We start from the raw sequence: 1153433 nt of genomic DNA on the forward strand, positions 1-1153433 counted from the left end.
ACACAGCAGTTGCTCAAGTATGCTAATGAAAGACAGAATGAATGATTTCAGTAATACGAACTTGGCTATGAGAGCTGGCGTGAATCCAGCTCTTCCAAAGTTCCAAAGTCAAAGACATCTTCTGAAACTCAGTTTCCCCTTCTGTCAAATGAGGATGGCTGTGCCTGTCTTTCTGTCAAAGTCTTTTGGAGAACTAGAGATTTGAACCCCTAGCTCAAGAGCAGGCACGTGAATAATAAAATGATCCTGCCTCACTGAGACACAGACAGAAGTCAACCCATCCTTGGGAGACCCACGCCTTACCCATGACTTTATCCCTCCTATGCTGAATTGGCGTCAAAACAAACCAAGGTGGGGTTTGAATGAGGTCATCAGCCCAGATCTTGGCTCTGGCAGCTGTGAGAAACATGCCTTGATTAAAGCCTGAACATCTTCTAATACAACAGGGTCTCCTTTTCCTACACTCAGCATGACATTTCCATCCAAGTTCCTTCTTATCAGATGTCTGAAAAATATATATTACACCTTCCAAAAATTATTTTTTAATCAGCTTATTAGAGAGTTCCACATACAATAAAGCCGTAATATGGCAGCATATACCAGCTGCTGCGAAGGGTTCCTTGCAACATGACAGATTTAGGTCAGTGTCATTAACAAACATCCAGATTGATGTTGCCAGTTTGATGATCACAGAAGATGGCAAATTCCCTTCACAAGGGGACAGAGGCAAAGAGGATTTGTCATACTAGATCATTTTGCCCATCCATTGGCCTGGCCAAGGCAGAGTCCTGAACCGGCTGCTTCTGGAGAAAAAATGTTAAATATCTACATGGTCTTTGAGCAGAGAACATCCAATGTTTTCACTCTTGTCCTGTATTATGGACCAATTGTTTATACTCCCCCCCCCACCAACCCTCCAATCTCAATTCTGTCTTAAAACCTCATAACTCAGTGTGATGGTATTGAGAGCTGAGGCTTTGGGAAGGTGATCAAGTTTAGAGGAGCTCATGAGATGAAACCTCATGGGACTGTGTGTTGGTTGCTCAGTCATGTCTGACTCTTTGCCACCCCACTGACTGCAGCCCACCAGGCTTCTCTGTCTATGGGATTTTCCAGGCTAGAATACTGGAGTGGGTTGCCATTTTCTTCTCCAGGGGATCTTTTGGACCCAGGGATTGAACCCATGTCTCCCGTGTCTCCTGCATCACAGGCAGAGCCCCACTGAGCCACTGGGGAAGCTGACAGTATCCTTTACAAGGATACTAGTCACAGGACTAGTATCCCTGTAAAGAGAGGAGTCCGGAGCTTTTGCTTTCCTTTATGTGAAAAGACCCAACAAGAAGACAGCCACCAGTCAACCAAGAACAAGATTCCCACCAGGCACTGAGTCTCTGGCACCTCAGTCTTGAACTTCTCAGCCTCCAGAACTGTTAGAAGTAAGTGGGTGCTGTTCAACCTGCTCACTTGATGCTATGTTGTCACAGAAGCCCAAACCGACTAAGACACTTCTGTCTGCTAATGACGCGCTGTGTGACCCTGGCTATGCCTTTTTTACCTCTCTGGGCTTCTGTCTGTACCTGTCTGAAATAAAGGAGACAGCACATGGGTAATCTGTTTTTTTCATTCAACAAATACTGAGCACAAACCTGGTACCAGGTGTTATCCTGTCACTTGGGATGTAACAGAGACCAAGATAAATGTACCCCTTATGCTAGTACAGTATCTTCTTAGCTGTTCTGCCTACTTATATATAATAGATATTGGGCTTCTCTGGTGGCTTAGTGATAAAAAACCTGCCTGCCAATGCAGGAGACACAGGAGATTCAAGTTCAATCCCTGGGTTGGGAAGATCGCCTGGAGGAGGTAATGGCAACTCGCTCCAGTATTTCTGTCTGGGAAGTCCCATGGACAGAGGAGCCTGGCGGGCTACAGTCCATGGGGTTGCAAAGAGTCAGACATGAGTTAGTGACTAACTGATATTAGTTTATTTCATTACATAGAGCTGTGAGATGTGTTACCTAGTTTTTCTTTTTTCATTATATATTTCTGAGTTACTATCTACCTGATTAGCAGAATGACCGTTGCTCTCATTAATGGAATTCTCTCCAGTCTCTTGGATGCTGCTTTAATCCTGCACACATATGGCCCAGGAAAATGAGGCAGAAGCCTGGTGCTTGGACTCTACTGACCACCACCCAGTGTCTTTTATCTGGAGATGTTCAGAGGAATCCTGCATGCTTGGACAGAGTCACATGGAGGTCACTCATGTACATCTCATGCCTCAGGGTCTTCACAAGGCAGACTGGATACCCCTACATCCCAGCTGTGCGTTCTCCAAGTAATCTGTCAGCAGTTATATCAAAGGTCCTACTCCCCATGGGGAAGCAAAGTGCAGGCTCATTCTCAGACAATCTGAGTCACCATGTCATCCCCCAGAGCACCTGTTCTCTCTTCTCATCAGGAACCTGACTCATTCTTTGATGGACCCTATGTCAGCCTGCTTGGGCTGCCACAACTCAGTATACAGACTAGGTGGTTTAGACCACGGACGTTTATTTTCTCACAGTTCAGAAGGCCGGGAGTCCGAGATCAAGGAATCGGCAGGTTCAGTTTCTTCTGTGGCCTCTGTCCTGGGCCTGCAGAAGGCCACTTCTCCCCGTGCTCTCACATGGTCTTTCTTCTGTGTTCATACATCACTGGCATTTGTTTATGTGTCTACATGTTTCCTTCTTATAGAGACACCAGTCAGATTGGGTAAGCCCACCCTAACAGCCTCATTTTAACTTTATCACCTCTCTGTTTCCAAATACATTCTCATCCTGAGGTGCAGAGGGCCAGAACTTCACCATATGAGTTTGGGGAGACATGATTTGGCGCTGAACAGCCAGCATCACTACCAACTACTCCCCAAGACACAATCATTAGACTATGAGGAGAAAGCTCCCCATGCAGCTCTGCAGAGTATCCAGTCTACTGACCTCCCCCGATAGCGTCTTCTGCGGGATAGTCTCTGAAACCGGGGGAGCTGCTGGTCTTTCCCAAGGGGTCAGAACTGTCTTGAAGGTCAAATGTTGCATTCTGTCAGTAGTCTCTGTGAATTTCCAAAAGGATAGTCATGGTGGGTGGTGACTTCTGTTCATTTGTGACGAGCCCGTATTCAAGAAAACAAGAGAGATTTAATCTCTTAATCAGAATATTCTGCTTCATTAATGATAAGAATTAATAATAATAGCTAATATTTATCTTGAGTTTACTATATACCTGGTGCTTTATATGCATAATCTCCGTTAATCCTCCAATTTTAGGAATTCATTGTAAGGATCAGAAATGGAAATGTAAGCAGATAATGCACTTTCAGAGGAAGAATAGGGAAGGATAAATATTTATTTTGTTCCGACTATGTGCAACAAGAGAAGACTCTACACATGGAAATCACCAGATAGCCAACACCGAAATCAGATGGATTATATTCTTTGCAGCCAAAGATGAAGAAGCTCTATACAGTCAGCAAAAACAAGACCGGGAGCTGACTGTGGCTCATGAACTCCTTACTGCCAAATTCAGACTTGAATTGAAGAAAAGGGGGAAAACCATTAGACCATTCAGGTATGACCTAAATCAAATCCCTTATGACCATACAGTAGAAGTGAGAAATAGATTTAAGGGACTAGATCTGATAGACAGAGTGCCTGATGAACTATGGACGGAGGTTCGTAACACTATACAGGAGACAGGGATCAAGACCATCCCCAAGAAAAAGAAACGCAAAAAAGCAAAATGGCTGTCTGAGGAGGCCTTACACATAGCTGTGAAAAGAAGAGAAGCGAAAGGCAAAGGAGAAAAGGAAAGATATACCCATTTGAATGCAGAGTTCCAAAGAAGAGCAAGGAGAGATAAGAAAGCCTTCGTCAGTGATCAGTGCAAAGAAATAGAGGAAAACAACAGAATTGGAAAGACTAGAGATCTCTTGAAGAAAATTAGAGATACCAAGGGAACATCTCAAGCAAAGATGGGCTCAATAAAGGACAGAAATGGTAGGGACCTAACAGAAGCAGAAGATATTAAGAAGAGGTGGCAAGAATACACAGAAGAACTGTACAAAAAAGATCTTCACGACTCAGATAATCGCGATGGTGTGATCACTCACTTAGAGCCAGACATCCTGGAATGTGAAATGGGCCTTAGAAAGCATCACTACAAACAAAGCTAGTGGAGGTGATGGAATTCCAGTTGAGCTAATTTAAATCCTAAAAGACGATGCTGTGAAATTGCTGCACTCTATATGCCAGCAAATTTGGAAAACTCAGCAGTGGCCACAGGACTGGAGAAGGTCAGTTTTCATTCCAATCCCAAAGAAAGGCAATGCCAAAAAATGCTCAAACTACCGCACAATTGTACTCATCTCACGTTAGTAAAGTAATGCTCAAAATTCCCCAAGTCAGGCTTCAGCAATACATGAACTGTGAACTTCCAGATACGTTCAAGCTGGATGTAGAAAAGGCAGAGGAACCAGAGATCAAATTTCCAACATACGCTGGATCATTGAAAAAGCAAGAGAGTTCCAGAAAAACATCTATTTCTGCTTTATTGACTATGCCAAAGCCTTTGACTGTGTGGATCACAATAAACTGGAAAATTTTGAAAGTGATGGGAATACCAGACCATCTGACCTGCCTCTTGAGAAACTTGTATGCAGGTCAGGAAGCAACAGTTAGAACTGGACATGGAACAGCAGACTGGTTCCAAATAGGAAAAGGAGTACATCAAGGCTATGTATTGTCACCCTGCTTATTTAACTTATATGCAGAGTACATCAAGAGAAATGCTGGGCTGGATGAAGCACAAACTGGAATCAAGATTGCCGGGAGAAATATCAATAACCTCAGATATGCAGATGACACCACCCTTACGACAGAAAGTGAAGAAGAACTAAAGAGCCTCTTGATGAAAGTGAAAGAGGAGAGTGAAAAAGTTGGCTTAAAGCTGAAACATTCACAAAACTAAGATCATGGCATCCAGTCTCATCACTTCATGGCAAATAGATTGGGAAACAGTGGAAACAGTGACAGACTTTATTTTTGGGGGCTCCAAAATCACTGCTGATGGTGACTGAAGCCATGAAATTAAAAGATGCTTACTCCTTGGAAGGAAAGTTATGACCAACCTAGACAGCATATTAAAAAGCAGAGACATTGCCAACAAAGTTCCATCTAGTCAAGGCTATGGTTTTTCCAGTGGTCATGTATGGATATGAGAGTTGGACTGTGAAGAAAGCTGAGTGCCGCAGAATTGATGCTTTTGAACTGTGGTGTTGGAGAAGACTCTTGAGAGTCCCTTGGACTGCAAGGAGATCCAACCAGTCCATCCTAAAGGAGATCAGTCCTGGGTGTTCATTGGAAGGACTGATGTTGAAGCTGAAACTCCAATACTTTGGCCACCTGATGCGAAGAGCTGACTCATTTGAAAAGACCCTAATGCTGGGAAAGATTGAAGGCAGGAGGAGAAGGGGATGGCAGAGGATGTGATGGTTGGATGTCATCACCGGCTCAATGGACATGAGTTTGGGTAGACTCCGGGAGTTGGTGATGGACAGGGAGGCCTGGCGTGCTGTGGTCCATGGGGCGATAAAGAGTCCGAAACAACTGAGCGACTGAACTGAACTGATTCTGGGTATTTTATCTCTATGTGTGTGTGTGCTAAGTCACTTAAGTCATGCCCAACTCTGTGATCCTATGGACTGTAGCCCTTCAGGCTCCTGTGTCCATGGGATTCTCCAGGCAAGAATACTAGAGTGGGTTGCCATTTCCTACTCCAGTGGGTCTTCCGGACCCTAGGATCGAACCTCCATGTCGTACATCTCCTGCATTGGCAGGTGGGTTCTTTACCAGTAGTGCCACTTGAGAAGCCCATTTTATCTCCATAATCTTTTTAAATCCTCATAACAGCCCTATTGGTGGGTGTTGATACCTTCCTATAAGGATGATGAAACCAGCTTCAGAGTGATGAACTAACTTTCCATGCAGCTAATGCTTGGTGTGGGCCAGGGTTCACCCTCAAAGGAAGGTAACTGCAGAGTTTGGGCCCTTATCCACTATTATGAAGAGGCAGGCAGGTCAGATGGATTTCTTTCATCATCACTAGGCTGACCAGAACTTTTTATGAGACAGGTTCTTTGGAGTGGGTCAGTTCCTGGGCAAGCACTTGGTTCAGACACAGCTGCTGTGGGCTATGGTGTGATGGCCATTTAGTTGAACTTCACCTGGTATTGCTAGGATGAAGAAAGCAAAAGTGAATGAGAGAGAGAGAGTCCAGTCAAAGAGCATCAGGTCAGCCTTAATGACAGATGAGGAGGGCAGGCCCTGTGGCTGAGAGTCTTAGAACAGGCGAAGTCAAAAGGGGAGGCTGGAAACAGATGATACATGAATTCAGGTAGAAGAGCAAGGCTCCATGCATTTAGGGAAGGGGTGGTGACGTGCCGCCTGCCTGTTCAGCACTCTCAGCGAATGTAGGCTCTCCTATCTTCAGGGACAGGGAAACGAGGCAGAAGAAAGAGGCAGGAGCTCAAGACACTAGACCAGGGGCCCACGTACAGGGTTCCAAGCATAAAATGGGAAAGCAGAAGGGCTGACCGGATCCAGTGCATTTGATCCTATGTTGTCATACTTGAAATCCTGCAGTGGCTGCCACTTGCTCTTAGGGTAAAGTCCAGAATCCTCTTGTGAGTCGCAGGACCCTACCCATACTCTTACCTCCTGCCACTCCTCCTCCCCATCCCCAATTCATTCCTCTTTCTCTCTCTCTCCCTCTCCCCTTTTCTTTCTCTCATCTCCAGCTGACCTGAACTATCTGCATGAACTGTTACTCCTCATGGAACAAATTTCCTTTCCTCATTGTTCAACTCTTACTTATCATTCAAGGCTCCCATTAAACATCAGATCTTCCAGTGCTTTCCATGACTTTCTCCTTTCCCTGTCCAGTCTAGGTTTAGGGGTTCATGCTGTTTACTGCCATTGCATCTGATACTTCCCACTCCTTAACACGTATCACACTTCAAAATTAATACCTATTTTTCTCTCTGAAGTGTAGACCCAAACTTTGAGATTTATCCGTTCGCTGAGTGAATATAGAGTTGAACTCTGACACCTTCCGTCTCTACTTAGAACAATATTCTGACTTTGAGACTGGACTTGTAGGGGATTGTCAAGTGGCTACAGCTGCAGGGAGAGGTGGCCCATGTGAGCTGGGAACCAGACAGGTCCTGCTGGCCTCAATTGCCATATCCACATTCAATGGAGTGGACTCACTGAGTCCTTGGCTTGGCAAATCTTTCTTAGCACCTCATTTCTACAGCATTTGAAAGAAATTAAAAAAAAAAAAATCTACCCGGTACTTTTCCACTAATTTAGACTATTTCCCCCTCTGCCAGCCTTGTGTTCAACCGAACCTAGCAGAAAACTCCCCTCCCAGGCGCTTCCAATTTGCAGGTGTCCCTTGTGCTGTGGGCGGGATTTTAAGCAAAAGTTTGGTCCTTTTCAGGAGGCAGTAGCAGCCCTTAATGTACCAGCACGGAGCTCGCTCTGCTGTTCCTGGCTGGGTTGCTAAGCAACATTCCTGCTTGCCTGGAAATGGGGTGAGGCTGGACCAGGCTTTGTCAGAGAGGACTCTGGGAACAGCCACCGCTTCTCTTCATTACTTCTCTTACAAACTCAGTCTTTCATTGTCTTTTTTCCTTGATTCTATTTTTGCTATTGAGAAATGATGTCTTCTTCGATTCTACCCTCCCCCTGTGTGTTTTGCCAGTGAACTTTTGGAAGCTAGAGATTTGTCTAACTCCTCCACCGAGCTCCTGTTCTAAAGGTGACAGCCGAGGAGCCCCGTACTTAACATGGGGAAGCCAAGGGGCCTAATGGGGCCATGATTCTAAGCTGCAGTCTTGAGCCACGCCATGCCCAAGGGAATCACGAGAGCCAACTTTTACTGAGTGCTTAGCATGTACCGAGAGAGTTCTAGACAGGCCCTTACCTGCACTAATTCACATAAAGGGTGGAAATCTGGCAAAAGAAACGTCCTCATGGCAACTGGATGAGTTATTATTCTCCCCAAGGGACAGCTGAAGAAACACCAGAGGCCGAGTAACTTTCTGAGGTCCCAGAGTTCGTAGAAGGAACCGAGAACTGAATCTCTTTAGTCCCCAGATCCCACGCTGTAACCATTCCATTTTACTGCTTAATTTTGTGCTGCTCCTGCTAAGTCGCTTCAGTCGTGTGCGACCCCATATACGGCAGCCCACCAGGCTCCTCTGTCCCTGGGATTCTCCAGGCAAGAATACTGGAGTGGGTTGCCATTTCCTTCTCCAATGCATGCATGCATGCTAAGTCGCTTCAGTCGTGTCCGACTCTGTGCGGCCCCATGGACAGCAGCCCACCAGGCTCCTCTGTCCTCGGGATTCTCCAGGCAAGAATACTAAAATCGGTTGCCATTTCCTTCTCCAATTTTGTGCTGAGAGTAAATTATGAATCTAAACTTTAGTTACTTACTTTTTGGTGCCCTGATTTCCTCACCTGTATAATGCAAATAAAAACAGCTCTCCCTCAGGGATTCGTGAGGATTGAATTAGATACGTGTGAAGTACTAGGATATCACAGAAGAGCAGTAAACATCCATGCCTCCTTTCCTGTAAATGTGTGCTGAATTGCATTTCCTAAGACCTTACAAGATTGACCTTACAAGGTTAGAAGGTGAAAAAGGCATTTATGTATATTCCTCTTTCCATACACATTGCTTGAAAAATCATGTGTAGATGTGACTTTTGGCTAAACATTTAAAATTCTTTAATCACAACACAGTTTATTTATTCTGCTTTTCTGTCTTTGGATCACTGTAAGAGACAGAAAATTGGTTTGCATGTTACGGCCAAGAATGACAATTCTGGGACTTCTAGGATGGGGGGTACAAATAGTTTGAGAAAGTGGAGTGACAGCAGGAAGCTGAACGAGGAACAAGGAAGATGTCTTTACAGAATCGCACCATCTATAGAAGTCATTCTCCATCGTCCCCAATAATCCCAAAGACCCCCTCCAGCCCTGTGGGGGGATGGGCCATGGGTAGATTTCAGGGGTCTTGGATCAGACTGACGCAGACCATGTTGAAATGCAGGAACTGACCCAGCTGGAGATCAAAGGCCTCCTCTTTGTATGCTAGGTTTGGACTATGGTTTTCATCTCCTGCTCCCTTGCCTGCATATTTCACTCCCTCAGCCCTGCTCTTTCCCAGAGAAAAGCAATGCACAAATCCATAGCACTTTGCCCAAAAAGATCGTGGGCCTACCTGGAGCCAAAAGGCTTCCCTGAGGAGTTTGGGCAGGAGGATGAGTTGCATCTGGGCTCTGTGATAGATCCTGCTCTTTGGGATGGAAAATCCAGACACACACTCCTCCTGGGTCCCTGCTGAGGCTCTGTGATTCCGGGAGTCAGTACATTTAAAGCTATCTGGGTGCCCTTGACTCTGGCTCACAGAGGAATTGAATGGTTCTGTAATCAAATAGTGGTGCCAGATGCCTTTTAAGGTCTGGATTATTCTTACAAATAACTTTGTAAGGCCATTTTTTTTCACTTATTGGGGAAACTGTAGCATAGTTAAGAGACCTGTTTTTTGGAGACTGACACATCATCATTCCAACCCTAGCTTGCCATAGGCAAGTTTTTTCATCTTTCTAAGACTCCGTTTCATCATGTGTAACCTGAAGTGATAATTAGACCCACCTCACTGGGTTGCAGTGAAGTTAAGTGAGTAACTTGCATCAAATTCTAACCTGTAAAATGAGCCCCATTGATGTTAGCTACTATCATTAAGAATATTACTTTGCATACATATCTATCTATCTAAAGTGTATTTTTATTTATGTCACTTATTTAATGAACTTATAGGCTTCCTATATGCCAGTCACTGTTCTAGGCTCTCAAACATACATAATGCTTATAACAACCATGTAAGAGAGAACCTATTAAGAACCGCATTTTTACAGAAGAAGAAACGGAAGCACACAGAGGTTAAATGTCTCAGTGAGGCAGCGTAGCTAGTTAAGTGGATGAGCTCTAATTATTTCTGTCTCCAGGCTGTACTCTTAGCTACAGCCCTATGTTGCCAGTGATCTCATGTCAGGAATAATGTTGACTGTAACAGTTAAATCACTCACCTGGAAATTGGGGGATCCGAGTTCTAATCCAAGGTGTCTAATAATTCAGGAAAACCCTGCTCCTGGATCTAGGTTTTAAGCATGGCATCCTTTTCCACACCAACAAAATGCTAGGTGATGTTATTATTAATTTATAATTACATATCCTGCAATTAATACCATATAATTAACGATCCCTTGGCAGGGTTTATAATCACCCTCTAATTTGTAAGAATATTATAATTTCCTCACTGGTGCAAGCCTGTGGCAGAATCAGACCAATCGTCCATCCCTGGTTAAGGTTGACACAGATTGTTTGCCATCCTTGGTGACATTAATAGGAAAATGCAGACGTGCAGCTTGTGGACCCCTGCTTTCCTTTATCAAGCAGCTCTGAAGCTTTTCTTTAAAAATTGTATCAAAGCCATTTTCTTCCTGGCACAAGGGGCTCCATGTAGAAGTTTCACTGTGACTATGACATCTTGAATGAGGACAGGCTCCTTGGTCATTCCTGGGGTGGAGCTGGTGCAGTTTTGGGGAACATCTACCAAACAAGTTTGGGAGCGGAGGTCAGATACTCAAATGAGAGAAAGTAAATTTGTGACTTGTGAAGCTTATGTGTCTATTCTAAGCTATTTGATGAAGAGGATTTTTTTATTTTTGTAGCTGATTTAATACTTTAAATGTTTGTGTTCTCCCAAAATGAACATGTTGAAATCCCCAGGGTGATGGTATTAGGAGGTAGGGCAGGGGGGTTAGGTGATGAGGATGGAACCCTCATTAATGGGACTTGTGCCCTCATAAGAGACCCTCATAAGAAACCCCTCATAAGCTCTCTTGCCTTTACTGCCTTGTGAAGACAAGAGGGGAGCCAGTGCTTTATGAACCAGGAAGTGGATCCTCACCAGACACTTGAATCTGCAGGGGCGTTGATCTTGGAAAACCCAGCCTCCAGAGATGTAAGAAAGAAATGTTTGTTGTTTGAGCCACCCCATCTATGGTATTGCTGGAACAGACTGAATCGAGTAGGACAAACACTCTCCTTTCAATTTCATGTGCAATTGTACCAGGTTCAGGGAACTGGACTCTCTCTCCACTGATGATGTAATACTTACCAATGCATGCCTGCTCATCCCCTAGCCAAGCTCAGGACTTTCTGGTTTAGAGACGTCTTTCTTTTAGTTAGTGCTTACACACAATGCATCTATTTAATAAATTCAGTATTTAGTATGGGCTTCCCTGTGGCTCCACTGGTAAAGAATCTGCCTGCAATACGGGAGACCTGAGTTTGATCCCTGGATTGGGAAGATCCTCTGGAGAAGGGAAACGCTACCCACTCCAGCATTCTGGCCTGGGGAATTCCATGGTCTATATAGTCCATGGTATATATGTTGGGTTTTATTAACGTGACCATAACTGTCATTTCCATTAAGATGTTTACCTGTATGTTACAAACTGCCTTCCCTGAGGGCAGGATTCAGCTGTATGAACTACATTAACTTGATATGGGATCCTAGGCCAAAATATGCTTGAGAGAGGGAAAAGGGAACTAAACTCATGGTCAGTGTTCAAGACTTTGAGGATGACTTTGGGTACAACTCCTCATCGCTAAAAGGTGAAGTTTTAAATTTCATAAAATACAGGGTTTAGACTAGATTAGAGGCACTTACTGAAGGTTTGTGGTGTTTTAGAATGTTCAAGGAGGATTATTAAGGGATCTGTGAAATATTCAAAAGAGTATGTGAAGGTACACTTTTATTTGGAAAGAGTCTGGAACTTTCGCATTTCTCAAAACGATCTGTAATTCCCCTCAGAGTGACCATGACTTTTGAGGTGATTTTCTCCCCATGGGATCAAAGTGGTCCCATTGCATTCCCCAAATCCATCTTGACCTGTATGTTGTTGAGAGGAAAGAGGGTTCCAGACCCAAGTAGTCAGAGAATGTACTGCCTGCCTCGTGCAGAGTGCTCACCATTAGATGCAACACTGAAGTGAGGAGCGACCTTACACTTGTCACTTCAGGCTCTGATCCTGATTTAAAGAGATAGGGATATTGAGACCGGAGAGATCACTCAGGTAGCACCTTCAGCCTAGGTTCTTGGCTTGGAGCCTCTGGTATTACCCTGTTCTCAGGCAAAGAGTGCTCTCTGCTCAGTCTGCACTCATTATAACCAACCAAAGCTTTGCATTGATCTTCAACTGGAAAAATGCCCCTTAGAGATGATTTTGGTGACATAGAAGAGAGAGAATATTTGCATGTGAAGTTCATTTCCCTATTATTACAGTTGATTCTTTTCAATATCATGGGGGCTGCTTCTTGTCTTGGCTAGGAGGTTGGACTGGATGATCTTTTACCTTGAGATAGTGAAAAGGGAACTATGTTCATGATCAGTGTGCAGATTTTGTAGAATAACTTTGAGTGTAACTTCACCTCTGAAGGTTGAAATTTTACTGATCTTTAATGACCACTTTAGCCCAAAGAGTCCATAGTTCCATGTGTCCACACTTCTCTCCACTTTCCCTGCTGTGTTGACCATCTTTAATCCTATTGGGTTTGCCTTAAAGTAATGCTATTAATGGTACTACATCAGCTTCCTCTTAGTTAATATTTATCTAGGGTACATTTATGCATCTTTTTATTTTAAAACTTTTCTACCATTACTTTTAAACTTTGTAACTTGTAGTCTGACCGCCTCTTTTTACTGCTCAGTTTTGTCCAAGTACATTTATTGTGATTATTTGTGTAGTATGTTTTGTTATTATGTCTATGTATCTAGCTATTAATATTTTAATGAATCTTTTCTTTCTCCTGTCTGCCTTCTTTTTAATTTTAAAAAAATCTCTCCCTATTAACTTGAAAGTTCTACAATCTTCATCTACTATTTTAGGGGTTCATCGCTTCTCACGCTATGACTCTATGACAGCTTCCCTCAATCATTTATCACCATCTAGTGGATCCACATTATTCTTCTCACTTTCTTTCCAGAAAGAATGGGTAATAGGAGAAAGTGTTTGTCATTGCGATGATTTTATCAACATAGACAACCCAACAAAGTACGCTACATTTAAACATATATTCGTGGAGACGGATAATCCCAGAGCCTCTTTCCTTCTACCCTGTCAGCTTGTTTTACTTCCTAATCTTTTTTCCACTTTGTGACATGTAGTCTCTGTGCAATTATGATTTCAATCAATGAAGGGAGCCTTGCTGTTAGTGTGACCCCTTGTTGCCCTCCTCTTTGAAAGGGGCAGATATGCCAGGGTCCAGAATTTTCCAATAATCTTATCTGATAGCTAATTAATGGCCTTCTGTGGTTTCCATGGCAATGCCACGCTTTGCTGCCAGGCTTATCCAACGGGGCATTCTGTTCACTCTTTTGCCTTAGCATCAGCATATTAATCAGACACCATAGGTCCTTGGTTGTTGCATCAAACTGGTAAGATGCTAATTGAATTAAAATCTCACTTGAAGGCTTCAGGCTTCTCTTCCCCAATAGCTGGAGGGAACTTTGTTAGCTCAAAGAGTTGGACCCAAGCAGGAGGTGCCTGGAAATCCCCAGAACTTTGTGTCCTTTTATAAAAGTATTTTCCTTTCACCTTTGAACAAATATTTTGATGTCTGAATCTCTCTGTCCTTGAAAATTTATCTGATCTCCCTGCCCTTTCCAATCATTAGACATTGTTTATTCTCTTTGTAATATGATATGATGTAATTATTCAGTGATACTGTCAAGGTAAAGAGAAGTAAACTTTCCTACACACACACACACACACACACACACACACACACACACACACACACACGGCTGGTGAAGTCTAGGGAAGAGCCTTTTTGTTATTTGCCCAAGTCCTTTTCATTTTCAACACTCAGAATGAACGTGTCCATCTCAAGGCTGTACCAACTGCATGAACAGAGGTCATACATAACTTCTTCAGGGCTCCTCTCTGCGTGTCTGACCCCACAACAGCACTCATCATGGCGTACTGTAATGATTTCTTTTTTATTGTCTTTCTCATTAATGTATGAGGGCACAAAAAGCATAAACCATCTCCTTACAGATCTCACTTTTCTGGCACCCCATTCATCTACCAGGTGTTGAAGAGGGGCTTCCCTGTGGTCCAGTGGTTAAGGCTCCATGTGCAGAGGGTGTGGGTTGCTGAGATGTCTGATGATTTACTGAACTGCTATAGAATCTTTTGCTTGATGAACAGCTGCTATGTGACTATTGCATGAATAATTTCCAACCTAAATGAATACTGAATCTGCTCAAAATCTGAGGTCCAAACAACTATAATGGTGTGAGGCACACATTGTTAAATTGGTATCAAAATACAGGCTAATTCACACCAAAACCTGGGACAGTAAATTCGGAATTTCACTATGGGGAAAAAAAAAGGATATAACTTCCCCCCTCCACACACATACTTAAACTAGATAGTTCTTATGTGTTGTATGAACTGAAGCCTCGTCCTTTCATCTTAAACTATACAGGCGGGGGTGGGGGTAGTGTTTTCTTTGAGTCAAAGTGTTCCAGACTCTGGTGAGCCCTGAGATAGTTTCTGTATTTTTATCTACGAAAGCACTGACATGAGAAATGTACATTCTAGAACTGGAACTAGTGAGTGGAAGGTACACAGATGCGGGTAAATGTGTAGAAGAACCATCTAATAATTAGATCTGTTTAATAGCATAAGCTGGTGTGAGCACTACTGATCCCCTTCAGTAAAAGAGGAATCCCGGGAATGTGGACAGAACTACATGGGTTTCCTGTTCCAGGGAAGGGCCACTTAGCAAACAGGGGTGATGTCCCAAAGATAAGATTTGCACTGGGCAGACACCGAGACCAGAGGAGTCCTATTTTTTTTTTGATCCTGTTTCTCTGCCAATTTGGAAATGAAGACTCAGGTGCTCGAAGCATCTCTAGCAAGTACCCCCGTAACAAGAGGATAAATGCAGAGTTCCTGAGGCTAAGACACGCGTTCTGCCCCATCCTCTACAGATGTGCTCTGAAATGAGTTCCCTTCCTTACATCTCTCATTTCAATTTAAACCCCAAGTCCCAGACAAGGCTTCTCAGTTTTCAGAGATGCCCAAGAAGTGGCAGTGTTAGTGTATTTGTGTGTGTGTGTGTGTGTGTGTGTGTGTGTGTGTGTGTGTGTGTGTGTGTGTGTGTGTGTGTGTGTGTGTGTGTGTGTATTCTGAGTTAAACGATCATGTTTCACATACCTACTTGGGGAAGTCGGCCTGGCAGACCAATGCAATTTTAAAACCCACCCTATTTTATTACGGGTATTGACTTTATTTTTATTTTTTTAATTTATTTATCTATTTTTTTTACTTTACAATATTGTATTGGTTTTGACTTTAAATCAAACTAAAATATGCAGAGCACTTCCAGGGTATCTGACACCATTGCTTTTTGGAGACAGTAGTTGAAATGGGTTTCTTCGTTAAAAGAGAAAAAGGGCTCTCAAAACCATCTGAGACTGAAAGCTACTTCATCCCTTGGCAGCTCAGTTGGAGGAGTAACCACCACCGTGGCCAGCATGATGTTAGAAGGAGCGCAGCCAACGGGGTCAGAAGGCAGGTTCACCTCGCTATTCGGCCAGTGACCACGTGTAGCCATGGGCTCGCCATTTCTCTCTGAGGCTAGTTCCCAAACGCAATCAAGGAGGTCAACAGGCTGATATCAGAGGTTTCTGAATGGTTTTCACACCCTGTGGTTATGTGAACGCCTCTCCCCCCAGGGTCCCACCTATTGTCCAGCTTCAGTGAGTTTCAGTTTATTCAGTGTGAGAGAAGCTATCTGGGTGAGACGGCGCTGTCACTGAATCTCCACCCTTACGTGCGAACGAGTCGAAAGAACCACAAGGAATTAAGCATAAAGAGGGAAGAAATCATAACGGAAGAAATATCTTCTTTATCTATGTCCATCTCCTCCCACAAGGAAACATGGCAGTGTCGGTTGTACATTACGTATAGCTTTCTGTCCCGTGTTTAATCGTAGCACCCGCACAGCGGCGACCTTTACAATTCATCGCATACGCTCTCTCCCACCCCCCTCAACACAGCACCTGAGGCCAAGCAGCACCTCCCTCCGAGCTCCTCCCAAGACTGAGACCCTTCTCCACGACAGAGTATAGAAATCACAAACATGCCCCACGGTTGTATACAGTTGCTAGAACGTTTTTCGTTTCCAACAAATGAAGACTTTTCCTCCTTTCCTCTGAATAGTAATTACACTTTACAAATGTGTGTTTGTTTTGCTTTGCTTGGTTCTGTTCTGTTTGTACAACAAAAGGGAACGCCCGCGGCTAGCAGTCCGGGTTAACAGAGCTTGGCTGTCATCTGATCCGACTGTTTGAGGATCTCGGTGTTGTAGAGGTCCAGGGCGTGGTTCACCCTGATGATCTCGCTGTTGGTCAGTTTCAGGCGGTGTTTCAGCATACAGGAGAACAAGTCCAGCTGGGGTTTCCCCGGGGCCACAGGGGGGGCCAGGCGATTGATTCGGTCCCGAATATCCAACAGGAGGAGCATAACAGACGAAGAGGAGTAGAACTGGCCGCCCTGCGTGTAGGACTGATTGACCTGCTGCACGGCACTGCGCAGGAGGTCGGCGTTGAACCTCAGACTGTACCCGAACACCTGCACATCCGAGATCTTGATGTAGAACTGCCTCTTGGAGGGGTCGGACAGGTCCACGGGGCCCTGGCCAGTCTCATTGCGCAGGAGGGTTGGGAGCCGAGTCCGACTGCGTAGGTAGATGTGGACCGTCTCGAAAAACGTTTTCCACCGGTTGCCCAGCAGCAGAGTCCAGTTGTAGCACTGGCTGTTCTGGAGGCGGATCTTCTCCCAGCGCGGGTAGCCGAACTCCCCGAAGGGCATGTTCCAGCCCTCTGAGTGGCTCCCGCTGAAGGGGTTGACGTAGACGAAGAACATGGGGTCCAGGCTGCTGTTGCGCATCTGGCAGATGCGCATGGACATGCCGATCACCATGTGGATGAAGTCCATGCGGTTCTTGTTGCTCTTGAGAGTGAGGGACAGGCGCTTGCGCCACCGGGGGTCGAAGAAGGTGTCGAGGCGGATCTCGTTGCTGATGAAGGTGGTGTGGACGTAGAGGCGCGAGTCCATCTTCTGCAGCAGGTACTTGAGCTCTAGGTCCTGGAAGTCCAGGTCGGTCTCAAAGCTGATGAACTGCTCGCTGCGCTCCGAGTCCACGTTCTGCGGCTCGCAGCGGCCTCGGTACAGCTTGTAGCCCTTGTTGCAGGAGCCGCAGAGCGAGATGTTGGCCAGGCTGCACATGGCACAGCTGTTGTTCCCCCCGATGATGCAGGGGATGGGGCGCTGGCACAGCGTGGTGCTGCCGTGGCACACGCAGCTCCTCTGGCTCTCCAGGAAGGTTCCCCAGAACCCGTTCTCGTTGCAGTAGAGAAGCGACTGGACCCTTGCAAGCCACTGCTGAATTGTCCTGGGGGACAGAGGGGAGATGGAGAATGTTAACCATCATGGGTGGGCTTATGGTTCTCCAGCTGCTCATGCAAAGTGGGGCTGCCCGGAGAATGAAAGGACAGGGTAGGGCAGTTATCACAGGAAGGACACTGAATCTCACTTCTAGGAATGACAGTGTAGCTCTGAGTAATGTGGCGGACCAGCTATATGACCTTGTACTTCACCCTTCTAATGTTCAGTGTCCTCATGTGTAAAAAGGAAGGGGATGGAGTTAAAATGTTCTTTGAGGTCCTCCCAGCTTAATAAATCTATTATTTATTCATCTCAAAGAAGTTTGATTCAGAAAATTAAAGTGTATAAACTCAAAAAAACCCTGCTGAATGGCAACAGCTTGTAGAAAGTCGGCAGTAAAGAAGAATTGAGGGGTTATTTCTTTTAACCTACACCTGATGTTTCAACCCTCTTCACAGATTCCACCCATAACATCCAAAAACTTCAGCAAAAATGAATTCTCTCTAATATTACCCCGGAGATCATGGCAGTGCTTCCATACTGATGATCTCATGTGATCCTAACACTGCAGTTTCAAAACATATAAGAAAGATGCTATTCTCCCCATTTTTCTCCAAAATTTCAGTTCAGTGAAATTTCCATCACAGTACGGATGTCTAAGTCCCTCTCTCCACAGCCCCTCAACGCTTTTATAAATGACCTCGAGCCTGTCCCCAGATTCCAGCCTCTGGAACATTCCAATGAAGACAGATACTCAATCAGATAAGAAGCAACAGAAGAATAAGTTTAAAAAAAAAGATGTAAGTCAGCTTAGCGGCCTCTCATCTTTCCTCATTTCTGTGCAAGTCCCCTCTTGGCCGTCTTCCACACTAAGAATAATTCCTTACATGTGTCTAGCACTTTTTACCCTCCCATTTCTCACTTGAGCTTCACAACAACACCCCCAAAATAGCTTGCGACTTGAGGTCAGTCTGAGATTGCTTTGAGTCCTGGCTCCTCCACTCCTGAGCAGAGGGAGTGCTGGCAGTTTCCCTCGCCTCCCGAATCACTCCTCCCACACTGGGCTGTGGTAAGGACGGCATGAATTTTTATGTGAAGTCTTAGCCCCTAACTTGGTAGGTATTAGGGGCTCCATATAAGTTCGGTTCTTGTTATTCCTGCCAAGGGACTCTCAGCTTCATTTGCTAGACATGGCAGGAGAAGCTTGGAGGCGAATAATACAGGGAGTGGGTAGAGGAACCTCCTGGCTCGTAGCCAAGGCTTTTTTTTTCAAACAAGAGTCAAGGAAGCGTTTCTTAAGGCTGTTGAGAACCGCAGTATTGTTGATGGTGAGGATGACAATGGTGGCAGTGGTTCCTGATCCCCAATTTTTTATTTTAGGCCATGCTGTGCGGCATGCGGGATCTTAGTTCCCAACCAGGGATCGAACCCATGCCCCCTGCACTGGGAGCCTGGAATCTTATCCGCTGGACTGCCAGGGATCCCCATTTTAGAAAACTGGAGACAGAAGCCCTTCTGCATTGTACTGCATCTCTGGTAGGACGTGGTAGCAATCCCCCTGTTCTCTCATTTCCTCTGCCCAGCCACAATCGCCAAGCCCAAGAACCAGGGGGCAAGCAGCGCAGCCTAATCCTAAACGGCGCGTGCGCTGGCCCAAGCAGAACTTAGTTCAAGGCTCCGCTCCGTAGCCAGGAACAAGTCACTTCATGTCCCTGAGACTCAGTGTCCACATGCAAAAGGAGAATAATACAGCCTATGTTAGGCGGCGAGGGAGAGGACTGAATGAGATGATGTCTTTAAAGCATTTAATACAGAGCCGGGCATAGAGCAATTATTAAAAAGGTAATAATAAGTATTCTTATCCCAGAGAATAAGCTCTTCCTTTGAAGCTACGGAGACGCTTTCAGGATTTCCTTATCTCTCTGGGGTGGAGGGAAACCATTTGGTTACTGGGACATTTGGAAATGGATACTGTTGAAAGGGCTTCCCAGAATGCTGCCGTGCTTATCAGCTGAGAGAAAATGGAGGCATCATTAGAGCGCTCCTCGGAAGGGCTCTGCCTTTAAGTCCAGGGAATGATCCTGGCTTTGGCAATGACACCTCCCTCACCACGTTCAGAACGCTGGCCTGCAGCCCCTGGTTTTCGGTCAGTTTCCCCTCCAGGCTCTAAGGCTTGAGAGAGGGGAGCCCTCCTTCTCTGAGCATGGAGCCCAGACATGTTTGCTGAACGAATGAGCGGACGAACACTGAATGAATGAACAGACCAACATTAATATTTTTTCTTATTATTCATTAAAACAACAGCAAACTCCGCTTCTGTCTCCCAAGCTGCAGTATTAGTTTTCAAGCCCCTCCACCCACAGAGCTCCAGGCCTCCGCGGTCTCTGCTTCGCGTGGACCAATCCTATTACAGCCTGGAGAACAGCAGAGGGCCCAGCCTTCAGGAAACGGAGCTGGAATGATAATGAGCCGCGCGGCTGCCACCTCCGGAGCCAGAGCGTCGCTGAATATGGGCTCGGAGTCGTCTCAGGGTGCTGTGAGCCGCAGGGGCCCGCCACACGTCTCCGATTGCGTGGTTCCATCTGACTAGAGCGTCATTTCAAAACGCCCCTTTCAAAGGGCCCACACTTGGCCCCGTCACTCCCTCTCAAGGCGACAGGACAGTACCCCATTGAGAGCTCCTCCGCTCCCATCTGCAAGGCATTCCATAAGCGCGGAGAGCGCCCCCTTTCCCGTGTCTCATCATTGGGGCCCTTTGTCAGGACCGCCCCCCCCCAGCCCCTGGAATCAATGCCTCCTTGTGGCCGGGCTCTCAGCGCCCTGGGGGCGGGCGGGCGGGGGCAGATGGAGGCCCCCGCGGAGGCCGCCGCCGGCGGAGGGGCGAGGGGCGCATTAGGATTCCAGGCCTGCGCAGCGGGAGGCACCGGGGACAGAGGCCCTCTGAGGCGCAGCCGAGAGCTGCCTGGCACCTGCATCTCCTGACCTCGGCATAATCGTGAGGTTGTGGGCCGGATCAAAGACGCCATTAAGGATCCAGAGGAGGACGCGAAGGAGGCGGGCGCCCGGGAGGGGCGGGGAGGGCCGGGGCCGGAGGGAGAGAGAGCGGAGGAGAGAGGTGGGGCCCGGGGAGGCCTCGGTGCTGGAGGAGGCGGACGGGCCGACCCACCCGGAGTTAAGGAGGAGGGCGCGGGAGAGGGGGCAGAGGCGGCGAGTGAAGGCAGAGTCACAGTGTCAGTGGCTCAGTCGTGTCCAGTTCTTTGCGACCCCATGGGCTGTAGCCCGCCAGGCTCCTCTGTCCGTGGAATTCTCCAGGCAAGAATACTGGAGTGGGTTGCCATTCCCTTCTCCAGAGGGTCTTCCCCACCCAGGGATCGAACCTGGTCTCCCTCATTGCACGCAGATTCTTTACCCTCTGAGCCACCAGGGAAGCCCGGTAATAAGAGTGGGTGGGATGCAAATGAAGCAGCTCAGCCAAGCCTTGCAGTGCTGTAACTCCCAGAATCAGGGAATGTAGACGCCTGATGGGTCACCTGCGGGCAAACAATCCTTTTCTGTGAAGGGGGGCAGAGAGAGTGGTCAGGCAGGGTAGAAATGTTATTGTTAACGCCCCAATTCCCAGTGTCAGTGAACCTTCCTTAGACTTCAGGCCTTCATTTTGAAGAGATGAGCAAAACCAGAAAAAACCAGCTCATCCCAGTTTTTTGCACACCTGCCCTTTTAGCACAAGCAACTTCTCATAATGAGGAATCCACCGCCATCAGAGCCATCTCCTGCACCCTCTCCACCTCTAGCTTTTGCTCTGGGTAGGGATGACCGATACTCAGAAACCCTGCTGTGCGGGAAGACAGGCAACCAGCCCAGCAAGTGAGCCAGCGGCTCACAGCCACCAAGCACTCACTGCGCACCAGGCACTGTGCCTGGTTCCCCCAGAGCGGCGTGGGTAACCGCGGACAGCACCGAGAAGCAGGCTGACATGTCTGCCATCACAAAGTTATTCCACATGCCAGACCAAGCTCTCTGACTCCAGCATGGGCGCACTTTCCGACGAACCACAGTATAAAACTATAGCCAGCCAGAAGAAGGAAGCAGGCCACAAGAAGAGACGTAAATGGAAATAATGGAAAAATACTGGAACTTTGAACGTGTGGAGGGCCTATTATCCTATTCCTTGCTTCCCCTAGACCTGCCAGTCATCCCTCTCCTCCGTTCACAGAGAATTGGAGCTCACCGATACAAGCGCTCAGGGAGAGGCTGGGGACCAGGGGGCAGGAGGGACTGCGATCTATAAATACTATTTCCCAGGCTGGCTGGTGACAGCCCGCCTCAACCGTTGCAATGGAGGAGCAGTTTAATAGGCCAGCTCCGGAGGGCGGGTCTCACAGAGGGCTGACACAGTCCCCACCACAAGGTAGTCCATGTGCAACAGTGAGGACCAAATTTTGAGGTGCTTTTCTCTGTCCCTGGAGATCCAAAGCATCTTCCCTTTTCAGCCAAAGCTGAACTTCAATACGTCCAATTCAGCATCTTTCTGCTGGATGGGACTCCAGCTCGTTCTGATGGGGGGGGGGGGGCGGGTGTTGATGAGAGGAAGGGAGGGAGGGCAGGAACCTGCATTTCATTCCTAAAGCTGGAACCCCCTGGGGTCTGGTAGGCAGGCTCCCACAGAGGCAGAGAACCTTTGAGAGGCAGCAGCCCTGGAAATATCCAGCCCATCTCTCTCATGTTTAGACCTGAGCCTTGAGGTCTGGTGAGGTGGAGGGTCAATGTTTGCTGAGTGCTTTCTCTACCATGGCAGCCAGCCTTTATCCTCACATTAGCCCCAGGAGATAGGACTCTCTCGTGATTTCCATCCCACTGAGAGGGCTCGGAAGACCAGAGCGGACTGCGACGTTCCCATGGCCACACAGTATGGACATGGGGGACCAGAGCTCAGGATGTCTCCATCCTAACCCCTGTGTTCCCTCCACTCCCCACTGCTACCCTCTCAAACCCAGACTGGAGGAGGAGCTAGACTGTGGTCCACTGAGACGCCCCCGCCCCCACTGCTCTCCCGCAGGCTCCGTCTTGGCCTCAGCCAGGATTTGCGGAGGAACTGACAGGCCTCCCCCGACACAGCTGGAGTTGCTAGGCATTTGGAGGGCAGAGGCTCTGCCACCCGGGGCTTCCCATCAGTGCTTTCAAATGCGCACGCCTCCCTCTTGGAACCACCTGGGTAGGGAGCCCAGGCTGGGATTCCTAATTCTAGCAAACTTCCTGCTGATTTTAATTGGAGGTTTTGCCCGAGACAGGAATGCAGTGCCAGGCCAGTGGCATTTTAGGGAAGATCATACAAATCGAGTGCCAAGGAGAGAGGGGAGAACAGCTCTAGGCTAAAAGAGAAAACCAGAATCCAGCAGACTCCTTTGCCTACCGGAAGTGTTTGTTTAAAAGGGAGAGGAGTTTTTTAAAAATAATGAAATTGGAATTCTGAATCATTATTTATGCCCTGTGCTTCTTCCTTGGTATTTCTGTGACACTGTAATGGATGTCTGAGTAATTCTGTGACACTCTACAAATTGTGTACTTTATAGACCAGAGACTGGGAAGACAAACAGTTGTTTTTAGGTTTCGGATGATGCACTGTTTCTGGGGGTGTGCTGTGTATGACTCTGTGTGTGTGTTACAGGAACAGTGCTGATAAAAGATGAATATACCCACCGTGGAGCTCCACTGAGAGAAGCCTCGGTTTATGGACACGCAGTGAGAACTGTGACTGGCCATCAGACCCACTCCGTGTTCACTGTCCCCACGTTCGTATTTAGTTTTCATCATCCCCCTCTCTGAGCCCCTATCACTGACTTAATAGTTCCTTCTTCCTTCTCTCAGTTTTTCCCGTGAGGTCAGAGCCTCACGGAACAGTTCACAGCCATGGGAAAAAAGACCCGAAGAAGAATTCTGGGGCCTCTCCCCACGATGCAGATGTTTTCTGCTTTGGTGTTGTGCCCTGAAGGCAATAGGTCTTTCTGGGGGAGGCCAGAGGCCGAGGGCAGAAGGCAGGAGAGGAAGAGCAGCAATGCAAAACTCTGACGGAGTCTTTAAAATCAGGCTGTCAGAAGTTTAACAGGGAGGATGATGAAACAGTTTTGGCAGTTACAGTTTTGTGTCTGGAAAGAGGTGACAGGCAACATCGGCTGCATTTTCAAATTTGGCATTCTGCTTTGGGGCGTGGCTGTGCTGGAGGCAAGGGAAGGAAGGATCCAGAAGCCTCCTTGGGGCTGACAGAGAGGCTAAAGTAGCAGGAAGCTCCCAGGTGGAGAGCTGCAAGAGCGACTTACTCTTCCTGGGCAGCGGGCAGGCAGAATGGCAGACACGGATGGAAGGCGCAGACGCTAGAAGTGGCTGCTCAGGGCTAATGGGCTGCGTCCCGAGGCACAGCGGTGGCCCTGGGGGTCAGTGGTCCAGGCAGGGAGGGTCTCAGCCAAGGAAATGCTGGGCCTGCTCCACCACTGTTCTGCTGTGGATATGTGACCCTGGATAAATCACTTCACCTTTGATCCTCAGTTTCTTTATCTGTCAAACGGGAAAGGTCACACCTACCTTACACTTTATCTTCAGAAGGAGAATCAGACACACAAAACTCCTGGGAGGTTTGCAGTGAAAGGGCGCTATGATTGACCATTAACCATTATTATTACTGAGGGCAAAGAATAACTGTGGTTTATGAATGTTCCAGGTAAAAATAACTCCTCTCGGTTACTAGAACAGCCCAGTTGATTATAGCTTAATGTCCTAATCTCACTGGTCACTCACCCGCCACAGTTCTAATGAATGCTGTCACCATAATGCTTGAAGAAAGAGCTAGATGTGGCTCCGGAGTCAGCAAAGATGGGGTGTGGAATCACACCTCTGCTGCTCAGCACTTAACCTTCAGCTAATCGCTTGTCCTTCCTAAGCTTCAGTTTTCTCAACTACAGAATGGAATCATAATACATTACTTGCAGGATTGTCTTAAAGATCAGATAAGATAATGGATGCAAAGCTCCTGACATAGAGTAGGTGCACACTGTCTCTCATGAAAACAAACTACTGTGTTCCTCTTGAGCTCACAAAGAAAAGGGTCCTTTTGAAATCAGTACAGATTTAAAAATCCAGGGAAAGAATTCAATAATTGTTGCTGGATCCATTGAATATTGATATTAAAACAGCAACCACAAAATCTCTTATTGACACAATCACTTCTATACCCCAGTTTCATTAACAGAGGGATTACAGGTCTAAATGTGAAAAGTAATACAATAATAACACCACTAAAGCACCTTCTAGAAGGAAACACAGAGGAGCAGCATTCTGAGACTGGAGCAGGTGAAGATTTCTTAACACAGCTCACCATAAAGGGGAAAAAAACCACTGATTAATAGGGTATATTAAGATTAAAATTTATCCATCAAAAGATACCGTTCAAAGAGCAGAAAGACAACCCTGAGTTAGAAAATATATTTGCATTACCTCTACCCAATCAAAGACTGTATTTATAGTCCATAAATAACTCCTACGCTGGCTGGATGCTAGGCTAGTCAAAGGCAGTTCATACTGCCTGAGTCTGCCACCCCTTTCTGAGTCTCTTTAAACCAGAGGAGATGCAATTATCACGATTTATATTTTTCTTCACAAAGTTCTCACTAAACTATTTAATAAATGTGATATGTACCCCGCATCCTAAAAAAATGACCAAAAGGGGAAGCAGGCAACTGATACGATGATATGAACGGGCAGATCATAAAAGAGGATATTCAAAAGGCCAATAAGCACATGAAACTCCATGTCATGAGTCATCAGGACCACGTCAACTAAAATTGCAATGGGATACTACTGTAGCAGAATGCTACAATCAAAATAAAAAGGACGAGAAACACTAAGTATATGTTTATATCCACAAGGATATGGAACAATGGAAAACTCTTCTATGCTACCTGCAAGAGAGAGCATTGGCTCAGCAATGTTGGGAAAATGGGGAAGTACCTACTGAAGCATCTGTAAAGCTGAGTAACCCTGACCCTAGTAGACACCCAACACAAATGCACAGGGAAGTTCACCCCAGGGCACGTGGAAGACAGCAGCACTGTCCTTCACAGCCCCGTCCTGGAGACTGTGCAAGAGGAGAACGGACGTCTAGAGACACCATGGAACACCCTCGAGAAGGAATGTGCTGAAACCACACAAAACAGTGTGGAGGAATCTCACGGAAGAACAAGAGGTAAAAGAAAGCCAGATCCTGAAGGTCTACGGTGTACAAAAGAGGAAACTCGGCGCTAGCGTGGGAGCAGCCGTGAGAGGCGCGCTTCCCTTGGAGAGAAGGCCGGTGGTGCCTGAAGGAGGCGAGGAGGACACGGGGGCTCTGCCCTGGTGAGAACGCCCTGCTCTTGGATCTGGGTGCTGGTTACATGTAGGAATTCATTTTGTGAAAATTCACCTTGCTGCACACTTAATGGGATTTTCACTTGCTATATAACTCTAACGCTTCCATAAACATTTACCCAAAAAATCATCCTTTAGAACAACCAGAAAAACACTATTAAGGCAGCAATACGTTACATTTTTCTATCAGTTTTAAACTTTCTAAAGCTCTTCCAATGGGTTCTCTGATCTTGATCTGCACACCTTTTCTGTGTCATAGGTTGGGTTGAAAAGGGTATCAGGGATTTTTAAGAATATGAAAAACTGGGCTCAGAGAGGTGACGTAACGTCCTCAAGGTCACCAGTGAGTTGTTGCATTGCTAAGATTACAACTCACCCAGGTGTGAGTTTGTTGGGCTGTGTGGAGGGTGGAGGTGGGGAGGAGCATAGGGAAATGATGCTGAAGAGGAGAAGGAGCTACAGAAACGGTTAGAACTCAGTTCTATTTCTGACTCAATCCTTTGAGCCTCTGGATTCTATTCTGAACAGGAAGCCACTTCTGAGCCTCGGGGAAGAAAAGAAAAAAGAAAAACTAAAACAACAAAAAGGCTCTGAAGATGCTTATTTTCTTGCCTTACGTCAACAGAGTGAGTCAATTGTCCTACCTGCTATGAATGCACAGGGACACCCAGGGGCGGGCATCCCTGGCAGCACTGGGCTAAACAAGCCTTGTGCATCTCTCACGCGGATTCAGCTACCAGCACCGATCTCTGCCCCTCATCCCGACCGTGCACCCTTGGGGTGCTGTGGGGTTCGGCCTCGCTGTCTTCTTTACCCCCATAAATAGAAAAGAAATGCAACACATATTCTTAGTTAAAAGCTTCATTGCCTCCATGGTTGGGAGGGTACTTCTAGGCTTCTGTGACTGACAACAGGCTGCCCTGAGCCAGCCAAGGGTTATCTGTGGGCTTGTGCCTCTTCCTCAATGGGACAACTGAATACACACTCAAAATGGGTCTTTGTCACGAATTTGCTACCCCTTCCTAGGGTGCCTGCACCGGTGTGGTACACACACACATCGGCAGGTCAGGGACCATGAAAGAAAGTGAAAGTGAAAAGTGACCGGGATCTCCTGCATTGCAGGCGGATTCTTTACCAACTGAGCTATGAGGGAAGCCCCAGGGACCATGAAAGTAGCAATTAACTCTGGTGGGTGGAGTGGTCTGTGTGTTTAGCGTGGCGGATTTTCAGAATTCCAGAATGGAATGATGCCTAGACAAGCCTTGGTCCATGGGAACCTGAGAATAACCTACTTGAGGTCACAAGTAGCATCTGGACACCCAGAAGCAGAGTATTTCCGTGGAGAAAGGAGGCACTCTGCACACAGCCACAGATGGAGACAGCTCACCCTCTCCAAAGGGGACCACAGCCTTTTCCCTAGGTGACTGCACTGGGGGAGAGGAAATATTCATACTTTCCAAGGCTTACTGGACACTGGCCTTTAATGATAATATTTCTAGGAGACACAAAACATCACTGTGGTCTACTAATCGGCATAGGTGTTTATGGGGGGGCATCAGGTATCACTGGAGCTTTCGTTCGGGTTCTCTCAATGGGTCTGGTGGTTATTTCCTGTGGTTATTCCCCCAGTCTTCTGGAATACTCTGCAGCTGGCAGAATCCCCTTCCTTCCCACTTCTGGGATCCTCCAGATAATAAAAATTATACTATGGGACATCCTCTGCCTTTAACCAGCTTCCGAGAAAACAAAACAAGAACAACAACCTTTACCCAGGCTGAAGCACAGTGTAAGGGGCATAAACCATAAGATAAAGCCACTAAAACAACCACTGTCTTGATTGACAAAGATTCTCCAGGGCAAGTTTGTATTAGAAAATATTTCTTCACAAGGTCCGTGAACAGTGCACTCCCCTCTGTACTAAAATGTATCGCGGTGGAAAAAAACAAGTGGAAAACCCACAATGTACAGCAGTAGCCTTGCACCCTCTGACACTCCTGCATGGACAGGAGATCCCTGGTCCCTCCCCTTGAATCTGACGGACTCTGCCACGCCTTTGATCGCTGAAACAGGGCAGAAGAGATTCACGTAGTTTATGGACTCAGCTCTCAGGAGACCAGTAGCTTCTACTTCTTGTCTCTTGGAAATTTCCCCTTGGAGCTCTGAGGCCACTTATAAGCAGTCTGACCACACTGCTGGAGAGAACACACGAACAGACTCTGAAGAGGGGGAGCCGCCCAGCCGAGCCTGGCTTTCTGACCCTCCCTGCTAAGGCTCCAGATATGCAAGCAAAGCTTTCTTAGAACCTCCAGCTCAGCCCAGCTGCCAGTGGAACACCAGTGAGTGGCTGCAAGTAACTTCCTGTGCAATAGAAATTGCCCAGCCAATTCTGGTGCAAATTTCCAACTCATAGATCAAGAGCATAATATAATGATTGGTGCTAAATTTGGGTTGCTGTGTTAAACAGCAGTAAGTATTCAAACTATGACATACCCTGAGCCCCCAGAGAGAACCCAGGATCTCTCTTCCCTGTTCCATTACTACCAAAGTTATGTAACTGAATGAGGCAGAACTTTAAAAATGTCTCCTCCCTCCCCAAGATTCCAGGCTCTAACCCCAGGACCTGTGGATATGGTAAGATATCATTCCCAAGACTGTGTCCTGTTATTTGGCACAGTTGATTATTTGGTAGAGAGATTATCTAGGTGACCTAATCTAATTAGAGGTGTCCCTTTAAGAGCAGAGTTTTCTCTCCTGTTGGCAGAAAGAGAATTTGGAGAGATCTGAAGCGTGAGACAGACGCGCTGCACCTTTGTTCCTGTGAAGGTGCAGTGGTCCACGCACCAGGACTGGAGAATAGCCTCAAGGAGCTAAGAGTGACCTCTGGACCAATGCCCAGCAAGGAAAAAGTAACCTCAGTCCGACAACCACAAAGAAGGGAGTTCTGCTAACAACCAGACTGAGCTTCGAAGAGGGTTCTGCTCACAACTTCAGCATCTTGACTTCTGCCTGTGAGACATCAGCAAAAGATCCAGCCACACCAGGCCTAGCCTTCTGACCCATGGAAGCTGCGAGATAATAAATGCAAGTTGCTTTCAGCCTCTAAATGTGAGGTGGTGTGTTACAGAGCAATACACAAACAATATATTGTGTATATTTGCAAGGAGATCAAACCAGTCAATCCCTAAGGGAAATCAGTCCTAACTATTCATTAGAAGAACTGATGCTGAAGCTGAAGCTTCAATACTCTGGCCACCTGATGAGAAGAGCTGACACATTAGAAAAGACCCTGATGCTGGGAGAGATTGAGGGCAGGAGGAGAAGGGGAAGACAGAGGATGAGATGGCTGGATGGCATCACCGACTCAACGGACATGAGTTTGAACAACCTCTGTGAAACGGTGAAGGACAGGGAAGCCTGGTGTGCTGCAAGTTCATGGGGTTGCAAAGAGTCGGACACGACTGAACAACAGCTCTGTTTCATTTTACTCTTTAATAAAATGACAGGAATAGATTAGATGACCTTTTAGGCTCCCTGACAGCCATGACATGTGTGCTTTTGTAATTTGAGGCCCTTGAGCCTTCCTGAGCTTCAGATTCCCAAGGTAAAGCACAGGTGCAGGCCCAGTCCTGCGCCGGTTTTACTTTACCTGCTAGATCTCAAGATCTCTGTAAACAGAGGTGTCTTATTCACCACTCTACCAAGACCCCTTGCACAATGCCTGGCACTTAGTAGGTAATCACTAAGTATCTGCTGGATGAAGGAACACATGGATAAATGAGTGAAGATTCAGTGTAATTATTAATGCACATATTCTCCAGCAAGAACAAAGGGCTATGCCTATACAGGAGGGCAACAGAAGAAGGGGTATCATTTCATAATGCTGGGCTGGCTGTTAATCCCTGTGAGCCTCAGTTTTCTCACTGTCCCTGGGGAGTCTACTCCTCGTGCTAGCTCTACTCTCTCAAGTCAATGTAAGGACCAGAGAAGACCACTGCTGTGACAGGCTTCTGCAAAACAAAATAATCTACATGGAAGCGATCTGTCTTATACGTAAGGTATTTGTCTTAGTAATAGTTTACCTTTTAGAGTTAGGAATGCCTCTAAGCCAAACGGGGTAAATTTATTCCCTAATTATACCAGAGACTGAGTATCTGCCTGCTGTTATTTTGGCCGCTGCTGGTTAGCAGTCCTGCCACCTCTCAGCAGGAGTTGTACCTGCTGGGAGACTGAGCCATTAGCATCTGCTTAGGCAGAAGGTGTTAGAAACTCAACTCAAAGGAATCTGGCTGAAGGCTGAGGATCCCTCTTGTGGGGCGTGCACAACCTGTGGCCGCACACCAAGTAATCTGGGTCACTGCCTCTCCACCCGGCTGCGGGCAGAGGAACCCAGCTCCTTTAAAACATTCAGAAAGAACGGTTCTGGGAGCAGACAAGCTTTAGAAAACATGCACATGATCCCTTCTCTACTGAATTTTTTTAAAATAATTTAACATCTCCTAGACTTATTCAGCCAACACATTCCTCCCCTTCCCCCACTCCTTCACCCTTTTCCAATATCCTATCGATGCCCTTAAGGGAACTAATTTTTTCGTGGTTTCCACCAAGTGCACACATCATGAGATGAGACCATATTTATGGCAGTGAAGAAGAGGCTTCTAATCCAAGGTGAGTTTGGTCCCCAGACCAGCAATATCAGTATCATCTTGGACCTGAGACCCATCCCCCACCTATGGAAATCAGAGACCCCAGGGGAAAGGTCCAGCCAGCTGTGTTCAAAAAGCCCTCCTGGTGATGGTGAGGACCACTGCCTAGCCCACAGATCAGTGGTAAAGCTCATGTCAGCACAGGGAAGAAACACCGAATCTTCTGGGAGAGAGATTCCATTGATTCTGTAGAGAACATTTTCTAAGTGCATTCCTGGTATTTTTCCCCAAAGGTTACTCATCATCTAAAAGGTAATATACAAATTCCACAGCTAGGTATTCAATCCCTCCACAATTTCACTTCAAAATACTGGTCTAATCTTATTTAATAACAATTAGGGCAACTCCACTAAGAGCTAGTATTTGTTTACCGTTTACTATATGCTAAGAACACTACAGATCCTAGAGATCGCTTTAAGAAAATTAGAGATACCAAGGGAATATTTCATGCAAAGATGGGCTCAATAAAAGACAGAAATGGTATGGACCTAACAGAAGCAGAAGATATTAAGAAGAGGTGGCAAGAATACACAGACGAACTGTATAAAAAAGATCTTCATGACCCAGATAATCACAATGGTGTGATCACTCACCTAGAGCTAGACATCCTGGAATGTGAAGTCAAGTGGGTCTTAGGAAGCATCACTAAGAACAAAGCTAGTGGAGGTAATGGAATTTCGGGTGAGCTATTTCAAATCCTAAAAGATGATGCTGTGAAAGTGCTGGACTCTATATGGCAGCAAATTTGGAAAACTCAGCAGTGGCCACAGGACTGGAAAAGGTCAGTTTTCATTCCAATCTCAAAGAAAGGCAGTGCCAAAGGATGCTCAAACTACCATACAATTGCACTCATCTCACACACTAGTAAAGTAATGCTCAAAATTCTCCAAGCCAGGCTTTAAGCCAGTATGTGAACTGTGAACTTACAGATGTTCAAGTTTGTTTTAGAAAAGGCAGAGGAACCACAGATCAAATTGCCAAAATCTGTTGGATTATCAAAAAAGCAAGAGAGTTCCAGAGAAACATCTATTGCTGCTTTATTGACTAAGCCAAAGCCTTTGAATGTGTGGATTACCACAAACTGTAGAAAACTCTTAAAGAGATGGGAATACCAGACCACCTGACCTGCCTCTTGAGAAATCTGTATGCAGGTCAGGAAGCAACAATTAGAACTGGACATGGAACAACAGACTGGTTCCAAATTGGGAAAGGAGTACGTCAAGGCTATATATTGTCACCCTGATCATTTAACTTATATGCAGAGTACATCATGAGAAACGCTGGGCTGGAAGAAGCACAAGCTGGAATCAAGATTGTCAGGAGAAATATCAATAACCTCAGATATGCAGATGACACCACCCTTATGGCAGAAAGCGAGGAAGAACTAAACAGCCTCTTGATGAAAGTGAAAGAGGAGAGTGAAAAAGTTGGCTTAAAACTCAACATTCTGAAAGCTAAGATCATGGCATCTGGTCCCATCACTTCATGGCAAATAGATGGGGAAACAGTGGAAACAGTGACAGATTTTATTTCTTTGGGCTCCAAAATCACTGCAGATGGTGACTGCACCCATGAAATTAAAAGACGTTTGCTCCTTGGAAGAAAAGTTATGACCAACCTAGACAGCATATTTAAAAGTAGAGACATTACTTTGCCAACAAAAGTCCGTCTAGTCAAGGCTATGGTTTTTCCAGTAGTCACGTATAGATGTGAGAGTTGGACTATAAAGAAAGTTGAGTGATAAAGAATTGATGCTTTTGTCTCATACATCGAACATGGAATGGTGTTCTGTTTCACATATGATAATATACATGTTTCAATGCTATTCTCCCAGAACGTCCCACCCTCACCTTCTCCCTCAGAGTCCATAAGACTGTTCTATGCATCTGTGTCTCTTATTCTGTCTCGCATATAGGGTTATTGTTACCATCTTTCAAATTCCATATATATGCATTAGTATACTGTATTGGTATTTTTCTTTCTGGCTTACTTCACTCTGTATAATGGGCTCCAGTTTCATCCATCTCAATAGAACCGATTCAAATGTATTTTTTTTAATGGCTGAGTAATATTCCATTGTGTATATGTACCACAGCTTCCTTATCCATTCGTCTGCTGATGGACATCTAGGTTGCTTCCATGTCCTGGCTATTGTAAACAGTGCTGCGATGAACATTGGGGTACACGCATCTCTTTCAATTCTGGTTTCCTCAGTGTATATGCCCAGCAGTGGGATTGCTGGGTCATATGGCAGTTCTATTCCCAGTTTTTTAAGGAATCTCCACACTGTTCTCCATAGTGGCTGTACTAGTTTGCATTCCCACCAACAGTGTAAGAGGGTTCCCTTTTCTCCACACCCTCTCCAGCATTTATTGCTTGTAGACTTTTGGATAGCAGCCATTCTGACTGGTGTGAAATGATACCTCATTGTGGTTTTGATTTGCATTTCTCTAATAATGAGTGATGTTGAGCATCTTTTCATGTGTTTGTTAGCCATCTGTATGTCTTCTTTGGAGAAATGACCCAGAGGGACGGGATGGGGAGGGAGGTGGGTGGGGGGTCCAGGAAGGGGAACACATGTAAACCCATGGCTGATTCATGTCAATGTATGGCAAAAACTATTACAATATTGTAAAGTAATTAGCCCCCAACTAAAATAAATAAATTTATTAAAATAAAAATAAAAATGCATGTTGAAATCACATATTCCATCACCATGGGGAGTTTCTTATTTCCTCTAACAAAGGACTTTTATTTCTTTTTATGAGTATGTAAGTAATATGAAAAACTATTTGAAACACTAGAAATGTAGTTCAATAAAAAGAAGAGAGAAATTCTATCACCCATTAAAAAAAAAAAAAAAGAATTGATGCTTTTGAACTGTGGTGTTGGAGAAGACTCTTGAGAGTCCCTTGGACTGCAAGGAGAGCCAACCAGTCCATCCTAAAGGAAATTAGTCCTGAATATTCATTGGAAGGACTGATGCTGAAGCTGAAACTCCAATACTTTGGCCACCTGATGTGAGAGCTGCCTCACTGGAAAAGACCCTGATGCTGAGAAAGATTGAGGGCAGGAGGAAAAGGGGCCAACAGAGGATGAGATGGTTGGATGGCATCATCAACTCAATGGATGTGAGTTTGGGTAAACTCCGGGAGTTGGTGATGGACAGGGAGGCCTGGCGTGCTGCGGTTCATGGGGTCGCAAAGAGTCAGACGTGACTGAGTGACTGAACTGAACTGAAGAACACTGCATGTCAATCTTGGGTGATCCTCACGATAACTCTGGGGAGAAAGTACTGTTATTGTCCTCATTTTACTGATGAGGACACCTAGGGCCAGAAGCCCTGAGCTCACAACTCACTGTGATTTTACACCAGACTGGCTGCGTCCAGATCCCATGTACTCAATCTTGATTTATGTGCTTTATCTGATTTCTTATTTCCCGTGTCTGGGTGAAATTAGTGTCACATTCAATTCTTCATAAGTATATGCTGTTTTCTTAAACAACCATTCTTTCCACCCCAAGTTCAAAGCATCATCATCCTTCAACTTCCTTCTCAAATGATCCCTCACGTCACTTCAGCAAATACAGTGTCATTACGTGCCACCTTACCTGTCACTGGGGGGACACACTGGTGAACAAGAAGAGTAGAATCCCCACCCTCCTTCCCTGGCAGCTCAGGGGATAAGAGTCTGCCTGCCAATGCAGGAGACACGGGTTCGATCCCTCGTCTGGGGAGATCCTACGTGCCTTGGGGCAACTAAGCCCGTGCACGTCAATGACTGAGGCCTGTGCTCCAGAGCCTGGGGGCCGCAAGTACTGCAGCCCGTGAGCCCTAGAGCCTCTGCTGCACAGCAGGAGAAGCCTGGGCGCCGCAAAGAAGAGCAGCGCCCGCTCCCCGCAACTAGAGAAAAGCCCATGCAACGGTGGAGACCCAGGCCAGCCAGAGATAAAGAAATAAATTAAATTAAAAAAAAAAAGAATCTCCGCCCTCGCAGGGGTTGTGCTCAAGTAGGGGAAGTCTGGGGTTAAACATACACCTGCAGGTGTGCCAAGTGGTGGAAACGCACCCCACGCAGCGTGCAGCAAAGGCACACTGCTGACAGCGCAGCTCGGTCCCGCGTGTCAGGACAAGCACCGCTTAGAAGTGGGGGTCTGATCTGAAGTTTAAAGGATGGACAGAATCATCTGGGCAAGGGGAAAAGGCGATTCTTAGAGTCTTCCTGACAGGAATACGTCTCTCTCCCTTTTTTCCTTTACTGCTACTCAAATTCTATGTTTACACAAGGGGAAGCATAACAGAATCTATTTTATAGGATTGTTGTGTGGATTCATGAGTAAATTATGTAAGGCATTTAAAGCTGTGCCTGGTACATAATAAACAGTGATTCTATGTTCACGATTATTATCGTTATTTATTGTTACTGTGACGAGTTAGGAGGAGTAAGAGCTCCCCTCTCGGGACAAGCTCCTGTAATTGACCTGCTCTTCCATCCGGCCAGTGTGGGGTTGGTGCTCCAGGCACACGGAGTGGGAGTGCTCGTGGCCGGGCAGTTATGCTCCTGGAAAGCCCACGTGCTTCCGGTTCCTCAAAGGAACAAGCACTCTCACCGAGAGTTGCTTTTGTTTATTCCCAAGCCTGCTTTTATGCCAGTTGTATTTGCTACTGTGAGATCATGGAATTAAAAGTGAAATAAATCAATGAAATGTGAGCTGTCTTTTTCTGTGGGAACGCATTTGGATTCTGTGGGAAAATTCTATAAAGACCAGTTGATGAAAAAACTGCCATCAATTTAAATAAAGGAGAAGTACCTGAAAAAGATTGGGAGGGCTCATAAAAATCTACAAACATTTAGATTGCTTCTTAAGAGTCTTTAAACTACTGCTCCACTTTGAATAAACCAAGTTGGAAATACGATACAAATGCTGGTGTGGTTTATGCAGGAAAGCCAGGAAAATGTCAGATGGAGTATACAAACTCCCTCAGAAAAGATTCTGGCACCACCTCAAAAGACAAGCCAAGAAATATATATATTTTAAGTTAAAATAATTTGTATTTACATATGTGCAGCATTATAGGATTCCTTATTTTAACCTAACTTTCTATTAACTGAGAAATTATTAGTTTCTACATTTGTCTGCTAAGGAGGCTTGTGCTTGACTTCTTACTATGTGCTAAAAGTGGCATATATGTTCTTTTATTGGTTTTCTGCCTGCAGGTGTTATTTTTATCTCTACCATATCAATTGGAAAAATGAAGCTCGGACGCCTTAACACTGTACCACGGTTCCACTGGCAGTAGGAGGCAGTCCGCCGTGGCCTGTCAGACTCCACTGGCTCAGTCTCAAGTATCTGAAATTCCACTGCCTCTCTGCTACATTATTACATCTTGTTGGGCTCATGGCTTATTTTCTCTAATGGAAAGATCTGTTTCTTAGAAGCAGAAGTAGTGTCTTCATCAAAAATCTAGCATCTACTATGACTGTGCTCTTGATTATATTAACATTGTATCTGTGTATTTCTTTATGAAGAGTGTTCACATATATCATATAAATTGACCGAGACATCAACTCCACAGGGTAGCTTTTCTTATCATCTTGATCATACAGATGAGGAAACACAAGGCTCAGGTAGGTTGAGAGATTGTTTTGAAGTCATATAACCTAATAACTGGGGGAGCAGGGACTGTCAGTCTAATAAACTGCCACTGACTTCAGCTCAATAAAAGACAGGAAGTCACATCCCTCTGCCCCACGGCAGGAGTCTATGAGATTAAATCCAGAGGCAAGTAGGTATAGGTTCAGAGAGAAGAAGCAAAATCAGCGTGGATACTGAGGGTCCTCATAACTGAGAGAACGATTATCTCGGTAGCTGGAATCTTTCCATAGACACCAATTAAACAATGTGTGGAGGAGGAAGTTTGTTAAAAGCTGACATGGGCTCAGAAGCTATGGCCCCGGGATTGAAGCCTGAGGTGGATGCCCCCAAGAGATTTTCACCTCAACAATGTGTAATTACATTGTGCTTGGCTAGAGCCTGGACTGATGGGTCAAGGCCACGTGAATATGAGAAGTAAAAATAAACCAAGGACCAGGAGTCATTGTAAAATGCCAATAATTATACCGCCTGCCCTCAAGTTCAAGTTCCGTGAATTTCCTCTGTCTTCCTGTACTGTAACCTCTACAAAAATCAGGACACCCTGTCCTGATCACACTGCCCTAGTCAGTGCTAGGAATTTCTCTCCATCTTCCTGAAGTTAACAAACTCTGGGAAGCATTTATTTTTGTCCCCCCCCCTTTTTTTTTCTCACTAGGGTGCATTTCCCAAAGTAAGGGACTTAACAACAGATACTTGCAGAATTTGGATACAGGTCAATTAAAGACAATCTTTATTTGCAGTTTCCATTTTACTGCCTGGACTGTCACGGTCTGAGGGCCTGAATTTTCATCATGCTCTGTTCACACATTCCTGGAATGATCTTGGACAAGTCACTTCACTCCCTTTGGCCTTAGTTTCTTTCTTATGAATGAGGAAGACAATCTAACCACACACATTGTAATGTGTGAAAAATCTGTAGATTTATTTATATGGCGTGCTTGTGTGCTAAGTTGCTTCAGTCATGTCCAACTCTTTGTGGCCCTATGGACTATAGCCCGCCAGGCTCCTCTGTCCATGGGATTCTCCAGGCAAGAGTACTGGAGTGGGTTGCCATGCCCTCCTCCAGGGGAATCTTCCCCACCCAGGGATCGAACCTGTGTCTCTTGCATTGGCAGGCGGATTCTTTATCACTAGTGCCACCTGGGAAGCCCATTTATATGGCAGTGGAATACAACTGCAAAATGCTGTGTCGACAAGTTTTTGGGACCCTGTTCCAAGTAAAAAATAATTTGTCTATTCATTGTCTATTTTTTTGAATAGCTCCTGTGTGTCAATTACTGTGCTAGGAAGGTATGGTGCTAAAGTGATTAAAAACCTGGGTCCAGATGTATACGTGGAGCTGCCGGCCTCACAGGAGAGGCTGCTGCTGCTAAGTCGCTTCAGTCGTGTCCAACTCTGTGCAACCCCATAGACGGCAGCTCATCAGGCTCCGCCATCCCTGGGATTCTCCAGGCAAGAATACTGGAGTGGGTTGCCATTTCCTTCTCCAGTGCATGAAAGGGAAAAGTGAAAGTGAAGTTGCTCAGTCGTGTCCGACTCTTAGCCACCCCATGAACTGCAGCCTACCAGGCTCCTCTGTCCATGGGATTTTCCAGGCAAGAGTACTGGAGTGGGGCAGGTGTTAATAAATGTATAAAAATAGGTATAGTGGTAAACTGAGTTTGGGGCTTCATTTGGGAAATCAGACTGCTAGGGAAGCATCTAAAGTAAGCCCCAACACAGCCTTTCAATGCAAAGAACACAGGCTTTTGAGCTGAGATCTGCAGGGTGCATAGCTCCTACTGCAGGTCAGGAAGAAAGAAGGCACCTTCCAGGCAGCAGGAACAGCCTGTGTGAAGCCTCTGAGGTGGGAGAGGGTGCACAGCTGGGGCTGGAGCTGAGTGAGCCAAGAAGGGGTGTGAAACACGGAGCAAGAGGCTGGCAGGGCCAGACCACGGCAGACTTGCAGGTCATCTTCAGAGTCTGCTCCTAAGAGCAGGGATTGGTCACCAAAGGTTCTAGCAGGGATGTGGCAAGATCAAACTTGCTTCTTAAGTAACAGTTCTGACTACTTCCTGGAATAAAGACTGGAAAGTGATCTGAGTAGATCTGGGGAGACTCCACTAAAAGGCTATTGTCATTTGAGGCAAAAGAAGGTCTTGGTTTGAACTGTAGGCTTCTCGTGAGACTTGACCAATTAGCATCATCAGAAAGCAGTATGGCTCACAGATTCAATTACTGTTCTTCTATCAATATTTTGGAGTTGAACAGTTACTCTCTTATTCTGTGGAAGTGATATTTCTCCTAGGAGTTGGGAAGGGCCTCAGAGAGCCCCAGCTGTTTTCAAATTGTTTCAGTAAAAATAAAAAATCACCTTATTTTCCCAAATGAGTTTTAATGAGAATTCCCATAAAGAAAATGGATAAGGAGCTCTTCTGGGTAAAGGTGAGGTGTACACTGCTCTTTATCCGGGCTGTCCGCATCCCTGCAAGGCTGGTTTCTTTGCACTCGATGTTCTCAGTCTAGAATATATGGTGGACTTATAGGCTCACATAGGGCCCGGGCCAGGATATGAACTCAGGTCTTCTGGTTCAAACAAGTGTCCTTTTCAAAAGCACATCCTGAGGCCAGATAATGATGCTGTGAAGACAAAGATCCCTTCGCAGTGACCTTTAAGTGCCTCCCAGTGTCTGGCATCAGGCGGGAGATCGGGGAGTCGGTAAATGCTGATGAAATGGCACAGAAACCAGCAGAATTCTCTGCTCAAGTTGAGTTTATGCTTCTCATTTTTCCTCTCCCTTCCTCTCTCTTTTCCTTTCTCCCCCTCTCTTTTCCGTTCTCCCTCCCTCCCTGCTTCCTTCCCTCCTCTGGAATGAGAGGTGCTTTCCACCACACTGCAGTTAGCAGTGCAGGCAGGTGATCATCTTGTCTCAGGAGTAGATAGAATAGCACAGATGTTATAGGAAAGGACTCTGCCTGGGTTTGAATCCTGCCTCTTACTTGTTATGTAAACTTCATAGAGATTATGAAGCAAGTCAATTAACATCCTATGTCTTAACATTCTCCATTCATAAAATGGGGTGACTTGACACTGCTGGGTGAGTTGTCATGATGATTAAATGAGGTGAAGGTGTGCAGGACAGTGGAGATGCCTGAAAGTGGTGAAAGTGAAAGTCTCTCAGGCGTGTCTGACTCTTTTCGACCCCATGGACTGTAGTCCATGGAATTCTCCAGGGCAGAAAACTGGAGTGGGTAGCCTTTCTCTTCTCCAGGGGATCTTCCCAAGCCAGGGATCGAACCCAGGTCTCCCACACTGCAGGTGGATTATTTACCAGCTGAACCGCAAGGGAAGTACAGGAATACTGGAGTGGGTAGCCTATCCATTCTCCAGCAGATCTTCCCGACCCAGGGATTGAATTGGGGTTCTTTACCAACTGAGCCATCAGGGAAGCCCCCTGAAAGTGTTGCCTTGAAGCTAAATTCAGTCCCATTCTCTTCCCGATGAATTTAATTTCAAGTTCACCCTGTTTGCAGAGCACCCTCTCATAGAGCACTCAGATTTTACAAAGTGCTGCCAGACACAACATCTCAGGTGAGCCAGATAAAGCCCTCAGAAGCAGGAGGAGGAAATGATTATGTCTGTTTTACAGAGGAGAAAACCAAGGTTCAAAAAGTCTAGCTGTAGTAGTGACCAAAGTCAAAGCCCACTTTCCAGTCTGTCCCCCCTTTTAACTGCACAACATAAGGGTCTCCTGGTAGTGAGACAACCCACAGGGACCTCCACACGGGTCCTGCCTTTCTTAGACATGCCCAGCTGCAGTGCTGTGGGCTGACTGCAGGCGAGGTCCTGCACAGGCTGAAAGAAGTTCACACACTATCCCTGGGATCTACCAAGTTGTCTAATACACGATGGGGACCCTGCAGGCATTTGGTGAGGTGCTGAATTCCCTGCTGGCAGGTGTGGCCCTCGACTGGACTAGCACTGACCCTGAGGGAGGGGTGTCTCCTGTTTATCTTGAGCTTCCAGAGCCCCACCCAGGCTGAGTTCTCTGGAAACACTGGCTGCATTGACCTGCCCTGAACCTGACCTCGTCTCTCTACTTAGAGGGGATGCTTGCCCTGTCTGCTTGGGCTCCAGAGCTGGTTCAGGGTTCCAGGACTGGGGCCATTTCCTGAATCTCAGTGCTCTACATTAGGGCCGAGAGAACTCTGTTCCTGGTCTACCACCCCCCCCCATGACCTTGAGGAGCCAACCCTGCCTTTAACATCATCATACACTCACACCAAGGTGCCCCAAGCAGGCAGAGCCATCTCTCCTGCTGCTGCTCACTGCCTGGAGCCTGCACCAGACTCCTGACCGCCAGCCCCACCCATGGAGTCAGCAAGGCCATTCCAATCCTGCCACTTATCTGCCCTGTGACCTCGGACAAGTCAATTCCATCTCTGCCTCATCAGTTTCCTCATCTATGAAACAAATTCAATTGCATTAGCTTCATAGAGATTGTGTGAGGATTAGATGAAAAAAATATACATCATCATTATCATCAACACTCAGACTCACTGGCTGCTACTGTGGGCTAAGCAATTTATATGCAAAAATCAGTGCCTGGTAAAAACAGGCCACCTGATGTGAACAGCCAACTCACTGGAAAAGACCCTGATGCTGGGAAAGATTGAGGGCAGGAGGAGGAGAAGTCACAGAGGAGGAGATGGTTGGATGACATCACTGACTCAAAAGACATGAATTTGAGCAAACTCCAGGACATAGTGAAGGACGAGGAAGCCTAGTGTGCTACAGTCCATGGGGTTGCAAAGAGTCAGACACAACTTAGTGCCTGAACAACAAGTATGAAGTTTTTTCCATGTGTTAGGCCCTGTTCTAAACATTTTATGTGGGTTCAAGCATCTAATCCTCAAAACAGCCTTATGTATTGGCACTGTTGTTCGCTTCATTTTAGAGATGAGAAAACTGAGGCTCAAAGGTAGTGGTAACTTCCCCAGGGTTATAAACTGAGGAGGTGATAAAGCTGGGATTCAAACCCAGGCTATCTGACTCCAGAATCTTTAGGGAACTGTACTGCTTGTTATAATAGATGTTCAATGGGTTTCTGTTATTGTTTTGTGATTTTTATTATTATTATCATTCATCTTATTTGCCCTATATACAGAATAGCCACCTCTAGCTCCAACTGTACTCAATTTATCCTGTGGCACTTAAATCTCCAAAAAGGATTCCCTCTTCACCCCCACCCCACATCTCCCAATATCCACAACCTTGAATCTCCGCTGGGCTTTTTGGCCGAGAGAATGTGGTAGAACGGATATTCTCTGACTTCAAAAGCTAAGCTGTAAGAAGACTTAAGATTTCCTTTTAGTCTGAGGACACTGCCACGCTTCAAGAAGCCCAGGCCATGTGAAGCCGGCACGGGTGGGTCAGCATCACCGGCCACCTCTGGGAGTGAGCCATCGTGGACGTCCAGTCCAGTCAAGCCCCCTGGTGACCCTGGCCCCAGCTAACCTGAGGCAGCCTCAGCTGCACCCAGTCAGTCTAAGGAATCCCGAGAGTTTATAGTAAGTGTTGCTTTGAGCCAAGAAGTCTTGAGTGAATTGTTTGGCAGCAGTTGATAACCAGAATACTCCTGGCAACAATTGATAACCAAAATCCTTTCAGTCCAGTATTAAGGTTCCAACATGCCTTGAAACCAAGCTTCAGTTATCTAGATTTGACTTCTCACCAAATTTTCGAGGCAAACACCTCTTTGAAGTAACAATAAAATAACACTTATTGCCCTTGGGTATGTTATTAAACTGTGGGGCCTCAGTTCCCTTATCTGTTGAATAGAAATAGTAAGTGTCCCTAGCTCACAACACTGTAGTGAGGGGAACATGAGTTAATTCACAGGAGATGCTTAGGACAGCGCCTGACCTTCAGAATCCATATACAGGTATCCCCTGCTTTTCCAAAGTTTGCTTTATGCTACTTCACTTTTCGTTAGTAATAAAGACCTACAAAAGACCTAGCCAAAAGAAACCCCAAGGTTTTAGCTTTCTTGAAGAAAGGTAATTGCTTCTCTGCTTTATGCCATTTGAGCTTATGAAAGGTTTCATGGAAACACTCTCCTTTCAGATAGCGGGGGTGGGGGGACCTGTACTGAGTGACACCTCTCTATTAACCGAGACAGGCTTTTTGAATTTTAAAATCTGAATCCTCTTACTTAACCTGAAGGCTAGTGGAATTACCCCTTGTTCCAGACGAGCTGCAGGGAGTCACGTAAAGCCTCGTGGCTAGTAAAGGGGGTCAGGGTTTGGACCCCGTCTGTGCTCTTTCCCTCTCCCCACTCCGCCCCCGCCTCAACAACGCCACCCACCCCTCCTGACACAAGGGAGAGCATTAGCTTGTGGACTCAGCGCCCGTGGAGCCCAGGACTCAGACAAATCACAGCGGAGCAAGCGGCGCATCAGCCAATTCCAGCTGGATCGGCTCAGGCGGCCCAGGGTCCCCCGTGTCAGCACCCCTGTCTGACACAGCGGCATGACGGGCAGGGAGGTGCCCTGCCTGCTGCGGCGAGAAACGCTCATTAAAGCCTCCGGTTCGCACGGCAGGACGCGGCCCACCGCCAGCAAGGAGGTCCAGCCCTCCCGGGAGGCCGCTGGACGAGTCAGCGCAGAGCACAGGTCTGTGTCCCTGCTCTCCAGTACCCAGAGTCCAAAACGCGCTAGATGGACAGAATCGAGTGACTTGCCAACATGGAGTGCAGAGGTCCTCTCCAGATGCATGGAGCAGGGAGGTTCTGGCGGCAACACTGTGAGTTCTTTCTCTGCAGGTCCCACCAGTGCGAGGGCACTTCTAGCTGTCTACGCCTGTCGTCTTGCAGAGAAGAGCACGTTATACACATGGACATCCACACTCAGAGCAGAGAAGCGGCCTGCTCAAGGCCACAGAGCTTGCTGAGGGCAGGGTGTGATCTCATCCAGGCCCCCGATTCTGTCCCGCATTCTTCCTATCCCCTGCTTCTGTCCCTCTTCCCTCCCTTCTGAGGCCTGCCCAGTCCGCTCCCCGCTGACCCGAGCCTTCCCTGGACCCCGTGTGCCTGCTGTGCTCTACACTCTGTGCCCTGGACACACTGCTCACCTTTAATCCACGTGTCTTCCCCGCATCTGTGGGCTTCTGGACTTACCACTTCATCCTCTAGATTGACGACCAGCAAAACTGACGTCTACATTTGTTTCAAGTCCGGTAACCGTTAAATGTTATTCTTTTGCCCAGATGTGCAGCCAGTGTGGTCCGCCTGGGGATGCACCATTCCCTCACTTAGGGATCTGGTCAAAAGCCACCTCTTTTGGGGTCTAGGCTCAATTATATCACCCCAAATCCGTACGTTCAAGTCCTCACCCCAGTATCTCTGAATGCGATTTTGGAGATGAGATCGTTAAAGAGGTAATTAAGTTAAAATGAAGTCACTGAGATGAGCCCTAAGCCAACAGGTCTGGTGTCCTTATAAGAAAGGTTAGGACACAGACACGCAGAGAGAAAACCCCGTGAAGACACAGGGAGGAGACGTCCAGCGACAAGCCAAGGAGAGAAGCCTCGGGAGAAACCACCAACTCCAGTCTCAGACTTCTAGCCACCAGAAGTGAGAGAACATGCATTTCTGTTGTTTAAACCACTCAGTCTGTGGTACTTTGCTATGGTGTTCCTAGCAAGTTAATGCCTGTGGGGAGCACGCCCTGATTGCCAACACAGCCCCCTCCGCACTCCTCCACTAAGAGATCTCTTCCATGACACTGTTACTGTGCTCATTTCTGAATCTCCCCCAGTGCCTGCTGCAGGTCACAGATGCCCGGTGGGTCTAAACAGAATCCACTCCAGACCTTCATCATGGTGGCAGTTTGGGCATCTGTCGTAGATGACAAGGGACCCCTTTCCTAGCCCCCTCCTTCTGCAGGATTTCAGCAAGTAAGCCACTTCTGGCTGAAATTCCATTTGTTTCACAAAATAAGGATCACAATCTAGATGCAAAGCAAAGGGATCTAAGTTGGGGGGAGTGGGGAGGACAGAGATGAGCCCAGATGAGTGTACAAAGAAACTGGGATCCAAAGAGTCGGACACAACTGAGCATGCACGCACGCACACTGGCGTAGAATCTGTTCAGTGAAGGTGACTGAGCCTCAGTCTTTTAAAGAGTGGATCCATTTTCACTGACCAAAGCTGAACGTGGAGCCCCCAAACATGAAACAGATGAAAGCATCATTGCTCTGGCAGGAGCAGGGTGGACAAACCCCCAAGCCTGCCTTCTTGCTCCCCCACGATGCCTGCATGAAAACCCTGGAGATGCCAATACACAAAAACCGCTGATGTAGCTCATACATGCCCTGGGAGAGTGGAGTCTAAGAGACTTGGATTTGAATTCTGAATTTGAATCCTCCCGAGAGAGTAGATATACCCTGGGTGCTAGGAGGGCACGAGCCCTGTGAGTCTTGTTCACCCCCATCTTCTCCATCATTCACCAGAATACCTGGTACATGGAGAGCAGGGCTGGCGCAGTGCTGAGGCCAGCATGGCAGGTGGGCATGTGAGGAGGCACTCCGTCTCAGTGAGGACCCTGCCCCTGCATGACTGGCGAGGGAGTGCTCCCCGAAAGTTCCCAGGGTAGGTGCCTCCTTTGCTTCACTCTACTCCAGGCCCTGATCAAAGGCCCTCAATCAGTAAGCTGTTCGATTCATTCACTAACCTAGTTTCTTCACTACTAAGATGAGGATGCTAAAAACGGCTTTGCCAAGTAAATTTAAAGTTAGATAATACATTTAAGCAACCAGAATAATGCCACATAGCGGTCAGGGCTATTGTTAATTTCCTTCCTCAGTGAGATGGATCAGACAACACATATGCTGAAAGTTCAGGGTATTTTCCGGAAACAGTAAGAAACCCAGAGCTGCCAGAGCCAGCGGGGGAGAAGCCTGAGAAACCGTGGCTCTGGACCACGCAAGGCCGTGTGTCCCAAGCGCATCCTCTACACTGCGCCCGCCTCTTCCAGGTCTGAGCCTGCGGCGGCGGTGGGTGGGCCAGCACTCACCTCTCTCTAGGCAGCTGGTGGTTGGGATTATGGCGGCAGCGGACACTGAGGCCGAAGAGCTTGCGGGCGGTGCGCTGGATCTTCTGCCTCTGGGCCTCCGTGGCGCTCTGCAGGAGCTTGTAGCGGTTCTGAAGGTCCCAATCGTTGCCCCAGTGCTGGTGGATGCTCCCGATGGTCAGGAAGTGGTTGCTAGGGAGACGCTTCATGAACGATTTAAACTCATCTAGCAAGAGACAAAGGCCAAGGAGACGGGCTGAGCATGACATTCCCCATCTGAGGCTGCCTCAAGCCACCAGTAAACAGGCCCACACTAAAGCCAACTCCTTGGCAGCCTATAAACATGGCACCAGCCTTCTCTGCTCCTGGCAGGTAGTGAAGAGGCCACTGTGCTTTCAACGGTGGGTCTTTTATCAATACTTCGCTGCATCCCGCATCCTTACTTCAGACAGGGCTGCCCAAACTTCTGTCATTTGAACGCCAGCTTTATAATGGTATTCACATATCACTTGTACTTATATCTTACTTAATATTTTCTTTGAAGTAATTAAACCAACTTTTTACCCGATCGACACAGAAAATCTCTATAACATGCATTTGGTAGGATGGGAGCTGTAGAAATAATGGTGGGAAAATAAACATGATGAAAACGATATTAATAAATTCCAGCCAAATACTGTGGCCTGCTAGATGACGGAAACCCATGCCTGGTCTCAATCTGAAATTTAGGGAAGTAGCAAGTGAATGTGAAAGGATATTAGCAGCAACTGAAACTTTCTCTGATGTAATCTGCAGATGGACGGGGAACTGACACGCCTCCCCTCCCCTCTGTGAGTCCCACTCTCACTGGAAGCTGTAAGTGTAGGCTGGCTTTCCTCAAGTCACAGTTTGGGAAACTCCAGCTTAAGACATGGGGACACGCTCTTGGGTCTCCAGGGCTTCTGCCTCAGTTTGGGATGTTTTAGTGTGTCAGCATATGCCACAAGGTGCCACAGCCTCAGGAATTATCTAGGTCAGGTTTCTTGTTCTACATTTGGAAAAAACTGAAGTCTTGAGGTGGAAAAAAGATGTTCTAAAGGTAGAATAGTCCATGGGTAACAAGAGGAAGGACTAAAACCTAAGCTGTTGCTTTCCGATCTAACACTTACCCTCACCCACTCCCCAGTATTGGGAAAATTAATGAATTAAGGGGTTAACCATTTTGCAGGAAAAAAAAGCCTAACTAGTCAGAATATCTATCAATCATATCTATCTATATGTGAACCTTAATACTTTCACTTTATGTTATAAACCCTACACAAAGAACTTTCCTGGCAGTCTGGTGGTTAGGACTCCACGCTTCAACACAGGAGACACGAGTTTGCTCCCTGGTAGGGGAACTAGGATCCCACCTGCTGCACAGTCAAAAACAGAAACAAACCCATCCTGCAAGGAAATTTCAGGTATATTAGGCATTCATTTTAAAAAATGCCTTCAAAGCTCAACACTTAGCATATATAACTGATTTTTATAGCAAATGTATGAGATAGGTGCTTTTAGTGCCCTCCTTCTATAGAAACTAGGACACAGAGGAGTTAATTAACTTGCCAAGGTCACACAGCCAGTAAATGGTAGAATTAGAACTCTGGATGGCTCCAAATCATCTACTCTTACTTAGCGTATTTACTTACTCTCAACACATAAACAGGACCAGCAAATTGGGAGCAAAAACTAGGTATTTTTAATACATTTTATATTAAGGTGCTAAAAGCAGGAGTCTCTGACTCCTAGAAGACCTCGGCACCTCATTACCGACAGTCAGACACGCAGGAGTTCAAGCTGATTCTTAAACTGTGGACGGCTGTGTAACCATGATTGTTATACAATGTTATTCAACGCCTCAGTTTTCCCATCTGTCAATAATAGCATCTAATCCAAATCTTCAGAGAGTGACATAGGATGGCATCTGCCTAGTTTTCAGAATCCAGAAAGTGCTGAGTGGATGGTTGTGTAAGATGAGAAGGATGATTGCACCGACAGATTTACTCAGTGAGCCGGCTGGAGGCAGGAGACTGGTCTTGATGACTGTGATGCTTTGACCAGTCCAACTCTCCCGTCAAAGCAGCTTATCTTGTAAAGGGCTCTGTTGATCTTGGAGATAACAGTCCTTTCAAGGAGCCAGAATTTCAGTCAGATAGGAACATCTAAACAAGCTTATGGTTACCAGGGGAGAAGAGGGGTGGTAATAAACTGGGAGACTGGGACTGACATATACACACAACTAATAAGACCCTGCTAAATATAAATAGCACAGGGAACCCTACTCAACACTCTGTAATGGCCTATATGGGAAAAAAATCTAAAAAAGAGTGGATATATGTATATGTATAACTGATTCACTTTGTACACCCGAAATTAATGCAACATTGTAAATCAACTGTACTTCAATAAAAACATTTTTTAAAAAATGAAAATGATTTAATTTCTTGACTAAAACTCCCAGTAAAAGAGGCGTTGCTGTTTAGTCGTTAGGTCATGTCTGACGTTTTTGCAACGCCATGGACTAGATCCCTCTAGGCTTCTCTGTCCATGGGATTTTCCAGGCAAGTATGCTGGAATGGGTAGCCATTTCCTCTTTCAGGCAATTTTCCTGACCCAGGGATCGAACCCAAGTCTTCTGCATTGGCAGGAGGATTCTTTACTTCTGAGCCACCAGAGAAGCCCCAAGGAGGCACAGCCCCCCATTTACATGTATAAACTTGGTCCTATTTGACCACTAACACTCCAGCCATGAAGGAACCAATGGCTTTGATCTTTGACAAGGCATTAATCCCTCCAAATGACCTGGTCCTGAGTCATTAACGTTATGGGTTGCGAAGGAAAGGAGGAAAATACACATGTACAAGCCATATATACGTGCAGGTGATGGGTTTGTCTTCATAGGCACAAACATTTCAAAATGGGTAAGTGCAGGATATCTGGGGGGAAATGTGCTTTTGTGGAGACAAACTGTCACACAGCAATCATTCCTGTGGCCTTTTCCGCTTACTCTGCGGCGTCTCGGCTTTCTGCACTTCCTCCCCCCGCCTACCCACCCACCTACCCTCAGTGGTTTCTCTTCCTTGGGAAAAAGGATTCTATGCTAGGCATCCCTACTACATGTACACACAGTCGACACCCACCTCTGCTTTTTAGCAATCAGTAGAATCTCTTTGCAAAAGCATTTTATCAAATGCTGCTTCTCTTTTTTTGAGGCCAAATACTCATCATAACACATTTCCATCATGAAGCTCTCCTCTTTCATAGATTCCCAGGATTTTAAATGGACTAAAGGGTGCAGGTTCCTAAGGTATCACAGCTCCACTGGGTGACCCCGTAAGAACAGAATTGTGGATGCTTTCTGTGCTCCCAGAGCTGGAGCGGGGCTTGGAGATCATGGAAACCAGTGGTTTTCAAACACAGCGCTCTATGGCTCAGCTTTTATCTGTGGTACACAGTGGCTCCAAGGTACGATTTTGTTTGATTAAAGGGTTTCTTGGAGAAAGATTTAAATAAATTCAAATATTAAAAACAAAAACATGTCCTCTCCTTTATCAGATGAGTGAGCTGAGGCCTGGTAGGGGGGGTTGGGTGGGTAAAGTAGAATTATTAAGTTACAAAAGCTGCTGTGAGCACTGGATTTGGAATCAGGGGTGCCATCACCAATGCTGTCACTTACTGGCTCTGTAGCCCTGGGGAGACACTGGCGCTTGGCACCCTCCCTCCTCTAGAACGCAGTAATGTCACTGCATACTTCAGTGCAGTTGTAACAGACTTAAGGAATATAAAGTTGTGTCAAAAATAGAAACGCTCTAAACATATGTCCACTTATTTAACACATCTCTGAGAACATATTAAATGCCAGATATCCACTTGGCATCTCTATTTGAAGTCTCAAGGGTTCCCAAGTTGTTCACATCCAAAACTCAGTACTCAGTCTTCTTTCTAAACCTTCCGGGGTGCCCTAGCTCTGTGAATGGTACCGACATCCATCAGACTGTTTAATGACAAACCTAAAAGTCCTTGGAGCTCACTTGAAGACCCTTCCTCCAACTCTCAGAGCCGGTCGACCATCAAGTCCTGCTCATTTTTCCTCCTAAACATCTTGGCACTGGCGTCTCTGCACATTCCATTTACTGTCTGTACCATCCTCCTACCCCACATCGCAGCCGTGTCTCTCCTGTGTGCCTCCTGCTGGCCGACCTGCCCTCACCCTCTGAGCTCTGCACACACTCAGATGCTGACACTGTCCGTGGAGGGGCCTCTCCTGACTCCCTGGCCACAGCACCCTCCAACAGCACGTGACCTGCTCACAGGAGCTCCTCAGTCCACACACACACAGATGATTAACATGTCACCATTACCTGCACAGTTAGATGATCAATGCCTGGATGGCCCATTAACTAGAAGCTCCGTGAGACAGAGATCCAACTTTGCACCTCACCTGCTTTATGGCCGCACTGACTGTCCTCCCCTGAAATGCATTTCTCTCAACCACAAGAAGCAGGAAATGGCCAAATTACCTGAAAAGTGACTTCCAGCTATGACAGGCTGAATTCTTTGGCTATCTACATCAATATCTACACATATATGTACATATATACATACCCATATTTACACATGTGTGTGTTCATTAATTTTGAGACACACACACACACACATACACACACACACACTCAGGAATCAATACAACTAGCTCTGACTCCTCTCTCCAGAGGCTTCCTCTGTGCTCCGAGGCATTATTCTGTCTGTCGTCTGGGTACCACAGAAGCAATATATCACAGGACCACAAACTTGATTATGTTATTCATTATTCCACCTGGTGGAGATTTATTGAGTGGCTCCTCTTTGACAGCTACTCGAATGGCTCTGGACCCTCCTCAGTGAAAGGCTGGCAGGGAGGGCGGTCTCTGAGTGCTCCCCTTGGCCATCCTGATGCCCGTCAGATCCCGGGCTCACGGCCCTCCGGGCAGCCGTAGCGCAAGGCCCCCTACCTGAGTTCTCCAGGTCCTTGTAGGCTTCGGCCCACGACTTGGCCATGCTGGCCAGCGTGTACTCCATGATCTGGATGTCGGTGATGGGGCAGTTGCACTGCGGGAACTCCTCAGCACACTGGCATCGGCACTGGCTGTTCTGACACACGTACTCCCCCTCGCCGTTGCACATGATGTAGCTCAAGGCCGACTGGACGAACTTCTCCTGCAGATACTGAGGGAAGATGATCTGAAGACCTGGAGGAGAACAGCGAGAAGAAGGAAATGGAAGGTCAGAGGAGGCATTCCATTAAGAGTTTCAAGAGGTGACATGCAGGAATCTGAAGCTGCTAGCTTTTCCCCTGTTTGCTGTGACCAGACTAGCTCTGGGCCTGCCCAGATCCACGCAGGGCATTGCTGGCGAGGCCTCCGGTTCCCTCGCTTCTGCTTAAACTTCTCAGAGTGTGATCAGGGCCACCTCTGCTCTCTTCATACGCTATTCTGTGATATTAGCACTGAAGCCAGAGCCAGATCTGTTAATACACCTTTTCCATTGTGGGAGAAAGCCCTTATTGAAAGCACAAGCTCACTGTTTATTTTCCCTTATTTCCTTCATTTCTTTCCTGTTCCTTTCTTCTAATATTTATGAACCTTATTTATGAAGCACAAGTCCTGAGCTAGGTGCTAGGTCTATAAGAGATTAAAAAAAAAAAAAGAAAGACACGATCTTTGCCCTTGGGGAGTTTACAATATAATCAGCAGGCGCAGACAACACACATCACAACACAGCTTTAAGGACCCAGGGTAGATCTGGCCGTACGAGGCAACTGGACAGCTGAGGCAGCATTAGCATTGCTGGAATAGCAGGGAAACCTTTGTAGAGGAGATGATACGCAGGCTGGTTGAAAGGTGAATCATTATGTAAAAAAGAACATGAAGCATATTCTAAGGAGAGGGGTAGCAAGAACTAACATTTCACATGTCTGGGAGTTGCTGTTGAGGGACATGAACTTGGATGGGTGGGCAGGCAGTGCTGGAGGAGGGCAGATGCCAGAGGTCAAAGGTCTTTATTATGTGCTAAGGAATTCGGACTTGATCCTGTGAATAATGGGATACCTTGGTAGCTTCCCCAGGTAAGAATGACATAAACAGAGTTACATAATTTAACAGGACCACCGTATCATTCACACATACACACAATGGGATCAGGTGAGACTGGCGTCCGATTCATTTTCTCTCCTTTGCTTAAAAATGAAGAAGGCAAAGCTCACTAAGAGGAAATGGGCTGTTCATGGCTCTAAGAGGAGGACTCCTGACCACACCGCATGGTCTCTTCTCTGTGAGGTACCTGACTGATCAGAGTCCTGACCCTGAGGGCCAGTGAAGGAGAAGGGTTTACCTGGGCACAAGCACTACTCTCATACCCTGAAAATGTCAGCCCAGCGGGCCATCCCCGATGGTGCCCCCAGAAGGACAACTCTGGGCTAAACTCAACCATTCCGGCACGTTCACCGGGGACCTTTCTCTCCCCTCGTTTGGAGCTGCTGACAGTTTTGCCACCAGTGTGTATTGGGGTGATGGTTTCACTATCCACTGTGCAAAACAGGACTGTGCTCTTCGGATTGAAACGTTTTCCTCATTCATGCTTCAGGGACACCCCTAATCCTACTCGTCAGGGATCTGCTGAATAAACCTGGCATTTCCCTCACTCTCGAGTTCACAGTTGTGTCTCTAGATTTTTATCTTTCTCTTGCTTATAAATTATTAAAAAGAAAAAGTGAAACCTGTCATTTCAACCATCGTCACATGGCAGCTAAAAAAGGACTATTTTCAGAGGGGCTTTATGAAAAAGAAGATGGTGTCTCCAGCATGCCTTCTGGTGGGAAATGGTAACACAGTAAAGAGTTGGGCATTGCGAGAGTCAAGCTTCTCCACTGACTGCCTAAGTCCTCCCAAGTTAGCCAACCTGTCAAAGGCTCCACTTTCTCTTCGCTAAAATGGAGACACTTTCAGTACCTCCATCAGAGGCTGACTGAGACAGCTAAGTGAAATAATTCTTGAGAATTGTCTAGAACAGTCTCTGACAATAAATGTGCTTTATTCTTATTCTTGATGATGATGATGATGATGTCATTCCTCTGATAAAATTTTTTTAAAGTTACAACAGAAACCTCAGGATAGATGAAAGAACAATATAGCTGTGAGTACTTCATCAGAAGGGAAAATACCCAGAACGCAGTGTGGAGATATCTGGAGAGCTTCCACAAGAAGTGGGGTTTAGAATTCTGCGCTGTTGAACCAGCACTGCTGGGAGGGCTATTTGGAACGGTAGATCCTTTGTCAATATGCACAGAAGGTGTTCTTACAGGCAGGGCTGGGAAGCCGGGGTGATGGTCCACCACAAGGCTAGCGGAGCTCCACCCCACGAGTGAAGGGTCCCAACGAGTTTGAGTCACTGCTCACTCACAAGGTCTCCTGTACGGAGGCGTAAGATGCAAATACAGAAAGGCAGAGCAAACTGAATCCAGCAGTAAAGTGCTAAACCAAGTCTCCAGTTCTTTCAGAGTATGCACTATTGAGTCATTTTATCTGTATCACCATTTTTTGCTTCCAAAGAAAAATTTATTTTTAGCTGATCCCAATCCCCTATGGGCATGTGAGTCTATGGACTCGGGTTAAGTTTCTGTTGCTTAAAGAAACTCTATAGACTATACACTCAGTCCTATTTTTCTAGCTTGCTCATCATTTTCTTTCTCTCTTTTTCAGGGGATAAAATATTCTATTCTTGGTGCTGGCCCAAAAGGAATTGGGGGAGAGCGTTTTTCGAAAATTGCGTCAAATCATTTTTCTGTCTGGCAAGGATACAAAAGGCGGTCTTACCCACCCCATTTAATGCAACTGAAAACAGATGAAGTTTGGGGTTGGGGGCTTTCTGGGAGCAGCTGAAACACAAAACTGGCTGCTATTTAAAAATGGAAACCCAGAACCTGCCAAGCTGACTCCGAGGCGGAATCTCCTGGGCAAATTTGAAAAGAGAATAATGAAGACATAGCAATTAAAAAGCACTTTTCTGTGAAATGTCATTACTATTTAAAGTTACATAACCATTTCTCCGGCAGCGGAGGTTCACATAGCAGTCACCACCGGAGCCGTCTCCCTATGACCTGTGTCCAACAAAGAGGCCCATTGCTGGGCGCCTCCTGCATGGGCGCCGGAGTCCTGCCCGCTTCAATGGGAGCTGTAAATAACGTGGAGGGGGATTTGGCCTGGGGATCCGCCGTGTGAAAGATATACAGCTGCCGGCTGGGGTGGCATCTCCTGTCCCCTTAGTTCCCAAAGACACACACACACACACACAAACAGGAAAACTGAGAAAATGAGAGAGAAAAAAAGGCCACCCTTAATGCCAAGCATATAAATCTGGCCTCACAAAACCCAGGAAGGCAAGAGTTGAAAGTTCCATTTGCACACCAACTCACCCACGCTAAACATATGGAGTCTGTTCCCCCCCAATCTCATTATACTTACCAAAAAAAAAAAAAAAAAAATCTTGTTATACTTAAAAATGGAACGTTTGGCTGTTCCGGGGAGCGGGCAGTGGTGACGTGGGAACCCTCGCGGCATCCGCCTGCCCCTTCCCTGATTCCTGCCCCGCCGTCCTCGGTCCCTCCTCCCACCTCACCTTCCACACTCACACCTCACGGCATCTTCTGTCTCGTGCGGGCAGTTCTGTGTGCTGAGGTACGCTGTCTTCCCTCCGTCACACGAGAAGACGTCTCTCGGTCCTCGGCCCCCTCCCCTCCCTCCTCTGCTCTGTGTTCCAGGACACGCCAGGCTCCCTGCCCTTTTGCAGGCCCTCCTTTGTGCCAAGCTTGTTCTTCCGACCGTCTCTGCACTTGCCCTTCTCTGTGCCTAGAATATCCCTCTCCCACATCGCTCCCTGGCTCCCGTGTTCTGCCATCCGGCTGTGCCCAGGCCACCCACGCGAAGATGCCTCTTCTATTTCCTTCACAGAATTAGCTTCTGAATGAAATTATTTTGTTCTTTTGTCTTTATTTTCTTTCCTTCCCCCCCATTAGACAGTGGGCTTCAAGGGGACAGAGGCCTGTCTGTCCATGACAGTCCCTCCAAGCTTAAGGCCAAGCCCCGGGGAGGTTTCAGATATTCATTGGCTGAAGAACTGTCCTCCTTCTCATTCATATTGGAAAGAAAGTTGCCCCTGAGAACTCGGAGGCTCTTAGAGTTGAGGACGTGTCCAGGGCTCCACAGCCATGTGGAAGGCTCAGGACGCGACTCTGGGAATTCCGACTGAATTCTGAGACACTCACGGGTCCTTCAGTGACTCCACAGGGACAGATGCCTGCCTTGGGGTCCCTGGGGGGCCTCAGGCGCACAGTAGCCTCTGGGAATGTTTCAGCCTCCATGAAACTCAGTTTTCTTGCCTGTGAAGGTAAATTCCCAATAAACACCTTCCAGGGCTACTGTGAAGAGTAAGTAAATGAGGGGAAACAAGGCATAAAAGCACTTCAGCCAACAGCTGACTGTAATGGACTGAATATGTCTTCTGACCCCAAATTTCACATGTTGAAACCCTAACACACGAGGTTAGGTTTAGATAAGGTCAGGAAGGTGGGGCTTCCAAGATGGGGTTTGTTGTTTTTATTCAGTTGCTAAATCATGTCCAACTCTTTGCGAGCCCATGGACTGCGGGATGCCAGGCTTCCCTGTCCTTCACTATCTCCCTGAGCTTGGTCAAATTCATGTCTATTGAGCTGGTGATGCCATCCAACCATCTCATCCTCTGTCGTCCCCTTCTCCTCCCGCCCTCAATCTTTCCCAGCATCAGGGTCTTTTCCACTGAATCAGCTCTTCATACCAGGTGGCCACAGTATTGGAGCTTTAGCTTCAGCATCAGACCTTCCAGTAACTATTCAGAGTTGATTTCCTTTAGGATCGACTGGTTTGATCTCCATGTGGTACAAGGGACTTTCAAGAGTCTTTGCTCTTATAGGAAGAGGAAGAGACAGGAAGTCTCTCTGTCTCTTTCTCTCTCTCTCCCTGCTCTTCCCCTCCTTCCCTCTGTGAGCACACTCTAAGACAAGGCCATGTGAGCACACAGTGAGAAAGCAGCTAAGAGCCAGGAATGTGTCTTCACCAGACACTGAATCTGCTGGCACCGTGACCTTAGACTTTCCAGCCTCTAGAATGGCAGGAAATAATGTCTCTGGTTCAGACCACCCAATCTATGGTATTTTGTTAGAGCAGCCTGGGCAGACTAAGACACTGATTGATAGAATTAAGTGCTCAATAAATGTTAGATTCTTCCATTTGCACCCTACTGGAACATAATCCATTACCTGGACCAAACTTGAGCCCTTCTTGGAAAAATTCTTCTTAAATAACCCCATCTGGGCTGGTAGGAAATATGCCAAGTGGGCATTTTGTCTTAATAGCACGACAGTATTTATTGTAGGTCTTTATTATTATCATTCCATTGTTTGTACTTCAGTGACCCTTCCTTCCTTCTTCCCTTCCTTCCTCCCCTCTCCCTGCCACCTGTCCTTCTCTCCATTTCTCCTCTCTTCTTTCCGCACATATTGCTTAAGCCCTACTGTGTGGTAGGCACTGTGCTGTGGCTATCAGGGCAAATAAGGCAGGCCTTCCTTGCCCTCACTGACCTCACAGTTTAGGAGGGAGACAGACCTGTAAACAAGCTGCTTGGATGCAGTGAGCCCAGGGCTCTACCAGAAGCACAAGGGTGCTTGGAGAACACACAGGAAGAATACCTAGCCCAGCATGGAGCAGGAGTAGCCAAAGGCACTCTCCCAGAGCAGTGGCATTTAGGCTGAGACCCAGTGGATTAACAGGGGTCAAGGGATGGGAGATACAGAGGAAGAGTGGTCTAGAAAGTGGAAACACCATGTGCAAGGGCCTTAGGCAATATTACTCCTTCCAATAAGAACCGGTTTAGCCATCGCCTTTCTATCTGATTAAGGTTCCTCTTTTTTTCAGTTGTTCGATTTTTCCAAATTCTTTAGAGAAGAAAACAATGACTCTGATGGCTCAGAAGAGACCAGAACTCTGAAGGGAAGAATGACACGGGGCAGAGATCTGTCAGCTCATTAGAGGAACAGCACTTCTTACAACAACAGAGGTCAGGGTCCTTGTCATTACAGGGTGGGACTAAACCTGAGATTCAGAAAATGAAGAAGGCCCTGTGTGTTGCTGCATTTCAACCACTGCTGGGGTGTTGGAGTAACAGAACCTTCAGGGAAACCTTCCACTGGATCCCTGGAGATCTTCAGTTGTCAACACTGCTGTGTAAAGCAGGCACCTAAATCAGGGGCAGTGCTTGGCAAGCTGAGGAACATTTCATGTCTGGAATAGAGGACCCTATCAACACAAAGCAAGGTGCTCCTGGGATCTGGAGATTTCAGGCCCGCCTTCATCTCCGACTCTCGTTTGTAGACAGGAACTCGGAGCCTCCTTCTCCTTCCTTCAACGAGAAGTGCCTGAAGAACTGCTGGAGGAGACTTTCCTACTTTCTAAAGACACAGAGGGGCTACCTGGATATTCAGAACTAAAGCTCAGAATCCAACAGACAAATGCTTGAACTGATGACTCAAACAGAGAGAGCAGCATGATGTCTGGTAAGTAGTGTTTAATAAATATATTTCAAATATTAAATAAGCCAGGCATCTATTACAGAGATGAAGGAAAATAAGCCTGGACACAGTAATTACGGGTGATTTTGTGATGTGGGTAGAGTCCTGAAACACAAGCCTGGTCTTAACAGATACAGGAAGGACAGCCCCAGTGCTCCATGGAGAGGGGACACCTTGATGGGTCAGTGTGGGCATACCTTGGGTCCATCTAAGTCTTGTTCAAGGCAAGGGCTCTATATCTTCCTGTTTTTCCTCAGCTTTGTTGTATTTTATTCTATATCCAAATTGCCTAATATAGTAATATTTTTTATGAATTTGCTCTTTTCTGACCTATTTCATTAAATATTAAATGCACGCTCCCTTACAGTGCTGAGAGGAAGAGGGAAAAATACAGGTTCTATTTTGGCTGAGATTAAATATTTTTCTATCATGTTCTTGCATCAGAATGTGGCCCCCTGTAAACATCTCGGAGCCCTATAGGAGTCCCAGCTGTTGTCTTGTGCCTGCTAAGTTCTGCTTGTCAAATTCTGTCCATTTCTGAAAAGCACGAGGTGAACAGAACAACAACAAGGACTCTACCTTTTGCAAAAAGTCAGCTTGACCCCCTTCCTGTGAAAGCCCAGGGATTTCAGACTGGCAGATAAAGGACTTTATGGCTTCGGCAGCCATTCTGAACCCCAGTGTAATGAAGGCATGCAGGTCAATTACCCATCTGTTTGTGTTTCTATTGCCGTGAATTACAGTATCCATCGCTGACAGCTCATTGGAGTGGAATGGAAATAAGACGATAATTCACCGGGTGAAACTGTGCAGAAAGGGCGAAAAGGCTATGATCTCATTCAGAAGTTCAGCCTTGTCTCCATGACCGGTCATCTGCGCTCTGGGAAATGAAGAAAGGCAGCTACCTGGGGGGAAAGTGGGCGGGTCTGGCTCCCCCTTCCGGATAGAGTGCCCTTTTGTTTTCTCAGGTACCATTATCTATCCTACAGGATCTTAAGGAGTAGACTTGGAACCATTGGAGGAAAGATACAGATAAACAAAATTTCACACAATAAAATGAAAACCTTTTTAACTATCAGAAGTTTTGACGGATGAAACAGCTTGCCTTAGTAGGTAGAAGGCTTCTCATCACTGGAAGTACAGAAGCAGAATCTGAAAGCTGACATTGTAGGGATGCTTCAAAAACCCATTCATGCATATTCAGTGCCCGTCCCTGAAGTGTCCTCCTTTGGAAAAAATTATACACCCCCACATCTCAGTGGTTCAGACAGTAAGGAGTCTGCCCACAAAGCAGGAGACCTGGGGTTTGATCCTGGGGTCGGGAAGATCCCCTGGAGAAGAGAATGGCAACCCACTACAGTATTCTTGCCTGGAGAATTCCACGGACAGAGAAGCCTGGCAGGCTACAGTTCATGGGGTCCCAAAGAGTTGGACACAATTGAGTCATTTTCACATTCACCCTCTGAACTCAGGTTCCCATGGCATGTTTTGGCTAATGAAATGTATAAGTGATATGTGCGACTTCCAAAATGAAGCTATGAGAACCAGTATGTGGGTCCCTCAGTTTCTCTCTGCCCATCACCACAACAACAGCCATGTTCCATCTAGAGGCCACCACTGCTCTCCATACAGAGGCCTTTCTTCATTCTGTGAAGCGGAATCTCACCTGACTTGTGACTACGATGCAGAATCAGTAAGAAATGAATACTCACATTTGCCAACCACTGGGATTCAGGGATTGTTTGTTAGCACAACATAACCCAGCATATACTGACAGATACAGGAATGGGCAAACTGGGGCCATGAGCCTATTTTCACAAATCAACTTGATTGGAATGCAACCACACAGATTGGAATGCAACCACACAGATTGGAATGCAACCACACAGATTGGAATGCAACCACACAGATTAAGTATCATTTACAGCTGCTTTCACATCACAATGGAAGAGTAGAATAAGTTGCATTAGAGACTGAGTGTGACCCACAAAGCTTAAAATACTTACCATCTGGCTCTTTACAGAAACTGTCTGCCAGCCCCTGTACTAGTTGATCATTATGATTTCTTGAACCTTGATTTTCTATGAGTCTATTCTGTGCTGGTCTTATTTCAATTATTAAGCAAAGATCGATTAGTCATATATTATGTGCCAGGCACTCTTTTAGGTGCTGGAGAAAAAGGTTAGAAGCAAAATCCGTGCTCTCTCAGAACTTACCTTTCACTGGGAGAAGTAATCAGAGGAGAATTTAAACTGACAAAAGGGACTGGGGGCAGGGAGACTTGTAAATGACAATTTTAACTTGGAAAAAGAGAATATGGTCTAAACTATGAAATCATAAATGAAAAGGCGGCCAACATACCTTTTTTTCTCCAACATACTTTTAAAATTCATTTTCATAAAATTGCAACATGAAGATACCCTTGAAACTGAAGAAGAGGTTGAGTCAATTTAAATCTAAGCTTCTTCACAGAATTCATGATGAAACCCAAACTACACCTCGAAGACTCTGTCACCTGATCCCTGGATCAGCTGATGTCTGCAGATTCTTTCATCACCTGCCTCTCTCTCTCTTTTTTGTGACATCCTGCACCACCACCACCTCTGCCCCCAAATTTTGGCTCCAGCTCTTATTAACAGTGTGGTCTTGGGAAGATAAGATGAAGAGGCGTAACTTCTCTGATTTTCAGTTTCCTCCTTAAAGTTCATGTGTAGGGTTGGTGTAAAAGTTAAATGAATAATTTTATACCTTGATTGTGGCAGTATCTTGATTACATGATTGGATATGTTTGTCATATTCATAGAACTGTTCACCTCAAAATGGTGAATTTTTCTGGATGTTAATTCTATCTCAATGAATTAGAAAACAAAATCAATTGTGTAACCCATGTGAAGTTCATAGCATTAATGTGAGTGAGTGCGTGAAAGTCACTCCATCGTGTCTGATGCTTTGTGACCCCATGAACTGTACAGTCCATGGAATCCTCCAGGCCAGAATACTGGAGTGGGTAGCCTTTCCCTTCTCCAGGGGATCTTCCCAACCCAGGGATCGAGCCTAGGTCTCCCACATTGCGGGTGGATTCTTAACCAGCTGAGCCACCAGGGAAGCCCCATAGCATTAATACATGACAGTTATTTCAAGTGATGTTATTTTCTGTCCTCACCCTGTTTCTTATTGCTTTCCCTGGAAGCCTTTGGCAATCTGAGGTGCTCCTCTGTAGACAACCAAAAGCGCCTTGCATGTATCTCAGATGCTGATAGAACAAGTATTGCAGCGTGTTTTGCATCATGTTCACCTTCCTCCTGGTCTGTGAGCTCCTCCTTGGATGCAAGGGGCAGTGCGTCGTTCACCCCCCGCCCCTTGTCATCTGGCCCGTGAGGGGCACCCAGTGAGTAATTCTGAACAAAGGTGAATGTAGAGAAAATGTGCTCAAGAGAGGACTGTGGGTCTCTGTTCTGGGCTTAGTACGTCTCACCTCTCTAGAGCTCTTCCTCATGAGCAGGACCTGTGCCATCTTTCCCGACATCATAGCTTGAAACCTGAAGCTACTTTAACTTCAGCTCAATACTGTTAAGAAACATCTGAGTGAAGAAATGCACAAATCAAAAAAAAAAAAAGCCTTCTAAGATAACAATGATGCTAAAAGACTTGGCCACTAAACTCAGCACATATTTTGTTTGGGATCCATTGCTACAAATTATGATTCTTGACAACTATGACTGGCTTCTACGTCTTTGCATTCTTTCCACGATATCAAACACGAAACTAGATCACGGTACATGCGCAAAAATAAAGCTGCTCAATTCTGCCATGCTTGGAAAAGTCCTTTCACTTACCACTTTATTGAGGCAGACAATGTACTAGATGCTAGAGATACAGAAAATTAATAAGACGGTTTCGACCTCAAGGGGCCCCAGTTGGGTAGGAGAACAAAATTCTTAAATGTAGAATTAAAATAAAATATGCACACATTTCAGCAGAAGGAATAAAGAAAAGCCTCTACATTTGTAAGAGCAGAGGAAAAGTTATTTTGGACAGGATTTAGCCCAAAAGATATTATATTAATAGTCCATCATTTGCCAAGTTGTATGACCCAGAATCATAGATCTGCACATGTAACCAAGATCAAATACATTCAGGAAACTCTGTGTATTTAATCCAGCTCTTGAGACCCATAATACACATCAGTCCAGTTAAGGCACTGAGAAGTCATGCAGTGAGGAAGTGTGGTTTATGTTGCTTAAGCCAGTGTTTCAGTATTAAGAGCTTTTGTTAAGTTTCTGTTTCATAACAAATAGCCCCCAAATCCCAGTGGTTTACAACCGCAAAAGGTTTATTTCTTGCTCGTGTTTCACGTTGGCTGGGCTTTGGCTCTGTGTCAGACGTCTTCTTCTCGGGTCGAAGCTGAAGGAGTTGCCTCGCTCAGGTATATACACCATTCTCATAACAGAGGGAAAAGGGTAAAAGCCAAACCAGGCAGCGTCTCCTAAAATGAAGCGTGCATTGTATTCCACTGGCCAGAGCAAGTCATATGGCCAAGTCCAATGTCAACTAAGTGAGGTGTATACAGCTCCTACAGGACAACACTGCCTGTTGCGTGGCAATGCATTAGTGTGTGTAATCCTCTCAGGGGAAGAGAATAATGGAGTCAGGCAATCCACCACAAAATAAACTTATTTTTGTACCAAGGCTTATTTTTTAAAAATGTAATTGCTGTATGATCCAGCAATTCCACTGTTAAGGTATATATTCAAAAGAACTGCGCACAGGTATTCAAATAAAAAGTTGAACATGTTGTTCACAGCAGCAATATTGATAAAAAGGCAGAGACACCCTAAGTATCCATCAACCCATGAATGGATAAACAAAATGTGGATATGGATATCCACACAGTAGAATAGTAACTCAGTCATAAAAGAATGAAGTACTGTTACATGCTACAACATGGATGAGTCTTGAAAACATTTTGCTACATGAATGATGCCAAACACACACACACACACACACACACACACATTATATGATTCCAATCATATGAAATATTCAGAGCAGGCAAATTCGTAGAGGCAGAAATGCGATTAGTAGTTACCAGGAACTGGAGGGAGTGAAGAACAGAGAGTACTGTTTAATGGATACAGAATTTCCACATGGGATGGTGAGAAAGTTCTGGAACTAGTAAGGGATGGTAGTTGCACAACATTGTGAATAGGCTGAATGCCGCTGAACTGTGCACTTTAAAATGCCTACAGCATTAAACGTTGTTATGTATATTTTATCACAATTTAAAAAACTAAGGTTCAAAGCAAACTGATTTGATAGTTCACATAAATTTAAATCAGTAAATATATATTGGGCATACACTACATAAGTAAGAGCACACACTAAGTAAGTGAAAACTGAATAATGAGCAAATTTAAAAGGATATGGATTCTACTTTCAGGGATCTTAACTGCAATTTAGTAGCTACTGCTGCTGCTGCTACATTGCTTCAGTCGTGTCCGACTCTGTGCGACCCCATAGACGGCAGCCCACCAGGCTCCCCCGTCCCTGGGATTCTCCAGGCAAGAACACTGGAGTGGGTTGCCATTTCCTTCTCCAGTGCATGACAGTGAAAAGTGAAAGTGAAGTCGCTCAGTTGTGTCCGACTCTTCTCGACCCCATGGACAGCAGTCCACCAGGCTCCTCCGTCCGTGGGATTTTCCAGGCAAGAGTACTGGAGTGGGGTGCCACTGCCCTCTCTGCAATTTAGTAGCAAATATGAACAATTGTGCACATAACAAAAGGTAGAATGTACCTAGAATACAGTGAAATGCATCGAAAGTACTATATTTGCAGTGCCAAAGGAGAGCTTAATTCTGCCTAAGATAAATTCTGACAGGTAAGAACAAAAGACAAAAATAAAAAAATAAAATAAAATAAAAATAAAAAATAAACAGGTACCTTGTTTAAAGAGAGTCAATATATTAATTTCCATGGGTGATTTAGGTTTTGGAACATCCTGATGCCTGATTTCTGTGCAATCAATGAGATCAACAAGGAATCAAGTGGGATGTGGTGGTTAAAGTAGATCAAATAGTCTCATTGATCACTGATCAGTCAGGATTTCTGCGCTGTACACTTGGCCACAAGTCCATAGGGTCGTAAAGAGCCAGACACGACTGAGCGACTAACACACACGCAATACAGCTAATACTCCATCAGCACATCCAGCTCTTTCTATACAGATCTGTGTATTGAGTCACCACTTTATTGCAGGTTTCCCCTGGTCAGAGGCAGCCCTTTTTATCATCATCTACACCTGGAATGTCGCAAGGCTTTCATAATCGTCTGTTCTAAAGGTATTTTGATCTTTTATGGTTCTGGATTCTTTTGAGAGTATGAGAATAGCTATGGAAATGGCACGCCTACGCACATCCACAAGTTGGCAAGTAATTTTAGGAAAATCACAGACTTTCAAAAGTCAACAGCAGAACCTATCAGCACATAGAAAGGGCTACAGAACCACTGGCTCCAATAGAAACCATGATTATGATATATGTTTCAGGTTGAGACACAATGTAGTACACACTGAAAGAGCACTGGCATTGAGTGGACATGGGCTCAGATTCCTGCTTGCTGACTACAAGATAGTTACTTAACTTCTGTGAGCCTCAATTTGTAAAACTGGAAAATGGATTGTGTTGAGGTTTCCACGATAGATTGATATAAAGGAATGAACTCTATACCTGGCATGTGAGAACTATCCAGGAAATCGTCTATTACATTATATCAACCCCTTTCGTTTTAGGTCAGATGCTTTCCATATGTATGTTAAGTGTTAAGTCACTCAGTCATGTCCGACTCTTTGTGACCCCATGGACTGCAGCTTGCCAGGCTCCTCTGTCCATGGAATTCTCCAGACAATATTACTGGAGTGGGTTGCCCTTTCCTTCTCCAGGGGATCTTCTCAACCAAGGGATCAAACTTGGGTCTCCCATATTGCAGGCAGATTTTTTACCATCTGAATTTTCTATATACTTTCCAAATAAATGTAGGATCGTGGCTCTGAGACAGGGGCATTTTCATTCCCATTTTGTGCAGATTCAGAACAGTTCTGTCGTGCCCAACTCTTTGCGACCCCATGGACTGTAGCACACCAGGCTTCCCTGTCCATCACCAACTCCCGGAGCTTGCTGAAACTCCTGTCCATTGAGTCGGTGATGTCATCCAACCATCTCATCCTCTGTCATCCCCTTCTCCTCCTGCCTTCAGTCTTTCCCAGCATCAGGATCTTTTCCAATGAGTCAGTTCTTCACATCAGGTGGCCAGAGTATTGGAGCTTCAGCATCAGTCTGACTAATTTTGCAGATTAGAAGACCAGAAGAAGCTCAGAGACTTAATTATCTAGTTCAGGGACTTATCACTATCACATTTGCTCTCGGATCCTCCCATTCTGGGCTTCTCTGGTGGCTCAGTGGTAAAGGATCCACCTGCCACTGCAGGAGACACAGGATAGATCCCTGGGTTGGGAAGATCCCCTAGAGGAGGAAATGGCAACCCACTCCGGTATTCTTACCGGGAAAATCCCATGAACCGAGGAGCCTGATGGGCTCCAGTTCATGGGGTCACAAAGAGTTGGACATGACTGAGCAACTGAGCGCGCATGCCTCCCTATTCTACTTGTGTTCTGATTCCGTCTTTAATTGGTATCTTCAATCTACTTCCTAAGAGGAACTCCACTTTTTTCTCACAAGGCAGAGAACACAGTGCTCCTTGGCTCATAAAGGAAAACCAATATTTGGACTCAAGCAGTTGGGTGGAAGTCAGCAATCCCATTTGTCATGAAGGCGCTGCTCTTTTGTTCAACAGGCTTTTACAGACAGAGCCGCGGGAAGGCGGAAATTTGGATCCCCATCAGTGCCTCCTAGACCCCGGCTAATCAACAAGAAGGCCCTTAGTCACGAGCCATTGCCTGCGACCCCGGGCTAATTCTTAATGAGGATTCAGCCCAAAGCTGCTGACTAGAGCCAGCGCTGGCAGAAATCGCTCAGCGTCCCCGCTGGGGTCACAAGGCCGCCGGGGGCGATGGGGCTTCATGAAAGAAAGACGGAATCACCTTCCTTCTCCTCTTCCTCTACCACTGCAGCTGCGCAGGGATTTAGTCCCCTTCTCCCCACACGGAGAATGTGCTGTGCTGACTCAAAGCTCCCTGAGAAAAGCTATCTTGGCACCCAGGCAGCCAGGAGCCAGAAGCTGGGGGCGGGGGGGGCTTGGGAAAGTGACTTTACCTCGGGAGGCCTCAGTTTCTTCATCTGTGTAATGGGGAGCATAAGCCCTGGCTCTCAGTTGGTGGGAGAGATAAACCGGCTCATGGATATAAGCACGATGGCTGAGAAGGTGTAACAGCTCAAAATAATGTTGATTTTAAACAGCCCCACACGCTCTGCTCCCCTTTTTCTCCTACTTGATGCAAGATGCTTTGAAAATCGTCTCTGCTCCGTTTATGATGCCAACGACCGAGGAGAGGGATCCTCCGTGCTCCTTCTACTCCTCGGGGCCCCCTCTCGCCCTCCCTCTCCTCCTGGCCTCAGCCTCTTCTTCACTTCCCCTGCTCCTCTTCTCCTCTCTTCTCTCCCCCTGCCCGTCCCCCTCCGCTATCCTTCCCCTGCTCTCGCCTCCCTTTCCTCCCACTCCGGTCTCCCTTCCTCTTTCTCTCCTTTCCCCCAGCCTCCTGGTCCTCCACCTTCTCCTCTGGTCACTGTTACACCAATCCTACACCAACTTTCAACTCAGCAAATAGATATTATATGAGTCCCAATGGCCACAGCACTATATTTAATATAATGAAACACAAAGTTGGCAAAATCCCTTCCTTAAAGAAACCTGTGATTAAATTTAATAAGAAAGGTAAAACCTAAACAAAATGAACATGCTGCAAGATGAAGTTTTAAAAAAAAAAAAATGCCATACAAGGGGTCTTAAAAGAGGCTTCTCGGAAGAGGTGGCATTTGGGAGAATAAAGGGGCGTGACTCTCGCCTGAAAGGTAGAACATGCAATGCGGCAGAAAAGGCACATGCCCTCTGAAGAATGCTCTCTGTGCAGGAAGGGAGGCTCCTGGCACAGAGGAGGCCTCAGGACATCGTCCTTTTAAGTTGAACTGGATCTGGCATGATATGGAACGAGAATCGAAAGAATTCAGAGAAAATGGAGCTCACTATGGGCTGGGTGATTCATTCACTGAATTATTCATCTATTATTTATAAATTCATTTAACACGTATCTTCCGTTTATGTACACTGTTTCTGTGCCAGATTCCATATATCATGCTAGAGACAGAGATGGCCCTTAGCAATGAGGAATTTATACTCCAGCTAGGGAGTCAGACTGATAACATTACGTGACAGATCCTAGGGAAGAAGGTGCCCAGGGTGTCCAACAACCTGAGCAGGTGCGGTAAGAGGAGCTTTCCGGGGAGAAGTGGAAGTCCGGGAACTGGAGAAATGATGTACAAAGGTGCAAAGTGATAAAAGCAACACCAAAAAAGATGCCTATAGTAAAATGTAAGACATTCCACAGGCCTGGAGTAAGGATACGGGTAGGTACTGGATGGTGGAATATGACAAAGCCAAGAAAACAGGCCAAAGTTTGATTCTCACCAGCCTGTCGCCCAGGTCTATGCCTTATACCCAGCTCAGAGACTGTGAAGGGTTTCAAGCAGAGAAGTGACAGTGTTTGATTTGGTGTTAGGACGAGCGCACGGGCTGCCTAGATGGCGATGGATCAGCAGACGTGATCAGAATCAAGACAGCTGGCTTGACCATCACTGCAATGACCCAGGGAAGAGAGAAACGGTGACGGGAGGAGGTGAGCCAAAACGAGGTAAAGAAGGAAGGATTCCTGAGGAGAGGATGGACATCGTGTTGGGCGTGGAAAGATGGACTGAACTCAGTGAACAAGGGAAGGGCCGTCAGTTAGGGCATGAACAGATTCTGAGGGCATCAGTGATAGGCGACAGAGACTGCTCTGGAAGGAGCTGAGCTTTCAAGAAGAGACAGAGAGAAAAAGAAGGGGAAAGGAGGAGGAGGAAGAAGGAGGGAAGGAAAAAGGAGAAGGCGGAAAGAAACAGTTTAAGGTCAGTAAGTGAAATGAGCCACTGGAACATAAATACCAGAAGGAGGCTCTCAAAACGCAGAAAGTCTGGGGGGGGGCCTCTCCGGAGGGCAGGGCGTAGGTGCCTGGACTCATCACCTTTCACCCCTCGGCCCCTCATTGCCTCGCCTCCCGCCTTCTCAAGATCTTGACTATACTCCTGTCCATTTTTGTCTTTCAGAGACAGAGTGGGCTAGCGACCTCTCTTTTTTTTTCCACTGAGAAAAATACTATGTTATTGAATCTAAGATGCCGAATACTGTAAAATATACCACTGTTTTGCATCCACTAAGAAAAAAATACTCTGCTAATTAAACTATGACACACCATCAGTTATAAGACACATTCTAATTTCAGAGATATTAAAATCTGAACTGTGGTGTTGGAGAAGACTCTTGAGAGTCCCTTGGACTGCAAGGATATCCAACCTGTCAATCCTAAAGGAGATCAGTCCTGAATATTCATTGGAAGGACTGATGCTGAAGCTGAAGCTCCAATACTTTGGCCACCTTGATGCAAAGAACTGATTCATTGGAAAAGACCTTGATGCTGGGCAAGATTGAAGGCAGGAGGAGAAGAGGATGACAGAGGATGAGATGGTTGGATGGCATCACCGACTTGATGGACATGAGTTTCAGCAAGCTCCAGGCGTTGGTGATGGACAAGGAAGCCTGGCGTGCTGCAGTCCATGGGGTCACAAAGAATCGGACATGACTGAGCGACTGAACTGAACTGAAAATCTGAAAAATCTTTTAACAGGTCAATGAAAAGTGATCAGGAGTAAAGTTTAAGAAACTGGCCCTGTTACCACAACTGTGAACTGGACCCACATTTGGGTCCATATACTCTCTTTCCCTTTACCCTGTATGAACTTGCAGGAGGTCTTATCTAAGGTAAACAATTCCAGTCATATAGAAGATCCTATTCACTCTTCCCTGCTCAACCATGACCCACCCCAGTGGAGCAAAACCCCTCTTGCTCACAGAATCAAGGTTTCCCTCTCTGGAGATAACTCCCCAACAACATATCAGAGTTTTGTTGCTTCTATATTAAAAAGAAGAAAAACTCACGGACTCCACGTCACCTTCTGCTACTGTACCATTTACTGTGAGATTCCTCTGGAGTGCTGGCTAAACCGCTGCCCTCACTTCCTCTCTTCTTATTTTCCCTTGGAGTCACTCTACTCAGGCTCCCACTTCCATGATTCCAGTGAAGCACTGTTGTCAGGGTCACCCATGACCTCCACGTTGCTAAACCCACTACTCTCTTCTCATCTTCATCTTCCCCATCCCATCAGCAGCAATTGACACGACTGACAATGACCTCTCTACCTGATTTCCAGGATACCACATTCTCTTGGCTCTCTTCCCATCATGGCCTCCACTCTGCTCCTCAGCCAGTTCTTAGCTTCCTTTCCTTGTTCCTCATTATGATGCCATTATCCCAACTCATAAATATTAAATTCCCCATGGCTCAATCACTGGGCTCCTTCTTTTCTCTGTCTATACTCTCTCTCAAGGTGATCTTATCCAATCTCACATCATTAGATATCATCCTATGCTAATTTACATCGCTGTCCTCGCCCCTGACTTTCCAAATGTCCACTCAACATAGACATAACAGACTTCTCAAACCTAGGTTCAAACCCAATTCCTCATGGCCCATCAAGACAGATCCCTTCCACGGTATTCACCAGAGCAGTAAGGGAATCCGATCACTGCAGCTGCTCAGGCAAAACTCTGGGAACATCCTCTGCTTCTCTTTCTCTCATAAGTGTTTCCTCAGTCCACTGCCAAAGAATGTCAGCACGCCTTGAATTAAAAGTATATCCATAATTCAGTCACTTCTTCCAACCCTCACAGTCACCATCAGTGGCCCAGGCTGTCATTCTTCCCTCACCTTAATAAACATGATGGCCTTCTAGCCGGGTTCCTTGGACGTGATCTTGCCCTCTACAAGTCTTTTCTACAGAACAGTCATAGTAATTCATGTAAAATGGAAGTCAGGTCCAGTTATTCCATTGTCCATATTTGCAATGGCTTCTCATTTCATTCAGAGTAAAATCTAAAGCCTGTTCCATGGTCTACAAATTTCTAGATGACCTATTCCCTCACTGTCTCTCTGACTGTAAAGAAAATATATTTCTCTGTTTACTTGTTTAGTGTCTGGTCCCCCAACACCCACACACTCATTGTAAACTCCAAAATGACTGAGATTTAGCTTATTCAGGGCTCTATATCCTGTTCTTAAAACAATGTCTGATGTATAGCTGACAGTCAATAACTATTACTAAATGAGTAAGTGAATGTGTGAACAAATACATTTCTGAATTATCCCTGGATTTCAGCAAAATATTTTTTCCGCATCCCTTTCCACGTCAGTGAGCTATGGAGGCAGAGGTCTGCTCTCTGTACATCCATCTCACCAGATGGATACGCGATTCAATTACACGACAATGTCGGTAAAACACTCAATGGGCTTCTTGGAGAGAGAATGATAAAAATGAGAAGTTATCGTTATGCCATTAGCATTATTACAAGTAGCTTGGTGGTTGCTGCTTTGACTACTAATAGCCTCTGTTCATTTCCATACTTTTTTTCTCATTTCGAGTCTCCGTCTCCAAACTTCCTTTTTTTTAATTTTCCTATTTCTCTCCACCTTTGCCCTGTTTTGTGAGCCTTTTATGAAACATCACAAAGTGAATGTCACTCGAGTGCCATTCGTATCATCCTTCATCTACCCTAATAAACCTGCAGGATCTGCCCCCAACCCTCATGCAGAGGCATCAGGAGGGGACCAGAGGAATACCCAGGCACCCATTTTAAGAAGGAGAAACTCTAAAGTCAGGCTGTTGGGGTAAAATTCCAGCTCAGTCGCTTATTAAGAAACCTCTCTTCAGTCCCAGCTTCCTCACCTACAAACTGGGCATGTTATTTATCTATGCCTCCCTTATAAATGCCATGAGCATTAAAAATGTAATAAATCCCATTATATAAAACAAGTACAAGTTAAATAAAAAGAGACACATAAATGTAAGTATAGTAAAAATAAACTAACATATCTCCTGCCACACAAGGACGTGCTTAATAAGCAGCATCTGTTATTTCTGGTTCTTCCACCCTCAAGCCCGTGCCGCTTCCCTTCAGGCTGGGCTGGACCACCTCTATGTCTCCATTTTATTCCTGTTTTCCTTTTGCAGAGGATGTCAAATACAGCACATTATTAAATAAAAGCTTATTAACTTCATATTTTATACACAGAAATGTTTACATATAAGTCATGTGTGTACAGCTGTATTGATTTTCACGAAGTAAACACATCCACATGTGGCCGTCGTGATCAAAACCCTGCCAAGACCTCCAGAAACCTCTCATCTCTTGCCAGCCACTCCCCTGTGCGTCCTCTGCAAAGGACTCCTAAAACAGTGCGTGTGTCTGACTGCTTCTGGCCGGTGGAAAGAGCAGTATCCTAACAGCATTTCCTCTTTCCTGTCCGGCTTCTTTAATTCACTGTTTCTTTTCTTAAATGTTTGTTTATTCGGGTCTTACTTGTGGCACATGGGATCTTTCGCTGTGGATTGTGGGCTTCTCTCTGGTTGTGGAACTAGGGCTTAGCTGGTCTGTGACACGTGGAATTTTAGTTCCCCGACCAGGGATGGAATCTGCGTCACCTGCAGATTCTTAACCACTGGACCACCAGGGAAGTCTGTGTCTCAGTCAATGTTACATTCATGAGAGTCTTCCATACTGCTGCATAGAATGGTAGTTACTTTAGGGACCCCTCTGGTGGTGCAGCGCTTAAGAATCTGTCTTCCAACGCATGGGACATGGGTTCAATCCCTGGTGGGGGAATTAAGGTCTCCGATGTCGTGGGGCAACTAAGCCCACGCGCTACAATTACTGAGCCCGCATTCCACAACTAGAGAAAGCCCAAACACCGCAATGGAGACCCAGAGCAGCTAAAAATAAAATACAAATGGCGGTTTATTCTTTCTCATTTCTGTACTGTAGCCCATCGTGTGACTGTATGACAAATTATCCATTTTCTTGTTGATGGGGATTTGGAGGCTATTTCCATTTAGGAGACTCTTTAGAACAAAACTCGTGAACATTCATGATTTTTGGTGAGCATATGTAATAATTCTCTTGGGCATAGTCCTAGGAGTTGTAACTATTGGGTCATGGGGTCAAGACATATTGAGTTCTTAGTGGAAGCTGCCAAGAAGAGCTTTCCAAAGTAATTTGGAAAATTTATTCTTCTGGAAGCAATGTGTGTACATACCCACTGTTCCACGTCATCACTCCTAGATATTGTCAGTTTTTCCCAACTGAGCCAGCTGATCGCTGTGTTATGACACTGAATTGTTTTAATTTACATTTTCTGAGGACAAGTAAAGTTATTCACTTTTTCAAATATCTGTTTGCCGTTTTGATATTCTTGTTTGTGAAGTGCCTGTTCATGCCTTTTCATCCCTCTTCTTGTTTTCCTGGATTGTCTGCCTTTTACTTACTGGTTTCAGAGTTGTTTATACACTTTGCTTCCTTGGTAGCTCAGTTGGTAAAATAATCTGCTTATAAGGCAGGAGGCCCAGGTTCGATCCTGGCATGTACACATTTTACACATCAGTTCTTGGTCAGATACATTTATCATCGATATTGCCTTCCACTCTGTAACTTGAATTTTCATTCTATGAATGGTATCTTATGACGAACAGAAATTAATTTTAAATATAGTCCAATTTATCAACCTTTTTCTTTCACTTGCTGCTTTCTGTATGCTACTGAATAAATAGCAGCCTACCTCTAAGTCAAGAGACACTCTTCTCTCTTACAGTGAGAAGCTTCTCTGTTTTACCCTCCACCAGGAGAGTATTTTTCTCCTTTCTATGACTCCTCTACCTAGACAGATAGAACGAATTACCTTTTTGTTTTCCCGAATCTCCATAACAATGTGCATTACTTTCACTGTCTCTATTATATTACACACTACCTTGAATCATATGTATTTTCCTGTCCATCAGCTCTATCTTATCCTCTCACTCCAGTCACTCAAATATCTAAATCCTTCATGTTCTTTTCACTAAATCCTGGTCACGATGCCTCCTAAGTAGCTCCAAAATTGGTCTATTTCACTCCATCCCAACTGCTACCTCCTAAATTTGTGGCATTTCGTCTTGAAGACTGTAGTAGTGCTTAACTAACTGGTCACCAACCTCTAATCTGCTCTTTTTAATTAACTGACCACACAATAGCCAGATCGATCTTCCAAAACATTAATCTCTTCCTGCTATTTTGTTTTTTAAAACTCTTTGATGGTTCTGCTACTCTCAAATTAACGGTCACTTCATTTAAGTGCTTAGTGACTGAACAATAAATAATGTAACCAATGGCAGATATGGGTTTTGGAGGACTGAGGCTTATACTACAGGTGCCTACTGAGGAAAAGAATTCCAAATTACATGTGAATGTGAATATTTAGAATGAGAAAAGTTGGGGACTTAGAAAGCCAGAGAGCCCTGGATCTTAAACTTCCTTAGCTTCAAGTTTCTAAATGTCCCTAAGATCTTAATAACTTCCTAGCAACATCTTGCTCATTCCGTCTAAATTTGCTCCAGATATAACTCACAGGTCCCTCTACCTCCTTCATGCACAGCAGGGTGGTCAGACACAGATCGGAGCCACACTTCCTGGATTCAAAGCCTGCTCCTCACGCCGCAAGCTCACAGTAGGCATCTTGGGAACTAACGTTGGAAATCTTGGCACACCCAAGGTTGGTCGGTCTTTCTTATTCATTTCTTATCAGGCGTGACCAAACCCACCTGTCTCCTCTTTTCTCTAATAAAGCTGCTGCCGCTGCTGCTAAGTCACATCAGTCGTGTCCGACTCTGTGCGATCCCATAGACGGCAGCCCACCAGGCTCCCCCGTCCCTGGGATTCTCCAGGCAAGAACACTGGAGTGGGTTGCCATTTCCTCCTCCAGTGCATGAAAGTGAAAAGTGAAAGTGAAGTCGCTCAGTCATGTCCAACTCTTCGCGACCCCATGGGCTGCAGCCTACCAGGCTCCTCCGTCCATGGGGTTTCCCAGGCAAGAGTACTGGAGTGGGGTGCCATTGCCTTCTCCGTCTCTAATAAAGCGGGATAGGATTATTCTTCATGTATTTGAGGTTTTGTTTTCTTGGCTTTTGTTTTAACACTAGACCATTCTCTTGACCTGAATTTCCCTGATGGATTTTCATTCACTGCTCCCAAGTGACACTATCAAGCTCATCCTGTACCGCTTTCCAACCATATTCTATAACAGGAGCATGAATCAAAGAGTTGCCAAGGAACCAGAATATAAAAGTCATATTAGGCTCTGCTTAGCTCAATCTGCCAATCTCAACTCAACTTTCCTCCCACTGACATTCAGAATCACCTTTATCATATACCGTTCTAGAAGGTCACATTCTTAGCTTGCTCAAAGTCAAAGTATATGCCATTTTTTTTCTGACTATAAAGTTAATACATGATCATTGTAGAAAAGTTAGAAAGGGAATTGGAAGCCTAAAATAAATCACCTCTAACCTAATCATCCAGAAGTAACCTCTTAACTGCTGCTGCTAAGTCACTTCAGTCGTGTCCGACTCTGTGCGACCCCACAGACGGCAGCCCACCAGGCTCCCCCATCCCTGGGATTCTCCAGGCAAGAACACTGGAGTGGGTTGCCATTTCCTTCTCCAATGCATGAAAGTGAAAAGTGAAAGTGAAGTCGCTCAGTCGTGTCCAACCCTTAGCGACCCCATGGACTGCAGCCCACCAGGCTCCTCTGTCCATAGGATTTTCCAGGCAAGAGTACTGTCGGCATAATTCCTTGTGATGTTATTTTTCCTTATCCTTTTACATTAAGTTCATACCATTTCTTCAATCAAAATCATCCATTTTTAATGAACATCATACCAAATCACTTTCACATATCTTGAAAATTCTTTACAAACAACATTTTAGCACCTGCCTAATATTATGTGGTATGGATGCTACATAATTCATTTAGTCTCCTCAGGTAGAAAATTGAGATCTTTACATTGTTTTTTTCTTTGCTATCATAAATTATGCTTTTTAAAACAGCACTATCTGTGCTTAAAAGTCTTATCATTTCCCCCCCTACAATCTCCCCTTCTCTTCATGATGAATTGACCAGGATAAAATGACTGTTTTAAAACATGTTTCCTTCAAGGTCTTGAGTATATATGGACCTTACATACAATAGATAATAAACAAATACAAATATATACTTCAACAAACTAATCCTTAGAATTATTGCAATTTCACTAGCAATGCCTGAGAGTGTTTGTCTTGCTGTATTCTAGCCAGCACTGAATGTTCTCATTTGCAAACTCTGCTAAAAGCACACACACCTACACAAACACATATATATGTATGAATGTACTAAAGACCACAAATGATTAACAAATAAGGAGAAAGAAGATTACACAGAACCCCAAATTCTATAAAATGCTCTATAGTTCTTTGAATTCAAATAACATCTGCCAAAATACATTGAGAATCAAACACAATAATGTGGGAAATTCAGACGCTATGATATGAAACTTTAATATATATTAGATCTGGAACATCTATAAATAACACTGTTTAGACATTTTCATCAAAATAATCAGATAAAGCTCACATTTCCATACTTTATCTCTGAAAACTAATTAATAACCATGAATTTAATGTCCCATATATGTTAAAATTTTTAAAAAGACATCATATCATAACTGTCTTAACTTCCGCATTTTTAGCATTCATTGGTTTCTCTCTGACTTTCATCTTCTTCCTTCTTCCTCCACATCTGGCCTCCTGATGCTCCCCGCCCTCCTCCCGCAGGCTGCCCCCCCCCCCCCGGGCTCCGCTCCATCACGCCCGCTGACATCCTACCTTGAAGGTGCAGTTTGCTCTCGGTGCTCTGCAGAAGGACGGAACTCACAGAGTCCAGATTGTCGTAGCTGTTACAGCCCAGGGGCCCAGTGCGCGTCTCTGTGACCTGGAGGGGACGGCGAGGGCGGCAGGTGTGAGACAGATGCCCTTGGCTGGGGCAGATCCCGCAGAGTCAGCCCCTAGCAGGGACGCAGCAGCAGGGAGAGTCTGACCGAGCCCGTGGCCACTCCCCGAGCCGCTGCCTGTGCCGAGGACCAGGGCTGACTGGCGCCACGCGGACAGGCTAGCAGGGCAATCGAGCGCAGACAGGAGGCAGAACGCCCAGGTTCTAGCCTTGGTTCTCAGGTCACCAAACCACTGTATTATGTGAACTAATAACAGGTGGAAACACTACAGTGTATTTCAAAAGCGTGGGCTCTGGAAATAGGAGGGTCAGTGTTAAATCCTGGCTGGGCCATTTATTTGCTGTGTGACCACAAGCAGGCACTTCTCTAAGCTCCTGAAACCTGAAGCTAATAAATCCTGCCCACGAAGGTTGTGAGACTAAACCTGATGGGCAGAAGTGCCTGACACATGGCATATGTTCGATAATAGACATCCCATTACCAAGAGCCTTTATAAATTGCAATGTGCATTATCGATGAGTAGTATGCATTGTCATTAGGCAAGAACAATAAAATTATTCCCATTTTCACAAAAAAAATTAGCAAAGAGCACAATCAGCTCCACTGCAGAATGAACGTCCCTGTCCTCCGGCGGGGTGTTTCTAAAATACTGTCTGAGAATAACTGAGGTGGTGGACAATAGGGCAAACAGCTATTCTAAAAGATAACCTTGAAATATGAATGGTTGAGTATGTAAAGTGGCTTCTTCATCTCTTCAGTCTTGACTTTTCATTATTTCACACACTCGTTGGTGGGCTTGTTTAGGGGTTGCATCCTGCTGCTGAGACTGACTGCTATAGAGAAGGAGGATTCTAGCAATGCCAGCTCTGCCTCTGTCCAGCAGTACAGCTTTGGGTCAGTAACTCCCCTTTATAAGCCTCAATTTCCCTATCTCTACAATATCCACCCTAACAGTAAAGGGATCATGTTTTTGAAGTGTTCAGCACTTAGGAAACAGTACATAAATGGAAGGTTATTAGGCTTTGCTTTTAAAAAGTAATATATTCTTTTTTGTGTATAGAATAATAGCATGGTTATTGTTGAAAGACATTCAAAACTACCAATTCATCTTGCTATAAAGATACTCAGGAAGAGGAAAACAACTGGCAAAACTTCCCCACCTGGTTCGGCGGCTCGTCTTAGCCAAAGCTGGCAGGGAGACCCATTCTAACCAGCTGGGTCTTGAAGTAGCCTCAAGAAATGGCTAGAAAAACCTGAGTCCCAGACTCAATGTCGAGGGTGGAGCTGTTGCAAGAATGGTTTCTTGAGTGGCCTCTGTCTAATTTCTCCGAGAAATTCCTCCGAAAGAGGCAGACTGCACTTCCAGGACGCACCAGAGAGGATTATCTCCCGACAGGGCTTCAATATCTCAATTCCGAATCCCATCCCGGGGGGAGGGAACCGTTTGGTGATAATGAAACGCAGGCCTTTGCTTCACTACTCCGACCCGATGGCTTCATAAAGCTCCAGATCTCTGTGCTGAGTTCCCTAACAACATAATCCCCCGATACAGGCGATTCTTCTCGGATAAGCTGGTTCTTTGTTTGTCGACCTGATTTATTTCCCTCCCTCCTCAGCAAGGCTCTCCCACCCACGTTTCTCCTCTTCCCTTGGTCAATTTCTGACTCATCTGCCTGACTCCTACCGACACTCCCCTGCCACCCCCAACCCTTCACACGCACACTATCCTGAGGGATACGTTTTAATGTCTTGACATCAGACTAACAACAACAACAACCTAAGATTAAGTCTGCATTTTAGTCAGAAGCAATCAGACTGAAGAATGAGAGGTAACGTGCAGGTATAACCTGGTTTAAGAGAACCTGAGATGCAGAAGAATCTTCACTGAAACCTTCCAAAGAACTAATCCTTTTTATCAAAAATGCCCTCCTTCATTCTCTTTATAAAGGTAGTCCTTGAATTTCTTATATTGAAAGTGGAGTATTTAAGTACCTATGCTCTAAGGCAGTGAGCTGAAACTTTACAACTGCTCTTTCCAATAAGGCTATTTAAATTTAAATAAATTAAAAAAAAAAACCTTTACAAATAAAGTTTGTAAGTAGCCACATGTCATGAGCTCCATAACCCCATATGTCTAGTGGCTCCTGTCTTGGCCAGCACACATTCAGCTTTTCCATCATCTTGGAAGGGTCTACTGGACAGCACTGGGTAGGTGAGCATGGGTCAGCACATGACAGGCTGGTTGTTTTTACAAATAAACTTTTACTGGAACATGGTTATGATCTTTTTTTTTTTTATACACTGTCTATGGCTGATTTTGTTCTACAGCAGCATAGGTGAGCTGTAGCAATAGGGGTCATATGACCTGCAAATCTTGAAATATTTATTATTGGCTCTTGACAAAAAATAGTCCTGACCCTGGTCTAGAGAGTAGAGTTCTAATCCCTGTTACTGAACTGGCTAGGTGTATAACCCTGAGCAAAAGTCTTTAACTTTTGGACCTCAGTGTTCACATCTGTAAAATGGGGAGAGGGAGATGAAAAACACAGGTGTTAACCAATTACTGCCCTAGGCATAATCTGACTTCTGTGAACTCTATGACCTTGTGAAAATGAATTACCCATTTTCTGTAGCCTCAGTTTCTTCACCTACAAAGGAAGCCTGGAAATCATTTACCTAGAACTTGAAGAGTGAAAGAGAGTACTATGGATAATTATGCCCCATAACCACAGCCAGGACTGCCCAAGAAAATCAGTACATGTGGTCTTAATGACAATGCTCAGGGTATTATAGGGCATTGGACAACGTCGGTCAGAGTGGCTGGCCAGGGGCACTGTCAGCTCCATAGGAAGCAAGGAAGCGAGGAATTCCATCTGCCCCTCGACTCTCAGCCACTTCAGCGCAGTGCTGCTGCCTTACGAACCTGCCACCCCCAAGCTGTACCTTGATTGCTCCAGTTGATATCTGGATCTCATGGAGCCTCCTCATGGTGCCATCACGGTCAACAAAGTAGGATGATGCGAGCTGGTGCAGAGCTTCAACACTCTGAGTGGCATTCCCTGACTTTCTGTCCAGGCGACTTTTGTCCATGTACATGGTCAAGGCCTCCTCCCCTGCGTGGAAAAGGAAAGAAGCTCAGGCAGGCTGTTGAACTCTGTGAGGGGTAGAAAGGCTTCAGGGCTTCGCAGCAGAAAATAGCTTTGGGCCTCTAATTTTGCCCAGATTTCCTTCTGCCTCTGAAAATCAAGAGCACAGTGAAAGCAAGACAGTCCAGAGGCGGCTGTAAGTACAGAGCTTCAACAGGAGGAGAATCATGAAAACAAACTGAGATGACCCCTTCCGGTCCCTTTCTCCCCCTGTTTCCTCCTTCTCACCCAGCTCCTCTTGGTCCTCCTCTCATTTCTCCCCTCTCCTCTTCCCTCCTTGCTTCCTCCTCTCCTTCCTCTCTTTCTCCTTCTGCTACCCCTTCCCAGACAGATGGATGGACAGAGGGAGAGAGAGAGAGAGAGAAGACATAGTTTAGACACAGATACAGATAAACAAATAGGAATAACTGTGTCTGTGGAGAGAGGAAAAGCTAAACTGTCAGTCCTGTGAGATCAGATACTGTCTATATTATTGTTGTTGTTGTTTAATTGCTAAGTCGTGCCTGCCTCTTTTGCAACCTCATAGACTGCAGCCTTCCAGGCTCCTCTGTCCACAAGATTCTCCAGGAAAGAATACTCAAGTGGGTTGCCATTTCCTTCGCCAGGGGATCTTCCCGACTCAGGGATCGAACCTCGGTCTCCTACATTGCGGATGGACTTTTCACCCCTAAGCCACTGGGGAAGCCCACTGTCTATATTAGTCACTGCTTTAGGAGACTGGGGTCGATCCTTGGGTTGGAAAGATCCCCCAAAGGAGGAAATGGCTACCCACTCCAGTATTCTTGCCTGGAGAATTCCATAGACAGAGGGTTTGCAAAGAGATGGACACAACTGAGGGACTGAGCATGTGTGTAACACAATCCTTTGTACAAAGTCTGGTGCTTGGCATATATTAATAGTCAACAGTTAATCCATCCACTTTTTTCATTTATTCAATAAATATTTCTTAGGCTGCATTTTGGATGACAAGAAAGTTAGGCACAGGGTAGAAGAGATAGAGATAGAAAACCTTACGTAATTTACTTCATGAAATTTTCCTTAGAAATAAATGCATTAGAACTTCAGAAGGGAAGCTCCACCTAAACAGATCTGATGCTTGCACCTCTGGTTTCACTTTCAACTAACTGTGAACTTGGGGACATTTCTTAACCTCTCTGTTTCTCAGTTTATTCATGAATAAGAGTAGAAGAAGAATAGCATCTATTCCATGGAGTAATTAAGAAGAATAAATTAATTAATACACACAAAGTCCTTACATTAGTATCTGTTTGTTGTAGCAACCAAAAATCATTTGGAATAGTAGCAGAACATCTGATTCTAGAACTAGACTGCCTGGCCTTGAACTAGCTACAGGGGTAAGTTACCTGCTCCCTTTACATTGCAGGTTTTCATGTGTAATATTGGGAATACTAACTGTATTTACCTCCTAGGTTGTCATAGGGTTAAATCTGTTAATGACATAAAGTACCTGAGCTCTGCCTGGCACAGAATCAGTTCCACCATTGTTCAATACTGCAAATTATCAATCATATAAGACTTATCCTCACTTTTAGCCAACCCAATACAATAGGGTCGTCAGAGAGAAACGTTACCAATAACTTTCTGAGGACAAAAGCCTGATATCTAAGATAACTGAAATTTCTTTAGAATGCTGATGATTTTTTGAGTTAAAGGGAAGGTAAAAAAAAAAACCACAGAAAACAATTACTTTTGGAAGAACAGTGGTTATCCTAGGACGCAGACGCGGTCCTGACACAAGGTTAATCCCTCTGCCTTGGCCCCACCACGACTGCTTTTAGAATGTGCTTTCCTTGTGGTTCTAAGCTCTCCCTGTGGAGCCTCCAGTCGGTCTTTCAGCCAAACCATCCCTTCTGCCTCCATGCTTTATTCTTGCCAATTTTCCTCCCGGGCTTTCCTCAGACTCCATTTGTATTTATTTTTTTCTGCTTGGAATGCCATTCTTTCCTTCCTCTACATGTCTGGCTACTGAAATCCTGTCCAGCTTTTTGAGCCCAATTCCAGTGCTGCCTCCTCTTACTGCCCTGCGTTCTTGGCCTGGCGTCTCCTGTACACGCTTCAGAACCTGCTCGGTTATCACCTTCCTGGTGGGGTTTTCCCGGCCACACCCTCCGCCCCAAGACAGCTGTCATCAGCTCGCTTTCTCGCTCTCCAGGGTGTCCGTTCTGTTTAGCTCGCGTGAATGCACTGGTATTCTGTGTGTTCTGAGCACTCCGGCAGGCGATGGGTGACAAGTGAATAAGATAGTGCCCCCATCCTTAGAGTCACCCAGTGAATACATGCGTGGCTGTCCAGTATAGGAGCCACTGGCCAACTGTGGCTGGTGAGCATCTGAGATCCGGTTGTTCCAAACTGAGATGCACTGTGCCTATAAACCACACAGTGGAATTCCAAGAACTGGACAATGTAAAAAAAAAAAAAAGCAAACTAAAATATCTCATTAATAACAAATGCTGGAAAGGGTGTGGAGAAAATGGAACCTTCCTACACTGTTGGTGGGAATGTAATTGGTGCAGCCATTATGGAAAATGGTATGGAAGACCCTTAAAAAACTAAAAATATGATCCAGCAATCCCACTCCTGGGCACATATCCAGAGGAATCTCTAATTTGGAAAGATCCATGTACCCTGTGTTCATAGCAGCACTATTCACAATAGCCAAGGCATGGAAACAACTCAATACTTATCAATAGATGCTTGATTTATGAAGATTTGTGACATATATGCAATGGAATATTACTCAGCCATAAAAAAGAATGAAACACTGCCACTTACAGCAACATGGATGGACCTAGAGATGATTATACTAAGTGAAATAAGACAGAGAAAGACAAATGTCACATGATATCACTTATATGCAGGTTCTAAAAATTGATACAAATGAACTTATTTACAAAACAGATTCACAGACACAGAAAACAAACTTAGAGTTACCAAAGGGAAGAGGGTAGAATGGATAAATTAGGAGTATGAGATTAACAGATGCAACTTACTATACATAAAAGATAAGCAACAAGGATTTACTATATAATGCAGGGAACAATATTCAGTATCATGTAATAACTTATAATGGAAAAGAATCTGAAAAAAATATATACAAAACTGAATCACTCTGCTGTACATCTAAAAGTAACACAATATTGTAAGTAGACTACTTCAATTACAAAATAAAAACAGAATAACAGGATAAAAGAAATAAAAATACCAATAATAGTTTTTCATTACATGTTGAAATAATATTCTCGATATATTATGTGAGATAAAATATATGGTTAAATTGATTCTCCCCTTTTTCTTTTCACTTTAAAAGATGTGGTTGGAAGGTTGTAAATGGCATGTGTGACTCACACTAGCAGCTCAGGTCATATTTCGATTGGACAACACTGGTCTAGGGGGACCAACCCACACAGGAATCACTCCACATCTGCCAGATGAGGAGTGAAGGCAGCGATGCGCGGGGCGGAATGCAGCCTGGAAGGGGGGTGCCTGCGTCCCTGTGGGTGTTGTGGGACCCAAGCCACTGATGATCTGATCTCTCCCAGCTGCATCTGTTGTCACTCTAGCTATGCTCGGTCCTACACAAATGTGTCCTTTTTCTCTCATGGTTGGGGCTCTGCTTTCCTCCTGGCTGACTTCTACCCATTGCTCAGGTGGCACCAAACACACCACCTCTGGGAAGCCTTCCGTGAGTCACCAACTGTTTACTTAGGCTGAAGCAAGAATGCTAACCACATGCTTCCATGCATGGTCTCCTTTTATTTCTGCAGGGTGTTACCGGCTACATTTCCTGGTGACTGCTTGTTGAACAGCCTGTCTGTTTTTACCAGAGAAGAAGCTCTGTGAAGTCAGTGAGGATGGAAGAGCCTTTCATCACTTCACTGTTGCCTCCCACAATCTGGGCATATATTCTGTGCTTAACAAATGGTCAGCATACGTGGGGATGAAGGGATAAATACGGAAGCGGTCCAGCCCCACAGAGTTTGTTGAGTGACCCATCTGCCTTAACTACTAGACTGACATCTTCCAGTGAGACGATTCATCATCATTAAAATTAATCTCTGGGTTCCACATGCCTAGATTTAAGCTGAGTTCAGGATAAGAAACTCATATCTGCACCTTCCCATGAAGCCTTTGACAGTTATACAAGAGAACATGATCGTCCATCCTTTGGATCTGCAGCAACATGAACAGACTTGGCTTAAAGATGACTTTATATTCAACAATTAGATGTTGAGTTCCAGAGGGTGAGTAGTGGCCTGAGGCAAGAAGGACTCCATCTGATTCTTCTTTGTAATGTTCCCAATGCTTCTCCCAGGTCAAAGGAAGAGCCAAAGTTCAGTTACCATTTGATGGGTAAATGGATGGGTCGATGGGGAGACAGATGCTTAAATGGATAGATGAGCAGATAGATGAGTGGAGAGGTAAATGATTAAATAAGTGAATACAAGCTAGAAGTTAGAGCCAGGAGGCAGAGGAAATAAATATTACAAGTGTCAGCTCAGGCTCTCTAAGGGGCCTGTGAAAGAGAAGGAGAAATAGCCCAGGTCCCTCAGGACTGAGAACTGGAAGAAGCAAACCTTAGATCAAGAGGGGTTAATGGGCTTCTTGCTGCATTATTAAGACTTAATTTCTTGTTTATTAAGAGAACATTCTGTTTAGAGTTGCTTTCCCATTTGGGCATTCCTGCAAATTGCCTCTTCACCCCTCATAGACCTTTCCGCAGTCTTTCTGTCCTCTGGGGGCTTTGTCTTACTCTCTGCAGCACTTCTTTCGGGGGGAACAAAGTGGGACACGCAGAGGATGGGCGATGAGGGGGGAAATCCATCATCTTACCTTCTGGGTCACTAGGGGACACTGTTCCCAGAAAAGGGAAGGGCATGCCTGGACTTCAGGTCTCTGGGGTATCCCTCAGCCTCTCCTTCTGGAAAGCCTTTCCTCAGCTTCTCCCCAGAGACTTAGTTCACAGCCTTCCTCTTAGCCAAGGGGAGCTCTCCCAAAATACAGGGTGGGTAATGAGTATACACACACACAAATTTACACAAGCACAAAATCATAAGCTCTCACACATTCAACAGACATTCCTGCAATATGCATACATTCACATATATGTGAAAGCTCACATATACACATATACGTGTATACTGCAACCATATTCATGGGTTCAAGTCATATGCATGTGTGCAATGCATGTATATGTATGTCCATATATAGATTAACTTTCACGAAAGTATTAGCAGGCATCTGTGCAAGTGGGCATGCACGCCCGCGCACGTGTACAAGCTTAGTTGTATACATCCCACAGCCACCCAGCCTGCAAGGTGTTTCCTCTGGTCTAAAATATAATCTTCAGAGGAACCAAGGGGAATGACCATCCCTATATTAATTGTGTCATTCCAGACCCCAATTTTTTCACTTCATCACTGTCCATAAAAGGCACTCACATCAAGTATCTTATGAGTTTAACAGATGTCACCCCAAAAGTGAGGATCCCAGGGAAATGGCTTAGGTGTCAGCCCTCCCGCCGACTTGCACCTCCTCCTTCTCACTCCCTCTCCTTCCTCATCTCTAAATGCATCTACTTGTCCTGTAAGTGACAGTTTAAGGAACATCTTTTGTTGTTTGAGTATGCCCTCAGGAACTCACCTGACACCTCAAACAGCTCATCAAAGCATTTCTTCTAAATGAATATGGTGTTCTCCTTAGGAAAAATTATAGTGAATACAATTCTCTGCACTTCCTTACGTTTATATGGAAAAACGGAGACCCAGACAAAAAAGTGAATTTCTCCACGTCTGCCATTCATCTAGTGAGTGGGAGGAAGGGGCTGTAGTCCCAAGTCCCCAGTGTTTGAGTCTCACTAAACAATAACAATCTGTGCTGCGCTTGGCTACTCAGTCCTGTCTGACTCTTTGTGACCCCATGGGCCGCAGCCCACCAGGCTCCTCTGTCTGTGTAATCCTCCCAGCAAGAATACTGGAGTGGGTGGCCATGCCCTCCTGGTTGGATCTTTCCAACCCAGGGATGGAACCCACATCTCCTGCATCCCCTGCGTCGGTAGGTGGGTTCCTTACTGCTGAGCCATCAGGAAAGTCCCCAGACGATAACAATAATGATTGCAAGAACAACGGCAATGATTTGTTAGGTGCCAAACACCGAAATAAGCACTGTCAATGCATCATTTTCTATAATCTTCAAAGTATGCATGAATACTAGTATTATTTCTATTTACACAAGAGGAAACCAAGGCTGAGAGTATCGAGTAAACTGTCAAGGTGACACAAAACTCATGAGAAACAGGCAATCAAACGCCAGAATCCACCCTTCTAGACCCTACGACCTACGGCTCCCTTCTCTGCCGTCACATGAGGAGGCTCTTAAGAAAGACTTTTCCATGAATGAATGAATGAATGAAGTGATGATGTGAGAAGGACCTCACACGGCTGCTGGTGCTGTGTCCATCAACAGTAAATCCTCCTGCCTCCCCACTCCCCGCTCCTCCAGCTGAGAATGGAGGAAACATTTAGGGCTTGCTGTCCAATACTGGAACTCAATCCAGTGCTCTGCATATTTTAAAATGTGCTGTAAAAACAGGAGAGGAACAAGGCTCTGTGAATAATTCACCACCTCGCCTTGGAGAAATTAAAAATATATTTCACTGCAAAAGAAAAGTCGTTGTTATTTGGGACTTCCGGGGACTTCGACAGAACACAGTTCCTAACGGAAGAACTGCATTGATCCTAGTAACTGTTTTTTTTTTTCAAGTGAAATGGGAGGTGAGGGAAGTTTAAGGAAAAGGGTACATGTTAATGCCACACTCAATGCAGAAGTGATTTCATTTTCATTTTATGATAGAGCTGAATTTATATGACATGATTTAACATTCATCTGTTAACCAATACGTGCTGGCTGATTGATTGTTGGATTGGGTGGATTGGCAGGTCAGTGAGCTGGTTAAAGAGATGACAGATGTTGGGTCAAAAAATTATGTAAGCTTTGTGGACAGAAAACCCTAAGCTAAAATTTCAATTTTGTCACCTCTTAGCTATACCTCTTGAAAGTCTCAGCTTCCTTATATATAAAATGGAGATGATATAATCTAACTTGTCATTTTTGCAGACTAAAGAGGGCATACAATGCCTACTATGAGCAAATATTCAATAAGGTGTGGCAAAGATGAGTAACTGGGGCTTCCCTGGTGGCTCAGTGGTAAAGAACCCATCTGCAGTGCAGGAGATGCGGCTTTGATCCCCCGGGGAAGATCCCGTGGGGCAGGAGATGGTAACCCACCCCAGTATTCTTGCCTGGAGAATCCCATGGACAGAGAAGCTTGGCAGGCTACAGTCCCATGGGGTAGCAAGGAATCGGACACGGCTGAAGCAACTAAGTAACAACAACGCTAGTAGCTAAGTAGTGGATTCAAAAGAATAAATTGGCCCAACCAACCTCTCCAACCACATCTTCCACATCATTACATTTCCAATCTGATCTGCCTTGAAATGCACATTGTGTGCTCAGCCTAGAAAGTTTCACCACCCTTCTACACAGACAACTCCTACTGAGCTAAACTGTCACTCCCTCTAGGGAAGTTTACACTAACCACTCCAGCTTGGGCTCACCCTCCTCTGAAAAACAAGACCAACTGTTATAACCATGACTCGGTCCACCTACTTGCCTTTGTCAACACACCAATCCTGATTGTTTCACTGACATGAGCCAAATCTAAACGCAACTTTGCAGCTCTCTGAGCAGGTGGCATGGTGGTCCACCACCTAAGAGGCTTTCTCAAAATTCACTGGACCCAGTCACTGTGGCAGAAAACTGACGTCCAAAGGATAGCAGCTCATAACACAAGATGACGCATGTGGGCAAGACCCGTAAGCGGCAAAGTGCAGGAATCTCTGCCATGTCCCGTGTCCTTTCTCTCATTTAGTTCTCTCATTTCCTTCATCTCATTCATCCTCCCTTCCTATCCTCACCCCCTTCAACATGAACTGGACACAAAGGGGAGAAATGGGTAAAGCTGAGTAGGCAGGAGCAGTTAGTCTGCTTTCTTACTGGTCTAGTCCAAACCCATAGAAGATACAATGATACCCGCTTTGTAAAATGATAACCTCAAGTTATCAGCCCCTAAAGCAGATTTAGATAAACAAAAGGACTTCTTGAAACAAAATCTCAAGTTTAATTTTTCCCTTAGATTAGACTGTACTCCAAAGGAATCAATACAATAAGAAGATTAAACATTCCCAACAGATTGAGCTAATTCCAAGGTGACGCTATTATTCCCACAAAAGTTAGAAAACTCTCAAGTTAGATTTTCCCAGAGAACAGAATCAGCCAAGACAATCTGGCTTCTCTGACAACATAACCTTCTGAGTGATGGCTGAGATGTTAAGATGGCTTTGATCCCAGGCCACCCCACGGTCCCCTCCCTCCCAGACCCAAAGTCACAACAAGGCTATCTGGCCCAGGGACTGTCGACCTACCTCCCAAGGTAGCAGAGATGAGGAGGTGGGTGCCGTACTTTTTGATGATGGTGTCGATGAACTGCTGAGTGGTGGGTCTCCTGCCGAGCAGGCGGATGCTCCTTTGAAACTCCGGCATGAGGGGCACTGGGTGACGGACCAGGTCTCTCCTCTCGATGGCTGTGTTCCTCACCTTCCAACGGGCAAACTCCCTGGGCAGGAGAGATGGGGGAGACTCTCAGCTGACCAGCTCTACCCCCAAGCCAAGCCCACCCAACCAGCCCATCCAGGCATCTACCCTGAGGTGAGAGAGTGCTTGCAACTATTTTCAATATTTGTTAACTGATACTTAGCTCTGGAACCCTCACTCTTTCCAGTACCACGAATATTTATTGGGTACCATTCTCATCACTAGGGGCTTCCCTGGTAGTTCACACAGTAAAAAGTCCGCTACAATTCAGGAGACCTGGGTTCAACTCCTCGAACGGGAAGATCCCCTGGAAGAGGGCATGGCAACCCACTCCAGTATTCTTGCCTGGAGAATCCCACGGACAGAGGAGCCTGGCGGGCTAGAGTCCACAGGGTCGCAAAGAGTCAGACATGACTGAGCGACTAACATGTTCTCATCACTGGGGTACCGCAGTGAGCCAGAGAGATGCAGTCATGCTTTCACGATGCTTACAGAGCATCAGACACAAAATCACTGTCATCTAGTTGCTTATTCATCTCCCTCACTAGACCGTGAGTGAAACCGTAAAGATGGGATCTTCTCAGGTACATGGTACATGTTACGTGGTGGAGTCAAAAGCATGCTAGCTCGATGAACAAATAAGCAAAAGAATAAAGGAAGGCGGGAAGGCTCTGTACCAATGGACAAGGCATAAGGCACAATGCAACTTGAAAGTTGATCGAAGACAATTCCACGATCCAATAACGAGCCCAGGACTCAGCTTCAATCGAAAATTTCCCATGCATTCATTGAACAATTACTGTTTAAAAGAAACTAAGCTATGTTCTGAACACCATGTGAGGGAATTTTCACTCTTCCCTTCACTAGAGATTGACAAAGTCAAGATAGAGGGACACTGGACTTAGGAGTCTAAACTGAGGGTCTCACTGTGCTTCTTGTAAATTATGGGGTGTGATCTTGGCCAGAGGATGTCAATTCTCCAGATCTACATTTCCTTATGTGTAAAATCCAATCAATATTATTTACTTCCTATTGCTGGTGGCCAGAGTACATGAAGCATAGGGTGTGAAAATACCATTGGGAAATGCCAGGCACTAATCCAATGTAAAAGTTTTATAACTTTTATTTCTTCACACATTCACGGATATATAAATCATTAAAGGTTCACAGATGATGGAGGAGGAGCATGCAAACCAAATACAAGTAGACATTTAAAGGGCCTCGGTTCAGGTTGTTTTTGCTTTCATAATGACCTCTGTTCCTACAAAAGATGGAGCTCCCCCTGGAACAACCAGCTCTCTGACCTGTCTGAGTTATAAGCTCCAGGTCCCTTGAATAAAACAGACTAGTCAAGAGGACAGCAAGGTCAGCCCAGACAAATGATGGGAATGGGAGTCTAATGAAAAGGTCCCTCTCTCCTGCCACAAGCTGGGAGAGATGAATAAAGGAAGGGGCACAGAGCAAGAAGAAGCAGAACAGGGTGGGAAACAGGATGGGATAAGTCTAGGTAATTCAGTGGTGGAGTCTGACCCCTGATGCAGAGAAAGCTGTGTCTGAAGAAAAAGTTTCTTCAATGGAATGCATTTCCAAGCCTCAGAGCTTATGGTCTGTGTCTACTTAAGAAACCTCTGTCCATAATTCGTAATGCAGTTTGAATTCTAAATAAAGTCAACTCGGTGCTCTGCACGAGGCAGGTACGTATTAAATCTACCAACCGCACTCAGTGACCCTTGCAGGGCACCTACTCAGTGCCAAACATCATGTCCACAGGAGGGTGGAGGACACATCCCAGTCCCATGCCCTTAAGATGCTCAGTCTGGCAGGACAATCATGCCCTCCTTAGTGTAAACCAAAGACTACAAGACGCAAAAGAAGGAACACAGACTTCTGAGATTGGTAGGGGAAGCTTCAGTGAGTAGGTCACGTCTTAACCATAGTTTTGTGATTTAAACAAACAGAAATGTTGTTTTTGAAAAATCCAAATACCCACGTAGGGCAGGAGCAGAGTGAGTAAGAGGAGGACACATAACACATTATGGGAAGAGCTGCCCAGGAGGTGAAGTGTATAAAGAAGAGGGTGTGAAATGCGACAAAATGGAGCACGTGGGGTGACCAGACATTAGAGGGTGGGGGATGTGAGAGCCAGCTGAGGGGGGGCCTCACAGGGGTGGTCGGCAGCTGGTGGCATGAGTCCCTGAGATTGCTGCTTCCTGCCCTGTGTAATCTCCTCCCCCAGAGTGCAGGCTGAACAGGACCCAGGGATTTGCTTCTAATGAACAAAAGGTGAAGGAGACAACACGTTAGTTTTGTGATCAGGTTACAAAATATGGCAATTTCTTAGCCATAAAAAAGAATGAAATGATGCCATTTGCAGCAACATGGATGGACTTAGATATTACCATACTAAGCAAAGTAAGTCAGACAAAGACAAATATCATGTAATATTACCTATATGTGGAATCTAAAATATGACTCAAATGAAAACATCTACGAAACAGAAACAGACTCACAGATGTATAGAACAGACTGGTGGCTGCCAAAGTGGGTGGGAAAGGGAAGGATTGGGAGCTTGGGATTAGCAGATGCAAACTAGTATATATAGGATGCATAAACAACAAGGTCCTACTGTATAGCACAGGGAGCTATATTCAACATCCTGTGATAAGTCATAATGGAAAAGAATATGAAAATAAATATACATATAAATGGCTTCCCAGGTGGCACAGTGGTAAAGAATCTGACTGCCAATGCAGGAGATGCAAGAGACACAGGTTTGATCCCCGGGTCGGGAAGATCCCTTGGAGGAGGAAATGACAACCCACTCTGATATTTTTTCCTGGAAAATTCCATAGACAGAGGAGCTTGGCGGGTTACAGTCCATAGGGCTAAAAAGAATCATATATATATATATATATAACTGGATCACTTTGCTGTATAGCATGAATCAACTTATAATTTACAAGTATAGTTGTAAACCAACTACACTTCAGTAAAATTATTAAGAAACCGCCCAAAATATGGCAGCTTCCGTCTTGCCCCTCTCCTCCGTCTCTCTCAGTCACCCTCTCTCTCTCGGTCCTCGTCTTGCCCTCACACTGCCTTGATGTAAGATGCTCTATCGAGAGATCCGTACTGAAAGGAAGGGAAGTCTCTGGTCAACAGCTTCTGAGGAACAGAGACCACACAGGGGCTGAGTGCTAACGGCAACCACGTGTGTGAGCTGGGAGGCAGGCTCTTCCCTCAAAGCCTTGAAATGATGACACTGTAGCAAGAGCAAGGGTACCTAGCTGAGCCACAGCCAGATCCCCAACCACAGAAACTGTGAGATAATACACAGAGGTGTGTTAAAGCTACTAACCTGTGTAATTTGTTACTCAGCATCAGATGACCAGGAAAAGGTGATGAGAATCATCAGATATTTCTGAGGAAAGAGTATTTCCTCATCAGCTTATCACTGACATGTATAAAACTATACATATATATATATATAATTATGGAATTAAATATATATGTATAGGCATAGATACATATACTTCTTTCAGTATTAGAGAAATAATAGTTTCAAGATATTATGTTATATAAGTATGCTATATACAGGGATAATATATATACATAACTTTTATTTATAATTTACAACCTTGGGTTACTATTTTTATCATGTGAATACATCTACATTCCTCAAAACGAACATGAATTTACACACAGAGAGGTTAAGTAACATGTCAAAAGTCACACAGCTCATTAGTGGTAGAGCTGGGAGTAGAACACTTGTATCCTGATTCTTAAATCATTCTTTTAATGTAGATATTGAGAAGGAGAATACAAAAACCATGATAAAACCAGTACTGATACAAAGGAATGATGCCACGCCACCATCAAATTACAATCCTATGATTTAACGTCTTTTTCTTTTCTTTCTTTTTTTTTCCTTCCTGATGTTCACCAGCTACACATCCAGGGCATGCCGCCTGTGTTGCTTCCCTGAAAATACTAGGGAGGAAGACAACGCTGTGTTCCTGGCTCCTCCCTCACCAGGTGGACGCTAGAGGATGCTCTGTGATCTGCAGAGCACAGTGTGTGCACTTGGGAAAAGTTCAGTAATTGGGGGACGTTATGAAGTTCTGACTGCCAGGCACTGCCTGTTCAGCACCACAGACAGCTCCAGATCCTAAGGAACTGCTACATCTTACTGAAAAGAGTGGATGTTTAAGAAAGTTATTAACAATTATGTGCTATTTGCAACAGTCATTTTTCTCATAGAGGCATCAGAAAGAAGGATCTCTAACCCAGTCTGCAGGAGGGGCTGGGGTGGAAATGGCGATGTCAAAACATCCTGTAAAGCTGAATTTTGAAAGGAACATTGCATGTGGCTAGATGAAGACAGGGGAAGGATATTTCAGGACGAATGAGCTCCACGTGTAAAAATTCCAGAAAATAAGAGAATAGGACAGTAGTTGGAGAGAGAGGGATACATATGTGTGCAGCATTCATGTGTGTGTATATGAAATGTAAGAGGTAAAAGGCTGTCGGGACCACACAATGAAGGGTCTTCTGTGTTGAACTATGAAATTAGATTTTTATCTATGAACTACATATCTATATAAACAGATTTTATATCTATAAACTCTGTTCTTAAAGGGGAATAATCAAGACTAAAAATGTTCTAAGAATGAGTCTATACGACTCTGTGACAATCACGGGAATGCTGGACCTAATAAGACTGTAACAGTCACAGGATTCCATGATTTTATCCTCTTTAAGAAAATATACTTAAACAAAAGGTCTTCATTGCACCTGGATCTATTCAGAAGTAGATTTAAACAACATTAGAACTGAAACAGTTGTTTTTCGCTTTCAAAATTTAAACACTTGTTATTTTTCCAGATCTGAGTTTACAGCAGTAAACAAATTAGATAAAAGTCTTGCTATCAAGGAGCTTACATTCTCACGAGAGTGGACCGCTAATAAAGAGACAAATGTGTAGCATGTCAGAGGGAGAAAAATGTATGAAGACAAATACACAGCAAAGGAAGGAAGTAGGAATGCCCAGGGGAAGGGGAAGATGTAGTTCTATATGTATATGGTTCCTAATTTGATGACATTTAAGGAGACTTGAAGGAAACAAGGAATGGTGGCATAGCAATCTAGGAGGAAGGAACGGCAGGTGAAAAGGTCCTGAGGTAGGAATATGTTTTCCAGGTTTGGGGAACAAGGAGGCAGGCTGAGGTGAGTAGATAAGTAGAAGAGATGTTATGACAGGAAGGGTAATAAGAAAAAAATATATAACATCAAAACATGGGATGGGGCTGGCACCAATCTCAAAAGGCCATTCTAGATTCAGAAAAGGCTTTTTATTTTTAAATTCTAAGTAATATGGAAAGTCAAAAGAAGATTTTGAGTAAAGACACCATCTGATTTGTGTTCTAAAAGAGGAGTAGGCAATCTTTTTCTGTGAAGAGCCAGAAAATATTATAGGTTCTGCAGCCATAAGGTACCGTACCTTATTGTTGCAACCACTCAACTTTGTCCTTTTAGTATAAGGAACCACAGCAATAATGGTTGAGCATGGCTGTGTTCCAATAAAACTTTATTTACAAAAGCAGGTTTCAGGCCTGATGTGTCCCACAGTGAGTATGACCCCTGTTCTAAAAGCATCACTGTGATTCCTTTCAAATAAGTCATCAGATCTAACCCACTCAGTTCATGGATGGCAAAACTGAATTTCTAAGACCGTAACTTATTTGCCCAAGATCACACAGCAAATGATTGGCAGGGTGGAACTCAGGGCCTAGGACTCCTGATTCCAAATGCAGCGGCCTTTCCACTGGAATATGCCACCTTAAAAAAAGTAAAAGAAAATAAGAGCGAGAAAAAGTCTTGCTGGGGCCATGTTGTCTAACTGCTCTGCTGGCCCAGGAACAATTTCATGTAAGTTCTCAGTGAATTGAGCACAACATAAAGTATATCTATCTTTCTGAGCCCACAGAGCAAGCAAGTTCCCCTTGGAGGAGAAGGCAGAGCTCACTATGGCATAGGATACGTTTATGCCCAATTAAGCATCCCAGCAGGGCGGGTGAACCAATTAGACTGAGATTAAAAAAGGATCCCGGATGGAAGGCATGGGGTGGCTGCAGCAAGGCCCATCCCACTAGGGGAGCAGAAGGTGGAGGGTGGATGATGACAGAGGCCGAGATGGATGGAGACTGGATCCAGGGTCGTAGGATTTCGGATGAGGGTAGAAAGCAAACTGCAAGCCCAAGACTCTCATTTTAGAGCACTGCTTTCATAGTAATCCTCCCTTGTCTTCTTTGTCAGCCCTCTGCTTTCGTGTACACACACACACACTCACACACACACACTGAGAATAAGTTGCACTGAAGGAGAAAGGAGTGCGAGCAGGCAGAAGAACTGGCTCTGTGCCCTTGGGGAGGTGTGTGTTTACTCTCCTGGGAAATAAGCTGATTGTATTAGATGCTCTTCAGTTCTGTAGCTCTCAGCCCGGGCCTCGGAGATGGCAATCTTGACTCTGCCATCAATTAGCTGTGAAATCACGAGTCTGCATATGTACTGCAAAAAATTGCAGATGCCATCTAGGGGAAGCATATCTACCTTAAAGGGGTGGGTTTAGAATTATATTAAATCATGCAGCACAGCATCTAGAACATAATAACCCTCAACAAGAAGGCAGTGCTAAAGTTAGCATCAATATTGTCACTGTTGCCGCGCCGTGAAGGAGCACCACTGGGCAGCTGGAGGGCAGAGGATGATGGCCAGTGGGTGGGAGATCAGAGGACGCGATCCTGCTCTCGTTACAGCTCTCAGTAGGTGGAACCTTTCTGGTGGGATTTGATTCCTGTGATCTGTGTTACAAGCGGTAAGTCTGCTTTTAAGAAATGGACTCAGATTACAAACTCCCTTCCACTCTCAGGTATGTGATGAAGACTAAAAAAAAATGCATATTCCAGGTTGTTCTGAGAGACAAATGAAATAATGGTTAGAAAACTCTTTGTAAACTGCAACAAGTTATGGACAATTGTAAGCTGCCATTGATATTATTATTATTACTTGCAAAGGCCCAGTAACAATGATATTGCATGCCTGTGTGCTAAGTTGCTTCAGTCGTGTCCGGCTCTTTGCAACCCCATGGACTGTAGCCCGCCAGGCTCCTCTGTCCATGGGATTCCCCAGGCAAGAATACTGGAGTGGGCCGCTGTGCCCTCCTCCACGGGATCTTCCCAACCCAGGGACTGGACCCAGGTGCCCCGCATTGCAGGTGGATTCTTCACCGTCTGAGCCATGTTACTACTCCTTAAAATGTCCTCTTTGTTTCCTCATGTGTAAAATGGGGGAGAACAATTTCTTTCTCAGGGTTGTGAGGTGAACATCTCTACCAATGCTGAGTCCTTAGTGAGCACTGGATAAATGTGAGTTTCCGCCACTGTTTTCTAGATAATCAAAGTTACTAATGACATCTAACAAAGTGGAGGGTTGTTTTACTCTTCTTTACTAAGCATGTTTTGCAGTTTTTTTCTTCCAACATAGCAAAACCAAGTGAAGGGGTATTCAAAAACGCACCTACTATATAGACTTTAAAATACAGAACACTGGGGAAAAATGAGGAGAATAAAATGAATTTTAGATTAAAATTACCATGCAAAATTAATCCTATAAAACCCTGAACACTTGATAGAAAGGGACAACAAATGTCTCTGAGTTTCCTTGCAGCCAAAAGAAAGAGTGAATGCAGACCACAGAGCCACACAGTCAAGAAGAAAACAGATCAGTTGTTCAAAGTTGCTGGAGATACACAGAATCCTGGATGCTATGATAAGATATACAAATGTCTCCCATGATTTTTCATAAAGAGATGGATGTAGTTGAAGCTGGTGGGAAATATCCTCACTGATTCACCAATATTTGATTGGTTCAATGTAGCCTAATGCATATGAAACAGGCACTAACAATTACAGTCTAAACAGGAAGTTATCCAGTGATCTGACTTAATCCAAGGATACATTTTAGAATATGTAATCACTGCAGATGGTGACTGCAGCCATGAAATTAAAAGACGCTTACTCCTTGGAAGGAAAGTTATGACCAACCTAGACAGCATATTAAAAAGCAGAGACATCATTTTGCCAACAAAGGTCTGTCTAGTCAAGGCTATGGTTTTTCCAGTGGTCATGTATGGATATGAGAGCTGGACTATAAAGAAAGCTGAGCACAGAAGAATTGATGCTTTTGAACTGTGGTGTTGGAGAAGACTCTTGAGAGTCCCTTGGACTGCAAGGAGATCCAACCAGTCAACCCTAAAGGAAATCAGTCCTGAATATTCATTGGAAGGACTGATGTTGAAGCTGAAACTTCAATACTTTGGCCACCTGATGAGAAGAGCTGACTCATTTGAAAGCACCCCAATGCTAGGAAAGATTAAGGGTGGGAGGAGAAGGGGACGACAGAGGATGAGATGGCTGGATGGTATCACTGACTCAATGGACATGAGTTTGAGTAAACTCCGGGAGTTGATTATGGACAGGGAGGCCAGGCGTGCTACAGTCCATGGAGTCGTAGAGTCGGACACGACTGAGGGACTGAACTGAACTAAATAGACATGGTAGATCCCAGTTCGATTCCTGGGTCGGGAAGATCCCATGGAGACGGGATAGGCTACACATTCCAGTATCCTTGGGTTTCCCTGGTGGCTCAGATGGTAAAGAATCTGCCTACAATGAGGGAGACCTGGGTTTGATCCCTGGGTTGGGAAGATCCCCTGGAGGAGGGCATGGCAACCCACTCCAGTATTCTTGCCTGGAGAATACCCATGGACAGAGGACCTGGTGGGTTACAGTCCATGGAGTTGCAAAGAGTCAGACTCGACTGAGTGACTAACCACAGCACAGCAACATAGACGTGATATCTCCAATAAATGTTCGCTGAAAACATAACTGATTAAAGTTACAGGATGTTTGCATTTGTTTATTCCTGGGTGGCTTATTCCACTGACTGCATTTATTTGGGAGTGAAATAAAAATAAGCCTCTGAGTGTCTGGGGCTGGGGGGAGGGGAATCTGGGACCACTTCCATTACTATTAGCAGAAAATTAGCCCCAGAGATGAACAGGGGAATCACAGAGGAGGGGATTGAGGAGATGAAATCATTGAGCTGAGAGAGAGAGAGAATGCATTTCCCTTGCCTGCTGTTCCCAGCCTCTCCCCACATGTTTCCCAGTCAGCTCAGGGAAGGGTGAACCCAAGGGCACATGTGAAGTGGAAATGATCCATCTTAACATCATAGTGTCCTCGACAAATCCCCTGCCTGCCTCCATGCCCCAGAACATAAGCAGGAAGACAGCTGAGGAGTCCCAGCAGGCCAAGGGGATATCCAGGGTAACTCAGCTCTAGAAGGGTGAGGAGACGAAATGCAGAAAACAACCAACCAAGAAAAAGAGCTGTCCCTGAAAACGTGATTATGAGCACTGCTATTTTAACTACAAGTAAAGACACTGCCTTAACTGTAGAGCAAATAATCCCTGCTCACAATTTGTAGGTAAGTAAGTCTTTCTATTTTCCAAAGAGTGTTCACTTAAGTACTGGCATTTTTATTTTTCTGCCAACCCTAGTAGGAGTTCTGAAGGCTCTTATGGGAGTAAAGTTCAGAGAAATGGGGGCAACTAGTCCAGGGGAAGCATCCTGGAGTTGGGCTGCATGCTTCTTACTGAGCGGAAACCTGGAAGGGATAAAAAGAAACCCAACAAGCACCCTTGGAATGGCCCAGGTTTGAGAGAAATGGACCATCTCCAGAAAAGCAAGTGGGATTCTTCACGGAGCAGTGTTATAAGGACAGGGACCACCATGGGGGGTTACGGGAATTCATCATGGGGAAAGTGACTTAGAAGGTTTTTGCTTTATTTTACTCAGAGCTGATAGAGCTTCCTGAGACACCCTTAGTCACCTGAGGTAACTTGCAGTCATGCAGAATCCAAAATATCAGAATGAGGATGAAAAGAGTTTTGGAACCAGCATCCAAGGACTTTGCTGCCATTTCACCAATGAGGAAACTGAGACTTAGAATGAGAAACGGACTTGGCCAAGGCCAGCACCTTTGATGCAAGAGGAACGAAGCTCTGGGTTCAGGGTCTACCCTGACCCGCCATCCCATTCCATCATGTCAGTTTTGTGGGGTCTATAGTGGTCCTTTACAAAGCTCCGTCATCTATACATTTTCCTACTGATAACCTAGAAGCAGGGACATGTCCATCCCCGTCACAAGTGGGGGACACTGAGGTCGAGGCACTGAGGGCCGCCTGGCAAACCGATGTGAGCGCCGGGACAGGAACTCAGATTCCAGGCTCTCTGCAAGGGTTCTTCCCTGCTTCTTCCTGTCCCCTCTTCCTTGGCCCCCTCTGGCGTCACAAGCCCAGTGGAGGACAGGCGTTCACTGTCCCAAAGCCCTGTCAGAAGCACCTGTGATGTTCTGCAGAGGAACGAAATGCGGGACATCCAGAAAAAGCCAATGATCATCCTCAGAGCACCTGAACAAAGGGCACAAAAAAGGTCCTTTCTTGACATGTGGGAGGAGCTCAGAGTTTACAGCCAGAAAGGCCCAGCTTTGAACCCTAGCATAAAGCTACTCATCAGCTGAGCGGTCTTTTGCAGATTGCTCAGCCTCTTCGAGGTTCTTTATCAGTGCGATTGCAATCCTAGTACTCACCTTGTAGGGTTGCTGGAAGGATTAAGCATAATGAATGCAATTAATCTGGCAGTAGTAGCTACTCAATAAATGTGAGCTATTTATCCGTTGGCAAGGCATTCTAAAAGGGGAGTTTGTCACATAACACATAACTTTTAATGGATATTTTAAATGATCTTAATATGCCCGTGGGCTCCAGGGATTACACAAACTGCATATAAATAAAATATTTAAAGTTCTGTTTACTCGATTTGTCTCTCTGCTTATTTCCAAAGCATCTATTGTGAAAGCATGACTCATAACTAAATATAGATTAATAAAAGTTTGGAGCAGCAATTATTTTCCAATTATCATAAATCCCATTAAACATTGCAATTAGATGAATTTTCTTTTTCAGATCACAAAATTTGAGAGCTCCAAGGAACCACAGAGAACGTCTCAGTACTGTCTTCGATCTTTAGATGGAAATTCTGAGAGGGAAGATCATTTTCTCAGGGACACACAACTGGGAAAGCGCGAGTTGCTCAGTCGTGTCCACTTCTTTGTGACCCATGGGCTGTAGCCCGCCACGCTCCTCTGTCCGTGGGATTCTCCATGCAATACTGGAGTGGGTTGCCATTTCCTTCTCCAGAGGATCTTCCCCACCCAGGGATTGAACCTGGGTCTCCCCTACTGCAGGTAGATCCTCCACAGTCTGAGCCACCAGGGAAGTCCAGTAGCTGGTTTCAAAATCCAAGTCTTGCACATCTAGACCTCTGCTCATGTCCCTCTGCCACAGCACATTTTTCTAGGAGAAAAAAGGAGCAAACTTCTTCCCCAGCAAGTATTACTGCATTTAATTGCCAATCTTTTTCTTGTTAAAACATTTTAGGATTGTCAAACATGCTGCCATCTGAGAGCCTCCTCCGAATCTGCTTCCCCAGTGAGGCCCTTCTTTTGTTTCCTTATATAGAAAGCTTTCCAGGCCCTGCTTTAAACTCGTTAAGAAAGATCTTTTTCTTCAATCCGGTCAACACACATTCACTGAATTTCTGATCTTATACCAGGAATTGGCAATTTAAGGCCATCCTTTACTTAACTCAAATGTTTCAAAGTTCTTAAGAATGACTGAACTCAGGGGTCAACAACCTATGGCCCACAGACCAGGTTTGTCCCTCTGACTGTTGCGGAAGTAAATTTTTATTGGAACACAGTCATACTCATTTGTTTCTGTATTATCTGTGGCTACTTTCGCACTATAATCTCAGAGTTTAATAGCTACAACAGAGACCATAGGGTCCATGGAGTATAAAATACATACGATCTGGTGCTATAGTGAAAATGTTGGCTGATGTTGGTTTAACCCATTGAGCTGGCCGGTCAAATAATGCATTTTAAGGAAATAATAAAAATGCCAGATTCAAGATTTATAGATTGAGCTACTCAAAGAGATAGATCATTAAATTTTGTGTTTTTTTTTTTAAAGATTCTTTTGCCCTTAAAATATTTTTAAAATACTGGGCCAAAGAAAATCATAAAAGGAGGGTGTTTCCCAGACAGCCTGCCTCAAGCTCCTTTAAGACTAAATAACAAAGTCATTATTTAAATACACATTAGAAGTCACAGGGTAAAGAAAAAAAAAAGCCCAGATCACACCTGAGTTAAGAAAATAAATATGTTTCAAGTGAAATTTACAATTTGATGATTAAACAACGTAACTGATTAAACATACGCAATGATGAAGAAAATAGCATCCAGGCATCAACGGCATGCTCAGAGGTATCTGATTGCCCAAGAGCTGCATGAAGAAGGATGATACCACCGATTTCCCTTCTTGGTGGATGAGCTGTAGTGCCATGAAACCCTGGCTCCAAGGCTGGAACTGTAATGACCATCAAGAACTGATAGCAAGGTCAAGTGCCACTCAGCAGAGCAAGCCTTTTCTGACTGTCAGAATGAATCAGGGTACAACAGGCTGCCCTGGGAAGCAGGGAGCCCTTGTCCAAAGATATAGAAGCAGAGTTTGAGTCACTGATTGACAGAGATGCTTATGGAAGGGACTCAGAACCCACGCAATCCCTGGGAAGCGCTGCTGTTGTTGTCTTTACTGACTGGGAGACCCCGTGCATCTCAGAAAAGAACATGAGGAGCTGTCTTCTGAGTGCCCAGGTGAACTGGAGATATTTCTTTGTAACCATTGACAGGTTTCCTGGTCTCTCAGACACCAGGATTAACAATAGTTATGGGAGAGATGACCTATTTATTTTTTTTAGTCCCGAGTTAACTGAATGATACTCTGAAACACACTGAGAGATGTCAGCCACTTGCTCTATGCCATGGCTGCCCCCAGACTCTGAATTTTAATTTTATTTTCTCTTCTAAAGCACCTAAATACAGTTATTCTCTGTCACATGATCCCCCAGTCTCTCTCTCTTTCTTTTTCTTTTTTTGGCATCCTCATAAAAGATGAGCAAGTCTTATTTTTCTCGGGCATAAAGGTATTTTGATGGCCACATCCATCCTACCAAAGTCACTGTCAATCAGCCATTCTCCTACAAGTTCACTTGGTACTTTCCAGAAGAATCCAGCCCCCCCCCCCACGCAGATGCTTATCCACATAAATTCAGAAACTTAGCCACAAGTAAAACCTCTTTCCCATCACTGGACATGGTTGGCTTTTCAGATTGATATGCCTAAAGCATAAATATATAATATTGGGCACCAAATATGGGCCAGGTGTTTTGCGTTAAGCACAAGCACCCTGGGAAGTGGTTATAATCATCTCCATTTTATAGATGAGGAAACTTAGATTCAAAAACCCACCCAGGTTTTAACTCTATCACACTATGGGCACACTAGACGTGACTTACAATGACATGCAATCTAAGATTCTATTTGGCAAGCTAATTGCCTGTTATGAATTTACATGAACTATTCTTAAGCTAGCTTGCATTTCTTGCGTTTTCAGCAAGGAACTACCAACATTTTGGCCTCCTTAAGGGCTAACATTGGGTCTGAAAGAATGAGCGCTGGCCTTTGAGCAAAGGCATCATAAATCTACCATCTACTGTACCATAATAAGCTGGGATACCTTGGAAAAGCCATGATTCCTCTTTGGACTTCACTTTTCCTATCTGTAAAGTGGACGGCTGGGTTGGATGACTTTTGTTTAGACATGAAACAAGCTGGATTTAGAAAAGGCAGAGGAACCAGAGATCAAACTGCCAACATCCCTTGGATCATCAAAAAAGCAAGAGAGTTCCAGAAAAACATCTACTTCTGCTTTATTGACTATGCCAGAACCTTTGACGGTGTGGATCACCACAAACTGTGGAAAATTCTTCAAGAGATGGGAATATCAGACCACCTGACCTGCCCCCTGATAAATCTGTAGGCAGGTCAAGAAGCAATAGTTAAAACTGGACATGGAACAACAGACTGGTTCCAAATTGGGAAAGGAATACATCAAGGCTGTATATTGTCATCCTGCTTATTTAACTTACATGCAGAGTTTTGTTTTGTTTTGTTTTTTACAAAGATGCTCAGTCACGTCCGACTCTTTGCGACCCCATGGACTATACAATCCACAGAATTCTCCAGGCCAGAATACTGGAGCAGGTAACCTTTCCCTTCTCCAGGGGATTTTCCCAACCCAGGAATCAAACTGGGGTCTCCTGCATTGCAGGTGGATTCTTTACTAACTGAGCTTGCAGAGTACATAATGTGAAATGTCGGGCTGGATGAAGCACAAGCTGGAATCAAGATTGCTGGGAGAAATATCAATAACCTCAGATATGCAGATGAAACCACCCTTAAGGCAGAAAGTGAAGAACTAAAGAGCCTCTTGATGAAAGCGAAAGAGGAGAATTAAAAAGGTGGCTTAAAAGTCAACATTCAAAAAACTAAAATCATGGCATCCAGTCCCATCACTTCATAGCAAATAGATAGGGAAACAGTGGAAACAGTGAGAGACTTTATTTTCTTGGGCTCCAAAATTACTGCAGATGGTGACTGCAGCCATGAAATTAAAAGATGCTTGCTCCTTGGAAGAAAAGCTATGACAAACCTAGACAGCATATTAAAAAGCAGAAACATTACTTTGCCAACAAAAGTCCGTCTAGACAAAGCCATGGTTTTCCCAGTAGTCATGTAAAGAATGCTCAAACTACCACACAATCGCACTCATTGCACATGCTAGTAAAGTAATGCTTAAAATTCTCTAAGCCAGGCTTCAGCAGAACGTGAACCATGAACTTCCAGATGTTCAAGCTGGTTTTAGAAAAGGCAGAGGAACCAGAGATCAAATTGCCAGCATCCGATGGATAATCGAAAAAGCAAGAGAGTTCCAGAAAAACATCTATTTCTGCTTTATTGACTTGCCAAAGCGTTTGACTGTGTGGATCACAATAAACTGTAGAAAATTCTGAAAGACATGGGAATATCAGACCGCCTGACCTGCCTCTTGAGAAACCTGTATGCAGATCTGGAAGGAACAGTTAGAACTGGACATGGAATAACAGACTGGTTCCAAATAGGAAAAGGAGTACGTCAAGGCTGTATGTTTTCACCCTGCTTATTTAACTTATATGCAGAGTACATCATGAAAATCGCTGGGCTAGAGGAAGCACAAGCTGGAATCAAGATTGCTGGGAGAAATATCAATAACCTCAGATATGGAGATGACACCAGCCTTATGGCAGAAAGTGAAGAAGAACTAAAGAGCCTCTTGATGAAACTGAAAGTGGAGAGTGAAAAAGTTGGCTTAAAGCTCAACATTCAGAAGACTAACATCATGGCATCCAGTCCCATCACTTCATGGGAAATAGATGGGGAAACAGTGGAAACAGTGGCTGACTTTATTTTTGTGGGCTCCAAAATCACTGCAGATGGTGACTACAGCCATGAAATTAAAAGATGCTTACTCCTTGGAAGTAAAGTTATGACCAACCTAGACAGCATATTAAAAAGCAGAGACATTACTTTGCCAACAAAGGTCCATGTAGTCAAGGCTATGGTTTTTCCAGTGGTCATGTATGGATGTGAGAGTTGGACTATGAAGAAAGCTGAGCACAGAAGAATTGATGCTTTTGAACTGTGGTGTTGGAGAAGACTCTTGAGAGTCCCTTGGACTGCAAGGAGATCCAACCAGTCCATCCTAAAGGAGATCAGTCCTGGGTGTTCATGGGAAGGGCTGATGTTGAAGCTGAAACTCCAATACTTTGGCCACCTGATGCGAACAGCTGACTCACTGGAAAAGACCCTGATGCTGGGAAAGATTGAAGGTGGAACGAGAAGGGAACAACAGAGGATGAGATGGCTGGATGGCAACTGACTTGATGGACATGGGTTTGTGTGGACTCAGGGAGTTGGTGATGGACAGGGAGGCCTGGCTTGCTGCGGTTCATGGGGTCACAAAGAGTCGGACATGACTGAGAGACTGAACTGAACTGAAACATTTGATTGATTAAGTCATTCTTTCAAGGAAGTTTTTGTTTGTTTTAGAGCACCTACCATGATTCTGTCTCTACTTTAGTTGCTAGGGCTCCAGAACAAACAATACAGTATTGGAATTTTTCTGGGGAAAACACACAGGATGATTTTCCAATAAATATTCTGTAAAATAAGTAAGTTTGATATAAAGAGCTTCTCCGGGAATGGGGATGGCAGCAGGACTCTGTCTCTCCCTTCGCCCCTTCGGGCTAAGGAGCCCAGGAGCCCAGTTTGTAAACTCAGTCCCAGGCTCCATCTGTGCCTTGTCAAATGGGATCCACACGCCACCTGCACCAGCACTGGCTGGGAATCCATGTTAAAATACGGAAATGAGAGCTCACGGAAACTCAGCAAGAGTCTCAGCCTCTGCCTTTCTAACAAGCTCCCAGGGGCCCCTCTGCGGAGCAACACCGAGAACCTGAGGACTGAAGGGCTCTGGCGGTCCTCCTCCTTTGGACACTCTTCCCGTCATTTCCTCCTAGCAAACTCTTTCCCAACCTCCTGGACCTCAGCTGAACATCACTTCTATAGGAAACTTCCCGTCTTCTCCAGCCAGCTCTGGTCCCCAGATCGCCGAACGCGAGTGGCAATCATGGACACACGTAATGGTTTATTGTCATCCCCTCCATTAGACAGTAACCTCCACGGGGCGGAGACTCTACTTATTTTGCTTTATTACAATCCTGGAACTCAAAAGTGCCCAATAAATAATCCTTAAATAAATCAAGGCAGTACACGTCTATGAATATTTTTTTCTCTGCTTTCCAGCAGTAGGAAACTCATTTTTTAGGCACCCTCTGCAATCAGATTATCTCACCTCCAGTGCTCAGCCCCTGGAGTCTGGCAAGTCACCTTAGGACTCTGCTTCCAAATTGCCCAAGTCTTCTGTGACTTCCTGTTTCTATTTATTACTGCACCCTGTTCCAGGCGTAGGTGGAGGTGGCAATTGAAACCTCAGAAGTGAGGAATTTTGGAATTAATCCTCAACACCTTAGTGCTTTCATTTTTCCCTTTTCCAATCAGTAGCACATCTAATAAGTCCAGAGAGCGGCAGGAAAGGATTCTTATGGGATTAAAGAAAATGAGGCTCTTAGCCAAGACACATGAAGGTGCAAATGTCGCCCACCTGACTCCCCTGCTTCAACCCTGACAAGTCTACAATTCCTGCTCAGTATCACAGCCAGAATTATCTTCTCAAAGTGTGGGCTGGCTTTTGCTGCCACCTCCACCTTGTTGGGAAGCCAACAGTGAGCCCTCCCTGTCTACAAAACAAATAGGCAACTATCTGCATTCTGAGACTTCTCGTGACCAGAGTTAAACCTGAAATTCTTAGCTCCTTCCTCTATTACCCTATCCTTACTCCAGTCAAACTGAACTGCCCCTTGGTACATTCATAACTCATATCATTTCCTTACATGTTTCTTTTCTTTTAAATTATTTTTTTATTGGAGTACAGTTGATTTACAATGATTCAGGTGCACAGCAAAGAGATTCAGTTATACATATATACACACACATACACACTCTTTTTCAGATTCTCTTCCATTATAGGTTATTAATAAATACTGAGTAAAGTTCCCTGTGCTATCTAGTAGACCCTTGTTTATTTTATATACAGTAGCATATATCTGTTAATCCCACATTCCTAATTTATCCCTCCCCCTTCCTTGCAATTTTGTGAAAATTCCAGAGACCAGCCACCACCTAAAACACACTCCAGATCACCTAACTCTTGAGTGGAATGCCTTCTGTGCCTACTTACTTCACCTGCTTCTTCTTGATCTCTAATCTCCGGCCCTGGCTGGTACACAGCTTAATTTTTTATTAATATCCCTCAAGTGTACAAGCCCAGGGACTTCCCTGGTGGTCCAGGAGTTAAGAACCCACTTTCTAATCCTGGGGGTGTGGACTGGATCCCTGGTTGGGAAACTGAGATCCCACAGGCTCCGGGCAGCTGAGCCTGCGCCACAACTAGAGAAAAGTGCAACACGCCACAGTGAGGCCCCTGCATGCCACCACCAAGACCCCACACAGCCCCAAACAGGGAAATACACTTCTAAAAAGTGCACAAACTCACTCTTACCCCACGGCTTCCCTACCTTCATGTACTATTTTCTGCTGGGGGAAAAAAAAGATTCTTCTACTTTACTTGGTTTATTCTTACTCACCAAGAGAGAGCATTTGGCACTTCTCAAAGTATTAATATGTATTACCCTGTACTAAAGTGTCTTTCTGTCAAGCAGTAGTCAAGACAGCAGTAATACTAGAGATGTATTTTGTAAGTAAAGTCTATGGGATTTACTGATATGGGGGTATGAAAAGAAGAGAAGAACCATGCATGCTTTGGCTTTGAAGTAACTGGGTTGATAGTAATGTCATTAGACCAAAATGGAAACATTGGTTGAGGAGTACAGTTGAAAAGAGAAACCAAGAATTCTGACTTTGATGTGACACATTTAAGAAGGCTATTAAATGGTTGGGTATATGAGTCTGAGTTCAGGGAGAGGTCTAGGCTGGGAAATAAACGTGTATCATCAGGATAGATTCTATGACACCACAAGAACAGGTAAGAAAGATGAGATCATCAAAACATGGGCATCAGAAGAGAAGCTCCAGGACTGAGACTCGAGTGTTCCAATATGTAGCGACTGGAAAGAGGATCCAGCAAAGACACTGAGAAGGCGATTCAAGTGAGTAAGGAGGATCAACAGGAGAGAAGGTGAGTAAACACAGTAATTTCATTAACATGCAACTGAATTTCTTTACCATCGTTCTCAGGAACTGGCCTCTGCTCGCCCCTCCAAGTTGATCTTCTCCCATTAACTGCACTGCTGGCCTCTGGGGCCTTTTTCTGTCCTCAGATGGGCCCGGATGCTTTGGCTCTCGGTGCCTCTGCAGCCGGTGGGGGCCGCACTCCTCTCAGATCTGCAGGGTGATGCCCTAGCCATCAGCTCGGAGAGGCAATCTCTGACCGCCAAAGCCAAACTAGCCCCCATCTCGTTACCCGATTTCCATGTACTTAGGACAGTTGCGTCACTGTCTGCGATTACTTTATCCACTTGTTTATACTTTATTATCTTCCTCTATATACTCGTCAGGCCCTGGCCCCTTCCCCACTACAACATCGACTCCAGGAGGACAAGGATATTGTCTTACCCAATGGATGGTTCACCGCATGAGCCTACTGGCCCTGCCCAGAGCTTATTAGGTGCTCAATAAATATGTGTTAAACACAAAGAATTCACCTGTCCAAATCCCATCCATCAAGACCAAAATAAAATCTTCCTTCACTTCTGGAAACTTCCCTAACACCTCTGCTTCAAGGCAAAATGTGAGACACAGTAACATGTTGCAGAAAGAGAATCTGAGGTCTGAGAATCAAGTCAGAACAGGGCTCAAGTCCCACATCTGCTTCTAATCAGCTGGGTGGCTTTGCACTCCTCATGTGGATTCTCTGGGCTTGTCTCTTGCACTACAGAGATGATACAGGCCCTTCTTGCCCAAGTTTCTTGTTAGAGATAATGGATGTAAAGGGCTGGCCATATAGAGAGTTCATAAATGCTGAGGAGTATCTTATACCTGCTGTCCTGTCCTCCCCTGCATTACCCGAACCTCTCATGACCCTGGACTACCATTCTTTTGTGTGGCTATCAATGCCAGTCCCTCTCTGTCTGGGTGCAGGGACTTGCCATTTTCTGGGTTCCTTGTCAACACTTGTGGAGTGATGCGCCCCCCCATTCCTCAGGGGCAGGCAGGATGTTAGCCTGAGTTTCTCGCACTTCATATTTACTAGTGTCTTATCCTGTCCAGTCCTTGCCTTGGGATTATGGGAGTTTACCCATATAATCCCCTGCTGGACACTCTTACTTAATGGTTTCCTTCCATTTTTTATCCTTCCTCCCTCCCCCTCCCTTTAAGCTAACATTTATACAGTGCCTTCTAGTTTGCAAAGCGCCTTTCAAATATCTGAGTTTAATCCTCAAGGCCATTCTATGTGTTGAGATTTTTATTTGCTCCGTTTTTTAAATGCTGAACCTCTGGCTCCATAGGTATGTGATTTTGAACACTCTGCTCTCTCCACTTTGCCACACTATCCACTCATCCATTCCATTTTTCACTCATTCATGCGTGCAATACACTCACTCAGCAAATATCAAGCCCGAGACACTGTTCTAAGCATCTGAGATCTATCAAAGGACAAAACACTCACAGATCTTTCCTTTTTAAATTTCTTATACAGTAGTAGGAGGAAGACAAAAAAATTTTAAATGGTTTAAGCAAGTAAAATAAAACATGATAAATGCTATGGAGAAGAAGAGAAGGTGGAACACGGTAAGGGAGATGGGGAGTGCTTGCAGAAGGGAGCACAGTTTCAAATAGAATGGTCAGGGTCAATGCTCCTGAGAAAAGACCTCCAGGAGATGGGGAGTGAGCTATGTAGGTTTCCAAGCAGAGGAGGCCCCAGGAGAGCTGGTGACCATGGAGGAGTGAGCGGCAGGCAGGGAGCAGTAGCAGGTGTGGTCAGAGAGAGGGGCCTGACCATCTAAGGTCTTGGTGACACTGCGGTACGATGATGCTGGTTCTTATGCTGAAATAAGGAGGGAGCTATTGCAGGTCACTGAGCTAAACGATCGGCATGACCTAACTTACATCCCACTCAGTGTTGATGAGAACGTGGTGGAGCAAGAGGAGAAGAAGGAGGCTTCGGCCATCATCCAGGAGAGAGAGGACAGGAGCTTGAACCAGGGAAGAACAGGAAAGGGCGTCAGCAACGGTCAGGTTCTGGGTTTGTATTTTCAAGGAAGTAAACACAGGGTTTCCTAACAGACGACATGAGAGATACGAGCGAACAAGGGGAATCAGGGAAGAGTAAACAGCTTTTGGCTTGGGCAACTGGAAATATGGCTCTTTCATGAACTAAGATGGGGAAAGCTATGGGTAACAAAGGTTTGGCTGGTAATGGGGAGAGGCCGTCAGAGGTACAGGTTTGAACCTGACATATTGAGATGTCTACCTAATATCCGGGTGAGATGTTCAGTGTACAGCTGGGAATACAAATACGGATTTGAGAGTGATGTTTGGGCAGAAATATTATTGATATGCCTCACTCACTTTCAGAAATCATCTGAGTGAAGACTTTTTCAACCAACCAATAAGTGTGTACTATTTAACTAGTAAATGTGCTAGATTGGTGTTCATATGTCTAAGAGAAAATGGACAAAGTTCCTGCCTTGCAGTATTTGGGAGAGTCAGCATAATAAATAAATAATTATGATAATTACTTATAATATGATAAGGTCTTTGGCAGGGAAAGTACAGTGGATAATGAGATTACCTAGTGGCAGCATTGACCTAATCCAGGGATTTTCCTGAGAGTTTCCTGGAGGAAGGGATATATAAGATGATACCTGCAGAAACATTTAGCCAGAAGCACAGGAAAATGAGGAGTATTTCAGGCACAGGGAATAGTGCAGAGGTGAGTGAGGATGTGACATATATGAAAGAATAAAAAAAGTTTAGAGGGAATCAGGTAGGTGTAGGGTGGAGGGCTTGGTGGACATGATGAAATAAGATGCTAGAAAAATGGATGCTGGCAGATCATAAAAGGATTCATCTAGAGGATAATGAAGAAGAGAATCCCATAATACAAGGGCAAATTTAGACAGTTTAGAAAGCGCTTTCTCTGGCTATAGACTCCTCATCAAAGGAAAGGTCTGTGAGATGCTATCAAAAGGATTTTGTTTGTCACAGTTGGTGGCAGAACCTCTCCTACAGCTACTCAAGACTCCATTTACCTTGCGGAAGAGAGGGAGGGAGGGAGGGAGGGAAGGACAAAGAACAAGAGATCCCTCAGGATGGCCAGGGTGTGGAGTTACTGTGGGAATCTCAGGCCCAGTCTTTCTGTGCGTTAACTGAGTCCAGACCCTAGCCTGACCTCCTCTTGGGTTTTGGCAGAATGTGAGCAGGCAAAGCAGGGGCAGTGGGACCTGAGAGTATCAACATCATGAGAAGCCACACGCCTGGCAAGAGGAGAGGGATGTTGGGACCACCTTGGTATGGACCATGTCACTGAGCACCGGCCAGGGAGAGAGGAGGGCTGCTCATCACTGAGCGAGATCCCAGGAGAAATCACTAGGTGAGATTCACGGATTTTTCATCCATTCATTCAACCTGTGGACAAGAGCTGCTGAAGGTGACAGGAAGCAGGTAATATTCAAAAAGACACATGGCTCTACAAATCCTGCCTTAGATCAGGACTCCTCCCGGAGACACAGTCTTTGTCGTCAGTAGTGCTTCCGCTCTACTGAATTGATTGAAATACAATTGATTTCAGCAGCTCTCCTGTGTTAAAGGTTGTTGTTTGAGCCAGATCAACATGAACAGCCTTGAACCAAAGCTGATCTGAGGGCCACCTTTCCCCAAGTCTACTCCACAGCTGAACCCAATCTTGAGCTTCCCACTCCATTATAAGGACAGGATGTATGGGTCAGGGTAAAGCAGAAGGGAGCACAGCAGTCCATTTCCCATAACAGGCTGATCAATACCTTCCTTCCGAGGCCTCACCCTGGAACACACCATCTAATCAAAGTCCATGACTCTGACCCATCCTGGGAAGGGAATGGGACAGGTGGGAACTTCTCAGGCTGGTCCAGCTGGTGCCCAACATGACTTGGCCAGCAAGTTCTTTGCTGGGTGCTAGGGACCTAACAGTTAGACACACCCCTCCTCTCAATGAATTTGATCCTGCAGAGAAAACTAAACTCAAAGCTCTGTTACATCGGGGACCACCTGGAGTTCTCGATTTATTGCATCATCCCAAGAGCTTAGCCTGTCAGGCCCTCAGTATAAACGTTCATGGAAAATGGCACACTCTACAATGGGGAGAAAGGTGAATGGGAATTCATATGATGGTGCAGACATGTCCTGCTGGAGGCGCTGGAATGGAGATGGTGCTTTCAGTAGACATGAATGTGGCACATTGGCGGTGAGCAAAGGGATGGATGGGTGGTTGGGGTCACAGAGATGTCCAAAATTTTCAATCTGGGAACCCAAGTGCCTGTGCTCTGGGATAGAAATCATTCAGTTCACTCTGAGAGCTGCCAGAGGGACACCCAAATGCCTGAAGCATTTGTGTCCAGTCGTCCACAGTAGGAGAGCTGATGTCATGAGATGAAATGGAAGAGCTCGGACCACGAGCTCTGACACTCAAAGCATCACCTGTGATGTGTTCTGGCCAAAAAGACATATCCTGTACCTGAGCAAGAGTCCAGGCCTAACCTTCAGTTTACAGGAATTACAGGGGACAGAGGGGCAGGATAATCAACACCACAAAGGAAGACCCTACAAATAGTGCTCTGGATTCTTCAACCATGAATATTCATGGGAAAGACTGATGCTGAAGCTCCAACACTTTGGCCACCTGATGTGAAGAGCAAACTCACTGAAAAGACCCTGATGCTGGGAAAGATTGAGGGCAGGAGGAGAAGGGGACGACAGAGGATGAGATGGTTGGATGGCATCACCGACTCACTGGACACGAGTTTGAGCAAACTCCTGGAAATAGAGAAGAACAGGGAAGCCTGGTGTGCTGCAGGTCATGGGTTTGCAGAGTCAGACATGGCTTACCGACTGAACAACTTCACAAAATCAGGGTTATTAAAAAATAATAAATAAAGGCTGGGGTGGACAGTTTTATATCACAAGAGATTGGAGAGACTAAAAATAGAGGCAATGAAGCAATGTATGAATTTTGATTGGATCCTGGAAATGAAGAACAGCAATGAAAAGAATCTTGAAGAATATTGAGGCTATTGGAATAAATATATACTATTTATTAGGTTGTATTATGGGACTATTGTTAATTTGCTAAGGGGTTTTAGTAGTATAATTATTTATTTACTATGAAATTTATGTATTTATTATTTATAGGAAGATGTATTAATTATATTAATAAATTTATTTATTATTTATGCACACCCTTATTCCTAGAAGAAGCATGAAGAAATATTCCAGGAGGGGTAGGGTTGTGATGTCTGCATTCCTGTTATTCCTGAGGAGACAGAGACAGAGAGATAGAGAGAGAAAGCAGATGTAGCAAAACGTGAACGATTTTCAAATCTAGGTAAAGAGTATATACAAACAGGAACAGATTCACACACACAGAAAACAAACTTATGGTTAGCAGAGGAGAAGAGGAGAGGAATAAATTAGGAGTAAGGGCTTAACAGATACACACCACTATACGTAGAAAATAGACAAACACCAAGGTCTTACTGTATAGCACAGGGCGCTCTAGCAAACATTCTGTAATAACCCGGAGTCTGAAAAAGAATACGTATATGTACATATACATGTATATATGTATGTATACATATATATTCATAAACTGAATCACTCTGGCGTACACCTGACTCACTATTGTAAATCAATTATAGTCCAATAAAATATTTAAAAATAAAGAATTTGGAGGGGGGCTTGGGGGAGAATAGTTACATGTATATGTATGGCTGAGTCTCTTCACTGTTCCCCTGAAATTACCACAACTCATGCTGGTGAGTAAAGCAGTGAGCAGTCTGGGCTCAGCCTCCTAGTGTGGGTTCCGTCCCTGGAGGCGGTTGTCAGGTCAGGGAAGGCGGAGGCTGGAGAGAAATGCGTACAAAATCCCGGGTCCCCTCGAACACGCAGCGGCTGGAACTGTACAGGAAGCAGGGGCCGCAGGGCGAGGCGGCTTCCTGTGAGCCCCCACTGCCTGGGGAGTGGACAGGAGCGGCCCCTCTACACGCTGATAGCCTGCACAGGAGATCAAACTCAGAGAACTCTGCAGAACAGGAAGATGGATGCAGGACCCTACTTCTGGCTCTACCATCCAAGAGCTCTGCGAACTTAGGTAGTGAGTGATTTCTCCTCTCTGGGCCTCAGTTTCCCCATCTACAGATAGAAGGTTTGAATATTATTTCCCTGAGGTCCCTGTCAATACGTCCTGTGATTCTTTGTAACAATTAAAGGGCAAATGAGTGTAAACTCTGGCTAATTTTCTTTTTTTAACTGATGTGTTTTAAGTGATTTACAATGTTGTATTAGGTTTTGCTGTACAGCAAAATGACTGAATTATTTATACACACATATTCTTTTTCAGATCCTTTACTATTATAGTTTATTACAGATACTGAATAGATACTGCGCTTTACAGTAGGACCTTGTTGGTTATCTATTTTATTATATATACTACTGTGTATCTGTTAATCCCAAACTCCTAATTTATCTCTCCTTCCCTTTCCCCCTTGGTAACTCTGTTTTCTATGTCTACTTCTTTTTTTTGCTTTGTTTTGTTTTTATAAATAAGTTAATTTGCATCTTTTTTTATATTCCACATATAAGTGATATCCTATGATATCTGTCTTTGTCTGATTTACTTCATTTAGCATGATAATCTCTAGGTCCATCCAAATTGCTGCAAATGGCATTATTTCATCTTTTTTTTAATGGCTAAGTGCATTCCACTGTGTATATATACCATATCGTCTTCTTCCATTCATCTGTCGATGGACATTTAGGTTGCTTCCATTTCTTGGTTATTGTAAATAGTACTGCTGTGACCACTGAGATACATGTATTTTTTTAAATTAGAGTTTTCTCCAGATATATGCCCAGGAGTGGGATTGCTGGATCATATGGCAAGTCTACTTCTGTTTTTTTAAGGAACCTCCATACTGTTTTCCATAGAACCCTTGCTGATTCTTAATCTGAATCCAAAATGAGGCCAAAGATGTTGGGCAAATGGAAGGACAGGGCTTTGCTGGGTTTGAGGGGTAGTGAGGATTCAAGTGAGGAAATAAAAGGGATAAAAGAATTGCAGGGCTGGGAGCCCTGTGAGCACGGGAGGAAGACTAGATTGAGAAGAGGTTGGGAGGTGGGGGACTGCACGCAAGCATTGGCTCACTGAGTCCAGCTCACCCTGCAAGGTCCAGTACAGCCAACACTACTTCCTCCAGGAAACTTCCAGGTCTCCAATATTTACCCTGCCTCGTCTTCAGCCTGAATTGGTTGGTTCTTTAAAATGATCTCCTGAGTACTCCTTAGTACCAATTATTGCCCACCTACTCTGAACTATGTGTTTCAGATACTATCTCACTCAATTGTTTCAGCCAAAGGCCAAGATGAAGATGCAAAAAATCAGGCTCAGAGAGGTCATGTTACTTGCCCCAAAAGCACCCAGCTAGACCAAATCTCTTCACCCTATTTCAATTTGTTCATTGCTTGTATTCCTTCTGGATGAAGAGCTTCCAAGGACAAATCACCTCTCCCACTGTACTCTCAGGTCCTGACACTGAACTGAAGCTGACTATCAAAAGGCAAACTCAAATGCCTGGGCCTAGATACAGACTGTAGCAGGCCAGGAGGCTAAAAGCAGAGAGTGAATGCCACTGGCAACCTCACCCTACTGAGTCAATCACATTGTATTTATCCTGAGTCATCCCCCGGATTGCCCAGCCAAGGAAACCTCTGCCCTCCTCTCGCCTCCCACCCACTGGCTGTGCTCTCTAAACGGCAGGTGTTTCCCGGCTCAGAGGAACAGAGAGCACACTGCAGGAAATGAGGAGGAAGGGAGAAGCCAGCTCCCGCTTCTGGCCTGAACAATCTAGGCTTCCAAAGCAGGACACAAGGGTGTGAGGGAACAGGAGGGAGCTGCAAGCTCCAGGAGGAAAAATGCAATGAAGGGTAAATAGAGTTAAGTGGCTCAGCCGTGGCGACAAAGAGATGGATTTGGTGGAGATTACAGAGAACGTGTGAGAGCACTGTGCTTCTGCCAGTGGATGGGGCTGGATGGATGGAGCTGGATGGGACTGGGCTCGTTTCACTGGCCTGGACCTTACTCGCTTTGATTTGAAAGCAACTAAGCACGGACCTGAAGGAACACACATTCTTTTTCGGGGCAACCCTGAGAAAGTCCTTCCAACTTGCTATGAACCAGGGTCTTTTTCTGCAAAATGGGAGGGGTAGTTTCAGCTCTGCCAACCTCATAAGTCAGCCCCAGAGCCCAAATGAGAAAGTATGCACAGAATCAACTGTGTACCCATTCTACAAGTTAGGAAATGGGACCTCAGAGAGGTAAGTTTGTTGGAATTGTAAGGCATCAAAGGGTGACTCCAAGTCACAAAGAATAAATTCAGCACTTATCTTGGAAGATCTTCAATTAATAATTAAATTCTCTATGTATATATCACACATATATGTATATATAGTATATATGCAGCATGTATACAAACATGTACATGTATATATAGAATATATATGTAGTTGTATATGTATACACACATACACTATGCTATGTATGTTACATAATTACATTATTTAATGTTCATAATAACCCTGTGAGTTAAATTGTATCTCCATTTGTACACAAGAAAATGGAGGCTTAAATAGGAACATTAGTTGCCCAAGGTCACCCATAAGTAAACCCAGAGCTGGATTTGAACTTAGGGTTTTGTTTACCTGTGTGTCTCAACTATTTCATTACTTAATTCCTGATAATGCGTGACTGGAGTTCATAACGCGTAACCTAAATTTTATTTTAATAAATACTTTAGGTTTATAAAAGTCTCACTTCCAATCAGTGGGACACCTTCCAATCTGTGAGGAAGTATTACAGTTTAACATCAAACCATTTCTTTATTCCATACTATTTTGCCCTACCTTTGTGTACATATCCATGACTCCCACCAGACCGTGAGCTTGCCCCTTTAGGATTAACTGCATTCTGTTCATCTCTGCCCCCCTTTCTCTGTTCAGCATAGTGCCTAGAACGTAGTAGTGGCTCATGAAATACGTGCTGAGTCCAGTAGGACCCACAGGTACACTGTTCTGATGGATGAACATAAAGGGCTGTAAGGTGCTAAGAAGAGGCGGGGAGGTTTCACGTAGAGTCTTAATCTGACGGACCCTCCAAGACTAACCCCCAAATGAACTCCACTGTTGGCAGGCCCAACGTGGCATATAGCAGATGCTTGCGACCAGGTGCGCTCCATACCGTGAGATCTTCTACACCCTCGTACGGAGCAAGTACCAGTCATACCTGCAGTGCTATTTTCACTAATTTTTGCTGGATATTAATTCCAGGGCAAGAGTTGTGAATCTCTGGGCACCCGTTCCCTTGCTGGGGCATACCCTACCAGTGGCCCGCATTCTACAGGGTGTAGGCCTCTCACAGACTTCTGCCCTCTCCCCTCTGCCTTGTCACCAGCCCCGCCCAAGTTCCTGTCGCTTTGCACTTTTCCTTTATAAAGATCTCCTTTATCTCCTTATCAGTTATCTTTTCTTCCCCGCCATCTTCTTCTTCCTTCTCGCCTTCGTCTCCCCCCTTGTGGCAGCCAGACAAAACATCTTTACTTGAGGACTCGTTTTCCTGAAATATCTGGAGCAGTAATCTTCATTGAGTACTTTCCTAAACACATCCAAAACAAGGTCCATAAGTTTCCATCATAATATTTCCTAATGACAGTTCATTTATGTTCAATTATCCAAGCAATACGTGAACACAGTGTCTTTTGTTTTTTTCAAAAAAGGTTGTAATTAAAAATAATCACCAATATCAGGGCCAAACTTTCCTGATTTTTCTTTTTCATTTATATGTGTATAAATACACTCTTAGAAAATATAAGTATTGCTGTGTGTGTGCGTGTTTAATATATGTGCGGAACACTATCCTGTGGAATTTTCTGGAATTTGCATTTTTGTCCCAGAAGAATCCCCTATAGAACATTTTAATGTCAATTAAAGTGGTTGAGCTTTATTCTTTTTAATTGCTTCAGAGCTTTCTATACTATAAAGTGCAATGTATTTATGTATTAACCTCCTAGTGGATATCCAGGCTACCTCTAATATTTTCACTATTAGTTTACAAATCACTTGGCAATAAACACCTTGGTCCATATCTCCCAGTATAGGGAGGATGTTTTTTCTAGGGAAAATGCTAACAGGCATTCCTGGATCATAGGATTTGCACATTTTATTTTATTTTATTTTTTTTTTGGATTTGCACATTTTAAATGATACAGATTCTGCCCAACTGCTTTCCAAAGCAGCTACACACATGTATTTTTCCTTCTTAATTTCATTTACAATTATCTGTGGATGCCTCACATTTTGTTTATCCATTCATCTGTTGTAGGGCATATGTTCTCCATCTTTACATTTTTCTTCTTTTCATATAATTTCCTCTTTTCCTTCCTTCTTCCTTTTCCCAATACATTAACTTCTGCAACAAACTAGAGGCACTGAAACCTCTGTAAAGGAAACTGAGAATGCAATTCCAGGAAGTGATTTGCAAAAGTCAGCTCCTACTGGCTCATGGAAGCTGATTCTCTGGCCCTCCTACTAACACCATGCTTAGTGGCTTCAAGCTGGTAGCTTAATGGGGAGAATACTTCCACCATGGAAACTGACAAATACTAATCATCAGAGCTTCGTAGTGAGGGAAGGGTACACATTGTTAATGGTTGTTCAACTCCAGGAACAGTCGTTAAACATCTACCAGAAACCACTGATCCCAAGAGAAGAGCCCACATGACAGAACTAGAGAAAACGCCCAGAGCTACTTACAAGACCCAAAACGAGTGGTGCAGATGAATACTGGTGAATGCTGGGTGCCCGGTGGTCAGAATGAGGTGACTTTCATCGTGAGTTAGGACAAAAAGGCTATAACTTTACAGAAAAAGAGAAATGTTCCGAGAAATGTAAGCCTCCTGGAAATACCTTGGGGCAGGAAGCATGGCATCTATGACAACAGCCTTGAAGGTCATTGTGAGGACAACCCACCTCACCTCCTATTTTCCCTTACTCTCCAACCCCCTTGTTGAATATATTTGCAGAAGGGGTCACCAGTCTCTGCTTAAAGACCTTTCATAGAAGCGGAGAGCAGAATGGTGGTTCCCTGGGACTGGTTGGATCTCCTTGCAGTCCTAGGGACTCTCAAGAGTCTTCTCCAGTACCACCATTCAAAAGCATCAATTTTTCAGTGCTCAGCTCTCTTTTACAGTCCAACTCTCATATACAATGACGTGCTAGGGCTCAAAGCGAATCAACAGCAGAGCCAAGCTTAGCATTGATCTTCCTAGGTACTCACCAACATTCTTTGTAGGGAAGAGAAATAAAGCAACAAATTCAGCCTATTTGGGAAAAGTTCAGTCTGACTTAATGAAAAGGCTGAACAATTTAATACTCGAAAACAACCCAATACCATTCAGTGCATATAGTAACTAAAATGCCTGTCCTTATTTAAAGACTTGGGTTGGTAAACGCCCACTCCTTTAAAACCCAACTCAGCTCTGTGATTAAGGGACTGAACTCCGCCCTGGCCTGGGGCTGGGCCAGTGCCCTACTGTGGGGCTGTCACAGGCTCCTGTCCACACAGCCACTGTCTGACTGACCCACCGTGCCATATGAGACCTGAAGGCCTAGAGAGAAGGGGCTTGGGTCTCACACATTGTCTTCAACACCCAAAATGGTATCTAGTAACCAGTAGGTGATTAACACCCATGGGTCAGATGAAATCCAGTGGGTGACTCTTCATAGGTAGCCAATACCGCATTCACATGGACTGTGCAGAAGAGGGTGGAAATTAGCTAAACAAGTGTTGATCATTGAAACCTGCACTAATGAACTGATGAAAATAAATTATAATTAACATATCAATTCTGTATACAAGAGAACGAAGCCTCTAAAAATGCTTAAAATGTTTGCATGAAAGACTGTCAACAGCACTCTGGAAATGGTGTTTGTGCCAATTTATTATTTAGCAATTTTCCTTTCAAAGAGTGAATAAAGGAAAGCTCACTACCTGCCCAAATCAGCACAAATTCTGAATTACTGGGGTCAAAATTAATGAGGCTTATAAGAATGTTCATATGCTTTGACCTAATAATCCTTCTCCTGGGAATCTATCCTAAGGAAATAATTCAAAAGAAAAGTGGTATGTGCACAAAGAGGATCCTAACAGCCTTGGATATAATTTTGAAAAGATGGCAATAAAATAAAATAAGGAAAATGGTAGATGATCTCAAGAGAGAATTCCTGGGATGTAGGCAAGTGTTCAGAAAATTAATCTTAGAGTTGTGGATTTATAGGAAAACGGAAAGAAAGAGGAGGATTCAGGGTTTTAGATCATTAGAACAAGAGTAAAATATCTTGTCTTTGCAATACAGCTGAATTAAGCCCAATTGAGGTTTAACAGTAATTATTTAGGAAGCCTAACTAAATCAGGAATCTCACTACTCAATTTATTGCCTAATCATCTTCCAGCCCCAGTCATCCTTTGTTTCATTCATTGAATATCTACTATGTGTGAGGAGGAACTTAGGAGACCAAGAATGAGACAGGATTCCTGTCCTCAAGGACGATCTGGTGTGAAGTACTGGCCCCAACTAGTGTAGTACAATATAACATCCAATAACTCTTCTAATAACAGAGCAAGAGATGACTGGTTAATTCTGAAAGAGCAGAGGTATATGAAAGAAGACTTTTTAGAGGGGAAAGAATTCAGCCGGGTCTTGAAGACTGCTTGGGAGTTTAACTGATAGCAGAAACGTAAGAAAAACCATAAAATGTGTTTTGAGGAAATGAGGGCTTCCCTGGTGGCTCATTGATAAAAAACCTGCCTGCCAGTGCTGGAGATGTGGGTTTGATCCCTGAGTTGGGAAGGTCCCTTGGAGAAGGAACTGGCAACCCACTCCTGTATTCTTGCCTGGGAAATCCCATGGACAGAAGAGCCTGATGGGCTAGAGTCCATGGGGTCGCAAAGAGTTGGACATGACTGAGCAACAACAGCAGCTAGGGAATGGGGACACACTCAGAACCACCAGCACAAAGATACAGGAGAAGGGGGTGATGGGGAGAGTTGTGGTTTGGGGATGGATGATGGCGGGACCTTGAATCCCAAGCCAAGGAGCCCAGCCAACTCCGCTTCCACTGATTCCCTGAGTGTAGAAATGAGACAGGCTACCAATAGGTCAGGAATTACACACAGTTCTCATTGCTCACTGCCTTTCATGCCTGGCCTGGCAGAGATACTTCTCCTCATATGGGATGTTTTATTCTGTTTTTAAGAGCTCTTCATTTGTCATTTGGGACAGGAAGTTGGAGCTGGTTGCAATTGGCAATCAATCAGCCTGCCTTTGCGGAAGAACTACCAGGAAAGGAGTCTTCCTCCGCAGCAGGTCTTTTAGTGTTGATGCAAGCATTCAAAATTCACTTATGCAGCACGTATGAAGAGAAAAGGAGGAGAGGAGGAGGCAGGGAGAGAGAGAGAAAGAGATTAAGGATGAAAGGGATTTCCTATGGACCCGTGGGAATAAATCACCATTAACAGGGAATATGAAGACTAGGGGAGGGGTGTTCCTTTTCAAAAAACATTAAAACCACTCATTGTTCTACTAGGTTATATCTTTGTATGTTTATTTCTTTTACTTATGCGTATATAAATCTAGCATCTGCCTACAGACACATAGAACTTCTTTCTTTAACCAAAAATTGGGTCAAGTGAGTATGTGCAACTTGCTTTATTTTTCACATGACAATATATCATTTTTTTTTCCCCAGATCAGTACACAAAGATTGCCTCCATTCTTTTTAGCGGCTTTGTGGTATTCCAGGGATGTCCTCTAATTTATTTGACCAATCCTTATTGATAGACATTAAGGTGGTTTCCATTTCTCTGTTCTTTTTTGGCTAGTACAAACAGTGCTGCAGAAAATGCCGTTGTCAGAGCACCTGTGTACACACTGGATTTCTTGAAATGGATCGCTAGAGCAGAATTACAGAGCCACTGGGCACAGACATACTGAAATCTCAGAAACTGCCATCAGTCAGGTCTGGAAGCGCTGGCTTCTCCACATCCTCTGCGGGTCTGAACAGTCTGGTCAAAGCCTTTCCCTCCCTGGCCTCACCTCGACCCCTTTCCCTTTGAGAATTATCACCTGCAGAGGAGATATGGCTGCTGAGGAGGGCGCTAAATTGGAGGATGGGGCTGAAATGGAAAGTGGCTGAAGGTCACTTCAGGGAGGAGGCAACATGACACGTGGGTCCCGCTTGGCCGTGCAGTTAGCGGTGCCCACGTGCCGGCCGCGGCCCCTCCTGTGAGACCCAGTAATGCAGGGCGAAGGCACTCTGGACCTTGGCTTTCAACCTGGGAGACAAGCAAATTGGCCATGATGACTGAGGGTCTCTTTTGATATCAGTGATTCCAGGAAAGGAGAAATGGAGGGAAGGCAGGATAGAGGGAGGGAGAGGAGAACAGAGAAGTGATGAAGAGGATGAAGAAAAGTGGGAAGAGAAGAAAAAGAGAGAAACCAGAGAAAGGATGCAGTGAAGACGCTCATCTCCACTCCCTGTTACAGAAAAGCCTTTTAAAAAGTCAATAGGTAGCAACGCCAGGAAGAAAGAGGAAGGGATTACAAAAGGAAAGTGAGGAACAAGCATGTTGTTCTTTTATTTTCAAAACCTCTAAATTTAGTTTTGCCCAGAATTTTTTTTTTTTTTTTTCACGTGTGGAGTGAAACCAAGTGGAGAATAATAGCTGGTCACGGGGGAGAAAGCGAGGGACAGATTACCTCTTGGGTCGTGTGTTTCCGTGTGCACGGCAGACACAAAAGGAACCCCTCTGCCCCTGGGAAGAGGGCGGGACCCCTCTGCCCCTGGGAAGAGGGCGGGGTCTTTTCTCTTTGTTGTTGTTGTTGTTTAGGCGCCGCTAAGTCACGCCCTACGCTTTTGTGACCCTATGGACTGCAGCCCGCCAGGCCCCTCTGTCCCTGTTGTGTTCATCACACCATCCTCACTCACCACCACTGCTTAGATTCCTCCTAAACCTTTTCCAGGACAGAAACTGGTGCTGGGACCTGACCCATGATGCAGAGCTGCAGAGAAGGAGAAAAGGAACTGCTCTGGGAGCTAGCCGAGACTAGGGTCTACATCTGCCCTCGCTGCTTCTGTAACTGTAAGTGAAATCCCTCGGTGTCTCTGGGCCTCCTGTGACACTCTCTAAAATGAAGGGGTTCAAACAAAACAATGGTCTTCAAAGTCCCCAGATGGACCAGCAGCAGTATCACCTGGAAATCTGTTGAAAATGCAAACTTCCTGACTCTACCTCAGACCTACTGATTCAGAAACTCTGTGAGTGGGTCCAGTGACCTTAGTAAACCCACCAGGTGATCATGATCCAGGGCAACCACTGAATCAAAAACCCCCACAAAGGTACCTTCTACTTTCACAGGACACAGCTTAGCCCGAAGGATTTAAAAAAAAAAAAAAAAAAGGAGGGAGTGGGGTGAAATTAAAAACGCTTTTTTCGTCTCAGATCCTCCAGGGGACGGGCTAGACTGACCCGTGATGCTATCATCCCTCCTACTTCCCCCTCAGGCTGTTCCCTACCACTGTGCTGGCTACAATTGTAGTCCTTGGACCAGCAGCATCAATGTCATCTGGGAACTTGCTAGAAATTCACAACCTGATGTTCCCCTCCAGATCTACTGAATCCAGATCCGTGTTTTAAATCGGATGCTGATCTGATCTGGACGCACTTTACATTTTCAAAGTCTACCACCAGATCTCTTCTTTTTCTCTCCTTCTCGCCTCTTTCTAGATACTTCCACTCGCTTGTTTTGCATAAATCCTTTTCTTTTAATTACCCTTGGAGATGCCTGGGCTTTCCAGAGGCATGGCTTAGATCTGGGTTGACCATCAGGTTTAACAAACTGCCTGCTACCTAGACAGACACTTGAAGGGTCAAATTCCATCCTCAGAGCCAACGGCTAATGAAGCTGCACTTTTCTCCTCTCCCTGTGGGAGGCAGTGTGGGACAGGCAAGCGTCTTGAACTCAGCCATCAGCAGGCCAGAGTTCCAGTCCCACTTCTGTTCCACCACCTCTGTGCTTGATAAAAAGACGTTTAACCTTTGAAGCCTCATTTCTAAAGTGGAGATACTCATATCTTTTTCTTGGGTTGTGTGTGAGGATCAAATGAGATCATGGAAATGAATGTAAAAGACCCAATTCAAACACAAGGGACTGTAATGACAATTACCAAAGCCCCATTTTCCCTCCTGCTCTCCCCAGGCCTTTCCCAAGAGCAGATCTCAAACTCTCGCCCCCTCACCAGATGCTGCTGAAAAACAGGCACCAATTTCCACATCCCTTGTCCCTGGGTTTTTATTAGAGCAAATACTGGATTGCTCCTCCCCCTCCTTCTCAATAAAAGTGTTTATCGCCCTGTAAATTTCAACATATCAGTAGCTTGTTACAGAGAGAAAAGGTCGCCGCCAAGAAAGATGTGTCATTCCACAGGAAATTTGGGTTTAATATGTACAAGGGAGCCGGCACATGGAAATCTCTTTGGAAATGATAAAGTCCTATAATGAAAAATACCACTACAATACTGGGCTCATTTCAGCAGATAAATATTTAATATAGATCAGCCAAGATTAATTGCCTACTGAAACGTACTCGTCCTCTGGCTGGTGAGGAAAAAGAGCATCTTTATGTTAATTTATGACAGAGTTTTTGAAACAAGCAAAGCTTAGCTTGTTCCGGGTTCATTTTGTCTGCTGTTGAGAAATACACTGCATAGTTCCCAAGGCCTCTGCTCTGCGCTGGGCTTCTGCTGCAGTGTGGAGTGGACCGGCCACTCCTTCGCATACTAATCAAGTTCTTGCAGGCATGGAGGAAAAAAAAAGTTCTAGAGAATCACTGAAATCAGGACATGGAACAAAAACCAGTGAGAAAGGTCATCTTGGCACTCTGGGAACTGGTGCTGAATGGATCTGCATGTTCAGAACAGATCAGGGACCACAAAGGGAATCCAGCAAATGAGGAGAGTGCATGTGTGTGTCAGGAACTGAGGAATCTGCCTTCAAGCACTTACACGCATTTTAACCCTCACCAGTAGGAAAAGGTAAATCAGAATGTCCCCGTTTTATAGACAGGGGAGCACTGAGGCTCAGAGGAGTTTACTGATTTATCCAAGGTCCACATAGCTAAGTGGCAGAGGCACAATTCCAATTTAGAGCTCGCTGACTTCAGAGGCCATCCTTATAAACCTTAATCTAATTACTCATCTGACTGACAAAGTTTTGCACATGGGCATTGATACCACCCGGGAACTTCAAGTTCAGGCTTTTGGCTCCAAGGCTCTTTATACCTTGCCGCTCTTAGCTTCTTTCTATTTATCCATCCTCTCTTTACTTATCCTCCTCCCCTGACTATCCATTGTCTTTCGGCAAAGAGCTGAACAAGCTGGAAACAGAGTAATACTTCTCCTCCTACTCCAATTAGCAGCGCCTTCAAAACCATCATCCCTATATTGCTGTCATGGTTAAAACATCAGCATTGGAACCAACTGTCATTGGTTGGAATCAATTTGTCACTACCAAATTGTCATCATCCATCTTTGTCATTGCCAAAATCACTATTATCAACAGCATTTTTTTTTTTACTATAAATAATATACCTTCTGCAGAGTTGAAGGCACCAAGAGTGTCCTCCCTATCATCATTTTTAACAAAGAGCAACAAGTTTAATGCATGTCTACTAGGTACTGGAAATACGAAGGATAAAGTGTACAGCCTTTTCATATACAAACTTTTGATGTAGCTGAGTAGACAAGATAACTGACAATACAAAGATCTAATATTAAATGCCAAAAGAATTCCATTTGGTAATCTGAAGGATCAGAGACAGTCAGACATGCTACAAGAGGCCACACACAAGGGGACAAGGGAAACCCACTGGGCAGGGAATTCTAGCCTTCTGTCCATCATATTAATACATGCATAATTTTGACCAAGTCAGCTATTCATTATGTCAGTTTATACAATAGAAAATGAGAAGTGAGTGCTACGTAGACTTTTTAAAACAATTTTCTAGGCCTATATAGTCTCTGAACATTTGAATTGCATATCATGTGGTTGCCTGTATTTTCTTTCCAAATAGCCAAATAGTCTGGTTGATTTCACCTTTGGCAAATCAAAGGCAGTGAGAAAATTGAGATGGGGGGAAGGCCTACCTTGCGAATCTCATCTGATTTATCTCTCCTCTCTGAGGACCCAATCTTGGATTATTCTAAATGCTCGTTTACAGGGTATGGAGCACTTTAGCTTTAAATAATTCACATGGTGCTTTAAGCTCTCCCTTTCGAGAGTATTCCATCATAAGAGAAATCTGGTTCCAAGGAACGGTTTTTGAATAGCATCCTTAATACATCATCGCAGGATGAAGTTTCCTCATTATCCGAACTCAGAGATGGTTCACATTTTTTACTTTTATTTCACATACTCTTCTGGGAGTAGACAGCTCTAGATTTGAATCCGAGCTCTTCTCATCACTGTCTGTGTTACCTGGGGCAAGTTCACTAACTTCTCTGAACCACATACATCTCATAGTAGAAATGTGAGAGTCACGTCTCTACGGTCGAGTAGTTATGATCATCTGACTGATGACATATATCAGAACACTGAGCCCCCTACACTGAAGTTTTTCCCTAAAGATCAGAGTAACAGACTTACCAATAAAGCGATATAAACGACAAAAAGAATCAGATCTTAAAGGCGTCCAGGGTCCTGGAATAATGTCTTAGTGGTGATGTGTGAACAGCATCCACAGCTGACAGTTATGTGTCCCAGTTGTAGCCACTGTTGATCTACACGTGCACATGTGTCAGTCAGACGAGACTGAGCAACTAAATAACAACTAGGGAATAGGGACACACTCAGAGCCACCAGCACAAAGGTACAGGAGACAGAGGTGATGGGGAGAGTTGTAATTTGTGGACGGATGATGGAGAGACCTTGAGTGCCAAGCCAAGTAACCCAGCCACTGGTTCCCTCAGTGCGGAAACGAGACAGGCTACCAACAGGTCAGGAATCACATACATCGTATCCAACTCTTTTGTGACCCCATGGACTGTAGCCCACCAGACTCCTCTGTCCATGGGATTTCCCAGGCAAGAATACTGGAGTGGGTTGCCACTCCCTTCTCCAAGGGATCTTACTGACCTAGGGATTGAACCCAGGTATCCTGCATAGAAGGCGGATTCTTTACTGTCTGAGTCACCAGGGAAGCCTGATCTACCCAAATGATCATAAAATTTACCAGACTTATCCATTTCTCAAGAACAAATAGATATTTTTGTTTTTCTCAGGCATCTACTTTATTTGTTTGCTTATTGACTTTTCAAGACAGAGGCCTACCCTTCCTTTTAAAACTCACTACAAACCAATTTAAAACATGCTTCATCTTTGTTTTTCTTAAACTTTTTATTCTATATTGGAGCACAGCCTATTAACAATGCTGTGATAGTTTCAGGAGGATAGCAAAGGGACTCAACCTTACATATACGTGCCTTGTCTTTGGACCAAGATTTATATATCACATATCTGGACCAGAACAGGTGGCAGGGAGTGGTTGCTAAATGTCTGGTCTATTTACATGCAAGGACTTCTTCCTACCATCATTTTCCTTATCATCTCACTTGAAGAGATTCATTTCAGGAGGACAAGTAACTTCCACCTCATAGTCACTTTCTGTAAAGAATTCACTGTGAATGACGCTGTCAGTATTTGGCTCTTGATGGCCAGTCACCACTCAGGACTTCCCTCCCTTTTTTGAGATAACTCTGCCATACCTCAGGCATAAACTGGTAACCCAATGGATGCAAATATAATGCGGAATGCTCTGGAGAAAAGAGTGAATGACGAGAACATGGGTCTTGACTTCATCAACCAAGAGACTCCTTGTGATGAGAAGTGGGAAAGAGCGGCAAAAATATAATATGGAAAGCAAATGGAGGTCTTTCAGCAGTCATTTAATTAAGCAAGATCCAATGAGAGTGTCAAAGATAAAACAAGACCTGGGAGTAATAGGTTTTGGAAGAGGAAATTTCTAAATCTTAACTAGGATCATACCATTTGCTTGCGATATCGTTAGTTAAGAGATGGGAAAAGGTTTCTTACTTGATCTCATAGCCTTAGGATACAGGGCAGGGTCTGGCATCTAGTAAATGCTCAATAAAAATATTTGAATCAATGAAAAGAGGTGAATGCCCCACAGAGGAAGTGTCATTTAGCCCAATTCTTGAAGTGTGAATATAGTTTCAAAAGGCAGAGGATGGAAAGGAAAGAAAAAGAGCAAAAAGCACAGGATGGGAAAAGGCACAGAGGCAGGGCAGTGTGAATGAAATTCAGGGAGTGATCAAATGATTGGGCATGTGAAGAAATACACAGTATTTGCCCTTGTAAAGACATACATAGTAAGGAAAAAAAACTGGAAAAAGAAGATAGAGTATCCGGATTTTAAATCTCCAGTTACCAGAAGCATTGAAGATGACGGAGAAGAAAAAGGTGTGATCTATATTTGGGAAATCAGTTAAGTCTGGCTATTCTCTGCAAGGGGGACATCTAATTAGAAGATAACTGCAATTACGGGATTGAGAGATGCTGACGGTATGTATTAGGGAATGAAAACGGGAGTGCAGAAGGGTAAATCAGGAACAGCAGCATCTGATGATCCATTCGGTATGTGGAAAGAGAAAAGAGACACGTCTAAGATCCTCGTTGAGGATTTCACCTCATGTGTGTTAATGATTCAGTTGTGTCCAACTCTTTGCGAAACCCAATGGACTGTAGCCCATCAGCCTCCTCTGTCCATGGAATTCTCCAGGCACAAATATGGAGTGGGTAGCCATTCCTTTCCCCAAGGGATCTTCCCAATCCAGGGATTGAACCTGGGTCTCCTGCATTGCAGGCAGATTCTTTACCATCTCAGCCACAAGAGAAGCTCCCTTTACGGAACCCCAACCACCATAGATAAAGTCTAAATAGAGCTGCGGAGCCCAACATTCTAAGTTCTCATCAGTTTAGACATCTAGAAGAACCCATGCACGGGCCAACAACTCACTGACCTAAGTCAGAAGACTCTGCTTTTTTCTGTCTTTGACTGACCATGTGGCTTGGCACAATCTGTTCATCTTTAACCTCCTGAACTGGATGGTTTCTCACAAACTCCATAACGAGCCATTACTGTCTCTCTCTTTTTTTTTTTTTTAACAAATTTATTTATTTTAGTTGGGGGCTAATTACTTTACAATATTGTAGTAGTTTTTGCCATACATTGACATGAATCAGCCATGGGTTTACATGTGTTCCCCATCCTGAACCCCCCTCCCACCTCCCTCCTCATCCCATCCCTCTGGGTCATCCCATTGCCCCAGCCCTGAGCATTTGTCTCATGCATCGAACATGGAATGGTACTGTCTCTTGCCTAGGGAATTCTGACAGCCTCTTTATCGGTCCAAGCTTTGCATTCTAGTGTCCCCTACTGGTCAATCCTACGGTGATCCTTTAACAAGGGAAACAGGAATTTCTGGAAGAGGTGTCAGGTCAAACAAAACCTCCTATAGGTACAATTATAAAATCCAGGTAAGTCTTAAAAGAAAAACAACAACAACTATTTAAAAAGAATGGAAAGCACCCCCAAGCAGACAAAACTGGAGGAGAGTTTATCCATGAAAAATTATAACTGAGAAACATAAGAACTGCAAGTCTGTGGCTTTCTGGCCTGAGTGTGCTTCCCCACATGCTCCAAGGCACTAAACAGTGGTGGAAATCTGCAGCCTCACAGGTCTGGACGTCAGGAATGGAAGGACAGAAGAAAATTATAAAGGAGAGTCTTAGCAGCAGCAGAACTGAAAAAAGAGTGAAAACTAAATTCTGAATTAAAAATTCTGCCCAAATTACTTGCTGGTGGCTAAACTACATATGGGTGGGAGAAACTACTGGGTACCTGGTGAAAAGCAAAGGTAGAGGACGAAGAGAATCTGCCCATCAGCTACAGGACCGCACAGGAAGAGGGTCTGTGTGTTTGCTACTTAAAAAAACTGAGTACAAGGAATTCCTTGGTGATGCAGTGGTTAGGATTCTGTGCTTTTACTGACAAGGGTCCAGGTGCAACCCCTGGTCAGGGAACTAAGATCCAGCAAGCTGTATGGCCAAAACCAAAGCAAAACAAAATGAAACAGAAGCCACCACCACCAAAAAGCCTGAGTGGCTATCCTAAACGTGCAGACTTTGGGTGGCAAAGACTGAATCCTTATGGGCTTGAAGTTTTAGAAGACAAAACTCAACTCAGGAAGGTTGGGGTGGGAGGAACCCTTAGAAATAAGAAAACCAAAGAGAGAGGTGCTCCAATTTGGGTTATACTCTCTCCCCAAATGTTTGGCTGACCACAACATTGCATAGGCACAGAGAAGACCTGCATGAGCCCAGCTGAAAAAAATAGCAGCTGGAAGACATGGAAACAAAGAAATGATAGTGCCTGTATCCCACGGCTGAGACCAATTTAGCAGCAGTAAGTCCAGGCAAGTTAAGTGCATTTTAGGACAACAGCAACAACAAATACTCAAAGATATACAGTGTACTCCAAAGATACTGTGTTGTATCAGTTACAATGTCCAGTTTTCAAACCAAAATTAATATGAAGTGAAGTGAAAGTCACTCAGTCGTGTCCAACTATACAGTCCATGGAATTCTCCAGGCCTGGATACTGGAATGGGTAGCCTTTCCCTTCTCCAGCGGATCTTCCCGGCCCAGGAATCGAACTGGGCTCTCCTGCATTGCAGGCAGATTCTTTACGAACTGAGCTATGAGGAAGCCCAATGCAAAGAAAAAAGGAAATCCATAAAAGGAAAAAAAAGAAGGCGGACAACAGAAACTGACTTCGAATAAACTCTGATGCTGGATTTACCAGGTGAAACTTCAAAACAGCTACAGTATTATAAATATGTTCAAATATTAAGTAAATATACACACATATCTGCTTAAATGAAATAAGAGAACAATGAATAAGCAGGGAACACAACAGATGAGTGGAAACTATATATAAAAGCTTGAAATTCTGGAGGTGGAAACATAGCATCTAACATTTTAAAGTTCAACAGCATAATTGAGATGATGAAAAACCCCGGGAATTTGAAGAAATTATACAATCAAATGAATAGGAAAAGAGATTAAAGGAAATGAATTGTACTTTAGACACATGTCTAACAAGGAGTCCAACACATACGTAACAAAAGTCCCAAAAGAAAATAAAAGGGTAGGGAAGAAAAATATCTAATAGAGTAATAGCTGAAAACTCCCCACACATGCACGCTCAGTCCCTCAGTCGTGTCCGACTCTTTGTGACCCCATGGACTGTAGCCCGCCAGGCTCCTCTGTCCATGGGATTCTCCAGGCAAGGATACTGGAGTGCGGTGCCATGCCCTCCTCCAGGGCATCTTCCCGACCCATGGATCAAACACGGGTCTCTTAGGTCTCCTGCATTGGCAGGTGGGTTCTTATCACTAGCGCCACCTGGGAAGCCTGAAAACTCCCCAAGTTTGGTGAAAAACATTAACTTACATGAATCAAATAAAGCTCAAGCAGGATAAAAACAAAGGCCTCAACAACAACAACAGCAGAACCCCACAGTTCACCTCATATAATAAATATTTTCCCTTCTCTGAATTAGTAACAAGGCAAGGATTTACAGCTTCAATACTTCTACTCAACATTTTACCAGAGGATCTTGCCACTGCAATAAGGCAAGACAAAGAAATAAATGGCACACAGATTAGAAAAGGAAACTTAAAACTTTTCACAGATGGCATGATAGCGTATGTGGGAAAACCTGAGGAGTCCACCAAGTAGCTACCATAAGTAATCAGTGAAGGCAGCAAATAGAATACAATATACAAAGTTCAATTATATTTCTAACATAGCACAAACATAAAATAAAAATTAGATTTTAAGTTGTAATATCTTTCAAAAACACAAAATACTAAGAGACACATTTAATGAAGTATGCAAAATACTTAGACACTGGTAACTGCAATTTATTACTGAATAAAATTAGGTATCTGAATAAATGGAGCAATAAACCACATTCATAAATCAGAAGACCTGATGATGTTAAGATGCCAGTTCTTTCCAAATTTATATATAGATTCAATAAAATCCCAATCAAAATTTCAACCAGTAATCAGAAGAGGATAACATTAGTGTTCCTGGTGGCTCAGCTGCTAAAGAATCTGCCTGCAATACAGGAGACCCGGGTTTGATCCCTGGCTTGGGAGGACCCCCTGCAGAAGGGAATGGCAACACACTCCAGTATTCTTGCCTGGAGAATCCCATGGGCAGAGGAGCCTGGTGGGCTACAGTCCATTGGTGGCAAAGAGTCAGGCATGACTGAGTGATTAACACTTTTTCACTTTTTTTCCCCACACATAAATGATCAATCAGTTTTAAAGGAAGATGTCAGTGAAATTTAATGGGAAAAGAAATGCATTTTCAACAAACAGAAATGGAAAAATAAAACGGATATTTATATTGAGTAAAAATAAACACTGACCCCATACTTCACACCATACACAAAATTTAATTTGAAATATACATTCCATGTATCACAGGTCTATAAGTAAGTATCTGATATTGGAAAAGACAGATTCCAGAGGCTCTTCTTACCTGACCAGGAGGGCTATGCAGTGATGCCTTGGCATCTTTCTGTTTTCTGCTCATTGAAGCCTGTTGCAACATATCTATCATGGTCAAGTGGGATTTGCGAATTATTTATCTAGTATTATCTAAGCCAACCCTCCTAAAATGACCAATTTGCTTTGAAAGATTCATGCAAAGAAATTACCAGTTGAAGATAAGACCAATAACACAAACAAAAGAAAATGGCAGAATTGATATTTCTCCTGTTCTTGGAGAAAGGACACCAGCAGTCATAGGACAAAGTAAAAAATCATCACGAAGCAACCATATCTGCCAATTTTCTTCCCCAAATTTAAAATAATTAAAAAGAATATTGGACATTAGAGCTTTCATCTTTCCACAACTGCTACTTATATACTGATAAGTAATAAACCAAAGTAATTTTTTAAAAATTAACCGTTCTTATTTATTCCTTCATATCTTTTTTATAATTTTTTAAACTGAACTTTTTATTTCATGTTGGAGTATAGCTGATTAACAACGCTGTGACAGTTTCAGGTGGACAGATCTTTGAAAATGTCTGTGTTTGTGCTTGTGTAATCGAAAACACTGCATATTAGTTCTTTGTTGATAATATGTAGAAAACAGAGGTATACGATGTGTTTATAATATGTAAATGAACACAGGAAATAAGACAGAAAAAAGGAAGCTAAAATAGGGAAAAGTACATGAACTGGAAGACATACGCAGGTTGAGAGTGAGGGAGAACGGTGAGCAATTAGATACGAAAGCAGGATATCAAGGAGATTAACAACACAGATTTTGGAGTCCTGAAATCCGAGCCCCTTCACTTAGCAACTATCTTGGGCAAGCTACTAATATCCTCCCCTCGTGATATGAGGCAAAAGTCATAGGGTAACAGAAGGATTATGTGGTATTATCCATGTAATGTGGAGTCTGAAACATGGTAAGTGTTCAAATAATAGCAGTTACCATGAAATTAATACTGTTGCCTCACTTTTACTTTCTCTAGTTTTCTTTGAGAGACAGCCTTCCAAATTAGTACTGAAAGTTGGGCACCCAGTGAGTGACAAGCAGATGTGGAAGTTGAGACGTCTGAAGATGTCTTTCACCTGGCCTTGTCTCCCAGAAGTAGGTGGGTGGTACTTAGCAAAAGAATAAGATCCAAAAAAAGGAAGTGAATTATAGAGTAGACTGAAATAGAACAGCATAATAGGTACAGCTATGTGTCTCCTCTCTACCATCCTCCATCAGCAAGAGACAAAAGAATCTCTACACTCAAGTGTGGTGCTTTGGTTGTTTTTAATGATAACCGCATCAATCTGCTAATTTTAAGAAAACAATCTTTAAAAATGTACTTTGTTCCTAGATGACACTCAATGAAAGTTAATTTTCTGAAATCGTTGAGAAGCCAAGGGACCCATGGAACCACACCGTGTAAGAACTGCCTATACTCCATTCCTCCTTTCAAATATCACCTCTGGAATCCTTATGCACATACAAGCGGGAGCACTGCATGTTTGCAAAAGTCTCCATTCTCTCTTAAAAAGCTGTTGCCATCAGCAGGGATGATGTTCCTAAATTGAGTCCCAGTGATAAGAGGCTCATCAAACAAAAAGGCAGCTGTGGGGCAGTTAAAATGAGAACAGAAAGATGTGTCGGGGACTTCCCAGGTGGTCTGGTGGTTAAGAATCTGCCTTCCAATGCAGGGGCTCAATCCCTGGTCAGGAAACTAAGATCCCACATGCCCCAGCACAACTACAGAGCCTGCGCGCTTAGAGCCCATGTGCTGCAATGAAGACTCGGTGCAGTAAAAGAAAAAAAAAAAGATGTATCTGTTGGAAGGCTCGGATGCAAGTCAGTGTCCGATCACTTATTAGACAAACTGTTTAGCTTCTCAAAGTATTGGCTACCTCATCTTCAAAATGGGACAATACTACCTACTTGATATGGGAAAGTATCTTATGAATCTTGAAGCATTACACAGGGAAGGTATATTTCAACAGGAAGAAGAACAGCAGGAAAAAGATGAATGGAAAAGGCAAAGAAAAACAACATGAAGAAGGAAGGGAAATGAAATGGTGGAGCGTTAGAAAAGGAAAATTTGGGGGCAGTCACAAGGTGATTCAATGTCAACAGCAGAGGAGGACAAAGGCCCCTTGAGTCCCAAGGCTGCTGGCCCTTCACCAGCCCCCTCCCAGCCACCCAACCCCCACCACCAGCACTCTGTAGAACCAGTGGATACAAGCACAGAGTCTAACCAGGTTGCCTGTGTTTGAATCACTGTTATGTGACTTCCTAACTGTATGACCTTGGGCAAAAATATTTATTTGAGCCTCCATTTTCTCATCTGTAAAATCGGATTAAAGGTAGTAATCGTCACATAGGGTTGTTGTGAGGATCTGTTAGATTATTCAGCTATTAATACACTCAGGATCAGGTCACACTAGTTTATTAGTTCCATTCTGTGTGTGCTTTGCTTTTCAATGTTATTCTAGGTTCTGGAATGAACTCCAACTGGAGAATTCTGTTTTGGAATTCCTATTATCTTATTCACTTTGCCTCAACTTGAAACATCAAGGGTGAAAGGATTATGTGGTAAGAAGGTGCCCCTTTAAAACATTCTGTCTCTGGAAGCCCCTGCTCCCTAGTAGTCTCCTTCCCTTGCCCTTACTCCTACTACTACTGCTACCTATTGCTGCTGCTGCTACTGCAACTACTACATTGAAAAGCAGGCTGAAGGACTTCCCTGGCAGTCCAGTGGTTAAGATTCTGCACTTCCACTGCAGGGGGCACAGGTTTGATCCCTGGTTGGGGAACTAAGATCCTGCGAGCCACGCGTTGTGGTCAAAATTAAAAAAATAAAAACAAATAAAAGCAGGTTGAGCTGAAGCTGTTAGTGAGAACAGGGAACAGCAAAAGGGAAATGCAATACAGTCTACATTTCCCTTTTGCTGACAAGCATCCCAGGCCTGAATGCCCCAGTGCTTTTTTTTTGTAAATCAAAAGAATATTGAACTCATTATGTTGAAGCGCAAGTTATCCTTTCATCGGTCAATTTGTCTGGGTCAACTGTTCTCGCGCATTTATTCTGGACATCTAAAAGATAGGACATCTAACAGTCCGTTCACTTTGTTATCCTAAAATGATATTTTGAAATCAGGCTATTCAAATGCAGTGATTAGGTACCAAAGCACTATCTTCCTTCCGAGCAGTGGAAGGAATCCAAAGCCAGTCCCTGGGTGCCAGTAACAGGAACAATAGGGCCCATATTTACACAAAGGTGCAGGCTTTGGGCTTCCCTGGTGGCTCAGCAGTAAAAGAATCTGCCTGCGATGAAGGAGCTGCAAGAGGCAAGGGTTCAATCCCTGGGTCAGGAAGATCCCTTGGAGGAGGGCATGGCAACCCACTCCAGTCTTTCTGCCCGGAGAATCCCACTGACAGAGGACTGTCCATAGTGTCGCAGAGAGTCAGACATGACTAAAGTGACTTAGCATGCATGCAGCGTGCACGCAGGGTTTATCAAGCACATTTACTTCCTCTTCCTCTTGTGAGCATCATATTCGCCATCTCTGTCGGGGAGGTAAGGATTATAAGTTCCTCTTTAAGGAGGAGGATATTGAGGCTCTGACAGCCGAGATCACTAGTCAAAGATCTACTGGAGAAGGGATAAAGACTTGAATGCAAACCTTCTGTTACAGGTTTTCTCCTCCACCCCATCCTCTTCATTCATTTCTTTGTTGTGTTCAATAACCAAATTCTAAGGTATTCTCTCATGTTAACTGAACATGTCAGCATCTAATTTTCAGACAATGCCTTCACCCCAAGCCCTGTCTTTATCCTTAACATCTAATACTCTCAGCCCCTCAGCCTGATGACCTACTTCATCTCAATGATCTTCACCCCTTCCCTCTTCCAGCCTCCTATTTCCTCCCATGGTGACTCCTATATTACATCATCTCCCAAAGTCCCTCTAACTGACACATGAGACTAAAGCCTTCCCGTCCAAGCTTGTCTATCCCGACACCTGCTCCCTGCCTCTTCAAGACTGCGTGGCCCATGACCATCTTCTTTCCCTGTACCCACTATCAACTCCCTTTACTTCCTTTTGGATTGACTGAGACCCAGTTATGCAACTCTTTGTTTACTTTTGACCCACACCTATAACTCCTTTACCTGGCTGTCCTTCCATTTCGTCCACTTGGCAAACCCCACATCCGCTATCCATGATCTCACCCGACATTCTCAGTTCTTTTGGAGAATAACATCCTAGTTGCACAGATGACAATGGTTATAACGTGCGATCCCAAACACGGTCAGAGCCCTAGCTGCTTCCTAGTGATCGTTTTGTGTTTCCTTAATTAAAACTTCCATTCTAAAAATTAACTGCTTCACAGCATTACATTTTGTTTGTCCTTCCTAGTAACCCTTTTCTTAGCAGCTGGTTTCACATCCTACTTCATGGAGAGAACAGAAGCCATCAGAAGTCCCTTCAAATCAACATGAGTAAGATCAACTGATCTACACCCACACCTCTCTTTCCCCTCATCCTTCCTATGTCAATTTAAAGGGATCCTTCCTTTTACCTCCATCTAAGCTCTTGCCCTTTCCCTCCCTGCCTCCTCAGGGAGGGAACAATAACCCCATCAAAAATAACCCCACTCTGCCCCTCAGCATCCGTCTCTCCCTCTCTTAAAAGTCACTTTCCTCTTGGAAACCAAAGAAAAACAACCCAAACCCTCTTTATTTCACATCCCTCCTGCCTTTTGTAACTGTGTGTCTTGAAAAATCTATGTCTACTCTCTGGCTTCTCCCTTATTTTTAACCCACTGCAATCTGGCTTCTGTCTCCCAAATTCTATTTAAATAGTTCTAGTCAAGGTCAAGATTTTATGTATAAAAGACTACTTTCAGTTCTTACCTCATGTAATGTGCCAGAAACCATGGCCCCTGATTATCTTACTTCTTAAACATTTATTTCTTTTAGCTTCCATGGTACCAACAGTCCCCAGCTTTCCTCTTTTCACTGGCCATTCCTCCAATTCTCAATGCTCTTCCCTGTGTGTGAAATGGGCTTTTCCGTAAGTGAAGACTCCCAAGGGATGTCCTAAGTGATCAGTGGTAACCTGAGGACTCTGAATACTGCATATATATATTTTTATTGAAGCGCTCTCTTTTGAGGGTCAGAACCATTTATAAAACAACTATCTATGGAGTCTGTATTTGGATATTCCAGGTAGTTTAAATTCAATGTTTCCAAAGCTGCCACATCATCTTCAGGCATAAACCACCCCTAAAACTCTCCTGGCCTTCCACAGCTCCTCATCTTGATAAAACGTACCACCACCCACTAGCTGACCAAGATAAAAATGCTCCCCTACTCTTTTTTTTATTTAGCCTAGATCCAGTGATTGGTTACTTAAAGTATGATCTTGCCAAGTCCTCTAGATCTTGAGACTTCCCTCTCTTTCAACCTTCACATTCAACTACTGAAATTTCTGCCTCCTTGAAGCATCTCAAGTTATGATTTCATTCTATGACATTCTTGAAGTGATACAACCACAGAGATGGGAAACAAAAGAGTGGCTGCTAGGGTTTAGGGAGGATGGGGAAAAAGAGACCTGTGGCTCTAAGGAGAGCACAGGGAAATCTGAGGGCGAGGCAAGTGTTCTGTGCCTTGACTATGGCGGTGGTTACATGACTCTACACATATGATAACATGGCACAGACCATACACACACCGTGTACCAATGTCAATGTCTTGGTTTTGATGTTGTACTTTAGTTACATAAGATGTAATTACTGGAGGCAACTGGGGGAAGGGTACATGGGATCTCTCTAAACTGTCTCTGAAACTTCTTGCCAATCGATATTTTAAACTTTAAAAACATGTAAAAAGCGTATCTGAAACCCCCATCAATGCTACTTTGAGATGCTCCCCTCCCTCACGTGGGTCACTGCATGGCATCCTGTTTTCCTGCCATATGCTTTCCTACACCCTTTCCCCACTTTCCCCCATCGACGCTGTCTCGTCATTTCAGCACGAGTGGTCTGTCTAAGATGACCACCCGAACATGCTTGAGCCTCTGGGCAAAATCCTCTAAAGAGCTCCCTACTGTCCTTAGAACTTGGTTCCGAAATTGTGCGCTGAAATGCTGTGGTGTGCCATGGCGAGGCACAGGAGCATAGCAGGGTCTTTTTTATGGTCAAGGGAAATGAGGGTGACTTGATATTTGTTGGGCACCACAAAAACTACTACCCTGAGGGAGTTCACAGTTTCAACGTGAAAACAAACTTACATCCCTTTCAATAATGGCACATCTTTGTTAAGGTGCAATTCTAAAACTGCAGAAAAGTTAAGAATGACCAGGAAAGGGAGATGGCTTTATCGAACTACATGGCTGAACAGTAGTAACCATGGTTATTTAAGGATAAAATAAAGATCCTTAATTGTTCTTTCCTTAGGTTCACATGTATTATTTTTCAAATGGCCACTAGACTTCTGGGGACATAAATACTTCATTAGGCTGTTTGGAACTAATTACTCAATAAACAGAATTATTAGTATTTCTCTGGTAGGGGTATAAAATCACTGAGACTTTAAGAGCATCTTGAAATTAGAAAGCGTGGGAGCCATCACCTTAGGGTAAATATTTTATATAACATCCACAGGGCTTCTGACCTGACCCCCTTCTGATTTCTTTGGCTTTTATGCTCACATTTTATTGAGAGAAAATGCCCTCTCACATGCTAACATTATCACTCACACTGAATTACCTGTAGGTTCCAGGACAAGTCTACTTCTTTCTGGATACTCCCTCAAAACACAGACACGGACACAGACACACAGACACACACATACACACACACCCATCACTGTATTTTTTTGCCTAAATTCCACCATTCAGATCTCACCTTTAAAAAAACTTCCTCTTTAAAGCCTTTTTTAATCTTGCAAGACCAATTTCAGCACCCTTTCTTTACACTAATACTTGATTTTATACTTCTTTCCCTTCATACTTCCTATGAGGTAGCAATGTGGTTCCTCATTGTCTGTCTCTCCCAGCTATGCTCTGCGCTCCCGAGGGCATGGATCAGTAATGCTTTGGTGCCAGCAGAAGCTAACGCAGTCCCTGCACAGGGCACAGACTTAATGAATCCTTGCTGGATTCATGCACGGGTGAGCATTTCCTTTCCAAGTCAGACAATCCCAGACCACTGAGCACTGCACAGACTTCCATATCGTTTATAGTCATCTCCTTTTTTTTTTATCACACAAACCACACTCCTCTGTAAACATGGTATAAACCAGGTGTCATACTAGAGTCACAGAGAGGCTGTCACAACTGCTAAGAGATGGAGGCTGCTGGCCTTCTGTCAATAACAAGGCTGCAACTTGAGAATAAGCAAAGTTACCTTCACCACTGTGCACATCCCACCCTGAAACGCTGCTGACTGCTCCGAAGGTGCATGGGTGGGAGCCATCCCTGGGGCCCAGTGTCTCCTGAGTAATACACACCAAAGACACCCTGGGAGGCACTGAGGAGATGGGTTGTTCCAGGCTTCTCCCATCACCTGCGTTGATCAATAAATCAGTTGCTTGCAAGTCGTGATACGTGTATTTTTCTACAGGAACCAATGCATGCTGATCGCTTAAGGATGCTCTGCCAGTTTTCAGGCCTCTGGATTCCTGCCACATGTGCCACGAGGCAGCACAATCTTCCTCTCTCTGGTCCTTTTTCTGTGGTTTCCTCCTAACAGTTCAGTTCAGTTGCTCAGTTGTGTCCGACTCTTTGTGACCCCATGAATTGCAGCACGCCAGGCCTCTCTGTCCATCACCAACTCCCGGAGTCTACCCAAACCCATGTCCATCAAGTCAGTGATGCCATCCAACCATCTCATCCTCTGTCGTCCCCTTCTCCTCCCGCCCCCAATCCTACCCAGCATTAGGGTCTTTTCCAATGAATCAACTCTTCGCATGAGGTGCCCAAAGTATTGGAGTTTCAGCTTCAATATCAGACCTTCCAATGAATAACCAGGATTGATCTCTTTTAGGATGGATTGATTGGATCTCCTTGCAATCCAAGGGACTATCAAGAGTCTTCTCCAACACCACAGTTCAAAAGCATCAATTCTTCGGCGCTCAGCTTTCTTCACCGTCCAACTCTCACATCCATACATGACCACTGGAAAAACCATAGCCTTGACTAGATGTACTTTTGTTGGCAAAGTAATGTCTCTGCTTTTAAATATGCTATCTAGGTTGGCCATAACCTTCCTTCCAAGGAGTAGGCGTCTTTTCATTTCATGGCTGCAATCACCATCAGCAGTGATTCTGGAGCCCAAAAAAATAAAGTCTGACACTGTTTCCACTGTTTCCCCATCTATTTCCCATGAAGTGATGAGACCAGATGCCATGATCTTAGTTTTATGAACGTTGAGCTTTAAGCCAACTTTTTCACTCTCCTCTTTCACTTTCATCAAGTGGCTCTTTCTTTAGTTCTTCTTCACTTTCTGCCATAAAGGTGGTGTCATCTGCATATCTGAGGTTATTGATATTTCTCCCGGCAATCTTGATTCCAGCTTGTGTTTCTTCCAGCCCAGCATTTCTCATGATGTACTCTGCATATAAGTTAAATAAGCAGGGTGACAATATACAGCCTTGACGTACTCCTTTTCCTATTTGGAACCAGTCTGTTGTTCCATGTCCAGTTCTAACTGTTGCTTCCTGACCTGCATACAGGTTTCTCAAGAGACAGGTCAGATGGTCTGGTATTAACTATGGACAGAGGTTCATGACATTGTACAGGAGACAGGGATCAAGAAAATCCCCATGGAAAAGAAATGCAAAAAAGCAAAATGGCTGTCTGAGGAGGCCTTACAGATAGCTTGGAAGAGAAGAGAAGCAAAAAGCAAAGGAGAAAAGGAAAGATATTCCCATATGAATGCAGAGTTCCAGAGAATAGCAAAGAGAGATAAGAAAGCCTTCCTCAGTGATCAGTGCAAAGAAATAGAGGAAAACAACAGATTGGGAAAGACTAGAGATCTCTTCAAGAAAATTAGAGACACCAAAGGAACATTTCATGCAAAGATGGGCTCGATAAAGGACAGAAATGGCATGGACCTAACAGAAGCAGAAGATATTAAGAAGAGGTGGCAAGAATACACAGAAGAACTGTACAAAAAAGATCTTCACGACCCAGATAATCACGATGGTGTGATCACTCACCTAGAGCCAGACATCCTGGAATGTGAAGTCAAGTGGGCCTTAGAAAGCATCACTACGAACAAAGCTAGTGGAGGTGATGGAATTCCAGTTGAGCTATTTCAAATCCTCAAAGATGATGCTGTGAAAGTGCTGCACTCGATATGCCAGCAAATTTGGAAAACTCAGCAGTGGCCACAGGACTGGAAGAGGTCAGTCTTCGTTCCAATCCCAAAGAAAGCCAATGCCAAAGAATGCTCAAACTACCGCATAATTGCACTCATCTCACATGCTAGTAAAGTAATGCTCAAAATTCTCCAAGCCAGGCTTCAGCAATACGTGAACCGTGAAATTCCAGATGTTCAAGCTGGTTTTAGAAAAGGCAGAGGAACCAGAGATCAAATTTCCAACATACGCTGGATCATCGAAAAAGCAAGAGAGTTCCAGAAAAACATCTATTTCTGCTTTATTGACTATGCCAAAGCCTTTGACTGTGTGGATCACAATAAACTGTGGAAAATTCCTCCTAACAAGTGTCCTCTTAATATGAGGGTGGAGTATGCTGCCTTCCCAGGGCACCTGGGCTGGAGTGCATGCAGGTCAAGCATCCCTCTTACAGTTGGAGATCTCCTGCAAGCCTTCTCAGAGTCCTTAAGGATGCTCAGAGTCCAGGTGTGGGTGTACCTGGGGTTACCCAAGTTCAAATGGGTAACTTGCCAGACCACTTTACCCGTCTCCTGAGAAACCTGTATGCAGGTCAAGAAGCAACAGTTAGAACAAGACATGGAACAAAAGAACGGTTCAAAACTAGGAAAGAAGTACATCAAGGCTGTATATTGTCACCCTGCTTATAGGCAGAATACATCATGAGAAATGCCAGGCTGGATGAATCACAAGCTGGAAACAAGATTGCCCAGAGAAATATCAATAACCTCAGATATGCAGATGACACTACCCTAATGGCAGAAAGTGAAGAGGAACTAAAGAGCCTCTTGATGAAGGTGAATAAAGAGAGTGAAAAAGCTGGCTTAAAACTCAACATTCAGAAAACTAAGATCATGGCATCTGGTCCCATTACTACATGGCAAATAGAGGGGGAAACAATGGAAACAGTGATAGACTTTATCTTCTTGGGCTCCAAAACACTGTGGATGGTGACTGCAGCCATGAAATTAAAAGATGCTTGCTTCTTAGAAGAAAAGTTATGGCAATCTAGACAGCATATTAAAAAGCTGAGACATCACTTTGCCTACAGCGGTCTGTACAGTTAAAGCTATGTTTTTTTCCAGTTGTCATGTACAGATGTGAGAATTGGATCATAAAGAGGGCTGAGCATTTAAGAATTGATGCTTTTGAATTATGGTGCTGGAGAAGACTCTTGAGAGTCTCTTGAAATGTAAGGAGATCAAACCAGTCAATCCTAAAGGAAATCAGTCCTGAATATTCATTGGAAGGAGTGATGCTGAAGCTGAAGCTGCAATACTTTGGCCACCTAATGCGAAGAGCCAACTCACTGGAAAAGACCCTGATGCTGGGAAAGATTGAAGGCAAGTTGGAGACAGAGGACGAGATGGTTGGATGGCATCACCGACTTTATGGACATGAGTTTGAGCAAGCTCTGGGAGATAGTGAAGGACAGGGAAGTATTGTGTGCTGAAGCCTGTGAGGTTACAAAGCATTGGACACGACCTGGAGACTGAACAACAGCAACAGCTTGTCTTAGTTACTGATATTCAACAACTTGCTCTCTGGTAAACTGGGTCACACATTATTTTCTTAACAACAGTATTGGAATGCACCCCTGCCCCTTTCACAAGTGGAGAAAATGAGGCTCGTAGAGTTTAAGTAACATGTCAGGATCTCACCGGTGGGAAGTGGTGAGCTAGGATTTGAACCGAGGTCTGCTTGAGCCTAAGTAGACTTGCTCTTCATCACTAGGCTTTAGTGACTATGCTAGGGTTCACATCAGCTTAGACACTGACTTGCAGCTACAAGTTTCCATCAACGTTTGCATAGGTAAGTCAGGTGCATATAAAGGGTGGGATGCAAAGCCTTCCTCCAAGCCAGCTTGGGAAACCACTGCTAATGAGACCCAGGAATTCTCATGCCCAGAAGGAAGGCCTTGAGAGATAAAGAAATAGCCTTGAGGCAGAAGCCTGGGCATTCTGGCTCCTTTCATAAGAAACCCACAGAAGTATCCAGCCACTGTAGAATTCCACAGAAGAAAATGCTCCCTGCCACAGGGGGCTGAGGATGGAGCCAGAGCAGGGAAGCCTGCATGCAGCCAGGGAGGGCGCTGCCTGACAGGAAGGTCCCAAGCAGCTTTGCAGATGGCTCTGAGTGGTGCTTGAGAGTTCATGAATTTCATCTTGTTCGCCTTTGTCTTGGCCCCACTGCTCTCTTCCTCTCCCTTGTATTTACTGCCGCAGCCCTCTAACCCTTCTCTCTTACTCCCCGCCCCGCATTCCTCACACCGCAGCCTGAGCAATGTTTCTAAATGTTGACCACAGTACGCCAGTCTCACGTCCCAAACCCTTCACTGCTGTCCTGTCATCCCTACCAGACAAGGCCCAGAATCTGACCTGAAGACACAGCAAAGTCTGCTTCTCAAACATTAGGTACAATTTTCCTCTGAACCAAAATGTAACCAAGACATAGACTCAAAGTCAGTGCTGTTCAAACTATAAGGAGGCTGAAGTCAGTGTAGCTGGTGGACACAAGTATTTTTAAAAATAAATGAAGCAGAAAGGACTGAGTTATACTAGAACAGAATAGAAAATATTACATCAAGATGTATTACATGGAGTAAGGTTAAGTACTTTTTTCATGAGTTTTCATTTCAATTATGTATCTTTTTATCTCTACGTCTGTTGAGTGTCAATGTAAAATGTATTTTTTGGCAGGAGTAAGGTCAAGGAGTGTAAAAATGAAACAAACAAAAATACTGCTCTAAAGAGATGTACTAGTACTCTGACAACTAGAGTTTGATGGTTGTCTGAAATCAATTTGCCATCCTAAATTCCTTGCATTGCTGGCGCCACGCTGCTATCCGAGCATTATTTCTTATCATCACTACAGTAGTACCCACCTTATCCATGGAGGAAATGTTCCAAGACCTCCAGTGGATGTCTGAAACCATGCTTGGTACTGAACACTATATTTACTATATATGTTTTTCCTATACATACATACCTTTGATAAAATTGGATACATAAATCAGGCACAGTAAGGAATTAACAAGAGTACCTAATAATAGAACAATTATAACAATATACTGTGATAAAGTTATGCAAATGTGATCCTTCCCCCTCACCTTTCTTTCTCTACAAACACCTTATGATACAAATGTAACGCCTTTTCCACCTTAATTAAGCTCCTATCATGTAATTTTGGCCATAACTTTTGCAGTCTGAGGTGTGACAGCAAAGCTAGCATGAATTTCTTTTTCCCTCTTCACAATTTCATGGAAAGAAAAGATTCATTCTTGCCAGAGATCTTAGCAACCTCAGCATACAATTTTTTTTCTTTCCTTATTAAGTGGAGAACTTTCACCTTTTCACGTAAAGGAAGCACTTTTCCGTTTCTCTCTGGCATATCTGAATTGCCAGCATCACTACTCTGGCGCTTTGGGGACATTATTAAATAAAGTAAGGACTACGTGCACTCATTGCACAATTGCACTCATCTCACATGCTAGTAAAGTAATGCTCAAAATTCTCCAAGCCAGGCTTCAGCAATACGTGAACCGTGAACTTCCAGATGTTCAAGCTGGTTTTAGAAAAGGCAGAGGAACCAGAGATCAAATTGCCAACATCCGACGGATCATCGAAAAAGCAAGAGAGTTCCAGAAAAACATCTATTTCTGCTTCATTGACTATGACAAAGCCTTTGACTGTGTGGATCACAGTAAACTGTGGAAAATCCTGAAAGAGATGGGAATACCAGACCACCTGACCTGCCTCCTGAGAAATCTGTACGCAGGTCAGGAAGCAACAGTTCGAACTGGACATGGAACAACAGACTGGCTCCAAATAGGAAAAGGAGTATGTCAAGGCTGTATATTGTCACCCTGGTTATTTAACTTATATGCAGAGTACATCATGAGAAACGCTGGGCTGGATGAAGCACAAGCTGGAATCAAGATTGTCAGGAGAAATATCAATAACCTCAGATATGCAGATGACACCACCCTTACGGCAGAAAGTGAAGAGGAACTAAAACGCCTCTTGATGAAAGTGAAAGAGGAGAGTGAAAAAGTTGGCTTAAAGCTCAACATTCAGAAAACGAAGATCATGACATCCGATCCCATCACTTCATGGCAGATAGATGGGGAAACAGTGGAAACAGTGGCTGACTTTATTTTTCTGGGCTCCAAAATCACTGCAGGTGGTGACTGCAGCCACAAAATTAAAAGACGTTTACTCCTTGGAAGGAAAGTGATAACCAACCTAGACAGCATATTAAAAAGCAGAGACATTACTTTGCCAACAAAGGTCTGTCTAGTCAAGGCTATGGTTTTTCCAGTGGTCATGTATGGATGTGAGAGTTGGACTGTAAAGAAAGCTGAGTGCCTAAGAATTGATGCTTTTGAACTGTGGTGTTGGAGAAGACTCTTGAGTGTCCCTTGGACTGCAAGGAGATCCAACCAGTCCATCCTAAAGGAGATCAGTCCTGGGTGTTCATTGGAAGGACTGATGTTGAACCTGAAACTCCCAATACTTTGGCCACCTGATGCGAAGAGCTGACTCATTTGAAAAGACCCTGACGCTGGGAACGATTGAGGGCAGGAGGAGAAGAGGACAACAGAGGATGAGATGGCTGGATGGCATCACTGACTTGATGGACATGGGTTTGGGTGGACTCAGGGAGTTGGTGATGGACAGGGAGGTCTGGCATGCTGCAGTTCATGGGGTCACAAAGAGTCGGACATGACTGAGCGACTGAACTAACTGAACTGAAGGGCTACTTGAATGCCATCACTGAGATCCCAGGACAGTTGATCTGGAAATCAATGTGGCTCCTGACTAATGGCAGGAGGAGATACATTGGACAAAGGGATGATTCAGGCCCTGGGAGGGACAGAGATGGACAGTGTGAGATTTCATCATGCTACTCAGAATGGGGGGCAGTGTAAAACTTTTGAATTGTTTATTCCTGGAATTGTCCATTTACTACTTTTGGACAGCAGTTGAGTGTAACTAAAACCACAGAAACTGAAGCCTTGGCTAAGAGCAGACTACAATACTACTCAAAATACACACACACACACACACACACACACACACACACACACACACACACACACTTCCAGGCTTTCTTCTGGCTCCTTGCCTTTGCAGGCACTACTCCATCTACCTGGGCTGCTTTCTGCCCACCACCTTCTCATAAAGCCCTAATCCTCCTTGAAGCCTGAGTCCAATAGGATGACTCCCTAGATTTGTCTCCCCCTGCCCCATCCTTTCCCACATTCATGATCTCTATGCCAAGTGAAGTTCCCCTCCCACCACACACACAGTTCCAAGCATACTGATCAATCACAGAACTCAGCATTTGGCATTGTGGTTATCTGCCCAACAGTCAGTTCTCCCCGAGAGAGTTTTGAGTTCCTGAGGTCAGGGATTCAGTCTTTCCCTATCTCCAGGCAACTGTTGTAGAGACTGGTCAGCAGGAATTTGGAGATCGGTAAACATTTTTCAAATGAATGAATGAGAGGCATGTGCTACAGGTTACAGACCCAGTCCCCCTCTGCCTGGCCAAGATTTGGGGCATACAGTCTGTAGATTTGGGGTATACAGTCTGCAGCCCCAAGGGCTTGCCTTCATACTAGTCATCACAGTCGCCGTATCTACGCCAGTTAGAGACTCCATGTCAGTCTGCCCTCTGCAAAGACGTGTGCAAAAGCCAATCCATTTTCAGAAATGGCTCCTGACTGAAGCTGGACAATTGCTCTGCAGAGATTGCAACAAACGAAGCCTAGCAGCTCACAGAAGTTAGTTCCATAATGGAATGGGAGCAAGCAGGTAAAGTACTGCAAAGGTACCAATTTGGTAGCAATAAAGCTATTGGGCTTGGAAGTGGAAGATCAATTTTAAATAATCAACACAGAAGATTATCTCTGAATTGACACCAAGTGGCCCAGGAGATGTTTGCTGATTATCCCCCACCTCATCCCTCTCCATTCAGGGAGAGCTTGAACTGAAACTTGGGATTAAATGAGGGGTAAGGTGGGGGAAGGGCACAGGGTATTGATTCTCACCAGTGATGCCAACCTCTAAGTAGCTGAAATTGACAACGACAAATGTGGGGCACCATCCCAGTCTCATCGTCTCTTGAGCCCACTTGGCATGCTCTTAAAAGAAAAAGAAAAAAAGGATCTCTGAATGCACTTTTCCAAGCTGTTTCTTTTATGACTCAGGCCAGGTGTATTTGAGGCTGACAATGGTGCCTGAACACCCTACCTCCTAAGGAACACCATCGTCAGAGGAGAGACTCACTGAATCCTCCAGAACTCCTAGAGGAATGGAGGCTGGCTATTTCTGAAGTAGAAGTTTCCCTTAAATGATGCCTCTCTGCAGCAGGAAGCAAAAATCAATTCACCTTCTTTAATGCATCAATTGCCACCCTGATCTGAGGTCATGTCTAAAAACATGGAAAAATCCCTCACCCACTGGTGCCTATATTTCGACCATTCCAACCTAAACTTATGATGACTGAAATCTAAAAACATTCATTCTAAAACCCTTCCTGCCATTGCTTTTGCTTTTTTTTTTTCCCCTAAAAATATGTGTTCAAGAGCAAAGGTTATCAATGTCTCTGTTACTGGCATTGTGAGCCAGACAACTCTTCGCTGCAGAGGGCTGTCTCTACATTGGAGGGTGTACAGCGGCATCCCTGATCTCTGGCCTCTATCCGCCAGATGCCAGCAGCAACTCCACACAACCAACGGTGACAACCAAGAATGCCTGCTGACATTTCTAAATGTCCCGCTAGGAAGCCAAATCACCCCTAGGTTGGTGGTTCTCACGTCTATCTGAGACCAATTATAAACCCAAGTATCTTAAGAAGGACCCGGGCATGGGAATTTTTTACAAGCTTTGCCGGTGACTCTGATGTGCAGCCACTTCTTTGCATACTAAACCGAGGCTTCACCTTCCTGTATAACTGCGGCTCTGGCCTCTGCTGAAGTTTTCATATCCCTTCCACAGGGTGGAATGCCAAATTTAGGAATAAGAAATAGCAGTGCAGAAATTTGAAAAATGAGAAAGAGGAGAGGGAAATAAGATTTACTTGTGATAGGAAAACTGAAGCTGTTAATCCTTTTTTTTAAATTATAAACCAGGAAGTAGTTGTAGACCAAAGTGTTCAAAGAAAAAGCCCAACAGGTAGGGTGGCTTTCTCAGCCAGATGCCAGCTCCGTGAACTGAAGGGTTGTCATTTAAGATGGCTGTGACACAGGCTGTTATCCAGAGAAACAACGCTCAAGCTGCCGAAGCCAGCCAGAGTCAGTGACTCTTTAAGCCTGCTCACTCAGATTTCAATCTCTCTGAGAAAAAGAGGCTAGAGCGTCAAAGAGGTTTGGTTAAACACTGTTAAACAGTCTAGGAAAGATCTTGAAAAGCCCTGTGGTCAGGAAGCCTATATAACTTTGTTTGGTTTTCCAAACAAACATATTTACATCATCTGGGAGGCCGCATAGCACGGTTAGACACACAGGATCTGGAATCTGCTTGCTTCTGATACACTCTACTCCACCATGAAGCAACTCTTTTCTTGGACAAGTTATGTAAATGTAAATGCCTAAGCACAGGACTGCTATGAGGACCAATCTGCTGCAGTGATTGGTACACTGTGTGTCCATGCTAGACATGGACACACATGCTTTCAGTGTGCGTGTCTGCTCATCTGTGTCCCACTCTCTGCGACCCTGTGGACTGAAGCCCGACAGGCTCCTCTGTCCAAGGAATTTTCCAGGCAAGAACACTGGAGCCCATTGCCGTTTCCTACTCCAGGGGACCTTTAAGACCCAAAGATCGAACTCACATTTCTGTGTCTCTTGGATTGGCAGGAGACTCTTTACCCCTGCGTCACGGGCGAAGCCCAAAGTTAACAACGGACTTACTCTTATCTTTGTTTTTATTATTATTTATTTGACTATGGATTATTTTTTCCCCAGAAGATGCCTTTTAAAATTACACTGAACTCCAGTTCCCTGTGAGATACTTTAAGAAATGCTGATTTAGACTAATCTGAAGCCACTCTAATAGGAGTACAACCCTTGGACCATGTGATATCAAGACTGTATCCAGAATCCAGAGGTTGGGGGTCTCCTTTCAACCACAAGCATCCTAAGTGATGCCGTGGTGGACTCCGCCCTCACCATCCCATGTCTGTAAGCTCCTCGAAATCAGAGACCTGTCTACCTCACATATCATCAGCTCCCCAGAGTGTGGCATTTGGCAAACCTCGGTGCCCAATACATACTCATGAATGATTTCTGGACAAAGACCACAGCTCATTCATCTCAGCAGAACCATCCACCCAGCCCCAACTCCATTCACCGAGTGAAGCAGCTTTTCCAGAAAACCTACTAGAGACATTTTCATGAAACACATGAAGCAACCATTAAGATGGTGGATTAGAATGACAATTCATCCAACTCTGATAGATGAGCAAGACGGCTGGGCAATCAGACCTGGTTTACGATGACTTGATTTACATTCAACTTCCAGGTACTTATTTAAGGCTCAAAGGAAGGTGCACCATAAGCCACAAACCACTTGCTCTGAAACCTGTAGGGAAAGCCACTCATTATGAAACCACGTCTTGTGGCAAAGTGACCGCCATTATCAGCGTCCCCTCCCCTGCCTTGACTCTCCCAAAGCAAAGCTTACAAAGGGTACCACAATTTTCCTTTTAAATCCACCTGTGAAATAACTGCCAAATTTACAGCAACTACTCACGATCTCAAAATCAGGAAAAGATCAACAGAAAAATACAATACAAAGAGGCAGTGGAAAGATAGGAAACACCCTTTAGACAAAACTGACTTTTAAATTACCAAGAGGGAAGGTGGCAGGTAGGTTCAAGAGGGAGGGGACATACATGTACCTATGGCTGATTCATGTTGACCGGTGGCAGAAACCAACACAATACTGTAAAGCAATCATACTCCAATTAAAAATTAATTAATTAAAAAATAATTACCACAAGAAGAAAAGAAATCATTTCTAGCAATACCATCAGCTGTCTGATGTAGCTCCTGCAACATTCCAGGTCTTCATGACTGATCCCTAAATTATTTCCAGCCACAACTACGTAAAGCACTTAATATTATCTCCATTTTACAGATGAGAAAACTGAGTCTCCAAGAGCTTGCTACTTGTCCGGGGTTAAAGGAAGTCTCTGTTAATATTATCTCCATTTTACAGATGAGAAAACTGAGTCTCCAAGAGCTTGCTACTTGTCCGGGGTTAAAGGAAGTCTCTGTTAATATTATCTCCATTTTACAGATGAGAAAACTGAGTCTCCAAGAGCTTGCTACTTGTCCGGGGTTAAAGGAAGTCTCTGTTAATATTATCTCCATTTTACAGATGAGAAAACTGAGTCTCCAAGAGCTTGCTACTTGTCCGGGGTTAAAGGAAGTCTCTGGGTATCCGGTCATATGCTAGGTAACTGAGAGCTAAGAGAGGGTTATGACTCCCAACCTGTGGAGTCTCAGAAGCCTACCTTGGATTCCTAGCTCTGCACTTCCCCGGTGAGTGACGTGGACAGTCTCCTCAGCCTCCTGATGACTTGGTTTTCTCATTTGTAATCTGCTGCTCTTTCCCTCACAGAATGGAGGTGAGTATTTAACAGCTAATATAAGTATGGGCTTCCCAGAAAGTGATACTGAATGATTGTCTTAGAATGATGATTTCAAACATTAATGAAAAAATTTTCCACATACAAGAAAATTTAAATTTTACAAAGCATCTCACACCAGGTTCATCTCATTTGACTTCGTAGGTAGGACAGACATCATCATCGCTTTCTACAGAGGAGAATAGTGAGTATCCGGGTGGTTACTTGTTCATACCTCTCCGTGGAATGATAACTGCTCACTCACTCACTCTTTCTTCCTGTCAATCTTCCACCCCAAACTCTGAGCTTGGTGAAGGAGTGAATGTACACTGCAGGTTGTGGGATGTGAGTGTGTGTGTGTGAGCTTTGCTGTTGTGGGGTGTGTGTGTGTGTGTGTGTGTCTGTATGTGTGTGAGCTTTGCTATTGTGTGTGTGTGTGTATGTGTGTGAGCTTTGCTGGTGTGTGTGTGTGTGTGTATGTGTGTGAGTTTTGCTGGTGTGTGTGTGTGTATGTGTGTGAGCTTTGCTGTTGTGGGGTGTGTGTGTGTGTGTTTGTATGTGTGTGAGCTTTGCTATTTGTGTGTGTGTGAGCTTTGCTATTGTGTGTGTGTGTGTGTGTGTGTGAGCTTTGCTGTTGTGGGGTGTGTGTGTGTGTATGTGTGTGAGCTTTGCTGTTGTGGGGTGTGTGTGTGTGTGTGAGCTTTGCTATTGTGTGTGTGTGTGTATGTGTGTGAGCTTTGCTGTTGTGGGGGATGTGTGTGTGTGTGTTTGTATGTGTGTGAGCTTTGTTATTGTGTGTGTGTGTGTGTGAGCTTTGCTATTGTGTGTGTGTGTGTGTGTGTGTGTGTGAGCTTTGCTGTTGTGGGGTGTGTGTGTGTGTGTGTGTGTGAGCTTTGCTATTGTGTGTGTGTGTGTATGTGTGTGAGCTTTGCTGTTGTGGGGTGTGTATGTGTGTGTGTGTGTGTATGTGTGTGAGCTTTGCTGTTGTGGGGGATGTGTGTGTGTGTGTTTGTATGTGTGTGAGCTTTGTTATTGTGTGTGTGTGTGTGTGAGCTTTGCTATTGTGTGTGTGTGTGTGTGTGTGTGAGCTTTGCTGTTGTGGGGGGTGTGTGTGTGTATGTGTGTGAGCTTTGCTGTTGTGGGGTGTGTGTGTGTGTGTGTGTGTGTGTAAGCTTTGCTATTGTGTGTGTGTGTGAGCTTTGCTATTGTGTGTGTGTGTGTATGTGTGTGAGCTTTGCTGTTGTGGGGTGTGTATGTGTGTGTGTGTGTATGTGTGTGAGCTTTGCTGTTGTGGGGTGTGTATGTGTGTGTGTGTGTGTGTGTGTGTGAGCTTTGCTATTGTGTGTGTGTGTGTGTGTTTGTGTGTGTGTATGTGTGTGAGCTTTGCTGTCTTCTGTTGGTCATTTCTGTATTACCAAACCATAGCATGGTTTACAGAATACAACTGATGTTAAAGTCTAGAGGACTAGATGGAAGCATGAGTGAATGAGGCATGAATATATATGCCCAGGATGAAGACAGTGGGTCCAAAGTAAACAAAACTTGAGTCTGCAGGCTCCACGTTCAGAGTCCGCTCCAATCCTCCGTGGTACTTCCAAAGGACAACATTTCCTGGAATCACGGAATTACAGAGAAGGGAAGGACCTTGGAGATCATCTTAGTGAACACTCCCATTTTACAGATGAAGAAACAGAAACTCAGAGAAGTTCCATTTCTTGGCCAAAATCATACCTGGGAAGGTGGGTGGGCTGAGCTAGCACCCAGGTCCTCTGCCTCCAGGATCAAGGATGCTGCCGCTGCGCACCGGCAGATTCAAGAGCAGAAAACTTGCCAGCCTCCACATGTCGGCTCAGACTTAGGAGTGACAGAGCGGGAACCTCGTGCACCCAAACAACTGTGTGTGCACGGATTATAGCTCAGCTTGTGAAGCAACAGCAGAGAGGACTTCTGCTGGGATTTAATTTGAAAGGCTCTCATCATTGCCAGTGGCACTGACTCCCCACCAGGACGCCATGAGCTGAAGTCACCCTCTGTCTGCATATGCATGAGGATGCAGATGGCCTGAACCCATCTAAGTGAGGAGAGCAGGCTCCTGCTGAAGCCCTCAGGTCACCCTGGGTTCTAGCCTGGATTCTAGGGTCGGGTGGACTGGACAAAGCTTGAGGTCTAGGACATTTCAGAGAGTCTGGCTCTGTAGCCTCAGACAAGATGGCACAAGCTGGAAGTAAAGTCTTTCTTTCATTATGCAAACATCAAGTTTCTACTGTGCTGTGTCCATGTTGGCACGTAGGGAGGCACTCACCTGCGGGCGTACTTTAGCGTCTCAACAAAGCAGTGAAGAGAAAACGTCGATTGGTAACAGCCCCAGTGAGCACACTGGTCCAAAACTGGTCTAGAAGAACACACGGACCTCGGGGTATCTGTCTGCATGTGTGTCCAGGTTAAGGTTACAACAGGAGCCTCACCCAATCTTCGCACATTACAGTTTCCCAAATCATTGTTTATCATCCCCCAAATACGCCTATCTTACCCTTTTCCTTTTGCAGCACTTATAATGTGTGTGTGTGTGTGTGTGTCCGTGTGTCTAATTAATGTGCTCTTTTGAGCACAAGGACCATGTTTGCTTTACTCACCACTGTGTCATCTGCCTTAAACACAGTTGCTGGGCCTCTAGCTGGTGCTTATTAATTATATGAGGATTAAATAAAGGAAGAGAGAAATAACTAGATGACCAGGGGCCTGACTTCTGGATTAAACTCCATCATTTAATTAACCACGTGACCTTGGTTCAATCTTATATACTTAATTTTAGGACTTTTGGAAAGCGTCTCAGAAACCGGCTCATTGGATGACTGCAGACTTTTGTTTGAGCAGTGGAATCCAAACAAAAGCACAGGTGAAATCTGAACGCAGAAGCAGATGTAAACTTTCTCTCATACTTTCAAACGCAGATTTGAATATTCAGCAGAGCCACAGCCATCTGCAGCTGGTAGCAGATTCATGAATCACCCATTCCCAGTCCACCATGACACACGATGTGCAAAGGAGACATGCCCACTTTCATGTCAAATACACAGTGAACACAAGGCCTGAATCCATGGCTTCCCAGCCGCAGGCTAGTATCTTGCCTCCACCACGCACACGTCTTCACCCTCCTGTCTGAAGTGGTCCAGAAGTGTTAGACCTTGCCTTTCTTCCCTGATCTTACAGACTCCAGTTCTAAAGAGTTTTCTGCACTCTTCAATTTATTTTAGCCCACAATATTTTTTGTGTGCTTACGATACAAAGCAGAACAAAAATCACTCTGAGGATCCAGAAATGAATTATATGTTAAGTCCTGGCCTCATGGAGTTTCCAGTTAGGTGAGAAAGAAATACGAGAATGCACTCCAACTCCGAATGGTTGACAACTAAAGAGGCATAAGTGTAGAGAGCTGTGGAAATATCAAAGAGAAACTGATCAAGTGGGATGCGGAGAGTCTGTAAGATGGCTTCAAAGCAGAAGAACTTTGGGCTAAGTCCTTTGGGAATGAGTAGGATTCCAACAGGCCAAAGACCAGTTCAGACTTGCTCAAGAAAGAGTTGTTCACTGAGTGTCCCTCTTTGTTTCCAAATGTATGAATATGTTTGGGTAAGATATCTGGTATATTACTAGTATCTGTAAAACACCACAGCCTACAACTGATATAACTGACTAAAAACACTCCCTCTGACTATGGATACACATAAACAAGGGTTTGAATCCTAGTCCTACCGCTCACTGTGTGACTTTGGAAAAGTTATTTTATCTCGTGAAAGCCCAGTTACCCCTTCTATATAAAGTGGAGGAAATAAATAGATGCTATCTCTGATGTTACTGTAAGGTGTAAATGAGAGGATGTATACAAAGTACTAAGCACTAGGTCCAGCACACATTAAGTATCCAAAAATATATTACTCTCATTCGTCACTGATAATCCTTTGCACATCGTAATAAAATAGACAAATGAATAAATAGAAAAATAAATAAATAAATCAATAAATAATGTGCAAGTATATAACACTCTTGGCCCAGACACTCCTCCACACCACAAGGCCCATGCCAAAGCGTGACCCCCCAAAGCACTCAATAAATGAAAGGCAAGGGTGAGCTTAGCCCAGCTCTTACCTGTATATTTTATATCTGGTTGTAAATCCTTGACGGTGTCTTTCCACAAAGGATAGGTAGCTCCTGGAGTGGTGGAAAGGCCCCCTGTCTGAAATAAGCCAATCAAATTCCTTGGAGACATGTTGGTCTGTCGCAGCTGGTTCCTGGTGGGCGGGCTGCACTGAGATACGGCCCCATACAAACAGGAAGTAGAGGAGCTCAACAAACCTCCAGTTCATGCTTTTCTGCCGGCCTTTTTCCTCTCATTCTTGCTCCATTCTGTGGAGTCCTGTGAAGAAAGGAATAGAAAAGAGACAGAAAGAAAGAGGAAGAGAGAGAGAGAGGAAAGGTAGGGAGGGGAAGCAAAAATATACAGAAAAGAGAGAGAGAGACAAGGAAAAGATTTTTTAATGCTTTTAACATAGCTTCATCATAATATTTCACATCAGAAGACTGGGTCAGGGTTTACAAAGATCAGTGCAGTTTCTGCTTAAGAGTGCAGCATCTGTAGACATCTGGGCTCGCATTCCTGAGCTGCTGTTCACATGTGGTGTGAACATGTATGAACATGTACAAACTGCTTAGCCTCTTAGATATGCAGTTTCCTCATCTGTAAAACGGAGCACGGGCTTAAGCATCTGTAACTTGGCACCTGGGACATTGAAGGTACTCAAGGCATATGTGTTGACAGCAAGAGTGAAATGAATGAATGCCCAAACAGTTTCCTCCAGCCAGGAAGGGACTTGGGGATAGAACTTCAGTATCTGCCCTGCCTGCTATCTTCACCAACAGCCTGAATCTCGTAGCAGGGCCTCAGCAAGCGAGAATCCATCTCTCTCCTCTTCTCCCAAAGACATGCACCCAGTGAACACATGATTTACTTTTGCATCATCAGCTGACTGACTGCATCATGATCACGACTATCCGGGACGGATACCTTTCAGATGCAGAGTTTATGGAGCTCATTAGAATCACTGCTACAGGGCTTAGTGGAATGTCTCCTTCACCCCAAAGAAGCACAGCCAGAGAATCCACCTGTCAGTGTCTCTGAGCCTCAAGGTTATCTTGTGTTCATAAGGGAAACAAAAGGCCAAGGAACTAGTGGGGTCTTGCCCCCTCTTTCTTGGGTGGTAGCACAGCACAGGGGCACCATGTTGGAGAAATGCTTAAGGGAGGACTTAGGTAGGGGCTCCTTGTGGGGAGAAAGGAAGAGGAACCACTAGGCCACGCCTGGACTTTGGCAAATTTACAAGTTTTCTTTTTATCGTCACATCATCATTCTACTTGCCAGCTTGACATTATGCTGTCTGTGTCCTTCACCCCACTTATCCTAGAAGAGCTCATCTTACTCCACACTGAAAGGCAGCTTGGAATGCAGGGTCTACCAGTTATCAACTGTGTACATTCAGGCAAGTGACTTCACTTCTCTGGGCCTCACTTCTCAGTTTATAAAATGCAGTTAGCAATAGCACTTGTATCCAGAACTAGCGTGAAAATGAAGTGACACCATTTACGTCAAGTGCCCCATGCAGCACCTGACTGTTTTTAGAAAGTGCTCAACAAATGGCATCAGTGATGACGAAGACACGGATGATGACAAACACTGATGCTGATGACCAGCTCTCCCCTGCTGGAGCGTCTTTGCTCCTGTTGTCTCCACTGCCAGGCCAGGTCCTGTTTATCCTTTACGAGCTAGCTGAGGCCAGGTCTTCAAAGGTCACTCCTTCTTCTATTCCTCTCAAAAGCTGTCAGGAGTTCCTGTCTTTCAGCCCCTGCTGCTCACTCACATAACTGCATGTTAGTATTTACTGTCTTTTATTGGACTTACTTGTTTCTGTGTCTGTCTTGCTCATGGGCTTGCGAGTCTTTAACCAGCAAGAATCTTTAAAAGGCTGTTTCTACATAAGGCTGGCTGTGTGACTCTGGACAGTCATAGCCTCTATCTAAATCTCAGATTTTTATGTTTACCATTTAAAAACCTGGCAAGGACAAACCATTTTGTTGAGTGGAAAACCACATAAAAACATGAAGAAATATGATCCCTTATTGGTCTCTCTTCAGCTGAAAATGGGAAGAAAGTCAAGCTAAGAAAGAGAGAAAAGCAAAAGGAGAAAGATGTGAATTTCCGACCCAATTGGCTATTTCCCTCTGTGGTCTGATTGCGCCATTCTATTACGAGTAGCTACAGAAGTCTACTTGGCACCACAGGCTCCAGCTGTCAGGGGCAAAGGAGAGAGGCCTGTGAGCAGACGAGTGGGCTGGCAGAAGCTGTGGCCGCAAGTTCTGTTCAGATCCTAAAACAAAGCCATCCATGTGGAGTGCAGAACTGTAACAGCTCCAGCTGCCAAAAGTGTCTGCTGGAGCCCACCTGAGTGGCAAGCAGGGGGTGGAGGTGATTGTTCAGAGATCCTGGCAGGGAGCTACGACACACTGAAATCACAGCGTGTCACCCATCCAGCCCTTCTGCATGGCTTCTGTTGTGAGTGGGTGCGGGGTGGGCACCTGGGGGAGAATGCCTGGCTGTTAGACTCTTTGCAAAGAAACAGGATTCAGAACACTGCAGCTTTTAAAAGTGAAACAAGGCTAGACAAGGAAATAGCAGCGTGTGTGTGTGTGTGTGTGTGTGTGTGTGTGTGTGTAAGGCCTCAGCCCCAAGTCCTAAAATTTACATAAATTGGGATGATCTAATCCAATGCTTCCCTTCTGGCAGCCTTTCTGTCCCATAGGGGATATCTTCAATTGTCACAACGGAGGGGACACTACTGGTATCTGGCAGGTAAAAGCCAGGGGCTGCTAAACATCCTACAGTGCACAAGACAGCCCCTCCTCCCACAACAAGATGAGGGCACCGAAAATATGAGCGGTGCAAATGCTGATACATCCTGCTCTAGTCCAGCTCCTTACAAGATCACCATCTGGGTGGCTGACTGGGCCAGACTCCTGTCTTCCAGCTCCTGGTTTTCACGCTGCCATGCTGTCTCGGCAGGATGGTGGGCAGAGACAATTCAGTAGCTGTGTCTGAACCTTCCTTGTGGTTGGGGACTATGGTATAATCTACATCTCTGCAAGCACAGGTGAGTGCTTCGTGCAAGAAGCCTGAGTATCCTTCTGTTGACTCAGAAAATCAAGATAATTCACAGAACTCTAAAAACAAAAACGAAAGTTTCTACACGGTGCATTTGAATAGAAATGGATGTTTTATTGGCTAAGGACAAGGATTAGTATGTGTGCTACTTAAATCTTATCATGACAGACACAGTGATCCTTATTCTGTAAATAAGCCCGAATTAGCATCAGCTATATTAGAGACTTGGGTTAATATAAGGGTCCCAAGTTTGATATTTACGGAGCATCTATTGTGTACTTGGATCTAAAAATGTCTGTTATCTTGGCAGTAGCTAAAGCATTCAGTACAGACTAGAGGTTTCCTCCTTGAGATGGATGTTGTTGTCGTTCAGTCAGTAAGCTGTGTCCAACTCGGCGACCTCATGGACTGTAGCATGCCAAGCTCCTCTGTCCCTCTCTATCTCCAGAAGTTTGCCCAAGTTTATGTCCACTGAGTCGGAGATGCTATCTAGCCATCTCATCCTCTGCTACCCCCTTCTCCTTTTGCCTTCAATCTTTCCCAGAATCAGGGTCTTTTCCAGTGAGTCAGCTCTTCACATCAGGTTGCCAAAGTATTGGAAATTCAGTTTTACCAACAGCCCTCCCAATGAATGTTCAGGGTTGATTTCCTTTAGGACTGACTGGTTTGATCTCCTTGCAGTCCAAGTGATTCTCAAGAGATGCGTAGAGCTCTCCCATTAACAAATGAGCTCCTTGGGACTTGGAGACATTAAATAGCTTTAATAAACTCACAAGTCCCAAGTATTCAGGAATCTAACTCATGTATTAATATATCTGATTACAAAGTATGTACAATTTCCAATATATCCCTCCCCTCCCCCCACACAGGTAAAATCATATCCTGCCCTCTAGAGATTCAAAATAGTATGCAAAGTCACAAACAGACCTGAGGAATTCTAATATGAAATATGCTATTATCAATACTATAAGCAAAGAAAATGTCCAGTGGAAGAATAGAGGCCAGAGATGTTTTCAATCAAGAGATCTGGAAAGAACCCTGAAGAGGAAGTGGTATTTGAGTTGGTTTGTGGCTCAGTTAATCAAGAATCCGCCTTCAATGCAGGAGACCTGGGTTCGATCCCTGGGTTGGGAAGATCACCTGGAGAAGGGAAAGGCTACCCACTCCAGTATACTGGCCTGGAGAATTCCATGGACTGTATAGTCCATGGAGTCGTAAAGAGTTGGACACGACTGAGAGACTTTCACTCACTCACTCATGTGAGGTTTTGGTAAGAAGAGATGAGGAAAAGAAAATTCTAGCAGAGCAGGTAACATAAAACAAATCTCAGAGATTGGAGAGGGCAGAGTGATGGAGTGTGTGCCCAGGGTAGCATGCAGGGTGGTAGAGGCTTCACTGAGATTTTAGGGGTGATGGAGGGCCTGAAATCACCTGTATCTCCCTCTGAATCCCTCACCAATCAAGGACTGTATTTCATTTTTATGCTACACACTAAGGGCAAAGACACTCCTTGGAAGGAAGGTATGACCAACCTAGACAGCATATTAAAAAGCAGAGACTTTACTTTGCCAACAAAGGTCCGTCTAGTCAAGGCTATGGTTTTTCCAGTAGTCATGTATGGATGTGAGAGTTGGACTATAAAGAAAGCTGAGCACCAAAGAATTGATGCTTTTGAACTGTGGTGTTGGAGAACACTCTTGAGAGTCCCTTGGACTGCAAGGAGATCCAACCAGTCCATCCTAAAGGAAATCAGTCTTGAATATTCATTGGAAGGACTGATGCTGACGCTGAAACTCCAATACTTTGGCCACCTGATGTGAAGAGCTGACTCATTGGAAAAGACCCTGATGCTGGGAAAGATTGAGGGCAGGAGGAGAAGGGGATGACAGAGGATGAGATGGTTGGATGGCATCACCGACTCAATGGACATAAGTTTGGGTGAACTCTGGGAGTTGGTGATGGACAGGGAGGCCTGGTGTGCTATGGTTCATGGGGTCGCAAAGAGTGGGACATGACTGAGTGATTGAACTGAACTGAACTGAACTGAAGGGCAAAGCATTGTGGATGTTCAATATATTCACTCATTCATTCATCCATTAACATATTTAGCTGGAAATTAAATAGTAAGCAGAGGTTCTTTAATATTCAGTTGGGAGAAGCAAACAAATAGGCAGTGACTGTACATGTGGTGGTGTGGAGTGCTCTAAAGAAAACGAGGCAGGTGAGATGGGATTGACCGTGAGGCTACTGCTTTACAGACACGGTGCTGAAGAAAAGCTTCTCTGATGAAGTCAGTCTGACAGTGACCTGAAGAAAGTGAAGGAGTGAGTGAGGCAGAACCTCAGGGAAAAGAAAATGTCGGTGGAAGGAAAGGAAAGAGGGGAGGTCAGCAACGGTTTGCGGAGACCAAGTTGTATTTCAGTCTCCTGTAGGGAGCTTAGGATTTAATTGGGATGCAGGTCAGTTTGAGGAGGCAATCACCTGTTTATTGACTGAGCGTTTACCATGTGCCAGAAACACTCACTAGTTGCTTCACCCATGTGACCTCATTGCAACATGGTGAGAGGCTGCGATTCCCATTTTTAACGTGGGGAGAGGGAACACTGAGGTCCAAGAAGGATAACAAAGCTGGCCGGTGGACAAGGCAGAATCGGAGGCTGTGCTGTCCAGGTTGGAAGCCACTGACTGTGTGCAGCTATCAAGCAGGTAAAATGTGGCTCTTCCAAATCGGGATGTGCTGTAAGTATAAATACATACCCACCAGGTCTCAAAGACTTAGAGGAACAGGATGTACAATACCTCACCCATATTTTATATTGGTTATATGTTGAAAGTGAAAGTGAAAGTCACTCAGCCGTGTCCGACTCTCTGTGACCCCATGGACTATACAGTCCATGGAATTCTCCAGGCCAGAATACTGGAGTGGGTAGCCTTTCCCTTCTCCAGGGGATCTTCCCAACTTAGGGATCGAACCCAGGTCTCCTACATTGCAGGTGGATTCTTTACCAGCTGAGCCAACAGGGAAGCCCAGTTATATGTTGAAATAGTACTATTTTGGATGTATTATAGTAAATACAATATATTATAAAAGTTTATTTCACCTCTTTCTTTTTAATTATTTTAATAGGGTTGCAAAAACCTTAAAATTACACATATGGATGGTGTTTTATTTTTAATGGACAGGACAGGGCTCAAACAAGCCTTTTCTGCTCTGTGACAGCACCTAAGAAGGTCACTCTCACCCATCTCCTTGTTTTTTATCATTTTTTTTATTTGAAGTATACTTGATTTACAATGTTGTGTTAGTTTCACGTGTACAGCAAACTGATTCAGTTAAACATATATCTATATCTATATCTATATCTATATCTATAGATCAAATCAATCAGTCCTTTAAAACTGATTTCCTTTAAATCAGTCTTGAATATTCATTGGAAGGACTGATGCTGAAGCTGAAACTCCAATACTTTGGCCACCTGATTTTAAGAACTGACTCACTGGAAAAGACCCTGATGCTGGGAAAGATTGAGGGCAGGAGGAGAAGGGGACGACAGAGGATGAGATCGTTTGATGGCATCACTGACTCAATGGACATGAGTTTGAGCAGGCTCTGGGAGTTGGTGGTAGACTGGGAAGCCTGGCGTGCTGCAGTCCATGGGGTCACAAAGAGTCAGACGCGACTGAGCGACTGAACCAAAATGAACTGATATACATATTTTTTAGGTTGTTTTCCCTTGTGGGTTACTAGAAAATATTGATGATAGTTCCCTGTGCTTTAAGTGGGTCCTTGTTTGTTATCTGTTTTATACATAGTAGAGATATATGCTAATCCCAAACTCCTAATTTATGCCCTCCCCTTCTCCTTGGGCACCATAAATTTGTTTTCTGTCTGTGGGTCTATTTCTGTTTGTATATAAGTTCACTTGCATCATTTTTTAAAGACTCCTTCTCCTTGTTTAATTAACATTTGGAGAACTCAGCTCACTACCCCCATCACTGGTTGAGCACTTGCCCCCTCCCTTCAAAATAAACAAACAGACATTTCGTTTCATTTAAAATAAAAACTCCTCTCTGCTCAGAGCCACATCTCTCCATCCTCATGTCCCAGAGACAGCCCTTGGTATCCAGTCACCATGCAGTTCAGAGCTGTTGTTTTTCCAGCCTTCATAAAAGGAACATCCTGCCACTGGGTTTCAGAGCCGGTGAAAGAGAGGCTGGTTCTATTTTCGAGCTCTGTCCTTGGCCCGACCATGACCTTCTGTGAGTCACAGTGCGGCTGCTGCGAGGCGCCCCGGTCGGTGCGGAGCTGCTGATGGGGCCGAAGCACGCGGGGCCCTCGCCTGAGCCCTGCCGTACATAAGCCTGCAGTGTCACGGAGGGAACAGCTCACCCCACACGGAGCCCGTGCTCTAATCGTGGCCGTGGTAAATTATTTGCATCTGAGGGGCACACACGCAGGAGGCAGAGGTGGGGGCAGAGCCTTCCAGCCGCACCGTCACCAGCTCCTCCTCTGGGGCTTTCTACAGAGACTTCTGGGCAGGGGCCCACACGTGGGGCCAGAAGATGGGAGGGAAGGCCAGCTCCATCCCCCATCCTGGGGGCCCCGAGGCTGACGACCGAGTCGGAGATCACCCACACTGCCTGCCTCCTGAGCCTGGGTCAACCTGAGGCGCTTTCAGATGAGACATCTCCAGGAGGTACAAACCTTCAAAGCTTGGTGACCTTGAGCACATGAATAAACCCCGTCACCTCTGGTTTCCTCATCTGTGAAGTTCAGGCAGTAATAGGAGGATGAGTGCCTTGCAGGGTTGAGATAAGAATTAAAGAGGACTTCAAATACAATTATTGCATGACCGCTATACAGGACTTATGAAAAAGGTAGCCAAATGCACTTGTGGAGATTCTTTACTTCTCACCCACAGGCCCCAGAGTGAGGTGCTGGGCTCACCAGTGGAGTTTCAGGGAGAATAGCCCATCTTCTGTGAATCCCCCTGCTCACCCCTACACAGCTCCAGGGGAGAATCGGGAGAAGCCCTGGACCTCAAGCTTCAGCAAGACCCCACAAAGAACATGACAAATGTCCCAGGAGCTTGGAGGAATGTGGCAGATGGGCGTCTGCCTCACACTGCAGAAATCTAAAGACAGAATTCTACAGGGGGAAATTCAAGAGAGGGCTGAAACCTGGTGGCAGAGGAGAGCCTGCACATTGGGAAGTAGGCGCTGAGCTCCTGTGTAAAAAGAATGTGTCCCCCATCAATTGGGAGTGGGCCACATGCAACAGGAGGCCAGGAGAGGCTGCCCCAGATCCCAGAGTGGAAGGAAAGGGCACGCCAGTGTGAACGGAAAATGCCGCCTGCCATTATCAGCCAGCAAAGGATGCTCAACCATCCAGCCACTACAGCCCCCCACCCTCCAACCGACAGTGAGAGCTGAGGAAACAAACGGGGAGCCTGACCAAGTTCTCAACCACTGCAGCTCCCCCTCCCCCGGCCACCGACTGTGTGCCCAGAGGGACTCGGCATGGGAGAGGAACAGAATACTGGCCCTAGGTAGCTAAGGTGCAGGTCAAAGGAATGATTTCAATAAGCCCAGACTCTTGCATCTTCCCATGCACAGAGAAGTGTCAAACTCATTAACTTGAGATGTCTGTTTTTTTTTTTTTTTTTAATTAACAGGAATCTTTTGAAGTTCCAACCACCTGACCTTTGTTACAAAAACTCCTATATATCCTGGCTCCTCTCTTATCTCTTTGCAGTGGTCTCTCAGAGCTGAGAGGCTGCAAGGCAGGCTTAAGTCATCATTTTGTACATCAAATAAAATAAAACTCTTGTTTCAAGCTTGTGCATTTTTTTTCCAGGTGACACCAGCAAGAGGAAACTGGAATTGCCCTGACATTTATCAAGGGCCCAAGGAATGAGTGGTCAGCAAGCAGCCAAAGAGATGTGCATTTTCCTTCATCAAAGGAATCACCAGTGAGAGATCTCAGGGAAGAAAGAAAGCTCCAGATATTCTCCCACAAATGCTGAAAGTTCAAAAAGTTAGCACCGAACACCTGCTAAGCCCTCAGAGAACTGATGCTAAGCTGTCAAAAAAGTACTAGGCAGGGAAGACTCTTGCAACCTCCTTATCTCTCTATCTTTGACCAAAGCCCACATTCTGAAGAAACTAAGATCAAGGCTGACAAGATGGAGGGCACCAGACAGGATCACAAGTTGGAAGAAGATAGGAGAAACTGGAAGGAAAGCAAAGTTTCCCTTTTAAACAAAATTCGAGTTATTTGTTGTAATACACTGAAATGGAAACTGTAGTTACTGAACTGAGACTGTATGTGAGAAGTAGAACTGAGCAGAAAAAACACTGAATATAACTTGGAAAAATCATGGACCTGCCTTAACTCTCATCCAAATATCAGAGGAAACCTGATAAAAGTAAGTTTAAATCGATGAGACAAGAATTAAGATTTTTTTGCTTGTTCGTTTGTTTCTCCTGATTTTACTCTATGAATCCTGTTTGGCCAAAGTAAAGATTAACTCAATGCTCAGCTCAATGTAAAACTCCAATGACCTCCAATTAGAAAAAAATACCAGAACTTCTAGTGATGTGTTTGTTACCTACTTTCAACATCAGTCCAAATATCAGACAGTCACCAGTCATCAGTGATACTGGAATGAAGAAGGAAGCCCTACTGCGTGAAGAAGCTGGACTCCGTCTTTCTTCCACTTTCCGCGCATTGGGATGCCCGAGTGATGTGATGCCCATTTATCTGTGCCTCGTGATATGGAGTTTAGAATTATGTTGTCTGGGGCTTAACTGGTGGCTCAGCGGGAGAGAATCAGCTTGCTAATGCAAGAGACGTGAGTTTGATCTGTGGTCTGAGAAGATTCCACAAGCTGTGGAGCAACTAAGCCCATGAGCCACAACTGTTGAGCCTGTGCTCTAGAGCCCGGGAGCCACAGCTACTGAAGCCCGCGTGCTCCGCAGCAAGGAGGCCACTGCGATGAGAAGCCCGAGCCCCGCCATGAAGGGCAGCCCCGCTCGCTGCAACCAGACCACCCAGCAGCAAGGACCCAGGGCAGCCGCAAACACACACACATCTGTTTAAAGCCAGAAACCCTGAAATAAGTGTCATAACTTGCATATTTTATATTATTATTTTCAACCACATAATCTATATCTCTAGGAAATCCCATAGACTTTTCAAAATCAAAGTATCCAAATAAATACATCATCGCTCTCTCCCATCTCCTCCTCTCATGGTCCACATTGAAGTGAAGCACAGGCTCCCAAATTAAGTCTGTGAGAAGCCTGAGACTTTTCCTAAATTCCTCCTCACCTGATTCAACCACCTCCGCCACCGAGACCACGATCGCTGCCATCTCCACGTCCGGTCACTTTCCTTTGTTTTTACACTCATCCGCTCCTTTCAACAATCCTATCCTTCTGTCTTCTCTGCAGGCCTCAGTGTGATCCTGTACTTCTCTCTCTTCTTGCATACTTTACTTCAGAAATCCCTCCTCTCTCGCTATCTGTCATTTGACCATGGCTCTCTCACTTGGATGATCCTAACCATCTTCCTACTGGACTTCCTGTTTGATGTTATCTCTTGCACCTCCATCCTAAGCACCAGTCTAGTTACCACAGTGATCTTCCCATATACACATATGACCGTGACATGCCCCTAGTTTGACAGACTCAACAGTTCCCTACTGATTGCCTGGCCCCTTAGTCTTGCATTTAATGTCTCCAAGCTGCATCCTCTGTACACTCAGGTTTTCTACTTAACTTTTCCACTTCCCACCCTCAAAACGCCCTGTTCTCTGGATTCTCCCCCTGACTGCACTGACTGAATACACTATAACTCATCATGCTTCACTGCCTTTGCTTGTTCTGCTCCTGATTCTTACAATGTCATTCCCAGTCCCCACCTTGACAGTGGGTGTTCATACGTGACCTTACATTTAAACGCCTGAGTAAGGGCGAGTGACTGACTGCCATGCACCTACTACGTGCTGCTAATAGATATCACACCAGATTGTTTCATATTCTCCACAGCATTAAATCCACAAAATTATCCTATGAGATAGATAACATTATCGTGCAGATAATAAAATGCTGACTTTTCCTAAAAAAAAAAAAAATGGTTATTTTTGCAATGTCAAATTATTTAAAAATGGCAGAATTTAACTTCAACCTATGGAGTACATCACAGTTGTATATTGTCATCCTGCTTATTTAACTTACATGCAGAGTACATCATACTGAGCTGTATACTCAGAATCCGGTACACATGCTGAGCTGGATGAATCACAGGCTAGAATTAAGATTGCCAAGACAAATATCAAGAATCTCAGATATGCATATGATACCACTCAAATGGCAGAAAGTAAAGACTCTCTTGATAAGGGAGGAAGAGAGTGAAAAGGTTGGCTTAAAACTCAACATTCAAGAAATAAAGATCATGGCATCTGGTCCCATCACTCCATGGCAAACAGACAGTGAAAAAGTGGAAACAGTGACAGATTCTATTTTTTTTTGGTCTCCAAAATCACTGCAGACAATGATTGCAGCCATGATATTAAAAGATGCTTGCTCCTTGGAAGGAAAGCTATGACAAACCTAGACAGCATATGAAAACACAGAGATATCACTTGGCTGACTAAATTATGGTTTTTCCAGTAGTCATGTACGGATGTAAGAGTTGGACCATAAAGAAGGCTGAGCGCCGAAGAATTGATGCTTTTGAATTGTGGTGCTGGAGAGGACGCTCACGAGTCCCTTGGACTGCAAGGAGATCAAACCAGTCAATCCTAAAGGAAATCAGCCCTGAATATTCATTGGAAGGACTGATGCTGAAGCTCCAATATTCTGGCCACTTGATGCAAAGAGCTGACTCATTGGAAAAGACCTTGAGGCTGGGAAAGATTGAGGGCAGGAGGAGAAGGGGATGACAGAAGATGAGATGGTTGGATGGCATCACCGACTCAATGGCCATGAGTCTGAGCAAGTCCAGGAGATGGTGAAAGGCAAGGAAACCTGGTACATACACTGCGGTCACGGGGCTGCAAAGAGTCGGATGTGACTTAGTGACTGAACAACAAGAGCTTCAACCTAAGCCAGGTCTAAGTTCTTTGACTCAGTGCTTTAATATACTAAGCTAACGACCCACATCATCCTTGATTATAGTATTCCTGTTTTGACAATCATAAACAATCACAACACTAATTACAAATATGTTAATGAACAGAATGGCCAATAAGTCAATGGAGGTGTAAATTTCTGGAAATACTGGATCTAGGAAAGGGCCATGACAGGCTGGAAGAAAACAGAAATATGTGGAATTCCTGTTGTTTGGGGGGATCATAAATATCATTTTTTAAATTAACAATGTAAGTTATGTACAGCATTTTTTAATAAATATTTCATTTGGAGTCACATTTGGAAATGTGAAGATCTAAATTCAAGGAAGCTGCCTTTTAAGTGTTCCTTCAAAATTGTCAGCAGTCTCTGCAGGAGATATTTCAAAAAGGAAAGTGAAATTAACATCTTGGAATGTCTTTTCTAAGTCAGTTTGGTAAAATCCAACAAATATTAGCTGAATCCTTACTATTTTAATTAGCTCTCACAGTCCAGAAAAGGAAGTGGACACAAAAAAATGGATAATTTAAAATAATGTAACAGGGAAAAAACAGTGTTCTGTGGAGTATAGAGCCCCAAGCTGGGATCTCCAAGAATGCTTCCTGGAAAGGTCATCCAGGAGAAGATTAAGAAAATAGAGGGGCATTTGTGAGGTGACTAAATAGGGGGCTTACATCTCAGGCTAGGAGAGAAGCATGTAAAAGGAATGAAGGATTTTGTTGTGAGTATAAAACCTACAAACATTTTCAAATCACTGTAGTGGCAATTTCTAAGCAAAAACTGGCAGGAGATGAAGCAGAAGAACTAAAATTAAGATCCTTTTTTTAAAAAAATAATCATATCTTTATGCACAACCAGTTTCTTGAAGACATAGATTCTTCTCCCCTTGCCTAGGAACTGGAACCAATCATATGGTAGGGACAAATGAACTGAACAGATCAAGAGTTATGGTTAGCCCTGTGGGATCACAGTGAGCCAATGAAGTCTTTTAAACAGAAGAATTCTATGTTAAGAGTTTCATTTTCGATGGGGTAGCGGACAGATTTAAGAAGAGACAAGGATAAAACTAAGGAGGCTATTTTAATAGTCTGTGCTTCCCAGGTGGCACCAGTGATAAAGAACCTGCCTACCATGCAGGAGACATAAGAGACATCAGGTTCAATCCCTGGGTTGGGAAGATCCCTTGAAGTGGGGGCATGAGAACCGACTCCAGTATTCTTTCCTGGAGAATCTCATGGACAGAGGAGCCTGGTGGGCTATGGTCCACAAAGAGTCAGACACAACTTAGCATGAAGGGACTTAGCATGCATGCATTATGGTAGTCCAAGTGAGACATGGTCCAAACAAAATGTACTCAAGATAAAGAAAGGTAAAAATATTGAAAGGCAAAATTAGTAAGACTTGGGCTTCTCTGGTGGCTCAGCTGTTAAAGAATCTACCTGCAATGCAGGAGACCCCAGTTCAATTCCTGGGTAGGGAAGATCCTCTGGAGAAGGGATAGGATACCACTCCAATATTCTTGCCTGGAGAATCCCCATGGACAGAGGAGGCTGGCAGGGTAAAATCCCTGGGGTCACAAATGGTTGGACACGACTGAGCAACTAAGCACACAGCACAGTGACTCTCTGGGAGAGCGGGGTGAAGAAAGAACAGCATCTCTGAGGACTCCTAAGACTGGGTTGATGATTAGCTTGATGACTGTGTCATTCGTGATAATAAGCGGTAGTGAAAAATCAATGGATTTAGAGTGAAGAATGACAAGTTTCCTCTTGGACTTGTTGAGTTTGAGGTATCTGTTGAACATTCAACAGGCTGTAGAATCATTCAGTACAAATCAGAGGAGAGGCCAGGACGAGGGGTGGAAATTTGTTAATCAACATGAACTAGGGGAAGCACACTGACTGAAACCACCCTCCCTGGCCAGGCACCACAGTAACCACTTGCCTCGGTTATTTTATGACAGGAGGTCCGGTAAGGAACATGAAACTAAGAAGCCACCACCAACCAGAGGAGTTCGGGAAAGAGCGAACATGGCCTCCCACTTCCCAGAGTCCTTCTCGCTGGCATTTATCTCGGCTGAGCAATGCGTGCACAACCAGGAAGCACCTTGAGTTAGAATAATTGGCTCAAAAACCCAGAAACCAATCCTATTACCATAAGACCTGAGACTGCAGTCCTCTTGGGTTCTCTAACCCTACGGCCCTCTGCACAGGCACCCTTTCCCAATCAGGTCTCTTAGTTTTGTCAGCATGTGTGTCTCCTCGCAGAATTATTTTCCAAGTGTTAGACAAGTGTTAGACAAGAGTTCACTCTCGGGCCCTGGAAGGGGTCTTCCTTCCTGCAACAGTTAGGGCTCTAGAACTGGATGAGAATACCCATGAACATGTGTGAGTCGACAGTCATGGAAACAAATGTGGAGTGATGCTCACAGTTATGCAGACTGAAGAGGAAAGGATCCTATGACACCGAGTAAGAAGGGATGGTAAGAGGGGAAGGGGAGAATCAAGAGATGATAACACCAACAAGGAGAGGAGCAGAAATACTTAAGAATAAGACTCTCAAGTTTGGAAAAGCTACAGAGTAGTCTAACATAACGACCTAAAATGTCTATTGGACTTGAGAATACAGAGGAGGCTGAAAGTTTTCATTGCCTTGATGGGAACTGAAGATTCACTGAAAGAGATAAAGCATGCATGGGACATGAATAATGGAGGCATGGAGTGTAGAGTACTTGGCAAAGAAGGTCAAAAAAGCAGTAGTCAATGCTTCTCCTTTCATTCTACCAGGGAGAGAGGCAGTCAATGGAAGAATGAGGATTTTATAAAATTTATTTTATTGAAGCTATAGTTGACTTGCAATGTTGTTGTTAACTTTTACTGTACAGCAAAGTGATTCAGTCACACACACACACACACACACACACACACACATATACACACACATTCTTTTTTAATATTCTTTTCCACTATGGTTTATCACAGGATATTAAGCATAGTTCCCTGAGCTGTACAGTAGGACTTTGTTGTTTATCCATTTTGTATTTCTAAACTCAGAGAATGGATACAGAATTTTAAAAAGAAAAAAAAATATATAGAAGTGAAAGGAAATTAGTACTGATTGAAAGAGCAGCATGAGGTGTGGGATTGGGGTGGAATCCCAAACTCTGCACTGGCCACTGTCAATCAAAAAAAAAACCACATCCATGGCTTTAGAGAGCCATATGCTGGTAGGGAGATAAATTCATATACCCCAAACTGCAAAACAACGGATTGTGTTTTATCAGACAACTGAATAAAATGTGATTGGGACAAAGAGAGGGAAAAAAATAACTCAAACAGAGCCAGTTCAAGAAGACTTCTCAGGGGTTCTGAGATTTTTCTTGGGCTCTAAAGGTTTAAGATTTTCCAGCTGAAGGGAGAAAAAAAAAAGGACTTACTAGAAGAAGGTATTTCAGGTAATGGGACTAGTGTGAGCAAACAGCACAGATCATTTAAACTGACCTATTGGATGCAAATCACTAAACTAAATGCCACATAGAATAGAGAGATGAGTAATAAAACATTGCTTTCCCCCACAGAAGCACACTGAATATCCTGGAGTCAGAAAGGGATGCCAAAGATGGGAACCAGCGCTATACAGGTGCTCAAAATATAATTGTTCAATAAATAAATAGTGTTCTGCTGAGTTAATGGCCCTGAATTCTTCCCTGTGGCTAATCTATTCTTATTACTCAGTGGAGCAAATAAATAAAACACTTAAGTTTCCATCTGAACCTAAATTTCAGCATTTACTCATCAAAAGCTCTGACCCTCGGCTTAATGTTTTCAACAGGTCACTAATGAAAGCAGATGAAAGGTTCCTGGTGGATCCATTTGGATAGAAGCTCTGGGGCTCTGCTGGTTCTTGCTCAATGGCTTTATTCCTTCACATGATGCTTTTAAAAGGATGAATTAAAAGGACTGTGACAACTGCTGCTTGTCTCTGACAATCATGGAACCCAAAGAAGGTGGCAAGGGACAGACATCTGAGGGCTTAAGTAGGTGCTGAGTTAAGCAATTATGGATTTTAAAAAGCATGGTCACTTTGGAGACTATAAGTACCGTCTCTCTTGAGGCTCTCCTCATTCCATCCTTGCATTCCAGCAAGATTTCATGATGCTTCATCAAGCCCCTGTTTGATCTCAGAGCCACTGTTAACATATGTAGGGCACAGATTTATACCTCCCATTCCAGAAATGAGAAATTAACATTCATCAAGGCAGAAGGAAATGGCAACCCACTCCAGTATTCTTGCCTGGAGAATCCATCTCATGGACAGAGGAGCCTAGTTGGCTATAGTCCATAGGGTCACAAAGAGTTGGACACGACTGAGCGACTAAACAAAAATAACAACAAAGGGAACACCAGTAAGTCATTTTAATATAACATACATGATTCACTTGGCCCTCAAAACAAGCCTCTGAAGAAGGTTTGGTTATTCCCACTGAATGGGAGAGGAAACAGAGGCCAGAAAGATTCAGAAAGTTCCCATCGTCTCAAAACTAGTGTGTTATTTTGGTTTCCTTTTTTTTTATTTTTCTAACTTTAGTCCAGCGTGAGTTTGGTCTTCTACTGCTAGCAACACACAAAACCCTGCCAGATAACAGCTATTTCTCAAAACAAACTGCATTTTTAATAAATGTTCCAGGTGAATAGGATGCACACTGAAGACCTACCGTGCTGGTGGAGGGTGAGGGGGATGAGCAGGATCCTCTGAGGCCACTTTACCTCTAGGAAATGCCTCACTATTGTTGGGATGTCACGTGTTACCATGAGCTAGAATCAGGATCCTTCCCATCGTCCTCCAAATCCCAAAGAAAAAACAATGCACTGTCTGATTTTTAAGGGCTCAACTAGCCCCATGGTGTGATTTTGAGAAAGCTTCATTACCTTTCTGAGCATCTGTTTTCCTATCTCTCTTGCTACATTTAGGAAATCTGGATTTAATCATTCTAGCCACCATTTTTGAGTCCTTCCTATACTGATGATCATGATGAAGATAATTTATAAGCTTTCAGTGTACAACAGGAGCTGTGTCAAGAACTTTATAAATTTTATTTCAGTTGACACCCACAAATATCAATGGGATAGGCGTCATGCCTATCCCATTGATATTTGTGGATGTCATGGGGTCACGAAGAGTCGGACACGACTGAGCGACTGAACTGAACTGAACTGATTAATGTCCCCAAATCACCGCTCTCTGTAGTCAGGTACTTCCTCATGGAGTTTTCCATCTCTTCCACTAAAGGGGATAGAGTCTATTCCCCATTCCTTGAATTTAGGCTCATCTTCATAAATCCCTTTGGCTGTTAGAACGAGGCAGGATTGATGTGTGCTAATTCTTCGCCTGTATCTCAAGAGACCCTGTGGGTTTCTGCTTAACTTGTGCTTCTGTAACTGCCACAAAACAAACGTGATGGGTATTTCAGTAGGAGGATGAAGTCCAGCTAACATGCCTCAGCTAAGCCAAGCTTAGAGCAGAGCCCCAGCTGAATGAACTTCAGGAGCAAGAAAAGGCCAGCTTAGATCAGTGAGACTAGGCTAGGTCAGTGGGCCCCTAGCTGACCCACAGATGCATGAACGTTTCCATTATGGTTTATTACAGAATATTGACTATAGTTCTCTATAGATGCATGAGATTAATAATAAATGCCAGTTGTTTAAAGGCACTGAATTGGTGATGAGTGGGGGGAGGGGGGTAAAGGCAAGAGTAGCTTACAGACTCACTAGGTATTCCCATTTTGTAGATAAGGAAACTGAAGGTTAGTGAAATTCAGTATCTTGTTCAAAGTCACATCATGGACAACAGGAGTCAGAGTTGAGATGTGATTTGAGGTTCTTAACTCCACACTGTGCTGTCAGCTACTGGGCTGGGGAATCTGACCCCCAAGGCTGGCATCTTTAAGCTAATGTGGACTGTGAGTCTGAGCAGTGTTTTTAAATGCACTCTCTCTTCTAGTCTTCATCATAAATTCTGAAGATGAAATCCCAGAAGCTATAGTCTTAAAAAAAAAAAAAAACAGATGATTTTAATGTATTTATATGGATGATTGGCCCATATTGGGAGTAAAAGAGGAGGGCTAGTCTTGAAGGAGGGGGCACTAAGTATTCACTGAGGTTCTGTCCTTCTCAGAGGCTGTGAATGTGTAGTGTAACTTAATCCATCTATGCATAAGAAAGGAGGCTTGTAGGTTTTAAGCCAGAAAGGAACACGGTGTTTCACTGGGAGCTTGAGGAAAGAAGAAAAAAATTGCATCTTTTGGATGAAAGGGCCCTTAATCTTCAAAACACAAACCATTTTTTCCATACCAAAGCCCCTTCAAACCTAGGAAGTCTGCTGAGGCCTCAAGTCAGGCAAACAGGTTGTGTTTTGCAGATTAAGGAGCCTTTGACCCAAAGGATCTATTTTTGTGAAACTCTAAAGGAAATGCCTGGTCTATTTCTAGCTGGCACACTCCCTGACAGAGGCAGCTTTAAATGCAGTCCCAGAAGGCGGCTGCTGCCCTGCTGGGCCTAGGGCCTAGCACACAGTAGGCAGAGAGATGAATGGGTGAGCTCCTAAAAGAGATTCTTTGCCCCAAAATACCATACCTGCTTCCTTGCCAGGATGTCCCAGATGCTTACTATAGAATAAACACAGCTTTGAACCATCGAAAGTCCCCATTCAAGGAAGAAAGCTAATAATAGCAAGCAGCAGGAATGGGTGTATGTATGTATGTATTATGTGTATATATATATATATATATATATATATATATATACATAAAACACTCTGGGACTGAGGGAGCACATTACCTCATTTGAGCCCCACAACAACCCTGTATCTTCTGCAGGATGTGGAATTCAGTCCTTACTTCAGAGGCAAGGAAAGTGAGTTTCAGAGAGCTGAAGCAGTGACCCTAAGATAACCCAAATATGGGGTTCCTCTCCCTCCTAGATCCAACCTCAGTCCCAGAACCATCAGCGCAGATAAAGCCCAAGGCAGCATAAATTAGAGGATGCTATCAAGTTTAACTGACCCTGGACTAGGCTGAGTCAGGATGCTTGAATTCTAGCCCTATTCCTAATACCACTGCAGAGGTTATTATCAAGACAGGGTAACTGGTATCCCCACGGCTCTGGAATCTGGTCTCTGCACCTCTAGAATCAGGAAGTTTGGCTTAGCTGTTTTAGATTTTTTTCCAAATTTAATACTGTCTTGAGCTATGATTCTTCACTCCTGAAATGAAGAAGAAACTTAGAGAAAGAGGAAGAAAAAGAAGGAGAAGGAAGAGGAGGAGGGAAGAGGAAAGGGAGGAGAGAGAGAGAGAGAACCATGGTCAATTCTGCTTGCCTGGGATGAGGGGAAATTATGGCAGACAAGAGAGATAGAGTCTGAGGAAGTGAATGGATTTGATTTGTCTAAGCCTTAGGAAAGCAAATATTACCGAAATGTTGGCTGACCGCCACTGACTTCCAAACAGAAAATGGCTTCGAGATATACTGTGGGTGCTCAGAGGGGTCTGTTAGAGTGAGTGATGGGGTGGCCGTGCGCTGCTGGAACGCGGGGAGAAAACTGTAATGGTCTCTTGACAGAGACCAACAGAAGGAGCCAGCCCAGGAGGAGGAGAGAAAGCTCCAGCTGCGCTTCTCCCAGAAGGTCAGATAATTTACACAAAACCCAGAGGAGCCTCTGGGAATGGTTAGCGTGAGGCTGCAGGAGCCAAGTCGCTATGCTGGACGCCACGAGAGGTGGTTGGTGCAAAAGCCCCGGTCAGGACGCCCGGGCGCCAGGCCCAGCTGGGCTTGACTCCGTGTGTGATCTGGGTCCAGTCCCATCCTGACCGTGGACCTCAGTTTGTCCGCGTAGGAAACAAGGGGAGGTTTTAAGGTGATCCCTAAGGGCCTTTCTGACTCAGGCATCCTATGGCATACTATGATCAAACATCAGCGACTTTCACTCATTGAACAGTTCCTTACTGGATACTTTTCGTGTGTTAGGTGACAGGCTAAAGGATGAGGTAACTGACATCCATAAACCAAAAATTGGCTTTCTGTGAAATTATCAATACTCTCCTAAGGTGGGGAGGGGCCCAAGTGTGACATCTGATCTAGTCTTCTACCTCCAGGGAGCACAGAATCCTAACATTGTGTGGTGTGGTGTTGAACTTATCCCTGATGGTCCACAAGCAAGGGAAAGAGCTCTGCTGAAGAATCACTAAGATTTCATGTAGCCAGGAAGTTCTTCCAGTGAGTCTCACCTGAGCCTCACCTGCCCTCCAGGAGGACAGTTCTCTCTAAGGCTGAAACATAGAGGTGAAAGGATTCTGGTTGGCACATCAATATGTCCTGAATGAGTTGAAAAGAACAGCCATCAGAAATGTCCTCTTAATCCTCTGAACTATTTCAGGTTGAATGGCCCTTAAAGAGAATCGAGTCCAGGTGCTTCATTTCATGAAAAAAAGGAAAACAAGCTTGCCCAAGGTCCCATAGCCAGTTAATAGCAGAAACCAAGAATAAAGACCAAGTCTTCTTGCCTCCTCCTGCATACACTTTTCACTACTCCAAGCATCCTCTCCTATCCTACAGGCATTGATTTTTTTTGTTAAGGTTTTGCTTTGTTTCAGCATAAGGACCATTCCCAGTGATGCCAACTTCCCAAATTCAGCTCCTCCTTACTCTGAGAGCAATCATCCTGGAATGTGAGTGAGGGATGGAGAGATGTTTGAGACGTTGGGGAACACACTGGGGACGTGATGGAGAGGCTGGGCTCTGAGGGTGGGAGCGAAATGCAGGAGAGAGCGTGAGTGCCGTGCCGTGCTGGGGAGTGGAGGGAACAAGCCTGCCGCAGTCAAATGCAGAGGTGGAAACAAAGCAGTTGTATTGATTTGAAAAGGCAGTTCTTGAAGTTGACGCTGCCAGCCTGGCTCTTCCTGGTCTGCCCTCCTCCAGGCAGGTCTGTGAAGGCACACGCCCACCCTCGGAGATTCAGAACCATCTACTCTGTACGCAGGGGGTGAATTGCAGGGAGTCGGGACCAGATGGGATGTGTTCATCTGACAAGATGAGAAAGAGAGAGAGAGAGACTATGAAAAGGAAAGAGGAAGGATCTTTTTTCTCGGATGAATGTAATATAAAAGAAGCCAGGTGAAAAAGCCTAAGAGGACAGGTACCTGATTCTATGGAAATGGAATGAGGCAGGCTTCTCTTTAAAGGAGGACTCTGAAGATTGAGGGAGAAGGGTCCCACCTCTTTCACGATGGATGGCTCTATTCCTAAGCACTTTTAATCTTCTCTCATCTGAACCACTGGACCAGCCTCCTAATTCATCTCCTGAACTCAATTCTTCCTTTCTAGAGCCCTGCAGGAAATATCAATAGATGCTCAATAAATGTTTGATGAGCAAATAAACACCCTCTAAACATTGATCTCATCATATCAATGATGACGAATTTTTTGTGCATCACCACCTCTTCGGAGAATGTAAATTCAAAAGCCAACAGAGTCCAGACCATAAATGTGAGGGAATGAAGTGGTCTGGTTCAGAGTTTAAGAAGGAAGCATAGTGAAAAATGGTAGGCATATTACCCAGTCTCGGACAGCAGACCGCTCCTGGGTAGGAATGATATTTCTAGGGTTCCAGGTCACCTGATTTCTCAGAAGTCAGAAGGAAATCTAGATTTTTTGTGTGTAAAATCTCTCCATTTTTAAGTACTGACAAATGATCTCTCTCTTACCCTTTACCTGTGAGGGTCAAATATACAATGCATCCCTGTGCTAACAGGTGCATCTGAGTTTACAGGATCGAGTCCAAATATCTTAATTAATCTCTCCCTTAACAGGATCTAACCTTATTCCCACTCTGTTTTCCTTTTCTAAACAACAGTACAGATCCTATAACCACAATGAGTCCATTTTCCAAACACTCTGGGGAATGCGCTCCTGTATTTATCCATGTAGAACATTTTCTCTGCCCATTTTGTCCCACTGAAGCCTTGCCTCTTCCAGAAAGTCTTTCCTGGCTGCAGTAGCCCCCTTTCAAATCCTAAAGCTTGGAAGAACTATAATTGTCCTTTATTCCTTAAAACGTATGCCACTATTCCACAGACACTTAACGGAATCCTACAGTGGAAAGACAGTCTGGGAGCCTAGGATACCTGAGCTCTAATCCCGGCTATCTCCCCATCCTGTGTGTGCATGCTTAGTCACTCAGATGTGCTTGACTCTTTGCGACCCCATGGACTGTAGCTTGCCAGGCTCCTCTGTCCATGGGATTTTTCAGGCAATAATACAGGAGAGGGTTGCCATTTCCTTCCTCAAGGGATTTTCCTGACCCAGGGATTGAACCTGCGTTCCTTGGGTTTCCTGCATTGGCAGGCAGATTCTTTACCACTGAACCACTGGGAAGCCCCATTCAGATTGGGAGCATGTGATTTTTGCCTCTGCAATTAGACTGGGCTTTTATTGAAATAAGCTAATCCTCACTGAACATTTATTATGTGCCAAACACTGTGCACAAATAAATTGCAGGGAGAAATATCAATAACCTCAGATATGCAGATGACACCACCCTTACAGCAGAAAGCAAAGAGCAACTAAAGAGCCTCCTGGTGAAGGTGAAAGAGAAAAGTGAAAAAGTTGGCTTAAAACTCAACATTCAGAAAACTAAGATCATGGCATCCAGTCCCATCACTTCATGGCAAATAGAGGGGGAAACAATGGAAAGAGTGACAGACTTTATTTTCTTGGGATCCCAAATCACTGCAGATGGTGACTGCAGCCATGAAATTAAAAGACGCTTGCTCCTTGGAAGAAAAGCTATGACCAACCTAGATAGCAAATTAAAAAGCAGAGACATTACTTTGCTAACAAAGGTATGTCTAGTCAAAGCTATGATTTTTCCAATAGTCATGTATGGATGTGAGAGCTGGACCATAAAGAAAGTTGAGCACTAAAGAATTGATGCTTTTGAACTGTCCAAGAGTCCCTTGGACTGCAAGGAGATCCAACCAGCCCATCCTAAAGGAAATCAGTCCTGAATATTCATTGGAAGGACTGATGCTGAAGCTGAAGCTCTAATACTTTTGCCACTTGATGCAAAGAACTGACTCATTGGAAAAGATCCTGGTGCTGGGAAAGATTGAAGGCAGGAGGAGGAAGGGACGACAGAGGATGAGATGGTTGGATGGGATCACCGATGTGATGGACATGAGTTTGATCAGGCTCCGGGTGTTGGTGAAGGACAGGGAAGCCTGGCGTGCTACCAGGCTTCCATGGAGTCAAAAAGTGTTGGACACAGTTGAGTGACTGAACTTACTTAGGCACTGTGATAAATGCTTTTCCTACATTTTTATATCTCTCATCTCTCCTTCGCCTTCCAATCAGGTTCTGTTGCAGAGTGAAACATGCTAGGACAACACTATCCGCTGGGAGGTGGCTGTCTCTCCACGGCCTCTCTCTGGCAGTCGATTTCAGTCTCTGGAGCTCAGTGTCCTCTTCATACACAGGAAAGAACTGACTAGAGGGACTCTTTCATCTCAAAATAGGAGGAGAGGGAAGGGAAAAGGTGGACAGGCAGTCAGGAAGGAAGGAAGTGAGGGAGAGAAGGAAATGGGAAGGGAGAATAAATAAGGAGGAAAGAAAACATGAGATATTAAATGAAGCGAGGAGATAAAACTTTAGCTTCTCTTTTTACCTGGACAGTGTCACCTACTCATCTTGTTTTCCTCTGGATCATCAGGAATATAAAACATTTTCTTTAAAGGGTCAGGTAGTAAATATTTTAAGTTTAGGGGCCATATTGTCCATGTTTCAATTACTCAACTCTGTCATTATTGCATGAAAGCAGTCATAGACAATAAAATTTTTAAATGAACATCACTGGGTGCCAGTAAAACTTTATTTGCAAAAAACACATCATGGGCCAGATTTGGCCCCTCCCCTAGTGCCCTTGTGCTCCAGAAGAGGTTTACCTCTCCAAGTCATATTCACAGGGACAACCTCCTCTTCTCCATCCAGAAGAGGACCCAAGAGCCATTCTCCCTCTACCGAGGTGATACTAAAGAGATTTTACTGATTTATCTAGAATTCATTCCCCACCTACCATCAGACCCATGTAAAGTCATATTACAAAGTTAAATAAGATATAAGTCAGGACAATTAAAAATAAAAATGGAACAAAGAATAGTTCAAATGAATGAAGGAAGAGATGCTACCAGCCACCTGGGAAGAGTTAATTGATCTGGATTTAGTTCTGAGGTTCCTGGCAGCTGAACTAAAATGAAGTTAATTGGCCCCCAAGGGGCTCACATCCATGGGTAAGGGTCTCATTAGCATCATCGGTTTATCAGTGAACAAAGAAAGGCTGAGCAGACATGTGACAGTGTGCCCACCCCCAGGGTGTAGGGATGGTCCAGGAACTGCCCCCAATCCAAGCACCCAGTCTTCCCCAACCCAGGCAAACCTGCCACACCTCACCACCACAGAAAGACTCTACAGGCCTCAGAAGCTGAGGGACTTAATTGAGTTACCAATACTCCATATCTCATCTTCTGATATGTCAAATGAGACACTAACTCTCACTCATTTCACTGAGTTGCTGGAGAAACTGAAATCACACATGCCAAATGCTCAATCAATTATGGGAACAGACTGAATTCATGGTTCTTGTTAATTGTCCCTGCAGAACTGCTAAAGGCAAGGGAGGGATAAACTAAGAATTGAGGATTAGGAGACACACACACCACTATATAGAAAACAGACAACCAACAAAGACCTGTATAGTGCAGGGAACTATACTCAATATTTTATAATAACCTATAAGGGAAAAGAATCTGAAATATATATGTATGTATAAACTGAATCACTCTGATGTACACCTGAAACTAACACAACATATAAATCAACTATACTTCAATTTTAAAAGGAGATTTAAAAAGGCAAATCCTCATTAGACATAGGTCTTTCTACATGGAAATCAGTCCTTTCCATTCTCTGGCAAACGAGGGAGGGACAAGTAGATGAGACTCATGGGAAGGGCTGTAAAGTAGGGAGCTGATGGGGATCAAGGTGAAATGATAAAAGAATGAAAAGGTTAGAATGCGGGGACATGGCTCCAGAAACAAATTTCCAGCAATGAGCTTTTTATTGGCTCTAATCCTTGTCTCCCTTCTAGATGTTCCCGGACAGCTATAGCATAAGAACAACTCTCTTTACTTCCTTCTTCCATAGCTCACTCTAGAGTCATACCCCCTCCCCCACCACTTAACCATCCAAGCAAGTCTCTCAAACTGGATCTCTACTGGAGGAGCTTTTGCAAATTCTTAGAATTAAAGAATGCAGGAGCTGGAAAGATGCTACAGATTCCCAGGTCTAGCATTTCATACTGGCCAGAAGAGACAGAGCTTTAAAGTAGAGATCCAATTTTTCAAAAAGTACCTTTAAGTCATATAGTGAAAAAAATTCTATTTTCAACTCTCAATCCTGGTTAATTCAAGGAGAGAGGATCATTTTGCAGCTACTATGTCTTTCTTTAGAGCCTCTCTCTAACATTTTTAGATTTTTTTTTTTTTTCCCACAAAGAAGGCAGGGCTAGAGATTAGAGACTTGGGCGGGCAAGATCATAGCTGAAAGGATAAGTTAGACTATAAAGTAGAATATCTTTACACCGGTTTTGTTTTCATTGTATTATTTGTACAGTTACCATCTATTTAGTGAACATAACGCTTTTTAAAAACAAAATAGTGACAGAGAGCTTCCTTTGTAAATGTATGCATTTATCTAAGAAGTGGATTAATTTAAAGAAGGATAAGTAGCAGAAATGGAACAAACACAGCAGAAATTGTTAAGGTGGTACCTAAAAGACCAACAATTCAGAAACATTGATCTAATCCCTTTGTTTTAGGACAAATAAGCAGAAGCAAAGAGAAGGGAAACGGCCTGCACAGCATCTCCCATAAGAACAAGGACTTTGGTACCAGATCAGCCTCAATTTGAGCCCCAAATCTGCCAACTACCACAAATCGATTGGGAATATTACCTCACTGTCTAAGCCTCCATTCTGTATCCACAAAGTGGGAAGGAATCTTACTTGCATTTTCATCACGGCCTGGCACTAGACCCAGAGTTAATATGTTCAGCACGGGGAGAGCTCCAGACCAGGGACCAATTAGCATCCCCATGAGTGACAGCTGAGTTGTGAGCAAAACTAGCTCCATGGTATTAGCAATGGCCTGATACTACTTTCATTCCTATTTCTAAGACATAACTATTATTATAAGAACTGCCCCTACGTTTGTGCTAGAAAATCTATACACAGCAGCAAGCATACAATATACTAGAGAGACTAAGCACGTGGTTCTGGAACTGACGCATCGACAGCTTGCATCTTTGGTTTTCCACTAATGACTTACAAAACTTTGGCAAGTTGCTTTATTGCTTTTTGTCTCAGTTTACATATCTATGAGATAGATTGATATAGTGGACTGTCACCTGGATTAAACCAATGAATGCATGTAAAGCAGTTAGCCTTGTGTGTGGAACATAGGACGTGTGCTCCAAGGGCTTCCTACTGTTCTTAGGGCTGTGCTCCCTTCATTCCGCGCAATGGTACTTTGGCTGCTGGGCTGTGTCCAAGATGTGTCCCACCAGGTGTGATGGGAGAAGGCCCCACAGCTGCATAAAGTGCAGATGCAAACAGACTGCTCCACGTTGCCTCTGGGGAATGAGACATGGAGTCAGCGAAGGGTGAATTTTAGAAGAACATCCGATTAAAAACACATCAGCAAGAGAAAGCTGGCTATATGGGTCGCGTTCTTCCGGTCATAAACCCTGAACTTAACAACCGCTCTACTCCCCGCCTGGCACTAGGCAGCATTTTCCCGACTCATTCACTGGCACTTACCACACTTGCCGCATTTGCATTGAACTTGATGGATCTGCTTCTTCAAAACGTTTACTCCGCCTACAACACCCTGCTTGAAAGCTGTCTATTCCCCTCAAAGGAGCTCCTGAACCGGGAAGCCCATCTTCTACGTTTAATACCTGCCTCCTCCTCCTTTATCTCTGCAGGGTCTCTTTATCTCCTAATCAGGTCAGTGAATTCTTCCTCTCTCATTCAGTCTCTGAGAAGCAAGTGATCCTTGGCAGATAAAGTTGTCCCTTGATATTCTCAGGGATTGGTTCTAGGACACCCCATGGATACCAAAATCCAAGGATGATCAAGTCCCTTATATAAAACAGCACAGGACAGTGGACCATCTGAACCCGCGGGCTCCACATCCATGGATACAAAGGGCTGACTGTACCACAATCTGAGATATGGTTTCCTGCCCACGGCTGTGCTGTGTGGAAGGATGGGGCTATCCCTCTCCTGCCCTGACTCCTTGGCTCCCCCAACCCACCTACTTAGAGCTAATTATTCTTTCTCAATTCTTCCCTGGTGGCTCAGACGGTAAAGCGTCTGTCTACAATGCCGGAGACTCACGTTCAAACCCAGGCTTGGGAAGATCTCCTGGAGAAGGAAATGGCAACCCACTCCAGTATTCTTGCCTGTAAAATCCCATGGACGGAGGAGCCTGGTGGGCTATGGTCCATGGGGTCGCAAAGAGTCGGACACGACTGAGCAACTTCACTTTCACTTTATTCTTTCTCAACAGTCTATGATGGTTCAGACCACTCTTTCCTCACACCCTGGGCTGCTCTTCCTTTATGTGTCCTCCTAATAAACTCTAACTAGACCCACAGCTTAAGCATTTTTCCTGCCCCCACCCCATCCCTCTGACGCAAGCGTGTTAGTTGCTCTTCCCTCCAGAGCCCTTATCTTGTGTCAGGGAAGATGGAACAGAGGGAAAGAAGCTAAGAGGGAAGGCACTGAGGTCTAAAGATATCAGCTTGTTTCCCACTCTGCTGCTATTCTTATGTTTCCTTGGGCAACTTATTTAACATCCCTGAACCTGTTTTCCTATTGGTAAAATTTGGATAGTAACTGTACTCTACCTATTCCAGGCGGCCACAGGGAAAATCATTTGAGAAGTACATATAACCAAGTGCTTTAGTACTATGCCTTATACATAAATAAATGTTCAATAAATATGGTGGTGGTTTAATCACTAAGTCGTGTCGGACTCTTGTGACCCCATGGACTGCAGTCCTCCGGGCTCCTCTGTCCATGGGATTCCCAGGCAAGAATACTGGAGTGGGTTGCCATTTCCTTCTCCAGGGGATCTTCCTGATCTAGGGATCTAACCTGGGTCTCCTGCATTGCAGGCAGTCTCCTGCACCGCAGACAGATTTTTTACTAACTGAGCTTCCAGGGGAGCCCTACTTTCAATAAATATGTATTGTTATTATTATTATTTGGCATATATATATATATATATATACATTCTAGCACACTCATATCATACTCTATTTGCTTAATAGTAATCTTTCTCATAAATTTTAAACTCTTTAAAAGTAAATCCCGTACTGTCTTGTTCACTTTTACATCGTATTTGGCACGCAGTAGGTTTTTCATCAATTGATTAAACTCCTTAAGAGCAGAGACATCTCTACTTTATCATTTTAACCACACCCTCTAGTACAAAGATGAACCTTCTTGCACACACTCATTTCACGAACAGATGAACATGTGAGTAGACAGATGGGTTGCCAAGATACTCCAGTTAACATGCTTACCCAGTGCTGAGGTTAGACCCCTCCCTGCAGTCTCCCAGTTTCTGGCCATGCAGTCAACCTCAAACACCACAGCTCCCATCCAGTTGTACAGACACCTTGGTTTTACCAAGAGAGTCACTCAAATAGATAATCCATTCTGCATCCTCTGCTCAAGCCTGTTTTTTTTGACTCAGCTCCGGCAGTGGTTTACCAAGGTCCCCCCAAGCACTGAAAAACTGAGCCTCGACTTCCTGGCCCCACCCTACATGACCAATCTCTTCTCCTAACCTTAATGTTCTAGCATTTATTTTTTTTCTCTGCATGAAAATAAACAAAAGGCATTGTTGACAAACTTCTGAAAATCAGCAAGAATCTATGCAACATCTTGGATGCAGGTATTATCCAGATGGCTGCCTAATCTCTGGCAACAAGCAAAATCCAGGGAGCCAGAAGCACTGACAACCTCTGCCTCTTGAATATTCACAAACACATCTGATTCCATTCACGTCACACATAAAACCTTACCGGATTGATCCCATCTTAAGTATACTTCGTAACAATTCCAGTCCCTGAACAACATTCTAACAACCGGAGTGCCCTTAATTTCATTTGCAACTTTAAGTTTCATCATCATGTCATCAACTCCTTTATAATAAGCAGGGTCTTTGTCAAGGTAGTGAATTTGGGGGGAAAACAAAGTTATGTTTCTAGGTGTCTCCATGAAAAAGAATGTCTCAGTTGCAATCATTTCAATGTCTCCACCCTAAGGAAAAAGAATAAACTTATGGATGCTTCAAAGAACTTTCCAGAAGGAGGATACGAGGTGGCTCCAGATCTGTTCTATAGGCTACTTCACCTTTTCAGCCACTCATCACACTGCCTTCTTCATAGCAATAGATTGTTCATCCTTTAAAGTCCCTCTTCACGGAGTCTCTGTCAACTTCTCATCCTACACGTGTTAGCTTACTAAAGTCTTACTGACTATTCTGAATTTGGATTTATACAAAAAGGTTAAGCAACTCTTTCCAAGTTTACTCAACTAATAAGCCAGGAGCAGGACCATGTACACTGGGAATCAAGGTCAACATGGGCCCCCTGTTCTATTGTATCTGATGATGTAAGTCTCAATGATGAGAGTCAACATCTATTGAGGATTTCCTATGTATCAGGTACTGCTCTAAAAATTTACCTGGATAAACTCTTCATAGCAACTTTAAGAGGCTTTTATCATAACCCACTTTACAGACAGGTATGTACATTGTTAAAGATACTGCCTGAGGTTATACAGCTAGTGACTGGGCTCACACCCAGGCAGTCTGGTTCCAGAACCTGATCCTTAAGCACTAATCTTACCCAACTCCAAAGCCTTAACTGTAAGCTCACGGTTAAAATTTGTATCAGGCTGAAATTTATTTATACTACTGTGTATGCTTCAACACTAAGCAGTCCTGAATGTAGAACGGATACTCAATACATTTTTGATTACCTGGAGATTCACTTACTTACCATACAGTTAATGATGACCTAGGAGGTGGAAGGCATTACCAAGGTATTACAGGAGATGAAAAACTGTACAAAGATATGATAACAACCTTCTTCAGTCAAATGTGGAAAGAAAAACATACTTATTCTGTGTGACCTATAGCATCAACATTATTCTTTCTGACTCCACGGCCAAGTCAAATTCATAAAACCAATTTTGGGAACCAGTATGAAGTTATCAACATGTTCCTGTTCTAGGAAAGAACATTTAGCTAAACAGAAATCAAAAATACTACTACCAGCATTTTATAAAAGAAAGTGCATTTTAACCAGCGACAGAAAACAGAATAAAAGACAGTCCTTCACATTTAGACAACAAATTTTAGATCTGCGTTTGAAAGCCATCAACCTGTACCTTTCGACCGCAGACGAATGGCACTGAATGAAAGACAGGCCCAACAGGCAGAGACTTCAGCGATAGACGGAAGTAGGGTTGAGAGCTGTGGGTGCTGGCATTCACAGATGGAGAAAGAGGCTGAAAATCTCAGAGACATTTCAGACCACAGAGTTTGTGATTCTATGGCTCTTCCTTCAAGGAATTTTAAAATGCCATAAAAATGTAATTATAGAAGGAGAAAAAAAAATAAAGTTTATGGGTTGTTTTATGGCCTTCTCACTTTGGGGTTCTGGGTCTGGTGGATTGCCAAGGAAGGCAGCTTCCATGACATTATCCAGAAATGTTAGGTGTTTCCTAAGAGCCTGCTAGAGCTGATGCGAAGGATGTTAATTAACAAAAGCCAGAGGGCCCCGCTTCCTTTCCTACTCCTGTCTCACCCCCGCAGTGAGAAGCTGCCACATAGACTTTCCTCCTTTCTCCAAAGTGCCTCCCTGAAAAAGCAGGGAATGATGCCAGGAATCCCACTACCAGAGTGACTTCTTTTTAGAATTCTACAGGGATTTTTTTTTTTCTTTACCCTCAGGAATAACCACAATTTGTCACTTGTTCAGCCTCTTCCTCTTTACCCGCTCCTTCCCAAGTGAACTGGGAATTCCTAAAATGCCAATGTGGATAGCCAGTCGGTAAAGAGCAGAGACCACAGGCAGACAGATCTGGCTTTGACTCAAGCTGTGGGGCCCATCTCTAAGTGGGCAAATCATGTCAACTCTTGTCACCTCACTTTCCGTTTCAGTTGAATTGCACCTCTTCTATAGCATCTTGGTTTTCTGAGCATTCAATAAAATAATACAGTCCAGTAAAAAGCCATCTACTGTTACTGTTGGGTCTTTTGGTCTTCTGAGCACAATGACAATGTGACCAGGGTTGGGGGAGTGGTGGTTCCCACAACAACAAGAAGCAATCCTCAGACACCAGGTGGGTGTCCCAAAACTCAACTCAATGTTGACACTATCTACCCAGAGACTGTGCGCCTTGGACTTAAGATGCTGTTCGAAAACCCAGGTTGCTATCTGTGCTTCTGACCAACTGGCTACAGACTGAAAGTCCCAACGACCCCCTGTCTAAGAGTGTCAATCACAAGCCTAGGTTATAAATACCTCTACTTCTGATCAATTGGATATAGAGCAGAGGTCCCCACAACCCCCTCCTGGGGGTTTAGTTTGCTAAAGCCACTCAAAGAACTCAGGCAATCCATTTACTCACTAGATCGTCAATTTATTTTAAGAAAATACAACCACAACTACAGAAACAGCCAGATGGAAGAGATGCAAAGGGCAAGGAAGGGCATCACTTTCTCCGTATCTTTACATCTTTACCAACCCCAAGGCTCGCCAACAACTCTTTTGGGAGGCTTTATAGAAGTTTCATTACATAAGCCTTCTTGACAAAATCAGTGGCCATTGGTGACTGATGAAACCTCTATTCCCCTCTCCCTTTCCCAGAGGTTGGGGGATACAGCTGAAAGGTCCAACCCTCTAATCACCTGGTTGGCCCTACTGGCATCCAGCCCCCATTGTTAGGTGCTTTTCAAAAGGCATCTCATTAACATAAAAAAAGACATGTTTATAGCGCTCATCACTAAGGAAATTCTAAGAGTTTTCAGAGGTCTGTGCTAGAAAGGGGATGAAGACCACACTTATATTTCTTATTACAAATCATATTACACTGGGTTACTTCCTTCATTACATCTGTCAGTGGCTCCCTTCCACCTCTGGATGTCAATTATTAGCTACTGTCACTGTTCCTCATTATTCCCCATGCCTTACTCTCCCTACCTCTGCCCAGAATCTCTGCCTTTACTTTCTAGGTTCTCTGCAAATAATTTCAGCATGTCCTGATCTGTTTTGCCCCTCTGTTCCTTTTTCTGAAACCAATCCCTCTGCCAAGAATGCTCTCTTCACCCTATCCCCAACTTGAACCTAACAAACCCCTTATTCTTTAACGTTCAGTTCAAGGTCATCCCCTCTTTGAAGAATCCCCTGACTTCCCAGGAAAAGAGGCCACAAATGTGCGAACACTTATGTTGCCATACATGTGGGCTTTGGAGCATGTAGCTTTTGTCCTATTCAGGTCAGTATCCCCCACACCAAAGCACAACATTCATTCAGCAAATGTCTCATAAATAAATAAGCAAATGAAAGAATGAACCAACAAAATAAGCTGACAAAGCATACTGGGTGTGTATAGCATGAGTGCGGCATTTCACAATCTGCAGAACATCTGGGCTTTAATTAAACCACTTGATCCTTAAGACATCCCAGGGCTTTCCCAGGAAATCCAGGCTCAGAGAGTTTGAGTGCTTCGCTGGGTTAAAACATGGCAAAGAAAGGACTTGAACTCAGTCTACCAACGTGTGAGTCCTAAACCCCTTCTACACCAAGCACAGTCCTTATTATTAAGAACGAATGATAGCTTATTAGAAAAACCCCAATTTTTAGGATCTAGCTTGAAATACGGGACAGACAAAATGAGAACAGAATGGAAGGTTCCATTGTAAACGTGAGTGCACAAACCTAACGGTGAGGTGCCCAGTCACCCCCAGACGCACACTGAGAAATGTGATGGCACTGGCTGTACGTGCAGGAGAACGCTGAGTTTGGGGAAATGATTGTCCAAAAGATACTTGAAATAGATTTTGCCAATTTCCTGATTTCACCGATGGCCAACTCCATTTCCGGCACCGCAATCCTCGCTACAACTGAAGTTTCAGCCCTTGGAGAGAAGCCGAGCGATTTCTGCAAATGTTTTCTCTCCAACAGATGGAGCAGAAACCGAGGAGCATTACAAGGAAGATGGATCGGTGCGTCACATTTGCAACAATAAAAATACAGCAACGGTTAAAAGCAGTCGCAGTTAAATAGAACTGGGAACCCAGGGTTGGCCTAAATCTTTTTTTAATTAAAAGTGAAGAAGAATTTCAAAGTTCTATTTCAGCCCCTCAGAGCATCAGAACAATGAATTTGGGATGTTTATGTGGCTTGGCTGGGTGTCAGACTGCTTGAGATTTATGTGGGTTCACGTCAGGGTCTGAGAAAAACCTCAGCATAGGAAGTAGAGAAAGAATGTTTGGGAGAGGAGGCAGCATGTGGCAGGAAAACCTGGGTTCGAATCCCAGCTTTGTTCTTGTGCAGTTTCAAAAAAAATCACTTAAATCTGAACCTCGGTCACATCATCTGTAAAACAGAGAAACAGGGCCTGTCTCAGAGAGTTCCTGCTGAAATAACATTAGTGGAACACAGAGAAAAGAATCCCTGTGGATTTTCACTCCTCCTGCACCTTCCAGAGGGAACATACAAGAGCATCCTGATACCTTTCTGCATCCTTCCTCCCAATTCTTTCCCTCTTTCCCTCCTTCAGTGTCCGTATCACGGATGCCCTCGGATAGCTGCTGTCTTTGCTTCCCTCTATTTCTATCTTTAAAGCCTCCCTTAATATTTCACTCACTGTGGTCTTGGGGTTGCCTGAAATGGACACGTCTGAGGATTTTCAAAAGCATCTTGGGTCCAGACCATGAACTTCTGAGGGAGGCTCCAGGACTGTGGAGACTGGGATCCTGCCTGTCAGTCAATATCCGCAAAGATGCGGACACGCACTAGTCTTTGGGAGCCTCTGTCAGAGGAAGGCTGCCAGAGAGCAGAGGTTGTTAGTTAAGGATGTTCTTAAGAACTGCTGAGGGGACTTTACAGTACATTCAAATCAGAGCACTACCAAGGAAGATTGGGTTCAGTGGGTCTGGATTGGTCCTGAATATACTTATTTTGGAAAAAAAAAAAAAAGCTCTCTGGGGTTAATAACTTGTAGTGAACAATCCTTGCAAAGTACATGGTCATGTCAGCACTGTGGATGAATTATACTAAGCTTCCACCCTCTGCCTCATGGATGTGCTTCCCCACATTCTCTTGACCCCCAAATCCAAAGACACAGATTTGCTCTGTTGGATGATTACTGTTTCAGCCAGTGTATACATATTTACTACGTACATATTCATATACATACACACACACACACACAGAGAGGCATCCACAGGTATTAAGAAATGCACACTAAAAAGAGAAATACAAATGTACCTATATAGCCATGAACAAACTTGTGGATGCACACACACACACTCCCCTACTCACATATCAACACACTCAAACACAAAAACAGATAAACACGTCTTTCATATAGAGACTGCATTCCAAATGCCAGCCCTGATCACTTCAATCCTAAGAGCCTTAGTTGACATATCTTCAAAATAGAAGCTCTAATACTTATTTCATAGTTGTAAATACAATAGATTTGCATCTATGAAGGCACTTTCTTCAATATCAGATTTAGAGTGGATGCTCACCAAATAGATGTCAAGAGCCAGGTAATCATTTACACATCTCACCTACTCAGAAGCACATTCATGTCACACAAGTTTATCCATGTAGGAATGCACACGGGAATCCAGGAGCACATTTAGATACAATTGCATATGCCCGTGCAAGCAATCAAACTCACATTTTATGTGAGCAGCACATGTCCACACATGGTGCATACACACACAGAGCTTCCATCGTATAAAGCAAAGAGCTTATACCCTCTTAATCCTGGTTCTTTCTGTGCCTGTGAGAGGATGTGGAGGAAACAACCACCCCTCACAAGATGGACGACAGGGTTGTTTTGGTTTTGTTTGGTTTTTAAAGAAAAGTCTTGGCCATACAAGCCAGCACTTCAGAGGAAACGTGAGCAAGGACAGAGACCAACACTAGTTGACCTTCGGTAAACAAGAGGAAGCCGTGGAGAGAAAGGACAATAAGACAGGCGGCCTCGAGGGCCCATCTGTGTGGAGCACTTTCCTGGAAGCTGTGGAGAAGTCACACAGAACCATGCAGCACTCCCACCCTCCCAGAGCTTACAGTCCTAGGAAAGAAGACCCACGCTCAGCGGACTATTTTCTAAAATGACAACACGAATAATCACAGCAGCGATGGTCAGTGAGCAAAGGCCCTGATTTCTGTTTTGCTTCAAGCTTTCTATTGCTTAAATGTTTGTCGCCGGTATAGTAAAGTCAACGATGGCCCTCCCTACTCCCCCATCAAGGACTTTCATGATGTTCAGAAATTCCACCTGGCTCCACCAGCAGTGGCCCTTGGCCAATGTATCACCATCAGTGGTATTAAGCATTGTATTTCTTTCATGGATACCTTTAACCTGTACAAAGATTCTCAAGAATGTTTGTAGTTTTAATGCTATATTAGTATTTTCCAGGAACTAGGAAGGCAGGTGGACCAGATAACCACAAAATGCTATTCTCTTCCCTGAGACTCTAATTTCATGAGTCTACGATTTTTAAGATTTGGTGGTACTAAGAGTTGATTTTTATATTCCATAAATATTACTTTCTACGAGTCCATGAGATTGTGACTCTCAGTTTTATTATCCTAAGATTCTACAACTATGATTCTAACATGCTGGTATCTTTAGAATGAGACACTTAAAGATCCCAAGCTGCCGCCACCTTAACGTGAAAGTGACTGTCAGACTGTGTTCCCCACATGACGTGTGGAACCTACGTCAGAGCCACAGTATCTGAACTTGGTCGGGGAAGGCAGAGTGGCTGTGAAGAGCAAGAGGACGGTCCAGGTGAGATACAGGCTTCTAAAACGCAACTCGGGGCTTTCCGAACACCTCCCTCCACCCAGCCTTCCTCTCTGACTCCATGCTGTGGCCTCAAGGCTGAGAACGCTGATGGGCAGAGGTGCCACACAGGCAAGGCTCAGCTTTCTTGCCACGCAGCCCCCAGCAGTGGGGCGGGGTAGGCTCCCGATAAATCCCGCGTGACTGAGTGACTCCACTGCACTCACTGCAGGATTCTTCCTCCGCCTCCTCTTAAACTTCTGCACCTTTTCTTCCTTTTCCTCTTTCATCTCTCCCTCCTTCTCCATCATTGCTTAACAGTATGTTAGAACGTTCAAGTATATTAATTATATAATCCTCAGAGGAATCCAATAATGTAGGGATTAGTATCCTCGTTTCACAGATGAGGAGCCTGAGGCTAAGAAATGAAAGGACTCACCCAAGTCCACATAACTAACATGACAGAGGAAGGATCAAACCCTAACTGTCTGACCCCATGTTTTGCTGTTGCTGTTGTTTAGTCACTTAGTTGTGTCCGACTCTTTGCGACCCCATGGACTGTAGCCCACCAGGTTCCTCTGTCCATGGGATTTCCCAGGCAAGGGTACAGGAGTGGGTCGCCCTTTCCTTCCCCAGGGGATTTTCCTGATACAGGGATCGAACCTGCGCCTCTTGCCTTGCAGGCAGATTCTTTACTGGTGAGCCACCAAGGAAGCCCCAATTCCCGTATTTTGTACTCCTTTATTCCACAACTGCCTTATCATGTTCATTTTTTTTAAGTGAAGTATAATTGATTTACAATATTGTGTTAATTTCAGGTATATGGCATAGTGATTCAGTATTTTTACAGATTCTATTCCATTATAATGTTCTTCATAATAATAAAAACAACTGCTTGAGAGATTTAAGAAAACCGATGCCTACAGAGAAGGCCTACAAGTCCCATTCCTGAATTTAACTCCAATTAATGTCCTCAACCAATACCAATTCTCATTCAGAATTTCTAACAATTAAGGGCCTACCACAACCAACGGCTCATTTCATTTTCTAGCTTTTCCTCTTCCTCCAAAGAGTGCTGTACATGGCATGTGTTTATTTTTCAATTAAAGCAAATTAAACTTAATTTTGTTTTGAGAACTACTTTTTTTAGAATTTCACAGCCCACGGTGAGATAATTGAGACCCTGCTGTTTCTGGAAGCACTATTTAGAGAGAGCAGGCCTAGGTCTGGCACAACCTTGGAGGAAGTCATCCTCAACCCCTCCCTTTCCCGTGTCCCACCGTCCCTGTTTCCCCAATCCACTTCCCTAGCCTAGAAGGAGATCTTCCGTTGGTCATTTGGACAATTTTGATAACCTACTACACGGCCACCAGACTCCCCTCTCCCTTCCCCCCACTCCCCTCTCTGCCTTTCTCAACCGCAGATCTGATCAAGCCCATTATCTTAAGAGTTACCAACAATGTTCTAAACACAGATTACTTGAGAGAAGTTCTAAGGTTGTATATGTTCCATCCCTAGATTCTGTCTCTAGCTTCACCTCTGAGCCCATTCTCCAGGCAGGATGCACTGCTCCATCTCCCACTCTCTACTTGGAAGGCCCTTCCTCCATCCAGCCATCTTCATGGCTCACACAGACAGATCTCTCTTCTCCCTACCATGCTGTGATGCTCCAATTTCAGTACCAGCTTCTCTGTATGACCTCACGATGCACATCTGTCTCATTATCAGACCAGCGGAGCTTCAGATCAGAAAAACGTCCTATCCATTGGAGACTGTCCAGACTGTGGAACACAGTAACTGTACAAAGAAAAGTAAGGGGAAGCCGGAATAAACTGAAAGAGGAATAGACGAGGGGAATAAGGAGGCAAAGAAAAACAGCAGGAAAGCAGAATGGCAAAGCAGAAGGAAGGGGGAGAGGGGAACGAAGGTGAAATTTATATCAAATCTGGGAAACTTCCCTTCTTACTCATCTTTGATTATTTTCTTAATATGATAATCATGTCTGAAATAATATGGACCATCAGAATTGCTTATATAAAAATTTTCCATACTCACAATATTCTTATTTTTTATGGGAGATAGATTTGCCTAGTATAGAGTTTCCCAAAGTAAGTAATTTTCCCATAGAAAATTAACTGTTAAGTGTTAGTCACTCAGTCATGTCCAACTCTTTGCAGTCCCATGGATTATAGCCTAACAGGCTCCTCTGTCCATGGGATTCTCCAGACAAGAATACTGGGAGTGGGCTGCCATTGCCTTCCCTAGGGGAACTTTCCGACCCAGGGATGGAACTTGGATCTCCTGCCTTTTTAGGCAGGTTCTTTACCATTTGATCCACCAGGGAAGCCCCATATAGAATATTAAGAACTAAAAAATAAATAAATAAAAATCTCTATGACAGGACTTTGTCAGAGCCTTGAATGTGCTTATACATAACTTGATTTCCAAGAAGAGGGTAAATCACTGGAGCAATTCCCAAGTTTACTTGACCACACAAAGACATTTTCTCAGAGTTATAGAATAGCATGTGCACCATGGAAAATGAAAATGTTCTACTGGTAGAATAATTGTGGTCTGGGAGTCAAGAGTTGGGGGTTTTAGTTTTAACAACCTTACTAATAAAGATCGAGGTCTTTGCCATGACATTCCCCCTGTCAGAGCCTTAACTGTTTTATCTCAAAGAAAGAAGGAGGGTCAGCTGTGATGGATCCTAAGGTCCCTTCTAGCTCAGTTCTAACATTCTATGGTTTTGTGATGACAAACAGACATAAGCTTGGGGCTGTGTTTTTGTGCCAACCGTTTCCTCTATGCGGGATGTCCCCTTTCCATTTTCATGAAGTCAGATCCTCCCTTCCAATGCCACTGCCTGTCCCAACCCTGAGGGCAGGAGGAGAAGTGGGCAACAGGTTGGATGGCATCACTGACTCAATGGACGTGAGTTTGAGCAAGCTCCAGGAGCTGGTGAAGGAGAGGGAAGCCTGGCATGCTGCAGTCCTTGGGGTTACACAAGTAGGACATGACTAAGTGACTAAAGAACAACAACCGTTTTCTGGGCTACCTGGACCAGCACGCTTTCATTCCTCAGGCTTCCTATGAAGTATTGCATGGCCAGAAGAGGCTGCCTTGAGTATAGCTCATACATACCTTTGTGAATTCATTCAATCTTCGAGGGCAATTATACTGGGGTTACAAAGGTGGCAAAGACACAGTCTTATATATGCCTTCTCTTCCCACTTAGCCTTTGGGCTAAGCAGAGCCATACGTATCCTCCAAAAGAGCTCAAGACAATGACTTAATTGAGGACAAAATCTATCATTTGTACATCCCCTTTAGAGACTGTTTAATGTTTAAACCAACGATTTCAAGTTATTCTTTTAAAGCCTTGGAACCCTTTACTCAACTCTTAAACAAGAGTAATAAAGCCAAGCAGATACAGTAGGTCTGTCTAGGTGGACGGCAAGGTGAGGACAGACTCGGAACCGGGGTCACCTGCTCAATCTTCCTACTCCCCTGGCACACCTCTGAGGGCTTCTGAAGACTCCACTGCATCTCAAGAAGTCATTTTACAAGAGAGGAAACTGAGATCCAGAGGAGAGATGTGATTTACCCCAAATTAAAAGTGGCTCTCTCTTAAGTGTCAAAGCTGACTCCCATCCATGCTTTCCAAGTACACAAAGTACTACCAGTGTGTGAAATGATTCTGGATTATTCAAAGGTGGCACAGTTTGTTTTCAAGGGCATGATAGCTACTTTAGTGTATACCAAATATTCGGTTTTTATAAGTATAATTGCTCAGGCCAAGGTCAAGGAAAAAAAAAAGACTGAGTCCATTTAAATTTGATTTAGGACAAATGACTTAGAAATTTAGCAAACTCTGCATTAAAGCACATATATCTGTCTTGGGTCTTTTTTCTAGCAGGAACTGTTCACTGGTCCACCACATCCTACTATTAAAACACTCATTACCCAAGTAACATACATTCATTAAAGAATTATTAGGCGCTACAGGTAAGTATAAAGGAGAGACTGAAATTCACTCATAGCCTATCACCCAAGATAATCACTCGGATATTAGGGATCTTTTTTAAAATAGCATGCTATACACAATATTCTGTACCTTATGCATTTTTTTAACTTAGGTTACTAAAAAATATATCCATATCAGTAGAAGTCATCACGAGTGCCATTGATCCAGCACTTACGGCACGTGAAGCACGTTGCTCAGTGCTTTATGCACGTGATATTCATTCTCATAGCCAGACTATCAGGGAGGTACCATTGCTGGCCCCGTTTTACAGGTTCCCTCTTTTCACCCCACCTTCTAACTTATCAATGTGCTTCTCTGCTAGCATTCTGAATGACTCTAGATGTTTCATGATATGCTTTGTTTTGCTGTTTCTTTCTTTTCCCTGAACACTAATAGAGTTCCTATTTTTCACACAAATAATTAATTACCTCTTAGAATGGGAAATTTCTTAAAATGGAAGGATTTACATCTTCTTTAAAAAAAACCAGGGACAGAGACAATGATGGTGATAGAGATGGAAAGAGGGATCTGCCCCTGCCCCCTCTACTCCCCTCCTTCCTCTTGGCCACCACACTGCAGCCCCACACTGGTCTCCTCACTGTTCCCCGAACACAGTCTGACCTCAGGGACTTGATTCTTGCTGGAATGCCCTTCCCAGATGTCTGCAGGGCTCTCCCCTGACTTTCTACAGACCTCTGCCCCATCCCAACATCTCTCTGAGGACCGCCACTGCCCATCTACCAAACCAACCCGCCCTCTCCCAGCACACTACCCTCCACTGTGACACTCCTCTCCACTTGACACATTATATGTTTGCTTGTTTATTTATTTCTCTTTTCCCTCACGAGACTGTCAGCTCCAAGCAGGTAGGGGCTTAGTCGATTTTGCTCACTGCTGCATTTACAGCTCCTAGAACAATGTCTTACACAGAACAAGTGCTCGATAAACAATGCCTGTTTGTTTCTTAAATGAAAGAATGAAAGTCGCATTTCATAAAAGGTTGTATTCAATAAAGATTTCTGCCAATGCCCCAGGAGACTATCTTTTCCCCTTCCTTCTTGCCAAGACTGGATGCTGGCATTAAAAAAAAAACACATTTTGAGGATGTTGTGTGGCATCACATTGCTATGTTCATTTATTTGATTACTAGGGAACCCGAATATTTTATTTTTGTGTAGGTTTATGGACCAGCCTCATCTCATTTTTACCACTGCTTTTTTTTCTTTTTAATTAATTTTTATTGGAGTATAGTTGCTTTGCAATGCTGTACTAGTTTCTACTGTACAGCAAAATGAACCAGCTCTCTGTATACACACATCCCCTCCTTTTTGGATTCCCTTCCAATTTTGGTTACCGCAGAGAACTAAGCCTAGGGCCCCCTGAGCTCCACAGTAGGTTCTCGTCAGTTCTCTATTTTATACACATATCAACAGTGTATAAATGTCAATCCCAATCTCCCAATTTGTTCCACCCCCTCTTTCTCCCCAACCCAATCTCCCCATCCCAGTTTCAGCTGGAAGACCTTCTCCCTGATCACATTCTGACAACAGATGATCTTATGACCATATCTGGGCTCACGTTTCATTAATAGAGAGAACTCTGCCTTGGACATTTCCCTCTATATTTATCACTTTTCTCCTTTCTACCTGTTCTCAACTACATTCAATACTCCTTTATACACTCACGTGTATGCATGTGTGTGTGTAAAGACAGAGATTATATTTAGATATCTGTGTATACAGAGAGAATACACATACATACATATTCTCTCTCTCTCTCTCTCTCTATATATATATATATATTACATAATATATATTCTATCTAACTATTGCTTTTCTTTTGCAACATCTGCCTATCACAATTCATGCCAACCTCCACCTTTCTATTTCCTGAGCTACTTTTAAACCTGCTACTGTTACCAGAAGTGGCTTTGGCAAATCTATTCTCAAGAAAAGTAAGATTGTGGTTCTTGGCTGGAGCTCAGAGTGAGAAAGGAGCTTATTCTATGACCACTGGTCCTAGTCTCAACAACACAGGAACTTCTACAAGTTAAGGGTCCAAATAAACATGCTAAGCTGAAGTTTCCTGCTGAGGCATTGTGAAGTTAAATTACTATTTTAAGCGGCTATGAAGTTGGCAGCCAGAAAGCACTGGAAGAGTGGAAGACATTCATGATGCTGACAGATAAAGAAGGAGAGAAAGCAAAATGCAGGTTATTAAGGAGATTTAAGAGGCATCCCTCCAGTGGCACCGTTTATAACATCTCCTGGAACACGCAAGATAGATGCCTTTCTCATTTAGGCACGTACAAGACCGGCATTAAGGGCAGAGCTGAGGTGACTGAAGGCTTAAACATTTGCAACAATGTACCTGTATTAAAACAATAGAGACCAAACAGCAGGAATCCACCTTGATTTGGGAAGCCATCAAGCTGCTAAGGACTGGACCATGCCTTAGCGGGTGTGTGGAGGAGGGCAGTTCAGTGGAAGGACGTTATGTTTGGTGCCTGATATGGACTTGAGATGTCATGCTATCACTAACTGTATATCTTGGGGCAAATCTTTTCACCTCTGAGCCATGAGGTCCTCATCTGGAAAATGGGGAGAATAATTCCAACCTCAGAAAGTGACTGTGAAGCCTGAATAAGATGAAACATGGTAAGATATACAAGCAGTTGGCAGGATACATGATGAAGACAAGGCAGAGGAGAGTCTTGAGAAGGAGAAGGATAAACAAGGCTCACAGGAGGGCATGCAGCCTGCTGTCAATCAGCTGCTTGCCCACAGAAATCTGCTGAATACTCAGACCTTACTGAAAGTGAAAGATTAGAGCATCAAACCAAGAGGTACAATGACACAGGCTGCACGGACCAGGGTTCCACAACCAACTCAGATACAGTTTGATCCTAAAGAGGAAAAAAGGTATATGGAAAAAAAATGAGAAAGCTGACCCAGACCATACTGAAGATGACTTTTCAGCCCTGAGGCCGAAAAGCCCTGATGACGTTTTGACGGTTGTACAGCTATTAACATAACTGGTTTCGGACACATGGTGACAGAAAGAGTTTAAAAATCTGCCTCAATCGCTTTGCATCTTTGGCCTTTTCCCACGCTCTCAATCTCTCCCCTAACTGCCGGTAGCACGTTGCCACATTAGGGGACAGGATTGGTAAAGACGACGGAGAAAGCTCCTTTGCAAGGTTGTGCCTTGAACCTAGTGATGATTTCTTTCCTACAGACAATTTCCAGTTGGAGAACAAACCTGGGGAATGGGCAATATCTTGTCTAGTGCAACAGGGTATAGTAATAACAATAAAAAATACAGTCATAACAGTTAACGTTCATGTAATGGTGACAGTCTATCAGGCATTGTTCAAAGCACCTACCATATAAACTCATTAAAATCCCGCAATGGCTCTGTGAAGAGTGACTATTGCTATCCTCACTTGACAGATGAGGAGACTGGCACGGAAAATTAGGCAACCTGGCTAAGGTCACAGGGACAGCCAGTTGCAGGGGAGGCGCACGAAGTCCAGCGACCAAGCTTTCGACCACTGCACCTTCAGGTAGGACCGAGACAGGACAAATCCTCAGCACGACCGGCTCCGTGTGTGGCCCTGACTGAGCGGCCTCACTGCCCTGAACGCTCGCTTACACACGAGCTTGCTGAGACCGTGCAAGAGGATGTCTACATCCAGTGCCCATTCTGGTGCAAAGAACTGGTGACTTGCCTGGCACACACACACTTCCACTTCAAAACTGGCTTTCTAATTGTGATATTTCAGCCATCTCTAAACAGTGTGGGTGAAGACCCTTCCAGATCTCAAGTTCCATCCTATGCTGTGCCCAAATGTGTAATTCCCACTGTCAGAAATGAGAGGAGATGGCAGGTAAAATTGTGGCTGATCTAGAAATATTTTGGGGGCTCATTTGTAAGGCTTCACTGGACTCTGAATGATGCTGTCCTGCTGATATGCATTCAGAATAAAATTCTTGATGACCCCTCTCAGCCACACCACCCTCCCCACCTAGCCTCATCTATCCCTGGCAATGGCATATGATGAGGTCCACTGTCATCTCAAAGAGTCATGCTTCCAAAATTTGTCCCAACAGAAAAACCATACTACCAGCCCCTGCCAGGTAACGTACATTTCCATCTTTCTCTGAATTCCCAAACACACCAAAGTGCTGATTTTCTTTCTTTCTTTTTTTTAATGGTTCCTATGTTTTGTGTAGATGTTTATACAGTGTCAGCTAAGGCTTCGTGTGGGTCCTTCCCCTACAACGTGCCTGTAAATTCAGAACCCATGAAATTCTGTGAGAAGTTCAGCTTATCAGCCACTGTGTAGACCCGACATAATTACTTAAGGTAGAGTCTCTGTCACAGTGCTCGGACGCTCTTCCAGACCGATCCTGGGGGTTCCAGAATCTCTAGGGATCCCACAGCCCACGAGAAATTCACATGTGTAAGAACTGACCACTTGGAAGCTGGGGCTCTCTAAAGAGCAATCGTATCTCAAATGTCTGCCCTCCCTCCATCGGAATCAGCCTGTGGTCTGTGACTTGGCGGCTCCACAGTACCCCCTGGATCTATTATTTCTCAGAGAGGTTCCCACTGGTTCATTCGCAGGACCTCTGAAAGGCTAGATAAGTTATATCTCAGAAACCCGTCTGGGCCAGTATTGAGTTAACCCTTATAAAGGGTTCTAGCTGTTCAGATGGGCCATTTACTGGGAGACCCGCTGCTTCGACCTTTGCAATTTGCACAAAAACGATTGCATCTTGCTTTTGTTAATTGCCTTATGCATCTACCTCCTCACCCTTGGGGAGCATACAGTCTCTTAGCTGTTCCCAAGATGGCCCTGACATTGTTGTATATAGCTCTGCACCCCGTGAGAAAATCTCCACAAACTGAGAACAAGATTTGTTCAGAATGATATATTTTGTGTCCACCACAGGCCTTCTTTCCTATGGTGTCCACCTATGGACAGCAGACAGGCCTGGTAATTTACCACCTTAACTTTCTCACGCCCTGTCTTTTTCAATGTGTTCTCCTTAAGGCCACCTGCAATCTCCAAAAGATAGTTCCTTTGAGAAATAAAGATCCCCTTCACCCTCACGTGCAAAAAAGAAATTAATTTCACTTTTCCTCAGCCTCATTATCTTCTTAATTGTCTTCTCTGCCCCCTCAGTAGCAAGGACTGCCTATGGACATCTGGGCAGCCTGTCTAGGCTACTGTGTTCCAGGAGGAGAGTGGGTTTCATGCTACCGCTTAATCACTCTGGTATCAAGTGTTACGAGAAAGGCAAATCTGTCTCACTCAGCAACCCTATGTCGAGTCACAATCTGTGCCCTGAGTCATGACTTCTTTTTGATTTGCTTTTGAGAAGACATCTGTACCTTATGATGAAGCGTGACTATCATGTGTGGGTCTCTCTCTCTGCTTTTACAAGAATTTCGTCATGCCCCATTTCCATAAAGCTGAGCAAATCCCTTCTGTAAAGCAGGCCACTGTATGGTCCTTCTCAGTTTGCAGAAGGCAAGGTCAGAGAAGGGCAGATACGTTCTTAAGGTAGTCCAGATACATGGTGGTAGGAGCTAGGACTAGAATAAGGTACCCTGAGTCCCTGTGGTCTTAGTACATGAGACTTAGAGTTAATGAAGACATAAAACGAAAGGATATCGCCTCTGATCTCCAACAGCTTATAGTCACAGCCTTTTCCTCCCACCATCACCACCTCTTTGTCTTCCTTGAATCTTCCCTTTCCGCAAAGTCTCCCAGAACTTCTGAAATGACAATGATCAGTCCCCCATGAAAGACAATTATCTATGGATTTGCAGATCTCCTCTAATCCTGGCAGGGTTCATCACCATACCCCCTAAGCCATTTTGTTCAAGGCCTTTCCCAGACAAGAGATGCCATAAATATTTGCTGATCTTAACTGGTTCCAGCTTTCATCCTTTTTCATCAGACTTCATTTCAATTGTCTTCTCCCCAGGTACCATCTCCCCTCCTCCTTTTCTAGCCATTTCCCCCTCTTCAGGTCCTCCCCCGCTCCCTTGAGATCTGGGTATTTCCAGAGCGCATAGCACTCCGAGCAGGACTAGAAATGAAGATTGGAGGAATTCACTGAATTGACTGATTAAAAATGGACATGATGAAAACCCAGAGAGAATACGTAATGATGAGCGTCTGTCAATCTCCAAACTCTCCTCAGCGCAGTCCTCAGACTACTTACTTCCTAGGCAGGGAGATTTCAAAGGGGAGATGTCTACATTTCCCGCCCCTCACCCTCTACAAGGCCCTTTGTGATCTGGCCTCTCCCCACTTTATTCTCATCTTATGATGCTCTCTTTCTCAGGCAAAAGCTTCAGTCCCATCATCCCTTAGATTTCCCGAGGCTGACGCTGCCTAGTGACCTCATCACTGTTCTCTGCTTTCAATAGAATTTCCCCACATAATCACATGGTGGCTTCCTTTCCATTTGAATCTCGGTTCTAATATCACCCTCTCCGGAGGTTCTTTTCCTGATGACCCCATCTAAAGTTCTGTGACCTACATTTCTTTCTAGCCTATTAGCCCCAATTTTTATTTGCATGATATTTACTGTTATATGGAATTATTATTTTGCTTGCCTTTGTATTTACTCATTTATTAGCAATCTCTCCCCACTAGATTATCAGCTCCATGAGAACAGGACCATGTTCATGCTACATTTCTCATGTCTAGATCTGTGCTATTCAATACAGTAGCCACTATCCACATGCAACTATTTAGGTTTTAAAAATGAATGAAACTCAAATAAGATTAAAAACCCATTCATCGGTTATACTACCCATGTTTCAAGTGCTCAGCAGCCCCACGTGGTTACGGGCTACCACACTGGACAGCACGGAGAGTCTACCCAGCATCACAGAAAGTTCTGTTTGACAGCACTGGTCTACAGCAATGCTTGAAAAATAGGAGGCAGCCAATAAATACTAGTTGAATCAGTAAGTGAATGAACGTTCCTTTTAATCCTCACTCAATTTCACCTCTCTTTTTTGCGGCTTACCCTGTAAGTAAGATAAACTAGACAATGTCCACAGGACAACATCCAGCTTGGTGAGAGGCCTGAATGGATATTATAGGAGACAGGGCTGTGAAAATAAGCCCATCCAGTCTGAAAGAGAATACTTGTGACTATAAGACTGGAAGAGAATTACACTTGTGTTGCCCAGTTTTAGAGACCCATGGACAGATCTAGTGTCAAGGTGAGAAAACATTTCAACAAAGCTCTCCCTAGACAACATAGGCTGGTTTGTGTGACAAAGAATTCACTATTGCTAAAAGTATTAAAAATGAGGCTGAGTGGCCATGTGCAATGGTTATTACAAAATGGATTCTTGATTCTTGAATAATGAGAAAGATTTGGTTATAGTGAAATCTTAAAACACTGAGATTCCTTGATGAATACATCATGAATCATCAGTTTCAAAGAGTTAATGATATGCCCCCAACTCTTCCTACAGCGTCTACTGAACAACCCAATCCTGTTAGCCATCCATGATGGCTACCATTACCTCAGCGGTACACTGGGAAAGGCAGAGATGCTGAAGCAAGGAGGTCTTAGATTCAAAGTCTAGCTCTGTTGCTTATGTGAAGGGACCTCTCCATCCTTTCACTTCCCTCTTCTGTAAAAAAGGGGCTGTATCTGTCTCACTGGGTGAGAAGGAAGATTAAATAAGAACAAAACTAAAGACCCTGGAACACAGCAGGGAAATTTTCATTTCCAAGAAGAAGAGAAGTTTACCGGTTTGTGTATCATTATTGGTGTCCCTACATTGTTGGCAAAGGTGGTGTGTAATGTTGAAGCCATTATTGCATTGCTTTGAGTGAATATGAAACAATTATCGGAAAGAGAAAGAGAGAGAGAAATTACAGCTGCTGATGAGTCTGGGCTTCAAATGGAACAGCAAACATTTCTAGAGCAACTACCCTGTGTCAGTTCCTGGGGATAAAAGAAGCTCCTGAGATCTCTGACCGTATTGCAGGGGGCAAGCAAGATGCAGGCCCAAAGAGCTATGAAACAGGGCAAGGAGAGACACAAGCAAAAACAGAGTGTCAGACAAAATTATATGCAAGAACAGGGTAGAAAGAGATTAACTGCAAAATAAGATGTGGGGAAGACTTCCTGGAAGAGTCATTTGAGCTGCATGTTGAAATACAGGTAGGATTTTTTAAAAAATGTGAGGCTGACGCTGTGAGATGGAGGAAAGACTGAGGTATTCCTTGCAGAAGGGGTTCGAATGGAAAACAATGAGGGGAATTATTTGGAGAATGGTATTTGAAGACCTGTCCTCTTCACATGACCCCCATCTTGTCTACAGTATGATTACCTGGAGTTTAGTGGACAATTTGTTAATCTTCAGATTTTAGCAGGGGGGAGGCGAGGAGGGAAGAAGGGCAGGATGTGACTAACCCTGGTGGCCTGTTCAGGTGATAGGTACTGGTGATCTCGTCCGGGGACTGGGAGGGGATAAGCTAGAGGATGCAAATTGGAAACTGCCTCTTCCCATAACAGAAGGCCCCTTGGGCATAGATCTTTCCAGAGAAATAGAGGACTTTCCAGTCAAAAGCATAAACTCTTGTAAGCATCAAGAAGGACATGTCTTATTTGGACTGACCAGGGGAGAGTGTTTCTAGGGTCCCTGCCTGTACCATTTCAAATATATTCGCAGCAGCCTGAGCTGGGCTGTCTAAACTCAACAGGGGCCCAACAGCTGATTTGGAATCTCTGAGCTGTCTCTTCTTGGTTGAAATGGAGTCACAGCTCCCCCTTCTGGGAGCTAAAGTGCCATCCAGCCCCAGAAAAGCCTGCATGGAAAGGCTCTACTGCAGATGGGCCTGAAACCCCTGTTTTCTCCCTCCATGCTCACCCGCACCCCGAAACTGAGCACCGAGGAGTCCAGGGCTCACTTTTGCGTGGGCCTGATTCTGACTTCTTAAGAGCACATCTTTCATAGGACTTTACACTTCCCCTTCCCTGGGACTACAAGTCCCAGTTCTCGTGTGGGTGATGCTTTTACATAGGGGAATGCAATTTGGTGCGGAGGTTGCAATTCTCTTCTGGGAAATATAGCAAGTAGAAAGGATTCCTGAATCTGCACGCGTCCAGGTGACTGCATGTTTGCGTGTGTGCTTGTGTATGCCCCTATGACGGCAATACACATGACTCTATAGAGGTAAGTCTCAACGTAAAGAAATGGATTTGCCTGAAGTATTTGCATCGCTAGATGGGTGGACACTTGGCTCTCTAGAAGGCAAAGCATTTCTTAATGAAGAGCTCAGGTACAGTCCAGATACTCTGCTGGCTTCTGTCTACTAGGCACGGTCAGTATGGGTCCCTGGCTGTCCGTAATTCTCTGAAGGCACTGGAGAAAGGCTGTATGTTCTCTGCATGTGCGTGTGTGTGTGCGTCTGTCTGTCTGCTGTCTGTCTAATGGGGACTGTGATTAAAGTATTGGACCTTTTCTCTCCAGGTCATGTTTCCAGATGGAGCAGCTCTGAAATGCATCTCTGAAAGGAGAAGTTTGATGAAGGAAGACAAGTGATTATCTTGGATGGGAGCATGGTGGCACGGTAGGGGTGGAGAGCGATATGAGTGGGAAGGACATGGATCTGGGTGTCAGGCACCACAGGTTCTAGACCTGGGCATCCCACCAACTCACTAGAGAAGGCTGGGGAGTCCTCACGTCCTCTCTGGCCACGGACTCCTGCTGTCTGCTCTTTAATATTCCTTCCAGCTTTGACTGTCTACATATTTAAAAAAATAAGATGAGAGCAATTCCTAATATGGGGTCTCCTCCTGTGCCTTCACACACCCCAGGCAAAGTGAGCCGGGGACCTCTGCTCTGACCTAAGTTTCCCAAAGCAGCTTCCTTGTGGCCGTGTGAAGGCTTCCACCTGAGATGTCAGCCTCAGACCAGAGAACGGTGCGTCTGCAGGCGCCTGCAAGGTAGCACCGCCCCCACCCACCAGGGCAGGTTCCTGCAAACACGTTTGCTTTTATCTCTCCCCGGAAGAGAAACAAATACGTGGAAGTATTTAAGACAAGTATATTTCTACGTTTCCCTCTAGAAGGCCGATTCGGGGGCCCCTTCTTGCTGAGGTAGACAAGAGGCCCAGTACCTCAGCCCCTGTCCTCCAGAGCCTCATTGCCTAACAGCAGAACCGCTGCCTCTTACCTTGGGAAAGTAACAGCTGCCGGAGTCTGGAAGCCATGCTAACAGCAGTAAAACTCAGCATTTTTGCTGAGTAGGGCAAGCCTTTAAGAGGCATCCGGGAATCAAATCAATGGCTGGCCCTGGAGTCCAAGCCTAGCAGGACCTGGCCAGGGAGGCCAAGGGACTTAGCAGGGCCGCCTCCTAGAAGGTGGAGGAAAGAGGAAAGAGGGACTGGACCCGAACTGTCCTCCTTACTGAGATTCTTCCCACCACCCCGTGTGCCCTTGGCAGTTTGTTGGAGCCGAGCAAGAGATGCGAGGTGCAAATCAGCAGCAGTTTTAAGTCAATTACCGCCACATTTCACCATGAGTTCCCCACCCACAACCAGCTCCCAAATTGTAGGTCTCCCTCAGTACTGAAACACAGACACACACAGATGCGCGCATGTTAACACACACACACACACACACACACACACACACACACACACACACACACACACACACACACACTGCCTCTCTGCCTTCTCCCAGTACCCTCTTAAGCCCAGGGGAATGATGAGGAGGCACGGTATAGAAGATTCTCTTGGGACTGCCCACGCCTGGAATGGGGAAGGGAATGAGGGATCTGTCTTAGGAAAGTGCCCCATCCATCTCCTACCATGTTTCCCAGAGCTGCCCCCAAATGATATTTCCTCTGCGATTCTGTGTAGCTATGATAGATGAGCAAGTCCCTGAGGGCCCTTTCTCCTCTCCCTTGAGGTGGATCCATGCAAACTTGCCCAGATCCTGCCCAGAGCACCAGAAGCAGGAGGGGTTGTAATGCTGTTATGATTACAAACAGAGAGAGGCAGGGTAGACTCTACCCGGACTTGCCAAGCCCCAGATGAGTCCACAGATGACTTCTCTCTTTTTGTCACCCACTACCCAGTGACTCCAAATTCCCACCAGAATCCTGGAATCTGCCCAGTGTGGGATTTAAAGTGACAGTGTCTCATTGCCTCAGGGTTTGGCCATTTCTCTTTCATATTAAACGGTGAGTCCAAGTGCAGCAGATCTCCATCCTTTGGAGAAATGTTCCTTCAAGGGTACCAATAACGGGCTGAATAAGGTACCATCCCTGTCCCCAGAATCCTCGCCAAATTCCAAGCCCAGAGCCCCAGAGGGAGTCCACAGCGGGTTTCCCGATGGCTACGTGATCCTATAACAAGGATCCAATTCCCTGTGCGCTGGAGAGACCTAATTAAAAAGAGACAAGCGCGCACATACAAACACACACGTACAAACATGCACACACACATCGTGCCTTAAGTAGGTTATTGGACCTCTCTTCACCCCTCCCCTACACACACACACACACAAACACATACACACACCACAAACACACGCATCGAACGCAAACGACGCCGCACACGCCAACACACACTAGCACCATATCAAGTTCTCACCATGGTACACACGTCGGGAGCGCGCTGGGAACACACACGCCACTTACTGAGACCCGCATTTAACCCTCTGCGCCCCAGAATACGGAGACACCCCTCCCTCCTGGGAACCTGCGAGGACTTGCAGGCGGGCGGCCGAGGGAGGCGCGGAAGGGTGCAGGGAAGGGGAGGGCCCGGGCGGGCGGGGGCGCCCCGCATGCGGTCCCGGGCGGTCTCCAAGGGCAGCGGGGCTGCCGGCGCGGCGCCCGGCGCTGCCTTACCTGGAGTCAATGTCCGTCTTTGGCGGAGAGCTGCGGGCGGACGCTTTTTATTCGGCTCGGAGGGAACTTGGGAGAGCCCTGCGTCCAGCTCGCATACCGGGAACGGCGCGGGCACTGCAGGCGTGGGGGTACCTGGCTCCTAGCAGCCTGGCTCATACTCAGCCGTCAAGTCCCCTCCGCTGGTCCCGAGGACAGGCATGAATCCCGGCTCCGGAAGGCGGTCTCTACCGCCTCTGCCTCCCGGCTCCCCGGCGGTGGCTCGCTCGCTCTCTCCCTCTCTCGCCCGTTCGCTCGCCTGCGCTTGCCTGCTCCCTCCCTCCCCGCGCCGGATCAGTTCGCAGCCGTGGGGCCCGGGAGCGAGGCGGCCAGCGAATGGAGAGGGAAGTCCAAGTGCGCCGCGGTCTCCGGGCGGGGAGCAGCGGAGGCCGGGCTACGCTGGGGGAGGGACTTACCCGGCGACGGGCGAAAATGAATGGGGGAGCGGCTGCCGGGGGGCGGGCGGGGAGGAGCCAGGAGAGGGGTTTATTCCGAGGAGTGTTTTGTGCATCTTTAGGCGGCGGAGGAGGAGGAGCGGAGAGAGGACGGAGGAAGGGAGGCCTCCTCCTTGGAGGGAGGGGCGGCCTGGGGGGGCTGAGGCTAGAGCCCCCGGGGAGTCTCGTGGGTCCGGGACTAGGGTGGCGCGTCTCCGAGTCTGAGCACCCGGAGGGACTGTGTGTGGCGTGTATGCGCAGACCCCCGCATCGTGATGCTCTTCAGCGTGTCTGGAGCTGTGCGCGTCGCGAGTATCCGAGTGTTTCTGGGTATGCGGGTGCTTGTGTGTCGGTGCGTAACTATCTGAGTGTGGTTTTGTCTGGGGAGGTGCCCGTGTGGGTCCGTTTGTATCTAGTGCCTCTCTATGAGTACTTAAGACTGTTTGTTTTTCTGTATGTGTAGGCACGAGCCCGTGTAACCTCCCAGAATTAAGCGAGTGCTTCTCTACGTGGGCAGGACGTAGGAGTGAGACGCTGAGGAGACGCGAAGTTCTCTCCATACCACCAGAGGCAGGAAAGGGGCGAGGATACGGGGGCTAAGGCATTGATATACAGAACCAAAGACTCCGCATTTAGTCTGAGATGCCGGCTGGGGCTGCTGACAAGGGGCCTCTTCCTAAAGTAGAAACGAAGGCCAGGACACAATCTGAATTCTCACACAGTGCATATTCTGTACGCCTGCTTACTTTGCTTCCTTTTTAAAAATTTAAACCAAATCAGCAGTGAGGGCTCCTGAAGTCCCTGGAAGCCAAGGCAAGGGTCGACATCGATGAAGGTACCAGATGAAGGGGCAGGGGGAAATAACGAAAAACTGATGAGAAATTAAAAGATTCGGTAAAAGCGCTGGCTCTAGACAAGTCAGAATCCTACAGCTATGTGATCTTGGCCAAATCACTTACCTCTTAAGTCTTAATTCCTCATCTGTATAACAGGAAAATATAATTACCTACTAACATGGTTGGTGTAATATTTAAATGAGTTAATATATCTAAGAAAATTTGGAATACTCCCTGGCACATACTGAGTGCTCAAAGCATGCTACCTTTAGATACAGTTGCTATTGTTACTAATGTTATTATTATCCAAAGGGTGATAAGAGAGAGATGTGATGATTAGACCTAAAAGATCTAGAGGCTAGTGAATTAATTAGAGGAAGAGGAGTCTTGAAACAAAATGGAAAAGACATTCTTGAGTGAGGAATTGAGAACTTGAGAAGAAAATATTTAATTGGCGAGGTGGAAAGGGAAAAGAGATGAAAAGAGAGTGAGCCTGTGTCTGAGAAGTGCAGGACTGAGGAGAGAAGGAGGAGAGAGAGTGACCAGTAGACAGTTCAAAGTTCCGCCTTCCTTCTCTCTGCTCCGAAGAATGGGCAGTCAGCACCACGGACAGCTCTCCAGCCACTGACCAAGGGAGGGATTTTCTGGTTCTGTCTGGTAGAAACTTCTCCCATTTTTTGCTTGGACAATTCTCTCCTTCCCTCGGCTTTTGGCTCGGGTTCAGATCCTGGGCCATGGTTCCTGAAACAGTCCTGTCTTTGATTCTGACCACAAAGAAATACACTCACTACACACACTGCTTCTCCCATCCATGTCAGTATGCAGCCCCAGGTCACTATCTCCTATTTCTCTTATTGCTTGCTTCTTCTTCCTTTCTCTTCTGCCTTTCCTCTCCACCCCACCCCCCACCCTCATTGTCTTACTACCCCCTCTTCCTTTATTTTTTTCTTCTCTTTCTTTCTGCTTCTCCATGATCTCCCAGCTCAAATATCCCACCTTAAGTCATATTAGGCTACAGCAGCCCTGCTGGGAATGCAGTTCTAAAATCAGTCTGAAACACCTAGTTAGGGAGCTTCGGAGAAGAACCAAGGTACCGACTAATTCCTTTTAATTTTTCTGTCTTAATCAAACTCCCAAGATGGGCTGTGGTCCAGATGAATTAGGAAAAGGGGACTTCACACTATGGAACATTTTCCTATCATCCTCTCCTGCACCAAGCACAGTCAATATTTCCCTCAGGAAATATAGAACCCTTCCAAATTCCATTTACTGTTATAGAGAAAGAGAAAAAGGAAAAAGAGAAGTTTTGAACTTTTCCTGTGCATCAGGCATTTCATTTGGGACATTCCTATATTATCTTTCACAATTTAAAAAAGGTTTTGAGGTATGAGATAGGTAACAGCATACCAAGGTACAGGTAGTAGATGATGGAGTCAGGAATTCCACACCCAGATTGACTCTAAAATCTTTACTGTGTCCTCTGGGAATAATGGGGAAGCTTCAGGGTGATTGAAAGAGCTTAGAATTTAATGGGGTCACCACATCCAACTCTAAATATCAACTTAAATTGTCTGAGACCATGGCATCCTCTGGGCCAATGGAGTATTTATCAGCTCTTGTACCTGGAAGAGGAGATGAAGGCTTTGCATGGACATATTTAAGACTCACTCAAGCCTCATGGTTTCTGAGTTTTGAATAAAGCTTCAACCTTTCCAGATCTTAGTTCATTTGCATTTGGCTCTATTTAGTGGCTTTGTTTCTAGGAAGAAAGGCTAAAGGGGGCATTTTAAAAAGTCTCCAAAGACTCTTTGGTCATCAGAAAAGTTCTCAGTGCAAAGCATTCCTAATGACTTACAGAGGAAGCAGTCGGAACCATATGGATAACATTTCTGCAGAAATACACATGGGTGGGAAAAGGTTTAGAGGCCAAAAATATATTTCTTTTTTTTTCTTCTTTGCCAAAGAAAGAACATTTAAGGCAGCTTGAGATATGTGAGAAATGTCTTGTTCTTTCTTTGGGGTGGGTGTTGGTGAGCAGCTGTTTGCTATTTCCACTGAATTTACCAAGGGCTGGGCTTGTATGATGAGGGAGGTGCCAAAGGATTAGGATAGACTTAAGAAAGAACTTCCTGTCTGTATATCCTGGTTGATACTAGAACGGGACCTTTCCCCAAGGACATTTAATGAGACGATGGGATGGTACCTTTTTAGTCTTCAAAACATGATAGTTTGATAAGCATTGGATTATATTTTTAGAGTCATGGACCCCTTTGGGAACCTTACAATTTCTATGGATCCTCTCTCTTGTGAAAAATATATATTTTATAAGTGCCTACAAAATTTTGCATGGAATTTTATAGAATCCCTCTCTGCCAGTCTCATTCATGGATGTCTACACCTGGACTCTGGCTTCAGGACATATAAAGTAGATGACTTTTAAGGTCTCCAGCCTGATCTTATTATATTTTATAGATTGCTTCATTTATATTTGAACTTAAAATACTGGAAAACAGAAGTCAACAAGAAAAACAAAAAATTGGTCAAACTGACTCCCCCCGACCCCTACAAATAGACAAGAAATACAGATAAATGTTCAGGGCTGAACCGAAAGTTTTACTTTCTCCTCCTTAAATAAAGATAAGAGTTGGCCCTATATGTGAAGAAGTTAAAAGATGCTTTCTCCTTGGAAGAAAAACCTAGACAACAAACCTAGACAACATGTTAAAAAGCAGAGATATCACTTTACCAATGAAAGTCCATATAGTCAAAGCTATGGTTTTTCCAGTAGTCATGTACAGATGTGAGAGTTGGACCATAAAGAAGGCTGAACACCAAAGAATTGATGCTTTCAAATTATGGTGCTGGAGAGTCCCTTGAATATCTAGGAGATCAAACCAGTCAATCTTGAAGGAAATCAACTTGAATATTCATTGGAAGGACTGATGCTGAAGCTCCAACAATTTGGTCACCTAATGCAAAGAGCTGACTTAATTGGAAAAGTCCCCGATGCTGGGAAAGATTGAGGGCAAGAAGAGAAGAATGGGATGACAGAGGATTAGATGGCTGGATGGCATCACCGACTCAATGGACACGAGTTTGAGCAAACTCCGGGAGGTGGTGAAGGACAGGGAAGCCTGGTGTGCTGCAGTCTTTGGGGTTGCAAAGAGTCAGACACAACTTAGCGACTGAGAAGTGCAGGAATCTGAGCTACCTGCTGCTGCATTGAAAGTTTGAGTTTACTAGTCCTATCAAATCTCAAAGGAGTTAAAATTCCTTAATCTGGAATGTTTGGGGTTTAGAATAGAGTGAACAAAGGCAGAAAAATGTCCACATTAGTTAAGTGCCTACGGAATGTGAGGTGATGTGAAAGAGTCAGAAGTAAATAGCTTCCCTGGTCTCTGTCTTATAGGAGGCTGAAGTCCACAGACAAGCCAAACTTTTCCCTGAATGATCACAACGGAGCAGAGAATGTAGCTTTGGCATGTTCAAGGGTTATAGGAGATGCTACAAGAGATAAAGGAGGAAAAATTTGCTTCTATGAGATATAACATTTGGCACTTACTGAGTTCTTTTTTATGGGCTTCCCTCATAGCTCAGTCAGTAAAGAATCTGCCTGCAATGCAGGAGACCTGGGTTCGATTCCTGGGTCAGGAAGATCCTCTAGAAAAGGACATGGCAGCTCACTCCAGTATTCTTGCCTGGAAAATCCCATGGACAGAGGAGCCTGGTAGGCTACAGTCCATGGGGTTGCAAGAATCGGACACGATATATTCCTAAGTATTTTATTCTTTTTGATGCAATGGTGAATGGTATTGTTTCCTTAATTTCTCTTTCTGTTTTCTCATTATTGGAGTATAGGAATGCAAGGGATTTCTGTGTGTTAATTTTATATCCTGCAACTTTACTATATTCATTGATCAACTCTAGTAATTTTCTAGTAGAGTCTTTAGGGTTTTCTATGTAGAGGATCATGTCATCTGCAAACAGTGAGAGTTTTACTTCTTCTTTTCCTATCTGTATTCCTTTTATTTCTTTTTCAGCTCTGATTGCTGTGGCCAAAACTTCCAAAACTATGTTGAATAGTAGTGGAGAAAGTGGGCATCCTTGCCTTGTTCCTGACTTTAGGGGAAATGCTTTCAATTTTTCACCATTGAGGATAATGTTTGCTGTGGGTTTGTCATATATAGCTTTTATTATGTTGAGATATGTTCCTTCTATTCCTGCTTTCTGGAGGGTTTTAATCATAAATGGATGCTGAATTTTGTCAAAGGCTTTTTCTGCATCTATTGAGATAACCATATGGTTTTTTTCTTTCAATTTGTTAATGTGGTGTATTACATTGATTGATTTGCGGATGTTAAAAAAACCTTGCATTCCTGGGATAAAGCCCACTTGGTCATGATGTATGATCTTTTTAATATGATGTTGGATTCTGTTTGCTAGAATTTTATTAAGGATTTTTGCATCTATGTTCATCAGTGATATTGGCCTGTAGTTTTCCTTTTTTGTGACATCTTTGTCTAGTTTTGGAATTAGGGTGATGGTGGCCTCATAGAATGAGTTTGGAAGTTTACCATCTTCTGCAATTTTCTGGAAGAGTTTGAGCAGGATAGGTGTTAGCTCTTCTCTAAATTTTTGGTAGAATTCCGCTGTGAAGCCGTCTGGTCCTGGGCTTTTGTTTGCTGGAAGATTTCTGATTACACTTTCGATTTCCGTGCTTGTGATGGGTCTGTTAAGATCTTCTATTTCTTCCTGGTTCAGTTTTGGAAAGTTATACTTTTCTAAGAATTTGTCCATTTCTTCCAAGTTGTCCATTTTATTGGCATATAGTTGTTGGTAGTAGTCTCTTATGATCCTTTGTATTTCTGTGGAATCTGTTGTGATCTCTCCATTTTCATTTCTAATTTTGTTGATCCTAATTAAAATTAAAAGCTTTTGCACAACAAAGGAAACGATAAACAAGGTGAAAAGACAGCCTTCAGAATGGGAGAAAATAATAGCAAATGAAGCAACAGACAAACAATTAATCTCAAAAATATACAAGCAACTTCTGCAGCTGAATTCCCGAAAAATAAATGACCCAATCAAAAAATGGGCCAAAGAACTAAACAGACATTTCTCCAAAGAAGACATACAGATGGCTAACAAACACATGAAAAGATGCTCAACATCACTCATTATTAGAGAAATGCAAATCAAAACCACAATGAGGTATCATTTCACACCAGTCAGAATGGCTGCTATCCAAAAGTCTACAAGCAATAAATGCTGGAGAGGGTGTGGAGAAAAGGGAACCCTCTTACACTGTTGGTGGGAATGCAAACTAGTACAGCCACTATGGAGAACAGTGTGGAGATTCCTTAAAAAACTGGGAATAGAACTGCCATATGACCCAGCAATCCCACTGCTGGGCATATACACCGAGGAAACCAGAATTGAAAGAGACGCGTGTACCCCAATGTTCATCGCAGCACTGTTTACAATAGCCAGGACATGGAAGCAACCTAGATGTCCATCAGCAGATGAATGGATAAGGAAGCTGTGGTACATATACACAATGGAATATTACTCAGCCATTAAAAAAAATACATTTGAACCGGTTCTACTGAGATGGATGAAACTGGAGCCCATTATACAGAGTGAAGTAAGCCAGAAAGAAAAACAACAATACAGTATACTAATGCATATATATGGAATCTGAAAGATGGTAACGATAACCCTATATGCGGGACAGAATGAGAGACACAGATGCATGGAACAATTTTATGGACTCTGAGGGAGAAGGTGAGGGTGGGACGTTCTGGGAGAATGGCATTGAGACATGTGTATTGTTATATGTGAAACAGAGCACCATTCCATGTTCGATGCATGTGACAAGGGCTCGGGGCCGGGGCAGTGGGATGATCCAGAGGGATGGGAGGGGGAGGGAGGTGGGTGGGGGGTTCGGGAAGGGGAACACATGTAAACCCATGGCTGATTCTTGTCAATGTATGGCAAAAACTATTACAATATTGTAAAGTAATTAGCCCCCAAGTAAAATAAATAAATTTATAAAAAAAAAAAAGAATCGGACACGACTTAGTGACTAAACCACTGAATTCTTTTTATTTTGTTTTAAAAGAAATTGAATGAATAAAAACTAATATTCACTGAGAGATTAGTATGTGTAAGCAACATTCAAGTCTTCTATGTCTTTCGTCAAGGTTTTTATGAATATCTCCCTAACTGGATAAAAATTAAAATTCATTTTCTCTCTTTCTTTCCCCTTCCATTTCCATCCTTACTCTGCCCCAAACCTGCTGGAACAGTATGCTTAAAACACAACTTTTAGCCAGCATTCTACTTATCCAGAGCCTGGAGGATGTGTAATTACATACCAAAATATAAAAATATCAAAATCAGAACTTTTCTGCCCAGGATTCAGAGCCTTCTAGCACCTGGCCTCTGCCTTCTTTACTACCTTATTCATATCTAATTATCACCTCTGTACCTTCTCAGTTGGGCTTTCCTGGTGGCTCAGCAGTAAAGAATTCACCAGCCAATGCAGGAAACTCGGCTTTGATCCCTGGGTTGGGAAAATCTCCTGAAGAAGGAAATGGCAACTCACTTCAGTATTCTTGCGTAGGAAATCCTATAGACAGGGGGGCCTGGCAGGCTACAGTCCATGGGGTTGCAATGAGCCCGAAAGACAGAGTGACTAAATAACAACAACCTTCTCTGTTAGCAAAAATTAATGCTCACTGGCTCCTGCTTCCCAGTGTCCCTCTTTCTGTGCCCCAATTAAGGGATCACAGACTGGTCCCTCCACTGCCATGTCTGTTTCTTCCAGACACCATTCACTTCTGTAAAATCAAATCTGTGCTGGCCTTGGTCACTCAGTCCTGTCCAACTCTTTGCGACCCCATGGACTGCCGCCCGCCAGGCTCCTCTGTGCATGGGGATTCTCCAGGCGAGAATACTGAGTGGGTTGCCATGCCCTCCTCAGGGGATCTTCCCAATCCAGAGATCGAACCCAGGTCTCCCGCATTGCAGGTGGATTCTTCACCATCTGATCCAACAGGGAAGCCCAAGAATACTGGAGTGGGTAGTCCATCCGTTCTCCAGGGAATCTTCCAGACCTAGGAATCACACCGGGCTTTCCTGCATTGCAGGCAGATTCTTTACCAGCTGAGCTACCAGGGAAGCCAACCAAATCTGACCCCTCCTTAAATATTTAGTTCATGTGCCACATCTCTAGGGCTTCCCAGGTGGCGCTAGTGGTAAAAAAAAAAACAAAAAAACCCACCTGCCAATGCAGGAGACTTAAGAGACGTGGGTTTGATCCCTGGGTTGGGAAGTTCCCCTGAAGGAGGGCATGGCAACCCACTCCAATAATCTTGCCTGGAGAATCCCGTGGACAGAGGAGCCTGGAGTGGTACCGTCCATAGGGTCACAGAGGCGGACACGACTGAAGCAACTTAGCACGCATGCCACACCCTCCACAACGTCAATCTGGATATAACACTTTAACATGAACAAGGACGAACATGATCTTTCTCCCTGATATCATGTCTCCCCCTCCACTCCAAACATGCTGGCTCCCTTCCAATAACTAGAGTTACAAAGTTCCTTTATTCCCCAAGTTCTTTGGGCTGGCTGTTGCCTCTTGTCAGAAGCCATTTTCCATTACTAGCTAAGTCCTGCTCACTCTGTAGGTGCCAGGATAAATGTCACTTCTCTGACCTTCAGACCAAGGTAGGTCTCCTGATACCAATTCTCTCACAACTCTTAACTTCTCTTTCATAAGAGGTATCATCATGGTAGTTAAACAATTATTTGTGATATTATTGTTTAATATATATTTCTTGAGCCAGAACTAAAACTCAGAGACACAAAAGATACCTTTGTGATGAGACCTTGGTACATACAAGTACACTGAATGTGTATTAACCATGCCCTATGTCCTGGGAATTACTCTGCATGCTTGACAAATAACCTTTCATTTAAATCTTCAAACAGTCCTATGACATCAGTACTATCAGTATGATTAGGAACCCTATTGTACTATGAGGAAAACTAAGGAGGTTAAACAGATTTCCCTGTATCACCTACCAGAACCAGGATTCAAACCCAGTCACCCCACTACAGAAGCCAAGTTCACAGTCACCATTCTGCCTACCACTTTGCATGGGAGGAATCCAGTATACATTTATTGAATGTTCTTCCTAAGCCCTACAGAAGCCAAGTTCACAGTCACCATTCTGCCTACCACTTTGCCTGGGAGGAGTCCAGTATACATTTATTGAATGTTCTTCCTAAGCCCTTATATCATTCAGTCCACTGATATTCTTCTGCCTTTTATGAAGCTTATTTGCATATGTGAATCATAATCTTTGTATCTCAGCTATGGCTGCATTCTTTCAGCAAACACACTGAAACTCTGGAGCCATGTCATCACCTACAAATACTTCAGCCAGGATTTGTTCCCTTCCTGGTTTACCAACTGGCTCCCCCAGCCACAAGAGTGGATGTCTTTGGACATAAGCACATAAAGATTGGTTTTGATACACATGCCCAGCTTTATCTCTCTTCTCTGATTCCTTCGGGCTGCCAAAGTTTCAGTTGCCTGAGATCTGAGCTTGCCCAGGCTGTTACCCCAGTGGGAATGTGACTTCTAAAAGGGGCTTTAGAAAAGGTATTTAAAAGCATACTATGATGTTGGCTCAGGCTCAAGGGATAACCTTATTGCAGATTTCAGTGTTCTACTTGAATTAATAATTCAGCATATGTAAGTCTTTTTGAAATCTCAGATAGTTTCTCCCTTGTTTCACTTTGTTTTCTGAAACCTTATTTTTTGCAGTGACTGAAAGATGAGGTAGGCACAGCAGGTAGCCCTACTTTACAGAAAAGGAAACAGGCTCAAGGACTTAGTGTGACTCACATAAAGATAACACCTTGTAACGATGGACCCACAACTTGAACCCAGGTATTCAGACTCATCAAGACAGCTCCTGCTTTCTCTGTTTTGGTGATTTATTGAACAATCAATATAGTCTATTCTTTTTGTCCTCACATCGCTCTAATAGGCCTCAGTCAGACAGTTCAGTCGCTCAGTTGCTCAGTCATGTCCAACTCTTTCTGACCTGATGGATCGCAGCTCGCCAGGCTTCCCTGTCCATCACCAACCCCCAGAGCTTGCTCAAACTCCTGTCCATTGAATCGGTGATGCCATCCAACCATCTCATCCTCTGTCATCCCCTTCTCCTCCTGCCTTCAACCTTTTCCAGCATCAGGGTCTTTTCTAGTGACTCAGTTCTTCACATCAGGTGGCCAAAGTATTGGAGTTTCAGCTTCCGCATCAGTCATTCCAATGAACACCCAGGACTGATTTCCTTTAGGATGGACTGGTTGGATCTCCTTGCAGTCCAAGGGACTTTCAAGAGTCTTCTCCAACAGCACAATTCAAAAGCACCTTTCTTTATGGTCCAACTCTCTCATCCATACATGACTATTGGAAAAACCATAGCTTTGACTGGACATACCTTTGTCAGCAAAGTAATGTCTGCTTTTTAATATGCTGTCTAGGTTGGTCACAGTTTTTTTTCCACAGAGCAAGCGTCTTTTAATTTCATGGCTGCAGTCACCATCTGCAGTGACTTTGGAGCCCAAGAAAATAAAGTCTCTCACTGTTTCCATTGTTTCCTCATCTATTTGCCATGAAGTGATGGGACCAGATGCCATGATCTTAGTTTTCTCAATGTTGAGTTTTAAGCCAACTTTTTCACTCTCCTCTTTGACTTTCATCAAGAGGCTATTTAGTTCCTCCTCACTTTCTGCCATAAGGGTGGTGTCATCTGAATATCCGAGGTTATCAGTATTTCTCCCGGCAATCTTGATTCCAGCTTGTGCTTCATCCAGTCTGACATTTCGCTAACAGGCCTGCTCTACCCTCACTCCCGCCTGCCAATGCAGGAGACATAAGAGACGTGGGGTCGATCCCTGGGTTGGGAAGATCCCCTGGAGGAGGGCGTGGCATCCCACTTCAGGATTCTTGCCTGGAAAACCCCGTGGACAGAAGAGGCTGGGGGGCTACAGTCGGTAGGGCCGCACAGAGCCCGGCGTGACCGAAGGGACCTAGCATGCACCCTAGCTGTCACTCTCCGCCACACTCCACTAGGGGGAGCCCTACATAGGCTATTGGTAGTATTCGACCTTTATTTTCCTCTGGGAAACCAGCCTTCTCAGTTCCTGTGGTCCTACAGGTTCCGATTCTAATACACTTCTAGGATGTATACCCAAGGCTGGGCGGTCAAGGTGTTCTATCCCGGTGGCCACTGTGATTGGTTTAGAGACAGCTGTTGGCACAAACTGGTACAATCAGAGTCAGCTCCAGAGTACTTACTGGAACCATTATTTAAAAGTACTCCTAAAGCCAAAATAATAATAATGGACATACTGAGCTGGCAAAATCCAAGCTGAGAGTTCTGGCAACTACTTTTTCCACCAGAGTGAGGAGGCCTTCCTGAGCCTGAAGGCAACAGGGAGGGACACGAACCCACAACACGGATCTGGAAGTTCCTTAAGTCGCAGACAGACACTTCACCCTTTGAACCAATAACTTTTCTTTCTATTTAAGTCAGCTTCATCTGGGTTTTTTTCACTTGCTACCAAATGTGTTCTGAATAATACAGCATTATAAATCAGGATGATTGACTCTTAGGTACACAACTTTGAAGCATTTGATTTACAGAGAGCAAAAGTAGAGAGATGAAGTTGGAGCCAGGTGAATGGCCATTAATCCAGTTCTGGCACCAGTAAAGCCCTGTTCTCCAGACAAATCACGTCTATTTGTCCTCTGGGCCATGCATTCTCAATGTGTCTGGTAGACAGATTTCTACAGCTGACCCCCAGTGACCCTTGCCCTTGTATAAGCCCCTCTCCTTTGAGAGAGAGTATAACCTCTGAAAATGATGAACTAGCACTCTTGGGATTAAGTTATATTATACAACAAAGAACAAGGTGGCCTCTAGGAGCTGAAAGTAGTCCCTGATTAACAGCTGGCAGGAAAACAGGAAACTCAGTCCTACAGTCACAGGAAACAGGTTCTGCCTCTGCCCTCTGAGCTTAGAGGAGGACACTCAGCTCTGCAAGACAACCACAGCCTCAGGTGATCCCGTGATTTCAACCTGATGAGACTCTAGAGTGAAGAAGCAAGTCACCCCATGCCTGGAATTCTGACCTATAGAAACCGTAAGACAATAAATATGTGTTTTTTTAAGATACTAAATTTGTGGGAATTTGGTTCACAGTAATGGAAAGTTGATATAATCTATCAATTAGGTGGCTGGACGAAACCATCACTTCAGTTTTCTCTTTCAGCTCTAACCTTGCATGATCAGGTGTTAATACCTGCTTGTGCTAAATATCTGGGGATTTCTGTACATCTTATTCCCTGACAGCCAGCTCACGTCCATTCAGAAATACCTCCAAGGCTAGAAAGTGAGAAATCCCTCTTAGCTTGCAAAGCTATTCCATCCAGTGATTTACGTTCTGTACAAAGTCCTGCCCTGTTGATATATATAATTTTGAAGTTAATTCTATCTACATGAGCATGATTTGGGGGGGTAAGGGGTGTGAACATGAGTTCACATTTGCCCCAGTAAGATAGTAAGATAGCTTGCTCCCGGTAAGATAACCTTTCATTTGGGTGACATCGTGTTTTCCTGAGGTGAAGAAACACTAATTATTCTCAATTCAAGTGAGCATAGTAGACATGAGGAACAGATTTTGGAGTCAGACAGATTTGGGGCCAGACCTGGCATCACTACAGTAAGTCTTACCAGGAATATTATAAACCTAACATTAACCCCTTCAGTTAATGTTCATTTCATGTGGCAAATGAGGATCCAATAATTTATCCAGATATTATTTAATGAGCACCTTTTCTGAGTCAGCTATTGAGTCTATAGCAGTGAATATACACAACTGCCCTTGGGAACATATAGTTTCCTTAGGAAGTAACATTTATCCCAATAAGGTTACTGTGATGATTAAAGGAGATAAGCAATTAACATAAAGCCTGACATACAGTAAGCCTTAGTCAATTGGAAACATGCTTAGAAGTGATATACCTCTGAATAGGAATTATATAATTATTATATTACACTTATTGAACACCTACTTTGGGCCAAGCATGTCTCCAACTACTTCCCTTGTATTAACTTATGTAATCTTCTCAAAAATCCCAATAAGTAGATGCTGTGATTGTCATCATCAATGAGAAAAGAATTAGTAAGTACCAAACTGAAATTAAAATCATACAGCTGAGCTCACAAGTCAATGCACTTAACCATGATTTCCTACCACCTTTAATCAGATGTCATTAAAGCAAAACAGATGACACAAAGCAGAGTTTGTAGGTTTAGTTTCTGAAAATGAAACCTTCCCTGCATCCCAACTCTATATGCTACTTCCACAGACTGAGGATCCCACGTGTAACAAATTCCGACCACATCATCATCACTCGTGGGGTTAGACAAAATGATATCACTAGCACTGCTGCTATTTTTTGCATTTGTTTCATGCTTATAATGTGACAGAAAGTTTGCTAAGAGCTTTACAAATATTATTAAACTTAAAAATTTTATAATCTTCCTTGAAAGGCTGTGAGTCACAGGTGATCTCCACCATCACGGATGAAGAAATTGAGGATCTGAGAGGTGGGATGATTTGCATAAGAACACACAGTTAGACAAAGCTGAAACCCAGCCCAGGGCTTGAAACCCAGCCCTGTAATTATGTTCTTAAGCTCAGCCAGGTCAGGTCACACTTTTGCAAACTGTGACACAATACTGTGAGCCTTGTCTACTTGAGTACACACAATAATGTTAAACTGGCATATAAACACATTTCCTTTCTGAGTTCAGGGTTACTGTTTTTGAGAAGGTATGGTTAATTGTTATTTTATGACAAAAATATCCTTTCATCACTATTTATAATTGACTTCTGCTGCAATTAGCTTGAGTTGAGCTGGCTAATCTGTATTTTGTTTCAAACTGCCAGATAGTCTAGGTTTTCAATAGGTCTCGATGTCTCCTTGGTATTATCTCTTGTCCACCCCTCGCATGGGGTGGGCACTGCCAACTCATCATGGAATCCTGTCCCAGTAATCCAAAACCTGTCTCTGCACAGCCCTCTAGGAAACAACTAACAATCAGTTAGATTTGTCACTGGAGATGAAACCTAAGTGTCAGCTTGTTGTCTCCCTGAGATTGGTGAGGTTCTTCTGCAGGTGTGTGAGATAAAGGCAAGCTTGTCTGATGGCAAGATCAAATAGACAGGATTATCTAATGGTGAATTAAGGACATCTTTACCTTTCTACTCTGAAGGTCAAACACTGTATAACTTTTCTCATCTTCTGTTTTATTACAAATGTCCACATAGAACACTACGGATGGAGCCTGGGTCCCTGCTGCTGCTGGTGTGAAAGACAATATTAAACCCAGACGGATCTGTAGATACCCAACTCTCTGTCATTCATAGGTGGGCACTGCAGGCTTTTCTGGGTACAGGTATCCCAAGAAACACATCAATGTCTGCTTGATTAAACAATGAGACTGTAAACAAAGCCACGGTTAATGAATTTAGTCATTGCTCTTCTCTGCTAGGACATGTGCCTGTATTAGATCTTGCTGATAATAACACTGTTAAATAATCAGACCATGATGCAACCAAGCCATACACTTTTCCATGCTAATCATCTTGCAGGATCGCTACACACTCCAGGGGGTTGCAACAACTTCAGACAGGCTTTGAACAGGAGTAGTTAATCAAAGTTGCTGTATCAATTAACACTCTCTTGCTTATAAATGACAAGAGACTCACATGAAACCAGCTGAAACACACACAAAAAAGAAATTTGCTGGATAACGTAACTGATGAAAACAGACATATAACTCGCTTCGGGTTTGGCTCCGACCTGATGAGTCCTGATAGGACTCATCCTGCCGCTCCCAGTTCTTCTCTGGGTTGGCTCAGTGCACACACAGACTTTCTCCAGTTGACTCTCCCTGAAGAAGAGATAAGTGCTCCAGCAAATGTCCACATCACCAACCCATTTCACCCTAATCACATCTGCCCATCAGTCTCTCCTGGGAGAACACACATAAGTCACTTTAAATAATAAAAAAAAAAAACACCTTTTATCTGAAAAGCACTAGGTAACACTCAGGATATTCACTCTCACCGCTAATTGTGTTACTCAACAACTTCTTAGAACCTATATCTTCATCTTCAACATAGAGTTAATTATTTTTCCTACATCTTTCTCAGGTTTGCTTCAGAATCCCAGAACAGAGAGATATTGCTGAACCTGACATATTTTATAGTTTAATGGTCACAGTTAATTTTAAAATATTTTCATGATGTTATTCAATGTCACCAAAGAGTAAAATTTGATTTCTCTTTTTAAGCTTTCATTTTCCTTTTAAACTTTATTCTTTTAGCCTTTTTAACTCAAGCATCCCAAAGAACAGGAAAAAGTACATGTGACTAGGAGATGGAAGCTAGAAATATTTTAATGGCCCCTTTTTCCTGGCTCAAGTAGACTACAGGGCATAATTTAGGTATCTATGTGTTGAAAATATCAATCAAACAATCAGAAATAACCTGAATATGGTATTTTCCCACTCTTGGATCTCTATTATTAGCTTATAGTATATTGATTTCTTTAAAGTACATGCATGGATATGTCTAATCAATATATTGAGAGATTTATAAAATTAGCATATAAAAGGAAAGAATCCAAAAAGTAAATCCAGAGGTCCAAGTTCTCCTTGTGGCTTTCCCACCCTTTCAGTGGGGTGACCCTGTGATGGTTAGAGAATCTGATGTGTCATCTTGACTGGGCCACAGGGTGCCCAGAAATTTGGTGCAATGCTATTTGGGTTATTACTGGGAAGGTGTGTTATATTAGTGGCCTTAGTAAAGCAGACTGCCCTCCCTAATGTGTGTGGGTCTCACCCAGTTAGCTGAAGATCTGAACAGAACAAAATGACCGATCCCCATACCCTCTCAGTCAGAGAAAATTCTTCTTCCTTGACTGCTTTCCAACTGGGACATTAGCTTTCTTCTGCTGATATAATATACATATTATATGTTATTGCATATATTATAACTTTTGTAATATATTATAAACATTATTATATAATTTCTAATATAATAACATACTATAACATTATATGTTTGTATTCTAATAGATAGACAGAGATCATAAATTCTGTTACTCTGGAGAACACTACTAAAACAGACCCTAACAAAACTATTTAACTCCTGAGGGCCTCAGTTTCGGGAAGACTGAATGACAATATTTCAAAAGTACCTTCCATCTCTGCCTGCCTGTGAGTCCATGAGCTCTGATGTGTCCTGGGAACCTAATTGCCACGTGGCGACCTGCTATATTACATCCAGGAGTCACAGATTCAGGACCAGGTGCAGCACAAACTCTGATGACCTAAGGGTGACAATGATCCACCTTCTATCCTATCAGGTCATCTCCAACCAAAAAAAAATATCCATCTCCAAAAGTTGGTTGGTAAAATCTCCTCATCTTCCATAGAGATATTTACAGTTTGTATGTGAAATTAGCTCTACCATAATAAAACATTAAGGGAGAAGAGTTCTGTGTGGTTATAAACACTTTACACAGTGGTTAAGAATATAATCTTTGGAGAGAGACAGACGGGTTTAAATCCCACCTCTGTCGTGATTTTGGGGGCATCATTTCTCCTCTCTGAGTCTCAATTTACTCCTATGCAAAAGTGGCCCAATACTTTTTAGCTTAGAAAATTCAGTAATAAAAATATTACATAATCCTCAATCTAGTGTATGATGAAATCAGATTGTGTGTTATCTCACTGTTAAGGGAATGAAGGTTCAGAAAGTGGCCTAGGCCTTATGATAGTTCAGGGTTAAAACCCAGAACCTAGGGTATCATCTAACACAGAACATGCTTTCAGCAAATGGCTACTGAGTGAATGAATGATCAATACACTTAGTTTTACCAATACCTAACCCAGTCTTCCTTTTTCTCTCTTTTTACCATTTTCTGCAATAATGAAAAGTTCACTCTGATGAGCAACCATAATGTTTTCTGTTTGGTGCATTTACCTGCATGATGAGTCAAACAATGGAAAATATTCCCCTAGTATGTACAATGTTACCATTTTTGCCCTGTACAATGCAGAAGGTAAAGCACATTAAGTGAGAGGAGGCCCCTCCTCACCACCCCAGTTTTTACATTTACTCTGTTAAAAAAAGAAAAATTACCTATAAATGGAAATGAACCTGGGATCTGGAAAAAGGTGCAGCAAGGGCTCCAGCTCTGGTTGGTGCCCCAAATCCCGGACAGGTCACCCCGGAACGGGCCAAGATAGGTCCTGCCCGCTCTGCAAGTCTCCTCTGAAGGCAGGCAATCAAGGGGTCCCCTGAGAAAAGAAGGGACCTTTCATTTCGCCTTGATGTTTCACAGAGGAGACTGGCTGCAAACTCCCTTGACTGATGAGCTAGAATCAGACCCAGCTCCTTGTTCCTCCTCCTGCTTTCAAAAAATGCAGCTTGTCAGATGGGAAGAAGCAGGGTGCCATTTTCAAGCACTTGCAGCACGCATTATTTTCAAGTCAGAATAGTTAGACCTGTTCGTCGCGAGCTCGTTTGAGGTGACACGTGCTCCAGGAGAGCTGCGTTGATATTTTGCTGCTCTCCAGGGCTGTAGTGGAATGAGAACTGCATTTCCCCCCTGCAAATAAACACCTCTCTAAGTGCTGATCCTATTTCACTGTGCCCAGAATTCATTGCGCAAACATCTGTCTCCCGGGAAGTTGCCATCTACTTTAGAGAGGATCGGTGTGCATCCACTGCCTACTAAATTATCAGAAGTCTGGACTCTTCCCAGGGGGTTATGCAGAAACAGTGTAGAATCCAGACCCTTCTTCAGGCATCCGTGCTTTTACAAACCCATGGGCACTTTCCCCACATGTTAATAGCCACGAAATTTCAAGATTAACAGGTTCAGTTAAGACTGTCTGACTCTAAGAGATCTTTGGTCTAGTCTAGAGCCTTGAGATAAAATATTACATTGGCGGATGGGGAATATCTGTTTTACTTCTGTTTTGATTTTTGTTGTTGTTGATATTTTTTTAACAACCATCACCATTCTCATCCAATTTAAGCTGCATAATCCTCCATGCCTTAGTGAGCCTGCCAAATTTAGGCTATGGTAGACTGAGCAAGGGCCTTATACACTTGGGCACTTCTGCATTCATGCAGCACAAACAGAACCTTTGGAATCCAATAACATTGCAGCTCTTGAACATTGCTGGATAGTTAAAGGAGAGCAATCGGCTTCTAATCTCTCTTCCCAGCTTTGTTTATCTGAACAATGGAGGATGCCTTTAAAAGTATCCATGGGGCACTGAGTCAGGGCTAACATGACCCTCAAAGGTCAAGTCCCATTTTCAATCTGATGTTTGAATCTCAGCTATTAGGAACGATATTTAAAATAATTAAAACTTGAAAACTAAGGTGGTTTTATGGAGAGTTGCCCCAGGTCACTGGGTGGTGGTTGCCACTCAAGAATGGCCTTAGAAAAGCATGCAGTCCATAGAAAGTAGGAAAGTTGTCCTCCCTTGGACTAGTTCTTGGGAGTGGCAGTGGCTAGTCACAAGTGGCTGCTGAGAAACTGAAATATGACTAGTCTGAACTGACATATGCTGTAAGTGTAAAGTGTATACCGTATATTGATGGAGTATGGAAAAGGAATGTAAAATATCTGCTATTTTTTATATTAGTTGCATGCTGTAATCTGGTACTTTTGATTTGTGGAATTTAATGAAATGTCACAATAAATTTCATCCATTTCATTTTACCCTTTGTAATGTGGCTACCAGTTGTTTTGGAGGATCTCGGAAGGGGAAACAGTCACTTTAGATGAAGGTAATGGAATGATCAGGTCTTGGGAGGGAACAGTGACTTCATCATGACCCTGGAGAACGCATAGATGGTAAATATTAAACGCTACCTAAGCTGTCTCATCTTTATTCTCACATTAATATCCAGTACAATTCTATGGTGACTTCAGTAATTGCATTCTCTTTTGAAATGTCAAGTAACTGAGGCCAGAAAGGTTGAGGTGGTGTGCTAAAAATCTAGCCATGGGAAATGGTAGAACTGGGAGCATAAACACAGGTCTCTTCAGTGTCAAGCCCATGCTCTTTCTCCTATACCAAACTAAACCTCTATAAAATGTATTTACTTGACTATAGCCAGTGGGCTAAAGATTTCCAGTTCTGATTCTTCATCTTCTCTTCTTATCTCCTTTTACCCATCACCCACAGAACTGCGAACAGGATTTAATATTGTTATTTTATTTACTACAACCATTTCTGGTCCCTGCACTCTGCTTGATGCTGTACAAAAATAGTTTGCCCTTTGGGAAAGAAGTGCTGGGTCTGTGCACCTCCATGCCCATATCTGTGTTTATGAACCAGGCAGGGTAGAGGAGATAGCAAGTTGGCTAAGAATGGCTCCAGGGGGAGTGGATTTCTGGCCGAGTTGATAATGGAAAGTACAGAATTTCATCTCCAGGTCAGTGACTGAATCTGGTCCAGTCTTTCACTGTCTGCTCTGTGTGATTACTTGGTGGACGGAAGTGGGGATTTGGGACTTCCTCCAAAGAGGCCTCGATTCGCCAAATATTCTCCCTTCCTCTCTCCCTCCTTCTAGTCTGATTCCATGTCATTCTTCCAGGCCTACTTTTCTCCACAAACTTTCCCTTATTAATTGGAAATGAAAAGTTAATTCATACTGACCTCACTTTTGAATCTTAAATGAAAGAATTAAGGGCAAATGATACAGAAACACAGAACTAAATGTCATCTATACATTCTAACATGGTTACTAAACAGTGCTAATTTAACAAAATACCTTGTGTGATTTGTTTTGAAATCTACAGTTTTAATATCATATTATGAAAGATTTTTGGGTTAATGACAGTTACTCAGCTGCTTGATGATGCTGTCTATATACATGAGGTACAATGTACCATTTTTCAAAAGGTGGAATACAGTGGTGCAAAGAAGACTTAATTAGATTCATAATGAAGAAACTCGCATTTTGATTTGACTCCTCTCTGCCTAATATGCAATCTTAGCTGGTTCTCTAACTTATACAAGCCTCAGTTTCCTTATATATATAAAATACCATGTGAATGATAAGTTTATGCCTTTTTGAGTTGCCATATGTCATGTCAATAAGTCCATTATCTTGCCTGTCCATTCCATATTTTATCCTGTTTTATATTTGAGAGTGTTTAGTTGCTCAGTCATGCCTGACTCTTTGTGACCTCATGGACTGCAGCCCTCCAGGCTCCCCTGTCCAAAGAATTCTCCAGGCAAGAATACTGGAGTGGGTAGCTATTTGCTTCTCCAGGGGATCTTCCTGACCCAGGGATCAAACCCGGGTCGCCTACATTGCAGGATTCTTTATTGTCTGAGCCACCAGGGAATCCCATATTTGAGAGTAGCAATCTCTAACATGGGTAAACATACATCTTAGAGATGCAAAGATAATCCTTAATGAGTTTTGAAAAGAAGATACTAGAATTCTATTTATAATTTTTATTTTTTGGAGTTTATTTTTCTTATGTACATACTTGATGACAAATGCACTCAGTCTATAAGTGTGACAATGTATGTGCTTAGTCGCTGTTATGTCTGACTCTTTGCGACCCCAGGCTGTGGCCTGCCAGGCTCCTCCGTCCATGGGATTTCCCAGGCAAGAATACTGGATGGGTAGCCATTTTCTTCTCCAGGGGATCTTCCCAACCCAGGCATTGAACCTGCATCTCCTATATTGTAGGTGGTCTCCTGCACTGCAGGCAGATTCTTTTAGCACTGAGCCACCAGGGAAGACCCATGGCAATGTATAACATTTATGAATAAACATATCACATACAGAGATATATGTTTCTGATATTTTTACTCCTAGAGATGCATTATCAAAAGTACTATCAAGACCCCTGCTTTATAAGGGTCCTTTAACATTTTTCTAAGTCATGAAGTTGAAGATGAGGAAGGTGAAGATAAATGAACTAAATTAATTATAATGTAAGGTCGTGCCTTAGGATACACATTTAAAATTAATAATTCACATAGTTTTTGTATATGTCCCTTTTTCTCATAATTTTAAATACTGTTAAAGGTAATTGCCTGTTTAAAACATGTTAGCAGTGTTTTGTGGAATTGGTAACATACATAGGAGTAAAAATTTATGAAAACAACAGCATGAAGGCCAGAATAAGGGAAATAGAAGTATGCTGTTGAAAAGCTTTTATATAATATGTAACTTGATGTAGTATTACAGTAAATTCAAGATGTATATCATAAGCCATAGAGCAACTAATTGCTAAAAAAATGAAAATGAAGTGGTAAAGAAATAGTAGAGATGAAATAAAACCATAGAAAATGCTCAGTTAAAGAAAGAAAAGTAAACAAGAGAAAGTGAACAAAGAACAGATGATGCAAATAGAAAGCAAATAGCATAACATTCGCTATAAAGCTATCCGTATCAATAATTAAATAATCAAACTCTAGAAAAAGACATAACAGACTGTATAGCAAACTGCAAGACTGAGCTGTGTGATGCCTACAACCACTTAACTATAAAGCCAAAGTTAAGGTTAAAGTAAAAGAATGGTAAAAAAGTATATCATGGTAACACTAAACAGAAGAAATTTGAAGTATCTATATTAAAAATTAAATAAAGTAAACTTTAAAAGAATGTTAGCAAAAAAATAAATAAATAAATAAATAAATAAAAGAATGTTAGCACAGGAGAGCAACAGAATCCACAATCTTTCAAGTAAAAATGTAGTGCCAGATAACACTTCTTGTGGCTCAGCTGGTAAAGAATCCACTTGCAATCCAGGAGACCTGGGTTCGATCCCTGGGTTTGGAAGATCCCCTGGAGAAGAGAAAGGCTACCCACTCAAGTATTCTGGCCTGGAGAATTCCATGGACTGTATAGTCCACGGGGTCGCAAAGATTCGGACAAGACTGAGTGACTTTAAACGTTTCAAGGATAACAATCTAGGCACCCCAAAAAACTAAATAAATGTCTTCCAAAAAATCCTCAAATATTTGAAATTAAAAAACACATATCTGAATAATCCATGAGTCCAAGAAGAAATCACAGAGGAGGTTAAAAAACACTCTGACTTGAGTGAAAATAAACACACACACACACACACACACACCATGACAAAATTGTGTGATGCAGATAAACCAGTGCTTAGATAGAAATTTGTAGCATCACACACTTAGTTTAGAAAGGTCTCAAGTCAATGCATAATACATAAAAGCTAAAAAATACATAGAAAACAATACATGAAAATTAGAAAAAGAAGATCAAAGAAAATCTAATGTAGGTAGGGAAAAAAGGAAACACTCAGGTTAAGAATGAAGATCAAAGAAATAGAAAGCAAGCAAATAATTGAGGAAATTAATAAAACAAAAATCTGATTTTTTGAAAAGAGAAAAATTTGACAGAACTCTAGCAGATTTAATAGAAATAAAGAAGGATAGAAATTAGCATCAGGAATGATAAAAGGGGCATCATTATAGACCTCATAGACATTAAATGAATAATAAGAGAATATCACATATCAAATAACTATATGACAAAAATTTTGACACCTAAGATTAAATGTATTAAGTAATGGAGTGACGCTAACCATAGACTCACTGAAGAAGAAACAGATCACTAGAACACTGTATCTATTAAAGTTCTGGAACCTATACTTAGAAACTTTGCCACAAAGAAAGGTCCAGACCCGTGTAACTTTAATGGTGAACTCAACCCAATATTTAAGGAAGACATAATACCAACCTTATACAAACACTTCAGATAAACATAGAAAGAGATAACACTTCCAAGTGTGTTTTATGAATACAGCCTTATCCTGACATCAAAACCATTAAGACATTAAGGGGAAAGAAAAATATAGAACAATATCTCTCATGAGTGTAGATGAAAGTTCCTTAATAAAATATTAACACAATGAATTCAGTGATACTTTAAAAGGATAAATCTTTAAGACTAGGTGGAATTATTTCTTCAGGAATAAAATATTGGTTCAACATTTGCAATAATACGATGCAGTTCTGACACTGACTATCCTGAGTTCGCACAGACTTCACAGGTTAAGAACACAGTCCGTAACAAGACTGCCATGACTTCAGACACTTGCCATAAACTGCAAAGTCCCCAGGCCACTCGTACTTCTGACCAACTGGCTGCAAATTCAAGGGTTTTCACTATCCTCTTGGGTTCAATAGTTCATTAGAATGACTCATAGAACTCAGGAAAGTGCTTTTCTAATAATTGCAGTTTTATTATGAAGGGTACAAATCAGGACGAGCTAAAAGGAAAGACTTATAGGATGAGGTCTGCTGAACATGAAGATTTCATGTTCTCTCTCCATTGAATCAGGGCAAGTCACTGTCCTGGCACAGTGATGGGTTAATTAACCGGAAGTTAAATGAACTTCAGTGTCCAGAATTTTCACTGGGATTTCATTAAATAGGTAGATGGATAGAATCACTGGGCATGTGACTGAACTCAATCTCCAGCCTCTGTGCTCTCCCTAGAAGTCAGGCTGATACCAGCTAGATCAAAACCCCAAGCCTCTTAACAGCACAGTTGGTCTTTCCATCAAGGCCAGCTTTCACTCTGAAACTATTTAGGAATTCCTCATGAATCGCCTTGCTAGCAAAAGTTCAGATACACTCCTAGGGACCCACCATGAATAACAGGACACTTCTATCAATCAGGAAATTACAAATGTTCAGAAGTTCCATTCCAGGAACCAGGGACAACAAAGATCAGACAAATTCCTTATTCCAAAATCTATCAATGTTACCTATCATATTACTATACTAATAAGAAAATCCATGTTATCTTGACCAATATAGAACAAGCATTTGAAAAAAATCCATTAATTATTTGTGATTAAAAAGAAACCTTCAGCAAACTAGGAAACAAATATAAATTTCTTAATCTGAATAATACCAGATAAATGCCCAAAATGTTTTATTTTTCTATATACCAGCAATGAATAATTAGAAAGTGAAATTTTTAAAAATACATATGTACACATATACATGTACAAGTATAATTTATAATAGCATCAAAAACCATGAACACTTAGAGGTAAATTTAACACAGCATGAAAATTTCTGTATACTGAATATTAGAAGATATCATTGAAAGAAAACTTTTAAAAGATGTGAAAAAAGGGATCTCCCTTTTTTCATGAGCATATGTATCATGCTCCTGAATCAGAAGGCAATATTTTTAAGATGCCAATTCTCACCACACTAATAAACAGACTCACATAAATCCCAATAAGCATTTTTTTTGTGGAAATCAAAATAATACAAACAACCTAAGAAAAGCAAAACAATTTTGAAAAAATAGAAAGTTGAGAGGCAAAGTACTTGTTTGTAAGACTTATAAAGCTGCAGACTTAAGACAGGGCTGTTTTGGCATAAAAATAACACTTACATCGATGGAACAGAAAAGAATACCAGAAATGGATTCAGACATAATTGGTTAATTGATTTTTGACAAAGGAGTCAAGGTAATTCAATGGGGAAAGGTATTAGCCTTTCAAACAAATGGTTCTGGCACAATTGAACATATACATATTAAAAAATGAACTTCAACCCTTACTTCATACCAGTCACAAAAATTAACTTAAAATGTATCATAAAACTAAATGTAAGAGCTAAAAAATAATTCTAGAAGATACAGAAAGAAATCCATGTGACCTTGAGCTAGGGAAAAATTTCAACCGTAGCATATCAAAAAGAGAAACCACAGAGAATTTTCAAATAGGGCCTCACCCACATCATAATTCTTTGCTCTTAAAAAGACACTGTAATGAAAATGAAAAGGCAAACTCCACACTGGGAAAAATATGTAATAAGCATATCTGATAAAGAACTTGCAACCAGTATACATAAATAACCCATCCAACTCCATTACAAAAAGATAAACAACTAGATTTAAAAAAAGAAAGAAAAAGTAATCTGAACAGACACTGCACTAAGAGATAACATACAGATGGCAAAATAAGCGCAGGAAAAGATATTCAACATCCCTAGTCATAAGCTAAATACAAATTAAAACCTCAATGAGATACTTCCATACGTTCATTTAGAATTACTAAAATTAGGAAAGACAACAGCAAATTTTGCTCTCTCACAAGTTTTTCTGGTGAGAATACAGAATAATACAACCCCTTTGGAAGACGGTAATTTCACATAAAATTAAAATTTAACTCTGCATTTACATTCCCAGGTATTTACCCAACAGAAAGCCAAACATATGTCCATATAAAGACTTGCGCAGGAATGTTAAGTGCTTCATAATAGTCAAAACTGGAAAAGCTCAATGTCCATTAACTGGTGAACAGATGAACAAATTGTTGTATAACCAATGAAAGTATCAGGAACAGACTAATGACACGCAGCAGTACGGATGAATCTCAAAGGCCTTACGCCACGTGAAAGAAACCAAACATAAAATACTACATACTGTGTTATTCCAGATTAGTTTGAAATCAGCTCAGCAGCAGCGAGAGGTCAAGAAAAGGGAAGGAAGACTGACGACAAAACTATCACGAGATTTACTGGGGATGAAGACGTGATCGGGACTGTAGCAGTGCTTGCACGGCTGTATACCTTTGTCAAAACTCACTGAGCTGCAGTCTAAACTCGATGCCTATTGTTGTATGTAAATTATATTCAATAAAGCTGATTTTTAAAAAATGAGTACGCACATGTCAGTGAAAAGTCTAGATGGAAGTACACTCCCTGTTAACAGTGGTTATCTCTGTAGTTCAGGATAAGGTGTGTCTATTTTTTCCTTCTAGCTGGCATTCATTTACTTATTCATAAATTCAGCATCTATCTATTAATTAGTCCCAGACATTCTACAAATCACTGGAGATACAACAGTTGGCAAGATAGACATACTTTCTGCTATCAGGGACTACACGTGCAAACTGACTGCTTCTTCTTTCTTCTCTATTAATCTTTCCATGATGAACATGTTTTATTTTTGTCATAGGAAGGACAAAAATTCCTCAGAACTTCAAGAATCATAGTGTCTTTTGATCCTTTTTTCACATAGTTTGCATCTATGATTCTCTGCGATGCTACCTGCATGTTCCCCAGCACATAGTCACTATCGAGAATGAGCTGAGTAGGTCCGCTGCTGTCACCATGAAAAAATAAGAAGAAATGAGAATCGGAGTGCTTCCAAGATACGTGTTAGAGAAAACACATGGCACCTTCAAATTTTACACAAAATGAGTCAATATTGGCATTTTAAATAACCAATATACCCAACACTGTTGTTTATACCAGTAAATATCCTATTTAAGAAACCTATATGGGTGAAAAAGAGGAGAAAAATGTGCTTGTCTATTAGGATGGAATATGCCATTATTTAAGAATGCATGTTCTAAAAATGTAGTTATTATAAATTTCCTATAAAATAAAAGACTCTCAGCTGGATAAAACCATATCAATTATCTACAATATTCAGATTTTACAGACTCATAATGACCTTTGTGAAGGAAATGACCTTTTGAAGACTACACCACTCATTACTGGAGGAGTCAGAAATAGGATCCTGGTGTCTCGGTGACTCAAAAGCCAGATTACACAGATGTCTAGTACTTTGGAACTTGGAATTTTCCAAGGTTTTAAATTATATGTTGTGTGTTCTGCCTTTTTACCACCACCATGGCCACATCCATGACAGACACGATCAATCATCACACAATCTGGATAAACCTGGACACAGTCCCAGAATCCTCCCTAACAGTTCAGTTCTGTCCACAGTTACCACAAACAGATCAGGTAAACACTTGAGTTGAAACCCATGTGAAATACACATACACACACACACACACACACACACAAACACACACACACACATCCTTTTATGGTAAAAATAGCACCCCAAGAGTCTTCCCAATTAAGTCTTTACTTTCCTGTTTGCATCCTACACTATTCACCTCCCGTTTAAGCTTGATCTGAACATTAAATGAGATAACATATGCAAAAGGACTTTGGAAGTTCTGACATTAGACAATGGTAAATTTTCTATTTTCTGACCTCTATTTCCCTCTCTCTCACAAAGTTTACATGGCTGCAGTGTAATACAAGCTCATTTCTTCTCCTGGAAATCAACTTACATGTTAATTTAGGACTAAGGTACAGTGAAAGGGTGGAGAAGGCAATGGCACCCCACTCCAGTACTCTTGCCTGGAAAATCCCATGGACGGAGGAGCCTGGTAGGCTGCAGTCCATGGGGTCGCTAAGAGTCGGACACGACTGAGCGACTTCACTTTCACTTTTCACTTTCATGCATTGGAGAAGGAAATGGCAACCCACTCCGGTGTTCTTGCCTGGAGAATCCCAGGGACGGCGGAGCCTGGTGGGCTGCCGTCTATGGGGTCGCACAGAGTCGGACACGACTGACGCGACTCAGCAGCAGCAGCAGCAGCAACAGTGAAAGGGACTTATGCTGATTCTTTCTAATTTTAGGGTTCCCTTTCCATTATGCACAATTTAAAGAAAGTAACTACAAATAGAAGAGCTAAGTAAGAAGTTCTCAGAGAGGATACCAATGGCAAAGAATAATGTCAAGTAGTTGGGTGGAAAAGTCAGTGATTTAAATCCTCTTGCCATATCCCCTGACCAATCTGATCAATGGAGTAACAGTTTTCTCCAGCCATGATCTGGAGGAGACAGGCAACCAGTTGCTATTCTCTACATTCCAGCATGGATGATAGATTTAGAAATTACTCTTGGACCCTAAACACAGACATTTGCAGTAAAAACCACTGTGAATGTCTCCAAACTCTCTCTTTTGCAAGTGTGATGCATCTGAAGAGAACGGTCTCCTGGAGGTTCTACTATGCATTCAATGCTATGGCTACACTCCAACTGAGAGCGCTAGACACTAAACAATTACACAAATGAACAACAGAAAATGCACAGTAGAGTTGCAAGGGAAACAGTAATACAGAAAAACATGACAAAAATTGACAGGTTAACAGAGCAGGTCCAGTAGAGAAGATACTGTGTGAGCCAAGACCTTCTGAGAAATCAGAAGCCAGCAGAACTGCTGACAGGAGAACATTATAAGAAGAATGTTCATGGAGGCAAGAAGGAACTTGGTCCTGATGAAAATCCCAATGTGGCTGAAGGCAGAGAGCCCAGGTGGCTGAGGGAGCAGGCTGGGCAATGTGGGTGAGAGACATGCATGATTTGAGATGAGACAGGCTATTGCTGAAGCCAGACTTCACACAAGATGGTAGGCATTTGGGTTGTATTCTTCTAAATTAGTATCAGCAGCCTTTGCGGTTTATAAAAGAAACATGGACTCTTTCGCTCTGGAGAGAAGGAATAGGAGAAGTGAGCTGTAAAAATAAATAAATAAATAAAGATGCAAACGTTTGGTTTGTCTGCAAAACTGCAGCGAGAATACAAGCTCCTCTTCCAACGTCGCTGGTATGAACCCAACAGATCTGCGTGGGCTCCCAATAATCACATGGAAATGTAGACGCATAAATAAACATTATTCCCTTTCTCTTAACGAGGTCTGTGCTACCTTGAGCAAAAGGCTTGGCTTAGCTCAGAGACGATTAATTGTAGCTGCTCAGAGGACAGAGCGTGTTGTGAGTGAATTAATGTGCTTCAAGGGCCCTGCGTGTCTGACTTTTCATGTTGTCTAAATTTGTAACCTGTAAGACTGCATTTCCATAAGTTTTGAAATGCGATGTGCTCTGTGGCACTCGGAACTCGATCGGGATGAAAAGAGCTTTAGAAAGTGAGATGTTATTGTTGTATTTGCCTTCACAAAAGAAAATAGTCAAAGGAAGACAAACAGAGGAGAAGGAAAAGATTCTATATAGATTAGCTCTCCCACACACCCTGAAACCCCGGGGGGGAGAAAAAGAAAAGGGAAAGAAAACCAGAAAACCTGACGTAAGAATAAATCTTATCAAAGACTGAACATTACAATCAGGTCTCTGTGTGGGGAAAGTTTTACCTCTTTGAACCCCAGAGAAGAAAATTATACTCTCTAGAGCAAGAAAAAGAGTTATTAACAAATCAGTTATCTGATGCTTAAATAATACACCTGCTAAAATGAGCCTTCTAAGTAAACCTACAGTGGAGCTAATTAGTTCAGCATTTGGCAATAACCTCATCTCCCTTCCCTTTAGCTTAAAAAGAAAAAAACAATGATGGGCTCAAGCTATGAACACATAACACCAGCTATATAGTAAAACAGGTATTTTAAAGGAATAAGCTTGGTAGATTGGTCTTCAAATCAGACTGCTTTACGAAGAGTAGGTGAACTTGGAATCTTCATTAAGGATTCTGACCAAAGCCCTGTTTGAGAAATTGGCAAGCCTGAATTCCAGACTTGGCTTTGCTATTTACTACTTGTGTGGCACTTAACTAGTCATTTAACCTTCCTGAGTGTTAGTTCTGCCATCTTTACAATGGGGATGCCAATATCTATCCAGCCTGTCTCATCAGTGGCCGTGATGTGAGCAAATAAACCATCACAGGTACAAGTATTTTGAAGATGTTCAAGTTCAGCATGCTTAAAAATATAAAATACAAGAGTGGATTTTTAAACTATAATATAAAAAAGGGAAACTATTTCATTAAAAATTTTAAATTGAATACATATCAAAATGAGAATATCTTGGAGATAAAGGGTTAAATAAACTATATTGTTAATTTTAAAATTAAGTTTACCTATTTCTTCTTATTCTTTTTTTAAAAATGTGGCTACTAAAAAATTTAAAAGGATCTAGGTGGCTTGCTTTATGTTTCTACTGAACAGTGCTGGGCTAGTGTGTGAAGCAGAGTTTTTTGTGAGCCAGGTTACAAATGCAGATGTCTCTATGACTCCAAGATGGGCATCATCCCTGTTTCTTGAAAGGTGTAGATTGGGGAAGATGACACTCTTAGCATGAATGCATGCAGCCCCAAATATGCAGCTGGGATTCGAACCTATGCCTTAAAAGCCTCTGTTTTCTTACCGCATCAGATGGAGGCACTGAGTTCACCCCTGGCTGCTGCCACAGCAGAAGAAACAGCTGATAGAGTTTTGGTCTCAGAAGCAGTGAGCCCAAGTGCCAAGCCAGCTCTGCCACCCAACCTCTGCAAGACCTGACTGGTGGCAGACGGAGCCTGCCTCTCCCTGAGCCTCAGTCTTCTCTGTCTGATGAGGCTGCTGCCCCAGAAAACAGTGTTTTAAGAGCGAGATGTGTATCACTGGTGGAGGCACAGTTGGTTTTAGAAGATGCAGAGAGACTGTGTGGCTCCATGTAAATATTAAATACATTTTGATTATCGTCAAATAGCTATATATTTAATTTTCATATGGAGTATATTTGTAATATGCATGCATATACTTTCAAAGTTATTATTATTTTCCTTCAAAAATAAATTTATTTAACTTTAGAAAGCAGAAAGCTTTAGAGGAAACAAATCACTGTGAATGGGAGGGTAGGAATAACAAAGATCACGAGGAGATATGCAAATACGGGATGTTTGGGAATCAGCTTTAGAAGACAAGCAAGATGCCTTTGAACCCAGACATGTGATAGTTATGAGTTATGTGATTCTGAGACATGACTTCTCCCTTGGAATGCAGTCTTGCTGGAAACCAGTGAGAGCAGCTGGAGAGACAGGAACTCGGCTGTGTCTCAGCCAGAGGAGAACGAGGGGCTCCTCCCTGCATAGGACAGGTCTGGGGAAGGGTCACTGGGGTTGCTGGGGGGTGGGAACGGAGATCCACAATGACGGAGCGGCCGGGGCTGGCTGCGGCATGCTCTGCCAGCTCTGTCATCCTGCGGCTTGAAGTCAGGGAGCCCCAGGCACATCCCAAAGCATATGTTTGTTTGAAAGGAACTGGGGAGCGGGCTCCTGTCTTCTATGTAAACGATACCCAGCATCCCAACTGCCGGCCAATCCAGGGCCCAGCACAATGAGTTCCAACTGCACCCACTGAACACCTATTCACAGAGAAATTTAAACAGTAATCGGTGTCTCGGCATCCGCATCCCCCAGCATATCCTTGATGCAATTGTTATACACTCTTCCAGGTCCTGAGCATAAATCAATTTTCATGACAGCAGGGTACAATGAAAAGAGCCCTGGGCGGGAGGCAGGAGCCTCTGCTTTTCTCTGCTCTCTTACCAATTAGCGAGGTGACCTTTCCCTCAGCACACATTTACCAGACACCTGTTATATGTCAGGGTTGTGCTGAGCACCCGGGTAGCCATGGTCAAGGGTAGGCATGGCCTGCTCCCTGGCCGGCCGCCACACTTGCTTTGTAGCCCAGGAGGAAGGCAATTACGTGAACCACGACAGAGTGAGTCACTGTCTCCTCTTGCCTTGTCTCCCCCTCTCTGACACTACTGAACTATACCAGGGGATTGGTGAGGCGCACCTTTCTAGTCCACTCATTTATTCCTAAACAGTTTTGAGTTCCTACTATGTGCCCAGCACTTTTCTAAGCTCTATAGCTGGAATCGCCCAATAGGGTAGCCACTGACCACATGTGGTTCTGGTGCAGTAAAATGGAGCCACCTTGAAAAGAATTGTGCTATAATCATAAAATACACACTGAACTAGACAGTATTAAAACTAATTTTACCTGTTTCTTTTAACTCTCTGCACAGTTTTTTTTTTTAATTCAAAATTTAGTATGAAAAAAAGAATGTAAAATATCTCATTAGGATTGTTTTCTAATTGATGGCATATTGAAATGATAACATTTTGGATATATTCACTCAAATAATATGTATTATTAAAATTATATCTACCAATTTCTTTTTACATTTTTAATATGACTACCAGAAAATTTAAAATTACAAACATGGCTAGCATCTCTGGCTCACATTGTCTTTCTATTGGACAGAGGTATTATAGTGAAAGTCGCTCAGTCATGTTCGACCCTTTGCAACCCCATGGTTGCAGTCTCTATACAGTCTCTATGCAATCCACGGAGTTCTCCAGGCCAGAATGCTGGAGTGGGTAGCCTTTCCCTTCTCCAGGGGATCTTCCCAACCCAGGGAATGAACCCAGGTCTCCCACATTGCAGGCGGATTCTTTATCAGATGAGCCACAGGGGAAGCCCAAGAATACGGAAGTGGGTAGCCTATCCCTTCTCCAGCAGATCTTCCCAACCCAGGAATCAAACCGGGGTTTCCTGCATTACAGGCAGATTCTTTACCAACTGAGCTAAAAGGGAAGACCCCAGAGGTATTATCAGTTCAGTTCAGTTCAGTCGCTCAGTCGTGTCCGACTCTTTGCGATCCCATGAATTGCAGCACGCCAGGCCTCTCTGTCCATCACCAACTCCCAGAGTTTACCCAAACCCATGTCCATCGAGTTGGTGATGCCATCCAACCATCTCATCCTCTGTCGTCCCCTTCTCCTCCCGCCCCCAATCCTACCCAGCATCAGGGTCTTTTCCAATGAGTCAACCCTTTGCATGAGGTGCCCAAAGTATTGGAGTTTCAGCTTCAACATCAGTCCTTCCAATGAACACCCAGGATTGATCTCTTTTAGGATGGATTGATTGGATCTCCTTGCAGTCCAAGGGACTCTCAAGAGTCTTCTCCAACACCACAGTTCAAAAGCATCAATTCTTCGGCACTCAGCTTTCTTCACCGTCCAACTCTCACATCCATACATGACCACTGGAAAAACCATAGCCTTGACTAGACATACTTTTGTTGGCAAAGTAATGTCTCTGCTTTTAAATATGCTATCTAGGTTGGCCATAACCTTCCTTCCAAGGAGTAAGCGTCTTTTAATTTCATGGCTGCAATCACCATCAGCAGTGATTCTGGAGCCCAAAAAAATAAAGTCTGACACTGTTTCCACTGTTTCCCCATCTATTTCCCATGAAGTGATGGGACCAGATGCCATGATCTTAGTTTTCTGAACGTTGAGCTTTAAGCCAACTTTTTCACTCTCCACTTTCACCTTCATCAAGAGGCTCTTTAGTTCTTCTTCACTTTCTGCCATAAGGGTGTTGTCATCCACATATCTGAGGTTATTGATATTTCTCCCGGCTATCTTGATTCCAGCTTGTGTTTCTTCCAGCCCAGCATTTCTCATGATGTACTCTGCATATAAGTTAAATAAGCAGGGTGACAATATACAGCCTTGATGTACTCCTTTTCCTATTTGGAATCAGTCTGTTGTTCCATGTCCAGTTCTAACTGTTGCTTCCTGACCTGGATACAGGTTTCTCAAGAGACAGGTCAGATGGTCTGGTATTCCCATCTCTTTCAGAATTTTCCACAGTTTATCGTGATCCACACAGTCAAAGGCTTTGGCATAGTCAATAAAGCAGAAATAGATGTTTTTCTGGAACTCTCTTGCTTTTTCGATGATCCAGCGGATATTGGCAATTTGATCTCTTGTTCCTCTGGCTTTTCTAAAACCAGCTTGAACATCTGGAAGTTCATGGTTCACGTATTGCTGAAGCCTGGCTTGGAGAATTTTGAGCATTACTTTACTAGCGTGTGAGATGAGTGCAATTGTGCGGCAGTTTGAGCATTCTTTGGCATTGCCTTTCTTTGGGATTGGAATACAGAAATAAAAGGCAAATCTCCCCCAAGGATGAAAGTGCATATCACCAGATGAGGAAGAAAAACCCTGAGAATCAGAGCCCCACTTACACTGCACTCATGACCGCAATGTCCCCACAGAACTGTACTTATAAACTCACACTGAATTTAAGTAAGGACAAGAGCAGTGGCTTGCTCGTTCTGGTTTTGCCAGTCAGTGAGCAACACTGAAGTTGTCCTTCGCTGGGCCTTATGTCAACACCATTGCACTGGTGGCCATGACAAGAGTTGGAAGTCTAGATATTGAGCTTTTTCCTTCTCTGCCACCAACTGCCTGTACAGTCTCGACTAAGGCACTCCCACCTCTATGCCAATATCTGTAAAACTGAACACAGTGACTTCTAAAGCCCTTCCTGGGTCTGAAATTGTATGAAACCAGAGTGACGCCGTCCAGGTGCAGGCGGTCCCATCAAAAGTCAGCCTTGAACTCCCTTCTGATTTAGTAAGACTCATTAGGCAATGTTTCTAGAAACCCTTTCCCCTGCCCAGAGGGGTGTTTAGGGGAAATTAGAATGAATGAAGAATCTTCTAAATATATTGTGTCAAACTTTAAAATATGACCCCACAGAGAAGGAGGGAGGAACATCATTTAAGAGAAGGCCCGAGTTGCTGTGCTGCCAACCAGAGCTGTCTGGAGATTGAAATTCCTTAGGAAACTATAATTAGGGTAATTCCTCAGAGATCAGAGAAGCAAGCAGAGGAGAATCTTTGCTCACTTCACTTTTGTATGAATATGTGAATCATCTGTATCAATATAGGAACTCTAACCAAAACAGGGCTTTGGAAAACCAGGCCCGGAGCAGTACAGCCCAGTAGAAATAGAACGTGAGCCACGAGGGTGATCTAAAGTCTCCTAGGACCCATGTTTAGAGAAGGAAAAGAAACAGGTAGAATCAAATTTAGGAATTATTTTATTTAAATTAACCTATCTATCCCAAAGAGGTTAACATGTAATCAACATCTGTAACTTACATTTTTCTAGCCACATTCAGAAGGTAAAAGCAAGCAAAATTCATCTTAATGGCACTTTATTTAACCCATTATGTCAAAATTTTATCATTTCAACAGGCAAATAATAAAAACATTACTAAGAGGTCATTTTAACATTTTTTTTTTTTATTTTTACTGTCAAAGCTTTCAGAGTCGGTGCCGGCTTTACGCTCTGGTTACATCTGTTTGAACAGACCGTGTTTCAGTTGCTCTTCAGCCACATGTGCTCAGGGGACACCGAGTCAGACAGCACCATCCAGGCTTTCTTCCTCAAGTGCGGTCTGGGGACCACACCTTGAGGATCGCCTGGGAGCTTGTGAGAAGGGCCGAGTTTCAGGCTCCATCCCAGATTTCCTTAATCAGAATCTGCATGCCTCAGGGATTTATTTGTATATTAAACCTTGAGAAAGTTCCCTCCTTTCCCGTAGCCACCAGCAACTTTCACAACAGCCTCTCAACTCAGTTCCCCAGCTCCCTTGAGGTCTATCCTTTGTCTATTTTCTGGCCAGTTTACTACCAGCTTTCCCTCCCCGTCACAATGAACTGCTCTCAGAGACTGAAGTCAGCGTGTCCCCTTACACTTCTGAGCATGTGCTCATGATACTTCTTCTAGGGAACTTTCCATCTCCTGCCCTCCTCATAGCTGAGCCCCACATGAATTTCAGCTTTGAGGTCATTTTCTTAGGAAGCCTTCCCTAAGCCATCCTCCTCACATCCCCTCAGTTCTTCTGGCTCCTTATATTTCTCTGTTTCTTATTTTCAGAAATGCCCCCGTCCCTCCTGTTAGATGGATGGGAAGCTTCATGATGACAGGGACCACCCCAGTCCCTCTCTGGGATGCTCCATCCCGAGCATCCAGCCAGGAGCAGCGCATCGTAGCAGCAGGGGTTCAGTACAGTGGTGCTGGGAGGGAGGGAAGAGGGAAGGCAGGAAGGCAGGTTCCCCCATGTGAAACGGAAACCATACTCTCTGTTGAGAAAATTCTCAATATAACACGAAAGTCTGAGCCAGAGGGTGGAAAAGAAAAAGAGAACTGACGTGGACGAAAAGCTACTGTGGCAGAGACTTCCTGGGTGGTACTGTGAATAAGAAGCTGCCTGCCAATGCAAGGGGACACAGGTTCAGTCCTGGGCTGGGAAGATTTCACATGCCTTGGAGCAACTCACGCCCGTGCACCACAGCCACTGAAGCCTGTGGGCCCTCGCGCCTTTGCTCCGCAATGAGAGAAGCCACCCCCGAGAGAAGGCCGGCACCACAATGAAGAGTGGTCCCTGCCTGCTGCAACTAGAGAAAGCCCACGCACAGCAACAAAGACCCAGCACCGCCAAAATAATTAATTAAAACTGAATAAATAAAAGCTACTGGGGCTCCTCCTTTGCCGACCAAAACTGCCTGGAGTTGGGCCATGTGGGGTCTGGACAAGTCACTTGACCTCCCCAAGTTTCAGCTCCCTCGCTAGGAAGTAGGGCTCAGCACGCCCACACCAGGGGGCAGTGGTGAACATGCAGCGAAAAGATGCCTGTGCGAGGCTCTGCAAACCATAAAGTGCTGCAGAACAAGAGGCCACGGTGGCTCAGTGCTCAGACACTGAAGCCCCTTCCCCGCTCCTCTCCAGGCACCAAGTTTCATTTTCCACTGGAGTTTAGAAGTCAAATATTTAGCTGTGTTAATGGGGTGTTGGATCTTTTCATTACGGCCCCGCCACTCGGTGCGTGCAGCTTTGCCGAGATAATAAAAGATGTGAGATCTGGTCTCGCGGCTGCTTAATGCAGAAATGCTATGGGAACACACCTGGGGTGCGACTTCGAACGGAATCAGCGGTGAAGTCAGCCATGTCCCCAGCAGAGATAAAAGCATTAATATCCTATTTCACCCTCAGCCCACACTGGCACGACGCTGATTAAAATTATTTTCTGCAGTTTGACTTTTTTTTAAAAAAGAAAATTTGTAAAGGGGTGTGTGTGTGTGTGTGTGTTAGACAGAGATGCTGAGACAGAGAGACAGAGGATGTAATAGGGGTTGGATTTGCTACCTCTGCTTGAAGTCCGGTTTCAGATGGAGTTTTAATGGCATACATTTCACAGTCCCATAGCTCAGATGGGGCCACAGGGAGGTTTTGTTAAGTGCTCTGGGCCTCCCTCTGCGCCATGCCCTCCCCAATCCAGTCTTCTGGTCTGCAGTATTAGCGCGCGTTCCTGTGTGTGTCTGTGCGGGCCTGTTGGTTGGCACCTGTTTTATGTGATAAAGAAGAGAAAGCCTCTGCTGCAGAGCTGACGCGTCTTGGGAGATACAGTGCAGGTGAAGGGAAATGTGCCAGGTCTCTGGGCAGGGTACACACACGGGTACACCTACATGCACACACAGTTACACCCACATGGGTGTGGGTGTGGGATCAGTATGGGGCTAGGTGGAAGTTGGCAAGACAACTTCACTGTTGAGGAAGTGGTGAATTACATGTTAGGTGGAATGAGGCATGTACATATAAGGTGTAGCTTTACTTGGAATCACAACCAAGTGATTGTGCGGGTGCGGGGTCCTGTATATGGAAGAACAGAAGTGGCCACTGGGAGGGAGGCACGCATGAGAATGAGTTTGCTCACAAGACTGATGTGTGTGTGTGTGTGTGTGTGTGTGTGTAACAGTCCACAGAAACTGATGAAGCATCCACTGGTGAGGGACATGGAGGCCTGGCATGCTGCAGTCCACGGGGTCGCGAAGAGTTGGACACGACTGGGCAACTGGACAACAACAAGCCAGTCCACGTGCTTGCGGCCCAGAGCAGGACATAAGGTTATGAATATGGTCTCTCCACATCAAGCCCAGAGTCTCTGGCACTTCTGACATTTTGAGCCAGATTCTTAGCTGGGAGTGGGCTGTCCTGTGCATTCCGGAGCATGGAGTAGTATCCCTGAGATAGCTCCTAGCAGTTGTGAACCCAGAATATCTCCAGATGTTGCCAAATGTCCCTTGGGAACAAAACCGCCATATGTTGACAGCCACTGGTCTACGAGGAAAGACAGATATTAAACAAACAAAGTTACAAAATTGATTCCATAAGCAACTCCACGTTGTGAGGGCGAAGGGTGGGGAGACAGGAGGGCTTACCCCAGGGTACGCTAGGCAGACGACTGGCATTAGGGAAGGGTGAGGGAAGCCACTGGGAGGATGGGATGAATGTGGGGGGCATGAAACAGGCATGTGACTCAGCTGGGTGAAGTGAGCAGGGACAGATGTTCCAGAGAGTGACAGAACAGTAAGGGAAGCAAGGTCCCTACGGAAGGACAGACTGTATCACTCAGATCAAACCAAACAAGAAAACAAGGGCAGCCTTGTGGATGTGGAGTGAGTTGGAGAGGGGAGAGATCAACAGATGAGACCAGGAGGATGTACACTCCTGGCTCCAGAACATGCCAGCAGGAAGGGTGGGGACGCGGGCATCGGCCAGCTGCACCCTAAGTGTTGTCCAGGTCAGAGAGGCTTTGTGTCTCTGAAAGAATCTTCTAATTACAGGGATGAAGGTGCAGATGAAAGCTCCATACCCTGCTTCCACCTGAGGCTTCTGCTCCAGGACCGAACTTGGGGCGGTGTGAGTCAGCCCTGCACAACTGTGGGATGTTCTCCAGGGAGCAGGGAGTCTCAGTCTTATGGAGAGTGAGGGTTTTCGGGGGGGCACCTTTCCTCTTAGTTTTGAGGTGCACTATGGTCTCAGCTATTTCTCAGGCTCTCCACAAAACTGCAAAAATGCTTCTCCATCTACACAGCACACAAGGACACACACCCAACACTCCCTCATACAACTTCAACGACTTATAATTAACCAATAAATTGTGGACAGACAGCATATGAGTAGCCTTTTAAAGTACATCAAGACCTTTCACAATTGATGCTCCCAAGGCCTGTTCTTCAGCTTTCAAATCAAAAAACCGAAGCCCTGAGAAGTGACAGGGTTCACCCACAGCTACACATTTATGTCACGAGAGAGTGGGGATTTCACCCGGGCCTGGAGGCCCTGAGACTCCTGCTCACACACCTGTGACTCCCTGGGCAGCGGGGCACACACACCATCTTCAGTCAGGTCACTCTCCTCCTCATACACTTCCAGCAGCTCTGCCGAGTTCCGCTGGGCTCCTGCTATCAGACCTCTGCTCCGACCCAGGAGACAGACAGTCACCAAACTCGCCGCCACTTCCATGCTTAAAACTGGTCACTGGCCTCTCCCCAACAGTGCTTGGGAAAAGTCAGCCTCCTCGAGGGACCATCAGAGTTCCTCTGCAGACACTCGTCTGCCCATCTCTGCAGACCCCTCTCTGCTCTCCTGCGACGAGCCATTTCTCCTGCACCTTGAAGCCTTCACATGTGCTCCTCCCATGTTTAGGATTTCCCCTGGATCTTTTTCTTCCCACCCTTGGCGATGAGAACCCCCTACTCATGTTTAAAGACTGAGCTCATTTGTCACCTCTTCCAGAGCCTCCCGTGATGGGCCCCACAACATGTGCTCACACCTACCTTCTCTCCTCAGGACAAGTTAAGTGATTCACTGCCTGCCCGATACCCAGTGTTTACCCCGCCAAGCCCAGGGCTCCCTAAAGTATAAATGTCCATTTACAATGCTGCTTCTCTCACAAGTCCGGCGAGTCCTGCAGGGCAGTGGTTTTTATCTTTGTATCCTTGGCCCACAGTAGATGCTCAAGAGACACTATTAATCTACTCCTATATGACTCTCCTGAAGTGACTTTGCTACTTTGGAAGAGGGAATACCCAATAAAACCCTCTTGGTTAGCCATTCTCATCAGAGTCATTCATTCCCTCTCAACAGAAAGAGGGGCTTCCCGGGTGGTGCTAGTGGTAAAGAACCCGGCTGCCAGTGCAGGAGACATGAGAGACACAGGTTCCATCCCTGGGTCAGGAAGATACCCTGGAAGAGGGCATGGCAATCTACTCCAGTATCATTGCCTGGAGAACCCCATGGACAGAGGAGTCTGGCGGGCTGCGGTCCATGGGACTGCCGAGAGTCGGACAGGACTGAGTGACTAACACTAACGCACGCTAGAACAGGAAGGGGTATGATCCAACCCACCAATTCTGTCTTCCAGGGAGAGTGAACCATGGGAGCTCATTCAAGTCAAGTCAGGGACCCACTCCAGGGGTCCAGGCAGCGATGACTATCCCAGCTCCAAGATGGCAGAACGTGCCTTCAGCCAACTCAACTTCCTAAATCCTTACTAAGTGCTCCACTACCAATTGAACTGGCCTGTTTCTCTGCCCGTTTACAACTAACCTAATCCTCCTGTTCCAGTCTGACTTTTCTAAGAAGAAATCTGATGTATTCAGCTCATCCTCTAGGACAAGCTATTTCATGCTTCACTCTCAGCTAACACATAGGTCTTCTCCAGTCAGGTGCCTATTCCTGACCTGATTCATATCTGTCCCCAAACAGCAGGGCTCTGTAAGTGGGGCGTTTTTGTCTAGTAGGAGTGGTTGGGTCTGGCAGACACAATAACCCATACGTTATCAGCAGTTGATTAACCACATCAAGATAAGGCAGGTTCAGTGGGCTGGAGCCTGGAACCGGCCCAACAACTGCAGTAGAGCAGATACTGAGGACAAGATCCACACCTGAAAGGGCATTCTTCTAAAGGACAGAAGAAAGTAGCCAGAGGCCAGGAGAATATGCAACGGGCTCAACACGGTGGACTTCGGACTTATACTGAGAGGAAGCTGGTGCTGAACAAGCATGTGATGACTGCTGTGTTAATCATAAAACTTACCACTGTCTGATACTATCTGAGCATCCTGAGAGCCTGGATCATGTCCTCCTCATTCCTATTAAGCCCCAGACTGCACACAGTACCCAACACAGAACCAATGGTAAAGGAGTTTGTGAGACTGAGCTGAGTTCCTTACTATCTATTCAGATCCACCTGGTCCCTCACCAAGCTTGGAAGCTTCCTGAATGCAGGACTGCACCGTCCATTCACCCCGGGACCACTCTGTGAACCTAGCAGAAGACCTGACCCCCAGTGCATGCTCACTGAACGCCTGCTGAATGTGTTTTGCAGAAACCACCCTGCAGGAGCTCGCCTCTCAGCTACTCCCAATACCCACGGCCCTTTTTATATACGCAGAGAACATGAGTTCTGAAGTCACCTGCCCAGGTACAAATCCAAGCTCACCATTTACTATCCATGAGACCTTGGACAAATTACTCACTTACCATGAGTCTCCCTTTCACAATGAGAACAGCAATAACTACTTTATATGGTCGTGTGTTTTAAATGAGTTGATACGTGTATAGGGTTGAGAGCAGGAACTGACACATAATAAACACACACTAAATAAGATTGTGATTATTTTCCTTCACATACAAACATACTCTACAAATAGTTTCAAATGTATGTGCACTAGTCCAATAATTATTTTGACCTCCAGCTTTGTTTATCTGTAATGGTTTCAAAGCTTTTCTTTGTTCAAAAACCCACAATTGATAGCTTCCTAAACAGAATCAAAATGGCCCGTGATGCTGTTCTCACAGCTGACACAAACCTTCTTGCCTACAAGTATCCATCTTGCTAAAGGACTTTGTGTTTTCCTACGTTTTCACAGCTTCTCCTGGATACTGACTTTCTGTGGCTACTATGGACAGTCTTTCAGAGCTTCCTGCCACCGTATGCCTTTGTGTGTGTGGTCTAGGCACTAAACCCAGCCCCGTGGCTACCTCTGCATCTAGCAAACCCTTCCCCCGTCCTGACACTGATGAAATCCCAAATGTTGGCTACCCTGGAAACAATGATAATGAAGAGGAGAAGGAGAAGGATGATGAAAAGGAGCATATACTGAGTTCTTACTATGTTCCAGGTCCTGTGCTAATAATAATAATAATGGCTTGACAGGGGTGAATAAGACCTGGAGCCTCCTATGTGGCAGTCACAACATGATGGTAGCAGGATTTGGGCAAAGAGATATGTCATAGAAGGGGATCTTTCATTCTGTTGATAAAGACGGAGAAGAATTCCTGGGAGAGCTGGCACTTGATCCAGCCCGCGCAGGGTAATCCATGCATGTAATTATGTATTCATTCTCTCTTTCATTAGTTTGGCCAACATGAATCAAGTATCTACTTTGTATTGGGCATTTGCCTAAGCCCTGGGCATATAAAGATGGGCAAATCTGATCCATGCACCTAAACACACAGTGTAATGGGGGTGGGGGGACACAAAAGTGACTATTAAGTACAATATTCAACATAATGTTTGCAGTAATTGATGCACATTCAAGATGCAATTGGATCATTTACGGAGCAATGGAACCAGCACTTTGATTCTGCATGTGGAAATGAAAGAAGCTTTCATAGAGGCAGTAATATTCGAGCTATATTCATAATAAAAACAAGCCACTTAGCAACTACTTTCCATGTGCCAGGCTTTGTGCTCTACTATATACATTAACCAACTGAATCTCCATAACAACCAGGGACCATAGGATGACGTGATGGAAGCCAGTAAAATTAACATGCTTGAAAAAAGGGAAAGTGTTAGTCACTCAGTTGTGTCCAACTCTTTGCGACCCCAAGGACTATAGCCTTCCAGGCTCCTCTGTCCATGGAATTCTCCAGGCAAAAATACTGGAGTGGGTAGCCATTCCCTTCTCCAGGCGATTGTCCTGACCCAAGGATCAAATTCGGGTCTCCTGCATTGCAGGCAGATTCTTTACCAAGCCACTAGGGAAACCCAATATCAGGTCTACCTTACGTCAAAGTCTTGGCCCTTAGTTGCTGTCTGTACAGACAGACTGAGTTTTCCTGAAACCTAGGAAAGAGCCAAAGTAGAAGAAATCCCAGGGAGAAGGAACCTACACATATAAAGGTGTAGAGATAGGGATCAGAGAGAGTCAGCAGGTTTGGGAATCCATCAATCAGTGCTGCTGGTGGAGTCAGCTCTGGCGGGGGATGAGGGCAGGGGGGGACGTTATGCAGGACTTAAGTGGGGGGGCCAGCTGTGCTACCATTTGGAGTCTGAGTCTTAGGCTATGGTCTACAAGGCAGCGAGAAAGAGCGAACTATGATCCGACCTTCCCACGGAAAGATGGATGAGGACCAAGGTGAGGCACTTGGAATGCCATCCTGAAGAGCGTTTGCAGTTACGTGAAAATGTATCGGCAAGAGTTAAAAGAAACCCCCTTTTCGCCTTTCTCTCTCTGCCTGTCGGTCTCACCCATTGAGATGGAAGCTTGTAAGTTTATTTGATTTCAGGAAATGATATGTTCTTGATGCTTTTTTTTTTTCCCCTCTCACTATCTCTATTTTCCCCCTGGACTGCATATCATTGCATGCAGTGGCCTGCAGGTTCTCAGTTTTCTCCGAGAAATATACTTTTGGGGTTGCTGGGCCTGTAAAACATGAAATTAACCAGTGTCATATCTTTCACGCCCTCCTCCCAGCTCACCCAGGAGCCCAAATTAAATTTCACACTGAACAATCCAAGCAGCTAACACACTCCACAGATACCCAGCACACGGCTCTGATGGCCACAAGGCGAATGTCTTTGTCACCAGGCTCCACGTCAACTCCGCCACCTTCGTTTGGATGGCAAAATTTAGCTGATTTGGGACTTGGTCTCAAGTGCCGTAAATTCCCTCAGGACCAACAGGATCTCTCCCTGAGTACATGAGTGTTTGCACAGAGGTTTACGGCTTACAAAGCAGCATCCACACAAGTTCGCAGAGCAGGGAAGATTATCCATATCATGCAGGTTGGGAAACCAAGGCTCTGAGAGGTAACCAAGGCCAGGCAGTGAGCCCAGCACATTCTCCACCATGATAGCAGGCTTTTGGCCACATAGCAACTCCCCACTACATTTGCCGATAAGAGGTTTTTGCAGGTAGCAAGGATAAAACCTAATAAGAACCTGTCCCTTGGTAATTTATTGAAACTGGAAACTGTCACTTTTTCTTTCAACTTCCTCCTTTATTTTTAGACCCCATCTTCTCTTTCAGTTCCATAAGAATCATGTCACTACTCCTGCAGCTCTTGCAATACCTTTCACTTAAACTGTCTCCCGATTCAGTACATTCCTTCTACCCTATTGACCTGTACAGATCATCCATCACACGTTTCTCCAGAACACCTGTCTGTCCAAGTCTTTTTTTGTTCCATCTTGGCTAAGATTGCCCATCCACTAAAAAGTAGTTGCTTGTCCTCACCATAATTCATCTGCCCCTCTGCTGTGGTCCCACTCAATTGGAGTTTTCACAATATATCTGTTATAAGCTACCATGTCTATATTTTATCCCTGTTGAACTGATGAGGAAACTGAGTCTCAGAGAAGTCACAGACTAGTAAGTGAGAAATCCAACTTTAGGAGTTAGGCAGCCCAACCCAAAAGCATGCTCTTATCATTCCACTCCACTACCTCTCAGCCATAAAGAAGCTGCTTCCAGGACCTCACCCCCACCCCTCCATCCCCAGCTAATTCTGCACTCAGTGGTATCCTGGGGCAGTTTTAAAAGCATTCCAAGTCTTAACCACTGCAAGGAATTCTTAGTTAACATTTCCAGGGTGAGCTGTGGCAGCAAATTCTTTCCCAGGTTAGTAGAAAGCCTCAGGCTTCAGAAGAGCAGGTGCTTGGCTAACCCAAGAGTCACCATTGCCCGAGGCCCGAGGCCCGAGACCACACCTATTTTTCACTGGATCTTTATGCAAAGCAACCTTTTGGATACAACAGTCATCCCCATATTCTTTACTAACTCCAGTTTCATCTGCCAAATCAGAAAATATTCTTGTGCTTTATCTCTTAGTACCTTGCTGGGTGAGAGTATCTAAACTGGTTTAAGAGATAACCCTGGTGATACACTGTTAATCTCATGAATAAACTAGAGAATATATCTGATGGGTGATAATGAGTAATATTTCTTCCAGGATTTGTTTACATTTTATGTTGCCTGGCACAGTCCATTGACAAGCTTTGGAAGCAGGGGAGGGTCCAGGAAGAGAGAAGGAAAGAAGGCAAGTCTTACTAGCAGTGAAGAATGATCACACTAAAAGGCAGTTTTGAGTATTCGAGCACGTGAAGTCGCTTCAGTCATGTCTGACTCTTTGCGACCCCATGGACTGCAGCCCACCAGGCTCCTCTGTCCATGGGATTCTCCAGGCAAGAATACTGGAGTGGATTGCCATGCCCTCCTTCAGGGGATCCTCCCAACCCAGGGACTGAGCCCACATCTCTTATAAAGTCTCCTGCATTGGAAGGCAGGTTCTTTTCCAATAGTACCGCCTGCGGAGTCTTTCTGGACTACGTGTGCATGCCAAATCCCCTTAGTCACGTCTGACTCTGCGTGACTCTGTGGACTGTAGCCCTCCAGGCTCCTCTGTCCGAGGCATTTTCCAGGCAAGAATCCTGGAGTGGGTCGCCATGCCCTCCTCCAGGGGATCTAGCACCAAATGTAATGCTTACTATACTGTTCTTCCCAAAACGAATGTGCCTTCAATCATTGTTTGAACTCCTCTGTAGGCAGGGAAGTTATTATCTTACAAGGCTCTGTCTTTTAGGGTAGAACTTCACTGTGAGACAAACTTCCTTCAAGCTGAAATCTGCATTTCTCCTTCCAGGTAATGGCCCTGGCTCTGCCCTCTGGAACTCCATAGAACAAAGCTAGGTGTTTCATGACAGACACTTTGAAATATCTAAAAACAACTTTCATGCCTTCCTCATTTTTTTAATTGAAGTATAATTGATTTATAATATTGTATTAGTTTCAGGTGTATAGCAAAGTGATTCAGTTATAAAATATATTTTTAGATTATTTTCCATTACTAGGTTATTATAAGATACTGAATCTAATTCCCTGTGCTATACGGTAAACTCTTTTCACTTATCTGTTTTATGTATAGTGGTTTGACAAATGTTACATCATGTATACGTGGAATCTATAAAAAAAACAGTACAAATGAATCTATACACAAAAGAGAGACAGACTCACAGACACTGAAAGCAAAGTTAAGGCTACCACAGGGGAAAGGGTGGGGAGGGGTGACTTAGGAGTCTGAGATTAACAAATACAAACTACCATGACTTCCTCCTTTGGTATTTTCTTCACAACATCCATTTTGCAGAAGTGAGCCCTGAGTTTCAGAGAAGAAAAAGGACCTTCCCAAGATAACAGAAAGTTACAGCAATAACCACTATCCTTGTCAATTTTCCGTTGTCACATGAAGAGCACAATGGTTAATTTCGTTTGCCAACTTGGCTGGACCAAGTTATGCATAAAACTGGGCAACTGGCTGCTGCTGCTACTAAGTCTCATCAGTCGTGTCTGACTCTGTGCGACCCCACAGACGGCAGCCCACCAGGCTTCCCCGTCCCTGGGATTCTCCAGGCAAGAACACTGGAGTGGGTTGCCATTTCCTCCTCCAGTGCATGAAAGTGAAAAGTGAAAGTGAAGTCACGCAGTTGTGTCCAACCCTTAACAACCCCATGGACTGCAGCCTACCAGGCTTCTCCATCCATGGGATTTTCCAGGCAAGAGTACTGGAGTGGGGTGCCATCGCCTTCTCCGGGGCAACTGGCTAGTACCTAGTTAAGCAATGAAACACTATGTGTTTCTAGGGAGGTATTTTGTAGATGTGGTTAGTATCAATAATTCATTGATTTCAAGGGAGAGTGCCCTCTATCATTTGGATGCACCTCATCCGACCCAACAGTTGAGAGATTGAGAGAGCAAGACAGGTTTTCCTGAGACAGAAAAAGCCCCACGAATGAACCGCAGCTCCTGCCCTAGAATTTCCAGCCCTCTGGGCTGCTCTGCAGATTGTTGCTGTTGCTCAGTCACCAAGTCGTGTTCGACTCTCCGCGACCCCTGGACTGTGTGTAGCACGTCAGACCTTCCTGTCCCTCGCCATCTCCCAGAGTTTGCCCAAGTTCATGTCTACTGAATCAGTGATGGCATCCAACCATCTCATCCTCTGTCGTCCCCTTCTCCTTCTGCCCTCAATCATTCCCACCATTAGGGTCTTTTCCAGTGAGTCAGCTCTTCGCAACAGGTGGCCAAAGTATTGGAGCTTCAGCTTCAAAATCAGTCTTTCCAGTGATTACATTCCTACGTGTGTGTATATTACATATGTGTGCATGGATGTATGTGTGTGTGCATGTCCTAGTGGCACTGTTTCTGTTAAGCTTCTGCTTTTCCTTTTCTGCTTAAACCCTGACTGATACAAGGAGTTTTACCCCAACTGTAGGGGAGGATTTTGGACCTCAAGACAAGATTGGAAGCAGAAGCGTTTATGGAAAGGAAGCCTCTGAACTCCCTCTGAAACAGATGCCATGGAAGCTGAGGGCGGGCCCCGGCCACACTTCTGGGCCTATGATCATAGCAGAGCCTCATCCATGCACGAAGGGGTGTGGCAGGGGGGCCCTGCAACTCCTGTGCTTTCGGAAGACGAGCTGACTCCAGCTCCTTCACAAGCAGGCCTTTGGCTCTACCTTTTGCTGCACCAGGGCTGCATCTGGGAGAAGGAGCAGACCAGACTGTTTCTCCCTGAGGCTAATGAGATACATCAGACATAGGTGACACTTGGGTTAGCCAAGCACCTGCTCTTCTGAAGCCTGAGGCTTTCTACTAACCTGGGAAAGAATTTGTGCCGCAGCTCAGCCTGGAAAGGTTAGCTAAGAATTCCTTGCAGTGGTTAAGACTTGGAATGCTTTTTAAACTGTCCCAGGATACCACTGAGTGCAGAATTAGCTGGGGATGGTGGTGGAGAAGGCAGGAGATGTTTCAAATCCTGGAAGCAGCTTCTTTATGGCTGAGAGGCAGTTGAGTGGAATGATAAGAGCATGCTTTTGGGTTAAGCTGCCTAACTCCTAAAGTTGGATTGCTCACTTACTAGTCTGTGACTTCTCTGAGACTCAGTTTCTTCATCAGTTCAACAGGGATAAAAAGTCCTTCCTGATAGGGTTTCTAGAATATGATAACACATACAAACTCCTAGGCATAAAAGTGTTCAATAAATGTTTACTACTGCTACTTCTATGCTTTTCTTCCTTAAAATACTTGACTGACGTTTCATTTGTTTTCAATCATGATTAGAAGCTATTGCTCTTAGCAAACTGGATGGCGATGAAGCCCATGAGCCCATTATCATGCAAATCAGGGTCTCTCCCTCTTTCTCTGTGTCTCAGAGCAAGTGATTTAACCGCTGTCTTAGTTAACACTTAGCGTGAATAAATATGGGCATAATAATACTAGAATATTGATATAATATCATGGGTATGTGTCAGAGTCAGAGTGCCAAGGTTTGAATCCCCCTGAAAGAGATGGGAATACCAGACCATCTGACCTGTCTCTTGAGAAACCTCTATGCAGGTCAGGAAGCAACAGTTAGAACTGGACATGGAACAACAGACTGGTTCCAAATAGGAAAAGGAGTACGACAAGGCTGTATATTGTCACCCTGCTTATTTAACTTATATGCAGAGTACATCATGAGAAACGCTGGGCTGGAAGAAACACAAGCTGGAATCAAGACTGCCAGGAAAAATATCAATAACCTCAGATATGCAGATGACACCACCCTAATGGCAGAAAGTGAAGAAGAACTAAAGAGCCTCTTGATGAAAGTGAAAGAGGAGAGTGAAAAAGTTGGCTTAAAGCTCAACGTTCAGAAAACTAAGATCATGGCATCTGGTTCCATCACTTCATGGGAAATAGATGGGGAAACAGTGGAAATAGTGTCAGACTTTATTTTTTGGGCTCCAAAATGACTGCAGATGGTGATTGCAGCCATGAAATTAAAAGACGCTTACTCCTTGGAAGGAAGGTTATGGCCAACCTAGATAGCATATTTAAAAGCAGAGACATTACTTTGCCAACAAAAGTCCGTCTCGTCAAGGCTATGGTTATTCCAGTGGTCGTGTATAGATGTGAGAGTTGTACGGTGAAGAAAGCTGAGCACTGAAGAATTGATGCTTTTGAACTGTGGTGCTGGAGAAGACTCTTGAGAGTCCCTTGGACTGCAAGATCCAATCAATCCATCCTAAAGGAGATCAGTCCTGGGTGTTCATTGGAAGGACTGATGTTGAAGCTGAAACTCCAATACTTTGGCCACCTTATGCAAAGAGTTGACTCATTGGAAAAGACCCTAATGCTGGGTAGGATTGGGGGCAGGAGGATAAGGGGATGACAGAGGATGAGATGGTTGGATGGCATCACCGACTCGATGGACATGGGTTTGGGTAGACTCTGGGAGTTGGTGATGGACAGAGAGGCCTGGTGTGCTGCAATTCATGGGGTCGCAAAGAGTCGGACACGACTGAGCAACTGAACTGAACTGAACTGAACTGTTACTTTACAGCAGTGTGGCCTTAGACAAGTTATTTAATCTCTCTTTGCTACAGTTTACTCATTTATAAAGTGAAGACAACAATAGTACCTATCTCCCAGGGCTCTTATGGGGATTAAATGCATGAATATGTATAAAGGCTTGGAACAGTGCCTAGCACTTAGTAAGAACCTGATAAATGACTACCATCCTCACCGTTTTCTGAGTAAGAATTAAATGAGATGCTTTTAAAGTATTTGGTACCTAGCAGATGCACAGTAAAACAATAGTGATTGTGGTCATTGTTCCCCACTTTTTGGGTCATCGTTATTGCTTACAGTATTAATAATAACAACAAGAATAACATTATCATTGTCTGATTTCTGGAGACCTGATATGCTTTCTATTAGGTAACATTTGCCTTCAGGCTCCCACTGTCCATGGAATTCTCCAGGTGAGAATACTGGAGTGTGTTGCCATTCCCTTCTCCAGGAGATCTTCCTAACCCAGGGACTGAACCAGGGTCTCTTGCATTGCAGACAGACTCTTTACCCTCGGAACCACAAGGGAAGCCCTTCTATGCTTTAATCCCTTTTAATTTTCTACAAGATTAATCTGGCAGAACCCTAGATTCATGCGACTTCTCTGTCAAAGTACTAGCTTCAGTAACTTTCACTTGCAGAATAAAATCCAACCTCTGGAGTTCTTTAACCTCTATGCTCTCTTCTTTAATGAGTTTTCCAGCTTGGTGCTCAGTTCAGTTCAGTTCAGTCGCTCAGTCATGTCTGACTCTTTGCGACCCCATGGACCGCAGCACGCCAGGCCTCCCTGTCTATCACCAACTCCCGGAGTTTATCCAGACTCATGTCCATTGAGTCGGTGATGCCATAAAACCATCTCATCCTCTGTCGTCCTGTTCTCCTTCCACCTTCAATCTTTCCCAGCATTAGGGTCTTTTCAAATGAGTCAGTTCTTCGCATGAGGTGGTCAAAGTATTGGAGTTTCAGCTTCAGCATCAGTCCTTCCAGTGAATGTTCAGGACTGATTTCCTTTAGGATGGACTAGTTGGGTCTCCTTGCAGTCCAAGGGAATCTCAAGAGTCTCTCCAACACCACAGTTCAAAAGCATCAATTCTTTGGCTCTCAGCTTTCTTTATAGTCCAACTCTCACACCAATTCATGACTACTGGAAAAATCATAGCTTTGACTAGACAGACCTTTGTTGGCCAAGTAATGTCTCTGCTTTTCAATAAGCTGTCTAGGTTGGTCATAACTTTTTTTCCAGGAGCAAGTGTCTTTTAATTTCATGGCTGCAATCACCATCTGCAGTCATTTTGGAGCCCAGAAAAATAAAGTCTGTCACTATTTCCACTGTTTCCCCATCTATTTGCCATGAAGTGGTGGGACCAGATGCCATGATCTTAGTTTCCTGAATGTTGAGTTTTAAGCCAACTTTTTCACTCTCCTCTTTCACTTTCATCAAGAGGCTCTTTAGTTCTTCTTCACTTTCTGCCATGAGGGTGGTGTCATCCGCATATCTGAGGTTATTGATATTTCTCTCAGCAATCTAGATTCCAGCTTGCTCTTCATCCATCCCAGCGTTTCTCATGATGTACTCTGCATATAAGTTAAATAAGCAGGGTGACAATATACAGCCTTGATGTACTCCTTTTCCTATTTGGAGCCAGTTTGTTGTTTCATGTCCAGTTCTAACTGTTGCTTCCTGACCTGCATAGAGGTTTCTCAAGAGGCAGGTCAGATGGTCTGGTATTTCCATCTCTTGAAGAATTTTCCACAGTTTATTGTGATCCACACAGTCAATGGCTTTGACATAGTCAATAAAGCAGCAATAGATGTTTTTCTGGAACTCTCTTGCTTTTTCAATGATCCAGTGGATATTGGCAATTTGATCTCTGCTTCCTCTGCCTTTTCTAAATCCAGCTTGAACATCTGGAAGTCCATGGTTCACGTACTATTGAAGCCTGAGTTGGAGAATTTTGAACATTACTTTGATAGCGTGTGAGATGAGTACAATTGTATGGTAGTTTGAGCATTCTTTGGCACTGCCGTTCTTTGGGACTGGAATGAAAACTGACCTTTTTCAGTCCTGTGGACACTGCTGAGTTTTCCAGATTTCCTCGCATATTGAGTGCAGGACTTTCACAGCATTATCTTTTAGGATTTGAAAGAGCTCAACTGGAATTCCATCACCTCCACTAGCTTTGTTCGTAGTGATGCTTTCTAAGGCCCACTTGACTTCACATTCCAGGATGTCTGGCTCTAGGTAAGTGATTACACCATCATGATTATCTGTGTCGTGAAGATCTTTTTTGTATAGTTCTTCTGTGTATTCTTGCCACCTCTTCTTAATATCTTCTGCTTCTGTTAGGTCCAAACCATTTCTGTCCTTAATTGTGGACATCTTTGCACGAAAAGTTCCTTTGGTATCTCTAATTTTCTTGAAGAGATCTCTAGTCTTTCCCATTCTATTGTTATCCTCTATTTCTTTGCATTGATCACTGAGGAAGGCTTTCTTATCTCTCCTTGCTATTCTTTGGAACTCTGCATTCAAATGGGTATATCTTTCCTTTTCTCCTTTGCCTTTTGCTTCTCCTCTTTTCATAGGTGTTTGTAAGGCCTCCTCAGACAATCATTTTGCCTTTTTGCATTTCTTTTTCTTGGGGATGGTCTTGATCACTGTCTCCTGTACAGTGTCGCGAACCTCTGTCCAGAGTTCTTCAGGCACTCCGTCTATCAGATCTAATCCCTTGATTCTATTTGTCACTTCCACTGTAGAGTCGTAGGGGATTTGATTTGTACCAGCTTTGTACTAGCACCCCCTTATTCACGGGGATAGGTTTTGAGATCCCCAGTGAGTACCTGAAGTCACAGTAGTACAGGACTCTGTATATACTATGTTTATTCTTAAACTCACAGGCAAGTAGTGTATACAGCTTGGAAATATCAAATCCTGGAACAGTTTACGTCCTGGGATGAACAGGACTGTGCAAGATTTCATCACATGACTCAGAGTGGCATATAATTTAAAATATGTGGATTTTTAATTTTTTTTTAATTTTCCATTTAATATTTTGGGATCGAGGGTAACTGAGCCTGAGGGGAAGTGAAACCACAGATGCTACTCTGTCTCCTTGTCTCATACAATTTCCTGTCTCTTTCCTGTGTTTAGCGCACAGCCTGGGTCCCCCTCAGCGCACAGTGAGTGTATGTCTCCTGCTGGAGCCCAGAAGACGGTCAACATTGACATTACCATTCAGCGTGAAATGCTATCAGCCTGGACGATGTAAGGACCACACAACCATAAAAGCGACCAGACACCAGTGTCTGCTGTGTGCCAGGCACTGTGCTAAGCACTTTGCATGTTGTCTTCCCTTTCAACTGAATACTCCCAATGGCCTTGTGAGGCAGGAATCATTAACCCTCTTTTAGAAACGGGACATCTGAGGCTCAGCCAGGTAACATGACTTGCCGAGGTGCTGCAGTTAGTTCTTGCCTGAGGTGCTCGTGAGCTTCACTGTCTTACGTCCATGGTTCCTTGTTCATTTTTTAAAACTTTCTTTGTTGGTATGACATGCATCGGAAAAGTAGAAGTATCATAAAATTCATGGCTTGATGATTTTTTTATGAATGGAATACCTCAATGAACTAAAGTCAAGAAAAAAGATGTAAACAGCATCCCCCCAGCCCCTCTGAGGCTCCCTCCTAGCACCACTTGTCTGAGAGTAACCACTATTGTGATTCAACGTGTTCAAAGATATACGAGTCAGGCATTCAATGATGTGAGTGATTCTGCCATTTCTGTACTTCACAAAAATGGGATCACTTGTGCCCACATTCTTTAGCTCAAGAGTAGCATGCATCCACACCGTTGACTACACTTGTAGATCGTTCATTCTCATTGCTGTATTTCAGATCGAATTACTTGCTAATTTAGTGTTGGGTGGGCTGGCCACATGCAAAGCTTCAACAGAAAGAAGTCTATGAATCTGGATAAACATCACAGCACTTAACTAGAAAGACAAGATCAGTCCTATGCAAGTAAGCAGGCTGTATGTGTATAGTAAAGTAAAATGAGGCAGGATAAGCTATCTTTTCAAGTTCATTACCAGAAATTTATGTATTATGTTAAAGACTGTGTATAATTCAGAGCACACAGACTTACACATACGATTAAGAATTTGGAAACATTTTAGAGTTTCTTTAGAAGGAGTGAAACCCCAGATGGAGTGAACTGTTTCTGCTCCAGGGTCAAACATCCCCAACGCTGTTCTCTCAACTCTGACCTCCACGTCTGGACACTGCCTGCTTCCCTCCAGCAGAGCTGACCCCCCTGGACAGGGCACCATGGCTTCCCTAAATTTGTAGCCTCTGCCAAGGGCAACCCGATAAGGGACTCTACACCTGGCTTATCCCTTCAACTGTTCTGGGTACTCATGTCGTTTCCAGTTTTCCAGATAGTGCTGCCGTGCATGTACTAGTTCCCCTGGCTGTGTTTCTGGCCTGATACAGCTCTTCACCTCTGTATTAAATTAGACCTGTAGGCTGGAGCTCTTCGGTAGCCAAACTGCACACACGTTTCCTTTCTAACAGGCAAAAAAATGGGCACCCATATCCATGCGGATATTGTTGCTTTATTATCTCTGACAAGGAACAGTCTTTGGAAGAGGTTGAATCTGTGACTAGTTACTGTCACAAGGATCGTCTCAGTGTCAATTACACTAAGCAGAAAGAGCTCTTGGCAGGCATTCTAAAGATCGTACAAGGAGTCATGAATCCTCCCCATTCAACAGGTTAACTTAGATGGCTATTTTAGGTGATCTTTTAGGCCAGCTCACTGTGCAGGGCTACCAGGACGTAGTCACATTCAGTAACAGTGACATCTCACATCTACACAGAATTTTATAACTTAGCAAGCACTTTTTCATGTGTTTCTAAATGTCATGTGCCCATCCAATATATCTTTATTAACACCCCACCTGCTGTATTTTATAGATAAGAGAACAGGCCCAGGGCGTGCAAATATTACTTAAGGTTGCAGGGGTGAACCAGGACTCCCATGGGCTCAGTTGATCTTAAATGCCCTTTTAAAGACATCCTCCCTTTTGCCTAAGACATTTGGGTGCCTATAGAATTCTTCTATAGATAAGGAGATTATTTGGTGATTCAAACCTCAAGGGAAAAAAAATGGGGCTCATATAGTCTCTCTCATGCTACCCAGAAATGTGGGCCCTCCATCAGCTACTCAGTTCTCAGCAGCTGTTTGTACAACAGGTTGGTCCTAGGAAGCTGTTTAACAGTGAGTTGAAGGCCAACTCCAAACCTACAAATCGATGGGAAAACAGTGGAAACAGTGGCTGACTTTATTTTTCTGGGCTCCAAAATCACTGCAGATGGTGATTGCAGCCATGAACTTAAAAGACGCTTACTCCTTGGGAGGAAAGTTATGACCAATCTAGACAGCATATTGAAACACAGAGACATTACTTTGTCAACAAAGGTCCGTCTAGTTAAGGCTATGGTTTTTCCAGTGGTCACGTATGGATGTGAGAGTTGGACCATAAAGAAAGCTGAGCACCGAAGAATTGATGCTTTTGAACTGTGGTGTTGGAGAAGACTCTAGAGAGTCCCTTGGACTACAAGGAGATCCAACCAGTCCATCCTAAAGGAGATCAGTCCTGGGTGTTCACTGGAAGGACTGATGTTGAAGCTGAAACTCCAATACTTTGGCCACCTCATGCGAAGAGCTGATTCATTGGAAAAGACCCTGATGCTAGGAAGGATTGGGGGCAGGAGGAGAAGGGGACGACAGAGGATGAGATGGTTGGATGGCATCACCGACTCAATGGACATGGGTTTGGGTAAACTCTGGGAGTTGGTGACAGACAGGGAGGCCTGGTGTGCTGCAGTCCATGGGGTCGCAAAGAGTCGGACACAACTGAGCACCTGAACTGAATTGAACCAAACCTACAAACTGCAGTCTATCAGAGTTAGGCTGGACTGCCTGACCCTCCATCCCTGACTCCGCAAGCTTATTACTTCTGCTTTTTAGTTCCAGAAACCACACTGCTCAGCTTAAGCTATTATCCTCTTTTGAATCTCAGTATTTGATCCATCTTCACTCTTGGTTGCATTCATGTCTCCTTTGGGTTTTGCCAATTGCCTGGCAGGCATTTGGGTCTGAGTCTTGCTATGATTTACCCTCTGCATGTCCAAAGGCTGGGGAGGATTTGAGGTCCTTTTACATGACAATGTACTGGTTCTGCTTAAAGACATCCCTCCTGGCCGCACCTTTGGTGAAGAGAGTTGCCCTTCCATTTGGATGAGTAAAAATCCTAAAGGAAATCAGTCCTGAATATTCCTTGGAAGGACTGACGCTGAAGCTAAAACTCCAATACTCTGGACACCTGATGTGAAGAACTGACTCATTTGAAAAGATCTTGATGTTGGGAAAGATTGAAGGTGGAAGGAGAAGGGGACAACAGAGGACGAGATGGTTGGATGGCATCACCAACTAGATGGACCTGAGTTTGAGTAAGTTCTGGGAGTGGTGATGGGCAGGGAAGTCTGGCACGCTGCAGTCTATGGAGTCGCAAAGAGTCGGACACAACTGAGCAACTGAACTGAACTGAACTGAAAAGTCTGATGCTTAAAGTTCTAATGATCTCCTTCCCATATGATATCCAAAACACAGGATATTCTCTTTGACCAACAGATGGTTTATTTATATCAAGGATCAGCAATTTTTTTTTTTTTTTTTGTAGAGGGATAGCTAGATAGTGAATATTTTCAGCTTTGAGGGCAGTGGTGTTTTTGGAAGTCATTCAAACCAATCCTTTCAGTTCAGTTCAGTTCATTTCAGTCACTCTGTTGTGTCTGATTCTTTGCGACCCCATGAACCGCAGCATGACAGGCCTCCCTGTCCATCACCAACTCCCGGAGTTTACCCAAACTCATGTGAATTGAGTCAGTGATGCCATCCAACCATCTCATCCTCCATAGTCCCCTTCTCCTCCTTCCCTCAATCTTTCCCAGCATCAGGGTCTTTTCCAATGAGTCAGCTCTTCACATCAGGTGGTCAAAGTATTGGAGTTTCAGCTTTAACATCATTCCTTCCAGTGAACACCCAGGACTGATCTCCTTTAGGATGGACTGGTTGGATCTCCTTGTAGTCCAAGGGACTTTCAAGAGTCTTCGCCAACAGGACAGTTTAAAAGCATCAATTCTTCAGTGCTCAACTTTCTTTATGGTCCAACTCTCACATCCATACGTGACTACTGAAGAAAACATAGCCTTGACTAGACGGATCTTAGCTGACAAAGTAATGTCTCTGCTTGTTAATATCCTGTCTAGGCTGGTCATAACTTTCCTTCCAAGGAGTAAGCATTGTTTAATTTCATGGCTGCAATCACCATTTGCACTGATTTTGGAGCCACAAAAAAATAAAGTCAGCCACGGTTTCCCCATCTTTTTGCCATGAAGTGATGACCCAGATGCCATGATCTTAGTTTTCTGAATGTTGAGCTTTAAGCCAACTTTTTCACTCTCCTCCTTCATCAAAAGGCTCTTTAGTTCTTCTTCACTTTCTGCCATAAGGGTGGTATCATCTGCATATCCGAGGTTATTGATATTTCTCCCGGCTATCTTGATTCCAGCTTGTGTTTCTTCCAGCCCAGCGTTTCTCATGATATACTCTGCATATAAGTTAAATAAGCAGGGTGACAATATACAGCCTTGACATACTCTTTTTCCTATTTGGAACCAGTCTGTTGTTCCATGTCCAGTTCTAACTGTTGCTTCCTGACCTGCAAACAGGTTTCTCAAGAAACAGGTCAGATGGTCTGGTATTCCCATCTCTTTCAGAATTTTCCACAGTTTATTGTGGTCCACACAGTCAATGGCTTTGGCATAGTCAATAAAGCAGAAATTGATGTTTTTCTGGAACTCTCTTGCTTTTTCGATGATCCAGCAGATGTTGGCAATTTGATCTCTGCTTCCTCTGCCTTTTCTAAAACCAGCTTGAACATCTGGAAGATCACGGTTCACATATTGCTGAAGCCTGGCTTGGAGAATTTGGGAATTACTTTACTAGCGTGTGAGATGAGTGCAATTGTGCAGTAGTTTGAGCATTCTTTGGCATTGCCTTTCTTTGGAACTGGAATGAAAACTGACCTTTTCCAGTCCTGTGGCCACTGCTGAGTTTTCCAGATTCGCTGGCATATCGAGTGCAGCACCTTCACAGCATCATCTTTGAGGATTTGAAAGAGCTCAACTGGAATTCCATCACCTCCACTCGCTTTGTTCGTAGTGATGCTTTCTAAGGCCCACTTGACTTCACATTCCAGTATGTCTGGCTCTAGGTGAGGGAGCACATCATCGCGATTATCTGGGTCATGAAGATTTTTTTGTATAGTTCTTCTGTGTATTCTTGCCACCTCTTCTTAATATCTTCTGCTTCTGTTAGGTCCAAACCATTTCTGTCCTTTATTGTGGACATCTTTGCATGAAATGTTCCCTTGGTATCTCTAATTTTCTTGAAGAGATCTCTAGTCTTTCCCATTCTATTGTTTTCCTCTATTTCTTTGCATTGATGGCTGAGGAAGGCTTTCTTATCTCTCCTTGCTATTCGTTGAAACTCTGCATTAAAATGGTTATATCTTTCCTTTTCTTCTTTGCTTTTCACTTCTCTTCTTTTCACAGCTATTTATAAGGCCTCCTCAGACAGCCAGTTTGCTTTTTTCCATTTCTTTTTCTTGGGGATGGTCAAACCAGTCACTGTAGCATAAAAGCAACTGTATACCATACGTAAAGAAATGAGTGTGGCTGTATTCCAATGGAGCTTAATTTACAAAATAGGCAGTGAGCCTGACTTGACCTGTGGGCCACAGCTTGCTTACCCCTGATCTACAGAAACAATTCTGGCTGCAATCTCCAACCTGCCAAATATTAGTTATGACATCAGATATGTGACAACTCAGTTAAATGGCCATGTTAACTTCTCTTCATCTAACTCCTCCACTGGACAGGTAGCATGCTGGTTTGATAAAGTCTCACAGCAACTATTCTGCATAGATTTTTCAGGGAAGAAATGCTACAGGTCAAGACTGTAAGGAGAAAGTCAAGATGTTTGTGGCTGCAAATAAGAATCTAATGATGACTTAACAATGGACTAACAGTAGCTTTACCCACAGTCAAGCTTCATACAGTGAGATTCATACACTGATTCACACAGTGAGACCAGAGTGAGTCTAAGCTTGTCTTCAAGGACGTATTTTCCTACCCTGTCATCCTCACCATGCTGGCTTCTCATTCTTGTGCTGGTCATCTCACAGGGGCAAGATAAAGAGGCTATTTTTAAACATCATGTCCTGACAGGTCTGTGGCCAAAGCAGCAAGAAGAGTGAGGAAAGGACCTTCTCCTTATGTTTATTTCTTTGTAAGAAATGAACATGGTTCCCAGGAGCACCCCGCCCCCGCCCCGCCCCGCCCCTACCTTTGCCTCACGTTAGCAGAATCAGCTCACATTCTCATCCACAGCCAGTCACTAGCAAAGAGGAATGGGGCTGACCATCAGTGAATCATGATTCATTCTCTAGGCCCAGGTACATTCCCCTCAACGAAACTCAGTATTACGTGCAAGAAAGCAGGTGTTTGGGGGAAGGAAGGGTGTAGGGATGTTTGGTGGGGAGATTCAGATCACAAATACTGGAGGAAGACACTAAACCCTCTGTGAAGGCAGCATCATACAGGGACTGCTGGGCTAAAGTGAGGGTGATGTACTGTCTTGAATTCAAGCTCGGGTTGAACCACAATGTTCAGTTACAAGTAGTTCTCAAACATTATAGTGTTCCTGAGAATCAGCAGGGGCCCTTGTTAAAATGCAGTGTCCTAGGTCCCTGCACGAGGGGTTGTAATTAAATAGTGCTGAAAGGGGATGGGGAATATATTTTTGAACAAGTCCCTGGAGAGATTTTGATGTAGGTAGTCTGCTGCACACATCATGACAATCAATCACAACATGATTTAAAACCCTTGATGAGAAAGATGTACATACAAGGTAGAAACCACTGATATTTGACACTTCTGGTTGGTCATAAAAGCAAAGATGCAGATATGTAAATACTGGAGGCACAGAGCTTTCCTTTGTTCCGAGAAAGAAAGAAAACTGAGACTTTTAAATTAAATGAGTATCAAGCCAAGATGCCTGTATCCAACGTCTCCCGTACAACGCTCATTGAGAGCTGGAAGGCTGAACATAAAATCAGGGGAATTTGCGTAAACAAGTTCCCCAGTATTGTATATAGACAACACGGAACAAGACCTCTGCGTATAGAGAAACCTAGGTTAGATCTCTGGTATTATAAACATGAACAAGCCTAAACTTTTTAGCCTCACCGTCCGCTTATACGAAATGAAGAAAAGATTTTCCCTATATCAAATGATAAGGTGATTAAAAAACAGAATTAAGAAAGAAATCATCTGTGTGAAGCACTTATCACGGTGCTCAGACCCTCTGACTGTTCGGTAAACTCGGCACTTCCCTCTCCCTTTGTCTTCACCATATCTGTAGGAGTGGTGGTGGTTTATCTACATTTACCTATGTTTACAATGGTCTTACTCATTTTCTTTTAGGTATGAAGATGAGTTCAGCTATGTTAAACAGCTTGCCAAGTTCACCAAATTAGTTGGCTGAGCTGGGTCTTGAACTCAACTTGATTCTTGATTCTCTAATCAAATTCTCCAGTAATTCATATCCTAATTCAAAATGAACACATGTGACCTAGTTTCCTGGCACAAGTGAAGAAAGTACCCCCCACTTTGTTTTGTTTCAACTCCCTCTTCTCCGTCTCTGCCTTTCTCCCTCCCTCTCTCTCTCTCTGTCCAGATTTTGCCCTGGCTGACATGCAGAAGGCTTACTGGAGTAATTAAAAAGGGGAGCCAATGTACTCATTGGGACCAGGAGACAAGTCAATGTGCCTCAATCTGCTGGGAATTGACTGCCATCAATTTCTCCGAAGGCCTGTCCAAGGCTGCAGCTGTAAAGCGCTCAGCGAGCTGATCAATGGTGGCCTTGAGTGCAGCCCAGGGAGAAACAAAGTGGAGGCGGCAGCCTCGGGGCAGTCTGCAGCCAGCAGGCCAGCCCGCGTCCAAGGTCAGCCTCTGGATCGTCTCCCCCTCTCCCCGCTCCACATAGCTCCCTGGCAGAAGTGTCAAAACAAGACGGAACAGCTGGAAACACATGAGAAACATTCCTGGAAGCTCCAAGGAAAGAAAGAAAACTCATTTGCTAAAGATAATAAAAATAATAATAATCTCATATTCATCATCATAGCCATAATGACACCGGTGGTGGTAATGACAGGGCACCTGATTTTATCTTCTGCTCTCTGAATGTGAAAATACATCTCTATATCCAAATGAAAGTCATTTATGGGCCGCTGTTTTGTGGCAAATGGAATTCATCACATTTAATAAAATGTTAATTGTTGTGGAGGAAGGAAGTCTGGTCTTTCTGGTTTCATACATTTATTCCTTCATTAAAGAAACTGTCAAGCGCTATGACAGCGTAGCACCTGGCACGCGTTGCATCTTGCTCCTTGCTCAGTAGGTGCTGACTTCGTGTTTTTTTTAATGTGCTGTATGTTGTGAATAAAAATATAATGAATAAAATACACCTCCTGCTTTGAAGGAGTGCACATTCTGAAAGTAGCATGTAAACAGGGTGTGTTAGTTCATTTGTGCTGCTGTATCAATAATCCGGAGACGGTAGCTTACAAACAATAGGAGTGTATGTATTTCTCACAGTTCTAGAGACTGGAAGTCTGAGATCAGAGTGCCAGCAAGGTCAGGTGAGGCCCACCTTTCAGATCTCAGGCTTCTTGTGTTCTCACCTGGTGGAAGGTGCTCAGAAGCTCTGTGGGGCCTCTTTTGTATGAGCACTAATCCCACTCATGGGAAACTGTATCGTAATAAATAGAAAAGAAGAGACAAGTGAAAGAATTATGCAGAACAGATGAAAAGACAGAGGCTCAAAGAGATGAAGTAAATTGCTCAGGTTAGCAGGCGGTAATAGATCTCACACCCAAGTGTTTTAACAGAAATTCCAGTATACTTTCCAGTACTTCATCCTAGGATGGCAGGTAAGTGCACTGATTTTGGAATTACATATAGCCGCTCATTTGTGCCTGACTCTACAGACCCCCACGGACTGGAGCCCGCCAGGCTCCTCTGTCCATGGAATTCTTTAGGCAAGAATACTGGCGTGGGTAGTCATTCCCTTCTCCAGGGAATCAAAACCATGTCTCCTGCATTGCAGGCAGATTCTTTAACTGTCCCAGCCACGAGGGAAGCCCTTGGTATTACACAGATGGGATTCAAATCCTGACTCTGCTACTCTGGGGCTAAGTGAACTTGAAGTGTGAAGTGAAAGTCACCCAGTCATGTCCTACTCTTCGGGGCCCCTTGAACTATACAGTCCATGGAATCCTCCAGGCCAGAACACTGGAGTGGGTAACAGCTCCATTCTCAAACCCAGGTCTCCCTCATCAGAGGCAGATTCTTCACCAGCTGAGCCGCCAGGGAAGCAACTTGAGAGCAGGTCAGTTTACCTCCCTGAGACTTGACCCCTCCACCTACAGGCCGGGGGTAAGATGCCTGTGTACTGGGGTGACAATGAGAATTGAATGCAATAATATGTACAAGGATTTCAACAGAGTCTTAGCATATTGTAAGATTTGATAAATGTTAGATGTCATTGTTATTAATATTAACTTCAAATACCCTCCCCATGTTTCCTTTCTGAACCTTTCCTACACTTCTTTTGACATCTCTTTGAATACTTTAGTACCCTGGATTAACTTTTAGGCATGATGATGGACTATCTGAAGAGCTATTTTGGTTTGGAGGGACTTTCCCTTACCTTTTTGAATACACCACCCAGCTGAATATCATATATCATATGAAGAATGGTTAAGGGAGATGAGAAAATTTGGAAGGACATGCAAACCACCTTCGTGTATTTCAAAAGTTGATGGTTTTAAAATGGAGAATACTAATTATTGTTTGGCTTCAAAGGCAAAAGTTTTACCAGTAAAAAGAACTTTGTTTTGTCTTGATGAAGAGAATTCTAATGACTGGGGCTGTTTGCCAATCAAATGTCCTAAATTGCACAGTGGCGAGTTCCTCATCACTGAAAGGATTTGACTTGAGATGGATGGCTGCAAAAGGCATTTTAACTGGAGACTCAGTTAAATGATCTCTGAAGCTCTTTCATGAAACCAGGAAGTCATCCACTCAATATACACAAAGAAAGCTATTTATAAATGAATTGGAGTTTCTAAATGAGATAGTTAATATAGTAGGGTATGGATACTAAGAGTCAGGATCCAAATCCATCCTGTAGACGTGTGTGTGTTTTTCAGCAAAATGGCAGATCATATTCATTCTAGTTCACTGCAGTCTACACGATTCACTACTGCCTTCCCTGTAACTTTTACCCATATACTTTAACTGCTGGATGCTGTATGGAAAGAGCCCTAGATAGACCAAAAGTCAGGAGATTCAGTTCTGCTCTTGGATTTGGACTGTGATTTGCTCTTTTCCTTTTGGCTGACCACTTCCCCTGTCTCAGCCTCAGCATTTTATCTGTGAGATAAGGGCTAGACTCAATATCTAAGGCCTTTTTCCACACTCGCATTCTGAGGTCTATTATTATGAACAGAGAAACTCACTTGAAAGACCTTTGAAAAAGCAACATCATTCTCTGAACCCCCTGGAGAGGGGTGAATCTGTGTGTTGTTGTCTCTTCTAAGAAATGTAATTTGTTATCATTAATAAAAATGATGAATCTGCCATCAGCCTCCTTGCCTTTTCCTGGACTTCCAAGTTACTATGAATAATTAAAATGAGACACAAATATTCAAATACTTCCAATGTGCTCTATGTTGAGATAAACACTTAATAGGGCTTGTCCTTAGAAAAACTAACCACCCCCCTCCTTTTTTAAGGACTGAACTGATGAACCGACAGAATCTTTTTCCGTTGGCTGTTGTTGCTGTCATTCCCTGACAGAGCCTGACAGTTAAACATATGAAGGAAATGGCAAGGAAAGAGGAGAACCTCACAGACGAACAAAATGAAAGAAACAATGCCTGGAAATGTGTAGAGCGGTCATTCTGAAGTCTGCATGAGGTCCTCTCACACAACTCAACTGTGTGACTAGAGTCCACTTACTAATTGTCTGACACTGGGTGCCCTGCCTGCTCCCATTACAGCAGAGGCACTCTTATCTGTTGAGATCAGGATTGTAATTGTAGGTTAATGGAAAGTCAGTGAAAGCAAAAGTGTGCTGGGCTATCAAAGAGCCGTCTACTAGCTAGGAGGGTCTAACCTGCGGTGGGCATTAGGCATATTCTCAAAGGAAACGGAAAGAATTAGTTAATCCAGAGAACAGATTTGTTCAGAAGTCAAGGATTCTCAAACAATTAGAAAATATAGCAAAGCAAAAAGAAAGATAGTTGTCCAAATCCACTCAGAGACAGTTGCCATTTTGATATAAGAATGTCTAGGTCTTTCTCTTTACAAATATTTTCAATATGTAATTTACATATATTTAAATAATAAACATTTATATGTAAAGAGATCACATGATTCCATTGATGTTTAACCCATATTTCACTTAGAATGTCATAAGCATCCATTAAGAGCAGTAAATATGAATCTATATCATAATTTTATTAGCAATTTTATTTCCTTATTTCAAACACCCAGTTGCTTCCAAATGCCACCTAGGACACATTTGTATGTTTTTCAGATTTTCTCAATGAGCACGCATTAATTGTATACTTAAAAATGTGAAAAACAGAAAAAAAACAAACCAAAAATACAATCATGCTGGCTAAAAAACATTATAATTAAAGGTCAAGAGTGTGAATTTTGGAGTCAAACATACCTGGCTTTCAAATTTCAGATGTGTCCCTGTGAAGTGTGTGACTTTGGACAAGTTACTTAACCTGTCTGACCTTCAATTACTCCATCTAAAAATAAAGAAGAAAAAACAAATCATAGAGAGTGGCTGCAAGAATAAAGAAACCAATGTCTGTGCAGGGCTTTGCACAGATTTGACACATGATAAATAGCTAGCAAATGGTAACTATCATCATTTATCATCGTCATCAATGCTTTATCTGATTTAAAAAGAAATACGTCAACATGGAAAAAAATGACAAAAATTCCACTTTGTATTCAGAAGTTCCTGGTATCAGTATCCAAGAATGTTCCTTCATTTTGGATATCATCTGTGGGGACATCACATTTCCTTTTTTTCTTTTTAAATTGAAGTATATTTGAAATACAGTACTATACTGGTTCCGTGTGTGCAATACATGTAATAATTCGACATCTGTAAATAGGCATAACTAGTTTTATTGCACTTCTCAGATAAGTATTACCATTTTGTTCATTTTTTAAAAACAAATTGAAGGCTTGGGATAACCCTGTATCAAGCAAGTCTATTGGCACCCTTTTTCCAACAGCTTTTGCTCACTTCAGGTCTCTGTGTCATGGTTTAATAATCCTTGCAGTACTTCAAACTTTCCATCATTACTATTATAATATTTTCCATATTAGTTGTCACTGTGGTCTTTGATGCTACCATTGTAATTGTTTGGGGGCTCCACAAATCACACCCGTACAAGATGGCAAACTTGATAAACGTGTGCATTCCGACTGCTCTACCGCCAGGACATTCCCCCATCTCTCTCCTCCTCCTCAGGCCTCCCTATTCCCTGAGACACAGCAGGATTGAAATTAAGCCAGTTAATAACCCTAAAATGGCTCTAAATGTTCAAGTAAAAGGAAGAGTCCCACGTCTCTCACGTAAATCAAAAACTAAAAATGATTAAGGTTAGTGAGGAAGGCATGTTAAAAGCCAAGATGGGTCAAAAGCAAGGCCTCTTGCACCAGCTAGCCAAGTTGTGAATGTAAAGGAAAAGTTCTTGAAGGAAATTAAAAACGCTACTCCAGTGAACACACAAATGAAAAGAAAGTGAAACAGCCTTATTGCTGATATGGAGAATGTTTTAGTGCTTTGGAAAGAAGAGCAAACCAGCCGCAACTTTTCAATTAAGCCAAAGCCTAATCCAGGGCAAAGTAATAACTCTCTTCAATTTTATGAAAGCTAAGAGAGGTGACAAAGCTGCAGCAGGAAAGTCTGAAGCCAGCAGAGGCTGGTTCTTGAGGCTTTAGGAAAGAAGCCATCACTACAACAAAAAAGTACACAATGAAACAGCAAGTGCTGATGTAGAAGCTTCAGCGAGTTTTCTAAAGATTTAGCTAAGATAATTAATGATGGTGATTATGCTAAAGAACAGATTTTCAGTGTTGACAAAATAATCTTATATTGGAAGAAGGTATCATTCAGGAATTTCATAGCTAGAGAGGAGAAGTCAATGCCTGGCTTCAAAGCTTCAAAGGACAGGCTGACTTTCTTGTTAGGAGATAACACAGCCGGCAACTTGAAGTTGGAGCCAGTGCTCATTTACTATTCCAAAAATCCTAGGGCTCTTAAGAATTATGCTAAATTTACTCTGCCTGTGCTTGAGAAATGAAACAACAAAGCCGGAATGACAGTACATCTGTTTATGATATGGTTTCCTGAGTATTTTAAGCCTACTATTAAGACCTACTGCTCAGAAAGAAAAGATTCCTTTCAAAATATTACTGAAATGTACCTGGTTATCCAAGAGCTCTGATGGAGATGTACAACAAGATTAATGTTTTCAAGCCTGCTAACACAACATCCATCCTGCAGCCCGTGGATCAAAGAGTAATTCTGACTTTTAAATCTTATTATTTAAGAAATGTATTTTGTAAGGCTGTAGCTGCCATAGATAATAATTCCTCCGGTAGATCTGGGCAAAGTTAACTGAAAACCTTCTGAAAAGGATTGACCATTCTAGATGCCATTAAGAACATTTATAATTCATGGGAGGATATCAAAATATTAACACGTACAGGAGTTTGGAGGAAATTGATTCCAGCCCTCATGGATGACTTCAGGGGGTTCCAGTGGATGAAGTAACTGTAGATGTGGTGGTAACAGTAAGAGAACTTGAAATGGAGCCTGAAGGTGTGACTGGATTGCTATGATCTCATGATAAAACTTTAACAGATGAGTAGTTGCTCCTTACGGATTAGCAGAGAAAATGATTCTTGAGATGGAATCTACTCCTGGTGAAGATGCTGTGAAGACTTGAAATGACACCTCTAAATTTAGAATATCACATAAGCTTGGTTGATAACGCAGTGGCATGGTTTGAGAGAATGACTTCAATTTTGAAAGGACTTCTCTGGGTAAAAGGCTATTAAACAGCATCGCATGCTACAGAGAATTGGTTTATGAAAGGAAGAGTCAATCAATGCAGCAAACTCCACTATTGTTTTATTTAAGAAATTGCCACAGCAACCCCAACCTTCAGCAACCACCACCCTGATCCATCGACAGCCAGCAACATGGAAGTAAGACACACTCAAACAGCAAAATGATCATGATTTACTGAAGACTCAGATGATTTTTTAGCAATAAAGTATTTTTTATTAAGGTATGTACATCATTTTTATAGACATAATGCTATTGCATAATTAATAATAGACTATAGCACATATAGTGCAAATATCACTTATATATTCACTAGAAAACCAAAAAAATCATGTGACTTGATTTATTGTGATATTCGCTTTATTGTGGTGGTCTGGGAGCAAGTCTGCAGTATCTCTGAGGTATGTCTATAAATTGCAAAATGACCACCATGGTAAGTTTACTTAACCATCTGTCACCATACAAAGTTAATACAATATTATTGACTATATTCCCCAGGCTGTACATTACGCCTCTATGACTTATTTATTTTAGAATTGAAAGTTTGTGCTCTAGGTCCCCTTCAGCCTTTTGCTCTCCCAAATCCCTTTCCCTCTGGCAAGCACCAATCTTTTCTCTGTATCTATGAGTCTTGGTTTTTTCTTTTTTCAGATTCTACATATCAGTGAATTCATGTGATATTTGTCTTTCTTTGGTTTACATTGCTTACTGCAATACATTCAAGGTTCATCCATGTTGTCACAAACGGCAAGTTTTCTTTTTTATGGGTGAGTAGTATTCCGCTGTGTGTGTATATACACACACACATATATTCCATTGTGTGTGTGTGTATAGTGTGTATGTATGTATACACAAACAGACATACTCCACTCCCAAAAGAAACTCCATACCCACTCCGTTTTTCTTCAACCTTTTGAGGAACTGCTAGACTGCTTTCTAGGTTGTTTATACCATTTTACATTTCCAACAGCAGTGTGCAAAACTATTCAAATTTATCCACACAATATTCTTATCAACACTTGTTATTATCTGTCTTTTTGATTATATAGAGTATATAAAGTGTTATCTCATTTTGGTTTTGATTTGCACTTATTTAAAGGCTAATAATGTAGAATATCTTATATTTATTGGCCATCAGTGTGTCTTCTTTGGAGAAATGTCAATTCAGATCCTTTACTCACTTTTAATTGGAGTATATTTTTATTACTGAGCTGTAAGAGTTCTCATATACATATTTGGATACAAATCTCTTAGCAAATATATTTCTTGCAAATATTTTCTGCATTCTGTGGGTTGTCTTTTCACATTCTCAGTGGTGTCATTTGAAGCATAAGAAGCTTAATTTTTTTATGAAGTCCAATTTATCTGTTTTCCTGTCACTTGTGATGTCATAGCTAAGAAACCAACGCTTAACCAAAAGACACAAAGATTTACTCCTATGATTTTTTTTCCTAAGAGTTTGATAGTTTCAGCTCTCACAAGTGAAAGTGAAAAGTCTCTCAGAAATGGCCGACTGTTTGCCACGCTGTGGACTATACAGTCCATGGGATTCTCCAGGCCAGAATACTGAAGTGGGTAGCCATTCCCTTCTCCAGGGGATCTTTCCAACCTAGGGACTGAACCCAGGTCTCCTGTATTACAGGCGGATTCTTTACTAGCTGAGTCACCAGGGAAGCCCTCAACTCTCTTATTTAGGTCTAATCCATTTTAGTTAAGTTTTATGTACGATGTAAGAAGGGGCCAAACTTTATTCCTTTAAGTGTCGATAACCAGTTGTCTTAGCACTGTGTGTTGGAAAAAAACCTACTTTCCTTTTAGTGAATTGATTGCCGTAACATCTCTGTTGAAGATATATTGATCATAAATGGAAGATTTCTGGCTTTCAATTCTATTCTATGTATCTATATTTTTAATCTTTATGCCAGTACCATACTATCCTAATTACTGCTGTTTTATGGTGAGTTTTGAAATCAGGAACATGAGATCCCAAGATGCGTTCTTTTTTTCCCCCAGGATAGCTCTAACTATGCTGCGTCCCTTATATTTTCATATGTATTTTAGGATCAGTTTGTCAATTTCTAAAATAAAAGAGTCAGATAGCATTTTGATAGAGATCGTCTTGAACCCACAGATGAACTTTAACAATATTAAGTCTTCTGATCCATGAGTATGATATGTCTTTTCATTTATGTGCATTTCATTTAATTATTTTCATGGATACTTAGCATTTTTTCAGAATACAAGCTTAAAATTTCCTGGTTATATTTATTCATAATTTTATTTTCAATGCCTTTATAAATGGCACTGTTCTCTCAATGTCATTATCAGATTGTACATTGCCAGTATATAGAAATACAATTGATTCTGTGTATCTTGTTGAGGTTCCTTAACGGCTCTAATAATCTTTTGTGCATTCTTTCAGTCATAGCCGCTGTATCACTTCTTATGAGAATTTCTCTGACCACTCCTCTTAAAAGAGGCCAGTCTCATTGTTCTATTTCTCAGAGTTCCGTTTGCTTCTTCCGTTCATGTAGTAAGTTTGTTCATGGGCTTCCATTTATGTGTTCATTTATGAGCTGTCTTTCTAGCTTTGCTTTTGTTCTTTTTTCCCTATTAAAATGCAAGCTCTGCAAAGTCACAGGACATGCCTGGCTTGCTCATTCTTTCTCAGCTTTCACTACAGATGTCTTGTTCATAAAACATGTTCAATAAATATTGGTTAACTGAATGAATTGGTAGGACAAGAGGTACCTAAAGCTCAGATAGAAAATTGTGGAGGTTTTAGTAGTTAAAAACTCACTCAAAGGAATTCAAGAAAAAGGAAGTGAGAAATTCTCATAGAACTCAACTTCCAAGCCTCACAGCAACTAGAACATCATCAGATGTCTTCTCTCTCTCTCTCTGTCTGAGGCTATATCTTTGCTTTTCCTACCCAAGTGCTCTTGTCTCCTGTCTGAGGACCAGCTTCTTCAGATTAGCCATAGTTCGTCATGGCTGTCAAAACAGTTATTTTAATCCTGGAGATAACTGGTTCCTACAGCTCCAGTGCCTGGAGTTAACTTAGTCCGCTCTACAGCTAGGGGTTTCAAACTAGAGAGAGATGAAGTCTTATTGGCTCAGGGGTTCAGTGGTGCTTCTCTGGGTCAATCAGTTGTAACCAACAGGCTGGGGTTATATAGTGGATGGAGAATTTTCCCTTTTCTCTGCTTTGGGGCTATAAATGGCTAGGGTTGAGTAGACAATTGGCGTGTCTGTTGCAAATTTAAATTTTGAGCTTAAAATTTAAATTTTGTATTTAAACATTCATGTGAATGGCCATGTCCACTGGATAATAAGTGAAACACAAAACCAGATCTTCTTGCTTCCAATACACAGTTATTTTGTGCTAGGAATGCATTCAGGGTAGGCTGTCCTGGGTCCACAGAGTAGAATTTCCTTTTCTAAAGTCCTTTGTTTCACAGATTGGGAACTGAACTACCATCCATTTATGGGACGTTCATCCCAGAGAAGGTATCTTGCCTCCTGCTGCTGAAGAAATTGCATTATTGGATTTTTAAATAAACCATTGGCCAGCATATCTAAGAGCCTTTCTTTTAGACCTTGACAGGTTTATTTTTTTCTAAATTGAAAATCCTGGCCTGGGGCAAAAGGAAAATGTCTCCAGATCTGCAACCAGTGCCTGTGTTTCACAGTAGAAACGGGAGTTTGCTGTGACCTGATCTTAGGACTCCATTCAGCAGAATGCTGATGTCTGAATTTAGGGCCTTCCTGATGGGAACTGCCCCTGATCATTACCAGGGGGCAAGACAGACACTCAATTACTCCAGCCTGTGAAGGTCATTCTTCTCCTTCTTTTTCACAGTCTGATAGCGATCCATCAAAATACCCTATGTGATTAAGAAAACAAAGGGCACAGGAAAGATCCATAAGTGTGTATCAGACCTTTCTGCCTCTAACTGACTCAAATCAGAAGAGATTATGAGTGTGCACACAGTCCTATCAACGTGAGCAAGAGGACTAAGAGATGTCCACACCGAGGCAGCATCCTCAGAAAAACGCCGGAATCAGGGGTCCGGTTTATTTCAAATACGATAAATTGTCAGCAAAAAGTTTTTGGCCCCCATTAAAATAGGAGGCATATACAATGAGAGTATGTTGGAATTTTTCACAAAAATGTTTAGATTTCCCACACGTACCTCACAAGCTGTCAAGAAGGCAACGCCTCAGGGCTTGAGCTAACAAATGATTACCTTCCACTGTAAGAGGGTAAATAAAACTAAATTCATGTATACTTTATTTACTTGTTTATTAATACCTCCCTGGTTCCACCAGGATTAACACAAAATGCTGACAGCATTTTATTTTTTAATTTCCTGGGCAGAAACTTAGGTTTTTACATCTAAGCTTAAGTGAGAATGTTAAAGAACAGTAGAGATTTTTGGAGGCTCTTTTCGGCACACACACACACACTCTCATCCCAAACCTCACAACCATACCTGCTGGAGAAGTGAGACTCCAAGTAAAGCAAACGACCTGCATCGTCCCAATTAGTAAAAAACAGTGAACCTAAAACTCTAGTCCTCGGACTCCATATCCAGCCCTCTTTTTCTTATCTTTCTATTATCTGGTTGGAATCACTCCAACTCAACACCTATCAAGGGTCTGCTCAGGGTGAGCCCCTGGGCTAGAACTGGGCTCAAACAGATAAATGAAACAAGATTCTGCCTGTCCAGGAGGTCATGGTCTAGTGAAGAAACAAACGGAGAAATACGTATGACTTCACTGGAGCAACAGCTATAGGAGAAATGGAAAGCGTTATCAGAGAATTACTTTTCTGAAAGATGCTTGTCCCAGACAATTTTTTTTCCATGTAATATCTTTCAAGCTTTCAAGAAACAGATAATTCTTGTACTTTATAAACTTCCTCAAGAGCAGAAAAGAAGTTGAACAACTATTTCGTTGATGGTGTGAAGACAGCAAAACTTGCCAAAACCAGGATTCACGGATCTGAAGAGAAACAGATTTCTGAGGCTGTGTTTCTACCATATAACCCAGCCCCATCCTAGGCATTGCTGCATGGACCAGGTGTGAACCTCTGAACTGACATCAGCTAATCCATTAACTGGCCAGTAGCTAATCAGAGTGTCTCTGGGGGCCTGTTGGACATAAAGTCAGAGAGAAGATCGTGGGTCCATGCTGGATGTTGGTTCTATGAGAACAAGTGTACATTTAGCTGCATGTGCCGCAGAGAAAGTTTTCTAAGAAAGAGAGGGCAGAGACCAGGAGATATTACAGCCTCAAAAAGTGGAGGAAAGCAAAATATCATGTCACTCCAAAGTGACAGAGAGAGTGACTGTGGGCTTCTAGTAAGCTCCAGCTCCCCTGAGACAGGGCTGTACCGGGCTCCTGTTTCCACGGCACTGGCTGGTCATGCCCACCAGTAGCAGCCCGTTCACAACCCCCACCGGACACGTTTACTTCTCTTAACCTATATTTGATAAGTTTCTATTCTTTGCAATAAAGGCAGCTTTGCTAGAATAATAATTGCTTAAAACATAGGAAGAAATTATCATTATTTGCAAAAGATACATGTTGATATAAAGAACATTCAAGAGAAGCAACTAAAAAGCTATTAAAATTAATAAGAAAGCTTAGCAGAGACTGGTTACAGAGTAAATACACCAAAATAATAGTGCTGTTCTTTCATGGCAATAAATAGTTGGGAAATATAATTTTAAAATATCTTATTCACAATAACTAGAAAAAATAAAAAGCCTATGAATAGTTTCAACAAGCTATATATAAGAAAAATCACAAAACTTTACAGTGAGATGCAAAAAACTGACTAAATAGGAAGATAGTTTTCCTTGGCCAAAGACTCAATAATGTAAAGGCATCATCTTTTCCTAAATTAACTTATAAGTTTATCATATTTTTTCCAATCAAAATCTTGACAAGATTTTTGGAAACTTGAAAAGATGATTATGAAATTCATCTACAATAATGATAACAGAAGTGATTTAGTAATTTTTGAAAAAGAAGAATTATTGAAAAGATTTACCTTTCTATATTATACAGCAAAAAATCATAAAGCATTATGTTTCTGGTGTAATAATAGACATGTCAATGAAAAAAATAGGTACTGGAAAATAGGATTGGGTTTTACACCCACACATACATAGAAATTTAAAGAGCATTGAAATGGTATCACACGTTTGTAAGGAAAGTACTATTTTTAACACATGGTCATGAGCCCCTTTTACAAGGGGTTGTAGGTCACACAGAATTATGAAACAATTAAATTGAATGCTTAAACATTTTTAAACAAAAAATAAGTAATAGGGATCAAACTGAGGGACAAGGCTATTTTCATTTAAAAAAGGAAGAAATTACAAAAAGAAAAATTTGATGTTAGTATATAAAAATATAGAATAATCTATATTTACACATCACATGCAAAACTGAAACACTAGGAAGAAAAACTGCAAAACTTATGTAAACACAATAAGAACTATCCTAATATGCGATACAAAATATTCAGATTCCAACTGATAACAGGCCATAAAGTGTCAGGAAGAGGCGATTCATAAATGGGAAATGAATATGCTAAATAAAATAAACATATGTTTTAAAAAGGCAACCTCACTAGCAATTAAATAAATGCAAATTAAAACAATGAGCTATTATCCTCACTTCTCAAATTAGCAAAACTGGGAAACAAAATTCTCTTCCAAATAGGGCCTTGTGAGATAAGCACTTTTCTCTGCTGCTGGGAATATAAATTTGTATCTCTTTTGAGAAAGCAATTTACCTATTGTATCTAGAGCCAAATATATTCAAATATTTTAAAGCAGTATTCCCATTTATAAGATCCAAAGAAACTAATTTGTAATGCAGAAAAAAAAATACACAAAATATGAATAGCAGAGATTTGTGTGTCCGTGTGTGTGCACATAGTTTAACAGTAGCATAATTAGAAGCAAAAATATACTCAAAAAGAAAGGATTGATTCATGAGTCAGTTCAGTTCAGTTCAGTCGCTCAGTCGTGTCCAACTCTTTGCGACCCCATGAAATCACAGCACGCCAAGCCTCCCTGTCCATCACCAACTCCCGGAGTCTACCCAAACACATGTCCATTGAGTCGGTGATGCCATCCAACCATCTCATCCTCTGTCGTCCCCTTCTCCTCCTGCCCCCAATCCTTCCCAGCATCAGGGTCTTTTCAAATCAGTCAGCTCTTCCCATCAGGTGGCCAAAGTATTGGAGTTTCAGCTCCAACCTTAGTGCTTCCAATGAACACCCAGGACTGATCTCTTTTAGGATGGACTGGTTGGATCTCCTTGCAGTTCAAGGGACTCTCAAGAGTCTTCTCCAGCACCACAGTTCAAAAGCATCAATTCTGCGGCGCTCAGCTTTCTTCACTGTCCAACTCTCACATCCATACATGACCACTGGAAAAACCATAGCCTTGACTAGACGGACCTTTGTTGGCAGAGTAATGTCTCTGCTTTTAAATATGCTATCTAGGTTGGTCACAACCTTCCTTCCAAGGAGTAAGCATCGTTTAATTTCATGGCTGCAATCACCATCAGCAGTGATTTTGGAGCCCAAAAAAATAAAGTCTGACACTGTTTCCACTGTTTCCCCATCTATTTCTCATGAAGTGATGGGACCAGATGCCATGATCTTAGTTTTCTGAATGTTGAGCTTTAAGCCAACTTTTTCACTCTCCTCTTTCACTTTCATCAAGAGGCTCTTTAGTTCTTCTTCACTTTCTGCCATAAGGGTGGTGTCATCTGCATATCTGAGGTTATTGATATTTCTCCCGGCTATCTTGATTCCAGCTTGTGTTTCTTCCAGCCCAGCGCTTCTCATGATGTACTCTGCATATAAGTTAAATAAGCAGGGTGACAATATACAGCCTTGACATACTGCTTTTCCTGTTGGGAACCAGTCTGTTGTTCCATGTCCAGTTCTAACTGTTGCTTCCTGACCTGCATACAGGTTTCTCAAGAGACAGGTCAGATGGTCCAGTATTCCCATCTCTTTCAGAATTTTCCACAGTTTATTGTGATCCACACAGTCAAAGGCTTTGGCATAGTCAATAAAGCAGAAATAGATGTTTTTCTGGAACTCTTGCTTTTTCGATGATCTAGCGGATGTTGGCAATTTGATCTCTGGTTCCTCTGCCTTTTCTAAAACCAGCTTGAACATCTGGAAGTTCACGGTTCACATATTGCTGAAGCCTGGCTTGGAGAATTTTGAGCATTACTTTACTAGCGTGTGAGATGAGTGCAATTGTGTGGTAGTTTGAGCATTCTTTGGCATTGCCTTTCTTTGGAACTGGAATGAAAACTGACCTTTTCCAGTCATGTGGCCAATGCTGAGTTTTTCAGATTTGCTGGCATATCGAGTGCAGCACTTTCACAGCATTATCTTTGAAAGTTGTAGTAAACCCATATGATGAAAACTGAAGCATCATTTTAAATTAAAAATCCTCCCTACGCCTCATTTACAACGTAACACAATCCTCCCCACACCTCTAATGATGTAAGTTACCATCTCAAATAAGTTAACATACATACACCAAAACCCAACTTTGTGAACACTAGACAATTGTCAGTAATTTTGTCTGTGACAAAGATTTACAAAAAGATTTTTAGGGTTTTAAAAACGTCTTTCTATATTTAAAACAAATATGTGTGTGTGTGTGTGTGTGTGTGTGTGTGTGTAAAGGAACACACATTACTCTTATAATCAGGAGTGAGAAAGGGAGAGGAAAATCATCTCACTGTACTAAAATAAGTGCTTTGATAAAGGTCATTGCTTTGCAGGCCCCTAAATCTGTCTTGGGGTGTCAGGGGGGAAACATATCAATTGGGGTTTATAGAAGTAGACTCTGGCAGAAAAGTATGGAAAAGCATTCTGGGGAGCACCAACACCCTTAAGAGGAATAGTTAAACTCTACCGTGAAGAGTCTCAAAGGTGGAATTATCTCTTTGGGGAGAAAAGCATTAAAAGAAGCTGTAAGGGAGAAATGAGCAATTCAGCAGTAAACCACGAGATCTGGGATACGGAAAAACCAAGCAACAAAAAACAGAACACAGTGTAAATGACACTGAGCTCCCAGTTAAGAACTCTCCTCCAGTCTTCTAACCTGTCTATTCCTGTAATCTTTTCCACTCATTAAAATCCATTCACCTCTCTGACCCTTCATTCAATTCTGCTGTATTTCACATTCTCCATGAGCCATTCCAGCAGAATAGAAAGAGAAGCGTGACCTATTCACCTCTGGTAAACTCTGGGGCCATTGGTTTTCTAAGCAGGGTATCCAACTACTTAAGTTTAGGGTGAAAAATCTGCTATGATTTCAAAATGTTTGGCTTGTTCCTGTTTCGAAAGCTTCCTACTGAGAAACGCAGACAATTTTACATAGAGTACACAGCAGTCAGGTATTGATGGACTGAGCCTCTGTGCTATGGAAGACACTGCACTGGACTGATGTAAGATATGGAAATGGACGGATAACAAAGGATCTCCACTTCAATAAATTTATAATTTAAACTACTGGATCCTTAACTTGGCTGCCCACTGTAATTGCCTGGGGAGATTTAAAAAACACTGGTGCTCAGATCACATCCCCAGAGATTCTAATCTAATTGGTCCTGGGTGTGGTCTGGGCATTCAGAGTTTTAAAAGCTCCGGGAGTGCTTCTGATGGGCAGCCAAGTTTGGAAGCTACTATCTACAGAGAGTAGAAGGCAAAATGCCTAATCATTAAACAGTCCTGATCACATCACTTTCTAGATCAAATCCTTAATGGCTCCCCTCTCACACAAGGAAACAAGCTCAAACTCCTAGTTGGCATTCAAGGCCCTATGCAATCTTACCTATTGAACATTAATCCCCTGGGTGCCCCCAATAAGAGGTCAATTGTTTGAACATTCCTTTAGTTTGCTGACTCTCTCCAGAAACAGGAAACAAGCAAATCTCTGCCAACTCCAATTGATTGCTATTGGCTACCTACAGAAATGTGTTTAGAAAGACTTCTAAGACCATTACCAGCTCTCAGCAGGAAAACCTAGCATGATCTATTAGTAATGTCTGCCATGAGCAGAGCATGGAAAAGGGCAGTTCCAGGGCTAGACGTTTGCCATGCTGGGATCATTCCTCTGCTCCCGCTGTATCCTTGGTTCAGAATGTTCTCTAGACCCTTCTTCAAAGCACAATATGAGGATCTCTCCTCTCTAAAGCCCTCCTGCTGTCCCCCAAATTCTCCCTAACTGCCTCATGAAGTTTATCAAGGTTTCCTCTTGACTCCCCATTTAGCACTATGTTGTCAATTTTACTATAGAAATCAATATCAGCTTTGTGTACATGTCTCAAATACTATATAACTCTGATTCTCAAACTTTAGCTTGCATTAGAACCACATGGGAGCTCTGTTGAAATGCAAAATCCAGAATTTTTGATTTAGTAGGTCTGGGATATGGTTTGAGAGTTTATGTATCTATCGAGTTCCCAGGTAATGCTGATGGTTGCTGGTCTGGGTACCACATTTGAGAATCACTGCTTTATTACATTATAATCTCCTAAAAGGCTTCATCTTTACCTGCACATTCCTTTCAGCAATAGCCTGAACACAGTAGCTGCACATATTTCTTTGAATTAAACCACAGTGAAACAAGGTAGATATGATAAGGGAGAAATAACTGATACAGACACACACTGTAACAAGTCATATTGGTTGGGAAGGATACAAAATTCTTAGATGATAGAGTATGTTTCAGGCAGAAGGAAGAGAAATCGGGATGATTCCTGGCTCAGAATCTGAGGCTGGGTTACGGAGACGAGGGCGTACTTTAGAAAGATGCCAGGCTGGAAACCTAGAGACACACTTACCGTCCCCACCAGCCTCAAGCAAGTGAGCCCTGAACCGGCTGTGGATTTCACGAGGAGGAAGAGAGCCTGCAAACGTGATCAAGGGTGAGATGAAGCAAGTGTGGAGGCCGGAGAAAGAGAAGGAACGGAGGGAAAACTCCAGGAGGATGTTCATCTTGCATCTTTGAAAATATGTCTCCATTTGCTTTATTAAAAGCCACCCCAGGGCTGGTGGGGGAGGTGAGGAGGGCGGAGAGAAGATGAATGAGATGGCTCACTGGAAAATTTCTCCAGCTCTCGCCGTCTGGGTTTTAAAAGCCATTTTAGCAATTGTTCAGAGCTGTCAAAAGTCTCTGTCAGATCAATAGGTTACTGTGGAATTTGCCCAGACTGTTGGCCAATCAAAATGTAAATTCCAGATAAATTTAATACATAAACCAACTTGTCTTCCTCAAGCCATTTTGAAAGTCATGAAAAGTAATTTGACTTTTCCTTCTGACTGTCATACAGGAGACACATTTCTGCTGGTGTCAAGCATTTATTTGGCCTCGAAGGATCCAGTGATGGCAAAGGGAAGTGTAGGGTATATGTGCATTTAAGGTTTTTACATCCATATGCTTCAGAGGGAGTTGGCAGGTTCAATTATTTGGGTGCCTCTTTATGGGAGAAATTAATGTGAATGTGTGTGGTGCCTGCATGTACAAGAGGTGTTAGACTGGTTTGTGGGATGTGTGATTAAAAAATCATGAGCTCCTCTATTTATGTCTCTCATGGGCAGCCTCATTTTCTAGAACACTCAATGTGTGTCTGGATACAAGATTATGTGAATGCTTGTTGCAACCTATCTTTTCCAAAAAGAGCCATAAATTTTTACATTGAAAGAAAAAATTTATAACCCAGCCAGGACAGCTCCAGGCCCCATGGGGAAGTATGCTTTGGAGACATGCCCTAGTTTTTCACATTGAAAAAAAAGTCGTAATGGGAAAATCATGTAAGCAAGAGGTACAAAGCTTTCAACCTGGGAATGTTTCAAGTGGAGATTTTGCACTGAATCGTTTTTCCTGTGGCCATTATATTTCAGATGCCTAACTTGCAAGTGATCTTAGTTTATAAGACACTTTCACATCTGTTACGCCATTGGACTTTCACAACTACCCAGCGCAGTAGGTATGTTGGCCTGTGTTTCACAGGTGAAGAAACGAAGGCCCAGGCAAAGGAAGTGGCTCGACCAGAGCCATAGAGTAAGGAAAGAAACAAGACACGCACCCGGGTGTGCAGAATGTTCTCTACTGTACCCTCAGATACACTTTCTACCCTCTTTAACTTTGCTCTGTTCTTTTACGCTATGCCTTATCCAGGCCCTTGTATTAGTTTTCTGTGGCTGCTGTAACCAATTATCGCAAACTTGGTAGCTATAGTCAGCAAGAATGTATTCTCTTACAGTTCTGGAGGACAGGGTTCTGAAATGGATCTCACTTAACACCAAGGTGTCATCAGGGCTCTGTGTCTCCTGGAGGCTCTGGGGAGAATTCATTTCCTTGATTCTTCCAGTTTCTATCAACATTTCTCAGCCCCTTTCAACTTCAATTAAAATTCAATTAAATTTAAGAGGAGTCCTTCTCATGCCACAGTTTTCTTCCTCTGCTTCCTCTTCCATTTTTATGGAATCTTCTGATTACACTGGACTCACACAGATAATAGGCGAGAGAGAATCTCCCTGCCTTAAGGTTAGCTGATTAGCAACTTGATTTCAAGCACAACCTTTGCTATGCATAGGTTGAACCTAACATATTCACACATTTGAGGATTGGGATATAGACATTTTTAAGGAACAATATTCTGCCTGCCACAATTCTCTGGTTTTTTAGCTTCTAATGGGTTCTCCCAGCAGAAGAACTTGTCAGGAGATCAGAAATGGAAGACAGAGAACGTCAGGTATTTATTCTCCTTGTTCTCTCCTTGCTGTGCTCCACTTCTGCTGAGGGCACATCATCCTGTTAAAGCCTGGGCTCCACTCAGTGGACCTGTCCTATAGCTAAGACTCTGCCTGGGCCCCGCACTGCTTCCTGCTCTTGTTTCATCAGGGCTGGGGTGAAAAAGCTCCCCTTGGTTGTCAGCCCCCACCTGCCTTACCACCTTGGTGGTACCCTTAACCATCCCCACAACTCGGTCAACAATCCTCCAATTAAATCATCTTCAGTCCCTCCTTTAGCTATGGCGTCGGCTGCTTGCCAAGCCCTTGGTTGATGGTTGGAGGAAACATCTTCCATGGCCAGGTCTTTCCCTACATCACACGTGGCTAACTCAACGGAATAGCAACTGTGGTTACAGAATAGTGAAAGCTGTGGTTCTATTTCAACAATAACTCCTTGTTTTCTTCCCTGTCTAGTGTAATAAGTCAGGAAGTCAGGGCTAAACTGACAGCGATGGTTACAAATATTTGCACTTTAATTAAGGGAAAAGGCCTATTCTGGAAGGCGGAAGACAGAATTCTGCAGGGCCTCTGATTCCGAGTGGTCCAATGAGTAATGAGGACAATGTATTCATTCCTCAGGTCTAGTGAATATTAACACTCAGAAATAGTCATGCATGCTGTTCATTTCAGTCCAAACTTGCATTCAGCTCTGCAACTAGCTGACTCTGCTGTGGAATCAACACCAAGTCCCTACTGTGTGCCGCAGACCCTGCCTTGTGGGGCCCTGAGCTATTCCCCTCCCATCTATCATCACACCTTCCCCCACCTCTGCCTGTTTGACCTCAGCCACACTGACCTCCTTTTTATTCTTCTATATGGAAAGACTGCTCTCACGTGAGACCTTTGCCCTTGTGGTCTCTCTTCCTGGAAACTTCTGTACACAGATCTTAAAATCAGTTCGATTCAGTTCAGTCACTCAGTCATGTCCCACTCTTTGGGACCCCAAGGACTGCAGCACGCAAGGCTTCCCTGTCCATCACCAGCTCCCAGAGCTTACTCAAACTCATGTCCATTGAGCCGGTGATGCCATCCAACCATCTCATCCTCTGTCATCCCCTTCTCCTCCTGCCCTCAATCTTTCCCAGCATCAGGGTCTTTTCCAATGAGTCAGTTCTTCGCATCAGGTGGCCACAGTATTGGAGTTTCAGCTTCAGCATCAGTCATTCCAATGAACACCCAGGACTAATCTCCTTTAGGACGGACTGGTTGGATCTCCTTGCAGTCCAAGGGACTCTCAAGAGTCTTCTCCAACACCACAGTTCAAAAGTATCAATTCTTTGGTGCTCAGCTTTCTTTATAAGTCCAACTCTCACATCCATACATGACTACTGGAAAAACCATAGCTTTGACTAGACGGACCTTTGTTGGCAAAGAAATGTCTCTGTTTTTTAATATGCTATCTAAGTTGGTCATAGCTTTCCTTCCAAGGAGCAAGCATCTTAATTTCATAGATGCAGTCACCATGTGCAGTGATTTTGGAGCCCAAGAAAATAAAGTCTTTCACTGTTTCTACTGTATCCCCATCTATTTGACATGAAGTGATGGGACTGGCTGCCATGATCTTAGGTTTTTTGAATGTTGAGTTTTAAGCCTGCTTTTTCATCTTCAAATAGTCCTTCTCAATACTGGGGTAGAGTTCAAAATTCATGTCTTCAGGGAGACCCTCTCTGATGTACCTAAACAACTACCCCATGACAGAACCTTCTTTTTCTTCATAGTACTTAACATCACCTGAAATTACCTTTAAATATTTTCTATCTTTCCTTAATAGTGTGTATAAACCAAAGATCAGTGATCTTCTATGTCCGATTCTTTGTACTACCCCAGCCCCTAGAATGTGGCTGGCACAAAGCAAAACTTTTAATAAGTTCTTAAATTGAACAGCGCTAACTAACATTCATTCAAAACATACTATGTGCCAGACCTTGTTCTAACTGCTCTGGTGCATTTACTCATTTTTATTCTGTACAGCAAAGCTATGAGATTAACAGTACTGCTATTCTAATTTTCTAGGTCAGAAAATTGAGGACGCCAAGTACCATGAGTCTCATCACCCCCAGTCACAGATTCCACGGTTGATAAATAACAGAGGAGGATTTTGAACCCAAGACAATTAGCTGCAAGGCCTGGGTGTTAGTGACTATACTCCACTCTCTCTCTCCCACACAGGAGGTGCTTTGAGACGACATTCCATGTATGTTTCTTGACACTCTCCTTCTTCACCTTCTGAGGCCCAATAAAATATGAACTCCTACATAAATTTCAATATCCATCCCACAGAATCCTTCATTGTTATTTTCTATTTCATGTTATGTGTATTTCAGTTACATTTATCATACCATGTCAGAAACATGGTCTAATTCTCTATGTTCTAGGAGGTAGAAACCCTCACGCATGTCTCTAGTGTCCAGAAAAGTGCTATTAAGCACTCAATACAGGATGTGTATTACACAAGCTGTACTGCAGACCCTCAGTAATTGTTGAATAAATAAGGACTATGACTTCTAAGCCACAGAGGTTGGTTCAAAGTTTCAGCCACTTAGTTCCAAAGTTCCACAAAATACTTGAATCAGTTAGCTTGCTGAGGAAAAGATAAGACAGGATGTGACTGGAACTCTATCATGGAGCCTGATTCTGATACCAACTACCGCCAGAAAGCCAGGGGGATGAACACACAGCCAGGGAAAGGAGTTGCATTGGGACCACGTGTCAGAGAGGGAGGCAATGACAGGGAAGCAGTGAAAGGCACTGAGATGTTGCCATGTGCTATGCAGCTCAGCAAAGCTAAGCGGGCATCCCAGCCTGAGGCAACATACACCCACAAGGCGGACTGGCCTTTGTTCTCCAGGCTCTTGTTCATGTGCTATTTCCCACCTCCCAGCAATAAGGATGAAGAATCAGAACATTGAAAAGGGGGAGACTGTTGGTGATTGGACTATTCACATGTCTCTCTTATTAGAGAGTTTGTTTTGTTCATCAAAATAGTGCATGGTAAAAGTGATAAGAATGGGTTAAGAAGCCTATAGGAGTCATGCAGCTTGAGGCGGTCCTGGATGAAATCAAACACAGAATTTGCTCAGAGATATTTTAGGTCTTATAACCATCATCTAATTTAATAATGGTAAATATAATCCTAATAATAATAAGCAGCTCATATGACAGAAATTCTTGCAAGAACTGTTACTCTAAGCATGAAACAACCTCGCCCCAGGAATGAGGTTTCCCTTCTAGTGTTAAGTTAGTGTCTGATAAGGGGAGGCTTCTCAATTATCTTACTTTTGCAAATCAGTCTGAGGTTCTCCTTCTGCATGGTTCAGCCTAAACCCTTCCTCCATCCAGGCTGCTCTCTCTCTCTACCACTGCTGTCTCTCCAGCATCAACCATCTAACTTAATATTTGGATTGTTCCCTAAATATTTATCGTGCATTTTTTTTTTCTCTCCTACCAAGAACTTGCAGAATATGAACTTGCAGAAAAAAAAAGAAAAAAAACAAAACTTCTCCTACGTGCCTTTAAAGCCCAGTAAAGAGAGGATGGGCACAGACCTGACCTTCAATGAATGTAGGTTGAGTTGAATTAGAATGAACTTTGCCAAAAGGCTTTGTGGAATGTTGACAGATGTTGTGCAGGTGTGTGAGGCAGGAGGGAAGGGGGTGGGAGATCTCTCAGGTCAAATTCATTTGGGAAACACTGGGTTAAACAAAGTTTAACAGGTTTCCTCCCTACCGGGTTCCTCCATTCCTTTGATATGCAAATACACATTACGAATCTCCAGGAGGGGACTTTCCTGGGCTGAATTTGCAAAACATGTTTGTCTTAGAAGCCTTTATTTTTACACAGGAACTTAAAAATTAGTACTCCACTGAACACACTTGGAAAACATTGAATTTAATTAAATAAATTATAGATTACAAAAAAATAGAAGCCCCAAGCCTTCAAGTTGCCTCATACAACCTTTCCGATCCTCTCCATTGCCTCATATGCACAATGGGGAAGATAATGCCTCTTACCTCAAAAATCTGTCATGAAGATTAAATAAATGAATATACCTAAAGGACTTAAAATATCAATAGATGTCTACTAATACTGTTTTATGTGTGAAAATATATAGTCCCACCACATATGGCTTAGGGAGTTCAGAACCAAGGCTTCGGAATCAGACCAAGGAGAAGTGGGTTTAGAAGACCTTGGTCAGGGATGCGATCTCTCAGCTAATCCTCTACTTTCTCATCTGTAAAATGAGGCTGGGGAGAGCCAACTTTATGGTATGAGGAGTAAAGAGGACAAATGATTCAAAGGCTTAGCCGAGATATTGTACAGCACAAAGGGCCTGCCCATGTGGTAGCTCTTAGTTATAAGCTAATACTCATTGAGTTTCCTGATGCAAATGCTATTCTAAAGGCTGCTATGTATTGATATTTGATCTAAAACCTAAGGGGTAGGTGCATCTTCAGTACCATATTACAGAAAGCAAACTGAAGACTGAAGAGATGAAACGACTTGCCTAAGAAAACAAACCCCTTCAGGCTGATTCTGGAGTGAGTGCTCTCAACTGCTATACCTCCCTGCATCTCAGCATCATCCCACCCTGGGCCCCATCCAGAGAAAGGTGATGGCTGAGTCTAGGATTTAACTCCTAGCTTGTTACTGCTGGCATGCTCAAGACAAGATGCATTCTGCCACATGCCACCTTAGTACCTCCGGGGTCTTAATTAAGGCTTCCCCCATGTCTACGCAGTGTGATCCCTGCCTCAGGTCAAGAAAGTTAGAGACAGATGGTGTGGTGACAGAGGACATGTCAGTATAACTGTGTCCAAAGTCAGAAGTCCCACAGGCCCTCTTCCAAACGGCCTAAGGGTGCTATGGAGGTCAGAGATCTGGTGGACCAAGGCCTCCAGGGCCTGTCCAGTAAGACTCAAGGACCTGGGCATTCAAGGATCAACCCAACTTGGACAAATCTCTGATAAAACCACATGAGTAAGAAAAGAACACACCACCTTCTTTTCCAGAGGAAACTCTGAGTCTGATCCTGATGGAAGCCCTGGAAACAGGCAATCACTCTCCATTCATAGAGAACTGAGGCCTAGAAAAAGAAGCTGATTTGACTCAAGTCACTGAGTCAGCAAGTTGCAAAGTGGGGACTTGAACTTGAATACCTTCCCTCCCAACTCTGTTCATTCTATCCTTCTCCAAATATGCCCAGGAAATTAAATGGGAGTCAGAAGGAACTGCAAATGAACTAAAAGAGAGATCTATCCACAGAGTTTTATCTTGATTACAAGTTTTATCTTGTGGACATGATGCAACGGGCCTTGAGTTTAACTAACACCCGCGAGTTCAGAGATGCCCAGGACATGAAGCTGTGCCTGTGTCCGGTTTTCTCTAGAGTTATAAGTTGAGATCAAGACATCCATCTTTTTTCCTCCCAAAGTGTCACCTGATGGTAACTGAGGTTATGTCAGCATTTCCAGGATGCGTATTTATGTAGCGCTTTTATCAAGCAAAGCCGTGGCCATGATCCCACAGCAGGACCGGGTCAGGCAATTGAAGCATTACATCATCTCAGTTGAGCTGTTCTGGAAAGATGAGCCAGAAGGAAAGGAGACAGGGGCCAGGACGGTGAGGATAAAAAAACTCACGTGTTGAACAGCTAAAAGTACATGCTTACTCTGACTCAGGTGCCTCTCAGACATTATCTTATGAATCGTCACAAGAGTGCTACAAACTAGGCATTAAAAACCAGTTGTCCAGATGAAGAAACAAGTCAGAAGCGTTAAAGAAAGAGGTCCTACGGTTGGCAAGTGTGATGTAGACCCGGATGGCTCTGATTCTGAAGTCCGCCCAGTCTGTGCTACTTCTCTGTCTGCGCCTTCAGAGACTAGTTCTGACTCTCCCGTGGAACTCACTTCAGGCAAGTGCCTTCACCTCTCTGAGTCTCAGATTCCTTACCGTGAAACAATGATAGCTCCTCTACTCCAGAAGCTGAGTACATGAGGATTAATGATTTGGAAACTTTTTGATCAATTAAATAAGCATGTAGTATTTTTATGAATGGAAGAAAGAGCTATTAAAAAGAGGGAAAGTACCAAAGATGTATATATTTTCTGAATGTGTATATGTTTTCCTCATTTTAGTAGCATTTTTCACCCATACACACACACACACACACACACACACACACACACATATGTATACGGTATAGTTATAGACACATACCCAGAAACACATATTCCATATATCATTATTGCAGACAGTCCTCCATGAAGTCATTTATAAACCATCTGGTAGCATTTGCTTCCTTTTCTGACATGTTGATCTCTTTGCGTTTTCTTTTTGGGGGGATAATAATATCACTTAAAATCACGTAATAGTTCACTTTGAAAAGGTTCATTTAATGTCTGTTTTATTTTCATATTTTTGAAAAATGGAGTGCTTCATGTGCTTTGTGAGCTTTTCCTTCCTAAAGCAAAGTGATGGTCCTCAAACATCTATTTCTCCAGAGCAGTGGTCGGGAGACGCTCACCAGAGCGAGCCTGGCTTCAACCCCAGCCCCGCCACTGCTCTGTTATGTGACCTGGGGACCTTTACAGTCTCTTCTACGTGCAAAATGGGCCAGTATTAATGTTTGTTTCTTAGGCAATAAAACTGTGCAAGTAAAATTATTAGAACAGGGCCTGGAACATAATAAATGTTCAGCAAACATTAACAAGATTATTTTTTTCCAACTCTAGGCACACAAAAGAGATGATGGTAGATGATCTATGACCACTGTTTGTCTGAACTCATGTTCAGGTTTGACTAACAGGGTCAGTTCACAAATGCATTTGACCTGGTAAATTATTACTTCAGCGAACGGTTTGTACAAACACACAAATCAACATATGATTACACTGTTCAACAGTACTTTGCAAGGTACTCTGATAGAGTAAAACAGATAAGCATATTGTATATAGAAGTTTCCAAAAAGACCTCCTTAAGAAAGACACACTTCAGGAATAGCCTGAAGGACAGGAGAAGCTGGCTAAGCTAAGGATAAGAACAGATTTCCAGGCAGAGGGGACAATGTTACAAGTGCCCCTCACCCATGAAAGACCTTGGGATACATGAGGAGGAAACCAGCATGGCTGGATTGTGGTGAAGAAGGGACAAGGATCAAAGAGATGAGGAGAAAAAGAGATGGGCGAAGATCAGACAAAGCTCTTTAGACCACTATCAGATGTTAGTCTCAGAATCCGGAAGCTATAAAAGGGTTTTACATCACAAATTTTGCGATCAGACTGGTGACCTTGTGCCAAGAGCAGATGTAGAACCAATTAAGAGGTTACTGCTATAACCAGGGCTGGAGGTGATGATGCTGACTTAGCATAGAGTGGTGGTGAGGAAAAGAAGAGATCAATAGTTGGTTTTAAGATGCATTTTGTGGGTGGAATCAGTACAACTCTGATGGCTTAGATTTGGGGGTCACTAGTGTCTGACCTGTCTCTTGAGAAACCTGTATGCAGGTCAGGAAGCAACAATTAGAACTGGACATGGAACAACAGACTGGTTCCAAATAGGAAAAGGAGTACATCAAGGCTGTATATTGTCACCCTGCTTATTTAACTTATATGCAGAGTACATCATGAGAAACGCTGGGCTGGAAGAAACACAAGCTGGAATCAAGACTGCCAGGAGAAATATCAATAACCTCAGATATGCAGACAACACCACCCTTATGGCAGAAAGTGAAGAAGAGCTAAAGAGCCTCTTGATGAAAGTGAAAGAGAAGAGTGCAAAAGTTGGCTTAAAGCTCAACGTTCAGAAAACTAAGATCATGGCATCTGGTCCCATCGCTTCATGGGAAATAGATGGGGAAACAGTGGAAACAGTGTCAGACTTTATTTTTTTGGGCTCCAAAATCACTGCTGATGGTGATTGCAGCCATGAAATTAAAAGACGCTTACTTCTTGGAAGGAAGGTTATGGCCAACCTAGATAGCATATTTAAAAGCAGAGACATTACTTTGCCAACAAAAGTCTGTCTAGTCAAGGCTATGGTTTTTCTAGTGGTCATGTATGGATGTGCGAGTTGGACGGTGAAGAAAGCTGAGCGCCGAAGAATTGATGCTTTTGAACTGTGGTGTTGGAGAAGACTCTTGAGAGTCCCTTGAACTGCAAGGAGATCCAACCAGTCCATCCTAAAGGAGATCAGTCCTGGGTGTTCATTGGAAGGACTGATGTTGAAGCTGAAAATCCAATACTTTGGCCACCTCATGTGAAGAGTTGACTCATTGGAAAAGACCCTAATTCTGGGAAGGATTGGGGGCAGGAGGAGAAGGGGATGACAGAGGATGAGATGGTTGGATGGCATCACTGACTCGATGGACATGGATTTGGGTAGACTCCGGTAGTTGGTGATGGACAGAGAGGCCTGGCGTGCTGCAATTCATGGGGTTGCAAAGAGTCGGACACGACTGAGCGACTGAACTGTACTGAACTGAGTGTCCCAGGGGTCATGCTTTGAGATTCAGGGCATCGACATACAATAATCTGCACAGTGACAAAGACTGAATCTAATCATTGCGTGGGAGTCAGTGGGAGGCCCATCTAGATCAAACATGAAAAAGACACTCCCAGTAATTAAAGTCATTCCAAAGTGAAGTGATCTAAGGAGGTAATTGATTATTTGATTTTGGAAACTTTTAAAAAGAAAATTTTGGAAATTTTTAAAAAGGGTGTGTATCACTATCTGCATGAGCTTTTATGGAAATGGCCTGGGAATTCCCCTGAAGGACATGTCTCAACATTTTGTGAAGGAGTATGTATCAGTGTATTCATAGTTGACTCACTTATCAACATAACAGCTAACACTTATGGAGCGCTCATTATGTGTCAGTTTGAAATGCTGCCTTTTTTTTTCACTTTTCTGTTTTTGTTTTTTTAACCATTTATTCACTAATCCTTATTTTATATAAATTTTATTTTCTAAAAAAATAGCGTGCTTGTGCAAAATAAATAATGTTTGAGACTTCTTTTCTATTTGTCTAACTATCATGATATACCAATGTACACAAACATTAATCTTTTTACTATAAATACTTTTAACATGTATTTGACCATTTAATCCTCAAGACTACTCTGTGAGGAAATAGTAATATTATCCCCATTTTACAGATGAGAAAGCTGAGATAGAGAAATTTTAGGTAATTCATTGTTGTTCACTGGGTAGAAGCAAGATTCATACTCAGGCAATCTGGATCAACTAGATGCAATTTAAATGTCTCAACATTGGGAAATAGTTCAGTATTTTTCAGCATAGCTGTTCTATAGAATAGTATTATGTTACTAAACACAGTGGTCATGAAAACTACATAATAAGAATGAAAAAGGAAGATTAAAAATAACTTACATGTATACCACAATTATCACTGTGTACAAAGCACACACAGATGTACAGAAAGTGAAAAAGAAGGAGTTGTTTGGATAAAGGGAATATAGCTGACATTGTTTTCCCATTTTCTTTTCCAAATTTTCCCTGGTGTGGTAATACTACTACATTTATTCAGAAAATAAAGCTGCAATTCAAAACAGATGATACCACTTGCACCAAAAAGAACTGGAAGGAGATTGGATTTCTAAGAACTTTCCCAACATGGAAATTCTATGATTCTATTAGAGTGGGCTTTTTTAATGGGCAAACTGGGTCTCCAATATGAGTGTCTGGATGAAGACAAATCCGTCACAAATGAAACACAAAATCTCAAGTGAAAATTTTATTTTGATTTAACAGTCAATAATCCATACTAAACATCAGTCGATTAAGACAAATATGTTTTCGAGGCCTCACAACTCTATGTTATTAGTCACACATCTCTGACAAAGTTGCTAAACTTCCATAAATATGTTTTTAATGATCAGATGATATTTAATCTAGTGCACACTCTCTCTCACATTAAGTTGAAATTAAATGCACCGTTTACTGTGTCATATGCCTTCATGGCTTCCACAATCCTCTCTTTTCCTCTTTTTTTGAGCTCTGATAACAATTTGCAATGCATCTGTGTAACATCTGGTAGGCAAGAAACACTGCTGGAGGTTTTCAGTTTCAGAGCTTGATGGGTCCTGATACATAAGAGTAAGCTGATGCCAAAATGCATCCAGAGAAAATGTGTTTGCAACATATCCATGTGCCTGCCATTTTCCCACTTCTGAGCTGAAGAATAACCCAAGACAAGTCAGTGGACCTCGCTGTGAAGGACAGTAAGAGAGCACATCACGGTGTCTCCTGCTCTATTTCACCTCTTAGCAGATTCCTGAACCCACAACAGTTGATCCCAGGTGAAGCAGCACTCTTTCTTAGGAGGGTCTGTTTAGTTACAATGAGATAGATAACACTGCTTTCCCTCGATTTGAAGACATTTCCAATTATAAGACACTACTAACATAACAAGATCTCCTTGGGAAAAGGAGAGGAGCATTATAGCTACGTATATGTCAATTGTAAGACATATGCTAATGCTTCAGTTAAAAATGAAAAAAATAGAATATATTTCAAAATTGAGAAAATACGATATCTGCTCTATCTAAGGGCTTCCCTGATAGCTCAGTTGATAAAGAATCTGCCTGCAATACAGGAGACCCCAGTTTGATTCCTGGGTTGGAAGATCCCCTGGAGAAGGAATAGGCTACCCACTCCAGTATTCTTGGGCTTTCCTTGTGGCTTAGCTGGTAAAGAATCCCCCTGCAATGCAGAAGACCTGGGTTCCATCCCTGGGTTGGGAAGATCCCCTGGAGAAGGGAAAGGCTACCCACTCCAGTATAAATTGCTGTTTCTAAACTGGCAAAATGTGGCTGGGTTAATTTTTCCTCTTCCTTTCACTTCCGAAATGACACTGTGCATTAGATCTTTTGATCTCATTTTCACAGTCACCTGTTAAGTGATTTGATGGCAGAAGCTGAACTCTAAGCAGCTCTTTCCAAGCATGTCTTCACATTAAAGACAAATTCTCCTTTCCAGGCACTAGAACCCATAGGGAAGTGTCTAGACACTGAATTTGCAGGCACAACAAGCCAAATTTCTTCCCAATATTTGTCCTCTTCCCTGGCAGAGTCTGTGCTAGAAGCTAGTTTGCATGACCCCACAGTTATCTACAGTGGCTGATATTTAAATTATTTCCTGTATTAAATGTTCGTGAATTACTGATTTAAAAAAAATCCATTGATATATCATTGAAAATTTGCCAGCCGTTTATTTCTTTGTCATTGTTCTGGGAAAACAGAGTAATAACAATCACCAAGTATTTACCTCTTACATGCTATGTTCTTAACACTTTCAACAGATTGTAACAGTTTATATTCATAGCAGGTGTAACTAAATTACTTTACACATGAGGCAACTGAGGCACAGACAGTAACTAGCTCAAGACCCAGAATTCAAATCCATGTTTTTCTGATTCGACAGCAAATTTTTAAGGGACTAAATTAGCAAACTTTCAGAACACAGGAATAAAATACCAGGGAAAAATCTCTTCCCTTTAGGAATTTTAAATCTGGTAAGGGATATAAGATTAAAACACACAAAATGATAAGAGGAAAAGGCCACCTGGTAGATACTATTATGACCCCATTTTGCAGATGAGTAAATAGAGCCTAAGGCTCTATAAAAATCAATAAGGCAGAATTCAATCCCAGGGTTTTTAAGCCTTGTTCCCCTTCTCTTTCTGACTCTAAATTGTATCTGCCATGTGATTTCATTTTTGAGAAGGAAGCCAGGTCAAAATGATATTCAATAACTGTCCCAATATGAAAGGTCTATCAAACTTTGATGATCTGACTGCATCCAGTGATTTATGCCTAAAATTACGAGGATGGGCTATGACAACTGAAAGGCTGTCTTTTAGATACTCATATTTCCTTCATCCCCATCACTTCCTGCCTGGCACTCACTCACCCCTGATCATAAATATTACTTGCCACTTTTATGCTTATTGGTGGTTAGATATGATGAATTCTGATACTAGTCAACTGTGGAGGAGATATTAAATACATTAGCTAATTTTCCCTTAATGCCTCATCCAATATGAATCAATATTGGTTTAATAATTAACATGTTTAAACATTTTTATGTATATTTCATGATGAGACGATCTATGTTTATTTTATGAAGATGAAATATTTAGCTCCCCGCCACCAACAGCTAAGCCATTCCAACTTGGAGCTATCTCTGTAGGCTGCTCTGGGGACATCACCTCACCTGGGAGAACTGGCTGGTTCTCACTGACTGAAACCTGGTCTAGGATGCTGAATTCAAAATGAAAAATTGGAAGCATTAGGAAAGAGGAAAGACTAAATGCTGAAGACTGAGTTCCGAGAGAAGCCTGCTGGAAAGGTGGTCCTGGCTCCCACCCTGGCCCCAGCTGAGCCTCTATTCTACTTTCCTCTTCAGGCTAAAAGCAAATACTGGGTGCTGGCTCACTCAGGGAAGGACAGTACTGTGAGAAGAGGTGAGAGGCATGGTTAGAGCACTGGTTCTCAACCACAAGTCGTTTTTCACCAGCTCCTTCCCACCTTGGGGGACACTTGGCAACATCTGGAGCAACTGGATGGGATATTCCTGGCATCTATTGGGTAAAGGTTGGGGATGCTGCTGAACACCCTACAATGCACAGGACAGCTCTCCACAGTGAAAAATCATGTATTCCAAAATGCCAGTAGTGCCAAGACTGAGAAACTGTGGTTTGGAGTCAGACAGCACTACACCCAACCCCATTTCTGCCATGTGTAGTTTTATGAACAGTCAAGTTTCTGGTCCTTGCCTTCCACGTCTCTAAGATGGAACTAATCATCATAAAGGTGCCTAATTCGTGAAGTTTGGCAAAAAATTAACGAGAGGAAAAAAATTAAAAACCCAGTGTTTGGCACATAGAGGCAGCCACAGGACATCCAATTGGCTTGGGAATTGTGGGAAGGAGCGGGAGACTCTCAACAAGAGGTAAATAAGCACGATTACAAAAAATGCACACAAGTCTTACAGCCACTGTATCTCATCTTTATAATGTGACTTTGAAGTTCTTTAGTGTATTACTTTGAGCCTGTGACCACTAAGTGATCAAGCTGTCCTTCTGGAGAATGGGACTCCACGTGGGCAGGGGTGACTATCCCAGCTGAGGTCATCTCAACCTGGCCCAAGAGCAGACCCCAGACATAGGACTGATCCCAGCCAAGACCGGAAGAACCATCTAGCTAAACCCACCCCAACCTGACAACTGGCAGAATAACAAACCAAAAAAAATGATTGTTGTTTTAAACTGCTAAATTTAGAGTTGATCTGTTATACAGCAAAGACTGACTGATATAAAAACCTAGAGCTGAGTTCTCAGAGAGCCAGGAGGAGTTAACCCAGAGAAGAGAACAAAATGTACAGAAAGATCCAAAGAGAAGAGAAAGAGCAGAATTCCTGACAGATCCTAAATGAAAAGCTAATTTCCTTGAAGACTTACAGATTTTCTCCTTGGAGGATGAATAACTTCTTTGTTTTCAAAATTTTACTTTTTTTCCCTTCTTTTCATGCGCTTTATCGTCAACACTGCCTGAAGACCTGGTCAGGAAGAGTCCCTTCCTGCACCCCATGCTTTAGAGCTGTACTGTTTTAACACAGTGTGTGTGCTAAGTTGCTTCAGTTGTGTCTGACTGTTGGCGACCCTATGGACTGTAGCCCACCAGGCTCCTCTGTCCATGCAATTCTCCAGGCAAGAATACTGGGTTGCCATGCCCTTCTCCAGGGGATCTCCTGGATGCAGGGATCGAATCTGTGGCTCTTACGTCTCCTGCACTGGCAGGTGAGTTCTTTAACACTAGTGCCACCTGGGTAGCCACTAGCCATAAAGGGCTATTTGAATTTGAATTAATTAATTAAAAGTAAATAAAACTTAAGATTCAATTCTGCAGGTACACTGGCCATATTTCAAGGGCTCACTAGCACATGTCAGTTCAGAGTGAGAACACTTCTGACATCACAGCAAAATCTACTTCGAGTGATGTTTAGAGGGCCTTTGGCCCTCCTTTGCAGAAAGGAGGTGAGGACTACTCAGGCCCAAAAGGACGTGCTTAACTGGACCTGACAGTCCAACTTTCAGGCCGTGTGTCAGAAACCTAGTGCCCCAGAAGGGTCTGCTTGGGCTACTCTACGCCCACCTGCAAGGCCTCACCCAAGGGTCGGTCTTTTTGGGAACAGACTCAGCTGCTGGTATCACTCCTCTGTGTCTAAAAGCCGCCTGAGGGGTACCTTTTACATAGAAGGGCTGGACTTGCGGGCTGGGGTTTACACATAGGGACATCAGGAGCCTCTTGATGCAGGAAAGAGCTGGGATGGAAAGAAAAGGAAAGGTGGGCTATAGGTTAAGAATGTAATTTTCTAGTCTTGCCTTGAGCCCCACAGATGTTAGAGGCAAACCTATTCACCATCTCTATTTTATTTTTTCCTTATACTACATGTATGTGTAGTGTAACTTATTTATTTTTTTAATTGGAGTATAATTGCTTTACAATGTTTTATTAGTTTCTGCTGTACAGCAAAGTGAATCAGCTCTAAGTATACGTATATTTCCTCCTTCTTGAGCCCCCCTCCTGCCCACCCGCCATCCCACCCCTCTGGGTCATCACAGAGCACCGAGTGGAGCTCCCTGTGCTGTAAGCAGCTGACCATCAGCCATCTGTTTCACACGTGGTAGCATATATAAGCCAGTGCTCCTCTCTCAATGTTTATCACCTCTATTTTATAGCTGAATAGTATAGTAACTGTACTCATTTCCTATTTTATTTTAGCAAATGAACACAAACTTAGTGGTTTCAACAATACGGATTTATCATTTGACGGTTCTAGAGGTCAGAAGTCTGAATCGGTTCTCACTGGGCTTAAATCGGGGAGTCAACAGGGTTGCATTCTTCTCTAGAGCTTCTTGGGGAGAACCCATTTCCTTGCTCTTTCTGGTTTCTTCAGAAACTAGATCTTTGGGATTCTGGGCTCAATTCCAACATGTGTGGTGGGCGGGAGTTTCTAGAGCACCAAGCAATTCTCTGGACACCAGCTGGGTGTCCTACAGTTCAACTCAATTCTATTTACCTGGAGATAGCATTAGATTTCACAGTTTAAGGGCTCCTCCTACAAGACTGCCCCCCACCCCACTCCACTTTAGGTGCCAGTCACAAGCCCAAGTTGTCATCTGTTCTTCTGGGCAACTGATTACAGACTGCACGTTCCAAGGACCCATTCCAACCAGGGATGCCAACTGCAAATCTGTGTTATCACCCATGCTTCTGACCAACTGGCTGTATCAGAGGCTCCCATAAGCCCTTCTCTGGGTTCCAGTAACTTGCTAGACAGGCTCAAAGAACTCAGGAAGCCCCTTTACTTATTAGATCACCAGTTTCTCATAAAAGGAGATAACCCAGAAATGACCAGAGGGAAGAGATGTGTAGGGAAGTCCATGGGTAAAGAATACACGTGGAGCTCCCACACCCCCACCAGGGCGCCGCACCCCCAGCGCCTCCCACGTACCCACCAACCCACACGTGGAGCTCCCACACCCCCTCCAGGGCGCCACACCCCCAGCACCTCCCACATATCCACCAACCCAGAAACTCTCTGAACCCTGTCCTTTGGGTTGCTATGGAGACCTCATTACAAGTACATGACTGATTACACCATTGACCGTTAGCGATGGAACTCTGTCCAGCCCCTCTCCTCTCCCTGAAGAATGGGGTGAGGGGACTGAAATTTCTAACCTTCTATTCAAGGTTGGTACCCCTTGCAACCAGTCTTCTCCCCCTACTTAGGGGCTTCCCAAAGTCACCTCATGAACACAAACCCAACTGGGATAGAAAGGGACTTGCATGAATAACAAGATACCCAGTTCACCTCTGAAGCAATTTCAGGAACTGAGGACGAGAAGCCAAACATTATAGCCAAAGATGCTCCTGCTGCTTGTCTAGTCAGAAATTCCAAGAGGTTTGGGAGACATGAGCCAGGAACTGTGGAAGAAGACCAAATATATATGATAAATACATTTTGGTCGACTAAATATATATTTCTCATAAATCACAATATGAGATTATGGGCCACCCATGTTTCTTGGCTGGTGGCCCTTTCCACCATGTTCAGAGCCAACCATATCAGATGAGTTCTTCTTAATTCGCCATCTCCCGCATCTATTCTTCTGTTTTCCTCTTTCGCTTTTAAGGGCCCACCTCCATGATCCAGGATAACCTGCACATTTAGGTCAGCTGATTTGCAACCTTACTCCCATCTGTGACTGTATTTCCCCTCTGCCATGCAAAATAGCTTATTAATCATATAAGTAATGCTAGGATACAACTATTTCCATTTTAGAGATGAAAAATCTGAAACTAAGATGAGGTTAAATAATCTGTCTGAAGTCTAGCTCCTTATAAGAACTGAATGAAAATTTGAACCAAAACCTCAGCTGCTATCATCCAACTTCCTGCCAACAGTAAATCGCTTTAAATCATCAGCAAATGTGTTCTGAGTACTGAGAACTACAACTTCCTGAGCTCCAGCTCCATGTCAGAATGCATGTCAGGAACTTTGCATACACTATCCAGTTAATCTGCACAATGTTTATAACAATACCTGCTGCTTACTGTACTCCTGCCCTGTGCCACACATTCCACATACGTTATCTTGTTCCTTTTAGCAATCTTACAAAGTAGGAAATATTATCTCCATTCCTGAAGTTGAAAAAAACCAAGATAGAGGAACTTCAACTAAATTACCTGAAGCCACTTTGTTATCTATTCACTTGATAATTTTCAAGCTTCCACTATAGATCAGGCCCTGTTCCAGGGGCTGAGAATGCAACAGAGCAGCATCCTTTCATTCTCATAAAGATCATAATCGAATCAATAACTAAAGGAATCGATTATGTAAAAGGTAGTAAGTACCATGGAAAAATATATAAAGGAATTTAAAGAGAGAGTGTGCAGGGCATGTGTGCAGAATGTAGTATTTTTTATAGGATGGCTAATGCTGACTTCTCTGAAGATCATCACTGACTAAGTGAGAGACCAACATATGAACCATCTGAAATGAGAGCATTCTAGACAGAGGGAGATTCACAAGCAAGAGTCCTGAGGAGAGAATGAACTTGGTGGGGTTAAAGAGCAACAGAAAGACAAAACTGATTGGAGCAGGTGAACGCAGGGGCGATTATCCTACCCTATCAGATCCAACGGGGTCCAGATTGACAGGGCAGTGCAAGTCACTGTAAGAACTTGCTACTCTGAATAAGACAAGCTATTAATCAAAAGAAGGTTTTGACCGGGGAAAAGACAAATATGGTTCATATTCTGAAAAAAATTACTGGGTACTGGAAGGAAAATGAGGTAGAAAAGGTCAAAACAGGGAGCCGAGGAGGGGCTGTGGCTGTACGGCAGCACAAGTTGTGAGTCGCATTCCCCCGTCGGATGCATTATGAAAGTGAGGCAACAGGGTTTGCTGATAGACTGGATGTAGAGTGTGAGAAAGAAGCGAGCCAAGGATGAGCCCAGAGCTCTAGTCTGAAGAACTGGAAGCATAAAACTGTCATTCACTATCAATGGGGACATGTACGTGGGCCTGAGGTCTAGGGAACTTTTCTGAATCATGGGAGACATTGCTCTATGTTATCATGTTAATTGGTAAGATTATCCAGAGGGAAAAACATACATGATTCAGAGAAGCCAGGATGATTTCTAGGTTGTTAGAGCAGTGACCTTGAGCAGGGGTTGTTGGTCTGGAAGTTGGGGGAGAAGTAGGGATGGCGTCTAGAGGCAGAAGTAGACAGATAAACAGATAAAAATATGAACAATAAATCTCTAGTATTATATGAAAAGTAGGAACAATTAATCTATGATACAGTGGATCATAGAAAAATCAAGAGAATTCCAGAAAAAAAAAAATCTATTACTGCTTCATTGACTATGCTAAAGCTTTTGACTGTGTGAATCACAATAAACTGTGGAAAATTCTGAAAGAGATGGGAATACCAGATCACCTTATCTGCCTCCTGCGAAACCTCTATGTAGGTCAAGAAGCAACAGTTAAAACAAGACATGGAACAACAGACTGGCTCCAAATTGAGAAAGGAGTATGTCAAGGCTGTATATTGGCCTGCTTATTTAACTTACATGCAGAACACATCATGCGAAATACCAGGCTGGTTGAAGCACAAGCTGGAATCAAGATTGCCAGGAGAAATATCAATAACCTCATATGCAGATGACACCACGCTTATGGCAGAAAGCAGAGGAACTAAAGCGCTTTCTGATGAACGTGAAAGAGGAAAGTGTCAAAGCTGGCTTAAAACTCAACACTCAATAAAGAAGAGCATGGCCTCTGGTCCCATCACTTCGTGGCAAACAGATGGAGAAACAATGGAAACAGTGACAGACTTTATTTTCTTGGGTGTCAAAATCACTGTGGATGATGACTGCAGCCATGAAATTAAAAGACACCTGCTTCTTGGAAGAAAAGTTATGACAACCTAGATGTGTGTGTGACTGTTAGTTGCTCAGTCATGTCTGACTCTTTGTGACCCCATAGACTGTAGCCCGCCAGGCTTCTCTGTCCATGGGATTCTCCAGGCAAGAATCCTGGACTGGATTGCCGCTCCCTTCGCCAGAGGATCTTCCTGACCCAGGATCAAACCCTGATCTCCTGCATTGCAGGAAGATTCTTTACCATTTGAGCTACATCGAAGTCCGTAAAACCTAGATAGCATAGTAAAAAGCAGAGACATTACTTTGATGACAAAGGTCCATATAATCAAAGCTATGGTTTTTCCAGTAGTCATGTATGAGTGTGAGAGTTGGACCATAAAGAAGACTGTGTGCCAAAGAACTGATGCTTTTGACTGTGGTGTTGGAGGAGACTCTTGAGAGTCCCTTGGACTGCAAGGAGATCCAACCAGTCCATCCTAAAGGAGATCAATCCAGAATATTTAGTGGAAGCACTGATGCTGAAGCTCCACTACTTTGGCCACCTGATGCAAAGAGCCAACTCATTGGGAAAGACCCTGATGCTGGGAAAGATTGAAGGCAGGAGGAGACAGGGACGACAGAGAATGGTATGGTTGGATGGCATCACCGATTTGACAGACATGAGTTTGAGCAAGCTCTGGGAGATAGGGAAGGACAGGGAAGCCTGGCATGCTGCAGTCCATGGGGTTACAAAGACTCGGATATGACTGAGCAACTGAACAACAACAAAAGTCTGTAGTAACAAATGCTGGGCTATGCGTAGTTGCTCAGTCATGTCTGACTCTTGGACTCCATGGACTACAGCCCGCCAGGCTCCTTTGTCCATGAGGATTCTCCAGGCAAGAATAGTGGAGTGGGTTGCCATGCTCTCCTCCAAGAGATCTTCCCAACCCAAGGATCGAACCAGGTCTCCTGCATTGCAGGCGGATTCTTTACCAGCTGAGCTACCAAGAAGGGAAGCAAATCATATAGGCACAAACCCCAGCAGGCTGGCAGTGGCAATGAGGTATGTGGGAATTCTCATTGATCATCTCTTGAAATAGGTAGCAAAGTCTTAGCAAAGAGTGCAAAGTCAGAGAGAGGAGATGGAGATGTGAGGAAAGGAAAACAGAGAAGAAACAAAACCGTCACGATGAATGGATTAGTGAAATGCCACAGAATTCGAACCCACACCCATTAGGTGCCAAACTTCTCACATACCATATGGTTTTTAGATTATCCTGCAAGGTAAATATATCTTATTCCCATTTGAATAATGAACAAAATGGAAATTTAAAGAGTTTATGTAGCTCAGAGCCATTCAGTCTGTCATGACTTCAACTGCAGGGACAGGATGTACCGTGAAAGACCACCCTGTGAAGGGGCTGTGAAATCCGGAGTGCCCACCTCAAGTCCCCTAGAATGTAAAAATTATCTGCAGGGTTCCTTGGGTTTTTTTCAGCTTCATTTTGTCCTAATATCACTCCTTGATGCCTTGTGTAGTCACCCCTTGTGCCTTCAGCTTTCCTTATCTCTCAGGTCAAGCTGCAGGAACAGCTGTAAGACTCGCTTTGATCTGCCCCTGTGAGTCAGTGACACGTGGCAGGATATCTTTGTCTCCAGGGTTTTTGAAAAAGGGCTGAACTTTCCTGGAAAAGATGTGATCAGGATACCACATCTGCTTCTCCTTTTGTTTTTTTTTTTTTCTCGTTCAGGGTTCTATACCTTCATTTTCTCTCCTTTCTCCATTTCATGAAATATGATTCATAGCTAAATGCACCACTTAATGGAAAATCCGGGCACCAAGTAATTTGTGTGATTTTTACGTCTTAGAATCTTTCTCTGGGTTGAAAGAAACCATGGAGACTGTCATGTCCAGTCTCACTTTACTCAAATGAGGAGACTGAGACCCAGCAGAAGGAAGCAACAGCAAACACAGGACCCAGAAACCGTGGCTCTTTCAGTCCCATCAGGGGCTGACGGAAGGTTCCAGAAGTTGACATATTCTCTTTTTCCACTTTAGAGTGAGCCACAGAAAGTGAAACCGGGTTCAGTTTTCCAACCAGATTCCTCGGCTCTAAAATGACATTTGCAAATAGCATTAGGGAAAACATTTTTTTTTCCTTTGTTTTTGATGTCTAATGTTTAAACTTTCTTTAAAGGTTGTATTCTAAAAAGGTTGAGTTCCCGGTGAGTCAGAGACTGAGACAGGCTGCAGGGCCATTTTAAACCAGCTTTATGACTTCAGGCTGAAACAAAGGGAACTTTGGGGAAAAGAGAGGAAGGAATGGCCTCCAGCCACTCCAACAGCAGGAAGATCACAGTTAAAGCCTCTCAGGGCAGGGGGCCCCTGTCCTACCTCAACGCTTACGTGCGTTTATGCTTTCTCCCTTCCCTCTCTCCCACTTCAAGATCTTTTATTACCTAAGGTTTTCCCTTCTGCTTCACCTCTAAGACTTTATTCCAGGAGTTGGGCCCTCCACTTCCGAGTTTCCTAACTCTCCTCTTTTAAATAACCCTCTCTCTTCCATAGCGGTTCCTTCCGGATGACAAGCTTTCCTTCTTTCACCCCGCTCTTCTCAGTCCTTCAAAGACAAGCCCTCTGAAGAGGTCCTCTACCTCGTCTCTTCCTACATCTCTCGTTTTCCATGAATTCCCAGCCCAGTGAGATTAGACCTCCTCCCCCAAAAGTTCACTCACAGTTCACCTGCCAAGGGCACCAACATATTCCAAAGAACTATTTTTAACTTCTTTTCTTATGTAAGGTCTATCTCTACCTCTTTTTGTCTCTTTTTAATTTTTATTTTTACTTGAGTATAGTTGATTTAAAAAGTTGTGTCAGTTTCAGATGTACAGCAAAGTGAATCAGTTATACATATGCATATACCCACCCTTTAGACTATTTTCCCATTTAGGTCATTTCAGAGTATTGAGAAGACTTCCCTGCGCTATTCAGTAGGTTCTTATTAGTTATCTATTTGATATGTAGTCGTGTGTATCTTTTCTTATGTAAAGTTTCTTCCTTGAAATAATTGCTTCCTAGGATGCCGATATTACTCAGAATCCTCTTTGGCTCTCTCTTTCCCTTCCATTTACTTTCCACCTTTTCCCTTCTCCTCCCTCCTCTTTTTTTTTTTCTTTTATATTTCTTCCTTCTACTTCTCTCCCCATTCTATAGTCTCTTCTGTGGCAATATCCCACAAACTCAGGGCTGAAACTATCATTCCTAATTTTAACAATTCTTAGCTTGACATCTCCTCCTTAGCCTTTTTCTGAGCACCAGGCACATTTTTATGACTGCCCGTTAGCCATCTCCACCTGCTCACCAAGATTTTTAATCAACACAAATCTTTTCTCCTAGCCGCTTAATGCCACTGTTACCTCCAACCCCAACACACATGACATGTTTACCAAGTATAGCTTCTTCTACACCCTAGTTGTAGTACAGCCTAGTGGAATGATTAGGGAGGGACCCAGTAGATGACTGGTAGGTAGGGCATCTGGACTGCAAGGGGGATAGCAGAGCTGAAGATACAGGCTGGGAATGAGCCAAAAGAAGAGCTGACATCACCTCAGAAAGAGCTCAAAACAGGAACTCAGAACCTAAGAGTCTACGTAACATAAGCCCCAAATTACTTCCAAATTTATGTGTTAGGTATATATACACATTTTTAAAAGAGGACTCAAAGTCTTTATCAAATTTTCAGATCTATGGGCCACAGAATTCTAAAGAACCCCTTGGTTAGGGCAAACAGAAATTTTACAAAATTATTACAAAACATACAAGGAAGAAATGACTAGCATACCAATACAGAGGTTTGGAAACTACCCTTAGCTTTGCCACTATCAGACTGTGTGGCATCAGGAATGATCGCCTGACCCTCCAAGCTCCTATGCAACCTTCCCATGCTGCCCTGAACTCTCCCTGTGGCATATTGAACATCTGGGGTTACTCTGCTTTCATGGCTTGATGCCTGTCTTCCCCACTCGGTGGTGACCTCTGAGGGGTGAGGTCCACGTTGCTCCCGGGAGAATATGTGTAATGAAAGACTGTGCCTAGTAAGTATTCTCCCCTGATTTCCCTCAGCTCCTCAGTGCTCTTCTCTGAGCTTCTGTATTTCCACCTATCATACCAGGGGTTCATTTTTCACAACTCAGTTTTTCAGGCACCGAGACTCCAGCCTGGCATTGGTATTTGCCATTGTTACATCTCCAGAACCTACTGGGACTAAGTGCTGGTTCTTCCAGTGGAGCAGAGCAGGCAAGCAAAGGGGGTGTAATCGTAACACACTGTGATGTGTGTCACAATAGCGAGAGCAGAAGGTGCCAGGGGAGCAGGGTGGGGATGCAGGCATAAACCATCTCCAGGCAAGCTCTTGGTCAAGGTCACCTTTGGCTCCTCAAAGCAGAATGGACATTGCCTCTTCCAGGTAACAGTGGGTATTAATCATGCTGGCCACATGCAGGAAAGCCCGTATTACTCCTTCCTAATCACTTCAAATACCTTGTTTTTTCCCTTCTCAATTTCAACTCAAGACTCACAATTTATATAAAAAATAATAATAATAAAAAATTACCTGCCACCTTAGTGTGTAATTTTCAAAACTACCTATTCACCACAGCAAAGCAATACTGCCTGGCTCCCAAAGGAAACATCATTTTCTTCCTCCCCTTCCTTCCAGCCTCTCTGTGTACCCGGCCACACCGAGTCCAGGAAGGAACAAACACACCAGAATGCAGCCTGTGTCAAGGCTTCGCCTCCTGGTCTGTACAGCTGTCTTTTGAATGTCTTTTTTTACAAAGACATTCATTTTTCACCCTCATGGTTTCTTAGCTTTATTTGCTTGGACTGATACTCTCTCATCTTTGTTATTTTTTAAAATTAAAACCAGGTATTGAAATATCTTACATTTCCTGCTTCAGTTCAGTTCAGTTCAGTCGCTCAGTCATGTCCTACTCTTTGCGACCCCACAAATCACAGCATGCCAGGCCTCTCTGTCCATCACCAACTCCCGGAGTCTACCCAAACCCATGTCCATCGAGTCCGTGATGCCATCCAACCATCTCATCCTCTGTCGTCCCCTTCTCCTCCTGCCCCTAATCCTTCCCAGAATTAGGGTCTTTTCCAATGAGTCAACTCTTCACATGAGGTGGCCAAAGTATTGGAGTTTCAGCTTCAACATCAGTCCTTCCAATGAACAACCAGGACTGATCTCCTTTAGGATGGACTGGTTGGATCTCCTTGCAGTCCAAGGGACTCTCGAGAGTCTTCTCCAACACCATAGTCCAAAAGCATCAATTCTTTGGCGCTCAGCTTTCTTCACCGTCCAACTCTCACATCCATACATGACCACTAGAAAAACCATAGCCTTGACTAGACGGACCTTTGTTGGCAAAGTAATGTCTCTGCTTTTCAATATGCTATCTAGGTTGGTCATAACCTTCCTTTCAAGGAGTAAGCGTCTTTTAATTTCATGGCTGCAATCACCATCAGCAGTGATTTTGGAGCCCAAAAAAATAAAGTCTGACACTGTTTCCACTGTTTCCCCATCTATTTGCCATGAAGTGATGGGACCAGATGCCATGATCTTAGTTTTCTGAACGTTGAGCTTTAAGCCAACTTTTTCACTCTCCTCTTTCACCTTCATCAAGAGGCTCTTTAGTTCTTCTTCACTTTCTGCCATAAGGGTGGTGTCATCTGCATATCTGAGGTTATTGATATTTCTCCCGGCAGTCTTGATTCCAGCTTGTGTTTCTTCCAGCCACACTCTGGTTTGTCACCATTGAGCCAGACTTGAGACTGAACTCAACGATTGCAGATATGGTTGGGCCAAGATTAAATACAGCAAAGTATCACTTTCCTTTACTGAGCGTGAAACTAGTCTTAGTTCAGTCTTCAACAGCATTAGATTTTATGTTTCAATCAAAGCTCACTTGATTCATGCCACCCTCAATTAGAAAGAGAACTTCAAACTTTTAGCCTATCTTTCTACTAAACTGTATCTTCATTTTGTCTTTATAGAGTTGGGGTTTTGAACTCAAGTGAACACTTGGTATTCATCCATATTCAAATTGTGTTTTTTTAAGAGCTGACCTAGTGTTCTCACTTGCCAAGAACCCTGATTATCATTCAGTGTATTGACTTTTCCTCCCAATTTCATGTAGTGTAAAGTTTTCATCAATAAATCTTTCATGCACTACTGCTGTTAGTTAACATGTTGCAAATTGAGAGTAAGAATGAATATAACCTGGGTTGTTTTCATTACCTTTTTTAACCTTTGAAGAGCACTGTGGGGTGTAGAGATAAGGCACAGTAAAGCATGTAAGGGATACCACAGCTAGCACATAATAGGTGCTCAACAATTACCTATCACCTACCAGGTAAACAAAACCAAGCGATAGGTCTACCAAAACTGATTTTGAAAAAAAAAAATTAAAGAAAATACACAGAAAAAAATAAGAGGGTCCTCCACACTAAGGCTGATAAGAAGAAACACAAAGTTGTAAAGATAAATTAAGTTCTCAGTGAACGTCAAAAGCCCGGAAGTATTCAAAAGTTGTGTAGGATTCAAAATGAGACTAACCAGCAAAAAATGAGGAGGTATATAAGGTATTTTTTCCCTGAATCAGCTCCAAGCAGATAGCTTCTGAGGATGTTTGAAGAACGTGAGGGAGTAACAGACAAAAATAAAGCCTCCTCTCCAGATCCATACATAATAATATTAGTTAACTTCCACTGAACACCCACTGTGGCCAAGGCATTACACTGTGTCTCAGAAAGTCTCCCAACAACCTGTTGAAGTTGATACTATGATCATGACCACTACACAAAGCAGAAAACTGGACCTTATTTTGTGACATAAATTGCTCTAAGCTGTGCACACAGTCAAAAGCCGACACAGGGCATGGCCAATGTGTGCGTGAAAAGATGCTTGGTGTCACTAGTTATTAGAGAAATGAAAGTGAAAACCACAATGAGGTATCACCTCACACCACTCAGAATTACCATCATTAAAAAATCTACAAATAAATGCTAGAGAGCGTGAGGAAAAGAAGGAACCTTACTACACCGTTGGTAGGACTGTAAATTGGTATAGCCTCTATGGAGAACAGTATGGAGTTTCCTTAAAAAATCAAATATAGAGCTAACATATGATCCTGCGCTCCCACTCCTAGGCAGGTGTCTAGAGGAAACTCTAATTCTAAAAGACACAGGCACCCCAGTGTTCACTGCAGCACTACTTATAACAGCCAAGACATGAAAGCAACCTAGACGCCCATCAGCAGATGAGTGGATAAAGAAGATCTGCTACATATGCACAAGGGAATATCACTCAGTCCTAAGAAAGAATGAAATGATGCCATTTGCAGCAACGTGGATGGATCCAGAGGTTATCATAATAAGTGAAATAAGTCAGACAGAAAAAGACAAATATCATACGATATCATTTATATGTGGAATCTAACAAATGATACAAATGAACTGATTTACAAAATGAAAATATACTCACAGACATAGAATACAAACTTATGGTTACCAAAGGGCATAGTGAGGGGGGGAGATAAGTTAGGAGTTTGGCATTAATACATGCACTCTACTATACAGGACCTGCTATACAGCACAGGGAACTATATTCTGTATCTTGTAATAACCTATGGTGGAAAATAATTGGAAAAGGAATAAAACTGAACACTTTGCTGTACATTTGAAACTAACACAACATTGTAAATTCTGTGTGTGTCCTCTGTCATGTCTGACACTTTGCAACCCCACTGACTGTAGCCCACCAGGCTCCTCTGTCCATGCAATCTTCCAGGCAAGAATACTGGAGTGGGTTACCATTTCCTACTCTAGGAGATCTCCCCAGCCCAGGGATTGAACCTGCATCTTTAGCATCCTGCACTGGCAGGTGGATTTCTTAGCACTGTGCCACCTGCAAATCCCAAATAAACTATAGCTCAATTTAAAAAAGAAAAAACAAAGATTTGCAGAGTTTTAAGAGTATTTCCAAGGTTGAATTACTAAAATGGAAACAGCTAGTTTGAAGGTATTTACATCTTCTAAAAAATAATACTAAACACAATCTATTTAATTAAAAACAGTAGACCTGGGACTTGAACTTGTGTGTCACTGCTACCAGTGTACACAAATATCTGTTTGTGAACTTAAAGAGGTTTCCTCTTACACTCTGACACATTCTGAAACATTGATGCAGTTAATGTATAGTTACATACAAGGATAAAGTATTAGCAAATCAAGACCCAAATTATAGATTGGACCAAAAGAGTCAACTCCCAGAAACTAAGCTCAGCACCTTGCTGAAAGATATGTGATAGGTTTCCAGGGAGATGTTCCTGAAAGTTTCCTAGAAAACCTATTTCTTCATCAAGTATTTATGGAGGGTCTACTATGTATCTTGGAGAATGAAACGGCAACCCACTCCAGCGTTCTTGCCTGGAGAATCTCATGGACAGACGAGCCTGGTGGGCTACTATTCATGGGTTCACAAAGAGTCGGACACGCCTGAGTGACTAAGCACTATGTGTCTGGCACTTGACTAGTTCCCGAGGCTATAGCTATGTGCCAGACTGAGGCAGCAGCTTATTGTCTACTGTGGAACAAAGAATGCAGTGGAAGCCTAGGCACCAAGTCTTAACCACTGACTTCATCAAAACCCACCTTACGGAGACACCTGACCTCCTGGTATCTCCATTTCCTCACAAGCAAAATGTTCAGATAAAAAGATGCTGGACAATGCAGAGACTAAGGGCCCTTTCAACTGTCATGATTTTGAATCTATTTCCTTGAAACCTCTACTATCCCACCTCCTTTGTTGGTGGTGAGTCTCAGGTTTGCCATTTGAGGGGAGAGATGGGAGCTTTTTCCCATTTTCATAATAGAGTTATGTACTCCCCTCTGCAGGTCTTTAATCTTCCAGCATTTAGCCCATCAGTCCTGTCTCCAGCGAGCCTTTATCCCAAGATGTTTGTCTATTAAATTAAGAGTTTTGCAGAAGGGGAGAGCCATTTAAGGGCTGTAAATCACCCGCCAGCTTCTGAGCCGCTCTCTGCTCTGAGCCCCTCCGCATCCTTGAGCACTCGGCCTGCCGCCGCCTCGCCTCGGGCCCGGCTCTCAGAGGCAGACAGCTCTGGAGGGTGGAACCCGCACAGACCTGCCTGCTTCCAAACCTGCTCCAGTCTCTGAAGCCAGCCTGACCAGGGGTGAGGCAAGGGGAATTTACCAGAGTCCTTAATTAACCTTCAGGAGCCCCAGAGGCAACTCAGCTCCCCTCCTGCTTTTTCCTTCACCTCTGCCTTGGTGCTTTTTATGCACCCAAGCCGTTGCTTGACACATTAACTTTGATAACTATGTCTTTTGATTATATTTAGATCCCTGACTTGAGATTCTAACCAGTAAGGCAGGAAAATAACCCACTCCTGGAATCTTACTCATTATGAACCAGACACTCAACGTATGCTTTGCCATCTATATTTTCACCACTTCCCTATGAGTTGAATCCTATGTATTGCTACATTAGAAAAAAAAAGAGATGAGGCCAAGACAGATCACACAAATTACCCAAGATTTATAACCTATTAGTGAGGGAGCTGGAATTTTGATGTTTTGAAACATCTGGAGATGTTTTGTCCCAAAGTCTATGGGACAAATTCATTCATTCATAGGAGTTTCTTTAAGGACGACAGAGGATGAGATGGTTGGATAGCATCATCAACTCAATGGACATGAGTTTGAGCAAGCTGGTGAAGGACCAGGAAACCTGGCGTGCTGCAGGCCATGGGGTTGCAAAGAGTTGGACACGACTGAATGACTGAACTGAACTGACCTGAACCATATGCCATGCGGTGTATCATGCTATTGCTAGAGGCGTGAAAAACAGTTAAGACCTCCACATCCTCCTAAAGCATCCAGTCTACCCTGCAGTGGTATTCAGTCCTCTCCAGGACATCCAACACATCGATGCAAGCTCCTTCTCCCTTCCTCTTAACTTGGGGATGGGAACTGTCTGCCTGAACCTTTGTTCTGTGACCCGAGTGCTGCCACCTGCCCCTCGCACTGTCCATCTCTCTAGCTCTCAGGAAACCGCCGAGGACCCTCCAGCCATGCTTGCAGGGAGCCCGTGTTAAGGCTTGTGGTGCAGGCCTGATGCCGGCTGTCCCCCAGCTGGCTCTACTGCACTTCTTTCCTCGCTTTGATCACCTTCTCCCGCATCTCCTCTCCTACGCTTCCTCGCTCCTGAGGAGGTCGCGAGTTCTATCCCGCCCTCTGCCTGCTTGTTCCACCCTGCTGCATTTCACCTTTCATCCCCACCCGCCTCAAGGTGTATGGGACTTCAAAGCAACCACACGCAATGATGAAACACACAGCAAAACCAAGAGACGTGTTCTCCACCTATCTGTCTCACTCTCCAAGGGCCCACTGACCAAGGGCTGCCCCCCGAGGCCTGCTTCCCTGCATTTGACCCAGGGAAAGCCAAGTCATAAAGCTTGTCTGGAAAATGGGGGCAACAGTGCTTAGCTCTGGAATAAGATCCATTGGAGTCAATCTTTTCATGATTCTAGGATTTAGGGAGAAAACATGGAATCCATAGAGTCATCAAATCTTGAAAATAAAGATGGAATTGCTTCTGTTCTTTTATTCAGTTATTTAACAGTTATGTCATTTTAAAATGCATTTTATGACACAATTTTAAAATCATAAGTAAAAATGAAACACTGCTTTCAAAACCTGCACACCCAATTCCGTATTCAATTCCCCTCACAATGGAAATCATTGTTGAAATTGTGCCTATCTTTCCAGATCTTTTCATGACTTTTATATATACATGTACCACTCACACATATGATCATACTCTTTTACATTGTATCTTGCTCTTTTACTTTGCCATATCTTGATCTTTTCGTTTTGGTCTATGTAGATCTATTCCATCCTTTAAAAAATCTGTCATTTTCCCAAGTGTGAGTCTACCAGAATATATTTAACATTTGCTCCTTTAATGATCACTGCAACTCTTCCAGATATGCCTTCCCAAGTCAAATGCTGAGGGGAACATCTTTGTACCTGCCTTTGTGCACTGTGAGAATAGTATCGGTAGAACAGACACCTAAGTAATAGCTGGGTTGAAGAATAATTCACATTTTTGAAATGCTGAGAGATGGATGTCATACTGTTCTTCAAATAAAGCCAGACCCAGTTTACAAACTCACCAACATTATATAGAAATAGAATTTCTCCAAATATTTACCAACACAGAATATCATCAATTTTTAACTTTTCTTTCTTTTTTTTTCTGCTGACTGAGTGGGTTGCACGGTTGTCACAAGGACTATTAGGATGAGCAGACATCAACAGGCACAGGAAAAGAATATGAATTTACCTGAGTCCTTAATTAACAACATTAAATCCCTTTCACATTAGTAAAGAACACAAACTTAGTTCCGTGAGGACGGCTAGGCACAGCAGCAAGGAGACAGACAGTGTTCTCCTCACTAAAAAGGCAAGTTTAGTGATCCTTAAAGCCTGCACAAAGAAACAATTTTGCATGAGATACCATCCAAATGGAGTAAAAGTCCTACTAAACCAGCAAGAGACTTCCTTGTGGTGGGCATAATGATGGTGCCCTAAAGATGTCCATATCTCCGTTCTTGGAATCTGTGAATATGTTACCTTATGTGACACAAGGGAGACTGCAGATGTGATTACAGTTAAGGACTTGAGAAGCGGAGATTATCCTGCAGTATCTGATGGGTGGGCTGAATCTAATCATGAGTCCTTAAAAGTAGAGAACCTTCTCCAGGTGTGATCAGATGGAGCTATGTACACAGAATAATGATCAAAGAAATTCAGTGCTGCTGGTTTTGAAGATGGGAAAGGGGCCATGTGACAAGGAATCGGCAAGGACATGGATTCTCCCCTGGAGCCTCTGAGGAGTACAGCCCGGTCAAGGTCTTGATTTTAGCAGGTGAGATCTGTGTCAGACTTCTAACCAAGAACTGTAAGACAACAAATCTGTGTTGTCTAAGCCACCAGGTCTGGGATAATTTGTCACAGGTGGCTCACATGGTAAAGAATCTGCCTGTCACTGCAGGAGATGCAGGGGACACAGGTTCGATCCCTGGGTCAGGAAGATCCCCTGGAGAAGGGAATGGCAACCCACTCCAGTATTCTTGCCTGGAGAATCCCACGGACAGAGGAGCCTGGCGGGCTACAGTCAACGGGGTCATAAAGAGTTGGACATGACTGAGCGACTAACATCCCCCCACACAGCAATAGAAAACTAAAGCAGCCATCCTCATTGTGTATTGGAGCAAAATACAGTGATTATCTCTTCTGGGTTTCTTCTAGATGAGATAAAGGCTACCTTCCTGCCTACCCTCCAAGTATAAGAAACTGACAACAACCACAGATTATACGTCAATAATTGCTGTAAGGATTAAAAGAAGATCAGTTAATACTATTTTTGCCAGTATCATCTGCCTAGCAGATATTGATGTAATATAAAGGCCTGCTCAACTTAATGAAAAACAATAACTCAACTGTGCTTCAAATTTCAGTTCCTTAATTATGAACAGAATGAGAACTGCAAACAGAAATATGGATAGCCCACTACCAAGATTAAATATTTTATCTCAGAACTTATCATAAAAAATCTTTGGCTCAGAAGTGTTTCTTTAGTGAATTACACCAAATATTTAAGAAAGAAATAGTATCAATATTATGCCAAGCTTTTCAAATCATAGAGCAGCAGTGACTACATCCCAATATACTGTATGAGATTAGCATAATCCTTGCATCAAAAATCAAAGACGTTACCAAAAAAAATTAAAGACAAATTTCCTACATGATGATAGATACAAAAATCCTTAATAAAATATTAGTAAATCAAATACGATATCTAAAAAGGATAATTTATCATGAGCATGAAGGGCTTATACCAGGAATGCAAGGTTGGTTTTATATTTAGTGAATTGTCCACTTTAAAAATGGCTAATTTTTTAGCATATGAAGTTTCTCAATTTTTAAAAGAATCACCATATTAATAGAAAAGGAGGGAAAAACCATAAATTCATGTCAATAGACACAGAAAAGTCATGTTTACTGAATCCAGCAGCAATTTATGATAAAGTTTCACAAAGAATGAGGAAATTTCTTCAATTTAATAAAAGATAACTATAAAACTTACAGATAATGTCATCCTTAATTGTGTCATATTGAACCCTAAGATCAGAAACTGGTCAAGGAGTCCCACTCTTACCACCTCTCTTCAACATTAATGAAAATTCTGACCATTTGCAATAATAAGAAAAGATATAAAAATCATAAAAATCAAAAAGGAAGAAACAAAACTATTTGAAATGACATGCTTATTTACAAAGAAAAGGATAAAGAATATAAAAAGCTACACAAGAGGGATGAGGTAAATTTAGCAAGGCTGTAGAATACAAGGCTTCATTTTAAAAATCGACTGTATTTTTATATATGTAAGCTTGTAATTAGAAATAAAAGTTAAAAACAATTCCCCTCATGATAGCATCAGAATATAAAATATTAAGAAAACATAACCAACACATGTGCAAGACCTCTATCATGAAACATAAAAAAATACTGCTGAGAAAAAATACAATAAACCTAAATTATCAAACTTGGTGGTACTTGTATTGGAACTAACAAATAGGTCAAAAATAAATAGAAAGTCCAGAAATAGACCCACACTTACATATGGTCATGGTTTTGTTTTGTTTTTTTTTTTTTTTTAACAAAAGCATCAGAGGAATCAAATGTTAAAAGGGAAATCTTGTCCACAAATTGTGCTGAAGTAATTGGATATTCACATTAAAAAAAAAAAAAAAACCTCCGAATCTCAATCCTTACATAAAACTTGAGATCGATCATTGACCTAAACATAAAAACTGAAAGCATAAACTTTTGGAAGTAGATATAAGAGATGATCTTCATGATCAGGGATAAGCAAACTTTTCTTAAGCAGGTTATAGAAAGCATAACCATAAAAGAAAAAAATGTAATAAATAATACTTCTCAAAATTTAAAAATCCTTCTCTTCAAAAGACACCATTCAGAAAATAAATAGGTAAGCCATAGACTATGAGACCTGCTCCAGTGTTCCTGCCTGGAGAACCCCAGGGACGGGGGAGCCTGGTGGGCTGCTGTCTATGGGGTCGCACAGAGTCGGACACGACTGAAGCGGCTTAGCAGCAGACTATGAGCAAATATTCACAAATACACAATAAAGGACTGTTGTCCAGGGTATGCAAATAAATCCTGTAATTTGGATAATGAAAAGGAAAACAATTCAATAAAAAATAGCTGAAATATTTGTATACGTGCATGTTAAGTCACTTCAGTCATGTCCAACTCTGCAACCCAACGGACTGTAGCCCGCCAGGCTCCTCTGTCCATGGGATTCTCTAGGCAAGAGTACTGGAGTGGGTTGCCAGGCCCTCTTCCAGGGGATCTTCCTGACCCAGAGATCAAAACCACATCTCTTATGTCTCCTGCACTGGTAGGCAGGTTCTTTACCACTAGTGCCACTCAGGAAGCCTGAAATATCTGTATACACTTCACAAAAAAATATACAAATGACCGATGAACTAATGATGAAGTGCTCAAATTAGTCATCATGAAAATGCAAACCAAAACTACAAAGAACTATAACTGCACACTACCACGGTGGAGATAATACACTGGTAACCTCGGACGCAGACAGTGATGCGGAGCAACCAGGCTCTCTTACATTCTTGGTGGGAAGACAGAACGGAACAACTGCTGTGGGAAAAGCTCTGACAGATTCTGGTGAAGGTAAGCACATCCCTAACCTATGATACAGCAAATCCGAAAGTAAGAGAAACCAGAGACTATGTCCACATAAAGATCTGTTCGTGAATGTTCATAGTGGCATTAATTTTAATAGCTAAAAACTAGAACTGAACAAAAAGTATACCAAGTGGTCACTGGATAAACAAAACAAGGTATCTCCAGATAGTGGGAAATTATGCCGTTAAAGTAATAAACTACAGTCATCCCTCAGCATCCAGTATCCGTAGGGGGTTGGTTCCAGGAATCCCCAGGATATCAATACCTGCAGATGCCCAGCCTCTTATATAAAATGGTGTAGTATTTGCACATAACCTACGCACATTATGTTGTACCATTTAAACAATTTCTAGATTACTTGCAATATTTAATACAATGTAAATGCTTTGTAAATAGTTGCCAATGTTCAGAAAATTCAAGTTTTGCTTTTTGGAGCTTTCTGGAACTTTTTTTTTTCCTGATTGTATTGATAACTGACAACAGTAGACTTAGTGAAAGAAATCTTACTTTTAAAGTATACAGATTGTATGGGTTATTTTATATGAAATTCTAGAACAGGCAAACCTAACCTACAGTGGAAAAGAATTGGAACCATGATTGCATTTGGGAAGAGGGTGAATTCAGTGATTGACTAGGAACGGGTATGAGAAAACTTCTTTGGAAAATGGGAACGTTCTATGACTGGGTATGAGAAAACTTCTTCAGAAAATGGAAACATTCTATATCTTGAGAGGGGTTTGAGTTACACAGGTAAATAAATGCATTTGTCAAATCTCAGAGCATATGTCAAGATTTGTGCATTTTACTGTATGTAAATTTTACAGAGGGATGAAAAAATATATCCCCTTGTAAAATTCACATACAATGAAACATACAACTCCTGTTAATATGAATGCTGCAGCTTTTAGAGTCACTGCACAAAAGTTTGAAGATTACTTTGAGATGCAAAAAAAAAAAACAAAAATGAGAAAGAAAAGACTAATGGATGAATAGATATGTTACAAAACAAGTATAGTAAAATGTTAATGGTACTTTAGAAATATTCTTGTAGTTCTTCAAAGGTTAAACACAGAGTTACTATATGACCCAGCAATTAAGATACGTACCCAAGAGAAATGAAAACATGCCTACACAAAAACTCGTATACAAATGTTCATAGCAGCATTATTCATAATAGCCAAAAGGTGGAAACAACCCACATGGCCATCAACTGATGAACAGATAAATGACATGTGTCAACGCATAGAATGGAATATTTGGGAGTAATAAAAAGCAACAAAGTATCAACACATGTTGCAACATGGATGAACCTTAAAGACATTAGGCTAAGAGAAAGAAATTAGTCACAGAAGGTCACGCATTGTATGACTTTATTTATATAAAATGTGCATAATAGGCAGATCTACGGAGACAGAAAATAGATCATTGGCTTCCCAGGGCTACAGGATGGTGGAAAGGACATGGGAGATGGGAGTGAGAAGGGGACTGACTGATGACAGACATATTTTCTGGAAGGAGTGATAGAAATATTCTAAAATCATTCATGGTGACGGCTGCACAATTCTGTGAATGTATTAAAAAGTTTTAAATTACATACTTTCCACAGGTGAACTGTATGGCATGTGAATTATATCTTAATGAAGCTATCGTTAAATCTGCCAATGATAAAATCTAGGTGTTGGATATACAGGTATTTACTGTAAAGATATTTCAAGTTTGCTGTCTACTTGAAAACTTTTAAAATGAAATGATCTTAGTAAGATCTCGATTTGAATTGGCTAAAATTTAGAGATTGATATGGACAAAACTGGTATCTCTACAATAGTCTTTCCATTTAGTAATAGATCACCTGCTGTGTAAGTGTTTTTCAGCGTCCTTTACATCTGTCATCTCAGGCCACCTCTGATGAGTGTGTGACAAGATTCACTCTTCCATCATTGCAGGGCTGTGGATGTCAGAGAGATCTTCCTTATGTGCCCCTAAAACAAAAATCCCTGTCGCTTCTTCACTAGAACTTATTCTTAGCTTCTTGCAACTTCTTTCACATTTTATTCCATCTTGTGTGATAAGCATCATAAGTCGATGAGTCCCCAGTTTTTTCAGGCTTTACATGCTTGATTCTTTTGGCTTTTTTTTTCACCATTTGCATGATTGCAGAGACCCCCTCACTTTCTGGAGTAACTTTCTCTGAAATCCTCAATTTCTCCTAACCTCCCAGTTATAACAAGAATGGAACAGTATGGCTCAAATAAGTCTGGTTACCACAGAGTAGAGAGGAATTATCCTTCCTCATCTAAAACATTTTGCTTCTATTAATACAACTTAGAATTACAATACCTTTTCCAGGCAATCATAGCTCATGGGTTTTAAAACCCATTAGTCTATTCCTAGGTACTACCAAGTACACTATGTTTTTTCCATCTATTCCTGAATGACCCTTTTTTTAAAAAAATTCAAGGACTTTCCTCCGCAAGTATTTTCAGAGTGCTAAGTGTTTGGATGCCTGGTTTAGTGGCCACCTACCTTCGAAAGAACTGCTTTTCTGGATTTGCGTCATTTTCATGATGAATAAAGCATGGAGAATCACTCTCAGCTGGTAGGGATATTCATAGACTTCCCAGATTGGAAGAGACCTTAAAAGACCGTCTCATCCCTCCTCCTGTCACCCAGCCCGATGATCTCTACAGCACTCCTCTTCAGAGAGAGGGCAGCAGCTGTCAGCAATCTACCCAGCTCTCTAGGCTGTCCCTCTGTGACCCAGTCTCAGGTTGGCATATTCCTGTTGATTAAGAGTTTTGAGAGCCTTGGATGAATGCAGTACTGAAATGCTAATTTCAGGAAGTAGTGGAAATAATTTGCCTGCACTCAGCGTCTTGTGCCGACAGCATCTGCCAACGAGGGGAATTGCGGGCAGGCGGAGACGGTGCACACACACCAAGGGTGAGGAGGGGGCCTGGAGCTCCGTGCTCCATGGGCCGGTAATTACCTACTCCCAGTCGTTCACTGAAGAGGGGGCTATGAATAGAAATCCACCTCACCACATGAGCCCCACAGCCTACGAAAGGAAAGATTTTCCAAGGAAAGTAAGTCAGTGCAATTCCTGGGTAGAGGGTCACTTTACCTATCGCCTGTGTCACTCTCAAGACCCAGGGTCTCTTACTGGTAAGATACCAGCAGACCTAGTGCAGGGAAGATTTACCTCTTTTACAATGTTGCTGCCAGACTCATAGTATCACAGAACTGGAGGCAAATGTGGGTCATGAGATTCCAAAATCGGCCCTTGAAATATGAGAATCAGAAAGCACTGGCTACTCCAAAATGCTTATTAATTACTGTGGTGGTTTTAACAGATGTCCACAAATGTTTTGAGACTCCTCCCTCCAGGAGATGGAGCTTCATTCCCCTCATAAGCGTGGGTGGACTTAATGATCTGCTTCTAACAAACAGAGTGTGGCAAGGGAAAAATGTTAACCTGGCAATGGAGAAATCCGGCAGATGCCCCCTTAACCAACCGAATGAGGTTAAGCACAGCAGTGATGTTAATGTTGATATCACATAGCTGGGGCTGGCTTCATAGATGCGCAGTCTGCATAGACATGCATCTTCACAGATGCACAGGGCTCCGCACTCAGGTGGGTCCCATGCTTGATTTAATGCTCTGCTTTTGATGTATTGAAATTCTTACTGATTTTGTCTTTGAACTTGCATTTTAAGTTATGTCTGATGGGGAATGGATTATGCGTGTGTGCAGCAGATACACATATGCAATCTGCATGCCCACCGTTCCTTGCCACCCTGTTTACAGAGAGTATCCAGATGCCCCAGCAGCTCAGGGTTCTGTGCACCCATGACTCATGAACTTCAGCTAGACTCAAAGCAAGTGCAAAGTACATGTACGACATCTATGACTCAGTAAGCAGGGAGACCAACAGCTCTTAGAAGCTACATGGCCCCTAGAATCAGAACTTGCTTTGAACAGAGAAGAAACGCAATGGTGTTTTATGAAACAAATCACCAAGGAACCTTATCATATTCCTTCTTACTCATGATCCTTCCCCACTTCAGCCAAGTACTTAGGCTAGAAATGATAACAGAAAGAAAGTGAAATATAGGGCCACTCGTGGTTCTTTTCCGGAGAAGGAAATGGCAACCCACTCTAGTCCTCTTGCCTGGAAACTCCCATGGACGGAGGAGCCTGGTAGGCTACAGTCCATGGGGTCGCTAAGAGTCGGACACGGCTGCGAGACTTCACTTCACTCACTTCTTACTTTATCATTGGAGAGAGAAATGCAACCCGCTCCAGAGAATCCCATGGACAGAGGAGCCTGGCAGGCCATGGTCCATGGGGTCGCAGAAGGTCAGACATGACTGAAGTGACTAAGCAGCAGCAGCAGCATGGCCCTTTTCCTTTCAGCCTTTTCTTATTCATCAGTGAGCAGAAGGTAGAAAGTGTTGGAAGAATGTATGCGCATCAAGAAGTGAAATAAAAACCACTGAGTTAGTTTTGCAGCATCTCTGCTGTGTTGGGGAGAACAAAAAGGCATGCATGTGCAAGCTTCAAAATACAAATTGTGTAATTTTGATGATTCTGCATACAAGTGAAATGCTCTTTCTTATATTTGTACTTAAAACTGTCACTGCACAATAGCAAGATAAGTGATAAAATGCATGCCAATAATCTAAAAGGTTATTTTTTTGTTTATGTGGAATGACATTAAATAAAGAGCAAATTAAAAAATACCACAAAAGGATGAAACAGAAAACCTTTATATTTAGCACCTTGAACATTTCTAAACAAGGAGCTTCACCTTTCATTTTACACTGGGCCCCCAAAATGATGTAGCCAGCCCTGCATATATCCCTGATTTTATGTGATCATCTCTGCATTCTTCCCTTGAATACTTAACTTCAGTCTAATCATAATTAAGAGTCAGATAAACTCATGCTCCAGACAGTATAAAAATACCTGAATACTCTTTAAAGGTGTCCAGGTGTGTTCATGAAAGGCAAGGAAAGATCAAGAAGCTGGTGAAGAACAGAGGAGACTAAGGCCACATGATGACCTAATGCAACGTGGTATCTGAATCAAATCAGGGAAGAGAAAAAGGTCGTTAGGGAAAAAAACTGGTGAAACACGAAGTCTGTTGTTTAGTTAACAGTACCCATATTCACTGGAAGGGCTGATGCTGAAGCCGAAGCTCTGAAACTTTGGCCCATGATGCAAAGAAAGACCCTCATGCTGTGAGACTGAAGGCAAAAGAAGAGGGTGACAGAGGATGAGATGGTTGGATAGCATCACCAACTCAGTGGACATAAACTTGGGTAAACTTCGGGCAAACTACAGAAGAGAGTGAGGGACAGGGAGGCCTGGTGTGCTGCAGTCCATGGGGTCGCAAAGAGTCGAACACGACTTAGCAACTGAACACCACCACCACCACCATATTAGTGACACATGTTAATTTCTTGTTTTGATAAATAAAGCATCAGCATATAAACCATTAAAATAAGATGAAGAAATGAGGGGGGGGGAAGGTAACGCTTCCACAAATCTAAACTATTTCCCTGATGGCTCAGATGGTAAAGCATCTGCCCGCAAGGAGGGAGACCGGGGTTCGATCCCTGGGTCGGGAAGATCCCCTGGAGAAGGAAATGGCGACCCACTCCAGTACTCTCGCTTGGAAAATTCCATGGACTGAGGAGCCTGGTAGGCTACAGTGCATGGGGTCGCAAAGAGTCGGACACGACTGAGCGACTTCCCTTTCACTTTCTTTTCAAACTATTTCAAGATTTTTTTTCAAAAAAGAATTAACTCAAGGTTTATACAGAGCAATGCTAAAGGTATAATTGTGTAAATATCCTTCTTTAATCCTCATGGCAGCACTATGGTGTGTGTGTACATAGATATTCCCCATTTTACAACAAGGAAACTGAACTTCAGAAAGTCAAAATGGGAACCTAAGATGAATATCTTCAGTGCTGGGGCTAAGAGTGCAATCGAGTCCAGCGATCACATTCTTCTCTGAACGTTTTTATTCCTCACTGTCTCCCAGGTAAAGTCCAAAATTCCGTGCCTTATTAACCAAGGTCTCCCTTATTTTGCTTTAGTTCCAGTCTCATTTTCCACTACATGGCTTTTACACATGTAACTTCCCACAAAATTTAGTTTCTTCCTATTCACTAGGCACCAACTGTATTTTTCCAACTTTATGTCCAGATGCATGCTGCTTCCCTTGCCCTACCTGGCCCTTCCCACCCCACCTGAAATATCTACAAGCCCAAATCTTTCTTGATCATTAAGACTCAGCTCTAGTGATCCTTTCACCTTGAAACTTTTCTCTATTTTTCATCTAGAAATGGTCTCTCTTCTTCAATACCCAGAGCAATTTTATATAATTAAATTTTTTTAAAAATTATAACATACTATTATCAAACACTGTGGCTCAGATCATGAACTGCTTATTGCCAAATTCAGACTTAAACTGAAGAAAGTAGGGAAAACCACTAGTCCATTCAGGTATGACCTAGATCAAATCCCTTATGAGTATACAGTGGAAGTGACAAATAGATTTAAGGGACTAGACCTGATAGACAGAGTGCCTGATGAACTATGGACAGAGGTTCGTGACATTGTACAGGAGACAGGGATCAAGAAAATCCCCATGGAAAAGAAATGCATAAAGCAAAATGGCTGTCTGAGGAGGCCTTACAGATAGCTGGGAAGAGAAGAGAAGCGAAAAGCAAAGGAGAAAAGGAAAGATATTCTCATCTGAATGCAGAGTTCCAAAGAATAGCAAAGAGAGATAAGAAAGCCTTCCTCAGCGATCAGTGCAAAGAAATAGAGGAAAACAACAGATTGGGAAAGACTAGAGATCTCTTCAAGAAAATTAGAGATACCAAAGGAACATTTCATGCAAAGATAGGCTCAATAAAGGACAGAAATGGTATGGACCTAACAGAAGCAGAAGATATTAAGAAGAGGTGGCAAGAATACACAGAAGAACTGTACAAAAAAGATCTTCACGACCCAGATAATCACGATGGTGTGATCACTCACCTAGAGCCAGACATCCTGGAATGTGAAGTCAAGTGGGCCTTAGCAAGCATCACTACGAACAAAGCTAGTGGAGGTGATGGAATTCCAGTTGAGCTATTTCAAATCCTCAAAGGTGATGCTGTGAAAGTGCTGCACTCGATATGCCAGCAAATTTGGAAAACTCAGCAGTGGCCACAAGACTGGAAAAGGTCAGTTTTCGTTCCAATCCCAAAGAAAGGCAATGCCAAAGAATGCTCAAACTATCGCACAATTGCACTCATCTCACATGCTAGTAAAGTAATGCTCAAAATTCTCCAAGCCAGGCTTCAGCAATACGTGAACCGTGAACTTCCAGATGTTCAAGCTGGTTTTAGAAAAGCCAGAGGAATCAGAGATCAAATTGCCAATATCCGCTGGATCATCGAAAAAGCAAGAGAGTTCCAGAAAAACATCTATTTCTGCTTTATTGACTATGCCAAAGCCTTTGACTGTGTGGATCACAATAAACTGTGGAAAATTCTGAAAGAGATGGGAATACCAGACCATCTGACCTGTCTCTTGAGAAACCTGTATCCAGGTCAGGAAGCAACAGTTAGAACTGGACATGGAACAACAGACTGGTTCCAAATAGGAAAAGGAGTACGTCAAGGCTGTATATTGTCACTCTGCTTATTTAATTTATATGCAGAGTACATCATGAGAAACGCTGGGCTGCAAGAAACACAAGCTGGAATCAAGATTGGCGGGAGAAATATCAATAACCTCAGATATGTGGATGACACCACCCTTATGGCAGAAAGTGAAGAAGAACTAAAGAGCCTCTTGATGAAGGTGAAAGAGGAGAGTGAAAAAGTTCGCTTAAAGCTCAACGTTCAGAAAACTAAGATCATGGCATCTGGTCCCATCACTTCATGGGAAATAGATGGGGAAACAGTGGAAACAGTGTCAGACTTTATTTTTTTGGGCTCCAGAATCACTGCTGATGGTGACTGCAGCCATGAAATTAAAAGACGCTTACTCCTTGGAAGGAAGGTTATGGCCAACCTAGATAGCATATTTAAAAGCAGAGACCTTACTTTGCCAACAAAAGTCGGTTTGGGTAGACTCCGGGAGTTGGTGATGGACAGAGAGGCCTGGCGTGCTGCAGTTCACGGGGTCGCAAAAAGTTGGACACGACTGAGCGACTGAACTGAACTGATTATCAAACATTAACTGCTGCCAGGCACTGTCCTAAGTTTTGTTCATTTATCATCTCATTGGATTCTCACACACAATAATCCTCTGAGGTATTTACAATTGTTTTATCTATTTTACCCTGGAGGAGGAAATGGCGACCCACTCCAGTATTTTTGCCTAGAGAATCCCATGGACAGAGGAGCCTGGAGGGCTACAGTCCGTGGGGTCACAAAAAGTCGGACACAACTGAGCGACTGATACTAATACTATCTATTTTACAGACGAAAACTGAGACTTGCATGGATAAAGATGTGGCGTGTATATATTTATATGTATGCATTTACTCAGCCATAAAAAAGAATAAAATAATGCCATTTGCAGCAACATGGATAGACCGAGATTATCATTCCAAGTGAAATTAAGTTAGAAAGAAAAGGGAAAATACCATATGATATCACTTACATGTGGAATCTAAAATATGATACAGTTCAGTTCAGCTCAGATCAGTTGCTCAGTCATGTCCGACTCTTTGCGACCCCATGAATTGCAGCACGCCAGGCCTCCCTGTCCAATATCAACTCCTGGAGCCCACCCAAACTCATGTCCATCGAGTCGGTGATGCCATATAACCATCTCATCCTCTGTCATCTGCTTCTCCTCCTGCCCCCAATCTTTCCCAGCATCAGGGTCTTTTCCAATGAGTCAGCTCTTCACATGAGGTGACCAAACTATTGGAGTTTCAGCTTCAGCATCAGTCCTTCCAATGAACACCCAGGACTGATCTCCTTTAGGATGGACTGGTTGGATCTCCTTGCAGTCCAAGGGACTCTCAAGAGTCTTCTCCAACACCACAGTTCAAAAGCATCAATTCTTCAGTGCTCAGCTTTCTTCACCGTCCAACTCTCACATCCATACATGACCACTGGAACAAATATAGCCTTGACTAGATGGACCTTTGTTGACAAAGTAATGTCTCTGCTTTTCAATATGCTGTCTAGGTTGGTCGTAAGTTTCCAAGGAGCAAGCATCTTTCAACTTCATGGCTGCAATCACCATCTGCAGTGATTTTGGGGCCCAGATAATTAAAGTCAGCCACTGTTTCCACTGTTTCTCCATCTATTTGCCATGAAGTGATGGGACCAGATGCCATGATCTTAGTTGTCTGAATGTTGAGCTTTAAGCCAACTTTTTCATTCTCCTCTTTTACTTTCATCAAGAGGCTCCTTAGTTCTTCTTCACTTTCTGCCATGAAGGTGGTATCATCTGCATGTCTGAGGTTATTGATATTTTTCCCAGCAATCTTGATTCCAGCATGTGCTTCCTCCAGCCCAGTGTTTCTCATGATGTACTCTGCATATAAGTTAAATAAGCAGGGTGACAATATACAGCCTTGACGTACTCCTTTTCCTATTTGGAACCAGTCTGTTGTTCCATGTCCAGTTCTAACTGTTGCTTCCTGACCTGCATACAGGTTTCTCAAGAGGCAGGTCAGGTGGTCTGGTATTCCCATCTCCTTCAGAATTTTCCACATACAAATGAACTTATTGATATTTACAAAACAGAAAAAGACTTATAGACATACATAGAAAACAAAACTTATTATCAAAAGTGAAAGGGGGGATGGGAGAAGGATAATAAAAAAGAGAAAAATATTGAGACTTGCAGAGTTTAAGAAATTATCCAACATCATAGTTACACAGAGTATGATAATAAAATTAAATAATTATTTAATGAATAATTTCTTTTTAAATTTTTATGTATTTATTTTTAAATAAAGGATTTTTTAATCAACTAGTTATCCAGTGCTTAGACTTCTTTTCTAGAATGAAATGGCAACCCACTCTAGTATTCTTGCCTGGGAAATCCCATGAAGCCTGGTGGGCTATAGTCCATGGGGTCACAGAATGGGACACAACTTAGTGACTAAACCACCACCAGCAGGTTTCTTGAGCATATGAGGAACCTAGACCCAGAAAGATAAAAATGGCTTGTTGCAAAACAGGTCGACAGCACAAATGGACTAGCAATGCTAACACAAGGCTAGTCTTACCATGCCAAACTGCAGCTTCATACATTTTTGCCTGATGAATATCCTCAGCCCATCAGGAGCCCTGGCAGAAGATCAAGGCAACTCAAGGATGAAGGAGCCTTTCCATAGTTCTCAGGAGAATTCATGAAATGTCTCTGCTTTGGAGGATTTATGACCTATGGAAATTGTCCTCAATCTGTAGTTCCCAGACAAGCAACATCAACATCACCTGAAATCTTGTTTGAAATGAAAATTGGGTTCCACCCAAGACCAACTAAATTAGGAACTGTGTGGTTATGGTCCAGGACTCTGATTAATGATCCTTCCAAGTAATTATGCTGCTTGCTAAAGTTTGAGAACTACTATATGCAGACAAAAACTAAGGCACAGATAGAGATGTATGCAACCAACTGCAGCAATTCTGTGAGTCTTCTGGCCACTCTGCTTGGTTGTTTCATGAGGCACCTGGTTTTCCTTTTTCTTAATAGACTCACTTGTCCATTAGCATCTGAATACGGAAGAACAGGTGAGAGGAACATTTCCAGCTGGAGCAAGGTCAGCATCTTGGCTTTATCTGTCTCAAATCTATTCTCTTTCTCTCTCTCTGGTGAGAATTGTCATACACGATCTCAGTATAAAAAGGTTAGGTTCCTTTTATGGATGAGGGGCTTAGAGTTGTTTTTTTTTTTTTTTTAACAAGCTTTTGTTAATGTGGCTGCACCTTGATTTTCCTACCCTAACATGGTAGACTGAAATATGTTTTCAAATTCTTTACTCCCCTGTAAAAGGAAAGCACCCATATGCCTTGTCTCTGCAGTGTCTCCCTCTGTGGATGGAATCTGCTCCCCTGAGGTCCCATTAATGTTGACCTTGGCATAGCGACCTGGCTTGACCAATGGAACGTAAGTAAATTAAATTTGTTAATATATCATGGTTCTGTTGATCATCTTAGACCCACCATAAGAAGAGCATACCTCAATTGGCCAAACAGAATGTTAGCGTCTGTGGATCATACTTGAATACAATCCTTTGCTTAAAGCCAAGCTCAGATGACCCAGTCTAACCATAGCCAACACAAAGGTTCATGAGTAAGAAAATAAATATTTCTTGTAAAGCCACTCAGAGTATGAGGTGTCTTACCAGCAATAACTAATATGCTGAGATCATGAGAACCTACTAAAAATATCAACTGCAGCCAGACCTCACAAGACAATAAATATCCCAGTCCTTCCATGAAGAGGTCTTAGAGCTAAACCATAATGGTAGCCATAGAGAATTCTACTTCTGATTCGGAGGTGGGCGGTCAAGACAGATTATTGCTTCAACAACTAAAACTATCAAAAAATATCATACACCTTTAAAAAAAAATTAGAGGACCATAGTCTCAAAGAATTCTAAGAAAATTAAATCCAGAGGGAGTTGAACCTTTTCTATATAAGCAGAAAACAGTGACTGCTTTCCTCTCTGACAGCATCTGCCACGTTTAGGAAAGAGAAAGTAAAATGTTATACCTGCCATAGGCAAAGGGTCTTGTACGGCGTAATGACAGGCAAGCAAAACTTTTCACTGTCATATGATCTAATATGATGAATTTAAATCTACAGGACCCACCGTCAAAATGCAACACTTCTCCCAGCCCACTGATTCTTCTACATAGGATGTTTGCTGAGTGCATGGTGGACTTGCAGGTGGCTAATGGCTGGGATGTCCATGTGTAGAATTGTTTCTTGTGTTGTTGGAAGAGGGTGTTTACTATGACCAGTGCATTCTCTTGGCAAAATTATGTTAGCCTTTGCCCTGCTTCATTTTGTACTCCAAGGCAAAATTTGCCTGTTACTCCAGGTCTCTCTTGACTTTCTACCTTTGTACTCCAGTCCCCTATAATGTAAGGACATCTCTTTTGGGTGTTAGTTCCAGAAGGTCTTGTAGGTCTTCATAGAACAGTTCAACTTCAGCTTCTTCAGCATTACTGGTTGGGCATAGACTTGGATCACTATGATACTGAATGGTTTGCCTTGGAAATGAACAGAGATCATTCTGTTCTTTTTGAGATTGCACCCAAGTACTGCATTTCAGACTCTTATTGCCTATGAGGGCTACTCCATTTCGTCTAAGGGATTCTTGCCCACAGTAGTAGATAAAATGGTCATCTGAGTTAAATTCATCCATTCCAGTCCATTTTAGTTCACTGATGCCTAAAATGTCAATGTTCACTCTTGCCATCTCCTGTTTGACCACTTACAATTTACCTTGATTCATGGACCTAATATTCCAGGTTCATATGCAATATTGTTCTTTATAGCATCAGACTTTCCTTCCATCACCAGTCACATCCACAGCTGGGAGTTGTTTTTGCTTTGGCTCTGTCTCTTCATTCTTTCTGGAGTGATTTTTCCACTCTTGTCTAGTAGCATAGTGGGCACCTACCAACCCGGGGAGTTCAACTTTCAGTGTCATATAGTTTTGCCTTTTCATACTGTTCATGGGGTTCTCAAGGCAAGAATATTGAAGTAGTTTGCCATTCCCTTCTCCAGTGGACCACGTTTTGTCAGAACTCTCCACCATGACCCGTCCATCTTGGGTGGCCCCACACGGCATGGCTTAGTTTCACTGAGTTACACAAGGCTGTGGTCTGTGTGATTAGTTTGATTAGTTTCCTGTGCTTGTGGTTTTCATTCTGTATGCCCTCTGAGGGATACAAATAAGAGGCTTATGGAAGCTTCCTGATGGGACAGACTGACTGTGGGGGAAACTAGGTCTTGTTCTGCTGGCATCCAGTCCCATCACTTCATGGCAAATAGATGGGGAAAAAATGGAAACAGTGAGAGGCTTTATTTTGGGGGCTTCAAAATCTCTGCAGATAGTCACTGCAGCCATGAAATTAAAACACGCTTGCTCCTTGGAAGAAAAGTTATGACCAACCTAGACAGCATATTAAAAAGGAGAGGTGTTACTTTACCGACAAAAGTCCATCTAGTCAAAGCTATGGTTTTTCCAGTAGTCATGTATGGATGTGAGAGTTGGAAAGCTGAGCGCCAAAGAACTGATGCTTTTGAACTGCGGTGTTGGAGAAGACTCTTGAGAGTCTCTTGGACACCAAGGAGATCAAACCAATCATCCTAAAGGAAATCAGTCCTGAATATTCATTGGAAGGACTGATGCTGAAGCTGAAACACCAATACTTTGGCCACCTGATGCAAAGAACTGACTCATTTGAAAAGACCCTGATGCTGGAAAAGACTGAAGGTGGGAGGAGAAGGGGACCACAGAGGATGAGATGGTTGGATGGCATCACTGATTCGATGGACATGTGTTTGAGCAAGCTCCGGAAGTTGATGATGGACAGGGAAGCCTGGCATGCTGCAGTCCATGGTGTTGCAAAGAGTTGGACATGACTGAGTGACTGAACTCAACTGAACTGATGGCTGGGATGGAAAAAGAAAAATCTACCTTCACTTGATGGTCCTTGGAGCTCAAAATTCAGATAGAGAGAAGGACCAACAATATACACAGGATACATCTTGACCTTAGACGTCTGAAATCGGAGGTGAACTGAAACTAAATAAAGCTGAAACTCAGACGTGATCTAACTTAACTCATGACTGAATTTAATTGAAATCATCAGTCCCTTATTCTAACTTCCTCACTAAGCAAAATGTTTGTCTCCCTGGAGTAAAATAGTATTTATTCCAATGTCTATGGTTGACTAAAACACAAATACAATATCTGGCATACAATAAAATTTCAACTCTGCAAAAGAAATTTAAAAAGGCAATTGCTACCTATAAGCAAGAGGATAAAATAGTCAGCAAGAGTGGATCCACAGGTGACCCAAATACTGTAATTAATAGATGATGACTTCTAAAAATTATAATTATACAGTAAAATAATATAAAAGGATGAAATGACAGATTAAAAATGAGAAATTTAATAAACAGTTACAAATAAAAATTATAAAATTGAAAAGTATAATATCTGAAAGAATTAATGTCTAAACTTAACAGCAGACTTGACACAGCTGAATAAAGGAACCATGAATTGAAAAACAAATTAACTGAAATCAACTAAACCACACAGAGAAAAAACAAATGATATAACTGGGGTACCAGAAGAAGTGAATAGAAGAAATCTTAGAAGAGATGATGGCCAAAGATTTTCCAAAATTGATGAAACAGACCCAATCATAGATTCAAGAACATCTCTGAAACTCAACATGGCTGATGATAATCCTAACCAATCTCAAGGTACCAGATACAGGCACTGGCTAAACTAATTTCCCTTGTACCAGGATCTGTTTTCTCTCTTCTGACTCCCATGGACTGACCTCCTGAATTTACTGCCTAATCTAGTGGCTCTTGGACTTTTTCATGGTGCCCTCACTAAACTGAAGAAGTCCAGCATGGAAACTCGCAATACTTCCATATCTGTCTCGCTCAGATGAATCTGCTCACATCAAGCTACCAAGAGAAGTGGTAACTAACCATTCTTTGCATAAAAATGTTCCTTGTAGAATCAGCAACACCTGATCCAAAGGCAGTCCTTTCATAAATGACCAATGACACCTGTTTTATCATAAAGTCTCTTTCCAGTAGGAATACTCTTAATTAGCTAAACAAACCACCAGGAAAGAAAATTGAAGAGATTGGTTAATCCAAAATAGGAGATGAGTGAAGCATTAGTTTTATAGAGGAAAATCCAACATGATAAAGACATGTGAGGCTTGGAGAGCAGGTCCCTGGAGCCATCTTGGATTATTCATTCATTTAATCTGCGCCAGATGTAGATCTTTCCAATTTCATTTGCAGGCCTACAACAAATGCTTCTAGAATGTCTCTTGTCTTCACCACCATAAAAAAGCTGTAGTCCTGCCAGAGCAGTCCTGTCTGTCTATGATGATCTAAAGATCTCTGCCTGAACCTGAGTCTGTCATGCATAGCCAATGCAATGATCCTAAACGCTGAGGTTGCTATACCATCAGAAAATTGTGTTCTCGGTGACTCTCTTCCCATAACCCATACTCTAGACTCTAATGATGGAGGCCCTTCTCTGCCCCAGCTCATTCCACCCTTATCCCACCTACCAATCTCCTAAGCCTCACCCCCTTTTGTTTTTAGATATGCCTGTCAGGAGTTGGTTTAAGTCAACAAATATTGACTGAACAAAAGAACTATGCAAGCCACTATGCTACTTGTCATAAACAGATACACTGAACAGATTTCTTTTGCATGAAAACTCTGGTTAATAAAGACAGGTTAAGATGTTGTGCATGATCCTGAGGCCTTTTCCAAGCTCTACGGTAAGGAATGCTATGATGGGTTATTAATGTCTGCCTGGAACAGAGAATGAGGGAGGAGTAGAGTGCTGCATATCTGCCATCAAGGCTCTAAGGGATATAAATATGTATCAAGGGAGCCTCTGTCCCAAAGAGCCTCTCAATCTATTAGAGAGACAGACAAATATATAAATAGCTAAAACACAAGACACAAACAAGCCAACAGTGAAATATTAACAAATTCTATGACAACATTTGGCAAATGATTTATCTTGACAATGAAGATTGAGAAAGGTCTTACGGAGTGGCAAAGTTTGAGTTGGGCTTTAAATGGAATTAAATCATTTTGGAATCCAAGTCAAAGTTAAAACTCTGCCAGCAGCTCTTGGCCATTTAATTTTGTGTCACTTTTTTTCTTTTTCAAATCCAGCATTTTATTTTGAACTCTGTGAGTTTCATGCCTGGTGTTACTGGAGTCGAGAAAGGCACTGTCAAGCTTGATCTCCAGGTTCCTTCCCTAATTCCTCTAAGGCAACGTTCACGGTCCTCTGGTTCATGCTCTGCATGACCTCACACCCAGCCCATCCCTGAGCTCTTCAGGGGGTTGTGGTCCCAGGACAGGCTCAGTGGATGGGGAGGATTTCCAACGTCTCACAATGTACCCACTGCCACATCATCGAGTGTTAGTTTTCTTCCTTGAAACATGACATTTTCCTTTAACAATGACTTGGAAATAAAGTGATATTAATAAATGTAATTTGTCATTATTTGCATCAAAGATTGTTATGATTCAGGTTGAGGGGGGTCAAAATAAGGTGATTCCCCATTCAGTGCACTGGAACATGGCATCCTTGAAAGTGAGCTAGGCAGAAAAAAAAAAAAAGGAAGGAGATCTGCACTGAGATCCTTTCCCTGAGACCCTCAGAAAAATCACATTCCCTCTGAGGCATCATTTTATCCTGTGTCCAGTGAGATGGGTGGAGAAGAAGATTCCTATGTGCTACTGGGACCTTAGTTTCTGTGATGTCTATGAAAAGGATAACTCAACGGATAGTGAGTGGCGAGGCCCGAGGTTGGAATCAAGACACCGGAAAGCTGCCTCAAGTCACTTGCTGAGTACCAGGCAAGAATTCCAATTGCTCACTCAGTTGCCAGCAGGGGGGAAAAGGAATATAAACAGAGATGTGGCTGGGTCGACTCAGGAGCCAACCTCAGAATCAGCTGTGTGTGGTGGGAAACAGGCGACTGACCGCAGTACAAAGGAAGGCCAAGGGGAGAGCCAGACAGCAGCACAGAACTTTTGACAGAGCGACCTTGCCGACTAGCAAAGTGCTGCAGCACATTCTCCAGGAGGACTAAGAAAGGAACGAGAGGGCGGACAGAGGCAAAGGAAGAAGAGGTAGCTCCCTATTCACCAGCTAGTTCTAAAATATTTCCCCAAACTCACGAGATCCAGCCAGGAACTTCCTGAGGACTTGGCATATCAGGGCTAAACTACCTTCTGAAAGCACAGAAAAACAACCCCCACCCAAGCACTACATGAAGCGTTTGAGAATAACTAAATGGTAATCTTCTTTTGACTAATTATAAATGTATTTGGAGTTCAGAGAAGAAAGGTCAGTATGAACCAGAGAGATAAGCAAAGGCCTCCTGGATGAGGCTGGCTTTCAAACTGACCTTGAAAAATGGGAAGGAATATTAAAAAGTTAGTAATAGGCTCTATGAAAGTAGGGGGTAATATGTGACTACACATACACATTTCAACAACAGGCAAATAATGAGAGAATCCATTTCAGGAAAGGTAAGAACATTATGCAGAGGCTCAGAACTGGTCTCAGCATGACTTGTTTGGGGATGAAAAAGGTAATTTTGATTTGACTTGGTGAGCAGGGAAGATTGGGAGATATTTGAATGGGTCAAGGGGAGCCATATCTTGGAGGACCTTCAAACCTGTGAAGCTTGGACTTCAGTCAGAGTCAACAGTAAGGTACACTGATAAGCAACAGAGAACGGGGTGGGAGCAACACAAATGCAGAATTTTAAGAAGATAATTCTTATGGCTTAAGAAAGAAGAACTGGCATAGGGGGCTGGCTTGGAGACTGCTGCAGAAATCCAGCCAGGGGTAGGAAGACCTAAACATATGGATACACGTTCAAAAATAACCTTAAACTGAATGGATGAAGCCTAGAATTGAGGAGATGGCTGAAGGAATGGAGATAAAATATCAACTCAGAGAAACTATTCAAATGAATAGACGTCAGCTCTCAATCGCAAATTGGATCCACGGGCGAAAATTTTCAAGAGCGATCTTTCTAGTTGTGCATGGGTTCCTTTAATGACTCCCTATGTAAGTTTCTCAGGGAGTATAATTTCACTTTGGAATTATATCTCACTTCAGGGCTAATTTAAGAAATGAGGATTAGAAGACTGAGTTCTTTCTAATGCAAGCTTTTGCTCCAGCCAATGGCAGGAACTCCAACAAAACCCAAGAGGAAGTTGTTTAGGACAGTGGTTCTCATCCAATCTAGCAACCCCCTCCTTCGCAAAATTCCTCAAGAAACTCACCAAATCCGATTGAGTGAGAAAAGGGCTGACTTTTCCTGAGGGTCTCTCCAAGTGTTTCACATGTATTGTCACCTTCTAATCTCATATCAACTCTGTGTATATGGGCACCAGTCTTCCCACTTTATGACAAAGAAACAGCCAGAGGAAGAAGGTGAGACTGAAAAAGGAAGGATGGAAGGAAGGAAGAAGGCCAGACCTGATTAGGCAGGGCCCCCAGCTAGATGGGGGAGGCACTGGGTTTGTTTTTTTTTTTTACAATAAATTTATTTATTTTGGTTGAGGGTTAATCACTTTACAATATTGTAGTGGTTTTTGCCATACATTGACATGAATCAGCCCTGGGGTTTTAACCTGCCTATCTCTAAACACACTTTTCCTTCTACCCTGTGCCGGGCCTATGCTCCCAGACCCAAGGCATTTCTATTCTTTGACTCAAAGTGACATGCTGTAAATAACTCTCTATTTTCATGTGCCCAGGCTCCAAACAGCCTTTATAAGTTTAAAAAAACAACAAAGTGAAAAAAAAAAATATCATATGATCAGGAAGTTTCCTGCAGGGACAGAATTCCTCTCTGCAGTGTGACCTGATCCACGATAAAGTCTGAAAAAGAGCTTTTGTTCCAAGCGCTGTTGTAAAGAATGTTAAGCACATTCTTCAGACTTCATAGGCCCAGCTGCTCAGTCATCTCTATGCGTTTCTCCTCTCAGTGCATGCAGGTCCAGACCCTTGCCTTGCTGGACCCCAGGGGATTTTATGCGAAGACTCAGCTCATAACTGGCTTCAGGGAATTTTGCTTTCCTCCTTTCTTAAGGCAGCATCTCTGTTGACTTGCAGCACCTGAAAAGCCACAGGCTTGGTGACCTATTGAGATGCAGTAAGGTCATCTTTGGTGACCCACGTCACCCGCCCACGTCAGCCGCCTAGTTCCACTTCAGACTCCTGGGATGTAATTGCTATGAGCTGGAGAGAGGATGCAGGGAAAATGAGCTCGGAGCGGTAGGTTGGAGGAGATGACGAGCACGCTGGCAGGAGATTGGACCTGAAGAAGAAAGCATGTCAAAAAGTTTCCCAGGACTTATGAACGCTGAGCGTCCATCAGAATATATGTGTCTGTTTCAGCTTGCCAGCAAGCATACCAGATTGAGCGGCAAGAATATAGCAGGAAATCCCTAAATACCGAGTGGAAAGCATGATAGACACACCTTTGTTAGTGAGCGTGTGCAGCCGGAGAGGAGCAAGGCAGCAGGATTTGGGGAAGATCAGGGCTTTCATTCTTCAGTAAATACTCATTGACTCCTTTTCATATGTCAGATAATGTGCTAGTTGGCAGGGATGTGGCAAAGCAGACAGAATCCATGTCAGAGACGGGCATTAATCATACGATCACACAAACGTATATACTGTAAACTGTGTTTAATGAAGAAAACAAACCCAAAGAGTTATGAGCATTTATAAAAAGGTGTCCTAAGCTAGCGTAGCCTAAGGGTGAGAGCCACTGCAGGCAGGAGAGACAAGACATGTGAAGGACCAGAAAGTATTAAACAGTCCCGTGGATTCTAAGCCTATGGGTAAAATAACCCCAGTGTGGCAGGGGGACAGAGTTGCCTAATCCAGGGCTGGTTAAGCAGATGAGAATCAACTTCAACAGAACACCACAGGCTACACTGAGAATTTTGATGATTGATGGATAAACAACCTATTTTACTTGCTGATTTGGGGGCATCATTGATTAGATTTTAGTAGAAAAATGAAATGACTAGGTTTGCAGTTTTTAAAGATTATCTTGGCCATGAGGAAAGAACTACGATGCTGAAAGCTCACAAATGTGTAATTGATAACTGGTAAGATCTGCTGAAGTTAACGTGTCACCCTGAGGGCAAGTGTGGATGAATCCAGGAAAGGAGCCAGGTTTTGCTTAGTATCTTTTATATACCAGGGATTGTGATAAGGATTTAGTGATTTTCATTTTATTTAATCTCCATAAAATCTTTATAAAGTAGGCGGTATTTCTGCCATTTGACAGATGAGGGAATATCTAGTTAAGAGATACCCACCCATCTATCCGTTCACTCTATTAGTTTATTCATTCATTCACCAAATATTTTATGGAGTACCTACAATGAAGTTACCTCGCTAGCCACTGGGATTACATTAGTGAACAAGATACAAGCCCACCTCTCAAACAATGTATAGGCTAGTGAAGAGACAGAGGAGTAAATGGATGATTAAGCTCAGTGGAGAAAGTTTTCTGATATGGGGCAGCCCATGGTGCTCAGAAGAGCAAAGGCAAAACACTCATCCTTGTTACAGCAGGTCTGAATCTCACCCGAGATCTCACAGCCAGCGTGTGTCCAAGCCAAAGCGCAAATCTATGTAGGTGTGACGCTGACATGCTTTTCCTCTTGCCATTTTAGGTAAGCAGTTACTTTGGATCTTTGGTAAACTCTCTGGAAACACGTGACACGTCTTGACTAAATCCCACCGGAGGTCGACCTGTGAGGCTCTGTGTGAATAAGCAAGAGGGAGGCTGGCAGATGCTGCCCACACTGGGTGGGAGCCAGGCCATTCTGGAAGCTCTGAGCACTCGGGCCTCTGTGAGCACCTGTCCAGGACAGGCCGTGCATGTAATGAGCTCTGCCACGGCAGAGGGGCACTTGGCACCTCAGCCGATGGAAACGGCCCCTCAGGCCAAACAAAAAAATGAGGTGCATAGGCTGCCAGCATTCTTCTGGAGCATGAGAGAAAGAAATCTGGGTTGAGTGGGGAAGAGCTATTAATTATAATCTCAGCTCGAGCCTGAGAGTCGTGAGAAGGGCTTCTGCTGAAAATCACTTGTGTCAGAGAATAGGAAATCACAGTCACTCATCCTGCCCCATCCCATGGGCTTGCTGCAGCTTTGCAGGAGTGTGTGAACACACAGCTACACTCACACACACGCGCACACACACACGTTTCACCGAGTACTGACCATGTGCCAAGCATAGAACTTCATGGTTTTTCCTATGGTACCTTCTTTCATTTCATCCCTCCACTAGCCCCTTATGATGATTTCTTAAGGATTATCTGTATATTCCCTAATAGGCCAAAAGTATAGAGCCCTCCATCATCAGGCTGTATTTTATTCTTCCAGAATCTTTTCTGACTCAAATAAATTTACAGAAAAGAAAAAATTACTTAGAAAATATGTTATTTTACATGGATATCTTTTTCCCCACAATAACCCAGGAAGGGCACTGATATTTATGACCTTGACCTTTGAGAAGGATTATGTTACAACATTTTAGAAGACCACGAGAAGAGGGGGAATGATCCACTTCTTGGAGGGAGGAGGCGGAGAGAGCTTCACAGGCGTGAAAGAGACTAAGCTTCTTCCACCTGGACAGGAGATGTGCTCAGTGGCACCCCCCAGCCTGGAGGACGCCCTGAGTAGGGAAAGCAGAGAGCTGCCGCTCTGTAATCGTCCGGGAGACCAGCATTCTAGGCCCCCGGGAGCCCCGTGGAATAGCCGCACCTTGGAAAGGGGAGCCAGGATCACACCTAGAGCCAAAGGACCTACGCTATAGGGAACCTGGCATTACAACTAAGCAACAAGCTGAACACTGTTCCCTGCCCTGATTCCTAAAACTTACTCCACCCTCAGGGCACAGAGAGGCCACACTGTAAGGAGAGAAGTTTGCGTATTCTGTAAGCACCTTCAGAGACGCTGCTCATAAACCTACAAAAATAGGTCCACAGTGCAAAATCGTATGAACTCAGAATTATACACAGTGCTTCTACCATTTACTCTTTCTGGCATTAGCTGATTTTTCTCAGTGCCTCGATGTTCATGTGTGTGTGTGTGTGTACCTGTGTATATGCATTTATGTAGAGGCAGGGACCCCGAAGAGGCCATCTGAAGGGTTCTCTCAGACATGAACATGAAAGTAATGGGCTTTCTTGGAGCTTGGGATCAACATATACACGCTGCTATATTTAAAACTGATAACCAACAAGGACCTCCTCCAGGGGATCTTCCCGACCCAGGGATCCCCTGGAGGAGGTCCTTGTTGGTCATCCACTTTTGCCCCCACGCACACATGTAACTAACAAGGACTTCTGTATGGCGCAGGGAACTCTGCTCAATGTTCTGCGGAAGCCTGGATGGGAGGGGAGTTTGGGAGGGGGAGGGGACTGACACAGGTGTGTACGGCTGAGTCCTTCTGCCGTCCGCCTGGAACTGTCACAACACTGTCACTTGGCTGTGTGTGTGTGTGTGTGTGCTTGGTCACTCAGTCGTGTCCGGCTCTCTGCGACCTCATGGACTGTAGCCCGCCAGGCTCCTCTGTCCACGGGATGTCCCCGGCAAGAACACTGGAGGGGGTTGCATTTTCCTTCTCCAGGGGATCTTCCTGACCCGGGGATCGAACCTGCATCTCCTGCGTTGCAGGCGAATTCTTTACTGTCTCGAGCCACCAGGGAAGCCCTACTTGGATATAATCCAATATAAAATAAAAAGTTATTTTAAAAGAAGAAAGTAATGGACTTTCTTAAAGATTCAGATTAACATTACTGAGTGACAGAGAAAAAAAAAGAGAGAGAACAGCCAGGAAGCAAAGCCTCCGTGAGTAGGGGCCAAGAGGCCTTCCACCACATGCAACCTCAAGGCCAGGCTCAGAGCACAGACAGACTGGGCAGCTGCCTGCCTAGAGTGGATGAGATCTTGTCTCCACCACGAAGTCTCCTTTAGCACCTGATCTTCTCTCACATGTCACTCCTTGGGTTTATGATAAAGATCTCATGTTTGGGCAGCGGGAGGGGAGATATTTATTTATTAACTCCTTATCAGCAAGGACAGTGAGTTACTTACCGCCTTGGCCAAAGAGGAGGCTGAATTCTACTGATCACTAACCGAGTGATCTTAGCAATGTCTTGTTCTTTTTCTTTCCTTCCATCTTCTCATGTATAAAATGTTTTTCTTGGCTTTGGGTTTTTTTGTTTTATTGAAGTATAGTTGATTCACAATGTGATACAATTATATATATAATTATATAATTATATATATATATAGTTGTTGTTCAGTTGGTCTTTGCGACCCCATGGACTGCAGCACGCCAGGCTTCCCTGTCCTTCACCATCTCCCAGAGTTTGCTCAGACTCATGCCCGTTGAGCTGATGATGCCATCCAACCAACTCATCCCTTGTCACTAGGTCCATCCATGTTGCTACCAAAGGCATTATTTCATTCTTTTTATGGCTGAGTAGTATTCCAGCCATATGGAATCCATATCTTTTTTATCCACTTATCTGCTGATGGACATTGAGTTTGCTTCCATGTCTCAGCTATTGCAAGTAGTGCTATGTGGACACTGGGGTGCACGTACTATTGCTTTTAACTGTAGTATGGTGGGGAGGATTAAATGAGGAGATGCAAGGGAACTGGATGACTCAGTCAACGCTATCATCATCACCACCATCACTACCACCGACAGCAGTCATTCATATTCTATGTAAGATATGGTCGCAAATGGACCAGCTTTGGGACCAAATCTCATGGAAGATGAGCAATGGGCAGATGCATTTTGATGTAGGCTAGGGAGTGGGGAACTTCCAGGGGTAAGGGGGATTTTGTCAAGAAAAGCAGAGCTGAGTTTGGTCCCTGAGCTGATGGTGACACGGCGGCGTACCCTCACATGTGTGTGCATGTGTGTGGATGTGGGGACGGACAGCCTCTGACAGCAGCAGTTCCGTTAGATTCTTCAATCTGACAGGATGAGAGCCACTGCAGACATCAGTCAAACATCCTCGGTCGCCAGGTCTGCCCCTTTCTAGGTCCCTGCCAGAGTCCTGCACTCTTGCAGTGAGAGAGCTCAAACAGGCTTCAGACACCATGCCCTAAAGTGCTGTAGAGAAGAGCAGTGTGGCTCAGAGGAAGGACACTTGCCCAAGGTCAAGGTCTGGAGTTGGGAGTGGAATATGGGCTACAGACTCCCGTTTCAGAGCTCATCCCAATGCCTACAGTGTCTCGACTCAAATCCCAGCACCAGCCCATGCTGGAGGCATTTATCACAGAGCTCCCTCGCAGCTTTCCTGGGTCCTGACTCTGCCTCTAGCAAAATTCGTCCTCTGGGGCGCCCTTCCTTCCCCTGAGCTTGTGATTTGGGTGACTGATCTGGACAGTTTCTAAGGGTCCTTTAGCTTTGGGGATCTGTGCTTCCCCAGCTCACGAGTCACGGAGGCTGTCAGCCGTCCGTGTAGGAGGAGGACATACATGACAGGTGGTGTCCCTGCCTCCGGAGGGGACTTGGCAGAGCTGCCTCCTCTGCTGTGGATGGAGGGAGGGAGCTGGCAGGAGGACCCACCCACTTTGGGCAAGAAGCTCTGATTCACCCAGAGGAGGGAGGGAAGGCGGGAGGCCCATCAGCCAGCAGCGTGGAACTCCACTGGAGACATGTCTGTGACCTGCTGAGCCCGGGACCCCCAGGCACAAAAGGCCTGGGGCTGACTCAGGCAAACCCCAGAGCTTGAATTTACAACTCTGGCACTGAGATTTATTTTTGAGACAAAGCTACTTCAGGATTATTCAGCAAGTTTGAGTGACTCAGTTTTCCATGGTACAGCCAGAGGAGTCTCGCTCAAACAAAAATCAGGTCATGGCATTTTCTTGCTTAAAAGAAAAAATTTTAGGGAATCCAACAGCCCTTGCTGTGGCCTCTAGAGTCTGGTTAAACGTGGCCTTTTCTGGCCCCTCGGCCGCCTCCCAGGCCTCTCCCTCTGTACTGGCCCATCTCCTTTTCCAAAGGACCTTTGCTCACACCCTCTCTCAACTGTTTTGCAACTGCTATTCCCGCCTCTGGGAATGTTGTTCTCTGCACTCCCATACCATCTATCATTAAGCTTTCTTCAGGCCTCTGGTTAAATATTACTTTAACAGAAAGGCTCTTCTTACTCCTCCCCGGTCTAAATTATGATCTCTTCTGATATTCTTGATCATCACAACATTATCTTTGTACTCTCAGCACTTAACTCAATCAGTAACTGCAGGCTTGTTTGGGATTATTTGTTGTTCTCCATGCTACGTTCAGTCGCTCAGTCTTTGGGACCCTTTGGACTACAGCCCACCAGAATCCTCTGTCCATGGGATTTTTCAGACAAGAATACTGGAGAGGGTCACCATTCTCATTTTCCAGGGGATCTTCCCGACACAGGGATTGAACCTACATCTCCTGTGTCTCCTGCGCTGCAGGCGGATTCTTTACCCACCAAGCCATTGGGGAAGCCCTTGTTGTTCTTGCCCCCTGTTATACCCAAACTCCATAAGACACAGAATCATATTAATCCTTTCCCTCCCTGAAATGCCAGCTCCCAGCACAGTGACTGGCAAATAATGAACACACAGAAAAAGACCTTTGTCTTTGTATTTTCAAAGAGGAAGGTAAGGTCATGGAGATCTGCATCAAGAATAACTGTCATAAACAGTAAAATATCCAATGATCCTTCCAAAGGCCTTCAGGGGGATTTGTGCATTCACGTAAAATCAGTGCTTTGCAATCTACCTCCCAGGGGAGGGCAGTTTTAGAACCATAAAACGCTAAGACTGGATGGACCTCTAGGAAAAAAATTCTTAGTCAGCAGTTCCTACTCTTTTAGGAGGAGAACCTGTACCCCAGTCAAAGTTTTGCTCAAACCCCATACACCTCATGAACGCAGAGTTCTTTGGCTAAAGATGGGGGGTTGGGGCCGAGGGGAAGTGAGTCTAGAATCTTTCCTGTCCCCAGGGTGGAGTAGTGGGGGTGATCCACTCCGGGTAGAGGCAAAAAAGGGAGACAGTGTCTCTAGAGAATTTGAAACAATAACACAATTTACAAACAATGAACACAAAACAGTAGGACCAGTCAGAATAGGACCAGAGTTTTACTAAACAAACCCACCAACATCAGGGACAACATGCTCTCTTTTGCCAGGGAGGCCGGCTCCGATTCCTTGTATGCCGCAAACCCCATGCCCTTGCTCCACTGAATTTCCATCCAAAGCCCTCATCAAGGAAGGAGCTAACTGGGTCAAAAGGTGGGCTCTTCAGTGCCAAGCAAGCTCAGGACAGGCTCATCCAAATGGAATGAAGTCAACCTCAGCTGAGCACCAGCTCCAGGGGCTTTAGTGTTGCCCTGTACTACTCCCGGACAGAGGTTTGTCCTGGGTAGGATTGGGTAAGCTGAGAAGCTGACGCTCAGTGAGTCAAGTAACATGTCCAAGGTCACACATCTTAGAAAGATCAGAGCAAGCATTAGAACCCTGGCTTGTGAGAAGCCTTCACTGTTTCTTCTACACTACTCCATTGGCTTTTTCTTATTTTATTTCTCACATATTCATTATTAAAACAGCCTTGGGAGGCAGCGGACACTATATCCATTTTAGAGGGAGAAACAAAACATTTTAGAGGGACAACAATGTTATCCACTGTCACGTAAAATTTTGAGGACACAGCTATGAGTATAAAAGGCACAGAGTCTGATGATGGTCAAGGTCATTCCAATGTGTATGCTGCTGCTGCTGCTGCTAAGTCGCTTCAGTCGTGTCCGACTCTGTGCGACCCCATAGACGGCAGCCCACAGGCTTCCCCGTCCCTGGGATTCTCCAGGCAAGAACACTGGAGTGGGGTGCCATTTCCTTCTCCAATGCATGGAAGTGAACAGTGAAAGTGAAGTCGTTCAGTCATGTCTGACCCTTAGCAACCCCATGGCCGCAGCCTACCAGGCTCTTCCGTCCGTGGGATTTTCCAGGGAAGAGTACTGTAGTGGGGTGCCAGTGTGTATGGGAGGATCTCAAATCCTTTGTAACTCCCTAGCACCTTTTCTGAGAGACACAGGGAAAGGAGCAGGGGGGTAAGTAATTTCTCTCATGCCCTACAGTAAAACATTTCTCAGCCCTGCCTCTGTACGACTTTGGAGAATGTCCCCTGGTGAGCTCTGTTTCAAGATCCAAAGCCTTTTCCTGGATCCCTGTAGCATCATCTCTCGGGTGGAGTGGAGTTTTCCATCTACTGAGTGAAACTGACCTCTGAGTGACAACACCCTCCAGCCTACACCCTGGATGGGGTCCAGGCTTCAGGTTCCAGGCACTGCCGTGAAACTCATGAGCCTGTGTTTCCTGGGGCTGGGCCTGTTTATGCCTGGGATGGGCAGGTGTCGCTGAGGGCTGAAGGGTGCATTCCACTCTGGCAGGAGAGCACAGAGAGACCCGCTTCATCTGTCAGGCCCTTGCTAAGCAGAAATGCTCCGTCTCGAGAACACAGTAGTCATGGTGACGACTACTGCTGACTCGAAGCAGTGCAAGAGGTGATGCACGACAGCAGGGGGAGGAGCCCCTGGGCCTTGTGCAGAACAGCCTCAACAGTGATGGAGAAACTGAGGCCCCGTGGGGAGCAGCAACACACGCAGGGCCACCCAGTGAGTCATGATAAAGAGGAGCTGTAGCGTTCACTCATCAGAGAAGGCAATGGCAGCCCACTCCAGTACTCTTGCCTGGAAAATCCCATGGACGGAGGAGCCTGGTAGGCTGCAGTCCATGGGGTCACAAAGAGTCGGACATGACTGAGAGACTTCACTTTCACTTTTCCCTTCCATGCATTGGAGAAGGAAATGGCACCCCACTCCAGTATTCTTGCCTGGAGAATCCCAGGGACGGGGAAGCCTGTGGGCTGCCGTCTATGGGGTCGCACAGAGTCGGACACGACTGAAGCGACTTAGCAGCAGCAGCAGCAGCAGCAGCATTCACTCATGCTGATCAAGGCCTCAAGAACCCTGAAGGGTGGAGGTGGCCAAAAGCCACTGAGGAGGTATGGACGTGTTTTGGACATCCGTTCCATTAGCGTCCTAGACAAACGCTGGCAGATTCTGGGCTGTGGGGACATGATCCAATCATGAGTTCCCATGAGTTTCCTTTCTCATCCATCAGACTCTGAATCTAAGACAATTAAACATGGGAGACATCCCACGAGAATCTCCAGTGCACATGCAGGATTGCAATCGATGCTGCTGAAGGTCATCAAGGTGAAGGACTGCACGTGTGGTCCTGGAGCTGAGCGGAGCTCCGTGGACTTGCACACGGGTAGCTGTATTAGGAGAGAGTCAGCTCAGCTCTTACTTGTCACGTGCACTTGTTGCCTGGCCTTTGTGACTGCATTCATTCATTCACTGAACAAACATACAGTGTATCCACACATGCCGAGTACTGGCTCGGGTGCAGGGACACAGCAGCAAATGAAACAATGTCCCTGCTTGCATGAAACCTGGCCTTTGCAAACTCTTAAACGTCATCTCCTCAGTGAAGCCTTTTCAGGTCACCCCATTAAGAACAGGTCCAACTTCTTACAATTTTTACAGCATGCAAGGCCAAGAACTCAATAATGCTTGACAAATGTTTCTTGAATTATTTGCTTAACTCAGTGGGTCAATCATCCATAAACACTTAGCATTTTTATGTATAAGGTCCTACATTGGTATTTGTCATAAACTGATGAATATCATGGTTTCCTGGATATATATCTTTGGATATAAGTCTTGTCTTCTTAGCTATAATAAAAGCTTCTTGATGATGACAGATTACAGGTCATCTGTGCACGTACAGTAGACTAGTGAATGTGAGGTTTTCTGGGAGTAAAGGGCTACTTAACATACATTATTAGAAGGATGGAAGGACTATGACTACCAATGACAACCCTCTGAAACTTCATAATTAGAGACATATATTGCCACCATTTCAAAGAGGAGGAAGCTGTAAGTTTCCTAGGTAGGTCCTTCTCAGAACCAGGACTAAAGTCAAGGACTTCTGAACACAGTCCTGAGCTCTGTAAATATCGGCTGAGTCAATGACAGGATGAGTAGTCTACCTTTATCCCTGTATCACAGCACTTTCTTTCTCATCAAGATTTTGGGGGGGGGGGGAGGGTAGGACAAAAAAATGGAAATAGTTCCTATTTTTGAGCATCTTCTGAAATCTCCTGCAAAATATTTGCACCAGTGTGGGCTCTGAGAGAACCAGGAAGAGGTTCAATGTGGAGGAGATAATCACTTGGGGCCTGGGACCAGAGCTTCTCGGGACCAGAGGGAGGACCAGGGATAAGACTTTGCGGACAGAGACTTCGTCAAGCTCCTGAGGACCCAGCATACAGCTCTCGTGTACTAGGCGCACCATAAACATTGGATGAATTACTGAATGGATGGCACATTTTGCTGAATTCTTTCCAACATTTTCATGCTATTTTTAGTGGGAAGATGGAAAACAGGGTAAAGGACTGGCCCAGAGGCCAGAGCAAAGCTCGAAGCTAAGCAAGCACACAAGCTTTTATTTATGAAACCCTGTAGAAGCTATTTTCCTCTCACAGTGAGTAGTGCTCATATTATGTGGGGTTACAAATGCTAGAACAACGCTACCTTGTATTTATGGAGAGGCTGCCTCTGAGGAGTTCAGACCATTTTACAGACATGATCTCATTCATGCTGTCTCAGGTCTTCGATTCAATTACAGGGTGGTTCATTGTTCCATGTGAGGCAAACTATTTCTTTTAGATGCACACTTAGAATTATCCATTCTCCTGTTACAGGTTTGAAGATTTACAAATCACCACCAAATGGCTCCTGAATTGCTGCAGTAGGAAAGGGGGTGGGTGGAAATGGAAATTTGCTGAATTTATAATTTATAAACTCTACAAATATTAGGAAGTCAATTTTTGTATACTTATCTTAAAAACGGGAAAGCACAGGCTATGACTTAGTACAGCCACATAATGTAATAATAAAGATAGGAAAAAAATAATTTTAATCCCTCATAATGTTAGCTAGAGTTATAAAAACAGGAGCTAACCTATGAGGCTAAGAGGTTATAATTATAATAACCATGAAAACAGATTGCGAGATGGACTTATTCCCAAGCTAAATCTCATATGAAGTCGATTGTTCTATTGCTCTGCTATGAATTACTTGGTGGCCTTAAATAAACTCCTAAATCCTTGGACCTTTGTTGCCTTATCTGACATCAGAGTGATTGAATTAGGCACTCCCCAATTCCCTTCCATCATCAAGATGTCACAAGACTTTGTGACATTTCTAGTACCACTAAAGTCACCGCCATCACTGTTGATGCTTAATGTTTAATTACAATATAATAGATATGCACCGAATGTTTAGTACATGAATGTATCTACTTTTCAGCAGTTCTCATACTACATTTGATTTAATAGACAAACTTGGTGGCTCAGGCAGTAAAGAATCTGCCTGCAACATGGGAGACCTGGGTTTGAGCCCTGGGTCAAGAAGATGTCCTGGAGAAGGGAATGACTGCTCACTCCAGTATTCTTGCCTGGGAAATCCCATGGACAGAGAAGCCTGGAGGGTTACAGTTCATGGGGTTGCAAACAGTAGGATACGACTGAGTGACTCACACACACACACAGACACACACACACACATTTGGTGTGTATCTGCTGTGTTCCAGGCACAAAGAGAGTGCTAGAGTACTTGTGAAAAAGCTAATCATCAACATGTATGTAAACTCTAAAGGGAGTCAAAATGGTTAAATTTGAATGAATAGAGGATAATTAATGCAAGTTCATCAGATGGACTAGGAAGGGAAATGGTTGAAAGAGAAAGATATTATAGTTGGAGGGAAGAGCATGCACAAATGTAAGAGGCGTGAAAGAGCTTGGGGAAATGTTGAAGATTGGTCAAGAGGAAGCCAGGTTGGAGAAGTAGGTGTAAGTCTCACGACTGAGAACCTTGAGACCTGGCTATGGATCTCAGGCTTTGTCCTGGAGGAAACTGTGCCGTTGAAGGGTTCCTAGCACGAGATTATCATGTCTGATTTTCAGAAGGAACATCAGAAATGACTTCGCCATATACTCCACTCCAAGGAAATCATGGACCAAATGCTATTCTCATCTCATAAATGGAGAAGTTGAGATTCAAAGGATAAGGCACCTCACTAGAACCAAACAGTTTAAAAATAGAAGAAACAGGATTCGTTTCCTTTAATAAAAAGTCTATCAAAATCTACCCTCTTTTACCTGTGTGACTTAACCTATTCCCCATCTCCTGCACAGACCCCTTGTTCCAGCAGCTAAATCACTCACTCATCCTCTGAGCGTGTGTTAGTCTCTCAGTCGTGGCCTACTCTCTGCGGCCCCCAGGGACTATAGCCTGCCAGGCTCTTCTGTCCATGGGATTCTCCAGGCAAGAATACTGGAGTGGGTAGCCGTTTCCTTCTCCAGGGGATCTTCCCGACCCAGGGATCAAACCAGAGTCTCCTGCACTGCAGGCGGAGTCTTTATGTCTGAGCCACCAGGGGAGCCCTCTCCTACTCTTGCCACGATGCTGTTCAATCTGTGATGTGCTCACCCTGTCCTCCCCACTCCAAATTCCACAGATACGTAAGATTCAACTCAAGCTCCATCTATTTTGGGAAACTTTCCCTGGCCGCTCTGGTTTCACAGTGCTTTCAGAAGTACTTTTATTTACAGTGTATTCCACCTATCCTAACAGCTTTCATTTACCCATTCCATTCAACAGTCCCAGACAGCACACAGCTTCTATGTGCCTCAAACTATGTGAGACAATAGTGATACAACAGTGAGCAAAAGACAGCTTTGTCCTCACGTGGCCTAGATCAAGTTTAAGGACACAGACGGAAACGAAGAGCCACACATTTAGAAAAAAAACAAAACCTGGATAGTGTCTCACAGACAGAGTGCAGGGGGGCTGAGAGTGGATAAGAGAAGTACGCCAGGAACTCAGGGAAGGCTGCTGTGAAGAAAGGTGCTCCAGCTAGGGTCTGAAGGATTAGAGGGTGAGGAGCGGTCACCTAGGTAAAGAGAATGGGCGGTAAGGGGAGAAATGTGGCCTGGGATGAAGGAGGAGCCTGCGCAAAGCCCAAGGTGGGAGCGAGCACAGCGTACCGGGGAATGGAAAGGAGGCGATGCCCCTTGGCCAGGACAGAGGGGCAAGCAACCGAAACTGACTCCAGCGAAATTTAAGCCCAACAGGTAATTATTGGAAGGATACTGCGCAATTCACAGCGTTGCTGGGAAGGCCTAGAAAACCAAAGGAGTCCACACCTCAAAAACCCTTAGCCAGCATCAGCAGTCTGATAGGGATGACAGCTCCATTGTTTTAATGGGAGGCTTCAGAACTAGCATCATCCACACCCTCAGCAGAGGGCTTCTGGCGCCACCTCTGGCATCTCTGTCACCAGTGCCCTGGGGACAGGCAGAGGTCACTTCTGTCACCATGATGAACTCTTACCTCAGTCTTTTCTCCCCTCCTGTGCCACCACCTCCAGGCAGGCACCTCTGATTGGCCAACCATGCTCTCCTTTTCTGGGTTAATAAGAAAGTCTATGTCTAGTGTTTTCTACTTCTAAAGCAGGACACAGACTGTTTCTCATCAAGATTTCTCAGACGGAAAACTCCTCAAACACAGAAAGAAGGTCCAGGTGCTGGGCACACAGTAACACCACAGAAGGGTAAGAGTGCCCGCAGAATTTTCTAATTGTTTCAGCTGTGTTCATCTCACCTGACAGACTGAACTGGAATCTCCTTGGGGGAAGTGTCTGTGCTTTTTCCGTCCCTCATAAGCTCAGCCATGACTGACAACACCGGCCACATACCCCCTGCTCAATAAATTCTTGTTGACTTCAATCTGGTTCATTCTGCAAAGGTCATTTCATTTGACCTCAACTGGGAGATGATTTTCAAATGCAAAATCCAAATAACTCAGCCCTGGAGTCAGTAACATCTGCAGATACTCATGCCATGGGGCTGTGCAGAACCCTGGGCATGCGGAAACGTTCTGGGGTAGGAGAAGGTAACAGAATGGGGCTGCTACCTGATGCACCTGTCACTTTTCAGGGCCTTATGCCCTCTAGGGCAGGAGAGAACCTTATGTCTTAAAGATGCATTGGGCAATCCACTATTAGGTAGTGGTTACTTAGGTGAAAAAAGTGTCTTAAAAAATGCACAGTCTACACAGTCAGGTGCAATGAATGCCTCATGGCAAGGAATTTCTTCTCTCCTTTTCTTTTACAGTGCTTTGGTGAAAGGAGTGCTAGATTAGGGAATGGAATATCTAAGTCTGGCTCTGGGCTCCTTAGTCATGAGGCCTCACTCTAGTCCCCCGATTTCCTGGACTCTCAGATTCCTCTTCTAAAAAATGGGCACGGTAATTTACCGGGGTGCAAACTGCTAAAGGCACCAGTCGTTTCTGCTTGCTCCTTCTTGCTTTTTTCTGGAAATTGTTTATACCCTTTCTTCTAGAATGATGGTTCTTAAACTTGATCATATATCAGAATCACATGGAAAGCTTATTAAAACACAGTTCCTGAACCTACCTTTAGAGTTTCTGATCTTAAAAAGCTGGGAGAGTGTTTGAGAATTTATATTTCCACGTATCTTCTAGGGAATGTTGATGTTATTGGTCCAGTGACCACACTTTAAGAACCACAGCGCTAGAAACCAACCCCCTGTTATGCTCAAGTCCATGGGGTTTAAGAGGTTCAGTTCAGCCTCTGGCTCCAAGATGGGGACAGAAACCAGGCCTGACTAATTAGTTTATTCACATCACCTAGCCACAGAGGCTGACTTGGGGTGGGCAGGAGACCCCTGTCATGCCAATGGGCATCTTCCTTCAAAGGTCGCTCAAGTGGTAGAATGTGAGTCTGAATTTGCTGGGGGCTATCTGACCCCTGATGATTAGCAACAGGGGAGTCAGAGAACAGACACGCAACACTCAAGATTCCTCAAGCTCAGCTTGAGCTTCTCCAGGCACCCTTGAAGTGTGCTATATAAGATCATACATTCTCTTTTTTGCTTCGGCCACTTGGAATTTCTGTCACTTACACTCAAATAATCCTGAGTAGAATATACACTTAACTTCCTAAGAACAGAGTGTGGGTTTAGTCCCTTAAGATACAAATTAAAAAGTTCCAAGAAGTCATAACTGTGAGACAATGACTAGATAGGAAAATTATGAGATGGTGATACAGTTCCTTAAGGAGTAACTTTCCAGACAATCTGAGAACAGCACAGCAAAAACCACTATGATAATTAGAAGAATAGTAAGGAACCTTTGCTGAGCAGTCAATGAATATCAGGCTCTCTGTTTAATGACTTCATGCATTATCTAACCTAACCCACACAATGAGCCTTGAAGGCAAATGCTGTCATAATAGCCCCTCAAAGATAAGGATACCGAACCTCAGAGATTTTAGGAAACTTACCAAATTTACCAATCAGTAAAAGACAGTAAGAAAAGAAAAAAAAGGGGGAAGAAAGTCAGTTCAATTGGCCTGACTCCAGAAGCCATATTCTGTTATCCTTGTGAGATAAGAAGTCTTGACCTTCCATTTTAATTCAGAGACCACACCATCTTCAGGATATAAGGAAGGTGCTTGGTTCAAATAAAGAAATAAATATGGGCCCCTTGGAAAAACAAGAAAGCTCACAACACAGTTTGGCCTGGGTTTAAGAGGACTGAGAAGCTTCCAGTTGACTTCAAACTGGCAGGGTGGTGCAAACCTTCTGGAGTTGCCTGAGGGTCTGGAAATAACTGCTTCTGTCTCTGTGGCCAATGGATCATCTTTGTCTGCCGTGAACTCTGTGCAATACCCACTTCAGGGACTGTGACAAAGGCACCTGAATGTAGCATCCCCAGATCCTTTCCTGTCCTGACATCAACAAACTCTTAAAGGGCCCACTGTGTCAACTCATTTGGTTATTATGACAGCTGCACACATCTGTGGCCTGCCTAATTTCTCTAATCAGCATCCCCACCAGCCTGCCTCTAAGTGCCTGTACCCAAGACGGAATTTCTCAGGCATTCCAAAGACCCTCAATAAATATTTTATTGGTGACCAATTTCCACTGCCTCAAAAATACATACTCAGATGGTTTGCTTACATAAACAGATCAGTTTTTCAAATAACTTTCAGTCCTTTTCAGTACGCCCTGCAACTCCATTGCACAACTTTTCTACTCTTCGATCTGTATTTGTTCCAAGGTACAATGGCAGCCTGAGTCCTCTTGTGTATACAGTGGAGGTGGTACAATTGTATGCGGCGTTGACTCCTCAGTCCTTCTTTATTGCCTGCGTGATTCTCTCACCAACTTGCTACCCTGCATTCCTACCCCCATTCTCACTCCCCACACCTAAATGATGCCTCTCTGGGCTGCGGGGCTCTCTTTCTGAAACACCAAGGTTCTCTGACTCATAAGCCAAAAGTCTGCTATCAGTTCAACCTGGTGCCTGCCCCACGTTAGCTCCTTCACCTGCTCCTCCTGAAGTTCAATCTCAGCATTGCTTCCTTGCAGCCATACCCCAAATATGTATTTAGCGTCAACTGTCCCATCCCTGGTCAGCCTGGCCCGACCACCGCTTCCTCAATTCAGACTCTGAACCCTCTGCTAAGGATTGTTTCTTGGTGTTGAAGACACCATCCTCCTGCACCATCTTTGCCCATCCAAACACTACTTGTCCTTCAAGTTCCAGCTGAACATCTTCTTCCTCCGTGACACCGTCTCAGATCCCCTGAACTGGAGCTGATATCTGCCTCCTCTGGACTTCCACAGCCCCTTTACTGCTCCTCTCTCACAGTTCCTAGCCTGTCTCTATTACAGTTATTTACAGATAGAAACCTTATCTCCCCCACTGCTCCATAAAATCTTGGAATACACAGCCCTTGTGTCACTCATCAACATATTCTATACTAGACCTGGCTTCGTACCCTGCACATTTGGGAAACTCATATATGGAACAAATAAATAAACTGATGGGGTTCTGGGATGTGACCCTATCCCCCAGTAACCCTCTTACAAACCGTCACATTGATGGAAATTCCACAGTATAAGATTAGTTGCCCTGGGCTGCCACTGAATACCTATTGTAGGGGTATCTCACTAGCCTATACTTAACAACAAATGTCTCCAGTGATGTGGTCAGTGGCCCAGTACCCCTGGAGAATTTGGGGATCCAGTCTGAAGCAGCCCCCCCATCAGCATGATTTTTCAAAGTATAATGCTTTATCTGTTAAAATTCATGTGTGTTTTAAATTCTATTCTGTAAGATACCAACTTTCATTTAATAAAATATTCCCTCTTAATAGAAATGGTCCAAAGGCCTCAGGCATGTATGTCAGGTATGCCCTGTGGATCTGAGTACTTTCTGGCTCCTCATCGCAGATGATGTTACTCCTGATGGCAAGGCACAGGATTAAAGGATCTGAGTCATTCATACATTTCTGTGAATTAAGGATTCAGCTCTTTTCTAGCTGAAGGCAAAGGGAAGACAATAGGAGATACAAGATACTTACCAGGGACCAATGAGCATTGTGTTTCTGCAAAACCAATCTGGGGAGAGAGGCAGAGAAGACGTCCGCAGCATGAGAGACAGTCAAGGTGCCCCGAGACCTTAGGTGAGGAGAGAGTCTGATCTGGCCAACCACTGTCCAAATGGTGCTTCTGCTATGGCCTCTCCTCTCCCCATGGCAGCTGGAGGCCTGTGATGGAGAGGTCATCAATTCATTTTCTTACTGGAAGCTGAGCTAGCTCATCCAGAGCCTGGGGGCTGTCAGCACAAGATTGTTAATGAACATGTTTCCTGTAGATAATTATAGGAAAGGGAATATTGAAAGCACTTAAAACATTTCATTCTTTTTAATTCATTAATTATATTGCAATTATCCCATGTTCAGGATCTGTTCAGGAGACTGGATTCCAGCTATTTCTGTGAGGCTCCATGGGCAGAAATGAGGGTTGAGGGCTTGGAGAGAGAGAGAGAGAATCTGCAGAGAAAAGCTCAGCAAAGGTTAACTGTGCAGATTCAAGAAGCTAATTGGAAACCTCTTAAACAAAATCCAGGTTAATAAGAGTTGAAAAGAACAACATGATTATTACAATGGTTATCACTGTCTTTCCACCTACATCAAAATTGCTTGCATTTGGGGACATCCATCAGAAGTTGACATGCCGTGAAAACATGAAGCCTTGAAGTTGAATCAAAAGATTCTGAGACTTTTAGAGATGGGACAAATCTTATGGATGGTTGTGAGGTGATGGGGAAACAGGTCTAAATATTGCATCTTGCTCTGTGAGAACTGTCACTTTAGTTCTGTCTTCAAATTCTTAAATTATCCATGAAAGAGAGTATTAAGTAGATTGGATCAACAACTATGTACTGGACTCTTACCATATGCCAGGTATATAAGAATGATAGTGATACAGAGGAGGTCTCTGTCCTCACAGAACTTATATTCTATGGAAAATATGGCCAACTAAATAGGCAATCATGTTACAGATGAGGGTGTGTGCAAAGGAAGAGTCTTCTATTCTGGTCACAAGGAGGGGTGGTGAGAACGCTCCCAGTGTGTTCACCCTCTTGGGTGCACATGCATCACACTAACAGTATTACCCTACATCTCAATCCTTCACCCTCCTAGCTTTCAGGAATTCCAGGCTGCATAATCCTGATAGTGGTAGTGGAAAACTGAGAACTCTGCCCTCATATATAATTGGAGCTACAGCCTAAAAATCTGCAATTGGTCAGCTTAATGTTCACTGATCTTCCATCCTTTACCCGTGTTCCTCTGCTATTCATAGCTTCCTTTTTTGTCCCAATGATCACGCCACTGCCAATCCCTCTGGAGTACTCACCTCCATGCCACCCACAGGTGATGCTATCTGTGACAGCAAGGTATGCTCGATACAAATCATGTGGACCGCAGATAAGTCAACACAACTGTCCTAGTCAAGGTCCCAAATAGGTCATAAAGCCCAGCCAATATCAACAAAAACAATGTGTAGATGACTCACAACTGACCAAAGACACATGAGGGAACCTAGCTGAGCCCAAAGGATCCAGCTGATCCTAGTCCAGATTGCTAACAGAGTCATGAGCTAAGTAAACTGCTACTGTCTTAATCCATTATTTTGGGGGGTTGTTTGTTATGCAGTAATAGCTGACTTTATTTTGGGGGCTCCAAAATCACCACAGATGGTGATTGCAGCCATGAAATTAAAAGGCACTTACTCTTTGGAAGGAAAGTTATGACCAACCTAGACAGCAAATTAAAAAGCAGAGACATTACTTTGTCAACAAAGGTCCATCTAGTCAAGGCTATGGTTTTTCCAGTGGTCATGTATGGATGTGAGAGTTAGACTGGAAAGAAAGCTGAGCGCAGAAGAATTGATGCTTTTGAATTGTAGTGTTGGAGAAGACTCTTGAGAGTCCCTTGGACTGCAAGGAGATCCAACCAGTCCATCCTAAAGGAGATCAGTCCTGGGTGTTCATTGGAAGGACTGATGTTGAAGCTGAAACTCCAATACTTTGGCCACCTGATGCGAAGAGCTGACTCATTTGAAAAGACCCTGATGCTGGGAAAGATTGAGGGCGGGAGGAGAAGGGGACGACAGAGGATGAGATGGTTGGATGGCATCACCAACTCAATGGACATGGGTTTGGGTAAACTCCGGGAGTTGGTGACGGACAGGAGGCCTGGTGTGCTGCGGTTCATTGGGTCGCAAAGAGTCGGACATGACTGAGCGACTGAACTGAACTGAACTGACAGCAGTTAACTGTACTATAGATCAGTTCAATGCAACCAAAGGACTACTGTGTTCCTAGTCAACAGGGCCATAATAATGAATAAGACAAGGTCCCTGTCCATAGAAATTTATAATCCAACACCTCTTAAGTTTTACTAAGCAACTAAAAACTCTGCGATTTTGAGCTCTTGTCTGTAGATCACTAGGCATCTATGTTAAGGCTTCAGGGTACTTTGTGGACTCCTTCAAAATGTATTAAAATTTTGCATCTATCTCTCCATGTGCATTTTTTTTAAGCGAAGGCCTTGGATTTTACATCATGTTCTCAAAGAGATAAGTGACCAAGAAGATATTGAGAATCATTGGCTGTTCATCAAATCTAACCCTGTTCACAATGCCCGACACTCACATGGTCAGCAGTCCAGCCTATTTTCACTGCTGACTCATCCGATCAGAAAGTTGTCCTCAAAATGATACACTGCCAGAGGCCACTGAGGTTTACGTGTTGGACAATCAGAGTGCTATGGCTGTCTCTAAAAAAGCTTCCAATAGATAACGTTATCACTTTCTTGTCATATGGAGCAGAACCTCCGTATGATCCAAAGCACATTTTCTTTAAAAAACGATGGGCTTATCAGTGCCCTGATTTTGCTCACACCCACTATAGGTTTGGCAAATCTTTCTCCCAGGGCAAGAATACAAATCTATCATTTCCTATAGCTTCACTCTTCTGGCAACAAAGACCTTTCACTCGAGCCAACAATGCAGAATATCTACCTTGCAGGTTCCTGTTTGAGGATTTCACTGAGGTCTGTCTGAGATTAAGAATCATAAAACACCGATTACAACACCTGATGCTTGGGAAGGCAGTCAGATGGTCAGACTAATTATTCCTTTTTTTAAATTAGTGGGTCTTTCTTCATTTTTAAGTCAGATAACCAAGACCAAAAAAAGTAGAAGCAGGGTAAAGGACAGAAAATGTCCTGAATAACTGGGAGAGGAGAACCATTTTGTCCCCAGTTCTTCTACCATCTTGCTTAGCATCTTTGATCAAAATAAGCTACCATCTCTGAGTCTAGGTATTGTTATTCATAAAACTGGAATTATAAGCCACTCCCTGCCTTCATTCCAAAGGTGTTACTGTGATGCTCAAGCAACCAATACGTGCAAAGTGCTACCAAACCAGCGACTAAGGTTGGTCTCCCGTATCAAATGTTTTTGTGATTCACTTCGGATCTTTTGCCTGGTCCCATGTAATTCTGTCCAATTTTCACCTCTGGAGTTAAGGTATCATGTATCATTAACAATATTAGATGAACAACACCACTTCACAAATCAGGCACTCTAGGCAGCCTTCCTGGCCTCCCCCTCGACGGCTGGAATGGTAGAGCGTTGAACTCCTACAGTCCCTGTGCTTCCTTGGATTAGTGGGTTAAAATCACTGGTCTTACATCTTCATCAAAAGCTGGTATAACACGGTGGTTAAAAGTGTGAACTTGGGAATAACACTACCTGGGGTAGAATTCCAGAGCAACCACTCACTAGCTGTGTAAACTTGTGGAAATCATTTAACCTTCCTGTGCCTCATTTTTTTTTTTTTTTCTCATAGGCAAAATTGAAAAGATATTAGTATCCGTATCTCACCTGTTTGGGGAAGGATTAAAGTTCTCTGAACAATTCCCGCCCTCAGTGGAGTCTGAAGAGGACTCAGAAATGTTACTTAATATCATTAGCTCTTTCCTGCGCCAGCTGGGGAGCACCTGTGGCCTGTGCATCCCTCAGTAGCTGTTGCTTCATTTGCTGTTCGGTTGCTCAGTCAGGTCCAACTCTGCAACCCCAAGGAATGCAGACTGTAAGGCTTCCCTGTCCTTCACTATGTCCTTCACTGCTGCCTGATAGGTCTCAACAAATATTAAAATATATGTGCACAGCATGAATGAATGAATGATGTAGCACATTTGAATCCTGGTCCTAGTCAATCTCTAACTCCATGCAACACCTCTGAAACACGTTATTTGTTGTTCTAACCCTCAATTTCCTCATCTATTAGATGCAAGCAGTGGACCAAATAATCACTAATGGCCACTTCATCTCCAGAGGTCTATAAAATGAGATTATGAGGTGAGAAAGAGATGAGTTATTTTACCCAGAGCCTCCTGGTGGGCCAGAAAATTTACATAAGTGCCCTGTGAAATCTTCCCAGCATGCTGTCAAGTAAACAAGATTATCTCCATTGTATAAATACAAAAACTGATGAGACTCAGATAGGTTAAGTAAACTTTCCTCAGGCCACACAGCTAGTAAGTTGTGAAGCAAGATCTTCACCTAGTTCTAGCTAAAGTCAAAGATCTGTTTTTTCCACTATCCTGCTGAGCTCCAAGGCAGACAAGATTGTGTGCTGTAACTCCTGCAACACCTTCTCCCTTCAAAGGGAAGCAGGGGCAGGCCAGGTATACTTAGAACAGGTGTGGAGAGATCTGTCATTTGACACACATTTAGACACATCAGCATCTATGTTGGGATCCAGATGGGCAAAGATTAAGCAGGGGAGACAGTAGCAGCTCTAACAGTAGCCTTGAGTTAATTGCTATTTTGGTGTCCTCATGGAAGGAAACATCCACTGTACGTATTCACACAGCAAATGGAATTCATAACAATTTCTTTGAGTTGGGAATCACTTGTCCCCTCCTCCCTGGAGCTAATCCAATGTCTATATTTAACCCAGCAGGCTGGGTGGCATTACATTTGGGTGATTATTTATAGATACCCTCAAGCACGGTCTGCTAAAAAGCCACAGGGATTCTGCCAAGGCGGGGTGGGGGGAGAAGAGGGGAGAGTAGCTCCAGATGTGTGACTGCTTGTGAGGCCACGTCTGAACCTTTCTTGGATAAGAGGCCTGGGAACTCAAATATGCGTGAGATCTCAGTGTCTCTGCTTCTTACTTTTATTCCTAACTCCCAACATGAGGGGATTTATCTGAACATGGGGGTAGTGAGATCACCAATCTTACAGTTGGAAGGTCACTGAGAGCCAGTAGCCTGATCTCCAATCTGATATTTGAATCCTCTCTGCAGTATTTTCATTCAACAGATACTTATCAATTAGAACCCTAACCTTACCATCCACTGAGTCGATGGATAGTAACTGAGAAACTATGCTGGGATCTTGTGCCAGGACTGCACAGATGAGGGGGTCCCGGTCTCTGCCCTCAGGGGGTTACATCAAGTTGGGAGGACAACAGGTTGGAAAGTTACACGGTACACAGTCAACAAGACAACTGTGGTCACGGAGCACAGAGCATGGCATAACTCACGGGAACAAGGTGTCTGGCATGAAGAAAGGTCAGTAAATGGCGACCTTCATTATCAGTCCCATCTAGCTGACGTGGCTGGGAAAACTTCACAGCTGACTTTTGGATATTAAGTTGTATTTCTCCAGGCATAAAAGGAGGTGGGTAGGATGGCGAGAGAACAAACAACAAAGAACAAAAGAATGGAAGAACAGAATAATAGAGCCTTTTCAGGGATCAGTGAGAAGATAAGAGGGTCTGAAACATAGACTTCATGCTTGAAAAGGGTAGATTGGGCTTTATGTGAAGGGCCTTGAATATCACCCTAAACAGCAACTGCTCACAATGATTTGATAAGCAAAGGAGTAATGAGCCTTTTTGTCTTAAAAATATGCAAAAATTATCCATATCTGTTGATATTATTCAAATTTCAGGATTTCTTGGGGATGACTGTTAGAATCTGATCACTACTCTTTGTAAGCCTCCATTTTCATATCTATAATGTGATTAAGATGCATTTTCCCCTTAAGGAATTTATAGTCCAGAGAGGGTAAGTATTCATATGGTTAGAGAGTAACGCAGTTCATAATTAGTGTTCTCAGATGCTGTAAGGGTCTTGCTTTCCTGGCATACTGGTTAAACACTACAGCTGAGGATACTACTGCTATTATCACTCTTCGCTGATCACTTTACCATACGAAAGCTACTTGTCTAAAATACTTTACTCTGCTTTCACCTTTAAGTTAATGTTAACAACAATCCTGTGAGGTAGATATCAAATCCATTTTACAAACTAGATAAAGCTCACAAAGACTACTTACTTTGCCCAAAGTTGCACAGCTGGCAGAGAGGACCCCCGGTAGTTCTGATTAAAAGTTGAAAATCTCCTTAGAACCTACGGCAATCCTATTGTACATCTTTGAAAATGATGGTATTTCTTGGCGTGGGCTGGGTGAGTTAGGAAAGGTCGTGTGTATTGGTCACTGTCTTCAAGTGGCCTTCACTATTCTCAGAGCCTGCACTTCAGACCATCTTGTGGACTGTAGTCTACCAAGATTCCTCTGTCCATGGGATTTCCCAGGCAAGAATACTGGAGTGGGTTGCCGTTTCCTCCTCCAGGAGATCTTCCCTATCCAGGGATCGAACCCACGTCTCTTGCATCTCTTGCACTGGCTGGCAGATTCTTTACCACTGTGCCACCTGGGAAGCCCAGAGTTTTCATACGTTTTAGCTACCTTAAAGTCACAAATGTGCGACACTTCCCCCTCTGGTACCAATTCAATAGTAACATTGGGAGGCCCTATGTATTTTCTTAGAACCTCATCCTAACTAGCTGTGCAGCCTTACAGAGATCACTAATTTCATCAAAAAGCAGGAGGTTAGACCATTAATATATTTCAGTTATTCTACCTGCAAGCCTTTGGGGTAGGTGTCACAGAGCATGGAATTGGGAAGAGAATAGTTTTACTCCTCAAGAAATGTATTGCAGTAGATACAAAAACTATATGGATTAAAATTTCAAGAAAACAGTGTCACATGGCAGCAAAAGTTAACGTCCAAAAAAAGTGACTTGAGCAGTCAGTCCTGGCAGTGTGGACAAAAGATGAGCATTTGGCTGGGGTAACTGGTCCAGAAAGAAATCAGAGAAAAAGAGGAGAATTATACGGATGAGAAACGTGACCAACTTTGTGATTCTCTAAAATTGACCCTGGAGATAAATATGCAAGCACAATGGTTGCTATATTTTCATATATATTTCTAGTCTCTGTATTTATATCTTACATGCCAACATATGTAGAAATGCATCAACACACTGAAAAAGAAATCAGGAGAACTGGATTCTGGTCTCCCAGCACAGCCACTAGCCGGGGAACTGTGAGTGAGTTGCTAGACTGCTCCGGGCTAAAATTCTTCACCTATAGTGTGAATGACACTTAGCAGAAGATCCTCAAATTTCTTCCCAGTCTATTCTTTGTAATTATATGAGTCTGTGTTTTAAAAAACAAAGACGGGAAATGCACAAGGGAGAGATTCAATAGCTCTGCCGGTTGTACCTTCCCAGTGTAATACGCTTCTGCTGTAGCACAAACACACTTTCCTCTCTGTGGCAAAAAGGAAAAAAGAATGTACAACAATTCTTGAAATACGTCCTAAATGTTCATTAGGTTCCAGTGACAACATTTTAAATGAACATCAAGTGACAGTCTCGTCATCTATTAATAGAGTATAATTTTCGACAGGTGGAATTCTGGGACTTATGCAAATGAAAGATGGGGTCCTCTGTTATACTTCTTGGTAAACTTCCAACATGCTGACTTAATAGCTACAGTGTACTGAAAAAAAAGAAGCCACTCACATATATTATAAGGGAGATAATGAATTATTATTCAAAAAGTAGGCTTGTTGTACTCATTTGCATATAATGTTTAATTTTTACCAAATGTTTCATTTTAATACATGCAAAAATGATCAAGAACTATCAAAATATGCTAATGAAATTTCTATTGCAAATATATTGTTGCCCTTGATTCTGAGGGTTTATTATAAAAACATTTGAAATTCTCAATGGTAAAGCGATTCTTTTAATAAAAATAATATTGAAAATATTCACACACTTTGGAGTTGAAAAGGACCTTAGAGATTGTCTAGTTAAATCCCTTGATCTTATACATGGGGCTACTGGCGCTCAGAGAGCTGGAACAACTTGTTCATGGTCACACAGCAAACCAGTGGGGTATCTGTTGTTGCTATTGTTCAGTCGCTCAGTCGTGTCCGACTCTTCACGACCCCATGGACTGCAGCAGGTCAGGCTTCCCTGTCCTTCACTATCTCCCTGAGTTTGCCCAAACTCATGCCCATCAAGTCAATAATGCCATCCAACCATCTCATCCTCTGTCGTCCCCTTCTCCTCCTGCCCTCAATCTTTCCCAGCATCAGGGTCTTTTCCAGTGAATCGGCTCTTCACATCAGATGGCCAAAGTATTGGAGCTTCAGCTCCAGCATCAGTCCTTCCAATGAATATTCAGGATTGATCTCCTTTAGAATGGACTGATTTGATCTTCTTGCTGTCTAAGGGACTCTCAGGAGTCTTCTCCAGCACCACAGTTCGAAAGCATTGATTCGGAGAGCTGGGACAATGTGTTCATGGTCACACAGCAGGGTTCCTGCTCTCCAGGTGAGTGGGTTTTTACCAAGCCACATTTTCGCAAACAGGCTTAGTGTTTCAAACAGGCATTTCAAATGTTCAGAACTGTATCCGGTTTTGTAATCAGTTAATTCTTGTCAGTTATTTGGACGTGCATGGGGAGTAACATACCAGGAAGAGTAGGGGGACAGGGGTAAGGCTGCCAGACATACAGACAAAGGTGAAATACAAAACTCTCTCATGAAACAGTATTTCCTAAACTATGTCATTCAACCACCATCATCATGATTTTTATTATTTATAGTCCATTTATACTATTTACTTATTTAAGACTTAAGTCTTATATCAACTTTTGAAATAAAATAAATGGTTTTGTTTAAAGCATTTAAATAAATGCTTATAGAAGGGCTTTAAATTACCATAGTAAATGGAAAGCCAGAGAACATGTTTGAAATAGAAGATAGTGGTTTTCCATTGTTGTTCCAACAACAATAATAATGAAAACATACAGCTGTTAATGTAATTCTAACAGGATACTATTACTTATCAGACTTCCCTGGTGGCTCAGCGGTAAAGAATCCGCCTACAAAGAAGGAGACTTGGGTTCAAAGCCTGGGTTGGGAAGATCCCCTAGAGAAGAGCTTGGCAACCCACTCCAGTATTCTTGCCTGGAGAATCCCATGAAGAGAGAAGCTTGGTGGGCCACAGTCCACGGGGTCACAAGAGCGGGACACGACTTGGTGACTGACCCACCAGCACTGTTCCCTAACAGAGGCCCTGGGCCTGGAGCGCGCTCTTACTCTGTCACATGTATATAAATAAAAGGACGGCAATTGGGAGATCAGCAAGTGTCAGAAGTGTGAAAGATGTTAGCACCCAACTAAGATGATTTTGCCTTGACATTTAAAGATAATTGAAAAGGAAATGACTTTCTCCCAGTATGGTTCAGTGTCTTCAGTGTCCTGTTCCATCTAAACCTCCTCCTGGACCATCGATAGTGCTCGTCTCACACTTTGGATGCTGGGCTAGAATGAGACATCTCTTGTTATTTAGGCCTCTGACACTGACATTTCTGACCAAGGAACCAGAGAGCAGGAAAAAAATGAACGAAATCTCACTGAGCATTCAAGCAACTTAATACAGGGGCGAAGGTACAGATTCAGGATCCAGCAGCCAGGCAGGCACCCTCATCTTGCCATTTAATAACTGAACAAAATGTAAATTAACTACTCTAAGGCTCAGTCTCCTTTGTGATAAAGTGACTATTTACTGGAAATAGGCAACAATGGTGAAGTTACTTCATTACAACAGAAGTTTAGGGAATAGATAACAAGGGAGATGACTCTCAAATCCCATGGCCCAGAAGACTGCCATGTCTGCCTTGTCTGTGCAATAGTAGTCTCTCTGCCTAACTAGAGTATGAGTCTCACGAGGCCAGAGACTTTGTCTGCTTTCCCTTCGCTGGATCCTCGGCATCTAGAAGAATGCCGGGCTCGTGGCAGGGCTCAGGAAAGGTTTGGGGCCCAACTGCACAGACAGCATGTGAGGGTTTTTCCATCCTTTGTCTCTCCCAATCCTGACACGCACTTCTGAGACTCCCATAGTTCAACAACAGCAGATCTTTGCTGTCTTCAGCCCTACGTTTGTCTTCCTCTTCCCTCAGCCCTCTTCTGGATTACTTGGGGTTCTTGATGGCAGATGAAAGAAACCACCTTAAACTTCAGTAGATAAGATATGCAGTGGGGAGCTATGGGGACTCCTGGCACTGATGGTAAGGCTGTAGGTGCCGACCAAGGGCAAACGAGAGTGCGCACAGCTAAGCTCTTAGAACTGGAATGATCCATTGCAGACATCCTGCTTCCCCCCTACATGCCCTCTTACTCATGTGCCCCTGTTAGACCCCTAACCACACTGAAAAAAGTGAAAGTGAAGTCGCTCAGTTGTGCCCGACTTTGCAACCCCATGGACTATCAGGCTCGTCCGTCCGTCCATGGGATCTTCCAGGCAAGAGTACTGGAGTGGGTTGCCATTTCCTTCTTCAGGGGATCTAAGCCTCACATAATTTCGACCAGCCCTGAATCTTGAGCTACTCCTTTAAGATTCAAAAATCCTCCTTTGTAAAGGAAAAAATGCCATCTGCTTAAAAGAAAGTAAAAGCTTGTATCTTGGCAAAATCTACATGATAGATTATTAAGTGAAAGACACCAAAGTACAGAATGGTACGTGTATCCTTTATGCAAAGCAAAAAAAAACAAAAAACAAAAAAGTGTGCCTATGCTGTACGAATCTATATGGATTTCCCTGGAAGCTGCAAACTATCATGGTCATACGGTTTCTACAAAGGTACTGTGACTAGGAAATGGGGGGAAGGACTCATCCCTTTTACTGCCTGTGACTATTCAGATCCTTTGAATTTTGCACCATGTGTGCATATTACCTAATAAAGAGATGAATTTAAAGTGATTTTTAAAAAATAAAAGTAATTTAAAAAAGAATACTACCCTGGGATAGACTATATGACAAGTCTACTTTTTTTTTTTTTTATTATGGTTTAGCTTCTAGAAACAGGGGTAGAAAATATTTTTCTTCCTACTGGTTAGAGACGGTGGAAGGGGGATTCCCCTTCAACCTTTGATGGTAGGTTCTCCTCTGCATATATGAAGAATATCTGAATGCACTGTATCTGTGGTAGGTTTCATTAACGGCTCCATTTTTTACCCCTTTCTGTATTCCTAACTTTTGTCAAGTGATTTTCACTTTCTTCTGTGAAAGGCAGAGTCCATTTTGCCACCCCTTAAATTTGGGCTGAACCACATGAATTGGAATTGCTCTTGGATTATGGAACAGGGGTGGCAGTCACAGGGTGTCACTTCTGAGTCTAGGCTTCAAAAGTCATCTTCTGTTCCTATTTGCTTTCATGCATCTCTATCATCTCCATGGGAAAAATCCCTGACTCATCTGTTGGTCCAAGGAGGACAAGAAGCATATCAAGCAGACCTTGTCCAGTTGCAGTTCAGAGCTTCCTATTGGGCCCAGCTAAGATGAGCAGAACTATCTGATAAATAAATACTCATCACATGGTCTCTACAATGTGCAATTGCTTGATATGTAGCACTTGGTGACTGACACAGCAACAACAATGAAAAATATCTGATGCAGACACTACCTTCCCGACTGCATGGACTGCGTGACCTCTTGCCCTCTCAAAGGAAGAAACATCACTGACACCAGGTAAATTCCTGTAAGGTGACCTGCATTTCATCTTTCAATTATCACACAATCCTATCACAGAGGCACCCTTTTATAAAACAGGAAATAGAGGTTCAAACAAGTAAACAATCTTCTCAAGTTTATAAAGATGGTCAATGGCAGAGCTCGGATTTTAAACAATTTAAATGGAATGTCCTCTTTTCTCACACACCAAAAAATAAAAAGCTATTTCTTTAACAGACACAGTCTAATACAAACCTATTACAGGCAGGTCCTGCCCCTTTCTAATCAACCCACTTGGGTAGACATTAAGATGAGCTTGGAACACAGCCAAAAATGGAGCTGCCACAAGAGTGTCACAAGACAAACAGAGTTTTCATATTCATCTCTAGAGAGTCATTCCCCAGGGAAGGCAAGATTCCTTTCTGGAGAGAGGGGCCTTGGGCAGGAGTAAACTTCAGAGTTCAGAGCAGCCTCAGCTAATAAATCATTTCTGAGACAATAGCCTGCAGTATCAAGTTACTCCAGGCCCAATTTTGCCATCTCTGGATGAAAAAAAACCTGTGCTCTGCACTTCAGGCTGAGAGCTGGGAACAATTCGTTGCTTTAAAGTGCTCAGGCTTCCTGTCTCACCCTTTGTTTCCAAAGTTCTAGGGCAGGCTTTTGCCTAGAAGGATAATGGGCCCACTCCCACTCTTCAGGAGATGTGCATATGCCTGCTGGCTCAAAACGCTTAGGAAACAGCAGCACTTCCCCGCGGAGCATTTGGGAATTCGTGACCACCAATTCTTGCAACCATGATCTCATTTTTCTCTTCCCTTCAGCTCAGGGAGGTCAGTTTTATCACCCTTGCGTTTCCAAGGAGAAAACTGAAGCTCTGAGAGCAAAGGATAGTGGCTTCTGGCTCTACCACTGACAACCAGAAGATCTGAATTTAAAATCCTGGCTGCTGAAACCAAGCCAGGGAGTTGTCCATAGTGATGGGTCACATGGCATGACAGCTCCTGCATGGCCCTGTCTCGTGACCATCCTCTGGAGATAAGCTTTGCCCTTTGCTAGTGAATCTTGGTGAAAATACAAATTGTCTGCCAGAACACTTGATTGAGCCATCTCTATACCTTGTCCTACATGACTTGATCATGCAATAACACAGGAGGAATGGACCTTAGAGGTGTAACTGGCCCAACTGCTTCATTTTATACTTGGAGTAACTGAGACCCAAGGCCACGCAGGGAAGTCCGTAATAGAAACCCAAACTTGGATTTTCATTTCATGACAGTAGCCCACCACCCTCCTTATAGCACCACTCTGAAGCAAAAAGTACTAAAAATGTTTGATTTACAGAGTATCACAGACCCTCTTTGAGCGTCTCATTTGTCTCCCCCTGGAAAACAGACTAGAAGGGCTTTTGTTTCTCCATTTCCCAGACAAGGTAATGGGCAATCAGAAAGGTAAAGAACCTAGGACTGAAACACTCTAGATCAGAGCCAGTTGCTAGAGATCCTGAAGAAGCCAACTCCTTCATTTTCAAAGGAATCTTAGTGAGATTCATTTACATTTATCTATTTATTGCATTTACTTATCTATTTATTTACTTACAGCATTTATTGCATGGGACTATGTGCCAATTTCCAGATTGGTGCTAGAATAATAAAACACACATGACTTGGTGCCTGCCCTCATGGGTGTTACATTCTAACCAAGGAAGCAGACATGAAGTCTATAATTATATAAATAAAGTCTATGATTATATAAATAAATATACAGTGAAAAATATAGGCAGTCATAACAGCACGCTGTTGACAAGGAGGACTGACTTCTTACAACAGGTGAGGAAATGTTTCTCTTGGGAGCTCTGGAAAGAAGTGAGCATCCCTAAAGGGAAGATGGTACCCAGCAGATGTGGGTGTCCTAACACAGGAAAGAGCAGGTTTCATTAGAGTAACAGACAGAATGCCAGAGTGAGTGGGGTGCCAGGTAGAGTCAGACCATGCAGTTCTTTGTTGGGTCAGAGAATTGCGACTCTTATTCCAGGAGTCAAAGAAGCCACTGAAGATTTTAAGCGGTTGAGCAGAATTATCAGACCTGTGATTTAAAAGTTAAACACATTCTTCCTCTAATGTCAAGAAAAGATCAGAAGGGCATCAAGAGAACAGGTGGCTGTCTTTGACTAGTGAAGAGGCAGTGAGAGAGGTGAAAAGTGAGCAGATTTGCACTACACTTTGGATGGAGATGCACTGGGATTTAGTGATTGATGACTTGGGAGAGCAGAGGGAAGAGAAAATAAAAGATGTTAAAAAGGACTCCCAACTTTCTGGCATGGGAAATTAAGTGATGAAGAGTTGAGAAACACCAGAGACAAAGAAGCAAAAGGACAAGTGTCTGAGGCTGGACAGAAAGTGAAGGATTCAACTTGGGATGTGTGGCAAGGTTAGCTCAATGGCCAGTCATGAATTTAGATCTCAGAAGGGAGAGATCTGGGGGAGGGGCTGGGGAGATAAATTTGGGAACCACGGGCTACAGATGGCTCTTAAAGTCAAGGGATGGTCTGGATTTCCTACACAGAAGTGAACAGTGGGAAGGGCAGAGCAAAGCAAAGCTGAGAATCCAGGAAAAGAGGAGACATGGGATCAAACTCGGGGGACTTCAACATTTTAGGCAGAAAAGGAGGGGCTGGTAGTCGGAACTGAGAATGAGGAAGCAGGTGAGGGGGAGGAGAATCAAAAGAAGACTCCATGAGGAATGATTAATATTTTTCAAGTGGTAGAGAGGTCAGGTGAAATGAAGACTTAGACTTGGCTTCATGAGAATGGCTAGTGAATTTAGGATGGAGTGATAAGGCAGAAATCCACCTGGAGCCAGCTGAAGACAGAACAATGCGGGGAGGAAAAGAAATTGCATGCTTGACAATGTTTTTGAGAGGTTTAGATGTGAAAGAGGATAGAGAAACTGATCAGTATCTGGAGGGAACTTTGACATTAGCTTATTGGGATTGTTACATTTGCTGTGTGACCTTGGGCAAGGTAACTAACTCTGTGTTTTTACACACGTGCAAAATGAAAATAATAGAAGATATTCGTAAACTGCTGAGATGAACAACAGGTGATACAGATGATGGAGAAGGGAGGTTGGATGAGAAATGGATATGGTGGGCAGGCAGGAAGGCGGAGTGGTCCTTGGCCGAGGGAGGGACTGTTCTTGCTTTGGAGGAAAGATGTCAAGGATGGGAACAGGATGTCAAGGGACAGTTCCTATGTGAGTTTGTGGAAACCTGGCCTAGCAGCCACTTGTGATCCTAAATCTAGTGTGTATGAAGGGGACTGTGGGAGACCCGAGGACAAACGTGGCTGCCTTAGAAGTTACTCCTCCAGTCCAGGCGCTTGGTCCATGTTCCGTGGATGGGAGCCCTGGAGGCTTGAGCCATGCAAGTGAGAGTACAGACAGACAAGCGAGATCAGAGACAAGAAAGCATCAGATCAGGGTCAGCCGGGTGGGAACGCACAGTGGGGCTACAGAAGCAAGGCGCGTCAGTGTTCAAGTGATTAATCTCTTGTCTCCATCACTCTAAATGAGCTAAACAAATCCCTGGCTGGGCCTGTCACACTGATGCTCCGCATGCAAATCGTTCCTAATGAGCAGGGTGCAGGGCTGGTCCCTTGGTTTGTAAATCCATTCATTTCACAAAACACTGTCCTGGTCACAGATTTCTGTGACAATCAGTTGGCAGATGAGCTGTTAAATGAAAACACTGACCATTCAGAACTGCTTTTGGAATGTGCTGTCTCACAATGAGACCCACCGCGTGCAGCGGACTCAGGGCTGACTGAATGACTTGGGTTCATGTCCTGACTCTGACCATTTTCCTTTTTCTGAGCCTCTATTTTTTTTCCTGCATGAAATGAGTGGCTTAAGCTAGGCTGGCATTTCCTGATTATTCACAGTTATTCACAGTTTGCAGAACAATTTTTTTAAAGATTCTATGATAAAATATTATGGATAAATTGGGGGTTGAGAAGTTCAGTAAGTTTTTTTTTTTCTTTCTGGTTTTCATTCCCAGCCCCCCATGAGACATCTCAGAATCAGTAATACATTAACTTGCATTATGAGTATTGATCAAACAGGCATTTAAAAAAAACGGAGGATTTTGTTGATCAAATCTTCTGCAACTGCTAAGCCAGATGATGGTGGAGATTCTTCCAAATCCTTACCTGCCTGTAACTATAAAGAATCAGTGGGAATTAGAGAAAGAAAGCTGCAAAAGGTTGAAAAGGGTCATATTAATTGATTTCAAGGACACTTATTGGGAACCTTATGCCAGGCATTATTCTTTTCTATTAATAATTTCTCTTTCACATCTGCTGGACTCAAAGAAGGTAAAATTGGAAGAGAAAGGAGAGTCAAGCTACCTAATTGATTTTATTATATTAGATTTTATTACATATTGTATTTATTGTATTAAATTGTATTTGTTCTCAGTATTCTCGGCAGAGCTTATTGAAACTCACGTGATCCCTGAGCCCATTACCCACATCCCTGTTATCTAGTATCCAGGCTCTGCTGGAATATTTCCAGGAGTGTGAACTCTTTATCTTCCAAAACAACCCACTCCTACTTTGGGTAACAGTTTTTTAGAAAAGTACAAGTTCCTCCCCATCTTTCTAAAGGGACCAAGTGTGATCAGCGAAGTTCCTTCACCTTGTCAGGCCTCCATGTCGTCATACGGAAACCTAGGGAGCTCTAGAACTCACCTCTAAGTCACTTTATGGCCTCAGCACTCCTGGGTTCCAAATGTGGACAGGTGGTAAGGTGTAAAATTGGGGACACTGTTGCACACTAACTATGAAGTCCCAGTGTAGGAAATATTAAGAAATATACCACATGTATCCATTAAGGTTGATCCAAGAATATCTTACCCAAGAGGAACTGGAATTTCTTATGATAATAAGTACATGACAAGGACAAGAGTCCTGAGTTCTAGGCCCTCCTCTCACCAATTAGCTGTGTGGTTTGTAGCAGATAGTTATGGACTGGATGTATGTGTCCCCTCAAAATTCGTACGTTGAACTCCTAACCCCTAATGTGATTGTCTTAGGAGGTGGGACCATTGGGAGATAATTACGTCTTGAGGGTGGAACCCTCATCAGTGAGATTAGTGCCCTTAGGAAAGAGACCCCTGAGAGCTCTCTTGCCCTCTTTCCATCATGAGGGATACAAGAAGTCATCATTCTGCCACCAGGGGGTGGGCCCTTGCCAGACAGCAAATCTGCTGGCAACTGTATCTTGTTCATCTCCCACTCTGTAACTACGAGAAACAAATTTCTGTTGTGGACAACCCACCCAATCTGTTAAAACAGCCCAAACTGACAAAGATACAAGTTAACCGCAGCCTGAGCTCGTTCACACCCTTTTAAACAGAGAGTCATGTCATGTGACGGCCAATGTTCCTTCTAGCTATAATATTCTATCTGCCTCTGATGAGTCCAAAATTTGTCTTTGAAGGAATCTGGTGAATATGATGAGTCCAAAATTTGTCTTTGAAGGAATCTGGTGAATAAGGAAGAAAAGAAATGTTCTTCTAACCAGAAGAGACACAAGAATTGTCACATGATCAAATCCTTATAACAGACAGTAGAAAAATCTGTCCTAAGATATAAGAAAGGAATAATAGCTAGTAACATTAATAATTTATTCAGTGGTTACCTAGGTCATTTACACTTTATTATTCAACGTATATGTTTTAAGCACTTACTCCACAGCAGGCTCTGTGCTAAGTTCTGTGGTTAAAGCAATGAATAAGACAGAAACTATTCCTGTTTTTGTAGAACCTACATTTGTGCAGGGTGGGGGGTAGTGAGGGAGAGTGGAGCAGTGGGAATAGATAGTAATCAATTGAATAAATGAGCAAGATGACTTGAAATAGGATAGTGGTAAGCAAATAGATTTGATTGCTATGATAGCAACCCCAAATCACATTAGTTTATACAAGATAAAAAGTTTATCTTTAATCATATAACAGCTCAGACATGAGGAATCCGGGTGTGATGGTTCCACAGTGTCAGGAACACTGGTTTCTTCCTTCCTGTTGCTCTGTCATCTTTGGGGCATTTCACGCGTCTGCTTAGTTAAGGATGGAATAATCACTTCAATATTCCAGCTAGTTTGAAAGAATGGGCATATCTTTCTCCTTAAGAGTAAGGCTCAGAGTGGCAAAAACTGCTTCTGTTCACTTCTCATTGGCCAAATGTTATCACATGGTGATATCACCTGTCAGGATGCTTGGGAAATGTAGGTACAGCCATTCCTTAGTAAAAAACTTAAAGTTCTATTACCACAGAAGAAAGAAACAGTAGACACTGAGGAATAACTAGCAATACTTTTCATAGGTAAAATAAGTAATACAAAGGGTGTATCTGTCAGATTAGGCTAAATTATGCAAGAGTAACAAACAACCCCCAAATCTTAGCAGCTTAAGATTTATTGTTGCTTACATGGTGCAATGGTAAAGAATTCACCTACAAAGGCAGAAGATGCAAGAGACTCGGGTTCAATCACTGGGTCAGGAAGATCCCCTGGAGTAGGAAATGGCAACCCATTCCAGTACTCTTGCCTGGAAAATGTCATGGACAAAGGAGCCTGGTAGGCTATAGTCCATGGGGTCACAAAGAGTCAGACACGACTGAGCGCACATATACACATGCTGCATTGCAGATTCAGAGGACAAGTGGGTCTCTTCTCATCACCATCATGAAGAAACTCATCTTGCGTATGCCAGTTACCAGGCCAGAGAGAAACAGATCTCTGGAAGGTCTTTCATTGGCAATTAACTGCTCAGAGTAACTAAGACCATTTTTTGCCCACACTTCCTTGGCCAGAACTAGGGGCCAAGAGTAACAATAACAAACCAAGAGTATCATCCTATCCAGTCCACAGAAGGAGAAAGAACTAAAATATGTGGTAAATAGCTCTGCTCACTACCTGGAAGGGTAATGGGACACAGTGACTTGAATAGGGGGTTTACCGTAAATGGCCCCGAAACCCTTTCTGAGCAGTTACTGGAGCAGAGGCTTGAATGTTAACAGGTCATAAACATTTGAAAAGTCTGTAAAAAGAGTATATATATTTTTTAAACTCACCATGGTTGCTACGTAGAGGGGGGAAAAAGAAGTAAGATCAGTTGACAGTGTTTATTACCTTAAATGGGCCTCCCAAGCAGCACTAGTGGTGAAGAATTCACCTGCCGATGCAGGAGACGTAAGAGACTCAGTTTTGATCCCTGAGCTAGGAAGATCCCCTGAAGAAGGGAACGGCCACCAGATCAGAATTCTTGCCTGGAGAATCCTATGGACAAAGGAGCCTGGTGGGTTACAGTCCATAGTGTCAAGAGTCGGACACGACTGAAGCGACTTAGCACGCAGTCCTGCACCACCTCAAAGCAAACTTAATAGGTAAAAATTATTACCTTCCCAGTTTAAGAGATGAATAGGGGCATAGAGGATTTAAATAATTTACCCCAAAGCACACAGCTAGTAAGCACCAGAACTTAACCTCACACAGTGTGACTCAGAAGTGAAGCTTGTAACTGATAAGTTATACTGACTGTCCCAGTCCTTGAGGTTGACCTCCTCTATTGGAGGACAGTAGGTTTGGGATTAGCTAACTAGAGTATGACCTAAACTGGGGACGTGGGTACATGGGCAGGTGACAAAGGAACCCATGAGGACTGCATAGCAACGTGGGGTTGTCAAGAGATGTCTCAAAAAAGTAGGTTGACTGTGAGCGCATGTCTGTCAAGTGGAGGGGGAGTAGGGGATACACTTTCTTAGTGCAGCGAACAGCATGCGCAAATGATCACAGCCTTGAAACGCAGCTGGAGAGAAAGGGATATAGACAGGGTTTGGCAAGGATTGGATCTGGGATCCGTTTTATTCACCAACAATAATGAAGAATCTCATCAGTTATTCAAACTTCTTTCTGATTACAATCTCTATTACAAAGTGCTCCTTTTACTATAGCAAAAATTTTTACTGCAGCAAAGCCAGCTTCCAGAGTATTTCTGGAGACTTGCGGTGTAAACAGTAACCCAGAGCCACTGGGGCAGCGAGAAGGAAGCAGGGCTGGAAGAGAACTCAACTCCGTCTCGAGTGGAAAGAAAACAACCCAGAAGCGACATACAGGAGCCCAGGAGCCCACTATGTGTCCTTCAGCCTATTACCTAGCTTCTGGCTCGCACAGGGAGACTGCGAAAGGAATGCATAGTTGTAGTCACCCGGCCTGGGGAATCCCTGGACAAGAGCAAAGGGGGAGCCATCTTGGACCATAAGCAGATGCCACCAGCATCAGAGCAATCTGGCAGAATACAGGGGCCCTAACAAGCTTACCCCGGCCTCCAAGACCCTGTAGGAAATTGCATCCAGCTCATTATCTGACACTATGTCCCACCACACTCCCCAACCTTTACTGCACTGCACCCTTGCTGGCCTTCTTATGACACCTCAACATTTCCCACGCATCCCCTTCTCAGTGCCTTTTTCCTTGACTTCCTCTTCCACCTAAATTAGCACCTCTGATGTTGTTCCTTAGTTTACTATCTTCATATTACTTACCACCGCTTGATATTACCGTGTATATTTATTTTCCTGTTTGCCTCCCAATGGAATATAATCCTGATGAAGACACGTGCTGTGCTTGGTTGCTCAGCTGTGTCTGACTCTTTGCGACCCATGGACTGTAGCCCACCAGGCTCCTTTGTCCATGGGGATTCTCCAGGCAAGAATACTGAATTGGTTTGCCATGCCCTCCTCTAGGGGATCTTCCCAACCCAGGAATTGAATCCAGGTCTCCCACACTGCAGGCAAATTTGTTACCCACTGAGCCACCAGGGAAGCCCAAGAATACTGGAGTGGGTAGCCTATCCCTTCCCCAGAGGAACTTTCTGACCCAGGAATTGAACCAGGGTCTCCTGCGTTGCAGGCAGATTCTTTACCAGCTGAGGTACCAGGGAAGCCACTGCCTAGCTTTTTAACTATTATATCACAAAGATTTAGAACAGGATCTATCACATAAACAGTGTTCATTACATATTTGCAGAATGAATGATGGTTAGAATCAAGTGGCAGAAACAGATAAGTGCAGGGGCTTGATCATAAGGGAACATAAAACAACCCAGGTACTGACATGGGGGTAAAAATAGAGACTGAGATAAAGTCAAAGTAGTGGAATGTCACTTAGTGTCTGGCTGAGGTGCCTTCTGTGGATTTTACATGGAGCTCAGGGTCGGGCCAAGCCCTGAGAGGGGCCCGAGAGTCCCCTGGATTGGAGACGTGTGGGTCTAAGGTAGACGACTGTGATTTTCCCTTTGTAGATCTTCCTGAACTCAATTCACTTTCATCTGAAACCATTAGGGGCTGGTGCCAAAATCTACCTCCAATGGGTAAAAATAGAGACTGAGATAAAGTCAAAGTAGTGGAATGTCACTTAGTGTCTGGCTGAGGTGCCTTCTGTGGATTTTACATGGAGCTCAGGGTCGGGCCAAGCCCTGAGAGGGGCCCGAGAGTCCCCTGGATTGGAGACGTGTGGGTCTAAGGTAGACGACTGTGATTTTCCCTTTGTAGATCTTCCTGAACTCAATTCACTTTCATCTGAAACCATTAGGGGCTGGTGCCAAAATCTACCTCCAATGTCCAAATCATCTCCTATAGAGCTCTTCCTTCTAGTTTTAGAGCTTGGTGATGTGAGATGATTGCGATCGTAAACGTTAGAGAAACAGAAGCCAGGGTAGCTGGCAGCATCCCTCAGAGGGTCATTCTGCCCACAGCCTGCGGTCTGCTAAGAGCCTGTCGGCCAGTTGGCTGTTCCCGTGGCAGGCCCAATTATCTCCATATCACAGCAACAAGCGTCCGGACCACATACCTTGACAAGCGCCACGGCTCATTAGGATGGTTCCACACTCCAGAGGTTGCCCTGTGCCGGCTCAAGTCTGTGAAATAGAGTAGATCCACCCTTGGCTTTCTGAGGTCTCCACTCCAGGACTTCCACCACCCTGACCCCACACAGCAGAGGGACAACTATAGGAAAATGGATTTTGGTTGTAAAATCACCAACAAGCACTGTGTCTGAAAGAGCTCTGGATTTGGGGGGCTAAGATTTGAGATCTGGCCCTTCCTCTGCCTGTGATGGACTGTGCGACCTAAGGTGAGTTATTGAAGATCTCTGGGCTTGCTTTCTGCTCCAGTAAGTAAGGCCAAGGGTGCCTGCCTTACCCCCCAAGTTGTTATGAAGACTATTCGTGAAACTTTGTTTATTCTGTTGATTATCATTTGCGGTTATTTGCAGGAGGATAGGGGCAAGAGAGGTCAATGGGCTGCTATTTGCCTTTCCTAAGGAATTCAAACTTATTACATAACACTTTCCTCTTAAGAATAATGCCTCCTCATTACAGAGTCTTTCAGATTTAAATTCAAAGCAATTTATACCAGTTGTTAATAAAAGCATTGACCACTGATCCAGCTTCCTTCTTTCAAACTGAATTTCTTTCTATCCTTTATACAAGTCTTCGTTCTTGTGTTAGATAGCTGATAGGATAAGGTTATTACACTAATACATGGATATTAAATATGCTGTCTTCACTTAGCACATGTGTATTTTCATAGAATTTTTTAACATTACCCAAGGAATGGTATTAAACTTACACTTTCAAGCACAATGGTCTATGATTGGGAATCTGCAAGTATAATATCTTTATTTCTCAAAGTAAACACAATTTCATTGACAACAACCCTCCAAAAATCTTTCCTGCCATACTTTCTGCCACTAGGCTCAGCGTCTCAGGTTTCTCTTTCTTTATTACCCACCATAGTTCAGATAGGAAGATCTGAAAAGTCAACCTCACAGGGGAGCGGACAAGCTTGGTTATTCACCAGGTCAAGAAGGCTATTAAAATTAGGATGCCTAATTATTCCCCAAAGACATCTTCACTTCCTGACTGCAAATTATTCCTTGTCTGCTTTCCAGAAACCTAGTCTTGGACCTTACCAATCCTGGAAACATGTCCTAGTGGGGTAGATGCTGGTCTGGGGGTCACATAACCTAGTTTTGAAGCCTGGTTCTGCCACTTTCTTGACCTTGTCAAAGTCATTGACCCACCATCACACTCTGCTTCCCCTTTCCTGAGCTTCAATTCCCTCACTACACAATGAGCAGGGTCAAGGAGGTGATGTCCAGACCTCCTCCAGTACCGTGATTCAATACATTTTCCATTGATTTCATTTCAATTAATCTCAATTCAATCCAATTTGTTATATTTCAATTCAATTATTTCCATTTAGTTTAGTAATTCTATTTCATTCAGTTACAGTCAATTCAAATAAACTAAATTCCACTGACTCCACCTGGATCCACGATTTCCTGGTGTCCTTAGCAATTTCTAAGGCTGGAAACCTAGGACTGCGATGAGGGGTGTGGAAGGGTAGGCAGAAATTTGTCCATGGCCCCCATCCAAGTCTGAGTCAAGTTGCCACTGAAATGAATGCCTTTGGCCCTTAGAGAAGAAAGCATGAAGCACCGGAAAGAATGTACCATTAGGAATGCAATGTGGCCTTGTGTGGCCTCTGAGGTCCAGAACCCATAACGAGAAATGGATGAGTGAATGAGTGTCCGTGGAACGGACGTACAAGCCCTTCTTTTCTCCAGATCTGGCTTTCTGCGTGACCCTGGCCAAGTCGCATCACCTCCTAACCTCATGAGAGAGTTGAAGGTGCCACACGAGGCAGCCCAGATCTGAAGCCCAGGTCTGGAACGCTGAGTCCTCCCACTCTCTCCTGGCTACGCTCAGAGTGCTCCTTCAAGGAGCAGGGCTGGGAGAACAATGCGGTGTAATTGGCTCTGGCTGCTTCCCCAAGGGCAGAGCAGCAGGTGAGCAGGTGGGGCCCTGATTGCAAGGCCTGCGATGAGCTGAGAAGGGCTGATTACCTCCAGCTTCTTAAATCAAGTGGCTCCAAAATTCCCCGGGTGTGCACCTCCCTCCCCTCAGCTCCTGTCCCCAGAACTGCAGGTTCTGCTTCATGTAGCAGCCACCTTCCTTAATCTGAGGTTCTCCTTTGTTTTCCCTTAAATGTCTTGGAATTTTAGAAGTTAGAAAAGAAAGAAGACAAATATCTTGGGCCTGCTCCTGATGGAGTCCTCTGATCTTCATTACGTCTTCATGACTGCCCCCAAGAGATGGTGTTATTACCACTCCCAGTTTATGGATGACACAATCAAGGCTAAGAGCGGGAAGCCACTAACCCAGTATCACATAGCGAGTAACTGCCAAACCTGAAAGTCAGAGGAGATGTAATTATGAACAACTGGGCAGCAGGTATGCCATGGATGCCAGATCTCTTCCCCACCATCCTCAGTCCCTTGTGTGCCCTGAGAGACCTCAAACTTCCATCTACTCCCAGGGCCTTTGGATTCCGGTCAGCCTGCCATCTGGGTTCTCTCCCAGGACTGGAAGCTGATCTGTCATTCTGAGCTAGAGCCAGCTCATCCCAGGAAGCAGGGTCCAGTTTTGAGCCCTGGTCCATCTTGCTGGGGTTGAGGCCATGCACCATTTGGTCAGCAGTTAGGCTAACTCCCAAGTCTACTGTGGTGAGAGTCGAACGAGCAAGGCCCTGAGTCAAATTGAACAGAAGGTGGGGTCAGTAGGCAGACTGTTTTCTCCAGAACTCACAGAATCTCTACATCCCAGGCACCCATTTGCAAGGGGCAGTGCCTAAGGGATTCCTACCTTTCTCCCACCACAATACACCAAGTCAGAGCCTCTCTCCTTAAAGGTTTTGTATCTTTGCAACAGAGGATGAGGGGCCTCCTGGGTTAATCAGATAACCCCATCCATCCCAGAGCTACTCCCTTTGTTATCTCTTCTTGGTAATTTGATTCTTTAAGCAAGTTAAACAAATTTAAGTCACTTAGAGAGGAAAGAAGGGGAAAAACAACCCATGTTGATTACACTGGTACACAGAACAACCTTCTGTGGTGGTTCTTAAACCTCAGTGTGTATAAGAAGCCCTTGGGGTGACTTCGGAAAAGGCTAACCTGAAGACTCTTCCAGAGATTCCCATTTATTCCTGTGTTCTTTCATTCCCACTCATCGAGCACTGTTCTAGCAGCTGGAGGTATAACAGCAAAAAGCCCCTACCCTTATGGAGTTTAGCAGAAAGGAAATGGAGAAAACAGACAATAAGAAAATTTGTAAGTATACTATACATCAGGTGGTAAAAGTTTTAGGGAAATATGGAGCAAAACAAGAGGTAAAGAGACCCTAATAGGAGGAGATCTAGGGTCTGTACTTTTAAACAGGTACTTCGGGGAGTTCTAATCTGGGAATCTAGTGGACACTGAAAAACATAGGCTTACTCTATGCCAAAATATTTAGAAGGGGATTTCATTTAATACTCACACCAATTAAGATGGTTATTGTTATTATTGTCCACACTTAATAGATGGGAAGACTGAGGTTCAAAGAAAAGAGAAATTTGCTGACGTCATCACCGCTGATAAGAAGTAGAGCCTGACTTCAGAGCCAGCTCTGTTCCAACATAGCACATTAAAAAATAGTGAAAACTGCAAACAGATGCCTGCTACAGAAGGGCATCATCTTTATCATTCCCAGTGTTGTCAAACCTTCCATGCTGGCAAAGCACAGTCTCATCCTCTGTATCTTCTGAGGGTCACAACTCCGAGAAGGACAGTGTGGCACCTCCTTCTTCCTCCGTACCCCAGCCATGCAGACGTACAGTCTCAGGGACTTCCAACTCCTTACCCAAGTCCCTCAGATGTACATCTGCCCTAGCATTGGGAAACAGTCTCACTGACAAACTCGGGCAGACCCTTGAGTACCCAAATGGACCTTTGGGCTTTCTTTACTCCCCTGGGTTACCCAACCTGTACACCTGGCTGTTAGTATTGGTTCCCTGAAGCCCACACTGCTTCATCTACCTCCCTATTGGCTCAACCCTTCCCCTGAACAAACAGCAGACAGACGATGTCTGCTAACAGCAACAATAAAAATAAAAATAATAAACAGGACAGCGGGTGCTACACAGTAAGCACTCAGAAAGGGCTTCCCAGGTGGTGCTAGTGGTAAAGAACCTGCCTGCGAATGCAGGAGACACAAGGATTCAACTCCTGGGTTGGTAAGATCCCCTGGAGGAGAGCATGGCAGCCCATTCCAGTATTCTTGCCTGGAGAATCCCATGGACAGAGGGGCCTGGCAGGCTACATAGGGTCACACCAGATGAACATGACTAAAGCAACTTAGTACGCATGCATGTACAAGACTCAATAAACATTTGTTTCATCAGGGGTTGAATGAATGAATAATTATAACTAATGTTTGATAAGTGCTTACTATGTTCCTGGTGTTATGTTAGGCACTTTTTAAATTTAATTCTCACAACAGTCCTATGAGAGAGGTACTATTTTTTATTATGCTATTTCACATAAGAGTGAACTGAAACTTGGAAAGGTAAAGTTATTCGCTCAGGTTCACAAAGCTAGGAAATAGTCAAGTTTGCATTTGAACTCATGTCTGTCTCATTCCAAAACTCATGTTCTTGACCATGAACTATTATCAGGAAACAAGATTATATGATCATAATCTGCTCCCTGATCAGTTTCGCCCATCACCACTGCCTGGAAAACTCTGCAGCACTACAGGATACACTAGATTAGTTGCCTTGAATAACAGAGCTGACTCAGAGCAAGACTGGGCTTTCTCTACCACATTGGCCTTTCTTTACACTTCAGACTCTCAGAAAGTTCACTTTTAGGCCAACCATATAACTAATAAGTGCCCCTTGGCCCTCATCCCATCAGCTTCTTCAGTCTCCTCACCAACCTAGTCTGATGCCCCAGCACAGCTCACAGCTGACCTGATTGATGGTGGTTTTGTAACAAAAATCTTTAAAACTCCAACCCCTGAGAGGCAGATCTATGTTCTGACCCTGTGAATCTGAGGAGGCTTATGACTCCTTAGACAAAGACAGTAGGAAGTAGTGCTGCCATGTGATTTCTGAGGTCAGGTCATAAAAAGGCACACAGCTTCATTCATTCTTGGAGCCCCGAGCCAACACATAAGGAGTTCAAATACCTAGAGGCCGTCATGCTGTGCCCAAGCTACACAGAGAGTTCGATGTAGGCGCTCAGGCCAACAGCTTCAGAAGGAGCCCAGCCTTCAAGTCATCCCAGCCCAGGTGCTAAACAAAGATCCTCAGGCTTTCTGAATCTTCTCAGATGAGATACTGGACACTGTGAAGCAAAGAAAAGGCATCTTCACTGTGCCCTGCCAACTTCCTTATCCAAAGAATCCACAAACATAATACGATGGCTGTTGTTTTATGTTACTGAGTTTTGGGGTGGCATGTCACACAGCAGTGGATAACTGGAACACTATCTCAGGGTCAAGCCCAGGAGGGTAGCAGAATAGTTAAGTGTACTGGCTCTGAAACCACATAGAACCGGGTGTGAATTCTAGGTTATGCCGTTTTCTAGACTAGGTAAGTTATTGCACTCCCTTGAGCTTTCCTTCTCTTACCTGAAAAATAGTAATAATGATAATGTTTCAATCCAATGACTATTCTGAGGGTTAAATGAGATGGTGTATGAAATATCTCACTGCCCAGTAGGTAGCAAGAACTCTGTGAATATTGGCTCTGATTGTTTTTACTGTGTGTCTTATTAACTGCAGTTAATGATGTTAATACTTTATCACTGAAACTGAGGAAATCAAAACTGAGAAGTGAAACGACTTCCCAAAGGTCACAAAACTGATCCGACTTTCTAATTCCATGTCCAGAGCTTTAAAGCCTTGCCACCACAGACACAGCCAGCTTCAGGTGGAGCCAAATGATTTCTGAGGGGCTTGGGAGGTGAGGAAAACACCACTGATCTTTGCACCATCAGGAGGCACCAGAAGAGACACGGAAGAACTTTCTCTCTGGGTCCCCAACTTCACGAAGCCCCAAGCATGAAATTAGAGGGACGTCTTCCAAACATATTCTCAAATCAGCTTCCCGCTAAAGCAAAGCTAAAAAAAGATGTGGCACTCTAACGCCATCCCTTCACATGCTGGTAAGAAGCTTATTTAGCCCAGTGTGTGGTCACCTTCAGAGCTGACTGGAGAGGGCCTGCCGCTGGGAGTTATCTCTGGGAGCTCTGGGGGTGACTGAGTCACTGGGATGATGGGGAGAGGAGGCAGGGGAGGGGCAGGGAACCAGCTCAGGTGGCTGTGCATGAACAGGAACCCCTGACCCCTGCAGGGGGGAGGTGTGGGGTGAGGCGGGGAGATGCAAGGGCTGGGTGTGCATTTCAGAAACTAGAGGTTTTGAATTTGAGAGTTGGAAGAAGGCAAAGCATTTTGTCCAACTTCCAACAGTTTACAGATGAGAAAACTTGTAGAAACAGGGACAGGGGAAGTTTATAGCACTGAAAGTCCACCTACATGAACTGGTTTTAAAAAAGATTTCTTAGTAGCCCAACCACATATTCCCTGGGGGCTTCCCAGGGGCGCTGGTGGTAAAGAACCTGCCTGCCAATACAGGAGACATAAGTGACCTGCGTTCCATCCCACGTCAGGAAGATCCCCCGGAGGAGGGCACGGCACCCCACTCCAGTACTCTTGCCTGGAAAATCCCATGGACGGAGGAGACTGGTAGGCTTCAGTCCATGGGGTCGCTAAGAGTCAGACACGACTGAGCAACTTCCCTTTCACTTTTCCCTTTCATGCATTGGAGAAGGTAATGGCAACCCACTCCAGAATTCTTGACTGGAGAATCCCAGGGATGGTGGAGCCTGGTAGGCTGCCGTCTATGGGGTCGCACAGAGTCGGACACGACTGACATGACTTGGCAGCAGCAGCAGAGCGACTTTAGCATGCACGCACACATATACTCCCTGGGTCTAGGGGATACAGGTGGAATCTCTTTTTTACAGATGAGAAAACAAGTTCTGGAGAAAAAGAGTCACACTGACGTTCACACAAGTTAGCTTGGAAGCTAAACTTAGAGCCTAGTCTTTCGATCATGGATTTCATCTACTTTAACCCCATACGCCTTCCCTCCCCCATAAAACTGGAGTGAGATATTAATGAGCCCACTACTTTACTGCCCAGAAATTCACAGGGCGAGAGTGTCTTTCTTCTGTAATTACAGGGGATGTGTCAGTTATCAGAGAATTAGAGACACAGATGTCTGTTGAGAATGGGGGGAAACACACACACACACAAAAGGTGTGAAACTAAGTAGAAAAGATGAAGTTGTAAATTGGAAAGGATCGCCTTTTGTAGAAGAAGAAACCCCAGCACAGAGGAGTAAAGCGGCGCCCAGCTGGTGGGAGGCATAAAGCTGTGCAAAGGAAAGGGCAAGGCCTGAGGGTGCCCCAAGGTCCAGATTCCCCTCCCGGGCTGGACCTGTGCCAGCCGAGCATCCTCAGGTAGAGACGGAAGCTGCAGCATCTCTATTTCCTCATGTGTATGATGGCAGTAAAAATAACCTCTTCATATGGCTGCTCTGAGGACTGAACATAAAACAGCCTAACAAGCAGGAGGTCTTGCACAACTTTTCTTCCTGAAGGAAGGACTCAAGGCTCCAAACAGTATTCCTTAGTCCCAGGTTTTGTTAAAAAAAAAAGAGAGAGAGAGAGAGATTTCTGGGTGGAGAGTATGTGATAGTCTTGCTAGACCTCTATTCTCATCTTCAGTAGTGGCGACCCACTGAAGTAGCGCCTGAGCTCACAATCTGCTCCTCCCCAACTCTGGGAATGTCCTTAACACACAGACGGGCCCCCGGCGACCATTCCTTGTTGTTTGGTCCTGGCCCCACGTCAGAGCCAACTGGCCCAGAGGTAAGCCCTGCAGATGAGTCAGGTCAGTCAGGGGTCTCTCCGGGACTGCCACACCCGTCTCTCATCTCTAGTGGGGGTCTTGGAACACGAGTGATGAGAACCACAGGAAGCCGCCGTGTTCCAAGCCTCAGAGGGGCAGCCACAGGGGACGGAAGTGACCGACAGAAGGAGAGGCATGTGGAGAGAGGCCACGTGGCTGTGTGCAGCCACCCTCCAGGTGCGCTTGTGACCCAAATACACTCCTCAGCCGAGGCTTCAAGATGCCCCGTGTCCTTCCAGGTGAATCAGCCTCTCGCCCAAGCACCTCTGCCCCCTGGATTGAACTGGGTGATGACTAAGGCTTCCTCAATCCTGAGCCAGTTGTGATTCTTGAATACGGACTGAATACCTACAACTCCAAGAATTAAGGACAAAGGAGCCTTTCAAGATCCCCAGATATTCAACTATGCCTGTGCGTGCATGCCCCGTCACTCAGTCGGGTCCAATTCTTTGTGACCCTGTGAACTGTAGCTCACTAGGCTCATCTGTCCATGGGATTCTCCAGCAAAAATACTGGAGGGGGTTGCCATTTCCTCTTCCAGGGGGTCTTCCTGACCCAGGGATCAAACCAGCATCTCCTACGTCTCTCACATTGGGAGGCAGATTTTTTACCAATGAGCCACCTGGGAAACTACTCCAATAAAAAATAATAATAATAATAATAAAAACAGAGATAATAACCCTGAGATGAGGAATTTCTAATTGAACTTTCATAGCCACCTCCCTTTGATTGAGCTTCCAGTCTTAAATTTAAGAGCATAAATAATACACCTCTTTACCATAGAGGAGACTTATCAGACCCCTACTTGGAGGCATTATGCTTTCTGCCATTTTTATAGACATTTTAAGATGTGCTGGTCCTTCCTGGCTTAAACCTCCATCTTCTTCAGGGAGACTAACCCTGGAAGAATCTGTCCTATCCCCACCCCTAGGTCAATCTCAAGCCTTCAAGTAAGAGTTTCAAGGTCTGAGGTGCTGACGCATCCCTTGACTCTTAGGTCAACAAGCCCTCTTCCTGAAGCAGGAGGTCAGTTGGACCCACACTGTCAATGCACTCCTAAGACAGCCCACTGGGCTTGCCTGTAGGAAATCCTGCCATCTGATTCACTTGAACAGTGTTTTCAGCACCAGTGGTGAGTCAGTCTGGAGACATCATGGGGGATGAGATCAGAAATGTAAAATACATGAGCCATGGCACCTAGCCTTCCCCACATGGGCAAAAGGAAGCCTCAGAAACAAGCAGTGGCAACCTTCCAGGGAATATACTATAATCTAGGTAGGCACAAAGTTATCTGAGGAAAGGGAACAACAAATTGCCTCCAGGAGTTCTGAGAGGGCTTGCTTCCCAGAGGACTCGGGAGCTGAGTCTTCAATCAGCTTGACCCCTTCACAGGTCTGGAACCCGGGCAAGTGACCTCTGGCATGTCAGTTTCCTCTTCTGTAAAATGGGACAATAATATCTCCCCCACAGGTTTGTTGTGTGGCTTAAGTGAATTAACCCATGTAAAGTGCTTGTAGTGGTTCTTGACACAAAGTAGCCAAGCCCATTAGCTGTTACCAGCAGCATGAACATTGAAGGGTTAATGTGACTGTGTAGGAGAGACAAGCAGGGGAGGATGTTGCCGACAGAGGGGAGGACACATGTTATGCTTGGAGTCTGGCAAGTTATCCCTGGTGGCTGCAAAGTCAGTGTGTGGAGCTATCAGGAGCTGACCTAACTTTTCAATGAGGGGTCAGATGCTAAGTATTTCAAGCTTTGTAGCACAAGAAACAGTGTCCTCAACTCTTCAAGCAACTTCACAAGGAAAAAGGCTAACAGTGCCACTTTTTACTTCTGAAAAGGTAAAAGCCATTCTTTGTTCATGTAGACACAGGCTGCGGGCTGCATTTGGCCTACAGGCCGTGGTTTGCCAACCTCTGCTCCAGGAGAAGGCCAGAGACCAGGCTTGCAAGGCTCTCATGGGCCTGGCTAAGGAGCCTGGGTTTCTCCAGGCAGGGGGGAGAGGCAAAGGGTTTAAACAAGGGACTTCGAGATCAGATTTGCATGTGGCAACGCAGTGAGGAGAATGGATTAGAGCCAAGAAGGAAGTTTAAGTTGACAGTCCAATTATAAAATTACTGTGATTGCAATGGAAGTGGTATTTATGCAAGGGCCGTGGTGATAAAGATGCTGAGATATTTAGAGGCAACATGAACATAACTGGTTGTCTAGTTTCAGGTGTAAGAGGAAAAGAGAGGCAGAACACTCAGTGTATCTGTACATCCAATGAGAGATCAACCTCTACTTAGAGAGAAAGCGAGTACCCCATCCCCAGAAGCTTCAAACAGGGAGAGATTCCTGCCTGACAGCTGTTCTGTAAACAGCAATGGATGGAGACAGCAACAGATAAAGTCCCTCCTCGCCCTGATAGTCCATGACTCTATGCTTCTGAGAGCGTCTTTATCAATCTAACAGGAGAGAACGATTTGTTTAGTCAATGAAGGATATAGACAAACTTCACTCTTCAATATAAATCACCTTAATTTTGCAGAAAGCTGCCTATTTTCTATAGCGCTCACATCCATTATCTCTCTGAGGGGCCTGGGAAAGGACTATGAAAACTGAAAAATGCTAGACAAACATGAGATTGTATTATTATCATTATTATTTTACAAACACACTTCAACTGAATAAAAGAATTCTCTACTTTATTTCAGATTTAGTGCAGTTACTCTGCCTTTGGTCCAGTGAGTTATTCATTTCTACACCCGTCTCATCTCTCGGACAACACTTGGGACATAGTAATAATAAAAAAATGTTTGTCAAATCTTAACAATGTGTCAAGAGCCAATTCGAAAAGCATTCGATCGGCACAGCCTTCTCCTATCACTGCAGAGAAGACAAAACAGTCCCACTGCTAGCTGCAATTGCAACAGCAGTATCATTAATAATAATACTCACCATTTATCAGTATTGCCTGTGGTAGACACTGGTCAGGACTTTGCAGACATTCTCAATTAAGGCTCTCAAGAACATAATGATAAATCCTATGGTGGTGCCCACTTTACAGATGAGACGAGAAAATCAAGGCTCAGAAAAAGGCAGCTTCTTGTGCGAATTCATCAAGGTTAGAACTGTGCTTTCAAAAACAGGCTGATTTTAATGACCAAGCCTTCCTCATGGACACGGAAACATTTTGTACATATTTATTTTAGGAGGGAGAGATTTGGGCTGCTCTGTGTGCCAAGACTGGTCATAAGGTTTTTTGTTGTAACTGCCTCTCCATCTCTGGGTCTCTCTGGGGAACACACCTCTTGGCTGCAGGCTCTCAGGCGGAAACCGCAGCGTCTGGTTCCCTGGGTCCAGCCGCCAATGCGGCTGCCGGCCAGCAGAGGGCAGCTGCGGGAAGCCACCCAAGGACAGCCTCCGCCCGCATTAGAGCTAATTAAGCCGCGAGAGGCATGAGGCAAGTGCATTTCTGCCTGATGAAAGCAAACAGATCTACTCCTGGGCTGAGCAGAGCAGGGATATCAGCGGGGAAGGATGTTTATCGGCTTCCAATAAGCCGGCTAGATGGTGCCATGGTGGCTGCCTGCAACGGAACACTGGCTCTTGGGAACCAGACTTGGGGGCTTCCCTCAAGCCCCTCCTCTCTCGGACAGGACAGAAGAATCTGGCCCAAGGCTAGAGATGTTGTGAAGCCAACTGGGTGGCTGGAGCCAAAGAAGCAGCCAGTTTGCGGCAGAAAAGCCAACCCAGACGTGCCAAGAGATACACAGGGATGCATCAAGAAGTGCGTGTTTACAAAACAGGGTGAAACACACATTTAGGGAGACCAACAGTTGTTCCCGACTTTAAGATATAAAACTGGAACAATTCAGGTAAGTGATGTTATTTGTGCACTGAATATACATACAAGGTGTGTACACTCAAAATGTGTATGCATAAGGCACACACACACGCCGAGTAAATAAAAATGCGTATCCACTAACGCAGATATAGAGTGAGGCAGGCGGCTGCACTGGTTTGAAGTCAGATGGCCTGAATTCCAGCACCAGCCCTACCACCAATCCGCGCAACCGTGAGCGAGGGTTAAACCATTCTGAACCCTGTTGCCTCCTTTGTGAAACGGACCCTAGCCGGGTTATGAAAACCAAACAGTTTGGAAGCTCACTCAGAAGTTGGGGGACTAGATCAAGTTCCCCAAGGAAGACAGGGACTGCCCCCCATGTCTTTTACCAAGTCTCCAACCTTAAAGGATGCAAACGAGGTGACCTAGTCCACATCCCTGTCCCCAGACCAACACCCCAGGGAAGTTCTCATCTATCTAGAAGTGTGGGAAACTTTCAAGTCAACTGTCTATGATTTTCTCCCTATGAGTACAATCATGCTACATAAGTAATTCCTTGTTCCGGCCTCCTTTGCCACTTAACTTTAGCACAGAGAATAAGCATCTTATAAACATCTCTTTAAAGGGCCACAGAATGTTTCCTTATATGGTTATCTGTCCCCTTCTAGTTGCTATTTGGTCCTCCCCCCGCCCCCTGCCCCTCCTTTGGCTACTATAAATAATGCTCGGGGGGGGGTGGGGGGAATCTTTGTGCATAGAACTTTTCTCTATTTTGGGGATCTTCCTTTAGAAAAAAAATGCCAAAATTAAATTACTAAAATTAAATCATATTTTGAGACTCATCATGTACGTTGCCAAACTGTTTTCCAAAATGGTTGCCCTAGTTTACACAGCTATCAGCAATGCATGAGCGGATCTCGATCAGCCCACTCTCCAAAGCACTGGCCATCCTCCTCTTTCTTTGTTGGAACGTTGGTAATTCAGTAGGCAAAAATATGCTATCTCTTGGTTTTAATAAGCGTATCTTTGACTATTAGAGAGAATGAACATGTTTGGCTTGTGTTTGCTCACCAGTTGTTAGGTATTTCCTCTTCTGAGAACCGTCTCTTTGTGCCCTCTGCTTCCTTCCCTGCTGGGGTCTTAGTGAATTTAATTGCTTTGCGCGCACTTTGACTCAATAAAGATAGTAACCCTTTGTCACATTTGCTGTGGGTGTTTTTTCCCAGTTTGCTTTATGTCTTTTACTTCATCGTTTCCTCGATCACTTCTAAGCTTAGACAGCCACCCTGTCCTCCAGAGACCTGATAAATGTTCATTTCTAATTCCTGGTTTTCTTTTCTCCTAGTATGATTTCATTCTATAAGCCTGACGTGCCACGTGCCCGTAAATCTGTGATTCCGCGCTTCCGCGATGACCACGTACAGCCCTGGGTTATCTTTCAAGGCACAGGCTCCACAGTGCGTTCGTGCTTCGCCTTTACCCGCCCTCACCCTTCAGATTATAAGCTCCGTGAGGGCAGGGCTATGTCTGCCTCACTGCCCCTGAATCCTGGGAGCCCAGCACGGTGCCAGGCGCATAGTGGGTGAGCACTTCAGTGCTCAGTCATCTCCCCGAGAACGCTCAGATTCTGGCCCCACAGCCAAGCATGCAGAATGGGTGATCACAGGTGAGACCACCGAGGACAGGAGGGAGAGCATTCCCAGAAGAAAGGACAGCAGCAACCGGATTAAAAGAGAGAGAGAGCACGGCATGGAGGAGACAGCAACCAGCTGAGTTTACCAACAGCACAGGCATGTGAATCCTTAACAGAACCTGTGGCTGGAAGTGTGAGTTGGACCCAACGGTTAAAGGGCTTTGAAAGCCAATTCTGGAGTTTCACCCATGGAAGTTCCATTTTCCACTGTGCAGCCAGAGTGACCTTCACAAAAGGCACATCTGATCATATCACTCCTCTGCCTCACCCTCTGCAAAGGCTTCCCTTGGCCTTTAGAGGACAGTTGAGAATCTTGTAATAGTTTGCAGGGTCCTGCCTTTCCCACTCAGGGTACCATCCGCCATCCTTCCCTTGCTCACCATACCAACCCCCACCCCATTCTTCAGCGCTGCCAAGCCCATCTCATCGCCAGGCGTCCGTGACTGCTCTCTCTGGTCCTGTTGACCCTCTCCCCACAGCATTCCACGGAGCTGCTTCCTTTGGTTACTGGCGTTGGAGTGCAGATATCCAATGTCACTCACGCTCGCATCCCTCATCTTATCTCATCTCATCCCCTGGTTTTACTGTCTTCACGTAACTTTATCACTATCTAAATGATCTTCTTTGCTATCTTCCTGTTCATTTTCTGTCTCCCCTTCTTGAACATAAGACTCAGGAGGGCAAAACAATCTTTCCTGTCTCCTTTCCTGCTATCATTGCCCCCAGTAACAGTGCCTGGAATGCACAGCAGGTGTTGGGTAAATTTTGTCTGACTGTAGTATTAAGTCAACTCAGGGGCAGCTGGAGCTACTGGGAGGGTGTGTGTGTGTGGCTGGAGCTACTGGGAGGGTGTGTGTGTGTGTAGGATCAGGCGTGTGTTTCAGAAAGATAGCTCTCCTGGCATGGTGGAGAATGGTTTGGACTGGAGAAACTAGGGCAAGGAGACCCAGTGATGTCACATTAAAGTGACCTACATTAGAAACTTTTCTGAAAGGAAGACTTGATCCAGGGAGAGCTAGCCATGGAAGTCTGCTGTGCAGTTGATATTGGGAAGGGAAAAAAAATCTGCACTCTGCAGTCACTGAAACAAATAAAAATAGCCCTCATTATAACTAACATTTAATAGTGTGTTAACTTTCAAAGACATTCATCTCATGATAGTGTCATCATCATTCAAAGCAGCCAAGGACCAGACTGCTATTTCCATTTGACAGATGAAAACACTGAAGCTCAGGCAAGTTAACTTGGAGACCCTGAGTAGCTCATGAGCCGCGGACGGACGTGTACAGGAACCCAGGTCCTGAGGCTTAGCCCTGGGCTCTGCCTGACCCCACCTTGTGCTGGGGTGTCACGCTTTTCCCACAGTGCACCCTCTCCACAGAACGGTGTGGCGGCTAAAACCATGCTTCAGAGTTAATGAGACAGATGAACAATCTCCCCTGGCCTTGGGGCCTGGAGAGGAGACCAGTGCCACTTCCTTCCTTAAGAGAGTTAAAACATCACAAGTCAGGGAGGAGGCCATTTGCCGCCACATTAACAGTAAATGTCATTTACTCCAGTGATATCTCCATATCAGACTTTTTTTTCCTCCCCCGTGGCTGAAATTACAACAAAATAGAGCAGAGAACAAGGCAAGACGAGATAAACAAGGGCCAGAAAGAGACAGGGAGTGATGGCGCCGTTCTAGGAGGCAGACAGGCTGAGAGACCCAGATCTCCTTATCCCCTCCAAGCTGGAGCCAGCCACGTCTTTCCGAGGTAGCAATCACCAGTGGATCATCAGGGAACAGGGGACAGGCTCAGTGGAGAAATCTCTGGATGCGGGAGCAGTAGTAGCTGGGAGAAGGGTCTGGAATGTCTTATGATTCTCCTGAATGGACTAGCTCCCCCACCCCAATTTGGCACATTCAAAACTTACAAACTGTTCCAATGCTAGCTGCTTCCTGGAGCTGGGATAGGTCACACTAATCATTTTAATCTTGAGCTTGTACCTATCTGTCATGTTTCTTTGGATGAGGAGAAAGAAGTAGAAGGCAGTAAGTCTCCCGGACCTGCGCCTGCCCTTGAGTGTGGAGAACCAGGCAGGGGGTGGGGGCACCGAACAGAGGATGGGACCCACCTTAGCGGCTCCGAAAGGGGTTGGATCAGCACCTTCCACTTTTCGGGTCTTTCCAGACATTTGCATCTAAATGCAATCGGCGGCCACTGGATAAGCCTTATTACTATATGCTGGCAGGGTCCCAAGAATAACACAATTATTTAAAGACAGTGTAGATAGGGAAATAAGGTTTGAGGAAATGAGGGCCCATAGCCCAGCCTCCCAGAATACACCAACCAAGGAATCAGTCTGGACAAGAGCTATCGGTCACCTGATTCTTTTCTCCTCCTTCCTTCCTCCCTTCTATTTTTTCACTCACTCATCGCTTTCTCTTATTTTTCTCTGCTTCTTTCTCTTGCCTTTCCCTGAATCTGAATCCACATGTTCAGATCTTTTTCCTGCATTAACAAAACTAAACTCTGCCTTTACCACTCAGTTCAAGACATACTGCCTACAACTATGCTAAAAGAAATGGAATGGCTTCCGTTGGGCTGTTGAGTGTATGTTTGCCCACAGGTAAACAGAGGCATCACTTTAAGGTAGAAGTGTGTGTGTGTGTCTGTGTGTGTGTGTAAGGTAGAAGTGTGTGTGTGTGTGTGTCTGGCGGCTTCTCAGAGAAAAGAGAGGGGGAAAAGGCAGAGAGAGCACAAGTCGATTCATCCCTTCCTTCAGGAAATGTGTGATGTCAGCTCGCGGTAAGCCAGGCGCTGGGCTAGTACCGCCCTCATGGGCTGCCCGGCCTGGTACAGGAGTGCTCACCTGCCAGGATGCTGTGAGTGGGGTCACAAGAGAAGAGAAGAGGAAGGACACACAGCAAAAGCAGTGGTCTTGGTATTATTTCTTAGAATGGCTGAAGCAGTTCAGGCCAAAGAGGGCATGTGGAAAGCTCTGTGCAAGGAGAACAGAGGAGGGTGAAATTGAAGAAGGCTTCCTGGCCACAGACATAGGAGGGACATGAAAGGCCAGGGCTGGGTGGTGGGTGGTGTAGTCGCTAAGTCGTGTCCGGCTCTTGCGACCCCGTGGACTGTAGCCCTCCAGGCTCCTCTGCCCATGGAATTTTCCAGGCAAGAATCCTGGAGTGGGTTGTCATTTCCTTCTCCAGGGGATCTTACTGACCCAGGAATTGAAGCCAGGTCTCCCGCATTGCAGGCAGATTCTTAACCGACCGAGCTATGAGGGAAGCCAGTAAGGGCAGGGCTAGGACATATCCAGGCACGGCCATGAATGTGTTTGTTGGGAAAAAGTGTTAGCTATTCAGAAACCACGTGTAGATGCCCATCCTCAGACTTTCCCAGAAGGAAGGCTCTTGGGAAGCAGAGCTGGATTCACTGAGAGCAACAACTGTTGAAAGTGCAGATCGGAGAAAGAGAGAAAGAGGGCCAAAATCCGAGAAAAGATGCTTCAAAACACAAGTTTACTCCAACATGGTGACACTGACAGAGCAAGGGCTGACGGCCGCTGCAAAGACGGTCAGTGATGACACACAGAGTCCAAGAGGAAGGGGCGCACCACGGCGGTTGCAAGGGAAGCGCCAGATTCAGTCAAGGGGCAGACGGACTTGAAACAAACAGGGACAAGGGCCTTTCCTGTGGTTTCCATGGGAGGAGTGGGTGAGGCAGGAAACCACGTTTAGGACTGCCTAGTTTACATATTCCAGGGGGCTCTAAGGCACCGGGGCTGTCCTTTGTTACCTAGTACCTGTCCTTTGGGTGATTAGGGCAGGAAAATAGTGGCCCAGAATGCAAGGGTCAAATAAAGGCAGTGGCTGGGGGCGAGGCGGGGGCGGGGCTCCACGGTGGACTGTGGCATATGAAAGATGCACCTACAGGCAGGTACTTTACTATCTCTGAGAATTAAAGGCAGCCCTTCCAGAGTCAGCAAGGCCTCAAAATGTCAAAGCATCAAAAATACTAAAAAGGTGTGATCAATACAGACATCAAGTTCCTAAGGGTGAGAGTCTAGGTGGGGTGGGGGTGGGGAAGAAGCAAAGATGCAGACACAGGTAAGCCGAGAAGACACAGACCGGAGGAGATGGATGTGCCTGTGAGTGGGAGTATTTGTTTTTCAAGGAAAGCTGCTGCTGCTGGAAGTAGCTTCAGTCATGTCCGATTCTGTGTGACCCCATAGACAGCAGCCCACCAGGCTCCTCCGTCCCTGGGATTCTCCAGGCAAGAACACTGGAGTGGGTTGCCATGTTCTTCCCCATTCAAGGAAAGAGAGTGAGATAAAGAGAGACAGAGGCATAGTAGCACAGGAGTGGAGCATCTGAGAAAGAACAGATTAGAAATACTTAGGAAGATTTACTGCCTGACACGTAAATCCTTCCTTTATTTGACAAGCATTGGTCATGTATGCTTTCAGAGTCGATGTGAGGAGAGGCTGGTATTATAACATATGAGACTGGCCTAAGATATCCCATTAACATTTAGATGTGATGTCTATATTCTCGTCCAGTGCACAGTTTTCAAATGTTTATGAGCCATGGAATCTTTTCTCTAATAGAGAGCTTTTACAGAAGTCCAGTACATAAAAAGATGCGAAAGGACCCTGGCTGAAGATGAGGGTCAGGGCCCTACCATCCCAGCCCCTCTCAGGCCCCACAGTAGACCCCCAGTCCCTTTACCTAAAGTGCAGAGCTTTCCTGAGCGTAGTTTGAAAACCTCTGCTCTGGGGCAGTAGTACTCATACTGACTGGAGCCAAATGTGGGAACAGGTTTGAGATGAACTGCAGAGCTAAGATGCATTCTCTTTTTGGATGGGGGTAGGGTATGGGGGGTACCTCTAAAGAGGCCTCACTCTGGACAGAACCCACAGAGCTGTACTTGGAGTACAGGGAAGAGGTTGAGAGAATGAGCTATCTCAGTCTTATGAACGAGGGTTTGAAACACACTTCTGATCCCTGGACTAATCATAAGAACCTTCTTGGCCTCAGTTTCTTAATCCACAGAGTAGGATCCATAACATGTATCCTAAAGCATCAGGATTAAACCAGAAAATGTACTTACTAGAGTGTTTAATTGGTAGTAACTTTTCAGTAATGTAGACTGTTATGATCATCCTCATTAGTATTATTCCCCAAAGGAACTAAGTAATTCATACCGGGTTGACCTCAATAAGACGTTTCTAGCTCCCAAGGCTGTACAAAAATAGAATGGGATATCTGATGGTGGCGAGTTGCCCAATTTGGGAGATGTTTAAGGAGGGGTTCAAGGCTACTTCCCAGGGATGTTGCCAAGTGGACTAATTGATTCCATGAGGCGTACGGCTTCATAGGGGCTTCCCAGGTGGCGCTAGTGGTAAAGAACCTGCCTGCCAGTGCAGGAGACGTAAGAGACACGGATTCGATCCCTGGGTCGAGAAGATCCCCTGGAGGAGGGCACGGCAACCCACTCCAGTATTCTTGCCTGGAGAATCTCATGGACAGAGAAGCCCGGTGGGCTACAGTCCACAGGGTCACACAAAGTCAGACACAACTGAAGCAACTTAGCATGTACACACGCACGGGGGTACACAGGTCCATTCTAGTTGAGAATCCAAATATTGTGGTTCCATAAATCTAATCCCACTTAATTTTAGGATCTTTTGAAATCAAGATTTCATCAGTGTCCAGTTTTGCTGACCCGGAGGGAGGCTGAAGGTGGGAAAACGGGGAAGGCTGGTGGAGAAGGGGTCAGTCCAGAATTCTGTCAGTCCCATCTTCTACAGGGCTCCCCAAGGCTCTCCAAGCACTCAAGTGGATGCAACCTCCTGAAATATTAACAGGTTCCAGGCAACTGCTGCTTTCCAATGCAATTAGAACCTAATTTGGGGAAGTATGTTTTTCTGAAGAGGTTCATTAGCCAAACACAACCCCCAACTCTGCAGTTCAGGAAAGACGGATGGGTCCAATATGTAGGCACTTGGCTGATTCCCCGGGAGCAAAGACACACGCATTAAACTAGATGGAAACACAGATCACTTTCCGTCTTTGGAGCAGCAAGTCATTGACAACCTCACCCATCTCTAGGTACCACCCCCAGGACACGAGAGCCCTCAAGAAGGCACTGGGGAGGCTGCGCCCCTCCCACCACGTACTCCAAACACTCACGAGAGCCCTAGAGGTCTTCAGTTAAGCAAACTCTAACCTTAAGAAAGGGCCCCTTCCCAAAGACTCTGACCATGCGGCCTGAGCACACGACAGGGGCGGGAGAGCCCACCTCCACTCCTGCCCCAGGGAACTCATGCTCTTCTGACCATAGAAAGTATCTCCCGAGACATCCTACCCAGACCTGTATGGTCATCCCCAAGCGAAGCTCTGTTATGAGTCAAAAACCAGAACAGCTTTCTAGGATTTTCCCTTTAGCTAATCTGACGTTGTCCACCGGCTTCTCAAGAGAAAACAGTCTCAACGCGTTCCAATTTATGTGACTGTACCTAATAGCCACCTATCCTTCTGGTCCTATGTGCCACCACCTGCTTTGAACACACTCCTTTTAGAAGTCTCCTAAAGTATGGTTCCCCTGACTGGGAACTCAGATGTCACCTGGCAATTACAGAAAACAGCTAGCCTAGTTCTTCCTCCATTCTGGACATTACACGATTATTCCTCATATACCATTTCCCGAGTGTCACTGTGTGCTAGACAGTATATGCGACATGTTTTAGTTCTTAATACTACTCTGGTTCGGTTCAGTTCAGCCGGTCAGTCGTGTTCGACTCTTTGCGACCCCATGGACCGCAGCACGCCAGGCTTCCCTGTTCATCACCAGCTTCCGGAGTTTACTCAAACTCATGTCCATTGAGTCGTTGATGCCATCCAACCATCTCATCCTCTGCCATCCCCTTCTCCTCCCACCTTCAATCTTTCCCAGCATCAGGGGCTTTTCCAGTGAGTCAGTTCTTCGCATCAGGTGGCCAAAGTATTGGAGTTTCAGCTTCAGCATCAGTCCTTCCAATGAATATTCAGGACTGATTTCCTTTAGGATGGACTAGTTGGATCTCCTTGCAGTCCAAGGGACTCTCAAGAGTCGTCTCCAACACCACAGTTCAAAAGCATCAATTCTTTGGCGCTCAGCTTTCTTTTTAGTCCAACTCTCACATCCGTACTACTCTGGTTAGGAGTATAATTATCCTCATATTATAGGTGAGGAAGCCAACATATGGAATAATTAAATGATTTTTCTGAGACCAAACCACTGTCTTTAAAGTAGGATTTGAATCTAGGACTCCTTTACAGCTACCAATCCATTCTGCCCTTGCCTGAGGTCAACTGCTGTCATTTTATGATATTTATAATGTTTTACACTTTATACAAGTATTTTTTCTTAATTTTTTGTGGAAGGAACACTTAATATGAAATGTACACTTTTGATAAATTTTTAAGTGAATGATACAATATTGTTGCTCCCACATACAATGTTGTACAGTAGATCTCTTGAATTTGTTTAACTTCCTCAACTGAAATTTTATGCCCATTGGTTAACAACTCTCATATCCCCTTTCTTCCGGTTGCTGGTGACCAGCATCCCACTCTTTGGTTTTATGAATGATACTATATTGCTGGTGAGCAGCATCCCACTCTTTGGTTTTATGAATGTTACTATATTAGATACCTCATATAAGTGGAATCACATAGTATCTGCCTATGACTGACTTATTTCCCTTAACACAGTGCCCTCAAAGTACAATCATATTAATGCACACTACAGAATTTCCTTCTTTTTAAAGGTTGACTAGTATTCCTTCATATGTATAAATCATGATTTATTGAATCATCTGTTTGTCAATGGACATTTAGATTGTTTCCGCACGTTGGCTATGGTGAACAGTTCTGTAATAAAGACAGAGTGCTAACACCTCTTCAAGATCCTGATTTCAATCATTTTGGATAAATACTCAGAAATGGATCTGTTGGATCACGTGGTAAGTAATAATCAAGGAAATGCAAATCAAAACACAAATGAGGTATTACCTCACACCTGTCAGAATTATATTAACAGAAAAGTAAAAGACAAGTGTTTGTGAGGATGTGGAGAAAAGGGAACTCGTACACAGTTGTGGGGAATGCAAAATGGAACAGCTGTCATGGAAAACAGCACAGAGGTTCCTCAAATAATTAAACAGAACTACCATATATAAAATGTTTTCATATGAAAATGATTTTATTCTCAAAAGGATGTTATACCTCTAGGCCTCTAAAACCTCAATGTCTATCCTACATGAGATGCTCACAAGTCAGGTACACCTCATTTGATACTACATTTTTAACTTAAAAATTTGTAAATAGAAGATAGAAATTTATGCACCCTTTAAATCTCACTTTGTTAAAAGTTGATCCATAAAGAAGGCTGAGTGCCAAAGAACTGATGCTTTCAAACTGTGGTGCTGGAGAAGATTCTTGAGAGTCCCTTGGACTGCAAAGAGATCAAACCAGTCAATCCTAAAAGAAAATCAATCCTGAATATTCACTGGAAGGACTGACGTTGAAGCTGAAACTCCAATACTTTGGCCACCTGATGCGAAGAGCTGACTCATTTGAAAAGACCCTGATGCTGGGAAAGATTGAGGGCAGGAGGAGAAGGGGACGACAGAGGATGAGATGGTTAGATGGCATCACCGACTCAATCGACATGAGTTTGAGCAAACTCCAGGAGACAGTAAAGGACAAGGAAGCCTGGCGTGCTGCAGGCCATGGGGTTACAAAGAGTTGGACACTACTTAGCGACTGAACAACAACTGATTATCCCACTGGTTGAAATAATTTTAAGTCGTTATTTTGTCATCAAGTGTGTCTGCAGTATTTATGCATCTAATCAGCATCCCTTCTGTGTCGTCAACCAAATCATGTATATATGAATTGACAAGCACCAGGTCAAGGATGCAAATGTGTGATTTACCCTGGTAGGTTACACTGGCATTTCAGCCACTAACTAATACACATAGTTATAGTCTAGTCTAGCAGTTTCCAAACCATGATGACCTTGAGAATCAACTGGAGATCACTGTGATCACCAGATTTCACCTAAAACCTCACAGAGTATCTCAGGACAGGACTCAGTATTTTGTGTTAATACATTGATGTAACTCCTCTGGAGATTCCAGTCATCTCTTCGGATTATTTATCACTGATCTTATCCACATTTTTCTAACTTATCTAGAAGGTGTAAGGAGAAACTTGACCAAATTCTTTGCAGAAATCAAGACATGCCATATTTGGAGTTCTATAATCTGAGACTCCATAATAAGAGAAAATTAGGTTACTTTAATATATAACTTAATTTTGGTAAAAATTCAAATTATTTTACAATACTTGATGGAGTTCAGGCTTAATTTTTTTTAGATTAACCAACAGGAATTATAATATGTTCAATTGAAATCAGTGATTAATTCATGGTTATCTAGCACTGCACATAATTTTACTCAGGAAAAATAAGAAACCTAAGAGAAGCTAAGTGACTTTCTCAAGGTCACAAAGTGAGTCAGTGCAGAGTCTAAACTCTATCCAAATCACCTGATTTGAGCTCATTTCTCTTTCCTTTACATCATGCTGTGTCTTAAATTTATACTCGGCTTTGAAATTCATTGTAGTTTTGTTTGATTTACTACATATCAGATGGCCTTCCTTATTCAATTTCGCTTTTGCTGATGTAGAAGTGAATTTGCATTCACTGAGAACATGCCAACTAATGGCAGAATGAAAAGGAGGGTGAAGCAGGGGAGTCTCCTAACAACACTCCAAAGGGTGTAAAGCCAGATTCAAACTTAAATATTCTGGAACAGAGACCACAAAGATAACATGAAATTCAGAATATGGGAAGATAGTGGAAATTGTTCTGGATCACAGATCTTGCTTGGTGACTTTGAATACATAAATAAACTTTTTATAAGAACCCAGCTTGTGGGAGTCTTACGAACCTCACTTTACTATAGAAAAGTACATTTCTAATAAGATAAAAGATGATTTTATTCATTTTTATAAATAAAAATTAATTATTCTATGGCATATTTTTTTAAAGAAAAGTGAAAGAGAAGTAACAAGAAAACGCCACAACGTTAAGGAAAGAAGGAGGCCCACTTACACTGTTGGACAAAACATTTCAATATAAAATCAGAACAGAGTTGAAAAAATCAAGCAAACATTGAATGTATTCATAACTACTGTAACAGTGATGGAAATCCCCATAACTAGTCATTGAGTCTTTGCTCTGTATCTGACCCTAGGCAAAGCTCTTTTTATATATTATTAGTCTTTACACCACACCTTGGAAGCAGGTTTGGGTTCCATCTTACAGATGGAGAAAAATAATACTTAAACTGTAAATGTTATACAGCACTCTGGGGTGAGATCACATTTATTTTGATTTGAGATTCAACTTAAAAATATATAAAGGAATAACTAAGCTGAATATCCAAATAAAAAGACAATATGTGCCTGTTTTTAATGAACTAATTTAGAATGGTCTGGCTTTAAGTATACATATGCCTCGTTTTTCTCTGAGATTATCAAGAGATCACTGATGGAAAATTTAATTTTTAAGTACTTAAAAAACATTACTAAGGCTCAACTATGGCAGCATTTCCCTATATGGCACTACAAATAGCTTGAATGACACCACTTCACCAAAACCCACCCTCATACTGAATTTTGGCATTTTGTATACACAGCTGTGAAATTATTCTGAAATTATTCACTGTGTCAGCAAATCTTGGCATGTAATTGTGCTTTAATTTTTTTCCAGATTGAAAAAACTGACATGCCACCCTTTGGGGCACATTCTTTCTTACCACCTGTCTCCATTAACCATTGCAGGGAGGAGACGGCTAACATTTACTGAATACCTGCTCAGTGCTAAACACCGGGCAGGCACAGACAACTTTGGTCCTGATCACAACCCTACAAGTCAGGGAACCAGTCTCTCTTTGACAAGAGGAGAAGGCAAGTGTTCAGAAAGGACAAAACATTTGGCCAAAGGCACACAGCTGGCGTGTAGTAGCGTCAGGACTGAAATCCCATAGCTCAGGCTCATTTATCTATTGCAAGCTGCTTCCCAAAGGTGAAGTTAAAAGCACAGAAAAATCATGCAGGGTACTTAGGACCACATAGCAAGTACATGGTGGAGTTGGGGTCTCTACAATATTGATATTTCTTTTTACTCAGGAGGGCTAGATGAGTTTTAATTAAAATAGTGAGACCCTGAGTACACTGCTTTTTGGAGTACAAATACCAGGGGGAGAGAGTATCAATAACATGGTCCCTTTCCAGATGATTTCAGAAAGTGAATTTGTTGGTGCACCTCTGGGAACCTATAGGCAGGGAACAATGAGTATGACATTCAATGTATGGATCTCTGGGGAACTAATTTATGTAGGGGCTGGGGAAATGCCCAGAAGATCTGCAGATAAATCAGGCAGCATCCATGTAGTCAGAGTTATGGTCACTGAGGCTAATGAACCAGGCCTCTGTGTTCCCTCCCTTCCTTATGTACTCCAACAAGACATGCTAAGCTGACCGCAGGACAGACAGCAGAGAAGAAAAGCCAGGAAACAGAGGTAAGAGAGCGGGTGTTCCTTCCAGGCACATCTAGTTAGTCCCTCTTCACTACGCTGGCTGCTGCCTCCCTGGTCCTCATGACACCCTCCAACTCCTGACCTCACACGCTGCCCCCTGCACTGCCCTCCTCCCTGGTACCCTGCTTTAGTCACCATCCCTCCAACCAGCTCTCTTGACCAGATCAGCAGCCAGAATAAAGCTGATCATCACGGAAGTGCATATCAAAACTACAAAGAGATCTCACCTCGTACCCGTCAGAATGGCTATCTTCAAACAGAATACAAATAACCAATGTTGGCGAGGGTATGGAGTAAAAAGTAGTAACCTGGTGCAGATACTGTGAAAAACAGTATGGAGTCTTCTTAAAAAAAAGGAAAAATAGAATTACCACGTATTCAGTCTTTGCGTGTCAGTGCATGTCCAACTCTTTGTGACCCCATGGACTGTATGTAGCCTGCTAGGCTCCTTTGCCCATGAGATTCTCCAGGCAAGAATCCTGGAGTGGGTTGCCATGCCTTTCTCCATGGGATCTTCCCAAAGCAGGGATTGAACTGGTTTCTCCTGTATCTCTTGCACTGCAGGCAGATTCTTTACCCAATGAGCCATCTTGGAAGCCTACAACTACTATACAACCCAGCTATTCTATTTCTTGGTATATGTTCATGAACAAAAAACAAAAGAAGTACCTCAAAAAGATATATGCACCCCAATGTCCATAGCAGCATTACCTGCAGTTGCCAAAATATTGAAGCAACCTAAGTGTTTATCAATACATGAATGCATAAAGATGTGGTATACACACACACAATGGAATACTACTCACCCATAAAAAGAACAAAATTTTGCCATTTGCAGCAACACGAATGGACTTGGAAGGCATTTTGCTAAGTGAAATAAGTTAGAAGGATAAAGACAAACACCATTTGATATCATTTACATATGAGTTTTAAAAATACAATGAACGATTAAATGTGACAAAAAAGAAGCAGACTCACAGATATGAAGAACAAATGAGTGGTTACCAATGGGAAGAAGGAAGGGGTGAGGGTAGTATAGGGGTAGGGGCTTAAGAGGTACAAACTATTAGGTATAAATAAACTACAAGGATATACTGTACAATGTGGAATATAGCCAATATTTTATAACTACAGATGTAACATAAGCTTTAAAAACTGTGACTCACTACACTGTACCCCTGCACTCTCTGTGTGTGCTAAGTTGCTACAGTCGTGTCCAACTCTTTGTGACCCTATGGACTACAGCTCACCAGGCTCCTCTGTCCACGGGATTCTCCAGGCAAGAATGCTGGAGTGGGTTCTCATGCCCTCCTCCAGGGGATCTTCCCAACTCAGGGATCAAACTCACGTCTCTTATGTCTCCTGCATTGGCAGGTGGGTTCTTTACCACCAGCACCACCTGGGAAGCCCACAGCTTATATATTATACAGCAACTACACTTCAGTTAAAAAAGAGTCTCCAAAACGCATGTCAGAATCTGTCCCTCTCTTGTCCTGAACCTTTCTAATCGCCATGGCCCACAGGATAAATTCAGCACGGCACTTTAGATCCTGCTCTGTCTGCTCCTGACTAGCTCTTCCTGTATGTTCTTTCCCAAAGGTTGTCTCCACTCATCAGGGCTGGGATTAGAAAGAGGCACAAAACCGAAGGGGACTTCAAAATGTTCAATAATCGTGACAACAAGTACTTTAATTCAAAGTTTTAAAAAAATCACAGTTAAATAAATCCACAATGAGCAAATAGCAAAAGTTTAAATAAAAAATGCTGTGCAAAGCCATACTGTAGCCTGAGGCAAAAGGAAAAATCACTAATACCGATTCAGTTTTTATTTAAATTTTGATGTTTTCTTCATTATGGATTTTTTCCATTGATTTTTATTTTTCTTAACTATTAATATTAAATATAAGTTCTAGCCCTCTCTGTTAGACCTAAAATGTGACAGTGTCAAATTACAAAAGGCCTAGAAGAGCATGCAAAAAAGGTGTATTTAAGATTCTTTTTGGCCATAAGAGAGTCAGAATTTGGAGGAGGAGGATGGAATAATTTAGTCTGTCAGATAATTCTAGAAATAAAGAACTGGTCTGAGAGGACTGCAGTAAGGAGAGATCATTATTTGGCTTTTGCCATAATTTTTCACTATTTCATGCCAATACTCTAGTCTTAGTTACACATCATTGCCCTTCACTGTGTATGTGAGGAAGAACCAAGTGACTGGTGAACAGAACCTGGAAACAACGGCTGAAGTAGAACCAGAGTTTTCTGAATCTTCATTTAATCATTAACTTACTCATTCAATAAATCAAATATTAAGTGCTTTGAAGTATGGTTGCCAGCTAAAATACTGAGTGTCCAGTTAAATTTGAATTTCAGGTAAAACTTAATTTTTAGTTTAAGTATGTCCCAAATATTGCACGGGGCAAACTTAAACTAAAAAAAGATGGGAAATGTGTCTGAAATTCAAAATTAACTGAAGATCTTACATTTTCATTCATTAAATCTGATAACCTCACTAAAAGGCTACTGTGTTCCAGGAACTATACATACCAGGAGCAGAAGACATAACGGAAAATGAAATACACTCAAATGTCATCCTTGCAGAACTTACAATGACTGAGGCAAGTATTAATCAAACTACTGCACAGATGACCCAAGATAGTGTATTGTGACAATTTTTTATAAAGGAAAATTATAGTGTTTGACCATGAGACCTAACCTAGACTGGGGCACTAGTCAAAGTTTTTCTAAGAAAGATATATGTGAGCTGAGATCTCAGGGTTAGGTAGCATTTAACTAGATAAACAGAACTGAAGAAGAACTTTTGGGGGAAAAGAATCAGTATGTGTGAAAGGATCTTGAAGAAGGAGGTTTGCTAAAAGAATGGAGAGAAAGCAGTGTTGCTGGACCTCAGAGGCAGAGGGTGGTAGTGACTAGAGGCTGAGTTGGTGGGGAGGGGCCAGGATGAACAGGACCCGGTGGTTCAAGCTCAGAATGCCAAGCTTTCTGTGGATAAATGCAATCACTGGGGAATTTTAAGCTAAAGACTGAGATGATTAGAATTGAGTTTTCCTGAGCATATATCATGATGTTGAAGCTGAAACGCCAATACTATGGCCACCTGATGCGAAGAACTGACTCACTGAAAAGACTCTGATGCTGGGAAAGATTGAAGGCAGGAGGAGAGGGGGACGACAGAGGATGAGATGGTTGGATGGCATCACCGATTCAATGGACATGAGTTTGAGCAAGGTCCAGGAGTTGGTGATGGACAGGGAAGCCTGGAGTGCTGAAGTCCATAGGGTCTCAAAGAGTCAGACATGACTGAGTGACTGAAATGAACTGAACAGAACATATATCCGGAGAGAACCATAATTCAAAAACATACATGGACCCCAATGTTCACAGCAGTACTGTTTAGCAAGATGTGGAAGCAACCTGACTGTTCACTGACAGACGAATGGATAAAGGAGTTGTATTATATATATATATATATATACACACACACACACACACACACACACACACAGTGGAATACTACTCAGCCATAAAAAGAATGAAATAATGCCTATTTGCAGCGGCTTAGATGGACCTAGAGATTATCATAAGAACAGATGCACAATCTGGATTTAGAAAAGGCAGAGGAACCAGAGATCAGATTGCCAACATATGCTAGATCATAGAAAAACCAAGGGAATCACACAAAAAAATCTACTTCTGCTTCATGGACTATGCTAAAGCCTTTGACTGTGTGGATCACAACAAACTGTGGAAAATTCTTAAAGAGACAGGAACACCAGACCACCTTACCTGCCTCCTAAGAAAACTGTATAGAGGTCAAGAAGCAACAGTTAGAACCAGACATGCAACAGTAGACTGGTTCAAAACTGGGAAAGGAGTATGTCAAGGTTGTATATTGTCATCCTGCTTTTTCACATGTAGAGTGCATCATGTGAAATACTGGGCTAGATGAATCACAAGCTGGAATCAAGATTGACAGGAGAAATATCAACAACCTCAGATATGCAGATGACACCACCCTTATGGCAGAAAGTGAAGAGGAACTAAAGAGTCTCTTGATGAAGGTGAAAGAGAAGAGTGGAAAAGTTGGCTTAAAACTCAACATTCAAAAAACGAAGATCATGGCATCTGGTCCTATCACTTCATGGCAAATAGATGGAGAAAATGTGGAAAACAGTGTCAGATTTCATTTTCTCAGGCTCCAAAATCACTGCAGATGGTGACTGCGGCCATGAAATTAAAAGACACTTGCTCCTTGGAAGAATAGCCATGTTAAGCCCAGACAGTGTTTTAAAAAGCAGAGACATCACTTTTCCTACAAAGGTCTGTACAGTAAAAGGTATGGTTTTTCCAGTAGTAATGTATGGATATGAGAGTTGGACCATAAAGAAGGCTGAATGCCACAGAATTGATGCTTTCGAACTGTGGTGCTGGAGAAGACTCTTGAGAGTCCCTTAGACAACAAGGAGATCAAACCAGTCAGTCCTAAAGGAAATCAACCCTGAGTATTCATTGGAGAGACTGATGATGATTATGAAGCTCCAATACTTTGGCCACCTGATACGAAAAGCTGACTCATTGGAAAAGGCCCTGTTGCCGGGAAAAATTGAGGGTAAGAGGAGAAGGGGGAGACAGAGGATGAGATGGTTGGATGGTATCATTGATTCAATGAACATGAGTTTGAGGAAACTCAGGGAGACAGTGATGGACAGTGAAGCCTGGTGTGCTGCTGTCCATGGGGTCGCAGAGTCAGACACCACTTAGCGAGTGAACAAGAACAGAGATTATCATACTAAGTAAGTCAGATAGAGAAAGACAGCTATCACATGATATCACTTACATGTGAAACCTAAAAAAAAACATGAAACAAGTGCACTTATTGACAAAGCAGAAACAGACTCACAGATACAGAAACCAAATGTGTGATTACCAGAGGAAAAAGGGAGTGAGGGATCAGTAAGTTTAGGATTAACATATACATGATACTATATATAAAATAGATAACCAAAAAGGACCTACTGTATAGCACAGAGAACTATACTCAGTATCTTGTAATAACCTCAAATGGAAAAGAAACTGAAATATATATATATATGTATATGTGTGTATGTGTATATATATATATATAAAGCTGAATCACTGCTATACATTTGAAACTAATACAGTTTTTAAGTAACTTTATTTATTATTTTTGACCGTGCTGGGTCTTCCTTGCTGCGCAGGCTCTTCTCTAGTTCTGGTGAGCAGGGGCTACTCTCTGGTTGTGGTGTGAGGGATTCTCACTGCAGTGGCTTCTCGTGGCGGAGCACGGGCTGGAGGGCGCATGGGCTCAGGAGTTGTGGCTCCAGAGCACAAACTCAACAGTTGCGGCACAAAAGCTTAGTGTTGCGCAGCGTGTGGGATCTTCGCGGATCAGGGTTCGACACGGCGTCTCCTGCGCTGGCAGACAAGAGACTGTTAGGGACCTCTATGGCAATGCAGGCTCCCCAGGCGGCGCAGTGGGAAAGAATCTGCCCACCAAGGCAAGAGACGCAGGAGGCACAGGTTTGATCCCCGGCCTAGAAAGATGCCCTGGAGGAGGAAATGGGAAGCCATTCCAGTATTCTTGCCTGGAAACTTCCATGGACAGAGGAACCTGGTGGGCTACAGTCCATGGGGTGGTAAAGAGTCAGACACCACTGAGCAACTGAGCACGCACACACAGCCGTGCAGGGAAGAAACGGTGGTGCTCTGGGCCGAGGTGCTGACCAAGGGCTAGAGAGAGAGATTTGAACGCAGTGTCCTTTCAATTACCTTAGACTGTCAGATGAGAGAGGATGACATTAGCAATCATGAAAATGGAAAGGAAAGGAGAGATGCAAAAGATATTATAAAGGCAAAATTGACAGGACTTGTTCAATAAGTGCTTCTTGATTGATTGAATAGAAATTAGTGTCTGATGTCTTCTATGGGGAGGAAAAAAAGCACCCACATTATGCAACTGTTTAAAAATCGCTCCTTTATGTTCTCTCAGCTCTTTTAATGTCATCAAATGTCACCTCTTCTGATTGTGTGCATGTAACACTACATGTTATTAATCCTGCAGGTAGCAGGATGTGTAATTAAGCATATATGCATGGTGACTAATAACTAAGCACACATTTATTGTGGTGTGTGCACTGGCAGATGCTTCCTGGTGTGCGTAATTATGCACGTGTCAGGTGACATGAAGTCACAACTCATTTTGAACAAGCTAAGGTCTCCACTCCTACCTCAGCCTGTTAATTGGTATTAATCTACTTCTTTTAGAAAAAACATCTTTGGTCATTGAGCTTGCTCGACTCTGAGGCCTGAGTTACAGAAACATCCATGAATATCAAAACGAAAGCTCTATTTTCTTTTGACATATATGCAATTGACATACATCAGTCATCCAAAAGAGAATACTGGGGTAAATTCCAAACAACATTCTATGTATAATAACATGTGTTTAGAATCAACAGAATGATACAGGTTCCCCATAGTCCATCCTATCAACAAAAGGCAGCCTGATACGGGGAAAGAACATGCTCTGTAGTTCTGAATGATCTTCAGACAGATCTTACGCCACTGTCTACCAACGGAGCTCAACTTGTCTGCCCAGAAGTAGTGTTTGAGGTCAGACAGATTGAGCTCAAGTCCCACACTGCCACTGATTAACTTCACCGGACAAGTCTTCTTTAGCTTCTTTAAGCCTAGGTTTTCTCAACTGCAAAAAGAAAATAATAATAATATAATGACATCTTGGTCAAGGTTATTAGGATCAAACGGGATTGAATCAGAAGGCTTTGTACAGAGTAAGACAACACTTATTAATTATGTAGATTTCACATACATTTTCTTACTTAACCCTCATCACAATTCCAGACATAATATTAATAAGTATTATTATTACAGATGAGAACGCTGAGGTCCAGAGAGGTCAACAGTATCACACAGCTATAGAGAAGTTCAAGCCTAGTTATGTCTGATGTAAAAATCCTATGAATGCTATATGGCACACTTTCTTCTTTTGGTTACAATAAAATTTTTGCCTTATTGATAGCCATTACACACACACATTTAACTTCTGAGCCTGCTAAAAGCACTCACTGAAGAAAATAGAACATAAAAGTTAACAGTATAAGCTTAGGAACCAGAGACCTAAATCAGAGTTCTAAATCCATTACTTGTTACTGATATAACCTTAGCAAGTTATTTACCCTGAGTTCTTAGTTTCTTCATCTGGAGTATGGGGCTATTAATATCTTAATCATAGTGTTACTGAGATGTTTAAATGTAAATTTATATATAACAGTAACCACAAAACCTGGCACTTAGCATGTTCTCAATGGGAGCTGTCCTTATAATTTTTCTTCTTCTTTTTCATCTTTGTAGCCCCTCAGCGTCGAACACCTTTGCATGGCACAAAGCAGGATCCCAGTAACTGTGTTAGTCGAGTTGGTTTGTACTAAAACCATCAGATCTGGAGGTGGAGTTTTGTAGCTCGAGACTCTATGAACAGTGGACCGGGCTTCTAGACCGAGAAGGCTTGTTGCTATCTCATCAACCTGCTAGGCAGGAGATGGACAGAAGAGGAAAAGACCCAGCTTCCTGGATCTCCCAGGCCCACCCTGCCCCCCTCATCCCAGTCTGGTGATTCCACTACAAAGCTGCCAGCATTACACAAACACTGTCTCACACACTCAGCTCTCATGTCAGCAGAGACATGGGGCATGAGAGTGACAGGAGGCTGTCATGAGGCTGAAATGTTTTCTGTCTGTTCAGGAGAAAGATTTCGCTAGAAGTAGGGAGGAGAGGAACACAGTTGATCTCACTCCTTTGTTTGAAATGATCTTCATTCTTTTTTTTTTTTTTTTTTTTTTATAAATTTATTTATTTTACTTGGGGGCTAATTACTTTACAATATTGTAATAGTTTTTGCCATACATTGACAAGAATCAGCCATGGGTTTACATGTGTTCCCCTTCCCGAACCCCCCACCCACCTCCCTCCCCCTCCCATCCCTCTGGATCATCCCACTGCCCCGGCCCCGAGCCCTTGTCACATGCATCGAACATGGAATGGTGCTCTGTTTCACATATGACAATACACATGTCTCAATGCCATTCTCCCAGAACGTCCCACCCTCACCTTCTCCCTCAGAGTCCATAAAATTGTTCCATGCATCTGTGTCTCTCATTCTGTCCCGCATATAGGGTTATCGTTACCATCTTTCAGATTCCATATATATGCATTAGTATACTGTATTGTTGTTTTTCTTTCTGGCTTACTTCACTCTGTATAATGGGCTCCAGTTTCATCCATCTCAGTAGAACCGGTTCAAATGTATTTTTTTTAATGGCTGAGTAATATTCCATTGTGTATATGTACCACAGCTTCCTTATCCATTCATCTGCTGATGGACATCTAGGTTGCTTCCATGTCCTGGCTATTGTAAACAGTGCTGCGATGAACATTGGGGTACACGCGTCTCTTTCAATTCTGGTTTCCTCGGTGTATATGCCCAGCAGTGGGATTGCTGGGTCATATGGCAGTTCTATTCCCAGTTTTTTAAGGAATCTCCACACTGTTCTCCATAGTGGCTGTACTAGTTTGCATTCCCACCAACAGTGTAAGAGGGTTCCCTTTTCTCCACACCCTCTCCAGCATTTATTGCTTGTAGACTTTTGGATAGCAGCCATTCTGACTGGTGTGAAATGATACCTCATTGTGGTTTTGATTTGCATTTCTCTAATAATGAGTGATGTTGAGCATCTTTTCATGTGTTTGTTAGCCATCTCATAGAAAACCCTAAAGACTCTACTAGAAAATTACTAGAGTTGATCAATGAATATAGTAAAGTTGCAGGATATAAAATTAACACACAGAAATCCCTTGCATTCCTATACTCCAATAATGAGAAAACAGAAAGAGAAATTAAGGAAACAATACCATTCACCATTGCATCAAAAAGAATAAAATACTTAGGAATATATCTACCTAAAGAAACAAAAGACTTATATATAGAAAACTATAAAACACTGATGAAAGAAATCAAAGAGGACACAAACAGATGGAGAAATATACCGTGTTCATGGATTGGAAGAATTAATATAGTGAAAATGAGTATTCTACCCAAAGCAATCTACAGATTCAATGCAATCCCTATCAAGCTACCAATGGTATTTTTCACAGAACTAGAACAAATCATCTCACAATTTGTATGGAAATATAAGAAACCTCGAATAGCCAAAGCAATCTTGAGGAAGAAGAATGGAACTGGAGGAATCAACCTGCCTGACTTCAGACTCTACTACAAAGCCACAGTCATCAAGACAGTATGGTACTGGCACAAAGATAGAAATATAGATCAATGGAACAAAATAGAAAGCCCAGAGATAAACCCACGCACATATGGACACCTTATCTTCGACAAAGGAGGCAAGAATATACAATGGAGAAAAGACAACCTCTTTAACAAGTGGTGCTGGGAAAACTGGTCAACCACTTGTAAAAGAATGAAACTAGAACACTTCCTAACACCGTACACAAAAATAAACTCAAAATGGATTAAAGATCTAAACGTAAGACCAGAAACAATAAAACTCCTAGAGGAAAACATAGGCAAAACACTCTCCGACATAAATCACAGCAGGATCCTCCATGACCCACCTCCCAGAATATTGGAAATAAAAGCAAAAATAAACAAATGGGACCTAATTAAAATTAAAAGCTTTTGCACAACAAAGGAAACTATAAACAAGGTGAAAAGACAGCCTTCAGAATGGGAGAAAATAATAGCAAATGAAGCAACAGACAAACAATTAATCTCAAAAATATACAAGCAACTTCTGCAGCTGAATTCCCGAAAAATAAATGACCCAATCAAAAAATGGGCCAAAGAACTAAACAGACATTTCTCCAAAGAAGACATACAGATGGCTAACAAACACATGAAAAGATGATCTTCATTCTTATGCTAAAGATAGAAGAACTCAGGGAGCTGGCGAAGGGAAAGAAGCTTGGCGAACTCACCCAGTGGCACCACCAGACCCACTGAGATGGATGAGAAGATTAGCTCCAGCCATGATCCCCCCTGACCACTCACTCAGAAGATAATGACTTTCCTAGTACACTCTGGTGAGCCCTATGCTTGCTGATGACCCTGACCTGCTGGACAGAAGGATGACAAAGCAAGTTCTCTGACTGCAGTAAACACCTAGAACCTTCCTCTTTTCACCATCACCTGCCACCATTTAATTCCAAGTCTAAGTGTCTTCTGACTCTGTCACTTGATGTCTTAGTTTGGTCTTCCTTTCAGTGACAATGGACACTGCCCATCTATGAACTTTGTCTCAGACCCACTCTCCGGCACCCTCTACTCCTACACATTTTATGTTGGATACTTTATGCAGAAGAACTACTTTTCTGCCCACATCTAGTACCTTAGCTTAGAAGGGATACACCCCACAAACACTCTGCAGAAAAGATGCTAATCTGGATGGTAGAATCTGACATTCTTTGGGCCTCATTTCTCTGGCGGGTGGGGTCACGGTTTTAAAAGATGAGGTACATCTGAATTTATGCTCATTCTGTACTATGGATCCCCATCTTTCTGAGTGAATTAGTGGGCAGCCCTCTTCATCCAAGAGCCCATTTGCTTACCCAAGCAGACTCAAAGTGTGTCCTGTAGACTCTACCATCTATGTTCATAAGTGTAGGAAATACTTGAGTTTATGACACTAACCTTGCATACCAGTCCACTTATTGAAGATGCTTGGCATTTGGAGAGAGCCATATGGGCCCAGATGTTTAGGCATAAAGTCTGGATTTTGTTTCTCCATTTCTCTTGTAAGCACAGTTCCCTCTTCAAAGAGTCCCAGAAAGATTAGCATGAGACTTCAGTCCCTACCCTAAATACTCTGCAGATGTACCAACCTAGCTTTGGAGCCCTAGGACTCATTTGGCTGGTCCTTAAGCAACTCAGACAGACACACAGGACGTGGACCTTTACCTTGCAATTACTTCATTCGATCTGTCATCCTGGTTAGTTATGCCTGCAGATAACCATACTATCAAAGACAGAGATTGACATACCCAGTTTATATGGAAGTCGGGGTTGAAAGAGGTGACAACACTGGGAAAGTCTCTTCAGATTCCAGGAATGTCAAAAAATTTATTCAATAAATAGGGACTAATTTTCCATTAGGGACCAAGAACTATATTAGGTACCAGGACTCAGCATGAACAAGGCATAGACAGCCCCTGCTCCAACAAGCCTCCAGTCTAATGCAAAATAGGTGAGTAAACAGAATCTGATCTGCTACAAGTGCCACTTAGGTACACACACAGCCATGGCATATCTGACGCCTCAAGGGCAAGTGTAAGAAATGTTAGGGAGGCAGACAGGAATTTCAGCGAGAAGCGGGTAGCATATGCAAAGGCAAAGAGCTGACAGTGAATATGGGTAGACAGGAGGACTACGTGGAGGTCAATCTTGTTGGCGCAATGGGATAGAACAGACTATGAGTACGGAGTGGAGCGCAGAGGTGCGTGCAGTCTCCAGAATGAGACCACCAGGCGGTAAAGCCCGGCTCTGTTCCTTCCTACCTGGGGCTGTGCTGCAGGTTCCTATCTTCTCTGAGCTTCAGCTTCCTCATGTGGACAACGGGGATCGGAGCAGTCCCTGTCTCATGAGGATGATGTGAGGATTGAATGAGCTATTGCAGATACTGTGGTTAGAACCCTCTCTGACATAGAGAAGGTGTTAACAAAATGGTGGCTAGAGTCGATGGACAGAGAAGAAGACAGGAGTGCTCAGAAGCCTTCTGAGAGATGAGGGTGGCAGAGCTCAGACCCCCAGGGGCTTTGTTAGTCATGCTAAGGAATAATGCCTGCACTCTGACCACAAAGAGCTGGTCATCCGGAAGGGAAAAGACCATTATAACAGAGTGAGATAAATGCTGTAATGTGGAGACAGGGTGGGTGGCGACAGGAAAGCTCAAAGAAAGGTCTCTAACCTCGTCTGAGGGGCCCCAGGAAGGGTTCTCAGAGTGGATGGCAGTGGGGTGAGGTCCAGGAGGAGCAGGATTTTTGATGGGGGCATAAACTGTGATGGGAGGGAGGCTGAGCTCAGGAATATCCCGCAGGCAGATCCTATCTCTGGAAACAAATGCATATTCTAGCCCAGAAACTCTCCATATCCAGGAACTGGAAAGAGAGAAGGCCCCAAGCCCCTCAGCCTCCTGTGTTTGCCATGCAGGTTTGTCACGGAGCACATTCACAGGCTCCCTCACTTGCTCTTCACCCCTTCCTGAAAAGTGACTCCTGAAACCTCCCTTTGACAGAGAGGGCTCTGCCAAGTCAACGGATTTGCCCAAGATCATAAAGGTGAGTGGTGGAGCTGAGCCGTGAAACCAGCTGTCCCTCTGACTTTGACGCCTGGACACTTCACCATTAAATTCAAATATTTAAACCAGGTTAGACGCTTCCCTGAGAAATTTTTTCCCCAGAAGACAAAGGAGTAAATGCTCCAGAAGAGAACCCAGGGGAGTCCATGAAACCCAGAGTCCTTTTAAAGCTCAAGTCTAGTCATGCACGGCCAGGCGACGAAATCTTTCTTAGTGCACTAGTGTGTGTGCGTATGACCGTGTGCATGTGTAGGTACGTGTACACATGCTTCATTACCAAAACTGTGTGCTCTTTGCTGGCGACTGATCTTATTTAATAGATTAAGAAAGCTCGGTAGACAGGCAGACAGACTTACATATATGCAGATGAACAAACCTGGGGGAGGAGGGATAAAGCCATCCCAATGACCCTGGTGGTTGACGCTAATAAAACAGGTCTGTTGGAATAATGCAGTGCCTGAGAGATGCGGTATAATATGGCTAAATGCTTTTACAGTTCCCCATTAAAGCAAGTGGATGGAAATTCATAAAATATTGATAGCATTTGAAATGTGTTCATTCGTAGCTCTGCCCAGAATCTCAAGTGGTGGCAGGGTGGCTAGCCCAGGCAAAGACAGTGTGCCCCAAACAGCACAGCTCCTCGACGCTCAAGGATATGGGATGTTATTTGGCCAACGGAGCCTACAATGGGAGCACTGTGGGGGGCAGAAGGAAGGGGTAGGGGAGGTAGCACTCCACATTTTCCAATTTCTGTGCCAAGCAAAAAAGTATAGACAACTCTGTCCTTATGGCATGAGAAAAGCCCTTAGGCAAAATTATGCAGCAACTCAGCAAAATCAACAGGTGTGCAGAGACTCATCATTGTTGTAATGCTGCTTCCCCAACTCCAACCACGTAGTAGGAACGAGGGTTTGAACCCACTACCCAGATCCTGGCTACAGCTGATGGTTTCAGGAGTGACCTGGCCAAATAAAGCCAATCAGAAATTTTTCTTGAAAAAGCTTAAATGGTGCTCCAGGGAGCCAGTCTGTCTTTGTTGATAAAGCTGAGATGCTTGGTCACAGACCACTTCCAACCCTGCTTTGCTGATAAGGATAAAGCCTTCCAAGAGAGCAAAACCTGCACAAAAAGAAAAGCTGAAGCAAAGATAAAAACACCTTATGAGGTTCAAACCCTTGGTTTTATCATCCCATGGGAGCAACAAAAACATGACTTCAGTTACAAAAAACAAGAAAAAAAAAGAAAAAACTCCCAAATTTTACCTAAGCAAATCTGACTTCCAGAAAATATCACCTTCCAAGCCATTTTACCTTTCATCCCTCATCAATCATGGAATGATTAATAATTATATGTCATGACACTTACTCCTTGGAAGGAAAGTTATGACCAACCTAGACAGCATATTAAAAAGCAGAGACATTACTTTGTCAACAAAGGTCCATTTAGTCAAGGCTATGGTTTTTCCAGTGGTCATGTATGGATGTGAGAGTTGGACTAAAAAGAAAGCTGAGCGCCGAAGAATTGATGCTTTTCAACTGTGGTGTTGGAGAAGACCCTTGAGAACCCCTTGGACTGCAAGGAGATCCAACCAGTCCATCCTAAAGGAGATCAGTCCTGGTTGTTCATTGGAAGGACTGACGTTGAAGCGGAAACTACAATACTTTGGCCATCTGATGTGAAGAGCTGACTGATTTGAGAAGACTCTGATGTTGGGAAAGATTGAGGGAAGGAGGAGAAGGAGACGACAGAAGATGAGATGGCTGGATGGCATCACCGACTCAATGGACAAGAGTTTGGGTAAACTCCGGGAGTTGCTGATGGACAGGGAGGCCTGGCGTGCTGCAGTCCATGGGGTAGCAAAGAGTCGGAAACGACTGAGCGACTGAACTGAACTGAACTGATATGTAATGTGTATTGATCATTTTCCCATGAACTGGATACTTTGCTAAATTCCTTAAGGATTTTTTTCATTGACTCCACAGAGTAATCTTATGAAGTTACTAATATGGCCATATCCATTTTACAGATGAAGCAATGGAGACTTTGAGGGGACACAGCTGATTTCTTCAGTTCAGTTCAGTCGCTCAGTCGTGTCCGACTCTTTGAGACCCCACGAACCGCAGCACGCCAGGCCTCCCTGTCCATCACTAACTCCCTAAGTCCATCCAAACCCATGTCCATCAAGTCAGTGATGCCATCCAGCCATCTCATCCTCTGTCGACCCCTTCTCCTCCTGCCCTCATCACATCAGGTGGCCAAAGTATTGGAGTTTCATCTTCAACATCAGTCCTTCCAATGAATACCCAGGACTGATCTCCTTTAGGATGGACTGCTTGGATCTCCTTGCAGTCCAAGGGACTCTCAAGAGTCTTCTCTAATACCACAGTTCAAAAGCATCAATTCTTTAGCACTCAGCTTCCTTTATAGTCCAACTCTCATATCCATACATGACCACTGGAAAAACTACAGGCTTGACTAGATGGACCGTTGTTGGCAAAGTAATGTCTCTGCTTTTTAATATGCTGTCTAGGTTGGTCATAACTTTTCTTCCAAGGAGCAAGCATCTTTTAATTTCATGGCTGCAGTCACCATCTGCAGGGATTTTAGAGCACAAAAAAATAAAGTCTGACACTGTTTCCACTGTTTCCCCATCTATTTGCCATGAAGTGATGGGACCTGGTGCCATGATCTTAGTTTTCTGAATGTTGAGCTTTAAGCCAGCTTTTTCACTCTCCTCTTTCATTTTCATCAAGAGGCTCTTTAGTTCTTCTTCACTTTCCACCATAAGGGTGGTGTCTTCTGTATATCTGAGATTATTGATATTTCTTCTGGCAATGTAGATTCCAGCTTGTTCTTCATCCAGCTCAGCGTTTCTCATGATGTACTCTGCATAGAAGTTAAATAAGCAGGGTGACAATATACAGCCTTGATGTACTCCTTTCCCAATCTGCAACCAGTCTGTTGTTCCATGTCAAGTTCTAACTGTTGCTTCCTGACCTACATACAGATTTCTCAGGAGGCAGATCAGGTGGTCTGGTATTCCCATCTCTTTCAGAATTTTCCACAGTTTGCTGTGATCCACACAGTCAAAGGCTTTGGCATAGTCAATAAAGCAGAAATAGATGTTTTTCTGTAACTCTCTTGCTTTTTTGATGATCCAACAGATGTTCACAATTTGATCCCTGATTCCTCTGCCTTTTCTAAAACCAGCTTGAACATCTGGAAGTTCATGGTTCACGAACTGTTGAAACTTGGCTTGGAGAATTTTGAGCATTACTTTGCTAGCGTGTGAGATGAGTGCAATTGTGTAGTAGTTTGAGCATTCTTTGGCATTGCCTTTCTTTGGGATTGGAATGAAAACTGACCTTTTCCAGTCCTGTGACCACTGCTGAGTTTTCCATATTTGCTGGCATATTGAGTGCAGCACTGTCACAGCACCATCTTTTAGGATTTGAAAGAGCTCAACTTGAATTCCATCACCTCCACTAGCTTTGTTGGTAGTGATGCTTCCTAAGGCCCACTTGACTTTGCCTTACAGGATGTCTGGCTCTAGATGAGTGATCATACCATCGTGATTATCTGAGTAGCGAAGATCTTTTCTGTTTAGTTCTTCTGTGTATTCTTGCCACCTCCTCTTAATATCTTCTGCTTCTGTTAGGTCCATACCATTTCTGTCCTTTATTGAGCCCATCTTTGCATGAAATGTTCCCTTGGTATCTCTAATTTTCTTGAAGAGATCCCTAGTCTATCCCATTCTATTGTTTTCCTCTATTTCTTTGCATTGATCACTTAGGAAGGCTTTCTTATCTCTCCTTGCTATTCTTTGGAACTCTGCATTCAAATGGGTATATCTTTCCTTTCCTCCTTTGCTTTTTGCTTCTCTTCTTTTCACAGCTATTTGTAAGGCCTCCTCAGACAACCATTTAGTCTTTTTGAATTTCTTTTTAGTGGGGATGGTCTTGATCCCCACCTCCTTTACAATGTCATGAACCTCCGTCCATAGTTCATCAGGCATTCTGTCTATCAGATCTAGCCCCTTAAATCTATTTCTCACTTCCACTGTATAATTGTTAAGGGATTTAATTTGGTCATACCTGAGTGGTCTAGTGGTTTTCCCCACTTTCTTCAATTTCAGTCTGAATTTGGCAATAAGGAGTTCATGATCTGAGCCACGGTCAGCTCCCGGTCTTATTTTTGCTGACTGTATAGAGTTTATACATCTTTGGCTGCAAAGAACATAATCAATCTGATCTCAGTATTGACCATCTTGTGATGTCCATGTGTAGAGTCTTCTTTTGTGTTGTTGGAAGAGGGTGTTTGCTATGACTAGTGCGTTCTCTTGGCAAAACTCCATTATCCTTTGCCCTGCTTCATTCTGTAGTCCAAGGCCAAATTTTCCTGTTACTCCAGGTATTTCTTGACTTCCTACTTTTGCATTCCAGTCCCCTTAATGAAAATCCCATGGACAGAGGAGCCTTGTAGGCTGCAGTCCATGGGGTCACTAGGAGTCGGACATGACTGAGCGACTTCACTTTCACTTTTCACTTTCATGCATTGGAGAAGGAAATGGCAACCCACTCCAGTGTTCTTGCCTGGAGAATCTCAGGGACGGGGGAGCCTGGTGGGCTGCCGTCTATGGGGTCGCACAGAGTCGGACACAACTGAAGCGACTTAGCAGCAGCAGCCCCTTAATGAAAAGGACATCTTTTTCTGAGTGTTAGTTCTAGAAGGTCTTATAGGTCTTCAAAGCACCATTCAATTTCAGCTTCTTCAGCATTATTGTTCGGGGCATAGACTTGAATTACTGTGATAGCGAATTGTTTTCCTTGGAAACAAACAGAAATCATTCTGTCATTTTTGAGATTGCATCCAAGTACTGCATTTTGGACTCTTTTGTTGACTATGATGGTTATTCCATTTCTTCTAAGGTATTCTTGCCCACAGTAGTAGATGTTCATATTTCATATTTTGACTCTAACCCACCTCTCAAGACTAATTTCCAAGTCCCCATGACATTCCTTCTTCTCCATCCAAACTGGGAGACGTTCTCATTCCTAACAAGCACTGTTCTTGCCACTTGACCTGTCCTCTTCTCTTTCTCTGGCAGAGCTGACCTTTTCACATGATCACACATTTTCTGAGGTGAAGTTCTAGAGCTGAAACCCAGGTAGCCCGACACCTAACATCTACTCCCCATGACCATTCATTTAATATTTTTCCCACATATATTCTCTAAGAGCACTGAGCTGTTTTGATTCCTAAGTCTGTGCTTCTCCCTTTGGGGATGAAGGCATTAAAGATCTCTGTTAGATGCACACAAAAAGATGCTCAGCATCACTAATTATTGGAGAAATGCAAACTAAAACTACAATGAAGTATCACCTCACACCTATCACCAAAAATCTGTAAACAATAAATGCTGTAGAGGGTGTGGAGAAAAGGGAACCCTCTTGCACTCTTGGTGGGAATGTAAATTGGTGGAGCCACTATGGAGAACATTATGGAAGTTCCTTAAAAAACTAAACACAGAGCTACTATATGATCCAGCAATCCCACTCCCAGATGTGTATCAGAAGAAAATCGTAATTTGAAAAGAAACATATACCCCAGTGTTCACTGCAGTACTATTTACAATAGCCAGGACATGGAAGCAACCTAAATGTCCAATGACAAAGGAATGGATAAAGAAGATATGGTACATATATACAAAGGAATGTTACTCAGCCAAATAAAATACTGAAATAATGCCATTTGCTGTGACATGGATGAAGCTAGAGATTGTCATACTGAGTGAAGAAAGTCACACAGTGAAAAACAAATACCATATGATACCACTTATATGTGGAATCTAAAAAAAAAAAAATTGTACAAATGAACTTATTTACAAAACAGTAATAGAGTCACAGGCATAAAAAACAAAACTTACGGTTACCAACAGGGAAGAAGGAGGAGGGATAAACTGGGAGACTGGGATTGACATTTACACACTACTGAAACAGATAACTAATAAGAACCTACTCTTTAGCACAGGGAACTCTACTCAATACTGTGTAATGGTCTATATGGGAACAGAATCTAAAAAAGAATGGAGATATTTATAAATATATATATATATATAATTGATTCACTTTGCTATATAGCAGAAACAGAACATTGTAAATCAACTACCCTCCAATAAAAATTAATTTAAAAGATAAATTTCAAAAATTTAAAAAGCAGAATCTGATTACAAAAATGAAAGCTTGTGCTTTGAAATCTCGAAAAAAAAAAGGGCTTCTGTTAGCATACAGTCCCTGGGAGCACAAATAGCATCTGTTTAACCCATAAGATCACACTTTGTCACATATGTAAGTGTCATATATTGGCACTTTTAAAGATTTCAGGATGATGTGATATAGGATATACACATTTTAACGTGTATAATATTCTGGCAATTTCCAGAAGTACAGGCATTTATGACACGCCCTAGAAAGGGTTCAGGGATCCTCGCAGGGCATGAAGGGCGCAGTAAGCTAATCTGAGGGAGAACAAACCAGATAAAGGCACATTAGCTTCTTTGTTTTTTGGCCGATCACTCCACAGACAAGACGACCACCGGGGTGGAAGTCTTCTTAATGGATTTCTAGCTTCACTTTCTGTCCAGCATAAAACTTCCCTTCACAGGTATCTGAAAGCTGTTAACCCATTCTCTCCTACACCTTTTCCAAAACAGAGCGCCCACAGTGCCCATGTCCCACCTGGCAGTGGCAAGGCCCAGTGGGTCCCCAGATACAGCGTCAAAACTGACTTCCCAGCAGCTCCAACCACTGGTCTCCTTCTGCCTCTGACATCCACTGAATGAGCCCTTTCTTCCCCACTGCTGTAATTTAAAAAAAAAAAAAAGACATTTGAACACGGCTCCTGTACAGTTACATTTGAACCACGAGCCTGTCTTATTCTCTGTGGGCACTCTCAACATGAGTTTCTCTCACCCAGGAACTAGCACTCCAACGAGGAGGCCTTTCTCAGACTGATGACCACTAACGGGGAGTAAATGTGCTAACCTACAAGATCACCGGCAGACCATGTTTTGTGAAGCTGTGGCCTCCTGGAGGTCAGAGCAGGAATATTTTAGTTTCTGAAGACTTAATTGGGTTTTCCTAATGGCTTGAATTTCCGATGGACAGAGATAGCGGAAACTAATGCAAGGAAAGAGGATTTCAATCAAAAATTTGATAGACTCACCCACCGGCTTTAGTCCCAGATGGTGTGTTACACCCAGGTGCCCTGCCGTTGATATCATAATCAGGCCCCAGGCTGAGTTAGTCAGGAGGTGTTTTTTTTAATCTAATGCAAGTGTAATTAAATCCTATTTCATCTTGAGGAGAACTGTTTGCTCGAAAGGCTCTCATAAAGCCAAAATTCTCTGAGGTTTCTGTTAAACTGGGTCACTTTACCAATGTGATCTTGAGGAAGTCACCTCACCTCTCTGAGCCTCAGTTTCCTCATCCGCAAATGGCAATGATAAGATTCGTCCTGCTTACCTGCTAGAGAGATTCCCTGTTGCCCAGATACCCTTTGAGGCTTTCTGGTGAACCGTCGCTTTGGCCTCCAAAATGTGTCTAATACATTATTTTCTTGGAAGAGTCTCCCCAGATTTCCTGAACTCCCAAACTTGAGTACGGTCTCACTGAGGTGTCCCCATGGCTTCCTGGTACTTGGTACTTGCTCAAGTCTGAGTTCCCTTCAGGACTGTAAGTAAATCCCTCCTGTCTCCTGCGTTGGCCACTGCTTTTCTCTGTGTCTGGTGCCCAGTGAATGACACTCACATATTTACTGAAAGAGTGAACATCCTTTAAAACTGATAAAAGCACAAAAATACAAATGTAGAGGAATGAGCATGGTATTCATCTGTAAATGCATATGTGTAATGGATGCTTTTAGTGAAATTTTTCAAAATAAGAAAGATTATCACTAGGTCTTTACCTGGAGAATTCCATGGACAATATAGTCCATGGGGTCGCAAAGAGTTGGACACGACTGAGAAACTTTCGCTTTCACTCACAAAAGAAATGACATCCTCTGGTCTTCTGACTGTGAAGTCAATCCAGGCTCTGACAGCCAGAGGTCTCAATGCGAGCATTTAAGGGTCCCTTTAATTGTAAAGGAGAAGAGTCTCAAAGGAGAATAAACTTGGGATATTCATACACAGATGATGTACATGAAAGTACTCTCTGAAAGGTGGAGTGGTAACGGGTGGCAGCATAATTTGTTGAATACTAACCAAGTCGATGGACATGAGTTTGGGTGGACTCCAGGAGCTGGTGATGGACAGGGAGGCCTGGCACGCTGCAGTCCATGGGGTCGCAAGGAGTCAGACATGACTGAGCGACTAAACTGAACTAAACTGAGCATCACTTGGGCAACAAATCCTTTTCACCTCACCTCTTCCTCCTCAGTGTCAGCCACAGAGATGAGTCTCATCCTGGTCTCATCTCATGACAGCTGCATGCAGGTACAATGAGACCTGTTAGCCTGTGCCGTATATTAATGTCTCTCATTTCCTGGGCTTCTCTGTCACCACGTAATGGATAACCTTGGGAACCTGATAGATGCTCAAATATGTGCAACCTAGAAGTGCAGGTGAATTAGTGACTGAAGGGCCCCTTAACCACAGGAAGGATAAACACCTCCTTTGTTGTCCTTGGTCTGACAATTCTGAGGTTCATTTCAAGATTTTTCAAGTTTCTGGTGAATTGGAGCATCAAGCTTTGGAAGCAGTAGCCAACTTAATTCCACAACTGGCATGGTTTTCTCTACATTCCTAATGACTTCCCAGTGCCTTATTCCTGATCGCTGGGGTCATTACCTGCAAGCAAGCTGTCTGTCCTCTCAGGCCTGCTTTTAAGAGCATTCAAGGGCTTCCCTAGTGGCTAAGATAGTAAAGAATCTGCCTGCAATGCAGGAGACCTGGGTTTGATACTTGGGTCAAGACGATCTCCCGGAGAAGGGAATGACTCCAGTATTCTTGCCTGGAAAATCCCATGGACGGAGGAGTCTGGTGGGCCCGGGCTACAGTCCATGGGGTTGCAAAGAGTTGGACACGATGGAACGGCTGAGCATGCACGCACATTATCCTGCAAAATGAATCCTATTATAGGTGAGCTTTGTGACTAGCTTCTGTTTTAGAGGTTCATCTATGTATGTAGCAATATTTTGTTCATATTGGGGCTGAATAATATTTCATTATATGGATATACCACATTTTATTAATCTGTTCCCTGTTGATGGGAGTCTGTTTCTGCCTTTTAAATATTATGACAATGTTGGTATAAATATTGACTTGCAAGTAAGTTTCTATGTGGATATATATTTTCATTTCTCTTGGATAGATACTGAGGAAAGTAATTGCTAGGTTGTGTGGTAATTCTGAAGTTAACTTCTATTTTCCACAGCATATCCTTATCAGCAATTTTCATCCTACTGTACCTTGCCTAGACCTTGTCCTGTTTATACCTGTCACTCACTCAGTGACTTGCATCTCAAAAGCATAACAATGTTTATAAATGTAATAGAAGCTACTAAAGAGAAATAATATCTTTTTGGAGAAAATAAGTGTAAATTTTGACAAGTCAGCATTATAAAGTGGGCATGAAGACGCAAGAGGAAGGTTGATGCTACCTACCTTTATCACACTGGGAGACACATTTGGAGCTCTTGAGATCACAAAAAGGAAAGCAGGAGGAAAGCTAGAAAGAAGAGTGGTTGCAAAGGGAGCCCTAGAAAACAGGAGGGAGCAGACTGCTGGATGCTGGCTGACATGCTTTCTTTGGATTTGTCTGTGAAATCTAGTATACATCCATACACAAGGAATAGATCGTTTCCACCATGATGGTACTGGTGGCTGCTGATTATGTAGAAGGGGTTACATTGTACATTAAGTGTGAAGTAGTATGAGACAGAAGCAAAATCCATGCCGTGCCTAAGAGGCAGAGAGATACAACGTGGATGAGCACCATTCTCGATGGCACATCTCACTCTTGTCTTGAATTAGCAGGTATCTGAGGGAGGGCTTCAGAGTTCTTCAAACCATGGAGTTCCTCACAAGGCAGGGGTCTTCAAGGGGGTTTCTGGGGTTGCTATCTTTATGCATCTATGTTTTCTGCAATTAGTTTCTTGATCAGACTTGCCAGGGGCTTATTTTATTGACATTTTTTCAAAGTATCAACTTTTGGATTTACTTATTAACATTTTCTATTCCATTAACTCCTACCTTCCTCCTAATTTCTTTCAGTTTACTTTGTTCAAGTTTTTCCTAGCTTTATTGATTTGGGTATTTTATTCATTTGTTTTCACCTTTTACATTTTATTTATATTGGTATTTCATGCTATGACTTTTTTCTCTGACAGATGTTTCTTTTTATTCCATAGATTTTACATGCTATATTTTCATTATTATTATTTTAATATAATTTTATATTGCATTTTACTTTCCCCAAGATATTTTTAGTAATAGTTAAAAATATTACTCTACCAGAGAAAACTTTTTACAATTTTTTTATAGTTTCTTCTTTCATTAAATATCCTCATAAATATTCGTTATTCCTATTCTTTGGAATTTATTGAGGGGCATGTGTATGTGTGTGTGTGTGTGTACAACTGAATGAGTCTTCTATACACATTTGAAAATAATCTGTATTCTCAATTACTGAGATTCAAAAATCTATTTTATTTATTGTGATGTTTAGGCCTTCTGAATTCTATTAAATTTTGTCCACTTCATTGTCTTGGGTTGAGCCAAGAATGTTAGCTATTGCCCTGAGATTCTATTCTTTATTATAGCTCCTATCTTGGCAGTGGCTTTGTATGCATGAATATAAATAATGACTCTATCTTCATTGGACTTTATAAATTTAACATTATAAATATTTTCTATCCCCTTTAAATATCATTGGCGTAAATTAACAGTGACCAACATCCCAGTTTGCCCAGGGATGTCCAGGATGTGAGACTTTCAATGCTAAAAAAGAGAAAGTCCAAGCAAACTGGACACACCTGGTCACACTATCTTGATCCTGCCTTTTCTGATATAAATATAATGAACCTTAATTTATTTTATTGAGTTATTTATTGAGATACAGTTCGTATACCAAATAACTTAACCGTTTAAAGTTCTAGAATTCAATGGTTTCTAGCGAGCTTCACAGAGTTGTGCAATCATCAAGGCAAAGAATTATCAATCGAAAGGATTGAAGATGGTAGATGCTATAACATGGGTGAGTCTTGAAAACATTATGTTAAGTGAATAAAGGCAGTCACAGAAGAGGACACACTGGATGATTCCACTGATACGAAACAGGTTAGGAAAGTCTATAAATAGAGAGTAGATTAGTGGTTGCCTAGAACTAGGAGTACTGAAAGAAAAGGGAGTTGGCTGCTAATGGGTATGGGTTTCTTTTGGGGATAAGGAAAATGTCCTCTGATTTATTTTCATTTTGCTGGTATATATTTTCTGACCCTTTTATTTTATTTTTAACCTGTCTATGTCTTATAGTTTAAGGGTCTATATATATATATATTATTTTTATGGCAGTATAGAGAACTTCTTTTGTTAGAGAATCTAATTGTTTTAAACAGGTGAATTAAGCTCATTGCATTTATTAATATGATTTTTTATATTTACCTTCTACATATTGTTTTATGTTATATTTACAAATATGCAACTACTTTTTATACAAATGGTCCTTCATAATGTGGTCTCTTTTCTTTATTTCTATCTTTACATCAATACTTTTATTTAAGACTTCCAGTATCTACCTGATACCTCATTTGGGAAAGAATCCACCTGCAGTGCAGGAGACCCTGGTTCGATTCCTGGGTTGGGAAGATCCCCTGGAGAAGGGAAAGGCTGCTCACTCCAGCATTCAGGCCTGGAGGATTCCATGGACTGTATAGTCCACAGGGTCACAAAGAGTCGTACACGACTGAATGACTTTCACTTTCACTTTCATCCACCTTTGTGTGTGTGCTCAGTCGTGTCCAACTCTCTGTGACCCCATGGACTGTAGCCCGCCAGGCCCCTCTGTCCATGGGATTCTCCAGGTAAGAATACTGGAGTGGGGTGCCATTTCCTACTCCAGGGGATCTTCCCAACCCAGGGATTAAACCCACATCTCTTGTGTCTCCTGTACTGGCAGACCGATTCTTGACCACTGAGCCACCTGGGAAGCCCCAGTATCCACCTATCGGCTTGCTTCTGTAAAATAATACTGAAATTTGCTAGTAACCCTTTCTTTACCACCTTCTATCCCAGGAGTTGATCTGGAACAATATCCTTTTATTTCTAGTTAATAACTCTAAAGTGATCATAAGCTGAATCCACCCTTTTTATGCTCTCCCCCTTTTAGAACGTAGTAGCACGATTCCTAAAATTCCAATGCTACAGATGTTGCAGCCTGCGCTTTCTCCCTTATAACATCACTTCCATGCAGTTCTACAGGTAGATATCTATTTAGTGCTCCCCACCAGGCCTTATGTCAATGTCTCTCCAGTCATTCTCATTCACTGGTAGTTTACTCAGTAAGGCTCCTGGGAACAATATTTTCTGAGCTCCCGCTTGTTGATAGCAGTTTGTCTGCAGTCTTTATACTTGAATGTAAGTTTGGCTGGATTTATAATATATGACTCATATTTTCTTTCCTTGAGTATCTTAAATATGTCACTCTATTGTCTCTGAATATAAAGTGTTGCTGTCAAGAAGTCATATGACCATCAAATTTTCTTGGCTTAAGTGGCTTAGTCCTTTTGCCTGGGTGCACAAAGTATTTTTTAGAATGTTTCAGTGCTGGTCATTCTAGGTCATTTTGCTTGGGTACATGGTGTTCCTTTTCAGTATGTGCTGTCAAATCTTACTTTTTTAATCTAGCAAAGTTGTTTTAAAGTGTTCTTTTTGTTATTTTTATCCCATTACTTTGGTGTTCTTTCTGAATTTGTATTATATATGTTGTTCTTTACCTATCTTTTATTTCTGTCAATTACTCTCAAAAATCATTTTGATCTTTTTTCTCATTCGGTTTGATGTTTAAATTTTACTTCTTTTCATTTTTATTTCATGATATTTTCTGATGTTTTTATTCAGTCTTGAGTTCTTTTCAGTTTAATCTTTATCTTTGAGAATTTTTTTCTTCTAATTCTTTTTTGAGTTCTATTAAATCCATTACTTAGCTTTTCTTTTACAGATTGATTTTTTCATTTCCCCATCATTATTTTCATTTATTTTAGTATATTTTGAAAAAAAAATGTTTTCATTACTGTCCAGTTGCTAAGTTGTGTCTGACCCACGGGCTGACTGCAGCCAAGCTCCTCTGTCCCCCACTATCTTCCGGAGTCTTCTCAAATTCATGTTCTAACTATTGCATCATCGGTCACCCCCTTCTCCTTTTACTTTCAATTTTTATCAGCACCAAGGTCTTTTCCAGTGAGTCAGCTCTCTCATCAGGTGGCCAAAGTATTGGAGCTTCTGCAGCAGTCCTTCCAGTGAATTTTCAGGGTTGATCTCCGTCAGGATGGACTGGTTTGATCTCCTTGCAGCTCAAGAGATTCTCAAGAGTCTTCTCCAGCACCACAGTTCAAAAGCATCAGTTCTTCGGTGCTCAGTCTTCTTTATGGTCCCACTCTCACATCCATACATGACTACTGGAAAAACCATAGCTCTGGCTAGATGGACCTTGGTTGGCAAAGTGATGTCTCTGTTTTTTAATACGCTGTTTAGGTTTGACATGGGGCTTCCCTGGTGGCTCAGATGGTAAAGCATCTGCCTACAGTGCGGGAGACCCGGGTTCTAACCCTGGGTCGGGAAGATCCCCTGGAGAAGGAAATGGCAACCCACTCCAGTACTCTTGCCTGGAAAATCCCATGGACAGGGGAGCCTGGTAGGCTACAGTCCACGGGGTCGCAAAGAGTCAGACACAACTGAGCGACTTCACTTCCTTCATGTTAGGTTTGACATAGCTTTCCTTCCAAGGAGCAAGTGTTATTTAATTTCATTGAAATTTTAGGCTACAGTTTTGATCGGTTTTGCAGGTATATTTTACGGTGTATTTTCATTGTCATTGGAGATATTATTTTCCTCCTTTATCTCCTTATTCTTTATCAGTACATTTGTAGTACACTCAGACTTGATCCCTTTCTGCTGCTAACTGTTATGTGAAATTAGTTTTCCTGAACTTTGGGAAGGAGTAAGTGGATGGTGACAGATGTTCCAGCTTCCTGGACCTAGAGTAGTCCTTCACTGCTTCCTGATATGACCTGTTTTCTGCGATCCCGTGCTCTCTCCTGCTTTCGTCTAACACCTTCCTTTGGCAGCATCACCTCTGTCCAGCTCACTCTGGGCTCTGTTTCCAGTGGCTTCCCGTCCGTGTGAGACTCGGCCCTCGGACACAGCCAGGCTGCTGAGCTTAGTCACTTGTTATGTCCGCCTCTGCAACTCCATGAACTGTAACCTGCTGGGCTCCTCTGCACATGGAGATTCTCTAGGTAAGAATATTGGAGTGGGTTGCCATGCCTTCCTCTAGAGGATCTTCCCCACCCAGGGGTTGAACCCAGGTCTCCCGCATTGCAGGTGGATTATTTACCAGTTGAGCCATCAATAAGAGACCACTGAATCCAGACTACATGAGCCCTGACAGGCTACTCCAGGGATAACTGCACTTCACTGCGTATGCCTGTGTGTTAGTCATTCAGCTGTGTCCGACTCTGAGACTACATGGACTGTCGCCTACCAGACTCCTCTGTCCACAGAATTCTCTGGGCAAGAATACTAGAATGGATTGCCATTCCCTTCTCCGGGGGATCTTCCCAATCCTAGGACCAAACCTGGGTCTCCTGCATTGCAGGCAGATTCTTTACCGCCTGAGCCATCGAGGAAGCCCTCACTGCGTACAGGAGTGTACAAAAGGCCAACAGTTAAAGCTGCTGTCCCAAACCTTTCTGAACCGTTTTTATTAACTGTCTGGTGGAGACCTGGCTCTTGGCCTGTTTTAGAGCTATAGAGAGTCTGTTGCACCCCCTGGATCCTGCCTCACAGTTTCTGATACTGTGCAGATCTCTGAGTGTCCGTGGACTGTCCACGTCTGCTCATAATTTGAGGTTTGAAGGATACCTTAGGTTTTTGAAACGTAGATGTTGTCAGTGTGTTTGGTTTTTGTATCCTAGCTCTGTGTTTATGGGGGGTTTAGGGAAATGCAAAAACCGTATCATCAATGTCATCTTCCCAGAATTTGCTGTATTGCCTTTTGGAGTGATCTTTAAAAGACTCATTTACAGCGACATCCAATGTGCAATTGCCACATCCCCATGAATAATCACCGAATCTCTACTAAAGGTCTTTGCCTCATTTGTTACTAATTCTGTCACATGACCTCTATAAACTGCTATAAACATGCACAATTAATGTTATTTGAGGTTATTTTAGACAAATGTGTCTTATTCCAACACTAATTCATTATTCATTATTCAAAATGAACTAGCAAGAGAATCTATGTAAAGACAAAGAGATAAGCAGAATTCCTCATTGGGGAAAGCAACACTTTGAGGGAAAATGATCACCCGTGAGCAGTGTAGTCACTGGACATGAGGCTGAACAGTTAGACTGAATCTAGGACACGGACGGCCACAGGAGAGCGTCAGACACAGGAGACACAAAGGCACGGCACTAAGGAGCATCCATTCTTTCGCTGTTCAGAGAAGCAAAAGCTTGGTGAGGGTTTGGTATCCCAGACATCCTTCACGGGGGAGGGAGGATTTGAACAGAGTCTAAGAAAATACAATATTTGGACAGACAGGGCGTTACAGCTGCTTATGTAGAACACAGGAGTGGACAGAGGTGGATTCATGGCGATTAGAGAGACTCTCAAGCACAGGTCTCCTGTTCCACCTCCTGCCTGGTCGTGAAGAGATGGGATGGGGTCAGGTCTGATTCGGAGCTCCAGAAGCCAAAGCAGCGCTTCTTCTGTCTCCTCTGCTTGCCAACTAAATGTATTCTGTTAAACAAAAATATTATAACATAGCACACAGTTTTGTGAGCTGCAGGCAGAGGACTCTCTGCTGCCCTTAAAATGGGCATTTCTCTCCTTTTCCTACGAATGTAAGGTGTGACATCACACTTCTAGAGTCCAGCCAGATAAGCCAGTAAAGGCTAGAGCTCTACTGATCTGGTAACAGGTACTTGTAACACACCTACAACTCAGCCTCCTCAAGTCCAATCTTGGCAGTTCACACACACACACTCTCCCTCTCTCTCTCTCTCTCTCTCTCTCTCTCTCTCACACACACACACACACACTTCCAGTTCCCAAAGGACTGATGAGAAATATAGGCTGTAGTGATAGGAGGAGACAGAGATGAGATGGTAACATTGCATACTGCACAGCAAAACTTCCTGAGCAGTTCCTGCGATTCTCTCCCTCTCCTGCTGTCTTCCCAGCCATGGTTATCACAGCACCCCACCACCATCAGCACCAGCTCCTTTCTGCTCGGCCTCTCTCCCGGACCCTTCCTGGATGCCTTCCCCCCCGTGTGTGCTCCTCTCCTCTCCTCTCCAGGTGTCACCACTTCTTTCCTTCTGAAAATATATTTAGCCCTCCCTCAGCCTGGCTTTTCCTTTTTGTCTCCTCACTCAACATTTTTAATCAGCAAATTAGAGTCTCCCTTCTGGACTCCGTTCTCCTTATGAGAAAAAGAAGCAAGGGAGGCTATAAATAGTGCTCAAAAATTGTCCCAACCTGGTGAGTCCATACTTCCTTTTGTAGTTTGGTTTTCAAGTTTTTCTAGAACTAAGAGTTTGCTTCAAGATGCTCGCTATCCCTTCCTCATTAGTGCATCAGAACATCCGGTAATTTTTTTTTTTCCAATTGCAGTCCGGTATACTTGGCTTTCAGCTGGACTAATGGCAGGGGGTAAAGCATGCTTATCAATTGCTTTCATTGCAACCTTGATATTATAACCAGATGGTCATGGGAATACAAGGTGCCAGGAGAGACAATCAGAAATGTCACAGTACCCTTATTTGGGACTGCTATCCTGAGATTTAGAAAGACTTTTCTGGTTGTGAAACCTACTAAGTTGTATAAAGAATGGGGCAGATGTGCCACAGTTGATCAGAACAAAAATACTAGTATGTATGTATATACATCTCTTTGTGTGTGTGAGAGAGAGAAAGAGATATGCAGAAACAAAGCAGAGGAATTGCAAGAGCGCATGTGTGTTAACGGGGATGGGGTAGGGAGGGGTGGGTAAGTTCATACAGGCATTTCTGACGGCCACAACAAAGCATCATAGAGTGCAGTGATGTGAGTCAAAACTTCAGTGTGAGACAGGACGGTCTGATGAAGGAAAGGGAGCACTTATTAAGACACATTCAACCATGTCTGTAATTAAATCCTTCCAAAAATCCATTATTATCCCTTCTGTGCAGATGACTGAAATGAGGCTCAGAGAAATTAGATAATCTGCCCAAGGTTATACAACAAATAAGAGCTCTTTGACTCTCAGTTCATACTCTGTCCTCTTTTCCCTCACTGCTTCCACACACCCCCATCCGCTGGCAGGTGTGAATTTCAGTAAAGAAAGCAGGCTGCGGGTGAAGGCGGAGCAGGCATTGAGACAAGCTCCCTGGCAGGGCTCTCCCTCACCAGGGGCCCACCGTGCGTCTTTTCTTGGGGTTGACAGATGCAAAGCTAGCCACACTGGCTCATCCAACCGGTTGGAAGAGGCAAGCAAGAGGCCCAGTTTGTACTTTCTCTCTGGCCTAATCCTCTGCCTCCTTCTAATGCTGGGACCCAGCCCTCCCTCCTCCCCCGCCAGCCTCAGCACCGAGGATAGCAGCACAGCTGGAAAAATAGATAGGTCTTCCTAACCCTCTCATGCGTGTGCCGTGGGGCCAGGTAGCTCTATAAATATGGTAATGGCTTCTCAAGCATGCCCAGACTGGAAATGAGACTGAGAGGCTTGAACAAGGCTGTTCCCACCGATAACTGCTGTGGCAGTCTTGCAGGAGGAGACATTGCTTCTGAGCTGTAGGGTCAAATTAACTCCCCACCCCCTTGAGTAGATCCCCTCTCTCCTCCTCCCCTGCCACCCCATTAATCGCCTGCACCCACCTGTTCCTTGATTACATTGATGACATCCACAGAGAGAAGAAGGCAAGCAGCAGCTCATGTTTAGTCTATTACCAGGAGGCCTAGACTTGTGATTAAAAAAAAAAATACACACCAGCAACAACACAGCTACACCGATGTGAACAATAGGGAACCAGCTTGACAGTTCCCTGCCACGGCCCTACCGACCAAAACGACAGCTACTGTCAAAAGCCAAATGCCCACTCAGCCTAAACAAACGCGCTCAGAGATGCTCTGTCTGTAACTGCCTTTCCCAATCTTCCTGGGTTAGGAAGATCCCCTGGAGAAGGGAACGGCTACCCACTCCAGTGTTCTTGCCTGGAGAATCCCATGGACAGGGCAGTCTAGCAGGCACAGTCCATGTGGTCACAAAGAATTGGACACAACTGAGGGACTAACCCTTTCAGTATTCTTGCCTGGAAAATCCCATGGACAGAGGAGCCTGGTGGGCTACAGTCCATGGAGTCGCAAAGAGTTGGACACAACTGAGCATGCATGCTGTGGTGCTGTACAAAAGCTTTTAAGTTTGATTAAGTCCCACTTACTTGTTTTTTGCTTTTATTTCTATTGCCATGGGAGACTGATGTAAGAAAACACTAGTACAATTTATCCACCCTGCTCTTTCTCGCTACTATGACCATTCCCTTGCACTGCTTCAACAATGGCATAGTACCTCAGAAGAGAAGGGTTTTGAGTATTGAAAGTCTAGGACCAGAAGGTGCCCAAGGATGAGGGATTACATGCTGGATTTTTTACCCTCTGTTATGCAGTGCCATGTGATGCCTATAGACACACCTTCTCAGAACAATGTTTTTACATGCATAAACCACATTGCAAAATAATTTTACAGTATAATATCATGACAAATATAAAGTGAATGTGCTTTAAAGTTTTCATTTAACTGATGGATGAATGAAATCAGTGAAGTATCACAAACCAGTTCAAAGAGAGAATTCAAACAGCAGAAACATATATGGGCAACTGGCACATTTGCTAAAATAAATGTGCTAATACATACAAAACCTGCTTATAACTGGGGTGGTCAGGAAGTAGAGCGACCAGGGAGAGAGTGGGGATCAACTGTATCTTCTATAGGACAAATTTTACCTCTGTGGACAAGAATCATTTCTATCACTCTCATTTTTCTCAATTTTAAGAGTTGTAAAACAGCTCAAAGGCAAGGAAAGACGAAAACTATAGAATCAGATAATCAGAAGGGACACAAGTCTGTCTGACATTCTATAGGAAACTAATACTCATTTTGTGCCATTTCAAAGGTTGTCTTATAATTTTTTTCTGGAAAATGAAATAGATACAAACACAGAAGAAACCAATCATACAGAAATACATTCATTAAAATAGTTTAAGATTTTGCCGTATAGTAATGCATGTGCTTCTTTATTGTCACATGAGTTAACATAATTTTGTAAGGACCACTGTAATTTTGGAGTCAGTGCACCAGCACTATTTCAGGGTGTCGACAAAGACTATAATGTGCTGTGGAAGTATCCATTATTTCTGTATTTTACAAAGCCACAGGCATTGTTAAAACCAATGTGATTTGTTTCTTACCTTGATAAGGGAAGGAAATGATCCTTGTCACTTAGAATCCCACTAGGCCCCGTGTAAAGAATCTCTGAATTCGATTTTAAAAGTTTCCCCTCACTCTAAATGTTGAAATAAAAAAAGATGACCCAAATTGGAAGAAGAGGAAAGATGTGAAGTGAAACAAATAAAGTGAGTTACACATTATTGATGTGTCTGAGAAAGGTGTCCTTGGATCTGTCTCCCCCAGGGTAACCAAGGAATTAGAGAAACCCAACACTGGTTTAGGGAATCTGAGAATATAGAGTAAATATGCTTGCATTTCTTGAGCAGAAGGCTAGAATTTTACAAGACCCCAGCATTTGGGCAGACAGGACTGAGATGGTCTCCTAGAGTTTACCGAAATGTCAAGACAATGTTTCCTGGGTGGTAGCACAGATGTGGAGAAGGCGATGGCACCCCACTCCAGTACTCTTGCCTGGAAAATCCCACAGACGGAGGAGCCTGGTAGGCTGCAGTCCATGGGGTCTCGAAGAGTCGGACACAAATGAGCGACTTCACTTTCACTTTTCACTTTCATGCATTGGAGAAGGAAATGGCAACCCACTCCAGTGTTCTTTCCTGGAAAATCCCAGGGATGGGGGAGCCTGGTGGGCTGCCGTCTATGGGGTCGCACAGAGTCAGGCATGACTAAAGCAACTTAGCAGCAGCAGCAGCACAGATGTGTGAAGAGACAGTCCACTCAGAGAGGGCTGTGGTGGAGCTGGGGGGGATTCAACAGGCTCCTCTGTTCATGGAATTTTCCAGGCAAGAATATTGGAGTGGGTTGCCATTTCCTTCCACAGGAATCTTCCTGACTCAGGGATTGAAACCACGTCTCCTGCGTTGGCAGGCAGATTCTTTACCACTGAGCCATCAGGGAAGGCCCCTTAGGTTCTTTGTAATCAAGAAAATATGGCTTCAAGTCCCATCAACTTCTTATCCATCCTTCAAACTCTTTCCTGAGGCTTTGGTTTGGTCTCTCTATTTCCCCACATTCCCTCCGAACCTACTAAGTCCTATTTGTCCTTTATGACCTCACCTTGCCGACACAGGTGACTCTTCTGGGAAGCCTTCCAGAGCTCCTTCTCCTAAGGTACTTGTGATGCCTGTATGTGTGCGCTCAGTCACTTCATTCGTTTCAGACTCCTGGCGACCCCATGGACTGTAGCCCACCAGGCTCCTCTGTCCGTGGGATCCTCCAGGCAAGAATACTGGAATAGGTTGCCATGCCCTCCTCCAGGGGATCTTCCCAACCCAGGGATCAAACCCAGGTCTCCCGCATTGCAGGCAGATTCTTTACCGTCTGAGCCACCAGGGAAGCCCATTAGAGGGTCTGAACTCTGTCCTAACACTGCATTGCCAGAGAACTACCAGAATCTAGAAAGAGGTAAGGAAGGATTCCTCTGCAGGTTTCAGAGCAAGCCTGGCTCTTCCAATACCCTTGGCTCCAGACTTCTAGCCTCCAAAACTGTGAGAGGAAAAAATGTCTGTTGTTTCCAGCCACCCCGTGGGTGGTCTCTTGTTCTGGCAGCCGTAGTAAACTAATACAGAGGCTTCCCAGAGTAAGTGACATTTGAATAAATTCTGAATTTCCAAACAGAAAAACAGGATTTATTTGCCCAACAGATGTGGATTGGAGAACTTTTTTTCCTTTCTTTACTTTTCCTAGTATTTATCAGTCGACCTCTTTCACACAGACATTCTGATGTCCAGCCTCCCTCCAAAGATGAAAAGAGCAATAGGCCACCATGAGCTGGAACTGTCCTCCATGAAGGACACAGGAAGGAGCATGCGTTCCCAGGTTGCCCCATTTCCCAGCACTCACACCTGGCCCTCTCCACTGTTACATGTCCAGCCTGGCGTCTGTGCCATCGTAAATGCATGAACTGGCTCTAAGATTGTTCAGCCAGAAGAGAGTTCCGAGGAGAAGTCTCTGCAGCTCTCCCTGGGAACCCCTGCACGCGGCGCTGGCTGTCACCTGTCCTCCAGAGCCCTGGCCACTTGCCTGTGTCAGCAGCAGTGGGGGGTGAGCCCTGCCCCGGTGTCTTTAATTAAACCACCACTCTTCAGACATCCTCTTGCTCTGCAACTTGTCACCATACCCTGGATCTTTCGCCCTTGCTGCTGAATCCCAATGCGATAGATCTCAAGCCCCCTACGTGCTCCACAATTTGTTAAGTGGAAACGTTTACATTTTGATTGCCTAATACATTTCTACCATCTTCCATCCAGCAGGATGTCAGGGCCCTCTGTACAGCACTCAGGAAAGGAAACCAGTCTAGACTGCGACCCCTTCATTAAGACAAAGCTCAGGTCAAACCCAAAACATCCGAGAAACCTGCCAGGGCTGTATAATGTGACTGTCCCCACTCACCAGGGAAACCAGGTCTGAGTTTCTGCTTCACTACTTATTACCTGTTTGGGCAAACTACTTGACCTCTCACAATTTTCTCTGTAGTATGAACTTAAAAAATCATCCAAGACATAAGATCTTCACGGTGATTACATGAGATAAGCATACATGCAGTGTACTTAGAGCAATGCCTTAATAAGCACACTTTAAAATCGGCTATTGTTGTTACTCTAATCGTTATTGTTATCAGTTTCACTGCTGTTTTTATTTGCTGTTACTGTTATAGCAGTAATACTCCATTACAGTGCTCCAAATAGGGTCCAAAAACTCAACTGTGTATAGTGTGGAATCACAGTATTGCAAAGTTTAAGAGAAAACTAATGTAAGGCTACTATGAAGAAGGGTAGTAAAAAAATCTGCCTGTCAACGCAGGAGTGCAAGAGATATGGGTTCGATCCCTGGGTCAGGAAAGATCCCCTGGAGTAGGAAATGGCAACCCACTCCAGTATTCTTACCTGGAGAATTCCATGGACAGAGGAGCCTGGTGAGCCACAGTCCATGGGGTTGCAAAAGTGGGGACATAACCCTAGCAACTGCACACACATGTTATATCTGACATAACGGTATATTTGATATAATGTGATACCTGATATGTCACATGATATATGTTTTGTTTTGTTTTTAATAGAGCTTCTCTGCAGTACATTTTCTCTGGGGAAAAACCTAACCTGTTTGACACCAGCTGGAGTCACAAGGTAGATGAGATATCACAGAAGAGCCCTCCCTGGCCAGAGGGTATTTGGAGAAGCCGGAAGCTGTGCACAGAGCTGTGAGCTATGACTTAAGCCAAAGACCGTAAAGAAGGATCAAGCTGGAGGAAGTGTAGACGCTCAGTAATGGACAGACTTCATGTGGGATGCCACCTCAGGCTGACAGAGATACAAAGGGATAGGAGCTCTGAATAATCATCAAGGTGACAAGTACCCTTCCCTGGGGAATCTGAGTAGCCTACGTTCTCATTAGGTTGGAAAGCCAACAAAGAAGCTTTGTTTTTGAACTTTCTCTACAGTTACTACTTTACACCAGAGGATTGCCATTCTCTATGCAAAAGATGAGGCCATGTTAATACAGTGAAAAGTCTTAAATAAGACCAGACCAAAATGGATATGAGGTAGTTATCTGTCTTGCCTTGCTATGAATCATGTAATCTGTCTAAGGAACAACTTGTTTCACGTCACTCCTCTGATCGACAAGCTTCCAGAGTTCCCTGTTACTGAAAGAGCCATGTCTAAATTCCCAGGATGTCTGCATGAGGCCCAGATGTGAGAAAGACAAGTGTGTAAGTAAAAGAGGAGACAGCCGCGGAACCTCAATGTCATGTTTGCCACCCATGAAAACGTCATCCAACCAGTCCCTCTGGCCAGCAACCTGCGCATCATCCTCAAGTCATCTCTTTTCTTCTCCTTACATACCCATTCCATCAAGTAATGAATTAATCAGTCACTGAGATCTTTTATCAGTGTACCTCCTGAAGGGCTGTTGAACTTGCCCACATTTTCTGCTCCCCCCACTGCTACCACAGCCCAGGCTTGAATTATAAGCCTGCGCATAATTTGGTTCCCCAGGGCTCTCTCATTTCTCCCTAAAAATCCATCCTTCATATTTATTTTCAAAGTGGGAAAAACTGATTGTGTGTGTGTAGTGTGTGTGTGTACACACTCACGCAAGAGGAAAGTAGTGAGGAAGAAGGCTTGGATGGAAGAGACAACTAATCATAAGAGCTAACTTGATATTGAGTGAGTATTACATGTCAGGAGCTGTGTCAAATGATCTGCTCACTATCTCATTTAATTCTCCACAAGCCCCTAGAGGTGGAAAGCGGAGGCTCCAAGGGTGTACTATGTTAAAAATGGCTGTAATACTTTATTGTTCTTCCCATTGAGAAACAGAGTCGAATTCCCTTTCTTTGAATCCAAACTGTCTTAATAACTTACTCAACCAGGTGAATGCAGCAGAAATGATGTTCTGAACCTTCTGAAGCTTGGTCATAAGAAGCTTTTCTTATAATACTCTCTATCTCTCAGAGCCTTGAGAAACTGTAAAAAGTCCAACAACCCTGAGAACCTATGAGAAGGTTCTATGAGAACTAACTTACGAGAAGCACAAACCATGGGTAGAGGTCGTGGAGCATGGGAGTGAAGCAAACCCTTTAGAAGTGGATCCTTCAGACAATGCCACATGGATCCAAGATGAACTGCTCAGCTGAGCCCGAATTCTTAATCCACTAAATTATTATCAAAATATAATGATTATCACAAACCACTAAGTTTAGAGATTTTTTTAAAAAAATATGTTAACAGATAATCTGAATGGAAAGGTTAACTTTTGACCAAGGTCACACAGTAGACACTGGAACCAAGTCTCGATTCCAAGTGGTATGATCCCAGAGTCTGCTCTCTTAACGATGGAGTCCATACTGTTCCATTAAATGGAGAATGTTGGTTAACTGAGTTGGGAAAGTCACATGTTTCTAGAGAACAAGGCATCAAAGCCCTGAGAGACGAAGGGAAAAGGGGAAAAGGACTCATATTTATCAAGGAGATTCTGTGTATAGTCACTGTGCTAGAAATACTTTTTCTGATTTAATTCTTAGAAAAAAAACTTTTAAAGCAGGGATTATTATTAACACCATTTCACTAAACAAAAGATAGAAATGTGTTTTAGAATAACTCGCCAAAATCCAATATCCAGGAAGTCACAGGGTTGGATTTTAAACTCAGGTCAGGATCCAAAGCCATTGTGACCATCGGGCTAGATGAGCTGCTAACTGAGTGAATTTCAAGAGCAAGTCCCAGCACTGGATTTCCCAGGAGGAAGACATCCGTGCCTATGGGGCAGGCTTCCATTCCAGGTAGGCACTGAGCATGCTAAGGTCAGAAGTGATTTATTTCACTTCTACATCACAAGACAAAAACTTTTAATTAAAAGAAGAGAGAAAAAAAAGCCAGAGACTGAGCAGGAAGTCCACGCCATCTGACAGTTTCAATTTTCACTTACGGCTTACTTGCACCGATTGATATCCTTCTCTTGCCTGCTGAAAAGAACCATTGGCTTCCATAAATCACCTTCCAAAGTCAGAGGCAACTGCTGTTTTAACCCTCACTTGGACAGGAATTCAACAACAACGTCTGCTATGTTTCACTGATCACTAACTGTGTGTCAGAATCTATGCAGAGTACACCCATCTGTAATCCTATTTAACTCCCACAAATCCCTATGAGGTAGGGGCTATTAGCATCCCTCATTTAAAGAAAGTGAATCGAGTTTATGTGTTGTGAGACCACTTCCCAAAACCCTGGCCATGTTGCTATGCCCTAATGCGCTTCAAGAACAAGTTAGTATTATTGTTGTTGGTGGTGTTGTTAGTATTAGTATTATTATTTTCTCTCTGCACTTTATATAGAATTGACACTTTCCTGTTGTTCACTGTGCATCAGACACCATTCACCATTTTAAGTGCTTTCTAAGCATCAACTCACTTAATAACCTTCACAACTTCAATTACTTCCTGTAATTTTGCAGATGAGGATACTTAGGCATGGAGAGGTAAAGAAATCTGCCCAAGGCACATAGCAGGGAAGTGGGAGAGGCAGAATTCAAATGTGCTGAATATCTCAGAGGATCAGTAGTCCAGGGAGAACATACAGAATCTCTGAAGTTCTTTAAAACTGCATTCCAGAAGTTCTCAGCCACTGGCTGAAGAGCTGCTGTTCTAGCCCGGCTTATTGGCAGCTGTGTGTCTGCTGATGCTCTCGCGTCCCCCACCATGGCAGAGCCTCCTGCTCCACCTCTGAGACTGAGCCCCCAAAGAGTTGCCAGAACAAAACATAAATCAATGGCAGGCTGGTGACCACAAAAGCCCTTCTCCTGAGAGGCTGGTTCAGCCAGACCTTGCCCTGCCGTGCTGAGGTCCCAGCATTGTCCCTAAGTGATCATACTACCTGGGCTAGGATACAGACATGTTATGGCAGGATGGCCTCAAGGAGGAAAAGGGGGTGTCTGTTTTCTGCACCTGACATTTCCACGCTCGGCCTATAAAGTAGACGACAGAGATTACCAGTCATGGCAGGATGCCAAGCATCCCAGGAAGACACCTGCTGACAGTCAACAGGAGTTTCTAGGCGCTCCGTTCTTAGCCTTCTTTTTGGTGTCTTCCTCGGAAGCTCTGTTCAGCTGCTACTGATGTGTCACTCACTGCCCACCCCCCAACCCCACCCAGACCGCCCCGGACAAGGAGTGGACTGATTTTATAAAGTAAAAGGCTCTAAACTGAAAGGCTCTTAAGGATTACTTCACTCTAGCCCATCATGCACACACACGTACACATACACTGGGAGGCTGAGCTGCATAGAGTGAAAAGAGCTTCATATCTTTCTGAGTTGAGTTAGGACCCAAATTCTGGAATGTTCTAAGTCCCAGTTCAGTGTTCTTTCCAATAATACAGTCATTTCTTAGATTGTTAGGGGGAGTGAATTAAGAACAATTGGTCTTGTTGTCCAATTTTATAGCTAGGAAACTGAGGTCCCAAGAGAAGGAAAGCCCTAATCATAAACCATGACCTTGCCTCAGTTACTTGCGTTCATATATTAATACTTCCCTTCTGAGTCTGCAAGTGCCACGAAACTAGAGTTCTTGCTGGATTCATCTTCATACCTCAGAAACAACGGGCATAGAGCAAATGTTCAATAAATCACAGTCAAATGGATGATGGATCTAAGAACAAATGAATAAATGCACAGGGGAATGAATAAATGGATGAATGAATTAATAAATAAATTCATCTAGCTTAAAGTATTGCTCCCTATTGGGAAGAAATTCCTAGGGAAGTAACACTTGAAGTTGTCATTACTCATGAGTATCAGAATTCAAGTCAATCTCAAAATGTTTTCCTAAGCATGTGGCTTGATGAATAGAAAACAAGCAATCCATATCAGAGGTGCCTGATGGGAGGAGAAGTTTCGATCTGGTAGAGTGGGACTGCTAGACAGGTAAAATGCTTGCATTTCTTTTCAGGTTATTAAGTTCTCTTTAGACCCACCATCTCATTAATCCTCAAGAGAGCCCAGTGGTGAGAATATCATGTCCACTTTCCAGATGAGGAGACTGGGAATCGTGGAAAGAAAAGAACCAGCCTGTAACACTTGGATCCCTAGGGCAGAGGCAGGCTTGGACTCCAAATCCTCGCATTCCTCTCTCTGCCACGTGGAGCTGGAAACTGCTGAGAGTTAGAGGGGTCCTGAAGGTCACCTTTGCACCATTAAACCAAAACCAGCTTGTGCCTTTTCCAGAAAGGAATCTGAAAACAGCTGGTGTCTCTGTGCTGGGCCCCGTGGGCTCGGGAAGGATTAAACTACAGCTCCAGACAGCTCATCTCTCACTCCGTCTCAGTAGGATGACCATCGGCGCCTGCAGCCGAGAGCTGGCCTGTCATCTGCTCATACCTCCCACTCTCAGGTGACAGCCCCGCTGGCTGCTCCATCCTGCATCTGATGTCAATTTCTTGGAGACAAATGGTGGGGGTTTTTCTAAGAAACTGAAATGTGCTGTTTTCTCAACCAATATTTATTGAGCACCCTGCTGTGTGTACCTCTGTGCTGGTGCTGTGGGGAAGAAGAGAATAAACAGTCCTATTATACGCTAAGTATCATACTAGATATTTTAGACATATCATCTTACTTATTTATGGGCTTCCCTAGTAGCTCAGCTGGTAAAGAATCTGCCTGCAATGCAGAAGACCCTGGTTCGATTCCAGGATCAGGAAGATCCCCTGGCAAAGGGACAGGCTACCCACTCCAGTATTCTTGGGCTTTCCTGGTGGCTCAGCTGGTAAAGAATCCACCTGCAATACAGAAGACCCCAGTTCGATCCCTGGGTTGGCAAGATCCCCTGGAGGAGGGCATGGCAACCCACTCCAGTTTTCTTGCCTGGAGAATCCCCATGGACAGAGAAGCCTGGCAGGTTACAGTCAATGGAGTTGCAAAGAGTCAGACACGACTGAGCAATTAAGCACAGAACAGCACATCTTATTTATTAGTATCATTGTTATTGCTGGTGCTGTTGGCATTATCATTTAAGGCTACTATTTATTGAGCACTTACTCTGTACCAGAATCTTACCGGGCACTTTGTACTTCTTATATAGTGACGACAATGATGATGGTGACAATAACTGCATAAGGTTGAATACTGCTCTTCCCCATGGCTCATGTGCCCCTAGAATCTCAGAATCTTATCTCAGATCTCATTTAAAAATAGATCTTCCAGAAGTATTGAGGTTAAGAGGAGGCCATACAGGATTATGGTGAGACAAAACCCAATTCCTGGTACCCTTATAAGAAGACAGAAATCTGGACACATACACAGAGAAAAGAATACTACGTGAAATTAGACACACAGAGGGAGGACACCATGTGAAGACAGTTAGACACTGAAGTGATAGATCTACAAGCCAAAGAGCATCAGCGATCGCTGGTGACCACTTGAAGCGAGGAAGAAAACAAGGAACAATTGTCCCCTGGAGCCTGGACGGGAACACGGCCATGCTGGTGCCTTGATTTCAGACTTCTAGCCTCCAGAACCGTGACATAATCCATTTCGGTTGTTTTAAGCCAGCTGGTTTGGGATAATTTGTTATAGCACCCCTAGGAAATCAACACAATGACTATATTTGTCCTTTCTTAAGCATTTTCCGCAGACTGCACTATATGAGAATTTCCTGTGAACTGTCTGCTGTCTCATCCTGAGCATAACCCATAAGAGCTCCACCCACCACAGTATCTGCAAGACTTTCCAATACCAGAAACCCCTACCAACTGGTTAACCCTCTGAGTTTCTCAAGTTTTAAGTCCTAAGGAAACAGTACAGTTGGCCCACCTCATCTTGAGTCAGAGCATGAATCATGGGTCACTGTGGAGCTAAGAATGTGTTGCTTTTCATTCAAGGGTCCACCTGGCTTAACCCAATCTTCTGTTGTCTAGTGTTGGTGAAAAAATAAGGAAGAAGGTTAAGGCCAAGACAAGGATGTTTAGGAGATCATCACATAGTCTGTCTGGATGTATTTTCCCACATTCCAAGAGGTCCTAAGGTCAAATACAGAAATATGGGCTCCAGCAAGATGAAAACGCTAGCTGCTCAGTCCTGTCTGACCTTTGTGACCCCATGGACTATAGCCCACCAGGCACCTCTGTCCATGGGATTCTCCAGGCAAGAATACTGGAGTGGGTTGCCATTTCCTTCTCCAGGGAATCTTCCTCACCCAGGGATTGAACCCAGGTCTCCCACATTGTAGGCAGATTTTTTACCATCTGAGTCACTAAGGAAGCCCTTATCAAGATGAAAGAGATGCTATTCTCCAGTTATGCTTTGCCTCAGTTCCCTCAGCAAGTCATGTAAGCTCCTAGCCTTTAGATTCTTCATCTATACAATGGGGATAATTGCTTCCACATGTGAATATGCTGAAGAGGAGATATGAGTTAATGCATAGCTGCTTTCCTTGCCATTGTACAAATAATGCTGCCTAACCTACCTATTTGAATATTCCAATTATTAATTTGAATCAGTTTGGTTAAACATTTATATTGTCAATCCAAAATCAGTGTGAATGGTGACTGTAGCCATGAAATTAAAAGACGCTTGCTCCTTGGAAAAAAAGCTATGACAAACCTAGACAGCATATTAAAAAGCAAAGGCATCACTTTGCCAACAAAGGTTCAAATAGTCAAATCTATGGTTTTTCCAGTAGTCATGTACAGATGTGAGAGTTGGCCCATAAAGAAGGCTGAGCTCTGAAGAATTGATCCTTTCGAATTGTAGTGCTGGAGAAGACTCTTGAGAGTCCCTTGGACAGCAAGAAGATCAAACCAGTCAATCCTAAAAGAAATTAACCCTGAACATTCTTTGGAAGGACTGTTGCTAAAGCTCCAATACTTTGGCCACCTGATGTGAAGAGCCAACTCACTGGAAAAGATTCTGATGCTGGGAAAGACGGAAGGCAAAAGGAGAAGGGGCAGCAGAGGATGAGGTGATTAGATAGCATCACCGACTCAATGGACATGAATCTGAGCAAATTCCAGGAGACAGTAGAGGACAGAGAAGCCTGGCATGATACAGTTCTTTGTTGTTCGGTCACTGAGTCATGCCTGACTCTTTGAGACCCTGTGGACTTAGCGTGGGGGCCACAAAGAGTTGGACATGACTTAGAGACTGGACAACATCAACAATGTATACCATTGTCATCATACATAAATATCTCTGAGAAGCGTTCCACCCTCGACGCGTCTGAGTTCTGTTAATGATGTCACTACAAGTATCCTGCTGCATCTGGTGCACCAGCTCCAGAGAGCTGGGCTGGTGTTGTACGAAACAATTTGAGTTAGGGATTCCTGGCCGGCAGGCAGGCAGCGCCAGAGCTCTGCAATGAAGGTAATACAGCTCTAAACAGATAGCCAGGGGACTTCTTTTCTATATTAAACTATTGATTTTTTTTTTTTTTTATAAACTAACAGTACAGAAGGTCAGTGAAAACAATTGAATCCCAGAACTGGACGCAAAAGAAGAAAAAAAGTCAGACATTCTTCGCCCCTTGTGGGTCACTTTCGTGAAGTGACCTCCTTTTGGAGAAAAGATGAGCTCCTTCATTTCTAGGAAGAGGAGGAGAGGGAAGGAGGGATGAAGGAAGGAAGAAAGGGTACAGTATGAGAAAAAGCTTTAAACTGGAAGACAGGAAACCTAATGTCTAGCTCAACTCAGCCACTGAGCAAATTCCTTCCTTTCTTCCAGAGAGCAGGTGGTAAAACTTGATGCTTCTACATTTGAACAATCTGCATCTCTGTCATGGGAGGGAGGCAGGGAGGAGAGAAAAGACAGATGGAAGAAGAGAAGATCTGAAAGAATGCACAGTAAGCCTAGGGAGAAATTTATGCTTGGATTGACCCTTGAGCTTCACCTGGACCCCAGCTGCGAGCCAATGTTCCCACCAAGGACCCCTGCCCCGGGCCAGTGGTGGGGGCTGAAGCCTGTTCGGTTGGAGAGCGAGCCCTATTTAATAAAACGAAGCCAAGGTGTGAATACGGAACTCTGGGCCTTAGAAGGGTCATGCAGGAATCCTGAAGTACCATGTTGGGCCTCAAGGAACCCTGAAATATAAGCTCCCCAGCTTCAAGGTGAAATCCCACCCGACTCCAGAGTTATGCCTTGGTTAGGGGTAGACCACGCAGAGAAAGCTGTGCTCCATTTCTCTTCAAGACTGACCTCTCTTCCTATGACTGCAGACGGAGATTTAGTCAATTGATTAAACTGATGAGAGCATCGGGTTTGGTACTCTACATACACCAGCTCCTAAAATCTCTACCTGGGGAGGGAAGATCATGGTTTCTACTTTGTGGGGACTTTATGGAGGTTTTGGAGCAAAATCATTCTTCCAAGAACCAAGTCAGCATTACTGAGACCAAGAACACAGTCACTTTCCTGCACTAAGTAATTTTGCTCATTGGGGTCCCATTAATTGTTATGTGCCAGGCATTGGGATGAGATTTTGCTTTACAGACATTGTGTCATTTACTACTCATGACAGTACCATGACATAGATACGACTGCCCACACACAAAGGATATAACAAAGGTGTATTTGAGGTGTCAGCAAGCCAGCTTATCTCCTTGGAGTCAGGATGAAGTTGTTCCTAGAGTCTGGGCCACTACCTTTCCCAGATACTGATGCTTGCTCAGCCCTGGCTTGGGGGCCTAGAGCCCACAGACATTTAGGAATCTGGAACCATCTGTCATATGTCATCACATGAGCTGGCCACATGATTAATTTGTTTTCTTTCCACTTCAGGAGGAGGACTGGCTTTTAGAGAGGTGGTATTATGGAAGCAAAAACAAGACCTGGAGCTCACCGTGGCTCAGATCATCAGCTCCTCATAGTAAAATTAAAGAAAGCAGGGAAAACCACTAGGCCAGTCAGGCACAACTTAAATCCCTTATGAATATACAGTGGAGATGATGAATAAATTCAAGAGATTAGATCTAATAAACACAGTGCCTGAAGAACTATGGACAGAGGTCTGTAATACTGCACAGAAGGCAATGAACAAAAACATCCCAAAGAAAAAGAAATGCAAGAAGGCCAAACAGTTGTCTGAGGAGGCTTTACAAATAGCTAAGGAAAAAGAGAAGGAAAAAGCAAGAGAGAAAGGGAAAGGTATACCCCACTAAATGCAGAGTTCCAGAGAATAGCAAGGAGAGACAAGAAGGCCTTCTTCAATGAACAATGCAAAGAAACAGAGGAAAACAACAGAAAGGGTAAGACTAAAGATCTCCTCGGGAAAACTGGAAATATCAAAGGAACATTTCATCCAAAGATGGGCACAATAAAGGACAGAAATGGTAAAAACCTAATAGAAGCAGAAGAGACCAAGAAGAGATGGACAGAATACACAGAACTATACAGAAAAGATCTTAATGACCCAGATAACCATGATGGTGTAGTCTCTCACTCAGAACCAGGCATTTTGGAGTGTGAAGTCAAGTGGGCTTTAGGAAGTACTGCTGCCAATAAAGCTAGTGGAGGTGATGGAATTCCAGCAGAGCTATTTCAAATCCTAAAAGATGATGCTGTTAAAATGTTGCACTCAATATGTCAGAAAATCTAGAAAAGCTGGTAGTAGCTACAGGACTGGAAAAGGTCCATTCTCATCCATTCCCAAGAGGGGCAGTACTAAAGAATGTTTGAACCATGGAACAACTGCACTCATCTCCCATGCTAGCAAGGTTATGCTCAAAATCCTCCAAGCTAGGCTTTAGCATTATGTGAACCAAGAACTTCCAGGTGTTCAAGCTGGATTTAGAACAGGCAGAGGAACCAGAGATCAAATTGCCAACTTCCGCTGGATCATAGAGAAAGCAAGGGAATTCCAGAAAAACATTTACCTCTATTTAATTGACTACGCTAAAGCCTGTGACTGTGTGGATCACAACAAACTGTGGAAAACTCTTTAAAAAAATGGGAATATCAGACCAACTTACCTGTCTGCTGAGAAACTTGTATGCAGATCAAGAAGCAACAGTAAGAACCCCATATGGAACAAATGACTGGTTCAAAATTGAGAAAGGTGTACGACAAGGCTGTTTATTGTCACCCTATTTATTTAACTTATAAACAGGGCACATCATGTGAAATGCTGGGCTGGATGAGTTACAAGCTGGAATCAAGACTATTGGGAGAAATATAAACAACCTCAGATCCGTGAATGATACCACTCTAATGGCAGAAAGCAAAGAGGAACTAAAGAGCCTCTTGATGAAGGTGAAGGAGGAGAGTGAAAAAGCCGGCTTAAAACTCAATATCAAACACAAACAAAAAACTAAGATCATGGCATCTGGTCCCATCACTTCATGACAAATAGAAGAGGAAAAGGTGGCAGCAGGGACAGATTTCCTCTTCTTGGGCTCTACAATCACTGCGGATGGTGACTGCAGCCATGAAATCAGAAGATGATTGCTTCTTGGCAGGAATGTTATGGAAAACCTAGACAGTGTGTAAAAAAGCAAAGACATCACTTTGATGACAAACCTCTGTACAGCCAAGGCTATGGTTTTTCCAGTAGTCATGTATAGATGTCAGAGCTGGACCATAAAGAAGGCAGAATGCTGAAGAATTGATGCTTTCCAAATATGGTGCTGAAGAAGACTCTTGAGAGTCCCTTGGAAAGCAAGGAGATCAAACCAGTCAATCTTAAAGGAAATCAACCCTGAATACTCTTTGGAAGGACTGATGCTGAAGCTGAAGCTCCAAAACTTGGGCCATCTAATGTGAACAGCTGACTCACTGGAAAAGATCCTGAAGCCAGTAAAGATTGAAGGCAGAATGAAAAGAGGATGACAGAGGATGAGAAGGTTCAATGGCATCACCGATTCAACGGACATGAACTTGGGCAAACTCTGGGAGATGGTGAGGGACAGAGAAGTTTGGTGTGAGGTAGTCCATAGGACTGAGAAGAGTTGGACATGACTTGGAGATTGAATAACAACAACAATTATGGAAGGAGGGCTACCCTGGTAGTTTAGCGGTAAAGATTGTGCCTGCCAATTCAGGAGACATGGTTTCAATACCTGGATTGGGATGATCCCGTGGAGAAGGAAATGGCAACCTACTCCAGTATTCTTGCCTGGAAAATCCCATGGAGAGAGGAGCCTGGTTGGCTACAGTCCATGGGGTCGCAAAGACTTGGACATGACTTAAGCGACCAAACAACAACATCATCATGGAAGGAAACAAAGCATCCCCGTGGATTCAGTATGCCCACCTTGGGCTCAAGCTTATATCTTGTACAAGTTCTCTCTGGCCAGTGTCACTGCTGTGTTCCCTCAACTATGACAACGGTTCACATGTTTGTACCATGCAACGAAGGAGACACCTACACGTTCACTCATGATTAAATGCTGAACTCAGTCCTCAACATTTCCAGGCCTTTCTTCAGCATGACAATTCTCCATGGAGTCTCTTCCTTCTGACCTTCTAGGACATGCTCTCTGCTTTTTAGAAAATTTACTTTAATTCTACGGGCGTCCCTGAGCCTCCTTTGAGAACAGTTCTCGTGCTTACGGCAGCAGTAACTCTCCAAGGTGCCATCAGAGCTCTTGGCTTGAGTTACTGCCGATGCAGTGCAGGAGTAAGGACTGGAGTGCAGCTAGTTTATTTTCTGTGGGGAGGCAAACACGGGGCAGAATGGGAAGTGAGACAGGGGAGAGGAAGGCCACTAAACATGGTGTGAGCACCGGAGGAGTAAACTCCCTGTGGAAATTCAGGAAGCCGGTTTAGAGCAGACTCCAGAGTTATTCCACCCAAGAGGCAAAAGAGCTGGGATATTTATATACTGACTCCTGCTTAGTATCATACAGTGCGTTTACATCCTGTTGCATGTGGGGGAAAAGAGGTTTCAACAGAGAAAGATCTCAGGCAGTTGGAGTCAGGCCAGGAGCACTGAAGTAGTCAGGGCGACGGGAAAATGGGCAGGACATGAATGGTATCTAGACCTTGTCTGCTTATCCAGCCTATCTGTAAGGGTCAGATATCTGACCTACAAGACAGGGGTTGAGAAAGCGAAATGAGCACTCATCACACATGCAAGTTGTCTGCAGAGCGGGCAGCACGTGGTAAGCATCCAAACAATGTTGACTGTCATTATTTCTTTTGCAACAAACACTGGATCTGTCTCTGAAAAACCCAAGACATATATACTTCCTAAGAGTGGGGAAAGTGAAGCCCCAAGATATCCAATGACTCCTTTGGAGAAATGAGACAGCTTAGCAGTGGAGTGTGTGTGACTCTCCCAAGAGTGAAATTCGAGGTCACAGAAGTTCTCAGATCAACATACCCTCCTCCCTGCAAAGCAACCACACAGCTGTGCAGACGGAGATACGGGTGGACAGTGGTTTCATAGGTGGACTCGCATTATTGTCACCCCTTCTCAGAGAGAGTAGCTATGAGTTTACTTTGTTTATACTGGGGGAGGGGTAATTATTGTTCTCCTTAACATCTCAATAAACATTATGTCTAAGACAAAATGTTGGGTACAAGTTGAATCTGTATAAATAACTTCTTGGGAAATTTTGGGCTCATAAGCCTCTTTAGATGGCATCATGGAGGATTCAATGGACATGAGTCTGAGCAAACTCTGGGAGAAAGTGAAGGACAGGGAAGCCTGGCACGCTGCAGTCCATGGGAGTTGGAAAGAGTTAGACAAGACTTAGCGACTGAACAACAACAAAGCCTCTTTGGGTCTTATCAGTGTCTCTCTTTTTCTTTCTAAATATTATTTAAATTAAATTTACATTCAGTAAAATTCACCTTCTTTAGGTGCATGGTTTGATGAGTTTTGACAAACATAGAATCAATGCTGTGAACACCTCTGCCATCAAGGTACAGATATTTCCTGTACCCTCAGACGTTCCCTCATGACCCTCTGTATTCCATTCCCTCTCCCAAGCCCCACTGATGTGATTTCTGTTCCCACAGCACTGCCTTTTCCAAAATGTAATATAAATGGAAACATAGGGCATGTAGCTTATTGTGTCTGGCTTCTTCCCCTTAGCATTAAGCATTCGAGAGTCGCTCACTGCTGCCTGTAGTAGTGGTTCGCTTTCTTTTATCAGAGGAACAGTCTGTCATGTGGATGTGCCGCACTTTGATTATCATTCAGCAGTTGATGGACACTGGGTTCTTTCCAGTTTGGGGCGATTATGAATAAAGGTGCTGTAATCATTCCCATGTGTGTCTTTGTGTAGACATAGGTTTTCATTTCTCTTGGATAAATACGTAGAAGTGGGAATCACGGAGTTGTGTGGAGTCAGGGGCTTTATTGTGTCTCCCCTAAATTCATATGGTGAAGTCTTAACCCCCAGTACTTCACAATGCAACTGTATCTGGAACAAGTCCTTTAAAGGTAAAAAGGCAGTTAGGGTGCATGCTAGTATAATCTCTGTGTCCTTATAAGAAAGGGAAATTTGGATAAACAGAGATGTCAGGAATGTTTGCACATGGAGGAAAGTTCACGTGAGGACACAGCGAGAGAGTGGCCACCTGCAAGCCCAGGAGAGCGGGCTCAGGAGAAACCAAACCTACTGACACCTTACCCTGGACTTCCTGCCTCCAGATCCGTGAGTGAGTACATCTCTGTGTGTGGATCCCTCAGTCTGTGCTCTTTTGCTATGGCAGCCCTAGCAAACTAATACATATGATAATTGCCTCTTTAACTTCTTAAGAAACTGCCAAAATGTTTTCCAAAGTGGCTGTGCCATTATACATTCCCATAAACAATGTAAGAGTATCAGTTTCCCCATCTTCTCCCCATTTTAATAGCTTGACAGTGATACCTCATTGTGATTTTAGTTTAGATTTCATTTCTTTATACATATATACACATATGTATATATATAACAAGTGTTTGCTTTTTAAAAAATTTTATTTATTTATTGGCTGTGCTGGGTCTTCGTTGCTATTCGAGCTTTTCTCTAGATGCAGCAAGTGGGGGCTGCTCTGTGGCTGAGGGGCACGGGTTTTTCGTGGTGGTGGCCTCTCTTGCAGCGGAGCACGAGCTCTCGGACGCCAGGCTTCAGTAGTTGCGGCACGAGGGCGCAGCAGTTGTGGTTCCCAGGCTCTAGAGCACAAGCTCAGTCATTGCAGCGCACGGGCTTCTTTGCTCTATGGAGTGTGAGATCCTCCTGGACCAGGGATGGAACTTGTGTCTCCTTCATTGGCAGGCAGATTCTTTACCACGGAACCACCATGAAAGCTCTAGTTTGGATTGCTTTAGTAACTCACGATGTTGAGTTTAGTTTCCACTTGTTTTTTTGTTACCGTATTTCTTTGGTGAGGAGTCTATTCAATATTTTTCCCATTTTAATTTGTTTATATTTTTTATTTTTATTTTTTTAATTTGTTTTGCCATACATTGACATGAATCCACCATGAGTGTACATGTTTTCCCCTTCCAGAACACCCCTCCCACATCCCTCCCCATCCCATCCCTCCAGGTCATCCCGGTGCACCAGCCCCAAGCACCCTGTATCATGCATTGAACCTGGACTGGCGATTTGTTTCACATATGATAATTTACATGCTTCCATGCCATTCTCCCATATCATCCCACCCTCACCCTCTCCCATAGAGTCCATAACACTGTTCTATTTATCTGTGTCTCTTTTGATGTCTCACATACAGGGTTATCTTTACCAATTTACTAAATACCACATATATGTGTTAGTATACTGTATTGGTGTTTTTCTTTCTAGCTTACTTCACTCTGTATAATAGGCTCCAGTTTCATGCACCGCGATAGAACTGATTCAAATGTATTCTTTTTAATGGCTGGGTAATATTCCATTGTGTATATGTACCACCGCTTCCTTATCCATTCGTCTGCTGATGGGCGTCTAGGTTGCTTCCATGTCCTGGCTATTATAAACAGTGCTGCGATGAACGTTGTCTCTTTCAATTCTGGTTTCCTCGGTGTGTATGCATTTTGAGAGTTCTATATAACCTCTAGATACAAGTCTTTTATCAGTTATATCATTGTAAATATTGTCTTTGCCTGTGGTTCACCCTTTCTTTTTTAATGATTTTTTTGAAGAGCAGCAGTTTCCATAAAATCCATCTTATGATTAATTTTCTTTTATGATTTGTGTGTCTTATGTCCAATCCAAGAAAACTTTAGTATACCAAAGGTTTTCTGCTTTGCTGCTCCTCCATGACCTAATTTTCAGCAGGACAACTCTGTTACTGAAGGCATGCAGTTGTTTGGTTTACCGGAGATGAGAGCAAGTGAGTCTATAATCTCACAGGATGAAGGAGCAGAAACTCCCCTGGCTAGTGGACCAAAGCCATGTTCTCCTGCAGCATCATCAATTAAAGTGGTGATATGCCGATAGTCTGTGCCAATTTCATCTGTCTTCTGAGCCAGGCGTGCAATAGAGGCATGCAATGAAATAAACTCCCTTGACCAAGAACACTGGATAGCACTGTGACCAGTTGAAACAATGAAATAAAACTTACTTTGGCAGGCACAGAGAATGGGGTGCAGTATGGTGACTGAGGAGGCAACAGCCAGCCCAGAAACATTTGGACACGTTACAAAGTATGGCCTTATCCTAAAATCACTGAAGAGCCACCAAAGAACTAAAATGAGAACATAATCTGGTGTGTAATTTAGAAAGATCACTCTGGTTTCAGAGTACAGAATTAACTAAAGGGAACAAGACTAGAGGGAGGCAGACCAGCTAGGGGCTGCTGGAATAATCTTTTTGGTTTTTATTAATGTATAGTTGATTTACAATATTATATTAGTTACAGGTGTGCACCATAATGATTCAATGTTTTTATAGAGTATACTTCATTTAAAGTGATTACAGAATAATGGCTGTATTTCCCTGTGCTGTACAATAGATCCCTGTTGCTTATTTATTTTATGTGTAGTAGTTTAAGAGATGGATTGATAGCTGAGACTTAGGTGGTGGCCATGAGAATGGAGAAAGTATACTTATTATCTTTAAGTCCCTTTAATATTTGGAAATTCTCAAAATGCCTCATAACTCTATGTCCTTAACAAAACAAGAAAAATGCTAACTGTGACTAATATAGCTACACCATCTTGGATCCTTCTTTCTTCAATGCATTTACCACAGTAGCTGATTACACTCCAAAGTCACACTGCCAGATGGATAATAGAATGATACTGATATTTACATAGCCCCCATCTCCCAAAGGGAAGAGCACAACTGAACTATCAATAAACAACCCATTTCTATTTCCCTGATGATCACTTTGAGACAAACAAGTAGCTCTTCCCACTTTGAAGAGTTCCAAGTTGAGCAGAAACTACAGGAACTGTAATATATTTGAATTTTCAGCATTTATTGAGAACTTGCTATGTGCCAAGCATGTCTTCATGTATCATTTCATTTAATTCTCATAGCTGCTGCTGCTGCTAAGTCGCTTCAGTCGTGTCCGACTCTGTGCAACCCCATAGACGGCAGCCCACCAGGCTCCGCCGTCCCTAGGATTCTCCAGGCAAGAATACTGGAGTGGGTTGCCATTTCCTTCTCCAGTGCATGAAAGGGAAAAGTGAAAGTGAAGTTGCTCAGTCGTGTCCGACTCTGAGCGACCCCATGGACTGTAGCCTACCAGGCTCCTCCGTCCATGGGATTTTCCAGCAAGAGTACTGGAGTGGGGTAGCAGCCCTGTGAATTTAGATATGCTTGTTCCAACCTAGAAACTAAGAAAACCATGGTGCAGAGATGGACCAACTTTTGCAAGGTTTCCCTGGAGGCTCAGATGGGAAAGGAATCTGCCTGCAATGCAGGAGACCCCAGTTCAATCCCTGGGTCAAGAAGACTCCCTGGAGGAGGAAATGGCTACCTACTCCAGTATTCTTGCATGGAGAACTGCAACGACAGAGGAGCCTGGCAGGCTACAGTTCATGGGACTCGCAAAGAGTCAGACATGACCGAGCAACCAGCACACACAGTCAGGGAATGCAAGCAGGGATTTGGGCCCCATGGTCTCTCGGGTCCCCTGGTATTTTCTTCCCAGCAAATGAAAACACCAGGCTTCCCATCAATATGTCATACTTGCATAGATGAAAGTAGTAACTTTCAGAGACATAAAACTGAAATAACATTAGGGAATTAGCATTCTTAATACCACTTGATGTCAGGATTAAAAAAAAAAAATCTTTATTAGAATCATTCTCTTTAGGGAAATACTGACATTTCTTTTAACTGATGAAGAAAATGCACAGGTATAAAGAAATGGTGACTTATCTGAATGCCACCATAAATCAACCCATTAAAATTTTAAGACAAATAATTAAGAGAAATGAATTCGGACTGGGAATTTTACTTCTTAAGTGAACAATACTATTCCCTGGATTTAACAAGGAAGAAAGTGACTTAGGGGGCTTCCCAGGTGGCGCAGTGGTAAAAAACCCTCCTGCCAATACAGGAGACATAAGAGTCTCGGGTTCAATCCCCAGGTAGGAAAGATCCCCTGGAGAAGGAAATGGCAACCCACTCCAGTTTTCTTGCCTGGAGAGGACAGAGGAGCCTGGCGGGCTACAGTCCATGGGGTCGCAAAGAGTCGGATACAACTGAGTGACTTTACACACAAACACACAAAGTGATTTACACCAGTACCAGTGATTCTTAAACAGATAAGGTGTTACAGATCTCATTTAAAACATGAAAGGCCATTACAGACTCTCTCTCCCACAAAATGCCCAAAACATAAACTTTAGTGTATAATTTCAAGTGTTTTAAAGAACTCCTTTTATAGATGATGTCTATCTATAAACTCAGATTAAAACCCCAGAACTGAAGTATTATGCCAATATAAACATTAGTGTTTAGTTTGGGTTGATTACTGAAAATTCACCAAACTAAGAATCAGAACATAAGACCCAGTTACCCACTGAATCATTCTGACCCAGACTCAGTGGCTGACAACTGCAACAGGATGTGTTCCTTACACATCAGCAGACCAACGGGGGAAGGGCCAATCCAGGCCGTTTATTCCCCAGGGCTCTTAATCTCTTTCTGGAACCCATGGGCTCACCTAGGAATATGATTCTGTTGGTTAAGACAAAAATTCAACAGAAAAGTAGAAACAAAGGAGATGTCCTAATGCGCACTCACAGAGCCAGTGCACTCATACGTCTGCCGCATTCCACGGGCCAAGGCACATGCCAAAGCTGTTTAAACCCACAGTAAAAGGAGTGGGAAAATATGCCATATTGGTTTTCTACGCTTTGTAACAAACTGCCACAAACCAAAGGTTAAACAAAAACATGCTTATTATCTCATAGTTTGTATGGTTCAAGCGCCTGGGCAAGGGTTATCTGTGTTCTCTGCAAGGCTGTAATTAAGGTGCCGGCCAAGGCTCAGTTCTCATCCGGAGGCTTAACTGGCAACAGATTGACTTCCAAGCTCCCTTAGGCTGTTGGCCAGATCCTTTTTCTTACGGCTCGAGGTCCAAGAACTCCAGCTCCTAGTTGCTGTCCACAGTCTACTGCCCAATGGACTCCTCCAACAGGGCGTCTGCTTACTTCACGGCGGCTTGCTTCTCCCATGCCAGCAATGGAGAGAGGACAAGTCTGCTAGCTAGATGGAGTCTATATGACCACATAATCACATTCATACTATACTCACACCCCATCACCTTGCCCCCATATTCTATTGGTTAGAAACATGTCACAGGTCCTGTCCACACTTAACAGGAGGAAATTACACAAAGGGTGTGAAGTGGGATCTTGGGGCCACTTCCCAGTGTGTCTGTTGCAATCTCTTTACTGTAGGATTTGAGGCCAAGAATCAATCCACCATCATAGTACAAAGTGGCAGAAAGCAGTGGAGGGCCATGTTAGGCAGGACAGACATGAAGACCTCTCCGTGGAAGTGGTATCTGGGCAGAGATTTGAACATATGAAGAAACCAGTGGTGTGAAAACAATTTGAAATTTCTAGAGTTTGGGAATATGGAAAAAGTATTTGTGGAAAATACACAAGACTTTGGATCAAGGAATATACTTTAAAATGGACCCTTGCTCAGCTTGTTCTCAAATGATGGCCCAGACACCAGAATTTTTCTAATCTTCCAATTAAACTGACTGCTCAAATCGCTGTGCCAGAAACCTGTCTTCCAGACAATGGGTACCAAGTGGCTAATGAGATGGAGAGGAGATCATGAGAGGAAACCCCAGGAGTTGATGCCTGATGGAACATTTCTGTCTGTGATGTTCGCGGGAGCAGGGGAGGGAACACGTAAAAGACACAAGGCTTGACAGAGTCTTCAGAGAGACAGCGAGGGCCAGAGGTCACGGCAGGTCCTGGCTAGGAGGGGAGAGGTTCTGCTCAGCCTGCGGGGGTAGCGGAGCTGAAGGCCGAGGCAGCCGGTTAATTGACTGAACCGGAGGATCTGATGACCGCTAAACCGAAGAAGCAACTCTGTGAAAAAGCCAGAGTACTCAGACAGACCCAATGATCTGATGTAAGCCATGTAACCTCTCTGAGCATCAAACTCTTTATCTGTGAAATGGGAGGCTTGAGCTTAAGTCTGGGCTTCAAGCAGCATTGTGTGCTACGAATCTTCTGTAAAAGAGAAGAATTATGATTTTTATATTTCTACTAAATGTGTCTTGTGCCCAGTTACACTGCCTTTTAAAACACTATTAAGGTTAAAAAGATGATGAAATATAAGTTGATTTACGGTCTCCAGTAGATACTTCCAAAATTCCTCTGCAGCTCTAGTGAAGTGTTGAGCATAGCACTTGGTACATTATAAGATTTCAATAAAATAATTACAATTATTATTATCAATTATATTGGTTTATGATTTTCTTCAAGATGCTAAATGCAACATATTTGGGAAAGCAATATATTAAAATGTCATCAGTCACTAATTTTACAGCCAATTTAGTGAACCCCTATTAAGAATCCAAGGAAGATAAAAGCTCTTTCCTAGTACACGGTCAGTGCCCCAATAACGCATTTTTAAATTAGTAAGAACCAGCTACATACAAGTCTCAAACATTGACTAATGACTGTTAACAATAATTTGTGGTTTGTGTATAGAAATGTAAAACGTACCAAGACAACATTGCTATTGATCATCTCATGTTTCCTTCTCATCAGCCCTTAGAGGTAAACAGGAGAGACACTTGTTTCCACTTTGCAGGTGGAAAAATTGAATGTTAGATAGCCTAAGACATGTTTCCAAAGTTCCAAACTAAGTTGTAGAATCAGGATTAATATACATGTCAGGCCTTCTGATAAAACTCTCTGTATTCTATCCACAGAATCAGGAGTCCCATGACCACACAGGAGTTATTAAAACAGCAATCCTCAGACCTTGCTCCAAATACGTGTTCATCAACAGGACAGAAGTGTGGTCCTGGGAGTGATATTTTTTCAAAGTTCCACCAGTAAATGTGTGTGTGTGTGGGGGGGGGGGACTATGACATCAAACTATAAACTGTGAAAGGACAGGACCTCTGTCTTATTTCACCTGGGTGCAATGTGTGGTGTAACCAACTCATACATACCCTTTAGATGAACGTATAGATGAATGAATGAATGGGTGGATGAGTGAATGACCACAATGCTTCAGCTTTCCTTGGGAAGTCAGAAATAAATTCGTAGTGGGCTTTCTGGAGTAGCTCAGAAACTGTAAAGGCACAGAGCGAACCACTGAGTCTAAACTTAAATTCAGCATTAATCTGTGTAGCTAGCATGTGACAGACACTGGGAATAAAAGGTGAATAAAAAGCACCGCCCTTTGAGGTACTGCCAGCCTGTAAACTGTATACACCAACACCGAGAATGTAAGACAGACAATGCCAATACTGGTAAGCACCTTTGGTTGGCACTTTAAGTGCCAGCCCGTTACACGGATGATCTTATTTCAAAGTGCTAAAGGAGAGATGCAAAGGCTTTAGTGTTGCAGAGGGGAAAGAGACCACCTTCACTGTCTTCCCAGGTTTGTTTCGTTCACCTGCACAGCTGCTCTCTCTGGGAGTGAAAGGGTATCTGCTGAGGCAGGAGCTCTCTGCGCCTCTTTGAGAGAAGCCTGTGATCAAATATCACATGTCGGGACAGTCCTTGTTTCCAGGTGGGGAAATTGAGACATAGAATTGACAACAGGTCTAATTTTCCAATCAAGAAAGAGGGGCTTTCTTGAATCAATGCTCCTTCACTTCACTGAATCAATCCTCTGACGACACCATCCCTACTTCCTTTCCTGGAGTTTTGTAGATTCTTAAAATTCAGCAAAAATTTTTCGTAATCTCTAGTAATAACTCAAATCCCACTTAGCCTCCTGAATACAATTCGTTCCCTTTATTTTTACCTCCACAGCTCTCTGCTCTGTTGACTGAGAGGCTGGCAAAGGACAAAGCAGCCAAAGCAAACACCTGCAGGACCACTTTCAGGGCTCCTGGTGGCTCATATCACTGGACGAGGGGTTCACTACCTCACCCCTGGCCCACCTGGCCCCCTCATCCCCAGCTTGTCCTCCTTCCAATACATGTTTAGACTTAGGACTCTCAACTTTCAAATACAGAACTGGTTCCAGCTAACTATCCAAGGGTGAAAATTCAGGCATTGTGAGTGGGTCAGTGTGCAGAGAATCACCAAATGAAGACCACTGTGTAAATCTGACAGATGAGCAACAAATAGTACTGCTGCATTGATTTTATCACAGCGCAAGCAAGAAGACAACTAGCCAAACAGACTTGGGGCTGACGAATTCATAAGCACTTCTGCAAGGCTGTGTTTTCATCCCAAGGTTAGCAACAATCTCCATCATGCCAAATTCAGCCATCAGTTCTCAGAGTTCATCTTACGAAAAGAGAGATCTTGCCTATTTTATTCATTGTTAAGTCTCAAGGGTAGAAAGCAGTGTCTGGCACAAAGTATATGTTCTGTAAATATCCGTTGAATGGATAAGTAAATGAAGGAACAAAATCCCAAGTCTTGGGCATAAAGAAAAACATTTATTATAGAGTTAGGGTACAGAGAAGTGAATTAACTCATTCCAAAAATATGATTGAGCCTTATGAACCAGTATTCAAAGAAGACTAAGACAATATTTCTGCACCCCAGGAGCCGCTGGTCACCTACCAAGCAAATTTCAGACGTTAGAACTCTGTAGTTTTGAAGAGGTTTCTTACCGTCTTTCACTGTCTGTTGCACTCAACACATTCTCTTAAGGGAATTTCCCATCCTGTAGCTGAATGGATGGAGCATCAGATCAGGTAGCCGTCTTCTCCCAGCCGCAGCTGGGAGCTCACTGTGGTAGAGCCAGGCCCTAACTCAGAGGAAACTTTTCCATACACTGATAATCACCCTGAGATTCAAGTGGCTAGCACTGAAAGATTAAGTGAGCCAGTAAGACCATCTTGGGAGCCTGAATGAAGATATGCAGAATAAAACTCCAAATAGAACAGGGGTCACAGAAGTGCAGAGACCCTGATGCTGAATTGAAACTGATTTAAGGTTCATGGCAAGCCAGAGACCTGTGCAAGCTGAAGTTCTAGGGGACAAAAAGCAAGCAAGTACTGGAATCTGGAGGGGAGTAGGCAGAGGGGTGAAGAAGACTTGTGAAATGAAGAGAAAGAAAAGAGTCAGCAAGAAAGACAGAAAAAGGTAGAGGCAGACAGATGGAGCTAAAAGCAAATAGATCAAAGAAACCAAAACAAATAATCCCATCCATCTTGGAGCCACCAACATCCCCCTGCCTGAAGTCCAGACGTTCAGGTTTTCCTAAGCTCCTGAGCATGTGAAACTTTTCAACCAAACATCTCCTACCCTGTTCCTCTTGAGCCAAATTGAGTTATTCTCTCCTATTTGAGACTAAAACCTCTGACTAAAGTACAGTTTCTGAGAAGGAAGTCTCTGTACGGATTCCTCCATGCATGAAGTCAAGCTCTTGGCCCATCTTCAGCAGGTACCTATCTGCTTTCCTCTGTTTCTGGAGCAGTGGGGACGGGCTTCTTCAGAGACATCTTCCTCTTTAAGAGCGCCCCATTTGCCACGATGAACACAGGTGGATAGGACAAGATCAGAGATGCAGTGAGTGTCTTCAAGATAGCATGGTTTGTTCCTCCCTGGGTTCACTGTGCCATATACAGAGTCTGGCCCACAGTACACATTGTGAGTATTAACAGATTTTAAATGACTGAGCAGATATGTTTCATGAAGACTCCACAGCCTTGGCATATTTTTTTTCTTTGCCGTTGCTCCTGCTGCTAATGGCAATGATCATAATCATAACAACAGGACAGTTTCTTGAGTGCCAGTCTCTGTACTGTGCTTTCTGTGTGTTTATTATTTCTCTCAACACCATTAGTTTCCTTCGTGGGTCTTCAGTAACTAAGAGATTTAGTGCCGAAAATTATCCTGTTACTCTCTTGTATGCCGTAACAAAAATCTTCCTGTTTTCGAAAAAGAGAGGCACAAGCATTCAAGCTCTTTCCTCTTCCAGGACCAGTCAGCCTTTGAGGCATAGACACCTTGGGTCGGGGGAACGGGATGGAGGGTTGGAGGAAGAGGGCTTGTATTTAGAAAGATGGTAAACTAGTCTATCAAGAACTTCATTACGACCTTACTATGTCGTTTCAAAAAGCAACACTAATTAAATTCTAAATGAGGGAAATGGCATAGGGTTGTGTGTGGCTTCTCAGCCCTCACTGTGCATCAGAATCAGCCGGGAACGTGTAAAAAATGCCTGGATCTCCTTGAGTGAATATATGCACACCCCACGACCCAGAGGTTCCACTTCTAGGGAGATACTCCACAGAAAGGCATGCACTTTTGCTAACCTAAAGATGTGCACGAGAATTAACACTCTTGTAGCAACATAATTTGAAATAGCCAAGAATGTGAAACATAGCCATCCACAGCAAATTGACTAAATGCACTGCGGTGTATTCACACAACAGAATACTCTACAGCAACAAGAATGGACAAACACTACCATCCTTCAACAACATCTGTGAATCTCACAAATGCAATGGGAAGCTAGACACAGAAGTGTGTAAACAATATGTCTCCATTTATATAAAGTTCAAAAACAGGGAAAGGGATGTCTGCTATGTTGTCAGGATGACTGTCCTTGGGCAGAACCGGTAGCAGCAACTGCAAAGGATGCAAGGGGGCTTCTAGTGGGAGGGGGGTGGGTGTGGAAGAGACTGGGTCTGCTCTGCACACATGGGTATGTTTACTTAGTGAAAATACACTGTGCTGCACTTCATTTGCTCCCTTTTCTGTATGTCTGCTATAACTTATTAAAATGTTTGCTTAAAATAGTGCATGCCTAGTCCTCAGGCTCAAAGATTATGATTCAGGTGTTATGGAGTGGGTGGGGCCCAGGCATTGGTTAGTTTAAAAAGCTCCCTAAGTGATTTTAATGTGGGGCCAATTTGAAAATTACCAAAGTCTACAGGACTGGATCTGAGTCACAGCTCTGACACTTGCTGTCCATGTGGCTCTGAGTAGGCCATCCCACCCCTCTGGGCCTCAGTCTCCTCACCTTAGAGTGGGTACAGCGGTGCACAATTCACAGACATGTTATAAGATTAAATAAGACAATACAGATGAAATGCTCAGCCTGCTCTTTGACACCGCCCCCCCCAAATATTTAGTGAATGTTATTATTATCACACAGTCTTGTCCAAGATTGAGAAGCAAGTGTTTGTGGACTCTGACCCAGATCTGCTAGATTTTAAAGCCACTGTTTTGATGTTTGTTTCTGTATCATGTGTGGTCTGGAGGACTCTGTGCCAATTCTCTCTAGGGACTATGACCCCGAGAGCAAAGAAGAGAGGCCCTGTTCCTTAATCGCCGGGTGTTGATTAGGTCTGATTACATGCTCCATGGTTATTATTGATCTGGGGAGTGATTGATGGTCACTGGTTGTCACGGTATCATCTTTGCTATAATTGCATGAAATATTTGTCGGGGTTGAGCACCTCTTACTCAGATGCATTAACAATAATTTCCCCAAATGTGTTCCCTTGAAAGAGACTGAATTACTTCCAAAGGTCCTGTGCATCTCCTTTGCAGAGCAGGAGAAAGTGCATCCATAAATTACTCAGTTGACACAGATGGGGACCTGAATGGTGGAGCAGTAGGCTGCAAATTCTTCTTCCCAGACACGTCCTGTCTGGTGGCGGGACTGGCAGAGGCTCAAGGTGCCACCCTGGTCATGCATGAGCGTGACTCGTGGCTCCTCTCAGAGGAGGAAGCGAACAGGCTGCTAATCCATGTTGGGGCTCTGGAGTCTGACAGCAATGACTAAGGTAACTGGAAATTAATTTCCCTGCTGTGATAGCTCCCTGCTGCTTTGTCCATCTCTCCATGGCTGGAACGGCTGTGAAAGGATTCAGAGTAGAAAGAGCACTGGCTAATGCTAACACAAAACCGGACCCAAATTCCTACCGCACTCCTGACTGGCTACGCAGTGTTTTTTTTTTCTCTGACCCTCAGCTTCTTCATCTCTGAAATAGGGACAAGCTCACAGAACATATGAATACATTTCCTGGCATGTATGTAAATCCCATAACCTTAAATCGGATTTAGATTTTTTATACGAATTACCCTGGCATAAATAGCTTGGTTTCCACTGTTTCCCCATCTATTTCCCATGAAGTGATGGGACCAGATGCCATGATCTTATCACTTCATGGGAAATAGATGGGGAAACAGTGGAAATAGTGTCAGACTTTAATTTTGGGGGCTCCAAAATCACTGCTGATGGTGACTGCAGCCAAGAAATTAAAAGACGCTTACTCCTTGGAAGGAAGGTTATGACCAACCTAGATAGCATATTGAAAAGCAGAGACGTTACTTTGCCAACAAAAGTCTGTCTAGTCAAGGCTATGGTTTTTCCAGTGGTCATGTATGGATGTGAGAGTTGGACGGTGAAGAAAGCTGAGCGCCGCAGAATTGATGCTTTTGAACTGTGGTGTTGGAGAAGACTTGTGAGAGTCCCTTGGACTGCAAGGAGATCCAATCAATCCATCCTAAAAGAGATCAATCCTGGGTGTTCACTGGAAGGACTGATGTTGAAGCTGAAACTCCAATACTTTGGCCACCTCATGCGAAGAGTTGACTCATTGGAAAAGACCCTAATGATGGGTAGGATTGGGGTCAGGAGGAGAAGGGGACGACAGAGGATGAGATGGCTGGATGGCATCACCGACTCGATGAACATGGGTTTGTATGGACTCCGGGAGTTGGTGATGGACAGAGAGGCCTGGCGTGCTGCGATTCATGGGGTCGCAAAGAGTCGGACACGATTGAGCGACTGAACTGAACTGAAATAGCTTGGTTTCTGAAACAAACTCATCTCAAATAAAAGGATGCCCTTCAATTTTCAAAAACATTTTGTTGTTTTCAGTCAATGATCAAAAATGAAGTTAATAAATATGTTAACTCAAATAGCCATAGAGGACACATTTCCTACTTGTTTCTTAAAGAATTAATAAATCGATTATGCTGATTTTAATAGATGTCAGTTTGAATTTTCAAAAAAGTCTAACAGTGAATTATTTTCTAGTTACCTTAAAAAAAAAAACACATTTAAATCAGAATTAAGCTAGGATACGAGAATTAAGCAAAAATTACATCATCCAGAGGCAATAAACCTTATCAAGGAGGAAGAATCAGGTGTTATGCTGAAGCTTCTATTTCCAATTATTTGAACTATTGGGGTGATTATTGGGTTAAAACTATTTTTTTGTGATTACTGTCTAATATAAACTTTAAAAAGATTCCATAAGCATATATATATATATTTTAATATATTTATTTGATGTTATTTATATATATATTTTAAAATATATTTATTTGATTTGGCTGTGCCGGGGCTTAGTTGCAGCACTCAGGATCTTTCAGTTGCTGTATGTGGAATCTTTAGTTGCAGTATGTAAACTCTTAGAGTTCCTTGACCAGAGATGGAACCCGGGCCCCCTGAAAAGCATATATTATTATCCCTACTTAACAGATGGCGAAGTTAGGATGCTTGGAAATGCTAAATAAATCAACCTAAATTCACAGTATGAGTCTAGCAAGGGTAAAAGATCAAACTCAAGTTTTCCTGAAGCCAAAGTCAAGGCAATTTCACCATATTAGGCTCAACTGAGGCCTTTAGCAGGCACTGTCAGTATTCACTAGGGAGTAAATGAAAATAACAACAACTGATAAAAAAATCTTTGCATCTTAATATCACTTAGCAAGTATAAGTTCCACATGAATTGATTTCTTCAGTGGGTTCAGGAGCCTAACAGCAAGTTCAAATGCTAGGCTCTTGTTACCAGTATGTGCTAGGGTGGAAAAGTGTAAATAAATGTATTGATTTATTTAACAAAAATATCTCAAGTACCTGCCACGTGTCAGGAACTGTACTTGGCACAGGAGGTAAATAGTGACCAACAACCCTGACCCTGTGCCCCCAGCTTATACCCATGGCAGGGGGGACAGGGACAGAATGGAGATGAATTCAAGAATAGTACAATAATATATTAATAACTGCAAATTTTGACAAGTGTTATGAATGAGCTCTGATTTAGTTTCTATGTGTAGATTTTGAGACGGTATAAAGAAATGTTTTCCAGAGCACATCTGAAGAAATAATACTGAAACTAAAATTTGCAGTGGAAGTCAAATTTAACTGGATAAGAGTCCGGATGGAAGGCATTCCAGGCAGAGGCAACAGTGTTTGCAAAAATCCTGAAACTTGGTCACAGAAGAAACACAGTGTTTCTGTGATTGGAAAATAAGGCCAGCACGGCCGGAGCACAGCAATGGGGTGAAGCATGGACTGTATTTTCGAAGCTGACCAAGACGCTATCTCCCACCTATACGCTTTTTGAGAATATGATGTTGCCATGCACCCATTCTATGATATGATGATCCTTAGCCCCTGCAACCTGATTTGACCAAGTAAACACGGTCGCTATGACAGAGGGCCTTTTAGGGTATAACTTAGGCTTCTTGCCTCTTGGAAGCCAGTTTCAATGTAAGAAGTGTGTTTGTCCTGAGAACAACACATGTCGAGGCCCTGAAGGATAAGACATCATGAAGTGGAGCAGAGGCCAAAGCACAATGAAGTGTGAGATGTGCCCCACCCATGACTAAGGAAAAATCCATCCTGGAAGTGAATCCCTCAGACCCAGCTGCCCCAGCTGATGCCATGTGAACCAGAGACAAACTATCCAGCTGAATCCTGCCTAAATTATTAACTCGACAATTATGAGCAAAATAAAGAGCACATTTTAAGGCATTAAGTTTCGGAATGATTGTCTCTGAAGCAATCGATAACCAGAACCTGCACGTGGGAACAAATGGAGACAACCCAACAGCAGAAACAGAGACTGTGCGCTCAGAACTTGATACCATATGGGATCAGTCACCGTCACTTTTGTTTGATGAGACTCAAAGGAAGACAGCAGGAGGGGGAAGCTTATAGCAGATAAAGGAGAAGCCTCGAGGTGTGTTCTTATTGGGGACTTAGCGTCGGACGCTAGAGTCGGGCATCCTGTGCCATTGGTTTAGGGGTCCTACCTGGTTTTCTCTAGTTGGTCTCAACTTGGAAGCAGGGGCAAAAATTAAGAAAACTGGCAGTGATTGATCAAGTTCTGACTATTTGGGGCCAATTGTTGCAGAGGTGGTTTGGCCTCACAGCATTCTATTGTCCTGTATGGTCTGGTCATCGGCCATTTATATATTCAGTATCTCAGGCAGCAATGTACCAGGTGAGGCTGCAGGAGTAGACAAGAAGGAAATCCCACCTCCTTAAGAATTTTAGACATCACTAAGAATGTTGTTCCAGACATGCCAATTGTTCTTGGTCTTCTGCTTGACCTACAGACACCTATATGGAAGAGAAGGGAAATTAAAGCTAAAACAGAAAACATGGCATCTAGAAACACTGATGACAAATAACTGGAAATAAACTACTGAGGCTGTTGAGATTGGGGAGGTTGAGTAAGAAGTATTGATAGGCCTTGATCAGTGAGTTTTAGAGTCAAGCAACAGGGGATTCAGAAGCAAAGAACAATCTAAGACCCAAGCAAATGTCATCCAAAAAAGGGTTTCAGGCCCCAGACTTGGATCCATTAACTTAATTCAACAAACATTAACTGATCACCTTTTAGACATCAGCAACTATTCTAGTGTTGGAGACATAGTATTGAACACAACAGTCAAATCCCTGCTTTCAGAAACTCTACAGTCTAGTGGCAAGAAGATAGATAGTAAATACATAACAAGTAAATGACAAACCTAGACAGTGTATTCAAAAGCAGAGACATGATTTTGCCGACAAAGGTCCAGATAGTCAAAGCTATGGCTTTCCAGCAGTCATGTATGGATGTGACAATTGGATCATAAAGAAGGCTGAGTGTTGAAGAATTGATGCTTTTGAATTGTGGTGCTGGATAAGACTCTTGAAAGTCCCTTGGACAGCAAGGAGATCAAACCAGTCAATCCTAAAGGAAATCAACCCTGAATATTCATTGGAAGGACTGATGCTGAAGCTGAAGCTCCGCTACTTTGGCCACCTGATGCAAATAGCCAACTCATTAGAAAAGACCCTGGTGGTGGGAAAGATTGAAGGCAGGAGGAAAAGAAGGCAACAGAGGATGAGATGAATGCATCATCAACTCAATGGACATAAGTTTGAGCAAACTCTGGGAGACAGTGGAGGGCAGAGGAGACTGGTGTGCTGCAGTCCATGGGGTCGCGAACAGTCAGACACAGCTTAGGGACTGAACAACAACAAATAACAAGTAAATGCCAAGAAAATAAAGCTTGGGGCTGGAAAGAGAGTGACTGGATGGTGGGGCGACTGTGTGGATGAACTCAGAAAGGGCAGTCCGGGAAGGTCTCTCAGGGAGGAGGCACTGAACGGTGAAGAAGATCCAGTGATGGAAAAAGGGCACTCCAGGGAAAGAGTGCACCAGGCAGACAAAACGGCCTTGCAAGGGTCCCGAGGAAGAAGGGTCTGGGTATTTTCAAGGGCCCAAAAAAGAGGCTGTTACATCTGAGGATTATGAGCCACAGCCAGGTCCCACTGAGTCTTACAGGCCTCTGGGAGGAGTCTGGATTTTACTTAAATACTATGTAAAACCATATGCTGCCGAGAGAAGGGGGAGCAGAGATAGGAGTAGGAGGTATTAATTTGATCAAATTTCATTTTGTAAAAGTTCACTTCCCCGTTCCTCAAAGACTAACCTTCAGAATGTGCTAGAGTAGATGTGAGATTCAGAGAAGATTCTAGATTCTGACAAAAGAACCATACAAGATGCAGTTCTAGAATGAATGAGACTCTAGGGATGTTATCAAGTCGCAGGGAGATGGAGTTTCCAGACGTGGGATATAGGTGTCAGACGGGAAATTTAAAGACCCAGGCACCAAAACCACAGCGTAACATCAGACTGACTCTCAACATTATCAAAACTCAGCTGCTGCTGCTGCTGCGTCGCTTCAGTCGTGTCCGACTCTGTGCGACCCCATAGACGGCAGCCCACCAGGCTCCCCCGTCCCTGGGATTCTCCAGGCAAGAACACTGGAGTGGGTGCCATTGCCTTCTCCAGTGCATGAAAGGGAAAAGTGGAAGTAAGTCGCTCAGTCGTGTCCGACTCCCAGCGGCCTAAAACTCAGCTACCATTTATTAAATATAAACCGTGTCCTCGATAATTAAATGTGCTGCCTTGCTGAATTTCCACAATCACTTTACAAGGTTAATACTGGAATCCCCATTTTACAGATGAGAAAACTAAAGACCAGAGAATTAAAGGGGCAAGTTCAAGTTCATTCAGTCTGTAATCCCTGCATGGAGAGTCAGACGTAATCTCCACAGTTAGCACTTTTTTTTTTTTTTAAGAATTGTGCACTTTATTGCTATTTTTTAATACTATGGTGCTTTACAGCTTAAACACTGCATATACTGCTTCCCCAAGCAAGACAGACTTAAGGTTTAGTCACCTGAATATTGAAAGCAGCTTTCTTAAACACCCCACCCATGACCAAATCCACACTCTGCCCTAAAACCTGGGAGAGGACCAAGATGCTCGCTGGTCTGAAGACCCAGGTATGAAAAAAAAGATGAATGTGGTAGCCAAGAACTCAGCAGGCTCCAACATGCAGGCTCTCGTTTAGCTTAAAGTCATCACCAGCAATGCATAAAGAGCCCGCGTTTGGAAACGACTGAATTTCTCAGCTGCAGCCGTGGCCTGCCTGCCGCCCCTGCCAGCGCACATGCACAGAGCCACACACGGGCCCGCCTCTGCATGTGCCCAGAGATAGGTACGGCACGTGTGCATTCTTTTCAGTTTTGCAGAAGCAGCAGATGGATAATTGCAGCCCCTAAGTGCCTAATCTGCTCTCCGGGACACGGGCAGATTTCTGAGCCAACAAACTTAATTGAACTTTCTATTCCAGCTGGAAAAGGTTACGGAGTTGCTGTGCACACAGCACAGGCGGAATGAAAAGGTCAGCGGCTCGGGCCTCTTTGTAATGGATTGACCAAAGGCACACTGCTTTATTTTTCTTTCCTCTCTCTTTCTCTCTCTACCTCCCTCCTTTCTTCTTTTCCTCCCTTCCTCTCTCTCTCTCTCTCTCTTATTCCCCCTAAATCTTTGCCTACAACCACTGGATTGTACAGTTTAATTAGCCTGGTTGAGGTTCCCTCCCCAAGCATTTAAAGACAAGCAATTATGCTGACACTGTTCGTGGTCTTCAGAAAGGTTGCGTAAGCCCCCATGTGACAGAGACAGAAGAATTTTGTCTCAAGGTAAGTGCCTGTGTTGGTTTTTTTTTTTAAGGCTCCTTAGATGCATACTCAAAGACCCTCCACAAAAGTGCATTTTGAAACTTAGCAGGTGTAAGAGTCACTTTGAAAACTTGCAAATACTGATTCCTGGGCCCGTGCTCGGGAGATTCTCAACCAGACCATGGTGTGCCATGTGTGATTAGTCGCTTAGTCATGTCTGACTCTCTGCGACCCCACGGACTGTGGCCCGCAAGGCTCCTCTGTCCATCGGGATTCTCTGGCAAGAATACTGGAGTAGGTTGCCATGCTCTCCTCCAGGGGATCTTCCCGACCCAGGGATCGAAGCCAGGTCTCCCGCCCTGCAGGCGATTCTTTACCATCTGAGCCAGCAGGGCCTGAGCATCTGCATCTTATAAGCTCTCAGATTATGCTGGTCCTGGTCTCAGGACAAGGCTTGGAGCACTCCTGCTCCCCAATCCTGTCCTTCCGACCTTTTCTCACAGGTAAGTGCATCCGGAATGTTACTGCGTCCCCAAATGCCAAGGATGAAGAGACGGGAACCTTGCTCAAATCCGTGCCAGTTAGGTTGCTCTGAAGACTGTGAAATTCTGAGTGTTACATTTTAAGAAATCCACTGGAAGCTGGAGTCTGTCCACAGATACACAACCTGGAGGCGTGGTGGTGACACTGAAGCTAGGCCTTTAACCACGGGTAGAATTTGAACACGTTACGCGCCGGAGGCAGGTGGAGGACGACGACTCTAGGCCTTTAACCACGGGTAGAATTTGAACATGTTACGCGCCGGAGGCAGGTGGAGGACGACGACTCTAGACCTTTAACCACGGGTAGAATTTGAACACGTTACGCGCCGGAGGCAGGTGGAGGACGACGACTCTAGACCTTTAACCACGGGTAGAATTTGAACACGTTACGCGCCGGAGGCAGGTGGAGGACGACGACTCTAGGCCTTTAACCACGGGTAGAATTTGAACATGTTACGCGCCGGAGGCAGGTGGAGGACGACGACTCTAGACCTTTAACCACGGGTAGAATTTGAACACGTTACGCGCCGGAGGCAGGTGGAGGACGACGACTCTAGACCTTTAACCACGGGTAGAATTTGAACACGTTACGCGCCGGAGGCAGGTGGAGGACGACGACTCTAGGCCTTTAACCACGGGTAGAATTTGAACACGTTACGCGCCGGAGGCAGGTGGAGGACGACGACTCTAGACCTTTAACCACGGGTAGAATTTGAACACGTTACGCGCCGGAGGCAGGTGGAGGACGACGACTCTAGACCTTTAACCACGGGTAGAATTTGAACACGTTACGCGCCGGAGGCAGGTGGAGGACGACGACTCTAGGCCTTTAACCACGGGTAGAATTTGAACACGTTACGCGCCGGAGGCAGGTGGAGGACGACGACTCTAGGCCTTTAACCACGGGTAGAATTTGAACACGTTACGCGCCGGAGGCAGGTGGAGGACGACGACTCTAGACCTTTAACCACGGGTAGAATTTGAACACGTTACGCGCCGGAGGCAGGTGGAGGACGACGACTCTAGGCCTTTAACCACGGGTAGAATTTGAACACGTTACGCGCCGGAGGCAGGTGGAGGACGACGACTCTAGGCCTTTAACCACGGGTAGAATTTGAACACGTTACGCGCCGGAGGCAGGTGGAGGACGACGACTCTAGACCTTTAACCACGGGTAGAATTTGAACACGTTACGCGCCGGAGGCAGGTGGAGGACGACGACTCTAGGCCTTTAACCACGGGTAGAATTTGAACACGTTACGCGCCGGAGGCAGGTGGAGGACGACGACTCTAGGCCTTTAACCACGGGTAGAATTTGAACACGTTACGCGCCGGAGGCAGGTGGAGGACGACGACTCTAGGCCTTTAACCACGGGTAGAATTTGAACACGTTACGCGCCGGAGGCAGGTGGAGGACGACGACTCTAGGCCTTTAACCACGGGTAGAATTTGAACACGTTACGCGCCGGAGGCAGGTGGAGGACGACGACTCTAGGCCTTTAACCACGGGTAGAATTTGAACACGTTACGCGCCGGAGGCAGGTGGAGGACGACGACTCTAGGCCTTTAACCACGGGTAGAATTTGAACACGTTACGCGCCGGAGGCAGGTGGAGGACGACGACTCTAGGCCTTTAACCACGGGTAGAATTTGAACACGTTACGCGCCGGAGGCAGGTGGAGGACGACGACTCTAGGCCTTTAACCACGGGTAGAATTTGAACACGTTACGCGCCGGAGGCAGGTGGAGGACGACGACTCTAGGCCTTTAACCACGGGTAGAATTTGAACACGTTACGCGCCGGAGGCAGGTGGAGGACGACGACTCTTGCAAAGAACTAAGGGATATTTTTTTTTTTTTAGCTGAAAAGTAGATTTTTGAGAAACACGATTTCTGTCATCACATACCTGCAATGCTGTCGTGCAGAATAGGGATTAAGCTTTATCACTGCAGCTCCAGAGGACAGAACCAGCAGTTGTAGGAGGGGGACAATTTGGACTCGATCTAAGAGAACAATATAAGGAAGTCGTTTCTAATAATTAAAGCGGGAATTGAATCATTTGGTAGTGACCAATCAAAGACTGGAGGACCGTTTACTGGTGAGGCAGTAAAGCAGATTGAAACACTACAAAGAAAGTTGGACTAGATAGCTAATTTCTCCCATAGCATTCTGCACACAATTAGCGCTCAATAAATGTCAAAATAACATATCTCTTGATTTCCTGGTCTTACGTCCTACAGGATTTCTCAAATGAATCCCCCATGACCTCTTACTTGGAATCTCGAAGTAGCTTCTAACATGGTTTCCCTGCTTCAAGGTTTGCCTGCCATTAAATCCATCCTTTATACGGCTGCCAGATAATCTATTTATAATGTACATATTACCAATCAGCCTGTGGTGAAAGTCACTGTCTGCTTAATACACTTAACCATTTCCTCACTATCTATAAACACTTGTCACCGTCTCTAATACACTTAACCATTTCCTCACTATCTATAAACACTTGTCACCGTCTCTCGCATGGCATACAAAGCCTCTAGGACGCAGACATCACTTACGTCAGAGGCCTCAATTCTTGCTCCTCTTTTCCTCCTGCAAAAGTAGCTGGTTTGAATTTCCTCTTATATGACAGCCTTATAAGCATTGCTTAGTACAGACTGTCTACCTGGAATTTCTTTACCTTTTTTCCTCGACCCACCTAACTCTTACCTACCTCTCAAGACTCAATTCAAGGGTTAACTTCTAGAGGAAGCCCTCCTCGATACCTCAGTTAGGATCAAAATGAATAAAAAAAACCACATAACTTATTATTCACAGATGAGTCTATTTCCCCGACAGCTTCATATTAAAATGAAAGAAGAAATTCACTACAGAATGAGGTAGTATATTCTCATGAAGATACAGTGAAAACTCAGGATGTGATTGTGTTTTTCTTTTTAAGTCACCTGTACAAGAGGCTGTAAAGGTGAAAGTCTGTGGGAGGCAGACAGGCGCCTTACGGGGAAGCCTGGCCAGGGGGCGACTGCAGAAAACTGGAGAAGGGATGGCCGTCCCGAGGGGCTGCCTCTTCGGCACTCTAACACACTGCTACCATACGTACAGGCCTGTGCGCCCGGTGTTTATACGTCTTATTTCTCAAGAAAACACAGGTTTCTGAAGGGACCCTCGTAATTTTAAAATATTTTAAAACATTATATGGCACAAATACAGTATCTTCAGGGAAGATGTGACTCATAGATTGCTATTTTGCAACCACTGTTCAAAATCTTTTTTTATGCTCGCATTTCAGCCTGTTATTTACCAGGCTGCCTCCATACAAGAACAAGTGAGAATGGGTCACTCATCTCTATTAGGGGATGTGGGGCAGAAAAGAAAGCCACCAGTTAGGGTTTACGATCACAAGCTTCCTTGATTCAGATCATCTCTAATGGTACCAGGTTAAGTGTACCCTTTCACTTCCCCGTGCCTCAGTGTCCTCAGCTGTCACGCAAGAATCTTCATTTCTAATTCTGTGTATCTCAAAGAGTGCTTGTGAGATTTAAACGACATTAGGAAAGTGAAACTACCTTAAGAAGAACGCCTGCAGACAGAGGTGCTGAAGCCTAGCTTCCTGTGGCAGAGGCATCTGGCGCTTCCTAATTGCCTGGTTCCACATAAGGGTAAAAATGAGGTCGTTTTCCAGCAACAGTTTCTCTTGTTTCCCATAAACACGCTAGGTCAAGACAGATCAGTTCAGTGAGTGAAGTTTAAGACTGACTGATGATTGGTTTCTCAATCCAGAGACCAACTGAAAGGAAACATGTGCCTCCTCTTCCCACATGGATGCCTGAACCTTATTTAATATATCAGATATCCTCCCACACAGAGCTCCTCCAGAAAACAGGGGTTCTTGTCTTTTTTTTTTTTTTTCTTATTTTGGAGAAATAAAGACATAGAGGAGAATCTCTCAGTCCAAGCAGGTGGCTTATACTGGAATAGCTGGAGCTGACAGTTAACCCTCTCTGTGCTATGCTTTAAGCAAAAGACTGAGATCAAGCCTTTCCAGACGGAAAGACACTTGCCAGGAATTCAAGTACTAACTGCAAATGGGTTAAATCTACACAGCAGAATGGCTAAAAGCATAGGCTTTGATGTGACTCTTAGTTTGGGATGAAGTCTTATTTTCTTTATAGGGCCTTATAGTTGATAGAGTCAAAAAAAAAAAAAAAAAAGAGCTGCAATTTTTTGCTTCTCCTCATATCTAAGCCCTCTGCATGTGACTCTGTAGCCTAAGCCATCAACAGAGAGCCTGTTCACCCACTCCCTGCATCTGGGTTGTCCTTGTGATTGGACTCACCGATAGAATGTTGAGGGAGTCGCACTGCCAGTTCCAAGCAGGTACCTCGAAAGACCTGAAGCTGATTCCTCTTCCCCCACCTCCTCCTCCTCCTCTTCCTCTTCTCCCCCTCCCTCCTTCTCCTCTTATTTAATTCCAGAAAATTCTAGGAGGAGAAAACTGAAGCTCAGAGAGATTAAGTAATGTGCCAAGGTCACACAGCTAGAAAAGGGCGGTGTGGAGATTGAGATCTGGTTCTGGCTAACTCCAAACCTCCCGGGTTTAACTACCATGCGACTCTGGATGACGAGGTCATGGCTGTCACTGAAATCATGCTACTGCTTCTGATTGAGAGGAAACCAGAGATTTGTTACTTCATAAATTCTTCCATCACTGCTGGTACCCTAGGAAGTCTGAGGTTTCACCCCAGTGAACTTCCCAGAATGCAAGAGAATGCAGTTCAAAACCTTGAAGAAGGAAATGTCATGTGGAGGAAACATTTGGAGAGATGTATCAATTGCATATCTCAAAAATAACTGCCTGAGATTAGGGGAGGAGAATTTCCAGGCAATCCAGAAATCTGGAAGTAGATTCTTAAATGAAATAAAACCATGCATGCCTTTTCAATCCACAGGCAGAAATCAATAGGCAGAAATGTTCCTGGAAAATTAAAGTGTGAACTCTTTGAGGTCAAGAGTCTTATTTTTAATGTCTGTTTTCTGCCATCCTATCAGACTAGAGGCACACTGTGAGTGCTTACCATAGTTAATTTGTTTTAATTTAGAAATCAAAGGACTGCAATAATATCTAAGCCAATACCCTTATTCTATAGATATAAAAACGAGACTTAGAAAGATGACCTGAATTTCCAAATAAAATTCTCCTAATTCCAAGCCCTGTGCACACTGCATGTAATAGACAACCAATTGAACTGAAGATGAAATAAGAGAGGAAACAGTAATTATCTCCAATCATAATCCTTGGGTCTGGGTGTGGTATAGGGAGCATTAGAGGTTACCTAACCCAGCTCTCCAATGGGTGCTTAGTCCTTTGTCATAATTTCAGCTAAAGCTACTCAAGCTCAAGCAAACACTATGAATGGGGGATTCCAGGTAACTTCAGGTGAAAGTAAACAGTGAGTAGCAATACCTCACAAAAGCATTATTTTTTAACTATGGCTTTCTATTCCACTTTTAAAATCAATTAAAATACACACCTTACAACATTAGTCTGAGGTGTAAAAAGCTTTAGTTTCTGGTAAGAAGCCTAGTTTTAAAGTTCATGTCCTTATACATAGATGGTTCAGTATCTCCTAACTAATGTGCTTTCCCTAGTCAAATGCCACTATTCTTGGCATCTAGAAGGAAAGCTTTCAAGGGAGAAGTTCATTCCAGATTCCACAGACCATCAAGTCCTTGGCTTCTGCCACAAGCCTGCTAATCTAGGGGCTAAGAATCGCTCAGGAGGCATTGAGCCATGACCAGCTAGCTTCTTCAGACTCACAGGACCATGTCCAGTTAGCACCGGAAGGGACCTTGGTGATAATTTAGTTCTGGCCTCTCATTTTGCAGATGGAGAGACAGAGGGTTAAGTGACTTGCCCAAGGTCACACGGCTGGTTAACGGCAGAGCTGGTCCCGCTGCCCACCCACACCCCCATGCTGTCTGCTCAGGCTGCACCACTGTCACCAAAGCAGCACGGTGCTCAGGGGCCAGCCCCTCAGGAAGCAGAGAGGGAAGCCTCTTCTCCTGTCCTTCACAGCTCTCATCTGTCATTCCCTTCCATCTAATGAATGGGGTGTTTCTGGTTCGATCGTACACGCTAAATAAACAAAGGATGGTTTTTGACTTTCCCCTGAGACGCTTGCTTGTGCCTGATGAAGTCTACTGTATAAGGCAGTGGGCAGTTCTGTCCTATTTATGAGCAATTTTGCCAAAGATAAAATCATGATTCTCATACAAATATGAAACAGACACATGCCAAACATTTTATTTAACTCATGAATTAATGAGAAAACCAGTAAGATGTTACAACCCATCCAAAGGAGAGTTTGAAGAACACACTTAGGAAACCAGGACCGCTGGCAGGGATAACAGACGCGGGGCTGGTCAACATCCACGGGGCAATTGTCAACTCTTCTCCACTCAACACAACCTGCATTTCTACGGATAATAATCGTTTGCATTAGTACCAGTTTTCTTTTTACCAAGTAGCAAAATAGTTCAAAGACAATGAGAGGCAGACCATACCCCAGAAGGGTGGGCTAGACAGAATCCTCAATAATCTGTTTTGCCCATACCAAAGTCTTTCACCATTGTTCTGACAGCCCCGGTGCCGATAACTCTTTCCTTGAGGACAGCACCTCTGAGTGTCAGGAGGCAGGAGGTAACACGCGTCACTGTCATTCTCACACTCATTTCCTCACTCGCCCCTGCCTCCGGACACACACTCCATGGCCAGACATCCCCATCTCCCAGGTTTCTCTTAGCAAGATGTCAAGGCTGTTAAAAACTCTGCACAGTCTGATCATATCTTCCTTTTGGTTCTTTCCTGCTGTGCAACCTTTGAAAAGTCCCTTGACCTCTCTGAGCCTTAGAGTCATCCTTAAAATGGGGTTCATGGTTTCTGACTCACAGGGCTTTTGTCTGTTAAGATTCACATGGAGTTATGGCTTGTTGGACTACGTTTTCTTGATTGGGTTTGTCAGGGACGTAGGCTAGAGGTACATTTAGATTATTTATTAGAAGGAGTATAAGGGCATATGTAAATACTGAATAAAAAGAGAAAATATCTTATCAGCAGCACAGTTACCTGGACCCCAATCATCTCAATAATCAACACTGTGAAGTATTAAAAGATACTTATTATTAAGTACTTACTATGTGCCAAGCACTGCGCCAAGTATTTTATTTGTATTGTTCTTTTATATTTACCATTACCTTTTGAAGTAGGCATTCAATTATCTCCACTTCATAAATGAGGACTGCAGACACAGTAACTCTCCCCAAATCCTACAGCTAATGAATGGTCATTACAATATTCAAAAACAGCATTCTTTTGTCCAAATAATGCATACCCTTAACCATAAGCAATGCGGCCTTACTGCAGAGCTGTTGAAAATCACTTGGAATAGTAACTTACTTGTAAATTCTTTCTCTCTGTAGTAAACCTTGTATTTATACTTTCTCTAAAAAATTTCACTAGATTATTTCTCAGTATTAAATGTAAAGCTTTGTTATTGGACACAGTTTGGACCAGTCGCTTCCAATGGAAATCTCACTTGTAACTAACATTTTTTCCCCAAATAAAGGATATCAGGACATTCTACATATTCAAAGAATTCAGTACGTAGAGACATTAAAAACACCAACTCTGGGGTCTGGCTGAATTTGTCTCACCACCCCACCCCCAGACCATACATTAAATGTGAGCTTTTAGGCAATTTATTTAAGCACTTTGAGTCTCAGTCTGCTAATCTGCAAACTAGAAAAATAATAGTACTACCTCATTGGGTGATTTTGAGGAATAAATAAACTAATTCATATAAGTACTTGGCCACTCACTGAAAAATAGTAAATATTCAGTGAAGAACAAACATCATTATTAACACAGAATTTTCTATTACTATTAACAGAGAACACTGCACAAGGCATAACAACTAAAGCAAAAACAAGTTGGTTGCAGCTACATGGCCCAAATGATAATTGTGTAAAAATAAGGCACCGGATCCTATTAAATCTATTTCCTTGTGAGTCATGAAATGTCATGCATATTAATGATGCCTAATTTCTGGCCGCAGATGTTTTGTATTTTGAGGATCTGCAACATTTCAGGAGACAAAATCCAGTATATCAAACTGGCACACAAATAATGAAAAGAGTTGGAAAGCTTTGGAAGATGCCTCTCTTTACCCAGAAACAAGAACCACCTCTTCTTGCCCCCCAGAGAGAAGGACATGTATTTTGTCTATTTTCCCTCTTCAAGACCACATGGCTTCGCATGTCTTTTTCTTCCTGCTTGTTCACTCCATTCCCTTCTCCTCGAGTCCATCTTCCTTGGCCAACTCTTCCAACTTGTGCAACCATCCTCATGACCTCACCACACAATGACAGTCTCAGCCTTTCCGTGAAGAGACCCCTTCTGTGAACAGAACTCTTAGCTCACTGACTCAGTCTGTATCCAGATTCTGAATTTCCAGGAGGAAGAATCAGAATGACACAGTCCTCCCTCTGGGATGTGGTTCTGCAGTGATATTCCTAACTGGTCCAGTCATCTCCGGCCACAGGGAGCCAGGCTATATAAAAGTATCCAGGCAGAGGAGCCCACTTCTGTGTGAAAGAAGAAAGTTTCAGAACCCCCAATAGGTAAAGTACTCTACACATCAACTCAGACCCACTTGATTAAATTTTTCAAATCATCATAAAGGAAGTGGCTTTTCAGGCAGAGAACAGAGGGTGGAATCCTGACAAGGTGGACAGAGTCTCACTTTGATTAATTAATGCTCTGATTATTTACAGTGTGTCCATTTCAGAGCCCAGGGAGATTCTTCCAGACAAATGATCACGTTTCTTCATCCAAGAAACAGAATTTACATGTGCTGCCGCCGACAGTTCTGTAGCTGAGATGCTCTACTCAGCCGCTGCCCTGGGTGTTTTGGGGCAATTGTTTAGAGCTTAGGATTTGACTATGTCTTGATCATATTCTCTGACATCACTGTGAACCAGTGGGGAATCTTGGCTTAACAGCATCTGACCGGAGGGTGAACACAAGGGAGATTCGTGATATAAATATCTAGGGGCATTACTATTAACGCCAATCCATTCAGTGGCGCAGAAAGAAATGTACTATAACTCTCCTCCCAGAGCATACATATTGAAGAGAAGCATTCTGCACGAACTCATTTAAACGGCCTTTATTTTGCTTATGCAAAGATAACTTGAAGAGATGGTGCTATATGCTGATTTTAAAAGGGTCAGTGAGGGTTTAGAAAATAATTTGAGATAATTTAAGATTCAGAGATTTTAAAAAACAATTTGTATGGGATAGGTTAATCATGGCAAAGATTTGGGTCTGGGAACAGCTTCTGTTTGGAGTGGTGGGGGAAGTACTGAGCTAGCTGGCAGAAGACCTGTGCTCACCTGGCCCTGATATTTCTGGGCTGCAGGGAGCTAGAAAAAGTCACTTCCTAAGCCTGAATTCTGTCTTGTGTGAAATGGGGCAATGCCCTTGTCATGGATACTTGTTAGGGTCAAAGCTAATAAATCATGAAAGAACAGATAGCCAAGTTGTATATAAATATGAAAAGTTTTAGATCTATCATCTCATTTTACTCATGAAGAAAGTGAGGACCTGGGGCGGTCAGGTGACTTGGAACTTGGTGTCACCTGCCTGTACAGCTCACATCTCAATGTCAACAAAATGCCACCTCCAAGGCCCTAACAGCCTGCCACTTACCTGACCCCACTCATGGGCAGGCAGAAGAGTGCTTGAGGAGTCTGAAAACAGGCCTCGTCTCAAGGGTTACTGACTTCGTGGTAGGCTAGATATTTAGTCATTATAAACATAAATTTCCTCCTCTGAAAAATGGGTATAATAATAGTAGGAAGTTCATAGAGTTGCTATGAGTTAAAGTATGTAAATAGTTAAGTACAGTGTTTGAAAAACAGTAAATGCTAAATAAGCAGTTATTAAGATGGAGAAAAAGAAAGTATATTTTGTCACTTTAAAATTTAGCTTCAACCTTTTTGTGGGGAGAATGGGGAAAGGGAGGCTGCCCCAGCTCTCAGAGTTGAGGCTGTTGATGTGAAGACAGCATTAGAGAATTATAGCATCTGGTATCCTTGAACAGAAGTCAACCAGAAGCACACATATTAGTTGCAGTCACATCATGGGCTGGTCCTCCAAAACACTCAGCTTCCTACAAATTGATGTTAAAACTCCTTCACCTGCCTTCATGAAGGAAAATGATTTGACTTTGACCTTTGCACAGTTTTCCATGTTACAGTCCCTCCCCACACAGACACACTATACTACGCTACAATCACAACAGATTTCTCCTGTTCTCCTTTCATCCTGTGTACTTTGCTAAATCTGAACTTGGTCCAGATGATCTTTTTGGAGTCCCTTTCCAACATTCTCTGCATATAAAATTCTTATTTGTCCCCCAAGGTTCGGTTCAAATGTCACTCCGTCATTAAAATCCTCCCTAATCGAGGTAAACAACTTCTTACCTTGCATTACTTCTTCCTATGTTCTTTTGTTCAGACTGTCTCACTCTGCATGCCTGCCTTTACCTACTGAGCGGCAAGATCCTTGAAGACAGATCCAACATATGCTTCATGTTGGTATTACTTGAAATCCTTAGTGAAAGATCTTATACAAAATAGGTGTTAAATATTGATTAAAATGAATCAAAATTTGTTTTTGAGTTTTTCAAGTACGTGCAAGTTTAGGGGAGATACACATGTAATAACTTGGTTTTTGCGAATCTTCAGATGATGCCATTTGGGAAAAACAGAGCTCCAAGGTGCCTGGCCAAGGGTTAGTTATCTGTCCAGTAATTGAGTTATCTATTACCTGTAGAGCACATACCATATACCAGCCACTCTTCTAAGTTTCAATGTATAACATTTCACTCTCACAAAGATTCAGTGAGGCAGTCTACTATTACCCCATGTTACAGATCGATAAACTGAGACCGACTTAGAGAAGCTGAATGACTTGTCTGTGGTCCAACAGCTGAGATATAATGGATTTTGGATTTGTCCCCAGAATTCACACTTTTAACCGCTGTTACCAGAAGGCAGTGGCATCCCACTCCAGTACTCTTGCCTGGAAAATCCCATGGACAGAGGAGCCTGGTAGGCTATAGTCCATGGGGTCGCTAAGAGTCGGATACGACTGAGCGACTTCACTTTCACTTTTCCCTTTCATGCATTGGAGAAGGAAATGGCAACCCACTCCAGTATTCTTGCCTGGAGAATCCCAGGGATGGCAGAGCCTGGTGGGCTGCCGTCTATGGGGTCGCACAGAGTCGGACACGACTGAAGCGACTTAGCAGCAGCAACCCCTCTTTCAGAGCCAGAGCAGCTCTCACCACACAGTAAATGTCAGAGGGATTCAGCACCAAGAACAGCACCACCTCCTGGGCTTGCTTTCCTTCTTGAAATGCAGCCATCCCTGGTGGCTCTCTCAACTTTGTTGTGACCATCACAACCTCAAGTGAGAATCAGCCAGGAACTGCGTAGGCCATCCTGAGGCGGGCTTACTCAGGAGGGCTGGAGCAAGAACAAGAAAAATGGTGATGCTCTGATGAAATTGCCCTGCTGTTTTGTCCCCTCAGTAAAACATTAAGATGGGCTGCAGGGACAGTAAAACAGTTCTCATTGCCCAGTTTTTCTCTATCTCTCTGTAATGTAGCCAGAGACTTAAATACGATTGAGTTAATCTTTGAGGAAAACAGAAAATACTGTAACAATAAAGGCCGTAACATGGTTACAAATGAGAGCTACTGCTCCCTTCTGCATTCTAAATTCCAAGGATAATTCTGCAGAGCTTCATTACCAGAGTATAATTGTGTTATAGAACTCTAAATCACCCTGCTACACTTAACTGGCAATAACATTAAGATAGCGCAGATATTCATTTTAATTAAAACATAGCCTCAAACTATTTCCTTGCTATAAGAGGCAAAACTTTCTCCCCACCCCCTTCCACCACACACACAGAAACTTTCATTTGTTAGCACATCTATGGCCAGCAGTAGATAGGAGATTTAAACACAATTAGGAAATCCCACCTTATAAGCCAGCAGCAGTTAAAGCTTTGCTGAGGAAGATGAATACCCGGAAAGCTGGTTCAGGTTTTAATCTTTTTCTCATACGGGAGGCCCTGACAGCAGTTGTTTCAGAAAGGATGGGGTTTCCAGATAATCAGTTCAAGAGTTATGCAAATAGGAATTGAGATATAGTCGTCCAGACATTAGCAAAAGCCTTGGTAGCCCAGCAGTCTTCAAGAGCTTCTCACTGCCTCAAGCACAGACATTCATTCAATTAACAAGTATTAACTGAACATCTATTTCATGCTGCACACTAGGGATATACACATTAATAGAACTTGAGGCTCCTTCCCTCAAATATATGGCAAGCTATTGAAGGAAACTGACATGTAAATAATAAATTGTTTTACAAAATGCTCTCTAGGAGATGTGGCCCAATATCTCTGTCTTTCCTCAGGTTTAAAATATCTGGGATGAATTTTGGGGTGTATGAAATCATTTTCCAGACACACAAGTGAATAACAAGAGCAGAGGAATGATATGTTCTAAAACAGAACTGCATTAACCAGTATAAACTATTTGGGAGATTCTACACGATTCGGTGTGGCTAGGTTGTAATGTGTAAAGAGTTAGGGGAAATTCTGTTGTTGAGGCCTTGGTGCACTGACGAGGACTTTGGGCTTCCGTGTACAGGTGATGAAGTTTCTGAAGGGTTTACTCAGCGGAACAATGAGGACAGACAAGCACTGACAGCAACATGATGATGGAGACTACAGTGCAGTTTGTCGGTTTGGAATTCAAGGCTTCAGGTTACTCTACATCTAATGTAGAAATAACTGATAAAATGACAACAATGGCAACTAGAGCACCACACTGATTAAGATTTCTGAATGCACACTACATGTCTAAGGATTTGCATACAGTATCTTCTTTAATCCTTAAGTGTGTAAGGATGAACATCCTCCATTTCATGTATGAGGAAACTCAGGCACAGAGCAATTGAATGAGCTGCCCACTAACATCGCCCAGATAGAACTGGGATTCAAATCAAGTCTGTCTGGTTCCCAAAACCCTCTTCAGAATCATAATCACAGCAGAATTTTCAGTGTTGATTATCAATAGTCATCACTTTATTCATCATTCTGCCTCTACATCTCCTCACAGAAAGATGGGTCTGGGTGTTGTTCTCTGTATAAAAATCAAGCCATTTGTTGTTAATCGTGCCCATGACCCTTGAACTCCTATATCCGTCTTCACTCTTCTCTATGCAGGTATAAATCCAGCTCACACTTCAAATTGGACTCAAAGCTTACCTCTTCCACCATGTTAACCATGAACATTTGCGATAATCAACAGCCTCTATCACATGCCATACTCTGTTATAGGCGCTAAGATTACAGAGGTGTATAGAGAGAATAATGACCCTTTTCTAACAATTTTTAATTTCTAGGTTAAACAGCTAAGGATGGAACCCAGGCAGATTTACTCTATGGCTGCATTCTCCAATGTGAATGCCACGGGTACCTTTGGTTACTGAGGACTTGACATGTGGCCAGTTCAAACTGCTATGTGTTGTTAAGTATAAAACAAACAAACAAAATGTGAAGACAGTACAAATAATGTAAACTATCTTCTTGCTTATGTGTGTATCTTCATTATACAATGAAATGATCATAATTTATATAATAGGTTATATAAAATGTATTATTAAAATTAATTTTATCTGTTTGTTTTGACTTTTTTGGATGTGGGTACAGTGGTACTAGTGGTCAAGACCCCGCCTGCCAGTGCAGGAGACACACGAGATGTAGTTTCGATCCCTGGGTCGAGAAGATCCCCTGAAGGAGGAAATGGCAACCTGCTTCAGTATTCTGGCCGGGAAAATTTCCATGGGGGTCACAAAAAGTCAGACAGGACTCAGTGACTGAGCACCACCACCAGTGGGAAGTTTAAAATTGTGTGTGACTTGGATTATCTATCTATTGGAAAGCACTGGTCTATACTATATACTTCTAACCATCATGCTATACTAGCCTCCTAATAAATAAATAAATAAAGATAATTGAGGACAAAGGTGAGCATTATGGTATTAATACCATAGTGGGGCTTCTCTGGTGGCTCAGCAGTAAAGAATCCAATCTCGTGCCAATGCAGGAAACACAAGAGAGGCAGCTTCGATCCCTGGGTTGGGAAGTCCCCTGGAAAAGGAAATGGCAACCCACTCCAGTATTCTTGCCTGGGAAATCCCAAGGACAGAAGAGCCTGGCAGGCAACAGTCAACGGGGTGGCAAAAGAGTCAGACATGACTTAGCGACTGAAAACAAAGATAGAACAGAACATAGATGGGATGGGTGAGAGCGACCCGTCATCAGATAGGGTGGGCAGGAAGGTCTGCCTGAAAATGTGCTATTTGAGCAGAAACCTAGAAAATAGCCATGCAAGGGACTGGGGAGGTGCAGGAGATTCAGAAAGCTTACTGTTATACAACTAACTTTACAGTCAATATCTATTTAACAATATTTTTGTTTATGACTCTTATTTTAAACTTAACAGAAGGGGACTGAATATAATAGAAAGTATGCAACTTTTAAAGAAAAAAAAACATTTTGAGTTTTTCAATCTGAACTTCCAAACCCTAACCTCAGACACTCATTTAGCATGTGTCAACCTTTTCAGCATCGATACAGTGGAAAAAATTTCTCCCTAATTTATTGCAACACATATGTGAGATATAATATTAAAAGCATCTACTGCAATGGGAGCATTTAAAATGTGCTTTACCTTCCCTTCTCTTCCAATCTGATTTGGAACTCATAGAGAATGGTTCATCAACATCTGTATCTTACTAGCCTTCATGCACCCTCTCATGGAGGCTTGCACATGAGTAAATGTGCAATAAAAGAGTCGAGTCAACATTCTTTTTATAAGTAGTCAAAAGAAACAGAACAAGTATATTTATAAAACTAGAGACTTTGGGGATATTTTTGAGCCAATTTTCATAAATTGGACATTGTCCTCAGACATTCTGCGACCAGATTACTTCTACTTGTTTAAATATGGTTTTGAAGTGCTTTTCCAATCATCCCCCTCAGTTACATTTGCAAAGCTTTTAATAGTGGAAAAAGTGCTTCCACATTCACTTGACCTTCACAATTGCACTGTAAAGTCAGAAGAGCAGGAATCACTAGAAAATGGAAGCAAGAGACCAGGGGCCTGCCCAGCGTGGCGGGGCCCGCCCAGCGTGGCGCTGCTCATAAATGGCACGAGCTGACCCGCCAAGTCTGGGGCCCAGCACTTTTTTTTTTTTTAACCACATGATGTTAATCCCTCTAAGTCAGAGTTCTTTACTAATATTTTGAAAACTTTTTTATAATTCCCCTGTGGCCTCAATTACCCTTATATTAGTTTCCCTAAATCTAAATGTTTTCTTGTGGGCAACAGTTTGTAATAAAGCACTCAAAATGTGTTCAATGACTGGGTACATTTGTCCTGGTTGGCAGCTGGTTTGGTTTTGTGTGTGTGTGTGTGCATGTGTGTGTGCTTTTTTTTTATTTCTTCTTGATTGCTTTGCAAAATACAAGTTCTGAAGTGCTGATAGGGTTTGAAACTCTTCAACTTGCCAGAAAGGTACTCACCATCTACCTAGAGGTTAACTACAAATACAGTGAGATGAAAATAGCCGAGGTTACAATGCCTCCAGGCTTCCAACTAGAGATTTCAAATATTTCTAATTTCTTCAATTTAGCTTCATTTAAATTTTACTGAGAGGTAATTGCACTGAATTAATATAGTCACAATTATGCTGAAATCAATCCATTAAGATCTTGAAAATTGTTATTAATCTGGCAGCAATGTTATGGATAAAAACAGAAATACACCCTTTATTTGGAGTGTAGATTAATATAATAAGAATGCTGCAGTTAATTTCTCCAGGATATGAGTTCCTTGAGACACGAGACTATGACTTACGTTTCTGTTTTCCGGTTCTCAAGCGCTGCTTCGAGTGATAACATTTGCCTGTAAAAGTACCTAGAACCACTTGTCTTCACTCCTCTGTCATCTAAGGGAACTTGACTCAAAGCCCTAATCACAGAGCCTTTTCTGAATTTACTGTTCCCCTTTTAATGTCTCTTTTCTTCCCACAAACAATGTGTCATCTCTTTTTCTAACTTTGTGCCTAACACAATCCTCAGAATTCAATAAATATGCTTAATAAACGACTAATGATTGTGATGGCAATCCCAACACAACAGTGGTGATGACTGCATCAAACCACCAATAACAGTGTGTGTTTAATATAGTCCATGTCCCATAGACCTCAGAATTCATTTGAGATGTAGTTTAAGGTACAATCTAAATATTGATTCATTAAACCAAATATGGCATTTATCTATAATCGATCTATAACTTATAACTACTGTCCACCAACAGTCATTCATTCAGTGGTTATCTATAAGGTACACACTGTCCACCTGCTGGTATGTACTAGTGACTAAAGCAGACACAGACACTGAAGTCATGGAGCTTACAATCCAGTGAAAGAAGGACATGATAAGGACGTAAACAAACGTTCAATTTAAAGTCATAACTTGTAAATACTAATGAAAACGGACAAGGTTTAAGAAGAGGAATAGCAGGACTCACATTGGGGCCCAACTCTTCCTGTGTGGTCCTGAAGCAAGAGAAGGGCAGAGAATAATGCTGGCTCAGTCAGCAGGGGCCAGATTATATAGCACCTGCAGGCTCGGAAGGTGCTGAGTTTTAAGCGTGAAGGGAAACCACGGGCACATTAAAGGCGAAAGACTGATTTATGTATGATTTATGTATCTAAAGCATTCACTGGCTCTTCTGTGAGGAAGAGATTTGCTGAAAGCATGAGATTCAGTGAAGGCCACATCTTCAGTGGCCACTGCAGTAGTCCAGGAGAGAGATGATGGAGCCTTTGGGAGAGTGTGGGAGAGAGAAAGGTCGGTAGAAGCCTATGGATCTGAAACACTTCTCATAAATAGGAACGAAAAAACTTTTGATAAGCATTTGGACGTTAAAGAGAGAGCAAAGACTCAAGCTTAATTTTAAGGGTATTGCTTTGAGGAACCGGATAATGGCAGTGTCATTTAATGAGATGGAAGGGCAGAGAAAGAACACGATTCTTTGAGATGTGGGGCATGTTAAAAAAGAGACATCAGGTAGGTAAGCAGGCACACAAATTGGGAGATCTAAGAGCAATATGTGCTAGAGACTGACATTTAGAGGTCATCAGCACATGCACAGCATTTAAAGCAATGAAAACAGAAAGGGTCTTCTAATGAAAGTATACAGAGAAACAAGAATGTGCCTGGGGTGCGCCTACACCTAGAGATCAGGTAGAGGAAGAAAAATACACAGACGGCTGAGAAAAAGCAGCTAGAGAGAAGAGGAACTGCCAAAGTGACTTGGGAGGAAAGAAAAATAACTTTGATTAAAGCTAAGAGATTTAATATGATGTGGGTAGAAAAACTGCCATTGGACTTACTATTGAAATTACTGAGGTGGTTATAATTGACCTTGACAAAGAATTTTCTTTGGATTGTTGGGGAAAATCCTGATTGGAGTAAATTGAGGCGTGCTCGGGGATTGAAGTAAAGTTAGCGTGAGTAGACAGCAGTTTTTGAAGTTGGCTGTGAGAATACCGCAAGAAGTGTGGTGGTAACTTATGAGAGATGTGGGATCCAGGAGAAAGTTATCTGAGAAAAGGGGATGGCAGAGTTTGTGAGGGGCAGAGATGGATCCCAAGAAGACAGGCTGATGAGACAGGAAGTAGATGGATGAACTGCAGGAGAAAAAGGAAATGCATGAAGACTGAGTGAGGGACTCTGTGAAAGGACTGACCTCTACTGTGAAAAGCAGAAAAGCCCTTCTCAGATGCAACAGGAGGGAAGGAGAGGACAAGCACAGGTAGAGATGGGTTTACGGATGTGGTGCCTTTTCTGCTTCATTGATGAAGTATTAGTGAAGATTAGATGGGCTGGAAGGTGACTCAATCACAAGGAATGGAGAGTCTGAATGCAGTTATCCCCTTATCTGAAGGAGCAAGCTGTCTGGAAAATCACAGCAAAGACTGGGGCACAGGGTTAGAAGTGCATTTGAAGTCTGAGATCCTGGTTTTCCTTAGATGTGTTCTGATGCCTGTGTCCAGGCACTGAGCAGAAATTCTGGATCAGTTTCCCCTAGATAGCAGACAATATGAAGTGGTAAAGAACAAAGACTCTGAGAGCTTTTGTGATGTGGTGATTATAACGATGGCCCAACGAATACAAGCTGTATAAAAAAAGAAGCAAACAGGAAGCATCACAGAGGTGGGATCCATGGACTGGAAGATATGAAGACTCAAGAATGGATGTTTCCATCAGCTAGTCTGAAAATAATGTGGTTTCAAGTAATGTGGATCTAGGATGTGGTCATGGGAACAAGTGGCTGAACTGGAATGGAAATAAAATTCATTGGTGGTAATTAATGTCAAGAAATTGAGAGGTTAGAATGCTGGATGAGTTGGCCATCAGGATTTTGACAATTCCAGGAATGAGAATAGATCACAGTATAGAGAGAAACTATGACCCAGGAACCTAAGTGGACAGTGATGAGAGTGCTGGTAGATAACCACAGTGAGAAAACAGGAAGCAATTAGTGTATTTCAAAGAACATAAACTTTTGCAAACAAAGAGCTGACTCATTGGAAAAGACCCTGATGCTGGGAAAAATTGAAGGCAGGAAAAGAAGGGGGCAAGAGAGGATGAGATGGTTGGATGGCATCATCGACTCAATGGACATGAGTCTGAGCAAACTCTGGGAGACAGTGAAGGATCGGGAAGGCTGGAACCCTGCAATCCATGGGATCACAAAGAGTCGGACATGACTAAGAGACTGAACTACAACAAACTTCTGCAAAATGCAGGAGAGCAGCAATGGATAGAAGAAATCCAGTTATTCCAACAGCTGGTCTGGAAGAATGTGACATATGACAAAAGAATAGTCGTATCAATAAGGCTATCCTTTTTGGACTGTAAAGAGCTCAAGTCAGTCAATCCTGAAGGAAATCAACCCTGAATATTCATTGGAAGGATGATGCTGAAGATGAAGCTCCAATATTTTGGCCACATGATGCGAAGAGTCAACTCGCTGGAAAAGACCGTGATGCTGGGGAAGATTGAGGGCAGGAGGAGAAGGGGATGCTAGAGGACAGGATGGTTGGATGGCACCACTGACTCAATGGACACGAGGAAACCTGGTGTGCTGCAGTCCATGGGTCACAACTGAGTGACTGAACAACAACCCAGTGAGGCTGTGGAGGATACAACACCCTCAGGCAACAGATATATTTTAGGTAAAACAGGAGAGTGAAAGGAACATTCCAACAAGAACTGTGGGTATCAAGGAGATTGTAGTAAGGAATACTGAATGACCCAGGGGAGGAATTTGAGAACGTGGTTTTAGGGGTGAGATGATTAGACACAGAACTAGGAAGAGTGTACAGCACATAGTAAATATCCTGTATATGTCAGCTATTATTGTTTCCACTTAGTGCATATGAAATTGAAGGTAATGGATTACCAGGTAGCTTGAAATTTTGGCAGCTGTGTCCAGACCATGCATAACGTGACTTCATAATGCATCTACTTTTAATCTATTAACTCCATTTCCCTAGGCAAAAGCAGATCAGAAATAGAGATTATAACATTAAAAAGTGATTATCTTCACAAATTAAGCACAGACAAAATGTTCTGTGCTACTAGTTCTCACAAACCAATGCACCTAAAACTGAAATAGCGATGTCACAACACGTTTGTATTACTACTGGCATCATCTACCAATTTGTTGAGTTTTGAAGCTTCTTAGGATAGCATTTATTACTCTCAATATTTTCATGACTTGAATAATTACCTCTTTGAACCTTGGTTTCTTCATGTGGAAAACAAAACTGCCACCTGTCTATATCACAAGGTTATCATGAGAAACAGGAAGTGATTTAAAAAAAAAACACTTAAAATACTACTATAAAGAATAACTGATGAATACTATCATCAGTCTCCTCTGTATTCAGAGTATGGCCTGAGGAGGGAGGTCTGCCTTTTTATTGTTATTTGTAGATAAATTATCCGTATCTGTATTTCTAGCAGCAGCTGGCAGTAAGCTGAATGTCAGCTCTCATCCATTTCTGCTCTCATATGAGGGGGACAGTCACCACGGGACACCCCCAGTCCAAAGTCCCTTATCAGGGAATCGGTCCCTTCCCTAATCCACTGTCGAGGGCTCTTGCTGCCAATTTTGTCCCACAAAACCCTACTGTTAGAATTGGGAATGTTTCAGATGAGTTGGTAAACCTTTTTAGAAAAACGAGGCAACATCCAACAGAAGCTACAAAGAGAAATTCAACTAGGTTTCACAAACGAGTGAACCCACGGAGTGAAAAGCCGTCAGAAGTCAGGCACTGTTCTCCATGAGGTCACGGCTTGGGGAGAGCGTTACTGTGTCTTTCGCTCAGACTGTCTGCATCATCTTGACTTGTATATGACATAGGCACAGCCACCCCAACCCCAGCTTAGTAAAATCTCCCATTTATGACTGTGGGCTCACGAGGTAAAGAAAACTATTCCAATGATGGAAACATTGTGAATAATAAATACTACCCTAATAAGCTTCAAAATTCAACAAACTGACAAATGTTAATCAAACTGTATGATGAGATGACAGCAGCATTTCAGCTTTTAATGTTCTTTTCAGTCTGAATGTTCTGCAGCCTAACAGTTAAGAGCACAATTGTGCAGTGGGTAAGGCCCCACTGTCCAAACATCTAGCTTCAAATCTCAGCACCATCACTTGGTCACAATTTGACATGGGTCAGCTGATGATGCCTCATTTTCCATATCTATAAAGTAAGTAAATAATATTACTAGTACCTACATTATAGGGTTGTTGTAAGAATTATATATGTTAATAAAAGCTAAAAGCACCTAAGTCAGTGACTGGAACATTTAGTGCCCCACTAAATGTTAATGATAATTGTTATTCTTCAACAGTTTTTCCCATACTTCCCCAGAAGGGCTCAATCACCCATTTAAAATTCCTCCATCACAAGAAAATAGAGCACAGCTTGCAAGCTAAGTATTTCAAGCAGAAAAGTGGAAAAAAAGTAGAGTGGAAGAGAACTGCCCAAAGGAATTCAACCAGAATTATTCCTTGGTCCGAGATAACTGAGGAAGGGTGGACAGCTGTCCCAGGTGAGACCTAGCGTGTATGGCATTGTTGTTCCCAGGAATCATGGCTGGAAGAAAGACTCAAGTGAGTCCCTTCTGGGCTTTAAAATAGTTGCAATTGCCTGGACCAATCATTTTACTCACCTCAGCTCCAACCGTAGAATGAAGAGACTGAACTAGATTGTCGTCAGCTATCACCTCCAGCTCCGACACTCTGTGATCCCACGCTGAGTGCTCTGTCGTGCAGTGATACAATGTGGAAATTGCCAGTGCGGGTAAGTGAGACCTCAACATGAACTGAGCAGATAGCTGGCGATTACACAATGGGAAACGTCGAAAAAATAACCTTATGGAGTGGAAAGTATTGGACTGTCTGATTATGACTTACTCTCCAATATGAAGATATAACCATGCTTGGCCGCTCAAGGGTGAAAATGTGGTAATGTGTTAAAATGCTAATGAAATTGGAATCCTATAATAGATGTTTAGAACAGTTTAGGTTACCAAGACATGGGAAGCTAAAGAGCAGAGCTCGTAAATCCTGATGATAAGGCCAAACTCCTCAGAACAGTCAAGGCCTTTTACAATCTGATTCCAACTTGCCTTTTAAGCTCATCTCTCCTCGCACACATGCATGCACCCTGTGCTCAATCTATAATGAGCCGTTTGACATTCTCCACACACAGCAGGCTCTTCTGGTTCATATGCACACAAATTCTGTTGCTCCCACCTCCATATTTCACGTCTCTGCATCCCACTGTTGGCATCTATTCCAGATCATCATCAGTCACCTCACAGGATAACTCAGAGGCTTTCTTAACTGGTCAACCAGTCCCTAGTCTTTGTTCACTCTAATCCATTGTCCTTACAGCCGCCTGAGCACTTTCCCTAATTGTGTAGCAATCACATCTCTCTCGCCTAAAATTCTTCAGTGATGTGTCACTGCCTTAAGACAAAAATCTAAACGATTTGATGTGACTTGCACAACCTTTCATGCTCCATCATTCAGCCAAGGCTCGCAGCTCATCCCCCATCATCTGCTTCCTTCCACATCATACTCCCACCTTGCCGACAGAATTTCACTTTCCCTAGCAAGACAAACTCTCTCTCACCCCTGCATCTCCACTTCCTGGTCCTTCTGCCTGCAGTCACACTCTCTCACCACCACCTGCCTGATTCAATTCTTCACAGGGAGACCTTCCTTCATAACCAAGGCTAGATTAAGTCCCTTGGCTGTGTGCCCTCATGGCGCTTGTATTTTTTCCTAACGTAAGACTTTCACATTATTGCAGCTATCTGTTGAATGGATTAATTCTATTTCTGTTATTTAAATGCCCTTTAGTCTTCTTTCCCAGGCATTTTTTTTCCACTTCCTGTCGAAGCCCAGCTCAAATGTTACAGCCTTAGGAAAAGCCTGCCTGGTCCCACAAAGCTATTTCTTACTCCTTTTTGAATGCTCTCGTGGAAATCTATGCAGAAACCTGTTTGTCACAGCAAATCCTGTGAATGAGAAACTTGACCAAAGAACTTCTCATAGTGCACCGCAGATAGATGTGCTATCTGGTGGTGGTGCAGAGAATGACAGGAACACTCAGGTTCTCAAAGAATCTGGGACTAAACTAAATGCCGGGACCTAGCTCCAGGGCAGGGCAGAATGCAACTGGGTGTTTTACACGTGTCTGCACACACCCTTCTGAGATTCTAGATGATCACTATTGGAGATGAGCATTTAGTCCTGTAAAACTCACTTGAGTACTTGAACTAGCATTTTTGTTGCCAAGCAGCAATAATTTCACACCTTCCATGTTTAACGCTCTCAGTAAAATGGGGCCCAGAGCATAAACGTTATTTCCCTTTCTTTTGTAACATAATGATTTTCCTGTTGCAATATTAATCAATAACTAATTTCATAGCTGGACAACTGTTTCCCTTTTTCTATAGTTTTATTTATGTATGTGTTTGTTTCTGGCTGTGCTGGGTCCCTGCCGCTGTGTGGGCTTCTCCTCAGTTGCAGTGAGTGGGCTTCTCACTGCCGGGGCTTCTCCTGTTGAGGCACCTGGGCGTCAGCAGTTGTGGCTCGTGGGCTCTAGAGCACAGCTCAGTAGTTGTGGCACATATGGGACCTTCTGGGACCAGAACCCAAACCAGTGTCTCCTGCACTGGTAGGTGGATTCTTTACCACTGAGCCACCAGGGAAGCCCCTGGACAACTGTTTTTAATGACCTAGCATGTTAGAGGCGTTGTTATACAAGTCTTCATATCATTCCCTGAAGGAACCAGTCACCAAAACAGCAAATTCATTTACTTGTCATAAAGCAGGAGCCAAAAGTCTCATTACAGTAATTGAGGAAAGACACATTTGTGTCTTCGTTGGTTAAAAGCTAAAAGGTCTCACATCTGGACCTGAAAGAGGAGTAAAATGGAGTTTTTCAGTCAAAGACAATTTGAATAAAGCTAAAAGGGCCCTAGACAAGTTAATTATAAATCCGTGGGCTCCTAAGCAGGGCTCCCACTTAGGTTTAGTTATATCTAAAGATATATAACCATGTCTATAAAGACTACTCAGTCTTGCTGAAATAGGGAGAACCAAGGGATTTTCCATGCCTCGGTTTCCCACGAGTTTATTTGCGTGCAGGAAGCCTATCTTCCTTCAGGCAGGCTTCTCATGGAGAACCGTGAGCCTCCGAAGAGCTGAACTCAAAGCCCACTTTGTCTTCAGTTAGTTTGCCAAGAATGGATGGAACCAACTGGATGGTAAATAATTGTTGTGTAACTCTTACTAATGCTGAAATTTCTGATCTATAAGATGTAAGCATCTGATGTGTAGACTAGGATGAAGGAAAAAGCATATTAATTATCTATTACGATCCAGGTGTCATCCTCTAATATATGCCAAGATTCTCAAAATAATCCTGAAAAATTTTTAATTTTTATTTATTAATGAGGAAAACAAACCTTAAGAAGTTAACATGAGCTGGGATTTAAAGATGAATCTGCTAAAACCACTCCTCTTTTTGCTACACTGCAAAAACTTGCCCTTTTCTCAGTATTCCACTGCCCTGTGTTGTGATACAACACCTCTCCTTCTTGGATGGATAGATAGATAGAAAGATAGACAGACAGACAGGTAAAAATAGACAGATAGATAAATCTTGAATCTCCTCATGGAAACCCTGCTACACTGCTGTTGGGAATATAAATTTGTGAAGCCACTATGAAAAAACAGTTTCTCAAAAGGAACTCGAAGGTTCCTCAAAAACCATTAATAAAAATAAGAGTTACCATATGATGCAACAATCCCACTCTTGGGCATATAAGCAGGAAAAAACTATAATTTAAAAAGATACATGCACCCCAATATTCACAACAGTCAAGACGTGGAAACAACCTAAATATCCACTGACAGATGAATGGATATAAGGAAGATATATATATACAATGGAATATTACTCAGCCATAAAGAATGAAGTAATGCTATTTGCAACAACACAGATGGACCTAGAGACTATCATACTAACTGAAGTAAGTAAGAAAGAAAGGACAAACACTATATGATATCACATGTGGAATCTAAAATACAACACAAATGAACTTACCTATGAAACAGAAACAGACTTAAGATATAGAGAAGAGTCTTGTGGTTGCCAAGCGGGAGAGGGTGGGGAATGGATGAATTGGGAATCTGGGACTAGCAGATGCAAACAATTATATATATGACAGATAAACAACAAGGTCCTTCTGGGAACTATATTCAATATCCTATAATAAACCATAATAAAAAAAGATAGATAGATGGAACATTTAAATACTGAATCACCTGATAATTACAAGTAATAACCTTAGATTCATTTTGGTTTCCAGATTCACACCTTGCGTAGACTTAAGATACAGACTAAGATGCGGTTCTTACCTATTCACTCCTCTGAGAATAAGCCATTCAGAATAGCTGCTCACTTCAACATGTGTTGTATGCACAAAGCAAAGTCATCATTATGAATGTTTTCACATATTATACTTTCCAAACTTCATGCATCAGTTCATTCTCCACCTAGAATGCTCTTCTCACCAACTGTCAAGCAACGGAATTCCTTTTATTCTTCTAAGTCCAATTAAAATGCTTTTACTCTTTTAGGTCCATCCTTAATCTCACATTCCACCCTTCAGAAATGTGAAATCCTACCTATCCTTCTCTGAATCACCTTTGTACATTATTTGGATTTACATTATGAATTGTAACTCTTCTTACCTTGAATTATGTGTGTGCCTGGCTACTTTCCCTACTAAACATGAAACTTTAAATACAAATCCAGCTTCCAACTTTCTTGTCTATGCACTGTCAGATACCTGGATTCCTTCCCCTTTATCTCCATTATTAATGACTCAAAAAGTGATTCCTGCTCATTTGAAACTCCAGGGAAGTGTGGCATTCCCATGCCCCATAGCCAACCCTGCAAAGCAAACAGATTAGACTGTCTCCACAGGACTGGGTTTGCTTCTCAATCTCCCTTCAGTAGCCCCACTTCCTGGTCTGCGTGGGAGGGGACGCACTGCCAACGTGAAAATGAGATATCTGGATCGGTCAATGCTAGCCAAGGGCTATGATGTTGAAAATATTATTTGTGGAAGAAACACTGCCTTGTAACAGAACTAAAAGCACCTAGATTCTGAGAGGAATACCAAAGTTCTGTCCCTCAGAAAAAAAAAAAAAAAAAAATATATATATATATATATATATATTTCCCCTACTGCAGATTTCAGTGTTTCCAAAACCAGACCTAGCTTAGTGTCTGTTAGAACACTCTCAGACCGCACTGCCCCACCACCGTTATTTCAGCCTGTTCATTAGCTCACTGATGATGGACAGAGAGCTTTCTTCTTCTGCCTGCCAGCCTTCCTTCATTTCAGCTGTCCTTTCTTCTTTTCTTTCTTCAATAATCTGTGTTAGAAATTGGTATGAGATTTGGGTGCTATTAAGCTAATATTAAACTGGAATTTTGATTGGGGAGATTGGGAATCTTCAAATGGTGCCCCAAGTCTCTCATCATTAAAGTGAAAGTGAAAGTCACTCAGTCATGTCCACCTCTTTGCAACCCCATGGTCTATATAGTCCATGGAATTCTCCAGGCAAGAATACTGGAGTGGGTAGCCGTTCCCTTCTCCAAGGGACCTTCCCAACCCAGGGATTGAACCCAGGTCTCCCACGTTGTGGTAGATTCTTTACCAGCAGAGCCACCAGGGAAGCCCAAGAATACTGGAATGGGTAACCTATCCCTTTTCCAGCTGATCTTCCCAACCCAGGAATTGAACCAGGGTCTCCTGCATTGCAGACAGAGATGGTAAAGAATCTGCCTGCAATGCAGGAGACCCGGGTTTGGTCCCTGGGTCGGGAAGATCCTCTGGTGAAGGGAATGGCAGCCCACTCCAGTACTGTGGCCTGAAGAATTCCCTGGACAGAGGAGCCTGACAGGCTATAGTCCATGGGGTCTCATCACTAAGTGCCTGACAAAACATGAAACAAAGTGACACTATCATTAGCTCTGGCTTTAGCCCCAAACCCCAGTGTTGAAAAGTCTAGTCATCTGTGCCCAGTCATTTCTTTTTCCTCATCTTGTTTGTTCTAAATAGTTTTAGTTTAAAGCCAACTACAGGGTCTGCTCTGTCTATATCAATACCTATAACAACCAAAGCCAATTCTTGAATCTTACCACTAAGAGGTGAAGAAAAGTTGATCTGGCTCACCCTACCTCCCACTCCGTGACTAGGGGAGTAGCCTGCAGTATATTCTAGGGAGAAAGAAATGAAACAGTGAGCTACAACCATAGTCACTTATTTAAAAAAAAAAACAAAAAAACAAAAACATAGGAGGAAAAAAGTACCCACTCAAAGTAAAATGAAGGAAAACAAAAATCTGAAACAGCTCAATAGGTAAATTTACATATGACCAATCCAATTCAGGGCTCCACCTTGGAGATGGAGGGAAATGCTTTCATCTTGATTCATTAGGGACAGCCTATAAGTTCTTCCTAGAAATCAATAGGCCTGCTCCATGCCAGGCGCCATGCTAGGCTCTGGAGACAGAAAGATAAACAAGACCCAAGGTCTCTGTCCTGGAAGAATTTTCAGTCTAATGGGTAAGTCAGACAAGTAAATAACTCCAAATCTATGTAATGAGAAACAATAGGGGCAGAACTAATATTGAGCCGGTGGGCACTGGTATGACCACACAGGTTGATAAAATATTAAAAAGGGTCTGAGCCCTTTTGTAAATATCTGCTTTCCTGAGCCCATGAGGAAGCACTAACCTCATCCTCATGGCCCTTGTCAACCTTGAGCTCTCTAAACCCCCTCAGACTTCACAGACCAGCATGGACCCTTCAAGACCCTAACCCAGATGAAGGGTTGGTGACCATTCTGTTGGTCAATGCTTGAGATGATGTCAGAATAAAGATAAATGTGAAGAGCTTTCGTAGGACAGATGAGAAAAAAAATTCCCTCCGGCTGAAAAGGTCTTTAAAAATATGTATAGTTTCACAGAGCAGAGGACACTTGAGCCAAGTCTTGAAGACTAAAGAGAAGTTCACCAGATGGGCTTTCCAGGCAAAGCTTACACCACGTCAAGGCAAAGATGGAATTTTCTCAATGGGTCTTGAATGCAAAATAATCAAAGACAGTTGCAAAAAGAAGAGGACGCTATCAAGAGATGATTCTGGGAATTAAGTCAAGGGTCTTACATGCCTTCCATTTGTGGGTAATAGGAAGTTCTAATGAGAGTGTGACATGACAATTGCTTCTATCATAAGATAAATAATGAGAGGAACATCAGCCTTGTTCTGTGTTTTCTTCATGCTGGGATTCTTGATGGGCCCACAAAGAAAAGGTAATATGTAAGTTCTCTCTGAAATAACTCAAAGAACTGCGAAACCTTTCCCCAAATCCCCCTCATTATCTACTAGGAAGTTTTCAGAGCAAATCTCCTTTCTTCCCACTCTAATTATTGAGGATATAATGTCAATATCTATATTAAAAATTATGGCAGCTCTGATTAGTTTTTTTACATTGAAGCTTTGGTTGCAAGCAAATTTATGCAGGTAACATGATACAAGATTTGGAGCATGGGTGTCTGTTCACCTTGACAATCTTATAGACACTAGGCGTACACACGATGCCAAACCAAGGAACTCAACCATTCATCGAGACATCCCTCCCAGTGCCTCAACACACCAGGTGCTCAGTGTCCCCCAAATTTATTGATCTTTATTCTCTATCAGTTTTCATCTTTCTGAAACCAAGTGTTGTTTTTCCTCCAGAAGATGTAATTAATGCCCTCCTTCCCTTTGGCCATTTCAATTCTGTTCTCTAAAATAAATCCATCTTACTATCATTTCAAGGAGCAGAAACCGGAATTCCAGACATACCAGGCCCCAGTGCAAAGGGAAACACCAGGGGATAGATCTGTATCATGAGCAACACTTACCAAATGCATATCAAGCTGTATTGAGGATCTACTGTGAATCAAGCTCTACTGTGAGATCCCTGCTGAAATTCCCAACATAAAGCTGATACAGGCCCATCCCTGACTCTCTGAGGTCTCTGCACATGAAGGATACAAACAGACGAATCAGCAAGACTGTAGCTTTTCCAGTACAAGTGGTCTTTTACCAAGGATATTAACTTAGATCTGTGTCTCAAGGATATAGTTTGTTTCCCCAAGTATATTTGGTGGACTACTAGTTCTGCAGCATGTTAACAGGTTGATATGTAAGCAAAAGGTTTCACTGATACAAATTACATTTGAAAATCACTTGGTAAACAAGACTCTTTACTGTGGGACTTTTCATGAGCCTTTATTAAGCATATGCACATATTAAGCATATGTGCATCCCAACAGGGGAAGGGATTCCCAAATTTAATCAACCAAAAAGCCTTTTGCTGCAGATCATCTCAAGGAGGCTAAGAAAACTCTGAAATTATGCTGATCAGCTCTGTTCTAGGTCAAGAGTGAGCCCATCATCTCAAGAACATCCCTTGAAGCACTTCTTCCAATCTCATTTTCTTACATTTACTCACCCGGGAGCCCATGTGACTTCATGCCCTAACCCCTCCCATCCCATCAGGACTTCCTGCAGTGGGTCTCAAAAATCTTGGCATTTCACTAGCTAGAAAGACTTGATGGCATCACAGCTGGCAATGCCACTGTGAATGTGTATGATTTTTAGACTGTTCAACAATACCATTCCTGCCAACCATCTCTTCTTTAGAAAAGGGTTTTGTGTGTGTGTGTTTGTGTGTGGGTGGGTGGATGTGTGTACATGTGGTGGCGGATGCCTTCTTTTACCTCTCAAGCTAGGAAAGTTTCCATTTATTCCTACCACTTGTTTCCTATTTCTGAAGTATGACAGATTATACTTGCTAAATTATTTTGCTCTTAGAGAACCTAAGGAAACATGTTTTTATGATAATGGAATCTAAAATTCCTTGCTAAATTCTTAGTTATGATAAAATTCCACCTTATCAGAATACAGGTACAATAAGTTATATAAATCAACTTTCGGCAAATGATATTCTATGCTGACATTTCTGTTCAGGAGTTGGTATTTTATTTGGGTGATAGGCATCTACTGAATTTATTAAAAGTGGTTGACTTATCTTAAGAGGTCAGCTACTAGGGATGAATCCCTTTCTTCTCAAAACAATTTAGCTGCTCCTTGGTATTCTACTAGTCTTTTCTCAAAACTCACAGTTAAAAAAATGTATAGTGTAGTTCATTTATTCACAAGTATTCCTTGAGTACCTATTATGTGTCCGACATCATGGTAGAAGCTTGGGGCCTAATGGTAATCAAGACAATGCTTAGATGTCTTTGTGGGATGAACCAGATACTTCCAGTAAAACATAGCTGAAGAACGTGTGGAAGCTTGAGAGCTACGCAAAATTCGGCTGAATAGCAAAACGGTGCCACTGCACCTTCTCCTCTCCCTTTCAACCACCACCCCAAGCCAAGCATATAGTATTAGAACCATAACTCATATTTTTGTGAAGCCAGAAGAGCTAATGAAAATACCCGGGGTCATCATCTGAATGAGGAATGTCTTCTTGACAGACTGAAGGACAGAAAGAAGAAAGGGTTGAGTGGTGATTCAGAATTCCATGAACATCTCTCTTCAATGTGATTACGGAGAAGCAACCTTCATGACCCAGAAACCTTCTGTTATCTTTTGGAAGGCACACGAATGTGATTGCCAAAAAAAACCTCTTGATTTTTAAAGGATCACAGTAGTTGAGAGATGGGAGGGAATGAGAAGATCTCTTTTAAGAAGGGATGGGCTTCTTCTTAATATAAGTCGAGTTTATTTAACTTGAGCCTGCCTCAGAACCACTTGGAAGGCTTGTCAGAGTAAAGGACTTCCTCTGCGGTCTAGTGGTTAAGAATCCACCTGCCAATGCAGGGGACACTGTTCAATCCCTGGTCTGGGAAGATTGCTGAGGGGCTGCTAAGCCCCCTGCCGCAACGACTGAAACCCACGTGCCCTGGAGCCCCGTGCTCCGCCACGAGAGACGCCACCGCAACGAGAAGCCCGTGCATGCAACAGATGGGAGCCCCTGGTTGCTGCAACTAAACAAAGCACATAAGCAGCAGCAGGACCCAGGACAGCCAAGAATAAAAATTAATTAAATAATGGAAACTGTTTAAAAACCCCCGAAACAGAGCAGAGTTCTTGATTTAGTAAGTCTAGGGTAGAACCCCAACATCTACATTTTAAATAAGATTCCAGATGCTGCTGGTCCAAGGACCACTATTCTCCACTGATATGGACATTCTCAGTTCCGTAAGCTGTTCCAACCAAAGAGCAACTGGTAAGTGAAAATAGCTGGGGTACCAATTTCAGGGTAGGAGGGTGGAGGAGTTGGCTAGATGGAGTGGAACTGATGTTACGAACTTAGTAGTAGAGCCAGGATCTTTCCAGGAGCTTGAGAGCTTATTAATAATGTTATTGTCACATTTAAGCCCACCACACACCTGGTAGATTGGCACAAGTCAAAGTGAAAATCAACTTATTAACCAAGGAAGCAAAAAGATCTGTTAAATATCATATGCTCACAATTCATCTGCATGAGAATTTTGTTCTTAATACAAATATGTATTACATGCTTCCTGAGATTCAATTTTAAGTAACTAGAGGAGGTTGGGTCACCCCTCTTGTAAGATAACAATAATAATTTCACCACTTACAACTTTGCCAAATAAGAATGATAGTTAATACATATGAACTGTAGGGGAGGGGTAATTTCTCCCTGTCTGTCTTGAGTTCCTGTGGCCGGACTAATAATAAAACTGATACAAGACAGATTAACAGGTGAAAAGAAACAAATTTAATCCATGTGTGTGGAGGTATCAAAAATGGAACCTAAGAAGTGGTCAAAGCAGGCAGCTTTTATACTTTTTAGACAAGAAAAATCTGTGAGGAATTAACAGGACAAAGAAATTTAGGCTTTGGATGATTAATGAGTGGAGAATCTAAACAGGGTTTGAACTCAGACAATAAATTAGTGGCAGAAGAGGGAGACAGAAGATGAGATCGTTGGATGGCATTACCGCATCAATGGACATGAGCTTGAGCAAACTCCAGGAGATAGTGAAGGACAGGGAAGCCTGGTGTGCTGCAGTCCATGCGGTCACAAAGAGTTGGACATGAGTTAGCGACTTAACAACAATAAATGAGTGAAGAAGTAACAAGGTTTGTTTTCCTGAATTTCCTGTCTCCGGTGATAAGGATGTCTTTCTAACTTCCAATACAAGGAAGACACCTTCCATTTAGGAGGTTTATTTCCCATCTTTTAGGGAGACAGAAAGAAGGGTTAAAGTGCCTCTCTTCCACAGGCTGTTTCTTTTGCAACTTTAATTCAAATTAATCAATATGTCATTGAGGCATATTTTAGGGCAGCCTGCCCTATGCCCCTCTAGTTTCTCTGCAGTTCTACTCACAGTGAGTGTCATGATTATAACCACCTAAGAGTCCATAACTGTTTGAATATTTTCTTTCCCCTCAGACTGTAAACTTCATGAAGGTTAGGCTCAATCTTCACTTCTCACTATTGTTACCTCAGTACTTAGCACAGTAGCTCCTTGCACATAGTAGGTGCTCAATAAACTGTTAAATAAATTGATTTGTCACATATGTCAAATAGAGCAAATAGCCACATGTGATTAAGGTAGCCTAAAGGCCTCCTTTCCAAATGAGTTCCTTTATGCTTGAGGATGCCTGTCAAAAACCCAATATAGTACTTGGAAGGGCCTGGGTTACTTAGACTGGGTTACTTTATTAACATCTTTGCATCAATTACTCAAAAATCAATTGGGCTTCAGGATTCAGCCTCCACCTCTGTCCAAGAGGGTTCCTCCTTCTTAGGAATGGGGCCAGCGGGATAGGTCCCTGGGAGAATGCTGGGGGGCCGGCAGGGGACTGAGCTGGCTGGGGAAGAGAAGAAGAGAGTCATGGGTCAAAAAAAAAGGGCAATTTAAATGCTCTAGCAGCCGGGTGGGAGAAGAGGAAAGAAGGCTCTCCTACCAAACTGCCTCCCTGGAGGACCATTTCTGCTGGAGGCCATCCAAAATAAAATAGCTTAAACTATTTTACTTTTTGAGTGTTTCATTCTTAGAAGCACAGGACTGTACAGGCCTGGGAGAACTTAAATTTCTTCTGATTAACACTTTAATGTCTTTAACCAAACTCCAAACAATTATTGTGATCATTTGCTATATGGCTCAGGACACTCAAACAAGGGCTCTGTATCAACCTAGAGGGGTGGGGTAGGGAGGGAGATGGGAGGGAGGTTCAAAAGGGAGGGGATAGATGTATACCTATGGCTGATTCATGTTGAGGTTTGACAGCAAACAGAAAAATTCTGTAAAGCAATTATCCTTCAATAAAAAAATATATATATATATTTTTTTAAGAAGGGAAGACCTCTTGGAACAAATCCAAAGTCCAGGAATCCATTTCGTCAAGGGACAACTCATTCAATTAAAACATCCCATCATCCATGCCCCCAAATCCATGCCCTGAATACCCACACTATCCTGTCTCTCATTCCCAACACACAGGCTCAGTGCACATTCCACTCTTACACACTCAACAGAGGACTCTGAGCAGCTCTTCTTTCCCCATGTAATCCATGAAGGTTTGATAAAGGAAGGGACAGCTGGGAAAGGAGGTGATATAAAGATTGAGTCCTCAAATTGGAATGGTGACTTCAGGCCCTTCCTCGTCCTTGCAGGGACCCAACCAGAGGGCTTCCTTCAAGAGAAATCCTGTTTTCCCTGTAAAGCTCATCATCAGAGGAGTCCATGTTTTATACTGCCATGGGCCCCCTCCCCCTCACAGAAACAGTCCTGTGGATTCTTGACTTTGAATTCTGCTCTTAAATCCCATAGAAAGCAGTGTGTATTTAGACCGTAAACCTCATTTAAACACAAACTTCTCTTCCAGGCTTCCCCACAAAACACCAGGGATGGCAAGTCACACAGTCTGCCTGTTCCCAAACTCCACTTTGGAGAAGGAAATCACCTGTGCTTGATAAAAGAATCTACAGATGGCCAGAATAATCAGGCGGAAAAGAACCGCTAGGACAGGTAGTAAAATGGCTTCATGAAGGACAGTCTTATGGGGACCAGACAAAGAAGAAAAAATATAGGCTGCCTAGGAGAAACTCAGGGATTGCAGACTTAATTACCAGCCTGTTCCTGGAGAAGGAAATTCATATTGTCTGATACAGGCTCACAAGCTGATAAATATTTAATGGCCAAATAATGAATCTTGGCATAAATATTTAATGGAGCAGCATCAAGGTATACAAGGGTAGAGAGTGTGCTGAGGGAAGGATGCTCCAGACAGTAAGACAACTGAGTTGGAACAGGAGTAGAGACAGGTCCTAAAAGAACCAGTCTCTCTGAGGGGATGCTGGGTCTCCTTTGAAACTAGGTTGGTTCTTTTAAATAAAAGAATAGATGAGCTGCTTTGCAAAATGTAAGCTGCTGTGGAAATAAGACATAGTATTTTTATTATAACTTTTACAATTTATTTTAAAGACATCATTAGACTGCATACCTGGAAGATTGAGGAAGTTAGAACAGCAAAATAAAAATCCAGGTGGGGTGAGATGAGCATTCCCTTGAGAGGTTACCATTGTTTTCACAAGCAGATGGTGCAGCTCTCAGGAAAGTTCTAAGAACAACTTCTGTTTATCTTGAACCTGTCATATGGTCAAGATTATATGAGTGCCAGGATCACAAAGAGAGTGCAGATAGATCTGTCCCTATGATTACAGAGCTTACCACTGGCCAGTAAGGTTGCAAGTTAGAAATTGCCATATAGTATAATGAGCAACAGGACAAGGAAATAGCTATAGGAGCAGCAGGCTAACCGAGGACTAAATCAGGGAAGACTTCCTGGAGGGAGCAGCCTCCAGGTCCCATCCTGATGGGTGATCTGCTCACTTTGTAAACCCCCGTTTACTCAGCTGGCTTTTCCCATGCAGTGAGGAAAAGAGAGAGGCCTGGGGGCATGAAAGGTGAATCCACATGGTGACAGTTAAAAGGGTCTTGAATGCCAAGATAAGGAATTTTAATCTGAATTACTAAATGATAATTAAAGCCAATATACACTTGCTGATGAAAATGTCTGTGTGCACCCGTGTTTGCACACTTATTTCCAGTCCTTGGAAAAGTGTATCCTCACAGCTGTGTGAAGTATGGAGCATGTAGAAAGCAGAGCGGAGAATGACTCTTCCTGAAGTGCCTTGAAGAACTTTAAAGCAGGAACCAAAAATAGACTGAAGCCTCCCCTTACTCCCTGTTTCTTTCCACCATCTGTCAGCCCCACTCCCCTGGGGAGAAGCTAAGGCTGACAGCAGCAGAGTGAGGGAACAGGGGTGTGGGTGGGGAAGTTTTCTTATTTTTTCTGCCAGGCTGAGTTATTAATTAGCTTCTCGGAAGGTAGAAGAACAGCGAGCTTTAGTCTTCTCACTTGACCAATATTGTACCAGAGAGGTTGAGCAGGCCACCCAAGCCACCCACCACCTTCTTCATAGGGGCAGAGCCAGATTCCTGGGGCCACCTGGGATTCTCTGCACCAAGTTCTAACTGTACCACTCTACACGATCCAAGCCTCCTCTTTTAAGGGGATGGGATGGGGTATGTTTGGGAATGATGAACCAGAGAGATCTTTGTGGTAGGTTTTCCCAGCTTTTTGGTAAGCCAAGAAGCTGGGTTACCTAACCTCCTTCCCAGGAATGAGCCACAGTCCTCACATGAACTTGGCAACAGATGCTGTTTACTTCAAGCAACACAGTCCTTCCAAATCCTGATACAGGATAGGCAACTGACTCTTTCATCTCATAGACCAAAGACCCCTAGGGAGGCAGGCGGATGGATGGATGCTCTATCTCCTTCTCTGCAGGCCTGTTCTCATCTTTCTAATTTCTTCCACCCAGCCTTGAGTTGGACCTAGAATATGGTGAGAGGAGGTGGGGATCAGCTTTGGGAGCACCCAGAACTGACTCTCTGAGCCAGTACTCTGAGCTCTCTCACCCCATCCCCCAGAGAACTAACAGCATCACCATCAGGGGCTGCATCTGGGTTCCACCCTCTTCCTTGGCCTGGTGAGGACCGAACAGGGTCCCCAGGTTCTCCCTCAGTGTTGTTTAGGCTTCTCCCCAACGTCACCGTCACCAAATGCTCATCCCAAGACTTTTCCATACTCAGTAGAGCCCAAACATTCTCCAGGAGGATGAGACTCTGAGAAGGACCACCTGCGTCACGACACAACCCTTCCTTTGACATGAGCACCCAACAAATACCTATGTGTTACCTAAGCATGAGTGCGACCCTGAGTTTCAGGACAGCCACAGCGCCTTTCCTCATGGGGCTTCATAGTTTAGGCAGGGAGAGATGCAGTCAATGAAATTACTGTAAATAATAGTGAAGTATAATGTAACTGAAACCCAAAAAGACAACATGATGACCTTAGAGTTCTAGCATAAATCTGTAATAGCATCAAGATTCAGACCTGTTGGCCGTAACTACCCCACACAGACTCAGAGAAAGCACATCGGTGATCATTTAGACAAATGCCTGGAGGAAGACCTCCACCCCGACCCCAGGAATTCCCTGAGTCTGGTCCTCCACCGCCTGCAGTGGCGTATCATGAAAAAGTTCAGAATCCACTCTTCTATTTGCCTGCCACTTATTTAATGGTGCTTCCCTGGTGGCTCAGATGGTAAAGCGTCTGCCTGCAATGTGGAAGACATGGGTTCGATCCCTGGGTCGGGAAGATCCCCTGGAGAAGGAAATGGCAACCCACTCCAGTATGCTTGCCTGGAAAATCCCATGGGCAGAGGAGCCTGGTAGGCTACAGTCCATGGGGTTGCAAAGAGTCGGACACGACTGAGCGACTTCACTTTCACTATTTAATGGTAAAATCACAGACAGTCACCCGTCCTCCCCTGCTGCTTCTCAGGATGGGACTAGGACCCAGGGAGTCTGTTCTAATGGACAGGTCTAAGAAATAACTGTAGACTCAGCAGTCAGGAGCTCGAAGGGACCTTCAGCTTCTGGGGTATCCACACCTTTTTCCTCTTTTAATTGTTTCAAGTGGAAGTCATAAATAAACAAAACTCCATATGTAAACTTGAGCAAAGCTGAGCTTCCCTGACTTAATTCAAGGGTGAAAGCTTTAAGGATCATATGTACCCAGCCCCTTTTTCCTGGGGAACACTCTCTAGGGAACTTCAGGAACTGGGGATCAGAGGCTGAAAACTGTTGATCTGATTTCACCCCTTATTTTGCAGAAGCAGCTATGCCTTGTGCTTGTGTGTCTGTGTCAGTTGTTTAGTTGTGTTCCACTGTGACCCCGTGGACTGTAGCCCACCAGGCACCTCTGTCCATGGGATTTCCCAGACAAGAGTACTGGAGTGGAGTGCCATTGGGTGAAGCCTAGTGTTTGTGTATAATCTCTTGTGAATGGTTTAACCTCCTGGGCTTGTAGTTCCATCTGTGAAATAAGGATGGATACACTTATATCCAGGGCTTCCCAGGTGGTGCTAGTGGTAAAGAATCTGCCTGCCAATGTAGGAGACATAAGAAACCTGGGTTCAATTTCTGCATCAGGAAGATCCCTTGGAGAAGGGCATGGCAACCCACTCCAGTATTCTTGCCTGGAGAATCCCATGGACAGAGGAGCCTGGCAGACTACCATCCATGGGGTTGCAAAGAGACAGACATGACTGAAGTGACTTAGCATGCATGCATACTTATATCTACTCTACAGGATTCTTGTCAAGGCTCTGATGGGGTCCCAAAGATCACTAACATCTATCTACAAGCTGCTATGCATAACCGCAAGGGTGGTGTTCAAACACCACTACTTTGTAGCTGGGAATGAATCTCCCTAGACTAGTTTCTCCATCTGCAAAATAGGAATAATAATGGTACCTGTCTCGCAGTCTCATTGTAAGGTTTAAGTAAGATTATGCTTATAATATGTTTCACCTAATTGCCTGAACTGTAGCAAGGGCTCAGAAAATGTTTTCAGTCTCATCTTCCCAGCATCAGCATCAGCATCGCCATCCTTATTTCAGTTGTTATTCACTTTGACAAAGCTAATCCAGCTCCTCCTGACATGCCCTGGAAGGATGTAGCCCTACAATGTGAGAGAAGCATGTGTGATTCTAAGGCAACACTGAATCTATATGTGAGGTCAGCACAGAGTAAGCCTAGTTGAGAGATGAAGAGAGAGATTCTGATGACACTCTTTGGGTGCCTTTAATATGCCACATGAGTAAATGTTTATCTTCTGAACTTTTCAATTAGTGACCTCTCCAACACATACACACATACACACACATGTGCACAGGTAAGAGGTCCAGAGAGGGAAGTCACCTTGCCTGCAGCCCTATGGTCTCTGGAAGGAGAATTTGGGTAGCCTGCCTCTCATGCTTTTTCTCCTTTGTTTCACAGACTGCATTCTCCAAACAGCCTTTGCCTTCCTTAGTCTCTCTGAGAAGTCAGGGATCGCTTATACGCCCATTTGTTCTTCTTCCAAACCCAAAGCTCACAAACAATTCCACGGGAATGTGCCTTGGCAGGGGAAACAGTCCAATTACTGATCTAATGAGCCAGTCTCCCTCTCATCTCCCCCATAAAGGCATGTGTGGCCTCAGTGGTCCCCAGGCCCTGCTCAGATGACTACAGAGAAATGGAGAAAGAACCCTGTTTGGCAGTTCAAACTCACTTACTGCACAGGCTGGAAAATGAAATGACTGATACCATGTAATTAGACCTTAATTATTTATCATTTTTGGTTAATTACTGCCACTTACAAGTTAACAGGTTGTAAAACTCTTGGGCTGTGTTTATTAAATGTTAGGCGATCATTAGCAAAAAGTGCCATCTTCCAGTGTTAATGAAATATCCGTAAAAATCTGTGACCACGAGCAGTGCAGGACTTGAGGCCACTAGGGAGACAGTTACATGGATTTATGACTAATTTTATATAGTTTTTTGGAATCTGTATTTCCACGTTTGAGAAGAAGGCTTGAATTAAAGGCTGCAATGTCTTCTGGGCTCTCTTATTATTCCACAGGAGCACAGGGGATACAAAATGGAGATGGGATGGGGGTGGAAGGGAGAAGTTGGAGAAAGAGTGGTAAAGGACAATTCTTGTCTCAAAATATTCATCTCTCCTAAGGGTTCCATATCTAAACATCTGCTATTAGAAAGCTGTTCCTTGGAGTGTGATGTTATCCAAACTATGCAGATGTCCCTCAAAAAGTAAATATCCCTGGGAGAAGTTCTTTATAATTAAGTGGAAAATGCATCTCTGCAGTAGCCCTTATCAAAAAGAACTGGTAGCTTTCACAAATAATTAGCGCAACATGAGTCCACAGACAAACAAGGTAAGTGAGCATTTAGTTCAGCTCAGTTCAGTCGCTCAGTTGTGTCCAACTCTTTGTGACCCCATGAACTGCAGCGCGCCAAGCCTCCCTGTCCATCACCAACTCCCGGAGTCCACACAAACCCATGTCCATCGAGTCGGTGATGCCATCCAGCCATCTCATACTCTGTCGTCCCCTTCTCCTCCTGCCCCCAATCCTACCCAGCATTAGGGTCTTTTCCAATGAGTCAACACTTCGCATCAGGTGGCCAAAGTATTGGAGTTTCAGCTTCATCATCAGTCCTTCCAATGAACACCCAGGACTGATCTCCTTTAGGATGGACTGGTTGGATGTCCTTGCAGTCCAAGGGACTCTCAAGAGTCTTCTCCAACACCACAGTTCAAAAGCATCAATTCTTCGGCTCTGCTTTCTTCACCGTCCAACTCTCACATCCATACATGACCACCGGAAAAACCATAGCCTTGACTAGACGGACTTTTGTTGGCAAAGTAATGTCTCTGCTTTTTAATATGCTGTCTAGGTTGGTCATAACTTTCCTTCCAAGGAGTAAGTGTCTTTTAATTTCATGGCTGAAATCACCATCAGCAGCGATTTTGGAGCCCAAATAAATAAAGTCAGCCACTGTTTCCCCATCTATTTGCCATAAAGTGATGGGACCGGATGCCATGATCTTAGTTTTCTGAATGTTGAGCTTTAAGCCAACTTTTTCACTCTCCTCTCTCACTTTCATCAAGAGGCTCTTGAGTTCTTCTTCACTTTCTGCCATAAGGGTGGTGTCATCTGCATATTGATATTTCTCCCAGCAATCTGGATTCCAGCTTGTGCTTCCTCCAGCCCAGTGTTTCTTTTCTTTTTTTTTTTTTTTCCAGTGTTTCTTATGATGTACTGTGCATATAAGTTAAATAAGCAGGGTGTCAATATACAGCCTTGATGTACTCCTTTTCCTATTTGGAACCAGTCTGTTGTTCCATGTCCAGTTCTAACTGTTGCTTCCTGACCTGCATACAGGTCAAGAGGCAGGTCAGGTGGTCTGGTATTCCCATCTCCTTCAGAATTTTCAACAGTTTGTTGTGATCCACACAGTCAAAGGCTTTGGCATAGTCAATAAAGCAGAAATAGATGTTTTTCTGGAACTCTCTTGCTTTTTCAATGATCCAGCAGATGTTGGCAATTTGATCCTTGGTTCCTCTGCCTTTTCTAAAACCAGCTTGAACATCTGGAAGTTCATGGTTCATGTATTGCTGAAGCCTGGCTTGGAGAATTTTGAGCATTACTTTACTAGCATGTGAGATGAGTACAACTGTGCGGTAGTTTGAGCATTCTTTGGCATTTTATTTCTTAGAGATTGGAATGAAAACTCTTCCAATGACATCTTCCAGTCCTGTGGCCAGTGCTGAGTTTTCCAAATTTGCTGACATATTGAGTGGAGCATTTTCACAGCATCATCTTTCAGGATTTGAAATAGTTCAACTGGTATTTCATCACCTCCACTAGCTTTCTTCATAGTCATGCTTCCTAAGGCCCACTTGACTTCACATTCCAGGATGTCTGGCTCTAGGTGAGTGATCACACCATCATGATTAACTGGGTCGTGAAGATCTTTTTTGTATAGTTCTTCTGTGTATTCTTGCCACCTCTTCTTAATATCTTCTGCTTCTGATAGGTCCATACCATTTCTGTCCTTTATTGAGCCTATCTTTGCATGAAATGTACCCTTGGTATCTCTAATTTTCTTGAAAAGATCTCTAGTCTTTCCCATTCTATTGTTATCCTCTATTTCTTTGCATTGATGACTGAGGAAGGCTTTCTTATCTCTCCTTGGTATTCTTTGGAACTCGGCATTCAAATGGGTATATCTTTCCTTTTCTCCTTTGCTTTTTGCTTCTCTTCTTTTCACAGCTATTTGTAAGACCTCCTCAGACAGCCATTTTGCTTTTTTGCATTTCTTTTTCTTAGACATGGTCTTGATCCCTGTCTCCTATACAACGTCAGGAACCTCCGTCCATAGGTGATCAGGCACTCTGTCTATCAGATCTAGTCCCTTAAATCTATTTCTCACTTCCACTGTATAATCATAAGGGATTTGATTAGGGCACAGTGATATAGGCACAGGGCTGGACAAAGCAGGTGAAACCACAGGCACACCTAGGCAGGAGTTAGAGATTCAGCCCTGGAGCCCACATTGCCAAAGGCCAGAATGAGTTCTTGGCAAGTGAACTAGATAACGAGAGGACAGAACCCATTTCCCAGGAAGACTCTCTTAAAAGAACTGAGAATGTTTAGCCTGGAAAAGCAAAGGCTGGTTGTTGTTCAGTTGCTAAGTCATGTCCAACTCTTTGTGAGCCCATGGACTGCAGAAGGCCAGGCTCCCCAGTCCTTCACTATCTCCCGGAAGTGAAGTGAAGCGAAAATCGCTGAGTCATGCCCGACTCTTTGCGACCCCATGGACTGTAGCCTGCTAGGCTCCTCTGTCCATGGAATTCTCCAGGCAAGAATGCTGGAGTGGGTAACCACTCCCTTCTCCAGGGGATCTTCCCAACCCAGGGACTGAACCCGTGTCTTCCGTATTGCCGCGAGTTTCTTTACCATCTGAGCCATCAGGGAAGCCCCAGAACAGCACAGTGATGCACTAACACTTAAGTGATCTGTGTGTTTCTTCCTGTCTTTACCTGAGGTGACACCTGGGCAGTGCATTAAACACTACAGTTTTACAAAGAAGCCCAGATTTTTCTCAGATTCATGTTCATTGAGTTGGTGATGTCATCCAACCATGTCATCCTCTGTCATTCCTTTCTCCTCCTGCCTTCAATCTTTCCCAGCATTGGGATCTTTTCCAATGAGTCTACTCTTTGTATCACGTGGCCAGAGTATTGGAGCTTCAGCTTCATCATCAGTCCTTCCAGTGAACAGTCAGGGTTGATTTCCTTTAGGATTAACTGGGTTGATCTCCTCAAGAACCCCATGAACAGTATGAACCAGGCAAAAAGGGTGGTTAGCTTGAAAATTGTCTTCAAATACCTTAAAAGTTTCAAAGAGGATTGGAAACAAACATATTCTTACATGTTCTGAGAAAGCAGGTTCAATGGATTAAAGCTGCTAAGGGGCAAGCTTCATCCTGGAAATGTTTCAGAAGGTAACAGTCATCCACCAATGGAATGAGTTCATACAAAGGCAGTGTGTTTATCTTCTCAGAGGAAAGTAAGCAGGACCCTGATGATCACCTAAGGTGAAAATCACTTAAAGATACTGGAGGAATTCTTTCACTAGATGGATGGATGAATGAAAGAGTTTTAAATGTTTAAAGTTTTATGACTTGAACTCATTAATACTTTAATAGCAATTATTTGATTCCATGTCTTTCTCTGACAGTAGGAACTGGGAGCAGTAAGAGACCCCCAGGGACCTGAGAGAGGAGGAAAGGGGTACTGAAAGGTAAAGCCATGCATGGAGCGCAGCAGTGGACACTAAGGCCAATGCAATTTTGGGCTTTCCTGGTGGCTCAGACGGTAAAGAATCTGCCTGCAGTGCAGAAGACCCTGGTTCAATCCCTGGGTCAGGAAGATCCCCTGGAGAAGGGAATGGCAACCCACTCCAGTATCCTCGCCTGGAGAATTCCACGTATAGAGGAGCCTGGCGGGCTACTGTCCGTCAGGTCGCAAAGAGTCAGACACAACTGAGTGACTAACACTACAATGCAATTTTGGACAATTTGTTTTCTTTGTGAGGAAATGAAATTATTATTTTCTGACTGTTGAAAGGCGAGCGTCTGCAGTGAGATTTTATCTTTGCTAATGAAAGAGAACAGCTTCTGTCCCAGGGTTTCTGATAACTCACTCTGGAGGCTGGGTTATGCCCTTGTCCTGGGCCTTAGTTTCTCCATCTGTAAACAGAGGGCTAAGGGTGATGTCTTTCAGGACCTTCTTATGTCTGCCACGAAACGGTTCTGGGTTCTAACGTGGAAATAGTTCTGTACGCTCAGCTCCTCCACCGGACACACCCGGGCCCCTGTTTCTTCACTTAGAAAGCACAGAAAATGATGCCTGTCTCTCAGCTGCCTCTCCAAGATGCTGTAAGGAATAATGAGGCCATTTGCCGCTCTTCCAAGTTCAGTGCTGAATGTTCAATCACCATTGAGAGATACTCGTATGCAGACATTTCAGGTATATAATATTAAAGGCACAGAAAAGCATAAAAAGATTTGTAATTAAGATAAAAAATCAATGAACCTACCCTTCTGTTTTACAAGTTCAGCCGAAGCAAGTGTGCATTCAAGGTCACAGAGTATATATTTGTGGATTTATATGTTTAATATGAAATAAAGCACTTGAAGGAAAGAAAAAAGCGTTGCTATCAGTCATGGGTTTGCCAACATATAAGAGGCTGACACTGTGAGCCAGGGGCACCGTGAGGCACAGAGGGTCGGGCTGGGTTGGTCTGTCTCCCCAGAGACCTTCTAGTCTAGTGGGAGCAGCTGAAATTGTGTAAGATGAGCTGCTAGACACCAACAGAGACTAGCCACTTAACTCTTGAGCCCCACCACCTAGTAAGGTGTCTGGCATTCACTAACTGTTTAGTGAATAAATCCTTAAACAAAAGCGTTCTGCTCCTATAAAGAGTGGTACATTGAAGCACAAGCAGAGTTCAGAGGAGGAAGAAATTCCTTCCAGATGAGGAACAGAGAATCCTTCATGGAGAAGCCTGACTCATGGAGTCTCGGAAAAAGAAGAGAACATAGGGACAGAACTTTCCAGATGGTGGTTTCAGCAATACTGATGTCACGAGGCAGGAAAGTGTAGGTCCAGTGCACAGAACTCACCCTGATACTCTATCCTCCCTTATCTTACCTGTTTACCTGGACTCCGCTGACTCCTAATTGATGCCTTTGCCTTCAGCTTCCCCAGAGCCGATCTATCCTACCCACCTCTGCTGGCCTTATCTTTCCAAAGCACAGTTACAATCATGGCACTGCCCTTGTCAGAAGGATAAGCTGACTCCCCACTCTCAGTTCAGTGAAGTTCAAGCCCCCAGGCCAGCACCTGAGTCTTTGTGATCTGGCCATAGTGTTTCCGAATGAGCTTACTTACCACAGCTCTGTCTCACTCAGTCCCTGCTAGATGGACTTCCCTGCCCTCCATTATGGATAATCCTTTGTTGCTTCCAAGTCTCAGCTTGTGCTCTTCTTTATAAATGGAAACCTTTCTCTTAATATCTTCAGGTCCAGATTTTATCCACACCTCGAGGTATAAATCTAGTACCTCTCTTTGTGAAACTTTGACCTGAACTCCTGAGGAAGTCGCCTATGAACTCCTGTGCCTATGCCCACATCACTAACAGCTCATATCTCCCTTTTTAGCTAAATGGGCATACACTTTGTCTTTCCCCACAGACAAAGTAAAATTGCCTTGAATACAATTTATTGACAATAATTTAAATTTAACCAGAACTTAGTCCAGAACAGGGACAAGAGGAGTCCTCAGAGTGAATGCAGTAGAGCGCTCGGTTTTTTGTCAGATTCTCTGAGACTCTCCCCTGGCTATCATGTGCCACCCTGTTCTCTGTGGAGCAGGGCGGACTGATACAAAGGCAGAGACACCTGATAAAGGTGGGCCAGTTAGATCCCTGCTGTGGGAATCAGAGTGAAGAGAGAGACGGAAGACAGTCGGAGCTGACTCTTCTCACGGCGAGACCCAAGGAAAACCACAGACATCTAGCTGCTCAAGCCTTTGGAACTTCCCAACTTTCTTTCAGGGTTTTTCTTTTTTCTGGGGAGTTGATTTTTGCTGGTTCTTATATCTATCATTGTATTGGTTTGCCGGGGCTGCCAGAACAAAGCACCACAAACTGAGTGGTTTAACCAACAGAAACATTGTCTCATGGTTCAAGAGGCACAAAGTCCAAGATCAAGGTGTCAAGAGGGCTGGTTCCTTCTGAGGTCTCTTAAGGGAGGATTTGTTCCAGGCCTCTCTTGTCGGCTTGTAGATTCTGTCTTTTCCCTGTGTCTTTTCATGTTATTATCTCTGTGCACGTCTGTCTGTCCGAATGTCTCCTTCTGATACGGACACCAGCCGTGTCAGAGTAGGAACCGCCGAACTCCAGCATTGATCTCATCTTCACTTAACTAACAACAGCTTCAAAGATCCTGTTTCCGAATAAGATCATGTTCTGAGGTCCTACCAGTTAAGAATTTTGAGGGGACATGATTCAACTCATAACAGTCTTTTTAGCTCTTACAAACTGAGCTGTTGCGGCATCATTCCAATACCCTCTCCTTTGTTTTCTTGAAAATATTCAGAAGCAGGTTGCTTGTAGGCAAAGAAACTTGACAGATAATGTAAGTGAACAAAGAAATGAATACATGAGTTAGTACTGATTTTAAAAAGTAAGTATATAAATAGATGGGTGGATCAATGGGTAGATATGTGCACGGGTGAGTGAGTGAATATGGCCACAACCTGGCTTCCCTTCCCGTGCATCCTCTGTTTTCTTCATGTCTCCTCTTGAAGTACAAGTTATCAGTACCATGGGTCAGGGTCGGGCGAACAAAAGGCTCACCAGGGTCCCATCACCATCACCTTCCTTTTAGTAAGTTGTCAACCAGGGGGTTTCATTAGAACCAGTAACAAGGAAGAGGAGATGCTGTCTTTCACTAAGTTTATACTGCTTCAGGGAATGAGACAGAACATCAGTTACTTAGGAGAAGAGTCACATTTTATTCAGCCAGGGAACATGATGGCAGGGGTTTGTCGGGAGGGGCAGGGTGAGAGGGATGAATGTGGATGTGAGCTTTTCCTGGTCACTATTGGAAAAAGAAGCCCGCCCATCAGTTAATGTTAACAAATACCACCAAGTAGTGACAGCTACCCCAGAGGCCTGTGTCCGGTCTCCCTTCCTAGCATGTTAGTTGGAAACTGGAATTGTTGTTAGAGGAAGTTAAGAGTCTCCACTTCCATGACTCTGCCCATGGAATACGGAATCCCAGGCAATTTAGAGGGCTTAGGGAATGACCTTGACTTCTCGCCACCCCGTTCAGCGGGACCCTTGGTGTGCGTCCCCCGCGGTGTGCAGGAGGACCCCATCTGGGGGGCACCCTGGCAGCCTGCTCCGCAGCCCCAGGCACAGGTGCTCACTCCGCATCCCACTGTCACTCTGCTGCAGAAACACATTTCGCAGCAGCAGAAACAGGACCCGCCTGCCTGACAGTATGTCCTCTCTCAGATACCGTCAGCACTGAGGCAGGCACTTTTCTTCCTCTCTCTTCCCTCCTTTTCTTCCCTCGATTTCCACCAGTTCCTCTCTCCTCCGCCACCCAGACCCTAATAGCATTTATCAGCTATACACTAGATACGAGGAATGTGATTGGGAGCCTCAGCATGGCGTCTCAGTCAGTGCACCCTTGTGTGTGTTATTTTCACTAAACAGATAAGGAATCTGGTACAGAAACAGACCTTCCTGAAAAGTATTTTTCAGGTACTTTCTATCATGACACACTCCTTATTCCTTATATATCACTATCTGATATTATCTGGCTTATTTTTTTTGCACATTAATTATCAGTATTACTATTAAGAAGGAAAATTCCATGAAGACACCAGGACTTTGCCTGTATCAGGGTCTATCAGGTCTTTGCTCAATCAGGTGACTGACCAGCACCTAGAACTTGATACTGAGCAGGTACTTGATACATAAAGTATGACTGTGGTCTCTGATGATTGGAAAAGGCCTCCCTAAAGATGTAGAACGTATTCTGTCCGTGCTTTGAAGGATTGGCAGGATTAGAAAAAGCATTCTGAACAGAAGAAACAGCTTGAGGAAAAGTTTAAAGATAAGAACCACAATGCTTTCCTTCGTTCATGTGAATACTTTTCAAAAACACACGAGGGCTCCAAAATATGTACATGGATTTTTTTCTAAAATACTGAGTTAAAGCTTGGTAACAAGAAACTCTTAATGGCTTAGGATAGGTCGGAGAGCACAACTCACTCATTTGAACTAGAGCTGGTAGAATGAAAGAGAGAGTACATTCAAAGGCAACTTGAAATCCTCACTTGGCCACACACAGCCTACAGCACGACAGGGAAATTCAGGGTTTGAAAGGGCTACAATCCTCACTGTTCACGAAGCCTAGTGCAACTGCCTCTGAAGGGTGTTTGTGTTGCCATTCTTGTTCTCATTCCTATGAATGTACCACTGTTCAACAGCAGCTGGAGTGGTGTTTTTAAAAGGCTGAGTCTGATCATGTCACTCTCTTCTCAGATCCCTCCAATGGGATCCCATCACCCTAGAACAAAATCCCAACTTCCACCCTAGCCCGCAAGACAGACATGGCCTGGCCTCTACACCTACCTTACTGTTCTTAGAGCATGTCAAGCACACACCCGCTCAGGACCTGTGAACATGCTGTTTGCTCAGCCTGGAAGGCTTTCTGCCAGGTGTGTGCAGGTCTCACTCTTTGTCTTCAATCAGTTCTTTCTTTAAAAGTTACTCCTTCAGAGAGGCAAATTCTTATTGCTCTACATAAAATAGCACTATCTTGCATAATGTCCCATCAGATGCTGTGTGGTTTCCATTGTATTCATATGTCTGATACTGCATTTTCACTTGTTTACCTGTTTATTGTCTAACTCCCTAGGTAACATGTATGTTCCATGGGGATAGCTCTGTTTGGTTTACTTCTGTTTAGAACAATTCCTGGCACAAAGTGGGTATTTAATAAATAAGTGTTGAATGAATGAATAAAACCCAAACTCCTTTATTCTGCAGTCTTAGAAAAAATGTATACTTTCATTCTGCCGGTATTTCACAGCTGGGTGATGACTGAGCCAGAACTTAGGTACCCTACTTCCCAATTCAGTCTTGCTTTCTACTGCCCCAGTGATCTTGAATGGGTCTTTTCTTTATCTATTAGATAGGTATAATATTGCTACTCTGCCTTCCCTGAGAAGCAATATTATATGGATAATGAGAAAGTTTCCTGCAAAGTAAACAAACACAAGTGGTTGTATGAGAATTTAAACAGGCAATGGTGAGGATAGTTTTAATTGATTAGCTAGAAAAATGATTGCAATCCATTCCTCAGGGCCAATGATCCTATGCACTTCACCATCCAATGCATCCCAAGCCCCCAAGACTAGGCTGCATCTATCAAGGACCCCTGATGGAACAGCTAACTAGGGCACTGATTGTGGAAGCCAGAATAAATCCAATTTGAATGAGACATATAGCACATTTTGGGAAACATCTCAAGAATAGTTTTCAAGTGGGATGGGGACCAGCTGTTCTCCCTCTCTGCTCAGGAAGGGGGGAACCACCGTGGGATTTAGAGACTAGGTGGAGGAGAGATTATACTGATTTGAGGGAGTCGTGGTTTTTAAGAGGCAGAGAAGGAAGAGCGGGTTGTGGACTCAGCACGAGGCTCACCCTCTACCTACCTTTTAAAAGCAAATCTGGCCACAACATCCCTGTGCTTGCAACTCTGCTGTGGTTCCTCGCTATCCCTGCAATAAACTGCAAACTAATTGGCTTGATACTAAAGAGCCTCCATTAATTGACTCCTAGCATCCTTTTCAGCCTCATTTCTTGCCATGCCTTGAGACACACTGTACTGTCCAATATCATAGATATTGTATTTTACACACAAGTCCCAGTGTCTTCTCCCTCTGTGCTTTTCCCTTTGTACTTCTTGCTTCATAGAGAAACATTTTCCTCCTCTTAGCCAGAATAACTTATTCTTATCCTTTCAGACTTAGCCCTGCCTTTATTTCCCAGCAAGACTTTCCTATAAATACATACTCTACAAACAAAAAAGACATGTGCTCCACAACTTCCCATGCACAGCTCACAACTGTCATAAATACATTATATTTTAATCATCTATTTTACTATCTCCACCTCTGTAGAATATATGGCAGAAACTACCTTTGGCTTTGAAACTTTCTGTATGTTCCTGGAACGAAAAATGGCCTGGGTGTTATAAATGTGTATTAGCACCCCAAATACTTATTATTTCAGTAACAGTTAAAAAGCAGACTTCTGATTACTGTCAGGTAGAATCAGTTTTCTCACAGTCACTGAGGTATGTGGTTCCTTTGGGGTCCTCACTTTGACCAAGAGCTGTACATTCCATCAGGCAGTTTCAGGGCCATTAGATCAAACCATGGTTCAGAATCCTTGACTGTCACTTTAGAGACTGCTCTCTTTTCGCAAACCTTCTCCAACAGCCATTCAGTTGCTGGGAGAACTGATGCCAACAGTGGAGTTCCAACTATATGTGGGCATCACACAATGCCCAAATGCCACAACAATATCTGAAGCCAGAGTAAAGGGGACGGACTCGTTTTGTATATCCTGACACACTGTGAGAGAGAGGGAGATACTCAGAATAGAAGTAAGCAACTAGGAAGCAGAAGGTCCATGCAGGAGAGGGCAAGGTCCTAGCACTTATACTAGAGTTCAGGGGAAATCATTTCAGCCCGTGGGTATATACTGATTATATAAAAGCTGTATATGACCTCATAAGAGATATGGGTGATAGAATAAAAATGGTGGATGTGGACCAATACATGAACCCCTACGGGACCCAGGGCTCTGCGGCAGACATCCATTAAAGACCTCGAGTTGCTGTTCGTGGGCTATATCCTCACTCTGAGCTGGAAGGAACCCACCCACCACTCTTCAGCCTGTCCCTGAGAAGTTGTCAGATACATGCTAGCCACCGCCCCCCCATTCATTCAGGCTTCACAGTAGCAATTACCACAATGTATCATCATTGCTCTGTTCACGTTCTGCCTTTCTCACTAGATATGAACTCCCTGAAGTAGGGGATATTACCATATTTACCATATTTGTTTTGCTAGAATACCACTGAAACCTTCCATCCATCTGACACATAAATATTTTAAGCATCTATTATTTACAGGTATGGTACTCAATTCTAAGGATTCGAGAAAAACAAAAAAACAAAATATGATTGCTAGCCTCAGGAATCTTACAATCTAATAGGAGAGAAAAACCAGTAAACAGAAAGTATAATACCATGTGGTTAAGTGTTATTATTTTTAGAAAGTGTCTTTTCTTTATTACAGCTTCTTGTATGCAATCACTCCTATCTCATTTCTCTGTCTTCCTCATGGAGCCTAACATGGAACCTTGAATATCTGAGGGGTTTGAAACACACAGGGGGTGCCATTAATCCAGTATTTAGACTCAGGAAAGGCTTTTTGGAAGGTCTGTCATATAAGTTTAAACAATAGTATATAATAACCCACAGGAATGGTGAAGCCGTGGACAGATGGGTTGGGGATACATTTCAGGAATGGGGAATGTCACGTGAACTGGCTCATAGGCAAGAGAATATGGGGACAGAGAGTAGCCCAAGGTGTACTGCAGGGGAGCCGATGTATTTGTGATTGGAGAGATGGTAAGAAAAAAAATTTGAACTTTATTCTATGTATGACTGAAAGACATGAAAGAGTTTTTTGCAGGAGACTAGATATTTAATAATCAAATAACATGCGTTCATATTTATTGAACATAAGAATTCAATAAAGGAACAACTGATTTGTTAAAATGAGGTTCTGGGAATATTTTTCCTAATAAACACGTTTGATATTATTTACAGCTTCTGGAACAGGATGGAGAGTGGAGGATGAGCCGTGCGGCTCAGCTCTGGGGGTGGGTGTGGGTCACCTTCCAGGGCTCAGCGCTGCGCAGGGTAGAGGGCAGAGGATCGATTAGAGGGCCTCACGTGCCGCCCTCCAATTCGGCCACTAGGCAGCAGTACACTGAGTACAGAACACACAAAGATGCTGAAAAATGAGCTGTGAATCCCCTGCCATACAGTGCAGTCTGGGTCTACCGAAACGTTCAAGGCACTTTGGTGATCCATACTGAATTATTCAGTGGAAATTAGAAAGGTCGTAAACCTATTCCAAACCTCAGAGGTGGTGACCCTGAGGAAAACATATAGAATCAGTCCTTGGAGTAATCCCGGGATGGTACATCATACAGAATAATAGGTCCTGAGAATAGCAGAAGCTGACGTTCAAGTGAAACATTTCCCAAGTCCCTCAAATATTCAAGATTCCATATTAAGTACCATGGAGGACAGAGATAAATAAAATAGGAGTGACTCTATACAAGCAGTCCACAATCCCATAGTGGGAGATTTTTAAGAAACGTAATTATACAACTCCAAGTCCAGCTTGAATAGAATAAGAGGGAAAACAACAATGGGAAACGACTTTCTATTAGAGGAAATAAGAATGTTTTGTAGTGAGGACATGACATTTTCCTGGGTCTTTAATGTAGGATTTTGATAGACTGAAATGGTGAGGTCAACGGAGGGCACTCTGGGTTCAGGAAATTAGGTTTGCAAAGGCACATGGTTGAGAACAGAAAGGTCATGTGCTAGTGGACGAAAGGAGTCTGATTTGACTGTGATGTAGGGAGTGAGACTGGAAGTTAAAGGCAATTGAGGTTGGAGTGAACGTTTGCAGTCAGACATGAAGGTTCTTGCAACTCTGGCTCAGTAGTTCAGATTTTATTCTCCGGCTGGTGGGGAAAGCCATCAGATATACCTGAGTATGAAACAAACATGGCTAAAGGATAGTTGGTGAAAATATCCTTGTCTTTCTCTCTGGAAGTTTGATGTTCATGATTCTGAGAAAGGAGGTATTTGGACCCCTGGCTCCAGCTCTCTTTCAAGGAGAGCTAAGGTTTAGAGGTGTGGGGAGTGCTATCCACTCCCTATTCTCCATCCAGGCAGCAATGGGACCCCATGAATTCTCGTTTCATTACAGAGAGACTGAAGCACCAAATGAACCATCAGGTCCTAATGGGTCTGGCTGCATCTGGAGTCAGCCCATCAAGCAAATTAACGAGCAGCGACAGTGAGGGCTTCTGGCCCTGCTGCCTCACACGTTTGGACAACAAATAGGCATCAGTGGCAGCCAGAAGCCCTGGAGGCCAGTGTGAAGACGGAGGTGGCAGGAGAAGAAAAGGCCCCAAGGGAGACATCCTGTAGAGTTTATGACATGCTGAATTTTCTGTAAAATGAGAAGAGAAGGAAAGCAAAAGAGAACATCTGATGTACTTCCACCTTTCAGTCTCCATTTGGGAGAAGCCACACACGTTATGGGTGGAACCATGAAGTCTTTATTGGACTAGAGTGGCCTGAACATTCAGCTGGGAACAATTTCTCCAGGATGGGGAAACAGGCCAGGCACTGTTTATCATTCTTACTTCTCTGACTCCACTTCTTTCTCCAAAGACCAAGTTAGGGCACAATACAAATGGGTGACAAATGATCCCTTTCTCGAGGGACAGTTCAGAGTTTGGCCACCACTGACCACACAGAGAGTATTTCTTTGAGGCCTCAAGATAGGATGCAAATTAGGAAACGCAAAGCAGTCCTACCCATTAAGGGCGTGAGCATCCAGTCCTGCTCGAGTCCCACTCACTTTCAACTAATGGCTCTATATTTGAGTACCTACTACATGCCAGGGACCGAGACAGATGTCATCACATATCTTTTTAAAGGCGTGGTCAAGCACAAAGAAACCAAAGCAAGATCTGGAGATCTCAATGAATCCCAAGCTGAGCTCAGAAAGAATAAACAAATTGTCCAAATAAAATTCCAATTCTAGGATATATTGATAGGAAGTCATAAAGTAGACTGAAAAAATTTTACATACTAGTAGACCTTGTAGAAGTTTTGGGATCTGGTTTAGCCTTTTTATTTTAATACAGAACATGGGCCTGTTTCTAATTACAGAGTACAAGACTAGGCATTTTTATTCTAAAGATGCAAAGAGTTAACTGGAAGAGGAAAACTACGACGTGATACTGTTTTCCAACATGTGATAACATGTTTTTCCAGCTACAGGATAGAGAGTATGTAATGAAAACCAGTATTTTCTAATGTTTCACTCCTATAAAAATCTCTAATAGAGCACTACCGTACAACCCTTTGTCCCTATGGACTCCATTATGCCTTCAACCCATGTCAGAGTGCCTCATTCATGGAAGTGAAGTGAGGTTGGGGGCCTGACTTTCCTCTCAAGGGGATACTCAACTGTGTTTAAGAATAATCTGAGGATCTTATAAAATGGATATTACAGATACAACCCCAGAAGTTATATACGGGATATGGCAAATTGATAGCAGAGTCACCCAGGATTCTTGATTCCCAGTCCATTGCCCTTCCAGCCACATCCTGCTGCCCAGACCTGGCCACCCTGCACCTCTGTTCCCTGAGGTGAATTCCAACGTCTCTTCTCTCCTTTTCCTTCTTATTTTTCTAAACGAGCCAGCTCCAAATGTGAAACTGGCTCCTAGAAATTAAGCCAGGGAATAACCTATTTCTTGCCGAGAAGTAATAATTATGGCCTTGGAAGGATGCAATCTGCATACATTATTGCAAGTTATGCCAACAGAATGTCAACATTTGTGTCAGGAGGAATCTCGAGCAGCAATTACTCCAGGTCCTGGCTTGGCATTCTGAGGCAGGTTTGGCGGTACTAATTGCGGAGGAGGTGAACTGGCAAATGGCGGATGGTGGGTTACACAGAGGGGAGACAGATAGGCAGCCACAAGCTTGAAGGTCAGTATGTGGTGGGGACAGAAATGAACTTGGGACTGGATGTGTCACAGGAATAGTGGTGATGGAGCTGTTCTCTACTAAGATGGCAGGGAAGCTAGTCACAGGCACATTTACTTTCTGGCTCCACGTTTTTCCCTACTGTCCACTTTCTCTTAGACAGTGAGGACATAAGACTGATTTCTTTGGAGGGAATGGGGGGCAAGGTGATACATTCTATCAATGCATTCACTCATGCAGCCATCTGTTTACTGAACACCTACACACACCTGTCACTGTGTTAGGAGCTGGATTCAGAACAGAAATAGGTTCAGCCTTCACTCATAGTCCAGTGGGGAGACAGACTTATAAACAAACCATTCTAACACAATATGCTAAGTCTTAAAACAGATAAACTTACAAAATGTTCTGAGAGGATGATGACGATAAGGAATCAGGGCCACAGGGGAAAAGTGGGTACATTTTGTGAAGGCATTAGAATCTGAGCAGCAAGGATGAACAATTGGAAATCTACCAGTGGCAGACTTCTCAGGAGGAGGGAGGGGATTGGTTTACACAGCAAATAAAAATGCAAACTCTATCATTTTTAATAACCAATGAGAACTAAATGTAAGGATGAGCAGTGTGATATAAAAACATACATGTGTATCCAGAGACGTGGCTTAGTGGACGGAAAAAGGAGCTGAACAGTCTACTCATACCCCTCCCTCTGCCACATGGGAAAGGGGGCTGGCATTTACAGAGTAACTACCAAACACTGGATATTTCACAGGCAATAACTTACTCAATAGCCACATAATCTTGTCCTAAGTCATTTTACAGTTGGAGAAACTGTTTGGAAGAAGTTAAAAATTTTGCCCAAAGTCACATGGCTGAAAAAGACACAAATAAGAGCAACTTCTGGATTTCAAGCCCACGCTTTTCCCACTATCCCACACGGCCAAGGACTTCCCTTGTGGCTCAGCTGGTAAAGAACCTGCCTGCAATGCGGGAGACCGGGGTTCAATCCCTGGATTGGGAAGATCCCTTGGAGAAGGGAAAGGCTGCCCGCTCCAGTATTCTGGCCTGGAGAATTCCATGGACTGTATAGTCCATGGGGTCACAAAGAGTCAGACACAACTGAACAACTTTCACTCACACTCACTCACATGGCCAAGACAAGCCACCAAAATGCCATAACTCCTTTTCCTCCTTTGCAAACAAGATGATTACATTAGTTCAAGGTTGATCATGTTTCTATTAAAGTGCCACTAAACTGCAGAGAATAAGTGAAAGCTACCCCTGGGGCCCGAGAAAGAGGCCCGAAAACAGAGTGTCCTGCCACAAACACGCGCTTCTCTGAAGTCTCCTGCTCTACATACGTTAAAAATACCTGGAAATCCTGCTGTCTCCCCGATTCTATATACCTGTTTGAATGTGCATAGCTTAGACTGCATATAAGTCAATATTTTTTGGCCCAAAGCACTGAGTAAAACTAATGCGTCAGGAGGTAGTGGCCCAGATCTATAAATGGGATGGAGGATGAACCGGTAGGACCATTTGGCCTGGTGCTCAGGTTCCAGGGAACCTCAAATTTTGGTTTCCGTGTAGCAGCAAATTTGTGCAGGGGAATAAGGTGAGATGGCATCAAAAGAGTAGCTTCCAAACAAAGTCGTCATTTCCTAGAACCGCCTGAATCAGAGGCTGAGAACGAGGATAGCCTCAACGATGAGGGCCTTAAGAACAGAAAACCTTGGCAGGCCTGCCTGCAGCGCTCAGGAGCCCAGGCACAAGACGCTCACCCTGTGACTCGTCCCCTGTCCAAGGGCACCGCGCAGACCCCTGGTGGGACTCCCCCCCCAGCTAGAGGAGTACAGCCCCCAAAGATCTAAAAAGTTCCTGGCAGTGATTTGATTCCCCATCACTGTGAATGTCTTTCACTCTTCAAGGTCCATGGGCTAAAAACAGTCATGGTTCTGGGGGAACAGTGACACTTACACTCACTGGGACGAAGAGGCACGAAAAGGGAGACGCGAAAACACGTGATTTCGTCACTGACTACACGACCTGACCTCTTGGAGCTTCAGCTTTTTCCCTGTAAAGTACCCAAGCCATGTGATCTTGAAAGTTCCATTCCAGCTCTAGAAGGACATGATGAAACCTTAAGTCCACCAACTAAGCTGTGATTCTGTTCCGGGAAAGTGGATCTATGTGGGAGGAAAGGGCATTTAGAAAGCTGAAATAATTTCACATGTGTGGCCACCCAGGGCAAAGTCAATCTCTGGAGTCAAGGATCAGGGTCTGAACTGGATAGTGCGGCAATCACTTGTCACAGATGCTAGCCCACGCAAAGCTTAAGAAAGAGACTGAAGAGCAGGACAAAAGGGGGTCCACGGGACTTAGCGGTCATATCCTCAAGCCCAGGGGAAAGAATGAAGAAATAAGGCTTAATTAATGAGCCCTCAGTGCTAGATGAGAAGAGGAGTCGCCAGGGAAGCTGCCGATTCCTGGGTGTGCCGTCCTCGCAGGGGGCAGGCCCAGCAGTGGCGGGGCCAGGCAGCGGGCGTCTCTGATGCAGCACACCCACCACCTTCGCGGACACTTCTTGGTTGGTTTCTGTCCCTTGGACTTGGGTAGTTTTCTCCCCAGGACCTGTGTTTAATTCCTTCAAAGGGAGTAGCAAATGGCAAGAAAAGGCTTTATCATGATCAGTAGCTGACTCGAGTGAGGTCAGAATGTTGACTTAGAAAATTACTGTTTTTCTAGTGTCTGAATAAATCCAGTACCAGACCCAAGGCCTTTCAGGTTTAGAGAATTTAATTTAAAGCAACTGATTTATCCACTGTGGACAGGTGGGCCCTATAAAGTATCTTTTGGACACGATTTACAACAGGTCTTTTTCCCCTACTAACATGGTTTAAAAAACAAAACAAACCACAGTTGCTGACAAACTCTCCGGATCTGTGCAAGGAGCCATGTTCCATCAAACAGCGCTCATGTCAAGAGATAAAGAACAGAAAATGATGCCCTGCATAAAGAAAGGAGAGGGAAGAGCAGCTGTCTCCAGCCTCCCACAAGAGGGAGCCCAGATTTGGTTATGGAGGCAGTTGGCTTTGATTACTCACAAGTTTTCTTTCAATCACAGCCAGTACACCAAAGAAAAGAGAAGAAAAATTACAAGTCCAGGAAAAATTCAAGTCCCTCATTGATTTCTTTCTTTTTAAACTAGGCAGAGCATCGACATGAAAATATAGTTAAGCCTGGGAGGATGGGGACAAGGGTGTGGACTGCAGATAAAAAGACACCATGTCCTAAGGTAGGAAGAAAATTGAGAATATTCCAGAGAAAGCTTGAGTGATAGGGAGGGTCAAGCACTAAGAAAGATCATAAAATTCATGTTGAGGTTTGACAGAAAACAACAAAATTCTGTAAAGCAATTATCCTTCAATTAAAAAATAAATTAATTTAAAGAAGAAAAGAAAGATCATCAAAAGAGGAAGTCAAAAGACCTTCTCTGTTAAGGTCCAGATAGTAAATATCTTGGGTTTTGCAGACCAAGCAGCCTCTGTTGTGTTTACTCAACTCTGTCACAGTGAAAGCAGCTACAGACACTATATAAATGAACAGGCATGTCCAAGCTGCAATAAAAATTTAGCTAACAAAACAGGTGGCAGTCAGATTTGGCCCACATGTTACAGCTGTCCAATCCATGATGTGAAGTGTGTAATGATTCCATTTTTCTTCCTACAAAAGAGGCTATTCTATCAGGTTTAGACAACCACCATATCCAATAGTTAGCCCTCTGAATCCTCAGTCCTGCACCCACAGATTCAACCAACCGTGGATCTTCCATGCAGAATCCAGGAATAGAGAGCCTGCTAGATATTGCTTGTTGGAAGAGATCCCACAGAGGAGGAGCACCAGGAATTTAAGAGACGAAGCTAATAATCATAGCCCTTCATTGAGCATTTACTATGTGCTAGGTAAGGTACAGGCACTCTGCATGTATTATTTCTAACAGTTGACACCATATGAGCAAGAAATGTTATTATTACCATTAATCACTGAGGTCTGATGCCCTTGGCTGCCAATAAACAAGAAACCTTGCCCTGTTTCTTAAATTTAAGGTGGCCATGGTTAAGAATGGCCATGTGGCTTGCTTTATCTAATAAGATTGAGCACTTGTAATAAATGCCATTCCTGAAGGAAACTTTTTAATTATAGTGACCAACTCTCTACAGCTAGCGGATCTGTATGCACATGAGATGGAAGCAATCTGGAAGGCTGAGCCAACCAGCGTGTATTCTGCACTGGAGGGTTGTACGAAGTCTTCAGTGGACTTCAAGTGAGAATAAAATTAATTTTTGTTGTACTAAGTCATTGATGCTCTGGGTAGCTTTTGTTGTTATTACTGCAGCATAACTTAGCCTGACCTCACTGATGAGGAAACTGAGACTCAGAAAATGAGTAACTCACCAAGGATATACAGCAAGCAAATAAGTGGCTGGTGTCGGACTAAACCCAGATCTTTCTGACTCTAAATCCTGGTTTCTTCTCTGCTATAAAATATAAAGAAATTTGTATTCTACCAGAGGAAAGGAGCCACAGTCATCATTTTCCAAAACGTAATTTACATTTACTTTGAAGTAGAACCCCACACCCCTGCCAGGCTCCCTGAGCCCTGTGTCATTTCTCCCTGTACATCCTTCCACCCTCCCTCATGTTGTCTCACTCTGTGCTTCTCCTGCTGGGCTCCAGCCACCCTGGCCTCCTTTCAGTTCTTTGAACTTTTCAAAGCCTTCTTCTTAGGGACTTCACATATATGACTCCCTAAATCCAGGGTGTTTTACCTCCAGTCTTCCCAGCTGGCTTCTTGTATCCTTTAAAGTCAACTTAAATGTTCCTTCCTTGGAAACACCTTCTCTAACCACACTCAATAGCTCCCTCTCCCATATTCCATATTCTGTTATTGAACTCTCCTTCATTCCTTCTTAGTCTTTATTCCTTCTTGGATGTGTATACGTGTTAGGTTACTTATTATATCTTGCCCAGGAGGGTCAGAACTCTGCCAAATCCTTTTAGCCCTGTATACCAAACTTTAGCAGAGTATCCAGTGTACAACAGGACCTCATAACTATTTACTGGCTGAGGGAAGATCAGTATCTAATTTAATATTTATTTCAGATATAGATAAGTGGAAAGATTGATTCAGAGATCCAGTTTTTCCATCTGGAGAGCTACATGATTCTGAACATGTAGGTTTATATCAACTGGTCATGATCCTCTGGTGACAAAGCAAAAGTAACTTCTCTGATGAGTAAGAGGTTATCGTGGACTGGCCCCTACCCCCAAAATCAAGTGATAAAGGTTCACTTCCAAAAATGAAACATGTTGGATATAGCCAGTGTTACTCTGAGGGGGATAAATAATTAAAGTATCACTTCTGTGATAAATAAAACCAGATCTGTATTCATTCAATATCTATTAAAGGCATCACTAACCAGTTATTGATTTTTTTAAAAGACCATACTACCGAATAAAAAGTTAGACCAAATGAAGCAACAACCCTTCGTGGAAAGAAATCCAGATGTGGAAGCAACTTTCTAGAAGTATGGAAATGGAAAAGATGAATCTGAGGGGTGTGTCTGTGTGTGCACGCATGCTTGTGTGCATGCACATGTGTATTTAATCTGAAAAAAGATGTTATCTATCCACAGATAAAGAGTAAGTAGTGGTGAAAGGATTGGGTGATTGGAGAGGTTCTTTAGAGCGGCAGTATGCTATGATGAACTGCTCATGGGGTTTGTAACTCCACATACTTTGGCAGAAAACTCAACTATAACACTTACTAGCTATATGACACCAATCAAATGATTTAATTTCTCTGAGCCGTGTTTTCCTTATCTTTAAAATGGGAATAATAACCTCTACTTCATCTGGCTCTCATAAGAATTAAAGATTTCTGATGTAAGGTCTGTGACAACAACAGGACACTTGATACTGTTTGCTGTTGTAAGACACCCGTTATACAAGGGTGGCTAAATACCACGGTAACGCATAGCTTCAGAGACTTGTGGACTTGTTGGGCCCTGGAAGAAGCCACTTTGTAGAGTCTTTGGAAGCCTGGCTGATGCTCATCTTCAGCAGCAGAGCTTCCTCCCTCCTTGCATCTGAGGCGGCCCGCTCTGATGGAGACATATGCCCCTCCCAAGCCCCTGCTCAGGGGTCCCCAGGGAAGCAGCAGCATGGCAGTGTGGGAGCTGGCCTGCTTTTTCCACATGGCCCTGCGCTCCTTCTGCCCGAGAGGTGTTGTGTACACAGGAAGCTGTAATTACTATAATTAGCTCACCCTCTGGCTCCTTAACAAGAGCAGTCACACTTGACTCTCTAAGGCAACTGACTCTGAATCTGGCCATCTGAGCCCTTGGAGAAAAAAAAAACAGACGAGGAGGAACGATGGAGAGAACTGGGTTGATCAGAGTGTGGCCAAGTACTCGTGAAAGCAAAATAGTTGTCTCCAGCTGGGGGCAGCACCAACAGGGTGGAAAGTCAAAGTCTACCACTCAGTCACTGTTGATAATTCTTCATGGCAGGGGACACCTGATGACTGATAAGACATCTGGATGATGGAAGTACAATTTTCACGCTGCAGGAAATGCCCAGATTCAAGCAGTTAAAAGCTTTTGGTTGAGATTTGCATACAAGCTCTGCCTCTTACTAACCGTGTGTCCCTGAGCATATGTCATCACCTCTCTGAACATTTTCTCCACTGCAAGGGGATGTTATGAAGATCCAATGAGAAAATGGATGCAAAGGGCTGAGCACAGCACCCGGCTTCTGGAAATGATGTTATGCACCACTTTATTTAATCCTCATAGCAGCTCTCTCAGTGGGGACCACCATTCCTATTTTATAGGCGAGAAAACAGGCTCAGAGAAGGTTGTGAGTTCCGCTGGCCATGGCCTGGGTGAGATTTCAGTCTCCGTTGGGCATGCCTTCAAGTGATGGGGTCAGAGACGACAAGGACTGAGAGTAATGACCAAACAGAAACATTAAGAGTAATGCTAGTTACAACCACCATCTGGGGCGAACCCTTTCTGTACCAACATCTGTTATAGGTGGTATAATAACTGTACCATTTAATATTCCCAACCACCCTATAAGAATTACGGCACTTAAATCAGTGCCTTTCAAACTTCAATGTGCAAATGAATTACTGGGTATCTTAAAATAGTGGGTCTGAGAAGGACCTGAGGTTCAAAACCTCTGATAAATTTTCAGGTGATGCTGATACTGCCGGTCTGAGGACCACACTTTGAGTAACAAGGGCTTAAGTGACTAACCCAAACTCACCCAATTATCAACAAGCAGAGACAAGAGGAACCAAGGTCTGACTCCAGAATCTATGTTCTTTTTTCTACCTTAATAATTGTGGTAGATTTTACAGAGGAAGTGGCTCTGGAGAAGGTCCTTGAAAGACTGCCCATGAAAATAGGTCCCCAGCCCCCAAGACTGCTTTAATGGATAGACAAGGCTTATTTTTAATGAACAGTATCCATCTACTTTCTAATCACGTACTCAGTTTCTTAAAAGCCACTGGTTTATGTCAGTGGGTGAAGTGTCTCCTTTGCCGCTTTCTTTACACATTTGCTTAACAAATCCTTTTACTCATAGGGTAAAGACATTATAAACCCTGAGTTACCTAAAGTGAAAGTAAGGAACTTTTACCATATTCAATGCAGGTTTGCTGTAACGCTAATGTTAGATACCCTGTCCTAGCTCAGGATTGTGGGTGAGACCTATAGGTCCGGCCTAAAAGGTGGCATTTGAGAGCTTATAATTGCAAGAGACTACTTTCTTAGTGAAAATCAGGTGAACACACAGACTGAAACTCAGTCAGCCTTAAGCTCTTGTGCTTTTGCACCCTGCACACCTGCTGTGTCAGAACCAAAACAGTCTTTAAGAGAATGTTAAACCAAGAAGGGGTTTTAAAAATATGCCACCTACAAGAGATATATGGTAAGCTCTAGAGCAAATGCAACGAAAATAAGTAAAAAATATTTTAAAAATTAAAATATTACACTAAAAATATTCACCAAGTACAAAAGAAAGTCATAAAGCAGGCAGAGAGAAGCAGAAAAACATGAGACATATAAGAAATGTATTTAACCATGGCAGTGCCTTCATGGACTCATCTTGCAGTGATCAGGCGGAAAACTCTACTGTGTTTTCATTTTGATTTTTTGAGGAAAGTCTTACTATGCACACAATTTCCCACTGGGATAGCAAACATATTATGTTCACCATAATGAAACTTTATAAGAATAACCCTAAAGATTGGTTGCACCCCTAATGCTCAAAATGATCCTGAAAGATATTAGGCAATCCAATAGTAAGAAAAATAAGAATCAAATTTTGGAAAGAAGGAGACAAAATAAGAAGCAAAGTGGCCTACATGGTAGAGAGAATGGATGATGAAGTCACATTTAGATTAAAACCTTGGCTCTCCCACTTACTATCTGAGAAACCCGGGGCATGTTTATTAACCTCAATGCCTCAACTGCTCCACCTGTAAAATTTATATTGTGATAATGTTAATAATAGGACCCACTCATAGGATTTGTGTGTGTACAAATATGTATAAAATGCTTGAAACGTAAGTGCAAGCATAAATATTTGCTCTTATTCAGACAATATGATTATCTTCACAGTTCACATGAAAAAATTCAAGGAATGCAATAGTCTAATCCTAGAACAAATAAAATAGGACCCCAGTAAAATTTCCTGACAGAACATCAACATGAAAGGACTGACTGTGTTTGTTATGCTGGCAATAATCAATGCAATAATGCAATCACAATGCAGTAACAGAAAGAACAAAAGAAGAGACATTGACCTGTTCATACTAGAAAAATGCTAAAAGAATCTGATGGTGAATAATCAGAGAATGAGTTAAATGAGGAAGTAAGGAGAGAGAAAGGGTGATCTTCCAGAACTAGGTGTTCTCTGTTTACTCAGTAGAGACAGAAAGGGAGATCCAGAGGGTCTGATTTGCATTTGATTTCTGAGGCTGTTACCAGCAAGCCAAACTCATGTGACCAGCGAGTGTGTCGATGACTGGAAACTCTCCTCTCGCCATCCTCAATGCGGGAAATCATAATGGGAAATGCACACATCTGACCTCACCGTTCTCGCTGTCCCCATAATCTCTCACCCTATCCGTCCCACAGACACGCACATCCTTACCCTGATGGTTTCCTCTTCCCCTTGACCATCTGAAAAATCCCGCCTTATTTCCCAACATCTCAGAAGATACCTCCTCTGTAAACCCTTCCCTGTTTACCCCATGGACAGTCCAAAACCTTCTGCCTTGCACTTTTTCCACATTATATTCATATTTGTCTGAAAGAGGAATTCAGTTCAGTTCAGTCCCTCAGTCATGTCCGACTCTTTGCGACCCCATGAACTGCAGCACGCCAGGCCTCCCTGTCCATCACCAACTCCAGGAGTTTACCCAAACCCATGTCCATCAACTCGGTGATGCCATCCAACCATCTCATTCTCTGTCATCCCCTTCTCCTCCTGCCCTCTATCTTTCCCAGCATCAGCGTCTTTTCCAATGAGTCAACTCTTCGTATCAGGTGGCCAAAGTATTGGAGTTTCAGCTTCAGCGTCAGTCCTTCCAATGAACACACAGGACTGATCTCCTGTAGGATGGACTGCTTGGATCTCCTTGCAGTCCAAGGGACTCTCAAGGGTCTTCTCCAACACCACAGCTCAAAAGCATCAATTCTTCAGCACTCAGTTTTCTTCACCGTCCAACTCTCACATCCATACATGACCACTGGAAAAACCATAGCCTTGACGAGACAGACCTTTGTTGGCAAAGTAATGTCTCTGCTTTTTAATATGCTGCTAAGTTGTTCATAACTTCCCTTCCAAGGAGTAAGCGTCGTTTAATTTCATGGCTGCAATCACCATCTGCAGTGATTTTGGAGCCCAAAGAAATAGTCAGCCACTGTTTCCACTGTTTCCCCATCTATTTGCCATGAAGTCATGGGACCGGATGCCATGATTTTAGTTTCTTGAATGCTGAGCTTTAAGCCAACTTTTCCACTCTCCTCTTTCACTTTCATGAAGAGGCTCTCTAGTTCTTCTTCACTTTCTGCCATAAGGGTGGTGTCATCTGCATATCTGAGGTTATTAACATTTCTCCCAGCAATCTGGATTCCAGCTTGTGCTTCATCCATCCCAGCATTTCTCATGATGTACTCTGCATATAAGTTAAATAAGCAGGGTGACAATATACAGCCTTGATGTACTCCTTTTCCCATTTGGAACCAGTCTGTTGTTCCATGTCCAGCTCTAACTTGCTTCCTGACCTGCATACAGGCTTCTCAAGAGGCAGGTCAGGTGGTCTGGTATTCCAATCTCTTTCAGAATTTTCCACAGTTTATTGAAAGAGGAATTAGAGCCTGGAAAACCTGAACAGACATTTCTATTCACCAACTAATTGCTTGATTTATTCCCTTTCTTTATATTAAACCAGAGAGATTGAGAACACATTGCATATTTCTCCCAGAGAAAGCAGAAGGACTTGCGATGAGGTCCGTCTCTCAATACTTCAGACAGGGGAATTCACCCCTGAATTCCTTCTGCAACCAACTCCCAGATGAGGATCTGCAGATGTTCTTAGCTTCATGGGAATACAAGGAGAAAAGTCTTCAGAGAGAAAATGAGGTAAACACAGAAGTAGAGATAGAGTGTTGTCTCAAATGCTGTTTCCTTAAGAATTTGGACTGGGAGCAGATGTTTGCAAAGTAATGTTCAGCTATGAGAGCAGGAACATGATGAGCTATTCCTGGGCAATCCAAGGAAGACACGAAATGCCAAGGGATGTGCTCAGCTTATTCTCATGCTGCAGACACTTGGGCCATGTTTAGAAAATCCATTAAAAAAAAAAACTGCTTTGCCTTCAGTAGGAAGAGAGCTGATAATGGTGCAAGATAATGATGCTTTCAGTACCAAAAACTGAAATCACCTTGCCCTTTGAGTTAAATGATTAATCCACAAAGATCTGGAAACCAATATTCAGCTGTTCAAAAAGTATCTCTTCTCCCTTCATTCACACATTCAAAAAGTATCTAACCACATGTAAGGAGATGGAGATGCAAACAACACTTGACTTGCTCGCTTAGCTAACTTATGGTTTAGTAGGGTCAAAAAAGAATGATCTAAAAATAACTATGGACTTATAAATATGATCGTGTGGCAATAAGAGTGTACAGTTAAGGGATTAGCCTAATTCAGAGATGGGGAGAGACTGTAGAGGGACAGCGTCCCTGGGAAATGATATTGAACCTGAGACTGAAGCCTAAGAGGATTCATGCAGGTCGAGAGTGGGGTCAAGGTCATTCAAGGCCATGAGTAGCATGTAGAAAAATCTCTTAAGGTGGGAGGTATTTGGCAACTTCAAGAAATAAGAGAAAGTCAGCACAGCGATAACAGCAGGTGGTATGTATAGTGGCACAACTGAGGCTGAGATTATACACATCGAAGCCTTAGAGACCATGATTATGGACATTATCCTTAGAACACTTCAAGAAATCTAGCTGGAGGATGACAAAGTCAGAATTTTCATTTCAAGATTGCTTCCTAACAAGTTTCTGTTGCAATGCTCAACTAGAGGTCCCCATCCATACCGAAGCCCCGAAACTATTCCTTCTCACTCACAGATATCAGCTTTATCATCTTCCACGGCACCTATTTTTTCGCTTTTTCACTCTCAACCCAATTATTTAAATTACTCTATCTTATATTTTGTTATTCTTCAATGTAATAGTTTTGCCTTTTTGTGAGATATGAAATCTCCTTAAGAAGAGGAACAACGGACTCTTCGAGTTAGAAAATATCTAGCAATCATTTCGTCCCCAAACCTATGCTATTTAAGAATGACCTTGAAACATTTCTGAGAAGAGGTATGTTTTCTCCGCTTGAATACCTCTCAGTGATGGGACACCTCCTGCCTCTGATATCTGACTTGAACAGTCCTTTTATGGTTTTATTTCACCATATTAGTATTATACATGAATACTACCCCATAATGCTATCCTTAATCCTTCTCCCATTGGAAAATGAAAAGATCCATTTTATGTATGTGTATATATTGGAGCACAGTTGATTCACAACGTTGTGTTAGTTTCAGGTGTACCATAAAGGGATTCAATTATACATATACATGTATCTATTCTTTTTCAAATCGTTTCCCATTTATGTTATTACAAAATATTACTCAGAGTTCCCTGTGCTATACAGTAGGTCCTTGCTATTTATCTATTAACAATAGAGAAGATCAAGGAAACTAAAAGCTGGTTCTTTGAAAAGATAAACAAAATTGGTAAACCTTTAGCCACACTTATCAAGAAAAAGAAAGGTGGCTCAAATCAATAAAGTTAGAAATTCAAAAAGAGAGGCCCCAATGGACACCACAGAAATACAAAAGATCTTAAGAGACTGCTATAAGCAAACATATATCAATAAAATGGACACCTAGAAGAATAGGACAAATCCTTAGAAAGGTACAATCTTCCAAGGCTGAACCAGGAATAAATATAAAATGTGAACAGATCAATCACAAGTAATGAAATTTAAATTGTGATTTTAAAAATCCCACAAACAAAAGTCCAGGACTAGATGGCTTCACAGGTGAATTCTATTAAATGTTTAGAGAAAAGCTAATATCTATCTTTCTGAAACTATTCCAAACTTCCAAAAAATTGTGGAAGAAGGAACATTCCCAAACTTTTTTTATGAGTTAACCATCACCCCAATACCAAAACCAGACAAAGATGCCCAGACAAGAGAGAAAATTACAGGCCAATATCACAGCTGAGCGTAGACACAAAAGTGCTCAACAAAAAATACTTTTGATTTAAATTTGCCTGGAATACCTTTTTCCATCCCCTCACTTTTAGTCTGTGTGTGTCCCTAGATCTGAAGTGGGTCTCCAGTAGGCAGCATATACATGGCTCTTGTTTTTGAATCCATTCAGCCAGTCTCTGTCTTTTGGTTGGAGCATTTAATCTGTTTATATTTAAGGTAATTAACACTATGTGTGTTCTTACTGCCATTTTGTTAATTGTTTTGGATTTGTTTTTGTGGGCCTTTTTTCCCCTTCCTCTTTTATTCACTTCTTCTATGATTTGATGATTAATTTTAGTGCTATGTTTAGATTCCTTATTCTTTTTTGTGTGTGTATCTACTGAGCTTTTCAGTTTGCAGTTACCATGAGGTTTTAATATAGCAGATTATATATAAACAAGATTGTGTTAAGTTGCTGGTCTTTAATTTCAAATGCATTTCCAATATCCTGCATTCCTACTCTCCCATTTTCACAGCTACTTGTTTTGCTAACATACTTATGTGCAGATATTTCCTACCTTTACCATAGTGTACCTTTTTCTACCTTTACCAATGTACTTTTCCATTCATAATTTTCTTGTTTCTAATTGTGGCCTTTTTTCTTTTTGTTCCACCTAGAGAAGTTCCTTGAGCATTTGTTGCAAAGCTGATCTGATGATATTGAATTCTCTGAGCTTTTGCTTGACAGCAAAGCTTTTGATTTTTCCACCAAATCTGAATGAGAGCCTTGCTGGGTAGAATGTTCTTGGTTGTGGGTTCTCCACTTTTGGCACTTTAAGTATATTGTGTCATTCCCTTCTGACCTGCAGAGTTTCTGCTGAGAAATCAGCTGACAACTTTATGGAAATTCCCTTGTTACTTGTTGTTTACCTCTTGCTGCTGTTTAATATTTTAATCTCTGTTACTTTGATTACTATGTGTCTTACATGTTCCTCCTTCAGTGTATCCTCCTGGGACTCTCTGCACTTCCTCGACTTGGGTAACTGTTGCCTTTCCCATATTAGGGAAGTTTTCATCTATTATCTCTTCAAATATTTTTTCAGGCCCCTTCTCTCTATCTTCTTTTAGGACCCCTATAATGCAAATGTTGGTGTGTTTAATGTTGTCCCAGAGGTCCTAATTTCTCTTCATTCTTTTTTCATTAATTGGTTCTGCAGCAGTGATTTCTACCATTCTGTCTTCCAACTCACTTACCCATTCTTCTCCCTCAGTTATTCTGCAAGTAATTTCTTGAGTTATAATTTTTCATTTCAGTTATCGTTCATCTCTGTTTTATTTTTTCTTTAGTTCTTCCAGGTCTTTGTTAAATATTTCCTGTATCTTCCTGATTTCTCTCCAAGGTCTTGGATCATCTTTACTATCATTACTCTGAATTCTTCTTCAAGTAGTTTGCCTACCTCCACCTCATGCAATTGTCCCTCCGGGGTTTCATCTTGTTCCTTCATCTGGGACATGCTCCTCTGCCGTCTCACTTTGTTTACCTCTCTGTGATTGCAGTTCCTATTCTGCATGCTTGTAGTTATTCTTGCTTCTGCTGTCTGCCCCTGGTGGATGAGGTTTTCTAAGAGGCACGTGCAGGCTTCCTGGTGAGAGGGACTGGTTCCTGCCCACTGGTGGAGAGAGCCTGGTCCTCTGGTAAGTAGGGTCGTGTCAAGGGTTGTGTTTAGTGGGCAACTGTGTGCTCAGGAAGACTTTAAGCGCCCTGTCTGCTGACAGGTAGGGCTGTGTTCCTGCTCTGTTGGTTGTTTGGCCTGAGGCGTGCCAGCACTAGAGCCTTCAGGCTGTTCAGTTCAGTTCAATCGCTCAGTCATGTACGACTCTTTGCGACCTCATGGACTGCAGCACACCAGGCCTCCTTGTCCATCACCAACTCCCAGAGTTTACTCAAACTCATGTCCATCAAGTCGGTGATGCCAACCAAACATCTCATCCTCTGTCGTCCCCTTCTCCTCCTGCCTTCAATCTTTCCCAGCATCAGGGCCTTTTCAATGAGTCAGTTCTTCAAATGAGTTGGTTCTTTGCATCAAGTGGCCAAAGTATTGGAGTTTCAGCTTTAGCATCAGTCCTTCCAATGAATATTCAGGACTGATTTCCTTTAGGATTGACAGGCCTGATCTCTTTGCAGTCCAAGGGACTCTCAAGAGTCTTCTCCAACACAGGCTTTTGGGTGGGCCGAGTCTTGGTGAGAAAATGGAAGCCTCTAGGAGGGTTCGTGCTAATAAGTACTCCAGCAAACTACCACCACCAGTATGTCTGTTTCTGCAGCGAGCCACAGCTTCAGTGTCCACAGGAGAACCTCCAATACTAGCATATAAATCTGGCCCAGTCTCTTAAGAGATCATTGCTTTTTCTTCCCTGGGTCCTGGTGCTCACAGGACCTTGTCAGCATCCCCCAAGAGTGGTATTTATGTTTCCTTCAATCCTGTGGAATTCCTGCAATCAAACCCTGCTGGCCTTCAAAGCTAGATTCTCTAGGGTCTCTTCCTCCCATTGCCAGACCCCCAGACTGGGGAGCTTGACGTGGGACTCAGAACTTTCACTTCTGTGGGAGAACTTCTGTGATATAATTATTCTCCAGTTTTGGGTTTGCCCACCTTGCTGGTATGGGATTTGATTTTACCATGATTGCACCCCTCTTACCACTTGAGTAATGTGTCAATCAACTTCATACACTCTCTGCTTTGTAATAATCCTACCAAAAACAATATCAAATACATCGTTTGACTTAAGAGTAAGTACATTAATATATATTTTCCCACATTAGATATCTGACAAATACTTCTGTTTAAGGATTCCTCCCTAGGTAAATAGAAACACGGAACAAGCCACAATAAAATAAAGTTGGGAGGGAATTTGCCCCCTAGAAGGGGCAAGGTGCTGAGAGATAAAGGTTTTGTTATACCCTCATGGACTAGCCATTTAGAAACAAAATGTTCCCAGCAGAACAGGAAATACAGCTAAGTCTCATAAGTTAATCCCCACCTTCCCATCTTCAAATTCTCGAGGTATTATCTTTTAAAAGATTCAAACACACTTCTGAAATGACAGGACTGGGTAAAAGAGACCCGTTATGCAATGCTTGCGAACAGACTAAATGCAACAAGATTCACAAAGATGGAATGGCATCCAGACAGGAGGACTGCCATTCCCCATAGGAGGGGAGGGCTTCCCAGCTGAGCCAGAGAACCTTCTTCATAAGGTGAGGTCTTTAGGTGAAGATTCCTGGGCTGCCGTCTGTCTGACTAGCTGAGTGATCTCAGGCAAATCAATGAAGCCCTCCGAACCTCCATGTCCTCGTTATTTTTAATGTAAGAAAGCATCTTAAGGGGAATGTGCACCAAGTCCAGAGGCTGGTCCAAACCACCCAAATAACTTAGTCACCACTATTATGAACAGCATTCCTGCTGCAGATAGAGCAAAGTGAACCAGGAAGGAAAGGGGCAGGGCACAACCTTTGAAAGAATGACATAGCGCAAGGACACAACATAAAGTGACTAGAAAGAAATGGGTCCAAGATGGCAGACAAGTCAACTTCGACTAGACTTGATCCTCAGCGTGTGCTCACTGCAACACATCAGCAAGCTAAATGATACATTCAGAGGAACCATGATAGTTCCAAGGATGGCCACCAAGGCCAAAAAGTGAGTGGTGACCCAATTCCTAGAAATCTCTGCCCTTCCCCCAAATAATTAGAATAATCCTCCCACTCATTAGCTTATGAAATTACCCACCCCATAAGAGCTAACTACACCACATTTCAAGGCTGCTCTCACCTTCTGAGACAGCCCACACTCTGGAGCGTGTTTACCCCAGTGCTGCATTTAGCCCTCTGAGATGGCCCACACTCTGTCTGTGGAGTGTGTTCCTTTCTAAATAAATCCACTTCTTACCTATCACTTTGTCTCTCACTGAATTCTACCTGCCATGAGACATCAAGTGCCTGAGTTTAGGTCCTGAAACCAGATATGTGATCTCAATTGGAAGACCATGGGTTTTGACTGGGTTCAAGCCAGAGCCACGTGGATTAGAGTTTTGGCTGGGTTCCAGTCCTGGCACGTGGGTTCAAGTCCCCATCTGAGATGAATGCTTTCAAAAGGGCATCCCAAATCCCCCTCAGCACTAGCTAACATGCCAGCGGTCCCTCTTACACAGCCAGTGCTCCATGTCCAATGTGCAGAAAAGTGGTCAGGAACGTCAGAAATCTGGATCAAAACTATTCTTTGGATACACGCTAAAAAGCTTCAGAACGAGATTCCTAATAGGTTGCTTTTCTACCGCAGGATAGTTTTCACCTGATAAAGCTATGACATATCTTATCATAAAACTGACCTTAAGGCCAACTCTTCCTCACAGGATCATCCTTCCCGCCCTGACACCGCCCACTGCTGTCTGTCCACTACCACAGGCAGCCTGGCCTGTCAGGCAGGGCCCCCTTCAGTAGTCAGTATCCCTCTGTTAAGCCAGGACAGAGAAGGAATCCGAGCAACCAGAGAAAAAGGAGCGCAGCGGCCCCCTCCTGCCCAGCACCCCAGACCCACCCCAATCAGCGCTGCACAGCCGACCCCTCCTGCTCACATGAGACCCAGGGTCGGCAAGGCGCCGCGTGCAGGTGTCCCAGGTGCAGCCGGCCCCTGTGGCAGAACCTGAGCTCACGGCCCTGGGGGCCAGCCCAGACCTGGCCAAGGACTCCGGGTGCCTGGACCAACGGCCCGGGAGCAGGAGATGGCCGCCTCGCCGTTGCCCCTAGTTAGCAGGAGCCCCGCCGGGAGGAGAACCCGCACTCGAGGGTCGCACCCATCACGTACGGCTGAGAAACACCCGAGACGCACACTCACCGTTCCGGCGGGCGTCTGGTGCGTGGCTCCTGTGCCAGGTGCGGTCATCTGGGGGCCAGGCGTGGCCTGAGGCAGTGCGGCGCTGGACTCTAGTGCCTGCCGGGCTCCCTCACGGCTCTGGGGAGCAGAGTTGGGGAACTCAGTCGGCGTATGGGGTTCAGGTTACCCTAGCACCCGGGTTTCCTTCAGACGAGTAAACTCCTGGAGGGTTTGCCATAGGGCTGTTTGCCACTGGACGGGTTTACCACTGGACCCTGGGTTTACGTCTGCAGGGTTTACGTGTGGCCGGGCGGGTTACGACGGGGACGTTTACGACTGGACCCCAGGTTTACGTCTGGGGCGGGGTTTGTCTGGGAAGGTTTCTAAGATCCGCTAATGGGCTCCGGGGTTTACGTGGGGAGGGAGGGAGGCAGCTGGCCCCCAGGTTTAGGTGTTGACCTGGGTTTACCGGGGGGCCTGGTATGACTTCTCTGCCGGCAGTTACAGGGCCTGGGGCTATCAGGTGTGTTTACATCAGGCCCCAGTTTATGTCTGAGCCCCTGGCTTTTGGACTTCTACCAGGGGCCACCTGTAGGTCATCCAATTCTGTTGGGCTTGTGGGGCTCACGCTCCTGGGTCCCTCAGCATTGTATGTATTTACACACTTTAACAGCTCTTCCTGAGGACCCAGCTTTCAACCGGCCTGACTCGGTGCTGAGTGCGATTCTCTTTTGAGATACTGTCAGGGCTTGCCACACCCTCAACTGCTGGGCGCCCTGATGGTGAAATAGGCTACTTAGATAATCACAGAGTTTTAGGAAACAACCAAGAGCTAGGCAGGGTAGAACAAGGTTCATCTTCTACAAGGGACCACTCCTTCCACTGGAAGAAGAGGCATTTCGCCTAATGCACAGAAACCAACACAGAGAGTCCTTCAAAGTGGAGGAGCAGAGCCGCCAATGAACCCTGGATGCCCTGGGGCTAAGGCTGGGGCCAAAGTGTGTGTAACTGCTTGGACTTGCTCTTCAGGAGCCATGAGCTTATCTTGACTTCAAAATCTTGCAACACCTTACATTTAATCTTACTGTGTGAGATGCAGGTGCTGAGTTCCCTGGGTCTAAGGGGGCTTCCCGAGTCTAAAGAATCTGACCTGGGTTCTATCCCTGGGTCAGGAAGATCCCCTGGAGAAGGGCATGGAAACCCACTTCAGTATTCTTGCCTGGAGAATTCCAAGGACAGATGAGCCTTGTAGGCTCCAGTCCAAGGGCTTGCAAAAATTCAGACACGACGAGCGACTAACACAGCAACAACGAAGTGCTTCCAGTGACATCTGATGGACCACATCTTTGTGCAAGGTGAGGCCTCTTCCCCTGAGAACCGCTTCCTTCAGGTCTCAGTATCTTGAGTGTCTATTGCATTCCTTGTTAGTCTTCTCTGTTCCTGAATAAATCAAAATACACCTTCCAACTGTTCATAGTGAAATTTATTTGTCATTCTTCTTCCATCATGAACACATCACGGGCTTACTGTCTACATTTTGCTGTTAACAATTGCATGATGAGAGTTGAAACTTTTGTTTGCCAACTAACTTGGTCTTCCAGCCAGTCCAGTTTCTGAACTAGAAAATTTTTGACTAGAAGAAAAAAATTGTCAATTTACTCAACCCCAAACTCACAGGTTCATTGACCACCATCCCCAATACACCCTACTTAACTTTGAATAGTAGCTGTGTTGGCTTCATCCAGAATAGTATGGGAATAATATTAGTGCATTGCCTCTTTTTCTAGAAATTCAAAAATGTATTTTATAGAGGAACATGCAAAAAGTATGACTGGCTCCATTAGCCATTTTGATAGTTTGATGATTCATAACAATTATGTTATATTTTCTCTATTTTATTTTTTAATTATGATCATCAGTAGAATATTCAGATTCCATATAGTTTCAGTTGTTTTTTTTAACTTTGAAAGTGCTACTGGGAAGAGTAGAATTCAGTAGACAATCTATGATTTTGGATATTTTGAAAGAAGAAAGAATTGTATAACCTTTTCAGCATGTCTTCCACTTTCTGTTTTTCCCTTACCTTGATTTCTTATACTCATGTTTCAAGGGATTTCTCTAGAAAAAAAAAAAGCAATTGCTTTCTAGATGTTAACCATTGGGGAGTTTGAAAAAACCTTCCAGATGGGAAATATATATGAAAAATCTCATCTCAGTGAAAAATAAATCCCTCAAACAGAGGTAGGTAATGAAACACCTAATTCACTCCAACTATACTGGTCGTGTCGCTGCAATATTATAATGCCAGATGACTCTTTTAGCACCATGCACAACAGCTGGCCTTCCATCAGGAATGTCTAAAAATGAATGCAATGCTGTCCTCTTCCAATAGAAATTTGGCTAGTATTTGAAGTCCATTACATGGCATACTTCTCATATTCATGCTCAGCAATTAGTGATTTTTAATAAAATGTTTTAAAAGTATTTATTGTGTTTATTCACCAAATACCTGGATTTCTACATGACATGATCAAACACTAAAAATCTCCTTCAAGAGTCATCTTGTTGCAACAACAAAATCATTTTCCGAGTCTTCAAATTTTGTGACTTCTCTGAAATTTTGACACTAACAATTACATTCCTTATATCAGGATTTTTCCCTTTAGCTTTATTTTCCCACAGCCATAATATATCTTGTGAGTCTGCACTCCTTCCTTCCACTCCAATTCCTGCCTCATCTTTTTCCGTTCCTTCACTTATTTGGGGCTTCCTTGGTGGCTCAGATGGTAAAGAATCTTGACTACAAAGCAGGAGTTCCAGCGTTCAACCCCTGGGTCAGGAAGATACCCTGGAGAAGGGAATGGCTACCCACTCCAATATTCTTGCCTGGAGAATTCCATGGACAGAGGAGCTTGGTGGGCTACAGTCCATGGGGTTGCAAAGAGTCCCACACAACTGAGTGACTAATTTACTTTTACTTTACTTACTTACTTATTTTAACCTCTTAAGTTCACTGCCTTCCCCAAAGCATGTTATTTACATTATTTTTCTCCTTCTAAGTACTCTCTTCTTTGTAAAGAAGTTTCATGATTTCCATCATCACCTCTATCTATACTGATGACTCTGAAGTCTCCTTTTCTACCTTTGACCATCCTTCTAAACACCTCTGTTACATTTCCAACAACCTGCTGGATCACTTCCAGCTAGTTGACTGATACTACAAATATGTCTAAAAAGAAGCCTCTCCTAGTCCCTTAAAAACCTGCGCATCTTTCTCTGTTTCCCACTTACTTATTATATTTGTACTTTATGATACTTGTACTTTCTTCTTTTGAATAAACTCATTTTAGTGGCTGAAAGTTATTTTTTCGCTTTCTTCTCTTGCATCCAAACAAATGTCAAGTCTGTTTCATGTGAGATTGTAATGAGACTGTCCGTGTTAACCAGACCAACTCATTACTGACCTAGAGTTCATTTCTCATAGGGAAAGAAAGCACACATGCTTTACCACATTGTTATTGTTCACTGGGAGTTGTATCCAGCTCCAAGGTCAGGGAGCATCTCTGTCTCACAGAAGAACTTCCATATGCCCACCTTAGTGTTTCTGCCCTATTTCAGAGCTCAGTTCCTTTTGCCTGTTCTCTTGCAGTAAACCAGCGCAGCAGAGGGAACTTAAGACAAAAACCCCTAATGTGAGTTTCAACCCCTTAGAATGACTATGACTGTATGAATTCTGATGGCATCAGAATTTTCCCAGAGATAGAAATGGGAAGGGAATAAAAGATGTCATAGATTTGTGATAAAAATGAAATGAATGAGCATAGCAAAGTGATTAACCAAACTCTTAGTACATAGTAAGGCTTCCACAAATATTAGTTTCCTTCCCTCTCCCATTCTAACAGGGATCTCTGTTTCTGGTCTTTGTATTCTAATCCATATTAAGCAGTTTTGCCAAACTGATCTTATCATACTGTTATTCCAACATTTCTATTTTGGTCTCACTGACTGCCAAATGACATTCAAATTCCTTAACTTATTAGCTGACTGGCCTCAATCTACACTTCCAACCTAATGTCCTATTCTATCTCATTGAAACTAAAATATTAATAAATACTAGCCTAGACTTTGCATTTCCCAACACCAGGCCTCATTCATGCTGCTTTTATTTCTTTGTTTTCTTAAAACCAGGGATGCCCTTCACATCTCCAAATCCATGTTTTAAGTCCCAGTGCAAAACTACCTCCTTCGTTACTGCATACAGAGTTCTTTCACTAAGTAAGATCTCTTTTTTTATTCAGAATTTCCAAAGTGATTTACTTAGGTTTTTAACATGCCACTGAATATGTTTTACTTTTTGACTTCGTATTTATGATCATTATTCATATTCTCAATTGAACACTATGTTTTTGTAAAACAGAAAGCATGAAGTCATCATTTCCATATATACACTCTATATAACATGATGCCTTTGCATTGTAAGCATTCAATAAATACTTGGTATAACATGAATATTCTGTCCATTCTCTTCACATTTGTTTATACCATGGCATTAGAGAGAAACTCTTGCAATCAAGAAATGGTCTCAATGATGAAGAAGCATTTGAGATATAACATCAGTGCTCCTATAAATATCCATGTTAGTTATTTCTTGTGCAGTTGCTCGGTCATATCTGACTCTGCTTGGTCATATCAAACTCATGTCCATTGAGTCAACGATGCCATCCAACCATCTCATCCTCTGTTGCCCTCTTCTCCTCCTGCCCTCAATCTTTCCCAGCATCAGTGTCTTCTCTAATATGTCAGCTCTTCACATCAAGTGGCCCAAGTATTAGTGCTTCAGCTTCAGCATCAGTCCTTCCAATGAATATTCAGGCTTAGGATGGACTGGTTTGATCTCCTTGCAGTCCAAGGGACTCTCAAGAGTCTTCTCCAGCACCACAGTTCAAAAGCAGCAATTCTTTGGCTCTCAGCCTTCTTTATGGTCCAACTCTCACATCATGAGTCATATATGACTAGTGTAAAAACCATAGCTTTGACTAGATGGACATTTGTTTACAAAGTGATGTCTCTGCTTTTTAATAAGCTGTCTAGCCTTGTCATAGCTTTTTTTCCAAGGAGCAAGCATCTTTTAATTTCATGGCTGCAGTCACCATCCACAGTGATTTTGGAGCCCAAGAAAATAAAGTCTGTCACTGTTTCCATTTTTTCTTCATCTATTTGCCATGAAGTGATGGGACTGGATGCCATGACCTTAGTGTTTTGAATGTTAAGTTTTAAGCCAGCTTTTTCACCTTCATCAAGAGGGTCTTTAGTTCCTTTTTGCTTTCTGCCATAAGGGTGGTGTCATCTGCATATCTGAGGTTATTGATATTTCTCCCAGAAATCTTGTGCTTTATCCAGCTTGGTATTTTGCATGATGAACTCTGCTTATAAGGAGGCCTAATAGCTTGAGGGATGGACTCTGAACTGCTACCCTTCTCAGATCAGGATGGTTCTGGCCCAGATTGGTCATATATGTGCAGCAAGTCCCCTACATATGAACCTTAAAGTTGCAAACTTTCAAAAATGCAAACATGCGTTCACGTATCCAATCACATAAGTTAGTTCAAATGTCTGGCATCCATTGTCACGTGCATGCATCCTCTACAAGTGATTCTGGGCGCTTTGCTCTATAGTCCTGTATACAGTATAGTAGAACAGTATCTTTATTTCAAGCCCAGGATGGCTGGAAGCAAGAATAAGAGCAATGGTATATAGCCAATTGTGTTAGTTGGGTACCAGTGTTCTCACCTGGAGAATCCCAGGGACGGGGGAGCTTGGTGGGCTGCTGTCCATGGGGTCGCACAGAGTCGGACACGACTGAAGCAACTTAGCAGCAGTAGCAGCAGCAGGCTAACTCTGTTGAACTTACAAACAAGTTGGACTTACAAACATACTCTCTGAATGGCATTCATTCGTATATAGGGGACTTACTGTATACCAGAATCTTCCCTCTGCTCCTTCCTTTCCCAGGTAATTGAATAAATTTCTTCCATTAAAGAGGCATGTTCTTCGACCTTGGAGCCAGATGCAATCCTGGTGGGCAATGATAATGTGTAAAAGGGAAGCATGCATGCTGTCTCCCACAGGAGATGAAATCTAGGTAAGGAATGAATTGCTTTGATTAGCATGAACAGTCTTATTACTGTTTTTATTTTTGAAATGTCATTGCATACAATAGAAGAAAAAAGTGATTAACCTCATTATCCCAACCCTCCTAATAATTTTCCCTTCTCCATTCCCATCTTTTTGTCTTGAGGAACATGATAGTATTTTGTCCTGAGGAGGATTAAATCAGAGAAAGGGACTGGAAAAGTTTAATTTATAAGATCTTGGTTAAAGAATGTCTGTTGAGACTTAGACTGGGACCCACAGTCTGGTTCTACAGAGGAAGAAATAAAACCATTAAAATCCTCTAAGATTCTGTTCAGCCTGTGTTTTTCAAGTAGAATCAGCCCTCTGTATCTAGCAGTTCTGTATCTCCAGGTTCCCCATCCATGAATTCCATTGTGCTCGGTTGATCTGCAGATGCAGAATGCCCGGATAGAGAGGGCAGAATGTACCAAGCCATGTGATATAAGGGACTTGAGCATCCACAAATTTTGGTATCCATGGGGGTCCTGGAACCAGCCCTCCTCAGTTTCCAAAGTTCTGTCCGTAGCCACAGAGATGAGGACCGCAGCTGCTGTATCTGAAGCCATTAAGAAAGGTTGAAGAAACCATGGAGCAGGTGCAGGGCTGTGTTTGCAGCTGGAGGAGGAGGAGGAAAAGGGAAAGAAGAAAATTACCTTATCCCCATGATGAAGGCTTATCCAACATTCTTTCCTTTCCTGCTTTGGTACAGGCAACAGAGACTTGAGAGGCAGGGCTTATTGGACAAGACAGACAGCACAAGACGTCTAGAAACATGTAAGAAGTCCTGAAACCCTCTGTCGAGATATTCTCAGCCTTATATTCCATGGAACCTAAAGGTCTCTGGACGGGTCTTTTCTTTTTCTTTATACTGCCTCATTTTGGTCCAGCAATACCTTCAGTTTAGGAGGTGCACGTAACAGGGATGGGCGGAGGCAATACAGCCTTGGTTGAGGAGTCAGGGAACTGTGTGCTGGGCTTACTGTGGACTGCAGATGGGGAGCACCATGCCTTTAGGCTCCTTTTAGGTGGTCCAAAACTATCCCTAGGAAAGAAAGCCAGAATTCAAGACAGTACTATGAAATGTTTTGTTTTTCCAACAATGTAGCCTATGTTTAGAAGATAGGTTCAAAAAAATAGCACGCTAGGATTTGATCCTAAATCTGCCACTAATTAGCTGTGTGGCCTTGGTCAAATCATTTAACCTCTCTGTGCTTCAGTTTCTTCAGCTGTGACATAGAAATAAGAACAGTTACCTCCCTTCTGTGAGTTGATGTGAGGGCTTAAATAACCTGCTTCACATAAATCATTTGGAATAGCATTTGGTCCTTAATAAGTTCCATTAAATTTGCTTTCATTAGTTACTTTCTTCCTCCTTATACCTTGGTGGTATTTGGTTGGAGTTGAGCGAGACCAAAACAACCCTGCCACAGAAATTCTTATTACACTTGAATAATCAGTACCAAATTTTGTGTGAGTATGGGCTTCTCTGGTGGCTCAGCAGTGAAGAATCAGCTTGCCAACGCAGGAGATGCAAGTTCAATCCCTGGGTCAGGAAGATCCCCTGGAGGAAGGTATGGAAACCCACTCCAGGACTCTTGCCTGGAGAATTCCATGGACAGAGGAGTCTGGTGGGCTATAGTTCATGGGGTCGCAAAAGAGTCGGACACAATTTAGCAACTAAACAACAATAGTGGCTTTTCTGTAAGTACATGCAATCAGGATCTGTTTGCAAATTTGACCCCTCGTATCCTGCATTTTTCTCAAGAGATATGTTGATGTCCTCTCCCTTGTAATCAACACCAATTAAATGATGATCCTTGAAAACAGAAGCATAAATGAGGCCCTCATGCATAAGTTGGTAACACTCCATCCATTCTGTGGACATATGGGCTTTAGCTGCAATCTAGTTCTTGGAAACTGATTTATAATTAAACCATTTTACTTGCCTAGAAAATATTTCAACTTGTGTTGACTTGAGTCACAATATTTGGAAAGCACCACATAAAAAACAAACTGTGTTGCATGTGAGGGAAACCAAGTCTCCCTGGCATAAAGACAACACAGAGGTTGATCAGGGGGTGTGGTCAGTTTCATTCTCCATACGGACTCTGAGGTATCTAAATCTACATTTCCTGAACCATCATGGTAATTAGGCCAGTCTCTGGATTTGGGCTAAATGATGTGGATAATGGTGACGGAAGCCTTTTTCTAAGGCCAGATTTACACTCTCATCTTGGCAGAATCAACTATTTGCTTTGTGATTGTGGAAACATTTGGAGAGAAACATTAATTTTCCATCCATTAACTTTGGTGGATATGAACACCCCAGAGGGAAAGATGTGTGAAGCGGCTTAACAACCTTTTGGCTGTTAGGAAGGTAAAAATGTTTCAAAAACATTTTCTCTTTGCAAAGGGAAAAAATAGAAAAGGAAAAACAATGATTGAATCAGGGAATATGCTGTGTTTTAGGGGTATTTTTGTAATTGTTTGCACCACCTCAAAATGCATCAATTTTCTGTAGGCATGACCTATTGGGTTTATTTGCTACCTAGGTACAAATTAACCCAACCGCCAGTCCAAGTATTTAATAACAGCATTGTTCTTTTTAATTATACGTTTTCTCCTCTGTAGGCCAGATAACTTGTTAATAATGACTGAGCAAAGGAGAAAATTGTGGGTTGAAAAGAGAGAAGAAAAATAAGTGGATAAAATCATAAAATTGATTTTATTTTTGCATTACAATCTTTAGGCTTTAGGCTAGCTAAAGCTAAGCCAAACCCAGGGTCTTGGAACTGGTTGTAAGTGTATTGGTAGAGAAGATGCAAAAGGGAGGGAAGATGGGGTGATGGAGACAGGTCAAATGATCTCTGAGTTCTGGGGTAGAATGAACCAAAGTCAAAGTAAAGCCACATAGCCCTGACTATTTTTTCATCCCATCAACAAGTAAATCCCTCATATCCTGCATTTTACTCAAGAGAGGTGTTGATGTCCTCTCCCTAGTAGTCAATACCAATGAGATGATGATTCTTGAAAACAGAAGCATAAATGAGGCCCTCATGCGTAAACAGCCAGCGTATACTAAGCCCCATGCCCGACACACAGGATACTTCAGCTGAGGAAGAAAGATGTGGTCCTTGTCTCCATATGACTTACAGCTTAGTGGAGAAATGAAGCAAATAGCTAAAGACACAATAAAACAATAACCATTATGACAAGCGCTAGAGAGAAGAGAAGAAGCCATTTGAGGACGTGGGCCAGGATGGTCTGGCTTAGCCTGGTGACTGGAAGTGCTTCCCTGAGGAGAGAATGTATAATTTGAGGTCAAGGGGTTCTTCAGTGTGTTTGCGTGTGTGGATGTGTGGGGGCAGGGGGCAGGGATGCGGAGAGGGTTGATGGAAAGAAAAGAATCTGAAAACTCCGGGCAATGGGAGATCCAAGCAGAGGCACTGGCTGAAAGGAACTTTACACGTGGGAAATGGCAATGGGATGGAGACATGCAGGAAGGCGGGAGGGACGGTGAAGGGGATTTGGGACCTGCTCCATTCTCCCAGAAAGAGAAGGAGGCTTTCCTTTGAAAACTGAACATATCACTGACTTTCACTCAAGATCTTTTCTACTCAAATCATTCTGCTTCTCAATCACTGTGATATACCAGAAGGCCCAACACTCTCCATGATAATTCACTTGCAGTTTTCCTTTGCCTTTATTGGTTTGTACAAAATTAGATGTAAACTCTGTTTTCGGGAATGGCTAGGAGACACAAAGTTCTGGTTAACAGAGAAATGCAAAGCATGACACGTGACTCTGATTTTCAAAGACGTGGTACACAGCATGTCAGAGAAAGAGAACAAAGCATGTAAAAGTCGTGGGGGTGGAGGCGTGCGGAGTTAGGGGGTTCTGCTGCAGCTCTCCTGTGATGCTGGATTGAAACCTTGAACAAGTGAACAGGCAGATTAGAAAGAAGGTGGGAACATGGGTTTGTGGTGCCCAGTGATCCTGAGTGTGAACCGTGCTCTCGTGAGCCTGAGTCTCTACCTTAACTGCTTTGAGACTCAGTCACCTCATCTGCAAAGTGGAGATAAAATGCCCACTTCACGTGATCATTACAGCGATTAAATGCAGTCACGCCTGGGAAATGCTGAGCAACTTACCTCTAGTAATTACTTTTCTGTTTGTTTGTTTGTTTTTCTTTCCGGTATGCCCAAGATAATAATGCCTTTCCTGCTTCAGGGAGTTGCTATAAGGCTCTCAAAAATGAATGCATGTGTCAGATCAAGACCTCAATTCCTCTCACTTAAACAAACATATATTTATCTTTATAGTAGAAAGGATAGGAAGAAAAACAACAAAAAGAAGAAAGTGCATATGAAATGTATAATTTTAAAAAGAAATTATCTGAACGTCATCCTTATTAATATTGCTATGCTATTGTGTGTGTGTGTGTGTGTGTGTGTGTGTGTGTGTGTGTGAGAATAGACTCTAGAATGTTGTGGTCCCTTTAGTCTATTGCCATAGCACCACTGTACCATAGAAGTGGCTACAGAAGGTATTTGGAATTGAGTTAAATCCACGCTGACCCCAGGGCATATCGTGGAATCTATGTTCTCAAGATAAATCCAGGTTATCAGCTTGTTGACTTGTAACTGTTTTCTTCTTTTCATTTTTCTATAAAAGCAGAACGTAGGCAAATGCATTCTCGGCGGGTAATAAGGGGGTTGGGTTATGGAATGGCAGGGAAGCTGGCTTTTGCTATATTGTCCGCGTGCAATTATGGTCCAAGTATCTCTGGGTAATAAGGGGGTTGGGTTATGGAATGGCAGGGAAGCTGGCTTTTGCTATATTGTCCGCGTGCAATTATGGTCCAAGTATCTCTACTTAATATGCACCTCTGGATTAGGACATGTCTCACTTATGATTCAGTCTGTTCACAGATCGGCAGAAGGACCTTTCTTGACAATTAGGCAGAGTTGGGGGTCATTGTGTGAATTGATTTGAGAGGCACTGACCGTGTTCCCCAATTATCCCTCCCATGGGGATACAGTCCCTAGAATTTAATCATTAAAATTGATTCCTCTGGGTCTTGACAGGATTTCAGTGATAGAAATATAATGCAAGAGCTAAAATTCACCTTTCTTCTTTAATAGATGAGAAAACTGAAGCCCTACAGGAAGAGCCTTCCTTCCTTCCAAGGACAAACGTTAAATTACGGATGGAGTCCATTCCAGGCATCCAGTCTCTTGGTGTCCTGTCTAGCAAGCATCCTCCTGACCTGGCAACTTTCCTGATGCTCGGAGGTCCCAGGAACCCAAGAGAAGCCTCCGTCTGCATTCCTCCGTGAGAAAGTAAGAACTTCAGCTTATCCTTTGACTATTTTTGGTGCCCCGACTGTGCTCAGGATGAAGCAGAGATGCTGATGTTTTCTGTTTCTTTACAAGAGAGAGCCCAACTTGCTGAAACATAAAAATTAAAAAATCACAAATATAACAGCTTTTTATAAAGGAGACTATCTGGCAGAAAATTCATTCCCCTGCAGGGGAAATGGGATTAAACAAGTGATGAGGCAAAGGCATGAATCAGCAGCGACCGTTTCTAAACTGAGAAGTGGACGGGTTCGTGCTCTGCACAACGAAATGGCAGGTGAACTGTTATCAAATGTAAAAACACATTTCCTCTGCAAGTACAGGAACGCAGTCTGGCCTACGCATCTAAGATGAAGTGGAGAAATTCAGAGACTCTGTCAGTAACAGAGTGGGGAGAGGATACTATACCGAATAATAATGGTTGAGATGTTACTCACCTACTGTGTGCTAGGAACTCTGTATAGGAAGCCTTTAATCCTTGCAACAACTATCTGTAGCCCATGTCTTCATTGTCCCCATTCCACAGATGAGAAAACTGGAGTTAGAGACTTGACCAAAGTCACAAAGCTAATGGATGCCAGCAGAGGATTTGAAATCAGATCAACCTGATTTCCAAAACCTCAGTACTCTGAACAGCTTCCAAATCGATAGTCACGTCCCCTCTGGTCTTTTAATTCTAAGCTCTGTTTCAATAAACTATTCCATTCTTGGCTAAGGCTTGAAAATTCTGTGTCCATTTCTTCATCTCTTAAATGGGTATTGTGATGATAAAAATGAGTCTATGATAGGAGCATGTCACAAACGTGACCTTTAATAACCACCACTATCATATGACAATATTTGTGGGCACATCTCACTAAGAACAGGACTGGCATAGAAAATCATGTTTGCATGTACATTTATTTGGAGGAGAGATTAGAAAATCCTTTGAAAGACTTTCTGTAATGGTCGTTAAGTAATATGAGTAATAGCTTCTGTAAGAAGAGAAGTTGCATTTAGGTATTATTAAATACATTTTAAACACATTTAACTCACAGGGAAAAAATATCCAATTTGTAAGTGAGATAGAACTGCATTAAGGAAAGGGATTTTTCTTGTTTTGGTTGTACAGATTGACCAGCAAGTTTCAAAGGAGAGAGACACAGGCCAAAAACAGAGCCTTGGGCTAGCGGGCACCTTGGCTCTGCTCCCAACCTACTGTGTGACTTGGAGCAAATCCCTCTGCTTCTCTGAGCATCAGTCTTCTCATCTGTCGTCAGGTTAAATGCTTCCTCAGGTCCATGCAAGTCAAAGTTCCACAAAATGTACCAGCTCACTCTGCTGATCTCTAGTGAGCCAGAAAGGGGTAGCAGGCAAATGGGCCCATACATTTAGCATACACCTGTTTGTCACCATTGCAAAAAAAAAGGCACCATGCCAATCTCTGAAGGCGTCCCTGAGATAAAAGAGGAGGCGCCCAGTTGTGTTGATTGCTGGTGCAGAGGGATTGTAAAGCCCCACAAGAGACCCACTGACTTGGAAAAGTTTCTCATCCATGGTCATTTTCAGTAAAAATATAAAAGAATCTCAATTCATCTTCTCCCTTATTATTTTCTTTCTTCGCAAAGAATTGAAAGGCAAGACCAAGGAGCAGCATTCCCTGGGGCGAGTTGTTAGACAGGAAGAAAGAAGTACCTCTCGCCTGTTCCAACCTGCAGAGAGCATCATTGTTAGCCCAGCAGGTACGGGGGGAGCTGGCCTGGGAGCAGAGCACAGCTGGACCCCCTTGCTTTGAAAAATCACTGCTGACGTTAGGAATCAACATGGACCAGGCAAGCTGCATACCCAAGTACTACAAGAGTCAATCTGGCAACAAGTCCTGGTCCCCATACCCAAGACATAAAACAGAAGCAATACTGTAACTTTCCTCTCTTCTTTCTCTACCAATTCTTCCTTTAATTCCCAGCCCAGCAGCCGTCTTACTGATTGTGTTGCCCTCTTCCTGTCCCTAATAGTACCCTCCTGTCTCTTCTGCTTACCCTTTCCTCTCTCTCGTTTTATTTTTTTAAGATTTTTCTGATGTGGACCATCTTAAAGTCTTTGTTAAGTGTGTGACAATATTGCTTCTGTTTTATGTTTTGGTTTTTTGGCCATGAGGCATGTGATCTTAGCGCCCCATTAGGAGAGGCAAAGTCTTAACCGCTGGACCACCAGGCAAGTCCTCCTCCTCCTCTCTTCTGGTTTCTTTATGCCTGAATTCTGCATCATTCATCTCCTTTATTTCTCCTGCCTGGGTCCCCTCATTCTCTAATTTGCCTTTCTCTTTCTCTCTATCCCTTCAATACAATTATTGCTATTATACTGAGCTTATCTTTAAGATGGTTAGCCTAAAACACATACCGCTGATGGCAATCAGTGAGTCAGTATGGTAATTTGTTAGAAAATCTTCCCTTTATTATTAATACCTCACCCAGCACCCTTTGTATCCCCTGAGATGTTTTCATCCCTTAAAGTTTCACAAAGCTAAAGCATCTTCACTCTCCTTACAAAAACTTATCTCACTTTCAATGTGTACGTATCACACATTGTGGATATTTCCTAAAATAAGGCCACATTGAGTCTGGTAAGACAGCAGGAAAATCCAAGGGTTCTCAAGTTAGGAAATATTCACCTGGTCGACACCTACTACTTTAATTGTGGGCAGTGGTATGCAAATGAATGTGTGGATTTGCAAGGTCAGTTTGGGGACATCTTCTCTGGAAACAAAAGATGATCACTTAGGCGAGGGAGACCAGGCATGCCTGAAGCAGTATTTAAATTGAGTCTAATAGCCCTCCCTGTGAACCCTGTTCCTTAAGGGTCTATACAGCTTAACTATGTTTTTCTCTTAGGTGGGGCCAGTTAATCTTTCCAGGATTCGGTTTTTCAGTGGCAGCGTGGAGTAAAGAGAGCTCACCTTACACCACAATCACATAGACTACTGGCTCTTAGCTCACAGCCTGCGATTTCTAGAAGTTCTCTCCTGTGGCCACAGAAGACCCACAGGTGGGTTCAGACACACAGATCTGAGCTGTCTGAGCCGACAGCTAAAGAACTCTTGAAAATACCACAACCCAAAAACGTTGACCTCGAGTCAACTGAATATTTCTCTCCTCTCTCTCTGTCTCCCTCTCTCTCTCCACAGGCACATGTGCGTTGAGATAGACAGAGAGAGAGAGAAAGAGAAAACAACCCATTTATTGCTTAATGAGAACCCAGCTAGGGATTTTTAAATCCATTAACACGTTTTATCGTTTTGATAACCATGCAAACTAATCATTGTTCTCCCCGTTTTCTAAATAATAAAACTGAGGTTTAGAGGGATGAAGGAACTTTCCTCAGGTTGGAAACCCACCCTGGTAACCCTTTGTTTTCTCATCCTTATTTCAATCTATGTGCTTGGGATTCAGAAAAATTAACTGAGTTGCTGAAGGTCATGTAGCCACAAATGTGTGGCCAGTTCACATCCCTACACACACACACGCACACACACAAACCCACACGCACACAATCCTATTTTGATTCACAGGGATTGAAAAGAAACTGGAGAGAGACTGAAAACAAACTTAAGTCACTTTTAATTTATTATCTTTGTCCTGGAATTTTTACATAACATTGATATAGTATTTTGCCTCTCTTTCCCACACCTAGAATTGCAAGCCAAGATCCGGGTAATGGGAAAAAAATCTATTAAAAACAAGATCCTCACTACTTTATGGTAATTAAAAGCAATAAATATTCTTGCCTACAATGCTAAAAATCTCAAATAGCCAGTGGGTCAATACTGTTTCCCTGGTTAGGATGGTAATAAATCTTTATTCCTTTTGAGTCAAAATAAGGAAGGCGTTTTATTCATGAATTCGATGACCTGCGACTGCGACATTTTCAAAACAAACACGGCTGAAATGAAGAGTTTCTCCACCAAGTATGTTTATGTGCCCTCTTCCAACCTGCTTCTCTCCCCAGCAAAGCTGCTGTGCTGGCGGGGTCTTTTTATTCATGCAACAGCAATTTCCTGCTCCTGCGCCACAAGGGCAGAAAGATGTGGGGAGTCACTCTTCACCAACCCTATAGCCTGTACAATATCCATTCTGATGGAAGACAGAAGGATTTAACTCTGGACCTCTCAAATTTGTCTTCTTTCTCAAAGGCTGTTACTTGATATGAAAGGCCTTTTTATGATACATCATGACTACTTTTTTTTCCCCTCTCTAATCCAGTCTAACGTCTTGATTGTTACCCTTTTGACAATGAGTGTTTTCCCAGATTCAGGTCTTGCCTTGACTTTGTGTTCATCTGTAATCAACAGTGCTCCTTTCAGAAGGTGGATTGCCTCTGGCCCCTTTGTAAGTAGAAATACAGCGTCAGACTTGCACACAAACCAAGAGGCAAGGAAGAACTCATGTGTTAAGTCCTTCCTTCGAGGAGTTCTTTCAAGGGAAGCTATGTGACCTTCAGGAAGTCACTTCATTCTCTGGGCCTTAGTTTTCTCATCCTTTCCACAAGCAAGTAGGTTTTCAGATATATTCAGTATCAAGGTATCAACTCCTGTTGGGTTAATTGGTCCTGGGCAGTGCGGGAGGCGGTGGGGGGGGGGGGGCGCAGAAATATGGTAAAAAGACAGCAGTTTCTTGAAAGTTGAGCAGTTCTGATAAACCTACTCTTCTCCCTTTGGCAAGAAGCATGGATCTGCCTCTGCCTCTTTAGCGCTTATCTGATACATAAAGCTTCTGCTAAGTTCAAGTTGCCTCAAAAACACCACTCTTGTTGGGGTGACTGTGGGGTAACTTTAACATTTAGCTAACACAGCACAATGTGCATCAGGCTAGCTTAGAGATAAACACGTGGATGTTCGTAAGACATACACAAAAACAGCAACATTGGGAAAGATTTCTGGTCCAATTTACTCCTATGCCACAATGCACATTTTATTTTCTATGGGGGAAAAGCACCTCAGAGAATAGGTTTGCTGAATAAGATAGACCCTTTTCATGCTTATTTATTGAACCACAGGTAGTCTGTGGGATGCTTTATGCTAAAAAGGACTTGGGGTAAATAGTGAGGAATGTCAAGAGTAACTGCATATCTCTGAATAACACTATAGAAAAATTGCTGGTTAAAATGAAGACTATTTAGCAAACCTCATTGCTTGTATGTCACTGTATTCCCAATTCATTATTCAGTGCCACTCTTGTAAATTTGTACTACTTTGCATTATTTTTTTCTTTTGGAAACCTAGGACAATGGATAGAGGGCCAAGCTAGGACTCAAAGGGGATGCAAAGTCCCTGCCCTGCTTTCAGTGGAGAGACTGAAGCTGGATCAGAGAATTCAGGATCAGTAGCCAATATTCACAGTGGATCACAGGACTTGTGAATGAGGATGGGACTCAGTTACTGTCAATAGGTCTTAGGCATAGATCTGACTGAAGTGAAATGAAGTGAAAGTCAGTCAGTCGTGTCCGACTCTGCAAGCCCATGGACCATACAGTCCATGGAATTCTCTAGGCCAGAATACTGGAGTGGGTAGCCTTTCCCTTCACCAGGGGATCTTCCCAACCCAGGGATTGAATCCAGGTCTCCCATACTGCAGGCGGATTCTTTACCAGCTGAGCCACCAGGGAAGCCCATTTTACACACAGTAGTTTATGTTCGTCAATGCTACTCTCCCCATTCATTTCACCCTAAGACATCTTAAAGTTAATAAGGTTAATTCCTCCTCCTTGTGCTTCCTCCTAAAATAAATTTCTTTGATTGAAACATTTTTGGTTTTGTGTGCTTAAAATTTGAGATATGGTCAAAGCAGGGATACAGAATTATCAAGTTAGGGTAGAAGGACTCAGTAGGCAGAAGAAGCAGTGTAGAATGGTAGTCAATATGATGGATTTTAGAAAAGAGGGAATCATTCCTTTACCTTTATAGTAGATGATGGTGATGGTGATGGTGGTGATGCTGATGAAGACAATGATGGTGATGATGATACCTATTGACACATCACAAGGATATTGTGACGATTAAATGAGATAATGAATAAAAACATGCTTAGCATAGTAGCTGCCACAGAACAAATGTCCAACAAGTGAAAGCCCCAAATTGGAGGGATTCTGACCTCACACTTGTGACAAGGTAGCATTGTTTTTCAGAGCCCTTTTCCATTTACACCATCTCTTTCCTTCCTGTTCTTACGCCCTGTTAAATGTGAGGAAGGCCACTGTTAATGCAGGTGCCTTTGCTTCCCCTCTTGGGTCTCCTTCTTCAAATGCAAAAGACTGTGTGACAACAGAAGTGCTGCACGACCCTAAAGCTCAGAAAAACATGATTTCACCCATTTCTCACTGCATGGTCTCATGCCTCATTCAATTTGAGTAACTCTTGGGACTTGATCTAGACTGCACGTTTTTCCATTGAAAAGATAATGCCTTCTCTTTTGTCCCATCTGGTTCCCAGCTCAACTCCTTCAACACCATTATCTAGGGCAGCCCAATATGACCTAGGTGTAAAGATAGAGCAACAAATAAGCAAAGTTCCTGCTCTCATGAAGCTTAACTTTTAGTGGGAAAGATAGATAAAACCAGTAACACAATGAATGAACATGAGAGATTTAGATAACAAGAGTCATGCAGAAGATCAAGAGAGGCAAAGTGAAAGAAATGGCTGGAAGCTTATTGACCTGGGGACCCAGGGAAGATGCTCAAAGAGGTAATAATTGGACCCAAGTATAAATGGTAAAAGAGCCAGCCATGTCAATTATCTGGGAGAGCATGTTACAGATAGGGAAATTAGAGCAAGGTCAAAGGCCCTGAGGTAGAGTGAACTCAAAGTATTCAAAGAGTAGGAAGAAGGCTTATGTGATGGATGTGCAGCAAGGGAGAGATGGAGTGTCATGAGCAGAGGCCAGAATCCATAGCCAACTGTGAAGAGAACTCTACACACATTTAAAAGAGATTCAGTGCCTACAGGTCTGTCCACTTTGCAGAGTGAAGTTTAAAGATGATCTTTTTTGCAAAACAGAAATAGAGACACAGACATAGTGAAAAATATAAACAAACAGCAAGGAAGGAAGGGGGGTGGGATGAATTGGGAGGTTGGGGTTGACATATATACTGTGTCATATGTATGTCATACATATGATATTGTGTATAAAAAAGATAACTAATGAGAACCTGTATAGCTCAGGGAACCCTACTAAGTGCTCAGTAGTGACCTAAAGGGAAGGAAGGGCGTCCTCGGTGGCTCACAGGTAAAGAATCCACCTGTAATTAAGGAGACGCAGGAGATGCCGATTCAATCCCTGGGTTGGGAAGATCCCCTGGAGGAGGGCAAGTCAATCCACTCTAGTATTCTTGCCTGGAGAATCTTATGGAAGAGGAGCCTGGTGGGCTGCAGTTCGTAGGGTCATAAAGAGTCAGACACGCCTGAAGTGACTAAGCACAAAAAGAAGGAAATCCAAAGAAGACAGGATACATGCGTACAAACAGCTAGTTCTTTTCTTGGGCTCCAAAATCACTGCAGATGGTGACTGCAGCCATGAAATTAAAAGATGCTTGCTCCTTGGGAGAAAAGCTATGACAAACCTAGACAGCATATTAAAAATAAGAGACATTACTTTGCAGGCAAAGGTCTGTCTAGTCAAAGCTATGGTTTTTCTAGTAGTGATGTATGGATGTGAGAGTTGAACTATAAAGAAAGATGAGCACCGAAGAATTGATGCTTTTGAACTGTGGTGTTGGAGAAGACTCTTGAGAGTCCCTTGGACTACAACGAGATCCAACCAGTCCATCCTTAAGGAGATCAGTCCTGAATATTCATTGGAAGGACTGATGTTGAAGCTGAAGCTCCAATACTTTGGCCACATGATGCAAAGAGCTGACTCATTGGAAAAGACCCCGATGCTGGGAAAGACTGGTGGCAGGAGAATTGGGCAAGAGAGGATGAGATGTCTGGGTGGCATCACCAACTCAATGGACATGAGTTTGAACAAACTCCCAGAGGAGTTTGTGAAGGACAGGGAAGTTTGTGAAGGACAGTGAAGCCTGGTGTGCTGCAGTCCATGGGGTCGCAAAGAGTCGGACACGACTGAGCAACTGAACCGAACTGAGAGCTGGTTCACTTTGCTGTACAGTAGAAACTAACACAACATTGTAAAGCAACTCTATTCCAATAAAAATCAATTTTAAAAATACAACAAAAAGGAAATATAGTTAAAATAAATAAAGTATATTTTGTAAAAAAAAAAAATAAAGAAGAAGATTCAGTTCATGAGCTTGAGAAGGTCAATGTGTAGGTGGGGAAACTCTTTTCAGGGAGCACAGCCTACAGTTTTTGCCTGCCCAGCCCTCCCAGGGAAAGTATGCACTGAGCTTGTTTCTGTTTGACAACTCAGCAAGTTTAGCATCTGGTTGTGAAGGCAGGAGTGGAGGAGGGGCTGAGCAGGACGAAGCCATCCAGCACTAAGGATCAGCATCAGCATCAACCCCGTAAAAGCACTTAAGAGGCTCCATCTTGGCATGGGAGAGAGCTGGAAATTCTGATTTCCCCAGACCAGACTACTGAAGCACAGTCCAGGCTGTGGTTGTTTATATTCCCCTAACAGCCTTGTTTACACAACCTGCCTAGATGCAAATCAGCCTATGGATGCAGTGGAGGCGGTGAGGTGTGCAGCTGGCGAGGACTGGGGCATCGGTTTTACTTGTGTAGTGTTAACACAGATACACATGACTGCTTACAATCCTGCAGCCCAGGGAGAAAATGAGAACACGCAGTCCCCACGACCCTTGTCCCATCCTTCTGCCTGAGCGAGAGACAACAGAAGGAGTGGAGTGACCTTTGACTCTTGCAATCCCTTCCTTCACAATCTGCCCCTGACCTTTTTTTTCCAGCCCCATCGCCCACCACATCTTTTATCCTCCCAGGCTGCCAGCATGATCTGGTCCAGTCCCTCCTGGCTCTGGACGCAGCATGCCCTTCATGCTTGCTGCTCTAGCTTGGGCTGTTTCCTCTGCTCAGAATGCCCTTTGCCCTTTCTCTGAATCCCTGTCTCTCTTTTATCACAAAGTGTATTATATGTACAACTGATGGGGCATCAGATGGCTTCAGGTAGTACACAGGCAGAATTCTTATTTTATGCAATATGTATTACCTTAGGTCTGAGGCACTCTGAACAAAGACACTGCATATATAATAGTAGAGGTAGAATATAGATTGGGCAAACATCTTGATGACTGTGTAGGGATCACTGTCCTTTGGGAAACACTGTTCTTATTTATCAGACATGGTCTGCCTCTTATCACAAGGGAGATATGATTGGAATTATTTTGCTCTATGGTACCTTCCTTAAGCTCTAAAGTTCACAGCTAGTGGTTATACAATCTTCCTTCATTCTGCCATCCGTCCATCCTCTATTGCATGACCTCATGGTCCCTCAAAGCTGTAGCCTTCAGAATTGTTTTTTTTTCCCAAACTAAAATACTGCCATCATCAGTGGAATATACCAATCTCCAAGGAAAACTCTCCAAACTCCAAAAAACCAGCCTCCTCTGTTCCTCCATCCCTCCCACATTTCTCCCTTCTCTCTAAATCCTGGCACCCTTTAATCTGTTCTCCATCACTGTAATTTTGTCAGTTTGTGTAATGTAAATAAAATCATGCAATATATAATCTTGCAAGGTTGGCTTCTTTCGCAGAGCACAATTACCTCGAGATCTATCCAAGATGTTTTGTGAACCAGTAGTGTTTCCTTTTCAATGCTGAGTGGTATTCTATTCTATGGCAATAACAGAGTTTTGTTGTTTGTTTTTGTTCTGTTTGTAATCATTCATCTGCTGAAGGACATTTGAATTGTTTCCAGGTATGAACTATAATGAATATTTAATAATACTAAGAATAAAACTGCCATGAACATTTACATACAAGTATTTGTGTAAAATTAAGTTTACCTTTCTCTGAGATAAATATTTAAGATCAATTGGTAGATTTCTTGGTAAGGGCATGATTAACTTTATAGGAGAATGCCACACTTATTTCCAGAGTGGCTGTACAACTTTCATCCCTACCCCCAAAGTGCATGTGATCTAGTTTCTGCACATCCTTGCCAGTATCTGGTGTTATCTCTATTTTTAATTTTAGCTATTCTGATGAGCGTATAAGGACATCTCATTGTGGTTTTAATCTGCATGTCCTTAACAGTGTTTCTGAACATTTTTTCATGTGCTTATTTTCATTCTTCAGTGAAATGTCTGTTTACCTCTTTTGCCCATTTTCTAATTGGGTTGTTTTGTTTTAACTGTTTTACTTTGAGAGTTCCTTATATACTCTAGATAAAATATTCCTGGAGGACATGTGGTTGGCAAATGTTTTCTCTCAGTCTATACCTTGTCATTTGAGTCTCTTTGCTGGGTCATTCACAGAACAGTATGTCTCACCATTCATTTAGGTCTTCTGTAATGTTTTATACATGTTATTTACCAAGTTGAGGGCATTTCCCTCTTTTGCTAGCTTTTGAGAGCTTTTATCAGTAATGGGTGTTGGATTTTGTCAAGTGTTTTTCTGCATCTAATCGTATTTCTTCTTTACCCTGTTGATACAATATGTGTGTGAGCTCAGTTGCTTCAGTTGTGTCTGACTCTTTGAGACCCCAAGGGCTGCAGCCCACCAGGTTCCTCTGCTGATGGGATTCTCCAGGCAAGAATACTGGAGTGGGCTGCCGTGCCCTCCTCCAGGGGACCTTCCCGACCCAGGGATCGAACCCGCATCTCTTATGTCTCCTGCATCGGCAGGTGGATTATCACTAGTGCCACCTGGGAAGCCCAGCTGATAAAGTGTGCATGTATGTAGTCATGAATGCCTTTCTCAAGTCTTAGAATTAGGTAGAATCTCATTGTAATTGCGACAAGATGATGCATTAGGATCTCTCCCCATCAGGATGGAAATTTGAAGCAAAAGCAGTGTAACATGGGCTTGGGTCACTGTGCTCCCTTTTCCCATCCATCTCTCCATCACCTGTTTCTTTTCTCCCCTCACCACCACCACCACCTAAATAGAAATATCGAGATCTTGCTTTGGGTAGTCATAGCTCATAGCTCCTCATAGCTCAGTTGGTAAAGAATCTGCCTGCAATGCAGGAGATCCTGGTTCGATTCCTGGGTTCAGGAAGATCCCCTGGAGAAGGGATAGGCTACCCACTCCAGTGTTCTTGGGCTTCCATTGAGGCTCAGCTGGTAAAGAATCCACCTGCAAGGCAGGAGACCTGGGTTCGACCCCTGGGTTGGGAAGATCCCCTGGAGAAAGAAAAGACTACCCACTCCAGTATCCTGGCCTGCAGAATTTCATGGGCTATATCGTCCATGGGGTCACAAAGAGTCAGACACGACTGGGTGACCTTCACTCTCGTGTGTAATATAGATAGCAGGAAGCTGCTCTGTAGCACAGGAAGCTCAGCCCGGTGCTCTGGGATGACCTAGAGGGGCGGGGCAGAGTGGGAGGGAGGCTCAAGAGGGACATACGTGTGCATACAGCTGATTCACTTCCTTGTACAGCAGAAACTAACACTAGCACGACACTGTAAAGCAATTATACTCCAATAATAAAATAGAAAACAAAACAACAATAAAAAAGTAAAGTTCTAATAAAACAAATTCCTCATTGAATTCCTTTCCATACCGAAACCTTATTCATTCAGATAAATACATCTTTTTTTAGTAACATAATATGAACTATATTTTATGCTGTGTTTCCCTTTTCCCTCTAGCCACCTGAGAACTCAGAATTAAATTCATTATCTTATCCTTTCAATCATTCATTCAGTCATTCATTCTCTAACAGCAAAACAAGAGCAATAACCATACGTCTCTGTATAGATATAGGTATATAGCATAAACAATTTGATAAGCACTGTTTAACAAAATAGGTCAAGTAGAAGCCTGGCAAAAATTTATCCTCTACTCATTTTAAGGTGTTTAACTCTGTCTTTATATTTATTTTACCTTTTCTTCTCTTTCTTGAATTGGCCACTAAAATATAAGTTTGTAGAACATCAACCTAAATAAACAAAATCATAATATAATGTTATAATGACATAGAAGTAGAAATAGTTTAACATCAGAAGTCCTAATGTTATAGAAGCACATGTGTGGCATCCTATATATATAATTTTATTTTTTAACATTAACAGCATCAGTCTCATTAGTCAGAGAAGTCTAAGAATCCATGCTTCTTCAGAGATGGAGCCAATTCATATTTCTTAGTAAAGTGAGGAAGTTAAGTAAATATAGACCAATCATTAAAAGTGTATTTGATTAGAGGCAGTGTATTGCTGGACTTGTGGGAATGTGTACTTCATCACTAAGTGACAACAGGCAGCTCTTTCCATACCAACTGGTTGCCAAGGCCTATCAGTTCTATTCTGAAATGACTCTCCAGTCGATCTTCACCATCACAGCTTTGGTTCATACCCACTGAGCTATTCCTGCAGCTTCTTGTACATAGTTATCACCCCTCCCAGCCCCTGATTGCCACATTCTATACTTTTGATCTCTTGCATGCCATTTCCTTGTTCAGTCAACATCTTTGGTTCCTAAGAGCCTGGGTTTCTTAGTTTAGCATTTAAAACGCTGTGCAGCCAGTGCTACCACGTATACTGCCCTCAACTCACCCAGCCTCTGTGGACCAGCTGGTAGTCCTTAGCTCTTGAGAGAGAGGAAGAGATGGCTGGGATCCCAAGCCCAGAGTCTTTTATCTTTGAGCAGCTGCCTGATGTGATTGCAGATTCCAGAGACAGATGAATCGGAGGCTAAGGGTTCAGGCTGTACAATCCAGTGGTTTTACCACCGTCTGCTGTATCAGCCTCAGATGCCTATATTTTCCCCTCAATAGAACGAGGATAATAATAGGACCTGACTTACACGATGTTATTGTGAGGACTAAATTATAAAATGCATACACAGCACTATCACAGCGCCCGACCCAGGGTTACAGTTCAGTATGCTTGTCTCTGTGCTCAGTCACTCAGTCATGTCCGACTCTTTGCCACCCTGTGGACTGTAGCCCGCCAGGCTCCTCTGTCCATGGGATTCTCCAGCAAGAATACTGGAGTGGCTTGCCAAGCCCTCCTCCAGGGGATCTTCCAAACCCAGGGACTGAACCCACATCTCCTGCATCTCTTGCATTGTAGGTGGATTCTTTCCTCACTGAGCCACCTGGGAAGCCCATAGCTCGGTATACATCAGTACAATTATCCTTCTCTTAGAAGAATTTGCTCCCAGATCCTGTGTGGCCTCCTAGTTCTGATGAGCTATGCTGGACCCGATGCATGAAGGTTGAAATCTGCTAAGATATTAACTCAACGCTGACTCCAGTCCATCCTTGAGCCCTTTCCCCAAGCCTCACCCGAGTCCTGGCCCTTGACATTCTACCATTCTGATGGTGCTGGGAGGCACGGAAAGTTAAGCCTGAGAAATATCACCCTCAGTAGGTAAAGGGAAGAAGCATTGTTTCTAAGATGTAGAACCACCATTCCAGAACAAAAGTGCCTCTTTGTAAGAGGAAAGACCAAATATGCCTTTCCACTGCATTAGCCCAAAGAGAATGTCTCCAAAAACCAAATATGCACTTAAGAGCCAGGAATTTACTACCTCTGTGCTTCACTATTTTACACATGATCAAATAATGCCTTGTCTTTATCCATATTTGAGCTTCTCCTCTTTGTGTGTGGCAAGAGACCCGAAGCCCACCTTCTCCCTTAATCCCCCCACACACAGTTTAGAAGCTTCCACTAACATACACTCCATTCACATTGATGTCAGCAAACTCTGGTTGGAGATTCTCATTCACCTTAAGATTCCCTCTTGCTTCATCCACTCACTTGACAAGAGATTATTGAGGAACCCTTCTTGGGGGCAAGGCACCAAAAGAGGTATGGAGATACAGGCATATCTTGGAGATGCTAACGTCATGTTCCAGAGTGTTGCAATAAAACAAATACTGAGATAAAGCAAATATTGCAATAAAGCAAGTCACACTTTATTTTGTTTCCCAGATCATATGAAAGTAATGTTTACACCATAGTGTACTCTGTAACATGTGCAATAATGTTTTTAAAAGTATGTACCTTAATTTTATTATTATAAAATTATAATACTTTATTGCTAAAAAATGTTAACCATCATCTGACAGCACAAGGTTTCTATAATCCTTCAATTTGTAAAAACACACAGTATCTGTGTTTTTTAGTGCAATAAAATGAGATGTGCCTGTGAAATAAGTCAGACAGAGGAAGACAAATGTCATATGATATCACTCACATGTAGAATCTGATTTTTTTCCTGTGTTATCCCTGTTATCACCATTTTTCTCCCATTTGCTTTTTTTATTTTTTCTGTGTGTTAAGCAAAAATCACAATAGTAGAAGACATTTATCAGTTTTCACAATTAATACCCAGACAAAAAATAAAAGATCATTACAATTGAAAGCCATAATGAAATCATGATTAACCTATCAATATAAAATAATTACATACAATTTGGGGGCTTAAGCAGAGTGATGTGGTAAGTTGAAGTGCATACATGCACATGTTTTCATCTGCCCAGCCAGTCTATGTCTTTTGGTTAGTGCATTTAGTTCACTTACATTTAAAGTAATTATCAATATGTATGGTTTTAGAAAAGGCAGAGGAACCAGACATCAAATTGCCAACATCCGCTGGATCATTGAAAAAGCAAGAGAGTTCCAGAAAAACATCTATTTCTGCTTTATTGACTATGCCAAAGCATAGTGTGTGGATCACAATACACTGTGGAAAATTCTTCAAGAGATGGGAATACCAGACCACCTGACCTGTCTCTTGAGAAACCTGTGTGCAGGTCAGGAAGCAACAGTTAGAACTGGGCATGGAACAACAGACTGGTTCCAAATAGGAAAAGGAGTACGTCAAGCCTGTATATTGTCACCTGGCTTATTTAACTTATATGCAGAGTACATCATGAGAAAAGCTGGGCTGGAGGAAGCACAAGCTGGAATCCAGACTGCTGGGAGAAATATCAATTACCTCAGATATGCAGATGACACCACCCTTATGGCAGAAAGTGAAGAAGAACTAAACAGCCTCTTGATGAAAGTGAAAGAGGAGAGTGAAAAAGTTGGCTTAAAGCTCAACATTCAGAAAACTAAGATCATGGCATCCGGTCCCATCACTTCATGGCAGATAGATGGGGAAACAGTGGAAACAGTGTCAGACTTTATTTTTTTGGGCTCCAAAATCCCTGCAGATGGTGATTGTAGCCATGAAATTAAAAGACACTTACCCTTGGAAGGAAGGTTATGGCCAACCTAGCTAGCATATTAAAAAGCAGAGACATTACTTTGCCAACAAAGGTCCGTCTAGTCAAGGCTATGGTTTTTCCAGTGGTCATGTATGGATGTGAGAGTTGGACTATAAAGAAACCTGAGTGCCGCAGAATTGATGCTTTTGAACTGTGGTGTTGGAGAAGACCCTTGAGAGTCCCTTGGACTGCAAGAATATCCAACCAGTCCATCCTAAAGGAGATCAGTCCTGGGTGTTCATTGGAAGGTCTGATGTTGAAGCTGAAACTCCAGTACTTTGGTCACCTCATGTGAAAAGTTGACTCATTGGAAAAGACCCTAATGCTGGGAAGGATTGGGGGCAGGAGGAGAAGGGGACGACAGAGGATGAGATGGTTGGATGGTATCACCGACTCAATGGACATGAGTTTGGGTAAACTTCAGGAGCTGGTGATGGACAGAGAGGCCTGGCGTGCTGCGATTTATGGGGTCACAAAGAGTCAAACTCAACTGAGCAACTGAACTGAACTGAACTGATGATCCTATTACCATTTTCTTAATTGTTTTGGGTTTATTTTATGAAGGTCTTTTCCTTCTCTTGTGTTTCCTGGTTAGAGAAGTTCCTTTAGCATTTGTTGTAAAACTGGTTTGATGGTGCTAAATTCTCTTAACTTTTGCTTGTCTGTAAAGCTTTTGATTTCTCTGTCAAATCTGAACATGAGTTTTGCTGTAGGGTCTTCTCTTTCATCCCTCCGTGCCGTTCCCCATTCCCTTCTGGCTTGTAGAGTTTCTATTGAGAAATCAGCTGGTAACCTTCTGGGAGTTCCCTTGTATGCTATTTGTTGTTTTCCCCTTGTTGCTTTTCACATTTTGTCCTTGCACTTGTGTCAGTTTGATTAGGAGGTGTCTCAGCTGGTTCCTCCTCGGGTTCATCCCGCCTGGGACTCTCTGTGCTTCCTGAGCTTGGTTGACTGTTTCCTTTCTCATTGTAGGAAAGTTTCCGTCTATTATAACTTCAAATATTTTCTAAAAAAGGATACAAATGCACTTATTTACAAAATGGAAACAGATCCAGAGATTTCAAACACAAGCCCATGGTTACCAAAAGGGAAATGTGGTGGAGAGGGATAAATTAGGAACTTGGGTTTACATACACATACTACTATATATAAAATAGATAACAAGAACCTATTGTATAGCAAATACTCAATATTCTGTAATAATCTATATGAGTAAAGAATCTGAAAAAAATGAATATTTGCTTATGTATAACTGAATCACTTTGCTATACACCTGAAAGTAACACACCATTGTATCAACTATACTCCCATAAAAGTTAACAAGACAAAACCAAAAAATGAGATGTGCCTGTATAGTACTAAACAAAATAGACCCCCAGCTGGCTCAGATGGTAAAGAATCTGCCTGCAATCCTGGAGACCAGGGTTCAATCCCTGGATTGGGAAAGACTCCTGAAGGAGGGAATGGCTACACACTCAAGTATTCTTGCTTAGAGAATTCCATGGACAGAGGAGCCTGGAGTCACATAGAGTCTGACATGACTGAGCAATTAACACATAACACGCTGATCTCATAGAGAAGTACAAAACAATGTGAGAGGGAGACAAGCAAACATATAAAAAATAAAGAAGGGAAAAGAATGAAATTTGCTATAAATGAACTTATCAAAATGTCATGAGAAGAACAATGTGGGAGGCTGAGCCTGTACTGAGTGGAGGTTATCAGGTTAGGCCTCACTGAGGAGTAATATTTAAGCTGAGACTTGAAAGGCAAGTAAAGTTAGAGGGGTCAAAGAAGGCAAGGGTTTCAAGCAGAAGAAACAGCATGTGCAAAAGTCCTGGAGCAAGAAAGAAGACCAATGAGGCTAGAAAGTGGTAGGCAGAAAGCACTGCTGAAAAGGACCCTGGGGTAGGGAGGTCCAAGAAGGAGGAGGTATACTATGCATATAGCTGATTCACTTCATTGTAAAGCAGAAACTAAGACAACATTGTAAAACAATTACACTCCAATTTTTTTTAAAAAAGAAAAGGATCCTGGGGCAGGAAGCAGGGAGAGATTTCCTATTCACATGCAAAATGCAATTTGAATGTAATTTCTGTGAAGCTTCCCAGGCTACCACCGCTTCAGAACTTACTGTGCCTCTTCTGTAGTTCATATGAGTGCATGCTCAGTTGCGTGTCTGAATCTTTGCAACCCCACAGACTGTAACCTGGGCTTCCCTGGTGGCTCAGCTGGTAAAAAATCCACCCGCAGCTCGGGAGACCTGGGTTCCATCCCTGAGTTGGGAAGATCTCCTGGAGAAGAGAAACGCTACCCACTCCAGTATTCTGGCCTGGAGAATTCCATGGACTGTATAGTCCGTGGGGTCACAAAGAGTCAGACACGAATGAGCAACTTTCACTTTTACTTTCTTTCAGTCTGTAGCCCACCAGGCTCCTCTGTCCGTGGGATTCTCCAAGCAAGAATACTAGAGTGGGTTGCCATTTCTTCCTCCAAGGGATCTTCCTGACCGAGGGATCGAACCTGCATCTCTTGTATCTCCTGCATTGGCAGGCAGATTCTTTACCACTGTGCTACCTGGGAAGCCTTCTAAGGTTCATATCTCAGTTCTGTTTGTTTTCTGGAGTATATGGACAGTGTTGTGCATGTCTACCTCCGTGTTACTAGAGGCTTAAAGCAAGGAATTAATCTGCCTCCTCCACTCCCTCTTGCATAATGCCCAGGACAGAATGATTGTTCAGTGTTGTCCTCTGCATTTCTTTTTGAGATAAAATATTCAAGTCCAAATGACTTAGAACATAGAGAGATTTTCTTAAATTGTGTAGATCAAAGTTTTTGCCACTCTAACAGAGTGAAATGTGTCTCATGTTTCCTTGTAACTGCCCATCGCTCCCTGTTCTTCTGTTTTATTTCCAACTGTGTTGCCTAATTAATTTCTTATTAACATTTTTCAATCTGAGCAGCTACTAATAACCACCACACCACAAATGACTTGATTCCAAGATGGCCATTTTTATAGGAGGAAGCCACTGAATGCAGTGAAGGTTGATAAATAATGAACGACCCTGGAACATTTATAAGCCAGTAATTTAAACAGAAAATATGGGTCATAAGAAGATGGAATCACCTTGAATCATCAGCCTTGGGTATCCTTCTACAAAGAAATTCTGGTGAATATTAAAATCATTTTCCCCAGGCACTGAGTCTGGTAAAAAGATAGCCATGGTGTCTCTAGCCAATACTGGAAAATTTCTCTAACTAGCCATCAGCCTTGCCTGAATACTCCCACTAGCCGGTGGGAGTGACAGTCTATGGAAAAGATAAATTTTAATTCTGGAAGGTCAAGGGTCACAATATGGGATAAGGACATGTTTCCCCGGTGTTTTATTAACCCCTGGTGTTACATTTGATGGCTTCTCAGCTGGTGCTAGTGCTGAAGAGTCCTCTGGCCAGTGCAGGAGACATTTGAGTCGTGGTTTGATCCCTGGGTCAGGCAGATCCCTGGGAGGAGGGCATGGCAACCCACTCCAGTGTGCTTCCCTGGAGAATCTCATGGAGAGAGGAGTTTGTGGGCTACAGTCCATGGGGTTGCAAAGAGTCGGACACAACTGAAGTGACTGAGTGCACACACACACACACACACACACACACACACACACACACACTTGATATACAGGATGTTTCATATCAGTGAATGATCTGTGGTCCAAGAAATGAGAAAATTCTAATTCAAATAAAAACTAGAATTTCTTTTCTCTTTTGTAAGGCTTTTAGGAGTCTTTGCTATCCCACTATTTTATTATGAATTACGTAGATAGGAATATAGTATTCCACGTTTCACAAATACATTTGAACCATGGATTATTTTTCCAACATGTGTAGATCTATCAACAATGACTCATAAGAACCACTGGAGAAATCACAGGGTCTGAGTATCTTAAGCCCTAAAGTAACCACATGAAGTAGAAGCATCACAAGCTTTGGATTAGAAGGCCTGGGTTCAAGTTCCTGATGAGACATTTAAAAATATCCCTTCAGGATGTCACTTACCCTTGAAGCCTCAATTTCTTTACCTGTAAAGGAAATTGAAATCATCAGTTCCAATTTCACTGGCTTAATGGGATGATTAAATATGTTAATCGACATTAAAGGCCATTTAAGAGGTGTAAGCACCATGTAATTTTTGTTTTTATTATTAATAAAGTTCAATATAAAGGCTAAGCATCCAGGTGCGGATAATAGCAAGCTTACCAGAGTAGGGAGATTTAAGGTAGAACCTAGGAAGTAAGCAAGGCAGTGTCAGGGCGATGAGCACATGGTCTCACGTGTCCTGTTGTCAGAACCACAAAGGGCTCTACTGGGGCTGTGACTCTCCAGACACCTGAATCCTTCTGCCAGGTTGTGCCCTAAGGTAGCCCACCCCTACCTTCTTGGTTTACTCATCTGCCCATAACAGAAGATGAGATTTATCTAACAAGGAACTATCATGGCTCACATGGAAGGTTGCTGCTGCTGCTGCAGCTAAGTCGCTTCAGTCGTGTCCGACTCTGTGCGACCCCATAGACGGCAGCCCACCAGGCTCCCCCATCCCTGGGATTCTCCAGGCAAGAATACTGGAGTGGGTTGCCATTTCCTTCTCCAGTGCATGAAAGGAAAAAGTGAAAGTGAAGTCGCTCAGTCATGTCCGACTCCTAGCGACCCCATGGACTGTAGCCCACCAGGCTCCTCTGTCCATGGGATTTTCCAGGCAAGAGTACTGGAGTGGGATGCCATTGCCTTCTCCCACATGGAAGGTTAAGTCTATCTAAAAGAATATGAAATATATAAGGCCTGTCAGGAACCTTGAATCTGGTGAGTTACTTTTCCAGACCAGGTATTTGGACCTCTGGCCATATCTGTCACTAGCATACCTGCTTTCCTTGAAGTCTTTGGTATGAGGATTGCAAGAAAGATTGCTTCTTCTTCCGCCTCATCTTGAATCTCCAGATGCTCTTCTCTTTTTCTCTTTCTCACTCAGAAAATTTTACTCTCTTGCCTTTATCTTGGCCTCATGGATACTTGAATTGCTGCTTGTATGTCAGTCTCATAAAAAAAAAAAAAAAAGATATACCCTTTTAAATGCAGAGTTCCAAAGAATAGCAAGGAGAGATAAGAAAGCCTTCCTTGGTGATCAATGCAAAGAAACAGAGGAAAACAATAGAATGGGAAAGACTAGAGATCTCTTCAAGAAAATTAGAGATACCAAGGGAACATTTCATGCAAAGATGGGCTCAATAAAGGACAGAAATGGTATGGACCTAACAGAAACAGAAGATATTAAGAAGAGGTGGCAAAAATACAAAGAAGAACTATACAAAAAAGATCTTCATGACCCAGATAATAATGATGGTGTGGTCACTCACCTAGAGCCAGACATCCTGGACTGTGAAGTCAAGTGGGCCTTAAAAGCATCACTACAAACAAAGCTAGTGGAGGTGATGGAATTCCAGTTGAGCTATTTCAAATCCTCAAAGATGATGCTGTGAAAGTGCTGCACTCAATATACCAGAAAATTTGGAAAACTCGGGAGTGGCCACAGGACTGGAAAAGGTCAGTTTTCATTCCAATTCCAAAGAAAGGCAATGCCAAAGAATGTTCAAACTACCACACAATTGTACTCATCTCACACACCAGCAAAGTAATGCTCAAAATTCTCCAAGCCAGGCTTCAAAAGTACATGAACCGTGAACTTCCAGATGTTCAAGCTGGATTTAGAAAAGATAGAGGAACCAGACATCAAATTGTCAACATCCATTGGATCATTGAAAAAGCAAGAGAGTTTCAGAAAAACATCTACTTTTGCTTTATTGACTACACCAAAGCCTTTGACTGTGTGGATCACAGCAAATTGTGCAAAATTCTTAAAGAGATGGGAATACCAGACCACTTGAGTTGCCTCTTGAGAAACCTGTATGCAGGTCAAGAAGCAAGAGTTAGAACTGGACATGGAACAACAGACTGGTTCCAAATAGGAAAAGGAGTACGTCAAGGCTGTATATTGTCACCCGGCTTATTTAACTTATATGCAGAGTACATCACGGAAAATACTGGGCTGAATGAGGCACAAGCTGGAATCCAGATTGCTGGGAGAAATATCAATAACCTCAGATATGCAGATGATACCACTCTTATAGTAGAAAGCAAAGAAGAACCAAAGAGCCTCTTGATGAACGTGAAAGAGGAGAGTGAAAATGTTGGCTTAAAACTCAACATTCAGAAAACTAAGATCGTGGCATCTGGTCCCATCACTTCATGGCAAATAGATGGGGAAACAATGAAAACAGTGAGAAACTTTATTTTTGGGAGGCCCCAAAATCACTGCAGATGGTGACTGCAGCCATGAAATTAAAAGATGCTTGCTCTTGGAAGAAAAGTTATGACCAATCAAGACAGCATATTAAAAAACAGAGACATTACTTTGCAAACAAAGGTCCATCTAGTCAAAGCTCTGGTTTTTCCAGTAGTCATGTATGGATGTGAGAGTTGGACTATAAAGAAAGCTGAGCATCAAAGAATTGATGTTTTTGAACTGTGGTGTTGGAGAAGACTCTTGAGAGTCCCTTGGACTGCAAGGAGATCCAACCAGTCCATCCTAAAGGAAATCAGTTCTGAATATTCACTGGAAGGACTGATGTTGAAGCTGAAGCTCCAATACTTTTGCCTCCTGATGCCAATAGCTGACACGTTGGAAAAGACCCTGATGCTGGGAAAGATTGAAGGTGGGAGGAGAAGGGGATGACAGAGGATGAAATGGTTGGATGGCATCACCAGCTTGATGGACATGAGTTTGAGTAAGCTCCGGGTGTTGGTGATGGACAGGGAAGCCTGGCGTGTTGCAGTCCATGGGGTCGCAAAGAGTCAGGCTTAACTGAGCAACTGAACTGAACTGGTATCAGTCTCTACACTTTGGTTAAGCCAACCAGACTGGCAACAATACCTCCCCACTCCTAAGTCCCATCAGATCGTCTAAGTAGTAATCCTTGTCCTGACATGGATCCTTAAAAAACATCAGTGAGAAGTTTGAAATATGCACAGGATTTTAATGCTATTAAGTCTGAAAGTGTGAAATAGCAGGATCACTGATACACAGTTTCAGGTATATTGAGTAGGTCCTTCCAAACAGATAAAGAAATTCTTGCTATGTTCCCTTTATAGACAACACTAAAAGACATAGCATGGAAATCATTTACCAAAGCCTAAGTTTATATACTGTCTTCTGTGATGTCAGAGCTAGGGACTCTACAAACTGCATTTCCTGATTCCTTTGCCAACTCTCTGGCTTTTTGCTAAGATCTGACAAAGGGCTTCCCAGATGGCTCCAGCGGTAAAGAACGGGACTGCCAGTGCGAGAGGCATAGAGATATGGGTTTGATCCCCTAGTTGGGAAGATCCCTCGGAGGAGGAAATGGCAACCTACTGCAGTATCTTGCCTGGAGAATCCCATGGACAGAGGAGCTGGTGGGCTGCTGTCCACAGGTCGCCAAGAGTCAGATAGGACTGAAGCAACTTAGCACACGCGTGGGGGGGACTGGAAGAGACAGTGAGGAAAGGGACCGCTTTTCTACTTGTTCTGTTGTCAAAGTCATGGCAGTGGTATCTGCTCCAGCATCAAGCTTCTTTCTTCCCTTTTGGGGTGGCCTTACCGTGCCTTTTCAGAGGTTGTGTGGTGCTTCTGTTTTCAGAGGTCTGACCAGCAGCTCTGCTGCCTGGCTACCCTATGTATTCCTTCAGTCGTCCGTCCCTAAACTTAGTAGCTTCTCTCAACAGTTACTGTCTCTGAAATAGTCTTGGTGTTTCCTCCTTTTCTCATACAGCTCTAAAACTGGTAGAACTGATCCCCCTGGTAGAACTGATTCCCCGTGTTAGATAGCCTTAGTTGAAAGACATAGTGTGTTTTCTGCTCTCCTGACCAATCTTGACTGATACAGTGTATCAGTCCCTTCAAGCCATAGCTCAATACCCAAGGCTATAGGAGTATACAATTTAACCCTTGGTGCTTTTAAACATTTTTATAGTCATGCACTCATTTTGGAAATAAGATGAATGTAATGGACCCTCTCCCCTCCCCCTTAGAAACCAAATATTCACAAAATTCTGAATGCAGTACCAATGAGTTTATAGATTCCGTGAAGTGCTCCCCATTAATTTCCAGGTAATACCCAATCTAAAGAGATATAAAGGTTTCCAAGAAGGTCATGAAAATTTAAAAAATGGTCATCCTTCATTTTCAATGTAACATTTCTTGAGGCATATACCAAAATTTCCCTATTTAAGAAACAATATAAGGACCTTCACAGTTGTCACAACAGTAGCTTCATATTTTGATTGATCGCTTTGCTCGATCTTATTTGTTCTTCATACAATTATATAGGTAAGTCATAGAAAATGTTATTCTATTTTACGGTTTATGAAATTCTAAGAAATGTTATGTGAGCTACCCATACTCATAAAATTAGAAATGATTGAGCCAGTGTTAGAATTTTTAAAAAAGCATGCATCCTGGCCCAAAGGTTTTTTCTCCTTTATCTTGAGGAAGAGAGACAACAGTTGAGGGAAAAAGTAAGAGATCTGCAGCTCTAGAAAACTGTATTGCCATAAATAAATAAGCAGATAGATAAATAAACCTCTATGACAGATTTTCAAGCCTTGCTTCATATATTCTGGTGTCAATAGAAGGTGTAAAGGATACTGGTCTATAATCCTGAAACTAGACCTAAACTAGGTTCTCCATAGGAAGACCTGAACTTAGAAGAATGGGTAGATTTTTAGGAAAGGAGATTCCATCACGCTATTTATTTTTTATAGCATGGGCTTTGAAATCTAATAGATCTGAATTCAAAAAAGGTACTGTTATTTATCAGCTGTGTTTCCTTATGCAAATGATTCAGCATCTTAGTCTTCAGTTTTCTAGTTCTGTAAAATTGGTACAGTGATATTTAATGACAATTAATACTAAGATGACAAAACTGTGAAAACATTCAGCACAGTGCTGGAGACACAAGAGGTTCTTAGAACGGACCTCTCTTTTTCTGCCTATGCTTTCTAAATCACTCCAGTGATAATTTTGGGGTGGGGCAAGATTCAGTATGCTTGCCTGCTAAGTCGCTTCAGTCGTGTCCTACTCTTTGTGACCCCGTGGAACCTGCAAGGCTTCTCTGTCTATGGGATTCTCCAGGCAAGAATACTGGAGTGGGTTGCCATGCCCTCCTCCAAGGGATCTTCCCAATCCAGAGACTGAACCTGGGTCTCCTGCATTGCAGGCAGATTCTTTACCGTCTGAGCCACCAGGGAAGCCCCAAGATTCAGCATTTCCTCACATAAATCATTGGCTCTGCAACTCCAAACTATACCCTGTTGTTTCTTTATCAAAACAGATGGGTAATTCTCTCAGTGCCGTAGTCATTATAACGCAGACTGTACTTGCTATCTTAGTTTCTTTCTTTCTTTGTTCTGCTGATAACACTGGAGCCTCTTCCAGGGGAGTGACTAATGCAACTCAGTTCAACATAGAAGAACTTGCAAGATGTTGTCATTTCTCTGATGAGACTCTTATTCAGCTTTTCGTTCCCACCCCCTTTATAAGAACCTCCAAGGGGCCATCCTTAATGGAGACCCTGCAGATAGGCTGTTCTGTCAGGAGATTCTTTCAAGCACTTCACAAATAACACAGGACTGGATGAATAGCTCAGCTTTTCCAGGTCATTAAATCTTGCTTAACTATTTTTCAAATGTTTTGGCATCAATGAAAAAAATTCCAAATGCTTTTGGGGCCAAGGACTTGTTCCATTAATATTTCATACCCTGAATGTTTTAGGGATTCATTTATTCTGAAGTCATCTGTCGACTTTTCTCTAAGAGATTTTTGATGCCCCAGGAGCTCCCCCAAGTTCTCTGTGAAAATTGCTAAATTTTTTCATCCACCCTCTGCCTATCTCCTAGCCTCAGATGCTATGGATGACCCCAGGAGCTGAATGTCCACATTTAAGAATAAAAAAGGACCCTCACAGCAGGAATAGCTCATGGTAAAATTGTTAAGAATATCGTTGAGATATTTATAAATGGAGTTGTGAATTCTGTGTGATTTTCCAGGATGAGGCGATGGGATAAATGAACTGTTTCCCTAATAAGATTGCTATCTTTATGTAGGGATGTGTCTTTTTAATACCAGCAAGACTTTGGATCCTAGCCCAGAAGATCCTACTTCTGAGAGCTCCTCAGATCAAGCAAGTCTAAAAGATGAAACCATGGGGTTCTGGCCAAGGTGATCATTTCACGGGTCTCTGAGAGGAAGGCTTCTTTGTTCCCATTAAGGATATAATTTGTACTCTTATTGCATGTGGGCTCTCTGTGTGTAGGCTAATTTTTCGCTCATATATCAGATGTAAGGACTGCTCAGAAAATAATTTTCAAATAAAAGTGCCCACTTACACTTGGAATATTTCTCAACCAGTTTGTTCATCCTCAGTGAGTAATCACCTTGAGGAAAACTGAAGCAGAGGGCTCAAACCTTGCAATTTCTCTTGTACCTTCCCCTTAAAGGAGAAAATATTTTTACACACACACACAAACACACACCTTTCTAGGGGACCTCAGTAAACCAGCACCCAACTTTCATCATCTCTCAAAATCCTTAACCCATTAAGAAAACACATGTTTCCAGAAAGCTGATCAAGATTAATGCTAATATAAACAGTGGTAGGATAATAAGAAAACACTTCTGAAGAGAGCAATATCTTTCCTAAATTGTATAACATGGAAACTGCATACCGAGAAAGCACTACAGCAGAAACCAGAAGTTCAGTTCAGTTCAGTCGCTCAGTCGTGTCTGACGGTTTGGGACCCCATGAAATGCAGCACGCCAGGCTTCCTTGTCCATCACCAATTGCCAGAGTCTACCCAAACTCATGCCCATCGAGTCGATGGTGCCATCCAACCATCTCATCCTCTGTCGTCACCTTCTTCTCCTGCCCTCAATCTTTTCCAGCATTAGGGTCTTTTCAAATGAGTCAGCTCTTTGCATCAGGTGGCCAAAGTATTGGAGTTTCAGCTTCAACATCAGTCCTTCCAATGAACACCCAGGACTGATCTCCTTTAGGATGGATTGGTTGGATCTCCTTGCAGTCCAAGGGACTCTCAAGAGTCTTCTCCAGCACCACAGTTCAAAAGCATCAATTCTTCGGCACTCAGATTTCTTTATAGTCCAATTCTCACATCCATACATGACCACTGGAAAAACCATAGCCTTGACTAGACAAACCTTTGATGAAAAAGTAATGTCTCTGCTTTTTAATATGCCGTCTAGGTTGTTCATAACTTTCCTTCCAAGGAGTAAGAGTCTTTTAATTTCATGGCTGCAATCACCATCTGCAGTGATTTTGGAGCCCCAAAAAATAAAGTCAGAAACCAGAAGACCTGGATTCTAATTTCAGTTTCATTGTTTGCTAGCTGTGTGACCTTGAATATGTCACTAAACCTCACTGAGTTGAGGAATTCTCATGAGGAAAATGAGAAAATTATTTCTGGGCCAAAATTGTTGGTGGATCTTTAGAAAAGCTTTGGAATTTAGAAAGTAAGCTACACTAATAATAATGTGACACAGTTCAGACAGATCACTTTATTCCCATTTGACAGACTGAAGAAACCAAAACTCAGCAAGATAAAATTATTTTTAACGATTCAAAAATATCAAGAAGCAGAACTGAGGCTTGTAACCACGTATCTTGAGTTTCTTTTGAATTTTGCACTGTAGCATGCCATCTTTCTCCCACAAAGGAAACAAATTAACTGCAGTGTGAATCTCTCATTTTTGTAAGTTTTTACTTTGATTTTATTGTGATAAGAATATTTAATATGAAATCTGCTCTCAACAAAATTGTAAACGTTAACTATAAGAATGACATTGTACTGAAGGTCTCTGTTGTTGCTGTTCAGTTGCTGAGTTGCGTCTGACTCTTTGCGACCCCATGGACTGCAGCGCTCCAGACACTTCTTCCCTCCACTCTCTCCCAGAGTTTGCTCAAATTCATGTTCATTGAGTTCATGATATTATCTAACCATCTTATTCTCTTCTTACACCTTCAATCTTTCCCAGCATCAGAGTCTTTTCCAGTGAATCGGCTCTTCGCATCAGGTGGCCAAAGTATTGGAGCTTCAACTTCAGGATCAGTTCTTCCAGTGAATACGCAGGGTTGATTTCCTTTAGGATTGACCAGTCTGATCTCCTTGCAGTCCATGGGACTCTCAAGACTCTTCTCCAGCACCACAATTTGAAAGCGTCCGTTCTTCAGCACTCAGCCTTCTTTAGGGTCCAACCTTCATATCTGTACATGACTAGTGGAAAAACCGTAGTTTTGACCTACAGACCTTTGTCAGCAAAGTGATATCTTTGCTTTTCAATGTATTGTCTTAGCTTGCTTTCCTTCCAAGGGGCAAATATCTTTTAATTTCATGGTTGCAGTTACCATCCACAGTGATTTTGGAGCCCAAGAAAACAAAATCTATCACTGGCTCCAATTTTTCCCCTTCTATTTGCCATGAAGTGATGAGATCAGATGGCATGATCTTAGTTTTTTGAATGTTGAGTTTCAATCCAGCTTTTTCACTCTCCTCTTTCACCCTCATCCAGAAGTTCTTTACAGCTGATCTCTAGAACTTATTTAACTTGCATAACTCAAAACTTTACACCTGTTGAATACAAACTCATTTCTCCCAACCCAACCCCCGGCAGCCATCATTCTCTGATTCTATGAACCTGACTATTAGATATGCCATGAGAGTAGAATCATAAACTATTTGTCCTTTTGTGACTGGCTTCTTTTGTAGCATAACGTCCTCAAGGTTCACCCACGTTGTCACAAATTAAGATTTCCCTCTTAATTTTTAGCCAACATTGATTTGCCTCTGCTCTGTTTATTTATCTCTGCTCTAGTTTTATTATCTCCTTCCTCTACTAACCTTGGCTTAGTCTGTTTTTTTCTTTTTCTAATGCCTCAAGCTGTAAAGTTAGATTGTTTATTTGAAAATTTTCTTCTTTTTCAACATACACCTTTATTTCCATAAACATCTATTTTAGCACTGTTTTTGCTTTATCCTCTAGGTTTTGGTGTTTTGTATTTTTATTTTTGTTTGTCTCAAGACATTTTCAAATTTCCTTTTTGATTTCTTTTTTGATTCATTGGTTCTTCAGAAATGTGTTGTTTAATTTCCACATATTTTTTAATTTAATAACCACAGATTTGTAAATTTTCCTATTTTTATTCTGATGCTGGTTTCTAATTTCATCCCATTCTAGACAAAAATGATACTTGATATGATTTCCACCTTCTTAAATTTGTTAGGACACATTTTGTTGCTTAATATGTTATCTGTCCTTGAGAATGCTCTTTGTGCCCTTAAAAAGGAATGTATAATCTGTTGCCATTGGGTGCAGTGTTCTATATATATACATGTCAGGTCTATTTAGTCTATAGTGTTGTTCAAGTCCACTGTTCCCTTATTAATTTTCTGTCTGGATGTTCTATCCATTATTGAAATTGCAACATTAAAGTCTTCTACTATTAATGTATTGCTGTCTATTTCTCCTTTCGGTTTTTTCAGTATTTGCTTATATATTTAGGAACTCTGATATTGGGTACATATATACTTTTAATTGTTATATTTTCTGGGTGAATTGACCCTTGTATTATTATATAGTGTCCTTTTTGGCTCTTGCAAAATTATTGTCAACTTAAAATAGGCTAGTATAACTGCAAGATGTTTTATGTAAGCCCCATGGCAACCACAAAAAAACCCCAAAACCTGTAGAAGGTACACAAAAGAAAAAGAGACAAGAATTAAAGTACATCAATGCAAAAAAGCCAATAAAACACAAACAAAGGCACAAGAGAGGAAGACAGGACAAAAGAACTACAGGGAAACTAGAGAACTATTAACAAAATGGCAATAGTTCTCTATTGATAATTACTTTAAATGTAAATGGACTAAACTCACAAATCAAAAGATACAAAGTGACTGAATGGAGTTTTTTTTTAAAAAAAGATTCAACTAAATGCTGTTTATAAGAAACGTACTTTGGATTTAAGAACACACATAGATTGAAAATAAAAGGATAGAAAAAGACATTTCTTGCAAATGGTAACCAAAAAAAAGTAAAGATAGCTATATTTATATCAAGTAAGATAGACCCTAAGTCAAAAATTGTCACAGCTTCCTTACTGATGCCTCCCTTGCAGGGTTCACATATGCTAAGAAATACAACAGAGTATCTCTGTTGCTTCAGGTAGATAAAAGCTTTGGAGACTTTGTATTTATCTTTTCATCTCAGCATGGCTATAAAAGAGTATCTGTTCACGCAGGTGTTACTCTTTAAGCAGGTCTTTTTGGCACAACCAATCAAGGTTTGGCAGCTACAAGCTTAGGAATAAACCATGACATGGGGAGGTGGGGAGAACTAAAGACACCATGAAAAGAGGGGCGAATCTTATGCATGAATTGAGGCTTAAGAACAGGATCAGGAGTGGGCTAATGATGACTTCTGCTCATATTGATGTGCAATATAAATACAGCCTGAAGGTTTAAAGCTTTCTATTTTAGACCACGTCATATTGTTTGCAAACAGATAACATCAAAATAGTCACATCAAAGTGTCCTAGTTTCATTCTTCAGTCCTCTCCCACAGTATGTGGGATTTTATAAGCCTCATAGATTTTACCCTCTACCAGTCCCCTTCCACATCCCTACACTTTCTCAGAACCACCCCACTCTCTCTAAAGCTTGTGGACTTGACCTGGACATTCTGTGTCTCTGCGCCCTTTGTTTTTTGTTTGTTTGTTTCCAGAATGCATTGCAAAATCCATCCAATTTATCTCTATTTTCCCCATCCCCTGATCTCTTCACTTATTCCCAAGTTTCCTTATTAATTCTTATATGAAGAGAGCTGCACAATATATAAGATCAGTGTAGTGTGAACGCACAGTAGGCAGTCAACTGGTAACTGAATTAAAACAAGACCAAAGTGAATTGCAAGATGAGCTCTCTATGAAAACACATCTGCTTTTGGAACATCTGCCTGGTCTCTCCTAGAGTCCACAGTCCTTTTTGTACCAGAACCACATACAAACACACACCACGTACTCCATTAGGAGGACACAAGCTGTGTGTGAGGGTGTGAGGGAGAGTTTATTTCCACAGCAAGCGGAACATCAAAATAGCTTCAGAGACCATTGCAGCAGGAGCTTCAGCTGCAAGATAAAGAACAGGCTAGCAGAGATGTGAATGGGAAGAGAAAGAAAACAAATCCCCAACAAAAAAAGAAGGGACCCCGGGCTGGGCAGGAGGATAGAAGGAGAGAGACACAGATGATACACTCTGTATCTCCATATGAGAGCAAACCACAGAGGTTGCTGAAGAAAGAAGGTAACTCACATCCATGAATCAAAATTGTAATTGGAGAATATGTGTTCAAAATGATTAATGCAAATTTGTTTTAAAAAAACTGATGTAAGTATTTCTGCCCTCAAAGTGGAAGGTCCAGAAAGGAAGAAACCCAGGACTGGGACTAGTACCACCATGCCCATCAAGCGTAAATGACAAAGAGACAGGTAGGGGTGTCAGAAGAGCAGGAAGTAATAGTGACCAGCTTGGCCTTCCCCATCAAACTATAGTCCAAATCGGAGCTGTGTGTGACTTGGGGCAAGTCATTGAGCTCCCCCAGCCCCAAAGCAAAGGTAAAATGGCTTCCTTGTAGGACCAATGCCATAATCAAAAGTCCATCATGCAGAGCCTGAAAAGGAATAACCGGTAAAACTAAGGCAAATCTTAAAACAAATGGGAAAACACTTCAGAACCTTCTGCAGAATAAAGAAAAAAAATAATAAAATAGTAATCTCCATTCATGAAGCTTTCTGGGTTTGAAAAAGCCCTTTGATAGCTGTTGCTTACAACTGCCTTGTAAGGTGGGAGACACAGGGATTATTGGTGGTGGCGATACAGGCAAAGAGAACAGACCTGGTCTCCAGCGGAGCTCAAAGCCTTCACCTGAGCCCTGCTGACTGCGGGGCCTTGAGCACCTCCTCACCTGTTCAGCACCGCATCCATGAAGCGTGAGTAACAATGGTTCTTATGTCGTAAGATTGTTGAAGGGATTAACTGAATCAATACTAACATGCTTAGAATAGAGCATGGAATATATTAAGAGCTCAGTGAATATTAACTCTTATTATTATCTTTCTTATTTAAGTAAAAGTGTTAGTCGCTCCGTTGTGTCCGACTCCTTGCGGCCCCATGGACTATAGCATGACAAGCCCGTCAGGCCCCTCTGTCCATGGGATTTCCCAAGTGAGAATACTGGAGTGGGTTGCCTTTTCCTTCTCCATCTCTTATTTTATAGAACAGCAAAAGCGACTCAGTCTCAGAGAGACTTAGGTATGTGCCCAAGGATTCCCAGGGAAGAAGTAGGGATCTGGGCTCAAATTCAGGGCACTAGCCTTCAAGGTCAAGGAACTATCTGTCTGCAGAAATGTCTCCTTAGACTCCCTGCTGATAACCTGCTGTGGATAAGACATTCAATACCTGCAGGGCTTAGAGCTTCACCAAACCAGCTGTAAGGAAGGTAAGTAGGAGAAATCTGCTGATGAATCCAAAAAGCAGAACCGGGCCAGTGGAGGCATGAAGGACACTGACCATGAAATGGTGGGCAGGACTTTCACGAGGGCATTCCTTCAGCATGGAACCTGCCCCTCAACTTCTCTTCATACTTCACCTGCCTAAAGCCTATACATTTTTAGACATAACACCTGGAGTCCCAAAAAACAAAACAAAACCAAGGCGAGATTATGTGTGTGTGCAGGTGTGTTTGTATCCTGTATCTATCGATCTGTGAATCTAGGTGTGTATGTTTGTATGTACGAATGAATGTGTGTATGCATGTATGTAATATATATATATATATGAATATTTTTGTTTTATGAAATTGTCTCATGCATTGTAAAACTGACAATTCCAAAATCCATAGGGCAGGCTGGCAGCCTAGAAACACAGGTAGGAGCTGGTGTTGTAGTCTTGAAACAGAGCTTCCTCTTCTTTGGAAACAGTTTTTGTCCCTGAGGCCTTCAGCTGTTGGGTATGGCCCACCCACATGATTGAGCGGAAGCTCCTTTACTTAGAGCCAACTATTGATAGGTGTTAACCACGCCTACAAAATACCTTCACAGAATCACTTAAATAAATGTGGTTCAATAACTGGGTACTGGAGCCTGATGAGGTGGGCACATTCTGTTACCACAGATGTCAACATAGACATTCCTTCCTTGAGCGTACCTTCCCTGGCTCCTCAGGCTAGATCAAAGCCGCCGATTGTACTCTGATGGCAGCCTGTAGCTCTCCTCCAAGATATGCACTAAAGCAACCATAGTAACATATGAGTATTTGCTTACGGTATAAGTACCACTATGGCGGGCTTCACTGGCAGCTCAGCAGTAGAGAATCCACCTGCAACGCAGGAGACACAGGTTTGATCCCTGAATCAGGAAGATCCCTGGAGGACGAACTGGCCACCCATTCCAGTATTCTTGCCTGGGAAATGTCATGGACAGAGGAGCCTGGTGGGCTACAGTCCACAGGGTCAGAAAAAGATTTGGACACAACTTAGTGACTTAACAACCACCACCACTGCTATGGTAGGAACTGTCTCTGTCTTCAGGACTCACGGAGCCTAGTGCAGTGTCTTCTCTCAGCGCTGATTCACATTTAGCTGAATGCATGAAAGTTCACCTTTTTGGAGAATTGTTCTCTAGAGGCCATGATGGCAACTTATGAATGGATGCATGGGTCTCTCTCATTCTAAAACCTCTATTTATTCTCTTTAAACCTGCTCATCACCTTTCAAAAATTTTGCAAAACCGATCTGGAGAAATACTGTTTCCTTCTTAGAAAAGAGAAATCTGACCCACTACTTTCTTCCCCACATGGATGGGAAGCTCGGCCTTTGGGGAGTCAACGGAGTGTGATAAGAGCTCTGGTGTCAAAAGTCTGGAGAGAAATGTTCAGACCAGTTTTTTTTCTTCCCATTTTCCTCTGTACTCGGATAACTCCTCTTCATGTATTAATTGCCTGATTGGTTCCTTTGTTCCTTGAACATTTTTAGATCCTTAGTTCCGAGAAAGTTCCCTTGTCATCAGTGTCAGCCGGGCTAGAGTCAGGGTTTGGTGAAAGTTTGGATGAGTTTAATCCTGGCTTCCTCAGGGAAACAGCTGAATGGTGGTGTGTCTTCAGTGTTCAGGATGATGGAGCTCCATTCTTCAGGGAACAGAATTCAGAGAGGCGATGGAAGCTCACCAGCCAAAAGGAAGAGCCCAGGAGTGAGGATTGTTTAGCTGAACGTGAATTTGTATGAAGTAAGAGTTGCAGAAAACTTAGTCAAATTTTGACTTACCTGTTATCTTGGGGGACAAAGAGAGGGTTTTATTTGGAAAAGTTTCTCAATAAATGTGTGGGATGGAAGATGGGGCCACATACTTTTCGTATCGGCTGGTACCAAAATAGCAGTTGAGGAAGAGATCAATTGCTCTTTATAAAAAAGGAGAATTATTGGGTGGGCCAAAACATTTGTTCAGATTTTTATGATTGTGCTTATGGAAAAATCCAAATGAGCTTTTTGGCCAACCCAATATTTGAGGTTTCCTTGACAATACAGGTGTGCGGAAGACCGTGTACATGGTGGAAGGCTGGACATTGACGATGTGGCTTTTCCTTATCCCCACAACACGTGTGCACACACGCACACCCTCGAGACACCAGCAGTGGCCACCTAATTCACAAGCAGCTGCAGTGAGGAGTACTTGTGATTATTCTAGAAGCCAAAGATGAAGCTGAGCCTCGCATCAGGGTAGACATGAGGCTCAAGAGTCAACAATGCAGGAGCTCCGAGTCCCAGGTGGCACTACGGATGTAAATGCACCAGAAATTCCCAGGTATCTTGGGAAAGGCTTGGGTATACACAAAATGAAGAATACATGACTTTATCTGAATCTAGCTAATGAACAGGATAATGTATTTACCTCATTTAATCACCGTCACCGCTGCACACAGTACATGATTGTCCCCATATTATGGATGATTTGGGGCTAGCACTCATGGAGATCAGCTCACACAGCTAGTTAGAGACAGACCCAGGGCTAGAACCCAGGCTTCCTGACCACCAATCCCATCACAAAGGTAACTTACGTGCCATGCCTGCGGTTGTCCTAGGTGCTTTTTATTCTTCAACTCATTTAATCTCTAGTTTCCATATAGGAAACTGGATGGTAGAGAAAGTAAATGGCTTTCTCAGAGTCAGACAGCTGGTGATAGAACTGGATTCATACACAGGCAAGCTGTGTCAGCCTGCAAGAGTTTAACCACTAGGATGTCCCCCCTTCTGCCTTCCTGCCATGCCCCGCCACCTGCAACTAAGCATTCTGCCGTTCGCCCCTTTCTAGCACCAGACATCATCCTTGTCTTCCCTCTGTCTTGGCTGTTATCTCCCTGCAGCCAGTTATCAGTTTACATCTCCCTGCTGCTGGCTGCTCCATACATTATTACACTTTCATATCTCACATGTCCGTGCATTCAGTTTTGATAGGCATCCAGTTTATGAAAGGCCAGACCGATGGTTTATGCTTTGTATTTCAAAAATATTTGCATTAGAAATTCCAAAACCCCAACCAGAGGAAAATAAATTAGCAACTAAAAACACCTTAGGTGTCAGGTCAACAGCTTCTGAAAGATACTAGACACAACTGTTTGAAGCTTTTATTAGAAACCCATCCAGCTGTTCATCTACTGATTTATTCATTCAACAAACTTTTATTGAGCTTCTGCTACAACAGGAAGAAGTGGATGAGATACAGGGATGATAAGGACACAAGCCTTGTCTGTAAAGAGATCATATTCTCCCAGGGAAGCAGAAATCTATCTAAAATGGAGAATTTTGTAAGAGGGATTTTTAAGGGAACAGGTTATCTGGATAGGTGGTGAGATCACTATTAATGGAAGTATTCAAGGAGCCCAGGCCACCCCTTGTAAAGGATAATCATAAATGGAATTCAAGCATCAGATGTTTGTTTGGACCAGACCAACTTTAAGTTCCCTAGAAGTATTGAGAGTTTATAAGAAAAAAAGCAGGACTAGTCAAATGATAATAGGATCTATCAGATGTGCTATAACACAGATCATGGAAGAATTAATTTCAACTGTGGAAATAGGGAAGGTTCACACAGTATGGGGGAAGTGAACAAAGGGATGGTTAATTTGAAGCCAACAGACTCATAGATTTCAAGGTCCTTTGGTTTCCCAAGTTGTTTAAACTTTCTGAACTTTAGTCTCCTAATCTTCAAGATGGATTAATTTGCCTTCCCCTACCCATTTCTTCCTGCTTCTATGAGGATCAAATGAATGGTACATAAAGTATAAAGTAATATGAAAATTTAAGATGTTATGTAAATATAATGTCAAATTAAAAGCTTAATACAAAGGGACCAAATATTAACGGGGAAATTTCAGGCATCGATAGGCAGGTGTGTGCAGTGCTAAGTCGTGTCCAACTCTTTGCGACTCTGTGGACTGTAGCCCTCCAGGCTCCTCTGTCCATGGGATTTTCCAGGCAAGAATATTGGAATGGGTTGCCATTTCCTCCTTCAGGAGATCTTCCAAACCCAGTGTTCAAACCTGGGTCTCCTGCATTGCAGGTGGATTCTTTACTGCTTGGGCCATCAGGGAATAGACAGGATTCATCTTTTAATTGAGAACTTTCCTTGGAAATTTCATACCCTAAACTATACCACATAACACTGACAATAGAACATCATTTTTCAATTGACCACAATTCTGGTATTAGCATACTGTTTTTTGGTGGCCCTGGACAAGATCACTCAATTCCTTCTTTCATTTTACCCTATGTTGGTCTTTCCAAAAACTATTTTCCATCCTGCCATATAAAAATGAATATTTTCCTATTAATTGATTCTCGCATTGCTGAGGCAGACCCAAGGAAAAGAACAGGTGTGGGAAATAAAATGTTTTCATCTGTGCAAAGATACACTACAGTTAAGATAGACACAGAATCTCAAATATCAAGGACAAATACGTAACGTTTCTAAGTGCAATTCTGCCAGTGTCCACTGTGCACTTAGTGTGATCAACCATGCTTGGGGACATAAAGGTGAATAGGACGTAGCTTCTGCTCTCAAGGAGCCCATATATTGATGAACACTTTGAAAGTGATCAAGAGAATAGACTAGATTAAAATGGATTGTAAATCAAGATAACTATCCCAGTCCTGAAGTTGATGCCGATTTGCTAGTTGACCTCTTTTTAGGCATCTTATTGCTTTGTGTCCATTCTTTGTCCGCACTAAATGAAAATCCATAAAACACTGTTTTAAAACTAGTTGGAAACATTTGCCCCCTACCAAACAACCACTGGCAAGTCCTAATAAAAGAATAAAAGGAAAATAACATTCAACCTCTCTGCTGAATCATTTATGCACTAATTATACAGCAACTTTATCCTGCAACTTACATAGTGAAAAGGAAATACTTGAATAAATTTTATATATATATATATATATATATATATACTCTTTATCCAAATCGCCTAATTCCTTCTTTTTGACCTTGCTTGGATTTGGAATGATTGCCTGCTGGAACTATGCATTGGAAAGATACAGAGATTCCTGGCTAATAGCTTCCTGGTGGGATGTTTATTTTGTTTACAATAAGAAAAAAAGATACTCGTGTCACAGTATGGTAATGTGTTGTTTTTGTTGAGTCTCTAAGTTGTATCCAACTCTTTGCAACTCCTTGAACTGCAGCACAGCAGGCTCCTCTGTCCTCCACTATCTCATGGGGTTTGCTCAAATTCATGTCCATTGAGTTGGTGATGCTCTCTAACCATCTCATCCTCTCTAATCATCTCATCCTCATCCATCTCACCCTCTTCACCTTTTGCTTTCAATCTTTCCCAGAAGCAGGGTCTTTTCCAATGAGGTGACTCTTTTCATTAACTGGTCAAAGTATCAGAGCTTCAACCTTAGCATCAGTCCTTCCAATGAATAATCAGGGTTGATTTCCTTCAGGATTGACTGGCCTGATCTCCTTGCATTCCAAGCGACTCTCAAGAGTCTTCTTTAGCACCACAGTTTGAAAGCATAGATTCTTTGGCACTCAGCCTTCTTTATGGCCCAACTTTCATATCCGTATGTGATTACTGGAAAAACCATAGCTTTGACTATATGGACATTTGTTGGCAAAGTGATGTCTCTACTTTTTAACACACTGTCTGGTTTTGTCATAGCTTCTCTTCCAAGGAACAAGTGTAGGGTAATGTACATTCCAACTATTCCTAGCAGTTGTTTTCTCATCTCTCTCTCCTTGCTCTCTTTCACACACACACACACACACACACACACACACAAACTCTAGTGAGAGTGAAAGGCTCCAATTGGCTTCTAGTTGACTCCTGTGCTGATTAAGACTGGGGTGCAGTGGTCTAAGGCAGGGGTCCCCAACTTCTGTGTTCTAAGGCCTGATGATCTGAAGTGGAGCTGATGCAATAACAATAGGAATAAAGTGCACAATAAATGTAATGCCCTTGAATTATCCCAACATCATCACCCCCACCAGATCCATGGCAAAATTGTCTTCCATGAAACTAGTTCCCAGGGCCAAAAACATTGGGGACTGCTGGTCTAAGGCAAGGAGAAGTGAGCTGTCAGCAGGAACCTACCTGTATAATTCCTGTTTGCTGCCTACTCGTCATTCATAACAACACTTCCCCCATCTTATCAGAACCCACAATACAATTATGTGCTTCGAGGGAAGTAGGCACCATCTCAGCTCAAGTCATTGTATCCTGAGTAGCATGATCAATCAGAGGATCCCTATTGTTCTTGCACATGATTAATTAACCAAAGACTTGTGACTCAGTATTGGTCATTGAGACATGGAAGTATGCTCTACCCTGGGGCTTTTAGACAAGGATATCTTAATCCTAAGAAGGAAAGAGAAGAAGGTGGTACTTTCATGCCTCTGAATGTGTTATGTCTGAAAGTGACACCTGGAACATCTGTAGCCAGTATATGGAGCCAGGAGGACCATAGAGAAGTGGGCCAGGAACACCTCCAACCCACTCTACCTGTGGACCTCTCATTATAAAATGGGATAAGATGGGCCCTTTGGCCTCAAGCCATCCTTATTTATACCCTCTGTCACCAGCAGCCCAAATCTTCCTGACACATATCCCTATCATATGCTCATGAGTTGGCACCTCACTGTCATTTTGAACTCTTGACTATCAATAGTAACACAGGCAGAAGCATCTCACTAGTTTCACAGCAAAACCTTCCAAAGGCCCCCACAAGGGGATTATTTTCTATGTTTGAAATGTAGTGTATCCTGTTTGTGGTAGTGTTTACAAGAATCTATGCATGTGTTAACACACATAGAATTGTACAGCCCCCAGAAGTAAATACTACTACATTTGAAAACAGAAAGATCCCACAAGGGTAGAGCACAGATTCAAGCCTCCATTTGTCTTACCCCAAACCCAACTGCTCCTAAGTGCTTGTCAAGTCCCATATAAATAGTTCCATACTTAAAGCCAGGAGGCTGCAGTTTAAACCCTAGCTCTGCTACTTGATAGCTCCATGACCTTATGCATTCCACTTCCCCAGTTGAATTTATTTTCTCAAATACCAAATGCAGATTATAATTGTCTGCCTCTTCCATCTTTGAGAGGGAGTGTATTGAACAAGAAAATGATTCGGGAAACATTTTTCAATATGTAGTGAAAAGCACAAATATTTGCTATCATAACTGTTTGAAAAATACCCACTCTTCCAGAAGTACTCAGGCTGAAATCCTCTCATGCCTCTGGATTAAGCCAAGGAGAGAAAACTCGTGGTGTGACTACTGTCACCATCTTCAGCCTGCACCCAGGGGACCACCAGCCATGGCACTCTTCCATAGGGTCCTTATTTATGGCTCTAGCAGCCCCCTCAACTCTCTGTTCCAACTGGAGTTGGTCCCTGGCTTAAAACCTTTTAACAACTTCTGGGTTATCCTTCCAGTTTCCTCCAGTCCTATTCAGCATCTTCCCTTAACATGTCTTTTTCTTTTCACTTAATAGAAACCCAGCTTTTTAGTTTGGCATGCTGAAACCCAGAAATAAAAGCCTACATTTCTCAGACTCCCTTGCAGCTAGTTGCAGCTGTACGACCAAGTTCTAGATGCAATTGGTTGCTACGTGGAACTTCCAGAAAGGCCACTTAAGGAGAGCAGATTCATCTTATAGCCTTTCAGCCCTTCTACCTTTGTAGTTTTTACAACTTGTATTAGGAAAGTAATGGACAAAGACCTAGACACCATATAAAACTGTGGACTTGCCTGAGGATGAAATTAATATCCTAGAATGGTAAAGTAGAAGGATAGAAGCCTGTATCCTTGATCACACTTTGGAGGCATTACAACAGCCATGAAAGCCATCTACAGATTTCTTTTCAATAAAACAGAATAAGTAATTTAATTTATTTATTTAATAATAAGTGGATTTAAATAATAAGTAGATTTAAACAGTAGGTGGATCTAACTTAATCCACTTTGTGGATCTCTGCTGCTCTTTAAGCCCAATAAATAGAGATATGTAAAGGAGAGTACAAATTGTATACAATATAGTATATAGAGTATATATTGCTTCATATTGAAGTAATCAATACACAGAATATTGTCCTGAAATATTTTGAAGATATCGTGAGCCAAACTATGCATGATTGTTTATAGTATAAGCCTTATAATATTTAGCTATCTCAGCATTCCACGCCTTAGAATCTAAATGGAAGAGGAGAAAAAATATATCTGTGGATATCTGGGCTTCCCTGGAGGCTCAGACAGTAAAGAATCCGCCTGCAACGTGGGAGACCTAGGTTCGATCCTTGGGTTGGGAATACCCCCTAGAGGAGGGCATGGCAACCCACTCCAGTATTCTTGCCTGGAGAATCCCCATGGACAGAGGAGCCTGGCAGGCTGCAGTCCATGGAGTTGCAAAGAGTCGGACATGACTGAGTGACTAAGCACAACATAGTGGATATCTATAGATATTGATAGATATATATCATGATATCACTATTTATTGACTACCTACCATGTGCCAGTGTCACTTAGTATTAACTGTCTCCAATTATTACAGAAATACTGCAGTACAGTTCAGTTGCTCAGTCATGTCCAACACCACGACACCATGAACGCCAAGCTTCCCTGTCCATCACAAACTTCCGGAACCTGCTCAAACTCATGTCCATCGAGTCGGTGATGCCATCCCACCGTCTCATCCTCTGTCTTCCCCTTCTCCTCCTGCCTTCAATCTTTCCCAGCATGAGGTTCTTTTCCAATGAGTCAGTTCTGTGCATCAGGTGGCCAAAGTATTTGAATTTCAGCTTCAGCGTCAGTCCTCCCAATGAATATTCAGGACTAATCTCCTTTAGGATGGACTGGTTGGATCTCCTTGCAGTCCAAGCGACTCTCAAGAGTCTTCTCCAACACCACAGCTCAAAAGCATCAATTCTTCGGTGCTTAGTTTTCTTTATAGTCCAACTCTCACATCCATACACAACTACTGGGAAAACCATAGCCTTGACTAGATAGATCTTTGTCGTCTAGTGACAAGATACATGACATTAACCCCATTTCATGGGTGGTGACACCGATACTAAGAGAGGTATAGTAAATGACTCATCTTCAGGTACATAATAAGGGGTGAATCCAGGATCCCATGCAACTTTGTCTATATCAAAAGCCATGTCTTTTGCATGACACCATAGAAACTGAGTTAATTATAACTTTGGTTGCACAGCTAGCAAAACATCCCAATAAGTGTTGAGAGAATACATAACAAATAGCTGTGCTGAATACAATTACTAGGTAGGGATTTCTTGGAACAACTTTACATACTTGATGATTTTTTAAGCACTAGATTTGAAGAGCATGAAATGCATGAGTCATGGCTTTTAGGGAACAGATGGTTAGTGGTCTGTGTTATTTCAGTGACAAAGTTTCAAGCCGACTAAGGATAACAATAACACTGGTCTCTTGATGTTTGTCATCTTCAGTGCTCAATTCCTCCGCATAACTGCTGCCTCAGCATCTCTGCTCTGAAATCACAGCCTCATGGTCATTCATCTGGAGTTATCTTTTCATCAAATTGTTTTGTGAAAGGCATTCCCAGTGATGTTTGTATTCACTAACATTCCATGGATTTCTTACAGCCCATATCCTAAAACTGTTTCATCAGAAATGTGGGGGAAAAATTTAAGATTGTTTCTCAGGACTGTTGGCTCTGAGTTTTAAAAATCATCAGTTATGAAGTCTCAGGATTGGAATGATATTGGAGATCATAATGAAAGCTGGCATTTATGCTGTATTCACTTTGGTCCAGATATTTTGCATGGATTATCTTATTTAATCCTCTATCAACACCATAAACTAAAGGATATCGTTACCACCAATTGGCAGATTATAGAGGGTCTGGGTGATGCCACAGAAGGGAAAACACTAGATTTGAGATTATCACCCAAACAAAGATTCTTGGAAGAGATCTTGAAAGCTGAGGAGGTATAGTTATTGAAGGCAGTTCAATGGCTGCCTCAAACATAACCCTCAAACATCACTGGTTTACAATAGTAAAGGTTTACTGCTTATTCCTCTTATAGTTCATTGATGGTTGACCAGAATCTGGGCTCCATATAAACATACAAGTATCCAAGCTCTTCCACTGAATGACTCCACCATCTTCTAATGCCTAAGTGTCCACCTCTGGATCACCTGCATTTGATCCAGAGAGAAGGGAAAAGATAAATTTAGTGAAGGTTTGCACGAAAGGTTTTATCAGACTAATCTGCACATAGCAAACATGTTTGTTGTTGTTTAGTCACTAAGTTGTGTCCAACTCTTTCACGACCCCATGGACTGTAGCCCACCAAGCTCCTCTGTCCACAGGATTTCCCAGGGAAGAATACTGGAATGGGTTGCCATTTCCTTCTTCAGAGGATCTTCCTAACTCAGAGATTGAATCTGCCTCTCCTGCATTTCAGGAGGATTCTCTCCCAGGAGTGAAATGAAATTGGTGTAGTGAAACATCATATATTCTCTATCACAGTAGATATTTGATGTTGGTGTGACACTGGAAAGGGGAAGGGATAAGGAAATGTCAGGTAAAGGGATAATTTGAGAAAAAGCATAGTGGTTTGAAAAATTCAGTCAAGTTTGAGGAAACCATCAATAATTTTATATGGTGGAAATCTAAGTTGGTGATTTGAGTGATGATTTGAGGTGCCTGATAATTCAGGGACTTGGAGCATATACTAAGGAGTCTGGACTTTATAGCTAAAGGGAGCTTTGGGGAGGAGTTTCATCCAGTGGAAAACACGATCATGTGTTTAGGAACATTCTGTGATTTAGAACAGTCATTCTGTGAACAGCACAAGTTGGTGGCTAGAGAGAGCAAGACAAGAGGCCAAGAGTTCAGTTACAGTAGGATGGAGTCATAGATATGAGATGTCATAAGGATGTTTACAGTGAAGGCAGAAAGAAGATAAATGACGTGAACTAGATTAAGGAGGTAGAAGCATAAAATTATAGGAGTTGACAAGTGACCGTATTCTCTTTATTACCCAATTCAGCTTTGCAATGAAGGTAATTATTATCTCCATTTTATAGATGAAGAATCTGGTCTCGAGATAGTTGAAAGACTTGCCAAAGTCAAACAATTACTTCCTATCTGAGCCAAGAGTCCATCTGTATCCAGCTCTACAGCTCCTGTCTTTCCATTTCACCATCTAGAAACCTCAACTATGTCCTGTCTGTAAGAGACAATTGCATATTTTTGAACACTCACTCCTACCCTCTCTGCATATCCTGCTTCTCAGGATAAGATACTCCAGATTTCTTCAATAGTGCTGTATATCCCGTAGCCTAAGTTTCTTCAGCCTTCTGGTCACATGCATCTAGATGAATTTCAAACAGCCCAGGTCCACTTGGGCAGGAGGAGAAGAGGGTGACAGAGGATGAGATAGTTGGATGTCATCACCAGCTCAGTGGACATGAGTCTGAGCAAACTCTGGGAGATAGTGATGGACAGGGAAGCCCGGCGTGCTGAAGTCCAAGGGGTCACAAAGTGTTGGACATGACTTACCGAATGAACAACAATGAACAACAAGTCACACTTCAGCTAAAGAGTTCCTCCCTGAAACCAGTACTGTAATTGTGAGGTAAAATACTGAAGCAGATGTTCCACTATTTTTCCAACTCATCAAAAACACATAAAATCCAGAGAGCTCACAAGTACTTTCTAAAGTAATTTTATTATTCTTATTATTTTGGTGATTCTACTGCCCAAACTTGATGAGCCATTAATTGTTTCAAAATATGGCTAATGCTTTGCTTGTACTGGGCTAGTCCCATCAATCCATTTGTAGGTAGACTCAGTTCAGTTCAGTTCAGTCGTTCAGTCATGTCTGACTCTTTGCGACCCCTGAACCGCAGCACGCCAGGCCTCCCTGTCCATCACCAACTCCTGGAGGCCACCCAAACCCATGTCCATTGAGTCGGTGATGCCATCCAGCCATCTCATCTTCTGTCATCACCTTCTCCTCCTGCCCTCAATCTTTCCCAGAATGAGGGTCTTTTCAAATGAGTCAGCTCTTCGCATCAGGTGGCCAAAGTATTGGAATTTCAGCTTCAACATCAGTCCTTCAAATGAACACCCAGGACTGATCTCCTTTAGGATGGACGGGTTGGATCTCCTTGCAGTCCAAGGGACTCTCAAGAGTCTTCTCCAACACCACAGATCAAAAGCATCAATTCTTCAGCACTCAGTTTTCTTCACCATCCAACTCTCACATCCATACATGACCACTGGAAAAACCATAGCCTTGACTAGACGGACCTTTGTTGGCAAAGTGATGTCTCTGCTTTTTAACATGCTGTCTGGATTGGTCATAACTTGCCTTCCAAGGAGTAAGCGTCTTTTAATTTCATGGCTGCAATCACCATCTGCAGTGATTTTGGAGCCTAGAAAAATAAGTCAGCCACTCTTTCCAATGTTTCCCCATGTATTTGCCATGAAGTCATGGGACTGGATGCCATGATCTTAGTTTTCTGAATGTTGAGCTTTAAGCCAACTTTTTCACTCTCCTCTTCCACTTTCATCAAGAGGCTCTTTAGTTCTTCTTCACTTTCTGCCATAAGGTTGGTGTCATCTGCATATCTGAGGTTATTGATATTTCTCCTGGCAATCTTGATTCCAGCTTATGCTTCCTCCAGCCCAGCGTTTCTCATGATGTACAGATAGGCAGTTGTATAAACAGGCTCTTTTCCACCTATGGAATCTAAATTACTTTTGATATATTGCACTTTGTACACTGAATGAGATGGTTGGATAGCATCACTGACTCAGTGGACATGAACTTGAGCAAACTCCAGAAGACAGTGGAGGACAAGGAGGCCTGGTGTGCTCCAGTCCATGGGGTCACAAAGATTCGGACGCAACTTAGCCACTGAACAACAGCAACAGCACACTGACTGGTAAATTCTTTAGACAAGTAGGTAGTAACAGCTCCTAACAGATGGTTTTGAAAAGGAAGAGAATATATGACTTAGATCCCAACTCATGAAATCCCTGACATTAAACCTACTCCTCTGGTTTTTCCATTATCAATGAGTGGTGTCTATCAATTCTTACCTAGTTGTCAGGCCACAAAGCTGGAACTCATATTTAATTCATCTCTTTGGCTGATCTCTCACATTTAATTAATCATCAAATTGATTCAACTTTCTTAAAAAACTCAAAGCCAAACAGTTTTTTATTTCTACTGTCATTGCCCTAGCCCATGACACAATTGTTTCTTCAATAATTATAGCAAGCTCCTAATTAGGCTCCTCGAAATTTGCCTTTGCCTTAATCTAGCATCGCCTCTGCAGCCAGAATGTAGATCTGGTCAACCAGTTCTGAACTGCCAGTCCGTTCTCATCATATACCTGCTTGAAACTCTCCAGGGCCCTCCCCATCAATACCCACAAATACACTCAGACATGGTATGCAATTCACTCTGTTATCTGCTCAGGGTTTATAGCTCCAGCCACCCTCTTCTGGTCCAGTGGTTTAAAAAAAAAAAAATCCACCTGCTAATGCAGGAGACATGGGTTCAATCCCTGTGTCAGGAGATCCCCTGGAGAAGAAAATAACAACCCACTCTAGTATTCTTACCTGGGATATCGTATAGACAGAGGAGCCTGGTGAGCTACAGTCCATGGGGTCGCAAAAGAGTTGGACATGACTTAGCGACTAAACAATAGCAACAACCTTCTCACCACCTCCTTCATTCTCTCACTCCAACCGTACAGATCACCTTTGAGTTGCCTGATAGTAACCTGTTTTTTTCTCACATCCAGTTTTTTTGCCTGCAGTTCCTTCTGTCTGTAATACTTCCACTTACCTTTTTTCCTGGTTAACTCCTATTTATTCTTCAGATCTCAGTGTGTCTCTCATTTCCTCTATAAATCCTTCTTTCCCTGACCTCAAAAACAGAGTCTGAATTCCAGCACCTTCTCTGTCCTCTATTTACTTTACTAATCGCCATATCCTTGGTACCTAGTATTATTTGCTGACACAGTGTCATCCCGCTGGAAATATTTTTTGGATGCCTTCAGTTTCATAAAAGCACAAACAAATCCTTCCTTAGAAAAGAAGACACAGCCAAGAAAGACCTTGTCTGTCTTTAGGATCGATGTGTTGTGTTAATGGAAAAGATCTCCAAGGTAAAATATAGCCCAAGGAAAAGGGAAAAACAAAACTGAAAAATAGCAGAAGATTGTGGGCTCCGTGGCAGACAGTTGAGATACAAGAAGTTGGCTTGGGCTCAGATGATCGGGCAAAGTTGCTTCAATCCCCTCCCATGCAGCAGGGACAGTGGTGACATGGCTTTAAAATGTTTAGAGTTCCAATTAGCATTTGATGTATTTGTTCATTTGTCCATTCATTCATTCATTGATTCACTCATCCAGTCTCAAAATGATGCTGAGTATCATCTATGTGCCAGAACATTAGCCTAAGAACCCTGAATTCTAAAGGGATATCTAGAAAATGCATACATTTAGAATATATAATTTTAAAAGAACATGCAGAAGAGCCTTAATAGAGATCCATGTACAAAAACTCTACCTGACTCAACCTGGAGGAGACAGAAAGCCCTGCTCCGGACACATGAGGGCTGTCTCCTATCCTAAGCCTTACCTTGCTCCTAAGCCTTGCTCTAATCCTACCCTGTATCTGAGATCATTTTCTTCAGTGAAGACTCTTAGAGGCAGCCTTGGACCTTAGACACTGAAATACAGTTTTAGATGTAAATGTGGCCACGAGGAATAGATAGATCATGTGGTTCTCCATTGTTTGTAGGATAAAAATTGTCGAAGAAAGGAACTCACATCAAGATTCAAAAACAGGGGTTTAACTATCTGTTCAAATGTGTCTTTGATCTGGTTATGTGTTCTCTCTAAGTCTCAGATTTTCTTATCTGTAAAAGAGAAATAGTCACCCATAAACAATAAATATCAGAGTTGGAAGAGCTCTTTGAGATGCTCTACAAAACATCTAAAGGATGTCAATGGGTTTTTCTCAGAAACAGAATCCTTAGATCATATACATTTTGGTAGCAATAGCTACTAAACAGATTTCTTTGCTTCTGGCCTTTTCACAATCTCTAATGTACTCGAGTGTGCTGTGCATCTCTTCGAGGTGGGTATGGTTCACATCTTTATTGAAACATGGTTAACCACAGAGCTCTTTAATCAAGAAGTATCTCATGGGACCAGCCTTGGGTGGGACATGATGGATCTAGTCTGACCCACTCCTCCAGAGAAGGAAAATGGATATCACAGCAGAGGAGAGCCTTGCTCACGGTCACCCATGAGCATGCGTGGCTAAGTCAGAACTAAACTTCTAATTTCCTGGCTCTGCAGCCAGTTATAGTTTCCAGTAATTATGGAGAAATCTCCTTCCCAGGGCTCCTGGTTGTTGGGAGATCCTAATGAGATGTAGCTGAGGGTGGGATTAGCAAAGACTCATATGTAAATTGTTTATGTAAATCTCTCTGCTATTAAAAAGTTCCCAGTATAGCCTAGTGCTGGCAGAACCTTTAACATTTACTACATCAACATTTACTACAAGGTCATGATATAGAGACATAGATCTACTTGATGAGATATATGAGTGAGGGTCGATCTCCACCGTCCAGAAGCTGGACCAGCCCTGATAGACACATACGGGGAAATGGTCTGCTTTTGTTTGTTTGTCATTGTTCTCAATTTGCTTAACCTCCTTGGCTGCAAATTCTTTGCAGATCGTTTCTTGATTGAACCTTCCATTTGACTTTGTCAAAGGACTTCACCAATAATTTGAAACACTTGCAAAAACAGAATGCAAACAAATGCTAAACAGAAATCTCTGTGATCTACTGGTTAACATGGAATTAGAAGTGAGATGCCGTTCCTTCAAGCCCAGGAAACTCACTCTGAACCAGCACCACATCTAATAAACTGGGAGAAGGCCCACAAATTAAAAAAGCAACATTTGAAATCTGATCAGATATTCTCTCAATTTACTCACCACCTCTGCGGTGCTCTCCAACTTTATTAGGATTTTATTCTGATTTCTCTTTTAAAGTGACATTTGCATTAATTTACAATACTAACACAAAATTCTATTAAAAAGGAAAGAACTTTTATAATTTTATTATTTTTTTCCTGGTTACTGTCCCTAGGTTTTCAGTGCACTAATAAGGAACCTTTTGTTTTATTTCACGTCTGAGAGAGGAATTGTGAAGTCTCTTCAAGGCTATTTCATGCTGGGTTGTTAAACGCAGTAGGGACGCCTGACTTGGAGGGTATGTACTGTAATTGGCTGCAAGGGCCAGGAAGTTAAACCTTCTCATTCTTTCTCAGTCTCCTTTTATCCTGAGTGTCTTAAAAGTTCATAATCATTCTCTAGTTGGGCTCTGACTTTGAAAGAACAACAAGGACTCAGCTAGGAGACAGTGAACATGCTGGGTCATCTCCACCTCCCAATTTGAATGACCTCATAATCTAATTCCTCAGAAGTGACCTGATGGGTCCCTCATCTCTCCGAGTCTTCAGGCCACACAGAGATCAGTCACGGTCTATGTGAGATGGAAGGAAACCAACGGATCATCACAACCCCCTTCATTTTACATGTGAGGAAGTGGAGGTCCAGAGACAGAAAGTGGTCTCTTCAAGATCACAGAGAAAGAAAGAAGCGGAGTCAAAACTGAAATCTAGATCTTTTATCTCTCAACCCAGTGTTGCTTCTTCTTCCCCACTGAGTAAAGTCCTGGAGTTCTTTCAAGAGCAGAAATCAGTCCAGACAATGTCTCTGAGCCAGGGTGAGTACCAGATCTATCTAATGACCCATGCCTTCAGAGATCAGAAGCACTTTCTGCTTTTCTTGTAATTTTTAAAAATTTCTAATGAACACATATAATGAATTACACATGGCCTCCATGTTTACTTCTCTGTGTGAGTTCTGCAGCAGCTGCATTGTTTATCAGTTCAGTATGTTTAAGGTAGATGCTAGTTCTATGGGTAAATCAGCCAGTCCTTCTCTTCAATATTCTATCCCAGTTATTCCTAAAAGCCACCCATTCCAACACCAAAGCAACCTTGCTCCTGACTCAGAATCTCTATGTACCAAAAGGTGAAATTAGAAAATTTAAGAGAATTTCTTTCACAGAGCCTGTACATATCTCCTAAACATATGAAAACATATTTCTAAATATACCAAGGGATTTATTGATATACTTATCCCATTGAGATCTATTATGCAACTTCTATATGTCTCTTCGTATGGGGGGTGCATGGTTACAAAGATGAACAGCCCAGAGTCTGACCTTGATTGACTCCTACTCTAAAAGCAAAACCAGTCTCTGAGTATTTAATAGCAACTGCATGAAAAACTCAAATTGAGGGACATTGTCCCAAACGCCTGGCCTATACTCCATAAGATTTTAAGGTCTTAAAAGTCAAGAAACACAAAGAAATGGATTCAGACTGAAAAAGACTAGAGTGACACGATAGCTAGATGCAACACATGATCCTTGATTGATCCTTCTATTAGAAAGGAAGATACTGGAAATTATTAAATGGAATCTCTGGACAAATGGCATACAAGAGTTCTCCATCAGTTCAGTTCAGTTCAGTTGCTCAGTCGTGTTTGACTGTTTGCCACCCCATGGACTGCAGCATGCCATGCTTCCCTGTCCATCACCAACTCATGGAGTTTACTCAAACTCATGTCCATCAAGTCAGTGATGGTGTCCAACCATCTCATCCTCTATCACCCCCTTCTCCTCCTGCCTTCAATCTTTCCCAGGGTCTTTTCAAATGAGTCAGCTCGTCCCATCAGGTGGTCAAAGTGTTGGAGTTCCAGCTTCAGCTGCAACTCCATACGATTCTTATAATTCTTCTGTGAGTGTGAAACTGTTTTAAAATACCATGATTTTTTAAAATAAAATAATGATGATGATGAGAACCCCACGACAAATGGCATCAGATGAATGGAAGAAAGAGAAGGTCCAGTCCTACTTGAGAAATCAAAAAAGGCTTCCCAAGGAAAGGGGCTATTCAGAGAAGTCTAGTGGATACATTAGAACAAAAACGGACCCCATGAGAACACTCAGTTTGGCGCTCTGCCCTCAGAACAGTGGGAAAACATGGTCCCGTTTTGCAGACAAGAAGCTTGAAACTCAAGAAAACAGTGCAACTTGGACAAGGTCACCTTGCTAGTGATAAGAGTTGCTTCCAATCTGCAGATTCTCTCGCTCGTCCTCAACTCAAGAGAGGCAGTACCCTCCAAATGTGCCAATAAGGTAAATAACACCCAAGAAGTCCTCCAGGACCCAAGATTTATTGAGATCATAAGTAACCCTTGCTCAGTAAAAGGATCCACCTCCCCACTCGGCTGCCTTCCCATCACCAGCCAGAAATTGTTGCAATCTAATGCATTTATATGTTTTGGTTTCCTTAATTTATTTCAGGCACCTCATTTTCCTGGAACAAGTGCTGTTATTTATGATACAGCAGCAAACACTTTACATTTATAGAGGTTATGAATTTTAGTAATGGTTTTGGTGGCAATTTAATCTGTCCTAACTATGAGGCATTTTACAATGACAATTAAATTATTATTAAAAAATAAACCTCAAATGACATCCTTATCACTTATCAACATATCAAAAGTTTCACTGAGTTGCATTCTGGGTGGGTCATAAATATCCCAATGTAGTCTTAGTGAATCCATGCCATAAACTTGAGTGAACTTAATTAACTTCTACAGTATATTTAAAAGAAAACTCCTCACACATTTTGATGTCGGGGAATGAAACATTATTTGAAAAGTGGGTTTATTACATTCCATGGTGCACACTGATATTTAATATTTAAAGACTCTTAAATTTGATGTACTGTGCTGATAGCTGAAGGGTTTAGTCCCGCAGTGTGGGAGGGTGAGATGGCAAATTTCTCCAGTTCGGAGAAGAGGTTTTTTTTTACTGGCCAAGCCCCCTGTACCCTGATCTATTAAAATCCATACTCAGAGAACTGTCAGGGGTGCTAATGTATACTTTATCAAATTAATTTTAATGTAGGCTGGTTGAATAGCTCATTCCCAGGCTATGTTTTAAATTGTTGCAAAACAACTCCACTCCGAATTAGCTGGCGTGCTGCTGCATTGATTTCCACAGATAATATGTCAGCAAAGTATCATTGTATACAAATTTAAAATGAGGGGTTTTATTTTTTTCTCCGTAGAGAATCTAATAAAGAAAAAAGAAAAAGTCAGTCTTCACCCACTTCCTGATCTGAACTTATAGGCTCTGGCTGAAATAGAATTATTTTGTTGGGATCCACATTTTGATAATAACCCCAGACAGCAATAGGAGTCTGATTTCCAAAATCAGACTTGACATTTGACTTAAATACAATCTTCTCTTTTAAGCCCACATTTCCATGAGCTTAAAGGACAAGAGCCAAACATCGACAGCAGATGACTCTCCCCTGGAAGGTAGAATCAGAGACAATTTTATCAAAACAGCGGAAGGCAAGCATCCAGTAAGAAAATACAAGGTTTGCCTATATTAAATCACTTTAACCAACTCGCTCAAACTCACTGCAGAAGAAAAAATATGGAAGAGTCTTCCCAGGTAGACTCTTTCCAGGACACCAGAGGGCACGCTGGGGAGGGCAGCTTCCTCTGCTTTCTCGATGATTCACTCAGAATTTCCTTCAATAACTCCCAAGCGTCCTTCACCCGGCTTCTTATGCAAAATGATTTGTGTAGATGTATACTTGTATTTCTGCATATTTATGTGCCTACAGTGTTGTACACCTACTTTAACATTTGTAACTTCATAACAAAGTCTAAATCGTAAGGCTTTTTTTTAGGTTCTGTTGTCTGCTGATTATAATCTACTTTCAGCAATAACCCAACAAATACAAACCACCGCTTTCTCATTTATAAAATAAGAGGGTTAAACTGGTGATATACAAAGTTCTTAGTTTCAGCTCTAAAAAAGGAAGCCACACTAAAGGGTTTTTAGTTCCAACCATTGTTTCTTGAAAAACAAAACAAAGCAACAAACTTAATGAGTAGCTCCTGTGTGCTGGGCACGGGGCTAGCACTGGATGTAATTGTGGGAAAAGTCGCTGATGCTAATGTTTTTGTAGATCCCGTAGACTGGTGTATTGGCTACTGTTTTGAAAGTGGTGCTACCACTTATTTATTTGTATTTAACTGGCTCGTTTGATAATCTCCAATTTCTGTGTCTGGAAAGTAGAAATTGAGGCAAAATTTCCTTTCCCATTACTCCATCCCTCATCCCTTTAAATTCCAGCACCCCATATTTCTTAACAAATATCTCCCATCTCCATTACCAAATTAAAAGGCAGCTCAGGCTCCCCTTGACTAAGTGGAAGATGGTTTCTAGGTGAAGAATAGAACACCTGCCAGAACAACATCAGCTCCAATACTGAGATTATGATTCTGTCTCTCCTCGTCCCAAGTTCATTGTGCTTCCACAGATCTGAAATACTTTTCATAACTGTAATATCTTCCTATAATTATACCAATCCTCATAAATTCTATTCTGGGGCCATCACTGCCCAGTTTGACGTGAAGATACATGTTTACATTTAAATGCAATCAGAGACTCTGCAATAGAAAATGACTGAATGAAAGAAAGCTAAAATACTACCAAGAAGTGCTGAAGAAGGGAATTCTGCTTCTGGTTATGGCAGTCTAGTTTGTTTCAGACCAGTCATCCTATGGAGAACAACCAGAAAATTATATCAGTGTTGTCAATTATAAAAACACTGATCATTTTTGAAGACATCTGAGAACTGCTAAGGCTTGGAAAGCTAGGATTCTAGAGAGAAGGCAAATCTAGAGAGGCAAGCCAACCATTTGGTGCCATTTTACTTCTAGAGGCATTTGATGACTCCAGTGGGGTATCTGAGTGGCACAGAAGCTAGTCGCAAGTGGTGACTTAGAGGCCAAGAAGTTGAATGGAGGAATCTTGTGAGAATGAAGTAATTAAAATTGGAGTTTAGGGCTTACCAAGGAGGAGCTTTCTCTTGGGATTTTTGAAAGACTCTATCCCAAGAATAAGGTTAAATGAGAACTAAAGGAGCTCTTAAAACTTCGCCGTATAAAACTATAATGGTGGATACATGTCATTTACATGTATCCAAATCTATAAAATGTATAGCACCAAGAGCAAGCCCCAGTGTAGACTGTAGAAGTTAACGATATGTCAATACAGGCTTCCTGGTGACTCAGATGGTTAAGAATCCACCTGCAGTGCAGGAGACCCAGGTTCAATCCCTGGTTTGGGAAGGTCCATTCCCTGGAGAAAGGAATGGCTACCCATTCCAGTATTCTTGCCTGGAGAATTCCATGGATAGAGGAGTCTGTTGGGCTACACTCCATGATATGTCAAGCAATTATAAAAAAACATACCACTCAGATGGGGGAGATCGATCATGGGGGAAGCTATGCATGTGAGCAGGAGGTATATAAGAAATCTTTGCACCTTCCTCTTAATTTTGTTCTGAACCTAACATTACTCTGAAAAAAAAATGTCTAGTTAAAACAAAAAACAACAATAACCAAGAAGCTCTTAGAAGAACTAAAACCAGCTTGACTCTAAAGTTTTGATAGTTATATTCCTCCAAACTTCAGAACACAGGTAATTTGAATTGAACCATTTTGGTTGCACCAGACTAGCTTTGCCATCCTGCTAATTCCATGCCAGTTTTGCACAAAGAGTATGATGAGTGAGCTAAAGTTGAAGACAGGAAGCCTAAGTTTAGAATTCAGCTGAGAATTCCATCTCACGTACATGAGGCTGGAGTAAGCGATAAACCTTGACGTCCCAGTGAATCAATGCTGCAAAAGTCTGTCCTTTCTTCCATCTGTACTGACTGAGTATCTTTCTTGGCGTCTTTTCTCCAGTAATGCCTCAGGAATTTCTACCCGGGGGTGCCCCCATTTTAAACCCAAGACCTCTGTGGTCACCAAGAAAAGGAAAAGAGAGGAAGAAAAATTGCTTGAGATTTCAGAACCAAATTGGTCCCAAATAACTTCAAGGGAGGCTGGGAAATGTAGACTCCCTTTAGGTCCAAGAATTGGGACTGGTTAGCATCAAGCCTGTCTCTGCCAAAATATTGATGTCTAAGTTGTGTCCGTCGTATATGTTCTCAAGCTTAGAGAAGACAGTGACTTTCTCATTATGCTTTGCTTTCATAAAGGATAAACTATATTTTGAATTCCTCCCATGGACTTTATTACAACACAATTGAACAAGATAATACTAAAAAAAAAAAAAATCAGACAAGCAGTTCATCCTCTGAAAGAATAATTTGTGTAGACAAAACAGAAACTACCAATACAGGAAGCATATGAGACAGAAATGAAAACCTCACTCTTCAAGACATTTTGTAACAGGAGAGTCCCAGTGCAGATTGGCTACTTAGAGAGAGAAGAACTCTCCAGCGACTCGGTCATAGCTGATAGAGAGCTGTGCTCTCCCGTGTCCTGACACTCTCCCGAATACACCTTTATAATGGAGACTCAGGCCGGGAGGCTCAGAACTTGGAATATTTTTTTTTCAAAAATTAGAATATCCAGACATTGAACTTAGATTCTCATCAGAGTGGTAGCAGTGACTTCTGTAGGTCCAGGAAACTCACTGATCTAATCTGATTATTGGAAAAGTGGATTAATCAGAGTGTCCCAAAGTGGCACATAAAAAGGTAATTTTTTAGGTAGTTCCCGTGGCTGTTAAGTTTGGGAAACACTGTGGTCTAGTTTTGTTGCTGTTTTTGCTATCTTTCCTGCAGAATCTTTAACATTACAATGTGAATTGTGACTGTTCAAAGTATAAAAGTGTGTGTGTGTGTGCGCATGTGCATAACTGCACACATGCATGTACATTGGTTGTGAGACAAAAGTTGAGATGTTAGGATAAAGCATCACCCACACTTATTTGGACAGATACAGGCTGGAATCAAGACTGCTGGGAGAAATATCAACAATCTCAGATATGCAGATGATAACACTCTAATGGCAGAAAGTGAAGAGGAACTAAAGAGCTTCTTGATGAGGGTGAAAGAGGAGAGTGAAAAGGCTGTCTTGAAACTCAACATTCAAGAAACTAAGATCATGGCATCCGTTCCCATCACTTTGTGACAAATAGAAGGGGGAAAGGTGGAGGCAGTGACAAATTTTATTTTCTTGGGCTCCTAAATCGCTGTGGACGGTGACTGCAGCAGTGAAACTAAAAGACTCTTTCTTCTTGAAAGAAAGCTATGACAAACCTAGACAGTGTATTGGAAAGCAAAAACATCACTTGCCAACAAAGGTCTGTATAGTCAAAGCTGTGGTTTTTCCAGGAGTTATGTACAGATAGATGTGAGTGTTGAACCATAAAGAAGCCTGAGTGCTGAAGAACTGATACTTTCAAAATGTGGTGCTAGACTCTTGAGAGTCCTTTGGACTGCAAGGAGATCAAACTAGTCAATATTAAAGGAAATCAATCTTGAATATTCATTGGAAGGACTGTTGCTGAAGCTGAAGCTCCAATACTTTGCCACCTGATGCAAAGAGTCAACTCATTGGAAAAGACCCTGATTCTGGGAAAGACTGAAGGCAGAAGGAGAAAGTGATGGAAGAAGATGAAATGGTTATATAGCATCACCAATTCAGTGGACATGCATTTGAGCAAATTCTGGGAGAAAGTGGAGATCAGAGGAGTCTGGCCTGCTACAGTCCTTGGGGCTGCAAAGAGTTGGACATGACTTAGCGACTAAACAACAACAACAATTCCTCACAATTATTTAGGCAGATACTATAATATTTTATAGTATAAGAGACATGGGGATGAATGGGCTCTGATGCCTTTCATGTATCTAGCAGTAATCCACAACTTTGATTTATCTCCAGATGACTCCAAGACATGTCAGAGCTTCCAATTTACATGTGTGCAGAGTCAGAATCCTCGGGAAGATGTGTGAAGACTAGTGTTACTCCAATTGTACCATCTAGGATTAAAGTTCTCTAAGGGCCCAGGCTAGCCTAAATCTCTATGAATTTATGAATCTAAGCCTTTTGGTGATGGGAAAATTCTTTGGGTTTTCAAGTCTACACTTGCAAACCTTACCCTCCAGGTTTAAAAATCTAACAAAGCCTTAGGAAATAGACAGTAAATTTTTAAAGTGAAAAAAAGAAAACATGCTCTTCTTTAAAAGATATTCCAGGCTAAGCCAGGAATATTGCTCCTGTGATAGAAAAGATTCATCTTCAATCCTCCCATGTACTTGCAATCAGTGTAATCTTTCTTACACACATATCAGATAAAATTATTTCCTCTTCTTAAAAAAACAGATAAGCATCATTCATATGATTTCCCATAAAAGTACAAATCTACTCTCATGGATTCTAAGACCTTCATAATTTAATTCTTGCCATGCTGGCTCATCTCATCCCTAGAGTCTATCCACCTCTGTGCTCACACTGCCCATACCAACTCAACCATGTTGGGGAAGAATAAATTTTCCTCTATCCTTCTAGGATCTTCTGACTGGTCTAAGAACTAAATTGACATGAGGCAGATTAAAAGGAGAAAATCAAACCAAGGTTTATTATCATGTATACATGGAAAAGTGAGTAACTCACCAAAATGGTAGAAGCCTTCACCTTAAATAATTCCATCTTAAAGACAAAACAGGATGCTGGGAGTAGCTGTTTGGGATTTCCAAATGGAGGAAGACAATTCACATGGAGATGGAAAAGCAAGTGTTCAACCAATGTTTGCTGAGCCAGGAATAGACCATGGGACACAGAGTGGACTCTGAACACTAGGCCCCAGGTCACCACACCAAGCCTATGCCTGCATGCCTGCTCACTTGCTTCAGTCACGTCCAGCTCTTTGGGTTCCTATGGACTATAGTCCGCCAGGCTCCTCTGTCCATGGGATTTTCCAGGCAACAATACTGAATACTCACCAAACCCATAGTCTTTGCATATATTGGCTTGGCCAAACAGTTCATTCAGGTTTTTCTGTAAGATATTACAAACAAACTGTTTGGCCAGCCCAATATGTCTGGGAATAACTCTATTCCAAGAGAACAGACTCTTATCTAAATTGTTTAGGAAGCTAAGGGGAGGTAAAAAGAGAGTATAATCAACCTAAATTAATCTTAATCTTCATGCCAAAGAGACACATTTTGGGGTAAAATTTTGCTCTCCTACAACCAGTAGGTATACCCTATGTGATCACCATACCCACACTCCTACCGTCACCTCAACCACTAGGTATCTTATGTCATCTCTACACCTAGCCCACAATCATTATCTTCATCCTTAGGTTCATTAGGCTATCACTATGTCCACAAAGTAGCAGTCTCTGCAACTGCTAGATATCCTATGATATATCCATTTCTACCCAGCCAAGATCACTTTGACCATGAGTTATCCTCTGCCAGCACCTAACCTTGGTGTCACTATCCTTTCCCTAAAGACAGCAAGAAAGGTCACCCCATTGTGATTTGGGCCATCAGTTTTGCCCCCTGGAATTTTCTTTCAGCTTTCTCTCTCTGGAAAAAAATTTATATTCACCTGTCAAGGTTTAACTGTGCCTCAGAGAAGACTTTCCCAGTTTTTCATCACGTAAAGTGGATCCAATTTGCTCCAGCTTCCTTTTTCCAATGCACTTTGTGTGTGATGCTTCCATAGTTAGATTTAGTAGAAAGTTACTGTCACTCTTTATAATAATGGGCTTAGCACTGACCAAGTAGTTACAAGATGTGCTCTCTGTGTATTATCTTTGTTAGTATTCATATTAGTCCTAATGAGGATACTCATTGATACTATTTTTAACTCTGTCTTACAGATGAGGAAACTGAAAGTCATACTGACTGAATAACTTGATGAGGACCGCACAGGTACTCTAGACTGGAGCTAGGATTTAAATGAGCATCTGTAAGACTCTACAGTCCCCGCCCCCCATGAATGGAGAGCTGCATTTGACCCCTGCTGTGCCATGGAACAAGTTTCTGGGGCCACCAAGTTAGCCTCATAGAGCCTCAGTCTCCTTGTCTGAAAATCTGGCTAGCCCCTCCCTGGTTCCTCACTAGGGTACTGTGATCATAAAACGAAATAATGAATCTGAAAGGGCTTTGCAAATGCTAAAGTACTATGCAAATGCAAGCTAATTAATTAATGAACTCATTAACATGTTCTCCTGCTGGGCTGCAGTTAAGGCCAAATTATAAATAATCCTCATCTTCCTGGGAATTTAACCAAGAAATTTAGGATGGTGGGAGGGAGAAAGAAGGCTGTGGACCCAAAATCTAAAACTCTGCACATGCTAAGAAAGGCAATTTAACTCAGAAGCATTCCCTTTGCCAGCCACAGAGCTATTTTTTATTTCGAACAAAGTGTATGGGGGTGAAAGATTTCAGAGGGATAAAAAAAATCCCTCTAATATGCCTATTAATAAAGATGGTCCAGCATGTCATCATTTTGCCCTAAATCCACTGATCTTGTGGAATGGGGAGGCCCCCATAGTAAACGTCTAGGTCTTCATTACTTATTCATATTTAGCAAACATTTTTACTATGTGCCAGAAACTATTCTAAGTGCTTTACAAGTGTTAGCTTGTTTAATCCTCATAAGGACTTTATGAGAAGTCATGCTCCTCTCCCCATTTTACAGATAGAGAAAGTAAGATACACAGAGGTTAAGTCATCCAAGGTAATGCAGCTGGGAAGTAGTGGAGGCAGTATTCATATCCACGCTGTGTGGTTTCAGCAGTCTTGCTCTTGACCTGTGCCATATTGCCTGTCTTTATGTGGCCACACACTGGTCTGGCAATTCATCCACAAAGACATCCAGGGCAGTTTACCTGGGGAAGGTGTTGGACAGACAGTAGCAGTCCTTGTTTATTGCACACTAATTATATGCCATGATTGTATAGAAAAACTACAGGCACAACCCCATTGAATTTTCAAGGGTATATTAGGAAGACGGACATAGATCTGCAAGCCTTGTTTCTCTTGGTATCTGCAACCTGCTGGGAAGTTGCTTTCTGCTCTCCCTTTCTATGAATTTGGAAACGGATCTCCCCTGAGTCCGAGGTTCCTGTGGTTGTGGGGTGCTACATGCAGCTGAGAGGGGAAGCTCTGGACCAGGAAGGATGCTCTGCATCCTTGTCACATTCTCCAAAGAGCTTTGCAGGAATAAAGATAATATTCTGATCTAATCTTTCTGACTAGATGTCTCTTTCTCTGTTGATTCTGATCTCAGGCCAAAAAAAAAAAAAAAGAGAGAAATGTTGCTTACTAATCAGACCAAATCCCAACAGATGAGAAAACTGGAGGTGGAGAGTTCCCCTGCCCAAGGTCACAGTACTAGGATGTGGAGGAGCTAGGAACCTAGAACTGTGATGCTGTTGTGTTTCCTACTGATTCCAGAACAGGACAGCTTTAAAGTGTAGATGGTCAGGAATGAGCAAAGATCAAACTCTGTGGCTTATGATAATACTGGCTGTTTTTACAGTAATATAGTAGCTTCATTTCTGTTGATTTGATTTGGTTTTAGGAAAAGAAAAAAAAAATCACTTTCCACATACCAGGCTCTATAACAATAAGAGCTTTTACCCAAAATCTTACACAAAGAAGTAACAAAAATATGTACATGAATATAGATATGTCCAATTCTCAAATCAATAATTCAAAACTGAATTAATTAATTGAACTGTGGTGTTGGAGATGACTCTTAAGAGTCCCTTGGACTGCAAGGAGATCAAACCAGTCAATCCTAAAGAAGGAAATCAACCCTGAGTACACTGGAAGGACTGATCTTGAAGCTCCAATACTTTGACCACCTCATTAGAAAAGACTCTGACGCTGGGAAAGATTGAAGGCGGGAGGAGAAGGGGATGACAGAGGACAAGATGGTTGGGTGGCATCACCGATTCAATGGGCATGAGTTTGAGCAGGCTCTAGGAGATGGTGAAGGACAGGGAAGCCTGGTGTGCTACAGTCCATGGGGTCACAAAGAGTCAGACACGACTGAGTGACTGAACAACAGCAACAAAAAGTCTATAGTTATTCCACTCTACATAATATATGATTTCCAATGTCTTAAATGTTGTATTAATAAGCTTGCAACTAAAATAACAAAAACGACAGGAAAAAAAAAGCAATGTCATCCACAATCCCATAATCCCATTACCCTAATCAATCAACTGTGATTATCTGTTCACATTCCCTTTCAATCCTTTGTGTAGGCAATTGTAAAGTTCATGTACATACAGTCATAGAATATCCCCCAAAATCTATGTCATATTCAAAATCTATGTCATATGTCAAAATTTCAATAACTGCATAAAATTTGGTTCAGTTCAGTTCAGTCGCTCAGTCGTGTCTGACTTTTTGCGACCCCATGAATTGCAGCATGCCAGGCCTCCCTGTCCATCACCAACTCCCAGAGTTCACCCAAACTCATGTGCATTGAGTCGGTGATGCCATCCAACCATCTCATCCTCTGTCATCCCCTTCTCTTCCTGCCTTCAATCTTACCCAGCACCAGGGTCTTTTCAAATGAATCAGCTCTTAGCATCAGGTGGCCAAAGTATTGGAGTTTCAGCTTCAACATCAGTCCCTCCAATGAACACCCAGGGCTGACCTCCTTTAGGATGGACTGGTTGGATCTCCTTGCAGTCCAAGGGACTCTCAAGAGTCTTCTCCAACACCACAGTTCAAAAGCATCAATTCTTCGGCACTCAGCTTTCTTTATAGTCCAACTCTCACATCCATACATGACCACTGGAAAAACCATAGCCTTGACTAGACGGACCTTTGTTGACAAAGTGATGTCTCTGTTTTTTAATATGCTGTCAAGGTTGGTCATAACTTTCCTTCCAAGGAGTAAGCATCTTTTAATTTCATAAAATTAAATTAAATGCATAAAATTAACATGTTAATATTATTTACTAAAACATGTTCTTTGTGTTCTACATAGTCTCCAATATTGTGCCCTTATAAATAACATGGTGATGAATACATGTGATGAATATCTTCCAATAAATAACTTTGATTTGGGCGGTGGATAGTTTCCTGAGCGTTGATCCCAGTGGTGGGTTTTCCAGGTTAGATTGCTTCAGTTTGGACAAAGTAGAAATGAGGTTGACACGAGCATTAAACGTCTCCCATTAAGCTCATCCCACTTCTCCTGACTCACTGCAGAAGATGCAGAGACAGCTGGGGAGGCACGTCAGCCCATGATTAGACCAGTCAAACATGTTTAAATAAAAAAGGGGTTTAGAATATTCAACAGGATCAAAGGTGGAAGATTACAGAGATTTGGAGCCCTTTAATAAATATTAAAACTACATTTCCCCACTCCACTCCTGCTGGTGCATCAAGCGTGGAAGAGAATCAGACAGACATGGAATTCAAAAGTCAGGGGCCTTTATCTTTGTGGCAGCACCATCTGACAGGTAAGGGGAAAACACATACTGTGTTTACTTGAGAGGAGGGGGAAGTAGAGTTACTTGCTAAAAATGGGAATCAGAAAATTGAAGAGCCACCCAGATGATAGAGTTGTAAGATGTCAGAACAGGACGAGAATTTGATAACCGAGACCACCTGCTCCACTACCAAGAGAGGCAACCAGGAATTATCAAGGGGCGTAAACTGGCCTCTGGTCAGCATGCACCCCAGCAGAGCCCAGACCCTCCGACTTCCGTCCAGTGTTCCTTCCAGTGACTGCGTCCTCTCATGATAAAATGGGGGCTAGCAGACAGCCCCCACGGAGGAGCTTGAGACCTCCCAAGTGCTACTTACTATTAGGCGAGCAGGTGGTTACATCAAACAAGCCAAAGTTTATTCCCAGTCAGAGAATCCCAGACGGTCCAACAAGCATTTTCAGAAAGGGAAGTGGCCTTCCTTCCTTGGGGCAGTTGGGCTCCTTGGTTGTACCCCGCTCCCTGAACTGCCCATCATCCAAGAGCCTTGACTGGTTAAGGTGAGTCCTGATGCCCTGCAGGTGGCGCTTCCCATCAGTACCCATCAGCTTCCCTTGCCCACTTCAGTTGTTGGCTTCTGTTCTCTTGGCTGCTATCCAGTCTGATTGGCCAATGTCCAGGCTGTAACTGTCGTCAAATATTTTGAATGTCACCCCTGGCATTTGCCAAAGTTTTCCTGTGAAGTATTGGATTCACAACACTGTCTTTAAAAGAGGAAAAATAAATTTGAAGACTGGATGAATAAACTAGCCGTTGAGAAGATCTGCAAGGAAGATTCTGATTAGCTGTGTTTAACTGAATGATTCCCAAATTACTAGACCATTCAGGAACAGTGCTGTTTCTTCCTGAAATTTTCTTTTTTGGTTTCAAGGAACACCTATTACATTCCTGTGGAACTTGGGTTAAGGAAATGAATTCCATTACCCAATGGCACGTGTATCTGAAAGTCACATCATTCTGCAGAAGAAGATGTGAATGAAGTTCAGCTTTGGGAAGAAAAAGCATTGGGCATTAGTAAAAAGATTGACTTGCATTGAAAGTCTGATTCCTCCCCTTGACCTTGAGGAAATGACTTAAATTGTCATATGCTTGATTTCTTCATCTAAAAGACAGGCTTAGTGATACTTCCTTATCGAGATTACTGTGAAGATGCTAAAGATAAAATATGTAAAGTATGGATCATGATCATGGTAGCTGGCAGATGGTAAATACAAAGAAGCATTAGCTGTTGTCATCTAGCCCAGGGCACCAGGGAGGGTACCCTTGACAGACAGGACAGGACTCCAGAGCTGCTGCTGCTGCCAACTCTGTGCAACCCCATGGACTGCAGCCCACCAGGCTCCTCTGTCCATGGGGATTCTCCAGGCCAGAATACTGGGGTGGGTTTCCTTCTCCAACTCCAGAACTATAGCCACATAAAAGACAGAACTGAACTAGGCTGGGGGACATGGTGGCGTTGGAATAGTCTGAAGATGTCTCATGAAACTGGTGTGACCAGTTGAGCCCTGACAGAAAGACCCTTCTCCTTCTACTCATTAAAAAACAACTGCCTTCTTTAGAATGATGGTTGCCAGGGACTAAAGGGAGGGAGAATGAGGAAGTCTTCTTTAATGAATATGAAGTTTCAGTTGGGGAAGATGAGAAAAGCTCTGCAAATGGGTGGCGTGTTGGTTATATAACAATGAATGTACTTAATACCACCGAACTATACACTTTAAAATGGTACACTTTGTGTTATGTATATTATACCACACTTTCCAAAAAAATTAAATAATTGTTCTTTTTCATCCGAGGGGTACCTCAGCTCACCCCCCTCCACTCTGTGCAAATCCACATCGCTGGTTGAGATTGCCTTCCCCAGAGCACGCTGGTCCTTTCCCGGCTTCCTCACCCCATTTCTTGTTCCTTCTAGGGTTTCTCTGCTTTTCCAGCCAAGCCTCCAGATGGTATTTCAGTAACTCAGCTAAACATCCTCCATCGCAGTCTTTTTCCCCCTTCTCCCCCAGTTCACTTAAAAATAAATTGTCTTTTTTTGTAATTCCAGACAGAACATGAAGCTCTCTCTCTTTTACACTGCCAGTGAATTCTAAGTACACAATTATGCAGGGAATGTCTTTAGATTCACCAGCTTGAGAACTTTTAAACATTAAGCTCTGAATCAGATAACAGCTTTCATCTCAAGAACAGCTTTACACAGTACCTAAGTAAAAGCTTAACTTATAAAAAAAATTGTTACCAGGGGTATAAAAATGTCAAGGTAATAAAATGAGTGACTGCAAAACCCTCCCAAATAAAACACGCACCCCCAAAAGTAAATAAGAATATTTCTAAAGCACCTGATGGCTTATTAGTTTCTGTTGCCCGCCTCTACATGTGATGCTTCCAAAAAAAAAAAAAATCCAAGTGACCCAAGTACACTCGTACCCCCCTCCCTATCTACCTATTAATAATATTTCACCGTGTAAAACAAGCTAGACAATTACTATGCCCCTGTTGGTTGTGGTTAAGACTTAATTGGAAGACTGTGTTCAATTCTGAGCATCATGTTTTCAGAAAGAAAAGAAAAAAGTGATAAATTGGATGTAGTTCAAAGGAAAGCAAGACAACGGATGAAAGCGGCTTGGAAAATAAGACCCAGTTGGGAATGTTAAGGTAATTCTGTACATTTTCAGCTCAGCGAAAAGATGGCTGGGAAATAATGGAAAACTTCTGATGAGTCAATTCGGACTGGGTCTCCAAGGGCATCACGCATGGTAAGAAGAGGAGAAGGGAGGGAGTCTTGCTCAATTCTTTCTCTGCAGTTCACAGGCTCTGGCATGGAGTAGGTGTTCAGTAAAAACCTTTCTTGTTGAATGCCCTCTCGAGAAACACATTGAAGTGAGATTATGAAACCTTCTCAGGCTGAAGTTTGAGGGCCAAATATCTTTTTCTAGAAAAGGTTGAATTGTAGGGCTTGATCCCCAACAAACATAATTTAGGAGAGGTAAAATCAATTTTCCCCATTAAACCAGTCATGGATTCAATAGCTTACCCCAAGCCTCCTGCCAACCCTGATGACTCAGTTGTACTTGGAGCCACATTTGTGGTGTCACTCAAAATTTACAGCTCCCTGTGGCCTGCAAGGTAAAGTTCAAAATCTGGAGGTCTGCCGGTGTCTACATTACGGCCCAAACATGCCTTTCTAATCTAGCTGCCTCTTCTTCCCTCTTCACGTACACCTACTCGGACAGACCGTCTTCACATGGTGCCCATCTTCATCTTTTTTCAGCCTATAACATCTCAGAAAACCCCCCACTTTAGTCTCAAAGGCACCGCCTCCTAACTACGTGACCTTGAGCTAATTGCTGCCCTCTCTAAATCTTGTTCTGTGACTTGTAAAGTGATGGCGATAATAGGTTCTATGAGCCTAGGGAAGGTCATGCATATATGTAAGGTCCTTAGCAGCGTGCTCGGCACATAAGAGTCCTTCTTTATTTTCTTGTCTTTGATGATGCTGTGTTCCTTTTCCAGAATGTCCTTCAAGCTTGCTCTTCACCAGTTTGCTAAATTTCTGACCATGCACTGAAGCCCAACTCAAATCTAACCTTATTCACAGTTTTCCCCGGACACTCTAGTCTCCAATGATCCTACCCAAGTTCTGTGGGCCTGGAGCATTCATTCTCCAGATTGGCTCACTGGACGCTCGGTCATCTTCTCCACTGAAACATCGCCGCCCTCTCTTTAACTTGTCCCTTGGGCTCAGCTCTCTGCACAACAGAAAGAGGCATGATATAAAGTCCCAACCCTCAAGAGGATGGTGGAGAGGAAGCATTTATATGCATTTATAGAGCACTGCCCTGGGCCAGCTACTTTATTCAGCACTTTCACAGTCTGTCTTTCTATTAATCAAAAAGCTAACAGCGGTGGCTCTGAACCATCGCTGCACATCAGAATCACTGCAAGAGAATGTTCAGTGTATGCATTCCCCATGATCTAGTCCAGACCAGTTTAAGCAGAATTTCTGGTGGTGAGGCTTCAGTACTTGATATAAACTCCCCAGGGAATGTTCATGAACACCCAAGGGTGAGAACCTCCGGCTTATACTCACACACGTCTGCACACACAGGCACACGTAAAAACATCCTCAGTAATTTATCCTGATGGTACAAGAGCACTCAACTACCCACACTCCCATTTATTTTTTTTCACTTATTTATTCACCCAATACACACATTTCAGTGCCTCCTATGCACCGGTACGGAGAAGGCAGTGGCAACCCACTCCAGTACTCTTGCCTGGGAAATCCTATGGACGGAGGAGCCTGGTGGGCTGCAGTCCATGGGGTTGCGAAGAGTCAGACACGACTGAGCGACTTCACTTTCACTTTTCATTTTCATGCATTGGAGAAGGAAATGGCAACCCACTCCCATATTCTTGCCTGGAGAATCCTAGGGACAGGGGAGCCTGGTGGGCTGCCGTCTGTGGGGTCACACAGAGTCGGACACGACTGAAGCGACTTAGCAGCAGCAGCAGTAGCAACATGCGCTGGTAAAACTCTTTGCTAGGTGCAGAGAAAGACAAAAGATAACTCAGAGATTCTGCCCCTGAAGTAGGTTCCATATTACTTGGAGAGAACACGTTAATACACTTACTATGCTTAATCACAGGTAAGGAATGAGGAATTCCCCCCACCCCCACCAAAGATGTCAGTTACCATGAAGTATCTTCCAGCTAGGGTCAGGGTAGGCATTACAGAAAGACATTGGGATAAGAAGGATTTGAATACATGGCAGAAGGAGTGACGCTGTTCTAGGTGGGAAGAAAAGCCCCAGCAAAGGCAAGGAGGTGGGGAAGTGCTGGGTAATCATAGGCAATGATGGGGCTGGAAGGCTGGGCCAAGTGCCCATCCTTCACCTGCACAAAGATGCTTTACTCTTTGTGTAAACATGCTTTGCTCATGGCTACCAGCTTCCCTGAAAAACCCTGTGTTTGACTGCAGTTCTCACAGACCAGGCTCAGAACTTAACCACTCTCTGCTGTCATATCCTCCCAGGCCAATCTCTCTGAGGGACTAAGAAAACATCTGTGAGGCCAGTTGGGAGTTCTTTTTCTCCCATTTCAACATTTCAGGGGCCCCATTCCCTGGCCTATGGAGTCATTTACTGGTTATTACACTCAGCGGATGGAAAACACGTGATCTCCCTGGGGCACTGGCATTTTGAACACTCTCAGCAGGAGACATGTTGCGAATGGGTTCTTGGGAGGCTGGAAAAGGCACAGAAGGAGTCATCCATTTGAAGATGCACTGGTCATCTAGAGAGGTTAACGCAGTTTCTAAGGGCAGGGCACTTGGCGGATGGCCTAGGGTAATAGCAGGTGTCAGAAGTGTGGATCCTGGTCCCAGACTCTGCCCATGGCTACAGTGACCTCTGCCCTCCTTTTCCTTAGTGACTCTGAGTTTCCCATCTTTAAAGTGAAGGATATGGATTAGATCATAATTGAGCATTTTTATTGTAAAAGGTATCACCTCCTGTGGATTCACAGATAAGCATACTTAACTCTTCCCACAATCATATGAGAAAAGTAGAGGCATTGTGAGGGCTTCCCAGGAGGTGCTCGAGGTAAAGAACCTGCCTGCATTGACGCAGGTTTGATTCCTGAGTGGGGAAGATTCCCTGGAGGAGGGCATGGCTACCCACTCCAGTGTTCTTACCTGGAGAATCCTGTGGACAGAGGAGCCTGGCAGGCTATGGCCCACAGGGTCACAAAGAGTTGGACACGACTGAAGCAACTTAGCACACATGCCCAGAGGCATTATATCCATTGTACAGATGAGGACACTGAGGCTAAGAGAAGTTAGGTCCAATACCCCAGAACTACAACCAGAACCTGGAGGAAAACAATGCTTTTCAAACTACAGACTTTAAAATTTGAGAGTTGCGACCGTACCTTTTTTTTAGTGGCAACGAATGAATTGGAATGAATTAGAATAGAAAAATAAATGTGAGTCTCCCATAATAATAAGTATCGTCTTGAGAAATTTTTATTTCAGCTAGTCAAACCACACATACATATGTTTTATGTTTAATATATATTTCAATTATATGCATATACACTTACATATAGGCACCAGGTCAGAGTAAAAACATGTTTAGCATTCTGGAAGCTGCGGTCAAAAACAACTGAAAAACACTGCTGTAAGCCAGGGAGCATGGCTCTCCCCAGTGACTTATGTGGAACGAGCTTTCTCCACCTTCTAGCACAAACAGTTTGTAAATCTGCAACTTTGGAGGATGCACAGAGCTGTGATTATGCTGAGGGCAAAGAATGTCCATTTACATCAAGCATGGGACCTTTTAGACCTGGGTCACCTCCTTATTCTACTGGAGCAATGTGGCCTCAGTCTGGGGGTCAAGGAGACCTGTGTCTGGGGGAAAGCTACAGTGCAGAGGTGGTGCTGCTGGAATCCTGCAGGAAGGGCTGGGCCCTCCGGGATTCCCAGTCCAGCTGGAGAACAGAAAGCCATCTGGTAAATCACAAGACGATTTTTGTGGTTGCCAGACGCACCCTATCAATATGGAAGATACAGACAGTCTTCACCACATAAACAGGTTATGTTGCCAAAAGTTCCTCTGAATCTCAGATGTTTGGAGTTTGGAATGCATCATCCCATAGAAATAAGGATATAAATGGAGATTAGGTTTTCATGTTTTAAAACTCAGAGGGTGTGTGACACTTAAGTATAAGTTTCTTACACCTCCTGAGTCCTAGTTCCTCATTGCCAAAATGACTCACTGAGAATGACCTTTCCATAGTTGAGCTGGAGTCGATGTGAGGGGCCACGTGTGCGAAAGTCAGATACAAGGCCAGAGTGGCTGCTTTAACATCAGAGCAGAGAAAATGCCTGTGACCTTGACCACAGCACTTGAGTACTCAGAATCTCAGTTTCTATCTCTGTAAAAATACGGTGAGACTATTTACCCCACAAGTTATTACAGACACACATGGGATCATGTACACAAAGCACCTAGCACAAACCCTAACACAGGTGAGTGTTTAATCAACCAGGGGAGGATCTTTGCCATTTCAGGAAAGCTTGCCCATAGCTGCATATGCTTTCTGGGTTGATCTGAATCAACCCCTATAAATAATCATGCACCAGGAAAGTCAAAATTAACAAGTGTTTAGCAGATGCCTCCCTTATGTTCAATCCCTTGATTGGTTCCATGTGACATAAATGAGAGGTAGATGCTAAGGTCCCTCATGCTAAGAAGGTGGTGTAGAAATGTCGCGAACATCTGTGTGTGCATGGGATCAGAAAATGCCGTACAGATGGTCAAGAAGCCAGGGAAAGAGTGGGCTGAGGCATGTTTCAGGCTAATCGTGTACATCACTGGTCCAACTGAAATGCATCCCTACTAGCAAGATGGTGATGCAGATGAAGAAATGATGAAGATAATGTGTAACCTTCACCCATTATTAATAGTCCCCAGGAAAAACTGCCAGGTTGCATGTTCTATAGAGGACCTGTCCGTAGGCCAATGGCTGAACTTTGCAAAGGAGGAGACTGATTGCCGCAAGATTAAAGGCCCCTGTGAGGTCTCAAGTTTCACACAATCTTTACAATACTCAAGATGATCTCTCTGGGGAAGGTGAAAAGAATTATAATTACATCTGTGGAAAAGGCTTGAGAAAGAAAAAAAAATCTTGCCATATGGTGTGTGGAAAATACTTTGGAACTGAATAAATAACATGGTGGGTGTTCTGCCCTCCCTCCATTTTTGTTTATACATCTATGTTATGCAGGCTGACTGGTGAACATGGATCAGTTTTTCTTTCAGGATAGAAATGCACTGGGTAATTTAATTTTATGACCATTAATAATATGGGTCTCTCTCTGCAAGCCAAGACATTTACAAACTTATAATCAGATTTTGTGATTTGGGTGTAAACCAATCACCCACAAGAGGTGAGGAGATATTTTCATCCAGCTTTCCTTCTGCAGTAAGCATGCATGAAATACAAAAGCTACTGCTGTTGCTGCTGCTGCTGCTAAGTCGCTGCAGTCGTGTCCGACTCTGTGCGACCCCATAGACGGCAGGCCACCAGGCTCCCCCATCCCTGGGATTCTCCAGGCAAGAACAGTGGAGTGGGTTGCCATTTCCTTCTCCAATGCATGAAAGAGAAAAGTGAAAGTGAAGTCGCTCAGTCGTGTCTGACTCCTAGTGACCCCATGGACTGCAGCCTACAAGGCTCCTTCCTCCATCCATGGGATTTTCCAGGCAAGAGTACTGGAGTGGGTTGCCATTGCCTTCTCCGGAAATGCAAAAGGGCATATAACAAAAAGTCCAGGATCCCAGAGGAAAGTTGGATGGGGGTGGGGGAGGGTCGCTGGTTTCAATGGATACTTCATTCTCCTGTAAGAAATTTTTGAAAGCTAGCCATTCATCAGTTCAGTTCAGTTCCGTCACTCAGTCGTGTCCAACTCTTTGCGACCCCATGAATTGCAGCACACCAGGCCTCTCTGTCCATCGCCAACTCCTGGAGTCTACCCAAACCCATGTCCATAGTGTCGGTGATGCCATCCAACCATCTCATCCTCTGTCGTCCCCTTCTCCTCCTGCCCCCAATCCTACCCAGCATTAGAGTCTTTTCCAATGAGTCAACTCTTCACATGAGGTGGCCACAATAATGGAGTTTCAACTTCAACATCAGTCCTTCCAATGAACACCCAGGATTGATCTCCTTTAGGATGGATTGATCGGATCTCCTTGCAGTCCAAGGGACTCTCAAGAGTCTTCTCCAACACCACAGTTCAAAAGCATCAATTCTGCGGCGCTCAGCTTTCTTCACCGTCCAACTCTCTCATCCATACATGACCACTGGAAAAACCATAGCCTTGACTAGACGGACCTTTGTTGGCAAAGTAATGTCTCTGCTTTTAAATATGCTATCTAGGTTGGCTATAACCTTCCTTCCAAGGAGTAAGCATCTTTTAATTTCGTGGCTGCAATCACCATCAGCAGTGATTTTGGAGCCCAAAAAAATAAAGTCTGACACTGTTTCCACTGTTTCCCCAACTATTTCCCATGAAGTGATGGGACCAGATGCCAGGATCTTAGTTTTCTGAACGTTGAGCTTTAAGCCAACTTTTTCACTCTCCTCTTTCACATTCATCAGTATTAACCACCAAATGTGTTCCAGACCCGGTCCAAATGGGATCTTGTTGCCTGTTTCCATTAAATTGATGCTATGTTGCTGCACCCATTCATCAGATGAGAAAGCATAAGTCAGGGAAATGATCTGCTCCTGTTAGCACAACTAACCAATAGCATAGTTCAGATCTGACCCCTTAGCTGTCTAGAGTCCTCCTTTCACTCTTACCACCTCACCTCTGCACGAGAAACACATCCTACAAAGGGAACACCACTTAGAAAGAAGTGCAAGCATTTATACTGCAAGACAACTGAGCCAAGCACTCTCAGTGATGCACTAGAATCCTATAATAAGATCGCAAATTGAGCAGTTTTCAAAAAAATTTTAATGGTTAATATTTAGGAATTTCTTGGTGAATCTTACTTAAAGAGGTGGGAGTACCAGACCACCTTAGCTGCCTCCTGTGAAACTTGTATGCAGGTCAAGAAGCAACAGAACCAGACATGGAACAACTGACTGGTTCAACATCGGGAAAGGAGTATGTCAAGGCTATATATTGTCACCCCGCTTTTTTAACTTTTATGCAGAGTACATCATGTGACATGCCGAGCTGGATAAATCACAAGCTGGAATCAAGATTGCTGGGAGAAATATCAATAATCTCAGATATGTGGATGACACTACCCTTATGGCAGAAAGTGAAGAGGAACTAAAGAGCCTCTTGATGAAAGTGAAAGAGGAAAGTGAAAAAGCTGGCTTAAAATCAACATTCAAAAAACGAAGATCATAGCATCTTCGTTCCATCACTTCGTGGCAAACAGATGGGGAAACAGTGAGAGATTTCTTTTTCTTGGGCTCCAAAATCACTGCAGATGTTGACTGCAGCCATGAAATTAAAAGATGCTTGCTCCTTGGAAGAAAAGCTATGACAAACCTAGACAGTGTTTTAAAAAGCAGAGACCTTACTTTGCTGACAAAGACCCATCTAGTCAAAGCTATGGTTTTTCCAGTAGTTATGTTGGACCATAAAGAAAGCTGAGTGCCGAAGAATTGATGCTTTCGACTGTGGTATTGGAGAAGACTCTTGAGAGTCCCTTGGACTGCAAGGAGATCCAACCAGTCAATCCTAAAGGAAATCAGTCCTGAATATTCACTGGAAGGAATGATGCTGAAGCTGAAGCTCCAATACTTTCGCCACCTGATGCAAAGAACCGAATTATTGGAAAAGATCCTGATGCTGGGAAAGATTGAAGGCAGGAGGAAAAGGGGACAACAGAGAATGAGATAGATGGCATCACAGACTCAATGGACACGAGTCTGAGCAAACTCTGGGAGATGGTGAAGGACAGGGAAGCCTGGCGTGCTGCAGTCCAGGGGTTCTAGAAGAGTCAGGCATGACTGAGCCCCTGAACAACAACAACAAGAGTTACTTAATCTTCATAGAAATCCAATGAGAGAGGCACTGACATTTAATTCTGATGAAAGGTAAAGAAGCTCAAGTTCAGAGAAGTGAAGCAAGTGGCCTTTTCCCTGTCAAACTTCAAAAGGTGGAAAGACATGTAAGTGGATTGAGGTCCTACCTGACCACAGGGCTCCAGTGTGTCAAAGGTTATGTGGATCTTAGTGTGAAGGGCCAGCATCTCAGACAGATGGCCACTGGCGACATCCAGTCCCCAGAAATGTTCTGTTTGATCTTCCCACCATTGAAACAATTGTCAAATTGTTACAACCCATTGCCTGTATTTAAAAACTGGGAGTTTTTCACATAAAACTCCAGATTTCTATTTTATCTTGAAAAATCAGAAGCTCTAGCAACACTTGCCTGTATTCTCACCCATATGTTTCCAGTCTGGTCCTGTAGGCACTGGAGTTTATTACTGTATAGAAATAAGTATATATCTTACTGTTATTATTTATTTATTACTTATGCATTAAGGGAGTAAGTTGTTGATTAAAATGATTCTTATTTTTTTCTCTAGGGAAGTCCATTGAATCACTGATTTTTCCAGCACTTTGTGGACTTCTAAGTATAAAAAGTTCTGAGAGCAGAAGGGAGAACATTCCAAAATATGTTTTTCAGCTTCTTCCAGCCCTTCTTCTCAAAACTTCAGGCGCAGTGATATATCTTTGGGAAAGCTCTTTACTCCCTTTCTCTTAAGGAGATAGTTCCAGATCAGAGTGCTAAGTTGCTTGATTCATGTCCAACTCTTTGTGACTCTATGGACTGTATCCTGCCAGGCTCCTCTGTCCATGGGGATTCTCCAGGCAAGAATACTGGAGTGGGTTGCCATGCCATCCTCCAGGGGATCTTCCCTACCTAGGGATCGAACCTGTGTCTCTTATGTCTCCTGCGTTAGTAGGCAGATTCTTTACCAAAAGCACCCCCTGGGAGCACAGGATGTGCCTGCATATGTCAGAGCAGGAGAATTCGGGCAAGATCTTGAGGTTCTGGACTCAGCTCTCCCCCTAACTGCCCAGGTCTGGTTGGGCAAATCTGATAACCTTCTGGTCTCAGTTTGGAAAATGAGGCCACAATAAGGGGTCTAGATTTTCTTCTGAGTGTTTCAAGTGCGACAGTTTTAAGCACACGAGGGACATTAGCTGGTTAAGGTTTGAGATGATCCCTCTGGTGGCTGCACAGAGAACAGGTCTGGTGGGTGGAGGTTGGGACAAGTAGAAGGAGAGATGAGTCTGGAGGTAGCTGAAGTTGCCCAAGCTACTTGGGGATGGTGGTGGTGTATTAGTTACCGATGGAGATCAGAGTCCGACATGGCTTTTATCAACCAGACTATATTCCTCTTGGAGGAATCTAGATGGAATACATTTTCTTCCCTTTTCCAGCTTTTAGAGGCCACCGGCATCCCTTGGCTCCTGGCCTCTTCTTCCATTTTCAAAGTCAGCAGTGAAGCATCTTATCGTTCTCAGACTCCAATCCTCCTATCTGCCACTTCTAAGGACCCTGTGACTGCATGAAGCCCACACGGGTAACCTAGGATAGTCTTCATCTCAAGATCCCCAACTTAATCACACCTGCAAAGATCCTTTGGCCACACCGGGTAATACATTCACAGCTTCTAGGGCGAGACCAGTTGGGGAGGGGGGCAATTATTCTGCACATGAAGGGGGAAACAATGAAGATGGATTTTGTATATACTTTAGAGGTCTGTATTCTGTGTGCTGTAGATTCCAGGCACTTTTCCTGACTGTCTATTCCAAAATTTCTAAGCATTTCTTACATGTTTGTAAACCCCAATGGTGGACAACCCTCTTTTAAAAGTAAGAAGAGTAATCACTCAATGGCAAGCAATCAGGGAAAAAGTGAAATCTTACACACACACACACATATACACACACATATGCATATATATACGTGTGCATATATGTATGCTGCTGCTGCTAAGTCGCTTCAGTCGTGTCCGACTCTGTGCGACCCCATAGACGGCAGCCCACCAGGCTCCGCTGTCCCTGGGATTCTCCAGGCAAGAATACTGGAGTGGGTTGCCATTTCCTTCTCCAGTGCATGAAAGGGAAAAGTGAAAGTGAAGTCGCTCAGTCGTGTCCGACTCTGAGCGACCCCATGGACTGTAGCCTACCAGGCTTCTCCGTCCATGGATTTTCCAGGCAAGTGTACTGGAGTGGGGTGCCATTGCCTTCTCCGACATATATGTATATATGTATATATATCAGTACATGTATCAGTTCAGTTCAGTTTAGTTGCTCAGTCGTGTCCGACTCTTTGTGACCCCATGGACTGCAGCACACCAGGCCTCCCTGTCCTTTACCATTTCCTGGAGCTTGCTCAAACTCATGTCCATCAAGTCTGTGAAGCCATCCAACCATCTCATCCTCTGTCAGCCCCTTATCCTCCTGCCTTCAGTCTTTCCCAGCATCAGAGTCTTTTCCAGTGAGTTCAGTTCTTCACATCAGGTGGCCAAAGTATTGGAGCTTCAGCTTCAGCATCACTCCTTGCTATGAATATTCAGGACTGATATTTAGGATCGACCGCTTTGATCTCCTTGCAGTCCGAGCAACTCTTAAGAGTCTTCTCCAACACCACAGTTACAAAGCATAAATTCTTTGGTGCTCAGCTTTCTTTATGGTCCAACTCTCACATCCATACATGACTACTGGAAAAACAATATCATTGACTAGATGGACCTTTGTCAGCAAAGTAATGTCTCTGCTTTTCAATATGCCGTCTAGGTTGGTCATAGCTTTTCTTCCAAGTAGCTAGGGTCTTTTAGCAACACATGTATAAATGTATGTATGTGTGTGTGTGTATATATATATATATATTGCATATATATACATAGAGTATATATATATATATATGTATAGATATAAAATAATCTAAGCATTCAACTATATATAGTTGAATGCTTAGATTATTTTATATCTATACATATATGTGGGCATAGCGAAAGTGTTAGCCACTCAGTCCTTTCTGACTCTTTGTGACTCCATGGACTGTAGCCCACCAGGCTCCTTTGTCCATAGATTTCTCCAGGCAAGAATACTGGAGTGGATCAAATGCATATATGTGCATATATATGCATTATTGTATCATATTAATATTACATTATGTCCTATTACATTATTATATTGAATGCTTGGCTCCAACACTGATTACTGCAGGCTTTTGGACAAGTCATCCATCACTCCCAGGCCTCAGCCTTCTGGCTTCTCAAATAGCATCCTCAGTGTCAGTCCTGCTATTCCTAGGGTTCTCTGTGGAGAAATGGGATCTCGCACCCAGAAGCACTTAGTAGAGAGCACAAGACTAGATGAAGCTAAGAATGAAAGAGTGAAGAATCATCTTTGAATTTGACATTTAGATCATTCTTGTTTTCTGCTGCATTCGGATGCCCTGTCCTGGTTCCTTCCTGTAGAAAGATTCAACTCATGTAGGTTTAATCTTGCTGCTGACAGGAGGGTCAGGAGATCAAAGAGTGGTGGGAGGTTAAATGGATTGTTTAATTTCATAAAGGAAGTGATCAAAAGAATCAAAAGATGAAAGGGATCAAAAGGAAGTGTTGCAGTCTGGGGTGCTCCCCGTGCTGTGGATCTATTGCTCTTTTACTCACCAACGCCAGCAGAGACCCCTCTCCTACGTGCCCACCCCTGGGCTGTGTCTTCTAAGCTCTCTCACCCCACGTAATCCTCAAATCAACTGCGTGGGGTTGCCCCACTGGATACCCTTTCACAAAGGATACCAACCTTAGAGAGGTTTAACCCCTCACTCAAGACAATGTCACTCGTTTGTGATGAAACACACAGGTCTACCTGGAATGGGAACTCTTATTTCCATTATTAGATCTCTGTGTAGGGATTGTATCCTCCATTTCACAGGTGTGGAAACTGGGGCTCGCAAGGACTGAACAACTTGTTTGAGGTGACAACTCCGTAAAGGGGTTTCTGGATCTCACGAGCAGGTCTTCTACATCCATTTTAATTTTGTGAGAGAACTTAAGGTCACCTAGGCCAATTTATTCAATCCCCTGGAGGGAAAATGAGACCCAGGTGGGGAGTGCCTGGTCCAAGAATGCAGAAGGACTAAGAGGAGAGACTTGGGCATCAGACAGACCTGATTCACATCCCAGTTCTCCCGTTTACTTGCTGTCTGTCCTTACGGGGCTCTTTAAAATGACTTTACTAAATGGTACAGTTTGCTTGTCTGTCAAATGGGGATAACAATACTGCACATAAATTTTTGTGATGGTTTAATTCAAGATTAAAAGTGCCCGTCATGTAGGAAATGCTGGTCCTCAGTGACACAACTAAATCTGGAGTCTAGGACTTATCTCCCAGCCTTATGTGTATTCCATCAAGACACTCATGTCTCTGTGGAATTATTGGTCATATTTGCTTTTGTGATGATATACGCTAATGCACAGTGTTCCCTAAGTCTAAGCGATGTGATTTCTGAAGCAGATTATATACACTAATCACATTCTCTTAGATCTCCCATCACCTTAGCCAATTTCTCCTTACTTTAACCTATAAAGCAAGGATCACCCTTGGCAACCCCAAGTCTACTGATGTTATCGTTCAAGTCAGAGTTCGAGTCTGTAGTTACAAGTTTTATGTTATTGTTTAGTTGCTCAGTCATGTCTGACTCTTTGGGAACCCATGGGCTGTAGCCCACAAGTCTCCTCTGCCCATGAGATTTCCCAGGAAAGAACACTGGAATGGGTTGCAATTTTCTTCTCCAGGGGATCTTCCTCAGTCAAGGATCGAACCTGCGTCTCCTGCATTGGCAGGTGAGTTCTTTTACCACTGAGTCAGCAGGGAAGCCCAATTATGAATTTTGCTTATAGGATAAAAGTCCAATTTCAGTCATCTCACATGTTGAAGTAAATTTTCTACATCTGGTGTGGTATCCATGATACAGGGAAATGTCAATGTTTTTATTTATAAAGTTTTTAGGAAAAAAAAAAAGCAGCCCTCATGTTTGAATGTTTTATTCTTCGTATTAAGCTCTTTAAACTGCCTGGCAGTTCTTGTCTCATTTAAAAAATCTTAAATTTGAGACATAAACTTCCTGACAGCGTGGGTCCCTTTAAAGGTGATATATGCCCTGACAGCGAGAAATAAGGCCAGTCGAGTGTTCTAACCACAGGATGGTAAAAGTCATGGTCAGGTTAGAAGAATCAATTAGAGTCAGAACGAGGCTGTGTAAATTTCAGGACTCAAATGGCAAAATATGAAGACAGGGTTGAATTTAAAGCCTTGCCTGACGTGACTGTATTTCATTTCCTGATTGGCAAGACAGCTCTAAATGAGATATTAAATTGGGTTAAAAAAGAGATTTTCTTCCTATTTAAAACAATATACAGGAAGAGGAAGAAAAAAGATCCAGGCACGGTAACAACAAATTTGAGGATTTATATGGGTATTTGAGAAAATACAGAAAGCCCGCTAGTGGGGATGGGGAGGTGGGAGGGAGAAATGTATTTGAAGTCGGGATTCTGGAAGGGGAGACTTTGAGACTCTCCTACATCAGCTGAAAAGGCAGTATTTATAGTAGGCGCGTGACTGCCTGGCTGGGTCCTGGCCCGGCCTGGTGCAGTCAGCTCCATGATGTGCTGCGAATCGGTGTGGTGCATTATATCAGCTGCAGATCTGATGTTTATAAGTAAACAACAGCTTTATAACCTTAAAATAGATACCAAGAGGGTGTCCATGGTTTCCAGCCAGTCTGACAGTGGAGCTAACAGAAGCAGATGAGACTACTGGATAAGGGAGCAGCCTCCGGAATCCCCTGCCTTCCAACCCCAGCTCAGAAACTTCCCAGCTGGAGCACATAGAAAACCTCGCTGAGACTCAGTTTTGTCATCTGTAAAATGGGAAGTGCGTCTGCTCAGTCGCTGAGTCACATCCAACTCTTTGTGACACCATGAACTGTAGCCGGCCAGGCTGTTCTGTCCATAGAATTTTCGAGGCAAGAATACTGGAGTGGGTTGCCGTTTGCTACTCCAGGGGATCTTCCCAACCCAGGGATCAAACTCACCTTTTTTTGCATCTCCAGCACCAGCAGGTGGATTCTTTACCACTGTGCCACCTGGGAAGCCCATAAAATTGGGAGGTGGGGTATGAATTGAGCCTACTTTGCTAGATTGTCCTTAGGATTGAATATCAGCCAGTTAACGCGTTCAGTACTGCCTGGTTCATAGGAAGCATCCCAATGACTGTTGGTTATTATTATCACATTATTATTACTCATTATAGGAAAGAAGTGGTGACTGTGAAGAGACGGAAAAGCTCTGAAATGGTTGCATCTCCAAACGTCACTCCTTCCTGACCCTGTCCATTGCTCCTTCCCTCCAGACTATGCTCTGAGGGCTCGCTCAGCTCTCGCTCGGTCTTATCCCAGCTCTGATGCTGCCTGCAGTGAACCAAGAGAGCAGGCGCTAATGCAGCAGGACTGCAAGATCTGAAGGCTGAGGCCTGCATCCGAGCCTGTCACCGCTACTCACAAACTCTGAGAGCACAGGAGGTCACTGTGCCTCCTGGAGCCTCAGTCTTCTCATCTGTAAAGTGGGAAAATTAACACCATTCTGCCTGCCTTACATGCCCATTGGAGGGATTAACTAGCTCATCATAGGAAAGTGCCCTTAGAGAATATCAAGTAGATTTCCTGTAGATTAAATATTTGCCTGTGTATAACTCAACCAGGTTTCCCAGCTGGCTGTGCTGGTAAATAATCGCCTGCCAATGCAGGAGACAGAAGAGATGTGGGTTCATCCCTGGCTCAGGAAGGTCCCCTGGAGGAGGGCATGGCAACCCACTCCAGTATTCTTGCCTGGAGAATCCCAGGGACAGAGGAGCTACAGTCCACAGGGTCTCAAAGAGTCGCACATGACTGAAGCAGTTTAGCATGCACTCTCCCGTAACTGAACCACTTTGCTGTATACCTGAAACTATTAATAGCACAACACAAATCAACTATACTCAAATATAAAATAAAAGTAAATTTTAAAAAAGGGGGCTCTTAGATGACAGGGCACTGTTACAGTGGTAGCATTATCATTGTCTCAGAGCCCCACTTTGACTGGACCTCCCATTTAGATACACCTTTAAAGCAAAACTTCTCTCAGTGTTTCTAACCTAGTCCTCCATCTGTGAACTGTCTGTTCTGTGCTTTAGAGAAAAGGGCAATAGGAGGAAACCTGGCAGGTGCCCCAGAGCAGTGGAGAAGCTACTCCAGAACAGTGATGACAGCACAAAATCCTGGGGTCTCAGTGCCCAGGGCGGACCTCCCCAGATCTAAACATCACTCCCTCTCATTGAGGCCACAGGGAGCTTCAGCATCCTTCTTAACCCAGTGCTCCAAGCAGCCACCACAGTTATGTCAGTACCTCCCGCACCATCAAATGAAGGACTTTGTTTATTTTTTTAAAGAGGATTTAATTGGAGGAAAATTGCTTTACAATATCGTATTGGTTTCTGCTGTACACAGCATGAATCGGTCATAATTACATATATCTCCCCTCCCTCGGGAGCCTCCACCACCCCCCCCCAATCCCCCCCCTCCGGGTCATCACAGAGTGCCAGGCTGGGCTCCATGTGTTATATAGCAGCTCCCACTAGCCATCTGTTTTAACCATGGTAGTGTATCTATCTCAGTGCTACTCTCTCAAATCATCCCACCCTCTCCTTTCCTCTTTGAGGGAAGTCTGCTCTCTACATCTGCATCTCCATTCCTTCCTTGAAAATAGGTTCATCAGTACTATTTTTCTAGATTCCATGTAGATGCATTAATATACAATGTCTACTTTTCTCTTTCTGACTTATTTCACTCTGTATAACAAGCTCCAGTTTCATCCACCTCACCACTGCTGACTCAAAATTGTTCCTTTTTACGGCTGAGTGATATTCCATTATATATGGACTCAGACTTGGATGCTAATACCAACTGTAACACTTACTAGAATCGCTCTACACTTCATTTTCTTATTTATCAAATGATCATAGAAATATCCATTTGGTAGGAGAGCCGAGACATTTCAACCAGAAAGCATCTGCCAAACAGTAAAAACACAAGCATTATTAGCTATTATCACGATCATTAACAACTTGCTTCCTCTTCTTTGAGGTTCTCTGTAAGGTTACCTTCTCTTCTTCCTCCTTCTAAAACAAATGAATAAGCGAAAAACTCCCAGAATCACAAAGGAGAATCACAGGTTTTAAAGCGACAGCCTTAGGACTGAGCACCGTTGGGGCTCTTACTAATTGTGCAGTCTTGAGAAAGTTGTTCCAACCCTCTGAGCCTCAGTTTCCTCATTTATAAATAAAGGAAAACCTTTTTGGGTATGGGAAGGATTAAATGGAATAATATACATAATGTATTTGGCCCTCTGTGGGCTCAGATCAACATTTTAGATATTATTTGGTGAAGAATGAATGAGTGGCCAGCATAATAGGATCAGCTCAAATCCATTGGAAACATTACAGAGGAAACATTTTCCTGAGAAGGTTAAAATGAAATCAAATGTCTGAGGTAGATTAAACTTTTTTTCTCTCTCTCTTTCTCCTTGTGTCAGATTTGTTTCCAAAGGATTTCATCTGCATAATGGAATTTGCTGATTTTGAATAGACGGTGCAGTGCGCACAGGAGCATTCATTGAAGGATAAAGGACTGAAGGTTATTTATATGTCATTTGTAAGGCTGTCTCCTTCGATTTCTCATATTTTTGGCCCCCACAGAATCCCGAATTTCAGTCACTCTTGTTTTCCCTTCCATTAGAACACAATACACTCGGTAATCTGAAGGTTCTGGGGACTACAGGGAATGCTGCATGTTCTATACTCACTCTTGGACATTCCCAATGCCTAATCACCTAATAAAGGCACTGAAAAGTTCTGCAATTAAAAAATATATTTATTTAATACTACTACTCCAAGGTGTCTAACCAAAGAAAACTTTTTTTAGGTTAACATCCTATTAATGTCCCACATAATTACTATTTTTTTAAAAATGCTGCTGTTCGGAATTCCCCAAAATGACTGATGAAGGGAGGATAAATATCTGAACGTTCACTGTGGTTGTCAGGACATGCTAACAGAAGATAAAAAATGAAGTTAACAGGAGAGTGTGTTACCTTCTGCTGTGGGGTGAATTGTGTCTGGGAAAGACACGCTGAAGCTTTAAACCCCAGTACCTGTGAATGTGACCTTATTTGGAAACTGGGTCGAGTTAAAATGAGGTCATACTGGTTTAGGGCGGACCCTCAATCCGGTGACTGGTGTCCTTGTGAAGAGCAAAAGATTTGACAGAGCAGACACAAGAAAGCGAACTACATGAAAATGGAAGCAGAGATCAAAGTCATGCTGCCGCAGGCCAAGCAACACCAAGATTTCCAGTCACCACCCAAAGCTGGAAGAGGCCAGAAAAAACTCGCATCTAGCCGCTTCCAAGGGAGCATAGGGTATAGCCAACAGCTTGACTTCAGACTCCTGGTCTCCAGAATCGTGGAAGAATACATTTCTCCTGGTCCAAGCCACCTTTGTTGGTGGAATTTTGTTATGGTGGCCTGGAGAATCTAATCTACTTGGCTGCCAGATTTTTCTTCTCCATTACTGGCTGTTCCTTTCCTGACCATTAAATGTTGGCGTGCCCCAGGTGGAAGGTCTTGACATTTTTCTTAACTCTGTTACAGCATAAATGCTACATAATGGTCAGAGCCTGGACCTTGGCTTTATTTAATGTCATCCATGTGCTGATGAATCCACATGGCATATGTAAGATGTTCTTGCTGCTGCTGCTGCTGCTGCTAAGTAGCCTCAGTTGTGTCCGACTCTTCGCGACCCCATGGACTGTAGCCCACCAGGCTCCTCCATCCATGGGATTTTCCAGGCAAGAGTACTGGAGTGGGTTGCCATTGCCTTCTCCGTAAGATGTTCTTAGTGTGCCCTAAATGGAATCTTAGGTCCTATCCTTTAAGGAAAAAAAGAAAAACAAAAAAGAAAAACTCCACTCCTCACCTGGAACCCTCCATCTCAAGAATGAGCAATTCGTCCCCCCCAAGTTCCTCAGGTCAAAAGACCAGGAGTCGCCCTTGAGTCCTCTTTTTCTCATGTGTCTGCGTGCTAAGTCGCATCATTTGTGTCCAACTCTTTGCAACCCTGTGGACTGTAGCCTGCCGGGGTCCTCTGTCCATGGAATTTTCTAGGCAAGAATACTGGAGTGGGTTGCTATTTCCTTCTCCAGAGCATCTTCCTGAACCAGGGATTGACCCCAAGTCTCCTGTGTCTCCTCCATTGGCAGGCAGGATATTAATTTTTACCACTGAGCCATCTGGGAAGCTTCTTCACATCTACCACCAATCCCGGTAGCAAATCCTGTTGAGTCCACCCTTAAAGCACAACCAGAATGTCATCACTTTAACCACCTCCATCCTTCACACACCACTGGGCCAACATCATCTCACTTACATGACTGTATTATAGTAGGTGCCATCCTCTGCTTTGATTGTCTTGCTAGATCAGAGATCAAACCTACACCCCTGCATTTGCAGCATGGAGTCTTAACTACTGAACTGCCAGGGAAGTCTGGTCTTGACAAAGGAGCCAGAATCATCACTTCAAATCGTAAATCTAGCCACGCCCTTCTCATGTGAAGAATCGCCCCACCACCATCACGAAGGCTTCACTGCCAGGTAGAATAAAGGACCAAGTCGTCACCACGGCCCACAAGTTCAGTCCCTGGCTGTCACTCACTTCATTTCCTCCCACCGTTGCCCTCCCTCTGCTCCAGCTGCACTGGCCTTCCCGGGGTCCTCTAATGAGCAAACAGATTGCACCTTGGGGTCTTTGTTTGCTGTGGCCTCAACCCAGAGCACCCTTCTCCCTGACACCCACATGCATATTGCCTTGCTTCAATTAAGCTTTTCAAACAGCCCTTCCTCCTAAGGACTTTCCCTTCATGTCCTACTGAAAATGTAACCCCCACCATCACACTCTACCCCCACACCCTGATCTACTGTAAGACATGATGTGAGATGTGTGTGTGTGTATTTCTCCCATTAGAAATGTACACAAGTAGAGAAGGAGATTTGGACTGTCTTATCCATCGTTGTGTTCTCAACACCTAGGTGAGTACCTACTACACAAGAGGAATTCAAAAATATTTATTGATTCAATTAATCAAATCTTTGCAGAAGGTTAAACCACACAGAAAAACTGGACCACTCTCAAAAAACCTGAAATTTAAAGAAATCTCTCAATAAAAGCTGAAAACAAGGCAGCTCTGTGACAATGGTTTTCTGGCAAACAGAAACGAAGTCTTCTTGGACTGTCAGAGCTTTCTCTCCCAGTTTCTAGGAAAAAAAAAAGTTTCTAAAATCACTCCCTACATAAATCATTTGAATCTTCTGTGCCTCTTTTTCCACCTATAAAATATAGTTAAAATTATTTTAAAGTCCATAGGACAATGTTTCTGAATTGAAGTACAAGTATCACATATTTGGAGAAATTCTTCAGAAAATTTTTCATAGTCCTTCAAAATAGGTTTTCACGTGAAATCCTTACAACAACCTTGTAATAGTGATAATCCTGATTAACAGTTTGCTGAAAGCTTGTGACTTTTCAGACATTCTCTTATTTTAAACCTCCAATATTCCCAGAAGGAAGGTACCATCCAGAACCCCATTTTCTAGATGAGAAAACTGAGATTGGGAGACGCTAAGTCACTTTCTCATAAGGGCTTATTGCTAATAAATGGGAAGTGGGGAGACTTCCCTGGTGATCCAGTGGTGAAGAATCCACCTTCCAATGGAGGGAAGGCTGGTTCGATCCCTGGTGGGGAAACTGGGATCTCACACGCCACTGGTTTGCAGCCATGGAGCCCATGCACTCTGGAACTGAACCCGAGCACCGCTGCTACTAAGACCTGATACGGTCAAAAATAAGCGAGTAATTCTTTTTTTTTAATGGGAAGTAGGGGTTCCAACTCTGATTTTACATCCTGTCCTCTTGACCAAAATACTATTTTGCATGCCCCCAACCAACGAGGCAAGGTTACATAATATATATGGGATACAATTATTTCCATTTTATAGAAAAATTATACTTTAAGCTCACAGAAGGGAAAGGGGCCACCCAAGGTCACAGAGCAAAAGTCAGCCTTCATCCAGGTCTCCAGACCCTAGTGCAGTAACTCTTTTGGTAATAAAAGTTACCCTATGAAACGTGTCCATATGATGGGGAGAGCATCCTCTGAAGTCTGATCACCAGATGGGGACAAGGGTTATGTGCATGTCAGAGCTGTATCCCAGACAGAGAAGTTGACCTGCCCAAGATCACACAGAAAGTCAGCTCTTGAACTTGCCCCTTGGGGCCAATGTGCTTTTTTCTGTGTCACCTTAGACCTTCTACATATGACATTAGCCATCAGGTCACACACACACACGCTACCTAAAAGCACCACAAATGTCGGCGTAAATTGTGTTGTGCACATTAATGTATATCTATGGATGCAGTGATGGAGAAGGAAATGGCAACCCACTCCAGTATTCTTGCCTGGAGAATCCCAGGGACGGGGGAGCCTGGTGGGCTGCATCTATGGGATCGCACAGAGTCGGGCACGACTGAAGCGACTTAGCAGCAGCAGCATGGATACAGTGAAGGGGAGTGGAGGGTTTTTGGAGCTTGGTTTATGTTTTAAATTATTTGGTGGCTATTTTGATAACATCTTTTGGAGATTAAGTCCAGTTAGGAAACAGATGGCACCAAAATATTGTCAAACATATCGGATCAGCAGCAAATCACTGACTTAATTATGTAAATAATTAAAATGTATATTTACACCTGATCGTCCAAACGAGGGTGAAAAGACTGATTTCAGGGTTGATTATGAGTCCTGGAAAGAATCAAGTCAAAAGTACATGACATCCAAGGCATTGCTCTGGTCTTCCACATCCAGCCCTAGGAGGGCATTTGGGAGACAAAATCAGGAACCTGATGACAAAGACAAAAAGTCCTCTGAGCATCGGAATTGTGAGACTGGGCTTAATGAAAGGGCCTGCATAAGAGAAGACATGGGGCCTGCACTTCTATGGCTCTGATCCTGCCTTTCTTCCTCCAAGAGCACTTGAAGGCTCCTCATTGCCCACAGACTTCGGTTTCCTATTCCAAACCCACATCAGACTCACTCACCATTATTGCTTGACTTTCATTTATCCTGTTTTACCCAAAGAGCAACTCATTGCATCCTAATAGTTAGGAGAACAGGTTTTGAGGAATTATCTCTCTTCTAACCTTGGCCATAATGCCTTCGGCAGTAATGCCAAAGAAGCTGAAGTTGAACGGTTCTATGAAGACCTACAAGACCTTCTAGAACTAACACCCAAAAAAGATGTCCTTTTCATTATAAGGGACTGGAATGCAAAAGTAGGAAGTCAAGAAACACCTGGCGTAACAGCAAAATTTGGCCTTGGAGTACAGAATGAAGCAGGGCAAAGGCTAATAGAGTTTTGCCAAGAGAACGCACTGGTCATAGCAAAGACCCTCTTCCAACAACACAAGAGAAGACTCTACACGTGGACATCACCAGATGGTCAACACCGAAATCAGATTGATTATATTCTTTGCAGCCAAAGATGGAGAAGCTCTATACAGTCAGCAAAAACAAGACCGGGAGCAGACTGTGGCTCAGATCATGAAATGCTTATTGCCAAATTCAGACTTAAATTGAAGAAAGTAGGGAAAACCACTAGTCCATTCATGTATGACCTAGATCAAATCCCTTATGACTATACAGTAGAAGTGACAAATAGATTTAAGGGATAAGATCTGATAGACAGAGTGCCTGATGAACTGTGGACAGAGATTCGTGACATTGTAGAGCAGACAGGGATCAAGACAATCCCCATGGAAAAGAAATGCAGAAAAGCAAAATGGCTGTCTCAGGAGGCCGTACAGATAGCTGGGAAGAGAAGAGAAGCGAAAAGCAAAGGAGAAAAGGAAAGATATTCCCATCTGAATGCAGAGTTCCAAAGAATAGCAAGGAGAGATAAGAAAGCCTTCCTCAGTGATCAGTGCAAAGAAATAGAGGAAAACAACAGATTGGGAAAGACTAGAGATCTCTTCAAGAAAATTAGAGATACCAAAGGAACAATTTCATGCAAAAATAGGCTCGATAAAGGACAGAAATGGAATGGACCTAACAGAAGCAGAAGATATTAAGTAGAGGTGGCAAGAATACACAGAAGAACTATACAAAAAAGGTCTTCATGACCCAGATAATCACGATGGTGTGATCACTCACCTAGAGCCAGACATCCTGGAATGTGAAGTCAAGTGGGCCTTAGAAAGCATCACTATGAACAAAGCTAGTGGAGGTGATGGAATTCCAGTTGAGCTATTTCAAATCCTCAAAGATGATGCTGTGAAAGTGCTGCACTCGATATGCCAACAAATTTGGAAAACTCAGCAATGGCCACAGGATTGGAAAAGGTCAGTTTTCGTTCCAATCCCAAAGAAAGGTAATGCCAAAGAATGCTCAAACTACCGCACAATTGCACTCATCTCACATGCTAAGAATCGGACACGACTGAGCAACTTCACTTTCACTTTTCCCTTTCATGCACTGGAGAAGGAAATGGCAACCCACTCCAGTATTCTTGCCTGGAGAATCCCAGGGACGGGGGAGCCTGGTGGGCTGCTGTCTATGGGGTCGCACAGAGTCGGACACGACTGAAGTGACTTAGCAGCAGCACATGCTAGTAAAGTAATGCTCAAAATTCTCCAAGCCAGGCTTCAGCAATACGTGAACTGTGAAATTCCAGATGTTCAAGCTGGTTTTAGAAAAGGCAGAGGAACCAGACATCAAATTGCCAATATCTGCTGGATCATCAAAAAACCAAGAGAGTTCCAGAAAAACATCTATTTTTGCTTTATTAACTATGCCAAAGCCTTTGACTGTGTGGATCACAATAAACTATGGAAAATTCTGAAAGAGATGGAAATACCAGATCATCTGACCTGTCTCTTGAGAAACCTGTATGCAGGTCAGGAAGCAACAGTTAGAACTGGACATGGAACAACAGACTGGTTCCAAATAGGAAAAGGAGTACGTCAAGGCTGTCTCTTGTCACCCTGCTTATTTAACTTCTATGCAGAGTACATCATGAGAAACGCTGGGCTGGAAGAAACACAACCTGGAATCAAGATTGCTGGGATAAGTATCAATAACCTCAGATATGCAGATGACACCACCCTTATGGCAGAAAGTGAAGAAGAACTAAAGAGCCTCTTGATGAAAATGAACGAGAGTGAAAAAGTTGGCTTAAAGCTCAATGTTCAGAAAACTAAGATCATGGCATCTGGTCCCATCACTTCATAGGAAATAGATGGGGAAACAGTGGAAACAGTGTCAGACTTTATTTTTGGGGGCTCAAAATCACTGCTGATGGTGATTGCAGCCATGAAATTAAAAGACGCTTACTCCTTGGAAGGAAGGTTATGGCCAACCTAGATAGCATATTTAAAAGCAGAGACATTACTTTGCCAACAAAAGTCCGTCTAGTCAAGGCTATGGTTTTTCCGGTGGTCATGTATGGATGTGAGTGTTGGACGGTGAAGAAGGCTGAGCGCCGCAGAATTGATGCTTTTGAACTGTGGTGTTGGAGAAGACTCTTGAGAGTCCCTTGGACTGCAAGGAGATCCAATCAATCCATCCTAAAAGAGATCAATCCTGGGTGTTCATTGGAAGGTCTGATGTTGAAGCTGAAGCTCCAATACTTTGGCCACCTCATGCGAAGGGTTGACTCATTGGAAAAGACCCTAATGCTGGGTAGGATTGGGGGCAGGAGGAGAAGGGGACGACAGAAGATGAGATGGTTCAGTTGTATCACCGACTCGATGGACAGACTCCAGGAGTTGGTGATGGACAGAGAGGCCTGGCGTGCTGCAATTCATGGGGTCGCACAAAGTCGGACACGACTGAGCGACTGAACTGAACTGAGCCTTGGCTTTGTCACCTGGCTCAGGGTAATAATAACTCAAAAATGTATCGAGTGTTTCCTATGAGCTCAGTTTTGTGCCATGCACTTTACACACATAACTTTATTTACCATCCATAGACTCTCTCTGTAACTGTCTTCATTTTGTACACAGGGAAGCAACCTTTTTTGTTTGCTTGTTTTGTTCTTCTGGTGCCACATAGCATATGGAGTCTTAGTTCCCTGACCAGGGATCAAACCCACACTCCTTGCAGTGGAAGCACAGAGACTTGACCATTGGACTGTCAGGGAAGCTCCAAGAGGGAGACAAGTTTAGCAACATGTAAGAATTTTCTGGGACTCCCAGGTGACACTAGAGGTAAAGAAATCGCTTGCCAATGCAGGAGATGTTAAGTGGGTTCGATCTCTGGGTCGGAAAGATCCTCTGGAGGAGGGCATGGTGAACCACTCCAGTATAGTTGCCTGGAGAATCCCATGGACACAGGAGCCTGGCAGGTACAGTCCATGGGGTTGCAGAGAGTGGGACACGACTGAAGTGACTTAGCACACAAGCAACTTGCCAGTATTAGTTCAGAGGAGGTTTGCCTGTCTGTAACACAAAACCTGAAGTGACAGTGACCTAAATATGAAAGAGGCTTGCTTCTGTTTTTCATGTCTCAGCAGCACAGAGACTCCATCATGGTCCTGTGATCATGAGGTCTGACTCTTTCTATTTGGTTCTCCAAACAACATCAACACCCAGCTTCCACCTCAGCCCAAGGTGGCTACTTCAGCTCCAGCTGTTCACAAACTCCAGGAAGAAGCAAAAGGAAGGAGAAGGGCATGTCCATCACCTTGAGGACAAATCTCAGAAGGTGGGCACACTGCCTCAGCTCTCTTCCCGTTGGCCAACATGTGGCCACACTGGACATCTGAGGATGCTGGGAAATGCAGTCTTTATTCTAGGGAAGAATGTGTCCAGTTTTTGGAGCCATACTCCAAGATGGCTTCCAATGATCTTCAACTCCTGATATTGGTGGTCTTGTGCAGTCTTCTCCTACATCCAGTCGGGGTTCATGTGTGTGACCAACAGAAATACAACAGAGGTAATAGTGTGTGGCTTCCGAGAGTTGGGCATAAGCAGCATTTCAGGTTCTACCTTGGTCTCTTAAACAATATCCCTTAGAAAAAGCTCATCCCCATGCCATGAAGACACTAATAGGCGCAGGGAGATGTCCACATGTAGAGGAAGTAAACCTCAATCTTTCAGCCACTTGAGTGTGCCAACTTAGAAATGTCAGGTCTGCAGAAGGGTAGACCTTCAAATCACTGTAGTGCCAAGGGTTTCAGGAGACCCTGAGCCAGAAACACACCGCCAAGCCACTTCCAATTCCTGATGCAACAGAAACCATGAAAACTGATTAGTAATTGCTGATGTTCTAAGCTGCTGAGTTTTCAGGTGATTTATTACACAGTGATGACTAAGTAATTCAGTTAACACTTGGGAGTTTTATTATGGAGAAGGAAGAAGAGAACAGATACCAAGAAGCTTTAGCCCTCTGTCCTACTGCACACATTTAAGTGTAATGAGGACAAGATTCAAACCCACATCTGACTTAGGAGGCTGTATTTTAACCAACACCCTGAATATCCTATGCCTTTCTCTGGATTCCTATGGGGTATATTATTCTTAACAAGGAGTCTCATCTTAAATTGTGGTTATTTTTTCCTAGTCTCTGGAAGCTTCATGCATAGAAATTGTTTTCTCCTCCCCTGTCTTGAAGGTAAGGATCTATGGCTTCTTTCTCTTTCATCCTTCTTTCCTCCTTCCCCGCTTATTCTTCCTTCCTTTCATCTCTTGCTAGGTCCTTTTACTCAGTGAGGCCTGTCACTTCATCTTACGGTTTGACTGAGGAAAGATTTTTTCAAAGTTCCCCCACTAGGCCGGCAGGATTCTGTCCCTTGTAGGTTGTTGGTCAGAAGTTGGCCTCACGTATTTGAAATGTTCATTCACCAAAATAACATCAATGAAATCTTCCCCTTCCTTCTGGTCTTCCATTTTAAAGCTTGCTTACAAAGTTCATCCAACCAGATAACATTTTCTATAATGTCTGAACCCAAGGTACCATGGAGAATACAAAAAAAGTTTACAGCTCAAGACAGCCTTAAGGGTAATAAGAACTTTGTGCAACAATGTGAACAGTTTTGAAAGGAGTGGGCTGCAGGAAGAGAATGTGGTCATCACCACTGACACTGTAGGATGTATGTGTAGTTTCCTAAGACTGAGTTGTGCTATGAATCACAGACCTAGTGAATCAGCATCTTTACCCATAGGGTCTGTAAATCTGTACCTTTCACTGTCCATTTGATTACCACTAACCAGGTAATTCTGATGGAGAGCTAAGTGTGAGAATCATGAATTTAATTGGCAAGAATTCAAGCATCAAATTGATGTTGGACCAAATTAGTGATTTTTTAACCAAGCTCTTTCCTGGAGCTCCTTTGGGGCTGCTACATGATGGTAGTGATGAGGGGAAAGGAGGTTGTGGGAATGGAGGGATGATGGGGAGGAAAGTATAATGTCTAGAAACAACCTCCCAGTTTTAATCACAGCACTGTCCTTTCATCTCTTTTGTTCATTTATGCTCCCACACGAGATGCATTTGAATGAAGATTGGGCTAGTTTTTAAAACAAGACAAAACAAAACAAAACATGAAAGCAGCTGAACTAGATGAACTTTAATTTACTTAATCAATAAATAGCTACTGAGTGTCTGCTACATGCCAGCCTCCATACCAAATCAAAGCCAAGTCAGACGTGGTCCCTCTACCTTGAGAGCTCGCAGTTGAGAGGAAAGAGAGAATGAGTGAGTAATTCTGATGCACCAAGATGACTGCATCAGTAGAGGTATGAGAGGACAGTATCTGCTATATCTTGAAGTCCATATAAGAATTCTTTAGTTGAGGGGAAAAACAGGAGAAAAATGGACGTGACATCTCATGCAAAGGCATGGAGGCCTGAAGAAACGGGGATGGCTTGAGCATTTGAGTGTAGTTCAAGTTCAAGTTCAGGAGGCATGAGGGAATGGCATGCAAGGAGGCTCAAGGCAAGTCTTTGAGCAAAGCCCTGTCTCCCCTCTGGGTTTCACAGCGTCCTCGTTGTCACAGCGAGGCCACGGCTCAATGATCTGTGGAATCAGAACATCTCTGAACTTGAAGAGAACGCCTGTGGACTCCCTGCAGTAGTGACTCTCAATGTGAAGTGATCCTCTCCACCCAAGAGAGACTTGGCAATGTCTTTTCATTGTGCAGTTGCTGAGTCGTGTCTGACTCTTTGTGACCCCATGGACTACAGCACGCCAGGCTCTTCTGATCTCCACCATTTCCTGGAGTTTGCTCAAATTCATGCCCATTGAGTTGGTGATGCCATCCAACCATCTTATTCTCTGTTGACCCCATCTCTTCCTTCCCTCAGTCTTTCCCAGCATTAGGGTCTTTTCCAATGAGTCAGCTCTTCACATCACATAGTGAAAGTATTGGAGCTTCAGCTTTAGCATCAGTCCTTCCAATGAATATTCAGGGTTGATTTTCTTTAGGGTTTTCTTTACTGGTTTGATCCCCTCGCAGTCCAAGGGATTCTCAAGAGTCTTCTCCAGCACCACAATTTGAAAGCATCAGTTCTTCAGCACTCAGCCTTGTTTATGGTCCAACTCTCACATCTGTTCATGACTCCTGGGAAAACCATAGCTTTGACTATAGGGACCTTTGTTGACAAAGTGACTTAGTTGCTGCCACTGTGGTGAGGAGGAGTGGGTGCTACTGGCAGGTAGAGGTCAGGTATGCTCCTAAACATCTTACTATGCACAAGACAACCTCCCCACAATGAAGAATTGTCCAACTCAAAATGCCAGTAGTTCTAAGTATGAGAAACAGCCCTAGAGATACAGGAAAAAGCCCCATCTTTCCCTAGAGCTTCTTACCATGGAATCCAAAGTCATTTTTACAAAGGTTTGTGGGAGCTCTGACACTAAAACAAGCTGGGAGGAGTCATAAAGGGATCCAGTGCCAAAACTGCTCTTCCACCATCATGGTGGGTCAAAGTCTAACAGGAAGGGGTTTGGGGGATCATATCCTGAAGTTCAGGTGGGTAACAGAAGTCTAGAAAAAAGCTATGGCCTGTCCAGGGTGTCAGACCCTGTCATAGGTAGGATCCAACTTCCCTGAATCCCAGAACTAGACATCTTCACATCTCTGGTCTCCAGAACCCAATGGCTCCTGGCCTCTGCTGGGGCTTCACGGATGTTTGGTCACCATTTCCCAGTCACATTTCCACATCAGCTCCATCCATGCCCTGCGAATCACTGTGATTCTCTACCTCACCTCCTACCTGGGGATTTGATACATAAGGCCTGGCATGCTGCAGTACATGGGGTCGCAAAGAGTCGGACACGACTAAGTAACTGAACTGAACCGAACTGTAAGAAGTAATTAGGTAAAGACTTGACAGCTAAATGGAGAAAATGCTGCTGCTGCTGCTCCTAAGTTGCCTCAGTCGTGCCCGACTCCGTGAGACCCCATAGACGGCAGCCCACCAGGCTCCGCCGTCCCTGGGATTCTCCAGGCAAGAACACTGGAGTGGGTGCCATTATCTTCTTCAATGCATGAAAGTGAAGAGTGAAAGTGAAGTTGCTCAGTCGTGTCCAACCCCCAGTGACCCCATGGACTGCAGCCTACCAGGCTCCTCTGTCCATGGGATTTTCCAGGCAAGAGTACTGGAGTGGGATGGAGAAAATGGGTCCCCCTGATTTGGGGACTCTCCCTGGAGACCTGTGAGACAATAATAGAAGACCATCTGCCCACACTGGAGCCTAAGGGCTGTGTGAGGTAGCTGGGCTTAGCTCTGAAATCAGACCCAAGTTCAAATCCAGCACCACACTTTAGTTCAGTTCAGTTCAGTTGCTCAGTCATGTCCAATTCTTTTTGACCCCATGAATTGCAGCACGCCAGGCCTCCCTGTCCATCACCAACTCCCTGAGTCCACCCAAACCCATGTCCATCAAGTCGGTGATGCCATCCAGCCATCTCATCCTCTGTCTTCCCCTTCTCCTCCTGCCCTCAATCTTTCCTAGCATCAGGGTCTTTTCCAATGAGTCAACTCTTCGCATGAGGTGGCCAAAGTATTGGAGTTTCAGCTTCAACATCAGTCTTTCCAATGAACACCCAGGACTGATCTCCTTTAGGACAGACTGGTTGGATCTCCTTGCAGTCCAAGGGACTCTCAAGAGTCTTCTCCAACACCACAGTTCAAAAGCATCAATTCTTCGATGCTCAGCTTTCTTCACAGTCCAAGTCTTACATCCATACATGACTACTTGAAAAACCATAGCCTTGACTAGATGGACCTTTGTTGGCAAAGTAATGTCTCTGCTTTTAAATATGCTATCTAGGTTGGTCATAACTTTCCTTCCAAGGAGTAAGCATCTTTTAATTTCATGGCTGCAATCACCATCTGCAGGAATTTTGGAGCCCAAAAAAATAAAGCCTGACACTGTTTCCACTGTTTCCCCATCTATTTCCCATGAAGTGATGGGACCAGATGCCATGATCTTAGCTTTCTGAATGGTGAGCTTTAAGCCAACTTTTTCACTCTCCTCTTTCACTTTCATCAAGAGGCTCTTTAGCTCTTCTTCACTTTCTGCCATAAGGGTGATGTCGTCTGCATATCTGAGGTTGTCGATATTTCTCCCAGCAATCTTGATTCCAGCTTGTGTTTCTTCCAGCCCAGCGTTTCTCATGATGTACTCTGCATATAAGTTAAAGGCACCATACTACCTGCAGTGTAACCCTGAACTTTACCCTCTGAGCTTTAGCTTCCTCATCTGTAAAGAGGAACCAAGGGGCTTCCCTGGTGGCCCAGCAGCTAAGACTCCATGCTCCCAATGCCCAGGGCCTAGGTCCCATCCCTGGTCAGGGAACTAGATCCCACATGCTGCAACTCCTGAAATTTTTAACACAAGCCAATCTTCAGCTAAATAAGAAAGTTCTTCTTGCACCACACTATGAAATATGACATATTCTGCCACCCTCAGGCCTGGTAGTTCCTGGTCAGAGTGTGGTGGCTGGTACAGAGAGGACCATGCCAACCCTTCTCCCCTGTCTCAGCTTCTTTCCCACAAAGAAGGGAATGAGTTTCAGGAAGGTGAGCCAGGTCCTGGTGTATTCTATGTCAGCCTCCTTCATTTCTCCCAGGACTGATTTGCAAAACTCTTTACTTCACTGGGTAACCATCAGCTCCATAGCCCTTCTCTCCTCCTGATTCCCAGCTTACCCCTTCTAAGTATCACCCACTGTCATACAAATTCACAGTGCTCATATTTTTTTTTTTTTTTTTTTATAAATTTATTTATTTTAGTTGGGGGCCAATCACTTCACAACATTGCAATAGTTTTTGCCATACATTGACATGAATCAGCCATGGGTTTACATGTGTTCCCCCTCCTGGACCCCCCACCCACCTCCCTCCCCATCCCATCCTTCTGGATCATCCCATTGCCCCGGCCCTGAGCCCTTGTCTCATGCATCGAACATGGAATGGTGTTCTGTTTCACATATGATAATATACATGTTTCAATGCTATTCTCCCAGAACGTCCCACCCTCGCCTTCTCCCTCAGAGTCCATAAAATTGTTCCATGCATCTGTGTCTCTTATTCTTTCTCGCATATAGGGTTATCGTTACCATCTTTCAAATTCCATATATATGCATTAGTATACTGTATTGTTGTTTTTCTTTCTGGCTTACTTCACTCTGTATAATGGGCTCCAGTTTCATCCATCTCAGTAGAACCGATTCAAATGTATTTTTTTTATTAATGGCTGAGTAATATTCCATTGTGTATATGCTCATATTTTATTAGTATATACTTTTTCTGGCCCCAGAAGGAATGTTACAAAGAAAAATCTTCCAGCTGTTTATTCTCAAATTCATTCAATTGAAAAAAAAAACAATTTATTAAGCATTAACTACAAATGTACTAGACCCCATGCCATGCATTAGGATATAAGAATGAACAAGGAGGCAAAGTCCCTGATCCCAGAGTGCTTTGTTATTGCTACACCCAGAAGAGGAGCACCAAAAACGAGACACCTACATGAGACTTGGAAGGAGGTCAAGTCTTGTGCTTACCAGGGAGGGAGGGCTTCATAAACAAATAACTCTTCAATAGACATCATAAAGTTTGAATAAGAATTGGGTGTGTGATAGGGGAAAGAGGGCAAGGCGGCAGGAACAGCATGCGAAGGAATGGAGTAAAGAGTGATCGTGGTGAGTGGAAGGAACCTGGGAAAGGTCAGGTTAGATGGAGAGAGAGATGGAAGGTGTGAGGGAGATGAAGCCAGAGAAATAAGCAAGGGCTAGATCACAAAGGGTCTCATTACCAATAATCTTAGACAATGAGAGCTATTTCCTAAGCTCAGTGGAGAGCCACATATTAGTGTGATAGAATAACCATCAAGTCAATGTGTAGTTATTGAGTACTTTCTATGGGTTCAGTCTTCCTAGGCTCTTTGGGCAAAAGAGGAGGGAGGCTATAAATGTAGCATAAAGCATGGCCACTGATTTCCCTATAGATATCACAGGGCTATTCTTTAAGCTGGTCTTCAAGATATGGGGCCATTTCAGGACACTGGAGAGCAATTAAAAAAAAGTTGATGGCGACCCTGGGGACTGAGTAAACGAATGAAAGCAAAAGGTACAAGTTACCTGACGAAGAAAAGCACGTGCAAAGAGGAGAGGTGGGGAGGCTTAGGGAGACAGTTAGGACAGTTTCTATGGGACAAGACTTGAGGGGTGGGCAGGAGGAAGGGGAGAACATTCCAGGCAGTGGGACTTGCATGGGCAAAGGTGCCGGGAAGCAAAAGGTCATTCATGGATGGACTGACTAGACAGGGATGGAAGGTTTGTTCTCAGGAGCTGTGGGAGAGATGGGTGTGTAGACAAGGTAGGTCTTCCCTACAGGGATTCCAGAAAGACAGAAGGAGAACTTAGAGTTGATTTATAATATGTGCCTGGCAATGCAAGACCCGCAAGTAATGCAGGTTCGATTCCTGGGTTGGGAAGATCCTATGGAGGAGGGCATGGCAACCCACTCCAGTATTCTTGGTTGGAAAATTCCATGGACAAAGGAACCTGGCAGGCTACAGTCCATGGGGTCGCAAAGAGTTGGGACATGACTGAACACACACGTACTTCATTGAATTCGAGAGAGGAAGAACCCCCAGGAGCATGCTGTTTAGGAGGCGGTGGGCTGGATATTAGGAATGCAGAAGAAGAAGTAAGAAACCAGCAAGAAGTGACTACTGTCCTGTAAGTGGATGTCAAGGGAACCATGAATAGGTCAGAACGGGCAGTGCTTCTCTTAGCAAACTCACTAAAACTCCCAGCTGAAAACCAGATCAAAGAGTCCTAGTATGTTAGTCAGTCACTCCAGCCTCAAAGCATGGAGAATAGTCTCTAATTGAATGGTTCAGATTCAAGGTTCTTCATTCAAGAAGACTAGATGAGAGGTCTGTAGCCTATAGCCCACACCAAATCCAGCCCACTAAGGATAGATTTTATATTTTTGAATGATTAGGGGAAACACTTTTTAAAATTTTTCGTGACATATGAAATTTAGATTTTGGAGTCTACAAATAGTCTTACTGGCTCACAGGAGGTTAGCTGTGGTCTGCGGTGGCTTTCCAGCTACAAGTCAGCGTTGAGGGGCTGCCTCAGAGACTATGTGGCTCCCTAAGCCTGCCATCTGTGCCCCGACACTTTAGAGAAAAAAATTGCTCCCTCTGACCTAGACTTTCTCTTGAGCTCAGCACTTTCCTCTGTTCGTTTCCACTTCTCCCAGGTGGCCAGATCCAGGTATATGACAATCTCCAAGTTTATGTTTGGGCTAAGAGGGAGCTTGATGTAGCAGGACTCGGATGATCTGACTTCCCCGTTCAGCACTGCTGATTGCGTACATCTCAGCTAGACCCCTTGTAGTGGGGAGAGTGGGTCTGGTTTGAGACAAAGATCCATGGTGTCCAGGTTTTCCAGGCTTCTCCATCCAAAAGTGAAAGTGTTAGTCACTCAGTTGTGACTGACTCTTTGCAACCCCCCGGACTGTAGCCCACCAGGCTCCTCTGTCCATGGGGATTCTCCAAGCAAGAATACTGGAATGTGTAGCCATTCTTTTCTCCAGAGGATCTTCCTAATCCTGGGATCGAACCCAGGTCTCCTGCATTGCAGGCTGATTCTTTACCATCTGAGCCACCAAGGCATCCCCTCTCTGTTCAAGCCTCCCGCTGAATTATAACAACGGACTCCAAGGGCAGCGGTGCCCAGGTGAGGCTGTGTATCAGGATGACCTCACTGTTGCTCAGCGTGAAGGGATGACTGGTGGCCGATTTGGTGAGGCAGGGCATCTAATCTACAAGGGGTGTGAGCTCCTGCCTGGGGTTCCTCCTAGGCTTCTGGACTGAGAGAGCTAAAGCCGCTGGGAGAGGTGAGGAACCATCCCAGGCAGTGTGGCCTGGGAAGCCTGGTGCCGATTCAATTTTCACAGCAACCCACCTCCATCGGCATGAAAAATCTTTTCTTAACACTCTTATTAAACCCTAATCTTAATCGTATTCATCATTATTAAGTCTTGAAATTGTCTGGAATATTTAAATAGACCCAAACTGAGAGTCAGAGGAATGAATTTTAAAGGGACAGCTCAAACTGTCCTCTAGGAGCCAGTCCAGTAAAGACTGGAGATTCAGCCCGCGATAGAGACCAAGCTTCTGAAGGGAGCCGTTGGTGACAATGGTGCAGGGGAGGGAGAGGGGGCTGCCAATCACATCCGGCCTGGGTAAGATCAATCTTGCTTTTAAAGACTCTTCACAAGCCTTTCAGGGAAAAGAAGAGGCATAAAGGTGAATTAAGGCTTAAATGTACCCAAGGACTTGGAGGAATATTAAAAGAGAATAGCTCTGTGGGTCTCCCCTCTGCCTTCCCTCCTTTCAGGCCCCAAAACAATACCCATTAAATAACTTCGCTGCCTTGGTCCCTGTCACCAAGGAGCTAATTTCTAGCATCCCCGAGAGGTCGGGTGACCTGGCCCAGCTGTTATCTCCCGATACACGGCAGGAAGCCGCCAGGGCCTTTAGAACTACGGTCCAAGGGAGAAATAATGACCCTTTTATCTCTTTTTTTTTTTTTAAATAAGAAATTTAATTTGAGAAGATGTTTTTCGCACTTCTGCCCTGCCCTCCGTCTTATAGGAGATGATGAGTATGGATTCGGCTGGACTTCTTCTGTAACCCAGCACTGTGCTGTGCATATTGTCTGCCCGTTAACCCTCATGGGGGCCCTCTGGTGAGCTCTCACACTCTCCACTTTACGGATGACAGGAAAATACCTTAACAACAGTCACCCTGCTTGATTGGAACCCAGGCCTCTGGCTGTACACCCCAAGTTCTTCCCTTCTTTCTCTGCCCTGACTGGCTAGTCCCTCCCTGACCCCATCCTTCAATGTGAGGATGGCTTGGGGGTGGGTGGGAGATACAGTGTCTGCTTTAGTGGGGGGATGATTCTAGAACTAGGGATATTATTATTTTGTCCATATTATCAGGTCTGAATCCTGGATGTGAAAACAATCTATGTAACCTTTACTCTGGCTAATGCATACATTAGGTGGGGTAGCCTATCTGCCATCATAAAAATGAGGGAAATTGAAACCTGCTGACATAAAATCAAATAGCCCAGTCATAAAAGGTGTCGCTTTTATGTGATCATCTTGCCAATATCTTCGTGTTGCTAAACTAAATCAAACTACAATTTTCCCCACATGCCCTGAATTTAATGGGAACCATTAATGGGTGTGATTTCTTATAGATCTCCTTGTAATAGAAACACGACCTCTTATGCCCTGGCCGATTAAAATGAAGCCACTGGCTGTCATTTGCCATATTCCTTTGGGCATAATGAAGAGTGGCTCTGCTTGTAACGCCAAAGCTGTTGACACTCAGGCTGGCGTTCAAGGCTTTCCTAAAATACCTGGCACCAGTGTATCTTCCCAGAACTTTCTTCTTCTACTCCTAAGATTTATCTTTCAAGGAATCCAAGAATATCAGAAGTGGAAGAGAGTTTTGAGATCATCTATGCCAGGACTGGCAAGTAGAATTGGAATCATCCGTGAACTCTGATTGGCATCACTGGGTTTAGAAGGATTCCGAGGTCTGTTCCAGGCCCACTGGGTAAAAGAATGTCACGATTGATTAAGAATGTCTGCTGTGGGCTTGGTTAGCAGAGGAGGGGCGCACATGCCAGAGCTATGCCTCCGCGTTATTATTCAACCCCTTCATCTTACAGCTGTAGAGACTGAGGTCATAGAAAGTGAATGACTCTCCCAAGGTCACACAATAAATAAGCAACAGGATCGAGACCAGGATGTTTTCCTCACGACTTCAGCCAAGTGCTCTTTCCATGATGGAGGAACTGTGATGAAGGAGGGTAAGTAAGGCATGTTGTCAGGATCAAAGAGCCAATGGTTCAGAGAAGGCAACTTTCGCTGGCAGAAAGCAATTCTCATCTCAATGATAAAGAAGAAAAATCCCCTAACCCTTAAAGATCTTTAATCAAAAATTCCTGGTCAATTTTAGGAAGTTATGATGCCTTCATTCCTTTTCCCTAGCTTTTGTCTCTCTCCCTGTCACAAGTTGGGATATCGTTCTACTCATCTTCCCCAAACAAGATTACCTATTAATACAATTAGTGAACTCTAGGGTGTTTTGGTGAGTTTGAGTCTCTCTATGAGGGCCCCACACCCCTTCTTTGGACTATCATCCCTGGGAACCCTTGATCTCTGACTTTGCTCCCGGCCAGAGTTCTGTGTGGAGAAAACAGAGGAGCAATGACTGAAATCTCTGATCCCTCCATGCATGGATCCATTCTCTTCTCAACTTTTGCAAACCTTCCCTGAATCCCCATCACCTGCAGGACAGAGCCTCCAGTTCTGAACATGGTCCTTAGCACTTGCTACAGTCCACTCAGCCTACTTCCCAGTCTCATTCTTTGCCAATCTCTCTCAAGCATTCAACAGCCTGGACTGGGAAAGGCAAATGCAACTGGGATGCTGGTTCTGACTCTGAGCTCATCCCCACATGTTACTAACGGATCACTGATAATGGGCGTCTTTTCTTCTTTGCCCAGAATATTGCTTTAAAAAGGATGTTGTGTATGATTGGTACTATCTGCCCTAGATATGACAGTATAGAGAGATAAGGCTGCTTTGGTTACGATTCCTGCTTTGGTTATAATTCCTGCTTTGCTCACACTATTGTCAGCTGCTGGGTGAACACATCCTGCACACACCTTCACTGGTACTTTTGATTAATCTCATGGCTCCTCGCATCCCATTCCCATGCACACATGCACCTTGATTTAACCATCAAAGCCTGACTCCAGAGTCATCAATTTGAGAAGTTATGTCCAAACCTCTGAAAGTGAACGTCACTCAGTCGTGTCCTACTCTTTGTGACCCCATGGACTATACAGTCCATGGAATTCTCCAGGCCAGAATACCGGAGTTGGTAGCCATTCCCTTCTCCAGGGGATCTTCCCAACCGAGGGATCAAACCCAGGTCTCCCGCATTGCAGGCAGATTATTTACCGTCTGAGTCACCAGGGAAGCCCAAGAATACCGGAGTAGGTGGCCTATCCCTTCTCCAGCAGATCCTCCTGACCCAGGTATCGAACCAGGGTCTCCTGCATTGCAGGTGAATTCTTTTACCAACTGAGCTACTAGGGAAGCCCACTTCCCTAGTATGAATCCCAGAATTCATATGAATTCTAGTATGAATCCTAGTATGAATGAATCCCAGAGCCAATGCATAAATTATTATTCCAGCAATACAGCAGGAAGGTTAAGGGCACTAACTCTAGAGACCAGTAGTCTGGGTGCAACTCCCTCCTCTGCTACTCAGCAGCTGAGTGATGTTGGACACCGTGTTCAGCCTCTCAGCACATCCATTTCCTCAGCTGCAAAGTTGAGAGAAAGATAGTTCCTATCTCACAGGGTTGTTTGAGTTCATGGGCTCAAAATGCAGAAAGTGGTACCACACCCAGATTGAGTACTCAGTCAATGTTTGCTATCATCTAGCACTTGAAATTGTGTAATGATAATAGTGTATCGCCCTGTCTTCTACACTGAAGTGTGAGTTTCTTGAGCTCTGGGATTTGATCTTAGTCATCTTTGAATTCCCTACCCACCTAATGCAGTGTGGGTTGCATAGGTGCTCATGAATATCTAATGGATGACTAAATGAATAAAGAAATCTGTTTGAAGCCTCCTAAGTCAGGAGAGAGAGTCATTTTCCAGCATGCTCTGCTGCTGGTGGCTTATCCCAGTTGGGAGGCATTCGAGTGAAGTGTTCCATGGATGTCACTCTGAGTCAGAAGAGACCCTGTGTCTCAGGGACACCCAACTTCGTGTTTACCTTGAGCTGTTTTAATAACCTCTCACTAACACATGAAAATGAAAAGTCTTTCCTCTCTTGACATGATCTCTGAGTGGCAAACACTGATGGTTTCCTCCCCCTTCCCTTTGAGTTTCTAATGAAGCAGAAGCCCACGTGAGTCTTTTAGACGCTTCTTTGTCTGCACTAGTGGTGTCGGCAGAGACGGACACACCTCTCCGAACAGTGTCTGCTTGGGAACTTGGTGCCGAATGGCACAGGCAAGCCACACTGATAGACACCCAGAAGGTACCGACTTTTTATACTGATCGTGGAGATGATGTTGGTGCTGAGAGTCTGTCACTATCGTCTTCAGTCAGACAGATGCAGTTTGGGACCACATTGGACACTTACCAATGAGATGTCTAGCCAGTCCTCCATTCATCCAACAAATTCTTGCCAAGACTCTATACTCTGTGTCCAGAACAACCGTGTTGCACAACTCCAGAGGCATTGTTCATATAATCTATAAAATGGTGGTGCACCGCCTGGGGACTGAACTCCCTGACATGGTAGCCCTACAAGAGACAGAGGCAGAAATGAGTAAGATACAAGCTCCTTCTCTCAAGAATTTCGTGGTCAAGTAGGGCAGTAATATTGGAAGCACCTAAATTACCAACCATGTGCCAGGAGTGAAATACAAGCTTATTCAGGGTAGACAGATATCCCAAAAGCATGCAAAGCCATCTCTGAGAGGTTTAGGGAAGGCATCTTGACAGTAGGGATGTCTGACTTGGGTTTTGCAAGAGTGTGTAGGAGTTCTTTAGGTAGATGATATTGGGACAGCTGACAACGGGGCTTAAGCTGTTCCAACAGGAGAATAAGAGCAGGGACAGAGATAGAGAGGCATGAAAGAGCGTGGTCTTTTAGGGTGTGATAAGCCATGAATGCATTGTGAGGGCATTTGTTTTGGAAGTGTATGTGGCAAGAGAATGAACCTGGAAGGGAGCCAGGTGTCGGGACATAAGAGTCCTTGAGGATGGTGGTAAGAAGCTAAAATTGATGGTGGCCAAGATGGAGCCATGATGATGTGGGAAGCGAGAGGGAGACGTAATCGCACTTCTATGAAATGACAAGGAACTCTTGTAATTATGTGCCCATTTTGTAACTATTCTGCACTGATTGTCTTGTTTTAGCTGTGCTGTGGCTTAGGACTAGACATGACCCAGTTTCCTTGAGTAGGATAAGGGCAGATCCCAGAAAGAAACTCTGGTATCATGTAGGTATCGGAAACTCAGCATTGCCTGTCCAATCTGACCAATGGACACGAGGTCCCACTGGCAGACTGGCAAATAGATGGCAATCCAAGTCAACTATCAGTTTTTCATATTTGACAGTGGATAGTATGCCAGGCACACAGAATACAGACCTGGGAAACTCAGGACCAGGATAATTCAGTCTAGGCATGTGGTGAGCATCAAGAAGTCCTTTTGGTACTCAATAGATCTTCTTATCTACCCTCCCTTTCAAACCTTCCTCACCCCCTACTTTCATTACCTGTTTGTTATTCTGTCATCCCAGCTAGACACTACAGCTCTTCAAGGCAAGGACCATGTTTATCATATTGTCTACCATGTCCAAGTCACCTGACACACAGCAATAACCCATTAGATATTGGATTAATGTGGTAGACTTAATAATGGCCTCCCAAATCTCAGATCCTGTGAATATATTATTCTATATGGCAAAAGAGACTTTCCAAATGTGATAAAGTTAAGGGTCATGAGATGAAAGATTCTTCTAGATTATCCAGACAAACCCAATGTAACCACCATGATCTTTATAAGGAGGCAGGAGGATCAGAATTAGAGGAGGAGATGAGACAATGGAAGTGGAGGTTAGGGAGATGCACTTTGAAGAAGGTGGAGGAGCCACGAGCCAGGTAACCTCTAGAAACTTGAAAGACTAGGAAATAAATTCTTTCTGAGAACCTGCAGAAAGAACACAGCTCTGCCAACACCTTGGTTTTAGCCCCAAAGATCCAGATTTCTGACTTCTGGAAGTGTAAAATAATAAACTTTTGCTGTTTTGAGCCATATAATTTGTGGTGATTTCTTACAATAGCCATAGAAAACTATTAATAATGCAGTGAAAGGTTAAGGACTGAGTTTGACGACAGGAAAAATCTTAAGAATCACACATTCAGAACCAGGTCCCAGACCTAAAGGAAATGGATAGTAATTCAAAATTCACCTTCACAGTTTAGAGTGTGCTATTATGTATATCACTCAGGGAAGGTCAAGTTTGAAGATACATGCTATGCACACTAAGGCAATGTTCAGGCAGCTCTTCCCAGACTTACTGATAATATTCATGGGGAAAGAAATTCACAGGAGCTCCCCTTTTGAGACTGAATGGTATCCCATTGTATGTATATGCAACATTCTTTTATCTGTTCATCCATCAGTAGATATGTAATTGTTTCCATACCTTAACCATTGTGATGAATATCACAGTGAGCATGGGGATGCTAGTATCTATTTGTGATCCTGACTTCAACACATTTAGATAAATTGCCAGAAGTGGGATTGCTGAGTCATGTGTGTGTGCTAAGTCACTTCAGTCTGTGCCCAACTCTTTGTGACCCTATGGCCTGTAGCCCTCCAGGCTCCTCCGTCCATGGGATTCTCCAGGCAAGAATACCAGAGTGGGTTGCCATGCTATTCACCAGGGGATCTTCCTGACACACAGATCAAACCCATGTCTCTTAAGTCTCCTGCATTGGCAGGCAGGTTCTTTACCACTAGTGCCACCTGGATCATAGGTAGTTTTAGTTTTAATTTCTCGAGGAAACTTCATACTGTTTTCCAAATGGCTACACCATTTTGCATTCCCAGCAACAGTGTACAAAGGTTGCAGTTCTTCATAGCCTTGCCAACACTTGTTGTCTTTTGTTTTGTCTTGTTTTTAGAGTAGCCATCCTATCAGGTATGCAGAGACCTCTCATTGTGGTTTTGATTTGCATTTCCCTAATTGTTCTTGAAGCTCTGTGGTTAAGGTCCACGCACTGGTATAATAATGGCTGAGACGTACTAGTAAATTCTACATTTGTGGCTGGAGGGAGCACCAGCCCCTCACATGATTGGGAGTCTCCTGTGGTTTACCTGAATTGATTGATTAGGCACTGAGCTATCTCTGGTTTCCAAGGAATTTTGCCAACTCCTTTTCTAAGTGGCCAGCCTGCCAGGGGTCAGTCTTGAACCAATCATACTTTCCCCTCAAATAGGGAGAAGGGTAGATAGAGCTAAGGAATCATCCATTAAAATGGTACTCAGGACTTCCCTGGCAGTCCAGGTGGTTAAGATTCTGAGCTTCCAATGCAGGGGGCTCGGGTTCAATCCCTGGTCAGGAAATTAACATCCCACATACAGTGAGGTGCAGCCAAAATAAATAAATGTGTGTGTGTGCTCTGTCGTGTCTAACTCTTTGTGACTCCGTGGACTGTAGCCCACCAGGCTCCTCTGTCCATGGGATTTTCCAGGCAAAAATACTGGGGTGGGTTGCTATTTCCTTCTCCAGGGGATCTTCCTGACCCAGGGATTGAACCTACGTCTCTTGTGTCTCCTACAGTGGCAGACGGATTCTTTACCACTGTGCCAACTGGAAAGCCAATAAATAAACAAATTAGTTTAAAAAATGGCACTCAAGGTGTGTCTGGAGACAGCATGTGTCAGAATCTCCCAAGAAGCATGCAAAAAATGCATATTCCTGGGCTGCATCTCAGTACTATTGAATCAGAATCTCTGCCTGGGGGCCTAGGAGCATGCATGTTTTTCACCAGTCCCTCTAGTGCACTTTAGTGGGCACTAAAACTTGAGAAGTGTCTGTCAAATTCAAAATTATAATTGTACAATGAGGGAAATTCCACAATACCGCACAGAAAGCCAGTGACAGAACATTTGGTCTCCGATCGCATGAATCCAACAATGTCATTTAGGAAGACCAGTCATATCCAACATATATCCATATGAAAAAAAGAGTCTATTGGCCAACTTACAGAGTGCTCACTGGTCCTCTGAGGAGACTGACATCGACTCTTACATGTAATCAACACAACAACCCTAAAAAACAGGTCCTGTTTTACACGTGATTCTTTTTCTGCTGAAGAAACGAAGCGTCAGTGAGAAGAACAATGACAGGCAGTCTCATTCCAAACCCAGGGCTCTTTCACTTACAGAGAAAACCCAAGAGGAAACATTAGTCAAATGCACACTCATCATGGCATAAGCTGTAGGTCTAAGCTGGAAGTTCTGGGCGACAGGAAAGTGACGAGAACTTTCCAGGGAGGCGGGGGTTAGTCAGAGCAGGCGTCTTAGCCAAGGAGAAGTTTTGATCCAGGTCTCGAAAGAAGTGTTAAATTGGCTAAAAGGAGTCATAGATTTCAGGGTCTTTGCCATAATGAATCCTAGGAAGAGTGACATTAGGGCATTGGAAACATGACTGTAATGTTTCTGGGGGAAAAATTAACGGTCTAATCCTGCAGAGGATGGATATTGGTGATTCTGACTTATGTGCACGCCGCACAGCTTCCCTAATCAGCTTTTCCTCTTAGTGCAGCTCAGGGTGAAGGCCGAGGGCTGAAAATAGTCCACTCCAAGCTCTTTTGATTGCAGAGTGTTTCAAGAGGGAAGATGTGGGTGACAGACTAATAAAACCCCAAAACTGCTTGCCTTTGTGTTTTCCCACAAAGTCTCTTCTACCCCCAGGCTTCCCAATAACTGCTGCAATAGCCTCCCTGGGGCTCTGCCACCCTCTCCAATCAGGTCACCTGGAGGCATCTACTGAGCACCTACTAAGTGCCACAGCTGTCACCATCGCAAGCCTAGTGTAATTCTCAACCTGTGACGTAGGTGTAGGCTGGGGTGACCTTGAACACCAGCCAATGCTTAAAAGTCACAGAGTCACTCAACATATGTTGGGTACCTGTTGTGTGCTTGTCCACAGATTCAAGTGATCTCACCCTCTAAAAGCACCATTCACTATAGAGGTGTTATTAATCTCCAGTTTATGCCGATGCACCGTTTCTATAATCCCTCATGTGGCTGGGATGTGATTGATATGATTTTGAGTCTCATCTGTTTGGTTAGGAAGTGATGTTTTTCCACTGTCCCATGCTGCTTTTAATAGGATTTCTAATCTTGGGGGAGTGAGGCAGACTGTCTGTGGTCAATGACTAGGTTTACCATGTGATAATTACAGTGAAAGGTGCCAAGCACCATCATAAAGGTATCTGCCAAGTGATTTAACTGCTCAGGGGAAGGAGGAGCCTTTGACGCAGACTTCTGCCACAGGGTCTTTGGGCATGTTGTCCCCTAGAAGCACAATTATCCCCTTAAACAGCCCTTTTCTGACCTTACCATCTACATTGGTTGGCTTGTACGTCTTTCCCTGTTGTGTCTTGCTCATTTTTTTTTTTTACAGAATTGTTTGCAACCTGTGGTCACTAATTAATTACTTGCTTCTTGTCTTTCTGCCACCGTGGCATGAACACTCCAAAGGGGCACGAATGTGTGTGTCCTACCATATCCTCAGTGCTGGCACCCACAGGTGCTTGATAATTACTGAATGAAGGAGGGGTGAATGAGCGAATCGGTGAAGGAATGGATCACTCTGATGACTTTGTCTTCAGAACAACACCGAGAGGTGGGCATTATCATCCCCCTTTCAAAGTGAATAAGCAGAAGCTACTGAGATCAAGCAAAACAGTTAATAGGGGCCCAGGGAGTCCACCCCAGGGGTTCTGGGTCTAACGGCAGTGCACCTCTCACTAAGTCAAACTATGTGTGTGGGCTCAGTCGCTTCAGTCGTGTCTGACTCCTGTGACCCCATGAACTGAAGCCCGCCAGGCTCCTCTGTCCATGGGATTCTCCAGGCAAGAACACTGGAGTGAGTAGCCATGCCCTCCTCCAGGGGATCTTCCCGACCCTCTGTCTCCTATGTCTTCTGCACTGCTGGAGGATTCTTACCACTGAGCCACCTGGGAAGCCCCAAATCAAACTATATTGGCTTCAATTTACAGATTCAAGGGACCATGGACTCACAAATGACTACCAGGATGTCAGGAGAAGGGAAAAAGCAAGATCAAAAGGTACAGGACAAGGAGCTGAGATGCCCCATCTCTGGGTGAGTCTGACCCTGTAAAACAGAGATTCATAATAATAAATCATAATCATAACTGATGTGCATTGTGTGCTTAAAGCTCTACTTGGGTAGCAGAAGAGAAAAGTTACTTTCCCAGATTCTGCAGAAGTGATGGCCTTGTATTTGGGATGAATCTTCAGGTGCAGGGTCCACTCCAGAAACAGAAGTTACCTGCTGCCCTGCTGTGCATCAGGCAGAGAATGGAAGGGAAGGCAGAGTGAGGGGAAGGTATCAGTAGGTGGCAGAAGCTTATGTTCTGTAATGTGACCCATGCCTGAACTTCAGGCCATCAGTAAAATCGACTGACCTTCCAATGTACTTTAGGCATGTGTATTTCTCAGGAAATCCTGTGAAAAGCAAACCTGACATGAGATCATCAGCGAGGTCATCAGCGGGCATCAGCGGGCATCAGCGAGGTCCTAGGAAAGTTAAGTGTACTTTTGAATGTAAGACTAAAAAGTGAGTATCACATTATGAAAGGGAAGTTTGCTGGTCCACAAGTGTGGTGGCTGGAGATGGCACTGGCATACCCTGGCCCCGATGTGCCTCCAGGGAAGGACTTGTTGGGACAAGTCCGCGCCTACAAGGACTACCCCAGCAGTGGAGCCCACTGGTCCACGACCAAGCCTGGACCGATCATATCCAGGGACTGACAGAGTGAGGGGTATAAAGGCCAAGCTAAGTCCAGGTGGGACAACTCTGAGAGCTCTTTTAGCTGCAGAGATGGCTGTGTGTCAGCTGAGGCTGCCCCTGGGGCTGCTCCACAGCTCAGCCTCTCTCTCTGCCCAACGCTGCTTCCTTCCCTGGCGTTTGAGTGTGTCATAACATCCCCCATGCTAAACTCTGTCTCAGAATCTGCTTCCGAGAGAAACTGGTACCCCCAGAAGACCTCTGGGCTCCCCCAGGCTGCAGAATTGCTGAGACTTCAGGCAAATTATAGTTATATCTCTCAATGTTTATACCTATGAGGTAGGTATTATTATATACCCATTTTGCAGGTGGGAAAACTGAGCCTCTGAGATGCTATCTAACTTGCCTGCAGTTACCCTGTTGAAAAATATAAAGCCATGATCTGATGTTAAATCCAACCAAGTAGTAAACACCGTTAACACAATAATAGAGGAGCCCACTCTTTCATCAGTTTTCAGCTCAAAACTCATCTTGTCCTCTCATTGCACGGCATATAATTCTTTTTTGTTTTGCTTTTTTTCCCCATTTTCTGCGATTCTCATTATATCCTGCCTCCTATCACGAATATTTATTCATAGTTTGTGTCCCATAATGAACCATGCATGTTCTTTTTGAGGATAAGTGCTATGTTTGATTCATCTATATATGCCTACAGACAAAAAAAAAAAAGACAAAACAAAACCCTAAATAAATGGGACCCAAATTAAAGTAATTCTGCATTGATTTATCTCTAATTATGGAATGAAAGCCTTTGTTCTAATATAAAAGAATCAGGGGTGTAGGCAGTTATTTTTAGTGGGGTGATGGGGGGATGGGAGACCCTGCTGATACTTTTTAAATCAGCCTCATTTTGCCTTTGCCTGGGGTTGCCCCTTATTGTAACAAGAAGGTAAAGACAACAAGTGCGTTTTTTGGCCTTGAAAAAGTAAGACCCAAGGGGGGTAAAAAAACGAGAGAGAGAGACAAAAGCAAATATTAGGAATTTGACAACAAAAATTTAAATTAAGAAATTAAACGGAGGAAAAGAAATTAAATGGCGTAGGAGTTCCTGCCAATAGATTTCAGAGCTGTAAACCGGCATCTCTCGCTCCCTTTCCTCTGCAAACAATTCCAAGTGTAAATGTATTTTTGGCACAAATGGCTCTATCCTAAGATTCTTGATTATAATTATAATAATGGGTTTCTGAAAGCCTGCAAGTGGTTCTGGGAATGATAATAAGGGTTGAGAAGAGACACATTGTTTATGTGGTGAGAGTTTGTGGAATATTAAATGAGGGTGGGGGGAAAAGCTCATGGTATACTTTCCACAAACTTTAAAATATACAATTACACCGAAGCAGCCCATTGTCACCTCCCTCTGTAGACCACACACACACACACACACACACACACACGTTTTTCCTTGTGGAGTTGATCATCTCTCAGAACGCCTAGCTTTTACAAAGGCAAGACGACTAGCTGAGTTTAAGAGATGCTGATCCCAACCCTGGTCCCTTCCCTCACCTGCTGGTAGTCCCGGCAGGTTATTCAGAGTCCTTGAGCCACTATCCTTCAACCACATTGTGGACCACGATGTGGTCCATCCCTCTTCTGAAATCTCGCAGCCTTGGTGAGGATTATCTATATGACAACCACGCTTCCTCTGCCTTTATAAAGCATCTTAAGAACATAGAACTTGCCCAATCCATTACTGGTGTTAACTGTGGCAGGAGGAAATTGAATATTTTAAATTAAATTAAACAGAAAATTTAATCGTTTAACCATTTTAAAGTGTGCAGTTCAGTGGCATTAAGTGCATTTACAATGTTGTGTGACCACTACCTGCATTTAGTTGCAGAAATTTTTCATCACCCCAAAAAGAAACCCGTACCCATGAAGAAGTCACTCTTTATTCTTCTTCCCTCCAGCCCCAGGCAGATACACTCTTTTTTTAACTTTACAGTGTCTCCTCCTGTCTTGAACATAGCAGATCCTGATTAATTTTTAAAATCCAATAATTTCCCATTTCACTAATCATTAATATCTGTTCTGCCTACTTCAATTATTAGTCTAGGTTGATCATTGTAAATTATTTTACATAATAATAGCGAAGATCATGATAATAACCGCCATTTATTGAGTGTTTACTCTGTGTAGATATTAGATATTTCATATAAGTGAAATGAGACAGTATTCATCATTTTGTATCTGTCTTCTTTTACTTAGCATTATGTTTTCAAGGCTCATACCTGCTGTAGCACATATCAGATTTTATTCATATTTATGACAATAATAGTGCATGTGTAAGCCATGTTTTGTTTATTCTTTTGGATCGTCTCTGTTTGATGGACCTTTGGGTTGTCTCCCTATTTTAGCTATTATGAACAATGCTGCTGTGTACATTAGTGTTCAGGGTTTGGTGTAAATGTGTGTTTTCACTTCTCTTGAGTATATACCTAGGAGTGGGATTGCTGGATCATATGATCATTCTCTGTGTGGTTTTTTTCAGGAACTGCCAAACTCTTTTCCACGGTGGCTTCACCACTTACATTCTCACCAGCTATGTATAAAATTAAGTTTTCAGTGCTAGTCGCTCAGTCGTGTCCGACTCTTCGCGACCCCATGGACTGTAGCCCACCAGGCTCCTCTGTCCATGGGATTCTCCAGTCAAGAATACTGGAGTGGATTGCCCTGCCCTTCTCCGGAGGATCTTCCTGACTCAGGAATCAAACCTGTGTCTCCTACATTGCAGGCAGATTCTTTACTGTCTGAGCCAACAGGGAATACCAGCAATGGATAAAGGCTCCAATTTCTCTACATCCTCACCAACACTTGCTGTTTTTCTGGGATTTTGTTTGTTTATTTGTTTATTCATCGTAGCCATCCTAGTAGGTGTGAAGCGGTATCTCATTGTGGTTTTGATTTGCGTTTCCCTTACGACTAATGACGTTAAACAATGTTTTGTGTGCTTACTGGTCACTTGCATATATTCTTGATAAATGTCTATTCAAGTTCTTTGCCTACTAAATCTCTTTTTGTCTTTTTGTTGTTGAGTTCAAACATTAAACTCTGATCAGATATGTGACTTCGAATGTTTCCCCATCCCGTTTATTCTGTTACTGTTGGTTTATCCACTTGTTTCCTTTCGGCTGCGCTGGGTCTTCACTGCTGCGTTCGAGCTTCCTCTGGAGGCAGAAGGTGGTGACTACTCGTCATTACGGTGCGGGGGCTTCTCACTGCAGCGGCTTCTCTCGTTTCAGAGCACAGGCTCTAGGTGCGCAGGCTTCAGTACTTGTGGCGCACAGGCTTAGGTGTTCCATGGCCTGTGAGATCTCCCTGGATCAGGGATCGAACCCACGTCCCTTGCATTGACAGGTACGTTCTTAAGCACTAGACCACCAGGGAAGCTCCTCCCCCACCCCACTGGATCCCTTATGCACAGTCTCATCCAGAGCCTTCAAAACCACTTCACTCACTCGGCTTTCTCTGAGTTTTGTAGCCGTGTGGGTGGATGAGTTTGCCCCATTTCTGCAGGTGAGAAATTGAAATTCACAGAAGTGAAGATCGCTCAGCTGGGCTCCTCTGCTCTGTCAGTTTCCTCCTGGTGCTCAGCGGGTGGTTGTGGGTCACGGGGAGCTCCATGGCCTCTCCTGGGAGCCCGGTGCCCAGTCTAAGGTACACACACACTCTGCCTCTGAAAACCCATTCTGACTGGAAGAAGCTCCATAAAGAACACCCTCCACAATCACAGCCACAGCCTAGGGGCACAAGGTGCCACCAGCGCTATTCCTGTCAGTTACCTTGGCTTCCGCGTCACCTAAACTCTGCTCCTAAGGGGCATCATATTTTTACTTAGCAACCTGTTCTGTCACCCACACCGTTTCTGTCCATTAACAGCACAGAGCTGCAAATATACATTAGCCGGCTCTGCATTCCAAAATCAGCTCCAACTCAATACCCTGACATGATTAAAAAGCAACCATTTCTGACTCATCACCAAGCCATACTTTCTCACACATGCTTTATGTTCAACGATATGGGGGAATAAATGCACATCAATAAATCATAACACCACTGACCGAGTCCTCAGTAGATGCATGGACTATGCTAAGCATTTTCCTTTCAACATCTCATTTAATCTTTTTGCCTCTGTCATTGTCCACAGAGGACTGTAGGTTTCCTGATGGCAAGACTGGAAGCCAGCCCCACAGAGACCCTGACTCATAGACCCTGACTCATCCCTCATGAGAGGGATGTATTCCAAAGTAGCTGACTCGAAATAAACACCTACTGTGTTCCAGATTCTTTTAACCAACTCAGGAGTAGTCCCACAGGCTTTGAGATGAGTATTACTGTTTAGGTTTTCCAGAAGAAGAAATCAGGCTCTGAGATGTCTGAATAACTTACAGAGTTTTTTTCAGCTGGTAACTTTTTAAAAGCCAAATACTCCCCACATTCTCAAGCTCTGGAAGCCGAGTTCTTTCCACTACATCATGAATGAATGAAATAAAAAAAGGCATAGAGTCTAGTTTGCCACCACAAAGTGCTTCCCTCTAGTTCATAAATCAGACTAACGCTCCAGGAGAGAGTAATTGAATCTCTAGTGATAAGCTAAAATCACTGCCACCAGGGGTCACGGGAAGGAAAGCTTGCCTGGTAGGTGGAAAAAGTTTTATGAAGAAAGTGGAGGATCGCCACAGGTCTCAAAGGCCTGGTAGGATTTAAGTGTTGAACCGGACAAAGCAGAAGTTGCATAAGTAAAAATAGAGGAGTAGGAACAACAAGGGAGGCTCAGAGAGGAAAGTAGCGTACGTGTGAGACAGAATCGCAGGTGTCGGGGAGAGAACAGCAGTGGCCCCTGAGTGCCAGTGGGCAGAAAGGCAACACTGCTCACCCTGAGCTCAGCAAAGCCACGATGGAAAGTGTGTTAAAAAAGATGACTCTGGGACTTCCTTGGTGGTGCAGCAGATAATTATCTGCCTGCCAATGCAGGGACATGGGTTCCGTCCCTGGGCCAGGATGATTCCACATGGCACAGAGCAACTAAGCCTGTGTGCCACAACCACTGAAGCCCGTGAGCCTAGGGCCTGTGCTCCGTGACAAGAGAGGGCACTACAGTGAGAAGCGTGCACCCCGCAATGAAGAACAGCCCCCACTCACTGTAAACAAAGAGAGCCCACACGCAGCAATGAAGACCCAGCACAACCAAAAGTAAAAAGATAGATAATTTTAAAAAATAAAAAGATGACTCTGCACACAGAACACAGAAGGACTTTGTAAAGGGGAGCCCAGCACTCACAGTGGGCTTGATACACACCAGGCACTTTCAGCTCAGTTCCAGTCGCTCAGTCGTGTCTGACTCTTTGCAACCCCATGGACCGCAGCGCACCAGGCCTCCCTGTCCATCAGCATCTCCTGGAGTTCACCCAAACTCATGTCGATTGAGTCGGTGATGCCATCCAGCCATCTCATCCTCCGTCATCCCCTTCTCCTCCTGCCCTTAATCTTTCCCAGCATCAGGGTCTTTTCCAATGAGTCAGCTCTTCGCATGAGGTGGCCAAAGTACCGGAGCTTCAGCTTCAACATCAGTCCTTCCAATGAACACCCAGGACTGATCTCCTTTAGGATGGACTGGTTGAATCTCCTTGCAGTCCAAGGGGCTGTCAAGAGTCTTATCCAGCACCACAGTTCAAAAGCACTTACTAAGTGTGTATCTGAGTGACTGGATGAATTAAATAGGCAGATGCGACTTTGGGGGGGAAATACTGGTAGCTGGAGCACCACCAGCCACCGCAGGGTGGGAGACCTGGGCTGAGTGCCCGTGGGGAGAACTGGCAAGACTTAGAAGCATGCTGGACGACGTGGTTCATGAGGAAAGACGATGCCAAGACCTTCTTCCTTTGTCTTTCTGCCTTCTTGCCTTCTCCCACAGCCCAGGAATCTGAATGCATTTTTTTCCCCAGCAGCAGTGCATACCAGGGCAGGAGGCACGAAGGACATCTCTCCTAAACTACCGTGTTGACTAACAAAGAGGCTGCACGCCAATGACACGCTTTGTTGTTACTTTGTTGCCAGAGATAGAAATCACACAGGATGTCGAGGTGTGTATTCCGGAAGGGTGTTATGGAACAATAACCCCATCAATAGTGACTAAAATAAGATGTGAGAGATACAAAGCTCCCAACAATGTCAGCAGCGCCACTTTGATGAAGGCTTTGTTTGTTGACTCATTTGCATTAAGCCCCGGAAGGAAACCGCAGAGAGCAGAGGGAAGTTTCCTCTCTCCTGTGTTTGGCTTTTTAATGGCGCAAAAATTTGATCCTTCTGTGACTCTCGGTGACACAAAATCTGATACGGGTCTTTCTAGTGAATGCTGGTCTGTTTTTACCCTCTGGGCCTCAAACACATAGATTAAACAAGATAGTGTTTTGGAATGCCTCGCACACACAAGACTCCCCAAATTGTAGGCCTGTCCAGACTGGTCTCCCTTTGCCCCTAACATGCAAACCAACTCTTGTTCTTCTCAGTTCCTGCCTCCCATCTGCAAAGCTGAGATGCTGTCCATGAAGCCTAATCCTGAGATTGGGAAGCTGCCATCTGCTCATTATCTTTCTTGATGCTGCCCATCATTATGCATCCATCCAAACACCCATCCTTTCTTTCTTCTCTCCCTGCATCCTTCCATCCTTCCCTTGCACACGTATAAAGTATCCTTCCAGGACCATCCACTCTGCTCAGACCGGTGACGCAGCTGTGACCAGGACAGGCAGGGCACGTGGCTGCCCTGTGTGCCACCCCTCTCCCTCACTCCCCCTTGCCCACTATTAACTGCGCTCTGCCTGAAGGTCTGTTCTTCCTCTAAAGCCTACAGCCTCAGAAGCCTTAGTGATGCCTGACTCTCTCTCAAACTAGATGATGGATTGGGAAGAGCACAGATCACGTAGTAGCCGTGACGTTGAGTAAGTTGTTTTCCTTCTTTAGGTCTCCATCTTCTCCTTGGTAAACAGAGATAAAGATAGTAAATATCTCAGTACTGGGTAGAAAGAAACGAGTGTCAGGTGCAGTTCAGTCAATTCAGTCACTCAGTCACGTGTGACTCTCTGCAATCCCATGGACTACAGCACACCAGGCCTGCCTGTCCATTACCAACTCCCAGACCTTGTTCAAACTCATGTCCATTGAGTTGGTGATGCCATCCAACCATCTCATCCTCTGGTGCAGAGCAGGTATCAATAATTGGTTACTATCAATAGCAACATCATCATCTGTAAAATGAGAATGCTGGTAGCTTCCTCTTCTTAAGATCTCTGTGCTCAAAAACTTTCAACAGCTGCCCATAGCTCTAATTACAATAATTCAAATCCTGACAATGCCTGTGAGATTTGCAGGACCCCACCTCTGTCTGCCTCTCCAGCATTAGCTCACATCACAGTTTCCCTCATCCTTGCAATTCTGTCACAATGACCTGCTCTCTTTCCATCACACCAGTTGCAGAAGATCTCTCAGCCTGAGAATGATTTGTAGCAGAACTCTTATGCTCACTAGTGATGAACACGTAGCACAAGTTGGAAATAAATCTTCATTACTTTCAGCTTCAACTATTTGGGGCTCCTTGTTGCCGCAGCCAACACTATCCTTATCTGACTTATACACTAACCATCCTCTCTCCAGCCGCAGGGTCTTTTCTCAAGCTGGCTCCTCCTCGAGGAAGCCTCTTCCCTCCCCATTTCAATATCTCCCTCAGAGCTCAAAACTCAAGCATTTCTTCTTCTTCAGGGAAGTGTTCCTTAATTATGCCATCTTTTCCTATCAGAGGCTCTCATTTTATCAAGTGTTTCTCCTTTACAGCTCTTCTCAAAGTGGCAATCTTACTTTTATTTATTTAATGATTTTATTAATTTCTATCTCTCCCACTGAACTGTAAATTCCATGGAAACAGGGTCCAGATCTGTTATCCTTAGTACATATCAGTTTCTGGCACATTGAGGGCCCTAAATGGACATTTGCTGAATGACTGAAAGGCGGGAAGAAGGAGGGGAGGGAGGAAGGGAGGGAAGAAGATAGGAAAGAAGGGAGGGCCGGTAAATGCCTGCGACATCTCTGCCCTCAGTTTGTAAGCTGGCCCTTCCTGCTACAGTTAAGCCAACCATAACTTGAATTATTGATACAGGAGGAATTGGGACACTTTGTCTCTTTTATGTCATTTGCCCTTGAAAAAAAACAGAGAAGTTGACAGAGTCTCTTCTATCCAGACCCTGTGACCCACCTCTGGCTGGTCAATGCCTACAGACCCCCTCAGTCCGCCTTGTGTCTAGGAGGGGCCCTGGCAGAGCCACACTGACAGCCCAGGCTCAGTGTCCCCAGATGCTGCAGCCCGGCATCGATGTGTTCTTCCCCTTTGCTCACCCACGTGTTCACCTCTGCAGAAATCAGATTTACAGAACACAGTGCATTTCGGAAGCCTGGGGACCCCTCTGGGGCCTCGCAGTTCAGTGGAGCTCATTATGGAAATCACCTAAATGCTGAGGAGAGAGATAAGTCCGAAGTATTTACCAACCCCTTCCACCAGAGACGGGCAACCCACACTAATGGGAACTCATTTGCGGTCTCACTCAGTCACTCGGCCCTCTTTATCTGCTACTGTGACTAATCTGCAGAGAGAGGGGTGCATGTTTGCATGGAAGAGCTCGCCAAGGCTCCCTGGGTGCTTGGTGAAGAGGGGCAGGGACTGGAGAAGGGGGGCCAAGCCCTCCTCTGAGCCAGCCAGGCCCAGCTTTCCCTACCCATCAGAGAAGCAGCCGCCCCCTGCCTTCCTGGGCAGTAGATTCTCTAAGCCAGCCAAGTTTTCAAAAACCAGCAGAGATAACAGTGACATGCCAACTGACAGCCCACTGGGAAGAAAAGACTTTACAGCTCACGAGGCACTTTCACCTTCATTAACTTGTTTGAGCCTCACCATATTTTACCAGGTAGGTGTATCTCTAACACCTGCATTTACTGGCCGAGGAGACAGGCTCAGGGACTAGAGAGGCCTGCTTGGATAATAACTGGTGAATTCTGATTTTCTTTGTCTACATGCAATGGGCTTTCTATGTCACCAATCTCCTAAAATGGCGGTTATTGAAATTCCATGAATGGGGTCCTATGTATACTTGATTTCTGGAACTTTCACGCAGATTTTTTATGTGTTCATGTGTGGGTATTTTTATTTCTAGGCAACAAATTCAACATTTTTACAACCCTCTTGGGTGAAATGAAATCCCTGGGAGCTTAAAAACCGCTGGGGTACCGCTCCCCACAAAGGCATACAGCACTTACATAGCATTCCAAGAAGGTCCGTAGATTGGACATCTTGGCCTATCCACCCACGTATCCTAAGGGAGAAATGTGTAAGCAGAGTGAGACTTGGTCACCAAGCTCCACGTTTTCCTCTTCCTCAGCATTGCCCTCTAAGGATGGTCCGTGCAATGCCCAGCCGTAGCCCAGTCCTCTGAAGCCAGGCCGCAGGTGCTCTGCTCACAGCTGCAGGGAACCCCCTCCCACCACAGACCATAGGAGTCCACGATCAGCAGCCAGGCCTCAGAGTAAGAGGCTTCCTCCAAAAAGAAAAAAAAATAGGCCTCCTCCTGTGTAGGGCAGAGTCGGGGGGAGCAGAGAGGTGAGTTTTGTCAGTGCAGGGTCTGATTCCGTCTTCAACAATCTGGATAATTTTTGCATTAACTCTGAACCAACTTTTTGCATTAACTTTTTCAAAAAAAAATATTGAATTAAACATGATTTATCTTAATTACTGAGCTTTTTGATATCCCCATAATTTTGCTCCTGGGGTGAGTACTCTAGGTACTGGAGTCTGGAGGAGGCTGTATCTTTTGAAGAGCCCACTTTGGTCTAGACGCTTAAGTCCCATGTGCTCACCATCTCACATATGTCACCCGGAGAACCTTGGCCCTCCTCTAGCTCAACCCTCACATAATTCTACATCACAGTGTGTGGATTATACACACAGATGTTAGGATGAGACCAAGACAGGTTTGAATCTGGCTGTCCTGTGAAACCTTGAGGGAACTCACTTCACTCCCTGGAGCCTCTGTTTTCAGGGATAAGACCAATATCCACAGATAGTATGATTTTCAGACCATGGGAATAACCCAGGCAACCATCCAGGGTCTAAATGAGAACCGGGCATGAGTCTGAAGGTCCTTGCTCTGCTTACATTTGGACAGGAAGGTGCGCCCTGGGGATGAGTCAGGACTCACTACCAAGGGCCCAAAGCCTCCCCACCCGTGCATGGCTTTAGAGGCTAATAATTCTGTCTGTATCTTGACACTCCCACTTACGTGCTGTGAGACCCAGGACAACTATTTCAACCTCTCTGAGCTTCAATGTTTATGTTTATTCATGGAAAGAATGCTTACCCTTAACGTTGTCCTGAAGATGAAGCAAGTTCAAAGTGTTTGATCCTGGCTGGCTCAGTCTGCTAAGGCTGCTAAACCACGATACCACAGACTGGAGTGTTTAAGCCACAGAAATTCATTTCTCACAGTTGTGGAAGCTGGAGGTCTGAGATCAGGGTGCCGGTAGGATCAGGCCCTGGTGAGGGCTCCTTCTCCCTCTGTCCTCACATGGAGGGAAGAGGGTGAACTCTGTGTCTCTTGTTTTAAGGACACCAATCCTGTTGGATCAGGACCCCTTTCTTATGATCTCCTGTGTGCTGAGTTCCTCAGTCCTATCCGACTCTTCGCGACCCCATGGACTGCCGCCTGCCCAGCTCCTCTGTCCATGGGGATTCTCCCAGGCAAGAATACTGGAGTGGGAGGCCATGCCCTCCTCCAGGGGAGTCTTCCCAACCCAGGGGTCTAACTCAGGTCTCCCGCATTGCAGGTGGATTCTTTACCATCTGAGCCACCAGGGAAGCTCAAGAATACTGGAGAGCGTAGCCTATCCCTTCTCCAGGGGATCTTCCCGACCCAGGAATCAAACTGGTGTCTTCTGCATTGCAGGTGGATTCTTTAGCAGCTGAGCTACCAGGGAAGCCCCCCTCATGACCTCACTTAACCTTAATTACTTCCTGAGAGGCCCCACCTCCCAAAACAGTCACTCGGGATCAGAGCCTCAGCATATGAGTTTTGGTGGGACCCAAATAATCAGTCCATAACACTGGCATAGAGTTAAGTATTCAAAGAATATGAAGATTAAAAATACAAGTTATTAAAGGTGAAGAAGTTGAGGCAAGCAGGAAGGCCTGCCCAAGAGCACACAGCATGAGGCTTCTCTGGTGGGCCAGTGGCTAAGACTCCACGTCCCCAGCGCAGGGGCCCGGGTTCAATCTGTGCTCGAGAACTAGGTTGCACATGCCACACCTAAGACCTGGCTCAACCAAAGAAACAAATAAATACATATCACACTGCGTGTTGATAGAGAGCTGAAATTCAAATCAAAGTCTCCGGGCTGAGTCCAGCGGGCACAGGTCCCATGGAGCTCCTCCCCGCTGTGTCCCACACTGTGGGATGTGATAGCCACTCAGTTGTGTCCAACTCTGTGATCCCGTGAACGGTAGTCCATCAGGCTCCTCTGTCCGTGGGATTCCCCAGGCAAGAATACTGGAGTGGGTTGCCATTCCCTTCTCCAGGGAATCTTCCCAACCCAGGTATCAAACCTGGGGTCCTGCTTTGCTAGACACATTCTTTACTGTCTGAGCCACCAGTGAAGCCAGTCCCATATTGTAGATCCAGAAATTGGAAGTGTTTGGGCTCCAGAGAAACTAGACCCCAATTCTTGAATTTGATGGCACCAGATGATTCCAGGTAAATTCTATTCAAGGCCTGGTCCTCTAGCACCTTCTCGCATCAAATGAGGCCCACCTTGGAGTGAGGCAACTGACCACAGGTTGACTGCATGGCCGTGTGTGTGTGTGTGTGTGTGTGTGTGTGTGTGTGTGTGTGTATACGGTGGGCTGTGCATCTGACCCGAGGCTGCTTATAAACTGCCTCTTACCAGGCCCTTTACAGCAGACTCCTGCATTTCCCAGAATAATCTTGCTCATTACGATGCCGGCAGTCTTTTCAAGCCAGCTCATTTTTCTTCCCTTTGTCTCAGATTCCAATACTCTGCCCTTTTCACGAGATTTCCGAGAGTGCCGTTCACAGCGCCCATTTGGTGGGGAGAGAGGGGGGTGGAAGTGTCCCCAGAGGGTGAGCAGTATCTCAGCCTTAGTTTAAAAAAAGAGAAAAAAAAAAAAGATGAAGGAAAGAGCTTTGTCTGCTAAATCTCCCCATTTTGGAATCAAATGTTATTTAAAATTCAGGACAAATTCTCGGCTCTCTTGCTGACAAATTCCACACGAGCACAGAGGAGAGGCAAGAAGAGATGAGAGAGGTGATGTGTGGGGCGCCTAATTGTTCATCATTAAATGGCCATTAAGTGAGCACCTACTGTGTGCCAAGTCCTGGGCTAGGTGCCAGGGATATCAGAACAAGCAAAACAGATACTATGTCACTCCTGGAGCCTAAAGTCTATGGAGGAGATAGACACGACCAAATAAGCCACCGCATTCATAATTATAACCTAGAGCATCTATTCCAGGGGGAAAGTATATGGCACTAGGAAAGCCTGCAACTGGAACTTGATGCAGTCGGAATCAGGAGGCTCCCCAAGTGGGGACATTAGCCTTGGTACCTGAAGAGTGATGACTAGGGGTCAGCCGGCTGAGGAGGGGCAAAGTCCTCCAGGATAAAGGGAAAGCACAGGCAAAGCCCGTGGGCCAGAGGGAGCATCAGTGTTTGAAGAGCTGGCAGGACACCAGGGTCCCTGGATGCCCAGAGTGGCTGGGAAGCAGGAGGCGCCTGGTGATGCAGGCAGGGTAAGGGCATGCGAGCTGTTGCAGCCGTGGTATGGCTCTTGGTTTTTATCAGGAAGGAGAAGGGATTACCCAAAGTGTTTTAAGAGGGAGAGTGACAAGTGAGCTTTGTGGTTTGTAAAAGTTACTCTGGCCACTGAATAGGGAACAGGCTGGATCAAAGCAGCGTTGGAAAGTGGGGGCTAGACAAGAGAAGGTGGCGTCTTGGACCTCAGTGGAGGGGTAGTGGCAATAGAAGTGACAGATTCTAGGACATTTCTCTGATGATGTCTTTAGTGAAAAGTGAAAGTGTTAGTCGCTCAGTCATGTCTGACTCTTTGGGCTCGTTGCAACTCTTTGGACTCTGTAGCCCACCAGACTCCTCTGTCCATGGAATTCTCCAGGCAAGAATGCTGGAGTGGGTTGCCATTTTCTTCTCCAGGGGATCTTCCTGACCCAGGGATCAAACCCGGGTCTCCTGCCTTTCAGGCAGATTCTTTACCATCTGAACCACTGGGGAAGATATCATTAGTACAATTGCAAAAATGGACCCCAATTCCTCCCCTCCCTGTATCCACAACACTGATAGTCTCCTGTTGCACAGATGCACAGTTCGACCATAAGACGTTCTTTGGCCAAAGGACCACAGCAAACATGATATAACAGAGCTTTAAACATCATCTGCACATTGAAGCTTGCTCTTTCTTGCTGCCTCGGAGACCATGTGATCACTACAAGCCGGGCTAGCCTCCTGAAGGATGAGAGACGTGTGGAGCAGTCACCTCCACCCCCAGGCAACAGCCTGCAAATTACCGGACTTCCTTTCCATGGATGAGGAAACTGAGCCACGGGGCAATTAAATGACTCATCCGATGGGAGAGAACCAGACTCACACCCAGCTTGACCACTTTGCTCTAAGTGTGATACTAGTACTGCAGAGCGGTACAAAGGTGGTATGCACTCTGCCTGCAGTGGGAAGGCAGGAGAGCAGTGAGTCAGAACAGGGTTTGCAGTTCGGCTGATTCTAGGAGAAAGAACAAGAGTTCTCCATGGGAGCAAAACCAAGAACAGCATTTTTTCAGCTAAGAGCATGTCGTACAGTGAGGCTGGCAGTCTGGATGTGCGTGGTCGGCTTGGGGAGCTTAAAGGGGCCTGGGTGATCAGAAAGGGAGGGCACGAGGAGGCACAAGGGGGCGGGGGAGGATCCGGAGAGGGTGACGGGCCCCAACCAAGGCTGGAAGGGGAGGCCGTGCTACTTCCTGGGGCCCCTCTACCCCCCCCATCTCCTGCTGAGGCCAGCTCTCAGCTAGCACCTTAGCGTCACCCTAGCTGGAGCCAAGGACTGGCTTCTAATCCCAGCTTTGATTCCTCACTGCATGATTTTGGGAAATTAGATCACTTGCCCACCCTGGGCTTCAGTTTCTCCCTCTATAAAGGGAAAAGGCAGGAAGGTAAAGTGAATCTCTCTGTATCTAGTAGCTAGCACACACTAGAAGGTAGATGTCTCGTAGATGCAGGGTGAGGATGACCCAGGTTAAGTGAGTAGCATAATTCCTGGTGCACAGTGAGTGCTCAGGACACACTGCCAAGACCGTTGCCGGTGTCATCTCAGAGCAGCCAGTTCAGGACCACCCTGGGGGTGAGCGTGAGCATCAGTGGGCCTAGGCACACACTACCTGGATTTAATCCCAGCTCTACCACCTTCTTGCTGTGTGACTTTTCAGCAAGTTTCTTAGCCAGTCTGAACCTTAGTTTGCTTGTCTATAAATTTGGGATCCTAATGGTGTCTATCTCATTGGGTTATTGTAAGGATTAAAATAGATAATGCTGGAACTTCCCTGGTTGGCCAGTGGCTAAAATTCCACACTCCCAATGCAGGAGTTCCAGGTTTGAGTCCTGTTCAGAGAACTAGATCTCACATGCCTCAACAAAGATCCTGCATGTGGCAACTAAGACCCCGTGCAGCGAAGTAAATACACAAATATTAAAAAAAGAAGCCATGCTTATAAAATGTTTAACTCCTAGAACCCGACAGTTATTAGACACCCCATTTTGCAGACAGCAAAGTCAAGGCTCTGAGAACCTTGAAACTTGCTCCAGGGAACACACCTAGTACATGGTAAGGCTAGAATTTATCTGAGAAAATTCCAGTTCCCTGTCTTCTGCTCCTAACTGCTGTTCCAGATGTCTCTGAAGCACCTTCCAACAGCTAGAATCCTACTAAGGGTATTATTGCTTCTGACCAAAGTCATTGTAAAACTCCAGGATAAAGAATGACTTCTCCGGAAAAACTTTTAAATCCCCAGAGAGGTTAGAATTAATGTATGTTCCTGATATACAAGCAGACCACATTTCCAAGTTGGTTTTATGAGGGGAAGCTCTAAACTTCTATGATTCGAAGGTGGTAAATGGTAACGACAAGGTATTAAACTTTGTGGGGGAGTGACTGCCTCAAATCCTCTCCGGAATGAGGCAAGGAGGAAATAAATGGCACCTAAAGAAGGGTGCAGGGGACAGTCTTGATCTGAGAGGGAGAGATGGTCACCCCCGGCTCCATCACTAACCCACCCTGGAACTTGAGCAGGACATTTAACTTTCTCTGCACCCACATTTCCCTGTCAATGTTTCCTGTTCAGTCAGTTGTGTCCAACTCTTTGCGACCCCATTGACTGCAGCATACCAGGCTTACCTGTCCTTCACTATGCTCAAGCTCATGTCCATTGAGTCGACGATGCCATCTCTATCAGTCCAGTGATCCAAATTTTATGATCCTGATGGGAAAGAATGAAAGGGAATGCTAGTAATAATCACACCAGGACCCCAGATGTAAACTTTGTCCTGGTAATTCTGAGACACGGACACCCTGCCTACCGATGTCGGAGATTACACCAAATATTTGTAAAAGCTTTCACTCCTTTGATGTTTCTGGATAAAATCTGTTGCTAAGAACTGATCCTGTTCGGGTATTAGAAATGCTGGGACCCCACAGAAGAACCTATTCAATGAGACACAGTGGGTCAGGGGGAAAGCTGGGCAGTGGAGAAGCAGGATCACAACAGATACATGGAAACAACAGGGGGCGAGACACCGCAGGGTGGCTCCCTGGGTCTCCGTGGCATCCTCATGAGCTGATCCTGGTGCAAACCCCGTCATTTCTGTCCATCCGTCAGGCACACAATACAGAACAAAAGCTGAAACCCCTGGAGAGCAGCAGGAATGCACACACTTGCCTTCTCACCATTCCAGGTCTGAAGTGTCCTAACACAGCTAACCTCATCATCTTTGATGCCCTGTATCTTCCAGACGTTTCCTGGCCCTCTGGTCTATCAGACACGACTTGGATCCTAATCCTGAGTTCCCTAGATTGGCAAGGTACGCAGGCCAAGTTGATGAGATAATGACTCAGCTGTCTGCTTGGCTCTTAGGATCTAGTTGCAGGGAAAATCCTGGAAAGATCTATTTCCAAACGTACCGCCATCTGTTTAACTTGAACGTGAGCTGCTTGCTGAGAAGTCAGTGGTTCTACCTGGTGACTCTAATTATCAGAAGAGTCTGGAGCTTGGTCATCTCAGAGGACTCTTTGGAGATTTCTTCTCCTCGATGATGATACAGGAAGCCTCTCAGACTTGGCACTAACTTGGAAGAACAAGGAGCTCTCAACCAGAAACACTTCATCTCTTGCTAGGCTTCTGCTCCAGAATTTGATGGAATCATTCTTTAATATAGCTGCATTTCTACCCCACATCAGAGATGATTGAAGGCAGGGGAAAATATTCCTATGAGAAATGAAGGTTTTCAGTCAAGCAAACAGAAATCTGAAGGGTGATTTAATTAGAGCATCAGGCTGGCTGGCGAATGAAGCAATGGATTCCCAGACTCCAGGAGACGCCCGGGACGGTACCCAGCCTCTTGGAGTCTCTCTCTCCTAATCCATCTCCCTAGATTTCTGGGTGGCTCAGTGGAATAATGGGCACCATGTGCTCAGAAACTTCAGAGTGCCGGCTCATATGTAAATGATAGTATCTTTTAGGATGTGAAGTGTTTTTAAAGAGAAGGTCGCTGCTGATCAATTACTCTCGTCGCTCATACAGGACGGACAAGGCTCCTAAATCCTACACTCCTCATACGTTGACAGCTTTAGATTGCATTTCTTTGCAGTATGGAATCATCCTGCAGCAATTCTGCTTCCCTCCAAAGGAAGCCTAGTACCTGGCAGTCAGGGGCAAGCGAAGGCTCTAACCACAACTGAGGGACCCAATGCAGAGGAAGCAGAGTGTGGAAGGAATAGTCAAGTTCTTAGTAGGTATCTCAGCGTTCAGAGCAGAGAGCTGCCATTCCATATATACACCGAACAAAAAAAAATATCTGGGGGGAGAAGGGTTGTTTGCTTTTTCTTTTACTCTCTTTGTAAAAAAAATTTTTACTTAATTTATTTATCTTCTATTTTTGGCTGTACTGGGTCTCCGTTGCTGTGCAGGCTCTTTTCTAGTTGTGGCAAACAGGCCCACTCTCTAGTTGTTGTGCAGAGGCTTCTCATCAAAGGGGCTTCCCTTTCTTCGGAGCACAGCGCTCAGGCCTCGGGCCCCAGTAGCACAGGTTAGACAGCGGTGGTGCACAGGCTTCCTTGTTCTGCAGCATATGGGATCTTCCTGGATCAGGGATCGAATCTGTGTCTCCTGCATTGCCAGGTGGATTCTTTACCCATTGAGCCACCAGGGAAACCCTCTTTTATTCTCTTTAACTGAAAAAGAAGCAATGGTTAATTCTTCTCTCTTGTTCCTTGAGGGTAGAATCAGCACCAAATTCCTCTCTTTATGTGTTCAGTAAATATTTGATTAATAAATGCTTTGTTAACAAGAAACCATTATAATCATATGAAGATTTTCCAAACATATTCAGGTCCCTAAAGGCATCAGCAACTTTCAATGGGGGTCAGTCCTGACCCATGCCCAGAAAGACAGGCCATTCTTATCTTTTTCCCCTAAATTAGGCAATAACAAACAGCGCAGAGGAGCTTCTTTCCCTCCTCCCATTCCCCTCCCCAGGTGCCCGGATGGGTGCCACAGCTGTCTGCACCTCCAGTGATGCACAAACACAGGCAGTAAATTGTCTCTGTTTGGTTACTGCCTCTGGGTATGGATCGTCTATGAAGTTATCACAAGTGGCGTCAGCTTGCAGAAGTTACATTCTCCCTGAAGACACCAGGAGCTTTATTCTGCTCTTCCCATCTGCCTGTGATCAGCTCCTTCACTCTTTCTCATCACCATCTCCCTCCCCCAGGCTGAGCATCCTTGGAAAAGTTGCTTTACCTCTCTGAACCTAACCACCCCTCCTTTAAAAATAGGGATTCTAATTCCTGTCCCAGAGGGCTGCTGTGTGGAAAAGATGAGATAATGCATAAGAAGTGCCTAGCTTCAGGCATGGTACATTTTAAAGGCACAAGATAGAATATCTACTATTAATTTTTTCATCAGCAGCTGATGAAAGGGTGGATAAGGGATTAGGTAAGATAATGTATGTAAAGTACTTCACATCCTGTCTGGCACCTAATGAGCACTCTAGAAGTGTTGGCTATCATTAGTAGAGATAAAGACCTGTACATTACAAAAAATAATAATAATGCAAAGTAGGAACGGATTAACAGGAATACAAGGAGTTCTCAGCTAGATCAAAGGAGAAAGAGACAGCTGCTTCCAGCTGAGCACACAGGGTCAATGTTTCCCTCCCTTCCCTGATGATAAGCATCGCTCAGGAGTCATACAAGTTCACCAACTTATATACAAGTTCACCAACAATAGCCTATGCCGGATCTCTAGGGAAGGGTTGGGAAATGAGCTAGGGAAGCTGTATGTTTAAAAAGCACCCCAGAGTTTATCATAAAGAAAATTTAGAAAACTGGAATGAATGACAGCAAAGCTGGGACTTGACAGCTAGGTGACAACAGTGATATTAATCTCCACCTTTCCTTGAGAATCAAGCTTTGTGCTCACACTTCCCATAATCATCAGAAACATTCCCATGAGGTAGAGAGGTATCACTAGACCCATTTTGCAGATAAGGAAGCTGAGATTCAGAGGGTGGAAAGGACATAAAGTCACAAACTGGAAATGGCAGAGCCAGGATTCAAACACAATCCTTTCTAATCATCCTGGTCCTCTCTGTGAATGGGCCGTGTCACCTGTCACCTCATGAAGACTTTCATATGTGCTATTTGCTCTTTATGGAATGAATATCCACCCTTTCTCCTACTTACCTTCTCCTCTTAGCTCAATTGTTTCTCCTTCAAGGAAATCTTTCCCATGTCCCCACTCCCAGTCTACATCACCCTTTCTCTCTTAAGTTCTACCAAGTGACACATTTATTTGTGTGATTATATGATTAATGCTTGTTGTGCCCTAAACAGAGTGTGAGTACATGCCAAGTTATTTCGGTCGTGTCCAACTCTTTGCGACCCTATGGACCGTAGCTGGCCAGGGTCTTTTGTCCACAGAATTCTCCAGGCAAGAATACTGGAGTGGAGTGGGTTGCCATACCCTCCTCCAGGGGATCTTCCTGACCCAGGGATCGAACCTGCATCTCTTATATCTCCTGCTTGAGTAGGTTGGTTATTTATCACTGGCACCACCTGGGAAGCCCCAGCACTAAACAGGCTCAGTTCCACAAGTACAGGGACCTTGTTTATCTCACTCACCATCATCTTTCAGTGAACAGAAGTGGAATAAAAGAATCCACAAGCTAGTGCACATGATTATCCATCATCTATAGACTACAATTCAAAACTTCCTATGCTCTCCAAAGCTCAGCTCATTCTGACTTCAGTTCCAGCCTCAGAAATATGACCTCAGATATATATATATCTTCTGGAGAAGGAAATGGCAACCCACTCCAGTGTTCTTGCCTGGAGAATCCCAGGGACAGGGGAGCCTGGTGGGCTGCCGTCTATGGGGTCGCACAGAGTCGGACACGACTGAAGCGACTTAGCAGCAGCAACAGCATATATATCTTCACCCAGATCCTTCCAATCTTCACAACATCTGATGGTGTTAACCTTTATACCCATTTCACAGATAAAGACAGCAAGATTTAGAGAAAGATAGTGGCATTCTCTAGCATCAATCATGATGTCTATTTTTAAAAAATCTTTGATATCAGTTTGTTTAAATTTTCTAATATTCCCAAATGATCTTAGGTGGGCTGAGTGTGATAAAAAGAGACGATGAGGATCTGCATACGTATAGGGCTTCTAAGAAGTTGGACTTCAGCCTTAGATGTCCTGTGACAAAGACATGAACAGTGAAGCCAAGGTCAAAAATATGGAAATAGAAGAAATAAGTGCAAGAGTGCACAATCTATTTACGAAGCACAATACCCCATATCCTTGTTATCTTGAGTGCTCTCCTGATGGAGGCAAAGCTTATCAGAATGAACTGCATAAAACTGCCCAGACTGGACTGCTTTTGACACATAAATGCATACACACACATGCCTACACAGACACACACGACCTGAATTTGTTCACATGGCAGAGCTGCCTACTTACTCTTACCAAACCGCACGACTTCCCTCTGAACACTGAGAGAGTACAGCTGATGACTAGGAAAACAGTGAGTTTTCTACCAAAAGTATAGGCATGGATAAGATTTAATGTTATCAAAGAAATCAAAGTTTCTAAATCTTCGGATTACACAGTAATTTAAACACAAGTCTTGTTGTGACAAAACATAGCATAAGATAGCAAAATTGGTGGCAGGATTTTGCAAGTGGAAGGAAAGAGAAGAGGGTAACTCAGAAAGAGCAGGGAGAATGGAGATCGAGGCCCTCGGGCTTGAGCAGGTGGGAAAGAGCATCATGAAACAGGTTCAATGGGAAACGGCAGCACACGCTCAGTGCCCTTTGTCACTCAAATGACCCATGCCACCTGCGGTGTCACCTGCCCACCGGCAGACGTAAGGAACTGTGCACCTCTAACAACTGGATTTGGGCCCACTGGTTTACCCTTGGCTCCTTGAAAAAGAATCAAGGCAGTTCTGTAGAGAAGAGCTTGCTCTGAATCTTAAGGAGACAGAGAAAGTCAAGGTGTGCCAGAGACCTTCTGTTATTTTCAGGAAATGAGATGTCAGGGATGGTGATCAAGAAGACAAAGGTGACTGGAGAAATGCTCGCCCAGAGGAGGGACTCTAACTCGAAGAAGCTGAAATAGAAAACAAAGATCGAAGAGCTTCGTTAACTGAAACAGTATAAGAAGCTGCAGGCCTGGATGGACGATGCAGATGGCTAATGTTTATGTGCCAGGTCCTATCCTAAACCTTCCACAAGTATAAACTCACTGAGACCACAAAACAACCCCATAAAGTTTGTGTACTGGGATGAAAGCCTTTTTTACATAGAAATGAAATGAGATCCAGGAAAGTTAAGTAATATGTTCAGGGTTACACAGAGTAACAGGACTTGAACCCAAGGAGGCTGATTCTAAACTCCCATTTCTCAATCACCAGCCATGCTGCAGTGTGGAGTATACAAAAGGCAATATTAAAAGCCTAAAAGAAAGTCCTAACTCCCACATGGGCCTTCAGTGTCGTTTATAGAAACACTGTATATTGATCAACCTAACGTTACCCATCACAGGTAGTGGAGAGTGGGCACAGGGGCATAATTGGAGAAAGACCTACTGCCCAGAGTTATTAGATGGGATACGTTGACTATATCATGACCACTGAGAAGGGTAAGAGTTCTAGATGGAAGAGGTAGGCTTAAGAGGGTTGAAAGCATGCTATGAATTTAGAGACTGCGCTCAGTGAGAGGTAAGTTATAACCTAGATGAACCTGGAACTTACAGACTAGATGAGCCAGCATAAGAAAGCTCCTTAGACTCATCCTCAGCTCTGACTTCAAGCTGGTTTCACCTGGCAACTCAATAGAACCTTCGTGGTCAGCTTTGGTGGGGAATGGGGAGAGCGATAGCATTTACATCACAGCAAAGTGGGTTTGAACTCGGGCTCCCAAATCCGTCAACTGGCAAGGCTCCTGACCAAACGGTGCCTCTATTTTCTCATCTGTAAAAGGCAGGCAATAACGGAACTGACTTCAGCGGGTTGTCTTGAGGACTAAGTTACATGATGCCAGAGACATGAGTTCAGTCCCTGGGGCGGGAAGATCCCCTGGAGGACGAAATGGCAACCCACTCCAGTGTTCTTGTCTGGGAAATCCCATGGACAGAAGAGCCTGGTGGGCTGCAGTCCATGGGGTGGCAAAGTGTCGGACACGACTGAGCACACACGCTTGCACAGCTACTTCACTTAGCATAGCATCTGGCACTTAATAAAGACTCAATAAGGATAATAAAACAAACTATAGCTTTTCCCTGTGGATAAGCCCAGCAACCAAGAGTTGCTTTGGGAGAAAAGACAAATGAGGAAGATCAAACTGAAAACCGATGCTTTAATTAGCTTGTCACAGGCCTGTTCATCTTCTCCTAGGATTGTGAAGCGGTCAAGTGTACAATTCACGTTTGGATTATATCCTAGAATTTATCTGCCTTAACCCTTTGAGGTAGGTTCATACCCATTTGACAGGTGAAGAAACTGAGGCTCTGAAATGGGAAACAATGTACCCCAAGTCAAACAGCAGAACAGCACCAGATTGCAGAGCCATAACCCAGGTGTCCCGCTGCAAAGGTCACAGTCGCCTTGGCCTCCTAGGGGTCCTGGGCCCCTCCTCTTCTCCTCCTGCTCTCCCCATCCCACAGCTGGATAAGATCCAGCCCCATTTCCACTGTACTAGGCCTGATTTTCTGCCTTTTGTAAGGATGCTTGCCACAAACATCCATGTCCACAAAAGTGAGAGAAGGTCAAATGACACATTAGTTTTCTGTGCATGATTATTTTTTTAATCTGACCCTTTCAAAGTGCATTTTGTATACTGTGTTGATTGGTTGTTGTTGTTGGAACATGGGTCTAAGAGCTAATTTTAAAAAGTAATTGCAAGCAAGGGGGAAATATACATGCATGTACAGTATAAGTGTCACGTGGTGCTTCTGTCTAGGGCTGTGTGTCTCTAAGAGGTATGTGGGCATGTGTGCCTCGTGCCTTACACGTGTACCTGTATAGTGTGTGTGTGTGTGTGTGTGGATCATAGGCATGTGTGTATGTTCATGTCTGTGTGCATGTGTGCTGCCTGTCTTTACACCTGTGCTGAGTGGATCTGCATTTATATGCGCACATCTCTTAAGTATCACATGTGATTCTGTGTGTTGGTGTGTTTTTGTGTATTGTGGTTACTTGTGGAGATGGTGTACTAGCCATTGTCTGTAGGAGTGAGTTGTGTGTGTGTGGTGTGTGTGCCCACCCATTGCATGAGTTGGTTGTGTTGGGTGTGTTCTGAATGCCTGTGCCATATGGGTGTGTCTTGGTGTTGAAGGCTGTGTTGTAGGTAGATAGGCCGTGTATCTAGGGAGTGCGTCTTCTGGGTGAACATACACAGTACATATATATAGTGTGGGTGTGAGCTTACACGTGTAGTCTGCGTCCGTGGGTTAAACTATGGTGTGTCCTGGTGCAGTTAGTGTTTTCCGGCCGTGTTCTAGGTGTGTGCGTGTGTGAGGGTTCACACTGCATCTCTGAGTGTCTAGATTGCCCGTGTGCCTGAGCTGTGTGTGCTTGGGCACACGTGTGTGACTCCCCCCAGGCCCCTCTCTCTCCAGGTAAGCCTCATTCCCCGCTCCGCCCCGCCCCGCCCCCGCCCCGTCCCATCCTGGCGTCTGGTGGTTATTAGCCGGTCAGACACTTTTATTTCCTCCCAACATCCTATCGCTCATCCTTACTCAGTAATCACAGGAAGGGGCCTCAGAGATGCCGTTTCTGCTTCATCTCCACAGGCCGGGAGAACGCCTGTCCCTCTTACCTATTACTCACCGAAAGGAAAAGCTCGCAAGCAAAAGAGCTGCTGTCTCAGAGCCAGGTTAACCGTTTCTGAGCCAGTTTGAGGTTTGCTCCAGTGAAGCTGTGAAGTCTGTTCCACAGGCGGTGGCCCGAACAGGTGGGGCTGTTTGAAATACATGCAAAGCCCAGCTTCCAACCACTGTGTGTGTGTGTGTGTGTGTGTGTGTGTGTGTGTGTGTGTGTGTGTGTGTGTGTGTGTGTGTGTGTGTGTGTGTGTGTGTGGCAAAGCCCAGCTTCCAACCACTGTGTGTGTGTGTGTGTGTGTGTGTGTGTGTGTGTGTGTGTGTGTGTGTGTGTGTGTGTGTGTGTGTGTGTGTGTGTGTGTGTGTGTGTGGATAGTGCTCAGTCATGTCCAACTTTTTGTGAGGCCATGGGCCCACCAGGCTCCTCTGTCCATGAAATTTTCCAGGCAAGAATACTGGAGTGGTTTGCCATTTCCTACTCCAGGAGATCCTCCTGACCCAGGGATCGAACCTGCATCTCTTGTGTTTCCTGCATTGGTAGGTGGACTCTTTACCACCACACCACCTGGGGTTCCTGCAACCACTATGAAAAGGATAATTAGACTCAGCCATTCATCCTCAAGAGGAATTCTATGGGCATTTGTGGGGTAGGATGCAAGGGTCCCTGCATTATTGAATCCAACTTTTCTTGTGGGGTGTCTAGCCAGGCCAGCCCCACCCACTGATGCCCAATGCCCTTATTTCCCTAGTTAGTATGGCTGCAAAACGCCCCGCATATTCAAATTGCCCTTTGGGGGGGTGGGGGCGGGTGCCACACTTACAGACCCCTGAGTTAAACAAACTAGGCAGGTGAGAAACCATGAGACTAGAGGGGACTGAAGGGCTAGCTCTCCATCATCATCCTGCTAGAACATTCCACCCTCTTTATTTCTCCATCCATCCATCCAGCTCCTCATTCTTCTGACATGTATTTATAGAGCACCCACTCTGTGTCGGGTGCTCCTCTAAGCTTTGGGGATACACTGGGAGGAGGGCAGGCAGAGCCCCTGTTCTCAAGGACCTCACTGTCCAGTAAGGAAGAGAGTCGGCAAACTTAGGAACAAACACAAAAATGCAGGGTCATAATAGGACCATTGGTAACAGTGAACCAGGCTCGTTTGATCTTGTGAAGGAGCAAGGCTCCTGTGGGTTAAGGGAGAGAGGGCAGGGGAGACTCTGAGAGGGAAGATGTAAGTTGAAGCCTAAAGAATAGAAAGGATCTGGCAGGGAGATTATTTCATTCTAGGTAGAGAGGCTCATAAGTTCTTGGTGTGCTGAAGGATCAGAAAAACAGCCAGGAAGGTGGAAAGGTGCGGGGAGGGGGGGGGGAGCAGTGAGACAGAAGGAGAAGGAGTACTGGAAATTGGAGAGAAGGCAAAGTCCAGGTCACATACCCGCCTTCGGAATGTGGCTAAAAATTTAGATGTTTTCTAAAGGCAATGGGCAGCCGTGGTAGAATTTTTTACAAAGCAAGCTGTGTAAAGAATGGATGAACGCACGTTCTGTGTGCATTATCCTACCCTACAATATTCTGAAGGAGATCATATCATTACTCTGATCTTGCAGAAGATGAAGTTAAAGGTCTCAGAGAGGCTGGATATCTTGTCCAAGCTCAGAGAGCCTGGAGCCCCATTTCTAACCCCAGCAGTCGACCCCGGAGTCTGCAGGCTTCATCAGATCTACGAATTCTGTTGTCAAATGTCCCGGCACGTCTTTGGGTTCTGAAGCACCAACCAGTCTGGGCCTCAATGGATTCTGTGTGTGAGTGTTAGTCGCTCAGTCGTGTCTGACTCTTTGCGACCCCATGGACTGTATAGCCCGCCAGGCACCTCTGTCCATGGAATTCTCCAGGCAAGAATACTGGAGTGGGTTGCCATTCCCTTTTCCAGAGGAACTTCCCAACCCAGGGATCGAACCCTGGTCTCCTGCCTCGCAGGCAGATTCTTTACCATTTGAGCTACAGGGAAGTCTCGATGAATTCTAGGTTTTCTTATTCTTGGATCCACTGGTGGGGATGTTGATCCTTCTTCACAGCACCAAACTCACCCGAACAATAAACCCCTCTCCCCTCAGGGAGGATCGTGCCTCCTGCCTGGTGAACCAGAGAAGTGGCAGGGCAGGGGTCAGAGAGGGGGTGCCCGACTGCGACCCCAGGAAGTGGTTCTTTCTGCTTCACCTGGCAGTGCTCCAGAGGCAGAGGAATGCGGTAAAATTCTCTCTTCTCTCTCTCTCTCTCTCCTCCCTCTCTCTCACACACACATACATGCACACACACACACACACACACAATTTCCCACTCCATCGGTGCATCAGCCCAGCTCCCTAACTGTAAATATTTACTCCAGGCTCTTCTATCTACAAAGCATTAACAGTCCAGCATATACTCAGCACAGGGCTGCCTGGTAAGTGTTTCACGGTGTCTCTGCCTTTCCCCCAGGAGTGGAGATGATGGAGCTTCCGGGCTGTGTTTCAGAGACTTCCCACGTGACACCACCTCCTCACGCCTGAGTGTAGCAGGTGCTGGTAAATGACAGCCGTGAGCGTCCTGGTCCCTCCAAGGGGCACCCAAAACCCCACCTTCCCCAAGGGGAGGGCCTTCATATCCACGATGCTCAGAAGCCTTGGACAAGGCTGCTCAGCACTTTTATAGAGGGTCATGTGAACAAAAAGAGATTTCCATTGTACAGCAGAAACTAACTCAATCTTGTAAAGCAATTATATTTCCAAAAAAACCCCAGACACTTGAATGAGAAAATGGGGACAAACTGGCAAACACTTGAATAGACAAAAGACTGGCACCCAAAGAGATATCACATGGCCACTAAGCATCTGAAAACTTCTCAGCATTATTATCCACTAGTGATTGTGGATGAGCCTAGAGATTATCATAGTAAGTGAAGTCAGTCAAAGACAAATATCACACGATATCGCTTATTTGTCGAATCTAAACCATGATGCAAAGAAACTTATTTACCAAACAGAAATAGACTCACAGACAAAGAAAACAAACTCCTAGTTACAAAGGGAAAGGGGGGGGAGAGATAAATTAGGAGTCTGGCAATAGCAGATGCCAATTACTATATATATTAATAAAATAGATAAGATCCTATTGTATATCACAGGGACCTATATTCAATATCTTGCAATAAACTGTAATGGAAGATTATATAAAAACAAAAATACATATATATGTATAACTGCATCACTTTGCTGTATGCCAGAAACTAACACAACACTATAAATTAAACTATAATTCAACTAAATAAATAAACTTTCCTGTCATTAAAAGAAAGAGAGAAATGAGATCTTTGGCAAACCTAAGAACAACATCCCGCTTAAAAAGCATTCAAAAGACTTCCCTGGTGATCCAGTGGCTAAGACTCACTGTTACCAATGCACAGGGCCCAGGTTCAATCCCTGGTCAGGGAACTAGATCCCAAGAGCTGCAACTAAGAGTTCAAACACCGAAATTAGGAAACTAAAGATTTCACAAGCTGCTACTAAAAAAAAAAAAAAAAATCCCACATGCCGCAAAGAAGATCAAAGATCCCGTGGTCCACAACTAAAACCTGGTACAACCAAATAAAGAAAACAATTTTTAAAATAAAATAAATAAATAAAATTGTACTAAAATTAAAAATAAAAAGCATTCAAACCACATATCTGTGTTTGCCAAATCAAGTACTGACCACGGGCCAGGACCTGTGTCCCCAAGCCCCGCCCATCTCTAGTGACGCCTCTTCCAGCTCTAACGTCTGCTGCCCTTTGCATCGCTTCATCTTACATGCATATCTGTTTTTGTTTTCCCACCTCCAGCAGCAGAAGAGGAGGTAAAAGCCAAAATAGAGAACTTACATAACAAGATGGAGACAAGAAGGAGCTGAAAAGAAAGAGCCGACCCTTTCTTCCCCTCATTCCCAGCCGCAAGCATCCTGCTCAGAGGAGGCAGCGGCCCAGGAGGGCTGGGATCAGCGTGGCCAAGGCTGGAAGGAGACCCGGCACAGCCCAGGCCTCGTTTCCGAGCGGTGTTATTTCACCCCTGCTTCCCAGATAATGTAACTGAGTCACTCAATTGAGCATAAAATAGAAATTTGGTTTCTTATCGGCCTCAGACCTGACTTTACTATTTTCTTTCTGCAAAATACATTTTTCACTATCTTATCTTCTAATAAACAATCCCAGCTCGGCAGCCTTGTGGCAGTGGCATTGAATGCATTTAAGAGACATATTTTTCCTCTCTCGCTCCCCGCTTAAAGTCTTCTGCTTAAAAGCCTACGTGTTTTTTTTTTTTTCTCTCCCTTTCGGAAAAAATATATATCCCATTTGTATGCCGTCTTCCTTTAAGGAACATACATATTTTTCACGAGTTGTTCTGATGGATCCTCCCTTATTTTCCCTTTTTGCTCACTTGATCAGAATTTAAAGAAGGGACTTAACCTCCACAGCAATGGTGTGTGAATTTGATGGATTTTAGGACTGGATGCGGGAGGTCAGGGTGGCTCCTTTAAGAATGGGGCAGTTTCTAGAGTGGTCAGGTTCCAATAGGTCCTCCAAGATTGCGTGGTGGGCAGGACATGCTGGTAAGTCAGCCATGAAGGTTTAACACCTGCCTCCGATGCAGATGGCCGTCAGATGCACCAGACAGGGCGGCTTAAGCCTCAGAGGAAAGAAGAGGAAAAGGGAACTAGAATCGATGGAGCTTTCAGAGCAGCCTTCTCAGAGAGTAACCCCACTAAGCGAAGAAGAGGAAACAGCCCCATTATCACAGAACAGGAAGCTGGAGTTCGAAAGAGCTAATGCGCTCCCAGAAGGCAGGATTCAGTGACAGGTCTCCAAACACCACTTAGGGAATTAGAATCTCACATACACACAGATTTTTGTGGTGCCATATTTGTAGTTTTTAGGCAACTGTTTCATTCTTAGAGTGTCAACTCTAAAAGCAAAGGGAGTCAAAGTCCTTCCTCACCCGATCTTTAATGCTATGAATTCTAAGTCCTACTGTATTATGCTGGAAAATATAGGAAGTTAGAGAGAGGTGCATGAAGTTTACTGTTTACAAAAGCATTTGCCTCCACTGCTTTCGCAGTTTATATTCAGAATAAACGTCAGCTTCTGTCCCATCTGATCTCTGTTAACCTGACTGCCTCATTCACACCCCCTCCAATGGGCCACACCCCGTTTCCTCTTAGAGTCTGGCCATCTGAGCATCCTTCACATGTGAGCTCAGAAGCTGTCTTCTGCAGCCCCACACCACAGGGCCCTCCCCCCTTATTATTCCCTCCATAGCAGCTGCGCGTCTCCTACTCAACGTTATTACAACGTGTACATTTATGCTTGTGCCTTTGCACGTTTCACATCCACCTCCCCCACCAGTCTATCAGCTCCGGAGTGCGGAACTGTGTCATTTTGTTTTTTAAACACATCTCCCTGTGCTCAGAACACTGCCTGCCACCTAATGGGTACTCTGTGTATATTCGTTGAACAAATGAAGGCATGAATGTGGGTCTCACAGCCACCCTGGGTGACAGACGCTTTTGTCCTCATTTTTTTTAATGAATAATGAAGTCAAGAATAAGAGTTACCATTTCTTCTGCGCTTACTGTGTTGGCCTGGTCAGATTCTAGGAGGTTTAATGTTCATTATAACTGTCTGAGGCAGGCACTATTCCTTTTCCCATTTCACAGGTGAGGAAACTGAGGCACACAGCACCCACAGGCTGAGACCAGAGCATGGGATTTCCTGTTTAAAGAGCCGGCTCATTCTACTCGGACCGTAGGGCCTCACATCTGAGCCACCGATGGCATGAAAGAAAGAACCAAGACAAAAGGAGCCCATGAAAATCGCCTTGAGCTCAGGTGGCTATTTGCATCTGAAAATGATCTGATTAGAGTCTGCAACCTCCTCCAACATTTACCAACTTTGGGAAAAAGACATTCACTCAAAAGGAAATGCCGTACTTCCTAACCTGGCCTGGACACTTGGGACGGTCCTGGGGGGAATCTTCTGGAACTTTATCATCTACCTGCTTCCTTTGCCCTCTCCTGGGGGCTTATGCCTCGAGCTCAGCTGCCCTCTGCCCATGCCAAGACCTTTACCAGTCTGAGCTCCCCATTTCTCACTCGCAGCCTGGAGAACAGGATGAGGTCGATAGGTCCTTCTGTTCCTGCAGGAAGCCGGGGAAGATTAATCTGTGGACCGAGAGATGACGCCTGGAAGCGGAGGAGATTTATGAGGGAGGGAAATTCAGGCCAAGGTCCCTGGCTTTCCTTTTGCGCTATCTGTCTTATGACTACCACACAGCACTGGGGCAGGAATAAACTTCTAGAGGTCATCCGATCCAGCCCTCTGCCTCCTTCAGGTGAAAAAGGGTGACCCTCTGATACTCGCAACACGTAGGCTCACTAGAGCTCGGGCTTGTCTGTGGCTCATAGTGCAGCCCAGATCACATCCAGGTGTTCTAGCCCGGCACCTGGGATCCCCCGTTATCTGGGTCCACGTCACCTTGTAGTTGTTCAGTCACGAAGTCGTGTGCGTCTCTTTTGCAATCCCATGGACTGTAGCCTGTCAGGCTCCTCTGTCCACGGGATTTCCCAGGTAAGAATATTGGAGTGGGTTGCCAATTCCTTCTCCAAGGGGTCTTGATCTTCCTGACCCAGGGGTTGAACCCAGGTCTCTCGCGTTGCAGGCAGATGCTTTTCCACTGAGCCACCTGGGAAGGCTTCCATGCTGTCTAATCTCCTCCTAACCTCCAACAGAAAGTCCACCGCTGCCAAACTGCATTTCCCCACCCTGTCTGTCCATTTGCCCAGGCTCTAACTCCCACTTGGGATGACTTCCCTCCAGCTCTTCAGCAATTTGATAAGGCTCGGAGTAAATTCCCATCCTCTGCAGGTCTTCTCCACGTCATAGGGCTTCATCATGTGAATTCATATTAATGGGTTTTTTTACATTACTTTTTACTGGAATATAGTTGATTTACAATGTTGGTTAGTTTCAGGTGTAAAGCAAAGTGGATCAGTTATACATATACATATACCCACTCTTTTTCAGATTCTATTCCCATATAGGTCATTACAGAGTATTGAATAGAGTTCCCTGTGCTATACAATAGGTCCTTATTAGTTACCTATTTCATATGTAGTAGTGGGCATAAGTCAACTCCAATATCTCAGTTTATCCATCCCCCCTCATTTTCCCCCTCGGTAACCAAAAGTTTGTTTTCTATATCTATGAGTCAATTTCTGTTTTGTTAATAGGTTCGTTTCTACCATTTTCTTTTTTTTTAGATTTCACATATCAGCAATATCGTATGATATTTGTCTTTGTCTGACTTACTTCATTCAGTATGATAGTCTCTAGGTCCATCTGTGTGGCTGCAAATGGCATCATTTAGTTATTTTTTAAATTTACTTGTTTACCGGCTGCGCGGGGTCTTCCTTGCTGTGTGCCAGCTTCCTCCAGTTGCAGTAACTGGGGTCTCCCCTCTAGCTGCGGTGTGCCGTCTCCTTGCAACGGCTTCTCTTGTTGCAAAGAACAGGCTCTAGGGCACACGGGCTTCAGTAGCTGCTTCTCATGGTCTTAGCTGTGCGGTGGTACGTGAGCTCTTCCTGGACCAGGGAACGAACCCCTGTCCCCTGCATTGGCAGATGGATTTCTAACCGCTGGACCACCAGGGAAGTCCTATTTCATTCTTTCTTATGCCTGAGTGATATTCCATTGTATGTTTGTACTACATCTTTATCCATCAATGGACATTCAAGTTATTTCCATCCCTGGCTATTATAATGGGGGTGTGTCTTTTATTTGCTTAGTGTTTATAATCTCATCACTTCTTGGTGACTTAAGTCAGAGTTTTGACCTATATATTTCTATTTCTTGTACACTAAATGTATAAGATCCTTCAATGCAGAGTGGGCCTCCCTCCCTGATCAGCCTCCATATAAAACATGCTTCACTTCACCTTTGCACAATGCTATTCCCTCCACCATGGAAGCTCTTTCCCTTCTCAGCCTGGGAAATTCCTTACCCATCAAGACAGAGAATAGCTAATACTGGGGGGTTATCACACGACAGGTACTAAGTGAGGTTGGGTTTGGTACGTATGATCTCAGTTAATCTTTACCAAACCCCAAGATACAGCTAGCATTATGTCCAGTCTATAGATGATAATACTAAGACTCAAAAAGTTTAAGTTCATTTATATATTTATTTCTTCTTTCAATCAACAGTTGTTTATTGCACATCTACAGTGTTCCAGGCATTCTCCTGGAAGGTGAGGAAAATATGGCTGAATTTTAAAAATGTGGTCCCTGCTTTCTTGAAGAATATTATGAGATGACAGTAATGTGACAGACTCTCCCATTAGCATCATGTCAAAACAAGGTATCACGAATACAGTGAGTATTAATGAGAAGAAGCATAGAACTTGTAGACCTCATCTAGCCTGAAAGTGAAAGTCGCTGAGTTGTGTCCAACTCTTTGAGACCCCATGGACAATATAGTCCATGGAATTCTCCAGGCCAGAATACTGGAATGGGTAGCCTTTCCCTTCTCCCAGGGACCCTCCCAACCCAGGGATCGAACTTCGGTCTCCCGCATTGCAAGCGAATTCTTTACCAGCTGAGCCACCAGGGAAGCCCTAGCTGGGTGACAGGAAAAAACTCTCTGAGAGCAACAATTCCAGAGACGAGAATGACAAGTAACATCTTTACTTTAGGCAAGAAGTTGGGGTAAGTTACTCACTGAAAGTACAAAACTCGTTTTATTGGAAGCACTAGAATACCGGTGTCTTTCTCTTTCTCTAACGATAACACCCAGATGCCTCAGTCTGACTTACATGCGTGTACGCTAAGTCACTTCAGTTGTGTCCAGCTCTGTTTGAATCTATGGACTGCAGCCCGCCAGGCTTCTCTGTCCACGGGAATTCTCCAGGCAAGAATACTGCAATGGGTTGCTGTGCCCTCCTCTAGGTGATCTTCCTGACCCTGGGATTGAACCCTTGTCTCATGTCTCCTGCATTGCCAGGCAGGTTCTTTACCACTAGCACCACCTGGGAAGCCCATTTTTAATTAATCACACCCCTAAAAGCCCCATCTCCAAATACAGTCACATTGTGGGTTAAGGTTTAACACAGGAATGTGCAGTAGACACAGCTCAGTCTATAACACCTGTAGAATATGCAACATTTTAAAGTTTACAAAACATTTTAGTTGATATGAAGAACATGAGCTATGGGAATAGGCAAACTTAAGTGCGATTTCTGGGATCTTCCACTTATCTACTGCTTGATCTTGGACAAGGGACCTGGGGGATTCTCAGTTTTACTTGTCTGTAAATTAAAAGATGCTTACTCCTTGGAAGGAAAGTTATGACCAACCTAGATAGCATATTTAAAAGCAGAGACATTACTTTTCCAACAAAGGCCTGTCTAGTCAAGGCTATGGTTTTTCCAGTATTCATGTATCGATGTGAGAGTTGGACGGTGAAGAAAGCTGAGCACCGAAGAATTGATGCTTTTGAACTGTGGTGTTGGAGAAGACTCTTGAGAGTCCCTTGGTCTGCAAGGAGATCCAACAAATCCATACTAAAGGAGATCAGTCCTGGGCGTTCATTGGAAGGACTGATGTTGAAGCTGAAACTCCAATACTTTGGCCACCTGATGTGACGAGCTGACACATTGGAAAAGACCCTGATGCTGGGAAGGATTGGGGGCAGGAGGAGAAGGGGACAACAGAGGATGAGGTGGTTGGATGGCATCATCGACTCGATGGACATGGGTTTGGGTGGACTCAGGGAGTTGGTGATGGACAGGGAGGCCTGGCGTGCTGTGGTTCATGGGGTCACAAAGAGTTGGGCACAACTGAGCAACTGAACTGAATTGAAATTGAGACAGTAATGTGTGTGTTACAAACGTCTTGGTTGGATTAGAGAATGAGTTATATGGAGCCCTTACTGAATGGTACTGATGCTGCTGGTGGTATTTATTGATGGCAAGAATGGTAGTTGGGGGTAAGACCAGTCTAGGTTAGATGCTGCTAATAGTAACTAGCATTAAATGCTGCTAATAATAGCCAGCATTTAAGGAAGCATGAATATGTCAAGCACTATTTTAAGTGAATTCACTCATTTAATTCTTAAAACAATCCTAGAAATTAGGAATTGATATTATCTTCATTTTACAAATGGAGAAAGTAAAGCACCAGTTGTTAAATGACCTCAAGGTCATACACAAGAAAAAACCAGAGGACCTTGATTTTGAACCCAGGCACCCTGGCTCCAGAGCCCAGGGTCAACCTTTATTACAACAAATTCATCAAGCACTTTAAATAATGTACTCAATTTCTCTGAACAAAAGCCATACTATCACGGCCTACGATTGGGACAAAAATTTTAACTCATAGATGATGAGATGTTCAGGAAAAGTTGCTTGAAATGCACGGTTTTCATGAATTTTTACTAGGGAACTAATAGTGACATTTTTTTCAGACAAGGCAGCCAATATAAAAAATGTAAGTCATCTACAAATGAGCTGATGAAATCCCCTTCCCCCCAGTAAAGAACATAGCTTGAGTCCATTCTTTAAAGCCTAAAATGTTGATTAAAATACCTTTATAAAGAGGAAAAAATATAGCTAATATTAAAAAATCCTGTTTTATTAATCCCCAAAGGGAGGATTTTATTAATTCCTTTAGAATCCAATAAAAGTGTATTTTTTAATCAACTTTGTTTTCCAACTCCTGCCTGAGTGTTAAATCATAGCAAAGTAGCTCACATTTCTTGAGACTCTTTCAGACCTGGGTCAGGAGTGTGGAGAACAGACATGGAAGATCTCTTAGACAAGCCAACTAGATAAGACAAACAGGTAAAATATTGAGCCCTATCAATGTGATATGAGAAAATGGTACTTAGCAAGGTGATCTTTGTCAGTTTTATTCCCATACAAACAGGAAGCATTTGTATATGACAGTACCTGGGACACAGTAGGCCCTCAATAGATATTTATCAAATAAGTAGGCAAGAGAAGAATCATGTTTTATAGACACGGGAAGAAGGTTGGGTTTAAATCAAAAAAATATATATATCTAAGAGTTTTAAACGGGAGAGTAACATGGTCTGACTTGCCTTTTAGGTTTGTGGGTTTTGTTTTTTTTGGTAAATCACTTCAATTTACTGTTAGGAGACAGGAGACAGGAGTGGGGAGAGGAAGGAAATAGGATATCAATCAGAGGCCATTATCTAGTAGAACAACAACGGCCTGGACCAGGGGTAGCAGTGGAGATGGGAAGGAGAGGACGGATCCAGGATGTAGCTGGGACCTAGAGCTCATGGCAGGAGACCCCAACCTTCTTAGCACCGAGGACTGGTTTCGCAGAAAACAATTTTTCCACTGACTGGGGTGGAGGTAGGCTGGTTTCAGGGTGATTCAAGTGCATTACATGTATTGTATACTTTTTTTTTTTCTATTATTAGTATTATTGCATCAGCTCTTCCTCAGATCATCAGGCATTAGATCTCAGAGTTTGGGGATCCCTGGTCCCCAGGAAATGCTCGTGGAATGCCTATGAGAGATGAAGGAAAGAAGGGGATTAGAATGGCCTCTTGGCAGTTTGCCTGAGCAGCTGCACACTGAGATGGAGCAGTACAAGGAGGATTGGGTCCAGGGAGGGCAGAAGTCAAGCACTCTGTTTTGGACACGTGAAGGGTAAGATGTCTCCTGACATCCAAGAAGGGACAGGAGACAGTGGGTGGATGGGCGGGTCAGGAGCTAAGAGAGATGCTACACGGTTAGCATACTGAGGGCTGGAGGCAGAGAGGCCAAATGGCCCACTGGAAGCCCTTGGATTTAGTTTAAGTCTTGCTCTTATACCACAATATTAAATTCATGCCTCAGCCAAACTAAAATCATACAGTTCTCAGAAACAGACAGAACTGTGAGTATAAAATCCACGAACACCAAGGACCCCACACATCAGTGCTTGTGTTTCCAGGAAACAAAGTCAAAGAAGATCAAACGGGCCCCCCGCCCCCAGGCCTCCTCCAAAGTGCTCGAGCCCTCCCCACACCCAGCAAGTCTAGGTGAGAGGGGCTGGTACCCACATACGGTTAAGGTCCACTTCGAAATCTGCGCGTTTAACCAGATGCATGGCTTCATTGCTCGGGCTTAATGAGGTAAACCAGACCTCCGGTAATATTGCCTGTATAATTGACATGGTTCTTTGGGAAACATTACACTTTATAATGAAAATACTGTATATAATTAGAATCTAATAGGAAGAAAATAGTAATTAGCTAGAATTAACTGAACAGACGCAATCAGGCAAATAAAGGTTATCCTCAGGAGAGGACCCTTCAGAGTTCAAACGCACGTCCTATAATTGTAGAGAAGCCCCAGTAATTAAGGGTAATTTTTTCCCTGCATCATGGTAGAAGAGGTTTTTTTCCTTTTTTTTTTCCTTGCTGAGTGGCAGAATGCGTCTGGCCAAGACTTAAAAGGGATCAGGAAGGTCGTACACACAGGTTCATGGGAAAAGGGAGACAGCAAGAGAAAGGCAACGGACCCAAAGCCTAAAAGTCCAGGTGTGAACTCCAGGTCCAGCTCTGTCATTAACCAGCTGACTTTGAGTGAGTCACTCCCGCCTTTCTGATAATAAAGATAATAACAGAGCTACCATGTATTGAGTATCCACACACCGTGAACTGAGCTAAGCATTTCCTGTGGGTCATCTAATATAACCTTTGCTTTCCTAAACACTGGATAAATATCCTCTCTTTTTCACTGTTTTGAAGCACAGATTTTTCTTTCCATCCACTTAAACCAAGCAGTGAAAAAGTGAATACTTGTAATGGCAATGATAACAACTCTCTCCAGGATTGTCATGAGGACCAATTAAAGTGATGCCCCTTTTCCAGCTCAAGAAAGAAGGAAACCAGCCTTTATGGATCGCTTGTTCACACCAAGAACTTCCCAAGAGCCTAGACCTAGAGCTATCAGACCCCCAACGATGTGTTCTGTTGTCCAAAGGCCATTTATGGGAGAGAGCGAGCGAGAACAGTGTTTTCTGGGGACGGGTAAAGACGCCTCTCTTCTGGCTTCCCCCAACCTGCCTCTGCTCAGAAGTGGTGGGTGTTTCTACTGCGATAAACCTGTATTTGCTGTGTAGCTTGTCCATCTGTCCCAGGATGGGTGACTTCCACAGTCCTGATACAGGTAAAAAGTTCCAAGTGCAGCTGAACCTTTAGAGAATCTGATTTTGGTTTAATTTCCTACCTGAATCTTTGTGTTTGTCTTTGCATTCAATCTGGAGGGGGATAGGAGCCAGGGAGTGGCAGTCCCAACCTCCCATTCTGTGCTACAGGAGCTGTGCAGGATTGGCTGTGCCTAGATCATGCGCTGGAGAAGGAAATGGCAACCCACTCCAGTATTCTCACCTACAGAATCCCAAGGACAGAGGAGCCTGGTGGGCTGCCATCTATAGGGTCGCACAGAGTCGGACCCGACTGAGGTGACTTAGCAGCAGCAGCAAATCATGGGCAGGTGGGGGATGGTGGAGATGAGGCTGGGAAGGTGGACTTAGAAAATGGAACAGGTAAGATCCAAGCTGTCAGACAATTTCAGTGATCTTCCCCCATACCAAATATCAAGTTCCATCTGAAGTTTGAAATGTACCCTTCCTTTGCCAAATAGAGCTTTCCTGGTGACTCGGACAGTAAAGAATCTGCCTGCAATGCAAGAGACCCAGGTTCGACCCCTGGGTCAGGAAGATCCCCCTGGAGAAAATGTAATGGCTTCCCACTCCAGTATTCTTATCTGGAGAATTCCATGGACAGAGGAACCTGGTGGGTTATGGTCCAAGGGGTTGCAAAGAGTCCGACACGACTGAGCAACTAACACACTCTTTTGGGGACATAGGAATCCAGTCTTAAGAGGGCTGCTTATCAATCTGCATGTTGAGACTTATGCTCAAAGCATGTCTACCTCCCGAGTTCTACCATCCCATAGCCCATCTCCCCACCTACTACATCAATACTATTCTATCCTAAAAATACCACGCGTGAGAGTAGAGAAGGTTGAGAGGTATCCGTAAGGGCCATTAGCTGAGGAAGGAATGGATGGGCAGATGGCCATGGGACCTCAGTCTCCAGTTATCACCAAACTGATGAATATGTAAAGCATGTTATTTGTTAAACGCCTACTGCCTGCAAGGCTTTGAATGAGAAGCTAGGGAAACTTGACAGAGAGGTTAAACATATTCCTTCCATTAGAAGAATTTGCCATATAGCAAGAGAGAGGAGATTTGCATCAGATAATTCTAATACAAGGTGAGAGGAAATAAGATGTTAGATTGCATGCGGTAAAGCACTATGGGTATGCAAAGGAGAGTGAGAGAATTCTTTGGCAAGACTATTTAAAATAAACTTCCTGGAAGAAGTGGTCTTGAAGCTGAGGCTTGAATCCTAGGTAGGATTTGAAAAGGCAGAGATAGAAGGAAGGCCTTCCTGGTGGAGGAAGCATAACAGGCAAGGTCTTGAGGATGATAAGCTATGAGGCAAGCATGGGGAGAAACAGGAAATCACAAAGGCCACTAGCTCTGGGAAAAGAAGCATTCTGAAAAACTAAACACAGGCCATATCTTGAGGGATTTTGATGTCGAATAGTCAAGGTCAACTTTGCCCTGCATTTTGAGAAAGCGTTTGAGCATGCTCTGGCAGAGCACCATCCTAGTGCAACTGACCACAGCAGCGTCCCCCAGGGGAGGGGAGGCCCAAAGGGAGGGTCCTTGGCTGAGTCTCTTCCTTGGAGCACGTCTCCCACCTGTGCTGAGCAACAGGCCGAGGGACGGGAGGTGACATCACAGGATGGTTTCTGCAGATCACCCTGTGCTTCTGCCCTCTTCCTTTTCTCTGCCTGAAGTGGAAACCAAGGCAGCGCTGATCACAGGTAGAACCCCCTGGTCTGGGCTTCATGCGTCTATTATTAAAGTCACTTAATGCCTAATTGGGCTTCCCAGGTGGCTCAGTGGTAAAGAATCAATCTGCCAATGCAGGAGATGCAGGTTTGATCCCTGGGTCAGGAAGATGCCCTGGAGAAGGAAATGACAACCCACCCCAATATTCTTGCCTGGGATAATCCCATGGACAGAGGAGCCTGGCAGGCTGCAGTCACATGGGGTCACAAAGAGTCAGACAGAACTTGGCGACTAAGCAACAAGAATGCCTAATGACTCAACCAGCCACAAGCTCTTCAGAGAACTCCTTGCTCTTGAGCAATCAGATTTGTTAGACATTTCCAACAAGCACACAACTCTTGTGGAGGTCTCGGAATAGCGATGTCAGTGGCCCTAATGGAACATGATTTCCTGTAAAGGAAAACTAATTTAATATTTTCAGGTATTATGTAACCAAGTGACCACAGAGCAAGGGAAGACAACTGCTAACGAGAAACCACTGCGTGCAGTGCCCCTGAGGAATCGAAAAGCCTGTGAGCCTATTTAATGCGACAAAGGGGGCCCACGGGAGTGACTGATGACAGACAGACGTGGGTGATGTCAGGTGACAGTGTGTGTGCTCTGAGCCTGGCTAGATTGGAGTTCAAGTCCCAGGGCAGCTGCTTATCAGCTGTGAGGCTTTCGCCAAGCTACGGAACATCTCTGAACCATGATGAGTTTCCATCAGCAGCCAAATGAGAACAACATAATCCCAAACCCTTTGGTTGTTGTGAAGATTAAATAGAAAAATTTATGAGAACTGTATAGCATCGTGTCCAGCACTTAAAAACACTCAATAAGGCACTTCCCTGGTGGCTCAGTCATAAGGAATCCACCCGCAAATGCAGGGGACACAGGTTTGCTACCCAGTCTGGGAAGGTCCTACTTGCCATGGAGAAACGAAGTCCACACTCCACAACTACTGACCCTGGGCTCTAGAGCCTGTATCCTGCAACAAAGGAAGCCACAGCAGACAGAAGCACACACACTGAACTAGAGAATACCCCCGCTAGCCACAACTGGAGAAGGCCTGCTTGCAGCAACAAAGACCCGGAGCAGCTATAAATAAAAAGAAATCTAAAAAATTTTCAAATAAATTTAAAAAGCACTCAGTAAAGGGTTACTGTTTTATTACAGCTACTACTATCATGGTCATGGTCAGAGTCAAATACAACTTACTTTTCTCCCAACTCCCCTTTCAGGGAGAAGGGTGAGGTCAGGGCACCAATCACAAACCCTTCTGGAGTAAACAATATGCGACGACAAGATGTGATGGCTAGTTTTGTGTGTCAGCTTGACTGGACAAGGGATGCTGAGACAGTTGACAAGACATTATTTTAAGGTGTGCCTGTGATGGTGTTTCTGAGACTAGCATTTGAATGGGTAGACTGAGTAAAGATGTCCCAGTGCAGTTGGGCATCATCCAATCTGTTGAAGGCCTAAATAGAAAACAGAAGGCCAAGCAAGGGTGAATCTCTTCTCTGCTTGAGTTGGACAGCCGTCTTCTCCTGCATTCCAGCATCAGTACTCCCGGTCCTCAGGCCTTTGGACTCCAACTGGGCCTTACACTGTTGACCTCCCTGGGTCTCTGGCCTCAGGGTTTGGACTGGAACAATGCCACCGACTTTCCTGGGGCTCCAGCTTGCAGACAGCAGATTCTTAGGCTCAGCTTCCATAACTGCATTGAGCCACTCTCTCATAAAAGTTCTTTCTATATAGCTAAACACATCCTATTGGTTCTCTTTTTGTGGAGAACACTCATGCACACAGCTCTCCTACAGACATCCACTCCTGACACCCACTGCAGTATCCTTCCTCAGCTTCATCCCTTGAATGATGTCTTCCCAGCCAAATCTCATCTCCTCCAAGGGGAGGAGCTATGGCCAGCCATCTGACTCCGTGTTGAATCTCTAAATCGAGCCCAGTGAATGCCTGGCACATAGAAAGCACTCACATATTGTTGGAAGAGCAAGCATTATCTCTTGCTTGGACCTTGGATTGCAGAAGCCCTCTTATTCTCTACACAATGTCATAGCCACATCCTTCAGGTTACCCTCCTTACTGTAGTTAAAATATATTTCCGGAACTTCGACCCTGCTACACTAGTCCTCTGTTTACAAGGCACAACAAGATTTCCCATGTGTAGCCAGGATTGGGAAGTGCCAACTATAGATGCCCACCAGAAAGCCCTGTCAGAGGATCCTCTGACTACGGGCCCCAGACTCCCTTCCAGCCCAACCAGGGTGGAAAGGATTGAGTTACTGCTCTTAAATAGCTTAGGAGGAGTAAGACCTGGCTCTCAGAGGACCTGAAAGGCACGACTTCACCCAAAGGAGAGTCCTAGTCAGAACTGATACCTAAACCTGCGCTCATTTATTTACTTGCAAATATTCAGTTCTTACTATGTGCCAGGCATGCAGCTCGGACTCAGGTGAGGACTCCAGCTAAAATACTTTCTGTTTCTGAACTAACAGAGGTGGTTTCCGACCCTGGGCTGAGAATACCAGCAACGTGCCCTGAGACTCTGATGCTTCCAGGGCAACGACTGACCAATGGTGATTATTTTTGTTTTGTCCAAACCCTTAACTGAACAAAAAAATTATGGAGTGTTTGTGTTCAAAGTAATCAGACTATGTTTTATTTACCAGCCACCATTATACAAGATAGATTTGTGGTCTCCAGTTTACAGAAGATAAAGAACTTGAAAGAGGGGAGGTAATTTGCACAGCTCTTAGGGAGTTAAGTTGAAATCTCACCCCATGTCTGTCTTTACCCTTCCAATATAGCATGTCATTTATGCCTTTATTCATTGAACCATGGGTTTAATCAAATCCCACCAACATTTGTTGAGCACATTCTCATGCCAGACACCAAGTGGATGAATACACAGAATAAACCTTCTTCTATAAAAAGTCATATTGTAAAGACTTTTGGCTTGAGGGCCAGGGGGGCCTTTGGAGCAATTAACCTCCCAAGGTAACACAAAAGCAAGTGCTGACAAGACATGTTCCAATAAAACTTTATTTTTAAAAAAGTGGAAGACTGGATTTGACCCATGAGTCCTAATTTGTTAACCTCTGTTCTAGAGAAAAGGAACCTGGGCTTAACATGGAGAAGGAGATGCTCCAGGTCACCCAGCTGTGCGCGGAAAGCTAGGCTTCCAGCCGCATCTGTCAGACTCCCCCGCCCTCTCTTCCATCACAGCGCCTCCCAGAAAACCCAAGGGACTCATTCTTTCATTGTTTGAGCTCCCAAAATCCTCCAAGCCTTATCCGTTCCGATTAAGGCAAGCTTACTGTGTTCGAGACGGGTTATTGCTTTTCACAATTCTCTCCCAAGAACATAAAAATAAATCAATCCCTCTGTCTTAATAAGTTGATAATCATTGTGAAATATTTGATGTGCTCAGTGCCATCTTTGATCATCAAGCTTCAGTCTGAAAATCATTCCTCATTCTTTCCTCACTCAAACGTGATGCCCTGCATTTATTTTTCTTTGCTCTTCTCTTTTTTTCCTCTAATAACGTCTTCATTCCTCTCCATTTGCTGTCTATTCTCTCTCTCTCTCTAAAGTTCAATTATATCCAGGATAATACGTGGTCTCTTTCTGTTCCTCTGGCTGTTTTTGTTGGTTTGTTTGTTTTTGCCTTTTCTCATCACTTTCCATCCTCATATTTACTTTGCGACAGATCCCGAGGCTGCCTGTTCTCAGAAGGCAGCTGTCTAATCCATCTCCCTTCTTCCAGGCGAGACTTCATTCGTTTATTTACTCATTCATTGAGGATCACCAGGCATGGGGGATACAGTGATGAGCAAGATCAACATGGTCCCAGCTCTCTCAGAGTGGGAGAGATCTCAGTGTAGTGGGAGAGATCGCAGTATAGTGAGAGAGATCAAAATTACAAAATACAGTCTCAGTTTGCTGTGATGAGCAAGGCAGTAACAGAGAGACTCTAATTCATTCCATGGGTGGTGGTCATTGGTGGTTTAGTCACTAAGTCGTGTCTGACTCTTGTGACCCCGTGGACTATAGACCTCCAGACTTCTCTGTCCGGGCAAGATTTTCCAGGCAAGAATACTGGAGTGGGTTGCCAATTCCCTCCCCAGGAGATCTTCCCAACCCAGAAATCAAAACCAGGTCTCCTGCATTGTGGGCAGATTCTTTACCAATTGAGCCACCAGGGAAGCATTGAGCAGAGCCTAAATAAAGCCTCGTGATGATGTAGGAGTGAACATAGATGGGAGGTTGGATGGGACCTCCCAGCAGAAGGGACAGGGAGGGGAAAGGCTGTTCACCCTAAACTACCTCCTACCTACTGCTTAAAGCTCTCTAGAACCAAAGCAACTATACTCTCCATTTCAGATGATCAGTTAACAGCCTCTCAGGTTAGAGATGCTTCTTCTGGCTTTACATTATAACACCCTTTAGGAAAAGAGAATTAACTGCATTTGAACTAGGAGGCAGAGAAGGCAATGGCACCCCACTCCAGTACTCTTGCCTGGAAAATCCCATGGACGGAGGAGCCTGGTAGGCTGCAGCCCATGGGGTCGCTGAGAGTCGGACATGACTGAGCAACTTCACTTTCACTTTTCACTTTCATGCATTGGAGAAGGAAATGGCCACCCACTCCAGTGTTCTTGCCTGGAGAATCCCAGGGACGGGGGAGCCTGGTGGGCTACCATCTACGGGGTTGCACAGAGTTGGACATGACTGAAGCGACTTAGCAGCAGCAGAACTAGGAGGGCTGTTACATATCATCTGAAATAACTTCTTTGCTTTACAAATGGACGAGCTGGTGCCTAGAGAAGGGGAAGACTTGCCTAAGGCTAAAAGAGACTCCAGCCTGAGCCCCTGCCTCCCAGTCAGGGGCTCTTTCCCCAGCTTCAAAGTTAAATTCCATTACCACAGAGCTTCTTAAAGACAGTGTGAGCATCTTCTCTTGAAGGACTGTAGCATTAATAATAAAAGCAGCCTTTTGTTAAGACATGTCTATATTCCACGTACAGTTAAGCATTGTACACGCATTAGCTTTTTTAGAGTCATCCTGGTGATCCAGCGGTACAGGATTTGATCCCGGCCCCTGTTTCTCCCTGTCCGGTCTCAGCTGGTTGAGCCCTCTAATCCACTGGGGACCTCAGGCCGGGAAACAGAAGGGGCTCTGCACACCCGGCCTGCCTTCTTTCTCTGCACCACGGCAGGCAGAGCACGACTGGCCATTTAGGCAGCATCGGGCTGTGGGCCCCACTGCATGCTAATCAGCCCCTAGAAATAGATGCATTGAGGACGGAAACATTTACTGGCAACACTATCTGGCTTCAATCTTTCACCTTCACTGGGTAATGAGAGGAGCTAGAACATTAAAACCAACAAACAGCCTTTGGTGTTTACAGCAAATGTTTGCAAGAGCGCGGGAGCCAGAGGTGCTCTGGGGAACATCTGGATTTCTGGAAACTGTGTGATTACACAGATGTGTTAGATTCATCAAGCTATAAAAATATCCTGTGATGTATGTCGGGGGAGAAAAACAACCTCCCAAAATGGATTTGGTACAAATTATCAATCATAGCAAAGACACCCAAAGAAGGCTGATGTGAATCCAGGCTCCTGGGGGGATAACTTCAAAGCCAGGGTGAAGTGGGTACTTTCAAGCATGGTCTTTGATTGACAAGGGCAAGGTGGAGGTGAGTCCTGAGGATATCAGAGGTCTATTTATCTGCTTCCACATTTCTCATCATCCTCTCTACAGTACCCATTGCATTGCTTGCACTGGGTCCCTCCTTGTCTTCACACTTCACAGTCTCTACATTGCCCCCCAGATATCGTCTACTGGCTTATTAAAATTCTGTGTAATTTGACCTAAAGCACTTTTTCACCTTCATCTTCTGCAGATACCCGCTACTACCAAAATAAGATTCATCCTATTTTCATACATGTGCAATCTGCCCTTATGCAAACCCAAAGCATTGTGCCTGATCCGGGCTGCCCCCTGAAGAATTCCTTTGCCTTTGTGTGTGTGTGTGTGGAATGGTGAAGAAAATGGCGAAGTGAATGAGCTGCCTCAGGGCACTTATGGTTGCTCCTACCCATGCTTGAACTCGCCCTGAGTCCTAAAGCCCATGCACCGGCTCCTCTTCCTCTCAAACCTGATTCCAAGGGGCATCACCTACCAACAGCTATTCCCTCCACTGCCTTCCACAGGAAAAAGATTTGCACAAACCTATAGTTTAGCCCTTAAAACTTCTTTTTCCTTTTAGATGTGTCTTCCTCAAAGCCAGAGATGCTGCCCTGTTCGTTTCTATAGTCCTGATGTAGCCCAGAACAATACTGGATACAGGGTAGTATGGCCACACTATTCCCTTTCAGGTATAAGAACTCTTTTCCTGGTGGCTCAGAGAGTAAAGAATCTACCTGCAATGCAGAAGACCTGGGTTCGATCCCTGGATCAGGAAGACCCCCTGGAGAAGGGAATGGCTACCCATTCAGTATTCTTGCCTGGAGAATCCCATGGAAAGAGGACCCTGTCAGGGTCTATACAGTCCATGAGGTCACAAAGAGTCTGACACGACTGAGCGACTAACACTTTCCAAGGGTTTGTAGTGCTAAAATGAACTTCATCATAACCCTGAACAAACCTTGGAGAAGTTACATTCTCCAAGAAAGAGTCAAATGAAGTTATTTCTCTGCATTCGGAAGCCAAGATAGGATGAAGTGGTTATAGCAACAGTTAAGGGTTAGATTAGTGTGAAAGGTACAACAATGGACCCAAGTGAGTATTTAACTCCAGCTCTAATTATTTCTTTTAGGAGTACAGTTTTGCAATCCTGAATAGTTGCAAAATAGTGACTAGGAAATAGTAATGAATAGAAAGATAAACTGTATGAAGAGAAAAAAAATGATACGAATAGGAAAATAAAAGTGTATGTTATCGATGGCTGCACGTTGATAGAATCTAGTTACAGTAGCAGCTGTAAGATCCGGGCAGATGTAGGTTTTCTGACTCCTAGCATATCTTCACCTCCTGGAGCAGAAAGTGGTTAATAAAACTGCCTGGGTTTCAAGGGAGGAGGTTCCCCAAACAGCCCCTAACTTGGCAGAGAGCTTTGCCAGGCAAAGCACATGCTTGTGCCTAGGAGAGAGGTGCCCCTAAACTGCCTTCATGTATGTGAATTTATGCAAAAGTAATTAGGAACTGGAATAAAGCAGTAGAAGTTCAGTTAATTGCTTAAGAATTTCTAGCATTTAGCCTAACAACAGACACTCTCTAGAAGTTAGGTATTCCTCCTTCTAGTCCATGGAGGAGGAAACAGAAGCTCCAAACAGTTCATCATGAACACAGTATCGACCATCATAGAGTATAAGTATAAACCACAGGGATCAGAAGTTTAAAAAACAAGAAGAGTCGCAATAATGACATCTCAAAACCTACTCCAGTAATGACCACGATTGCCATTTATTATGCACCCTCTATGCACCAGGAACTAAGTGTATCTCATGTCAGGCTTAAAAAAATATCCAAGACAAAATGTGATCTTGAGACAGAATTTCTCAAGGGGTGTTCTGGGACCACCAGCATCCAAATCATCCAGGGATTTTGTTAAATGTAAAGATTCCTACCTCTAACCTCAAACTTAGTAAATTGGAATGCCTGTATGTAGGGACTAGGAATCTGCCTTTTAACACGCTCCCTAGGTAAGTCTAAAAAACACTAAAGTATAAAGCACTAGTAAGTTCATCAAACTTAGTGACAGCATCACCAACTCAATGGACATGAATTTCAGCAAACTCTGGGAGACAGTGGAGGACAGGGAAGCCTGGCGTGCTGCAGTCCACGGGGTCGCGATGAGTCAGGCATGACTAGGCGGCAGAATCACAACAAGAAGAAAGTTCATCAAAATCCTCAGAAAGAAGAAATAACAATCAAAACCAGGCGATGTTCACATTACATTGTGTATTATGCTGGGGTGCAAATGTAGCTAGTTAGGTTTAAATTCACCGAGCCCAGTGTCCACTTTATCCACAGTGGGAGCCCAATTAGTCTCCGTATGTCCTTCCGGAGCCCTTGCAAAAACCAGTTAAAAGCAAGTCCTTTGACCAACAACCAGGAGCACGTGCCTCTGAGTCGAAAGTATTTTACAACATGAAACCACAGAAAGAAACTGGTAGAAAAGAAAGGGTCACTTTCTAGCCCTTCCATTTTCCACCTTAACCAGAGTCTCCCTCATTCTACAAATGAGACCCTGGAGGGCTAGCGTAGATAGGAAATTGCTTCCCCAAGAGCGACTCTGGGAAATGAAGGTTTCCTATCTGGGAGGCATCACGAGACGTGGACGGGAGCCTGGAGAAAGAGACAGAACGCCCATTCCAATAAGGAAACGGCTTTAATCTATCAAAGTAATTCTCCTTCTTTCAGGGAAAGAGAACATGAAATTGCACAAAATGACTTACAGAATGGCACCCAGTCTGATTAGCATGGGGCCCAGGGCTCTCTGCACTTAGTATGTAAGGTAGAAAGCCCATCTGAATATTCTTTAAAAAAAAAAAAATCCCAACATGAAAAGGGAGAAGAATACATTTGTCTCTTCAAAAGACAGAAGTTTGGCAGAAGGAGGCACATATTTAGAAGACATTACAGAGGGTGCTTAATGGGAGGATGGAGAGTCTGTGATCATCAGAAGAAAATTGTATTTTTGTTCCTGACCTGGCCACCTCCACCCTCTCTGTGTCTCTCTGTCACCCGTGGGTTCAAGTCTAATCCTTTAGTTGATTCAAGTCACTTTTAGGGTCTAGACCAGAGACTAGAAAACTTTTTCTGTTAAGGGCAACATGGAAAATATTTGAAGCATTACATGCCCTTTAGCCTCTATCTCACCTACTCAACTCTACCTTTGTTGCCAGGAAGCAGCCAGAAATCAACATGCAATAGAGGTCACGTTGCTGTTGTTGTTCAGTTGCTATGTTGTGTCCCACACTTTGAAAACTCCGTGGACTGCAGCATGCCAGCCTCCTCTGTCCTCCGCTGTCTCCTGGGGTTTGTTCAAATTCATGTTCATTGAGTTCAGTTCTGTTCAGCCACTCAGTACTATTTGACTCTTTGCGACTCCATAGACTGCAGCATGCCAGGCTTCCCTGTCCATCACCAACTCCTAGAGCTTGCTCAAACTCATGTCCATCGAGTCAGTGATGCCATCCAACCATCTCATTCTGTTATCCCTTCTCCTTTTGCCTTCAACCTTTCCCAGAAGCAGGGTCTTTTCTAATGAGTCAGTTCTTTGCATCAGGTGGTCAAAGTATTGGAGTTTCAGCTTCAGCAGCAGTCCTTTGGGGTTGATTTCACTTAGGATTGACTGGTTTGATCTCTTTGCTGTCCAAGGGACTCTCAAGAGTCTTCTCCAGCACCACAATTCGAAAACCTCAATTCTTTGGCAGCCTTTTTTATGGTCCAACTCTCACATCTGTACATGACTACTGGAAAAACCATAGCTTTGTCTATATGGACCTTTGTTGGCAAAGTAATGTCTCTGCTTTTTAATACTCTGTCTACGTTTGACTGGTGGGCTACAGTCCATGGGGTCGGGTCGCAAAGAGTAGGACACGACTGAAGCCACTTAGCACACAGCACGTTTGTCAAGGTCTTCCCGGGTGGCAAGGTCTTCTCAGATGGCAAAGAAACTGCCTGCGGTTTGGGAGACCCAGGTTCATTCCCTGGGTCAGGAAGATCCCCTGCAAGAGGGCATAGCAATTCACTCCAGTATTCTTGCCTGAAGAATCCCATGGTCAGAGAAGCCTGGCAGGCTACAGTCTGTGGGGTCACAAAGAGTCGGACATGACTGAAGTGACTTATGCACTCACGCTAGGTTTGCCATGACTGTGTTCCTATAAAACTTCATACTGAAATGTGTATCTCACATCATGATCATGTACAACAAAAGATTATTCTTCTTTTGATTGCTTTTTCCTACTATTTAAATGAAAAAAAAAAAAATTAGCTCTCAGTCTCCTTAATTTAGGCAGCAAGCCAACACTGGAGCTGTAGTTTTCAAAACCCTGGATTAGACTCAGCTGCGTTTCTCATCCACCTCATGGCTCCTCTAGCTCTTTCAATATGAAGGGCCGTCTTTTCCATGCACAAGCCCCTTCATGTCCAGATTCTGTACCACCAGCCTGTTTTTCTGCCTGGATTGGCTTTCTCCATCCTTCCCACACAATCTCCTGGTTCCTCAAATCCTGTACCTCTTCCTTGGTGACCCATCAAGAAGTGACCTTCCCATACATGTTTTATTCAAAAGTCTTAGCTTGCAGACTCCTAGCTACTTTTAAATGAAACAATATTCAGCAGTTACACTCATTCTTCAATTAATTCCCCCAAAGACACCTCTGAGGTAGGCACTATTATTATCCCCAATTTCCAGACATGGGAACTGTATCTTAAGAAAGGCTGTTAATTAGCCTGAGATTATCTGGTGACTAAAGGCAGAACCAGAAGAGTGCCCAGTGCATCAGGTACAACTCATACTCTTAACCTTGATGTTATGCTGTCTGAGAAAAGACCTCATGGCTTCCAAATTGCATTCTGCGCAGTGTCTCAAAAATAGGTGTGCTAACTGGGCATTTGTCCAAATGAATGTGAAAGCATCTCCTTTATAAGCCCCAGGAGATTAGTAGTAGGCAAGGAACCCAGCACCACTGAGAAATGACAAATAACAGCTGACACGCCGACTTTGAGAGAGGGCAGTAATGATAAGCCAAAGGATGGTAAACATCAGCCCAGTTAATTCACAAAGCACAGAGGTCTAGTCCCATTTAGCGTTGGGTCTGGTGGTCCTACGCACACCAAGAGTCCCACGAGATCACTGCTATGTGATGACATCCTCCAGCATGAGATGATCGCAGTGGCAATGCTGAGTCCTCACAAGGTGGTGGAGTAGACAGTTGGTTTGACAATCAGGGCAGTTTAATATGTGACCTTGACCTCAGTTTGGAGGGATACCCCGCCCAGTGCTCTTTCTCTTTCTTTCTTTTTCCCTTGTTCCCTCTCTTGGTCCCTTCCTCCCGTATCCCCTTCCTTCCTTCTTTTTTTTCAATTCTCTGTGTTCGAAGAGGTTAGCTCTTATTTGTCTAATGATCTCTACTCTGAAGACTCACTTATCCCTGAGGATCATGGGGACGCAATAGTTTTTTTGAATCATAATAATGCTGCAGCGAGGCCCCTCTGTCTTACCTGCTACTCTGTGTCTTCTGCGGAGTAGGCAATGGCACCCCACTCCAGTACTCTTGCTTGGAAAATCCCGTGGATGGAGGAGCCTGGTAGGCTACAGTCCATGGCGTCTTGAAGAGTCGGACATGATCGAGCGACTTCACTTTCACTTTTCACTTTCATGCATTGGAGAAGGAAATGGCAACCCGCTCCAGTATTCTTGCCTGGAGAATCCAAGGGACAGAAGAGCCTGGTGGGCTGCTGTCTATGGGGTCGCACAGAGTTGGACACGACTAAAGCAACTTAGCAACAGCAGCAGCTGTGTCTTCTGACTTGGCTGGGAATCTTCTCCCTGTCCTCTGGGGATTCATGTGTGCACGTTCAATACAAATTAACACATACTCAGTTACTCCTGTATGTAACATCCTGTGCTGGTTATGAAGATGTGGGACTGGTGATAAGATACAGCACTTGCCCTCAAGGAGTTGATGATCTGAGAAAGAATCACAGCTCAAGACCTCTATTTTTCTCACTATGCTGCAAGACCACAGTTTCAGCAAAAGGAAAAGGATATGGAACACATGAAAAATAGACAAACCCCTTCACCAAAGAACACTTGAGTTTTCACATATATTCTTGGTTCCCTTGATCATGTTCCCCTTACTCTCCACCTTTTCTAAATTGGAGACAGCACCGTTTTATTTCTAATCTCAGCCCAGCGGAGTGTTGGTCTCCTGGTGTCTGGTTTGGTTCCTACTAAGCTTATCCAAGACTTTCCTTTTGCTCCGGCCTGGCACATGCCATCCCTTCTCTTCTTGGAATCTGAACTCGGTGGCTTCCTATTTCCAAGTGGGTTGCTCTGGCCTTCCCCTAGCAACTCAGATGGTGCCTAACCAGGCGTAAAAGAACACCAGCTACTTCTGTGAGCAGGGATCACCTATCACTAACTCTGCACTCATTCCTTTGGTAAATATTTAGTGATCATCTACTCAATGCCAGGTGCTATGCCAGGTGCTGAGGTGCAGAGATAATGCTAATCCATGCGCTAGAGATGGTGCCATGGGAATGATGGCCACTCCACGGTAAGTTCTGGGATCCGTTGAACACACACTCCTAAGTCTTCCCATTCGAAGCAGCCTCCATGCCAAATGCAGGGGTTTCGGGGATGAATGAGACAAAGCCCTTCCTTTGTGGCGCTCATTGTGAGCTGGTGCCATGTGTAGACTTGAGGGCTATTTGTACATATTCTGGCTTTTCTATGTCTAAGAACATGGAAGTACTGCTCTTCCCCACCTAGTGGACTCTGGCAAGGAGACATGACTCACCTTAGCCAATGAAATGTGTCACTTTCAGAAAAGAAGCCTTTCAAATGATGGAGGCTGTTAGAAGGACAGGGGAGATGTGAGCATGGGCAAGTGTCTTTATTTCTCTGAACCTCAGTTTTCTAATCACCAAAATGGGCATTATATCCATGTCAAAGGACTGCTGGGAGAATTGAAAGATACAACAGAGGTCAAAACAATAGGCACAGTACTATCTATAACACCAGGATTCTGAGTTACAAGTAACAAAAACAACCACAAAATCTTAAGGTACCTCAACCTAAAACGCAGAAGAATCGATTAACTGATATAACTGGAAAGTCTAAGGGACAGAGCTGACTTCCACAATGGCTGGATCCAAGGAAATTATATCCTTAGGTCCTTCCCTCCTTCTCTCAACCAAGCTTGACTCTGGTTGACTTCATTCTTAATCAGGGATCTTCCACAGGCTGGACAAGATAGATCTCTGGGCAGCTCTAAGCAACACGACTGCAGAGCAAGGGGATTCTTCCTCAATAGTCACATCAGGACTCAAAAAAAAAAAAAAAGAGAAAAACTCCCTGCCCCCAAATCAATCATGGGGCACATCTTGAGGGGCAGCAGGGGAAAGGAAGTGGGGTGATCTTTTAGAGACTGGGGCTCATCTTAAGGTCACATGATTGACAGCATCCCCAGATTCACAGAAGTTGAGAAGTGTCTGTTCCCCAAAGTTAGAAATTCTCCACAGAAGCAGCTGAGAGGTGTCTGCTGGATGGAGGACTCTGGGAAGCAAGGATAGCATATAGAATGGGATGGCTTGTTGAAGTACCGTATGCAGAAAGCAAAGACAGAAATCTACTCTTGCTAGAGCACAGTGATGTGCACATGGATTTTCATGTGTTTATGTATGTATGGGTATTGTGTATAGGTATGTACGTGTGCAGGTGTGTGCATGAGTATGTGTATATGGATGTGTGTCCATATATGTGTGCACATGCATTTATGTGTGGGTGTGTTTATGGGTATGTATTGTGTGTATGCATGAGGATGAGTGTATATGTGTATGTGTCTGAGCTTATGTGCATACGCACGTATGGATGTGCTTATCTGTGTTTGTATATATGTGTGTGTTTGTATGAGCACCTGTAAGCTCGTGTATGTTTGTGTGGACAAGTGTGTGTTTGTATGTGTATTTGTGGGTGTATGTACATATGTGTATGGATGTGTGTGCAAGGATGTGGGGGGGGTGTTTATGTGTGTACAGGTGTGCATCTCTTTGTGTTTATGTGTATGTGAGCCTGGGTGTGTGTATGGGCATGCGTTTGATGTGTGGATGAATGTGTGTATTTGTGTGTGCGTGCGTTTATGTGTGTATTTGTGTTTGTGTGTGTGTGTGTGTGCAGAGGATGGTAAGTGATACGCCTAGACAGGCAGCTGGGCCAGGGGACTTGAGGACACGTCCTCCACTGTAGGACCAACAGGGTCTGTCTTCAGCCGTGAGTCTGGTGACAGAAGGGCCTTTCTGGAGTTCTAAAATGTTTGAAGCCCACCAGCAGGCAGCTCTGCAGGCATGGCGATGTCTCAGAGTTCACTGTAGTCCAGGAAAATAAAAAGGCCCGTGGACACAGAAGCCGGGGAGGGAGCTGAAGGGCTGAATCCCAGACACCCCCTGGGTCTGGGCTGATTCCCGTGGGCCACACTGCCCCAGGGCTATTTTAGATGGTGACGCAAGGTTTCCAGCAGCATCTGACTGGCTGGCCTAGTTCTTATTCCATTTCATTAAAAGTGTCCGAGGGTGGTCCACAGCCCACGCCCTGCCTGACGGCACACAGGCAGGGAGCCACCCAGGGACCGAGTCAAGAGAACACGCCAGGCTCCGATCTTTTTATAGCAGCGAGAGGAGGCTGCCCAGGGAACACGAGGGTCCACAGCACAAAGAAAGAAAAAAGGGTGACTGTACAAATCAGGAGGACGTTTGGTCAGGAGCAGGAAGGAGGAGAACTGGAGTGCGGTTGCCAAGCAGACTCAGATCAAATCCCAGCTGCTACACCCATCGGGCTGTGAGGACATAGGGAACCACTTGACCCCTCTGAGCCTCAGTGTCTTCATCTGCACAGTGGAGACAGTAATGCATTGTCTTCACAGGATTACTATGAAGATTAAATGAGAACAATGTACCTGAAATACATTAGATGCCCTGGTGACTGCTGGGGGTTTATGCCCCTCCCACTCCTGGTGGCTTAGATGGTAAAGCATCTGCCTACAATGCAGGAGACCCGGGTTCTATCCCTGGGTCTGGAAGATCCCCTGGAGAAGGAAATAGCAACCCACTCCACTACTCTTGCCTGGAAAATCCCATGGACGGAGGAGCCTGGTGGGCTACAGTCCATGGGGTTGCAAAGAGTCGGACACGACTGAGCGACTTCACTTTCTTTCACTGGTCAAGCTTACCTCCCAAACTCCTCCAGAAAGCATCTCCTATCACTAAGTCTGTCCAGGGCTTCCCTGGGTGGGTGGAGGTCCCTCTTCTGTAGCAGCTCATCCTCTTTCATCCTTCGCATCCCCACTCAGATGCTAACCTTCTCGGAAAGCCACTGTTCCTTAGAGCGTCATTCTTGCTTTCTCAGAAAGCCACTGTTCCTTAGAACATCATTCTTGCTTTCTGGAAGATGAGACAGTGTGGCTGTAAATCAGGGTCTCAAACTTGTGATCCAAGGTACTGTGTGCTTTGCTTGTCTTCATAGTGATTGAGGGGTTCTTAAAGTGTTGTTATGTGGACCACTTTTAAAGTCTTTACTGAATTTGTTATAATTTTGTTTCTGTTTTATTTCATTTGTTTTGGTTTTTTGGCCTCAAGGTATATGGGATTTTAGCTCCTGGACCAGGGATGGAACCTGAGCCCCCTGCATTGGAAGGGGGAGTCTTAACCCCTGGACCACCAGATAAGCCCCTTCGAAGGGTTTCTAGCGCTTGAACGTGGAGCTGTTAGGTGCCCCGTGCCAGCTACCAGGGACACAGTCCTCATCGTTCTTCCTGTCTTCTCGAACATCTTAACTTACGCCCGTGACCCATTTGGCCCCTGCTGTGCTCAACCTTCTGACTTCCGGACTAAATCACCTTAATGACTTTTCTAGCCCACAGGTTCTAGATGAGTGATCTTCCAGCCTCCCAAATGAATCATCTTCATCCTCACTCCCACTCTCGTTCTAGAACATCAGATTTTCTCCTCGTCCACGCCTACCCAGATGCTGCTCATCTTTCACCTCTTTCCTGTTCCCCAAATGGACTCATTCCATGTTTCTTGAGAAGCCTCTCTGAAGCCAAACACAAGTTCCAGGGTTCAGAGGGGCAAGCTGCAAGTACTGCGGAAGCTTTCTTTAAAATTTATCATCCTTCATGTGTACATTTGTTACCATCTCTGTGCCAGTCATGGTCTTAGCCTGTTTACATACAGATCCTCATAGGGTACATCAGCCCTGCAAGGAAGGTGCTGTTATTCCCACATTACAGATAAGGCAGCAGAGTTTCAGAGAGGTGAAAGAACTTGTCCTAAGACACACAGCCAGGAAGTGGAAAAGCTAAGATTTGAAACCCGGTTCATTAGGTACCCAAGTCACCGATTCTTTTCTTCTGTCGCTGCATGAGATGTGTTAATAATATCAAAAGTTACATACTATTTCCATCGAATGAATACACCACATCTCCGTCCTCAAAAGGCTTTCTCAGCCACTCAATCGATCTTCATAGCAGCCTCTGGCACTGCGAGGATCCAATTCATTCTCCCCATTTTGCAGATGGAGAAAGAAGGCAGGCAAACTGAACTTCCTTTCCACCCGGAAGTTGCACTGGCCAAACTCTGAGATTAAAAAAAAGAGAGAGAGAAGGAAAGAAAGAAGGGAAGAAGGAAAATGTTTCCTCCTCAGCTTGGGGCTGGCATAAGGGGCGAGATTGAATTTATACCGATCTGCAAATATTTTCTTCTTAAGTGTCCATTTTCACCAGACATAAATTGGACTGAATTGCCCTTACCTGCAGGGGCTAGAAAACCTGTCTCTATCAATTGATCCCCTAACTCTGTCATCCTCCTGAAACAATTAGCTGCTCTCTGACAGCATCTACCTCTCTGCGCATCAGCTACTGGGTCACCAACACTAAGGTTTTTCTTAAGGATGGTCTACTTAGCTAAGAGCTGAAGAATTGATGCTTTGCACTATGGTGTTGGAGAAGACTTTTGAGAGTCCCTTGGACTGCAAGGAGATCAAACCAGTCCATCCTAAAGGAAATCAGTCCTGAATATTCATTGGAAGGACTGATGATGAACCTGAAACTCCAATATTTTGGCCACCTGATGTGAAGAACTGACTCATTGTAAAAGACCCTGACACTGGGAAAGATTGAGGGCAGGAGGAGAAGGGGACACAGAGGATGAGATGGTTGGATGGCATCATGGACTCGATGGACATGAGTTTGAGCAAGATCCAGGTGTTGGTGATGGACAGGGAGGCCTGGCGTGCTGCAGTCCATGGGGTCACAAAGAGTTGGATGCAACTGAACTGACTGACTGACTTACTTCTCTATCACCCTCCTCTGGCCTCAGGGGAGGACACAGTCCCCCTTCTCTGCATTCACTCACTCCAGATTCCTTCTCCCCCTGCACCAAGTCCTCACATGATATAGTCCTTGGTTCTGCTGCTCCCTTGCCATCCTCATCATCTCGGCCCTGAGTCAGGCCCTCAGCATTCAGGTTTGGATCTCCCTTCCCAGAGGCTCACCCTACCTTGCTTCCAGTCAGTCTCTCTCCAGTCTTCACACTGCCGTCAGACTGCTGTCGGTCCAGGGTGCGATGGCAATTCTCCTTCTTCTTCATGGAGGTGGATGTTCATGTCCATTCCCCATAAGGAACAAGTCTCTGTTCTCAATTTAAGGCGGGGGTGGCTCCAATCTCTAATTGAGATGAGACGATAATGTATCCTCTTTCTTCTTATGGGATGGGGAAACATGTAGGCAAACTCTAACAGCTGTCATTAGTTCATTGTTCATTATTCAGTTCAGTTCAGTCACTCAGTCATGTCCGACTCTTTGAGACCCCATGAACCGCAGCACACCAGGCCTCCCTGTCCATCACCAACTCCTGGAGTTTACCCAAACTCATGGCCATTGAGTCGGTGATGCCATCTAACCATTTCATCCTCTGCGTCCCCTTCTCCTCCTGCCTTCAATCTTTCCCAGCATCAGGGTCTTTTCAAATGAGTCAGCTCTTTGCATCAGGTGGCCAAAATATTGGAGTTTCAGCTTCAACATCAGTCCTTCAAATGAACACCCAGGACTGATTTGCTTTAGGATGGGCTGGTTTGATCTCCTTGCAGTCCAAGGGACTCTCAAGAGTCTTCTCCAACACCACAGTTCAATTCTTCTGTGCTCAGCTTTCTTTATAGTCCAACTCTCACATCCATACATGACCACTGGAAAAACCATAGCCTTGACTAGATGGACCTTTGTTGACAAAGTAATGGCTCTGCTTTTAATATGCTATCTAGGTTGATCATAGCTTTTCTTCCAAGGAGTAAGCGTCTTTTAATTTCATGGCTGCACTCACCATCTGCAGTGACTTTGGAGCCCAAAAAAATAAAGTCTGACACTGTTTCCACTGTTTTCCCATCTATTTGCCATGAAGTGATGGGACCAGATGCCATGATCTTGGTTTTCTGACTGTCAAGCTATAAGTCAACTTTTTCACTCTCCTCTTTCATTTGCATCAAGAGGCTCTTTGGTTCTTCTTTGCTTTCTCCCATAAGGGTGCTGTCATCAGCATATCTGAGGCTATTGATATTTCTCCCAGCAATCTTGATTCCAGCTTGTGCTTCCTCCAGCCCAGCATTTCTCATGATGTACTCTGCATATAAGTTAAATAAGCAGGGTGAAAATATACAGCCTTGACATACTCCTTTTCCTATTTGGAAGCAGTCTGTTGTTCCATGTCCAGTTCTAACTGTTGCTTCCTGATCTGCATACAGGTTTCTCAAGAGGCAGGTCTGGTGGCCTGGTATTCTCATCTCTTTCAGAGTTTTCCACAGTTTATTGTGATCCACACAGTCAAAGGCTTTGGCATAGTCAATAAAGCAGAAATAGATGTTTTTCTGCAACTCTCTTCCTTTTTTGATGATCCAGGGGTTGTTGGCAATTTGATCTCTGATTCCTCTGCCTTTTCTAAAACCAGCTTGAACATCTGGAAGTTCACAGTTCACATATTGCTGAAGCCTGGCTTGGAGAATTTTAAGCATTACTTTACTAGCGTGTGAGATGAGTGCAATTGTGTGGTAGTTTGAGCATTCTTTGGCATTGCCTTTCTTTGGGATTGGAATGAAAACTGACCTTTTCCAGTCCTGTGGCCACTGCTGAGTTTTCCAAATTTTCTGGCATATTGAGTGCAGCACTTTCACAGCACCATCTTTTAGGATTTGAAAGAGTTCAACTGGAATTCCATCACCTCCACTAGCTTTGTTCATAGTGATACCTCCTAAGGTCCACTTGACTTCACATTCCAGGATGTCTGGCTCTAGGTGAGTGATCACACCATCATGATTATCTGGGTCATGAAGATCTTTTTTGTATAGTTCTTCTGTGTATTTTTGCCACCTCTTCTTAATATCTTCTGCTTCTGTTAGGTCCATACCATTTCTGTCCTTTATTGAGCCCATCTTTGCGTGAAATGTTCCCTTGGTATCTCTAATTTTCTTGAAGAGATCTCTAGTCTTTCCCATTCTATTGTTTTCCTCTATTTCTTTGCACTGGTCTCTGAGGAAGGCTTTCTCATCTCTCCTTGCTATTCTTTGGAACTCTGCGTTCAAGTGGGCATATCTTTCCTTTTCTCCTTTGCTTTTCACTTCTCTTCTTTTCACAGCTATGTGTAAGGCCTCCTCAGACAGCCATTTTGCTTTTTTGCGTTTCTTTTTGTTGAGTATGGTCTTGATCCCTGTCTTCTGTACAATGTCACGAACCTCCGTCCATAGTTCATCAGGCATTCTATCAGACCTAGTCCCTTAAATCTATTTCTCACTTCCACTGTATAATCATAAGGGTTTTGATTCAGGTTATACCTGAATGGTTTAGTGGTTTTCCCCACTTTCTTCAATTTAAATCTGAATTTGGCTTTAAGGAGTTCATGATCTGAGCCACAGTCTGCTCCCGGTCTTGTTTTTGCTGACTGTATAGAGTTTTTCCATCTTTGGCTGCAAAGAATATAATCAATCTGATTTCTACTTATTATTAATATATGCCTTTTGGTGGTAGCAGCGTAGCGTGGAGCCTGGCCCAGCTCCCCTCTGGGCTCTCTCACGACCAGTCAGAGGACTGGAGACTTTTTGATTTTTCCTTTGGATCCTTTTCACTTTTCTCTAGCCCGCTCAGTTCCCTGGGAGCGGACCTCCATAATCAGGCTTGGGTTGGGTTCAGCCAATGCTTTGGAGGAGAGTAATCACCATCCCCCCACTACATCCCCAGGGCTTTCCGCATCTGGCCAAGACAAAAGCAACTTAGGAGAGCCCTTTCCTAGGACACTGCTGCTCTCTCCATGTTCTGAAAATTGCTCCCTCCTTCACCCTCCAGCCTGGGATGTCTCACTGCCCGCCTTCCAGGCCCACCTCTTTATATATATATATATATGGCTGTACTGGGTCTTCTTGCTGTGGGCAGGCTTTCTCTAGTTGTGAAGAGTAGCAGTTACTCCCTAGTTGCGCTGCATGGGCCTCTCATTGCGACGGCTTCTCTTGTTGGCGAGCCCAGGCTCTCGGGCTTGCAGGCTTCAGTAAGCAGTGTGGCACCAAAGCTCAGCTGCCTCACAGTCCATGGGATCTTTCTGGATGAGGGATTGAAGCATTGTCCCTTGCATCACAAGGTGAATTCTTAACCACTGGACGCCCAGCCCTGTAAATAGACTCCTGCTTGAACTCTCCTTAGTTACCCCCATGGGAGGGTGCCATCCACTTCCTGCTACCCTCTGACTTTTAGAATGGGGAACTGGGGTAATGTGGTCATAGGGTGAAAACTTGCAATCAGGAGAGAAACAAGCCCTGAGATCTAATGCAAGCATGGCGATTACAGTCAACAGCGCTATTAAATACTCCCAAGTCAACAAGTGACTAGACCTTAAATATTCTCACTACAAAAAAGAAAAGATAATTATGGGAGGTGACAAGAGATGCTAGCATAACTATGGTGGTAATCACCTCCCAATATATAAATTTATCAAATCAATACACTGTACTCCTTAAATTTGCAAATGTTTTTGGTCAATAAAATAGAACGGGATACTGGAAGAGTCATACCCCTCCTGAGTCTGCATCTCCTCCATCTGCCTAACGAGGAAGAAAGCACCCAGACAGTGAAAGGCAGGAGAATGAAATGCATGTCGTGAGACTTAAGTAAGGAAAAGCACTTAAACAGTGTCCGGTTTCTTGAAAATACCCCAAAATGCTAATGTTCCTTCATATAAATAAATGCCCAGTGATGCAGTGCTCCGTCCACTTTACAGGCAAAGATACTAGTTCTAATAGAAGTCAAGTGGCTTAAACAGTTACCCTGCACATGGCAGGGCTAAGATGTAAATCCAGGACCGTCTGCCTCCAGCGACTAAATGTCATCCAGCACAGAAAAGCAATGAATCAGAGGAGTGTTGAGCCCCTCCCCTGAGGTGCTGACGTGGGAACTGCTTTCTCTGAGGCTCAGCCTTAGAGGAAACCCAGACTCTCTGTGAGGACCCACAGTGCACCTGGATAATCACTTTGTGGATGCTGAGCTGGGCAGGGGGGCCTCCTTGACCCCTGCAGGCAATCAGCTTAGCCCATGAAGCGTGAGATTTAATTACTCTTATCTAAGCTTAAATACCTGTAAATGTTATTGTTGGTCACAGGAATTATCTCGCCCTTTGAAAACACCCAGGCATTTCCCTGACTCCATACTTTCCACGGGTGGGGAAGCAATGCTGTTAATGTCACAGGAGCCCACCACTATCCGAACTCTGGTGAGGTGTGTGACATTTTGAAGTACCAACATGTGGCTTCCGGTTTGCCAGATGTTGGCGAAAGAAGGCAGCTGGCTTGGGGGCTGCCACCCAGTGAGAAAGAGATGGTGAGAGCTGATGGACAGGCTTTGCCCCTTGGTGGCTGGGAGATGCTGGGAAAGTCCCTTCCCCTCTCTGGTCTTCTGTGTTGCTGCATGACCTCGGCCTGTTTCTGTTGGGAAAAAGGGATGGAGACAAGTATATAGCAAAATGGGAAAGCTGGGCAAGGGTTTGGACGCACCCAGGAGAGAGGGCTTTGGAAGTCCAAATCCTCGATTGGGTAGGCATTGGAAGGCAGTGTAGCCTAATGACTAATGCACAGGCTTTAGAATTAGACTGACTGCGTGCAAGCCCAGCTGATGGCCAGTTGTTAACTATATGCATTAAACAAGTTGCTTCTCTTTTCTAAGCTTCCTTTTTATCCAGTAAAATAAGATTGACAGTGTCTTCCTTACAGGGGTGTTGAGAATATGATATAGAGAAGCTAGGAAGATAGATAGAGAGAAAGATAGATTTATGTAAAGTACTGCCAAATAGTAAACACTCGATAAGTAGGAAGAATTGCCATGAATTACTATTTTGCTAGTATTATTTATAACCATTTCAAGAAGATGTGAACAGACAAGCAGCTGGTATCCAAGAAGTCAAGGATGATACATGATAGAAACACTTTTTATCAGTTATTATTGTCATCATTAGTAGTATAGTAACTAGAATTTCTTAATCGACTCTCATGCACCAACCTTATGCTAAGCACATTGCTGTTGTTTAGTCACTAAGCCGTCTGACTCTTTGCGATCCCATGGGCTGACTCCTCTGTCCCTGGGATTTTTCAGGCAAGAATATAGGAGTGGGCAGTCATTTCCTTCTCCGGGGATCTTCCCGATGCAGGGATCAAATCGACGTCTCCTGCATTAGCAGACAGATTCTTTACCACTGAGCCACCAGGGAAGCCCACTAAGCACATTATACTATCTCAAAAAAATCTTAATGACCATCCTCGGGACAGATACTGTTATTTTAGTATTGTCCCCATTTGGCAGATGAGGAAACTGAGGCTCAAAGATTTTAACTCATTTGCCTAAGTTGCTCAACTAGTACATGGCTCCGGAACTGCTTCCATTTCACCTGGCAGCCCATCTTCTTCCTGAACGGGAATGGGGAGTGCAGAGTAATGGAGAAGTCAAGGGTAGACAACAAGGAAGGACCTGAAGGAAGGTAGTAGCAGGGATGTGTGGTACCCAGGAGTAAACCTCAGTACAGCAGTCAAGAAGCTTCTGGTGGTTCCTGGGAAGAGGGTGCAAAAAGAGAGAACAAGTCCAGTCTGAGAGAGGAACCCAGCTGCTGGAACTGTCAGCACCGTGAGCCTAGCCCGAGGCATCCTGCAGACCCAGGCTAGAAGCAGAGCCTGCCATCATCATGACCACAGTTCCAAACCGCAGAGCCCTGCAGGGTATCTGAGTTATGAAGTAGGAAAACCAGAACCAGACAGACTTGGGTGGAATTTCAGGTCTACCCCATACTACCTGTGGGCCACAATCATGCTTTATTCCTTCAGTGTATTAGTTTCCCAATCTGTGCTAGTGCTGCTGCTGCTAAGTCGCCTCAGTCGTGTCCGACTCTGTGCGATCCCATAGACGGCAGCCCACCAGGCTCCCCCGTCCCTGGGATTCTCCAGGCAAGAATACTGGAGTAGGTTGCCATTTCCTTCTCCAATGAGTGAAAGTGAAGTCACTCAGTCATGTCAGACTCTTAGCGACCCCATGGACTGCAGCCTACCAGGCTCCTCTGTCCATGGGATTTTCCAGGCAAGAGTACTGGAGTGGGGTGCCATTGCCTTCTCCAATCTGTGCTAGTAAGTGTATATTAATGGACACATCAGTGGCAAATAGATGGTATAAATGCCACCGTGGATGGCAACTCAGGCTTCACTCAAGTCTGTGCTCTGTGATCTGACATTTTGCTGAGGGGCTTAGGTTATCCATATCTCCCTGTTGACCTTAGAGGTGGTCAGAAACAGTTGAGATATTTTCAAATGAAGCACAACAATGAATAATCAGAAATTTAAAGCCAGAAGGTGCCTTGGAATTTGTCTCATTCAGTTGTTTTCAAAGTGCAACCCTGAGAGTTCTGGGATTCTGTGAAAGTGGCTCAGGAGTTGTTCGGGAGACTGAACACCAAGGCCCCCAGACTTGTCTACATGAGAGAATCTCCCTATATATTGGAATTTCAAATAAAGCTTCATTTTATTTATTCATTCATCAGACAAATATTGATTTAGGATAAAAGTGTTCTGTTCTGCACAGAAGGAAGGAAGGAAAAGAGAGAGAAAGAAGGAAGAAGGAAAGAGGGAGGGAAGGAAGGTAGGAAGAAAGGAAGGATGAGAGAAAGAAACTTTGAAAATCACCAGTCTAATCCACTTTACAGTTTGAAAGCCTGAGACCCAAGCATGGAACAGGACTGGGTCAGGTCTTATAGAAAGTTACTCCCAGTCCCACTTAAGCCTCATTTCCTAGGGCTTCTTTCCACATGGCTGTTCAAAGATAAGAGGGGAGAGGGGTACGGATTCCTTTGGCAAGGAAAACTGACCAATGGGGCAAAGTCAGAATGTTAAAGTTGAGACCATCATTAGATGCTGATTGTCAGGGAAACCCAAGCCAGAACAGCAGCGTCCGATCTGGGTGCAGGTCCAGCTGGGACATGTCAGAAAGCCCAGGACACATGTGCAGGCCTCCAAAGGCAAGGCTGTAAATCCCCAGCTGTGTGGATGGAGCCCATCCCCACTGGCAGGCTCTCGTCTGCGCCGTTTTACAGTTGTCGCAAATCGACCGGGACCATCTGCGTCTTGACACTCCTGGGTCCCCACAGGCCTTTCGGATGGCTCGATCGTCAGTTCCTGCTCAGACCAGAAATGCTTCCAGAGGTTTATGGCACATCTGGTGTCTCCTTAAAGAGCAGTCCTATCCCCTCTGGACACTTTCCTCTTCCTCTCAAGAGTTCAGGCACTTCTTTTTCATCCATACAATAATTCATCCTCTCCTTTAGTTAACAAATTTCCCCCCCCCCCACCATGGGTACCGAATGCCATGCTGAGCCCCGGGGTGACAGTGACCTGTGACAGCTCAGAACCTGAGAAGCTTGTGTCTTGTTCAGCAGCTGAGGTTAGAGAAAGGGAGGTGGCTTCTCTCCTTGACACCAAGATGGCCCTGAGAGCAGCCTGCTAAAGGTCACAGGCACGTCTGTTATGAAGAAAGCTCCTCTAGGGTACACCATCACTTAAAGAGGAAGAGGAAGACTGCTCCGGGATCATGCAGTGTGACTGTATCCCACAGGAGAGGGATGCTCCAAGAAAGCAGGGGCCTTCCAAGGCTTCATGGGGAGGCAGAACCCAAGCTTCCCAGAAGAGAAGAGTGAGGTCCATGCGGTGCTAGTATTGAACTCAGACACAGCACGCGCTCACTCACCTCAAGCCTGGAAGATTCACACTCATCCACCCACCTGCCGAGCGCACGCTCCACCCCAGTTCTTCTCTTGGCTAGTTCTTCATCCCTAGGTCCTGCTTAAATGTCATATCCTCAAAGAAGCTCTCAAGGAACCCACATCTAAATTTTCTCCTGTGTAACTTTCTTTCATAGTACCCTGTACTTTTACTTTAGGACACTGTCAAAAATTTGAAATTTTTATATAGTTAGAGACTGATTTGTCCTCCACAGACCTGAAAATGACCTCTTGCCTGAATGGGTGAGTAGGTGATATAACCAGTATGAGAATTTTCCTAAAAGGTGTCTTCAATTCTGAATAATGTAGGGAAGGTAGAAATTACTTAGCTCACTGAATCTTTGGAAATTGTATTATGTCCAAATGAATGTCCCATGTTAATTTCAAAAGAGTACATTTTGGTCAATTCATGTGTAAGTCCAGACCACAGTATCATCAACTACAAAAACTTTTCATTAATTTTAAGGTTGCATAACCCTTCCTTTATCAGCAGCCCAACCCATCTCCATGAAACTCTGCAGAAGTGGGCATGTCATTACAGGAAACAGGAGGAATATCTTTTGAGATGTTAGTCCTCAGTGGTTCCATTCAGACACTGTTTTTTCCTTGGTGGCTCTTTGCATCTTGTGGCATATACCACCCATCCATGAGCTCTGGGAAACAGTCTGCATAGTTATGAGCCCTCCAAGGGTATTGACCTCCTGGTCTCTCTTATGACCAGAACATGTCAATGAGGAAAATGTGAGATGTTCTAAGATAAAAGAAGATCCAGGGTGTTACCAAGAGGCCCTGTTAAATAGGAAAAGGAAATATAGATTGCGATCTTCTTATTTTTAGAGAAACATGAGGGGGACATAATATTAACCAATGTGGATCTGGGTTTTGAATGAGCTTCCCTACCCAGAGGGAAAGCTCTCTCCCAGTCCTATGAAAAGTTCCCTCAGTGGGGACATTGGCCACAGTTATGGAACTGTGTACCGATCATGCTGCAAAATCTCCCCACAACCCATTTTATTTAATCTTCTCAACACTTCTATAAGCTCAAGTAATGACTCCATTTCCTAATGCACAAATGAGGATTCAGAAAGGGGAGGTGACCTGCCCAAACCACACAACCGGTGCGATTTGGAGTTGAGGTTAGAATTTAACCTTACCTAATTCCAGGACACATTCAGTCATTCATGCCACAAATACGTATTTATTGAGCACCTACTACACAATTAGAATCCTATTCCAGGTGTTGGGATTGCACCATATCACACAGGAGATAGAAATGTCTACCTTCATAGAGCTCCAAGTCTGTGAGTCTGTGTTTGTCTCTTGTGCTACTGGAGAGTGAGTCCGAGAGAGAATATGGAGGTGTTTGGGCTCCTGGGCTCAGTTTTAAATTTCCTGCCTCCCACAACTACCACCATGACCCCAATTCCTCCACCTCTGAAACGGAGCGTAGAGGCAAGAGAACCAAACCGCAGCATCTCAGACCCAGGACCCCAGTTGTTGTTGAACTGCTAAGTCCCGTCTGACTCTTTTGCAACTCCATGGACTACAGCCCCCAAGGTCTTCTGTCTGTGAGGTTTCCCAGGCAAGAATACTGTAGTGGGTTGCCATTTCCTTCTCCGGGGAATCTTCCCAACCCAGGGATTGAACCAGCATCTCAAGAAGATTCTTTGTGACTGACCCTGATAAGATGTGGTTATTGTGTTATCCGGGGCTGTTTGCAGGCACAGTCTGTTGGCCCAGCCTGACTTTGCTGCTTTCTCAGACTGTGTGGTGTCCTAGAAAGAGATACTGAGTTTTAGGAATATCCAGGGACCTGACACATCTGTGTGTTTCAAGTGCGTCCTTTTCCAAGCTTGCCCATTCGTTATGTATGCTTTCTCAGGCCACAAGTGTCTGATTCCTGATGCCCAGGCCAGCCTTGGCCACCTGCCTTCGAGCTTGTGGCCTCCACAATCCTGCTTGGGCATCTGGAATGAACGAACAGATTGATCTTCTTTGATCTCACTGTGTTATTTCAGCAGGTCAAGCCACTTGCTGAGTCTCTGCATCTGCATGTGTAAAGTGGGCAAGTCAGGCTGTGGGTTCATTTAGAATTCCCCCCAATCCTAACTGCCTAAAATGATGCCAAGGAGCGTTAGCAGGCAGCTTGGGAAGCTGAGATAGAGAGATCATTGCATTTCTTGCCCTGCCTCCTTCCTCCTGCTCCGAGATTCCTCCTGTATTGCCCCCCAATCCTGCCTGCTCATCCCCATCAACAACTTACCATATGCTGCTTTGTTCATGCCGAGGACCGCTCGCTCCCGAGGTGGCAGATCTAACGCTCTCCGCTCCTGCAGCCTATTTTTACCTGCAGCACAGCTCGCTGCCTGGGTGACAGGCCCCAACAGCCCCAGCTGTGACCTCTGCTGTTCCTCCTCCGAGTGCTTGACAGCACCCCCCAACTCAGGTCAGCCCAACGGTATCCCCTGGGGTCTTCAGCTGGAGAGACCCCATCACCTCAGGGCTTCCTGCAGTTGGTAAGGGAGAGTTTTGTCCCAATAGAGGAAAAAGGGAGAGAGTAAGAGAAATAGAGGAAATAGAGGAATAGAGGAGAAAGAAGAAAGAGAGAGAGTAAGAGAGAAAGGTAGCGACAGGATCGGGGGAGATGGAAGGAAGGAAAGGAAGATTCAGCATGCCTAAGCTTCATGCTATGTATTTAAATAATCATTCATTCATTCTCCCATGTATTGTTGTTGGTTGTTCAGTCACTCAGTTGTGTCTGACTGTTTGCAACCCCATGGACTACAGCACATCAGGCTTCCCTGCCCTTCACTATCTCCCAGAATTTGCTCAAACTCATGTCCATTGAGTTGGTGATGCCATCCAACCATCTCATCCTCTGCCGTCCCCTTCTCCTCCTGCCTTCAATCTTTCCCAGCATCAAAGTCTTTTCCAGTGAGTCAGCTCTTCACATCAGGAGGCCAAACTATTGGAGCCTCAGCTACAGCATCAGCCCTTCCAGTGAATATTCAAGGTTGTTTTCCTTTAAGATGGACTGGTTGATCTTCTTCCAGTCCAAGGGACTCTCAAGCATCTTCTCCAGCACCACAGTTCGAAAGCATCAATTTTTCACTTATTAAACAAATATTATGAGAACTTATTATTCATCAGACCCTATGATAGGCACTAGGTATACAAAGATGGATAAAATGGACACATTCCTGCCCTCATAGTGAGAGAGACCAATAATATCTTTTAAGCCTCATGACAAACTCGGCAAGTTTTAATATATCCGTTTTACAGATAGGAAAACTGATGTTCAGAGAGGATGTTAGTTGCCCATAACATAGAGAGAAAGTTGGCAGAGTTGACATTTAAAACCAGCATTGCCTGACCATGCTCCTTCCTGTCCTTAAAAATGGACTCTGCTGAACCCGGGAAAGACTAGCAGCCATCTACAGACTTGGCCGTTAGAACACAAAAGAACTTCCCAGATCCTTTCACCCAACTATTTCATTCATCTACAGGGAACACTGAGGCACAGACTTGCCAAAACAACAGAGTCCGTTAGAGTCAGGGGGCCAGAAGGACGCTGGGGTACCCTAAGTCCCAGACCCGGCTCTTTACACAGCCCTCCACCACAGTCCTCTTCTTTTTCTCTATTCTTTGTGTAACTACACAGTGTTTTTGAGCAAACAGAGCGTTGTGTTTTCCACTCTTCTCAACACGTAATGTGTTGCTGTTTCCTAGCTGTGGAATCAGCAGGTTGCTGAAATTTAGAGGAAGGACAGTTGCAAGCTAAAATAATGAAGTTATTCCTCAACTTAGACTATCAATTGAGATTTTTTTTTTCAATGTAACAGTTGTCTTCAGATATTTGTTTGGAAAGAAAAAGGATTTCTAAATTCCTCACACGCCTATTAGACATCAACTTAAGCAGACCAATCTTAGTTATATTCTACACCGTAGGTAGAAAAACTTGGGGTAAGACATAATTTGACTTTCCACCAGACAGGGGAAGGAAGGGAAAATGTTTTGCAAGTGACAGAGATTTGGAAGAGATAAGACAAAGGTCAAGATGAGGTCAGAGTCCTTAAGAAGAAAATTTTGACTCCACCCACCCCCAGATCCCCAGCCCAAAGAAGGATCAGGAAGAGGACATAACACAACGCAATCTTCACCGGAACACCCAGATAGGGTCACGGGGAATCTGAGGGCATTCAGGTTGCTGCTTGACCTCATCACTAAACATACCAAGATGCAAGGAGATACGAAGCCTGCGTTCTCACCCCCGACTCCCCGTGGCCTGCCTGTGAGGACCTCTCATCTCACTTGGACACTCTGAGGTCAGCAGTCAATGCCAGGACAGGTCCTGAACCCACAGGACCTGTTACATCACTGAAGATTGGGTAAGGACCGGGACAAGCGCCCTGGAACGAGCAGGGTGGGACCCCTGTGCCAGCAAGGCCAGAGGCTCTCTGCTCTCCAGGGTTCCCTCTCTCTGCCACCCCCAAATAAGTCAGTTCTTCCCTGCACCCTTCCGCTACCTTGGGAAGGAGAGAGAGGAAAGAGGAGAAGCACCAAAAGGCAGAACATGTATTAAAACTTGAAAGAAGCTGGGTTCCTTCAAGACAAATTGTTTAAAACTGGAGACCAGGTTCTAATTATTTTTGCCAAATTTTAATATCTCCCTTTCCTCTCCCCTTCTTGCCAGTCAGGTTGGAGGCTAGGGTGACGTGAAAATTAAGAAGTAATTAATGAGACATTTTTTTTTCCCCCATGCTGTAAGGCTTGCAGGATCTCAGTTCCCCAACCAGGGATTTCTCCCAGGACCAAGTGGTAAAAGCCCAGAATCCTAACCATTAGCCACCAGGGAACTCTTTGGATTTTTTTAATGTTTAAATCTTGTGAATTATTCACTCCAAGATATCTATTTGAGTCTCTGAAAACCTCTGAGGGAAAGGAGGTGAGGTTAGAGCTTAAAGGCCAGGTTTGGGAGCTCTCTGCCTTTTGGGGTCGGGGTTCTCTCTGTCTCTCCTTGACATGGTCCCTATCATCTTGATTTACTCTAAGAAAGCCAGCGTTGGAAGACACCCGAGAGCCATAATCAATACCGCACACACAGCCTGACTCCGGTCAGGAACCCAAAGCCCGAGGCCTACAGTGGGGACAGCCTGCCCAGGGTGACAAGGTCACAAGTGGTTGCCCTGGAGGTCACAGGGGTTCCCTGGCTCTGACCCCAGCGCTCTCTCCACCAGAGCAAGGAGAGCTGTCTGTGCCCGTCTCTGGCTTTCTCACATTAACAACATTTTATTTATCTCCTTTATTCTGGTCTGAACCTGTTCTTCTGACGAAGTGACTGCTAAGCACCCTCCAACTAGAACAGCCTGTGACTTCTTCCCTACCTTCCTGCCTGGCCTGGAATCACCCCTATTTAAAGCGAGCAAACACGTTGTCTGGTTTTCTTAAGCATCTGACTTCCACAGACAGAATTAAAACGGGAGGGCGGAGTGAGTGTCAGTTTGATTACACTGCTGTCAGTGCCCTGCCTGATGCCCTTTCTGACAGCGCCTGTGAGCCAGGTCCCTGTCCGGTGAGCAGCCACAGCACCCCCATTGCCTGCCGGGGGGTCTGCAGCTAGGTTGTTGCTGTCGTCTGCTCAGTCGTGTCCGGCTCTTTGCGACCCCATGGCCTGCAGCGTGCCAGGCCTCCCTGTCCCTCACCAACTCTAGGTGTTTCCTCAAACTCATGTCCGTTGAGTCGGTGATGCCATCCAACATCTCACCCTCTGTCAACCCCTTCTCCTCCTGCCCTCAATCTTTCCCAGCATCAGGGTCTTTCCCATTGAGTCAACTCTTCACATCAGGTGGCCAAACCTGTCCCTAAAAAAGTTTGCCTCATTTCTCAGCCAACCTCCAACATTCCAAGAATAACCAAACTTCATAATTTCAGATGAATTAATTTAGACTTTATAAAAATTCAACCAAAGCTGTAAACATTTTGGTAAGCAGGACAGGAAGGAAGACTAGTTAACTAGCTTAAATGAGCCAGTTTCTCTAGACCAACATAACCATAGTGATTGTGTGGCATAAAGGTCAAAGCTTATGACTGGATTCAAAGTGAAGTGAAGTCGCTCAGTCGTGTCCGACTCTTTGCGACCCCATGGACTGTAACCTACCAGACTCCTCTGTCCATGGGATTTTCCAGGCAAGAGTACTGGAGTGGGTTGCCACTTCCTTCTCCAGAGGATCTTCCTGACCCAGGGATCGAACCCAGGTCTCCCACATTGTAAGCAAGACGCTTTACCATCTGAGCCACCAGGGAAGTCCTGACTGGATTCAGATACCCATGCAAATAAAACCATTGTGCAGATTATGAAATCACTCTCATCTATTCACTGTTAAAGGACCTCTGAGGAGCTATATTATATATAACGGGTTAGCCAAGTTTGAGTTTGTAGTGGGTACTTGAAAATTAAGAACTATCTTTTCATTAAATTATAAGATTTGAGTAATTCACCACTGCTTCTTCTTAGTTTTTCTAAACGAGCAAACCTTCCACTGAGCTTGTTCTGCAAAAGCACGGTGGCGTGGTTTCGACAGTCCCAGTCAAGAGTTCTGAAAATCTGGATTCTCATCACATTGCTTCCTACCTTACCCAGAGACTCTAGGTAAGTAATTAACCTCACTGGGCCTCTCTCATCCAAAAAGTAAAGGCATTACTCTGGTTTAGATTGACCTCATAAGGCTTTGAGTGATGGAAAGAAATCATCCAATCAACCAGTCAATGAATGCATACATTGAATATTTACAATGTGTAAGGATACAGAAAGGTACTATGAATTCATTTATTTGATGAATATTAGCAATATAACTCCTGTATCTCAAGCACGGGGTCAGCACTCTGGACAGAGTGAAGAAATCAACAGACATGGTCCCTGAGCTCACTGAGTTGACATGCTAGTGAAGGAACTTGATAATTAATAAGAAAACTAATAAACACAGAAAATAACTGTGCATGGTCAGATCCTGTAGGGGAAACACAGCCTCGTAATAGGAAACACTGAGATTGAGGAAGATGGTATGATTTAGTGTAAGTATCCCTGGGGAGACCTCTATGAGGAAGTAACATTCAAACTGAAATTTGAAAGATGCAAAGAAGCTGGCCATGAGAAGAATGGGAGATGCTTGGGGGAAAGCGTTTTTGTCAATACAGACAGTGAGTGCCACACGCCCAAGACAAGATATAATAGGGTTTGTTCTAGAAGGGCAATGTGATTAGGGCTTACAGAGCAAGTTGGAGAATAATTTAGGCACAAATCTCTTTGCAAGATGTTCTCTATCAAGTAGACAAGATAAGATATAGATAGATACCTTAATTATATCTATATCTCTCCCTGTATATCGTGGGCCAAAAGTTTGTTTGGGTGTTCATAAAATGGTAAGGAAAACTCAAACTTTTTGGTCAACTCAATACCTTGTATCTTGCCTATCTGTATGATAATTTAAGGTATGCGTGTGTGTGTGTGCTCAGCTGTGTGCAACTCTTTGTGATCCCATGGACTGTAGCCCACTAGGCTCCTCTGTCCATGGAATTTTCCAGGCAAGAATACTGGAGTGGGTTGCTATGTCCTACTTCAGGGGATCTTTCTGACCCTGGGATTGAAGCCACATTTCCTGTGTTTCCTGCATTACAGGTGGATTATTTACCCACTGCCATCCTCAAGAAAAGGCTAACTCCTGTGAAAGAAGGGCAGATAGAAGGCTACATGTCCAAGCACATGGCAGGACTCAGTGGAGGCCAATGGGGGAAATGTGGCTGAGTTCAGTCCAAGAGCACTGCTCTATCCGTTAGCTCTTGCACATAACAAACCATCCTACAACTTTGTAATGTAAAACAACAACTAGGTTTTTAGCCCACAGTTTTGGTGGTTGTCAGTCTATGCTGGACACAGGTGGGCAATTCCTTTGGTTTTTGCTTGGTTGTCAACTAGAGGGGCTCTGCTCTCCGTAAGTCTTAGCCTCCGTGTGTCTTTCATCTCCTTCTATCATGTTCTCAAGTCAAGGCCGTAGTGAAAGAAAGCCAGTTATGCAAGAACCTAAGTGAAATTAGGCAAGATTTCCTGAGACCTAACCATAGACACAGCACAAGGTCACTTCTGCTGCATGTTATTGGCTAAAGCAAGTCACAAAATCAGCCCAGAGACATCGATCAAGATGGCAGAGTAAGAGGCATGAAGTTCACCTCCCATTACAAGCACATACAAAAAACAAAAACAAAAACCCTATATGTGAAACAACCATCACTGGAAACAACTGGAAACTGGCAGAAGGGCACCTATACAACCAAGCCTGTAAGAAAAATAACATGCAACCAGGTAAGAAGGGATGAAGAGAGATTCGATCTGGACCTATGTTGCTGGAAGGGGAATCGGAGGAAAAGGGAGATTGTTTGGACAGACACATGGCCTCGGGAGTGAGTGGTGAGAGCCGTAGATTGGGTGCCCCCGTTCTGGGGTTCTGACTTGGGAACATAAGCCCCCCTGATGGTTGGAGAAACACTGGGCCTACAGGAAGGCTGAGGGAAGCCTGGACTCTGCTCTTGAGGAGGGCGTGTGCCCTGGCTTCACCCCAAGGCAGGGCAGAAACAGGTCTGCTCTAGCAGCCGGGTTTTCCTCAACTGGCATGCGCCCCAGCCCAAGCAAAGTGAGTGCCCTGGCCACATTCTCGGTCATAGTGCAGCACTGGAGCTGGGGCGCTGCAGGCAGGGAGAGGACTCGACTGACCAACGGACCAGGGGGATGCAGAGGCAACCAGGCCGGGGTGGAGGCTGGGGGGGTGCTGGTGGCCGTCCTGGGACTTACTCAGCACATCCCCTGACACACACTGAGAATCCACATGGGCCCCACAGCCCCGCAATGTGGCTACATGGTGGGGGCGGGGAGCAGTGGAGACGGGGGCAGTGGTGGCTGTGAGGGACAAGGAGGACTCACACTCAAGTCTGTCGGAGTGGAGCGAGGGAAACAGTGGCAGCAGCCTGCACAGGCTGGACCTCTGTCTGCAGCGGACATCTGACCTGAGCCGAGCCTCAGGCTCTCGCAGGCCCCAACTGCTTCAGCCCTCCACCTCTTCGGGACAAAGGGCCTGAGGATGGGAGAGTGGGAAACACAAGCCTAAAGGGAACAGAGCCAACTCGGGCCCAAACATCCAGGCTTCTGCTCTAGCAACTTGGGGTCCGATTCCACCCCCAATAGGGCAGTGATGGCCAATGAGCACAGGGCAAGTCCCCCCACACACCTGGATCCAGCTCCAGCCACTCCCATCTCCAGCCCCCCGCCCCCCGCCCCGAGGTGATAGTTGCCAGCACACACTGAGGAAGGACATGACTTGGATCCACAGCAGATCCAGCCCTCTCACCAAAGGCATCAGACACACACAGCCTGCATAGGGACACTGTCTCATAAGAACACCCCTTCAGGACCATAGTAGATAACTGTTTCACCTAAATTCACAGAGGCAGAAAGTGCTAAGAAAAATTAAAAAGCAGAATGTTCGTTGTTCAGTGGCTAAGTCATGTCCGACTCTTTGTGACCCCACGAACTGCAGCATGCCAAGTATCCCTGTCCTTCACTCTCTCCCTGAGTTTGCTCTGATGCATGTTCATTGAGTTGGTGACAACTGCTCTCAATTGAAAGAGCAAGAGAAAATCCCCCCAAAATAAATAACCAAACAAGTAAGCGGCTTGCCAGATAAAGCATTCAAAGCATTGGTGATCATAATGTTAAATGAATTAGGGAAAAGAATAGGTATATACAGTGAAATTTTCAATAAGGAACTAGGAAATATAAAGGCACAATTAGAAATGAATAATTCAATAGCTGAAATAAAATACATACTTAGAAGGAATGAATAGCAGATTACGTGATAGAGAAGAATATATAAATGATCTGGAAGAATATATAAATGATCTGGAAGATAGAATAATGGAACTCACACAAACAGAAGAGCAAAAAGTAAAACAAGTTTAAAAACTAAAAACAGTTTAAGAGATCTCTGGGGTAACATTAAGCCTGCCAACATTTGTATTATAGGGGTCCCAGAAGAAGAGAGAGAGAAAGAAATCAAATGTACTTGAGAAAATTATGGCTTAAAACTTTCCAAATCTAAAGAAGGAAACAGATATCCAGGTACAAGAAGCACAGAGGGCCCCAAACAGACACACTAAGACATTATAATTTAAAAGGCAAAAGTTAAAGATAAAAAGAGAAAGGCAGCAAAAGAAAAACAAAAATCATACACAAAGGAATCCCCATAAGACTATCAACTGATTTTTCTGCAGAAACTTTGCAGGACAGTATAGAATACCATGATATATTCAAAATGCTGAAAGGGAAAACCACGCAGTCTAGGATTACCATTTAGAACAGAAGGAGAGATAAAAAGCTTCTCAGATAAGCAAAAACTAAGAGTTCATCAATACTAAACCTACCCTAAAAGAAATGTTAAAGGGTCTTCTTTAAATGAAAAAGAAATAAGAATCTATAGGAAAGAAAAAATCCCACTAACGCAAATATATAATAAGGACTGATAATCAGTCACTCACATAAGCCAGTACAAAGATTAAACAGCAAAACAAAACTGTAAAAAGAAATTATATCAACAATAAACAATTAAAGGATAAACATGAAGATGTAAAATGTGGCATCAAAAACACTAAATATGGGGGAAGTAGGTGAAAAAATGTGATCTTTCAGAATGTGATTGAACTTTAATGATACTAGTTTAAACGAGTAGCTATAGTTACAGGTCAACATGTATGAACCCCATGATAACCACAAATCAAAACTTACAATACATACACAAAACCTAAAAACAAAGGAACACAAGCCTACTATCAAAGAAAATAATCAAACCACAAGGGAGGAGGCAAAAAGAAAAAGGAATGAACAGAGAACTTCAAAAGCAATCAGAAAACAAGTAATAAAATGGCAACAAGTATGCTCCTATCAATAACCACTTTAAATGTCAATGGACTGAATGCTCCAGTCAAAAGAAATACGGTAGCTGATTGGATTTTTTTTTTTTTTTAAAAAGGACCCTTCCATATGCTCTGGCAAGGAGCACCTCCAGAACTAAACATGCAGAGATTGAAAATGAGGGGATGAAACAGATATTTCATGCAAACAGAAATGACAAAAAAGCAAGGGTAGCAAAACTCGTATCAGGATAAAATAGACTGCAAAATGAAGGCTATAACAAAAGATAAAGAAAGGCATTATATAGAGATAAACTGATTAATACAAGAAGAGAGTATTATACGTGTTAACATATATGGAACAAACACGGGAGCACCTAATTATCTCAAAAAAACCCAGAAAGACCAATTTGAAAAGATACATGTACCTGAATGTTCACAGCAGCACAATCTACAATTAGCAAGACATGGAGACAACTCAAGTGTCCAAAGAATATGTGTAAAGAAGATGTGATATATTTACACAATAGAATATTACTGAGTCATAAAAAGAATGAAATTCTGTCATTTGCAGCAACGTAAATGGACCTACGAGGTGCTGGAGAGGCGAGTGGACCGGAAGAGAGATCCTACGTCCAAGGTCAGTAGCGGCAGCCTTGAGAAGCTACCCCACGTCCAAGGTAAGGAGCAGCGGCTGCACTTTGCTGGAGCAGCCGTGAAGAGATACCTCACGTCCAAGGTAAGAGAAACCCAGGTAAGATGGTAGGCGCTGAGAGAGGGCATCAGAGGACAGACAGACTAAAACTATAATCACAGACAACTAGCCAATCTGATCACATGGACCACAGCCTTGTCTAACTCAACGAAACTAAGCCATGCAGTGTGGGGCCACCCAAGACAAACGGATGGAGAGACCTGACAGAATGTGGTCCACTGGAGAAGGGAATGGCAAACCACTTCAGTATTCCTTCCTCGTTCAGTTCAGTTCAGTCGCTCAGTCGTGTCCGACTCTTTGCAACCCCATGAACCGCAGCACACCAGGCCTCCCTGTCCATAACCAACTCCCTGAGTCTACCCAAACCCATGTCCATCGAGTTGGTGATGCCATCCAACCATCTCATCCTCTGTTGTCCCCTTCTCCTCCTGCCCCCAATTCTTCCCAGCATTAGGATCTTTTCCAATGAGTCAGCTCTTCACATGAGGTGGCCAAAGTATTGGAGTTTCAGCTTCAACATCAGTCCTTCCAATGAACACCCAGGACTGATCTCCTTTAGGATGGACTGGTTGGATCTCCTTGCAGTCCAAGGGACTCTCAAGAGTCTTCTCTAACACCACAGTTCAAAAGCATCAATTCTTCGGCGCTCAGCTTTCTTCACTGTCCAACTCTCACATCTATACATGACCACTGGAAAAACCATAGCCTTGACTAGACGGAACTTTGTTGGCAAAATAATGTCTCTGCTTTTCAATATGCTATCTAGGTTGGTCATAACCTTCCTTCCAAGGAGTGTCTTTTAATTTCATGGCTGCAATCACCATCAGCAGTGATTCCTTCCTTGAGAATCCCATGAACAGTATGAAAAGGCAAAAAGATAGGACATTGAAAGATGAACTCCCCAGGTCGGTAGGTGCCCAATATGCTACTGGAGATCAGTGGAGAAATAACTTCAGAAAGAATGAAGAGACGGAGCCAAAGCAAAAACAACACCCAGTTGTGGATGTGACTGGTGATAGAAGCAAGGTCCAATGCTGTAAAGAGCAATATTGCATAGGAACCTGGAATGTTAGGTCCATGACTCAAGGCAAATTGGAAGTGGTCAAACAGGAGATGGAAAGAGTGAACGTCGACATTCTAGGAATCAGAGAACTAAAATGGATTGGAATGGGTGAATTTAACTCAGATGACCATTATATCTACTACTGTGGGTGGGAATCCCTTAGAAGAAATGGAGTAGCCATCGTAGTCAACAAAAGAGTCAGAACTGCAGTACTTGGATGCAATCTCAAAAACGACAGAATGGTCTCTGTTCATTTCCAAGACAAACCATTCAATATCACGGTAATTCAAGTCTATGCCCCAACCAGTAATGCTGAAGAAGCTGAAGTTGAACAGTTCTATGAAGACCTACAAGACCTTCTAGAACTAACGCCCAAAAAAGATATCCTTTTCATTATAGGGGACTGGATTGCAAAAGTAGGAAGTCAAGAAGCACCTGGAATAACAAGCAAATTTGGCCTTGGAGTACCAAATGAAGCAGGGCAAAGGCAAATAGAGTTTTGCCAAGACCAATGCACTGGTCATAGCAAACACCTTCTTCCAATAATACAAGAGAAGACTCTACACATGGACATCACCAGATGGTCAGCACCAAAATCAGATTGATTATATTCTTTGCAGCCAAAGATGGAGAAGCTCTATACAGTCAGCAAAAACAAGACAGGGAGCTGACTGTGGCACAGATCATGATATCCTTATTGCCAGTTTCACACTTAAATTGAAGGAAGTAGGGAAAACCACCGGAGAAGGCAATGGCAGCCCACTCCAGTACTCTTGCCTGGAAAATCCCATGGACGGAGGAGCCTGGTGGGCCACAGTCCATGGGGTCTCGGAGAGTCAGACACGACTGAGCGACTTTACTTTCACTTTTCCCATTCATGCACTGGAGAAGGAAATGTCAACCCACTCCAGTATTCTTGCCTGGAGAATTCCAGGGATGGCGGAGCCTGGTGGGCTGCCGTCTATGGGGTCGCACAGAGTCGGACACGACTGAAGCGACTTAGCAGCAGCAGCAGCAGCAGGGAAAACCACTAGACCATTCAGGTATGACCTAAATCAAATCCCTTACAATTATACAGTGGAAGTGACAAATAGATTTAAGGGACTAGATCTGATAGACAGAGGGGCTGATGAACTATGGACAGAGGTTTGTGACACTGTACAGGAGACAGGGATCAAGACCATGCACAAGAAAAAGAAATGCAAAGGAGAATGACTGTCTGAGGAGGCCTTACATATAGCTGTGAAAAGAAGAGAAGTGAAAAGCAAAGGAGAAAAGAAAAGATATACCCATTTGAATGCAGAGTTCCAAAGAATAGCAAGGAAAGATAAGAAAGCTTTTCTCAGTCATCAGTGTAAAGAAATAGAGGGAAACAATAGAATGGGAAAGACTAGAGATCTCTTCAAGAAAATTAGAGATACCAAGGGAACAGTTCATGCAAAGATGGGCTTAATAAGGGACAGAAATGGTATGGACCTAACAGAAGCAGAAGATATTAAGAGGAGGTGGCAAGAATACACAGAAGAACTGTACAGAAAAGATCTTCATGACCCAGATAATCGTGATGGTGTGATCACTCACCTAGAGCCAAACACCCTGGAATGTGAAGTCAAGTGGGCCTTAGGAAGCATCACTACAAACAAAGCTAGTGGAGGTGATGGAATTCCAGTTGAGCTATTTCAAATCCTCAAAGATGATGCTGTGAAAGTGCTGCACTCTCTATGCCAGCAAATTTGGAAACTCAGCAGTGGCCACAGGACTGGAAAAGGTCAGTTTCATTCCAATCCCAAAGAAAGGCAATGCCAAAGAATGCTCAAACTACCACACAATGCACTCATCTCACACACTAGTAAAGTAATGCTTAAAATTCTCCAAGCCAGGCTTTAGCAATACATGAACCGTGAACATCCAGATGTTCAAGTTGGATTTAGAAAAGGCAGAGGAATCAGAGATCAAATTGCCAATATCCATTGGATCATCGAAAAAATAAGAGAGTTCCAGAAAAACATCTACTTCTGCTTTATTGACTATGCCAAAGCCTTTGACCGTGTGGACCACAACAAACTCTTGAAAATTCTTAAAGAGGTGGGAATACCAGACCACCTGACCTGCCTCTTGATAAACCTGTATGCAGGTCAGGAAGCAACAGTTAGAACTGGACATGAAACAACAGACTGGTTCCAGATAGGAAAAGGAGTACATCAAGGCTGTATATTGTCACCCTGCTTATTTAACTTATATACAGAGCATATTATGAGAATTGCTGGGCTATATGTAGCACAAGCTGGAATCAAGATTGCCAGGAGAAATATCAATAACCTCAGATATGCAGATGACACCATCCTCATGGCAGAAAGTGAAGAACTAAAGAGCCTCTTGATGAAAGTGAAAGAGGAGAGTGAAAAAGTTGGCTTAAAGCTCAACATTCAGAAAACTAAGATCATGGCATCCAGTCCCATCAATTCATGGCAAATAGATGGGAAAACAGTGGAAACAGTGGCTGACTTTGTTTTTGGTGCTCCAAAATCACTGCAGATGATGACTGCAGCCATGAAAGTAAAAGACGCTTCCTCCTTGGAAGGAAAGCTATGACCAACCTAGATAGCATATTAAAAAGCAGAGACATTGCTTTGACAACAAAGGTCCATCTAGTCAAGGCTATGATTTTTCCAGTGGTCATGTATGGATGCTGTCTATGGGATCGCACGAAGTCAGTCACAACTGAAGCGACTTAGCAGCAGCAGCATGTATGGATGTGAGAGCTGGACTATAAAGAAAGCTGAACGCCGAAGAATTGATGCTTTTGAGCTGTGGTGTTGGAGAAGACTCTTGAGAGTCCCTTGGACTGCAAGGAGATCCAACCAGTCCATCCTAAAGGAGATCAGTCCTGGGTGTTCATTGGAAGGACTGATGTTGAAGCTGAAACTCCAATACTTTGGCCACCTGATGCAAAGTGCTGACTCATTAGAAAAGACCCTGATGCTGGGAAAGATTGAGGGCGGGAGGAGAAGGGGACGACAGAGGATGAGATGGTTGGATGGCATCACTGACTCAATTCACATGAGTTTGAGTAAACTCTGGGAGTTGGTGATGGACAGGGAAGCCTGGCATACTGCATTCCATGGGGTCGCAAAGAGTCGGACATAACTGAGTGACTGAAGTGAACTGACATGCAAAGAGAAAATGTTGTTGAGTCCTGTGTCTAGCCTTTTCCACATTTCCTCCTGTTGCAATCCCCCTCCTTGGGCCATTTACACGTTATGAAAACCATGTGATCTAGGAAAAAGAGAAAAACTCATCAAGAGGTTGTTTTTTTCAGTTAAGCTTTGGAAGATGAGTCAGTTGAATATACAAAATCCACTTTAGGCACTTCTGGTATTATAGTTAACACTATATGTACTCTTAGACACAGAATTAACTAAAATCTTTGAGACCAAACAAAATAGTACTCATGGATGCCCCAACCCCTTTATCTCAGTGATTTTCAACTCTATTTAATAGCAGAGCCCTTTTATTAAAATTTTATTAAAAATTTTACATGAAACCCTAATACAGAACGCCAATGAAAGCGTATCTCAGCAATATGTATTCACTTCCTAAGTTCCTTTTTTACAACACTTATTTTAAAACCCATCATTAAAAACAATAAGGTTGTTCTGATTAAACACTAACTCAGGAGTTATGATCTTAAAGCAGCCTGAGTATTTTAATATATTTCGGTATTTTGTTTGAGTTGTACTAAGTGAAAGAGGAAAATCTTTCACACAGATAAGCGTATTCATTTACAGAGTTTTATATGAGTGAAAAATCAGTGTCCTAGGGTTAAAATGAATTCTTACTATGGGGTTGAAAGTGAAGTTGCTCAGTCGTGTCCGACTCTTTGCAACCCCATGGCCTGTAGCCTACCAGGCTCCTCCCTTCATGGGATTCTCCAGGCAAGAATACTGGAGCAAGTTGCCATTTCCTTCTCCAGGGGATCTTCCTGACCCAGGGACTGATCCTGGGTCTCCTGCATTGCAGGCAGATTCTTTACCATCTGAGCCACCAGGGACCCAGAGAATAGATAGAGATGTATATAAACTACGGAAATAGGTTTATTCCATTTACTTCAAAATCTATGTACATGCACATACAAAATAAGTTAAGTTTTTGGTAGCCATTTTTGTATGTAAATTTGTTGGATGATTTAATGAACTGTGTACATTATTTTAAATTATAGTTTATAAAGCAAATTTTTAAAAATTTAACTTATGACTTGTGTAGTTACAATTGTCCTACAGGAGTACCTACCATTCCCTAGAATCCAGCTTTGAAAGAACTTTGCCAAAAGGTTAGAGAAGGCAGGAATATAAACATGCTTGACCTTGGGAAGGAACGTAGAGTAAGAACCTGGTGATCCTGTCTGTGTTCAAATTTCACCTCCGTCACTTCGCTAGCAATGTGATCTTGGTCACATTCTTTAAGCTCCTGGAGACTTAGTTTTCCCTTTTTTATTTTTTGAAAATATTTTTATTTGTTTATTTATGTGGCTGTGTCAGATCTTAATTGCAGTGCTCAGGATCTTTCAGTCCAGGACTCTCTGGCTGCAGCTCCCAGGCTTGCTAATTGCACTGCGTGGGCTCCAGTGGTTGCAGGGCCCAGAGTTCATTGCTCCACAGCACGTGGGGTCTTAATTCCCAGACCAGAGATCGAACCTGTGTCCTCTGCATTTCAAGACAGATTTTTTTTTTTTAATAAATTTATTTATTTTAGTTGGGGGCTAATTACTTTACAATATTGTAGTGGTTTTTGCCATACATTGACATGAATCAGCCATGGGTTTACATGTGTTCCCCATCTTGAACCCCCCTCCCACCTCCCCCCCATCTCATCCCTCTGGGTCATCCCATTGCCCCGGCCCTGAGCATTTGTCTCATGCATCGAACATGGAATGGTGTTCTGTTTCGCATATGATAATATACATGTTTCAATGCTATTCTCCCAGAACGTCCCACCCTCACCTTCTCCCTCAGAGTCCATAAGACTGTTCTATGCATCTGTGTCTCTTATTCTGTCTCGCATATAGGGTTATCATTACCATCTTTCAAATTCCATATATATGCATTAGTATACTGTATTGGTGTTTATCTTTCTGGCTTACTTCACTCTGTATAATGGGCTCCAGTTTCATCCATCTCAATAGAACCGATTCAAATGTATTTTTTTAATGGCTGAATAATATTCCATTGTGTATATGTACCACAGCTTCCTTATCCATTCGTCTGCTGATGGACATCTAAGTTGCTTGCATGTCCTGGCTATTGTAAACAGTGCTGCGATGAACATTGGGGTACACGTGTCTCTTTCAATTCTGGTTTCCTCAGTGTGTATGCCCAGCAGTGGGATTGCTGGGTCATGCTGCTAAGTCGCTTCAGTCGTGTCCGACTCTGTGCGACCCCAGAGACGGCCGCCCACCGGGCTCCCCCATCCCTGGGATTCTCCAGGCAAGAACACTGGAGTGGGTTGCCATTTCCTCCTCCAGTGCATGAAAGTGAAAAGTGAAAGTGAAGTCGCTCAGTCATGCCCGACTCTTAGCGACCCCATGGACTGCAGCCTACCAGGCTCCTCTGTCCATGGGATTTCCCAGGCAAGAGTACTGGAGTGGGGTGCCATTGCCTTCTCTGCTGGGTCATATGGCAGTTCTATTCCCAGTTTTTTAAGGAATCTCCACACTGTTCTCCACAGTGGCTGTACTAGTTTGCATTCCCATCAACAGTGTAAGAGGGTTCCCTTTTCTCCACACCCTCTCCAGCATTTATTGGCAAGGTAGATTTTTTAACCACTGGACCACCACCAGGGAAGTCCCCGCTTCTTTAATATTAGTATTACAACCCTCACTTCATCCAATTGTTATGGAGCCTTAATAAAAGTAAATAAATTCTTTTTTCTCAACCCTGTTTAGTCTCTTCTTATATCAGCAGTGAGAGAAAGATCACATCTTTGATTTGCTCAGATGTTTCTCTAGACACCCCCATGTTTTAATAACATCAGCCTGTCAGGTTGTATCTACGATGTTTGTAATTCAGGTAGCAAATTGATTTTTGAAAGCACTCTGGGCCTGCTCTGTCCATGTCGGATAAGCTCCAAGCATTAATTATGCACCAATATTGATGTTTTTGTGTGACAAGGTCTAATGTCACCATATTCAAATCTGGCTGCTTCCTTGTTAGAAAACCCTTCGAAATGTGGCCTTGGAAGAGACAGCATGTGTCACCTGCAATGTTTGAGATGTCCCCAAATTGAAGCCCTCAATTAGAATTAAAGACAACACCTTTGTTCTGGGCCCCAAAGAGAACGAGCCGGCGTGATTCATGAAAGCAGTTTGAGATGTGACTCCATCGAGTATTGCTCGAAAGAAGGCAATCAAGTCTTCTGGTAAGCTGCACAGGGTGGTGTGAACAATTTGAATACATTTGGATTTGCAGAATACACAAGTCGGGTATTATGGTTTGTATGGGGAAGTCTATCTGTTTGCTAATTGGTATGATAGACCATAAATATCCAGCCAGATCTGCCTGATTTCACAGAATTGTTAGGAGACTTGGGATCAACTTATTTTTAAAAGAGGATTATAATCATACAAAGGCCGGTTTCCCCAACTTGAACTGATCTTAAATAGGCCATTCTCGTTCGAAAGTTCTTTTTGGCCTCATTTAATTTACCCAGTAAGTAGTCACTGCACTCTGACTATATGCCAGACACTATTCCAGGCACCTGGGATACTGCAAGACACAGACAGACAAGTGCTCTTGGGGAGCATTTATTTTAATGAAGCGTCTTATAGATGTGCTCATTTCCAAGACTTTGGCTAAGATGACTTTCCAAGGCAGAGAGAAGCAGCTGAATGAGTCTCTTCTCTGAGTTTATGATTTTTATTAAAATAAAGGAGTTTGCTAATTTCATCTCCAGTAACTGAGAAACATACTCAAGAGTTATGAATATAATTAATGTTTCTCTCATACTGAGCTATACTATGAATGCTTTTCTGATGTCAGAGAAATAGTCAGAGGACTGTTATAGGGATAATTATTTTACTTGCTCTGCATTTTTTTGAAGGGGAATTGGGTTAGGATGATTGCTAATGCCTATTTATGCATGTGTGTGCTTAGTTGTGTCTGCCTCTTGGCAACCGCATGGACTGTAGCCCGCCAGGCTCCTCTATCCTCGGGATTTTCCAGGCAAGAATACTCAAGCGGGTTGCCATTTTCTACTTCAAAGGATCTTCCTGACCCAAGGATCGAATTCCAGTCTCTGGCGTCTTCTGCATTGGCAGGTGGAGTCTTTACCACTGCGCCACCCGGGAAGCAATGCCTATTTATCCATAAGAGTAAAGGAAAAGGACCTTCATTCCTGGTAATGAATAGTTAATTTAAGTGATATTATAAGTATTCAAAACATGGAGGGGGGATTTATTTTCATACCCTAAAATATTTTCTGCTTTATTGTTTTCTTTCTTTCTTTCTTTTGCTTTGAACAACATTTTGAGTGTATACCTTGTCCCAGGTACTGTATGAGATTAGGAGGACCAAAAATGAAATATGGTCTTGACACTCAAGAAATACACAATCTCATTTTTAAAAATAAAAACGTAAGGGAAGTCAATTTAGCACAGAAAAGTGAAAGTGTTAGTCACTCAGTCATGTCTCACTCTTTGCAACCCCATGGACTATAGCCTGCCAAGTTCCTGTCCATTGAATTCTCCAGGCAAGGATACTGGAGTGGGTAGCTATTCCCTTCTCCAGGGGATCTTCCCAATGCAGGGATTGAACCCAGTCTCCCACATTGCAGGCAGATTCTTTACCATTTGAGTCACCAGGGAAGAACTGATATTTAATTTCTTCTTGGCAGTCATAGGATGGTCACAGTGTAATGGAAAGAGTAATGAACCAGACGTCTAATGTGATCCTGAGCATTTCCTGTGTCTCTTTGGGAGGCCACTGAACCCCTCTCTGTTTAAGTTTCCTCAGTTGAAGGAAAGGATTTCACATAATTGGTTATAAGAATAATTCAAAATTGCTGATGTGAAATGTGATGATAACAATAAACCTACAAATCAAAGGGATGAGCCATGATGGCAAAAATTTGTGGTAATTACTGTACCCCTTTCAAAAGTACAGAGATGTTCAATGATTTTTCTAAAACCATGCAGTAGTTCAGACCGTATCTGAATCTGAGATTCCATCCCACTACAGTAAACACCTACTATGTGTCAAGCACTGCCCTTGGTGTTGTAGGAATTAAACAGATTAATAAACTGTAGTTCTAGTTCCAGTCTCACAGGGTTTGTAGTCTGCTGCGAGAAACCAAAGCCCTGGAACATGAGAGAAGCGGACCAAGTTGACAACTCCCTGAACGGAAAGGCTAGATGAAGTCAGCACGCGGTGGTCTAGAGCACCGTGCAAGAGATTTGACCTTGAATTTTCAGCCAGTAAAGTTCTTGGGCTGCAGAGTGTATTTCAGAGAAGCCATAGTGACTATGAGAAGAGTGAATGGGAGAGGATTGAAAATCTGGAGGCCAGATGCATTAGAAGCCTGTGGCATCAGACAGACAGAGAGAGTCAGATGCTGGTGTAGAAGGTCTGAGTGCGGTTCATCCGACTCCCAGATGTATTCAGATTCCAGGAAAGAAGATAACATCCAGACACAAGGACATTGAAGTGGCAAAGAACACCCCACACACCAGCCTAAAGGGTCCCCATGGGAAGGAATGATACTGAGTGTGAGAACAGGGGACACCTCCCTTTTCCGCACTGGAGTCCCCTCCGACAGCCCCCACCCACACCCACAGGGTAGGAGTAGTTGCTATCAAATGAGTCAGAGCCTGGGCACTCGCTGGGCCAGCGTGGACTAGAGAGGGAGGTTCCTCAGCCTCCAGGGCAGGCCCATGCTCTCCCCATTGCTTGTACATCCTGCCCCACACTCAGGCAAGGCTTCCCCCTTGGGAGAAGACCAGAATTCTCTGGCAGTTCCAGCTTCTACACCAGCCAGAAAGGCAGGGTGGCTCTCAAGTCCTGGTCATCCCTCTCTCTGCTCAGCCTGCTGCTCCTAAGAGGCAGGTCTGATGCAGATGGAATGGAAGTATTGGGCCCTCTTTGTGGGCTTCTAGCCTAAGCCATGTGTTCACCTCTCCCTTTGGTCAATAAGCCTTTGCTTGGGAGAACAGGCTTTGTGGAATTATTTACGAAGTGTGATCCCAGACTCCAGTCTCTTTATTGTTCAATAGATATAACTCCGTTAATTGGGGATCCTGGAAAAAGGAAGGCAGGATAGCATAGTAGGGTCTAAGCTTTTATGGGTGTCTTGCTGAAATTTCATCCCCAATGCACCAGTACCTTGTCCTGAGTACCTACTATGTGCCAGGCATTTCACATATATTGTCAAACCTCAAAACTGACACACAGTAGCCAGTGAATAAATGTTGCTTCTTTTCTTCTCATTCTGATTCAGTCTCTTTCCATGTCAGGAATGAAAGCAGGATCCAATCTTTGATTTGTTCAGATTCTAAGAGAAGTAGCTATTATTTCCATTTTATTGATGAGAATAATGAGGTATTGAGAGATTCAAACTCAGGCCTATTGGATGTCAAACCTTTGAGTCCTTTCAATACACTCAAGGGGAAGGTGGATGTCCCCTTCTTCTTTTTATCCTCCTGTCCACCCTACCCTTTCTCACTTCCTTTATTTCCCTCCCACATCTCGTTTTGAAATGCCATGAAGGCAACTGACAGTACTGCTTTGCTTGCTTTTATCGTGGTGGAACATATTTGGCTGGTTGTATAACATAATGGTAGCTAGTTCACTGAGTACGTACTATGTGTGAGGCTCAGTATTAGTAACTTTACATATATGATTTCCTTATATCCTTCCATCAACATTACAGCATTACATTCTAATAAAATCCTTTAAAAATTGGGAAATGGAGATGAAAGGTGGCATTTAGCCCACCTAAATTCCCAAAAGTCACAATGAACAAACTAGGATTTGAATTTGGAGAGCCTCCTCGATAAGCCACGTGTGAAGACGACTACTCTGGCTCAGAACTGTTTGTACCTGTCAGTAAGGCACCTTCTACCTCCACTCTTCAATATCTTCCCCATTGCTATCTCCAGAAGTCCCTGCTCAGCTTCAAAATCTATATAGATACCATGTCTCCAAGCAGTTGTTGGGATTTTCTGCACCTGAGAGATGTTCTGAGGGTAGAAAGAGAAGGAGTCACCATGCACTGAAAGGACTGTGAGCCAGCCAACTGCAAATCTCATTTCCCCACCTGCTTCTAATAGGCTGGTCTCTTTTCCCTTGACACCATCCCTCTGTGACTTTAATAGAGCTGAAGTCAACATCACACCACTTAATCAGTCTTTTCTTTTTATTTGTGCTGAAGCAGAGTTGTGAAGTCAGCAGGAAAGGGGTGAGAAAGGCAAAATTCTGTCTTGCAGGGCTCCCAGACACCCTACATGCTGTGGGTCAAGGAGCACCCTCCACATATGAGTAGCTCTATTTTGTAACTGTAATAATAACTACAAAAGTAACAACAATAAATAACAACCTGCTTACAATCCTTTATAGGTTATAATGTGTTTCAACAGTCATTTGTAAGTAATTTGGTCTTTTCAATTGCTCTCTGAGATGGGGATAACTATGATGTGTGTTAAATAAATATTTTTTATATTTACATTATTTTTTATCTTTATTTATATGCATATATAACTTTTGACCTTTGAGCAAGTTGTGAATGTAAAAGGAGGTAGATAGACCACAGAGCTCAAGTTCAGGACTCCTGAGCCACCCTAGCTTTGCCATGAGATTCACTTTTAAAATCTCAGTTTCCCCCTCTGTCCAACAAACATCATGATTCTCACTTCCTGACACTTGATGAGAAGAGTTAAGGAGAAAGCACATTTAAAATGTTTGTAGATGACAACATATATGTAGAAGCCCTGAAGACTCAACAATAGTAACAACAAAAAATTCAAAGCAAATAAAAAAATTCAGTAAAGTTGCAACATACAAAATTGACTTACAAAATCAGTGGCATTTCTAGACAAAAGATCTGAAATGGAAATTAAAACAATCCCATTTATAATATTACAGTAACAAAAATAAAATACAGACAAATAAACTTTACCAAAAATGTGAAAGACTCATACACTGAAAATTATAGAATACATATATAAATGGAAAGACATCCATGGATTGGAACATTGTTAAAATGTCCGTACTACCCAAAGTGATTCACAGATTCGATGTAATCTCTATCAAAATCCCTATGGTATTCTTTACAGAAATAAAAAACATGAGGCTAAAATTCATTGGCAACCATAAAAGACCACAACAGCCAAGGTGATCTTGAGAAAGAAGAAAAAAGCTGGAGTCATTATACTTCCTGATTTCAATACATATTACAAATCTACAGTAATGAAAACAGTATGGTATTGTCTTGAAAACAGACATAAAGACCATGGGAAGAGAATAGAGAACCCAGAAACAAATCCACAAATTTATGGTCAAACAATCCTCAACAAAGAGTGCCAAGAACACACAGTGAGGAAAGGATAATCTCTTCAATAAATGGTGTTGGGAAAACTGAATATCCCCATTGGATGAATGAAATTAGACTGCTATATTATATGCCAAAATGAACTCAAAGTGGATTAAAGGCTAAAATATAAGACCTACATCCATGAAACTACTAGCAGAAAACATAAGGAAAATGCTTCTTGACCTTGAATTATGCAATGATTTTTTTTGGATATGACATCAAAAGCACAAGCAACAGAAACAAACCTAGACAAATGTAGTGATATCAGGCTAAAACACTTTTGTACCCAAAAGGAAACAACTGACTAACTGAAAAGGCCTCCTATAGAATAGGAGGAAATACTTGTCAACCGTTTATCTGACAAAGCATTAAGGTCCACAATATATAAAGAACTCGTGGAACTCACGCAATTCAATAGCCAAAAAAAAAAAACTGAACAAAAGACATGATTGTTTATTTCTCAAAAGAAGACACACAAATGGTCAACAGGTATATGAGAAGGTGCTCTTGACATCACTAATCAGGAAAATTCAAATCAAAACCACAATGAAATAGTACTTCACAGCTGGTGGAATGGCTGCAAAAGCAAAAGTGAAAGATAACAAAATAGCAAATGATGGTGAGCATGAGGAGAAAAGGGAATCCATGTGCACTGTGGGTGGGAATGTAAATTGGTGCAATTTCCATGGAAAACAGTGTGGAAATTCCTCAAAAACCTAAAAACAGAACTACCGCGTGATTCAGAAATCCCACTTTTGGGTGTATATCCAAAAGAAATGAAATTAGTATTTCAAAAAGGTAATGCGAATTCCTATGTTCATCACAGAATTGTTAATGATAGCCGAGATATGAAAACAACCTAAGTATCTATCAATGGATGAATGTGTGAGAAAATGTGAGATGGATACAGATATAGACAAAGCTATAGACATAGGAAAATTATTCAGCCTTAAGAAAGGAAGAAATCCTTCCATTTGCCTCAACACGGGTGAAGCTGGGAAACATCACGCTAAGTGAGATAAGCCTGGCACAGAAGGACAAATACCCCGTGATCGTGCTTGTATGTGGAAAACCCAAAATAAACTCATAGGGGCAGAGAGTAGAGTCATGCTTGTCAGTGGCCGGGGAAGAGGGAAATGAGGGGATATGGTCTCAAGATACAAAATATTACTTATGCAGGATGAATACTGATCCCTTACAGAAGGACCTCCAAACTGTTAGTTTTATTCATATTTTTCTTTAGTACAGCATTTCCTCAATAAATACTTGTGGGATTGAACTGAATTGGTGGCCTGACTTATGATAGAATATATATATTTTGTGTGTAATTGTTGAGTATATGGACACCAGAATAAAAGCACTTGGATTCTAATCTCCAGTTCTCCACTACTGACAGTAATAAATCAGCAAGTATTTTAAACACTCCGAGGCATCAGGCACAAGTAATGGGTATAACAGTACCTACCTTGTGGGCTTATTATAAAGAGAAGAAGCAAGTGAAATGTAGACTCTAGTCCCAGAATACAGGGTTGATATCTGTCAGTCAGGACTACTGGGGTTGTCCTCTCCCTCCTCTCTTGTTCAGATGACTGCCTTTGGAAGCTATGGGATGACCATACAATCCAGCCTAATAGTTCCATCTACATCATCAACACATCTGCTGGTGCCAAAAGTATTCTGTAGTATCAGAGGGCATGAGAGCATCTGAACAATGTTGCCAGTTTCTAAGCAGTTGTCTTCTATCTCAATTGTTGCCTTGGACATCAGTAATCAGCATCACTAACATCTACAGCTGGTCTCTGCTTCTACAGAAATCCCACGCATGGGAAAGAGATGGATCTGAGGCTGGAAGCAGCTCCTGAAAGAGGGAGGCCCATGTGAAGCCAAATTCAGAGGAACCAGACAGTATTTATATCCCCCTTGATATTTCTATCTTACTGCTCTGGGAGCTCCCAAATTGAAAAGACAGCAACAGACAACCCCGTGTATACCAAACAAGAGAGAAATATAGGAGAGAGGTATGCATAGAGAACCCCACACATCCTTTAAAAACCACATACCCCACCCATTTTGAAGTGAATGGCTCTCGCAAGATTCCACAGGGAGTGGAGTCCTTTCTCCTTGGAGGACCACAGTGTTACCCAGAGTGTTGTATTCAAGCAGCCCTACCTACATCATCTCCTATGTTCTCTTCCTCTATCAAAGTAAACAACATTATAAATAACTTTATTTCCTGGTAGAACCATCCTTTCCTCTCATTTGACACCATCATTAACAAGAGTTAAGAGGGGACAAGCTTTCTTCCTTCCAGTACTCACAGACTCCTCATCACAGTCTGTCTTGCAAACCTTCAGAATGAATGCTGTCATGCCCTGCATCCTTCTTTATATCAATCACCATGAAAGCCAGGACTCTGAAGTCATTTCTCATAACCAGACTCTCATCACCATGCCATTCTATATATCCTCCAATTCCACCCCTCCTCCCTACTCCCCACATCCTTCCACAGTTCCCTCTGCAAGTCAGGGTTTTCCATCAGGAGAATCTCCTATAGGGACTTCCCTGGTGGTCCAGTGGTTAAGACTTAGCCTCCAATGCAGGAGGTATGGGTTTGATTCCTGATCTGGGAGCTGGGCTCCCACATGCCTTATATATATATATATATATATATATACACATAAACAATAGAATCAATATTCACAAATTCAATAAAGACTTTATAAATGGTCCACATAAAAAAAAGAAAAAACTCCTATGGTTTCCATGGCAGAGTCGAAGGACTTGTGCTTATCTTCTCCTGTGAGAACTCCAAAATTGTAACTAACTGCTAGACAACCATTGACAGGAGAATGTTGGATCCCAGCAAAAACAAGATACCCCACATCCAAGGAAAATGGAGAAGCCCCAATAAGATGGTAGGAGGGCCAAAGCCCATTTAGAATCAAACCCCCATACCCATCAGAGACACTCAGAGGGCTCAAACAAAACCTTGTGCACACCAGGACCCAGGGACCCGCAAGAGACTGAGCCAGACCTATCTTGGATTATTTGAGTATCTCCTGTGGAGGCACAGTTTAGCAGTGGCCTGCCACAGGAACAGGGGCTCTGGCTGCAGCAGACCTGGGAGGCATGACCTGTGAGCCCCACCATAGAGCCACAGAGCAGAAAACCCACAAACTGGAGAACAATTATACCAAAGGAGTTCTTGCACTCTTGCAAAAGTTCTAGGGCCCACAACAGATTTCCCAACCTGGGAATCCACCAAAGGGACTGAGAACCCCCAGGGAAATTGGAGCCCAGTGAGATTTGATTATGAACTTCCACAGGACTGGAGAAACAGACTCTTGGAGGGCACAAACAACATCTCGTGTGCACCAGGACCCAGGAGAAAGGAGTAGCGACCCCACAAGAGACTAAGCCAGACTTGCCCGGGAGTGTCTAGGAGTCTCCTGCAGAGGTGTGGGTTGACAGTGGCTGCCATGGGGTTGGGGGCACTGATTACAACAGTCCTGGCATAAGCCTTTTGGAAGGTCACCATTACCCCTACCATAGTTTGGCCTCAGGCCACTATAGGGAGTGAACACAGCCCCACCCATCAACAGAAAATTGGATTAAAGATTTGTTCAGCATGGCCCCACCTATCAGAGCAAGACCCAGATTCCCCCACAGCCAGTCCCTCCCAACAGGAAGTTTCCACAAGCCTCTTATCCTTCTCCATCAGAGGGCAGACAGAATGGAGACCACAATTACAGAAAACTAACCAGACTGATCACTTGGACCACAGCCTTGTCTAACTCAACGAAACTATGAGCACTGAAAAAACGTGATCCACTGGAGAAGGGAATGGCAAACCACTTTAGTGTTCTTGCCTTGAGAACCCCATGAACAGTATGAAAATGTGAAAAGATATGACACTGAAGGATGAACTTCCAGGGTCAGTAGATGCCCAATATGCTACTGGAGAAGACTGGAGAAATAGCTCCAGAAAGAATGAAGAGGTGGAGCCAAAGCAAAAACAAAACACAGTTGTGGCTGTGACTAGTGATGAAAGTAAAGTCCGATGCTGCAAAGAACAATATCGCATAGGAACCTGGAATGTTAGGTCCATGAATCAAGGCAAATTGGAATTGGTCTAACAGGAGGTGGCAAGAGTGAACACTGACATTTTAGGAATCAGTGAACTAAAATGGACAGGAATGGCTGAATTTAATTCAGATAACCATAATGTCTACTACTGTGGGCAAGAATCCCTTAGAAGAAATGGAATAACCATCATAGTCAACAAAAGAGTCTGAAATGCAATACTTGGGTGCAATCTCAGAAATAACAGAATGATCTCTGTTCATTTCCAAGGCAAGCCATTCAATATCACAGTAAACCAAGTCTATGCCCCAACCACTAATGCTGAAGAAGCTGAAATAGTTGAACAGTTCTATGATCAACTATAAGATCTTCCAACAGTTCAGTTCAGTCGCTCAATCATGTCCAACTCTTTGCGACCCCATGAATCACAGCATGCCAGGCCTCCCTGTCCATCACCAACTCCTGGAGTCTACCCAAACCCATGTCCATCGAGTCAGTGATGCCATCCAACCATCTCATCCTCTGTGGTCACCTTCTCCTCCTGCCCTCAATCTTTCCCAGCATTAGGGTCTTTTCCAATGAGTCAACTCTTCGCATGAGGTAGCCAAAGTATTGGAGTTCCAGCTTCAACATCAGTCCTTCCAATTAACACCCAGGACTGATCTCCTTTAGAATGGACTGGTTGGATCTCCTTGCAGTCCAAGGGACTCTCAAGAGTTTTCTCCAACACCACAGTTCAAAAGCATCAATTCTTTGGTGCTCAGCTTTCTTCACCATCCAACTCTCACATCCATACATGACCACTGGAAAAACCATAGCCTTGACTAGACGGAACTTTGTTGGCAAAGTAATGTCTCTGCTTTTAAATATGCTGTCTAGGTTGGTCATAATCTTCCTTCTAAGGAGTAAGCGTCTTTTAATTTCATGGCTAACACCAAAAAAAGATGGCCTTTTCATCCTAGGGGACTGGAATGGAAAAATAGGAAGTCAAGAGATACCTGGAGTAACAGGCAAGTTTGGCCTTGGAGTACAGAATGAAGCAGGGCAAAGGCTAATAGAGTTTTGCCAAGAGAATGCGCTGGTCATAGCAAACACCCTCTTCCAACAACACAAGAGTAGACTCTACACATGGACATCAATGGATGGTCAACACCGAAATCAGATTGGTTATATTCTTTGCAGCCAAAGATGGAGAATCTCTATACAGTCAGCAAAAACAGACCAGGAGCTGACTGTGGCTCACATCATGAACTCCTTATTGCCAAATTCAGACTTAAATTGAAAAGCAGGAAAAACCACTAGACCATTCAGGTATGACCTGAATCAAATCCCTTATGATTATACAGGGGAAGTGATGAATAGATTCAAGGAATTAGATCTGGTAGATAGAGTGCCTGAAGAACTATGGATGGAGGTTCATAACATTGTACAGGAAGTGGTAATCAAAACCATCCCCAAGATGAAGAAATGCAAAAAGGCAGAATGGTTGTCTGAGGAGGCCTTATGAATATTTGAGAAAAGAAGAGAAGCAAAAGGCAAAGGAGAAAAGGAAAGGTATATCCATCTGAATGCAGAATTCCAAAGAATAGCAAGGTGAGATAAGAAAACTTTTATAAGTGATCAATACAAGGAAATAGAGGAAAATAATAAAATGGGAAATACTAGAGATCTCTTCAAGAAAGTTAGAGATACCAAGGGAACATTCATGCCAAGATGGGCTCAGTAAAGGACAGAAATGGCATGGACCTAACAGAAGCAGAACTTTTAAATTGAAGTTAAGAAGAGGTGGCAAGAATACACAGAAGAGCTATACAAAAAAGATCTTAACGACCCAAATAACCATGATGGTGTGATCATTCACCTAGAACCAGACATCCTGGAGTGTGAAGTCAAATGGGTCTTAGGAAGCATCACTATGAACAAAGCTAGTAGAGGTGATAGAATTCCAGCTGACCTATTTCAAATCCTAAAAGATGATGCTGTGAAAGTGCTGCACTCAATATACCTGCCAATTTGGAAAACTCAGCAGTGGTCACAGGACTGGAAAAGGTCAGTTTTCATCCCAATGTCAAAGAAAGTTCAAACTACTGCACAACTTCACTCATCTCACATGTTAGCAGAGTAATGCTGAAAGTTCTCCAAGCTACACTTCAACAGTATGTGAACCAAGGACTTCCAGATGTTCAAGCTGAAACATGGAACAACAGACTGGTTCAAAATTGGGAAACGATTACGTTAAGGCTGTATTTTGTCAACTTGCTTGTTTAACTTATATGCAGAGTACATCATGCATGGATGAAGCACAAGCTGAAATCAAGATTGCCAGGAGAGATACAAATAACCTCAGATATGCAGATGACACCACCCTTATGACAGAAACCAAAGAGGAACTAAAGAACCTCTTGGTGAAAATGAAAGAGGAGAGTGAAAAGCTGGCTTAAAATGCAACATTCAAAAAATGAAGATCATGGCATCTGATCCCATCACTTCATGGCAAGTAAATGGGAAAACCATGGGAACAGTTACAGAGTTTATTTCCTCGGGCTCCAAAATCACTGCAGATGATGACTGCAACCACGAAATTAAAAGACACTTGATCCTTGGAAGAAAAGCTATGACCAACCTAGACAAAACCAATGACAAACCAGCATATTAAAAAATAGAAACATTACTTTGTTGACAAAGGTCTGTCTAGTCAAAGCTATGGTTTTTCCAGTGGTCATGTATGGATGTGAGAGTTGGACCAATAAAAAGCTGAGCCCTGAAGAATTGACGCTTTTGAACTGTGGTGATGGAGAAGACTCTGAGAGTCCCTGGACTGCAAGGAGATCCAACCAGACCATCCTAAAGGAGATCAGTCCTGGGTGTTCATTGGAAGGACTGATGTTGAAGCTGAAACTCCAATACTTTGGCCACCTGATGCAAAGAGCTGACTCATTGGAAAAGATCCTGATGGTGGGAAAGATTGAGAGCGGGAGAAGAAGGAGACGACAGAGGATGAGGTGGTTGGATGGCATCACTGAGTCAATGGACATGGGTCTGAGTAAACTACGGGAGTTGGTGGTGGACAGGGAGGCCTGGTGTGCTGCAGTCTGTGGGGTTGCAGAGTTGAACACAACCGAGTGACTGAACTGAACTGATGGCTTCTACTATTTCACTAGAGGTTCTTTCCACAGCCTTGGGCTACCCGAACTCTTCCCTGAAGCTTATTCTTACAGTCCTCTCTTCCACTGTGCTTAAAGCAGCTGAGGTTGACGGTTATCTTTTTTCCTCACCACATTTTCTAAATCATTCTTCTTTTCTCCTATACACACACACACAAGAATTGAAGCTGATACATCTATATATATACACACATAAAATCTCTTTATTGGGATGGTATTGACATACCAGAAAATCCATCCATTTAAGATTTACAATTTCATGGTTTTTATTGTATTTATATAACTATGCAACAATCACCATAATCTAATATTAGAATGTTTCATCACCCCCAAAAGAAACCCTGCATCCATTAGCAGTCACTCTCTCCCAACACTCTTTGCCTTCCCTGCCCTAGGCAATTGCTAATCTACCTTTTGCTACAGGTTTGCCTATTTAGGACATTTCATATAAATGAAATCAGATAACAAGTAACTTTCTGTGTCTGGCATTTTTTATTCAGCATAACATTTTCCAAATTCATCCATGTTGTAGCATAGCATATATCATTGCTTAATAATGTTCCATCACAGGAATATATCAAATTCTACCTCTCCATTCATCAGCTGATGGACATTTGGGTTGTTTCCACTTTTTGACTGTTATGAATGAGTGCTGTTATACACCTTGGCATGCAAATTTTTTGTGTAGACATGTTTTTACTTTTCTTGGAAGTATACCTAGCAGTGAAATTGCTAAGTCACATAGCAGTTTTGTAATTAACAACTTGGGGACTTGATAGAAATTCAGCTCTAGCCCTCACCAGCTGTATCGCACTCAATGCATCATCGCACCTCTATGCGCCTCAATTATACCAGCTGTAAAATGGGACCAATAATACTGCTGCTGCTGCTAAGTCGCGTCAGTCGTGTCCGACTCTGTGCGACCCCATAGACGGCAGCCCACCAGGCTCCCCCGTCCCTGGGATTCTCCAGGCAAGAGTACTGGAGTAGGTTGCCATTTCCTTCTCCAATGCATGAAAGTGAAAAGTGAAAGTGGAGTCGCTCAGTCGTGTCCGACTCAGTGACCCCATGGACTGCAGCCCGCCAGGCTCCTCCGTCCATGGGATTTTCCAGGCAAGAGTACTGGAGTGGGGTGCCATTGCCTTCTCCAAAAATACTAACCGTTCTTATATCAAAGTGGATGTATGATCCTTGTGATAGCATACAAGATAATGCAAATGAATACACCTTAAAAAGTATAAAATACCTTCCACCACAGGATTTTATTTTTTCAGGTCATTTAAGGTATTGCTCAATCCCAAATGTGGAAAAAATAAATTAGGGAACAGTCATAAATTGAATAGCATTTTTGCAAATGTGCCTGTCTCAAAGGAAAGACAAGATTTAGCTTCATTTCAGCTGACTTTCCAGTCTAATGACCTAGAATTCACTGCTATGCTTTTATTCTCATCCCAGTGTGCTACAGCCCACGTGGAAATGTCTGATAAACTGAGAGCTTCTTTTGATGCATGGGAAAAGAAGATGCTTTCTATTCCAAGCACCCATGTATTTTCTGAATATTTTTCTTCATATTCTTCTGGGGGTTTTGATCTCACATGATTCCTCTTTTGAGTCAAAGGAAGGGGGGGGAGCTACAGGACTTTTGAATTATTTATTGGAGAAGGCATTTAAGGCCTGGTTTCAAAATTGTTATCTAGATTTCTACACTCACTCGTGCATGTTGGGAGGCTTGTCTGAACCCCTGGGAGAAGAGCTCAGTGAAGGTTAGAAGAGGTATCCAACTGATACATGAGCCTTTGGACATTCTGACTCAGAACTCTGTCTCCAATCTGTGGTCAGGAGCATCTGTGATGGAAGGGGCTGCTGGGAAATTCTTCCAGCCACCTGACTCTGACTTCTGCTACTTTCCTTGCCATGAAAGGGAGGAGCTCATGGCTTTATTTAAAAACATTATAATTTAATTCAATTTCATCTCAACAGATACTTGTTGAGGTCCTATGCCAATTTTGTGCCACACATCGTGCTAAGAGTTACAAAGACAAAAATTATTTCCTGGGGAGAGAGATCATGAATACCCAGGACTTAGACTGCTTGGGTTCAAATCCAAGCTCTGCTCATTATTGGGTGTGAGATGATGGATCTTACATTGGACGTGAGAAAATGGGGATGATGACAAAAACAATGCAAGAATAATATCAACCATATATTAATAGCAGTTTAATCCATATAAAGCACAGAATTCGTTATCTAGCCCATGGCTGTCCATTAAAATGCACCTTAGGCAAAAAAAATACGATCCCCACCTTGATGCTCTAATGGGGAACATAGACGTTAATCAAATAGCTACATAAACCTACAATTACAAAAGTGCTACAGTAGATTGTGTTGGTTGCCCTTCTAACGTCTATCTCTACCCTTCCCCATTGTGTAGTAGCCACGTGCATTTGGGGTGGGAGCAGGAGCAGAACCCAATCTCAGGTCTTCATATGCATCCTAAGTGGCCCAATCCAATCTGTGTAATTTCCATTCCAGCGTCACTGTGGTTAACTCTAATTTCCATTCCATTCTGTCCAGCGTCAGAGGTGGTCATGTGACCTAAACCAATCTAACCACAGGGAAGCCCAGGGCTTCTACAGTACAGAAGAGAATGCTTGCTTTCTGCCACTGGATATGACTGAGTCAGCATCTGACCCAGGAGCATAGTTAGCAGCCATTTTCAAGCACTGAGAGGAAGCCTATACTGCGGAGGACACAAATAAGATACATAAACAAAATGATCTTTGGTGATCTTGTTGAGCCACTAGATCTAGCCTTACTTGAAATCCACAATATCTTGAGAATATTCAGACAAAAATAGTCTCCAATAATAAAATTAACAATTAACCTACTAACAATGTACAAATGATCAAATGATCTGAATAGACATTTCTCTAAGGATAACATGCAAAGAACTAATAAGCATATGAAATGAGGCTTGATATCAGTAATTCGGAAAATGTCAATGAAAACTGCAATGAGCTATCACTTCACACCCACTAAGGTGGCTAGAATCAAAAAATCACATACTAACAGATATTAATAAGAATGTAAAGAAATCAAAACGCTCATACACTGGGCTACTTGTTGAACCATCCCCAGTTAGAATCTCGCCCATTGGCTATCCGAAGCTCTGAGCCCAGTAGACAGGTTAGTTCCTCTAAAAGCTCCACAGACCCTTCAGCACCTACTGCATCTGGCAATAACTAAAACTTGTGTTGCCTAGTAAAATAACAGAATACATCTACTAGACTGTAGGCCTGAGTATAAATGCCGTAGGGCAAGGGATGTCTATTTTACTCACCTCGTATCCATATACAAGAGCACAAAGACTGGTTTGTGGTAGATACTTGGGAAATATTTGCTAAGTGGGTGAATGTCCCACATTTTACTGAAATTATTATCTAAGTATCTGTCTCATCTTCTACACTAGACCCTCCTATTGGGAAGCACCACTGTCTGGTCATCTACATAACTCCAGAATCTAGCATAGAGCGTGTATCAGAGTAAGGCACTCAGGGTAGAGTGGTTGAATTCTTGGCTTCATTCATCAAGTCAATCACCAAACTAAATAAGACGTCTGATCCCTGTGAACGCTCACAGCTTCCCCAATGCGGCTCTTTCGGCATGCTTGCCCAAATCTGCCTCGCACGGTACTGATTTGCAGGAGCCTCTTCACTCCTAGGGGGCTCTGAGCTCTTCTGAGGATGCAGGGCCCATCTCATTCATCTGCAGGGACTGAAGACGCACAGAATAAACAGCAGAAGGGAAGCTCAAGATCTACTCCTGTCAGACTGCCGGTGGATGACTGAGTGAACAAATAATTATGAGGAAGGAGACTTTCTCAAAGCCGTGCTGTTTGGAAGGCTGCGACACAATCTGACCCGGGCTCAGTGTCCACTAGGTTGAACTGACAGTGGGTTCAAGGCAGAGCAGTAGGTCTCTTGTTCTCTTGTTTGCTGTATTTTCTCCTCCTCCCCCCAGACTGTATGTTCCCTGAGAACTGCACCCAGGTCTTAGGTGCTCACCGCTGAGCCCTCCATGTCTGACACACGGTACATGCTCAATACATGCATTGTTGATTGAACGCTCATCCACCCATTAACCCCGCAAGGATCTGACACTCCTGCTTTTAATCCTGAGGTGAGCGGTAGAAATTTTTTGCCTTCTAAAATTAATTAGGATACCATTGCAGTGATGATCAGCCTCCTGCCATGTGTCCCCTCTTCTGCCTTTGTACTTTTCCAAACTAGCTTGAATCATTTAATCTGCAGTTAATTCAGAAGAATCCAAGCCAGGCCCTGATATAACAGATGATCAAGATAAGTGGCTGGAGTACCATTATGAGCAGAATCTCTCCAGATTTTAGTCTATAAATCATTTGTTGTGAAATGCGTTCATTGTCTTTAGGCAAGGCACTGACTTGAGGGAAAATTCTATCTGTTTATGAATCAAAAGTCAGGGGATTAGCCACAGTGTGAAGGAAAGAGACTACAATAAAAAGAATAAGATTTGTCTCTTAATATTCTCCTAACCTATATCCCTCCACCCCTTTCCCTCACTTACTTTTCTGCATGGGAAAAGAATTCAATTTCATGTTTGTTCCGCAGAATCACAGGCAGAAAAGCAGCTTTTAAGAGGCAGATTTTAGCCACTACTTCAGCTCCGCATGCATTTTGGGTCTCAAGTTGACAGTCACTTCCTCCAAGAAGTCTCCCTTGATGACTTAGGCTAAATTAGACCCTTTCTGTTCATCAGTCTCATAGCATGGGTTGCTATTATTTTTATTCCTCTTGCTACAGTTTTAAACATGTATTTATTTGTTTGTCTGCTTGCTTCTCTCCCTTGGGAGACTGCAAATGCTTTTATGCAGGGATTATGAATTTGTTTTCCCCTGTATCCCCAACCCCTAACACAGTGCCTGGCATAAAGTCGGCACTGAGAAATATCTGTTTTAATATTTAATGATCGTTTTCCAAGCTCTTTTTCAAAGTGAATCTGGAAAGACTACCACAGGGAAAAAACACTATTTAACTCTTTAGAGTATTTTAAACTTAAATAAATATAGGTTTATTCTGTGCAAACCATTATATGTATATTATCTTATATAACACTCTCAACAGTGACTCAACCTTATAAAATAAATACTATCCTCCATCCTGGTGACAAGCAGTTTGTAGCTCGGGAAGGTCAATACCTTACCCAGTGTGTGTCACAGTAATGGTAGAGTAGCATCAGAACTCACCTAGTTTAACTCCCAGATTCAAATTCTTGCCCGTGTGCTCCATACCCTGAAAATCACAGAGACGCAGAAGGAATTTATTTCCTGATGGAAACTTTTTTCTCTTTTCTGGCTCTCCATCAACAGAAGGAACAAAAGAAGTGAAAACAACCAAAGACCAAAGAGGGGATTATGTCTTCCTTTTCTCTTTAAAACTTACAGAAAATAGTCAGACACAATTCTAGACATGGTCAATGTTTTTTAGACTATGCTAGCATCTGCCTGCAAAAGGATTTTTCAGACAACCTTGCAGGATGTCAGCCCCTGGGGCCAGGTCCTGCTCTACCCAAGATTCATCTTTTGGTGTATTGATCCAAAAGTCTTCACTTTCAACAAACGCTAACAAAACACACCCACACCTGCAAGCGCATGCACACACACACACACACACACACACAGATGCATTTGAATGAAAAGTTATGCCCACCAAGGCTCACAAATGTGCTCATGCATATCTTTTCACAAACAAGCAATATATTGTCCCCTTCACCACCATGGCAAGCACAAAATCAGATGAATGTAGAAACATACTTGTCTACACAAAAATGCATCCTCCTAGGCATTTATCAAATGGTCAATGCACCGTTTTTACAACACACAGTCCTTTTACATCCATTTTTCTGCTTTATTCCCTAAGTAACCCATGTGTTATCTAATAAACAAGATATGTCAAACCCAATGGTTCTATAGGGCTCTTAAACTTGAACCTCATAGGATGAGTTTCAGAGGATCTCTGAACCACTCCCCTCTGAAATTGGGTGTGCATGCAGTTTTTCCCTGGATGTTCATGTCCATGGATTTCATCTTATGTCCCTCCCTCCTCAAAAAAAAAAAAAATAAAGAGAGATTTTAGACCACCAAGTCATGGGAACAATCTCACTAGTCTGACACTCAAGATACTAATGAATATAAAGCTTATAAAATGCCTTTTTCTCCATTTCCTCACTTATTCACACATCTGTAATGCTGTGGAGCTCAACCTTGCAATTATGAGTTTTTGATAGACATAGACACGGAGCACAGATATGTCTAAGCTCATATCCACTAACACCCACTTATTTTTTCCTGCCTGACACTCTCCTGTGATGGAAAAAGAAGAGAAACTGACATCTGAGCCCACTGCCTTCATAGGGAATTTCACACATTTTCTCTACCTCCTTGAGTCATGAGGTCATCTATAGGTTATTCATATGAAACTGACTCAGGCAGTTTAAAAGTAACCTTTTAAATTAAAACTTTGGTGTCTGACTCTACACCAAGTCAATATGACAAGCGACAAGAAAGTCGCTCAGTCGTGTCCGACCCTTTGTGACCTCACGGACTATGCAGTTTGTGGAATTCTGCAGGCCAGAATACTAGAGTGGGTAGCTGTTCCCTTCTCCAGATGATCTTCCCAACCCAGGGATCAAACCCAGGTCTCCCACATTGCAGGTGGATTCTTTACCAGCTGAGCCACAAAGGAAGCTAAGAATACTAGAGTGGGTAGGCCTATCCCTTCTCCAGCAGATCTTTCCGACCCAGGAATCGAACTGGGGTCTCCTGCATCCCAGGCAGATTCTTTACCAGCTAAGCTACCAGGGAATCCCCAAGTCAATATAATGTTTCGAAAAAGCAGATTGACTTCCTCAAAAGATCATCAGATCCATCTTTAACAGCTCTATAAACAGATGTCCAAAGAGACAAGTCATTTTCTCTTCCTGCCTGGAATGCCCTTCATCAGATATCTACATGGCCTCACTCACTCCCTTCCTTCCATCTCTATTCAAATGACACATTGTAGTCTACCTCACAGCAAAATATCAACCACTGCTCTCCCTACCCATTCCCAGGATGCTCTGGCCCTTGATGCGTCTCCCTCTTTAGCACTTATCACCCTTGAAAGTGAAACTCTTAGTCGCTCAGTTGTGTCTGACTCTTTGCAACTCCATGAACTGTAGCTAGCCAGGCTCCTCTGTCCATGGAATTCTCTAAGCAAGAATACTGGAGTAGGTTGTCATTCCCCTCTCCAGAGAATTTTCCCAACCCAGAGATCAAACCCAGGTCTCCTGGATTGCAGACAGATTCTTTACCACCCGAGTCACCAGGGAAGCCACTTGAATGTGTTGTATTTTATTTCTGTGGTTTTGTGTTACGTGTTTGTCTCCCTGTACTAGAATGCAACCTCCATGAGGTGGGGACTTTATCCATTTAACCTGCTGTTCCAAAACCTAGAAAAGACACACAGTGTATATTTGTTTTGGAAAATTAAAGCAAAGAATTATAGAAGTATCAGCAGCTTCTTTAGAAAGAGAAAAGTGAAAGTGAAAGTCGCTCAGTCGTGTCCAACTCTTTGTGACCCCATGAACAATACACAGTCCATGGAATTCTCTAGGCCAGAATACTGGAGTGGGTAGCCTTTCCCTTCTCTAGGGGATCTTCCCAACCCAGGGATCGAACCCAGGTCTCCTGCATTGTAGGCAGACGCTTTACCATCTGAGCCACCAGGGAAATCAAAGATAACCTGCCATTAAAGAGTTTCAAGCTCAAGTCATCTCCTAAGGACTATACTTCTGGTTTATTCTCACTGCCTTGCCAGTGTGAATTTCATAACCTTTCTCTTTGACTCACTTCCCAGAGGCAGGAGTGAGAACTTACTTAGTATTAGGGAAGGAAAACCCCTTGACAAGTTCCTTAACAATAAGGAAATTCACTGGCTTATGTGACTGACAAGCACAGAGACAGACTGGGGCTTCCCTGATGGCTCAGCTGGTAAAGAATCCGCCTGTAATACAGGAGACCCCAGTTCGATTCCTGGGCCAGGAAGATCCGCTGGAGAAGGAATAGGTTACCCACTCCAGTATTCTTGGGCTTCCCTTATGGCTCAGCTGGTAAAGAATCCACCTGCAACATGGGAGACCTGGGTTCAATCCCTGGGTTGGGAAGATCCCCTGGAGAAGGGAAAGGCTACCAACTCCAGTATTCTGGCCTGGAGAATTCCATGGACTGTATATTCCATGGGGTCGCAAAGAGTTGGACATGACTGAGCAACTTTCACTTCACTTCACTGACTGGATCTGGAGATCAGAAAAGTCATAATGGACTTAATTTCCCCCCCATCTTTCTGCCCTTAATTCTGGGATGTTGGCTTTATTCTAAGGCTGGGAGCCACCTGAGTCCAGACAGGAAAGCAAAAAACAGACTCACTCCATTTTTCTTTTTCTTTTTTTTGTTAGCAGTGATGTACTGCTTGCAGGATCATAGTCCCCTGACCCGTAGAGATTGAACACAGGCCACAGTAGTGAAAGTCCTAGCCATTGGACCACCAGAAAAGTCCCAGATACAGTGACATAGTTCATTTTTAATCAATATATTTGTCTAAATAATTATATACTTCCAGTTCCAGCACTTTATGGCAAATAGATTGCAGAAAAGTGGAAACAGTGACAGATTTTACTGTCTTGGACTCCAAAATCACTGTGGATGGTGACAGCAGCAATGAAATTAAAAGATACTTACTCCTTGAAAGAAAAGCTATGAAAAACCTAGACAGTGTATTAAAAAGCAGAGACATCACTTTGCCAACAAAGACCATATAGTCAAAGCTATGATTTTCCCAACAGTCATGTACTGATGTGAGAGATGGGCCATAAAGAAGGCTGAGCACCAAAGAATTGATGCTTTCTAATTGTGGTGCTGGAGAAGACTCTTGAGAGTCCCTTGGACTGCAAGGAGATCAAACCAGTCAATCCAGAGGAAATCAACCCTGAATATTCATTGGAAGGATTGATGCTGAAGCTGAAGCTGAAACTCCAATACTTTGGCCACCTGATGCGAAGAGCCAACTCATTGTCAAAGACCCTGATGCTGGGAAAGATAGTTGGCAGAAGGAGAAGGGGATGACAGAGGATGAGATGGTTGGATGGCATCACTGAGTCAATGGACATGAACTTGAGCAAACTCCAAGAGACAGTGAAGGACAGGGAAGCCTGGAATGCTGCAGTCCATTGGATCACAAAGAGTGGGACACGACTTAGTGACTGAACAACAAAATAATTGTAGATTCACATGCAGTTGTAAGAAATAATACAGAGAGATCTCTAGTACACTTTGTCCAGTTTCCTCCAATGAACAGTCTGTAAAACTTTAATGTAACAACACATTCAGGATACAAATATTGGTGTTATCCATTGAGCTGGTTCAGATTTCCCCCACTTTACTGTTCTTGTGTGTGTCAAACTCTATACAATTTTAGTTTCACCACTGATGTAGGTTCATGTCTTCACCAACTCAGTCAAGAAACCGAACATTTCCAAAATCTCAAGCATCTCTCATATTATCCTTTCATAAGCATGCCTTCTAAAGTCTATCCCCACCATCCCTAACCCCTGGCAATGACGAATCTGTTCTCGATTTACAAAATTTTCTGATTTCAATAATGTTACATAAGTGGAATTATACAATATATAACAATTTTGAATAGATTTTCTTCACTCAGCATAATTCCCTGGAGAGTCATCCAAGTTGTTGCATGTATGAGAAGTTTGTTCCTTTTTCTGCTGAAAACTGAGTAAAATTTTATAGTATGGTTACACGAGAATTTGAGTTTGTTTAACCATTTACCTGTTAAACGACATCTAGGCTGTTCTTGTGATTGTGAATAAAGCTGCTATGAACATTTATGTATAAGTTTGTATGTGAACATAAGCTTTCCTTTCTCTGGAAAAAATGCTTATGAGTGCATTCTCTATGACATACATTTGAGTAATTCAGTTTCTCTGAAACCTTGTCAGCTTTGCATGTTGTCACTATTATTCTAGGACAGCAAAAATTACCAAGTGATGCTATATCAAACTAAAAAGATTCTGTACAACGAAAGAAACCATGAACACAGTGAAAAGACAATCTATAGGGTGACAGGAAATATTTCCAAATCACATGTCTGGTAAGGAAATAATAACCAAACTACATGAAGAACTAAAATAATTTTTAAAAATCTGCATTAAAAATGAGTAGAGGAACTGAATGGACATTTTTCCAAAGAAGACATATCAATGGCCAACAGGTACACCAAAAAGAGTGTCAACTATCACCAATCATCAAGGAAATGCAAATTAAACCCCAAAGAGATTCCACTTGACACCTGTTAGAATGGCCATCATCAAAAAGCCAAGAGATAGCAAGTCCTGGCCAGCATGTGGAGAAAAGCGAACCCTTGTGGTCTATTGGCAGGAATGTAAATTGGTGTAGCCTCTATGGAAAACAAAAGGAAGGTTCCTCAAAAAATTGAAAATAGAACTACCATAGGATCCAGCAATCTCACTTCTAGGTACATATTCAAAGGAAATGAAAACTGTCTTAAAACGTATCCGTGCTTTCATCTTCATTGCAGCACCGTTAAAATAACCGAGATATGGTCTGAAAACAACCTAAGTGGCGTCCATCAACAAACAGGTGAACAGATAAAGAAGATATGGCGCATATATATACACATATACACATACACATATACACATGCAGCATTCAGTCAAAAGAAAGAAGGAAATCCTTCTTCATAGATGAAGAAGAATTAATCCATGCAACACAGATGGCCCTTGAAGGCATTATGAAATAAATACCACATAGAGAAGAAACATTGTTAATTTTTACCAAGGAGGCCTACTGGACTAAGTTTTCCTAAGTAAGTACAAGAGTCCCCATTTTACTTAATAGGAAGACCCAAACTCCTTGACTCAGCTTTTAAGAACTTCCAAGAATTGCTACCTGTCTGTCCAATGTTACCCTTGTTGTTCAATCATCCAAAGAATAATCATTGTATTCCATGGTCCACTCTGGGCAGTAAAGAAACAGTGGTGGACCTCATAGGGCCTAGTGTATGGCAAGGAAAACATAGATGGAATAACTAATACACAGGGCTTCCCTGGTGGCTCAGTGCTAAAGAATCTGCCTACAATGCAGGAGACGCAGGAGACATGGGTTCGATCCCTGAGTCAGGAAGGTCCCCCAGAGGAGGAAATGGAAACCTACTCCAATATTCTAAGTGTGGTGTTGTCATAAAAGTTGGCTGCAGAGTGCAACAGGAATGTGATGTGTGGTTATAACCTCCACAAGAGAATGGAGAAGACTTCCCCAAGGAAATGGCGTTTAAATCTAGTGACAGTTTGCTAGACCAAGAGGTAGAGGGGGAAGATTGTAGGCATAGGGATCAATATAGATGAGCTTCAGAAGTGGAGATGAGGCTGGCCCATCAATGAACTGAAAGATCTTCGGGGCTTGGGGTACGAGTGAGGATGAGACAGGCACAATGAGCTGGAGGGGTAGCTCCCAACGAAAGAACAAAGTGGACCATTTCAGTCTGCTGATCACTAGACACAGTTCCCTGCCTCCTTGCTTTTCTTTATACAATGGCTGGCCCTTGATTGCCAGCCATGCCCTCACACTCCTGGTGTACAGGCTCTTTACATCAAAGTCCAAACCTAATGCTAACACCTCCAGGAAACCTGCTCTGTTCTTAGAAGGAACTGACTCGGCTCCTCTTCCTTGCCCTATGCATCACTGCCATGAGCAGACGCGTGTCCTCAGCACCCCTCTTTGCATGTTACACACATTGGGCTCACTGAGGATGGGGCTGTGACATCCTCCCCCTCATCTTTGTCTCCCCACCACCCAGCTTACAACACACTAGTTCCCCTGATACGAGAACAGCTTTGATCTCCTTTGATTTCTTTTATTGTGTCACACACCTAATCAGAGTCTATTGGATGTGTATTGGATGAATTGAGCAATGGGGAAGAGAGAGACATCATTCCAGAAGCCGGGGCTGCCACAAGAAGACAGAGGCTGAGGTCAACACAAAGTCTCCAGCAGCTGGATATGGTCACCTAACTGCAGCCCTTGCAGCTGGACCATGAGTTCTTTCTTGAAGGAGGATCAGAATAACAACTGAGGTTGTTACCCAAGGTTGGGCATTGATCAGCCAATGCTCTCTGTAAGTTTGTGCCCGTGGGTTCGACATGCAGCAGGACGTGCCTATTTCACTGTAGCAACATCCTAGGGGAGTTTGTTACTGTCACAGGCATTTCCCAGCCCAGGCCCCAAGTGACAGCCAAGGCTGTCACACAGCCTCACCCCATTATCAGCTGCCAGCCCGGCACTTCCCCATCGCGGCCGCTGTTAGCACCCTGTGGACAGGTCCTGGCAATGTCTGCCTTGCTCTGAATCTCATCAGTGGACAACCCCACCCTGGCCCCACTGGTCCTGGGAGTCAGGGTGATATCATGGGTGCTCTGTGGCTTCCGTCATTACTGAAGATGGCTTCAAATGAAACCAACCACCAGGACTTGCTTCTCCCATGTTAGATGCTGCCCCGGCGCTGAATCGGAGTCCATCCTCTTTGCTAGTGTAGGCACTTAATGCTTTAATACAAAATTTAAAGATATAAATGTATAGGTTGATGGTGTTCATGCGACATGGGCAAAAGTTGGCAATTTTGAGTCCGATTGGATTGGAGATACTCAGACCAGCTTTGTGGGCACAGGTCAATCACTCTGTACTCTCTGAACTGGGTGTCTATTATTCCAGCGTGAGGAGGAAGGAGGTGACGGTTTTAAAAGCCTGGTCTGGTTCTAATATTCAGAAGTTCCCGTTGTAGACTAACAGATACACTTATTCTGTCTGCTCTCTATCCTCACGTCTCTGTAGACTTCAATACGCCCACGAGTCCCTACGTTCCCGACAAGGAAACCGCAAGGGGATGGCAGAGCAGGGGGAGTGAACGCTCCGATTCACAGAGACGTCAAAGGCAGCACTGGATTCAATCTGGGGTGGGGGGGGTCTGAGCAGGGCAACATCTTCTCTGACCTCAAAATTATCTCCACAGTTGTATGCAAATGTCGCCGCCAGCCCCCAGAGCCCCCAGAGCCTCCTATGTCATCACTAGCAGAAGGAAGGGGGAGGGACCAAGCTGCAGAATGAGAAACTGACATTAGAGTAAAAAGAATGGCCTGAAAGCACGCAGGTACCAGAGCGGAAATAAGAACAGATTCGTTTCTAAAGACACAGGTGTCCTTAAGCCCAGAAAGTTTGAATCTGGTCCAGGTTGGACACCGTGGCACAGATTAGGAGGCCTGAAAGTCTCTTCTCATCTTAGAGGAAAACAGTAAAGTTTGGAAATGAAGATGAGCAGAATGAGAAGCAGACTTATTCATGATGATCTTTAACTTCTCATAGGTTTTCTCGAAAAAATAAAAACCCCAATCCCTTCATTTTAAAGAGTATATTTTAAGAAATTATTTCATTATTATGTCTCCTATAAATTGCCTGAAAATTATTTTCATTATATAGAAACAGATTTAACCTCATTACATATATGAGAAAACTGAGGCCAAGCCAGTTTTAGACAAATTGCATCCCGATCCCTAGATTCAGTTTTCACACCTCACTGATGTGGCAGAGACAGTGGTTGGATACCCAATAACTATGTTTCCTTTTTTTTCCCTTAGTAGCAGACTCTTATTTTAGTTGCAGCAAGGCATTAGGTAGAAAACAACAGTGATTGTTACCCCAATGTTGGGCGTTTATCGCCAATGTTTCCAAGCCTCCCCTTCAACAAGGGTTGATCATATGACCAAGTTCTGGACCAAGTATAAGTAGACTTCTGTGAGATGATTCCAAGAAGGGCTTTTAACGGAACCAGAACTTCCCTGTCTTTCACCATCTCCTGGAGTTCACTCAAACTTATGTCCATCAAGTCAGTGATACCATCCAACCATCTCATCGCCTGTCATCCCCTTTTCCTGCCTTCAGTCTTTCCCAGCATCAGGGTCTTGATAATGAGTCAACTCTTCACATCAGTAGCCAAAGTATTAGAACTTCAGCTTCATCATCAGTCCTTTCAATGAATATTCAGTACTGATTTCCTTTAGGATTGACTAAGTTTGATCTCCTTGCTGTCCAAGGGACTCTTGAGTCTTCTCCAACACCACAGTTCAAAAGCATCAATTCTTCGGTACTCAGCCTTCTTTATGGTCCAAATCTCACATCCATATGTGACTACTGGAAAACCATAACGTTGACTCTACAGACCTTTGTCAGCAAAGAGATGTCTCTGCTTTTTAATATGCTGTCTACGTTTGTCATAGCTTTTCTTCCAAGGAGCAAGCATCTTTTTATTTCATGGCTGCAGTCACCATCTGCAGTGATTTTGGAGCCCAAGAAAAGAAAGCCTGTCACTGTTTCCATTGTTTCTCCAACTATTTGCCAATGTTAAGATGTAGGTTCAATCCTGGGTTGTGAAGTTACCCTGGAGAAGGTAATGGCAACCTACTCCACTATTCTTGCTTGGGAAATCCCATGGGCAGAGGGGCTTGGAGGGCTATAGTCCATGGGGTCACAGAGATTCGGACACGACTTAGTGACTAAACACACACACATGCACACACACCCCCTTAACCCTAGTGATGACAACCAGATGTCTTAATTTGAGAAGTGATGCAGAAAGGAGATTCTATCGACTATTTGCTTCCTGTGACCACAAGAAGGAGCAAGGCATAATGGACATTACCTAATTCATCAAACACTAGCTGCCCTCAACTGTATGACAATCTCATCTTATGTCTCACTGACAAAGAAAAAAAGCTGCAATTAAACTGTGACATGACACTGATGGTAGGAGGCAAATCAATTTGAGAAATGTTAAAATGTGAGGGAAAAACAACCTATGAAATATGTGGATGCAAAATTTAATGAAGCACAGAGTTTGATTTAAAATTCATCAGATCAACCCATCCTCCCATTGTTATTTTGAAGAAAGAAAAACTGAGGCCCAGCTCAGAGGAATGACTTCTCCGAGTTCAGCAATGGAAACAAGAGAATTGTTCCTATAAATCAAGAGTTCCTTACTAGATCCCAATAGAGACCAAATTTTTGCTCATGTTACCTTGACTGCTAGTGACATGTTTATTTAATCAACCACCTGTTCCTATTTTTCTCTCTAAAATATGTGGCACAGAATAAGCGGAGACACTGGCCCTTACCCTCCCCCACATGATGGACTCAGCACTGACAGGAGATGATGGAGGCAGGGTTCGCAGCAAATGCACACTCATGCATTACAGGACCTTGGTCAGCAGCTCTAAAGGGGACAGAGGGCCAGGTAGCCACAGAGGAGCACAGGTGGGAATCTTCAGAAACACAGGAAACTGAGGTGGCCTAGCAGCAGCTAGTCTGGGACTCCAAGGAGACTCAGATCAAATCTCTGCTGCCTCCTCCTGCGCAGTGAAGAGGCACTGGTGAATGGTGCTCAACAGAGAGGACACCAACAATCCAGACACCCAGTTATCAGAGATGGAAACAGCCTGAGAAATGATGCATCACTCCAAGCTACATGCAGTTAGAATGCTTCTCATCTCTCATAGTGTGATAGGGGCTGGAAAGACCATACTTTTACCAGTGAGGTTGATTCTGGAGGCAAAGAAGATAGTACAGAGGCCAGTTCAACCATTCACATAATGAACACCAGGGTCTTGGACTAAAGAAGTGAAGCTGGATAGAATAAAAGGGATGACCCAAGCAAACATCAATAAAGTTTCTAAAATATCAAGCTTCTGAAGTCATTTTCATGGTTTGGGGACTATTTTCTCCTCTGCTGCAAAAAGTCAATGTCCTCACTCTCGACATCCCTCACTGCAATCCATCCTTTTAGGCTATGCACAAATAAGGTGTGAATGACGAATAACACTGTAGATGCTTGATGACAGCTGCACTCATACAGGGAATCCAAGACAGTCTAAATGATCCTGTTTTGATGGCGAAATGTCAACCATCACCGTCAGAATGGAGAAGCACCTGGGTCACCGGAACTCCCATTGCTGTTGCCCGCCTCAGCAGCCTTTTCTGCACTGAGCATGCTTGCATGAAAAATAGGCATGGTTTTCCCAACTTTTTCTTAGCCAAAAAATTAAAACCTAAATATAGGGTATATGTGTGTATATATACGAATACTCAAACTAGTGAAAGTTTTGCACAATAGAGCAATGTAAAAAAAGGTAAAGGATTGCATTTAAAAATATACAGGAGTGTGGATTGGACTCATATAGCACAGGAAAGCAGAAATGTCTAGGGGGCCTGCTTTAATGAAGACATAAGAATGGTTCATAATTAGCAGAATCCTTGAAATTGAATTTTTCTCTGATACTTTAGATCAAATAAGATGAAGTTCGTGAAAAAGCTCTAAAAACTACAAAGCACTACAGACGTGTTTTCTTGAACATGATTGTATGAATTGGTTTTGTTCTCACAGTGCACTGATTGTATTGCAATTGAGTCCTCCCTACAATCAGAGCTAGAATTACTTTACCTTACCAAAGAAAAAAACAAGGCTTCAGAAAAGTAACTAGCCCAAAGTCCTTCCTCAAATTGTACAGCTATCAAGATAGGGGTGGCGTTGAAGCTGAAACTCCAATACTTTGGCCACCTGATGCGAAGAGCTGTCTCATTTGAACCGACCCTGATGCTGGGAAAGATTGCGGGCAGGAGGAGAAGGGGACGACAGAGGATGAGATGGTTGGATGGCATCACTGACTCAATGGACATGAGTTTGGGTAAACTCCGGGAGTTGGTGATGGACAGAGAGGCCTGGTGTGCTGCGATTCATGGGATCGCAAAGAGTCGGACACGACTGAGCGACTGAACTGAACTGAACAAGATAGGGGACCGTGGGCAGAGGGTGGAGTTGCAAGGGGCAAAACCTATTCCTTGCAATTGATTCCAAGGAAAGGAAGACAGAGGACTTCCCTGGTGAGTCAGTGCTAAAGAACCTGCCTGTCAATGCAGGAGTTGCAAGTTCAATCCCTGGGTTGGGAAGATCCCCTGGAGAAGGAAATGGCTACCCACTTATCTTGCTGGGATAATCGCAGGGACAGAGGAGCCTGGTGGGCTACAGTCCCTGGGGTCGCAAAGAGTCAGACATGACTTAGTGACTGAGCACACACCCAAAGGGGAAGACAGAGCTGGTATTTATTAAGCACTTACTATAGTCAAGGGAAGCTTTTAAACACCATCGCCTCATGCTCCCTGGAACAAACCTAAGTAGGTACTGTCTTTATCTGCACTAAACTGATGAGAAAGCTGAGGTTCACAGAGGTTAGAAACCTACCAAAGGTCACCCTGAGAAGGCAGAAGAACCAGATCTCAGACAGAAGTCTGGTAAACACCAAAGACGTGGCTACCCTTACCAGGTCAGGAGTTTTCCCACCCTGTGACCGTAAATATGCATTTAGTTCATCTGGAATAATAACACCTCTCAGTACCTCTAGGGAAAAGAGGATCTTCAAGTACCTTCAGTCTGAATAGATATTGCCCTGCCAGGAATTCACTTCTGGAATAAGCAAATGGTCTCCCTTTCTCTGTAAACCTACATTTCACCAAACAAATATATTAATAATGAGGCCTCTGAAACAGTCAGATATTATTTTTCCTACAAATCCTAGACCGCTTAGAAGGAGATCAGACTTTGTTTGCTTGGCAGGGAAGCTGTGTTAGTGATTTGTTTCAAAGCATAGAAGGACAGCCCTGGAAACATGGTGTAAGAGACCAGAGAAGAAGGGCAAAGGCAAGGGTGAGAGGGGAGTGGGGGGAGAGGAGGAAGGAGGAGGGAAGAGAAAGAAGGAGGAGGGGAGGAAGGAGGCTGAAGGAGGGAGCAGCTGCTGTGAGCGCTGGGCTGAAGATGCCTTTGAAATAGAGACACCAGGTCAGCTCTCAATACAGCAGCTGATCCTCGGCTACTAGAAAAGGAACTGGTGTTAGCACTTCTGTCTGTCCAGAAAGGCAGCTGGAAGATGCAGATAAAAGAAGGGCTACTCATTTCCTCCCTCCACCCCTCCACCCCCCAGTGCCCATAACTTTGAGTGCAGACGAATGCAGGGGAAAGACAGGGCGCTGGGCCCAAAGACAGGGGTGGGCCGGAAGGAGGGAGCAGCCTGAAAGCTGGTCAAAAACACTTTCAAGTTAAGATTAAACTCTGCAGATTGCAGGAGGCCAATTTAATGGGAAACGTTCCCTGTTCTCCCTGTCCCCTCCTCTGGCTTCCCATGGGAAGGGGACTGGGCTGTGATGTTGCTCATCAGAGAAAACCGTGGGTACCAGATCTTATCCAAATGAGCAGCTGCGAAAGGCTAAAAAGGTAGAACTGGGGAAAAAATAGTTTACAAAGTGTTGAAAGGGAGAGAAGGGTGGGAAAGGGGGATTTTAATTACCCTGCATCCTTTCCGTGGAGGGGCAGGACTCCCAGGGACAGAGAAAGGCCATTAGCTCAGAAAGATAAAGCCAGCCCAGGAAACACGGTATCTGAGTTCCAGCTCCAGCTCAGTCCATTTGGTTTTTCTGGCCTCAGTTTCCCCATATGGCAAATGGAAAGAGGGGGGCACTGTTGAGATTGAAATTGTGCTATACAGGAGCACGGTATTCAATACTATATTTGTTGTTGTTTAGTCACTAAATCATGTCTGACTCTTTGCAACCCGATGGACTGTAGCTCACCAGGCTCCTCTGTCCATGGGATTTCCCAGACAAGAATACTGGAGTGGGTTTCCTTCTTCAGGGGATCTTCCTGACCCAGGGATAAAACCCAAGTCTCCTGCATTGTAGGTAGATTCTTTACCACTGTGCCACTGGGGAAACCCTTCAGTACTATATTACTATGTACAAATAAACAAGCAAATGAATAGATAGATACATAGATAGATAGGTAGATAGCTGTAAAGAACTTTCCATATGCTTAGATCCTTGGATGATGTTCTGCACCTCTTAGGGTTACATGTACACATCCTCCTGGCTGACCAGATTGAGCATGTGGCTGAGTATCACTCCACAGGGTACTGGAAGCATGTTAGCATGTCTCCAGCCAGACAGTCATGAAATCAGAGGCAGAACCAAGTATGGCTAATTGGATGTCCTGTAGGATCTCCAGAGACAGGGCATCCAACCTGCTGGGAAGCTCCAAGGCCATCAGTGGTCACAAGGATCAGGGCGTTTTCTGCCTTCCTTCTTTCAGTGGCCAGAAGGAAAAACGAGGAGAGGCCAGTCTGAAGTCACTGCCACCCCAGGGAGGGTCAATCTCTCAGCAAATTTTTCTCCTAGTCAATGGCCTTTTTCACCTTAAGAACAAAGCCCATTGCCTCAGTTCCATTCCACCACTTGCTGTAGGAGCAGGAGCAGAATAGAAGAAGGACAAGAAGCTCATGTCATGACCCTTCTCTGAACCTCAGTTTCCCCCTGGGGAAATTGGAGTAATGATTCTGTAACTATCTGGAACATATATTATCCTACATCTGTATCTTCAGCCCTAAAATGAGCATTGTATAGTTGTGGTGGAAATACAGTAAGAAGATCCCTCAATCTCCACCTGCGGTGTTCATCATGCCTTTATTCAATCTACTCTATTTGAATATGGGCAGGGTCTTCAACTGGCTTTGAACCAATTGTTGTTCAGTCATTAAGAGGTGTCCAACTCTTGGTGACTCCATAGACTGCAGCACACCAGGCTTCCCTGCCCTTCACTATTTCCTGGAGTTTGCTCAAACACATGTCCGCTGAGTTGGTGATGCTATCCAACCATCTCATTCTCTGTCACCATTTTATCCTTCTGCCCTCAATCTTTCCCAGCATCAGGGTCTTTTCCAACACAGTAAAGCTAATGCTATTTCTGTGATTAATTAATGACACTGTAGCATCAGCCTTGCTAGAAAACTCTCTCCTTGCTGCCTTTGTGGCCACGTCAGGGAGGCCCACGTGGCAGGGAACCAGGCAGAAACTGAGGGAAACCTCTAGCTGAGAGCCAGCAAGCAATTGGTTCTCTCACTGGACAACCACATGCAAAAGGAGGGAACTTGATGACTGTCTTACACCACACACCAAACCTAACTCAAAATGGGTCAAAGACTTAATGTAAGACCTTAGCCATACAACTCCTAGAAGAAAACATAGGTGGCAACCTCACCGACATCAGTCTCAGCAGTATTCTTGTGGACCCGTCTCCTCAGGCGAGGGAAAAAAAGTGAAAGTAAACAAATGGGACCACATCAAACTCAAAAGCTTCTATCCAGGGAAGGAAACCATCATCAAAACAAAAGGGCAACCTACTGAACGGAAGAAGACATTGGTGACTCATATATCTGATTAGAGGTTCACATCCAAAATGCAAAAATAACTCATAACTCATACGACTCAACAAAAAACAAACAACCCAATTTAAAAACACACAGAGGATCTGAACAGACATTTTCCCAAAATATACAGATGGCCAACATGTATCAATACATGATAAGATAAATATCACTAATTATCAGGGAAATGCTACACAGGGGCTTATTACATAGGGGCTTCCCTGGTGGCTGAGAGGTAAAAAAAAAATCCCTCTGCAATGAAGGAGACATGGATCAATCCCAGGGTCAGGAAGATCCCATGGAGAATGAAAATGCAACCTGTTCCAGTAGTCTTGCCTGGGAAAGCCCATGTACAGAAGAGTCTGGTGGGCTACAGTCCATGGGGTTGCAAAAGAGTCAGATACAAGTTAGCAACTAAAAAAAAAAAATATATATATATATATATATGTATATGTATATACACACACACATACATACAAACAATGGAATATTACTCAATCATAAAAAAGAATGAAATCTTGCCATTTGCCACAACATGGATGGGTCTTGAAGGTTATTATGCTAAGTGAAATAAGTCAGACAGAGAAAGACAAATATCAAATGACTTCACTCCTATGTGGGATGCAAAAAAAAAAGCAAACAAATAAAATTTTTAAAAACTCATAAATACAGAGATCAGATAAGTGGTTACCAGAGGGAAGTGGGTTAGGTAGAAGTCAAAATGGGTGAAGGGGGTCAACTGTATGATGATGAGTAGCAACCAGACCTGAGAAGATGAGCACTTTGTATGCATACAGATGTAAAATGATAATGCTGTACACCTGACACTCATATAATACAAAGAAAGAAAGAAACAGATTCTTAGTACTCTAGCTACAAGAACTAAATTCTGCCAAAGCCGCATAAGCCCATAACTACCCACAACCCCCCAGTGGAGCCTTGAGAAGAGAGTGTGGCCCAACCAATACCTTGACTTCAGCCTTACGAGCCCCTAATGAAGGAGACATGGATTCAATCCCAGGGTCAGGAAGATCCCATGGAGAATAAAATGCAACCCGCTCCAGTAGTGTTGCCTGGACTACTAAAGTGAAGGACCTAGGTAAACTATGTCTGCACTCCTGATCCATAGAAACTGTGAAATAATAAACATGTATTACTTGAAGCCACCAAGCTTGTCTTAATATTGGTAACAGCAATAGATAACTAATACAATAAGAAAAAATATTTAAATAATACTACTATGAGATAATGGTGGTTTAGTCACTAAGTCATGTCTGACCTTGGTGACCCTCTGGACTGTAGCCCGCCAGGCTCCTCTGTCCATGGGATTTCCCAGGCAGGAATACTGGAGTAGGTTGCCATTTCTTTCTCCAGGGGATCTTGCCAACCCAGGCACTGAACCTGGATCTCCTGCATTGCGGGCAGATTCGTTCCTCACTGAGCCAGCAGGGAAGCCCTAATACTACTGTGGAGTTATACAATAAACAATTGTTGAAAGAACTGTGATAATAATTGTAGTCATCAAGACATTCCTTCTAAAGGAAGAGTCCCTCTACACACCCCCTGTTTATACCATGTAACCTGACTCCCTCCAGCAACAACCGGCTCAGCTCTGAGCAGCAGAAATATGTGAGGCAGATACATTGTTTTAAATTCTCTCATAGACCCATTAAAGATATAAAAAGACATCACTGATTTTAATAATATTTGATTTAACAAATATGTAAAAATACCATTCAACACATGGCACCAGCCAGATTTCAAGTGTTCAGTGGCCTCATGTGGCTGGTGACTATGGAGTGGGGTTAGCTTGACAGCTGTCTGGAGGTGACTGGTCCATAGATGGGCTGTCTATCAGAGAATCAGCCCTCTGATTTCGCCCGACAAGATGAGCTGAATCAGTCACTTTTTTTCCTCTAGGCCATTCAAACTAGGAAACATAAAAAGACTGCCGGTTGGTGTTTGGAGGAGCTGCAGCGGAAAGGTGAGGAGAGGACCTGCAGAGGCTGTGAGGGAGCAAGTTTCAGGCTGGAGGAAAGGGTCTCAGAAACCGTGGAAGCAGAGAAGAGCAAATGGCAACAGAAAACAGATAAATGGAGTGTGGCTGGAAGCATGTTAATAGCTAGTTTATCGGAGTGAAGAAAGGGCCCTTTCTTCATTCAACACATATTTATGGAGGATTTCCACTGTGCCGGGCACTGGAGTACCATAAATAACAAAATGGAGACAGTTCTTTTCATCAGAGAATTGATGTTCTAGTGGGAAATACAAGATGTGGAACAAGTAGTTATCCAAGTAAAAGTGTAGCTACAAAAAGGGCTTTGAAGGAGACTTACAGGCTATTTACACTGTATGCATGCGTGTGTGCTAAGTCACTTCAGTCGTGTCTGACGCTTTGCAACCCCCTGGACTGTAGCCCACCAGGCTCCTCTGTCCATGGGATTCTCCAGGCAAGAACACTGGAGTGGGTTGCCATGCCCTCCTCCAGGGGATCTTCCCAACCCAGGGATTGAACCCGCGTCTCCTGTGGCTCGTGCATTGCAGGAGGATTTTTTACCACCAAGCCGCTGGGGAAGCCCTACATGGTTTGGAGGGCCAGTGAAAGCCTGTTAGATGAGAGGGCAGAGAAACTAAATCCTGAGAAAGGAGCAAGGATTTTCTGGTGGCGACATGAGGCAAGAGTGTCCAGGCAGAGAGATGCACGCAGGAAGGCATGGAGGCAGGAAAGACCCGGGTATTCAGGGGCTAAAGGGAAACTGTGGCCAGAAGGGTAGTCTTTCTTTTTTTAAGTTTTTTTTTTTTTTTCGGATGTGGATGAGTAAAGTCTTTATTGAATTTGTTACAGTATTGCTTCTCTTTGATGTTTTGGCTGCAAGGCATGTGGGATCTGAGCTCCCTGACCAGGGATTAGACCAGCACCCCATGGAATGGAAGGCAAAGTCTTAACCACCAGGCCACCAGGGAAGCTCCAGAAGCTTAGTCTTGAAGCCGAATCTGGCCTCCGTACCCCAACACTGAATTAAATCTCGGAGACAGAGTTTTGGGTGAAGTACGCAAGAATAGCTTTATTGATTTGCCAAAGGAAGAGGGCCACAGCTGGCTAATGCCCTCAAAACTGTGTGTCCCACCCTGGAGGGGGTAGTGAGGAGTCTTACAGCAATGGCTCAAAGAGGAGGAGGGGGTCAGCTCATGGACATTCTTCTGACTGGTTGAAGGTGAGGTAAGTGGGAGTCAGAATCATCAAAATGCCAGTCTGGAATCCCTGTGCTTCTGGAAGGCACTCAGTTAACGTCTCCCACCTGCTGGGGGTCTCAGTATCTGCAGAACAGCTCAAAGATCATTGTTCTGTGTATTCCTTGAGGGGGAACCAGGACCCTGCCCCAAGGCTGTACTAGTGTTTCTTAACTGTGCCTTCCTTGGTCTCTGCATCCCCTCCCTTGCCTAGTCAGCAATTGTTGAAACTGCCCTTTGGAATTCAGAGTAGATCTTGGAGGCTGAAAGAAAAGTGAAGTCGCTCAGTCGTGTCCAACTCTTTGCAACCCCCTGGACTGTAGCCCACCAGGCTCCTCCGTCCATGGGATTTTCCAGGCAAGAGGACTGCAGTGGGGTTGCTATTTCTTTCCTGTCATGAAGAAATGAGAAACACAAAAAGCTTCTGTTCCCAGGAGCCCAGCAGGGTCCTGCTTAGCTTCAGTCTGAGAACGGACAGGACTCTGAGCTGAGGCTGGGGAAACCGGCAAGCAGGGACAGGTCCTACAGGACCCTGGAGGCCCTGAGCTCCTGCCGAGGCTCCGGGGGTCACCAGGCATCCAGGACCACCCTCCCATCCCAGGATCCTTGGAGCCTGGCCCATTCCTGGGTGCTAGATCTTTGATGATTTCCAAGAGAACTTGTTCCCCATTTTAACCTCAAACATATCTTTAAAATAAACTCACTTTCGTTGAAACAGTTTGAATGGGGTTTTGTCTCTTTCCGGAAGATAACCCCGACAAAAGCAGTGCCCATTTTCTCCCTGGCCGGGGGCACCCCACCTTGGCTCAGGGGATGGGTTCAGTGCCACAGTCAGGACAAGTGCCGACTCTGCACTAACAGGTGCGACCCTGACCAGCTCCTTACACCTGAGGCCCAACACACCTCGCTTCCATCAGCCAGGTCCTGACCTGGTCACCATAACTCTTCAGATGAAGCTTGACGACGCTGCAGTTCCGGATGAGACGCCCAAGGTCACAGCCAGCAGGGCGTCTTCACCCGCCCTCAAGGAGCTGGCCATTTCACAGCCAGGCCTGGTTCAGTTTGAGGCATGAGATGAGCGTCTGCTCTAGTGGGAAAGGGAAGGAAATTGACGCTGACAAGGGCCCGCTGTGCCCCAGGGTCCTCACCGACATGGTCTCGTGTGACTTGTCCCAACCCCCACAGAGTCAGGTATTATTGTTGAAGAAAGGGGGGCCCCTTCCAGGCAGGGCTCGAAAGGGGGCTCTGGCCTAACGCTTGAAAATGAATTGTCCGAGGAGACACACGTGCTGACAAGGCAAGAGACTTTATTGAGAAGGGGCGCCCGGGCAGAGAGCAGGAGGGTAAAGGGGCGCCTGCGCAGAGAGCAGGAGGGTAGGGGAACCCAGGAGGACTGTTTTGCCATGTTGCTTGAAGTCAGGCTTTATGGTGATGGGGTTAGTTTCCAGGTTGTTTCTGGCCAATTACTCTGATTTGGGGTCCTTCCTGGTGGCGCATGCATTGCTCAGCCAAGATGGATGCCAGAGAGAAGGATTCTGGGAGATGGTAGGAAACGTGACATCTCCTGTTAACTTTTTCCAAACTCTTCCAGTTGATGGCGGCTTATTAGTTCCATATTCCTTACCAGGACCTCCTGTCATAAAATAACAAATAGTTATGGTGCCTGGTCAGGGCAGGCAGTTTTAGTCAGTGTATTTCCCCTAACATTATCCCATTGTTTTATAGAAGGGGAATCTGGGTTTCATAGGGAGTAAGTCAAACAGAGGTCTTTCCTGGAAGAACTGGGTTTTAGACCCAAGTTCAGTTGACTCCAAAAACTACCACGTTCTAAGACTCAGAACCAACTCCTGAAATGCAAAGATGTGTAAGACCATCTCTGTCTTCCTAAGCTCTATGTTATTGCTTGTTGAGAGCTCTTCCCTGGCAAACTGAAAGCTCCTAAAGATTACAGCCCCAGCCATTCAATACAGGGCTGGCATATAGTAGTTTCTCAATAAACATGAGTTGTTGGAACAAATGATGCAGTAGCCAGAGATGTCAACACCCAACTTCTCTTCTGGCCTCAGCACTCTGAGAATTTGAAAGTACCTGACTTGACTCAGAGATCTAATCAACACCAAGGGATGCTCTACTCTGCATACCTGGGGCAGGTGGACCCCAGTCCCTAAGGATGCTGGCACAGTCTTGTCTCTTTCTGGCCCTCAAGAAAAGGAGAAAAACCAAAGGGTGGTGGGCAAAAGTCTTTATCATTAAGGCTGGATTGACAGTGGGGGCATAGGGTGTCTCAGGTGACCTCCGCCAGCTTGTCCTGAGGCTCACAGGAGTCAGGCAATTGGAAAAATAAAAGTCTTTGGTGGCACAAAGGAAAATAAAACTAAGTAAATAAAAATGAAGATGAGCTGCCATTAGTGTTGGTTGGTCTTGATCCTAATTCCTTCACATCTAGTGCCTGGTATCCACTAGAGGATCTTTAATAAACAGTGGTTAAATCAATGAAGGGTGGGTGGATAGATGGATGGATGGATGAATAAATGAATGCATGATAGCTGAAAGAACACTGGCCAGGGATCAGGAGACCTAAGTTCTAATTCCAGTTCTGCCACAACCCTTCTACCATAGGATTTAATCCCTTAGACTCCATGTCTTCATCTCTAAACCCCGACCCAGAAAACCTCTGTTGCTTGAACCTGAGCACCACAGCTTCCTTGCTATGTGATTCTGGAGATCTTGGAAACCCCTTTATGATATAATGTAGCAGGATTAAGACAGCAACCTCAGGCATGCCAAGAGCTCCCACCTGCCCAGGACAAGATCAGTCAGCCCCCTTCCTCACCCTGACCCCCGACACGACAACGTCTACACTGGTTCTTGTAGGCAGTGCAGAGGGCATCACTTCTCAGCGAATCTCATTTGGCTAAGAGAGTTTTTCCATGGGACTCTGGGGCTCAGACTGAATAGGTCTGCAGAGAAGAACACCGTGGGGCAAGCACACACAGTGGGTCCCCTGACATGAAGTCCTGTTTGTCCTGCTGGTTCTAGTCCCGTCTAGGTCCTCCATCCCTTCCTTCGGTGAGTGGTCACGGGGTGCCTGCTGCGCATCAGACACCGTGCTAAAGACTAGCGACACGCGGTGAGAGAAGGAAACCCGCCTTCTGTTCTCTCAAGGCCAATAACCTCCTACAGGATCCAGACACAATTCAAACAACCACAGGAGTCACAGCAATATTTAAGTGCCAGGAGGGAAAGCGCAGTGAGCGTTGAGGGCAAACAGCAAGGTTTCCAGGCTAGTCCAGGGAATCAGGACAGGCTTCCCCGAAGAAGTGGAGTCGGAACTGAGATCCAAAGGATGAGTGGGAATCGGGCAGGTTAAGAGAAGAGACCACCCTTTACAAGAGCAGGAAAGCACAGCGCCTGTTTTCCTGGAGTCCGCAGCCCACGGGCTGCTTTTCCTCACTTTCGGGAGCTCTTATTCCAATTTCATCTGTCAATTTTTCTAAGTCTTTATCACACTTTATCAAAACGTGTATCAGTGTGAGAAAGCGAACGTCTGTCACCCCTCCCCTCAGGCAGTGGCAAAATTGAAATCCTGCGAAGACGACGGCACGCTTCCTATTTTAATTATTTTTGCATCTTCCTTGGCTGATCTGTTTCTTGATGACTCTTTTTTCATTCCTTTCTAGAAGCCCCACTCTCTCCCTGGATAGAAAATACCCTTGTCTCTACTGATGTAGAAAAAGTTTCTAGGATGTGAAAGTGTCTATGGGAGAAATAGTGTGAGGGAAGAGGGGCTGGGAGAAAGCAATTTAAGTAACGAACATACCTCCAAACCTGGGGGTCGTAGGAAGAGCAATGGACTCAGGTGAACTTGGACTCAAATTTCCACTAGCACGCTATATAGCCGGATGCCCTTGAGTCTGCCAGTCCACTCACTGCCAGAGCCTGTTCTGAGCGCTTTGCAAGGACGGGCTCATTTAGACTGCACATCCCTTTGAGACAGGAGCTGCTATTAACCTTATGTACAGTTCAGGGGAGAAACAGGGAGTACCAGCCTTGCCCCAGATGCCCCAGGAGTCAGTGCAGAGCTGGAATATGACTGCAGGCAGTGTGTCTCCAGAGCCCTGACTTTAATCTCCAGGCTTAACGTCCTTGGTGCAGTAAAAATGTGAGTCCCCTTTACATATGGGGGAGCTTGGTGCGCAGAAGACTTCATCACTTGCTGAAATTCACACAGCTAAAAACGTGAATCCAGGTAGTCTGGCTTCAGAGCCCTGCTGTTAACCACATATGCAGCTGCCTTTGAAGATGGTCACTCCTCCATGAGCCTGGGTCTCACTCTTTGGCCAGCAGCTTAGAGAGGAATTCCTATGTCCCCAGGCCACAGACCAAAAGAAAATAAGCATATTCACTGTCTCTACTGGTAGTAGTCTGGTGGGAAAGATGGGTGTCTAGCAAACAAATTGCAAGTTCTATGAAGAGCAAATTGACAGCATATTGAAATAGACAGCATATGGAAAAGCAGAGACATTACTTTGTCAACAAAGGTCCATCTAGTCAAGGCTATGGTTTTTCCTGTGGTCATGTATGGATGTGAGAGTTGGACTATAAAGAAAGCTGAGCGCAGAATTGATGCTTTTGAACTGTGGTGTTGGAGAAAACTCTTGAGAGTCCCTTGGACTGCAAGGAGATTCAACCAGTCCATCCTAAAGGAGATCAGTCCTGGGTGTTCATTGGAAGGACTAATGTTGAAGCTGAAACTCCAATACTTTGGCCACCTGATGCGAAGAGCTGACTCATTTGAAAAGACCCAGATGCTGAGGAAGATTGAGGGCAGGAGGAGAAGAGGACGACAGAGGATGAGATGGTTGGATGGCATCACCGACTCAATGGACATGGATTTGGGTGGACTCCAGGAGTTGGTGATGGACAGGGAGGCCTGGCATGCTGCGGTTCATGGGGCCGCAAAGAGTCGGACATGACTGAGCGACTGAACTGAACTGAACTGAATGAAGGGCAAAAACAAGGTGCTCTGGGGATTGGGATGAGATTTTTTTTTTTCACTTTTAAAAACATTTATTTTAATTAGCAGATAATTGCTTTACAATATTGTGATGGCTTTTGCCATACATTAATGCGAATTGGCCATAGATAAACATGTGTCCTCTCTACCTTGAACCCCCCCCCCGCCACCTCCCTCCCCACCCCATCCCTCCAGGCTGTCACAGAGCATCGGCTTTGGGTGCCCTGATTCATACATCAAACGTGCACTGGCTGTCTGTTTTACATATGGTAATATATATAATATATATGTTTCAATGCTATTCTCTCAAATCATCCTACCCTCTCCTTCTCCCACTGAGTCCAAAAGTCTGTCCTTTATGTCTGTCTCTCCTTTAAACAAGGCAGTAATGACACAAGATTTGGCTTAGTGTCTGGCTCAGAGTAGAAAACCAGCAAGTGGAAAGGATTCTTTCTTTCTTTGTCCATGAACATGGAAGGGTTGTGACTGAGCATGAGGTATCGAATAGGAATGTCAGAGTGGGAAAGACACCATAGTGGTTACTGGACAGACTGTCCAGTACACAAAATTCCTAAAAAATACTCTTCCGGTCACTGTTAAAATGCCATCTGTGGCAGACAACTCAGTTGCGTCAAATAATGAATGAACACACTCAGGGATAAAATAAGTGCTGAGGTTGGGGAGGGGTTAGAGTTATTAATCTCTGAAAATGGGGGAGGATTATTTTCCTATCAGAGCTTTCATGACAGGTTAGTCCACAAAACTCTTACAATGATGCTTAACCTACAGTAAGTAAACAAAAGTTAGTTATTATTATTCATGATGTTATTAACGTTGTTTTTTATGTGGTGTCTAAGAGCTCCAGTTTCAGTGTAAATAAACCTCCCCCATATTTTAGACGATCTGCAAAAGCAGACACTTCTGTATATGCTATAACCTCAGGAGGAAAGCAGACACGGTTAAGGGCAGGAAAGCCATTGACTTGCTTTTCTGAATGAATTCGGTTTTTACTACTTAACTGATTCTGCAAATTGGAAAGCTGAAGATTACAAAAACAGGATTTTTAAAAGAGAGGAAATGATTTTTTGCTGTCCATAAACATGCTTTCCAGCCTCCCAAGTAAGTTCTGGATGTAGGAATGTATTGGTTAGTTATTGCTGCATAACAAACACAAAATCTTGATGACACATTACAGTAAGCTTTTATGCTCTCAGATCTATCAGTCAACTAGGGGTCAACTTATTTAGACTGGGCTTGTCTGTGGTGGTTCTGCTGTATATATTTCTCATACTTCTTGAATCAGAGCGAAAGCTGAGAAAAGTTCTCTTGGTAATGGCAGAGGCAAAGAAGGCAAGTGGGGAAATAGAAGGTTTATGAAGTCCCAGGCTTGGAAATAGCATATCATTATGTTTGCCTCATTATATTGGCCAAAACAAGTCACATGGCTGAGCTCAAAGTCAAATAAAGCAGGATTGGGGATGGGGGTGCAGAGGAGGCATGTGCCCTGCCTTTGTGAAAAGAATTCCAGAGTCACTCGCAACGAGCATGAATATCAAGAGTGGCAAAAAACCTTGGGGTCAGTAATGCAATCTACTCAGGGCAGAATGTAGGAACCCAAGAGAGCTTAGAGGATTATAGAGCAAGGGATATGGTTGCCTGGCCACCAAGGACCCAGCACAAGTCAGGCATCTTGGCTGAGAAAATGTCCAGAGGCTGAGCCAAGGACACACTCATAAAGTCCATACACCCTCAGGGGACACTGAGAAAGCAGACCAGTGGAACATGGAGGTGCTGGTGGACCAGAAATTTCTTTTTTTTTTTTAATTTTTTATTTTTTTATATAGACCATTTTTAAAGCCTTTATTGAATTTGTGATAGCATTGCTTCTGTTTTATGTTTGGTTTTTTGGCGATGAGACATTGGGGATCTTAGTTCCCCAACCAGGGATTGAACCCACACCCCTCCATTGGAAGATGAAGTCTCAACCATTGGACTGCCAGGGAAGTCTCCCCCACCAACCACTGGAAAAAATTTCATAACTGGGATGCAGGGGGAAGAAGTAAGAGGATCTCACGATCCTGGGTGGGAGAGCGACCACCAATAAAACAGATGCATCTGGACGGAGGCCCATGAGGTCCAAATTTCCACCTGTCAGTATCAGATTGACAAAAGTAAGGGCCACTGGAAATTAGCTCACCTTTCCCACTTCGGGGAAATGAGGAGAAGGAAGAAGGTAGACTGAATTTTGACCTGCCTACATCCTAAATTGGGGCTTCCCTGGTATCTCAGTCTGTAAAGAATCTGCCTGCAGTGCTGGAGACCTGGGTTTGATTATTCCTGGGTCGGGAAGATCCCCTGGAAAAGGAAATGGCAACCCACTCTAGTAGTCTTGCCTGGAGAATCCTATGGACGGAGGAACTTGGCGGGTTACAGTCCATGAGGTCGCAAGAGTCAGACATGACTTAGCGACTAAACCACCACCACATCCTAAATCCATCACATTTAAATCTGAAAATCAGTGAGTTATTTGAATGTGCAAGATTAACTTTCCTGCCCCTGGCAGAAATGAGGACTCACGAGCTAAGGACAGTTCCCAAGAAATAATGAAAGTGACATCTAAGCATGGTTTATAGATGGTTGTGACTGTAAACTTGAAACCTGCAACTTAATATGTGTCTACTTCTGTACGTTGTAATCACTCCCTCTCTCTCTTTTTTTTTTTTTTGCTGGACTTTGCCTTGCTTTTCATCAGAAGATCAATTACATCGCTAATGAAAATCTTTCAAAGGCTTGTGTCAAAGCCCCACGTGAAGAACAGGAGAGACACCCTTATGGATATTGGAGCTCTGCACAGACCAGCTGGCTTCCTGAGCCCCTCCTCTGCCCTGAACATTCACAAATACTGACAGATGCTTTTCTGCATCCGCTAATGTAGAGGGAGTCTGGTTGTCTAGCGTTCTCCAGGGGAAGTTTTAACTTGTGGCTGAGTGCATTGATTATGTTTCTTTTCCTTTTCATTCTGTGTTTCTGGGAGGGGGTGGAGGGTGGGAGAGTAGCCCAGATTGGAGCCAGGCTGTCCTCACTTGACTTACCAGTATTTGGAAGGCATTTAAGATTTTTTCTCTTTTCTATTGGAATGAGAGTGAAATCCAAAATTCCTAGCTGTCTCTAAATACCAACTGACTAAGCTTAAAGACTCCCAAAATAAACAGCTTAGCATTCTGGAAAGTTACCAGAGACCTGGGGGTTTGGGGAATAAAGCACGTACCTCTTGCCCTACCCGCTCAAATTCTGTTCTATCAGCCCCTGCATTGCCAAGGAAGCGGACGTGTGCTTGTTTTGTAGCCATTCGATAAGGGGTGAGTATCTAATATTTTGGCTTGTGATGCTGGGGCCCCAAAATAGAATGTGATGTTGACAATAAGATGAAATCCAAATTCTGCTGGGTTAGCTCCCCCTCCTACTTTCTACAATACCTGCCCCATGCCTATCTATCCTTAGGGGTTAATTCAAATTTCAAAGTCTGCCCATGTTTCCTCCCATAATACATTAGCCTATCCTCATGCCTCCTAGTTCTTTCCTTCTAAAAAATAATTTCATTTGTTTGTTTATTTTTGTCTGTGTTGGATCTTCATTGCTGTTTGGGCTTCTCTCTGGTTGCAGCGAGCAGGGGCTATTCTTCATTGCAGAGCTTGGCCTTTCCATTGCGGTGGCCTCTCTCCTTGCTGAGCATGGGCTTCAGTAATTGCAGTGCGTAGGCTCAGAAGCTTCGATTCTCAGGTTCTAGAGCACAGGCTCAGGAGTTGAGCACATGGGCTTAGCTGCTCCGCAGCACCTGGGATCTTCCCAGATCAGGTATCAAACCCATGTCTCTTGCATTGGCAGGCAGATTCTTTACTACTGAGCCACGAGGGAAGCCCCTTCCTGGCTCTTCAGTAACGTTCATTTTAGCGTCGATGACACTTGACATTCCCTGCTCTGAACAGACATTACTAATAGATCAGAGCTCGTGTTCCTGCTGATCTCATAGGCGGCCTCACCATTCTCTGCTCCAAGCAGCCAGGACTGATCAACAAGAACTGGCACTTAAGGTGGAACAGCTCTGTGGTACCAGATGTAGATTCTATTTTGAACCTCTAGGCACTCAGAATAAAAATAATTATAATAATAGCTACCGTTTATTGAGCAAGCCCTATGTGAGATGCTTTTCAAACATCATCTCATTTATGCCTTTCTGCAACATTATAAATTAAGCATCACGTTACCCCATTTCACAGATAAGAAAACTCGGAGAGGTCAAGTAATTTGCACAAGGTCACACAGCTGGGAAGTGGTGGACACGGAGTGACAGTCGAGTTCTAAGTTGAGGGCATTGGGGTCTTGCTTTCTCCAACAATCCACCATGTCCTGCGGCTGGTTTGCCTCCAATGTTCTGTGCTGCTTCATCCTCTGAGTCCCTCATTTACATAACTCCTTTTTCCTGGAGTGCCCTTCATCCTTTTCAATGGGTAGAAACCTTCTTATCACCAGAGAACCAGCCCTTTAGCATTCTGTCCTTTAGGAAACCTTTCCTGGCCCAGATATAACTAACCCCATCCTTTTGCCCCACTGCCTCCTTCAATGTCCTAACATCTAGTGGATTCTAAGTTTTCAAATTTCTCTTGAAAGCAAAGTCTCAGCATTATTTATTCTTCTATATCAAATTAGTACTGAATGAATGAATGGATGGATGAAGTAATGAATGCAACCCTCTTCAAACATGAAGACATAACTACCTGATGCTATCCAATCAAGCACATTCAGAGCAGAAATCCAGACCCCTGACCGGCAGAGTGAAGGTCTCAGCTAGGACACACAGGCCCAGGTGTCAGATTCAAAAGGCCGGGCCAGAGGAAAGCTGGATGGATGTGGCAGCCTTCTCACTGGCCCCCACCTCTGTCTACCACCGCTCCCACCCACCCCCCAGCTCTCTTCCACACTGTCCTAGGGTTACCTTTCTCAGACAAATATCTGGTCATATTCCACTCTCCCTCCACCCCCCCCCCCAAAAAAAACCTCACAATTGCCTTCAGGGAAAAAAATGCCCAAACTTTTTAACATGGCACACAAGGCTCTCCATCATTTAAGCCCAGGCATCCTCTCTAAAGCCTTCTTTAGCTTCTCTCCAATCCACCCCTGATATCCCAGTAACCTTGAATCTCAAGAGGAGCCAGTCAATTTCTTGTGTGTGGATGCTTACCTGTGCTACTCTCTCTTCCTGTGATGATCACTTTCCTCCCTTTATCCTGGGAAGCTCTTTCTCATCTCGATGACTCTGCCCAGTCATAACCCTCTCCTGGCTCCCAGACTAGGTTAGGAATCCCCTGTGTGCCCATAGCCCCTACCTCAGCCATGACACTTACCTGTACATCCATGAGCCACAGACTATGTTTGATGAAGGGAGAATCAGTGTCCAAAGGGACTGGATTCAGAATGAAGGTCTGTATTGAGGAGTAGATTAAGGCCAGTTGTTCAGAACAAAGACCAGGATGGCAGTTTGGGTTGGAACTTGGTTTCTATGGGTTGCCAGCATGTATTACAGGGGGCTAGCATGTATGGTGGGAAAAATTGAGGGCAGGAGGAGAAGGGGACAACAGAGGATGAGATGGTTGGATGGCATCACTGACTCAATGGACGTGAGTTTGAGTAAACTCTGGGAGCTGGCGATGGACAAGGAGGCTTGGCGTGCTGCAGTCCATGGGGTCACAAAGAGTCAGACAAGCCTGAGCAACTGAACTGAACTGAGCATGTACGGTGGGAAGCACAACTTAATCCTCTGACCACTCTGGGCAAGAAGGAGGATTAGAATCTGCAACCCCACTTGAACAGTCTAAAAGCCTCTCTCTACCAATAGGTGTCCCTCTGGACCCTGAGTCTCTGGTCTGCTCCTACCTGATGAGATGCGCACTGACTCTCTTTCTGTGTCTCTCTGATAATGATACTGAACTTGAACTAAAGTCTTTGGCTTTTCCATCTCCTATTATCATGCTTGATATAGTTGGCTGGGCTGGGTCCACCACATTTTAGCTTCAGGGACCCAATCGTTTCCCTTCTTCTATTTTCAACAAACTATCAAAACAATAGTTTGGAATGCAGAGTTCCAAAGAATAGCAAGGAGAGATTAGAAAACCTTCCTCAGCGATCAATGCAAAGAAGTAGAGAAAAACCATAGAATGGGAAAGACTAGAGATCTCTTCAAGAAAATTAGAGATACCAAGGGAACAGTTCATGCAAAGATGGGCTCAATAAAGGACAGAAATGGTATGGACCTCACAGAAGCAGAAGATATTAAGAAGAGGTGGCAAGAATACACAGAAGAACTACACAAAAAAGATTTTCACAACCCAGATAATCACAATGGTGTGATCACACACCTAGAGCCAGACATCCTGGAATGTGAAGTCAAGTGGGCCTTAGGAAGCATCACTGCGAACAAAGCTAGTGGAGGTGATGGGATTCCAGTTGAGCTATTTCAAATCCTGAAAGATGATGCTGTGAAAGTGCTACACTTAATATGCCAGAAAATCCAGAAAACTCAGCAGTGGCCATAGGACTGGAAAAGGTCAGTTTTCATTCCAATCCCAAAGAAAGGCAATGCCAAAGAATGCTCAAACTACTGCACAATTGCACTCATCTCACACGCTAGTAAAGTAATGCTTAAAATTCTCCAAGCCAGGCTTCAGCAATACATGAACCGTGAACTTCCAGATGTTAAAGCTGGTTTTAGAAAAGGCAGAGGAACCAAATTGCCAACATCTGATGGATCATTGAAAAAGCAAGAGAGTTCCAAATAAAAATCTACTTCTGCTTTATTGACTATGCCAAAGCCTTTGACTGTGTGGATCACAATAAACTGTGGAAAATTCTGAAAGAGATGGGAATACCAGACCATCTGACCTGTCTCTTGAGAAACCTGTATGCAGGTCAGGAAGCAACAGTTAGAACTGGACATGGAACAACAGACTGGTTCCAAATAGGAAAAGGAGTACGTCAAGGCTGTATATTGTCACCTGGCTTATTTAACTTATATGCAGAGTACATCATGAAAAATGCTGGGCTAGAGGAAGCACAAGCTGAAATCAAGATTGCTGGGAGAAATATCAATAACCTCAGATATGCAGATGACACCACCCTTATGGCAGAAAGTGAAGAAGAACTAAAGAGCCTCTTGATGAAAGTGCAAGAGGAGAGTGAAAAAGTTGGCTTAAAGCTCAACATTCAGAAAACTAAGATCATGGCATCCAGTCCCATCACTTCATGGGAAATAGATGGGGAAACAGTGGAAACAGTGTCAGACTTTATTTTTCTGGGCTCCAAAATCACTGTAGATGGTGATTGCAGCCATGAAATTAAAAGACGCTTACTCCTTGGAAGGAAAGTTATGACCAACCTAGACAGCATACTGAAAAGCAGAGACATTACTTTGTCAACAAAGGTCTGTCTGGTCAAGGCTGTGGTTTTTCCAGTGGTCATGTATGGATGTGAGAGTTGGACTATAAAGAAAGCAGAGCGCCAAAGAATTGATGCTTTTGAACTGTGGTGTTGGAGAAGACTCTTGAGAGTCCCTTGGACTGCAAGGAGATCCAACCAGTCCATCCTAAAGGGGATCAGTCCTGGGTGTTCATTGGAAGGACTGATGCTGAAGCTGAAACTCCAATACTTTGGCCACCTCATGTGAAGAGCTGGCTCATTTGAAAAGACCCTAATGCTGGGAAGGATTGAGGACAGGAGAAGGGGACAACAGAAGATGAGATGGTTGGATGGCATCACCAACTCAACGGACATGGGTTCGGGTGGACTCAGGGAGTTGGTGATGGACAGGGAGGCCTGGTGTGCTGCAGTTCATGGGGTTGCAGAGTCGGACATGACTGAGTGACTGAACTAAACTGATAGGAACAATAATATCAGATAGTTACACATTAGGGGATGCTAATATGAGCCAAGCTCCATGTTTTATGTGCATCATCACAGTGGATCCTCCCAATGTTTTTCTGGTGCCCAGAGAAGTAAAAAAAAAAAAGTGTCTGATGACACACAGCTATTTGGTTTAATGGCCAACATTCCAAGGTGGTTTTCTCTGGCTCCAAAGTGCTGAGAAATTCCTCCCTTTGTTCTTAGAAAACTTCTCCTCTAGAGACATAACCTTCTACCTGCAAGAGACTATGAACTTCCAGCGGACAAAGAAAAAGCCACCGCTAATACATTCTCTCTACGCTGATCTTGTTCCTTTCTCAATAAATCCATTTAAGAGTAAAGTGTTTGATGGACAGTTTAATAGAGCTCTCCTTAAACCTGGCCACATTAATGATTTCGGGCTGGCTAAATGTCAACTTCCGTAGCTCGATAGCCATTTTCCTTCCTTAACAATCATTGTTTCATTCAGGGTTCTTTATTTGGTGGACAGGGTACAGTGCTTTAATGGGTAATCACCAAGTCATTGGGCTTGGGATTTAAGCTGGACTCGCTGTGTGACCTTGAGTAAGTCACTTAACCTCTTTGGACCTTAATGGCTCTAAAATGGTGATAGTCATGTCCAAGTCCTGCCTACATATTACGAGGAAGTATTTCATCATGTCTGTAATGATCATTGAGCTCTTTGGGAAAGAGACCAAGATACATTAATAAATGTTTAGCCCCACTGTGTTCTTAAGTATAAAAGTGCAACATTTCTTCAGATCGTTTGCTACCTACTGGCACTCAGGTCCTGCGGATGAGTTCCGTCCACTAAACTTGTAATGATCCACAATTTCCTGGAAACTGGAAATCTTTCAATGGCATTTTTGTCTTTTTTGAGCTAAGGTTAATTAAATTATCTCCTATAAGAACAAGAAAAAAGAAGCTTTATCCTGATTCTTTCATATACTAAATGCCATAGACACTCAGCCCCATATTACAAGATAGAGAAATTGAGCCTCAGAGATGTTAAGTAACATTCCCATAGTCACACAGCAAGCGGTGGTACAACTGGGACTCAAGTCTATGCATTTAGCCAGCAGGCAATATGGCCTCCAAATGGATAGAGGCCAGGTCCAGGGGAGGGCAGGGCAGAGTGAGCTGGGAGCTTCTGAGCAACAGGGCAGCTTTACTCTCTGGTTGCAGAGTGAGTTGAGATGTTTAAAGCTTTGGAATCTATGTTCAAAGCCGTAAGCAACAATCACTTTTATTTTCTAAAATCTTTTCTTACTTTTAAATTCCCTGACTCTGGCCCACTTCCAAAGCCTTGGGTTATATGTTTAGATAATAAAAATTGTCATTCCAGGTCCTGCTTGTGTGAAATTGCTGCTGCAGTTCAGCACAATGTCCTGCGGGGAGAACACAGAGCAGAGAGCCTGGCATAGGAATGGCGGCCTTTATTAGACAAGATCCCAAGACTGCAGACATGTCTTTCAATAGAGTGAGGCCTCACCTATCTGGGAAACTGATCATCTCACCCGTTCAGAACCTGATCTGGACCACACAGTGGCACAAACTCCAAAGACACGGGTTCAGTGAGCACTTACAGGCTCCATCTCATTTAAACCTCAGGACCAGCCCTTCTTTGCTGAGGAGGAAACAGGAGCTCAGAGAACCTGAGCAACTCGATGAAGGCCATACAGCTAGTAAACAGCGGTGATGGTCCGGGTACCACAGCAGCAGGTGCTTAATCACAGTTAGATAGAAAATACAACAATAATCACAGCTTCACAACCCAAAGCGATAATTCCCAGCTTGGGAGTTCTGTTCCAAGGCAAGTATCACCTTCTCTTGCTTGGTTTATTTACACAAAATTGACATCAGAGATCTAACCTTCACTGCCTTGTGGACACAGCAATGCAGAAGCCCAGAGGAGGCCTCAGACACAGCAGCAGTGAAGGAGATTAGTGAGAGGATCACAGATCTGGGAATGAGGGCGTCTGGGTCTTCATTCTGGTCCATTGGCTAGTTCATAGCTCTCAGGTTCTCAGCAGTGAGTCGAAAAGTTTGACTAAGTGGTCTGTGAGGATGCTCTGGGCTAGAGAGCATACAAAGAAAAATAAGACACAGTTCTTGTTTTTGAAGAACGTACAGTGTCCTAAAGGAGACGGATGAAATACACAACTCTAAGATAAGGCAGACAAAAATCAGTGTTTGATAGAGGCAGATGTGGGGAGTTTTTCACGAGAGCCCAGAATGGAAGGACTCATTCCAAACCAAGATATATCATGGCACGAGTCTTATGGCAAGAACACTGTGCATCTATTTTTTTTTAATGCTGAATAGTGGTCATTGCTTTCAGATTAATGATACTGGATAGACCAGAACATTGGATAGACTGATTTGCTAAGTGTGAAGTGCCTAATACCTCAGTTATATGGACAGTTCATCCATCCGGAAAGTCACCTGCCTTTTCCCCCTGCCATCAGGTTTATAGCCCAATAGCTCAATGTTCCTGTATCAGGGGCTTGTACTCGGTAATGGTTCTGGCTTGTTCTGTTGTAGAAGCCAATTAATTTAATCCTTGTGAAACAAAATCCAGTTGTCTTTGATTTCCTCTTCTGAATCACATCTAATTTGATTCTTTATTAGAGTTAGGGGGGTTTTTTCTTGGTTTTTTTTTTTTTTTGTCTGAAGTTTTACAAACAGCCTAGAACTGATGCAGAAGTGAACTGATGTGATTGGAGAGGCTTCTGAAACCAAACAAGAACCTGATGGCCCTTGGAGAAGAAGGGGAACTTGAGGTCTGACCCCTGTGCCAATAAGGGGCTTTGGCAGAAGGGAGACACAGCCTGCCCTCTGAACTCTGGTTATGGGAAAATTTGAACCCAGGACTTGAAAATCTTCCTGTGACCTAGTTCCTATTTTCATCCCCAACCTCTGCCCTCTCCTGCAACCCAATGGGTATCTCAGGCCATATTGAGATATTTCATTGTTCTTTTCTTTACCATTATGGTTGATTACAGGATATTGAATTTACTTTCCTGCACTATACAGTATTATCTTGTTGTTTATCTACTTTACATACAGTAGTTTTATCTGCTGATCCCAAACTCCTACTTTATCCCTCCCTCACTTCCTTTCCCTTTTGGTAACCACAAATGTGTCTTCTATGACTGTGGATCTGTTTCTATTCATAAATAAGTTCATTTCTGTCATATTTTAGATTCCACATACAAGGGACATCATATATTATTTGCCTTTCTCTTTCTAACTTAGCTTCATTTAGTATGATAATCTCTAGGTCCATCCATGTTGCTGCCAATGGCATTATTTCATTCTTTTTGTAGCTGAGTAGTATTTCATTGTGTGTATATACATATATATTTTATATCACATCTTCTTTATGCGTTCATCTATCAGTGGACATCGAGTTTGCTTCTTGGCTATTGTGAGTAGCGCTGCGAGATGTCTTTTTACTTCTTCCCTTGCTTCGTGATTTTCCCTCTGGCAATACTTCATATCCTCTGCCCTCTGGCTGGAAGACACAGCTAAGCCAGCCCTCAGCCCTCAAAATTATATTTAAACTTATTTTCCACTTATTCATCTTTGCCTCTGGAAGTCTTCCCTGCTGCTCTTACGTCTGGGTGAAGCCCTGCCCCTCTGGGAGCCCTCATACAGGTGTATGCCTTAACCTGCCTACAAGTTTAACCACCCTTCCACCTTTCCCTCGTTAGACCGCAAGTCCCCTGAGAGAAGGGTCATCATTGCCTGCATTGCCCACACTGCCATTCATTAACACCAGCTAGGTGACCTTGAAGATGTCATATAGCCCCTCCGCGTCTGTTTCTTTATTTATAAGCTTAGGATAATAACATAGAACTTTTACATGGATTAAATATAAATGTATGCAAAAAGCTTACACACAGCAAGTTCACAATAGATGTTAGTTGCAGTCATTACTCACTGCTGTGCTGCCCACACTCAGCCTGGTGCTTGGGATAAAATCCTTGGTCAGGAAATACTTTAAAGGAATGCTCTACAGTTTCCACTGTCCATCTGAAAACCAGAAGGGACCTCAGGGATCAGCCAGCATCTATATGAACTGCTTCGTTACACATTTGGCATTTGCAATTTTTATTCAGAAAAGTGCAAAGGGTTATAAAAACAAAAGAGCCTTGCCCACCCCCTGCTCCCCTAAATGAGATCTTCTGTTCTCAAAGCCTTGGTGCACAGGGGAAAGAGCCTGAGCTGAGAGACGAGTGGGGACTTCCTCAAACACAGATGATCAGAGGGTGAAAAAAAAACGTGGAAGAAAGTGATAGTCGATCAGTCCTGTCCAACTCTTTACAACCCCATGGACTCTAGCCGGCCAGGTTCCTCTGTCCATGAGATTTCCCGGGCAAGAATACTGGAGTGGGCTGCCATTCCCTTCTCCAGGGCAAGGATCGAACAAACCCAGGTCTCCTGCATTGCAGGCAGATTCTTTACCAGAGAAGCCCAATCAGAGGATGGGGAAAGTTAAATACAGTAATTCACTCAAAGCTCGCAGCACAGTGCCTGTCACTCCTGCAATGAAGCTGGACATTGACTGGTTATTATCACCCTCAAGGACCACTGCTCCCTTGTCCCCTCTGCTAGGCGGCCCAAGGCGGCATTAGCCCCCATCCTTGGGATCCCCAAGCTTTTGCACTCCTTGCTTTCTGGCCCTCGTAGGAACAAAGATATTGGCACAGGTTACACACCTCAGTCTCCTGATCTCTGATCTTTAGCACCCAGTGTGGGACACCTAGTCGCAGCACAGTGATGTTTGCTGGTTTCTCTGGTGCTCAACCCATCCTTGGATGTGTGAGCCAACTGGATTTGTGTTTGTCAAAGAGGACGGAAGTCTAGCCCTTGGGTTTGCCCAAGGGTGTGCCCTGCATCTCCTCCATCTTCCTAAACACCCTGAAGGATGGGCATGATCTCCAGCCTCACTGCGCAAGTGTGGGAGCTGAAAGCAGAGACGCGGAGCCCGTCATGGAGGCTGCACAGCTGCCAAGGGTTGAGCCCACGTGGGTGGGTCTAGCTCTGAGCTCTCCGTGCTGCCCTCCGCTGTCTCTCTCGGACTTCACTTCCAGGCCCCTCTCCTTGAGGACCTTGGAATTCCAGGGCCCTTTCCTTCATGATTTCAGATTGTATGTCTCATTAAAACTCTGAGATTACAAATCTCAATTCTATGCGTTTATATTCTTTCATCTTTACCCTTGACCCCAAGCATAACTACGGCTTCAATTCCCCATAATAGCAGAAAGAACCTAGAAGTTCCCCTAGTCAATTCCATCCCAGCCCAATGAGCACGGTTCATACTCTGGTTGCACATCGGAATCTCCTGTGAGTTTTTTAAAATACAGATGCATGGGTCTCACCTCTGTCCCCCCACAAATCAGAAATCTGCTGGGGTCAATCTCAGACATCTCTATTTACAAACCCCAGAAATTCCTCGGTGGTCTCATGGTTAGGACTCTACACTTCTACTGCACGGAACATGGGTTTGATTTCTGGTCAGGAAACTAGGATCCTGCTTGCCACTTGGTATAGCAAAAACGAAAGAAAGAAAATACTCCTTATGCTTCCAAAGTCACTCTACTCCAAGGAGCAGAGTTGGTTTTTAGTGTCATACATCCCTGGAGTCAGTGTTGTTCCTCTGGTCCCAGTCCTGTGACCTTGAAAGAAATGTGCAACCTCTCTGAATGGCCATTTCCCAATCTATAGAATGGGAAGAAACATTTTGACTTGTAAAGATGTCAGATAAGCCAAATGCAATAAAGCTGGCAGAGCACAGAACACAAAACAGACACTCATTAAATCAGCACGACTCCTAGAGTAACTGCCTGGGTTCATGCTACTTACTCTTCTATTGCAAGAAGTCAAAACAAACAGGTCAAGTGTGAGTAGATTGCAATAGAAATGAGGGGTTTAGGTGTAAACTCTGGCTTCACATTTTCATACATTTGTTACTTTGGGCAAGTTGCTGAGTCTCAGCTTCCCCATCAGTGAAGTGGGGCTGATGTCATATACTACAGGAAACATGAAAGAAGACAGAATGGAAAACATTTAGTAAAGACCCTGTTTCCCTGGTGGCTAAGAGAGTCAAGAATCCGCCTGCAATTCAGGAGACCTGGACTTGATCCCTGGGTCAGGAAGATCCCTGGAGAAGGGAATGTCAACCCACCTAAGTATTCTTGCCTGGAGAATCCCATGGACAGAGGAGCCTGGTGGGCCACAGTCCATGGGGTGGCAAAGAGGTGGACACAACTGAGTGACTAAGCATGCACTGCTTCATAAGAAATGCTAAGTACACGAACACTGAACCGTACAGCATTCACGTAGGCTTCTGTTGCCTGCATTTTACACCTTTGTAACATCAAAACAACAACCCCCTCCCCACCCCGCCCCGCCCCGCTGATTTAAACCAGGAGTGTTCAGAGATTGAACCAGAATTTCAAGAACCTTCAGCCCTCCAATGCCAAGTGCACAGATCTTTGTTTTTAAACCATGGGGATTTAGGACTTAATCCACAGGAAATGGGCTTGGCAAATGACCAGAAGAACCAGCACAATTTCTAACTCAATCTCTGTCTGGGTCTTCACCTATGCAAAATTAATTGAACAGTCGTCTCTGGCTTGGGCAAGTTCAACAAAAAAAGGGTGGTCACTTCCAAAGCAAGAGACAGAGGGAGCAAGCCCCTGAGAGGGCAGGTCTGAGGGATGAGGCCAATGTCCCAGGGTAGAATTTAGCAAGAACAGATGCTCAATAAATGCTGGCTTGGGAGACTGTTAAGTCCTGTTTCTGGGTTCTGAAAACCAGACACATCAATGCAGAATAGGAAAACTGCGATGTTACAGGCTTCAGCTCTCAGCTAGCTAACAGCTGTCATGTCTTCGTGTCCCGTTCACTGTGGGGTCGTAGTTGAGACTGAAGCTCTGGAACAAACCTGCTTCTAACATTTCCCAGAAAAAGTATTCACCTCTCTGTGCCTCTGTGTTCCCATCTTAAAAATAGTGATATAATAGAGTCTAGTCTATGGGATTGCTGATAGATTTAAATGAAACGATGCATCAGCCAGTCCTCGAGATGCAAGGAAAAATAAAGCAATCCCTATTCTCAAGGGGAGTACAGTAGAGACTGACACATAACCAACCAGGGCTAAGCAGTAAGCTCTCTTTCCCCAAAATGTTTCAGAGCAGGAGTCTTCAAACTGCAACCCATGTTCCAAGTCCAGCCCTCTACATTTTTTTATCCCTAAAGTTGCTTTGGGACACAGCCACACCCATCATTTACATATATTTAAAGACACATATATTCAAATCCTCAAAGGTGATGCTGTGAAAGTGCTGCACTCGATATGCCAGCAAATTTGGAAAACTCAGCAGAGGCCACAGGACTGGAAGAGGTCAGTCTTCGTTCCAATCCCAAAGAAAGGCAATGCCAAAGAATGCTCAAACTACCGCACAATTGCACTCATCTCACATGCTAGTAAAGTAATGCTCAAAATTCTCCAAGGCAGGCTTCAGCAATATGTGAACCGTGAACTTCCAGATGTTCAAGCTGGTTTTAGAAAAGGCAGAGAACCAGAGATCAAATTGCCAATATCCGCTGGATCATCGAAAAAGCAAGAGAGTTCCAGAAAAACATCTATTTCTGCTTTATTGACTATGCCAAAGCCTTTGACTGTGTGGATCACAATAAACTGTGGAAAATTCTCAAAGAGATGGGAATACCAGATCATCTGACCTGTCTCTTGAGAAACCTGTATGCAGGTCAGGAAGCAACAGTTAGAACTGGACATGGAACAACAGACTGGTTCCAAATAGGAAAAGGAGTACGTCAAGGCTGTATATTGTCACTCTGCTTATTTAACTTATATGCAGAGTACATCATGAGAAACGCTGGGCTGGAAGAAACACAAGCTGGAATCAAGATTGCCAGGAGAAATATCAATAACCTCAGATATGCGGATGACACCACCCTTATGGCAGAAAGTGAAGAAGAACTAAAGAGCCTCTTGATGAAGGTGAAGGAGGAGAGTGAAAAAGTTGGCTTAAAGCTCAACGTTCAGAAAACTAAGATCATGGCATCTGGTCCCATCACTCCATGGGAAATAGATGGGGAAACAGTGGAAACAGTGTCAGACTTTACTTTTTTGGGCTCCAGAATCACTGCTGATAGTGACTGCAGCCATGAAATTAAAAGACGCTTACTACTTGGAAGGAAGGTTATGGCCAACCTAGATAGCATGTTTAAAAGCAGAGACATTACTTTGCCAACAAAAGTCCATCTAGTCAAGACTATGGTTTTTCCAGTGGTCATGTATGGATGTGAGAGTTGGACGGTGAAGAAAGCTGAGTGCCACAGAATTGATGCTTTTGAACTGTGGTGTTGGAGAAGACTCTTGAGAGTTTCTTGGACTGCAAGGAGATCCAATCAATCCATCCTAAAAGAGATCAATCCTGGGTGTTCATTGGAAGGTCTGATGTTGAAGCTGAAGCTCCAATACTTTGGCCACCTCATGCGAAGGGTTGACTCATTGGAAAAGACCCTAATGCTGGGTAGGATTGGGGGCGGGAGGAGAAGGGGACGACAGAGGATGAGATGGTTGGATGGCATCACCGACTCGATGAACATGGGTTTGGGTAGACTCCGGGAGTTGGTGATGGACAGAGAGGCCTGGCGTGCTGCAATTCATGGGGTCGCAGAGAGTCGGACACGACTGAGCGACTGAACTGAACTGAACTGAACTGAAAGACACAGTCATGCCCACTCATTTATATACTATTTAGGGGCTGTTTTCACATCACAACTTGAAAATTGTGTCCTGGCAACAGAAACCACATGGCCTGAAATGCCTATATTATCTATTAAGTGGCCCTTCACAGGAAACTTCTACCAACTCATTTTAAAGAAAGCCTTTAAAGGAAGACGTTAACAGTCTTAGATGCCAGGAAAGGAGAGGGTTTTTTAGCCCCTATCATGTGTCGAGTCCTCTAAATAGGTGGACACTTACTTTTTTCCAACTAATGAACTGGAGGTTCTAAAAGTTTTGATAACTGGCCAAAGTCATAAGTGTCAGAAGCAGGATTCAAACTGGGGTCTAATGACTCACCCGTCAGGATCTTTTCACTGTCCCAGGCAAACTAGGGCAGTCGGATGGGATTTTGAGATAAGTATTAAAGAATGAATAGGAGTCTTCCAGGTAGAGATCATGTCCAAAGAATGAAAAGGGTAATCAAAAATAGATGGAAAAATAGGAGCAAAATGTCCAGAACATCAAAGTATATGGAAAATGCAAATAATTTGGTGCTAAGTGGTTTGAGAATATGCTAGTTAGGGAAGGAGATGTTAAAGAAGAAAAGTCTCCAGGAAGTGGGCAATGATTGAGAAAAGCAAACACTGTCTACTTATTGTAAACCACTTCCCATGAGGTCTCAGATGTCACTTTGTTGACAAAGGTCATTATAATCAAAGCTATGGTTTTTCCAGTAATCATATACAGATGTGAGAGCTGAACCATAAAGAAGAGTGAACACTGAAGAACTGATGCTTTCGAACTGTGGTGCTGGAGAAGACTCTTGAGAGTCCCTTAGACAACAAGGAGATCAAGCCAGTCAGTCCTAAAGGAAATCAACCCTGAATATTCATTGGAAGGACTGATACTGAAGTTGAAGCTCTGATACTTTGGCCACCTGATGTGAAGAGCTGACTTGTTAGAAAAGACCCTGATGCTGGGGAAGATTGAGGTCCAAGAGGAGAAGGTGGTGACAGCGGATGAGATGGTTGGATGCCATCACCAACTCAATGGGCATGAGTTTGATCAAGCTCAGGGAGATAGCGAAGGACAGGGAAGCCTGGTGTGCTGCAGTCCATGGGGTTGGAAAGAGTTGGACGCGACTGAACAGCAACAAGATCTGAGGAGTAACATTCTCACAAAAGTGGATTCCAGAGGCAACATGCTTAATCACAGCAAGTCAGATCCCATCAAGCCCAGTTTTCTCATTGTACAGATGGCAAAACTGAGGACCCCCAAGGAGGAAGTTTCCCCAAAGGCCACACTGCACATCAGCAGCAAGAAGCCAGGATCCCTTCACATTTTTTTGGCTCACTGTAGATTCTGCCGGCAGGGGAGCTGTGGCTGGTTCACCAACACTATAGGATCCTTGGGAATCTGCAGTCAGTTGATGAAGGTCTCTCATTTCCCTGGGACTGATGAGGTTCAATCGAATTATCCATCTTGTGTGATGGTGTCCCAGACCCATTTCTGCGGGGTCACCATGTGGTTTAGGATGAGCAATGCCGGCTGGAGGCCTGCCAATGCACCTGTGGTATTTGGATAACTTCACATATTGCCAACTTCTCATGTTAAATATACAACTTACAAGCAGGGCAAAGTTTCACTCACTCTTATCAGCTGTAAAATGAACCGGGGACTTGCTGGACCCTCCAAAGACTTGCATCTGCACCGTGCTCCTCAGTAACAGGGAGTGCTCCGCTCCCCAAGACTGGTTATTAATGAGAGCTGAAATCACGGATTTCAGTTAAGTGCTTTATGCCTGTCCTGGAATGCAGTGGGCTCCACTCTGGGGAAATATAAATGCTGAGATGAAATGCAAGCCTCCCTTCCCACCCCCTCGCTTCCCCGGGCACTGTGCTCTCAGCCCCATCTCTGCCGGTGAGCGGGCAGCAGCACCCCGTAGGGCACAGAGGATGGGCGTTGGGAGCAAGCTCCGGCTGCACTCTTGACACCCCTTCCCCTGGGTCTGTGACTTGGGCTTGTGGAGAGCTCAGGATGTGTTAGAGGCCCCAGTACAAATGCAGATAAACATGCTCCCACCAGCTGCCTTTTCTCTCTAAGAACTCTTGTAAGATCGAATGTTACTTAATAAGTATAGATTAAGTACCTGCTACGTACATACAAGATGATGTTCTTAAGTTGATACCTGAGAAAAGCTTCTGGAAAATGCTTTGAAATCCAACAGGGTTGAGTTGAAATCTTGGCTCTGTGCTGCTCAAATCATGGGTCTTGACCAAGTTTCTCAGCGTCTCTGAGACTCGGTTTCTTCTCCTCTGAAAAATGGGAACCACAGCATCTACAAGTCTCAGGCTTTAATATGATAGCCTGGGTGATGCGGTTTGATACTCCAAAGTGCTAGTCCCCAGATCTTGAAAAGCTGTTTAAAGGTGGTAGGCATTTCTTGGCTCCCAGTCAACTATCACCCATTCCTAACATCCCCTCTCCTGCTATCATAAGCACTGAATAAAAGTCCATTTTTGTTACGATTAGTACTGATCCCCAGGGCTTCCCTTGGTGGGTTCAGTGGCAAAGAATCCGCCTGTCAATGCAGGATATGCAAGTTCAATCTCTGAGTCAGGAAAATCTCTTGGAGAAAGAAACAGCAACCCACTCCAGTATTCTTGCCTGGGAAATCCCATGGACAGAGGAGCCTGGCGGGCCACAGTTCATGGGGTCCCAAAGGAGTTGGACGTGACTTAGCAACTAAACAGCAAAAACAGCAAAACACCCACCCCCAGAACTTGACTTAGCACCTATACATCCTTAGCCCTTAGCAGGTGCTGTGGAAAACTGCATCATTCCATGAATTAATATTTACTCTCAAGCACTTGAAGCTCTACTTTTAAAAACAGCAATAACACAAGTTGAGAATGATTTTATATCTAACGAAGACTGTGTAGTGCCTAGTTCAGAGAAAAGGGAGGCCAAAGGAAGCTGCAGAACTCAGGAGACTGAGCTGAAATTTAAAGCAGCCAACCAGAGAGGAGGCTCTGGGCACAAATCTGGGGGCCCAGGATGGAGCAGGGAAGCATCTTCTTGACTGGCTTGCAGGGCACTCTCAGGAAAGCAACAAGGACTGTGGTATAAGCTGCCATATAGTGAAGAAACCCTGAACTCTCCCAGCTCTGTGGGTGATCTTGACAAAGTCCTTCCTCATACTGGGCCTCACTTTCCCCACCTGCAAAGTGGATAGAAAAAAAAATCAACCTCTTCAAGGACTAAGGTTGAGGATCACCAAGAATGTAGCATGTGAAAATACTTTGAAAGTTATAACTTGTGGACAGGTGGAGAAGCATCAGGGAGAAACCAGACAAAACAGTGGGCACACACGTACACACACACACACACATACACAGACACACATACACATGCATGCCTTGGTGACTCGAGATCTTCTTTCACCTTGGGGTGTGTGACCCCAAGAGATTTCACTGGATCCTGGTCACCAGCCATGGTCCCTGACCCTGACTGCCTTTCTCTGAGCTGGGCGAGATTCGGGCCCCTGCTCTCAGCCTCGGGTTCTTCCACATTCCAGACAGGCCAGCTCCCCCATCTCTCTGTGATAAAGTAAACCCCAAACAGATTTCCCATGGACTCATGACAATCTCGCTGCTGGGAAGGCGAAGCTTCCTCCTTGTCCTCAGCACTACCCCAAGGAAGTGGGGAGGAAGCAGGTGGGGGAGACAGAAGGGCTCAGATGTCTCACTTCAACAGGACAGCTAGGACCAAAAATTCAGAAAGAGGAGGCGGGACGATGCTTCTCTTGTGCCAGCTAAGTGTTCTGCTGCCTTCAATACGGCAACTCAACCTCTGCGAGTCTCAGACCTTACAAACCAAATTGCTCTTGAATGTATTGTTTTAAATGAAAAACCACTGGCCCTTTCCTCTTCTGTCATAATGTTCACAACGCATGTGTGCAGGAGATTTTGAGGTTTATAAAGCTCATCTCTACCTATTACGGTAATCAGTTCTCTAGCAAACTCAGGAGGAAAACGGCAGAAGTCTATTTTTCCACTTTAGAGATGAGAAAACCCGAGCTCAAGATGAGGTCGTCATGGCTTAGGGGAGGCTCCAATCCAATGACCTTTTTTAAAAGTGTTGTTTATTTACTTGTTTCTTCATTCTTCTCTGCGCGGGCTTGTCCCTAGTCGCGGCGAGCAGAGGCGCCTCTCCAGGTGTGATGCGCAGGCTTCGCGTTGCTGTGACTTCTCTTCGTGTTGCGCGCGGGCTCTAGGGCGTATGCGCTTCAGCCGTCATGGCTCCCGGGCTCTAGAGCGCAGGATCGATAGCTGTGGCGCAGGGGCTTAGTAGCTCCACGGCATGTGGGATTTTCCAAGATCAGGGATAGAAGCCGTGTTCTCTGCCTTTTCTTTACCACTGAGCCACCAGGGAAGCCCTACTTGTGTTCTTGTAAGAAAAGGAAAGCTTGGACACAGAAACATGCTTTGACTTCCTACTTCAGATTTCAGATATATGGGTTCAGATGCCAAATAAATGACCAGTCTACATTGGTCGCTCAAATTCAAGTTTAAATACAAATTACCCTAAAGGCCATTACTGACTTTATTTGTGAGTTATTGTAGTTTTCTATAAATATAAAAGCTTCTCCCCAAAGGATGCCAGAATGATGCTAATATTTTTATTTACATAAACATCTATGAATGCTTTTCGTGCTACCATCTATTCGTTGTAAATAAAATGTTGTTGTTTTCAAAGTCATATTTAAATGGTTCTTTGAAAAGAGGTCTTTTTTTATATTTTGAAAACGGCTTTGTTTTAAAAATAAAGATAAAACGATCGGGAAAAGGACGAACAGCGTGGGATGAAAGAGGCCGAGATTAAAGTGGTATGTTTCCCAGCCAGGGTACAGCAAGGATTGCCAGCAAGCAACGGAAGCTAGAAAGAGGCAAAGAAAAATTCTCCCCCAGAGCCTTCAGGGGGAACATGGTCCTGCTGGTACACTGACTTTGGACTTCTGGCCTCTGGAACTGTAAGAGAATAAACGACTATTGTTTTGAGCCACCCACTTTATGGTACTTTGTTATAGCAGCCTTAGGAAACTGATACAACAGCACTGGCAGAAGAGAAAATGAATGGCAGATGTTCCGTCCATCAGTATTCATCTTCCCCTGAAGCTCTGGCCCCCTCTGGCTGGCAAAGTCTTTGTGGGTTTTATTGGCCGTAGGATCCCTGCCATGTTGTGGAAATCAAGCAAAGCCTCATCTCAATCCATGGCACAGAAGGTTTTTAGAAACATTGTACAAGGTTGTGTTTTGTTTTGTTTTAGTTCGAATTTCAAGTTTTTCTTTATTTTTTAATGTGTAAATTCACCACAATATTATGTTAGTTTCAGGTGTACTATGTAATGATTCGGTATTTGCATATGTTATGAAATGATCACCACTATAACATCTGTCCCCATACAAAGTTATTACAGTATTCTTGACTATATTTCTTATGCTGTTTATTACATCCCTGTGACTCATATTTTTATAACTGGGGGTCTGTACCTCTTAATCCCATTCATGTATTTCCCCCACCACACACTCTCCTCTCATCTGGTAATCACCCATTTTTCCTCTGTATCTGAGTTTGTTTTTATTTTATTTTGTTTCTTTGTTTTTTTAGATTCCACATGTCAGTGAGACCATATGGTAACTGTTTTTCTGTGTTTGACTTACTCCATTTAGCACAATACCCTCTAGGTACATCCATGTTGTTGCAAATAGCAAGAGTTGATTTTTATGGCTGAGTAATATTCCATTATGTACATATATCTCACATCTTCTCTGTTCATTTGTCTACTGATGGACGCTTAGGTTGCTTCCTTGTCTTGGCCACTGAAAACAGTGCTGCAGTGGACACTGGAGTGCATGCATCATTTCGAATTAGTGTTTTTGTTTTCTTTGGGTAAATATCCAGAAATGAAATTGCTGGGTCTTATGGCAGTTCTATTTTCAATTTTTTTGGACAATATTCATAATGTTTGCCATGGTGGCTGCACCAGTTTCTAATTCCACAAAGAGTGCACAAGGCTTTCCTTTTCTCCACATCCTCATTGACACTTGCTATATGTTGTCTTTTGGATGACAGCCACTAGGATAGGTGTGAGGTGGTATCTCACTGTAGTTTCGATTTGCATTTCTCTGATGATTAGTGATGTGGAGCATCTCTTCATGTGCCTGTTGGCCATTTGTGTGTCTTCTGTGAAAAAATGTGTATACATGTCCTCTGCCCATTTTTAAATGGATTGTTCAGTTTTTTGGTGTTGATTTGCATGAGTTCTTTGTATATTTTGGATGTTATCCTTTTATCAGATATAGTAAATCAGGTATATCATTTTATCATATATATATTTTTGACAACTTCCTTGACTATGCAAAAACTTTTCAGTTTGATGTGGTCCAATTTGTATATTTTTGCATTTCTTTCCCTTGCCTGAAGAGATATATCTAAAATAATATTGCTAAGACCAATGCCTATGTTTTCTTCTAGAAGTTTTATGATTTCAAGACTTACGTTTAAGTCTTTAATCCATTTTGTGTTTATCTTTGTATATGATGTGAGAAAGTAATCCAGCTTGATTCTTTGCATATAGCTGCCCACTTTTCCCAACACCATTTAGTAAAAAGTCTGTCTCCCCACACAGTATATTCTTGCATCCTTTGGAGTAGATTAATTGACCATGGAAATGTGGGCTTATTTCTGATCTCTCTATTCTGCTCCATTGATCTATGCGTCTGTTTTTGTGTCAGTACCATACTGTTTTGCTTACTATAGCTTTGTGGTATAGTTTGAGGACCTTGATATCTCCAGCTTTGTTCTTCTTTCCCAAGATTATTTTGAATGTTCAGGGTCACTTGTGTTTCCATACAAATTTTTCAAATTATTTGTTCTAGTTCTGTGAAAAATGCCATTGGTATTTAGATAGAGACTGCACTGAGTTTGTAGATTGCTTTGGGTAACACTCATTTTAACAATCCATGAGCATAGTGTATAGAAATGCAACCTGTTTCTGTATATTAATTTTGTAACCGACAACAGCTGAATTCATTTACTCATTCTAATAATTTTTTGGTGAAGTCTGGGGCTTTATGTATATAGTAGCTTGTTATCTGCAAATGCTGACTGCTTTACTTCTTCCTTCCCGTTTGAATTCCTTTTCTTTTTGTCTGATTGCTGCAAATAGAACTTTAGATACTATTTCAAATAAAAGTGAAAAGAGTGGGTATATTTGTCTTGTTCCTGAACATAGAGAAAATGCTGTCATCTTTTCACCACTGAGGATGATATTAGCTGTAGGTGTGTCATATACAGCCTTTATTATGTTGAGGTATATCCCTGCTATATCCACTGTGTTGGAAGTTTTATAATAAATAGATGCTGAATTTTGTCAAAAGCTTGTTCTGCGTCTATTGAGATGATTACATATTTATTCTTCCATTTGTTAATGTGGTGTATCACACTGATTGATTTACATGTATTGAACCATCCTTGTATCCCTGGAATAAATCCTACTTTATCATGGTACATGACTGATTGTTTTAATGTATTGTTGAATTTGTTTTGCTAATATTTTGTTGAAGATATTTGCATCTGTGTTTATCAGGGATATTGGCCTATCAGTCAGTTCAGTTCAGTCGCTCAGTCGTGTCCGACTCTTTGCGACCCCATGAACTGCAGCACGCCAGGCCTCCCTGTCCATTACCAACTCCCGGAGTCTACCCAAACCCATGTCCATCGAGTCAGTGATGCCATCCAACCGTCTCATCCTCTGTCATCCCCTTCTCCTCCTGCCCCTAATCCTACCCAGCATTAGGGTCTTTTCCAATGAATCAACTCTTCGCATGAGGTGGCCAAAGTATTGGAGCTTCAGCTTCAACATCAGTCCTTCCAATGAACACCCAGGGTTGATCTCCTTTAGGATGGATTGATTGGATCTCCTTGCAGTCCAAGGGACTCTCAAGAGTCTTCTCCAACACCACAGTTCAAAAGCATCAATTCTGCGGCGCTCAGCTTTCTTCACCGTCCAACTCTCACATCCTTACATGACCACTGGAAAAACCATAGCCTTGACTAGGCGGACTTTTGTTGGCAAAGTAATGTCTCTGCTCTTAAATATGCTATCTAGGTTGGCCATAACCTTCCTTCCAAGGAGTAAGAGTCTTTTAATTTCATGGCTGCAATCATCATCAGCAATCATCACTTTATTTTGGGAGCCCCCCAAAATAAAGTCTGATACTGTTTCCACTGTTTCCCCATCTATTTCCCATGAAGTGATGGGACCAGATGCCGTGATCTTAGTTTTCTGAACGTTGAGCTTTAAGCCAACTTTTGCACTCTCCTCTTTCACTTTCATCAAGAGGCTCTTAGTTCTCCTTCACTTTCTGCCATAAGGGTGGTGTCATCTGCATATCTGAGGTTATTGATATTTCTCCCGGCAATCTTGATTCCAGCTGTGTTTCTTCCAGCCCAGTGTTTCTCATGATGTACTCTGCATATAAGTTAAATAAGCAGGGTGATAATATACAGCCTTGATGTACTCCTTTTTCTATTTGGGACCAGTCTGTTGTTCCATGTCCAGTTCTAACTGTTGCTTCCTGACCTGCATACAGGTTTCTCAAGAGGCAGGTCAGATGGTCTGGTATTCCCATCTCTTTCAGAATTTTCCACAGTTTATTGTGATCCACAGAATCAAAGGCTTTGGCATAGTCAATAAAGCAGAAGTAGATCTTTTTCGGGAACTCTTGCTTTTTCCATGATCCTGCGGATGTTGGCAATTTGATCTCTGGTTCCTCTGCCTTTTCTAAATCCAGCTTGAACATCCGGAAGTTCACGGTTAACATACTGTTGAAGCCTGGCTTGGAGGATTTTGAGCATTACTTTGCTAGCATGTGAGATGAATGTCAATTGTGTGGTAGTTTGAGAATTCTTTGGCATTGCCTTTCTTTGGGATTGGAATGAAAACTGACCTTTTCCAGTCCTGTGGCCACTGCTGAGTTTTCCAAATTTGCTGGCATATCGAGTGCAGCACTTTCACAGCATCATCTTTCAGGATTTGAAATAGCTCAACTGGAATTCCATCACCTCCACTAGCTTTGTTCGTAGTGATGCTTCCTAAGGCCCATTTGACTTCACATGCCAGGATGTCTGGCTCTAGGTGAGTGATCACACAATTGTGATTATCTGGGTCGTGAAGATCTTTTTTGTACAGTTCTTTTGTGTATTCTTGCCACCTCTTCTTAATATCTTCTGCTTCTGTTAGGTCCATACCATTTCTGTCCTTTATCGAGCCTATCTTTGCATGAAGTGTTCCTTTGGTGTCTCTAATTTTCTTGAAGAGATCTCTAGTCTTTCCCAATCTATTGTTTTCCTCTATTAATATTATCCTATTATTGTATTGTATCCTCTATTATTGTATTCTATCCTCTATTACTGTAGTGTCTGCCTGGTTTTGGTATCAGAGTATGCTGGCCTCATAGAATGAGTCTGGAAGTGTTCCCTCTTCTTCAATTTTTTCTGTAATAGTTTGGAATTGTCTATATCCTATAGTTTACCTGTAGAATATAGGCAATATCCTAATGCCTAAATGATAGGAATTAACTCTTTTAAAATGTTTTTGAATCTCCCTGTACAGCCATCTGGTCCTGGAATTTTGCATTGTAATGTGTCTTGATGCAGACTTCTTTGGGTTCATCTCATTAATATTATATTTGTGCTTCCTGCAACTAAATGTTTGTTTCTTCTCCCAGATTGGGGAAGTTTTCAGGTATTACTTCTTCAAATACGTTCTCTGCCCTTTCTCTCTCTCTTCTCCTTCTGGAACCCCTGATCCCAGACTGAGAGCCCCTTGAAGTCAGCACTCTGCCCCCCATCCCACATCCCAGCTCGAAGCCAGACCCATGGTGGGGCCGGATGTCCACCTGGCACTGTGGTCCTCAACAGCAGAAGCCGGGCTTTGCATCCTGGCTCCACCATGGGCTACCTGTCTCCCTGAGCAGCAACATAACTTCCCTGGGCCTTACGTCTCTAATCTGTAAAATGAGGGACCACGATAGGACCCATCTCACAGGACTACTTTGAGGAAAAATGATGGAATCTGCAGAAAGCACTTAGAAGGGTTTTCAGTGTGTGATAAATATGAGTGATTATTAGTCATGATCATTGCATTAAATCTGGATTGAACCACGGAGGCAACATGGCATCAAGGAGCCTTAGAACGAAGAAGCCCGAGGAAGCAGTGAAGGAGGTGGGTGAGCAGAGAAGAGGGCAATATTTTCTGGGCACCCTGTTGTGATGGCCCAGCCTAGGTGCCATTCATGAAGCTAACTTCCCAAGGCAAGTTCCAGGCAAGTGTTCCTCCCAGTTCTCTGCCCTGTATTCAACGCCTTCCTCCAATGGACATGCCCAGGCACTTCCCTTTATCCTTCCCCTGCCATCTTTTGCATCTCTATAGAAACTTTCTCCATCCTTCCAGGCTCTGGTAGTGGAGGAACTCTCTCACCCCTCACTCACAAGAAAGGAGTTAATGCCCAGCAAATAGGTAAGGCAAAACCAAACAAAGCTATCAATTTCTGTGCTGACTTAGATTAGTCTTGGATGTCTGGAGTTCTAATTCAAGCAGGGATCTGAAGCCACATTGGTACCTATGCATAGGAGAGCTACAATGAGACGGATTAGTGATGTCTGACCTGAGATTAGCATGGGAGGCTAGCAGTAAGAGTGCCTTGTATCTACCAGAACGCCTCATGAAGAAGTGGGAGGTAAACAAAGTTTTACCACCTACTACAGAGCAAGTGTTTTTATTGTACGCATTAATCCTGTTTTATCCTCATAACAACCCTAGGAAATATATGTGTTTATTTCCATTGTAAAGATAAAGGAACTGAGGACCTGAGAGGTTACTGAAGAATGCACATGAGCAATTAAGAAATGTTTGCATTTTAAAGAATTTTAAACGCCTTTACTCAAAGGTATGGGGATATTTTAGACATCCTTGGCAGCTGGTGGGAAGACATTTTGATGCAGAAAGTGTGCTTTCAATGTTCCTTAAATCATAAAGTGTACATTGTTATATATAGTTTTTTATCCACCTTTGCTTAGAATAAGATAATAGGGAAAAAAGAAGAAAAAAAACAGTAGTATCTAAAAATGCAGATGAATCTCACTTTAAGAGCAGGCATGCAGTACTGAAGCTTAAATTCATAGCAGCAGGTTAAGGGATAGGTATCCCCTGAACAAAAGGATCACTCCACAGGCCATGTTGCAGAGGCTTTGGAGGAGGGCCCACCCTACAGCCCACTTTGCAGTCAAGTCAGGCCAGTGGGAAGGCTCTGGCCTGACACACAGGAGGACAGAGTTCAAGCCTCCCTCCACCAAGAACTCTCTGCATGCAAATCCCTTCCCATGTCCTGGTGGCTCAGGAGGTGAAGAGTCCGCCTGAAATGTGGGAGACCTGGGTTCAGTCCCTGGGTCGGGAAGGTCCCCTGGAGAAGGAAATGGCAACCCACTCCAATATTCTTGCCTGGAAAATCCAACGGACAGAGGAGCCTAGCAGGCTACAGTCTATGGCGTTGCAAAGAGTCAGACATAACTGAGCGACTTCACTTTCACTTTTCCGTCTCCAGCCTTCTGTATCTCCATCAGAACCAGGAAGGGAATGGATAAGAACTGTGGATCTCAAGAGGGGCAGTTTGGACATTTCCAGAGGTACTTTTGGCTGTCATCGAAGATGGAAGGGACAATGTGGGCATTTGGATGCTAGGCAGCCTACAGCCCTGCCCAATAAACAGGACTACACCTGACTCGACTTGAGCATGTCCCACCTGACGCATGGGCTTCCCAGGTGGCTCAGTGGTAGATAACCCACCTGCCAATGCAGGAGATGTGAGTTCAATCCCTGGGTCGGAAAGATCCCTTGGAGGAGGAATTGGCAACCTGCTCCGGTATTCTTGCCTGGAAAATTCTATGAACAAGAGGAACCGGGCTACAGTTCGTGGGGTTGCAGAGAGTTGAACATGACTGCGCAACTGAGCACGCAGGAGGAAACAGAACAGGCTCCATCTTGAGAGCAGGACTCCATCCTGGGCCGGACTGTGGACTTTGAGCTCTATGCCCAGTTATCTATGGAAATGACATACCAACTGGAAAACCAGGCCCCCGGAAGGAAGAGCCCCAGGGCTCTCCACCACCTAAAAGAATACCCTAATTATCTGTGTAACCAAATAGACTCATACATTCTATTATGTGTATTGGGGTATGACCACAGGCCTATTGATAATTCCCCACTGTTAACTACCTAGGCTTAAGGCATATGAATCACGGGTTAACTTTGATTGTATCTTTCTTTTCCCTTGTTCAGACTAGATTCAGGGAATCTTATACACTCAGGGTATATAAGGTTTTCACAAAAACTGGTCAGGGTCCTTGGCCAAGAGGAGACTCTGCCTTGGGCCTGCCGGTGTAATAACTGCACTCCACCATCTGCACTGTCCTTCTGAGTGAGTTTGTTTCCCGGAACGCGTGGCTGCAACAAGCATGCAAGCAGGCACAAGCACCTGACTTGTAAGTGCAAGATCCCTTTTGTACTTGTCTTAGTTCCAGATCTTAGTTCCATTTCACAAACAGACACGAAGAATTTTTGCATGATTTTACCATACCCTGAATTTTTCAGGAATGCAACTTCCACGCGAATGAAGGTGGGATTGTACCTTGCTTTGTTCTGATCTCCACCGAGAAAATGACAGCTCTGGAGGCCGGGATGTTCCTGTATTTGAGTGGCCAGTTCCACGTCTTCACTTCCATTTCCATCATTTTCCATCATCTGACAGCTATTACTTCTCCTCATCTAATCAACACCTGTCACTCGCATAGCAATATGCGTATTATTTTATTATAAATTACTTTGCTTTTTATTTTTCATTTACTTTGTCATACTGGCATTATATAGATTTTTAAAATGAGATGTCTGGGGCTGGGTTATCTAATTTATGAATTCCATTTCAGGATAATAAAGGGCACATCACAAAATATTAGTCTGGAACATTTGAGAACCACTGGGTCACCTGACTCTGGGTCCCTCTCAGCTCCTACAAAGTCTGGACATCATGCAAAGTGGAAACATGCCCTGATCACATGCCATATATCCCAGGCACAGAATGAGGGAAATTATCTTCTTTTCCACGAATCATCCTCACCTACCGAATGTTCCTGAGCCATCCCAGAGGGCATGGCAATCTGCAACACTGAATGCATCCTGTCTAATCCCCTGAGTGACAGAATTGCCTGGAATTGGAGTGTGGGCCCATTTTGAATGGTTCGAGAATGCCATGGTTCCACTAAGTTGGAGCCGAGCATGTGCTGCTTTAAAATTTATAGTGTAATTGATTTCTTTATAAGCTATTCAGGCCTTATTATTTATTAATCCACTGTCAAGGTTAATTTAAACTACTTCTCAATAAGGCTGTTTGACAACACCTTTGTTTACCAGACTGACAGCCTTGGCGAGTAAAGAGGGGGCAGAGAGCGATTCCTCTCCCCTTAACAGAGAGCTCTGAGAAGGACCTTCCACCAGGACAGTGCCCCATCCTTCAGTGGGGAACAAAGACCCCCTCTCCCATCCCCGGCTTCCTACTTGGTGGGGACGCAGCTCAGAAGGCTTTGACCTCCGTCCCCGAGGACATGGATACCGAGTGGCTGCTGAGCAGCCTCCACTTCTCCTGGACCATCCTCTCCTCCCCGTCCCCCCTGCCATCACCTGAAGTCACTTCACTGCCATCTCCCCATCAGCCCATTGCAGCAGCTTCTTAACTGGACCCCTTGCCTCTACACTTGCATCCTCCCCATTCACCCCAGGTGATCTGTCCAAAATGCAACTCCTGCCATGTCACACTCCTGAGTAAAGCCTTTTGATGGTTCCCAAGGGTCAAGTTCAGAGTCGTCCATGTCCCAGTCACTGCCTACTCCTCCTGCCTTGTTTCCCACAATCCCCTTTCTGGTGCTTGCACTTGATGCCGCGTCAGTATCACGCAGCACGATACTGTACCCTGTAATCCTCTTCATCTTGCTACATCTTGATCATCGTGGAAATTAAAGCACTAATGCAGTCTCTGCCCCTCGCTGCCCTGAGCACCTCTCCCAAAAGACTGATCATTTTCTTCTACCTTGATTTGAGAAGAAATCAAGAAATCATTTCCTTGATGTTCTTTAAATCCATGTTCTTTGAGTTAGTAAGTAACAAATACGTATCAAGTGTGGACCATGGGCCAGGTATGGGACTGAGTGCTGAGGACACAACAAAAACTAAAGAGACCCTGTGCCTGTTCTCCCAAAGCTTACAGTTCAGACCAGGAGCTCCTTGAAGGTAACTGTTCTTGAGTTCTCCCCAGCACAACGCTATAGGAAGCACAGGAAGACACATGAATGAAATGTCTGTTGAGTTCAAGCCGCTATACTTAAACACTTTCTTATTTCATTTTAGCAACAGCACTACAGAGCTAGTATTTTCAAATCCTCCTTTAACGATGAAAACTGGAGTTCAAGGAGGTGAAACAACTTGCCAACATTCACCCAGCTCACTTGTGATGAGTCCAACATTCAAACTCAAGTCTGACTCATTCAAGAGCCTCAATTTCATCTTGACGCTCTCCTTCCAGTACAGTTCAGACCTATTGAATAATCATAATTATGCTCCTTTTATGTTTCCTCAAGTGCTTTGCACAGCATCAAGGTAGAACGACTTTTATTTTAATGACAATGAGCAGCTGAGTCTGTATTACTGGGTGGGTCCATTCTTACACAGTACAGTGTAAGACCCATGGAGTCCAAGATCCAGTCTGCCTTGGGTGACATTATATCCCTAACACCCGAGCACCACCTGTCTGTACAGAGTACATGAATGAATATAAGAAGTTCCCTGAGAGACTCTGACAGTGAAACTGCAGTGGGTGTGGAGTGGGACAGTGCATCAACCTTGGATGGGTAGAACACTGGTTGGATCCAAATCCACATTCCTCACTTTCTCAAATTCCCAGAGTATAAATCTCAGTCAGATATTTCACAAAAGAAAGTTCTCAGTGTCAACATGACCTCCAAGTTCCAGAAATGTCCCAGGTAACCACAAGCTGTGTGCGTGCTAAGTCACTTCAGTCGTGTCCGACTCTTTGCAACCCCATGGAAGGTACCCCCCGCCAGGCTCCTCTGTCCATGGGATTCTCCAGGCAAGAAGATCGGAACGGGATGCCGTGCCCTCCTCCAGGGGATCTTCCCGACTCAGGGATCGAACCCATGTCTCTTATGTCTCCTGCATTGGCAGTCAGGTTCTTTATCAGTAGCACCACCTGGGAAGCCCTGACCACATCCTAGGCCTGTGTAAAGACAGGCCCAGGACCACTTCTACAGATCCTGGATCAATTCGGTCAGAGTGATGCAGTTTGGTTGGGAGAAACCCTGGGGTGTACAAAACTTTGAGGACTCCATGTGTGATACAGAAAGAGAAGAGGATGTTCACTGCTATTCCATTCGCATTTATAAAAAGTAACTGTTGAATATATAAATAAGACCAGTTTAAAAATAAGAAACACATTTAGGATCATGTGGGCTTGAAATGCGCTGCTCTGTTCCACAGCTCTCTCATCCAGGCCTTGAGGTGGGAGCAAAACGTGTAACTGGAGCGGTTACTTAACCAGCCCTTCCCACCCAGGGCCCAGCTTCCCACCGTCTGTTTGAACTTGGGCATGGAAGTTAGTGACAAGAGGGAGAGCTGCAAAAGAGAGGTCGTGAGAAGAGAGGGCAGGGTCTTGAGTATGTCTGCACCATCTCAGAAGGGAAATGTGTGGCCGTGATAAGCCCATTATGCTGAGGAAAGGATGTCAGCCTCGGCTTGCAGGTACACTATTGAAGAAGCAGGTATGGGCTCTGGCCAACCTATCTTAGCTCCACCTGCAGGAGGAGGAGTTGTTCATACGATTGGCAGGAGGAACCTGAAGTTCCAGGCCGTGTTTCACTAATGGGCAGGGTGGATCCCAGCATGTTAAAGGTCTACCCTCTTGTTCAATACTTTGCAATCATTCACCTGCAGGGGGGCTGTTTCCCATTTAACCTTACTTCTTGCTTCATGGGATGATGAGCGTGCCAAGGTTTAGGAAGTTTCTCAACCAGCAGTGATCTCTTTATTGTGGTCTTTTCATCCATGTGGCAGCCTGGCCAGATTACTGTCCCAGCCAAGAAGTAGGCAGCTGGACCCACTCAGTGCATCAACATTATAGGGGTGAAAGTGCTCATTTTCCTTACATTTCTCCTTTCTCCTCCAGAGGGAGGACTATTCAGCCATCAGTTTTAGGGAGGCAGACAGTTGCAGAGCCTCACTCAAGCCTCCTGTATGAGGCTACCTTACACATTCTTCAGATCAACTTGACACCGGGAATGGGGAATCACTTTGTTTTGTAGAAAGTCAAACTTGACTTCCCATTTGTCTGTTGATTGTTGTGCAAATTTCCAGAGAGGAACAGGGTGAATTTCAAATCCTTGAAATGATCTAGGCCACCAGGCTTAGAAAGTCGTGATAAAGCCTGACTTCCTGCCGTCAAGGTCTAGAGGCAATACACTAAGAACATGAGGCTGAGCCCCAAAGGGCTCCGAGAAGGTAACTTACCAGCAGGCCTTCCGTTGCCGCAAGGACTCAAGGCTTCTTCCTTCCCCCATTCCAGAGACCGGGAGGCCTTTGGTGGGTTGACGTGGGAAATGACTCCTGTTAACACTTCCGCTCCAGGTACCTCCTTAACTCAACTTAGGAAGGAGGCAGTGGCTGGGATTTTGGAATATTAGGAGCTAAACCCAGATCGAAAACTAGGATAAGGTGCAAAAGGCATTTAGACATGACAAAGCCCTCCACCGTCTCAGTCCTGACTTCATCTGCCCTTGAGTCACCCACTTTAAGTCACTTCTCCTTCATTCCCTACCCATTTCAGACACCTGCTCTTTTTATCTCTGAATTGGGCTGGACTTCCTCTTGCCTTCTGATTTTCAAGGACATCAATTCCCTCTGCCCAGAATGCCCCCACCCCCCGGCTTCTCCATCACTTGGCTAACTGCCGCTCACCCCTCAAATCTCAGCTTGAACATCCCTTCCTGGGGGAGGCTTTCCTGCAACCCTGCCATAGGTGTGGTCACCCTCCCATTCACTCCCCAAACACCCTACATCTCCCCTAAGAACACTTGTATCCCTGACTGTGCTTTTGTAGAGGCTGCCAGATTGACTGATGGACAGGGAGCGTCTTAGTACAAGAATGTCTCAGCCTAACATACTGGTGATCACTGCTGATTCAATCAGGAGAGCCTAGAGTATGCTGCAGAAACAGGTATCCCCAAAGTTACAGTAGTTTAATGGAAAAATGGGTTATTTCTCATTTATGGTACTTTGGTCTTCAGAGAATTCTGTTCATTGCAGTCAGGCTGATGAAATTCCCATGCTGATGTGTGCTTCCAGGATCACCACCCAGGGAAGAGGTGTCTCACTCTGACAATTAAATGTTTCAGCCCAACCATGTTATATATCACTTCTACTCACAGTTCTTGGACCAGAGCTAGTCGTGTGATCCCATGACTACACAAGGGATCCAGAAAGTGTAGACTTCCAAATATCGGTAATCACTTTGGACCCTGATTAACCCTTTAGATTCAAGCTTTTCCCAAGGCTGACGACCAAACATATGCTTAGGAAAGATGGGTGTCAGCATCAGTGTCTACTGGATCAGCCCTACTCTATCTTTCCTCTCTATTATTTAGTGACTCCATAAGTTAAAAAAGTAAGACTTTATTATTTAGCTGTTACATAATTATAATAAAATCTCCTGCAAACACCCTTTTGGAATCAGTGCACTCCAGGACTATAATAGCATTATTTTTAACAAATGTGTCTGCTTAAAAAAAATTGCACAATAGGTGTTCACCCTATATGTGTTAAATGATAATGATAGCCTCTATTTATCAAGTTCTTTGTCTGGGCCATTGTGTGTTAATTGTTTCACTGAAATACAAATCCCTTTGTTCCTCAGAATGGCATAGGTGTTTTGTAATGTCACCTAGCTTTTCAAACCTTGTTGACATCAGAGCACCTTCCAGGTATTTTCATATTTCTCAGCAAAATTATATGGAAGATCTGCCCATACACATTAGGGTTAGGGTGAAGAGTTAGGGTTATGTCCACCTTCTCACCTCCAGTCTTAACTTCGTCCCACTCCAATCAGGCTTATATCCCACCATCCCCTGAAGACTCTTATCAGAGTCCTCCGTGGCTCATCTCTGCCGAACCAACAGCAAGGGCTCTGGCCCCCTCTTACTTGATCTCCCACAAGACTTTACATGGTCGACTCCCGTGTTTGGGATACTGTCTTCTCCAGACACACATCCACCTTACCCTTGTTTTCCTCTCAGCTCCCTGACTCTACCAGCTCACCTGTTCAGTCTCCTTTGCTGATCCTCCGCTCCACCAGACCTCCTGTCCAGACCTCTTTTCTGCCTCACTCTCTAGAGGGTGTCGACTGCCCCCGCGGTTTAAACCACCATACGTGTATATACACATCCCCAGGACATCTTTCCCAATCTGCTGCCCTTCTAGCATCTGCATTCGAATGTCTAGTAAGTATCTAAAATTTAACATCCTCAAATCAGAACCATTGATTCCTTCCCCTTCCCTTCACCCCAAGTCTCCCCCATCTTCATAAAGAGCAGCAGTCTCTTCTCAGCCCAAACCCGAGATCCAGGAGTCCTCTTAAATTGCTCTTTCTTCCTTATACTCCACATTTAATCCAATAATTGAATGTTCTTGGCTCTGAAAGTGAAGTGAAAGTGTTAGTCGCTCAGTCATGTCTGACTCTTTGTGACCCCATGGACTGTCATCCTCCTCTGTCCAAGGAATTCTCCAGTCAAGAATACTGGAGTGGGTGCCCATTCCCTTCTCTGGGGATCTTCCCAACCTAGGGCTTAAACCCAGGTCTCCAGCATTGCAGCCAGATTCTTTACTGTCTGAGCCACCAGGGAAGCCCACTGTTGGCTCCACCTCCAGCATTACGATACGGTGTGAATCCAAAACTTGTCATCCCTTCAACCTAGTTTCCAAACCACAACCAGCCCTTACCTGGAAAATTACCACTGCCTCCTGATTTATCTCAGAACTCTTGAACTGTCTTCCTATAGCATCCCGAATGCAATCCCTGTGCCCCGCTGAGGTCTACTAGCTGCCAGGCCACCCAGCAGCACCTCTGCAACCTCATGCTCTCTACTCCACTCCTGTTCATCCCATTGCCACCATTCCAGCCTGCCTCTCCTTCCAACACCAGGCTCTTCCAGCCCAGCACGTTGCATGGCTGGCTTCTTCTCCCCATCCAGGGATCAAGACAAGTATCAGTTCTGTGAAGGGAACCACTGGTTCACCCCAGGCATTTTGACTCTAGTCAGTTGGCCTTAAGCACTAATGAATATTTGAAACTACAAATGTGAGGATTGGTTGTGTTGTTTGATTTCCCTCTTCTGCAATAGTGTCGGCCCCACTGACAGCAGGACTCTTCCAGCTGGTTCACTAATGCACTTGCGGTGCCTAGCACTAGGGTTGGCATGTGATGGACATTCAGTACGTATTTGTAGGCTGATTATCTTCAGTTTACAGAGAAGTGAGCCTCAAAGATTTCAAAGAGCTGGTGTAATGTTGTAGAGTGTGCTCAGTAGCTCCGTCGTGTCCAACTCTTTGCAATCCCATGGACTGTAGCCCACCAGGCTCTACTGTCCATGGACTTTTCCAGGGAAAAATACTGGAGTGGGCTGCCATTTCCTCTTCCAGGGGATCTTCTCAACCTAAGGATCGAACCCACATCTCTTGCGTCTCCCACACTGGCAGACAGATTCTTTACCACAAAGCCACCTGGGAAGCCCAAGTCTGATGTTACTCAACTAAAAAGTAATAGAGCCAAGGTTAGAGAAAGTTTGGATTGCTTCTCAAGCCTCTCTTCTTACCACGGTGCTGCCCTCTACTAGAAAGCAGTGACTGAGTGCATTATCTTTGCCTTTCTGCCATTCCTTTCATATTAAAATTCCATTTTCTTCTTAGTGTATCTTTGCAAAGGCCATTAAAAGGTCATCGAGCATCTAATCTCCTTTCTTAACTTTGGAGCTAAGAGAGTCCCCTGGCGCACTCTCGGCTGTAAAACAAAGATAACACCTGCCCCGTGAGACTTTAAGAGATGCCTGATAAAGTGTCTGCACACACTGGGCACTCAGGGCATGTGAGTTTCCTTTCTCCCAGAGACCATTCACTTAGCCCTACAGAGCAATGGTCCCGTGCAAGGTGCCATGGGGTTAAAAAGGTAAGCTGGAAGAGGGTTCTGTTCCCTGGAAACCACGATTCTCATAGGGAGCAGAAAGCACCTACTCAAATACTTGCACACAAGGGAAGAAGGGCAAGGTGCTTGGATATGGGAATCCGGTAGACCTGGGCTCCATTCTCGGCTCCCTCTAACCAGCTGTGTGATGTGGAAAGATACTCAACCTGTCTGAGGCACCTTTTCTTCATCTGTCAAATGGAGTCAACATCAAACTCAGCATTGTTTATAGGAATGAAGCTGATAATGTGTCAACCAGACAGTGCAGTCTCCATAGACGAGAGTGGACACTGACCGAGCACTTACTATGCGCCAGGTGCGTTCCCGGTGCTTTGCATGTAGTAACTCCGGTCTCATAATCACCCCATGAAGCAAGCACACTTGTTTGCCCTCATTAGAGGATGCAGAGAGGTGAAATGCCTTGCCCAGGGGCTCACTGCAGGAGAGTGGCCCACAGTGATGCAAAGCCATGGCCCTACCCACTGGGCTAGACCGCCTCTCCTACTGACTGCCATGAAGGTGGAGCGCAGAGCACAGACAGCTGACCTCCCCTGCGTGGGGCAGTCAGGTTTCTCACGGTGACAGGGTGTGCAGCTCCCGAGTCCCCCTGAGCTCCAGCCCCTTCCCTCTCCTCCACCTCCACTGGAGCCTGGAAGGTTGGACCTCCCCCACCTCCAAAGGCTGCCAGGACTGAGGTGTAATGTCTGAAAATTGCCCAGTAAAGTGTGAGAGCAAACCAGGCAGAATGCTAAAAGACCGGAAAACATAAAATTTAAAACCAGCCTCTGACGATGCAGAAATCAAGGAAGGTCTTTTGCTAAAACAACTCCATTTCCAAGCGGACGGAGCTTTAATCTGCCCGGTAATTTAGTGTGTCTGCTCCTTCCTTTGAAATTAGACCCTCCTTCCTGGGTGTGTCCTGCCTCCTGCCGGGAGGCTGGAACCAGGCCCCCCATGATGAAGGCACATCTCCTCCCTGGAATGTGGGGTGAGGGGTCAGGAGAGACAGAAGGAAGCCAAGGGCAGTGCGGGGGTGTCTGGGTACAAAGCCCCTGGTGCTGCAGAGTCATTCTTAGCCCACTGGCGGGGGGCGGGGATCTTTCTCCAAAAGCTGAAGGAGACCCTGAGAAGCTGGGCTCCCACCAGTGGGACAAGGAAGAAGTTGGGAGTCTGGGACCACACGGAGAGCTCAGTGGGGGGTTGATTCTTAGATGCAGGGAGCTTTCATCGGAAGAAATCTTGAGTTACAGTGTGGGAGCAGACTGCAGGGAAAACGTGGATGCTGGGCTCAGAGGGGTATATGCCCAGGCCCCAAACCTGTGGCTTCCTTCCTGTGTGACCTTGGACAAATCCTCTGGCCTCTCTGAATCTCATTCTTCTGTGGGGCAGTGATAAGAATCTCTGCTTTGTGGGGTGATGGGTTGAAAACTGCCACACGATCAACCAGAGACACAGCACAAAGGAGGACCTCACCAGTGCTGGGCCCCTTCCCTCCTTACAGTATCACCCTAAGAGCTGGAGCTGGCTCCTTTGTTCCCAGCAAATGATCTCCATCTGCCCTGAACAGACACCCTCACTGACAAGGAGAGAGACGGAAGCCAGATCCCTCCCCAGAACATGTTTACAGAAATGTGAGGCTTGAAACACAGGATTCTGAGGTCCCATAAGCCTGAGGAACGTTCCTTGCTCTGTCTCCCAGTCAGCACATTAAAGGCTCTGATAAGTCTTGCAGAGGAAAGCCTTGTTCACCTTGCCCTGGGAAGTTTTTACTCTCTGAAGAACATCTATCAGCACTTTTTCCAGGGACTTCCTTGGTGGTCCAGTGGTTGGGAATCCACCTTCCAATGCAGGGGATGGCGGTTTGATGCCTTGTCAGGGAACTAAGATCCCCCATGCCTTGGGGCAGCTGAGCCTGAGTGCCACAACTAGAGAAGCCCACGAGGCACAGCGAAGAGCTACCAGGGCCAAAATAAAAATAAATAAATAAACACTTCACCAAACCCATTTTCCATGGAAACGTATTTTAGGTAATGTTGCCAGATGATAAGGCAACATTCAGTATTAAGTGGAGGGGAAAAATGTATCTAATTACTATAAACACATTCCAAAGCACCACCCCCCCACCCCCCGGAAAAGGGCATGGCAACCCAGTCCTATGTTCTTGCCTGGAGAACTCCTTGGACAGAGGAGCCTAGCGGGCTACAGTCCGTGGGGTTGCAAAGATCAGACACGACTGAGCGACCAACACCTCACTTCACGTTCCAAAGTGGAAAACTTACTTTTCCCACAACCGACCCTGGGACTGGCTGCCTCCTTCTCCACATCTTGTCCCTGCTTCACGTCTCAGCTTACCGGCCCCTTGTCCAGGGAGCCCGCCCTGAGGCCACCCGTCCTTCTCCCGAACCACAGGCACTGTCTCTGCCCCTTTCTCTGGGCACTGGGCACTCTGCCCCTTTCTCTGTGTTCAGGTGGCACCCTGGGAATGAATGTGTCTATGTGCCATCAGAAAGAAACCCTCTAAGAGCAGGGACGTTGCCTCTCCAGGGCTTCCCACGGTGCCTGGAATCTAGTAGGGGCTTGCTGATGTCAGCCAAAGGCAGCATAATCCCTGTGTCTCCCATCAGACTGCGGATTGCAAACGCACACGCTATTCCAGCTGGAGGGAGACTGGGAGGGAACGCATCTGCCCTGACTCCCAATTCACTGCATCCCATTCATTTATGAGGCAAGCCTTTACCCAGCACCTGTTCTGTGTCAGGCGCTAGATGAGATGCTCAGGACTTAGAGATGAATCAAGCACACTCCTAGCCTTACTAGCAGGGGAGGCTGATACATGTGCAGATGGTATCCTGGCACAGGAAGGGGTAGCCTGGCAAAGTCTCGACACAGGGACCAGTATCTGCTGAATGACAGATGAATGAGTGTTCAGGGTATGTATAAAATGTGATGTAACATGAGAAGAGGTGATATTTGAGCTGCGTCTGGAGGAATGAGGATAAGTTACCCAAGTCATGCGGAGAAGGGGTGGAAGAGCATTGGAGGAAGAAGGAACGGCATGTGCAGTGGCACAGAGGTAGGGAAGGATGTGGCAGGGCTCACAGAAAGCTCTTTGTGGGTGAAGAAGCAAGGAAGAAAAAAAGAGATGGCAGAATATGGACAGGCTGAAGCCAAATTTGTAGAGATAAGCACTGCCTTACTGAGGAATTCGAGTCTCGTCTGCTTGGGTGCCTGCAAGGATGGTTAGCGAGAGGCCCCTGAATATGACCCTCTATAACCACCCTGTCCTGGACTGTCATAGAGGCAAAGCTGAGTCACACAGCCCACTGCTCTTCAGGAATGAAGGACTTGTTGACAAAACAGAAACAGACTCCAGACATAGAAAACAAACCTATGGTTACCAGAAGAGAAGTGGAGGAGGAATAAATTAGGAGTTTGGGATTAACATATACCCACTACTATATATAAGATAGATAAGCAACAAAGACCTCTTGTATAGCACAGGGAACTATTTTCCACTCCAGTATTCTTGCCTGAAGAATCCCCATGGACAGAGGAACCTGGAAGGCTATGGTCTATAGGGTCACAAGGAGTTGGACACGACTGAAGCAGCTTAGCATGCATGTGTGCATGCATATATGTGACACTAAAGAACCCTCCTGCCAATGCAGATGGAAGAGATGCAGGGTCCCTCTCTGGGTTGGGAAGATGCCCTGCAGGAGCAGGGCACTCCAGTTATCTTGCCTGGAGAATCCCATGGACAGAGGAGCCTGGTGGGTTACAGTTCATAGGGTCGCAGAGTCAGACATGACTGAAGCGACTTAGCACAGCACACACACACACACACACACACATGTTCATTTGTTGTATATCTGAAACTAACACAACATTGTAAATCAACTATAGTTTGATTAAAAAATTTTTTTTTCAAGAACGAAGGTCAGTTCCCTCAGCCACTGAAGTGTTGGTGGAACAGCTCACTCACCTTGCTGGTTTTTCTGGAAATTGCCCTCTGCTGAGGAGAGCTGGCCTGGCCTTTGGCCGTGCCGCCTCCATGCAGTCTGCACCAAGTGACCGCAATGCTGGAGAAGGAAGCTGGTGGCTCTCACTCAGGGCAATTCTAAAGGGCCCTCCAGACCCAGAGTGCTGTGTGGCTTGGCTGCTGTCCTCAGGACCGCGAGACAGCTCACCTTCTCCCTCTGCCCATCCCTGTTTCCTTCCCAAGGGCGTTCCCTGATAAACATCTCCTTGCTTCTGTCTCAGGCTCCAGGATCTACCTGCTATCAAAACAATAAATACATGTTCTTCGTGAATAATGGAAGGAGGAGCAATCAGGCCACAGGAGACCTGAGTTCTAACCCTGGTTCTTTATCTCCATCCCTCTAATATCTTGAGAACCTCTCTCTCTCTTCCCTAGACTACAGGAATCCCAATACAAAAACAAGTGAGTTGTCTTGCATCATCTGGAAAGACCTCTCTAGCTGGTACATGTTGGAAATTAAGATTTATTCATACTATGGTGTAAATGACTGCTAACAGTTGAAAAACTCATCCTCTGTCATGAGAACCATCACCTAACAAAGATCCACATCTTGAGTTAAAGCTGAGCTAGGAAGAGGATACTCTCTTGGCAGTATTTTAGCTACAACAAGCACTGATCACCAGGCTCTTGTAGGTGATGGGGGAAAAGGAGCTAACAGTGACTGGGCAATTGATGTATACTTTCCTCAAGACATTGTAATGCTCACAACATTATAAGATGGCAATCACTGCATTTTCAGAGAAGGAAACTAAGGCTCAGGCTGCTAAGGGACTTGGTTAAGGTCACCCAATGAGCAAGTGGCAGAGACCTGAGTGGGTTCCATTCCAGCTGCCTGGATCCTGCCTTCTGCCCAGCCCATCCACCCTGTGGAAAGGGGGATTAATGAAGACCGTCTGCCATCTCCACTCACAGCCTAGAAAGGTCTCCTGTCTAGTTTGCATTGATTTTCCTGTGTTTGTTTGTTCTTAATGCATTTGCAGAATCCGAGATCCAGGCTGCAAATAAGGCAGATGAAAAGAGGGGTCAGAGGGACAGAAGGCAGACTCCTTTCAGCGGTTCCTCGTATTGAAAATATTTCCTACTGGCTCCTCTCTCCCATGGGTTGCCACCTGACTTCCTCCGCGGTAACGTTCCGGTTTATCCATGTGCAGACTCTGGCTGGGGATGGGTCCGGAGGGTGACTGCAGAAATTGGTAGATTCTGGGATATTCATTTCCAGCCTTCGTGTCTGAATGCAAGAGCAGCTTCACTCACCTTCCTGCCTCTAGTCTTGTGCCCCACTCCCCAGCCCAGCCCATAAAATGCTACCCTGAAACACCCTCAAGCACAACCTGAACATTTTCAGTAGCCTCCTTTTTTTTTTTTGCCTTCGAAAAAAATTCCCCAGGGTGTCTGTGGTTTAGCCACAAGCTACATTTCAAATCTCAGACCCCGCCGCCTCATTGACCCTGCGTCCCAGGAATGTGCGCCGATTCTGTCTGCTGTGAATGTACAGTGCTTTTCTGCTCCACGCCTGTTTCATGCTTGTTTTCTGTTCTCAAGTCCCAAACCAGCCTACTCTGCAGGTCCTGAGCCAGCCAAAGCATCGTCTCTCCGACAGAGCGCGGACACTCTTGAGTCTATTCTTTGGTGCTGGTAAGTTGAACCTTGTCTCAGCTGCTCTGCACCCCTCCTCTGCCCACCTCTGCCCCCACCCCTGACCCCCCAAAAGGCTTGGAGCTCCACAAAGGCAATGACTTTGATGAGTTCGTTTCTATGTCCCTCTGTCCCTAGCAAAGAACCTGGAACACAGCAGGTCTCAGCAAATGGTTGTGAATGAAGAAAGCCAATTAATAATAATAGCCCCTTACACTGAAACAGCCATTAGCATGGATGAGTCACTTCTCAGTGGAGCCTCTACAGACCTCAGGTGGGGAGCTGACCTTTGGATGGAGATGTTAGGACTACACTTGTCCAAGTGTGCTGCCTGGAGGGTTTTATTGTCTAGAGTTTCTTTTGTCCCTTCTGGTGATCCCAGCCTCCAGCCCAGACAATTGGTCACAGACCCTGGGAGGGCATGTGGGCTGGAGGTTTCTCAGAGATGCTCCAGCAAACCCTAGCGGACTCAGTGAGGCCCCTGCAGACTCCCCTGAGAGGGTCGGGGCAGATGCACCTCCCGGCCACACCTGACAGGTGCCAAGTGCTGCTGCCCAGGCCACAAGAGAGGTACCAATGTGTTGTGCTGAGGGTCTCAGCAGCCAGGCCCTGCCCTGCATACTCGGCATCTTCCTAGCTGACATCACCTGCAGATGTGTGGGGAGATTTCTTGGCCCATCAGAGTAACAGGATCAGGTTTATTCATTCGCAGCCTCCAATCCGTCTCGTCTGCTGCTCCCAGCCCCAGGGTCATCACCCAGGCACCCATCTGGCGGCCCCTTTGAAAGGTCCTTTGACACGTGTCTCTTCCTCAAAGCTGCTTCATTCCTGGCAGTGAGCAAAGAAGCCAGAGCTGGTGGAGAAAGGTCAAATGCCCGCATTGTGTTTGTTCACGAGGGCGATATTTCACCGAAGAGCAGATGCTTCCTAAATGACAAATAAGAGTGGCCGCCCCCGCAGGACTTCGGGGAGGGAAGCTCTCCACTCTGTAGGCAACGCAGGCTCCAGCAAAGACTGGGAAGGAAGGGGAAGAGGGCAGAGTGTAACGGACCAGGATACACGCAGACGGTCCAGTGTCCATCTGAGGTGAGCATGCTACACTTGCCCAGAGTCTGTCCTCCATTAATGCCTATTCAATAGACATGTGTGTGGGGTGTGTGTGTGTGTGTGTGTGCGAGTGTGTGTGTGTTAACAGCCACCATTGACTGAACTCTTGCTATGTGCCAGACACTCTGCTAAATTCTTAGGTCTTTCTTCCTGTTTAATCCCCATCATAACTCTATGAAGAAAGAGGCTCAGAAAAGTCAAGTTACTTGTCCAAGGTCACACTGCTAATATGTGACGCATCTCAGGGGTAGGACCATGGTACACATGCATGGGGCCTAATGGGTCTGGGCTGGACCTGACTTTGCCTTGAGTCAAGTAGGTACAGGGAAAAATTCAGAAATGACCTTGGAGGTAGGGGAAATGAGCCCCTGTTTAGCATGGAAGAGACAGATCTTCAGTCCAACAGACGGTTTCTGAACCATTCCTGCCACTTTTTAACTGAGCCCCACACAGGAGATACTGAGTTCCTGATCTATATTCTTCCTCCTCTGTAAGATGGGCTGAATAATAACCATATTGCAGGATTATCACAAGCATTAAATAAGATGCTCAGTATAAAGGATGGGTACACCATGGGTGTTTAAAAAATGTTAGTAGTTGTTATCACGTTTATGAGCAGGAGTAACCAAGTCGTGTAAGGAATGAATAACATCTGGATAGACAGATACCACCAGGTGTTCAACATTAATAAACAATCTCTCAGGGGAATTCCTTGGTGGTTCAATGGTTAGGACTTGGGTCTTTCACTGTTGGGGCCTGGGTTCGACCCCTGAGCAGGGAACTAAGCTCCCAAAAGCCGTGCAACATGGCCCAAGGGAAAAAATGAAGCAAGAAGCATCTCAAACTGCTTGTGAGATTAAGGGCCACCTCACAACCTCCTTGCCAGTCGCCCGGGGCAGTGTGACATACGTGGCAGCAAGCACCCATCACAGGGTGCATCTGGGGGCCAGACACCAGTTCACAGAAAATCTCCGCTCAATTCTCCACCTTCACACCAGGAGATCACCAACTTACCCACCCACACAAGTGGCCGGTGAGGCCCAAATCTGCTTAGGGGCCCCCAGTGTGGACAATGGGGTCTGGGCCTGCTTGGGCAGGGCTGGGAGAAATCGTTTACCTACTTCCAGATGGCGCTGTGCCTGGACCTCCAGCTCCAGCTGTCTGCCTCCATCAGCGCTCAAAACCAGTCCCCTCTGCCGACAGCAGGGAACACAGGCCACGGACTCAAGCTGTTCTTCTCTCGCTAGCTCTTCCCTCTACTCAGACACCTGCAAACTCATGCTCTTTCACACACGCACAAACACATAAACAGATGCACATACACACAGCTCTTTCCTCTTCCTTCCTCCAAAAAGTTGAAACCAAGGAGATATCCAGGAGAGTGATATTAATAGTATCACTTATATCTCAGCTATCCCCAGGTCTCAACTCTTGATTGGTAGGAATGTGGACTCGCAAAGGAAGAAAGAAGCCACTGGCACTGGAAAATCAAGGAGGGCTTCACAGGGGAAGTGGCATCTAGACAGTGGTGTCTAGCTAGTGGGGGAAGTCTGAGTCATCTGGTGTGTGGGTTGTGGGAAGGAGAGTGGCAGGAGAAGGAGCTGGGTAATTAGGCAAGGACTAGTCTTAGAAAACCTTGAATGCCATGGCAGAGTTTAAAGTGTATCCTGAAGAAGAGTGTTTCTTAGGGAGGGTGTCAGATCCCTGGACAGAACTTCTTATAATACACATCCCTCCCTTCTCCACTTCTCTCCACACTCCCCATCACCTCCAATATTTTCTATCTGAGGGGGCCCTGAAAATGTGTATTTTGATAATGTGAGCCATGCAGTTCGGGGATATGCCATTTTCCCTCCACCCTTGCAAAACCCTCTTACTGGCAATGGGGAGCCACAGAAGGTGTTTGAGGGAGGAAGAGGTATGTGTCTTGGGAAGGCATCCTTGATACCTGCAACAAAGCGTGGACCGAGGAAATCCCCATGCATACTACCATAGCCTGCCTGCCCACTAGGAGCCAAAGGGTGTCTTTGTGCAAATTAGAAAAAGACATCCAACCTTCAGCAACAATTTTCAGAGTCAGCATATAATCGACTTCCCAGGGGGTGCTCATGGTAAAGGACCCTCCTGCCAATGCAAGAGACATAAGAGACACAGATTCAATCCCTGGGTAGGGAAGATTGCCTGGATTAGGAAATGGTAACTCACTCCAGTACTCTTGTCTGGAGAATCCCATGGACGGAGGAGCCTGGCGGGCTACAGTCCATAGGGTTGCAAAGAGTTGGACATGGCTGAAGCTACTCGGCACGCATGCACACATATTAATCCAAGCAGCCATGAGCAGTCTGGCTTCGGCACAGCAGACAAGAAGCAGATGGCCCCTCCAGGTACGTTAGGTGCCCCTGACGTGGCCCTCAGGTAAGGAAGGGGAGGGGACAAGGCCAGGATGGGGAAGTTCTCGACCTGTCTTTAATATTCCCCATTAGCTAAAATTCTCCATCACAGCCAATCTCTCCAGCTCCTTTTTCAATGGGTGCCAGGGTGTCAGACTTGTCCCGTTACGAGTCAGGTGCTGCAGCAGCTGCGTGAGTGTGTCCCCTCGGCTTGGCCTGGCTCTGCCCCAGGGGAGGTCTCAGAGATCAGACATCAGTGACCAAATCCACAGACACCTCACTCTCTTCCTCCCACCTCACTTGGCACAGGTACACGTGCTTTGCAGAGCACACTTTCTGAGACCCCCAACCCCTTCTTCCCTCCAAGAGACTAGTTGGACGCTCTCAGGGGTCCCAAGTGTGGCCAGGTCAGGAGCAGCTTTACACGTGTATATGCACAGGTGGGTGTATTGCGGGGGGGTTCCCCAGGCGTGTCTACAATCCTGTGTGCCAGCTGGGAAGCCCGGATTCTTTGTGACCAAGTACACACCCTCTTCAAGCAGTTAGTCTGTATTTCCAAAACACACGGCGTGTCCTAGACGTGTTGCCCTTGTGCACTGCCCAGCCTGAAAATCTGCTCAGCGTGGCTCTGATGGTCCAGGGAAAAGTCCTGTGTAGCTGGCTTTCTTCCCACAGGACTGCTGGGAGAATCAGATAAGAGATGGAAAAGCACTGTGATCTTAGATTTTATTATTATCTTACTTCCCTAAAAGAAATGTCCCTCCTGGGTCTTTGAATTACTTAGACCATTTCTTTTCCTATTGACTTTGGATTCCCAAGAGAGAATTACATTTTCAACAAGTGATAGCTGCTGTAGCTTCGTGGAATGATTGACTGACAGACCAGGCAGGCACCCTAGGGATTATCTACTCCCACTGTCACGCGGGTGGGGAAAGTAAAGACAGGGACGGGACTAAGTCCAGAGACACACAGCGGAAGCCCTTCGCCTGGACCTGTTTGTGCGGTGCTGTCCAGTGCGGAAATGGGGATCACAAAAGGGAAGCCCGCAGACCCTGTCTCCTCGCCGTGGGTCTTTCTGCAAGAGCATCGTGTGGGCTCCGTCTCTCTGTCTGAGCTCAATCAGCAGGCTCGAGTCGGCTCAGAGCTTACCAGAAAGGCAGTCAGCAGGTGTCAGGACTGTCCCACACACTGCCTAGGCTGCCACCAGGGTTCAAAAGGCAGTTAACCCTTCACGTGGAACTCTTGACAGAAATACACTATTTTGTACAGAGTTCTTGACAGGCTGGCAGGAGAATCTCAAGAGAAACGAAGGGAGATGTATTGGAAAGAAAAGAGAAGGCGTTTGTGGGAGAAAGTACGCTGCCCAACTGGCAAAGACAATAGAGACACTTCCGATCCATCTTGTTCAACAAACTGCACCTCCAAGATGCCTTTCAAAACGTGGTGATTTCACTCTCCATTTGAAAGGCTCCTCACTACTGCCGACTGATGAAAGCGAGAGTACAGTTACAGCTCAATTTCCATGGAGGCTGCCATTTGGTGCCTGACTTGATGATCAGAAGCGTCATTACCAGACACGCTCTAGTCAGCATGTGTTCCGTCCCAAAAGCACAGGGCGTCCTTCTCCCCATGCAGGGGCTGTTCTGTGCTGGGTACCTCTCCCAGCATCGAACCCAGGACGAAGAATATAGCATTTAATATATTTTTGAAGGGACTTTATTTAAAAACAAATATTGGGATGTCTGATCAGAATGTTTTTTAAGGGGACGACGAGATGGAATATTATTTATTTATGTATTTTTATGTAGTTTTTAAAGGTTGCACCCCATTTGCAGTTATTACAAAATATTGGCTCTATTCCCCGACTTGTACACTGCATCCTTGAGCCTAATTATACCCAACAGATTGTACCTCCTTCTCCCCACCCTTATACTGCCACTGGTAGCCACTAGTTTGTTCTCTGTATCTGTGAATCTCTTTCTTATAGTCACTAGTTTCTTGCCGTTTTAGATTCTACATATAAGTGATATTATACATTGTTCGTCTTTCTTTGTCTGACTTATTTCACTTAGCATAATGCCCTCCAAGTCCATCTATTTTTCTGCAAGTGGCAAAATTTGGTTCTTTTTTATGGCTGAGTAATATTCTGTGAACCGTGGGCTTTCAGATGTTCAAGCTGGTTTTAGAAAAGGCAGAGGAACCAGAGATCAAACTGCCAACATCCGATGGATCATCGAAAAAGCAAGAGAGTTCCAGAAAAACATCTATTTCTGCTTTATTGACTATGCCAAAGCCTTTGACTGTGTGGATCACAATAAACTGTGGAAAATTCTGAAAGAGATGGGAATACCAGAACACCTGATCTGCCTCTTGAGAAACCTGTATGCAGGTCAGGAAGCAACAGTTAGACCTGGACATGGAACAACAGACTGGTTCCAAATAGGAAAAGGAGTACCTCAAGGCTGTATATTGTCACCCTGCTTATTTAACTTATATGCAGAGTACATCATGAGAAATGCTGGGCTGGAGGAAGCACAAGCTGGAATCAAGATTGCCGGGAGAAATATCAATAACCTCAGATATGCAGATGACACCATCCTTATGGCAGAAAGTAAAGAAGAACTAAAGAGCCTCTTGATGAAAGTGAAAGAGGAGAGTGAAAATGTTAGCTTAAAGCTCAACGTTCAGAAAACTAAGATCATGGCATATGGTCCCATCACTTCATGGGAAATAGATGGGGAAACAGTGGAAACAGTGGCAGACTTTAGTTTTTTGGGCTCCAAGATCACTGCTGATGGTGATTTCAGCCATGAAATTAAAAGACACTTACTCCTTGGAAGGAAGGTTATGGCCAACCTAGATAGCATATTTAAAAGCAGAAACATTACTTTGCTAACAAAGGTCCGTCTAGTCAAGGCTATGGTTTTTCCAGTGGTCATGTATGGATGTGAGAGTTGGACGGTGAAGAAAGCTGAGCACCAAAGAATTGATGCTTTTGAACTGTGGTGTTGGAGAAGACTCTTGAGAGTCCCTTGGACTGCAAGGAGATCCAACCAGCCCATCCTAAAGGAGATCAGTCCTGGGTATTCATTGGAAGGACTGATGTTGAAGCTGAAACTCCAATACTTTGGCCACCTCATGCGAAGTGATGACTCATTGGAAAAGACCTTGATGCTGGGAAGGAGTGGGGGCAGGAGGAGAAGGGGAGGACAGAGGATGAGATGGCTGGATGGCATCACCAACTCGATGGACATGGGTTTGGGTGGACTCCAGGAGTTGGTGATGGGCAGGGGGGCCTGGCGTGCTGCGATTCATGGGGTCGCAAAGAGTCGAACTCGACTGAGCAACTGAACTGAACTGAATGTTCCCAGTGTGTGTGTGTGTGTGTGTGTGTGTGTGTATGTATACCACATCTTGTTTATCCATTCATCTATTATTTGACTCTTAGTTTGCTTTCATATCTTGGAAATTGTCAATAATGCTGTAATGAACATTGAGATGCTTGTATTTTTCCGAATTAGTGTTTTTGGGGTGTTTTTTTTTTTTTTTGGATATATATACCCAGGAGTAGAATTGCTGGGTCATATGGTATTTCTACTTTAAGTTCTTTGAGAAACCATGAAATACTTTTTAGCACTTGTTGTCTTATCTGGCTGCGTGGGTCCTGGTTGCGGCGTGTGGGGTCTTTCATTGCAGTGCCCAGGCTCTGTAGCTGTAGGGCACGAAGCTGCTCCTAGTTATGTGGGATCCTAGTTCCCCGACCAGGGGAACTTGCTTCCTCTGCATTGCGAGGTGGATTCTTAGCCACTGGACCACCAGAGTAGTCCTAATCATGAAATATTTAATATAGAAATTTGCCTGAACATCTAGGACAAATGAAGAAGTGTACACGTTTCCTGATGGCTGAGAAATAACAGCAACCAAACCAAAGACAAGAGCAGTGGCGGATACCTTCTTGCCCCATAGATCAGGAGGCCACCTTCTCTCATTTCCAACTCCTCCAGCAGTTATTTAATAATCCAACAGATGTTGACCGAACACCTACTGGGGGTCAAATATCAGACTAGACTTTTGGGGAAGGGGATATAAAGACCAAGATGAGGCCACTGCCCTCCCTCGCAGGGATCAGGCACTAAGATGCGGTGCAGAGGTCACAGGCCTGAATGAAGACGCAGCACACGACCACTGATAGCATCCAGTGGGGAGCAATGTGTCACTGGAGCTCAGAACAGATTCCTCAACTCTGCAAAGGGAGAAGTGGGTCACAAAGCAGGCGACTTTTGAGACGGGCCTTGGCAGATGGGTGCAGAGTTGGGAGGTGAGTGAGGAGCCTCGGAGGTTCTTCTAGACAGAAGAAATTGCAGAGAGACTTTGAAATGCAGAGACATTTGAGCAGCGATGGAGGTTCCGTGGGGCTTGGTGTAGGTTGGTCAGTAGTGAGGAATGGGTCTAGGAGTGCCTGGTGTAGGAGGTAGAGCTTCGACCTTAGGCAGTAAGGGTGCGGGAGTGGGCAAGGCTGGCTGCTTGTGAATAGAACAGGGCTCTGGTAGGGGGATGGGAAAAGGACCCAGGTGGTGGGGACCCCAGGTAAGGCCTGCAGGTCAGATGCTGTTTCCTCACCTGGGAAGAGATTCAGAGGGCTGGCGCCGTAATAAAAGAACTGGAAAGCAAGCCACATTTGAGAGATGTTTGTGAGGACAAATGATAAGACTTACTGACCGTTTGGCTGGAGAAAGAAGAAAAAGGCATATGGTAAAAAAGACAAGGTTTAAGTGCAGGTAATTGAGAAGCTACGGATGGTATTAGCCAAATGTGGGAATAAGATTGAGAATCCAGCTCAGGGGGAACAACAAGAGCACCCTCCGCCTCCTTCCCGTGGTAATAGCCACTGACATTGAACAGGTATTCCATTATTCATTTTCATTAGCTTCCCTCTGGAAGCACAGACTCTCCCTTGGGGATGAAAACATGTAACTAGATGATGTAATACAAGACAGATTGAGGTACCTTTCAAAACAGAGGTGACTGGAAGGCAGGAAAAAGAAGATAATCCCTGGAGAAATCAGAAAAGGCTTCCTGGAGGAGATGTCATTGGATTTCAGCCTTGAAGGATGAATAAGAGTTCAACCCACAGAAATGATATTTTAGAAATGATAGAAGGGAATTGTGAGAGAGAAAGTAGAGGACGTTGGAAATGCCAATGTGAATCAATGCTGAATTAGGAGCATGGTGGAAAGTTACTGAAGGAGCTGGACTTCTGAAAGTCATGGCTGACAATGGCCAAGACCCTGATGGAGCCCCAGAGGGAGCCTGAACTGGGGAAAGAGCAAATGACTTTCCAAGCTGCCCATCTGATCTCACAGTTCAGTTCAGTTCAATTCAGTCACTCGGTCATGTCCGACTCTTTGCAACCCCATGGACTGCAGCATGCCAGGCTTCCCTGTCCTTCACCAGCTCCCGGAGCTTACTCAAACTCATGTCCATCCAGTCAGTGATGCCATCCAACCATCTCATCCTCTGTCATCCCCTTCTCCTCCTGCCTTCAATCTTTCCCAGCCTCAGGGTCTTTTCTGATAAGTCAGTTCTTCACATCAGGTGGCCAAAGTATTGGAGCTTCAGCTTCAACATCAGTCCTTCCAGTGAATATTCAGCACTGATTTCCTTTAGGATGGACCAGTTGGATCTCCTTGCAATCCAAATGACTCTCAAGAGTCTTCTCCAACACCACAGTTCAGAAGCATCAATTCTTCGGCACTCAGCTTTCTTTATGGTCCAGTAGTCATCCATACATGACTACTGGAAAAACTATAGCTTTGACTAGACAGACCTTTGTTGGCAAAGTAATGTCTCTGCTTTTTAATATGCTGTCTAAGTTGGTCATAAATTTCCTTCCAAGGAGCAAGCGTCTTTTAATTTCATGGCTGCCGTCATCGTCTGCAGTGATTTTGGAGCCCAAGATCACTGATCTCTCATGGATCATCAATTCTTAGGCTCCGTATAGGCCTCTTCTGGGGGGAGCTGAAGACAAGCTCTCAGAGCTAATAACTTTTTGTGGAGTATTGTGTAAAACCAGGTTGGATTCATTATTGATGCAAACTTAGGCAAATGAGAGCTGGCTCCAGCTTGGCAAGGTTCCCTTCAGCACAGCACATTAGCTTGGGCGGCCTCCTGGGGAGAGCCACACGCCTGTCGGTGGCTCTGACCCACCAAGGGGGAAGCGCACATGGAGGGGCTTTGAACCCCTGACTTCAGATCTGGGCCCAGAATCTCAGCCGCCTCCCAGCGCCATCTGGGCACACAGGCCCAGCATGACTGGGGCGCTCGCTCCCAAGCCTCCCGTGGATTCCCTGGCTGCCAGGCCGTGTGCAGAAAGCAGTAGCCGTGATCACAGCTTCACAGATTCAATTCTGCCCCTTTTAATTAAATGACTTCAGCCTTGCAAATTGCAGCGGTGGATGCAAGCTTACGCCAGACACGCAGCTGCAGACCCAGGACACCACGCACTCCGGAAGGGACGGCCGAGACCGGTAGCCCCCACGGGAAGAGTCCGACGTCAGGTGAGGCGAACGAACAGGGAGAACCTTCCCAGCCCTCCAGCCTCCCTGGGTGGCTGCGCTGACTTCAGTCGTCCCTCTGGCAGGCATTTATGGGGGACCTACTCTGTGCCAAGCCCTGTGTAGGCACTAAAATCGCAGGGTAGGAGAGATGGCCTTGCGCTGGGGGTCTGGTCTCTCGCGAGCACAGAGAAGCAAGGAGATGATGGCCTGCTGGTGTCCTTGCGGGTTTTTCACAGGGCAGCCCAGTTAGGGGTACTGGGCAGACCCAGAGGGCAAAGGGCGTGCAGGCGTCTGGACATTATCCTGAGTGGACGGGGGTGACTGGGACCCGGGAGAGGGGGGAGCAGAAGTGTATTTATCAATCATATGCCATATAACAGACACCAGGAACATTCTGGAAATGCTGCAGGAAAAAAAAAAACCTTCACATCTCTGCTCCCCCTCCCCTAAAGCACCTCTGCCCTGCCCCCATCCCCCAGGCAAACATCAGGTCTCAGAGTTAGTTCTAGGAAGTGCTTTCCCAGACAGAACAGATGAGAGAATGACACCTGAAAAAATGCATGAATACAGCATTAGAGGATCAGTGACCTTGGCTGTACAGTTCCCGGGGCATTTTCCCCATCTGAGAAATGGGCACAGGCACCCCATACTGTGTCTCAGAAGATTCAAATGTGAAAGGTCGACACATGTCTCGAGTGAAGGAAGCACAGTGGGAGTTCTCGGCCAAGTGAAAAGCCCTCCGCAAGGCAGGAGGTGAGTACTGTGCTCTGGAACTTTCCGTGGCCTCGCTTGTCGACTGTCAGTTGACAGCACTTAGTTTGCAGAAGTGAACAGGGGCTGGGAATAGCGCTTATGAGGATTCATTCATTCACTGTTCAGCAAATATTTACGAGCCAGCTGCCCTATTTATATCCTGTGGTTACAATGGTGAACGTGGCAAACCTGGCCCCTGTCCTCTTGAACTTCGTGGTCAGTGGAGAGGTGGATACTAATGAAATAGTCCCACAAGTGAACGTGTGATCACCTAGCGTGGTAAGCGTGTCCTGAAAGAGAAATGCAGGAAGATGCACGAAATGGAAGACAATGGCAGTGGGAAGACTTCACACCCTTGGTTCTTCATTTAGTCAACAAGTGAATGAATGAATGGATGTTGCTAAGTGCTGTTTCCCCTCTGGGATGCCTTCCACAGCTCTGGACAGAGCTGGGTCCACCTTGTATCCTGGACATCAACTTAGTATCATCTCCTTAGAACAGCCTTCCCTAAGCATCATTTGAGGTCCTCTGTAACACCACCATTTTATTTTCCTCAAAGCACTTATCGGTGTCTGATATGTGTGTATATATATAAGTACATTAGTTCATTGCCTGTGTCTGCCTGTTGGAAGGTAAGCTGTATATGAGCTGGAGTTGTCCCAGTGTTCCCAGCCTTGGGAACAGCCATGATAGGAGCCAATAAACATGGAATTTATCAGGGAAGGACACGTGGCCAGGAAGATTGGTGGGGTGGGGGGCGGCACTGAGTTTTCAACAGGATCTGAACCCAGAGCTTTCCAGACCATGATGTCCTTAGACACCATGATCTGAGAAGGGGCTAGCTTTGAGAGAGTGGGATCTCTGCAAACATGAGCTGCCATGACTCTCACGGGGATAACGGTAGAGCTGCCTCCCGGAGTTGTTATAGACTGTGCTTCAAATAGCTCAGGAAAAGTTGTTAGTAGTGACTGAGGTGGTGCTGGAGGTGGGGGTAGCAGAGGAATTGTGAGAGTTTGGGGATTTTTGTGTATTATTGAATTATAGTTGATTTACAATCTCGTATTAGTTTCAGGTGCACAGCAAAGTGATTCAGTTCTTTATATATAGTCTTTTTCAGATTTTTTTTACACTATAGGTTATTACAAAATATAGACTATAATTTCCTGTGCTGTACAGTAGGACCTTGTCGGCCATCTGTTTTACGTGTAGCAGTGTTATACCTGTTAATCCCCAACTCCTAACTTCTCTCCCTCCTTTCCCTTTTGGTAACCATAGATTTGTTTGCTATGTCTGCAGGTCTCTTTCTGCTTTGTGAGTAACTTCATTTGTATCATTTGTTTTTGGATTTCACATGTAAGTGACATCATATAGTATCCTTCCCTGTCTGGCTTACCTCACTTAGCAGGATAATCTCTAGGTCCAAATATTGCGGGAATTTAAAGCTACTCTCAAAAATGTGGGGGACTGAAGTTGACTTTGAGCATCACCAGCAAATTTTAATTCTACTGGAGACTTCAGACAGCCTCTTCCTTCTCAGGTGAGTGAGAGGATCCCTGTGTCTGGCTCCGGTGTGGGTACGCAGGATTCCCCGTGTGTCCCAAATGAAAACGTGTGGTTTGATCAAAATGAACCCAGAGTTAGAAAGCAGGGTGACAGGGATTCAAACTCTGACGCTATCCTTTACTATCTGCTAGAATCTAAAGAAGGAACTGAATCACCGAGGCTTCCTTTCTTCATCTGAGAGATGAGAACAAGAAAAACCGCGTTGCAGGTTGTTGAGAGGATAAAATGATACTCTATAATACTGTGTGTAACAGGCAGTATGGTGCGTGTCACGTAGACGGGGTTCCATAAATGTCACTCACTTTCTCTCTGACTTTTGCTCCAAAGGGGAGGTGCTGACGACTTCCTACAGGGCTCCCTAACGACCTTTCACCTCCTGAACTCATCCCTTGTTTGGGGGCCACAAACCTTCCTGAGTCTTGGTTTCCCAGCCTCAAATGCTGGAGTAGCCAGTTTTTTTCTAACTTCATCATACCCTCGGAGAAAGTGCCTCATGGTGCATGTACTAAATTAAAACATTAATTAAAATAAAACATGAGCTCAGCAACAGTTAAAGTGGAAGAAGAAGTATATATAAAATAATTCATACACACGCACACATATATATTTAAAAAACACCCCAGCCTTGCTGTCAAAGCCCTCAGGATCTAAGAATGGCTTGAAGGCTGACAATCAGGGACCTGTTTCCAAATTGTATAGGATATCGAAGGGGGCCACAGTCTTTCAAAGGGTATGCTATTTGAGTTTCTCATGGACAGTATTTTAAAATATTAGCAGAATTCTGCTTCTGCCCACATCCTCTTTCAACCAAAGGCATCTGGTTAGATGCAGCTGGGTGCTGAGACGCAGAGAAATTCCTTCTTACACCAGACAAGGACTTTTTAGAGGCTGCTCCATGTCAGCCCCTCTGCCAGGCTATGGGATGCAAGGGTGACAAGGCGGCTCCATCCCCGAGGAAGCTAGGAGTCCAGAGGTCAGGCAGACTGATGCCAGTGAGAAGAGGCCAAGGATGCCCAGCGGCCTCGCTCCAACTCAGCTGACCCTTCACTGTTTCTAGAAAGCCTTTTGGACCCTCTGTTCTTGATTCTTTGCTTGGATCATTTCCTCTGCACCCTCATCTTTTGTCTAAAGAAAGCCACCTCACGGTCCAGAGCCCCTTCCCCTCAAAACCACCTGTCGTGGGTAGGTCTTGAGCTTGCCTTGCCCAGCTCCCCAAGCCAACTGTGCCCTTCGCCAAGCTTCTTCCCTTCCAACAGACCGCACCATTTCCCGGACACCATACTTGCTGCTCGGAATAGAGAAGCAGACGTAGGGAACAGCCTTGTGGACACAGAGCAGGAGGGAACGGGGGGAGGGACTGAGACAGTGGCAGTGGCATACCTGCACCAGCGTGAGTAAAGTCAGAGGCTGGTGGGAGGCTGCTGTACAGCACGGGGGGCTCAACTCGGTGCTCTGTTTTGACCCAGAGGGTGGGATGCGGGGTGGGAGGGAGAGTCAAGGGGTGGGGGTATATGTACACACAGAGCTGATTCACTTCATTGTACAGCAGAAGCTAACACTGTAAAACAATTATACTCCAACCAAAAAAAAACTTGGATTCATGTTGATATTTGGCAGGAAACAACAACATTCTGTAAAGCAATTATCTTTCAATTAAAAAATTAATTAATATAAAAATTTTTTAAAAACTTGCTGTTCAGGTTTGGATACATATATTTTTATATGGATACATCATGATAAGGAAATTTCAGAATCAAAAGAGACTGGAGAGATGATCTGGTCCACTGCCTTTATATCACACACATAAAAGGCTCAAGGACCCCAGAGAAGGACCAACAAGCCCACAGTGACACATGAGATGGAGCAAAGCCAGGCTTAGACCCCAGACCTCTTGACTCCCAGGCCATGCTCTTTCTGTCCTTGCTACCATGGTACCCCCACCCCCTCACTGGTTATCTCATCCTTCAGGGCTCTGGGTAACAAAGAGAGGGGTCGATCTGGCTAGCAGGATCTAGAGATCATCTGAGTGGCCTGTCTGACCATGGCAGCAGGCTGTGGCCATCCCAGGCCTATTTCAGTGGAACGTGTTTAGCAAATATCACCTCCTACAGGAAGCCTTCCTGATGAGTTCAGCCCATCCTGAGTTCCCCTCTGTGAAGTCTGTCATGCAGTTCAGCAGCTCCTGGAGGGGCTGACAGATCCTATCATTCCTGGGGTCACCATCTCTGCTGATCCCAAGAGAATTGATTCTCCCTGAATCAAGTTCCTCCACATTCGTGATTAAAGAGAATTTGAGCCGGAACGGGATTCCACTTCTGTTCACTAGCTCTCTGACGTGTAAAGCTATGAAAGGAAGAGTCGTCACCTTGGAACCTGAGTCTGAGTCTCATTTTGATACTTCTCGCCTGAGCCTCTCTCAGCTTCACTCAATCTTCTCCTTATTTGACCTTTTTCTCCTCCCATCACCATCATGACCAGCATCTCATGGAACAGTTAGGGAACCCTTGGGAGAGATTGGAGGAGCAAGGTCAAGCACCATTCCCAGAGATCTCCTCCAAGCTTCTTGTGGCTTCTCGGAGGACATGCCTGTGAGCACTAAACAAAGGTCCATGTGGAGGCAGGATTCATTTCACATCTTAACCTCAAATAAATGTAGGGAGCTACTCGGGAATATACCCTTAGGCAGCAGGGGTTCTGGAACCAGATCATTTTGCTTAACTTAGGACTCTTTCGCTCTTCAACATCAGCCAAAATCGCAGCACAGGGTCAACCGGCACATTTCTACCCACTTAGCAAAGCCCCCTGATGATAACCTCCATTCGTGTCTCTCTTAGAACAACCTGCCTTTACCCTCAGTGACACTGAAGATCAACATAAATTGGTCTCACCATTCCTTATGCTCTCGAAACTCCAGAGATGGTACAGAGCAGTGAAACAGTGTGAGGTTTAGCATCCAACAGGCCTAAATTCAAGCCCTTATTCTGTCCCTTCTTAGCCGTGGGATTCAAGGCAAATATCATAATATATCTGGGCCTCAGTTTCCTCATCTGTAAAATAGAAATAATAATAGTACCTGCTTCATAAACTTTCATGAAGAGTAAATGAAAAAATCTATGTAAAATACTTAGCAAGGTGTCCAGTGTATAGTAAGTACTCAATAAATAGTAGCTACAATCACTGGATATATTGTCATTATTATCTATATCATCCTAATCATTAGTAATAGTGGTAGTAATTCATTTTTTAAATTGGAGTATGATTGCTTTCAGTTCAGTTGGTTCAGTCACTCACTCATGTCCGACTCTTTGAGACCCCATGGACTGCAGCACGCTAGGCTTCCCTGTCCATCACCAACTCCTGGAGCTTACTCAAACTCATGTCCATCGAGTCAGTGATACCATCCAACCATCTCATCCTCTGTTGTCCCCTTTTCCTCCCACCTTCAATCTTTCCCAGCATCAAGGTCTTTTCCAGTGAGTCAGTTCTTCGCATCAGGTGGCCAAAGTACTGGAGTTTCAGCTTCAGTATCAGCCTTTCCAACGAATATTCAGGGTTGATTTCCTTTAGGATGGAGTGGTTGGATCATCTTGCAGTCCAAAGGACTCAAGAGTCTTCTCCAACACCACAGTTGAAAAGCATCAATTCTTTGGCACTCAACTTTCTTTATAGTCCAATTCTCACATCCATCCATACATGACTACTGGAAAAATCATAGCTTTGGCTAGAAGAAACTTGGTCAGCAAAGTAATGTCTCTGATTTTTAATATGCTGTCTAAGTTGGTCATAACTTTTCTTCTAAGGAGTAAGCATCTTTTAATTTCATGGCTTCAGTCACCATCTGCAGTGATTTTGGAGCCCAGAAAAATACTGTTTCCCCATCTATTTGCCATGAAGTGATGGGACCGGATGCCATGATCTCAGTTTTCTGAATATTGAGTTTTGCACCAACTTTTTCACTCTTCTCTTTCACTTTCATCAAGAGGCTCTTTAGTTCTTCTTTGCTTTCCACCATAAGGGTGGTGTCATCTGCATATCTGAGGTTAATGATATTTCTCCCAGCAATCTTGATTCCAGCTTGTGCTTCATCCAGCACAGCATTTCTCATGATGTACTCTGCATATAAGTTAAATAAGCAGGGTGACAATATACAGCCTTGACGTACTCCTTTCCCTATTTGGAACCAGTCTGTTGTTCCATGTCCAGTTCTCACTGTTGCTTCTTGCATACAGATTTCTCAAGAGACAAGTCAGATGGTGTGGTATTCCCATCTCTTTTAGAATTTTCCACAGTTTGTGGTGATCCACACATTCAAAGGCTTTGGTATAGTCAATAAAGCAGAAATAGATGTTCTTCTGGAAATCCCTTGCTTTTTCAATGATCCAACAGATGTTGGCGATTTGATCTCTGGTTCCTCTGTCTTTTCTAAATCCAGCTTGAACATCTGGAAGTTCTCAGTTCACATACTGTTGAAGCCTGGCTTGGAAAATTTTGAGCATTAATTTACTAGCCTGTGAGATGAGTGCAATTGTGCGGTAGTTTGAGCATTCTTTGGCATTGCCTTTCTTTGGGATTGGGATGAAAACTGACCTTTTCCAGTCTTGTGGCCTCTGCTGAGTTTTCCAAATTTGCTGGCATATTGAGTGCAGCACTTTCACAGCATCATCTTTTAGGATTTGAAATAGCTCAACTGGAATTCCATTCACCTCCACTAGCTTCGTTCGTAGTGATGCTTCCTAACTAAGGTCCACTTGACTTCACATTCCAGGATGCCTGGCTCTAGGTGAGTGATCATACCATCGTGATTATCTGGGTTGTGAAGATCTTTTTTGTATAGTTCTTCTGTGTATTCTTGCCACCTCTTCTTAATATCTTCTGCTTCTGTGAGGTCCATACCATTTCTGTCCTTTATTGAGCCCATCTTTGCATGAAATGTTCCCTTGGTATCTCTAATTTTCTTGAAGAGATCTCTAGTGTTTCGCATTCTATTGTCTTCCTCTTTTTCTTTGCATTGATCGTTGAGGAAGGCTTTCTTATCTCTTCTTGCTATTCTTTGGAACTCTGAATTCAAGTGGGTATATCCTTCCTTTTCTCCTTTGCTTTTCACTTCTCTTCCTTTCACAGCTATTTGTAAGTCCTCCTCAGACAGCCATTTTCCTTTTTTGCATTTCTTTTTCTTGGGGATGGTCTTGATCCCTGTCTCCTGTACAATGTCACGAACCTCTGTCCATAGTTGTTCAGGCACTATGGACTAGTTCTTCAGGCACTAATTCTTCAGAGACCCCACAGAGACTGAGCCAGAACTGTGTTTAGTGTCTCCTATAGAGGTATGGGTCATCAGTGGACTGTTGCAAGGGCAGGGGCTCTGGGTGCAGCAGACCTGGGTATGGCATAAGCCCTCTTGGAGGAGGTCACCATTAACCCCACCATAGAGCTGCCAGAACTTACACAGGACTGGGAAATAGACTCTGGGAGGGCACAAACAGAACCTTGTGAGCACCAGGACCCAGGAGAAAGGAGCAGTGACCCCACAAGAGACTGACCCAGACTTGCCCGAGAGTGTCCAGGAGTCTCCAGTGGAGGTGTGGGTCAGCGGTGGCCTGCTGCAGGGCTGAGGGCACTGAGTGTAGCAGTACATGCCTGGGACCTTTTGAAGGAGGTCGCCATTATCTTCATTATCTCTACCATAGTTTGGCCCCAGGTAAATAACAGGAAGGGAACACAGCCCTGCCCATCAACAGAAAATTGGGCCCATGCTCAGTAAATCTTTAATCCGATTTTCTGTTGATGGGCAGGGCTGTGTTCCCTCCCTGTTTTTGACCTGAGGCCAAACTATGGTGGAGATAATGAAGATAATGGCGACCTCCTTCAGAAGGTGCCCCACCATGCAGGCCACAGCCGACCCACGCGTCCACCGGAGACTCCTGGACACTCCCGGGCAAGTCTGGGGTCGCTGGGCTCGCTGCTCCTTTCTCCTGGGTCCTGGTGCACACAAGGTTTGTTTGTGCCCTCCTAGAGTCTGTTTCCCCAGTCCTGTGGAAGTTCTGGCAGCTCCATAGTGGGGTTAATGGGATCTACTCCAAGACGGCTTATGCCATACCCACACCCAGAGCCCCTGCCCCTGCAGCAGTCCACTGCTGGCCCGTACCTCCACAGGAGACGCTCAGAGACAGTTCTGCCTCAGTCTCTGTGTGGTCTCTGGGTCCTTGTGTGCACGAGGTTTGTTTGAGCCCTCCGAGCATCTCTGGCGGGGATGCGGTTTGATTCTAAATGCAATTTCACCCCTCCTACCATCCTGTCAGGGCTTTCCCTTTGCCCTTAGATGTGGGGTCTCTTTTTTTGGTAGGATCCAACATTCTCCTGCTGATGGCTGTTCAGCAGCGAGTTTTAATTCTGGAGTTCTCGCAGGAGAAGATGAGTACATGTCCTTCTACTCTGCCATCTTGGAGCTGATGAATAATTGCTTCACAGTGTTGTGTTATTTTTTGCTGTACGATTAAGTGAACCAGCTATATGCGTGCATATGTGCTGTGCTGTGCTGTGCTGAGTCATTCAGTGTTGTACGACTCTGCGACCCCATGGACTGTAGCCCACCATGCTCCTCTGTTCCTGGGGATTCTCCAGGCAAGAGTACTGGAGTTGCCATGCCCTCCTCCAGGGGATCTCCCCAACCCAGTGACTGAACTCAGGTCTCCCACATTGCAGGTAGATTCTTCACTGTTTGAGCCACCAGGGAAACCCTATCCCTAACTATTGGACCTCCCTCCCATCCCCCCATCCCACTCATCTAGGTAACCACAAAGCACAGATTTGAGTTCCTCATGCTATACAGCAGGTTACCACTAGCTATTTATTTTATGCACAGAAGTGAATATAGTAATTCTTATTCATTTAGTGTGCATCTAGCTCCTATCAAAAAGAGTGCTGCCACTAGAAATTCCCACCAAAGTCTGGATGTTCTTTCAATATAATTCTCAGCTGCCCAGGCTCTCACAGTAATGGATCTTTTACTAGAGCTCACCTGAGATTATTAAACATTTACTGTGTGCCAGGCTCTGTGATAAGCACCTACCAAGATACATAAAGCAGCCCTTGCCTATAGTCTACCATAAAACAGCCAAGGACATAACTCAGAGTGGCAGATTCTCGTAGGAGAACTACTCATCCTTCATGACGGTATCAGCTTCCAACATCACCTCCTTCAGGAAGTCTGCCTAGATTACCCCCTAGCATCTTGAATTCTCTCCTCTGAAGTCTCTGATGTCATATGATTCAACACCTCCTCAATGAGAAGAAATGACTATTTCTTACCTTTCTATGCACTTATCTCTGCTGATTTCCAATGGGTAATACCCCCAGGCTCCATTTCCTTTTCCTTTGTATAACTGTGATTGAAACTGGATCCAACTTCTTCATTCCCTGGCTTCATAATATAAAAGAAAGAATTCTTAACCTAGAGGCTACCAACTTGCTTTAATTCACTTTTGAGGACGCGGATGAAACATTTTCCTTTCTGGTGTCATGGGTCCCCATCTACCAAATGGGGCTGCCTCCCTGGACTGACACGATGACAATACAACATGAACCCCAGTGTGGCTGAAACTCTTCATGACTCATTTCCAAGGTTTCCTGGTCCTTCTCTCCAGAAATGCCACTGACTGCTCACACATCCCAGCAGAGCCTGGACCCCGGGCAGGGTGGGAGAAGTCACATGCAATTAAAATTTCATTACCTTTCCCAAGTAGAGTACAGTACATTTACTAATATAATTACACCGCAATTGTCAAAGTCAATGAACAATGTGCATTTCCGAGGCAGTGTCCTCAATAATTATAGCCCCTTCTTTCCTCCTAATCCACGGGATCACGCATCTCACCCACTGAGGTCTTCCTACCACTCAGAAGAATAGCCTAACTTTCCTGGAAGAAATATCAGGGTGGGGATCAAGGGCTGCTTTTATTTTTCCTCTTTGACTGCTCCAGACATCCTGATGGCAGACAGAGGAGAGCAGAGGAGAGAAGACCAAAACACCCCTTCCTTCTCAAAGTTCCACTCTTATGAAACCCATCTCATCTTGTCCTGGAGAAACCTCAAGACACATACACGTGACTTTCTGATGCTCTTGCTCTGCAAACACAGCTCACCTGGGTGAGCGCCTTCTCTGCGTCCTCCATGCAGGGCTGCTGGCATTCATGAGATAAGTTCCCAAACTTACACCCTTTTTACATCATCTAAACAAAGCAAGAAGTTGGCCATGCAGGGAGGCATTTCCCTAGCACATCTATAATAGCATGAAAACCCCAACCTAATGCTGTCATTGGAGCAGAGCAGTACAAGATCCTTGGTCATGTCATCAAAGCTGTGACATGCAAAGTTCTTTAGACTTTTCCGATTGCCCTCCTTCGTTACCACTTCTGAGTCTCTCACCAGCTCAGTACACTGAGTCTTCTTCCCATTTCTCAAGGAAGAAACAGAGACTTGAAGAGATGAACGGATGGACCCAAGAATATTCAGCTAGGAAGGGATAGGGCCAGGATTCAGACCAAGACTCCTGGGAAGGCTGTCCCCCTCCCCCCCCCGGCATATACACTGCGATGGGGAACAGACAACGCCGAGCCTTCTCCAGCGCTGAATCTTTCCAACAGAGGCTTCCGTTTCCATCTCAGCTCCGGAACCTCCTGCAAGTCACTCGTGCAGCTCCTCTCTGGTTCTCACTCAAAAAATCCTTCATAGCCCCCAAAATCAGAATTATAGGCTTGCTGCAATGATTATTTATTTTCTGGCTTCCCCATTAGACCATAAGCTTCATGATTGCACTGATATCGTTCACAGATAAACCCCCAGTATCTAGCAGAGGGCTGGACCCATACATCTGTTGTTGTTTAGTCACTAAGTTGTGTCCAACTCTTTTGAGGCTTCATGGACTGTAGCCCGACAGGTTCCTCTGTCCATGGGATTTCCCAGGCAAGAACACTGGAATGGATTGCCATTGCCTTCTCCAGGGAATCTTCTCGACCTAAGGGTTGATCCCACATCTCTGCATTGCAGGCAGATTCTTTACCATTGAGCCACCAGAGCAACCCTGGACTCATGCACAGAGGCTTTTAATGAGAATTTATCAAACAACTGAATGAGTAAATAAATTAATGACCAAATACAGGGCTGTATGATCTCAGCAAACATACTTTTTGATCCTCCAATTTCCCCTTTGCAAAATGGCAACTATCATATCCACTCTGCAGGACTTTTGGGAGAATTGGAAAGAAGGTGGATAAAGCACTCAGCTCAGAGCCTGACACACAGTAGGGCCTTCATTAACAGAGGCTGTTATTATTATTACATAATGCAAAATCTCCCCACACACAGCCTGCCACTTCTGCCCTCAAGAAAACGAGTTGATGCGACCTCTGCTGTGTGGCTGACATTTTCATGCAGATGAGAAAAGTCCATTAGCACCATCCCCTGCATATTGGGAGCTGAGCCGGTAAATTGCTTTCTCAACACACTGCGTCCAGCAATATCAATGTGATCGCAGTCCTGCTCAAACCCCTTGATCTTGAGTCCCCAACACTTGTAACCCAGGGGTTTTGACTGTGGTCCTGAAGAATGCCAAAGTGTTCCTCACAGCTCAGTGATCAGATAGGAGCACTGTCCTTGGAGCCTGGGAGACTGGGCCACAGCTCCTAGTGTGCTGAGAGCCTTTACATAAAGCATTCCTCCTTTAGGGGCTCAGTTTGCCCACCCATGAACCGCAGGTGATGACATCCAGCTCATGAGATGAATGTTAATAATGTTACTCACAGTGACCAGTAGTGGAGGGTTTATCATGATTCACAAAGAGTGCTGAGTGCTGACATCATCACATCTTTCCAACAGTCCTTTTCAAACCAGGTGGTCTTCATCCCCTTTATTCAGATGAGCAAAGGAGGTTCAGAGAGGGTAAGAAATAATGCCTGGTGTAACCCAGCACAGAGTGACAGAACAAAGATTCAAGCTCAGGATCTTAACCACCAGGCTACCCTGCATCTTGATCCAGGCTCACAGAGCACTTGTAAGGATCAAACCCGAAGTCCTCACCTGGCTCACCAAGCCCTGTGACCTCTTCCCCCCGCCTCTCAGACCTCATCTCCTAGACTCTTGTTCATCCACTCTGCTCTGTCCACATGCTCTTGCCTCAGGGCCTTTGCACCTGCTCATCTCTCTTCCTGGTTAACCTTTCTCCAGGTACCAATATGCTCCCTCCCTCATCTCCTCCAAGTCTTTACTCAAATGTCACCTTCTCTTAGGGCCTAACCTGACTGCTCTATTTAAAATTTCAGGATGAATTGGGAGAGTAGGAATGGTATATATATAAAATGGGCTTCCCTGGTAGCTCAACTGGTAAAGAATCTGCCTGCAATACAGGAGACCTCGGTTCGATTCTTGAGTCGGGAAGATCCCCTGCAGAAGGGATAGGATTCCCACTCCAGTATTCTTGGGCTTCCCTGGTGGCTCGATGGTAAAGAATCCACCTGCAATGAGGGAGACCTGGGTTCAGTCCCTGGGTTGGGAAGATCCCCTGGAGAAGGGAACGTCTACCCACTCTGGTGTTCTGGCCTGGAGAATTCCATACAGTCCATGGGGTCGCAGTCCATCTATTTCATTTTAATGTATAAAATAGATAACTGATGAGAACCTACTGTATAACACAGAGAACTCTACTCAGTACCTTGTGGGGACCTAAATGGGAAGGAAACCCAAAAAGGAAGGGACATATGTATCTATATAGCTGATGCACTTGGCTGTAAAGCAAGAAAAAAAAAATGGCATAACACTATAAAGCAACTATACTCCAATCAAAATTGTTAAAATTAAAAACATTTTCAAACCTCTCCTCTCGCTCACCTAAGCCATCCCTAGTCCTGATCCTGCTGCACTTTTCTCCATAAGCCTCATCACCCTCTGACACCCTCTATATTGTCTATCTCTTCTCACTAAAGTACTGGCTTCCTGACCACAGCCATCTGTCTCCCTGCTGTGTCCCCAATACCTAGGACAGTTCCTGACACACATTTGGTGTTTACTAAACACTCCTCAAATAAACACATGGATAGGTATATGTACCCAAGGAATTTTTTTTTTTCCCTTTTCTTCTCCTTTAAAATTAGTCTCACCATTAACTGAACACTTGCTGTGAGCCAGGGCCCTGTGGTCAGTGTGCTCCCAAAGGTAACCACCTGTGATGCCGTTACCAATACCTGGAGCTTCAACTCCTTGACCCCTAGTCATCAGAGATGCCCTCTCCCTACCTGCCATTTTTCGCATCCCTGTTTCTCCCCAAACCAGTCTCTCAGATGTGTTCATGGAACCAGTGAATCTTTTAATTAAAACAGTCTGCTGTGATGAATCTGTTATTACAGAGCCTTACCTATGTAAAACATTAATAATACAAATTTCATTTGTTTATGTCAGTGCCAAACATTAATTTTTAATAGCAAAATGTATGAGTTATGAAAGGCATTAATGCAAACCAAATCACCAGCTGAGGATGAAAAGGAAATCTATTTTTTAGGGTAAGCAGTGGCAATGAAATATTATTGTGGCTTCCACTCAAGAGCAAGAAAAAAAATATTTCTTCACCCTTCAGCAATAATTAAAAAAAAAAAAGACCCAGGTGAAAAAAGAACTTTATCATCACCTCAACATTAGTTCTAAATTGGAACAGAGAGCTGTCTCTTTTATCTTATGGGGTCTCTGGTGGCAATTTCAAAGCAAGAAGTTTATGCAAAATTGTCCTAATTACCCACCCCAGTCACATTTATACTTCTATGGTAAAATATTAATAATAATTTGTTACATTTGCACAGCATGGTAGAGTTTATGAAGCACTTTGATTCATTATCTTGATTGATCCCTGAAACTCTGCAAGACAGCTGGATGTATGCCCATTTTACAGATGAGCCCACTGAGGCACAAAAATGTTCAATGGCAGGACTGGGATTGTAGTTAGTACATTTAGTGAACAAATAAAGGAAGGTGGGTAAGAAAAGGCAAGAAGGAAGGAAGAAAGGGAGAACAATTGGAGGGCAGGCTGGCTAGAGGATGAGAGGGAGAGAGAGGGAGAGGAAGGGAGGGTGGAGACAGGGAACCTGATTAAGGCTCAGGTGACTCACCATCTGCCACACCTTCCCTGCTGCAGATCCACTCTGGCCCTCCTCTGCCGCACTTCTAGGGCCCAGGAAGCTCATACCTGAGGACTTGGCCATCAGCTTTCCTCCTCCCGCATTCAGCCCCTGGGAGCCCCCCCACCCCCACCCCAGGAGATCAACAGGTGGGAGGAGAAGGAAACAGACACTTCTCGGCCCACCGCCCCGCCCCCTCTTTTACCCCCACCCGCTAGCAATGGCTGAAAAGTGAAAGTGAAAGTCGCTCAGTCGTGTCCAACTCTTTGCAACCCCGTGGTCTACATAGTCCATGGAATTTTCCACGCTGGACTACTGGAAAGGGTAGCCTTTCTCTTCTCCGGGGGATCTTCCCAACCCAGGGATCGAACCGGAGCCTCCTGCATTGCAGGCAGATTCTTCACCAACTGAGCCATCAGGGAAGCCCCCTCACACACAATTCCAGCTTCCACCAGGTCCCCCCAGGTGCCCTCTGTCCTCCCCTTGTCCCTTCATCCCTAGGGATGCTAACAGCTCCTCACATGTTGCTAGTCTCTGGGTGCTTCAGCTCCCCACATTTACCCTCTTATCCAGGCTCACACCTTTGTAAGTGGTCCCTGCAGTAAACAGTCTTCAATTGAAGATCCAGAATTCATCTGGAGTGACTTCTTGTTCCTGCTTGGAACCTGACCTATAGGCATGAGTTCTCTCACCCCACTGCTGCTGCTGCTGCTGCTAAGTCGCTTCAGTCGTGTCCGACTCTGTGTGACCCCATAGACGGCAGGTCACCAGGCTCTGCCATCCCTGGGATTCTCTAGGCAAGAACACTGGAGTGGGTTGCCATTTCCTTCTCCATCTCACCCCACTATCTAGATGGAATTGGATCCATCAATATGGAAGCCGATCAAAAAATTGAAAAAGGTCAGCTATTGTTTTCCTGGAGCTTCTCACCTCACGAAAGGGTGTTGCAGTCAGTTAACTGAAAACCAATATTTGAGTTCATGGCCTCTGCTTTTAGGTCCAGTCACGTTCTGATGGTCACCTGCAACAGTGGGAGGCCGGTACAACCCTTATTGAGAGGATATTAACAGCACGACGGAAGTCAGAGGCTTCTGGACAAAGAGGATGGTGAGGATACTAGAGTTTGACACTATTAAATCATTCAAATATTTATAAATGTACACATGTACCTTCTCAAGTAACATGTATATGTTTACACATCAATCTGTTAAATAGATATTATCATCTCCATTTGTAGGTGAGGAAATTGAGGCTCTGGAGCTGTGGCTAGCTTGATTTCTAAGGTCATTTCTTCTTATTATTATTACCAAAATTTGCCTTATATGGAGTGCTGATTCTTGAGTAATATGCTGAATTATCATCACATTTAATCCCCTCAACAACCTACAGGATAATTCTACGTATTCCCATTTCACAGATACAGAAACTGAGGCTTAGGTCAAGGAAGAATGCATCCACTGGAGCCCAGGCTTGCCAAGTCCAAAACATGTGCCCCATTCTGTGATGCCACCCACAGTCATCCTGATGAGGCAAGGCCACTGGGCTGTCCCTCTTTATCTCACATGTAGCCTCTGCCACAAAACAATAAGCACTGCTTCATTCTCAGCCACCCCTGGAAGCCCCATCACACTGGGTCTGACCGTCCCCAGGCTCAGGTGGAGGACCACATTCTGTTATCTGCCTTCCCCACTCACCTGCACTTCTCTTCTCAGATGCCTGTGGCTCTTTTTAATTTCACTGAAGACTGAAGTCAAAGATAAAATCCTAAGATGATCAAAATAATTATTCCTGGGAAAGAATTAATCCTGTGGCCCTTCAAACCTGATAGATTTTTAAAATTTTAATTTTAAAAGTAAGACACTGACACCGTTATAATATCAAGTGGTACAGAAGGGAATCAAGTAAAAAGTGAATGCTCCTTTCCCCTCCTCTGGCTCCCAAACCCATTTCTCAGAGGTAACCACATGTGGAATTTCTGTTTTGACTCCCACAGAAATTGTAATATGTTTGATGCAAATGGGATGAGGTCAGACAAACTCTTCCACAGCTTGATTTTCTTCCTCCAACTATGTGTCTTAGACAGCCTTCTCTGCCAGTGCTTGGGTGGCATTTATTCATTCATTAGCTATTTATGGAGCTCGGCACTGTGCCAGGCACACTGGTGAATGAATCAGTCCTTACCATCATCATCACCTTCATATGAGCAGCTGACACATGCTACGCCCTTCACATTGACTTTCTTTTATTATCAGAATGACCCATGAGTTGGGTACTGTTAAGACCTGCATCCTCAGAATAGGAAATAGAGGTGTTAAGAAGTTAACTAACTCACATAATGTCACCTGTTAGTTGCTGGTGGATTCGGGATTTGAATCCAGGCAATCTAACTCCAGATCTCAGATTCTTAAGCAAACCCACAGTTCTTATCTGCATTGAGTTCACAATCTCAGAGGTAGAGTTGGGGGACAATATAATAAATCTGTGTGCTTGCTAAGTCACTTCAGTGATGCCCAACTCTGTGTGACCCTATGGACCATAGACCACCAGGCTCCTCTGTCCATGAGATTCTCCAGGCAAGAATACTGGACTGAGTTGCCATGTCCTCCTCCAGGGGACCTTCCTGACCCAGGAATTGAACCCACGTCTCCTGCATTGCAGGCAGATTGTTTACTGCTGAGCCACCAGGGAAGCCCCAATAAATCCAGAGGTAAATTCTACTTAAAAAAAATTAGCAGGTTGCTTAATATTACTTAGAACACTTATGATAATTCATTTAGTCTTTTCTCTGTTGATGGACATTGAGGACATTGACGTTAGTGATTCCAAACAACATACAGTGCCCACCTGGCAGTGGGCAGCTAGATGTGTAAATTAAATTCCTAAAAGTGGAGTTACAGAAGTAAACAGCATGTGCATTTTAAATTTTGATAGATATTTCCAAATCACCCTGCCTGGGTGCATGAGGACCCATTTCTGCATTCTCACCAGGACTGCCTATTAGGAATCGCTTTCATCTTTAGTGAAAAACAGAATTTCATTTCTGTTGTTATTTTCATTACTTTTCCTTTGAGTGTACTTTGTGTATTTATTAACTGTGGTTACTTCTTGACTTGGACTCATTATCTTGGGGGAGAGAGTGTGATCTAATGGAAAGAAATTGAGATCAGAACACAAGAGATTTGGGATGTAGTCTCAGTACCAAGACGTACTAGCTGGGTGGTCGTGAGTATGTGGCAGATCTCAGGGTTGGGATCCTGGAACAGAGGAGGACCATGGCCGTGGGGAACCAAGAGGGACTTCCATTCCAGGCTGCCTGGAGGGGCTCAGCGGGAGGATTCAACCACACCACACAAGGCACGTCCAAAGCCTAGGAGATGCATTTGGGATAGGGTGCATTGATGGTGGGGGCGGGGGGGTCTGTTGGGGTCGCATCTACTCTGAGCTTACAGTGCATAAGCTGAACCACTAATCACCAACTGAGACGAGGGAAGCACACTCCCTTCTCGTCCCTGCTCCTACTACAGCGCCAGAGGGGACCACCCTGGGGAGAGAGAGTAGGTCTGTGTGAGTATGTGGACCTCCCCTTCAAACCTCACCCAGACCTCTGAGATCTCAGCTCTGGACTGTTCAGGGTTTTAAAGCAAGCTGTGAAATCTAATATGAGTTTGGAATTTTTTAAATAAGCAAATCTGAATTTTAATGATAAATATAAGACTAATAAAGACCAAAAGTAACTGACAGTCTTGGAATCAACTCAAGCTGTCTTTACAAGAGTCCTCTGCTCGACACACAGTGGGGGTGAGGCGCGCACAGCTGGTGGCAGTTAAGGGGGGAAAATGTAAGCATCTCATATTTATATTCCAACCCGTTAAGACTCTTCATTATTAGTAAATAATGAGAGGATTGACTCAGCTGATCTTTTCCACTTCTCTAATTCTAAGATTACATGATTTATTCATTCATTCAACACGCGTTTGAGAAGCACTTAGGCACCAGGTGCTGTGCTAAACCACGAGAAATTCTCGCCATCCTCGAGGAACGTTCCATCAATGGGGAAGACAGAGGCTCGGTGGTAGGGGGAGGCACAGAGGTGTGAGTGATGCCGCACCACGCAGGGGAGCAGCACAGAGGTGTGCGAGAGAGCCTTTGGGAGGAAGGCACAAAAGAAGTGGAAGGAACATCAAAAAAGGTGGCAAGGGTTTTGGGTGAGGGAAAGGGGAGTGCTGGTCAAGAATGGAACCGTACGCGAGTCCCTGTGTCCTTGTCTTCTGAAGTGGAAGCCTTTTCCTTTAGTCTCCCAAGCCTTCTCTGTGTCTCAAAGTGCTGTCTCAAGAGTTCATGATTAGGAAATCTGGTGATACAGAAAGAAGAGCTGTAAAAGAAGAGCTTAAAAACAAGTAACAATTTAGACTATAAATCAGCCCCATGATAGAATCAGGGACACCCCCCACCAGTTCCCTGAAAGATATAGATAAAGGCTGGACATGCATTTGCAGACCCCCACCAGATGGAAGCCTCTGACCACAAGAATACAGACCTGAGACCAGTTGAAACCGGAAGGTTGATGATGCTTGACTACTTCACCTTGATGCCAACAAAGCCGAGAATTGTGCATGAGCTGGTCATGCACCCAGCAGTCCCCTCCCTCACACTACCTTTATTTTTCTAATTAATTTATTTATATTAATTGGAGAATAATTACTTGACATTATTGTGATGGTTTTTGCCATACATCAACATGAATTGGCCACAGTATACCTCACACTGCCTTTAAAACCCCTTCCCTGAACTCCATCAGGGAGTTTGGGTGTTTTGAGCATGAGCTACCCATTCTCCTTTCTTGGAGCCCTGCAATAAACACTGAATTTTTCTCACCACAACCCAATGTCAGTAGACTGGCTTTACTGCACATATAGGCAAGTGGACTCAAGTTCAGTTTGGTAACAAAAAGTGAGGAGGGAATATTCCAGGCAGAAAACAGTTGGGATCTGGCAGGGAGATCTGATTGATGCTCAGAGGAACTTCACAGAGGTTAAAGTGGTGGGAGCAGATGAGGGAGATGATCCCACAAACAGCAGAGTGGGAAGGCAGGCATAGGAGCTCATCTTGGTCCCCAGGATAACTAGGAGTCACAGGAAGTCTGGGGGTAGGGATGTGTCTCGGTCAGAATGTGTTTAGAAAGATGACTCTGGATCAGGTCTGCTGAGCATGTTGCAGGGGCTGGAAAGAGAATGGAGCCAGACCAGTCTGTGCTTCCAGCATCTTATGGGTGACTAGTCCCCCAAGGAAGCAGGATCAGGAAAGCACCCTTGTATACCTTTTCTCCTATCCCCACAAGCAACAGCACAATTTCCCCTTCTTTTCAGAGGTGCTATCCCAGCAGAGTGGGGTCCTGCCAAGACATCAGGCCTGAAATAGGAGGGATGGTGGGATGAGGTGGGGCAAGAAGCTCTCATAGCTATTAATTCTGTCATATCAATTTTCTCCCAGAACATAATACACAGTAACCCTGAGGAGGCTCCCTACATACAACACAAGCTCTAGATTTGCCAAGCAACGGTGCTGGAATCTTCCATGAAAAATCATGTCCAGCTTGGCACACAAGAGGTGAGTGCCAACCTTGGAGCTTGTGGCAAAACCCTCTGGAGAAAGGGAAAAGCATCACCCTTTGGGGAATGCGTTCAGACCAGCACCCTCCATAATGGAAAGGAGAGGGGATACAGTTTTCATGAAAGCTACTGTTACCAGTTCAGAGAGAGAGAAATCTGGGAACCACTGAAAGTGGTTCTGTTTTTCAAGTTTAAGCAGTTAGAACAGCCCACAGGATGGTAAGAATCTGGACATGCTTCTGTGGCATCTTCATCTTGTACCCCCAACACTGTCCTAGGTCAGGAGACTGTGGTCTTACACTCTCTGAGATCTCCAGGTGGCTACCTCTCCTGCTTGGCACAGACCCCCACCCCTGCACCTTTCTCTCTTTCTCCTTGGTCCTTTTAAACTCTTTTCTTCAATGCCCTCCCGTCCCCTAAATAATTCCTATTCACCTTGTGTGTAGCAATTGCCAATAATCTTCAGTCATATTTGGTTCTTTTGCAGGATATGGTTCTTAGGCCACAAGGGCAGAAGAGAAGAAGTGTATTCATTTCCCAGGGCTGTTAGAATAAATGATCACAAATTGGGTAATTTTAAATGACGAAAATGTATTTTCTCCTAGCATTGATATCAACGTATTGACAGGGCCATGTTCTCTCTAGAGATACTAGAGAAGAATTTTCCTTGTCGCTTCCTAGCTATCGGTGGCTCCTGGCAGTGCTCAGCATTCCTAGGCTTGTAGCTGCATCCCTCAGGATGGCCAAGCTGGTTGGCCTGAGATTGACTCCTAAGCCGGGAATTGCCATCGCAAACTCTCCAGTAATGCCCACTCCTGTCAGCCTCAGTTTCTTCACTATGACTGTGATGCTGCCTTGCGTGGCTGTGAGAGTCAAACGAGATCTTGTATTTTTAGGATGTATTTACACATCTGCCCTATTCCAGAAAGGATTTGCAGCACCTGTGGGATAATGTGACTCCAGCAAGCAGCGTATCACCCAGGGTGCACAAGGTCTCCATTCACATTAGCCTTCCTTCCTAAAGAAAACCTCAGCAATTCAGTCTAATTCAATGTGAAGAGAATGCAGCGGCCCAAATGAATTAGGCAAATGTACGTACTTTTAGAGAAAAAGTAGTTTTAACCAATGGATCACCTATCCAGCCAATAAAAAAAGAGTAACTTTGGAAACTGGGTAGCTGCGTGAAGATGTTATGATGCAACTAAGAAGGCAGTGGAAATGACATTTTAAAGGTGAGGAAGGCAGTGAATAACACTGCGTGTACATTAGGTTTTACAAAATGTGTTGATCTAACAAGATGGCAAAATTTTTACCTCCCCTCTCCCTGTCCCTATCAGAATTCTTTTGGTGAGAAAATGGCATTTGTTTGGGTAAGTTACCTGGGGAGAAATGGGCTAAATGTGGGAATCCACCTGGGTGAAACAAGGGGAAACTTTTCTTGCGGCTCCAAGAGCAGATGGTCCTGGAGGAGGAGTTGAGGATGGAAGGGAGAGGAGAGGGAACAGGCAGACGGGCAGGGAGCCCCTGTTGTAGGAGGTGGGAGACCTTTCCATGAGCCCCCACGTGTCAGTCAAGCTACTAACTCCTGCACAAGCGATAGGGCGGGGCTTGCTCAAGCACCAAGGAAAGTGGCTGGACTTTGTGCTCAGACATATGTGAAGAAAAATGAAAATCAAGTGTACAAACAGAGATCGGGAGCAGAGCAAGGCCAGGGAGCAGTGGACACAGAAACTCTCCTAAGCCGGGGGAAGAATCCAGACGCTCCTGCACTGAGTCAGAGGATCAGGAGGGCTGTGCTGACCTCTGGGCTACATTTGTCTACGTGCACAAAGATATAAAGAAAAAATGAGAATGGGTAATATGTCATGATAGAAAATCGTAGTTGATTTTTTTTCTTAAGTTAAAAAGTCATTTATGGGCCCTGTAGAAATTTTGAAAAATACAGAAAAGCAGAAGGAAGAAAAACCACTCTTGATATTTTGCTGTCTGTCGTTCAAGCCCTGCCACATGTATGTGAGCTCCCAGACTTCCACATATAGGTACAGACACAGACACAGACACACGCACACACACATACACGTGTATTAGGCCACATACATCAGATTTTCTGCCCTCCACTTTTCCTACCTGACCACATAATATGAGCATTTCACGTGGCATTGAATTTCTTCCTCTATTTCACTGTTAATGGCTACATAGTATTCCACATGATGATAGTACATAATTTAACCACTCTCCTGATTTTGGAATTCACTCTTCTAAATAAAGCTCCAGTAAATGTCCTTACACATAAACTTTTGCAGATATTTATATATAGTTAGAATTAGGAATCCATTTCTAGAAATATAACTGCTGGGTCAAAGAAATAGATGTATTTGAGGCTTTTGTCACATTTGCCCAAATTGCCTTCTACAGATAATGCACCTCTTTGCTACACCTTCAGCCATGTAAGAAAATGTCTGTTTCCTCCACAGGCTCACTTAGCACTGGGGATAGTGATCTTCTTTTTTTTTCTGCCAGTTTAATGAGTGAAAATGCCATCTCAGTTTTGCTTTAATTTTTGTTTCTGTGATCACATGAGATTCATTATGTGCTCTTGTTTGTCGGGTAGTGAACCTTTGTATTTCATTTGTAATTGAATTACACACTCACATCCTTTGTCCATTTTCCTATTGGAGTTTCTTTTATTTTCTCGTATACTTTTTAATCATTTGTCTGTCATATATTCTGTCAATATATCTTTGGCTTATATTATCTTTTGAACTTGCTGTATAGAATTTTTGAAGCATAATGATTTTTAAAAAAAATTTTGGCCACACCATGAAGCTTGTGGGATCTTGCTTCCCTGACCAGAGATTGAACCCACATCCTTGGCAGTGGAAATGCAGAGCCCTAACCACCAGATCACCAGGGAATTCCTAGTTTTATTTTATTTAGTCAAATCTACTAATATTTTCCTTTATTGTATGTTTTTACTGCTTAGGTTTACCCCATTCTGTATCAGGTAAAATATTTACTCTTTTTTTTAACTCAAATATGCTTCCTAAAATTTTTCGTATCTTCAGCATACTTGGAATTGAGCAATCTACATGAGGCAGGGGTCTGAATCCATGCATTTTATGAATAGTCAATGCAAACATCGTTTATTGGCCGATCCGTTCTTTTTCACAATGTGAAGGTCCCCTCTATTGCAGGTGGCAGTTCATGAGCCCTTACGTAGCCAAGAAAGTCTCTCTGTTGACTATGTTTGACTGGGTATAAAATCTTGAATCACAAATTTTTCTCTCAAAATCGCTGCATCACCTTCTAAAATTTGGTCTGTTTTCCATATTTTTCTATCCTCTGCAAAATTTTATACAGAATAGTTCTTTGTTTTATGAAGGTTTAGAGGAATTTACCTATCCATCTAAGATTTCACCATTTTAGTGGTAGATCTTTGTGATTTTCCCCCAAGCTCTGCCTTACTGATAGTTATGTAGTGTCCACTAGATCATTTTTATTTCATTTTATTGTTATCTTTCCTATAAAATTATTCAGTTTATCCAGATTTTCAAATTCATTAACAAGAAGGTTTATGTAATATCAGTATTTTGCTCACATTTCTGTTTTATCAGAGTTTAGACACTCTTCTTCCTGTTCTATGTCAACTATTTATTTTTTATCCCTTTTAACTATTGAGACTGTCAGAGATTGCTTTGTACTCATTTGAAAAAAAATTGAATGCTAGATTTATTTACCAAGTCGCCTCCTCTTCTCTTTTCTCGTTTATTCATGTCTTCACTTCAGTGTTTTCTGTTCTTCTTTCCACTTTCCTTGGGCTAACTTTGTGGTCCTCTCTATCGCTTCTCAAGTTGAATGCCAAGTACATGTATTTTTTTTTCTTTCCTGCCTAAAGAATTTATTAAAGGCTGTAAATGTTCCTTAGGAGATATCTTTGGCAATATTCCATCAGGGTTGATATGCTGTGTTCTCATTGTTCATGCATTTGCCACAGTCTATAATTATAGTTTGTTTTGATTTGATGATTGTCGACTAAAGAGTAATTGAAATTCTCCCTTATCTCATCCAACATCCTTCTCAGCGCTCAACTTGCCTTCTTTGACTTTCTGATTCTTTTTCCAGCAGACCATGTCTTCTCAATGTCTGCCAAGGATACAAAATAGTTTCCTGAGGTGTTTTTTGTTTTTTTTCTGGAGTCTAAAGAGATGCACCTTCATCATAGGTCTCTTCTCTTGATCTGCAATCTAAGATTTTTATTGACTTCTTTTCGTATTGTTCACCTTCAAGAAAATCTAAACCTATAAATATCTAAATCTTAAAAAAAATACAGGGTATTAGAATTGTTCGGGCCCCACTCTCTGTCCTTAGGGGTGATGGTTAAAGCCCCTCTCAGTCTTCATGAGGACAGACTGAAGCATGCAGTTCACAGCTAAACTGTTTCTAGGCTTCTAGCAGCTAACTCAGTTGACCGCGGGATCTATTCTGCCTTGATGGCTAGTTCTCTTATTAGATAAAGACACACACGGAGAAACCATGATGCAGCAGCATGGCTTCCTCCCCTTTTTCTGTCTTCAGCGTCTCATTTGTGTGTTTTGAACTTCACGGCTTGGAATATGGCAAAATTAGTACACACACACACACACATACACACACACACACACACATATTTTCTGTTGAAAATCCCGAGTTACTGTCTCTGCTTGAACGCAGTCAATAATCAGGGGAGGGAGGGGAAGTTCATCACTCTGGTTGCCTCCCAATAGAAGATTCTCTGCCCAACTTTCTGATTTTATGTCTCCAGGGTCTCAGAGACAAGGAGGAAGTGCAACCGTTCGTCGTTCAGTTGTGTCCGACTCTTTGTGACCCCATAGACTGTAACCCGCCAGGCCCCTCTGTCCATGGGATTCTCCGGGCAAGAATACCAGAGTGGGTAGCCAGCCATTCTTTCTCCAGGGGATCTTTCCGACCCAGGGACTGAACCTGGGTCTCCTGCATTGCAGGCAGATTCTTTCCCATCTGAGCCACCAAGAAAGCCCCATTTTTATGTCCCCAGGGTTTTTACTTGTTTGCTTTTTACATCCCCATGGTCTCAGAGACAAGGAGGAAGTGCAAAGTCCCTTCTTATTTTTCTTTAACTGGTCTTAGCTTCACTTAAAGAACAGTAAGGCAGGTTTCTCTCGGTTAAACTCCATCTGCTTCAGAGTCAGTGGGAATCTCCCTTTGATTCTATGTTAGGCTGGTTGTTGTTCAGTCACTCAGTTGTTACGCTGGTTACAGATCTTAGTTTCAGGTGATTCTGCGAGCTTTTACCTCGTCTCCATGGGTGGTCAGTGGAGAATTTAAAAAGGCTGAGAACCAGATGCTGTCTTCATGAGCGTTTTCCATGTGTGGCTCTAATTTGACTCGTGCAGTAAATCCCGGTCTTCCTGCTGCTCAATCCAGCCCTGGCATTTCTTGCTGGGAGCATTGGGAATGTTTCCTGCCTCTTCTCTGTGTTCAGTCCTATCGCTTGCATTTTATCTTCCACCCCAGTCACCAAAAGCAATCCTCCTAAAGTCAAATCTACTTAGTCCCTTCCTCCTATCCAAAGCCCCCACTCAGCCATCCAAATCCTCCCAGGAATACCTACGCGACACGGCCAGTGATACCCAGTTCCTCCAGGGTCGTGGGAAGGAGGGGTCTGGGCTTTCTTCTTGAGCCACCAGGTCACAGCCCACCTGGGAAAATGCAGCTGACAAAGGAAGTCAGTTCTCAGACTTCTCCACTAGTCTCCCCCTGAGAAGAGTGATGTTAGGATAATCTACATAATTTGTGGGGCCAAGGCAAAATGAAAACGCAGGGCCTCTTGCTGACAATGTATTAAGAACTTCAATATGGCAGCAGCACACCATCGACCCAAGAGTGGGACCCTTCTGAATGCCAGGCTCCGAGTGGGTGGCACCTAACCACGATTCCAGTCCTGGGTGTGTCGTTTAGACTAACAGTCAAATCGATGGAGCTGGAAACTTTGGTGAAAATGAAAGTGTTCATTGCTCAGTCATGTGCAACTCTTTGCAGCCCCATGGACTATAGCCCACCAGGCTCCTCTGTCCATGGAATTCTCCAGGCAAGAAAACTGGAGTGGGTTGCCATTCTTTTCTTCAGGAGATCTGCCCGACCCAGGGATTGAACCAGGTCTCTTGCACTGTAGGCAGATTCTTTACCATCTGAGCCACCAGGTAGAGATCATTAGTCCAACTCTAGCCCTTTCACAGTTCACTTGAAGAGTTGGCTCTGAAGCTCAGAGAGGGTCTAGATGTTTGGCCAAAATCCTAGCGATTGGGTCTCTTGCCTCCAGACTGAAGGATCCCCTGTCCTCTCTCTGCCCTGTGAAGCTGTCTGTCACTCACTGAACTGCACAGATGTGGATGGAAGGACTCGGAGATCTGTATTGATCTCCCAGCAGGGAGGCAGTATGGTTTAGGGAGAAAGTGTCTCAGATCTGGAACAAGATTTGGAGCCCTTACCCCACACCAAAAAAAAAAAAAAAACAAAAAAAACCCTGCATAACTGGGACAGGTCAGTTTCTCTCTCCAGGTTTTAGCTTGCTCCTTTGCAACAGGAAGGCATTGAATCAGCTGGTCTGGAAGGCCATTCACAGACCCAAATGATGTGGAAACAGCAAAGCAGAAACCAGTCCCATGGGAAACCAAGGGCACCTCCCCACACCACCCTCCCCACCCCCCCACCCCCATCAGGAGGTAGCTCTGGGCTGAGCAGTCCTTGGGTGAAATTAAACTCCGCTTTCAACTGAATTTGCCAGTTTTTCAGCCAAAAATAATAATAATAATAAGTATCACAACTACAAGCTGTTCCAAGCAAACCTGCCCTTAAACAGATAATCGGATTTGCATAAATTGAGTGCTGCTGAGGTTTAAATAATTCATCAACGTGGCAAGCTCTTTTTAATAGCCGAACAGAACTGCCAGACTTTGGGAAAGGATCAATGGCAGCCCACATCCTGAGGATGTGCGCAGCATCTCAGGACCGCAGAGCCACTGGTGAGGTTTAGAGACAGGAACCTCTGCCTCGTGGTTCTTCATGGATGCAGACAAAGGACATGCTTTCATGTTTCAGGGGACTGACATCTTCAGCAAAGCTTGTTTGCAGAAGCAGGGCAAAGGGAAATACCTGAATCCCTTTGAAAAAACACGAAGGAGCCTGCCAGACCTCAGGTTTCTGCAGACTCGGGGAAATGAGAGGAATAAAGGCACCTGATGAGCTGATGGAAGACAGAACCCAGGAAGTTTAAGCAAAGAAGATCCAAGCGGTGGGAGACAATTTGACTGCCTTCCAATCTCTGAAGGGTTGCTGTGGCCTAAAGAACAAAATGTTTTTGGTAAGGCCCAAGGTCAGGACCAACAGGAACCCGTGGGAAGGCGATGTCAGGCTATCTGGACATCGTTTCTAGCTGAACTTTGATGGCTTAGGTTGCTTCATGTGTCAATGTCAGCGATCCAAATGGTCACCAGGAACGCAGCAGTAGCCAGTTGTGTCTTCTGCCTTCAAAGCTGATTTCTTCACTCACAACAAGGAAGCGCACAGCCCATAGGGGAACCACGAGGAGCCTCCATGGATGGCTGTGAGGATGACTTAGGGTAGGATTGAAGCTTCTTTTAAGTGATCTGGGGAGGCTTCAAAAGAAGGGCAGCTCATTGGATGGATGCTCAGAAAGTGGGGGTAATCCTCTAACTGGGGACCTTAATGAATCCTATGTAAAAGGAAGGAAAAATAGAGAAGAGCTAACCCTTAAACAGGGAAAGAGGAGCAGTCGCACATACGAGCTGGAAGAGCAGGTCGTCTGGCCCCCTGTGATTGCACGGTGACCTCGTTTTTGTCTGTGCGCACAGGGCGTGATGAAGTGGCCTCGTTCTTTGTCTCTCCTTGTTAGAGTCGTGGAGTGATCTTGTCTGACTCCGAAGTTCTGTGAGGGTGTTTATGTCCGACAGGAGGACACACAGCCCACCGGGAGTGTCAGGCCAGCGCCAAGGAGACCCAAGGTCTAAACGTCAGAAACTGCTTTCCTCATTCTCACAGCCATACGTGAAGATCGGTTTGGTTGTTGTTGTTGTTGCTGTTTTTAAAATATCAGCATCCTTATTTTTTTTAATTGAAGTATAGTTGATTTACAGTGGTGTGCTAATTTCTGCTCTCCAGCAAAGTGACTCAGTTATATGTATACATGCGTACTTTTTTATGTTCTTTTCCATTATGGTTTATCCCAGGAGACTGGATATAATCCTCTGTGCCATACATTAGGACCTTGTTGCTGGTCCATTCTATCTGTAATAGCCTGCATCTGCTAATTCCAAACTCCCACTCACTCCATCCCTCTTCCTCCCCCTTCCTTCCTAGACAATCATAAGACTGTTCTCTATGTCTATGAGTCTGTTTTTGTTTTGTAGATAAATTCATTTGTGTCATATTTCAGATTCCACATGCAAGTGATATCATATGGTATGTGTCTGTCTCTTTCTGACTTACTTCACTAAGTATGATAATACCTAGTTGCATTTATGTTGTGGCAAATGACACTGTTTCATTCTTTTTAAGGTTGAGTAGTATTCCATTGTGTACATGTATCACATCTATAGGAGGCTCAAAGGTAAAGAATCCACCTGTAATGCAGAAGCCGCGGGTTTGAGCCCTGGGTTAGAAAGATACCCTGGAGGAGGGCGTGCAACCCACTCCAGTATTCTTGCCCGGAGAATCCCATGGACAGAGGAGCCTGGCAGGCTACCGTCCATAGCGTCCCAAAGAGTTGGACATGACTGAAATGACTTAGCATGCATGTACCACATCTACAAGAAGACCAGTTTTATAGTTCATTTTCCAGGGATGCTGGCTCACCAGCAATTCACCATCTAACCTTCGACTCAACACCTGCCTCCAACTACACCCAAACTTGTCTGTGCCCTATTCAACAATGGAAGCCTTCCAATCACATGCTTGGGTACCTCAGCAATACCAAATAGCTGCAAAATGTTTTAAACACTTACTCCTGCCCATTTGCTTATTGCTCTTCTTCCTTGGAGGTAGAGCCAGTTGGTGGGTAGGGCAGCATAAATTCTTTCTTCCCAACAGCTCACGGATCAGCACCAGTCTGTGGACCATAGTTGGCATTACATTATCCTTGGCCTTCAAAATCAAAGCAGTTATTTCAGAGTTACCTAGTCATCCCCACTTCTCAAGAATATGCTAAACCAAAGTTGTGCTTCACCAAAGTTGACTTAATTAATTTCCCAGACCTAAACAGGCCAAAAGAGACTTATGACCTGGGTAAAGTCATCAACAGTGTGATTGTCGAGTCATATCTTTTATCAAAGATGGTTTGCATACTAACTTCCCATGGCTTCCATCAGAAATAAACACACACTTGGTGGCTTAAAGCAATACACATTTATTTTCTTATAGTTCTGGAGGTCAGAAGTCCAAAAATAGTCTCAAGGGATAACATCAAGGTGCCTGCAAAGCTGGTTTCTTCTGGAGGTTCCAGGAGAGAATTTTTCCTGCCTCCTCCCAGCTTCTAGAGGTCACATCCCTCCTTGACTTCTGGCCACGTTGCTCAAGTTCTAGCTTCCACCACTGCATCACTTTCTCGAGGCTTTGACGTTTTTGACTTCCTCTTATAAGCTGAAGAATTGATGCTTTCAAATTATGGTGCTGGAGAAGATGCTTGCGAGCCCATTGGACAGCAAGGATATCAAGCCAGTCCATCCTAAAGGAAATCAGTCCTGAATATTCATTGGAAGGACTGATGTTGAAGCTGAAGCTCCAATACTTTAGCCACCTGATGTGAAGAGCCACCTCAATGAAAAAGATTCTGATGCTGGGAAAGATTGAAGGCAGGAGGAGAAGGAGGAGGCAGAGGATAAGATGGTTAGATAGCATCACCGACTCAATGGACATGAATCTGAATAAACTCTGGGAGATAGTGAAGGACAGGAAAGCCTGGCATGCTGCAATCCATGGGGTCACAAAGAGTCAGACACAACTTAGTGACTGAACATCAACAACAACCAGATAATGGCTCCAACTCAAAATCTTTAACATTGATTCCATCTGCAAACTCTCTTTTACTCTGTAAGGTAAGATTCATAGGTCCTGGGGATTAGGACACAGACATCTTTGGGCATAATTCAGCCTACCACAGTAGGAAAAGCACATTTTCTTTGAATTCATCTCCCCCACCCCATCAGGACTGATTAAATTTAAAAAGAACTGGTTTCAGCTCCTCATCAGTTCAGTGCAGTCTCTCAGTCAACTCCAACTGTTTGCGACCCCATGGACTGCAGCACGCCAGGCTTCCCTGTCCTTCACCATCTCCTGGAGCTTGCTCAAACTCATGTCCATTGAGTCCGTGATGCCATCCAACCATCTCATCCTCTGTTGCCCACTTCTCCTCCTGCCTTCAATCTTTCCCAGCATCAGGGTCTTTCCACATGAGTCAGTTCTTCACATCAGGAGGCCAAAGTACTGAAGCTTCAGCTTCAGCATCAGTCCTTCCAATGAATATTCAGGACTGATTTCCTTTAGGATGGACTGGTTTGATTTCCTTGCTGTCCATGGGATTCTCAAGAGTCTTCTCCAACACCACAATTCAAAAGCATCAGTTCTTTGGCGCTCAGCCTTCTTTATGATCCACCTCTCACGTCCATACATGACTACTGGAAAAACAAAAGCTTTGACTAGATGGACCTTTGAAGGCAAAGTAATGTCTCTGCTTTTTAATACGCTGTCCCTTCATAAGCTTGTGTTCAAAGTTGAACTCAGACATGCCGTTATTGTGTAAGTTGTGGCAAGTCACTTCATCTTTTGTGAGACTTAACTAGCCCATCTGTAAAATGGGATCAGCATCCTACCTCCCAGGGTTGCTGCAAGGATGACTATGAACATGTATTTAAAGGGCAGTGCACCCAGGAGGGGCTCATAGCACATTACTTTGCTCTTTTCTGGATGTTGTGCTATACCTTCCTTATCTGCCCACAAGGAACATGGGTGACCTGGGTTTTTCTTTTTCTCACTGATACTCAGGGATCCACATTATCATGATTTCACACACATCTCTCTTTTGCTTATCTTTTATCTCCATGAAATCTCCCCCTGCGAAGTTCCCCTGGACAATGCCCGTGGCAGCAAAGGCATCTTTCCAGGCTTGGACCAAACAGAGCAAAGCCCATGGACGGTACCCAGGAGGATGGCCGCAGGAAGATGCCCAGTCAGACCTGCCTCCTCCCTGTCTGCTTTGAGACCAGACATGAAAGGCCTTTTGAGAGAGATTCGGGGAATTGTCATTAGAGCCTTTCTTCTCTTGATAATGGTCCTGCCGGAACCAGAAGATAAAAAAAAAATGTTGATGTGCTATTTATTATAATACATGGGCTGAAGTGTATATATAACCATGAAAATCATCCTGTGGCCAAAACTGCTCCTGCAATTGTGCCAGTTTTAATATTGTGTACTATCTAAAGTTTTCCTATGGGTGGTCTCAAAGAAAAATCATAGAATTTTATCATTTTAGGGAAACCCAAACCCATCTAATCCTTCTTGCAAAAAATAGCCAATATAGAATGAGTCTACTTGTACATTTTTAATGACTGTAAGCTCACTACTTTTTTCCTCTGAAGTTCTTTCTTTAGGTCCCTGAGGGTGATAAATAAGCATACCCTTCACTCCTCCAATTCTGAATAAATTATGAAACAGGTTAGTCAGCTGGGGGTAATTTATCAGCTTCATTGTTCATAAAAAGGGACGTGAAAGTCGCTCAGTTGTGTCTGACTCTTTGCGACCCCATGGACTATACAGTCCATGAAATTCTCCAGGCCAGAATACTGGAGTGGGTAGCCTTCCCCTTCTCCGGGGGATAAAGAGGGATGGGAGTAGGCAAACTGGACATGAGACCAGAAGGGGCCTTCTATGCCTTCCTCAATGCTAAGGTCAGCCTAAAGTGAAACTTGGGTCTGTAGAGCAGCCTCCCAGAAACTTAGGGGACCCTGGCTGCCTCAACACCCCACTTGGGCCCAGAGGGTATGAGAATGCCGCCCTGCGCTTCTCTGTGAGCGAGTGGCGTGTGGCCCTTTGCTCTGCCCAATACCCAGACCAAGCTATAGACCCTCACCATCTCCCCACCTCTTCCTAGGGCTTGGAGCCAACAAGAGCCCAATGCCTGGTGTCAGTTTTGCCCTTCAGACTTCTGCGAGTCCCTGTTCTAAGCTAGCAGTAACCGGGGCAGGGAGAGCACGGTTCCACCCTGTGGACTGAATCAATCCATTTGATTGCTTTCCTTGATGGAGGCAAAATCTGTCTCCATTCCAATCCACCCAATCCACATCGGCACTGCATTGCTCGACAGGACAAGAGGGCAAGGATAATACTGATGACCATGGACTCCATCCGTGGTCCAGTTCAAACAGTGACTCTGCTACTGACTCAGCTGGTTTCTTTGGGCAAATTCGTCTACTTGTCTGAGTCTCCATTCCCTCATGTATGAAGTGGGGGTGATGGTGGTCCCTCCTTCATAGAGGGTTATGGCCATTCACTGAGATTACCCATGGGAAGCGTTTGACCTGAAATGAAATATGGTAATCATTTCATTGTCCCTGCTGGCGTTATTGCCACATGGAGTAATATAAACATCCCACATTAGAAGATACAAAAGAGAACTCAGCCCCCTGGGGGTCAGCGGGATGGCTCCTGGTGGCCACTTTGGGGGATGCAAGAGGAAACAAGACCCAGACTCCACCCTTCCCTGCAACTTTGTTGAGAGAGGGGTGGGGAAGAGAACCTTGGTGTGAAGTGACTCACTCTTGTGGGACATGCTCATTCATCACCTAACATTCTCTTGGGGCCTACCCTGGCTCAGGTCTGTGCTGGGCAGTGAGAGGAGAAGGCAGTCAGGGCTGCTCTGAGCCTTAGAGAGCTCAGAGATCTAGCAGAGTCTGCAGCCTGAAGCTGCAAACTAGACTCCCTAAGGAGGAAGATCACTTCCACATGGTAATCTTGAGAATATTTCCTGGGAATCTGAACAGAGCTTTGAAAGATGGCTGAAACTTTATGGGTGGTATATCAGCTATTTATGTCACAATTTATGCTGTGTAACAAGCAATCCCCAAACTTATCAGCTTCAAACAAACAATAGCCATGGACTTTTGATCACAAGTCTGTGCTCAACCAGGTGGTTCTGTTGACCTCAGCTAGCACTTTCATATAGCTCACTGTCAGCTGGAAGTTAGATAGTCCAGCATGGCCTCAACTGGGACAATTGGGATAACTTGGTTCTTCACCGCATGCTTCTTATCCTACAGTGGGATTGTCTGGGGATGGTCTCTAGAATATCACAGAGGAAGAGAAGGGAAGCAAGGCTCAATGTACAAGATTTTTCTAAAACTTGGATTGTGTCATCTGCACTGACATCAGAAGTTGGCCATCAGAGGTCACAGCTGAGGGAGGACCCTCACATCCTGAAGGGAGGACCCTGCAGAATTACAGAGCACAGGGAAAGGATGAGAATAGAGGTCCTTAATGCAATCATTCTGCATGAGAGTAGAGAGAAGAGGCAGAGGGAAAGCTAAGTAGGTCGTGCAAATAGGGGAAGGAGCTCTTCCTCTTCCATCTCAACCAGAGGATGCCCCCATTACCATGACTGCAGCTGTTTCCTGAGCATCCAGACTGTGCTAGGCACAGGGTCATATGTCCAACACTATTATCTCATCTGAATTTTACAGATGCAAAATCAAGGCCTGGATATGGAAGAGCCAGGATTCAGACTCTGGTCTGTCAGACACAAAACCCCGTGTACTTTCCACTACCTTCCGGAATCAATGAGGATATTAAAGATGGGACCCAGTTGGTCAAGACCCAGAAGTCTACCCTTGACCCCACCTTCCTATGAGCCCTCACTCTGTTCCAGAGGCCGCCTTCCTCGCCACAAAGGCCTCACTGCACTTGCTGCCTTCACTTAGGCATCCCTATTTGGGCTTAATTAGGTTTGCAGTAAGTTCACGAATTCCCTTAAACTTAATGGGCTCTAAAGAGAAAATAGATTTCTTTCTCTCCAGGTGCTTATTTCCTTCCCACATTGTCCCTACTGCACTCTGAGACTCATTTCCACATCCCATCTGGTTAATGGGTGCAGGTGAGATCGATCAGAGCGCTGTACACCACCCCCCGGCCTCCTCCCCACCCCTGCCCCCCACTGCATGCATAGCACACCCAGATGTTCCTCCTCCCCAGCAAGAAGATGGGAAAGGGAGAGAAAATTTACAGACCAGCCTTGTCCCCAGTCGGGCAAACCCACCCCTCACATCTGGCCTACACATCTTTGCAAAGAGCAGGAAGCCGGTGACATTTCTTGAGGCCCTACTACGTGCTGAGCACTGCACATGTACCCCCATCCCGTTCACTGAGCGGATGGACAGAGTCCAGATTCTGGAGCCAGTTCATCCATGCAGATTACTTGTAGGAGATGCCTCTGCTCCTGTTTTCACACCAGAAGGTGGGGATAAACAAAACACGGCCAAAGATCATTGTGAAGAGTCAATGAGCTAATACTTGTCAAGTGCTGAGAACAGTTCCTGGCTCATGATAAAATGCGTTAGATGCTCAGTCATGTCCGACTCTTTGCAACCCTATGAACTGTAGCCCTCCAGGCTCTTCTGTCCATAGGATTCTCCAGGCAAGAATACTGAAGTGGATAACTATTTCCTCCTCCAGAGGATCTTCTTGACCCAGGGATTGACCCTGGGTCTCCTGCATTGTAGGCACATTCTTCACCAGCTGAGCCACCAGGGAAGCCCAGTCTCATGATAAATGTTTGCCACTATTATTCTAATGATTATTTCTGTTCCCCTCACCATTCTGTGAAAGAGACACTTGTCTCCTTTAGGGCTAAGAAAATAGATTTGTGGGGGACTTCCCTAGCAGTTTTGTGGTTAAGACTGTACACTTCCAATGCAAGGGATGTGGGTTCAATCCCTGGTTGGTGAACTAAGATCCCATATGCCATTTGGTGAGTCCAAAACAAACAAATAAACAACAAAAAAAGAGTATATTTGTGAGGATAAAGCAATTTGCCCCAGATATCACCGAACTCTGTAGATCATAAGTAATAATAAGGTTGAAATCTATGCCAGCGAAGTCTCTTCCCTGTCTGTCACACCCCCCACCCCCACCATAAACTGCATGCTCCATCGTGTTGGACTCTTTGTGACCCCTGGACTGTAGCCTGCCAGGCTCCTCTGTCCGTGGAGTTTTCCAGGCAAGAATACTAGAATGGGTTGCCATTTCCTACTCAAGGGGATCTTCCTGACCCAGGGATCAAACTCACATCTCTTTCATTGGCAGGCAGATTCTTTACTAACTGTGCTACCTAGGAACCTAGGTGAACATTAAAAATATATATATATGTATATATGTAGTCTTTTAAGGCAACAAATCTGACTCTCTGCAAGGCAAAGGCAAAAGGACCTCCCAGAAAGTGGAGGGTGGATGGTAACAGCCTCTCTACTCTCTCCTTTCTCCATCTGTCTCCAGGACAGCTGCTTAATTCCTGATCCCACCTGTCTTCAGCCCACCTAGGATGAGTAAAATGCAGTCCTCCTCCAGGGTCCCCTGTCATTTGCAGAGGTGGTAGCTGATGTTGCCGGGGGCTCAGAGGAGACCGGATAGATAAGGGCCCATTTGAGTAGGCTTTGAAAGATGGGGGAAATTCACCAAGTGCAGAGAGGAAGTCCCAGAGCAGCAAAGGAGCAGGAGCTGAGAGCTTCCAGCTTATCCCCCGAGGGGGCCCAGGATCTGGTTAGTCCGGGGGATAAAATGATTAGGACTGTGGAAATGGCAGATGACTTTGAAGGGCCTTGAGTGTCAAGAAAAGGCATTTGGGCTTCATCCCGAGCTCAGCAGGGAGCCACTGGGCTCTTTAAGCAGATATAGTGACGTGATCAGAGTTGGAATTTGGAACGCTCCGTCCCTGGAGATTGATGCGAGGAGGCAGCTATTAAGAGGAAAATTCAGTCTGGCAGGCCTAGGTCATGGGATGACCTGGGCGCTACACACAGGTACTCCATGGAGCTCCCTAGTCAGAAGAGGAGTCTGCCAACCTCCCACCGCCTGTGGGCCAAATGCCCCCTGCTGCCTGTTTTTGTAAATTACAGGTTTAAAATACAGTCACCTCCACCCTCTGGGCGTTTATGTTTTCTCCATCGTGACTCTCACTACAATAGCAGAGCCAAATGGTTGCCCCAAAGATGCGCCCACAAATCCTAAAATATTCACCCTCTGGCCCTTTTACAGAAAAAGTCTGTCCATATCTGTGTTAGGAGGAATGACTCTCATCCCCATTTCATGTATGAGAAAACCGAGGCTCCGAGAGATGAGGTGCCTTGCCAAGGTCACAAGGCTTTTGAGTGGAAGCAGGGAGGTGGACAAGGAGGGCTGTGACAGTCATTAACGCAGAACCAGGAAGGTGGCCCCAGGAGGTCCAGCCCCAAATCCACTGCAGCAGTGCCAAATCCATGGCTGCCGTCAGTCAAGGGGACTCAGGCGCCTCTTTGTCAGCCAGAGCCCTCACTCTGGTCCCCGAACCAGCGTCAGATGACTAATTTAAAACCTAATGCTTCCACCATGTCCACCCTGGCTGCCCCTTCTTCGGCTTATCACATCCTATTCAAATCCAAAATAAATTATTTCAGCTCTGCAGCCTTTGGATAAAGAAAAAAATGAAATTAAAAAATAAAAAAGGAAGAAGGCAAAGCTTTGAAGGGACAGCCTGCCGGCCTCCTTCACCCGCAGCTCCAGGCCTTTTTTTTTTTTTCTAAACCTACACTGATAACCTTCAGGGGATGCTGAGCCTGGGAGGCTGAGAGGACAGAGCCACACCCTGTCCAGACCCCGGTCCTTCCACAGGCAGCAGGACAGAGATGCAAAGTTCTAGGTACCAGAAGGCCCTACATGTCCCATCAGCTTGACCAAGCGCTGTTCCCTTCCATAGACCAGAACTCCATGTTTTTAGAGAATAAGATTGCTGGGGAGGGCTTCCCTGGTGGCTCAGTGGTAAAGAGTCCACGTGCCAATGCAAGAGACACAGGTTCAATCCCCGATCCAGGAAGAGTCCGCATAGTGAGGAGCAGCTAAGCCTGAGTACAGCAGCTGTTGAGCCTGTGCTCTGGAGACCAGGAGCCACAACTACTGGAGCCCGTGTGCCCTGGGGCCTGGGCTCAGCGACAAGAGAAGCCCCTGCAGTGAGCAGCCCGCGCCCCCACTCACCGCAGCTGGAGAAAAAGCCCACACAGCAACAAATACCCAGCTCAGCCAAAAATAAATAAATAAAATCATCTTTTAAAATTCTTTAAAATATTGCTGGGGAGAGGAATGTGAATACCAACTGATAATGATTAGCTTACTATTTAAGTACTTTTCACTTACCTGCCATATATATGCCAGGTGCCGAGCTAGGCAGTTGACTTACAGAGAGGAACACCCAAGAGGAACCTTGCTGTGTGCCCATTCTCAGCAAACCATCAAATCCACTGCATTTTACAGTTTACAAAATACTTTCTCCTCCTCTTTTCCCTAATGGCTCAGTGCAGGAGACATGCAGGAGACATGCAGGAGACACGGGAGACGCAGGTTCTATCCCTGGGTCAGGAAGATCCCCTGGAGGAGGAAAATGGCAACCCGCTCTAGTATTATTGCCTGGGGAATCCCGTGGACATAGAAGCCTGGTGGGCTACAGTCCATAGGGTTGCAAAGAGTAGGACACTCCTCAGCAACTAAGCACTCTTACTAGACCCTCCCCAAAATTCTCTGAGGCGAGCTGGGATGATATATCATTAAAAACCTCATTTACAGATGAGGAAACTGAGGCTTGGAGATGTAACAGAACTTGTCAAATTCTTCCCCGATCAGAGTCCCTGGAAGAATAATACAGTGGTTAAAACCCTGGCCAGACTGACCTGGGTTTGCTAGCTATGTGATCTTTGGACAAGTTTCTTAACCTTACTAAATCTCACTTTACCCATCTCTGTAATGGGAGAAATAAAATCTCCCTGTTGGGTCATTATGGGAGTTAAAATGAACAATAAGAAGAATTTAGTGCAATATCAGACAGAGCAGGTTCTCACTAAAGGCTTGCTTGTCTGCTGTTGACTGCTGTTGTCACTGGACCATAGTGATGGGGGGTGGGGAGAGGATGGAGGGGAAAGGAAGGAGGAGGGGCAAGAGGGGAAAGAGGGGTGAGGGGAGGAGAAGGCTGGGGAAGGGGGAGGAGGGGAGGAGGAAGAGGAGGAAGGGGAGGAGGGACAGCAGATGGCCAGGGAAGGACAGTGATGAGTATTTGGCCCCGCCGTTGACTCCCAATGGCCTTTGCCCGTAGCCATGTACCTGCCTCGGTGAAATGAGCTTCCCTGGTCTTACCAAAGACTTCCTCCACTGACTAGGACAGACCCCAAGCAAGGGAGATGCACACGACAATCTCCAAGCCTTCCTCTCACTTGCTGGGAATCCAGAGAGGAGAGACCCAGGCCCCAGGGCAAGGGGACTAGAAAGAGAGAAGGCGTGGGCGGGGCAGACGCCTGCTTAACCGAGCATCTCTACTGTCTTTAAAGGGAGACATGCCCTTCCCCACCCTGGGCAGCTTAGGGCTCTCTCTTCTGACGTGGCTTTCTGCAGAGAAAGCTGGAAACAAGGATCAGCAAAGTGCCGCAGGTCTCCTGAGCGTCTTAGAGGGATTCTACGCTTGGCAGCTGCTGGGCATCCTTGAGAGAGTGTTTGTCGAAGGAAATCACTAGGCAGAGGGCTCACTCCAGGAGCACCTCTGGGCACGTGGATGTCTTCTCTGCCCCAGTTCCTGCCCTCTGAGGTCAGACGGGGCAGCCACGGTGGGGAAGATACCCAACACACACCCAGGGGCTTTTGTCATCACATCACATCCAAGACGGTGTGCAGATGGGAACCAAGAGTCCAAGCCATGCCAGCAGCCTGTCCAGCAGCTGAATAAAGAGCTAAGAGGTCAAGGGTCCTAGCCCCAAGCCTTGCCTTCCCCATGCCTCAGGTTCCCCAAACTGCTCCCCTGGTAGCATATTAACTACCAGTAAATAGTGACTTTTGTATCATTTGATTTCCTGATTCCCTCAAAATCACCCTGAAAGCACTGGGGGGAATCCACCCTCTGCTTTAATTCTTCTGAGGGTAAACACACCCCACCTTGGAATGGCCTCTCCCCACAGCCCCCTGTCCAAGCTGGATAAGCAGTGACTCCTCTTCGTGTCTGAGGCCTCTCCTTTGGGTGAATCCCAGCTGCCTCTGTGGTGTAAGTAGAGGAAGAGAAAGAAGGCAACTTGGAGTGTGACCACCCAGGTTGAATCTCATCCTGCCACCCTGAGTGTCTGACCTGGAGGAATTCCAGGGAACTTTCAGAGGCTGAGTCATCATGGATGCAACACAGGCTTTCTGGAAGGAGGGAAAACCATAGGTTTGTCTGGATTTGTGGGTCATTTGTTTGTTTGTTTGGGGGGATGCATGCCTGCTAAGTACACTTCAGTCATGTCCAACCCTTTGTGACCCTATGGACTGTGCCCACCAGGCCTCTCACTCCATGGGATGCTCCAGGCAAGAGTATTGCAGTGGCTTGCCATGCCCTCCTCCCGTCACGATCTTCCTGACCTAGGGATCGAAACTGCATCTCTTACGTCTCCTGCATTGGCAGGCAGGTTCTTTACCACTGCACCACCTGGGAAGCCCTTACAAACTGGCACTTGCCATGGGCACAGGCCATCTACCTCTATAAGGATCAAAGTCTGAGCTGCTGTAGTGGCTGACCTTGAACACCTTCTGAAAGGAGTTCAGGGTAGAGATCAGGAATGAGGCACTCTATGCTCTGGGAAACACTGGTAGAACAGGCCTTCAGATAGTTACATATTTTCAGGAGAAGGTTTTATGAGCCCAATGCCTGTATCACCTTGTATCTAGAAAAGCACTAAAATCCTTCATGGTGATGATGATATTCCTCGTGACTAGCGAAACTTTCTGCAGAAATATGTGCTTGATTGCATGTACTCACCCTTCACGAAAATCACATATATACTGACCTTCCCCACACCCCTCGGGAGCATTTTCTCAGAGGTATCTGAAATGCTCTCTCCCAGGCAATATAGTCCCCACTTTGCCCCAAATAAAACTTAACTTACAGCTCTTACACTGTGCATTCTTTTTCAGCTGACAGGGAGCTTGCTTGGTCATCAAGTGTCAGGCAGATGCTGAAGGCTGACCCGTGTTAGTTTGTTTGATCCTTGCCTCCACTTCCCGAGGAAGAATCCTCTCTCCTTGTTTTACGCTGAGGCCCCGTAGGAAGCAGCAACTTGCCCTGGGTCACTTAGCCACAAAGCCACAGGGCTGAGCTCTGGAAACAGACAGGCGCTCGGGCACTCTGCTCCCCAGCCTTCCCACACCAACATGCTGCTTTCACACTAGCCCAGAAGGTGCGGCTTATAATCCCCGCCTTGCAAACAGGGACTCTGAAGCCCAGGAAGGTTAAGGGCTTGCTCGGGGCCACGCGGCTCAACTCTGAAGTGGTCAGGCTGCAGGCAGTGCTGGTGCGGCTGACCCCACACCAGGGACCTCACTGTGACCTTCGTCCATCTCTCCTTGTCATGCTCCGTTATTTAAAAAGGAAGGAAAGGGGGGGAAAAAAAGCTGTGCTGAATGTTTAGCAGAGATGAAGCTGACGGAAGACATGGAGCTGGCATTACAGATGGATCCAGGCCTTCAGCCCACCCTGCCCCTGCCACACTCTAGCCTCCCCAGACTCCTCTGGGCCACCCCCCACCCCTGACAGCTTGTCAGGAAAGGTGTCTCTGTGCTCGGGGTGGCTTGCTAATGGGCTGATTATGCCGACAGTGTGACCAAAGAGGAATGGAGGAAGCACCTTGGATTAACCTCCAGGCCTCTCCAAGAAGTTTCACCTTAGGCCAGAGGAGGGCTGGGCCCTCTGGGAGGGAGGGGGCATCTTTGTGACCTCCTCCCCCACTGCTCCGCCCTTCACAATGGGGACTGTCATCTGAGGCAAGCATCCTGGTAGACGGAAAGGGCCTGAGCTTAGGTTCAGAGAGACCCCAGCTTCAATTCCAGTCCCAGCACTTGATTAGCTGTGTGACCCTGGGTGAGTTACTTGCCTTCCCTGAGCCTTGGTTTCCTCCTCTGTAATACAGGAATAAATGATGGTACCTACAGGGTAAGGTCCTTATAAGACACAAGAGGTAAGAGAAAAACAGCCTTGGGGAGGCAAGGGGCTATTAGCAATTAAAAAACAAAAAAATAAAATAAAAGATAAAAGAAAAAAACAAGTCAACCAGCTTCGAAGGAAAGTGAGACAGGAGAGAGTTTAGTGAAAGTTTAGTCGGTCAGTCGTGTCCGACTCTTTGTGACTCCATGGACTGTAGCCCACTAGGCTCCTCCGTCCATGGGATTTTCCAGGCAAGCGTACTGGAGTGGGGTGCCATTGCCTTCTCCAGAGGATCTTCACATTGTAGGCTGACGCTTTACCGTCTGAGCCACCAGGGAAGTCCTACAGGAGAGAGAGATGGATGGATTTCTTTGGCTACCCTTTCTGACCATCAAGACTTTGGCCTTTAACTATGTCCCACACAGAAGCAAGTTTCCTGGGGTCATGGAGATAAGGGGGCAGAGTGCTCAGGCAGAAGGAAGCTGTGTGCTGGACAGACACAGACTTTTCTAGACCTTTACTCTGAGCCAAGCATTCTGTGACCAGCATCCTGCTCACCCTTCAGCAGCCCCAGGAGGCGGGTTTTAGCATCTCCATATCACAGAGGAGGCAAGTGGCCCTTAGAAAATGGGAGTGCCCGGTGGACTCACATCACTCGGTCCTAAAGCCAGGATCCCAGCCCATGTTCACCTGACCGCAAAGCCTGAGCCTCCTCCACTCCGCCCGTGGCCTGCCAGACCACCCAGCCAGCCCACGGCCTTCAGCATCCCAGGCCTGGGACCTTAGGAACCTCTGTCAGGCCTGGAAAGTCTTGGGGGGTGGTCAGGGTGGAGCTGAGGCCAAAGGGCTGGCAGGGAAAGGGGAAGGGGCCTGGCTCCTGGAGGGAAGGAAGGGTGGTGCCAAGGGATGTAACCACGGGACGCCCAGGAGACAAGAGTATCAGTGATGCCTCTGAGCCTCCCTCTCTTCTCAGACTCGGGACCGCAAGGACCTCATCAGGATTAACTGAGATAGTACAGGGCGCTCTGCACACAGCCTGGCACTTGGAGGCACTTAGCAAACTCCAGGGGCCCCAGGAGGGCCTGCCCACCGCCCTGGAGAACCTGCCCCACAGAGGCTGGACCAGAGTGTGCGTGTCTCTGTCTTCCTTGGGGCGGCAGGCGGGGGCGGGGGGGTATGCAAGAGCATCATGCGTGGGCATGGGGTGTGATTGCCTGGACGTGTGTTGAGGCGAGTGTGCTGTCATTCCTCAGGATGCCCTAGCGGGGGATAGAAAATGTATGATGGGACCAGAGGGAGAAGAGGGAAAATGAGAGCGTGACAGGCAGAAAGGGCAGGGAACACCGACAAGCGCAGTTTCTTTCTGTGTGTGTGTGTGTGTGTGTGTGTCTTTTTCCCTCCCTCTTCTCTCTCCCCTCCCCATCTCTGTCTCTCTATGTGTCTCTGTCTCTCTCTCTTTCTCTCCCTCTTTTTCTATCAACCCTCCTCCCTGTCTCTCTCTGTTTCTCTCCCCGTCTCTCCTTGTCCCTGTCTCTCTCTCTGTCTCTCTCTCTTGTACACACAACACACACACACACACACACACACACACACACACACACTCTCACTTACAACCTTCCTCATGCAGGCACAGCTCTTATGGACACCCTTGGCCTCTCCAAATATCCACTCTCCCTCCCGCCCCTGCAGACACACACGTGACTCCGGATACTGTCAGACCCACACATCAGCCAGTCACCTGTCCGTACAGCCGCTCTCTGCCTCTGCATCCCAGCTCTGGGAGCACCTGGCAACATCCACGGCTCCCACAACCGTAGGAGAACCCAACGCCTGTGCACCCTGCACAGGACATACCCCACGCCGTGCCGACTGCATGCATCCCCACACCTCCCCACACTGGAACTGCCTTCTCCCTGTCCTTCTCTCCCAGCGCCCACAAAGGAGTGAGTGCCTCCCGGGGGTCGGGGATGTGCTGGGCGCTGGGAGGACAGCAGTGGTAGAGCTCACAGTCTCCATGTATGACAATCAGGAACCCTTCTTCCCAGCCCCTTCTGTTTCCCCCCAGGAGAGAGAGTGCAATTAGAGTAACTCCCACTCTCTCTATCACTTTACTTCCTCTGCCCAGGGGCCTTGGGGAGAATTTTATCTGATTTGTGAACAAGGAAGAGAGACTGAGCGTGCTCAGTTCAGCTCAGCCCGCATTCTTGGGGACAAGCTTGAACTCCCAGTATACAGTTCTCTGCAATCCCTGCCCCAAATCTTGCCTGGGAGGACTGCCATGCTGGGAGGCATGTCCTCCACCCGGCGAGCACTCCCCAGCTGGGTGGGGGAGCCTTCCTAAACCTAAGTTTCCATGAACAGAGCCTCTTGGCCCTCACACTAAGCCATGAGCTGCCTCAGAGACCCCAGTGACCTACTCACCCACCCCTCTGACAAATTTCCATCCACCTTGTGCACATCTCCCCATCCTCACCTAAAACCTTTGATGTACAGTCTATTCTATTGGCCCTGTGCTATAGATACACACGCCCACCCTTCCTGCCAGCACCCAGACCCACACACATCTCTCTCTCCACATCCTCCTTCCTCATCCCCCTTCCCGTGCCCCTCCACAAGCCCTCGCCCTTCTCACACCCCCTAAGATCTCTCAGCAAGCCATCCATCCCTCTGCCGACACAGGCAAAACCAGGTCATGTCACAAAGCAGTTCTGCCCAACCCGCCAGATTTTTCCGCTCAGTTCGCAGATAGATACTAACAGGACCATCTTCCCAGCTAATCGGGAAAAGAAATCTGGTGGGCTCAATTGCTGCCGATATGCATTTAAATGGCTGCATCTAGGAGGAAAATCTAAATGAGAGCTGATGGGAGGCTGGGACGCTGGGGGAAATCTCGCTGTAATAAGCGTGTGAGGCGAAGCAAATCAACGGAGAGCGCTACACTCGCTTGGGGAGAGAGAGGCGACTCTACTGTAACACGTGTGCTCGGAAACTTATTGGAATCTTCGCACTTTTAATACAATGGCATTAGTGTCACAGTTCCTTACGTATAAACTTCACCCGCCGCACATAATGAACGGAGAGCTATTTCCCAGCGCCTGTGAGGCTTGGGTGTGGGTACAGGGAGAGGGCATGTGTTTAATGATCTCCTATTGAATCTTGGCAGCAGAGTGCAGCCCTGAACTGCACAGAGGGCCTTCATTTGAAGGCAGCACAGACCTAGTTCAAAGCCAGGCTCAGTCACTCACAAGCTAGGTGACCTTGAGCAGATGACAGAACTCTGGGAACAGCCATCTCTTTGTCCATAGAATAGACATAATGATGTCTATCTCTCAGAGTTGAATGAAGGATTCCATAAGCTACATAAAAGACCTTGGCAAATAATAGGCACTTACTTAATGTCATTAATAGCTTTGGGTTTGAATCCTGCCTCCCATACTGACTGAGTGAGGCTGACTGAGTGTCCTTGAGTAACCTACCGCTCTTGGTCTCCTCTTTGCTTTTGGGGGATAATAATAGTCCTTATCTCGATGAATGCATGCAAAGTGCTTGGAGCAATGCCTGCGGCTTCCTACCTGCTCATTTCAGGTGAGTTTCACTGGGAGCATCTCCAGCATAAGCCAAATGTTGCTGAAGTTTATGGAGCATCTTTTTGTGGTGCCTGAGGGACAGAAGAAAAGGGAATATTGCCCAGACTACAATTCTGGGAGCTGCCCTAAAAATCATATTTTGGACACATGAATGAAAAAAATTGGAATTACTTAACCAAGAGAAGAGGAGACTCAGGTGACTTGCTTACTGAGCACAAGTTGCTCATGGTCATCACAGGACAAAGGAAGTTGGATTGTTCTATGTGGCCAAAGAGGTTGGAACTAGGATGAGAATGGGGACAGCGAGGATGTCAGAGCAGAACCCCACGGGCCCTCGGGGAGTGGAGGGAAACAGGCCTTCTCTCATATCCTCTGCTTAACTCCTCTCTGGAGTACCTAGATAATATAGCATTTGTACCTAGATAATATAACACTCTGGCCACCTGATGCGAAGAACTGACTCATTGGAAAAGACCCTGATCCTGGGAAAGACTGAAGGCAGTGGAGAAGGGGACGACAGAGGATGAGATGGTTGGATGGCATCACCGACTCAATGGACATGAGTCTGAGTAAACTCCGGGAGTTGGTGATGGACAGGGAGGCCTGGCATGCTGCAGTCCATGGGATCTCAAAGAGTCAGACATGTCTGAGTGACTGAATCGATACTGATACTGAATATAATATTTGATGCATATTTTCCAAGTTGTTTTGCAGGTGTAAAAAGCCTCCAGTTCTTGAACAAATGGAAGATGATAACTACTTGACAACATGCACATACAGCCCCAGGCCTCCTGGAGCCTGAGGACTGATAATGTTAACCCCTGTGACACCACCCTGTTACCTCACCATCAGCCAATCAGAGAATTGTACACAAGCTGATCACAGATCCTACGACCCCTTTCCTCACCTGGCTTTTAAAAGTGCCGTGCCAAAACCCTTCAGGGAGTTTGGGATTTTTAGGGCATGAGCCACCTGCCTCCTTGCATGGCCCTGCAATAAACCTTTCTCTGCTCCAAATGCTGATATTTCAGTTTGTTTGGCGTCAAAGCTGCGTGGGCACACAAACTTGTGTTAACACCAGGAATCTGAGTTTAGCTCCACCTCAAAAAGTATTTTTAGATGAATTGCATATTAAAAAGCAGAGACATTACTTTGCCAACAAAGGTCCATCTAGTCAAAGCTGTGGTTTTTCCTGCAGCCTGGAGTGCTGCAGTCCTGCTGCTGCTGCTGCTGCTAAGTCGCTTCAGTCGTGTCCGACTCTGTGCGACCCCATAGACGGCAGCCCACCAGGCACTGCCATCCCTGAGATTCTCCAGGCAAGAATACTGGAGTGGGTTGCCATTTCCTTCTCCAGTGCATGAAAGGGAAAAGCTGCAGTCCATGGGGTCGCAAAGAGTCCATGGGGTCGCAAAGAGTCGGACACGACAGAGAGACCGAACTGAACCGAACTGTAAGAAGTAATTAGGTAAAGCCTTGACAGTTGAATGGAGAAAATGGGTCCCCTTGATTTGGGGGGAAACAATGACCAGCTTCCCAACATTCTGCCATAACTATGGTTCCCATCTTGACATGCCTGTATGGAAAGGGCTTAGCAACTGCTTCTTGTCTGGTTTCAAAGTGTAGCCACATAGGATCTGTAGCTTTTCATTAAAGAAGTCTCATCAGAGCAGCCACTTCATTATATTTGATTTTCTTGACTGTTAGAAATTAATGTCACCTCTTTCTCCAGGCATGGGATGAGCTCAGGATCAACGGCCCCTGGTCTTGGACTGGACTTGGCACACTCAGTATATTTGGATGTGGTGAGGACCGTGAAGCTGTCTTGGGAAAGTGTCTGGGCAGAGAGGGAACAGCAAGTGCAAAGGCCAAGAGGAAGGGACCACAAATCTTTTCTTTGCTCCTGGAGCAGCAGGTGACGAGATCAGAGGGCAAGCAAGACACCAGATCATGAAGGTCTTGGAGGCCATCAGTAGGACTGGGGATTTTATCCTGAGTCTGATGAGAAACCACAGGCAGGATTTAAGGGGAAGGAGCTCGTGCTGGCTGCTGCGTGGAAAACATCTTATAGAAGAGTAAGGGTGGAAGTGGAGAGGCCAGCTTTAAGATGATCCAGGTGGCGCATGGCTTTGACTAGGGTGGCAGAATGAGGTAGTGAAATGTGATCAGACTCACATTCTATTTTAAAATAAAGCCCAGAGGAGTTAACCTTAACCCTGAGGCTTGTGGCCCAAGCGACTTGGAGAATGAAGAAATTAACTGCAGTGGGGAGCATTCAGAGAGGAGGAGATTGAGTGTGAGCTTGTGGAGGAGACCGGAGCGGGGTAGGTCTCTGGGCACCACTGACCAGGCCAGTGAGAATGCTTTGTGATGGTGCTGCTACAAGGACTGAGTAAGAACAAGTGGATCTGGAGAGGAAAAGAGTAAACTATGCCACTTGAGCAACACAGATGGACCTAGAGATTACCACACTAAGCGAAGTGAGTCAGACAGAGAAAGACAAATGCTGTGTCAATTATATGGGAAATCTAAAAAATATATATATATATATACAAGTGAACTTCTCAACAAACCAGAAATAGACTCACAGACATGGAAAACAAACTTACAGTTGACAAAGGGGATAGCCAGAGTGGTGGAGATAAATTAGGAGGTTGGGATTAACATATACAGATTACTATATATAGAGTAGATAATCAACAAGGATCTACTATATAACACAGGGAACTATATTTGATATCTTGTATTAACCTATAATAGAAATGAATCTGAAAAAGATTCTTTTATATGTAACTAAATATATATATATATATATATATATATATTATGTATATATATATATGGGGCTCCCCTGGTAGCTCAGCTAGCAAAGAATCTGCCTGCAAGGCAGAAGACTCTGATTTGATTCCTGGATCAGGAAGATCCCCTGGAGAAGGAATAGGCTACCCATTCCAGTGTTTGTGGGCTTTCCTGGTGGTTTAGACAATAAAGAATCCACCTGCAATATGGGAGACCCCGGTTCGATTCCTGGGTTGGGAAGATCCCCTGAAGAAGGCATAGGCTACCCACTCCATTATTCATGGGCTTCCCTGGTGGCACAGACAATAAAGAATCCGCCTGCAATGAGGGAGGCCTGGATTCGATCCCTGGATTGGGAAGATCCCCTGGAAGAGGGCATGGCAACCCACTCCAGTATTCTTACCTAGAAAATCCCCATGGACAAAGGAGCCTGGCAGGCTATAGTCCATGGGGTCGAAAATAGTTGGACATGACCGAGTGACTCAGCACAGCACAGCATATAAATATATATATAACTGAATATACAGTTAAATACATATTATATTCACGTTAGTCCCTCAGTCATGTCCTACTCTTTGAAGCCCATGGACTGTAGCCTGCCAGGCTCCTCTGTCCATAGAATTCTCCAGGTAAGAATACTGAAGGGGGTAGCCATTCCTTTCTCCAGGGGATCTTCCAGACCTAGGGATCGAACCTGGGTCTCTTGCATTGCAGGCAGATTCTTTACTGCCTGAGCCATCAGAGGAGCCCCATAACTGCATATATGCATATATATCTGAATCACTTTGCTGTACACCTGAAAGTAATACAACATTGAAAATGAACTATACTTCAATTAAAAAAAAAAAAAAGAATACGTGGATTTGGAGTGACTTTCCGGCTATTTGCTTGGGTTATTTGCTAAAAGCAGTTCAATGCAATTCCTCCTCCCTATAACCCTCCGTCCTCCAGTGGAGGTTCCTCTATACGCCGGGCCACAGCCAGACTCATATTTGCATTGACCGGGACAACCAAGAAGAACCATTCTCTCTCTGCATGATGGGATGACTTCTTCCAAAGATGAAGGACCAAAAGCAAACTCAAGAACAAGAATTTGGGAGAGACAAGAAATCTAAGTCAGAGATAGTGATAAAAAGTATTATCCTGTGGTATCTGCAGAAATATCGAGATATTGGGGCTTCTACAAAGTATGGAATAAGGATTTGAGCCAAATGTATCCACTCTCAGGGGCCAAGAAATTCCAGTAATCATCTGTGGTAAGAATATGCCTGTGAAAGACTACAGAGAATGAAATACACCCAAACTATCAAGGGGCAGTTGGACAATTAGGATAATCTTTTTTCCTTCCTCACTTTTCTCTAAAGTTTCTAATGGTCAACAATGAAGATAATAATAAAATATTGGAAGTGAAAACCATAGGATGCCACACTGTGTGCATCTCTCCCGGTAGGGAGTGACTGCATAAGAGAACAGGACAGCGTCCTCCCCTTTCTGGACAGCACATCCCTGCTGACGAGGTTTACACTGTCCCTGCAAAACCGAGAAATGCTCACCGTCCACACCTCATTTTCTTCCTTCGGTTATAACATCTAACACATAGCACGTTTCATGGAGGCAGGCTGCATTTAAAGAGCTTGGCGTGTATGGGCTCATGTGGTCCTCACAACGTGTACGAGACAGGTGCTCTCAGCATCTTCATTTGACAGATGAAAAAAACAAGGCGTTGTTCAATATCTCCTCCAGGATCCCACCAAATAAAGTGACAGGCAGACTCGGCATTGGCCTGTCAACACCACACTGTCCAGCCGCTCAGTGTGATGGAAGACCTTCTCAGGGCCAGAGAAACCAGTGCCTCCCGGCGTGCCCTGGTTAAATGCCCAGCCCAGCTCTGGACGCCATGCTAGCCTTCCCACTGGGGGGCCTTGGGCAAGTAACCTCCCCACTCTGGCCTCCAGTTCCCTCATCTGTAAAAGGAGGCTGAGCGTGATACCTGCTTCATGGGGCTGTTCTGTTCTCATGCTCAGTCGTGTCCGACTCTTTGCAACCCTTTGAACTGTAGCCCTCCAGGCTCCTCTGTCCATGGGATTTTCCAGGCAAGAATCCTGGAGTGGGATGCCATTTCCTCCTCCACTATGGGGCTATTGGGAGGATGAAATCTGTTAACAAAAGGAAGACACTTAGCAGAATGCCTGGCACTTAAGAAGCGCTCGATTCGGGTTGACTATTATTATTGCTGCTCTTACGGTAGGGTATAAAGAGACACAAAGGAAGGAGTGCTGAGTTCTTTCTAACAGGTCTTGAGGGGCACTAAAACCTGAGTTTTGAAGGAGGGGGAGGTACTGGCTGTAAGTAAGCAATGAGGAAGAAAGCTCAGGCTTTGGAGCAGCCAAGGCCTAGAGGCGAAAGAGCAGAAACAGCCGTGACTTCATTCCCCACGGGCATTTCACCGGAGTCCACATCCGACCTATACAAACCACCCTGATCTGTGGCCTCTGGGGTGGAAAGGCAACTGAAGCCTTTTTTGGTTTTAGTTCTGTTTAGCGCTGGAAAAACGCAAACTTCTGCTTCAAAGAGAAAAGGCGTTTGAAAGGCTTATGAAAGGGCTTATGAGCCTTCTTGTACATCAAACACGCCTTACAAAGCAACATTCTGATGAGTTAAGTGCAAATGAATCAGAAACACAAGGATTAAATTTCCCTTGAAATACGCATAGGTTTCAAGATTAAGGGGAAATTGCCTGGCAAAACGTGTTTTGAGTTAAACACTGCAAAGTCGTTCAAGTTGGCTCCTGTCTGCCACTTCCCCTCTCTTACCAGTGTAAATAACAAAAATAATAATAGTATCGACACTACTCGATACACTTTTAGCTCACTCAGAGCCTATGGGAGGACTTTAGGTAGGTACATAGGACGTTAACATGTCATGCTAGACATCGAAACCCATGCTGGGAACTTGGCTGGCATGGCAGAGACTGGCAGCTGTCTATTAGATCAGCCTCTGCTTGCCTCCTCGCTACTAGCTGGCTCCCAGGCTGTGTTTAAGCCAATAGAACACGGGCCAAAGCAGAGTGTGTCCCTGCTAGGCCCGGCCCATAAAAAGCCCCATGCAGGCTCTGTTCCCTCTCTTTCTCCAGCTGCCGGCTGGACACTGATGCCCAAGGTGACCTTGGAGGTCACATGTTGAAGATGGCAGAGTCCCTGTCAATCCCATAGCAGAGGACTTTATGTGAACACAACCTAAAACCACTGTTGGGACTTCCCTGGTGGTCCAATGGTTGAGAGTCTGCCTGCCAGTGCAGGGGACACGGGTTCTATCCCTGGTCCAGGAAGATTCCACACGCCACAGGGCAACTCGACCAGAGCACCGCAACTGCTGGGCCCCTGCTCTGGAGCCCGTGCTCGGCAACAAGAGAAGCACCTCAGTGACGAGGAGCCCCCGTTTGCCACAAAGAGAGAAAGCCCGCGGGCAGCCACAAATAAATAAATAGAATTAAAAAAAATAAAACCTCTATTGTGTGAAGACATCGAGCTTCAGGACCTCTCGGTACAACAGCAAGTCACTTGAACGAAGACAGAGACAAAGGGCCACTTGGTAGAAGAAGAAAGAATTTGGATCCTAAATCAGGACACATGAGTCCTAATCTCTGCTTCAACTGTGCTTTGTGGGGCTCTCGATTTCCCTGCCGGTCTCAGTTTTGCTGCTGATGAAAGGAGATTTGACCAGGTAGTGTGATGCTTAGCTGAAATGTGTACGGTTAAATGATACTAAATAACAAATTTCAAACTGAATCCTATCCTAGCTAGAAAGCTTTGTTCAACACCTATTATTTTCCAGGCATTGGGGTTGCAGAGATAAATAAGTCCATGCATTTAGAGTATAAGCTTGAAGATAAATGTGTATGATGCAAAGTAGCAGAAAGTAAAGGGATCGACGGATAGACAGATAATGAATGGATCACAGAGGACGACCAGCTGTGCCCGGGGAGGAGGGAAAACGTAAAGGGAAGCCACCAGGAGACAATGACATTTGAACTAGGCATGGAGGACAGAAGGCAGACAAGGTAGGAGTCCTGCTCAGATGGATCCAGGGCCTTCATCACTGAAAGGGCTCTTACTTCACAGCTGGAGAAGCCAAGGTCCAAAGGAGTGAAGCAGACACATAGCTGACTAGCAGCACACTCGGGGGTCACTAACAAATTTCTCAGAGGCTCAGTCTTGGTCAAGATTTTTATTTTTTTAGTAAAATTTTCTAGAGTAACAAATTTGAGATTCAAAGGTCTGGATCAGGGCTGCCCCAGTGGATCCCTCTGGCTCCACTAGTCCACACCACCCAATGGCCATCCATTGACAAAACCATCCTCATCACTCTATTGACTTATCTCAAACTCACAGTCTCCCCATCCTTGGCATTTTACAGTGAAAGTAATTTCATATTTAAACAGTCAAACCCATAATTCCACTCTGGCTATGATCCAACAGCTTGTTTCCCCACTTTCAGGTCTCAGGACCCCCGCCTTAATACCAACAATGACCTCATTGAGTCATTGATACAAAGAGTAGGCAGGACAAACCCAAACAGAGCCTAGAACCTGCCTCTAGGGGCTTTCCAACAGGTGAACATGTTTGACCCCATTTCAAGGAGTATCCCACCAAGGTGATAGGGTGAAAGAAAATGGCTTAGTTCATTCTGGCTGCCATACAAGCTACCACAGAGCAGATGGCTTTTAAACAAAAGAAATATATTCCTCAGGGTGCTAGAGGCTGGAAGTCTCAGATCAAGGTGCCAGCATGGTCAGGTGAGGACTCTCTTCCAGGTCAAAGACTTCTGATTGCATTCCCATGCCATAGAAAGAGCTGGGAGTTATGTGGGGTCCCTTTTGAAAGGGCAGTAATCCCATACATGAGGGTGGAGTCCTAATCACACCCTAAAACCATAACACTGGGCATTAGGACTGTAGTACATTCAGAAAACTAAGATCATGGCATCTGGTCCCATCATTTCATGGCAAATAGATGGAGAAACAGTGGAAACAGTGGCTGACTTTATTTCCTGGGGCTCCAAAATCACTGCAGATGGTGACTGCAGCCATGAAATTAAAAGACACTTACTCCTTGGAAGGAAAGTTATGACCAACCTAGACAGCATATTAAAAAGCAGAGACATTACTTTGTCAACTAAGGTCCATCTAGTCAAGGCTATGGTTTTTCCAGTAGTCATGTATGGATATGAGAGTTGGACTATAAAGAAAGCTGAGCACCAAAGAATTGACGCTTTTGAACTGTGGTGTTGAAGAAGACCCTTGAGAGTCCCTTGGACTGCAAGGAAATCCAACCAGCCCATCCTAAAGGCGATCAGTCCTAGGTGTTCATTGGAAGGACTGATGTTGAAGCTGAAACTCCAATACTTTGGCCACCTGATGTGAAGAGCTGACTCATTTGAAAAGACTCTGATGCTGGGAAAGATTGAAGGCAGGAGGAGAAGGGGACGACAGAGGATGAGATGGTTGGATGACATCACCAACTCAATGGACATGAGTTTGGGTAAACTCTGGGAGTTGGTAATGGACAGGGAGGTCTGGCATGCTGCAGTCCATGGGGTTGCAAAGAGTCAGACACGACTGAGCGACTGAACTGAACATGAATTTTAGGGGGATGCAAACATTCAGACCGTAGCAAGAGATGTATTTATTTTCTAAGGCTGATGTGACAAATTACCTCAAACTTAGCTGCTTAAACAACACAAATTTATTTGTCCTACAATTCTGTAAGGTGAAGTTCAACAATGGATTGAAATCAAGGTGTTGGCAGGGGTATATTCCTTTCTAGGGCTTCCCAAGTGGCACTAGTGGTAAAGAACCAGCCTGCCAATGCCAGGAGATGTAAGAGATGCAGGTTCTAGCCCTGAGTTGGGAAGATCCCCTGGAGGAAGGCATGGCAGTTCATTCCAGTATTCTTGCCTGGAGCATCCCACAGACAGAGGAGCCTGACCAACTACAGTCCATAGGGTCGCACAGAGTTGGACTTGACTAAAGCAACTTAGCATGTACACATATTCTTTTCTGGAGACTCTAGGGAGGAATCTATTTCCTTGCTTCTAGAGGACAGCAGTTCCCATCATCATATCCTGAATACCTAGAACAGCACATAGGGCCAAGCAGCAGCTTCTCCCAGGCTTCTAGAGGAACATGCATTCCTTGGCTTCTGGCTCTTTCCCATGATATCAAGGCCAACAATGGCAAGAGGAGACCTCCTTACAATGCATCACTCTAATCTCCCCCACTGTCTCCCTTTCCAGTTTGGAGGATCTTTTGTGATTATTGGCGAATTCAGGATAATCTTCCTAAAGTCAGCAATTAGCACCCACAATTTTATCTGCTACCTTAATTCCACTTTGCAGTATAATGTATTGATAACACAGTCACAAGTTCTAGAAATTAGGTCCTGGACATCGACACATTACTCTACAAGAGGGAGAGTATCTACTCATTCATTCATGCTTTATTAAGTGCCTATTGTGTGCCATTCCCTGTTCTGGGATCTGAGGATACAATCGCTAGACAGACTCAGTGGAGTGAAACAGATGTTGAAAAGGGCATCAAATAAGGAAGATGGCTGTCACAACGAGGCGGTGTGGGGCTAAGGCTTGTGTGTGTGCTCAGTTGCTCAGTCACGTCCAGCTCTTTGCGACCTCATGGACTGTAACCCACCAGGCCCCTCTGTCCACAGGATTTCCCAAGCAACAATACTGGAGTGGGTTACTATTTCCTCCTCCCAGGAATCTTCCCAACCCAGGGATCAAACCCGCAGCGCCTGTGTTGGCAGGTGGATTCTTTACCACTGAGCCACCAGGCATTCCAGGTCGAAGGTTTAGGAAAATGGCAAACAGAAAGCATCTGCATGTTTTCACCTTGCTTTACACCTTAAACCCAGATTAAGAGTCAGGAAACAGCCCCCAAACAGGCTAGTTTCTCTACTGGAAACAAATAATCAAAAAGAAACAGGTTTTATTTTGAATGAACCTGCCTTGGCTCTGGATGATCACTGTTTTCTTTTGTAGTCTGACTTCATTATCACTTCGTTTGGACCTTGTTTGGGTGGAGCATCTTCCATACACCAAAGGCTGTTCTAGGTCGGGAGGATACAAGGATGGGAGAAGACAATGGCAGAGGCTGGTGGGAGGTGAAGACAGGTGTGCAGCCCGCCACAACAGAGCGTGATAGACAACGTCTCTGCTCATCCATGTGGGGTCATGGGTAGCAGGACAGGCTGGGCCAGAGTGGCAAGGCAGACATTGCAACACATGGACAAGAAACCACAGCCAGGGGTCCATGGGTCAACAAGGGTCAGCAAGAGAGTCTGCTTGGAAATGTTAGGGGGTCCACACTAAAGACAGTCTGAGTCCAAAGGCAGAGACCAGGTTCTAAGGATCAAATTAGCCGTGGAGGCAGGTCAAAGGGAGTCAGGAGGTCAATGGGACTGGGATTCTTGGACCCTGTCTCTAGAAGGCGCTTTTGCACAATAACGTGCATATATTGGTGGTGGTGGTGTTTAGTTGCTAGGTTGTATCCAACTCTTCTGTGACCCTATGGACTGTTGCCAGCCAGGATCCTCTGTCCATCGGATTTCCCAGGCAAGAATCCTGGAGTGGGTTGCCATTTCCTTCTCCAGGGGATCTTGCCAATGCAGGGATAGAACTGGCAGCTCCTGCATTGCAGGCGGATTCTTTACCACTGAGCCAACTGGGAAGCTTATGATGAGGTTTAACTAAAAGAGGTCTTCTTTGATTTCAGCTGGTGTGCACACTGCTGCCCGGTGTGGGGGCTGATGCTGACCCAGCATCAACGGAGTCCTTTGGCTTCTGATAAACCTTCTTTTCTGGATCAAATTAGTCTCCCTCTCTTGGGTCTTATTCAATCCACCACTGGTTTACCAGCCATGATGGTTATTCCAAGGGGGCAGTGATGCATCAGAAAATCAGAGGCTGCTGCCATCAAAGCCACCATTGCCCAGATGGTCCACCCCACTTCCTCATGTCATTATTTTCTAATTCACAGTCCGGGGTGGATGTAAACACTTGGGTAATGGGCCTATGACCTTGCTACAAGGGAGGCTGAGAAAGCGATCATTGAGCAAGCCCAGCATCTGGCATAGCCTTCAATCTCTGCTCATAAAGCAAACTCCCAAAACAGAGAACAGGGAGGCCAAAATCCATGGTTAACATAGCTGGAAATGCCTTCGGCAGCAAGTTACAGAATATCCAATGTTTTTGAGTGGTTTAACAATGAGAAAAAATGTATTGCTTCATACAACATGATATCCATAGGCAGGGGACTCTAGGGCTTGTCCAGAAGACCAACTACAACATGGTCAAGAACGTGGACTCTATCCAACTTTCTGCTTCTCACTATATAGGCTTGGTCATTAGGCTTGTCCCTTCATGATTGTAAGATGGCCTCCACATGCAAAGCAACGAGTCATCTAGAATTAGGTTATACGCTCTGGTTGATTGGGTAATTGCTCCACTTCTCCTTCCTGTATGTATAACCTTTGCCATGAGCTTCTGTCGTTTTCTTTTGTAAAGATTATTTATTCATTTTTGGCTGCTCTGGGTCTCAGTGCTGCGTGCAGGCTTTCTCTAGTTGCAGCAAACGGGGGCATCTCTTGGCTGCATTGCGTGGGCCTCTCACTGCGGTCACTTATTTTGTCATGGAGCATGGGGTCTAGGCCATGTGGGGGTTAGTAGCGGTAGATCGTGGGCTTAGGAGTTGTGGCACATTGGCTTAGCTGCTCTACAGCATGTAGGATTTTCCTGGACTAGGAGTGGAGCCCTCGTCCCTTGCATTGGAAGGTGGATTTTGAACCCTTAGAGCACCAGGAAAGACCTGTATTTTTCTTTACCTAAGAGGTAGAGTCTATTTCCCCATTCCTTGGATCCAAGCTGGATTTGTAATTTACTTTGGCCAATTGAATGTGGCTGATGTGACGACATGCTAGTTCTAAGAAGACCATGTGTATCTGCATGTCTTAACCCTCTGCAGTTGTTATGAGAGCATGTCCAGGTTACCCTGATGGAGGATGAGCTCAGTCATCCCAGCTGCCAACCAGCAGACACGTGAGTAGGCCCAGTGAAGGCCAAAAGAAACCCACAGCTGAGCTCAGACTAAATCGACTCTCCCAGCCTCATGAAATAAATCAATGCTAATCATTTTAAGCCACTGAGTTTGGGGAAGTTTGTTACACAGCACTATTGTGGCAAAAGATAAATGATATGCACCTCCGTGCTGTATAGGAGGCTAGGAAAACAGTTTATGTTATCTTCAGCCTCAGTAATGAGAAGGAATAATGGCTACTGGGTAGGAATCCAACGATGTCTGCCACAGAGGCCAGGAGGAATGACAAATATCCAAAAGGCTAGGGAAAGGTGAAGACAATACTAAATTCTTTGGTTTAATCCTTCAAAAGGGATTGGTCGGTGGGTGAAGGGTTAAGCAGGGAATGATCAAAGTAGCCAGGTCCTTATGCAGCCAAGATGTACCAGGTCTTTCTGTCTGAGTTGTAATGTTAAATACATCAGCGGCTGTATTATCAGCAAGACAATTGCAAAATCATGAGACGATTCACTGTGATACAGAATTCATGAACCTCTGGAAATAGTCTATATTAAGGCACTTCTCCCAGGTCACTTCAGCAGTTTGGACATTCGCATACTAACACACGTTTCACCTCTGAGCTCAGTTCCTATACCTGGCAATCCCCTAAGCGGCTCACAGAACTCACCCCGGGCATGGTCCACAGCAAGAATTAACTCTCATCCTCGGCTGAGTCTCCCACAATCCCCTTATACATGCTTCATTTCTATTCCCAAATAACCTCCATGATCTCTTGGAACACTTACCTCTGCCACTGGAAGTTGATATCGACCCTAGTCTTAGATGAGAACGCTGAGGGCTGGGAAGTTGTCCTTTGTCCAAGGTCACAAGCAAGATGAGGATAAAGCTCTTAATATGTCTGTCTAGCAGCTCTACCAGGATCTACCCATCCCCTTAATTTAGGTCTCTGTGCAAATGTGACCTCCTTAAGGAGAGCTTCTTGAATCGTCCTTTTTCTAAATCACCACCTTTGTATCTTTCCTTACTTTGTTTCAGTTCGGTTAGTGACTCTCATTGCTATCTGACAGGATAGAAGAGATTTTTCTATTAATTTTTAGTAGGTCTCCTCAGTACGAAGGCAAGTTCTCTAAAGTCAAAAACTTTGTTTTTCTTACAGAGATGTTCCCAGTGCCTATGACGGTGACTGACATATAGTATGTGGTTAATAAATATTTGTCGAAAGGAAGGAAGGAAGGGAGGGAGGGAAGGAGGAAGGAAAGAAGGAAGGAAGGGAGGGAGGTGATAATCAGGTTGACCTTCCATTCCACACCCCTGGAAGCACAGAACCTTCCCGAGTCCTTCTAACTCTGACATCTTGCATCAGCAGAGTTTGCTCTATTAATGGAATATCTCCCTTCTGGTCATGCCCTACATTTATCTCACACCACCCAGACCCAATGAGAAACTCAAATCCATCCACAATTGTCACCAAAAACATTTCATGCACACAGAGCATTCTTGGACATAATCGGCTTTACTGGTCACTGGGGTAAGGGTCTAGAGGAGGAATTTATATCACATGAATGCAAATAGCTTGATAGCAAACATTAGACCCCATGGCGTCTAACATGTCTTCAGCTCCCAGCACCATCAAGGAAGTTTCTCCAACATCTCCCAATCCCCCATCCCTCTCACCACGGTAAGCTCTCTTGCTTCCCTCTCCACATCCGCCCCTCCCCCGCTTCCCTCTCTCCTTTCCTTCCTAAGCAACACAGAGCACTTGGAGCACCTCTTTACAAAGCTTTACCTCTATGGCTGCAACACCCCAAAAAGGTGTTTTCACAAACAAAGACAACATCCTCCCAAAAAGAAATGCAGGTTCTGACTTTTAAGAATCTGCTACACTGGGAAGATTAGAGGAGGAAAGAGAGCTGAGAGTATCAACACAAAGCAAGTGGGTGAGAGCTGCCCCTCCTGGTGCACCTACGACGTTCTTCACCTCTAACTTCCCAGGCACAACAAGCCATAGACACCATTATCTCCACTACAGAAATCAGACGACTGGGACTCAAGGAGAATGTAACCTCCCTAAAGTCACCGAATAAGTCACTAACAGAAGAGAATTCAAACTCAGGTCCAAGTCCCAAGGATGGAACTGCCTGTCTCACCCATTATGTGGGTGAGAAGTTAAGTTTATGAAATAATGTCATGATTTCATGATGAGATCAGAAGGGACGAGAACAGTCTCCCAGTCTCTCTTCTAAACTTTTTGCTCCATTTCAGATTTCCCACGAATACCTCAAAATGAACCTGCACAAAGCTGTCTTCACCCCACCCGCTCCTCTGCTGATTTCAGCAGACAGTATTAAGGCAGGATCCTGGGAGGCTCCTTGAAGTCTCCTGTGCCTTCGCCCCTCACATCTAATCTCCCTTTGCGTGCTCAGTCGCTCAGGCGTGTCCTAGTCTTTGCAACCCCGTGGACTGTAGCCCACCAGGATCCTCTGTCCATGGGATTTTCCGGGTGAGAATACTGGAGTAGGTTGCCATTTCTTTCTCCAGAGGATCTTCCTGACCGAGAAATCGAACCTGAGTCTCTTATGTCTCCTGCATTGGCAGGCAGATTCTTTACCACTAGCGCCAGCTAGTAAATATCACTCAGCCCAGCACAGAGTCCTTTTACCCACTTCCTCTGCCACAGTCCTGGCCAGCATATACCATCTTTCCCCTGGACAGCAGCATCCATCACCCCCAACTCATCCTCTTCTGCCTCCAGTCTCCCCTCAACAGAGACAGTTGTCAACAGGATCTTTCTGAAACATGCATCTGATGGTGTCCCTCCCTTGCTTACAGACCTTGCGTGTCTCCCCATCACCAGAGGAAAAGGACCAAATTCCTCCATTTGGTCCTCACAGTGCTTCAAGTTACAGCCCTCTACATGTTCCCACGTGCACGCTAAGTTGCTTTAGTCATGTCAACCCCATGGACTGTAGCCCACCAGGCTCCTCTGTCTGTGGGATTTCCCAGGCAAGAATACTAGAGTAGGTTGTCATTTCCTTCTCCATGGGATCTTCCCAACCCAGGGATTGAACTTCTTCTGCATTGGCAGGTGGATTCTTTACCGCTGAGCTACCAGGAAAGCCTGGATAACAAGCAAACTCCTCATCAAAAGAAGCATGCCTTGATACAATCCTCCCAACCTAAACCCTTCCCAAAGTCAAACAAATGTCATCACTCTCCTCATTCCATTATCCATTTATTCCTTCAGCTAATATTGATTGAACACATTCTGTGGCCAAAATCCCTCTGAGTTGGGAAACTGAGTCTCAGAGAGAGAGAGAGACTTGCCCAAGGTCACAGACCCAGTAGAGGGCAGAGCCCAGACACAGTATGAAATGACTCATTTTATTTGAACTCCTTGGGTGTTTGGAAGCAGTTGGCTGTGGGGTGAAGATCCCACGTGAAACTGGCCAGTGGATCTGAAGGGAGACATACACTTTAAAATAATAAACAAGAAACCATTTATAAGGAAAGAAAAACTGAAGGGCAGAAAGTAATGAATCACTATTGCAAGTCGGCACAAAAAGAAAAATTAGTTCATAAAAATGCAGTTGGATAAATAATAGGTTATTTCATCATGTAAATATAACCCCAAAATAACTTTATTGAAACGAAAACATCTATCGCAGCCTGAACTATTCATCATGCTAACGTATATCTAGAATCCTAACAAATTTATGAAAATGTTATATTCTGTAATCTTCCTGATCCCATGCAAATAAATAGCTGTGCTTCGATGGTCTCGTTACGAAATGATTAATCACAGCTGCCAAAAGCAGCCAAGAAGCTAATTTTGATTTCTCACACTGTGGGTGGCATTTGGGGGAGTCTCCAAGGACTGTGATCTTTGAGTATCAAACCTTCTGGAATAAAGATCTCATTCCTCTGCTTTCCCTGACCTGGGCCAACCTGGGGAAGAAGCATTGTTATCACTTTTAAGCTGAGTACAGCTTTTTCCAGCTAAAGAAATTCAAGACAAATTGGACAAAAGAAGTGAGGAGAGAAAGGAAGGAAGCTAATATTCATTCTTGTTATATCCTCACAACACTCCCGAGAGATGACTTTGTGATTGACTACAGATAAGGAAAATGAGACCCAAATTTTCCCAAATCACTTAGCGACTGGCTTAACAGTAAGATGACCTACTACTTGTCCAGGTTGGCCCAAGACTCCCTAGTTTGAACATTGAAAGTCCCATGACCTAGAAACTCCCTCCATGTTGGCAAACTGGTCACCATACCAGTGGTGGTCACCATACCCAGTGACTCCACTGTGAGTTTGAAAGTGAAAGTATTAGTTGTTCAGTCTTGTCCAACTCATTGCGGCCTCATGGACTGTAGACCCCCAGGCAACTCTGTCCATGGAATTTTCCAGGCAAGAATACTAGAGTGGGTTGCCATTTCCTTTTCCGAGGGATGTTCCCGATCCGGGGATCAAACCTGAATCTCCCGCATCGCAGGCCTTTCCCATCTGAGCCAGCAGGGAAGCCCTCCACTGTGGGTTTGCCTGATTCCACAGCTCTGGCCTCTTTGTACCAGTACACCATCACCTCCCCCAAGAAACCTCAAAGGCCACATTACGGGGGCAAGAATCCTGTGGGCTCAGAGAAGAGACAGGGCTGAAATTCCAATCTGGCCTCTAATTCTAGCTCTTGGGAGCACTGTTAAATCTTAGAGCTTCTGTTTCTTCAGGGGTCAGAGGAGGGAGAGAGGAGGTCAGACTAAACTGCCTGCCTGCCTGCCTGCCTGCCTTCGGCGCCAACATTGCTTGTATGTGACTGGGTTCTCCTGCCCTCTTTCTCCCTGCCCCAAATAGTCCATTCTGGAGCTAAAGAAGTGGAGGCAGTAAAACCTCTTCCATCTCTGTTTAAAATCCTGTTCAATTACCTTTATAATTAGAAAAAAAAAATTTTTTTTTTTAACTTTTACTTTAGAAACTCTGTTCCATTTTTCCAAAGAGTTTATTTTGGAAGAGAAGCTAGTTCCTGTAGAGAAAAGAAAAAAAAAAGTTTCTGGCTGAAACTGTGAATTTTGTAACTGCAAGCTCTTTCAAAGGCAAGAAGGCAGACTGTGAAAGGATGGTTGCTAGGGAGACAATTGTATTTAAATTATCAGCTCACAATAGACCCAGCAAAGAAATTGATTGGATGTGAGAGGGTAAAATTATTTTCTTCAAACTGGGGGAAAACTGAGGGTCTGGCTAGAAGTTCACCCTTCCTGAGGTGTAGAGAGACTGCGATTATACTGGGTTTTTTGTTTGTTTGTTTAATTGGAGATGCTAAGAATTGAAGGAAAGATGCTTGCTTTATGTTCTCTGTAATATCATCTCCCGCAAGTTAGCTAAAACAGAGAGAAATGGATTCGCAGAGAAGGGAAATTTCTTTTGCTCCTAGGAAACTAATGGTTCAAAGGGAAATTCTTCTAACAATCCTGAAGGTAGCACATATGAGAAACTAATAATAGTAGAAACACTCATAAAATGTCCTACCTAAGAGGGTATTTCAAGCAGTTCCCTACACAAGCATCTTTAAGCCTCACAATGACCCAGTATTATTAGTATTTTTCACTTTACGGACAAGGAAACAAAAGGATTCAACAAGGTCTCCCAATAGTACAAGGCACGACTGGGATTTAAACTCAGGGACCAGAATCCAGGCGGCCATCCCCCTCCATCAAGCTGCAGCTCCAAAGTGTTGACCCCACACTGGCATAAGAAAACTCCTGGCCAAGGACCAGCTCTTGAAAAAGTGTCTTCAGTTAAAGGTGGCCAGTGGAAACAGAAAAATGTGCATTCCTCAAGTCTGGAGAAAAAACTAGAGTTAGATTGAGAAATAACAGGTCATGTTTAAGGACTTGTGATCAGATGAACACATTTTATCTAGATGTGATTCCAGCCTCTCGGCAATCGTATAGGAAAGGAATGACCCTTTTTTTGTTGGTTTTTGGCTTCGTGGCAAAGCAGAGCGGCCCCTGTGCTCAGGCCTGCTCCAGTTGCTATGAGTGGGTGCTCCTCTTCGTCCTGGAGCATGCGCTTTAGGGTGTGCGGGCTCAGCAGTTGCGGCGCACAGGCTTAGTCGCTTGTAGCATGTGGGATCTCCCCGACCGGGCCCTGAACCTGTGTCCCCTGCACTGGCAGGCTGATCCTCAATCACTGGGCCAAGGAAAGTCCACGGCATATCATTTTTATCTACTGCTTGAGTTAGGGGTTGTTTGAGAGCAAAGGAAAGGACTCCCTCTCTGAAATAACCCAAGCGAGAATGTTTCCCCAAGCGCAGAGTAGCTGGGCAGGAATGTGCCTGCCTAGAAACGAAAGGTATCTGTTCCTACAGATCCCGTGCTTCTGCTTCTCCCTGGGCCCTCTTTCAACCAGTTTCCTCTGCTCCCCTTTACCCAATACGGCTATGAGCCTTGGTCTTATAAGGCATCCTCCACTGCTCACCCTAGCGCTCTTTGTTCAAATCATAGGCCAGCCAACTGGTGGACAGAAGACCGTAACTATAGTCCAAATGCCTGTGAGGTTTTGAGTAGGGATGGGGGAATTGAGGGAAAGAGGCCTCACGTCTGCCCTTTAGTGGACTCTTATTCAATATTTATGTTCGAGTCCGTTACTACCTGCTTCTGTCCCTGTAATAGTACTGAGTTAAGCCAAGATACCAGCAACAAAGGCCTTGGATTTCATCTGTATTAATATATTTTTTCATCAATTATTTCACATCAGTTCAAATCCTTACTGGCAACAAACAAAACAAACAAACAAAAAAGCACAAAAATAAAAACAGGGTATCAATTACCCTCAACCATCAATAAAAATCAAGCAAATCAATAGACTCACCAAGAAAGAGAAAATTGGATCTATTATGTAAAGTGTGATAGATAATGAACAGAAGAACCCATTGCTTAGGGTTGCAAGATACGGGAGACAATTTAAATGTCCCTCAGAAGAGAATGGTGCTTCCCAGTTGGTGTTAGTGGTACAGAACCTGCCTACCAATGCAGGAGATGCAGGTTTGGCCTCTGGGTGGGGAAGATCCCCTGGAGGAGGGTATGGCAACCCACTTCAGTATTCTTGCCTGGAGAATCCCATGGACAGAGGAGCCTGGTGGGCTACAGTCCATAGGGTTGCAAAGAGTCAGACACGACTGAAGCGACTTGGCATGCGCATGAACAAGAGGAGAATGGTTAACTAAACTAAGATAATCCATAGGATACAATGGCACCCAAATATTAAAAGAATGTAGTAGATCCAAACATACCGCATAGACCATTGACCAGGGTGCAATATGCGAAAAACTACAAGTACGCAATGGTTTCTTTTGGAGAAAAGAGTTTATGAAAATGTGTTGCTTGAACAGAGAGAGTTTCTTAGCATGCAGAAGAAACAGGTAACAGTGGTGCTTCTGGAAACTGTGTCAGGGACAGGAAGAAGGCAGCTTATTTTTCACTGCTTCAATTATTCTCTTTTAATGTTTATCGAAGTGTAGTTGATTTACAATGTTGTGTTAGTTTCAGGAGTGCAGCAAAGTGAATCAGTTATGCATAGACATAAATCCACTCTTCTTTAGATTCTTTTCTCATAGAGGTCATCACAGAGTATTGAGTAGAATTCCCTGTGCTATACAACAGGTCCTTATTAGCTATCTATTTTATATATTAAGGGAAAGGAAGTGAAAGTGTTAATAACTCAGTTGTGTCTGACTCTTTGTGATCCCAAGGACTGTAGTCCACCAGACTTCTCTGTCCATGGAATTCTCCAGGCACAAATACCAGAGTGGGTAGCCATTCCCTTCTCCAGGGGATCGTCTCGACCCAGGGATTGAATCTGGGTCTCCTGCATTGCAGGCAGATTCTTTACTGTCTGAGCCACCAGGGAAGCTTAGCAATAAGGAATCTGCCTGCCAGTGCAGGAGACGCAGGAGACGTTGGTTTGATCCCTGGGTCAAGAAGATCCCCTGGAGGAGAGCATGACAACCCACTCTAGTATTTTTGCCTGGGGAATCCCATGGACAGAGGAGCCTAGAGGGCTACAGGCCGTGGGGTGGCAGAGAGTCGAACATGACTGAAGCAACTAAGCACACACTTTACATATAGTTGTGTGTATATGTCAGTCCCAATTTTCCAATTTATCCCTCCCCCTACACATTTGTTTTCTACATCTGTGACTCAACTTCTGTTTTGTAAATAAGTTCATTTGTACCCTTTTATTTAAGATTCCACATATAAGCAACATCATATGATATTTGTTTTTCTGTGTCTGACTTAACTTCACACAGTGTACAATCTCTAGGGTTCAATGAATTTTTATCATTAACATGGATTATCTCTTAAAAATGAATTTTTTTGATATATGATAAGTACATAGATGGATAGATAGGTATTCATGTATGCCTATACATATATATATATATATCTGTATGAATTTATACACATGCACAGATAGATATACAGATATAGACAAAGACATGTGTGTGCGAAGTTGCTTCAGTTGTGTCCTACTCTTTGCGACCCCATGGGGTGTAGCCCACCAGGCTCCTCTGTCCATGGGATTCTCCAGGCAAGAATACTGGAGTGGGTTGCCGTGCCCTCTTCCAGGGGATCTTCCCAACCCAGGATTGAATCTCTTACCATCTCCTGCATTCATAGGCAGGTTCTTCAGTGCTAGCGCCGCCTGGGAAGGCCAGACATAGACATAGACGTAGACGTAGACGTAGATATAGACATAGACGTAGACGTAGACGTAGACATAGATATAGACATAGACGTAGATATAAACATAGACATAGACAAATGTCCCAGGTGTTCCAGGAGTGTTCCTTTTCTTCGTAGATCCCTCAGGAAGATGGAGCATCTCTAGGATCCCACCCCCTCATCTCCAGGCTTCTGCTCAGACCTTCTGTCTGGATGTGAGAATCTCCTTGTGGCTCATAAGAAGCTTCCACATCTATTTGATCCTTTTAACCCTTCGAGAGGAGAAACTTGGTTATCATTCTCCCCATTTTACAGATGAGGAAGCACAAGGATCTTGATGCAGCCCCAAGCCTAGAGAGTCTAAGTCGTCTGTGCTCCTTCCGCTGTTCCAGTCTACCTGTTGAACAGGATCTCATTTTATTCGCCCCGGGAGGCTCAGCCACCACCTATTGTTTGTTGTTTAATTGCTCAGTCGAGTCCGACTCTTTCGCAACTCCACCGACAGTAGTCCGCCAGGCTCCTCTGCTCATGGGATTTCCCAGGCAAGAACAGCCACCTCCTACCTCCTTCTTAAAGCCTTCCCAGATCCCTCCTCTGCCCTCTCACAGCCCCCAGGCCCATCCCTGTGCTTTGGAGCCCTTTTTCCAGCATTTAACTAGATGGGTGTCAATTGTGTTAACTTACTCTTCTGATCTGCCCTCCCTTCCCACATGCCCCCAAAATGTGAGCCCCTCAGGCGATCATTTCTTACCACCCTCCTTACCTCATGCCCAGCACCATGCCTGGCATCTAGCAAACACTCAGTAAATGTTTGTCAAATAAATGATTCAGGGAATGATCATTCCAGAGCCTGGTGGCTTCATGTGATTTGAGTTATTGCTTTTTTTTTCTGCTATCTAGAAAGAAAAGCTCCCAGACGACCCCTCGGCAGTGTTCAGATATTGTAAATAATTGATCATAAAGATGAAACACACAAGCTGGACGGGGACCAGGGAACCTGTCAATATCAAGGGAATAAATCTCCATCTCAGCTGCCTGGTGCCTGAGCCGGCTTCCCAAGGCCATTAAACTATCACTGCAGCTCAGGCATTAGTTGGAATAAAGTGTTTGTGTTTGTTTGTTATCATTTCTTAGTAAAACTAATTAAGGAACTAATTGATTGTTTTGTTGTTCTACTAATTAACTCCATATGGTGCCCATTTCCATGGAGATAGACGATGAGTTATGGGAAGGACTCTGATTTAACGTGTCGTTTCTGGGTTTGGGGACAATTCTTTAGAATTAAGTATCCTTTCCAATCTCATTTCACTTCATTGCCTCAGCCCTGTTCTTGGCCTCGCCAGCTCCTGGAGGATGGGGAGATGGGGCCTGCCAAGACCAGCCAGGGAAGCCCTGGGAAAAATGAACAGCTTCAAGGTTGGAGCAGGTAGCACAAAAAGCCTTGGGCTTAGACAACAAAAATTACTGTTGATATTTCAGAAGCTTCCACTTCTAGCACCTACCACATACCTGGCCCTATGCTGACCACAGTACATACATCACACCAAACCCCATCAACTACAAACGTCTGCTTTGGTGGTCCCATTTTGCAGAAAAAAGAAACTGAGTCTTCAGAGATATTTGTACAAGGCTATCCAGCTATTTCATTGGTTCATTCTTTCATTCAAAAAATATTTATTCAGCACCCTCTATGGATATTCTAGTCCCTGACAATAGCTCTAAATCAGAGTCATTTCTCCCCTTCATGGAATTTATTTTCTAGAAGTTCAGTTCAGTTCAGTCACTCAGTCGTGTCCGACTCTTTGTGACCCCATGAACTGCAGCACGCCAGGCCTCTCTGTCCATCGCCAACTCCCAGAGTCTACCCAAACCCATGTCCATCAAGTCGGTGATGCCATCCAACCATCTCATCCTCCGTCATCCCCTTCTCCTCCCGCCCCCAATCCTACCCAGCATTAGAGTCTTTTCCAATGAGTCAACCCTTCGCATGAGGTGGCCAAAGTATTAGAGTTTCAGCTTCAACATCAGTCCTTCCAATGAACACCCAGGATTGATCTCCTTTAGGATGGATTGATTGGATCTCCTTGCAGTCCAAGGGACTCTCAAGAGTCTTCTCCAACACCACGGTTCAAAGCATCAATTCTTTGGCGCTCAGCTTTCTTCACCGTCCAACTCTCACATCCATACATGACCACTGGAAAAACCATAGCCTTGACTAGACGGACTTTTGTTGGCAAAGTAATGTCTCTGCTTTTAAATATGCTATCTAGGTTGGCCATAACCTTCCTTCCAAGGAGTAAGTGTCTTTTAATTTCATGGCTGCAATCACCATCAGCAGTGATTTTGGAGCCCACAAAAATAAAGTCTGACACTGTTTCCACTGTTTCCCCATCTATTTCCCATGAAGTGATGGGAAATTTTCTAGAAGGGGACATAATAAATAAGAAAAAAAAAATACTATTTTAGATCATGGCAAAGGCAATAAAGAAAATAAGCCCAGGTGGTAAAGAAGAGAGATGGGGGGCTGCTATTTTCAATCAGTTGGTTAGGAAAGACTTCTGTGACAGATGACATCTGAATTCTGCTCAGCTTAAATCCTGCTTTACTGCGTGGCAGCTAGGTGACTTTGGAAAAAAAACTTAGCCTCTCCTGGAGCCCTAGTTTTTACATCTCTACAATGGAGGAAATAAAGCCCACTTCCCAATGAAGCTGTCAAGATTTTTTTAAGAAAGTTTATGTGAAATGCCCCATCTGATATCTATCGGGAGTGGTCCTTCAGTAAACATACGTGATGAGAGAGGTTTCATGTAAGATGCAGTTTAAGATGCATGTAAGATGCAATCCAAATTCCACTGTCCCTCCACTTTGAGGCTTCGTGAAAAGGAAACTGCACAAAGTATTCCAATGAAGAATTGAGTATCAGCTGTAACAGAGAAAAGCAGGCCCTGACAACCTCCAAAGCAGGACTCATGTGTCAAAGATGAGTTCGAGAAGGATGCTGAGGCCAGGAAGCGGGGGAAAGTTTCCATTCCCTCCATCGAGGCCCAAAGAGCCCCCAAAAGGCCACAAGGAAAGAGGAAATCCCTCTGCCCCACCCACGGTCACAGCTGAAGAGTGAGCTGGAGGCTGGCTGGGCTTTGGCCTTTGGACAGGTCCTTCCTCTCCCAGGTCATGGTCACAGAGGGAGCCAGCATGTGGAAGATCACAGCCATTCTGCAAAGTGACCATAGGCAGGGGCTCATAAGAGGAAGAGGGAGCAGGGCCAAGAGTGGGCTTGAGTGGGGAGAAGTCCCTCCATCCCGGGGCCCAAACTGAATTGAGTACTAAGAGTAGACATGTTCTCCTTTTTTTCTCTAAAATTAAATTGTGCCATATGTAATATGACAGGCAGAAAGAAGGGGCATGTTAATGAACTGCACACCCACAAACAGAGCACTGAGATCAACAGAGGTGACTGTCCTGCTCCATTTGACCTTGATTCAGCCAACCACACCCAGGGTATTGCGTCCGGGTCTGGATGCCAAGGCTCCCAGCAGACATCAATCCTCCTATATATTGAGGAGCCCATTTTATATTAAAGAAATCAAAGTTCAGCGAGATGAAGTGACCCCCCCAAGTTCACCCAGCTGGAAGAGGCAGAGGCAGAATTGGAACCCAGATCTCCCTGATGGCAAAGCTTGGGCTCTCGGTGGCTCTAGGCAGTCATGGTGGTAGTTGGGGACAGGCTGGTGTTTGGCAGACATGTGGGCACCCAATCTTTACTCCAGTTTTCCTAGAAACCAATTTAGGAATATCAGAGCATCAATAGGGCAGAAGATATTTATGACACTCCTGTAAGCCAGGTGCTGCCCTCAAGTCTGAGGAGGCAGTTGTGAACAAGACAAACAGGATCCCTGCCCTTGATATAGTTTCTATGAGGTGGTAGTTGTTCAATCACTAAGTCGTGTCCAACTCTTTGTGACCCCATGGACTGTAGCACACCAGGCTTCCCTGTCCTTCACTGTCTCCCTGAGTTTGCTCAAACTCATGTCCATTGAGTCAGTGATGCCACCCAACCATCTCATCCTCTGTTGTCCTCTTCTCCTCCTGCCCGGAACATTTCCCAGCATCAGGGTCTTTTCCAATGAGTTGGCTCTTCACATCAGGTGGTCAAAGTATTGGAGCATCAGTTCACCCAATGAATATTCAGGGTTGATTTCCTTTAGAATGGACTAGTTGGATCTCCTTGCAGTCCATGGGACTCTCAAGAGTCTTCTCCAATGCCACAGCTCAAAAGCATCAATTCTTTGGTGCTCAGCCTTCTTTATGGTCCAACTCTCACATCCATACATGACTACTGGAAAAACCATAGCATTGATTATACGACCCTTTGTCAGCAAAGTGATACTCTGCTTTTTAATACAGTGTCTAGGTGAGTGAGGAGGAACAGACAGTAAGTGAGGGGAAAAAAATGAAGCAAGGAAGGAAAGACAGAAAGGAAGGAAGGAAGAGGGAGGAAGGAATGAGTGGAAGAGAGGAGAGAGAAGGAGGAAGAGGAGGAGGGAAGGAAAACTTCAGACATTGATCCATGGTATAAAGAAGTGTCAGGACTTCCCTGGCAGTCCAGTAGTTGAGACGTCACCTTCCAATGCAGGGGCTGTAGGTTCAATCCCTGGTTGGGAAGCTGAGATCCCACATGCTTCTCGGCCAAAAAACTGAAACATAAAACAGAAGCAATAATGTAACAAATTCAGTAAAATTTTTAAAAATGGTCCACATCCAAAAAAAAAAAATCTTTAAACTTAAATAAAAGACAGTGTCAGTTTACATAACAAAGTGTTCCTGTGAGGCTAGTTCAGCCAGGGTGCTGGCAAAGGGCCCTCCAAAAAGTGCCATTTGAATTGAAATTTGAAAGATGAGGTGACAGCCAGGCAGAGGATACAGGCAACACAAAGGTTCTGAGACAGGAATGGAGTCCCTGGACACATTCATGGACTCAAGTAGACACTTGAATGTAACGCTTCAAATCTCACTTGAACGTAAATGTCCAAAGCTCAAGCTTAAAACATAAAATCTGATGTGGAATCGGATATAAAATCCAGAGTCTTTCAGCATATAATCGATAGCATTGATGAGGTCATCTAGGGAACAGGTTTATGTAGAGAAGAGAAGTTGAGGACAAGGTTGGAGTCCTCCAGCAGAGAAAGAAGAGTGAGCAGACAGGGAGTAGACTGACGGCGAGCAGGAACGGGTACAGGTGAAGCAGGCGTTCCGAGAGTTTAGGGAGCGCCCAGGCTCATTTCTGCAGAGAACTCAGCACAGTGATCCCTGCGGTTGGCATTTGCTTCGGTGAGCCATCGGTCATCTGTGACCTTGATGTGAGCAGGCCCAGAGGAAGGAGGTGGGTGGTAGCCTGACTGCAGCGGATGGAGGAGGAAATGGAGATGAGGGAGCGTCCAGTACCAATAACCCTTTCCAAGAGCTTTGTTTCTAGGGAGCAGAGGAATGAGGCAGAAAACTGAAGGTGTTATAAAGGCGTGCTTGTCACACACAGGGCCACCCCAGAACAGAGGAACGGTGATAAAGAGACAGGAAGGATTTAGTGGGGTCCTTTGAGGGCTCAGGAAGGGCTGGGACCCCAGGATTACCTGATGGGGTTGACCTTCGATGGAAGAGCAGACACATCTGGACAGGCTCCTGGCCCCAGGAGGACTTGGTCCGTAGCTGAGAGACCCTGGTGCCTCCAGGTCAGAGGAGGTGCACCTTCTCTATCTGTGTCCCCACCCCCCCACCACCCCCCGGGCAGCCACTGTGACGTACTCACCAAGTGCACAGCCTTGGCTTTGACCCAGAGGTAGAGAGGAACCAGCCTCTTCTAAGCACCTTCTCTGGGCCAAGCCCAGGCCTGGGGTTGACTTATGCTACTTATAATCTTCTCAGCAACACAGAGATGTTTGCAAGTCTATTTTAGAGATGACAGGAGATCTGACTTCAATCAGTCTTTGCTATCCATTCTAGTAAATCAACCCCTTCCTTATCCCCACAGACCTCAGCTTTTTCTCCTATAAAACAATAAGGTGAGGGCAGAATATTCTAGAAGGGCCTAAGGGGATTTCCTAAAGGAAATCAGTCCTGAATATTCATTGGAAGGACTGATGCTGGAGCTGAAACTCCAGTACTTTGGCCACCTAATATGAAGAGCTGACTCATTGGAAAAGACTCTGATGCTGGGAAAGATTGAAGGCAGGAGGAGAAGGGGACGACAGAGGATGAGACGGCTGGATGGCATCACCGACTCGATGGACACGAGTTTGAGTGAGCTACAGGAGATGGTGCAGGACAGGGAAGCCTGGCGTGCTGCAGTCCATGGAGTCACAAAGAGTCGGACACGACTGAGCGACAGAGCAACAAGTGGCCTTCCTTGCTGTCTTCTGCACCACTTCAGTCTCCAACAGCCGCTGAGACTTTCTGAGAATGAAAGTAAGTAGTTCTCACATCCATCTCAGTTCAGTTCAGTTCAGTCGCTCAGTCGTGTCCAACTCTCTGCGACCCCATGAATTGCAGCACGCCAGGCCTCTCTGTCCATCACCAACTCCCGGAGTTCCCCCAAACCCATGTCCGTCGAGTCGGTGATACCATCCAACCATTTCATCCTCTGTCGTCCCCTTCTCCTCCCACCCCCAATCCTACCCAGCATTAGGGTCTTTTCCAATGAGTCAACCCTTCGCATGAGGTGGCCAAAGTATTGGAGCTTCAGCTTCAACATCAGACCTTCCAATGAACACCCAGGATTGATCACTTTTAGGATGGATTGATTGGATCTCCTTGCAGTCCAAGGGACTCTCAAGAGTCTTCTCCAACACCACAGTTCAAAAGCATCAATTCTTCGGCGCTCAGCTTTCTTCACCGTCCAACTCTCACATCTATACATGACCACTGGAAAAACCATAGCCTTGACTAGACGGACTTTTGTTGGCAAAGTAATGTCTCTGCTTTTAAACATGCTGTCTAGGTTGGCCATAACCTTCCTTCCAAGGAGTAAGCGTCTTTTAATTTCATGGCTGCGATCACCATCAGCAGTGATTCTGGAGCCCACAAAAATAAAGTCTGACACTGTTTCCACTGTTTCCCCATCTATTTCCCATGAAGTGATGGGACCAGATGCCATGATCTTAGTTTTCTGAACGTTGAGCTTTAAGCCAACTTTTTCACTCTCCTCCTTCACCTTCATCAAGAGGCTCTTTAGTTCTTCTTCACTTTCTGCCATAAGGGTGGTGTCATCCGCATATCTGAGGTTATTGATATTTCTCCTGGCAATCTTGATTACAGCTTGTGTTTCTTCCGGCCCAGCGTTTCTCATGATGTACTCTGCATATTAGTTAAATAAGCAGGGTGACAATATACAGCCTTGACGGACTCCTTTTCCTATTTGGAACCAGTCTGTTGTTCCATGTCCAGTTCTAACTGTTGCTTCCTGACCTGCATACAGGTTTCTCAAGAGACAGGTCAGATGGTCTGGTATTCCCATCTCTTTCAGAATTTTCCACAGTTTATTGTGATCCACACAGTCAAAGGCTTTGGCATAGTCAATAAAGCAGAAATAGATGTTTTTCTGGAACTCTCTTGCTTTTTCGATGATCCAGCGGATATTGGCAATTTGATCTCTGGTTCCTCTGCCTTTTTAAAACCAGCTTGAACATTTGGAAGTTCACGGTTCACGTATTGCTGAAGCCTGACTTGGAGAATTTTGAGCATTACTTTACTAGCATGTGAGATGAGTGCAATTGTGCAGCAGTTTGAGCATTCTTTGGCATTGCCTTTCTTTGGGATTGGAATGAAAACTGACCTTTTCCAGTCCTGTGGCCATTGCTGAGTTTTCCAAATTTGCTGGCATATCGAGTGCAGCACTTTCACAGCATCACCTTTGAGGATTTGAAACAGCTCAAGTGGAATTCCATCACCTCCACTAGCTTTGTTCGTAGTGATGCTTTCTAAGGCCCACTTGGCTTCACATTCCAGGATGTCTGGCTCTAGGTGAGTGATCACACCATCGTGATTATCTGGGTCGTGAAGATCTTTTTTGTACAGTTCTTCTGTGTATTCGTGGCACCTCTTCTTAATATCTTCTGCTTCTGTTAGGTCCATACCATTTCTGTCCTGTATCGAGCCTATCTTTGCATGAAATGTTCCTTTGGTATCTCTAATATTCTTGAAGAGATCTCTAGTCTTTCCCAATCTGTTGTTTTCCTCTATTTCTTTGCACTGATCGCTGAGGAAGGCTTTCTTATCTCTCCTTGCTATTCTTTGGAACTCTGCATTCAGATAGGAATATTTTTCCTTTTCTCCTTTGCTTTTCACTTCTCTTCTCTTCCCAGCTATCTGTAAGGCCTCCTCACACAGCCATTTTGCTTTTTTGCATTTCTTTCCCATGGAGATTGTCTTGACCCCTGTCTCCTGTACAATGTCACAAACCTCTGTCCATAGTTCATCAGGCACTCTGTCTATCAGGTCTAGTCCCTTAAATCTATTTGTCACTTCCACTGTATACTCATAAGAGATTTGATCTAGGTCATACCTGAATGGTCTAGTGGTTTTCCCTACTTTCTTCAATTTAAGTCTGAATTTGCAATAAGCATTTCATGATCTGAGCCACAGTCTGCTCCCGGTCTTGTTTTTGCTGACTGTATAGAGCTTCTCCATCTTTTGCTGCAAAGAATATAATCAATCTGATTTTGGTGTTGACCATCTGGTGATGTCCACGTGTAGAGTCTTCTCTTGTGTTGTTGGAAGAGGGTGTTTGCTGTGACCAGTGCGTTCTCGTGGCAAAACTCTATTAGCCTTTTCCCTGCTTCATTCTGTACTCCAAGGCCAAACTTGCCTGTTATGCCAGGTGTTTCTTGACTTCCTACTTTTGCATTCCAGTCCCCTTTAATGAAAAGGACATCTTTTTTGGGTGTTAGTTCTAGAAGGTCTTGTAGGTCTTCATAGAACTGTTCAACTTCAGCTTCTTCGGCGTTACTGGTTGGGGCATAGACTTGGATTACCGTGATATTGAATGGTTTGCCTCCTCTCCCCAATTCTCAGGTCAGTCTCCGGCTCACGTCAAATTCAGCTGCTTGCCCAAAGTTTTCCTGAATCCCCTCCCTACCTTCTCCCCTCCAGCTCCTGTCTCTAACCTTTCCAATTGTTTATTTCCTCAGATGTTGTCTGAAGCTCTGGGATAATCTTGGCAGGAAAGCAATCAGCTTCAGCCTTCGACAAAGCATTCAGACAGACAGGCAAACTGGGGTATTAGGCTGTCAATTTCCGGGCCCTTCCAAATGTTAGAACAATTTTACAAGCAATAGAAAATCACTTTGAGTGTTCATTAGGCATGAGGCAGGAGCAAAGACAAAAGCTTGAAAGCAGAGGAAGAGGCAGGCTTTCCTGGAACCTAAAGCCCACCTTCCAGCATCTTCCAGGGATGGTTCCCTTAACCTTCACTCTTCTGGAGAAAGTCTGTGGAGCCTCCAGGGTTTGGAAAAGGAATATGATTCCTCCGGGCCCTGGATAATTCACTGTGCATTTTTAGGGCACCCACTGTCTATGTCTTCTCAGGTGACGCTAGTGGTGAAGAACTCGCTGCCAATGCAGGAGACATAAGCGACATTCAATCCCTGGATCAGGAAGATCCCTTGGAAGAGGAAATGACAGCCGATTCCAATACTTTTGCCTAGAGAATCGCATGGACAGAGGAGCCTGACAGGCTACAGTCCAGAGTGTCGCAAACAGTTGGACACAACTGAAGCGATTTAGCACACACTGTCTGTGTCAGGTCCCAGGGATGAGCAAGACTCACTATACAGTTGCTTAGGCCAGTGCGAGAGATGGGCACAGGAACAGTGCAATGGAGAACAGACTATGCGGGAAGGAGGAGAGAGACGGATGCAACCGGCGGCTGGGGACAAGGGCAGCATTTGAACAGGGTCTTCAAGAGTGAGTACAACATTAAAATATGCTCTTACTCCACCATTAACAAAAAATAATAATAACAATGGCTAACACATATAGTGCTTACATAATGCTATTATGTTCAAGCCTTGTAACTAAGTGCATTGCACAAGTATTAAATTATCTACTAATTCACAATAACCCTGAGGGAGATACTGTCATTATCCTCATTTCTTAGATGAGGAAATTGAGGTACAGAGAGGTTAAGTAATAACCTAAATAATTACATCCAGTAAGCATCCAAGCAGGGATGCAAAACAGTCCATAAATGAGATGGTTCTCATAGCATGTTTAGGGAAAATGAGAGATGACTGAAAAAGAGAAGGTCAAAGTTTGCTTCTGGGCCCACCCATCTTAACTCAGGAGACTACTCAGGTGACTGAGAGAATTCCTTAGACTTTCTGAGCTGTGGTTCCTTAGAGGCGTCTGCAAGGTCCCAGGTACCTAGAAGCATCATCTAGAGCCAGTGGCAGGTAGAAAGTGAAAGTGAAGTGGCTGAGTCGTGTCGGACTCCTTGCGACCCCACGGACTGTAGCCCACCAGGCTCCCCCATCCATGGGACTGTCCAGGCAAGAATACTGGCGTGGGTTGCCCTTTCCTTCTCCAGGGGGGCAGGTAGAAGTCAGCGCCAGAAAACCAGGCCTGCACTCGCCTCCTCTCTCACAGCGTTCACTGAGGACCCGCTGCAGGCCCAGCACCAGGTCAAGTGTTGCGGGGAGAAAGATGAATGAGACCCAGTCCTGCTCTTACGGGAAATGCAGTCAGTGCGGTCGGGAACGCTTGCACATATTGATCTCCATGCTTGCTCCCAGACTCTGAGGCCCCCAAATTCTTTCAATTGGAGCCCGAGGGTCTCTCCACTCCCCAGGCGGCACATGTAAGTATAGATCATCCCCTGTGGAATGTAAAACAAAGATTTCTATGAACGTTGCCAAAGGCAAAAAGAGTCAGATGTGTGCTAGCACAACTAGATTTTCTGATTGCAACAACCACATAAAGGGCAGAAGCATGAAGAGAGGGAGGGAAGGGACCATGAGAACCAGAGAGGGTGGGTGGAGACTGCTTCGAGGAAGAAACAGGCCTTGAATCTAAGGTAACAGCGTCTACAGGAATGTCAACCAACTCGGCAGCACCTGAGGGAACCCCGTTGGCCAGGGGTCAGTCCAACAGCCATTAGTCACCTAGCTCCCAGTGCCATTGGTCTGTGCCCTGCAGACTATACCTCTGATTGGTCCATCTCCTGAAAACCATCCATGGTCCCAGGTCTTTGACATTTACAAGGTCCCCAGAGCAGAGGATGGAAGCCTTGGGAGTCTCGTGGATGATCAGGAACTAAAAGAAAAGTATCAACCTTGGATGAAGGTGGGACTCAAAGGAGCCAGCTTGAAATTGTCTCCTTTCACTGTTTGGAGAGAGAGTCAGAGAAATGAAGACATGGAATGTGGGTGCTATGACAGAAATTCTTCAGCATTCCAGGTCACAGAGGAGAATGGAGCCAGTACTACCATGGGGCCAGGAAAATCTTCATTGATGAGGAGAATGCAACTAAGTCCTAACCTCACCAGCAAGTCTTAGGGTAGAGACGGACAGTCATGAAGCCCAGCAGTAGCAAGACCTAAGCTTCAACTGGAATAGAAGACAGGACCCCAGGACTTCCCCGGTGGTGCAGTGGTTAAGAATCTGCCTTGCAATGCAAGGGACGCAGGTTCACTACCTGATCAAGGAACTAACATCCCCACGTGCCTTGCAGCAACTAAGCCCAATGTTGCGACTAGAGAGTCTGTGTGTGAGCTGCAATGAAAGATCCCACACGCTGCAACTAAGACCCAAAGCAGCCAAGTAAATAAATATTTTTAAAAAAGAAAACAGGACCCCTTCAGATCTGGGCCAGAATGGAAGCGGAGGGAGTGAGGCTCAATCCTGGAGCACGAAGCTGGGTCCCCTCTAGACTCATGTCAAGGACAGAAGGGCAGGAGGAAGTCATAGGTGGGGCTCAGGTGGCCCCAGTCTGGGACTAAGACAAGGCCCACAAGGTGGGCAGCACTTGATATATAAAGATGGGTGTAAAATTTCTGCACTTTGAAAACAAAGCCAACTGCCTAAGTCCAAGATGGAAGAAATACAGAGGAAGAGAAATTTATATGAAAAAGATTTAAAAGTTAGAGATAACTGCAAGTTCTGTAGACTCCAACTCTAAATTAAACCTAGATTTGTTACAGGTGTCCAGAAGGTATGACAGTCAGATGTATGGTTAGGACTTGGTAGAGACATCTTTTTAAGCTGGTCGAAAGAATAGGAAACTGAAAGTGGATGCATCTGGGCCATGAAGTCACCCAAACATGGGTTCAAATTCACACTGGGGCATTTTAGTTGCTGTGCAGCCTTGAATGAGCTGTTTTGTTTCTCTAAGCCTTAGTCTCCTCAATTGGAAAAGTCATTTGGAAGATGAGAGAAAATATATAAAGCAACTGCTAAACTGTTGGGCATAAAGTAGGTGGCTCAAAATATAGTAGCCTTTAATGATGATGAAGGTGATGATGGTGATGATGATGGAAGCAGTTAATGGTGGTGGTGGCGGTGGTGATGATGTTGACAATGATGACGATGATGATGGAGGTGGCGGTGATAACAACGGTGAGGATGGTGGCGATGATGGAGGTGGTGATAATGTTGATGATGACAGTGGTGAGGGTGGTGATGGTGTTGATGATGATGGTATCATGGAGGTGGTGTTGTGGTAATGGTGCTGACCGTGACAATGTTGATGATAGTGACGATGGTGGCGGCGGCGGCAGATATGACAAAAGGATGATGATATTCTCCTTTGATTAAGCTAGGATGGGATGACACTTTCTCACCACACCCATAGATCTTGGACACTCTTAAAACCTTGAGAGATGGAGAATAACCAGGTGGATAGTAAAAGAAATGTTACAGCCGTGAGCCTCTGGGGTTTGAAAAGTACTTTATTTCATAGCCAGTTGCAGCTGGTACTGGAGTGGACAGTAAAAGCACTCTCATTTGCTGGGCCCTCACTCTGGGCAGCCAGGTACGAGGTGCTTTCCTGTTCATTGTCCTGCTCCACCTGACAGCGCTCTGTGAGAGAGGTAGGCTGTGCTCCTAACAGAGGGACCAGCCCATGTTTAGGCCCTGAAGGGAAGGGGTTAGAAGGCTGGAGAGTGAGAGCAAAGAGGAAAGTGGGGCAAGATGAACAGAGTAAATGAAGCAATTTCTGTAATGAGTGGAGTCTGCACATAATCAGTGCTCAGTAAACTCAGACGCTGTGTCATCACTGTCATCATAAAGGACTGTGGAAGTCAAGATTACACTAAGATGGGAGAGGGGCTGCTGCAGGAGGGGAAGAGCTCTCTGTCACAGGAGACATGTAAGCAGTGGGCGTCAGACGGTTTAGGTGACCGCAGAAGAGCTGAATGAAGCATTGGATTGGGGCAAAGCTTGTATCAGCAAGGTTGGGAAATCATTGCAACCACTGCACCCTATAAGCTGGGGTTCAGCAGTCATGAAGATATTTGGGGTGCCCCTGAAAGCCTTCCATGTAGATTATACCAGGTCTACCGGGCATCTAAGCAGGTACCATCTGCCTGAGCCAGCAGTCAGTTCTGCCAGAGGCATCTAGGTCAATCCCGGGCATAAATGCCCCAGAAAGGCAGCCATTTTCTCTATGCCTTAATCCCCTTTGAACTTGTCCGGCCTCCTTTGTTCTCCCATTTAACGGCTCCATTCTCCCCACTGCCCCCCTCCGACAGGCACTGTGGATCAGCCCCCACGGCAGGGAACCCTGTAATTGGCATCCACATTGCCAACACTCAGCTGTGCGGGGGGACAGGCATTTAGTAGTGCTTGTTCTGTGTGGGGGAAACAGGGGGGGTTGTTTAAAACCAAGTAGCTCCCGTCTCTTGTTCAACATGATTTGAAGGTGATAAATTGGGCCTGAATTTTTTTGGTCATTTTTTCCCCCTGCCAGTTCTTCTGACAAGTGGCCACTGCTGAGATGGCTGGAGGAGACAGATTGGCTTTCACCAGCAGCTCCTGCCTTCCCCAGACCTCCCTCCATCCCTCCCTCCCTTCACACCGCCTCCCCCGATCCACATGGCCAAGCCCAGGGCAAGGCCTGGTGGACCCAGGGCCGCAACTCTGAGGATCCAAGCATCCAGGCTGCTGAGCTCCACAAAGGGAGATCTGGAAAGAAGGGGGCCAGGTGCATATGTTCCCTGGAGCACAGTTATGGTGCCTGAGGAGTGGGCCCAGAAACTCAGGCTCTGGAAATTCTCTCCCTGATGCCCTCACTCTCTTCTCACAAAATTCATTCACTCCACAAGCATTTATTGAGCACCGCCTATGCACCAGGGCACCATATGAAAGACAGCAGTGAACAAAACCAATAAAAACTCCTTGCCCTGGTAGATGAGGGGAGGCACAGGCAATCAACAATATTTATAATAAATCAGGAAAGTGTAAATATATGTAGAGGGGGTTGAGTGACATGAAAAGCAAAAACCCCTAAGCAGTGGAGGGAAAGGATGATGGAGTCTATGGGTGGGAGCGGGGAGACTGCAATTTCCAGTAAGGAAACCAGGGCCTCAGAGCAAAGCCTCCAAGCATTCACTGATTCTCCAAACTGCTCATTTAGTCACTCCCATTCCCCCATTTGGGCATTCATTCATTCAATCAGTAATTCAATCACTGGTGCCCTGGTACCCTATTTGCTAAATCACTCAGTCACGAACTCACTCACCCGGCAGTGTCTCAGGCACTGCGCCCTTGTCACTTCCACGCACAGACATGTCTCTTGCCCTGTCTCTTCCGGATCTTTGCCTCGATCGTTCTCAGAGCCTGGAACGTTCCTCTCCGTGCACCCCCACCCAGAGCGCCAGGGTCCTGTCACCTCTTCCAGGAAGCATCCTTGCTTTGCACACTAGGTTAAAGGCTCCAGGTCAGGCTTTCTGCCCTCCTTGTGTTTCCCCCTCATTGTTCCAGCAGTTGGTGTCTTAGACTGATACTCTGCCAAGACCAGGAGCTCCTTGAATTTAGGGGACGGTGTCTTGTCCCTTCACTGAGCACCATACTTGACACACAATAGGTACTCAGTAAAGACTTGTAACGGAGAAGGCAATGGCACCTCACTCCAGTACTCTTGCCTGGAAAATCCCATGGACGGAGGAGCCTGGTGGGCTGCAGTCCATGGGGTCGCTAGGAGTCAGACACGACTGAACAACTTCACTTTCACTTTTCACTTTCATGCACTGGGGAAGGAAATGGCAGCCCACTCCAGTGTTCTTGCCTGGAGAATCCCAGGGACGGGGGAGCCTGGTGGGCTGCCGTCTATGGGGTCGCACAGAGTTGGACACGACTGAAGCGACTTAGCAGCAGCAGCACAAGCCAAGACTTGTAAAGTCAGTCAATTGTCAGGAACGGTCTGGGCAGAGACTCCTTGACCGACCAGGGACACACTCCCCGGAAGAGGAGGAGAGCGTGCGTGCTGACCCCACGGGCTCCAGCCCTCACTGAGCTCCCCAGGAGGCAGGCATGGTTAACATCATAGATGAGGATGTGAAAGCGCAGAGCTTGAATGCCTGGGCCAGCATCCCAGGGGGAAGAGCCAGCATGGCCGGAATTCCCTCCAAGTCTGTCTGACCCCACCCCAAAAGTTGCTCTTGCCACATCTCTGAGCTGACTCCTTAAAGATAAGTACAGCCCATCTGACCGGTTTGAGGCTGAGCCTGAAGCTCTCGGGCCACGGTCACAGGATCCTGGGCCCCCACCTTCGCTACATGAGCCTCGTTTGTCGTTCAGTCGTGTCCAGCTCTTTGCGACCCCATGGACTGCAGCATTCCTGTCCTTCACTCTCTCCCAGAGTTTACCCAAACTCATGTCCATTGAGTCAGTGATGCCATCCAACCATCTCATCCTCTGTCATCCCCTTCTCTCCTCCCGCCTTCAATCTTTCTCAGCATCAGGGTCTTTTCAAATGAGTCAGTTCTTCACATCAGGTGGCCAAAGTATTGGAGTTTCAGCTCCAGCATCAGTTCTTCCAATGAATATTCAGGGCTGATTTCCTTAAAGAATGACTGATTTGATCTCCTTGCAGTCCAAGGGGCTCTCAAGAGTCTTCTCCAGCACTTCCATTTGAAAGCATCAATACGTGCTGCTGGCTGGTCTAAGACGATTTTCCCGATACTGCATTTAAACGGGGCCAGACCTCCCCAAGACCATGGAGCCCTGGCCTTAGACCTTTTAACTGGTAATTACTCTGCAGCCACAGCGTGAGCTCATCCATTAACCTGAGGCCAAAGTGCGCCCTGCTAATCAGCCAGCTCTGATTCCATCAAGCAGCTGGGTTGATTGTGGACCTTAATCACAGAGGGATGGGCACAATCAGACCAGCCAGCCCTCCTCCAAGCCCAAGGGGGAGAGAAAGTTTTATGATAGAGGGGCTGACATTCGGCAGCCTCTGCAAGGAGAGGTTGCCCTGGGCCATGTCTCAGCCAAGACTCGTTTAATAACCCTGCAAGACCGAAGGAGGAGGAAGAGCTTGGCCAGGCAGACAGGATGGAGCAAGAGGCCAACATCAAGACAAGAGAAGGAAGGGAACTTTTTGAGCATCCCAAGCTGAGCCCAGTGCTGGGGGCATCAATTCCACTGCCCTTAATCTTTAAGTAGCATTGCAAGGGCAATATTCTTTTTTTAATTTTTATTTCTTTTTTTAACCCCAAACCATTTTGTATTGGGATACAACCAACTAACAATGTTGTGGTAGTTTCGGGTGAACATGCACAGGTACTTGTATCCATCCTCCCCCAAAACCCCCTCTCACTCTGGCCGGCACAGACTGAGCAGAGTTCCATGTGCTGTACAATAGCTCCCTGTTGGTTATCCATTTTCAATACAGCAACGTGTACCTGACCTTCCCAAAGTCCGTTACTATCTCTTCCCTTCCCCCCAGACCTAGAGAGTGTCATACTCAGTGATGTAAGTCACACAGAGAAGGAGAAATATCATATGACACCCCTTATATGTGGAATCTAAAAAGAAATGATACAAATGAACTTACTCACAAAACAGGAAGAGACTCACAGACTTAGACAGCAAGGGCAATATTCTTGAATCCCCATTTACAATGGGGAAGCTGAGAGTCAAAGAAAGTAAACTTTCCAAGGTCATACAGCTGGTAAGTGGCAGAGAGAAGACTTCAAGGTGCATCTTTCTGGCTTCAAAAATCTGAGCCCTTTCTACCATCCCCAGGTATCAAACTTCTGGGCTGGCTGATTAGGGATGACAAAGCCATTGATACTGGGTTGCAACTAATGTGAGATGCCCATCCTGACCATATTTGCATCTGAAGAGAACTCTGATTAACCTGAAGAAGAGCCTCAATAATAGTGGAATTTTCTGCACCTCATAGATGACTGGGGCGCTCTATCAGCCAGGAGGACTCTTCAGGTCTCTCCAGGTCCGACTTATAAAATTCCCCATCCTTCCCCATTTAATCACGTTGGCTGTGAAAGAACAGTAAGGAAAGCTTGAGACCCCATGGACACTTTTGCCAAGTTCTTTGGAGAATACAAAGAAATCCTGGGAACAAAGGTTAGGGATGCCCATCTTGGAGCAAGATGACCCAGTCTTGGGAAGAAGACTTCAGCCTTGAACAGAAGCAGAAACAGTCTAGAGAGAAGCAGAGCACCTTGCAGCCAGCACACGTAATACTGTTCTGTTGCCCACAGTGGGGTGGTGGCCTGGGAACCTAAAAGTGGGTGAAAGGACAAGTGCCAAGGACTCCAGACAGGTGAGCCCAGCAGGTTGCCCATGACCAAGAGCATGCCTCGTTCTCCGCCAACGATCCTCATATGTAATCCATACACCTGCCTGTTGGCTTCTCCACTCCCAGATCTCCACAGTTGTCCATGCCACCATCCTCTCTTGCCTAGACTAGCACAATAGCCTCCCTAATGGTCTCCCTGCTCCTGCTCTCGCCCCCTACCATCTGTTCTTGCTGCTGCAGGAAAAAGGAAGCTAAAATAAAACTCCTCACTAAGATCTACATGAGGATGAGATGGTTAGATGGCATCACCAACTCAATGGACATGAGTTTGGGTAGACTCTGGGAGTTGGTGAAGGACAGGGAGGTCTGGCGTGCTGCAGTTCATGGGGTCGCAAAGAGTCAGACATGACTGAGTAACTGAACTGAACTGAACTGAACTGAAGATCTACAAGGTTCATGTGCTCAAGCCGTGGAAGGCTTCCCTGATCTACCCTAGCCAGTGTCACTCCCTTTCAGTTCTCAGATGCACTGGCTCTCCCTGATGGAATGACCTCCTCCACGGCCCCACCCTCAGTGCTCTCTGAGGCTTCACATCAAGATGCCCCATTGGAATCACTTCCTTCCATCACCCCAGCTCAGTCACTCTATGTCACATCACCCTATTTTATTTACTGCTTTTGTAGCACATCTCTGAAATTATCTTCTGCTTTCATCTGTTAGGTTTGTCTTCCCCATTAAAATGTTAGCAGAAGTGGAGGCGGCAGTGGGGTGGGGGGAGGGCAGGTGCTTCCCTGGTAGCTCAGATGGTAAAGAATCTGTATGCAGTGCAGGAGATCTGGGTTCAATCCCTGAGTTATGAAGATCTCATGGAGAAGGAAATGGCTATCCGCTCCAGTATTCTTGCCTGGAGAATCCCATGGACAGAAGAGCCTGGTTGGCTACTGTCCATGGGGTCTCAAAGAGTCAGACACGACTGAGTGACTCTTTCACTTTCACCCAAGAGGGTAGGGATCTTGCCTAATTTGTTCACTGCTGTGGTTCCCAGAAGTTATCACACGACCTGGCATGTAGTAGGTGCTCAGTAAATGTTTTCTGAATGAATAGTGCTGAAGTTAGGATCATAGCATGGATTAAGAATGGGGGCTCTCAGAGCACAGGGACTAGAGGCAAAATGAATAGTAGGATCTGGTTTGCTGTCTGAAATCTGGGGTGTAGCTTTGACGTTTAGGGTACAAGATTATAGAAAACCACAATTAGTTCCAAAGGGTTGCTCATGGCTAGTCCTTCTCTACTAATCTCTGTTTGGTAACCCCTATCCTTTAAAACTCCATCTCATGCATCCAGTTCTCCCCATTGCTCCTCTTGTGTTCTTGTAGTTTGGCATCATCACCAACCCAGTCCTCCCTGCATTGTCTTCATGGACTCATCTGCCCCTGGTGCCACTTCTCCCAAGCAGCCCTCCATCATGCAGCTGTGGCTGGCCTCCAATTCTCATCAAGGCTGCTCTAAAACCTCCAGTGGCTCCCAGGTGCCTATGGGATGACCAGGTTCTTCAACCTGCTCCTGGGCCACTGGCCTTTGTAGGTTCTCCTCCCACAGGCTCTTACATCCTGAATTCAGGTCTCAAGTAAAATATCACTTCCTAGGGGCCACTTCTTCGGCCTCACCTCTCATGACACTCAAAGCATGCAATCATGGTAGCTCAAATAATGTCCCCTTTCCCTGCAGACTCTCCACCCCATGAGGACAAGTGCCAAGGCATTTTACTCACCAGGGCCTCTCCAGTGCTATCGAAAAGAAAGTGCTTGGTCTTAACTGAATGAATGAATGACTAAAACTCTAGAATACCTTGTTGGATCTGTAGCCCCGGAGCTGTTGCTTCTTAGCGGGAAGACGGGTCTTTCTAGCTCCCTACAAACCACATAGGAGCAGCGCGCCTTGATGGGGCACGTGGCTGGGCTCTGTCTGCCTCTGCTGTCCCTATGTGCGGGCCCCTCTGGCCAGTCCCACTGTGATGTGATGGGGGAACCAGGCAGAAGCCAGAGCTGTCCAGACCTGCTCAGTTTGCCTCCTTGTCTCAAAAATTTAAATTACCCCCAAATTATACAGTTTACTTTTTCCCCCTTCTTTCTCTTTGAATTCCAACCTGTGTTTAGAGTTGGCAAGCACTCTTAAAAGAAAATAAATCTTAGGGGAGGAGATCTATGCACAAAGAAGAAATTGCAGTAGAAAGACATAGTTCTAAAGTCAGATTTGAGTCCTAGCTGTGTCTTCTTAGCTGTGTGACCCTGGAGGAATCCCTTTGCCTCTCTGAGCCTGTTTCACCACATGTGAAAAGAGCTAATGACACCTTCCTTGTGAGATTGTTGGGAGAACTGAGACAAACTAAGCAATACAACGGACCACAGTAAGTGCCCAGCAGGTGATCACAGTCACTGGTCACAAGCTTTGGGTTCATTCTGTGCCTCTGGCTGTGTGACCTTGAGTGGGGAGCTCCTCCTCTCTGAGCTTCTCACACTCCCTTATCTCCAGAGTCTCCACTAAGAAGTTGCTCTTTGCACACATGTCACAATAGGTCACCGGACTCCCTGATGGACCTTCCATAAGCCCAATAGGACTCTGAGGATGTGACTGCAGAGCTGATAATTGATCACAGAACCCATCTGGTCTCCTGCCACTTACCAACATGTCCTTTCAATGCTCACAGCAGTGGCAAGCTCAGGGAGGTGAAGCTCACTGTCCTCACTTCTTTCTGTCTTAATTACAAATCCCATTAATTCCAGCCAATAAACATTCACTGAGCCCCTACTCTGTGCCCAGTGCTGTAGTGAGAACTCTGAGATAAACAGAATATGGTCCATAAGAACCCAGAACCTGAGGAAAGTAAACCTAGATTTTACTCTCTTGTTCTGAGATCCCCACGGCTTCCCAGGTGATGCTCATGGCAGAGAAACTACCCACCAATGCAGGAAACATAAGAGATGCGGGTTCGATCCGAGTTGGGAAGATCCCGTGCAGGAGGGCATGGCAACCCTCTCCAGTATTCTGGCCTGGAGAATCCTATGGACAGAGGAGCCTGACAGGCTACAGAGCATAGCGTCCCACAGAGTCAGACATGACTGACGTGACTTAGCTCACATGCCCACTGAGCTCCCTGAAGACCTGCTATATCAGAGGCTCAGCAGGAACTGGAAAGCATACTCAAACATGGTAATTGAGATGAATTTCATAAAATCTCTTGTTGACAAAGGCAAGGACAAGGTGGAAACCAACAAGGGCTTGTGCAGTATTCTGGAGTCGGCACTCCTGGGTCTGAGAGGGGAAGGGGAGGGACAATTACTAAATCCCAGAAGAGTGGCTGGAGCTGAGCAGGAGCCTCTAGGGAGGGACGAAAGAAAAGAGAGATCAGTTTGACCTCTCTCTCCTCCCGTCCTTCAATCTCCTGCTATTGATTCCGCATTGGCCAAACCTAACGAGAATCCGAAATAGAAGGGAGCCACTGATACAATCCCTCAGGGTTGGCCTCCCAGAACGCAGCGCGGCGGGGGAGTGGGGGGTGGGGGAGCGGAGAGAGGGTCTGAGGAGACAAAGGAATGGTGTGATATATCTTATACTATTGTGGGCTTCCCAGCTGGTGCTAGTGGCAAAGAATCTGCCTGCCAATGCAGGAGACGCAAGAGACGTGAGTTCAGTCCCTGGGTGGGGAAGATCTCCTGGAGAAGGACATGGCTTCGCCAACATGTAGTGGGCATGGCTACCTGAACCCACTCCAGGATTCTTGCCTGGAGGATCCCATGGACAGAGGAGCCTGGAGGGCTATACTCCATGGGGTCACAAAGAGTCTGACATGACTGAAGAGACTTCGTGTGCTTTATGATATTGCAAGGCAGTCAACTATACTTAAATTTTTAAAAACTCTGCCTCCAGAACTTCCCTGGCGGTCCAAAGATTAAGAATCTGCCTTGTGATGCAGGGGACACGGGTTCAATCCCTAGTCAAGGAACTAAGATATCACATGCCACAGGGCAACTAAGCCAGCGAGCCACAGCTAGAGAGAAGTCTGTGCACTGCAGCAAAGACCCCTCAAGCTGCAACTAAGACCCAATGCAGCCAAATAAATAAATATTTTTTAAAAACATTCTTAAAAACTGTCTCCAGCACTAACTCACAGTGCGTCCTTGGGCAGACACCTTTCCCTCTCTGAACCTCAGTTTCCCAGTCTAAAAATAGAAATAATTCTACATGCCTGCCTGCTGGGGGGAATTGAACATGACCCTAGGAAGGACATGACCTTCCCTCTTTCCACCCATGAAATTCCCGCCTATCAGCCCATGTTGTTATTTCCAGGAATGTGTCACAGGGGGCAGTTCAAGCCTCAAAGTGCTACTGTTGAAACGCCCTAAGAGTCTCTAAGGTCCTATTGAAATTCTCTCCCTCTCCCCAACCCTCCTGGTAGCATTGCAGGATTACGGCAGCTCATATTCATCTGTCTCCAAAAGATTAAACCGTCCCCTGGAAAAGGCCATGATCTCCCAAAGGAGAAGAGCCCATTTATGCTCATCGCCTCAAGAAACTGACTTTTCAGGGGGAAAAAAAAAAATGTACAGGTTGATTTCTTCCCTGGCTTAAAAAGAAGCTGTTGCTTTTTATGGGGGAAAGCGGGTGGGGGAGGGGGCAGGTGGCAATTGCATGTATCTGAAGAACTTTTCTCTTCACTATAAACCCACCACCAAAGTCATTTTGGAGTGGGAATGTTGAGAAAACCAATGATAGCAATGACAGCAATAATAATAACTGACATGTATTTATGGGACACTTATTTATAATACTCTTGGAGTTGTGTAGCCAGGCACTGTACTAAATGCTCTGATTTGATTGTCATAGCCCCATGCAGCAAGTCCTATTAGTAACCCCATTTTATAGATGAGGAAACTGAGGCACAGAAAGGTTAAGCGACCTCCCAAAGATCACACAACCATCAGGAGGCAGAACTGGGAGTGGACTCACATCTGAGTCTTCCTCTAGAGCAATGTGTCTCAACCAGGAGCTGTTTTATCCCCCAGCAGACATCTGTCAATGTCTGGAAGATGTTTTTTTTTTTAATAGTTTTTTGTTTGTTTGTTTTAAATGTATTCTTTCTTTTTTTCTTCCGATTTTTTGGCTGTGTCTTTCAGCATGTGAGATCTTAGCTCCCCAGCTAGGGATTGAACCTCTGCCTCCTACATTGGCAACTTGGAGTCTCAAACACTGGACTGCTAGCGAAGTCCCTGGAAGCATGTTTGACTGTCACCACTGAAGGGAAGGCGTGCTAATGACATCTAACAACAGAGCCTGGGGAGATTTGTCAACGTTGAGCTATGCACAAAACAATGCCTTGAAACAAAGAATTACTTGGCTCCAATGCCAGGAGTGCTGAGATTGAGGAAGCCTGTTCTAAAATCTCCCAGTAATGCCTACTGCACCCATCCAGCCACGGTGATCTCTCCGCTGGGGAAAAGCTTGGTAGGACAATGGGGCCCAAGATTGTGCAATGCTTTTCAGAAAATGCTGCTCTTTGGCCTAAGAACACTGGGAAGCCTGTAAAGAATTCTAAACAGGATAGAGGCCTGGTGAGCTTGAATTTCAAGAAGATAACTCCAGCTGCTATACAGAGCACGGATTGGAAAGTGTAGGGGGGAGGCCGTTGACTAATCCAGACGATGGTGTACTGGGCAGAATGGTGATGGGGAGATGGAGCCCAGTAGGTGGATGAGGGATGCATTTAGCAGGAGGCAAACTCAACAGGACTTGATGAGGAGGAAGAGGCATTAGAGGTGACCACCAACTTGGCCTGAGAGACAAGATGGACATAACATCATTCATTTTGATATCTTAGTTCTTCTCTCTCTCTCCATCTTGCCATAACTATCTCTCTATCAAACAAACAGCTGTGTTTCTAAGAAGCTGTGGCAAAGAGGTTGAAGCTCATCCTCCAGGCTGCCAGCTATGGGGGTACAGGATGCCTGCAGTAGGAATGGTGTCCCCTAGAGCTGAGAAGCCTACACGGCCACCTGCAGGTCCCAGGTTGTCAGGCTCACTGGCTTTGAGCTCTTGACTCTCGTTGACCATTACCTTGGAAGGACTGAGTCCCCATCTCTTGGAACAAAATGACGAAAAGCAAGTTCAGTCCAAACGAAAAGACAAGGAAGCCTGGCCAGCCACTACCTCTTTATTTAGCTCTTTACATACAAGGAGGAGAGGAGGTCAGTGCGGTGTTTGTGTGTGATTTACATTAGAGCCCACGAGTGAGCTTCAGAAAAGATCTATGTAACAATGGATGTTTGTCCAATCATGACGATGGCCTTCCTGATACAGAAATGAGCTCCTCATCTCCCAGGGAATCTAAGCACAATTACAACTTCCAGTTAGCAATGCAACTTCCAGCTAGAATTTTGTCAGGTAAGATGTTATACCCGACCTCCTCAAAGACACGTTCTGGCGGAGAGTGTAGGACGCAAACAAGGCCTGGTGATGTCCCCACACTGGCCTCAGAAAGTCCGAGTCATTTCTCCAGTGGACTCTCAAGAGTGTCTGCAGCACCAGCTGAGAACAATTACACCATGTTCCTGACCACATCCCTTAAAAAGACACTCCCTGCAGAGCAGAGAAAAATCTTCCACACTTTTTAGTGTATCAGCAATTTGCTCGCATCCACTGACGAAGCTTCAGTAAATGCTCCCTCAATATAAAAGTGCTTCCTCTCTTTTCCCTCTAATGAGCACTTGCTTGGCTTCCACCCACGTAAACACCCCCACACTCTCTCTCCTTCCGTTTGGATAGGAGTTGGGGAGAAAAGATCAGAGGAGATTCAGGAGACAGTGCAGACACAGGCACACCCACACCTAGAGATGATTCATGAATGACTCTGATGATTTTAACACGGGTTTTCGTCCACCCTTAACTTTCTCCTGAACACCAGATCCACAGAGCCAACTGCCTGGAGAGCCTCCCTTCCAAGATGGCTCATGGATGTCTCAGATCAAAAGGTCACAAGTACAGCTCGTTGTCTGCTCCCATCTCCACCCTGTCCCAGCGTTCTAGGTATCATAGGATGTCACCCAAGTCAGACACTTCATCCTTCAGAAGTATCTTTGACTCTTACATCCACTTTACTCTCCATAGTCTTCTGCTTCTGTCTACATTTGGGTTTCTCCCAGAAGCAAACCCTGAGAGAAGGATTTAAATACAAGTAGTTTCTTTGGAGGGCTTCCCTGGTGGCTCAGTGGTAAAGAATCCACCTGCAATGCAAGAGTCGCAGGAGACACAAGTTTGATCCCTGGGTCATGAGGACCTCCTGGAAGAGGGAATGGCTCAGTCAGTCAGTCAGTTCAGTCACTCAGTCGTGTCTGACTCTTTTCAACCCCATGGACTGCAGCATGCCAGGCCTCCCTGTCTATCACCAACTCCCAGAGTTTACTCAAACTCATGTCCATTGAGTCGGTGATGCCACCCAACCATCTCATCCTCTGTCGTCCCCTTCTCCTCCTGCCCTCAATCTTTCCCAGCATCAGGGTCTTTTCCAATGAGTCGGTTCTTCACATCAGGTGGCCAAAGTATTGGAGTTTCAGCTCCAACATCAGTCCTTCCAATGAACATTCAGGACTGATTTCCTTTAGGATGGACTGGTTGGATCTCCTTGCAGTCCAAGGGACTCTCAAGAGTCTTCTCCAACACCACAGTTCAAAAGCATCAATTCTTCACCGCTCAGCTTTCTTCACTGTCCAACTCTCACATCCATACATGACTCCTGGAAAAGTGGGCATGGCTACCCACTCCAGTATCCTTGCCTGGAGAATCTCATGGACAGAGGAGCCTGGTGGGCTACAGTCCATGGGGTCACAAAGAGTCGGACATGACTAAAGCAACTTAGCAGGCAGCAGGCAGGCTGTTTCTTTGGAAAGTGCAGGAAATCCAGGGCAAAGGAGTGAAGAAATGAGACAGGGAAGAAAAGGAAATCAACCATGGATGTGTTTATCAAGCCATCTGTGAATTGTGGGCAATTGAAGTTTAATTCCACATGGAAACTTGAGGAAATAATGTAGAGACATGCCTGGGTCACAACCTTTGTTGGCAGAGGGCACTCCTGAGTGGTGTTAATTTCTTGGCACTTGGATCTCTCTTACCCATAAGCAGTTCCCCAACCTCAGAGACAGCCTTCTGGCAAAAAAAGATATAGATACTGCTAATTCTTTGGCCACCTGATGTGAAGAGCTGACTCACTGGAAAAGACCCTGATACTGGGAAAGATTGAGGGCAAGAGGAGAAGGGGGTGACAAAGGATGAGACGGCAGGATGGCATCGCTGACTCAATGGACGTGAGTTTGAGCAAACTCCAGGAGATGGCAAAGGACAGTGAAGCCTGGCAGGCTACAGTCCATGGGGATCGCAAAGAGTCGGATATAATTTAGCAACTGAACAACAACAACTGCCATCGAAAGTAAGCCAGGAAATGGCAGAGCTTGGGGGAGGTGGGCAGGGCAGCAACCAAAACCCCACAACATCAAATCCAATGGTGTCTATCACTTAAATTACCATCCAATACTCTAGGTCCTTTCCGTTCTAGATTCCCTAACCTCTGTGCAGGTCACCATGTGGCTTTTTGCAATCATTACTGACTGGTCTCCCTGACTCCAATCTGGCAGCCTACTATCCTTCTCCAAACTGCAGTCTATGAGCTGAATACATAATGAGGTTGAATACATAATGGTTACATTGCAGGCTCTGGTTTTGGACTTCTTGTTCCACCTCTTGGTACACGACTTCAGGCAAAATTCCTAACATCTCTGTACCTGGTTTCGGGTTTTGTTTGGCTGTTTTTTCAGGTGAAAATTGGGCACAGAAACTGTACTGTCATCATAAGATTATTGCAAAGACTAAATGAGTTTATATATATAAAATGCTTAGAATGGCACCTGGCACTCAGTGGGTGTCCAATAAATGTTAGCAAATAAGAGTTCTGTAACAAAAATTAGATCATGTCATTCCTTCAAAGTCCTCCCTTGGAGAACGAAGATTTGTTCTCCTGAAGAGATAAGGAGAGATAAGATTTGATAACTGCTGAAAGATTCAGAACTGAGGGAACCGCAGTGTTAGTGTTGGAGAACCACTCTTCACGCCAGGACTGAAGATTCTACTGTAGCAGGCACCTTGGGATAAAAGATCCACAAAAGTATGATTGTTGCATGAATTTGCTCATCATGAGTGCTGAAACCAAGAATCAAGAATATAGAGGATGCCTACAGCTAAGTCCTCTCCGATCAAGAGAGAATTCATGGCCAGAAAAGTATAATTAAAGAAGGAGAGGGCTCGTGTCCTATGCAGCAATCCTTGTCTTGCCAGTAGGACAGCGTCTTCAGAATCAAGATGATATAGGATTAAAATTTGTCTCTACCCACCTTCTTGACAAGGCAGTGAGAGGATAATAGGTAGGAAGGCCAGAGGTCCCCAAGCGGCAGGAGAAAATAAACTACAAGTGGTAGATTTTTTTCCCCCTTCTCTCTTGATGAAACCTGTTCTGCCCAAGACCAATCATTTTTTTCTTTTCTTTTCTCAAACCTTGGGCTGATGATGGCTCAACAAACTAGTATTTATGTCAATTATCTCATGGCTGGGGATGACACACCCCTTGCCATCCTATCTCAAAGATGCATATTGTGGGAGAGGGGCCTGGTGAAACCCCCTCAGCCTTGAGGTGTTTCCTTTATCTGACTGGAAGCTCACCAACAGACATAAAATGCCTTACTAAAAATTAGCAAGCGGGCACTCTTTCTGTCCCCTTCTAATGTCTATGTCAGAAGCTTTCCCTACCCCTGTTATACTTCAATAAAACTTTGCTACACAAAAAGCTCCAAGTAGTCAAGCCTTGTCTCTGACCCTGGATCAAAATCCTCTCCTCCGGGGGTCACGAATCCCAGCGTAACACATGGCTTGCAGCAGCAACCTTTCAGCAGCAACTGCCATTCCCTTTGGGAACAAGCTGAGTTTGCTCAGGGCTGCAGTTCCCACCCCCTCAACTCCCAGCTGCACCTCTAGCAGGGTGGAGACCGCCATTGCCCCAGGGGAGAAGCTCCAGATAGCATGGGCTCTGGCTGTAACTTCTCCAGCTCCAGCCCTTCCTGCCCAAGACAGCAGCTGCCCCCCCCCAACTCTGGGACAATGACCTGCAAATTCGGCATACTGCCCTGTTGGATGAGGTTTATGGTGCTGGGTCCCTGATGGCTGGAATCGAGACTGAAAGCGGGGTTGATCATGATACTTGTGCCTCTCCTTCCTACCTCCTGATTCCTATGGGTGGAGAAGGAAAGTTACTCTGAGAAAGGAAAAACACTACGGGCATATATAATCTACCCTGATACTTCTACTAATGTGGCAGAAAGATGCATGCCTGGGACCCAGGGGACTCCCTGAGACATCTCTTGGTGTTTTCATGACACATGGTAGCTGTAAATGGTTTTGTAACAACCTTTTGCAATGGACAAAAATAAAGCAACTCAGAGGTCTGACATTTCAGAAATAAGTTTTCAGTTGCCTTATGAAGTTAATAACCTAGATGTGCTGAAGCATCTTCCAAGGGTAAAGGAAGGAAATCTAGAACGGCCTCTAGAGGTAAGAGATGATAAAGGGAATTATGGCTAAGGGTCTGCTGCAACAGTAGGGACTGTGACTTGATCGATTCATTGATGCTGAGTGTTTCACTGAGATTTCAGCCTATGACTAGTGTGTAGACTCTAGAGTGGGCTGGATTTAATGCTGGGCACCGCATTACAAGAGGTGGACTGGGTCAGATATCATTTAATGACCTCTCTTACATCCTCTTGGCTTCCTTTTTGCCCCAGCTGTTGCTGTGGCAACCAGCTGCAGTCAGGTGTAGCGTGATAGAACTATATCTCAGCTATACTGTCTCTTGCTTTCTACCCTGAGTTTTTTCTGCCCTAACATGTTGCCTTTACAAACCTACTTATTCATTCTGGTGCATGCATTTATAGGGTTCTACAGAGAAACAGAACCAATAGGATATGAGAGACAGATGATAGATACATATATTTATAAAGAGATTTGTTGCGAGGAATCGGCTCATACAGTGATGAAAACTGAGAAGTCCTGTGATCTGTCATCTGCAAGCTGCAGACCCAGGAAAGCCAGCAGTGTAGTTCCAACTGATTCTGAAGGCCTGAGAACCGGGAGAATCAATGGTATAAGTCCCAATCCAGGAGCTGGAGAAGACTAACGTCACAGCTCAGGCAGTAAGGCAGAGGAAGAGAATGCTCCTTTCCTCTCCACATTTTTATTCTATTGGTCCTCAAGGCATTGGATGATGCCCACCCTCATTGGAGAGGACCATCTGATTTACTTACTTTACCGACTCAAATAGTAATCACTTCTGGAAACACTCTCACAGACACACCCCAAAATCATGTTTAGCCAGATATCTAGTCATCTGTGACTCAGGCTGACACATAAAATGAACCACCACAACGCACAAACCTGGAAGTGTGAGGAAGTTAAAAAACCACTAAGGCCTCCTTTGAACTTCCCTGGTGTCTCAGCAGTGAAAACTCTGCCTGCAATGCAGGAGATGCAGGTTTGATCCCTGGGTCAGGAAGATCCCCTGGAGAAGGAAATGACTACCCACTGCAGTATTCTTGCCTGGGAAATCCCATGAACAAAGGAGCCTGGTGGGGTACAGTCTATGGGGCCACAAAGAGTTGGACACAACTTAGCGGCTTCGTTGTTCAGTTGTTAAGTCATGTCTGACTCTTTCGACCCCATGGACTACAACGTGCCAGTCTTCCCTGTCCCTCACTATCTCCTGGAGCTTGCTCAAATTCAGTTTATTGGGTCAGTGATTCTATCTAACCATCTCATCCTCTTCCACCCTCTCCTTTTGCCTTCAATCTTTTCCTACATCAGGGTCTTTTCCAATGAGCTGGCTCTTTGCATCAGTGGCCAAAGTATTGGATCTTCATCTTCAGTATCAGTCTTTCCAACGGCTATTCAGGGTTGATTTCCTTTAGGATTGACTGGTTTGATTTCCTTGCAGTACAAGGGACTCTCAAGAGTCTTCTCTAGCACCACAATTCAAAAGCATCAATTCTTTGGCCCTCAGCTTTCTTTATGGTCCACCCCTCACAACTGGGCATGACTACTGGAAAAACCATCACTTTGACTAAACAGACCTTTGTCAGCAAAGTGATATCTTTGCTTTTTAATATGCTGTCTAGGTTTGTCATAGCTTTCCTTCCAAGGAGCAAGTGTCTTTTAATTTCATGGCTGCAGTCACCATCCACAGTGATTTTGGAGCCCCCAAAAATAAAGTCTCTCACTGCTTCCATTGTTTCCTCCTTCTATTTGCCATAAAGTGATGGCACTGGATGCCACGATCTTCATTTATTGAATGTTGAGTTTTAAGCCAGCTTTTTCACTCTCCTCTTTCACCTTCATCAAGAGGCTCTTTAGTTCCTCTTCACTTTCTGCCATTGGAGTGGCACCTTCTGCTTATCTGAGGTTGTTGATATTTCTCCCAGCTTAGCAACTAAACAACAACAAAGGCATCCTTTGACCAAGAGGGGACAGAAATTAGAACATAAATGTCCCCGCTCTGTATCTCACGTGGACAATTCTGAGGCGTCTCCTACATGACTCGGTTGAGAGTCCCCAGTAGAACTAAGCCCCCGTTGCCCAAAGAACTAACAGGTCCATCCCACATGCTTGGATGGGCTTCCCTTGTTTTACATTTGCTGGGCTTCTTTTCCAGAATAAACTACCTTGCTGTAAAAAAGCTTGGAAAAATAACCTGGCCTTTCTGAGCCTCAATCTCCTCTTCTGTAAAATGGGAATAATCCCCTTCTCTCCCGAGTTTGCCTTGAGAATTAAGTGTGAATTGCTTAGCTTAGCCTGGTGCCAAGAGACAACGAGGGTTCAGGTAGGGACTGAAGAGAGCTGAGGAAATGGACAACGCAATGTTGAGACTTCTTCAATAAACTATCCACATGGCTTGCTTTTCTCTTCTTCCATTTCTTCTTCTGCCTCAGATTCTATACGCACCTGCACTCAAACATAGCAGTCAACCATTCGGGGCCTTTTCCTCCTTGGTGGGAACCAAGTAAGGCGGGGCTGGCAAGCCTCTCCTGAGAGCCTGAGGGATGAAGGTTCAACTTTTCATCAGGTTTTGCCTTTTTGCCTAAGGGAATAACCTTTGAACATGGTTTCAGTTGCAGATGCAGCCCAGCAAAATCTGGAGTGGAGCGGAATTCCCCACAAACAGAGTCCAGCCGTGGCTCCTTTGTTCGAGACTCACCGGGTTGAGCCTCTGAAAGCTTTAGGAACAGGATTTTGTGTTTCATTGGTTCTGGCATCTCTTTATCCAGGGCCTCGGATGCTATATTCACGAGGGGCTCATGAATAATGCATGGTGACCTGAAAAACTCCAGGCGGGTAAATTAAAGATGAGCATGGAAAACCTGGCTTGGTCGGGCTGAATTCAGCTGTGACCACAGCAGGCAGTTCTGCTACATATGATTCTGCTTGTGGGTTTCCATGTTCCTCAGCCTGGAAGCCATGTTCCACCTTCCCCGGACTCTGCAGCCTTCAAAACTTACCCCTCCAACATGCCATTTCCTCTACAGCTTCTTAGAAAGTTAAAATTAAGCCTGAAAACTCATTTCACGCAATACAGGAAATGATGAATGAGGCCACCCCTTCAAAACTACAAATCTGTGACTTTTCCCAAAGTCTGGGCTTGGCCAAGTTGTCTGCAGGTACCACTGCAGGGAAAAGAAGAGGAGGAGCTGTTGATACTCAAAACCTACCTGCAAGAGATGTAATCCCTGGAACCCCAACAGGATGGGGACACAGGAAAGACCTGGTCTTGATCTGGGTCTCCCTGTTGTCATTGCCAAGGCCAAGAGCCTCCTCTTTGGTTTCAGTTACCCATTTCACAGATGGGAGAACTGAGGCCCAGAGCAGCAAAGCAACTCCCTCCAGATCGCACAGCAAATTGTTAATAGAGCCAGCACAACTCTTGAACCAAACCCCTTGTTTGCCAGCACAGACCTCTCCCCCTTGCTCTAAAATGCCCACCACCCCACTCCCAGATGAGCCATCCCGGGAAAAAGAGGGGGAAATATATTCGCAGGTGATTTAAAGCAGGGATGCTTTCCGGACGCCCTGCTCCCTCTGGGTAATTTATGGATGTGTGAACAGGATGATAGGCTCATTGCTTACACCGTGTAATTCAAAAAAATGCAGCTGTTCCAGGGAGATGGCTGAGAGGTATAAAAATATGTACATTTGATGGAGCATATATATGTGTTTGTAAATACAGTCTGTTATTGCTCAGTGTTATTATATATCCATCATCTTTCTTTGGGTTATTGGAAACATAAAAATCTTAAAGCACTAAAAACACAAAGAACGATAAGTCACCCAGGAAAGTATATCTTCTCGGGGATGATTTTATGCCGGGAACAGTTTGTGCCTTCAGAAAATAAAGTCCTTGCATGCCAGCGAGAGAAAAGGAAGCAGAGGGTGGGGCTGGGAGGGTGGGTGCCTGCAAGCCCCAGGGCTAAACAGGTCCTCGAAGTGCCCGGTGGTCAGTGGCTAAAGGGGAAAAGGCTTTTTCTATTTGCAGCTCTGTGATCGGGGCAAGTCATGAGCCTGGAGCCTGGTTCCTCACCTCTAAACTAGGACCAGAGCACCCACGGGGGCTGTGGGGCTCCACAAATATTAGCCCCTCCCTGTAAATCACTGCCTCAGAGCAAGCAGCATTTGTAGTCGCACAAATGACTTTGATGTATCAGCCCCTCTCTCTCCTTGGATTCCCTCCTCACAGCCCAAGCGTCCAAACCACGGAGTGGAACCGTAAACTAAATTCCAAGCAGCTGAGGCAGTCAATAGCACAGACGTGATTTTTAAGTGAAATTAACGATTTTTTGAATATGGATTTCCTCTTTGGGGCCCTCCCTCCACAAGCTCAGAGATTCATGTCTCTACAAACGTTGGGTGATTCTGCCCAAGCCTGGCGTCTGTTATAAGTCAAAGTTAAGGAGACCTGGAGGGGGCATCAGGGTGGGAGGTGAGTGGAACGGGTCGCTTGTTTGGGGCTCTTATACAATAAAGATGGAACAGTCAGAACCAGGGAGCTGGCCTGAGCCCCAGCCCCACCACGCGTAGGCTCAGACCCACCACGCAACTCTGGGCATCACTGTGCCCATCAGGAAATCAAGGGCTGGAATGGAAGTTGGGGGGTGTTGTTTTTATTTATCTAGTTTTCAGCGACTGTGTCTTTATTTTCTTATTCTTTCCACTGAACTCTAGCATATGTCTCATAGGCATTAGGTGCTCCAGCTCTGTTCATTACTTCCAGTCAAGTATTTCCAAGTGCAGTTAATTCTGATTTAATACCCAAATTAAGGCTGGTCCTTTGGATCTAGAGTCTTCTCCCCTCTCAGCAGATGTGAATTTAAGAAACAGATTGTCTAAAGTTAACTCCTCTGTTGTTAGAAATCAGGAAAATCTTTAAATACTGTTTGAGATGGAATCCCCACACATAGTAGTGACTTCTTCATGAAGTAATTATAAACGGTCAAGAGTATAAGATCCACCTTGAATTTTTTACATGTGGTACATATATACAATGGAATATGACTCAGCCATAAAAAGGAATGAAATTGTGTCATTTGCAGAGATATGGATGGACCTAGAGGATGTCATACAGAGTGAAGTAAGTCAGAAAGAGAAAAATATCTTATATTAATGCATACATGTGGAATCTAGAAAAATTGTATAGATGATCTCATTTGCAAAGCAGAAATAGAGACACAGATGTAGAGAACCAATGTATGGATATCAAGGGGGAAGGGGGGAGTGGGAGGAACTGGGAGATTGGGATTGACATGCATACAATAAATACACATCTGTGTATAAAGTAGATAACTAACGAGAATCTAAAACAACTGGAATGGAAGCTGTTCAAGGCCCCTTTAGGACTTCACTTTCAATGTGCAAGAGAAAGTCACTCAGTCATGTCTGACTCTTTGTGACCCCATGGACTATACAATCCATGGGATTCTCCAGGCCAGAATACTGGAGTGGGTAGCCTTTCCCTTCTCCAGGGGATCTTCCCAACCCAGCAATCGAACCCAGGTCTCCCACATTGCAGGGGGATTCTTCACCAGCTAAGCCATCAGGGAAGCCCAAGAATATTGGAGTGGGCAACCTATCCCTTCTCCAGTGGATCTTCCCAATCCAGGAGTAGAACAGGAGACCCGGGTTTGATCCCTGGGTGGGAAAGATCCACTGAAAAAGGAAATGGCAACCCACTCCAGTACTCTTGCCTGGAGAACCCCATGGACAGAGGAACCTGGTGGGCCACAGTCCATGGGCTCACGAAAAGTCAGACATGACTGAGCGACTAACTTTCTTTCTTTCTTCAGTGTGAAGGCGGACTGATGCACATTTTCCCTTGCTCACCTCCAGATCCCCAGCATGGGAAATACTAGAAAAGCACTGGATACATAGTAGGAGCTCAATACACATTTGTTTTATTAAATAATCTTGCTCGTATTCTTCAGAAATTCCTTTAAGCAACCCAGTTGTAACAGACCTATTGTATTCATGGCCCCAGGTGATGGCCTGCCTGTGTCCAGCCTCTAGAGTTCATTCTCACTTGGATCCTGGAAGGGCCACGTGACTTGTTTGTACCAATGGGAGAGTAGCAGACTTGGCCAGAGCGGAAGCTTTGAGAAAAGTGCTGGTCCTTTTCCACGTCTCCCTCCTTGGGCCCTAGCACCGCCATGACCCAGCTGCCGGAGGGGGTGAGCTGCACTTGGAGGGAAGAGCTGGCCACCACCGTGCCAGACCTGATGGCTGGCAGCCGTCCTGCTGGCTGACCACAGACACACCAACGAGCCCAGTGCCATCCGCTGAGTGCAGCCCGGAGCAGCGGGACCTCCCAGCCAACCTGAGACTTCTGAGAACTCATAAGCAGTTGTGTGTTATGCAACAAAAGCTCACTGATACAGCAGGGATTCGGTGATTTCATCCAAAAATTAGCATCCCTGGGGAAAAGCCATGCAGCCAGGCCTTGGGAAGAGCAAAGGAGCCATGGTGGAGCTGGATCCACAGGGGGCTTTGCATGTCAGCTCCAGGAATTCCTGAGGCTTTGCTCTCCTGCTCCGAATTTATCACCCTTAGGCTGTTCTACATCTGCAAGGGCCTCTCTTCCACGCCACCCATCAGCTCCCACACCCTCCACCTAGATTCAGATTTCTTCTTCCCTCGGGCCTTTAGCATATACAGTGGGCACTGGACCCATCCCCACCACCCTGGCCTCTTTCTCTATACCAGGGCCTTTCAGCCTTGGTTCCTGCTGCTAACATCCTGGGGCTAGGTCACTGCCACGGCCATCCTATACTCCCACACTCACAGCCCAGGAGGGAGGACCAGTATATTACATGCATATACGTGCGTATGTATACATACACAAATACATATATACATGTCTACATAAGTATTTACACACATACACAAGTGTACATCTGTATCTATAGAGAAAGAAGATACTCGCTTCAGAGCAGTGTTTGGACTTAATAGCTTACGCAATGGAGTTTCCCCCAAAAAACTAAAAATGGAATTGCCATGTGACCTAGCACTCCCACTCCTGGGTGCATATCCAGAGAAAACCATAATTCTAAAATATACATGAGCCTGTGTGTTCCAAGCAACACTCTTTACAACAGTTGAGACATGAAAACAAACTAAATGTCCATCAACAGACGAATGCTTAAAGACGTGGTATATATATAAATAATGAAATATTACTTGGCCATAAAAAAGAGTGAAATAATGCATTTACAGCAATATTGATGGACCTAGAGACTATAATCCTAAGTGAAATGTCAAAAACATAAAAATACCCCATGATACCACTTATACATGGAATCGAAAATATGACACTAATTTATCTATCAAACAGAAACAGACTCACAGGCAAAGAAAACAGACTTGTGGTTGCCAAAGGAGGGTGATGTTGGATTGGGAGCTTGGGATTAGTAGATGCAAACTATCAGGTAGCGAGTGAATAAACAAGATCCTACTGTAAGCACAGAGAACTATATGCAATACACTGTGAAAAACCACAATAAAAAAGAATATATGTATATGTATAACTGAGTCACTTTGCTGTACAGCAGAAACTAACACAATATTGTCAATCAACTATATTTCAATTAAAAACAAATAACTAAATAGCTTACACAAGCCTGTATGTGTATGTGTATGTTAGCCACTCAGTCCTGTCCAACTCTTTGAGACCCCATGGACTGTAGCCCACCCCCAGGCTCCTCTGTCCATGAAATTCTCCAGGCAAGAATACTGGAATGGGTTGCCGTTCCCTTCTCCAGGGGATCTTCCTGACCCAGGACCAAACCCAGGTCTCCTGCATTGCAGGCAGATTCTTAAATTCTCTCCTTAGAGCGGAGCTCAGAGAGCAAGAGTAATTTTGTTAAGGTTGTACTGCAAGCCTCAAACTCAGCTGTTTTGACTCCTCACCCATGTATCTTTTTGTAATTCATTGTAGCACATCTCCTGGTGGTCTGGTCCCTGGGAAGTGTGGGCAAGCCTTCAGATGCAGCCACAGCGTTTATGCCAGTGACCCTTGCCCCTGGCTGCCAGCTCCTGTGTGTTCTGTCTTGGACATGCCCGGTCCTCACAAGCAGGAATGAGTACCAGCCCATGTTCTGTTATTCACGAGATCTTTCACACAGCTTCCAACATCGGATCTGTTAGTGATAATAAACTCCATCCTGGCATATCAACAGCTCAGAAATTTTCTGCCACAATTTTTGGAACAAAATGAAAGATCTTGTGAGAGTGGGACTCTGAGGCTATTTGGAACAGACTGACTTCAAAGTCTTTGTCAATAAGAGATGCAAAATGCAAATTACACAGAGACCTCTTTTCACTCTTTGGAAGATCAAGTGGGCTCATCCACACCCCAGTGGGCTCAGTAAATGGAGAGACTGGGTCGAACCTGAGTCAGGGCACAGACTTTCACTGGGTTCCTACTCAGTAGCTGGCTCTGGTCTGCCACTGAGTTTGCAAAAATGGCTCAGACATCTTGGGAGGAGAATCTCACATTCACTGACCATGTGACTGTGGGAAGGTACTTCCTCTCTCTGTCTGCCAGCATTTCCCCATCTATGAAATTGAAATGGTCATAGTATCTGTCTCTAGGGTGACCATTATTGTGGTGAGGCTTAAATATGAAAATTCATGTTAAATGCCTCACCTGGGGCTTGCTACATTTAGTAGATAAAGGCCAACTACTATTATGAATTATTTTGGTCGCACCTCTAGCACACGGAACTTCCCCAACCAGAGGTGGAACCCAGGCCTCCTGTGTTGGAAGTGCAAAGCCTTCACCACTGGACTGCCAGGGAAGTCTTATTATGATTATTTTATAGCAGAAGACTCAGGGCACAGAGGAGAAAGGTATGAAAAGGACGGGGAGGGAGGCAGGGAACACAGTAACAATGATAACCAATAATACGATCAAACAATTACAACGATCTACTAGAATAAAGTCTATGCAAATGTTATCTTTCTCTCTCTCAAAATATCTATTGCACGGTACTCATCCCTCCTCTTGTGACGATGTAAGATGATAAAATGCCTACCTGATAAGGTGAAGTGACATGAATGCCATATGCATGGTGACACGGCATTAGGCTGCTACAGACCTCCTGGTGATAAGTCGGGAGAAGGATCACCTCCTTCTGGTGCTCATGGATCACTGAATCAGGTCAGTGTCCGTTGTTGGATGTCAGGATGCCAATGGCTGAGGAGCCCATGCAGGATGGAGAGGGATGATACGAGATTTCATTACGCTACTTAGAAGGGCATGCAGTTTAAAATTTATGCACTGTTTATTTCTGGAATGTTTCATTTCGCATTTTCAGACCTCTTTTGACCTTGAGTAACTGAAACCATGGAAAGCAAAACCATGGATAAGAGGAGTCTACTGTATCTTCACCCCAATTCAGCCTTGCTGGGCAAAAACCAGGTTGGTCTGAGATAATACCAAAGCAAGAAAGATCTCTTAGAGGCTATGTTACAAGTCAGTGGTTTTCACATTTATTTTTAGCTATTTTTAAACTCCTGCCTGGAATGTAATATACAAAGCTGATTTTGTTTAAAGCAATGTTTTAGCTGTGTGACTTTATTTTATAAATACAGATGATAACCTTTACTTATTATAAAGTCAATCAATAAGAACAAGGCTGTTTTGATTAAATAAATTGGATGCTTGAGTTGATACAAAACTGCAATTGTCATCCATAACCTCCTGACTTCACTTTTTGTGTTTAAAAAACAGCCTGATAATTTTCATTAGTTTTGGTTGTACAGGGTTCTTGAAAACACTATTTACACAGATGAGTAGCTGCAAATACTGACAGGTTAAAAAAAAAAGGAGATGAAGTAAAGATGGCTTTGCAATCTTTGGGTAATCTTCAAAGAGATCCAGAGGCTTAAAAGGAAGCCAAAGATATTATACCAACTAACCTAATCCAGATCATATTCATCTTGTAGAGTTCATTCATTCACCCATTTATCCAACAAATACCCTATGAGTGCCTACCGTGTGTTATACATGGCTCTAAGCACTGAAGATGCTTCAGGGAGCAGAACAAAAGCAACTTTGTCTCCTGAAGATGAGTACTTTAGCATGTGAGAGGTGGACAATCAATAAAATAAATGCCCTGTAAAATCTATACCACGAATACCAGTGGTATAGTATAGTATAGTATAGTGATGCTGCTGCTGCTGCTGCTAAGTCACTTCAGTCGTGTCCGACTCTGTGTAACCCCATAGACGGCAGCCCACCAGGCTCCGCCGTCCCTGAGATTCTCCAGGCGAGAATACTGGAGCGGGTTGCCATTTCCTTCTCCAGTGCATGAAAGGGAAAAGTGAAAGTGAAGTCGCTTCAGTCGTATCCGACTCTTAGCAACCCCATGGACTGTAGCCTACCAGGCTCCTCCATCCATGGGATTTTCCAGGCAAGAGTACTGGAGTGGGGTGCCATTGCCTTCTCCAAGTATAGTGATGAGCACTGTGGAAAAAAATAAAGCAGAAAGAGGCTAGGGATTCTGGAGAGGAGAGTGCTTCCATTTGAAATAGGTCAAGATGGCTTCAACTTGGAAGGTCTGAGCAGAGGTCTAAAAGAGCGAGGGAGCTGACCTTGGCCTGGGGAAGGGCATCTGGCCACTGATAACCTCCCTGGCAAGCAGGCTGCTGGGCCGTTCAAGGAAAAATAAGAAGGCTGCAGCTGAGCATCTGGAGAGACTGAGCAAGGGGGAGAAGACTAGGAAACGAGGTCAGAGAAGAGGCGAGTGAGGGATGGGGCTGGGACAAGTCACACCGGGCCTGGAAGGTCACTACAATGACTCTGGCTTCCCCGTGGAGCGGTAAGGAAACTGTTGGGGGTTTCTAAGCAGAGGAGTTGCAGTGTCTGCCCTACGGTTTCATAGCATTACTTGGGATGCTGGGCTGAGAAGAGAGTATAGGGAGTCAGGGCAGAAACAGGGAGAAAAGGAGGTATTTGTAATAATCCCAGAGGGGTGGTTGGCGGATTAGATCGGGTGGTGGTGGAAATGGTGAAAAGTGATTGGACTTTGGGTCTGCTTTGAAAACAAAACTGAAGGAGTTCCGATCAATTGGTTAAGCATATGAAAGAAAGAGGGGGGTCAAGGAGGACTCCAAAGCGTCTGGCCCAAACAACTGGTACAGTGAAAGGGGGAGTCACCCTACCTGAGATGGGGAGACTAAGGAAGGAGTAGGCTTGGCATGGCTGTGAATCAGGACTCCCATCTGGGCTGTGTTACCTTCAAGATGCCTGTTAGACATCGAAGTGGAGACAGACAGATGAGTCTGGAGATCAGGGCAGTGATGTGGTTCAACCTGGAGCTGTCAACTGGGGAGTCATCTGCTGGAGATGATGCTTAAAGCATGAGGGAGACAACGTGGGATCACCAAACAGGAAATGTGGGCAGAGAAGAGGTACGAAGGCTGAGCCTGGCACCCCCCCCCCCCCAGCATTAGGGAGTCATGTAGAGAACAAAGAAACTGGGAAAGTGAAAAGGAGCACACGAAGGAGAAGGGAGTGGAGACCAGGACGGGGAGGCATTCTGGAGACTAAGTAAGGGAAGAGCTTTAAGGACAAGGAAGTACTCAGCTGTGTCAAATGCACACAGGACCAACTATGGGTGGCCTGAGACTAGACTGCTGGCTTGAGCCACGCAGAGGTCGTGGGTCCTGAATGACCTTGGTCAATCCTGTTTGGATGGAGAGATAGGAGCAGAAGCCTGACCAGGTTGTTGAAAGAGGGAAATGGAGGAGAAGGATTGGGACAGACATGAAGACTGCTCTTGCCAGAGTTTTTTTATAAAGGAGAAGAGAAGGAAAAAGGCAGCTGAAGGGGAAGGTAGGATTGCGTTGGTAGGTTGTTGTTTGTTTTAACACAAAAGAGATCTTGGCATGTTTGCACAGTGATGCTAACGATTTCAGGAGAAAAGGAACGAGCTATGATGCCGGCAAGAGAGGGGACAATTACTGAAGCTACATCCTCGGAGCATAGAGGAGGAGAGTTGTTCTCAGGAGTAGGGACCGTGCATCTGTCTTAACACGAGGGAAGGCAAAACACGAGCATCCTGAGGCAGGGCAGGGGGTGGAAACAAGTTTTCTGATTGCTACTGTCCTCTCCGTAAAATGGGAAATAGGTCATCAGGTGAGAGCGAGGGAGGGGATGAGGTATTGGAGATTCAAGGAGGGAGGAGAAGGTGTGAGAAAACTCAGATGGAGTTTCTGGAGAGTAACTGGACCAGGGAAATGGATGATGGTTGCCAGGTAGTGCAAGGATCCATGGGAGAATCACTCTCCAGAAACTAACGGGAAGCAGCCAATGTGGCTTAATGGTTTTCTCCAGACCCACCGGCTGCCTTGAGGGGCAGGCACAGAAGAGGCAGAGTTGGTTAAGACCAGGGTGTGGTTCTGCCATGTAAGCATGGGAATGACAGGAGTCGAGGGTATAGCGTCTGGAGACAAGATGTGTGTGCGCTCAGTTGCTCGGTTGTGTCCGACTCTTTGTGAACCCACGGACTGCAGCCCACCAGGCTCCTCTGTCCATGGAATTTTCCAGGCAAGAATACTGGAGTGGGTTGCCATTTCCTCCTCCAGGAACAAGATACTTGGTTCCAAATCCTTGATTCGCCATTTACAAGCTGTGTGATCTTGAGCAAGTTACCTGACCTCTCTTTGTTTGGCCTCGTCACCAGGTCCTTAAGTAAAGGTTACATGAGCTAATACACTTACAGTATAGAACAGTACCTGGGCACATTAAAAGCTCTCTGTTAAATGTTAGCTTTTGTTATTATCAGTACTATTTGAAAGAACCAACAAATGGGTCTCTCTTCCGGCTAAAGTATATTTATTTATTCATCTATTTGGCCTCACGGTGTGGCATGTGGAATCTCAGATCCCCACCAGCGACTAAACCCTTGCCTCTTGCATTGGGAACATGGAGTTTCAACCATTGCAGCACCAGGGAAGTCCTTCTCCTCCAGTTAAAATCCTCACTGTTTGGAAGACACTCATGAAATGCCTCCTGTAACGTTAGGAGATATTAAACGATACCATTTCTCAAATCTCTTTTTTATGTTTAGGCCAAGTGGTACGTTTCAATTTCCCGGCTGACACTATCTGTGGTCAGCACTGCGGCAACTAAAAGCCAGTCAGGAAGCACCCAAAACGTACAATCAAACGGCAGTAACATGACCGGAGCATGCCGCACAACCGACTCACACGCCATGATGACGCAGGTAACTGAGCTGCACTCGAGCTGCCCCTGGGAGTTTATTTGACCTTAAAAGTTATTTTTTCTCACCTCCTGATGCAGTACTATGTAAACTGATGGGCTTTGCCATGCTCATATCAGCGCAGGAGCAACTTTTTAAAGAGACTTTTGCAGCTACGATTTCACTAATGAAAGACCAATTTACAGCGGGTTGAAATATGCTGACCGAGTAAAGGAACTCCAGCACTGGATGGTGGTAGAGGAATAAAGGGGCAAGTTTTCTTTTCGCAAGTGCTTCTACTTTCTCCGTAGAAAAGGAAAGAAGGTCATTAGCCGAAAGTGTGCAAATGAGTGTGCTGGATGGATTCAGGTCCAGCCAACACAGAGCTAAGTCTGCATTCTGAGTCCCAAAGTCAACAACAGGATCTGTGGAAGGAAAGCAAGATGGGAGGACTCAGGGGTTGGAAGGAAAGAGGTCAAGCTCAGGGCAGCCATGGACATATTATTTTTGCAGCATGACCCCCAGGGGACGACAAAAAAGTGAACCAAAAGACAGCAAGGCTTTGTTCAGCCATAGAGTTAAACGGGAAAAGCAGGTTACAAAGCAGAATGAGTCGGGTTAAAGATACAGTGAGAATCTGTATACACGTGTACATACACAGAAACGTCTGGAAGGAAATAGGTGTTCATCTGGGCCAACACAGAGCATTCAGGGCTAGTTTAGGGTGGAATAAGCTGCCAGGCAGGCAGAGGGAGGGGAGTTCCTTCTCCCACTCAGCGTCAGCATCTGACAATGGTGATGAATCAACCAGGCAGGCATCTGCACGTGGACTTCTGCTTTGCTTCTAGCTTATCGCTTAGGAAATTCCCTGTTTCTTTCCAAGCCCTTTCTTCCTGTGATTTTTATGACCTCTATCCCTATCCAGCAGAACCCCTAACTTCAGAGTCAGATCATTTTCAGCTTCAAAAATGAGATTCAGTTGGTCCAGAAGCCAGGGGAAGTCTGCATTGCCATGCAGTTTTGTCCAACTGGAAAATATATATATATGACTCTGGGGTTACGGACCTAAACTAAAAAGCGTTCCCTTCTGCTCTCAATTTTTTAAGAAGTTTTGATCCCTATAAAACTGGAGCATACATCTCCCATTATTTCCTATTTAAAACTGCCTGTTTGAGACATTATGTTACTTTCCCTCCTAGAGCCCCTTAATTTCACCAAGATTGAAGAACAGTGTCCCTGCTCCTAAGAGCAGTCTTTTTCCCCTCTGGATGACCTTGACCCCATGAGAGGTCAGTACCAAGATGATAATAGTAAGGACATAATCATTTCTGGAGCATTTGCTACATGCCCAGCACCATGTGAAGACTGAGGGTGAGTCCCCTCAGTAAGTCCTCACACCAAACTATTATCACTGCCAGTTTACAGATGGGCAAACTGAGGCTCAGAAAAGATGAGCCACTTGCCCACACAGCTGGTCAGAGGAAGAACCAGAGGTTGCAGCAGATCTGTTGACCCCAGGGCCTGGTCCTCGGCTCTGTGCCACCCCCTTCTCAGATTCCATTACTAAAATGTTAACAATGGTCCCTCCACATCAAGAGGTGAGGGGGAAGAGTGTTTTCATCTCTTGGCTTACATGTACCTCTAAGTTATTCTGCAATAAACATGTGTTACTTTTGAGATGAAAGAAGCGAAAGTGTTAATCGCTAAGTTGTGTCCAACTCTTTGCGACCCCATGGGCTGTAGCCCGCCAGGCTTCTCTGTCCATGGGATTTTTCAGGCAAGAATACTGGAGTGGGTTGCCATTTCCTCCTCCAGGGGATCTTCCTGACCCAGATTGAACCCGGGTCTCCTGCATTGCAGGCAGATTCTTTACCGTCTGAGCCCCTAAGAAAATTAATACAGAATACTTTTAAAAGAAAAGGAAAACGGACACTGGGCCCAGGCTCCCTCCAAGAGAGGAGGGCTGTGGGTAGGGAACCTTCTGTCGTGTTCCGGCCTGGAGTTACCTTGCCCTGAGCCCGTGGCCTGCAGGGACCTCCCCCTCAGCCCCAGGGGACAAAGGCTCCTAATGAAGGTGACCCAAATAATCTTCTATCTAAAGCACACTACTTGTTTTATGTCTCAAACCCACTCGGTGAGGCAGGAGTTGGAGAGTTATTTTTGACTCAATAGAAGTGTTCCCCAGAGACATCAAAGTGTCTTGAGGGGATGGCTCCTCTGGAGGGCCCTGCTCCCAGGAAGCCCTGCCCTAGCAGGTGACTTTACCGCATCCGCCCGGCTCTCCCACAGCTGTGTCTTACTAGCTTGGAGGGACTGGCACGGGAAGGAGGGGGTGGGGGGGTCCCCCTAGGGCCAGGGACGGTCGGTCAGAGTGGGCACTGGGTGACCGTTTCCCAGGGCCCCTGTGGCAGTTCATCATGTCACCAGGAAGGAGCATGCGGCCTGCAGGCCCTCAGCCTTGCCAAGGACAAAACTCCTACAGTTTTCCAATATACGACATCCCTTATATGTGGAATCTAAAAAGAAATGATACAAATGAACTCACAAAACAGAAACAGACTCCCAGACTTTGAGAATGAGCTAATGGGTGCCAGAGGCAGATAGTTAGGGAGTTTGGGAAGGTCATGTACACACTGCTATATTTAAAATGGATAACCAACAAGGACCTCCTGTGTAGCACAGGGAACTCTGCTCAATGTTATGTGGCAGCCTGGATGGGAGAAGAGTTTGGGAGAGAATGGGTACATATATGTGAGTGCGTGCTAAATCATTTCAGTCATGTCCAACTCTGTGGAACGCTATGGACTACAGCCTGCCAGGCTCCCCTGTCCATGGGATTCTCCAGGCAAGAATACTGTAGTGGGTTGCCATGCCTTCCTCCAGGAGTTCTTACCGACCCAGGAATCGAACCTGTGTCTCTTATGTCTACCCGCATTGGCATGTGGGTTCTTTACCATTAGCACCACCTGGGAAGTCCAGATATATGTATATATATAGTTGAATCCCTTTGCTGTTCACCTGAAACTGTCATAACATTGTTTTTCAATCAGCTATACTCCAATACAAAATAAAAAGTTTTTTTAAAAAAACCTACAGTTCTCCAGCTGTGGCCAAAACATCAAAGATCCAGAAAGAACAAATCCAGTGACCAGTGGGAAAGCTGCCCCTGTCCCCAGCCGCACCCCCACCCCACCAGAGTAGTTGCGTCCTCATCTGTGTTCTAGGTGGGAAGCTCAAAGCTGAACCCCGGCAACCAAGTGCTCACATTTGCTGCAGGCCAAATTCCAGGAAGAGGGGTGCAATCTGGGTGGCATCCAGGAGTCAACAGTCCTAGCAGGGTTCTTTATGGCTCTTTAGTTGATGGTTTTAGGGGTTAAGCATGACCCTTGGTGCTCTCACGGATCACCCCACTACAGATGGGGTTTTACTGAAGGCAGTAAAACAATGCCATCAGAGCAGCAACATATGGGTCTTTGTGTGGTCTCATCCCCCTGCAGATCCGGGGGCTGTCCAGCCAGCCCGCGATTTGCATACATCAGTTTAATATTCAGCGGAGGCAGATGGGGCCTCTCTGGATTGGCTTTGCCTAAAAAAAAACCCATAAAGGAAAAAGAGGAATGTTGAAAAAAGAGTCACACACTCAAAGACTTTCAAAAGAACTTGGAGATCATCTATTCCCATAATCTACACATTAGAAGACCTCACTGAGCCATACAGAATTCCTTCCTAGCTTCACAGACCCCATCAATATGACACATCTCACTGCAACCATCGTCCAGTTAGAGCTGGCATGCAAAATAAAACTTACTTGACACCCCCAATAAAATCTAAACCTATCATATTATAGGTGGGAAAACCAGGCTTGAACAAGGGCGTTACACTGGCCAGAACCATTCAAGGAGTCATGCCAGGGGCAGTTAGACTCTCTGACTTCAGGGTTCTTTCTCCTACAGCAGAATCAGTGTTCTTAAATCAAAGAATCAAGGTGAATAGAAGATAAGAGAAAGATGGAGTAAAAGGTCACCCAATGGAAAGAACATGGGCTTGGCCTGAATTGACCTGGGTTCAGATCTGACCTTGGGCAAGTGACTGCACTCTTTCTGGTCCTCAGTTTTTCCACCTGCAAAATGGGAATAATAAGCCTAGCTTTTGAACATCACAATACCCCCATTGTGATGTTCAAAAGCGACGCTGTCCAGTGCAGTGCACAATACAAAGTAGGTAAACAGTACTAGTCACACTTTCCTCCTGCCAATATCAAGTTCCTAATGCCTGCCACTTCCCTCCATGCCTCTTTCCCGGCCAAGCCACCTCCTGTTCTCTTGATTGCCATCAATGACGGATGAGGCTTTGGTTTCCATGGTTGCCCAGACCGGTTTATTGGACAGATGACTTTCATTGCCTGCAGGTCTCTGCTCAGAGTTGGCAAGGGCTGAGCACGCTGAAGCAGCATTTCCAAGGCACCTGGGCTCACTCTACTCCAGAAGGTGTCCCAGGGATGGTGTCAGACACCCTTTGTCAATTCCTGGGGAAGGGTGATGACATTTTCAGGAAACTCCATGTGGATTCCGGGTCAAGTGAACTTCAAAGCCTGCTCTGGCTCTTCCAGAGCCCATGGTCTCCCCAGGAGCAAGGCTGAGGTCTCGTTCAGCTCTGCATTGCCTGTGTCCACACCTCCAGGTGTGTCATAGGTGCTCGTGTTGAGCTGTGTTATTGACCCCAATTCTCCACCCCTCCCTGGACCTACACTGTTTCTCTGTGGCTTTGCAATGCTCTCTCACTAGTGGCACAATTCCCTGGGCTGGGACATGCAATCGCTTTGACAGTAAACACGTGTGGTATTATCTGTTTTGCTGCTATGACAGATTACCCCCAAGCTTAGGAGCTTAAATCCACACAGATTTATTACCTTTCAGTGTCTGACGAGCAGAAATCTCAGCGTGGCTTCACAGGTCCTCTGTTGCAGGACCACTCCCAGGGCCACCATAAGGTGGCAGCTAGCTTGCAGTCCTCTCCAGGCCTAACCGAGCCTTCTGAGCTCCTGGGTTTTGTTAGCAGAATTCAGTTCTTTGCAGACTGTTGGCCAGAGGCTCAAAACAAAAGCTTAGTTCAGCTAGAAATGTGTGTGTGTTAGTCGCTCAGCCACGTCCCACTCTTTACAACCCCATGGACTGTGTAGCCCGCCAGACTCCTCTGCCCATGGAATTCTCCAGGCAAGAATACAGGAGTAGGTACCCATTCCCTTCTCCAGGGGATTTTCCCGAACCAAGGATTTGCACTCTTTTGCGCCGCCGGCAGATTCTTGACCGTCTACGTCACCAGGAAGCAGCATCACTGACTCAATGGACATGAATTTGAGCAAAGCTCCAGGAGACAGTGAAGAGCAGGGAGGCTTGGCGTGCTGCAGTCCATGGGGTCCCAAAGAGTCCGACATGACTTAGCAACTGAACAACAAATCAGATAGGAAAAAAAGGAAGGAAGTGACTGTTCCGTTTTTGCCCCCTTGAGTCTGTGGACTTTTACCATGGGCACTGCTTATGTAGAGCCCTCAGCCAGACGCCTGGCACGAGTGAATGCAAGATGCAAGAGTCCTCACCCCGCCCTGCCCCATAGGGGAAGCGCTCTCCTGTCCCAGCCCTTCATGGCTTCCTGGGTCAGAAACAAAACGGCCCAATGAAGTATGTTTGCTCCTTAGTCTTTGCACCCTGAGCATCTTCTATCCAACTCCACGGGAGGAAATCACTTTCCTCTCGCACTAAGAGCTGAAACTTAATGATGCTTCTGTGAAAAGTAAGTGTCTTCTGAAGATTACTCTTTGACCCAGGAATTCAGCTTGAAGTGTGTCTATTTGTTCATTAGTTAATTAGTTCATGAGTTTGTTTACTTAGTGACTGCCAAACTCTATGAGACATAGTTATGAGAAGGAGAATTCTTTAGACTTGAGCAGCTCAAACATCAAGGTGCCACACACCACAATGGGATCTTGTTAAAATGCAGATTCTGATTCAAGGTCTGGAAAGAGGCCTAAGTCCTATGTTCCTAATAAGCTCCCAGATGAGAGTAATTCAGTTGATCCATCGACCACACATGGATCTCTAAAGTCAGACATGCAGGGTTCAAATGCCAACCCTGGATCTTGGCAGCTGTGTGAACTTGGGTAAGTTAATTAACATCTCTGAGCCTCAGTGTCATCTTTTATTTAATGAGATTACATACATAACTTCTTCCAAATGTTTGTGTAAGTTATTAGAAATTATTCCTCAGAGTCCTGGCATGTCATGGGCATTCAACAGGTGGTAATGTTGAGTTACTAGGACAAAATGGCCCCATTTCTGCAGGATCCAGGAACACACCTTTCTGCCCAGTCCCAAGGATCCCTCTTGTCCCTACTATTCTAGTAGTCTGTGAAAACAGAACAGGTCTGGAATGGAGAAGACAGGGGCTACCCCTAGGGAGGGGCAGTGTTTATCTCCACCGTCAGTCTGTGGTTATCATTCCAGACAGCTGGGAGTGTCTTGTTCCCGTAGCTGACCCTGCCCACTGCCTTGGCTGCAGCCCGTCTCTCCCCTCTTCAAGGGTATTGATCCTCAGGCAGCTCAAGATGTGTTTTCATCATGTCATGCATTCCTGCTGCGATCAGCATGAATATTAGCACAATTCCCTGGCTTGGGGTCTTTTTGCACCACCCCCCTCCCCCCCGCCTCCCATCACAATCCCTGCCAGTCTGAGTCTCTCTCTAAGATCCCCAGAGCTAGTGGCAATATTGTAGGACCCAACCCTGGAAGTAAAATTTTAGTTAAAAAACTGGAAATTAAATTAGATTTTATGACCCAAAGGAAAAAGGAAAGATGACATCAACCCAAGGCTCAGGAGGGAAAGACATGTGCACATCAACAGACATACCCAAAATGAAAAAACAATTTTGCAGCCTGATTCACTGACCCTGAGGAGCCAAGGAGCGTCTGTCCAGCCTGAGGCCAAGAGGAGGTGGACTCAGCTCCAGAGATGTCCATAGGGACAGAGTTGGCTCTCTCCGTGGAGAGGCAGGGCAAGGCTTTGAGAAGGCACTGGCCCTTGATGCAGACCACCGAGGTGAAAGAATCAGTGAGACCCTGCACATCACCCACTGCAGGGCAAGACCTGGGTGATCAGAATGAGATACACAAAACTCAAGGTAAGAATACATTTCATGTCATGGTCCTGTGCATGCATATGTACATACAAATAGATTTCACAACACACAGAGTGTAAACAAAATATCATCCTCCTTGCATATGTTAATAACTGCAAATACCTAGAGCAATTTCAATATCCTAGAATCTAAACATTTTTTAAACATTAACTGATCCTTATGAAGTGACTGTTATTATTATACCTATTTTATACATTTTTATAGATGAAGAAAATGAGGCTCGGATCCCTTGCATAAATTCCTCACAATCCCAGAGCCAGGGATCAAATTCAGCCAGATTCATTACGCTACTGTATCTGGTAATTCTTATTCAGTTCTATTCAGATTGGAGACCTGCTACACCAATGTCATGATCACTAAAGGAGCTCAACCTACATTTTGAAAAATGTAATTCTAATATGTCCATGTGTATACACCCTTCCCACAATACTAGGCATGACTCTGACTGGGGTAGAATTTTCACTTCTACCACTGCTAATCTGACTACTCAGTACCCTGCTGAGCCTCATTTTCTTCATCTATAAAAATGTATAAAACAGGTATAATAATAGCAGTCATTTCATAAAGGGTAAGTTACACATTTTATTGGTAATTCCCAGTAAATACCTTTTCAGTTGACTGAGAGGCAGGTGCATTTCAGAAAGTTTTCTTTAGTGATGATAAAAATAAAAGCAGTTGTAAGACATCCATGTGTGCCAGGCTGGGGCCGGCATTTCCATTCATCAAATCACGGTGATCTGTGAGCAAGGTAGTAACATCCCCTTATTACCAGTTGGGCTTCGCTGGTGGCTCATAAGGTAAAGAATTTGTCCTCAAAGCAGGAGACCCAGGTTCAATCCTTGGGTCAGGAAGATCCCCTGGAGAAGGGAATAGTTACCCGGTCCAGCATTCTTGCCTGGAGAATCCCATGGACTGGCAGGTTACAGCCCGTGGGGTTGTGAAAAGTCAGACACGACTTAGTGACCTTCACTTTTGTCACCTCTAGGTCTCTGTGCAACCTTATGGACTCTAGCCCGCCAGCCTCCTCTGTCCATGGGAGTCTCCAGGCAAGAATACTGGAGTGGGCGGCCATGCCCTCCAGGGGATCTCCCCAACCCAGGGATCGAACCCGGGTCTCCTGCATCACAGGCAGATTCTTTACCGCTGAGCCACCAGGGAAGCCCAGAGACGGGGGGGTGCCAGCCCAAATCCCTTCTCCCCTTTGTCCACCGTGATTGCACTGGAGTTGGGCACATGCTTTATTTCTCAGCCTCCCTTGTCATCAGGCCTGGGGGACTGCGTCCTCACCACCAGCCATGCTGTATCCGAGTCTGGGCTTGAGACCTCAGCTGTGCCTCTTCTATACTCGCTTTCCTAAATAACCACATACTGTCCTTGACTTGCAATGGTTAGACTTAAATGATTTTTTGACGGTACACCACTCCTTGATGGGGTGACTTTGGACTAGCTCAATTACGTGAATAACAAAAAGGCAAAACTAAACGATGGTGATTAAAGTCAGAAGAGTAATTCCCTGAGACGGATACTAACTAGGAAGGACCAAAGGAACCTCTGGGGGTGCTGGGAATATTCTGTCTCTCAATTTGGGTGATGGTCATAGAGAGTACACTTATACAAACACTCACTAAAGCATACACCTGACATTGGTCTAATAAGTGCACTTTACCATATATATTATATATGTTGCACCTTAATTCCAAATTTATTTTAAATAGATAAATACAGCAGTGAAGGTGAAATGGAGATCTGTGTGTAAGTCAGCACAATTCTTAGCACAGAGTAAGAATTCAATATGTGTTCAGTATATTTCATTATTATCCAGTGGTTTTCAGGAAACTAAGGGTGTGCTTCAGGAAGAAGAAGCCCCTTCCTGGCCTCTTTGAGTGTCTCTGGTGGCCTCAGCTAATCTCAGGAGCCCTGATACTTCTCTGTAACCCATTTGGAAAGATTGTTCTCTAAGTGCCTTAATACTGGTCCTGAAACCCAGCTCATGAATGGGCCTGGGAAGTTCCTGGCAAGACCGCAAGACCATGCTGGTTTGCTCTACACCGTAAGTCCTAATCTCTTACCCCTGAGATTGCAGTGACAAAGATCTATAACATTTTCCTAGGCAATGGGCTTGAATTATCTCAGGGATAATGGAAAGGTATTTTTCATCTTTAGGGTATTAATGAATATAAATGGGATTCACAGCTCATTTCTCTGCTTTTTCTTCCCTCTGGGAAGTGAGATCATACGAGGAAAACTTCCAGGGGCAGGAGGCGAGAGGAACCCTTGCATTCAACCCTCCCATTCAGGATACCTCCAAGTACAGGAAAGATTTCAGCAGCCCCAGTGGCTTCCCTGTTTGCCCAATTGGTAATAAACTTTTCCAAGTAGAAAGTAATTGAATTATCACACGTTACAAGATTTTTTAGGTACAAGAAGTTGCCAACCAACAAATTTTTCCAAGTGAACCAGGACCCAAGTGAATTCAATGGTTATATCTTTTTTCTAAGATAGAATACTTCTCTTTGTACTTGTGCCTTTCTTCTGGGTATTAGGGAAGGTGCTGTCTTGGCCCAAATTAGTCCACATCTCTCAGGGAAATAATTCTGCCATATTCCCATCTCTTGTGCATTGTTTATGACGGATTAATTTCAGGACCCAGTAAGTCCTCTTTGTTGTCCAGTTATATACATGCCACTTGCTATGCCTGGAATATGACTCTCTTCTCTTTTTGACCAGGAGAGTTGAGAGACTTCCCTGGTGGCTCAGACAGTAAAGCATCTGCCTACAATGCGGGAGACTTGGGTTTGATCCTGGGTCAGGAAGATCCCCTGGAGAAGAAAAAGGCAACCCACTGCAGTATTCTTGCCTGGAAAATCCCATGGACAGAGAAGCTTGGTATGCTATAGTCCGTGGGATCACAAAGAGTTGGACATGACTGAGCGACTTCACTTTCAAAAAGGAAGGGGAGGGCATCAGGAGGGATGCTAGTGGCAATAAAGTGTTCTGATCTGAGTATATCAATATCAGTATGTTAACTGTGGTCATTGAGTAACATAGTACAGGAGGTGCCATTGGGGGACAGGGGGTAAAGGGCACAGAGGAGCTCTGTATTATTTCTTATTAATGTCACGTGAATCTCCATCTCAAAATAAAACATTTGATTTTTAAACTCTCCTTGGATAGTCTAATATGCAGTCAGTGTTCAGAATGATCACCCCAGTCCGATATCACCCAAGAGAAATTTCTGTGATGCTGGCACTGTTCCATCTGCATTTATAATATGGTAGCCACTACCCTTAATAGCTGCATGTAGCCATTAAGCTGTTGAAAGGTGACTAGTGTGACTGAGGAACTAAATGTTTAATGTTGATTAATTTAAATTTAAATAGCCACATGTGGTTTCATTTCTTTGCTAGGGCTCCCTTAACAAAGTACCACAAACTGGGCTGCTTAAACAACAGAAATTTATTGTCTCACAGCTCTGGACTAGAAGTCCAAGATCAAGGTCTCAGCAGGTTTGCTTCTTACAGAGGGCTATTGAAGAGGATCTGGACTTGATAATACATTTTTGAAAAGAGCAAGCCAATTCCTCTAAAGCAGAGGTCTAGGAAAGATGAGTAGAGACGAAACTGGAAAGATAAGTTGGAGTTAACCCATTGGTCATTTAAGAAGCTACCATAAAGATGCCTCATGTCCACAGTGCCCTCGACCTGTCCTAGACCTAGCTCCAAGTGATATTCACCATCAACGTCATCAACACCATCTTCATCACCCTTATCAGTATTACATCATTACTGCTATCATTACCATCACCATGACCAATGTCACCGCCATTCTTATCATCACCATCATCATCATTATCGTCATCATCACCATCTACACAAACCTCTTCTGAGGAACTCTGACACTGGGAACTTTGGCTACAAAAAAGAACACTGGGCCTGAGGGTCAAACACATACATTTGAATTCCAATTTTATCAGTAACTGTCCGTGTGTCTTTTTTATACAGATTCCAGAAGTCACTGAATCTCTATCAGTTGTAGTTTCTTCATCTGGATAATGTGTGAGGCTCAAATTAGAAAACTCAATGAGAAAAAAAACCCTATCAATACTAAGCATGAGGATAGTCTACTCACATTAATATGATTCTGGGTCTTCTCTGATCTACCTACAACCTGATTTCCCAGGAATATTTCCCTAGTCAGACCTTGACTCCTGTGACACAGTTGCAATCTTAACATCTTGTTGCCCCACAGTGCTGGAGAAAATGTAGTATTGAGCCCTCCCAAGCTCTGTGATTTCAGATGAGTTACCTCCCCTCTCTGAACGTGTTTCCTTGTATAGAAAAGGGGATCATAATGCTACTGTGATTATTCAGTGAGATCATGGGTGTTAAGGGCTTGGCATATTGAAGATACCTCATGGATGTCCATGTTGTGTCCCTTCAATACTCTTTTAAGGCAGCATTAACATAAGGCTTCCTTGGTAGCTCACCTGGTAAAGAATCCATCTGCAATGTAGGAGACTCCGGTTCGATTCCTGGGTCTGAAAGATCCCCTAGAGAAGGGATAGGCTACCCACTCCAGTATTATTGGGCTTCCCTAGTAGCTCAGATGGTAAAGAATCTGCCTGCAATGCAGGAGACATGGGTTTGATCCCTGGGTTGGGGAGATCCCCTGGAGGAGAGCATGACAACCCACACCAGTATTCTTGCCTGGAGAACCCCCTTGAACAGAGGAGCCTGGAGGGCTAAGAGGTTGCAAAGAGTCCAACACAACTGAGTGACTAGGCAAAACATGGGACACCCAATATATTGGGAAAACAACAACCTGAAAAAGAAAACCGATTCATGTTGGTTCACTCTCGGAGGCCCTGGATAAACTTGGATGGAGATTCAGGTCTCCTGACTTCAGGGGCCTCTGGGTTAGACTATAGCAGTCCAAGAAGATAATTACCCCCTCTTCCCTTATTTCCAGTGTATAAATGAGTAAGAATTCCTGAAAGAAAGTTACTGGTGCAGACAGGTCTTAGGAGACAGAAAGGCTGCCAACAGTGGAGACACACGGAAGGGAAAAACAGTGTAATCTACCCCAATGCACATGTGAAAGCATCAATTTGCTCGTGCTTCCTTCAGTTACAGACAGACCTTTCCTTCCTAACCAGAGCCACTTCAATAGCCAGCCTAATGTCCTGTGGAAGGAATATGTGCCCTGCAACCATGAGCTATTATGGATTTCCCCACAAAGGCCAATTTGGGAACGCCAGACAGCATGCATAGAAAAGTTAAAACGAGATGCTAGCTGAAGTGTCAGATACCAAGGGAGCATGTTTCCATCCTCTGGTGGGTAAATGCGAGGCTGGGGATGGATTGCTGGTTAATCCTCTCAGGCAGGGAGGCAGGCTTCCAAGCCTGTCATGTAAACTGTGCCCTGGAAGGGCACAGCAGGGGACGGCGCAGGGAGCAGAGAAGAACACCAGTCCGGAAGCAAGGAGACCTGAATTCGAGTCCCAGATCTGCCAGCGCTCACCAAAACCCTTTAAATCAATCCGGACCCTCAGCTTGGATCCCTGGTCAGGGAACTGCGATCCCTCATAACATGGAGCAAACAAGCCCATGAGCTGAGCCCACGTGCCACAACTAGAGAGTTCTAGGTGCTACAATAGGACTCAAAGCAGCCAAACAAATAAACAGTTAAGCCTCCTGGGACGTCTCTGGTGGCCCAGTGGTGAAGACTTCACCTTCCAATGCAGAGGGTGTGGGTTCGATCCCTGCTTGCGGAGCTAAGATCTCACATGCGATGTTGTAAAAAAAATTCAATAAAGTCTTCAAAAAAGGCCCATATAAAAAAAATTTTAATAAATAAATAAATCCAGTCCCCAATGCATCATGCAAAGAGCAAAGGAAGGTATGCAGGATAAGAAGGATCACAATCACTGCTACATATCTGTAGTAATTGCTTTTAGTCATCTTTTAAGCTCTTGCTATGTGCCACGCACTGTGCTTGGTACAGACATGATTCCAGCCCTGACAGAAGAGACTGGGATTAAACTTATTATTACATCTCCTATAAAATCTATGTTTATTTCATTTCATATTGAATGGTGGTCACCAGAGGCTGGAAGGCAGGAGAGATAGGAAGAGGTTGATAAAAGGATACAGACATTTATTTATAAGAAAACTAAGGTCTGAAGATCTAAGGCATATTCTGGTAACTAGTTGATATTGTATAATTGAAATTTCATGAGAGTAGAACTTAAATATTCTCTCTCACACACACACACCAACAAAAGGTAAATGTGTGAGATGATGGATGTGTCAATTAACTCAACTGTGGGAATCTCTTCACTATGTATATCAAATCTTCAGGTTGTATACTTTAAAGATATTACAATTTTATTTGTCAATTATATCTCCATAAAACTCAACAAAAAAAAGAGTTAACTAGGAAAAAAGATTAGTGGGAGTGCACAGAGAAAAATGAGATGAGAATTTTCAAGTAAAGGGAATATCAGTCAGGCTCTATGTTGAGCTCTTTATTTGCATAACCACATTTTATTCTTACAACAATCCTTTGAAGTTGGTTTTATGATTATCCTCAAGTTATGAATGAAGAGCTGGGTCAAAGATGGACAGGCCAGTTTGTTCTAGATCACACACGTGATCTGCATAAGTGGTGGACATGAGAAAATGGGATTTGAACCCAAGGATGCTGGACTCCAAAGCCTTAAGTTCTTGCTTCCATAAAGGCCACCTCACCAGGGGGTCAGCTCCTCCTCCAAAGCTGTTTGGCCCAAGCTCCTTAAAAGAACCCTCTCAACAGATGTGAAGAACCACTGACCAGTTTCCCCAGCCAGACAATCCAGTGAGATCTCATCTGCTCCTTCTTGATAAATAACCCTCTGGTTCCTCCCACGGAGAAACACTGAGGGAACATCAGAGTGTGGGGATTTGAGAGGATGGCCAAGCTTTGGGGGAGAGAACATAAGAAAGAAAGAGAAGATGAAGGAGAGAAGGAAGCAGAGCCCCCCAGACAGCCAAGGAGAAATAAAAGTGGTACAGGGAGACCTCCTGAGCCTGAGAGGTGAACAGAGCATAGAGCTAGAGAAGTACCTGGGGGAGGTGGTCAGAATACCTCTATGGAATAGAGACGCAGGAGTAGAGAATGGACAGCAGGGAAGGAGAGGATAGTACAAGTTGAGAGAGTTTCTTTGGCATATATACACTACCATGTGTAAAAAGATGGTGGTTCAGTCGGTAAAGAAACTGCCTGCAACACAAGAGACCCAGGTTCAATCCCTGGGTTGGGAAGATCCCCTGGAGAAGAAAATGGCAACCCACTCCAGTATTCTTGCCTGGGAAATCCCATGGACAGAGGAGCCTGTTCAAGTATAGTCCATGGGACGCAGAGTCGAACATGACTTAGCGACTGAACCACCGCCACAGTGGGAAGCTGCTCTATAACTCAGGGAACTCAGTAAAGTGCTCTGTGAAGACCTAGAAGTGTGGGATGGGGAGTGGGGGTGGAAGGGAAGCTCACGAGGGAGGGGATATATGTATACTTATGGCTGACTCATGCTGTTGTACAGCAGAAACCAACACAGCATCGGAAAGCAATTACCCTCCAATTAAAAAAAAAGACCTACCTTCCTGGATTATCTTGCAGAATGAAATTCTCTAGATGTAAGGATGCCTGGTGCATAATAAGTGCTCAATAAGCGGCATCAATGATGATTTCGATGATGGTGGTGATGAGTCAGGTGTTCAATCTGAGAATGGTTGACTCTATAGCCCCCTCCTGAGATACCTGTATGTTAGACTTCATCTATATTTATGGAATGAAAGCTTATTGACCCTGATGAAGTCAGTCAAGGTGTTGGGGAGCTAATCCGTCTGCAATGCAGGAGACCTGGGTTCAATTTCTGGGTTGGGAAGATCCCCTGGAGAAGAGAATGACAATTGACTCCAGTATTCTTGCCTGGAGAATCCCACAGACAGAGCAGCCTGGAGGGCTACAGTCCACAGGGTTGCAAAGAGTCAGACATGACTTAATGACTAAACTACCACCACCTCTTGCCCATTTTGGAATCATGGTATGCAGACTGCCACTTGAGAATGGATATAGTAATACAGATAAATAAACCTTGTAATTTGCACCAAGAGCATAGCAATTAAGATCCATCTCACCCATGTGGTAGACAATATTAAAAGCTCCAGTTTTTTACCATTCCCTATATCTACACATAGAGACATGACTTTGTGGCCCCTCATACTGTAGAGGTGGAGTCTATGTTCCACCCCTCAAATCTGAACCCAGCCATGTGAATTTCTTAGAATAAGGTCCAAGTATCAACGTGCCCATTCTGAACTCAGGCCCCAAGAAGACATATGTATTTCCATTCATTCTTGGACCTCTGCCATTCTTATGAGAATGTGCTCAGGCAGTTTTGCTGGTTCCACAAAAAGAGTGAGAGGCCCTGCAAGCAGAACTGCTGCAGTGATGCAGACACAGCCCAGCCCAGGTAAAACAGAGCCTTCGACCAACCACAGATGCATGAGACAGCCCAGCCAGTGCTTGCCACGTCCAACCAAGATCAGCCAAACCTCAATCACTCCAGCACAGTAGCAATAAAGTCTTATTTGCCACCAAAGTTTTATAGCTGCCTGTTGTATGGCATTATTATCGTAGCAATAAATAACAAGACTCACACTGATATCGATCCATTAGCCATGGCTGTCTGGAGTTTTATGCTAAGAAAGATTCATATCCAGGCTAAGTAGAGAAGAGTATCATAATGGATTGGTGATATCTACCATGGGCAGAGAAACAGGGTGAGACAACACAAAGAAAATGTGTTTTCCATCTCTGAATAGCATTTAGCAAAGCAGCTATTCTGGTTGGAGAGGATTTTGCCTTTCTGTAGGCCCAACCTCTCAAAAAGAATTACAATAAAAATAAAAATTTAAAGGATCTGTTGATTCCTTTGTAAACACCCTTCTCTGCAGTCAATTTTGTGATGGATCAATCACACTCTGAATATCACTGGTAACTAACTCCAGCATCTATTGATCACTTTGTCCATATTTTTATGCATTATTTTCTCTCTCTGTCTCCCTCCCTCTCACTCTGTTTGTCTCTCTCTCTTCAACTACAACTCATGCATAGGAGAGTAACCAAGATTGCTCACGGATCTGTAATCATATTCTCTTATAACTGAAAGGGCAAAAGTCACATGCAGCCTGATCATTGACTTATTGACTTCCCATCTCTGAAACTCTTTCAGGGAACAGAAAGGACAGACCAAGCTTGTGTGTCTCCAGAGGGTTAAACCAAGAAGTCAAGGTTATAGGACAACAGGTCCTGCTAGACATAGGGAAAGACCTTCCCAACCACCAGTGATTTAAAATTGTATTAGGAAACCTTGTGAGACAGGGAGCTCTTGATCACTTGAGGAATTCAAGGAAAACCTAGGTAATCATCTCTCTGGGTTATTGTAAAGCAGATTTCTTTATTGGGCAGTAGTTAATATTAGATCCATTGAGTCCTTCATTGAAAACATGTTTCTCAAGCAAAACACTCAACACTTTTGAGTGCCAGCTATGGATTAGACATTGCACTTCATACTATGGTAACTAAGAATTCTTTGATCAGTAGCTTCTGAATCTCTTTGGGAAATTAAGGACCATAGGTATAAATTATTCTTATTCCACTCACATGTATCAACCAAACTGAACATGCAGTTTCAGAAACTGAAAAAAAGCAAATGAGAACTATCTGTTTCAAAAGATATCTACTTGTAGACAGGGGGGAAAAGGAGGAGAAAAGTCAAGAGAGAAACACAATCTATCTCCCATCCTCAAGGCAGAATGCAGGGGAAGCTGACATATTCCACAAGATTATTATAGTTGATGTTGAATCTGATGATAATCTGCACTCTCAGACTATTACTTGCCTCTGTGGGACCCATGTTGGGTTGTCTGGCTTATTCTTCTGTGGGAAGATGCAGAGCTGAATTGGGTTTCTGGTCTGCAATGAAACTATGCATCATAGAAACTCTATATTCTGGGGCTTAGCTTCCTTGAGGTGTCCCCTCACCACTACCTTTGCCGCAGCTATGTCCATCAAGAGAAGACAAGCTTCTTCTAAACAAAGTCTCAAGGCTCTTAAAAGAAAAACAAACAAAAAAGAAGTGCCATCTCTCATGGTTGGTTCCTCTTACTTTGGAAAAGACAGTGTTATTATTAGTAGAAATTCAAACATTATTCAACCTATAATTTGCTGACCAGCATGAAGTTGTCTCATTCAACAGACATTCAAAGCCAAAAAAAAAAAAAACGTGCAAAAACCTGAACCCTACACACGGTTAGTATAACTGCTCCTCCCTGGTACTCCATGGGAAAAAAATGATGACTGCCAAATTTAAACCTCCCACCCAGGCTGCTCTTCTGAGAAACAGAGCCGTGTCTCCAGCTGACTACTCCAGATTTCCACTGGGATATCTGAGCACTACAACATGTCCAGAGTCCAGCATATGATCCTCATCAAAAAATATTGATGCTTCTTGGTATTTCTTATTCAATGAGGGGGTCTCACCAAAAAAATAATGATTAAGTGCTAATGCCAGAAACTATTCCAAGCATCAACTTGGGTCAATTCTTTTAATCCACACACCCAGAGGCAGGTACCAATTGTGGTTCCATTTTTCACATAAAATAAACAAGTGCCTTGCCCAGGACCACTCAGTCATATAGCTGTCTCCAGAAACTATCCACCTAACTACTGAGTCCCGCTGCCACCTTCTGCCATCTTCCTTATAAACTGGAAACCTAGGAGATATCTTGACATCTCTTCCACACCCCTCCACATCCAGCCACATCCAAGACTTGGTGATTGGACATCACCTCCTTGAATCCATCCTTTTCTCAACATCTTCACCACCACCACATGAGTCTAAGCTATCATCATCTCTCACGTGACAAAAACCTTCAAATAGACCTCACAACATCCACAACTGCTCCCCTGCTTGTAGTCCAGGCAACAGTCAGAGTGGTCTCTTCAGAATGCCCATATGATCATCTCTACCCTCCCCTGCTTAAACCTCATCAGTGGTTTTCCACTGGGCACAGAAGAAAGACCAGCCTCCCGGGACTCCTCACCATTCACCTCCCCCAGGCTGGCTTTCACCATTCCAAGCTCCAGACGTACTGAAACTCTTTTGAGTCTTTGAACAGGCTCAGCTCTTCTGTGTTCAGATCCTCTGCACACACTGTTCTCATCCACTAAACTGCCTTTTCCCTGCCCCCTACCCTCTTCCACCACTTCAAATCTACTCACTCTTCAAAGTTCGGTGTCAGGGAGACTTCTTCTTTTAATTTATTTATCTTTAGTTGGAGGATAACTGCTTTACAATATAGTGTTGATTTCTGCCGTACATCGTGAATCAGTCATAGATATACATATATCCCCCCCTCTTGAACCTCCCTGCCACCTCCCACCCCATCCCACCCCTCTAGGTAGTCACAGAGCAGTGGGTTTGAGCTCCGTGTGTCATACAGCAAATTCCCACTGGCTATCTGCTTCACGTATGGAAATGGATGTTTCTCAGCGATACTCTCTCAATTCGTCCCATCCTTTCCTTCCCCTCCCCCATGTCCACAAGTCTGTTCTCTGTCTGTGTCCCCATCGCTGCCCTGCAAATAGGTTCATCAGTACCATCTTTCCAGATTCCATACATATGTGTTAATATAGGATATTTGTTTTTCTCTTTCTGATTTATTTCACTCTGTATAATAGGCTCTAGATTCATGCACCTTATTAGACCTGACTCAAATGCATTCCTTTTTATGGCTGAGTAGTATTCCACCTGGCTTCCCTGGTTGCTCAGTCTGTAAAGAATCTGCCTGCAATGCAGGATACTTGAGTTCGATCTCTGGTTTAGGAAGATCCCCTGGAGAAGGAAAAGCAACCCACTCCAGTATTCTTGCCTGGGAAATCCCATGGAGAGAGGAGCCTGGAGGACTATAGCCCATGGGGTCGCAAAGAGTTGAATACCACTTAGAGACTCAAACCACCACATAAACCACCACCGAAAACAAAAAACAATCAATATTCCATTGTACCACAACCCAGGGAGACTTCTTGAAGGAAGCTTTTGTTGATCCTCCCAGGTCAGATCTGAACCTATTTTTTGTGAACTCTCAGACTCCCTGTACTCTCAGACCCCCTATATTTTGCCTTTCTACAGTTATCAATTGCATGCTTGTACCTTTATTTGATTTATATCTGTCTACCCATGAGACTGAAGCTCCGAGGTAGAGACCATGTCCATTTTGCTAGCCAATGGGTCCCAGTTCCTGGCACAAGATCTGACGAGCAGGAAGCACTCCATCAGTGTTTGGGTATAGGGCAAACCAGCAAATGCAGGCCTGATTTCCAAGAAGGAAAGATCGTATTCCAGGGGGAAATTCCCAGTACACAGCGTAACAGCTGGTTTACCTTCCCGTTTTCTTGAAGAGTTGGCTTATCAAGAAGAAAACTTGATGCGAGTCCTTCCCCCACCCCCAAGGCACTGACAACCGCCCAGAAGAGGCAGACAGCTCAATGATTATGGGCCAGAGTACTCACCATCCCCTGGGTCCCACAACATGTGCCAGAGGAACACGGCACAGAAGCACTTGAATGCTGCCAGAGAAGCAAGGGCAGGCTTCAAGGAGCTGGCAACACAGCAGCCAAGTCTTAGAGATGGTGAAGCTGTGGCCCATGTGCCCGATGGGGAAAGCAGGTGAAGAAGGCAGCGCTGGCTGAGGGAATAGGACCCAGGGAGGCGTTGGGGAGTCAAAAGCTCCAAAGAACAGGGGTGGAACATGCCCCAAATGGATGGTAGATATTGATCAGAAAGGCTGCTAATATCCCTTTGGCTGGATAGTCTACAATTCTGTGACTTTAACAGCATCTTTAGAAGAGTCCAATTACTAATAGAGTTGCTGCCCTAAGAAAGCATGTCACCCAGGGTCTGAGAAGATAGTTAGCAAGAAAATCTATACAACCCTGGCCAAGTCGCATGCAGAATATAGCATCTCGTCTGGGGGCACCTCATTACCAGGCCAAAGCAGACGAATTGGAGAGAGTTCAAAAGTGAACAAGAAAAAAATGATTAGGGGAATGGAGAAATTGATCTCAGCTGAAAGATTAAAGGTGTGTGTGTGTGTGTGTGTGTGTGTGTGTAGAAATGGGAGCCGGGAGAGCCCAGGGCAGTAGCCTGCAGCGTGCATGCAGAGGAGAAGCAGGTGGAGGAGGACCAGAGGTGGAGGAGGGAGTCTGGGGCTGAGCCAGGAGGTCAGCCTGGGCCCCCCCCTCCCGCTTGGGGGCGGGGCTGGGGGCAGGGCACAAGCACTTGTAACAAGCCCTCCACCACCACTGCGGGGACCTGCCTGGGGATTTGCCCGCAAACTGAGGGGCCTGGTGAGGCTTCTCTAAGGACTCCTCCGTCGAAAGAAGTCTGGCTGGGGACCAGAGAGCTCAGAAGGACAGGTTGAGGCATCAGACAGCTGTGAGTTCGAATCCACTTTCTGCCACATTCCACCTGGGTGATGCTAAGCGAGACTCTTAACCTCTCTGCGCCTCAGTGAGCCCCCAGGATGCTCAGCGCTCGGGGACCCAGGCCGCCAGCTGTCACCATCCTCAGAGCCTTGCTTGGCCTCACCACTGCGGCATCTGAGGGCCCAATTTCCCTGCTTTTATGGGCCAGAGTGAGGCTCTGCTGGGCTCTGATGGGAGGTTTGCATTCCTTTCTCTGATCTCATCTCTCTTGACCTTGATCCTTGGGTCCCACTGGAGGTCCGGCCCTGCAGAGCACTGCATACCATCCCCCAGGCCCTGGGAGGCCCATCTCCCCAACAGGAGTTAGACTCCCACCCAGGACCCACCATCCACTATTTGCAAGAACTCAGGCACATTGCTTACCTCCTCTGGGCCTCAGTTATCCATCTGCCAAATGGGCACAGGAAGAGCTGCCACTCTGGGAAACTGCGAAGCCTGAATCTGCTGGTGGGTGTGGGATGCCAAGCACACAGTTCACACTCTGCAACATCCATGACTCTTCTTGAGGATTTCTGTTCCTTCCCTCCTCACAGAGCTCACGCAGGCCATGGGGCTCAGGCTAGACATCCCCCCAGGCACCTGAAACCTCCCTGGTTCTGTTAACATCAGTCAACTTATTATTCACAGATTTTGAACTGCATCTCAACTCCCATCTCCCATCCACCAGTCTCCTAGGCCTGAACCACAGCTCGAGGGCACATTTCCATCCCATTTGGCCTCTGTGTCCACCATGTGTCCACAGGTCAGTCTTCCCAAAGCACAAAGTCCAACCACATCACTCTCCCAATTGTCCCTCACTGACAGCATAAACCTAACTTCTGCCGCCTGGCATTCGACAGCCCTGAGCTGGCCTGATGCCACTTCCTCCCAGTGTCTCTTGCCATCTGCCCCTCCACCCACTGCCCATGCTGCCCAACATGCTTCACCATCCCTTCAGCCTCAGCTCATTTCCCTGAACGTGCCATATGGCCTCACACTTCCCGGCTTAACTCATACCATTCCCATCACCCAGAATGGCCATCTCCTCACAGTAGTTCGTGGCAGGTAACTCCCTCTTCCAGGCTCCCCCAGCTCCTGGTTTGTATCCTAATTACTTATTCTCTCATTGGTCCAACAGGATGGAGCTTCTACCATGTGCCATTAGGAGTATGGAGATGATGCATGTCTCTCAACTAAGCTGTGAGTTCCTTGAGGTCAGGAATTGGTTGAGTTGTTCATCTTTGGATCCTGGAACGGATCCTCCACCAGATGGAACAGGAAGCAAGAGAGAGGATGATACGAGGCAGAGACTTCGCGGGCTCCGTTACTGCTACGTGGTGAGTGTCAGCGAGGGGCCAGCGGAGAACCTGGCGTCTGAACTTGAGAACCTTGAACGCCATTCTCAGAAATGCCATTTTTATCCTCTCAGTATCAGGAACATCACAGAGCCTGTTTCCACTTCCAAGGGTGCCACTTTCTCTCTGTGTCTTGGCATGGCTGTTCCCTTCGAGGGGAACACTCATCCCCTCTTCTCGCTGGATAACTCCTCACTGTCCCCCCACAGACTCAAAGGCGCCATCCCTTCCCCAGGAGGCCCTGCCTACTCCTCCCCTGGATCAGCTCCGCCGCTCCTGTCTGATCACAAACTGCTCTCATTGCTTGCTTCACCCTGATGCGGCAGAAACTGTGAGACCCAGAGAGACCTGTCTACCTGAATTTCTGTGGGCCCCCCAATCCAGGTCAGGCAGTGCCTGGCCCCTGATAAAGGGAGAGAGGAAGAGAGGAAGAAAAAATAAAAGAGGGACTGTCAAATCTGTGATTTGAAAAAATTCGGAGCTGTGGGGAGGGATTCTAAAGAGGCTGAGAGACGAGATGATTCTATGGCCTGCCACTTGGATGTGGGAGGGTGGAGAGACATGAAGACTACATCACCCAGGCTCCCAGCCTGTGTGTCCACGGTAACCATCCCTGAAGGTGACCCTTCAATGCTGCCAACAGTTACTAATAGCTGCTGATATATATATGTATATATATATATATATATATATATATATATCTCCAGTAGTTGCTGGTATAAAACATCTCAGAGAAACAAATGCAGACCTGGCCCTCGGAGAGGTGTCACTGAAGGGGGCCTAGCAGATGCTCCCTTGTACTGAACTGATCAGAAGTTGGAGGCAGTTGTTCAGACAGTTGTAAGCTCTCCAACCTGGATGAGCTGTGAAAACCAGAAAGCCAGGTGTCTTTGCTCACTAATGAGGTCAGGAGAGGGGAAAGTCCTTCCCAGGCTGCCCAGCAAGGTGGGCTCCACCCAGGTATTTGAGTCGACACAGCAGCCCAAGCCAGGTCCCCTCCACCTCCACCCAGAGCCCAAGAAAGGGCAGGACCCGGATCTAACCATCACTTCAGTTGCAGTCAGTTTTCCTTCTGCCTGTTTATGTATTTTGCTTGGCTGATTTCATGCCAAAAGGCAGAGCTGGGTGCTTGCAATAGACCCCATGTGGCCCATGAAGGCAAAAATATTACTCTCTGGCCCTTTACAGAAAACATTTGCTGACTCCCGGCCCATGTAAAAGAAGGCAGCTTGGGCTTCTGGGTCAGTCAGAGCTTTGAACCCAACCTCTGCCACTTGCCAGGTAGACAAGCCCTTAGTTAAGTTAAAGTGGAGTCATACTGTGGAGCAAATTGTAATTCAAAAAGATAAACACACACCTGTGTTTATAGCAGCACTATTTACAATAGCCAAGACATAGAAACAACCTAAATGTCCATTACAGATAAATGGATAAAGAAGATATGGTGTACATATACAATGGAATATTACTCACTCATGAAAAATAATGAAATAATGCCATTTGCAGCAACACAGATGGTCCTAGAGATTATCACACTAAGTGAAGTAAGTCAGACAGAGTAAGACAAATATATATCACTTATATGTGGAATCTAAAATATGACACAAATAAACTTATTTACAAAATTGAAACAGATTCACAGACAGAAAATAAACTTATGGTTACCAATGGGGAAAGAGGAGGAGGGATAAATTAGTTTGGGATTAGCAGATACAAACTACCATATATAAAATAGATAAACACTTGTAAATACAGCACAGAGAACTACATTCAATACCCCGTAATAAACCATAAGGGGGAAAGAACATGAAAAAGAATATGTATATGTGACTGAATTTCTTTGCTATTCATCAGAAATTAACACAACATTGTAATTCAACTATACTTCAATTTAAAAAAAATGTAATGGAATCATATTGGAATAGAGTAGGCCAACTCAATGGACATGAGTTTGAGCAAACTCTGGGAGATAGCGAAGAACAGGAAGCCGGGCATGCTGCAGTCCACGGGGTTGTAGACTTGGACACAACTTAGCAACTGAACAACAATACGATTAGGTGGGCTTGCAAAACGGGAATATTTACATCTGTAAATGGGTAGAGTAACAGTACCACCTCACAGGGCTAGCATGGAGATAACAAAGTGCTTAGCTTGGCACCTACCCAACAGAGAAGAGAGAGACAGGGAGAGGCAGAGAAATCAACAAATGCCAGACACCATTGACTTCCAGCCCGGCCACTTCCAGCTCTGTTTTAAGCCCCTGGAGGCTGCTTCCTCCTTGCAGCTCTCTTTCCTTCTCCTGAGCCAGAATCAGGCTCCTTGCCTTCAGTCCCCACTGGCTCCACTGGGGGCTCGAACCCTGCACCCATTGCTAACAGGGCCACCTCTCCACCCACAAAGAGGTTAGAAGCTGCAGCTGCCACATGCAGCGGAGGCTGCCAACGCTGGGAGCGGGATCTTCTGTCAGCATGCCCTGAAATTCTTTTGGAAGGTTGACAGGATTAAGGGGATTAATACATTAAAGCATTATTACAGCATTCACAAGGGATTTTCAAAAGACTTTATACCATGATCTGTTTGTCCTGTTACATAAAACTTGCATTAATAGGCTGATGGCGGGGGGGGGGGAATTATTGGTGGAATCAATAACCTTATTTTTTGGTACATACATTTAGCAGGCTGAGCTGGTCATTACAGCCTGCAGACCCTCCCATGGTACATGTCAATAAAATTACCCCCGGAGAATCCATTTGCCAATTAAGCTCAGGGTCTGTCTGCATCACCAGCCCACCTATGGCGGGGGGCAGGAGAGGGAATGGCAGGCACCTAGTCTCCCCAGCTCACCCCCAAGTCCTGCTGACCCAGCACACACATCATCCCTGAGTTCCTGGTACTAGGCAGAGAGGAGGCTCTTGCCAGAGGGATGAGCTCTGTGCCGCGGTGCATTCTGGGTTCCCTGGACCACAGGAGGGGCAGCCCTGGAGAGACCCTAGGCAGAGCATAGCCTAGATCACTCTGCTGGAATAGACACAAAGGACTCCTTTCCTTGTGCTGCTGCCCTCTGAGGGTTGATAAAGGGCCCTCCATTCTGCTGCCTGAAGAACACGGCTTGATCTTCCTTTTGGCACTTGCCTGCTTCTTGCAAACTGCAAAGAATAGGATAGCGTCATAAAAAATAATAGCTTACACTTAGACAGCATATGTTGATTGCCAGGCACTGTACTAAGCGCTTCATGTACTTTCACTCATTTAACAGTTACAGCAGCCTTTTGCGGTAGCTTCTCTTAGTATTCCCATTTTGCAGATGAGGAGGTTGAGAGGCAAAGAGAAATTAAATGTTTGCCCAAGGTCATACAGCCATTAAATAACAGAACTGGGATTTGAAACCAGCAATCAGTCTTTGGCATCCCAGTATGTAACCAGGATCCTATAGGCATCAAGTTTTTCAGCTAATAAATATTCAGGATTCACCTCCTGAGCAGTCACGGAGTGTCTTAAGAACTTGTGTTATCACACATAATCCCTGCAGAAACCCTTTGACATAGAAGTTATTACATACTCCCATTTTTATACAGGCATACCTCATCTTATTGCACTTTGCTTTATTGAGCTTCGCAGATACTGCGGGTTTGTTTGTTTGCTTTTTTTTTTTTTTACAAATTGAAGGTTTGTGGCAACCCTGCGTTGAGCAAATCTAACGGCACTATTTTTCCAACAGCATTTGCTCACTTAACATCTCTGTGTGGCATTTTGGTAATTCTCCAAATAGTGCAAACTTTTTCATCATTATCATATTAATTATGATAATCTGTGCACAGTGATCTTTGGTGTGACTACTATGACTCTCTGAAAGCTCAGATGATGGGTAACATTTTTTAGCAATAAAGTATTTTTAAATTAAGGTATGTACATTGGGTTTTTTAGACATAATGCTTTGCCCATTTAAGAGACTACAGAATAGTGTAAATGTAATTGTATATGCACTAGGAAAACAAAAATTTCGTGTGGCTCACTTCAGTGCAATAGTCACTTTACTGTGGTGGTCTGCAACCAAACACAAAAATATCTGCATGATCAGCCTGTGTAAGAGTAACAGACTCAGAGAGATGAAGAGGCAAGTGGCTCAATGTCACACATCTGGCAAATAAATGCTAGAGGTGAAATGTCAACCCAGGCAGCTGACCCCAGAGCCCAGATTTATAACGAGACTCAGAGCACAGGGCCCTTTTGAACTCAAAGCACAGCCACTGGGCGACACGTAGGCACGTTAGTGACCATCTCAAGGCCTGTCCACGGCCCGTAGATGAAAGAAGAAGACACAGCCCCAGGAGGGTGTGGGCCAAAGGGCTGAGCGCTGACCGAGGCCTGGCCCAGGACAAAGACACTACACACTTTGGTCTACACTTGACTGTGAACTCCTAGAGGCTAGTTGCTCTGGTTACCATCGCCGTAGCCTGGAGCCTGGCCTAGGGTTAGATCCTTGTTAAATGAGTTATTGGATGAATTTTCATTTTAGAAACCAGGAAGCCAAAGCTCAAACAGGTGAGGTGACCTGTCCAAACCCACACACCTAGGACATGCTAAGATTTGAGCCGGCTTTTTGCTCTTCTTTAGGTCTGTTTACCTTTTGTCACAATCCTCCCTGTTCACCTTTCACCCTTGCATTCACATGTGCAAGCGTACACACACCCCTGAGCTTTGACCACACCAAAACAATTTGTGCTACTGAAAGACAAGGTACTCTCTCACCACCAAGCCCTCTGCATATGCAGTCCCTCTGCCTGGCACATTCTTCCGCAAGCTCCTCTTGCCTGGCTGATTCCTACTCATCCTTGGAGACTCCCAACAGCAGTCAGCACTGCTTGGAAACCATGGGGGCTAAGAATTGCCTGAGGCATTGGGGTAACAGTGGGAGTCCCTGTAGCACAGCCCACCATCCACTGAGAGGCCCCTGAAAGGCCCTGGAGAAGCCCCCTGGGAGCCCAAGGGCCCACCAGACAGCAGACCAGGCCCAGCCATGGCACCCTGACATCAAAGCTTCTCCAGCGCCTTAGAGGCCATCAGAGACTAAAGCCCCTTTCCCATTTCTAGGCATCCAGGGCCCATGTAAGCTCCCCACCCTGCCCGTTCTAATATGCCCAGAGAAGGAAGAACAGGAGTCACATCTGCAGGTTGACCTGCAGTAGAAATTCTCTCTGGGGTCAAGAAGATTCCAACACAACTGAGCGACTTCACTTTCACTTTTCTCTTTCATGCATTGGAGAAGGAAATGGCAACCCACTCCAATGTTCTTGCCTGGAGAATCCCAGGGAAGGAGGGGCCTGGTGGGCTGCTGTCTATGGGGTCACACAGAGTCGGACACCACTGAAGTGACTTAGCAGCAGCAGCAGCAGCTACCTCAGAAAGTGGGGCTCAGTGAAAAGGTGTAATTTGCTTCAGAACAAATAAAATGTCTGAACAGCTCATTCGGCCCCCTGGTCCTTGTTCCCAAACTGTCTTGAAATTCAAGTAACATTTTAATTAAACAAACAAACTAACAAAAAAGGCAGGAGTGAGGAGGGAAAAGAACTGATATTGGCCTTACTGTGGCCAAGAAACTGATATGTGTGATCTCATCTGATCCTCATGAAGGGAATTCTTATTCCCATTTTACAGATGGAAAAGGGACTGAGGATTTATCAGATGTTTTCTCTGTGTCAGGCATTTGCTTTCATCTATGATCTTCCCTGGTAGCTCAGATGATAAAGAATCTGCCTGGAATGCAGGACACCCGGCTTTGATCCCTGGGTCAGGAAGATTCCCCTGGAGAAGGAAATGGCTACCCACTCCAGTGTTCTTGCCTGGAGAATTCTATGGACAGAGGAGCCTGGCAGGGTACAGTCCATGGAGTCACAAAGAGTCAGACACAACTGAGTGACTAACACTTCCACTTCACTTTCATGGAATCTTCCTAACAACTCTGCAGTGAGGAATTAATATTCTCATCTTCAGTTCAGTTCACTCGCTCAGTCATGTCCAACTCTCTGTGACCCCATGGACTGCAGCACTCTAGGCCTCCCTGTCCATCACCGACTCCTGGCATTTACTCAAACTCATGTCCATTGAGTCAGTGATGCCATCCAACCATGTCATCCTCTGTCATCCCCTTCTCCTCCTGCCTTCAACTCAGAGACTCAGAGAAGTTAGACAATCACCTGAGATCACACAGCAGGTGACAGAGTGGGCAGCCCAGGGCATGGCTGACTCTGCTGGGCTGCCTCTCCTTGCTAAGAAAGAATCTCTTGTTAGCATGTCATCACCTGTCTCTTTAATGTGCCCTGCCAAAGGTCCTCTACAGTGACCCCATCCCTGCATTCCCACCCCTGCATTCCCACAAGTGTTCCAGTAAGCAGGGAGACAGGAGAAAAGCACCCAGCGTCTCACGAGGACAGCAGAGATCCAGTGTCAGCTCTGAGGATGAGTTTGTGCTAATTTGACAGGATTAAGGGGATTAATACATTAATGCATTATTAGCGCTTTTATAGGCGATTTTCAGAGTTGAGCACTGTGATCCCGTGTCCTGTTTTATAAACCAGCAGTAATTGCCTTAATTGGTCCATCGTCGCTGACGGGAGAAGCCAAGGAACAGGCCTGGTTGTCTCTGGGTCTGCGGTTCCCGGTGTGGCCACATCAGCAAGACTTGGGGGACTGAGCCTGGCCCTGGACTTCCCCACATCCTGCCTGTGCAGCGTGCGAGCCAGCATCTCGGAAGCCTGGGCAGTGGGGCAGAAAGTCCCAGAGCGTGGCGCTCCAACACCTGATTCCAGTCCTGTCTTCGTCACTTACTGACCCGCGACCTCACCTCCCCCTAGAGCCTCAGTTTCCACATCAGCCACTGTAGGTGATAACTTTATCACTTCACAGTGTTGCTAAGATAATGCAATTAACCCATGTGGATGAGCGTGCACTGTCAATCAGACAGGCCAGTATTGGTGGGAGGAAGGGTTATAATATTTTGGATGGACTGAGATAGGGATTTTGTCTCCTGGTGTTTCACTGTTGGGAGAGAATAATAACAGCCCCCAGAGGGAGAGTAGGTGGGATGTACAGGAGGGCCTCGGAGATGTCCCTGGGGACAAGACAGCCAGGCAAGCTGAGGCTGATAGGCGGTGAGGCACAAGAGGAGCCCGTGTGCTCCAACGCTGAGACCCAGACGCCTTCACGCCTCCCACCGCCTGGGTAGAGGTCACACAGGAAGTCGCCTGGTAACTGCAGATCCTGGCTTCTTGGAGTTTAATTGTCTTTGCTAATTAAGCGCCTGGGTTGGACCCCCTACAGGAGGTGTCTGTCTGCAGCTCCAAGGATGAGAATTATAATTGAGTCCTAGACTCACAGCTTCAGGAGGAGCCTGAATAGCCTTTTCTTGGAAACAAACAAGCACAATATCCTTTATCTTTCTCTCTACAGATCTTGGCTGGGTTGCAGGAAAGGTGTTACCAGTGGCCCCAAGCTTTATATCTGAAGGGGATGACCCGGGTGGATTGGGACTCCAGGGCAATCACTCTGACTGAGATGCCAAGGATGAAATATAAGGAGCAAGACTGGCAAAGAGTCAAGGATGGAGGTGGATGTAAAAATGGGGTGGGAGATTTTGAAGCCAGAGCTGAAGGGGGAACTGGAGCCAGGGAGCCAAAGGAAAGGGGTCTGTTTGGTCAGGGAAGAGATTTGACTCACATGGACTTGATCACCCATCCAGGAAGTGTGAGGGACAGAAATAAGGTGCTGTGGGCAAATATCGGGTTGGCTAAAAAGCTCACTTGGGTTTTTTGTAAGATGGAAAACTTCCAGCGAAATTTTGGCCAAGCCAATAGTTATGGCTCCTCTTTTTGAGCGCAGAGCTGGAACGTGTGCTCTGCCCGCCTCGCAGCTGATGGAGCACGTGACTGGCTCTGGTCTGTGAGTCAGGACTGGAAATGCCATGTCTCATCCCTGAGCTGAGCACTTAGTGATGAGTGTGACACCCTTTTGAGATCTCCTTTCTCTCTGGCCCAGCAACCAGCCAAGTGTTTGATGGTGACTCTTCCATTGACCTCGGACTCCTAGTGTCTACACTGACCGTAGACCCCCAACAATCTGCAAAGAACATACTGTATGAGCAAGAAATAAACCTTTGTTCTCAAGCCTCTGAGAATTTGGGGTCATTTGTTATCAGAGCACATCTTAGTTTCTCCTGACTGATAAAAAATGAAATGTATAGTCAGGCATTTATGAGCACCATCCATACAGTAATAGCCATAAAAATAGAATAATCCTTAGACCCGATCAAGGGTTCTTTTGCTTTAAGCCAGACTCACTGCCTCCAAAAACTTGAAAAGCAATGCAGACTTTGGAGAGTTTGCTTAGAATCTCTCCGCGGTTCACTTTTGCTTTGGGGTTCAGATACGGAGAGAGGAGCCTTGTGTGTGTTTTACATACATTAGTCATGGCGCACACAGTCCTGGACATTGTCCATGGAAACTGGTCTCCCGCTTTAGCACTTGCATCTGGACTAGGCAGATAGAAACCCAGCTGTAATGAGTTTGCCCCTTGTCCATGACATCTGTGCTTTGTAGGGGGGGAAATGAGAAAAAATTTAAAATCCCAAAGTCTGTTTGCTTTCAGCACAGTAACTGTGATGGGTTCTGAGAGCTCTGACTTGGATTTAAAGTTAGATTCCTAACAAAGCCCGGGAGAGAAGTTAGGGATGAATCAGGCACTTTTCAGAATCTTTTGTGTTTTCATTCCGATTTTGCATTTTTTTTATATTTCTACTGATAAATTACCTGGTCTGAGATGAAGGTGGAACTCTTAGGATAAATGTTGACATTTTTATTAGAAAAGAAACTAAGGGGTGTCTTGGCCTCCACTGTGGGCAAGCACTGTGTTATCTGCTTCATCCATTATCCACTCTAACCTCATGGTAACTATTGGAGGTAAGCATGTTAATTCTACTTTGTGGTCATAGATGGTAAATAATGGAAAATATCAATGCCAGGATCTGAGCTTAGGCTTTCAAACCCAAGAATTTATGCTTCTCTCTCTACACCACCCTGCCTTGGGATCCACGATTAAAGTTGTATCCTGATAAAATAAGTATAACTCACCAATTTCTATTTTGTCAGGAGAACAATTGTGCTATTATGGAAAGAACACGGGCTGCAGAATCTGAATCCTGGCCCATCATTTAGTGGTTTTAGAAAGTGTAGTGCCCTTGACGAGTTTCTTTTTCCTAAAATAGAGGAGAAACTAAAGGAAAGTAGGCTGTGACAACAACAGGATAAGCAGATGAATGTTTATAAATGGTCGAGACAATATTTAGACAGTGGCCAGAGCTATGGGAGGATTAAACCATGGTGATGGGGTAAGGGTAGAATGATAGGTTCCAGAGAGTTGGGGTCAACTGCACATGACTGGGTCAGAGAAGACTTCTCTAAGGAACAGGTGTTTGTAATAAGATTCAATAAATAAGAAAAAGACAAACTTGGAAGATCTTGGGGTGGAGCAATCCAAGAAGAGAGCAGAGGAGATATGGAGGACTTTAGGTTGGGGAACCAGCTGAAAGGCCCAATGGTGGGAGAAAATGATGAGCAAGGCAGAGACAACAAGAAAGCACAGTTCTTCGGAACCCAAGAAATTCCAGGACAGACCTTCACCAGTGACACTGGGATGAGAATAATGAAAATGACAGTAGCTTTACATGCAGATTTGATGAGTTCATACGAACAATCCATCATCAACACTGGATTTTTGAGGGTGGTGCCGGCCCTCTCTCATCAATGTAATGGTGTCGTGCTGGTGCTCTCGTTGGCTGGTGTCTCTCTGACTCACGGACCCGGGGTCCTTCCAGCCTATGACTTTCCCATCCCCAGATCCTCAGAGTCCTCTGCCTCTGGCTCACGGAAGGGGAAACAAAGTGTGTGGAGAAGGCACGTCCTCTTCTTAAACACCTTTACCCAGAAGGGCACACACGGTTTCCACCCGCATCCTGGGGGCAAGAACTAGTCACATGTTCCCTGTAGGTGCAAGGAGATCTGGGAAATGTAGTCCACGGCTGGGCAGCCATCTCCGAGGGAACAGCCCTACACAAAGGAAGAGGAACACGTGTTCTGATCAGCAGCTGGGCATCTCTGCCAGCAATACCAAAGGAAGAGAGATTCATCTGGTCATTATAGAAATGTGCATGAATGAAGCTGGCCTCCACGGGGGCACAGAAGGCCACTAACTACACACTGTGTGGCCTGAGGTCCCAGATGGGAACTTACCTTGTTCTCTGCTTCCTTGGGTTTAAAAAAACAGGCCTCTTCCACAGGTCCCCAGGCCTGGAGGTCTAATCTGACTCTCCTTGAGTGACCTTAGCCAGTCACCAGAGTGTTGCCTTTTCTGGGCCATGTCCTCCTCATCTTGGGAGGGAAAGATGGTAACAGTTGAAACTCGGAGGGACTCTTCACCCATAAAAGTTCATGCTTCCGTGATATAAGCTCATGATTCCAGCTCCCTGCCCTCCAGCTGGCTTGGGACATGAGGTTGGCTTTGCAGCTTTTGCCTATGGAAAGGGCCACGCAGCTCAGGACTGGAAGAAGAAGAGGGGGCACCTAGGTGTGCCACGTGTGTGCCTCCCACAGCCTCACCCTTGTTTCCGCAGGATGGATCTCCTTCCTCCCCCAACCCCTTGGGCCTAATCAGAATGGCTGGGCTTCCCTGCTGGCTCATGGTAAAGAATTCACCTGCCAATGAAGGAGACGTGGGTTGTATCCCTGGGTTGGGAATATCCGCTGGAGAAGGGAATGACAACCCACTCCAGTATTCTTGCCTGGGGAATCCCATAGACAGAGGAGCCTGGTGGGCTACAGTCCTTGGGGTTGCAAGAAGTCAAACATGACTTAGCGACCAACAATAGTCAGAATGGTTGGGAATTTGTAAGATCCTGTGCCCTTGTGTTGAATAGGTTTTAGAAGATCTGTTTCCAGAGAATTCCTGAGAAAAGGCAGAGAGGAAGAGAGGAGAAAAAGATGAACAATCAAAGGGACTGAATGAGAAGAGACAGGCAAACCGACAGACATTCAGAAAACTTCAAGACAAGGAAGAGAGAGTAAGGTGGGAAGTCCCAGGTGAAGAGGGTCAGGAAGGAAGTGAAGATGGATCGGCAGGCTCCAGCTGGGGGTAAGAATGCCAGGAGGAAAGAGACAGACAGGCTGCCCATCCAGGGCATGAAAAGGAGCATCCCACAGCCCAGCTGTGAGATGGAGACGCAGAGGCACCAACCAAGACAAGGACGTGGGGAGAGACAGATGGCAGCAAGTTCCAGGAAGACAGGCTTCTGATCGCTCCCACTGAAATGGATGCTGGCGAGTTCAGGAGGCAGCAGAGCGTGGGACTGGAGGGAGGCAGGAAGGGAAGGTGGCCGTGGAGCACTTGGCTGAGCTTCTGCCGGGGCAGGGCTCTGGTGGCTGCTGATGAGATAGCCGCCATGCAGCCTCAGCAGGACCGAGCCCTCTGCTCGACCTCCCGCTACGATCAGACTCACCTGACAGTGGAATGAGTAATGAGTTCATTAAACCTCCAGTACCCAGTCCTGAAAAGAAGACAAATGTGGCGGAGAGACAAGGCGCGTGCCTGCCTGTGTGTGGTGCCCGTGACAATCCTGGCACCCTGCTTAAAGCACATGGGTCACTCCTCTGCTTAGAAGCCTCTGTGGCTCCCCATTACCCTCAGGGTCAAGTTTAAGCCCTTGTCCTAGCATCCAAAATCTTTCACAACTGATCCCTGATGACTTCTTCGGCCTCCTTTGTACCACTCCCTTCTCCGACTGGGCAGCCATCCTTCCAAACGTGACTATTTCATGAGGCTGTGTCATATCCAGGGGATCCACTCTGCCTGGAATGCCTTTCCTCCTTATAGGTGTCCATGTGGTGAACTCCTAGTCACTCTTCTGAACCTTGGTCCAGGGTCACCTCTTCTGGGAGGCTTCCCATGAGCAACAGAGCTAGCCACGCCTCCTCATGCCAAGAAGTCTGGTGGTAGAATTTATCACTGTGAACATCCATTTCCACGGCTGATTGCCCCACCTGATGCCAGCTCCTCTGGATTGGTGCATTAATCTCTGTTTCCAAGAAGGCAGGCACAGCACAGAGAGGTAAAGAGCAGGATTTTAGAGTCAAGGGGACTTGGATTCAAGTCCCAGGTTACATCACATCCTAGGGGTTGGGACCCTGGGCAAGCCACATCCCTGAGTCCTGGTTTTGTGGGACTGTAAAATGGGAAATACTTATGGGAAGGGTTTGTCTGAGGAGAAAAAGAGACAATGCAGGCTTGTTGGAGTTTTTTAAATGTCATCTTAAAAATCTGCACCAGATTTCGGGGGCGCTGGGAGCTGTGGTCTTTCTGATCAACCTACCTGGTCAACCTACCCCAGGCCCCTCATGGTTCTCAACAGCCATGCAAACTTGGGCAAGTGACTTCCCTTCTTCCAGCTTCATTTTTCTTATATATATAAAAAAATCAGGATCCTAGTCATACTTACATAAAGGGGCATGATAAGGGTTAAGGAAAATGCTGCAGGTTTGAAAACCAAAGTGTCCGAGAGTGCCTGGCACCTAGGCAGAGGGTTCTCACTAAATGTGAATGAGAATTTTCAAAAAGACCTTGATGAACTACTTAGGTGTGATGCAACCTGAAGGTAGGTCTGGAGTTCTTGGCCAAAGGACCATAGAATTTCTCTCCACTGTAAAGGAGAAACTGCTTTTTCTCCATTTTTTTCTTTCTTCCTTCTTTCGTTCCAATTTTGGAGTTTGACCTGGCATATCATTTTGAAAATGATAGGCATTTGATGGGTTGATTGGCTGGTTAGTTGATTACCTGGTGGGGTGGCTGGCTGACTGATCGGTTTAGCATGTGGACTGGTGGTCGGTTGGCTACTTGCTTGATTGGGAAGGCGGGCGGGGAGAGAAGAGAAGCAAGGAGCCAGAGAAGAACAGACACTCCACTCTGTAAGGTGGAAGGACCAGTAGGAAGTGCCCAAGAAGAGGCCAGTCAAAAGCTTTAAGTACAGGAAAGGCAAATATCTCCTGCCACTTGCAGTGCCACAGCAGAAGCCAGCTCTGTGGCCACAAACCACTATGCCCCCCAACCAAGAGTTCATCTTTGTGGAAATCAAGTGATGGCTCGAGTTCTGTATTTTGGAACAGGAGTGTATACAGATAGACCGTCCGAAAGGAAGCCAATTCAGTGCAAACAGAAACTCAGATCTAGAGGTGCCCTTGAGAACATGAGCCCCCCACAACCACCACACACACACTGACCCAGACCCACACAGAAACTATGGGAAGAGCTCTGGACTTGCCACAAATCGTAAAACAAGGATCCAGGTCGACTGATCTTGTCCAGTTCTTAAGGAGCAGGATAAGCCCAGCCAACAACTGAATTGAATGAGGAATATGTTTAGCATGGAGCTTGGCACATAAAATCTGCCCATTGCATGGAAGTGCTCACTTGTAAGCCTTGGAAAAGACCCTGATGCTGGGAAAGATTGAGGGCGGGGTGGGGGCAGTGTGGGCAACAGAGGATGAGATGGTTGGATGGCATCACCAACTCAGTGAGCATGAATTTGAGCAAACTCCAGGAGATAGTGAAGGACAGGGAAGCCTGGTATGCTGCAGTCCATGGGTCTCAAAGAGTTGGACATGACTTAGCGACTGAACAAGGACAAGTCTAAACAACAGGATGAAGCTGAAATCAGTTTCATGGGGGTGATTCAGTCAGACTCTTAGATGTCCGCATCACTTCTTCCCTTGCCTCTGTGGCACCTGATAAGCAGCCCTTGTGTATCTTTAGGAGCGGGGAGCTCACTTCCTCCCCAGTAAGCTAGCTTGTTGTTGAACAACTCGAGCTGCTGGAGAGTCCTCTTTATCTGGGTTTAGAGCCCAGATTCCCATGACTTCCACCCACTGATCTTCCACAGATGCTGTCATTTTTCACTTTGAGGTTTTCTGTTGTTGTTTTGGATTTTGCTCCTTTATGTTACAAAAAAAAAAGTTGAAACAGATTTTTCCAGCTGTGTAATCTTCCCCTGTCATTTTTGCTGGCTTTTAGCAGGCCCTGCTGGCATCTTTCAAGCTTGTCTCTAATTCTAAATACATTAAAGAGAAATAAAAGAAAGAAGTATTTGGAGTCAATAAAGTTACCTGTGATTTTTTTTTCTAACTTGCACAACAGCTATGTGCTTTTACCCTGGCGCCCACCTCTTTCTCTTTTCAAGCTCCCCCCTCTCCCCGCAACCCCAAGAGCAGTGATGCTATGAAAGCAGGTTGGGGCCTAGTGGCAGGAGGCCTGGGTGCTGATCACAGCACTATCCTTCACCAGCTGGGCAGTGCTGAGCAAGTCACCCACCCTCTCTTAGCTGAGGAGTGATGATACCTCCTTTGAAGTTTTGTGTACAGATTAAAACACAGAGAGTACTCAAGCCAGTACCTGGCACACACTATGTGCTCAATAAATACCAGGGTTAGAAGAAATCTGTCACCAGCTGATTCCATGGGGCCCTTAGCCTGGGTGAATATAATTTTAGTCTTCATAACACAAAAGCCTTTGCAACAGTCTTGTTGAGATGGTTGGGTGGAAACAGTTATCAGTTTTTGGTCAATCAATAGATGGTAAGAATTTGCAGCAACTGATGCTGAAACCAGTCAGGGGTGAAACAGGAGAGAAGGGGGCAGGGCACACCCTCTAAAAGAATGACATAGCCACCGGACATGACAGAAACTAGCTAGGACCAACTATGTCCAAGACGGTGGAATATTTGTCTTCCAGTGGACCCTGAGACTCATCATACACTCATTATAATATGTCAGCATCTAAATAACACACCCACCAACATCGTGACAGTTCTGAGGCCACCATAAAAGACCAAAAAGTGGGTGGCAGTCCAATTCCTGGAAATCAATGCCCCTTCCCCCAAATAACTGGAATAATCCTCCCACTCCTTAGCCCACAAAGTCTGAGCATCTGCTTCTGACGTGTGTGTGTGTGTGTCTGTGTGTGTGAGTGTGTGTGTGTGTGTGTGTGTGTGTGAAGAAAGAGACTCCTTAAGTCAAATTTACACTGATCTCCAGTCGGGCAATAGCCCTACTCCCTAGTTTACAAATCCTCAGAAACTGGCCCTGCCGGCTGCCCATGAAAAGATGGAGAGTCATGGCATTCAGGCAGAACCTCCTGACCTGGATTCCAAATTCTTGTCTTGAGAGGGACTGGGCAACCAAAGGAGATGGGAAGACCCAGCACGGTGGGCTGAAGTCCATGAAAGGAGCGTCTTCCTCCTGTCTGATCTTTCCACGGTCCCGGCTCAGCAGACCCCTCTCACCCCATCTCTAGCTTGGGATGCGCTCTCCCACTCTTTGCATACTCTCACTGTGCCCGTGATTCCTCCAAACTCCAGACATTCTGCTTCTTCCATGACGTCTTTGTTGAATACTGGCAATGATTGAATATATTTCTTCTGAACTTCTCACATGTAATATTTCTCTTATGCCCTGTAGCCATGCTGTGGGTATGTAGGTAGAATCAGCCCCCATTTCAACAATGAAGGAAACTCAAGTCTTTAAGCCGATCATCTCACCCAAGATCACACGGGGATGGTCTCCTGTCTTTTTTAGCCACGCTGGTTGTTCCCATGTCGCACAGCAGTTATGCAGCCAACCAAGAGGCAGATCCACACCTGCCTAGCTCCAAAGCTTGAGCTCTTTTCCTTAAAACACATCAGTTAGAAAGATGGTGCTGATGAATCTATTTGCAGGGCAGCAACGGAGACACAGGCATAGGGAACAGACTTGTGGACATAGTGGGGGAAGGAGAAAGAGGAACGAATTGAGAGAATAGCATCACATACATGACCGTATGTAAAATAGATGACAAGCGAGAACTTGCTATGTAAAGCACAGAGTTCAGCCCAGGGGGCCGAGACGACCTAGAGGGTGGGAGGGGAAGGAAGGCAGGGAGGCGATTCAGGAGGAAGGGGACATGGGTGTCCCTGTGCCTGATTCATGTTGACATGTGGCAGAGGCTAACACGAAACCGTGCAGCAATTGTCCTCTAAGAATTGTCTTTTGTTCTATGCTTCTCGATATTGTGCAATTATAATCTTTGATGATTTAAAAAAGAGATTAGTTTGACCCAATGTATTTTCATATTGTTTTTTTTCAACAATGGCTGTGTATCACTTTTATAATAATAAAAAATACATACACACACCAAAAAAAATTTCAACCAAAAGTTAATCTGGCCACAGGAGAGAAACCAGACTAGTGATAAGTCCGGGCACCGTGGGACTTGTCCTCTTGTGCTGATCCTTTGAAGAAAATCTCTCCTGCAGACATAAATGATGGGCCAGCTGAGGAAAAGTGACAGTAGCTTTTATTGCAATTTCCAGTCATTCCAGGAAAATGAAACTTTCACACAAGCCTTGTAATTGCCAATTTGTAAACAGGATCTACATATACTCTGATTCCCTTCACTTGTTAATGAGGCTGGGTTTGAATAAGCAGGTTGAATACCTTGTTGTGTTTTACGCATGGAAGCCCTCTCCTCCCGCTACCCACAGCCTCATCCCCCGGCCCCCTCTGTGTCTTCTCTGTGTCTGTTTATGTCTTCCTCGTTTTCAACTTCTTAATGGTGTTTTAACGAGACGCCAGTTACACATGCAAATTAGAAAGAGGCGACATTGAGAGATTGCTACCTGGTGGTAAATTTATTAAAATCAAGGCAGTTTTAATAACTTCCTTACATATGCATCCACCACCATGCCTGTAATATTAGTTTAGGGATTTAAAAAAAAGAAAAAACTTCCTTATCAGAACAAGTGTGTAAGGGAAGTAAAATGTGAGGTCGTGGGAAAGAAATCTAATTGTTTAAATGTTAGTCTTGTGCCCCAAAATGGATCGGACAAGAGTAAACCCTTCTCTTCTACTTTTTCGGACTTCGCCCAGCTTCATATTCGTCTAACAACACTTGCAACCAAGCCCACCAATCTACATCATCCTAATCACCACCGCCACCGTCATCGTTATGGTTACCATTTATTAAGCACCAAACTGGAGGTCACACAGCTAGAAAATGATAGAAACAGATTTCAAATTCCAATCATTCAGGATCTAGAGCTTCTGATCTGTCTCTGCTCCTTCTTCAAGCTCTCTCTCTTTCTTTGTTTGCTTTGCTGTCCCCCTGTGCTCCATTCATTTCCCCTCCGCATCTCCTCAGCCTCCGTCACAGGCCGCTCCTCCTCTGCGAGGTCTCGTTCCCTCCCACCCTGACCTCCGCCTTCTTCTCTCCGTCTTCCACCATGTCATTCTCCGTCCAGCTCCCCTCCTTTATATCGTGACTCCAGCTACTATTGTCTGTCCATAGCTGCTACTCCAATCTTGCCCAAGCTTTGGACTCTGCCCAGGCCACCAGCCATCTCCAGTGGGAGAAAGAGTCTCACAAACCCAAAGTTCCCCCAAATGCCCCCCTCACCCTGCATTTGCCATCTGAGTAAATGATGCAGATCGGAAACCCAAGCTTTTCCCGCTCCTGATGTTTGCTGCCATGAGGGAGGAGCCCCATCGTGCAATCTCCTGGCTGCTCTCCACTCATCACTGACTCCACTCCTGTGGCACAAGGGGTGCCTGGAGCCCAGACTCCTCTCTCCTTCCTCTTAGAAGCAAGCTGCCTCCAGAAATAAGGCACGCCATCGCTGCACAGGGGAAGGACTTCCTGATTCTAAGTTGCAGGCCACATCTCTCTTGCCTGAGATGCAAGCCACAATCTTCAGCTCCAGCTTTAACAGTAATGAAAGCCAGGTTTTCATTTCTATATGGCTTACCTCTTGCTTTACTTCCCAACTGATTCACAGCTTGAGCAGGAGGAAAGATGCTATTTATTGAGCCTCCTCAAATTCCCAATAGCTGGCAGTCTCCCCAGATTCTCCTTCCCTTCCCATCAGATGCGTCAGTGAGTCCCAGGGAGCTGAACCTGGAAATAAGCTCCTCTCCACCTCAGTCATGAATGCCTGCTCTCGGCTCCTCATCTCTCACCTTGATTATTTCAACAGCATCCCTCCAGCCTCCCTGCCTCTGTCTCACCCCTCTTTTCCCCAAACATACCCACAATGCTGCCCAGAAGGATCCTCCCAGAGTGAAGCCAGGGCCACAGCTGTTCCTTATCTAAGGTAAATCCCAAATCCCAGGAGGGCTCACAAGTCCTGCAGGAAGCAGTCCCGCCCCAAAGCTCCTCTCATTCACAACACATCACACTTACCGCTATCACAACAGTGCATACACCATGCTGTCTCTTAGACAAAGGAATTGAAACTAACCTAGACAAGTTAATTAACTCAATCCATCGAAAACCAGAAAGACTTGGCCACTGTTGGGATAGAAATACAGCTAAGAACAAAAGCAGTATGTGAATTTTGTTTCCTAGAAGGGGTTTCAAAAAATTTAAGGATATCAGGGCATCGGTTGGCAAGGATGGAGTTAGTTATTTAAAGTATTCATGTGTAAATTTAATTAGAGCAGCAACTCTATGACTTAGAACCTGGAACAAAACCCAGCATATGGTAGACACTCAATAAAACTTTATTAAATAAATATTGTTTCATTTGAAAAAACACAGAATTTGGAGTCAGATGTTTCTGAGTCAAGTCTCAGGTTTGCCAATTACTATTAACAGCTCTTTACCCTTGAAGAAGTCACTTCTCTGCGGACCTCAGTTTTCCCCTTTATAGAATGGGGTTATATTACTTTACTTGCCAAAGTCATGGCAAAGATCAATTGAGACAGTATGTGAAAGCATTTTATAAACTAACTTTGTACAATATAAGACTTAAGGCTCTGCCTCCACCTCTGGGGTTTTCTAGACCAATTCACATTTGCCCTTGGTTCATTCAATTCAGAAATTTCAATCTGAGCTTAAACATCAAAATTCAAGTTCCTAAAGAACTTATTTCACTAAAAAAAAAAAAGCCATCATCCTCTCTAATTTGAACCATGAGAAAAGCATGAAGAGAATCAATTTTTATATGAAAATTGCCTTTGAAACTGTTGAGGCTTTGTTCTCAATCAGGAGAGTATAACGATGCTACCGACAACAGTTTGTGTACTGGATTTGGTGCTGCTGTGTGTACGGGCTGCATATATTTGATTTTATGGCATTTTTTTTGTGTTTGCAAACAACATTCTGTAACCTGAAATATCTCTCAGCTTAAATGCCAGCAGTTAAATACATAAAATGGCCAATCAATTTTTCTCCATGCATACGGTCAATTCTTGGTTTTGCGTGAATGCTGAGAGCAGTCAGAAAGAACTCAAAGGAATAAAGAGAATCAGATCAGGGATGGGGGTGGCCTTAAAGAACATCTCCAGTGCAGCCCTTTATTTTACAAAAGGGAAACTGAGGCCCAGAGAGGGAAAGAAGTTTACCCAAGACCACACGGCCAGGGAGAGGCACGCCCTAGATAGAGACTCAGGGCAGCTGCTGCCTCTCGGAGCCCATCTGCAGTGCTCCCTTGAGTCTCATGAGAACTGGCAGCATTTGGAATGTATCAGGAAGACCACAGCACTTAAAGGTGGAAACGAGGGTTCCCAGCAGACAGCCATCGGGCCTGTGGGACCAGGTACCCACAGAGCAATAACTTTATTTTACTTCGAGAGAATTTACAGGCAATTGATACTCCCATATCTAAATATGGGAGCAAGATGCCACGCAAAAGATGAACAGAAAATCAATTGATTCTTTGTCTGTGGCTTTGGATTATGTTTCCTTCTGCTTCCCATCCTTATGAAGCTCATAAAGCATGGGCTTTGGAGTCAGACAGACTCCTCTGTAGAAGCCTGAGCAAATGGCTTCATATCTCTGAACTTCAGAGCTGCTGTCTCTAAAATAAGCATAAGAGCTCCATCAGAAAGTAGGTGTGAACATTAAAAAGTGCCTCATTTAGTAGCCAGCCCAGAATAAGGACTGAATAAATGTTGGCTACCCTTTCTGGCTGACTTTGCCCAATTTATAAAGTTTGGGAAAGAAATGCTTTCTGCACTATAAAGAAGTATGTCACAAAGGAAGTAACTGAGATGGTGAGGACAATAGCCCCCAGCCAGCATGATGCTGGCAATGGACCACCACATCCACGATATCCTGCAACTACTCCCCCTAATCTTTTCTTGCGTTAAAAAAAATTTTTTTAGTTTCATTTATTGGTCAACTTTTCCCAGGAGAACATATCTTTAATTTAATCATGTAAATCAATGGGAAAAATCTAATTCACTTTAGAGAAATGTGCTTCCAGACTAGCCTTCTGGGAATGAATCTGTTCCTCAAGTGTATCTGCAGCAAGCGACGTGTGTCTTTGTCACACTAACAAAGGGATATAAATTAATCTCTAGCCCGTTTTAGGAAACAGAGAGTTGATTAAATAAATGGTAGCTCTAGTGATGCAAATGATCTGTCATTTTCAAACATCTCAGACATCTGATTTTAATCCTGAATTCTAGCATTCTAAAACTGGAGATTCCATTTGCTTATTTAATACTCAATTTGCCTGATTATCACTATATTAGTTCCAAATACATAACTTAGGATTGTTCCTCTTTTGATTTTTTTCTAATGCTCTTTACAAAGTCTGTCTGGTTTTTTGAACAAGGACTCCTCACCTCCATCTCTGAGTGCTTTGCCTTTCAGATGGGCCACGGTCTTGATGCTGTATCGTCTTCCTTCCCAGTGAAGCCACCTGATGGCTCAGATGGTTAAGAATGTGCCTGCAATGCAGGAGGTCTGGATTCGATCCCTGTGTCAGGAAGATCCCCTGCAGAAGGGAATGGCAACCCACTTCCGTATTCTTGCCTGGGAAATCCCATGTCCTTGGAGTTGCAAACAGCCAGACATGACTGAGCCACTTTCACTTTCTTTCACTTCCTCCCCAGGGCAGTCACCACCTACACAGCCTAAGGATTTATTGTGTGGGTCAACGAAGAGGATGGATGTGAAAGGCTCTAGTAACCCAGACATACCATTCTTACACACAACAGGGATAGAGAGAAAAATGAATGAGTAAGTCCATCCATGAACCTCCATAAAGGATCCTTCATGTGCCAGACACTCTAAAAGAGGAGAAACAGGGCGCTGTTAAGATTTATCTGTAGCCTTAATGAGCTCGTCATCTAGTGCATCAGATAAACAAGTAAACATGCCTATAACCCAGCACAATGTGTGTGCTCCCATAGTAGGAGCCCAGAGGAGGTGCCTTTGACCCACACTTGCAATCAAGGAAACCTTCTTGGAGGAGGTGAACTTTAAGAGCCAAGTAGGAGTTAGCCACTCAGAGAAGAGGGAGAGTCTGTTCATCAACTAAAGGCAACATACGTGGTTGCACACTACATCTATTATACACCTGACCTTAAAGAATGCAAGGAAAGCAGACACTTCCGCAGCGGGGTCAGTCTGAAGCTCCATCGGGAAAATGGAACTACCTCAAGTATGATAGGAATAAAGGGTTTCGTGTGGGTATTCGATTCACACACGTGGGGGAGGAACTGGGGAGTGGGGGTATGGAAGGCTGAAGATGGAGGCTCAGAGGAGCAGGCGCTAAAAATTTCAGCCCCAAATGCTGAAACAGGTGGAGAAGCCAGAGTTCATGGGAGGTCTAAGTAGCCACTACGCTCAGTGGACTAAGTGGGAGGGGTGCGGGAAACCACCACCTCCCCCCATCGCAACAGCTGTGGCTTTTGTTTTATTGCACCGTCCAGAGCGCGGACAACTTCTTCCTATTGGTAAACTCTAGCCCCAACCTTACAGAAGGAGGGATTCTGGAAAACAAAGTTCCAGGCTGTGGAAGGAAATGGTAGTCCTGCTGAGCTGACAAGGAACAATGCTGCAGTCTGCCCTTGGGGAGCCCCGGTCTGAGAGGAGACGTTAATCAAATAATCATAGCAATATACACACATGAAAAGTGTCATGAGAGCCTGTAGTGGGGCCTGACCCACCCTAGGGGGTGTGGGGAGGCTTCCCCTGGGAATTCGCAACTGAGCTAGGGTCTGATGGGCAGGAAGATGATGTAAACGGGTCCTAAATATTATGTCACATTTCTCCCTATATTCTGACTCACTGCCACAGGTGGCCCTGCTTCCTTCTACCAAGAAGAGTCAAGGAAAGATCTGCCCAAGGAAAGGTTTATTGTTCTGGGGACAAAGGGTTAACCTACCTTAAAGAAATATTCTGACCTCAACAGTCATGGATAGAAGGCCAGAGCCAAGTCTCTGCAGAGGGTTCCAGCCAGGAGATCTTCATCTTTAGGGGCACACCTGTGCGGTTTGGGCTCCAAGCTGACCTGGCCCCCAGGTCTCTCCCCTCCCATCCCTGCAGCAAATGGATGAAAAATTATATCATTAAACTTTTTGATATTCTCCTGTCTAATTGAACCTGTGAAATTTCCTAAGGTTCTCCAACCTCCAAAAATTCAATTTTCCATGTAATGCATGGTGACGTGTCAATAAATCATGCTGTAAAATAAATGCGCGGATTCTTTTGTGCGGGAGCGAGTGAGGAATAAACCTTTCGTAATTGATAAATAATGTCGTTGGAATCAATAGCTGGCAGAGGAGTTGGAGGAGTAAGCCTGAATCATGTATGAGTGCTCCAGGGTGATCAATGCCTTTGAAACAGCCAGGAGCTCAGGAGCCAAGTGTATAAATTACTGCCTTAATATTACAGCAGGACCCAGAGTTTAAAAGATGGGTGTGTCACAAAGCACTGGTGAGATGGGAAGATGGGTCTGGGTGTGGGTGGGCACACTTGGAGGGCTTGTGGGGGTCCCCGCAGACAGGCAGCAGAGGAGATGAGGACCCGATTGTGCCGTCTGGGACTCGGGATGGATATAGCACCATTCCGGCTCCGGCCGGTCCTGTTGGCAGCCCAGGATGAGACAAGAGAAGCAATCTGCTGTGGGAGCCAGGAATGCTGCTTAGAAAAATCGCCTAGCTGTCCTCAGATGCCTGAGGATGCTGGGCCAAGTGCTGATGTACAGGATAAAGACCAGCCTGGGGTTCAGTGAATCAGGCTCTGAGTGGCAGCTGCAGACCGTGCAGGACCGAGGAGGATGCACAGCAGTCAGGAGATCCAGCTTACAAGTCAGGCTGCTCAGCCCCGGCACCAGCTGTGCTACTCTAGACAAGTTACTTAACGTCTCTGTGTTCTATGCGTTCCCTTTGCAAAACAGGGGCTAATGATACCAACTTCACCAACTCATGAGGGTGGAATGGAATCATGGCACTATCTCAGCTCAGTGTCCGTTCTTCCCAAATATTAAGCAAATTGCAGCCATAGTGCTTTACTGATTGCATAAGGTTTTGGACTTGCTACTTGGTCACATTTCTTATATTATCTTATTTAATCCTCACAACAACCCCATGAGGTAGTTACTATTATTGTCCCCCATTTCACGGATGAGAAAACAGAGGTGCAGAGAAGGTGTCTTCTTCAGAGCATCTTGTAAATTTAGGAGCAAAGATTTGAATGTAGGAATTTCAAGTCCAGGACTGCGCTCTGGCCATGAAAGTACACTGTCACATCACTCATGCCCTGAAGAAGCCCCAGCTCTGGGTGGGGAGCTGTGCATGGTGGGCGCTCCCCAGAGTGGTGTTGAGGTCTTCCTTCTGATTCACAGCCTGATGTGAAGAGAAGGCAGAGGACCTGGAGTCAAGCGGGATGTGTTCAAAGCCCAGGTCACCCATCACTCCTGCTCCCTGAGCCTCTGTAGTCATCACATCAGTAAAAGTGGAATAATTCTGCCTTCTCCAGATCATCTCCAAGCTTAGGGTCAGCCTGGGCATAACCCTGGCCCTGCCTGACTGTGTGCTCATGGGCAAGAATGTTCCATCTGAGCCCATTTCTTCATGTCTGAAATGTGAACCGTGACACCAGCCCCCAAGGACTGAATTGAGAATCAGATGAGACAAGCTTCTATCAATCACTTTTGTAGCCAGCGCCTGCAACCCAGAGGACCCTCCAGAAGCTCTGGTTCTCCCCTCACCCCTTTTTGAGCCAAGTCAATTCAGAAGGAATCCCAGAGAGTGTGCAGGACAACTCTAGGGGGAGCTATTCCTGCAGAGCTGGGTGCAGCAGGCAGAAGATCAGAAGGAAAAAAAAAAACATGAGCACATCTATGGATGCAGCTTAAAGCCCCTTCCTGTGAAAGAGCTCCCTGGGACCAAAGTCGTCCCCACGCTGTGTGTTCTCTTAGCTCCTGGCTCCCCCTGTTCCAGCACCTGCTTTACTGTCCTGTAACTAAACCCCCTGCACCCTTGCTAGAGGACCAACTCGGTAAGACAGATATTCTGTATCTTAGCTGGGTTGGGTTCCCCCAGAAGCAAACTTTGACACAAGGATTTGAGTGCAAGGAGTTGGTTCAGAAGCCAGTTGGTTTCAGGAGGCACCCATGGAGGAATGGGGACAGGACACTGGGAAAGGGCAAGAAGAAGGCACACTGATAAGCAGGGCAACACTGTGGGCCACGCTGGCTAACTCCCCCTGGGGATCCTGGAAGACAGTGAAGGCCATGCCCCAGAGGGGCACCGTGCGATGGGAGAGAAAGTTGGAGCGATTACCTATCTGCACTCGGTGAGTCCCCACCACTGCCACCCGTGGGTGCAGATGCTCCAGCAACCAGAGCCAGCCCACAGTTGGAGCATCACAGGGGCTTGCAGTAGGAAACCATCATGTATGGCAGGAGTGAGAGCTGCCACTGACGGAGCACCTGTTACTCTTTAGTCTCCCCTGCTTGTCTCTAAAGCCCTGAACCCCGGCCTGCAACCAGCCAAAGCCTGGTCTAGTGCTTGCGAAGTGGAAAGAATGAATGGGAAGTGGTACCTGGATCAGAGCTGCTGTACACTGGTAAAAGCAGATCTGAAACCTCCAATTCAAAAGCTTAGGAGCAGCGCTGTCCCAGAAGCACCTAGGGGGACAGGATGCTTTTCTCTGCCTAGGCTGGACCACCCCTGGCACAGCAGCCCATGCGTGAGGGCCAGGCAAGTTCAGGCTCACACATGGAAGCAGTGGGAACCCACTGAATTAGGTCTCATCTTTCTTCCCTTGAGGGCTGTTTTGAAAGGAGACAGCTGGTTGGGGAAGCTTCAAAGTCCAGAGAAGTGCAGGGCTTGTTTTCATAGCCTGCCCTCCATATTAACAAGGAGCTAGGACTATCACAGGCATCCCCTAAATGTCTGAGGAACTGAGTTGGACTAGCAGAAGATGGAAGGAAAAAGATTTCAGTTCAGCCACAGAAGGACTTTCCTAGCCCTCTGTGACACAATAGACTAAATACATGTGTTCACTCATTTGGCAAACATTTGTTTAGGATTCTACATGCCAGGCTGAGCTAGACGCTGAGGGCATAAGGGTGAATGGGACAAAGTCCTTGACCTTGAAGTCAAGGGAAGAGTCAGATAGATCAAGTGGAAATTAGAGTGCAGCATCATATGTTGCTAAAACAGGTATGGAAGGAAGATTATGGGCGCTGAGGGGAGGGCGGGTTGCCAAATTGCTTGGGGGGTTGGTCAAGAAGTTTTTCACACACTGTTATGTTCATCCCTTCATTTCATTTATTCTTTTCTTTTCTGTGCCAGGCGAGCAAAATGGCCATCCTCCCCACCTCATTAGGACCTTCTTTTCTCATGATGTTCCATCAAGAAAGCATTTCTTTTTCAGTCTTTAGACTCTTGCAAGATACCACCTATGCCTTCATTCTCAATCACTGATTGGAACTGCACCGTCTCACCATCAGCTCTGCCAACTGGTCAACCGTGTTCATTCTTCAACTCTCGAGTCCGACATCACCAGTTCCAACAAGCCCTCCACGATCCTGTGGGCTGAAGTAGCTCTTCTTGCGTTCTGCTTGCTCAGTCTCAGGACCCATTACCCTGTATTGCTCACTTTTCTTTCTCTCTGTTTAGTTAGGATTAGATCATGAACAAAACAGAGGCTTAGCAAAGGTAGACATTTGTGTCTAATCCACATGAACCAAGCCCAGAAGTAAGTTTTTCAAGGTGGGTGTGTTGGTGTCCCTCCAGACTCAGGTTCCTTCTAGGCCACCACTCTGCTTTCCCAGAATGTGACCCTCCTCTTCATAGTCTCTGACATACAGTTGCGTCCAACTCTTTGCAACCCCATGGACTATACAGTCCATGGAATTCTCCAGGCCAGAATACTGAAATGGGTAGCCTCTCCCTTTCCAGGGGATCTTCCTGACCCAGGAATTGAATTGGGGTCTCCTGCACTGCAGGCAGATTCTTTACCAACTGAGCTATCAGGGAAGCCCCTAGACTGGCTCAGCCTTCTCCAAACCCTCCGTCTTCCCAAATGCACAGCTAAACTACATTTCCCAGGCTCCCTTGCCCTTAAGTGCAGGCTTTTGATGAGGGCATAAGGATGAATTCTGGCCAGAGGAAATTGACAGACGTGTCCTTGCCAGATCTGGCCACAGAACCACCCAGAACAACCCTCTCTTCTCTTTTCTCACCTGCCTGTTGACAAAAGGATTCTGAAGAGCTAGAAGAAGATAGAGTCACAGGATGAAAGGAGGCTGTGTCCCTGAGTCACAGCTAGACCAAGAATACCTGTGACTGTCACACGAGCTAGGCAGAAAGCTTTACTGTGTTGAGCTGTTTATAGCAGTGACTTACTAAGATGGACACAGAGTTGTCCACCCCAAGCCCCTCCTCCAAGAAAGGCTTTTTGCCCAATTCGTGGGGATGCTGTCAACACACAGCCCTCAATGGTCAGCCTTTAAGAATTTCCTCTGCTGCAGAGAGCAGCTGGCTCAAGGCATTGCCCCATCTGGGTGGCCCACATCCAGTGACTGATTGTAGCAAAGGTATAGAAGGGTATAGAGGCCTACCTGCATCAAAACTGACCCCTCCTTCTGCCCAATCTTGCTGCTTCTCTCTCTCTTCCATGAGTGTAATCACCAATGCCATTCCCCAGTAAATCTGCTGCACATTAAACTCTATCTCCATTTCTGCTCTCAGGGAACCCTACCTATAACACCTACCTACCCTGAGATGGCTGCCCCAGCTCCAGCCATTACATCCACAATCCAGGCAGCAGGTTAAGGAAGTGGGTGAAAAACCTGTCATCTTCTTATGAGGGCTTTCCAGAAGTCACTTTGGCCATATCAAACCTCTAAAAAGGCTGAAAATATATATCTTTATTCTGGGAAGCCACATCTACGACTAAATACTACTCTGATAAAAGGAGAGACTAGATGTGGGAGACGGGGCCATCTCTGTCATCCAGCCTCTGTTGTCCAGTCACTAAGTCATGTCCAACTTTTGCAACCCCATGGACTGCAGCACGCCAGACTTCCCTTCACCATCTCCCAGACTTTGCTCAAACTTATGTTCATTGAGTCAATGATGCCATACGACCATTTCTGTCATCCCTTCTCCTCCTGCCCTCAATCTTTCCCAGAATCAGGGTCTTTTCCAGTGAGTTGGCTCTTCACATCAAGTGGCCAAAGTATTGGAGCTTCAGCTTCAGCATCAGTCCTTCCAATGAATAGTCAGGGTTGATTTCTTTTAGAATTGACTGGTTTGATCTCCTTGCTGTCCAAGGGACTCTCAATAGTCTTCTTCAGCAACACAGTTTGAAAGCATCAATTTTTCAGTGCTCAGCCTTCATTATGGTCACGTCTGTACATGACTACTAGAAAAACCATAGCTTTGACTATACTGACCTTTGTCAGCAAAATGATGTCTCTGCTTTTGAATATGTTATCTAGGTTTGTCATAGCTTTTCTTCCAAGGAGCAAGCATCTTTCAATTTCATGGCTGCAGTCACCATCCACAGTGATCTTGGAGCCCAGGAAAATAAAATCTGCCTCTGTTTCCATTTTTTCCCCATCTATTTGCCATGAATTGATGGGACCGGATGTCATGATCTTAGTTTTGTGAATGTTGCATTTTAAGCCAGCTTTTTCACTCTCCTTTTTCATCGTCATCCAGCCCAGCCAGAGCTAAAAAAGAACCACACTTACCAAACTCCTACTCTGTTCAAGCCTTGTGACAGTGGTTTACATAAATCATTGCACTGAAATTTGATGAAAACTCCCACTCCCGTGAAGGCGGTGCTGTTAACGATTGTCCCCATTTTAGGAATGAATAAACTGATGCTTAAGAGCCCAGAGTCAGGCAGCAAATCCAGAGAATAGCAGGGATCTAGCTGGGGCCGATTCTGACTTTGGATCCACTCGCTTAAGCACGGGGTGATTCTACCTCCTGGTGGAACAGTGAGCCCCCTCAAGTGCACAGAGCCTGCCTTACATACATGATACATATACAGCATACACGGTGCCTGCCTAGCAGAACCCTCCCACCCCACTGGTTAAAGGGGAGTGGGAGAGGAAGGAATCAGGGCCAGCCCTCCCCTGGAACCGTTCACTACTAACTGAGATAACCATGACCAGAGATAATAACTGGAAAAGAGGAGGCAGGAAAAAACGTGCGGATTCACACTGGCTGAGTTTAGGTGCCTGTGGAACACCCCAGGGAGGGTGCCCAGCTGGTGGCTGAATCGACACGTCTGCAGCAATGCCGGGAGGTCTAGACTGGAGCCACGGGCAGGAGCCTCCTGCACTTGGGCGGCGGTAGTCATGAACGTCGCCAAACTCACCCAGAGCTCTAGTGTGGAGAACCCACAGCTCCATCTGTAAACCCAAGCTGAGTTCCCAATTAAGAATATCATTCCTCAGCCTTTTTCTTTTGTATTCCCCACCGGGTTAACTTCCTTATTTGCTTTTTCTGCCCATTTTGAAGGACGATTGGTTTTCCTGGGCAAAGAGCTTACTCTGTGTGTGTGTGTCTGTGTCTGTGTGATTTTAAGGTCTTGTACCATCCCAAACCTTTATCCAGATATGGGGTGATATAAAAATATACATATCCAGTATATTTATGTACACACACCCACCTTAATGTACTCGAGACTGGATCGTTAGAATGGCCGTAAAGTGAATGCGCGTCTGGGTGGGGGCAGCTGCGTGGATCCCGTGCTACCTGGCAGTTACCGTAAAAACACCGATAAGAGGGAGCAGTAGTGTGTTTGACTGGGAGAATGATTCTTGTTTCCTTTTCATTATTCTTAATAAAAGGAGATGGTGCCGAAAAATTGTGTTTCCTGGGTTATTTTCCCCAAGAGATCTTTTATAAAACACAGAATACATAACAGACCGTGTTGCAGGCAAATGCCTCATTAAGGGAATATAGTTAGAAAGAAATAGTAACCGAAATGAACAGTTATTTTCTCTATTTTTTTTCACCCTCTGTAAAATGAAGAAATTGGATGCGATATGGATTTAGTAACAGTCCTCAAAGAATATCTGGGAACGCAATGCTTGCGTTCTGAAATGGAAGAGTCTTTAGATGCTGCTCTGTAAAAAGGCAGCAGGTTAGGGAAGTATATTACAAACTCCAGGAAAAGGGTTCTGTCTCCCAGAGAGTCTTCTTACCATTTTTATGAATTGATTCAATCAAGCACATGGAGGCCTCCTTTTTTTTCCTCCCATCCTGCACCGCATGCAGAATTTCCCTGACCGGGGATCAAAGCCATGCCCCCTGCAGTGGAAGCTCGGAGTCCTCACCTCTGGATCACCAGGGAAGCCCCTTTCTAGCTTCCTTGTGCCTCTTTCTCTTTCTCTACTTTTCCTCCAGGGATTCTAAACTTGCTCAATATGTGAGCTGATGATTCCAAATCGCCATCTCTAACTCTCCAGAGCTCGAGACCCATAGGTCCAAGAGCTTCCTGGACTTCTCCACCTGACTGCCCCGGCCCTTCAAAGTCACCACATCCCACGCCAGGCTCATTATCTGCCCCTCAGCCCCTTGCTCCTATAGGATTCACACTTTGGCCAATAGCACCACTACCCATCCCATCACACAGACCAGAAAACCCTGGAATCAAGCTGGATCCCGCAGCCGATGACCCCCACATTCTGGAGATCCAATTCCCCAACTGTACTAAATGCACCCCTTTATTTAACTCCACTGCCCCCACTCTGGTCCAGACCCATAATCCCTCTCTGGGGTAACCCCTGACCCCCAGCCTCTTCTCTGGGCCCCTGCTCCAGTGCAGCCCGCACAGAGCTCTCCGAAGGATCTTTCCAGAATTCTGTTACAGACTCTTCCGTGGCTGAAGCTGTCCTCTAGGTCACACTGCAGCCCCCTGGCTCCCCAGGATCAGGACACCACCGCCTCCCCACCAACATCTCATGACTCTCCCTCTTTGCTTCTCCTCTACTCATCTGGTCTGTTGCCAGTTCCCCAGATGCCTCTACCCCAACCTCTGCAGACTTTTATACATGCTGCCCCTCAGCCTCTCAATCTTGCTGGCTCCTTTTCTCTGCTGCCTTTGACTAGTGCCTATCCTTCAGTATGAGGATGAGACTCCATCTCCTGCAGGAAGACTTCCAGGCTTTTCTGTGCTCTCTGAGCCCCCTGGTCACGACAACTCCCACTGCTCAAGATCATTTTCTTTTTCTATGTGATTCTTCTTTTTTTTTGGAGTATAATTGCTTTACAATGTTGTATTAGGTTCTGCTGTACAGCAAAATGAATCATCTACAATGAGGTGTCACATGATGTCAAAATGGCCATCATCAAAAAAAATCTACAAACAATAAATGCTGGAGAGGCTGTGGAGAAGAGGGAACCCTCTTGCACTATTGGCAGAAATGTAAATTGATCAGTCACTATGGGGAACAGTATGAAGGTTCCTTAAGAAACTAAAAATAGAGTTACCAAATGACCCAGCAATCCCACCGCTGGGCAGATACCCTGGGAAAACCATGACTCACACAGACACGTGTGCCCTCGTGTTCACTGCAGCACTGTTGGCAGGAGCCAGGACCGGGAAGCAATCTAAATGTCGTTTTCTAACCCTCCTGTGTTTCTCCTATTAGACCACGTGTTCCTTGAGGGCAGGGATTGCATTCTGTAGACTTCCTCAACCTCAGCACCTAACACAGGAACTGCAACAGATAAGGGGTTCACTTGTTGAATGAGTGGGAGTAATTCACCAGCCACAGGGACCAGTGACAGCCCACAAAAGCAAGAACAAGGTGGGCCTCCTGTGTTTGCAGGAATCTCAAAGCAACGTGGTACAGACGCAGAAAGATGCAAATGAGGACCCTCAAACCTCTTTTTCCAGGCCAAGGATCCGGACCTCTGTTTTCACAAAGAACAAAGAAGTGATTCAGCACTTCCCCACCAGGAAAGTGTGGTTGGGAGAGTTTCAGACCCCACTGTGGAAGCAAGAGCATACAAACCTGGGTTCCAGTCCTACAGCTGTATTAGCATCTTCTCTTAGTGCATCCAGACAGTAAATGCACTGACCCCGCTCTTGCTGGAAAGCTGTGAAGACCAGACAAAAGCACTGTGCTTTGTTTGTGAGTGGTCCATAAAATGCTTCTAAAGAGTTAAAAGGCCCACGGTTGCCTGAATCACAGAACCGCAAGGTGCCTCTGGGAAGCTGTCAATAGCTCGGTGTCATTATCTCCATTTTATAGATGAGGGGCTGAGGCTCAGAGAAGTAAAGAGACTTCTTCACTGGGCTGGGACTCAAACCCAGATCTGACTGGCCCGAGAGTCAGTGCCCTTCACCACCCACAGGGTCCAGGTTGCTGCGCTCTTGGGATCGGACAGGGGAAGAAGGGTTTGGGTAAAAGGCAGCAACATTCAGACTTCGGGAAATGAGTGCCCAGTGAAGAGCAGGCAGCTGGGCCGCTTCCCTGGGGGCAGCTGAGCTCCTGTCTCGCCGAGAATGTCCCCCACCTCCTTGTACCACTTCCCCGTCCCCCTCCTCCTCACCTGTTACTCAGCATTCTGGTTGCATCCATCTAGGCTGGCAGTTTTCAAAATATGCTCCTCAGAGCCTTAGGGCTCCCTGGAGGTACCCAGGTCTCCATACGGAGCAGGGAGGAGGTGGAACAGGAGCCCCCGCCCCCCAGCCCCATCGCAAACGGAAACCCTGCTTTTCATCTGGTTCACATTGTCTGATCCGTAACATTTCCTGTGATCAAAACACTCTGCCACTTTAGAAAGACTTTTCTTGGAACCTCAGACCCAACACAACACTTCCCATGTCACAGATGGGAAACTGGAACCCAGAGAGGACTGGTTCGTCCCAGGTCCTGCCGCCTGTTGAAAACTGCATTGAGATCCATCGCTGATTTCCCCTCACCTGACTCTGACCCGGAGCAGTCTGCCCATTCACCCACCCATCCCCAGCTGTCCACCACGAGGCAGATCCAATAACCACAAACAGGAGGCGTTTATCTCTGAAATCACTGTTGTGGTCCAGAATAGGAAAATCAATGTGTTCATTAGCACGCCTCGGGAGCGAGAGGCAGGATGCACTGGGGCGCTGGTCACAGGCATCCACAGCTCAGAGGAGTTGAGCTGGAGGTGTGGTGATGGTAACCGGACACTGTGGGACACTCAGCCTCCAGCTGAGGGCCTCCAGCCCTCTTCCTCACCCGGGTTTGATCCAAAGGTATCGACTGTGACAATGTTGAAAGTATTATCTGGAAAAACCAGTTAGCTTTCATTTCAGTCCCCAGAGAAAATGAAGGGAGGTGATGATTAGAGAAATATTGATGCCGTGAAAATCAGACAGCCTGTCTGAAAGGAAAACTCAGTCCTTGAGACAGGAAGTGGGCGGAGAGCTTTAGCCATCACCCAGCAGCCCGATGCCTTGATTTAGGAATGGGAAGACAGAGCCCCAGAGAAGGGAGGGCCCTTCTGAAGTCAGGCAGCCAATTAGGGACAAAGTGAAGATGAAAAGCCAGGTCTCTGGAAACTTCCTGAAGGGACAGAGCACGTCTCAGACATCAGCCCCCAAGACCTTGGTCAGAGTCTGGCACAAGGTGAGGGACCCCAGAGAGAGAGCCAGTGGGTTCTCACTGGAGCTGCGTCTTAGTTCCTTACAAGCAGAGACTGGGCTCAGATGCCGAGAAAGGAGCAGGATGTGGATTCAGCTAAAGTCCAGCTTTGACCTAATTAGGGGTAAGTGGGGGGCATAATCTACTGGCTGAGATGGCTTCCCTCAGCCAACAGCATCTCTCTGGAGAAAAGAGCCAGCTGAGATCATCCACGGTCAGCACTCCCAGAACTGAGGGACCCGGCCAGGGCACGCACAGGGAGAGGAAGAGGAGGATGGGGCAACAGGCCTGGAGAAGACGCACTCCAGACCGAGGAGCAACAGACGCACGTCCGTGGCTGAGAGTGCAGCCAGGGGGCTGGAGGGCCAGCGGGCTCAGCAGTGCGTCTCCGGTCTCCGTGACAAGGGGCAGGGGCGCACACGAGGCCCAGAAGCGACTGCCCCGGGCTGGGAAACTTGCTTGGGGGACCCAGCCAAAGGTGTAGCCATGGCCGTGAGACTCAGCCACCCCGCGCATGAATGTGACACGCCCTAGCTCTCAGAATTCCTTCCTGTGCAGTAGCTCATGGAGGCCTCGCTGCAACCGAGAGATGCTGTTACCCCTGCTTAATCCAGGAAGCAGATTTCCATGAGAGGCCTCAACACACTTCCCTCCAGACACTGATCACAACCACCACCACCATCCTCCCCGACTCCCTCTTCCAAAAGAGCTGTAAGTGGTGTGTGGTCCTGAGCCAGGACTTGGGCTGGGCCAAGCTTCTAGTCGGGAAGGGCCACTGTGCACCAGAGGCCACACCACGTGGACAGAGTTCTCTTGTCTGCTAACATTCTGTCCCAGAGCTCTTTTCTTGCATGGCAGGAAGCCCAGAAAGCTTGCTCTCTCTGACCTTCTCTTCTTTATGCCACAGAACTTTTAGGTGGACCCGGAACCTACCCCAAGATAAACAGCACCCACTCTCTCGCTCAATCTCTCTCTTTCTTTGTGTGTATGCGTCTCTGTCTCTGTCTCTCTGTCTCTTTCTCTCCTTTTGGGTATCAGATTCTTGGGCACTGCAATAAGATTCTAAAATCTGCTTAATAACCCCATGGTACTGTCATAATGCTTGAATGCAGGCTGACTGGAGAGGCACGTAGTTCAGTTCAGTAGCTCAGCCGTGTCCGACTCTTTGTGGCCCCATGGACTGCAGCATGTCGGGCTTCCCTGTCCTTCACCAACTCCCAGAACTTGCTCAAACTCACGTACATTGAGTCAGTGATGTCATCCAACCATCTCATCCTCTGTCATTCCCTTCTCCTCCTTCCTTCCATCTTTCCCAGATCAGGGTCTTTCCCAAGGAGTCAGTTCTTCGCAACAGATAGTCAAAGTATTGGAGTTTCAGCTTCAGCATCAGTCCTTCCAATGAATATTCAGGACTGATTTCCTTTAGGATGGACTGGTTGGATCTCCTTGTAGTCCAAGGGACTCTCAAGAGTCTTCTCCAACACCACAGTTCAAAAGCATCAATTCTCCGGCGCTCAGCTTTCTATGTAAAGAGGCACATGTAGGCCCTCAGACAGGAGTGACCACCACATTAGCCATCCTTTCATTGTCTTTCACATCTAATGGTGTAAAGGGATTTCCAGGTTCAGAATGGGATGGAGTTGAACTGGTTGCCCTTTAAGACTCACCCAGCCAAGAGCTCTGGCTCCTGTGCCGTGCTCAGGGTCAATAGGAGGCAGCGCTGGCCCAGAGCCAGTTCCTTTAGCCCAGGGCGCTTCCCTCCAGCAGTGAGCCCCTCTTATCCGTGAGGGTGATTTCTCAGGAAAGCCGCAGAACCCTGATTGCCATGGCGAATGTGTTTCGGTAACAAGTAATCCCTAAATTCCCATTCTGCCTTTCCCTTCTCTTTTTTCTTTACAAAAAATGATTATTTCACTCTATGAGCCTCACAATCTAAGGCATGCTGTTAAGGGCTTAACATTGTGTGCTTGGATTTCTCTATCAGACCTTCCTGGCCTCTCCCCGCACTAGGACACTCATCACTGAGACCCTTGAGGGCAGAGACCTCACCTCTCTCACCCACAGCACAGAGTAGACCCTTAGGACACATGTGATTGTTTAATTCATCAATCCGTACAAATGGCATTAGCAATGACCAGAAATTAGATCAGCCACAAACTGAATGTAGCCTTGTTTACCCAGAGTTGATTTCCCTGACTCGCCCACTTTTAGGAAAAAGATGCACCTTCTAAAGAAATAAGGAACCAGTGATTTCCTAATCCATCTTTTTAAATCCCACAACTCAAAGGCGAATCTCCTATACCTTCTCTATATTCATCCCCAGACAATGAATATTCTATTGGAGAACCTGTAGGCTCTGTGAGGTCCAAAGTCAATTTTGACAAGCCAGCTGGGTACAGAATCTCCAGAGAGCGGAGAGGAGGCAAGAGTGAATAAGTCCAGGGCACAATGGACCTCACGGGCCAAAGCGATGCTGGCCAGGAAAATAAAACATGAGAAACATGAATCTTTTGCTTCACCACTTGCTGGCTCTTTGTCTTGTGGAAACCATTTCCCTGTTCTGAATATGAGTTTCTGTGTCTTTAAAATGATGCCAGCGATCAGACCAAGCCCAGAGAGTGGTTGTAAGCAAAGTACATGACAAAGCACCTGGCAATTGAGTTCCATAAGTATCTCAGATTCAGAAAACAGCAGAGGTAGGGGTTCGCAGGGATTAAGTCTTACCTTTCCCCCATTTCCCAGACATAAACCTCAAACCCAGGGTCACAGAGGGTTGCAGAGCACCATGAAAACCATACTCCGACTCCTCCATAGCCCCTTTGTCATTGTTGCTTAGACATTAGGTCATGTCTGACTCTTTTCTGACCCCATGGACTGTAACCCACCAGGCTCCCCTGTCTACGGGATTTCCCAGGCAGGAATACTGGAGTGGGTGGTCATTCCTTCTCCTCAAGAGCCCCTTACTCAGTTCTTCTAATTTTGTAGCACCCACATGGCACTCTCCCTGTTTTACACCGATATCTCAAAGGGCTTTGTTCAGAGAAATGCCAGTTTCAGCAAGAGAATGAAGTATCAACACCATTTAAATAAAGTTTTAAGAACACAGGCTGATCATAATCTCCCTGAATCCCATTCACGTCACCACGATAATTATTTTCCTTTCCATGTTTTGAACATCCACCCTGGGCTCTGGGCACCAACGCACGTCAAACGGTTGCAGACTTGACACTCTGCACTGTGTACTGACATCTTATCATAAATGGATTCCATGTTGCTACCATCTTCATAATTATCATTGTAATGGCACCATAATACCCCTTTGTGTCGACGCATCATAATCTCCAAAACTGTTCACCAATTGCTGGACATCGAGCTTTTATACAGTATTCATTAGTAGAGATAACACTATAAATGAGCATCTTCATTGCACAGAGTGCGTGGTTTCTAGTGAATGGTACGCCAAGAACAAAAGAGAAATTCCCATAAGTCGGTATTTGGAATTGAAGAGCATAAAGCTCATTAGAACATTTATCTATCAGAGTGATTTTTTCCCCAAAAGAACTGTACCTATCCACACTACCCCAGTGGGGCGTACTGGTGCCATTTTCACCATGAAGTTTTGTCATCTCAGATGGTCTAACTTTGTTTTCCTTGACTCTTTTTCTGTTTGCAACAAAAATACAAGTTCATTATAGAAAATACAGATAAAAAGAAAGATAAAAAACAAAATCATCAAACCCTCTCCAACCAAAAATAATCACTATTGAAAGTTAATCATATTTCTTTCTAGTCTTTTTTCCGTATATATGAGAGACTTTTCTCAAAAAATATAGATAATATTTTATAATCAGTTCTATTTCATTACTTTTACTGATTTCCTTAAGTCATTGTAAGTTTTTTATAATATTCCTTCCTATATAGACACCTTTCTTAAAAATCCCCTCATATCAGATGTTTAAGTTGGAACCAGTATCTCCTGTAATAATACTGTCATGCACAGCCTTCTGTATAAATGTGGATAGTAGTCTTCATTTATTATCACCACAGCTCATAAGTATTCTTGCCTGAGAAATCTCATGGACAGAGGAGCCTGGTGGGCTACAGTCTATGGGGTCCCAAAGAGTCGGACACAACTGAGTGACTAACGCAAAGAACTTACAGTAGAACACCCAGACCACAAGATATAAATGTGTTTGAGATATCCTTGGATTTTAAAGAACGACATTGAGACTCATCAGGGGGAACTCTGCCATTTCCTCAGGAAACTTTGCCATTGTCCTCAGGGAGGCACCCTGGGGTCTAGGAGGACCATGGATGCTCAGCCAGGCAGCGCTGAGCTGCTCTATGAGCTTCAAAACTTGGGGAAAGACATCGACCATCCATGCTGGCTAACCGACTTTTATCTTTCGTCATTTAGGGCTGCAGACTATCCAAGCTGGAAATTTCCAAGTTCCGAACAAGCCGAAGCCTGTGTTCCCCTTCTGGAAGCCAAGGGAGAGAAACGTTCTCTCTATCCAAGCCCAAAACACAGGGCTCAGAGCACAGGACCTGAGCGGAGGCAGATGTTCAGATGTGGCCTTGATCGTGGATCTTGGCTGCATCTGCCTCCCTGGGTTCTTGCCCATGGTTCTCCAACCTTCGTGTCAACTTTGTGAGATCTCTGACATCCTTCCAGCAAATCCCTTTTCCTCCTTAAGCTCAGCAGAATGGATTTCTATCACTGCAATCAAGCAGCAGCTAGAAGCCACACCTGTTGATCTGTGAGGACTCAAGATAATATGGGTATATATTCCGAAACAACGTCAGGCCCAGGGCAGGCACTCAGCGCGGCCTGCTATTTGATTACTATGATGGGGCATCAAATAGAAGTGGTCAAAAGCCAGGACTCTAGATTCAGACAACCTGGAGTCCATTTCTGGCTCCATTTCTTACCCGCTGGATGACTTGGAGCAAGTTACTTAACCTCGCTGAGCCCCAACTTCCTCATTATGCAATATGAAAATAATAATAATACTTACCCTCTAGAATTGTTATAAGGAGAAAATGGATCACTACATTATTAAATCCTTACAAGAGCTGGTTTTAAGTGTGTGCTATTATCATTAAAATAACAACCAATGGGAATATCATACTTTTTACACCACCTTCATTTTTACACCACCTTCACAATCTCCATCCCATTTAATCCCAAGAGCAATAACAATAAAGGTGAAGTTCTTGTTTTACAAATTTGGAAACTCAGGCTCAGAGAGAGTTTCCTTCCTGTAAGTTATAGGATCACAGCTCAAACCCACGACTCTGAGAATGTCAAGTCCTTTACATGTGTGAATGTGGTATGTTCCCAATAATTATTCACGCACTAATAGCAATGAATGAATGAGTGAACTAGTGAAGTGCATTATAAGACCTAATATTTGCTCAGCACAAACTACCATCAGGGCTGGACTCACACATGACACAGATGTGATTTACTTGTAATTTATGTGTAATCTACTTCTTATAACAGTATGGCATAGATATTCCTATGTCTGTAATGAGGAGAATGAGGCTCAGAAGGGTTTAGTACTTTGTTCAAGGACACAGCCAGTGAACAGCAGGTCATGTTTTTGCCCCAACGCCTCTGACTGCCAAACCCCCTTTAGACTTGAAAGCAGACACCTCCTGCCTTGCATCTGCCAGTCACCTCCCTCCTCCCTTTATCTCCCAGCTGAAGTGTGCAAAAAAGGCTATTTTCATTATCAAATTGGCCTGTAGAAGCTAGAGATTAAATAAACGAATGTGTGGCCAGTTTACAGCACAAGGTTTGCAGGCAGCCAGCCTGGACATCAGCCAGCCTCAGGAAGGCCGCCGCTGGACTGTGGGCTGCCTGACAATAGCTGTGCTCAGTATCCTGTTTATACAATGAATCTATAATGTAATTTCACAAGGTTCTGAAATGCACCGAGCCTCGGCCTAATCCATATGAAACAGGCTGGATACGCAACTAGTAAACACACTGGAGAAGAGCGAGGCTGCAGCCGGTCGGTCCTCATCTCAAAGGGATTATCGCCAAGGAGAGGGCGAGCCGGCGCCCCGAACAAGCACTCGAGGATCCCACAGAACCGGGCCTGTGCGATCTGTAGACAACTGACAAGTCTCCAAACTTCCCCCTCCTGCTGGGAGCAGGATGTTCACGGCTGTGAGTTCGGTTGCCTAAGGAGTGACAATAGAGTTAAGAGCAAAGGACCTGTTTCTTATTTTAATAAGAACAATATTATCAGAAACTGGAAGAGAACTAGAGTTCTCCCACCACCGCCGCTGGGTTTTGTTTTCCTTTTCTGCCTCCTGGGGTCAGGGGGTGGTCTGTGCCCTCACGTATGTCTGTCGTTCTTTCATCCAGCAAACGTGTCACCCACCTCCTCTTGCTCAACCCCTGGGCTAGTAGCTGGACAGGCAGGTAGGTGGTCAATAAGATATATCCATTCATATGGGTATGTTTATTAAGCAGGTACTTTGTTTTTAAATTTTTTATTTTATATTGGAGTAGAGTGGATGGGGCTTCCCAGGTGGCTCTAGTGGTAAAGAACCTGCCTGTCAGTGCCAATGCAGGAGATGTTAGAGACGCTGGTTCGATCCCTGGGTGGGAAAGATCCCCAGAGGAGGGCATGGCAACCCACTCCAATATTCTTGCCTGGAGAATCCCATGGACAGAGGAGCCTGGCGGGCTACAGTTCATAGGGTTGCAAAGAGCTGGACACGACTGAAGAGACTTAGCAACAGCAACAGAGCTGATTTACAGTGTTGTGTTACTTTCAGGTGTATCCAAATAATTCAGTTACACAAAGACATATATCCATTCTTTTTCGTATTCTTTACTCATATAGGTTATTACAGAGCACTGAATGGAGTTCCATGTGCTATACAGTAGGCCCTTATTGATTGTCTATTTTATATATAGTAGCGTGTTTATGGAGAAGGCAATGGCACCCCACTCCAGTACTCTTGCCTGGAGAATCCCAGAGGCGGGGGAGCCTGGTGGGCTGCAGTCCATGGGGTCGCTAAGAGTCGGACACAACTGACGCGACTTAGCAGCAGCAGCAGCAGCAGTGTGTTTATGTTAATCCCAACGTCCTAATTTATCATCCCTCACCCCACCTTTCCCTTTTGATAGCCATAAGTTTGTTTTCTAAGTCTGTGTGTCTGTTTTCATTTTGTAAATAAGTTCGTGTGTATCATTTTTTTTAGATTCCACATACAAGCAATATCATATGGTATTTGTCTTTCTCTGATCTACTCCACTTAGTATGATAACCTCTAGTTGCATCCAAGTTGCCACAAACGGCATTATTTCATTCCTTTTTATGGCTGAGTAATATTCTACCATATATAGATATACATACCACCTCTTCTTTACCCATTCCTCTGTCGATGGACGTGTAGGTTGCTCCCATGTCTTGGCTCCTCATTCACCGTTAACTTGGGCTGCCAGTCCACCTTAAGCAGGCACTTTGCACCAGGTACTGTTTTGGTGCCAAAACAGTTAGCAAAAGCCCTGCTTCTATTCCAGGGGGAGAAACAGCAATAGGCAAGATGAGTAACATGCAGAGTGATCAGAGCCAAGGAGAAAGATAAAGAGAGCAGGGAGGGATACACATTAGGGTGGGCAGAAGATGTCTCACAGCAGCCCCTGAATTTTACAGAGGGGAACACTGAGGCCAAGGAAAGCCAGGTACAAGAGTGAGAGCGCCCCTCCTTTCTGTGCCTAAAGCCCTGCAGGGACGCCAAAGTACTTCCAGATAAAGCGCCTCCTCTAGCCATCTGTACTAGTGAGGATTCTCCAGAGCAACAGAACCAATAGTGGACAAAGATATAAAGAGATGTACTATAAAGAATTGGCTCACTCGATTATGGAAGTGGACAAGTCCCAAGAGCTGGAGGCCCAGGAGAGTAATGGAGTAGTTCCAATCAGAAGACTGGCTGGCTTGAGACCCAGGAAGAACTGATACTTCAGGAAGAGTCCAAAGGCGGGATAAAATAATAACAGCTGAGCACAAAAGCAGTCAGGCAGGAGGAATTCCCTTTTCCTCCGGGATGGTAGCCTTTTGTCCTATGCAGGCCTTCAGCGTTAGTCTGTTCCTTCATACTGCTGAGTAGTATTTCATTTTATCAAGGTTTGTTTAGCCATTCACCCATTAAAGAACATTTGGGTGCTGACAGTGTTTGAGGGCCTTTCCAGGTGGCGCTCATGGTAAAGAACTGCCAATGCACGTTAGACATAAGAGACGCCAGTTCAATCCCTGGGTTGGGATATTCCCCGGGAGGAGGGCATGGCAACTCACTCCAGTGTTCTTGCCTGGAGAATCCCATGGACAGAGGAGCCTGGCGGGCTACAGCCCATGGGATCGTACAGAGTCGGATATGGCTGAAGTGACTTAGCACACACGTGGTGTCTGAGGATTATAAATAAACATTTGCATTCAAGTTTTTCTGTGAACAGATGCTTTCATTTCTCTTAGACGAATGCACAGAAGTGAGATCACAGGTCACATGGCAGCACGTTAGTCGCTCGTTGTGTCTGGAATACTGACTGGAGTGGAAGTTTAAGTCTCCAAGTGGTATTCAACTCTTTGTGACCCCATGGACTTTAGCCCTCCAGGCTTCTCTGTCCGTGGGATTTCCCAGGCAAGAACACTGGAGTGGGTAGCCATTGCCTTCTCCTGGTTATCTACCAACCCAGGGATCGAACTCGGGTCTCTCGCATGGCAGGCAGATTCTTCACCAACTGACCCACCAGGGAAGGTCAGATGGTGAGGGCATGTTTAATTTTATAAGACAGTCAAAATGTTTTCCAAAGTGCCTGTATCATTTTGCTTTTGCACCAACACAAACATCATGTTTTGTGTGTTTTCTGGCTCCCCAAAGTAGAATGAGGGTGAGACGGTTGGATAGAATCACCAACTCACTGGACATGAATTTGAGCAGCTCTGGGAGACAGTAAAGGACACGGAAGCCTGGTGTGCTGCGGTCAGTGGAGTCTCAGAGGGTTGGACATGACTTAGCGACTGAACAACAGCAATAACAAAACTGGAGTGCCATCTCCCTGAGGATGGGTAAGGCCTAGGTGGGGACTTTGTTTTGCTCACTGCTCTCTCCCCAGAGCCTGTATGAAACATACCGGCTCTCGATAAATATCTGTTCATTTAAGAAACAAATTCTCTCATTAATTCTCGCAATTTGCAGCTTCCTCACAAGGCAGGCAGTATTGTGCCCATGTTACAGATGAGGAAACTGAGGCCCAGAGCTCTTAGGGGGACATGCTTTTGTTGTATTTGAATCCAGCTGTCCACCTTGAGAACCAGCATATATGACCATGTCCTACTCCAGCCCCAAAGTAACACTTTGTCCCTGAGCTGTCACTGGTGGGTTTTAGTTTAACTTAATTGAAGGCCAGGATCGTGGAATTTGGGAAAGACACACAAATCGATGAGTGAATGGTGGGTGAACCCCTATGGCCCTCATATGACTGTCCAGATCTGTTGCTGCTTTCACTGTTCTGGGATAGAAAGCAGATTTGCATGGGTGGGGAGTGTGGAAATCAGTGAAGACCCCCCAAATGAGAACACCCAGAGACTCCTTATTCCGAGCCTGCTCCAGCAAGGGAGTCAACCACCATCACTCGTGTTTGGCAGATGCTAAGAGGCCGGCAGGGAAGTGGGAAAGCCTTGCGGTCAATGAAAGTGAAGGCTTCACATGGGTCAGGTGGGAGGCTGCTGGCATCGAGAGGCTGAAAGCGGGCCTACTAGAGGCGGGTCATCTTGACCAGTCCAAGTCTGATGCATGAAACAGGGCACCCAAGGCCAGTGCACTGGGACAACCCAGAGGGATGGACGGGGAGGGAGGTGGGAGAGGGCGACAGGACAGGGAGACACACGTGCACCCGTGGCTGATTCATGTCCGTGTAGGACAAAAACCACCACAATATTGTAAAGTAATTAGCCTCTAATTAAAATACATTATTTTTTTTTAAACTAAATATTAAAAAAAAATTTTTTTTAAAGAAGTGGGTCATCTTATGCAGTGGGCTTGGGGAACATATCCGGCTTTTTCTGGTTGGTCCCAAGTTGAAAACCATGGCAAAAAATACGGAAGCTAGCAGCCACTGGTCAACTTCTGACCATTTGTAGCCAATTCCTGGTGAGGATGTGGGTTAGAGTTCTATTGTCATATATGGTCTGGCTCTTGGCCATGTTATATTCAGTCTCTCAAGAGAAAAAGACAGAAAGAAGAGGCAGATGAGCGGGAGAAAGAGAGCTCACTCTGGGGATAAAAATCAGAGTTTGCATTCTAGCTCCGCCTCCTGCAATAGGGGGTCTCGTGTGAATCCCTGGTTCTCAGCTTCTTCGTGACACACGTGTGGCCACATTTTGTTTTCTTAGACTCACCAGGGTGGGTGGGAACCGAACAGGCCTGTGGCTTGTGTTTCTTTCCCTCCTGGAAACAAACAGCTGCAGCTTTGGGGCTCAAGTGGGCAGGAAGCGGGGAAAGGAGAATTGTGGAGGGGGTAAGGTAGGGATGTGGGAGTTCAAAGGTCACGGCTCGCGGCCAAGCCCTCAGCACCCCTCCCACAGCTCTGTGAGCCCCCACCAGGCCATCATCCACTGACTGCAGATCCCAGGCCCTCGGGGCTAAACTGCCTCTGCTAATTATGTGCCTGGTTTAGAAGCAATGTCACGTACAAGAATAATAACAGCATCTGAGCATGACCAGGGCAGAAGAGGCAGAAAGGCCTTCAGTCCAACACCCCCTCTGTCAATACAGTAACTTTACAACTTACTGATTGCCTTCCTGTTCGCAATGAAAACAAAATCCTCCAATGAAGGAACGGTTAGTCACTCTTGGCCAGGTACCATATTTTTCTCTGAAGGGGTTTCTCAGCTGGCTCACTGGTAAAGAATCTGCCTGCCAATGCAGGAGACACGGGAGACGCAGGTTCAATCCCAAGATCGGGAAGATCCCTTGGAGAAGCAAATAGCAACCCACTCCAGTATTCTTCAGTCTTCTCGCTTGGAGAATCCCCATGGACAGAGGAGCCTGGTGGGCAACAGTCTAGGATCACAAAGAGTGGGACACAACTGAAGCGACTTAACACACACACACACACTAGTATTCTTGCCTGGAAAATTCCATAGACAGAAGAGCCTGGCAGGCTACAGTTCCATGGGATCGCAAAGAGTCAGATCCAACTGAGTGACTGAGCACACATATTCTCTCTGAGGTTGGTATTATACTCCTATCTCCCATTTAACAGCTGAGAAAAGATATGCTCAGAGAGGCCAAGAAACCTGCCTTAGGTCACACAGCTAATAAAGAGCAAAGCATTCAAACCCAGGTAGTCAGTCTGAGTTGCGTGATGATATTAAACTCTCACAGTCCATAGGGATGGGTGACCCTGATGGCCAGGATTCTTTAGCCCGGAGTCCAGGCATGGTCTAATAAGGCCTGCTTTGTGCTTGGTGAGAAGGGCACGTGTGGCCTCTGGCATCAGGTGGGCCCAGGCAGGAATTCCAGCTCTGAGGCTGGTTACTCAACTGGCCTTGGGCAGAACAGCTCCCTCTCTGGTCCTTGGGCCCTCATCCTCTAAATGAAGAAGATATGCCAAACCTGCGGGGCGCCTCCTCTGATACATCACCTGCTACCCTCCTGGGCCCTGACTGATCTCCTGCTAGGATGAGGAAGGCCGTGTGCCCAGCTCAGACAGACACGCTTGCCAAGCCTGCCTTTGCCATTTCCTGTTGCATAAGCTTTGAGTCTCTTAAGAGTCCCTTGGACTGTAAGGAGATCAAACCAGTCAATCCCAAAGGACATAAATCCTGAACATTCATTGGAAGGACTGATGCTGAAGCTGAAGCTCCAATACTTTGGCCACCTGATGCAAAGAGCTGACTCATTAGAAAAGACCCTGATGCTGGGAAATATTGAAGGTGGGAGGAGAAGGTGACAACAGAGGATGAGATGGTTGGATGGTATCACCAACTCAATGGACATGAGTTTGAGCAAGCTCTGGGAGATGGTGAAGGACAGGGAGGCCTGGCGTGCTGCAGTCCATGGGGTCGCAAAGGATCAGACTCGACTGAGCAACTGAAAAACAACAACAACAAACTTTGCCCAGTTGCTCTACCTTTTTGAACCTTGATTTTCTGAACTGCGAAATGCGGACAACCGTACCCTCCCAGGGGACCAGTTCAAGGGTTGAACAAGATCAGGTTTGCAAGCACATGGGAGAAGTAAAGGCTCAAAAATGTTAGGGGGTGTTGTCATGCCATAAAGCTCTCCTGGTGTGGGCCCCTAGGGTGCCCCCTGACACATGGAAGCTCTGCAAAACCCAGATGTGTGAGCTCCTGGTGAAGGTCTTTCCTGCCTCCTATCCGCCAAAGGCAGGATCAAGGCTCCCTCCCAGGATCCCAGCACCTTAGCCCTGCCGGATCTTGGCCCCAACCCCCTCCTGCCATCAGTTCTCACCCAGGACTCACCTGAAGGCCATGAGCTCAGGGAGCGCTCCATACCCACTGCACCTGCACGAGCCAGCCCCTCCTGGGAGTCTGTTTCTTGAATGAATGGCTGAGCTGCTGAATAAACTGCAAACTTCTCTGGGGATGGGAGGGCTTAAGGGGCCTGCTGATCAACAATCTTTATCAGTTCCCTCTTCCAAACCATGATTTGCCAGAAATTGATTCCATGCAGTCATTCTTCACATCTTTGAGGCCTGAAGAAGTAGGAATAATGATATTACACAGTGATGGTTAGGAGTCAGGACTTCGTGTGGTCTTACCCTGGTCTCTGCCACTCAAGAGCTTTACCTTCAGTCTTAACTAAGTTGTTCAACCTCCCCAAGCCTGTTTCACCCACTTGTAAAATGAAAATAATAATCCTTACCTTGTAGGGTTTTGTGAAAATTAAATCACATAACAATAATAAGCAGTTAATAAATGGTCTCTTTGTTGTCATTATTATCATTATTGTTAGGTCAAAACACATTTTGGGGATCTGAAACATGCACTTGTAATTTCATGGGTCCCCCATCCAAGAATCCCACCTGGATCCAATCAAGAACCATGAACCCCTTAAACTGGTTAATTTCCCCCATTTTATAAGCAGAGAACAGAAGTCCAGAGGAAGGATGTGATATGACCCCTGTGGTAGGACTGGACCCAAATTTCCCCAATCATATTAAGGTTGAAGCCAGAATGAATCTCAGTGGTGGGCCGTTCTCAGCCACCTCACCCCCACTGTCAGATTTCTCTTTCAACAAATACCCTGGAGCTCCTCAGCCTTCTGCTAAGGCCAGAACAGCGCAAGGAAATACGTAAAGCAACTGTGCGGGCTTCCTACCTGCCCTTTAGTTCGTATGCAACTTCATCCCGTCCACTTTCTCCCAGAGAAGCAGCAGGCCAGCCCCACTGCCTGCCTGCTGAAAAGTCTCCGACGGCTCACCGCGCATCTGTGCATCTCACCTTCTTCATTTATCAAATGGGATGGGATGGCCAACCTCGCCAGGTCGTTGTGAAGATTAAACAATACTATGTGTCAAAAGTGACTGCCCCCAGGGACGCCCTCAGAGAATGGTACTTGTTACCATCATCAGATTGAAGACGTTAAAAGAGCAAATATTCCTCCAAAATCCCCCTTTGGAGAAACAGAAATCTACAGTACCCAGCAAACAAAGGTTTGCCAAGTCCTGCAGGTACCTGTTTTAATGAATAAATGAAAATGCTTGGTAATGAGCATCGTGATTGCTTTATGGAAATGGCATTCCCGTGGAGCTTGTAAACAATTTCTTGTCTCAGGAAAACATTGCCCTTGAGAACTGGTTTACAACACCAATTTGCTCCTCCAACTTTCTCTTCCTGGCCTGCATGGAGAGCCTTTGGCCGCGGTATGTATGAGAGACTCAGGACAAATCTTTCACTGGGGCCTCTGGTCTCAGGGGTGGAGTATGGAATCCCAAGAGCCTTTGGAGGGGAGCTCCACCTTTAAAGAAATATTCTTCTTTTTTTTCCTTCTATCTTCCCCTTGGTCCAAGCTGAGTTGGGTGATATTTGATGGAGTCAATATCTGGAAAGGAGTAAAACTGACGAGCTTGGATCAGATAAAATAAAAAGTGTAATATAATAGTGAAAAGATGTCACCACCAACCAGAAAAGTTTTCTTAGTGACCCTGGTTCACTCTGGGACTGTAGGGAAGCTAGAATAAGCCCGTGACGGCTGCTCAGGATCCCAGTCTATACCAGCCTACATCAGTCTGTACCCGTCTATCTGCGCGTGCTTGCCTAAGTTGCTTCAGTCGTGTCTGACTCGGCGACCCCATGGACTGTAGCCCGTCAGACTCCACTGTCCATGGGATTCTCCAGGCAAGAATACTGAAGCGGGTTGCCATGCCCTCCTCCAGGGGATCTTCCCAACCCAGGGATTGAACCCAGGTCTCCTGAGTCTCCTGCATTGCAAGTGGATTCTTTACCCACTGAGCCACCTGGGAAGCCCACACTAGTCTATGTTGTTGTTGTTCAGTCACCCAGTCATGTCCAACTCTTTGTGACCCTGTAGTCTGTAAGAGGTGCTGAATAAAGCCTCTCTGATCCACCAGAAATGTGGTGTCAGGTAACTCTGGTTTCCACCTTTCACAATGGAAGACAGTCAACCAGCCTTGCCTCTTGCCATAGAGGGCAAAGCCCCCACAGTCACCACCTAAATCTGTACAAATAGCAGAATACAGCTGCCCATCACAGCGCCAACTCTGCACCAGCCAGCTGATTATTTAGGAATGCTCCCCAAGAGCTAGACAAGCTGGGAAATCTTGTAATAAATCTTTTAGATTTTTAACTAAATAAAGAGGTACATATTTTTTATGAATCAAAAACTGTTTTCCTGTCCCTCCCAAATAAATACTAAATTGAGATGTGAATACTCTAGGTTGAATGAGATATTAAATTCTTAGCCTCCTGGGTGAGCCCACAAGTATCCGATGGCCCTGAGCAAATTATATGACCTTTCAGAGTCAACTGACCTTCAAGAGCCCATCTGAATCTCGAGTCAATTGCCAAAGGGTGATGAGATGGCCATCCTACCTGTGAACAAAGAATTTCAGGCTTCTGTTTTTTGGGCTGACCGTTCCATCCACTCGGAAAGCCATTCTCTAGACCACCCCACCTTCATATTTCTGTGGCCATCTCAAGGTCAAATCAAGGAGGGTGTCAGGCCCCTTCAGGCAAGTAGAAGGCATACTGGCTTTTCCCTTTAAATGACCACTTGTTTTCATCTCTCTTTGTTCTCCTGGGTGGACTCATCTACAAGGGAAATCAGGATTAAATGATGGGTCAGATTCTGGTGCCCCTTTCTAGGTTCACAAGGACTCTTAGCTTCTCTTCCAAGTGGACAAGCGACAGCTGTAGTCATCTCAACGCATTTTGCCAAAGGATGGACCGAACAGAGGGCTTCATCAACACAGGAAAACAGATGTGAGGTTTACAGTCACACCACCACGAAAAGAGGCAAGCCTCTGATGCCACATGGATCAAAAGACAATATGCCCTTCCCCTTCCTCACCCCAGCCCTGACAAGGCCATCTATACAGATTTAATCTCTCCCTCTTTCTCTTGCTCCCTGGGAAAACTAAATATCAGCTGTCTGCAGTTAGCAGGAGCCTGGAGTAACTGGACTCGCGGCTGGAACAAAAGATCTATGTGACGTTACCAGTTCATTGAGCTGTGAGATGAACAAGGCGGGTGTGGAAGAGGAGACTGGAGCTGAGAGTCCATTTCCAGGGTTAATAAAGCTCCCCTTTTGTTGTATGTTTCCAAACACTGACTCCAGGATGGGCGCCATCCGTTTGCTTCCAGAAATAGACAGGCCTGCAGACTGAAGGCACTGAAACGCCATCTGGCCCTATCAAAGGCCAGCACAAGGTGCTGTGTCAGGAACTTGCCCCTGTCTTTAGCGCTGGCTGGGATGAGTCCACTGGCTTGGCAAAGCGTGTACCTCTTGTTCACCCAGAGGACATACGCAGCAGTTCATTAGGGAATCCACAGAATTCCAAACCTCAGGCTCTTGAGGGTGGGTCTGAGGATGCTTATCACGGTGATACCATCAGTTGTGCAAACGTGGAAGCAGCCTCCATGCCCAACATTTGGTGACTGGTTCATTAAACCATGAAGAGGCACATGCGCCAAGGTTCTACTTAGCCCTTCAAAAGCAGGTCGTAGGAGTGCATTGATTGACACAGAAAGAGGCTTATGATTTAAGGTTGAGGGCGGAAGGAGAAGGGGGCATCAGAGGATGAGATGGCTGGATGCAGTGGACATGAACTTGGGCAAACTCCAGGAGATGGCGAGGGACAGGGAGGCCTGGCGTGCTGCAGTCCACGGGGTCCCAAAGAGCTGGACACCACCGGGTGGCTGAACAACAATAATTAAGAAAGCAAGGTATAGAACAGTAGGTATAACATGATCCTATTTGCATACAAAGTGTAAGAAGGAAAAAGAAAGAAGTTGTGGCCTAACTTCTAGAAAGGATGGACCCAGCTATATCATCTTGATGGTTTTAGGTAAATAACGGCCTCAAGAACTGTAAGAAAATAAACTTCTATTGTTTGAAGCCACCAAGTTTATGGTACGTTGTGATGGCTATCCCAGAAAACTGACACAGGGTGGCAGCCAGATGGGGTGTGGTGGATGAACAAGCCAGCGGGTGGCTGTGTTAGTCACGATCCTCCAGAGAAACGAAACCAGTGGGACGTGCAGAGAGAGAGGTGACAGGAGATTTATTACAGGAAATGGCTTACCTTGTTAAGAAGGCCACGAAGCACCACCATCTGCCACCTGCAAGCTGGAGAACCAGAGAAGTTGGTGGTGTGATTCAGCAGAGTCTGCAGGCCTGAGAGTCAAGGAGCCAATGGTCTAAGCCCAAGTCTGAGTCTGAAAGCGTGGAGCACCCACATCTGCGGCCAAGAGAAGATGGAATCCGAGTTTCAGCAGAGGGTGAATTCGCCCTTCCTCTGTCTTGTGCTATTCGTGCCCCAGTGGCTTGGATGACGTGCACTCACACTGGTGAGGGCCTTCCTCTTTACTGTCTACTGATGCAGACGCTCATCTCTTCTAGAAACCCTCTGGGACCTAATACTTTACCAGCCCTCTAGGCATCCCTTTGCCCAGTCAAACTGACGCTGAAACTAACCACCGCAGTGACCGAGCAGATAAAGGACGTGGTAACGATGGAGATGCCGGAGTCCATTTCAAAGTCATCTGCATCTCTGTGACATATTATACTCCTCCATCTCCTTTCCCGATCTTCACAAGCTGGGATCCAGGCGGATAGTGTGAAGGGAATTTGGGGGAAGTTCAGCAGTTTCCTGTCCGGATCATCACAGATACAGAACCAAGGCAGCAGAGCCAGTGACCTGAGTGACCACAAGTTATTATCCCCCACCCCAGATCCCCTGGAGTAGGGAAAGGCTACCCACTCCAGTATTCTGGCCTGGAGAATTCTGTGGACTGTGTAGTCCATGGGGTCGCAAAGAGTCGGACACGACTGAGCGACTTTCCCTTTCACCCCATCCTAACCCCAACCCCAACCCCAACCAGGGAATTCTCAGAAGCCCTCAGGGGGTTTTAGACTTCCATGAGGCCTGAGTTAGAGGCTGTCTTTCATGGGTGCAAGAACTGTGTCTGGGAACGTCTGAACAGCGTGCCCCAGGGCACACAGACAGCCAGATCTGCGGGATTCCGGAGCCCACGCGCCCACGGGCACAGGAGCTAGCCCCACCGCCAGTCCAGCTGCTCCGACGGCCCTGCTGAATGGGGAGCAGATGCCACACAATAACCACCACGCGTGTGGCCATCTCCCGGGTCAGCCAAACACCGGCCAAAGAAAACACATGTCTCTTCTATTCTCTCCATCCACAAAGCCACACAGGGCCTCTTTCCCAGGCTCCCTTCGCCTCATCCAGATGGCAAGTGGCCGAGGACCGATCTCCTCTCTCTCCTCCTCTCTCCACTTTATATCTGATTTGTTCAAAGAGTGGTCACCTGGGACGCCTTGGAGGACCGGGCACCAGCGTCCCCTTTGGTGGACACAGCTCTGGGGAAAGGGGCCCCTGGACTGTGAGTGCCCAGGGAGCCCCTGTGGTGTCATTCACAGAGGTTCACGACCAGGGCCATCGCTTGTCTGCAGGGCACTTCGCAGTGTGCCAACCGCCTCTATGTTTGTCTTTGCCTTCACGCTTCACCATGGCATCATGAAGGACTCACTATTCCTGTCCCACTGCCAGGAAAAGAGAAAAGGGAAGCTTGAGAGGGGATCGGGTCAGGGGAGAAGCAGGACGGGTATTCAGACCAATACCTGACCGCCCTCTTCCCAAGATGCTGTGACATTCCTTCCATCATCTCATCAAGTAACACAGAGAGCCAGGATTCAAAGCGAGGTCTCTCCATACTCCAAGACCACACTCAGTCCCACTACCATCAACCGACCCATCAGCAACCTCTCCCAGAGCACCTAACCTGTTCCGGAGCCTGGCTGCGTTTCTCTCTACAGGGTCACCTTCCAGCAGCTTTTTCTGTGGGTTTGGCCCCCCCTGTGCTGCGGGATCCCTGGTGCATTCTCCACCGGTCATCTCTGTTTACCTACCTGGAGCACGTGGCATCTTTCTACCCAAGGAGCACCACTCCCTCCTAGGAAATAAAAGAAGCGAGAGGCAGGGGAGAAGGGGTAGGGCAGAGCAGCATGAGAAGAAAAGAGAGAGCCAGAGAAGGGAGAAGACAGCTCTCCTGAGCACAGGGAGAGTTACAGATGAGGACAATTACTCCCAGAGACGCTGTGCAGCCAAGCGCTTCTAGCGCGCCTTCCTGGGTACCCGCGGAGGCTTTATGGCGCTAGGTGATGTACGACGTCGGCCCCGAGCCCAGAGATCTATGACCACGGCCCCGCCGATGCTCCCGCCTCGGGAAGGCTGTGTGATTTAAGGCCGCCCCCAAGACTCCAGCTAGCACAGGGCTAGTGTGGTCCATGCTGTGTTTGGGAGGGAGCGTGTGCGACAGGAAGAAGGCCATCGCCTCCAGTTCCCTGGATGGCCCCAGGAGGGTGGCAGGCAGACTTGTGGTCTTCCAGGACAGCCTCACAGTGTCCGGGGAAAGGCCTCTTCATTCTTTTTGTTTTTGTCTTTTCTGCAGCTCCACGTGACATGTGGTATCTTAATTCCCTGATGAGAGATAGAGCTTGGCTGCCTACAGGGGAAGCGTGGAGTCCTAACCATTGAACCGCCAGGGAATTCCAAAGGCCTCTGCATCCAGATGGAAGGGTCTCCATTCTTGTGTTTCATGGCTCTGGCGGCGGTCATCACTGATCCAGTGATAAAACATTTGTCAAGTCAAAGGCTCTTAGAGATGAGGGGGGAGAGTTCAGAGATCCCTTCCAATCCCCTATCAATCCAGACATCATTTATTCATTCTGCAAATGTTTGCTGAGCTCCTAATATATCTCACCCACTGTATCCGAGGGTGGGGGTACAGCAGCGAACCAGGCAGAAGTCCCTGTGATCCTCGTAGTACTCTCCAGGAAGGGAGGCACAAGGAAGCAGGCAAGTCACGTGGTGGCAGATGGTCTCAGGTTTATGAGCAGAACCTTGGAAGACTGAAACGGCCCTTGAACAGGAGATCTATTTTAGGTGGCTTGGTTAGGGAAGGCCAGCCAATGCACAGACACTCGGCTGAGACTCGAAGGAAAAGGAGCCAGCGCTGCCCTCATCTACAGAAAGGGCTATCTTTTCCTCCTTTGCACAAAGGTCCTCTCTGCTTCCCACAGTGTGGCTGAATTTTTGCTAATCGTGTCTGACTCTGAGACCCTGTGGACTGTAGCCTGCCAGACTCCTCTGTCCGTGGAATTCTCTAGGCAAGAATATCGGAGGGGCTTGCCATTCCCTTATCCAGGGGATCTTCCCAACCCAAAGACTGAACCCCGGTCTCTTGCATTGCAGGAAGATTCCAGACAGTAAAGAATACACTTGCAATGCAGGAGACCCAGGTTCGATTCCTGGGTCAGGAAGATCTCCTAGAGAAGAGAATGGCAACCCTTCTCCAGTATTCTTGCCTGGAAAATTCCATGGACAGAGGAGAGGTCTACAGTCCGTGGGGTCACAAAGAGTTGGACAGGACTGAGCAACTAATACACACACGCACGAGGCAATGAGACAAAGGGAACGAGAGCTAGCCAAGGACTCAAGAGCTCTAGGACCAAATTCCTGCCCTGCCTCTAAGTAGATGGGGTGATTTTTTGAACCCTTTCCTGATTGGCTCACCACTACCTTATTGCATCATCATTTCTCATTTAGATGACCCTCCTGTGAGTCTTGTGAGACTAGTCTAAACCGGTGCCTCCTGACTGGTCTTCAGGCCTCCAACCTGGCCCTCTCCAGTCCACACCCTTCTGAGAACAGGCAGCCAGAGTGCTTTTCTTAATGTATAAATCCCATCTGGTCTCTCCCTCTCCTACACCCTGCACCCACACAACCCATCCAGCCTCAGGCCATCACTTGTCCCAGGTCACCTCTGTCCCAGCCATATAGTGAACATGGGATGTGCTTTTTCACACCACAGCTGCCTTCAAGCAAGGCCCCCACCTCCTTCCCCATGACAATCCCATTTGTCTTTGGACATCAGTCTCTAGTGCCTTCTCTTCCAGAGACCCTAATCCAATCCACAACCCGGACTAGACGCTCCCTCTCTGTTTCACTCTGGGTGGGGATTTCCTGTTTATGTGGCTACACTCCCACCCCAACTAAACTCTGAGCCCCTTGAAAGTAGGCAGAGGGACTTTTCCCTCTCTATCCCCACAGCCCAGTGAAGTTTCTGGCACAAGGTAACAAGTGAGTGAACAGAATGAATGAATGAATAACTAAATGTGTCATGAAGCTTCAGTTGACCTTCTCAAAGATATCGATGGCTCTGATTAGCTCCAGGAGAATAGCTGACAAGAGGAGAGGGAAGAGGAGGGCCTGTGGACGTGAGGTTGGAGAGGGAGAGTGGACCAGTTACCTAGGCAGTGCACGCCAGCCTACCCACCAAGGAGCCTCAGAGACATGTGAGCAGATGCTCCATGACGCATGGGTTCTGTTCAGTTCAGTTGCTCAGTTGTGTCCGACTCCTTGCGACCCCACGGACTGCAGCACGCCAGGCTTCCCTGTCCTTCACCAGCTCCTGGAGTTTGCTCAAACTCATGTCCATTGAGTCAGTGATGCCATCTAACCACCCCATCCTCTGTTGGCCCCTTCTCCTCCTGCCCACAGGCTTTCCCAGCATCAGGGTCTTTTCCAATCAGTCAGTTCTTCCCATCAGGTGGCCAAAGTATTGGAGCTTCAGCATCACTGATTCCAATGAATATTCAGGACTGATTTCCTTTGGGATGGACTGGTTGGATCTCCCTGCAGTCCAAGGGACTCTCAAGAGTCTTCTCCAACACCACAGTTCAAAGGCATCAATTCTTGGTGCTCAGGTTTCTGTATGGTCCAACTCTCACATCCATACATGACTACTGGAAAAACCATAGCTTTGACTATGAGGACTTTTGTCACAAAGTAATGTCTCTGCTGCCTAGGTTGGTCATAGCTTTTCTTTCAAGGAGCAAGCGTCTTTTAATTTCATGGCTGCAGTCACTATCTGCAGTGATTTTGGAGCCCAAGAAAAAAATGTCTGTCAGTTTCCATTGTTTTCCTGTCTATTTGCCTTGAAGTGATGGGGCTGGATGTCATGATCTTAGTTTTCTGAATGTTGAGCTTTAAGCCAGCTTTTTCACTCTCCTCTTTCACTTTCATCAAGAGGCTCTTTAGTTCCTCTTCACTTTCTACCATGAGGGTGGTATCATCTGCATATCTGAGGTTACTGATATTTCTCCTGGAAATCTTGATTCCAGCTTGTGATTCATCCAGTTCAGCATTTCACATGATGTACTCTGCATGTAAGTTAAATAAGCAGGATAACAATATATAGCCTTGACACACTTCTTTCCCGATTTGGAACCAGTCCATTGTTCACGTCTGATTCTAACTGTTGTTTCTTGACCTGCACACAGATTTCTCAGGAGGCAGGTAAGGAGGTCTGATATTCCCATCTCCTGAAGAATTTTCCACAGTATGTTGTGATCCACACAGTCAAAGGCTTTAGCATAGTTAATGAAGCAGAAGTAGATGTTTTTCTGGAACTCTCTTGCTTTTTCTGTGATCCAATGGATGTTGGCAGTTTGATCTCTGGTTCCTCTGCCTTTTCTAAATCCAGCTTGAACATCTGGAAGTTCACGGGCTGTCATGTAAGGGTTAAGTTCAAGTAAAGACACTTCCTCCTTCCTTCATTCTCAAACCCTTAATATGCGAAGGAGAACTGCCAATTTCCCAAGGTAGGAAAACATGAATTTTCTCAATTCTAAATCATCTATATTGGACATTTCTGAAATAAGCATCATCGTGCAGTTGATAGGCATCATTTTTTCCTTTGTTTCCAAAAGGCTGTTACTAAATCAATGATGTGTCATATGATTTATGAGCTCCCGGAATCAAAGAAATAGAGCATTAGGCAGAGAGTCACTCTGTGTCTGGACCTCCAGACCGTCCTCATTTGTGCCTGTGGTCCCCGTGTAATTACTGATTGCACCCTCCTTCCCTTTCAGCTGTCCCAGTTTGGATGGAAAATCACAGAGCCACCCTAACCATCCAGCACTATGAAGAGCCTGCCTGCCGGAGCTGCGCACACTTACTCAGTGCGTGATCCAGAGGCTTTGTTTGAGAACCATCTGTCCTACGGCGTGGGCACATTGTCTTCTGCCGACCTGTCAAAAGTCCTCTGCAACTCCATGACACAGCTTTCTTTATTCTCCCCCGGAAGGCATGTGATGATAACAAAGCAACCCAGAGTCTTTCAGCCGACTCCTGAGCAGTGCTTCCAAATCCTTCCCCTGAACCGTACACCCCTAAAGTCAGATGAGCAGAAGGCTGTGCCCCCAAGAGGCACAGTAGGTGCCAATAAGCACCTCCCACAGCAACCTGCAAGAGAGTTGGTGCTTTTGAGTTGGGGTTTTTTAAATGAAACGCGTGGAATTTGCCCTCTGCATTACAGCCTGTGCATGTTTATTTTAATTTGAAAATTATGTTTAAATGAGCTGCCAAAGTATAAAACTGAACCATCCAGAAGATGCTCTCTTGATTCTGGAGTTTTCACAAGCCCCTGCACATTTCTAAGAAATGCAATCCCAGAAGCCCTTGCTCTTATCCACCCAGAGCTGCTTGCTGAGAGGGAAGAGGTAAGTTTTCAGTGTGGGAACCGAGCACAGGAAGTGACCTGAACAGGAAGAAAGCTAACACTGAGAAGTGACCTGAACAGGAAGAAGGCTAACACTGAGTGGGCAGGCACAGTGCACCGGGCATCATTTCATCAAACCCCAACTTTGCAATAAGCATCATTATCCCCTTATTATAGAAGTGCAGACCCAGCATCAGAGACATTAAGCAACAGATTTAAGGTCTCAACAAGCACAGAGGAAATTTGAAATCCAGGTCCCTCAGATTTCAGACAGCATTTCTCACGACTTTGAGCAGGCACTCCCTTTCTCCTCTGGAGTTTATCCAAGTGCCCTTAGTACAAGCCGTGTCTCCCATCTCAGGTTTCTCATCATCTTCACTGTCACTTTGACTTTCTCTCTCTCAACTGATTTTCTAGGCTTCTCATGAGAGATTTGAAAAAAAAATTTTTTTTAAGTGTCCATGTCTATTTGAGGCTCTAAAGCTGATTTGTATTTATGGAAGATTATTTTGTGACTTTAAAAAATGTGGAAAACTACTATAGATAAAATGCATTTATTCTGAGATACGATCTGTTGGATTCTCTACTACCAAAGTGGGGAGAAAACAGGTGGTACTCCAGAAAAATAGTCACAGATGGAAAGTGTATAAATGGTAATTCACCAAAAACAACTGCAACCGTGACTTTTAAAATATGATTCTGGTTTCTTTTTTGGGCCGATGCGTACACTGGAAACTTTGGAACTCCCTGGATAATGAATGTTTGGCTAATTAAATGCTAAGTCCTGGGGAAAAGGCAGGGATGGAAGAAAGAGGCATTTTAATCACCGTGAAATTTTAATCTCTGTCCTCAGTGATTTGGGCTTGAATTATATTGAAAAAGTATTGAAGAAGAGCAATACAGTGCAGCAGGGGACATCTGAGCTAAAACAAACCAATTCCATGTAAAGCACATTCCTCTCCATAGGTCCCCAGTGTTACTGCCATGAAAGTCCCAGAGGTTGCTAGAGACTAAATCATCTCATTTCCAAAGTTACTCAGTTTTCTAACCCTAACCCGTTGTTGGTTACAGTGAAAGTATAAAATAGCCTGGATTGGCCTGGATTAGAATGTGTGCAGTAATATTAATACAATAATTCTTATCCTGCCTGGTAAACTCCTATTCATACTTCAAAACCCTATTCCAATATCCTTTCTTCAAGATACCACTTTCCCAGGAAAACTCATTCTCTCCTACTCAGTGCTCCCCTGATTTTTGTGTATTTGTCTGTTAAAACTCCATGATGGGTCACTTTTATTGGTGATGTGGTTTCACCCTACTAGACTCTGAGATCCTCAGTGTTTGGCATCCAGAGTGCCTAGCATAGAGCTTGGAATACAGTAGCTGCTCAATAAATGCTAAGTGATGAATAGGTAAATGAATAAACATAAACAAGAACTGATGGGTACTAAAAACAGAACTATAACACTTGGATTGTTTTCCTTCCACGAGGAAGCTGTGACCTGCAGAAAAATTCTTCAACATGACTTAATTCTATCTTCAGATCCCTTCCTTCCTTCATTCATGCTAAAAAGAAGTCCTCTGGGCATTCACATTCATGAAACTGTGGGGCTAAATCCAACTGAAAGACACATCAGACCTGGTTCTTGTCTTTATGAGGCTCACACTCCTGTTAGTTTCTTCCCAAATGGATGGAAGATTTGTCAAGATTGCCTTCCCACAGCAAGACCCCCTTCACAGCAATAGTGGACACCGTGATGCGCCTCCCACATGCCCCTCTGGGACCAAGGCACCCATTTCCCGGGCTTCCTCTGAGAATGTCCACGGCTGGAGGCTCACAACGCATCCTTCTCCAGGAAACGCCCTCAGCCGAACTGAACCGACCCACCCAAGGCGATGTCCTCTCCCAGAAGCAGACCGCTTCCATATGAGGCTACAAAGACCTGGACCCTTTACCTCAATTGAGAACAACTCTGAAGGGCCATCTCAGTTCCAAAGCTTTCTGCAGAATGAGCTGAAGTGTCTGCAGTTCCATTCCTTCCTCGGCCTAGTCCTGCTTCTCTCTCTTTCTCCCAGGTGTCATTCCCAAGAGCTAAGTAAAACCCACACCGTCTCCTTGCAAATCTCCTTCTCAGAGCCTGCTTCCAGAAGCTTAACCTAAGGCAGCCACACCCTCAGCTGGATCCTTGTCCAAAGGATGTGGGATACCTTTTGTGGCAGATGTAATGTGTTCAGGATGAGTTTGCTAAAGAATGTGTCAACATCACTGCTGCGTCTTACAAGAACAAGAGCAGGGCAGAGTCTTCTTTCAAGAACTGTTTCTAAGTTATTGGCTACATTAAACATTCTTTCCTCAAAAACCCTTTCACTGTTTTTTTGTCTTCTTTAAAATATGTTTTAAGTTTTAGGAATTAGAATTTTTGTTTACTTGCTTTTAGGTCTCACACACATACCATCAAAAACAACAACCAAATAACCAACAGCAAACCCACACAGTTGCTTTCAAAATATATGGAGAGGTTGGGGTCATATAACCTCACAACTGTTGCTATGTCTGTCATCAGAAAAGGACCTAATAAGTGATTACAGCAAGATTACAGGATATAAGGTTAATAAACAAAATTAACTGCTTCCCTAAATGCCTTGGATGTGACAGTGGCTTTGTAGATACAGTACCAGAGTCAAGATCCATGAAAGATACAGTTGATATGCTGGACTTCACTGGAGTTGAAAACTTAAAAACTTTTGCTCTGCAAAGGACAATGTCAAGAGAATGAGAAGGCAAGCCACAGAATTCCCCATCCAAGTTCCTAGCCCACAAAATCTGACAGCACCATAAAAATAATTATTTGACACTACTAAATTTTAGGGTGGTTTGTTAATAGAGCTAGTAAATAAGACAGCAATTAATGACCTCTTAAGCTACCAAGAATTGATGCTTTTGAACTGTGGTGTTGAATAAGAATCCTGAGAGTCCCTTGGACTGCAAAGAGATCAAACCAGTCAATCCTAAAGGAAATCAACCCTGAATATTCATTGGAAGGACTGATGCTGAAGCTGAAGCTCCAATAATTTGGCCACCTGATGGGAAGAAATGACTAATTGGAAAAGACCCTGATGCTGGGAAAGCCTGTGGGCAGGAGGAGAAGGGGACGACAGAGGATGAGATGGTTGGATGACATCACTGACTCACTGGACATGAGTTTGAGCAAGCTCTGAGAGGTGGTGAAGGACAGGGAGGCCTGGTGTGCTGCAGTCCATGGGGTCACAAAAAGTTGGACACGACTGAGCTACTGAACAACGGCAAAGCTACCAATTTCTTCCCCTTACCCACAAAAATCCTCACTGATCAATCATGCCTTTCTTTGGTACTAACCTAGAGAGAGCCTCAGAATCCTCAGCAGAGCACTCCTAGGCAACCACGCTAAGAGGTAAGAGTTAATACTCAAGATATAACCTAGTTACAGATTAAAGTATAAATAAATATGTTTAAACAGTCTAGTTTAACCCTTTTATTTGCCAGAGTATTCGAGGTGCCCTGATGCAAAGCCCTCTGCTCCTGCCTGCGTCATCTGAGAGCGGGGCTGGAGATGCGCTGAGAGGTGTCCGTCCTCTCACCTCCACGTCTTCCTTGCTGTATACACTTGACCTTGGCGGGCCTCCTTTGTGTGGTCCATCTCTGAGCCTTTGCAGCCACTGTTCCCTCCGCCCCACTGCACCCCCCCATCCCACCTTGCTATCGCCTTTTAATACTTGGTCTCCAGTCTCATCTCAAATACCCCTTTCTCAAGAAGAAAAAAAGTGTTAGTCTGTTAGTTGTGTCCAAGTCTTTAGGATCCCATGGAATGAAGCCCACCAGGCTCTCCGGTCCATGGGATTTTCCAGACAAGAATACTGGAGCGGGTAGCCATTTCCTTCTCCCGGGGATCTTCTTGACCCAGGGGTCAAACCCAGGGTTCCTGCACTTCAGGCAGATTCTCTACCTTCTGAGTCACCATCTATGCTTGCTCTCCAGTCTCATCTCAAACACCACTTTCTTAAGAAACCCACCCCAAAACCGCATTCCATCAAATGGTGATTTCCTCTCATATATCGTCCTGAACTTTCCTTTAATGACATTTATCACAATTGTAATTAAATAATCATTTGTCTAATCAGCTGTTTAATGTCTGTATCCCCCAATAAATTATAAATTCCATGAGGACGGGCTGTATCTCTTTTGACCTCTGCTCTACATGGCAAATGCTATTTAATATTTATTGCATAAGTGAATGACAGCAAGCGGATCTAGGAAGTCTTTAACCAGAAGGGCTCACTCAGCTTTCTCTAGACTCATGATCTTCCTTTTCTTCCCTGAGGATTGTGTATCCAGTCATCTCCCTTCCCCCAGCACCTCCAAACACCTGCTCAGCTGCAGGCCCCTGCACCACCCTTGTGACTAACTGGCCTTTAAGTTCAAACATCTCCCCCTTCCCAGGAGAACTTTATTCAGCACAGTGGCTGTTTCTCAACTGTCGGAACTGATGACTGCACCATATGGATATGAACGCAAGCAAGCATTTTTGTAATGACAGCTTAACATCTTCATCTACACAGAGCTTCAGCTAATTAATATTCAGTCAATTAGAAAATATTTCTGAATAAATTATCCAGAATATAAGTTCATCCAGGAGCCAGATGACTCCTTTGATGCCTTTTCTTTGCTGCCTTTTTGAAGAGACCTGCTCACTGGATTAGCGCTATAAATAAATGCGGTCTCCCAGAAGGCCAAGGACTGGGTTTGGCCCAGGGACCTAATTACTGTCACGATTCTGGCTTATACCGGGTTTGTAGGAACTAAGTGATCGGACTTCTGACTTTTAGGTCTTTGGGGGCTTCTAAGTTCAGGCAGTGACTACAATATGCGAGATAATCAACAAATATCTGCATTATTAGTGAACTGCCTAACTGGGCTAAGAGCTTCTGACCTGGTCTCTTAGTCTTCAGCTATGTCCTCACCAATCATTCACCAGTTTTCAATGTCAGTGGTCTCTCCAAGCCCCAACACTGACCACATCATTCCATTGTATATAGTCTCCCATGGCTCCCTATTGCCTGTGAAACCAAGTGAGAGATCTTCTGGGCTGCACCCAGGGAATCCAAGCACCACTACCAGAGGCTACCTCCTCTCCACCCATAGCCTCCTCTGTCATCCACCCCACTCACTGGGGACTCCAACCAGAATGAACAGAATGCAATATCCAGGCCTGCCAAGCTAGTTCCTGCCCCTGAACCCTTCCACTACATCCCCCAGCCTAGAACTGCTTCCTTCTCTGTCTACCTGGCTCCTACCCACCTGTTAAGACTGAGCTCAGACATTGACCCATCAGAATCCACCATTACACCAGCATTCCGTCCCTCTGAAAGAGGGTTAGACATCCATCCTCTAGGTCCTGTGGCCCCGTGCTTGCCCTATGAAAGCAGGGATCACACTGGACTACAAATGCCCATTTAAGCATTTGCCTCTGTTGCCTCTGAAGACCTGGGAATTCATTGGGACCTGGGCCTGTGTCTGCAAGAGAAGGATAATAACTCCTATTCTGCAGGGTGACCATGAGGATTAAATGAAATGATGTACACGGGGGCCTAGCAATGCGCCTGGCACCTAGCAGGTCTTAATCTATGTTGAATCAGCAAATGAATGAATAAAGATCAGTGGTAAAGAACTTGCCTGCCAGTGCAGGAGATGTAAGAACCACTAGTTCAGTCCCTGGGGTGGGAAGATCCCCTGGAGAAGGAAATGGCAACTCACTCCAGTATTCTTGCCTGGACAATCCCATGGTCAGAGGAGCCTGGCGGGCTACAGTCCATAGGGTCTCAAAGAATCAGACATGACTAAAGCAACCTAGCAAAGATCATACAGCTACATGTGAGTCAGAGCTCCAGGAAGGAAAATGTAGGCAGGATTTAGGTGGTATTGATAAACCAGATGTATGCCCCTAGAGGTTAGGCAGCAGGCTTTATTTTTCTCTTAGGACCAAATACCCCTTTCACAGCAATTCTTTTATAACACTCCATTTACTATGATGAACTAGTATAGTGTAGGATATATACTATTATGTATACTAGTATAGGTACGTATACTACCTATAGGTTATAGTATAATCTATCCACGTAATTTTTTAAATAAATATATTTTAAAGATAATGATATAGAATATTTTAAAGGCAAAGAAAAGGAGATATCTTAATCTTATATTTCAATAAATAATTGCTCATACACGACTTGGGGAAGACACATGGATCGATAAGATGTCTGCACCTCTTTCTAATAAGCAGGTTGGGATTTAGGAGACATAAGACAGTATTCAACTGACTACTGTTGACATTTTTTCTCTATCGTTGACATTTTGAAATAAGGGCTAAATAAGCACCTTTCTATATTTATAACTGCAGAGACAGACTGGGACCGGGGGGAATGTATCGGCATCTTAAATTCAGCAGTGGCCTTGCCACCCACAACATAATTTTCTGAATGGTGAACGACTTTTGGCAAAGTTTTGAACAACAACAACAAAAATACAGTCTATCATTGATTTACCCAGTAGTTGCTTTCCTAGAAACTTCAGTGTATCTTAAAACCATGCACAAAATAGATTTCTTTATATATATTGATAGACAGATAGATAGATACAAGAGTTATAGAGTTCTAGACATACATAAAACTACAAACAGATTTTTCATTTACATGTATTTCCAGTGAGACATGTAAAAGCTGCTCAGAAAGATGCAAGTGGATTCTTTGTAATATGGAACTTTCTCAGTTCAGTTCAGTTCAGTCGCTCAGTCGGGTCCGACTCTTTGCAACCCCATGGACTGCAGGACTCCAGGCTTCCCTGTCCATCAACAACTCCTGGAGTCTACTCAAACTCATACAACAGGCAATATATTGGACAATTCTATCCCCCATCCACTAATTGCTTTCAGTTTCCCCAGACATTGGGACAACCAAAAAACACCCTCATAAATACCCAAAATGCCCTGAAGGGGGCAGCACCGCTCCCTTTGAGAATGACCACTCCCCCACCCAAAACTGGCGGAACCCAGGATACCCCTCAGCCTGGGTGGAACCCTGCACGGCTCAGCCTGCTCCCGCTTTCTTGGTAGAAATCTCAGTACAGACCCCTAAGAAGGGAAGCCTCAGAGGAGGCTACAGGTATGCAAGCTGATACCTGCAACAGCCAGCTGGGTACACTGTCCTCAGGGACTGCCTCCAAGAATAATGTTTGTACATGAGGGTGTGAGCAAGGGGACTTACACGCCCCTAATGGCCTCCAGCTGCTGCCAGTCATACTGTGCCCAGGGGCACAGCCAAGCCAGACTGGGCCCTGGGCTGCCTGCCCAGGCGGAATCCACACTGCGCTCAGCCCCCAGCTCCCTGAAGCCGCATCCACAGGGCGGAGGCAGGAGACGTGGCTTCTAATCTCAATTCTGCTGTGGACTCGCTGTGTGACCTGGGAGACATGTTTGACTTCTGTGGGCTTTATGTCCCCCTCTGTCATGAGAGTTAGCCAAAATTCTCTTTTTTGCCCTGAAAGTTTTATTACAAGGAAAGATGAATCAACACAGGAGGAAAATGCTCAGGTGACTCCTGGAAGCCCATCCCTAGTCAAACTGTGGCCAGCAGCCTGTAAGGAATAAAATGGGTCATTTTACAATTAGGACGTGAGTTTCTTGGGCACTGATGACCCAGTGACTGGTGCATTAGAGAGAAGTTTAAGCTGGACTGCGAGGAAGAGGATGTGCAAGAGCCTCAGTGGAATGAATGTGCAGCTGAAAGTCAAGAGGCCCAGCATTGGAAAGATAAAATGAGACCTGGCGTTGAGAGCCTTGAATGTCAGGCTTAAAGGAGCGTGTAGATAGTAGATCAAGATGTCAAACCCAAGTGTGTTTGATTCATTTGTTCATTCAGTCACTCATTTTTTCAACAAGTATGTTTTTGCTTAGGGAGGGGGATTGCCAAGAAAGTTTCCAGCTCCTTTTTTCAAAATGCTTTTTTTATTGTAGTAAAGGCCTCATAATATAAAACATCCTATTTTAACCATATTTAACTGTGTAGTTAGTGGTACTGAGTACGTTCATATTGTTGTGCAACTCTCACCATCGTCTCTCTCCTGAGTTTTTCACCTTCCTAGAGCGAAACTGTCCTCATTAAACCTGAGTCCCCCTTCACCCCTCCCCTGGCCCCTGGCAAATAACAATGTACTTTATGAATCTGACTATTCTCAGTACCTCCTGTAAGTGGAATCAAACTGTATTTTGTCTACACCTACTGCATATTGGGATGCATTTTTAAGGTGAATTTAATATAGTCTTACAAACAGATTGTACTTTTTTTTCCCCTGTGCTATACGCGGGTGCTCATTAGTTATCTCTTTGATACATAGGAGTGTGTGTATGTCAACAGCAGCAGACACAAGTATGTTCTGAGAGCATCCTGCCTGCCCAGCACTCGAGGGGTGAACGGGCAGATAAGCTCTTTGCTAGAAGCTTGCAATTTCGTGGCGGAAGACAGAAAATACAGAAACAATTCAAGCATTCACAAGATGATTCCAAACAGCGAGAAGCAATAAGAAAAGAGAACTAGATGAAGAGACTAGCGAGGTGGGGGTGGGGGGTTAATTTCAAAAGGGGGTCTAAGGAAGGCTGAGACCTGAAAAAGAAGAAAAAAATTAATCTTGCAAAGGCCCGTGAGCAGAGGGCTCCAGACAGAAGGACCACAGTGAGCACTGGCCTGGAGGTGGGAAGAGAGAGGGGGGTCTCTGGGGGGTATAGTACGAGGTGAGGTCAGAGGAAAGAAAAAGCACTTAGTTCAGGGTCTCATGGACCATGATGATGGAATCTGGATTTTATTCTAGGAGCCATGAGAAGCCACTAGAGGATTTTTTATATTTTTAAAAGATGATCTGATTTACATTTTTAAAATATCACTCAGGCTGCTCTGGGGAGAGTAGATCACAGGTTAGAGAAAGGCTGGCAGGCTGAGGGACCCCGGGAGGCCAGCGCAGCTGCCCAGGCGGCGGAGGAGACGGCTTGGGCTGGGATTCTAGCAATGGGACCAACAGGCTGGTTGGAATAGGGTGGGTGTGGCACCAACAGGACATACCCATGGATTGTGCAGGGAGGTGAGTGGGAAGGACTGTTCCTCAGATGGGCCCAGCGGTCTCCTAACCCCACATGGTGTTTGATGGTCTTCACACACAATTCCACACTTCGCAGAACCGAGAACTCATCCTCCAGAGCAGCAGATTCTGGACATGATGGAGAATGCCTTCCCAGATAGTGTTGCATTTTGTCTTCCTGGGACATCTACCCCATGTTCGTTCTCATTCTCCCCTCCAAAGGCACAAGAAGGAGAACCAATTCCTTTTCCTCAGAACTCTCTCCAGAGGCTTTGAGACTTCATCCTCCTCCTGCCTCTTCTTGCTCCAAAAACATGAATTTTCCTCTTGGGGGCCAGAGGAAGGACTTCACAAGCTGGCCTTTCCTGATCATCCCACTTCTCGCATCTTTTGTCTCAGGGTCCTCTCCTCTCTCATATCCCCATCCCCCATCCATTCATTAAACACACACACACACACGCACACACACACACACACACACACACACACACTGATCTCCACAAGGGGAAGGTTACTATTCTCTTTTCGTCCTCATCTCTATCTAGCCCCTAGAGCCTGTCCAGCCACTGAAGTTTTCAGAAGGGAAAATCGAAGTTTGAAACCCATTGTTTCTGAGCTGATCACAGAGCAGTGACTTCCCCCACTTTCCAAATCCCGGCTCTAAAGCGGTTATGCTAAGCCTCTGGATGACAGCATCTCAGGAGGGAATCCATGATCAAGAGGTTGGCATTGGATCATGGGGTTCTTTCCTCCCACTCCTCAAATTTTCTGGATGGGTGGAGATGATGCCCTTCTTCCCCTAAACGGGTTTATTGCAGCCTGTCAGTTTCGGGTGTGAATCACCCACTCAAAGACTATTTCCAGCCAGTTACATCTCCTTCGCCACCAAACACTGGAGAAATTAACAGAGGCTAATGGACTTAAGAAGCCCCAGTGCCAAGAGCAGACGGTTGACAAAGAGGCTCCAGAGCGACCCACCTCTTTTCCTGTTTTCTCCCCTGTCAGTCATTGATTCTATCAGCCGAAAAGCCCTGTTTAGCCAGGCTGCAGTTCCTATTTTAGGGCCTACCAGGGTTCCCCCAGGGAAGATCACCAGTGGGAGAAAAGGGCTTTTTGAAGATTACATATGAGCAAAAAGAGAGAGCCTTTGAACACTGACGGAGATTCTGGGCTCCAAACTCCAGCCAGTGCTGCGGATCTCACGGAAAAAATAAATGGGCTAAAGAGAAAGAGATCAAGGGGAAAAGTAACCATTACAAGAATTAGAGGAATTCAGACATGGCAGGAGTGCAAAGAGTACTGAGAATCAGGAGCCCCCGTGACTTGTCCGGGCTCTATTTTTGCTGTGTGACCTGGGGTAAGTGAGTATATCTCTCTGAGCCTTTTTTACTCAACACATACCAGTTGATAAGCACCCTGGGCTAAGTACTGTGCTGGGTAACGGGATTCCAAGGCACCCAGAGGCTCTCCAGGAGCTCACAGCTCTGTGGGGCAGCCAGGGAAAAGGGTAATTGCAACATCATGTGACAAGGGTCTCCCCACTGGTGCAATCAGCAGCTTTTATAGATGGAAAATAATAACAACAGTGAAAGTGAAAGTCAGGACTGACTCAGTCAGGTCTGACTCTTTGTGACCCCATGGACTATACAGGCCATGGGATTCTCCAGACCAGAACACTTGAGTGGGTAGCCTTTCCCTTCTCCAGGGAATCTTCCCAACCCAGAGATCGAACCCAGGTCTCCCGCATTGTAGGCAGATTCTTATCAGCTGAGCTACCAGGGAAGCCCCAATAGCAACAGTAGCAATAACTAGTATCTGCTGAGCTTCAAGTCCTCCTGGATACAGGGCACCTCCCCTGACCTCCCATGTGGTAGACAGGGCTCTGGGGCTCCCGGCAAGGTCCCCAGCCCTTCCTCCCTCCTCCCTTGCTCCCTCCTCCCTCCTCTCTTCCTCCCTCCTCCCTCCTCCCTTGATCCCTCCTTCCTCCAGCCCACAGAGCGCAGGCGCCCACTGTTCTCTGCCCTGGAGCCTCAGATCTAATGCCATCATGCTCTCTGTCCTGGTTCACATCAAGCACGCAGACCATCCCCACCTGCTCAGGGCCCTGAAACCCACCAGGCTCTACATCCCCACCTAAACACCCCCATATCCTCTGCAGTCACCTCTGTCCTCAACTCAACTTCTGCAAACATTCACCTTCTGGCTCCAACTGAAATCTGATCTCCTTAGGAACACTCTTCCCCTCAGGCCTGATTCCTTTCCCACACCCCTTCTGCCTCTCACAGAGTTCCTTCCTGCTCCTCACTGCCACTTCCAGAACAATGTTCCCTCCCAAAAGGCCTCCAGCTCTGAAGCTTATCCCTTCATACTAATAGTAGAGAACCCTTCCATTGGCGCTATCCTCAGACCCAAAGGCCCTGTCCCTGACCCTAAAGTCTTTACCTCCTGGTTCACTGGCTGTCTTTCCTACACAGACGTAGTTTCGGTATCCACGTAAGTGCTCCTCTCCAACAGCATGTTTGTCATTCTCTGTCTCCCTCTCATGAAAGAACCACACCTTAGTCACTCCATGCTGTACTCATATCTGTCACTTATCGTTGACAATAATCATTCTTACACCATAAACTCAGTTTCAAGAATCCCATTCTCTAGGCTCCAGTCACCCTGAGATCAATGATTCTTCTACCTAGGTTCTAAGGTCCCTTCATTCTGCCACCTTTTCAATGCCCTTTACCCCACACATCCACATTTTCCTCTCTATCCAACTAAGATGATCAATCATTACCATCATCATTGCTACCACCACCACCACCTTCATCACTGTCACCACTACCATCATCACTACCATCACCACCACCACCACCACCTTGACCACCATCACCATCACCACCACCATCACCACCACCATCTTCATCACTATCACCACCATCTTCATCACTATCATCAACACCACCACCATCATCACCAACACCATCTTCATCACCATCACCACCATCATCATCACCACCACCACCATCATCATCACTATCATCAACACCACCACCATCATCACCACCACCACCATCATCATCACTATCATCAACACCACCACCATCTTCATCACCATCACCATCTTCATCACCATCACCATCACCACCACCATCACCACCACCATCTTCATCACTATCACCACCATCTTCATCACTATCATCAACACCACCACCATCATCACCACCACCACCATCATCATCACTGTCATCAACACCACCACCATCTTCATCACCATCACCATCTTCATCACCATCACCATCACCACCACCATCACCACCACCATCTTCATCACTATCACCACCATCTTCATCACTATCATCAACACCACCACCATCATCACCATCAACATTATCATCATGATACCACCACCATCTTCATCACCACCATCTTCATCACCACCACCACCACCATCAGCATCACTATCATCAACACCACCACCATCTTCATCACCATCACCATCTTCACCACCACCATCATCTAATTCCATTACCCTTGTGGCAGGTGGTACATTCTAAAAACCAACTGCAACAATAGCTCCCATCTCACATGTACTTTGAATGTAACTTTGACACTCCTTGCATTAAGAAATGGGTTTCTGTGTCCTACCCTTGAATCTACATGGGGCTATAACTATGGTGGAAGTGATGCCAAGACTATGTCATAAAAAGCGAGAGAGCTTCTGCCTTGTTTTCCTGGGACACTTACTCTTGGAGCCCAGCTACCACACCATAAGAGGTCCATGTGGAAAGGAACTAAGGCCCTCTGCTCAGTTCCAGATGAGCTCATGGATGATAAAAGCACCAGTTTGCCAGCCATGTGAGTCACCATCTGTATTAGTTCCCTAGGGCTGCTATAACAAATTACCACAAATTGGGTGGCTTAAAACAGAAATCTATTTGCTCACAGCTCTGAAGGCTAGAAATCCAAGGTGTCCACAGGGCTACACGCCTTTGGAAGCTCTAGGGGAGAATCCACTGTTCGTTCCTCCAGTGCTGGAAGCCCGAGGTGCTCCTTGGTTTGTAGCTGCATCACTTCAATCTCTTCCCCAGTGGTCACATTGTGTCCATCACTTTTTTATGTCAAAACTGCCTGTTTCTCTTACAGGAACACTTGTAATTGTGTTTAGGGACCATGCAGATAATCCACGATAACTTCCCAATCTCAAGATTCTTAATCACATTTGCAAAGACCTCTTTTCCAAATAAGGTAACATTTTCAGCTTCCAAGAAGGAAGGTCTGACATCTTTAAAGGGCCGTTATCTGTCATCTGTCTACTAGTTGTTGTTGTTGAATTGTTAAGTTGTGTCTGACTCTTTGCAACCCCGGGGACTACAGCAAACCAGGCTCCTCTGTCCTCGACTGTCTCCCAGAATTTGCTCAAATTCACACCCATTGGGTCGGTGATGCCATCCAACAATTTCTTCCTTTGCTGTCACCCTCTCCCTTTGCATTCAATCTTTCCCAGCATCTGGGTCTTTTCCAGTGAGTCAGCTGTTTGCATCAAGTGGCCAAAGTACTGGAGTTACAGCTTCAGCATCAGTCCTTCCAATGAATATTCAGGGTTGATTTCCTTTAGGATTAACTGGTTTGATCTCCTTGCAGTCTGAGGGACTCCTTAAGAGTCTTCTCCAGCAACACAATTCAAAGCATTAATTCTTCAGCTCTCAACCTTCTTTATGGTCAAAGTCTCACATCTGTACATCTGTCTACTACACCATCTTAAAAGTGGATCCTCCATTCCCCAGTCAAACCACCCCAGCTGAGCAGAGACTGTCCCCACCAAAGCCCTGCCAAAAATGGAAGATTCACAAAAAAATGAATGATTGCTGCTGTTTTAAGCCTCTAAGTACTGCGGTGGTTTTGTTACACAGCAATAGATAACTGTTACAAGCCAACAAACTTGTTTGTTTCTTGCTTCATTACGCTTGCTGGTTTAATCCAACTCTCCACCTGTTTTCAACATGTGCCTGGCAGCTGAATATGATAAGAGGGAAACACACAGCCCTGCTGACTCTGCCCACTCTGAATCCACAGCCTCTAAGCTGAAATGGGCCTCTGGGGGAGCTGCCCAGCCATCCAACTACATTTCCCTAACAAGAACGATTCTCCCAAACCCCATTTCACCCCTTCTTTCAATGTAAACCTTCACTGCTTCCTCCCCAGACTTAGTCTCAGCTGATGTCTTTGATTCCTATTTCACTGAGACAATAGAAGTGATCAGAAAAGCACTGCCGCAAGTTCCTCCATCACATCCATCAGCCACGTCCACCCACACTCACTGATTGCCCCCCTGCTACTTTGGACGACCTCTCAATGCTCCAGGCTCGACTCGGGCCCACTAATCAGTCCCCAAGGACACCACTCACCCTCCCCCATCTCCTGCATCATCACTTCTGCCTCTCCCTGTATAATTCCCATCAATGCTAGATATGTTTTATTTCTCCCATTTTCTCTAGCGACCTACATTCCTCCTCCCCTTTAAAATAAAAGAATGGTTCATACTCACAGTCTCTAATGCCTTTCCTCCCATTCTCTCTTGAATCCAATCAGGCTTTCCACACAACATTTTTCTGAAAATAACTCTTATCAAGGTTATCCAGTGTTGCCAAGTCCTAGGTCCTTTGTTATCCCTGATAAATATGGGTTTCTTGGGGATTCTGTCACAAATTATCACAATCTAGGTGGCTACATCAGGAGGTCTGGAGGCTAGAAATCCAGAGTCAAGGTGTTGGCAGCGTCATGCCCCCTCTGAAGTTTCCAGAAAGAGTCTTTCCTTACCTCTTCCAGCTCCTGGTAGCCCCCAGCCTTCCTTGGCATCCCTGGGCTTCCAGCTGCATCACTCCAACCCCTCTACCTGCCTCCATCCTTCCCTGGCCTTCTGCCCTCTGTGTATCTCAGGTGCCCCTTCTTCTTCTTGCAAGGACAGCAGTCACTGGATGTAGGGCCAATCCTAATCCAGTATGACTTCATCTCAACTTAGCTAATTCCATCTGCAATAACTCTATTTCCAAATAAGGTCACATACCGAGGTTCTAAGTAGACATGAATTTGAGGGAACACTGTGTTAGTCATGCATTCATGTCCGACCTTTTGGAATCCCATGGACTTTAGCCTGCCAGGATACTCTGTCCATGGGATTTCCCAGGCGAAAATATTGGAGAGCGTTACCATTTCCTTCTCCAGAGGATCTTCCCAACCCAGGGATCGAACCCAGGTCCCTGCTTTGGCAGGCAGATTCTTTACTGTCTGAACTACCAGGAACACTGTCCCATCCCACCACGTTAGCAACATATAGCACCACTGATCATTCCCTCTTGGAAACACTTCTTTCTTTCTCTTGGCTTCCAGGACATCCTATTCTCCGAGTTTTCCTTCCACCAAAATGAACACCCCTTCTCAATCTCCTTTGCTGGGTGCCCCTTCTCTATCTGAGTGCCCCAAGCTTAGTCCTTGGAGGCCTAATCTTCTCTTCCCACAAGCCTTCCCTAGGTGGTGGTGTTGTTTAGCCACTAAGTCACGTCCAACGCTTTTTCGACCCCATGGACTCTAGCCTGCCACGTTCCTCTGTCCATGGGATTTCCCAGGCAAGAATACTGGAGTGGGTTGCCATTTCCTTCTCCAGGGGATCTCTCCAACCCAGGGAATGAACCCAAATCTCCTGCGTTGCAGGAAGATTCTTTACTGCTGAGCCATCGGGGAAGCCCCCTTCCCTAGGTGATCTTGTCCAATTTCGTGCCTTTAAATCCCTGGATACTGATAATTCCAAATTTCCTACAACCAGCCTCCACCTCTCTCGTGAATTCTAGACTCGTACACCCACCTTGGATGTCTAAGAACCATCTCAAAATTAGTACACTTAAAATTTTTTAAATCCCAACTCTTCTTCCATCCCCCCCCCTCAAAAAAAACTTGTTACACCCACAGAATCTCTCATCTCACTAATTGGCATTTCTCGGGTCATAAAACAAAGTTATTCATGAGTCTTCTCTTTCTCACATCTCACTCCCAAATGCAACAACAAATCCTGCTGACATCACCTTCAAAGTATATCCCATACTCAGTCACTTCCCACAACCCCCTTACCACATCCTGGTCCCAACCACCATCACCCTGGGGTCAGAAAACCACAGCCCATCAGCCAAACCCATCCTCCTATCTGTTTTTTAAATAAAATTTTACAAAACAGTCACACCCATTTGCTTCCATATTGTCTGTGGCTACTTTTACGTTCTAAGGGCAGGATGGACTGATTGCAACCGAGACTACATGACATACAGAGCTGAACACATTTACTATCAGGTACTTTGTTCAAAGAGCTTCCCAGGTGGCACCAGTGGTAAAGAACCCACCTGCCCATGCAGTGGACACAAGAGACATGAGTTCAATCCCTGGGTTCAGAAGATCCCTTGGAGGAGGGCACAGCATCGCACTCCGGTATTCTTACCCAGAGAATCCCATGGACAGAGGAGCCTGGCAGGCGACAATCAGGGTCTACACGGGGTCGCAAAGAGCTGGACATAACTGAAGCAACTCAGCACAACAGCACTTTATTCAAAAAGTTTGCCAGTCCCTGGCCTGGACTATTGCAGTCACGGGGCTCCCTCTCTCCACCTTTGCCCACGTGATAGCTGATTCTCAACGCAGCAGACAGGGCATCGCTTTTTAAACGTGAGTCGCCCCTGCTGCTCCCCTGTCTAGAATTCTTCGCTGCCCGTTTGTCTCGCTCCCCTCGCCTGCCTGGCCCTGCAGCTCTCACCTCCAGCTACATCTTGGCTTTTCTCTCCAGCTACTCTCTGTCTCCAGTTTCTCCAGCCACGCCAGACCTGTTCCTGCTCCCAGAACGTTCCAGGCATGCTCCTAGCCCCAGGCCTTTGCATTTTCTATTTTCCCCTCAGGTTCTCATAATCCTCATCAGACTCACCTGGCAATTCACATGTCCTCAGGAGACCTTTCCTGTTCTGGTGTAAATAGCAGCGCCCGCCCAAGCTGTCCCTCTCCCGCTTCCTCTGTTCTCCTTCCATCCACAGAGTTTCTCATCATCAGATGCCCATATGCCCTTTTTTAACCTGTTTGATTATTACTTCTTGCCTCCCTGCACTCTGCCTTCTGCATGATACACATCATTGTATCCCCGGCACTTAGCTCAACGCCTTGAACATAGCAGGTACCGTGGAAAGATTTGCTGGATGAGGGAAGGGCCAAAAGAATGAATGTTCACTGCAGGTCAGTCCCAGCGCTAAGCTTCCTTCACAATAGCCTGTGAATAATCACTGAGGCAAAGAGCCCAGAGGCGCCTGGCCAGGGCTCAGAGTCGGGTGTGACACCCAAGCTCTCTGTGCTCCCCATCTCCACCTCCTAAAATTGTGCTTTTCTGTTCATTTTAGATGATATTTTCACCTGTAAGATCATAACGCTAGCAACACAAGGGTCCAATGCTGGATGAATGGATAAGCAAAACGTAGTCTATACATGCGGTGGGATATTGGGGATGGCGGTGGTGGTTTAGCCGTTCAGTCGTGTCCGACTCTTTGCGACCGTATGGACGGTAGCCCCCCAGGCTCTTCTGTCCATAGGCTTCTCCAGGCCAGAATACTGGAGTGGGTAGCCATTCCCTTCTCCAGAGGATCTTCCCAACCCAGGGATCAAACTCAGGTCTCTTGCACTGCAGGCAGATTCTTTACCAACTGAGCTACCAGGGAAGCCCCTGTAATGAATTATTATCAGCCTTAAGAAGGAGGAATATTTCGACACACACTGCAACATGGATGAGCCCGAAAGATATGATGCTACATGAAATAAACCGGACATAAAAAGACAAATATTATATGATTCTATTTATGTGAGGTATCTAGAGTCGTCAAAATCATAGAGACAGAAAATAGAAAAGTGTTTGCCGGGGGCTGAGGGAAGCCAAGGAAGATTGTTTCATGGGTAGAGGGTTTCAGTTTTGCAAGATGGAAAGAGTTCTTGAGATGAACAGTGGCAATCGTTGCACAACAATATGAACGTGCTTAATCGCACTGAATTGTGTACTTTAAATGGCTCAGATGATTGATTTATACAATGTTTATTTTACTATAATTTTTTTAAAGATTGTAGTCTTCCCCAGTGCACACAGACAAGTAGGTCTAACTTGGCAGTTTCCAGAAAAGGAATGGGAGGGTCAGAGGACAAAGCCCGAGCTGCTGGAGGTTAGAACTTGAACCCAGGCGTCTCCAGCTTCTCCCCACTGTGCCTTCTCCTAAGGCAGTGGAAAGATTTCACTGGATGTATTTACCACACTTCAGATGACAGGAAATTTATTTTTTCCATTCCTTGGGTGGACTAGGAACTCCTGGAGACTTCTTTCCTCCAGCCCTGAGATGCAGTGGGACAAAGTGAGCACATCACAGAAATCGTCTCAGAAGAACCAGCAGGAGACCTGGGGGGGATGGGAGAAGCTCCTGTATTAGCATATGCAAATTGGCCAGAGTAAAGAAAACTGGGAAAGCAGCTATTTTATCATTTGTGGTAATTATAGTAATTTAGAGTGGTGAATCAATGGGATCCTGAAGGTAAAAGCATCTCAGAAGGATAATGGGGTGTGATTAAGAAGTTCTGATTAAGAACCGCTGTCATTTTCACTCGAAAAAAGTGAGGAAAGAGGCCAAGGTCAGAAGTGCAGCGACATGAGTCATGTAGATGGGGACCTCAGCCTGCCAGGCCCTGTCCCCACTGCTGAAGACACAGAGAAATCGGAATGTCCCCAGAATGTCCCTGCCCCTCGACATTCACAGAGAAAACACAGCCATGGAGAAGGTCTACTCAAAGATACTGTGATAAAAGCAGTGATAACACATGTAAAGGAGCATAGAAGAAGGAACCATTAACTTTGTCTGAGGGAAAGAATGGGAAAGTTTCAGATAAAATGTGATATCTGAATAGGGTTTTGCAGCATCAATAGGAGTTTGTGACTGACAGTAGCCAGATGGGATTTGCAGGTGGAGGTAATAGTATGCAAGAAGGGGTGGGATAAAAGTACCTTTAGAGAACCCCAAGGAGGAAGTGGAGAGTGAAGGTTTGCAGCTTATAAAACTGGAAACACTGGCAAGGCTATTGTAGGGAGCTTGGACATGATTCAGTCACTGATGGGACGATAAAGACAGGGCCAGAGGAGTGATGTGACCATACTGAATTCTAGGAAAACCTGGTGAGGGAGACAAGGAGTCGTGCAATACACCAACAGTGTTAGAGGGATGGGGACAGAGGGACAGAATTTCGGAGGTCAGATGAGAACAGAACAACTCACTGACCCAGAAGGAGTCAGGACACAACCAACTGGGAACTTCACAGGCCACAACTGCAAGGGACCTTAACTACCATCTGCCTCAACTCCCATTTTGCAGATGAGCAAGTCAAGGCTCAGAGAGGTTAAGGCACTGGTGTGAGGTCTCCCGGCTAGTGAGCAGCAGAGCAGGGGTTTGGCACCAGGTCTATCCGACTTTAAAGCTGAGCTGTCTACTGCCCCGCAAACCTCTGGATATAAGACAGAACGGTCAGTCATCTCAAGCTCATGTCATAGAGCTGACAGTGGGTGCTGCCTTCCATGCTGTGGGCATTGAGAGTGGCAAGCTCAGGGGAGACTTTGTGGTCAAGCCCCCGAGGACTGTCATGTGTTGCCGGAGGACATTTTATTCTCACGCACGTCACAGGGAGTCCAGTCACTGCCCAGCCCAGAGAACAGAGGAACAATCTGACTTGTCCGCCTTATGAGAGTGAGTTCCCTGTCCCTGTGGGTATGCCAGTCAAGGCTGAGCACCCACCTGCCTGGGATGCTCTAGAAAACATGCCTGCACCTCAAGAGATTTTTAAGGTGACTTTGAACTCTAAGGCTCTATGGTCTTTGCAGGTTGAGACACATCCCCACACAACCCAAGCACCCTTTAATGAGCTGTTGCTGAGGAATCCTTTATTAATCCATTCACAAGCAGAGCATTTAGGAAAACTCTTTGGTGGGAGAAGCACAGAAGGAGAGTAAGGATTCTAAAGGGTACCTAACACGGCTAGACTTAAAGGATGACCAAGGAGTGGGTTTCAGCAGAAGAAACAGAAAAGTCCCAGCGGCAAGAGAGAGAATGGAGGTGCATCTGGAAGACCACAGAAGGTGGGCATGGCTGAGGGCAGCGTGGGGCAGGTGGAGGACCAGTCAGAGCACAGGCTGCAGGCCAGGAGGGCCGTGGAAAGCCTGAAACAGTCAAGCTGCAGAGTGATGGGCCTCTGATCAAGTTCCCTCCGACAGCCACTATTTCAGATCAGGAGGAAAATAAAAGTCTGCCTTAGCTCCCAAACAGCATTGCGGGGCAGGGGTGTCTCCGTCACAGTCTGGGGCAGAGGTCTCCTCCCGCCTCAGGATCCCAGAGCCCCCAGCAACCGTCCTGGAGCTGGGGGCTGCCTCCCAGTGATGTCCACGGCGGCCAGGCCCGCAGAGCCTTGGCCCACGTGACCCTCCCCACGCCGGTCCCTCGCACGAGGCCTCGGCCTGGCCTCACCACTGACAGATGGAGCGTTTGTTGACGTTCCGGTGACAGCTTGAAAACTCATCTCCTCCCTCCGAGCCGGCCCGTTCCACCTCGTCCTCCCATCTGCCATCTCATTTGAAACCTAGCAGAACAACTCGGCTAGAGCAATTCCGACTTTTTCCATCTGTGCCGAGTTAATTAAGAGGGTAATGAGAGCTGGGAATGAACGAGGTCTGCATTAATTCAAGATATGATTAAGAGAAGCATTTCTAAAATATGTGTGTGTGTGTGCACGCGCGCGTGCACAGAGCAAGGCCCAATGGGTTGGACATGTCCCCAGGCCAAGAGCATCTGCTGTGTCCTTGGTGGGAGGGCTCTGGGGAAGCAGGGAGAGGGAAACCTGCCTGCTCAGAACAGGTGCCGCCATGACTGTGAGCTCCCAGAAAGCCCCTGGGGTCACAGAGAGAAGACAGAGGCCACCTTCGTGTCTGTTCCCACAAAGCCACTCCACAAACATGGACGCATCAGCCAGTTTGTGCCCGGTCCAGTGGACACAGAGAGCATGCTAACTCAAGTTTCTCTTTATTATGACAAAGTCGTGTATCGATTGGGGCTTCTCTGGTGTCTCAGACGGTCAAGAATGCGTACAATGCAGAAGACTTGGGTTTGATCCCTGGGTCAGGAAGACCCCTTGGAGGAGGGCATTGCAACCCACTCCAGTATTCTTGCCAGCAGAATTCCATGGACAGAGGAGTCTGGCAGGCTACAGTCCATGGGGTTGCGAAGAGTCGGACATGACTGAGCAACTAACACTGGCACCTTTCCTTGCATTTATCGATTACCTAACCACTTATCTAAAACAGTTTCAGGTACATCAAAAAGTCACAAAAGGGCAACAGAATATAAAGCTGAGATCGGAACCCAGGTCTTGAGACTCCTAGTCCAATGGGCCTATGAGCAAAAGAACAGTGCAAACGGATGCTAGTGGATGAACAGCCAGTGTTCGCTGAGCATTTACTATGTGTCAGCCGTTGTTCTAAGCACTGTGTTTGTGTATCATTTCATTTCGTTCTCACAAAGACCCTAAGAGGCAGGTACTATTGATATCACCCCATTTTATAGATGAGGAAACCGAGGCTCAGACATACTAACAGCCTCACCCAAGATGCCATTATGAGGAAGCAGCAGAGATAGGATTTTTATGATGCCAAAATTAAGCTATCCCACTAAATAATGCCAACCCCTGGGCTCAAGGAGACAGACATTTGTGACGTTTTAGGGGCACAGAGAAGGGGGACCTTATCTGACCCTGTGTGAGTAGGGGAGGGGGAGCCAGAGAAGTCTTCCTGGAGGAGGGGACAGCCAGGTAAATTCTGAAAGGACTCAGATTCAACCATTGTTCAGTGAGTGTCCGCTGTGTGCCGAGGAATCCTCCAGCTCTTTCACATCTCTTCAAACTTGCCCAGCCCTTGGGATGGAAGCATCTGTGTGACCAAGGAGGAAACCAGCGGTGTTCAGGAAGAGGACCACCGCCTAGGGCATCCCAGCTTCTGAGCGAGGGCAGGACACGAACTCCGGTCGTTCTGACTTGGCTGGGGATGCCGGGTCCTCAGGATGGGCGATGCTGAAGTGGAGCGGGATGCCGAGGGCGGCAGGGGTGGAGGCCTGAGGGGAGCAACCCACGAGGAAGCCGAAGGGGCCGGGGTCACAGGACCCTTCCCCATCCCAAGCGTCTGGACACCCGGGTTCTATCTAGTCTCTGGTGTCCTGCCAGCCCAACTTAAGACCTCAGGCAATCACACGGCCGCCCCCAGCTGCACCTTGGAATGACTAGGATCTCGGATTCGTTGGTCGCATCTACACCCACTGACCCGGCCCAGGGCAGAGCCATCTTTTGTCACCTGAGCCTGACTACGCACCATCTCAGGAGTGAACTCCTGCTGCCTCTCCAGCCCAGGGGGCCAGGGTCACACGCTGAGACGCACCTTCAAGGCCCCACATAATCCATCCCCCAGCCTCCCCTTCCCCTCTGACCCTCCCCCACCCCTGGGCCCCTGCAAGTCATCACCAACCCCTCTGTTCTTCCCCTGCCCCCTCCCGCTCCCCTGAAGTCATTCTTGACTCCTCTTCAACCCTCGTGACCACTGACTGGGCCTGTGCCCCGCAGACTGTCTCTGAGATACTTGTCATCTACCCCCATCCCCGGACCGCCTGCGGCTCCTCACTGCCATCACCCTAGCCCAGGACACGTCTCTTCCCTCTGCATAAGGCAGCACTCTGCTCCAGGGACTCTCTTCCTCCCACCCTCTCCTCCAGGTCCCTCTCCACTCCTCCTGGAACAACATTTTTTTTTGCACAAATGGTATTTTATTACAGAAGAGCATGTAATTTAAAAAATCAAGACACATTTCAAGGAAAACATTCAGGCATCATAAAAAGATGCCTGAATATAAAATTTTCAACGTGCAAAATTCTGCGAGGAAACACACAGGAGAACCTAGGTTCGGATGATGTTTATTCCTGTGCCACTATGAAGGCAAAATAAAACTCCCAGAGCCAAAAATGGAAGAAGATCTTAAGAATGTAACAGAAGCATCTCCACACATGGCTTTCAATAGTCTGGTGTGCGCAGGGATGCTTCCTCGAGACCCAGAAGTGCTTGCTCTTTGGGAGGAGAGGAGTGCCGTTGCTTCCCCTGGCTGCCCCTTATGGACCTTCCGCTGCTCTACAACATGCTGCCTCCGATGGTGGATTCTCAGGAGCTTCTGGGGCTTGCAAGGACGCTCAGCGGCCCCCCCACCCCAGGGACTGGATTGCTTGGTTTTTGTATTTTTCAGTGATTACGTCAATTTTCCAACAACAGAATGGAATGCAAGGGAATGAACAGCAACCACCCTCATTCCCGTTAAGACGACTACTATTAGGGAAGAGAGGAATAAGCATTGACAAGGGTGGGTAACAACTGGAACCCTACGCACTGCTGCTGGGAGATGCAGAATGGTGAAGCCACTGTGCACTGATTCATCAAAAAGTTAAATATAGAGTTACCAAAGGATCCAGTGATTCCCCTTGGGGTACGTACCCAAAGGAATTGAAAGCAGGGACTCAAACAGATATTCGTACACCCATGTGCACAGGAACATTACTCACAAGAGCCAAAAGGAGGAAGCAATCCAAGTGGCCACCGAAGAATAGGTAAATAAAAGGTGGTACATACATAAAGTGGAATATTATTTAGCCTTAAAGAAGAACGGAATTCTGACACATGCTATAGCATGGATGGACCTTGAGGACACTGATGGTTGGTTTAGTCGCTAAGTCGTGTCCAACTCTTGCGACCCCATGAACTGTAGCCCGCCAGGCTCCTCTGTCCATGGGATTCTCCAGGCAAGAATCCTGGAGGGGGTTGCCATTTCCTTCTCCAGGTTGAGGACATTATGCTATGTGAAATGAGCCAGACACACAAAGACAGAGTATGATTCCACTCGTGAGATACCGAGAGCAGCCAAGTTCACAAGGACACAAAGGAAAACCGTGGTTATCAGGGCCGGGGGGCGGAGTGGGAGGAGGGGGGTGATTATCTAAAGGGTGGAGAGTTTCAGTTCTGCAAGATGCAAAGAGTTCTGGGTGGGGATGGACGGCGGCAATGGTTATACAAGTTAATACCATGGAACAGTATGCTTCAAAGTGGTCACAGTGGTAATTATCATGTTCCAGTGTGTTCTGCTGCAATTAACAAAGTTTAAGTGCATCAAAAGAGTGGGGAGGATGGACGGCAAAAGAGGAGGCTCCAATGGCTGCAAAGGTCACAAGAAGTGCTCGTGAAATGAGTCCTTTCTCCTCCATCGGGAGCAGGAGTTGAGGAGGCCTGTGGTTGGTCTCAGAGGGCAGCCTGGTGGGTGGAGCCGAGTGGAAAGGAGATGCTGATGAGCACAAAGGATGAGGTCATCCCGCCCCCATGACCTTCCTGATTCCCCTGGGGTCCCAAGCCCTGCCCGAGTCCCTTTCCAGTCAAATCACTCCTGAACACAGGCAAAGGTGCCATTCCAAAGTAAGGTCCTGCGCTCTGCACTCACACTGCCATATTATTCCTTCCGCCTTCACATTTCTTCAAATTCCCCCAGACCTGTTGCTTGTTAAGACCTGATACATCCTTTTCCAGTTGCATCCAGCCTCCATCACACTCAGGCTACCATCATGCCCTGAATCCTTGTTTTATAGTTTCCTGCTGGACTGAGCTTTCTCAGCATAGACGCTCCATGACAGAGTCATCCTGGACCCCCACCAGGGCCTACGCCACCCTCTCCGTACAGGGGGTATATGCTCCAAGCTTGGGTTTGGACACATATAACCAAAAACGCAGAATACCAGTAGCTTCAACGGGCAGGACGCGCATTCCTCTCTCAAGTCAAATAAGCAGGCATCAGGGACCCAGAGACCTTCTCTTTCTGCTTCCCTTTTCTCAACGTGGCTGCCCTTTGCAAAGCCACCCCGTGGTCATCCGGGGTGGCCGCTGAAACTCCAGCCACTGAGCCCTGAGGGCAGGACGGAGGAGAACGCAGGACAAGGTCATGGAGGGAATGGGCTCCCTTGAAGTGGTCTCCCTGGAGGCGTCCCCCAGGCTTCTGCTTAGATCTCCTTGGTTGCTCTAACACATCTATAAAGGAGGCTGGGAAATATAATCTCTCAGCTGGGCACACTGGCATCCCAGATAAGACTGGGCTTCTGTTACAAAGAGAGAATGGGTTTTGGATGGAAGCTCACAAACTCTCCAACAGTAGACACTAACCCACAGTGAACAGTTGAGTGAACCAGGGAACAAATAAACCTTGGGATTGCCAAGGGCCGAGCCTCTTGATAAGCCAAAGTTGGGCATTAATCCCTCCTCTGGGACTGCTGTGTCTCCCATTTCCCCATTGTCCACTCTCCTTTCCTCTAAGACAAGGCACAAGAAGGAAGCCTCACTCTGGAGACTAAAGGTTCTCCATTCGAATCCTGGGGCCAGCACCCCCGAGCTTTAGGACCCACACAAGGTATTTCTTGAAGCCTCAGTCTCCTTAGGAGAAGGCAATGGCATCCCACTCCAGTACTCTTGCCTGAAAAATCCCATGGATGGAGGAGCCTGGTAGGCTACAGTCCATGGGGTCGCTAAGAGTCGGATATGACTGAGCGACTTTACTTTCACTCTTCCCTGTCATGCACTGGAGAAGGAAATGGCAACCCACTCCAGTGTTCTTGCCTGGAGAATCCCAGGGATGGCGGAGTCTGGTGGGCAGCCACGTGAGCCTGGTAGGCTACAGTCTATGGGGTCGCACAGAGTCGGACACGACTGAAGCGACTTAGCAGCAGCAGCAGCAGCAGTCTCCTTATCTGCAAAATGGGAACAATGTCCGCTCTCCTAGGACTGTTGAGCATGGCACCTCATAACCCTCCTTCCTGCTGTCCCCTGCATCTGCCCTGGTGCCAGCTGCTCTCATTCTCTGAAATCTGGAGCTCAGTCGGCTGCCAGCCAATCTCCACCAAGAGACATGTAGTGAAAACCGGACATAGTGTTGATATGTATACAACACCTGGCCTAGACCGGGCCCAGAGTGGGGCTGGTGTGGAGGTGGGAACTGGGCCACCCGTGTGTGTTTCTTAAGAAGTATTTCCACATTAACTGGGAGGGGAAAATGCATTTGAAACCAAATGAAGTAACCGTCCAATGGTGAAATGCCTCACTGTAACAGAGTCAGCAAGATGCTGAGAAAGGGTCAGTTGGTGGCTCCCCCCAAAGGACCCCATGAAAGCAGCCACACACACCAGCCACAGGTAAGGCCATCTGGCTTCACTGAACTAACCTCTCCCCTCCCAGACTGCTGTCTTGCTTTATTTTGCTTTGTTTGATCTTATTGCTTTATGGAAACCAACCTCTCCGGAGGCAATGTGATAGCTCCTGAGTAAGCTCTTAGACTCTTTCTTGGGACAAGCTTAGAAAAATAACAATAGCTGGCATTTATTGAAGGCTTACAGTGTTTCAGGCACTGTGCTGGCAGTTTATATCAGCTATCTCATGCCTTCTTTACCAAAACATTTCGAGGTGGGTACCATCATTCAATCCATTTCACAAAAGAGGAGACTGAGGCACAGGGAGGTTAGGTCACTTATCCATGGTCACACAGCTAGCTGGCAGAGGAACCACGACTGGAAGGCAGGCTTCTGGCTCCAGGCTGTACCAGAAGAGGTGGCCTCGCTTGCTTGCCTTGTCAGAACCTTGGCCCCCTCGGGCCCTCGGCCCGACGAGTTTCTGTAAAAATAACAGTACTGTCCTGCTCTAGTCAAGGGGACATGGAAGGAAAAAACATAGACTCATGGAAAGCAAAGTGCTTTGTAAACCCAAAGGAAGGGACAAGAGTTGATGTCTCAGCTCTGCCCATGTGATCTCTGTCCTTTTGGAGGGAGGGCCTCAGTTTCCCAGTCTGAGAAATGGGTTGCTTCTTCTAACTCTAGCATGAATTAAATTTTGATTTCCCTTTTGCATCATTGAGCCAAACAAGGAAGTTACTGTCTCTGTGAACAATCCTTATTAGACGTTTCCAATGTGAAACTTGATTCTCCTAGACTGAAAGAAAAAAGTGTCCAAAATCCCCAGAAGACAGCGAAGCTGCAATTAAGTCACCCAGCAGAACACCTGTGCTCACATAGGTGCCCTGAGCATGTGGAATGTCACAGCTACTATAGAGTTGGAACTGTGGGGGCTAAAAGGTGCATTTCCCAGATGCCTTTGGAGCTAACAGTTTGGAGGCCAGTCAGGCTCCACCTAGGAGATGCATTCCTGTGGGCTTCAGCGAGCAGAAGGGAGGTTCCTGTGAGTGGGACCTTGGCCTGTGCACTTTCCTGGAGTGCAGAAGGTTGAATGGATTGTTTTCCATTTGCTTTTGAGGACCACTTAGGCCAGCGCAGCTACTCAGAATGGGTCTGTGGACGAGCTGCTTCAGCATCACTTAGAACTTGGAAATAAAGCAAGACTCTCAGGTCCTGGCCCAGACTCACTGAATGTGAAACTCTGGGTGGGATCCAGGAATCTGTGTACTAACAGGCTCTCTAGGTGATTTTCATGCATGCTAAAGTGTATGGGGTCAGAGTGCCTTCCTATGGGCCTCTAGCCCTGGAAGTAGCCTACAATTTCTATTTGGACCCCAGTTGTTAACACACGCGCGCGCGCGCGCGCACGGGGTCTACTGTCTGATTTTGGTTAATATTTATAATTGCTTTAGTCATGTTTTTAATAACATCCATACAATGACCTACAATACTCATAGATACAGTTTGATTAATCTTTCCATTTGAACATATGTGTGAAACTGCCACCCAAATCAAGATATGGAACATCCGTAACCCCCCATAACACCTCACACCCACCTCAAATCAATTTTCCCCGAAGAGAACTACTATTTTGAGCGCTGACTCCACAGAGTACTTTTGCCTATTCTAACACTTCATATAAATGGGATTAAGCCATATGCTTTTGCATCTGACTTCTTGCCCTTGATATTACATTTATAACATTATCTTCTTCGTTGTATACAGTACCTATTTGTTCTTCTTTGCTGTGTAGTATTTCATTAGATGGATATGCCACAATCTATCCACCCCATCACTGATGGACACTCAGACTCTGTCCAGTTTGGGACTACTATGAATAAAAAGCTGGATGAAATGAGAGCATGCTTTACCCCAGGTAATACCCCAGATCATGATGGTTCATTTGCATAGTGTCGAGATGCAGTATGTGAAATTTTGAAGAGGGAAAAAAAAGTGATTTGGCAAGAAAAGAAAAAGGCACTCATCTATTCCTGGAGCCACTCCTGGACCCGGGTGACAGAGAATGAACAGCGGAGGAAAGAACAAAGGACCCGAAGGCAGGAAGGAATAGGCAGAAGAGTAGAGTGCCCAGGCCACTGTGTTCCCTCGTGTGAACCGCACAGAAAGCCACGCTGGGCACCAGTGACCACCAGGAGTTCCCCCTCCAATTTTATCATTTCAGTTCCCACGTCCTGCGCCCAAAGAGCACGCTGCTTCCTCCATTCCCATTCATTCAAAAATTCGACAAGCATTGACGGAAGGAGTGCCCACCAGGGCTCAGGCACTGTTCTAGGCAGTGGACCCACCAATGAACCGAACTGGTGACTATGTGGGGATGCTGTGTCCCTCCAAAGGCAACCCAGGCGGCCTTCCTGCTCACGGCCATCATGGTCTGGTGCAGCAGAGTCTTCCACTGTCCCCACATGGTCTCCTTTCCTCTGTCTCCCCTTCCAGCTCCTGCTCCCCCTGGGACTAGGCTGACCTCCACACAACCCTCACTGGGGCCCCATCACTTTCTGGTTCAACCTTCACTCACTGAGCCCCTGTTGCTGTGAGGATGGAGTCCAGGTTCTCAGCATCTGGGGCCTCTGACATTTATCCTGTGACTCTTTCTACCCTGTGCTCCCGTCACAATCATCTGAAGTGTCCAAAACATATTCATTGGCATCCTCTTTTCTCTGCCTCAAATGTCCACCCTACTTAGCCTCTGACAAACTCCTACTTATACCTCAAGACCCAATCAAACTGTATTTTGGTATTCCGTATTCAAAATGGAATTTTGTGAGACCTTCTTGTCCCACCTTCCAATGTGCTGACATTCCTTCCTGGGGGTACTTTGTACCAACCTGTGATGTGGGTTTTACCTGCACTGTATCATAGTCAGATAATTGAGAGTCTTTTCTTCCACACTATGCTGTGAGCCCCTCCAGGGCAGAGGCTGTGTGTTATTCACCTGCATATCCCCAGGGCCTGAAAGATCTCTCAGTACAAGCCAAATCAATGAAGGGAGGAAGGGGGGGATGAATGGCCATATTGTTCCCAAAACATTTGGCTTTATACAATCACATAATGATACAGCTGGAAAGAAGATGAATGATTTCCAAAACATTTGATTTTGTACAGAATCAGCTGACAAGGCCCGCATTTGTTAGGGTGAAAATTAAGCTGAATTAAAGAACCAAGAAATTTCTCTCTCACTCGTAGTAGAATTCACAGAAGCAGCCCAGGTCAGTGAGCCTCTCAGTCTGACCCGGCTCAGATCAGGGACGCTTGCTCCTCCAGCTTCTAGGACAGTTTCATTATCTTTTGGTCAACACTGTTTCACCATCAAGTTCAGGTACCAACTCCTGGGGAAGGAAGAGAGTATAGAAGAGGCACAGCTGAGGTCTCAAGCCCAGCCTCGGACACAGCACAGCTGGTGGTGAGGACGCAGTCCCCCAGCCCTGATGACAAGGGAGGCTGAGAAATAAAGCATGTGCCCAACTCCAGGGCAATCATGGTGCACAAAGGGGAAAAGGGATTCGGGCTGGCACCCACCCGTCTCTGGGCTTCCCTGGTGGCTCAGCGGTAAAGAATCTGCCTGCAATGCAGGAGATCCCCGGGTTGGGAAGATCCCCTGGAGGAGGGCATGGCAGCCCACTCCAGTATTCTTGCCTGGAGACTCCCATGGACAGAGGAGCCTGGCGGGCTGCAGTCCACAGCTGGACACGACTGAAGCGACTAAGCAGCAGCAGCAGCAGACAGCAGTCTTTGTGAGCCCCTTGTTGTCCATATGGAAACTAAGGTTCAGAGAGGGGAGTGACCTGGCCAAAGTCATGGAGCTGATCTTGTTTCCCAGGCCACCTTCTCAGTTCTCAGGTTAAATGTCTAATCTCATTTGCCTGGTCATAGGTCACATTTCTGGGGCATGGACTCTAAGACAGAGATCCGCATGCAAATGATTCACTGGCCGGGTGAGGGTGGTCTCAGGACAGACGCTTGTGAGGGTGTAAAGGGCACAGATCAGGCAGAGAGAGAACCTGAACTATAGCGCAGCTGTAACAGAGCCAATCCCAGAAGGAGCTCTGAACTGCAAAGAAATGACTCCATCGAGTTATCCTAAGTGGAGGCAAGGCTGTGCCTAGTCACTCAGTGGTGTCCAACCCTTTGCGACCCCATGGACTGTAGCCCGCCAGGCTCCTCTGTCCATGGGGATTCTCCAGGCAAAAATACTGGAGTGGGTTGACATACCCTTGCCAGGGGATTTTCCCAACCCAGGGATCAAGCCCAGATCTCCCGCATTGTAGGTGAATTCTTTGCCATCTGAGCCACCAGGGAAGCCTGGAGGCAAGGGGGCAAGGCTTTTTACCCCCAACCATTTATGTCGCTCCAACCTTTGGGTCAGGTGGCTCCCTTCAATCAAGAGCAATTGAGCCAATAGCAGTCAACACTGTCGGCCTTTGGGGGAGCCTGGGTCCTGATTGGGGACCTGAGTGGCCCATGACAGTATCCACTACAATCTCTCCATGATCTAAAGAGTCCAACCCAGGGCCTGTCTCCCAAAAGATGTTCAATAGCTTGTGGATTGGGTGCTCGGTCCTCAAGTTTGTGTGACACTATTTTATTATTGATTCTTTCCGGCAGATCTCTCTCTCTCTCTCTCTCTCTCTCTCCCCTCTCCCCGCCTCCCCCCGCCGCAGCTCCCTGCAGGCGTGTGACCCCCATGATGAAAGGCGCAGCGTGGAGCATGGCAGATGGTGTCAGCGATAAAAAAAGACAATCTCTACCGTCAAAGATTTTACAGTCTAGCAGGGGCAGGTAAGACACATTGAAGAAGAGATATAAGATATGATGAAATATGATAAGGGCCCATCATAGACCCAAGGCAAATATCTGCAAAAATAATATTAAATCTGTTTCAAAGATCAGACAAGTTTCCATTTCATACTTTTTTTGATTCGCCTGGAAATTAAAAGGAAATGGTGAACTCAGTACTAGGAAGGGGTCAAAGATTTGAGGAGCATGAAATGACCCTATGATCACATGATCTGAGGGGTCTAAAAGGAAGAGAAAATAAGCAGGAAAGGGGGAACTGAGAAGAAGTTCTGAGAAAGAAATAGGAAGCGATACGCAGCTTTTGGTCGCCTGTGCATTTCCAAGCACTCGCAGGGCAGCCTGTGGTTTCCAGCTCGGGGGTCCTGGGCCTCGTCTTGACTTTAGTCCTTCCTGGCCTCAGCCTCTGCCTGGACCATCTTTGGGCTCCATGGGTGGCCACTCCCAATGCCAGGCGGCCCCTTCCTCTGGCACAGGGCAACCATCCCTCAGGCTGGGTCCTGGGAGTGGGGAGGGAGGCCTAAGAGGGAAGGGATATGTGCACGCATGTAGCTGATTCAACTTTTTGTACAGCAGAAAACAACACAGCATTGTAAAGCAATTATACTCCAATTTAATTTTTTTTAATTAAAAAAAAAAAGAAATTACAACTTGCAGTGGTCCAATAGAAAATTACCTTACAAAATGGAAGAATTCTGTAACAATGTGAGTTTTCTGTGTTGGATTTTTTGGCTCATAGACAACAAAATTCACAAATTAAAAAGAGTGAGTCCAAAAAAAAAAAAGATGGGTCCTGGAATTCCAGAAGGAGAAAGCCCTCAGACATCACCTAGTTCAACCCCCTGATTTTATCAAAGAAGAAAATGGAGGTCCAGAGAGGCTAAGGAGGCCATCGAGACAACTCTATCAAGTCAGAGACAGACTTGGGGCCACCTGTACTGTGAAATCCCCACGCACGGCAGTGTCAACCCCCCACACACACACACTCACGACTTACATGTGTTTCTGCCACTTTTCTCTCCATCCGCCCCTTCTCTGGTACTTTTCTTTATGAAGTTCAGAAATGTGGTCTAGAGTTTGGTCCATGGACAAGAAACAATTACTTTTCAATGAACTTGAATTGCTCTTTCTCCCAATACCTGGCTTTACATGATGCTACAAGGACACTTTTGAAGTCTCTCACCTTCTCTGCTAATCCAAAACAAAGGAGACAGAACCACCCATAATTGGAAGCCAGCTGGGTTGGCTTGAAGTGAACTGAACTCCTGAACTCCATATATCAACTCTCTAGATCCTCACCCCAACCCCATGAGATGGGCACGATCAGCCCATTTTACATGGTGGGGTGTTGGCTCAGAGGTGTGGGGTGACCTGTGGACAGTGGAGCCGAAGCTTGAGGCTGGTCCTTGTGATCTCAGCACCGAGGCCTCCTGCTGGACCTGTGAGACTGTGGGCGACAGAGGGGCTCCCACTTCCGGCTGACATTCTTTTTGGATGCTACCCAGGGGCTTGTGAATGCCTGCAGGAGTCAGCCAGGGGCAGCTGAGCAGCGACTCGGGAATGAGATGCTTGTGGTCTTGAGCACATTTGAGTCCCCTGGCGGGCACCCTGCCACAAACAGAATTCGTCTCAGAAGTATTCATCCTGCCCCAGCATGAAAGGAGATTATTCTAAATAACGTACAGTCCCATGTGACATTATTATTCTTAGACTGTAAATCAATAACCAAAATAAAGCAAATTGTTAGGTCTGGGTGGCATAAAATATGGGCACAGACAAAGAGACTTAGGGGTACCGTTTGCTCTAAATCAGTTTAACCACCTTGCAGCTTCTCACATTACAGTCTTAATCTAGCACATTAGCGAGATTATTACGTGGTTTTTGCAATTAAATTGCATATTTTATCACTTCTCCTTCTTTCATGCTATATAAACTTCCAGGAAATTACAGACTCATAAAGTTTGGCACAAAGCATGAGGCGGGAGGAAGTGGAGACACCAGCACGGCACCTGGGGGTGGCTGAGTTTCGCATCCCACGTTTTTATTTGATTTTAGAACGTCCTTCATGAAGACTCTCCATTCAAGTAAAGACATTTCAATGGACAGATTGAGAGATGAGTCTTTTGATGCACATAACTGGACCCCTGGGGATTACAGGGTGGTTTTTATCGCTAAGAAGGGATGTTTAAGATTTTAATAGAGATGGGAAGAGGGGGTGGGTTAGTCTGCTCTAAAAGCAAGAAAAACACATTTTCTTCTGAGTTTTGATTACTGGCTTCACCACAGCCCTAAAACACATGATTGGATATCAGAATCTATTACTTTAGTGAATTAGAGAGTGAAATTCATTTGGTAGGGGCATATCTGGTAAGCTATTTCCTGTGACTTTGTCCTTGTGATGTTTGAGGGACTAGTGCCTAATGCGCGCGCGTGCGCACACACACACACACACACACACACACACACACACACACACACACACACACACAGATGCATGCACAGTCTTTTATGCACAGATCAGATCTCTTTCCTGGAAATAACTGTTTCCCAGCAAGTCAGAAGCACCAAGTCCATGGCTTCAATTAGCACATATTTCAAGGGCTGGATGTGGAAGGATCTTTCAGTTCATCTTCCAGAAGCCTCTCCTGTTAAGCCTAAAGTGCAGAAAGTCTGGGGACTTACCTTGAAACCAGATGCTGGCAGAGACGCACCCAGAAGTTATAGAACTGTCTGAAGACTCAGTCTCCGGCGGCTACCTGCAGGGCCCTAGTGCGCATGCACATCAGAGGGACCGCCTCAGTCCTGAGTCTGCACCGTCTCTGTCCTCAGCTAGAAAATAAGAACCGCACGTCATCAGGTCATTGTAAGAAATAGCTGTGTGTGTGTGTGTGTGTGTGTGTGTGTGTGTGTGTGTGTGGCTTAGATTCGTGCTGCCGCATAGCAAGGATGTGTCAGTGGTACAATGTACAGAGTGGTACTTGTAGTGTGTGTAGGAGGCACTCTGGTACTGGGAATTCGGTGTGCAATCCAAACTCATCAAATGTTTACCTAAGTGCCAGGCCTTGGGCTGCCAGCCAGGAACACAAATCGGAATCACACTAACTCACTTCTCAAAAGACATCAGAATCTGATGGGGGACGTGACCACAACGCTGGGAAGTCACAGTCTTGGGCGGGATGCTAATGGAATGCCCTCATGAAGTACGAGGCCAGGGTAGTTTACAGTGGAGTGGCCAATCCCATCCCAGCCTGCCATCCGTGGAGGTCGGGCAGAGGGTCCCTAACCTCCCTGGACCTCAGTCTTTATGTCTGTGAGATGGGACAGCAGGAATCCTAGAGCAGGCACTGGGTAAGTCCCCTACAGCTCTGATTAGCAGCAGAGCTAGGAATGAAACTCAGATTTTGGACATGAGGTTGCTCTGAGTTTCAAGGACACCTCAGCCACGAGGTGTACTAATGAGGAGCTTCCAGAGAGCTGAGTCTCTTTACCCTTTTCTGACAAATGAAGCTCACACACTTAAACGTCCCTTGCAGAGGAAGTGGCTCTGCATCCTCTCATAGAAGATGCCAGAAAGGTTTCCACTTTTTAAAATGTATTTTTAACTTGTCTGGACAGGCAGGTTCTGCAGTTCCCTGCCCTTTCTCCTTCCACGCCCTTCCCTCCCCAGGCCCTGGTTTGCCCATCTTTCTTCCTTGCATCAAAAGGAGATCTACATATCTCCTGAACTGTGCTGGGGAAAATATCTTGCTTGACTCAGCTCCCACTGAGATGCAACAAAAGTGCCCCAGAATGGAAGGCAAGGTTGCATGAAGGAAGGAGATGCAGTTCATTGCTTAATAAGTTACCAGGTAATAATAACTAAAGGAGTAACAGAATAAATGAACAAAGACACTGACCTGTTCACCCCTGGGGTTGGTCCCACCTCTGTCTGTCTGTCTGTCTTTGTTCACTCTCTTCCTTATCCATGCCAATTTTTGGTATATTTTATGAATTACTCTAAGACATCTTAGCTTCTTTCTAGATTAAGGGAAGGTGGAGATGGATGGGTCAATCATTTCTAATCCCAGTGTCCAACCCCAAGGCCTCTTAGAGAGGAAATGAATGGAGTTGAATTCATAAAGTAGCCTTGCAAGTAGAAGCCAGCCCGAAGTCAGGCTTACCAGAGTTTGACCCTGGAAGTGACCACTGAAAGGACTCAGACTATTCCACTTTTCACATTAAAGCCACGAATCTCCATTCTGGCCCCAGGGTCTAAACCTGGAAGAAGCAGGGGCTCTTCTCTTATATATTTTCAGAAAGCAAAAGTAATGATTCCACCCTCAATTGTCTGGGGAGGAGGGGATTATCAAGTTACCTGCCTACACATTAGAAATATCTGGGGGTGCTGATGCCAGGCAGCACCCGCAGACCAATTACATCAGCGTCTTTGGGGTTGGCCACCATCACCATCTTTAAAAGATTTTTTTAACGTGGACCATTTTTAAAGTCTTAATTGAATGTGTTACAATATTGCTTCTGTTTTTACGGGTTCTCTTTTTTTTTTTTTTTGGTTATGAGGTATGTGGGATCTTAGCAACCCCACCAGGGATTGAACCCACACCCCCTCCATCGGAGGTTGAAGTCTTAACCACTAGACTACCGAGGAAGTCCTAGCATCACCATTTGGAAAAGCTCCCCAGGTGACTGCAATATGCAGCCAAGCATGAGAACCACTACGCCAGACTAATTTCTTGGTGAGCAGACCCCGAATGGACAGACCCATGAAAAGTTGAATCACTTGATGACTTACTCGCTCTCAGTGCCTGGGGTTCAGGAGAGATCCATGAAGGCTTCCTGGAAGAAGCAGCGCTTGATCTGGGCTGTGAAGACAGACTAAATCTGGAGAGGTGGCCATGAAGACACCTCTTAACCTTGAACTCAGCCCCCTTCTCAGAAGCCACAACTTCCCCCCAGCAATCTTTCCCCTTCCTCTTCCCCTCCATCAACTCCACACCATTCCTCATGTCCCCCAGGAGTGAGCCAAGCACTCCAGACAAATGTGATGTTGGATGAAGAATATCTGCCCTGCCTGCACTTAAAGAGCATTTCTCTTCCTCTTTGCCAGTCCCATCAGGAAATAAGTTCTATTGGCTTTCGCATTTTAGGCACGAGCAGATGGCAAAAGTTTTGATTCAGGAATAATGTCCATCTGAAAGGCCCATGCTCGAGGGCCCCTGACTGTCGTCAAAGGACCATCACGGACACACAATCTGGACTCTTGAAAAGTCCCTATTTAATCCAAAATGGAATCTTCACCTATTCACCCCCAGTCCAACTTCTCCTCCTGTGTCCCTGTCTCAGTAAGTGGAAGCCCCAACACCCCAGCCCTGACTCCCCCACCTGCCCTGTCAATTTCACCTGCTCATTGTGTTTTGACTCAGCCCTCTGCCCTCCCCCCACCCCTCCCTGAGCTCAGGGCTCCCCCTGTACCCCATGGGCCATGCCCCCTCCTCCCACTGCTCTCCTTTCCCCCGCCCTCTCCCATCAGCACTTGTCCAGCCTTGCGGGTTCAGAACTTTCTAGAACACATCCTTCTTTCACAGTCTCTGATGACTTCACCCTGCCTGCCACATGTTTCCTGCATTTATCACTCTGTGGCTTACAATGAAAGTGGCAATATTTGTCCAGCACGTTGGAGAAAACAAATGAGCTCTTTGTTGCAGGGAACAACCAATCTTGGGGCCTTGGCCAAGAACCAAGGGGCTTAGGAGCTCAGCACCATTGTAAACCCCTTGACTCTGGCTGACTGGGAAGCTCAGGCCTACAGTGATGGATTCCAAACATAAGTGACCATCAGAATTGTCTGGAGACCTTTTTGAAAATGCAGGTCCCCAGGCCTCCTCTGACCAGCGCTCCTCCCCTACCTCCCATCTGCTTTAGGGTCTCACAGACCTGGGCTTTTTTTTCCTTAAGAGCACTTACTTCATTGGTAATTATACAATCATACATGTCAGGATACGGCTACAGTCTAACTCACCATCAACCATAAACTCTAGTAGCCCCACTGTGTACCCAGCCTTCCTAGCTCAGATCAAGTACTGCTCCTTTCTGTGAAGCTTTCAAGTACCCTCTATTCTTGGTACCCCGGACTGACCACCCTCACCAGACATACGTGAAGAGCACCGATCATGTGTGCTGATGCCTGACACATACTAGATGCTCAAAAAACATCTGTTCGTGAGGGATGGATGATTGGGTGGATAGATTAGAAGGAGGATAAATGATGGTGGATTGACCCTGCTGAACCCCCAGGCTTTCTCTCCCACCAAATCACCACAGACATGCCAAAAGTTCGCAAAACTGAAAGATGATGTCCTTTTAAAAGAGGAGCCGTTTTGCTACTGAAGAGGTTTTTCTGCTCCCAGGAAACACTTCTGAAAAGAACAGGAAGAGGCGTTTCCAAAAAGTCATTTCCAAGATGCAGCTTTAATGTCAAAAATAGCTTGAACAAGCGTGGTAGCCTTGTTCATGGTCCCTTGGCTGCCGGGGAAATGGCATCAACACCCAGGGGGAAGACCAAGAATAGCTTTATTATTAAGCATCTTTCATCATCAAGCATGCGACGCCAAGCAAAGAAAAGGCTGTAAGTCCAATCCAATAATTCTGTGGCTGGACCCAGCTGAGGACTCAAGGGGAGCTGTTACCCATGGTAACAGCAGTAATGTTAGCTACAGTTCTGGCTGAGCGTGCCCCATGTCTCTGCTAGGCACTCTACTGAGAACCTTATGCACAGTGTCTCCTTTCATCCCACCAAATCTATACTGTAGGAACCACCACTAGTGGTCTCTGGATCCATGCCAACTGGGTTCATGTCCCACCTGCACCCGCTAGTGGCCATAAGAAAAACGAATGAAAAAAGCACTGATTGTCTGAGGAGGCCTTACAAATAGCTGAGAAAAGAAGAGAAGTGAAAGGCAAACAAGGAAAGGAAAGATAAACCCGTCTGAATGCAGAGTTCCAAAGAGTAGCAAGGAGAGATAAGAAAGCCTTCCTCAGGGATCAATGCAAAGAAATAGAGGAAACAATAGAATAGGAAAGACTAGAGATATCTTCAAGAAAATTAGAAATTCCAAGGGAACATTTCATGCAAAGATGGGCTCAATAAAGGACAGAAATGGTACGGACCTAACAGAAGAAGAAGATACTAAGAAGAGGTGGCAAGAATACACAGAAGAACTATACAAAAAAGATCGTAATGACCTGGATAACCACGATGGTGTGATCACTCACCTAGAGCCAGACATCCTGGAATGTGAAGTCAAATGGGCCTTAGGAAGCATCACTATGAACAAAGCTAGTGGAGGTGATGGAATTCCAGTTGAGCTATTTCAAATCCTAAAAGATGATGCTGTTAAAATGCTGCAATCAATATGCCAGCAAATTTGGAAAACTCAGCAGTGGCCACGGGACTGGAAAAGGTCAGTTTTCATTCCAATCCCAATGGAGGGCAAAGCCAAAGAATGTTCAAACTACTACAGAATTGCACTCATCTCACATGCTAGCAGGGTCATGCTCAAGATCCTCCAAGCTAGGCTTCAACAGTACTTGAACTGAGAATTTCCAGATGTGCAAGCTGGATTTAGAAAAGGCAGAGGAACCAGAGATCAAACTGCCAACACCCACTGGATCATCGAAAAAGCAAGAGAATTCCAGAAAAACATCTATTTATGCTTTATTACTACGCCAAAGCTTTTGACTGTGTGGATCACAACAAACTGTAGAAAATTCTTCAAGAAATGGGAATACCAGACCACCTTACTTGCCTCCTGAGAAATCTGTATGCAGGTCAAGAAGCAACAGTTAGAACCAGACATGGATCAACAGACTGGTTCCAAATAGGGAAAGAATTATGTCAAGGCTGTATATTGTCACCCTGTTTATTTAACTTATATGCAGAGTACATCATGAGAAATGCTGGGCTGGATGAAGCACAAGCTGGAATCAAGATTTCTAGAAGAAATATCAATAACCTCAGATATGCAGTTGACACCATCCTTATGGCAGAAAACCAAGAGAAACTAAAGAGCCACTTGATGAAGATGAAAGAGGAAAGTGGAAAAGCTGACTTAAAACTCAACATCATAAAAACTAAGATCATGGCATCCTGCCCCATCACTTCATGGCATATAGATGGGGAAACAATAGAAATAGTGAGAGACTTATTTTCTTAGGCTCCAAAATCACTGAGAACAATGACTGCACCATGAAATTGAAAGACGCTTGCTCCTTGGAAGAAAAGCTATGACAAACCTAGACAGTGTATTCGAAAGCAGAGATATTACTTTGCCAATAAAGGTCTGTATAGTCAAAGCTATGGTTTTTCCAGTAGTCATGTGTGGATGTGAGAGTTGGACCATAAAGAAGGCTGAGCACCAAAGAATTGATGCTTTTGAACTGTGGTGCTGGAGAAGACTCCTGAGAGTCCCTTGGACTGCAAGGAGATCAAATCAGTCATTCCTAAAGGAAATCAACCCTGAATATTCATTGGAAGGGCTGCTGCTGAAGCTCTAATACTTTGGCTACCTGATGCAAAGAGCCAACTCATTGGAAAAGACCCTGATGCTGGGAAAGATAGAAGGCAGGAGGAGAAGGGGATAACAGAGGACGAGATGGTTGGATGGCATCACCGACTCAATGGATGCGAGTTTGAGCAAGCTGCAGGAGTTGGTGAAGGACAGGGAAGCCTGGTGTGCTGCAGTCCATGGGGTCACAAAGAGTCGGACACGACTGAGTGGCTGGACAATAACAAGTGGCTACGTCGTGTTGGGCAAGATACATCATCTCCCCCTTTCTCTACTTCTCATCTGCGAAGTGGGCATGATTCTGTTGACCATTTTGTGGAGTCATGAGAATGAAATGAATTAATATACACGTGTGAAGTGCTTAAAAAATAGTCCAGGCACATTAGTCATTAGCTATCATTATTAGTAACTTCACTCAACAAAGGAGGCAACAGAGAGGTTGCATAGTAACCAAGCAGCAGAGCCGGGAGGGGAACCTGTGTCTGTCCAGGCAAAGCCACGGTCCTCGCCAGCAGGCAGTGCTGCCCCAGCACGCTGGACGTGTGGTCTCCTCCTCAGGTGCCTTCCACCTCGGCCCCATCACACCCGGCAACCCCATCCTGTAGATGCAGTCCTTCATTCCATAAATAGCTTCTGCCTGATCGTGGCACGCTAGCACCAGGTGGAAACAAAAAGATCAGACATAATCCCTCCTTCAGATGACTTCTGCCTGGTATTTAAAGACCTGGCTATGAGTATTCAGGTACAGAGCAAAGTAAGACCTGTGTGTATTGCATACCTACTGTGTGAGGTGTCAGGGTCCTCCTCATTTCCATCTCACTCTAGGATGTATCATTAGCATCCTCGTTTTATAGATATGGGGTCCAAGGCACAGAGAGGTTCAATCACCTGCCCAAGGTTGCACAGCCACGAAGAAACTTGGAATAAGGTCTGTCTGATTCTGATCCACTCAAATCATTCTGAGCTAAAGGATGATTCACACGAACATGGATGATGGATGCTGCTCTCGGACATATGGGTCCTGAGGACACTGTCATGTAAGGGTCACAGGGCCTCCAGCTGAGAGGAACTCCATGGGAAGGGCTCAGATGGTGATGACAGTAAATTAGCCAAAACTGTCAATTTTTTAGAAACATGTAACTTCCTGAGATTGACTTTAAATGTAAACCTTAGGAAATCTATGACCATTACAGAAATGTGATCAGTAATTTAATATCTGCATACCAAAAGGCACACACAGGCACGCACACACACACAGAAGTGCAAGTAAAACTGGGGAAATCTAAATAAGATCAATGGATCATAGTAATCGATCTCTTCCCTGTGATATTACATTACTGTTTTGCAAAATGTTACTGCTGGCGGAAACTGGACAAAGTTTCTTTCTGTATTATTTCTTATGATTGCTTGTGAATCAATAATTAGGTCAATAAAAGTTTCAATTGAAAAATCAACAAGAAAATAAAATCCCAACAGGAAAGTGAGCAAAGTATATGAACAGGCAATTCATGGAAGAGAAAGCATAAATAGTCAATCAACATATGTAGAGACAATAAAATTATAACAAGGAAGTATCATTTCACACCAAGTTAACTGCTAATTTTTTTTTTAATTGATAACACCAAGAATTGGCAAGGATAGAAGAAAAAAGCTACTCATCCACTGCTGTTGAGAATACAAATTAGTACAAGCACTTGGGAAAGCTATTGGCAGTATCTAGTAAGCTACAGATGTGCACGTTCTCAGCAACTCGGCTTTAGGTCCCCACCCTAGAAACGCTCTCATGTATATATACAAAGAGACATTTACAAAGACACACGCTGTAGCGCTGTTTATATAGCAAAATCACCCCCACCAGCCTTCAGCCACAGACTACAGAAATAGCAATCTGTTTGTACAATGGAATACAAGGTAGAAGTTAAAACAGCTAAAACTGATCAACATGGAAAAAACTTAACAACAAACCATTAAGCAGGGGGGAAAGCAAGTTGCAAAACAATGGGATAGCCTTTATTTTAGAAAATTAAATCTGTAATACTCTACTGTTTATTGCTGGTATAAACATAGTTTGTAATGGAAGTGCAAATATACATGGGAAAATTTTATGGAAATGATGTACACAGCAGAGTGGCACCTCTGCCAAGGAAGCAGAGGAGAGGATCAAGGTGAGCTCTCCCTGCAGCTGACGTTTGATTTCTTTAAAATGGAGAAAGATGAAGGAAGCGTGGCAAACTGTATATGCTACATTTGAGGAATGAGTATGGATGTGGGTAACAGAGGGGTTTTTGTACGGTTTTAACAAGTTTTGGAGTGTTTCAGAATTCAAAAGAAAAATAATGATTATGAGAGCATTAAAACTGCTGATCCAGCAACTCCTATTTTAGGAATGTAGCCAACAGATAATTTTTCGCGTGTATTTATGAACACATATTTTTCTCCTAACATTGTTTGTAATAGCAAAAACCTGAAAACAAGTTAAATGCCTATCATTGGCGACTGATTACACAAATTATACGACATCTATAAAATGTAATACTATGCAGCCATTGAAATGAATGACACAGCTTTCTGTGTGCTGATATGAAATAGTCCCTAAGATGTAATATTAAAAAAAGCAAGGTCATAACATCATGTACAGCATGATCCTCTGTGTGTTTATGTATGCGTATGTGCGTTTCCAAGGGGTCATGTAAAAATTCTCGTACACACATAACTGCAGATGGTGATTGCAGCCATGAAATTAAAACACGCTTACTCCTTGCAAGGAAAGTTATGACCAACCTAGATAGCAAATTTAAAAGCAGAGACATTACTTTGCCAACAAAGGTCTGTCTAGTCAAGGCTATGATTTTTCCAGAGGCCGTGTATGGATGTGAGAGTTGGACGGTGAAGAAAGCTGAGCACCGAAGAATTGATGCTTTTGAAATGTGGTGTTGGAGAAGACTCTTGAGAGTCCCTTGGACTGCAAGGAGATCCAACCAGTCCATCCTAAAGGAGATCAATCCTGGGTGTTCATTGGAAGGACTGATGTTGAAGCTGAAACTCCAATACTTTGGCCACCTCACGCAAAGAGTTGACTCATTGGAAAAGACCCTGATGCTGGGAAGGATTGGGGGCAGGAGGGGAAGGGGACGACAGAGGATGAGATGGCTGGATGTCATCACCGACTTGATGGACATTAGTTTGAATAAACTCCGGGAGTTGGTGATGGACAGGGAGGTCTGGCGTGCTACAGTTCATGGGTTTGCAAAGAGTCGGACACGACTGAGCAACTGAACTGAACTGAACACACATAACAACTTAGGAAACACCATGAGGTGGGGAATAGAATGAAGAAGGGAGATTTTAGTTTTCACTTTATAGTTTTATGTGCTGGGATACTGGGCTTATATACATTATTCAATTTTTAAAAACTAGTTTAAATAAATTATAATCCCTGATTTCTGAAATGGCCTTCTATTAGCAAAACCATGTATCATCTGAATAATCCAATTTTTAAAATCAAAATTAAATCTGCTTTTGTTCAGGTAACATTTTATCTTCTGAGCTAAAAAAAACAATCAAATAAATGTTCATGAAGCATTTATCTGTGATAGTTTGTGGATACACAGAGATGAAAATACCTGGCTTTCCCTAAGGAATAAACAGTCCGGAGGGAATATAACTAAAAAGACAATCAGATGGTAACAGACCACTGGGACCATAAAGTTTTGAGGACAATGAGAACTGCAATGAAGGCAAACCCAGAGGGCTGGGGAAGCACTGAGGGGGGCATCCAAAGAAGACTTCCTGGAGGGGTGTCTACTGGACAAGTCTTAAAAACTGAAAAGGAGTTCTCCAGTAAAAGAGACAGAGGTTGCTCTACGCAGAAGCAAATGTAAAACCAAAAGAGGATGACTCACATAATGCTCTGGCCTGAAATTGTGGATGGTTTGGTGCAACTGGAATCGGAGGAGGGGGATGTAGGCGCCAAGTGCTATCATCTGTGTTATTGCTTGGACTGTTTCTTAAGTGAGGAAGCTGAGGCACAGAGATGTTAACTAACTTGCCTGTGGTCTCACAGGCAGCCTGTGGCAGAACCAGACTTTGAACACCCATACACTGGCTCTGGAGCCTGAACCCCTAACCCTTATAGAGATGTGTCAGGCCTAGAAGGGATAATGCGCAATGAGGCTGGAGAGTAAGCCTGGGACGGACTATGGGGATTTGGGGAACCCTGTAGGCAGTGGTGAGATAGAAGGATGGTAAGCAGGAGGTGACTTGGATGGTCCGATATGGGTCCATTCCTGAGATTTCATGTCTCAAGGTCTCAGAAAACATTTGCTGAATGAATGGATGGATGGATGAGTGCTCTGCCTAAGCTAACTATGAAAGCTCAAAGCAGAGCCCAAAGCCGGGGGGATTCCCTGGTGGTACCGTGGTTATGATGCCCTGCTTCCACCCCAGGGGTCACAGGTTCAGTTCCTGTCTGGGGACTAGGATCCCACACCCCACACCCCACACTGTTGCTGCTGTTTTTGTTTAGTCCCTCAGTCGTGTCCAACTCTTTTGTGACCCCGTGGACTGTAGCCCTGTGAGTCTCCTCTGTCCATGGGATTTTCCAGACAAGAATACTGGAGTGGGTTGCCATTTCCTTCTCCTGGGGTCTTCCTGACCCAGGGGTTGAACATGTGTCTCTTGCACTGGCAGGCAGATTCTTTACTACTAAGCCATTTAGGAAGACTAAATAAATAAATAAGGTCAGTTTTAAGCAAAATGATGACACTGGCAAAGATTTTCCCTTTATAAACTCCTGATCCTTGGACCCTAATCCACAAACCATCAGGTTATTCCAACTGCTTTGTTATGTGTAAAAAGTTCCACACTGTTTATCTGCCAAAGGTCATTGCTCTTTAATAGAGACATTTAAAAACAGGAAAGACTACCGACGTGGTATGATGTAGTTCACCATGTCAAGTAAAGGGAGATTTCAGGACATTCGCTTAAAGAGCAAGATAAACCTGACCTCACTGATGGCCCATAAATTTGACTCCACTTTGCATTTGTTACAGAGGAGTTGAAAGTACAATCCAAACAATAAGTAATAGTATTAATAAAAATAAGATGTGACAAGATGAGAAGACAGTCATCTCAGAGCCACTTGGCTGGTTTGAAATCCCAGCTCTAGCATGGTATCTGAAGCAATGCTGCATAACCATCAATCCCAACATCTCAGAGGTTCAGTGACACAGATGTGGCACTCCAGCTCATCTGTGGCATCTCAGGTTGGGCTGTAGCTCTCTGGGGCTGTAACTCCGTCCCCAGACACGAATGGACTTGAATCGGCTCCGTCTGTCTCCTCGTTCTGTGACTCGGGTTGAAGGAACAGCCTCCATTGGGTACATGAAGTTCCCACAGCAAAGAGCAGATTCTCCAGAGAAATGGTGGAGACGTGTAGTGTTTCTTAAAGCTTCTGTTCAGAACTGACACACTGAGACTCCCACTCAGATTCCACCGGCCGAAGCCCAGAATCAATAAAGGGCAGATGTCCACTCCACCCACCAGTGGCAGGTGAGTAACATGGTAATGACTGTGAACCTATAATCTTGTGGGGAAGGAAGTACTGATGAATAGCTGCAAGAAAAATAAAATTGATTATAGCCCCTTGCAGGTTGGGTAACGGTAAACAAATTATTTAATCTCTTGGAGTCCATTTTCTCACCTACAAAATGAAAATAACACCTCCTTTGCAAAGACATGGTTAAGAACTAAATAAGATAATGATTATTAAAGACCCTAGCACAATGCCTGAGATCTAATCAGTAGGTCCTTGTTTATTCCTTACCCAGTGGCTGCTTCTGGGTCAAAATGTCAAATGGCACTTCTTAGAGCCGTGCTTCTTAAATTTTGTTTTGCCAAAGACCAATGTTCTCTTCTGCTTACTCCTAACCAGTACTTTTATAAAACAGTAAAAATGAGTAGCTGGAAAACAAAAGAAAAACAAAGACATAGAAAATGCTAGCCACAATTTTTTATTATTAGAGTCAACAGATTTATTAAATTGCATCCCATGAGAGATAACCTACTGTAGCAGAGGTCACCAGTGGTCAAGTTACAGGGCTATTAACTTCCCTCTTCCCACCTAATCCCTCCACAGCCAGGCTCTGACCATCCCCAGGAGGGGAAGGAGGAAAAGACAAAGCAAAGAGAGGATGAGCAAGTCAGAAGACCAAGCTCCCTCCACACTGCATGTCCCTAGGCTCTGGCTAGGGGAGGGGGCAAGCTCTGAATTACGGGGAGATTGAAGTTCTGATTTGGACCAGACTGGGATATTTAACCCCTGAGAGGAGGACGATTTTTCATACCTAAAAGTGGTTGAACAGTAATCACGTATCAATGCAGGTTCACTAATGGGGCAAATGGGAATCCCTCGTGGCTCAGCTGGTAAAGAATCCGCCTGCCATGCCAGAGACCTGGATTTGATCCCTGGGTCGGGAAGATCCCCTGGAGGAGGGCATGGCAACCCCTCCAGTATTCTTGCCTGGAGAATCCCACGGACAGAGGTGCCTGGAGGGCTAGTCCATGGGGTCGCAAAAAGTTGGACAGGACTGAGCGACTAAGCAATGATAGCAAATACACCACACTAAGGTAAGATGTTAATAATATGGGAAACTATTTATAGGACAATACGGGGACTCTCTGTACTACCTTCTCAATTTTTCTGTGAATCAAAAACTGTTCTAAAAATAAAACCGTCAAAAACTTTTTCAAAAGTGATTGAGAATCTATGGGATCTGCCTGAGATGCCTTGAAGGGGTGGGAAAGTGAGAGCCAGATGTCTGAAGGCAGCAGAGGGAGAAAAGTAAAGCTGTTTCTTGTTTGTTCCCTACGACGCCGCCAGTACCATCGGTAACAGGTGATGTTAGTGATTCTTACAAATGGGAGAATTCTGAAAGTGTGACAAAGCTGAATTCTGATTGCTTTTCAAAACCGTGTGTAGCAAAACTTATCAGCCTTTCTTCTGTTTCAAGTACGATGCTGCTGAGATGACTAGAGGCCCCGGATGTGATTGTTTGTGAGCTTCTGTTTCATTTCTGCATCCATTTCCCCTGTTTCTGGTATCAGCTCTTTAGGAAAATATGCCAGCTACCCTCCCCCTCATAGCCCAGGTAACCCAGATAGGACTGATTCCAACCTCCACTCCCATCCTGAACCAAAGATGGGACATGACCCAGGTCTGCAAGTCAGTGGTTCATTCTGGCGTGAGCACAGGAGACAAATTACTCCGATGGTTTCAGCCCCTGAAACATGAGACGCTCTGTTCCTGCTACGCGGCTATAACAGAACTGTGGTGTCACCCGGCCTCCCTGGGAACAAAACTAACGTGGAGGAAAATGGAAAATGAAGTGCAAAGTTCTGGTAACATCATCCGAGCGCCCAGATCCAGCCCTATCTGGTCCAGCTTCTCTGGAACCTTTCAACCCCATGATTATCAATAGCTTTGTTGTTATTATTGTTTGCTTACGTTAATTTTCAGATGGGTCTATTCCTTTCCAGGAAAAGAATCCTGACCAATGTTGCATGACTTCCACCTTTGAGTTAATCTGGTGTGGGAGACAAGCATAAAAAGGAATAAAATTAAGATGCCGACTGGACTTGCCTGGCCCTCAGAGATGCAGGCACCTGACTCAGACATCCTCATTCCAAGAGTACAAAGCACCTCTCATGGCTTCTTCTCATTCTCAGAGAGGTGTGGCTTTCCTGGGCCCCTCTGCCTGCATCTTGGCCTGAATTTTCTCTCTCTCTCTCTGTCTACTCTAAATTCACTCCAAAGCAGAACCCGAGCTTTGCCAACTTCCCAGCAAGCACAAAAGCATCTGTGAGGATACCCTTACCTAACGGTTTTGAAGGGCAGATGGGGGAGGTATAGTGCACAGCCTACATTGCTCAACCTAAAAGTCCCATCTCACACACTTCCCATCTTCCCTAAATGCCTCTCAGCTGCACCTCTGGTGGAGGGGAGGAGATGGACTTTACATCACTGACTCTGCCTCCATACAACGTCCAGTCTTAGGGGCTCCTCTCCCCCTGGCTCCTACCCCAAGTTCTTTTCTCATTCCCCCAACCCTACTCCTGAATCTTCAAGCTTCTCTCTCTCCATCATGAAAGTGACTCAACTCTGGCTCCTGCCTAGAAGTTGCTTACATGCGAATACACTAGGTTCTTGGTTGAACAAAAGTTTGCCTATTAACTTAATCCACTCTCTTTAAAAGCAATTTGGGTTATAAATAGGAAAAGAAAAATTTGGCACACATAAAAAAGTGTTACCACACAGAGTGATAAAGAGAAAGATGGGCAAGGTATATGGGAGTAGTTGGGAGATGAACTCTGCCCAAGCGGGCATTACAGAAGCCTCTCACAGGAGGTGATGCTGGTGCTGAATACTGAAGCAAGAGGCAGCTTTTTGGCAGGCAGGGCATAGAGGAGGCACATGACCAGCAGAAGGAAGAGCGCAGACTACAGTGTTAAGATGGGAAAGTTCACGGTGACGTGGAGGGCAGCCCATGAGGGGTCCTAGGATCAGGGGAGAGTGGGAGGCGCTGAGGCAGTGGGTCGGGGAAGGTTGGCAGGATCCCAGTCATGGAGGGTCTCGAATGCCAGTGAGCAGATGGCTTTGTCCAGAACATGAGAGGAAACCAGTGGCAGATTTTTGAGCAGAATGGTAACATAGCCAGATTCTGTTTAGAAAGAACAGGTTGGTCACCAGTTTGGAGAAGTTGGAAAACTGATGGGAAAGGGTAACATTGGTAGGAGCAGGAAACGATTAGGAGGCAGCTGCAATGATTTGGGCTGGAAATGACGGTGACTTGACACGGTTGAGCGGCAGGGAGTGAGACACACTGCAGCACTTGGCGGGCTGTTTGGAGGAGGGGTAATTACCTGTCTTCCCTCTAAGATGGGAGCTGCTCGACAGTGGGCCCAGACTTCTCTACGTCCCAGCACAGGATCTGGCACAGGTAGCCTCTCACAGGTGCGTGCATGCCTGAATGAATGAATGAACACTGATTTACGAGCTCCAAGGCTTCTACCTTGGGCACTGAGAGGGTGCCCCCACCGAGATAGGCACCCAAGATGAGGCATCGGTTTTAGAACCAAGGACAGTGTTCAGATCCTGCTCATGGAAGAGGCTACACTAGATCCTGACAAGATGTGAGGAAGGTTTCCCCAAAGAGGTAAGGCCACCTGGAGCCCCCACCTCAGTCAGGAAGTCGGTCACAAGATGAACAGCCCTGCAGACCCGAAGTATTCAGGATGTTGACCATAGATCAGGGCAGGGCAGACAAGTCAAGGTTAGGTTGGTGAAGGAGTCTCTGAGATCTCCTTGTCTGTAGCAGCAAATCAGACAGACAAGCTAAAAGGAGCCTCAAAGAACCAACCAGTGGAGAAATTCCAAGCAGCAATCCATTTCTGCCATGTATCAGGAAGCTGACACTGCCTACCAAACCACCCTAGAACTCAGTAGCTTGAAACATGAGCCATTTCTTCTCATGTTCAAGCCATGCAGAGCTGCAGGTCACTGTAGTCTGGGTGACCAAGGCTAGACTGGACTGGGCAGCTCCATCCCAGCCTGCACTTCGGCTGGGCTGGGTTGGCCTTGGTTCAGGCTGCAGGCTCACCTTGGGGCTACTTCTCTGTCTCTCAGGTTCCTTGCCCTGATGATGTACTCTTCTCATGGCAGAAGCACAAGAGCCCAAACTGAACTATACAAGCACATGTAAGATCTCTAATTAAGTCTCATCCGCTAACACTTTGTTGGCCAAAGCAACTCAGGTGGATAAGCCCACTATATACTTTGCAGGGTGCAAAGCATGGCAAAAGGTGGGAATGTATTATCCTATTACAATGGAGGGAAGAATTGTACCCAGTCTATCACACACCATCTTGCTTATCCAGAATCCCAAGGTTCCCTCAAACCCTGACAATATGGTACAATCATCATGTAAAATGCTCCCACCTAGAGGGACATGCAAAATTCATGGGAAAGCACAGCTAATAGAGGTCTAGTTAGCCATAACATCTGGACCTCATCCACTTATTCATGCAATCCATGCATCTAAAGCAATTAGGAGTCTTTTAAGGAAGGTTAAGTTGGAGGGCCTAAAAAATTGACAACATCCTTATGAAAAATCTTCCGTCTCCTTGGGACGACCAGAGTGGAGACTTCCTTAGTGAATTCCGTCCACGTAAGTCACAGCCACCAAGGTTAGCTCTAATGTCACCCACTCCTTTGTCAGCAAGCTCTTCCCTGCATCCACTTCATGCATCTTTTATTACCACCTAACGCCTTTATGAAATATTGATTGCTCATTCCCATGGCCCAGCCAAGGGCCCCAAAATGAGCTTGTGTGCTGATGTCTGGAATTTGGGACATGCCACAGATGACAGAACTAACTCGGGGACCTTCTAGACCCCACCTGGAAAGGATACTGGGAAGTTAAATTAACATCATGTTTACTAATGAGAAAGTGAAGATCTAGGAGGCAGGTTCATGAGAAGGGAGATGAAAGGAAATAAAAAGGTCAGGAGGAAGGAAAAGGAAGTGCCTGAGCTGATGGTGGGACGGGGCTGAAAGCTTGATCATCAGCTGCATTTGTTGTTAAATTTAATGGGCTGTAGGTGTTGATTGCTCAATCCATAAAATGAGCTATTAATTTGCTGTTCTAACAGGATAGAACCTATCTTATGCAAATTGATTTGAAAGCCAGCATCAGCTCTGAGAGAATGGTTCAGACGTCTCTTAAGTAAAAAGTTCCCAGCCTTTTCTATCATAAGGCGCTCAGCCTGCTTGTCACTGTGCCAAGGGAAGGTCCCTGAAGTTGTAAGACTTAAGTCCTTTGTCCATCCTCTACTAGACGTGAGCTCCTTAAGGCAGGGCTGAAAGAAAGTGAAAGTCAGTCAATCATGTCCAACTCTTTGTGGAATATACAGTCGACGGAATTCTCCAGGCAAGAATACTGGAGTGGGTAGCCGTTCCCTTCTCCAGGGATCAACCCGTTCCCAACCCAAAGATCAAACCCAGGTCTCCCGCATTGCAGGCAGATTCTTTACCAGCTGAGCCACCAGGGAAGCCCAAGGCAGGGCTCTGTCCTAATCATCTCTGTACCCCAGTGTCTAACATGGTTCCCAGAACCTATAAGTAATTGTTGGAAGAATGAATGTATGAAGGCGGATCCCTGTGTGTGACTTAGGGCAAGTTACTGCCCTTCTCTCAGCCTCTGGTTCCACCATCTATAAAGGGGAGGGCTTGGACCAAGTGTTGCCTTGGGACTTCTGTTGTCTGGGTCATCCATCATCTCTGGGCATGGTCTGTAGAAGCTATGAGTCACTGAAAGATGAGACAGTAGGTGGAGAGGCTGGGAGGCTTCTGACAGCCCTGGATCTCACATGCTTCCGAGTTACTCTTTTGGATAAAGGATCTGTTGACTCGGGTTTCAGGGAGCTCTGGCCTGAAAGACCTCACCTCCAGTCCTGGTCTAGTGTTAACTTACTGGGAGACAGTCACTCACCTTCTATGGGAATAACGACTTTGACCTCACAGGGCTGTTGGGAGGTCCAAGCTGAAACAATTGGGTGGGGGGTGGGGGGTGGGGTGGACTATGCCTTAAAAGCAAAATGTTCTGTGCACGTGAACCAAAATGTTCGGGTGCAGGAGAGTGGCCCTTGCGGACAATGTGGTGAGGGTTCAAATCCCAGCTGAATCACATGCCAGCTGTGTGACTCTGGGCAAATAACTTAACCTCTCTGAGCTTTGGTTTCCACATTAATAAGGCTAGAATGATCATTACTACCTCACAAGGTTTTCAGGAGAATTAAATTAAAGAAGGTATGAAAAAGACATAGTATCACAATGCCTAAGTACTATAAAACTGGCTATGAAATTTTCAGGACCCAGTGTGAAATGAAAATACAGGGACCCTTGTTCCAAAATTATTAAGAGTTTTAAGATGCGACCTCAGAGCATTTGAGTGAATGCAGGAGCCCTCTGGGTGCAGGGTCCTGCCCAGGAAGCCAACCTTGCTGACACACAAAAGCTGCCTAAGATTTGGGGGACCCTTTGCTTTCCTCTACCTCAGGTGGACCTTGCCATCCTCAGCACATACACACAGGATTTGGAGACTCTCTTTTAGAAGAAAACCACTATTATTATTCCTGAGGCAGCTTCATTTTTCCTCCTCTCAGCAGAATAGAGTCACCCATCCTGATAGACATCAGATAGATGGGGAAAGAAATCAACTTTCTGGCTGCTGGCAAATGCTGTCACTGGAGGAAGAGGTTTACAGGATAATCCAGGAATCAGAACAGGGAAGACACGATCAGCAATGATTTCCTACCCATGGCAGGAATGCATGAGCAAGCTCCTAAACACACTGCGTCCCCTGTCCCCGAAGCTTCAGTGGCCCCCCTTGGGCACCGTCAAGGTAAAGTCCATCACCCCTGGCAGGGTGTCCGTTGTTCTCCATGGTCTGATTTTGCAATTGTTGTCCCTTGTTCTCAATCATGGTGCTTCAGTCAAGCTATTTTCTCATCAGTCTCATACATTCCAACCTACTTCCACGCCTTCATTCACTCATTTTTTAGCTTACCCCATTTCTCAGCCTAATAAAAACTTCTCCAGCCTGAGTTTACATTCCACCTCTTCCAGGAGGCAATGCAGAATAGGCTCCATGATTTAGAAACTGTATTAGTCAGCTTGTGCTGCAGTAACAAGCAATACTAAAAATCTCAGTATCTTAGAGTACAAACATTCATTTCTTGTTCACATTACAGAGGGCTGCTTGGAGGCTGTGGGTCAGTTCTGTGTGTTGGTTTTGCTCCTTGTGTTTCCTAACTGGGGACCCAGGGTGGGGGAGCAGTGTTTGCTGGAGACACACAGTATGGCTTGTTTCATGTTTTCTCATGGCAGAGAAAAGGAGCACGTGAGAGACAGAACCTACTCACACGAGCGTCTTTAAAGCTGCTGCACAGACATGGCACCCCTCGTGTCCCGTTGGCCAAAGAAAGTCATATGACCAAGCGCAATCATTCAGGGCGGGAAAGAGCACTCCAGCTACAGGGAAGCACGGCAGGGAAGGGAGAGAGTGACTGTGAGCAGGGGGTACTCAGCCATCAGACAGCACACGCTTCGAGGTCAAATACTTCTGCTTTGAATCTCAGTTCTCCCAATGATACGTTGAGTGTACTGAGGCAAGTTCTTAAAGCTATGTCTCGGTTTCACTATCTGTAAAAACAGGATAAAAAAACCTATTTTAAAGGCTCCCGTGAAAGATTAAGCGAGATAATGGCCATAAAGTGTTTTGCACTGTCCCTGGCACATAAGGACTCAAAATGGTACTTTTATCAATAGCATTTTGAAAGTTCATTTTTCCCCAAGAATAATGCACTTTTAATATTTATTTATTTGGCTGCAAGGAGTCTTAGTTGCGACACATGGGATATTTAGCTGCTACATGCGAACTCTTAGTGGCAGTACGTGGGCTTTAGTTCTCTGACCAGGGGTTGAAGCAGAGCCCCCTGCATTGGGAGCTTTGAGTCTCAGCCACTGGGCCACGAGGAAAGTCCCCAGAACAAAGCATTTTTGTTGAAAGTGACAGTTGCTCAGTCATGGCCGACTCTTTGTGACCCCACGGACTATACAGTCACGGAATTCTCCAGGCCAGAATACTGGAGTGGCAAGCCTTTCCCTTCTCCAGGGGATCTTTCCAACCCAGGGATTGAACTCAGGTCTCCTGCATTGCAGGCGGATTCTTTACCAGCTGAGCCACCAGGGAAGCCCAAGAACACTGGAATGGGTAGCCTATTCCTTCTCCAGCAGATCTTCCCAACCCAGGAATCAAACCGGGGTCTCCTGCATTGCAGGCAGATTCTTTACCAGCTGAGCTATCAGGGAAGCCCGCATTTTTATTGAAGCATATTTAATTCACAATGTTGTATTAGGTATACAATAAAATGATTCTGTTATACTGTACATACACACACACACATACACACATATATATTAATGTTCAGATTCTTTTTCATTATAGGTTATTATAAGACTTTGGATATATTTTCCTGTGCTATATATCAGGTCTTTTTTGTTTATCTATTTTATATATAGTAGTGTGTATCTGTTAATCCCAAACTCCTAATTTATGAAAAAGTGAAAATTCCTTTTTACTAATCATAATTTTGTTTTGTAATCATAATTTTCTATTTACTAATTTTTCCATTTTCTCATCTGTCTATTCAACAAACATTTCCTGTGCCTCCATTGGCATCTGCCTGACTCTCCATCATACTATCTTAGCCCAGAGGAACTGGGATTCCATCAGTTGGGCCTGTGGTCCCCAAACTGAGGCTTGGCTAAGACCCCACAACCCCACATTGGACAAGAGTCCAGAAGACTTTTCCTTCTTGGCTTGGTTCCATTTCAATCTAAGAAATCTACGAGCAGTCAAGTAAAGGAATGTAAGCACATAAAACTTTAGTTAGTTTCATGAAGTTAAATTTGCTTTCATGGGTAGAAGGAAGAAGAGAGGGGACACTGAGGCTAAAACCAGAAGAAAAAGAAGAGAAGAAAAGGGAAAAAATACTGTAGGAGGCAAGCGGGGTTTCTCACGTGAGCCCAAAAGTGAACTGTCTGCGTTTGGCTAGAAACACTGCAAAGTGAACTGTCTGCGTTTTGCTAGAAACACTGCAAAGTGAACTGTCTGCGTTTTGCTAGAAACACTGCAAAGTGAACTGTCTGCGTTTGGCTAGAAACACTGCAAATGCCATCTGATTCTGCAAGGAACAGTCCTTGTAAATCACTCAGCTTTTCACGTGAATGAAAAGAACAATGGGGAATGGTGCACTAGATGGTGATTTAGGTCTTGGCCCCAAACAAGGGAGCAGACATTTCCTTAAGGATGGATGGGAAGGAAAGCAAAGAAACTTAACTTTCTCTAAAATTCCTCCAATGTCTCCCAGACAGTTATTTCAATAGGAAATTCACAAATCTCAGCTCTGTCTTTACCATCTCTGCAGCCTTGGGCAAGTTGTTCCACTGCTGGGAGTCTCCACTCCCTCCATTGTCGGGGAAGCACTAGAGGAACCCCCCCCCCCAGGGCTGTTGGAAGATTAAATGAGATATTGTGTGAAAAGCATCTGCTTGGCACAGAGTGGCCACACAGAAGGTGTTAATTCCTTTCCCTCTCACTGGGTTGAGAAGGAAAGTCTATTTGCTTTACAACCAGATGATTCTTGTATTAGGAAGGGTTCTCCAGAGACATGGAACCCATAGGATGTATGTGAGTCTGCTGATCTGACAGTCAGAAGACCAGCAGACTCAAGAACCAGGAAGAGTTGATGTTTCCCTTTGAGTCAAAAGGCAAGAAAAAACCACCAGTGTCTCAGCAGAAAGCCAGTCATGCAGAAGGAATTCCGTCTCTCTCCTGAGAGGGTTAATTTTTGGTTCTATTCAAGCCTTCAACTGATAAAACAAGGCCCACTCATGTTAGAGAAACCAATCTGCTTTCCTCAGTCCATTAACAAGTTTGCGTGTGTGTGAGTTCAGTCACTCTGTCATGTCCAACTTGGTGACCCTATGGACTATAGCTTGCCAGATTCCTCTGTCCATGGAATTTTCCATGTAAGAATACTGGAGTGGGTTGCCATTTCCTTCTCCAGGGGATCTTCCCAACGCATAGGTTTAACCTGCATCTCTCATGTTTCCTGCATTGACAGGTGGGTTCTTTATCACTGTGCCTCCTGGGAAGCCCCAGTCTATCAATCTAAGTGTTTAAACTCATCTCAAAACACCGCAAAAAACGCAGAATAAGGTCTGGTCCCATATCTGGGCACCCCATGGCACCATCACATTGACACACAAAATTAACCATCACAGTTCCTGAATCAGATGCCAGGATCCTCTGAGGAGACAGTGTGGTCACATCTCACATGCAAGTGCGTCTGATTACTTTCTATCTGCCAGGACACTGTGAGAATCTCAGCGACTAAAACCCAGGGGGCTTGGCAACAGCATCATTTGTCATCAAAGAAGTCACCCTCTGAGCCTATTTCCCACTCTGGTAAAAGGAGATACCGATGTCTTTGGTATTATCAAGATATTGTCGAAGGTTAAAAGGAAGAATTGTGTGTGTGTGTGTGTGTGTGTGGCTGTGAGTAACACACTCTGGGGTACCATCTATGCAGGAGGATTCAGGGCAGACTTCTGGACCAGTTGTGCTGGTGGACATGCATTCAGCTGCAAGTCACAGAAGAAACCAATGAGGAATTCCTTGAGTAATAAAGATACATAATCATCTCACATGACATGAAGCCCGCAACTGGCTTCTTCAGCAGCTCGGTAGCATCAGAGCACTGGGTCAGCCCCTTGAGGGTCTCATTGCTTTCTTGTTAGGGTCTCAAAAGGGCAGAAGTATTTCACATTCCTCACTGGACAGTGGCCAAATGGAAAGGAGGGAAGGAGTAGGGAAAAGGCTTTCTCCTCCTTTGTATCCTTTCTTCTTAAAAATTTTTGTTAGAATATAGCTGCTTTTCGGCTTCCCAAGTGGCACTAGTGGTTAAGAACCTGCCAGCTAATGCAGGAGACTTAAGAGATGTGGGTTCGATCCCTGGGTCAGGAAGATCCCCCGGAGGAGGGCACGGCAACCCATTCCAGTATTCTTTCCTGGAGAATCCCCCATGGACAGAGGAGCCTGGTAGGCTATAGGCCATGGAGTCAAAAGAGTCAGACACGGCTGGAGCATCTTAGCACGCATGCATGCACAGTTGCTTTACAATGCTGTCTTAGCTCCAACTGTACAGCAAAGTGGATCAGCTGTGCATATACATGTATCCCCCCTTTTTTGGATTTCCTTCCCATTTAGGTCACCACAGACCATTGAGTACAGTTCTTTGTGCTATACAGTTGGTTCTCAAAAATTATCTGTTTTATACATGGTATCAATAGTGTATGTATGGGCTTCCCAGGTGACCCAGCGGTAAAGAATCCACCTACAGTGCAGGAGACTCGGGTTCAGTCCCTGGGTCCGTAAGATCCCCTGGAGAACGAAATGGCTACCCACTCCAGTATTCTTGTCTGGGAAATCCCATGGACAGAGGAGCCTGGAGGGCTACAGCCCATGGGTTCACAAAAGAGTCAGATACGACTTAGCAACTAAACAACAACAACAAATCAGGAGTGTGTATATGTCAATCTCAACCTTCCAATTCATCCCCTTTTCTTCTTGGCATCCATACATTTGTTCTCTAGGCCTGAATTCTCTTTTTAAGATTGGAAAATATTTCTCAAACTCTCCCCACAGATTTCTCATCACATCTCAGTCACAGGACCTCTGTCAAGAACAATATCTCCGTGATTGTCTTGGCCCAGTCCTGATTATCCCCTGACGCTGGGCACATTTCTCCCAACCAAAACCAAGATTCAATCAGCATGAAAGGAAAGAGAGTAACTTGTTGGGCAAGCATCAGTGTCCACCACTGCTTTTGTATAAGCAGTAGGTTAGCATAAGGCAGTGTTAAGTAGCTATGAAAATACACAGGAGTAGGGGTGAAGTGAAAAGGAAAGTATATTCTAGGTAAAATGGGACATTTTTAATGTAAGGAGTATGCCTCCATCTTGAGCAGAATGAGTTTCCAAAAAAATTAGTTGAAATGCAGGCAGCCTGAACTAAAGAGAACCTGTTTTAGCAACCACAGCCAACTCTACAGCAATATCAAACTGACATCATGAGATCATCAAATAGGTTTTTCACCCCCCAGGAGGGAGTTGAATTCTCAGTAGTAAATAGTAGTTTATTATTAATTCCTTTACTTTGCTCTAAAAGGTATGTCTTATTAATTTTGTATTATGCTTACTCAGTTTTGCTATTTGCTCATGAATAGTTTATCTTTTGTTCATAAACTTGGAGAATCCAGAGTTCTTGTTTCTCTCATTTCTAAATCAAAGATTTACCTTCTTAGAGATACTGGGGCCAGACTCTTAGATCATCAGCTGTCAAGTACCTGATATACCTGTGCCCCGGGGACCTCTGATACCTGTTTGCCCCAGGCCGGAAGTATCACAAAATAAAGGTAAAGCTCTCTGGCAGAAATCTGCAAGATAAAGTCAAAAAGATACTGCTCTTAGTAAGTGCTCAATAAATACTTGTTGAATTAACTAGTTCTCAAGCGCAGTGAATCAGCTACAGCGAGGCTAAAACAACTTCCTCGGTTCCCTCCTGGGCAGGTTATGTAGCTGATTGGTTGGTTGGTTCTTACTATGTGCAAGAAAAGCTTCCCTGGTGACTCATATGGTAAAGCGTCTGCCTGCAATGTGGGAGACCCAGGTTCGATCCCTGGGTGGGGAAGATCCCCTGGAGAAGGAAATGGCAACCCACTCCAGTATTCTTGTCTGTAAAATCCCATGGACAGAGGACCCGGGTAGGCTACAGTCCATGGGGTCACAGAGAGTCAGACACGACTGAGCGACCTCCCTCCCTCCCTCCCTTCCTCCCTCCCTTCCTTCCTTTCTTGCTTTCTTCCTTTACTATGCAAAGCACTCTGCTCAGTTGTGCTCCTCAAAAGGCATCTGGCAACAATGAGTTATGAAGACCAATCCATCTATTCCTTCACCTCCTCTGAGCAGGACCCATGCTGAGTAACTATTAGGATTTTGTTGTTTAGTTGCCAAACGATGTCCGACTCTTTGTGACCCCATGGACTACAGCACGCTAGGCTCTTCTGTCCTTCACTATCTCCAGCAGTTTGCTCAAACTCATGCCATTGAGTCAGTGATGCCATCCAAATATCTTATCCTCTGTCACCCCCTTCTCCTCCTGCCCTCAATCTTTCCCAGCATCAGGGTCTTTTCCAATGAGTTGGCTCTACGCATCAGGTGGAGCTTCAGCTTTAGCATCAGTCCTTGCAGTGAATATTCAGGGTGGATTTCCTTTAGGATTGACTGGTTTGATCTCCTTGCAGTCCTAGGGACTCTCAGGAGTCTTCTCCAGCACCACAGTTCAAAAGCATCAATTCTTTGGCACTCAGCCTTCTTTACGGTCCAACTCTCACATCCATACATGACGACTGGAAAACCATAACTTTGACTATATGGACCTCTGTCGGCAAAATGATGTCTCTGCTTTTTAATACACTGTCTAGGTTTGTTGTAGCTTTCCTTCCAAGGGGCAAGCATCTTTTAATTCCATGGCTGCAGTCACAGTCCGCAGTGATTTTGGAGTCCAAGAAAAGAAAATCTGTCATTGTTTCCACCATTACCCCTTCTATTTTCCATAAAGTGATGGGACCAGATGCCATGATCTTGGTTTTTTGAAAGTTGAATTTTAAGCCAGCTTTTCCACTCTCCTCTTCCACCCTCATCAAGAGGTTCTTTTGTCCCTCTTACAAGGATGCAGAGATGGAAAAGTCCTGTAAAAAGCAGGAAGCAGCGGATCCAGTTGCTTAGGTGTACAAGCTCTAGTATTTGATGCCCTTATGAATCTGCACCACCACTGACTTGCTTGTGAGACCTTCCGCTAGTCATTGAACCTCTCTGTGCCAGGATCATGGTAGGAATTAAATGGGAAATGCATTAAAATCATTTAATACTTATCCTAGAGCACGATCTCAAGACAGTTAGATGGGAAGAGGGTACTTGAGCTGAATCGCAGAAGGCATTCAGGGTAGTAGAAAGAATATGAGCAGGGGCAGAAAAGTGGGAAAGGGTGGGTCTGTTTAGCAAATTGCAGGAAGTTTGGGGTGAACTGGGCGGGATGGCAAATGAAAAAGCCCAGCTAACATGACAGTGGTTCCCTTCCTCGAGGGAAATCCGGAAGAATCTGGAGAGAGGGCACCCAGAAAGAAGAGATCAGGAATGAACCCTTTGGGGAGGGATCCTTTTTAAATGGGTGGAGGAGTGATTTTGACCTGAGCAAGGAACCAGCCCCTCTAGGCTGGCTGTAGGAGGATAAAAGAGGAAAGGAACGGATAAGTTCATTCTTCCTTCTTGGTCACCCTTGTTCTGGAACAAACAATGCCTCTCCTATACCTTCAGGGACTCGTACCTGTGGCCCAGGTAGCCTCAGGAGTGACATCAGGGAAAGGTGGAGAAAAACAGTCAGGGGCTAGTTAATTTCAGGCATCCTTTCCCCTCCACACCCAAAGCTGGGGGGGCTGCAATCCAAGGAAATTTCCTCCAAGTTCTGCTCTGTTCTGCAGCAAAGGGTGAGGCCTCGAGCTAATGTCCTGGCAGGTGGGGTGAGGGTAACTGGCTGTGGTTTTTTAATGCCGTGGCCTGTCCTCTTCCCCAGCCTACCCCCTGAGTTCCCTGAGCCTGGAACTGGCCACTCCCTCCCCAATCACATTCCCTGGGGAAAAATAAATTTACAGGGAAACACAGCTAAACATTTGAGAAGCAAAGCATTCTTGAATACAAATTCCATCAAGAAGCAGAAATATTAGTTCAGAAGGAAAAAGAATTTAAAACTAGTCTAATCACCCTATAAAAGAAAAGAAAGGAAGCTACTTGCTGTATGAAACAAGAAGAAAAAAACAAAAATAAAAGGATGGAGAAGAAATATTGCATAAGAGAAAATGGAATCGTTTCTGTAACGAATGAAGCAATTGGGATAAACAGCTAAAGAATGAATGAATCAATGGAAAAGATATTGAGAAAAGTTCCCTGAAGGAAAAAAGAATGAACTAATTAATTAATTAATTGAAAGGAAAACTAACCCAGATGGAGAACAGAAGTTGAAGTGCTGACATGGAGACATGAGATTCAAAAACAGATAAATGAACGTGGCAATGGAAAAATATTTAAGAGAATAATGAAAATCAGCGTCCTGGGGCTTTCCTTTAAAAAGGTGAAAAATGTTCAAGCTGAAAGGTCTGAGAGGAACAAACAGCAAAGGCAAGTATCCCAGGTACCTTCTGAAAGACATTCAAGGCGAAGGAGAACATGACGAAGCCAAGAAGAGCTGGAGCAAGAGGAGCAGAAACGCTGAGTCCAGAGCTACGTCCGACCTGATCCCCCCCTCAGCCCCCAGACCAGGCAGCCCACCCCCCGCTTTATGGTCTCAGGGAAGCCTGTGGTTTTCCTTCAAGCCCAACTTCAAGTCCATGTTTGTCTGGCTGATTTCCGCACGTGATTATTCAGTTCAGGTCTCCTTCCACTGAGAACTACGAGGGCAAAGACGCCACCCCTTTTCTCCCTGCCCCACCCCTGGGTATGTTGAACCCGCATAGTTGCCACTGAGCTGCCATTTGTTGAAGGGACTCGTTCACATTCCGGTCTGAGTGCCTCACGGCCCAGGGACCATTCCTTGTGCCGTCTCCCCCCACAGGAGTCCGACCTGCTAGGCTGGGCCTCTGCCAGCCCACCTGCCTGTGACCAGTCCCTCAGATTAGGAGGGCTGGACCCGGCCTCTCCCTTCCTCCGTGCCGTTCACCGAATCTGCTCAGGCCGACCCCTTCCCCACAGCCTGGATGCTCACTCTGACTCCTCCAGTCCCAGTGCTGGATTCATAACCCTAAATCAGATAAGGGAATGGACTGGCCATGGTCACGAGGCGCCAAGACCCCCAGGGGTCCTGATTCCCAAGCCAGGACATTCTGTCCCTGCTCCATATTGCCTCCGGAGGACGCCCATGAGTGCAAGTTCTCCAAAGCAGGTCACTGGACAGCTTTGGGTTTGAGGCTGCGATGGAGCACAAAGCCCATGGAGTCAGACAAGCATGGCCATCCTCTTCTTGTCGTCCCCGTGGCACTGGCTCTAGGGTTAGACCAAGGTGCCCATCCCGGCTCTGACCGGCTGCATGACCTTCAGCAACTATTAACAGTTCTCTCTCTGAGCCTCAGTCTCCTCCCCTCTAAAGGGCAGGTATTAATGCCTGAATCCCAGGGATGAGGACAAAAGCAAATCATGTGTGTAAAGTACTTGACACCATCCATAGCACACGGTAGGCACTGGATGAATCTGCTTTCCTGCCAGCTTTCCTCCTGCGACTCAGTGTTGGTAAACAGTCCCATGGACACTGAGATCATGGTACTCCAGCTCACCTTTACTTCTCCACACAGTGATGGAGGCATGGGAGGTGCTTAATAGTTATTTGTTGATTGAGTAGATAGATAGATAAATGAGTAGATGGATAAATGGGTGGATGATGAACAGATGGATGGATGGATAGGTGAGCAGATGGATGGATGAGATGAAGGAATGAATTAGTCAATGAATGAAAAGTTTTCCATTTCAATTATGCTGGGGAATTGATAGAAGGTGTTAGCTTGTATGATGGCCTCTACTGATGTAGAAGTCACATAAAATAGGGCAAAGGAATCTTTTCTGTCATATTGCTAAATCCAAGGCCAGCCTCACCCAGGAATTTATTGGGCCAAGCTCTCTGTGTTAGGAAAAGGGCTAAAAATTCTCAGGAGAAGAGTATTCTGTTATGTCACATAATCTCAGCCTCTGATACTTAACATTATAAGCTCTGCTAATAACTCCAGGTCACCTGTCTGGGGAAGAAAGATAAGGATTTGAAAATTATGCATATTAGCCTGTGTAATCTACCACCCCATGCTGTTGACTCTGAGACCGAGAGATTTTAATTCACTTTCCCCCTGCTTGCCCTCTGACAACACAGTTATTTCAGGAGATGTAAATGGAGAGAGATGATTGCTGTATGGTTTCCTTCTGGAAATTTTATCCCATGTAAAGTTGGTTTGTACATTTATTGCTAAGATAAGTCCCCTCCCTGAAGGGAAGGAAATATTTCTGGAGTTAACTAAGAGCAATGATACCCTAAAGCTCAAGGCTGGGCCCTCCTAGAGGTCTGCCGTGTGACTTCCCGCCAGCTGGGTGACTTCTCAATGCCTGTTCATCCATGCGTTTATTCCCTGCCTTCCCCCACCCTCCGGAAACCAGAACACAGAAGTGCTCTTTCGCAGCAGATTAAATATGGCTACAAATTCTTTGGTCCTCCTCCAGCAAGAGGTGACCTCTGTGTGCCCTCTGCTTGAATCTGGGCATGCGCTGTGGCCACCTTGACCAACAAAATAGAGCTGAGTTGATGCTGTGCCAGTTTTCAGGCCCCCGCTTTGAGAAACCAGCAGTTTCTACTGCTTATATCTGGGACTGCTCTCTCTGGGAGCTTCAGATGTTCTTGAAAGAAGCCCAACACCCCTGAAGTCACTACACTGGAGACGACCCAGGTAGGTACCACAGTTGGCAGTCCCAATCGAGCCCAGCATTCAAGCCATCCCCATGGGGACACCAGACGTGTGAGTGAAGGAGCCTCTTGGGAATGGATGTTCCAGCCCCAGCTGACCCAGGAAATGCCATGTTGTTCAGAAACTAACTGCCCGACTGAGCCTTCCCCAAATTCCTGATCCCCAACTTATGAGTAAAATAAAATGGTTGCTTTAAGGCACTACATTTTGGAGTGATCTGTTACACAGCGATAGATTACAAAAATGTCTTTTTTACAGGGGGCAATAGAGCACATTGTGATTCAACCTAAAGTTTGTTTGCTCTTGAGTTCTTGTTTTTTTTTGTTTTTTTTTTTAATTAATTCAGATAGCTCACATTTGTAGACAAAAATCCAGAGGAAAAACCAGCACCTAGAAAAATAGGATGATCAGATGGAAACAAGACAATTCAAAAAGAGGAAATGCAAATAGCCAGTAAACATTACAATATTTATTGGGCCATACTACTAATGAAAGAAATGAAACCTGAAATAAGTACTCTTTCGCCCATCAAATTAGCAAAATTTCTTTTTCCTGATAATAGTCATGCCTGGTAAAGGGAGCTGAACACTGGGCATCTTCACAGGTAGCTAAAAACAGTAAAACTTGCGTATGGTAATTCTGGAAAGCAAATTGACTAGTAAGTTTTCGATCTGAGTAATTCTCCAAGGAAAATAATCTGACATGTGGACAAAGATCGATGTGCCAAATATGTTCGTCACAACATCATTTCATAATAGTGAAATATTATGGGAAGAAAAACTTAAATGTTGGATTTAGGGGAATGGCTAAGTAAATGGAACTGTCTGTACAAGATAGAATATGTGTGCCACCACTACAAATGATGCTTGTGAAGTGTTCTTAACAACACGGAAAAATGCTTAATGATATAACATTAAGTAAAAGAGCAAGATAGAAAAAGGTTATAAAGTATGATTCCAACTACTTTGAAAAGCATAAAAAGACTAGAAGGAAATATGATAAAACGTTAATAGTGTTTATCTGTGGGTGGTGGCATTATGGGTGGTTGTTTTTCTTATTTATTCTTTGCAGTATTTTCAACATTGGGAATGCATTACTTTTGCAATTTAATTTTTTTCTTTTAATTAAAAAGAATTGGTCAACGATGGTCAATCTTAGGTTCAAGTTGAGAAGCAGGAAAATGGAAGAAGGGGTGTTGGGAAATTTTGAAGAGCCCCTGGAGTTGAAAACCTGTGGTAATACAGACCTTTCACGGTGAAGTTTACTTTTGTCCTTGTCTGTGATAGAAATAATATTTTCTGGATGCATGAATGATGTAAAACCAGAACCTGCTTCCACAGTGGGGCTTGGTTTGATAAATAAACCCCACCTTCCTCCCAGGTAGTAGCTCTGGGTTTACCACATGAAAACTGTTCGTGACTAAGTAACTTATATTCACTAAAGCAAAGGGAAATAGGTCAGAACCCAGGTAAATTGTCCTCAGACTCAAAAGTAACAAAGTTCTTGAATTTCAGACACCAGAAATCTGCCTCTGTGGTTGCTTGGGCACCTGTTCTGGGCTTTTTGTGGCACTTTCATACAGTGTTATTTACGGAAAAATAAATGAGAGAACTGAACTCCTTAAAGACTTAGAATTATAGAATCTTGGGGCTGAACTGGGTAAGGAGGGAGTGGGTAGGGTTTCAAGAGTATGTTTCTACTCCAAACCTTTGTTTCACTGATGAGAAACAGAGGTACAAAGAAGTAAGGTCTTTGCCTAAGGTCAGCCAGTGAGTCGGTGCAGAGAGGGCACCCCAGCCGGGGTCCCCCTGCCTCTCAGTAATGCCTTCCCCGTGGCCTCAGTAGCGTCAACTGACTGGGTGATATTCAGCTCATTTTTGGTTTGCGGGGTTAACGTTCTTTGTCTGCATATCCCTCAAGGACTTTGTTCACACAGTAGGTGCTCAAGAACTATTTGTTGAATGAATGGGTAGACAGATGTAGGGACAGACAGATGAAAGGCTGAATGGATGGACAGTCTTAGCGGAATTATAAAATGAAAGGACCATGTGTTACGGAGTCGTGCTGACCTGGAAGTCAAATCTCAGCACCACCACTTATTGGCTGTATTACCTCAAGCAAGTCACACAAACTCTCTGAGTCTCAAATACTTGCCCCGTAAAATGGGGGTGATAACATCTCAAAAGAGTTCCTAAGAGTTAAACAAGATAATATGTAAAGGATATAAAACTCTCTGCTGAATTCCTGCCCCTGCAGTAATTGCTAATTAAATGTTACCTTCTCTTCCCCCTCCCGGGAAGCCAAGTCTGGGGTGTAGCTACCGTCCCTTGAGTCCTGCAGTAGAGACGCTGGTTGTGTGTTCACTTCAGATGTCCACGTGTGCTTAACTCATCTAGATATTCTGGGACAAAACCTCCATATATTATGTACACCAAATAAGGGTCACGTCAATTCAGTGGGGTTTACTAAGCTTCTGTTACGTGGCCAGGTTGATGCTAGGAAGGACACAGAGAAGACTGGTCTTTGCCTTCAAGTTTTTGTGCAGAAAGAAACCATACATGTAGAGCCAATGAGGGAGTCTGTGCGTCCACGGTTCTCCAGGTCAGAGGAGAGCTGACAATGACCTTTCAGCGGGAACATGTGGTTGTAAGAGAAGAGTTCAGTCCTGCTCAGAACTGTCCCACCTGCTCAGAAATCCCCCAGGACACATGCCCCATGAATCCAAACTCTTAGACCTCCTGGCTGAGACTGAGATATAACATCTGCCATTTCTTCCTCAGCTGCTCATGGTATAAGGACATAAGTTCTCCTTCCTCCAGGTTCAGAGGTGATGACAGCACTCAAAGGGCCTCAAGGAATGGCGAGTCCACTGTGTGAAGAAGCAGCTAAGGCTCTCTTGGAAGAGGTGGTCCCCGCCTCTGACCACATACATGCCGTTGGTGCCTCCACCCCCTGCCTCCTCCAGTCAGTTATGGCACACACACTGAGCTCAGGGTCCTACTCAAAGCCAGGACCACTACCAGCAGACCCAATGGCAAGTGAGAGAGAGGGTACCTGCTGGCCACCCGGAACCAGCCATTGACTGTGGTGAGATTCGGGAGTCAGCGTGGCCCAATGACAAAAATACATTTCTAATCAGACAGACCTGAGAGCGACTTCTCATTCTTTCACCAACCTGCTATGTGGTATTAGCTTCATTGATGAGTCATCTCTCTGAACCTTTGTTTGCTTCTTTAACAAACGTTTGTGTAGGCTTACTATATTTTAGGCACTCCTCTAAGCACTGTATAAATCTCAGGTCATTTGTCCACCGCCCCCCGTAAGGTGGGGTGCTATTCATATATCCACTGTACAAAGGAGAAATTAAGACACGGGAAGGGTTAGCGACTTTCCAAGTGTTAAGCAGCTAATAGGCGGTGGAGAAATGATTCAGTCCCTGTCCTTAACTGACACACTATGATTCTTTAGTTTCTTTACTTGAAAACAAGGCTTTAAAGTAACCCTGGAAGAGCAGCTGTGAGAATTAAGGAAAGTGAGAGAAAGAGAGTAAAAATCAAACCAAGTACAAGAGAGCTCATCACCAAAGCCAAAAGCTGATGCTTTGCTTTACCAAAGTTAACCACACGCTGAGCTATAATACAAATCTCAGCAAATTTCAAGAATTGAAATTGGGTAGAGAAAAGGCTCTGAACACAGTGAGAGTAAGTTAATACCAAAACAAAGAGATTGCTAGAAAATTCTCTGTATTTTGAAATAAAAGAATATATTTTAAATGACCCTTGTGTCAAAGAAGAAATAACACTGGAAATTAGAAAGTATTTTAATGGAATGATAATGAAAATATCCAAACTTGTGGTATGCAGCTATAACTGTGCACAGAGGGAAAATTGTAGCCTTAATTACATACGTAAGAAAAGAAAAAGGTTGAAAATCAATGACCTAAGCTTCCATCTTAAGAAGTTAGAAAAAGACAGAAAAATGGGATTTCTCTTGTGGTCCAGTGGCTAAGACTCCGAGCTCCCAATGCAGGGGGCCCAAGTTCCATTCTTGGTTGGGAAACAAGATCCTATATGCTGCAACTAAGAGTTTGCATGCCACAACTAAAGATCCTACATGCCACAGTTAAGACTCAGCACAGCTAAATAGAAAGAAAGAAAGAAAAGAAAAAGACGGAAAAATAATACTCTAGGATGAAGGAAAAAGGAAATAAAGAGCAGAAATTAATTAAAGAGAACACAGAGTACAATGGAGTTGATGAACAAAGGCCAAATTTGATTATTTGGAGAATAATAATACTGATCAGCCCCTGGCAAATCTGATCAAAGAATAAGAGAGAGAGTGCTAATAACCAATATCCAATGTCAGTAATGACAAAGGGAACATCACTGAAGGATTGTATTGAAATTCAAAACACAATAGAATATATTATTGAACAACTTTATGTCAATAAATCTGAAATAAAAATTGAAACTGACAAATCCCTAGAAAAGCATAACCCACTAAAATTGACAGAAGAGGACAAATAATCCTACTGCTGTCTCATATCCATCAAAGGAACTGAATTCACAACGGAAACCTCCCCACAAAGAAAACTCGACCCACCCACGTGGCTTCACTAACGAGTTCCACTCAGTGCTCAAGGGATGATGCCAATTTACACAAACACTTGTAGAGAATATAAACCCATCTCAACTCATGTTATGTTATAAGGCCAGCATCATCTCGGTATCAAACCTGAAACAAAAATTACAAGAAAATTACAGACTAGTATCTCCCATGAACCCAGTAGCAGAACTCCTCAGCGATATATGAACAAGCAATTATTAACAGCCATATATTTACTATAGTGACTTGATTCCTTTCCCTTGTTGAAGGCAACTTTGGATAGTAAAGTTGACCATGGAATCCTAAACTTAGTAGTCAACTGAGGTCCCCTTTTCCTGCTAGGAAGGTGGGAGCCCTAGGATCTCAGAGATGCCATTGATATTTTTTGAGTAAAGAAAGGAAGAAAGGAAGGGAGGGGAAAACACATTATAATTTTTATGAGAAAGTGGAATTTGGAAGCATCTGCTTCTAACTGTCATCTGCTTTTGGTCTAATTCAGCCTGAAAGGGGACACCAGACTGGGAAGGACAGAGTATAACTCATCCAACAAGGTTTCCAGAAGCCTTGACATCTTATGGTTTAAAAGTGTGTGGAGTCAGCAGGAAGAGAGTCAGGAAAGAGACTTCCGCATTCAGCATTTCCATATCTGATAATGGACTCTAAGAGCCTCGGTGTCTAATTGAATCCAGCACCCAAGCTCCCTCCCACTTTGTTCTCTCCACTCAACAAGGGAAAATGCCTCTCCCCAGCTGACTGAAGAACACAGCTTTGTTTGACCTGACTGTATACTTGCGCGCCTCCCCTGATTCGAATGAAATAATTTCCTCTGCCTCTGAGCTGAGTCGATTGCTCAGCTGATCAAGGCCCCGCGGGAATGAAGTGAGGGTCCCAAGCTGATCCACTGCCCACCCTCTGCTCTGAGCTCTCGGAAAGACCAGCATAAGTTCAGTCACCGTAGGGTGACTGAGGAGCCACAGAGCTTGTCACTGGAACTGAGACAAGGTCAGTGCGCGGCGGAGCTTTTAAGATGAGTGCCCAGACTTCTCTTTCCCATGGAAATGATTTGCTCAAGGTCACCCGACGGTAAATGGCCTGGGCCCTTGCTCCTCCAGCCACCTCCAAGGGGCTGTGTGGTGTAGGATTCAGGCAGAACTTCATTCAGTCCCCCGTCAACTCCACTTACTGGACAGACTTTCTAACCATATTCCCTACCTCCTACCTGATCTTGAAAGGAGAGAGGCCATCGGTGCCCTTCCAGGCCTCCTCCCTCCCTCTGCCTTCCATCCATTCATCCAACCATCCATCCATCCATCCATCCATCCATTCACCAAGCACTTACCCAGCTAGTTGAAGTGGTAAGGACACACTCTTTAGGGTTCTGACACTTACTCTCAAGTCACCTGAGCAAGTCACACCCTCTCTAAACCTGTGCTCTCACCTGTGATTGGGGCTGACCTGGAAGGACTAGACCTGAGGGCTAGTAAGGGTTAACTTGAACATGTTCATAAAACCAATCATGTAGTGACTGGCATTTAACTGGTGTTCAAGAAATGTTTGTTTTTTTCCTTCCTTTTGTATAGGCACTAGGGTTACTGAGTTAAATCTGATGTTTCTCCTTGACATCAAGAAGCTCATAATATAAAGGTGAGTTCATAAGAGGGACTGGAGGGAGGAGGGTGCAGGGTCATACGATGTGGAGAGGGTGGGGAAGAGGTGGACAGTGGTGGTTCTGTTTATCAGAGGGCCCCGCTAATGAGGTGCCACTGAGCATGAAGCTGGGAGTCTTTGAACCAGGCCTTGGAGGGTCCTGAGTGCCAGGCCTCGGATTCAGGCTGCACTCTGAGTCAGCCCTGATATGAAAGACGGGTGATGAGAGCTGCTTAGGCTCTGCTGGCAACTGCATCTTTCAGGCCACGCCTTCCCTGATGGTACCGAGGCCAGGATGCAGGAGGTGCTCCATCTGCCTCCCTCGACTTCACAGCATCAATCACTGTCCTTGCCAACTGCTGTAGTTCCCACTCCGGGATGTCCAAGGGAGTAACCAGCTCCTAGCCGTAGGTCGCCACAAAAGGGGTGTGAGTCTGGGGAGGTGTGTGAAGCCGAGAATGCTCATCACTGTCAGGCTCTTCCTGGGGCCCCAGACCACTGATGTGCTCCCCCAACCCCAGCACCCAGATACAGAAACCAGAATGTCATCCCAGAGTCTCCTTCTCCCCATCCCTCCCCAGTCAATCCACCAGGAAGCCCTGCTGAACCCCCTTCCCAAACATCTCTGAAATCCCCAAACTTCCCCTCCGCCCACAGCCCCCCTGCTGGCCCAGCCCCATCCTCCCGGTCAGAACCTCTGTCCAGGTCCTGCTGTTGTGTGAAATTCTTCAGTGGCTCCCACTGTCCGAGGGCAAGCCGCAAGCTCCTCTCCAGGGCCTTCAAAATCCTCCAGTCTGGCCCCACCAACTTCTGCAACTTCGCAGCTGCCGCTCCCAGCCTCACTACCCCCTCCCTCGGCCCACCCAGCCAGGCTGAACAACTTTTAGGTCCTTAAACCCACTGCATCATCCTCTCCTCCCTCCAGACTTTGGACACGCTGCCTCTCGAATCCAGAATCCTAACTTTCATCTGAGCATTTGCCTTCAGATCCAATATTATGTGCTGATTTGTGTTGCTCCCAAAATTCATATCATGAAGTTCTATTCCTCAGTACTTGTGAATGTGACCTTGTTTGGATATAGCATCTTTATACAGGCGATCAAGTTTAAATAAGGCAGGAAAGTAGATGCTAATCCAAAATGTGTGCGTGTGTGCTAAGTCGCTTCAGCCGTGTCCGACCGTGTCCGACTCTTTGCGACTGTAGCCCACCAGGCTCCTCTGTCCATGGGATTCTCCAGGCAAGAATACTGGAGTGGGTTGCCCTGCCCTCCTCCAGGGCATCTTCCTGACCCAAGGATTGAACCCATGGCTCTTACATCTCCTGTTTTGGCAAGTGGATTCTTCACTACTGGCACCACCTGGGAAGCCCTACTCCACAATGACTGCTGTCCTTATAAAAGAGGAAACTTGAAGACAGACATGAAAACAGGAAAACACCACTTGAAGATGGACCAAGAGGATCCATCTATAAGCCAACACCAGAGACTGCCAGCAAAGCCCCAGAAGGGCAGGGGGATCTGGAACATACCCCCCCTCACAGCCCCCAGAAAGAACCGACCCTGCTGACACCTTGATTTTGCACTTCCAGCCTCCAAAACTGCAGATGGTAAATTCTGTAAATAAGCCACTTGGCTGGTGGTACTTTGTTAAGACAACCCTAGCAAACTGACACAGTCAATTAAATCCTCATCACCCATCAGAGAGCATCTTCGATGTCCTTCCTCCAGGGAGTCTTCCCTGACCCCTCCAGGGTGGGTTCATTGCCTAAAGTCTGCGCTCCCAAAGCATCCTGCTCTTCCTCTATTGCAGCCTGTGTCACACTGCCTGGTCTCCTGGGTGCCTATCTCTGTCCCATCGAGGGCAGGCCGTCATCAGCCAGGCTCACTTCCGTGTGCCAGAGCCCAGAATTCTGCCCAGGGCAGAAAAGGGTCCAATATATGCTTTTCGGATGAACAAATGATGATTTGTTGTTGCTGTTCAGTCGCTAAGTCATGTCCAACTCTTTGCTATTCCTTGGACTGCAGCACACCAGACTCCTCTGTCCTACACCATCTCCTGGAGTTTGCTCAAATTTATACCCGTTGAGTTGGTGACGCCATCCAACCATCTCATCCTCTGTTGCCCCCTTCTCCTTCTTCCCTCTATCTTTCCCAGCATCAGGGTCTTTTCCAGTGAAAGAAAGTGAAAGTGAAGTCACTCAGTCGTGTCCGACTCTTTGCAACCCCATGGACTGTAGCCTACCAGACTCCTCAGTCCATGGGATTTTCCAAGCAAGAATACTAGAGTGGGTTGCCATTTCCTTCTCCAAGGGATCTTCCCGACCCAGGGATCGAACCCCAGTCTCCCGCATTGTAGGCAGACGCTTTACCGTCTGAGCTACCAGGGAAGCCCTTTTCCAATGAGTGCCCAATGAATCTGTTCTTTGCATCAGGTGGCCAAAATACTGGAGCTTCAGCATCAGTCCTTCCAATGAATTTTCAGGGTTGATTTCCTTTAGGATTGACTGGAGGATGATAGAGGCTAATAACAGCCAGGACTAAGAACCAGAGACTCAAACACTCCAAGCCCACATAGGTGTAGGGGATTTGGAATGGACTGAAGCAGTTCTGAAAGCTCAGGGCAGGTTGGGTGGGAGCCACATTCACTCAGACAGACCTCAGCCTGGTTCAGGCTATGCTTTGGAAAAAGAGTGCAAAGTCGTTTCCAAGGCTGGGGGTGGGGAGGCTGAGAGGTCCAGCCAGGAACCAGTGTGGAGGGAGGGACCTCTAAAAACTGGAACCCCCCAGGCAAGCGAGACTCCACGTGAGTTCAAATTTCAGCCTCAGTTCTGCAAAATCCAGACCGGGGGAAGTTTGACAGGATTCATTACCTGGCTTCATCAATCAAATATTGCAGTGAAAGAAAAGAGAGATGGAAAGGGCGTGCACAGATTGAAATAAAAGCAAAGCATGTGTATGAGGAGGTTGGCGGGGCGGGGAGGGGCAGGGGGTCACAGAAATGGCATGGAAATGTCCTTTCAGGCCCAGCATAAAAGCCAAGGCCAATCCCCATGGACTGACCGAGCTGAGAGAGCGATTTTTCAGAGCAAAGTAGCAATTGGTGAGCACCCAGGAAGCAGACTTCCTGGAGAGCGAGTTCAAAGCAAAGATGAAGCCGGAGTCCTTCCACCGAGGGGCTGACATGCTGCCCACTGTCTGGACTGGCAGGAAGGGCAGGGCGGTCCCCACTGAGGGAGGAAGGCAGAGCCCCCCTGGGGACGTTTCCTAGAGTCTGCCTTCTCTCTAGGGCCCCTGAGATGATGCAGCTCACACATGCAAGCTCCTGGGGCCAGGAGGAGGGTGAGGAGCCCGCCCAGCAAGGAAGGCAGGGCATGCACGGAGGGCCGCAGCGTCCGGTGGGGAGGGAGGCAGATACACGTGGGAACCACAACCCAGGGAGCCAGGGAGCCCCTCACTCTGCCGTGGTTGGTGGGGGGTGGGGGGTGTTGCGGGGGTGCGGGATGAGCTTTAGTGCACAGGGAGGAAGCCGGTGCAGCCAGACCAAAGTCAGGAGGGATTTTCAAGGTCAGAGAAGCGGCCAGGGGTCAGGTCCCAGGTCATTCGTGGCTTCAGTTCAGTAGAGACTTTGGATTTTTCTGAGATGGAGGGTTTCGAGCAGATGGATGTCATGATCTGATTATATTTTGAGAACAACTAGCTGTTACAGCGAAAAGAGACTGAAAAGGGTAAAGCTAGTGTCCTGAAAATCACATACACTCTGGAAACACATCAGGGTTGGAATATCTACTTCAGATCAGCAAATCCTGACTGCAGGAGACTTGACAGACTAATTACCTGGCTTCAGCAACAAAATATTGCAAAGAAAGAAATCAGAAGTGGAGAAAGGGACCTGTAGACTGAAATAAAGCTGAGCCATGCATCAACCCATCACAATCCAGTTCAAACCGCGAACTAGAAATGGCTGAGGAGATACAGACACCACCCATGTTCGATTTCCTGAGGAATTGATGTTAATTTCATTTAGGTAGAATAAAGGTACTTGTTTCTTACAGAAGAGCTTGTTTAACAAGCAACCTGTTAACTTGTTTAACAAGTAATAACTTGTTACTTGTTTCTTAAAAGTCCTTATCTTTTAGAAATAAGAGTGAAATATTCAGAGATGAAAATTTTTTTAACATGTTAGCTTCAGCATTTGCTTGTTGTGTGGTATCCGGCAAGTCGCTTCCACCCTCTGAATCTAGGTTTCCCCATCTTTAAAATGGGCGTGATGAGAATTGGTCCATAACGCTTTCCAGGTCTACTATAGTCTTCTATTTCTCTTTACATTCAGGCTATTAACTTCTGCGAGTTCGATACTGAAATTCCAACTAAAAATCTTAATGTATCTACTTAGACGATTGTAATATAGAGTGGAACTCTGTGTAATTTTCTTCTGTATTTTTCAAGTCTCCTGTAATCATATTTTCATAATCTAAAAAATAAAAATGAAAAAAGATAAAGACGCAGAAAATAGAATAATAAACAATAAAATAGAACGGGCATGATGATGTTCAGTGGGAAAGTGCCTGGCACACAGTGGGCTCCCGTAACTGGCAGGGGTGGTCATCAGACCTTCTCACTGACCCGCAGCCCCCGGGACAGCCCCTCTGGCGGGGCTCTCAGAAGATGAAGGAACCAACGTTTCCCAGGCAAGCCCCTTGATGGCTCAAACTGAGGGTCTTGCCAGAGTTCCAGCCTCAGGGTAGCCCCCCAGGCCAGGGCCGGGTCTGCCCCCTCAGCCTCTGCCGGGCAGGGAGGTGGGATCAGCAGATCAGCTCCCCCGGGTGATCGTCCTCCGGCTCCGGGGCCCTGTGTCCCCAGGCTGCGGGGCGGCAGCACTTCTGAGCAGCGGGCAGCCTGCCAGCGCGGTCATCGTCGGGTTGGTTTCGGGGTCCTCCCGGGGCTGCTCCGTCCTCTCCCTTTGGTCATTTTACTTGCCAGATGGTCCCCCCGCAACCAGGTCACAACCACTTCTCGGAATGGTCTTTGATTAAAGTCCAGTGAAGCTGAACACCAACCCAGGTCCACAGGAGACGGGAAACTCTGCCAGCACCTCAGGGAACCCAATTCCATTCAGTCTTGGCACCAGGGAGGAACTGGCCCCAGAAGTGGGCCTTTGGCCACAGGAACCGGCAGCCTGGAGTTCCACCGCTGAGCCAGACCTACGAAGGATGTTCTCCTACTTCCTTTACCAGGGTGGAGGGTCTTTTTAGCCACCCCTCTCCTCGGAACCCCTCAGGTCAGGACAGCAACTGCAGGCTTCTGCTGCCGGAGCCCCCTGTAACCGTGCATGCCACTGCACTGCTTCTCTGCCCTGAGTGTCATCATTCTGAGATGGTCACATGTGACAAGTCCCGAAGTCAGCAGAATGAACCCTTGGCTTCCCTTCTCCCTCCTCCCAAGTTCTTTACAGCACTTAACACACAGCATGATGGTGCATCAGGCACACGCCCAGCATCCTCCACTCTACAAATTTCCTTGAAGGTTTTTCCCAAACTATAGAGCTTGGGAATAGTGGCCCATGAGGAATGGCTGGAGGAGCTGGGGTGGAGAAAATGAGTAACAAGAGTAACATTTGTGTGAGCCTCCTTCCTCCCGCCTCTGGAAGTATGCCCCGGAGATGGGGACCCTGAGGCTTCGTATTGAAAACATGTCTCCTCTTGCACAAAAAGCTCCCTAACACAGATGGGCTGGAAAGCCAGCATTAGTTAGGGGACACCACTGCCCTGCTTTGCTAATTCCAAAACCAGGACAAACTAGCAAGCTAGAAGGAATCCAGCTTAGAGCAAGGGGTCCCAAGGCACCATTTTTCCCAGTTCACTTAAGTGGGTAGCTGTCATTTATTTTGATTATTAGAAATGCATTGGTTTCGCTATGATAAAATGTCCCAGGTGGCTCGGTGGGAAAGAATCCACCAAGCAATGCTGCTGCTGCTTCTGCTAAGTCGCTTCAGTCGTGTCCGACTCTGTGCAACCCCACAGAGGGCAGCCCACCAGGCTCCCCCGTCCCTGGGATTCTCCAGGCAAGAACACTGGAGTGGGTTGCCATTTCCTTCTCCAATGCATGAAAGTGAAAAGTGAAAGTGAAGTCGCTCAGCCATGTCCAACTCTTAGCGACCCCACGGACTGCAACCTACCAGGCTCCTCCGTCCATGGGATTTTCCAGGTAAGAGTACTGGAGTGGGGTGCCATTGCCTTCTCCGACCAGCCAATGCAGGGGACATGAATCTGATCCCTGGGTTGGGAAGATCGCTTTGAGAAGGAAATGACAACCCACTCCAGTATTCTTGCCTGAGAAATCCCATGGACAGAGGAGCTTAGCAGACTACAGTCCACGGGGTTGCAAAGAGTCAGACATGACTTAGCAACTGAGCACGATCACAAATGTTATTTCGATTTAGTCTTATTGGGGTTAATTAATCAAATTGCTATTTTGAGGTGCCATGACGAAATAATCTCAAGAGCTATTTGGAAAAACTCCTTTGTGATTTAAACTCTTAAGAGAAAATAACCAAGTGTGAGTTTGAAACAGGTGACTCCTTTTTCTTCACCACCCGCCTTGTCCCCAAAAAATTATTTCTAAAATACAAGTTTTGAGAATGTGAGGCTTTCATAGGAATGCAGCTGTCATGTCCATCAGGCTGTGTTGTTCCCATTTTACAGATGGAGAAATCGTGCCACAAGCTAAATGACTGCATCACAGTCACCATTGAGTTACATGCAGAAGTAAGACCATCTCTAGAATGCACCTAGAAATAGAACTGCTGGGTGTATTAGATACAGCCAAACTCCCCAGCTAAATCAAGCACCATTATGCGACCAACGTTTAGGCTTTCCAGTTTTCCTCTTCAATATATACCAATCTGTTATAAAAAGCAAGTTTATTTTTACTTTAGATTCTATCACTTTAGTTATAAGTGAGATTGAGCATCTTTTTAGACATTTATCCCTTTTTTTTTTCCAGGAAAGTTTCTGATTATACCCTTTGCCCATTTTTCTCTTTTTCTCTTCCACTGGAATTTCTAAGAACTTTCATTAATAAGGAAATGTTCTTTCTGTCATTTGCTGCAAACAGTTTTACCAGTTCAGTATTTGCCTTTTAGCTTATTTATGGCATTCTTACCAGAGAGAAATAGTTTAAATTATATGTAATGCATTTGTCTACTCTTTTGGTTTTATGTGATGTTTAGAAGAACATCGCCACTCCAAAATTTTAATTTCACCCACATCTCCTTCTAATACTCTATGGTTTCACAATTTACATCTAAATCTTCATTGAATTGCAATTTATTTTGGTATAATGAGTAAAGTAGGAACATAACTTGCCCCAGCCCCCACCACAAATGATCAGCTACGAGACCCAATACTATTAACCCATTTTTTCCGCACCGATTGAAATGCCGTCTTATTAAACGTTAAATCCTCTCACTGCTTGAATCTGTTTCTGGACCCTTTGTCTGTGTGTGTGTGTCTGTGTGTGTGTGTGTCTGTGTGTGTGTGTGTGTGTGTGTGTGTGTGTGTGTGTGTGTTAGTCACTCCGTCATGTCCGACTCTTTGCGACCCCATTGACTGTAGCTCACCAGGCTCCTCTGTCCATGGAATTCTCCAGGCAAGAATACTGGAGTAGATTGCTATACTCTTCTCCAGGGGATCTTCCCAACCCAGGGATTGAATCCGGGTCTCCCGCATTGCAGGCAGGTTCTTTACTACCTGAGCTACCAGAGAAGCCCCTCTTTGTCTATATCCAGTATCACAGTATTTTCATCATTACCATTTTACAATGTGTTCTAATATTTCATAGAGTTAGTCCCCTCCTCTTTTTCAAATTTGTATTTTTATGTGAACCCTAGACTAATACTGCCATAACCTGCTATTATTTTTATTAGTATCACATTGAATTTATAAACAAATTTAAAGAGAACTACCAATTTAATTCTCAAAAAGGAGTATCTTTCCATTTAAAAGTCTCCTTTAGAGGATAGTTGTTATGAACTGAACTGTGTCCTCCCAAAATTCATATGCTGAAGCCCTAACCCCTCCCCCAGTACCTCAGAATGTGACTGTATTTGGAGACGGACTGGTAGCAGCTGCAGCAGAATTTGAACCCCAGGGGCTCAGTGAGAGGCAGACCAGAAGTTGAACTTTCCACTTAGGGTGGTTGGGAGGGAGTGAGGCAACCAAAGCACTCAGCATACAATAGACCCTGGGTAAACTTTAGCTGGGCCTCCCAGGTGGCTCAGTGGTAAAGAATCTGCCTCCCAATGGAGGAGACGCGGGTTTGATCCTTGGATTGGGAAGATTCTCTGGAGAAAGAAATGGCCACACACTCCCAGTATTCTTGCCTGGGAAATCCCATGGACAGAGGAACCTGGCAGGCTACAGTCCATGAAGTCACAAAAGAGTCAGGCATGACTTAGTAATTAAACAATAACACAAACTTAGTTATTCCTTACATTTCTAAAGGTAGAGACTGCAGCACACACCCCCACACACTCTACACGGGCAGTTTAAAGCCTTCCCTGACCTTGGGAAATCTGGAACTTAATCTTGAAAGTATAAGGAAAGCTCATGGACTTGGCATCAGAGAGGTCCAAGGAAGTTCAATCCATCTAGCAAGTTCTGACACCACTGAACTTCGATGGGGACAACAATGCTTGCCTACCCGAGTTAAAGTATCTAACGCCCAAAGGGCCCTATGCCAATTCTGGCACAGCGTAGGTGCTTCAACCAAACTTTAAGTCAGTTTGAGAAGATAGCAGAAAGAACTTTGAAAGCTCTGCAGGAGAAACTGTGAAGACAGGACACATGGTCCCCAGAGAGAATACGAAGTATGAAACCAGCTTCTTTTTTTCCCGATATGGCTAAACTTTCCAAGCTCCATCTCGTAAAAGAAACTAGTCCAGTTCTTTAAACATGGCCAACCCCTCATGGACCAAGGACAATTTACAAGGGTTTTGTCTGGCCTCGGCTGTTGACTTCCCTTCTATAGAGTTATAGACAGTTTTGACATTTACTGCTTCTGTTAAATAAAAAGATGGAGAGAACACAGAGGGGGTGGGGGAGCGGGAGAAAGATTTTTCCAGCAGAAAAGAAGTGTCACCTGCAGAGCAGGATCAGGCATCAGTGTCGCAGGGAAGAATTCGAAAGGGGCAAATTAAGCAGACGTTCCCGTGATGAACTGTCTCTACGCGGTCGGTCATGTAATGGTAAATCCGGCTTGAGTGGCAGCCACGTTAACAAACGGAGGAGAAGATTGATGTGCGTCCATGGCCAGAGAAGGCACGCAGCGAAGAGCTCTTTCAGGCCCACACCGGTCAGGGTATAAATATGTATCGCTGGCTTCCGCAGTGAGTTATGATTTCATTCTCCTACCAGTACCTGAAATCTAGAGAGGGCATTTGTCTCGTCTTTGTATTGGGGGTGACAGCTATAGCAACGTGGTCGCATGAGGGAGATATCCACTTGGCAGATAAATCAGGCGCCGTGAAGGAACCAGTTGTTATCAATTTGATCTTGGGGCGAGAGGGGGGCCTCCTGCCAGTGTGCTGCGCAGGTCTTCCCTTTACTGAGGCCTTTGCAGGTACTGTTTCCTCCAGCCCTGTCGTGTCTCTGGACGGGCTGGTATGCAGAGCCATCCCTCCCTTCATGCAAGGCTTGACCATTGGAGCATGATCTCTCTGAGGGCAGGCTCGTGTTCAGTGCCTCTGTGTCCCCATCTTGAGCTCAGCGGCTACCATTGCTTATCAAAATGAACAAAAAAAAGCCCAGATCTGAAATCTAGCCTCCGCCAGCGGCGGTGGAGACACTGGCATGACAGCTCCAAGTTCATATGATTTCTTTTTTTTTCTTTTGAGAGGTCCATAACCCCCAAGTACATCTTCAATGCCCAGAGCTCATTTCTCCTCATGATAATCATGATCATCAGGCAAGTCCATCCCCTTCTGGGGCTTCCCATCTAACCACTGGAGTTACAGATGCCAAATCTCTAGCTCCAGCCCAAACCATTCTCCTGGGCTCCACGCCTGGTTAGCCAACCTTCCCAAGAACATCTCCATCTATGGGTCAAGCTCATCTCCATCTGCCCGGCATGGAGCGGGCTCCCCACTTCTTCCCAGGACCCTGGCCTTGGCCAGTGACGTCATCACTACCTCAACTGCTCAAGCCAGAAACCCAGCAGGCATCTCTGACTCCCCCCACCATAACATGACATTCCTGGGGAGAGGATTCTACAAAGAAGTTAAAGTGTTGCCTGGGTAGAGTGAGTCCTGATTGGACATTTCTCAGAGTCCACGCCCACGAGAGGAAGTGGATTTCCCCTCCGAGGGTGACAGAGTGCATGGGCAAGGGTAAAGAGCACATCTGACTCCTCCAGTCTCCAGAACAAGAGGGTTGAACCGGCTCAGTGTTTCTAAACTAGGCTCCATAGACTTAGTGTCTGCTAGCGCCTCTTGACTTTCAGCAGCTCCCCTTGGTCCCAAGGCAGACTCCACAAGAGGATTCCCTGGAGTGCTGTGTTCCTTGTCTCCTGTAAAGCATCGAGAGACAGAAGCTGGGGCATTGCTCCTTTCCTCAAGTGCAGAAACCCCAAAGGTCATCTGAGAAGAAACCAAATGGAGGAAGAGAGGATGTGGTTTGGATAATTTCACCAGCAGCACAGGAAGGAAGGGAAGCCGCTCAGTCATGTCTGACTCTCTGCGACCCCGTGGACAGTAGCCTACCAGGCTCCTCTGTCCATGGGACTTCCCAGCAAGAGTACTGGAGTGGGTTGCCATTTCCTTCTCCAGGGGATCTTTCCAACCCAGGGATCAAACCCAGGTCTCCCGCATCGCAGGTAGACGCTTCATCATCTGAGCCACCAGGGAAGCCCACGTCATCAGTGGCCAAAGAGAAGTCATCGCCACTTTCCTTTCTAATACGGAAAACTCATAGCTAGATGCTCACCTGGCCAAGGTTAAGACCAGCTTAGCCCAGAACTTAGGACTACACACAGGCTTTGGAGTCAGACAGACTTGGGTCAAACCCCACTCCCATTGCTGACTCACTGTGTGATCTTGGGCAAGGCATTTCATCTCTCCGAGTCTCAGTTTTTTCATCAGCAAAATGGGCAAATGCTCCTTCCTCTTTGGGCTATTGTGAGAATTAGTACCATTAGTAGCATACGTACTAGTATCAGTGCACATGGTAGGTAATTGGTAAATGGCAACCACAGTTTTTATTGATGATCAAGACCCTTCTTTCTGCTTTGAATTCTAAGTCCTTCTAGTCCTTGAAGGAAAATCTCAAGTCCCCCTCCTCCCTGAAGCCTTCTTGGGTCATCTGACAAGGAACTGGCACCTTCACGGAGTCATATGTCCAGCCAGGAACTGGGAAGACAAAGATGACCCACACATGACTCCTACCTTCAGGCGGGTTGTGGTCCTCAGCAAAATCCCAACTCCTTTTCCACCACTTCTCCACACTGGGAAGGGAGCAAGCAAGTTCACTTTTCCCAGATGCATCTTTCTCATCTCTACAATGGGGATGTTTCCCACCTTCACTGGTGTTACTAAACCTGGAAATAGACAGGAGCAAGGAAGGAAGAGAGGAAAGGAGACGGGGGGAGCAAAGGGAGGGAGAGAGGAGGGGAGGGCAGAGAGATGGGAGGGAGGAGGAAGGGACTGCAGAGGAAGGAGGAGGGGACGTGCGAAGACCCCACTGCCCTGAGATATGAACTGGTGAACGACTGAGTGAACCAACGAATGAACTCTCTTTCTCCTGCTGTCTCCAGGTCCTACAAGCTGTCCTCCTTCTGGCCTTCTGGGGGCAGGATGCCTGTCCCAGATCTTTATCACTCTACCTGGAGAGAGATTTCAGTTCCCACCTTTTACAGCCCAATTTTCGATAAGTGAAACCTGTTTAAACGGCCGCTGCTCCCCAAGACAACGCACTGGACAGAGAGCTCATGCGTTCAGCCATTTGTGGACATTAATAATACATGGCAAAAAGCTGCTGCTTTATTTTATTTTGTCCTCCAAGTCAAGCTCTTTAAATCAAATATTTAGGGAGGGAATATTTACCCTCACGTCATCGAGGAAGCATTTCTGGTCTTAGAGGCCCGCGTGCACCAGAGCGACAGTGGGATGGTCTGCACAACAGGGATTGTAGTTTCTAAAGACGCCATCAGAAAACTCCTAGATCTCATCGATGAATTCAGCAAGGGTGCAGGATGCAAAATTGATACACAGAAATCTCTTGCACTTCTGTGCACTAACAGTGAAAAATCAGAAAGAGAAATGAAGGAAACAATGCCACGTATCATCGCATTGAGAAGGATAAAATACACATGGTAGTGTATATACGTCAGTCCTAACCTCCCTCCCCTTCCTCTGCCGTGTCCGCATGTCCATTCTCCAAACCTGTGTCTCTATTCCTGCCCTTGGGCTTCCCTGGTGGCTCATCTGGTAAAGAATCTGCCTGCAATGTGGGAGACCCCTGGGTTGGGAAGATCCCCTGGAAAAGGGAAAGGCTACCCACTCTAGTATTCTGGCCTGGAGAATTCCATGGACTGTGTAGTCCATGGGGTTGCAAAGAGTCAGACACGACTGAGTGACTTTCACATACTTATCCCTGCCTTGCAAACAGATAGCTAGCGGGACGCTTTTGTGTAGCACAGGGAGCTCAGCTCAGTGCTGTGTGATGACTAGACTGGGTGAGATGGGGGATGGGGTGGGAATAAGGCTCAAGAGAGAGGGGATATATGTGTACATGTAGCTGATTCACTTCATCATGCAGCAGAAATTAACATAACCCTGTAAAGCAATTAAATTCCAATAGTGTGTGTGTGTGTGTATATACATATAATTAAATGCAAAAAAAGCATAAAATACCTAGAAGTAAGTCTACCAAAACAGGCAAAAGACCTGTACTCTGAAAAGTATAAGATGCTAATGAGAGAAATCAAAGCTGACACAGATGGAAAGATATACCATGTTCTTGGATTAGAAGAACCAGTATCATCAACATGACTATACTACCTGAGGCAATCTACAAATTCAATGCAATCCCTATCAAATTACCAGTGGCATTTTTTACAGAACTGGAACAAATAAACATTTTTTAATTTGCATGGAAACACAAAAGACCATGAAGAGCAAGCAAGCCTGGGCATAACAACCGGTGCAGCTCACTCCTAGCGTCAGAGTGTCGTAGATAAGGATGCGGAGGCTCAGGGAGACAACGCAGTCTTTCTCAGCGTTAGTCAGCTGGTAGGCAGAAGGGCAGGGACTCAAATCCCAGCCGCCTGACTCGGGGTCACTGTGCTGCCTGGTACCCAGGCTCAGCGGGGGGCAGGAGGATGACAGGCAGGCATTAGCCAGCCGGCACAGGGGTGCCCCCCCCCACTGGAGGCAGAGCGGGCACACGGAGGGGGTTAGAGACGATGACACTGCACAAGCCGAAGCCCAGAGGAAGGACGCGTGCGGCCCGTTTGTAGGGCTGAAAGGCGCTGCAGTCAGAGCCTGGGAAGTGAGAGGAAGGTATGAGGGCTGAACAGAGGCTGGTGGGGCCAGTGAAGATGCTCGTGGTTTATCTGAGGGTCCGAGGAGCTATAGGGGGACCTCAGGAGCCAGAGAGCACTGGAGTGACCAGCGGTGTGTTTTAGGACCCAAGCTGAGTGGGTCTTTCATGCCCGATGCCCGGCACTGAGCCAGGAGCAGAGGACGCAGGGAAGGAGAGGCCCCAGCCCCTTCTCTTGAGAAAGAGAGGCAACCAGTGTCTGCTCTTCATCAGGCTCTGCACGGCCATCTCCTTAAAGGATGGCTCCCAAGCTCCCCCTGTACACGGGACTGAACTGAGGCCTAAGGCAGTCAAAAGAGCCACAGCCTAACAGTGAAGACAACACAAAAACGGCCAAGCACACTGCAAGGCAGCAACAATTACAGCGACCAGCACTGATTAAGCCCTTTATTAAGCGGCACTCACCAGGCCATGCACTTTCCCAATGCACGTCATTGTTGTTTAGTTGCTAAGTCGTATCTGACTCTTTGCAACCCCCCGGACTGTAGCCCGCCAGGCTCCTCTGTCCGTGGGATTTCCCAGGCAAGAATACTGAAGTGGGCTGCCATTTCTTTCTCCAGCTCCCAACGCATCCGTTTCCCCAATCTGCTAGCTATTAAGAGCTAATGATCCTCAATCTACAGGAATGAGGAAACGGAAGCTCAGAGAAGCCAAGTATCTTGCCCAAAGTCCCACAGCTAGCGAGGGCCAGGGCATACGCGTTCTCTGCCACCACGTCTCGCTGCCCCGCAGCAGACCTGCGTGTCCACAGAGCTTGGTGAGGACAGGAGAAGGGGTTTGACCAAGTTGATGAGGTTCAAGCTGGGCCTCAAGGAGGAGGATGAAGGAAAGGGCGTTCCATGCCGTTGACAGCATCCAGGGACAGTCAAGGGCGTAGTGGGTTCAGGATGTCTGGGTAGGAAATTCGGTCAGAGGGAAACTGGGTCAGAACAGGAAGGGCCTTGAAGGCCAGGCTAAGGAGTTGTGACTTTATCCCGAAGGCACAGGGAGGCAGTCAGAGGAGCTGCCGGGCTCGCTCGGTGTTGAGGGGAGCACTGGAGAGGCTTTAGGGAAGAGGGACTGGAGTAAAGGCAGTCTGGCAGCCAGGAGGTTGGCTGTTACGGTCATGATTTGATGAGCCCCCAAATACTGAGCATCCACCATGCCCAGGCACTGTACAAATTTCCTCATCTTTACGGAACAAATACTCAGCATCCATGGTGCCAGGCACTGTACACACTTCCTCTCTCATCTTTACTAGACTGGGACAGGCAGGCGTGATTGTCTCCCTTGGACAGATGGGGAAGAAGCCTGTAGAAGGGTGTGCTCGAGGACGGTCCCTCCCAGGAGAGCCAGTTAAAGTTGCTCCCATCCCGCCTCCCCGGTCCGCTTCCTCAATGACCCATGATGGCCCTGCCGCCCTCCCAAGAGACCAGGAACTGATGGGAGCTTTATCCCTTTCCCCTGGACCCCTACTGTGTTCCGGTCCCCTCTGGGCTCTGGCAAGGAATCCCAGACCAGACACACGGCACTCACTGCTGAGGTCATCAAAAGCAAACAAATCCATCTGAATCCCGAGCTGGCAGCCCGCCCCCCTCCCCGTGCTGCCCCCACCCCCAGCTCGTATCCTGGACTCTAAACAATTACTTCCAGGCACATTAGCAGCCTTGAGCTAAATGCTGAACTGTGTGTTTCCTGCTCAGAGGGATCGGTTATCGCTGACTCTGCAAGGGTTGCTCTAAGTGCTTGAGAGCCGGGGAAGGGGCTTGGCTGCCCTCCCCCCATACAGCTCAGAGCTCCCATATTTAAGGAGCTTACCAGGGAGAGGGGGTCATGCTTAAAAGCATTTTTTTTTTAAAGGCAAAACACCAGACAATTTCTGCAAAGCCACAAATGGCGAGAGGGGCGGCCAGGGAAGAGAAGAGGGGTCTGGTAAATAGGGGAGTAGAAACTGGAGCGACAAATAGAATGGAGATGGTGGAAGAAAGCCAAAGCCCTTTCTGGCCTGGGATTAAGGCATTTCTGAGGGCTCTCAGGTCTAAGGGACCGCTCAAGTTCCATTCATATCCATAAACATTTGCTGAGAATCTGCCTCTAGGTCAAGGTCACACAGGTTACTCCAGGATCACCTTGCAGCTTTGAGAGTCAAATGACATTAAGTTTGACTCCCCACCTCACCTTGCAGGTCGAAGACCCAAAGTCGCTTCCCTCTTGGCTCCCTGAACGTGGAATTTCCATTTCTCCCCGTCTGCTCTGGCTCCCACAGTGCGTTTCTGCCGCTATGATTCAGCTTACACCCTATAAGCACTGTTGCTTTTCCACATCACCTGCAGCGGACACATCCTGACTTCCTCTCTCTCCCTTACCAGCGCCCCTGCCCCACAACTGATGCAAGGCAGGCTTTGCTGAAGGCATCTTGGCAAGTGGCAGAATTCACAATACCCCACTCCCAGCACCCACATCTCCATCCAAGGTACTGTCCTGCTCCTGGACACCAGCCTGTTTCCCTGCCTGGTCTGACCCACCTCTCTTTCCAGCTGGTCTCACCCTACTTACCCTCTTGCACCCTGAGATCTAGCTACTCTCACATCCTCACTTTATTGAACACACCACATTCCCTCCTGCCTCAGGGCCTTTGCACAAACTGTTCACTCTGTCTGCAAGGCTTTTCCCTGTTCTTTCTGTGCAGAGGTAGGAGAGGGTACCTATGCAGGTCTCAGCGCAAATGTCACTTATCCTGTGAGAGTTCTCATGACTCCCTAACCCAACCATTTACCAGTACATTCTATTCATTATTCTTTTGCTTTGTTGCGTACATCGCAATATGTGTGTGTGTGTGTGTTAAATGTCAAGCTCTCCTACCTGATCACAAGCTACTGTATGAAGATAGGGATCAAATGTCTAGCAGATGGTCAATAGAGTTTTGTTAAAAAAAGCAAATGTCAGTTGAATTAATGACTGAGTGCTGTGTATAGGATAGAGAAGTAGCCTAGGAGGCGTGGTAAGTATCTGTCATGTTGAGAGTGGCTTCAGAGGGACAGCCACACCTAAAGAAGGGGTTTGCATCGGAGAGCAGGGGCGTGAACAGCCAGAGGGTACAGAAGATGTGGGGATTGAGGGAATCACGCTGGGGATGAGACTGGGAAGACAGGCAGGAGAGGAAGCGAGGTCCTAGTAAGGAAGCAATGGGGAGCCAGTGAAGGACTGACTGTGAGCAGGAGCGATGTGGGCAGAGCTGATTTCAGAATCAGGTGCCCACGGGGAAGGAAGAGGCCAAGGAGGGTTGGGGAAGGAAGGGCAATCAGAGTGCTGTCGTGGTGACTGGGCGAATCAGGCGTGTGCACAGAAGTGAGAGTTCACCCAGGAGGTCAGGCTGCGGGTGGAGCTAGCTGATCAGGTTTGGGACATGTTGAGTGGGAGATGCCTGCCGTCCCCCAGGTGGTCTGTGATCAGGAGCAACCAAAGAGACACCTAGGTTGGAGGTGACAGTCTGGGAGGCCAGCTTGGAGGTGGCACTTGAAGCTGAGGGCATGGACGAAAAGGGCCCAGGAGGAATGCTGGAGGGATACAAGCTTCCGAGTTCCTTCCAGTCCTGACAGTGGGTGATTTCACGAGAGCTGGAAGCTCTGTTTGCAAGGGGAGGAGCAGAGTTCATGCTCTCAGCTCTGGAGAAGAGAGCCAGAGGGAGAGGGAGAGATGGAAAAGGCTTATTATCCTCCATCTCCTGGCATCCGGCGACACTTAGGCTGGCATCTGATTGCTGGCACTAATGAAATGGCACGCCTGCGGCCCGGCAGCCTGTAATCAGGGGCTCACGAGGCTGGGCCGGGCTGCCAAGGCTGCTGGCTCCTACTCCTACCCTGAAACCTTGCAGGTGGGAACCCCTGTGCCTTCACGGCCACATGGCTGGTCTTCTGCAGCATAAATTTTCGCCCCAGATGCTGGCCTTTCAGAGGGACAAGGCCCAGTGGGATGTTCACTAGCAAAGATCAGAATCTGTTTCATGAGGGACAAGCAAAGAATTGGAGGGCTCAATCTGGAGAAGAAAGAAAACCCAGATCCCAGGTCAGTGCACTGGGCCAGGCAGGCAGATATGACCTGGGGGTGACGGTGGTGAGCTCCCCATCACGGGAGTGAAGTCTGAACATCCCTGCAGAGGTAGTGTTACGGAGAGGGGTCAAATCCTGAAGAAGGGCTTGAATAAGGAGACTCTTGAGGCCCCTTCTGGCCCTTAGAATCTAAGACTTAACAATCCACATGCCAAGTCTCCATTCTCACCTCTCAAATTTCCAGCCCCCCAGTCCAGAGAGCTCTACCCAGCGTCTCACCTCACACCCTCTGGCTGGAGTCTCAGGTCCACGCGTTCGTGTTTCAGGTGTTCACTCACCAAGTTGTGTCCTACTCTTTGCGACCCCATGGACTGCAGCATGCCAGGCCTCCCCATCCCTCACCATCTCCCAAGTTCACCCAAGTTCATGTCCATTGAATCAGTGATGCCATCCAGCCATCTCACCCTCTGTCGCCCCTTCTCCTATTGCCTTCGATCTTTCCCAGCATCACAGTATTTTCCAGTGAGTCAGCTCTTCACATCAGGTGGCCAAAGTATTGGAGCTTCCTAAAGGTATTTTGCAGCCACACGTGACTTTTGACCAAACCCTCTCAGGCCCTCCCTGTCTGCCCAAAGACCACCCTCCCCACCTCCCCACCCCATCTCTATCAGCCAATGTCCATGCCGGACACCAGAAAGAAGGAAGTTGAGAACCCAGGTGTCAATCTTGTGCAATTGGAAATCGTCACCAGCTCATGTCACTTGACTGAGTCCCTTGCCTTCTCGGTTTACCAAGTTTGGATAAGGTGGTCGGGAGAGATGTTAATATTGGCTGGAGTTCAGCTGCAGAATCCCAGAGGGTCTTCCTGTAAAGTACTACACATGTCCCAGGCCTTCTTACTCCGATTCTCTGCTCTTTCCTCCTGACTCCAGGGACAGAGAGAAGGTGAACACTAGGGAGAGTTGTAGAACAACCAGGGCTTACTTCAGACAATGACTGTTGGTCTGGAGCCATCTTTTCTTAATTTAGAAAAAGCTGTATACGTTGGCACTGCGTGCTGCCAAGAAAAATTAGGCTTAAAGCCGCTTCTTCCTCCCAGAAATCCCCTGCCAGCCCCACCATTACCTGCCTGGAAAGCGCTGGTGTCGGCTGGACCTAAAATAGGATACTGGTAGAAAAAAATAGTAAATGTTTGACATACCATTTAAATACAATAAATACAAACTCTGAGAGATGCAGTCTCCCAGCATGAACCAGATTTGTCAATATTAAAAACCGTCTCAGTAAGGATGAAAAGTGATTGCCTCTGGTGAGTACAATTCAGGAAGGCCTGTTGCTTTTCTCTTTCAATCACATCATTTCATTTTCAAAGCACATGCATGTGTTTTGTTTATTTAAACATTTAATTATTAAAATAACATTAATAAATAATATATATCAATGATTATATATTTATTATGCATTAAATATATATATTGATATATAATCTATTCTATGTTGTTAAATATATATATCATATTCACCTGGAGAGTCTTAATTTCAAGACAAAATGTAATCAGGTAGTTGAATAAAAATGGCTTCATTTCATGAAAAACTGATTTTTAAAAAATATCTGTATACTAAGTAACTTTACTTCTGAATTACCTTCTTTAGGAGTCAAAAAAAATTTTTTTTCCTTAATGACAGCTCTACCCCTTTTTTCATGCTAGCCCTGATTTACCACGTAATGTCATTTTTTCCTTTTCTTCCTTTTTTTTGTTCACATTCTCCTCTGTTTTATTATTTTTGCAAGACTCGGCAAAGTGTTTGCGGAGTGGCCTTTCCATAAATTATCATGTTAAAGGCACATTTTTCTGGGTCTGTTCTAAGGGACTGTACCTTAAACCAATCTCTTCTGTTCCACAAATTTTGAAAATTTGGAGTATAACTGTCAACCTTCCATTTCACAAAATATGGGAGCAAAGCTGCAATCACCGAGGGGTTCCTGTGGGTTCAGGCAGGAGCGCTGACCTATTCTCACTCCAGTCTCCGTAACCTCTGCCCCTGTGCTCTGGAACTCCCAAGACTAAAACCAAGGGTCACATTCAAAGACTCGCTGAAAGTAGGGTTGTCCTCGAGGCCTCTGAAGTCTGTCCACCCCACCTACTTCTGAAAATTGACTCTTGCTACATCCTATCACTAGCTTCCCAGGTGGCTCAGTGGTCAAGACTCCACCTGCCAATGCAGGAGATGGGGGTTGACCCCCAGGTCAGGAAGATCTCTTGGAGAAGGAAATGGCTACCCACTCCTGTATTCTTGCCTGGGAAATCCCATGCAGGGACAGAGGACCCTAGCAGGCTACAGTCCCTGGGGTCGCAAAGAGTCAAACACGACTTAGAGACTAAACAACAGCAACACTAGATCACACACCTCTTTCCAGCCAAGTACCCCTTCCTTATGCATTCCTACACTATACCTTCACTCACTCCATTCTCTCCTTCAAATGGCTATCTCAGGGACTTCTCTGGTGGTCCAGCAGTTAAGACTCCACACTGCCAGTGCAGGGGGCCCAGGTTCAACTCCTGGTCGGGGAACTAGATCCCACATGCCACAGCTAGGAGTTCTCATGCCACAACTGAAGGTCCCACCTGCCACAGTGAAGGTCCCACAGGCCCCAGCTAAGACTCAGTGCAGCCAAGAAAGTAAATACATTTAAAAAAATAAATACAAATAAATAATAAAATGCTATCTCAGTTCCAACTCCTCAAGGTGAGCTACAATAATAAAGAATAGCCAGTAAGGTGAGCCGTCACTATGGACATTAGGATTCCTGCTGGGATTTTGAAGTAATGAGCATTTCCTGAATGACTCATGTATAGTAAGTCCTTTGCGCCCATTTTCACTGAATCTATGCAAGCATCCTACCAGATCCACCCCACGATAATGAGCAACAAGTTAAGTTGCCGGAGGTCCCGCAGCAAAGGGTGAGGGCAGGATGTGAAACAGGCAGCTCATTTCCGAGTCACACTCCTCCCCCATGACACTGTCCTGGGTTCTGGGGAGGTGGTAGGTACACAGTAAATAACTGTTCATGGAGCCCAGCTCAGTCCATAGTGTGGGAGCTTCATGACATCAGGGATGTTGCTCTTTCCGTGGGGGGAGTTTGTAAGTTCCCATGTTTTGGGCCAATCCTGGTGGATAATTTGGTGAGTGAATAAAAATGAGAACATAGAACCCTGATTTTAAAAATACATACCTGACAGCCTCTAAGAAAGTAGGAGGTGAGGGGGAATAGAACTAACAATGGGTCTAGTAAAAGGAAAGATGGAGGGAAAGGAAATCAGCGGACAGCTGTGCTTCCCTCCACCCTGTGCGTGGCTGGTAGGGAGGTAAATGGTGCAGCCATCGTGGAAAACCGCTTGGTGATTCTTCAAAAAGTTAAATGAAGAATTACCATGTCCACTCCTAGTTATACCAGTAGTTCCACTCCTTGGTATATAGCCAAAAAGAATTGAAAATAGAGATACAAACAGGCACTTGTACACAATGTTGATGGCAGCATTATGACAATAACCAAAGGTGGGAACAAACCAAGTGTCCGTCAACAGAGGAACAGATGAGTGACATGTGGTCTACACACACACGGAATAGTATTCAGTCATGAAAAGTGTAGATGCTGTGTGATTCTACTTACATGAAATCTCTAGAACAGGCAGATTCATGGAGACAGAAAGTGAATCAGAGGTAGGCAGGAGATGGGCATGGGGAGTTACTTCTTAACGGTTCATTGGCTGCACAACACTGCACATGTAATTAATGCCATTGAATCGATTTAAAATGATGTAAAGGGCAACTTTTATGTTATACATACTGCACCACAATTTTTTTTTTTTTAAGTAGAGAACTGAGAGGAACTGACTGGGAAATGTTTGAGGGGGCTTTTGATTGATTTCATTGTTCAACTGCCTGCGCATTTGCAATATGTTCGTGGTATATAAATAACATTAGTGATTAGAGAGTATCCATTTCTGTCTCATTAAAGCATTAAGACTTTCTTTTCCAACTCTCCAAAATAAAATAAAATAGAAATGTTTGGAGTTCCAGTAAAGAAAAGTTAGGAGAGGATTTTAAACAAAGCCTTCATGTCTGTATTTGTCCGCCCTCTGCCTTTGACTGTCATCTGTATCAGGCCTTCAGAGAGTCTGTGATATTGACAGCGTATATTCCACATCTGACCTTCAACCTGAGGGCAAACTGTCCCCATTCTCTGCTCCCTTGGAATGTAGCTTTTGTGAAACTCTGCAGTGTGGGGAGTGTTTAGTACAAGAAGAATTGAAATTAAAACGAAAGGAGCCAGTGCGGGTGGTCTCTCTTCCCTCCCAGAATACAGACCTTTTTGGACTGTTTCTCTCAGAACTTTCCTCTTGGTCCTTCAGAGTGCAATGAAATGAAACAAGAAACAAGGAAATGTTTGTCAGCCTCTGGGTAGCCGAGTGGTGAGAAAGTTTAAATTTAGAGGACATGACACAAGAGTTAAAAATACACTGAAGGATAGCAACGCTTGGAACAATGAGGTAAAGTAGGTCAGAGCTGTTCTCAGTGGCCGAAGGATGCTGCTTCTGGGTCTGGCAAACAGCGAGCCAGTGTTGGGTACTGGGATAGCTGGTATTTTTCATTGCTTAGTATACAGAATTATAATATTGCAGAGTATCTGTATTCATGCATAATAGTAGCAAAGCTTTAAAAAGGAGGAAGGGAAGGATGGAAGGAGGGAGGGAGGGAGGAACTAATGAAGAAAATCAAAATGAGTTCCTTTCAACAAGGAGATAAAAAATGTAAAAGGACACTTGGGGAAAGTGAAATAATATTAAATGTAAAGTACTGATTAGAGGGAATCCATGGTTTAGGAGGATGGATAAGGATCAGGGTAGCTAGGGAAAAGCCAAAACAGTAGTTGGTAAATTCAAAAGAAACTCTGCAGTCTACTCAGATCTTGTTGAGGTAAAGAGATGAAACCAGGAGAAAAAACAGGCAGACCTGGAAATAGTTACATTTTCTTTTTTTAATCTGAAGAGGGAAGGCCACTTGGGAAAGACACCCACTAATATTTCACTCCCTGGTGCCCTGAAAATAGAAAACCCACTTTATACTAATGACATTCTATAAGGAGAAGAACATTCAGAAATGAAGAAACAGTAAAGGTGGGGTATGTTCGTCTCCTTTCACCTCCTTAACAAATTACCATGAATCTGTGTGTGTGTGTGTGCTCAGCTGTGTCCAACTCTGGGTGACCCCATGGACTGTAGCCCACAAGACTTCTCTGTCCATGGAGTGTTTCAGGTAAGCATACTGGAGTGGGTTGCCATTTCCTTCTCCAGGGGGATCTTCCCACCCCAGGGATCAAAACTGCATCTCCTGAATTTCCTGTATTGACAGGTGGATTCTTGACCACTCAGGCTTCCCTGGTGGTTCAGCTGGTGAAGAGTCCGCCTGCAATGCGGGAGACCTGGGTTCATTCCCTGGGTTGGGAAGATGCCCTGGAGAAGGGAATGGCTACCTACTCCAGTATTCTGGCCTGGAGAATTCCATGCACTGTATAGTCCATGGGGTCTCGAAGAGTCGGACACGGCTGAGCGACTGTCACTTTCTTTATCACTGAGTCAGCTGGGAAGCACACAAAGGTCTTTGCTGTCCTGCAGTTCGGTTCAGTTCAGTTCAGTCGTTCAGTCGTGTCCGACTCTTTGCGACCCCATGAACCGCAGCACTCCAGGCCTCCCTGTCCATCACCAACTCCCCGAGTCCACCCAAACCCATGTCCATCGAGTCGGTGATGCCATCCAGCCACCTCATCCTCTGTCGTCCCCTTCTCCTCCTGCCCTCAATCTTTCCCAGCATCAGGGTCTTTTCCAATAAGACAGCTCTTCCCATGAGGTGGCCAAAGTATTGGAGTTTCAGCTTCAACATCAGTCCTTCCAATGAACACCCTGGACCGATCTCCTTTAGGATGGACTGGTTGGATCTCCTTGCAGTCCAAGGGACTCTCAAGAGTCTTCTCCAACACCACAGTTCAAAAGCATCAATTCTAGTCTAGTCCTCCGTAAGATCAGATCAATTTGGAAAGAAAAAGTTTATGAACAGATGTATTATTTCCTGACTGAACTTAAAAGCTATTTTTCTGTATAATAAAGTTTGTGGATAAATTTAAAAAAAAACACACACAAAAGCATCAATTCTTTGGCGCTCAGCTTTCTTTATAGTCCAACTCTCACATCCATACATGACTACTGGAAAAACCATAGCTTTGACTAGACGGACCTTTGCTGGCAAATAAATGTCTCTGCTTTTTAATATGCTGTCTAGGTTTGTCATAACTTTTCTTCCAAGGAGTAAGCATCTTTTAATTTCACTGCTGCAATCACCATCTGCAGTGATCTTGGAGCCCAGAAAAGTAGGCACTGAGAGAGGGCATCAGAGGGCAGACAGACTGAAACTACAGTCACAGACAACTAGCCCATCTGATCACACGGACCACAGACTTGACTATCTCAGTGAAACTAAGCCATGCCACGTGGGGCCACCCAAGACAGACAGGTCATGGTGGAGAGGTCTGACAGAATGTGGTCCACTGGAGAAGGGAATGGCAAACCACTTCAGTATTCTTGCCTTGAGAACCCCATGAACAGTATGAAGAGGCAAAAAAATCCTGCAGTCCTGGAGGTCAAATGTCTGAAACGGCTTTCACTGGGCGAAAACCAAAGTGTTTGCGGGGCAGTGTTCCTTCCAGAGGCTGTGGGAGAGCATCCGTTTCCTTGCCTTTTCCAGCTCCTAGAAGCCACCTGTATCTCTTGGCTCGTGGCCCCTGCCTCCATCTTCAAAGCATCTTTACACCTCTCTCCTACTCTGACCTCCCGTGTGCCTCCTTCCACTTTTTAGGATCCGGTGATCCTACTGGAGCCCCCTGAATAATCCTCCTCTTTGAAGGTCATCTGAGTAACAATGTTAATTCCATCTGCAATCTTAATTCCTCCCTGCCATGTAACACAACATATTCAGCTTGTGGAATGAGGACATGGACCTTTGGGGAAAGCCTTTATTCTGATCCCCACAGGGGAAACCACACATGGTGTAATTAGCACAACCCTGGGGAAAAGTCCGAAGGGAAGCCTGGGAGGGGCTGTGCCACAGACCACGCATGACACATGAGGACAGACTCTGGCCAACCTGAGCCTCCAGCCTGAGGGAAGATTCACCTGCCAAGTCTTGTCAACCTGTTGCTTCATCTCCTACTTCTACTCAGATTCTGGGTTGAGTAATAAATCACAGAGCTGTGTATCCAAGTTGCCTTAGCCAGGTTGACTCATCAGCATCGCTGATCAGATTTCTTCTGTCAAGTCAGGAGAAAAGCAGATCCTCCCTGTCCTGGGGCTCCATGTACGGAGGAAGTGGGGAAGCTCAGAGCTCATGTTGTTCCTTTGTCCTACCATCACCCTGGTGGGTGCGGGTGGGTATCTAAAGGCGGGATGTGGATCAAAAGTCAAAAATAGGCTTCATTATCAGACCCATCCTAAAGACGAAAAAACTAACGCCTAGAGGTTAAATGATCAGTCCATCATCACTTGGAGAGTAAGCAGTGGAACTGGTCAGATCTGTCTGACTCCCCAAAGCTTAGCTGTTCACTTGATAAATATGCTGGGCTGTGTTCAGACATTCAGTTGTGTCTGACTCTTCGCCACCCCATAAACCGTAGCCCACCAGGCTCCTCTATCCATGGGATTTCCCAGGCAAGAATACTGAAGTGGGTTGCCATGCCCTCCTCCAGGAAATCGTCCCAACCCAGGGATCAACCTACTTCTCTCACATCTCCTGCATTGGCAGGAGGATTCTTTACCACTAGCGCCACCTGGGAAGCCATAGATGTGCCATTATACTGGATGATAGCTTCCCAGATATTAAGGCCCACTGTTGGGACTTCCCTGGTGGTCCAGGGGTTAAGAATCTGCCTTGCAATGCAGGGGACATGGGTTCAATCCCTGGTCAGGGAAGTAAGATCCCACATGCCGCAGAGCAAACAAGTCTGCGAGCCACAACTAGAGGGTCTGTACCTCACAACAAAAGATCTTGCCTGAGGCAATGGAGATCCCGTGAGCCACAACTAAGACCTAACACAGTCAAATAAATAAATAACTTCTTTTTTAAAAAGACTCAGTGTCTATTTTCAATGGATTCAATTTTAAGGGGACCCTGCCATTTATTCAGTTAGACACAGAAGCACAGGTGTTTGTAGATCAGAAAGGCTAAGAAGCTGTGGGAGCTAATAGGAAGGATGACTAATCCCGCCTTGTTGGTTTTATGTTTTTATAAAGAGACATTTACACCAAGTCATGAGAATTAGCTAGGCGTCATACCAGTGCAGAGGTCAGTGACTGCATCTCTGCTCCATGTTACCTTCCTCCGGGTCCCAGACTGGCAGGGCCGCCTCTGTCTGTCTGTGACGTTGTCACTCATAACAACAGAGACATAGGAGATGATCGTGCAAACTGTGGCTCCTGAAGTTTCTGGCTTAGGGTCACACACATCACGTATCCTTCACTTATTGGCCAGCGGAAGTCACGTGGCCCATGCTGATGCAAATGAAGGTGAACAGGGAGGGGCCACACATACAAGCGAGTCAGGATGTGTATGGTCTGCCACACAAAGTGCAACAGGATATGGGGACTAGCTCAAGCCTGCGTTTCCCACAACCACCTAACCCACGCGGGATGTGATCTTTCTTTCCCAGGGGCACGAAATCATCAAAGGGAGTGGAAACTTGAGTCCATGACACGGCATCTGATGGACCAGTGCCTGGCTGTGGGACCAGCAACCCACCAAAGGTCTCTTCATAATAAACGAACAATAAACACTTCACCGAAATCTTTAAACGGATAGAGGAGTTTAATTATGAGAATTTAATTTTCAGAAGCAAAAGCTGCTTTCATACAATTACAGCGAGGCAACTTTTAATTAACTTTGGAAACTTTCTTTTGCGTGGAAAATCTAATTAAAAATACTTAGGGACTATTAACATAACACAAGATTCAGGGAAGGGGCAGAAATAATAAGGGGAAGGTGTGAAAAAGAGACCGAGGACAAGTGTCATCGGGGAGTTAGGGTCACCTAAGTTTCCCCAAGCATTCCTGTCCCTCTGGAGCTCTGGGGACACAGAGGAGAGTCTGTGCTCTTTGCGACCCCGTGGCCCACCAGGTTCTTCTGTCCATAGTATTATCCAGGCAAGAATAGTAGAGTGAGTTGTTACTTCCTCCTCCAGGGGATCTTCCTGACCCAGGGATCAAACCCTCACGGATTCCTTACCACTAGCACCCCCTGCCCACAACCTGTTTCCAAACTCCCCGGGCAGTCTGTTTATAGAGAGTGCACCCCCAGACCCTCTCCCAAACCACGTGAAACAGAATCCTTGGAGGTAAGGCTTAAGGACCCACAGTTCAAAGAAGCCCCTCAAGAGTTTGTGAAATACAGGCACACAGAAGAATCCAAGCTTGAAATGGGGAAACCTGACCTCCACCTACTGCAAGACTTTAGGCAAATCTGAGCACCTCTCTGGTCTGTTTCTCAACTTTCTCAACAACCAGGCAGAAAGTCGGATTACTGGAGATCTGGGTCATCTCTGAGACTCCCTAGGGCTCTGCAGTCTGTCATTTGCCTGGAACAGCCCTCTGGGTGGACCCCACCTTCCCAGTGAAAGCAGAGATGGAGGGGTCTCCGCCAACCCACCAGGGACCTCCGGGAGGGCAGGGCGGGGTCCTCTCCCTGCTACAGAAATGTGGCTTTCTCAGGAAGCTCCTTCTGCAACTCTAAGATCCACGCAAAAAAGAAAACAAACAAACACTTGATTCTCAAGTGGCTCTGCCTCCCCCAGCCCACCGGGCCTCCCGCCTGCCCACCAGGGGTTCCAAATATAACTAGCTGACCCAGATTTCTGAACCTAAGCGCCTCGGTCAGGGTGTGTGCAGGCGGCGGGGGCAGAGCCGGCGGGAGGAACTTTAATGCTACACTGACCCCCTGTGGAAGTCAGAGGCGGCGGCCACGCCTCCCACCTCGCGCGGCCCCCGCCCCCCAAACCCCCACCTCCGGCCCCCGCCCCGTGCTCCCAGCCGGGCCCTCCGACAGCAGCCCGGATGCTCTCAGGGAGGGCCGCTCAGCAGCGGCCACCTCTGAAGCGGAGACCACGGGGCAAATCGGACCGCATCCCAGGGAGCCCCGCCAAGGTCGGACAGAGGACAAAGGGAGGGGCGTGCGGGCCGCTTCAGCCTCTGTCCCCAGAGCTGGGATGTGGCTCCAGACTTCTCAGTAGGCTCCCAGCTCCGGAGTGAAGCCTCTTTCCTGCTCCGAAGTCTTCACCAGGCCCTTGTAGCACCCCAGGATGAAGTTCAGTCCTTAGCCTGGCTTGCAAGGCTTCCTAGGATCCAGTGCTGGCCCGCCACTCCAGCCTCCTCACCCAGGCTCAGCGAGGTCAGGAGCACAGAAGCATGCCCACCTCCCACAGTTTCCCTGCCAAAACCTCACTCCAGGCTGCCCCTCCTCCCGAAGGCCTCTCCCAGCCTCCTCAGCATGTCCAGACCTCACCCAGACATGGAACCCAGCAGAAGCACTTCCTCCTCACCAGCCTGCCCTGATCACGCCGGCTCCTACAGGAGAAGGAGGCCAGAGACCTGGGTTTGCACCTGCTCCTGCCTCTTCCCCTCCCTGAGCCTCGGTTTTCTCAGCTCTGCTGTGCTTAGTTGCTCAGTCGTGTCCGACCCTTTGTGACCCCGTGGACCGTCACTCGCCAGGCTCCTCTGTCCCTGGGGATTCTCCAGGCAAGAAGACTGGAATAGGTTACCATGCCCTCCTCCAGGGGATCTTCCCAACCCAGGGATCGAACTCAGGTCTCCTGCATTGCAGGTGGATTCTTTACCGTCTGGAGGTGCTAACTCCAGCCTCCCGCAGCTCCTAGGATAGGCGTGCCTGGGTGCTCAGTCACTTCAGTCATGTCCGGCTCTTTTACGACCCTATGGACTGTAGCCCACCAGGCTCCTCCATTCACGGGATTCTCCAGGCAAGAATACTGGGGTGGGCTGCCTTGCCCTCCTCCAGGGGGTCTTCCCAACCCAGGGACTGAACCAACGTCCCTCATGTCTCCTGCATTGGCAGGTGGGTTCTTTACCACTAGCGCCACCTGGGAAGCCCGCCTATGATGGGCATTGAGCTGTAATGAGATGGAGAGCTTTGGGAAGTGTTACGAAGGTACCGGCTTGCCTTAGTCACGGTGGTTTGTGCCATGCTCTGTCCTGTGTCGCGCAGAGGTTTTGTCTCACACGTTGGCCCCAGTGAAGGAGAGTGGCCATTAGCACAGTGAGCAGCAGAGGTGAGCCTGGAATCCTGATGCCCAACTCTGTGTTGGCCGCCAGAGACACCCAGATACCCTAAAAAGCCTTTGGCTAGTGAAGGAGACAAAGCCTTGACGATGACAGTTCAGACTGGGCACAGAGTGGGGCCCTGGATCCAGTTTTGGAAGTTAGGGAAGGCTTCCTAGAAGAGGTGACATCTGAATGGAGAAACAGAGGACCAATGTGAATAGGCCAGAAGGGCCATGAGCGTTGGCAGTAAAGTTCAACTGATATAGGAAATGCCCTCAGGGAGGGAGGGACCTTAAGAGTCCATGTGGCTGAGCTGAGATGGCCAAAGGCAAGAAGGCAGGAGGAGCCAAATCACACACAAGACTCCACAAGTGGGAGCAGTCAGAGCCTCAGGCAAGTTTTAAACAGAAAGTCATGTGGTCAGATTACTCTTTGAGAAAGAGTCCTCTGCCTCAGGGTCAATGGCCACGGTCCCAGGGGGCACCCCTCGATGTGACAGACAACTTGGGGGGCAGTAAAAGAGTCAGATGCACTGAGCGACTAAGCGCGCGTGAGCACACACACACACACACACAATGGGGCATCCCAGGGGCAGCTTCCTGGCTTCATCCGCCTCCTGAGCCCTTGAAACCTCACTCCTGAGAGTTTTCCTTCTATTTGCAGATTTCTGGGAAGTGTGTGTATGTGTGTGTGTGTGCGCGCGCACACACATTTTATGCCTGCCTTCATGAGTCTGTACATGTCTGTTGGAGAACACTGTGTGTTTTTCTTTCAATGTTTTGGGGCGATTCTGTACATCTCTTTATGGTACCCTCTACTTGACATTCAAACGTGGGGGTTACATTGGCCCACCTGGGGCAGCCATGTCAGGATCCACGCCCGCAGCAGGAGGTGCACAGGCGAGGGTCCACTGTGGGTTCATTATCTCTACCGCAGGCACCCAGGCAAACTTATTAAAATGCTAATCTGACCCCAGCATCCTCCGCTCACCTTCATTTCTAGAACGGCCCGTCCGTCTCTCCACGTGCAGCCTGGGAGCAGACAGGGCACCGTGGTTGGTATTCAAGACCTGGAGTCAGCTCACCTCTCACTAGCTAGTGACCTCAGATATGTGGGTTAACCACTCTGTACTCAGTTTACTCAGCTATCAAATGGGTCGATGGTCAAGCCTATGACACAGGTTTGTCAGCCCACGTGCACAGCATAGTCCGCTCTGATTCCAAGCCCGAACATGCCAGGATTTTACTCATTCATGGAGTGCATGAGCCCGGCTTGGCCTCTGCCTGCCAAAGCCTACTCCTTCTCCAGCCATTCATCAAATATTCAACTACCCTGTGAGGCCAACACTCTGTGAGTCATGAAAAGCTGAGGGTCACTCTCCTCCGAACTCCAGGTGTGCAGAGATGCCGAAAGGGAGCAGATAATGCTTGTGCCATGTAGGTGGAAAGCGTAGGGGTGTTGTGGAGAGTCGGGATCAGGGAAGCCTTCCTGTAGGAGGTGGTATCTAAGCCATAACCCAGAAGGTAAGGAGGCAGCCGCTAGGTGAAGGGAGGAAGGAGAATGGGCCAAGCATAGGGCACAAGTGATAAAGGGAGAAGCTTAGTTGCAGAAACTGATGGAAGATGGACCCGGGGTGGGGGGTGGGGGGAGGGCTGAGGAGAGGGGACCCTGGGAAGGCCAGCTGGACTCAGGGCACAGACACCCTGCTGATGCTGGTGGATTTCCGTGAAGGAAATGGGGAATGGCACCCTCAGAGGGGCAGAAAAATCCAGTCGATACACAGAGGAGGATGAATGGGAGGGACAAAGCCAGACTCGGGAAGACAGAGCGTTTCCTGGGGGCCAGGCGCGGTCCTCAGCACCTTACCTGATTATTACATCATCTTCTCCCCAGAAGGAGTGGAAGAGGAATTACTGTTATCCCCGCTTTCCAGATGAAGAAGCTGCGGCCCAGGGTGTTTAAGTAACTTTCCCCAAGGTCGCACAGCAGTAGGAGGCAAGGTGTGGGGAGAAGACCAGCCGGCCTGAGCGAACAGAGAGAACACCAGGGCTTTGGAGACAGGCTGCTTGGAACCAGGGTTCCGCCTCTCGGGGTCAGGGGTAGGGTCCCAAGAGCCCTGGCTCCAGAACTGCAGGCCCTGGGACAGCTTTTCTGTTCTGCTCATTCAACTCCGTAAGTTGAGACAACTGATATCTCCTCTCGGCCTCCTCCGCTGCGAAGTGGGCATGATGAGACCCTTGAGGATGAGCCAGAGAAGGGGTAGGCACCCTTGAGGGTCCCCCTCCCCTCCCCACTGCAGGGCACCAACCCAAACGTCAGGCACTGACAGTGGCTGGCAAGCCCCTGCCCTGCCTTGCTGCTCCCTCGTAGGCTTACTTCACTGCCCTCGTGGTTCGTGCTTAGGAGTCTCACTTTTGTGTGTACCGAGAAGACACAGAGGGTGCTGTTCATCGCAACAGGAAGGAGCCTCTGCTTGAGACCCAAGAGGAATGGCTCGCTCAGCCTCACTCAGGAATAGGGTCCTCCGGACAAAGGCCAATAAGTTGTAGGTGCTCCTTTCCCTCTTTGCTTTGGCTGCTGGGAAGCTCAGAGCCATGGGTAAATTTGCTCATCCAGCCCTGTCTGTTTTCTAGTGCACACTGAGAGGGGACAGTGTGGAGGGCCTTTCCATAAATGCATATGACTCATGGATACACACTTAGGAGAACAAACGTTCCCTTGGGTATATCTTATGTTGCTATATTTATTTACTCCTAGTTTCAATTCCCTTACTCTTTTTCTCCCCCAAATAAAAATACACAGGGAGCATTTGACAGACATTCTTTCCTTCGGAGATAATGTTCATGTGAACATTTTGGTGAACATTCCTCCAGATGCGCATGAAATGAAAGTGTAATTTTATAAAAATGGGATTGCCTAATTGACTCAACTACATGTCATGGATAGCTTTTCATGTCGATGACTATAAATCCACATGACATATGGATTATCATAATTTATTTAGCTGGATCCCTATTTCTGTACATTTAGGTTATTTCTCATTTTGGCAATTACAAGGCAAGCTGCCATGGAAATCCTGGTGCAATTATTTTTCCCATTTCTGCAATATTCTTCTGATGAAAAATTCTCAGAAATGATCTCTTACTTTTGTTTTTAATCTGACAGTATTCTTTGCATTTATTGGTAAATCTTTTGGGGAACAAAAAGAAAAAATACTTGTAATATAAAATAAATGATGGCATATTTATCCATTTATCAAAAAACAACGGAATATTATTTAGCCATGAAAAGGAATGAGGCGCTGACACAGCCGCAACACGAGTGAACCTTGCAAACGTTACGCTAAGTGAAAGAAGCTCGTCACCAAAAACCGTGCCCTGTATGATCCCATTGACACAAAATGCCCACTGTAGGAAAATCTATAAAGACAACATAGGTTAGTGGTTACTTGGGCTGGAGGAGATGGTGGGTTGGAGGGTGACAGCTAAAGGGTAATGGGCTTTCTCTAGAGAAGATGAAAACATTCAAAAATTAACAGGGTAATGTTTGCACAACTTGGTGAATACCATTCAATTGTACCATTGAATTATATAGTTTAATTGGGTAGATTGTGTGGTATATATCTCAATAAAGCTGTTACAAGAACTAAAATAAAACACACGAAACAGACCCTTTAGAGCCTGAGGGGAAGCAAAACTTTGGCTGGAGGACAAGAGACAAAAAGGATGCCATGGTGGGGCTCCTTGTCCTGGGGAAGAAACCAGGAGGCATGTCCTGGCCCCCAGACCTAAGACAGAGACACGCGTGCGCTCGGTCACCAAGTCGTGTCTGACTCTGCGACCCCTGGTCGGGAGCCCGCCAGGCTCCTCTGTCCACGGGATTATCCCGGCCAGTACACTGAAGCGGGTTGCCATTTCCTCCTCCAGGGGATCTTCCCAACCCAGGGATCAAGCCTGCGTCTCTTGCTTGTCAGGCAGATTCTCTACCATCTGAGCCACCAAGGAAGCCAACACAGAGATACTGATGGCAGAAGAGTCCCTCTGAGGTTTAGGGGGACACAGGAGACATTCCCAGGCCTGCAGGGCCTCCCACCAGTCCTACCTGGGTCCCCAACCCCATGTCCCCAAGCAGCTGGCTCCCAGCAGCTACAAGGCCAGGAAGGAAGGCGGAGACGCCTCAGGTGCCCACATCATCGATGACGGACGGCTCGAAGCTCTCGGATTACAACCACTTTTCCCAGCAAACCTACTCCCCTGAAATGTGCTAATAAAAGCCAAGAAGCGAGAAACGGAAAAGAGGAAGAAAGAGCCACTAGAGTTCCAAAAGCCAGGAAGGGAGGGAGGAGGCGTCGGACCAGTTAGGACCCATTTCTCATTCCCATGTTATTGGGCTGGATCTTTGGGATCATCCGGGGGGCAAGTCCCCCCAGTCGACTGCAAGTAAAGCCAATAATCTCACCACAGCTCCACAGCAGTATCAGCCTCCAAATCCCTGGCAGAGAAATGGGCCACAGGGATTCTGCCATCTCGACTCCAGCAGCCAGGGCCAGGGAAGAGGGCAGGTGGCCACCGCAAACTACCAGGAGGGCCCCAATATCCAAAAACGTCCCTGCTCCCCGTCACCTTCAGAAAGGCCTTCTCCACCTACCCACACATCCACTGAGCGGTACACAGCCTTAGCGAAAGGAAGGGAACAGGAAAGTCGCTCAGTCGTGACCGACTCTTTACAACCCCTGGACTACACAGTCCATGGGATTCTCCAGGCCAGAGTACTGGAGTGGGGAGCCGTTTCCTTCTCCAGGGGATCTTCCCAACTCAGGGGTCGAACCCAGGTCTCCCACATTGCAGGCGGATTCTCTACCAGCTGAGCCACCAGGGAAGCCTCTTGGAGTCAGGCTGGGGCTTAAATCCCATTTCCCAGTTTCAGGACACTGAGTGATTGACTTTCTCCCGCTGAGCCTCAGTTTCCTCATCTGCAGCATGGACAGTGACGGCCACAATCTACCTCTCGCTCATTTCCTTGAGTGTTGTGAAGATCAGTTGAGTCACTGGACAAGATAAAAGGAATGAAGGCCTCAGCTCTTGAATGCCAGCCTGACTGCCCCAGGATCCCTGTAGACACATACTAAAACGCAGATTCCCGAGTCCCCTCTCCAAAGAGGAATGGCTCTTTGGATACGGGGTGGGGCCCAGGAACCTGTATCTGGGAGAGTCACGCAGCCCTCCTGATGGGTGCTGAGGCACGGAGAACCTCTGCCCTACAAATTGACACAGTGTGGCCTCTCTGTGAAGAGAGGGGGTCTGATGGTCAACCCTAGGGCGGCAGCTCTCACCCAGGCCAGTACTTCCCTGCTCTGAGCCTCAGTTTCCTCACCTGTAAAATGGAAATCCACCTACCTTTCAGGATGCAAAGTACTCAGCGTATAATGCATCCTCAGTAAATGGTACCTGCTATTTTATTATTTATTATTGAATACCATTATCAACCATTCAGATAACTTAGAACCTAAAAGCCATCATTTTTTTTAGTTTTCTGTTCACTTATCCGTCTCTTATGGCTCCTGGGCTCTGCTGCCCCACTGGCTTCTCTCTGGCGGTGGCGAGCGGGGGCTGCTCTCTGCTTGCGGTGCAGGGGCTTCTGGTTTATTGATCACGGGCTCTTGGGTGCGTGGGCTCAGGAGCTGTGGCTCACGGGCTTAGGTGCTGCACGGCATGTCGGATCTTTCTGAACCCAGGGATAGAACCTGTGTCTCCTGCATTGGCAGGCAGATTCTTTACCACCGAGCCACCAGGAAGCTCCTAAAGGCCATCATTTTTTAATGTTATTTGCCTAAAATTTTTTTCTACTTTTTTCTTTTTTCATTCAAGAAATGCAGGCTTTCTCAGTAATGCATGTTCAGTGTAAAAATTCAAGACATCTAAAAGTGTTAAATCCCACTACTTATAGTTTGGAACATAGTTTTCCAGATATTTCACTATAAACTAGAATAAACATATGGCTGACATGACACACAGAAATGGCTTCATATAATATATTGTATGTTGTGCTTTCTTCCCCTTTCACGGCAGTACATTGATTTATTGAATTAAAGGCTAAAAACTGTTCCATTCCACGAGCATACTGTGATTTATTTTACTAGGCCTTTTTTATGAGCATTTAGGTAGTTTCTGATTTTCCACCCTTACCAACAAACCTGCAGTGCCTATCTTTGCGTATTCATCCTTCAAGCATCAAGTAAGCAATGCTGGGCAGTCACAATAAACATGGTGCCAAAGACCTAAAATACATTTGTCTCATTTCAACCTCATCGCATCTCTGCCAGACTGAACAGATGAAAAGACTGAGACAGAACTCAAGGTCCCTGCTGCTGCTCACACTGCCTGCTCTCAAGTGGCAGGACTAAGATGGAGCCGGTAGTAGGTTGATTGCATTGCTGGCCCCAAGTTTTGCTGCCTCCCTGGGTCCCTCCCCTTTTGTAGGTTGCTCCCATGCTGACTCTAGGCGTGGCCATATCATTTACTTCAGCCAACGAGACAATAGCAAACCAGATGCAAGCTGAATCCTGCGTGGTTCTGCTTCCTCCCTCAAACTCCTGTTCTGCCATGAGAACAAGCCTGGACTAGTCCACCAGAGAATGAGCAAATACATGAAGTATCACATCCAAAGTCATTCTAGACCAGCCAGCCTCCAGCCCACCTGCCAGTTGACCCAAGATATATGAACAAGCCCTGCCAAGATTAGGCAATCCAGCCCAGACCAGCAGAATAGCATAGGTGACCTGCGGAGTCTTGAAAAACAATAACGAGTTCTTATTTTAAGCACCTACATTTTGGTATCATTTGTTATGCAGCAATAGCTAACTGATACAGAGATACAGAGCCAAACTCTGAACTATAGTACCCTCTATCTCCAAGACCCCACTGCCTTCATTAGGGGTCAAAGCCCTATATATCATCTATATGTAACAGACACTGTACTGATGGGTCTGGAGGTACTAAATAAGATATCACTCTGCCACGGAGGAACTGACAGTCCAGTGAGCAAGAACCCCTAAGCAATGATTACTGTTCACAGTTAGGAACACGGGGCTCAGAAGGGGCTTAGGATTGATCATGGCCACACAGCACTTGAGTGATAAAGAAAAACCCCAGGCCTCCTGACCCTTAAACAGAGTTCCTGGGGCCCCTCGAACCCTTGAGCATCTTTGAATGCCAATAAAAACTATGTGCCTAGATCCCAGCAACCTCAGAGAGAGCCTGTTTCCAATTCAGTGAGTCAAAGTGCACCAGTTTTCTTCTGAGAATATTAACTGCAAATTTATATTTGAGGCCCCGTGTGCAGTTTTTTATGCATCCTTAAATACCAAAACATAATTACCAATGTCAATACATAATGTTTATTTCTTTCAGAACCGACATTTTAATTTTCCTGAGCAGGGGGGAAAAATGATATGCATAAAAATAATGACAAATATTAAAAGTTCTCCCAAATAAGGCGCTGGGATCACCCGCGTAATCCTAAATTTAAATGCATTCATGATCACAGCCATATTAAAGGTCTGATAAGCCAAATTAAGTTCCATGTAAGCATAATTAATCTTCTTTTTCAATGAAGATATTACAAGGGCGTTAATTTGAATCCCAAAGGCGTTTGAGAAATTGAATTAGATAGATAAATCAAATATTTGACCTTTTGCAGATAATTACTATTTTTTAAAAACTTCACAATGCAAATGAACAGCAAGTAAACCTTGGGTGTCACCCAGCCGGCCAAAATGAAGTTCGTTATAAACATGCAGGTATTGTACTCTATTCACACTCCTTAGCTTTTTATTTCAAATTTGGAAGCATAAATTCCAGCTGGGGGTCCTGGTGTTTATTAACAAATAATTGAATGGAATTGGCCAGTGCTGATTATGTCAAATTTGCAAATTATCCGGTATCACTCATAGGTCATTAAATTTCAGAAGTCATAAATAGAGGCACCAGAGTGGTGATCCCAGGGCCAGCATTAAATGAGGCTATTGCTTATCCAGATGCATGACTCACAACAGGCAAGGTGCTTCGGTCACACCTGAGTCAGGCAGGCTCCTGGGTCCCCAAGCAAGATGGGAGAGATGGGTCCCCATCGGCGCCATAGCCCTTCCCCTTAAGCTGCCTGGTGGCCCCCCAAAAACACCAGGGAGCCTAGGACCAAATCGTGGTCCTGCAGCTCATGGACTGAATGACAGTGGGCCATCTCTAGCCTCCACCCCCTCAACAGTAAGTACCCAGAATCTCACCAACGGTCAGGACCCCGGGAGTACGAAATGTGATGAAAGATTTGGAGTGCTAATGCCTGAGGCACTTCGGAGTCAGCGTTGAAATCCTGGTGTCAATCCCCACCCCTATTGGAGATCGGATCTCCTGAGTTTTCCAATCTGCAAAATGGGTCCCCAGCACTATTGAGATATCCTAAGTTCTAGGGAAGAATATTAGGCACTGTGCACAGAGTAGGTGCTCCCTAAGGGTTGATTCAGGATGCTGAGTTGCTCCCTCATACTCCCAGAGAACAGCCATGTGCCTCGGACCGCTCCCCAATTCCAGAGCACACTGCATCTCTGGGTCCAAAGTTCCACTGCTTGAACCCAGAATCTCACATGCTCCTTCCTGAAGACTGTTCCTACAGCTTCCAGCACTGATCCCTCTGCAGAAAGAAATCCAAACATGCCCTGCTGCTGAGCGGACCTGTGAGCCATCCTAAGGGCTTCAAGTGGAGATTTCACTTAACCCTCCAGCATTCCTACAAGGAAGGTGTATTGGCACCCCAAACTCACAGACGAGGACCCTGAGACCCAGAGAGTTTAAGGCGGTCCCCCAGGTGGCTGCATTAGGGCTCACAGCAGTGGTCTGGCCCCGGCCTGCACCCTATGAGAGCTGCCATCCACCCAGCCACACTGCATGGTCGGCCTGGCTTTCCTTTCTTAGTGGCCTGAACACAAAAACAGGAGCCCACTTCTCTCCATAAGCCAAAGCCTTTATGTCCATCAACCCATTCTCATCAATACCCCAGTGTCCTGGCTGGTCAGGCCTGCAGCTGGAGGGGACCATAATCATGTGACACAAAGGAGCTGGCCTGAGGGTCTCCCTGGTCCCCGGCATGGCCAACATTGTAGAATGGTGTCTGCCTCAATTTCTTTCTAAGACTGAGCTTGGCTCCAGCTAGGAGGGACAGAAACATCCTGAGTTCAGTCTAACTAGTGCTTCCTTGAGAAAAGCAGCTTCATGGCAAGAGATACTGTGTCAGTGGGACAGAGCAGAGTGACCTTCTTTTCCAGGGGGAACTGATGGCTTGATCTTTAGAAGGGACATTTTGAGCGGGCTTTGAAGGATACATAAGGGTTCACCAGGTGGAGGAGGGGAGAAAGGGCATTGCTAATGGAGAAAACAGCAAGGCAAAGAGAGGAAGGTGCATAGAACATGGGCTGGAGATCAAGGCACTGTCCACCAGACTTGGTCATCACTGCTTGTGCAATGTTTCTGGCCCCAGACTCCTCTCAGCCCATATTGTTGCCCCCAGGTACTCGGCCTCACACTGGACCCAGAGGGGCCGGCAGGATGCAAAGCTGGGCCAGGCGGAGGGATGAGTTCTTTCTGTAACACTATTTGCCATCATGTTCCAAGCTCTGCAGAGGCATCATTCAAGGGCTCTCCAGGAAAAGAAGATAGTGACATGTCAAGATCAGATAAGGAAGCTCCACACAACCCTTGCCCTCCCCACAGCCTCGGTGCGGCCAGGTCAGAGGTCTCAGTTCCCAGGAAGCATTTACAGTGCAAGTCACTTAAACAGCCAGAAACATTTTTTCCCATCATTATTATACCGGAGTTTTCTCTCTGTCTCTCTGATTAGAGTAGAATTGAATCTGGCGAGGCAAAATTGAATTTGTACAATTTCCCTAATCATACAATCTTCAAACACTGAACGTTGCAGTCCCAATTAGTCTGCCCTGATCTGGAAGTCACGGGGAGACATCCTTATCGACAAAACAGGGAGTTATCAGTGACTGATCCCAAATGAAAGTCAGGGCCTTCCCAGGTACCAGCAGGTAACCTCCCGTCCAGGCAGGGGATGGGCTGTGGGGAAGTACGCCTGCAGCGGGCAAGGACTTGGGGCAGTTCCTGGGCCTTTCCATCTGGCAGGGGTGCTTCCACAGGAGATAATCATTGCAGGTAAAGTAGCAGCCTTAACTGCCTGGTGGGCTCCACAGCCAAGAATGGAACCCATATTAAACCTCAGATCAGTCTCAGACCTTCCCCAGGTCCTCCTCTGCCCACACAGCGGTGGTCCTCCTGCAACCTCTGCATGCCCCAGACTCGCTTTCTTGGTGGCTTGATCTGCCCCTTCAGCTTGCATTACCCCCTCCATCCCAGACCTGTCTTGAGCTCCAAACCCAGGGATGCAGTAGCCATCTGGACATCTGGGGATATCCAAGATGTCTCCAGCTCCACATGGCCCCAGTGAAGTCAGCATCTTCATTTCTTGAGAGCTACCGAGAGCACCAAGGCCAATCAGGATGAAGGAAAACTCCAGGCCAGGTACCCTTCAGAGTGTCTAAATCCATGCCTATTTCATTTAGCTTTGTAACAACCCTGTAAGGAAGGACTGCTGGTAGCCCTGTCTCAGAGATGCAGAAACAGTTTGCCTTTCTAAACGTGAGATTCTTTGGAAGAACAGAAGCCATTCTGACTTGTTCCTTGCTGGGAAACCTCTTAGATGTGTCCCTTTTACCTGCCAGGATTCTTGTGAGTTGGTGGCTTTGATCTTTTTCCTTGTAATTCAACACATTATCCAGGTTCTGTCCAAGTGTGAGTCTTCCGCTGGTTTAGTCAGGAAGGAGGGGCCCTGCTCTTTCCTCAAGAACCGCCATCATATCACCATTGCTCCTTCTTTTCTGTGTTTATACTTTTCTTCTGATTTCTTAAGAGAACCTCTTAAGATTGTCCTTCACATCACTGATTTGATTTTCCATCAGGTCGATTCGGCTGTCAGTATTTCCTGGGACACTGTAACGATTCTATCGCCTTTTGGGTCCCTTGTAAATCTTCCTCATCTCACCCATCTCTCCTTATATATATTTCATCAAGGTATCTGTTCATTGCAGCTTCCTCTCCTGATGACTTTCTGCTCTAGTTTCATAAAAGCCACCCTCTACTTGCATTCACATCCGGGTCCTCACAAGATTCCAAAATTTTCTTCTGGATCAAAAGAAAACACTTTCAGAGATCCAGTCATCCTCTGAATTTTAAACAATGTTATCATTCAATTATTCAGCAATTTTTTTCCAGAGGTCTCAGACCATTTCTTGAAGAAGAATACATAAAAAGCACACTTATCTATTCACCAAATATTTCCTATGTGTGTTTATGTCCCAAGCACTACAAAGAATGCCGGAAAGCTCTCTGCTACCCGGTGGTCCAGAGAAACAAGAAATGTGTTTCTCCCTAGCCCAGGGGGAAACGCAGCAAGGGCTGAGGACAGAGCTGTCTTCCACCACTGCCACAGGCCCAGCAGAACAATGTGGAAGGGTCGCAAGTGCTAATCATTCAGGAGAGGGAAAGGGTGACCCTTGCTGTCCTTTCTCAGGTCTGGATTTGCACAGCCAGTTCCCAAGAGATCATTTCATCTTCCTTGTGACGAGACCAGCTTTCCTCTTGAGCCTCTGCTTTCTTTGCCTATTGAAACAGAGACCAACAGCAGAGTGGGGAGCCCAGACCCTGCAGCGCAGGGGGGAAGCGGAGAGGAGCCCAGACCCTGCAGTGCAGGGGGGAAGCGGAGAGGAGCCCAGACCCTGCAGCGCAGGGGGGAGGCGGAGAGGAGCCCAGACCCTGCAGCGCAGGGGGGAGGCGGCGAGCAACCGGCTCCAAAGCTGAGCACAGCTCAGTTCAGTCGCTCAGTCGTGTCGACTCTTTGCGACTTCATGGACTGCAGCACGCCAGGCTTCCCTGTCCATCACCAACTCCCGGAGCCTGCTCAAACTTGTCCTTCCCTGATGGATTCATCACCATGAGTCAGTGATGCCATCCAACCATTGACCCTCTGTCGTCCCCTTCTCCTCCTGCCTTCAATCTTTCCCAGCATCAGGGTCTTTTCCAAGGAGTCCATTTTTCCCATCAGGTGGCCAAAGTATTGGAGTTTCAGCTTCAGCATCAGTCTTTCCAATGAATATTCAGGACTGATCTCCTTTAGGATGGACTGGTTGGATCTCCTTGCAGTCCAAGGGACTCTCAAGAGTCTTCTCCAACACCACAGTTCAAAAGCATCAATTCTTCGGTCCTTAACTTTCTTTATAGTCCAAATTGAGTGCAGGAGACACCAAAGCAATAATGGCTAAAAGGCATGGCTCCTGACAGCCAGTCTCGGCTCTAACAGCCTCAACCAGGCTCCACCCCACCTAAACCACACCCCCTCCGCCACCCCACCTAACCCAGGCCCTCCCACCCCGCTGGGACTCGGTGCTTGCCATCTCAGAAAACAGCAGTGGCTTGGGTAAGGCAATCATGAGGAGAGAGAAAGGTTTTGTTGTTCACAAGAGAAGCAGTTTGTTGTTTGGTTTTGTTTTCTTTTTTTTAGTAGCTGAATTCAGGTTAAAAAACTGCACATCTCTGATGTACACAATGTGATGAGTTTGGAAGTCCGCACGCACCCGTGATACATCGCCATAAGGAAGACAGTACATAGACCCATCACCTCCGTAAGCCTCCACGTGTCCCTTTCTTTCTTCGCCTGTTTTCGTTTTTTGTGGTAAGAACACCTATCAGGGTATCTAACCTCTTCAATGTTGAAGTGCGCAATATAGTATTGTCTACTGCAGGCACTATGCCATACAGGAGCTTTCTAGAATTCATTCATCCCGCATAGCTGAGACTTCATACCAATGGAGTAACATAGCCCCCATTTCACCCTCCTCCCCACCATTGGTAACCACCCCTCTAATGTCTGCTTCTATGAGCTTCACCATTTTAAATACCTCACATACATGGAATCAAGCAGTATTTATTCCTCTGTGACTGGCTTATTTCACCTAGTATGATGTCCTCCAGTTTCATCCACATTGAAAATGGCAGAATTTCCTTCTATTTTTAAGGCTGGATAATATTTCACTTTATGTATATGCCACATTTTTTTCCTATTTATCTGTCAGTGGACATTTGGGTTATTTCCACACGTTGGCTATTGTGAGTAATGCTGCGAGGTACATGGGGGTGCAGATAAAGAGTCAAAGTGCTTCTTAATCTTCCCACGTCAACGGGAAGGTCCTGGGGGAGAAATGACGGGGAAGAAGCTCCTTACAAGCTTCACAGGAAAGAGTGGGTGCTATCCTTGCTATTAAGGAACAGATATAATTTAGTAGGAGAAAAGAATGGGAAAAACAGGGCAGAAGAATATGTTGCTTAGTCACTGAGTCATGTCCGACTCTTTTGTGACCCCATGGACTGTAGCCCACAAGCTCCTCTGTCCACAGGATTTCCCAGTCAAGAATGGTGGAGTGGGTTGCCATTTCCTTCTCCAGGGGATCTTCCCGATTGAGGGATTGAACCTGTAGTTCCTGCTGCATCTCCTGCATTGTAGGCAGGTTCTTTAACCGCTGAGCTCTCAGGGAAGCCAGAACATGTGAACCAAGCAAATACACGTGTGCATGTTTGATTACTTCAGAGATACACCAGTTCTGTGCATCTTAGCAGCATCTACTGAGTAAGCTATATAGCACTGAAATCATGATGTTTGAGTCAAGTACAACCCTGGGGGACTGGCCACTTAACCTGGGAACTTGTCAAAAATGCAAATTCTCAGGCCCCATCACAGACCTACTAAATCAGAATCTGGAATTTAACAACATCCCCAGGTGAGTTCTCAGCACATCAAATATCGAAAAGCCCCGATTTAAAAGGAAAATAGCACTGATTTTAAAAAAAAGTAGGAAAAAGAAAAGGGCAAGTGAAGCAAAGAGAAAATTATCGATAAGGGTTGGGTCCAGATGTGGATATAGGAGAGCTCGTATTATTCACTACCTTTGCATTTATCTGAAAATGTCTGGAGTTAAAAACAACAACAGCAGCACATTGATGGATTGACAGAGGAAACCATGGTCAGAGGGAACAGCGGTCGCTTCAAGAGAGAAGCTCCGGGGGGCCACGTTGCAAATGCAAATAGCTGCGCCGGCCGCAGGCAGAAGCATCACCGGGTGACATGTCAAAGGACTGCACTTGGATGCCGAGGGGGGCTGTGGCTTCAAAGAACAAGGCACCGAGGCTGCGCGCAATGAGTGAGAAAGAGACTCAGGCCGGCTCCGGGTGGGGCCTCGGTGCTCCTCAGGTGTGGAGAACATTTCAAAGGCTTCAGAGAGCCGAGGCGCAGAACCTACTGATGTTCACCGCCCACTGGAAGCCACAGGCGTGGAACCGGCCTCTGTGTGAGCTTCCTGCGGCTGTGGTGACGAACTGCCACACCTGCGGTGGCTTACAACTGCACAGGTGCCCTGTCTTGCAGCCTGCAGCTCAGAAGTCTGAAATCAGTGTCACGGGGTGGAAACCAAGGTGCCGGAGCTTGCTCCCTCCCTCCCTCCGCGCCGCGCCTGCTCCAGCTTCCAGAGCTGCGCTGCTCACACGCCTTGGCTCAGGGCCCCGGCCTTCATCTTCAAAGCCAGCAGGCAGCATCTTGCTTCAGTGGCCACGTTGCCTTCTCCCTCTGGAAGTAAATCTCCCTCTGCCTTCTTCTCATCAGCACACTTGCGGTTACACTGAAGGCCCCACTAGATAATCTAGGACAATATCAATATCATTGGTCACATCTGCAACGTCCCTTTTGTCATACAAGGTAATAATCATGGGGTCCATGGTAATCTGGATACTGGGGGGAAGAGGGCATGATTCAGTCTGTCACACTTTTCAGGTTCCAAGAAAAAGTGTTTTTCTCCAAGTTTCTATACAAACTGTCAAACAGAGGGAGGACAAAATAAAGATATTTTTATGATTCCCAAGAAATCAGAATTTTACCACTCTGCCCCCAAATTAAAAACATGTATATTAACATGCTTCTACCACAGAACAATATTTTTTAAAGTATTTCAATAGCAGAAAGATAAGCAACCCAATTAAAAAGTGCACAAAAGACTTGACACTACCACAAAGAAGATACACAATGACCCATAAACAGATGGGGATGCTCAGCATCACGAATCACTGCATGCTAAGTCACTTAGGTAGTGTCCAACTCTTTACAGCCCTGTGGACCACAGCCCCCCAGGCTGCCCTGTCCATGGTATTCTCCAGGCAAGAATACTGGAGTGGGCTGCCTTGCCCTCCTCCAGGGGCTCTTCCCAACCCAGAGCTAACATAAAAAAAAACAGAAAAGAGCAACTGTTAGCACGGATAGAAGATGTGGAAAAGTTAGAATCTTCCTACATTGCTGGTGGGAATGTAAACCAGTGCCGCCGCTATGGAAAACAGTTTGGCAGTTCATCAACAAGTTAAAGATAAAATTAGCATATGACCCACTAATTCCACTCTTAGGTATATACCCAAAAGAACCGAAAGCAGAGACTTGAACAGATACTGTACACAAATAGCCACAGCAGCAGTATTCACAGTCAGTTCAGTTCAGTTCAGTCGCTCAGTCGTGTCTGACTGTTTGAGACCCCGTGAACTGCAGCATGCCAGGCTTCCCTGTCCATCACCAACTCCCGGAGCTCGCTCAAACTCCTGTCTGTTGAGTCGGTGATGCCATCCAACCATCTCATACAACCCAGATGTCCATCAGTTTTTGAGTAAACAAAATGTAGTCTATCCATACATTAGAATATCAATCAGGATATTCTGCCCTGCCTGCTGCTGACCCTGGAGTATTGCTCTAGGACATTTCTTCAGACCTGCAGACTTTTAACTGGAATACTTGAAACCCCATCATTCTCTAAGATGAAGAACTAACTGTGTAAAACCAGTTTGAGACCAAAGAAGCAAACAAAACAAAACAAAAATACAAACCCAGTCATCAGCAGACAGGATCACCACCTCACCCAGTCTTGCCCATCAGAGGAAAAACAAATAAACAAACAAAAACTCAGCACAAACCTCACCCTACACAAACCACTGGGCCAAACTTAGGCGAGCAGAAACCAAAAGGAAAAAAGAATTCGGCCTTGAAGCCTGGGAAAAGGAGACCTCAAACACAATAATTTAAAAAAATTATAAATAATGAAAAGGGAAAGAAATACTACACAAGTGAAGGAACAAAGTAGAAACACAGAAATCCAAATAAATGAAGAGGAAATAGGCAAACTACCTGAAAAAGAATTCAGAATAATGATAGTAAAGATGATCAAAAACCTTGAAAAGAAAATGGAGAAAATGCAAGAATCAATTAACAAAGACCTAGAAGAATTCAAGAATAAACACACAGAGACAAACAACACAATTACTGAAATTAAAAATACTCTAGAAGGAATCAATAGCAGAATATCTGAAGCATAACAATGAATCAGTGTGCTGGAAGATAAAGTGGTGGAAATCACTTCTGAAGATCAGAATAAAGTAAAAAGAATAAAAAAAACTGAGGATAGTTTCAGAGACCTCTGGGATGATATCAAATGCACCAACATTTGAGTTATAGGGGTCCCAGAAGAAGAGAAAAAGAAAGGGTATGAGAAAATTTTTGAAGAGGTTAGAGTTGAAAATTTCCCCAACATGGAAAAGGAAATAGTCAATCAAGTCCAAGAGGCACAAAGAGTCCCATACGGGATAAACCCAAGGAGAAACACACCAAGACTTATACTAATCAAACTAACAAAGACTAAATACAAAGGAAGAACATTAAAAGCAGCAAGGGAGAAGCAACAAGTAGCATACAAGGGAAACCCCATGTGCTTAACAGCTGACCTTTCAGGAGAAACTCTGCAGGCCAGAAGGGAAGGGCAGGGTATATTTAACTGAAAGAGGAAAATCTACAACCAAGATCACTGTACCAAGCAAGGATCTCATTCAAAATTGATGGAGAAATAAAAAGCTTTTCAGACAAGCAAAAGTTAAGAGAATTCAGTGCCACCAAACCAGCTTTACAACAAATGTGAAAGGGGTTTATATAGTCAAGAAATACAAGAGAAGAAAAAGATGCGCAAAATCAACCCCAAACAATTAAGAAAATGGCAATAGGAACATATATATCAATAATTACTTTAAATGTAAATGGATTAAATGCTCCAGCCAAAAGACACAGACTGGCTGAATGGATACGAAAACAAGACCCATATTTATGCTGTCTACAAGAAACCCACTTCAGACCTAAAGACACATATGACTGAAAGTGAGAGGATGGAAAAATACATTCCATGCAAATGGAAGCAAAAGAAAGCCAGAGTAGCAATCCTCATATCAGACAAAATAGACCTTAAAATAAAGAAGATTACAAGAGATAAGGAAGGACACTACATAATGATCAAGGGATCAATCCAAGAGGAAGACATAGCAATTGTAAATATCTATGCACCCAACATAGGAGCACCTCAAATACATAGAAACACTAACAGACATAAAAGGAGAAATTGACAGTAACACAATAATAGTAGGAGACTTTAACACCCCCTCACACCAATGGACAGATCATCAAAACAGAAAATTAATAAGGAAACACAAGTCTTAAATGATACATTAGATGATATGGATCTCACTGATATCTTCAGGACATTCCATCCAAATGCAGAAGAATACACCTTCTTCTCCAAGTGCACATGGAACGTTCTCCAGGATAGACCACATCATGGGTCACAAATCAAACCTCAGTAAATTTAAGAAAATTGAAATTGTATCAAGCGTCTTCTCTGACCACGATGCTATGAGACTAGATATCAATTACAAGAAAGAAACTATAAGAAACACAAACATAGGGAGATTAAACAACACGTTTCTAAATAACAAACAGGTTACTGAAGAAATCAAAAGAGAAATAAAAAAATTTCCAGAAACAAATGACAATGAAAACAGAACAACTCAAAGCCTACGGGATGCAGCAAAAGCAGTTCTAAGAAGAAAGTTTATAGCAACACAGTCCCGCCTCAAGAAACAAGGAAAACATCGAACAGGCAACCTAACTCTACACCTAAAACAACTGGAAAAAGAAGAAGAAAAAAACCCAAAAGTAGTAGAAGGAAAGAAATCATAAAATCCAAGCAGAAATAAAAGAAAAAGAAATGGAAGAAACAATAAAAAAAGGTTAATAAAACTAAAAGCTGGTTCTTTGAGAAGATAAACAAAATTGACAAGCCTTTAGCCAGACTCATCAAGAAAAAAAGAGAGAAGACTCAAATCAACAAAATTAGAAATGAAAAAGAAGTTACAACAGACTATGCAGAAATACAAAGGGTTATAAGAGACTATTGTGAACAACTATTGGCAATAAAATGGATAACCTGGAAGAAATGGACAGATTCTTAGGAAAGTTCAATCTTCCATGACTGAACCAGGAAGAAATAAAAATTATGAACAACCCAATTACAAGCACTGAAATTGAAGCTATGATCAAAAATCTCCCAAAAAACAAAAGCTCAGGACCAGATGGCTTCACAGGAGAATTCTATCAAACATTTGGAAAAGAACTAATGCCTAGCCTTCTAAAGCTCTTTCAAAAAATAGCAGAGGAAGGAACACTTCCAAACTCATTCTACGAGGCCACCATCACCCTGATACCAAAACCAGACAAAGACAACACAAAAAAAGAAAACTACAGGCCAATATCACTGATGAACATAGATGCAAAAATCCTCAACAACATTTTAGCAAACAGAATTCAGCAACACATCAAAAAGTTCATACACCATGATCAAATTGGGTTTATTCCCGGAATGCAAGGATTCTTTAATATATGCAAATCAATCAATGTGATACACCATATTAACAAATTGAAAGATAAAAACCATATGATAATCTCAATAGATGCAGAAAAAGCCTTTAACAAAATTCAGCACCCATTTATGATTAAAACTCTTCAAATAAATGGGCATAAAAGGAACCTACCTCAACATAGTAAAAGCCATATACAATAAGCCTACAGCAAACATTATTCTCAATGGTGAAAAACTGAGAGCATTCCCCTAAGATCAGGAACAAGACAAGGGTGTCCACTTTCACCACTATTATTCAACATAGTTCTGAAAGTCCTAGCTACAGCAATCAGAGAAGAAAAAGAAATAAAAGGAATCCAGATCTGAAAAGAAGTAAAGCTCTCACTGTTTACAGATGACATGATACTGTACATAGAAAACCTTAAAGACAGTATCAGAAAATTACTAGAGCTAATTAGTGAATTTAGCAAAGTTGCAGGATACAAAATCAATACACAGAAATCACTTGCATTTCTATATACTAACAATGAAAAATCAGAAAGAGAAATTAAGGAATCAATCCCAGTCACCATTGCAACTAAAAGAATTAAATATCTAGGAATAAACTTACCTAAGGAGACAAAAGAACTGTACACAGAAAATTATAAGACACTAATGAAAGAAATCAAAGATGACATAAACAGATGGAGAGACATTCCATGTTCCTGGGTAGAAGGAATCAATATTGTGAAAATGACTATACTACCAAATGCAATCTACAGATTCAATGCGATCCCCATCAAATTACCAATAGCATTTTTCACAGAACTAGAACAAAAAATTTCACAATTCATATGGAAACACAGAAGACTCCGAATAGCCAAAGCAGTCTGGAGAACGAAAAATGGAGCTGGAGGAATCAACCTTCCTGACTTCAGATTATACTACAAAGCTACAGTCATCAAGACAGTATGGTACTGGCAGAAAAACAGAAATATAGACCAACGGAACAAGATAGAAAGCCCAGAAATAAACCCATGCACCCATGGGTACCTTATTTTTGACAAAGGAGGCAAGAATATACAATGGGGCAAAGAAAGCCTCTTCAATAAATGGTGCTGGGAAAACTGGACAGCTATGTGTAAAAGAATGAAATTAGAACACTTCCTAACACCATACACAAAGATAAACTCAAATGGATTAAAGACCTAAATGTAAGACCAGAAACTATAAAACTCTTAGAGGAAAACATAGGCAGAACCCACGATGACATAAATCAAAGCAAGATCCTCTGTGACCCACCTCCTAGAGTAACAGAAATAAAAACAAAAGTAAACAAGTGGGACCTGATTAAGCTTAAAAGCTTTTGCACAGCAAAGGAAACTCTAAGCAAGGTGAAAAGACAATGCTCAGAATGGGAGAAAATAATAGCAAATGAAACAACTGACAAAGGATTAATTTCCAAAATATACAAGCAGCTCATACAACTCAATACCAGAAAAACAAACAACCCAATCAAAAAATGGGAAAAAGACCTAAACAGACATTTCTCTGAAGAAGACATATAGATGGCTAACAAACACATGAAAAGATGCTCAACATTGCTCATTATTAGAGAAATGCAAATCAAAACCACAATGAGTTATCACCTCACACTGGTCATAATGGCCATCATCAAAAAGTCTACAAACAATAAATGCTGGAGAGTGTGTGGAGAAAAGGGAACTCTCTTCCACTGTTGGTGGGAATGTAAACTGATACAGCCACTATGGAAGGCGGTATGGAGATTCCTTAAAAAACTAGGAATAAAACCACCATAGGACCCAGCAATCCCACTCCTAGGCATATACCCTGAGGAAAGCAAAATTAAAAAAGAGACACATATCCCATTGTTCATTGCAGCACTATTTACAATAGCTAGAACATGGAAGCAACCTAGATGTCCATTGACAGATGAATGGATAAAGAAAGTTGTGGTACATATACACAATGGAATATTACTTAGTCACAAAAAAGAACACATTTGAGTCAGTTCTGATGAGGAAGATGAACCTAGAACCTATCATACAGAGTGAAGTGAGTCAGAAAGAGAAAGATAAATATTGCATTCTAAAGCACATATACAGAATCTAGAACAATGGTACTGAAGAATTTATTTACAGGGCAGCAATAGAGAAACAGACATAGAGAACAGACTTATGGACATGGGCAGAGGGGAGGAGAGAGTGAGACGCATGGAAAGAGTAACATGGAAACTTACATTACCATATGTAAGATAGAGAGCCTACAGGAATTTGCTGTATGGCTCAGGAAACCCAAACAGGGGCTCTGTATCAACCTAGAGGGTTGGGATGCGGAGGGAAATGGGAGGGAGATTCAAAAGGGAGGGGATATATGTATATTTATGGGTGATTCAGGTTGAGGTTTGACAGAAAACAGCAAAATTCTGTAAAGCAATTATCCTTCAATAAAAAGATACATTAAAAGAAAAAAAAAAGAATATCAGTCAGTCACAAACAAGGAGAAAATCTGTGTAACATGCTACAAACTGGATGAACCTTGAAAACATTAGATTAAATGAAAGAAGCCAGGTGTAAAACAGCCACATATCATATGAGTCCATTTACATTAAATACACACAGTAGACGGATCCACATAGGGAGAAAGATTAGTAGTTGCCAGGGGCTGGTGGGAGGGAGACATGAGGAGTAACTGCTTCCTGGGTGTGGAGAAAACGGGATTCCCTTGTTTTGAAGCAATGAAAGAGTTCTAGATAGTGGCACTGGATGTGTGGTGGTGGCAGCTTAGTCGCTCAGCTGTGTCTGGCACTTACGAACCCATGGACTGTAGTCCACCAGGCTCCTCTGTCCATGGGATTCCCCAGGCAAGAATATTGGAGTGTGCTGCCATTTCCTTCTCCAGGGGATCTTTTCAACCCAGGGATCGAACCCATGTCTCCTGTACTGCAGACAGATTCTTCACCACTGAGCCCCCAGGGATTCTGTGAATGTATTTAGTTGCACACTTTAAAATCATTAAAACAGTGGGGGCACAGTTTTTGAGACTCTAGCCTACTGTGTTCCCCCTTTGCCTGGCAAAGAAACAAAGCCATTCTTTCCTTCTCCTCCATAAAAAAATCATTGATACAGTAAACTTTATGTTAAAGAAACCTGTGCGTGTGCGTTAGTCACTCAGTCGTGTCTGACTCTCTGCGACCCCACAGACTATAGCCCGCCAGGCTCCTCTGTCCATGGGATTTTCCAGGCAAGAGTACTGGAGTGGGATGCCATTGCCTTCTCCGCACCATTTGAGCTACAGTTGTTGAAACTTAGGGAAGAGAAAAAGAGTAAATATGGAAAACAGTAGCTAAGGATAAGTTAGAATCGAGAAAAGTACAAACCAAATTACAGGAGATTCCACTGGCCCCAGTGTTTAAACATTCCCTTTGAGCAGCAAAGTTTTCAAGACATAGGATTTCATTCTCTTCCCTGCATATCTAGTCACATCATTTAGTTCCTCAGTGAATAGTTCCATAGTCTGAAGTGCATAAGTGGTATTTTATTGGGTTTAAAGTTTTAGAAACAACCTATAGAGAAATCTTGAAAGACCATTACGTTAACAGAGAGAATGGAAATGTTATGAAGCTTGACCAGGTAAGACAAATTGCTTAACAAGAATTGAGAGGAGCACAGCTGTCACAGAAGAATAAGATCACAACAAAAGAAATGAATGATTTCTTTATTTTTCACACCAGAGATCAATACTGATAGTTCAAAAGGAATAAATCAAGGAATAGAGACTCAGTATAGTATTGAAAGTTACACAGGCAATCAGTAGAAGAACTTGGAACAATACCATGACTGTGATATGAAGCTCACTAAAGGAAAGGAGAAATGGAAGATAGTAAATTGTGCTGTTCTTCATTTTTCTTGGTGGAGAGGAAATAGATGGCAACCAAAGGACAAAAGTCAAGAAATAGAATTATAATACTTAACACTTCAGTTGTTGGCAGATGTCTGTTTTGTCCGGTTTCAGACATGTTCTCTACTTGGTGATTACCCACTCGTGTGGATAAGGCAGGGCTGATCTATGTTTTTGGCCATGGGGGTGGTCACCTGACTCAGCCTGGCCAATCAGAAACTCCCCTGGGACTTTTTGGCCAGCATCCCTGGGGAAGATACCTACTCTCAGCCAGGCTTGTCCGGTTGTGGGAATGTGAATCTGGGCCTGTCTGTGTCCATCTTCTTGCTACTTGGCATGCGTCCCCACAAGGCTGAAGCAAACCAGGGCAAACAACGTTAGTGAATCCCTAGGTGTGCTGAAGCTTATACAGCCTTTAGATTTCTGTTATTCTACCCAGCGAATTCTCCTTTCACTTAAAAAAAATTCAAGTGCTTTGGGCAGCCACTGGGCTCATGTGTTGTGCTGACCCTGGGAATCTCCCAGGAGAAAATGATGTTCATCAGCATTGACAAGGAGTTAGAACAACCACCCAGATGACCACACAAGGCTCTCAGGATGGGGCACAGATAGTGGGTCAATGGCTAGAACGTCATGCTGTGCAGTAATGATCAGTCCACACCCTGCCATCCGGGAGCCATGCAACTTGGGTGTGACTCTCAACCACCCTGAGCTCAGTTTCCCTAATACCCAGAGAGAATGCCCACGGGGCGGTCAAGGCGGTGAAATAACTGATGAACAGGTGCTTCATAAACCACACCTGGTTTTCTTTTTTATGATGATTGGTTTGGTCCCTGGGTTGGTCGGTTTAACTGTAATCTGGTTTTGTTCTCTGACCTGAAACCCTAATTCTACCCCAACCATCCTACAAAGGTTAAGCTGTATTCCCAGGTGGTGAGGGTGAGAAAGCATGAGGATTCATTGTGGCCCCTTCCAACTGCTGGGGAGAACTGCCCCAGCGATCATTTAGCAACTCAGCTCATCGTCATCCAATCCTGCCTCCTTCCCCTTTCTACAGGTACAGCGCCCTTCTGGCTGGTTCTTCTTTTAATTCTACTGTTTTGTAAAAAAAAAAAAAATTTATAAACGCCATCTTCATTAAGTGACAAAGGGGACTTTTTAGGGTGTGAAAAAAGTGCAAGTGTTGGTCACTCTCACTCTTTGTGACCCCATAGACTGTAGCCCGCCAGGCTCCTCTGTCCAGGGAGTTCTCCAGGCAAGAATACTGGAGTAAGTAGCCAATCCCTTCTCCAGGGGTTCTTCCCAACTCAGGGATCGAACCTGGGTCTCCTGCCTTTCGGGCAGATTCTTTACTGTCTGAGCCCATTTTAGGACAGCAGGATATAAATTCAGGTGACCTGTGCCTTGGAGACAGTAAGGAAAACCACTATAGGAGGGCCTATGATGGCTTTTTACTGAGGTAGTGTCATTTATAAATTATGTAATGTTGGTTTCCTTTTGTCAACTTCTATGTTTTTTTCTTATTCTAAAAGTAATACTGTTTACTGTAATTTTTTATTGTAAGTAATATAAGTAATATTTTTTATTGCAGAAAACGTTGAAAGACAAAGAAGGAAATAAAAGTCACCCACAATCCCACAATCCAGATATAAACCCTGTTAACATTTCAGGGGATTTTCTTCCATGCTGTTTACTAACACTCCTGAAATCATGTCATATAGTGTTTCCTGCTTTTTCCATTCAATATTACATGATGAGTCTATCCTCATTTCATTAAAAATTATTAAAAAAAATTTTTCACCAGCGTAATACTCCAGGGTACCAGAATCTGTTTTTTATTGGATATTTTAGATCTAGCTTTTCATCACTCAGCCTAATATTTTTTATAATCTGTTCATTCGTATGTGTTGTCATAACTGATGGGTTTAGACTTGCAGCTCTCCTGGTTCCTGGTACTGCATCCAGGATGCTACGTATAGGATCCTGAGGGCTGTCTCCACCACCCACATGCCCAACAGGCCCTCTTCCCCAAAGGGAGTGTTATTTCTTGGGCCTCCTCCCCTCCCTTGCCCCTGATCCTCCCCAGGGCCATGGCAGCGTTCCCTGACTGATCTCCATGTTTGGGTCTCTGAAAGCAGAGATTCTCAGCCTCATCCTTCTAGAAGACTCTAGGCTCCTATGTGCGTAAGTGCCCCGCCTCAGTCCCCAACCTCAGAAGGTGAATATGCAGTTTTCGAAACTCCCCAAAACAAACCACTGCTTTGTACTCTCTCGCCTAAGCAACAGGTGGTTACCAACCCTGCATCTGCATAACTGAGGTCCCCCATCTGTCCCCTCTGCAAGGGGAGGGGGCTTGAGAGGAGACCAGAGGGGTGGAGAGGACCCACTGGAGAGACCCTACAAGCCAGGGAGTGGGTGGCACTGCTCCATATCCACGACCTCTCTCTCCACCTGGCACCCCCGTTCAGGCGGACTTCTTCACTACAGCTCACTATTCCAGGGTCTGGCTGGGAAGGGGAGGCCGGGGCCCAGACGCAGCCCTGCCGCTAACGTGCTGTGTTAGGGCGTGACCTCCACTCGCGATCTAGCTACTCTCAGAGGCCATGCTCTTTCTCCCCCTGGGCCATCTCATGCCCCCCCTTTTTTTTTTATTTTTAAAATTTATTTATTTATTTTAATTGGAGGCTGATTACTTTACAGTATTGCAGTGGCTTTTGCCACACATTGACATGACTCAGCCAGGGGTGTACATGTGTCCCCATCCTGAACTCCCCTCCCATCTGGTACATATACACAATGGAATATTACTTAGCCATTAAAAAGAATGCATTTGGATCCATTCTAATGAGGTGGATGAAACTGGAGCCTATTATACAGAGTGAAGTAAGCCAGAAAGAAAAACACCAATACAGTCTATTAATGCATATATATGGAATTTAGAAAGATGGTAATGATGATCCTATATGCAAGACAGCAAAAGAGACACAGATAAAGAACAGACTTTTGGACTCTGTGGGAGAAGGCGAGGGTGGGATGATTTGAGAGAATAGCATTGAAACATGTATATTATTATATGTGAAATAGATCACCAGTCCAGGTTCGATGCATGAGACAGGGTGCTCAGGGCTGGTGCACTGGGATGACTCCCCTTCTTTCCTACACAGCCCCTCCTAAAAACTGAGGACTCATTTCAGAGGTCCCCCCCCCTCCGTGAACCCCAGCCCCCTCCCTCCCCAGTCATAGCACAGCATGTAGCCCCTGTTGTAAGGACGGTCTGCCTCCTCCATCTGACTGTGAGCTCAGCGAGAGCCCAAGGCTCTGTTCGATTCCAGAGGACTCAGGGCTGTGTGGCTCCTGCCCTAGATGTGATCCCCACAGTCACCCCCACCCCCAGCCAGCACTCCAACAGTCAGAGCAGTACATTCTGGAGTCAGTCTTGGGGTCCCAGACACCAGCCCCTAGAAGTAGCCCAGCAGTGCCTCGAGCAGGCCCCCAGGGAGTCCCAGGTCCTATGAAGGAGCCATTTGTACCTCAGGCCATTCATGAATACCTGAACGGAGGAATTAATTACACCTGTCAAAATTAGACTTTTCCGTTCCTTCAAGATGCATCTTCTTTTTATTCTTAATTAATTTTTAAAATTACGACGTCAGTGCAAAGTCTAATTTATTTGACTTTTAGCATTATTTCTCTGATAAGCAATTTCGTTTTATGCCGGATGCTCGCCTCAGCACCAATTTGTCACTTCGGCTATCACTTTTGGGGGCTGCAGACCAGGGCCTCAGTCTCCCTGCTAATAGGTGAATGCGCCCCATGGACCCATCCTAAGGGCCCTGGCCTGCCTCCCTGTCTGTGGTCCCACAAGCTCATCCCCTCCCTTGTCCTAGGATGGACGGAGGGATGGAGGCTGAGGTGCTGGCCTTGCAGACGCACCAAGTGCTTCTGCCTGCCTGTCTCACTAATCCTGCATAAACCCTTTTGAAGCAGAGCCCGTCATCCCATTTTACAGGTGAGGCCGCTGAGGCTCACAGAGGTGTCATAACTAGGACATGTGGGAAAAAAGGACTCCAAATCTGATGACTCTTCTGCTTCACCCTGGAACCTCAGTGGGGCTGGTTAGAAATTTCCACCTGTAGACCTGTGACTGAGACCCAGAGGCTGGCAGGACAGGTCCAACAGGATTCCCGCTTCAGTCTGCCCCTTACCCCTCCTCCCATCTCCTGGTGAACTGGATCCTTTGTGTGAGGATTGGCGCCTCTCACCCTGCACTCCGCCCAGAAGCCCTAACAAAGGAGCTGGCGACCTCCGGGACCCCCCACTTCAGCTGCAGGGACTGCTCACCAGGTGACCCCATGACTCAACTCAAACAGGCTGTGATCCTAAATAGGGTGTCACGTAGGCCTTACTGACAGGAGACATCGGAGCAAAGTCTCCCGGGAGGAGAGGGAGTGACCCGCACAGAGTCTGGGGAAGAGCCTTCCAGGCAGAGGGAGCACCCAAACTTTGAGGCAGGAGCACCCAGGGCATGCTCAGGAGAAAAGCAGGAGAGCAGGGCCGAGGGGCTGGAGGGGGCAGAACCTGGGAGGCCTGAAGCCTCCCCTATCTAGTTACAAAGCTCAGGAAGTGCTGGAACAGACTGGAATGGGATTTGAGAAGGGTCTTCTAGTCCAGGTACTAGATAAATAATTATAACCGAGGGAAGGCAGATTGTGACACAGCTCCCTGGTGATGAGGGGCTAGCTGGGTCGAAGAAGCCGGGGAGCCCTAGGAGGCCATGCTTGAGCCAGGACTGGGAGCCGTGTCTTTCAGCTGGCCCCGTGGAGTGTGCCCAGAGCCCCCAAAGGCTGTGGGTGTGATTCCTAGGGCCGCTGTAACAAGACACCACCAACTGGGTGCCTTAAAACAGCAGTAATTCTTCTCTCACAATTCTGGAGGTTAGATGTCCAAAACCAAGGTGTCACGAGAGCCACGTTCCATCCAGGACTCTGGGTAGAACCCCTCCCAGCTCCCAGTGTGGCCAGCACTTCTCAGCCTTCCTTACTTGCAACTGCCCACTCCAGCCTCTGCCTCTGCCTCCCCCGGCTTCCTCTGTGTCCCTGTGTCTTTACTGGGTGCCTCTGGTCCCTCCTTATCAGCACACCAGTTACCTGGGGTTAAGGTGCCCCCTCCTCCATATGACCTTGCTTAGTTACATCTGCTGGGACCCTGTTTCCAAGAAGGTCACATCCTGAGATACTGGGGGTTAGGACCTCAAGGTATCTTTCTGGGGGACACAGTGCCACCCACCCCAGAGGCCACGCCTCCTAGGGACATGCTGTCTGACCTTGGTGGTGCCAGTCCCCTCTCTGGGCCCCAGGCTGTCCTCCTGTAAGACAGGGGCTGGGGTGTCATCCCTCTGGCTCTGCCCTCCAGGTCCTTTTGAAGAACCGGCCCCCTCCCCTCACTGTACCGCCTCTGATCTCCAGCACGAGCAAGACAGCGTGGGGACAGGAGCTTAGATGACTCCAAACTGTATCTTTACCATAAAACAAATGTCACAAAAAGCCTTTGATGTCACCCTAATGGAGTGCAGAAAACACCCTTCGACTCCCCTCCTTCGTGCTTTTAATTTCATCCTTTTTGCTATTTTTTCCTTCTCCTTTAAAGCTTGTGTTTGCTTTCATGTTATACGTTATTTATTTAGTTGCTTGTCAATTAGTGTCTATTCTCCAAGAGACAAGCACATTAGCAGCTGCAGAGATTAGAATTAAAATTTGCAACCCAGTCGGTGCCACCAAAGCCACGCCTACCCGCCTGAGAAAACAGCACCTCTTTGTGATTTCAAAAGATGACCGTCCTTTTCTTCTCCCTGTTCCTGGCTCCTGATTTAATTCCAACTGACTCCTCCATGGTCCTGCCCAGGCGTGATGGCTTTGAGATGGAACTTTTTCAAATGCACAAAGGAAGATGCAGGCTCCTCTTAACAGCAGCCTTTGATGACGGTTAGTGTAAAGCAGTAGTCGCTGGATTTGAATAACACGCTCTGATCGCCTGTCAGGGGTTCTAACTCAGCCAGCCCAACACCCCACACCTCCTATACGCAGTTCAGCCAACATTCTAAACACAGCAGTGTGACCAGCTCCTTGATTGCCTGGGTTATGTGACCCTGCGCAAGTGAATTAATCTCACAGATTTATTTCCTCCTCTGCAAAATGGGGGGATTAAAACCAACTACTTATAGATGTAAGAACTGAGACTGTATGTGTAGAAAGTGAAAGTGTTAGTCGCTCAGTCACGTCTGACTCTTGCAAGCCCAAGCACTGTAGCCCACCAAGCTCCTCTGTCCATGGGATTCTCCAGGCAAGAATACTGGAATGGGAAGCCATTTCCTTCTCCAGGGGATCTTCCTGACACAGAGGATCTAATCCAGGTCTCCCCCATTGCAGGCGGGTTCTTTCCTGTCTGAGCCACCCGGGAAGCCCCGAGTATTGCATGTGTAGAGATTTGCAAAGTGAGCTTCGGCGTCTGTTTCTGCCAATGAATCTGAGGCGTTAATCACATGGCCAGGAGGGCTTTGGTGAAGGGAGACCCCCAGGGCAAAGTCAGGCAAAGTTCCCCCCAGGGGTCTGACCACCGCGCACCTCAATGCTGCAGGTAGAGGTGGGGGGACCACGCTCAAGACCCCAGCCTAAGACACGAGGCCTCAGAGCCCAGTGACAAGGCCGATAACCAGGGAACCGGGAAGCTGCGTTTTCCCCTTTCTCTGTCCCCAGCGTGCTGCTGCTGAGGTCCGGGCAGGGCAGGAATTCACAGTGAGCCCGGCAAACAGCTGCTGCCATGGCCCGCGCGCTTCTCTGCCCTCATAATCCTGGGAGTGGGGGAGATTCCCTTGGCAGCTGCAGTGGAGAGAGAAGACAAGGTGAGAAGGTGACCGTATGTGACTCTACCTGGGTCACCCTGCAACATGCGCCTGCCTAGGAACGATGTCCTCTCACTGCTGGAATCCAAGCGGCCTGGGGGTGACCCTCCCAGGGACCCCCCTTCAGTGAGGAGTTCTGGCTCCCACTGACCCTGCTGCGTGACCTCGGGCTGCTCCCCACCCCTCTCTGAACAACTTCTGTGAGTTCAAAAGATGAAGCTTAATCCACAGGACTGTTGCTGGGGGATTTAAAGGGGACAGAATATGTTTAAAACACCTCAAAAAGGGAGGCTTGGGCAACAAGGCTGACGATGACAGGAATGATGGTGATCACGAGGGTGATGTGCTGAAGGAAGAGGGCAAACTTTGCCATCCAGCACGCAGCAGGCAGGACACCAGGTGGCTCCTTCCTTTCCCCCACATCCTGGGTGTGTGGGGAAAAAACAGAGAGTGGGACCAAAGGCAGGTCCCAAGCCTCCAGGGATGGTGGCCAGGGTGATGCTTTAAAAACCTGAGTCAGATCACGTCTCCTCCACCCCAGAGCCGGCACCCCGTGTCCACCTCACAGAGTCATGGCCCGTGCCTCCCGAGGCCCATCACTGCTCCCCTGACACCTTCAGGCCTTGATCCCAGAGCTGCCACCCCAGTTGGCCTGGGACACCCTTGCCCCAAGATGCGCTCCCTCCCACTCCAGCC

At 44.6% G+C, this 1153433-nt stretch overlaps 1 protein-coding gene, 8 long non-coding RNA genes and 1 other non-coding gene across 15 annotated transcripts; 7 read left to right on the forward strand and 3 right to left on the reverse strand.

Annotated features, from left to right (window-relative positions):
- Window positions 1-16074: 16074 nt before the first annotated feature.
- Window positions 16075-542528, reverse strand: BRINP1 (BMP/retinoic acid inducible neural specific 1). 6 transcript variants are annotated; one of them, XM_081576125.1, is made up of 11 exons: window positions 542205-542485; window positions 355700-355885; window positions 301845-301957; window positions 270668-270752; window positions 153960-154227; window positions 86914-87104; window positions 78210-78379; window positions 75142-75247; window positions 50453-50689; window positions 45444-45666; window positions 16075-17642 (listed from the first exon to the last, which is right to left on the reverse strand). In XM_081576125.1, the coding sequence occupies exons 5-11, from the start codon at window positions 154175-154177 to the stop codon at window positions 16502-16504; spliced, it is 2286 nt and encodes a 761-aa protein (XP_081432251.1). In that variant the 5' UTR covers window positions 154178-154227; window positions 270668-270752; window positions 301845-301957; window positions 355700-355885; window positions 542205-542485; the 3' UTR covers window positions 16075-16501. The 6 variants fall into 6 exon arrangements, with proteins under 6 accessions (XP_081432251.1, XP_081432243.1, XP_081432250.1 ...); XM_081576117.1 differs by lacking the exon at window positions 355700-355885 and adding an exon at window positions 377483-377549 and having other exon boundaries at window positions 542205-542483; XM_081576124.1 differs by lacking the exon at window positions 355700-355885 and having other exon boundaries at window positions 542205-542528.
- Window positions 79702-85098, forward strand: LOC145540985 (uncharacterized). Its single transcript, XR_014078681.1, has 2 exons — window positions 79702-79767; window positions 82198-85098. It is a non-coding gene; the product is annotated as an uncharacterized LOC145540985 (long non-coding RNA).
- On the forward strand, window positions 91339-96061 carry LOC145540993 (uncharacterized). The gene is made up of 2 exons (XR_014078695.1): window positions 91339-94191; window positions 95940-96061. It is a non-coding gene; the product is annotated as an uncharacterized LOC145540993 (long non-coding RNA).
- LOC145536137 (uncharacterized) lies at window positions 468591-475600 on the forward strand. The gene is made up of 2 exons (XR_014075724.1): window positions 468591-470800; window positions 471203-475600. It is a non-coding gene; the product is annotated as an uncharacterized LOC145536137 (long non-coding RNA).
- On the forward strand, window positions 542030-554442 carry LOC145540990 (uncharacterized). The gene is made up of 5 exons (XR_014078687.1): window positions 542030-543538; window positions 548196-548325; window positions 549067-549193; window positions 550598-550734; window positions 553502-554442. It is a non-coding gene; the product is annotated as an uncharacterized LOC145540990 (long non-coding RNA).
- Window positions 554443-765278: 210836 nt separating this feature from the next.
- TRNAC-ACA (transfer RNA cysteine (anticodon ACA)) lies at window positions 765279-765350 on the reverse strand. The gene has a single exon. It is a non-coding gene; the product is annotated as a tRNA-Cys (tRNA).
- Window positions 765351-868611: 103261 nt separating this feature from the next.
- LOC145540996 (uncharacterized) lies at window positions 868612-880192 on the reverse strand. Its single transcript, XR_014078698.1, has 4 exons — window positions 880153-880192; window positions 879425-879627; window positions 876654-876884; window positions 868612-869061 (listed from the first exon to the last, which is right to left on the reverse strand). It is a non-coding gene; the product is annotated as an uncharacterized LOC145540996 (long non-coding RNA).
- A 111-nt stretch (window positions 880193-880303) lies between these two features.
- Window positions 880304-886243, forward strand: LOC145540998 (uncharacterized). Its single transcript, XR_014078702.1, has 2 exons — window positions 880304-880386; window positions 885766-886243. It is a non-coding gene; the product is annotated as an uncharacterized LOC145540998 (long non-coding RNA).
- Window positions 886244-917955: 31712 nt separating this feature from the next.
- LOC145536400 (uncharacterized) lies at window positions 917956-929140 on the forward strand. The gene is made up of 2 exons (XR_014075904.1): window positions 917956-918015; window positions 927585-929140. It is a non-coding gene; the product is annotated as an uncharacterized LOC145536400 (long non-coding RNA).
- A 14665-nt stretch (window positions 929141-943805) lies between these two features.
- On the forward strand, window positions 943806-949910 carry LOC145536736 (uncharacterized). The gene is made up of 2 exons (XR_014076041.1): window positions 943806-943913; window positions 946167-949910. It is a non-coding gene; the product is annotated as an uncharacterized LOC145536736 (long non-coding RNA).
- The last annotated feature ends 203523 nt before the right edge of the window (window positions 949911-1153433 follow it).

This window comes from Giraffa tippelskirchi, chromosome 1, assembly GCF_054371585.1.
Source record: "Giraffa tippelskirchi isolate mGirTip1 chromosome 1, T2T-mGirTip1v1.2.pri, whole genome shotgun sequence".
Classification (NCBI taxonomy): Eukaryota; Metazoa; Chordata; class Mammalia; order Artiodactyla; family Giraffidae; genus Giraffa; species Giraffa tippelskirchi.

Excerpts from the sequence above, each read along its gene's own strand:
- BRINP1 (XM_081576124.1), bottom strand. The coding sequence starts at position 154,177 with ATGAACTGGAGGTTTGTTGAGCTCCTCTACTTCCTGTTTGTATGGGGC. Across the intron at positions 50,690-75,141 it reads GAGCAAACTGCACCTTCAAG|GTCTTCAGATCATCTTCCCT; the intron begins GTAGGATGTCAG and ends GTTCTCCTCCAG. Across the intron at positions 45,667-50,452 it reads CAAGGACCTGGAGAACTCAG|ATGAGTTTAAATCGTTCATG; the intron begins GTAGGGGGCCTT and ends GTCTCTTGCTAG.